This window comes from Schistocerca serialis, chromosome 9, assembly GCF_023864345.2.
Source record: "Schistocerca serialis cubense isolate TAMUIC-IGC-003099 chromosome 9, iqSchSeri2.2, whole genome shotgun sequence".
NCBI lineage: Eukaryota > Metazoa > Arthropoda > Insecta > Orthoptera > Acrididae > Schistocerca > Schistocerca serialis.
Window position 1 is genome coordinate 258,766,292 of NC_064646.1, and position 1,153,433 is coordinate 259,919,724.

The 1,153,433-nt window shown below is 43.0% G+C and overlaps 2 protein-coding genes, 1 non-coding gene and 1 pseudogene across 3 annotated transcripts; 1 reads left to right on the forward strand and 3 right to left on the reverse strand.

Annotated features, from left to right (window-relative positions):
• Positions 1-181,631: 181,631 nt before the first annotated feature.
• On the reverse strand, positions 181,632-796,054 carry LOC126419109 (uncharacterized protein CG3556-like). The gene is made up of 11 exons (XM_050086207.1): positions 795,980-796,054; positions 593,030-593,069; positions 382,074-382,166; positions 307,989-308,208; positions 296,522-296,625; positions 287,684-287,827; positions 242,326-242,486; positions 214,057-214,255; positions 195,209-195,500; positions 192,380-192,534; positions 181,632-184,096 (listed from the first exon to the last, which is right to left on the reverse strand). Exons 3-11 carry the CDS (start codon positions 382,153-382,155, stop codon positions 184,035-184,037), a joined length of 1,419 nt encoding a protein of 472 aa, XP_049942164.1. The 5' UTR covers positions 382,156-382,166; positions 593,030-593,069; positions 795,980-796,054; the 3' UTR covers positions 181,632-184,034.
• Positions 544,244-544,318, reverse strand: Trnas-cga (transfer RNA serine (anticodon CGA)). Its single transcript has one exon. It is a non-coding gene; the product is annotated as a tRNA-Ser (tRNA).
• Positions 796,055-826,414: 30,360 nt separating the features above from the next.
• LOC126419046 (transient receptor potential channel pyrexia-like) lies at positions 826,415-1,071,849 on the reverse strand. Its single transcript, XM_050086118.1, has 14 exons — positions 1,071,534-1,071,849; positions 994,477-994,539; positions 994,158-994,220; positions 959,153-959,340; positions 944,834-945,097; positions 936,293-936,477; positions 923,029-923,299; positions 914,730-914,951; positions 907,944-908,195; positions 890,460-890,810; positions 867,764-868,051; positions 854,143-854,381; positions 837,579-838,013; positions 826,415-826,960 (listed from the first exon to the last, which is right to left on the reverse strand). The coding sequence occupies exons 1-14, from the start codon at positions 1,071,589-1,071,591 to the stop codon at positions 826,912-826,914; spliced, it is 2,928 nt and encodes a 975-aa protein (XP_049942075.1). The 5' UTR covers positions 1,071,592-1,071,849; the 3' UTR covers positions 826,415-826,911.
• Positions 893,551-893,668, forward strand: LOC126420213 (5S ribosomal RNA; annotated as a pseudogene).
• Positions 1,071,850-1,153,433: the final 81,584 nt, after the last annotated feature.

Sequence of the window (1,153,433 nt, forward strand, 5' to 3'; positions counted from 1 at the left end):
TAGTGCAGTAGAAAGTTCAGTTGAACAGGAACAGCCATCTGTAAAAAGTGTAATCAGAGACGTTGAAAAGAAAAACACAAGTACACAGGAGGTAAGTAGCAGATGCTGGGAGATCCAACCTGAAACCCAGGTGCAGGTACTTGCATAAATGAAATGACACTCTTCAGAGACTTAACTGGTCTCATATAGATGCGATTCTGTTTTTGTGTAAAGGGGAAGGGAGGGGGAGGGAATTTAAAGCAGTCTAGGACAGCAGTGAGAATTTGGATCGAGGAGGGAGGCGTCCCAGTGTAATCCGTGCAGTTGTGTGAACTGCTTCGGCAAGGTGGCTTACTGGCTAACGCACCTGCCTAGGAAGCAGTAGATCGGGTTCGATTCCCGGTCTTGGTACAAATTTTCACTATCTGCTTCAGTCTACATACATAAAATCGCATCTGTACGAGACCATAAGGGCTATGAAATTGTGTCATTTCATTTTATTAAACTTTACCCGTAATTCCTCTATGTCCCTGTCACTGAAACTCAGTAATGTCATTTCACTGTCTAAGTGAGAGGCTAACAACTGCTTATCTGCTCTTTCTAGCAGAAACACTCTCATAGTCTAATTAACTGATAATCTACTTTCGTAACGTTTGGTGCTGTAATGACATCATGATATGAGGGTTGTCCCCATTTCTATACTGACCTTGTCGATAAGGTTCGGCCTATTTGAGCTACAAGGTGTAAGATATTTCCACTGCATGTGAGCTGCCAAAGTCGCTGCTCAAGACAGTTTTCACAAAACGTGATCAAAAATACTTCACACGGCTGCAATGAATCCATAGACGTCCCAGTCTATATTCGGTAAGTTAAAATCGCCTCCAATTAGTAATGTATGATCTAGCTGTTTACGCGCGACTAACCGTAGAATTTCTTTGAATGCCTCTAGAACTGGTCACAGCAGAATCGGGTGGCTGGTAAAAACACCCAAGACCTGCTGTACGCTGCCAGATAACTTCACTGTAATACTCAGCATCGTTCTCAATAGCGATGAACACTCGCCCATCTATGGCCTTTAATCTGTCATTCTGATATCCGTTCCACGACTCGCGATATATCTCCGAGCTTTTCACTTCGGGTTTCAGCTAACTCTCGGTCCTGAAAATAATTGAATGCGAGAACTTTCCTGGAGGGCAGTAAATTCGAGAGCTTTGTTACGAATATTTCAAAAAACTTATGATAAAATTTTGACAGTCTTAGAGAGACCCTTTGCTGCCTTATTCATGCTTATGTAAATGTCGAACCTCGCCGTGATCACTCCACAGGCTAGAGCAAAGAAGGACGGTTGGAAATCATAAGAGCCATTTGCTGCTGCGGATAATGTTCAAATTCGTCGAATAATTTTGATAGACCCTAGTGATTTCAACCTGCATACCAGAGCAAAAACTGCAGTTGCGCTGCACTCCAAAAAGGTGAAATCACATGTTAAATGGGGATACAATCACACAGTGCCCAAACCCACAGTGCCCGTAGAGAGGAGTTGAAACGTCCGGGGGTGTCAGTAGCGTCACAGTTGTCAGTGACTTATCCCTATCGCTCATCGCACTGAGAACTGTCGTCTTCGACCGTGAAATATGCACGAATCAGCGCCCCGAGGAGAGGGATAGTGCCTTGACACCCCTTATGCAACCTTATGAGGCCTTTTCGTGTGTGCTCTGACCGGCGATGAGTCTGAAATCTTTACATCGGCCATCCATAAGAAACACGCGTGATTTCAACGATGGGCGTCGCTGTTTTAATCTCCACGTCAGAGGCGTCAAAGGAAGGAATGAAATGTGGGTAACAAGGTTCAAATGGTTCAAATGGATCTGAGCACTATACGACTTAACTTCTGAGGTCATCAGTCCCCTAGAACTTAGAACTACTTAGACCTAACTAACCTAAGGACATCACACACATCCATGCCCGAGGCAGGATTTGAACCTGCGACCATAGCGGTCGCGCAGTTCCAGACTCAAGCGCCTAGAACCGCTCGGCCACCCTGGCCGGCAAGTAAGAGGGCATGTGACGACGTTTCCTTCGTCTGACAAATCCACGAGAGCGTTAGTCGGAACTGTGCTGAAATTTGGTGCCAACGTGACATCATTAACCCACCTTAGACGATATGAACTTCTGAACTGTGGCCATTTGTACGCGTGTGTCGTCACCTTGCTGCTTGAAGAGTCGTTGAGACCGAGTGTGAAGGCGCAGGACGCCACGCTTTTGCACCAGCACAGAGAAATGTTGTAGTCACTGTTGAATCAAATTTTAAAGATATACACTGCAGTGGGACTCTATCAAGGTATTTCGAAAAACTGGTCCTTCAATTGTGTTGTGCAGCGTTGATTAATTACACAAGCCTGCGTTTTAAAAAAATTTGGCATACGATTTCCCAAAAATACGTGTTCTGCAATCAACACAGATTCTGGAAATCACTTGCATCTTGTTCTACCACATCGATATTTTCCACAAAATAAATATCTTATTTTAAAGGTCTAAATAATCGAAACTCAAATATTGAAATAAAATTTCAGTCTGTGTGGCTTTAAAGTCCTGCCTCTCGTGGATCATAGTAATGATGGTGTGATCACGAAATTTAATAATATTATTTGCGCTTTTGAAGTTCGTTAATTTAAATTGCAGCTCACTAATTGAACCTTTAATCCTTTCTCACATCACTTCGTAATGCCACAACCTGCTAGATAACAGAAGTAACCGCAAATGTACATTGAGGGAGATAGGGTTGTTATATTCTGCTTTGTTTTGTTTTAGGGTGCGAAAACACCTGAGGTCATCCGTGCCTCTGTTACAACCTTGGAACACTAATACGAAGAAGTAGTTAAAAGTGACTACACGCTAAATCCAATCGATGGAAGGAAAGAGAGCTAAGGACAAAGACTTCCTCTTGGCGAAACGTGCACAAAATACCCCGTAGAGCAACAGAGGTCCAGAACTAAAGATTCGCCATATTACTAATACGGATAAAAAGTAAAACGCGGTTGACAGTCCGTGCGTCGTTCACTAAAATGACGAATAACTCAGACGGCAAACAAACACTGGCATGTAAATATAAAAAAAGAAAAAAAGAAAAAGGGAATTCGTTCGGGAAATGGCGCGCCGTCAAAGAGTGACGACAATGAGCACATAGTCGTGGGGAATTACCGTCTAACAAATGACGATGGCTAAAACGACAGTGCCCAATACACAACCTAGCTAAAATAATCTCATCGCGGCGAGATGGCAGAGAAGAGGTCGGCCATATCACTAGGAGAGGTCTAATTCTCTGCAGCTTGTTCCCGTGAAGAGAAGAGGTGATGCCAAAGTGACACCGCCTGTCGTCACACGGCAACACGGAAATCATCCGAAGGAATGGTAGAGCTAGCGGGCCGAGGTAGGACAGCCTCGTTTCCCGTCATACCGACGTGCCCAGGAACCCACGTAAACGTCACAGCGGCTCCATTAAGAGCGAGCAAGTGACAGCTTTTTCTAATTGATGGACGTTGTACAGCACACGGAGGCACTGAAGCACACTGAGAGAATCGGAGCACATGGCATAATTAAAAAGCCTGTGTAGCCGGAGTTACTGGGTGGCCTGTTAGAAGGCGAAGAACTCTGCTGTAAATGTTGAGCAGTGTTCAGGAAGCCGACACCGAAAATCGTCGGTGCCAATGACGGAGTCACACCCGACACTATGGCCAGTCTTAGAACCATCAATGTACACCAAGGTACTATCGCAAAGTTCCATACGAAGGTCGAGAAACTTACCGCGATGGATCGAATCCGGAGTAATTTCCTTAGGAAGCGGATGAAGAAAGAGAGAGAAAGGAGGGAGGGAGAGGGAGATGGAAGGGGGTGGGAGGGAGGGACAGGGAGAGGGATGGAGGGAAGGAGGGAAGGAGGAAGAGAGGAAGGGAGAGGGAGAGGGAGAGCGAGAGAGAGAGAGAGAGAGGGAGAGAGAGAGAGAGAGAGGGTGTGGCGGGGGGGTGGGGGTGGTGGAGGGAGGCAGGGAAGTATGCGTCTGTTGCCGATGTTGTTCGCGTTTCTGATCGGAAAGGAAAGGAAGAGACAGAAGCAACTATGTTGAGACAACTCATCTGTGTAGTTTCGTGATTCGTGCGAACTCGAGGGGAGTTTTCAGTAACTATCGGATTCAAATAGTGTACTAGATAAAAAGTAGCTGTATTTGGGCAATACATTGCTAAGTGCAGTTACTAGCTACTATTATGAGATCCAGTTATTTGGTTGCTTTCGGTTTGATGGGTGTCTTCATAAGACATAAGCTCTTGTAATTTACACAGTTTGTTTCAGAAGTTAATTGGAAAATGCGGACTATTACTCTCGGCCTAATACGTCAGCCAGATGTAATTAAGAGTCGTGATTGCGTGAATACAAGCAACGCATACTTCTGAGCTGGATTAAAATCTTAAGGGGAGAGCTCTGGGTTACTGTCAAACTAAGCACGCACGCACGCACGCAGACACACACACACACACACACACACACACACACACACACACACACACACACATACACATTCTGAATGTTGTATGGTACCGCAGTGGAAACCGAAAATGATGTGTTCGGTTCCTCCGCAACACGGCCAGTCCATTGTAGACGACAGAGGTGATTAAAGTAGAGACGAAAAATTGTGACGAGGAATTTTCTGTACCTTTGTTGTTCAGGGATGTTCCGCACTACATCTGCAAAATGTCTTCTTGTATGTTGGTATACTAGGTGCTACTTGTTGTTCAATGAAGACTGATTTACCGTCATGCCTCTTCAAGAAGATCTGTTTACAGAACGTGGTTACACATTTTAGTGCCATAGTGAATAGTCCTCTGATACCATAGTGCCCTATCACCCGTAACATGCTACTAAATGCACGATTCTGTGTGATCACCAAAGATACCGCGAATGACAGCTCCACTCTATGGGGAAGAAAACCATCCCGAATAAAAGAAACATACCGGGACCCACTGTGGTGTCTTATCGTCGTCGCATTTGCTGTCAGTGGCACCTGAATTGGTTCATATGGTTCAAATGGGTCTGAGCACTATGGGGCTTAACTTCTGTGGTCATTTGTCCCCTAGAACTTAGAACTACTTCAACCTAACTAACCTAAGGACACCACATACATCCATGCCCGAGGCAGGATCGAACCTGCGACCATAGCGGTTGCGCGGTTCCACACTGTAGTGCGTAGAACCGCCGGGCCACCCCGGCCGGCCACACCTGAATTAACGTGACCATGAGCCTGTTCGCATCCACATATAAGGTTTATCAATTCCGAGTATTGTGTGTCAGCGATCGATCGTTTGGAAGCAGAACTGTGCATTACCTCTATGTTACGCTGCACAATAGGTTAACGTGGCGCCAGCATGTACAGAAGTTGTAGGCATAGGCTCTATGTGCGAGACATATATAAGCCATAATGGTAGGCGCTTCTTTATAGGCAAAACATTTCTGAGAAACATGTGGCTTTCTATAACGTTCCTGTGCATGGGTTGTGTGTGAGGGTATTATTTTTGCCTCTCAGGTACAAATTATGAGCCTCAGATTGGTATTATGAGTCTCAGATTGGTGTATGTTTTATTCGTGTGCCGCTGTTGCAGACAGAGTAAGTGCAATTTTCACATTTCAACTTAAACTTTTTGTGTACGGGCTCTTTAGTATTTACAAGAGTGTGAGGAAATATTTTTGCGTCTCTCGTGAAAATTATGTACTTAAACCAATATATCTTCGATATGTCTACCGGTATAGCAGTTATAAAAAAATCAATTTACTTATTTCAGTTTTATTTTACGTTATTTTCAAAGGCATTAATATTAAGTCCAGAAATTAAGCGCGCACGCTCCGTCTTCTATGCTCCTCAGTTACAGCCCGCTTAGATTGCTCCTCCGCCGTCTTCACGTGTCTTGAGTCTTCTGATTGTCAAATCTGTCAGTCACCACGGTATACTTTCGTGTCGTTTGCAAAAAGCTTTGACGCCGTCACCTCTTCAGCTTTTGCGCTGCGAGCGAATTGTACACGACGTCGTCGTCGTCGTCGTCGTACTCAGATAAATCCAAGGCTCTGAAAAAAAAGTACATAATCAAAAGTTTACTACGGATCGCTGGAATTCGTATATGCTCGGCAGCACGGTATATCTTCGTATGGTTCGCAAACATCATCGCTGCCGCACCTCCACAGCTTTTGCGCTTTCAGCGACTTGTATGTGGCGGCCGATTCGTCGTCGTACTTAAATAAATCCACGCCTCTGAAAAAAGAAGAGAGCACGAGAGCAAAAGTTTTACTGCGAGCCGCGGGAGCTTGTACACACACAGACACCACTGCATACCTACTACCTATTGTTCGCAAACAGCTTCGACACCTCCACCTCCCCAGCTCCCGTGCATACCTACCTATTGTTCGCAAACAGCTTCGACACCTCCATCTCCTCAGCTCTCGCTCTCCTAGCGACTTTTACACGGCGGCCGAGTCGTCGTAGTATTTAAAAGAATCGTACTTAAAGAAATACTTCGTATCGTTCGGAACAGCTTTGAAGCGCCATCTCCCCATCTTTTCCGCTTCCATTGACTTGTACACGGCGACGGGATCGTCCTTGTCCTCAAATAAATGGAAGTATCTGAAAAACACGAGAGTATATGAGCAAAAGTTTACTGCGAATCGTGGGAGCTCGTGCGTGCTCAGACACCACAGCATATCTTTGTACCGTTCGCGAAGAGCATCGATGCCGCCACCTTCTCAGCTTTTGCCGTTCAAGCGACCTGTACAGTGATGTGGCGTCGTCGAAATACTTTCGCCTTCTGCGGCATGCTTTCTACTCGCGGCGATCCGTTCTCTGAAACACAGCCTAAACTTCCCAGCATCTTTCCTTATATAGAAGTATGACAATGCTAAGCATGGTTTCCGTGGAAATGTCCTATGACGTCATTTCGTCACCCATTGTCTATTACAATTCCACATCCATTTATCGATACTACATAACCATTCGCGAAAGATGAAGTGAGGATTCATACACTAGTTCACTCACTGATTCTATGTTGGATATCTACACTGAAAACTTGGTGGTTTTAATCCCCAGACAGTTTGTACGTAACTTACAAACACTGTCGAGTATACTGCGTTTTTAATCTCTTTATGCAATCTAGACCTGTAGTAGTGTCTTCCTCGCTTATAACAATGATTTGTACAAGAGCCGTATGCAATATTATATACACCTAATGTTAGTGAGTGTGGTGAAACATTTATTAAGGTACCAGAGTGGTGTTCGAATACTACTAGGTTCAGCTCTCTGGATAGTTTTCTGTATATTCTTATTTCGTGGCTTCTTTTCACAGCTTAACACATCCGAACAACCCTCAATCCTTTCGTGTCTTAGCATTCGCCTTTAGTGACTTTCTTGAGAAAGAGACCTTTAGTTCTAACTTTCCTCTTATTTAATTTTGACTGTATATTACGAAGCTAGACTTCCGGTACAAGAAGTCATCATCATTGTGCCAACAGCCTAGTTAAACAGGATGGAGTAGGTGAAAGGATTTCAGGGAACTCTCTTGTCATTTGGGTGGGAAACTATCCCTAAAAAGGAGAATAATTAGCAGTAATCAACGATATGTCGATACGGAAGGCAATGAAGACCAAGGCATTAAAGGTGCATAACGCCTATCTGCAAGAAAAGTGCCAAATTACAGGTGACGAACACATAAAACCAGTCAGAAAACCCTTCCCCACAAATAAGGCAACCTACACAGTAGCCAACGTAAGAGACTTAGGGACAAAGGACTTTGATTCAATCCCACTTATTGGAAAACTGTTAAAATAATTTGGAAGACAGCTGCAAAGTTCCGTGTCGTCCCTGCGATACTCACATCCAGAGACTGCTTAAGCAGATGATGTGGCTGGGTTCCGTCGCTGTGCCAGTGGCCTGTCGGGCGATACCGCTACAGACTTCACTTCACGAGAATGTCAGTTCCTGCGTCACTTGCACCAGTATGTCCGCTTTTTAAGGGGTTCAGTGGGTCCCACCTGTGTCGTGGCACAGCAGTTCTCACAGCTGCACGGATTACCGTGGCACACCTCCCTTCTCGATCCATATTCTCACGGCCGCCCCAGTCTACTTTAATTTCCATTCACCTCCACCCTCCCACCCGTCCACCCCCTTTACACACGAACAGAATCGCATCTATATGAGACCAATTAAGTCTCTGAAGTGTGCCATTTCATTTGTGCAAGTACCTGCACCTGGGTTTCAGGCTGGATCTCCCAGCATCAGCTACTTACCTTCTTTGTACCTCTGTTTTTCTTTTCAACTTTTGTGATTGCCCTTTTTACAGACGTCCGTTCCTGTTCAACTGAACTGTCTACTGAACTATTTCTTATTGCAGTATCCATTGCCTTAGAGAACTTCAAGCGTACATCTTCATTCTTTAATAGTTTCGTATCCCACTTCTTTGTGCGTTGATTCCTGCTGACTAGTCTCTTAAACTCCAGCCTAATCTTGATCACTACTAAAGTGAAGTCTGCGGGTCCGCCTGCTTAGCTGAGAGGTTACGTGCTTGCCGCCAATGCAGCAGGCCCGGGTTCGATTCCCGGCCGGGTAGGAGATTATCTCCACTCGTGGACTGGGTGTTGAGTTGCCCTCATCATCACTTCTTCCTCATCACCGGCATGCAGGTCGCCCAATGTGGCGTCGACTGAAGTAAGACATGCACTCGGTGGCCGAACTTCCCCGGATGGGGCCCCCCGGCCAACAATGCCACGCGCTCATTTCATTTTTTGTGATATTCGTCTCTATGGGGGATCCAGCCCGAAACCAAAGGTGCACGAACGTATACGGACGCAATGACACTATTTCAGATAGTTTACTGATCTCATAGAGATGAAATTCTCTTCGTGTGTAAGTGGCGGGTAATTTAAAGTAGAATGGGACAGGACGACAATCAGAATTTGGATCGAGGAGGGAGGCGTGCCACGGTAAACCGTGCAGTTGTGTGAACTGCTTTGGCAAGGTGTTTTAGTGGCTAACGCACCTGCCTAGGTAGCAGTAGACCGGGTTAGATTCCCGGACTTGGTACAAATTTTCACTCTCTGCTTCAGCCTACATACATAAAATCGCATCTGTACGAGACCATAAGAGCTCTGAGACCAGAAGGGTTCTGAAATTGTGTCATTTCGTTTTATTAAAATTCTCCCATAATTCCTCTATGTTCTTGTTACTGAAACTGAGTAATGTCAGTTCACTGTCTAAGTGAGAGGCTAACAACTGCTTATCTGCTCTTTCTAGCAAAAACACTCTCTTAGTCTAATTAACTGATGTTCCACTTTCGTAACGTTTGGTGCTGTAATGACGTCATGATATGAGGATTATCCCCATTTCTGTACTGACGTTGTCGATAAGGTTCGGTCTATTTGAGCTACAAGGTCTAAGATATTTCCACTGCATGTGAGCTGCCAAAGTAGCTGATCAAGACAGTTTTCACAAAACGTGTTCAAAAATACTTCACACGGCTGCAATGAATCCACAGACGTCCCAGTCTATATTAGGTAAGTTAAAATCGCCTCCAATTAGTAATGTATGATCTAGCTGTTTACGCGCGACTAGCAGTAGAATTTCTTTGAATGCCTCTAGAACTGGTCACAGCAGAATCGGGTGGCTGGTAAAAACACCGCTACCAGATAAATTCACTGTCACACCCAACTTCGACCTCAATAGAGATTATTTTTGTCAACTGCAATACACACTCGCCCTCCTACGGCCTTCAATCTGTTTTGTTGATATCCGTTCCACGACTCGCTAAATATCTCCGAGCTTTTCACTTCGCGTTTCAGCTACCTCTCGGTCCCGAGGACAATTTGAACGCGAGAACTTTTCTGGAGGCTAGTAAATTCGAGAGCTTTGTTACGAATGCTTTAAAAACTTACCGATAAAATTTTGCTGCCGTATTCGTGCTTATGTAAATGTCGCATCTCTCCGTGATCACGCCACAGGCTGGCGCGATGAAGGATGGTTGGAAAAGCATAAGGGCGCTTTGCTGCTGCGGGTCTAGTTCAAATTTCGTCGAGTAATTTTGACGGTCCCTAGTGATTCCAACCTGAAAACCAGAGCAAAAATTGCAGTTGCGCTGCACTCCAAAAAGGTGAAATCACACGTTAAATGGGGATGCATTCACACAGTGCGCCGATGCAACTCCACAGTGCCCGTAGAGAGGAGCTGAAAAGTCCGGGGGTGTCAGTAGCGTCATAGTTGTCAGTGACTTTCCCCTATCGCTCATCGCACTGAGGACTGTCGTCTTCGACCGTGAAATATGCACGAATCAATGCCCCAAGGAAAGGGATGGTTTATTGACACCCTTTGTGCCACTTCCTGAGGCCTTTTCGTGTCCGTTCTGAACGGCGATGCGTCTGAAATCTTTATCCCGGCCACTGAAGAGAAAACCGCGCGATTTCAACAATGGGTGTCACCGACCTAATCTCCATGTCAGAGGCATCAAAGGAAGGAATAAAATGTGAGTAAGAGGGCATGTGACGTCGTTCACATCGTGTGACTAATCCGCTGTAGCGTTAGTCGGAACTGTGCTGAAATTTGGTGCCAATGTGACGTCATTAACCCACCTTAGACGCCATGAACTTCTGAACTGTGGCCGTTTGTCCGCGGGTGTCGTCTACTTGCTGCCTGAAGAGTCGGTGAGGCCTAGGGTGAAGGCGCAAGCCGCCACGATTTTGCACTATTACAGAGAAATGTTGTAGGCACTGTTGAATCAGATTTTAAATATATACGCTGCAGTGGGACTCTATCAAGGTATTTCGAAAAACTGGTCCTTCAATTGTGTTGTGCAGTGTTGATTAATTACACAAGCCTGCGTTTAAAAAATTTTTGCCAAACGATTTCCCAAAGTACGTGTTCTGCAATGAACACAGATTCTGGAAACCACTTGCATCTTGTTCTACCACATCGATATTTTCCACAAAATAAATCTCTTATTTTAAAGGTCTAAGTAATCGAAACTCAAATATTGAAATAAAATTTCAGTCTTTGTGCCTTAAAAGTACTTCCTCTCGTGGATCATAGTAATGATGGTGTGATCACGAAATTTAATAATATTATTTGCGCTTTTGAAGTTCGTTAATTTAAATTGCAGCTCACTAATTGAACCTTTAATCCTTTCTCACATCACTTCGTAATGCCACAACTTGCTAGACAACAGAAGTAACCGCTAATGTACATTGAGGGCGATGGGCTTGTTATGTTCTGCTATGTTTTGTTTTAGGGCGCGAAAACACCTGAGGTCATCCGTGCCTCTGTCACAACCTTAGAACACTAATACGAAAAAGTAGTTAAAAGTGACTACACGATAAACCCAATCGATGGAAGGAAAGAGAGCTAAGGACAAAGATTTCCTCTTGGTGAAACGTCCACAAAGTACCCCGTAGAGACAACAGAGGTCCAGAACTAAAGATTAGTCATAGTATTAATACGGATAAAATGTCAAACGCGGTTGGCAGTCCGTGCGTCGTTCGCTAAAACTGAGATGGCAAATACACACTAGCACGTAAGTGGTTATAAATAGGGCATTCGTTCGGGAAATGATGAGCCGTCAAAGAGTGACGACAATGAGCGCATAGTGTTGGGGAACACCGCCTAACAAATGACGATGGCTAAAACGACAGTGCCCAATACACAACCTAGCTAAAATAATCTCATCGCGGCAAGAGGTCCGAGAGGAGGTCGAACAAGTCACCAGGAGACGTCTAATTCTCTGGAGCTTGTTCCCGTGAAGACAAGAGACGATGCCAAAGTGCCACTACCTGTCGTCACGCGGCAACACGGAAATCATCGGAATGGTAGAGCTAGCGGGCCGAGGCAGGACAGCCTCGTTTCCCGTCAGGCCGACGTGTCCAGGAACCCTCTAACATTCTGCGTGGTGTCTGTTTGTTCTATATCGTGTCTCCCTACCACTTTCGCGCAACGACGCTCTGAGCGTGTTTTTAGGGAATTGACTAGTTTGAACATGGGACCTGTTGCTGGTAAGGAGACATCAGACCACACATGACATGTAGATTTCAGAAGAGTTCAGTGAGACTAGCGATGATATAAGCAAATACTTAATGATTTCAGCGTCAGCTCCACTGCACTCCCTGTAAAAGAATCTTAATACTAACTAAATTTAGTGGAAGGGGTTCAAGGCTTTCCTATTTTTAGTTAGCTTGTAAAATAACGTCGAAAAAGCAGTTAAGTTTACCATTGGAAATTTTATTCTACTCACAAAACATTGTTTATAAATTGCACTATTGATAAAAGGAAATGTTTTAATACAGGATGATAAAAACCAAATGCGTTCAACAAAAATGTGAACGAATATTCCCTGAGTGGGTTTCCAAGTTCTACTATGGATCGAAGGATGACCTATGCCGTATCACATCTATAATGTAGGTTTAAATTAAGTTTCACAAACGAGAAAACTATCAAAATGGTCTACAGTTACCCTTAATTATCTTTAATTACTTGTCTAACTTGTTGTAAATTACAGTGGCTGATGTGGCTTCTCAATAACTATATAACAGAAAAATCATCGCGTTTCGGATTTTTACTTCAAGTGGCAAATGTGAACGTCATGAGCTTTAATTGACGATCGACACTAGTATTACGCAAAAAGGGGGTGTAACAGATGAGACTTCTGCAGTTCTGAGTGAAGCTTTATGCGCTGTTATGCGGCATTGCGTGCATTCATTACCTTGTCGGTGTTCATCAGGGGGCGGCGGGCAGCACAGCTCCACTCACCTCGCCGTCTCCGAAGCAACTCTCCCCTAACTTCTCCTTACTACAATTTACCGAAGTTGGTTTAAAAAAACTATCTAGCTGTGTTTTCATCTGACCAATCAGGGTCTCAATATTAACCTTAAGCTCCACCTACAAAAATTCTGTCTATCCAATGAGAAACGTTATACTTTTCGTGGTGGGGCAATGTTTTTAAAGTTTGCAACGTAACAGAGACGCGAAAAGGTCTCACGCTAAAACTTGCAGCTGGTGTGGACCTTTTAGCGTTATCGTAAGATCTACACTGTTCTTCTGGAGGGCTCTATCTTTTAACATGGGCTGGGGGTGGTCCTGACGTAACAGAGAAGCGAAAAAGTCTCACGCTAAGGCTCTAGCTTTTAACATAGGCTGGGGGGTGCTCCTAACGTAACAGAGATGCGAACAAGTCTCACGCTAAAACTTGCAGCTGGGGTGGTCCTAGTGGTTAGCTGGCGACGTGGGTGTCCAGTCCGTCCCTTATCGTAGGGCCTTCTAGCTTAACACGGTTCTCCTCTCAGCTTCTGTTCTCGTTTCTCCCCTCAGAACTGCGTCTGTCTCACGGTGGGAAGGTATGAAATGCATTTAGGCATTCTTGTGTTAGTCTGTGGTATTCCATTTGCTCACTCGTTACTCGTATTACTTTGGTTAATTTAATGTCACGATTTATTCGGAGCTATGTGACATACTACTGGATTTGCTTATCATGTCAGGGTTTTCATGGAAGGTGTTGGATTTGCCTGACACCTTACAACCCACATAAACGTCATAGCGGCAACATCAAGAGAGAGCAAGTGACAGCTTTCCTGGACCCGTTGCCCTAACGGATGGACGTTATACAGCACACGGAGGCTCTGAAGCGCACTGAGAGAATCGGAGCATATGGCATAATTAAGATGCCTGTGTCGCCGGATGTACTGCGTGGTCTGATAGAAGGCGAAGAGCTCTGCTGTAAAGGTTGAGCTGTGTTCCGGAAGCCTATACCGAAAATTGTCGGTGCCAATGACGAAGGCACACCCGACACTACCGACGTAGCGCCAGCAGTGTACACCAAGGTACTATCGCTACGTTCCATAGAAAGTTCGAGAAACTTAACAGCGCAGTATGGTTCTGTTGCCGATGTTGTTCGCGTGTCCGATCGGAAAGGGAAGGAAGGGATAGAAGCGCCTATGTTTAGACAACTCGTCTGTGTAGTTTCTCGATTTGTGCTAACTGAAGGGGAGTTTTCAGTAACTAACGGATTAAAATGGTTTCTTGATCAAAAGTAGCTGTGTTTGGACAATACATTGCTATGTGCAGTTGATAGCTACTATTATGAGATCCAGTTATTTGGTTACTTTCGGTTTGACAGGTGTCATCATACGACGGAAGCTCTTGTAATTTACAAACACAGTTTGTTTCAGGAGCTAATGGGAGAATGCAACTATTACTCTCGGCATCATACGTCAGCCAGATGTAATTAAGAGTCGTGATTGCGTGAATACAGGCAACGCGTACTTCTGAGCTGGATTTAAATCTTAAGGTTACTCTCAAGCTAAAAACACACACACACACACACACACACACACACACACACACACACACACACACATATTCAATGTTGCACACATATTCAATGTTGCACACATATTCAATGTTGCATGGTACCGCAATGGCAGCCGAACATTATGTGTTCGGTATTCTCCGCAACACGGTCCGTCCATTGTAGACGACAGAGGTGATTGAAGAGGAGACGAAAAATTGTGACGAGGAATTTTCTGCACCTTTGTTGCGCGGGTATGTTCTACACTTCTAAGTTGGTATACAAGGTGTCACTTGTTATTCCATGAAGACTGATTTACTGCACACTCCTTCAAGAAGATCTGTTTACGGAACGTGGTTACACATTTTCCTTCCATAGTGAATAGTCCTGTGATACCATAGTGCCCTATCACCTGTAACATAATAACTCTGTCGTCGTAGAGTAATTCTACAATCCGTCCTACAAGCTGATGGGACTGACAGCACGATTCTGTGTGATCACCAGAGCTGCCGCGAATGACAGTGAGCTCCACTCTATGGGGAAAAAAAACCATCCGGAAAAAAAGAAACATATCGGGATACCGGGACCCACTGTGGTGTCTTGTCGTCGTCGCATTTGCTGTCAACGGCACCTGAATTACGTGACCATGAGCCTGTTCCCATTCACATAAAAGGTTCAACAGCGATCATTCGTTGAGAAGCAGATCTGTGCCTTACCTCGATGTCACGTTTCGCAATAGGTTCACGTGGCGCCAACGGGTACAGAACGTACAGGGCAAGACATCGGCTCTAAGGCATAGACTCTATGTGCGAGATAGATATAAGCAATAATCGTAGGCGAATCTTTATAAGCAACAGATTTCTAAGAAACATGTAGCTTTCTATAACGTTTAGGGAAGGTCCTTCCGTATGGGCTGTGATTGGGGGAAATGTTTTTGCTTCTCAGGTACAAATTATGAGCCTCAGGAGTCTCAGACTGGGGATCTTCTATTCGTGTACCACTGTTGCAGACAGAACAAGTGCAATTTTCACATTTCACCTTAAACCTTTTATGTACGGGCTCTTACAAGTGTCTCTGGTGAAAATTAGGTACTTAAACCATTATCCATTATATTTTCGATATGTCTACCGCTAAAGCAGTTATAACAATATCAGTTCTCTTGTTTTATTTCACGTTATTTACAAATGCATGAATATTGAGTCCAGAAATTAAGCGCGCACGCTCCGTCTTCTATGCTCCTCAGTTACAGCCCGCTTAGGTTGCTCCTCCGCCGTCTCCACTGAGCCTTCTAATGGTCACATCTGTTAGACACTGCGGTATACTTTCGAGTCGTCTGCAAAAAGCTTCGACGCCGTCACCTCTTCAGCTATTGCGCTGTCAGCGATTTGTACTCGGCGGCGGCGGCGTCGTACTCACATAAATCCAAGGTTCTGAAAAAAAGAGAGTACATGAGAAAATTTTTAGTAATTTTGTGAGCTATTACGTGCTCAAACAAAAAGGCATAGGTCGCAAACAGCATTGACACTGCCACCTCCTCAGGTTTTGCACTACCATCGGCTTGTGCAGAGCGTCGTCATCTTACTCAAATACAAGGCTCTGAAACAAAGAGTACATAATCAAAAGTTTACTGCGGATCGACGGAATTCGTATACGCTCGGACAACATGCTATATCTTCGTACAGTTCGCAGTCATCATCGATGCCGCACTTCCTCAGCTTTTGCGCATTCAGTGACTTGTACAGGGCGGCCGAGTCGTCGTCGTACACAGATATATCCACGCCTCTGAAAAAAGAAGAGAGCACGTGAGCATAAGATTACTGCGAGTCGTGGTAGCTTGTACACAGACGCCACAGCATGCCTACCTAACGTTCGCAAACAGCTTCGGCACCTCCACCTCTTCATCTCTCGCTCTTCTAGCGACTTTTACACGGCGGCCGAGTCGTCGTTGTACTTAAACAAACCAATCGTACTTTAAAAAATCCTTCGTGTCGTTCGGAACAACTTTGAAGCGCCGTCTCCCCAACTTTTGCGCTTCCAATGACCTGTACACGGCGACGGCATCGTCCACGTGCTCAAATAAATGCAAGTATCTGAAAAACACGAGAGTACGTGAGCAAAAGTTTACTGCCAATCGTGGGAGCTTGTACGTGCTCAGACACCACAGCATACCTTTATACCGTCCGCGAAGAGCGTTGACGCCGCCACCTCCTAAACTTTTGCGCTTCCAGCGACCTGTACAATGATGTGGCGTCGTCGAAATACTTTCGCCTTCTGCGGCATGCTCTCTGCTCGCAGCGATCTGTTCTCTGAAACACAGCCTAAGCTTCCCAGCGTCTTGCCTTATATAGAAGTATGACAATGCTAAGCATGGTTTCCGTGGAAATGTCCCATGACGTCATTTCGTCACCCATTGTCTATTACAATTCCACATCCATTTATCAATACTACACAAACATTCCTAAAAGATGATTTCAGGAAATATACATCGGTTGACACGCTGATACTATGTTGGATGTCTACACTGAAAACTTCGTGATTTTAATCCCCAGACCGTTTTTATGTAACTTACAGACACTATCGAGTACACTGCGTTTTTAATCTCTGTATGCTATCTAGTAGAACTGTACTAATGTCTTCCTTGCTTATAACAACGATTCGTACAAGAGCCATATGAAATGTTATATACTTTTAATGTTAGTGAGTGTGGTGGAACATTTCTTAAGGCACCAGAGCGGTGTTCGAATAACACTAGGTTCAGCTCTCTGGATAGTTTTCTGTATATTCGTATTTCGTGGCTTCTTTTCACAGCTTTGCACAACCGAATAACCCTCAACCCTTTCGTGTCTTAGCATTCGCCTTTAGTGACTTTCTTGAGAAAGAGACCTTAAGTTCTAACTTTCCTCTTCCTTAATTTTGACTATATATTACGAAGCTGGACTTTCGGTACAAGAAGTCATCATCATGCTGCCAACAGCCTTGTCAAACAGGACAGAGTAGGTGAAAGAGTTTCAGGGAACTCTCATGTCATTTGGGTGGGAAACTGTCCCTAAAATGGAGAATAATTAGCAGTAATCAATGATATGACGCTACAGAAGGCAATGAAGACCACAGCATTAAAGGTTCATAGTGGATATCTACAAGGGAAGTGCCTTATTAGAGGTGACATAACACCAGTCATAAATAAGGCAATTTGCATCATCGGCGCAGTAGCCAACGTAAGAGACTGGTCGTCCCTGCGGTTCTCACATCCAGAGACAGCTTAAGCAGATGATGTGGTTGTGTTCCGACGCTGTGACAGCATCCTGTCGGGCGACACAGCTACAGACTTCAGTTCATGAAGATGTCAGTTCTTGCGTCACTTGGTAGGCCTACGTCCTTACGCTGCCATGTCTTAGAAGGGAGACAAAATTGGTGTACGCCCTTCGTAGCACCTTTAACAAGAAGCTTTACGAAACACGCTGCCCGACAAAAATGCAAAGCACGTGGAAGACATGGCCAGATGCCAATGTAACTTTGCACGCGTGCACACTTTAGGCGAACATGTAAATGATTAAAAGTATTCTTAGTGTTCTACGCAGATCTGGCAGGGTAATAAGTGGTGTGAAGAGCGCCAGAAGTTAAGTGATTACCATGAAGAACACGGAGATGCAATTTACTCGTGTGAAACAGTGTATCATCAAGAGTTTGAAAGTGGATTCACTGTCTCCATTCGGTTGACTGTTCGAATTGAACAATATCTTGTTTTGTGGGGCATTCGGATGTGACAGTGGCCCAACGGTGGACTGCGTGGGAAAGCGAGAGCAGTCATACGCATCGTGGAAGTTCCAGTCGACCGTTTATGATCACGACAAGGAAGGATCGCCATATTTTGCAACAACCACATCAAAGGTCTTCACATGTGTGCCAGCCATTTGAGAAAGAGCAACGGGGTTCCAGCAACATTCTGTGCCTCCCCCAATACTAACTGGCGACTAGGCAGCAACCAGAATAGAGAATTACCGCCCCACATATAGTACATCGCTAACACCCTAACACGAACACACAGCCTGGGGTGGTGTTGTGGCCGAGAAGTATGAAGTGCTGATGAATGGTGTAGCGTTGCGTTCAGCGATGAATAAGTTTTCTGCATTGCCTCCGATGAACATCTCCGACAAGTATCGCGGCGAATATGGGAGAGGTCCCATTCTTCCAAAGATTCGGAGAGGGACAGCGGTGTTACTCTGCATCGACATACATACTCCACAGACCCCTGTTTGGTGTGTGTCGGAGGGTCTCTTGTACCAATAATAGTCATTTCCTTTCTTATTTCACTTGCCAATAGAGCGAGGAGAAAACGACTGCCTGTATGCCTCCGTTCTAGTCTTAATTTCTCGTATCTCCTCTGCGCGGTTCGTGTGTGAAATGTACTTTAGCTGCAGTACGATCCTTCTATGGTTAGGAGAAAATGCTTGTTCCCCAGATTTTCTCAATAGTGTTTCACGAAGCTAACATTGCCTTCCTTCAGGGGATTCCCATTTGAGTTCATGACGCATCTCCGTAACACTCGTGGGTTGATCGAACCTACCGGTAAGAATTTTAGCAGCACATCCCTAAATTACTTTGATGTCGTCCATTAATTATACATGATGAGGAGCTCAAATACTCGCGTAGTAATTTAGAATGGGTCGCACAAGTAATCTACACGCAGTCTAATTTGTACATGAATTGCAATTTCCTAAAACTCTCCCAGTAAACCGAAAATTATCACTCGCCTTCCATGTTGCCGTCCTTCCTTTCTTGTTCCATTTGATATTGCTTTGCGACGCTGCGTCTCTCCTAGTTAATCGACTGCTTGTGGCCATAAGCACACCACTAATACTGTATTGCACTAATTTCCTTATTTTTCACGTTTAGAGCAAGCTGCACTTCATCGTGCCAAACAGAAATTCTGCCTAAGTCATCGTGTATTCTTCTACAGTCACTCAACGGCGGCATTTTCTCACACAGTGTAGTGACATCAGCCGTCCCTGTCCGTCAAATTGTTTAACTACATAAAGAATAAGAGTGGTCGTATCATATATATTTGGGAACTTCAGTCACTGGAATATGCTTATTGTATTCTGCAGAGACCTATTTCTGAATTTTTATGTTATCTATAAGACACTGAATATGAACTGGAAAGTTAGGGTTTTATCTCAACAGTTCAGTTTATTTTTATTTTCAGAGTTAGTCAATGTTCTGATAGGTTATAGGTGCTGTAAATAGACGTTTTTTAACCGATGTGGTACTGCATTTCGTAACCAGACATTGTACTAATGTGCAGAACAACATACTCAATGATAGCGCCAATACAAACACTGTGATATTTACAAAGGATTTTAATGAGGTCAAGAATCATTTAAAATCTCTAAGCAACAAATAAATTTCCATTTCACAGTAATATTTACGCTCAAAGACAAAAGCAAAAAAAATGTTACAATTACTCTAAAATAAAAAATACCCTTACAGTGTTGGCTATTTTGCAGTAATACAGACCTCAGCCAATTCACAATCTCACTTTAAATACTTTTTAATCCATTCCGACACTTCTGATCATGGTGTGTTACTCTGTTTCAAATTAGTGAGTATAAGGAGTTAATAAATATTAGAATGAAATATCTATTAAACTTTTGAAGAAGGTTTTCCCACTTTAGAAAGTATTTATTTACGTAGTTGAAGACTAATATCATCATTTTGACATGTACATAACGAAACGATTCAGAAAGTGTGCTGTGGAATGAACCACTAGAGACTGAGAGCAGATCTGTCTACCAGCAGTAGCTGAAGCTCATACGCACTTGTGGGGAGTGATATCATGCAAGAAAGTAGAACACCTTTCAACTTTCGTAACTTACATGAAGAAATTTATACCTGACGAAACCTGACGAAGCCAGGGAATAAAATAGAGCCATACAACATGCACACCAATTTAACCCATGGCTAGCCTACTCCTCAGTTAGCTATTCCTGGATTGTAGGAATGACACTAAAATCGATTTATAGGTTAGTGAAGAGATGAGCAGATGTAGGGGTAAGGTTAGATGCAATGTATACTTGTAAGATTCCTGTTACCATGATCTATATGTGTGTGTGAGACCTCTTGAACAGATTACATATGTATTTTTATGCGCTTCTGTTACCCATAAAGTTTCTTACCCTGTTCCCTTGCATTTTATGACTATATCATCACCTAGAGCAATATGTTGTCAACAGATGTAATAAGTTGTTATGATACGAAGCTCACAATTGCCAGCTCTGGGAATGTACTTTCTTTGATTAGTGCTCAGACAGTGTGACTGGCGAATGTATTTTTGCATCCTTGGTTCACATATAAACAGTGTGTTAGAACATTGATTTATAGCGATTTCTGTTGAGTATGTTAATATTGTGTAATGTAACAGCTTAAATTTCATCTAAATTTTAATAAAAATCCTCATTTTTATTTGAATAAAAAAATCGACACAAAATTATCAATGTTTTCTAATTATGTTAAGATTATCAATGTATACAAACTGTGTTAAATGTCTCTGAGAAGTCGTAAAAAACAAATTAAGTAGTAGATATTGTTCAAAGAACCCAAAAACATTACAACGTATGTATTTTATAAATTAATTAATTTTAATATTCGTAAGTTATTTAAAAGTGTATATTCATTTTTACAGCGTATATAAGAAAGCCGGGATTCCACTTTGGGTTTTCAACTGGCTGTTGTATGGATAACCTTTGCGCTATTTGCGCGAGGGAAAGAATGGAACGAAACGAAAATACGGTAGTTTTAGCAAGGTAGCATGTGTACATACATGGCTGCGCTATGTCTGGCGATTTAACAATTCCGTAGATGCTAAAACGTTGCTTATGCTTATGCTAGTGAAAGTTGGTGTGTGTGTCCTAAAGTCGTCTCCAGAAATCGCAGGTTTTGGACAGCAAGAATATCCAACATTTATGTAAAATGAAATCAGCAGCCACGACAAGTTCAAGAAAAATGGCTACCATAAGTGCAGCACTATTGTAACGAATTATTTGGTACATTTCACTGGAGATGTGAAGAGCCTACACAGTTATCATTCTGTAACCATCATATACGGCAATGCATAGTCTGCAATAATTGACGCAAGACACTTTATTTAATCCAAGTAATCAGAAGTGTAATGGACACTCCAGACACAAGTGTCATATTTAATTACTTATTGTATTAAGTTTTATTCCTAAGGGTTTGTTAAAGTCACTGTCTTAAAGTAACTAACTGAATCCTAAATTCCTCAACAGTTTGTGCAAATAATTTTCAGTCACTCTGAATGCAAAAAAGATGGTACGAAATAATTTCAGAATCACAGCAATGAGAGATTGTCGCAGAAGTATATACCTGTGAAACTCAGCTTTACATTTATTTGTGTTAATATCAAATTATCTGGTCGGATTGCTGTATCACGTAAAGCTTCAGATTTGGATATTTCTTTTACATAATGTTAAGTTATCCAAGTTTTAGTAATATGTATCTGCAAAATTTTAGAGGTGGTAGCCATTGAGCTATGTAGGGATTTCACAGCTTGCATTTATCTTGACATCAAGAAGAACATTCAAATTTAGTAGTAACTTTATTCTAAAAGAATAAAGTTAAACTGCTCCTTCAGAGTTGACGACCACAAACATTCGTGATATTAGTATCTTTTCAGAGGTACTGACATACAGTAAGAATATATCAGCCATCAGGCTGTTTGCTACAGTGGTGCAGATAAAACTACAAGATAGGCAGTGCATCACATTCAGTGTGATGTTCTTTGTTGTGTTCCTAAACTATCGCAAATGGAGCCTCATTACCCACACCACATTTGGGAGTGCTAACCTAACCTAACCTAACCTAAACTATTGTTGCCTTAAGTTAAAACACTGCTTTTGGTTATACATGGTCCACGCAGTAATAAAATATTGCTAAAATCAGAAAAAGTAGTAACAGTGATATAGTGCATATTCAATGTCAAATCATAACTGAGCAGAAGAAAGTCTGCATTTCTTTTGGAAGAAAAAGCATTTGCAAAGAGGGAGACCAATTTTCTGTGGCGATAAGTAGGTAGCAGATGTGTCGGGTGCCACACTGTCCTAAAAGCGGCCAATGTAAAGGAATGATTTCTGTGACGCCACAGACATCGAAGTTTTGCCTTTCTGTTAATTTAAACCATTCTGTATCGTACTGCAAAATTTGAAGCAAACACAGCTATTACAATAACTAAAAATTTGTAGTTTCGTGTTTAAAAATAAACATATTCCCTACTACGAAAATGTTAAAACTTTCGATTACATGCGGTAGAGATAATCCCACCACGAACCAGGGATCTTGCTGTTGGTGGGGAGGCTTGTGTGCCTTTGCGATAGAGATAGCAGTACCGTAGGTGCAACCACAACGGAGGGGTATCTGTTGACAGGCCTCCCTGAAGAGGGGCAGCCACCTTTTCAGTAGTTGCAAGGGCAACAGTCTGGATGATTGACTGATGTAGCCTTGTAACATTAACCAAAACTGCCTTGCTGTACTGGTACTACGAACAGCTGAAAGCAAGGAGAAACTATAGCCGTAACTTTTCCCAAGGGTATGCAGCTTTACTGTATGGTTAAATGATGATGACATCCTCTCGGGTAAAATATTCTGGAGGTAAAATAATCCCCCATTCGGATTTCCAGGCAAGGACTACTCACAAGGACATCGTTATCAGGAAAACAAAACTGGCATTCTACAGATCGGAGCATGGAATGTCAGATCCCTTAATCGGCAGGTAGGTTATAAAATTTAAAAAGGGAAATGGATAGGTTAAGGTTAGATATAGTGGGAGTTAGTGAAGTTCTGTGGCAGGAGGAACAAGACTACTGGTCACGTGAACACAGGGTTATAAATACAAAATCAAGCAGCAGTAGGTTTAATAGTAAATTTAAAAAAATAGGAGCACGGGTAAGCTATCCGAAAAGCATAGTGAATGCATTATTGTAGCCAAGATAGACACGAGGCCCAATCCTACCGCAGAATTACAAGTTTATGTGCCAACTAGCTCGACAGATAATGAATAGATTGAAGAAATGTATGATGAGATAAAAGAAATCATTCAGATTGTGAGGGGAAACGAAAATTTAATAGTCATGGGGGGACTGGTATTCGATAGTCGAAAAAGGAAGAGAAGGAAAAGTAGTAGGTCAATATGCAGTGGTGGTAAGTAATGAAAGAGAAAGCCACCTGGTAGATTTTTGCACAGAGTATAACTTACTAACACCTGGTTCAAGAATCATGAAATAAGTACGTGGAAGAGGCCTGGAAGCATTGGAAGGTTTCAGTTAGATTATGTAATGGTAAGACAGAGATTTAGAAACCAGGTTTTGAATTTTAAGACATTTCCGGGGGCAGATGTGGACACAGACACAATCTATTGGTTATGACCTGTAGATTAAAACTGAAGAAACTGCAAAAAGGGGAATTTAAGGAGATGGGACCTAGATAAACTGAAAGAGCCAGTGGTTGTAGAGAGTTTCAGGGATTGCATTGGGGAACGATTGACAAGAACAAGGGAAGGAAATACTGTAGAAGATAAATGTGTAGTTTTGAGAGATGAAATAGTGAAGGCAGCAGAGGATCAAGTAGGTAAAAAGACGAGGATTAGTAGAAATCCTTGGGTAAGAGAAAAAAACAGTGAATTTAATTGATGAAAGGAGAAAATAAAAAATGCCGTAAATAAAGCAGGTAAAAAGGAATACAAACTTCTAAAAAATGAGGTCAACGGGAAGTGCAAAATGGCCAACCAGGGATGGCTAGAGGACAAATTTAAGGATGTAGAGGCACATATCACTAGGGGTAAGATGGATACTGCCTACAGGAAAACTAAAGAGACTTTTGAAGGAAAGAGAACCACTTGTATGAATATCAAGATCTCAGATGGGAACCCAGTTCTAAGCAAAGGTGGAAGGAGTATATAGAGGGTCTGTACAAGGGCAATGTACTGGAGGGCAATATTATGAAAATGGAAGAAGACGTAGATGAAGATAAAATGGTAGATACGAAACTGTATGACGAGTTCGACAGAGTCCTGAAAGACCTGAGTCAAAACAAGGCCCCAGGAGTAGACAACATCCCATTAGATACTGATAGCCTTGGGAGAGCCATCCCAGACAAACTCTACCATCTGGTGAGCAAGATGTATGAGACAGGCGAAATACCATCAAACTTCAAGAAGAATATAATAGTTACAATCCCAAAGAAAGCAGATGTTGACAGATGTGAAAATTACCGAACTATCAGTTTAATAAGTCACGGGTGCAAAATACTGACACGAATTCTTTACAGACGAATGGAAGAACTGGGAGAAGCCCACCTCGGGGAAGATTAGAATTGGGTTCCATAGAAGTGTCTGAACACACGAGGCAATACTGACCCTACGACTTGTCTTAGAAGATAGATTAAGAAACAACAAACTTACGTTTCTAGCATTTGTAGACTTGGAGAAGGCTTTTGACAATGTTTACTGGAATACTCTCTTTCAAATTCTTAAGGTGGCAGGGGCAAATACAGAGAATGAAAAGATATTTAAAATTTGTACAGAAACTAGATGGGAGTTGTAAGATTCGAGGGGCATGAAAGAGAAGCAGTGGTTTCAAAGGGAGTGAGACAGAGTTGTAGCCTTTTCCAAATGTTATTCAATCTGTATATTGAGCAAGCAGTAAAGGAAACAAAAGAAAAATTTGGGATAGGAATTAAAATCAATGAAGAAGAAAGAAAAACTTTGAGGTTTGCCGATGACATAGTAATTCAATGAGAGAGAGCAAAGGACCTGGAAGAACAGTTGAACGGAATGGACAGTGTCTTGAAAGGAGGATATAAGATGAACATCAATAAAAGCAAAACGAGGATAATGGAATGTAGTAGAATTAAATCGGGTGATGCTGAGGAAATTAGATTAGGAAATGAGACATTTAAAGTAGTAGATGAGATTTGCTATTAGGGGAGCAAAATAACCAATGATGGTCGAAGTAGAGAGGATATAAAATGTAGACTGGCAACGGCAAGGAAAGCGTTTCTGAAGAAGAGAAATTTTTTAACATCGAGTATAGATATAAGTGTCAGGAAGTCGTATCTGAAAGTATTTGTATGAAGTGTAGCCATGTATGTAAGTGAAACATGGACGATAAATAGCTTAGACAAGAAGCGAGTAGAAGCTTTCGAAATGTGGTGCTACAGTAGGATGCTGATGATCAGAAAGATAGATCACATAACTAATTTGGAGGTACTGGATAGAATTGGGGAGAAGACGAATTTGTGGTACAACTTGACTAGAAGAAGGGATCGGTTGGTAGGACATGTTGTGAGGCATCAAGGAATCCGCAATTTAGTATTGGAGGGCAGCGTGGAGGGTAAAAATCGTAGAGGGAGACCAAGAGTTGAATACACTAAGCAGATTCAGACCGATGTCGGTCGCAGTAGGTACTCCGAAGTGAAGAAGCTGGTACAGGACAGGTTAGCATGGAGAGCTGCATCAAACCAATCTCTGGACAGAAGACCACAACAACAACAACAACAACAGTTGCACAAGGAATCAGTGGGTTCTGGTACATGTAGCGACCATGAGAGACTATTTCAACTTTTATGATGAAAAAAACTTAAGTTTTGTTCACGAAAAAATTGAAATACCAGAATTCCGTAAACTAAGCGACAACAACTTGAAAAATATCGAAAAGAAAGCAGCTGAGGACCGTGTGACAGTTTGTATTAAATTGAATTAGGATACTAATGAGGAAAGAAAAAGAATTAGCTAGTACGGCGAGTCGTAATCACAATCAGGGACCAGAAAAAATCAAGCTGGAGCTGGACAGTGTTAGCAATGACAAAGGAATTGCTGATGGCATATGTGAAACTGGAGGGACAGAAAGCAACAGCCGACAGCGGTCACCACCTTTAGCTAGTGACAGTGTTCTTGAGATTAACCGCCCACTGGGCGAATCCACACCGGTGTTGATCAAAATAGAGAATGGGACTACATTTTTCGATCAGGAATACGATGACCATATAAGAAGAATGGGGACAGAACAGCAACTGTCTACCTCTGAAATTATAGAAATGTTGAAAGACATGTCAATGAACATGAGTACAAGAAGCGAAACATGGGGTTCTTCAAACTAATATTGTGAGTCATACTCAAACTGAGATCCAAAAGCTGGAAACTAAAATTAAAACAGAAAATCAAATACAAAATGAGACCCTTAAACTTGGAAAGTCAAAAACAGGAACTGGAGACAAAAAGTTCAAATTTCGATGAGAAGTTAACGAATAAGATAGAAACGAATTTTTTTGATAGAAGTCCAGAACGAGGTAACCAGTATAACGAGAGACTTCATACTGAATGACAAATAGAATCAATTGCAGGGGATAAATTGCAGGAACTCGTTCCAATAGCAAAGACGAGACGAAAGCTGTTTTCATGGCACTAAAAGACAGATTTAGGAAAGTACATTCCGGTTTTACGCATGTACAAAGCATGTACAAAGCAGTGTAGGTGATGTGACTACACAAATTCTTTATGAAGTAGAATCTTAACGAATAGAATTGTAAAATAAAGCGAGTAGTACTGCCTCGGTTGTGTACAACTCAGAACAACTGCGCCGGTCGGGGTGGCCGAGCGGTTCTTGGCGCTACAGTCTGGAACCGCGTGACCGCTACGGTCGCAGGTTCGAATCCTGCCTCGGGCATGGATGTGTGTGATGTCCTTAGGTTAGTTAGGTTTAAGTAGTTCTAAGTTCTAGGGGACTGATGACCTCAGATGTTAAGTCCCATAGTGCTCAGAGCCATGTGAACCATTTTAGAACTTCTGAGCAAAGCGGATAAATGCAATCCTCAAATAAAATACGGGGGTTGGCATCCGTCGGATTTTATAAAGAATTGCGAACGGATGCTACCAAATGAGATGAGAGATCGGGAGGTGATTAAGTTGACATTTGATGCTATAAATGGTAGTAAAAAGGACTGCGAGTTGAACATAGATTCGCCAAATATGACGTTCTCGGAGTACAAAGACGAGGTTTTAGAGAAATTTTGTTCTGCACAAAAAAAGGACAAGTTGTGGCGAGAGCTTGTCGTTGCAGAAATACCAGACAATCATGGAAGTAGTGCGATGAAGGACTACTGGAGTCAGGGCTTAAGAGATTATAATATTCGGAAGATAGTCGTTCAGAATCTGAGATAGTAACTGCCTGTCTATTTGAAACGTTACGTCCGCAGCAATCACAAAACAGTGGACGATTTCTTGGAGAAAGTCGAAGGTGAATATCGTTGGCATGAAACACGCGACTAAAGAATTTACCCGAAAGAGGAGGGTACAATGGACAACAAATAAATATGATGAGAGGTAGTGGTAGAGGAAGTTCCAGTAACTATGGTAGAGCAAATATCAACAACTGTAAAGGGCACAGAGACGAGGAAAGCTGACGACCGCGCAGGTTTCAGGTCTGTCGGGCGCGGAAAAAGAAATTGGCCTGAGAAAGGACTACAGCGAAAATACTATCAGCATGAAGAGAGAAGCAGAAAGATAGAGCATAGCCCTGTTGCAAACAAGTTGTGTCACTGAGAGAATGAAGGGGTTAACATCAGAATACAGACACATGAAGTCAGGGAAGAAACAATCGTTAAGAAGGCAGAAGTTGGAAATATTCAAACGGAATAGGGTATAGAGAGAGGAAGAGATAAGAAAATGTGGATGTAGAAGACGGTGGTTCGGAATTACTGAAAGAAGGGCACAATGCTGCGAAAGGTAACAACAATAAGTGCAGTTTAAAAGATGTGTTAGAGGATATTGCATTCTTTGGGGCTCTTTGTCAAATGTATGATGCATTGAGAAATGGGAAAGTCTAGCAAGATACGAGAGGTAGTAACCGGTGAAGAGGCTCTAACCTCGATCATACAATGGGAGGAATGGAAATAGCATTGCACACTGATGCTAATGCGCATACATTTTGCTGTGTTAAGCACACCCTCTGAACGTGATCAACAGTTAAAAATGACTGTGAAGAATAAGGCGATTTTCGAAGGGAGAAATGAAGACAATGATCTTAGAATCAGATTAATAGAAACTCATTCCAATATTGATGTACATTCTCTAAGGGAAAAATTCATCACAATGAGAGTGATTCTAAAAATAATAATAGTGATAACTTGTGTACCCGATGAACGATTCTATTTCTCTTGAAAAAAAAAAAAGAAAAAAGAAAAGAAAACAGCAGGAAGACATAACATAAATGCAATGGAATATTACATGTATGATTTTGCAGGAACTTTTAGAAGAGGATGAAGACGACAAATAGATTTGTCAGTTAAACAAGGAATTTCTAGCAGCATGTAAAGCAAAAGAAAGTAAAACCTAATTACATCAAGAGAACGATGCAGCTGAAAGCAGAAGTGATGACGAGTTAATTTTTCCTCTCAAAGTAATTAATACTGTTAGCGGTAATGAACTTTGTGAAGCAAATAGTAGAAAGATAGCGTCTGAGAAAGAGGATGGCACTGAAGTCATTGAAACATCACAGGATGCAAAAGTAATACTAACCAATGAAAAATGGAATGAAATGTTCCTGTGGCAATGGAAACGAAGAAGATAAGGAAGAAGGAGGAGATGGTTATCGGAGGGAAGAAGAAGTCAATGATGCAGAGGAGGAGGAGAAGAAGAAGAAGAGAAAAACCTCCAGAAAAACAAACAGATTTGAAAATAGATTCTTTAGCAAGTCTTGATTAATGGCATGGACTTGATATCAGATAGCGAGTGTCAGGACTTTAGTAGGGTATTAGACCTAATAGAGAAATTCATACAAGAGACTAGGCGGTTATGTCCAACTTACTGCCAAAAAAACTACAGATTTTGGGGCAAGTATATTGCAGAGTTTGAACAAATAATGAACACATTATATGATGAAAGTACAGAAATTCTAAAAAAGAGAGAAATCAAAGAGTACAGTGGAAATCTTCCATGTAAGGAAATTTCTCTAGATGAGAAAAAATAGTTGGACATTTCATTTAGTAAATAATAAATCACTTTTATGTACAAAATGTAGCATTTTGTGATGAAAAGCATATTAGCTGCACTGAAAATGTATGTAATCCTGTTGGAAAATGGGATGTTTTTAAAGCAACTATTTGTTCTACGTGGACTGTGTTTTACTAAGAGACATTTCGTTAAACCGATCCTGAATGTATGATTCATTGAAATGTGGGGCAATTGTAAAGCAAAACCTGAAATTCCACATAAGAAATTAATAAAAATCCTCAGTTAAACTGTGAATACAGAAAATAAATACATAAATTTATCGATCTTTTCAAACTATACTAAAGATATCGATATAAAAAAACTATGTTAAAGTTCTTGGAAAACCTGTAAAAAGCAAATTAAATGGTAGATATTGGTTAAAGAAACCAAAGGCATTAAAAGCAATGTGTTTTATAAATATATCGACTGCACTATTCATAAATTATTCAAAAATGTAAATTGATTTTTGCAATGTATCTAAGAAAGTATGGAATCCACGTCCATTTTCAGTGGAACAAAACGAAAATACAGCATTTACAGGTAGGGTAGTGTGGTGTTAGTATGTAGCTATGCTATGTCTGGCGATGTAACTAACGGTGCTTACGTGAATGAAAGTTGGTTTGGCAGTGCTGTTTGTGTCCTAAAGACTTTTCCAAAAATTGTGGGTTTTGGACAGTTAGAATTTCCAACATTTATCTACAATGGAATGTGGAGCCAAAGTGACTTCAAGGAAAACAGCTACTGTATCCAAATGGTAGTAAGAAATTATTAAACCTATCTCTCTGGGGATGTGAAGAACCTACCCAGTTATCATCCTGCAACTGTCATCTGTAGCACCACATTGACTGCAATAATCAAGCAAGACTTTTTACCAAGTGTATTGAATATTACTGTCAGAAACCTCATATTTAATTACTGAATATATTAAGTTTTTTAAGTGTTAGAGTAACAAACTGAATCCTAAATTCCTTGTCAATTTGTTTAAATAATTTGGGGTCATTCTTTTTTTTGTTATGGTTTTAGGGCGCAAAACTGCTACGGTCATTAGCGCCCGGTCTGTGACTTAGGAAAAGCTAAAAAAACGAAACTGGAAACCAGCAGCAATGGGAGCAAAACTCAAAAAATTGGGGAAACCAAAAACAGAAGGAAAGCTTAAAAAACCACTATAGAAGGGTCAGTCTGAACGGTGCATAGATCATACAAAATAATTTCAGAACCATGACAATGGAAGATTGTCACAAGAGTGTATTTGTGTAAAACTCAGCTTTAAATTGATTTGTGTGGATAAAAAATTAACTGGTCGCATTGCTAATTGCTTAAAGCTACATATTTTTAGAGTTAGTTTATTTAATGTTTAGTTATCCAAGTTTCAGTAATATATAACTGCAAAATTTTCAGGATTGAGCCATTGAGCTATGTAAGAATTTAACAGCCTGTATGCATCTGGACCCCAATTAGGACGTCGATGTTCGGGTAACAGTTAATAACTTTTGAAAGAATAAAGTTAAATTGCTCCCTCAGAACTGAGACCACAAATCTTCGCTGTATGTTTTTCGGAGGGACTGTCGTACAGTAGCTATAAAGTATGATAGCTATAAAGTGCTAGTATCGTAGTTAAAAAGAATTGGTTTCCCTGCTACGAAAGCATGAAGCATCAGTCAACAATCACATCAGTCAAAAAAATGGTTCAAATGGTTATGAGCACTATGGTACTTAACATCGGAGGTCATCAGTGCCCTAGAACTTAGAACTACATTACCTAACTAACCTAAGGACAACACACACATCCATGCCTGAGGCAATATTCGAACCTGCGACCGTAGCGTCCCTCGGTTCCAGACTGAAGCGCCCAGAACCGCTCGGCCACAACTGCCGGCTGATAAGTCAACTATCAATTCGCAACTGTGGTGCTGATAAAACTACAAGGTAAGCAGTGCAGTGTATTCTTTGATATGCACTGAAACTATTGCAAATCAAGCCCCATTATTCACACCGCGCCTAAAGAAATTTGTTGCCTTAAGTTGTCAATATTCCGCTAGGTTTTATGTGGACAGATGAGTAATAAAATATTGTTAAAATCAGCAAAATTAGTAACAGTGGCATAATGCAGATTTAGTGTCAATGTTTCACTGAGTGGAAGAAGGGATGTATTTTTATGGGAAGAAAAAACAATTCGAGAGAATGTGATATCAAGCGTCATTTAAAGAAATCACAGTTATGAAGTGGGACAAGCACGTAATGACAGTTGTGGGGAAGGTGGATAGTCGTCTTCGGTTCATTGGTAGAATTTTGGGAGGATGTGGTTCATCTGTAAAGGAGACTGCTTATAAATCACTAATACGACCTATTCTTGAGTACTGCTCGAGCGTTTGGGATCCCTATCAGGTCGGATTGAGGGAGGACATAGAAGCAATTCAGAGGCAGGCTGCTAGATTTGTTACTGGAAGGTTTGATCATCTCCCGAGTGTTACGGAAATGCTTCAGGAACTCGGGTGGAAGTCTCTGGAGGAATGGAGGCGTTCTTTTCGTGAATCGCTACTGAGGAAATTTAGAGAAACAGCATTTGAGGCAGACTGCAGTACAGTTTTACTGCCGAAACTTATATTTCGCGGAAAGACCACAAAGATAAGATAAGAGAGATTAGGGCTCGTAAGAGGCATACAGGCAGTCATTTTTCCCTCGTTCTGTTTGAGAGTGGAACAGGGAGAGAAGATGCTAGTTGTGGTACGAGGTACCTTCCGCCACGCACCGTACGGTGGATTGCGGACTGTGCATGTAGATGTAGATGTAGATGTAGACGCAGATGTATTACAATAGATATAATGAGCTAGTCTCGTAATTGAAAGGAAATGGTTTCACTGCTACGAAAATATGAAGCAGTTTGGTTACGTGTGTATTGGACTCATGGGAAAACGGCGGGTTCGGTTGCAATTGGTAACAGTTCACGTAATTTCCATCATTTCATGAAGTACAGAGCGTCACATTCGTTTGATGTTACCGTATGTGTACAGCGAAAAGGCTTTTTTCTGATGAGGACTTGCATACCTGTTGGAGGATTTTAATGTCTGAGATATACTGAAATAGTGAACCCATAGCATAGGGGCAGCGTCTTTGATTAGTTATCAAAACGTCTTCTGTTCTCGGTTCGAACTACGCCACCTCTTAAATTTTGAGTAAAAATCATCGTCTTTGATGGCTCGAAGACTCCCGGCACAAGAAGTCACTCTCACTCTGCCAACTGCTTTGTCAAAGATCGCGGAGGAGTAGAGAGAGATTCAGGGCACTCTCTTGCCCTTGGCGTGTGATACTGTCCCTAAAGGTGGAACAACTATCAATGATCAACGGAAAGAGAATGCAGATGGCAATGGGAACTGCTGCTTCAGAGACATAACGTGTATCCATAGGACATGCGTGCTGTAACTGGAAAAGTGTCATGATGATCTCTCCATTGGCAAAGCATTCCGGAATAACCCTCCATTCGGATCTCTGGGAGGTGACTTCCAAGGGTAGGTGACCATGAGAAAAAGATTGAACAGTCAGAGAAAGGGTAAGGTTCTACGAGTCGGGGAGTAGAATGTTAATAGTTTGAGGGCAGTAGAGAAGCTATAAAATTTGAAAAGGGAAATGCAAAGGCTTAATCTAGATATAGTGGGGGTCAGTGAATTGAAATGGAATGAATACAAGGATTTCTGGTCAGTTGCGTATAGGGTAATATCAACAAAAGCAGAAAATGTTATAATGGGAGTAGGAGTCGTTACAAATAGGAGTGTAGGACGGAGAGTCTGTTGCTGTGAACAGGATTGTTTTCATCAGAACTGACAGCAAACCAACACCTACAGCGATAGTTCACGTATAAATCCGACGTCGTAAGCTGTAGATGAAGAGACAGAGAAGACATATGAGGATTTTGAACTGGTAATTCAGTACCTAAAAGGAGATGATAATGTAATAGTGATGAGGGAGTTGAATGCGATTGTAGGGTAAGAAAGAAGAGAAATGGTTACGGGAGAATATGGGCTTGGTACTAGGAATGAGAGAGGTGAAAGACTAATTGAGTTCTGCAATATATTTCGGCTATTAACAGTGAATACTTTGTTTGTGAATCACAAGAGGAGGAGGTAGACTTGGAAGAGGCCGGGAGATACGGGAAGATTACAGTTAGGTCAGGCGGATGATCCGAAATCGGATATTGGATTGTAAGGTGCATCCTGGAGCAGATACAGACTGAGATCACAATTTAATAGTGATAAGGAGTGGACTGAAGTTTAAGGAACCGGTCAGGAGGAATCAATAGGCAAAGAAGCGGAATACACGGAAGTACTAAGGAATGAAGAGGTCCGCTTGAAGTTCTGTCTGGTTATAGATACAGCAATAAGGAATAGCTTAATAGGTATCACAGTTGAAGAGGTACGGATATTTCGAAATAGGGCAGTCAAAAAGTTGGAAAGAAAAACATTGATACAAAGAAGGTAACTGTGAAGAAACCATGGGTAACAGAAGAAATACTTCAGTTTTTCGATGAAAGAAGGAAGTACAATAATGTTCACAGAAATTCAGGAATATAGAAATGCAAGTCACTGTGGCATAAAATAAAAAGGGAGTGCAGGGAAGCTAAGACGAAATGGCTGCATGAAAAATTTGAGGAAATCAAAAAGGAAATCATGTTTTGGAGAATTTACTCAGGATATAAGAAAGTCAAAATAAGCTTTGCTGAAATTAAAAGTAGGGGTGGTAACTTTAAGAGTGCAATAGGGAAGCCACTGTTAAATACAGAGGAGAGAGCAGATGGATGAAAAGAGTACATTGAAGGCCTCTATGAGGGGAACATTCCCATTATGTGAGAGAAGAAGAAACAGAAGTCGATTTAGAAGAGATAGGGTATCCAGTATTAGAAAAAGAATTTAAAGGAGCTTTGGGGGACTTACGATCACACAAGACAGAAGGGACAGATAACATCCCACCTGAAGTTTAAAATCATTGGAGGAAGCGTCAACATAACACATTCACATTGTTGTTTAGAATGTTTGAGTCTGACGACATACCATCCGATTTTAGGAAAAATATCATCCACAAAATTCCGAAGACCGAAAGAGCTGACAAGTGTGTGAATTATCGCACAATCAGCTTAACAGCTCATGCATTCAAGTTGCTGACATGAATGATATACAGAAGAGTGGAAAAGAAAATTGAGGATGTGTCAGGTGACGATCAATTTGGCTTTAGGAAAGGGAAGTTCACCATAGCGGCAGATCTGACATTGTGGTTAATAATGGAAGCACGACTAAGGAAAAATCAAGTCACGCTCATAGGATTTGTCGACCTGGAAGAAGCGTTCGACAATGTAAAATTCCGCACGATATTCGAAATTCTGATGAAAATAGGGGTAAGATTTAGGGAGAGGCGGGTAATAACAATATGTGCAAGAGCCAAGAGGGAATATTAATAGAGGAAGACCAAGAACGAAGTGCTCGGGTTAAAAAGTAGAAGATAGGTATGTAGTCTTTCGTCCCTACTGTTTAGTACGTACATCGAAGAAGCAATGATGAAAATAAAATAAAGGTTCAAAAGTGGAATCAAAATTCAAGATGAAAAGATATCAATGATAAGATTCGCAGATGACATTGTTATCGTAAGTGAAAGTGAAGAAGAATTACATGATGTGCTGAATGGAATTAACAATCTAGTGAGTACAGAATATGGGCTAAGAGTAAATTGAGGAAAGACGAAAGTAATGATAAGTAGCAGAAATAAGAACAGCGAGAAACTTAACATCAGGATTGATAGTCACAAAGTAGATGAAGTTAAGGAATTATACACTCTAGGCAGCAAAAGGACCAATGACATACAGAGCAAGAAGACATGGAAAGCAGATAGGCACTGGCAGAAAAGACATTCCTGACCAAGAGTATCAAACATAGGCCTTTATCTGAGGAAGAAATTTCTGAAAACGTATGTTTGGAGCACAGCATTGTATCTAAGTGAAACATGGACTGTGGTAAAACCGGAACAGAAGTGAATCGAAGCATTTGAGATGTTGTGCTACAGATGTATGTTGAAAATTAGGCCGATTGATAATATAAGGAGTGAGGAGGTTCTGTGCGGAATTGTAATGGAACCGAGTATGTGGAAAACACCAACAAGAAGGGACAGGATGATAGGACAATCTTCAAGATATCAGGGAATAACTTCCGTGGTACTAGAGGGTAAAATGTGTAGAGAAGACAGAGACAGGAATTCATCCAGCAAATAATTGAGGGCATAAGCTGCAAGTGCTGCTCTGAGATAAGCAGATTGGCACAGGGTAAGAATTCATGACAGGCCATATTAAACCAGTCAGAAGACTGATGACTAAAAATAAGTAAATAAATAAAAAGAAAAGAATAATGTACTGAAGCAAAAAGTAATGAAATATTTTCACGAATTGTATAATGTACTACTGTCTACTTGACATTTTGCACAGTTCTGTATATGCACTGTGTCCTCAGTTTTTGTATTCTTTTATCTTTCGTAGTGTCACTTGAGGATGGCCCAATGGTCGAAATTTCAGTGCGGTGGAAATACAACTGTCTTCATGCCTCTTTATGAGCCCTGATTTAATGTATCTTCTCTTCATTGTCCTTATGTGCAATACATGTTGGAGGCAGCAGAATCATTCTGCAGTGAGCTTCAAATACCGGTTCTCTAAAGTTACTCAACAGTGCTCCTCGAAAAGAATGTTGTCTTTCCTCCAGGGATTCCCATTTGAGTTCCTGAAGCATGTCCATAACACTTGCGTCTTGTTCGAACCTACCAGTAACAAATATAGCTGCTCGCCTCTGACATGCTTCAGTGTCTTCCATTAATCCGACCTGGTACAGATTCCAAACACTCGAACAGTAGTCAAGCACAAGTAATTCTAGTGTCGTATATGCGGTCTCCTTCACAGATGAACAACACTTTTCTAAAATTCTCCCAATAAACCGAAGTCGACCATCTGTCTTCCCTTCCAGAACCCTCACATGTTTGTTCCATTTCAGATCGCTTCGCAATGTTACACCCACATTTTTAAACGACATGACTTTGTCAATTAGGACACTACTAATGCCGTATCCGAACATTATCGGTTTAATTTTCCCACTCATCCGAATTGGTTTATGTTTTCCCAGATTCAGAGCTAGCTGTCATTCGTCACACCAACCATTTTGTCTAAGTCATCTTGTATCCTCCTACAGTCACTAAACTTCGACACCTTACCGTACCCCACAGCACCGTCAGCAAACAACCGCAGACTATCGCCCACCCTGTCCACCAATCCAAACTGTTGTCCACCCTGTCCACCAAATCATTTATGTATATAGAAAATAATAGCGGTCCTATCACACTTCCCTGGGACACTCCTGACGATACTCTTGTCTGTGATGAAGGCTCACCGTCTAGGACAACATACTGGGTTCTGCTTTCGAGCCATTCATATATCTGTGAACTCATCCCATATGCTCTTACCTTCTTTAACAGCCTGCAATGGGACATCGTGTCAAATGCTTTCCGAAAATCTAGAAATATGAAATCAGCTTATTACCCTTGATTCATGGTTCGCAGTAAATCATCTAAGAAAAGGACAAGCTTAGTTTCGCTCGAACGATGCTTTCTGAAACCATGCTGATTCGTGGACATAAGATTTTCGACCTCAAGAAAATTTATCAAATTCGAACTGATAATGCATTTGATGATTCTGCATTAAACCGATGATAGAGATATTGGTCTGTATTTTACAGGCCAGTTTTCTTGTCGTTCTTATATACAGAAGTCACCTGCGCTTTTTTCCACTCGCATGGGACTTTGCTCTGGGCAAGATATTCACGATAAATTCAAGCTAGTTAAGGAGCCAGTGCTGTAGAGTACTAATGGTACAAATGGCTCTGAGCACTATGGGACTTAACATCTATGGTCATCAGTCCCCTAGAACTTAGAACTACTTAAACCTAACTAAACTAGGGACATCACACAACACCCAGCCATCACGAGGCAGAGAAAATCCCTGACCCCGCCGGGAATCGAACCCGGGAACCCTGGCGTGGGAAGCGAGAACGCTACCGCACGACCACGAGATGCGGGCTGTAGAGTACTCTTTGAATTGAGATTCCACTCGGGTTTGGTGACTTATTTGTTTTCAACTCTTTCAGTTGCTTCTCTAAGCCCGGATGTCTATACTCCGCAAGCCACCTGACGGTGTGTGGCGGAGCTTACCTTGAGTACCTCTATCGGTTCTCCCTTCTATTCCAGTCTCGTATTGTTCGTGGAAAGAAGGATTGTCGGTATGCCTCTGTGTGGGCTCTAATCTCTCTGATTTTATCCTCATGGTCTCTTCGCGAGATATATGTAGGTGGGAGCAATATACTGTTTGACTCTTCGGTGAAGGTATGTTCTCGAAACTTTGACAAAAGCCCGTACCGAGCTACTGAGCGTCTCTCCTGCAGAGTCTTCCGCTGGAGTTTATCTATCATCTCCGTAACGCTTTCGCGATTACTAAATGATCCTGTAACGAAGCGCGCTGCTCTCCGTTGGATCTTCTCTATATCTTCTATCAACCCTACCTGGTACGGATCCCACACTGCTGAGCAGTATTCAAGCAGTGGGCGAACAAGCGTACTGTAACCTACTTCCTTTGTTTTTGGATTGCATTTCCTTAGGATTCTTCCAATGAATCTCAGTCTGGCATCTGCTTTACCGACAATCAACATTATATGATCATTCCATTTTAAATCACTCCTAATGCGTACTCCCAGATAATTTATGGTATTAACTGCTTCCAGTTGCTGACCTGCTATTTTGTAGCTAAATGATAAAGGATCTATCTTTCTGTGTATTCGCAGCACATTACACTTGTCTACATTGAGATTCAATTGCCATTCCCTGCACCATCCGTCAATTCGCTGCAGATCCTCCTGCCTTTCAGTACAATTTTCCATTGTTACAACCTCTCGATACACCACAGCATCATCTGTAAAAAGCCTCAGTGAACTTCCGATGTCATCCACAAGGTCATTTATGTATATTGTGAATAGCAACGGTCCTATGACACTCCCCTGCGGCACACCTGAAATCACTCTTACTTCGGAAGACTTCTCTTAATTGAGAATGACATGCTGCGTCCTCTTATCTAGGAACTCCTCAATTCAATCACACAATTGGTCTGATAGTCCACATGCTCTTACTTTGTTCATTAAACGACTGTGGGGAACTGTATCGAACGCCTTGCGGAAGTCAAGAAACACGGCATCTACCTGTGAACCCGTGTCTATGGCCCTCTGAGTCTCGTGGACGAATAGCGCGAGCTGGGTTTCACATGACCGTCTTTTTCGAAACCCATGCTGATTCCTACAGAGTAGATTTCTAGTCTCCAGAAAAGTCATTATACTCGAACACAACACGTGTTCCAAAATTCTACAACTGATCTTTGAATGCCTCTAGAACTGGTCACAGCAGAATCGGGTGGCTGGTAAAAACACCGCTACCAGATAACTTCACTGTCACACTCAACTTCGACCTCAATAGAAATTATTATGGTCAATTGCAATGAACACTCTCCCTGCTACGACCTTTAATCTGTTTTGTTGATATCCGTTCCACGACTCGCAAAATATCTCCGAGCTTTTCACTTGCGTTTCAGCTACCTCTCGGTCCCGTGGACAATTTGAACGCGAGAACTTTTCTGGAGGCTAGTAAATTCGAGAGCTTTGTTACGAATGCTTTAAAAACTTACTGATAAAATTATGCTGCCGTATTCGTGCTTATGTAAATGTCGCATCTCTCCGTGATCACGCCACAGGCTGGCGCGATGAAGGATGGTTGGAAAAGCAAAAGGGCGCTTTGCTGCTGCGGGTCATGTTCAAATTTCGTCGAGTAATTTTGACGGTCCCTAGTGATTCCAGCCTGAAAACCAGAGCAAAAACTGCAGTTGCGCTGCACTCCAAAAAGGTGAAATTACACGTTAAATGGGGATACATTAACACAGTGCGCCGATGCAACTCCACAGTGCCCGTAGAGAGGAGCTGAAAAGTCCGGGGGTGTCAGTAGCGTCATAGTTGTCAGTGACTTTCCCCTATCGCTCATCGCACTGACGACTGTCGTCTTTGACCGTGAAATATGCACGAATCAATGCCCCAAGGAAAGGGATGGTTTATGGACACCCTTTGTGCCACTTCCTGAGGCCTTTTCGTGTCCGTTCTGAACGGCGATGCGTCTGAAATCTTTATACCGGCCACTGAAGAGAAAACCGCGTGATTTCAACAATGGGTGTCACCGTTCTAATCTCCATGTCAGAGGCATCAAAGGAAGGAATAAAATGTGAGTAAGAGGGCATGTGACGTCGTTCACATCGTGTGACTAATTCGCTGTAGCGTTGGTCGGAACTGAGGTGAAATTTGGTGCCAATGTGACGTCATTAACCCACCTTACACGACATGAACTTGTGAGCTGTGGCGTTTTGTCCGCCTGTGTCGTCACCTTGCTGCCTGAAGAGCCGGTGAGGTCGTGGTTGACGACGCAGGGCGCCACGCTTTTGCACCATTACAGAGAAATGTTGTAGGCACTGCTGAATCAAATTTTAAATATATATATGCTGCATTTTGACTCAATCAAGATATTTCGAAAAACTGGTCCTTCAATTGTGTGGCGCAGTGTTGATCACACAAGCCTGTGTTTTAAAAATTTTTGGTAAACGATTTCTCAAAAATATGTGTTCTGCAATCAACACAGATTCTGGAAACCACTTGCATGTTGTTCTATCACATCAATATTTTCAACAAAATAAATATCTTAATTTAAAGATCAAGAAATTTAATAATATTACTGGCGATTCTAAAGTTCGCTAATTTAAATTGCAGCTCACTAACTGAAGCTTTCATCCTTCCTCACATCACTTCGTAATGCCACAAACTGCTACACGACAGAAGTAACAGCTAATGTACATTGAGGGGGGGGGGGGGTTGTTTTGTTTTAGGGCGCAAAAACACCTGAGTTGATACGTGCCCCTGTTATAACCTTAGAACACTAATACGAAAAATAAGTTAAAGGTCCCATAGTTCTCAGAGCCATTTGAACCATTTGAACCAGAACTAAAGATTATTCATATTACTAATACAGATAAAATGTAAAACTCGGTTGACAGTCCGTGCGTCGTTCGCTAAAACGGCGAATAACTCAGACGGCAAATGCACACTAGCACGTAAATAGTTATAAAAAGGACATTCGTTCGGGAAATGGCGAGCCGTCAAAGGTTGACGAGAATGAGCGCATAGTGGTGGGGAATAACCGACGAACAAATGAGGATGGCTAAGAGGACAGTGCCAAAAACACAACCTGGCTAGAATAATCTCATCGCGGCGAGATGGCCGAGAGGTGGTCGGTCATGTCACTAGGAGAGGTCTAATTCTCTGGAACTTGTTCCTGTGAAGAGAAGCCATCCGAAGGAATGGAAGAGCTAGCGAACCGAGGTAGGACAGCCTCGTTTCCCGTCAGATCGACGGGCCCAGGAACCCACATAAACGTCATAGCGGCTCCATCAAGAGCGAGCACGTGACAGCTTTTTCTAATGGATGGACGCTGTACAGCACACGGAGGTTCTGAAGCGCACTGAGAGAATCGGAACACATGGCATCATTAAAAAGTCTGTGTCGCCGGATGTACTGCGTGGCCTGACAAGGCGAAGAACTCTGCTGTAAATGTTGAGCAGTGTTCCGGAATCCGATACCGAAAATCTTCGGTGCCAATGACGAAGGCACACCCGACACTATCGACGTAGCGCCACCAGTGTACACCAAGGTACTGTCGCTACGTTCCATAGGAAGTTCGAGAAACTTAACAGCGCAGTATGGTTCTGTTGCCGATGTTGTCCGCGTGTCCGATCGGAAAGGGAGGGAAGGGTTAGAAGCGCCTATGTTTAGACAACTCGTCTGTGTAGTTTCTCGATTTGTGCAAACTCAAGGGCAGTTTTCAGTAACTAACGGATTAAAATGGTTTCTTGTTCAAAAGTAGCTGTATTTGGTCAATAGATCGCTATGTGCAGTTGATAGCTACTATTATGAGATCCAGTTATTTGGTTACTTTCGGTTTGACAGGTATCATCATACGACGGAAGCTCTTGTAATTTACAAACGCAGTTTGTTTCAGGAGCTAATGGGAGAATGCAACTATTACTCTCGGCCTCATACGTCAGCCAGATGTAATTAAGAGTCGTGATTGCGTGAATACAGGCAACGCGTACTTCTGAGCTGGATTTAAACCTTAAGGTGAGAGCTCTGGGTTACTCTCAAGCTAAACACACAGACACACAGACACACACACACACACACACACACACACACACACACACACACACACACACACACACACACACACATATTCAATGTTGCACACATATTCAATGTTGCATGGTACCGCAATGGCAGCCGAACATTATGTGTTCGGTATTCTCCGCAACACGGTCAGTCCATTGTAGACGACAGAGGTGATTAAAGAGGAGACGAAAAATTGTGACGAGGAATTTTCTGCACCTTCGTTGCGCAGGTATGTTCTACACTTCTAAGTTGGTATACAAGGTATCACTTGTTATTCCATGAAAACTGATTTACTGCACACTCCTTCAAGAAGATCTGTTTACGGAACGTGGTTACTCATTTTCCTTCCATAGTGAATAGTCCTGTGGTACCATAGTGCTCTATCACCTGTAACACCTGTCGTCGTAGAGTAATTCTACAATCCGTCCTACAAGCTGATGGCACTGGCAGCACGATTCTGTGTGATCACCAGAGCTGCCGCGAATGGCAGTGAGCTCCACTCTATGGGGGAAAAAACCATCCGGAAAAAAAGAAACATATCGGGATACCGGGACCCACTGTGGTGTCTTGTCGTCGTCGCATTTGCTGTCAACGGCACCTGAATTACGTGACCATGAGCCTGTTCCCATTCACATAAAAGGTTCAACAGCGATCATTCGTTGAGAAGCAGATCTGTGCCTTACCTCGATGTCACGTTTCGCAATAGGTTCACGTGGCGCCAGCAGGTACAGAACTTACAGGGCAAGACATCGGCTCTAATGGCTCTGAGCACTATGGGACTTAACATCTGTGGTCATCAGTCCCCTAGACTTAGAACTACCTAAACCTAACTAACCTAAGGACATCACACACATCCATGCCCGAAGCAGGATTCGAACCTGCGACCGTAGCACATCGGCTCTAAGGCATAGACTCTATGTGCGAGATAGATATAAGCAATAATCGTAGGCGATTCTTTATAAGCAACAGATTTCTAAGAAACATGTAGCTTTCTATAACGTTTAGGGAAGGTCCTTCCGTTATGGGCTGTGATTGGGGGAAATGTTTTTGCTTCTCAGGTACAAACTATGAGCCTCAGGAGTCTCAGACTGGGGATGTTCTATTCGTGTACCTCTGTTGCAGACAGAACAAGTGCAATTTTCATATTTCAACTTAAACCTTTTATGTACGGGCTCTTTGTATTTACAAGTGTGAGGAAATATTTTTGCGTCTCTGGTGAAAATTAGGTACTTAAACCATTATATTTTCGATATTTCTACCGCTATAGCAGTTATAACAATATCAGTTCTCTTATTTGTTTTATTTCACGTTATTTACAAATGCATGAATATTGAGTCCAGAAATTAAGCGCGCACGCTCCGTCTTCTATGCTCCTCAGTTACAGCCCGCTTAGGTTGCTCCTCCGCCGTCTCCACTCAGCCTTCTAATGGTCACATCTGTTAGACACTGCGGTATACTTCCGAGTCGTCTGCAAAAAGCTTCGACGCCGTCACCTCTTCAGCTTTTGCGCTGTCAGCGATTTGTACTCGGCGGCGGCGGCGTCGTACTCAGATAATCCAAGGTTCTGAAAAAAAGAGAGTACATGAGAAAATTTTTAGTAATTTTGTGAGCTATTACGTGCTCAAACAAAAAGGCGTAGGTCGCAAACAGCATTGACACCGCCACCTCCTAAGGTTTTGCACTACCATCGGCTTGTGCAGAGCGTCGTCATCTTACTCAAATACAAGGCTCTGAAAGAAAGAGTGCATAATCAAAAGTTTACTGCGGATCGACGGAATTCGTATATGCTCGGACAACATGCTATATCTTCGTACAGTTCGCAGTCATCATCGATGCCGCACTTCCTCAGCTTTTGCGCATTCAGTGACTTGTACAGGGCGGCCGAGTCGTCGTCGTACACAGATATATCCACGCCTCTGAAAAAAGAAGAGAGCACGTGAGCATAAGATTACTGCGAGTCGTGGTAGCTTGTACACAGACGCCACAGCATGCCTACCTAACGTTCGCAAACAGCTTCGGCACCTCCACCTCTTCATCTCTCGCTCTTCTAGCGACTTCTACACGGCGGCCGAGTCGTCGTTGTACTTAAACAAACCAATCGTACTTTAAAAAATCCTTCGTGTCGTTCGGAACAACTTTGAAGCCCCGTCTCCCCAACTTTTGCGCTTCCAATGACTTGTACACGGTGACGGCATCGTCCACGTGTTCAAATAAATGCTAGCATCTGAAAAACACGAGAGTACGTGAGCAAAAGTTTACTGCGAATCGTGGGAGCTTGTACGTGCTCAGACACCACAGCATACCTTTATACCGTCCGCGAAGAGCGTTGACGCCGCCACCTCCTAAACTTTTGCGCTTCCAGCGACCTGTACAATGATGTGGCGTCGTCGAAATACTTTCGCCTTCTGCGGCATGCTCTCTGCTCGCAGCGATCTGTTCTCTGAAACACAGCCTAAGCTTCCCAGCGTCTTGCCTTATATAGAAGTATGACAATGCTAAGCATGGTTTCCGTGGAAATGTCCCATGACGTTATTTCGTCACCCATTGTCTATTACAATTCCACATCCATTTATCGATACTACACAACCATTCGTGAAAGATGATTTCAGGAAATATACATCGGTTGACACGCTGATACTATGTTGGATGTCTACACTGAAAACTTCGTGATTTTAACCCCCAGACAGTTTTTACGTAACTTACAGACACTATCGAGTACACTGCGTTTTTAATCTCTGTATGCTATCTAGTAGAACTGTACTAATGTCTTCCTTGCTTATAACAACGATTCGTACAAGAGCCATATGAAATGTTATATACTTATAATGTTAGTGAGTGTGGTGGAACATTTCTTAAGGCACCAGAGTGGTGTTCGAATAACACTAGGTTCAGCTCTCTGGATAGTTTTCTGTATATTCGTATTTCGTGGCTTCTTTTCACAGCTTTGCACAACTGAATAACCCTCAACCCTTTCGTGTCTTAGAATTCGCCTTTAGTAACTTTCTTGAGAAAGAGACCTTAAGTTCTAACTTTCCTCTTCCTTAATTTTGACTATATATTACGAAGCTGGACTTCCGGCCCAAGAAGTCATCATCATTCTGCCAACAGCCTTGTCAAAGACGACAGAGTAGGTGAAAGAGTTTCAGGGAACACTCTTGTCATTTGGGTGGGAAACTATCCCTAAAATGTAGAATAATTAGCATTAATCAACAATATGACGATACAGAAGGCAATGAAGACCACAGCATTAAAGGTTCATAATGGGTATCTACAAGGGAAGTGCCTTATTAGAGGTGACATAACACCAGTCAGAAGACCTTCCCACATAAATAAGGCAATTTGCATCATCGGCGCAGTAGCCAACGTAAGAGACTGGTCGTCCCTGCGGTTCTCACATCCAGAGACAGCTTAAGCAGATGGTGTGGTTGCGTTCCGACGCTGTGACAGTATCCTGTCGGGCGACACAGCTACATACTTCACTTCATGAAGATGTCAGTTCTTGCGTCACTTGGCAGGCCTACGTCCTTACGCCGCCATGTCTTAGAAGGGAGAAAAAATTGGTGTACGGCCTTCCTAGCACCTTTAACAAGAAGCTTTACGAAACACGCTGCCTGACAAAAATGCAAAGCATGTGGAAGACATGGCCAGATGCCAATGTAACTTTGCACGCATGCACACCTTAGGCGAACATGTAAATGATTAAAAGTATTCTTAGTGTTCTTCGCAGAGCTGGCAGGGTAATAAATGATGTGAAGAGCGCCAGATTTTGAGTGATTACCATGAAGAACACGGAGATGCAATTTACTCGTGTGAAACAGTGTATCATCAAGAGTTTGAAAGTGGATTCACTGTCTCCATTCGGTTGACTGTTCGAATTGAACAATATCTTGATTTGTGGGGCATTCTAATGTGACAGTGGCCCAACGGTGGACTGCGTGGGAAAGCGAGAGCAGTCATACGCATCGTGGAAGTTCCAGTCGACCGTTTATGATCACGACAAGGAAGGATCGCCATATTTTGCAACAACCACATCAAAGGTCTTCACATGTGTGCCAGCCATTGGAGAAAGAGTAACGGGGTTCCAGCAACATTCTGTGCCTCCCCCAACACTAACCGGCGACTAGGCAGCAACCAGAATAGAGAATTACCGCCCCACATATAGTATATCGCTATCCCCCTAACACGAACACACAGCCTGGGGTGGTGTTGTGCCCGAGAAGTATGAAGTGCTGATGAATGTCGTAGCGTTGCGTTCAGCGATGAATCAGTTTTCTGCATTGCCTCCGATGAACATCACCGACAAGTATCGCGGCGAATATGGGAGAGGTCCCATTCTTCCAAAGATTCGGAGAGGGACAGCGGTGTTACTCTGCATCGACATACATACTCCACAGACCCCTGTTTGTTGTGTGTCGGAGGGTCTCTTGTACCAATAATAGTCGTTTCCTTTCTTATTTCACTTGCCAATAGAGCGAGGAGAAAACGACTGCCTGTATGCCTCCGTACGAGTCTTAATTTCTCGTATCTCCTCTGCGCGGTCTCGCGTCCGTCGGCCGTCGTAATTTAATGTATATATTATTATTGTTATTATTATTTTTTGATTGTTGCCGACTTACGTGGTGGGCCTTAATAAAAATGATATTTAAGTTGAACAATGTAATAAACTTTTCATATAAATTTCCTCGGCTAGTCAGTTGACGTTAAAGCAAAAGATCTTTAGTTATTAATTACAATTGCGGCCCACACACGCGCGAGAGTATTTTCTTACCTCCGTTAACCATTGTATTGTAGTCAGAGTCCTGGCTCTGGGTCTCGGCTATGGTACTGAAAATAAGAATCTTAAAGCTAAGTATTTCTGCAACTTCGTGCGGCTGTGGAGAAAAATTAATATTATGCTAATAGCGGGCGAGTTTTCAGCTTCCGTTAAATTTTCATAAGTTAATACCGCCACGTAATGGCGTCGTTGGCTGCATCGGCCGCTGCGATTGTTGAGCTGTAAATTACTTGAATGCAGGTTAATTCAAGGAAGGCGGACATGAAATCGGGATCACCTCTTACAAATTAAAAGTGCACAATAATATAAAATCAGTATATTATATGCTTAACTCATACAAATATGCTTACATTCGTCAGCACACGCAAGATGTCCCTCTAGACACATTCAAGACAAAAGAGGAAATGAAGGTCGACTAAAAAATTAAAAAAAAAAGAGTGTAACTGGGCGTCTCTTTAGATCATTCTGTCATAAATTATTTCTTTGCAATCTAAACCTACACAGAGAAATTATTATTTTAAGGCTACATGAGAAAAAAAATCTCTTACAAATTATGAATGTCTTCTTTATAAATATTGTCTTTTCGTAATATGGCACTGGGGACGCTATATTGCCCCCCGAAATGTTTATGTCATAAAAAATGTTCGTGTTTTTTGACATAAATATTTCCACTTTCATGTCCACAGTGTCCACACGCAGAGTTTTCTTTCATAGTCTATATATGTCACATCGTATGTTGTAATTACTGAGGTGTGTTGCACACAAAGTGTAATACAGATGAAGTTATCTACATAACAATATAATATACAATTGGTTACGTATGCAGTCATGTACAAAAGGACATAGAATACAACTAGTTTTATTTTGGTTGCTTCTTCTTAGGGTTGCAACTTTTGCAGTGTTCAAAGGTATACAATCACGAGTTAGTCCGTAAACTTGAAGTCCCAGGGGTGTCAACTATTCGCTCCCCATTTGGCGCGGCCGTAGGTAAACCTGGGGAAAACCTCGGCGGAGCGACAGACTAACTGCTTTGGTCACTTTCACTTAATTGTTTCTGGAATGTCATTGGAGTACAGGATGTGCATACAAATATTTTTGTTGCACTATGCAAAAAATGAGGTCATTATAACACTTGATTGCGGTGTCGTTGATGATCTACGCCGCGACGTTTGGCTCGCGACGGCGTCGGTTGGTGTGTTCGGTGCTCGGCGTTCGCGACGGCTGCGGAGAGGTCAACGCCCGCTCGACGTCAGCGTGTGTCTCGCCGTCGCGGAACGTCAGAATCAGCTGATCGGCTGCACCGTTGGCGATGCGCTTCTGTCTCGGCCAGGCGCGGCGGAGTGGGATGATATCCGCTCCCCGCTCTTGTTGGCAGGAGTCAGCTCTGCTACGCATCTCCGACGTAGTACATGAAACACACACACAACCAACGTAATATTTGTTTCCCGCTGCAGATGGTTACGCTAGTGGGAAAGGAGCATTTATTAGTGCGGCAGTTGTTGTTAAGTTTTCGCCAGTTTCCGAGTGTCAAGCTAGCACTGTCTTGCAGAAAACATGACATGGACCTTCTCCCGTGAATGCAGTTTTGATGCAATACTGTTTCCATTACACGTCAGTTTTTGTCTTGATAAAATTATTTATGTTTTCGCCGCACTCGCAGGCACTGGTGAGTGTCCCAATACGAGCTTAGCACAAACATTCGCCGTTTCTGCGGTCGCTGTTTTGCAACAGTCCACGTATCGCATTCCAATCTCGCATTATTGTGCTCACTGAAACTACAGTCTGTCCCAAAAATATTGACTGTGGGTTCATTTCACGTTAACAGTTCACATTTATAGGCAAATTCACAGTTTTTCGTGCGTAATATTGGCGTTTGGCGTCCTCACCGCTGTTGAACGTTCAATACTAGCACTTCATTGTCCATATCACAGTTTCACCTTCACAGTTTTTTACACTGCTTAAAGTAACTGTTTCGATTAGTTCACAAACACTAATGTATTTCGTTCAGTCTGAACTGGATTTTGGCTAGTGCTGGATTTTACCAGTCTCTCGCACTAATTGTCTCTTTTCATTTTCCACTTAGAGTCGTACTTGCCTTCAGATTTTTTGACTATACAATTGTATTTCCGTCTCATCTGAGGTAAGTCCCCATGTCATGTCTGCCCACTCATTGCGTACTTGCTCTCCAGAGCCAGGCTCGACTTTACAAAACTTTGCCTCTCGCATTACTGTACACATTTTATAATCTAGGCCTAGCGTGCAAGTTCCTAGATTAGTGTTTGATTTGTGACTTTTGTTTACACTATAAATTCGTGTAAATCTCTGCCTTAGCAGATGGCAATATATTTTAACACTGCTAAGCGGTAGTCGCGTTTACTGATTTGCTTTGTACCTTGTCCACAACACATGAGGTACCTTGGGTGATGTACACCCTGCACTCACATTGTTAAGTAAATTATGCTTGAGCATATTTCAAGATCGGTATAGACATAAATACATAGAACAACATATACACTATAATATTAAATTTCATAAGTTGCGTTACTACTACAGTTCAAAAATATTCATGACACACTAATGAAAAATTCTTTCATCGTTACATGCTATTGAATTTTCTCTTTTTTAAATATTTTTTTTAGCATTTTTCAACATGCAATTTTTAACATATTCTTAAACCTACGTTCATTTTTTTTCAAAATGCAATTGCTTAAAAATACTATTATTCCTTAACGTCTACAAAATTGAATCGCACTAATCTTGTGTGCCTCATTGTCTTTAAATGTTACACTAAAATCGGAACATTTACACACAGAAAAAATACGCTATAAACTTAACCTACTACACACAAAGGTAAACGTTGCTCTACTGAGCAAACTTCTTTAAGTCTTTGTAAGTATTTTTCTTGTTTACTTCGTAATTGCCTCCTTATTCGACCACAGGATGATGTAGTTTGCGTGACAGAAAGTATCGTGAGGTAGCACTTCGATGTTATAGGTGTAGCCCTCGATAACACCGGGTTTTTCCGAAAACACATTCTCATAATCTGTAAGTAGCTGAGTCAATTCGTTTTGTTGTGCTTCCGTCAAATGTTCTGACTCCCTAACTTTCATGGCTATCAGTTTCCTTTTTTCCTCTCTGTCTTCAGTAATAAACTCCTTATAACATGCTTGTCTTGTACTTAAGTCAGAATATAAATTCATTACCTGTATTCCTTCGAATCACGACTGAAAGTTCCGGCAATATTTACCGCGCACTTCCCGTGTCCTCAACAATGGCAAAACTACACGTCTACCCTCATTCATAAGGCTTACTTCCCCGCACAAGAGGTCGATTTTTGCGTCCCTCTGGCGTCAAAATTCCATCCCCAGGATGCAAGCAACACCTAATCCCTTAACTACTAGGAACGAGCTTTTCATTGCTTCATTTCCTACCGTAAACTCGACTTGCACCTGGTGCTTTATGATATGAGATTGTGCACCTATTGCACCTGTAACACGACAATTTTTCACTGGCAATACTGGTATTCTATTATTTTGACTCAAGTACTTGTAAAAATTTGCGCTCATGACATTGGTTGACGCACCGGTATCGACTATTATGTGTATTTGTGCTCCATACATATCTGCTTGCAATATAGCCTGCACAACACTTTTGTCGGTTCGGTTACATGTCTGCGGTATGTCTACAAGTTCCTTTTCTATTTTTGTTCCTTCATTGTATCTCAGCATACAAAGTTTATGGCTGTCATCTGTGAATGTGCCCTCACTACACCATCCTGCAGCCAACAACGGAGAGCGTATTGTGGCTGTCTTTAGTTTAACGGATGAGCATCAGTGGGTTGACAGTTGTCTGTCACTTCCACTAACCTCACATTGTGGTTCTGGTTGTTGTTGTTGCTACTGTTGGGTTGGCCGCCCTGCCTCCCCGATGGTGTATTTTGATATTGTGTATGGCTCTGGTTTTGTGGTGGTCGGTTGTAACTCCCTGACATGTTCTGTGATGGACCTGGGTTGGCGTTCCATTGTGGCGCTGTGTTTTGTTGCCACTGTGGTGTCAGTTCGTTACGACCACGCCACTGGTTTCGGTTGTTCCGCCATTGCGGATTGCCGTTACCATTATATCTATTACTCATGCGTCCATCATGATGTCTCTTTCGATTTTCACGATTATAACCGTTGCCGTTATAACCATTGCCATTGTTTGTGCCTTGATTCTGTTGCCGGTGCTCTTGCCTATTCCCGTTACCATTTGGTACTAAGTTACTACCGTTACTGTGGCTGCTATTGTAATCGGCTTTGTGTTGATTATAGCCTGCATGGTTCCACTTGTTTTCGGTTTTCATATCTTCGATCAATAGGTCAACAGAATCCACTATTTCCATGAATTGTTCTATATCGTATTCCGGCACATTGATGAAATATCTTTTAATTTCACTGGGCAACTTCATTTTTATTAATCTGATTATATCACGATCGGACATTGGCTCGTCCCAGTACCTGGTTTTGTTTATATACTTTTCGAAATATTTGCGTAACGTTCCCATCTTAGGATTGTACATTTCTGGACTGTACAACTCCTTTCGTAGTCTTTCTTGGACGCTATCGGACCAGAATTTTTGCAAGAATGCACCTTCAAACTGTTGCATCGTTAGACATTTTTCGGACACGTCGGTGGCCCACAGTGCCGCGTCACCTTGAATAAAGGAGACCACGAACTGTATTCTTTGTCTTTCCGTCCATGTCCTGGGAAACACATTCCTGAAGCTTTTAATAAATACAACAGGGTGGACATTTCGTTTTTCGCTATTGAAGGGTTGGAATGTCCTGTGTTTTATTACATTGTCCTCTTTTTTGCATATCTGATTGCTACATTCTGGGACATTCATCACTTCGTGATGTGCGCTGCACGGTATCGCATGTTGTTCGTGCTCATAATTCGCATTAGGTTGCGGTTGCGCACTCGCACCCTGGCTACCGTCAGCGTTATTATAGTAATCAGTACGCGGAGTCTGATTCATGATCTGTCCGCCACTGTTTACATTGCTTTCCAACGCAGACAGTCTCCGCGCGACCTCCTGTTGCCAATTTGGCAACTCCGCAGTCACACGGGACTTAATCTGTGTTAATTCGGCATGTAGTGCGGCAGCGCTAGCGTCAGTATTTACACTCGCGGCCGCAGTCGCTTGTTCTACGGCTGTTTTTACATCGCTTTCAATCTTTGCAGATATCTCGCGATCCTTTACTTCTAGCCATTCATTTAATTCTTTTTCTACTTTTTGAGCTTGCACTTCCAAATATGCGTCAATACTTTTCCGTGCATCTATCTCCACATTATCCACGTGGTTGGTTAAAGTCTGGACATTGTCTTCAAGCCTAGCCTGCGATATCTGTAATTTTTGCATCTCTCCGGCTAAGCTTTGCACAAGATCGGGTATTTCTTTGCACGCGTCCCGCATCTCGGCAAGTTCGCTTTGGATGCTATCTAGTTTCGCTTCATTGCGCTGCTCTTGCTCACGTAGCATCTGAGCCAGTTTCTTATCTCTTTCCCTATCTCTTTCTTCTAACCTGCGCAGAAATTCTGCAAATGGGTCTGCAATCGGTGAGCATACTGGTGCCCCGCTTAATCTAGCACTCGATTGGCCCCCTGCCCAGGCAGTGGAGTTGTTACTCTATTCCCATTCTGCTGTGGAGCGTCATTCACCGTCCACAGATCCTCGCCCCCCACTCCGGAAATTATGTTATCCGAGGCGGTGGCTTGGGACTCGTTTACATATTGCAAATGATCCTCACTTTCCATATTAACAGAATTTTGTTCTTCTGGTACGGATGCTTTAGGTTGTCCTATCTTACCCATACTAAATTCACTTTAAGCCACTGACAAATCTTTAACACTGATACACACACGAATAATTATCCCCTCCAAAAATAAACATATAAATAAACAAAACGAATAATTATCCCTCCAAAAATAAACACATAAATACACAAAACACCGAAGGTATCTCATGTGCACATGGGTTCGATATTCCGCACAGAGCTACACAGGATGCTTGCACAATAGGCCTTACCTTACTTATTTTTCTTTCTCGCAATCCTTTTTCTTTTCTACACTTTTTCCTCTCCAGATCTCCTCAGGGTGTGGTTTTGTTGTTGTACATGTAAAAGAATTCATACAAGCATTAATATTTTACAACAATTAGACACATACATAATTACATTCATTACAATAGAATCATATTAATCGGGCCCCAAAGTTGCGGCGCCAATCTCGCGTCCGTCGGCCGTCGTAATTTAATGTATATATTATTATTGTTATTATTATTTTTTGATTGTTGCCGACTTACGTGGTGGGCCTTAATAAAAATGATATTTAAGTTGAACAATGTAATAAACTTTTCATATAAATTTCCTCGGCTAGTCAGTTGACGTTAAAGCAAAAGATCTTTAGTTATTAATTACAATTGCGGCCCATACACGCGCGAGAGTATTTTCTTACCTCCGTTAACCATTGTATTGTAGTCAGAGTCCTGGCTCTGGGTCTCGGCTATGGTACTGAAAATAAGAATCTTAAAGCTAAGTATTTCTGCAACTTCGTGCGGCTGTGGAGAAAAATTAATATTATGCTAATAGCGGGCGAGTTTTCAGCTTCCGTTAAATTTTCATAAGTTAATATCGCCACGTAATGGCGTCGTTGGCTGCATCGGCCGCTGCGATTGTTGAGCTGTAAATTACTTGAATGCAGGTTAATTCAAGGAAGGCGGACATGAAATCGGGATCACCTCTTACAAATTAAAAGTGCACAATAATATAAAATCAGTATATTATATGCTTAACTCATACAAATATGCTTACATTCGTCAGCACACGCAAGATGTCCCTCTAGACACATTCAAGACAAAAGAGGAAATGAAGGTCGACTAAAAAATTAAAAAAAAAAGAGTGTAACTGGGCGTCTCTTTAGATCATTCTGTCATAAATTATTTCTTTGCAATCTAAACCTACACAGAGAAATTATTATTTTAAGGCTACATGAGAAAAAAAATCTCTTACAAATTATGAATGTCTTCTTTATAAATATTGTCTTTTCGTAATATGGCACTGGGGACGCTATAGCGGTTCGTATGTGAAATGTACTTTAGCTGCAGTAGGATCCTTCTATGGTTAGCAGAAAATGGCTGTTCCCCAGATTTCCTCAATAGTGTTTCACGAAGCTAACGTTGCCTTCCTTCAAGGGATTCCCATTTGAGTTCACGACGCATCTCCGTAACACTCGTGGGTTGATCGAACCTATCGGTAAGAAATTTAGCAGCACACCCCTAAATTACTTTGATGTCGTCCCTTAATTATACATGATGGGAAGCTCAAATACTCGAGTAGTAATTTAGAATGGGTCGCACAAGTAATCTACACGCAGTCTAATTTGTACATGAATTGCAATTTCCTAAAACTCTCCCAGTAAACCGAAAATTATCACTCGCCTTCCATGTTGCCGTCCTTCCTTTCTTGTTCCATTTGATATTGCTTTGCGACGCTGCGTCTCTCCTAGTTAATCGACTGCTTGTGGCCATAAGCACACAATTAATACTGTATTGCACTAATTTCCTTATTTTTCACGTTTAGAGCAAGCTGCACTTCATCGTGCCAAACAGAAATTCTGCGTAAGTCATCGTGTATTCTTCTACAGTCACTCAACGGCGGCATTTTCTCACACAGTGTAGTGACATCAGCCGTCCCTGTCCGTCAAATTGTTTAGCTACATAAAGAATAAGAGTGGTCGTATCATATATATTTGGGAACTTCAGTCACTGGAATATGCTTATTGTATTCTGCAGAGACCTATTTCTGAATTTTTATGCTATCTATAAGACACTGAATATGAACTGGAAAGTTAGGGTTTTATCTCAACAGTTCAGTTTATTTTTATTTTCAGAGTTAGTCAATGTTCTGATAGGTTATAGGTGCTGTAAATAGACGTTTTTTTAACCGATGTGGTACTGTATTTCGTAACCAGACATTGTACTAATGTGCAGAACAACATACTCAATGATGGCGCCAATACAAACACTGTGATATTTACAAGGGATTTTTAAGAGGTCAAGAATCGTTTAAAATCGCTAAGCAACAAATAAATTTCCATCTCACAGTAATATTTACGCTCAAAGACAAAAGCAATAAAATGTTACAATTACTCTAAAATAAAAAATACCCTTACAGTATTGGCTATTTTGCAGTAATACAGACCTCAGCCAATTCACAATCTCACTTTAAATACTTTTTAATCCATTCCGTCACTTCTGATCATGGTGTGTTACTCTGTTTCAAATTAGTGAGTATAAGGAGTTGTTAAATATTAGAATGAAATTTCTATTAAACTTTTGAAGAAGGTTTTCCCACTTTAGAAAGTATTTATTTACGTAGTTGAGGACTAAGCCCATCATTTTGACATGTACATAACGAAACGGTTCAGAAAGTGTGCTGTGGAATGAACCACTAGAGACTGAGAGCAGGTCTGTCTACCAGCAGTAGCTGAAGCTCATACGCACTTGTGGGGAGTGATATCATGCAAGAAAGTAGAACACCTTTCAACTTTCGTAACTTACATATATACATGTAAGAAATTTATACCTGACGAAACCTGACGAAGCCAGGGAATAAAATAGAGCCATACAACATGCACACCAATTTAACCCATGGCTAGCCTACTCCTCAGTTAGCTATTCCTGGATTGTAGAAATGACACTAAAATCGATTTATAGATTAGTGAAGAGATGAGCAGATGTAGACTGGTAGGGGTAAGGTTAGATGCAATGTATACTTGTAAGATTCCTGTTGCCGTGTTCTGTATGTGTGTGTGAGACCTTTTGAACAGATTACATATGTATTTTTATGCGCTTCTGTTACCCATAAATTTTCCTACCCTGTTCCCTTGCACTTTATGACTATATCATCACCTAGAGCAATATGTTGTCAACAGATGTAAAAAGTTGTTATGATACGAAGCTCACAATTGCCAGCTCTGGGAATGTACTTTCTTTGATAAGTGCTCAGACAGCGTGACTGGCGAATGTATTTTTGCAGCCTTGGTTCACATATAAACAGTGTGTTAGAACATTGATTTGTAGCGATTTCTGTTGAGTATGTTAATATTGTGTAATGTAACAGCTTAAATTTCATCTAAATTTGAATAAAAATCCTCTTTTTTATTTGAATACAAAAATCGACACAAAATTATCAATGTTTTCTAATTATGTTAAGATTATCAATGTATACAAACTATGTTAAATGTCTCTGAGAAGTCGTAAAAAACAAATTAAGTAGTAGATATTGTTAAAGAACCCAAAAACATTACAACGTATGTTTTTTATAAATTAATTAATTTTAATATTCGTAAGTTATTTAAAAGTGTATATTCATTTTTACAGCGTATATAAGAAAGCCGGGATTCCACTTTGGGTTTTCAATTGGCTGTTGTATGGATAACCTTTGCGCTATTTGCGCGAGGGAAAGAATGGAACGAAACGAAAATACGGTAGTTTTAGCAAGGTAGCATGTGTACATACATGGCTGCGCTATGTCTGGCGATTTAACAATTCCGTAGATGCTAAAACGTTGCTTATGCTTATGCTAGTGAAAGTTGGTGTGTGTGTCCTAAAGTCGTCTCCAGAAATCGCAGGTTTTGGACAGCAAGAATATCCAACATTTATGTAAAATGAAATCAGCAGCCACCGCAAGTTCAAGAAAAATGGCTACCATAAGTGCAGCACCATTGTAACGAATTATTTGGTACATTTCACTGGAGATGTGAAGAGCCTACACAGTTATCATTCTGTAACCATCATATACGGCAATGCATAGACTGCAAGAATTGAGGCAAGAAATTTTATTTAATCCAAGTAATCAGAAGTGTAATGGACACTCCAGACACAAGTGTCATGTTTAATTACTTATTATATTAAGTTTTATTCCTAACGGTTTGTTAAAGTCACTGTCTTAAAGTAACTAACTGAATCCTAAATTCCTCAACAGTTTGTGTAAATAATTTTCAGTCACTCTGAATGCAAAAAAGATGGTACAAAATAATTTCAGAATCACAGCAATGAGAGATTGTCGCAGAAGTATATACCTGTGAAACTCAGGTTTACATTTATTTGTGTTAATATCAAATTATCTGGTCGGATTGCTGTATCACGTAAAGCTTCAGATTTGGAGATTTCTTTTACATAATGTTAAGTTATACAAGATTTAGTAATATGTATCTGCAAAATTTTAGAGGTGGTAGCCATTGAGCTATGTAGGGATTTCACAGCTTGCATTTATCTTGACATCAAGAAGAACATTCCAATTTAGTAGTAACTTTATTCTAAACGAATAAAGTTAAACTGCTCCTTCGGAGTTGACGACCACAAACATTCGTGATATTAGTATCTTTTCAGAGGTACTGACATACAGTAAGATTATATCAGTTATCAGTCTGTTTGCTACTGTGGTGCAGATAAAACTACAAGATAGGCAGTGCATCACATTCAGTGTGATGTTCTTTGTTGTGTTCCTAAACTATCGCAAATGGAGCCTCACTACCCACACCATATTTGGGAGTGCTAACCTAACCTAACCTATTGTTGCCTTAAGTTAAAAACACTGCTTTTGGTTATACATGGTCCACGCAGTAATAAAATATTGTTAAAATCAGAAAAAGTAATAACAGTGATATCGTGCATATTAAATGTCAACTCATAACTGAGCAGAAGAAAGTCTGCATTTCTTTTGGAAGAAAAAACATTTGCAAAGAGGGAGACTAATTTTCTGTGGCGATAAGTAGGTAGCAGATGTGGCGGGTGCCACACTGTCCCAAAAGCGGCCAATGTAAAGGAATGATTTCTGTGACCCGACAGACATCGAAGTTTTGCCTTTCTGTTAATTTAAAACATTCTGTATCGTACTGCAAAATTTGAAGCAAACACAGCTATTACAATAACTAAAAATTTCTAGTTTCGTGTTTAAAAATAAATATTTTCCGTGCTACGAAAATGTTAAAACTTTCGATTACATGCGGTAGAGATAATCCCACCACGAACCAGGGATCTTGCTGTTGGTGGGGAGGCTTGCGTGCCTTTGCGATACAGATAGCAGTACCGTAAGTGCAACCACAATGGAGGGGTATCTGTTGACAGGCCCCCCTGAAGAGAGGCAGCCACCTTTTTAGTAGTTGCAAGGGCAACAGTCTGGATGATTGACTGATCTGGCCTTGTAACATTAACCAAAACTGCCTTGCTGTACTGATACTACGAACAGCTGAAAGCAAGGAGAAACTATAGCCGTAATTTTTCCCAAGGGCATGCAGCTTTACTGTATGGTTAAATGATGATGACATCCTCTCGGGTAAAATATTCTGGAGGTAAAATAATCCCCCATTCGGATTTCCAGGCAGGGACTACTCACAAGGACATCGTTATCGGGAAAACAAAACTGGCATTCTACAGATCGGAGCATGGAATGTCAGATCCCTTAATCGGCAGGTAGGTTATAAAATTTAAAAAGGGAAATGGATAGGTTAAGGTTAGATATAGTGGGGATTAGTGAAGTTCTGTGGCAGGAGGAACGAGACTACTGGTCACGTGAACACAGGGTTATAAATACAAAATCAAGCAGCAGTAGGTTTAATAGTAAATTTAAAAAAATAGGAGCACGGGTAAGCTAAACGAAAAGCATAGTGAATGCATTATTGTAGCCAAGATAGACACGAGGCCCAATCCTACCACAGTATTACAAGTTTATGTGCCAACTAGCTCCACAGATGATGAATAGATTGAAGAAATGTATGATGAGATAAAAGAAATCATTCAGATTCTGAGGGGAAACGAAAATTTAATAGTCATTGGGGGACTGGTATTCGATAGTAGAAAAAGGAAGAGAAGGAAAAGTAGTAGGTCATATGCAGTGGTGGTAAGGAATGAAAGAGGAAGCCACCTGGTAGATTTTTGCACAGAGTATAACTTAATCATAGCTAACGCTTGGTTCAAGAATCATGAAAGAAGTACATGGAAGAGGCCTGGAAGCATTGGAAGGTTTCAGTTAGATTATGTAATGGTAAGACAGAGATTTAGGAACCAGGTTTTAAATTTTAAGACATTTCCAGGGGCAGATGTGGACACAGACACAATCTATTGGTTATGACCTGTAGATTAAAACTGAAGAAACTGCAAAAAGGGGGAATTTAAGGAGAACCAGAGGTTGTAGAGAGTTTCAGGGATTGCATTGGGGAACGATTGACAAGAACAAGGGAAGGAAATACTGTAGAAGAAAAATGTGTAGCTTTGAGAGATGAAATAGTGAAGGCAGCAGAGGATCAAGTAGGTAAAAAGACGAGGATTAGTATAAATCCTTGGGTAAGAGAAGGAATAGTGAATTTAATTGATGAAAGGAGAAAATAAAAAATGCCGCAAATAAAGCAGGCAAAAAGGAATACAAACTTCTAAAAAATGAGGTCAACGGGAAGTGCAAGATGGCCAACCAGGGATGGCTAGAGGACAAATTTAAGGCTGTAGAGGCACATATCACTAGGGGTAAGATGGATACTGCCTACAGGAAAACTAAAGAGACTTTTGAAGGAAAGAGAACCACTTGTATGAATATCAAGATCTCAGATGGGAACCCAGTTCTAAGAAAAGGTGGAAGGAGTATATAGAGGGTCTTTACAAGGGCAATGTACTGGAGGGCAATATTATGAAAATGGAAGAAGACGTAGATGAAGATAAAATGGTAGATACGAAACTGTATGACGAGTTCGACAGAGCCCTGAAAAATCTGAGTCAAAACAAGGTCCCAGGAGTAGACAACATCTCATTAGATACTGATAGCCTTGGGAGAGCCATCCCAGACATAACTTACCATCTGGTGAGCAAGATGTATGAGACAGGCGAAATACCGTCAAACTTCAAGAAGAATATAATAGTTACAATCCCAAAGAAAGCAGATGTTGAAAGATGTGAAAATTACCGAACTATCAGTTTAATAAGTCACGGGTGCAAAATACTGACACGAATTCTTTACAGACGAATGGAAAAACTGGGAGAAGCCCACCTCGGGGAAGATTAGTATTGGATTCCGTAGAAGTGTCTGAACACACGAGGCAATACTGACCCTACGACTTGTCTTAGAAGATAGATTAAGAAAAAACAAACTTACGTTTCTAGCATTTGTACACTTAGAGAAGGCTTTTGACAATGTTGACTGGAATACTCTCTTTCAAATTCTGAAGGTGGCAGGGGCAAATATAGAGAACGAAAGGATATTTAAAATTTGTACAGAAACTAGATGGCAGTTGTAAGAGTCGAGGGGCATGAAAGAGAAGCAGTGGTTTCAACGGGAGTGAGACAGTGTTGTAGCCTTTTCCAAATGTTATTCAATCTGTATATTGAGCAAGCAGTAAAGGAAACAAAAGAAAAATTTGGGATAGGAATTAAAATCAATAAAGAAGAAATAAAAACTTTGAGGTTTGCCGATGACATAGTAATTCTATGAGAGAGAGCAAAGGACCTGGGAGAACAGTTGAACGGAATGGACAGTGTCTTGACAGGAGGGTATAAGATGAACATCAATAAAAGCAAAACGAGGATAATGGAATGTAGTAGAATTAAATCGGGTGATGCTGAGGAAATTAGATTAGGAAATGAGACATTTAAAGTAGTAGATGAGATTTGCTATTTGGGGAGCAAAATAACCAATGATGGTCGAAGTAGAGAGGAAATAAAATGCAGACTGGCAACGGCAAGGAAAGCGTTTCTGAAGAAGAGAAATTTTTTAACATCGAGTATAGATATAAGTGTCAGGAAGTCGTATCTGAAAGTGGACGATAAATAGTTTAGACAAGAAGAATGTAGAGGCTTTCAGAACGTGGTGCTACAGTAGGATGCTGATGATCAGAAAGATAGATCACATAACTAATTTGGAGGTACTGGATAGAATTGGGGAGAAGACGAATTTGTGGTACAACTTGACTAGAAGAAAGGATCGGTTGGTAGGACATGTTGTGAGGCATCAAGGAATCCGCAATTTAGTATTGGAGGGCAGCGTGGAGGGTAAAAATCGTAGAGGGAGACCAAGAGTTGAATACACTAAGCAGATTCAGAAGGATGTAGGTTGCAGTAGGTACTCCGAAGTGAAGAAACTGGTACAGGACAGGTTAGCATGGAGAGCTGCATCAAAACCAATCTCTGGACAGAAGACCACAACAACAACAACAACAGTTGCACAAGGAATCAGTGGGTTCTGGCACATGTAGCGACCATGAGAGGACTATTTCAACTTTTATGATGAAAAAAACTTAAGTTTTGTTCACGAAAAAATTGAAATACCAGAATTCCGTAAACTAAGCGACAACAACTTAAAAAATATCGAAAAGAAAGCAGTTGAGGACAGTGTGACAGTTTGTATTAAATTGAATTAGGATACTAATGAGGAAAGAAAAAGAATTAGCTAGTACGGCGAGTCGTAATCACAATCAGGGACCAGAAAAAATCAAGCTGGAGCTGGACAGTGTTAGCAATGACAAAGGAACTGCTGATGCCATATGTGAAACTGGAGGGACAGAAAGCAACAGCCGACAGCCATCACCACCTTTAGGTAGTGACAGTGTTCTTGACATTAACCGCCCACTGAGCGAATCCACACCGGTGTTGATCAAAATAGAGAATGGGACTACATTTTTCGATCAGGAATACGCTGACCATATAAGAAGAATGGGGACAGAACAGCAACTGTCTATCTCTGACATTATGGAAATGTTGAAAGACATGTCAATAAACATGACTACAATGAAGCAAAACATGGGGTTCTTCAAACTTATATTGTGAGTCATACTCAAACTGAGATCCAAAAGCTGGAAACTAAAATTAAAACAGAAAATCAAATACAAAATGGGACCCAAAAGTTGGAAAATCAAAAACAGAAACTGGAGACTAAAAGTTCAAATTTCGATGAGAAGTTAACGAATAAGATAGAAACGAATTTGGAAATAATGAATTTACAGAGCCAAATCTTTATTGAACTAAGTGCTTCCATTTCTTCAGTAAAAAGTGACTTGATAGAAGTCCAGAACGAGGTAACCAGTATAACGAGAGACTTCATACTGAATGACAAATAGAATAGATTGCAGGGGATAAATTGCAGGAACTCATTCCAATAGCAAAGACTGTACTACAGACGAGACGAAAGCTGTTTTCATGGCACTCAAAGACAGATTTAGGAAAGTACATTCCGGTTTTACGCATGTACAAAGCAGTGTAGGTGATGTGACTACACAAATTCTTTATGAAGTAGAATCATAACGAATAGAATTGTAAAATAAAGCGAGTAGTACTGCCTCGGTTGTGTACAAATCAGTTTGGTTTGGCAGTGCTGTTTGTGTCCTAAAGACTTTTCCAAAAATTGTGGGTTTTGGACAGTTAGAATTTCCAACATCTATCTACAATGGAATGTGGAGCCAAAGTGACTTCAAGGAAAACAGATACTGTATCCAAATGGTAGTAAGAAATTATTAAACCTATCTCTCTGGGGATGTGAAGAACCTACCCAGTTATCATCCTGCAACTGTCATCTGTAGCACCACATTGACTGCAATAATCAAGCAAGACTTTTTACCTAGTGTATTGAATATTACTGTCAGAAGCCTCATATTTAATTACTGAATATACGAAGTTTTTTTTAAGTGTTAGAGTAACAAACTGAATCCTAAATTCCTTGTCAATTTGTTTAAATAATTTGGGGTCATTCTTTTTTTTGTTATGATTTTGGGGCGCAAAACTGCTACGGTCATTAGCGCCCGGTCTGTGACTTTGGAAAAGCTAAAAAAAAAACGAAACTGGAAACCAGCAGCAATGGGAGCATAACTCAAAAAAGTGGGGAAACCAAAAACAGAAGGAAAGCTTAAAAAACCACTATAGAAGGGGTCAGTCTGAACGGTGCATAGATCATACAAAATAATTTCAGAACCATGACAATGGAAGGTTGTCACAAGAGTGTATACGTGTAAAACTCAGCTTTAAATTGATTTGATGGATAAAAAATTAACTGGTCGCATTGCTAATTACTTAAAGCTACAAATTTTTAGAGTTCTTTTATTTAATGTTTAGTTATCCAAGTTTCAGTAATATATAACTGCAAAATTTTAAAGATTGAGCCATTGAACTATGTAAGAATTTAACAGCCTGTATGCATCTGGACCCCAACTAGGACGTCGAAGTTCGGGTAACAGTTAATAACTTTTGAAACAATGCTCCTTCAGAACTGAGACCACAAATCTTCGCTGTATGTTTTTCGGAGGGACTGTCGTACAGTAGCTATAAAGTATGATAGCTATAAAGTGCTTGTATCGTAGTTAAAAAGAATTGGTTTCCCTGCTACGAAGGCATGAAGCATCAGTCAACAATCACATCAGTCAACAAAATGGTTCAAATGGTTCTGAGCACTATGGGACTTAACATCGGAGGTCATAAGTACCCTAGAACTTAGAACTACATAACCTAACTAACCTAAGGACAACTCACACATCCATACCTGAGGCAAGATTCGAACCTGCGACCGTAGCGTCCCTCGGTTCCAGACTGAAGCGCCCAGAACCGCTCGGCCACAACTGCCGGCTGATAAGTCAACGATCAATTCGCAACTGTGGTGCTGATAAAACTACAAGGTAAGCAGTGCAGTGTATTCAGTGTAATATTCTTTGATATGTACTGAAACTATTGCAAATCAAGCCCCATTATTCACACCGCGCTTGGGAGTGAAATCCTAAAGAAATTTGCTGCCTTAAGTTGTCAATATTCCGCTAGGTTTTATGTGGACAGTTGAGTAATAAAATATTGTTAAAATTAGCAAAATTAGTAACAGTGGCATAATGCAGATTTAGTGTCAATGTTTCACTGAGTGGAAGAAGGGATGTATTTTTATGGGAAGAAAAAACAATTCGAAAGAGTGTGATATCAAGCGTCATTTAAAGAAATCACAGTTATGAAGTGGGACAAGCACGTAATAACAGTTGTGGGGAAGGTGGATAGTCGTCTTCGGTTCATTGGTAGAATTTTGGGAGGATGTGGTTCATCTGTAAAGGAGACTGCTTATAAATCACTAATACGACCTATTCTTGAGTACTGCTCGAGCGTTTGGGATCCCTATCAGGTCGAATTGAGGGAGGACATACAAGCAATTCAGAGGCGGGCTGCTAGATTTGTTACTGGAAGGTTTGATTATCTCCCGAGTGTTACGGAAATGCTTCAGGAACTCGGGTGGAAGTCTCTGGAGGAATGGAGGCGTTCTTTTCGTGAATCGCTACTGAGGAAATTTAGAGAAACAGCATTTGAGGCAGACTGCAGTACAGTTTTACTGCCGCCAACTTATATTTCGCGGAAAGACCACAAAGATAAGATAAGAGAGATTAGGGCTCGTAAGAGGCATACAGGCAGTCATTTTTCCCTCGTTCTGTTTGAGAGTGGAACAGGGAGAGAAGATGCTAGTTGTGGTACGAGGTACCTTCCGCCACGCACCGTACGGTGGATTGCGGACTGTGCATGTAGATGAAGATGTAGATGTAGACGTAGATGTATCACAATAGATATAATGAGCTAGTCTCGTAGTTGAAAGGAAATGGTTTCACTGCTACGAAAATATGAAACAGTTTGGTTACGTGTGGATTGGACGCATGGGAAAACGGCGGGTTCGGTTGCAATTGGTAACAGTTCACGTAATTTCCATCATTTCATGAAGTACAGAGCGTCACATTCGTTTGATGTTACCGTATGTGTACAGCGAAAAGGCTTTTTTCTGATGAGGACTTGCATACCTGTTGGAGGATTTTAATGTCTGAGATATACTGAAATAGTGAACCCATAGCATAGGGGCAGCGTCTTTGATTAGTTATCAAAACGTCTTCTGTTCTCGGTTCGAACTACGTCACCTCTTAAATTTTGAGTAAAAATCATCGTCTTTGATGGCTCGAAGACTCTTGGCACAAGAAGTCACTCTCATCCTGCCAACTGCTTTGTCAAAGATCGCGGAGGAGTAGAGAGAGATTCAGGGCACTCTCTTGCCCTAGGCGTGTGATACTGCCCCTAAAGGCTGAACAACTATCAATGATCAACGGCAAGCGGATGCAGATGGCAATGGGAACTGCTGCTTCAGAGACATAACGTGTATCCATAGGACATGCGTGCTGTAACTGATAAAGTGTCATGATGATCTCTCAATTGGCAAAACATTCCGGAATAACCCTCCATTCGGATCTCTGGGAGGTGACTTCCAAGGGTAGGTGACCATGAGAAAAAGATTGAATAGTCAGCGAAAGGGTAAGGTTCTACGAGTCGGGGAGTGGAATGTTAATAGTTTGAGGGCAGTAGAGAAGCTATAAAATTTGAAAAGGGAAATGCAAAGGCTTAATCTAGATATAGTGGGGGTCAGTGAATTGAAATGAAATGAATATAACGATTTCTGGTCAGCTGAGTATAGGGTAATATCAACAAAAGCAGAAAATGTTATAATGGGAGTAGGAGTCGTTGTAAACAGGAATGTAGGACGGAGAGTCTGTTGCTGTGAACAGGATTGTTCTCATCAGAACTGACAGTAAACCAACACCAACAACGATAGTTCATGTATAAATTCGACTTCGCAAGCTGAAGATGAAGAGATAGAGAAGATATATGAGGATTTTGAACTGGTAATTCAGTACCTAAAAGGAGATGATAATGTAATAGTGATGAGGGAGTTGAATGCGATTGTAGGGTAAGAAATAAGAGAAATGGTTACGGGAGAATATGGGCTTGGTACTAGGAATGAGAGAGGTGAAAGACTAATTGAGGTCTGCAATATATTTCAGCTATTAACAGTGAATACTTTGTTTGTGAATCACAAGAGGAGGAGGTAGACTTGGAAGAGGCCGGGAGATACGGGAAGATTACAGTTAGGTCAGGCGGGTGACCCGAAATCGGATATTGGATTGTAAGGTGCATTGTGGAGCAGATACAGACTCAGATCACAATTTAATAGTGATAAGGAGTGGACTGAAGTTTAAGGAACCGGTCGGGAGGAATCAATAGGCAAAGAAGTGGAATACACGGAAGTACTAAGGAATGAAGTGGTCCGCTTGAAGTTCTGTCTGGTTATAGATACAACAATAAGGAATAGCTCAATAGGTAGCACAGTTGAAGAGGTATGGATATTTCGAAATAGGGCAGTAAAAAAGTTGGAAAGAAAAGCATTGATACAAAGAAGGTAACTGAAGAAACCATGGGTAACAGAAGAAATACTTCAGTTTTTCGATGAAAGAAGGAAGTACAATAATGTTCACAGAAATTCAGGAATATAGAAATGCAAGTCACTGCGGCATAAAATAAAAAGGAAGTGCAGGGAAGCTAAGACGAAATGGCTGCATGAAAAATATGAGGAAATCAAAAAGGAAATCATGTTTTGGAGAACTTACTGAGGATATAAGAAAGTCAACACAACCTTCGCTGAAATTAAAAGTAGGGGTGGTAACTTAAAAAGTGCAATAGGGAAGCCACTGTTAAATGCAGAGGAGAGAGCAGATGGATGAAAAGAGTACATTGAAGGCCTCTACGAGGGGAACTTTCCCATTATGTGAGAGAAGAAGAAACAGAAGTCGATTTAGAAGAGATAGGGTATCCAGTATTAGAAAAAGAATTTAAAGGAGCTTTGGGGGACTTACGATCACACAAGACAGAAGGGACAGATAACATCCCACCAGAAGTTTAAAATCATTGGAGGAAGCGTCAACGTAACGCATTCACATTGGTGTTTAGAATGTTTGAGTCTGACGACATACCATCCGATTTTAGGAAAAATATCATCCACAAAATTCCGAAGACCGAAAGAGCTGACAAGTGTGTGAATTATCGCACAATCAGCTTAACAGCTCATGCATCCAAGTTGCTGACATGAATGATATACAGAAGAGTGGAAAAGAAAATTGAGGATGTGTCAGGTGACGATCAATTTGGCTTTAGGAAAGGGAAGTTTGCCATAGCGGCAGATCTGACATTGTGGTTGATAATGGAAGCACGACTAAAGAAAAATCAAGACACGCTCATAGGATTTGTCGACCTAGAAGAAGCGTTCGACAATGTAAAATGCTGCACGATATTCGAAATTCTGATGAAAATAGGGGTAAGATTTAGGGAGAGGCGGGTAATAACAATATGTGTAAGAGCCAAGAGGGAATATTAATAGCGGAATACCAAGAATGAAGTGCTCGGGTTAAAAAAAGTGGAAGATAGGGATGTAGTCTTTCGTCCCTACTGTTCAGTACGTACATCGAAGAAGCAATGATGAAAATAAAATAAAGGTTCAAAAGTGGAATAAAAATTCAAGATGAAAAGATATCAATGATAAGATTCGCTGATGACATTGTTATCGTAAGTGAAAGTGAAGAAGAATTACATGATGTGCTGAATGGAATTAACAATCTAGTGAGTACAGAATATGGGCTAAGAGTAAATCGAGGAAAGACGAAAGTAATGAGAAGTAGCAGAAATAAGAACAGCGAGGAACTTAACATCTGGATTGATAGTCACAAAGTAGATGAAGTTAAGGAACTATACACTCTAGGCAGCAAAAGGACCAATGACATACAGAGCAAGAAGACATGGAAAGCAGATAGGCACTGGCAGAAAAGACATTCCTGGCCAAGAGTATCAAACATAGGCCCTTATTTGAGGAAGAAATTTCTGAAAACTTATGTTTGGAGCACAGCATTGTATCTCAGTGAAACATGGACTGTGGTAAAACCGGAACAGAAGTGAATCGAAGCATTTGAGATGTTGTGCTACAGACGTATGCTGAAAATTAGGCCGATTGATAATGTAAGGAGTGAGGAGGTTCTTTGCGGAATTGTAATGGAACTGAGTATGTGAAAAACACCGACAAGAAGAGACAGGATGATAGGACAACCTTCAAGATATCAGGGAATAACGTCCATGGTACTAGAGGGTAAAAAGTGTAGAGACGACAGAGACAGGAATTCATCCAGCAAATAATTGAGGACATAAGCTGAAAGTGCTGCTCTGAGATAAACAGGTTGGCACAGGGTAAGAATTCATGACAGGCCATATCAAACCAGTCAGAAGACTGATGACTAAAAATAAGTAAATAAATAAAAAGAAAAGAATAATGTACTGAAGCAAAAAGTAATGTAATATTTTCACGAATTGTATAATGTACTACTGTCTACATGACATGTTTGCACAGTTCTGTATATGCACTGTGTCCTCAGTTTTTGTATTATTTTATCTTTGGTAGTGTCACTTGAGGACGGCCCAATGGTCAAAATTGCAGTTGTGAAATAAATAATTTAGAGAAAATTCTTGACAACTTGAGTTGTTGCTGCATCCTAATGGTTTTCAGTGTCTTATAAGGATATTGTGGGGCTGCATCCCCACTGAATATGAACACACTCCCTTGGAGAGCAGTATGACTCCAATTTTTGCTCTCATGTACAGGTTTGAACCATTAGGGAACATTCAAACCGTTCGACCAATTCTCAACTTGATCCAGATCAACAAAGAATGCTTTACTTTTCCAGTCCTTCTGTTTCACCCCCTCCTGTGGCGTGATCAGAGAGGGATCTGACACTGACAACTGCATTAATACGACGACAAAAATTTCTTCAGAGAAGCCACTGTTTGCAATGTCCTACGTAGCACCCACCCACAGTAACTGATAGTATTTAAAATGTGGCTTTACAGAGTAAATCTTCAAATTAGCTCAAAGCACCTGCAGCAGGCAACCGCTTCACACCCTTCCAGTGCCAGTTGCTTCCCTGCAGGCGTCTAGGACTAATCTGCAGGTTTTCTCTGTAAAGACACATATAAAATTATCAGCAAATGTGGGTGGGTGCCACAGAGGGTGTTACAGAACTGGAGGGAGGGGGGGGGGGTGGAGGGAATTTTATACATTTACACTTACATGTACGTCTAGATAGATACTCTGCAACCTGGCATATGGCGCTTGGTGGAGAGTGTCACATAACACTAGTAGTCATTTCCTTTCCTGTTCCACTCGCAAATAGAGCGGTGGAAATACGACTGTCTTCATGCCTCTTTATGAGCCCTAATTTAATGTATCTTCTCTTCATTGTCCTTATGTGCAATACATGTTGGAGGCAGCAGAATCATTCTGCAGTGAGCTTCAAATACCGGTTCTCTAAAGTTACTCAACAGTGCTCCTCGAAAAGAATGTTGCCTTTCCTCCAGGGATTCCCATTTGAGTTCCTGAAGCATGTCCATAACACTTGCGTCTTGTTCGAACATACCAGTAACAAATATAGCAGCTCTCGCCTCTGACATGCTTCAGCGTCTTCCATTAATCCGACCTGGTACAGATTCCAAACACTCGAACAGTAGTCAAGCACAGGTCATTCTAGTGTCGTATATGGGGTCTCCTTTACAGATGAACAACACTTTTCTAAAATTCTCCCAATAAACCGAAGTCGACCATCTGTCTTCCCTTCCAGAATCCTCACAAGTTTGTTCCATTTCAGATCGCTTCGCAATGTTACACCCACATATTTAATCGACATGACTTTGTCAATTAGGACACTACTAATGCCGTATCCGAACATTATTGGTTTAATTTTCCCACTCATCCGAATTGGCTTATGTTTTTCCAGATCCAGAGCTCGCTGTCATTCATCATACCAATTAGACATTTTGTCTAAGTCATCTTGTATCCTCCTACAGTCACTAAACTTCGACACCTTACCGTACCCCACAGCACCGTCAGCAAACAAACGCAGACTATCGTCCACCCTGTCCACCAACCCAAACTGTTGTCCACCCTGTCCACCAAATCGTTTACGTATATAGAAAATAATAGCGGTCCTATCACACTTCCCTGGGACACACCTGACGATACTCTTGTCTGTGATGAAGGCTCACCGTCTAGGACAACATACAGGGTTTTGTTTTCGAGACATTCATATATCTGTGAACTCATCCCATATGCTCTTACCTTCTTTAACAGCCTGCAATGGGACATCGTGTCAAACGCTTTCCGAAAATCTAGAAATATGAAATCAGCTTATTACCCTTGATTCATGGTTCGCAGTATATCATCTAAGAAAAGGACAAGCTTAGTTTCACTTGAACGATGCTTTCTGGAACCATGCTGATTCGTGGACATAAGATTTTCGACCTCAAGAAAATTTATCAAATTCGAACTGATAATGCGTTTGATGATTCTGCATTAAACCGATGCTAGAGATATTGGTCTGTATTTTGCAGGCCAGTTTTCTTGTCGTTCTTATATACAGGAGTCACCTGCGCTTTTTTCCACTCGCATGGGACTTCACTCTGGGCAAGACATTCACGATAAATTCAAGCTAGTTAAGGAGCCAGTGCTGTAGAGTACTCTTTGAATTGAAATTCCACTCGGGTTTGGTGACTTATTTGTTTTCAACTCTTTCAGTTGCTTCTCTAAGCCAGGATTACTTATTAGTATGTCGTGTACACGGGAGTCTGGTCGGTGGTCAAACGACGGTATGTCTGCACGATTCTCTTGCGTTAACGGTTTCTGAAACGTGAAATTTAAAACTTCCGCTTTCGTTTTGCTGCCTTCAACTGCCACACCAGACTAGCCAACAAACGACTGGATGGAAGCCTTTGATCCAACTAGCTGTTTTACACAGGACCAGAATTTTCGCGGGTTCTTTGCCAAATCTTTTGAGAAAGTATTACGGTAGTATCTGTTGTATGTTTTGCGCATAGATCTTTCCGCAGATGCACGAATCTCTACAGACCTTTGCTTGCCGTCTGTTACGTATTCTCCTTTGAATCGAGAGTGCAACAGCCTTTGCTTCCTCAGTATTTTCCGAATCTCATTATTAAACCATGGGGGGGTCTTTTCCGTCCTTAATCCACATACTTGTCACATAATTCTGCAGACAATGATTTACAGTCTTCTTAAGCTTGTGTATGTATATAGACTGAAGCAGCGAGTGATAATATATACCAAAGCCAGGAATCGAACCCTGATCTCCTGCTTACTAGGCAGTTGCGTTAGCCACTAAGTCACCTAGGTAGAGCAGTTGTCACAGCTGCACGGATTACCGTGGCACGCCTCCCCTCTCGACCCAAAACCTCGCGGCCGTCTCAGTCTGCTTTAAATTCTATTCCCCCCACCCTCCCACCCCTCCAGCGCCTTTACACACGAGCAGAATCGCATCTATCTGAGACCAATTAAGTCTCTTAAGTGTGTCATTTCATTTGTGCAAGTACCTGCACCTGAGTTTCAGGCTGGATCTCTCAGCTACTTACCTTCTTTGTACCTTTGTTTTTCTTTTCAACTTCTGTGATTACCCTTTTTACAGATGTACGTTCCTGTTCAACTGAACTGTCTACTGAACTATTATTGCAGTATCCATTGCCTTAGAGAACTTCAAGCGTACCTCTTCATTCTTCAGTAGTTTCGTATCCCACTTCTTTGTGTGTTGATTCCTGCTGACTAGTCTCTTAAACTCCAGCCTAATCTTGATCACAACTGAAGTGAAGTCTGCGGGTCCGCCTGCTTAGCTGAGTGGTTACGTGCTTGCCTCCCATGCAGCGGTCCCAGGTTCAATTCCCGGACGGGTTGGAGATTTTCTCCGCTCGTGGACTGGGTGTTGTGTTGTGTTGTGTTGTGTTCATCATCACTTCATCCTCATCACCGGCATGCAAGTTGCCCAACGTGGCGTCGTCTGAAATAAGACTTGTACTCGCCGGCCGAACTTCCCTGGTTGGGGCCTCCCTGCTAACAGGACCACATGCTCATTTCATTTTTTTGTGATGTGAGTCTCTATGGGGGATCCAGGCCGAAACCAAAGGTGTAGGCACTTATAGAGACGAAATGACTTTATTTCAGATACTTTACTGATCTCAAAGCGATGCAATTCTGTTCGCGTGTAAGAGTGAGGGGGGGGGGGGTTAAAGTACACTGGGACGGGACGACATTGAGAATTTGAGTCGGGGAGGGAGACGTGCCAGGGTAATCGGTGCAGTTGTGTGGACTGCTTTGGCAAGTTGGCTTAGTGGCTAACTCACCTGCCTAGAAAGCAGTAGATTTGGGGCCTTGGTACCAATTTTCACTCTCTGCTTCAGTCTACATACATAAAATCGCATCTGTACGAGACCATAAGAGCTCTGAAATTATGTCATTTCATTTTTTTAACTCTGCCCATAATTGCTCTATGTTCCTGTTACTGAAACTTTGTAATGTCAGTTCACTGTCTAAGTGAGAGGCTAACAACTGTTTATCTGCTATTTCTAGCAGAAACACTCTCCTAGACTTCTTAACTGATAATCTACTTTCATAACCTTTGGTGCAATAATGTCATCATGAAGTGGAGATTATCCCTATTTCTACACTCCTGGAAATTGAAATAAGAACACCGTGAATTCATTGTCCCAGGAAGGGGAAACTTTATTGACACATTCTTGGGGTCAGATACATCACATGATCACACTGACAGAACCACAGGCACATAGACACAGGTAACAGAGCATGCACAATGTCGGCACTAGTACAGTGTATATCCACCTTTCGCAGCAATGCAGGCTGCTATTCTCCCATAGAGACGATTGTAGAGATGCTGGATGTAGTCCTGTGGAACCGCTTGCCATGCCATTTCCACCTGGCGCCTCAATTGGACCAGCGTTCGTGCTGGACGTGCAGACCGCGTGAGACGACGCTTCATCCAGTCCCAAACATGCTCAATGGGGGACAGATCCGGAGATCTTGCTGGCCAGGGTAGTTGACTTACACCTTCTAGAGCACGTTGGGTGGCACGGGATACATGCGGACGTGCATTGTCCTGTTGGAACAGCAAGTTCCCTTGCCGGTCTAGGAATGGTAGAACGATGGGTTCGATGACGGTTTGGATGTACCGTGCACTATTCAGTGTCCCCTCGACGATCACCAGTGGTGTACGGCCAGTGTAGGAGATCGCTCCCCACACCATGATGCCGGGTGTTGGCCCTGTGTGCCTCAGTCGTATGCAGTCCTGATTGTGGCGCTCACCTGCACGGCGCCAAACACGCATACGACCATCATTGGCACCAAGGCAGAAGCGACTCTCATCGCTGAAGACGACACGTCTCCATTCGTCCCTCCATTCACGCCTGTCGCGACACCACTGGAGGCGGGCTGCACGATGTTGGGGCGTGAGTGGAAGACGGCCTAACGGTGTGCGGGACCGTAGCCCAGCTTCATGGAGACGGTTGCGAATGGTCCTCGCCGATACCCCAGGAGCAACAGCGTCCCTAATTTGCTGGGAAGTGGCGGTGCGGTCCCCTACGGCATTGCGTAGGATCCTACGGTCTTGGCGTGCATCCGTGCGTCGCTGCGGTCCGGTCCCAGGTCGACGGGCACGTGCACCTTCCGCCGACCACTGGCGACAACATCGATGTACTGTGGAGACCTCACGCCCCACGTGTTGAGCAATTCGGCGGTACGTCCACCCGGCCTCCTGCATGCCCACTATACGCCCTCGCTCAAAGTCCGTCAACTGCACATACGGTTCACGTCCACGCTGTCGCGGCATGCTACCAGTGTTAAAGACTGCGATGGAGCTCCGTATGCCACGGCAAACTGGCTGACACTGACGGCGGCGGTGCACAAATGCTGCGCAGCTAGCGCCATTCGACGGCCAACACCGCGGTTCCTGGTGTGTCCGCTGTGCCGTGCGTGTGATCATTGCTTGTACAGCCCTCTCGCAGTGTCCGGAGCAAGTATGGTGGGTCTGACACACCGGTGTCAATGTGTTCTTTTTTCCATTTCCAAGAGTGTATATTGACGTTGTCGATAAGGTCCGTCCTATTTGAGCTACAAGGTCTAAGTTATTTCCATTGCATGTGAGCTGCCGAAGTAGCTGATCATGTCAGTTTTCAGAAAACGTTCTCAAAAATACTTCACACGGCTGCAGTGAATCCATAAACGTCCCAGTCTATATTCGGTAAGTTAAATTCGCCTCCAACTAGTAATGTATGATCTAGCTGTTTACGCGCGACTAACTGTAGAATATCTTTGAATGCCTCTAGAACTGTTGTTGTTGTGGTCTTCAGTCCTGAGACTGGTTTGATGCAGCTCTCCATGCTACTCTATCCCGTGCAAGCTTTTTCATCTCCCAGTACCTACTGCAACCTACATCCTTCTGAATCTGCTTAGTGTAATCATCTCTTGGTCTCCCTCTACGGTTTTTACCCTCCACGCTGCCCTCCAATACTAAATTGGTGATCCCTTGATGCCTTAGAACATGTCCTACCAACCGATCCCTTCTTCTGGTCAAGTTGTGCCACAAACTTCTCATCTCCCCAATCCTATTCAATACTTCCTCATTAGTTACGTGATCTACCCATCTAATCTTCAGCATTCTTCTATAGCACCACATTTCGAAAGCTTCTATTCTCTTCTTGTCCAAACTATTTATCGTCCATGTTTCACTTCCATACATGGCTACACTCCATACAAATACTTTCAGAAATGACTTCCTGACACTTAAATCTATACTCGATATTAACAAATTTCTCTTCTTCAGAAGCGCTTTCCTTGCCATTGCCAGTCTACATTTTATATCCTCTCTACTTCGACCATCATCAGTTATTTTGCTCCCCAAATAGCAAAACTCCTTTACTACTTTAAGTGTCTCATTTCCTAATCTAGTTCCCTCAGCATCACCCGACTTAATTAGACTACATTCTATTATCCTCGTTTTGCTTTTGTTGATGTTCATCTTATATCCTCCTTTCAAGACACTGTCCATTCCATTCAACTGCTCTTCCAAGTCCTTTGCTGTCTCTGACAGAATTACAATGTCATCGGCGAACCTCAATGTTTTTATTTCTTCTCCATGAATTTTAATACCTGCTCCGAATTTTTCTTTTGTTTCCTTTACTGCTTGCTCAATATACAGATTGAACAACATCGGGGAGAGGCTACAACCCTGTCTTACTCCCTTCCCAACCACTGCTTCCCTTTCATGTCCCTCGACTCTTATAACTGCCATCTGGTTTCTGTACAAATTGTAAATAACCTTTCGCTCCCTGTATTTTACCCCTGCCACCTTTAGAATTTGAAAGAGAGTATTCCAGTCAACGTAGTCAAAAGCTTTCTCTAAGTCTACAAATGCTAGAAACGTAGGTTTGCCTTTCCTTAATCTTTCTTCTAAGATAAGTCGTAAGGTCAGTATTGCCTCACGTGTTCCAGTGTTTCTACGGAATCCAAACTGATCTTCCCCGAGGTCGGCTTCTACTAGTTTTTCCATTCGTCTGTAAAGAATTCGTGTTAGTATTTTACAGCTGTGACTTATTAAACTGATAGTTCGGTAATTTTCACATCTGTCAACACTTGCTTTCTTTGGGATTGGAATTATTATATTCTTCTTGAAGTCTGAGGGTATTTCGCCCGTTTCATACATGTTGCTCACCAGATGGTAGAGTTTTGTGAGGACTGGCTCTCCCAGGGCCGTCAGTAGTTCCAATGGAATGTTGTCTACTCCGGGGGCCTTGTTTCGACTCAGGTCTTTCAGTGCTCTGTCAAACTCTTCACGCAGTATCGTATCTCCCATTTCATCTTCATCTACATCCTCTTCCATTTCCATAACATTGTCCTCAAGTACATCGCCCTTGTATAGACCCTCTATACACTCCTTCCACCTTTCTGCTTTCCCTTCTTTGCTTAGAACTGGGTTTCCATCTGAGCTCTTGATATTCATACAAGTCGCTCTCTCATCTCCAAAGGTCTCTTTAATTTTCCTGTAGGCAGTATCTATCTTACCCCTAGTGAGATAGTCCTCTACATCCTTACATTTGTCCTCTAGCCATCCCTGCTTAGCCAATTTGCACTTCCTGTCGATCTCATTTTTGAGACGTTTGTATTCCCTTTTGCCTGCTCCATTTACTGCATTTTTATATTTTCTCCTTTCATCAATTAAATTCAATACTTCTTCTGTTACCCAAGGATTTCTACTAGCCCTCGTCTTTTTACCTACTTGATCCTCTGCTGCCTTCGCTACTTCATCCCTCAAAGCTACCCATTCTTCTTCTACTGTATTTCTTTCCTCCATTCCCGTCAATTGTTTCCTTATGCTCTCCCTGAAACTCTGTACAACCTCTGGTTCTTTCAGTTTATCCAGGTCCCATCTCCTTAAATTCCCACCTTTTTGCAGTTTCTTCAGTTTTAATCTACAGGTCATAACCAATAGATTGTGGTCAGAGTCCACATCTGCCCCTGGAAATGTCTTACAATTTAAAACCTGGTTCCTAAATCTCTGTCTTACCAATATATACTCTATCTGATACCTTTTGGTATCTCCAGGGTTCTTCCATGTATACAACCTTCTTTCATGATTCTTAAACCAAGTGTTGGCTATGATTGTGTTGTGCTCTGTGCAAATTTCTACCAGGCGGCTTCCTCTTTCATTTCTTAGCCCCAATCCATATTCACCTACTATGTTTCCTTCTCTCCCTTTTCCTACACTCGAATTCCAGTCACCCATGACTATTAAATTTGTGTCTCCCTTAACAATCTGAATAATTTGTTTTATTTCATCATACATTTCTTCAATTTCTTCATCATCTGCAGAGCTAGTTGGCATATAAACTTGTACTACTGTAGTAGGTGTGGGCTTCGAATCTATCTTGGTCACAATAATGCGTTCACTATGCTGTTTGTAGTAGCTTACCCGCATTCCTATTTTCCTATTCATTATTAAACCTACTCCTGCATTACCCCTATTTGATTTTGTGTTTATAACCCTGTAGTCACCTGACCAGAAGTCTCGTTCCTCCTGCCACCGAACTTCACTAATTCCCACTATATCTAACATCAACCTATCCATTTCCCTTTTTAAATTTTATAACCTACCTGCCCGATTAAGGGATCTGACATTCCACGCTCCGATCCGTAGAACGCCAGTTTTCTTTCTCCTGATAACGACATCCTCTTGAGTAGTCCCCGCCCGGAGATCCGAATGGGGGACTGGTCACAGCAGAATCGGGTGGCTGGTAAAAACACCGCTACCAGATACCTTCACTGTCACACTCAACTTCGACCTCAATAGACATTATTTTTGTCAACTGCAATGAACACTCGCCCTGCTACGGCCTTTAATCTGTTTTGTTGATATCCGTTCCACAACTCGCAAAATATCTCCGAGCTTTTCACTTGCGTTTCAGCTACCTCTCGGTCCCGAGGACAATTTGAACGCGAGAACTTTTCTGGAGGCTAGTAAATTCGAGAGCTTTATTACGAATGCTTTAAAAACTTACTAATAAGATTTTGCTGCCGTATTCGTCCTTATATAAATGACGCATCTCTCCGTGATCACGCCACAGGCGGGCGCGATGAAGGATGGCTGAAAAAGCATAAGGGCGCTTTGCTGCTATGCATGAATCAACGCCCAAAGGAAAGGGAAGGTTCATTGACACCCTTTTTGCCACCTCCTGCGACCGTTTCATGTATGTTCTGACCGGCGATGACTCTGAAATCTTTACCTCGGCCTCCCATAAAAAACCGCGTGATTTCAACGATTGGTGTCACCGTTCTGATCACTATGTCAGAGGCGTCAAAGGATGGAATGAAATGTGTGCAAGATGGTGTGTGACGACGTTCCCATCGTATGACGAATCCGCGATAGCGTTAGTCGGAACTGAGGTGAAATTTGGTGCCAATGTGACATCATTAACCCAGCTTACACGACTTGGATTGTGAGCTTTTGTCCACGTGTGTCGTCACGTTGCTGCCGGAAGCGTCGTTGAGGGCGTAGTTGACGGCGCAGGGCGCCACGCTTTTGCACCATTACAGAGAAATGTTGTAGTCACTGTTGAATCAAATTTTAAATATATACACTGCAGTGGGACTCAATCAAGGTATTTCGAAAGACTAGTCCTTCAATTGTGTTACGCAGTGTTGATTAATTACACAAGCCTGCTTTTTAAAAATGTTTGGCAAACGATTTCTCCAAAATACGTGTTCTGCAATCAACACAGATTCTGGAAATCACTTGCATCTTGTTCTATCACATCAATATTTTCCACAAAATAAATATCTTAATTTAAAGATGTAAGTAATCGAAACTCAAAGAATGATATAAAATTTCAGTCTGTGTGCTATAAAAGTACTATTTCTCGTGGTTCATAGTAATGCTAGTGTGATCAAGAAATTTAATAATATTATTGGCGCTTTTAAGGTTCGCTGATTTAAATTGCAGCTCACTAACTGAAGCTTTCATCCTTTCTCACATAACTTTGTAATGCCACAAACTGCTACACGACAGAAGTAACAGCTAATGTACATTGTTTTTTTCTGTTCTGTTTTGTTTTAGGGTGCAAAAACACCTGAGGTCATACGTGCCCCTGTCATAACCTTAGAACACTAATACGAAAAAGAAGTTAAAAGTACTGCACGCTAAGCCCAATCGATGGAAAGAAATAAGAGCTAAGGACAAAGACTTCCTCTTGGAGAAACGTCCACAAAATACCGCGTAGAGACAACAGAGGTCCAGAACTAAAGATTAGTCATATCACCAACACGGGTAAAATGTAAAACGCCGTTGACAGTCCGTGCGTCGTTCGCTAAAACGGCGAATAACTCAGACGGCAAATGCACACTAGCACGTAAATGGTTATAAAAAGGGCATTCGTTCGGGAAATGGCGAGCCCTCAAAGGTTGACGAGAATGGGCGCATTGTGGCGGGGGATCACCGTCGAACAAATGAGGATGGCTAAGAGGACAGTGCCCAGTACACAACCTAGCTAAAATAATCCCATCGCGGCGAGATGGCCGGAGGAGGTCGGCCATGTCACTAGGAGAGGTCTGAGTTCTCTGCAGCTTGATCCCGTGAAGAGAAGAAAAGTGGTGATGCAAAGTGTCACCGCCTGTCGTAACACGGCAACACGGAGATCATGTGAAGGAATGGAAGACCTAGCGAACCGAGGTAGGACTGCGGGCTTGGCAGCAGCGTTAGCAGACTCGTTTCCCGTCAGGCCGACGTGCACAGGAACCCACATAAACGTCACAGCGGCTCCATGAAGAGCGTCCAACTGACAGCTTTCCTGGACCCGTTGCCCTAACGGTTGGACGTTGTGCGGCACACGGAGGCTCTGAAGCGCACTGAAAGAATCGGAGCATATGGCATAATTAAAAAGCTTGTGTCGCAGGAGGTACTGCGTGGCCTGCTAAAAGGCGAAGAACTCTGCTGTAAATGTTGAGCAGTATTCAGGAAGCCGACACCGAAAATAGTCGGTGCCAATGACGGTGTCACACCCGACACTACGGTCAGTCTTAGAGCGGCCAATGTACACCAAGGTACTATCGCTAAGTTCCATACGAAGGTCGAGAAACTTACCGCGATGGATCGAATCCGGAGTAGTTTCCTTAGGAAGCTTATGAAGAAAGAGAAAGAGAGGAGGGAAGAAGGGAGATGGAGATGGAGGGGGGAGGGGATGAGGAACAGGGAGAGGGAGGGTGGGAGGGAGGGAGGGAGGGAGGGAGAGAGAGAGAGAGAGAGAGAGAGAGAGAGAGAGAGAGAGAGTGGTCGAGGCGGGGGGTGGGGGTGGTGGAGGGAGGCAGGGAAGTTTGCGTCTGTTGCCGATGGTGTCCGCGTGTCAGATCGGAAAGGAAAGGAAGGGATAGAAGTGCCTATGTTGAGACAACTCATCTGTGTAGTTTCTCGATTCGTGTGAACTCGAGGGGAGGTTTCAGTAACTATCGGATTCAAATGGTGTACTAGATAAAAAGTAGTTGTATTTGAACAGTACATTGCTATGTGCAGTTGCTAGCTACTATTATGAGAACCAGTTATTTGGTTACTTTCGGTTTGACATGTGTCATCATAAGACGTAAACTCTTGTAATTTACACAGTTTGTTTCAGAAGTTAATGGGAAAATGCAGACTATTACTGCCGGCCTAATACGTCAGCCAGATGTAATTAAGAGTCGTGTTTGCGTGAATACAAGCAACGCATACTTCTGAGCTGGCTTAAATTCTTAAAGGGGAGAGCTCTGGGTTACTGTCAAACTAAACACACACATACACACACACACACACACACACACACACACACACACTGAATGTTGCACGGTATCGCAGTGGCAGCCGAAAATGATGTATTCGGTATTCTCCGCAACATGGTCAGTTCATTGTAGACGACAGAGGTGATTAAAGTGAAGACAAAAAATTGTGACGAGGAATTTTCTATACCTTTGTTGTTCAGGGATGTTCCGCACTACATCTGTAAAATGTCTTCTTGTATGTTGGTATACTAGGTGCCACCTGTTGTTCAATGAAGACTGATTTAACGTCATAATTCTTCAAGAAGATCTGTTTACGGAACGTGGTTACACATTTTCTTGCCATAGTGAATAGTCCTCTGATAACATAGTGCCCTATCACCCATATCATGCTACTGACTGCACGATTCTGTGTGATCACCAAAGATACCACGAATGACAGCTCCACTGTATGGGGAAGAAAACCATCCCGAAGAAAAGAAACATACTGGGACCCACTGTGTTGTCTTATCATCGTCGCGTTTGCCGTCAACGGCACCTGAATTGGTTCAAATGGTTCAAATGGCTCTGAGCACTATGGGACTTAACTTCTGAGGTCATTAGTCCCCTAGAACTTAGAACTACTTAAACCTAACTAATCTAAGGACATCACATACTTAGAACTACTTAAACCTAACTAAGGACATCACATACATCCATGCCCGAGGCAGGATTCGAACCTGCGACCGTAGCGGTCGCGCGGTTCCACACTGTACCGCTTAGAACCGCTAGGCCACGACGGCCGGCCACACCTGAATTACGTGACCATGAGCCTATTCGCATCCACATAAAAAAACCTGTTCGCATCCACATATAAGGTTTATCAATTCCGAGTATTGTGTGTCAGCGATCATTCGTTTGGAAGCAGAACTGTGCATTACCTCGATGTCACGTTGCACAATAGGTTAACGTGGCGCCAGCATGTACAGAAGTTGCAGGGATAGGCTCTATGTGCGAGACAATGATAACCAATAATCGCAGGCGCTGCTTTATAGGCAACACATTTGTGAGAAACATGTGGCTTTCTATAACGTTCCTCCGTATGGGTTGTATATGGGGGTATTATTTTTGCTACTCAGGTACAAATTATGAGCCTCAGATTGGTATTATGAGTCTCAGATTGGTATATGTACTATTCGTATGCCGCTGTTGCAGACAGAACATGTGCAATTTTCACATTTCAACTTAAACCTTTTATGTGAGGGTGTGAGGAAATATTTTTGCGTCTCTCTTGAAAATTATGTACTTAAACCAATATATCTTTGATATGTCTACCGGTATAGCAGTTATAACAAAATCAGTTTACTTATTTCAGTTTTATTTTACGTTATTTTCAAATGTATTAATATTGAGTCCAGAAACTAATCGCGCACGCTCCGTCTTCTATGCTCCTCAGTTACAGTCTTGAGTCTTCTAATTGTCAAATCTGTCAGACAACGCGGTATACTTTCGTGTCGTCTGCAAAAAGCTTCGATGCCGTCACCTCTTCAGCTTTTGAACTGCCAGCGAATTGCACACGGTGGCGGCGTTGTCATACTCAGATAAAGCCAAGGCTCTGAGAAAAAAGGCTCTGAGAAAAAAGAGTACATGAGAAAATGTTAACAGCAAATTATGTGAGCTCGTACGTGCTCACACCATGAGGTAGAGGTCGCAAACACCGTTGAAACCGCCACCTCCTCAGGTTTTGCGCTACCAACGGATTGTACAGTGCGTGGTCGTCGTCGTCTTACCCAAATCCAAGGCTCTGAAAGAAAAAAGGGTACATAATCAAAAGATTACTGCGGATCGTTGGAGTTCGTATATGCTCGGTCAGCGTGGTGTATCTTCGTATAGTTCGCAAACATCATCGATGCCGCACCTCTTCAGCTTTTGCGCTTTTAGCGACTTGTACAGGGCGGCCGAGTCATAGTCGTACTCAAATAAATCCACGCCTCTGAAAAAAGAATAGAACACGTGAGCAAAAGTTTTACTGCGAGCCGCGGGAGCTTGTACACACACAGACACCACTGCATACCTACCTATTGTTCGCAAACAGCTTCGACACCTCCACCTCCTCAGCTCTCGTTCTCCGAGCGACTTTTACACGGCCGCTGAGTCGTCGTCGTACTTAAACAACGAACCAGTCGTACATAAGAAAATCCTTCGTATCGTTAGGGACAACTTCGAAGCGCCATCTCCCCAACTTTTGCGCTTCCAATGACTTGTAGACTGCAGCGGCATCGTCCTCGTGCTCAAATAAATGCAAGTCTCTGAAAAACACGAGAGTACATGAGCAAAACTTTACTGCGAATCGTGGGAGCTAGTACGTGCTCAGACACCACAGCATACCTTTGTACCGTTCGCGAAGAGCTTCGACGCCGCCTCCTCCGCAGCTTTGCTTCCAGCGACCTGTACGATGACGAGCCGTCGTCGAAATACTTTCGCTTTCTGCGGCATGCTGTCTGCTCACAGCGATCTGTTCTCTGAAACACAGCCTAAACTTCCCAGCGTCTTGCCTTATATAGAAGTATGACAATGCTAAGCATGATTTCCGTGGAAATGTCCCATGACGTCATTTCTCCACCCATTGTCTATTACAATTCCACGTCCATTTATCGATACTACACAACCATTCGTGAAAGATGAAGTGAGGAAATATACATCGGTTCATACACTGATTCTATGTTGGATATCTACACTGAAATCTTGGTGATTTTAATCCCCAGACAGTTTTTACGTAACTTACAGCCACTATTGAGTACACTGCGTTTTTAATCTGATTGCTGTCTAGACCTGTACTAATGTCTTCGTCGCTTATAACAAGGATTCGTACAATAGTCATATGCAATATTATATACTTTTAATGTTAGTGAGTGTGGTAGAACATATCTTAAGGCACCAGAGTGGTGTTCGAATAACACTAGGTTCAGCTCTCTGGATAGTTTTCTGTATATTCGTATTTCGTGGATTCTTTTCACAGCTTAGCACAACCGAATAACCCTCAACCCTTTCGTGTCTCAGCATTCGCCTTTAGTGACTTTCTCCAGAAAGAGACCTTAAGTTCTAACTTTCCTCTTCCTTAATTTTGACTATATATTACGAAGCTGGACTTCCGGTACAAGGCCGGCCTGTGTGGCCGTGCGGTTCTAAGCGCGTCAGTTTGGAACCGCGTGACCGCTACGGTCGCAGGTTCGAATCCTGCCTCGGGCAGGGATGTGTGTGATGTCCTTAGGTTAGTTAGGTTTAAGTAGTTCTAAGTTCTAGGGGACTGCTGACCTCAGTAGTTCAGTCCCATAGTGCTCAGAGCCATTTGAACCATTCCGGTACAAGAAGTCATCATCATGCTGCCAACAGCCTTGTCAAACAGGACAGAGTAGGTGAAAGAGTTTCAGGGAACTCTCTTGTCATTTGGGTGGGAAACTATCCCTAAAATGTAGAATAATTAGCATTAATCAACGATATGACAATACAGAAGCCAATGAAGACCAAGGCATTAAGGTGCATAATGGGTATCTACAAGAAAAGTGCCCTATTACATGTGACGATCACACAAAACCAGTCAGAAAACCCTCCCCCACATATACTGCAATTTGCACCATCAGCACAGTAGCCAACGTAAGAGACTGATGAACGGAGGACTTTGATTCGCTCCCACTTATTGCAAAACTGTTAACATAATTTGGAAGACAGCTGCGGAGCTCCGTGTCGTCCCTGCGGTACTCATATCCAGAGACTGCTTAAACGGATGACTTGTGTGCAATCCTTCGCTGTGCCAGTAACCTGTTGGACGATACAGATACAAACTTCACTTCATGAAGATGTCAGTTCCTGCGTCACTTTGTAGGCCTACTTTCTTCCGTTGCCATGTTCTAGAATGGAAGAAAATTGGTGTACGGACTTCCTAGCACCGTTAACAAGAAGCTATACGAAATACGCTGCATGACAAAAATGCAAAGCACGTGGAAAACATGACCAGACGCCAATGCCAATGCCAGATGCTAAGGTAGTGTTATAGGCCCTTTGCTGTTCCTTATCTATATAAATGGTTTCGGAGACAATATTAGCAGCCGTCTTAGCTTGTTTATCGACTAATAAAGTCATCATAAGATTAAAACAAATTGCAAAACTATTTAGAAAAGATATCTGATCGGTGCAAAAATTGGCAGTTGACCCTAAATAACGAAAAGTGTGAGGTCATCCACATTAGTGCTAAAAGGAATTCGTTAAACTTCTGTGACACGATACATTTGTCTAATCTAAAAACCGTAAATTCAACTAAACACCTAGGTGTTACAATTACGAACAACTTAAATTGGAAGGAACACATAGAAAATGTTGTGGAGAAGGCTAACCAAAGACTGCATTTTATTGGCAGGACACTTGGAAAATGTAACAGATCTGCTAAGGAGACTGCCTACACTCTACGCTTGTCCGTCCTCTTTTAGAATACTGCTGCGCGGTACGGAATCCTTACCAGATAGGACTGACGGAGTACATCGAAAAAGTTCAAAGAAGGGCAGCACGTTTTGTATTATCGCGAAATATGGGAGAGAGCGTCACAGAAATGGTACAGGATTTGGGCTGGACAGCATTAAAAGAAAGGCGTTTTCCGTTGCGGTATTATCTTCTCAATTAATTCCAATCACCAACTTTCTCCTTCGAATTCGAAAGTAATAATAATATCTCTGAGCACTACGGGACTTAACTTCTGAGGTCATCAGTCCCCTAGAACTTAGAACTACTTAAACCTAACTAACCTAAGGACATCACACACATCAATGCCCGTGGCAGGATTCGAACCTGCGACCGTAGCGGTCGCGTGGTTCCAGACTGTAGCGCCTAGAACCGCTCCGCCACCCCGGCCGGCGGTGCGAAAGTATTTTGTTGACACCGACCTACATAGGCAGAAACGATCACCATGATAAAATGAGGGAAATCAGAGCTGGTACGGAAAGATATAGGTGTTCCTTCTTTCCTCGCGCTGTACGGGATTGGAATATTAGAAAATTGTGAAGGTGGCTCGAAGAACCCTCTGGCATGCACTTAAATGCGATTTGAAGAGTATCCATGTAGATGTAGATGCAACTTTGTACGCGTGTACTCCTTCGGTGGACATGATTAAACCTGCAATTCTGTGTGGCAGGTGGAACAGAGACCTGAATGCACTAGTATTCTTCGTGTTTAGTGTCTTCCCAGATCTGCTATGGTAATAAGTGGTGTGAAGAACGCCAGATTTTGCATGATTACCATGAATAACACGGAGATGCCATTTACTCGTATCAAACAGTGCATCAAAAAGACTCTGAAAGTCGCTTCAGTGTCCGTCTCCATTTGGTTGTCTGGTCGAATTGAACAATATCTTGATTTGTGGGGCATTCGGATGTGGTAGTAGCCCACTGTTGGACTGCGTGGGAAAGCGAGAGCAGTCATACGCATCGCCAAAGTTTCAGTTGACCGTGTGTGATTACCACAAGGAAGGATCGCCGTATTTTGCATCAACCACATGGTAAGGTCCTCACGTCTGTGCCAGCCATCGGAGAACGAGTAACGGGGTTACAGCAACATTCTGTGTCGTCCCACACTGTTAACCGGAGACTAGGCAGCAACGAGACAAGACAAATACCGTCCCACATATAGTCTGTCGGTAACACCCTGACACGAACATATAGTTGGGGTAGTGCTGTGGCCGAGAAGTATGAAGTGCTGTTGAGTGGAGTCGCATTGCGTTCAGCGATGAATCAATTTTCTGCATTGCCTCCGATGACCATCACCGACAAGTACGGCGCGACTATGCGAGATGTCCCATTCTTCCAAAGATGCGGAGAGGCACAGCCGTGTTACTCTACATCGACATACATACTCCGCAAACCACTGTTTGGCGTGTGTCGGAGGGTATCTTGTACCAATGCGGCGGGGCGGGGTCGTTCTGTCGTTCTTTCGTCTCCATACTCTCTCTCAGCCACTTTCATCTAACAGTTCACCTACCTCTATATTTCTTCCTTCCGACGTCCCTTCACTCCGCAGTAGTAAATACACGCTAGGCAGTGTAAAGCAGCGTTGATGAAACCACTACCTAATACCTACCACATAGAGGCTGCGTAACTCAAGTTTCAAATCAGTACATGTAAGTTCATTTTCACAAATTTCGGGCGGTAGGAGAATGCAGTTTAACTGCAGTAAGCATTTGAAAATTCTGTTAACGACTTTTTTATTCATAATGAAGCACATGAAATGGCTATCAATTCAATATTTAATGAGACAAAGGCCCAATAATTCCAAGTTCACACTGTATACAACTTATTTTCACAAGAAAAAGCACCTAGAATTTCTGGAAGTCCGGTCCGATTAACTTTCCGATCTAACAGTCACTGACCCACCACTATTAGCGAGTTGAACATTCGGTCGTTTCATTGGTCTTCTATGTCTGAAGTGCTCGCCAAAGTACTCCATAAAGAACACGGAATATGCCATGCGGAATTGTCTCTACGACCAAAAGATCACGCGCTTATAAAACTTCAATTACCTTATTCAGAAACATAAAACTTTCCCCAAAATGTTCGCTACTTAAGGCGCCTTAGTCACAGTACGTTTTAAACGGAATGAACTCGTTAGTTCTTAATTTTACATATCATTTTCACGGAGACATCTAACATGGTGTTACTCTAGAGCAGGTTAGCGAGTGACTCTCTCGATGCTCCTCTCCTCTCTGCCTATCTAACTATCTGCACGCGGGAACCGTTTAATTCTGACTGGCTATTGATCTGAATGACCAATCAGAATGATCCTTCCAGATCACTCTCGCGGCAAAACTTGCCTTAGCCAACCACAAATCAGATAGTCGTTTACGTAATTACAATTTCTATTTCTAATATATTGTTTAATAAAATTGAACGAAATGCAAAATATTCTTTAAATTAATACAGAAACTTTTTCCGCTTCAGACTTTTATTATGGATGCTCTCTTTCAAAAGGATGCACACATCGACATATTCATCAGCATCTTGGTTGCAACACAATTTTCCCACGATTCAATTTCATAAGGTTTTACATAAAAAGACATTAAGTTTTAATGTTTGTCCCGCATACACTCTCTAATTCATTCTCATGTATTCACACAAAAAAAAATAATCAAATGATAATTCTGAATGATTTTTATACTACATAACATAGAGTAATTAATGTTTTGAAAAGAAAATTCCAATTAAGTGATTTTATATACTGTGAGCTTTGTTATGACTTTAGATGATGATAAAAGACATTTTTTATTGTTCCTAACCGAGTTTTGAAACATAAGTGTCTTTTTTAAGACATTTAGGAAATTTTCTCAATCTCCCTAAATATAATAGATAAAAATCTGACATTTTAACGGGATCTCTTCCTTAACAAGAAACGATTGCGTACCAAGTTTGAACAAAATCGGATGATAATTACTATGGTTTATTTAGTTTCGTAGGGGGTATGAATTTGTGTACCTACTGAATGTTACTTGGGACAATTCTCATGGCTGGTAATGTCAGCTGCGCTGTGAGTCAGAGCGAAGAAACAACATAACTATCCTGAAGCCACCATGCTACACGGCTGCGTGCCTTACTGCATAGAATGTTATCTCGTAATAACTTGCTACGTTACAATTTCCTTTCTTATTCCACTTGCCAATAGAGCGAGGGGAAAACGACTGCCTGCATGCCTCCGTACAAGTCTTAAATTCTCGTATCTCCTCTGCGCCATCCTTATGCGAAATATACTTTAGCTGCAGTAGAATCCTTCTATGGTTCGCAGCAAATGCCTGTTCTCCAGATTTCCTCAATAGCGCTTCACGAAACGAACGTTGCCTTCCTTCAAGGGATTCCCATTTGAGTTCACGATGCATCTCCGTAACACTCGTGGGTTGACCGAACCTACCGGTAAAAAATTTAACAGCACACCATTAAATTACTTGCATATCGTCCTTTAATTTGACATGGTGTGCAGCTCAAATACTCGAGTAGTGATCAAGAATGGGTCCTCCAAGTAATCGACACGCAGCCTCATTTGTACATGAGTTACACTTTCCTAAAACACTCCCAGTAGACCGAAATTGACCACTCGCCTTCCACGTTGCCATCCTTCCTTGCTTGTTCCATTTGATATCGCTTTGCGACGTTACGCCTCTCGTAGTTAATAGACGTGGTTGTGTCCTGCAGCACACCACTAATACTGTAATGCACTAATTTACATATTTTTCACGTTTACAGCAAACTACTCTTCGTCGTGCCAAACGCAAATTCTGCCTAATTCATCCTGTATCCCTCTACAGTCATTCAACGACGGCATTTTCCCATACAGTATAGTGACATCAGCCATCCTTGTCCGTCAGATTATTTAGCTGCACAAAGAATAAGAGTGGTCGTATCATACATATCTGGGAATTTCAGTCACTGCAATATGCAAATTTTATTCTGGGGAGCACTTTTTCTGAATTTTTTTGTTATCTATAAGACACTGAATATAGTTTGGAAAGTGTTTTATCTCAACAGTCCAGTTTATTTTTATTTTCAGAGTTACTCAGTGTTATGATAGGTAATAAGTGCTGTAAATACACGTTTCTTTACCGATGTGGTACTGCATTTCGTAACCAGACATTGTAGTTATGTGCAGAAGAGTCATACTCGCTGATAGCGCCAATACAACACTGTGATATTTACTAAGGATTTTAATGAGGTCAAGAATCGTTTAAAATCTCTAAGCCACAAATAAATTTCGATTTCACAGTAATATTTACACTGAAAGACACAAGCAAAAAATTTTTATAATTACACTAAAATAAAAAATACCCTTACGGTATTGATTATTTTGCAGTAATAAACACCTCAGCGCGTTCACAATCCCGGTTTAAATACTTTTTAATCAATTGCGTCACTTCAGAACATGGTGTCTTATTCTGTTACAAATAAGTGAATATAAAAGCACTCCGTCATCACACCACATGTGGCCCATCGAGACCATCCGACTGCCGTGTCATCCGCAGCTGAGGATGTGGATAGGAGGGGCGTGTGGTCAGCAGACAGCTCTCTCGGTCGTTATGATCGTTTTATTTGACCGGAGCCACTACTATTCGGTCGAGTAGCTAATCAAACTGCATCATGAGGCTGAGTGCACCCCGAAAAATAGCAACAGCGCATGGCGGCCCGTATGGTCACCTATCCAAGTGCCGGCCACCCCCGACAGCGCTTAACTTCGTTAATCTGACGGGAATCGGTGTATCCACTTCGGCAAGGCCGTTGCCAAGTAAATATAAGGAATTGTTAAATATTAGACGAAATTTCTATTAAACTGTTGAAAAAGGTTTTCCACTTTAGAAAGTATTTATTTATGTAGTTGAAGACTAAGCCCATCATTTTGACATGACGCTAGCCCATCGTAAGGAAACGATTTTGGAAGTGTGCTGTGGAGTGAACCAGAGCAGAATGAGAGCAGGTCTGTCTACCAGCTGTAGCTGAAGCTCATACACAACTGTGGGGAGTGACATCATGCAAGAAAGTAGAACACCTTTAAACTTTCATAACTTACATATGTACATGTAAGAAATCTATATCTGACGATACCTGCAAAGCCAGGGAATAAAATAGAGCCATCAACATGCACACCAATTTAACCCATGGCTAGTCTGCTCCTCAGTTAGCTATTCCTGGATTGTACAACTGACACTAAAATAGTTATATAGTTTAGTGAAGAGATGAACAGAAGTAGGCAGGTAGGGGTAAGGTTAGATGCAATGTATACATGAACAATGTGACATGTAAGATTCCTGTTGCCATGTTCTGTATGAGTGTGTGTGAGACTTTTTGAACAGATAACATATGTATTTTTATACTCTTCTGTTACCAATAAATTTTCCTACCGTGTTCCCTTGCACTTTATGACTATATCATCACCTAAAGCTATATGTTGTCAACAGATGTAAAAAGTTGTTACGATACAAAGCTCACAGTTGCTAGCTGGCGTCCTCTCAGGTAAAATAGTCTTGAGTTAAAATAATCGCCCATTCGGATCTCCAGGCAGGGACTACTCAGGAGGACATCGTTATCAGGATAAACAATACTGGAATTATACATATCGGAACATGGAATGTCAGATCCTTTAATCGGGCAGGTAGGTTAGAAACTTTAAAAAGGGGAATGGGTAGGTTAAAGTTAGATATAGTGGGAATTAGTGAAGTTCGGTGGCAGGAGCAACAAGACCTCAGGTCAGGTTAATACAGGATTACAAACACAAAATGAAATAGAGGTAATGCAGGAATAGGTTTAATAATGAATTAAAAAATAGGAACACATGTAAGCTACTACGAACAGCATAGTGAATGCATTATTGTAGCCCAAGATAGACACGAAGCCCACGCCTACCACAGTAGTACAAGTTTATGTGGCAACTAGTTCCGCAGATGACGAATACACTGAAGAAATGTGTCATCAGATAACATAAATCATTCAGATAGTGAGGGGGGATGAAAATTTAATAGTCATGTGGGGGACTTGAATTCGATAGTAAGAAAAGGAAGAGAAGGGAAAGTAGTAGGTGCATAAGCAGTCGGAGTATGGAATGAAAGAGGAAGCCACCTGGTGGAATTTTGAACAGAGCATAACTTAGTCATAGCTAAGACTTGGTTCAAGAATCATGGAAGAAGGTTGTGTACATAGAATAGGCCTGGAGACACTGGAAGGTTTCAGATGGAGTATATACTGGAAAGTCAGAGATTTAGGAACCAGGTTTTAAACTATAAGACATTTCCAGGGGCAAATGTGGACTCAGACACAATCTACTGGTTATCAACTATAGATTAAAACTGAAGAAACTGCAAAAAGGTGGGAATTTAAGGAGATGGGGTCTGGATAAACTGATAAAACCAGAGGTTGTAGAGAGTTTAAGGGAGTGCATAAGGGAACGAGGATAATGGAATGTAGTCGAATTAAATCGGGTGATGCTGAGGGACTTAGATTAGGAAATCAGACACTTAAAGTAGTAAAGGAGTTTTGCTATTTGGGTAGAAAAATAACTGATGATGGTCGAAGTAGAGATGATATAAAATGTAGACTGGCAATGGCAAGGAAAGCGCTACTGAAGAAGAGAAATTTGTTAACATCGAGCATAGATTTAAGTGTCAGGAAGTCTTTTCTTAAAGTATTTGTATGGAGTGTAACCATGGATGGAAGTAAAGCAAGGACGATAAATAGTTTAGACAAGAAAAGAATAAAGGCTTTCGAAATGTGGCGCTACAGAAGAATGATGAAGATTAGATGGGTAGATCACAAAACTAGTGAGGAGGTACTGGATAGAATTGGGGAGAAGTGGAATTTGTGGCACAACTTGGCCAGAAGAATGGAGCGGTAGGTAAGAAAAGTTGTTAGGCACCAAGGAATGACCAGTTTAGTATTAGAGGGCAGTGTGGAGGATAAAAACCGTACAGGGAGACCAAGAGATTGATACACTAAGCGGAGTCAGAAGGATGTAGGTTGCAGTAGGTACTGGGAGATGAAGAAGCTTCTACAGGATAAGATAACATGGAGAGCTGCATCAAACCAGTCTCTGGACTGAAGACTACAAGAACAACAACAGTTGCACAAGGAATCAGTGTGTTCTGGTATATGTCGCGACCATGAGAAAACTATTTCAACTTTTCTGATGAAAAGGTCTTAAGTTCTGTTCACGAAAAAATTGAAATACGAGAATTTCATAAGCTGAGCGACAACAACTTGAAAAATATCGAAAAGAAAGCAGTTCAGGACATTCTGGAGGTTTGTATTAAATTGCTTTAGGATACTAATGAGGAAAGAAAAAGAATTAGCTAGTATGGTGAGTCCTAATCACAATCAGAGACGAGAAGAAATCAAGGTGGAGCTGGACAGTGTTAGCAAGTGACAAAGTAATTTGCTGATGGCATATGTGCAACTGGAGGGACAGAAAGCAACAGCCAGCAGCGCTCACCACCTTTAGCTAGTGACAGTGTGTTTGAGATTACGCGCCCATTGAGGGAATCCACACCGGTGTTGATCAAAATAGTGAATGGAACTACATTTTTCGATCAGGAATACCCTGACCAGATGGGAACAATGGGGACAGAACAGCAACTGTCTATCTCTAAAATTATGGAAATGTTAAAAGACAGCCTTCCGGTATTAGCCGAGCGGTTTAAGGCGCTGCAGTCATGGACTGTGCGGCTGGTTCCGGCGGAGGTTCGAGTCCTCCCTCGGCATGGGTGTGTGTGTTTGTACTCAGGATAATTTAGGTTAAGTAGTGTGTAAGCTTAGGGACTGAAGACCTTAGCAGTTAAGTCCCATAAGATTTCACACACATTTGAACATTTTGTTAAAAGACATGTCAATCAACATGACTACAATGAAACGAAACATAAGGTGCTTTAAGCTAATATTATGAGTCATGCTCAAACTGAAATCCAAAAGCTTGAATCTCAAATCACAGCAAAAAAAACAAAAAAAGAACAAATACACAATGAGACCCAAAAGTTGGAAAATCAAAACCAGGAACTGGAGACTAAAAGTCCAAATTTCTACGAGAAATTAAGGAATAAGATAGAAATGAATTTGGAAATACTGAATTTACAGAGGCAAGTGTTTATTGAACTAGGTGCTTCCATTTCTTCAGTAAAAGGAGAGTTGATAGAAGTCCAGAACGAGGTAGCCAGTATAACGAGAGACTTCATACTGAATGACAAATAGAATCGATTGCAGAGAATAAATTGCAGGAACTCGTACAGACGAGACGAAAGCTGTTTTCATGGCACTCAAAGACAGATTCAGGAAAGTACATTCCGGTTTTACACATGTACAAAGCAGTGTAGGAAATGTGACTACACAAATTTGTTATGAAGTTGAATCATAACGTATAGAAATGCAAAATCAAGCGAGTAATACTGCCTTGGTTGTGTACAAATCAAAACTACTGTGTAAAGAGGAGAAATACAATCCACAAATAAAATCGGGGGGTTGGTATTCATCGGATTTTATGAAGTATTGCGAGCGGGTGCTACCAAATGAGATGAGAGAGAGGGAAGAGATTAATTTGGCAGTTGGTGCTATAGATGGTAGTAGAATGGCCTGCAGGTTGAACATAAATTCGCCAAATGCGACGATCCCGGAGTACAAGCAGGAGTTTTTAGAGGAACTTTGGTCTGTACAGAAAGAGGATAAGTTGTGGCGAGACTTCGTCGTTGCAGAAATACCAGGTAATCATGGAAGTAGTACGATGAAGGACTACTGGAGTCAGGGATTAAGAGGTTATAATACTTAGAAGATAGTTCTTCAGAATTTGAGATAGTGTGGGGACTATGACAGTAACTGCCTGACGATTCGAAATGTTATGTCGGGTGCAATCACAAAACGGTGGGCGATTTCTTGGAGAAAGTCGAAGACGAAGATCGTTGGCATGAATCGCGCGACCAAAGAATGTAGTTGAAAGAGGTGGTCACAATTGACAACAAGTAAATATGATGAGAGGAAGCGGTAGAGGAAGTTCCAATAACTATGGTAGAGCAAACATCAACATCTGTAAGGGGTACAGAGACGAGGAAAACTGATGATCGCGCAGGTTTCAGGTCTGTCGGGCACGGAAAAAAGAAATTGGTCTGAGAAAGGACGACAGCGAAAATACTATCAGCATGAAGAGAGGAGTAGAAAGATAGAGCATGGTCCTTTTTCAAACAAGTTGTGCTACTAAGACAATAAAAGCTGGAAATATTCAAACGGAATATTGGGTATAGAGAGAGGAAGAGATAATAAAAAATGGATGTAGAAGAAGGTGCTGAAAGAAGGGCACAATGTTGTGGAAGGTAACAACAATGAGTGCAGTTTAAAAGATTTGTCAGAGGATATTGTATGCTTTGGGGGTCTTTGTCAAATGTATGATGGATTGAGAAATGGGGAAGTCGAGCAAGATACGAGAGGTAGTGACCTAGAAGAGGCTCTATCCTCGATCGTAGAAAGGGAGGAAAGGAAACAGCCTTGCACACTGATGCTTATGCACATAGGTTTTGCTGAGATAATGACACTCCCTGAACGTGATCAAGAGTTACAAAAGACTGTGAAGAAGAAGACGACTTCAGAAGGGATCTTAGAATCAAATTAATAGAAACTCACGCCAATTTTGATGTACATTCTGCAAGAGAAAAATTCATCACAATGCAAGTGCTTCTAAAAATAATAGTAGTGATATCCCGTGTACCCGATGACATAAGGGCTCATTAGATCGATTGTATTCCTCTTGAAGTAAATAAATAAATAAACAGGAAGACATAACATCAACGCAGCGGAATATTACATGTTTGATTTTGCAGGAACTTGTAGAAGAGCATGAAGATGACAAATAGATTTGTCAGTTAACTAAGGAATTTCTAGCAACATGCCAATCAAAAGAAAATAAAACCTAATTACATCAAGAGAACGATGCAGCCATAAGCAGAAGTGATGACGAGTTTATTTTTCCCCTCAAAGTAATTAATACTGTTAGCAGTAATGGCCCTTGTGAAGCCAATAGTAGAAAGATAGCGTCTGAGAAGGAGGATGGGACTGAAGTCATGGAAACATCACAGGATGCAAAAGAAATACTAACCAATGAAAAATGGAATGAAATGTTCACGTGGCAATGGAAACGAAGAAGATGAGGAAGAAGGAGGAGATGGTTATCAGAGGGAAGAAGTAGTCAAAGATACAGAGGAGGAGGAGAAGAAGAAGAAGAGAAAAACCTCCAGAAAAACAAACAGATTTGAAAATAGATTCTTTAGCAAGTCTTGATTAATGGAATGGACTTGATATCAGATAGCCAGTGTCAGGGCTTCAGTAGGATATTAGACGTAATAGAGAAATACACGCAAGAGACTAGGCGGCTATGTCCGACTTACTGCAAAGAAAACTACAGATTTTGGGGTAAGTATGTTACAGAGTTTGAACAAATAATGAACATATTAAATCATGAAAGTACATGTTTTACTCCCGAAGAAATTTTAAGAAAGAGAGAAATCAAAGAGTCTAGTGGGAATCTTCCCTGATTTTCTTCCAAGTAAGGAAATTAGATGAGAAAATATAGTTGGACATGTCATTTAGTAAACAATAAATCACTGTTATGTACAAAATGTAGCATTTTGCAATGAAAAGCATATAAGCTGAACTAAAAATTTATTAGTTGAGTTCAATGTATGATATCTTGTTGGAAAATGAGATGTTTTTAAAGTAACTAATTGTTGTACGAGGATTGTGGTTTTTTTTCTTTTAAGAGACATTTCTTTGAACCGATCCTTAATGTATGATTCAATGAAATGTGGGGCAATTGTAACGCAAAACCTGAAATTTCACATACAAATTTAATAGAAATCTTCAGTTAAACTGTGTATACAAAAATCGATACATAAATTTATCGATCTTTTCGAATTATTCTAAAGTTACCGATATAAAAACTGAGTTAAAGGTCTTGGAAAATATGTAAAAAGCAAATTAAATATTAGATACTGTTTAAAGGAACCAAAAGCATTATAAGCAATGTCTTTTACAAATACATCGACTGTACTGTTCATAGGTTATTCAAAAGTGCTGGTAGATTTTTGCAATGTATCTTAAAAAATATTGAATCCACGTTCATTTTCAGTGGAACAAAACTAAAATACAGCATTTATAGGTAGGGTAGTTCGGTGTTGGTATGTGGTTGTGCTATGTCTGGTGATGTAACTAACGGAGCTTATGGGAATGAAAGTTGGTTTGGCAGTGGTGTTTGTGTCCTAAAGTCTTCTCCAGAAATTATGGATTTTGGACAGTTAGAATATCCAACATTTCTCTAAAATGGAATGTGGAGGCAAAGCAACTTCAAGGAAAATAGCTTCTGCATGCAATGTGGTAGTAACAAATTATTAAACCCATCTCTCTGGGGACGTGAAGAACCTACCCAGTTATCATCCTGCAACTGTCATCCACAGCACCACATCGACTGCAATAGTCAAGCATGACTTTTTACCAAGTGTATTGGATATTACCGTCAGAAGTGTCATATTTAATTACTGAATGTACGAAGTTCTTTTATAAGTGTCAGAATAACAAACTGAGTCCTATATTCCTTGTCAATTTGTTTAAATAATTTTGGGTCATTCTGAATGGTACAAAGATCATACAAAATTATTTCAGAACCATGACAATGGAAGATTGTCACAAGAGTGTACATGTGTAAAACTCAGCTTTAAATTTATTTGTGTGGATACAAAATTAGCTGGTCGCATTGCTCATTACTTAAAGCTACAAATTTTGAGAGTGCGTTTATTTAATATTTAGTTATCCAAGATTCAGTAATACATTTCTGGACAATTTGAGCCATGTAAGAATTTCTCAGCCTGTATGCATCTGGACCCTATGCAGGACATCGAAGTTTCAGTAAATTTTGAGAGAATAAAGTTAAACTGCTCCTTCAGAACTGGCGACCACAAATCTTCGTTGTATGTTTTTCGGTGGGACTGTCGTACATAGCTATAAAGTTTAATAGCTATAAAGTGTTAGAATCGTAGTTAAAAAGAAATGGTTTTCTTGCTACGAAAACATGAAGCATCAGTGAATAATCGCATCAGCCAACAATCAATTCGCTACTGTGGTGCTGATAAAACTACAAGACAAGCAGTACAGTGTATTCGGTGTAATATTCTTTGATGTGTACTGAAACTATTACAAATCGAGCCCCGTTATTCATACCACGCTTGGGAGTGAAGTCCAAAAGAAATTTGTTGCCATAAGTTGTTAATATTCCGCTAGGTTTTATGTGGACAATTGAGTAATAAAATACTGTTAAAATCAGCAAAATTAGTAACAGTGGCATAGTGTTGTTTTAGTGTCAATGTTTCACTGAGAGGACGAAAGGATGTATTTTTATTGGAAGAAAAAACAGTTGGAAAGAGTACCATATCAAGCGTCATTTAAAGAAAACACAGTTATTACAATAGCTATAAAGTGCTAGTCTCGTAGTTACAAATAAAAGGTTTCCCTGCTTCGAAAACATGAAGCAATTTTGTTACGTGTGAATTGGACGCATGGAAAAACGGCGGGTTAGGTAACAATTGGTAACAGTTCACATAATTTCCATACTTTCATGAAGTACAGAGCGTTACATTCGTCTGATGTTGCTGGATTTGCACAGCGAAAAGGCTTATTTCTGATAATGACATGTATACTTGTGGGAGGATTTTAATGTCTGAGTTATACTGAAATAGTGAACCCATAGCGTAGGGGCCCTACCCCCATGAACCATGGACCTTGCCGTTGGTGGGGAGGCTTGCGTGCCTCAGCGATACAGATGGCCGTACTGTAGGTGCAACCACAACGGAGGGGTATCTGTTGAGAGGCCAGACAGACGTGTGATTCCTGAAGAGGGGCAGCAGCCTTTTCAGTAGTTGTAGGGGCAACAGTCTGGATGATTGACTGATCTGGCCTTGCAACACTAATCAAAACGGCCTTGCTGTGCTGGTACTGCGAACGGCTGAAAGCAAGGAGGAACTTCTCAAGGCATACAGCTTTACTGTATGGTTAAATGATGATGGCGTCCTCTTGGGTAAAATATTCCGGAGGTAAAATAGTCCCTCATTCTGATCTCCGGGAGGGGACTACTCAAGAGGACGTCGTTATCAGGAGAAAGAAAACTGGCGTTCTACGGATCGGAGCGTGGAATGTCAGATCACTTAATCGGGCAGGTAGGTTAGAAAAGTTAAAAAGAGAAATGGATAGGTTGGAGTTAGATATAGTGGGAATTAGTGAAGTTCTGTGGCAGGAGGAACAAGACTTTTGATCAGGTGAATACAGGGTTATAAATACAAAATCAAATAGGAGTAATGCGGGAGTAGGTTTCATAATGAATAAAAAATAGGAGTGCGGGTAAGCTACTACCAACAGCATAGTGAAAGCATTATTGTGGCCAAGATAGACACGAAGCCCATGCCTACTACAGTAGTACAAGTTTATATGCCAACTAGCTCCGCAGATGATGAAGAAATTGATGAAATGAATGATGAGATAAATGAAATTATTCAGGTAGTGAAGGGAAATTTCATAGTCATGGGTGACTGGAATTCGACAGTAGGAAAAGGGAGAGAAGAAAACATAGTGAGTGAATATGGATTGGGGGAGAGAAATGAAAGAGGAAGCCGTCTGGTAGAATTTTACACAGAGCACAATTTAATCATAGCTAAGACTTGGTTCAAGAATCATGAAAGAAGTTTGTATACATGGAAAAATCCTAGAGATACTAGAAGGTATCAGATAGATTATATAATGCTAAGACAGAGATTTAGGAAAAAGGTTCTAAATTGTAAGACGTTTCCAGGGGCAGGTGTGGACTCTGACCACAATCTATTGGTTATGAACTGTAGATTAAAACTGAAGAAACTCCAAAAAGGTGGGAAATTAAGGAGGTGGGACCTGGATAAACTGACTAAACCAGAGGTTGTACAGAATTTCAGGGAGAGCATAAGGGAACAATTGACAGGAATGGAGGAAAGAAATACAGTAGAAGAAGAATGGGGAGCTCTGAGGGATGAAGTAGTGAAGGCAGCAGAGGATCAAGTAGGTAAAAAGACGAGGGCTAGTAGAAATCCTTGGGTAACAGAAGAAATATTGAATTTAATTGATGAAAGGAGAAAATATAAAAACGCAGTAAATGAAGCAGGCAAAAGGGAATACAAACGTCTCAAAAATGAGATCGACAGGAAGTGCAAATTGGCTAAGCAGGGATGGCTAGAGGACAAATGTAAGGATGTAGAGGCTTATCTAACTAGGGGTAAGATAGATACTGCCTACAAGAAAATTAAAGAGACCTTTGGAGAAAAGAGAACCACTTGTATGAATATCAAGAGCTCAGATGGAAACCCAGTTCTAAGCAAAGAAGGGAATGCAGAAAGGTGAGAGGAGTATTTAGAGGGTCTATACAAGGGCGATGTACTTGAGGACAATATTATGGAAATGGAAGAGGATGTAGATGAAGATGAAATGGGAGATACGATACTGCGTGAAGAGTTTGACAGAGCGCTGAAAGACCTGAGTCGAAACAAGGTCCTGGGAGTAGACAACATTCCATTGGAACTACTGACGGCTTTGGAAGAGCCAGTCCTGGCAAAACTCTACCATCTGGTGAGCAAGATGTATGAGGCAGTCGAAATTCCCTCAGACTTCAAGAAGAATATAATAATTCCAATCCCAAAGAAAGCAGGTGTTGACAGATGTGAAAATAAGTCACAGCTGCAAAATACTAACGCGAATGCTTTACAGACGAATGGGAAAACTGGTAGAAGCCGACCTCGGCGAAGATCAGTTTGGATTCCGCCGAAATGTTGGAACACGTGAGGCAATACTGACCCTACGACTTATCTTAGAAGGAAGATTAAGGAAAGGCAAACCTTCATATCTAGACAATGTTGACTGGAATACTCTCTTTCAAATTCTAAAGGTGGCAGGGGCAAAATATATGGAGCGAAAGGCTATTTACAATTTGTACAGAAACCAGATGGCAGTTATAAGAGTCGAGGGACATGAAAGGGAAGCAGCGGTTGGGAAGGGAGTGAGACAGGGTTGTAGCCTGTCCCCGATGTTATTCAATCTGTATATTGAGCAAGCAGTAAAGGAAACAAAAGAAAAAATCGGAGTAGCTATTAAAATCCATGGAGAAGAAATAAAAACGTTGAGGTTCGTCGATGACATTGTAATTCTGTCAGAGACAGCAAAGGACTTGGAAGAGCAGTTGAACGGAATGGACAGTGTCTTGAAAGGAGGGTATAAAATGAACATCAACAAAAGCAAAACGAGGATAATGGAATGTAGTCGAATTAAATCGGGCGATGCTGAGGGCTTAGATTAGGAAATCAGACACTTAAAGTAGTAAAGGAGTTTTGCTATTTGGGGAGAAAAATAACTGATGATGGTCGAAGTAGAGATGATATAAAATGTAGACTGGCAATGGCAAGGAAAGCGCTACTGAAGAAGAGAAATTTGTTAACATCGAGCATAGATTTAAGTGTCAGGAAGTCTTTTCTGAAAGTATTTGTATGGAGTGTAGCCATGTATGGAAGTGAAACATGGACGATAAATAGTTTAGACAAGAAGAGAATAGAAGCTTTCGAAATGTGGTGCTACAGAAGAATGCTGAAGATAAGGTGGGTAGATCATGTAACTAATGAGGAGGTATTGAATAGAATTGGGGAGAAGAGGAGTTTGTGGCACAACTTGACAAGAAGAAGGGACCGGTTGGTAGTACATGTTCTGAGGCATCAAGGGATCACAAATTTAGCATTGGAGATCAGCGTGGATGGTAAAAATCGTAGAGGGAGACCAAGAGATGAATACACTAAGCAGATTCAGAAGGTTGTAGGTTGCAGTAAGTACTGGGAGATGAAGAAGCTTGCACAGGATAGAGTACCATGAAGAGCTGCATAAAACCAGTCTCAGGACTGAAGACAACAACAACAACAACAACAACAGCGAAGGGGCAGCGTCTTTGATTAGTTATCAAAACATCTTCTGTTCGCGGTTCGAATTGTGCCACCGCTAAAATTTTGAGTAAAAATCATCGGCTTTGGTGGCTCTAAGACTTCTGGCACAAGAATTCACCCTCATTCTGCCAACTGCTTTGTCGACGATCGCGGAGGAGCAGAGAGAGGTGCAGGGCACTCTCTTTATCTTGGAGTGTGATACTGCCCCTAAATGCGAAGGAACTATCAATGATCAACGGCAAGAGGATGCAGATGGCAAAGACATAATGTGTATCCACAGGACATGTGGGCTGTAACTGAAGAAGTGTCGTGATGATCTCTCCATTAGCAAAACACTCCGGAATAGCCCTCCATTCGGATCTCTGGGACGCGACTTCCAAGGGTAGGTGGCCATGAGAAATAGATTGAATAGTCAGCGAAAGGATAAGGTTCTACGAGTCGGGGAGTGGAATGTCAGTAATATGAACGCATAGGGAAGCTATAAAATTTGAAAAGGGAAATGAAAAGGCGTAATCTTGATATACTGTGGGTCAGTGAAGTGAAATGGAATGAATACCAGGATTTCTGGTCAGCTGAGTATAGGGTAATACCAACAACAACAGAAAATGTTATAATTGGAGTAGGATTCGTTATAAACAGGAATGTAGGAGAGAGAGTCTGTTGCTGTGAACAGGATTGTTCTCATCGGAAATGACATCAAACCAACACCAACAGCAATAGTTCACGTATAAATCCGACGTCGCAAGCTGAAGATGAAGAGATAGAGAAGATATATGAGGATTTTGATCCGGTAATTCAGTACCTAAAATGAGATGATAATGTAATAGTCATGAGGGAGGTGAATGCGATTGTAGTGGAAGTGGTAAGAGAAATGGTTACGGGAGAATGTGGGCTTGGTACTAGGAATGAGAGAGGAGAAAGACTATTTTTAGGGAGCACATTGTGCTCGTGTGGGAGCGACCTTGATGCTTGTAAAACAATAAACTGGAACCTTTTTATTCCATGATTACCTGTTTCAGCGAAACTAAAGTCGCCATCATCGGATCTTGGGAGGGCAGAAAGTACTATAAAAGTTGGCTTGGATCCCACTTATATAACATGTTTGCTTTTAGACATGTCGTATATGTGACCAGGCAGGTGTACATTTGCGTAAGTCTACAGCTTTGTTAAGTTTTCTATTTGTTACGTGATACAGTAATCTGTAGAATTATTACAAGCCCTAATGACGTAGTGTTACCACACACGCAGAGCTCGTTATGACGCGAGCAGTGACATTTATTGGCGCCTCTTCTGCTAGCGCGATCTCGTGACGCGGCCTGTAGTGTAAGAACATAGCCGGAGTTGCGGTAGTACCTAGCTTGCGTTTGTATGCGATGGAGACACTTAACATTTATAATGTCATATCTCTTGGACGCCTATGTGCTTCTTACGACAATTTTGTAAGGCCTCCGTGTTATTAATATCACCACTGTTTGCCTTGACTTTGTAACCTGTGTGTGTCCTAAGGTATGCAACTAAATTTATATGTATACATGCTATATATGTGGAATCCAAGCCCACTCTTATAGTATTTTCTGGGCTCCCTAGATCCGATGATGGCGGCTTTAGTTTCGCCGAAACCGGTAATCATGGAATAAAAAGAATTCCTCCTATCTCAGCTACCAGTTTATTGTTTTGCGAGAAAGACTAATTGAGTTCCGCAATAAATTTCAGCTAATAACAGCGAATATTCTGTTCATGAATCACAAGACGAGGAGGTATACTTGGAAAAGGCCGGGAGACACAGGAAGATTGCAGTTAGGGCAGGCAGAAATTCCGAAATCGGATACTGGATTGTAAGGTACATCCAGGAACAGATATAGACTCAGATCACAATTCAATAGTGATGAAGAGTGGACTGAAGTTTAAGGAACCGGTCAGGAGGAATTAATGGGCAAAGAAGTGGAATATGGAAGTACTAAGAAAAGAAGACGTCCGCTTGAAGTTCCGTCAGGTTATAGAAACAGCAATAAGGAATAGCTCATTGGTAGCACAGTTGAAGAGGTATGGACATTTCGAAAAAGGGCAGTCACAAAAGTTGAAAAGAAAAACATTGGTACAAAGAAGGTTACTGTGAAGAAACCATGGGTAACAGAAGAAATACTTCAGTTTTTCGATGGAAGAAGGAAGTACAAAAATGTTCACAGAAATTCAGGAATATAGAAATACAAGTCACTGCGGCATAAAATAAAAAGGAAATGCAGGGAAGCTAAAACGAGAGGGCTGCATGAAGAATGTGAAGAAATCAAAAAAGAAATCAATTTTGGAAGAACTGACTCAGCATATAGGAAAGTCAAAATAACCTTCCCTGAAATTAAAAGCAGGGGTGGTAACTTCAAGCGTGCAACGGAGAAGCCACTGTTAAATACAGAACAGAGAGCGGATAGATGGAAAGAGAACACAGAAGGCCTCTATGAGGGAGAAGATTCCCCTAATGTGATAGAAAAAGAAACAGGAGTCGATTTAGAACAGATAGGGGATCCAGTATTAGAAAAAGAATGTAAAGGAGCTTTGAGGGACTTACGATCACACAAGACAGAAGGGACAGATAACATCCCACCAGAAGTTTTAAAATCATTGGAGGAAGCGGCAACAAAACACAATCACATTGGTGTGTAGAATGTTTGAGTCTGGCGACATACTATTTGACTTCCGGAAAAAAATCATCCACACAATTCCGAAGACTGAATGAGCTGAGAAGTGCTTGAATTATCGCACAATCAGCTTAACAGCTCATGCATACAAGTTGCTGACAAGAATATTATACAGTAGAATGGAAAAGAAAATTGAGGATGTGTTAGATGATGATCAATTTGGCTTTAGGAAAGGGAAATTCACCATGGGGGCAGGTGTGACATCGTGATTGATAATGTAAGCATGACTAAAGAAAATTCAAGACACGTTCATAGGATTTGTCGCCCTGGAAGTAGCTTTCGACAATGAAAAATGCTGCAAAATATTCGAAATTTTGATAAAGTAGGGGTAAGATATAGGAAGAGACAGGCAATATACAATATGTACAAGAACCAAGAGGGAATAATAAGAGTGGAAGACCAAGAACGAAGTGCTCGAGTTAAAAAGGGTGGAAGATAGGGATATAGACTTTCACCCCTACTGTTCAGTCCGTACATCGAAGAAGCAATGATGGAAATAAAATAAAGGTTCAAAAGTGGAATTAAAATTGAAGGTGGAAAGATATCAATGATAAGATTCGCTGATGACATTGTTATCCTGAGTGAAAGTGAAGAAGAATTACATGATGTGCTGAACGGAATTAACAATCTAGTGAGTGTAGAATATGGATTGAGAGTAAATCGAGGAAAGACGGAAGTAATGAGAAGTAGCAGAAATAAGAACAGCGAGAAACTTAACATCAGGATTGATGGTCACAAAGTAGTGAAGTTCAGGAATTCTACACTCTAGGCAGCAAAATAACCAGTGACATACAGAACAAGAAGACATGGAAAGCAGATAGGCACTGCAGAAGAGACATTCCTGGCCAAGAGAAGTCTACTATTATCAAACATAAGTCTTAATTTGAGGAAGAAATTTCTGAGAACGTATGTTTGGAGCGCAGCATTGTATCGTAATGTAACATGGACTGTGGGAAAACCGGATCAGAAGAGAATCGAAGCATTTGAGATCCGGTGCTACAGACGAATGTTGAAAATTAGGCCGATTGATAATGTAAGGAGTGAGGATGATCTGTGCGGAAATGTAATGGAACTGCGTATGTGAAAAACACCGACAAGAAGAAGGGACAGGATGACAGGACAACCACCAAGACATCAGGGAATAAATTCCATGGTAGAGGGGGTTTAAAAATGTAGAGGACGACGGAGACAGGAATTCATCCAGCAAATAATTGAGGATATAAGCTGCAAGTGCTACTCTCAGATGAAAAGGCTTGGCACAGGGTAAGAAATCATGGCGGGCCACATCAAACCAGCCACAAAACTGATGTCTAAAAATAAGTAAATAAAAAAAAGAAAAAGAAGAATCTGCTGAAGCAAAAAGATATATATTATTTTCACGAGTTGAATAATGTACTAATGTCTGCATGACATGTTTGCACAGTTCTGTACATACAGTGTGTCCTCTAATTTTGTATTGTCTTATCTTTCGTGGTACCACTTGAGAACGGCCCAAAAAGTTCTTGACAACTTAAGTTGTTGCTGAAGCCCCGGGCTTTTCAGTGTCTTGTAAGGACATTGTGGGGCTGCATCCCCACTGACTATGATCACACTCCCTTGGAGAGCAGAATGACATCAAGTTTTGATCTCATGTAGAGACTGGAACCACTAGGGAGCATTCAAAACGATTCGACCAAGTGTCAACTTGATCCAAATCAACAAAGAATGCTTTACTTTTCCAGCTCTTCTGTTTCACCCTTTCCTATGGCGTGACGAATACAACGACAGAAGTTTCTTCTATGAACCCAGTGTTTGGCAATGTCCTATGCAGCACCCACCCCATAGTTTTTACAGAGTAAACCTTCAAATTAGCTCAAGGCATCTGCAGGCAGGCAACCACTTTCAACTCTTCCAACGCCAGTTGCCTCCCTACAGGCGCCTAGGACTAATTTTCAGGGAAATACGACTGTCAACGTCACTTTGTATGAGTCCTAATTTCATGTATCTTCTCTTCATTGTCCTTACGTGCAATGCATGTTGGAAGCAGCAGAATCGTTCTGCAGTGAGCTTCAAATACAGATTCTCTAAAGTTACTCAACAGTGTTCCTCGAAAAGAATGTTGCCTTTCCTCCAGCGATTCCCATTTGTGTTCCTGAAGTATGTCCATAACACTTGTGTGTTGTTCGAACCTATCAGTAACAAATATAGTAGCCCACCTCTGACTTGCTTCAGTGTCTTCCATTATTCCGACCTGGTACAGATTCTAAACACTCGAACAGTAGTCAAGGACAGGTTATTCTAGTGTCCTACATGCGGTCTCCTTTATAGATGAACAACACTTTTCTAGAATTCTCCCAATAAACCGAAGTCGACCATCTGTCTTCCTTACCAGGATCCTCACAAGTTTGTTCCATTTCACATCGCTTTACAGTGTTACACCCACATATTTAAACACATGACTGTGTCAATCAGGACACTATTAACCACGTATCTGAACATTATCGGTTTGATTTTCCCACTCATCCGCATTGACTTGTGTTTTTCCAGATTAAGAGCTAGCTGCCATTCATCACACCAACTAGAAATTTTGTCTCATTTGTATCCTCCTACAGTTAATCAATTTTAACACCTTACCGTACCTCACAGCATTGTCAGCAAACAACCGCAGACTATCGTCCACCCTGTCCACCAATCCAAACTGTTGTCCACTCTGTACACCAAATCATTTATGTATATAGACAATAACAGCGGTCTTATCACACTTCCCCGGGACACTCATGACGATACTCTTGTCTGTGATGAAGGCTCATCGTCTACAACAACATAATTGGTTCTGTAATTTAAGAAGTTTTCGAGCCACTCATATATCTGTGAACTCATTCCATATCTTCTTACCTTCTTTAACAGCCTGCAATGGCTCATCGTGTCAAACGCTTTCCGGAAATGTGGAAATATCGAATCTGCCTGTTGCCCTTCATTCATAGTTCTCAGTATATCATTTAAGAAAAGGACAATCTGAGTTTCGCTCGAGCGATGCTTTCTGGAGCCAAGCTTATTCGTGAACATAATATTAATTATATACAGGTGTCACCTGCACTTTTTTCCACTCACTTGAGTCCTTGCGCTGGGCAAGATATTCACAATAAATGCAAGCTAGGTAAGGAGCCAGTGCTGTAGAGTACTCTTTGAATTGAGACTCCACTCGGGCTTGGTTACTTATTTGTTTTCAACTCTTTCAGTTGTTTCTCTAAGCCAGGGATATTTATTAATATGTCGTGTATACAGGAGTATGTTCGGTGGTTAAACGACGGTATGTCTGTACGATTCTCTTGCGTTAACGGTTTCTGTATCATAAAATTTAAAACTTCCGCTTTCGTTTTTCTGCGTTCTACTGCCACACGAGACTAGTCCAAAAACGACTGGATGGAAGCCTTAGATCCATTAGCTATTTTACACAGGACCCGAATTTTCGCGGGTTCTCTGCCAAATCTTTTGCGAAAGTATGAAGGTAGTATTTGTTGTATGCTTCGCGCATAGATCTTTTCACAGACCCACGAATCTCTACAGACCTTCGCTTGTCGTCAGTTAAGTGTTCTCTTTTGAACCGAGAGTGCAACAGGCTCTGCTTCCTCAGTATTTTCCGAATCTCGTTATTAAATCATGGGGTCTTTTCCATCCTTAATCCACTTACTAATCACATAATTGTGCAGACAACGATTTACAGTCTTCTTAAACTTGTGTATGTTTATAGACCGAAGCAGCGAGTGATAATATGTACCAAAGCCAGGAATCGAACCCAGGTCTCCTGCTACCTAGGTATGTGCGTTAGCTACTAAGTCACCTGAATATAGCAGTTCACACAACTGAAAGGATTACCCTGTCACTCCTCCCATCTTGATCCAAGTTGTCACTGCCGTCCTAGTCTAGTTTTAATTCCCTCCCCCCCTTCCCCCTTACACACAAAAAGAATCGCATCTACATGAGACCAGTTAATTCTCTGAAGTGTGTCATTTCATTTGTGCAAGTACCTGCACCTGGGTTTCAGTTTGGATCTCCCAGCATCAGCTGCTTACCTTCTTTGTACTTCTGGTTTTCTTTTCAACGTCTGAGATCACCCTCTTCACTGAACTTTCTACTGAACTATTCCTTATAGCAGTATCCATTGCCTTAGCGAACTTCTAGCGTACCTCTTCATTCTTTAGTACTTCTGTATCCCATTTCTTTCTGCGCTGATTCCTCCTGACTATTCTGTTAAACTCCAGTCTAATCTTGATCAGTACTAAATTGTGATCAGAGTGTCTTCCTGCTTAGCTGAGTGGTTACGTGCTTGCCTCCCAAGCAGCGGTCCCAGGTTCGATTCCCGGCCGGGCTGGAGATTTTCTCCGCTCGTGGGCTTGGTGTTGTGTTGCTCATCATCACTTCATCCTCATCACGGGCATGCAGGTCGCCCAATGTGGTGTCGATTGAGATAAGACATGCACTCGGTGGCCGAACTTCCCTGGATGGGGCTTTCTGGCCAACAATGCCACACGCTCATTTCATTTTCTTGTGATCTGAGTCTCTACGGAGGATGCAGCCCGAAACCAAAGGTCACTTATACAGACCAATTGACAATATTTCAGATACTTTAATGATCTCATAGCGATGCAGTTGTGTTCGTGTGTAAGGTGGGGGGATTTAAAGTAGACTGGGAGGGGACGGCAGTGGGAATTTGGATCGAGGAGGGAGAAATGCCAGGGTAAACCGTGCAGTTGTGGGAACTGCTTTGGCAAGGTGGCTTAGTGGTTAACGCACCTGCCTAGGAAGCTGTAGACCGGGTTCGATTCCCGGCCTTGGTACAAATTTTCACTCTCTGCTTCAGTCTACATACATAAAATCGCATGTGTATGAGACGATAAGGGCTCTGAAATTGTGTCATTTCATTTTATTAAACTTTTCCCGTACTCAGTAATGCCAGTTCACTGTCTAAGTGAGAGGCTAACAACTGCTTATCTGGTCTTTCTAGCAGAAACACTCTCTTAGCTTTCTTAACTGATAATCTACTTTTGTAACCTTTGGTACTACAATGGCATCATGATATGGGGAATATCCGCATTTGTATACTGACGTTGTCTATAAAGTCCGACCTATTTGAGCTACAAGGTTTAAGATAGTTCTATTGCATATGAGAAGTAGCTGCTCAAGACAGTTTTCAGAAAACGTGTTCAAAAATACTTCACACGGCTGCAATAGACGCCCCAGTCTATACTTGGTAAGTTAAAAATCGCCTTAAACTAGTATTGTATGATTTAGCTATTTATGCGCTACTGACCGTAGAATTTCTTTGAATGCCTCTAGAACTCTTCAGCTAAAAGTTCCGGGCTGAGAGGCCGTGGCCGATGTATAAAATTTCCACCTAATGTTTCCTTTCCATCTGCGTCTCCATCTAAAACTGGTCACAGCAGAATCAGGTGGCTGGTAAAAGCACCCAAGACCTGCTGTACGCTGCCAGATAACTTCACTGTCACACTCTACTTCGACCTCAATAGATATTATTTTTGACAACTGCAAAGAATACTCCCCCTGCTATGGCCTTTAATCTGTCTTTAGTGATATCCGGTCCACGACTCGCTAAATATCTCCGAGCTTTTCACTTCGCGTTTCAGTTAGCTCTCGGTCCCAAGTACAATTTGAACGCGAGAACTTTTCTGGAGGCTAGTAAATTCGAGAGCTTTGTTACGAATGCTTTAAAAATTTTACTGTTTAAATTTTGTTGCCGTAGTTGGCTTATGTAAATGTCGCATCTCTCCGTGTTCACGCCACAGGCTGGCGCGAAGAAGGATGTTTGGAAAAGCATAAGGGTGCTTTGCTGCTGCGGGTCATGTTCAAATTTCGTCAAATAATGTTGACCGTCCCTAGTGACTCCAACCTGAAAACCAGAGCAAAAACTGCAGTTGCGCTGCACACCAAAAAGGTGAAATCACACGTTAAATGGGAATACATTCACACAGTGCACAGATGAAACTCCACAGTGCCCGTAGAGAGGAGCTGAAACGTCCGGGGCTATCAGTAGCGTCATAGTTGTCAGTGACTTAGCCCTATTGCTCATCGCATTGAGAACTGTCGTCTTCCAATGTGAAATATGCATGAATCAACGCCCAAAGGAAAGGGAAGGTTCATTGACACCCTTTTTGCCACATCCTGCGGCCGTTTCGTATATGTTCTGACCGGCGATGACTCTGAAATCTTTACCTCGGCCTCCCATAAAAAACCGCGTGATTTCAACGATTGGTGTCGCCGTTCTAATCACTATCTCAGAGGCGTCAAAGGATGGAATGAAATGTGTGCAAGATGGTATGTGACGACGTTCCCATCGTGTGACGAATCCGCGATAGCGTTAGTCGGAACTGAGGTGAAATTTGGTGCCAATGTGACATCATTAACCCATCTTACACGACTTGGATTGTGAGCTGTGGCCTTTTGTCCACCTGTGTCGTCACCTTGCTGCCGGAAGCGTCGTTGAGGGCGTAGTTGACGGCGCAGGGCGCCACGCTTTTGCACCATTACAGAGAAATGTTGTAGTCACTGTTGAATCAAATTTTAAATGCAGTGGGACTCAATCCAGGTATTTCGAAAGACTAGTCCTTCAATTGTGTTACGCAGTGTTGATTAATTACACAAGCCTGCTTTTTAAAAATTCTCCAAAATACGTGTTCTGCAATCAACACAGATTCTGGAAATCACTTGCATCTTGTTCTATCACATCAATATTTTCCACAGAATAAATATCATAATTTAAAGATGTAACTAATCGAAACTCAAAGAATGATATAAAATTTCAGTCTGTGTGCTATAAAAGTACTATTTCTCGTGGTTCATAGCAATGCTGGTGTGATCAAGAAATTTAATAATATTACTGGCGCTTTTAAGGTTCGCTAATTTAAATTGCAGCTCACCAACTGAAGCTTTCATCCTTTCTCACATAACTTTATAATGCCACAAAATGCTACACGACAGAGGTAACAGCTAAGGTACATTGAGGGGGGGGGGGGGGTGTTTTTTCTGTTCTGTTTTAGGGTGCAAAAACACCTGAGGTCATACGTGCCCCTGTCATAACCTTAGAACACGAAAAAGAAGTTAAAAGTACTGCACGCTAAGCCCAATCGATGGAAAGAGATAAGAGCTAAGGACAAAGACTTCCTCTTGGAGAAATGTCCATAAAATACCGCGTAGAGACAACAGAGGTCCAGAACTAAAGATTAGTCATATCACCAACACGGATAAAATGTAAAACGCCGTTGACAGTCCGTGCGTCGTTCGCTAAAACGGCGAATAACTCAGACGGCAGATATACACTAGCACGTAAATGGTTATAAAAAGGGCATTCGTTCGGGAAATGGCGAGCCCTCAAAGGTTGATGAAAATGGGCGCATTGTGGCGGGGGTCACCGTCGAACAAATGAGGATGGCTAAGAGGCCAGTGCCCAATACACAACCTAGCTAAAATAATCCCATCGCGGCGAGATGGCCGGAGGAGGTCGGCCATGTCACTAGGAGAGGTCTGAGTTCTCTGCAGCTTGATCCCGTGAAGAGAAGAAAAGTGATGATGCAAAGTGTCACCGCCTGTCGTCACACGGCAACATGCAGATCATCTGAAGGAATGGAAGACCTAGCGAACCGAGGTAGGACTGCGGCCTTGGCAGCAGCGTTAGCAGCCTCGTTTCCCGTCAGGTCGACGTGCACAGGAACCCACATAAACGTCATAGCGGCTCCATCAAGAGCGAGCACGTGACAGATTTTTCTAATGGATGGACGTTGTACAGCACACGGAGGCTCTGAAGCGCACTGAGAGAATCGGAGCATATAGCATAATTAAAACGCCTGTGTCGCCGGAGGTACTGCGTGGACTGATAGAAGGCGAGGAACTCTACTGTAAAGGTTGAGCAGTGTTCAGGAAGCCGACACCGAAAATCGTCGGTGCCAATGACGGAGTCACACCCTACACTACGATCAGTCTTAGAGCCATCAGTGTACACCAAGGAACTATCGCTCAGTTCCATAGAAAGTTCGAGAAACTTACTGCGATCGATCGAATCCGGAGTAGTTTCCTTAGGAAGCTTATGAAGCAAGAGAAAGAGAGGAGGGAGTGAGAGGGAGATGGAGGGGGGAGGGAGGGACAGGGATTGAGAGGGAGGGAAGGAGGGAGGGAGGGAGGGAGAGGGAGAGAGAGAGAGAGAGAGCAGGAGTGGTGGGGGACGGGGTGGTGGAGCGAGGCAGGGAAGTATGCGTCTGTTGCCGATGTTGTTCGCGTGTCCGTTCGGAAAGGAAAGGAAGAGATAGAAGCGCCTATGTTTGGACAACTCGTCTGTCTAGTTTCTCCATTTGTGTTAACTCGAGGGGAGGTTTCAGTAACTATCGGATTCAAATGGTGTACTTGATCAAAAGTAGCTGTATTTGGACGATACATTGCGATGTGCAGTTGTTAGCTACTATTATGGGATCCAGTTATTTGGTTACTTTCGGTTTGACAGCTGTCCACATATGACATAAGCTCTTGTAGTTTACACAGTGTGTTTCAAAAGTTAAAGGGGGAATGCATACTATTAATCTCGGCCCAATACGTCAGCCAGGTGTAAATGAGAGTCGTGATTGCGTGAATACAAGCAACGCACACTTCTGGGTTAAAATCTTAAGGGGAGAGCTCTGGGTTACTCTCAGCACGATTCTGTGTGAGCGCAAAACGTGCCGCGAATGACTGTTAGCTACACTCTATAGGGTTAAAGAAAATCACCCCGGAAAATAAAGAAACATACCGCTTCCACAGTGGTGTCTTGTCGCTGTTGCATTTGCTATCAACGGCACCTGAATTACGTGACCATGAGCCTGTTCCCATCCACATAAAAGGTTCAACAGTTCCGAGTATTGTGTATTAGCGATCATTTGTTGAGAAGCAGAACGGTGAATTACCTCGATGTCACGTTGCCCAATAGGTTAACGTCGCGCCAGTATGTGCAATAGTTGCAGGGGAAGGCATAGGCTCTATGTGCGAGACACATATAAGCAATAATCGTCGGCCATTCTTTATAAGCAACACATTTCCGAGAAACATGTAGCTTTCTATAACGTTAGAGTTCCTCAGGTACAAATTATGAGCCTCAGTTTGGTATTATGAGTCTCAGATTGGTATGTTTTACTTGTGTACCGGTGTTGCAGACAGAACAAATGCAATATTCACATTTCAACTTAAACATTTTTTGTACGGGCTCTATGTATTTACAAGTGTGTGTGGCAATATTTTTGCGGCTCTGCTGAAAATTATGTACTTCGATATGTCTACCGCTATAGCAGTTATAACAAAATCAGTTTACTTATTTCAGTTTTATTTTACGTTATTTTCAAATGCATTAATATTGAGTCCAGAAATTACGCGCGCACGCTCCGTCTTCTATGCTCCTCAGTTACAGCCCTTTTAGATTGCTCCTCCGCCGTCTCCACGTGTCTTGAGTCTTCCGACGGTCAAATTTGTCAGACAACGCGGTATACTTTCGTGTCATTTGCAAAAAGCTTCGACGCCGTCACCTCTTCAGCTTTTGAACTACCAGAGAATTGCACACGGTGGCGGCGTCGTCGTACTCAGATAAATCCAAGGCTCTGAAAAAAAAAGAGTACATGAGAAAATGTTTACAGCAAATTATGTGAGCTCGTACGTGCCCACACCATGAGGTAGAAGTCGCAAACACCGTTGAAACCGCCACCTCCTCAGGTTTTGCGCTACCAACTGATTGTACAGTGCGTAGTCGTCGTCGTCTTACCCAAATCCAAGGCTCTGAAAGAAAAAAAGAGTACATAATCAAAAGTTTACTGCGGATCGTTGGAGTTCGTATATGCTCGGTCAGCGTGGTGTATCTTCGTATACACTCCTGGAAATGGAAAAAAGAACACATTGACACCGGTGTGTCAGACCCACCATACTTGCTCCGGACACTGCGAGAGGGCTGTACAAGCAATGATCACACGCACGGCACAGAGGACACACCAGGAACCGCGGTGTTGGCCGTCGAATGGCGCTAGCTGCGCAGCATTTGTGCACCGCCGCCGTCAGTGTCAGCCAGTTTGCCGTGGCATACGGAGCTCCATCGCAGTCTTTAACACTGGTAGCATGCCGCGACAGCGTGGTCGTGAACCGTATGTGCAGTTGACGGACTTTGAGCGAGGGCGTATAGTGGGCATGCGGGAGGCCGGGTGGACGTACCGCCGAATTGCTCAACACGTGGGGCGTGAGGTCTCCACAGTACATCGATGTTGTCGCCAGTGGTCGGCGGAAGGTGCACGTGCCCGTCGACCTGGGACCGGACCGCAGCGACGCACGGATGCACGCCAAGACCGTAGGATCCTACGCAGTGCCGTAGGGGACCGCACCGCCACTTCCCAGCAAATTAGGGACACTGTTGCTCCTGGGGTATCGGCGAGGACCATTCGCAACCGTCTCCATGAAGCTGGGCTACGGTTCCGCACACCGTTAGGCCGTCTTCCGCTCACGCCCCAACATCGTGCAGCCCGCCTCCTGTGGTGTCGCGACAGGCGTGAATGGAGGGACGAATGGAGACGTGTCGTCTTCAGCGATGAGAGTCGCTTCTGCCTTGGTGCCAATGATGGTTGTATGCGTGTTTGGCGCCGTGCAGGTGAGCGCCACAATCAGGACTGCATACGACCGAGGCACACAGGGCCAACACCCGGCATCATGGTGTGGGGAGCGATCTCCTACACTGGCCGTACACCACTGGTGATCGTCGAGGGGACACTGAATAGTGCACGGTACATCCAAACCGTCATCGAACCCATCGTTCTACCATTCCTAGACCGGCAAGGGAACTTTCTGTTCCAACAGGACAATGCACGTCCGCATGTATCCCGTGCCACCCAACGTGCTCTAGAAGGTGTAAGTCAACTACCCTGGCCAGCAAGATCTCCGGATCTGTCCCCCATTGAGCATGTTTGGGACTGGATGAAGCGTCGTCTCACGCGGTCTGCACGTCCAGCACGAACGCTGGTCCAACTGAGGCGCCAGGTGGAAATGGCATGGCAAGCCGTTCCACAGGACTACATCCAGCATCTCTACGATCGTCTCCATGGGAGAATAGCAGCCTGCATTGCTGCGAAAGGTGGATATACACTGTACTAGTGCCGACATTGTGCATGCTCTGTTGCCTGTGTCTATGTGCCTGTGGTTCTGTCAGTGTGATCATGTGATGTATCTGACCCTAGGAATGTGTCAATAAAGTTTCCCCTTCCTGGGACAATGAATTCACGGTGTTCTTATTTCAATTTCCAGGAGTGTAGTTCGCAAACATCATCGATGCCGCACCTCTTCAGCTTTTGCGCTTTTAGCGACTTGTACAGGGCGGCCGAGTCGTAGTCGTACTCAAATAAATCCACGCCTATGAAAAAAGAATAGAACACGTGAGCAAAAGTTTTACTGCGAGCCGCGGGAGCTTGTACACACACAGACACCACTGCATACCTACCTATTGTTCGCAAACAGCTTCGACACCTCCACCTCCTCAACTCTCGCTCTCCGAGCGACTTTTACACGGCCGCTGAGTCGTCGTCGTGCTTAAACAACGAACCAGTCGTACATAAGAAAATCCTTCGTATCGTTAGGGACAACTTCGAAGCGCCATCTCCCCCATTTTTGCGCTTCCAATGACTTGTAGACTGCAGCGGCATCGTCCTCGTGCTCAAATAAATGCAAGTCTCTGAAAAACACGAGAGTACATGAGCAAAACTTTACTGCGAATCGTGGGAGCTCGTACGTGCTCAGACACCACAGCATACCTTTGTACCGTTCGCGAAGAGCTTCGACGCCGCCTCCTCCGCAGCTTTGCTTCCAGCGACCTGTACGATGATGTGGCGTCGTCGAAATACTTTCGCCTTCTGCGGCATGCTGTCTGCTCGCAGCGATCTGTTCTCTGAAACGCAGCCGAAACTTCCCAGCGTCTTGCCTTGTATAGATGTATGACAATGGCAAGCATGGTTTCCCTGGAAATGTCCTATGACGTCATTTCGTCACCCATTGTCTATTACAATTAAACATTCATTTATCCATACTACACAGCCATTCGTGAAAGATGAAGTGAGGAAATATACATCGCTTCACACACTGATTCTGTGTTGGATATCTACACTGAAATCTTGTTGATTTTAATCTCCAGACAGTTTTTACGTAATTTGCAGACACAATCGAGTAGACTGCCTTTTTAATCTCTTTATGCTGTCTAGAGCTGTACCAATGTCTTCCTCGCTTATAACAAGGATTCTTACAAGAGCCATATGCAATATTATATACTTTTAATGTTAGTGAGTGTGGTGAAACATTTCTTAAGGCACCAGAGTGCTGTTCGAATAATACTAGGTTCAACTCTCTGGATAGTCTTCTGTATATTCTTATTTCGTGGGTTTTTTCACAGCTTAGCACAACCGAATAACCCTCAACCCTTTCGTCTCTTAGCATTCGCCTTTAGCAACTTTCTTAACGATGCCTTAATTTTGGCTATATGTACAAGAAGTCATCATCATTGTGCCAACAGCCTTGTCAAACGGGACGGAGTAGGTGAAAGCGTTTCATGGATCTCTCTTGCCCTTTGGTTGGGAAACTATCCCTAAAGTGGAGAATAATTATCGGTAACCAATGATATGACGTTACAGAAGGGAATGAAGACCAAGGCATTAAGGTGCATAATGAATATCTACAAGAAAAGTACTCTATTACAGATGACGATCACATGAAACCAGTCAGAAAACCCTCCCCCAGAAAGGCAATTTGCACAATCTGCACAGTAGCCAACGTAAGAGACTGATGAACGGAGGACTTTGATTCGATCCCACTTATTGGAAAACTGTTAACGTAATTTGGAAGACAGCTGCGGAGCTCCCTGTCGTACCTGCTGTACTCACATCCAGACACTGCTTAAGCAGGTGATATGGCTGCGGTCCGTCGCTGTGCCAGTATCCTGGCGGGTGATACAGCTACAGACTTCACTTCATAAAGATGTCAGTTCCTGCGTCACTTGGTAGGCCTACGTCCTTACGCTGCCATGTCCTATAAGGGAGAAAAAATTGGTGTATGGCCTTCCTAGCACCTTTAACAAGAAGCTATACGTAATAAGCTGCCTGACAAAAATGCAAAACACGTGGAAGACATGGTCAGATGCCAATGTAACTTTGTACGCTGCTATTCCGTGTGGCAGGTGGAACAGTCAGAAGAGTGCATTAGTATTCTTAGTGTTTAGTGTTTTCCCAGATAAGGTAGGGTATTAAGTGGTTTGAAGAACGCCATATTTTGAGTGATTACCATGAAGAACATGGAGAGGCCATTTACTCGTGTGAAACAGTGCATCAACAAGAGTTTGAAAGTGGCTTCACTGTCGGTCTCCATTTGGTTGACTGGTCGAATTGAACATTATCTTGACTTGTGGGGCATTCGGATGTGACAGTGGCCCATTGTTGGACTGCGTGGGAAAGCGAGAGCAGTCATACGCATCGTCAAAGTTCCGGTCGACCGTGTATGATTACCACAAAGAAGGATGACCGTATTCTGCAACAACCACTTGATAAGGTCTTCACATCTGTGCCAGCCGTCGGAGAACGACTAAAGGGGTTACAGCAACATTCTGTGTCTTCCCACACTATTAGCCGGAGACTAGGCAGCAACCAAACTAGAGAATTACCGTACCACATATAGTCTGTCGTTAACACCCTAACACGAACACATAGCCTGGGGTGGTGCTGTGGCCGAGAAGTATGAAGTGCTGATGAGTGGAGTCGCATTGTGTTCAGCGATGAATCAATTTTCTGCATTGCCTCCGATGACCATCACCGACAAGTACTGCGGCGACTATGGTAGATGTCCCATTCTTCCAAAGATTCGGAGAGGCGCAGCGGTGTTACTCTACATCGACATACATACTCCGCAAACCACTGTTTGGCGTGTGTCGGAGGGTATCTTGTACCAATAATAGTCATTTTGCGGCGGGGCGGGGTCGTTCTATCGTTCTTTCGTCTCTTTACTCTCTCCCAGTCACTTTCATCTAACAGTTCGCCTACCTCTATATTTCTTCCTTCCGACGTACCTTTACTCCGCAGTAGTAGATACACGCTAGGCAGTGTAAAGCAGCGTTGATGAAACCACTACCTAATACCTACAACACAGAGGCCGCGTAACTCAAGTTACAAATCACTTCCTGTAAGCGCATTTTCACAAATTTCGCGTGGTAGGAGAATGCAGTTTAATTGCAGTAAGTATTTGAAAATTCTGTTAGGCCTAACGACTTTTGTATTCATAAGGAGGCACATGAAATGGCTATCAAGTCCTTATTTAATAAGACAATGGCTCAATAATTCCAACTTCACAGTCTATACAAAATATTTTCGCACGAAAAAGCAGCCAGAATTTCTGAAAGTCCGACCCGATTAAATCTGCGATCTAACAGTCACTATCCCGCCACTATTAGCGAGTTGAACATTCGGTCGTTTCAGTGGTCTTCTATGTCTGAAGTGCTCGACAAATTATTTCAGAAAGAACACGGAATATGCCATGCGGAATTGTCTCTACGACCAAAAGATCACACGCTTATAAAACTTCAACTAACTTATTCAAAGCATAAAAACTCCCTCAAAATGTTCGCTACTTAAGGCGCCTTAGTCACGGCACGTTTTAAACGGAATGAACTCATTAGTTCTTCATTTTACATAATATTTTCACGGAGACATCTAACATGGTCTTACTTCGAAAGAGGTTGGCGAGTGACTCTCTCAATTCTCCTCTCCTCTCTGCCTATCTATCTATCTGCACGCGAGAACCGTTTAATTCTGATTGGCTGTTGATCTGAATGACCAGTCAGAATGATCCTAACAGATCACTCTCGCGGCAAAACTTGCCTTAGCCAACCACTAATCACATAATCGTCTACGTCATTACAATTCCAGTTTTTAATATATTATTTAATAAAATAGAACGAAATGGAAAATATTCTTTAAATTAATATACACTCCTAGAAATTGAAATAAGAACACCGTGAATTCATTGTCCCAGGAAGGGGAAACTTTATTGACACATTCCTGGGGTCAGATACATCACATGATCACACTGACAGAACCACAGGCACATAGACACAGGCAACAGAGCATGCACAATGTCGGCACTAGTACAGTGTATATCCACCTTTCGCAGCAATGCAGGCTGCTATTCTCCCATGGAGACGATCGTAGAGATGCTGGATGTAGTCCTGTGGAACGGCTTGCCACGCCATTTCCACCTGGCGCCTCAGTTGGACCAGCGTTCGTGCTGGACGTGCAGACCGCGTGAGACGACGCTTCATCAGTCCCAAACATGCTCAATGGGGGACAGATCCGGAGATCTTGCTGGCCGGGGTAGTTGACTTACACCTTCTAGAGCACGTTGGGTGGTACAGGATACATGCGGACGTGCATTGTCCTGTTGGAACAGCAAGTTCCCTTGCCGGTCTAGGAATGGTAGAACGATGGGTTCGATGACGGTTTGGATGTACCATGCACTATTCAGTGTCCCCTCGACGATCACCAGTGGTGTACGGCCAGTGTAGGAGATCGCTCCCCACACCATGATTCCGGGTGTTGGCCCTGTGTGCCTCGGTCGTATGCAGTCCTGATTGTGGCGCTCACCTGCACGGCGCCAAACACGCATACGACCATCATTGGCACCAAGGCAGAAGCGACTCTCATCGCTGAAGACGACACGTCTCCATTCGTCCCTCCATTCACGCCTGTCGCGACACCACTGGAGGCGGGCTGCACGATGTTGGGGCGTGAGCGGAAGACGGCCTAACGGTGTGCGGGACCGTAGCCCAGCTTCATAGAGACGGTTGCGAATGGTCCTCGCCGATACCCCAGGAGCAACAGTGTCCCTAATTTGCTGGGAAGTGGCGGTGCGGTCTCCTACGGCACTGCGTAGGATCCTACGGTCTTGGCGTGCATCCGTGCGTCGCTGCGGTCCGGTCCCAGGTCGACGGGCACGTGCACCTTCCGCCGACCACTGGCGACAACATCGATGTACTGTGGAGACCTCACGCCCCACGTGTTGAGCAATTCGGCGGTACGTCCACCCGGCCTCCCGCATGCCCACTATACGCCCTCGCTCAAAGTCCGTCAACTGCACATACGGTTCACGTCCACGCTGTCGCGGCATGCTACCAGTGTTAAAGACTGCGACGGAGCTCCGTATGCCACGGCAAACTGGCTGACACTGACGGCGGCGGTGCACAAATGCTGCGCAGCTAGCGCCATTCGACGGCCAACACCGCGGTTCCTGGTGTGTCCGCTGTGCCGTGCGTGTGATCATTGCTTGTACAGCCCTCTCGCAGTGTCCGGAGCAAGTTTGGTGGGTCTGACACACCGGTGTCAATGTGTTCTTTTTTCCATTTCCAGGAGTGTAGAAACTTTTTGTGGTTCAGACTTTTATTCTGACTGCTCTCTTACAAAAGCAAGCACACATCGACATACGTCATCAGCATCGTGGTTGCCACACAATTTTCCCACGATTCAGTTTTATAAGGTTTTACGTAAAATGATATTAACTTTTAATGTATGTCCCGCATACATTCTCTCATTCATTGCCATGTATTCACACAAAAAAATAATAAGTAAATAATAATTTTGAATGATTTTTATACTACATAACGCAGAGTAATTAAAGTTTTGAAAAGAAAATTCCAGTTAAGTGATTTTATATACTGCGAGCTTTGTTATGACTTCAGATGATAATAAAAGACATTTGGTTATTGTTCCTAATCGAGTTTTGAAACATAAGTGTCGGTTTTAGGACACTTACGTAATTTTCTCACTCTCCGCAACCATAATAGATAAAAATCTGACATTTTAACAGGATCCCTTCCTTAATAAGTAAAAGATTACGTACCAAGTTTGAACAAAATCGGATGATAATTACAGTGGGTTATTTAGATTCGTAGAGGGTATGAATTTGCTTACGGACTGAATGTTACTTGAGACCATTGTCATGGCTGGTAACGTCAGTTGCGCTGTGAGTCAGAGCGAAAAAAAACATAGCCATCCTGAGGCCACCATGCAACACGGCTGCGTGGCTTACTGCATCGAATGTTATATCGTAATAACTTGCTACGTTACAATTTCCTTTCTTATTGCATTTGCCAATACAGCGAGGAGAAAACGACTGCCTGCATGCCTCCGTACTAGTCTTAATTTCTCTTATCTCCTCTGCGCGGTCCTTATGCGAAATGTACTTTAGCTGCAGTAGAATGCTTCTATGGTTAGCAGAAAATGCTTGTTCTCCAGATTTCATCAGCAGCGCTTCACGAAGCGAACGTTGCCTTCCTTCAAGGGATTCTCATTTGAGTTCACGACGCATCTCCGTAACTCTCGTGAGTTGATCGAACCTACCGGTAAGAAATTTAGCAGCACACCCCTAAATTACTTGCATGTCGCCCTTTAATTCGACATGGTGGGTAGCTCAAATACTCGAATAGTAATCTATACGCTGTCTTATCTGTACATGAGTTACACTTTCTCAAAACTCTCCCAGTAAACAGAAATCGACCACTCGCCTTCCACGTTGTCGTCCTTCCTTGCTTGTTCCATTTCATAACCCTTTGCGACGTTACACCTCCCGTAGTTAATAGACGTACTTGTGTCCAGCAATACACCACTAATAATGTATTGCATCTCGCGTCCGTCGGCCGTCGTAATTTAATATATATATTATTATTGTTATTATTATTTTTTGATTGTTGCCGACTTACGTGGTGGGCCTTAATAAAAATGATATTTAAGTTGAACAGTGTAATAAACTTTTCATATTAATTTCCTCGGCTAGTCAGTTCACTTTAAAGCAAGAAATCTTTAGTTATTAATTAAAATTGCGGCCCAGACACGCGCGAGAGTATTTTTCTTACCTCCGTTAACCATTGTATTGCAGTCAGAGTCCTGGCTCTGGGTCTCGGCTATGGTACTGAAAATAAGAATCTTAAAGCTAAGTATTTCTGCAACTTCGTGCGGCTGTGGAGAAAAATTAATATTATGCTAATAGCGGGCGAGTTTTCCGCTTCCGCTAATTTTTCATAAGTTAATATCGCCACGTAATGGCGTCGTTGGCTGCATCGGCCGCTGCGATTGTTGAGCTGTGAATTACTTGAATGCAGGTTAATTCAAGGAAGGCGGACATGAAATCGGGATCACCTCTTACAAATTAAAAGTGCACAATAATATTAAATCAGTATATTATATGCTTAACTCATACAAATATGCTTACATTTGCCAGCACTCGCAAGATGTCCATCTGTCACCATAAAGACAACTGAAGAAGTAAGGTCGACTAAAAAATTAACAAAAGAGTGTAACTTGTCGTCTCTTTAGATCATTCTGTCATAAATTATTTCTTTGCAATCTAAACCTACACAGAGAAATTATTATTTTACGGCTACCTGATAAAAATTTGGCACTGGGGACGCTATATTGGCCCCCGAAATGTTTATGTCATAAAAAATGTTCGTGTTTTTTTTTGACATAAATATTTCCTCTTTCATGTCCACAGTGCCCACACGCAGATTTTTCTTTCACAGTTTACATATGTCACATCGTATGTTGTAATTACTGAGGTGTGTTGCACACAAAGTGTAATACAGATGAAGTTATCTACATAACAATATAATATACAATTGGTTACGTATACAGTCATGTACAAAAGGACATACAATACAATTACTTTCATTTTGGCTGCTTCTTTTTAGGGGTGCAACTTTTGCAGTGTTCAAAGGTATACAATCACGAGTTAGTCCGGAATATTTGAAGTCCCAGGGGTGTCAACTGTTCGCTCCCCATTTGGCGCGGCCGTAGGGAAACCTGGGGAAAACCTCGGCGGAGCGACAGACTAACTACTTGGGTCACTTTCACTTAAATGTTTCTGGGATGTCATTGGAGTACAGGATGTGCAAATAATGTTTTGCTGCACTATGCAAAGAAATGAGGTCATTATAACAATTGATTGCGGTGTCGTTGATGATCTACGCCGCGACGTTTAGCTCGCGACGGCGTCGGTTGGTGTGTTCGGTACTCGGCGGTCGCTCGACGCCAGCGTGTCTCTCGCCGTCGCGGAACGTCAGAATCAGCTGATCGGCTGCACCGTTGGTGATGCGCTTCTGTCTCGCCCGAGCGTGGCGGAGTGGGATGATATTCGCCCCCCCCCCCCCCGCTCTTGTTGTCAGGAGTTAGCTCTGCTACGCATCTCCGACGTAGTACATGAAATATTTGTTTCCCGCTGCAGATGGTTACGCTAGTGGCATTTATTAGTGCGGCAGAAGTTGTTAAGTTTTCGCCAGTTTCCGAGTGTCAAGCTAGCACTGTCTTGCAGAATACATGACATGGATCTTCTCCCGTGAATGAAGTTTTGTTGCGCCACTGTTTCCATTACACGTCAGTTTTTGTCTTGATACAATTATTTATGTTTTCGCCGCACTCGCAGGCACTGGTGAGTGTCCCAGTACGAGCTTAGCACAAACATTCGCCGTTTCTGCGGTCGCTGTTTTGCAACAGTCCACGCATCGCTTTCCAATCTCGCATTATTGTGCTCACTGAAACTACAGTCTGTCCCAAAAATATTGACTGTGGGTTCACTTCACGTTAACAGTTCCCATTTATAAGCAAATTCACAGTTTTTCGTGCGTAATGTTGGCGTTTGGAGTCCTCACCGCTGTTGAACGTTCACTGTCCATATCACAGTTTCACCTTCACAGTTTTTCACACTGCTTAAAGTAACTGTTTCGATTAGTTCACAAACACTAATGTATTTCATTCAGTCTGAACTGGATTTTGGCTCGTGCTGGATTTTACCAGTCTCTCGCACTAATTATCTCTTTTCATTTTCCACTTAGAGTCGTACTTGCCTTCAGATTTTTTTTTGACTATACAATTGTATTTCCGTCTCATCTGAGGTAAGTCCCCATGTCATGTCTGCCCACTCATTGCGTACTTGCCCTCCAGAGCCAGGCTCGACTTTACAAAACTTTGCCTCTCGCATTATCGTACACATTTTATAATCGAGGCCTAGCGTGCAAGTTCCTAGATTAGTGTTTGATTTGTGACTTTTGTTTACACTATAAATTCGTGTAAATCTCTGCCTTAGCAGATGGCAATATATTTTAACAGTGCTTAGCGGTAGTCGCATTTACTGATTTGCTTTGTACCTTGTCCACAACACATGAGGTACCTCTGGTGATGTACACCCTGCACTCATATTGTTAAGTAAATTATGCTTGAGCATATTTCAAGATCGGTATAGACATAAATACATGGAACAACATATACATTATAATATTAAATTTTCATAAGTTTCATTACTACTACAGTTCAAAAATATTCACGACACTCTAATGAAAAATTCTGTCATCATTACATGCTATTGAAATGTTTTTAAATATTTTTTTTAGCATTTTTCAACATGAAATTTTTAAAATATTCTTAAATCTACGTTCATTTTTTTTCAAAATGCAATTGTTTAAAAATACTATTATCCCTTAACATCTACAAAATTGAATCGCACTAATCTTGTGTGCCTCATTGTCTTTAAATGTTACACTAAAATCTGAACATTTACTCACAAAAAAAAAAATACACTATAAACTTAACCTATTATTCACATATGTAAAAGTTGCTCTACTGAGCGAACATCTTTAAGTCTTTATATGGATAGAGTCCTTTAATCTCTTCCGATTCTACGTCACCCAACAAATAGCTACATCCATGTGGCATGTCTATGATTTGGTGGGGCCCGTCATACACCGGTTGCCATTTTTTATTCTTTTTCGCTAACAGAGATGACTTGGGATGAGTCCTTATTAGCACCAAGTCACCTGGTTGATACACTGTTACCTTCTTTAGTTTCTTGTCATGCTTCTCCTTTCGGCGCTCCGCGCACCTCGTTAAGTTATTTAAAGTCTCAGCTATAATTTGTTCGTGAGGTACAACTTGTCGTGGTACAGTTGGTAATGGTGACAGTCAGCTGTCGGTTTCATTCTTTCCAAACATGACTTCTAGTGGAGTATAACCGGTGGCTGAATGTGGCAATCTATTGTGGAGTTCCTCAAAAGTCGAAACGTATTCTGCCCACTTGGTGTGGCGATTCGGAATGTAAGTTCTCATGAACCTGTTCAACTCTTTAAAGGTACGCTCCACAAGACTGCTCTCCGGGTGAAATCGAGCTACAAAAATGTGTTTAACACCTTGCTCTTGTAGAAACGTTTTCCATTTGAGACCAGTAAAATAGGTGGCATTATCGGATAATATGATCTGTGGTTTGCCAACATTAACAAAATAATCTGTTCGTAATTTCCGAATGAGGGGTGTGGCCGTTGAAGCTTTTACAGGATACAATTTTAGAAATTTGGAAAAGGCATCATATACAGCAAATACATATTTCACACCACCTCTGCCAGTGGGTAGTGGCCCTAGAATGTCAACAGAAACTAGTCGTAATGGTTTGTTAGGAACAACAGGATGCAATTCACTTACAGTGGGCAGATTTGTAGGTTTCGTCCTTTGACAAACTACACATGTCCTTACAACATTCTGAATTATTCTTTTCATATTCTTAAAATGACATTGTCTTGCGAGAAGTGCTCTACATTTTTCAATACCCACGTGTCCCCACGAAAGGTGCACGTGCCAGATTAAATCACTGATACATACTTCCGGTACACAGATACACCACAAGTCCTTGTTAACATCCTTCCGGTAATATAATACCCCATTTTGCACAGAATAATGGCTACCTATCTGATTTCCACCCGAAGATAGGAGTTCTTGTTTGACTTTTCCCCAAGCGGGATCTTCGTCCTGTAAACTAGGCAGTTGCTTGCACGTCTGCAGGAACTTTTTTCGACAAGTAGGGTCTTTCATAACTAAAATTTTGTACTCTGTTGCCTGTTCTAGTATTGTTGTTAACTCAGGCAGAACTTGCGGCAACCGTGACAAAGCATCAGGTACTACGTTGTCACAACCTTTTATATACATAATTTGAAATTGATATTCCTGCAGAGCAAGCACCCACCTAGTCAACCTGTCGTGCATTAACTTGCATGTCAGCAAAAAACTTAAGGCCTGATGATCACAGAAAATTTTTACATTTTTTCCGTACACATAGTATCTGAACTTCTTCATGGCCCATACTACTGCTAGTGTTTCGAGTTCGGTGACTGTATATGATCGTTCACAACTTGACAACACTCGGCTTGCGAAACCGATTATTCTTACGTTCTTGTTTCCACCATCCTCATCGATTTGAAATAAACAAGCGCCTAGTCCGACAGTGGAGGCGTCTGTAGCAAGGCAAAATTCCTTTGACATGTCAAGATGTGACAGTAGATTAGCATTTAGAAGGGCTTGTCGTATTTGCTCAAATGACTGCTGGCACAGTTCATTCCATATCCAGGGTGTATTCTTTCTCAACAAGTTTAACAGGGTATTATCATTTAAAAGCTGGTCAGGTATGAATCGTCTGAAAAATGACACTAGACCCAGAAATGCCTTCAACTGTTTCTTGGTTCTAGGAGGAGGGAAGTTCTCAATTGCTGCCATTTTCACCTGTAGGTGATATTACATGACCAAGAAATTTTATTCTCTCCCTGCCAATTTTGGATTTTGCGAGGTTTGCTGTTACGCCTACCCCAGAAAATCTTTTTAGTACGCATCTCAGCGTGTCCATGTGGCTTTCCCAATCGGGAGTAGCTATTAATAAGTCATCGACATACAACGTTACTCGGTCCAACAAATCTGGTCCTAATACTTTATCGAGCGCTGCAATGAAGACACCTGCACTAACATTTAATCCAAATGGTAAAACTTTAAATTGGTAACTTCTGCCGGCAAACACAAAGGCAGTGTACTTTCTTGATGATTCAGTTAGTGGGATTTGCCAATACGACGAACGCATATCGACAGAGGTCAGATATTTAACTCCATAAAACTTCTGTATCTGTTCATCCAGGTTTTCTGGTCGCGTTCTGACAGGGACAATTATTTTGTTAATATCGCGCGCATCAAGCACGAGACGTATACTGCCGTCCGCTTTCGCTACGGCCACGAGCGGACTGCTGTACGGGGATAGAGATGGTTCAATTATCCCCCAATCAAGCATTTTTCTTATTTCCTTCGTAACTGCCTCATTCTTTGACCACGGGATGGTGTAGTTTGCGTGACAGAAAGTATCGTGAGGTACCACTTCGATGTTATAAGTGTAGCCCTCGATAACACCGGGTTTTTCCGAAAACACATTCTCATAATCTGTAAGTAGCTGAGTCAATTCGTTTTGTTGTGCTTCAGTCAAATGTTCTGACTCCCTAACTTTCATGGCTATCAGTTTCCGTTTTTCCTCTCTGTCTTCAGTAATAAACTCTTTATAACATGCTTGTCTTGTACTTAAGTCAGAATATATATTCATTACCTGTATTCCTTCGAATCTCGACTGAAAGTTCCGGCAATATTTACCGTGCACTTCCCGTGTCCTCAACAATGGCAAAATTACACGTCTATCCTCATTCATAAGGCTTTCTTCCCCGCACAAGAGGTCGATTTTTGCGTCCCTCTGGCGTAAAAATTCCATCCCCAGGATGCAAGCAACACCTAATCCCCTAACTACTAGGAACGAGCTTTTCATTGCTTCATTTCCTACTGTAAACTCGACTTGCACCTGGTGCTTTATGGTATGAGATTGTGCACCTATTGCACCTGTTACACGACAATTCTTCACTGGCAATACTGGTATTCTATTATTTTGACTCAAGTACATGTAAAAATTTGCACTCATGACATTGGTTGACGCACCGGTATCGACTATTATCTGTATTGGTGCTCCGTACATATCTGCTTGCAATATAGCCTGCACAACACTTTTGTCGGTTCGGTTACACTTCTGCGGTATGTCTACAAGTTCCTTTTCTGTTTTTGTTCCTTCATTGTATCTCAGCATACAAAGTTTATGGCTGTCATCCGTGAATCTGTTACACTACACCATCCTGCAGCCAACAACGGAGAGCGTATTGTGGCTGTCTTTAGTTTAACGGATGAGCATTAGTGGGTTGACAGTTGTCTGTCACTTCCACTAACCTCACATTGTGGTTCTGGTTGTTGTTGTTGCTACTGTTGGGTTGGCCGCCCTGCCTCCCCGATGTCGTATTTTGATACTGTGTATGGCTCTGGTTTTGCGGTGGTCGGTTGTAACTTCCTGACATGTTCTGTGATGGACCAGGGTTGGCGTTCCATTGTGGTGTTGTGTTTTGTTGCCACTGTGGTGTCGGTTCATTACTACCACGCCACTGGTTTCGGTTGTTCCGCCATTGCGGATTGCCGTTACCATTATATCCATTACTCGTGCGTCCATCATGATGTCTCTTTCAATTTTGACTATTGTAACCGTTGCCGTTATAACCATTGCCACTGTTTGTGCCTCGATTCTGTTGCCGGTGCTCTTCCCTATTCACGTTACCATTTGGTACCAAGTTACTACCATTACTGTGGCTGCTATTGTAATCGGCTTTCTGTTGATTACAGCCTGCATGGTTCCACTTGTTTTCGGTTTTCATACCTTCGATCAATAAGTCAACAGAATCCACTATTTCCATGAATTGTTCTATATCGTATTCCGGCACATTGATGAAATATCTTTTAATTTCACAGGGCAACTTCATTTTTATTAATCTGATTATGTCACGATTGGACATTGGCTCGTCCCAGTACCTGGTTTTGTTTATATACTTTTCGAAATATTTGCGTAACGTTCCCATCTTAGGATTGTACATTTCTGGACTGTACAACTCCTTTCGTAGTCTTTCTTGGACACTATCGGTCCAGAATTTTTGCAATAATACACCTTCAAACTGTTGCATCGTTAGACATTTTTCGGACACGTCGGTGGCCCACAGTGCCGCGTCACCTTGAATAAAGGAGACCACTAACTGTATTCTTTGTCTTTCCGTCCATGTCCTGGGAAACACATTCCTGAAGCTCTTAATAAATACAACAGGGTGGACATTTCGTTTTTCGCTATTGAAAGGTTGGAATGTCCTGTGTTTTATTACATTGTCCTCTTTTTTGCACGTCTGATTGCTACATTCTGCCCGCATCTCGTGGTCGTGCGGTAGCGTTCTCGCTTCCCACGCCCGGGTTCCCGGGTTCGATTCCCGGCGGGGTCGGGGATTTTCTCTGCCTCGTGACGGCTGGGTGTTGTGTGCTGTCCTTAGGTTAGTTAGGTTTAAGTAGTTCTAAGTTCTAGGGGACTGATGACCATAGATGTTAAGTCCCATAGTGCTCAGAGCCATTTGAACCATTTTTTGCTACATTCTGGGACATTCATCACTTCGTGATATGCGCTGCACGGTATCGCATGTTGTTCGTGCTCATAATTCGCATTAGGTCGCGGTTGCGCACTCGCACCCTGCCTACCGTCAGCGTTATTACAGTAATCAGTACGCGGAGTCGGATTCACGATCTGTCCGCCACTGTTTACATTGCTTTCCAACGCAGACAGTCTCCGCGCGACCTCCTGTTGCCAATTTGGCAACTCCGCAGTCACACGGGACTTAATCTGTGTTAATTCAGCATGTAGTGCGGCAGCGCTAGCGTCAATATTTGCACTCGCGGCCGCAGTCGCTTGTTCTACATCTGTTTTTACGTCGCTTTCAATCTTTGCAGATATCTCGCGATCCTTTACTTCTAGCCATTCATTTAATTCTTTTTCTACTTTTTGAGCTTGCACTTCCAAATATGCGACAATACTTTTCCGTGCATCTATCTCCACATTATCCTCGCGGTTGGTTAAAGTCTGGACATTATCTTCACGCCTAGCCTGCGATATCTGTAATTTTTGCATTTCGCCGGCTAAGCTTTGCACAAGATCGGGTATTTCTTTGCACGCGTCCCGCATCTCGGCTAGTTCGCTTTGGATACTGTCGAGTTTTGCTTCACTGCGCTGCTCTTGGTCAATGAGCTTTTGCGTTAATTTTTTCTCCTGCTCACGCAGCATCTGAGCCAGTTTTTCGTCTCTTTGTTTTTCCCTCTGTTCTGACATTCTTTCCTTTTCCCTTTCTTTCTGTTCTCTTTGTTGCTCTTGCTCATAGAGCATCTGAGCCAGTTTCTCGTCTCTTTGTTTTTCCCTCTGTTCTGACATTCTTTCCTTTTCCCTTTCTTTCTGTTCTCTTTGTTGCTCTTGCTCATAGAGCATCTGAGCCAGTTTCTCGTCTCTTTGTTTTTCCCTCTGTTCTGAAATTCTTTCTTTTTCCCTTTCTTTCTGTTCTCTTTGTTGCTCTTGCTCATGTAGCATCTGAGCCAGTTTCTGATCTCTTTCCCTATCTCTTTCTTCTAACCTGCGCAGAAATTCTGCAAATGGGTCTGCAACCGGTGAGGATACTGGTGCCCCGCTTAATCTAGCACTCGATTGGCCCCCCTGCCCAGGCAGTGGAGTTGTTACTCTATTCCCATTCTGCTGTGGAGCGTCATTCACCGTCCACAGATCCTCGCCCCCCCGCTCCGGAAATTACGTTATCCGAGGCGGTGGCTTGGGATTCGTTTACGTATTGCAAATGATCCTCACTTCCCATATTAACAGAATTTTGTTCTTTTGGTACGGATGCTTTAGGTTGTCCTACCTAAATTCACTTTAAGCCACTGACGAATCTTTAACACTGATACACACACGATAAATTATCCCCTCCAAAAATAAACACATAAATACACAAAACGAATAATTATCCCTCCAAAAATAAACACATAAATACACAAAACACCGAAGGTATCTCATGTGCACATGGGTTCGATATTCCGCACAGAGTTACACAGGATGCTTGCACAATAGGCCTTACCTTACTTATTTTTCTTTCTCGCAATCCTTTTTCTTTTCTACACTTTTTCCTCCCCAGATCTCCTCAGGGTGTGGTTTTGTTGTTGTACATGTAAAGGAATTCATGCAAGCATTAATATTTTACAACAATTAGACACATACATAATTACATTCATTACACTAGAATCATATTAATCGGGCCCCAAAGTTGCGGCGCCAATCTCGCGTCCGTCGGCTGTCGTAGTTTAATATATGTATTATTATTGTTATTATTATTTTTTGATTGTTGCCGACTTACGTGGTGGGCCTTAATAAAAATGATATTTAAGTTGAACAATGTAATAAACTTTTCATATTAATTTCCTCGGCTAGTCAGTTCACTTTAAAGCAAGAAATCTTTAGTTATTAATAAAAATTGCGGCCCAGACACGCGCGAGAGTATTTTTCTTACCTCCGTTAACCATTGTATTGTAGTCAGAGTCCTGGCTCTGGGTCTCGGCTATGGTACTGAAAATAAGAATCTTAAAGCTAAGTATTTCTGCAACTTCGTGCGGCTGTGGAGAAAAATTAATATTATGCTAATAGCGGGCGAGTTTTCCGCTTCCGCTAATTTTTCATAAGTTAATATCGCCACGTAATGGCGTCGTTGGCTGCATCGGCCGCTGCGATTGTTGAGCTGTGAATTACTTGAATGCAGGTTAATTCAAGGAAGGCGGACATGAAATCGGGATCACCTCTTACAAATTAAAAGTGCACAATAATATTAAATCAGTATATTATATGCTTAACTCATACAAATATGCTTACATTTGCCAGCACTCGCAAGATGTCCATCTGTCACCATAGAGACAACTGAAGAAGTAAGGTCGACTAAAAAATTAACAAAAGACTGTAACTTGTCGTCTCTTTAGATCATTCTGTCATAAATTATTTCTTTGCAATCTAAACCTACACAGAGAAATTATTATTTTACGGCTACCTGATAAAAATTTGGCACTGGAGACGCTATATGCACTAATTTACATATTTTTCAGGTTCAGAGCAAGGTGCACTTCATCGTGCCAAACAGAAATTCTGCCTAAGTCATCCTGTATCCTTCTACAGTCACTCATCGACGACAAGTTCTCATACCGTATAGTGACATCAGACATCCCTGTCCGTCAGATTATTTAGTTACACAAAGAATAAGAGCGGTCCTATCATATTTCCATGGGAAAGTTCTAGCGGTTCCCTGGTCTTTGATAAACATTCGCCTTGCAGGATAGTCACGTATTTGAGAATCTATTCCGAATTCTCAGCAGACTTTCTTTAAAGTCTGCAATGGGGCACCATGTCAAATGCATTTCGGAAATATAGGAATACTCTTGTTGCCCTTCATCAATGATTCACAGGATAAATGGTTCAAATGGCTCTAAGCACTATGGGACTTAACAAATGAGGTCATCAGTCCACTAGACTTAGAACTAATTAAACCTAATTAACCTAAGGACATCACACACATCCATGCCCGAGGCAGGATTCGAACCTGCGACCGTAGCAGCAGCGCGGTTCCGGACTGAAGCGCCTAGAACCGCTCGGCCACAGCGGTCGGCATTCACAGGATGTCGTGCGAGAAAAGGACAAACTGAATTTCGCACGAGCTATTCTTTCTAAACTCTTGCTGATTTGTGGACAGCTGATTTGTGGATAACACTCGAACTCAAGAATTTGAGCTCAAGAGTTGCACAGCAAACTGACGTTAAGGATATTAGCCTGTAATTTTGGGGGCGTCATACTGCAGAGAGGAAGAGAATGAGGGAGAAAGAGAAAAACAGAGAGAGAGAGAGGAAAACGAACAAATGGATCAGCTGGTAGGCTAGAGTCGCAGCTGTAATTACAATGGTAATGAGAATGGATTGTTGGTGGAAAGAACATGTAGCCAGACGAATGGATGGGCAGATTGAGGAAGGGAGTTCTTTATTAGATTTCAGGCAATAAGAAAAGGCCGATACCATAACGCAGTGGAGGTGGAGGAGATTAGTGTCTAACACCCCTTCGGCAACGAGGTCATTAGAGACTGAGCACAAGATCGGATTAGGGAAGGAGAGGGAAGGAAATGGGTCGTGCCTATTCAAACGAACCTGCTTGGCATTTGCCTGATGCGATTTAGAGAAATCATGGAAAACCTAAATCAGGAACGTGGGATTCGAGTTTGAACTGTCGTCCTCCCCAACCCGAGTCTAGCGTGTTAACCAGTGCGCCAATTCGCTCGGTATAACGCAGTGGAAGGCGAGGAGATGTCGTTGGAAAACACACACGCAAGATGGATGCCTACAGCCAAAGACCACAGCACTTGTAAAGTGTAGATGGAGAGAAAGGGTTTTAGCGAGTATGATGACTTTGTTGGGATAACTCTATTGAGATAATTCAATTCGAGCAGATTATCCACTGCTCAAAAAAAAAAAAAAAAAAAAAAAAAAAAAAAAAAAAAAAAAGGCAGTGGAGCTCCCAGGAGGGGAAGACTGAACTTCAAAGATTGTGGAGGTTATTTCAGTGTTTACAAAAGAGAGTCAGATTTACGAACAACTTGGTAGTAAGCACTCACTTATCAGTATGGATGCATGGAGGGACGCATGCACGCAGCAGAGCTCCACGTGATCCTGAAGAAACTGGACCAGATGAATCGTGTTCGGGGCGATCGATTTCTTCTCTGCTCCTATTCTCTTAGTGCCTTACAATCACTGCAGAATCTGTACCCAACTGAAGAGATGGTCCAGCTGATATATGACCAATTGTACTTGCTCCAACGGCAGGGTAAGGAGGTATCCTTCCGCTGGGTGCCTGGTCATGTAGGAATATGGGGCAATGAACAGGCCGCTCGGGCTGCCAAGGAGGCCTGCAGAGAACAGGATGTGGTCCAGTGTCCTATTCCCTTGCAGTCTGTCATCTCTGCACTCCATAGGAAGTGCATGGAGTTGTGGGAAGAGGAATGGCTGGCGGTGACGGCCAATGAACTGCGGTTGGTGAAGTCAACAACTCGGCCGTGGCGTTCCTCCTGTCGGTTGCTCAGGCGGGAAGAAGTGGCCCTCACACGTCTTCGGATCGGGCACTGTCCTCTCACACATTGCTTTTTATTACGGCTGGAGGATCCTCCGTTTTGTGATGCTTGTGGTGTGCACATCTCTGTCCGGCACATTTTAACAGACTGCATTTTATACCGTGCTGCAAGGGCAGAAGCACGAGTTGATGGGGATCTGCCCTGTGTTTTAGCTAACGATGAGACGTGTATGTCTAGGATTTTAAAGTTTTGTGATGTGTCTGGACTCTGGCCTAAACTTTTAAGCTGGAGGTTTTAGTGTATTGCAGAGTGGCTGACTCCTCCCTTTTTTTCCTTGCGGTTAGCCAGCCACTTCCATCTGCTACATTGTTTTAGCTCCCTCTACCACTTTCTTCCTGTGTTGTCCATATTTTACTGCTGACACCCTGCTTTGTCCCACGCTTTGGTGTGGGTAGGCACATATTTTTCAAAGCTTGTTACCTGTGTTTTATGTTCTGTTTTATCTTACTGTTCTGAGTATTTTCTTGCCACCCGTCTCACTATGTTACTGAGCGGGCACTGAAGACCTTGCTGTCGTGCGCCCAAAGAAACCTTCTACTACTACTGATTTGCTTGGGAAGGGTGTCATGAAGCCATTGTATCCTCTCCTCAGGCGAACTGACCCATAACTGTTGCATTTATTGCCAAGCGGGGTGGCCGCGGGGTTAGAGGCGCCATGTCACTAATCGTGCGGCCCCTCCCGACGAAGGTTCGAGTCCTCCTTCGGGCATGGGTGTGAGTATTGTACTTAGCGTTAAGTTAGTTTAAGTAGTGTGTAAGTCTAGCGACCGATGACCTCAGCAGTTTGGTCCCTTAGGAATTCAAACACATTTGAACATTTTGTTGCATTTATTTAGTCGAGTCAGCTGTACAAAACTTACATCACACGAATGTACAATATTAAGGGATACTATTTAAATAAAAATTTCCACAGTTTACAATTTACATGGTTAACATAATCAACTAAGTGATCTTTGCTCAGAATTGAGCAACAGCGATTGTACCACCTTCAGCGACCATCAGCTGTTCATCACTGCGTGACTGAGGGCAGCATGGAGAGTGGCACAAGTGATCCCTTGTCGCTTCTCTTCTGTATTCAGATTGTGTCGGTATTCCGGAAAATTCCCATTCCACAAACCTGTCCCTGGATTTATCAACACCTAATCGTAGCCAGTTCAGAGATCTCCAAGTGGACCAATCAAAAGTACGAGGGTAATCCCAAAAGTAAGGTTTCTTATTTTTTATAAGCACATAGACCTGTTTATTTCTACAGTGGTTTACATCAGTTTACAGCATGAACATTTTTCTATTTTTTGACATAATCACCATTTCTGTCGAAGCATTTTTGTAGACTCTGTGGCAGTTTTTGTATGCCCGTGTCATACCAGCTTGCCGCCATGCTGTTCAGAAAGTTATGAACCTCTTCTTTCACCTCGACGTCGGAGCTGAATTGCTTTCCAGCCAAATGTTCTAACCAGTCCAGGAAGTTGTCCTGTTCGGCTGCAAGGCGGTGAAGAAATGCGCGGGAAGCATCAACCCGTTGTCGCATGAGGTGTTCAATCAGCATGCGTAGCACCCATGTTGCACACACCTTCCGGTAGTTCAATGTTTCTGTTAAAATTGTGTGAGCGGTGCTTCGGGAAACCTCAGGAACCAACGTGCAGAGATCATCCAGGGTGATCCGCCGATCTTCACGCATGCTTTACTCAACCTTCAACACTGTCTCCTCAGAAATTGACGGTCCCCCGCTCCTTTGTTCGTCGTGAATTTCGGTCCGACCAGCTGCAAACTCTCTACACCACTTACGAACATTTTTGACATCCATGCACGACTCACCATACACTTCCGTCAATTGGTGATGGATTTCATCGACGCAGTGCCCTTTGCGTTCAAAAACCGAATAACTGCGCGCAATTAGCACTTGGCGGTAACATCCAACGGGAACTCCATTCTCAACGGCTCCCAAGCCAAGACTGAGCGCCTGAGCGCGGAGTGCGCATGGTTACACACTGCGCGTGAATCACTCTTCATAACAGTGTGATCAACTGCCACACAAACAGAGTTCTCTACTTATAAAAAAATAGGAGACTTTACTTTTTGGATTACCCTCGTACCTCCGTACAGTAAACACTCAGCAAACTTCATCTGCGTTTGAAGTGGGTCACATCTGGCTGCCCTCAGTTGTCCACTGGCATGAAACTGTTTCTGGATTTCATCCTAGATCTTAGTGGTTGCTGATCATGGAGAAAGTGTAAATGATTTGGTTCAAACGTTTTCATTTCGATGCCTGCAACTACTTTACGAGACATATCATTACGTGCAATACCTGCCAAGCAGTTAACGTTGTCTGTAGGTGCCGGTTTCAGACATGCATTCGTCAATCGTGTAATTTCATTCATTGCGACGAGATTTTGCTTTGTAAGAGTAGAGGTTAATCGTAAGCGGTACGCATACCTCCCCTGCAAAGAAACAGAGTGCCAAGGAGACGTTCTGATCAAGTGAGGTTGGGCCTCCCAGTTACCGCCAATGATTTTCGAACTGATGTAATTTCGGGCTGACACTTTTAGCTTGGTGATGAGACAGTTTTTACGGTACGTTAAAGACCTATCTAAAGTAACTCTAAGGTATTTAGGTGTAAAGCAGTGTTCCAACTCGGTACCATCCCAATTAACTTTTACTTTCGTCACAACTGTTGTGATTGCTCCTTTATATCCTGAATGAGATGAAGTTGACGTCGGAGCTGGTACCTCACATGTTATATCGGGGACACATTTTTCTGCTCACGGAAGAACTTCAACATGATGCAGATAAGTCATAGAGACATGTGCCATTAAAATGGCATTACTATACTGTCGCATGACAGATAACACATGAGGAAACAGGATGGTGTGACACACCACTGTGCCATCAGAGTTCCCTCTGTCGCCACCAGCCACGATCTGAACTCATAGACGGTGGTTCCCCTCACCATGACGCCAGGATTAACACAGCTGTCCAAAACACTGGAAGAGCGGAGCCTCTCCAGAGGTTGCCGTCATTGTCACCGACGATGGTCCTCGGGGGTAGTGCAGAACCGTGATTCATCGCTTGACACTATGTGACAACATTCATCATCAGTCCATGGTTCCCTGTGACGTCCCTACTGCAAACACAGCTGTTAGTGTTGGTGTGTTAACGGTGGAGCAGGCTTGGGGCCGTCTGCAGCTCGTGGTCTAGCGGCTAGCGTTGCTACCTCTGGGTCATGGGGTCCTGAGTTCGATTCCCGGCCGGGATGGGGATTTTCTCTGCCCGGGGACTGCGTGTTTGTGTTGTCCTCATCATTTCATCATCATCATCATCATCATCATTAGTGAGAGTGGCTAGATTGGACTGTGTAAAAAATTGAACTGTGTAAAAATTGGGACTTTGTATGGGCGCTGATGACCGTGCAGTTGAGTGCCACACAAACTAAACATCATCATAACGCTTGGGACAGTAATTACCTAATACGGTTGCTGCTAGATTTCTACTAATGATGTGGATGGCATAGAATGTTGTAGGGAGCGAATTACTTGTTTTTGGATGGCAGAAGGAGATGCTGAAGCGGTTATGATGTGCCTGGGGTACAAAGCGGCGATCCTCTTTTGTTGTGGAGAAATCTGGTCGACCGGATCCCTGCTTGACCTCGTGTATCCATGCAGTCCAACATTGGACTACTGTCACATCTGAGAACCTCACAAGTATGGATACTGCACTATTCGACCAGCCGATCAAATGGAGCGCCAAAATGAGATCTCTTTCACTCCCATAACATAGTCTATCGGGACTGGTAACAACAGTAACATGAACACCACTAACGCACTCTGGTGGCCGTTCTACTTTTCAGAGAGAATCATCTACATACCTGCTCGCGGTGTTTTCGTGTACGAAGTAATCTTGACATCCGACTGTGTCTTCTGGGTGCTTCACTTTTTTGTCATGCAGTGTATTTCGGTGGTTTTCTTGTCTGTTCAGGATTAATTTTGTACTGAGCTGTTCAGTACCAGGAATTGGCTGTGAACAGACTAGTTCTGTTTTATTCACACACAGAGTGCCTTTGATACCCATTTACGAGAAGTGCTGTGAAACAGACTCAGAGAATCAACGGTTTTCAACATTAAAAGCAAAGTATTGGACATATTTGGCTGAAAGACACAAATAAGATATTTTATTTCTTCTCTCACAATAGTGTCTTAAAATATCTGTTCACTGTAAGTGCCTGTGATGAATGTGTGTGTAGTTCTAGTATCGTGCTTGCGTTGTTATTAAGGATAAGGTAGATGTCGAGGCTCACGTCCCCATTCGAATGAGACACTGTGAAGAGATTTGCAAATTAGCACAGGACACGTCTGCAATGTTTGGTCATCGGGAACTAATCGAAACCCCCTCTCGTCGCCTTGGCTCTCAAATACTGCTGGTGTAAAGTTCTTTCAACACCTGGATTTGAAAGACTATCTACTGCGATAATATACTTTAGCAGCCTCGGCTATTGACAGAGTACAGTCCCCATTATTCACCCTGTGTGACTTGTACCTGGATGGTACCTCGGCAAGGGCCTAGTTTTCAATATAAAAATTGCAATATCAGATGATATTTCATTGCTTTCACTCAACGTGATTTTCATGTCTATCAGTAATTAGAGCATCCAGAAATGTTAAATACCACTCTGGGTCATTTTCCGCGGTAAGTTATCAAATATGAAGTGCAAGAAAGAATGATTAGGATTTAACGTTCTGTTGCTGACGAGGACGTTAGAAAGTGAGCTCCATCTTGAACTGGACAAGGTAGCAAAGGAAATAGATCGTGATTCTTTTAAGGGAACCATCCCACCAATAGGCATATTCGATATCTTTGGGATACTGAGTTGATTTAGCGAAGGAACAGAATTCGAACCCTCGCCTAGCTACGCTGATTTAAATAGACATCAGTCGTTTCAAAGAAATACCACACGTGCTCGACAGGGGTCCATTCACCGCTTATCCTCTCGTTCCAAGAGATCCGCCACCAGCGCCGTTAGACACGGTCGCGCATTGTCATCCATAAAAATGAAGTCAGGACCGAACGCACTCCCGAAAAAACGCACATAGGGGAGGAGTTCAGTATGAAAACAAACTGGCGTGTTGCCGGGGGCCCCTACAACGCCACTAACCCGCAACGTTACAGCGCTATGCGGGTCATCGCTCCAGCTCCGCAGGCGCACCGGCCGAAGTCAGCAGAATTCGCATGGCCTGCGGGAAGCAGGCTAGTTACGTGGGCACGCACAAGAGCAATAGAGGCATTCTTTGGTGCATCCGCCAGGCCGTTTTCCTCAGCCAATTCGAGTCCATATAGCTACACCAATAGCTATCTAGCAGTCATCCGCCGCGTGGGTATAACTGCTCTGGCCCTGCGAGCAACAGGCAGTTCCGGCTCCGCCAGCAGAGGCAGAAGTTCGCCAGCACGACGCCGCCGCCGGGACCATCACGACCCGCTGCTCCGGCTGTGAGCTCTCAGGCTGGAAGTCCTTGTATTGCTCGTGAGACGGGACTTGAATTTTCTGCCTACATTGCATGTCTAAGATGATAGTCGTTTTCGTTTGGAAGAAAACTTTTCAGAGGATAGTCTCGGGGAAAGATTTATTTACATCGTTTTCCTAGAACTTTAATTTATCAAAGAAGCCACTCCTTTATTTTTAAGAAGAATTTTTCTTATTTGTTTTGAACTGTTAACGGAACACAGAACTTACTTTTGAGAACACTAACTGATTGTGTTAATAAATTGATTTGTGAGTGTATCCACTGAGTTACTATCAAAGTGCCCCAAGCTGGGACACATAGCAAGAATTTTCAAAGATTTGGAGGTCAATATGCGTAGTGCCGGCGTAGAGAAGAGTTTGTACCTCTTTAATTCAGACGAATTTTGCGTGAGAACGAAACATGCACTCGACCCCCTCCTTATCTATCAGCTAATTACTTATGCACACAACGGTAACGGAAGGAAATGATGGTGTAGCCTGTTAGCTGGTAAAATATGGAGTGCACACTCACAATAATTTAATAACAATCGTAATCTACTCAACAAAAGAGAACTTGATCATAATAAACAACAGGAAATGTGATTCTGCATGTATCTACGAAATGATACGCGGATTAAATATTACAAGGAGATTTATTATACATCAGAACATAAATGCACATGATTATCGACACAAACAGTAGGTTAAAGGTAGGGTATACTGAAATATTATGAGAATAAGACTTGGCTAGAGAACAAGGGGCTCGTTCTCTCTGTGATGCAATAGATTGACGATAACGACTGGAGGTCCTCCCTTCTATGCAGCAGTATCGCAATTAGATGTGAGAGCTCAAATGGGATCACATGGAGAAACAAGCAAGGTGGACTTGTAGCAAAGTGAGCGCGTGTGCTTGCTAAGGGATTCAGTATAAAACTGATAAAGTCCTACAATGCCAGAGCCGCAAAATGCTGTACCAGTACTGAAATCTGCAGCACGTCGTCGGTACGCAGCGTCCTGATGATGTAGGCGCCGACTTTTGCCGTGCAGCAACTCTGTCTCAACCCCTGGCCTCGAAGGCCGTCCGAGAATTCTAGGTCCTTCTGAAAATGAGCGACTCCGACGAAGATCAGATCCCGAATCTCCTCTGTGCCCACGCAACGCAAGAGCGAAGCAAACATTGCTCAACTCCCTACTTTCCTCGAAAATCGCGAATCAGCATTCAGTTATGATTCCAAAATTCCCCTACACGGTCTCAGAACATCATTCGCGCCAATAGCGACCGATCCCTCCAATTTCGAGCAGGGCTTTATGACGTCAACTAGCCTCAGTTTCAGTTGACCAATCATGCCTCTGCCATTCAGCTGAGGGCACCGAACTTGCCGTTTGACCGGCTACGAAAACAACCTATCTAGACCAACGCCCATCCAGCGCCAGACAATCGCACCCAGCAGGGCACAGTCCATAAGTATTCTCAGAATCAGGAGGGGAAATGCAGTCAGTCGGCGCCAGGAGTCTTCGTTCCATACGCGCCGGAACGGTAAACACATAAACTGTGGCGACACTCAGACGTTTCGCAGGTCGTTTCGCCCTGCATACAATAGGTGAAACTCGACCGACTTCAGTCGTTCCGCCAGGCGCTTAAGCCTATTTTACGAACCCCTAAGAATTCATGGCAGTGCAGCCTCCAACCGGAAACACAGTGTGCCGCGTCCTCCGATGCTTGCCTCGATGGCCACCAAGGGAAGTAAAACAACATGTGTAGGAATGAAGTGAAAAGTATTATTTTGAGCTCTCAGTACAAATACTCTCATTACAGTAACCTTATTCGGTCTGTTACTACGGTGCAATGACACAGAACATTATTAAAATTAATGAAAATGAGAGGCAACGTGCAAAAGAGGCCATGGAACCTCTCAAGTACGCCAATCTAACATTATGCGTCCTCCCTGCAACATTATTCGTCCCTGAAACATAACACATGGATCACTAAAACTACAATGTTCGACAATTCTGGACGTACCCTCTTATGGCGACAGATGTGAGCATGTAATGCAGCCAGGAACGTTAGCGAACGTTTTGATAGTCTGAGTGTTACGGCGTCAGGGGGGGGGGGGGTAATGTTGCAAGGGCGTGGTGATCTTCAAATCTTTGAATACAGTACACTCGCCATTCAACATTATTGTGACGCGGTACGTTTTCCCATTGTGCGTCTTTTTACGGGCACATTCAGCCCTGCCTTCATGTTTGTGGATGACAATGCGCCGCCGCATCGAACAGTGCAGATGAAGATCGTGGAACGAGAGAATACTTGGCCAGTGGACGGGCATGCTTAGTTCCCCGACAAACAATCCCATCGAGAACGTGTGGGATACGTTGGGGAGGCGTATTGCAGCAAGTCCACACGCACCAACAACCATTCTGCAGTTCTCAACTGCGCTGGTGGAGGAATGGAATGCCCTACCAAATGGTTCAAATGGCTCTAAGCACTATGGGACTCAACATCTGAGGTCATCAGTTCCCTAGAACTTAGAACTACTTAAACTTAACTAACCTAAGGACATTACACACATCCATGCCCGAGGCAGGATTCGAACCTACGACCGTAGCAGTCGCGTGGTACCGGACTGGAGCTCCTAGAACCGTTCGGCCACCGCGGCCGGCGAATGCCCTTCCACAAGAACTTTTTGCCAACCATGTGGACAGCAAATGGCAGAGCAAGCACTGCTGTCTGTGTTGATCACACAACGTTTTACGACCGAAGTCCCACCTTTTGTAACATCTATGAGACCATCATGAATCGCGGCGACTTTACCGTAAATATAATTTTTGAGTAATGTATCATTTCTGTTCGTTTCACTGAGTATTTATTTGAGTTACCTTCTGAAATACTCTGGGGTGACAAAAGTCATGGGATAGCGATATGCACATATACAGAGTGAGACACTAACTATTGCCATCTATAATAACTCCGAAAGTATGACAGCAGCTGAAACGTTTGTAGAACAAATGTTGCATGGGACAACGGGGGCCATAATATGACGGTTTTTTTCTTGCTAGGTGGAATCGCGTCTGAGACACGTAGGTCAACTTTGGTTTTTAAGTGGGATGCTATAGTTTGGTACTTATTTTCTGAAAGCGGCTATCAAGATGAATCCAATGATGTGTAACAGTAAGGTCTTTGCAGGTCAACGAAGGTCACAAAGGGGGCATGAAAGTCCATTTACAGAAGGTGTTCGAAGTGATGACCATTGCTATCAATGCAGTGCAGCAATCTTCTTATCATGGATTGAGTGGTGTTCTACATCTACATCTACATCCATACTCCGCAAGACACCTGACGGTGTGTGGCGGAGGGCACTTTGAGTACCTCTATCGGTTCTCCCTGCTATTTCAGTCTCATATTGTTCGTGGAAAGAAAGATTGTCGGTATGCCTCTGTGTGGGCTCTAATCTCTCTGGTTTTATCCTCATGGTCTCTTCGCGAGATATACGTAGGAGGGAGCAATATACTGCTTGACTCCGCGGTGAAGGTATGCTCTCGAAACTTTAACAAAAGCCCGTACCGAGCTACTGAGCGTCTCTCTTGCAGAATCTTCCACTGGAGTTTATCTATCATCTACGTAACGCTTTGGCGATTACTAAATGATCCTGTAACGAAGTGCGCTGCTCTCCGTTGGATCTTCTCTATATCTTCTATCAACCCTGTCTGGTACGGATCCCTCACCGGTGAGCAGTATTCAAGCAGTGGGCGAACAAGTGTACTGTAACCTACTTCCTTTGTTTTCGGATTGCATTTCCTTAGGATTCTTCCAATGAATCTCAGTCTGGCGTCTGCTTTACCGACGATTAATTTTATATGGTCATCCCATTTTAAATCACTTCTAATGCCTACTCCCAGATAATTTATGGAATTAACTGATTCTAGTTGCTGAACGGCTATATTGTAGCTCAATGATAAAGTATCTTTCTTTCTAAGTATTCGCAGCACATTACACTTGTCTACATTGAGATTCAATTGCCATTTCCTGCACCATGCGTCAATTCATGCAGATCCTCTTGCATTTCAGTACAATTTTCCATTGTTACAACCTCTCGATGTTCTACAGCATCATCCGCAAAAACCTTCAGTGAAATTCCGATTTTATCCAAAAGGTAGTTTATATATATCGTGAATAGCAACGGTCCTACGACACTCCCCTGCGGCACACCTGAAATCACTCTTACTTCGGAAGACTTCTCTCCATTGAGAATGACATGCTGCGTTCTGTTATCTAGGAACTCTTCAATCCAATCACACAATTGGTCTGATAGTACATATGCTCTTACTTTGTTCACTAAACGACTGTGGAGATCTGTATCAAACTCCTTGCGGAAGTCAAGAAACACGGCGAATATCTGGGAACCCTCGTGGACGAATAGCGCGAGCTAAGTTTCACACGATCGTCTTTTTCGAAACCCATGCTGATTCCTACAGAGTAGATTTCTAGTCTCCAGAAAAGTCATTATACTCGAACACAATACGTGTTCCAACATTCTACAACTGATCGAATTTAGAGATATAGGTCTATAGTTCTGCACATCTCTTCGGCGTCCCTTCTTGAATACGGGGATGGCCTGTGCCCTTTTCCAATCTTTTGGAACGCTACGCTCTTCTAGAGACCTACGGTATTCCTTACCACATCGGCACTTATCGAAGCACATACTTTGACAATTCTGTCTCGTATATCGTGCAAATGGTAAATATTCGCCGAATACGGCGTATCCATCTAACGTGCCATTGACATGTAAACACTAATAGGAACGGTAAGACTTGTATCGTCGAATCAAGCGAATGTGAATGATGTATTCATTCGAAGGACAAGTCGATATGCTTCTCATTTACGGAGAATGCCAACGAAATTCAGTGAGAGTTAGAGACTTATATACTGAAAGATACCCTCAACGTACACATTTAAATATGTGTATGATAAATTGAGAACAACTGGGTCTTCAACGAATCGGAAACATATCCGGCAAAAGAAAGTTATTAACGAGGAAACGGAAATGGTTCGAATCCTTGTGTTAGTTCGCTTCAAATCGCAGTGGAATCTGGCATGAGCTAGAGTAGTGTTGTTCATGTTCTGCATCGCCATAAATATCATCCTTAGCATATCAGTCTCCACCAAGAATTAACTGGTACGGATTGTATGCGTCGCGTTGAATTCTGCTGATGGGCTCAACTTCAGATTCAGAGGGATGACATGTTTATTAAATTGATTTTATTTACTGATGAGGCTACATTCACGAACCATGGAAATGTTTGTTAATTTGCGTAGCATGCATGATAGGGCAGCTGAAAATCCATGTTGGCTGCGGCAAGTTGCACACCAAAAACCGTGGTCGGTGAATGTGTGGTGTGGGATTATGGAGGATAGAATTATAGGCCCCTATTTAATCGAAGGAAATCTTAATGGTAGGAAGTACACCACATTCCTGCAAGAAACATTAAGTGTGTTATTGGACGAAATACCTTAAGGAACAAGAAACAGGATGTGGTATCAACACGATGGGTGTCCGGCACGTTTTTCGCTGATGGCTAGAAATGAGTTGCAGAGACAATTCTCAAACCGTTGGATTGGACGCGGAGGAGATGTGTCGTGGCCGGCTCGTTCGCTGGACTTCGCTACTGGATGTCTGGATGTTTTCTTGTGGGGATTCGTAAAAGACATTGTTTATAAAGACGTTCCAACTACACCTGAAGATATGCGAAAAAGAATTGTCAGCGCATGTACTTCTATAAGTGCTGATGTGGTAAGGAATACCATTCAATCGATGATAAGAAGGTTGCAGCACTGCACTGATACCATTGGTCATCACTTCGAACACCATCTGTAAATCGACGTTTATTCTCCCTTTGTGACCTTCGTTGACCTTCAAAGATCTTACTGTTACACATCATTGGATTCGTCTGGATAGCCGCTATCAGAAAATAAGTCCAAACTATGGCATCCCATTTAAAAGGAAAAAGTTGACCTTCATATCTCTGAAGCGACCCCACCTAGCAACAAAAAACGAACGTCATATTGCGGCCCCCGTTGTCCCGTGCAACTTTTGTCCCACAAACGTTTCAGACCCTTTCATGCTTTCGGAGTTATTCTTGGTGGCAATAGTTAGTGACTCACTCTATATAGATAACGGTAGTATCGCGCATACAGGATGTAAAAGTGCAGTTCATTGGCGGAGCTGACATTTACAGTCAGATGTTTCACGTGAAAAGGTTTCCTAGGTGATTATGGCCTCACGATGGGAATGAAAAGACTTTGAACGCGGAATAGTAGTTGGAGCTAGACGCATGAGATACAAAATTTCAGGCATTACCTCTCACTACAGACAACGCGGTCGTCGACAGGCTTCATTTGACGACCGACAGGAGCGGCCTTTGCGCAGAGTTGTCAGTGGTAAAAAACAAGCAACATTGCGTGAAATAAGCGCAAAAAACAATCTGGGACGTACGACGAACGTATCCATTTGGACAGTGCGGCGAAATTTTGCGCTAATGGGCCATGCCAGCAGACGACCGACGCGAAAGCCTTTGCAAGCAGCATGACATCGCCTGCGACGCCTCTCCTGGTTCGTGACCATATCTGTTGGACCCTAGACGACTGGAAAATCGTGGCCTGATCAGATGAGTCCTGATTTCATTTGCTAAAAGGTGATGCTAGGGTTCGAGTGAGGCGCGGAGACCACGAAGCCATCGACAAAAGCTGTCAAAAAGGCACTATGCAAACTATTCGCGACTATATAATGGCATGGGCTGAGTCCTCTGGTTCAACTGAATCGATCATTTTTTTAAAGGAAGACACCGCCATTTGACTGTTTCATTGTCTATTTAAATACAACCCATGTTTCGGCCTGTTATGCTGTTTTCAAGTAGTTGATTTTATGTCTTTAATATGCAGAGTGTAAATTTTAAGTTGACAAACCAGAATAACCCGGAAAAAAGCTTCACATCAAAAAAGTGTAGAATCCAAAGTCGGTTATTTTCGAGGGGGACATCTGCTGGTGCTAAAATTAGCCCGCCACCCCGCCCCTTGGGAGTGGGGCGGGAGGCTACTTTAAACTTTCAAATGGGAACCCCAACTTTTTATTACAAAATCAGTTTCTACATAAAAAACTACGTACATTTCGCCTTAAACATTTGTTTTGATTCTTGGTAGTTGGCGCTGTAATTAAAGGAAATCGATGTTCTCATTTTTGCATGGAAAATGGTTACGGATAAATAAAAAATACCTATGTACTTCGTAAATTTTGAGTCGCTAAAACTAAAATTCTCCCTCTCTCCCCATAGGGTGAGGTTTGAGAGACAGGAATTAGAGTTTTACAAATGTTGACCCAAATATTAAATTTTTTTCCGAAGATTTTGTTTCTTACGTGGTCACGAGGCCACATAACTTTTAGCCATCAAACAAATCATCTGTCTAGCTAACTAACTAACCAAACATCCTACTTACTAACAAGTCAACTCATTAAATAAATCACTCACGAACCTAATTTTTTATTAGATTCGGAGTAATCAGTCTTGTTTGGATCAACATTTGTAAAACTCTGACTCCTCTCTCTCAAACCCCACCCTATGGGGAGAGAGGGAGAGTTTTAGTTTTAGCGAATTAAAATTTTTATTTATCCGTAAAATGCGAACATGGATTTTCTAGAATTACAGCGCCAGCTACCAAGAACCAAAACAAATGTTTAAGACAAAATGTACGCCGCCCGGTGTAGCCGAGCGGTTCCAGGTGCTTCCGTCTGGAACCGCGCGACCGCTACGGTCGCAGGCTCGAATCCTGCCTCGGGCATGGATGTGTGTGATGTCCTCAGGTTAGTTAGGTTTAAGTAGTTCTAAGTTATAGGGGATGATGAACTCAGATGTTAAGTCCCATAGTGCTCAGAGCCATTTGAACCATTTTTGAACCAAGGCAAAATGTATGTAGTTTTTTACGTAGAATCTGAATCTGCAATAAAAAATAGGGGTTCCCATTTGAAATTTGGAAGTTGCCTCTCGCCCCACCACCAGGTGGCTGTGATGGCTGGCTAACTGTAGCACCAGCAGATGGCCACCTAGAAAATAATCAACTTTGGATTCTACATATTTTTTCGTGTGAAGATTATTTTTCGAGTTATTCAGGTTTGTCAACTTAAAATTTACGTCCTGTATATTGCAGGACAGTTAACATGTTGTCAAGCTCAAAATTTTGGCATAAATTAAGAAAAATATTGGCTCCTCACGAAACCGAAGTTGCACTTAAATAAACAACAAACGAGGCAAATGGCGGTGTGTTCCTTTAAAAAATATTGCGTGACTGTTGTTCAGCAACATTAAATACTGAATCGATCGTTGACTGTAAATGGTTATGTTCGGCTACTTGGAGACCATTTGGAGTCATTCAGGGACTTTATGTCCCCAGACAGTGGTGAAATTTTTATATATCACAATACGCCATATCACCGAGCCACATTTGTTCGCGTTTGTTTTGGAGAGCATTCTGGACAATTCGAGCGAATGGTTTGACTCCCAGATCGGCCGACATGAATCCATTTTCACATTTATGGGACATAATCGAGAGGTCAGTTCGTCCACAAACCTGCGAGACTTACGTAGTTATGGATGGCTATAGAGACAGAATAGCTCAGTATTTCTGCTGGGGACTTCCAACGAATCCATTCCACGTATAGCCGCTGCACTATTGCTGGAGGTATCCCCTGACATTCGTCACCTCGGTGTAATGCGCATTTGCGAATCCATGTTACTTTCATGCCAAAATTTGTATCATAGCAGCTACTTGGTACGTTCGCGCAAGCCCGAGAGTTTTCAGAGCTGGATGTACTGGAAGAGAAAAAACAAAAAATTCCCTCTCTCACACCCTCTAACCCCGCAGGAGCTGTGCTACTTACCCCTCTACCTTGAGGGAAGCGGTCAACGTTACTCAGCTCACGGCGGAATGAACCAGCACCAATTAAAATTAAGCACATATTGAATATTATTTTCTCTGTAAGTATTTTTTTACTGCGCATGAAAACTGCACTCTTACCCTTAAATGCATAATTTTTTATTTCAAGCTGTAAAAATTACCACGTTTAGTTTATAGTGCCTACATTACGAAAAAATGTTGAATTTTTTTAAAATTAAATTAACAAAGCATTATTGTTGACAATCGATACAAAGACATAAACAGACCGAATTTCAAATCTATCGTAAAGACACTCGAATTAACTGTCTACACCATATAAACTTACGTTTTCTAAATAAAAAAAGTAATTTCCAAACCACAAATCAGTGCACAAACACCCAAAAAACGCCTCTACTTTCCGACAAAACACACGCGTGGCAGCACATCCACATAGCTGATTGCCGAACTGGTTCAGTTAATCCTGCCATTTACGATCGCAATGAACTCTAGCAGTTTAGTAGCTGCGGTAGAGTGTATACACTTAACTACACAACGAATTTGTTACAAAATGTTGCTCAGTATAGGAAACATCAAGGAAATAAAGTCTGTAGCTGATCAGCTACACTATGCATTAGAGGGGAATTTCTTAACTTTCGTTATTATTTTTGGATTCGGCTGTTAGTTGCGAGGTGCATGTTGTTATAAAATACGGCTGAGGACCGCGAGCTGTAAGTAAACCTGCTTCGGGCAGCATGCAACACACGGGCCGCAGTTTGATGAACACTGGTCTAGAGTATCAACATACCGCGTAAATTCTTTTATCTGTACCATATAATCTTTGGTCCTCATTTTACAGTGCACGTGTCCCGCCACGTTTGCTTGTTTGTACTAGCAGTGGTATGCAGTTAGAAGAGAAAATTTATTTCTTTAGTATTAAACACTAACTTTACAGTAATACGTGAAAAAACTTGAATTTCGTACTAATCTATGAATACGTTTAGTGTGTAAAGGTATTTAGTGCAATAATATAAGCATGGATGAGGTGTGCACATGGTTTTATGATTGGCATTTCTGTGACGCTAACAACTCTGTTGTAACTTCCAGCTGAGTGGAAGCTGCGGCAGACCAGGGTTCGTCTTAGCGTATGGGTAGGTGTGGATGGAGGTGAATGACTGGGATTACTAAATGGCTAACCTGGTGCGTGGTGCACGACCCCAGTTGCAGGTTGCGTATCTGACTGCTTCCAGAGTCAACAAAAATTTGATTATCATTATTCCATATAATTACCGAACGAATTTAAAAATTTAAAATATTATCGTAATCCGCTTGTTAAGAGCTATAATCTGATATTGAAGCTTAACACTTTAATACAAGTGCTATAGTTAGAAACTGTGTGTGCGTTTGGAGGCAGTGTAACTCATGGCGCACAAATTACGCATTATATTCATCCACTATATGAGAATGAGAGCGCTTAGCGATTTTCAACAAGCTTTACACATAATTTCAAACATTTTCTAAAGTATTTCTCGCTGATACGCCTACATTATGAAAAGAAGAAAAAAGTTTATTGCTTATTGAATTTTCACTTTTCATGCAGCAAAACTTCAGCATCAGGCATCGAGTTTTAATGTATCATTAATTTACTACTAATGCTATTCACAACACATTTTGCATACCGCATTCCCAGATACTAATGCATGTACCTGCAGAATTATATCATTGTACGGCACATAGTTCAGCACACACGACACCATAAACATTGAGACGCGTGCGAAACTTAGTGTTGCTTAAAACGGATCGCAAATTATCCGGGCTATACCTATCCAGTGTTTGATGAGATCACTTAGCGACTTACAACAAACCTTAAACGTAATTTCCAAGTATTTCTGAACTTTTCTGTCTTAAATTCTCTTTGTAAAATAATCAGACTTTTGAAACTGTTTTATATATGGGGATTCGTTTCTTTAAAGGACTGGGAGTGGCGCGGTTTACTGGTAGGATCTAATTACCTCACCCATCTTGTTGTCGATTCCGGTATTACGAAACTACCTAGTTTGTTGCTATGCTCTGCTGACATAAAGTAGTGTTAATTGCACCAATCGACAATAAATGTCTGAAATGTTTCATTTTTGGAAATTTCCCTTTAAATACAAACGGTCTGTTTAAGACGCCAATCTGGAGGCAACATCACAATACTTTGTTGATTGAGAATGAAATCTGAGCAACAGGCAAAATATTAAAAAAATAGCAAAATACCAGTAACGTACAACAGAAGCAAACCGAGACATAGCTATTTGTAAAATTAAAGTTTATATTTGTATCACAACCAGTTTCTTAGAGATTAGTACAGAGATATAAACTCATTAATGTCATGAACTGCTGTCCGTGTTGCCTTTAATCTTTAACGAAACATTTACAAAAAAAAAAGGAATAAAACACTTTAGTCTCATTTCATTTTCATCTCTCGAAACATATTATTTTCTGTGCGTCACTCAATGAACTGAGCAACTTTCTCTGCAGAAGATTAAATGTGACCTCCTTCTTTCATTTTCCTTTCTCTACCCAAGAGGACAGACTCAACCTTTCTGGAACTCTTACGATAAATGTTCGGATCCCATTGAATTCAGTATTTATGAGACGAGTTCATTATTTATTTGCAGATGGAAGGTGGGAGTGACAGCTAATTGTCAAAGTCATTGACGCGTATATAACACTGCTCGTAGAGCTCTCTCTCTCTCTCTCTCTCTCTCTCTCTCTCTCTCTCTCTCTCTCCCTACCCTGTCCTTTGTCTTTATCTCTCTTTTTGCTTCCTTTTCGCCTTCTCCCTGCGATGTCTTCGACGATCAACTTCAAGGCGCAACACAGTTCAGCATTATATAATATATTCTGAAGGTTCAGATCCCTCCCAGATGACAAAATACGTTGCTCTGAAATGTTTATGGAAGCCGTCAGTACAGTACTTCAGGAGCTGAGTTTATGTGAATAAATCATGTAGTGGGTGTCCTCGAACACTGAAGGCGCACTAATTTTAACCTGTTAAAGCTGCGGGTTCGTTAAAACAGTTTTCCTTTTAGTGAAACATACGCCCTCACAAAACAATTTGTCAATAGAATAATGCTCGCACTGGTTTACTTTGTAGTGGGAAAAATCTGTTCCGATTATGTTTGGTCAAAAATTTTCCATCACTTTTGATTCGCACTGAACACTTTGTGTCGTGTCAAATTTTACATTTACAGGCAGTTTCCATGTTGTAAAATTTATAAATGCCCTTTTATAACAAATATTTATCGTTTTACGAACAAAATATTACTGATTTCTTGGGTTTTGTACATTGGCTATCACCTAATATTACTTCGCATAACAAGCCTCTTTCGACTTGTTTTATTTTCTTCTTACACAGTATCAGGCAGTAAAGATGCGTACAGTAGCAAATTTTGTTTCTTTAAGACGTATACATTGATATAATATCAACAAAACTCAAATTAAAATTTTAGAAACGCTTACAAATGCGAGTACTTACAAATTACCAGTAATGTGGAATAAAAATGAATCATTCGGTTATACAAAGAGTACTGTTTCGGCAGAATTTTTACGCTAAAATGAAGCATCGGAATCTCAACGATTAATGGCTCATTTAGACACGACCTGAATTCGCATACATTCCCCTATCAATTAGATGAAGCATAACTTCACTTAGTTGGAATGAAAAACCGATTATCGATGATATGCAGTTAATCAGTTAATTGTATTACACAGTTTCGAAAACAACTTTCATTTCTTCGCGTCGTTGTGCATCGAAGTGCGTATTTGGTGCTGACGATAAATATTTGAATTCAGTGACCTAACGGTGTTCGAACTCCATTGGAAATAACCATTTCTGGAGACACGCAAATGGAATCTAATAATCTTATCTCTGCTGCAATAACTTTACTTGACTTGGAGACAACATTGTTAAACAGTACTAGAATGTACAGCGCATGGTTAATTCTGATATACACTACTGGCCATTAAAATTGCTACACCAAGAAGAAATGCAGATGATAAACGGGAATTCATTGGACAAATATATTATACTAGAACTGATATGTGATTACATTTTCACGCAATTTGGGTGCATAAATCGTGAGAAATCAGTACCCAGAACAACCATCTCTGACCGTAATTACGGCCTTAATACGCCTGGGCATTGAGTCAAACAGAGATTGGATGGCGTGTACAGGTACAGCTGCCCATGCAGCTTCAACACGATACGACAGTTCATCAGCAGTGGTGACTGGCGTATTGTGACGAGCCACTTGCTCGGCCACCAATGACCAGACGTTTTCAATTGGTGAGAGATCTGGAGAATATGCTGGATAGGGCAGCAGTCGAACATTTTCTGTATCCAGAAAGGACCATACAGGACCTGCAACATGCGGTCGTGCATTATCCTGCTGAAATGTAGGGTTTCGCAGGGATCGAATGAAGGGTACAGCCACGGGGCGTAACACATCTGAAATGTAACGTCCACTGTTCAAAGTGCTGTCAATGCGAACAAGAGGTAACCTAGACGTGTAACCAATGGCACCCATACCATCACGCCGGGTGATACGCCAGTATGGCGACGACGAATACACGCTTCCAGTGTGCGTTCACCGCGATGTCTCCAAACACGGATGCGACCATCATGATGCTGTAAAGAGAACCTGGATTCATCCGAAAAAATGACGTTTTGCCATTCGTGCACCCAGGTTCGTCGTTGAGTACACCATCGCAGGCGCTCCTGTCTGTGGTGCAGCGTCAAGGGTAACCGCAGCCTTGGTCTCCGAGCTGATAGTCCATGCTGCTGCAAACGTCGTCGAACTGTTCGAGCAGATGGTTGTTGTCTTGCAAACGTCCCCATCTGTTGACTCAGGGATCGAGACGTGGCTGCACAATCCGTTACAGCCATACGGATAAGATGCCTGTCATCTCGACTGCTAGTGATACGAGGCCGTTGGGATCCAGCACGGCGTTCCGTATTTTGATTTAGGGGAATCTCTTTGATATTGCACGGGTTCAGCAGGATGTTCTGACCACCAGATACGGACGTTATGGGTATTTATCTCTCACGTATCTGAGACTTTACTTCAACACTGATACCACACGATCAAGAAAGTCATCGTCTCGCTGAAGTATTTCTCTTTCAAAGTTATAAGGTACACCATACTCGTCTGGTTTTATTCTTAAAACCTTCCTCACTGTCGTCTTTGGCAACTGTAGTTCAAGAGTTGCGTTCCGAACAGACTTCTTGGGACTACGAAGGTAACATTCTCTGACACAGTCAGCATACACTTCGGGCTTGATCGAAATGCAAAACGCGGACAATTATTTTCTGGAAAAGATCACCACAGGTTACTTGACATGATGTTCTTAATACAAACTGACCACAAAGCGACAAAGTGAAGAAATCACATGAAGCATCAACGCTTTGATGACATAGCCGTCAATGAAGTCAATGAGACGCGCGAGTTGAACAACATCTCAAAGAAGGATTTATCTGACAGTGTCACATGCTTGTGTGAACGTCTGTGCGTTGTTCTCAAGTACGAAGGGTGAGGGAGAATTATGAACACCTGGAGCATTAAAGCCACCATCTTAACTTTTCTCTATTTTTTGTTAATCCAGTCTCTAAACTTTTAGGACAGACCGGGTATGTTCGGTGATATGGTAACGAATTAAAATATTCGTATCACTGCAATACCAGAATGGTTACATGATTTCTTACGTCGTCGCACTATAGAGTGGCACAAATAAAACTAACCTGGGAAATGTTTGTAAGTCTGACACGAGGAAAATTACCCACTCAATGAGCAAATTAATACAACTTATAAAAGTTGTTTCACAGGGCCACCGTTGACGCCGATGCAGCTCCGTGTGCGATTTATCAAACTGTGAGGCGCTGGAGGTACGGCAACAATAGTCTTGAGCCAGTTGCTAGAATGACAGTTTAACACAGACTACTCCCCTAATCCAGTGATAAATGACAGCAATTTGGAAGCCTTAACCAGCAATGACCAGATGCTCAGTCTAAACAGGATGACATCACTGGCTGTGCCTATGTAAAATTAAAAAAAAAAAGCATCACTCTATACACAGAAGCGCCAGTTTTCACAGCGAAACTCTTAGCCATTGAAAGGGCGCTAAGATTCAGCACGACGATGCAAGCTGACCATAGTGCAATAATGATGCACTTACTCTCCATGTTGCAAGTACCATCACCACTAAATAATGAAACGTGTTAACTCATCTACAGGAGTACTAAAAGAAATCCAATAAATTTCGGTTACACGATATATCACGCAAATCTAAAGACTGTGAAATCAACTTAAACTGGGACGATCACGAAGATAATGTTGTGGGGAAAGCAAACCAAATACTACGATTTGTCTGCAGAACACTCAGAAAGTGCAACAGGTCTAATAAGAGACTGCTTACACCACGCTTGTCTGCCCTAGTCTGGAGTACTGCTGTGCGGTGTAGGATTCGCATCATATGGGACTGGCGGAGGACATCGAAGAAGCTGCAAGAAGGGTAGCTCGTTTTGTATTATCGTGAAATAAGGGAGAGAGTGGCAAGAACGTGATACGTGTATTGGGGTGGCAATCACTAAAAAAAGGAGTTTTTCGTTGCGACAGGATCTTCTCGTGAAATTTCTGTCACCAACTTCTTCATTCGATGACGGAAATGTTCTTCTGGTGCCCATCCACACAGAGAGAAACGATCATCACGGTAAAATAAGAGAAATCAGAGCTCGCACAGAAAGATTTATGTGCCTATTTTTCCTGCGCGCCGTTCATGAGTGCAAAAAAATGGTTCAAATGGCTCTGAGCACTATGGGATTCAACTGCTGAGGTCATTAGTCCCCTAGAACTTAGAACTAGTTAAACCTAACTAACCTAAGGACATCACAAACATCCATGCCCGAGGCAGAATTCGAACCTGCGACCGTAGCGGTCTTGCGGTTCCAGACTGCAGCGCCTTTAACCGCACGGCCACTTCGGCCGGCTCATGAGTGCAACGGTAGAGAAATGGCTTGATGGTGGTTCGATGAACCCTCTGCACTTAATTGTGAACTGCATAGGAATCACGTAGATGTACATACAGATCAGTTGCTAAGGACGAAGGGAACTGCCATTAACCATAGCAAATACAACGTGTCCCAAAAGTGATGATTAATTTTTCATGAAAACGTTAATGTAATCGTTTCTTCTTGCGTCATCGAGATGCTCTCTGTAGAAGAAGGAGGAACTGCCCTCAAAGAACTATCAGATAACAGCAATCCATAAACACACACATATATACACACACGCACGTACACACACGTACACACACACACAAACGCACACAATTCCACAGAGAATTTATTAACGGTAGGTGCAAGCATAACATTCCCAGCTGTAAAAATCTCGACAAAAATAACTTTTGCGCCTTAAGTTATATAATAGCAGGTGATAAAGCGTGAAACGAAAACAACTGTAACGCAAAATTAAAGAAAGAGAAAACTACAGAAAAACCGCACGCATGTGGGAACAAGATATGTGAACAAAATCTTGTCTGTTTCTCAAATTTGTTTAAGTGGCTCTGAGCACTATGGGACTTAACATCTGAGATTATCAGTCCTCTAGAACTTAGAACTACTTAAACCTAACTAACCTAAGGACATCACACACACCCATGCCCGAGGCAGGATTCTAACCTGCGACCGTAGCGGTCGCGCGGTTCCAGAGTGAAGCGCCTAGGACCGCTCGGCCACAACGGCCGGCCTCAAATTTGTAAATACAATATTAGGAAATAGGATATATGTATGTACAAATACAGATGTTTTTAAAATAAAACAAACGTCATTAGGATGCTGCTTCTTTATTCTTCAGGTCTACATATTTATTTCTCATTATAGTCACCGTGGAGACGAACAAATTTCTTCCAATGAGGGGAGACCAGTTTGTTGAAAGCGTCACTGTAGAATGTTTGATTTTGTCAGCAGAGCCACAACCTCACATCTACTTGCACGACTTCATCACCATCAAAGTAAAATCCCCGATGGTGTTCTTTACGTTTTGGATGGGGCCAGGTCGGGACTGTATAGAGGACGATCGACGACAGCGAACACAAGGCGTCGTACTGCTGCAGATGTCGCAGCTCTCGTGTGTGGTCTCGCATTGTCATGCTGAAGGAGAGGGTACTCAACGTGTGGACCAACTCTTCGAATTCGAAACTCGATTAGAGCACACTGTTTTTCACCCACCGACATAATTACGTTACACACTGCCTTATTACACGCTAGAATTCGGAGCCTTCTAGTAGTAGAGGGCTGCAAATATTTACGCATGAAGAATAAAGAGACAGAATGTGACTGATGTTTGCTTAATTCAAAAAGCTTTAATAGTTTTCACATAAAAATTCGGAGACTTTATTTTCAAGACGCCCTAGTAGTAAAGGGCATTTTTCTTATTGTTTAATAGGAAGAATGTAAAAGTCCACTGATGGTGCTGAAACTTCAGATCAGTTTCCGGGCTATGGCGGAAAGGTGGTCTCTTTGTGGTGACATACAAGGTGGGCACATTGAACTTTAATCATTTCTGATGCATCACGTGTGACCTTGTTACATAAACATATGAATAGCGGAAATGTCAAACGTTCTTAGTGCCATTTTTTAACAAAATGCGTTTTTAGCATTATTGTTTCCTCGGTACTCTGTTGTGTGTCGCTAGACTTGTTGCAAGTGGCAGATCATTGAGAGAATGTTTAAGACATTCACTAATAGATGGCGCAAGGTTTCTATGCGAAGCAATTCTTCCCTCTGTAGCTGCAAGTGTCGTGCATCAAAGTCTTCGTTCAGCAAGATCTACACAAGACTGTTTAGTCGGCTAAACCTATGAACCCATTTCATGTAATCCCGATACATAGCACTGATTTCCTTCCAGATGATCCTGAAACGCTGCTGTCAATGCAAGTGTGAGAGAGCTCCAAATTCAGTATAACCAGTTTCTCATAGTCACCTCAAATTGTTATTGAAATTGCTTACTTTGGAACATAGGAAGGGAGAACGTGAATGTATTCCTGTTCAAAAGAGGAAAGACCACAGCTGATGGATGGCATGCCATACTTTACATGAAAAACGAACCACGTTTTTCAGTTGCATGACAGAAAGACGATATTGTCATGTCTTCCTCGACAGCACAGGGAGTTTTACAGTAGTATTTGCAACATCTTATCCCAATAATGGATCTGTGCAAGGAAAAAAGTCAACAGTGAATTTTTCATTCTCTTAAAAAAATTTCAAAAGTGTGAAAAAAGGTATTTGTTGGCTAAAATTCAGTGAGATAGAACCATTACAGTTGTGCTTCTGTACTTGAAGAAAGAGGGGAGAAAGATTAATGTTTAACATTTCATTGACAATGAGGTCATTAGCAAAGAGCACAAGCTCGTATTATGGACGTAAGTCGACCGTGTCCTTACAAAGGAACCACAGTGTCATTTGCCTTGAGCTATTTAGAGAAATCATGGAAAACCTATGTCTGGATAGCCAGAAGGTGATCTGAACCATCGTCGTCCCATAAGCGAGTCCAGTGTGCAAACCACTAGGCCATCTCACTCGGTTTCTGTAGCTGTATTTTCAGAAATAAAACATAATGCCTCAGTGTTAACGACACTTGCCTCAGTGTTTATGGTACATGAAACAAAAACTTTGTAAAGTATTATGTTTTGTTTTAAGCACAATCGCTTTTTTATGATAGAATCATATCGGCTTTAGGCCTTCAAAGGCCATTTCCAGATGCTCTGAGCGGCATTTTATGAACAAGCTTTTGGTATTAATAAACTGCTTCAGTTATATTTAGTCCTTTATTTTTAGATCACTACCTGTTTCTTGGCACTAAAACTTATATCTTCATATGAGCTAAACATTAGAGCTGAAAAGCTCGAAACTTTCTAACAAACATTCGTGGTCCGTCAGAATAAAACACCACTAAAAGGTGATAAGTCATGGAATAAAACAGCCGGATTCCGATAAGGTGAATGGGTCCACTTTTCTGGTCTTCACGCAGTCACGAACAGGGGACGCAGCCGTGTGCTGTGAATATGACACTTCGAAGAAACAGTACAAAAGTGTCGTTTGTACGGGTCGATGTATATGCCGGGATTGTTGGGGACGGGAGGGCCGAGCAAGTGGAAAAGAACACAGCAAAGAATGAAATACAAGGGAGATACTTCTCAGCTGTTGATCTAACTGCTGTAGCTACAGGGATGAGCGGAAGGTAGTGGACCAAATAGTGGAAGGCCGAAGTCTGCAGAAGAAGTGTGCTTAGTACAGACAAATCTACCCAAATATACAGAACGTACAATGTTGCGCTGAAAAGTGGGCTACGAAACTTCACTGCATTGGCAAGGGGAACTAGAGACCAGTTTATAAGGACTGTTACGAAACAGAAATTAAAACACAGCCGCTATCGACAATACCTCCACAGAATTCACGTAATACTTTCATCACAATGCGACCGGAAGGAGTCCATGGCACACATATGCAAGGACAGTTCGTTTATTAGCGTCCGACCGGTCGTGAAATTGGATCCACGGTGATAATCCGATGAAGGTTTGCACGAATGTGTTGGGCAGAGTCTCTAGTATGCTCATCGATCGAGTCATGTCGCTCTTTTCAGTTCTGAGCGCCCAGTGAGCACGAAAAGACGCCTGAAAATAGTGTCTCCTGCTAGTTTGAGTGCTTGCTGAGAGATTTCGTCTGATTTCATGCAGAACACATAACGTAATTGTTATGCATTTCCTTCTTCATGAAAATTGTCAGCTGCACACTTCAGCGGCTCCTGCAGCGTTTTCGATGGGAAGTGTTTGATCACTCACCTTACAGCCCGAACTTGGCTCCCTCTGAGTTTCGTCTCTGCTCGTGTGAACCGCTGGCTGTGAAGACAACATATTGGCACAGACGGCCTGCAGACCGGAGTAAGACAATCAGCTGCCTTCTATAACGACGAAGTTGTTACAACTCCAAGACAAACTTCTAAGTCGGAGTGGTGACTATGTGGACAAATAGCTGGAGGATCTAGCAAGATGTAGCAAATAAAACATTTCTGATTTTCACTGCGTCCTTAGTAAACGAATAGCCCTCGTATTTTGACTGCCCTAAACACGGAAAGGTATCAAAGTGTGTGAGTACAGAGTTAGTTAAAATGTAATGAAAAGAGATGAGGTGCTGGCGGTAGTAAAGCTGTGAGGGCGGGTTGCGAGTAGTGCTTGGATATATAAGCTGGTAGTATACTTGCAAAGGCCCAGGCTCGAATTCGTGCTGTAGTCGCACTCGCAGCACGCGTACCCTGGTGTGCCGAGCCATGTCGGACGGGTTGCGTCACCTACTCGCTAGGCGCTCAGCAGGCAGTGCGGCACTGTTTTCGATTTTTTTTCAAACTGTTGCACCCTTGAGCCCCCGGTTCGCGATGTACGCTCCCCGGTTGCTAAAGTCAGGGATCACACTTTATTAATAATTATAGTACAAAGTAATATCTCCTATATAGTTTTTACAGCCAGGAAGATTGAAAAAAAAAAAAATAGCCGCACACTCTGCTGCAGAGTGTGAAAATTCATCCTAAAAAGTTATATTTACTGTTGATGCTTGAACAGTTTCTGTTAATATCGTTACCATTCTTCTTTCCTTTCGTGCACGACGAAAGGACAGTTCCGTGTGTGTGTGTGTGTGTGTGTGTGTGTGAGAGAGAGACAGAGAGAGAGACAGAGAGAGAGAGAGAGAGAGAGAGAGAGAGAGAGAGATAGAGCCGCTCTTTTGTACTCCTAATGGTGTCCCATTAGGCCGCATCCTCTCCAATACGAAAGGAAGAGCATCTCAGTTGCACTTGTGTAGAGTTTTACTCGAATACGGGGTGGTCTGAAAGCGGAGCCGTTATTTGTCGCGCAATTTAATGCCCAGAGTCGTTCGCGATTTTACTCTGCGTTAGGCAGCTGACGCTACTGCTGCAATTCCAGCCTTCCTGTCCTTTAGACAGCCACAAATTGGAAACAGTAATCCCCTGTTTGAAAAGACGCTTTTAAGCTTTCAAACAATTATGCGCAAGCACTTTCGGTCTCTCTCTATTATTACTTCACCTAAAATTTCTTAGTATTGCGTTCAAAATGGACTGGTATTACAAGTGTTTTATACGAATGTAGATTGTCGAAGCGATAGTCTTATACAAAATATCTCAGATTTCAAACAGCGCCAGATGCTTTACCACGAAGTAGCTTTTGGTAGTATTGTGCCCTACTGTGGTCAAAGATTAAGTACTGTGTGGCGATAGATTTACTAGATTCACTTGATAAGTTTGCTAAAAAACACAATAAATAACATCTTTTTTCAGAATAAATGTTTATTTTTCGACAAAATACCCATTAAGTTCAATGTATGCAGTCCAGCGAATTTATAGTTCTTTAAATTCCCTCAGAAATAAAATTTCGTGCAAATTCCGTGTAATAATTGAAAGGGTCCCATTTCATTATCATTTTATTTGCTTTCCAATGATACAGACCTGTCTGGAATGCGTGAGTGATGAATGTGGGTGTGTTTCATTTTGCTATACGGTGGTTTAGTCTGCTGCAGAGAATAAGCGGTAGTCGTACAGAATGGCCAACCCTTGTAGTTTTCACGTAGGCAAAGATGTTTGCTCCCCTTGTATGAATGTTACCGATGTTAAGTTGGTGGCGGAAGCCTCATCTCTGGGTTTTCCTGGCCACGGGGTCGCGTGGGAGATGTTGGAGAGTGTGAGACGGCCAGTCTGCTTCTAGCGCGCCGAGGGTCTGCAGCAGAGATCGCTTCGAAGGAGGGTGAGTTGGTTTAACCTCATGGCGCGTTCTCTCGTAGCGAGAGGGGAGCTTTTATCTTTTGGTCTCGTGTCTCTCTTGTCGCAGCAAGGAATGCAAGGCTTTTGCAGACTTCCAGTTTGATTCCCAATGCAGATTATGATCCGTAAGAAGAACCTAATACAAAGGGGTTGCATATGTAAGAATTGCTCCCTCTGTTCAGTGTGAATGTTTGTCTGCCTGCAGCTGCGTCTGTATACGCTCTAATCTTTCCTGAACCTTAATAATTTTGCCTCTTCGCGAATTTTCATTGCCTTATTTACTTTATGTCCGTTGGAAGCCATCTGGTCCACTGCCATTACCCTTTGTATATTCACATGTGCTTTCTAAAAAAAATGTTAATTGTTCGCGTCTGCGTGGTTTAATGTTGTTAAAACGTGGCCACGGCACGTAGAAATTGTGTCCCCGCAATCCACATGGGCATACGAGTGTGTTGTGAGTCGTGTACCAAATGGCCCTGAGCACTATGGGACTTAACTTCTGAGGTCATCAGTTCCCTAGAACTTAGAACTACTTAAACCTAACTAACCTAAGGACATCACACACATCCATGCTCGAGGCAGGATTCGAACCTGCGACCGTAGCGGTGGCGCGGTTCCAGACTGTAGCGCCTAGAACCGCTCGGCCACCCCGGCCGGCAATCGTGTACCGTTTCACAAGAAATTGTACTTAGTGACCAGTCAACAGCAGTTGTATAGATGCATTACCTCAATGTTTTAAGGAATAAATAATTTTGCCGCCAATCTTATCCTGTGTACCGATGTTTCGTCACTATTACCTACGCCATTTACCTTGTAGTTTCCTTGTTAGCACATCCATAGCGTTTCCATGCGCACAGGCCCAGTAATTAGTATTCTCATTTTATTTAAAGCAAATTCTTTAGAATAGATCTTGTTTTCAGGAGTGCTGCTGCAAGCTGGTCTTATGCACAGTTTCCACACACTTCTTACTTTATTTTAATATTTGATTCACGGGAACAATGCCTGGATCATAATATTAATTACATCGCATTCTTTATGAGTGACTTCGCAATGAATGTTCTTTTATGAGTTTTTATGAACAAAGTAATTAACTTTCCGACTCAGCCCAAATTCTTATTAGTCGATGTGGCTAGAGTTCGTGGCGACCCAATCTTTTATGTTGATTTCAATGTCGGGTAGCTTTTTCTTATTGTGCGCGTGGCTCTTTTAGCCATCAGGATACATTCAAAGTGCGCTTCATGCACCTTACACATAGCGACCTTTTATACACGCTACTTACATAATTACCTACAATTGTTTGGCTACCAGCGGTGAGAACATTGTGCTTTTACCTATCAGCGCTTCCAACACTCGGTCTTTGAGGAGCCCAGGTCCTTGATTTTGCTCTACCCCCATCTCCTGCCCCCTTTTCCAGGATCAAAAGGCAAGTGAAAAGTAACTGAGCGTTATGCCTCAGTAAACGTTCCCCGGGCCTCGTGTCCAGAGCGATTACTTGGGCGTCATAAGACACTGTTATTCGTGGCTATCTCTTGAGCCTTGTTGCCTCTTTGGGAGAGCAGCCATGACAAAACTATACCACTTGGTATATCAGACACATGAAACAGGCCAAATACCTTCGGATTTTAAGAATAATGTAATAATTCCAGTTCCAAAAAAAGACATGTACTGCTAAACATAAAAAATAACTGATAAGGGGCGATCAAAAAGCTTTCTTTTGAGGACGTTACTGATGCGTATACGCAACGTATGGCGACTCCGATGCGGGTATACAAGCACCGACGTGTAGGCAAGGGATTAAAGTGGCATTTGTGTCTCACCGACAAGCATGTGGTAAATACGGATGAAAAAATGTTGGGTAAGGTGACACAGAACGAAGTACTGGGATGGAAAAATAGTAATCTAGGAGACCAAGTAACACGTCAGTACTCAGTAAAGAACTGAACTTTGCTCCAGCTCCACAAACGCTACCAGTGACCAAAATGATTACTGGAGTAGAAGAAGCAATGGGACTTGCAACATTACGAGTGTGAAAAAACAAAGTCTGAAATCTTTGGAGAAGTGTGAAGAGTTAGCTGTCCCACTGGCAGATCTAATCTATGGTTATCCTCAGTGCCACAGATTGTCATAAGGAAGTAGTCTGTTACTGGAATATAGCACATACCGCACTCTCAAGGTGTATTCCACTTTGACAGCAGGATGGCAGCAGAGATACTAAACAACTCCGGCCTCCCTTACGACCTTGTGAAGAGTTTTAGGCCGAGAGCACTTAGGTCACGTGGGTTGTATGGTCTGCCTAAAATAAACAAAGATGGTGTAACACTGAGACCGATTGTTAGTGATATTAACTGTCCTACGTTAAGGCTGGTAGTACTGAAATAAATTATTTGCACCTATAATCGGCCACTTTAGACACTGGTTAAGAACTCAAAAAAAGTTTATTGATATTATAAAGCAGATGAGGATAGGCTCAAGTGAGTTCATTTTACGAAGGTACCATTGGAAGATATGTTAAAATTACTGACCGCCCATTTTAGCCTTGAAATTTTAAAGTAATTTCATCACATCTTGACAACCACTTATTATTTGCATAGCTTTTCATCGAGGATTTTGAAGAACAAGTGTTAAACAACGCTCCCTCATGTCCATGCTGCTTCTTCAGATGTGCTTGCAACACATTTTTAACGTGGGTACATGACAGTGAGGCGCTGCGGCAGTTCATCGACCATGTGCAAATAAGGTTTCAAGCGATAGTGCAGAAGGACAGGAACTTGCCTTTCTTAGGCTTGTTGGCCGAATGGAAGTCAAATGGATGACTCGACCATTCTGTGTATAGGAAACAGATGTATACAAACTTGTATATGAACTGATGTAACTTTCACCATCCAGCTCAGAAAGGAACTATACTCAACACTTTCGAGTCTAGCTCTGAGATTAACCATCTGACAACGGCGTTCAGAAGCAATTGGAAGTCTGTCTGTTACATTAGGTCAGCGTTGTCGAGGAACTCAAGATGTGATGCCACTCAACCAAGTCAAGAGGACCAATATGTAACACAGCTTCCATTCTGCGATGCAACAACTAGTAAGATAGGTAAAGTCCTACACGTGCAAAGAATCAGATCAGTCTTCCAGCCGTCCAAGGAAATGAAAGAATTGTTGTGGCCCATTAAAGATCAGCGCAGTCTGAGAGCATAAGAGACTTATAATATCCTTTTTAGTGTAGCCAAAGTTGTATGGGCCACTCTATATGAACTGCTGCCAGTCGTCGTTCGAGCAGACAGGAATTTCGAAAAATCGGCGGTTGCCGAGCACAGCCGGGTTTGCTTAACCTGACACTGTTGAGTTGTAAGACCTATAAACAGGCAAGTCAAACTGATTATTCTGTGAGCTCAAGACGATATTCTATTACATGGTACCTTTGCTTGTTATGGGTTAGAAGTATTTTACGTGTTATTCATATTCTGCTGTTTGCTTTGTCTAAAGAGGAGCTAGTTCTGTGAAGTGGTCGTTTATATTTTATTAGTGTGTTACGCGTTGTGCCTTTTCATGTTAATTGTTTTTAAGAAGCTACAAATGACTCTGTGTATGTTGCAGGTAGCTAAAACTGACGTGTTTACGGGGTTCGCGTCCTGACGCGGTTGATAGTGGCCCTTTTTACTCCGGCACATCCGGCTATACTCCTTCAGTACATTTGTCTCGCATATATCGTTACTATGTTTGTCGAGTGGAATTAGAGCTTACTTTATTCACCGTATATGTTGAAGTTAAGTATCTCCCTTGCCAGGGCGCGAACATTCGTGAATATAGTCGTATTCTCACCTGTAAAGTTTGATAGTGTTATTCATTTGTTCGCGTCACATGTATGATTATTTGTCTTGTTATATTTAATGTCAGTAAAATGTGTTAGCGAGGTCCGAATTGGGACGTTGTATTCTCCTCTTGTGAAATCAAATATAAGTGATTTTATTCCTTTTTTAAGCAGCCTTTAGATGCGTACATTTTGCCTCCGTGTTTGGTGTTTTTATGGTTTCCACGTTAATTAAAATTACAATAAAGGTAAATTTGGCAACGGAGGGTTTCGTGTATTTATTAGTTGATAAGTGGGTCCTAAGTTGAGTGGAGGAACCGTACCACCCTTTTGGAGAAACACATTCTCGATCTCAGCGTTCGGCGAGTCCACCAACATGCTTCGAAGAGCTGTCTACCTCAGCTTGTTGTCGTCTGCTAAGCCGTTTGCTGCATCCCCTCTGAACGAAACGTTCACTATATGTGGAATGGAAGGGAGAGCACTGCTTTCAGCCTCAATGTGACATTAAGTGGAATCCGGGGCGACGAGTGAGAATGTGTATTAGAACCGGATTCGAACCCGGGATCTCCTGCTTCCTAGGCAGATACTGTAACCACTGCGCCGTCCGGGACACAGTATTATCCCAACTGCACGTTCTCTGCCTGCTTTGGCCACACTACAGGAACAGAGGTGTGTGCACACCACCTGTTCAGTAATCTTTTACAGACGATTTGAAAGAAATTAAATGATAAAAATATAACTATCTGGCATCTCACAGTTTCATTTGTCAGCTTCATGGTGAACTCCTTATCATTTCGCTAACGGTCATAGTCATTCTGATATTTCGATATTAAGTATGGTACTACATGAAATTCTAAAAGTTTGCGATGAAAAATAGGGGTCGCTTTTAGTTGTTGAGTTTGAGTTTGGTGTATGTTTAATTCATACATTGCTGTGTATGAAATGAAGCAAATGTATTGAATATATATTAAAACTTGAGAAGAGATCTATATGGGGCGATCAAAAAGTTTCCATTTGAGGTCCTTTCTACAAGGTATATGTAACCCAGCACGAATCCGATGCGGGTATATGACAACAGATATGTAGGCAAGGTGTTGGTTCAAATGGCTCTGAGCACTATGGGACTCAACTGCTGAGGTCATTAGTCCCCTAGAACTTAGAACTAGTTAAACCTAACTAACCTAAGGACATCACAAACATCCATGTCCGAGGCAGGATTCGAACCTGCGACCGTAGCGGTCTTGCGGTTCCAGACTGCAGCACCTTTAACCGCACGGCCACTTCGGCCGGCGGCAAGGTGTTAATATGGCCTTTGAATGGAAGCTTTTTGATTGCCCCTTTATATATTCGTATTTATCTCCAATCTTTAGAAAACGGATTGTATTCAATGCCCTTACTATTGATCACATATGGAAACAATACAGTGAAAGTGAAATATTCATATCATCCTTCATAATTAATAAACGGTTTGAAATAACAAATAGAATTTTTAGCAAACGATAGCATGCAAAGTGGTGAATTTTGTGCCATACGGTTAACACGCAAATATTTCTTATCTGTTACGATTATATGAGTAACTACAGACTATTCCAACAAAACAAAATAATTATTTTACGGGCTCCTGAAACCTCATGAAATGAGAATTAGTGTGGACTTGTAAAGACATAAGTGAAGGAACCACTCGTACCGAACATAAGCTTTTCATAAGCCATTGATCTGACATACCCTCAATTGCTTGTTTAATAACAGAGACTTTTTGGATTATGTCACTACTGCAACTGCTCTTACATTTGCAGTTTCAGCACTATCCTGTAACTACCTCCAGAAGATATGGTACGTAGGGCATCTGCAACACCGAGCGAGGTGGCGCAGTGGTTAGCACACTGGACTCGCATTCGGGAGGATGACGGTTCAATCCCGTCTCCGGCAATCCTGATTTAGGTTTTCCGTGATTTCCCTAAATCGTTTCAGACAAATGCCGGGATGGTTCCTTTGAATGGGCACGGCCGATTTCCTTCCCAATCCTTCCCTAACCCGAACTTGCGCTCCGTCTCTAATGACCTCGTTGTCGACGGGACGTTAAACACTACCCACCACCACCACCACCACCAGTCACTACCCGCCGGCCGGCAGCCACATGGCAGGAGCGCCAACTACTACTGAGTGGAGGGCCACGCCGGAGCACCGACTGGTCCGACCGCATGTTATGTGTTACCAAATACAACAATTTCGTACACCTGAAGATGGGATTTCCAAATCTCGAAACCGATCGTGGTCTGAATTAATAATTAATACAACTGAAGAGGATTTCTCGAAATTAGTTGAGTAACTCGATGTGTTTTTAATAGTAAACGGCAGACTTGTCGAACTATTGGTCATACATGCAAAACCTGTTAACACTACCATTTGCAGACTTGCTAGCTGTAGCTTAGAAGGGCTGCGAGATAGGAGACTGTGGGAAGGCTTCAGCTATCAGGCTACACGCCCCCTCCCCCCCTATGCCATGGTATCCTATCAAAAAAGGAATCTTCACCACCACTATTGTCCCCTTCCCTACCGTGCCATCTGTGGAACTTGAGCCAAGTAATTTTATACACATTGTATGTGTGGGATTGCAGAAATCATGGAAAAATACCCCAATCCTGTGGAACATTGTTTTATTATCATAATCTCTTGGTCACTTTCAAAACACATAAATTTGATATTCATAGTTTCTCAGTCATTAATTAATAAAAAATTTTCATTCAGTTCTAGCAACATTGACTTCTCATATTCAATTCATTAATTGTACGTAAGTATGGAATATAACTTAGATAGAGCCTTGCCCTGAGGATGCAAGGTCACAAGCTGTCGCTTTACAGTAGAAAAGGACTACAGCGACACTGCCTCCGCATCGTTACCCTAGGGCGCTGGCCATTGGTTGCACAAAATGTTGACCAGATTTTTTTTTTCTCAGGTACGTCATCGTTCACTAGACATACCAGAGTGTCCGCAGCTCGTGGTCGTGCGGTAGCGTTCTCGCTTCCCACGCCCGGGTTCCCGGGTTCGATTCCCGGCGGCGTAAGGGATTTTCTCTGCCTCGTGATGACTGGATGTTGTGTGATGTCCTTAGGTTAGTTTGGTTTAAGTAGTTCTAAGTTCTAGGGGACTGATGACCATAGATGTTAAGTCCCATAGTGCTCAGAGCCATTTGAACCATTTTGAACATACCAATGAGTAGACAACCTAGATGCAAGCGTAAATGTGCCACAATTGACAGGCAAGTGGTCAATCGAGAAAATGAGTATCTGAATGTATGTTTCGGTCTGGAGGCATGAAACGTGGGATCCAGCGAACTCAGTTTTTGATGTGTGTAGGGTGGTAAAAATAAAACTAACGAGGAAAGAATCTGATTCACCTTAAGACAGGCAACCGAACCTACATCATCTGAATCTGCGTAAGAATGATGTAGGCTGGGTTGTCTATTTTAAGTGCAAGAGATTTTTTCCTGACCACTCTCTAGAAATTCGCTGATGTATAAATATGTAGGCTCCTGTGGCAAGAGTCGGTTAACAAACTGCGAGAGTGCCATTGCATCAATGGTCTATGCATTGATTTCAATCACCCAGTGGCAGCTATTTTCCAACATTACGGGGCTCCATATCTAGAAATTGTTTTTCGTGCTTTGATGATATCCTGTACCGTTTCATAAGAAGCGCCTACTACGTCAACATCACAAAATGTTAATACTATGGTCTTCAGTCATGATTCCATAAACTTTATCGATTATTTCTTCAAGAAAGAAAAGAGCAGATGGACTTTCGCAACATTTTTACTTTCAGTAATCCTTCAACCATGTTTCAGTTCATTTTCACCGTAACAGACGTCCTCGGTATTTGTGGCGTGGCGTTTCTTGAAATAGATATTTATAAACTTTTGCTCCTTACCACCTTCTTGTTAATGGAAAAATAATGTTTCTACCTACATGAAAATTATGCTTGGGTGAAGGTGTTCTTCCATTGCATTGGCAGAATTCATGAGTTGCCTGGCAGACTACCAAGAATGTCCATTTAAGGGAGTGGACTGTTCTTGGAGTGCCGCTGTAGGCGGGACGTTAGAAAAATGATTCAAATGGCTCTGAGCACTATGGGACTTAACTTCTGAGGTCATCAGTCCCCTGCCGGCCGGTGTGGCCGTGCGGTTAAAGGCGCTTCAGTCTGGAACCGCGTGACCGCTACGGTCGCAGGTTCGAATCCTGCCTCGGGCATGGATGTGTGTGATGTCCTTCGGTTAGTTAGGTTTAATTAGTTCTAAGTTCTAGGCGACTGATGACCTCAGAAGTTAAGTCGCATAGTGCTCAGAGCCATTTCATCAGTCCCCTAGAACTTAGAACTACTTAAACCTAACTAACCTTAGGACATCACACACATCCACGCCCGAGGCAGGATTCGAATCTGCAACCGTAGCGCTCGCGCGGTTCCAGCCTGTAGCGCCAAGAACCGCTCGGCCACTCCGGCCGGCGGGACGTTAACCCTAGCGTCTCAGTACCATAGTTTTAACCGGAGTTAGAGTGTTATCATGGGTTACACATTTCGAGTTGGTCTAATTTATCCCGTGGCTTAAAATCAGGAACACATCAAACAGTTGACTTACTTTAGTGGTGTTCAAGTAAGATGGTGGCAGTGCGATGTATTCTGGACAGAGAGGGACGTCGCTAGTGTCTCTGCCACGCCACAGGCTCCAGCTGTTCCCTACCCTGATAACTGACATCACTGGCGTAGCCACCAAAGGAGACCGCTGTTTCTAGTTTTCCCAAGGTAAACTGAAATGCCCGGAGAACTATCGCTGTCGCTTCATAATATACGGGGGTTGGAACTTAAATAGTGGCAACCATTTACTCACAACCGATACAAAAGTGTTACATGTTTGCACCTGTTACTGTCCTTCAAAGTAGTCACCAGCGTTGTGTAGAACCCGTTGCCAGCGATGTGGAAGGCGTAGTATACCGGTAGCAGAGCCTCTTCCTGCGAATGGAGCGGTCTACTTCCCGTCGAATCTCTGGAATAGTTCTGAAGTTCCTTCATCTTCGGAATCAAATCAAAGTCACAAGGACTTAAGTCCGGGGAGTATGGTGGATGGTACAGTACAGTTTGCGCTGTATGCACCCGCTCATTGTCGTGCAAAGTGATGGGTGGGTTGCGCAGAAAGTGTCGCCGCTTCTTTGGCAAAGCTGGCCGCAGGTGATGCTCCAAAAACGAACTGTAATAGTGTGCATTATCGGTATGATTCGCTTCAGAACTGTTCCAGAGATTCAACAGGAAGTAGACTGTTCCATTGGCACCATCAACAGAACGGGTTCTGCTAACGGTATACTAGTATACTACGCCTTCCACATCGCTGGCAACTGGTTCTACACAACTCTGGTGACTACTTTGAAGGACAGTAACAGATGCAAACATGTAACTCTTTTGTATCGGTTGTGAATAAATGGTTGCCACTATTCAAGACCCAACCCTCGTAATACTTGGTGTGTCCGTCTTAAAAGAGTATTTTTCATCAGACACATTTCGCTTTCATTTATGAAAATAAAATATGGTATACACTATATGTGTACAATTTAGTATTTGAAGTTTAAAAACAGAATTTATTCGAAAAACTCCGCAGAATTTACTCATAGAATTTTTGCACCTTATTTGCACATTCTAAATTTCAGTGCCTTTTCCTTTGTTACTAGTGAAAAATAAAAAAAATTGGAAAAGACTTTGTTGCAGATTTACTTTTCGCAATTCTTCAACTTTTATGAAACGCCTATTCTTACAGAGAGCACTTGTGTCGTTTTCCCCTTTGTAAACACCTGAAGACAAGCAGTATTGTGGTTTTCACGTGTTTCACACCCAGCGCAGTATTTGTATTTTTTCATTTCTTTTCGGTGTAGGTGGCGAGTATTGTCAACTTTGTGAATGCATTTCTTCGTAGTCGTTTGTTTGTTTGTGTTTGTGTTTGTGTGTGTTCAAATGGCTCTGAACACTATGGGACTTAACTTCTGAGGTCATCAGTCCCCTAGAACTTAGAACTACTTAAACCTAACTAACCTAAGGACATCACACACATCCAAACTCGAGGCAGGATTCGAACCTGCGACCGTAGCAGCAGCGCGGTTCCAGACTGTAGCACCTAGAACCGCTCGGCCACCCCGGCCGGCAGTCTGGATGTACAAGTTAAATAAAAAACTTAATATGTACCATGCAAGAGGCGTTTTACTTTTAAACTACTGTAATTTGTTTATTTTATATTGTGGTTTTATGAATGTGGCCGTTTCTCATAGGGTGAAAAAGTGATTTTTTGTTGTTTATCCTTATGATTTACATATGTGAGTCTCTGGTGGTAGTTTTACGTTGGTATTCCTGTAAGGGATTGGCAAAAGCTGAACAATTTGTCCTGTACTTCCGTGTTCTTACACGTTGTTTGTAAATGATGTCAAATGGTTCAAATGGCTCTGAGCACTATGCGACTTAACTTCTGAGGTCATCAGTCGCCTAGATCTTAGAACTAATTAAACCTAACTAACCTAAGGACATCACACACATCCATGCCCGAGGCAGGATTCGAACCTGCGACCGTAGCGGTCACGCGGTTCCAGACTGAAGCGCCTTTAACCGCACGGCCACACCGGCCGGCAATGATGTCAAATGTTATCTTGATCTGTTCTATGTATACTACTCAGTCACATTAATGTCTTCGCCTGTCAAAAACTTGGGTAACCAACTTTTGCAGCGAGGGCCGCTGCAAGACGTGCAGGAAGAGTCAGTGAGGTTCTGGAAGATACCGATAGAGAGGTGGAGCCATACGGATCCCATTGCAGTGGCCAGTTTTGTTAGATTTCTCGGTTGAGAATCCTTGGCGCGAACAGCCCTGTAGAGGTGATCGCACAGATTCTCGACTGGTTTAAATCCGGAGAGTTTGGTGGCCAGGAGATGGAGTACGGTAAACTCGTCCTGGCGCTCTTCGAACCACGCATGTACAGCGCGAGCCGTATGAATCGTCGCAGTGTTCTGCTGGTAGATGCAATTATGCGGAGCAAATACAAATTGCTTGTAGAGGTGGATATGGTCCCCAAGGATAGGTGCAATCTTGTGTTGATCCCTTGTGCCTTCCAGGATGACGAGATCACCCAGGGAATGCCACGAAAACATTGCCTTGACTATAACGGTCCCTTCTCCGGCCTGGAGCCTTTGTTTTCCGATGTTTCACGCGGTGCATGCCGAAGGCCATTTGTCTGATGAGCATAAAACTTTATTCACCTGAAAAGGCCAAGTGTCGCCACTCAGTGGACTTCCAGGTGCGGTACTGGCGAGTTAATTTCAACCTTCGTCTCCGATGAAAGGCAGTCGGCATAGGTGCAAGAATACCCTGTGGAGGCCCATGCACAGCAATGTTCCCTGAACGGTCGTTGAGGAGGCAGTGTTGGTAGCCACTTGGTTCCTGTGGGAGGATAGTTGGTCCACAGTTGCACACCTACTCGCCTGTACGTATCTCCGCAGCAGTCACTTACCCCTGTCATCTATAGCCCTTGGTGTACCACAGTTGCCTCAGCACCAGTTTTAGATAGCAATGTTTTGCCACACACGATATTTTTTAACCATGGGCGTTTCAGAAACGCTTCCGCGCTTGATCCGAAAGTCAATGATCATGCCCTTTTAGACGTCACATAAATTACTTTCTTTCTGCAATACGACAACGACTCCACCGTTTTCCACGTTCCCCAGCACACTTTAATACGCTCCACAGCTTGTACTGCCATCTGTCGCCTGTGAGTGGTTATAGCACGTTGACCTCCTCAAACATAGCGGCTGGTCACATCAACGTGACTGGACTGTGTACGAGGTGTGGCTAGGAAAAAACTGGACTAGTACTGGTGAAACAATAAAACGAATGCAATAAGGCTAAAAGCCGCGTGGCCTGTCACGTGACTCTCGCTCCGCCTACTGCTCGAGTTTCATCTGCCTCCTGCACTCAGTCTGCCCGTGGCGTCTGTTTTAAGTAGTTGACGTTTTGTCTGTGCGTCGGAAAATGTTGAGTGTACAGAAAGAACAGCGTGTTAACATCAAATTTTGTTTCAAACTAGGAAAATCTGCAAGTGAAACGTTTGTAATGTTACAACAAGTGTACGACGATGATTGTTTGTCGCGAACACAAGTGTTTGAGTGGTTTAAACGATTTAAAGATGGCCGCGAAGATACCAGTGATGACACTCGCACTGGCAGACCATTGTCAGCAAAAACTGATGCAAACATTGAAAAAACAGGTAAACTTGTTCGACAAGATCGCCGTTTAACAATCAGAGCAGTGTCTGAGTTAACAGGAGTTGACAAGGAAAGTGTTAGGCAGATTCTTCATAAAAGTTTCAACATGAACAAAGTGTGTTCAAAAATGGTTCCAAAGTGTCTCACAATTGAACAGAAGGAACGCCGAAGAATGATTTGTTCTGACATCCTGGAAAACATTGAAAGTGATCCCACCTTCTTACAAAATGTTATTACTTGCGATGAATCGTGGTTTTTTACTTACGATCCCGAAACTAAACGCCAATCGATGCATTGGAAAACTCCTGGTTCTCCACGACAAAAAAAAAAAAAAAAAAAAAAAAAAAAAAAAAAAAAAAAAAAAAAAAAAAAAAAAAAAAAAAACACGAATGTCAAAATCGAAATTCAAGGCAATGATGATTGTTTTTTTTGACAGCAAAGGGATTGTGCACATTGATTGGGTACCAGAGGGACAAACAGTGAATCAGCATTACTACATTAGCGTCCTGGCTACCCTACGTGAGCGAGTACGGAGAAAACGGAACGATTTGTGGAGAAAAAAGTCGTGGATCCTTCACCAAGACAATGCCCCAGCTCACAGTGCGTTGTCAGTGAAGACGTTTTTGGCAAAACACAACATTCCCATCTTAGATCATCCACCCTACTCACCTGATTTGGCCCCCTGTGACTTTTTTCTTTTCCCTAAAGTCAAGTCAGCTTTGAAAGGAACTAGATTTGAGGCTGTTGAAGCAGTAAAAGAAAAAGCGACGGAAGTAATGTATGGACTTGCCGAAAATGATCTGCAGCATTGCTATGAACAGTGGAAAATTCGTATGGAGCGGTGTAGAGGCCGAGGAGGAGAGTACATTGAAGGAGATAACATGAAATTGTAAATAATTGTAAATAAATGTTTTTTCCAGCATCAGTCCGGTTTTTTTCTAGCCGCACCTCGTATAAGCCATAACAGACACAACATTTTACGAGGGCTATTCAGAAAGTAGGGAACGTTTCGGCATAAAAAAAAACTGAGTACAAGAAATACATTTTATTATGTACATCTGAAAGAGCGACTGACATACTACTTTTTCACATAGCCACCAAACGCATTGAGGCACTTGTCATAGCGGTGGACAAGATTTGAAATAATTTCGTCGTAAAACTCTGCCGCATGAGACTTCAGCCAGTGAGTTACGCCCGTATGGAGTTCTGCGTCATCATCAAAGCGCTGCGTTGCAAGCCAGTTCCTCATCTTGGGAAACAAGTGGAGGTCGCTTGGTGTAAGATCGGGGTTGTAGGGCGGATGAGGGAAGATTTCCCATTTGAACGAATTAAGGAGTTCTTTAGTGCGGTTTGCCGTGTGAGGTTGGGCATTGTCATGCAAAAACAAGATTTTGGACGTCATCTTTTCCTCAGCGTTTGTTTTGAACTGCTCTTCTAAGGCTGTGCAAAGTTTGACAGTACTGGCAGAATTTATGGTTGCTTCACGTTCTAGGAAATCAATAAGAAGCACACCTTGCCTATCCTAAAACACTGTCGCCAGCAGCTTCCTTGCTGACAAGGTTTGTAAGCATTTTCTTGGTTTTTGGGGGAACCTTGTGTGCCCCCACTTCATGGACTGTAATTTTGTCTCGCAATCAATGCGTTTCAACCAAGTCTCGTCACTGGTTACGATTCAATCCAGTGATGAATCATCATGTTTGTGGTAAGCCTCCAGAAATGTCAACATTGTCCCCATTCGCTATTCTTTATGGTGCTCCGTAAGCATTTTGGGCACCCATTGTGCAAAAGATTTGTGGTAGCCTAGCTTTTGAGTGAAAATTAAAAAAAAAAAAACAAAGTCCGTGAAACTTGTGGAAAAGAAAGCGGAAGCTCCGTTATTGTGAAGCGACGGTTTTCACGAATCGTTTCATCAACTTTGGCGACTAGATCGTCAGTCACAATGCTCGGGCGTCCACTCCTCTCTTCATCATGGATGTTGTTTCCCCCATTTTTAAACCGAATGCACAATTTCCAGATGGAACATTCACTCATTACGTTGTTTCCATACACTTCGCACAGTTCACAATAAATTTCTATAGGTTTTAGGTGTTTTGCCAACAAAACATTGTCACAGGGCGCAACTCACAACTGGCTGGATTTTTGATTGCAGCACACATTTCAGATTCGAATATCGAAAAAGCCAGACCCGCAGAGACGTTCCCGCTGTCACGGATGGATGCCGACTGAGCTGCCGAGCACGCACATACCAAAATATACGCTCGCGCCTAGTAGCGTCAGACGGAAACGTTCCCTACATTCTGAATAGTCCTCGTATTTTGTTGATTCCTGATATATGTTTTTTTCTATTGCTTTTGGAAAGTACATCTGAACTGAATTCTTGGTTGGGTGAGCGAGTTTTATGTCTAGTTTTCTGAAAAATTCTAGGTATTTGCCATTGCATTTTAATGTGTATCGCTTTAATCTTTTTTATTGCTCTGTGTTGTTACTATTCATCTACCTTGTGTGACTGCATATGCAGGATTCTGTTCTTGTGTTTATGATAGCTGTGTGTCCACTCTTTTCTATTTCTTGATTTTATTGTTCAGCGTTGTTACTAAGTTTTCTTTGTATCTGTTGTTTGTGGCTATTTGTGCTATGGTATTAATTTCGTTTTGGCAGTTGTCAGTGTCTAGTGGTACTGTGTTTAGTCTGTGGAGTATGTCCGCAAGAGCTACTTGTTTTTGTGAGTTTGGGTGATTTGATGCTTGGTGTAGCATTCTATCCATTGTAATACGTCTTCAGTATATGCCAAAGATTTCTTGTTGTTCTGAATGTTCAAGGTAATCTCAAAAAGATTTAACTGTTCATTTTGAACTTTTTCAAAAATAGTCCAAGTGGCTCTGAGCACTATGGGACTTAACATCTGAGTTCATCAGTCCCCTAGAACTTAGATCTACTTAACCCTAACTAACATAAGGACATCACACACATCTATGCCCGAGACAGGATTCGAACCTGCGACAGTAGCGGTCGCGCGGTTCCAGACTGAAGCGCCTAGAACCCCTCGGTCACAACGGCCGGTTGCACTTTTTCCATACGGAATTTATCTCACCATGAAAAAAATTTATGTCTGCATGTAAATGGTCTATTTTACTGCTGTCAGTTAGAAGATGCCATCACAATATCTAGTCCAATACAGGTTCCTGTGCTTGTTTGGCACCATTTCACTAAATATGTTCTATTTGATACATAAAAATATGTTATGATTTCCGACTCTGTGGATCCCGTTGATAATCGTTCGCTGTATAAATAGATTTCAATACTGAACTGGAATTAGTTCATTTCAGCTGGAAGTGTCATGCCAGGAACAAGTTGAAAAAATGTAAGCCTCAATAGTGGACTTGAAATAAGGATTGCAATTTTAAAATTTTGGAAGATAAGCTTCCTTTGTTGTCTTCTACATTTTTAATAAATACTGAGTTACGGTCCAAGAAAATGCAAATAGAGATAACTGAATTCCACTGTGATTCAGATTTGAAGCTAAAATCTAGTGAATTGTATGACAGGAAAAATGTCATGTCAGGTCCAGAATTACCGATGTTTATCTTGGATAAGTTTTAAAAGTAGTCACTGCTAAAAAGTTCAATGTATCTATTAGGGATGATGAACTGTAGCTGTGATTTAAACTGACGATTTATTTGAGTATAAATAAGTAAACAGTGTTTTTCTTTGGTACGATTTATATAGCGTTAACTACAGGTTTCTAGCCACTGCAGGCTCATCATCAGATGGAGATATTACAGGAACATTATATCACGGACCAAGTGTAGCGAGACCACGTGGTGATGGAGCTGGAGAAATTGATGGAAATTTAGTAATCGGTAATGAAACAATTATGAAACAGAAATGTTGTTATGTGTTGTGTACTTACAGCGCACTGCATCGTGATGTCCACAGCAAATCCGCTCCCATAATGTAGATTATCGGGTAATATACACAAATATGTATACTATTTAGGTGCACTTGGTTTTACACTTATTCGCAGAAGGTAAACACGGGATGTAATTACAAAGGTAGATAGTATACTTTACTACGTCACAAACTTTGAACTTTGCCTTGAGATGCATTGTATTAAGGAATAAATTTTACAGATAGGGTAATATATCAAAGTGAATCCTGCTAGCTGCAATATACATGTATTCACATAATACTGATTGAAAAGTTATACAAAAGATAAACAAATAGAGTGAAATATTTACGATGCAATTAAAGAGCGAATGAGTTATAGGATGCCGTAGTTGTTATATGACTAAGAACGTAATTAATGCAGGAGGGTGAATGTATCTCATTATTGTGTTTTATGATGTTTTAGTCCCAGGGTGTCTTGGAAACTCTGGAAGAAAAAGTGTTACATTGATTCAGTTTTTTCGATAAGGTTTTTTGGAAGTGTGATTTTAGCTTGTGGATGTAAATCTTTTATTACTCAGGGATATCCCTCGGAAGCCCTTTGTCAGAAATGTGTAGCACAGAAAGTCTGTCACTGATATCACCAACAGAGTGTTCATAATGAGCAACATGTGATGCGTAGCTGGACTTATTTAAATTTTTTATTCGAAGGCAAAGAGAGGACATTCGGCGAATGGACTGGTCTGCTCGTTCCCCGACTTAAATCACAACGAGCACGTGTGGAAAGCATTGGGGGAGATGTGCTACAGCAGGACCACATGTACCAGCGACCATCCAGTGGCTGCCAACCGCCCTGGTGGAGGAATGGAACGCCCTACACAAGGCCTTCTTACCAGTCTTGTGGCCACCACGGGAGCACGTTGCAGATAATGTATTGGTGTCCTCAGAGATCACACACCCTACAGAACTACGTTTCGTGTGACTAAAAGTGTGATTTCTGTTCATCTCATTGCTTATTACTTTCAGTTATCTGAGCCATGCGCACTCCCAACTATATGTCTTCATGAACTTCGCTGTCTATCTGTGTTTGGTCTCCCGCCCTTGTTGCGGTTACGTCGTGGCTCTTCTTCCGTCTACGTGTGGCAGCAGTGATGTGTATCGAAATTTGCGCCGTGTACCATCTTTGGTTTGGTGCATATAGTGTCCGGCTAGGGAGTCTGTAAGCGGTCGGTCGGTTGTTGCCGACGAGGGAAGTTATCTCCGAGCGGTGCAGTTGGTCGAGACAGCTGGCGGTCCCTGCGCAGTGTCGGAGCGTGTGTGGAGCTGTCTGATCGCCACGAGCTTCGTGGTTCACCGACTGAGGACGTCAAAGTTGAGTAGTGGTTTTAACTACCCAAACAACGTCCATTCATGTTGTGGTGGTTCGTTTCGGTGGTTTGCTGTTGGGGAGGTTTTCCTGTGAGCAACACTAAGTGTTTCTATTGCTTAAATTTAGCAATTAGCCATGTGGTGCAATTAACTATTTTGGCTGACTACAATTCGAGTGCAGCAGTGGAATTTTCTGCCTTGTGGCCGTAGTGTTGTGGTTACGTGCCCTGGGCACTGACGTAAGTTCAGGCAGTGTTCCTTTGGGGTGAAGTTAACTATATTACCGTGTTTCAAATTCAAGTGTACCAGCGTAATTTTCTGGCTAGTGGCAGTTAGTGTTCGGTTACCTGTCCTGGCCACTAACGTAATTTCAGGCAGCGTCCTTTCCTCACCTGTTGTCGCTGTCCAACACGCTATGTAATTTTGACACCTAATACATACTCCATTGTGGATTATCACGTTTGTAACCTTTTCTGTTTGAGTTCTCATGTACTGATTGATGGGAAGCATGTCTTTGTGTCGGTCGGTCCGTAGCTGTCCCCTGGTTGGGTTCCGACAGATCAAGCGCAGTTGGGCTCACCACCTGTCTCGCGTAGGTGAACGAGGGCAGACTGACCTCCCTGGAGGCTTCTGAGTGCCACCGGTGTTAAATTATCTGTTTTCAGCTGCTTAAAACTCAGGGCTTATGGTTATTTTTTCTTTTTTTTCTTAAAAATTTTGCAAAATTAATTCTTTAATTTATCTTTCAAGATTAAACATTGCGGCTTTATGCCTTTAAAAGATTATGGTAATATATTTTAAAATTTTGAAACTTAATTGTGGCCTTCAGCCATTAGTATTGCACCTTGCGTATGTTTGTTCTATCTGCTTTGCCTTGAGGCTTTCCGCTTAGCTGTGATATGTTTTTTTAATTTTATTTGCATTTTAATTGCATTTTTATCTTGTTGATTTATGAGATTTCTTGTTTTTAAACATTGTGGCCTCCTGCCTTTAAAAGTGTATGGTAATATACTCTAAAATTTTGAAACTTAATGGTGGCCTTCAGCCTTTGGTATTGTACCTTGCATATGTTTGTTCTATCTACTTTGCTGTGATGTTTATCTTAATTATTTTACTGCTATCTTAACTGGATTTTTATCTTGTTGATTTGTTAAGATTTCTTGTTTGGAGGCCTTCAGCAGTGAAAGAGTTGCATTCGGCAAAGGTCCCGCTATGTGCCGCTCTGGTTGTAAAAGTGTTATTAAATTACAATAAAACAATTAGAAGGTGAATCTGACCCCAACCTTATTTGGCCCTTTCCATAATCCTAATTACCTGTTCTGCCCAGCGGGTTTAGCGGTCGTATCTTCTGCACTATACCTCAGTATTTGTTTTATGTATGGTCCAAGTTTCATTGAGCTGTGTTACTTAGCAGTGAAACATCACGCGAAGCTACTTTCGTCATTAAATTTACACACCACTGTACTTTTCTGCGTCTTATTATATGCACGGCCTTACATCGTTGTCTCTTTTTGGATTTGTCCTTCTGGATCTGTGGAATCGATTTAGAACGAGGCACACTGATTTTCGGTTGTATTCTCCTAACTGGGTGTCCTCACTTGTGTACTGAAGCTTCATTTATCTATCGTGCTCTTTCATCTGTCTGTTCCAGCAAGTATACTTGCACGAGAACTTTTTCACTGTCCGAATCACTGGCCAGAATCTGCCTTGATGAGTATATTTTCTCTGTCCTTGTCTTCAGCTCCTGTGAAGAACGGTGAGTGTGTTGGGATGTGAATAGATTTTTATGTTCTTTGGTTTAGCGTAAGATACGAGCTTATTCGCCTTAAGTTATTCGATCTTCTTCTCTGCGAGGAAGCTGAGGCATACCATAGTCCTCAGTGGAACAGCTGAGTCGGGAGCCAACCGAGCGAGGTGGCGCAGTGGTTAGACACTGGACTCGCATTCGGGAGGACGACGGTTCAATCCCGCGTCCGGCCATCCTGATTTAGGTTTTCTGTGATTTCCCTAAATCGCTGCAGGCAAATGCCGGGATGGTTCCTTTCAAAGGGCACGGCTGACTTCCTTCCCTGTCCTTCCCTAATCCGATGAGACCGATGACCTCGCTGTCTGGTCTCCTTCCCCAACACAACCAACCAACCAATCGGGAGCCAAGTTGTTCCTTCGGCCTAAGTGGCCATACCGCATTTTCACACCTTGTGTAACCACCGCAGCTCACAGGGATGTGCCTGAATTACTGATGTTCGAAACATGTCATGTGATTAAGAATGTATGGCCTCACTTTTAGCCCGGTAAATCCTGTTTGAAAGCAACCCAGCAATACTGTAGTGTCAAATGTTACTGTAAATGCAGCTACGAGGGTTGAATGAAAAGTAATGCCTCCACCTTCGTTAATTCGGTTTGTATGGGAATATTTTAATCAATCAAACGCAGAAATAATTCTTAGAATGTGATCTTTAATTACCAATATTCACTTTTCCACATAATCACCAGCCAATTGGATACATTTCTGCCAGTGATGAACAAGTTTTCTGAAGCCGTCACGGACGAAGTCGACACTGTTTCCGCAACCAAAGTCTCAAAGTTCTCCTAACTTCTTCATCAGAAGCATATCGATGTCCCCGATAGCCAAGCAAAGCAATAATGTGACCCACAAGTTCTTGTGAAATGCCGCTTGTGCTTGCAATGTCTCTCTGAGTGATACGACGATCGTCCTGAATCAATCTGTCAACATTTTGCTTTTGACACTCGGTGGTTGCTGTCACAGGACGTCCAACACTTTGTTTGCCACGCAGGTAACATGTTCCGCCTCGGCATCTTTAAACTTACTCTCCAAACGACGCACAGTAATCACATCAGCACAATCACCATTAACTGCTTTCATTCTTTGATGAATCTCCTTTGGGGTGACACCTTCTGCTGTCATGAATTCAATGACTGCACGTTGCTTAAATCGCATTGACCGACTGTCTGCGTATGGTTCCATACTTTCCACGGTAACAACACAACCGTTCAATGCTAAGGCTTTCCGCCAACTGGAGCTGTAGAGAAGAGGCTACGGAACAAGCCGGTACCTGCCGCATACCAGTGCTGCCAACTGATGAGGAGTTACGAAGGTGGAGGCATTACTTTCCAGTCAACCCTTGTATTTTTCTGAAGTGCCATATATCCATTGCACTATGTTTCGTAGTTCAGCCTCTCCATTGTATGCCCTTTCTTCTTGAAGCTCTATTTCTACAAGAAATACCCAATTACACACTGTCTTAAGATCACTTGCTTGCCGGCCGCAGTGGCCGAGCGGTTCTAGGCGCTTCACTCTGGATCCACGCGACCGCTACGGTCGCAGGTTCGTATCCTGCCTCGGGCATGGATGTGTGTGATGTCTTAGGTTAGTTAGGTTTAAGTAGTTCTAAGTTCTAGGGGACTGATGACCTCATATGTTAAGTCCCATAGTGCTCAGAGCCATTTGAACCATTTTTTGCGATCTCCCCTCCATCCTCACTACACGAACTTGCTTTTGCTTTTTTACTGTTTATGGTAAAGGGTTAACTTTGATATTAAAATGATTTTTATGAGTGCACCTTTGATTATTTCATGAATTTCTGATGATTTACTGTTCTCTGTCTCTTGTTTATAGTCAGCTTGTTGATTAACCGTTCTGCAGGAACCAGTTCCCTCCCTGAATCTTCAACAAACACGTTTATGTCTTGTATTATGGCTACAAGTATGACAGTCTGTATACATTAGCATTTTTCATATATTTTCGTTACTAATGAGAGAGTAATTGAATTAGTGTAGAAACACAAGGATGGTAGCAAATATAATGGATAGTATATCTGCAAGTGATTAATTACATGATCTTACGAATCAATGAAATTTAGGAATTTCTTACATACATGCTTACCCCTGTACAATATCTATGATTTATCACAGTAGATTAACACACTGTTTGCTTTAACAATGCTTAATACTAGACCAAGGTTTCCAAAACTGTGTTTCGTGGAACAGTCACGTTCCACGAAAGGTGAATAAATGCTGCATGAGAAACTCTGAGTGAGAGGGCATTTTTGGTCGACATTTTGACGATACTGCCGTTTTTCAAATTTTATTATGATTTCTGTGTTACTAGTTACGATTTAAAGCGGAACTAATCACTAAATATAACAAGTTATTGTTTTTAACATATTTTTAGCCTCCAAAACAAGGTATTCCATAGGAGGAAAAGTTTGGGAACCCCTGTGCTACACATACTTATCCAAGAAATCTATTTAGTCCTCATGAAGAGAATCTGCTTGCTAGTGATCTTTGGTACAGAGGTATATGATGTACGTGCCTTACACAGCTAAGTTGTTATAAGAAACCTTTATTGTTCAGTTCACATTTATATGTAGTATGCAGTTACATGTATATGGCGGATGACGAACGTATGTTTTCCATCTTGCACAACTCTTAACTTAATTACAATGTCACATACAATGCCAGGCATAGAGTCCTACTCTTTCATGAAACACAAGCTGGTAATGTACAGCTTGTATCTATAAACAAAATCTATTCTAGTCCAAAAAAGGCACGGAACACAAATCTTTATTGTTCTGCTTCTTCATTATTGTGTACAACAACTTCATAATTATCTTCCTTTTCCTTTTAACTTACAGAGTGAAAGACAACAAAAGAGCTGTGACAATTTAAAGCTAGCTAATCTTCACCATTGGTGATATCTCATAAGCAACCTTAAAAGTAACTAGCTGGAAATTCATTCTCCCTTTTTAGCTGTTTTGTGCATTGTTGTCAAAGGCAAACACAAGGGAATAGTAGGTTCCACTTGGAGATAAGCTTACTACGGTGAAAAGAAAACAAAAATTCTCCCTTTCATTTACAAAAAAATATAACATTGATATCCATCGACTTTTCTTGTCACCATTTCATTTTTAGCCTTAAGTAAATATATTATTTCATGTTAAAGGACACAAAGTAAATTTATGGAGGAGAGTATAATGTGTCAATTCAGTTGTGAATGTGATAAAGGAATCACGTCCGTAATTTATTATTTTTGGTTGATATTTTTTGATAAAATTGGATTCTCAATTGATTTTGATTCACATTCACAATTATTTAAGAACTTAAAATTATTAGCACAATAAATTCCAGCAGAATCACATGTAGGTAATTTCCCATTTTACCTTAACGTAGGAAATCACTTTAGCTCCCACTTGAAATAATAGCACTCAGTGAAACAAGAAGTAAGGTACAGTTTCTTGATATAAATTGATAAGGGTGCATGAGAATCATGGGTTTTGGAGTTGTGCCAGAAATCACATAGAATCTACTGCCACATCATTGACTCGAGAACAGCTCATTGCTGTTGTGAAGGTAGACTCTGAAAATAAATTGTTACCAAAGGTGAAAGGTAAAATTCCGTGTTAACTGTGAAAAAACTGGAATATTAACAATCCTATGATTCATAAAGACTGACAATATCTTTTACAGCTAGAAACATCTCAGAAGCGGTGACAATGAGTTAAGCTAGGAAAACAGTGGAAGAGACAGAATTACAATTCATGTACATCTGTAAGATTTATATTATTAAAACTAATATGGCTCTTTAAAAATACTTTTCATTTAGAGAGCAGTAACTGCATATGGCAATACTTCACTAAAATAATGGTTCATATGAATGCTGTGGTCATACAGCCAAATTAAACTCATAAACTTTGTCAACATTTTAAATACGTTATCCGGAAAAATGCAAGTAATTGCAGTGAGCTGAATTTTTTCATGAGAGAATTCTATTACAAATAAAAAAAAATGTTCAGTACCAATGTCGATAATAATTATATGAAGGAATATTTGAGTATTACATTCACAGTTTTCAAACAAATATCTGTGAAACCTGCACTGTTGAAGCTAGTCAGCGTTGTACCTTGAATCATACAATGTGATACTGCCTGAAAGAACTGCTGAATCAATTTCACCGCAAGGAAGGTTTGCTATATGAGTTCGGTTCTCTCTGCAAATGACTAGCACATTTCTCTTCGACACGTCAGAACTTATAATACTGTATAGAAAACGCAGTTTCACAATGAGTTGAACACCTCAGACTATTAAACAGGAGATAAGTTGTGTGACTAGCGTTTGCTTCCATACTTCACCGAAACAGGTGTAGTGAAGCTTTCTGTGCCAAACTTTAACGTCTGAGCGTATTTTTACTACTTAGGTGTGTTTAGAGGAATCTACTTTAAACAGGTGTAATTGTACAGCTTTTCGCATTTTGAAGGTAATTTTGCTATGTCAGATTTTTGGGTAGCTTGTAGTATGTATAATGGAGAAGTAATGGATATGAAAGGAGTTCACACGAAGATACTGAAAACCCACACAGTTTGTGGTCAAGTGTTATTGAAAATGTTGCAATACAAATCTCAGAGTACTCACTAGGATAGTAGGTTCTGTTTGTATATTCCGTAAAACAACAATGTGATTCGCCTAAATTTCTGACAAATTTATGATGGCAGTAGCAAAATTACGGAAAATTCGACAACCTAGTTCCAGCACCCTCCACACTCCTCGGAGAGTGCGTGTTACAAAAGGCAGTAATGATAAGTTGCAAAAAAAGTTCATTATCGTTTTCTCAAATTCAATTCTGGGTAGCTTGTCGAAAAAACAGTTCTGAACTATTGTTGAAAACAGGAAAACCCGGAAGAGGGTATCGGCGAGAAGGGAAGAGAAGACGCCATGACGCGCGTCTGCCGTTACAATTTCTTGTACCAGAACAGGTAGTGGTCACCCTCGTCCACGAACAGCCCGTCAACACCTGCAGACAGGAAAAGGACACGAAATTAGTCTTGTTGGCTTCAAACATCTGATTATGTTAACAACAAAAATACACGCCCACACACCTACACACACACACACCTACACACACCCACACACACACACACACACAGACACACAGACACACACACACACACACACACACACACACACACACACACACACACACTGCTACAGATAAAGGGGTGGATAAAAATATGGGAACACCATACACACAATAGATTATGAGGCCTAATACCACGCAGTCGTCGTGAACTGGATACGAGGGCGAGTCAAATGAAAACCTCATATATTTTTTTAAATATTATTTATTGTGCAGAAGTGGTACAAAAATGTATCAATTTTCAACATAATCTCCCCTACCCTCAGTGCAAGTCCTCCAGCGCTTACAAAGAGCATAAATTCCTTTAGAAAAAAATTCTTTTGATAATCAGCGCAACCACTCATGTACGGCCTGGCGTACCTCTTCATCAGAACGGAACTTCTTTCCTCGCATTGCGTCTTTGAGTGGTCCAAACATATGGAAATCACTTGGGGCAAGGTCTGGTGAGTATGGTGGATGAGGAAGACACTCAAAATGCAGGTCTGTGATTGTTGCAAATGTTGTACGGGCAGTGTGGGGCCTTGCATTGCCATGTTGGAAAAGGACACCTGCTGACAGCAATCCACGTCGCTTTGATTCTATTGCAGGCCATAGATGATTTTTTGTGAGATCTGTGTATGATGCAGTGGTGACGGTGGTCACTCTAGGCATGTAATGCTCCAGAATGACGCCTTTTTCGTCCCAAAAGAGAGTCAGCATAACCTTCCATGCTGATGGTTCTGTTCAAAACTTCTTTGGTTTTGGTGATGTGGAATGGCGCCATTCCTTGCTCGCTCTCTTTGTGTGGTGTGCGTACTGTAAGACCTTCGGAACACACACCATCATATTATTTGACTTGCCGCTCTAACGAAGTAGGCGAGTGTCAGCAATATGTCTCGTGGTCTTATTGTGGCGTGTTTATCTTCTGCTATTAGGTCAGGCGATAGAAATGCCGCTTGCACGTTTAGAGTAGCAGATTGACGGTGACCAACTTTAAACAGAACTTGATTAATTTTCACACACATTTATTAAAATAATAAAAAGCATAGACATTATGTAACTTGATTCTGGATGCTGTTTACAATTGACAATCTGAAGTTCCTTTGGTCTTGGTACGTTAATCTTATTCTCACATACCTCTGATACTTGACAAAGTGTCTATTCATTTATCTTCATGGCTATGTACAGGAATATGGTAATCTTATTAGGCGCAGACTGAATCTTGACTATAGAGTGGTACAGACTAATGTAGACTGGTACTGACAGGTGCAGATAAATGCAGACTAATGCAGACTAATGCAGACTGACTAATCGGAGGTCTGTACACTCGTTATAATGCCTCGTGCATTCATGTATCACTGCGCGAGTGTGATCCACGAGGAGAAAAGGTTCTACGTTAGCAGCAATCACATTGGCTGCGTTACATATTAATACGCGGGTCGGCGGAAGCAGAATTTGGTCTGTCTCTGAGGCAGCGCCATCTTGTAGTGCGGAGACGGACGAGCACTGCGCCTGCGCTGTTGTGCTTAGTGGGGCGCGCTCTAGTGGGAAAGTTGTGTACGCGCTGACTACGCGGAACTATGTACACAACACTTCGTTTTCGGTTGGTGTAAGTGAACCCAGGTTTCGACCCCAGTAACGATTCTTGCAACGGAGCCATCATCTTCTCTTTCAAAACGCCGAAGAAGTTCTTCACAAGCATCAGAACGTCGTTCTCTCATTTCAGGAGTCAGCTGCCGTGGCACCCATCTTGCAGACACTTAGTGAAACTGGAGCACATCATACACAATGTGCTGTGCTGACCCATGACTAATCTGTAAACATGCTGCAATGCATTCAGTGTCACTCGGCGATTTTCCTTCACTATGGCTTCAACTGCTGCAATGTTCTGTGGAGTCACAACTCGTTGTGCCTGACCTGTACGAGGAGCATCTTCCACTGAAGTCACACCATTTGCGAACTTCCTACTCCATTCGTAGACTTGCTGCTGTGGCAAACATGCATCACCGTACTGAACCTTCATTCGTCGATGAATGGCAATAGGTTTCACACCTTCACTACGCAAAAACCGAATAACAGAACGCTGTTCTTCTCTGGTGCACTTCTCAAGTGGGGCGGCCATCTTTATACTGATACTGCGACGGTATGTGTGCATCTGCACTATGCTGCCATCTATAGGCCATTCTGCACGCTGTTTGTAGCACGCTTACCAACTTACGGGATAACGGCGCGAAATTTCGATTTGTTATTACAAATTTAAGGTTTTCATTTGACTCACCCTCGTAAACACAGGTCGTGAACGGTTTTCATGGGGATCTTAATGCATTCTTACTGCAAAACATTGTCAAGTTCAGATAACGCTGATGGAGGTGGATAGCCATGAAATATCCTTCTCTCCGAATTAGACCACAAAGACTCAATAATATTACGATCTGGTGACTGTGGAGGACAGGGGAGATGTGACAATTCATCCTCCTGCTTACAAAACCAGTCATGGAACATGCAAGTTATGTGAATAGAGGCCCTGTCATAATCCAGCATCTCAGATGGGGAAGAAACATTGTACCATGGGCTGGACCTCGCCAGACAATACGTTCACATAATCCTTGGCAGTAATGTGATCTTGGAGAGTAACAGAGAGCCCATGGAATACCACAATATGGCTGCCCAAGTCATCAGCGAACCCCCGTCATGTTTCACTTTTGGGACGCAAACTCGACCAGAAGCTGGATACGGTGTGAAACAGGACTCATGCGACAAAATGACTTTCTGCCATTGCTACACAGTCCTGGTTTTATGGCTTCGGTGCCACGTTTTCCTGTTACGTCTATTTGCACCACTGATGTGTGGTTTTGGAATTCCAGATCGTCCTATAATTCTCTGCTTCTGGAGTTTCCTTCGTGTTGTTTTAGTGCTGACAGGATTCACAAGTGCAACATAGAGCTGTGCAGTAATTTACAGTTGTTCTCTTATTTTTCATCGCAGTCCTTTTTCATTGACTGTCTGTCACGATCATACAACACACACTTCCGTCTACGTCGGGTTTAACGGTAGATGTTTTCCTGCTTTCCTGATATAGATCTTCCGTACGGTGGCTCTTGAAACACTAAACATCTCGGCAACCTTGGTCTTGGGAGCATCCACCACATGAACAGCAACAATTTGCCCAAATGCGAATTCGCTTAGCTGCGACGTAATGCACTCACAACTACATAGAACACTTTTCTGAGCACAACTGACGGTTGCAATGTATTAAGGATGTCCCACAGAAAATAAAACAACGCAACCTGCAGTATTGCTTAGCATCTGCATTTTTGTTCATGCGTGCATTTCCACCGTTTCCTCCAGCCTCTGTATATGAATGAAAGACTGATTAAATTTATCAACTCCCATCCAGCAATACACTTCCTCAAAATTTCTCGTCAACTCCATCGATTAGACAACAAAACATGGTGGCATAATTACAAAGGTCCTTCAAAAAGTTTTGCACAGTCCTATTTTTTTATTTTTTGAAAGGGGAGAATGAATTTTTTATGAACACACTTAAAACATTTAGCTATAAGTTGGTATATAAAAGTATTTTCTTTCATTTACAGGTGAGCCATAATGGGCCGTGAAGTAGATGTCAGGTTGGATGGAGTTCCTCTTCAAGATCGTCGATGTCACTGCCACATCGATTCACAGGAAGTTGCTCCCTGTTTATGGGGAGGGCACAGTGGATCGCAGCAGTATCCAGCGGTGGTTGCAGAGATTTAAAGAAGGTGATTCTCTCTGATGGACAATTCACGATGCGGTAGACCATCGACGGCAGTGAGTGATGTGAATAAGGAGACCATTGATCAAATAATCCAAAATGACAGATGTGTGACGATACGACAGATTGCTGAAATGACTCGTTTGTCATTGGGTAGTGTGGTATCACTGGTACAGTCAGTAGGGTACAGAAAAATCTGTACACGTTGGGTGCCTAGATTATTGGCAAGAGGAATGAAAACGATGAGGAAGAACGTGTGCGAGGGTCTCATGCAGACCTTTACTGAAGAGTGGAAACAGTGTTTTGACGACTTCAAGACCCAGGATGAAACATGGCTGTTTTTGTCCGAACCTGAGAGCGAAACGCAATCTAAGGAGTGGCGTCATCCGTGTTCCTTTCGGAAGAAGAAACCAAGACTTTGAGGAACAGCAGGCCGAAAGGTGATGGCCTCCTTCTTCTGGGATCATTGTGGTGACATTTTCATTGACTTCTTGGACCCGGGCTCCACAATTAACCGGGACCGTTACTGTTTGTCATTGGACAAGCTGCGACGTGACATCAAGACCCACAGACCACAGCTTCAGGGTCAGGGTCAGGTCATCAGACTACACCACGACAATGCCAAACCCCATACAGCCCTTATGACACAGGAGAAAATCAGGAAAATGGGTTGGAAAATTGTCCCTCATCCTCCCTACAGTCCGGATTTGGCGCCGTCTGATTTTTACCTCTTTGGTCCTCTGAAGGCCGACCTGCGCGTTAAAACATCTGATAGTGAGAAAGACCTTATTTCCGGTGTCAAGCGATGGTGTAAAAGTCAATCCCCAGAGTTTTACCAAAGTGCATTTACATCATGGAAAGAACGTTGGGCCAGATGCGTCACAGCTGATGGAGGCTACACTGAGTAGGTTCAATGTTTAGCTAAATGTTCAAAGCATGTTCACAAAAAATTTTATTCTCCTCCTGCAAAAAATTAAAAACGTTAGAGACGACTGTGCAAAACATTTCAACGCCTTTTGTTCAGTTTTGATTATCTACAAGGAAGACATGCGAAAGAGATGTGGCCATTACGTGGAGGTGACCTGTTCTTTCTAGTAGAGTTGGCAAATACTTTGGTCCCGTTTTATGATTCTTAGATACTTACGAAATTTGAACCTGGCTCTCTTCTGCTCTGAACACAATTGGTATGTGCGGCCAGGTACTTGCGCCGAAGTTTACCATCATGGTCATGACTTCCTCTCATGTTGTTGCTAACTCTCAGGTTAAAGAAAAAAAATGTTTTGGAATTTATAATCTTTACTGCTTTTGTATTTGCCTGTCCGTTGTTCGTTAGGGATTTTTGTAAGTTTTATAACTTTTATTTTTTTCCCAAGGGTCTTTTAAATGTAACAGCCTCGTTTAAAAACGTAAATGGTTTTTGCATATGTCTTACTATAATACTCGATGCTTAACTTCACTGGAATTTTATATTTTGTGGACACTTTGGCTGGACGGTCCTATTTTTTTCGTTTTGTTAGGAGACAATTCATTCCAGTAACACTTCTTTTGATATTATGTACTCGTCTCACTGTTATTTATCTTTCTGCCAAGAGGTACTTCACTGTATCGATTTTTCATTGTACTGATGTCCCCCTATTTTCCCTTCAGGCACGTATTTTAATTCTAATTTAGATGAAAATATCAATGTACAGAGTCTTTTATGACTATCGAAGCTACGACTCGTCTTCGCCGGGCATTGCTTTTAACCAATATGTGACAGGGCAATATTTCCGTGTACTACTCCGGAGTTGTCAGTATGTGCCATACTGTGGGTCGGGAAGCCGAGCTCACGTACTCTCACCGCTACTTGTGTAAGCATTGTTTATTTGGGGGTTCTCAGAACGGATTTTCAATTTCCCTTGAGTATCATCATTTACCGCCAAAGACCTTGCCGCAGTGGCAACGCCGGTTCCCGTCGGATCACCGAATTTAAGTGCTGTCTGGATAAGCTAGACCTTGGATGAATCACCGTCCGTGTCTGCGGAGCGCTGTTGACAAGCGGGGTGCACTCAGCCCTTTTGAGGCCAATTGAGGGCCTATTAGATTGAGAAATAGCGGCTCCGGTCACGAAAACTCTCAATGACTGGGAGAGCGGTATGCTGACCACATGCCTCCCATATCCGCATCCAGTGACGGCTATGGGTCGAGGAAGACAGGGCGGTTGGTCGGTACCATCGGGCCTTACGAGGCCTGTTCGGAAGCAGAGAGAGTCATTATTTATCATCAGGATTCTTTAGTAATTTGGCTATCAGTATCCTTGTTTGTTCTAGGTTCAATTCATATGTAATTCACTGTTAAGTTTTCTGACGTTGCATTTTTACGCAGTGATCTGCGTTATGGTAGGGGACAGCTGTGTTCTATTGAGAGGCAGCTTTCCTGTCTAAAAAGGTCCATGGTCTTCCTTTTGTTATTTATAATGCAATCAGAAATTTTGTTATATAGTTTACACTACACAGACTAACAAGAAGTTTTTTGGATCTTCTTTAGGTCAGTCGTTTGACACCTGACGATGTGATTATGTAGTCACGGAACTAGTGGTGAATCAACGGAAAATCAATAAATCTTCTCGCAGAAGCTGTTACTGTTATTTTTAATTCAAATTATAAGATTAGCTGGTGATTTTACTATCCTCAGTGAAAGTGAAAAATTACAAGGACTGTTGAATGGAAGTGAACAGTGAAATAAGTACAGATTATAGATTGAGAGTAAACCAAAGTAAGCCGAAGTACCAGAAATGAAATAGCGGGAAATTTAACGTAGAAATTGGTGATCACGAAGTAGACAAAAAGAAAGTCTACCATCTTGGAAGCAAAATAATACATGGTGGGTGAAGCAGGGAGGGCATAAAAAGCAGACTAGCAAAGGTACAGAGGGAATTCCTGGCCAAAAGAAGCATGCCAGTATCAAATATCGGTCTTAATCTGAAGACGAAATTTCTGAGAACGTACGTTTGGAGCACAGCATTGTATGGCAGTGAATCGTGGACAGTAGGAAAACGAGAACAGAAGAGAATCGAAGTATTTGAAATGTGGTGCTACAGAAGAATGCTGAAAATTGAGAGGACTGGTAGGATAAGGAAAGGGGTGGTTACCCGCAGAACCGGAGAAGAAATAAACGTATGGGAAACATTGACAAGAAGATGGGACAGGGCGATAGGACACGTGTTGAGACATCAGGGAATAACTTCCATGGGACTAGTGGGAGCTGTAAAAACTGCTGAGGAAGACAACGACTGCTATACGTTCAGCAAACAAAGTAGGTTGCAAGTGCTACTCCGATATGAAGAAATTGGCGCAAGAGAGAAATTCGTGGCGGACCGCAACATACCAGCCAGAAGACAAAAAATTAAAATCGCTCAAGCATAAAATGAGTCTGTGGACCTGCAACCTCGGACAGTCGAACGACCACAAGGTAAGTAGACCCACGAGAGCTGTGGAACTGAGGGCCTGCTGTTGGGGCTCGCCTCTTATAAATAAAACGATTAAGTGCAGAGACAGATCTGAATGGCACGAAGTGTGGTCTGGATTATAAGCATACAGCTGTAAGAATTAGATTAAGTTTGCAACCCAGCCAGGGAAGATGCTTTGCATAGGAAGTAACTGAGGAAATGGCGCAGTACATCAACTGTAGAACCTGGAGCAGCTGTAGGACAATCAATAGATTTGTCCACGCGTGATTTTCTCACACCGTAAACGAAGAATAGCAAACGTGAATACCGCGAAAGGCATGATTTTTCTTTTCCAGCAGAAGATGCCCATAGGTTGTCGAATTTCTGAAGTACACGGACACGATTAACAGGTGGTGGTTGACGCCTTTGATCTTCGATTCTCTCTTAGTCTTCTGGTGTGGGTTTTGATGTGTCGGTAACCACGGGGATGAAGGTGAACATTTTTGCCGACTGGGTATTATCCAGGATGACCATCCGAGAATGACAGAAATTAGTACATACCAACTGGACGACATGAAATGTGACAGTAGTGTTCGGATTCATGTTTGTAGCCCAATTCAAAGCTATAGACCTTGCTTAATACGATGACACTATAACTAATTTTAGTGTTTGATTCATTTCAGTGAAAACATGTTGTTGCCGAATAGCCTACCAGCGTACTGTACCCTTCTGAATCTTCCTTCTGATTTCGTAATTTACCCTACGATCTCCATCTTTCCATACACAAAGTGTTTTAAGCTCTTCTTCTACTTCCAATTATTCTCACTGAACTGTAACACAACTTCTTTTCAATTTACTTTCTCAGGCCACTATATCTATGTCATGCATCCATGGATGAAAATCAACACAAAATTTAGCAAAACAGAGAGAAGTCTGTAGTGTCACAAACGAAACGCCGCTCATGTTGTTGCACTGGCGTGACAGAATTGAAACAACATACCAACAGGCGTGATGAGTTGATTTGATGGGGGATCTGCAGGGTTTGGCAGTGTGGGCGTCTGGTACAGCAGCCAGAACAGGTAGCTGGCTGGTTCCTCCTTGCGACCCGCCAGTGTGTGTACATAGTGTCCGTTCGGCCACTCCGTCGCCTCGAACCTGTAAAGAGTCAGAACGAGAGAAGTCGTTAAGTGGGCTTGATGGAATTTCAGCATGATTGGTTACAACAGACAAAACAAGTATGGCAGCATCTACACATTATTACTGGTTTTGGTTGCTGGTACTATAATAATTATGATGGTAATAGTGATGGTACAATGGTGTTGTTTGTGCTTGTAATGTGATGATCCCAATGACTGTGGTCATTATGATGGTAGTGGTAGTGATATGGGATGATAGTGATTCTAATATAGAATGTGATAAGATAGCAGTGGTGGACGATCAATTAGCATAATGTAACCTGATAACGAAAAGATGTATTTTGGGAATGAATATATGCATCATAGTGATGGGGAGAGAGAGAGAGAGAGAGAGAGAGAGAGAGAGAGAGAGAGACTGTTGGAAACGTGTAGTACGATGAGAAAGATGTGGTTAGAGGGACATGGGTTGGATGTAGCGAGTGAGATGATGATAATGATGTGTGACCGGCATGTAATGATGTAATCGTGACGATATATCGTGTTGGTGATGAGAACAATATGTTGATGATCACATGAAGATGATTGTGTGGTTGGTAGGGGAGAGTGCTGTACCTTGGAACACTTTCGCCTCTAGCTGGCCCTATAATAGAAGTTCAATGTGTTTTCTTATTTCATTTAAAATGACGTGATTCACTTTACGTTTGTTGTAGATATTTTCTAAAATTTCAGAAATTACCCCGCAATAAGTAAGGTTTTTCCAAATGTGAAAGACTGTTCAAATGTACAATATGGTCATGTACCCAGCAACAAACACTAAATAAAAATCTAAAGGCTTGCAATTGAGAAAATCCTGTTACCACTATGTTTAATAGTCTGTATGTTACATTATTATTCTATTATACACCAATTATCAGTAACTGAAACGCAAATAAGAAATAGTGGTTTGAAAAACCAAAGTTAAACACATTTTGAAATAGAACCGTTGTAAACTAACAAAAATTGTTAAGACGTTGAAGACACTGACTTATTTTGTAAATATCAAGTTTTCCATGGTGAAAAGACCTTGTGCTTGAAGGTAACTAGAAGACTGTGCACGACTGACGAAGCATGGCTTCCATATGTTATGAAACTAATTTTAAAAACATACAGAATTTTACTTTGTAGCTGAAGTACCACAAAAAAAGCTTCGATATACAATATGTAACGCGTATAAGTGTCTATATTTCTGTTGGTGACTGAGGACAATCTACTGAACAACATTACATCAGTATTATTTATGGCATTGGAGAATTGTAAGCCGTTACTAGTCGTATGTTTTTAATGTGAGTAGTTCCTCTAAGTGCATATGGCAAAAGAAAGCCATAAATGCTTACTTATTTTCACCTGGGCAGCATGTCAGTTGTTGCAATGTGGGTGCATGCATACAAAATAGTCAGATTATACTGACAGGCGTAGTCTACTTAGTGGTGCAGTTACAACCGTGCAGAAAACATCAGGTCATAAAATTTGTGACTTCTTTGTGGGAAGACTGTTCGATGCAGAGAAAAAACAACCAATTACTGATGTGTGTACTTATTAATATACACACATACGCGTTAGTACTTAAATATGTGAAATTCTTAAAACTTACAAGCGCTGCACAAAACACAACCTCATGCTCTATAATAACAACGAAAACAGTGGAAAATGACAGAAACTGCTTATGGCGAGTTCCAGTGCCTGTTCTTTTGCACGATAGTAAAAAAGGTCGCTAGGTTGAAACAGCACCCAGGAAACATCGTGTGTTCCTACATTACAGGGGAAAAGTATTTAATCATACAAATGGGCGGGGTCTGTTCTTCAGGACTTGTCCGAAGAACATACACTAGACAGAATCCACAGTTGTGATACATATGACGTAATTGAAGCTGGAGGCGGATGAAAGGGAAGGAAAGGGAAAGACTTATTGGTGTGGCACTGTATGCGGAATCAGCAGCGACAAGTGAAAATGTGCGCCAGACGGGGACTCGAACCCGGAACCTCCGGCTTTCTAGGCAGCCGCATAAACCAGTACACCACCCGGACACGCTGTTCATCGTAAATGCCTTGACTGTCTCGGTATGCTCCCCGCCTGACACACACTCCCATTTAGCACCGTCTGTCCACAGTCCTCGTCCATATTCTCCAGACTCACTAATTTTTAGATTCGTATTGTAAGTCGAACGTAAATGTAAATCCACACAGATGGTTGCAGATTTATTGCCCATTGAAGTGAAACAATTATATGAACGTTCTTTTGGAGAGATACCACATTTTCATATAACTGATTTGCATCGATGGGCAATTAATCCAAAAACTTAAATTTGGATGCACATTTACCACCTGTGGGACTCTAAAAATTAGTGAGTGTGGACAGAGACGGGACTTGCACATAGGAGGCGCTAGGTGGGAGTGTGAATTAGCTGGGAAACATATTGAGACAGTCAAGATATTTACGACAAACACTGTGTCCTGGTGGTGCAGTGATTAATGCAACTGCCTAGGTCCGTCATACATTTTCACTCGCCACCACTGATTCAGCATAAATCCCAGATGTAGCTTATATCATTAGTTTCTTCCCTTTCCTTTCCTTTGTCCCCCTCCAGCTTTACGTAAAAATATTTGGACTTAATGTGTGAGTCAGGCTATACAGATGACGTCAGGGAGCGGCTCACTGGTAGTGCTCATCCTGCTGGGCGGCGAGCATCATGACGTTGTAGAAGCTGGAGTTGCGCGCGGGTCGCAGGGTGAGCGAGTAGTTCTCGGAGACCTCGGTGCCCACCCACAGCGAATACGTCACCGTCACCTCGTCCGGCTGCTGGCTCGAGTTACGGCTGCCGGATGACGTCACCACCTCGTCGCTGGGTCCGGCGCTGGAGCCGCCGTCGGGACGCCCGGGGGACGTCGTCGCGGCCAGCGGCGGCGCCAGAGGGGCCGAGTTGCCGCCGAAGTCGAAGGACACCGGGCCTGTGGACGTCGGCATCAGAGGACTGTCTGCACGTACTCTCAGGAGCACAAAAACTGGATGTCAGTGATTGTAGAGTTAGATGAAGGTTTCTATACCACTACATTAAATTCTCTGTCGTATGTCAGTATTCCAGGCTACGCTATGGCCGGCCGAAGTGGCCGTGCGGTTAAAGGCGCTGCAGTCTGGAACTGCAAGACCGCTACGGTCGCAGGTTCGAATCCTGCCTCGGGCATGGATGTTTGTGATGTCCTTAGGTTAGTTAGGTTTAACTAGTTCTAAGTTCTAGGGGACTAATGACCTCAGCAGTTGAGTACGCTATGGAGACGCCTGAGGTGTAATCTACATAAATAAAAATCAGTTGCTGCATGTATGAAACATAGTCATCTGAGGACAACTTAACCGATTTGGTCGATTTTTGTTGTGTTCGTTATTGTCAGAGCAAGGTTTCAACGAAAGAAAATTTTTGGAACATCCGACGGATATATAGGTGATATATAAAGAGTAAATGTTGCTACCGACAATCTCGAAATGTTGTTGACCAATTTACTAAAATTGTCAGTGTCAATAAAATTCAATATTAGCCGTATACTTTAAGATATTACACACATCTAAAAAAGTTTTGCATCAACCCGGTTCCCAGAAGTCCTGGAGATAAACTTTGACTGTGGAATTTGTATCACAGACACAAGCCCTATGGCTATCTAGAGATGTCACTAAACCCTCCAAAAGATGCATGAGCAGAGCAGACGGAGGGGGTCCGACAGCTGGTCAGTTCCAGTCATTCCGCCAGGAACGAAGTCCACGGCTCGTGTTGCCTCTAGTTCAACCATGCCTAGACGGTCAATACCGCGGTTCGATCGCGTCCGCATTGTTACTTCGTGCCAGGAAGGGCTCTCAACAATGGAAGTGTCCAGGTGTGTCGGAGTGAAACAAAGCGATGTTGTACGGACATGGAGGAGGTACAGAGAGAGACAGGAACTTCGATCACACGCCTCGCTCAGGCCGCCAAAGGGCTAGTACTGCAGTGGATGACCGCTGCCTACGGATTATGGCTCGGAAGAACCCTGACAGTAACGTCACCATGTTAAATAATGCTTTTCGTGCAGCCACAGGACGTCGTGGTACAACTCAAAGTGTGCGCAATAGGCTGCATGATGTGCAACTTCACTCCCGACCTCCATGGCGAGGTCCACCTTTGGAACCACGACACCATGCAGCGCAGTACAGATGGGCCCAACAACATTCCGAATGGACCGCTCAGGACTGGCATCACATTCTCTTCACCGATGGGTGTCGCATATGCATTCAATCAGAAAATCGTCGGAGACATATTTGTAGGCAAACCGGTCAGGCTCAACGCCTTAGACACACTGTCCAGCGAGTGCAACAGGATGGAGGTTCCCTGCTGTTTTCGGGTGGCATTATGTGGGGCCGACGTACGCCGCTGGTGGTCATGGAAGGTGCCGTAACGGCTGTACGATACGTGAATACCATTCTCCGACAAATAGTGCAACCATATCGGCAGCATATTGGGGAGGCATTTCGTCTTCATGGACGACAATTTGCGCCTCCATCGTGCACATCTTGTGAATGACTTCCTTCAGGATAACGACATCGCTGACTAGAGTGGCCAGCATGAACCGTTTCGAACATGCCTGGGATAGACTGAAAAGGGCTGTTTGCGAACGACGTGAGCCAAAAACCACTCTGAGGGATCTACACCGAATCGCCGTTGAGGAGTGGGACAATCTGGACCAACAGTGCCTTGATGAACTTGTGAATAGTATGCCACGACGAATACAGGCATGCATCAATGCAAGAGGAGGTGCTATTGGGTATTAGAGGTACCGGTGTGTGCAGCAATCTGGACCACCACCTCTGAAGGTCTCGTTGTATGGCGGTGCAACATGCAATGTGTGGTTTTCACGAGCAATAAAAAGGCGGAAATGATGTTTATGTTGATCTCATTCCAATTTTCTGTACGGGTTCTGGAACTCTCGGAAACAAGGTGAAGCAAAACTTTTTTTGATGTGTGTATTTTATTTTATTCTGAAAGCAAGCAATTTAGGCATTTCATTATGCCATTCTCAGGCCCCATACACTTCTATCCAAATAGCCATAAATCACTGGGTATTGTGAATTTCAATCGTTATACAATTCCTTAGACGATACCGTAACGAATGTTCGGACGGACGTAAGCTACTCTACTGAACATTCACACAGAAACTGACGTAGAGAGGGGTGGGAGGAGGGGAGAGGTGTTATCCACAGAGAGAGATTTGGGGGGGGGGCGGAAGGAGGAGGAGATGTATGGAGCTACTGATCATTCAGACAGAAATGGATATAGTAGTAGTAGTAGTAGTAGTAGGAGGAGGAGGAGGAGGAGATGGACAGAGAGAGAGGGGGGGGTGAAGGTGTTTATACACAGAGAATGGGGGTAGAAGGTGATGCATAGAGCTACTGGCCATTCAGAGAAAAATTGACATAGGAGGAAGAAGAGGAGATGGACAGGGAAAGAGGGGAGAAGGAGGTTATGCATAGAGAGAGAGAGGGAGAGGGGGGGGGGGGGAGAGAGAGAGAGAGAGAGAGAGAGAAATGGACAGAGAGAGGGTGGGGTAAGGAGTTTAGGATGTATATTCGATTCCTATACATATTTAGCACTTGCGAAGCACTGACAGGTTCATTAGTAGTATTATAAAATTACGATGAAAAGAGCTCTGACAATTATTCATACCAATTCGTTGAAGATACTCGTTGAAATTCATGTTGAAAACTTTTAGCTGTCTCATTTTGCATAGTGGTACTGGTTTAGGTCATAGACAATTTTCAAGCTTAGCCTAAACGAGGAAATACCAGACGTTAGAGATTGTACAATTTGACAATTTAGAGTAAGTTTATAAACATCATACTTACAGGCATAATTAGCAGGAATATTACACCGTGACGCAAACGATTACAAGTTGCTGTTGCAGGTCAACCATAGTCAACAAAATTGTCAGCAATATGATGATTATACAAAGCAGTTGTCACCAGAAGGCTTGTTCACTTCGAAAATCAATAATAAATTAACTGACCGAAATAGGTTAAGCAGTACGCGATAAACACGCAAAGAATGTCATGTTAAAGATAAAAACAATACGGCTTATGCTAACAAGTGAAGCTCTAACCTAACAAAATGGCTCTGAGCACTATGGGACTCAACTGCTGAGGTCATTAGTCCCTTAGAACTTAGAACTAGTTAAACCTAACTAACCTAAGGACATCACAAACATCCATGCCCGAGGCAGGATTCGAACCTGCGACCGTAGCGGTCTTGCGGTTCCAGACTGCAGCGCCTTTAACCGCACGGCCACTTCGGCCGGCTCTAACCTAACAACCAAAGTCATACAATGCAGTATTTGATTGAAAGTAATCAACTTACGTGTGTGAAATAGATCGTAATATTTAGTGCAGAAACAAAGAATGTCAAACTGACCAAAATATTTAGTAATAAACTCTTTCATTTTCTTTACATTGTCCTTTGCTTGCAATGGATCATTAAAATTTTACTTTAAAGAAATTGTTCCTCCCCCCCTCCCCTCCTCTCTCTCTTCGTTGATGATTCTGTTTAATATTTGAATATTTTTCTAAGCATTCAGTTCAACTGAATGTACTGCACAGTCATAAGTTTATTAATAAACTTTTCATCACTTTGACTTATTTTGTTTGTTCACTCGTCTGCAATGTCCGGTCTCTCTTGATTCACTCTTTAAGTTTAACAGGTCACCCATCATCCTAATTGTTAAATGTCGGTCTGATTTCACAAGAGCACGCGTTCGACGTTCTCATCGATTTTTGACGTTGAAGGTCTCCCTGAGGGAGGTTCATCTTCAATGTGTTCTCGACCTTTCGAATATGATTTGTAACAACGAAAAGCTTGTGCTCTTGATAAGGAATGTTCCCCACAGCCTGTTTTAACTTTTCAAAGGTCACACTCACGGATTCCTCACGTTTAACACAAAACTGGATTGCTTAACGGTGCTCTAAATTTGGCTGTTCCATTCTCGTAACACAAAACAAAGACACAACATCACTGACGCCGTTCTCAGAAATCACGTGATGGCTGTACGGAGCTGAAATTTCGGGCTGAGCATCTGGAAGGGAAGAACACAGAAGTGGAATAACACAGCATTGCCAGATCACTCGAAGTGCTAAAAGTCTCATTACTTTGCTCACACACCTCGTATGCCCTATGAACGTTTTCTATTTCAGATAGTCAGGATGTATCGGAAACGCGTCGACAGTGGTCCTGTAACACCGAAAATGCAGATAAAATACCTTCAGCACCATCCAAAATTTTTCGCCGTTTAATATCCGTTGGTAACTTGTGCTGCACGTCTAATTCTGAACCTGTAGGCTTTCTTATAGAAACTATATTTAATGTGTAATGGGTGTAACAGTGTATTTATTTGTGAATGTATATAATTGATCGTAATTATACTGTAAATATTGTAAATTGCTGGAGACGACTCGTGGTTCTCAACCAGCCGCAGCATCAGTAGCAGCTCATCATTGTCACCGGCTACATTCTTCGTCGTCTGCATGGCTACAACATCGTGAGAATGTTAAGTAATATTATACAGGAATTACACAGTGCCATTTCTTTCACAAACCTTAATACGTTTCTTCGATAATAACCTGCAATAGTCAAAACTTATAAGGCAGATGCGTTGTCATTGCCCTCAGACGCTGCTACCAAGAAGGGCCCCTTTCCTTTCCATACAATCACCGAGTGTCGGAAAAATGTGAAAATTAATCAACTACTTACTACCAGCTTTGTTTGTTTGGTAATGACCGGTTTCAGACTAAATTTTGCTGCCTCAGAAACTGTTAATTATTGTATTCCATAACAGAGGCTTTACCCATTTCAGATTTTTAGCACTATCTTCAGTCACTTGAAGCAACGTAAAATTTCGCTGGAAAAACTTATAACTAAAGATATATAAAAAATTAAGACTGCATAATTTCATTATTCTGTACTAAACTTAGCGATTAACTTCTTCTGGCTTGGTCCGTATTTTCTTGTTGTTATGTTAAAAGTAAAATCAGTTGCTCTTTGCTTAAAGTAAATTCAATTTAGTCTTTCAATAATCAAAAGAAATTTGCTTACTTTTTTCTAAATTTTGCATTACGTTAAGCTGAGGTCACTGGTAGTCATGTTTTCGTAATGTTTCATTTACAGACAGTCATTTATTTAACCAGTAACTTCATTTAACTTTGATTTCAAAAGTTAGCATTTCTGATTAAGTAAATACAAAAGCAGTGCTTTCTGATTCGTTTATTTTCTCATAAACTAATGCGTTGTGGAAAAGCGTAGCCTTTTATTGTTACGCCAGTAAGTATTTGCTTAGTTTTGTTTGCCATTACCTTCCTTATGATTCTAGAGATTCATTATCCTAGTGGGCTGGCGATTGTTTAATATCCCTTTTTTGAAAATCAGTATTATTTTATATTAAATATTACGTGGTACGCTAATCCCCACTGCGTGGTTCGTGAGCGATCGCACTGAATTTCCACGTATTTCCAAATTATCATCAGTATTTAGATTAAGTTAACAACAGATTTATCCTTCTGAAGGGTCTATTGTGTACTATCCTCCCACTAGCTGGTATTATCTTCCTTCGCCAACGATAGCGTTACTCACTGTAAAATTTCATTAGGCATACGCGATCACGGTTAGTTATATCGCAGTCCACTAGGCCGATTAGAAAGGGGGGACGTTACAGTACGTTTTGTTATAATAAACTGTAAAGTAATAACAGATCGTAGTTGAGCCACAAATAGCACATGTTCCTGGTGATGTAGTGGATAGATATGCCGAGTTTAGACGTGTGATATATCTGATTTGCCGGTCCGCGTCATGTCGCTTCTAATATTTGCTTTTTATCTTCACGTTTCTAAAAAATTTTGGGGCCGTATTATAAACTTAATAATCGTATGTACTGCAATATTCGTTGTTATGTACATATAAGAGCGCTCTCTACCAGGTGAGTTTAGTCATTGTCAATAATTTACAAATAAAGCATGAAACACGCAGATGCCAGTAACTATCCAAAACACGGTGATCATCTGGTGGAACAAACAAGATAAATTTGAGAAGAACTGAAAGGTAACTTAGTCTCGGCCATCTACGAAGCATAATTACAATTTAGTTATTTTTGTAGCCTTCTTTTCCTAACAAGAAAATCTTTAATTAAAGTACATTTGCAGATGAATTGTATTCCGGTACCGGTAGGGGGATGTTCCGTTGTTGTTGTGTTTACTTTCGAGTGCAAAGGAAGACCGTAATTCTTTTCGCAGTCGATTGTATTTTTTGCACAAATTAGAACGTATTTCACAAAGTCCACGAAACTTTTTTATTCCTAGCGTTTCATCCAGAACTGCGCTGGACGTCTTCCGAAACGTTTACCAGCAGCAAATTCATCCGGCCGTGAAAGCCTTAATTCTATCAAACTTCACAATACAAGAAAACTTTTATCATTGGGGCTGTTTTTAAGTGCTTTTTGTAATACATCTTTAAATAACGAGCATGAAGTTTGCAAGCTCTTATTTTCAGAGAAAGAAAAGGTAGCAGTAGTTTCCAAAATTGCATAAACGTTCCAATTTAATAAGATATGAGTTGTCGCTTTAATTCGCGTGCAAGGATGGCTAGCACAGTGACAAAGATACGCCGTATTTGCAATGTTTTATCGACTTCAGAAGAAAGTTATGGTATTACTACATTTATTATTCTGATGTATAAAGCACGTATAATTTTGTACACGTAACTAGACTACGTTACGTATAGGTCTAGAAATAAATAAACATAACAATTAAAAAGAAGTCAATAAACATGTCAAAGCGAATAAGATGAGGCAAGGTATGACTTCCTCACTGGCATGCAACTTATACATACGTTTACACTTTTTAATTCTAGTGAGGCACAAGCAATAATGGTGCATTTGCAGACAGCATTTCTGAAATGAACATAAACTGCTCAGCTACACATTACTGTAATGCTTAGAAATAATTAAATTTAGAAAACGGCAACCACTCACGGCAGCAAGTATACCAGATGTGGGCTTCGTTGCACGAGAGGTTCACCGCGCTCAGACTCAGTACAACACAAAGGACGACGGACATCACTAACAGTCGAACTTGACGTGGACACGTCATACTGGCATTAGAGAGAGATATCACCGTGTTGAATCTAACGTCTCCCTAAGTGCCTCCCCAAAGGGATTGGCCGACAGATGTACTTGTCAGGAGGAGGGCAGAAGGGCTGGAGATGGTCGAGTTTGGCTAATAACACACGGCGCGTGCGGTCAATAGTTCTTTGTGTCCACTGTGAAAGCATGCGGCCGACTAACGGAAATGTTAAAACCACAGTCACATTCGAAAAGGTACGAAGCAGCACAGCTATGTTACAGTTATGTATAACACACTTAAGGTCTCGTCGAGATGAAAAACATATGCCTATGCTTAACATCATAGTACAGCTGGTTTAGGACCTACAGAGCTATAAAAATATATACGAGGTGAACATTAATAAAGCCGACGAACTGCAGGAACGGATTTCTGACTGGAAATCGAGGAAAAAGGTTCCATGAACATGTTTCTGGATATGGACGGCGTGCGTTCAGCTACAACAAAAAAATGGTTCAAATGGCTCTGAGCACTGTAGGACTTAACTTCTGAGGTCATCAGTCCCCTAGAACTTAGATCTACTTAAACCTAACTAACCTAAGGACATTACACACATCCATGCCCGAGGCAGGATTCGAACCTGCGATGTAGCGGTCGCGCGGTTCCAGACTGTAGCGTCTAGAACCGCTCGGCCATCTCGGCCGGCTCACAGTACGGAGCTGCATCGCATCCGTTCACTCGTCGCATCATAGGCTGCCGCACTTTTTCGCACTTTCCGGTATCTCTCTGAACAGCGTCCCTGACATCGTGAAGACACTGTTGAAGGGTCTGCATATCAGAAACTGCTTCAGCATAAACGACGCTTTTCAGATGCGACCAGAGATAAAAATTCAAGGAGTTTAAGTGTGGTGATCTAGCAGGCCATGCTACGGGGTCTCTGCGTCCTACCCAATGTCCGGGTGAGATGCTGAGGTGTTGGCTAACCATAATGCAGAAGTGGGATGGTGCTCCGTCATCTAGAAACCACAAAACCTGTCGTATTTCCAAATTCACATTCTCAAGCAGCTCAGCGAGAATTCCGCTTTAAGTCCAGATACGTCCTCCATCGGGGAGTTGTGGAATAATAACCGGTCCAAATATGTGATGGCCAGGAATCCCTGCCCACACTTTAATGCTGAGCCGATGCTGATGAGACGTCTCAAGCATTCCCCGAGGATTGTCTATAGCCCCACAGATGACGATTCTTTAGAATGATGATGTCAGTTCTGGTACAGGTTGCTTCGACAAAGAGACACAAATACGATAACTGTAATGGGCTATTTCAATAATCATCGACAAAATCCTTCCCGTAGAGGGAAATCCGCTGCTGATAATCCTCGCATTCGCTGTAGCTGATAGGGATAGTAGCGGTTGTCATGCAGGATATACAGAATCGTACTAGCCTAGAGCTCGTAATACGGTTCGCCTTTGTTTGGAGCTTGTACTAGGATACGTCCAATATTCTGTAGAACCCGGTCCTCCAGTTTGATGTACGCACAGTCCTTCGCCTCCCTGCACGTTCGTCTGACTGAAAACACCGTTCTCACGCAAACGCCACAGAAGGGCTTGAAATATTGTGTGATTGTGGTTGTGTGTGAGGGTACCTGTTTTGGTATAGCCGTGCTGTCTCTCTACCGTTTCCATATCTGCTTGGCCGTACACAAACACCATCCCGGCTTGTTCCCGACATCAATACCGGACTATTCTGCTGCTTATAGTAGTCTACGTCGACAGCCTGCAACACTCAAAGATCACCCGAATGTTGGTCTGAGGAACTTTCATTCGTCAGTGACATCCACCGCCACAACGATGCATTTCCGGAAACAAGTTCATATGGCTTTTTTTCTCCATTTCCAGTGAGGAATTCGTTCCTGCAGTTTGTCGGTTTTATTAATGTTCATCCAGTGTCTTAAGGTAAATTAAGCAAATTAATATCTATATAGAGCTGATTGGTGACTGAAGAAAATCATAATGCAAAGCAGAACTCCGATCTCCTACTAAAAGATAGTAATCAATACGTTCTATTTTTGTGTTTTTAGCATTTTTGCTCATATTACATGTAATTTTAGTGAAAAATGTTGCTAATCATAATTAGAAATAAGAAAGCCGGAACAGCATGATGAAGCAGAACTACAAATGAGTCTACTGAAATGCCACCACGTAAAGTGCACTTAATCTAGTTCTAGAAAACTGGCATTTCACCGTATCAAAAAACGTGATCGCAGTTGCGGTAAGCAGACGCCACGAAAGTTCGGTGTGATTGGTTACTACAGACAGAACAGGTATAGCAATATGTACATGTTGCGACTTTGTTGGAGATGATGCTGGTGGTAATGGTGTAGGTGATGCTATAATATTTTCTTGGTTGTCATATGCCTGACTTTTGCCTAAAGTGATTGGCATTGGCAACCCCTCAGACAGTGCAGCATCACGTGGTTGCGTATGCACAAGGCGTTGCTTCCCCGGACTGCGGAGCCACAACAGGGACGACAGAACAAGCGCCACCAGAGGTCCTTCTCGCCAGAGACCTATTTCTTCCCCCGCATCACGCGTGCGGCAATGGATCGTCACGAATTTCTCCGCGTCCCGGCTATACAGGTCGGTGCACGCTAAAATGACAGCAGTTCGCTACGCCGAAGCTCTGGGCCAATTCGTACGCCGGCTTTTAACAGCCCATGAGATACCGGTCGCAAACCACCGATACGGACCCACTACTCCACAGCCATATCCAGAGACGTCCCTGTAAGCCAGTTACGCCGAACGCTCAACTTCCGTTGTTGGGAATTATCAGCGGGGCGTAGTCTTCACGTCCCCCTACGTTTATTGACTGTGTGTTCCGGGTGTATGCCTGTTAGTGTCTGAGAAGCTGTATTATTTTTTATTGAGAAGAATTGTTTTGTGTGTTACGAGGCGTGTTTTTTAAGTGAGTACCGTTTTTAAATTAAAAAAAGATGTGCTAAGATGTCTCAATAATTTTATTTTTACATGAAAGCCTGTACCTTAATCTACGCACTGACGCCATTACAGTCTGTTTCTTCCTTGTTTACGTTGTGTACTGAGTGTTTAAGATGCCTCTGATAATGGTGAGTCCCGTCGACTGTGAAGTAAAGGCTGTTATAAGATTTCTTAGTGCTAAGGCCTAAAAGTGATCGATATTCATCGTGAGATCTGTGCAGTTTACGGAGAAAACATTATGAGTGATGGAATGGTAAAAAAGTGGGTGAGAGCATTTAAAGGTGGCTCACAGATGTGCATGATGAACAACGGAGTGGGCGTCCTTCGGTCGTTAATGAAAGTTTGGTGCAGGGAGTGGACAATAAGATGAGAGAAAACAGACGCTTTACGATTTCCTCCATGCGGGATGACTTTCCTAATGTTTCTCGTAGTGTTTTGTATGGCATAGTGACCGAGCACTTGAATTACCGAAAATTGTGCGCACGTTGGGTACCGAAAATGTTGACGGATGTGCACAAAACCAAACGTTTAGACAGTGCATTGACTTTCCTTAAGCGATACCACAACGACGGTGATGATTTCTTAAGCCAAATTGTTACGGGCGATGAAACATGGATAGCCTACGTCACACCAGAATCAAAGCAACAGTCCATGGAAGTTGAGCAAGGGCATCGTTTTGCTGCAAGACAATGCTCGTCCACATGTGGCGAATCAGACCAAAGATCTCATCACATCTTTTCGATGGGAAGCTCTAGATCATCCTCCGCACAGCCCCGATCTTGCGCGCAATGACTGCCATCTGTTCCTGCACTTGAAGAGACGCCTGGGCAGTCAGCGTCTTCAAGACGATGTCAAAACAGTAGTGGTGCAGTGGTTAACAAGTCAGGCGGCAGACTTCTATGAGGAGGGTATTCAAAAACTGGTACAACATTATGACAGGTGCCTCAATATTGACGAAAATTACGTAGAAAAGTAGATTAACGAACAGGCTTTCATGTAAAAATAAAATTATTGAGATATCTTAACACGTCTTTTTTTAATTTCAAAACGGTACTTACTTAAAAAACACGCCTCGTATTAAATCTCTCTAATGTGGTCGTAATGAACTCCTGATTTTGTTTACCTTTGCTCATGATTGCTTATCAAGTATCTCCCCGCGAGGGTTATAGCAGTGTGGTGGTGGTGGTGATATTTAAAATGTCTGTTCGTACCTAACAATTGCACCCATTCCCAATAACACACACCACATAAAATATGGGATTTACCCTCCATCAGCAGGTGATTGTGTTTTAACTTTAAACCATTTTAAGTAACCTGACTGTGTGTAAATTTTTAAAGTGCACAATATGATTTCAGTACTGCACAGATTTGACGACAAATGTTAGTCACAGAGAATTTATTAATAAAACGAGATGCGTGATAAAAAAAAACCTAGAATTTTGACACGCATAACACCACTGTAAAGTGAAAGAATTTGAAATGTCGATGCGACATATAATTTGAATGTCACTAAGAAACAATAGTCTCGATTGTACTGTATGAAAATGTCTTATCAAAGCTATGGATTCAAAGATACTACAGAAGCTCCTGGAATCCTCCTGTTGGTCTGTAACATGATCCGCAGGTTATCTTGTGGGGCAAGACTAGCTGTATTTATCGTTGTTCTTCGAAATCTCAAGAGACCCTTAAGGCGCGTCCAAAGCTCTGTCTGCGTAAATGTCTGCCCTCATCACATCTGCACAAACAGATCATTGCATGTGAACAAGTGATTTGCGCAGGTACGAGATGTGCGCGGACCTGGGTTAGAGGATTGAGCGAAACTGCGTAATTCTGTGGATTCAAACCGCATCTGCACAGTCAGATTAGTGCGCGTGGACAAGAGACCGCCGCAAATATGGCGCTAAAACCTGTTTGAGTCAGCTTCAGTCAGCTGTTTCTCGCCTGTGTGTGCTCGGTGAATTTTAAAATGGGAGATACGAATCTGTTTTCTAGATAGTTCATTGCCTAATTTATCGAAATGTATAGTAGTGATACATGTTAGTCGGAAATTAAATGCAGAGAATACAGCGGTAGGGAAAAGAAAGAAGCTGCTTATAATTATTTAACAGAGAAATTACGAGCGGTTGACCCTACGGCAAACAGGGAAAAGGTACATAATAAACAAAGTCGTTGGGGACTATTCACCGCAAAGAGTAACAAAATTTATTCGATCTGCTGCTTTCACTCATTACTGTCCTATGCTATAATGTGAGTTGTTGCAGCGTATCAAAAAAACGAACGCTCTATTTGTATTAAAGAACAGTGAAATCAGAATATTGAGTTAATCTGATAATGGAAGATCTTGGCACAGGGTCTTCAGGGACATACCGGTAGTTATTATTACACTACTTTTTCTTTCTTATATAATATGTGGTTTATAGCAAGAGTGGTTTATAGGTGAATTGTAGAAGCCACTACTACAATACTATAAGTAAATTTTTTTCAGATATACTATGAATCCCTTTCTAGAGTTCAGAATGGGATTTTATATTCTGATGCAAAAGTTTCTGGTAGGCTCAGGCAGGAAACATCAAATCTCGACTTAGAAACGAACTTCAGCTCACTGGCCATGTGTATAACTTCTAAGAATGTGTGTGTCTCAGACACTTCTAAAACTGTAAAAATATGACCTGTACCTCTCAGAATTGAGGTACAGTACTTTACTTACCTCCATGAAATCATCCTTCAGGAGAGTACCAATAGCTCACGTGTTCAACACTTGTTTCGAAATTGCAGTAGCAAATTCAAGAGTCTTGTAGCTCTTGTTGCCAGGAATCTTAACATCACCGTCAGCCGCTCATGTGGCGAAATTTTTCTCTTCATACATGGTTTTTTCCGTTTTATACTAGGAGTTACGAGCGTCGAAAGATAATTATACGTGTCTAAAGCCGCGCTCAAACAATTACGCCAGTCGTCAAGTTTGCTCTGCAACTCATGAAGTAAGTTTACGTGCGAAAATTACATTTGCTTAAGCAGTCACTATGTACACCGTTTTGATATCTCTTCCTGTTTCTGGCATGTTGTTCGCTTTTTGTGTTTTGCAACTCAAGTTGCAAACACAGACCGTAACAGAATTTCCGCCATTTGCGAATAAATGAAGTAAACTTTGAGGTTATCATACGAGACTGTAGTCGCTTGCCACTGAAATTTCTTCTGCGTCGACAGATTGCGGGGAGGCAATAGTTATGGGGCTTATCGCTGACACAACCGGTTTACGGTTATTATTCTTTTTTCCCACGCCAGTTTAACCTGTATGTCAAAACCACTCAGAATAACCAGTTTCTGAAATAACCGATTTTCGGTTTTTTTGTTGCTATGTATGTAATACATGTAGAGATCGAACAAAGATGAAAAAATTTTGACTCACAGAGGTTCAAAATTCATAGAATCAAAATATTAAATTATACAGGGTGTTACAAAAAGGTACGGCCAAACTTTCAGGAAACATTCCTCACACACAAAGAAAGAAAATATGTTATGTGGACATGTGTACGGAAACGCTTACTTTCCATGTTAGAGCTCATTTTATTACTTCTCTTCAAATCACATTAATCATGGACTGGAATCACACAGCAACGGAACGTACCAGCGTGACTTCAAACACTTTGTTACAGGAAATGTTCAAAATGTCCTCCGCTAGCGAGGACCCTCCGTCGCATGGAATCCCTGATGCGCTGATGCAGCCCTGGAGAATGGCGTATTGTATCACAGCCGTCCACAATACGAGCACGAAGAGTCTCTATATTTGGTACTGGGGTTGCGTAGACAATAGCTTTCAAATGCCCCCATAAATGAAAGTCAAGAGGGTTGAGGTCAGGAGAGCGTGGAGAGCTTGGAATCGGTCCGCCTCTACCAATCCATCGGTCCCCGAATCTGTTGTTGAGAAGCGTACGAACACTTCGACTGAAATGTGCAGGAGCTCCATCGTGCATGAACCGCATGTTGTGTCGTACTTGTAAAGGTACATGTTCTAGCAGCACACGTAGAGTATCCCGTATGAAATCATGATAACGTGCTCCATTGAGCGTAGGTGGAAGAACATGGGGCCCAATCAAGAAATCACCAACAATGGCTGCCCAAACGTTCACAGAAAATCCGTGTTGATGACGTGATTGCCCAATTGCGTGCGGATTCTCGTCAGCCTACACATGTTGATTGTGAAAATTTACAATTTGATCACGTTGGAATGAAGTCTCATCCGTAAAGAGAACATTTGCACTGAAATGAGGATTGACACATTGTTGGATGAACCATTCGCAGACGTGTACCTGTGGAGGCCAATCAGCTGCTGATAGTGCCTGCACACGCTGTACATGGTACAGAAACAACTGGTTCTCCCGTAGCACTCTCCATACAGTCACGTGGTCAACGTTACCTTGTACAGCAGCAACTTCTCTGACGCTGACATTAGGGTTATCGTCAATTGCACGAAGAATTGTTTCGTCCATTGCAGGTGTCCTCGTCGTTCTAGGTCTTCCCCAGTCGCGAGTCATAGGCTGGAATGTTCCGTGCTCCCTAAGACGCCGATCAATTGCTTCGAACGTCTTCCTGTCGGGGCACCTTCGTTCTGGAAATCTGTCTCGATACAAACTTAGCGCGCCACGGCTATTGCCCCGTGCTAATCCATACATCAAATGGGCATCTGCCAACTCCGCATTTGTAAACATTGCACTGACTGCAAAACCACGTTCGTGATGAACACTAAGCTGTTGATGCTACGTGCTGATGTGCTTGATGCTAGTCCTGTGGAGCAATGAGTCGCATGTCAACACAAGCACCGAAGTCAAAATTACCTTCCCTCAATTGGGCCAACTGGCGGTGAATCGAGGAAGTACAGTACATACTGACGAAACTAAAATGAGCTCTAACATGGACATTAAGCGTTTCCGGAAACATGTCCACATAACATCTTTTCTTTATTTGTGGGTGAGGAATGTTTCCTGAAAGTTTGGCCGTACCTTTTTGTAACACCCTGTATAGGCAATGAAAGAAAACTTACTTCATGCACCGTTCGCTGCTTTTCTCGAAAACTGGTACGTGGTTAAATAGTACAGAAATCACCAGTATTCTTCTGTTGATTCTAATTCTTTGAAACTCTGTTAAATAATCTATCACTATTTGGGCACTACGAGTAGCCTCTACCAAAGAGTGAAATCTGAGCCTGAAGAACTGTATTTTTCATGTTAATTTGTCCGTTTTCAAGGGCTAAAGGCAGATAAAGGCATATTATGTAGACACATGCAGCAGATCAGCAACTTCCTATTTTTACTGCATACAATTACTGAGTTAGCGTGAAGTTTTTGATTTATTACTATAACCATAATTGCTTTCCTCTTTTATTAATTCATAGAAATGGCAGACAAATATTTAATCTCTAAAAGCAAATCAATCATCGTACTCCATCGCTGTGTCACTTCGAAAAAATATTTAAATGTGTATTTAAAAAACCGTATAGACAGCCGGAAGCCAAGTCTTGAACACACGCCAGGCCTTGCAAAGCCACGACACACGGCGACAGGGACTTTACTGTCCCAGAAATGCTGTGCCAGTTCTTAGGCAAGCATCTGTTGCTCGTTTCTATCGGCATTGTTATTAAAATAGCACTGATCGGTTTTCCCATTTCACATAATAACGCAATATTTCCAAACCAACGCCAATTGTATGAATAAAAATTACTTCTTTATTTAAGAAAGGTTTATTAAAAAAGAATAGTTTTGGCACTGTTAATACGAGTAAGGCTGTCCGCCCCCGGTAACTGAATTGTCAGCGCGATAGAATGTCAATCCTAGGGGGCCCGGGTTCGATTCCCGGCTGGGTCGGAGATTTTCTCTGGTCAGGGACTGGGTGTTGTCCTAATCATCATCATTTCATCCCCCATCGACACGCAAGTCGCCAAAGTGGCGTCAAATCGAAAGACTTGCACCCGGTGGACGGTCTATCCGATGGGAGGCCGTAGTTACACGACATTTATTTAATATGGCTATTTGATAATTTTCGTCTATCCATAATTGAAACGGGCGACTTGGGACGTCGACTAGTATAATATATGTTAAAAATGACGAAATTCCTCCAGTCGTATTAAGGTGTTGGTTTCATTGGCAACTAGTTTCGATGTTGTTACAACAAATGGTTCCAATGGCTCTGAGCACTATGGGACTTAACTTCTGAGGTCATCAGTCCCCTAGAGCATAGAACTACTTAAACCTAACTAACCTAAGGAGATCACACACATCCATCCCGGAGGCAGGATTCGAACCGGCGACCGTAGCGGTCGCGCGGTTGCAGACTGTAGCGCCTATAACCACTCATCCAATCCGGACGACATACACGTATGGTTGCTGTCAACAAGTATGGGCCAGAAGATGATGATGTAACAACATCGAAACTAGCTGCCATTAAAACAAACACCTTAATACGGCTGGAGAAATTTCATCATTTCTTAGCATAATTGATAATTTGGTTTTTTTACTTCGTTATTGTAAAAAAATAAAATGAAAAGACCTGTTATAACCGAGACCATTCAAATACAGAAAAATACTACGTATTCAGAACTGAAATACCGGTATCGGTTTTATCGGTCGGTTTTTTCCACCCCTAGCGAACAGCAAGTTGGAAGTTGTAAATTTTTAGACAACACAGTTGTGTGGAGGTAGCAGCGATTGGTTTACTTATAATCAATCAATCAAAATGACTGTCACAAACGCGATATTTATTTTGTCGCGAACCGGTTTCAACCAGCGATGGGGACATCTTCAGGGCAATTTACACCATTTGGTCGCTCGCTGGAGTTGTCACCCTGCCTGAGGTATGACTTTTGAGGTTATTTTATTGAGGTTCTAATAATTGTACCATAACGGCCTGTAACGGCCTTGCCTAAAATCAAAATACCTGTTTGCACACCTTACACCATTTGGCATAAATACATATTCTCTACAAGCGTCCCTAAATTGACTCACTAATTGCTCCAAATTAGGCTTACAATACCACAATTCTTCCAACACTAAAACAGCTACAGAATAATTAATCTTGTTGCCATAAAAGGTAATAGCAAGTTCAAAAATGGTTCAAATGGCTCTGAGCACTATGGGATTCAACTGCTGAGGTCATTAGTCCCCTAGAACTTAGAACTAGTTAAACCTAACTAACCTAAGAACATCACAAACATCCATGCCCGAGGCAGGATTCGAACCTGCGACCGTAGCGGTCTTGCGGTTCCAGACTGCAGCGCCTTTAACCGCACGGCCACTTCGGCCGGCGTAATAGCAAGTTCATCAGACCTCTGTTGACTATCAGGAACAAGGAAGGCGAGGCGTAGGTCGTCCAGATAATTGCGAATATGGTCCCAGTTGGCATAAAAAAACTCCAACGCAGACATTAGCTGTAAACAAATACTTTTATTCAGAACGTTACATTACCTTTCCTCTTACAAAATGCCATATACACTATTTCTTGCAATAAATGTGACATATTTAACTTCACTCTGAACATTATCATTATTTTCGGGTTCATCACCGGCAGTCTGTAGGCCAATATAAAAAGGATTTGTCCCTTGAAACAACCTATTTTTAACTTTACACTCCTTTTCAAGAGCAGTCCAAGATTTAACTTTCGTCATATCTGCACTTTGTTCTGGCTTAGAATACGTTACAAACTTAAACCTATTCCTTCTACTATATTTACGCCAAGGTACACCAGATGCCTTCTGAGGGTTCAAATCAAAAGCTCCCATTTTATTGCTACATGCTATAAGTACTTTCTCCAGTGCACCCTGGTCTTCAAAAATCTTCTTGTTAGCTTTATCATCAAGAGTTAGCCTTTCAATCCTAACATAACCCTATGCACATATGTTACAATTTTATTAATAATTACAGAGCCACATTTGTTACCTAAAAATTTAAATTCATCGGTAATATTGTAATCCTGCAATGTTCCAAAATTCTTGGCTTTCTCATCATGCTTCTCAATAACGGCCATTTTACCATACTCAGAGCGTACACTGTCTGAGTGCACAGGCAGGGTGACAACTCCAGCGAGCGATCAAATGGTGTAGATTGCCTTGAAGATGACCCCATCGCGGGTTGAAACCGGTTGGCGACAAAATAAATAACGCGATTGTGACTATCATTTTGATTGATTGGAACTCGTGTCGTGTGAATATACCACCTTTGCAGAGATCTATTGCGTGACAGATATTTGCGCAGATAAATGAGCAGACAGATCGGTACGTGTCGACGGGCCTTTACGGGAGTGAATGTATGTGCAGTGGCGTCTTGCACACCAGTGGCGGCCGGCTTGCCGTGTAGCAGGTGTGAAGTGGCGGGGTGTAGTTGCGGAGTAGGGTGGCTGCAGTGTTTTTACCTGGGGGCAGGCGGTGCGGCGCGCAGCCCACGTCGCGCAGCGAGGCCAGTCCCCGGGGGCTGAGGGCGAGCAGCGCGTCCGCCGTGGAGGCGACGCTGCCGCCGAACGAGCCGTCGGCCGCCTGCTCGGACACCAGCGCCGCCACCGCGCTCGTCCGGTTCCACGAGGCGCCCGCCTCCGCGTCCGCCGCGTCCAGCGCCTGTGCGCACGTGTACATGCCGATCAAAACCACCGCAACCAGTCTCGCTTTAAGTAAACATATTCAAGGTGACCTGCAATTCAACAAGACAAAGATCAGGCTAAAAGCCCTAAAACTGCGGTGTCCACACTTTTAGCTTACCTGGGTCTAAAGCTGTAAAACTACCGTAGGCTACCGTAGACTATCGTAAGTGAGGGTAGACTACGGTAGTTTACTACTACACTACTGGCCATTAAAATTGCTGCACCACGAAGATGACGCGCTACAGACGCGAAATTTAACAGACAGGAAGAAGATGCTGTGATATGCAATTCACACGTGGTTGGCGCCGGTGGTGACACCTACAACGTGCTGACATGACGAAAGCTTTCAACCGATTTCTCATACACAAACAGCAGTTGGCCGGCGTTGCCTGGTGAAACGTTGTGATGCCTCGTGTAAGGAGGAGAAATGAGTACCATCACGTTTTCGTCTGTGGTAAAGATCGAATTGTAACCTATCGCGATTGCGATTTATCGCAACGCGACATTGCAGCTCGCGTTGGTCGAGATCCAATGACTGTTAGCAGAATATGGAATCTGTGGGTTCAGGAGCGTAATACGGAACGCCATGCTGGATCCCAACGGCCTCGTATCACTAGCAGTCGAAATGACAAGCATCTTATCCGGATGTCTGTAACGCATCGTGCAGCCACGTCTCGATCCATGAGTCAACACATGGCGACGTTTGCAAGACAACAATCATCTGCACGAACAGTTCGGCCACGTTTGCAGCAGCATGGACTGTCAGATCGGAGACCGTGGCTGCGGTTACCCTTGACGCTGCATCACAGACAGGAGCGCCTGCGATGATGTACTCAATGACGAATCTGAGTGCACGAATGGCAAATGTCATTTTTTCGGATGTCTCCACGTTCTGTTTACAGCATCATGATGGTCGCATCCGTGTTTGGCGACATCGCCATGAACGCACATTGCAAGCGTGTATTCGTCATCGCTATTCTGGCGTATCACCCGGCGTGATGGTGTAGGGTGCCATTGGTTACACGTCTCGGTCACCTCTTGTTCGCATTGACGGCACTTTGAATAGAGGACGTTACATTTCAGATGTGTTACGACCCGTGGCTCTGCCCATCATTCGATCCCTGCGAAACCCTACATTTCAGCAGGATAATGCACGACCGCATGTTGCAGGTGCTGTACGGGCCTTTCTGGATACAGAAAATGTTCGACTGTTGCCCTGGCCAGCACATTCTCCAGATCTCTCACCAATTGAAAACGTCTTGTCAATGGTGGCCGAGGAACTGGCTCGTCACAATACGGCAGTCACTACTCTTGATGAACTGTGGTATCGTGTTGAAGCTACATGGGCAGCTGTACCTGTACACACCATCCAAGCTCTGTTTGACTCAATGCCCAGACGTATCAAGGCCATTATTACGGCCAGAGGTGGTTGTTCTGGGTACTGATTTCTCAGGATCTAGGTACCCAAATTGCGTGAAAATGTAATCACATGTCAGTTCTAGTATAATATATTTGTCGAATGAATACCCGTTTATCATCTGCATTTCTTCTTGGTGTAGGAATTTTAATGGCCAGTAGTGTAGTTTTAGTCAGTTAAGTGGTACCCGTATTACCTGTACGTTAGATGTGTTGAATACCTATTGGCCGTTACCTCATAACTATCGCTTTCTTTACGTATGCGATCAGTTTCTTATTACACTGAACAGCAAAAGATACTGCTACACCGGCCTGAAATCATGTAGGACCCCTGCGAGTACGCTGAAGTGCTGCAACACGACGTGGCATGGACTCGACTAATGACTGAAGCTGTGCTGGACGGAATCTAAACCATGAATCCTGCTGGGCTGTCCATAAATCCGTTAGAGTTCGAGGGGGTGGAGATCTCTTCTGAACAGCACGTTGCAAGGCATCCCAGATATATAAGTCCGCAGGCTATCCAGGCCGTTGTCACTAAAGTTAAATTCTTCTGGGTTGTCAGGGCGCATCATATTTCCTCTAAAATAATAGGCGTTTTGACCCCTTAGACATTGAAGGCAAATGGGGATGACAGTTGTTCAATCGACATGCCTTTTAGGCGGAATATTAATTATACTAATAAGAATGACGAGGAACCGCCTTCTAACTCCGTTAGGCTACCGTTTGTTTTTTTCCGAAGAAAAACGGACGCACTTAATTTTCTCCACAATGCAAGAGTCTATCAAGTGAGATGCGGCAGCAGCAAAGTGCATAGAAGCGAAACGGGAAGAACTGTTGAAGAACGCATTAAGCAACGCGAAAGGCACACACGGCTAATACAAAGTGTAAAATCTGCAGTAGTGGAACGTCATGAGACCTGTCGCTCTGACATCGATTTTAATAACGTGCGTGGGCTGGCAAAGGTAACAAAGACATATAGAGGAAAGGTCCGAGAAGAGGTTGAAATTTCCAAGAATACATGTAATTTCAATAGAGAGCACGGCTATAGGCTTCCGGCATCGTTGGTCCCCGCCATCAAGGAACTGAATATGCCGGCGCGGTACGAGAGCAACATAACAACGCGCTGCAAGACACCTAGGCTGACAGTAATATTTTGGATAAACATCCCCCCTCTTTTGCTCTGTCCCTTTCGCATCTAGGCAATGACGACGGCCAAACAATAGCAGTAGCAGGAATTTCAACCAATAACCCTTCTCGAGCGTAAATGTGGGATAGTGCCTTTCTATCCAATGACGATGAGCAGCCAATAGTATCCACAAGAGTTTAGCCAATAACGCTCCTCCTTCTGCATCAGCGCGGGAATATTAGCCTATGACGATGGCCCACCAATGATAGCCACAAGAATTTTAACCAATGCTCCCACTTCCTCAGCACTCACACGGGAAAACTCCCCTTTATAAGAGAACGCGACACTGGTCTCTGACAATGTTCTAGCAGTAGTTGGTACCGGAAGATCCTGAAGAACACCCCAGCATAGAGGAAATACGACGCTTCCTAATCATCCCTGTTACGCTCAAACGTGTTCTTGTCAGGGGAGTTGTGGCCAGAAGTATTGTTTAAAATCAGAACAGCGTTCCTGGAGCCACTCTGTAGCAATTCTGGACGTGTGGGGTGTCGCACTGTCCTGTTGGAATTGTCCGTCTGAATGCACAGTGGACGTGAATGGATGCAGGTGATCAGATAGGATTCTTACGTACGCTTCACCTGTAAGAGTTGTATCTGGACGTATCAGGGATCCCATATCACTCCAACTGCACACGGCCCACGCCATCACAGAGCCTCCACCTGCTGACATGCAGTGTCCATGGATTCATGAGGCTGTCTCCACACACGTACGCGTCCATCCGCTCTATACAATTTGAAACGAGACTCCTCCGAGCAAGCAACAAGTTTCCAGCCATCAACAGTCCAATGTCGGTGTTGACAGATGCAGGGGAGGCGTAAAGCTGTGTGTTGTGCAGAGATCAAGAGTACAGGAGTGGGCTTTCGGGTCTGAAAGCCCACATCGATGATGTTTCGTTGAATGGTTCGCACGCTGACACTTGTCGATGGCCCGGCATTTAAATCTGCAGCAATTTGCGGAAGGTTTGCACTTCTGTGGCTTTGAACGGTTCTCTACAGTCGTCGTTGGTCCCGTTCTGGCAGAATGTTTTTCCAGGAATAACGATGTCGAAGATTTGATGTTTTATCGGATTCCTGATATTCAGGGTACACTCGTGTCATACTGGAAAATCCCCCTCTGACATGCTGTGTCCCATAGCTCATGCGCCATTTATAACAACGCGTTCGAACTCACTTAAATCTTGATAACCTGCCATTGCAGCAGCAGTAACCGATCCAGCAACTGTGCCAGAAACTTGTTGTCTTCTATAGGCGTTGCCGACGGCAGCGTCGTACTTTGCCTGTTCACAGATATCTGTATTTGAATACGCATGCCTAGACCAGTTTCTTTGGCACTTCAGTGTAAGGAGGCGTAGATTACGGCTCTTTTCCTAGTAGCTTTGCTCAGTTAATGTGTTACCGGTAATACCTGTACGTTAGGTGTGTTGTATACCAATCGGGGGTTACCTCTTAACGATCGCTTTCTTTATGTGTCTGATCAGTGCCTTACTAGATTCACCTAAAATCCAGAAAAGGTGTACCATCTAGAAACTGAATGAGGATATATTAAGGGTCAGGTAACCTACTGAACATTTCTGTTCTACATAGTTTTGCTCCTGTCTGTTACTTAAAAGTAATCCGTATTTAAAAATGGTTCAAATGACTCTGAGCGCTATGGGGCTTAACTTCTGAGGTTATCAGTCCCCTAGAACTTAGAGCTACTTAAACCTAACTAACCTAAGGACATCACACACATCCATGCCCGAGGCAGGATTCGAACCTGCGACCGTAGCGGTCGTGCAGTTCCAGACTGTAGCGCCTAGAACCGCTCGGCCACCCCGGTCGGCAAACCGCATTTATAGCAAGATTGAAATTGTAAGCGTTTAATTCAGATTTTATATGAACATTGTTGATTTGTAACATGAAACAGAGGGCGATTATAATAAAAAATAAATAAAATAACACATATTTGTCATATAGTGCTAGAAAACGAAATTTCCTCAACAAAAAGGTAAAAGAACTCAAAACAAGAAATACATCAAACATCGCTTTAGTACTTCATCGAAGTTACATAAATTTTAGTTTTGACTTGAGTATGGCTGCTCTAAATTCGGACCATTGCTTTTCGCAGTGTACGTATACGGTCTGTGATAGCTTCATTCTGATGAAGGCACCCTCAGTTGATGTCGAAAGCTAGGTCAATGTACCAAACAGTAATCTGCAACCGGTTGGGTGTATAATCGTATCTTCCTTTGTTGCTGATCGATGAGGGGATACGATACAAAAAAGGCCTAATGAACTTATGTCCGGAAATGCATGGTTTCTATGCCAGAGAAAATTTATTCAATCATACTTTGTTACAGAGACTGCGGTCTAGTATGCGCTGTACCATGTAGCCACAGGTACCGTACGCATGGTTTCCTTCTAGAGTGTGGTACTGTGCCTAATATGTCATGTCCTAGCGCCTTCGTCTGCCATAATACTTGGTAATGTTATGTCCGATTTACTTCTCTTGCAGAGTCACCTTGTGGTGGATGTGATACAGCGTTGTACACAATGGTTCCGTATTAGAATCGAGAGCTTGCCGACATGGTATTTACTTGCGGAAAGGCAAATGGGAACGGCTGACGGGCAGCAAGGTTGTATTAGGACAACAACCACAGCATTCTATGCTCGTAACAGTGTTTCGCTGTTTGTCTGAGACAGGAAGAAGGAAATCATGAAGGACGTACCCGAAGTGTTCTGACACCAGGTTGGGAGGAGATGTGATTAACACTGTGGAAGGCGACCACCATGCCAGGCAGCTGGCCCGCCCGTACAGGGTAAGTCAGACGACCGTGTGGGACACTCTCCATGACAATTGTTACTACCCTTATCACTTGCAGCGTGTGCAGAGCTTACTAGCGACAGACTTTCCACATCGGGTGCAGTTTAGTCACTGGTTTCTTCCCCAGGCAACCACGATTCTGGGATTTTTCTGTCATACAGATTTGTGGCTGTAAACTTGTAGAAGGCAACTCATATTCTTTAAGGGTATAAAATACACAGTGACTAAGACTGAATGATGTGAGGTTCTAATTATGTGCAAAAGCAAACAACCAAACAAATTAAAGAAAATATCGTCGGCTTCCAGTTTCTCTCATAGAGTTATGTTTCTTTCTCTACCAATGCTACTAATTCTACCGGTAATTCCACCATTTACCGCGTCATTTATTTAGTGTAGCCGTAGTTTTCGTAGAGCGCAACTCTACTTGGAAGAAGACGAGTACTTTTGGGCCGCACATAATATTCTTAACACTACTAACAGCAACTGCTGAAAAAAAAACGGTATTGACCAACGAGAGAACAGTATAGTGCAGCCGGAGTTCCAGATTGAAAATATTCAGTTTATCATAACGGAATTTATTTTCTTTTACCAGTCGTATGGTAGAGACTCACCTCTTGGGCCGCACTGATGCTTGCTTTGGGACGCATGTGGCCCGTGGATTAGACATCCCTGCCCTAAAACATGCACGTAGTGCAAGCACGCATATCGTGTTATAGTGCTTAGCGTAGCTGCCCCAAATCGCGGGCTAAGCGTTCGAGTCCCGGTAGGTCAGAGATATTGTTCACTTGAGATAGGGTTGCTTGTGCGGGCGTAATCATTTGATCTCGACGTCGTTTCTCGGCCAACAATTCCTTGCGATCATTTTATTTCGTGTAATACATACATAAGATATGTAACTCACAGTGAAAGTTCACCAGAAACGTCTTCGTAACTAATTCTCACCACATGACAGAAATCTCTCTGCGTCATTACTCAGACATGGTTGATCGCCACAAAAAAAAAAAAAAAAAGAAAAAAGAAAAAAACGACGTTAAAAGGTACGTTCTGTAAGACAAACACTTCGCCGACTGCCTGGGCCAAGTACTGCCAATAGTACACTGAGGGAGCACAAAAACAGGCTGCGCTATGCTGGAGTGTCCAGGCACGGCCTCTCAACGAATGAAGTAAAGCGTGAAAATACCCTGATCATCATATATGGGTTGCGATACATCAGTTGTAGGATATCATAATCGCTTCAGAGTGCGAGAGAGTAATCTAACAAACGGACACAGACACAAGCTCAGTTTAACATTAAAATCAAACATTTCTTAATACCTTATTTACAGCATGAACGCTCTAGTAAGATTTATTTTAGGTGAACGAATTACAGAGATGCACTTAAGTGTAAAAGACACCACACAGTAATTCAAATAATTTACACGAGCTTGGAAGAAACAAATGTGGAAGGGAACAATTATGTGCAATACCAGAGGAACTGCATTTCAAATGTAAGGCAGTCACAGTGATCACAGAAAACTATCGTGAATGACGGATATAAAAAATGTACATTATTAAAATCGTGTCCTCGTTACATATGCAAAACACTAGAACAACCCAACTGGGTGGGTTAAGTCGTCTCAACAACAAAAATATATCAGAAACGGTTATGAACAATACAATGGAAACTGATGAATAAGATTTATAACATACATAGAACAGTTAGATTACTAAACTGGACAGGTTCAGTCATCTGTTGTGAAGAAGAATAAAATCGAGATGTGTTAAATGCGCTAAGATGGTAAGGTGAACCTCAATTCAAGTAGTGCAACAATCTGCAGGTGTACAAACAACCCTAAAGACAAAGTAGAATACCACAATGCTGCGGAGCACAAGATGACTGGCATTAACACACAAGCTTGGCATTGCCAAATACTACAATCACCACTGTACAGAATGACTTGATGAAGGAAAAGTATGTAATGAGAGAGGCTTCGAGGAATAATTAAACACATCTGACAAAAAATTAGTCACCCCTACGCTAACACCGGGTAACACTGCCTGTAGCTTTGAATAGGCCTCGGTTCAGCGAGAAAGAGCGTCCACAGGTTCCTTCTTCTACATCAACATACAGAATCTACAAGCCACCACATGGTGCGTGGCGGAAGTTCTCTTGTTCTGTAAGAGTGGTTGTTCCCTTCTATACCCTTAAGAGGGGTACATGCCTAGTTAAGAAAAACGGCGGCGTGCTAGTTAAGAAAAACGGCAATAAATGACGGGGCTTGCTGGAACAGCCATGCGGGGAGGGCCCTTGCTCGGGATGGAGGCTCTGGACCGGGCGGACCGAATGGTTTACAGCCGTCTTCCGACAGCGTGGGAAAAACGAGGTAGCAGTCCTCTACTTACATGGACTGCGACAGAGCCGTCGAACACCCAAACCTCCAGATGTCAGTCACTCAACATCGATACCAAACGTTGTATGTCGATAATCAACTAAAACACCGTTTCAGTTCGTGCTACGTGCTGTCGTCCAGTAGAACATGCGTAAACGATAATTGAAAGTAACACCAGAACGACAGAGGACGTGAAAAGCGTATTAGTGAGTGATAGTTTTGTAGATCTCGCGCTTGTGAGTTTGTAGCGTGTGAGACCATAGTACAAAACGTCACACGTTCAAACACCGCTACTGACAATTCGTTTAACTGTTTACACGTGGAACTGTTATACGGGAAAACATTTTCCCGACAGCTAAACAGACTTTTCAGATTTCGCAGAAATATTCCTTTGGCAGTCTGCTTTCGCTTTGTTGGTTGAAAGCAACAAACCTGTAGAGTACATTTGCATAGATAGGTGTGGTTTTCTGTCGGACATGAAGGACAGGACAGATACCACTCGTGATGAAGCAGCTGGTACATTTGTAGTTTCACAGAATAAACATAAACAGTCGGAACAGTAGATTAAAGAGAGAATCGCATCACGCGTCCGGAAGTATTAATAGTCCCGTATAACACTTTCAGGCACAATACAATAAAAAGTCATCGTTCGGGTTTGAACAGACGACCCTTGGTAGGACGATGTAACGCTCTGCCAACTTCCCCACGTAAGCTACAGGTATTTGTTATTTGCAGCTATGCTTTTCCTGAGCTCAGTAGTTGTGGTGCAACTTTTAATTAGAGTTTACACCCGTTTTGTTGGACGACAGCACATAGTACGAGCTAATCGGAGTTTTGGTTGATGCTGTATCGACATACCAGTACAATGTTTGTTACCGATCTGAGAGTGAGAGTCTGACACCTGGAGGTTTTGGTGTAAGTCCTCCCTCCGGCGGAAGTGACCAGCGATGTTGTTGGGGTGGGGGGGGGGGGGGGGAGACAGGCTAGTTTCCAGTCTATGCAGCCCGTCGTCTGCTGCTACAGATGGAGCCGATGGAAGGAGACGCCACAGTACCACTGCCAGTCATTCACTTTCCTGTTCGACTCGCATAAGGAGCGAGGCAAAAATGACGATCCATATGCTTTCGTACGAATCCAGATTTTCCTTGTCCTTACGACAGGTGCACGTTGGTGTCAGGAGAATCGTTCTGCAGTCTGTCGTAAATGTCAGTCCTCTAAACTCTGCCAGTAGTGTTAAGCGAAAATAGCGTCGGATTCCGTCTAGGGATTAAGATTGTATTCCGTTATACGAGGGCCTGCTGAAAAGAAATGTCCCCGAATTTTTTGTGTTCACATAAAAAATCGGACACGGACGTTATCAGTATTCTACATCTTTATTCTCCATGTCTACATGTTTGTAGTCCTCTGCCTCTAGATTTTAGAGGGCCCTGGTATTGTAGCATGTAACTAGGCGCTGTGTAACGCAACTACGTATGCCAGTCGTGAGAAGCAGCCTCTCGGAATCGAGTCTGGACATTGAAGAGTTCGTCCACAGATGGAACACACACTCCTTCAGCAAGACAATGCAAGACCACACACGAGCGCTTCGAGGTCTGCAGCAATGTGTTGTGTTGGGTTCACTGTCATCGATCGTTATCCATACAGTACCGACTTGACCCCATCCGATTTTCATCTGTTTCCAAAACTAAAATGGACACCTTCGAGAACCTCACTTAATAGTGATACAGCGGTGCAAGCAGAGGTGAGGTTATGGCTCCGTCAATAAAGTCAAACATTTTGCAGTGACGATGTCAACAAAGTGGTCTCTCACTTGGTGAACTGTGTTCGTCGTCATGGTGACTATGTTGAAAATACATGTGTAGACATACAAAATAATGATGTGGAACGTCAATAAAGTTGGTTTTATTTAAGAGGGTTTAATAGCTGTGACACACAAAATTCGGAGCCATTAATTTTCAGCACACCGTATATCTTTAGCTCTGTTCTAACGTATCGAGGGCAAATGTAGCAGCACGCCTCTGAATTGCTTCAATGCTTCTTGTAATTCTATCTGGGGCGAGATCAGTCTTTTGATTGGTTTGATGTGGCCCGCCACGAATTCAAAATTGGCTCTGAGCACTATGGGACTTAACTTCTGAGGTCATCAGTCCCCTAGAACATAGAACTACTTAAACCTAACTAACCTAAGGACATCACACACATCCAGGCTCGAGGCAGGATTGGAACCTGCGTCCGTAGCGGTGGCGTGGTTCCAGATTGTAGCGCCTAGAACCGCTCGGCCACTCCCGCCGGCGCTACGAATTCCTCTTCAGAGCCAACCTCTTCATCCCACAGTAGCACTTGCAACCTACGTCCTCAATTATTTGCTGGTTGTATTCCAATCTCTGCCTTCCTCTACAGTTTTTGCCCTCTACAGTCGCTTCTCCTTACCAGTGTTTTCCACTTAATCCTTTCCTCTCCGATTCTGCGCAGAACCTCCTCATTCTTTACCTTATCCGTCCACCTAATTTTCAACATTCCTCTGTAGCACCACATTTCAAATGCTTCCATTCTCTTCTTATCTAAGCTGTTTATCATCCAGGTTTCACTTCCATACATGGCTACACTATACAGAAATACTTTCAGAAAGGACTTCCTGATACTTAAATCTGTAATATGTTAACAGATTTCTCTTCTCCAGAAACGCTTTCCTTGCCATGGTTAGTCAACTTTTTATATCCTCTCTACTACTAGTTATTTTGCTGCCCAAATATCAAAACTCATCTACTACTTTAAGTGTCTCATCTCCTAATCTAATTCTCTCAGCATCACCTGATTTAATTCGACTACATTCCATTATCCTCATTAGGTTCTGTTGATATTCGTCTTGTATCTCCCCGTCAATACAACGTCCATTCCGTTCAACTGTTCGTCCAAGTCCTTTACTGTCACTTTATTCTACAGGTCCGTTCTGATCACACAAACTTCTACACTTAACTATTACCGGTTTCTGTTATTGCTATCTTCAGATATGTCTTCAACTGATATCCTTTGCTGTCTCTGACAGAATTACAATGTCATCGGCAAACATTAAGGTTTTTATTTCTTCTCTCTGGATTTTATTTCATACTCGAAATTTTTCTTTTGTTTCCTTTGATGCTTTCTCAACCACTCCTCAACCATACTTCACTTCCATGCCCCTCTTATGGCTGCCATCTGGTTTCTGTACAAATTGTAAATAGCCTTTCGCTCAATGTACTTCATCCCTGCCACCTCCAAAACTTGAAAGAGAGTATTCCAGTCAACATGGTCAGAAGCTTTCTTTAAGTTTACAAATTTTAGAAACGTAGTTTTACCTTTCCTTAACCTATTTTCTAAGTATTGCCTCGCGTGCTCCTACATTTCTACGGAAACCTTACTGATCTTCCGCGAAGTTGGCTTCTACCAGTTTAGCTGGCTCCTACCAGTTTTTCCATTCGTTTACAGATAATCTAACGTTTCTGACCAAACGTAAAGAAAATAGTAGAGCAAGTGAAAGGAATGAGCGGCATATGTATCAAAGAAGCACTAAAAAATGATGAGTGAAGAAAGAAATCTAAGGAGCACATTTGGCAGAAGAGATGGCCGGTTAGTGAAATATCAGAATGAGATTTTCACTCTGCAGCTGTGAAGTTTGGAAGGTAGGAGACGAGGTACTGGCAGAATTGAAGCTGTGAGGATAGGTCGTGATTCGTGCTTGGGTAGCTCAGTTGGTAGAGCACTTGCCCGCGAATTGCAGTGGTCTCGAGTTCGAGTCTCGGTCCACACACAGTTTTAATCTGTCAGGAAGTTTCATAGTGAAACATCATCTGCGGCATCCAGAGATCTTTAACTTGTCGTAGGAAGGAGAAATAGAGGAGAAACGAAATGGTAAGGGCAGTATAAAATAGTCCAAATAGATTCTAAGAATCTCGGGTGCAGTGGTTACATAGGGGTCGTATGATCAATATAAAATTGGTAAGGATGAAGGACAGCATAAAACCGTCTAAATACTGAAAAAAGAAACGAATAAAAAAAGACACAAACATATGATATTTTAGGTTTGCAATATGTGAGCCACCTCGTCGCGGGGTTGATTGGTTAGTGTCAGTATGAGAATTCTTTTCGAGTTTTCAGAAGGGTATAGTAGTTGATGCAGCACGGATTTTTGGCAGTGAGGCTTGCTGATGTCTTCAAGTAACTACTGATTTTGTTTTTCATTGTTGTTATCTAAGTTACCATCGAGGGGGCGGGCTGGTATCGGATAAAATCACTCTTCTACCAAACGATTGTAATGTTTCCAAATTGTTTGTTGATAATATAGATGAATAAGTTCTGCTTTAAAAGAGTATACATAACTGAAATATTATATGATTAAAAAATTAAATCAATTAAAATGTAATTAGAGATACTGCTGTGCTATAGTCATGATGCTGTTTATACAAGAAAATGAAAATTTTCAAGCAAGAAATGGAGTTATGTTCACAGCGATGGGACCTATGGAACTGTAGTGAGCGGCCAACAGTTATTGCTGTGGATGATGGATGATGGAAGAGTGAAGGTATGGAACGGTTAGGTCAGGCGGAGCGTTTGTGGATAGGACTGATACGAAGCGTATATACTACTACGGATATCGTCGTTGGTTAGCGGGGACTGATCGAAGTTCCAGCAGGAGAGAATGTACAGTGCAAGGATGTAGTAGCGCATGAGGTATTAACGGGATTGGTAGTTAATGGGGACTGGGTTTCGGACTAATTTATCGAGTGCGAAGGCGCTCCAAGAACAGAATCACGTTTTTGTATGTCGACCCTTTTGACTGGACGTGTTGGGGACCACGGTCGTCTACTTTTGTAAAAAAGTTAAACACCTACAGCCTTCCTTATGATATTATTTTGTGGCTATCAGTTTCGGCGCTTCAGTGCGCCATCTTCAGGGCGCAGTTGATGCTGAAGGGGCTGACACGATCCCTATATGTACCGAATCAGTGGCCAACATAACTGGTTACGCAGGCTATCTGTGAACTATGGCACCAAAGTTTACATATAGTCTACGTAACCAGCTATGTTGGCCACTGATGCGATATGTATAGGAATCGTGTCGCCCCCTTCAGCATCAAAATGTGTTTGAATTCCTATGGGACCAAACTGCTGAGGTCATCGGTCCCTAGACTTACACACACGTAAACTAACTTAACGCTAAGGACAACACACACACCCATGCCCGAGGGAGGACTCGGAACCTCCGGCGGGAGGGTCTCTACGATTAGTGACATGGCGCCTCTAACCATGCGGCCACTCCGCGCGCCTTCAGCATGAACTACGGCCGAAAGGTAGCGCATCGAAGCGCCAAAACTGGGAGCCAAGAAATAAAGAAGATTCTGGGGACGGCTGTAGGCGTCCCATTTTCTTAGAAGAAGAGAATCTATGGGCACGTTTCGGCATTTTTCATCCTTTTTCTGATGGATGAGTGTGAATTTCTTGAAGGTGCACATTTTGCCCTTTGCAGATTTTTACTTTATTGCTGTGTTTATTTATTTCAGCTGTTTATATGAAGTACGTTTCAAGTTATTTACTTCCTTCGTAGTTGATTTGATAACAAAATAGGGAAGAAAGAAAAATAAATTGCACTGAAATGGTATATTGGTTTTAAGTATTTACAAATAAAATAAATGGTAGTTAATGGTTGTTACTTTGAGATGTAAACAAAAGCAAAACAGATGTGAATAAAGAAAAAGAAATATACAGTAAACGAAGTAAAACAACAGAAAATAGAAAAAGGAAAGTCTTTTTTGTCAGTATAGTGTGGTAATTTGAGATGTGTAGGTAATGTGTATTAAAGGTTGAATCTTTCCATTTGTTAAGTTGACACAACAATGTGTGTGTGTGTGTGTGTGTGTGTGTGTGTGTGTGTGTGTGTGTGTGAGAGAGAGAGAGAGAGAGAGAGAGAGAGAGAGAGAGAGAGAGAGGGCTTATGAATTTTGTTACAGCCTTTTTCTTTTGTATTTTTGTTATGATAGCCTAACAATGATTTTGTTACGGGTTAGTATATTGTTTTCTGTTTTATTTTGGACGTTCGTGTAATCATAGTTCCGGTTGGCTCCCTTCGTGTGTGTCGTTAATTGTTTGTCGAGCTGCGTTTGCACTCTGGTCTGGTCCCTGCGGTCATGGACGCTATTGCGCTGTGTGTTAGTGTTGTCCATGCGGATATGTTGGCCCTATTTGCCCAAGAAATTCACAGTGCCATAGCCAATGGCGAGCAGATTGATGCCGTATTCCTGGACTTCAGGAAGGCATTTGATACGGTTCCGCACTTACGTTTAGTGAAAAAAATACGAGCTTACGGAATATCGGACCAGGTTTGTGATTGGATTCAGGATTTCCTAGAAGAAAGAACACAACATGTCATTCTTAACGGTTCAAAATCTGCAGATGTAGAGGTAATTTCGGGAGTACCGCAAGGAAGCGTGATAGGACCTTTATTGTTTACAATATACATAAATGACTTAGTTGACAACATCGGTAGCTCCGTGAGGCTATTTGCAGACGACACGGTTGTCTACAAGAGAGTAGCAACATCAGAAGACTCGTACGTACTCCAGGAAGACCTGCAGAGGATTAATGCATGGTGCGACAGCTGGCAGCTTTCCCTAAACGTAGATAAATGTAGTATAATGCGCATACATAGGGGCAGAAATCCATTCCAGTACGATTATGCCATAGGTGGTAAATCATTGGAAGCGGTAACGACCGTAAAATACTTAGGAGTTACTATCCGGAGCGATCTGAAGTGGAATGATCACATAAAACAAATAGTGGGAAAAGCAGGCGCCAGGTTGAGATTCATAGGAAGAATTCTAAGAAAATGTGACTCATCGACTAAAGAAGTAGCTTACAAAACGCTTGTTCGTCCGATTCTTGAGTATTGCTCATCAGTATGGGACCCTTACCAGGTTGGATTAATAGAAGAGATAGACATGATCCAGCGAAAAGCAGCGCGATTCGTCATGGGGACATTTAGTCAGCGCGAGAGCGTTACGGAGATGCTGAACAAGCTCCAGTGGCGGACACTTCAAGAAAGGCGTTACGCAATACGGAGAGGTTTATTATCGAAATTACGAGAGAGCACATTCCGGGAAGAGATGGGCAACATATTACTACCGCCCACATATATCTCGCGTAATGATCACAACGAAAAGATCCGAGAAATTAGAGCAAATACGGAGACTTACAAGCAGTCGTTCTTCCCACGCACAATTCGTGAATGGAACAGGGAAGGGGGGATCAGATAGTGGTACAATAAGTACCCTCCGCCACACACCGTAAGGTGGCTCGCGGAGTATAGATGTAGATGTAGATGGTTTGTTAGTGCCGATTTACAAGTTGGTTTTAGCTCAAATGGTTCAAATGGCTCTAACCACTATGGGACTTAACATCTGAGGTCATCAGTCCCCTAGAACTTAGAACTACTTAAACCTAACTAACCTAAGGACATCACACACATCCATGCCCGAGGTAGGATTCGAACCTACGACCGTAGCAGCAGCGCGGTTCCGGACTGAAGCGCCTAGAGCCTCTCGGCCACAGCGGCCGGCTTGCTTTTAGCGCATAACAAGATTCCGTGGTGTGGCCCAGCCACCCCCATCCTGCTGCTGCATACGAAAGCGCATACGATATTTCGCGAATGCTACCGACAGAAGCCGAAGTGTTTACTGACACGTGTGCCTTCATTAGGTGTAGAGGTCTGCGTCTGGATGTGCGCACTTCACAACTTCACGCGATGAAGTGATTTCCAGAAAAAAAGGTAGACTATGACAACTTGGTGTAAAGAACACGAGTGTGTTTTAATTGACAACATGAAATGAAGCCATGTTTTTTTTTTATCATCAGAAGTAAAGTTTACCAGAACTCGAACAGTACAGCATTAGATCGAATATGTTTATAGTCGAAAGAGCACAGGCTGCCTACAACAGCGGAGGAATCAAGAAAGAAAATAAAAAAAAACTCTGCGTTCCTAGTACTGCCTAGACCTTAACGGGAATTGGTGCTAGCAGTGAGAATTCATGTACGAAAAGTTAAGTTTTTTGACAGACTGATTAACCGTTGGTACGGTGTTGTATTCATCATCATCGTAATCATCGTCATCATCATCATCATCATCATCTCATCCCCATCGACGCGCAAATAGCCGAAGTGGCTTCAACTCAAAAGACTTGCACCAGGCGATCGGTCTACCTGACGGGAGGTCCTAGCCACACGACATTTCATTTCATGCAAAACATGTTGTTGGTTAGACGTTTTTTTCTTGCTAAAGCATTCCGGGAGCTTTAAGAGAACTTTGGAATTCTGGTGGGAAGTTTACGGCTGGATCATCATTATATCAATCGTTTTAAATAATCTTTACCTTTGCCTTGTACCATATTGTGTATTCGCTGATTTGTTTGTAGTTATATGTAATTTTCTGTTGCTAAAGGTTTCGCTCACACAACAAATCTTATTTACACTGTGTCTACGAGCGGTTAGAATCAATTTACTAGATTGTGGATCAATGTGACATGTGTTATTGTCAAGTTGTATTCTACAACATTCGTTAACATTCAAAAAACATTCATTAACAATCGAGAACATTATAGAAGAACACGAACTTTTTTCTCTTGAAAATTACATTTGCGTCAAAGAGTAAATATAGCGGTTTGTTTGTTTTTGTTTTGTGGTTTTCGGGCGCACAACTTCAATGGTCATTAGCGCCCTGACTACTCTAAGAATGCACCGCGAGGCACAAGTTGACAACAACAACTAAAAGGGAAAACACAATAAAAGACAGACTGACAGGCATAGGATTAAAAAACATCATCAAATGTCCTTAGCGAGGTGTGTCAAATTGATAAAACAAAGAACACGAGCAGCTGCTCGTGGGTCATCCGCTAAAATGGCATCGAAAGTATTAGGCAGGTTAAGATCGAGGCGCAGTGTGTTAAGATCAGGACAGGACATTAAAATGTGTCTAACCGTCAGCAAGTGCCCACATGGGCAGAACGGCGCCGGCGCAGCCGTCAGCAGATGGCGATGGCTGAACCGGCAGTGTCCAATTCTTAACCTTGCTAAAACGACCTCCTCCCGCCGAGAAGGGCGTGAGGAGGACGTCCAAGCCACGGGAAGAGGTTTTAAGGCCCGAAGCTTGTTGTCGGTAAGTGCAGCCCAATCGGCATGCCACAGCGACACAACGCGCCGACAAATGACCCTGCTAAAATCGGACGAAGGGACACAACAAGAAGCTGTCCGAGGCTGGAGGACCGCAGCCTTGGCCGCGGCATCTGCAGCTTCGTTCCCAGGGATACCGACATGGCCAGGAACCCACATAAAGCTAACCGGCGTACCGACGTCCACCAGCTGCTGAAGAGAGCGTTGGATCCGGTGTACGAAAGGGTGAACCGGGTACGGATCACTGAGGCTCTGGATGGCGCTCAGGGAATCTGAGCAGATGACATAAGCAGAATGTCGGTGGCGACAGATGTAAAGAACAGCCTGGTAGAGGGCAAAGAGCTCAGCTGTGAAGACCGAACAATGGCCATGGAGCCGGTATTGGAAACTTTGTGCCCCGACAATAAAGGAACACCCGACCCCGTCATTGGTCTTAGAGCCATCTGTATAAATGAAAGTCATGTTGTTGAACTTCGAACGAAGTTCCAAAAAACGGGAGTGGTAGACCGAACCGGGGGTGACCTCTTTTGGGAGCGAGCTGAGGTCGAGGTGAACGCGGACCTGAGCCTGGAGCCAAGGTGGCGTGCGGCTCTCGCCCACTCGAAAGGTTGCAGGGAGTGAAAAATGAAGGTGTTGAAGGAGGCGACGAAAGCGAACTCCAGGGGGTAGCAAGGCAGAGACATACAACCCGTATTGAAGGTCAAGAGAGTCGTCAAAAAAGGAACGATAAGACGGATGGTCGGGCATTGACAGTAGCCGACAGGCATACCGACAAAGCAGTATATCGCGCCGGTAGGTGAGTGGCAATTCGCCAGCGTCAGCATGAAGACTCTCTACGGGACTGGTATAAAATGCTCCGATCGCAAGTCGTAAACCCCGATGTTGTATGGAGTTGAGGCGGCGTAAGATGGATGGCCGTGCAGAGGAGTATACGAAGCTCCCATAATCCAGCTTGGAGCGGACGATCGACCGATATAGACGAAGTAGGACGGTTCGATCCGCTCCCCACGACATACCACTGAGAACACGGAGGACATTTAAAGAACGGGTACAACGGGCGGCCAAATATGACACATGTGGAGACCAGCTAAGTTTCCTGTCAAAGGTAAGGCCTGAAAATTTGATTGTCTCCACGAGTGGGAGAGCAACGGGACCGAGTCGTAAGGACGGTGGGAGAAACTCTTTGTAGCGCCAGAAGTTAATACAGACCGTCTTCTCGGCAGAAAAACGGAAGCCATTGGCGACACTCCAGGAGTAAAGACGGTCAAGAGAACGCTGAAGACAGCGCTCCAGGACACGTGCACACTGCGCGCTGCAATAGATGGTAAAATCGTCCACGAAAAGGGAGCCTGATACATCAGCTGGGAGGCAATCCATTATTGGATTGATCGCGATGGCGAAGAGAGCGACGCTCAAAACTGAGGCCTGTGGCACCCCATTCTCCTGGCGAAAGGTGTCGGACAGGACAGAACCCACACGTACCCGAAACTGTCGATCCATTAAAAAGGAATGAATAAAAAGAGGGAGGCGACCGCGAAAGCCCCATGTATGCATGGTGCGGAGAATGCCCGCCCTCCAACAGGTGTCGTAAGCCTTCTCCAAATCAAAGAACACAGCCGCGGTCGGGCGCTTCCGCAAGAAGTTATTCATAATGAAGGTCGACAAGGTAACCAGATGGTCAACAGCAGAGCGGCGCCTTCGAAATCCACATTGTACATTGGTAAGTAGGCGTCGAGACTCGAGCAGCCAAACCAATCGAGAGTTAACCATTCGCTCCATCACTTTACAGACACAGCTGGTAAGCGAGATAGGTCGATAACTGGAAGGCAAGTGCTTGTCCTTCCCCGGCTTAGGAATCGGGACAACAATAGACTCGCGCCAGCATGCGGGAACATGTCCCTCAATCCAGATGCGATTGTATGTACGAAGAAGAAAACCTTTACCCGCAGGAGAAAGGTTCTTCAGCATCTGAATATGAATAGAATCAGGCCCTGGAGCGGAGGACCGTGATCGGCCAAGTGCGGTTTCGAGTTCCCGCATGGTGAATGGGGCATTATAACTTTCACAATTCGAGGAGCGGAAGGCAGGTGGCCTAGCCTCCTCTGCCTGTTTGCGGGGGAGGAAGGCAGGGTGGTAATGAGCGGAGCTCGAAACCTCGGCGAAAAAGCGGCCGAAGGCATTGGAGACAGCCTCAGGGGCCACAAGGACTTCATTCGCGACCTTCAAGCCAGAAACTGGGGAGTGGACCTTAGTGCCAGATAGCCGGCGCAGGCTACCCCAGACAACAGAAGAAGGAGTAGAACTGTTGAAGGTGCTTGTGAAAGCAGCCCAGCTGGCTTTCTTGCTTTCTTTAATAATACGACGACACTGAGCATGTAATCGTTTATAATTAATACAATTCGCCACTGTAGGGTGGCGCTTAAAGGTGCGTAAAGCACGTCGACGAGCACGTAAAGCATCTCTACATGCTGCGGTCCACCAGGGGACCGGTACGCGACGTGGAGAAGAAGTAGGGTAAGGGATGGAATATTCAGCAGCAGCGAGAATGACTTCCGTGAGGTGTGCGACCTGACGATCGCAGCTTGTGAAGGTTTGATCCTGAAAGGTAGCCCTGGAAGAGAAGAGCTCCCAGTCTGCCTTGGAGATGGTCCAACGAGAGGAGCACGGAGAGGGAGTATGCTGCAGGAGATGGATAACACACGGGAAATGGTCGCTCGAATATGTATCAGAAAGTGCATACCACTCAAACCGGCGTGCAAGTTGGGGAGTACATATAGAGAGGTCTAAATGGGAATAGGTGTGAGATGTGTCCGAAAGAAAAGTAGGGGCGCCAGTATTGAGGCAGACAAGATCGAGCTGGTTGAAAAGGTCTGCTAACAAGGAGCCCCTCGGGCAGGATGCTGGAGAGCCCCAAAGGGGATGGTGGGCATTGAAGTCTCCAGTTAACAAAAATGGTGCAGGTAGCTGAGCAATAAGTTGCATCACGTCTGCCCTGGTAACGGCAGATGACGATGGAGTGTAGACGGTACAAAAGGAAAACGTAAAAGTGGGGAGAGTAATGCGGATGGCAACTGCCTGCAGGCCGGTGTGCAACGTGATGGGATCGTAGTAAATATCATCCCGGACCAGCAACATAACCCCTCCATGAGCTGGGATACCTACCACAGGGGGTAGGTCAAAACGCACAGAGGTGTAGTGTGCCAAGGCAATTTGATCGCATGGGCGTAGCTTCGTTTCCTGGAGGGCTACGACAAGCGGACGGTGCAAGCGGAGCAGCAACTTCAAGTCCTCTCGGTTGGAGCGAATGCTGCGAATATTCCAGTGAATAAGTGCCATCGTAAGAAAAGAAAGATGAGAGAAGTGGTCACCTCGAAGGCCGCTTAGGGCCTGGCTTCGAGCGAGCACTGCCGCCGCTATCAGTAGGCGGACAGTCATCGTCCATTGGGTCTATAGGGTCATCGGCCATCTCGGGAGGATGGCCGGGAGGGGGAGCTTCCTCCGCCAGTGAACGGCCAGATGTACGGCGACCAGCGGTGCGGCCAGGCGAAACGGATGACGGCCTGGGGCGGCAGCCGCTGGGTGGCGCAAGAGAAGAAATGCGCCGTGGCGGGGAAGGAGAACTGTGCTTCCTATGCGCCTTTTTGGAAGGACGTGTAGTGGAAGTACCGGTCGAAGGCTGTGAGGTCGAGGTACGGAGGAAGTCTGCACGGGATGGTTCCTTCTTGAAGGCCCGTGCATCTAACTTCGGTGTCTTCGTTTTAGCAGAAGCTGAAGAAGGTGCTCGTGTCTGTGGGGTGATGGGAGGAAGAGGAGACGTCGACCGCGCGATCTTAGCACTGGCCGAACGGACGACCGTGGTGCTGAAGGTCAGATCGCATGTCTGGGTTGCTACCTCCCGGGTAGTCCGAGGAGAGGCGAGGACAGTACTGTATTTCCCCGCTGGGAGCAGCGTGGGCTTCCTACTAGCCAATAGCTTGCGAGCAGCCGAGGTGGACACTTTCTCTTTGACCCGAATTTCCTGGATACAGCGTTCTTCCTTATAGACAGGACAGTCGCGGGAGGATGCTGCATGGTCACCCTGACAGTTCACACAACGAGGAGACGGAGGTGGACAGTCACCCTCATGGGCATCCCTGCCACAGGTGACACATTTAGCCGCATTGGAACAAGACTGTCGAGTGTGATTGAAACGCTGACACTGGTAGCAGCGCGTAGGTGTCGGGATATAGGGGCGAACAGAAATAACCTCGTAGCCCGCCTTGATGCGCGATGGCAGCTTAACACTATCGAAGGTCAAGAAAATTGTCCGGGTCGGTACAAGGTCATTGTTGACCTTTTTCATGACCCTATGGACAGCCGTCACGCCCTGCTCAGCGAGGAATGATTGAAGCTCCTCGTCAGTCAATCCGTCGAGGGAGTCAGTATAGACCACACCACGAGACGAATTCAAAGTTCGGTGGGCCTCCACCCGGACAGGGAACGTGTACAGGAGGGTGGCCCGAAGCAGTTTTTGTGCCTGAAAGGCATTCTCAGTTTCCAGTAATAAGGTGCCGTTACGCAACCTGGTACAGGATTTGACAGATCCGGCTATGGCATCTACGCCCTTCTGAATAACGAAAGGGTTGACAGAGGAAAAATCCTTTCCGTCCTCAGTTCGAGAAACTACGAGGAACTGTGGGGCAGGCGGTAGTACTTTTGTCACTGTTGGCTGGTCACGTTTCCGTTTTTGGGTCGAAGTCGAAAGAGATGGAGTAGAATCCATTGCGGAGGAATCCCCCATGATTGCCAGCGTCTCCGATGGCGCGCTCCTTCCTTGTGGGGACCCTCTCAGAGGGCACTCCCGCCTTAGGTGAATGTTTACACCTCAGGTCACACCTCCCGAGAAACAGACGGAGGGACCAATCGGCATGGTCAGAAGGTATCAGCTCAGGCAATCACCCCTCCCCGGGCCTGGCCTTTACCAGGGGGTACGCGCGTGCCTTACATGTCTACCCAGGGCGGGGACTTACGCGTTACCCCGTCACCGGCTACGCGTGCGAACGCGTGGGTCGGCCTTCAGACACGCACAGGGAGGAAGGAAAAAGAGGAAAAAGAAGAGAGAGAGGGAGAAAGAGGACAGACTGTCTCAAACGCCGAGGCGGAGACCAGAGAAGGCAAGGAGAAGAAGGCAATGAGAAAGCAAGGGGAAGAAGGCAATAAGAAGGCAAGGAGAAGAAGGCAATGAGAAGGCAAGGAGAAAAAGGCAATGAGAAGGCAAGGAGAAGGCAAGGGAAAGAGTAAGGAAGACAGTGAGGTGGAGAAGAGCAAAGAAAGGAACCAACAAAAGGAAGGAAGAAACGAGAAGTGAAAAAACCAAAAGGACCACGATGATAGGTCGTGGAACCGTCCGTCTCCGGACGCAGGCGCGAACTACCCCCGTGAGGGGGATGGACTCCTTTTAGTCGCCTCTTACGACAGGCAGGAATACCGCGGGCCTATTCTAATCCCCGGACCCGCAGGGGGGAAATATAGCGGTGACTACGATTTGATGGCGACCGCTTCAAAAACTGCATCTCCACGGCCACGACAGCTATCACCACACATCAGCTACAGTAACAATCAGGGGAGGCAAGAGCAGCGCCAGGCACAAAAACTAGTGACAGGCAGTGTGTGGTTTTACAGCCATCGTCTTCATTCAGAAACAATTATATATCGTAGCACTAAAAGAAGACGAATATGCCCTGTTCTCGTCAGAGATACGAATGTAAAAGAAGGAAACTAGATTTTCGGCGCTTTTTTTTTTTACTTGTCAGTATTAGTAGCCATGTCATATAATTATAGTATCATCTCAACGTGACACATGATGTCAAGTCGTATAAAGTGATACGTACCATCAGGTCATCCAACATGGCATCTGTCATATCTTGCAATCTAACGCAACGTGTTATTGAAGTTTAGGATGCATGCATTTCAATTCTGGGATACTTTCTACTATAGATGCACTATCACTCTTGGATACTTCTCATTCTAGATCCATCCCGCTCTCTAGAAGCACATAAATTTTTGTGTATTTGTTTTTACACCCCTCAATACATTGAACAGGTCTAAAAGAGCTCACTGCGCTGGGGCAGTCGGGTTAACTCGTGAAAAAAAAAGTGGATATGTCCAGATGGTTTGATTTAAAAGTCTTTCAAGCTGCCAGGTAAGTCGAAGAGCTAGGTTCCTTGTTTCACATCACTAACTCTGCCCAGGACATAGTTGCCTTTTTTGTCCTACAATAGGAACATTTTTATTATGCTTCCTGACTTCTACCCTACCATAATTTTGACATAAGACCGCTATAGGTTGGCAGCTGAGGTAGATTTTTGTAGACTCAAGCGACGACTGATTCGGTATAGTTTAATTTATTGTCTTTCGAACCATGTTGCTTATATCGTGTCAACGGATACAGCTAACACAAAACAAGAGCACGACCATTAATTGCATGTGTTTGTCTACCTTATAACATTTGAACGATTCGCAGAAGTTGGACACAGAAGCGGCGCGCGTAAAAAAAAAAAAAAAAAAAAAAAAAAAAAAAAAAAAAAAAAAAAAAACCTCACAAAAATGTTTTCTGCACATAAAATCCGAATGAAACTAGAATTTTAAACGTGAGTTTTCAATCTTATCGTAAGAATACATTTATTTATTTGACTCACTTTAAACCGTTTCCTCATGTTCAATTCACGTAACAATAAATTTTTCATGCTACATTTAACTCGACATTAAACGGATAAAGATTATTGGAAAAAGATTTGATGTGACTATAAATTTATCTATCTTCGTGCAAAGTTTGAGCCGATTTGTACAAATTGAAAGTACAGAAATGGCACACTTCAGAAAGCTGCCAGAAAAACATGTTTTTTGGGTGTAATATCCACACGAAGTAAGATCTTATCAAACGTTGAAAATTTACCTCAGACCAAGGTCAGGTTGACTGGGGGACCAAATTGGAACCATAAATCTCGCTCCATTCTGGAGTTATTTGAGGATGACTGTTTTTGCATGTGAAATCCGAACGAGGCCGTCTGTTGTTACACGTAAAATCCGAGCGGCGGATATGCAAATGGTGTCATTAAGTGAGCATTAATTTCAGCCCAATTAAAACCTTTTGCAAATGCAATTAATCGATTCGCACAATGTGCCCATGCAAGAGTTCCGGTTCGTCCTTCAAACCTTGCTTAATATACTGTAACACAGCTACAGCAAGGCACGTGTTGAAATAGCTATATAAATGGCCGCTAATCCGGACTAAACCAAAAACCTTTATCTCATGATTCTAGGTAGGACAAACAGGCCGAAATTTCGACACCGGGTACACAGAGCACATTAAACCCTACACACACAGCAGACACACACCAACAGCAGTAGCTATACACACACATAACACAGGACCTGAATTTGAAAATGTAGAACAAAATGTCAATGTTCTCCACCGACGAAATAAAGGGCATAAAATAGATTTGTTAGAAGAACTGGAGATACATACACTTTACAGAAAATATGAGGACAAAATGCTGAACGAAAAACTTAAAAGTGAATCGGCCAATTTTTTTCAGATTCTTCGGCAATATACTTAAAGAAAAGTAGTAACACATGAAAATAAGCACCGTAGTAAAATAGATGAAAGAAAATTATAATCCATATCTTTAAGATAAATATCTTCTGTACAAAAGCATATCGGTGGAGAACATGTCACATTATCTCTGACAACTGCATCTAAAACATACTCGTAACTATCTATTTATGAAAGTTATTCTCGTTGTGTACTGTGCACTGAAGGTTGCGAGCGATGTTTAACATGTGTGAGACTCTGCAGAAATGGACCAGAAGAAAACTAGATCTTCCAGATTTCGCCACTAACTACATACACTGAAGAGCCAAAGAAACTGGTACACTTGCCTAATATCGTTTAGGGCTCCCGAGAGCACGCAGAAGAGCTGCAACACGACGTAGCATGGACTCAAGTAATGTCTGCAGTAGTGCTGGAGTGAACTGACGCCATGAATCCTGCCGGACTGTCCATACATCCGTAGAAGAACGAGGGGGTGCAGATCTCTTCTGAACAGCACGTTGCAAGGCATCCCAGACATGCTCAATAATGTTATCTGGGGAGTTTGGTGGGCAGCGGAAGTGTTTAATATTAGAAAAGTGTTCCTAGAGCCACTCTGTAGCAATTCTGGACGTGTGGGGTGTCGCGTTGTCCTGTTGGAATTGCCCAAGTCCGTCGGAACGCAAATGAGCATGAATGGATGCAGGTGATCAGACAGGATAATTACGTACGAGTTACCTGTCAGAGTCGTATCTAGACACGTCAGGGATCCCATAGCATTCCAACTGCACACGACCCACGGCATTACAGAGCCTCCACCAGCTTGAACAGGTGCCTGCTAACATGCAGGGTCCATGGGTTCATGTGGTTGTATCCATACCCGTTCACGTCCGTCCGCTCGATACAATTTGGAACGAGACTCTTCCGACCAGGCAATATGTTTCCAGTTATCAACAGTCCAGACGTGGCGTAAATCCTTGTCTCGTGCAGTCATAAAGCGTACAAGAGTGGATCTTCGTCTCCGAGAGCCCATATCGATGATGTTTCCTTGAATGGTTCGCACGCTGACACTTGTTGATAGTCCAGCATTGAAATCTGCAGCAATTTGCTGAAGGATTACACTTCTGTCACGCTGAACGGTTCTCTTCAGTCGTCGTTGCCCCTGTTCTCGCACGGTCTTTTTGCGGACGCAGCGATGTCGGAGATTTGATGTTTTACCGGATTCCTGATATTCACGGCACACTCGTGAAGTGGTCGTAGGGAAAATCCGCACTTGCGGCTTCCTCGAAGATGCTGTGTATCATCGCTCGTGTGCCGACTATAACAGCACGTTCAAAATCAAATCAATCTTGATAACGTGTGACTGCAGCAGCAGTAACCGATCTAACAAATGCGCCAGACACTTGTTGTCTTATATAGGCGTTGCCGACCGCTGCACCGTATTCTGCCTGTTTTCATATCTATGTATTTCAGTACGCATGCCTACAGCAGTTTCTTTGGCGCTTCACTGTATAATAATCGACAACTAACTAAAAAATTGCGCGTCTTTTATACATTGGAGTAAAATCAACAAAACAAAGCAGAACAACAAACATTGAAAACAATGCATAAAAATGGCATTGTGCAAAGAGATACACCCGTGAAAATGATAATCATTTCCCCAAATTCGTAGCGTCAAAACTGAGTTAAATAAAATCATTACTGGAAGCCCAAAAGCTATTTATAAACAAACCCAGTGTTTTCAGCCGGCCGCTGTGGCCGAGCGATTCTAGGCGCTTCAGTCGAGAACCGCGCTGCTACTACAGTCGCAGGTTCGAATCCTGCCTTGGGCAAGGATGTGTGTGATGTCGTTTGGTTAGTTAGGTTTCAGTGGTTCTAAAACTAGGGGACTGATGATGTTAAGTCCCATAGCGCTTAGAGCCATTTGAATCCAGTGTTTTCACAGCTGCTGGCTTTAAGAAAAAAAAATGAGCATTTATAATGAGCAAAATCAGAAATGTATCAAAGATTGCATCTAGCTAAACATCCGATAAGGATGCAAATTACACAACTGGGCATTAAAATTGCTATACTAAGAAGTAATGCAGGTGATAAACCGGTATTCATTAGACAAATCTATTATACTAGAACTAACATGTGATTACATTTTCACACAATTTGGGTGCATAGATCCTGAGAAATCAGTACCCAGAACAACCACCTCTGGCTGTAATAACGGCCTTGATACACCTGGGCATTGAGTCAAACAGAGCTTGAATGGCGTGTACAGGTACAGCTTCCCATGCAGCTTCAACACGATACCACAGTTCATCAAGAGTAGTGACTGTCGTATTGTGACAAGCCAGTTGCTCGGCCACCATTGACCAGACGTTTTCAATTGGTGAGAGATCTGGAGAATGTGGTGGCCAGGGCAGCAGTCGAACATTTTCTGTATCCAGAAAGGTCCGTGCAGGACCTACAACATGCGGTCGTGCATTATCCTGCTGAAATGTAGGGTTTCGCAGGGATCGAATGAAGGGTAGAAACACGGGTCGTAACACATCTGAAATTTAACGTCCACTGTTCAAAGTGCCATCAATGAAAGCAAGAGGTGACCGAGACGTGTAACCAATGTCACCCCATACCATCACGCCGGGTGATACGCCAGTATGGCGATGACGAATACACGCTTGCAATGTGCGTTCACCGCGATGGCGCCAAACACGGATGCGACCATCATGATGCTGTAAACAGAACCTAGATTCATCCAAAAAAAGACGTTTTGCCATTCGTGCACTCAGGTTCGTCGTTGAATACACCATCGCAGGCGCTCCTGTCTGTGATGCAGCGTCAAGGGTAACCGCAGCCACAGTCTCGGAATTGATAGTCCATGCTACTGCAAACGTCGTCGAACTGTTCGTGCAGATGGTTGTCTTGCAAACGTCGCCATGTGTTGACTCAGGAATCGAGACGTGGCTGCACGATGCGCTACAGCCATGCGGATAAGAGGAATGTCATGTCGACTGCTAGTGATACGATGTCGTTGGGATCCAGCGCGGCGTTCCGTATTACCCTCCTGAACCCACCGATTCCATATTCTGCTAACAGTCATTGGATCTCGACCAACGTGAGCAGCAATGAGGCGATACGATAAACCGCAATCGCGATAGGCTACAATCCGACCTTTATCGAAGTCGGAAACGTGATGGTACGCATTTCTCCTCCTTACACGATGCATCACAACAACATTTCGCCAAGCAACGCCGGTCAACTGCTGTTTGTGTATGAGAAATCGGTTGGAAACTTTCCTCATGTCAGCACGTTGTAGGTGTCGCCACCGGCCCCAACCTTGTGTGAATGCTCTGAAAAGCTAATCATTTGCATATCACAGCATCTTCTTCCTGTCGCTTAAATTTAGCGTCTGTAGCTCGTCATCTTCGTGGTGTGGCAATTTTAATGGCCAGTAGTGTACATATTGGCCAGGACAATTTTGCGATAGCAGGTGAGAGCTGCCAGAGGAGAGCTGTTTACCTGTATGGCGAGCGCTGTGGTGGAGGGCGGCCCGAAGCCGCCGGCGGGCGTCTGCCTGGAGGCGAGCGCCGTGGCGAGGCGGCGCACCAGCTGGCCCAGGTTGCGGTGATGGTGGTCCGGCGCCGTGCACGACAGCGCCAGCAGCGTCAGCGACAGCGTGTCTGCGGGAACACGGAACAGCAGCTTCAGCAGCGGTACTGGCAATTCTGAGGTTGAGAGCGCTGCGGCGACGTGACTGCACGTCGGCCATTCACTCAGCGCGTCGGTAGAGTGCGTACGAAAATTATTTGGCCCCTAGCTGGGTAGGCTGCGCGGCAGAGCAGGGGCAGTTGTAACGGCGGGGACAGCGCAGCAGAGGTGGTGCAGATCTTCTACTGAAGATTTCACTCAAACAGCTCATAGGTAAACGATGATAACAGTTTATTCCAAGTTGACTAATAATTCAACAAGTCAATAGGTTCTGTGTGGTATACCGAGACACTGAACACAGTAGTCACATATGGTGTGACAATTATTCAACTATATGACAGATAGTCTCTGTAGTCCATTTTCTTAGAGATGGTTGCAGGAATCGGGTGTTTGATACAGGATGTCAAATTAAACAGCCGGTGAAATACTGAGACGGCCTACTCACCTGAAGATGCCGGCCAAGGGGACCGCCGAAATACTGTGTCCAGTTGACGAGTTGTTCGGGCTGGAGACCTGATATGAATACAGCCAATTATTTCGCAGGGAAAGTTTACGCACCAAGAGCTTGTACTGGGAGGAGATTTCTGGAACTTGTAAGGAAGTTTGATGATAAACTTCGTTAAGGGGGGTAGGACGTCAAACTGGCCGACTTGGAACAGGAGAGGCACCACAGGACATTTTAATTTACACTGTCTATACTTTTAAAAATAAATTCATAAAATTTTATCTGCATGACCAGGAAGGGTTCAGAATTCACGCTCATAGCAGTGGAAGTTCAAAAATATAAGAACATATATTTTTTTACATGTGAAAGTCATCATTTTTTCACTTATTATTGACGCATTCGTTGCTATAGGTAAGGGATATTCTTCGATGAATTTTGCACGGAAACCATACTTACAGGTGTATCAGACTCTAGAATTTTCCAAATCTATTAAAAACTGTGCTAAAAATTGAGATAATTAACCATAAAATTTGAGTTTTTTCTAAACATAAAGTTTAAAATGTAACAGCTCATTCATTTTTTCATTAATTAAATTCTAGAGTTTCATGCACCTGTAAGTATGGTTTGTATGCTATGCAAAATTAATTGAAGAATCTCTGTTACTTGTGAAGAAAAGTGTACCTATAGCAAAAAATGCAGCCAATAGTAAGTGAAAAAATGATGAAAATTCACACGTAAAAAAAAATTATTTTGTTATACTTTTGAACTTACATTGCTATGAGTTTGAATCCTGAATCCTTCCTAGTCTTGTTGACAAAGTTTTATGAATTTATTTGTAAAAGTATAGACAGCGTAAATTAAAATGTCGTGTTGTGCCTCTCCTGCTCCAAGTCGGCCCGTTTGACGTCCTACTCCCCTTACGAAGATGGGTAAGTTGTTGAGCGCCCTCGCTTTTCTGCTGAGATGCCAGTATGATGGTATAATACCTAAATTTACCAGAATTGTTCACTACATTGGACAAGGATAGCCAACAACATAGAGAAGCGTGCTGGTTTTGCCTTAGTAAGGGAGTGCATTCGTTTCACACGTAGACAACTTAATTAGACATCCAAGGACTTATTTTACTTGCATTTGAAAGTTACGGCGTTGCTGTCTGCTGCATCCTGGGCAATATCGGGCTCGGTTCATGCAAGTGGCACCCATCCACATGTTGTGATCAATCTCACAACCAGATAACTAGACGATGCTACGCTGGCAGTATTGGAAAAGGGATTAAATTATGCCCGTATACCCAGGAATGTTCCCATTACGGAATTCATTTCCGCTGTTGAACAAGCGGTGTCGAGGCTTCCCGATGATCTAGCTGGTGAGGTTAGGGTAGCGGTCTCTCATACGTTGCATCGGGTGCCAACTCCGCTAAGTAACATCTCCTCGCTTGAAAGAGTAGCGATCCGATCCATCAGAGAAGACCAGGATTTAGTAATTCTTCCAGCAGACAAGGCAATGCAACGGATTTTCTTTCGCGGGACGATTATGTGGGTAAAATGGATCTTTTGCTTGCAGACTCGGCATACCGAAGATTGAAGAACGATCCAACTGAAACGTCTGAAATGAAAGATGCTATCACTTTTGAAGAACATTTCATTATCTGACGATGTCCTTAAGAAACTTTGATTTGGTGCTGCAGTCTCGCCGAGATTATATGGTTTGCCTAAGGTATACAAGCAAGGAGTCCCGCTTCGGACTATTGTTAGCAATTTGGGCGCTCGTACTTACAACTTGGCCAAGTATTTAGCTTCTATTCTCCGTCCCCACGTTGGAAAATTCGAACGCCATATTTCCCATTCTCTGGTTTTTGCTCAGCGTTAGAAGTCTCTGTGTCTCAGTGCCACGGATTTGCTCGTTAGTTTTGATGATGTGCCTCTTTTACCAGGCTTCCTCTTTAAGATTCTTTGCAGTTAATTGGTGAAATCTTGGACGAACAAACAACTTTGCTTTGTTGCCATGTGTTGAAATTGACGTATTTTTTATTTAATGACAAATACTGACGGAGTGGCTATGGGGAGTCCGTTTGAAGACAGTGTTCTTAAGACCAACTTGCTTTTGGGGATACGTGGACGATAAGTTTATGGTATGGCCACATGGGAGGGATGCTCTAGATCGTTTCCTAGATCAGTTTAATTGTTTGCATCGCAATATTAAGTTCACAATGGAAGTTGAAAAGGATGGAAAGCTTCCATTTTTAGATATCTTGATCTTCAGGAGGGATGATGGGACATTCGGACATGGTGTTTATCGTAAGCCCACACGTACGGACCGATATCTTCATGCATCAATTTGTCATCCATTGTACCAACGCAATGGTGTCCTGCGTACATTGGTAAAAAGAACTTACGCCATCTCAGATGCAGATAGTTTGACACAAAAACTGGACCATCTAAAAGCTGTGTTCAAGCAGAAAGGTTATACTGCCAATCAGATCCGTCGTGCTCTACAAATTGGACATTCGCGGGAACCAACGGAAGATACAAGCAAATCGGTGGGATTCCTACCTATTGCGGGGAGCATATGTTCAAAAATAGGTAGAATACTAAAGAAATTTAATATTAAAAGTGTATTATGTCCGCCAGCTATAACCAGAGCCCTGTTGGGCTCAGTGAAGTGTGTTTGGGGTTCGAAAAAGCCCAGAGTCTACAAGATTTCCTGCCATTGCGGGAAAGTTTATATTGGACAAACGATTCGTACGGCCCAGGATCGTTGCGTGGAGCATCATCGCCACACGCATTTATTTCAGCAAGAAAAATATGCAGTGGCGGAACATTGTCTTACTGAAGGATATAAATGTTGTATGATGAGACACAAGCAGTTGACCCTACGTCAAGGTATTGGGACTGTGTAGTGAAAGAAGCCATCTGGCTATCTGACAATACTATGAACGGAGATAAGGGATATCCTTTAAGTAAGAGTTGGAATCTTATTCTGTTTGACATTAAGAAACAACGGTCCTTGTCTCGGTCTTCAAAAACTGTCGATAGTGTTTGATATCGATGTATTGTTTCTGCGAGATTTCGCCACCGAAGCGCCGTTGTGCCTGTCGCTTGAGGGCACTTACGTTCGCACACGCGCGATGGACCTATGGTCGGTGAATAAAGGAGCCGCCGCGGCGTGTTTGAGGTCAGTTCCGGCGAGATACTGCGACAGCCTACTCACCTGAAGATGGCGGCCAGGTGGACCGCCGAAATAGTGTGTCCAGAGGACGAGATTTTCCGGCTGGAGACGCGATATGAATACAGCTACTGTTAATGATAGATAACTTACCCCAATTACGCAAATACGTAGCTGAGATGGTTTTTGAATGGTGGTCTGATAGTAGACCGAAATCGATTATCTCTAATAAAATACACTATTACATTTATGTTGCATAATTTAGTACTTAACATTACTAAAACTAACAGCACCTTCGTAAGAAAAAAGATTACGCTCAAATTGCAACAGAAGGAGCGAGTAGTTTCGCGTGCCTTGTAAAGCTTTTTCTTTCTCTTAGCACTTTACTAAGATTCTATTACAGCTGAAATTGCAATAGTATCCTAAAGCACGCTATTCTCAAACAAACAATTAAGGACAATTCGGATCGACAGCTTATTAAAAGCTCATGCATGGTATAAAAACAAGCGTGTAAATCCTTCACTTATGTTAATACAAACCGATACTATTTCAAATTTCACCAGGTATGAACGATATTTAAAATAATTATATAAATTCCGGAAGAAATCTGTAGTTACTTCTATGTCAAAATAGATACGAAAGTTTCACACATTAACTACATGCAAAATACTATTTTGCTTGACATTATTTACCATTAACTAGCTTCAATAGCTCAAACCGATTATGAAATATGTGGGATGTTATAAATATTTCACATATCACTCTATCATTAGTGTATGCAAGCGGAAGTGAGTGTACTACACACAATCCATTTTCTCAAAATTGGTGATAGATATAGATCTCGTATTAAGTTTAAAGACAAATTCAATATATTGGCGACATTTCACAGCGTGCTATGTATCACCTAACATGCACTAAACATGAATTACAGTGACACATACATTTCATTGCCAACTACTCTAATTTCGTACAGTAGCTTATTGAACATGGAAGTATCATTATAACTATGATCTTTAATGAAATGAAAGGCATTTCGTAATGAAGCTGACGAATGACGCTATGAGATTCAAGGGAATAAAATTGTTTCATCAAATAGTTTCTCTAATATCGTTTGCAGAAGTTTTCATTCCAGCCGGCATGTGCACGTATTCCTTTCCGCAGTGTAGCCAAGACGTAAAGAGAATGTTTCTTTCATCGCGGAGGAAGCACACACTTCAGGACATAAGAGCTAACTCAGATGGCTGCTCCTTTGATACAGGGGGCTGGTCTCACCCAGCGCTCACTGTGAGATGGCACTTCTATGTGTGGGCGAAGTTATCTTGCATTAGCACTATGACAGATTTATGGATATAATCTTCCAGTCACAAATGTTACCACTGCGTTCACGTTACTGATGTGTGTTATGCGTCACAAAATGAGTGTGGAGAGACGGGGAATGTATGGAAGCAATGACGCTTGTCATGGAACAGTGGAAATGGGGGTGGAGGCCAGCATGATGGTAACGGTACGTTCAGAGACGGGTGACAAGGGAAGTACTTGGCGTTAGATGCCAAAGGAAACCCAAAGTCCACCTATGGGCATTGCCAATAAAATAAGATACAAAAAGTTGTATTCAGAAGTGGAAGGAGTAGTGGGGAAGAATAATTGCAGAATGTTTTGATCGTATGTAAGATCAGTGACCATACTGGCAATGAAACGGAAGATAACAGAGAGAAGGCCGAAATACTTAATTCGGTTTTTCGAAATTGTTTCAACACAGAAGATCGTAACACGGTCTCTCCTCTCAATCGTCGTACGAAAGTCGAAATGGCAGATATTGAAATATCTTAGTACAGGAAAGGCGTCAGGGATGAGACAGCTATAATGTTCTACAGAGATTATGCGAAAGAACTTGCTCCCCTTCTAGCAGTAATTTATCGCAGGTCCTTGAGCAACGAAGGGTACCTAGCGACTGGAAGAAAGTGCATGTCATTCCCATTTTTAAGAAGTGCCGTATGACAGACGCTCACAATTAAAGATCTATATCGTTGACGCCAGTCTGTTGTAGAATTATGGATCATGACTTTTTGGAGAGTGAAAATCTGTATAAAAATCATCATGGATTCCGCAAACAGGGATCCTGCGAAACGCAGCTAGCTCTGTTCCTCCATGAGATCCACAGCGGAGTAGATAGCGGCGCTCAGGTTGATGCCGTTTTCTTTGACTTCAGGAAGGCATTTGCACTGTCCTGCACTGCCATTTAATGAATAAATACGAGCTTGTCGAGTATCGGAATAGATTGGTGACTGGATTGAAGACTTCCTTGCTGACAGGACTCAACATGTCGAGAGATGTAATGATCATTTCCGGATTAGCACAAGTAAGCGTGAGAGGACTGTTACTGTTTACAATATATATGAGTATAAAAGATCTAGTAGAAACCATCGAATGCTCTTTAAAGCTGTTCGCATATGACACAGTTGTATAAAAGAAAGAAGTAATGCCAGAAGATAGTAAAGATTTTACGAATTACCTACAGAGAATTGATGAATCGTGCAGGCCCTGGCAGCTGAACCTGAACGTAAATAAATGTAACATATTGCACATACATAGGAAAACAAATCCACTACAGTACAGCTACACTACTTATGACAAATCGCTGGAAAAAGTGTCTACCGTGAAATATCTAGGAGTAACTATCCAGGGTGACATTAAGTGACAGACCACATAAAATAGATAGTAGGAAAAGCAGATGACAGACTCAGATTCATAGGAAGAATCTTAAGGAATGTAACTCACCCACGAAGGAGGTGGCTTATAAGGCACTTGTTTGACCCATTCTTTTGTTCATCTATGTGGGATCCTTATCAGGTAGGACTGATAGAAGAGAGAGAAAAGATCTAACGAAGAGTGGCGCGTTTCGTCAAGGGCTCGTTTAGCTGGGGTGAGAGCATTGTGGAGATGTTCAACACTGCTGAGGGATTCTTCCAGTAATTATTCATCTTGCTTTCCCTGTGATATCTCTCTATTTGATGTGAAATATGACCGTCAGTATCCTAAGGCAAATTATGCCAGGTGTTTGTGCAATTTCGCAGAATTTTAACTTACCTGTTGTACTGTACATTCTGGATGATGGTTAATAACGGAAACTGGTAGTTGTCTAATGGGACAAATAAACCACTGGATAAAATCTTCTCGGTTTCGAAGCCGCATCAACTCCAAAAAAGTTTTCAGCTTTTCACGGCTAGCTCCACCATCGTTGTCAGGAGTAAAACTACTGACTGCTGGGACTGATTTTCTTCTCTGTTATATTGTGATTTCATTCCCCTGCCCAATACAGACAGGGGAGGCTGGCAGTGGCACAATCCACCGCTTTCTTTTTTGTTATGTTGTGATTTCATTCCCCTGCCCAATACAGACAGGGGAGGCTGGCAGTGGCACAATCCACCGCTCTTCAGCTGAGTGACATTACAACTAGTAAAAGCAGGAAACTATACATATAAAAGGCGATGAAAAGGGGGACAGAAGAATATAAAAGTTGGTGACAATGGAGGTTAAAATGTACACTGTCATGGATATGTTCATTGTGGGACTGTTAAAGAAGTCGACATAAAGTTAAAAAAACACAGTTGATGTCTCATGGAGCACATAAAATACACTGAAATCACATACCCAAGTTAAAAGTTGGCCACAGTATTAAAACACTCCAGAATATAGACACTTTGAAACCCCTGTAAGAGATGGAGCACAAACGATGAAACAAAAAAACTGCCAGGAGAGATCTGCCGAGGGAGAGGAGGCCTGAGAGGAGGGAAAGAGAGGGGAGCGGAAGGCCCAGCGGGGGAAGGGGCTGGAGGGGTGGGATGAAAAGAAAAGGGGAGTCGGGGGGTGCAACAAGGGGCAGGAAGTGAATGGGGGGGGGGGAGATGGAGAGGGAAGGCAAGGCAGGAGGGAACACAGGGACACAGAAGGGATATGCAGGAAAGGGAGGGGGTTGTGAATGAGGGAGGAAAACTGCTCAGGGGAAGGGAAGGGCAGGGGAGAGAGAGCCCTTAGTAGTGGGAGCGGGGAAGGTAGGGTTAGAGTTGGTAAGAGGGGACATATCAGGATGAAGCTCAACATGTGGGAGGGGTAGGTGCTGGGAGTTGCATTGGGAAAGGAGGTGGAGACTGTGGTAAAGGCATAGGAATGGGGTAGGGTAGATAGGACGGAAGACACCAGGTAGTGATGGGATCGAGTTTGTGGACGATGTGCAGAGTGTGGATGTGTTCGAGGAAAAGGAGAATATGTGGAAAGGCAGTGAGGTCGAGGAGGATCCGTGTGGGGGACGGGAGGCGGATACAGAAGGCGATACAGAGTGCATGGCGTTCAAGGAGTTGGAAGGCTTTATAGAATCTGGGAGGGGCAGATATCCAGGCGATGCTGGCATAATGAAGGGTGGGGCGGATCAAGGATTTGCAGGTGTGTGGGATGGTGGAAGGATGCTGGAACTGGCAGTATTTCCTGCTTATATACCTACGATTACGGCCGCTGGCACCAATTAGAGGGGGCAGAAACGACGCATGCACGGAAGGTGAGTTGGGCAGTTCATAGCAGCTCCAGCCTGCGGCGGGACCGAATGATATCAGGTGGCGCGAGGGGCTGGCGCCACATTTGAAATTGCCGCTCCCGCCTCCCTACAAGCGTTAAGCATCCGCCGTTGGTTCCTTTCGACATCCAAAGTCCACCCCCACGCCTTACTTAATTTGTAGCCTTGATCTCTGTTGAAATTGATACTGTCCATTCTAAACTGGGCCGCTTCCTTAATAACTGAGTCCCAGTATGTTGACGCATGAGCCAAGATTCTTGTGTTCTCAAATTTTATTTTGTGCCCGTTTTCGAGGCAATGCTCAGCTATGGCCGATTTGTCAAGCACCCTTTCCTTAATATGTCTCTTGCACTCGGTACAACATTCCGCAAATGTGCCTATTGTCTGGCCTATAAAGATGCTGCCGCATTCGCAAAAGACACCATACACACCGAGCACACTTAGAGCTACATCGTCTTTGATAGACCACAACAAATCTCATATCTTGTGGGCAGCTGGAACTCTGGTCTCAATCCAAGTTTCTGCAGTAGACGTCCTAACTTGCTGCTCGTTGCCGCGCAGTATGGCAGGAAAGCCGCTGGCTTGGTTTCTTCTGCTGATTCACAAGGCGTCCTCCTTTGGTGACACCTGAAACTGCAGTTTCTGTTTCGCTGTAGCCGTTCTCCCTGAGCACATGTCTCAAATGCTGCAATTCAGACTGTAGGTGGTCATCGTCAGAAACAAATTTGGCTCTATGTATTAACGTCTGCAGGACCGCTTTCTTGTGTACAGGGTGGTGAAAACTACCTTCATTCAAATATCGATCAGTGTTCATCGGTTTCCTGTACACTGAATGACCAAACCGGCCTCCCACCTTCCGCTCCACTAAAACATCTAAAAATGGTAGCTTGCCATCCTTGTCCATCTCCATTGTCAGAGCCTACTCCTCAAAGTGCTCCATGGAGAAATTCGCGACTGCAGGAGACAATGGCGAGTCCATTGCTGTGCCATCTGCCATTTCACAATATTCGTCGCGGTACAGGAAGTACGTTGTCATTAAAACATAACGGAACAACTTGACGATTCCATACGGAAACTGTTGGGCCAAAAGCCTGTTTTGTACTGCCACCCTCGTAAAAAGGAACACCACGTCCAGACTAACCGTTAAGTCGTTTCTAACTACTATCATTTTCTTGAGCGTTTGAACAAATGTCTGCGAGTTTGGAACATGGCATTCACAATGACCTAGTTTTGGCGCTAATAATCCTGCAAGATGTTTTGCCAGTCTGTAGGTGGGTGATCTGATTGCACTAACAATGGGCCTAAGAGGAACATGTTCCTTATGTATCTTTGGCAGTCCATAAAACCCGGGAGGTCTGGCGGCGAGAGGCATTAATTTCTTCACGACTTCACCCCCCCCACCCCCCGCCCCAGATTCCTTTAATAACTTCCCTGTCTTCCTGACTATGCGTTGTGTCAGATCGCAACTAAGCTTCCGGTACACATCCATCTTCTAGGAAATTTAGCACCTTCAGGTGGCAGTCTTCAGTGTTCAGACCACAGTAGCATTTCATTTGTCAGCTGCAAGACAAGCATGCCCTCGGTCTTATACAACAAGCGTAAGCCGCGTCTTTCCTCCTGGATTTCGGTGGCTCAGCTTTCTGATGACGATCACCTACAGTCTGAACTGCAGGACTTAAGGCAATTTTTATGGGAGAATGGCTACAGCAAAAGGAGAAATTGCAAACTCTTTCAGGTGTCACCGAAAAAGACGCCTTGTAGGTCGTCAGGAGAAGCCAAGCCATCAGCTTTCCTGCCATACTGTGGTGCAGTGAGCAGCAAGTTAGGACGTTTACTGCAGAGACATGGATTGAGACCAGTGTTCCGGCCGCCCCCCAAGATTCGAGATACGTTGTGACGTGTTAAAGACGATATAGCTCTTCGTGTGTCCAGGGTGTCACTTGTAGTGCAGCAGCATCTATATAGGCCAGACAATCTGCACAGTTGCGGAGCTTTTTACCGGTCACAAGAGACATATTAAGGAAAGGGAGCTTGACACGTCGGCCATAGCACTGACTCGAAAAAGGGGACAAAATAAAGTTTGAGAACACAAGAGTCTTGGCTCATTTGGCTCATGCATCAACATACTTATAAAAGAGGGGGCTGAGATTAGAATGAATAGCAACAACTTCAACAGAGACCAGGGATACACACTGAGTGGGACGTGGGGGCAGGCTTTGGATGTCGAAAGGAAGCTATGGCAGATGCTTAAGGCTTGTAGGGAGGAGGGCGCGGCAGTTTCAAACGTGGCGCCGGCCCCTTGCACCACCTGACGTCACTCAGTTCCGTGGCAGGCGCGAGTTGCTATGAGCTGCGCAACTCACCTTTTGCACACATGTCGCTTCAGCCCTCACTAATTGTGCCAGCGGCCATAATCGTAGGTATATAAGTGAGACATAGTTCCAGTCCCAGCTCCTCCTCCATCCCACTCCCTTCCCCCCACATCCACTTCCTGGCGTGTCAACAATATTGTCTCCTCTATCTAAACATTCGCTACCTCCCTGCCAACAAATAGCTTTTCATGCATAACCCTGTCCCAGCGCCAGGTCGAATCCTTCATCCTTACTGAAACATTCTTCCAACCTCACCATGTTGTCCGTACCTCTCCCTATCTCCTTCACTGCACCAATAACCCTCTTCCCCTCACACGAGGTGTGGTTGCTATTGGCCACCTCAAGCATCTCCCTGTCTGGCCACAACCCCTACTCAGTGACCTGACCGAATGCCTTCTGCTCAGCATCTTTGTTTCCTCCCTCACCATCACCTGTGCCACTATCTATATACACCCCGCACTCCTCTCCCTATGACTTAATTTCCCATTTCGACTGTAGCTTCTCCACACATGTGGTTGCTGCTGACCTCAACATCCAATGCCGAGTTCCTGCCACCCTTCGGCGATGGCATCAGTTCCTTTACACTGTCCATGTTGACCTTGTTCATTTCCCACAGCACACCTGTCCTGAAAGTGAATCACCCCAGATGTCATCCTCGCTTCCCCCAACCTCCTTGGTCGCATTACCCCAGAGTCTACGATCCCACTGGTAGTGACCACCTCCCTGTCCTCCTTACCATGGCAACCCTCCTGCCCTCCACCCTGCTGCCCCTCTGAAGTCTGGCCGTGACTATCACCATGCCAAGTGGGACGCCTACTGGGAACCCATTGCCTCACATGTCGAAAGCCACCCCCTTACCTTTCATCATCCTGCTGACATATCCCATGCCTTTTACTTCCTCCAGAAGACCATCACTGATCCTGTGAAGGCCCGTGTTCCTACAAAACTCATCCACCCTCACCACTCTACGCTTCCTCCACAGCCCATCCTCCTTCTCCGTGAATCCTGCAGGCTCTAATGCTCCTTCCACCGCACCCATGACTGGTATACTCCTCCACCACCAGCAATTACAATGACAAACCCGCAACCTCCTCACAGCAAAGAAACGCCGGGACTGGCACCAGGAATATACATGTCTCAACTCCACCCTCCCTGGCAACTCCTCCAAGTACTGGTCTGCTTTCCACCATCTTACTGGTAGCCATCCCGTCCCACATTACTCGTTTCTCCATGACAACTCCCCCTTCCCTGAAAACCTCAGTAACCCTAACCATTTTGCTTTCCACCTCTACGAGGTCGTCTCCATTCCTAACAATCCTCATTCTGATTACTCCCTCTTCCCCACCATCCTTGAATGCACTGACACCTCTGTCCTGCCACTTGCCCCCAGTTTTCGGTATTTGGATCAGTTGGCCCCTTCTGACAAACACTCCCATCACTACACATGACATCAAACTTGTCCCCTGTTCCAAATGCAACATTCCTCCTCATCACAATGGTGTCACCTGCTGCCACCTCATCCCCCTGTCCTTCCTGGCTGCCCATGCTACCCAATACAACAGCCTCTTCACCACTGGCTTTTACTCTGACCTGTGGAAAAATTTCTGCGTGCTGCTGTTCCCTAAAGCCAAAAAACACCCCTCTGACACTTCTTCCTATCATCCCATCTGCCTCACCTCCGTATTCAGTTAGGTCTTTGAGTCCATCCTCTGCCACTGTACTCATCACCACCTTAAGCAGCACCACCTTCTGCCCCTTACCCAGTGTAGCTTCTGGCCCTCGTTCTCAGCCAACAACCAGCCCCTTAACCTTACCAATCTCCTGTCCCTCCAGCTGAACTCCCATCACTCTGCCAGCTTTGTTTCCCTTGACCTCCAGAACGTCTATGACCATATCTGTCATTCTGGGCTCCTCTTCAAACTCCAGACGTATGCTCTCCCCTTCAGGTTCGTCCATCTCGTTGCTTCCTTCCTCTCCCATGGTTCCTCCTATGTCACTAGCCACAATACCAACTCCCATACCTTCTATCTCACCACCAGTGTGCCCCAAGGCTCCATCCTTTCCCCTCTCTGCTATGTCCTGCATACTGCCGATTTGCCCAAACCTACCCTGTCTGTTCATCTCCACCAATTTGCTGATGACACCGCCTTCCTGGCCCTTTATCCTACCCTTCAACGATCCCAATATACCCTCCAAACCCACCTCGAACAGTTCAGTGCATGGTGCAACCAGTGGCTCCTTCACATGAACCCTCCCCTCTACGATTTTTACCTCACCATTTATGGTCATCCTATCCACCTCACAGCTACCCTGAAATACCTTGGCCTCACCCTTGACCATCACCTCACCTGGACTCCCTATCACCTTACAATCCAACACAAAGCTCACAAGAGACTCCACCTCCTGAAACTCCTGTCCGACCAGACAGGGGGACGGCATCCTTCCAGCATCCTTCACACCTACAAATCTTTGATCTGTCCCATCCATTGTTATGCCAGTGTCGCTTGGATTTCCGCCCCCCCCCCCCAGGTTCTATAAGGCCCTCCAATTCCTAGAACGCCATGCACTTTGCCTCGCCTTCCATATGTGCATTCTGTCCCCCACATGCATCCTCTATGACGTCATCCCCTTCACCCACCTTCGTTTTTTCCTCTAAAATATCTGCACCCTGCACATCGTCTGCCGACTTGATCCCCCCCTCCCCACCTCCTGGTATCCCTCTTCACCCCCAGCCCATTGCCACACCTTTAACATTGTGTCCCACCCTCTCTCCATCTCCACACTCTCCACCCCAATGCAACTTCCAGCACCTACCCCTCCAGGATGATGAGCTTTGCCCTGACACCTACCCCTCCTAGCAATTCTAACCCCACCTTCCTCCTCCTCCTCCTCAGGGCTCCCTCTGCCCTCCTCTTCCCTTTCCCTGAACGGTTTTCCTCCATCCTACACTTCTCTCCCTTTGCTGTGCCCCCCATCTGTATCTCTACACTCCCTCGTGCCTTGCCTTCCCTCTTCATATGCCACCCCACCCATCTCCTGCCTCTTGGTGTGCCCCCCGCCACACTTTATTTCTTTTTGTCGCATCCCCTCTAGCCTCCCCCCCCCATCCACTGCACCTTCCTCTCCCCTCTTTTTCCCTCCTCTCAGGCCTCCTGTCCCTTGGCAGGTCTCTATCGGTGGTTTTTTATTCCTTCGAGTGTGCTCCATCACCTGCAGTGGTTTTTTAAGTGTCTGTCACTGTGTGTGTTTTTATACTGTGGCCGACTTTTAACTAGTGTCAAATTGCGAACTGTGTTATTTTAACTGTATGTCGACTTCTTTTAACTGTACCCAATGAACGCCCCTGTGTTAGTGTATATTTTAACTTCCATTACGTCCACTTAATGTGTCTTTACATCCCCCTGTTTTCCTCAATTTTTTATGTACAAGTTTTCTCTTTTATTATTTATATACCACTTGACTGACGAGCGGCGGATTTGTGCTTCTGCCAGCCCTCTCCAGCCCGTGTGGGGCAGGGGAATGAAACTGCTATAATGAAAAAAAAACCACTCCCAGCATTTAGTACTTTTACTCCTGAAGACGATGGTGGAGCTAGCCACCGAAAGCTCAAGAATTTTTTTTGAACTGACGTGGCTTGGAAACCGAGAAGATTTTGTCCAGTCATGCCACCGCAAAAGGCTCCAAGAACAAATAAACAGCTGATAGTTAAAATTCGTTTCATAGAATACTTAACAGCTATCGAACCTCACCTTATGGAAACATCACACACAGGTTGTACTCTACTTTCGGTAAAGTGATAGTAGCAGCTAGTTGCTACGAAGAGGGGAAGCTCCCTCCAGCAAAAAGGATACATCTAAATGGGAGTGGATTGTTAATAAACGAAACATCACGTGGAATAGTGGGAGCTGGCTTCAGTCTACATCTGAGCGTCTTGTAGCCTCAGCAGTATCGGCCAGAGGAAGCTATGAAAGTGTTACCAAGTGCGGATCTGACTACTTTCTACCAGACTTTAGGACCTTAGTTAATTCAAACCAAATACAAACTCTTTGATGAGGAGGAGGAGCGAATCTCTGTGGAAATGTCAATGCAGCATGTGGACCAGTGCAGAGAGAACCAGTGTTAGAAAGAAACAACACTGGCCTTAGTAAGGGTCGCTATGATATTTGGGGACTATCTAAGAATAGTCCTTGTTTATGTGTATAATAAGCCGAAAATGAGACGATGTTCAGAACTAGCTATTATTCAAGTCTCGGTGGATTGGATTCCCAGGGCCTAAGAGGCAGCAGTGAGATTGTAACCGTAAGTGAAGTCCGAGAGCAGTGGAGCAGCAGTTAGCATGCTGGACTCGCATTCAGGAGGACGACGGTTCAAACCCGCATCCGGCCATCCTGATTTACGTTTTCCGTGATTTCCGTAAATCGCTTCATGCAAATATTGGGACGGATCCTTTGAAAGGGCACGGCCGACTTCCGACAAAATCTGGGATAGAGACAGGTGAACACATTAACAAAAAAGAGGTACTGATAATGTTTCTTCCCCACCTCGAACAATAACGTAGTGAGACATAAAACATCAACTGGCTCAGTAGCTTGCTCTCAGCAAACTGTAAGTTTTCCTAAAAACAAGCAGGGTTCCCTAGCCAGATTTAACTGCAAACTAATGTTTCCCTTGGTAATGTATCATTCGTATAGGATCCTCTCACCACAATGCAGTTTTAGTGAGAAGTAGAGCAATTACTGGTTGCTTAGATGGTGACTTCACTAAGTTTTCAGTATTCGCGTTATTTAAAATTTACAACTAGAATATGATCTCGAGACATTTCCTTGTTCAAGAAAGATAGCTTTTCAGAAAGCAGAGCAAGATTGTATTTGCACTGAGATAATTAAACTCACGAAGAAAAATGTCTCTCTGTACGAAATTTCATAAAAAAATACGAAACTTTGAAGCGCAGCAGGGAGACAATCTCGCAGCCATTTTTACTAAAGAATATTATTAAATGCTGGGCCAATTCTCAGTTACATGGGTATTGATAGTTTGTTTTGGTGTTCTGAATACCGTCTGCGTCAATGGGTGTAGCGGACGAACAAACGTCTCGCCGACGGGAGCGGTAGCATGTCTTTGAGTTTGCTGGTGTGCTTTAGCCTCGGTTAGCTATTGTTATTTCATTTCCATCGGTCCACATAGGAGGGGTGGCGGGGATTGTCAGAGTTACATTACTCTGTACCTTGGCTAAGGGCGTCCCTGAATATGTCACATAGATCTGGAATAGTTAATATACAGGGTGATTCAAAAAGAATACCACAACTTTAGGAATTTAAAACTCTGCAACGACAAAAGGCAGAGCTAAGCACTATCTGTCGGCGAATTAAGGGAGCTATAAAGTTTCATTTAGTTGTACATTAGTTCGCTTGAGGCGCTGTTGACTAGGCGTCAGCGTCAGTTGATGCTAAGATGGCGACCGCTCAACAGAAAGCTTTTTGTGTTATTGAGTACGGCAGAAGTGAATCGACGACAGTTGTTCAGCGTGCATTTCGAACGAAGTATGATGTTAAACCTCCTGATAGGTGGTGTATTAAACTTTGGTATAAACAGTTTACAGAGAATGGGTGTTTGTGCAAAGGGAAAATTTCTGGACGGCCGAGAACGAGTGATGAAAATGTAGCACGCATCCAGCAAGCATTTGTTCGCGGCCCAGGAAAATCGACTCGCAGAGCTAGCAGAGAGGATGGAGCGCCACCACATTGACACTTATCTGTCCGTAACTACCTGAACGTCAACTACCCGAGGCGATGGATCGGCCGCCAGGCAGCCCGTGACAGAGCACTTCATCACTGGCCTCCAAGAAGCCCTGATCTTACCCCCTGCGATTTTTTCTTATGGGGGTATGTTAAGGATATGGTGTTTCGGCCACCTCTCCCAGCCACCATTGATGATTTGAAACGAGAAATAACAGCAGCTATCCAAACTGTTACGCCTGATATGCTACAGAGAGTGTGGAATGAGTTGGAGTATCGGGTTGATATTGCTCGAGTGTCTGGAGGGGGCCATATTGAACATCTCTGAACTTGTTTTTGAGTGGAAAAAAAAACATTTTTAAATACTCTTTGTAATGATGTATAACAGAAGGTTATATTATGTTTCTTTCATTAAATACACATTTTTAAAGTTTTGGTATTCTTTTTGAATCACCCTGTATATAATTTATAGTACACGTTTGCAACGTGGTGATATTCTTCTATGAAAAAGCACGTTAGCATTGCGCTTTCACTTAAAATGTGGACGTGCATTGGATGAAAAGTATAGTGGGACGAGAGAATATGTTCCGTAGGTTTGAGGGGTGTGGGTAAAAAGATAGGCTCTGTTAGGTAGGAAAACTAAGGAGATGATGGACAGGAATTGAGGCCGATAGTGGGGATACAAACCATGAGGGAGACAGAGGGTGAGGAGTAGTGTGGCATGTGGATAGGGTAGTAGTTACAAGAGGAAAGGGATACGAACTGATGGGCAGAGAGAGAGGAGCCCTGATGTGTAGAGTTTGGAGTGTGCAGGTGTAGAGACGGAGGTGTGTGTGTGTGTGTGTGTGTGTGTGTGTGTGTGTGTGTGTGTGTGTGTGAGAATGAGAGAGAGACAGAGAGAGAGAGAGAGAGAGAGAGAAGGCCCGGCAGCGTACCAGGGCTGGTGATCAGAGGGGAGACAAATGGGGTATTGGAATGTGGTCTGCTGCGCTTTAACTGTGTGGGATTGCTTGTTAAGTCATTGCTGCTCACTCAACGTGACGTTACGTCACAATTTTGATCAGGTCGCTTTTATGATCGGCCACCTGAGCCGGAAGGAGAGGGAACTTCATTATAATAGGCTGCTACTGTGGAGTAGTGGGGATCTGCTGTTTATTGCTTCTTGCAATGAGTTTCCCTCCAGCTGGACACTGGTCGCGCGGCGGCAGTTACCCGCCGGTAGCGCTTGCTGCACGTGTTGTGGGTGCGGCCTGTTAACTCCTGAGGGCTGCCATCCAGGATGGAACGAGGCTGTATCCATCCTCCCTGCTCATGTTGCTAGGATATTTTATTATTTCTGTAGCTTCTCTGATCTTGTGTTTCGTCAAAGTCGGCCGCTTGGCCAACAAGCAGGTTTCGTTAAATTTTATCTCCTTGCCGGTATCGTCGACGTTCAGCCACTGCAGACTTCCTGTGCTGCCCCAGACGAATGTAGCGCTCGTATTCTGGCAAGCATGTTGCTGTCCGCCTGCCGGTGTCACCGATGTATACCTCTCCGCACTGGCATTCGACCTTGTACACACCTTCTGTTCAAAAATGATTCAGATGGCTCTAAGCACTGTGGAACTTAACATCTGAGGTCATCAGTCCCCTAGACTTATAAATACTTAAACATAACTAACCTAAAGACATCATACACACCCATGCCCGAGGCAGGATTCGAACCAGCGACCGTAGCAGGCTCGCGGTTCCGGATTGAAGAGCCTAGAATCGCTCGGCCACAGTGGCCGGCACAACCTGCTGTGCGTAAAGCATCTGTCTTATCCAACGTGGGGCTTAGCACAGACTGGATCTTGCGGCTGTTGTGATAGGCAGGCTGGACACCGACCCGGCAAGAAATTTATCAAATCGGTAAGTGACGTGTGTCACATAAGGTAAGGGCGCTGCTGACTGAAGTATCGACAAACTTCAAATTTCTTGCTCATTTTGTTTCCTTTTGTTTCTTGCCACGAATGTATCGATTTTTGGTTGGAACCATTCGTCACGAACGTTGTACGCAGCCAAATGTTATGTATTATGTTTTGAGCATTGTCTAGATGCAGCGCACGGATGACCAAACGACGCAATGAGTGGTGATGGATTGGGCGTGCGAATACCTGGTGGATCCATAAGACCATGGCTGAAACGCAGGTCTGTCCAGAATTGTTTTTTACATTATGACTCAGAAAATTTTTATGCAACTGACTGGTCGCGTAAGCTTACGCTGTTATACGCGTATATGTTGTTAGTGTAAGTTGTGGGTAATTGGCAGTGTAAGCTGGAAAGTCTCAATTCGCGGCTTGGTTGATTAATGATGATCCGGATATACAGCCGAGTAACTGTTTCCATTTTATGTGCAATACTTCGAGACCGATACAGATGTCTTCTTCAGAAGCTACAAGTTGTTTTGTTATGCGAACACTCTGCCTATTGAATTACGGCGGGATTTCAAAAAGAGAATTACAGATTGTTATGACAGTCTGTGTAACTTTTATCGACTACTGCACTACCATTCAAAGTGACACAGATACATGACACTGTCTTCCAACAAAGTCAACAAACCTCCGTAAGAAGCGATCGGAGCGTTCTGGCAATCTCTCGACTCCTCAGCGATAGAAATCCGCCACTTGGCCACGGAGTCAGTCGAGAACCGCTGTTTTAAAGTCCTCACCATTGGAAAATTTCTTTCCCGCTAGATGTTCTTTCAATTGCCTGGACATTGCAGTCTATGGTCTATGTCGGTGGTCTTCCTTCCCCGTTCAGCATCACCCAAACCTGTGCGGCCTTGGTCAAATTTAGGCACAATTTCACTACAGCTGCACACGACACTGTATTTGGTCCATACACCGGCAGAATTCCACGGTGAATCTGTGTGCAGTTTAGACGTCTTTCTCACACGAACTGAACTGTCCCGCGCACTTCGGAGTTGGTTTCGTATTTCTCTCCCACCCTCTGTCGCACATGATATCCACACTGCAGCAGAACTGTGTTTGCAGGAAAACCCGGAACAGGTACTCTCCTCTGAGTATGCGCCACTCGTTGAGCTGTGGCCTTAGCGGGGGACGACATGCGTAACATACTTTCTAAAGTCTCTACATACTAAGGCTACAGTTTTGATAAACCATGAAAGAGATTTCAGTTTAAACAAGATTCGGGGTTTGGCACTCAGTTTGTTAAGATCTAGTCTGCCATATCATCCTCCAGAGCGGGAAAACATTAACAGAACGAGTGTTTCACGGAGTAACAATTAATCGTCAAAGGGCTTAGAGGGCCCTGAGAGTCGAACTTAACTGTTAATAGCAAGGCTCAACAAACAATAGTTTGCAGTCTGGTTGGACCCCAGGCAGGGAGTACAAAAGTCGCAGAACCTGAAGAAGACCGCTGTGCCGGTCATTGAAACACTACGCAGAAAATGGAAACAACGATTCGGCTGTACATATTCACTACTGTAAGTTGTCCGCGCTCTGCAGATCTCAGTAAGTCAGCTCAGACCAATATTTCCGCTACAACTATGAGTTGCTTAGCTCCTTGCACGGTGTCTGTGTGACTACGATGTTTTACACAATCAGTTCATTTAAAAGGTAGCAGTTAATTGTTACTTTGTTTTTGAGAATAACCACGCCAGAAGTAACAAGTACGGTGGTTTTTTGCATTCATTAAATGCTGAGCGAGAGTAATTGCATTAAGAACATCTTAAAATGCCATTTCTGTGCCGCGTAGCACAGTCTTCATTTATCTGCGCGACTTATTCTGAAGTTGAAGTTGTTTGGATTTACATTCGTCTTTGGAAAGAAGCTGTTATTTGTAAAAAGGATGAAAGACAAGAGCCAGACCGGTGATATTTTTATTAAGCAGTGTGACCGGAACGTCGTAACTTATCAAACACACGGAGATGACAGAAGTCGGGGGATACCTCTTAATATCACGTCGGACCTACTTTTTCCGGCGTAGTGCAGCAACACAACGTGGCATGGACTCTACAAATCGTTGGATGTCCCCCTGCAGAAATATTGAGCCATGTTGCCTCTACAGCCGTCCATAATAGCGAAAACGTTGGCGGTGCAGGATTTTGTGCACGAACTGACCTCGATTATGTCCTACAGACGTTTGATGAGATTCACGTCGGGTAATATGGGAGACCAAATCGTTCGCTCGAATTGTCCAGAACGTTCTTCAAACCAATCACGAACAATTGTGGCCCACTGACATGGCGCATTGTCACCCACAAAAATTTCATCGGTGTTTGGGAACATGAAGTCCGTGAAAGGTTACAAATGGTGTCCAAGTAACCGAAAGTAACAGATGACCCAAGTCCATTGAATGTAAACACAGGCCACACCAGTATGGAGCCACCACCAGCTTGTACACTGTCTCGTTGACAGTGGCATCCTGGAGTCTGCGCCGCATAAACCCTACCATCAACTCCTTCCAACTGAAACTGCGTTTGATCCGACAAGGCCACAGTTTTCCAGTCGCCCAGGGTCCAACCGATAGGGTCACGACCGTAGGAGAGGCACTGCAGGCGACGACGTGCTCTTAGCAGAGGCACTCGCATCGGTCGTCTACTGCTAGAGCGCAATGAAGCCAAATTTTGCCGCACTCTCCCAACGGATGTTCTTCAAACGTTCCACATTGATTTCTGCGGTCATTTCACGCAGTGTCTTTCTCTGTTAGCACCGACAATTCTACTCAAAAGCCTCTGGCATCTGTCGTTAAGTGAAGGCCGTCGGCCACTGCTTTGTCCTTAGTGGCAGGTGATGCCTGAAATGTGATATTTTTGGCACATTCTTGACGCTGTATATGTCGGAATATTGAATTCCCTAATGATTTCCAAAATCGAATGTCCCATGCCTCTAGCTGCAATTAGCATTTCGCGTTCAAAATCTGTTAATTCCTGTCGTGCTGCCATAACCACTTTGGAAACCTTTTCACATGAACCACCTGAGTAGAAATGTCAGCTTCGCCAATGCACTCTCCTTTTATACTTCGTGTACGCAATACGCTTACAGGTGGTGATCTGTATGAGTGCGTTTCGCTATTCGATGACATGTCATCTCATCGTAAAATGGTGTGCAGATCTTAAAGGTCGAAAGTAACTATCGTGTGATGTGTCACTGTCGAGTAGCACAGCTGGATGAAACTTCGACCACACCCTGAATGAACTTCTGAAAAATTTAGTAAAAAAATTGTGATCGCAACAAATGTTTATTTTAGTTGTCAACTGATTTCGGTCTATAATTGAGACCATATTCCGTCCGAAGACGCCGTGATGATGATGTCTGGTTTGTGGGGCGCTCAACTGCGCGCTCATCAGCGCCTGTACCAAGTCCCAATTTTTACACAGTCCATTTTCTTTTCACAATCCAATCTAGTCACTCTCACAACTGATGATGATGAAATGATGAGGAAAACACAAACACCCAGTCCCCGCGCAGAGAAAATCCCCAACCCGGCCGTGAATCGAACCCGGGACCCCGTGATCCAGAGGCAGCAACGCTAGCCCATAGACCACGAATAGCGGACCCGTGGGCATCGTGATGGCGGTGGATAAAGCAAGATTCGTAAGAACACGGACGTGCCCTTATGGATCTTGCTCCGTTCACCGCCACCAGCTGCCAGCATGGTGCCGACGATCTGGATATGATCTCAATTATAGATCAAAACCGACTGTCTTCCAAAGTACACATTTGTTGCGATCAAGACTGTTTCACTAAATTTTTAACATATTTAACATCGATAATTGTTCACTTTCAATTGAAAGAACGCTTTCTAAAATTTTAAATTAAAAGAATTGATGCACAATAATACAGAAAGCACCTGAAAGAAATATTTATTTATTTATTTATTTATTTATTTATTTAACCCGGCAAGATTAGGGCCATCAGGCCCTCTCTTACATCTAACCAGGCATTCTACTTATTTTACATTCATATGTTTTAGTAGGCATGTTAAACTACATCTAGTACAAAAAGTGAAATAAACAATTTGAAAGGTACACCTGGAAAAATACATACATATAGAGTTTATATTCTTAGGTCACAAGTACTGTTATAATTAGACATTATTGAAGACACAGATTTTAGATAGGAGTGCTGGCAGCAGGGAGTATGAGGGAGACTCATGGTGAAGGGAGGAGAAGAATAGAGACATGATGAAACATAATTAAGGAAATATAAAGGAAAAGAAGATTGCATGGCTAATAGAGATAGATGAAGAGGAGGGCATCTCAGGAGCAAGATAGGAGACGCTAGCTTTGCTATTTGACAGATGAGGGGATTGTCCTTGTACATTAATTTTGTGGAGAACTTTGTGAGGATGATAGTAGGAAATGCTTCAACTTCTTCTTAAAAGCAGCAGGAGATCGAATTTTGCGCAAGGTAAGGGGCAGTTTGTTCCAGAGGCGGACAGCGGCAACTGAGAAGGAGTTTGCAAAAGTTTTTGTTTTGTGAGTGGGCACAGTTAGGATACCAAATAAGGGTGACCTCGTGTTTCGATTATGATGACATGACAGGTTTTTAATCTCTGAAGCAAGGTACTGGGATGCTTGCGCGACGAGGAGTCGGTGGAGTAGACATAGAGTGTGGTAGTCACTCAATTTGTCCGGCCGCAGCCACCCTAGCTCGGAGTATGAAGCACTAACATGATCATATCGGCGAATGTTGCAGGTGTAACGCACACAGGCATTCATGGTTAGCTCTAGCCGTCTTTTGTTTTCACTACTCATGCCTTGTTGAATCACATCACAATAGTGGAGGTTCGGTAGAACGAGTGCTTGCACGAGCTGGCGTTTCAAGTCCTGTGGAAATATGTTCCGAAACTTTTTGAGAGCATAGAGACAAGCAGACGTCTTTCGGCACACTGCGACTGTATTCTCCGCCCAGTTGAGATGCTCATCCAAAGTTACACCCAAGTTCTTCACAGTTTTCTGATTTGGTATTGGAGTACCGTCGAGCGGAATAGGAGGTAGCCGTTCGCGGAAATCTGAACTTATTAGTTTCTGATGGGCTATTAAGATTACTTGCATCTTTTTTGCATTTAGTTTAAGCCCCAGGTTTTTCGCCCATGTCACTACTGAAGACAGATCATCATTCATCTGAGCGATTGCAGTGTTTACATCTTCAGGTCTGACGCTTAGGTAGAGCTGGAGGTCGTCGGCATAGAAATGATATTTACAGGAGGACAGAACCGACGAAATATCGTTGACATATAAAGAAAACAAAAGTGGTCCTAAGACTGATCCTTGTGGCACTCCCGAGGAAACATGTTTCCAGGAAGATCTTTCATTTACGCAGACAACACATTGCTGTCTATCTTTTAAGTAGCTTTCAAACCATCTCATTGCACTATCAGAGAAATTAAGCTGTTGCATTTTTCTGAGCAATATGTCAAAGTTAACAGTGTCAAAAGCTTTGCTGAAGTCCAGTAGCGTCAATATTGTTGCCTTTCGATTGTCGATGGCATATTTCAGGTCATCAGTTACTTTAATTAGAGCAGTGTTTGTGCTGTGATGTTTACCGAAACCAGATTGAAATTTGTCATATAGGCTGAATTCAAGCAAGTGTTCAGTGATTTGGTCATGAACAATATATTCAAGTGCTTTGGAAACAGCAGGCAGTATGCTAATTGGTCGGTAATCACCAGGCAGTTGCGATTTTCGATCTTAGGGATGGGTCGAATTAGGCTTCTTTTTCATGCAGTGCGATATATTCCGTTCACGAGGGAAAAATTAAATATGTGAGTTAAGACAGGTACTAAGATATCGGCAACATTCTTAATCATGGTTATACCGATACTGTCGTTGCCTATTGCATCAGAAGAGATTCTCATTATTGCTTTTCTTGCCGTATTTGTTGTTACATGTTTTAGATGGAAGGTATCGTTGTTAGTTATCCTGTTTGGGGATTCTTGTGGACGGTAATTATCAGCTGTGCTGGTATTCAGAGGTGCAGAGAAGAATTCATTTAATTCGTTAGCTGACACATGAAAAGTAGTTTCCGATTTTGCCTTTCCGACCCCCAAGCTACGGAGATTTTTCCATAGAGTCGTGGGCGTTAAATCGCTGCATACAAGGGAGCGAGCGTGCCTGATTTTAGCATTGCGAATGCATTGTTTCACTCTGTTCCGTAGCTTTCTATATTCTTCGAAACGCTCGGGTTTCGGATCTGCCTTGAAACGCCTGTGGGCAGCATCCCTATTAGTCATTATTTGACGTAATTCAGCTGTCAGCCATGGAGCAGGAGATTTTCTTACATGGATTGTGCGCACAGGTGCATGTTTGTCATAGAGGGCAGTGAGTTTATCACCAAGTTCATTAATTTTGCCGTCGATTGTGGGTTTTCTGATTATTTGATGCCATGAGATTTCTGAGCAATCGGTTGTTAGAGCGTCAAGCTCAATACGTTTCATGTTCCTACAAGTTATGTAACGCAATTTGATCCTTGGGGGCTGCACAGAGTAAGCCAGGAATATTACATCATGTTCTGAGAGGCCAGGGGCCGATGTTTGACCAACATCTCTTACTTTGTCAGTCTGTTTCGTTGCGATTACGTCTATAAGAGTATGACTGTGCGCCGTATGGTGTGTAGGTTGTAATGGAAGAATGTTCATGCTATTGCAACTAAACAATCTTCTTAGGGTTATTGCGGAGGAAGTGTCTCTTAGCAGGTCTATGTTCAAGTCACCCATTACGATGACATGTTCGTATTGACACTGAAGTGAATGTAATTCCGACTGAAAGGAACTCATTGAGCTAATTTTTGGCGGCTTGTACACGACGCCAGTCAAGAATTTCCGACTTTGTATATTTATTTCAATGAACATGAATTCAGCCTTTTTTTCTTCAGCAGGATTTGACGTACATAAGACTTTCGCTTTGAGGTCTGTTCATATATAAGCGCCGACCACGCCACCTCGCTTTTTTGATCTGTCTGCCCTAAGAAATGTGTACCCTGGGAGACAAAAAGATGCAGAGGATATGTGTGGTTTCAACCACGTTTCGGATAAGAGGATTACGTGGTAGTTTAGTTGGTTGAAGAGGAGGCTAAGTTCTTCGTAATGCGCAGGTAAAGACTGGATGTTGCAGTGAGTTGCTAAAAGCTCTGACGCGTTCCGCTGAGCAGCCTGGAGTAGGGTGGCAGACTGGTTTGTCCCTTTGTTAGGCACTACCTGCCGCGAGGGGCACTGGCCGCTGCTTCCGCCAAGTGACATAACACAGGGGTGTCCGAGATTTCGCACGCCCTGTTTGTGACACCGCGAGTGCCGAAAGAAAGGCGACTGCTAAAGATTTCCTGAGGTGGTGGGAGTATAGAAAATGGACTAGTGGTATTCGGTGCAAGGAGAATATGACCAAAATAGTGACGGCTGTGTGTCGCTGTGTATCCTCTGTCGTAAGAGGAGAAATGTAATTAGCGTATTTGAAACAGCTTAGGGTGGAAATAAGGGAGAAGGGAGTGATTTAAGAGGCCGATGCTGCCAGCGGAGAGAAGTAAGCTTAATAATTAATAGATTATCGTAGGAAGATAGAATTAAATTGAAATTTACTAAAGTGATACTGGTAGTGATTATCGTAGGAAGCTACAATTCGATTGAAATTTGCTAAAGTGATACTGATAGTGATTTTTGTTATGAACAATTTAAACCGAAGAGATGGGTGATTAATGAACTAAAGGAGAGACTAATAATTGTAATAGAACTATTTCAGAACAGAAGAGAATAAACTGAGAATATGAAAAAAGTATTAGCAGTAACTAAAATTAAGTAATGGTTAGAGCTACAGACACAAAAAAATAGTGAAAAGTTAATACAGTTACAAAAACAATTAGTTGAAGGTACAAATATGGGTATAATTAAAAAATTAATAAAATTACAAGACTATATCTGAGTATTGGGGCTGTTACAATTGCAAATGGTGTTAAGTTGGCACTTTTGGCTCGAGTAGCTTCACTTAATACTATTCAGTTCTGTCATGTTTGTGACTGTCTTCTTTCCAGCTGCTGTCTCAATGATTACTCTGCCATCCTGCGTCCACACATTCTGAAGACCGAAATGGGATATGGCACTGTTTAAAATCTTTAGCCGTTCGTATGTCAGATCTTCCCTTATTGTAAGCTCTGTCCTTGCTAACTTCTTCTTCTGGGTAAAGATCTCTGCCCTTTTTCGCTACGAGACAAATTTAATTATTATTGGACGAGGTTTGGTGGCACCTGGTAGTTTTCGTCCCACCCGATGGCTCCTGTCAATGTCTGCCTTGGTCACTTCAACGCCTAATTTTTCACGCGCAACCTGTATAAGCAGGTTGTCCGTGTCTTCTTCCTTATTTTCTACTACTCCAAACAGTCGTAGACTATTTCGCCTTTGGTACTGTTCTAGTTCGTCAGTTGCGGCAGATAGTTTCACTTCCAACTCTCGTGCCTTTTTCTCGTATTCAGACACAGACTTTTTTAGTACTGTAATTTCGGCAGTATTGGCCTCAACAGTTTCACGCATTTTGGCCAATACTGCTGCCGTTACAGTATCTGATATAGTGCCTGCTATCAGATCGAGATTGTTTTTATCGCGAAGCGCAGCGTTTACCTCAGAGCGGACCAGCTCCGCTATACCGGGAGCCGCGGCCGCACCTTCCGCCAAGAGCGGGCCCGCCGCACCTGCTGCTTCCCCGCTGCTGGACGCGCTGCTGTTCACTCTTCTGTTTACCATTTTCTCGAAGATATTGGCGGAACACAGAAAAAAATAACACTACTGCACAGAACACTGTTGTTTTCACGATTACCACTTGTACTAGACAACACCACCTGCGAGAACACCTTCGAATTCAACTAAATTTCGCGAGCCGAACTTAACACGTGTTACACTGCAGCCGCCATGACAGGCTTGGCAGTGAGATGAACAGAAATGATACTTTTATTAAAAGATAGTAATTACAATAAAGTCACCGCGATTCGTGATGGTCCCCTGGACATTAAAGAATGCGGGATACGGTTCTTAAGAGGGTGTGTGTTGACCATGGATGTCTATGCATGCTCTGCGACCTGCTCCCATGCTGAACACAATGTTGGTAAAGAGTTCAATTTCTCCACCAGCATGGTTGACAACTGCTGGATACTCATTGGTGCACGTGGACGTGCTGAAAAACGTCTCCACGACATATCTCACATCTGTTCGATGGGATTTAAGTCGGAGGGACTGGCAGACCAGTCCAATCGCCAAATATCCTCTCGTTCCAGGAGTTGCTTCACCGTGGTGTTCGATGCGGTCGTCCATAAAAATGGAGTCAGAGCCGTGCGCATTCCTGAAAAGACCCAGTTTGGGAATTAGTACAGTGTCACAATAGCGTTGGCTGATGAATATCCCGTGTTCAAAGATTTGGAGGTCATAACGCTCATGCAACATTACGCCTACCCACCACAACACCTGGACCCCGAAACGATCGTATACCACAATTATGGGCTTATCCTCATATGGCAGAGGCGGGAACACGTGATGCAACCATGAACATCGTCGAACACGATCGAACTGGCATGCCCGTTCTCCTGACTTAAATGCCATCAAGCGCCTGTGGGATGTGTTAGATACACGTATTGCAGTACGTCCATATGCACCGACCACCATCTAGCAGTTGCCCAACGGAGCTGGTGGAGGAAAGGAACACCCTACCGCAAGAACTCCATACCAATGTTATGAGCAGCATATGAGCATGTTTCAGAGCGTGCACTGCCATCTGTGGCGATCACCATCCTATTAACGTTGATGTGCCGCCTCTTATAGCGTCCAGGGGCCCATCATGAATTGCGGTGGCTTCAATGTAATTATTGTCCTTGAATATGGCGCTTATGCAACTCTCACTTCGAATTTCTTTCAGTTACCTGTACTATACTGTACTACTGCTTCCCATGTATGAAACAAGTGTCAGCGAACTATGTTATTTTGTAGTGACACATGCAAAATTTCCTTTCGTCCTCTTCTTTTGCACTCCACTGTACATAGAGAGGAAATCCACCTACAGGGCTGAAAGAGCACTGTGGGTGAGTTCTGTACTAATGGTTCGAGGTGTCATTAACATTTACGATGTATTCATAAAGTTTTAATTTACACGTCAAAAAAATTCACGTACATGCTTCCAGCTTGCACCACAGTACCGTAGTGCGCTGCTTGAGGATGCCAAACAAAATGGTACAGCCCATCTCCACTTTATCTGTTAATTACGTGACTTTTTTCGAGGTGATAGCTGTAACTTTATGATAACCCACGTATTATCGCGTACACCATCATTACTCTACCACGCAAACATTGGGATTACACTCGTCTGGTGTGAGACGTTCCCGGGGGGTCCACTGGGGGCCGAACCGCACAGTAACCCTGGGTTCGGTGTGGGGCGGCGGTGGGGTGAGTGGACTGCTGTAGCCGGTTGAGAGGTTGTGAACCACTGAGGGCTACGGCGGGGACAAAGACTCTCCGTCGTTTCTAGGTCCCCAGTTACAATACAATACAATACCCAAGCATCCGAGTCCTGTTTGGGGTTACTTAAAACGCTTCGAGCACACTGAATTTACAACTAGAGTTATTTTTCGACTGATCGTTCCTCCATAAGGGCAACGTGCATACAAACCCATGATGCTAGCGTATTGCTTGCGATCGGAGGCTATACTTAGCTTTCATAACTTTTTGTCTGGGACCCATTCTCACAGAGTTAAATTAGAAATAGATTGTGTTTCTCGGGTCTGAGATTGGTTTTTCTTGGGGTTTCCCTTGGTTTATAAAGCAAATTGAGCATCATGCCGATCTGCGCAAATCGCAAAACACGCAATTTTTGAATGATGAGACGAGGACCATGTATCCACATCTGTGTCTGTAGACGCTCTTGAAAATCGGCCATGCCTGAAACTACTAGTGCTGAATAAAGTATACTCTAAGTGAACAAAACAACGCAACACGAAGAAATGATCCAAATGGGACGGAAATCTGTAGGTGTGATGTACTTGCACAGACAAACAAATAGTGAATTTCACAAAAATTAGGAGGTTTATTCAAGGGAAACAGCTTGACAAATTGAGCAAGTCAGTGAGGCATTGGTGCATCTCTGGCCCTTATGCAAGTTATTATTCGGCTTGGCACTGGCAAAGCTGTTGAACGTCCTCCTGAGGTATGTCGAGACAAATTCTGTCCAACTGGCGCGTTAAACTGTCAAAATCCCGAGCTGATTGGAGGGCCCTGCCCATAATGTTCCAAACGTCCTGAATTCTGGAGGGATCCGGCGACCTTGCTGGCCAAAGTAGGTTTGGAAAGTACGAAGACGAGTAGTATAAACTCTCGCCGTGTGCGAGCGGGCATTATCTTGCTGAAATATAAGACCAGGACGGCTTGCCATGAAAAATAAGAGATCGGGGCGTAGAATATCGTCGACGTACCGCTGTGCTGTGAAGGTGCCGCGGATGACAACCGAAGGATATCGATACGAAAAGAAATGACACCCCAGACCATCACTCCTGGCTGTCGGTCCAATGGCGGAAGACAGTGAGGTTGGTATCCCACCGCTGTCTGGGGCGTCCGCAGACACGTCTTCGGTCTGAAATTTTATTGACTTGAGTAGAATTATCTTAAGTGATGAGTCTCATCTCGAATTAAGCCCAGCTGCAGCGGAGACGTGTGTGGAGACGCCCTAGACAGTGGTGGGAAACCAACCCGACTGTAACCCTCAATATAGCACAGCCGACGACCAGGAGGTTGCCCCCCCCCTTTTTTTATTTATTTATTATTTTTTTTACAGCAGAACCCCTTTGATTCTCATCCGCGACACCCTTACAGCACAGCGATACTTCGACAATATTCTCCGCGCCGTTTTGTCGCCCTCATGGCAAGCCATACTGGGCTTAGAAGAATCGAGACGGCGAGAGTTTATACTTGTTGTATTCGTGCTTAGCAAACCCTACCTCGGCCAGCAAGGTCGCCGGATTGTATCGCTGAGGAAGACATCCAACAACTCTATCAATAACACGTTTCTTGCAGTGGCCATTTTCGCAGCAGCTGTATACAAATTGTAGTTGTTTTCAAAGAGAATGCCTATTTTGCATGCTGCACATCGAAATTTTTATTTTTATTTATGCACCCAGACGCGTTTCGCCTTTTTTACAAGGCATCTGCAGTGGGTGTCCTGAAATATTACATGATTTGTCCTTTTTACACATAGGTTATGGTTTAACATCTAGGTTATTGATAAAAAAACAGTTCCTTAACGATTTTTACGAAACAGAAAGGTACTTGTGACTTCTGGAATTTTCCCGGCGTATTTCTTCTTCTAATAATTTCCGGGTATGCAGCCGGATCCCGTCGACATTCTGCCACGATATTTCGGCCCAGAGACGTCCGGCCATCATCAGGTGAGTACACAACTACTGAAGAGCCCAGGTGCAGTCGCGGTATTTATGCCGAATCTCGCGCATGTGAAATGTACTGGCATCCTACAGCGCATGCGTCAGGTGTTGACATGCGCAGCATAGCCGAGTTGTACGTGCTGCCCTCGGTGGTGGAAATAAAGGTTCATCTAGTCATTGAGTATCGAATGACACTGTCGATTCCGCTGTGATTGTATAATTTTAATAACAGGATTCCAATTTTTATCCAGCTGAAAGCCGTTGTCACGATTTATAAGATTATTGGCAAGACGTATTTCCACTGATTCCTTGATTACGGAATCCCAAAAACCGGAAACCGGGGATAAAAGTTTTGTTACATTGTATTCCATTGAATGTCCCAAAGAAATACAGTGCTCTGCTACTGCTGATTTTGACGGTTGCCGCAGACGGGTGTATCTTTCATGTTCTATACATCGTTCATGGACAGTTCTTGTCGTCTGGCCAATATATGCAGCGCCACATTCACAGGGAATTTTGTAGGCGCCTGCCTTCTTCAGTTGTAAATCGTCTTTAACGGATCCAACCAGGGCCCGGTTCTTTGCTGGTGGACGGAAGATAACCTTGATTTTATTTTTCTTCAGTAATCGGCCTATTTTCGACGACACATTCCCGGCGTATGGAAGGAACGCAGTTGATTTAAAGTCATCATCTGCGTGCTCAGTGCGTTGCTTCTCGTTATGATAGTTGCGCATGGCCTTCCTTATTTGGCGAGAAGTGTAGCCATTCTCTTAGAAACCCTTCTCCAAGTGTTCTAATTCTGCGTGGAGGTTTTCATCATCCGATATTATATGCGCTCGATGTATTAAGGTACTGAGAACACCGGCTGTTTGCGCTGGGTGATGGCAGCTTGACGCCTGGAGATACAGATCTGTGTGAGTCGCTTTCCTGTACACAGAATGTCCTAATGACCCATCATTTTTACGGCGTACTAGCACGTCTAGAAATGGTAAAGTGCCCTCTTTTTCAATCTCCATCGTAAATTTGATGTTCTCATGTAATGAGTTTAAGTGATGAAGGAATTTCTCCAGTTCCTGTCTGCCATGAGGCCATACAGCAAAAGTATCATCTACGTACCGCCAGAAGACCGTAGGCTTTAAAACAGCAGACTCAAGTGCTTTCTCCTCAAAGTCCTCCATAAAGAGATTAGCTACCACAGGCGACAAAGGGCTCCCCATGGCGACGCCCTCTGTTTGTTCAAAGAATTCGTCATTGAATAAAAAGTACGTTGAGGAGAGTGTATGTTCAAACAAGGCCGTCATTTCTGCACTGAATAAGTTACCAATAAGATGTAATGATTCCATTAAAGGCACTTTGGTAAAAAGTGAGACCACATCAAAGCTGACTAATAAATCCGGGCTGCTAAGCTTAACTTCCTTCAAGCGACTGACAAAATCCTCGGAATTACGTATATGGTGGCAACACTTACCCACATACGGCTTTAGTAATGAGGCCAGATATTTTGCTGTAGAATAGGTCGCAGCACCAATATTACTCACTATTAATCGTAGTGGGGCACCATCCTTGTGTATCTTCGGAAGACCGTAGAGTCTTGGTGGTACTGCATTGTGTGGTCTCAATCTCTTGATAACTTCTTCAGGTAGAGAACAGTCGTTCAAAAGGGTAGTAGTTGCTGTGTTCATTAAATTTTTTACTGAAATGTAGAGACAATAACTTGATTCCAACTTTCGCCAGAGTTGTTTATTTTATTAATAGTGTGGCCGCCAACAATATAAAACGCAAGGCGAGTCTGGCTTTATTAAGAGAACGAATCCGTTTTACGCGTCGTGAGTTAGACGCTGTCGCCAGGAATTTATATTGTTTACATCTGAAGATTTCAGCAAGATGTTCTTCCCTTAGTTGGGACTGGATTGACGGCGTATCCTGGGCCAAGGCAGACTGGGCTCACAGGGACAGTACGAACAGACAAAGTGCGAAGTTTAGCCAACTCGTAACACGAAAACCGCAAGAAGCTATCTCTGGACGATCCGTGGTGAACCTCACGGAGAAATCTTTTGACGATGCGACGATGTCAGTGCTTGCGAAAGGTTTAAACTTCGCTCCTACACCTGCGTCACTGCCTTTAACGGATTTCATCAGTTCCATTGAGGAAGCCATTAGACGTCTCCCTGTGGATTCTGCAGACGAAATTCGACGTGAATCTTGCCGAACGTTGTTGAAATGTGCGCCACAACGGAGTAACATTTCGCCAGCTGAAAGAGCTGCTCTCCGCAGCCTGAGAGAAGATACTAGCTCAGTCGTACTGCCTGCGGATAAGGGTAACGCCACAGTTCTTCTGACAAGAGAAGCCTACAACGAGAAGATATATTGTCAGCTAAATGATTCTACGTACCGTAGAATTGAAAAGGACCCAACAAGCCGAATATCAAGGAAAACTACTACCCTTTTGAACGACTGTTCTCTACCTGAAGAAGTTATCAAGAGATTGAGACCACACAATGCAGTACCACCAAGACTCTACGGTCTTCCGAAGATACACAAGGATGGTGCCCCACTACGATTAATAGTGAGTAATATTGGTGCTGCGACCTATTCTACAGCAAAATATCTGGCCTCATTACTAAAGCCGTATGTGGGTAAGTGTTGCCACCATATACGTAATTCCGAGGATTTTGTCAATCGCTTGAAGGAAGTTAAGCTTAGCAGCTCGGATTTATTAGTCAGCTTTGATGTGGTCTCACTTTTTACCAAAGTGCCTTTAATGGAATCATTACATCTTATTGGTAACTTATTCAGTGCAGAAATGACGGCCTTGTTTGAACATATACTCTCCTCAACGTACTTTTTATTCAATGACGAATTCTTTGAACAAACAGAGGGCGTCGCCATGGGGAGCCCTTTGTCGCCTGTGGTAGCTAATCTCTTTATGGAGGACTTTGAGGAGAAAGCACTTGAGTCTGCTGTTTTAAAGCCTACGGTCTTCTGGCGGTACGTAGATGATACTTTTGCTGTATGGCCTCATGGCAGACAGGAACTGGAGAAATTCCTTCATCACTTAAACTCATTACATGAGAACATCAAATTTACGATGGAGATTGAAAAAGAGGGCACTTTACCATTTCTAGACGTGCTAGTACGCCGTAAAAATGATGGGTCATTAGGACATTCTGTGTACAGGAAAGCGACTCACACAGATCTGTATCTCCAGGCGTCAAGCTGCCATCACCCAGCGCAAACAGCCGGTGTTCTCAGTACCTTAATACATCGAGCGCATATAATATCGGATGATGAAAACCTCCACGCAGAATTAGAACACTTGGAGAAGGTTTTCAAAGAGAATGGCTACACTTCTCGCCAAATAAGGAAGGCCATGCGCAACTATCATAACGAGAAGCAACGCACTGAGCACGCAGATGATGACTTTAAATCAACTGCGTTCCTTCCATACGCCGGGAATGTGTCGTCGAAAATAGGCCGATTACTGAAGAAAAATAAAATCAAGGTTATCTTCCGTCCACCAGCAAAGAACCGGGCCCTGGTTGGATCCGTTAAAGACGATTTACAACTGAAGAAGGCAGGCGCCTACAAAATTCCCTGTGAATGTGGCGCTGCATATATTGGCCAGACGACAAGAACTGTCCATGAACGATGTATAGAACATGAAAGATACACCCGTCTGCAGCAACCGTCAAAATCGGCAGTAGCAGAGCACTGTATTTCTTTGGGACATTCAATGGAATACAATGTAACAAAACTTTTATCCCCGGTTTCCGGTTTTTGGGATTCCGTAATCAAGGAATCAGTGGAAATACGTCTTGCCAATAATCTTATAAATCGTGACAACGGCTTTCAGCTGGATAAAAATTGGAATCCTGTTATTAAAATTATACAATCACAGCGGAATCGACAGTGTCATTCGATACTCAATGACTAGATGAACCTTTATTTCCACCACCGAGGGCAGCACGTACAACTCGGCTATGCTGCGCATGTCAACACCTGACGCATGCGCTGTAGGATGAAAGTACATTTCACATGCGCGAGATTCGGCATAAATACCGCGACTGTACCTGGGCTCTTCAGTAGTTGTGTACTCACCTGATGATGGCCGGACGTCTCTGGGCCGAAATATCGTGGCAGAATGTCGACGGGATCCGGCTGCATACCCGGAAATTATTAGAAGAAAGGTACTTCTTGGGTCAGATACATGGATGACATTCTATGCTTAATAGATGAACCTCAGGCAAAAATTGACCAGTTGAATACAGATATAAACACAATTCACAGAAAGATAAGATTCACAATGGAAAAAGAACAGAACAACCAAATAAACTTTTTAGATATAACCACTAAACAATCAGCACTCAGATACATGCTTCGTAGACTCAGCACAGAACATTACCAGAAAGAACTAGACATCATCACACAAATAGCAACAAACAATGGGTACAAATGGTTCAAATGGCTCTGAGCACTATGGGACTTAACATCTGTGGTCATCAGTCCCCTAGAACTTAGAACTACTTAAACCTAACTAACCTAAGGACATCACACACATCCATGCTCGAGGCAGGATTCGAACCTGCGACCGTAGCAGTCGCGCTGTTCCGGACTGAGCGCCTAGAACCGCTAGACCACCGCGGCCGGCAAACAATGGGTACAATAGGGATCTAGTCACCAAATTAAACAAAAGTTATGGCAATTACAGTGGTATGTAACGTATACAGTGAACTGAAAGTGAACTTTAAGAGAAAAATGGACAACTCATGTAATATTTCAGGACACCCACTGCAGATGCCTTGTAAAAAAGGCGAAACGCGTCTGGGTGCATAAATAAAAATAAAAAATCTCGATGTGCAGCATGCAAAAAGTGTATTTTCTTTGAAAACGACTGCAACTCTATCAATCAATGCCATGACGAAAAACAGTCTGCATAAGGGCCAGATTTGGACCAATACGCTATTGGCTTGCTCAATTTGTCAAGTTCTTTTTCTTGAATTAAATGGTCAAATTTCTCTGAGTCTGTTATCGTCTGTTCGTCTGTACATGTACATCTAGCGATTTCCGTTGCAATCGTATAACTTCTTAGTGGTGAGTAGTTTTTATTTGCGGGAGAGAGTATTTTAAAATACAGCCCGGTGGAATGATGTCTTTACTCGAATACAGAAATTTATGGAGTCAAATGGCTCCTACTTTCAAGGCGACCACCACTAACAGAACATCTTTTGGTTTGTACACAAGTACTGAGTTGTTCTCAGCTTCAAAATGATATCGAAAGCGCAATGTAAACTCTTTTGCTTATGTAGGTAAGCAACTTCCTGCTTCGCGTGCCGCCAGCGGGCACGTTCCGTTCCTATCGCACCGATTTAACTGCGATGCGAGTGACCTCACACTCAGTCGTTTACGACTGGTAGCTGCAGGATGGCGTTCCAAGGACAAGTGGTGTCAGTTATATGGGACATTCCTGTAATATGCATTAGGCAAGACTGAATATTATTCTTTTATATCAACATACATGCTCGAGAACCGTGACGCCCATATTTGATAAAAGACGGCCCTGGAACTTGGTCTGCTACTTCTTACTGCAGAATTCACGAACAAAGTGAGACAACTGAGCCGTGGCCATCGGCGCTCGATGGCCGTATTTGGTGAGCGCTTTGTGTGTAGACTGTGTGAACACTTGTTTAAATCTATCTGCTGTGCTGCACTGTTTCTTATGTTATTTGTTTTAAGTTTGAGCTAAACCCGGCTTCATTCACAGAATTTACCGGTTCCAATTTGGCTAACTTACATTGCTATAGGTTTCTGTCTGTTTACATCGCAGTGATTCCTATCTACCTGTTTGAGACTGTTTTGTAATTTATTACTTGTGCGCGACTTCTGTTATTTATTTTACTGCTTGCTGCTTTAGCTATAGCCTTGTGTGCGTTATTGTTCGAAGTGTATTTATACATTCTGCTGCGGCTAGGCCTTGCGCCTACCTGGCAACTACCAACGTTACACTCGAAAGAAGCGGTCACATAACTCTTAGGGGTCAGCCTTCCCGCAGACAGACGCAAGTGGATCATGATCTGCCCGGCCACCAAGCAGCATACTCCGATAGAGTTCGCTGACCCCACGGACCTTTCGTTCCCCGTGGGCCATATGACAAAGTAATGCCTGCGGTATCTTGGCGCCCGGGCTGTATTTAGGCGTTGCAGCCATGATGAGGAGTTCTCTCTGATTGGGCTTCCTGGCCCAGGTGCCGAATGCAATCGCATTCCTTCGATCAGAAACTTACTTTGAAGCCGCAGAAATAACGACGCCGTGTTTCCAGTCACTGATCAGTTAGTAAAATTGTAAGATTTCTTGTCTTTGTTTCTACCCTGGACCTGAATTTTATTCCTCATACTGGAGCTTTGAACCGAGTCTACCCTTCTAGGATTTCAACTCGTACCGAGTCTAAATACATCAACATTTTAACCTCGTACTGTCCCGTGGGAACTTGAAATCTCTCCAACTGGGTGCTGTGTATTCACTAATTAGTGATATGTTCTAGCTTTGACTCTTTTTCTTGCTTAAGGCCTTCAGATGATACCGATGCTTATTCGTTCATCCAAGAAGTAACGCGTTCAGCCCTTCTGCCTCCCTATGAATATTGCTGTCATTTGATTACTCAAGAAAAGATTTCCTCCCCTTACGATTTATTTCGTTTTCAAGCAGAAAGTGACTTTCTAAAATAATTAATTCTTACATTGTATTTAACGTAAGTCGGAGAAGAAGGATTCTCTCTCATTATTTAAAACAAATCTACGTTAATATTTCTTATCCGCCAAAGTAGGCAGACACAACACATTCCTTTACAGAAATAGATTGAATCATTCGCATCCAACTTAGAGATCAAGTAATATTTCTCTTATGCTTATATTTCACCTCATTTTATAATTACCCATCGATTGTTTTGATTTTCCTTCGGAATATGTGTTTCTGTCTGTTTTTGTTCGGCCTGAATCTGTACGGCGCTGCCTTAAATTTATTTGCGGCAAAAGCTCTGCGTAATGTTACGATATTAAACCACAAATGAAAATTTCTCAATTCTCCAATATTAAATCCTTTTGCTTGTTTTTTTTTTTTTTTTTTTTTTAACTTTCATTTGGAATTTTTATATTTCACGTGTTTAAAAGAAAAAGGAACATTAATTTTTACAACTTGTTGAATATAGTATTGTCCGGATGACGTAAATTTTTGTGTGTCATGCAACACTTCCGCTGCAGACACTCGCTTGCTGATATGCAGCACAAATCGTTTCTTTTGAGTTAGGTCCCTGATATATTTCGAAGTGGAGCCATTAACACTTCTGCAGTAGACTGCTTGTCTTCTACCACTCACTCGATGGGTTTCAAGTAAATCTGGCTTAGTGTGAGGGGGAGTCCAGGGTGAACTGTTCGTTAGTGATGCGACTAATATCGTTTGTTCTGTTTTAAAGTGACATACAAGAGTTATAGACTATCTCCAATAGTGTGTTGTAATGTACTGCATATATTCAAACACATTGCAAAATTTATGGTATTGGGGGTAAATCAAGCTTTTTTTCAAATATGTGTGCTACAATGCATGAACAGCTTTTTTTCATGTGTTGAGTCTCGTAACTGCTTTGACTAGTGTATTAACATCCAGACCCAGCGCATAAGAACAGACTCAATCCAAAATCCATTGACATAATTTCAGTGGTAGTTTAGGGATGTTTTCGGAGTATTTGATATAAGGGATCCGTGTTGTCTGTTGGTTCATTACAGAGTAATAATTCCATTATGATTTATTCGTTTTGTCAACCCTTTCCCCTTGGTTCTATGAGAATGGAGGTAAGAATGAAGGGAAGAGTGTAGGAGCCAGTAATATTCAATCCCCAAAACGTACAACACAATACACGGTCAAAACTTTACAGCTCAGAGTCGTTACGCCACTCTTACATTGGAATCAGTGATACCCACCCTAGGTGCATATCGAAGAACTCTTCTCAATAAACGTATCCACACTACTGCGTACGACTGATAACGTACAACTAACACTGCCAGAAAAAAAAACATTCCGAACAGTACTCAATACAGTGTTGAGGGTTCAAATGGCTCTGAGCGCTATGGAACTTAACATCTGAGGTCGTCAGCAGTGTTGAGGGGGAATAGTAGAAAGTTGCCATTACTGTCGTCAACAGAAAGTGCCGTTTGTGTATGGAATATGCTTATTTTCGAGCAAGGCACACATAACATAATGTCGACATTTGGACAATTGTGCAGATATTTTCAGAGTAATACAGGTCCAAAATTCAATGGAGGAGAGAAATCAGAAGAAATGCAGTTATTCTGTGACAGGTTACCGGAGACAACTGGTTTCTTACATCAAAATACGACTACATGAACGAGAGCTGTTCGGAAAGTGCGAACGATCTATCACAAAATGGAAACCACTGTGGAAATCCGATGAAGCTTTGCACATATGTGTTAGGCCGTAGATACCGTCACGTTGCTCTTCTCAGCTCTGAGCGCACAGTGAGGGCGTAAAGATGTCTAGAAAATGGTGTCTCCCGTGAAGTATGGGTCCTGCTGAGAGATTTCGCCTGATTTCCTGCAGCCCCACCTAAAGTAACTGTCACGCATTTTCTTCTTCATGACAGTCCTTAGCCGCACCCTGCAGATGTTATGAGGACGCTCCTGGCAGCATTTTCGGTGGGAATATGTTTGATTAGTTCTTCTGATTTTCTTCTCTGCTTAAAGGAACGTCTGGCAATGAAGACAACATTTTGACGCAGACGTCAAGCTGCAGTCCAGCGTAGAAAATTGTCGGAAACCACAGGAGGTCAACTTGTTTGACGAGGGTATTGATAAGTTGGTACAACGGAGCGGTGACTATATGTGCCTGGAAGATGTAGCTAACTGTTGCAAATTAAACAGTGTGGCACGTCATGAGGATCCTCGGCATCGACACTCAGTAATTCAGCTCTGGGACTGATTTGCCCTGCTGCGAAATATTGCTGCCCAGCGTGGATAAATAATACCTTCACAAGATTTGTTGACACAAAACTCAACCATGTTACGCGTCTTATAGTAGCTGTAATCAGACCTACACCAACTTTACGACTACCGATACTTAGCCACATACCACCTCCATCTCTGCGGTGGGAAAGTGCACTCGCGCGGGAGTACAAAAAATGCATGTAAAGCCTCATCTCCTTGTTCACGCTGACCAACAGTAAAAGAAAGCTTCGCTCTCACCACCCAAGTCTGGAAACTGCAGGGATGTTAGTTGACAACGGCTTTAATCTTCATAACTGCTGGTAGTTCTTACTACGACAAAACAGTTTAAGATGCCGTACATATCGACCAAGCAATCTGGCTTTGAGTTGCCACGCAAGATTTGGTCGATTTTTAACCGAATAGGAACCAACGCTGGCAGTTGCACTGGTTCTCCACACAGCTGGAAGAAAATAACTTCTCCAGGTTGAGACTGTGGCGCTGGAAACAGACTGTTCGCCATGTAATTCAAGAATGCTTTGTGGGCTCTTTCCTTGGCGATCCAACAGAGCTCCTGCTGATGACGAAGTAATCAATACACTACACTCGTGGCCTGGATATTACTTTGTATTTTGAGATAACTGTAAATAGTAATTTTCAGTGAAATAGCCATTCGCTAACCTATACAAATAAAAGGTTTGTTCAAAATAATATATCTCTGAAAGTTCCTCACCGATCGCTTTGAAATTTTGACCGACGTTGCGTTCCAATACGCGCCTGTTTCTATTTACTTACTGGAGCGCCATATGGTGTATATATATATATATATATATATATACTCCATGTATCATTCCCGTCGGTGTGTAAATACAAATATGTATTTGAATGAAACGTTATGTCAAAATTTCAAAGGATTCGATGAAAAACATTCGGAGGTCTAAGATAATAAATAAACAAATACTAGATTTTTGGAAATAATGTATTATATACTTATTTATATACCATATGGGGCTCCAGTAGGCATGTAAAAAGACGCGCGTTATGGAATTGAAGGAGATTTAAGAATTTGAACAAACGAACATTTACATGTATATAGAAAATAAATGTAAATGCTCATTTGTTCAATATTGTAAATATGGAAAAGTTTTTCACTGATTGCTTTTAAATTTTGACACAACGTAGCATTTAGAGTATGTAAAAGTCTCTATAAAACTATTTTTGATATATGTAATATATGAATAAATATTTAATATGTAAAGGGAAGTCGTTATTACCAAACATATCGAAAGGCTCTTGACCGGTTTACTTCAAGTTTTTACACAGTACCCTATTAAACATTAGGAAGAACACAGGCTATGTATTTTTAATAGAGCTCTGCATTTCGATGAAAACAACCGCTCGAGAATTTCCCATTTCTTGCCGCTGCTCGACGGCTGGGAAAGGCCCACGCTGCGATACGCCTGTGGCCGTCTAATGCACCACGTGGTCGGTTGTCCTCCACCTCTCGGTTATCGGTTGGACTGTCGAACACTGCCTGGCGCTCGAGCGTACTCACAATCTCGGCCGGTGACAGTACAACCACCGCGCACTATACAGTGCCGAATCGCATTAAAAACCGTGTGTAAACGCAGTTGACGACCTGGCTTTGAGCAGCGCAGACAGCGTTATGGATAACCCAAGTATAGGTCGTAAACGTTCCATTCATGAAACGAAGAGAAGTATTATGGAGAGAATTAGGAGCGGCTCATTAGTCCTGAAGAAGAAAGACATGTCGGAAGAGGAGGCGAAAAGTGAAGCTTGGAAATCGTTTGCAGTTGTAGTGGATCCTGTCACGCAGACTTCTGCTGGTTTCGTGCAATGTACCACATGTGATACCATACTTTCGTATCAGTCAAGCACAACAGATATGATTCGTCACTGCAAAAGTAAATGCGGAGCAGAAGTCCACTGGACACTTGCAGTACCAAGTAACATAAAGAAAGTTGTTGATAGGTTGGTCGATATGAGTGGAATAGATTTGCTACCGTTAAATACTTGTAGTAAGATTGGGTTCAAGAATTATTCGCAGGGGCTCATCAATGCTGGCGCCACTTACGGCAAAGTCAGTGTAGAAGATGTTCTTGCGCACCCTACCACTGTATCGCGGCATATTAAAGAAAATATAGACAAAATACGGGTGAAAATGTTGCCCAAGCTAATATGTGCCTTAAAGAACAAAATGTGCGCTTTAGACGCTGATCTGTGGTCAGATAACTACAAGAAGAGAAATTTTTTGACTGTGACGTCGCATTATGTGAATGATGAGTGGCAGCTAGAAACGCTTGTTTTGATAACAACCGTGTTTCCGGACGTACCTAAGACATAAGAGAACATACTGCACGAAATCGAAGAGCGGATGCTTGCGTTGGGAATTAACAAGAATGATCTTACGAAATGTTACTTTGTCACCGACCAAGGAGCTAATATGAAGAAGGCACTTGAATCTTACGACTGTTTGCCTTGCTTTGATCACTGCTTGATGACTGCGCTTCGTCACACATTTCAAGAGGCGTTTTTAGAAGACGAAGCCCCTGAAATCCTGTCGTGTCTACTATCAGTAAGAGTTATAGTATGCTATTTGAAGAGATCGGGTCACTCGGAGCGTCTGCGGCACTCTGTGAAGCAAGAAGCTGTAACTCGGTGGAACAGTATACTGTTAATGCTCAATTCCGTCATAAGTCAAATCGACGATATTCGAGATCTACTAGAATCCCGGGGGCAATCGACACTCTCAGAAACTTTCCAAGAAGGGTGCGTACGAGACGTTTTAGCTTTTCTAACCCCCCTTTAAAGATGCGAGTTTGGATTTGGAAACTGCAAAGATAACAACGCTGGAACGTGTGCTGCCGTGGTACAAGTCTGTTACATCATTGTGAACCAATAGACAGTGACAACGAGGTAAGAACACTTTCTATAGGTTACGATCCTTTACACAACTGTTGAATTATCAGAGTGCAGTTATGAATATGGGGTTCCCTTTTCAGCTCATGGCGAAAATAAAAAGGAGAGCAGCATACTTCATCACAGAGAAGTGCAAAATTGAGGCTATCCATTACGTTGCCACGGTTCTATGGCCATCACGGCGTCATTTGAAGAAACTCACAGCAGACGAAAAGCAAGCCGCGTATGCTGAAGTTCGACGATTGTACTCGGAACTGCCCGAAAATGGCAAGGTTCATTCACTGAAACCAATTAGTAAACGAATGTTTGTTTGTCTAATCTGCCATCTTTCGTTAGCTCAACATTTATTACGTCTACAATGTGATATTTGGGAAAGGTTTCGCAGCTTAAACATTCCACAATGCCTTTTGATGTAATTTGTGGGATATATATATATAAAATGTCACCGTAAATATAGTCGTTTAGTAACCAGTAATTCTAACTTCGGTGTATATATATTCGAAGGTGACAGGAATATCTTACGGATGTTTTCATTCATGTTTAGAGTCCACTCAAGGAAACAGTGACCAAGTTCTTCCCATGAAAAAGTGCAGGATGGACTGGAGTTCGGATGAGGACGACGAAGATGGACACACAGTTACTACCAATGAACTCGATAGGTACCTTTCGCTCTCCAAATCAGACTGTAGCTGTGCCGAAGGACAAATTTTGCAGTGGTGGAAAACGGACGCGGGGTTATTTCCAAGGCTGTCGGTAGTAGCCAGAAGAGTTCTCAGTATTCCTGCCACTACTGCTGCCAGCGAGAGAAATTTTAGCCAGGACGGTCACATGCTGTCCAGCAAAAGATCGTGCCTGGAATCAAACAAGGTGGATGATCTCTTATTGATCCATCACAATTACGTTAGTATTCACAACATACCACGTAATAACAAGGAAGGAAACATTCCTCAAACTCTATAAATGTATGATTCCACTTTCATTGACTTCACAGGAAGTAGTTCAAACCTCCAGCTGTAGTAATAGCTCCAGGAACACAAATGACGCCTGTGTAGCAGGGAGGCCCAATGACGAAAAACGAATTGTATAGTCATGATTCATTTGTAACGTTGTTTACAGGTCATAATTTGCTCAGAAATTAACGTTTGTGCAACAAAATTTCGTGAGTATTACTTTTAACTCCGTCATTCCTTCCCGATCCTGCATTCAATATTAGTACAACGTATACGTGGCCGATTTTGGAGATAGGCTACACATAGTCCATGATTAAACTACTGTGTTCCCGTTCGTCTACCGAACGGAACAAGATACTAAATACAGACATTACAGTTTTTAACGTTAAAGTTACTGGAATATATGATAACCTCAAAGGCGAAAGTCCAGTAGTCTGCAACATATTAACATACATCAAATGTAACATATGCAGGTGTATTATTTAGGTCATAGAACTGATAGTAAACAACGAAAGACATTTGTAAAAGAAATAAGTGAAGCGGTGGCCTCTGATCTCAAGGAGAGTGACGAAGCGCCGCTCGCTGGCACTGAGTCCACCGGTTACTGGCGACCGGCCGAGCGTCTGGCGCACTCGGCCGAGCGCTGGCGATCGGCTGCCCACAGTCGCCGGAAGAGGACGCTCGGCCGCATACTCCCGAGAGCCAGAGGGGCGAGCGGGACTCGCCGGTAAAAATCGGAGCTAATGCAGACCTCTAATTTTTAATACGTATAATATATATAAAATATGTAATAATGAAACATTATCAGCAAAGAGGAATGTTGTATTAAGGCTTATCGGCTTATAATTACTACCAAAGACTCTGAATTTGCAATAACAGTATACAAGGCTCGAGATCAAAGAGAGGAGGAAAAGGGAAACGGAAAGAGGGGTGGGAGGAAATGGACACAGAAAGAGGAAAGGAGAAGATGGCCAGAGAGAGGTGGCACGAGGAATGGGAAGGGGGGAGGGGGCAAGAGGAGGTGACGGACAGAGAGAGGGGGGAGGGGGGGGAGGAGGAGAGCGTGGACAGAGAGAGACGGAGGAGGAGAGGGACGGACTGGAGGGATGAGATTGGGACGTATATCTAGTTCTCTCAGCACGAGCTCTCATACATATTTCTCTTTTCTTTCTTTTCTTTTTAATCAGACTGAGCCACAGCTACGTGTCACTGGGAAGAACTAGCAAATAAATCAAATGTGAAGGCTACTTACAATCATTTAAAAAAAACTGGCACTTTTAGTTTGAAGCAGGACAAGTACAGATCGGGTAAAATAAAATTGCCTCGGAAAATATTTTGTGCACCTGAAGATAGGCAATCCAACTTGCGTCACCTGCGCCAGTAGCAGATGTTGTAAATTGGGTTGCCTGTCTTAAGGGACATGGAACATTTTCGTGGCCCGTTTCATCTTGCCCACTCTGTATTATGATCGAGAGAATAAATTTTTTTGGCAGTAATACGCTATGCTGTGCATATCTGTATAATTTGCTACAGTACGTTTCTATCTGAAGTGTTAGTAATCACAGACTACTTGCGCTCGCCGCCTGGCCTGCTAGGCTGCACTGCACTGCACTGCGCCTCTTACCCGTGTCGTGTGCGGCGACGCTGTCGACGACGTCGCTGAGGCGGCGGATCTGTCGGCGGCGCACGTTGTGGCCCGCGCTGCAGACGGCCAGCGAGCTGAGCGCGTAGTCCGCCTCCAGGCCCGCCTCGTGGTTATGCAGCATGTCTGCCGCAACACACACACACTTGCATCACCACTACCATTCCTCGTACTGACTCCTGTGTTACGCTGATTCTTTTTCTGGTTTTGAACTACCATAACGTGCCTGACGAATAGTTATGCTACAAGAGTAGAAGTTGAGAATACCTCTTCAGTTGTAAAGCTCTTATCATTTATCATGTTGATAACTTTGTGCTGCGACCCCGAACGCCGCTATGGACGAGTCCTGGACGCGGCCTACCGCCGAGGAGCACAGAGCAGAGTATTGCGTCCTGTACTCGTCCCTAGCTGCCCTCGGGGTGGCAGCACAAAGTTATCAACATGGTGATGGACGTGTAAGAACCTGGAACGGGTCGTGATTTAAGCATTGGTAGATAAAAAGAACCTTACAGATGTAATGGTTCTCTATTTACCTATTTACGTTACCATTACGGCACTCCAACCCCAGTACTCGATACCAGTAATATCGTACTACTTTTCTGCGAAGTAACAGACATATTTTTGTGACAATATTCACATTTGGTTTTATTAATGTATAGGTACTCCGATGTATCGGTATATTACAATGATATGGTTCTTGTGTGTATTCATATCTGTGAGACTGTCATAATCTTTGACTTACTTGTAACCATTTTGGCGCGAATGCGCCCAGAGCAGTCTTTGTTTCACTTTGCAGAAGTTAATTTGTTATTTCGCTTTGTAAAATAAGTCAAGTCTTGTGTTTGGTTAAAGTGGAAAGTAAATATATGAAGATTGATACAAAACTGTTTTCTTGATGATGTGACAATTAAGAAGAAGTATATGTGAATTTACAAGAAGTTTAATAAAAATGTGGATCGTGAACACCAAGTCAAAAATTATTTCTACCATACCATTGTTCTGATCTGGGATTGTTTGATCATTAAGAATTTCCTGAAAAACGCATTTGTTAGGTCTTCTAATATTGCTAAAACGCAGATCTGGACCTTCTAGCAGTCAAAGTGGAATCACCCTAGAATCAACAAGATGAGCCCTAACAACTTCGACGAAATCTACGTGGGAATCCGTTAAAGATAAGTGCCAAAATTAATGACTTTTTTTATAGTGACTTCATTATTTCCATTCTGACCATACCATCCACAGTCAATAACTCTGTTATTGCCCGATAAAGCGAACATATGCTTCGTGAGAAACATTATTAATCTGATTTGTAACCAACTTTGCAAGTGTTAGACAGATGCACCGCTATTTCGCCCTCTACTACACTCCTGGAAATTGAAATAAGAACACCGTGAATTCATTGTCCCAGGAAGTGGAAACTTTATTGACACATTCCTGGGGTCAGATACATCACATGATCACACTGACAGAGCCACAGGCACATAGACACAGGCAACAGAGCATGCACAATGTCGGCACTAGTACAGTGTATATCCACCTTTCGCAGCAATGCAGGCTGCTATTCTCCCATGGAGACGATCGTGGAGATGCTGGATGTAGTCCTGTGGAACGGCTTGCCATGCCATTTCCACCTGGCGCCTCAGTTGGACCAGCGTTCGTGCTGGACGTGCAGACCGAGTGAGACGACGCTTCATCCAGTCCCAAACATGCTCAATGGGGGACAGATCCGGAGGTCCTGCTGGCCTGGGTAGTTGACTTACACCTTCTAGAGCACGTTGGGTGGCACGGGATACATGCGGACGTGCATTGTCCTGTTGGAACAGCAAGTTCCCTTGCCGGTCTAGGAATGGTAGAACGATGGGTTCGATGGCGGTTTGGATGTACCGTGCACTATTTAGTGGCCCCTCGACGATCACCAGTGGTGTACGGCCAGTGTAGGAGATCGCTCCCCACACCATGATGCCGGGTGTTGGCCCTGTGTGCCTCGGTCGTATGCAGTCCTGATTGTGGCGCTCACCTGCACAGCGCCAAACACGCATACGACCATCATTGGCACCAAGGCAGAAGCGACTCTCATCGCTGAAGACGACACGTCTCCATTCGTCCCTCCATTCACGCCTGTCGCGACACCACTGGAGCCGGGCTGCACGATGTTGGGGCGTGAGCGGAAGACGGCCTAACGGTGTGCGGGACCGTAGCCCAGCTTCATGGAGACGGTTGCGAATGGTCCTCGCCGATACCCCAGGAGCAACAGTGTCCCTAATTTGCTGGGAAGTGGCGGTGCGGTCCCCTACGGCACTGCGTAGGATCCTACGGTCTTGGCGTGCATCCGTGCGTCGCTGCGGTCCGGTTCCAGGTCGATGGGCTCGTGCACCTTCCGCTGACCACTGGCGACAACATCGATGTACTGTGGAGACCTCACGCCCCACTTGTTGAGCAATTCGGCGGTACGTCCACCCGGCCTCCCGCATGCCCACTATACGCCCTCGCTCAAAGTCCGTCAACTGCACATACGGTTCACGTCCACGCTGTCGCGGCATGCTACCAGTGTTAAAGACTGCGATGGAGCTCCGTATGCCACGGCAAACTGGCTGACACTGACGGCGGCGGTGCACAAATGCTGCGCAGCTAGCGCCATTCGACGGCCAACACCGCGGTTCCTGGTGTGTCCGCTGTGCCGTGCGTGTGATCATTGCTTGTACAGCCCTCTCGCAGTGTCCGGAGCAAGTATGGTGGGTCTGACACACCGGTGTCAATGTGTTCTTTTTTCCATTTCCAGGAGTGTATAATGCTCAATTGCGGATGTTCCTCCAGCAGAATTGTTCTACATCTACATGTACATTTATACTCCGCAAGCCACCCAGCGGTGTGTGGCGGAGGGCACTTTACGTGCCACTGTCATTACCTCCCTTTCCTGTTCCAGTCGCGTATGGTTCGCGGGAAGAACGACTGTCTGAAAGCCTCCGTGCGCGCTATAATCTCTCTAATTTTACATTCGTGATCTCCTCGGGAGGTATAAGTAGGGGGAAGCAATATATTCGATACCTCATCCAGAAACGCACCCTCTCGAAACCTGGCGAGTAAGCTACACCGCGATGCAGAGCGCCTCCCTTGCAGAGTCTGCCACTTAGTTTGTTAAACATCTCCGTAACGCTATCACGGTTACCAAATAACCCTGTGACGAAAGGCGCCGCTCTTCTTTGGATCTTCTCTATCTCCTCCGTCTCCTCCGTCAACCCGATCTGGTACGGATCCCACACTGATGAGCAATACTCAAGTATAGGTCGAACGAGTGTTTTGTAAGCCACCTCCTTTGTTGATGGACTACATTTTCTAAGGACTCTCCCAATGAATCTCAACCTGGTACCCGCCTTACCAACAATTAATTTTATATGATCATTCCACTTCAAATCGTTCCGCACGCATACTCCCAGATATTTTACAGAAGTAACTGCTACCAGTGTTTGTTCCTCTAACATATAATCATACAATAAAGGATCCTTCTTTCTATGTATTCGCAATGCATTACATTTGTCTATGTTAAGGGTCAGTTGCCACTCCCTGCACCAAGTGCCTATCCGCTGCAGATCTTCCTGCATTTCACTACAATTTTCAAATGCTGCAACTTCTCTGTATACTACAGCATCATCCGCGAAAAGCCGCATGGAACTTCCGACACTGTCTACTAGGTCATTTATATATATTGTGAAAAGCAATGGTCCCATAACACTCCACTGTGGCACGCCAGAGGTTACTTTAACGCCTGTAGACGTCTCTCCATTGAAAACAACATGCTGTGTTCTGTTTGCTAAAAACTCTTCAATCCAGCCACACAGCTGGTCTGATATTCCGTAGGCTCTTACTTTGTTTATCAGGCGACAGTGCGGAACTGTATCGAACGCCTTCCGGAAGTCAAGAAAAATAGCATCTACCTGGGAGCCTGTATCTAATATTTTCTGGGTCTCATGAACAAATAAAGCGAGTTGGGTCTCACACGATCGCTGCTTCCGGAATCCATGTTGATTCCTACATAGTAGATTCTGGGTTTCCAAAAACGACATGATACTCGAGCAAAAAACATGTTCTAAAATTCTACAACAGATCAACGTCAGAGATATAGGTCTATAGTTTTGCGCATCTGCTCGACGACCCTTCCTGAAGACTGGGACTACCTGTGCTCTTTTCCAATCATTTGGAATCTTCCGTTCCTCTAGAGACTTGCGGTACACGCCTGTTAGAAGGGGGCAAGTTCTTTCGCGTACTCTGTGTAGAATCGAATTGGTATCCCGTCAGGTCCAGTGGACTTTCCTCTGTTGAGTGATTCCAGTTGCTTTTCTATTCCTTGGACACTTATTTCGATGTCAGCCATTTTTTCGTTTGTGCGAGGATTTAGAGAAGGAACTGCAGTGCGGTCTTCCTCTGTGAAACAGCTTTGGAAAAAGGTGTTTAGTATTTCAGCTTTACGCGTGTCATCCTCTGTTTCAATGCTATCATCATCCCGGAGTGACTGGATATGCTGTTTCGAGCCACTTACTGATTTAACGTAAGACCAGAACTTCCTAGGATTTTCTGTCAAGTCGGTACATAGAATTTTACTTTCGAATTCACTGAACGCTTCACGCATAGCCCTCCTTACGTTAACTTTGACATCGTTTAGCTTCTGTTTGTCTGAGAGGTTTTGGCTGCGTTTAAGCTTGTAGTGAAGCTCTCTTTGCTTTCGCAGTTGTTTCCTAACTTTGTTGTTGAACCACGGTGGGTTTTTCCCGTCCCTCACAGTTTTACTCGGCACGTACCTGTCTAAAACGCATTTTACGATTGCCTTGAACTTTTTCCATAAACACTCAACATTGTCAGTGTCAGAACAGAAATTTTCGTTTTGATCTGTTAGGTAGTCTGAAATCTGCCTTCTATTACTCTTGCTAAACAGATAAACCTTCCTCCCTTTTTTTATATTCCTATTAACTTCCATATTCAGGGATGCTGCAACGGCCTTATGATCACTGATTCCCTGTTCTGCACATACAGAGTCGAAAAGTTCGGGTCTGTTTGTTATCAGTAGGTCCAAGATGTTATCTCTACGAGTCGGTTCTCTGTTTAATTGCTCGAGGTAATTTTCGGATAGTGCACTCAGTATGTCACTCGATGTGCTGTCCCTACCACCCGTCCTAAACATCTGAGTGTCCCAGTCTATATCTGGTAAATTGAAATCTCCACCTAAGACTATAACATGCTGAGAAAATTTATGTGAAATGTATTCCAAATTTTCTCTCAGTTGTTCTGCCACTAATGCTGCTGAGTCGGGAGGTCGGTAAAAGGAGCCAATTATTAACCTAGCTCGGTTGTTGAGTGTAACCTCCACCCATAATAATTCACAGGAACTATCCACTTCTACTTCACTACAGGATAAACTACTACTAACAGCGACGAACACTCCACCACCGGTTGCATGCAACCTATCCTTTCTAAACACCGTCTGTACCTTTGTAAAAATTTCGGCAGAATTTATCTCTGGCTTCAGCCAGCTTTCTGTACCTATAACGATTTCAGCTACGGTGCTTTCTATCAGCGCTTGAAGTTCCGGTACTTTACCAACGCAGCTTCGACAGTTTAAAGTTACAATACCGATTGCTGCTTGGTCCCCGCATGTATTGACTTTGCCTCGCACCCGTTGAGGCTGTTGCCCTTTCTGTACTTGCCCAAGGCCATCTAACCTAAAAAACCGCCCAGCCCACGCCACACAACCCCTGCTACCCGTGTGGCCGCTTGTTGCGTCTAGTGGGCTCCTGACCTATCCAGCGGAACCCGAAACCCCACCACCCTATGGCGCAAGTCGAGGAATCTGCAGCCCACACGGTCGCAGAACCGTCTCAGCCTCTGATTCAGACCCTCCACTCGGCTCTGTACCAAAGGTCCGCAGTCAGTCCTGTCGACGATGCTGCAGATGGTGAGCTCTGCTTTCATCCCGCTAGCGAGGCTGGCAGTCTTTACCAAATCAGATAGCCGCCGGAAGCCAGAGAGGATTTCCTCCGATCCATAGCGACTCACATCATTGGTGCCAACATGAGCGACCACCTGCAGATGGGTGCACCCTGTACCCTTCATGGCATCCGGAAGGACCCTTTCCACATCTGGAATGACTCCCCCCGGTATGCACACGGAGTGCACATTGGTTTTCTTCCCCTCTCTTGTTCATGCTAGTTGAACTAATGTTTTGCGAAAGAAGGAAGATGGAAGAAGTGAACCCACTTACTGATGCAAGATCCTGTAGAGGATTGTGCGCGATTCGTAATAAATTATAGTGACAAAATGAAGTACCCAGAAAGGCGGGAGGAAATGGGATGAAAGTTCAGAGAAGAGAGGGTATTCGATGTTATTTCAGTCATTACAAAATCGAGTAAAATTAACAAAGAACTTCGCAGTATGAGTCCACTTGCCGATATGACGCTGCACACACTGATCTCGATCCATGCTCTGATTTGGTTGGAGAGGGCCTCAAACTCATTGTAACTGGTCCTCTATATTCTGGACACTAGCATTGCGACGAATTTCACGACCGAGCGGGTCCCACACATGTTATATCGGGGGCAGATATGTGGAATTTGATGGCCACGGGAGTGTCTCAAAATCACGCAGACAGGTCATGGAAACAAGTGAAATGTGCCGATGAGGGAGAGGTGTCACCTTTCCAGTGTTTCGGAAAAGCACAACGGTGTTAATTCTCCCGTCATGGTTGGGGAAGCCATCGGCTATTACTTCAGGTCATGGAAATGTGATTCCACTACCGTACTTCAGGGACATCCAGCGGCCTCGTGCATTACCCCTGAAGCTACAGTATTGTGGTACTAGTTTCAGTGTTCGTCCACATAAATCAGGTGTCTCAATTGAGCCGTCTGCATGACGTTGAGGTACTCCCATGGCCAGCATGATCCCCAGATCCGCACCTGATAGAGCATGTGTGTGACCATTTGGTGCGTCAACTCCATCCCAGTGCCCAAGTGTCCTGGCTATTAAGAGCCAAATATTGAGAGCCAAATATTGAGAGCCATATATTGAGAGCCATATATTGAGAGCCGTTTACAACTCTTGTGGGCCGTCTTGCCTCAGGAGAAGATACAAAAGCTTTTTGACATCTTTCCCAACCGAATCGGTGTATGCATTCGTGCCAGAGGCGATACTACGCTATACTGATAACTGGGCACTAGAGTTGTGCTCTATCGAAATTGCTGCTCAGTAGTAGTATTGGTTCAGTACATAAATGAAGTCGTAAATGGTAGTACTACCCTAGTATTGGTAACATTGGTAGGGAAAAACATGAATGAATGTGTGAAACAGAAACTGGGAACCGACCTTTCTCCTTGTTTGTTTGTTTTGCACAAAATTAAAACCGCACATCATTCAGCATTTTCCATTATGTATTTTATATCCTTACAGAATATAAACTGCGTCTTATAAGTAATAAAATATGGTCGATTGCGTAACTTCCGCGCTTTTATGCAACCATTTTACATGCTCAAACTATTGCTTTTATTTTTTACTCAGTAAAACATTCATCATGATGAAAGGCAAGAGTTCCCTATTATTGCTGATAAATGCGAAGGTTTTTATGAATAACAGAAACATGTGTTATATAAGTTCGAGGAAGTACTGAAGCGATGTTTGATAGATTTTTGTTTTGCAATTATTTTCATTTTACCTTTTTGTTAAAGAAATTGCGTTTTCTCGCTCTGTAAGATAAGGCTGAATTGTTTTCTCTAGTTTTATTACAACATCCCTCTGTTTCACGTTACAAATCAACAAATTTCGAATAAAATCTGAATTACACGTTAGCAATTTCAATTTCGCTATTAACACTGTTTATTTTAAGTAACAGACAAGAGTATAAGTATGTAGAACGAAAGTATTCAGTACGTTACATTGCCATATATATGTCCTCTTCCAATTTCTGGACGGTTTACTGCTTCTGGTTTTTAGGGGAACCTAGTAAGATACTGATCGCATACATCCAGAAAGTAATCGTTTTGAGGTAAGCCTCGATAGTTATTCAACACATCCAATGTGCAGGTAACGTGGGTATGACTTTAACTGACCAAAGCTGCTATAATTTTTTTTTTTTTTTTAATTTGTGGTAAGATCTTATGGGACAAACTGCTTAGGCCATCGGTCCCTAAGCTTACACACTACTTAATCTAACGTAAACTGACTTACTCTATGGACAACACACCCACCCACCCCGAGGGAGAACTCGAACCTATGACGGGGGCAACCGCGCGGACCGTGACAAGACGCCGGAGACCGCGCGGCTACCCCGCGCGGCTGGAAGCTGCTAGAAAATCTACTGTAATCTACGTTTACTTATGATAGTTTTACAACTGTAGTGGGCACATACTGTCAAGTTCCTTGTTAATCTGACTGCTTTCTGTAATCACCGAAATAACACCAGATGCCTTCTCATAGCATGGAGTGTCATTTCGTTTTCTATTCGCTTTCTCACTGCTTTAGTTTTTTATGAATGGGAAAGCATAGCTCAGAGAGGTCCCGGCAGCGCACCAGTGACATAAGGACACCAATCATCACGGTACTGTTCATTGTAGTAATATCTTGTGTACAGTCCCTTTAATAGATTCATTGAATTTCCCTATAATCCACCCCAGCAAATTTAAATCTTTCTTTCGCATTACCTAGTCGAATCGGCCTTGTGTCAAGACTTTCTTTCTCTGGGAATGTATTTTTGTGGCATCGCATATTTATTTCCCAGAAGTCAGACGCGGTAAGGATGTTTGTTAGCAAAATAGAAATACAAGTGAGGCAGCGAATACTCACTGACGATGTCGTGGCCGTAGAAGTTCCTGGCGTCCTTGCAGAGCGCCGTCAGGGCCAGGCAGTAGCGAGCCAGCGTGCGAGGAGACACAGGGGCCTCGTGGTGCCTGCAACACAACGTCACATCACGACTGCCATACCCCTCTGTACACTGTATCTGACGACGAGGTGTCCGGGCTGCTAATTGTTCAGAACAATCGTCTTCATATGCAAAATGACCAAAAAGTTTAGATTTCACATTCACAGGAAGCAAAGCGAGTATAGCTCGTCAGACAAATTACTACAGTTGGCAGCAGTGGGGACTTATTGCCCGACACGCAAAGCGCTGGAAGGATCTGGATGTACCTCTGCAACAACTCACTATCGTTTTTCACTGTAGAAGTTAAAACTTTCTATTATATACAAGGAATACTGCGAAGTAATACATCTACATATACATCTACATCCACATGACTACTCTGCAATTCACATTTAAGTGCTTGGCAGAGGTTTCATCGAACCACAACCATACTATCTCTCTACCATTCCACTCCCGAACAGCGCGCGGGAAAAACTAACACCTAAACCTTTCTGTTCGAGCTCTGATTTCTCTTATTTTATTTTGATGATCATTCCTACCTATGTAGGTTGGGCTCAACAAAATATTTTCGCATTCGGAAGAGAAAGTTGGGGACTCAAATTTCGTAAATAGATCTCGCCGCGACGAAAAACGTCTTTGCTGTAATGACTTCCATCCCAATTCGCGTATCATATCTGCCACACTCTCTCCCCTGTTACGTCATAATACAAAACGAGCTGCCCTTTTTTGCACCCTTTCGATGTCCTCCGTCAATCCCACCTGGTAAGGATCCCACACCGCGCAGCAATATTCTAACAGAGGACGAACGAGCGTAGTGTAAGCTGTCTCTTTAGTGGACTTGTTGCATCTTCTAAGTGTCCTGCCAATGAAACGCAACCTTTGCCTCGCCTTCCCCACAATATTATCTATGTGGTCTTTCCAACTGAAGTTGTTCGTAATTTTAACACCCAGGTACTTAGTTGAATTGACAGCCTTGAGAATTGTACTATTTATCGAGTAATCGAATTCCAACGGATTTCTTTTGGAACTCGTGTGGATCACCTCACACTTTTCGTTATTTAGCGACAACTGCCACCTGCCACACCATACAGCAATCTTTTCTAAATCGCTTTGCAGCTGATACTGATCTTCGGATGACCTTACTAGACGGTAAATTACAGCATCATCTGCGAACAACCTAAGAGAACTGCTCAGATTGTCACCCAGGTCATTTATATAGATCAGGAACGGCAGAGGTGCCAGGACGCTTCCCTGGGGAACACCTGATATCACTTCAGTTTTACTCGATGATTTGCCCTCTACTACTACGAACTGCGACCTTCCTGACAGGAAATCACGAATCCAGTCGCACAACTGAGACGATACCCCATAGGCCCGCAGCTTGATTAGAAGTCGCTTGTGAGGAACGGTGTCAAAAGCTTTCCGGAAATCTAGAAATACGGAATCAACTTGAGATCCCCTGTCGATAGCGGCCATTACTTCGTGCGAATAAAGAGCTAGCTGCGTTGCACAAGAACGATGTTTTCTGAAACCATGCTGATTACGTATCAATAGATCGTTCCCTTCGAGGTGATTCATAATGTTTGAATACAGTATATGCTCCAAAACCCTACTGCAAACCGACGTCAATGATATAGGTCTGTAGTTAGATGGATTACTCCTACTACCCTTCTTAAACACTGGTGCGACCTGCGCAATTTTCCAATCTGTAGGTACAGATCCATCGGTGAGCGAGCGGTTGTATAAGAGTGCTAAGTAGGGAGCTTCAAGGATTCGACGAAAGTATGGAAACACTGAGAGAACTCATTTTTAAATATAAGAGGATCATTCAGTAACTGAGAATTCTTCCAGGTTGTATGGCCGTGGTCCATAAAACTCTTCAATCCCTGACGTTTCATCCAAGGCTACATTGGACATCTTCGGAGATGCACCTGGTTCTGCTGTGTCTTGCTGACTGACAAGTCGGACGTAGAAGAGCGGCCTAAATACCGTGGAAAGTGGGCGTGGTCTGGATTTCACGTGATAGCAGAGATAAACCTTGTCGAATATAAATTTTTTTAACTATCGATCATAGTACGTCAAAGATAAAAACTTCTAATCAAATCTGTAGCGCTACAGTCCATTTATCACTGAGTTTCATGGCTTCTTCTTTTTGTTAAAATTATCCCCATGCTTATATATTTCGATGGCTTCCCTATATAGCCGTGGATAATAGTTCGCCAAAGTACATAAAACTTCAGTTTTCGAAAATTTCACTACGTGACCACCTGATTGAAGAGCATGTTCCGCCACGGCTGATGTGTCTGTTTTCCCTAGTCGGCAAAGACTTTTATGTTCCTTCAACCGTGCATTCACGCTTCTCTTCGTAGTTCCAATGTAGACCTTGCCACACGTACATGGAATCTTATATACACCACAGAGGGGGACGTTTACCCTTAACGGAACGAAGTGCTTGTCCTATTTTCTTAGTTGGTCTGAAAATCGGTCGAACGTCATGTTTCCTCAGAATCTTGCCGATTTGTTCCGTTACTTTTTTGATGAAGGGTAGAGAAACCGTATTCTTCCATCGCAGTCTCCTATCGTCAGGGATTGAAGAGATCCATCGACCACGGCCATACAACCCGGAAGAATTCTCAGCAGCTGAAACATCCGGTCGTGAAAGCCTTCACTGTATGATCATTCAGTAAGTAATGCAACACTTTTTTGCTCGGCCAGTTTCGCTTAAAAGTGTGGAATTTGTTTGCGACATCGTGAAATATTCCCGCTTCAGTCTTTATAGTTTAATGAAGTTTCGATAGGGGGCGGCGCTATATATATATATATAGTTCTTTAAAGTCAGTACCGCCATTAGACTGTTGTTTATTTACAGTGTTACATTTACACTTATATAATTATGATTTCGGCGTCAAAGTGTTTTAAGTGTTATACATTGCCTAAGATGGCATACTCACGTATCTTAGGCATACTATCGTATGGCATCTTAGGCAATGTATAACACTTGAAACACTTGAGAATAGCACTTTGAAGCCGAAATCATGATTGTGTAAGTGCAAATGTAGCACCGTAAATAAACAACAGTCTAATGGCGGTACTGATTTTAAAGAAATATGTTATGACTGTGGCCCCGCATCATGAAAAAATTATTAAATGGCTATATGTAGCCTTCAAGTGGTGTCTGTAACATAGAGGTTTTACTAATTTTCTTTTAGCGGAAAACCAGAACATCTCAGATATTCATATGCGCTTGCTGAATATCTACGGAGACCTGGCACTGAACAAAAGCACGGCGAGTCGTTGTAATCTCATGAAGGTCACGTAAATCTCTCCGATATCCCGCGTGCCGGCCGGGCGCACACATTTGTGCAATGTTGGAACGCGCGGGCACTCCCATTCGAGGTGTTCGTTGCCACATAAATGCAAACGAACTACTACTTTTCTATGACAACGCAAGGCCTCACACAAGTCTGCGCATCGAGAGGATCTCATAAAATTTCATTGTACTGTTCTTCCTCATCCATCCGACAGCCCGGATCTCGCGGCTCAATGAAAAATGTTCTCCAGTGGAAGCTGTACGTGTATGATGAGGAGGTAATTGATGCAGCTGATCATTGGCTCCGACGGACCAAAAGAGTTGTATCATGCCGGCATAAAGACACTCCCAGTAAAGTGGCGTATCACTATTCCATTGAACGGCGATTACGTCGAAAATAGGATTTTGTAGCCAAAAGAATGAGAAATAGTATGGTTTATTGGAATCCTGAATAACACCAACCTACTTTCAGAAGAAAAATGTATGGCGTTATTTACTGAACACATCCCTCGTAAATGCAGATGCTAGGCAAGCCTGGAGTTTGCGGTATTGTAAGAGGGCGTGCTGAAAAGCAATGCTTTCGAATTTTTTGTTTAAATAAAAAATACATTTATTTACATTCTACATCTTCATTCTTCATTTCTAGGTATGCGCAGGGCTCTGCCGCTAGAGGGCTTCGAATTGTAGCGTGTTACATGGCGGTGTGTAACGTAACTATCTCGGCGCGCGAGAAACAGCGTGCTGTAATAGAGTTTTCGAATTCGTAGAGTTCACGCAAATATAAGGGCTGCGTCATCTGCAACAATCCGACACCTTGGAGTCAACTGTCATCAGTCATCCTCCGTGCCGTCCAGTCTTAGCGCCCCCCATCCTGTTCTGTGTGTTTCCAAACTTAAAGAACACCTTATTTTTAAGACTTTAAATAATATTTCTCTGATTTACGTAAATATTGTATTTCACATTGTTTTATAGCTGATCATTGCCTCTTATGATCTGTTATGCTGACATGTGTTAATAGATGTATTAATTAAATGTTTATTCATGCTTGATGTATTTTTGGTTTTCTTTGGAACGTGTATGAACTGAAATGTTTGTGCGCCAGCCCTAGTAGTAACAGGATTCGTATTGTGTTTTATTGCATTTATTTTGAGACAGAATCTCTAAGTCATGTCATAGTTTCAAACTTCAACTGAAAATTGCTCAAATTTCAAATACTAAATCCTTACTGCTCACTTTCTTTCATTAATTTGACTTGTGAGTGGAGGTAAGCTCCTAAGGGAACAAACTGGTGAGGTCATCGGTCCCTAGGCTTTTTTTTTTTTTTTTTTTTTTTTTTGGTCATCAGTCTACTGACTGGTTTGATGCGGCCCGCCACGAATTCCTTTCCTGTGCTAACTTCTTCATCTCAGAGTAGCACTTGCAACCTACGTCCTCAATTATTTGCTTGACGTATTCCAATCTCTGTCTTCCTCTACAGTTTTTGCCCACTACAGCTCCCTCTAGTACCATGGAAGTCATTCCCTCATGTCTTAGCAGATGTCCTATCATCCTGTCTCTTCTCCTTATCAGTGTTTTCCACATATTCCTTTCCTCTCCGATTCTGCGTAGAACCTCCTCATTCCTTACCTTATCAGTCCACCTAATTTTCAACATTTGTCTATAGCACCACATCTCAAATGCTTCGATTCTCTTCTGTTCCGGTTTTCCCACAGTCCATGTTTCACTACCATACAATGCTGTACTCCAGACGTACATCCTCAGAAATTTCTTCCTCAAATTAAGGCCGGTATTTGATATTAGTAGACTTCTCTTGGCCAGAAATGCGAGTCTGCTTTTGATGTCCTCCTTGCTCCGTCCGTCATTGGTTATTTTACTGCCTAGGTAGCAGAATTCCTTAACTTCATTGACTTCGTGACCATCGATCCTGATGTTAAGTTTCTCGCTGTTCTCATTTCTACTACTTCTCATTACCTTCGTCTTTCTCCGATTTACTCTCAAACCATACTGTGTACTCATTAGACTGTTCATTCCGTTCAGCAGATCATTTAATTCTTCTTCACTTTCACTCAGGATAGCAATGTCATCAGCGAATCGTATCATTGATATCCTTTCACCTTGTATTTTAATTCCACTCCTGAACCCTAGGCTTACACATTACTTAATATAGCTTAAACTAACTTACGCAAAAGACAACATACACAAACCCATGCCCGAGGGAGGCCTCGAACCTCCGACGCAGGGTATCGTGGTGAGGCGCCCGAGACCACGCGGCTACCCCGCGCGGCTAATTTCACTTGTGAAATTTCAGTGCTAAAAGTAATTCTCAAGAAGTGTTTGCTGAAATAAATTTGTATTTTCAGGATGAGGTGTTAGGCTTTTTGTGACCTGGCAACTTACCAAACCCAGCTTCTCGCTTGCTAACGTATTTCAAACACGAAATAGAAAAATATTCTTTAAACGGCACAGTGACGTAATTGAGTAACATGACAGATAAATCTAATTTTTATTATAAATGCCCGGGATACATTTCATGCTACTTTAGAAGTATTTTTGATCGGTATACATTCTCACTGGCATATAAGTGTGTGCAATAGCATACCAGGAGAATGGTAGGTGAACTGTCCTCCCAGCAGCCATCCTCCTCCCCCCCCCCCCCAAAACAAAAGCGGTCTTCGGAAAACAAACTCGTCCCCTAGTCCGTTACAGAGACACGTATCAATTCAGTGTCAGTTGCTTGAAGAAAGCCAGAGCGTGAGCATATAATGGACACTGACCATCAGTAAGTGTTCGCCGTGAAAGCCTAAAATTAAATTAGGATAATCTAAGAGTCCATTTTGATCACTTAGTATTGTAAAACGTGTTATCGTGAACTCTTAATGATTTCATGCCGTTCATTGGGAAAATTGCTACTTCTCAGGCTAAAAATGATATTTGCTTAACATCGAAGTGCACAAAAAGTTTATACAATTAAAAGAGCGATCAACAAGAAGTATTACATTAACTACTGCAATTATGATCGTGGACTATTTTACTGACTTTTTCATCACTGACAAAATTCTATAGCCCTTCGCCGCTGTTCTCTTTGCAACTGAAAATAGCGGGTGGCTCTGCGATCTAGAATGTATCCAGAGTAGCGTTGTACTTCCCATGCGCAGTACCTTGTGTTAACGGCCAAAAACCACTAAAAATATGAATACAGAAAGTTGTTGCATGTGCCTGAACATTACCTGTTTGATCATATATGCAAATCTCATACCCACCCTCTCAGTTAAGAATAGTTAGGTACCTATAGTAAAGTGGTAGCATAAATGTGTTAAAAAACTGTTTTTACTTACCTGTTGTAAGGTAGTAGCACTGGTATATTAGAATTTTTTTTAATTAGTGCTGAGCTTTATTTTGTAAGAAATCGTGCTTACTTTCCTCCATACTGCCCCTTACCAGATATGTGGTATGAGTTTCATCAGATCCAGATATAGAGTGAATAGCTGTAAGAAGAAGAAGAAATCTCTTGATACGAGCCATCCAGTCTGCAATTGTCGGCAAGTAAGTCGTAGATAAAACGACTTGTTCTGTAAGCAACAGCTGTATTGAATCCCCATAATACGTAACAATTGTTTTGTAGTTTTTAGTTACAGATGATTGCGGTTGCGATCTGGCTCCTCATTAAGATGAGTGAATTCCGTATGCGGCGAAAAAGTTGGGACCGGCGGAGTCATAATCACGGTGTGTCGAATGAACTTATCTACGCTCTTGCCTTCCTCCCCTCTCCCCACCCCCTTCCCCTATAATCAGGATCGTTAGGACAGCCGTTGCTATGGAGACGGCGTGCTTGTGATTTAAGGAGAGGGTAGTGGGCCACGTTTGCGTGCCTCGAGACGTACAGAGCCCCACGGAGATAAGGCTCCTGCGTGACAGCCTAGTGGAGGAAGATATATGTGGCGGATCTAAGCCTGGGCCCGCATTACGAGGAGAACATTTCACTGGACGGAATCCACGAGGGTAACAGATAAATGGTGGGATTTTGTAGTTTGTGGGAAAACTGCCTCTCCGTCTGAAGAGGTCCTTCATCTAGAAGCTACGACTTAAGCCCAATCGCCCGCATCTCGTGGTCGTGCGGTAGCGTTCTCGCTTCTCACGCCCGGGTTCCCGGGTTCGATTCCCGGCGGGGTCAGGGATTTTCTCTGCCTCGTGATGGCTGGGTGTTGTGTGCTGTCCTTAGGTTAGTTAGGTTTAAGTAGTTCTAAGTTCTAGGGGACTTATGACCACAGCAGTTGAGTCCCATAGTGCTCAGAGCCATACTTAAGCCCAATCACTTAAGTAAAAAAAAAAGGGTAAAATAAAAAAGATTTTTTTGTATAGTTCGCTGGGTGATCTCAAGGAGATGTCCAGTTGCCTGACTGGAAATAGCTTTCTTCCAAATAGGCTTCCTTCCTCCGCACAAGCTGGCCGCTATGGCCGAGCGCTTCTAGGCGTTTCAGTCAAGAACCGCGCGACTGCTACGATCGCAGGTTCGAATCCTGCCTCAGGCATGGATGTGTGTGTTGTCCTTAGGTTACTTAGGTTTAAGTGGCTCTAAGGGACTGATGACCTCAGATGCTAAGTTCCATAGTGCTCAGAGCCATCCGCACAAAATGAGCCCTTTCCAAGAAGTGTTTTCGTGATGTCTTAAAAATGTATATGAAGAGTTTACGTGAGTATAATGGATGCGTTTAATGCGTAGTGTTAAGTTTGTGTTGTATGTTACTCCTGCTCGTGATGATGGTAGAAAGGAGAGGATGAAACCCGGTGCGAGCACATAGCCTGTTCCTCTCAAATAGCACCAAGGGGGCCGCCGACTGCAACCATCAACAGTGTCGCATGCCCTCACTTCAGGATCCACTGCGTATAATTTTGGAATTTAATCCGAGACTTTGGCGCCAAGTCTGGTGATCAAGAATTCCAAAAAATGTTCAAATGTGTGTGAATTCCTAAGCGACCAAACGGCTGAGATCATCGGTCCCTAGACTTACACACTACTTAAACTAACTTATGCTAAGAACAACACACACACCCATGCCCGAGGGAGGACTCGAACCTCCAGCGAGAGGGGCCGCGCAATCAGTGACATGGCACCTCTAACCGCGCCACGATTCCTGTCCCGATTACCAAACAAATACTAGTTGTGAAATTTTGTGCCACTGACAAGGTTCGAACCGTCTACCTCTGAGTCGAGCACACCCGCAAAGGCGTGCCTCAGTGATCTCGGCTACACAGATGAGTTACAGTCAAGTACAGTGACAACGTAACATCATATCCAATGCGTTACCGCGCAGGGAATGTAACAATGCGTTTGTGGACTGTTATTTCAGTCAATCATTATAGGCAAATATCGTTTATCATTACTAAATTGAATGAACTGTCGTTAGAGATTCTGATCAAAGCAATATTTGTACCTTCTCGTACCAAGAACCAAACTAAAAACCTCAGCTTGATATTGTACAGCCAAAAGCCAGGTTACTTTGGATAACAGCTACATTCAGTGCTCTGTACAATAAGTATGAGAGTAAATGGTAGCAAAGAGTTGTAGTTGGGGTCGTGTAGATCTCAGGTGGATTTGAGAATGTGAAAAGAGATACTTGGTCTGAATTGTAACGACAAGGAAAGGTGTCACTCACTGTTATGTCAGATGACAGATCCTGGAATTAGTCCAAAGTACAAAGGGGAAACTATAATGTATAGGAATGAACAAAACGCTAAAAATGCGATCTTTTGAGTATTACTACTCCTGAGTGTCAGCAACAGTACTTCAGGTCACTATATTATGCGTGCTGTACAAAAGTACGAGAGTTGTGCAGAAAGTAAGTTCCGATCGGTCGCTAAATGGAAACCACAGTGAAAATCAGAAATGTTTTATTTGCAAGAGTTAGCTACACTTCCCAGATGCTTCTCTACATAGTCGCCGCTCCGACATTTGTCGGAGCTTTATACCAAATTTCCAACACCATCGTCATAGAAGGCAGCCGCCAGTGCTTGCCCATAATTCTCTACGCTGGTCTATAGCGCGTAGCCTGCGCCCAAGTGTTGTCTTCGTATCCAGCGTTTCATGTGAACAGAGGCGATACTCAGGACGAGCCAATTAAGGCTGTGTTGTGGGTGATCGAACATTTCCAATCGAAATGCCTGCAGGAGCGTCTTCACTGACCCTGCAGAATGCGGCTGAGAATTGCCATGAACAAGGAAGTGTGTCGCAGTTGTGTTAGGTGGGCTGCATTCATTAAGGCGAAGCCTCTCACCGGGCCGTCCTACTTGGTGGGAGACATCGTTGTTCTAGGCACCTTTACTCGCTCACAGTGCGCTCACAACTGAAAAGAGCACCTTTTGCGCGCGCGCGCGTGTGTGTGTATGTGCGCGCGCTTGCGTGCGTGCATGTGTGTGTGTGTGTGTGTGTGTGTGTGTGTGTGTGTGTGTGTGTATTTGTGTCTATTGTTGACGAAGGCCTTAACGGCCGAAAGCTATAATTGTGAGTGTCTTTTTGTTGTACCTATTTGCGACTCAGCTATATGGTGAGTGGCAACTTTCCTTCTCATAATATTGTTAATTTATATGTTTACTTTTTTATCTTTTTCATTGCTCGTTTTATGCCATTTCTCTGTAGAATGTCAAAAAATTTTCATTGCACAAATTTAAAAATAATTTTTGTAGCTTGTTGTCTGGAATACTCTCTTTCAAATTCTAAAGGTGGCAGGGGAAAAATAATGGGAGCGAAAGGCTATTTACAGAAAACAGATGGCAGTTGAGCGCCCATAAGCCCCAACACACATACACACACACGCATACACACACACACACACACACACACACACACACACACACACACACACAGATGTCAGTCATAAAAGGCGAGGGGCACAAAAGGGAAGCAGTGGTTGAGAAGGGAGGCAGACAGGGTTGTAGCCTATCCGCGATGTTATTCAATCTGTATATTGAGCAAGCTGTAACGGAAAGAAAAGAAAAATTTGGAGTAGGAATTAAAGTGCAAAAAGAAGAAATAAAAGTTTGAAGTTTGCCGATAAAATTGCAATTTTGTCAGAGATACTAAAGTGCATGGAAGAGTAGTTGAACGGAATGGATTATATCTTGAAAGGAGGATATAAGATGAGCATCAACAAAAGAAAAAAAGAGGGTAATGGAATGTAGTCGAATTAAATTAAGTGATGCTGAGGGAATTGGATTAGGAAATGAGACACTTTAAGTAGTAAAGGAGTTTTGCTATTTGGGGAGCAAAATAACTGATGATGGTCGAAGTAGAGAGGATATAAAATGTAGACTGGCAATGGTAAGAAAAGCGTTTGTGAAGAAGAGAAATCTGTTAATATAGTACACATTTAAGTGCCGGGAAGTCATTTCTGAAAGTATTTGTATGGAGTGTAGCCATGTTTGGGAGCGAAACAGGGACGATAAACAGTGTGCTGCAGAAGAATGTTGAAGATTAGATGAGTATCTCACGTAACTAATGAGGTGGTACTGAACAGAATTGGGGAGAAGAGGAATTTGCGGCACAACTTGGCTAGAAGAAGGGATCGGTTGGTAGGACACTTTCTGAGGCATCAAGGGATCACCAATTTAGTATTGGAGTAAATCATGGAGGGTAAAAATCTTAGAAGGATGTCAAGAGATGAATGCATTATGCAGATTCAGAAGGATATGGATTGCAGTAGTTACTCGGGGATGAAGTGGCTTGCACAGGAGCATGGAGAGCTGCATCAAACCAGGTTTTGGACTGAAGGCCACTACAACACCAGCTACTTCAGTAGCATGATGCATAGATGTGCACTCCTGCACTGCTCGCAAGCGACGCTCCACAAGGCAATGCATCGTGCATTAGGACAACATGGGTGGCGGTGGTGGGGGTGGGGGGGTAGAACACGGCACACGTCACAAGCTACGGTTACCCGAACAGGATATAAGTGAGGGCTGCTGATTTATTGCACGTGCAGTAGCTTACTTCCTCAACACCACTCATCATAAAGCTGCTGACATGCGAGCGCAGCTGTAGGTAAGAAACTAGTGTGTGTAATTAGCGTTTCCCCGCGGCGCCTGACCTCCAGAGCAGCAGCACGAGTTCGAGCTCCATCTGCTTGACGGCGAGCGCCTCTGCCGGCGGCAGCACGGCCTCCGTGGCGACGGCGCCCTCCGACAGCGCGGCCATGCGCAGCGCCAGCACCGCGCGCGCCGTCTCCGCCACCCCCGGCGCCGACGCCGCCTCCCAGCCGCCGTCGGGCCGCCGCTTCGCCTCCAGCCACGCCGCAGCCCGCCGCGCCTCTGAAACACACGTCACACCGCCGCTCATTATGTCGTCCATCACGCATTTCGCGTCGCCGTCCTTACAGAGAGGACACTATACACTGATGAGCCGAAACATCATGACCACCTCTACATCTACACACATACTCCGCAATCCACCATACGGTGCGTGGCGGAGGGTACCTCATACCACAACTAGCATCTTCTCTCCCTGTTCCAAACAGAACGAGGGAAAAATGACGCCTATATGCCTTAATCTCTCTTATCTTATCTTTGTGGTCTTTCCGCGAAATATAAGTTGGTGGCAGTAAAATTGTATTGCAGTCAGCCTCAAATGCTGGTTCTCTAAATTTCCTCAGTAGCGAGTCACGAAAAGAACGCCTCCTGTCCTCCAGAGGCTCCCACCCGAGTTCCTGAAGCATTTCCGTAACACTCGCGTGATGATCAAACCTACCAGTAACAAATCTAGCAGCCAGCCTCTGAATTGCTTCTATGTCCTCCCTCAATCCGACCTGATAGGGATCGCAAACGCTCGAGCAGTACTCAAGAATAGGTCGTATTAGTGTTGGTCTCCTTTGCAGATGAACCACATCTTCCCAAAATTCTACCAATGAACCGAAGACGACTATCCGCCTTCTCCACAACTGCCATTACATGCCAGTCCCACTTCATACCCCTCTGCAATGTTACGTCCAAATATTTAATCGACGTGGCTGTGCTACCGCTACACTACTAATGGAGTATTCAAACATTACGGGATTCTTTTTCCTATTCATCTGCATTAATTTACATTTATGTATATTTAGAGTTAGCTGCCATTCTTTACACCAATCACAAATCCTGTCCAAGTCATCTTGTATCCTCCTACAGTCACTCAACGACGACACCTTCCCGTACATCTCAGCATCATCAGCAAACAGCCGCACATTGGTATCCACCCTATCCAAAAGATCATTTATGTAGATAGAAAACAACAGCGGACCTACCACACTTCCCTGGGGCACTCCAGATGATACCCTCACCTCCGATGAACACTCACCATCGAGGACAACGTATTGGGTTCTATTACTTAAGAAGTCTTCGAGCCACTCACATATTTGGGAACCAATCCCATATGCTGGTACCTTAGTTAGGAGTCTGCAGTGGGGCACCTAGTCAAACACGCTTTCCGGAAGTCAAGGAATATGGCATCCGTCTGATACCCTTCATCCATGGTTCGCAAGATATCATGTGAAAAAAGGGCGAGTTCTGTTTCGCAGGAGCGATGCTTTCTAAAGCCGTGCTGATGCATGGACAGCAACTTCTCTGTCTCAAGGAAATTCATTATATTCGAACTGAGAATATGTTCGAGAATCCTGCAACAAACCGATGTTAAGGATATTGGTCTGTAATTTTGAGGATCCGTCCTTCTACCCTTCTTATATACAGGCGTCACCTGCGCTTTTTTCCAGTCGCTCGGGACTTTACGTTGGGAAAGACATTCGCGATAAATGCAAGCAAAGTAAGGAGCCACTGCAGTAGAGTACTCTCTGTAAAACCGAATTTGAATCCCATCAGGACCTGGCGATTTATTTATTTTTAACCCATTCAGCTGCTTCACAACCCCATGGATGTCCATCACTATGTCCGCCATACGGGAATCTGTACGAGACTCAAACGGCGGTATGTTTGTACGATCCTCCTGCGTGAAAGATTTCTCAAATGCTAAATTTAAAAATTTTAGCTTTCGTTTTGCTGTCTTCCGTTGCCAGGCCAGACTGGTCAGTGAGTGATTGGATGGAAGCCTTCGACCCGCTTGCCGATTTTACGTAAGACCAGAATTTCCTTGGGTTTTCAGCAAGATCTTTTGCTAAGGTATGACGGTGGTAATGGTTGTATGCTTCACGCATCGCTCTCGCCGTCGGGGAAGACATCAAGCGTAAAGGGACTGAGCCGTAGTAAAAATTGCTGCTTTGAAAAGCGCGCCGCAGCGTGTTGTGTGAAGCAGTCGCCCTCCGTTTCTAGCGGTGGTGGCGCCGCTGTGGTAATCGCAGCTTTGGTGTCTCCCTCTGGTGGGAAAGCGGAAGGTTGCCTTTTCACGTGCATTTAAGGGGTGCTATCAGCTCGGCAGTTGGTCAGTCTGTCACTCAGTCGGTCAGTCGGAGTGAGGCTAGGTCAGTCTCGCGTCACCAGTTGCTGGTCTGTCTCTCGTCTGCATTTGTGCGGCAGTTAAGCATCTGTCTGTCGTTGGAGTGCTAGTATGTCTATCGTTTGGATCAATGAGAGTCTTGCCTCACCGCCAGTAAGAGAACTTAGCTAGTGGTCGCCCGGTAGGGGCTGAGTTCCTCCGTCCGAGTCTGCGCGTTAGGCCACCAGTCTGCTCGAGTTGCTCGGGCAACGGTCATTGGCGGTTGGATCGGCCGGTTGGTCGGTCGCGCACTGAGACACGAGATGACTTGTCCGCCTTGAGCGTCGGCGCATGTGAGGTCCCCACATGAGTCCAGTGGGCAGCGCCGTATAGAAAGGGGTAGTGGCTTCGCGGTTCACACGAGAGCAACAGGAGTGAAACCACGACATCGGGCTGGCCGGGGCGAGCTGCGACGCCGTGAGACGGGAGATCGGTGCGCCTTCCTGCGTCCGTTGAAGCGGCTGGCAGCGGACGGTTCGGGAGAGCGTTGGGGGTGCTGCGCCAGGTCTTCGCCAGAAATCGCAGTTTATTAGAAGTGACTGGAGATACGTTGTTTCATTTACTTGTTAAATTCTACTTGTTTTCTTGGTGAGGTCACAAGCCGCTTTGTTTCTTCTCCGTTTGGCCACCCGCGGGACGGTGGTTATTTGTGAATTGGGTGGTCCGTTTTTCCCTTGTGGAATTGGGGAGGTTTAGAGCAATCTGCGGTTCGGGTTGTTTAGTAACCTCCACCACCCCCCATGTCAATCTTGCATACGTTAATAGCTGCCTCTGTCATGTTTGTCGGATTCGGTGTTAACGAACTTATTGCTTAAAAGCAGAAATCTTGAAATATGTTTTTATCTTTCCTATCATCTTGCGAGGTGGTATATGTGTAATGTAGAGCATGTTGTACATTTCATGTAAGTCTGCATTTTATGGGTTTTATTTAAATAGTCATTTTAGCTTATAAGGTTGCCACCCTTCCACCTTAAGACTACTTAAAAAAATAAACTAGTTGCACTTTCGGTGGCAAATAATTTGAGTGTCGTACCATTTCCATCCTTCTTACGGGGTGTATAGTTAACGTGTTTGTTTGAGTTGTTAAAAATTTTTTAGTTTAAAGTAATCTAGTGTGTTGCAGATTTGCACCAGTGTACTCTTTCAGAGATTGTTGTGAGCGGTCATGACTACGGCCGTGTTGAAAGGGAGCAAGCAAGCTCCTCAGCCCGAAGGCTGCTACTGTTAATATTGTTCTTTCTGCCTCTAAATAGAATTGTAACTTGATATTTCGAGGGTGCTTTTCTGCTTATAATTTTAAATCTGTTTCTTGAAAAAACTTTTAGGAATAAAATTCACATTTGTTAAAAGTAATTTCATTTTCCATCAGTTACTTCCTGGCAACTACTTCCACGCTAACCTAGTGTGATTAAATGTGTTAATGTTCTTGATGAATCGCTAGTAGGTAAAGTAAATTCTTTAAGAAAAAAATTTAAAAGTAAATTCGCGGTTCAGGGATGCAAGTGATCCGCAGCTGTCAACGTGTCTTCGATTACTACCACAGGTACCATGAAAGCGCAGGAGAATGTCTCTCGTAGCATAATACTGTTGGCACCAGCCTGCGTCCGTGCGCGCTGCGCGTTCACCTCGATGACTGCGTTTTTGGAGATGACCATCGACCTAGTACAGCAAAAATGTTCTTCACCCGAAGATCCGACACGTTTCCATTGATCGACGGTCGAATCCCGATGGTCCCGTGCCCACTGCAGGCGTAACTGATGATGTCGTTGGGTCAGTATGTAAACATGTAGGTGAGATCTGCTGCGAGCTGCATGTTCCACTATTTACGATGAGCGGTGTGCTCTGAAACACTTGTGAGTGTAGTAGCGTTGTGCACTTTCGGCAGAGACGCCACCATCTATCCTACTTTACAGAGGATACAAGCCTCCGAACTCCAAGTTCTGTAAAGAGTCGTGGACGTCCGATCATGTAGCACCTAGTGGTAGTTTCACTGTACTACCTCGTTCCATAGATACTCAAGGAGAAGCACATGAACATTGGACCAGCTTCTCCGTGTTCGAGATGCTCGTTCACAGACTCTGCATAACAATATCTGGCCTTTGTCAAAGTAGGTTATCTCAGTGGATTTCCCCATTTGCAGCCCATATCTTCCCAAGTCCGTATGTGCTCCGCTTACATACTCGTACTTTCGTTATTGCGTCACGTGCCCACAACACCACTAGGGGGCATCCAACGTCGCGGTGGGTAGCGGTCATAATGTTTTGACTTATCAGTGTATGTACAGGATGATTCAGCAGCCGTTACTCTAGGATGTATGCAATCTGCAACACCTTCAAACACCACGTGCAAGATTTTGATATTCTGTCGCTCTGTACACACAGACTGCTAGTCCCACAGAAGAAGACTAGTTTACATTCAGTTTTCGTTCCACAGACCCAAAAATGAGACGATTCTCGTGGGTGTGGAACATGTCAGAAAGTACAACATAAAACACATAAAAGATCTGAATATAATACTTCCTACCCCAATCATTTGTCAGGAGATTGTCAAAATAGGCGGACACATAACAGTAAACTGAAACTGCTGATATTTGCAGAATTTATACAATTCAGAATTAAACATTTTTATGTCCTTTTAATAAATTTATCCTACACAAAATATCTAATCTTGACTGTTGTGACCAAGTGCTGTCAAAACTGAAATCTAACACACAATTTTACTTAAGGTTGTCTAACAGTCCCTGTTAAGATATTCGTCTGTAGAACAGGTGTTACGTATCAAAATGCTTATCAATCAGTTCTTTATCTGAAACCAAATTTTTAATGGTTGCAGCCAATTTATTGAAAATGTGTGTTCCTCAATACTGCACCCCTTTTTGGATCAAGGTAAGTGATTTTAGGTCTTAAAGTAGATTGTTCTTATTCCTAGTACTGATACTATATATTGAGCTACTGGTTGGAAACAGAGGGATATAGTGACAAGACGTTACTGTAGGAAGTTTGATTTAGTTAAATTTTATACTGAGATTAGTTTTCGCTATAGGCCATAGTTTTCGAATTATAGAGAAAAGGTGTGAAAGTAATACTTAAACGCGTTTTTCTTGAGTAACTCGGAAACCATGGGCTCCGTCGGAAATGTGTACCAGTACAAAAACGTCTTATTTTCTGTAGGACTAATAGTTCCCGCGTAGCGAGTGAGTGAATAGTAAATTCTTGGAAGTGGTATTTGGAGGCGTTGCGGGCTGCGTGTATCCCAGTAGTAGGGACAGCTGAATCACGCTGTATATGTAGTACTATTTTGCAGTGTCTGTGTTGTTAAGAAGAATGATACAGTGCGACACTGCAGCGAATACAGCAGTTACAAAATACATGTAATGTATTACGCAGGTGTGAATGTGAGCAGCTATCAACTGTATAAGGGTACGACGAAAATGAAAATTTGTGCCAGACCGCGTCTCGAACTTGGATTTCCCACTTTACACGGGTGGTTGCCTTCACCACTTTGGATATACATGCACGACCCACAGCGAGCCCCAAACTACCATGGATGTCCGAAGGAAGATTGCATTGTCCTTCTTAATACAGGCACTGCAACATAGTATTTATCTATCAATACCAGGTGGCAATTTTCAATTAAAATTTCGTCCCCTTTAAGGTATACGAGTGCAGGGTGTAAAGCAGAAACGACAACATAGGGAAGCTTGAATCCAACTATGATCGTGCATGGGTAGCCAAAGTGATTAAGGTGACCGCTCATGTAAACGAAATAAATTTAAGCTGGAGTCCCCGTCTGGTACAAACTTTCATTGTCATCATTCCCTACACGGCTGACGGTTGCTCATATTCGAAACTGTAAATATATTTCATTTACTGCGTGTGTATGGTTCAAATGGTTCAAATGGCTCTGAGCACTATGGGACTCAACTGCTGAGGTCATTAGTCCCTAGAGCTTAGAACTAGTTAAACCTAACTAACCTAAGGACATCACAAACATCCATGCCCGAGGCAGGATTCGAACCTGCGACCGTAGCGGTCTTGCGGTTCCAGACTGCAGCGTGTGTATGGTCTCTCAGTCTTTGCGTCAAACGTCTATGGTGATAAATCACCTCGTGAGGAACAAATTTTGTTGGAGACAATATGGTCACTGATACCAGAATGAGATTTTCACTCTGCAGCGGAGTGTGCGCTGATATGAAACTTCCTGGCAGATTAAAACTGTGTGCCGTACCGAGATTCGAACTCGGTCCCTTTGCCTTTCGAGGGCAAGTGCTCTACCATCTGAGCTACCCAAGCACGACTCACGCCCCACCGTCACAGCAGGTACTGGCAGAAGTAAAGCTGTGACGACGGGGCATGAGTCGTGCTTGGGTAGCTCAAATGGTAGAGCACTTGTCCGCGAAAGGCAAAGTTCCCGAGTTCGAGTCTAGGGCCGGCACACAGTTTTAATCTGCCAGGAAGTTTCATGCACACTGATACTTCCCAATGACGCTAGGTGTTTTATCGCTTATGCCCATCAGTAGTGGAACGGCATTGGCACTTTGAAGCGTTCATATGTGGTGTACACTGGCTAGATTTGCGCTCTACCACAGCTAAGGTCACTTGTTTTGGTACAGTACATGATTGACGTAGTAAATGGTAGGGTTACGGGTAGTATTGGTAAGGAAAGAAACATAAATGAACGTGCAGAGAGAACCTGAGTGTCAACCACTTCTCTTTCTTTTACACATAATTAGAACCCCATGTCGTTCAGTCTTAAGCCTATTCTTTAAAAATTATGAATTGCATTTTGTAAGTAATAAAAATTTCTTGATCACGTAACTTCTGCACTTTTAGCTACTCAAAGCAATTACGTCTATATAACTACAGTTCACAGGCACAAACATAAAACAATTTATATATATATATATATATATATATATATATATATATATATATATATATATATATATATTGTTGTTATTTGGTACTCAATATAACGTTCATCATGATGATGAAAGGCAAAGGTTTCCCGTTATTAGTGGTGACTGCAAAAGTTGTTTAGGAATAACAAAAACATGTTTATGTAAGCTCGACGAAACACTGAAGCGATGTGTTTGATATGCTTTTCTTTTTAGTAGCTTTTTATTTTACAGTTTGCTTGAAGAAATTGCGTTTTCTAGCACTATGTTATATATAGACATGCCGGCTAGCATCGATCAATCGATCGCTAGTTGGGCACGATCTTTGGTGATTCTTCGAGGGAGGAGCTTTGACCGGCACGAGGGTTGACAGAATTTGCGGGTCGAATTGGAAGAAGCATTTGCGGGGCGCGAGACCGATAGTAAACGGCTTTGGTAGAGCATGAACCTCATCCCGCGAATATTGTGTTTTGGGTTGGCTGTAGTGTCAATGGAGTTCTGTAAATTTGTCTGCTCCAAGAGTGTGGAGATTTTGAGTGCCACTTCCCTACCGATTCGTCAAATACTTTTGGTGAGACACTTTCTGTGGCCTCTGCGCGTTGTTTTGTTAAAGTCGTAGTGCTGCGACTAGTTTCCCTTCCCGGAAGGTCTGCTGTGTTTGCTGCTTTACGGGGGTACGCTCTGAAAGAACTGAAGTTTACTTTAATGTAAGCAATTGTTTCATTACAGAAGTTAATTGTAACTGTTTGTGAAATGCGTGAGAGTTATCTTGTCTGTGTTACAGAGCTAGTGGAGTTACGTTAATCGTCACTGCCTGTTTAAATTGGTCATATTTTGAGCGGCTTACTATGGACACTGTGAGGCCGAACTGTGGCTTATTCTTCCTTTTAAATACAGTTAATTCTAGTGTAATCAGAGTGCCTTTCACTGTAATCATTTTAGATAGTATTTGTAAAACATTTTGAAGGGGTTGTTACTCGTTAGTTGACCTGCCCTAGATTTACTATGGTAAATTCTGCTAAAATAAGCGAAGAATAATTACAGTATCTGTTAAATGGAATGAACTGTCTAATGAATAGAGTATAAGGATTTAGAGCAAATCGAAGAACACGAAAGTAATGAGAAGTAGCAGGAAACAGAACAGCGAGAAAATTATGAGGACTGGTGATCATGAAATAGATGAAGTTAACGAATTCTGCTACCTAGGTAGCAAAGTAACCCAGGACGCTCGGTGAAAGGAAGACATAAACAGCAGAATAGCACTGGGAGAAAGGGCATTTCCAGCCGAAAGACGTCTGCTAGTACCAAACGTAGGTGTGTATTCGAGGAAGAAATTTCTGAGAATGTACGTTTGGAGAACAGTATTGAAAGCAAGTGCTACACAGACTGCGGGAAAACCGGAACAGTAGACCATCGAAAAATTTGAGATGTGGTGATACAGAAGGATGTTAAATATTAGGTGGACTGATAAGGTAAGGGATGAGGAGGTTCTCCGCAGAATCAATGAAGAAAAGTATATATGGAAAACACTGACAAGAAGAAGGGAAAGAACTAGAGAACATCTGTTAAGACACCACGGAATAACTTCCATGGTATTAGAGGGAGCTGCAGAGAGTAAAATCTGTAGAGGAGAACACAGACTGAAATACACCCACCAAATAACTCAGGACGTAGATTGCGAATTCTACTCTGAAATGAAGAGGTTGCCCAGGAAAGGTATCCGTATCGGGCTGCATCAAACCAGTCATAAGACAGATGACTGAAAAATTTTTCGTAATGGTGGTTTTTTGATAAATACTCAGCGAGCATTACTGAAAAGAAAATCTACTAGCCGTCCTCGGAGTGTAACAACGGCGGAAAACGCGGCATGCGTGAGAGGATCGTCCAGAAATCTCCAAAGCATTCACCTGCGCTGAGACAATTCCCTGAAAGCAGTTCAACAAGAATCCTGCACAAATATCTCAAGATGCAACCATACGAAACGATGCTTCCCCAAGAATTACGTGAGATTTTGAAACTCGCAGAACTCTGTGTTAGGAAATTCTCCAGAACACTCACTCTCGCGCAGTTTTGGTTTCTTCTGATGAGTAGCACTTCAACTTGTCAGGTACCTTAAATAAAATTACCAAATTTCCGCTACTGGGAAGCAGAAAACACCCAGGAAATTCAACAAACAACTCACGCCATGCGACAGTTTGGTGCGCCGCTGGCGAATTGGGGTCCGTATTTTTTCGAAGAAGGTGGCGTAACAGTAACGTTTAATTCCGATTTCTGCTGTCTCCGACATATGTTAAACCATTTTTTTGGGAACCAAGAAAAGAGAAAATTCTGTTTCCAACGAGACGGAACCCATCATTACCTAGAAATTTTGAGTTGTTTTCTTGACGTCCTCACGAGGAGACATCGCCCGTCCTCCAAAGTCAACCAATTTATCGCCTTTTAATTTCTTTCTCTCTGCACACTTGCCGGCTGAAGTGCACAAACACTGTCCGACAACCCTGCTAGCGCTTAAGGAGGAAATCTCCCAGGAAGTGGCTGCTGTTCCACCGGAAACGGCACGAAGAACTAAGGACAACTTCCGAGAAACGCTTCCTCAATGTGTCAACAACGGAGTACGTCGTTTACCAGTCATCATTTTTAAAATCAGCTAATGTAAAGTGGCATACTATTTGTTGTTAGCAAACAAGGTTTTCTGTGTCTCTTTCTTTGTCAGTAACCACTTTTTGGGGAGGTCTTTTTTGCCAGACTCTACACTTAAATAGCTACTGAACTGGTCCTCTGGGAACGAGAAATACGAGTATATATGATTGACGTGACTTGATTAAAGGAACTTTTTTTTGTGCAAAAGAATACGTCAAAAGAATTATCTCACTGTAATGTATGTGAAAAGCAGTATCGATGTTGCAGGATAATCCATCGTTTTAGAACAATGAAACAATAGAAATAAATTATCACAATTGTCTTACTTTTGTTCGGATATTCATGTGAGAAAGACAGAGACTATGTTGTATCGCACTTCTAGTAAATATATGCTACAATTGATAACCAAACCACTTACACTACTGGCCATTAAAATTGCTACACCACGAAGATGACGTGCTACAGACGCGAAATTTAACCGACAGGAAGAAGATGCTGTGATATGCAAATGATTAGCTTTTCAGAGATTTCCCACAAGGTTGGCGCTGGTGGCGGCACCTACAACGTGCTGACATGAGGAAAGTTTCCAACCGATTTCTCATACACAAACAGCAGTTGACCGGCGTTGCCTGGTGAAACGTAGTTGTGATGCCACGTGTAAGGAGGAGAAATGCGTACCGTCACGTTTCCGACTTTGATAAAGATCGGATTGTAGCCTCTCGCGATTGCGGTTTATCGTATCGTGACACTGTTGCTCGCGTTGGTCAAGATCCAATGACTGTTAGCAGAATATGGAATCGGTAGGTTCAGGAGGGTAATACGGAACGCCATGCTGGATGCCAACGGCCTCGTTTCACTAACAGTCGAGAAGACAGGCATCTTATCCGCATGGCTGTAATGGATCGTGCAGCCACGTCTCCATCCCTGAGTCAACAAATGGGGACGTTTGCAAGACAACAACCATCTACACGAACAGTTCGACGACGTTTGCAGCACCATGGACTATCAGTTCGGAGACCATGGCTGCGGTTATCCTTGACGCTGCATCACATACAGGAGCGCCTGCGATGGCGTACTCAGCGATGAACCTAGGTGCACGAATGCCAAAACGTCATTTTTTCGGATGAATCTAGGTTCTGTTTACAGCATTATGATGGTCGCATCCGTGTTTGGCGACATTGCGGTGAACGCACATTGAAAGCTTGTATTCGTCATCGCCATACTGGCATATCACCCGGCGTGATGGTATGAGGTGCCATTGGTTACACGTCTCTGCCACCTTTTGTTCGCATTGACGGCACTTTGAACAGTGGACGTTACATTTCAGATATGTTACGACCCGTGGGTCTACCCTTCATTCGATCCTTGAAAAATCCTACAATTCAGCTGGATAATGCACGACCGCATGCTGCAGGTCCTGTACGGGCCTTTCTGGATACATTTTGTTCGACTGCTGCCCTGGCCAGCACATTCATCAGATCTCTCACCAATTGAAAACGTCTGGTCAATGATGGCCGAGCAACTGGCTCGTCACAATACGCCAGTCAATACTCTTGATGAACTGTGGTATCGTGTTGAAGCTGCATGGCCAGCTGTACCTGTACACGCCATCCAAGCTCTATTTGACTCAATGCCCAGGCGTATCAAGGCCGTTATTACGGCCAGAGGTGGTTGTTTTGGGTACTGCAACCAAATTGCGTGAAAATGTAATCACATGTCAGTTCTAGTATAATTTTTTTTTCCGATGAATACCCGTTTATCATCTGCATTTCTTCTTGGTGTAGCAATTTTAATGGCGAGTAGTGTATTCCAGTAGCTGTAGCATGCCTACAAGCGCGAAAATTTAATTGTACGTTTTTTCCGGAGATTAATAACGCGTGGTGCAAGGCGGTTGTAATTTGTATTATTGGCCGCCATTTGCACGATGGCAGATTCTTGTTAAGATTAATCGAATACTAAGGGGCGTAAAGGAAAATGGAGAGGGTTTACAATTAATTCTGGAGTAAACATAAAAAGTTAATTTCATTCATTTTGCGGAGATTCGTATCGAAATTAAACATTCTTGTGGTTGCCGCTTCGCGGCTATCTTTTGTTCAAGTGACGAGATTTCCACAGTTTATAAAGTCATAAGAGTACCATGCATAAGGTGCTTCTCCACGCGAATCGACGGAAGTATGAACTATTATTCGAATGAAAAGATATTTAATTTCAACCCTGAAGTATTTCTGAATGTAAAGGATTAAGTCCCTTCACACCGATCTGTCCCTAATTTATTTTAGGAGTATATCGACATTCCAAAGTGGTTTATTTATCGGTAACTTGAACAAAGAAGGACTTGACAATATCTAAAGTAACAATGCTCGTGCGTGATAAAAAGCTCTAATGAATATGTTGTGTGTAGCCTTATGTGGTCTTACAACGTATCATTCAAATGGTTCAAATGGCTCTGAGCACTATGCGACTTAAGTTCTGAGGTCATCAGTCGCCTAGAACTTAGAACTAATTAAACCTAACTAACCTAAGGACATCACACACATCCATGCCCGAGGCAGGATGCGAACCTGCGACCGTAGCGGTCGCTCGGTTCCAGACTGTAGCGCCCAGAACCGCACGGCCATACAACGTATCATTAACAGCACACGTATACAGCCGGCTAGAGTGGCCGAACGGTTCTAGGCGCTACAGTCTGTAACCGCGCGACCGCTACGGTCGTAGGTTCGAATCCTGCCTCGGGCATGGATGTGTGTGATGTCCTTAGGTTAGTTAGGTTTAAGTAGTTCTAAGTTCTATGGGACTGACGACCATAGACGTTAAGTACCGTAGTGCTCAGAGCCATTTGAACCATTTGAACACGTACACACATACAACACCCAATATACGAAAAAAAAAAAACTACACTACCCTCATCTATCGTGCCCCTTGAAGCTTCATATAAATGTGTGAACAGTAGAGGAGGGCGGGCAGAACTTTCCGCGAGTGAGATGAGGCGACGTGAAGGTGTCTCATTAGCACAGCCCGCGGGCCGCACGCTGCGTGAGACCAGCCGGCCCAGCGCAACGTGGTAGAGCGTGTGGTGAGCGGGCAGCATACGCGGCAGGCGCTATCGATCTGTGGGCTGCAGTTCCCCTGCAACTCGCGAAGCTCTCGCGGGCCCTCGTGTCTGCAAACAGCGCTCTCAGCCTCTCTGCACGCTCCTCTGCTGCACACCCTCAACCTAACAGCCATCTCACCAGCTTCATCGGACGACCGTCATCCAACACTCTGAAAACTTTCCTTCAACAAGTCGCCGTCCGAGGTACTTTCTTTTTCTTCGCCTTACATACCGCGCTTTCCCAATGTTGTGGCTGCCACTAATTTAATGCTGACTCAGTTGTTTAAGGTTACGCTACACGAAATCTGGACGTACTCGTGTGAGTTGAGAACTAAGCAACAATCAGTTTAAAGATAGCAAGAGCATACAGCATGACATCCAGTGAAGTATTTTTACGTTTTCGCAAGCATCACGCCCGTAACTACAGCCAAGTGCTAGAGCATGGTCAAATCTAAAGACGGCAAGCAGGTAGCAGACATCACCTTAGAGTACAAAACCTGGCCAAACCTAGAAGACTATTCGCAGATAACTCAAAAGGAAGAAAATAAATACTACTCTGCTGAAGCATATACGGATGAAAACGAATCAGAAGCCTACTCATTAGTTACAGCTCAAACTGGATAAGGAATTCTCAAATAACCAAGCAGAACAATTCGTCGTTCTAAATGTGCTTTAGTCAGTGATCAATCTAACGAATATTGACGGAGTTCCAGTAGCCCACACCGAAAGGAGAATAACATTGGATCCGTTAAGTAACCAGAAAAATCATACGACCCAAAATTCAGAAAATTGGAGAAGCACAACTAACAGGTGGACTTGGGATGTATTAAAGATCGTATGGTGTTGCGGGCAATGAACTACCTGATAATACACCTAAAACACAGGCCCGATCGCTAAAAACGGTAAACTACAGCAAAATAGCTAAGAGTGGAATAGACGAAAAAACTAAGAGCTTAGAAGAAACGAGAAATTGAGCATCAGTGAACTAAAACCGGAGTAACACCGTGTTTTACTACGACCAGCTATCGTTTAACGATTTAGGTATCGTTATTACTGACCTTTACAGCCATATTAATAGGAAGCGGAGAACTGAAAGCCTGTTCTAAAAGATTCACAATAACTGATGAAGCACTGTGCACTTGTATTGGAGGACACCCATCTATTGAACACCTGATTTTAGTCTGCTGTAATTTAAAGAAAGAACCACACACTGTCACGAAGCAAATAACTGAAAAAGAAGGACCATGCCTCACCAATAAATCAGACTTAGTTCATAAACTGGCAACAGATTTTTACAACATTTGTAATTCAATAAGACCCTGTAGTGTCAACTGCAACTTCACACACGCGCTGAAACACTTGGATGAACGCAGGAGGTTAACAAATTTGCTATCTTAACTCTAGACAAGGATCTGTAAAGATATAAATATGATATTTTACTAAAATTCTAAGTGCTGATATATTTTACTTTTTTTATTTGGAAAAAAATGTACCTGATGTAACTGTACGAGTTTATTAACTTTGTTAATCTAAAAGTCTACAGATAAATCTGAAGAGGTTGAAAAAAATCAGCCAACCAGTTGCAAAACAGAGGTCTATTACCCCTTGACCTAGGTTTCGATATTCCTAAAAATACGGAAATCTAAGTCAAGAGCTAATAAACCTCTCTTTTGCAAATAATTGGCTGATTTCTTCAGCCTCTTCAGACTAATACAGTTGATGATTCTCAGCCCATTTAAGACTTTGATCTACAAATAACATTTCAAACCAACCTTCACATGTGCAATATGACTATGGTATGCAGCATGTTGAAAAGTAATAAGCAACCATCAGCTTTTTCGATGTTTCAATATGAAACGGAACCGACAGAAGAAATTAGTTACGCATTTCCTAAAAATAATTGTTAGTTTCTTTAGTTGCATGGGATATGCCGTGACTGTTGCGCTGGAGGATCGGAGGACTATTAATGATATTGTTGTACAATAGTTTGTTCACCACAAGTCATCGATGAAATTAGGAAAAAATAACAGAAAATACTGTATCCTTCATGACAACGCCAGCTGCCACAAAGCGTATCAAATAGTTATTAGTTGACGGATGGCAATATCGAATTAATATCTCATTACCTATACTCATCTGGTTAATCACTAGAACGCTATCTTTCTTTCCTTTACGTCAAAGAAATAAAGATAACATAGCGTTGTCTGTGATTATCGTCAATAAACTGCCAAATTAATCAGAAACTTTGTTTTTATAGTACCAACTTCAAGGTGTGAAAAATGTTAGCACAATTAATTCGAACGGACGCAAACGTGTATTAAAGCTATAGACGAAAAATGTCTGATTCGTTTAATAAAAATGATTTTCTTTCATTACTTTTTTCTTAAATTTACGAACTTGTCGCCGTATTTCATACCACAGAGCAATTGATTCTATAAAGTACACTTAAACAAAATACTTGTAATTGAGCCTGTTGGGTAGACGGATTGCCCTAAAATTACCAACAGGCTAAAATGAAAGCTCACTTTACAATCTCGTACTAATTCTGTGATCTGGCGCTTATTACATCGAAGCTGACATCGATGAGATAAAACTCAGTTGGGCTCGTTCACTTAGGACATATTTTCTTACAATCGCTTTTTGTCTAATTTTCACTTAGCAATCTTTTCTCACGTACAGATAAATTCTCGAAAATTTACATGTTGAGACCCTGGCTGTATGAAAATATAGGATATTTGTTACAACGTAAAAAGAGCAAACACTCATTGTTAATGATGCTACGAATTAAATAGCACTGTAAAATCTAATGGTTCACCTTCAGACGCTGATTTTCGTTATGGTGAATATTTATTGTGATGACAGTGTCCTACGAGCAAAAAAACAATGTTAGAAAGAACGACTACTTTAAATTAATTGGATATTATAAATAACGAAAACAACATAAACAACTTCCCAATCTAAGAACTGAGTTAGTTTCGTTACTTACACAGAAGATCTAGCGTTCTTTTATAACGCTGTTGGCAGGTTTTGAAGTAGTTCACGTTTCTCGCAATTGTATGCAACATTCAACACTTTTTCAGAAGTTTGAAGATACAGGCACTGTAGAGCAGACCACATACACACACCTAAATGATTCGGCCAAAGGGATGTTCAGAAATGAAGATGGAGATTTACAAAGGCAAAACATTACTTATGAACGTGGTTGTCAGAGAAGTTGCCCATAAACGTGAAGGTTACACACTCGCTTTGTGACATAACTGTCAGCAAGATAGTTCATAGAACGTTTCCAGTAAGTAGCGTGATTGAATTAAGACAAATTTATGAAATGTAGACAGTGTATCAGTGCTCTTCAAAATACGACATTCCTTCGTAAATCATATTTTTCTTCTACCTCTGTCCCGAATCGCCGGAGGCTCGGCGCGTTTAGAAGCGGATTTGGCATGGCAAACTTAACTGGTGGCCGCATGTCCTTCCTTTTGACACCCCGTCCCACCCACCCCCTCCCCTACCCTACCGCCCTAGGAACGAAATACCAGGATCAATAGTACGATGTGGGGAACAGCACAAAAACCACATCCAGGCTGCTCGGCACACTGGATCTCGTCTTTAATCCGCTGGACGGATTCGCACCTTCCAGTCCCGGAAGCGACGCTTTAACAAATAACAAACCCCACTTAGCAGCTGAATGGCACAGCAACTGTCACATGTGTGAAGAGCACGCATGTTCATCAAGTTCGGTTATCTAGGGAACCGGACACGAGTATTTCTAAAAATGGTTCAAATGACTCTGAGCACTATGGGACTTAACATCTGAGGTCATCAGTTCCCTAGAACTTAGAACTACTTAAACCTAACTAACCTAAGGACATCACACATATCCATGCCCGAGACAGGATTCGAACCTGCGACTGTAGCAGTCGCGCGGTTCCAGACTGAAGCATGTAGAACCGCTCGGCCACATCGGCCGGCCGAGTGTTACTGCCTTGTGTTATATATGCACGAGTGGTAGTTGCTGTCATTCAAAACTATTTGCCTAATAAAACAATATCAGCTGCTGCTATAGTATTTTTACACATATTTTGTATTAAATATAACTGGCCACTAGTTAATATTTCGAACTGAGCCTCTGATGTCCCTGCAAATCTTGATGTCAGAAATACACGAATAGCGAGTAGTTCTGAAACTATAGATATTCAAAACTGTTTTTATATGCTTAATAATTTTGATTTGGTATATCACATTTTGTTTTAAAGACGATAATTTATGGTAACACTTTGAATTTGTGCTGATCAGAGATTTTCTAATTCCGTAATGGAAAATGAATTCCTATTAAATATGTCAACAGAAATACAACCAGAAGAACACATTTTTATACTTACACTGCCGCCGTTATGGGTTCTAGACTGCCAGCCTGCTAAGAGAGAGAGAGAGAGAGAGAGAAAGCAGCTCTTGTTCTGTATTCGGAATCTGAGCTGATATATGATCTGAAATCATTCTCACTCTTCCACTGAGCGTTCGCGTGCGTGTATGCTTGTTATTCTCCCCTGCCTCGCAAACATTCGGAATCCCAAAATTTATGGAAAACAGATCGAATTAAGAAAAGTAAACAAACTGACAACCTGCCACGCTATTACTCAGGCAATTGCGCTACCAGACCCTCAGGACACCAACGTGACAGTCTGACATTATTGCACCTCCACAATTGCACTGTTTTACCAAATTAAACACGTGGCTCAAACCCACAACACGTCGAATCCAGAGACATGGGAGAGGGGGAATAGGGGAAGTAATTTAGCGAGACGCTGAAATCATCAGCGGAGGTCTAGTCATACTTCTGTGCATCTCAGGCGATACTGCGTGGATGGCCTTGCTGTAGGTTATATTGTGATGAATGTAAGCGGTTATTCTCACTGAGGATTTGTGGAGTGGCATTAAATTAGCGATCGTCTATCATCCATTTATCTCATTAGCGCACTGGCACAATTGGTCCAAGTAGTTAATGAGCCATGGGCTATTAATCAGCCTTGGAGACAACTGGGGAAGGGTGTACTAGAACTGTGATTAATGAAGCAGTGGAGACGCGTTTATGAGGCCCTGATCACTATAACCGTAGATCAACGGGGAAATATTACAATCTTTAAGTAGTCAAAAATTATTTGAAGTGAAAAAATTAGGTGCTTCTTTGTGCAAATAAACTGACGGAAAGTGTTAAGCAATGAACAGCTCGACCGAATACTATCAAACTTATACTCTACTATTTTCATGTCTGTGCTATACATTGATTAACATTTCGTCTTCGTGCGAGCTTATTTCCAACACAGGAAAAAGACATACGTACGAACGAAGAATGGGGGTGAGCACTTGGCGGTTATTTGGTGTGTCTGAAGTGGATATTGCAACACAACACTGCTACAAATTCGTCGGACACGTGGTGCTTGTTGCCGTCTTTTAGATTTTGAGAAATGTTGAATCACTGGCACAAGGAATATAAGAGAATCGTACCTACAGATCACCCAGACAGTTGGCAATGACTGCAGAATGCGTGAGAATGCTGGTCGTAGGTTGTGTTCCAAAAATGAACAGCATAGAGATAGAAGTGATGATGACACCTTCTGCAGGACCTGACCATCATTTTGCAGGACAGTGCTCAAGCACGTACATTGCAAGCTGTTACTGATTTGTTTGACTAATGGGGCTGTAAGTGCTATACTACCTACTGGACTCCCCTGACTTAAGCCCTCGCTAGTTCAATTCGGTTTCTAAACTGAAGGAAACACTTTACAGCATTTGCTTCAGAACTGCTACAAATTCGTCGGACAATAGACCGCGCCGCTCAACTGTCAACGCAACTAGCACTGTTAAGAGTATTCTACGACTCCCACATCGCTGGCAACGGGTTATACACAATGCTGGTGACTACTCTGAAGGTCAGTAAAACTTTGAAACACGTATCTATTTTGTACGAGTTTTAAATAACTAGTTGCCACTATTAAAGTTCCAACCCTCGTATTTAGTTAGCGCCAGAGAGGTTATCTAATTACCAACTGAAACAGGATTCCAAACCAAATTAATTTATTACAAATTGTAGTTATAAAACAGAGACATTAATGTAACCATACGACCTGACTGAGAATCAGAAATGGCCAGTACACAACCTAATTGATCATTGGACGTGGGTAATACTAAAGGCTTGACAAAGAACGGAATAAAAAGGGGATGCACAAGGTTACAGCCTCATAAAGCATCAGTACAATCACAAACTCGCGGTGTCTGTCTAGTGATTGCTGGATTACCCCGAAAGGTTGGTTATCTAACGTATGCATACCACACCTAGAAATAAGCTGAATGCTCCCTCAAACTCTCCACAAAATAACAAGGTCCGGAACGACTGCTCGATCCTAATAGCGTACCTAAGAACAACTCGTCACCCGTTTGCCGAAGCTCGCTTCATCTTACCGGAATCTGCGCATAGCGGAGAAGAAATCGTGATCAGTTCCGAAGAGTTGCTGGCGGACAGGAAGCCAACCCTCACTGGTTATCAGTGAAGAAGTGTTGTATTCCGCTCCCAGCGCTGGAAACGTGTTCCTTTCCTTCTTCAGACCATCTCTCTAATCGGTGTCTGCGCTTATTTCGATGCGCCAATTGGACGACTTTACAAAACCCTGCCCAACGGCAAGGCCGTAAATAAATCTACAATTTAACAGTTTCCAATGTTAACCTACGTAAGGACTCAGTTCTGAACAAGTCTTCCTGACATCTCCACTCTCCTATCGACTTCTCTCTCTGGCCAAACCACTGGTTCAGCATTCTGGGAGTCAGTGCTCGTCTCCGCTCTCTCTCCGCCATCCCCCCCCCCCCCCCAGCTACCTGCTAAATTATTACTTTTAACCAGTAAAGAGTCTCGATATAAATTTATAACTCAGGCGTTACGGAGCTACGTTGATTCGGTAAGGTGTTGGTGCTCAAATCAAACATTCTAGTACGCAATACGAATTTGTCAAACAAACTCGATATCTTGACAAATTACAATGGTCCGTGATTAGGCAGTTTTGCGTAACACACGACTCGCAGCCAATCAAAGCTTAACAAAATCTAACTGTACATATTACTCTAAGTTCATAAAGCAATGATCACCCAAACCTCAGACATCAACAGTAGCGGCTGCTTTAAACTTTAAATGAAGACAGGCATCCAGTTAAACAAATAGGATGAAATAATTTGCCAAATAAATGAAAGAATTATTAAGTGCATTTAAACCACGCTTAGAAAATTTAAAAGGATTCAGAAATACATACTTGACGGCTGCGGCAAAGTTTGCTTCATGTTTGTAGTCAAAGAAATTCATAACATAGTAACCAGTAGCAGAAGATTTACTAGTTGAATAAACAACAAAATCAAAATGTCTTAATGAACAATATGGAGACACTCTACGAAAGTTAATTTTGGCAGCAACGGCTGTTTCAGGCCTAAAAGCTCGCAACAATAGCTTATAATCATTAGGTTTTCAGGTAAAGTAGCCAACACAATGATTCACAGAATCTGAAACCACTTAATTTACTATGGTCGGCACATGAGAATTTCAAGTCACCGCCAAAACCTTTGACTAACAGATATAATACAGATAAATTTAGCGGCTATACCCACCCGCTTTTACACAGTATAACGTAAAAATCATGGCCGCCACAAGTCTGCCTGCAACAGCAAAAGACAGGACATTAAATTTCAATAGTACAATATACAAATCCGAATACACACGGTGAAAAGGGTTATACGTGAAACGCCCCTGACATAAATCAGCCCACACGGTAAGACAATTTAATGCGTTAAATACTCTCTCCACTTAACAAGAAGTATTACAAAATACAGACCCGAACGCTCATAGGATGGGATTAGAAGACGCACGACCTGCCAAGACAAGTCGGATCACTCTGTATAGATGGCGTAAACGAGCTCAGCTTAATCACAGGAAAACGAACACAACTCAAGTGCCTCGGCGACAGAAATATGAGAACTGCTTAGTGATCAGATGCTGGGATGCTCACCGTAGGGCTCAGCGTAGAACATGATCGACAAATTAACGCTCAGTCGCCTTCTGTGAAATTTCGAATGGCTGTCCAACGTGACTGCCACGGCATGACAACCGCCTGTTCCAGTATCTGCCGCTTGCTTACGACCTTGCTCGGTCCGTATCAGCAGCGTTGCGCCCCACCCAACCCGCTACAACGGGTCTCCACGCTGTCTCCAGGCGTAAACACAACTCTTATTCCGATCACGCTGCGCGAGACTCTAAACCCACGTTTTCTGGCACCCACGGCCTTCGCAACTCGGCAAATTCCCAGGCAGAAATCAGGAAACGGCATTCAGTCGACCGATCGCTGGCGTCTTGCCATAGAACTTGAGTGTATGGCACAACAAGAAACTGGCCATGCTGTCCCGTGTGACACGGGAGTCACGGATTATCACGGTTCCACGGCTTTGAAAGTCACTTGTGTATGTTATAGTTGAATAATTCGAAAACTGCGGCCTGTAGCGGAAACATATCCTGGTACAAAATTCAACTACATTAAATTTCCTACTAAAAGGTCCTGTTCATTTATGCTGTAGGATTAAAACAGTTTGCACGTAGCGAGAGAGAGAGAGAGAGAGAGAGAGAGAGAGAGAGTATGAAAATCTTGCATTTGGTATTTGAAGGCGTTGTGGTTTTCATAAGATGCAGTGGTATGGTCAGCTGATTCGCCTTGTTTAGCTGTCGGAATGTTTATTAGACTAGTATGTAAAAATCTGCAGTATATCGGTGAGGAACTTGTCACGAATGTTTTCTAATAACGTTTCCTCTTCAGATATTTACGTTCATTAGCATTTCGTGTAAAAATCTGTAGTAAATTAGTGAAGAATTTTCTGAGATTAACGTTAAACCAACGTCTTCAAATAGTAGACCCGTATAAAAGATTTACCTTCTTTGTTAGCTTCAAGGAAGCAGGTATATTCGTTAGTTCCTACTCATACAATGTGAATCACACAATTACTCGTAATGTTGATGTCATAATGCTGTTAGTCATAAATATGGATATTCTTTTTTGAGATCAATCTGAAGATGATCGTTATGATTGGAACCTGTCGTTGAATAAAACAAATACTTGCGATCATAGAATGTTGTGATTTTTACATATTGAATTACCCTTAAGGTGGACTTCAGTTTCAGAATATAGAACATCACTAAGAGCTAAACTCTCTGCTACCTTCAGAGTAGAATAATGTATTTTTGTTCTTCTGGTGCACCTCCAAAGGTGCAACTGATGCTGCTGCTGAGGATCGACTTCAGTCCCAAACTGAAAGAACGTTTTATCATTCCTGTTCCTTTTCCCTGGCCTTATTCTATACCTTCACGATGTCAACATGTTAGTCTTCATTTTGCAAATTTGGTGGTACAGAGTGGTCTCGTGTCCTACTTTTGGACACTCATTATCCCATGTAAAAGTATGAGAACGTGTCAGAAGTGTTTGGAAATCGTGTAACTGTGGTGGGACATGGGTAGCATATGGAAAAGTGCCTAAATATCTCATCCAGGATGGCCAGCACACTGATTCTCGTCGTCAGCCTACCGAACGGGTTTGATCCAGGGCTGGAGCGCCTGCCCAAAACCTGTAGACAGCGCTATATTGTGTATTGCTATGGGGCTGTGTTAAATTTCTATGAACATCTCAGCAACATAGATAACATCCACTACAGCTGTAATAAACTCTTATTTTCCTGTTTGTCCATTGCTTTTATTGCAAAGTAAAAATTAATTACAACTGTTTTTTATATTATCAGTCTTAAATAATAATGATGAAGGCTGAATCAATGAATTAAAATTTTTACCGGCACCAGGATTCAAACTCAGGTCTTCTGCTTGCTAGGTAGATGCATTAGCTGTAGCTACCTCCGCTGCCTGGAATACCTCAGTACAGACCGTGTGTGGGCACAGGTGCCGAAGCGCTCAGCCTCGCTGCACATTTCCCCTACCGCCGCCCCGTGTTGCCTGACCGCAAGCAGGGGGAAGAGGGGAAACTGCGAACGTGCCGCACTTAAACAATACTGCAGCTGCACCGCATACGACTTGGTTTTATATTTCACACTTTCCAATGATATTTATCACAAACAAAACAAATTTTCAAAAAAAAAAAAAAAAAAAAAAGTGGTTCAAATGGCTCTGAGCACTCTGGGACTCAACTGCTGTGGTCATCAGTCCCCTAGAACTTACAACTACTTAAACCTAACTAACCTAAGGACAACACACACATCCATGCCCAAGGCAGGATTCGAACCTGCGACCGTAGCAGTCGCACGGTTCCTGACTGCGCGCCTAGAACCGCGAGACCACCGCGGCCGGCAACAAATTTTCAGTATTACGTAATTATTTTTGCCGAGCTATAGACATAATATAATTTTCGTTGGGTACAAACTGTCAATATACAATATAGACAGACGCAGACTGTTTCAAAGAGTTTCGTACTCAAGTTGCATGACTGACTTAGTTTAATAATCGAGAAAATGTGTTTCACATATATATATGTCGATCGAGATATTGTGGCACTTTTGCGACCTCATTATGGAAACGTGGAACCTCTGCCTGAGGAAAGCAATGGAGACGTCTTCAACAGTCGTAACATAAAAAGCTTTGTCGATAAAAATGGATTTACCATGGAGGTCAATCAGTTACATGTGCATATGCACGCGGGAGCTTTCAGCTGAAACGGTAAATGGTCTCGAAAACGGATGTAAGACTGTGTCCTCAAAACCTTTAACGAGAGGTGTACTATCTTTGACCCGAAAAAAGGATGTTCTTTGAGAATTTTTTTCTCGGTGTATGTTATAGATATCAATGTCAAATTTGGTCAAAATGTTTATTGATATTTCCTCTAAAAATGGATTTTTTTTAGACCGGAAATGTCTAAGAGCAAATACGGAAGTGCAATTGGAACGAAACAAAATTTCGATGTAGACCTCCAGACGGAGAGGAAAGGAATATGTGGAAAACGCGGATAAGGATCATATTGATGTCGGGGTACATGCGCAGGAAACAGTGGCGTTTTGTAACACGGGATGGTTTTCTCAACTTATCACCAATACCGTGGACTTACAGATCTGTGTCGTGTGTGTTCCCCATGTGCCTATGCTATTGGCGCCAGTTTTGTGTAGTACCACGTTGTGTGGCACCACATTATGCAATTATCCTTAATTTATGAGCATGAGTGTATTTTGTGACCATCAATCCTCATGTTAAGTTTCTCGCTGTTCTCATTTCTGCTACTTCTCATTACTTCCGCCTTCCTTCGATTTGCTGTCAATCCATATTCTGTACTCATTAGACTTTTCATTCCATCCAGCAGATCATGCAGTTCCTTTTCACTTTCACTCAGTATAGAAATATCGTCGTGAATCCTATTGTTGACATCCTTTCACCTTGAATTGTAATTCCATTCCTGAACCTTCCTTATATTTCCATCATTGCTTCTTCGATGTACAGATTGAACAGTAGAAGCGAAATGTTACATCCCTGTCTTACATCGTTTTTAACCCGAGCACTTCGTTCTTGGTCGTCCACTGTTATCATTCCCTCTTGGCTCTTGTACATACTGTGTATTACCCGTCTCTCCCTGTATCTTACCCATATTTTTCTTAGAATTTCGAACATTTTGCACCCATTTTACATTGTCGAATGCTTTTTCCAGGTCGAAAAATCCTTAACAACGAGCGAAAGGTGGTTAATCCTACCTGTACCTCAGGTATTTGTGATACATTAGCCATGTGCAGTTGATGTATCCGACACATTCTCACCTTCATTTACAATGCGGATGAGACAGCTTATGTCAGGAATACTAACTATACATGATTAATCACGAATAGTATACCTAACGGTTGCGGATTTCCTATGAAGAGAAACGTATCTCAACAAGCCTGATAAATATCGGACTGGTGCTTCGTGGTGTGGTATATGCCACTTTTGTGTGTGCATTACGCAGCTCTTGCTGCGCTGTACATTTCACGCACATTTTTACCGGCTGCATTGTCTCGGCCAGATTCGCGGGTTTCCGGCTGGGCGGCCTCTTCCTTTCCGGGTGGCTGAGAGCTCCGCTCAGGCGGCTGAGTGTCAGTGTTTGCGTCTCGAGCGCCGGCGACCGCCGCGGCGCCTCCCGCTGCAAGCAGGAGTAGCAGTCATTAGGCTAATGGTGCCGGCTGGAGAGCACGGGAGCCGCGCGCGTCCCCCCCACTCCTCGCCGGTCCCGCGCGCCACAGACGGGCCACGGCCAGACAATGCCTCCGGCGAGGCCGGCAGACTCTTTTTTCGCGTCACCGGGACACGGAAAGGGAGGGGGGAAGACGGCAGGCGCCGGGCCTTCCCTTTCAGGGTGCACCCTTTGTGCTCGGCGCTTTTTCCCTTTCATAAACTCGGACGCGCGCTCCCGCCGACGGGGAAGACGCCGCAGAACAGACGGCTCAGCCGCCCGCACCGCTTGTGCCCCTGTTTGTGCTCGCGTGACGCGCGCGTCGCTCGTCTTGAGCGGCCCGCCTCTGGGACTTCCATCTGCTTCTCAGAGCGGCGCAGCCTTTGCGGGGGCGACGACACTTCCTCACTGCGTCGCCTCACTGTGACAAGATAGAACAGCGCTCCCGTCTGTGACGCTTGTAAAAGAGCACCCACTATCTATGTGCCCTTAGCGTGAGTGAATCGTCGAATTCGTGTTCTGCTACAGCTACGATTCGACACTGCCTTTACACACAGCACTCTACGTCGTTGGCCCTTTACGTAGCTTGCATTTATCTGAAGTCTCCCGCCCAGCCCAAACTTCTGACGCATGTCCTTAACATCGGTTTGCTGCAGAATTCTTGAGCATATTGCAAATTCATTTACTACAAAGTTTTCTAGAGAAAATTACAACTCTGGCCATTAAAATTGCTACACCAAGAAGAAATGCAGATGATAAACGGGTATTCATTGGACAAATATATTATACTAGAACTGACATGTGATTACATTTTCACGCAATTTGGGTGCATAGATCCTGAGAAATCAGTACTCTGGCCGTAATAACGGCCTTGATACGCCTGGGCATTGAGTCAAACAGAGCTTGGATGGCGTTTACAGGTATAGCTGCCCATGCAGCTTCAACAAAAATGGTTCAAATGCCACTGAGCACTATGGGACTTAACATCTGAGGTCATCAGTCCCCTAGACTTAGAACTACTTAAACCTAACTAACATAAGGAAATCACACACATCCATGCCCGAGGCAGTATTCGAAACTGCGACCGTAGCGGTCGCGCGGTTCCAGACTGAAGCGCCTAGAACCGCTCGGCCACACCGGCCGGCAGCTTCAAGACAATAGCACAGTTAATCAAGAGTAGTGACTGGCGTATTGTGACGAGCCAGTTGCTTGGCCACCATTGACCAGACGTTTTCAATTGGTGAGAGATCTGGAGAATGCGCTGGCCAGGGCAGCAGTCGAACATTTTCTGTATCCAGAAAGGCCAGTACATGACCTGCAACACGCGGTCGTGCATTATCCTGCTGAAATGTAGCGTTTCGCATGGATCGAATGAAGGGTAGAGCCACGGGTCGTAACACATCTGAAATGTAACGTCCACTCTTCAAAGTCCCGTCAATGCGAACAAGAGGTGACCGAGACGTGTAACCAATGGTACCCCATACCATCACGCCGGGTGATACGCCAGTATGGCGAAGACGAATACACGCTTCCAGTGTGCGTTCATCGCGATGTCGCCAAACACGGATGCGACCATCATGATGCTATAAATAGAACTTTGATTCATCCGAAAAAATGACGTTTTGCCATTCGCGCACCCAGGTTCGTCGTTGAGTACACCATCGCAGACGCTCCTGTCTGTGGTGCAACGCCAAGGATTATCGCAGCCATGGTCTCCGAGCTGATAGTCCATGCTGCTGCAAACGTCGTCGAACTGTTCGTGCAGATGGTTGTTGTCTTGCAAACGTCCCCATCTGTTGACTCAGGGATCGAGACGCGGCTGCACGATCCGTTACAGCCATTCGGATAAGATGCCTGTCATCTCGACTGCTAGTGATACGAGGCCGTTGGTATCCAGCACGGCGTCCGTATTACCCTCTTAAACCCACCGATTCCATATTCTGCTAACAGTCATTGGATCTCGACCAACGCGAGCAGCAATGTCGCGATACGATAAACCGCAATCGCGATAGGCTACAATCCGACCTTTATCAAAGTCGGAATCGTGACGGTACGCATTTCTCCTCCTTACACGAGGCATCACAACAACGTTTTACCAGGCGACGCCGGTCAACTGCTGTTTGTGTATGAGAAATCGGTTGGAAACTTTCCTTATGTCAGCACGTTGCAGGTGTCGCCACCGGCGCCAACCTTGTGTGAATGCTCTGAAAAGCTAATCATTTGCATATCACAGTATCTTCTTACTGTCGGATAAATTTCGCGTCTGTAGCACGTCATCTTCGAGGTCTATCAAATTTGGTTGGTTGGTTTGTGGGATTTAAGGGACCAGACTGCTAAGGTCATCGGTCCCTTTTTCCAAAAAAAACGAAAACCACCCACAGAGAATAAAAAAAACGAACTACAGACAAGACGGCAGACGACACAGGACAAGAAATACTCAGACAGAGATCAGACAAAACAAATTAAAATCACACTGAGTGTGACAGTGGTTGACCGACCATAGAGAAAAAAAGGAAAAGCCATCCACCGAGGACACATTAAAAACTCAGTTTAAAATCGTTGGCCAAAGGCCAGAATCAACACAAAAAAGTAAAACAAACACTCAGATTACATGATAAAAAACCGCTGACCGAATAAAACGCAAAACTAAGTCCACCATGGCAGAGTCATCTGTTAAAAGGGCAGGGAGCGTGTCAGGCAGCGCAAACGTCTGCCTGAGCACAGCTAAAAGTGGACAGTCCAATAAAATGTGGACCACCGTCAAAACGGAGCCGCAGCGACATAAAGGTGGGTCCTCACGTCGCAATAGGTGGCTGTGCGTCATCCATGTGTGCCCAATGCGCAGCCGGCAGAGTACAACAGACTCCTTGCGAGAGACCCGCAAGGAGGAGCGCCACACACCGGTAGCCTCCTTGATGGCCCGAAGTTTGTTTCGTGAAGGCAGGGCGCGCCATTCAGTGTCCCAAAGTTCCAGAATTTTGCCGCGTAAGAACGCTCGCAAATCAGTCTCCGGGAGGCCAATGTCCAGAGATGGTATACTGGTGGCCTCTTTCGCCAGGCGCTCAACATTTTCATTGCCGGGTATCCCAACATGGCCTGGGGTCCACACAAAGACCACAGAGTGGCCGCAACGGGCAAGAGTATGCAGGGACTCCTGAATAGCCATCACCAGACGAGAACGAGGGAAACACTGGTCGAGAGCTCGTAAACCGCTCAGGGAATCGCTACAGATAACGAAGGACTCACCTGAGCAGGCGCGGATATACTCTAGGGCTCGAAAGATGGCGACCAGCCCAGCAGTGTAAACGCTGCAGCCAGCCGGCAAGGAACGTTGTTCGGAATGGTCCCCTACAGTTAGCGCATAACCGACACGACCAGCAACCATCGAGCCGTTAGTGTAAACAATGCTAGAGCCCTGAGACGTTCCGAGGATGGAAAGAAAGCGGCGTCTGAACGCCTCCGGAGGGACTGATTCTTTCGGGCCCTATGCCAAGTCGAGCTGAAGGCAAGGGCGGGGCACACGCCACGGGGGTGTACGCAGAGGGACCCGGAAAGGAGGTGGAACTGGGAAAACCCCAAGCCCGGAGAGAAGCTCTCGGACGCTGACCGCAGTCGTGCAACCCGATCGAGGCCGACGTTCTGGAAGATGGACGACTGACTGCGGGAACAGGAGACGATAATTTGGGTGCCCGGGGAAGCTACAAACATGGGCAGCATAAGCGGCCAGTAATTGTTGGCGCTTTAACCGTAGTGGAGTGACACCTGCCTCCACAAGTATGCTGTCCACAGGGCTGGTCCGGAAGGCACCAGTGGCAAGTCGTATTCCGCTGTGTAGGATTGGGTCCAACACCCGCAACGCAGACGGGGGTGCTGAGCCATAAGCCAGCTCCCATAATCCAGACGAGACTGGATTAATGCCTGGTAGAGCCGTAACACCGTAGATCGGTCGACGCCCCAGATGGTGTGTGTCAAGCATTGCAGAGCATTAGGATGCCGCCAACACTTCTGTTTAAGCTGCCGAATATGAGGCAGCCAAGTCAACCTGGCATCAAAAACCACACCCAAAAACCTATGTGACTCTACCACAGTAAGAACTTCGCCGTCAAGATAAAGCTGCGGCTCCGGGTGAACAGTGCGTCGCCGGCAGAAATGCATAAAGCAGGACTTGGCTGCCGAAAACTGGAACCCATGAGCTACAGCGCCCTGCAGCTGACGTTCAGCAGCTGCAATGCCAATAGAGCTATAGTAAAGGCAGAAGTCGTCAGCATACAGGGAAGCGGAGACAGAATTCCCCACCGCTGCAGCGAGCACGTTAATTGCAATTAAAAACAGGCAGACACTGAGGACAGATCCCTGTGGCACACCGTTCTCCTGAACTCGGGAGGAACTATGGGAGGTCGCGACTTGCACGCGGAAGGTACGATACGACAGAAAATTTCGGATAAAGATCGGCAGATGACCCCGAAGACCCCATCCATGAAGCGTAGAAAGGATGTGATGACGCCATGTCGTATCGTACGCCTTCCGCATGTCGAAAAAGACAGCGACCAGGTGCTGACGGCGGGCAAAGGCAGTACGGATGGCCGACTCCAGGTTCACCAGATTGTCGGCGGCGGAGCGGCCTTTACGGAACCCACCCTGAGACGGAGCAAGAAGGCCCCGAGACTCCAGTACCCAATTCAACCGCCGGCTCACTATCCGTTCAAGCAACTTGCAAAGAACGTTGGTGAGGCTAATGGGACGGTAGTTGTCCACCTCCAAAGGGTTCTTGCCTGGTTTCAGAATGCGACGGAAACTCACCCTCGACCCAAATACGGTTGTAAAGGTCGAGGAGCCGTCGCTGGCAGTCCACTGAAAGGTGTTTCAGCATCTGACAGTGGATGCTATCTGGCCCGGGAGCGGTGTCAGGACAAGCGGCGAGGGCACTGTAAAATTCCCACTCACTGAATGGGACATTGTAGGATTCAGGATGGTGGGTGCGAAAAGAAAGGCGCCGACGTTCCATCCGCTCTTTAAGGGAGCGGAAGGCCAGTGGGTAATTGGAAGAAGCGGAACTCAGAGCAAAATGCTCTGCCAAGCTGTTGGCAATTTCGTCGGAGTCTGTACAAACTGCTCCATTCAGTGAGAGCGCAGGGACGCTGACAGGGGTCCGATAGCCATAGAGGCGTCGGATCTTGGCCCAGACCTGCGATGGAGAGACGTAGAGGCCAATGGTGGACACATACCGCTCCCAGTACTCCTGCTTGCGTTGGCGGATAAGGCGGCGGGCCCGCGCACGTAAAGGTGATGAGGTGTTCAATGGAGGGATGTCGCTTGTGACGCTGTAGCGCCCGCCGGCGATCTTTAATCGCCTCAGCGATCTCAGGCGACCACCAAGGCACAGTCCTCCTCCGAGGGGACCCAGAAGAACGGGGAATGGAAGATTCTGCGGCAGTAACGATGCCGGTGGTGACCGAGTGAACCACCGCATCCATGGCGTCATTAGAGAGAGGCTTAATAGCGGCTGTGGAGGAGAACAGGTTCCAGTCAGCCTTTTTCATAGCCCATCTGCTGGGGCGCCCAGAAGAGTGACGCTGTGGCAGTGACAGAAAGATCGGAAAGTGGTCACTACCACAAAGGTCGTCATGCACTCTCCATTGGACAGAAGGTAAGAGGCTAGGGCTGCAAATCGAAAGGTCGATGGCGGAGTACGTGTCATGCGCCACGCTGAAGTGAGTGACGGCACCATCATTTAAAATGGAAAGATCGAGCTGTGCCAATAAATACTGAATTGTGGCGCGTCGACCTGTTACCAGTGACCCACCCCACAGAGGATTATAGGCGTTGAAGTCGCCCAGTAATAAGAAAGGTGGCGGCAATTGGGCTATCAGCGCAGCCAGGACATGCTGTGGGACATCACCATCCGTTGGAAGGTAAAGACGGCAGGCGGTAACAGCCTGTGGCGTCCACAGCCGAACAGCGACAGCCTTCACAGGTGTTCGTAGAGGGACAGACTCGCTGTGCAGAGAGTGAAGGACATAGAGGCAGACGCCACCAGACACCCTTTCATAAGCTGCCCGGTTCTTATAATAACCCCGATAGCCACGGAGGGCGGGGGTTCGAAATGCGACAAGGGTGTTGTCACAGGACTGCACTCCTGCGCTAATCATTTGATCTCGGAGTAACACTTGCACCCTGCGTCATCAACTATTAGCTGGATGTATTCCAATCTGTCTTTCCCTCTAGAGTTTTTCCCCACTACAGCTCCCTCTAGTAAATGGAAGTTATTCCTTGATGTCTTCTACACAGATCTGTCATCCAGTCACTATCTCTTGTTAGTGTTTTCCATATGGTCCTGTCTTCGCCGATTGTACAGAGAAGTTCCTCATTCCTGATCTCATCAGTTCAACTAATTATCAAGATTCTTTTGTAGCATTTAATCTCAAACAGATTCTTTTCTGTCTCAGTTTCTTCAAAGTCCATGCTTTGCTACCACAAAATGTTGTGCTCCAGGATTACATTTTGCCCACGCGGGATTAGCCGAGCGGTCCAAGGCGCTGCAGTCATGGACTGTGCGGCTGGTCCCGGCGGAGGTTCGAGTCCTCCCTCGGGCATGGGTGTGTGTGTTTGTCCTTAGGATAATTTAGGTTAATTAGCGTGTAAGCGTAGGGACTGATGACCTTAGCAGTTAAGTCCCATAAGATTTCACACACATTTGAACATTCTGAGACTTACATTTTCAGAAGTTTCTTCCTCTAACGCCTATGTTTGATACTAGTAGACTTCTTTGGCCAGGAATGATCCTTTTGCCGGTGGTCTGCTTTTGATGTCCTCCTTGCTCCGTCCGTCATTGGTTGTTTTGCTGCCTAGCTAGCAGAATTCCTTAACTTCCTCTAGTTCGTGTTCATCAATTTTGATGTCAACTTTCCCGCTATTCTCATTTCTGTTTCTTATCATTATTTTTCTCTTTTCCGGTCTATTCTCAATCCATATTCTGTACTTATTAGGCTGTTCATTTCATCCAACAGATCCTGTAATTGTTGTTCTCTTTCACTGAGGATAGTAATGTCATCAGAGAATCTTACCATTGATATCCTTTCACTCTGAATTTTATTCTCTTGAACCTTTTATTTCCGCCATTGCTACTTCTACCTATAGATTGAAGAGTAGGGACGAAATACTACATTCCCAACATATACCTTTTTCAATCCGAGCATTTTGTTCTTGACTTCCAATCTTATTGTTCCCTCTTGGTTCTTATACATATTGTATACTGCCAGACTTTCACTATAGCTTGCTCCTATTTATCTCAGAATTTCGAACGTATTGGCTATTTTACATTGCCGAATGCATTTTCTAGATCGTCAGATCCTGTGAGTGTCTCTTGATGTTCCTTCAGTCTTGCTTCCGTTATCAACCGCAACGTCAGAATTGCCTCTCTGGTGCCTTTGCATTTCCTAACTCCTAAATGATCGTCATCTAACAACCCTCAATTTTCTTTTCCAGTCTTCTGCATATCATTCTTGTGAGCAGCTTGGATGCTTGAGCTGCTAAGCGGACTGTGCTATATTTCTCGCACTTGTCTGTCACTTCAGAATTTGTGTGTTGATATTTCTTTCGAAATTCTGATGAGACGTCGCTATGTCATAGATTCTATACATTCACGTGAATAGTCTTTTTGTCACTTCGCTCACGTATTTAGAGTTCCGGTGAAATGTTATAGATCCCTTTTGCCTTATTTGAAATAAGGTCTTCCAGAGTTCTATTAAATACTAACTCTAATACTGGTTCCCCTATGTCTTCAACATCGACTATAATTTCTTCTTCTTCTTTTACGTCTTCAAACAAATCTTCACCTTCACAGAGCCGTTCTATGTACCGTTTCCATCTACCCGATCTCTCCTCGGCGTTTAACAGTGGAATCCACGGTGCAGTCTTAATGCTACTGTCCTTGCTTTTAATTTCACCGAAAGTTGGATTGAATTTTCTGTATGCTGAATCAGTACTTGTGACAATCATTTCTTCTTCGATTTCTTCACATTTTTCTTGTAGTCTATCGCCTTAGTTTTCTGTTTATTTCATTCCTAAGAGATTTACATTGTTGTATTGCTGACTTTTTCGGAAGTTTTTTGGACTTCCCTCTTTCGTCAATCAGTTACAGTATTTCCTCTGCTACCCACGGTTTCTTCGCAGGTACCTACGTTGTACCTGCGGTTGTCTGTCCAGCATGTGTCATTGCCCTTTTTAGAGATGTCCACTCCTCTTCAACTGAACTGCCTGCTATGGTATTCCTTATCGCAGTACCCACATCATTAGCTAGCTGCAAAAGCGTCTTACCATTTCGGTGCTAAAGTACCCCACGTCCATCCACAATGATTCTTCCGTACGATTCTTTTAAACTTACATCTGCTCTTCATCATTACTAAATTGTGTTCTGAGTCTTAATCGGCACCTGGTTACGTCTTACAATCCAACAAATCAACTTAGAGAAAGTGCTTGGTGCGGAGAATGGCCACTCAGACTAGTTAGTCTTCAACAGTGTTCACACTAAAACACTCTTCGGAATTCTGAAGGTAGTAAGAGTGAAATACAGGGAGCCAAAGCTAATATGCTATTTGAACCGGTACCAGACAGCAGTTATGAGTCGAGGGGAAGGAAAGGGAAACAGTAGTTGAGAAGTGTGAGAGACAGAGTTATCGTCTATCCCCGATGTTGTTTAATCTATACTTCGAGCAAACAGTAAAAGAAGCCTAAGAAAAATTTGGAAAAGAAATTAAAGTTCATGGAGAAAAAATTTAAAAAAAAACTGAGTTTTTCCGATGGCATTGTATTTCCTTCGGGGAATCAAAGAACTTGGAAGAGCCGTTCACCTTAATTGACTGAGTTTTGAAAATAGGATACAACATTAACATCAACAAAAGCAAAACCAGGAATGCATTCGGGTAAGGTTGAGTAACTAGATTATGAAACGAGAAACTAAAAGTAGTAGATGAGTTTCGCTATTTTGACAGTAAAAAACTGATGATGGGCGAAGTGGAGAAGATATAAAATTTAAACTGCCAATGGCAAAAAAAGTGTTTCTGAAAGAAGAGACATTTGTTACGTCGTATACAGATTTAACTATTAGGAAGTATTTTCTGAAGGTATTTGTCTGGAGTGTAGCCCTGTATGGAAGTGAAACGTGGACGATCAGCAGCTCACACAATAAGAGAACACTAGTTTTGAAATGTGGTGCAACAGAAGTTGGTGAAGATAAGGTGGGCAGAGTTTGCATCCTTGAAAAGAATTGGGAAGAAAAGAAATTTGTGGCATAACTAGGATTAAAGAAGAGCTTGGTTGATAGGACACATTGTAACATATCAAGAGATCAATTTAGTTCAAATGACTCTGAGCACTATGGGACTTAACTGCTAAGGTCATCAGTCCCCCAGAACTTAGAACTACTTAAACCTAACTAACCTAAGGACATCACAAACATCCATGCCCGAGGCAGGATTCGAACCTGCGACCGTAGCGGTCGTGAAGTTCCAGACTGTAGCGCCTAGAACCGCTCGGCCACACCGGCCGGCGATCAATTTAGTACTGGAGCGAAGTCTGGGGGGGGGGGGGGGGGGGGGAAGGAGTAAAATTGAAGAGGGAGGCAAAGAGGTTCAAAAGATGTATGCTGAATAGTTGTTCAGAGAGGAAGAGGCTTTGACAGGACATCGCAGCGTGGAAAGCTGCATCAAACCAGTCTTCGATCTGAAGACTACGACTAAAACTTACTCTTCTGTTGTTTTCTCAGTGCATTTTATGTTTACGATTGATAATATGACTTTATATAGTTTGTGTCTAAGTCATCACGTGTCTTAAACTTTTGACCACTTATGCACATATTAATCCCTGCAATTACAAGTCCCATCAATTTTGCTGATTTTAATTAGAATGTAGTGATTTACACAAGATAGTTTAGTGGTTAATTCGTATCAAGCCAATAATTTTGCGCATCTTTCCTCCCGTAGTTCCTCAAGCTCTTAGTTATACACGTTTGCCGCTATCAGCTTTTGTCGCTGTAAGAGTCCATGGGATGCAGGGAAGATACTCGAACTATCCACTGCACATAATCACATGTCACGCTTAAAAGAACTTAGCTTCAAGGCATATTACTGAGTCCGTAAAATCGTGTTACAGTTAGTTAAGCTTTTATCAAGAAATAAGCTTGTGCACTTAGGTAACACCTAGTTGAAGACGGATTAGGTTCTGAGCTATAAACATGATCTTAAATTCATGATTTAACTTGCAGCATAAAATTTTTACCATGTACAGTCTTCGCAACTGTACTGGACAGCAACCAGCAAACTGCCACGCCCCATCGAACGTGTCGACGGTGCTGTCACAGAATGGTGTCGCATGTATTAGTGGCAAGCTGCCGTTCGAAGCAGTCCTAAGTCATTTCCAGGTCACCACAGCCAGTAGTTGTTACAGTGAAACCTCTATTAGCGGATCTTTGCTTTAGTATTCTCTTGGTGGCATCTTGTCCATATCTTTAGCGACACTTTTTTCATACCTATAATTAAGCTGTTGTCCTAGCTGTTCTTGCTGTCTTGAAATAATTAATTGAAGTTGATAGCTAGTGAGGGAGATCGTTATCTGCAAGGCAGTGATGTAATACCATATTTTAAGTCTTAGAAAAGTAATTTCTGACTTTCAAAATAGTTTCAGTGTCGTGGAGTCCGTAATCGTTAAATTGGAATCTGTAATTCTCTCGGGGTTATAAATGTTAATTTGTCTTTAGCTTGGACTCATAATGTTGAGCAAACAAGACCAGCTGGCATAAGCGTTTTAAGTTACAATTCGATGTGTACGATAAATTAAACATACACAGATATAAATAAGGAAATTTTGAACCATTTTTCAAGAAAAATCTGCTGTATCCACGTGGCGCAGGGGCTCCACGCTGCAGAACAAAGTCTGCGGCGTTGCCTGCACAACAGGCGTTAGAGGCGAGATCCTGGGACAGCTCTGATCTGACTTATTCTTCGCCCTACGTGAGTGAATTGATGAAAGCGGCACACCAGTGCGACCGCGCGATAACAACAAACAGTGGCCAGCGGTTGAACTGTTCTACGTGAGGCCACACGCGATGAGACGAAGATGGCGCGATCAGTTGATTTGATTTTCTTGCGCGAAGTGAGCGCAGACTGCGATTTTTATTTCAGGTTAAAATATTTGAAATATTGATCAGCGCTGCCCAAGAACATAATGTACATCTACATCTATATGTTACGATTCAGTGTCAAGTACATGACAGACGGCAGTTGCACAGTACCACTCATTATAGCTTTTTCCTATTGCACTGAACTGTTCTGTGCAGGGAAGCTTTTTCTGATGATTTCAAGTATCGTACAACTATTCACAGGCCAATCCAAGAGGCCAGTTATTTCGTATGAAATTATTCGTAATTATTACCCGTCTTGGGTATGCAAAAATATATTCGGCATTTTGAAAATCATGTGGTGATTCTAGTGTGGTATCATTACAGTTCAAAAAGACAACAGAAGCTGATTATGCTTGAACACTGAAGCGCCAAAGAAACTGGTATAGGCAAGCGTATTTAAATGAAGAGAGATGTAATCAGGCAGAATACTGCGCTGTGGTCGGCAACCTTTATAAGACAAGAAGTGTCTGGTGCAGCTGTTAGATCGGTTACTGCTCCTACAATGGCAGGTCATCAAGATTTAAGGGAGTTTGAAGGTGGCGTTATAGTCGTCGCACGAACGATGGGACACGGCATCTTCGAGGTAGCGGTGCAGAGGCGATTTTCCCGTACGATCATTTCACGAGTGTACGGTCAATATCAGGAATCAGGTAAAACATGAAATCTCCGACATCGCTGCGGCCGGAAAAAGATCATGAAGGAAATGGACCAACGACGACTGCAGAGAATCGTTCAACGTGACACAAGTGCAACCTTTCCGCAAACTGTTGCAGATTTCACTGCTGGGCCATCAACTCGTGTCAGCGTGAGAACGTTTCAACGGAACATCGTCGATATGGGCTTTCGGTGGGGAAGGCCCACTCGTGTATCATTGTGACTGCACGGCACAGAACTTTGCGCCTCGCCTGGGTCCGTCAACACCTGCATTGGACTGTTGATGACTGGAAACATGTTGCTTGGTCGGACGAGCCTCGTTTTAAGTTGTATGGAGTGGATGGACGTGTACATGCATGGAGGCAACCTCATGAATCCATGGACCCTGCATGTCAGGAGGGGACTGTTGAAGATGGTGGAGGCTCTGTAATGGTGTGGTGCGTGTGCAGTTGGAGTGATATGGGACCACTAATACATCGACATACGACTCTGACAGGTGACACGTACGTAAGCATCATGCCTGCTCAACCGCATCCATTCATGTCCATTGAGCATTCCGAGGGACTTGGGCAATTCCAGCAGGACAATGCGACACCCTACATGTCCAGAATTGCTGCAGAGTGGCTCCAGTAACACTCTTCTGAGTTTAAACACTTCCGCTAGCCATTAAATCCCCGTCTTTCTCTCCAGGCGTAATCATACCGAACATTTGAGTCATTAAGAATTATAGCGCAACCGAAGCTTGCTTTCCAAGATCAATGGAACGGCTCACATGGAGACGATTCAATAGACTGTGTTCGAACACTGTGAATTACCTCGAAGAAAACGATTTATTGCCGGCCGGAGTGGCCGAGTGGTTCTGGGCGCTACAGTCTGGAACCGCGTGACCGCTACGGTCGCAGGTAGAATCCTGCCTCGGGCATGGATGTGTGTGATGTCCTTAGGTTAGTTAGATTTTTAATAGTTCTAAGTTCTACGGGAACTGATGAGCTCAACAGTTAAGTCCCATAGTGCTCAGAGCCATTTGAACCAAAACGATTTATTGACAAATAGTCAACACGGATTCGGAAAATATCGTTCCTGTCAAATACAATACAACAAGCTCACGAAGTAGCGAGAGCTATCGACAGTGGACGTCAAATTGATTGCACATTTTTAAATTACCAGAAGACTTTTGACGTCTTTCCTCACAAGCAGCTTCTAATGAAATGACGGAAATGGTTCAAATGGCTCTGAGCACTATGGGACTTAACATCTATGGTCATCAGTCCCCTAGAACTTAGAACTACTTAAACCTAACTAACCTAAGGACATCACACAACACCCAGCCATCACGATGCAGAGAAAATCCCTGACCCCGCCGGGAATCGAACCCGGGAACCCGGGCGTGGGAAGCGAGAACGCTACCGCACGACCACGAGATGCGGGCTGAAATGACGGAAAGTTATGGACTGAAACAGAAATAATATCTGGCACACAAGGAAGTATTATAGGGCCTCTGGTCTTCCTGATCTACATAAACGACATAGGAGACAATCTGAGCAGCCCTCTTACATTGTTTGCATCATTTGCGGCGTTATAAAGTGGTCAGATGAACAAAACGAACTTCAAAACGATTTGGACAAGATACACATAAGGTGGAAAAAGTGGCAATTGACTCTAAATAACAAAAATTATGAACTCATCAACATGAGTACTAAAAGAAATCCGTTGAATTTAGGTTACACGATAAATTACACAAATCTAAAGTCTGTAAACTGAAATACATATTTAGTGATTGCAATAATTAATAACTTAATTTCGAACGATGGCATGGATAATGTTGCGAGGAAAGAAAACCAAAGGCTACGATACATTGACGGAACGATTAGAAAATGCAACAGGTCTACTAAAAAGACTGCTTACACTACGCTCGTCCACCCTGTTCTGGAGTATTGCTGTGCGGTGTGGGATACGCATCAGACGGGACTGACAGAGAACATCGAGAAAGTTAAAAGAAGGGAAGCTTGTTTTGTACTACCGCGAAGTAGGGAAGAGAGTGCCAGGGTCATGATTCGCGCATTGGGGCGGCAATTATTAAAAGACAGGCTTTTTCGTTGCAGCAGGATCTTCTCATGAAATTCAAATCACCAACTTTCTCCTTCGATTGTGAAAATATTTTTTTTGGGCGCCTATCTACGTAGGGAGAAATGATCATCACAATGAAATATGAGAAATCAGAGTTCGCACGGAAAGATTTAAGGGTTCGTATCTTCCCGGCACTATTCGAGAGTGCAACGGTGCGAAATAGCTCGAAGGTGGTTCGATGAATCCTCTGTCAGGCACTTAATTGTAAATTGCAGAGTAATCACTTAGATGTAGATTAAGCTTCGTGATGTACAGAATACCCGGTGAACTAACAAATCGGCCTGCCGGTGTGGCCGTGCGGCTCTAAGCGCTTCAGTTTGGACCCGCGTGACCGTTGCAGTCGCAGGTTCGAATCCTGCCTCGGGCATGGATGTGTGTGATGTCCTTAGGTTAGTTAGGTTTAAGTAGTTCTAAGTTCTAGGGGACTGATGACCTCAGAAGTGCTCAGAGCCATTTGAACTAACAAATCAGGAGCATAAGTGCGTACGGCCTTACTGTCAAATACTCTTTTCAGTTTGGCAGAATCGTGGTGTCAGCGCTGTTGAAGCTTCGTTGTTTGTTCGTGTGTTCCTGTGGGTGTTTGTTCAAAAAGACGCAGTCTAACGATCTAACGTCACAAATCTTGAAAAATGAATGGAAATGACTGAAGAGAAGGATGAGAATCTCTGTACCTATTATACAGTCGCATAAGCGACGGGTGCTCCAAACTTGCTTGTTTAGTACATCAAGAAGCACTTCGTACTAAATTTGTAGGCATGCAGCACGTGAAGATATTTTTATTGCACTGTCAGACGCAACTGTTTACGAGTGAAGTGCACGAAGACTATGGAGCCCTTATATACTGCTGCCCAGAAGAAGGCAGCTGCAACCGTGGCCGAAACGTTGTTTTTTTTTCTCCAGCAGCAGTAGTTTTATACATTGTGACGCGGTACCACACACAGAAAACTTTTATCTCAAATCATTTTACGTTAATACTGTCCAAGACATCTACATTTATTTCCTCCTGTTGTTTTTCCCCGTCTCCATAATGAGGTTGCAGAAGCATTTCGATCGACAAATTTGTGTGAAAGAGCTTTTTTCGATTACTAAATTTAATAAGTCACGATTACGTGGCAAATTGAGTGCGAAAATCTGAGATTGTCTTCAACTGCCGATTTACCGACAGTTTGTACCAGATAAAATTTATATCTGCCGATTTACCGACAGTTTGTACTAGGTAATATTTATATCTTTAGCACACCAAAAATAATTAAATAAATAATACTGAAAAATTGTCTTCTTTGTGGTCTACGTTGTTGATAAATGTGAAGTATGAAACCAAGACGTGTGCTGTGCTACTGTGCTGTCGTTTAAATGCGGCGCGTTCGCAGTTTCTCCCTTCCTCCCTTCTCCCATTCAGACGTGTGGCGTGGAGGTGGGGGAAACATGCGACGAAGCTGAGCGTTATGGCACTCCAGCCAGAGCATGGCACACGCGAGCCGATATCTTGGTCGCCCCTGCTCTAGTATGCGTGATCTAAAGACGGTTGTTTAGCAACCGAAACACGTAATCAACTCTAAAGGAATGTATTATTGTGAACAATACAAATAAAATATTTTACATAAATGAAATTTTTTTTTAGAATTGTGTCAGATCGCTTATCTCGGTCACCTCATGATATCACGTCTTGTTAAAGTTATGACAGCTTTTCGCCATTGCAGATAATAAATTAACCGAGCGACATGCGTCTGTTTCAGTTATGAGACACGTAATTTCGAAAGCTTATATTTTTCTGCATTGTTATTTCTTGAATGTTATGCTACAGCACTGTAGTATTCACTGATGCCAAAAATCATCATCATCATCATTATTATTATTATTATTATTATTATTATTATTATCATGATTATCAAATTAGAATCTTATGTTTTATAGTAGTCTAATTAAACAATTAATCATTATATTAAAACATTGTATATCTTTGTGTTGTCACTGCTATTAAAATCGTACAAATCTATGCCTTGTTAAAAGTGGGGGTGATGGCAAGTTGTATTTAATGGATTGGGGACAGGAAGTAAGTTTCCTCCCCCCCTTCCCACCCCAGCTTCCTCCCCTCTCCAAAACAGAATCGTGGACGCGCGCCTGGTCTGATACAAACATTTTGATTCATCATCAAACAGCTGGACGTATGCTAATGAACCAGTATTACATATTTATAGCTAAATCCATTGTATGAATCTGGTACCGAGATGTAAATAATTGAATCTGCATATGCATTAGAATTACAGTTTAATTACGTATACGGTTCCTACAATCAGAAACAGCCAATGACACGAGTAGTGAGATCGACAACAGACCAACAAGGAGAGGTAGGTTGCATCCACAGGAATGGCATTGGCAACACGTGGCCCCAGATTGCGTGCCGGCGGCTGTGCACAGCAGCCGCCCCTCGGGACAGGGAACGGGAGTTTCGCTGTTACACTCATATTTTGCCAAGGAGACGAACATGACCTCATTCACAGGATCCGGGCAGGAAACCCAACAGAGATGAATTTTTCTTTTATCTATTCCTTCCGTCTTATTTAGTAACTCCAGTCTGCTAACCAACATGCCACCTCGCTCGATAAAAAACATGAGTCGATAAGAAAGACACACGTGATCCAGTATTAGTTTCAGAATTTAACAGACCTGTGGAAGTCTTGATGTCAAATAAGCATTAAGGGATAGATGATGGAAAAATAACATCTGACATCGGCCGAAACTGGGTACTGAAACAACAAATGAATATTTGTACCGGACTGGCTCTTACATAATAGTCTGCAGGCTTTCTCAGCGATTGACATTGAAGGATAAATCTTCTGGGTCGATTGTATAAGAAGAAATTGAAGAGGAACATGGTCGGCAGTCAACCCATATGATTTTACCTGCAAAGAAGAGTTCAAATGTTCAAATGTGTGTGAAATCTTATGGGACTTAACTGCCAAGGTCATTAGTCCCTAAGCTTACACACTACTTAACCTAAATTATCCTAAGAACAAACACACACACCCATGCCCGAGGGAGGACTCGAACCTACGCCGGGACCAGCCGCACAGTCCATGACTGCAGCGCCTAAGACCGCTCGGCTAATCCGCGCGGCGCAAAGGAGAGTGCTTAAAAGCACTTGTAGAATCCAGCCTAGAATATTGACGAAGTATGTGGGATTCATACAAAAGGAGACTAGCAGGGAATACTGAAAGTGTACACATAAGAGCAACAAAGTGGTCACAGGTTTATTTGAGTCACGGGAGAGCTCCAAGGAAAGGCTGGAAAATTTGACACTGCAAACACTTGAAGATAGGCTCAAACTGATCGGCGAAACCTATCTAACAATTGTCAGGGACAAAGCATTAAATGAGGGATCTAGGAATGTGCCGCTATGTAGGGACCGTAAAGTAAATCGCGCGGACAGGAATTTAACCTGTCATTCTTCCCATGCTCCATTCCTTTTGGGAGCGGGAAGTGTAGTATGAGGTACAGCGAGAAGTATCCTTTGCCATGCGTATCACAATTGTTTGCAGACAATGGTTGTAGACGTAGATGTAGAATAGTCATTGAGTTTGCTATATCCTTCCTCGTCTAAATTTGCTTAACTGGGCGAATTGTGCTCGTCGAAGCGGACCTGGAATATCTGCTGTATTTTTTAGCCAGTATGAAGCTCGAAAGTGTCTTTAACCAAGTCAGTTCAGTCACAGGCTCAGTGTTTTCATGTTCATTTAATTCCAATCACCAACTTTCTCCTTCGATTTTGAAAATAATTTTTGCCGCGCCCACCTACATAGGGAGAAATGATCACCATAATAATATAAGAGAAATGAGAGCTCGTACGGAATTATGTAAGTGTTCGTTTCTCCTGGGCGCTATTCTAGAGTGGTGCAACGGTGAGAAATAGCTCGAAGGTGGTTCGATGAACCCTCTGCCAGGCACTTAATTGTAAATTGCCGAGTAATCATGTAGATGTAGATTAAGTTTCGCGATGTACAGAAGTGACAAAAGAAGCAAAATGTTCCTTACTCGGTTCAGAGCACAGGGCTATAAATCGTTAAATATTCTGCAGTAGAAGGCATGCAAATATGGCTTTTCTGCTGTACATATTTAGAGACGCACATTTTCTTTCACTTTTCACTAGCGACGCGATCTTAGTTTGCTAATAACATTCTTTTCACAGGTTCGTATGCGCTGCTAGAAAGGATTAAGTCTACACTACTTTGTGCAGTATTTTATAACAACGATTCTATTCCTCCTATTCGATTATTATTTGCACATTTTTCACAAACAGCAGCACTTTTTACTGTGGATGAAAACAAAAATCGCGTAACAGCGATGAAGGGATTCAGACATGAGCGAAGCAATGATTTAAACACTTGCATTCTTGTAAGTTTTAACTTTTACTTGGCCAGTAATTACAGAAAGGCAAACAGAAAACTTGTGGGACGTACGTGGTGCAATCAGTAGTGCAACTTCGTCAGATAGTTACCAAACTAAATGAACTCACTACACAATTTTCCTATGCTTACGGCACGTCATCTGCAGAGAAGTTTTTCCTTGAAGCCTTCGTCAATTAATAACGCTACACTGGCTACCGGCTTTTTCTAAGCACTATCCGTCTTAGCGTCTCTGTACTTCGTTGAATTTGACTCAAGCGCTGCCGTATGTCATATGTGACACATGTTCACCTAACGCTGCCAAGTACTAAACAGGACACTGGCTCCGACTTCGGTTGAAAATTGCCAAAATCTCGCTTCAGAAACTGCTAACAAGGGAACTCCCCATCTCACCCCCGTCAGATCCAGTGGTAAGATGTCCCGGTGGATAGCCCGTCAAAAGCTGAACACAGATCAAGCATGAAAAGAAAGAAATTAAGGTGTACTGAACTGTGAAAAAAAGCAAAATATAAACAGTGAACCGTCCAAGCTTAAGATGTGCAACATCGAACGAATATCATGGCGTCGTGGTTATGTAGTCAAAGTGTTGGGCTGCAAAGGGGGAGATGCGTATTCAGTTCTCCCTCGTGCCTCATTTTTTTTCTCAATCTGATGAACTGTATGTCCGGTCATTGACGTTTCTGTTCGCTGTATTCAAATTTATGTATGTGCCGTGGTGTAGCGTCCGTTTGCAACAATGATGTGTAAGAAAGGGACCTCCAGACGTAAGTATCTCCTAACTGTTCCACGCAAGTACCACATTTTATGACTCTTGCGTTCCATTTTGGAAGTTTTGACTCTTTAATTCCTTTGTTGTAACATCCGTTTATTTGTTGTTTTCATTTCTGTGAGCGGCCCATGCAGCATCCCGCCTGCTTTAATATGCAACACATTTACTTGCGACAGTAATGTATTCTTAGCACATGACTCATATTTTATGACCAGTGTATAGAATGATAATTACCAAGACTTCAGAAGGAGAACGGACACGCCAGTGACAGGACTGACAATTCCTAAATTTGTGAGGAAAAAAAAGTTGGGCACAAGGGATATTTGAATGCGAATCTCCCCCTGTGCAGTTCGACACCTTGAGCACACAACTACGATGCCATTATGCTCGCAATGCTCTCGATGTTGCACGCCTTGAGCTTCCACATCTACATCTACATGGATACTCTGTAAATCACATTTAAGTGCCTGGCAGAAGGTTCATCGAACCACCTTCACAAGTATTTATTATTCTAATCTCGTATAGACCACGGAAAGAAAGAACATCTGTATCTTTCCGTGCGAGTTCTGATTTCCTTTATTTTATCGTGGTGATCGTTTCTCCCTACGTAGGTAGACATCACCAAAATATTTTCGCGTTCGGAGGAGAAAGTTGGTGATAGCAATGGAAAACGCCTTTGTTTTAATGATGTCCATCCCAAATCCTGCGTCGTTTCAGTTACCCTCTCTCCCCTATTTCACGAAGATACAGAACGTACTGCCCTTCTTTGAACTTTTTCGATGTACTCCGTCAATCCTATCTGGTATGGATCCCTCACCGTGCAGCAGTACTCCAAAAGAGGGCGGAAAAGCGTAGCCTAGGCAGTCTCTTTAGTAGATATATTACATTTTATATGTGTCCTGCCAATAAAACGCAGTCTTTGGTTAGCATTCCCCACAACATTTTCTGTGTGTTCCTTCCAATTTAAGTTAGTCGTAATTGTAATTCCTAGGTATTTAATTGAATTTACAGCCTTTAGAATTGATTGATTTATCATGTAACCGAAATTTAACGGATTCCGTTTCGCACTCGTGTGGATGACCTCAAACTTTTCGTTATTTAGGGTCAATTGCCAATTTTGGCACCATACAGATATCTTTTCTGAATCGTTTTGCAATTTGTTCTAATCCTCTGATGACTTCACTAGTCGATAAACGACAGCGTCATCTGCAAACGCCGGCCGCGGTGGTCTCGCGGTTCTAGGCGCGCAGTCCGGAACCGTGCTGCTGCTACGGTCGCAGGTTCGAATCCTGCCTCGGGCATGGATGTGTGTGATGTCCTTAGGTTAGTTAGGTTTAAGTAGTTCTAAGTTCTAGGGGACTAATGACCACAGCAGTTGAGTCCTAAAGTGCTCAGAGCCATTTGAACCATTTGAACCATCTGCAAACAACGTAAGACGGTTGCTCAGGTTGTTTCCCAAATCGTTTATATAGATAAGGAACCGCAAAGAGCCTATAACACTACCTCGGGAAACGCCAGTTCACTGTTTATATTTTGCTTTTTTTTCATATTTCGGTAAACCACCTTCCAGTTTTCATGCTGTTTTCAGTTTTTGACGGGCTATCCACTGGATCATTTTACAACTAAATCAGGGGGGGGGGGGGTGCGATGAGGAGTTTCCCTTATAAGTACCCGACTTAGTGACATAACCCCTCTGAAAAGAAATGGCCGTGTCAGTTTGACCGATATTATATCAACTCTTATTCATTTGTCCTGTACAAGTAGTATTACTGAACAACTCATGCAGCCGTAATATTAAACTTTTATTACCCGAAATTCTTCAATGATTATGAATAGTTCCTGATTAAAAACATGTAATTTGAAGAAAGTAATTAGGTAACGCACATTATTACTCACAAATTTGAAATGTGTTGCTACTTTTGAAGAAATAAGGCTAAAATTTCGCCAAGGCACTTCAATAAGGCCAAGAACTGCTCCTAAGGACGACATCACATTTATACACAAGTTGCCTTTTACTGGAATGGCGTTAACAGATCGGACTGAGATATGTAGCCAATCCACCGTCCCAGGCAACCAGATCGAACTTCAACATGTAGCATGCCGAATGTATGAAATAACAAATGTGGGGATAGCTATTGCAAGGTGCGAACACCAGGAGACAGCGGGACTGCCCTACCCTTCCCTCATTCTCCGCTGGTAAGCCAAGTTCACTGGGTGCGCCACCATACTTTTGCGCAACAGCCTACCAAAAATTTTGATAATTTAAAATCATTTAATTTGTTACTGACATGGCTCAGAAACACGTAAACGTAATTAATACCGAGTCTGTCCCTCGTCAGCTCAGTAGGTTGCACAAAACTCTCATTTCAGTAGCACATGTGTTTTCGTATAAAAACATTGTATAGACCTGTAGAGTTACGTTAAACTATTGATCATTTACCGAAATTTCACAAGGCTGAAATTTGAAGCTACAGAGTTGAAATCGTAATATTAGATGTGTTTTATAATAAAATCTCCGCATGGAAGTTTCTATAACATTATGTTCAATATTTTCAAAGTTGTTACGGAAACAGTTAATTTTCTCAAGGAACTAATAAAGTGTAAAGGATTATCTGCTCGTTAGAATGAAGTTATCAGCTGTCTATTACAGCAACATATTGTGGCTATAAAATGATAAAGATGTACTCAATTTTAAGGAAATAAAAGCATTATTAATGGGTACACTGACCACTTAAAGGGCATCTCAGACGACTAAGACTAAGTTTTATTTAAGAAAAAATCATACAAGCTACATTTATTGGAATGGAGGATCAAAATTTACACAGGATGTCTTTTAAGTATTTGCCTATTACAACAAAATTTAGGAATTAGATACAATCAAAATTGGAAGCGTTATTAGAAATTTAATGCGGCAAGAAGGATGTTGGCGGTCGAAAAGACAGTGTTCTGTTGACCGTCTGCACAGACGGAATTTACTTTGTGCGTGTGTGTGTGTGTGTGTGTGTGTGTGTGTGTGTGTGTGTGTGTGTGTGTGTGTGTGTGTAAAAAATAGGTAAAATATAAAAGATAAAGAAAAGAAAGAGCCGACAAAATTTAGCGACAGTTTCTTACACGAAAAAAAAAGCCTGATAAACAAGGCCTCTAAGCAGAATATCGTAAGAGATGTGAGCACTTGTTCTTTGATACTATGAAACACATCTCTTCTATTGCAAGTCTTTGCCTTGGATATTTTTGGAGGAGGTAGTAAGAACCAAACTGAAAAACGTCTGTTAAACGTGGGCTCTCAAGTGCATTCATTAAGAGCTATGAGGAATTGTTCAGTAGAAGAGATTTGTTTCCCACTAGCAAGGATCAAGTGCTCATTGCTCTTAACGTTAATATTATGTCTCCATGCTCGTCTTCAAATATGTAGAGTCTAGGAATCCTGCGTACTCGGTTCACTACACAAATATTCAAACAAATCGTATTAATGAGTTTTATTACAAAATGAAAAGATACAATACTTGCAGTTACACGGATGTATCGCAAGCAAAGGGCGACATACGAAATAATGAATCTTCTTCAGTACAAACAATTCCAAGTCTGTGTTATATACACTCCTGGAAATGGAAAAAAGAACACATTGACACCGGTGTGTCAGACCCACCATACTTGCTCCGGACACTGCGAGAGGGCTGTACAAGCAATGATCACACGCACGGCACAGCGGACACACCAGGAACCGCGGTGTTGGCCGTCGAATGGCGCTAGCTGCGCAGCATTTGTGCACCGCCGCCGTCAGTGTCAGCCAGTTTGCCGTGGCATACGGAGCTCCATCGCAGTCTTTAACACTGGTAGCATGCCGCGACAGCATGGACGTGAACCATACGTGCAGTTGACGGACTTTGAGCGAGGGCGTATAGTGGGCATGCGGGAGGCCGGGTGGACGTACTGCCGAATTGCTCAACACGTGGGGCGTGAGGTCTCCACAGTACATCGATGTTGTCGCCAGTGGTCGGCGGAAGGTGCACGTGCCCGTCGACCTGGGACCGGACCGCAGCGACGCACGGATGCACGCCAAGACCGTAGGATCCTACGCAGTGCCGTAGGGGACCGCACCGCCACTTCCCAGCAAATTAGGGACACTGTTGCTCCTGGGGTATCGGCGAGGACCATTCGCAACCGTCTCCATGAAGCTGGGCTACGGTCCCGCACACCGTTAGGCCGTCTTCCGCTCACGCCCCAACATCGTGCAGCCCGCCTCCAGTGGTGTCGCGACAGGCGTGAATGGAGGGACGAATGGAGACGTGTCGTCTTCAGCGATGAGAGTCGCTTCTGCCTTGGTGCCAATGATGGTCGTATGCGTGTTTGGCGCCGTGCAGGTGAGCGCCACAATCAGGACTGCATACGACCGAGGCACACAGGGCCAACACCCGGCATCATGGTGTGGGGAGCGATCTCCTACACTGGCCGTACACCACTGGTGATCGTCGAGGGGACACTGAATAGTGCACGGTACATCCAAACCGTCATCGAACCCATCGTTCTACCATTCCTAGACCGGCAAGGGAACTTGCTGTTCCAACAGGACAATGCACGTCCGCATGTATCCCGTGCCACCCAACGTGCTCTAGAAGGTGTAAGTCAACTACCCTGGCCAGCAAGATCTCCGGATCTGTCCCCCATTGAGCATGTTTGGGACTGGATGAAGCGTCGTCTCACGCGGTCTGCACGTCCAGCACGAACGCTGGTCCAACTGAGGCGCCAGGTGGAAATGGCATGGCAAGCCGTTCCACAGGACTACATCCAGCATCTCTACGATCGTCTCCATGGGAGAATAGCAGCCTGCATTGCTGCGAAAGGTGGATATACACTGTACTAGTGCCGACATTGTGCATGCTCTGTTGCCTGTGTCTATGTGCCTGTGGTTCTGTCAGTGTGATCATGTGATGTATCTGACCCCAGGAATGTGTCAATAAAGTTTCCCCTTCCTGGGACAATGAATTCACGGTGTTCTTATTTCAATTTCCAGGAGTGTAGTATGAGCGAGGTTACTAGAGTTAACGCTGCTATAAAAGTGCCAATCTGGAAGCTGTTATTCAAATTGGGCGTCACCAGTCGGTCGCGGCCCTATTGTCCTCTTCACATAGGGGCCATTGCTGTCGCGTTGTAGTCCTGGAGAGGGGTCGGTCAGCGTGTGATTTGCTGACGTCTTCTCACAGCAATCTCTTCTCTATCGTTCCTGACTGGCGTGCCAGCGCTTGGCGTTACGCCGTAATAGAATACATTTTAGGCCCATGTTTACTTGACATTTTTTTCTTTTTTTGTTCAATACTAATTTCTTCCAAAATGTGGAAATCAAAGACCTTCAGGTATAAGTCACAGTAACTAAGATGAACAAATTCTCATGTCTCTTAAGCTATGCATTTTACAGCCCATGTTTATTAGACATTTTCTAATTATTTCCGCATAAGGAACCTATCCCTATGGTTTGCCGGTGTTTTTTCGGGACTCCCTGAATAAGCCGATTCAGCAAAGTATTGGGAGACAGTGTGCCACAGTCCTTTAGGGTTTGTTTGTCAGTTTGTTGGAGTCGCTTGATGGACTTGTTTGTCACGGCAGTGCCACCGTGAGCGCAAGCCTCGAACAGCTTCCGCTCTCCTCGGACAGACTGTGCTCGTACTTGATTCACATTTTATAAGACTAAACCTTCGTGTATGCATTATACAATTATTTGCCTCATCCATTCCGATTCATAGAGCTTGTGTGTAGCGTTTGTATTACAATCCACCTGGCGAGTGGAGTATTAAACTTTTCACTTTTCGGCGGGCCAATCTACACTACTGGCCATTAAAATTGCTACACCAAGAAGAAATGCAGAAGATAAACGGGTATTCATTCGACAAATATATCATACTAGAACTGACAAGTGATTACATTTTCACGCAATTTGGGTGCATAGATCCTGAGAAACCAGTGCCCAGAACAACCACCTCTGGCCGTAATAACAGCAACGCCGGCCGGAGTGGCCGAGCGGTTAAAGGCGCTACAGTCTGGAACCGCACGACCGCTACGGTCGCAGGTTCGAATCCTGCCTCGGGCATGGATGTGTGTGATGTCCTTAGGTTAGTTAGGTTTACGTAGTTCTAAGTTCTAGGGGACTTATGACCACAGCAGTTGAGTCCCATAGTGCTCAGAGCCATTTGAACCATTTGAACCGTAATAACAGCCTTGGTACGCATGGGCATTGAGTCAAACAGAGCTTGGATGGCATGTACAGGTACAGCTGCCCATGCAGCTTCAACACGATACTACAGCTCATCAAGAGTAGTGACTACCGTATTGTGATGAGCCAGTCGCTCAGCCACCATTGACCAGACGTTTTCAATTGGCTGAGAGATCTGGAGAATGTGCTGGCCAGGGCAGCAGTCGAACATTTTCTGTATCCATAAAGGTCCGTACAAGACCTTTAACATGCGGTCGTGCATTATCCTGCTGAGATGTAGGGTTTCGCAGGGATCGAATGAAGGGTAGAGCCACGGGTCGTAACACATCTGAAATGTAACGCCCACTGTTCAAAGTGACGTCAATGCGAACAAGAGGTGACCGAGACGTGTAACCAATGGGACCCCATACCATCACGATGGGTGATACGCCAGTATGGCGATGACGAAACACGCTTCCAATGTGCGTTCACCACGATGTCGCCAAACACGATTGTGACCATCATGATGCTGTAAACAAAACCTCGATTCATCGGAAAATATGACGTTTTGCCATTCGTGCACCCAGTTCGACGTTGAGTACACCATCGCAGGCCCTCCTGTCTGTGATGCAGCGTCAAGGGCAACCGCAGCCATGGTCTCCGAGCTGATAGTCCATGCTGCTGTAAACGCCGTCGAACTGTTCCTGAGGATAGTTGTTGTCTTGCAAACGTCCCCATCTGTTGACTCAGGGATCGAGACGTGGCTGCACGATCCGTTACAGCCATGTGGATAATAAGATGCCTGTCATCTCGACTGCTAGTGATACGATGCCGTTGGGATCCAGCATGGCGTTCCGTATTACCCTCCTGAACTCCCCGATTCCATATTCTGCGAAAAGTCATTGGATCTCGACCAACGAATCGGGTAGGCTACAATCCGACCTTTATCAAAGTCGGAAACGTGATGGTACGCATTTCTCCTCCTTACCTCCTTACACGAGGCATCACAACAACGTTTCACCAGGCAACGCTGGTCACCTGCTGTTTGTGTATGAGAAATCGGTTGGAAACTTTCCTCATGTCAGCACGTTTTAGGTGTCGCCACCGGCGACAACATTGTGTGAATGCTCTGAAAAGCTAATCATTTGCATATCACAGCATCTTCTTCCTGTCGGTTAAATTTCGCGTCTATAGCACATCATCTTCGTGGTGTAGCAATTTTAATAGCCAGTAGTGTATTTTGGATTAGTCCGGCTCATGTTTGAAAGAGACAGAATTTGTAGAACTGTGAATCAGATACTATTTGGATTCTGAACTGTGCTACGCACTGGTGAAAGAGGCAACTACACTGGAAGAGGCGCAGATCAACACACTTGCAACCATCACACAAAATATCCATGTAAATAAATGCACATGACAGTGAGAATAAATTCTCGAAACGCGTGACGCTAGCAAAGATAAAGCATGCAACTGCTACAGCGATTTATTATTTAAATCGTGAAATGTTGGTACATATGCACACGGTACGTGTGTGTGTGTGTGTGTGTGTGTGTGTGTGAGAGAGAGAGAGAGAGAGAGAGAGAGAGATACAGTGATACAAAGGAGATTTCAATATATGGATTCTCTCTTGATTTCAGTAGCTACTACATACCACTCAGAGTATGAAGTAGGCTTTTTTTACAGCTATGAAAATCTGGAAATGTGGGAAAGCGGAATGCATACTACACGTCTGCTACACGTCAGCCACGGAAAATTTTATTTTCATCGTTACCAGTACCGCGCACTATCAGTTTTGCGAGTGGTTACTTCCGGCTCACCTTATAGTATGGTATCTATGGAAACAGTGGTTTATTTCCGCAGAGATAGAAATTATGGAGTCTGGTAATGGTAAGTACTTTTTTGACATAGGCATGATGACAGGAATACTGAATGATTGAGATGACATTTAATTTTTGTTTGGGGCGCGAAGATGTCATTTCCCATTTTGGTTTTCCAAGCGGTTGGGCCTGCCATCTATGGATATATTTCAGTCTTAAGTAGTGAGTCCATAAAATGTTACTTAATCAGGAAATATTGGGTTAATTTATTTAACTTGCGATGGTTCCCAATTTCGTTTCCCACTTTTAATGGCAAAATGTTAGCGATTTAGTATTAGATTACGGGGCTACATTCTAGGATTTTAAAGTGAATCTCTTATATTGTGTTGCATTTCTGAGAGTATAAGTTAACAAGGGCTACATTTAAGCGCAGGTTGGTTTTGCAGCGTTAATAGTGGCAACTACACTACTGGCCATTAAAATTGCGACACCACGAAGATGACGTGCTACAGACGCGAAATTTAACCGACAGGATGAAGATGCTGTGATATGCAAATGATTAGCTCTTCAGAGCATTCACACAATGTTGACGCCCGTGGCGACACCTACAACGCGCTGACATGAGGAAAGTTTCCATCCGATTTCTCATACACTGCTGGCAGAATATGGAATCGGTGGGTTCAGGAGGGTAATACGGACGCCGTGCTTGATTCCAACAGCCTCTGAGCACTATGGAACTTAACTTCTAAAGTCATCAGTCCCCTAGAACTTAGAACTACTTAAGCCTAACTAACCTAAGGACATCACACACATCCATGCCCGAGGCAGGATTCGAACCTGCGACCGTAGCGGTCGCGCGGTTCCAGACTTCACGGAGTATCATTGAGGGCTCTGACAAATAAGTGAACATCATGTGGTAGTGTCCGTTTGGAATCGAACTCGCCTATAAATGCTCTTCATAGTGGGCACTGGAGCCAGACATTTACTGAATGAATGCGGCATTTTTCTACTCTGATTGTTATTTATTTAACCTTTGTTTTTTTTCACAACCGGTTTCAGCATATGAAGCCATTTTCTAATGGTGCGAGCCCAACAATAGTTTGCAACCGCGTTGGAGTCCTAGCAACGAGTAGGCATACCAGCAAAACTCGCAGCACCTCAAGGAGACAGCTGTGTCGGTTGTCGAAATATGGTGCAGAAAATTGAAACAACAACTCTGCTGTATACCCGGAGGCACTCCATTAGTCTTTTGTTAAGTTTTTCGCAAAACAAAAGAGGTTCGCTTCCGTAATTACCAACAAATTAATGGGAGCAACGTATCGATTCATAGCCTCTTGTATTCCTCTCACTTTTGGATTCTCGGTCATTTCTGTACCAGGTGCTTTAGAGAAAGTCTCTTAATAGCGAATAATATTGAAGCGTTTTTAATCGTTTTTGTAAAATTTTTTAGATGAAGCACTGATTTATCGAAATATTTATTTCATCATAAAGCAAGCAAACTGCAAGAGAAAATAACATGATGCCAATACTGCGCGTAATCATGTTTGCCATCGATCACAATTTCACCTCGTCCTGAAAATGTCACTCCTGTCGCAGCCAGCAGCTGCGAAAGTGGCGCTAATACGTTTCAGCGAGGTGTTTGGTAAAGGGGGTTGGAAGGGGGTGGGGGCTGCTGGCAGGCAGAGCTATAAATAACAAAGCGCGCAATAATACCGGGGCGACGCGGGCAACGCACGGTGCCGGGCCAATTAATCGCCTTTCACGCAGCCCGGCGGTGGCACACAACCTGACGCACTGTCAGCCCCTAACAAAGCGAAACCTGGGCCGTCGCATTCTGACAGGCGGAAGTCGGAAACCATGAAAAAAATATGCCAAGCGTGATACCTTGACACATTGGAAACTTACCATCTTTCCAGTTCGCACGCATTCCACGCTACTGGCTATTGCTCCCTGAGAATACAACTTGAACTTATTCTCTGGGTAACTGTAAATGTTAAGCTGAATTAATTTATAGGTCTGCAGCTTGACTTTATCTCCACTGTGAACAGGACAGTGAGTTAAACAAGGGTCAAACTGACCATTTCACAACCGGATGCAGTCTGCTGAAAAGTGAAACAATCCCTATGTTCTGCCTAAATTATGTACCACTCACTGTATCAGTTCCTGTCAAGGTACATCTTCAAAGCAATAATAGATCGTCATTATTTATTTTAAAGAATATGAACTATTTGAGGCTAGAAACTGAGAAATTTTAGTGCTTAATGAGTGTGCAAAATTGCACATTAATTTTGTGTGTGTTGAGAGGGAGACCAAGAGATGATAAATTGATATTAATGATACACGCAGGAGTTGAAAAAAAAAACGGTATGGAACCATTGCGAGAAATGCATGCTTGAACATACATGCAGAAGCTAGCTAAGGCTGCAGGTTGCACTTCATATTTCATCACGAACGGCATATTATCAACGTCCTCAATACGTTTACAAGTCTTTGGAAAAAACGAAATTTTGTCTATGGAGTGCGTGATTGATTCTTTAGTAATTTTTTTGTTTATTTATAGACCCAATCATATGTTTATGACACATTCTTAACCGGCTTCGCCGGCGGGAGTGGCAATGCGGTTCTAGGCACTACAGTCTGGAACCGAGCGACCGCTACGGTCGCAGGTTCGTATCCTGCCTCGGGCATGGACGTGTGTGATGTCCTTAGGTTAGTTAGGTTTAATTAGTTCTAAGTTCTAGGTAACTGATGACCTTAGAAGTTATGTCGCATATTGCTCAGAGCCATTTGAGCCATAAACGGTTTCGGCCATACAATGAGCATCTTCAGATTCTTAAGGAGGCATACACATAACACAGGTTCATGCGTTGTCAAACGTCAGTGTATGCCGCCTTTAGAATCTCAAATTGGTCATTGTATAGCCGAAACCGGTTATGACTGTGTCATAAACATGTGATTGCGTCTATAAATAAACAAAAAAATTACTTTACATGTGTTAGTTGTAGTCAGAAGATTGTTCCGTGTAGTCGTGAGTGCACTGTGTTGGAGCTGAGTGAATTCGACGTGGACAAAGGATTGGTATTAGTATGGCGGGTGCTTCCGTATCCACGGTAGCCGAAGTGTCTTGTGTTTCAAGAGATACTATATGTAAGATTTATATCGCATTCAGGGAAAGCGGAGAACCATCAGGATTCTGACAAAAAATAAAGGGACGGCAGTTGCAAATGTTACTCGCGAAACTATGGGGGCAATGGAAGAATGTCCTTTGGTCAGTCTTTCTCCGCACTGTTTCCAACATCTGGTCAAGTTTACAACCAAAGAGCGAAACATGGCGGGTTGGGAATACAGCCTAAAAAAAATTGCTAATAAACGCAAAGAAAGACCCTTTAATGTGTGATTACAGAACTGCAGAAGACTGAAAGAAGTTGCTTTCATAAGATATCTAGAGGTACGCATACGGAAAGATATGAAGTGGAACGGGCACTTAAAATGAATCAGACGTAAGGCAAATGCCAGAGTGAATCATTGCAAGACTTCTCAGGAAAAGTACTTCATTAACAAAGGAAGTAACTTTCAAAACACTCGTTCTACCAACACTTGAATATTTCTCATCAGCACGGGATTCGTACTAGTTAGGAATGACAGAAGGAACAGAGATGATACAAAGAAGAGCAGCACGTTTCGTTAGATGTTCATTTAGTAAGTGCGATAGCGTCACAGTGATGCTCCGACGACTCCAGAGGCAGACGCTGCAAGAGAGGCGTTCCGCATCACGTTGTGGGCTATTGCTCCGAGTGCGTACCCTAGAACAGTCAAGTATATTTTTCTTCCTTCTTACGTATATCTCGCGAAAAGACCATGAAGATAAAATTAGAGAGATTGCAACCCACACGGAGGCTTACCAGCAGTCCTTATTCCCACGAAACACATGCGACTACAACAGGAGAAAGGGGATTGACAGGGGACACAAAGTACCCTCCGCCACACACTGTAAGATGACTTGCCGAGTACATATGTAGATATAGGTGTAGATATGAGCGACCATATTGTGGTAATCCATGGGCTCCAAAGTTACTCTGCATCGTCGCATTAGGTGCCAAGAATTGTGTGACCATTTTGAGTGATTAGGTTCATCCGATGGTGCAAAATTAGTTCCCCAGTGGTGATTGTGTGTTCCAAGACGACAGGACCTCTGCTCACAAACGTCGCGTCTTTCAGGACTGGTTTTTTGAACACGAGGATGCATTTGTCGCCCCCATAGCCAGCAGATCTCAGTGTCAGTGAGCCTATGTCGCCTCGTCTGGAGAGGGTGCGTGGTCACTAACCACGACCACCATCATTCCCTGAATGTGCCACTATTTTGAAGAAAGAATGGCGTATGATACCCTTGGGAACTATCCGAGGCGACGGAAGATATTTTTGATTGTCAAAGGGTTTCCTATACCGGATTAGATACGAATGTATCTTATTTTTTAGTGTTTCTATCGCTTTCTCCACCCCTGTAGGTAGAGAAGATGCTCCCTGATTTCCGGAAATCATCACCTAATTACATTACAAAGTGACCAGATGTCACCAAGATGACGATTTCTGTAAAAAATTAGTCTTTGTAGGGAGTGAAACTCTGTGACGAGCAGCGAACCACGTACAAGGTGAAGTTGGCCGTTACCAGACACAGTGCTCGGCAACTTAACGTCCAGAACTATTACAAGAGACGTAATTAGCCTTGCCATAAAGAGGTGGACAAGTTTGGTCTGTTGACCGTTTTTCTTGAGAGTCGCGATTTTAAATAGCAGGCAAAGCGAGCAGTGAGCCTCACTTTTTGGACCGCCGTGGGAAAGTCTGTGTTTCTACAGTTGGTACTGCTAGCCTCAGGGTCACAGGTGTCGACAGTTAGGTGCCCTGTTGTGCAGTACTAGAGTGCTGAAACATCAGATGCCGAGGAAAAGATGTCGGTGTTTGACAAGCAAACTGTTTAAGCATTTTGTTGCCTCGTCGTTGTGACAATTCTTTAAGTAAATACTACGATAGTACCTCGAAACTACGACTGCAACCGAATCACGGAGTCATCCATGCTGCCGTTCACGTAATGCTAGACAACCCGCTGCCTTTGCAGCATCATGTAACAGAATCTAGATAGTCTCTTGTTTCTGCTCTAAATAACAATTATTTTGTATGATTTTCTGCTCTTGACCTAGCGACGACTGCCAGACAAGGTTGATCAGCTAAAGCATGATTGTAATACTCAGTATACGTGTGAGGACAATGAGTTAGATCAGTTTTGTAGATTTTTCAATTCGAACAAAGAACTGGAGAAATTCTACTGGTGGAATATTGAAGATATTAATTTGACTTTTCGTAATTCCTGAACTGCTTCCTTCTCTGCTCCCACTGTAAGTAGACTGTTTAATATTCGCCATTGTAGTGTTGGGCAGTTGGATGTGAACAGCGCGTAGCGTTGTGCAGTTGGAGGTGAGCCGCCAGCAGTGGTGGATATGGGGAGAGAGATGGCAGAATTTTAAGAGCGGACGATCTGGAAGTACAAGGACTACAGTGGGGTTGCTCTGTTGTGGCCCATTACCTCTCTGCATGTCAAGAGTCAGCACTGTCCTCCCGTTGGAAGGACAATACTACTACTTCAAGACTACGTGGAAATCCACTACTTACGCGTGCATTTTCTTTTACTGCTCAGACTTTGAGAAAAACACTGCAATTTTACTGTGGTGAATGATCAGAACTGTCTTTATGGACTATGAGAAAATGTTAGCTTTCGAGCAACATTGTATCGATAAGTGTGTGCATTTGATATGTTTGTTAGCGTTAATATGAAATTTTTTTTTCAAATCTGTATTGGCCACTGCCCAGAACAATTTGTAAATTTTTTTGTGGGGAGCTTGGGGGCTATGTAAGTAGGCTGTTTAGGTTTTTATATTGGTAACGCCACGTAGCGCTCTGTATGAAAATCACGGGCTGTGCTGTGTGCAGTTTGTGGCTGGTTGGCATTGTTGGAATAGACGCTATTGTAGTGTTGGGCAGCTGGATGTGAACGGCGCGTACCGTTGTGCAGTTGCAGGTGAGCCGCCAGCAGTGGTGGATGTGGGGAGAGAGATGGAAGAATTTTAAGAGCGGACGATCTGGACGTGTGTCCGCCAGAAAAAGTAAATTTGTAATACTGGATACCATGAACTGATATATGACTTTTGAACACTATTAAGGTAAATACATTGTTTGTTCTTTATCAAAATGAAGATTTTTGTGAGGTAAGTGATTCATGAAAGGTATATGTTATTGTTAGTCAGGGCCACTCTTTTGTAGGGATTATTGAAAGTCAGATTGCGTTGAGCTAAAAATATTGTGTCAGTTTAGTAATGATCAGAATAAGTAAAGAGAGAAATGTCTGAGTACGTTCAGTTTTGCTCAGCTGTTTGAAAATCAGATAACGTAAGGGGTTTATCAGCACAGTAATTCATTAATTTTTCTAAGGGGACGTTTCACCGTGTACGCCGTTTCTTACCTTAAGAGAAATTTTTTTGTCACCAGGACGGTGGCAGCGTCGGACTACTCGTCTTCAAGTGTTCCTGCCGAAACTTCCTACGTGAATATGCTGGGATGGGCGGCAAGGTTACAGGTAAACTGTTGGGGTGAATTTAATGCAATTTCGACGTATTCTTCAACAGAAACTAAATGTGAGGCAGCCTTTCCTTTATGCGATCCAGTAATTCACAATCCTGTGAATTACTGTGTTACTGTGTCACACAAACGAAAATATTTAAACTGAAAAAGTATTTAAAAGATAAAATTCGCATTCTCCAGCCCTTAGCATGTCAAAACGGTACAAGATGACGACGAAGTAACAACCACGCGTGTATAGAAAACCATAAAGATAAGAACTTCAAAAGCACTCTAGAAAAACTACATAGAAGGGGAATCTGGGTGGTTAATTAGCCATTAGATTTCTACACGTGTGTTGCAAGGGATGGCGTAGACCGCAGCACCTACCGGCTTAGTGGCAGTACGCATCTACCCGGCAGCTCATGGCGCCGACCCCAGGCATTCATGGCCTCGTGACGTGACGGAATTAATAGTAAGGCTGGACTCTGCAAATTTAACTCCACGGTAATGGAGCGCTGAGCATACTGTTATCTAGGATGGCGGCAGTCTGCTGCGCAATGTTCGTTATAATCAAGAATGGATGAGCAACAGCAGTCGGATGAGAAATGAGTCAGACACGACTGAGCGACAAACGACGAGGAGCGCGGTGTCTCTGGTTGTTTTATAACCTGAGAGAGGACACAATGATAAATCTCACCATCCGTGAACGCGTAGATCATGAACAACATTTCAGCTAAAAGCCTTCTGCTGTGTCCAAGACCATATTTAGTTCCTTAATGATATTGATTTACAGAAATTACTTAGTTATTCAGACATCACTGTCACATAGTCGTATCCTTCACCTACATCTACATCTACATGGATACTCTGCAAATCACATTTAAGTGCCTGGCAGAGGGTTCATCGAACCACCTTCACAATTCTCTATTATTCCAATCTAGTATAACGCGCGGGAAGAATGAACAGCTATATCTTTCCGTACGAGCTCTGATTTCCCTTATTTTATCTTGGTGATCGTTCCTCCCTTTGTAAGTCGGTGTCAACAAAATATTTTCGCACTCGGAGGAGAAAGTTGGTGATTGGAATTTCGTGAGCAGATTCCGTCGCATCGAAAAACGCCTTTCTTTTAATGATGTCCATCCCAAATAGACAAGCGGATAGACAAGCGTACTATAGGCAGTCTCCTTTGTAGGTCTGTTACATTTTCTGTGTCCTACCAATAAAACGCTGTCTTTGGTTAGCCTTCCCCACTACATTTTCTGTGTGTTCCTTCCAATTTAAATTGTTTGTAATTGTAATACCTAGGTATTTGGTTGAATTTACGGCTTTTAGATTAGACTTATTTGTCGTTTGACCGAAGTTTAACGCGTTGCTTTTAGCACTCATGTGGATGACCTCAAACTTTTCGTTTTTTAAGGTCAACTGACACTTTTCGCACCATTCCGTTATTCCTTCTAAATCTTTTTGCAGTTTGTTTTGATCTTCCGATGACTTTATTAGTCGATAAACGACAGCGCCATCTGCAAACAACCGCAGACGGCTGCTCAGATTGTCTCCCAAATCGTTTATATAGATAAGGAACAGCAAAGGGCTTATAACACTACCTTGGGGAACGCCAGAAATCACTTCTGTTTTACTCGATGACTTTCCGTCAATTACTACAAACTGTGACCTCTCTGACAGGAAATCACAGATCCAGTCACATAACTGAGACAATATTCCATAAGCACGCAATTTCACTACGAGCCGCTTGTGTGGTACAGTGTCAAAAGCCTTCCGGAAATCCAGAAATACAGAATCGATGTGAAATCCCTTGTCAATAGCACTCAGCACTTCATGTGAATAAAGAGCTAATTGAGTTTCGGGAACGACGTTTTCTAAACCCATGTTAACTGTGTGTCGGTAGACCGTTTTCATCGAGGTAGTTCATTATGTTCGAACACAATATATGTTCTAAAATCCTGCTGCATATCAACGTTAACGATTTGGCCCTTAATTTAGTGGATTACTCCTACTACGTTTCTTGAATACTGGTGTGACCTGTGCAACTTTCTTTGGCAACACATCGGTAATTTCAGAATTTCGCGAATAATTAGTGTCCTGAGAGAATTTGCATATTACGTTTCTGTACTTGCTTAATGTACATACAGGGTGACTCGTCCGCTCCTACCGCTAACGTTCTATGCAACCCTCACTGTTATAGTTAGCCTTCATAAACCACGTGCGAGGGTTTCATATTCTCTCTCTCGCGCGGCACAAACTACTAGTCCCACAGAAAACATGAACAGGAGTTTTTTTTTTAGGAAAGTTAATGTAGATAAATTCTGTACAGGGATTAAGTTTTCGCTAGAGGTCGTAGTTACCGAGTTACTCAATAAAATTATATGGAAGTGATCTTCAGACGCATTTCAGCTGCTACACTCAACCTGTACTGGTCAGGTTTTCTACTACTTGTATGTTGTTCATGGCACTCCCTCCTACCACTGTACAAAAAGTTGCAACTCTACGAATTGTTTCCCACGGTCGACTTTTTTTGTTTTTCGTTGACTAACGTTATTATGCCACCGGTTTATTCGAGTACTCAAAACTGTGAAATTCAGGTTTATATAAATTAATTTTATGAATTTTAACAACATAAAATAAACAATTACATCGTTGTATATGTGAGGACGAAACTACTATGGCTGTAATGCTGAAGTCTGGATCGAATTGGAAACATAGTTTTCGTTCATTTCTCTCACAGGCTCTTCTAAATTAATAATTTTAACGAAGTGGCTGACTCTGCTGGTGGCGTAATAATCAGTCAACAGAGACCAGAAGAGGTCGAACACCGGGAAAAGTCCGTGCAGTCGCAAATATTTGTACACTGGTGGGAGGAAGTGCCATAAACAATATACGAGAAGTGCTGACTAGTGAGAGATGTGTATGGGGTGGATGTGCGTTTGAAAGTCACTTTTGTAAGTTGTTTCTTTTTTTTTAATAACTCAAAAACCGTGACCGTCAGCGAAAACGTATTCCAGTATAAAATTTAACTACATTAAATTTCCTGCAAAAAGATCCTGCTCTCTTTTTCTGCAAGACTAACAATCTTCATGTATGAAGGCCAGATATTACATTGCCGGTTGCATAAAGCGACAGTTGTAGGAGCAGCTAAATCTTCCTGTAAAATCGCACTGTATCTGAGTGCATTCGATTTGTAATTTCATCAGGCTCTGGGATCTGTCATCAGAAGCTAAGTGAACTGATTTGTAACACATTTCTTTTTATGAACTGGACCTAACGGTCGACTTTGGCTCTCGAAAGTGAGCATGAATTGTTTTGGAGAAGACTATAATCCACATCCTTTGGCTCTCATTTCAGTACTATTACAACAATTTAGCTTCTTGTACGTACATATGAGAGTTCTATTTCTTTATTTAATATACTTGTTTATTTGAGTCTATGACATTTATGTAGTTTTGTAATCTTCACTGTCCTTAATTTCTGTCAGTAGCTTGATAATACTCCCAGTGATTATGTAGGAGTCCAAGCTTAATTGTGCCTGCACGTGTGAGAGGAAACTGATATCTGGGTCGTGATTAGGATTGGAAGCTGTAAAGCAAGTGCTCATCTTAACTCCAGCTACGAAAGAGCAGTGGACATTCACTAGGTGAACGGAAAACTAAATCAGAAACAAAGATTTGCTGAAGTCGACGCGAGCTAAAGCAACTGCCAAATCTGCGAATATAAACAGGAAATATGTGCAGGGTTGTTATACAAGCACAAAGGATGCCGCTCTGCTGAAGGCTTCATCTGATAAACTGCAGTGTCACTAATGTTTTTCTTTGTTATTAATTAAAATCTCCATGAGGGATCGGGCTGTCGGTGCATGCCACTCTCCAGCCAAAGTGTTACATGGTTTATGCTCTGTGGGTCATATAAAGACAAGTGAGGCGGTAGTTTAGTTTAGAACTGAATATAGATAAAAAATTTGACGATTTTTGAACATTAACTGATGATTTATACTAGAATTAAAACTCAATTAGCCTTTCTCCTCTCTCATTTCTTGTCCCAAGCCCATATTCTCCTGTAACCTTTTCTTCTCCCCCTACGGCTGCATTCAGCCGCGATGACTATTACTTTTTCATCTCATTTTACATACTGTATTACCCATTCAAGCCGGCCGGAGTGGCCATGCGGTTCTAGGCGCTACAGTCTGGAGCCGGCGACCGGTACGGTCGCAGGTTCGAATCCTGCCTCGGGCATGGATGTGTGTGATGTCCTTAGGTTAGTTAGGTTTAATTAGTTTTAAGTTGTAGGCGACTGATGACCTCAGAAGTTAAGTCGCATAGTGCTCAGAGTCATTTTACCCTTTCAATATCCTTATATACTTTCTCTATCTTTCAGCTTGCGACGTCGGCACGTATTACCTGTACTATCGTTGTCGGTGTTGGTTTTGCTGTCGATTCTGATCAGAACAACCCTATCACTGAACTGCTCACAGTAACTCAACGCTCTGCCCTGCCTTCCTATTCATAACGAATCCCACTTCCATTGTTCCATTTTCTGCTGCTGTTGGTATTACTCATCCGACCAGAAATCCTTGTCGTCTTTCCCTTTCACTTCACTGACCCCTACTATATCTAGATTGAGCCTTTGCATTTCCCTTTTCAGATTTTCTAGTTTCCTATCACGTTCAAGCTTCTGACATTCCACGGCCCGACTCGTAGAACGCTACCCTTTCGTTGGTTATTCAATCTTTTTCTCAAGATCACCTCCCCCTTGGCAGACGCCCCCACCCCTCCATGAGACCCAAACGGGGGACTATTCCCGAATCTTTTGCCAGTGGACAGACACCACCCGAAATTCGCAGATGTGAAATATATTATGTAAACTGAAGGTAGACGGAAGACAAAGGAAAGGGAAGGAATTATGACGTCAATTGCATCCGGACTTTGTGCTGAATCGGTGCCGACGAGCGAAAATGTGTAGCCGCTGATCCTACAGAAAGACCCGATGCAGCTGACATCAATAATTACTTCTATTTCCTTTATTTTCTCCCAGCTCCATCTTCAGTTTACGTAGTATGAAAATGTACAAATGGTTATTTGATTCATAAGACACTTCGTAATTCTGACATAGGGCTTGGCTGATGACATAACAGTGACGTCACAAGACACAAATATAAAAGAGGCTGCCTCAGTCATGTTCTGGCAGTACTGTACAGTCTCAGTGAGTAATGGCAGTAACGGGAGCAGCACGTTCAGATGACGCTGGGCATCTTCCGTTCTGGTAATAAGTATGTTGGCAACATCCGATAATGCCTTTTTTTCCACTGCGTGAAAGTAAACAAGCATTTTGCAAAAATTTTGTTTGTTTTTTGACCATCACTATAATCTCGAACATCAAATGAAACCTTGGGCAGAAGAAAGGATGGATAACTTGAGCCGTGCTACGGCTCGCGTTGGTGCTGTTTGTAGGTTTCCCCCGTCTGTTGAAGGCCAGACAGTATCGTTTAGTTGGTATGATTGTGGTTGTTTGTCTTCTTCTCGTGTTGACTGGCACCACTCTGTTTCGCAAGCGTTGCCTGTCCGCTAGTGGCAGCAGCGGCGGTTGTGGGTATGTAGCAGGTTACCCTATCTTTGGGGCGACGTCTTTGTCAGGTCGCGTGAATGGGCCAGTTCGGTTGGGGACTCAGGAGCAGCCAGGTACGCGCAGTGCCGGAATACGCCGGGACCGCTGGCGGCACGCATGGACTGCCGGATGGAAGGGTTGTGGTCACGAGGGTGCACGACCTCGTCGTAAACCGGATCCAGCAAGCCTTAAGATGAGTGCATTTCAATCTGATTAGAGAAACCTCCACCATTGTGACATCTCGCGACTCTCCAGCGGCTTGGGTTCGTGTTGCTGGAACTCGTAGTGTCGCCGAGGCGAAGAGCAGCGAGTGGAGTGCTTTCTACTCTGGTGGTAGTGGTTCCTTTCTCGTCTCAGGCGCTCTTAACACAGTATTCTGGGGACGTAGTGCAGACCACCGGTTCCAGCTTTGGCGTATTGTTCCATCGTTGTATTTCGTTTATCGGACGTCAGGTAGCTTCAGCAAGATTATCATTAGTCATTCGTTAAAAAAATGGTTCAAATGGCTCTGAGCTCTATTGGACTTAACTTCTGAGGTCATCAGTCGCCTAGAACGTAGAACTAATTAAGCATAACTAACCTAAGGACATCACACACATCCATGCCCGAGGCAGGATTGGAACCTGCGGCCGTAGCGGTCGCTCGGTTCCAAACTGTAGCGCCTAGAACCTCACGGCCACTCTGGCCGGCTAGTCATTCGTTAGACTGGCAGTAGTCTGAGTTACCTTCTTGTGAAGTGAATGCAACTCTTGGCTGCCAGTCTCATCGCTCGTGAAAGTGTTTGTTGTCAGACATCCTCATAGGTCGATTCCTGGAGCATCGTCTGTGACCCCTTGTATTACGAAGTTTACTATCATCTTATTTCACTCGTTTGGTGATCAGTTGCTTGTTTTTTTTTTTTTTTTTAATTACCCTTTGCTATTGTATTTGCTGTTTTACAGCAGGTTTCTAAATTTTTTATATTATTGACGCTTCCGGCGTGTAAGGACTTCAGCCGTGATTGTGTTCATTTGGCTTAACATTCTAATTTGGTGTTTGTATTTACGCAGTAAGCCTTTAAAATCTTATTTACAGCCTGGCGTCTGATGCCTTCTGCTGTGTTTGTGGCGATTTGCCTTTAATATTTGAATACCTGTAATTTGTAAGTTGCAGCGAGTTTTAAGCAATTCTTAATTTATTGCCATTCCTGGCGTGTAAGCCTTCTACCCAGATCACGGTGGCTTGTTTTTAAAACATTATCTGATGTGTGTGTATTTAATGGTGATTTGCTAAATTGTAGCTCACTGAAAACACTTATTTGCACAGCTGTTTATTCCTTCATTAATAACCTGAGGTATTTTATTTATTGTTGAGTCTGGAATTACTGGTTTAAAATAAATTGTGTGTAACTGTAAAAGGCAACCAATAGTAAATGACTATGGCCCCGTCCACAATCTTAACCGAATCGTGCCTTCTCTTGACTACCAGGTGTCATAAATATGCAGGGCAGGGCAGTTTTTCATTTAAGAATCTACTGGTGAGGGCAAGACTAAGACGCCTAAATACTAAATAGAGAGATATCTTAACACGCCGGTGAGAATCCACCTAACAGCTGCCCCGAGTCGCTTGTTGACATTCCGTGCGTTGTGCCCGGCTGCCTGTAACTCGTTTTGAACATCGCCGAGCGAGGCGCCAGGCATCATTAGTTTGCGCGAAGGAGGGCTCTCCAGTCCGGACGCCTGCCTTATTTTTTCTGCAGAACTTTTACTTTTCGAAGGCGTAGAAAAACTTCCAGCGGCAAAGTTGGCTTCGGACGCGTGCGACCGAGAGCAGCCGTGTTTTTCTTTCGGCAGAGTTTTCGCGAGTTTGGGCCTCATTAACGAGCAGATCATTTCGAAGCTGTTCCGATCATTTGATGGAAGACTAAAATAAATTGTAGAACTGCTGCAATATTTTTCTTTCTGCGACAAACTTTGATGAGGGGCCGTTTCGACTTCTCGGAAATCGCTCGTGCCCATGAGTGATAAAGTGGTTTCGAGCAGCTGTTCCCTTCAGCCCTCCAAATGATCCAATTACTTTCCTGGCACACCAGTGCTTCTCTAATTCTTGTATCGCTTTTCACTTCACCCACAAACGATGTGTGTGTAGCGACAGTAAGATTTTTCTGTCCGTACACATTCTAAATGACAACCCCCTCGACAACGGGATGAACATGCCTGACAGCATTCAGTAATCGCCATCTGACATATAAAATATGACTGACAATTATGTCACTGTGCTAAGTAAACTGCACTTCGTTGACATACACGCAGAGACCATCTATTCAACGGGTATACTAAAGCTTTGTGTCTTTAGGAGTGTCACTGTTTAGAGTGTACTACTATGGATAGTATGACGTAGTAAATCGTATCCTTTGCGCATCACTGTTTCTGTGGAGCTTTCGGAGCTGAGAGCGTATGTTTTTCGCCACCGTCCAACAATGCACGCACGCCAGCGGTCACGCGCTAGTTCGCGAGGTGGAAGTCATTTCTCGGGTTTTGACGTGATGGATTATGAGTCTGGAAGCTTTACGTCAAGGGTAAAGTGACAAATAATTCTGTTTATTTGCTGAAGCTGCGGTTAATTACCGTATTCAGTGGACGAACAATATCGTCGTTCTAAGTCAGTAGCTTCCGTTGGCGTGACATATTTTCATGTAATAGAAAAAGAAGGCTGTGGACTGTTATGATGTGACATATTAATTCGGGAAAGCAGTACAATAATGGAAGACTTCAGTGTGAAAATACGAGCATAGTTAGATGTAGGAAGTGCGTTACTCTCACAAAATCAATAAATAAATAAAATGTTATGTGATTTTATCTCTTCAAAACAAAATTTTTCTACTTAAAATTTTGAGGAATTTTAATATTCGTAAAGTACTCAGCAAAGTTTTCCTATTAAGCAACACCGTCGAACTTAATTTGTAACAAGCATGTACTCATTGTTATCCATCTGCCAGCCATGTCGGACTGCCGCAAATTCATAAACTGTAAACAAAGATAACTGGCAGGGTACAACTGGCTTTCAATCACCAACATAAACTTCGAGACGAGCTTAAATATTTATTAAATAACGAACTACAACGGCAAATGTGGGAATATATGCCTTAGGCAATGAAATATGATGTTTTATGAAATAAATAAAATAATTCTCAGACAGTTAGCAAGATTACGTCTTTTTGCATATTGCACATTAATTTTTACGACCCAGACGCATTTGGACATTCTGTCAAGGCGTCCTCAGTGGATGTCTTCGAAAATTATATGATCTTTTTGTTTTGGGTTTCTCGCTTTCAAACAGTCCATACAGTCCATGTAAATATTTCGTTGTAAAATGAAAAGGTACTGATAATAAAACGTGTAGTTCATTACTAGAAGTTCAAGCGGTTTTCCCCATGTGGAAAATATGCAGTTTTCCTTGTGTCGAAAGTCTGTTGAAAATCGCCCCTATTTCTTGCAGAATGACTGTAATTTCGTAACGTAAAGTTAATTAACCTGCCATTTTCAGTGAATAGTGATTTGTTTGTGTATGGGAGGCCAACTTTCCCGATGTTTTTAATATTACTTCATTTCTGTCTGTCTGTGTGCTTTTATGTAACTGAGTGTGTCAGCGTTTATAAATGAACATCCATCGGCTGCATGCAAATACGCGCTACTTCCCTAATCGCTACAATTTGTACACTGAAGCACCAAAGGAACTAGTATAGGCATGCATATTCAAATACAGATATATCTAAATAGGGAGAATACGGCGCTGCGGTCGGCAACGCCTATGTAAGACAGATTGTGTCTGGCGCAATTGTTAGATCGGTTATTGTTGCTACAGTGGCAGGTTATCAAGAGTTAAGTGAGTTTGAACGTGGTGCTACAGTCGATGGGACACATCATCTCCGAGGTAGCGATGAAGTTGTGACCATTTCACGAGTGTACCGTGAATATCAGGAACCCGGTAAAACATCAAATCTCCGACATCGCTGCGGCCCGAAGAAGATCCTCCAAGAACAGGACCAACGACGACTGAAGAGAATCGTTCAGCGTGTCAGAAGTCCAATCCTTCCGCAAATTGCTGCAGATTACCACGCTGGGACACCAACACGTGTCAGCGTGCGAACCATTCAACGAAACATCGTCGATATGGGCTTTCGGAGCCGAACGCCCAGACGTGTACCCTTGATGACTGATGACTGCACGACACAAAGCTTTAAACCTCTCCTGGGCCCGTCAACACCGACACTGGATTTTCGATGACTGGAAACGTGTTTCCTGATCGAACGAGTCTCGTTTCAAATTGTATCGAGTGGAGGGACGTGTACGGGTATGGAATAACCTCATGAATCCATGGACTATGCATGTCAGCAGGGGCTGTTCAAGCTGGTGGAGGCTCTGTAACGGTTTGGGGCGTGTGCAGTTGGAATATGGGACCCCTGATACGTCCAGATACGACTCTGCCAGATGACACGTACGTTAGCATCCTGTCTGATCACTTGCATCCATTCATGTCCACTGCGCATTCCGATGGATTTGGGCAATTCCAGCAGGACAATGCAACACCCAACACGTCCAGAATTCCTAAACAGTGGCTCCAGGAACACCACTCTGAGTTTAAACACTTCGCTGACACCAAGCTCCCAAGAAATTAACATTATTCAGCGTAACTGGGATACACTGCAACGTGCTGTTCAGAAGAGATCTCCACCCCCTCGTACTCTTACGGATTTATGGACAGTCCGGCAAGATTCATGGTGTCCATTCCCTCCAGCACTACTTCAGACATTGGTCGAGTACATGCCACGTCATGTTGCGGCTCTTCTGAGTGCTCGCGGGGGCCCTATACGATATTAGGCAGGTGTACCAGTTTCTTTGGCTCTTCAGTGTACATAGCTGCTACAAATAACAGTCAGAGCAAGAAACCTTTATTTTTTGACGTTTTCATCTTTTGAAACATTGTATTTTTTTCAGACTTTTTGTGTGAGTCGATTTCACCACTCGAGTTCGAATCCACAACTGCCATCCGAAAACGTCCAAGATGTCACCGGTGGAAACAGAAAGATTTCCAACCACTAATATCTTGAAATGTGGAACATACTGCAGGTCATTAACTTTTAGTGGGTGGGGTCCACAGTCATTTCAAATTTTTAACAGAGGTTATGGCCATCTTTGAGCATAAAGAACATTTTTTCGTAAGAACCAATATTCCAATTTCGTCCGTGTGGCCATTATAAGGTGGAACATAAATTTTGCAGTATTTCACTTGAAATTGCGGATATGGATATTACGAATAAATGATTCTTTCAAGCAATGGCAACCAAGTCAGTGATTGCGAAATGTATTCTCCAAAAATTCGAACTTCAAAAACAAAGTACCTTCAATAGTCCAATGCAAGATCGTCTTCTTCTTCTTTTGTAATCCTCTTATGTCATTTTTCTCGTCTGCTGTAGACCCGAAGACTTCAGACGTTTTTACTCGGCATCATGTCACCCTTTACAAACTAACTAATAAAAACGAATCCTGTTTGCATTTTAGGAAACAGTCACCGTAATTATCGCAGCAGACGAAATGGATGGATTTTTTTTGTGTGCAGTGTCATCGTCTTTCATCCACAGTTCAATTGCTCTTTTATTTCTGGTGGGAAGCGTCACGTCGCATGCAAAGTAAAAACCAGTGCACAAAATCATTTGACTCCTTTTTTCTGTTGTGCCTGTGGAAAAGTTAAAAGTTCTCGGTCTGGCAGTGAATTTGTACTAATGCCGATGATATTTTGACTTTGCTATTGTGGTGATGTGTCGAGTATGTTTCCATATGTGTCATTCAACTCTGTGAGGTGGATTACTGCAGTGTCGTGATAAAATTTTTAAAGTGAGTGAAAATTTATACGGACTGTGTCGTTTTATATCCAACACTTAAGAAATAAGTGGCTGAATTCATCGTGATCCCAATTTTCTTCAATAGGGCCCACGTGGATGACTCCCGAAACTGCACTCACAGATGAAAACATGGAAGCTGCGATTGTGCCCAGGTGATCACGTTATCATCACGTTTCTTAAATTTTTGGTTTAAAGGCACAAGGAAGCAAATTTCGGGAAAGAAAAGATGTAAGAAGATCATACACCATTGGTAAAGATTCACACTCCTCCTGGTTAAAGGTAAGTAACGGGAGAACCGTTTTGGAAAATGGCCACATATTTGTCACAGATCTTGTGTTAAGGATAAAAAGAAAGTGCGAAGCTGAGATTGATTAATAATAGTAGGAGGGTGAAAGACAACCTTTTAATCATGAAAATTAGAATAGAGAGATAAAGAATTCTATTGTCATAGAAAAATGATCACCCAAGACACTCGAGGCAATAGAGCTGGTGTAGTTAAGGATGAAGATTCAGAAAGCGTGCGCCTGGAGCACAGCATTGCATCTTAGTGATACGTGGAATGTAATGAGATTGGAAAGGAAGAAAACGGTACCATTTGAAACCTAGTGTAAGAGAAAGACGTTGAAAATTAAATAAATAATTGTAATATGAAAAGCATTAGAAATGTCGGTTGGCTGGTTGATTTAGGTGTGGGGGAAAGGGCGAGGTCATCGGTCCCAGCATATTAGGTTAGGATGAGGAATGAAGTCGGCCGTGCCATTTCACGGGAACCATCCCGGAATTTGTGTGGAGCGACTCAGGACAATGACGGAAAATCTAAATCAGGAGGGCCGAACGCGGGTTTGAACCGTCGGCCTTCCGACTACTAAGCCAAAGTGCTAATCACTGCGCCACATTGGTCCGTACTAGAAATGTCGTAATAGGAGAACATTCTATGGGAGAAACAGTCTCGTAACGATAAACTTCTAAAAAAAGTGTAACTGAAGAATCTAAAGAAGTCAGAATACATCGTAAGCTCACCAATGAAGACGATGGTGGTGGTGCTGTTGGACACAGAATGTCCGGACATACCGAGTTTAGAGTGCGCGCAACAGATGCGACACGGAAACACTGCATTATCAGCGATGGAATAAGCACCGTTGACGTCACAGACAGAACCATATCTATACTACAATGACTAGGGCAGCTACCACACGGCAGCCAGTTGCCACTTGCGGATGGCCGAGGAGCCTCGGTTGAGATCTCGTGGCTGTGTAACCTATTTGACGAGTTTGGAAGTGCAAACACAATTAGTTCTGTGAAAAACTGTTGTCACAAGAAGCGGCAAGACAGTGAGACCTATGCTATAATATTCTTTGAACAGTTCACTGTGAGGCGGTGAACAAGGAAAAAGCGGTAGCTACAAAAATATTAGAATATGAAAAACCGATTATAATAACGTTGACTGCGAAAGCAACAAACGTTGGTACCAAAATTTAGGGACAGTATATTTTTTTACGCAACTTGTTATTTAACTTATATCAAGGCAAACCCTTGATATATACCTATGTAGTCTGCAGTTATTAGCACAATTTACTGAGCTGAATACAAAGTCGAGTACACATAATACTAACGTGGCACAAAGAGAATAAAGCTGGCCGGGAATAAAATCCATAGAGGTCCAGATTCATCGTCAAGAGCTGTAACCTAGCGGCCGGTGTGTTGAATGTCCTATGAGTACGATCCCAGGAGAGTAATCGATTCAGGCACACCAAAATAATAAAAGCGCAAGGCTCATGTTACCACACGGAAGCCGAGAACTACAGCAACGTTCCTAGTAGCATGGCAGTGGACTTTGAATACGAGAAAATATGGCGCGACAATCTGTGTTATTCGAAATTCGCTATTTAGAAGACAATATTTCTCATTTATAATTTGTGAGTAGGTCTCGTAATGTTGTAGTAAAGTGCGTGATCGAAAAGTGAATGATATTAAGTAAAATTTGGTAAATGATGTCGTGCTCGCTTTTTGACTGTAAAATTATTTATTTGTAAAACGCGATATTGCTGTTTCGACAGTGTAGCCATTATCAATATCTGCACCTTATCACAACTGAAGAGCTGAAAATCAGTTAGCATGAGACGAGACACAAGCCGGTTCCATAACAATATATACCTGATTACAACTTCTTGTACATATTACAGTCTTTGAGTTGCATTCTGAATAAGTTGCTCACATTCTGCTTGATTTTTGCTCGAGACCTTAATATTGGGTGGCGTAAATAATTTCCTATTTCTTTTTGTTTCAAATAAAACAGTTGGTTTAATCACACAATGTTCTACGCACATTTTTTCCTGACTACGAATCTTTGTGTGAACTCCTTAATTTAAATGTGCAGTAAGTATTAAAAAATGGTTCAAATGGCTCTGAGCACTATGGGACATAACTTCTGAGGGCAACAGTCCCCTACAACTTAGAACTCTTAAACCTAAATAACCTAAGGACATCACACACATCCATGCCCGAGGCAGAATTCGAACCTGCGTCCGTAGCGGTCGCGCGGTTCCAGACTGTAGCGCCTAGAACCGCTCGGCCACTCCGGCCGGCCAGCGAGTATACTGTTCGTAATCTATCTTAGTTCGCCGAAAGAAATCAGTCATACAGTGCGTTTAAAGAGCGCGATATGAGATGGAAAATATACAGTATGAACAAGAGCCAAGAGGGAATAATAAGTGTGGACGACCAAGAACGAAGTACTCGGATTAAAAATAGTGTAAGACAAGGATGTAGTCTTTCACCCCTACTGTTCAATCCGTTTACCGAAGAAGCAATGATGAAAACAAAGCAGAGGTTCAGGGGTGGGATTAAAATTCAAGGTGAAAAGATATCAATGATAGGTTCGCTGGTGACATTGCTATCCTGAGCGAAAGAGAAGAAGAACTACAGGATCTTCTGAAGGGAATGAACAGTCTAAAGAGCACAAAATATTGATTGAGAGTAAATAAAAAAAAATAACGAAAGTAATGAGAAGTATCAGGAGTCAGAACACCGAGAAAATTAACATTAGGACTGATGGTCACGGAGTATATGAAGTTAAGGGATTCTACTACCTAGGGAGCACTATAACCAATGGCGGGCGAAGCAAGGACGTCAAAAGCAGACTAGCACTGGCAGAAAGGGCATTTCTGGCCAAGAGAAGTCTATTAGTATCAAACATAGGCCTTAATCTAGGAAGAAATTTCTGTGAAGTATGGTAGTGAGGCATGTACTATCGAAAAACCGGAACAGAAAGAACCGAAGCATTTGAGATGTGGTGCTACAGACGAATGTTTAAAATTCGGTGGACTGGTAAGGTAAGGAATGAGGAGGTTCTGCGCAGAATCGGAAAGGAATATGTGGAACACACCGACAAGAAGAAGAGACAGGATGATAGGACATCCGTTAAGACATCAGGGAACAAGAGAGGGCTGTGGAGGGCAAAAACTGTAGAGGAAGACAAAGATTGGAATACAGAGGTAGGTTGCAAATGCATGAAGAGGTTGGCACGGGAGAGGAATCCGTGGCGGGCTGTATCCAACCAGTCAGAAGACCGATGACTCAAAAAATTCTGAATGCAGTCGACGATGGAGCAGGGACCGAACTGTATTGCGGCGTTGCAGCGACTCACCCGGGTTCTGAGCGGCGACCTCTGGGGCTGCGACGAACAGCGCCGCCACCGCTAGCAGGCACCACCTGACAGCCGACGTCATCACAGCCGCAGCTGAAACACAAACGGAAGAAACCAACATTGTCAGGTTCCGCATCTTGCCCTCTGTGACACACATGTAACACAGCTGGCTGCTTTGAGCGCGGCGGATGGACGAAATGGTGGTAATGGTACTAGTGTTACTGTGATTTACGTCTTACTACAGACGCTTATGGATTCGCCAGGCACTGAATACTCCTTCCTACCAACTTCTGTATGAAACGTATCACGATATAAAAAGCGTTAGGAAGGAAAACTAGTTTAGCTGCGCACAACTTCGGATGTGGCAATAATGGGAAAGATATCGGGGCCATGTCCTGTCAAAGGAATCGAGCCGGCGTTCGTAATAATTTGTTCAGAAAAATCCACAGGAAACCTGAATCAGAAATGCCGTACTGGGATTTGAAAACTGATCTGAGTTCAGACAGCAAACCGCTGCACATTTTATTTTAATCGACACAACGAGTTTTACTGATAAGTCAAAACATTATGATCATTCGTTTAAGAGTGTGTTGGTCCACTTTTCAAAGATAGAACAGCAGCGATTCTCCTTCGCATGGGTTCGAAAAGTTTCCGGAGGTACTATAACCCTACCACTACTATTGTAATTTAGTATGCTTTTACCTAAATAACAGAAATCCCTCTCTCTACGTTGCCACGTACTCTATACCCCAACAGAACAAATAGTCTTGTAACGGGAAAAGCCACGTATAGCCCTCTCACTAAAATTTAGTTTAATTTCCAAATAAAGTACGCTATATATGGCTAGTCCTGTTAATAGGAAAAGCTAATCAATACTCGTTTTACAGGATTTGACCGTGTGCTGTATCTATTGGATAAGTAAATCAGACTGTTCACTTCTTTTCCTAATATCTTACGCAGCGGTTAGACAGAAACGTAGTATGAATAACATTATACTGAAGCTGGGACAACTCAGTTCCAAGTTAATTTAGTGGTTTAAAATACGTACGAATGGCCGCCAGCCTATCAGGCAATGAAACTGTGAAATATTGGAAAAGAAGTATGAATTTTGCCTACTTTCTTGCTACTGTTTAATTCGGTTCTTCAAGTAAATGTTACTCCACTTACACAATGTTGGACTACACCCTTGTACATTACGTATTTAAAAGAGGAAACGCCCAGTAGGTAGCTTCAAGGAAGCTAAAAGAAAATTTGAGCAGGGGGGGGGGGGGGGGGGACCTTTAGGAAAGCACTTTCCATAATCACCAAACTTAAATACTTAAATACTTAGATACTAAAGCACACACTTTCTATAGTGAGCATTTCACTTCAAGAAAAACTCTTTCTTACTTTAATTTACTTTCAAAAGCTATTACTATTTGAACTAATTCTGTATAGTCATTTGACAAATAATAGTAACTTGGCTTCACTCTAATTGAATTTTACATAAGCAAACTTTTACTATAACAACTTGAAATAATTAAGGAAACTTTTTTTATTGTTTGGACAAAAACAGTTTTAATGATGCCTCTTTACATTAAGTTGAGACTTCATAGGTCTGTAAAACAGGATACTCAGATTAATCAAACACCAGGAAGGAACCCTATATAGGTCTATGATTAGGATGAAATAACAGGGTGAACCAGTTTCTCTAAAGTTCCAGAATGATAATTAAAACACGCTGTACAAAAGTAAAAATACAAAAAAATTTATGTGGTGGCTGTAGGCTTGGGTGCGGCGAACAATTATGAAGGCTACACTACCCACAGCACGGCCTGCAAGTCTCTTGCTGTATGGGCTCAATTTCTCTTCTTGGCGTCGTTTAATTTTACATACAGTAGCCCAACAACTCGTAGCTATGCCGTAAGCTGTTTGCAGTCTTCATCCGACGCATTTTTGTGCAAATTTGCAGGCAAAGCTTCTCCTGACCCACGAAGGTGTTGCCTCCATCACTGCTGTCTACAAACTGTGACTTACTTCCCGCACTTGCTCTAGGTAGCGCACCAATTCGCCCTTGCCACCTTTTCCACTCCCCAGAGCCACTTTCGTTTCAAACCAAAGTGCACTGGCTTTTACATAACACCTATTTCTAACACTGTTCCTAAGCGTGACCATTTCTTAAATTGTCAAATTTCCATCAACATCAACAATTTATACACACAAATATTTTTAAATACAAAATATCATCAAAAATTATTTAAGGTAATGAACAATTTACATAGTATTTTACACACATTACTCACAAACAATGGCAAGAATATCAATCTCTATTATAGTACACTCTCTTTATCATATACAGAAATTATAGTACCAATATGCGAAAATTTTAAAGCAAGAAAATTATAAAAATTTAAATGAACCATTAACAAGTGATGCTACACCACGCGACACCGTATGTCAGGGCTCAAGACAAAGCAGTTCCCGTAAATTAAGGGCCTGACGCCCGTTATGTCTTCCAACGGGTACAGATCCGGGCATTAGCTGGCCAAGACATCAATGTGAGTTCACTGACATGCTCCTCACACCACTGCATCACTGTTCTGTCCTTGTGACATGTTATCCTGCGAGAAGACGTCATCGCCGTAGGGGAAGGAATGAAGCATGAAACGATGCAGTTGGTTCTCAGAAATCACGTAGTGCACACCTTCGATTACTGCCATATGTCTCATCTAAGCCCAAGTCAATGTACCCCACGCCGTAATTCTGCTCTCACTGGCATGCATCTCTGGCATGTTTCAAGCAGCCATTTGCCTGGATGACGGCGTCTAAGGACAAAACCAGCGACCTGGTGTAACAAGAGATGCGATTCGTTTGACTAGGCAACGAGTGTGTATTGATCCACGGTAAAAGCTCAGTGATGCTGAGTCCACTGCAATCGTAATGGACGATGTCGTTTGGTCAACACAGGTGCTAAGGAACCCCATGTTCAACAATTGCCTTTGAACTGTGTGTTCCGAAAGACATGTGCTTGCTCCAGCATGTTATGCGTCGTAATCAGAATAACACAGGCACTGCAATATCGTATTTATCTGCCGGTATCGAGCAAGCGACTTTCAAGTACAGCCTCTGACCTGTACGCGAATATACATAATGGATGTACGCGTACAGATCGTAGACGCGTGGTTGACGACATACGGAAGTTTGGGTCTGGTCGGGAGTCGTGCACGGATAGCCAAATCACAAGGCGACCTCTCGCGATAAGCACTAAATCCGGGTTCGATTCCCGGTTCGGCATAAATTTTCATTGTCGTCATTCCATTCTGCAGCTGATGGTTCTCGTATTCGCAATTGCGAATGCATTAAAAGCATTGTATTCTGTGCTCAGTTTTGTCGCAGGCCGCAGCCTACTTTATGCAGCGAGCAGCCCTCCGAACTCAACGCTTTGTGATCACACGTGGACGGCCATTACCATGTCGTCTACTCGTTGTATCATCGTCCTCCACTCACTTTCCGCAGATGCTCACGACAGTAGTACGTGAACTGCCGAACATCTTCACCATTTCCGACGTTCTCTTTCCCAGACTCAGGACCTTAGCAATATGACTTTTCTCAAAGTCGCTTATATCAGTGGATTTCCGCATTTGCGGTCCCGTATCTTCGCTATGACGACTACCTGTTCCTGCTATATTCCTTCCTTACAGGATCACGTGACAGCAACACTTTGCGAAAGTATTCAGTCTAACGGTGGACAGTGGTCATGTTGTTTTGGCCCATCGGTGTACGCACACAGTGTATAGATCACGAAGCAGCTTAATCCTCAAGGCATGGAACCCATGACGCTCAAAACGAGGCGCTTTATATAACGGATCAATGAGAGATCGCTCTCGCGAGGAGCTTATACGAAATTTTTACGCTATTCAGTATAAAAAAAACAAATATAAATGTAAGACAGCCTACCAGAGTTTCAATTCCCTCACTCTATTTCTTCATTTGTTGAAGTAAAAAGTAACCACAAATTTATTGAAATGATAAATTCTGGTCGTATTTCCCTTAATTCTTCTTCTGTTTCTCGGCTCTCGCTTGATGATAAAATTTTGTATGTATACAGGGTGTTACAAAAAAATACGGCCAAACTTACAGGAAACATCTCTCACACACAAAGAAACAAAATATGTTATGTGGACATGTGTCCGGAAACGCTTACTTTCCATGTTAGAGCTCATTTTATTACTTCTCTTCAAATCACATTAATCATGGAATGGAAACACACAGCAACAGAACGTACCAGCGTGACTTCAAACACTTTGTTACAGGAAATGTTCAAAATGTCCTCCGTTAGCGAGGATACATGCATCCACCCTCCGTCGCATGGAATCCCTGATGCGCTGATGCAGCCCTGGAGAATGGTGTATTGTATCACAGCCGTTCACAATACGAGCACGAAGAGTCTCTACATTTGGTACCAGGGTTGCGTAGACAAGAGCTTTCAAATGCCCCCATAAATGAAAGTCAAGGGGGTTGAGGTCAGGAGAGCGTGGAGGCCATGGAATTGGTCCGCCTCTACCAATCCATCGGTCACCGAATCTATTGTTGAGAAGCGTACGAACACTTCGATGGAAATGTGCAGGAGCTCCATCGTGCATGAACCACATGTTGCGTCGTACTTGTAAAGGCACATGTTCTAGCAGCACAGGTAGAGTATCCGGTATGAAATCATGATAACGTGCTTCATTGAGCGTAGGTGGAAGAACATGTGGCCCAATCAAGACATCACCAACAATGCCTGCCCAAACGTTCACAGAAAATCTGTGTTGATGACGTGATTGCACAATTGCGTGCGGATTCTCGTCAGCCCACACATGTTGATTGTTAAAATTTACAGTTTGATCACGTTGGAATGGAGCCTCATCCGTAAAGAGAACATTTGCACTGAAATGAGGATTGACACATTGTTGGATGAACCATTCGCAGAAGTGTACCCGTGGAGGCCAATCAGCTGCTGATAGTGCCTGCACACGCTGTACATGGTACGGAAACAACTGGTTCTCCCGTAGCACTCTCAATACAGTGACGTGGTCAACGTTACCTTGTACAGCAGCAACTTCTCTGACGCTGACATTAGGGTTATCGTCAACTGCAGGAAGAATTGCCTCGTCCATTGCAGGTGTCCTCGTCGTTCTAGGTCTTCCCTAGTCGCGAGTCACAGGCTGGAATGTTCCGTGCTCCCTAAGACGCCGATCAATTGCTTCGAACATCTTTCTGTCGGGACACCTTAGCTCTGGAAATCTGTCTCGATACAAACGTACCGCGCCACGGCTATTGCCCCGTGCTAATCCTACATCAAATGGGCATCTGCCAACTCCGGATTTGTAAACATTGCACTGACTGTAAAACTACGTTCGTGATGAACACTGACCTGTTGATGCTACGTACTGATGTGCTCGATGCTAGTACTGTAGAACAAAGAGTCACATGTCAACACAAGCACCGAAGTCAACATTACCTTCCTTCAATTGGGCCAACTGACGTTGAATCGAGGAAATACAGACATACTGACGAAACTAAAATGAGCTCTAACATGGAAATTAAGCGTTTCCGGACACATGTCCACATAACATCTTTTCTTTATTTGTGTGTGAGGAATGTTTCCTGAAAGTTTGTCTGTACCTTTTTGTAACACACTGTATTTTGAATCATGTCTTCTGACTGCAGACTACATTCTCCATTCTTTGTTGCGCGTATTATTCCAATCTCTGTCTTCCTCTACAGTTTGTACCCTCTACAGCTCCCTGCACTACCATGGAAGTTATTGCCTCATGCTGGAACACATGTCCAATCACCCTGTCCATTCTTCTTGTCAGCGACTACTACATCTTCGTTTCTCCGCCTATTCTGCGAATAATCTTCTCATTCCTTATTAGTTCACAATATATCCATACAGTCAGGTTTCTCATCCTGTGTGGTGCATCCTAGCTTATGACAAAATCGTAACCTAGTCATAAGTAGAGTTCGGTGGTCTGCTGGACCGATGGTAGATTACTTCTACACGCGTAAGGTGCGCGTTAGGTTCTCACTTCAGCTGACCATTTTTAACAGGCTCAGACGGACTCTCATCGCCCTGGAAACGCCAAATGAAGGACGTAGTGTTGCACTATCTTTCCAAGTCCACATTAAACATGTTGTCACTTCGCTGCTGACTAGAGGAGAGGAGACAAGTCAAGGCAATCTGAAACTCTGTCAGCAGCTAGCTTTCTTACTCTTCAAATTTAATTTAATTTAAGGAACAAGTCATGTAGTGTCAACAGACATTTATTACTTACTGTATTTGAACTTGACATGGTGATAATATGCGCGTTGAGATAGGATATGAATTCAGATTTCCATTTCGCGAAATGTTGCCATTTCATAGCAATACAGTTCTATAGTTATTTCCCCAGCATTCCAAATTCCCTAAGGTCTCCATGAAAGACGAGTGTCTGGCCCGTCACAAAAATTTTCAAGTAATTTCAGGCTCTAACAGGCTCTGGCATGCATATTGAACACGTCGCAACCTAAATCCGAAATCTGTAGTGACATTTGCATTTTCAAAAAAGTGTGTGCACGCCGTAGTTTGTAATTAATTTACGTTTTTTTCATGTAGTTCAATTGTCACCCTTTATATCCGTGGGTCATCGCGAATACAGGGTAATTTCTATTGATACGCTGTTGATGTGGACGATTCCACGTAGCACTTGACGCTGTTAACTGCGACCTTTCCAGTTGTCACTGGTTATTTCATTAGCCAGTTTATACAAAACCATTCCAATGATGGGTTGGATAACATTTTAGGGAGCAAGAATACTTCGAATTATCATACAACCTTGGGAACCCAGTCATTCATGCTAATTCGCATATTCACAAAAAATCTATTATGACAAAGTGTTTCTGAATGATTTGTGTGACACAAATAGGGGTATTAGTTGTCTCATGTACTAACGTTAGTTTCAAAACATATGCTCTTCCTAAGGTAATTATTTTGTTGTTTATTCCTTAATTAGCTTATCTCACGCATTTGCGACATGGACGTTAATTAGGAAGTAAGGAAAGTAAATAATTCTTGAGATTTGACCTGTTGTAATACTTTTGCAGTGACACTGTAGTAAATGTGGGTCTACAAGCGTTGAAGACTGTGTATTATCTAACAAAGTATATTTACAGTATCGTGGTGATCTACATTTGGACTGATTATCATACAGAGCTATGTTCTGTAGTGGTCACGTGTGATAACCATTTTATATACTCAGACGACTGTACCGAAAGAAATCAGAGGACCTGCTAGAAAGATACGTCGTATAGGCTGCATGAAAACCATGCGGAACGCAATCCATGTAGTTCAGATACTTGTAAACATGACAGTACATCAACAACTTTGTGTAGCAACTTTTCCTAGAGAGTAGATCGGTTAGCAATGAATGTCTGCATGGAGAAGAAATGAGTATGCTAGTTTATCTGTCTGTGATTGGCCTCCATAGATTAACAACTACTACAATATTTGACAAGAAATTAATTCAGGACAAAGAAACTTTATTTCGAACGGTCTGCTTGTTAGTGCAAAAAGCGAATCCGTGAAATTTACAATGAAGTCAACTTCTAGTGTCCAAAGATGTCGCTAATGGGTACTGTGAGCAGCAGCAGGATATATGTTACTAGACTGAACTAAACTCTCTGACTCGAGGTGAGACGTGTGCCTTGCTACGGTAGAATTATTTTGCGAAGTAAAGTGATGGGTTTAGTTCGTTTACGGTTTAATAAACTTTGCGATCCTCCCGCAGAAATACACAGCACTTACGAAACATTTTAAATCAGAAGAACCTTTTAATCGCCGCTTTACTGAAATCAATTCCTCTAACATTTCTATTTTCTGACAGATTTTTCAGAACTTGCAGGAAAGCAGCTCGAACAAAGAGCTAAGGTATCGAGGGAAGATGATATTTTTGTCGGATGACGTGGAGGTCGCCAGATAAGAACTACTGTTTAATTGGGAGTCGATCGATGTGTTCGCCTGCCAAACATCCCAGTAAGAAGATTACAGAGCTCCTTCTCAGACAGAATGAGGTTTGAATAAGAATTTTCATTTTCTTTCAGAAGAGAAGCGTCAACAACGTTTTCGTATAATCACTAATAATAGCTGAGAGTGAATAACAGTTCTGAGAAGAGATTTAATATAAAAGTTATTTCATTTCAAAACTGTTCGACTCTCAGATATTAGTATTAAGTGAAGTTCATTTATTTTTATGAATTTCCTCCTATAAATCTGTAATTACTGATAAGTCTACAATGTCTATGATCACGAAAAATGAACAACAGGAAACATGAAGCATTGCAACCACCCTCAGACGAAACACACTCGCGTTTGTAGTAGTGTTTTCGATCTATTCTGTTAGTATACAGTACAGTACGTGAAAAAGGCGTAACTAGTACCTTGCAGGTATCGTTAAAAAGGCCAACACCACAACCACGGCAAAGTGTAGAGCAACGCACTGTTCACTGTCTTAAAACGCTCAAGAATCTCACGAGTTCGATGTACTACTTCCGCGGCTGTGATTTTAGCAACGAACTTCATCTGAATATAGACCGGAGATTCGTAAAATAGTCTCTTCTTCACATGTTCGGAGAAGAAATAGTCCTCTGGTGTAATGTCTGGTCCTCTTCGAAGAGGACCGCCGTTACTGATCTCTTCTTTTTCTCGCTGCACATAAGTGTGATTCGTAACATCAAATACGAAGTGTGCTGTCATGTAGAAACTACTTAAGATAGCGAATCTTGTAGGAAGTCTGGTAAGATACGCTCAAGAAACTTTTATACACGACTCCGCTCCGTTTATCGGGAAGTCTGTTAGGTCTCGCAAATTTCAATTTATAAAAATCTTTGCTCCCTGTACCTCGGCAATTATTGAAATTGTGAGAACGTACTGCCGTTTGTTTCATAAGTCCTGCTCACTGTTCGTCTGGGTGAAAACAGATTAATGGTTCAAATGGCTCTGAGCACTATGGGACTTAACTTCTGAGGTCATCAGTCTCCTAGTGCTTAAACCTAAGTAACCTAAGGACATCACACACATCCATGCCCGAGGCAGGATTCGAACCTGCGACCGTAGCACCTACAACCGCTCGGCCACATCGGCCGGCGAAAACAGATTACAAAGCCAATCGGCGAAGAGTTCGTGGAAGTTTGTCCGCTAAGCGAATGAGTTTGGGCGTGTCTAGCGTTGCATTTTCGTCTAAGCTGCTGCTTAGGCACTGGCCTACTGTATTTATTAGATTAAATTTAAAATTTATTCTCTCAAAGAACAAGAGAAATGGTCTTTAGATTTCATTATCAATGACATTTCATCTTACATTATCACACGTAACTCTCTCTCTGCAGTGCAGTTTCTTAACAGATTAATGGTATTGCGGTACTGTATATATTCAAGCTTTACGATTTTATGGGAAATTTTCCTCGATTAAAGTGTTGCTACTTTTCTCTGACGTTATTAACTGACTGTACTTCCCCACCCTGTGTACTGTGAACGGTAACGGTCCTACAACACTTCCTTGAGGTACATTGGATGTCGACGCTATATCTCTATGAGTTACTTACCACTAAATAATAAACATTGTCATGTGTGTGTCAGTTAAAGATCACAATAAACGTATGTTTACGTACTGCACTAGCTGCCTGCCTGCGGTCATTTATTCCAGTATTCTATTAGTCCACCTCTCTTCTCCCTCTCCTTGCCCACCTCCCCCACCCGTCACTCTCCTCCTTTACCCTCTCTCTCTGTATCTATATCCTCCTTCGCTCTCCATTACCAAGTTGTCATCCCTTGACCAATAGGAGGACGGTGTACTCACTCCCACAGTATTTCGTTCCAGATAGTAAGAAACATGCGTATCAAGTTTGATTGAAATCGTCCGCCCGGTTGGCCGTGCAGTTTAACGCACGGCTTTCCGGGCGGGAAGGAGCGCCGGTCCCTGGCACGAATCTGTGCCGAGGTCCGGTGAGCCGGCCAGTCTGTGGATGGTTTTTAGGCGGTTTTCCATGTGCCTCGGCAAATGCGGGCAGCTTCCCCTTATTCCGCCTCAGCTACACTATGTCGCCGATTGCTGCGCAAACAAGTTCTCCACGTACGCGTACACCACCATTACTCTACCACGCAAACATAGGGGTTACACTCGTCTGGTGTGAGACGTTCCCTGTGGGAAGGGGGGGGGGGGGGCTCCACCGGGGGCCGAACTGCACAATAACCCTGGCGGCGGAGGGGTGAAGTGGACTGCGGTAGTCGTCGAAGGGTTGCGGACCACTGCGGCTGCGGCGGGGACTGAGTCTCTCCGTCGTTTCTAGGTCCCCGGTTAACGTAACATAACATTGGTTGAAATCGACCAGCAAGTTTAGGAGAAGGGTTTTATCTACGGTTCGCACTTGTCACATACATTTAACAAAAAAATGGGTCAAATGGCTCTGAGCACTATAGGACTTAACATCTATGGTCATCAGTCCCCTAGAACTTAGAACTACTTAAACCTAACTAACCTAAGGACATCACACAACATCCAGTCATCACGAGGCAGAGAAAATCCCCGACCCCGCCGGGAATCGAACCCGGGAACCCGGGCGTGTACATTTAACATACTTATACAAATATTTCATCTTTTATCTCTAGCGAATTAAGCACTGCAGTTTCTTTTTCATATATCTCAATGTTTGTGACGTCATATCTCCTGAACTACGTGTCATACAACGATGCAAGTTTGCAGGTACGTTTAGTGGTGTATGTAGATTGCGAATAGTCAGTAGCAAAAATGTAATGAATTGAAACGTCAGTTTAACTGCATGTACACAGATAATGCGATATGCGATAAATGTATTTCTTTTCATCTTTTTTGTTGGGGGGGGGGGGGGGGGGGGGGGAGAGAGACGGAGGATCAGCGAGGAAAAGTTTCGTAAAAGTTTGAAATTATGTGTGAAGTTCGTGGCAAGTCACTACGATCTGCCTCTCTTAAATACCTGATGAATTTAGTCTGACCATTTGCACTTCATGGACTATACTCCTTTTTCACCTCCGCCTGCACTCCTTCAAGAGGTGGGTGGTTCTTACTTCCAGAATGGTTCTTTACAAACGAAAATGTTATACAGGGTAATTCACGAAGATATGCAAATGTTTTAATATGTTATTCTACAAGTAAAACTACAGAAAAAAGTTCATATAAACATAGGTCCGCAAATGTTTAGTTGCGTAGTTACGGCTAGTAAAAGATTTTGGCTAAAATTCAGCAACTTCTCTAGTATGAAGCCATCACAAAATTGTAAGATGTTAAAGGAAGGCACGATTTCCATTTATTTTGTTATTATTCTGGTGAATCTAATAAACCATGTCCCAGGCGTGTATCTGCAGTAGTTTTTCAGAACATCCAGAGAAGCAAAGAAATAATTTCGTAAAATTTTTAATTTATTAACTACTTGTCCCAATTTGTTTTCTGAATTCCAGACAATTCGACAAAGTTTTCAACTGAAGTTGTAGAAAATTTAATTTTGGAAAAATGATGGTAGTAACGTCAACTGAAACAGTATGAATGTTTCAGATAATCTGTTTTTATTAATACCATAGCACAGGTGAATTGATGTTAAACTGGAAAAAACAAAACTCAGTGTCAAGGAAGTTGTACTGTGTTGGACAATGTTACCAGTGTTTACTTGTAGAATAACATTAAAATACTCGTATTTGCATATCTTCGTGAATCACCTTGTATGTACCAAGTTTGGCTGAAATCGATCCAGTGGTTTAGGTGAAGATGTGGAGCATACATACATACATATAATGGGGTGCTGGAAGGTAAAGTCTCCGATTTTTTGGTGGAAATTCTTACAGCTTTTTAAATAAAACAAACGGTATTAACATTCTACATGTTCATTCTTTATGCCTACATATTTGCAACTCCCTGTCGTCAGATGGCTCCGAACTGAAGTGTGTAACATGGCGGCGTGTGCTGTAATCGCGATTAGAATTCGGAGGGTTCGTTTACACATGGAGAACATTCTCCTTCAGAACTACAATGAAAGACCGCACACGAGCGCTGCTACATCTGCAACAATCCGACACCTTGGGATCATTGTTACTGATCATCCTCCTTACAGTCCTGACAGGGCCTCAGCCGATTTTAATCTGTTTCTGAGACTTCAGAACACCTTCGATGACTTCATTTTGACATGGATGAAGTGGTGGAAACACAGGCGAGGTTGTGGCTCCGTCAACGAAGTGAAACATTTCACAGTGACCGTACGAACAAACCCCGTTGAGAGAAATGTGTTAGTCGCCAGGGTGGCTATGTTTGGAAATAAATAAGTAGAGATGAAGAATGTTAATAATGTTTGTTTTATTTAAAATTCTTATGACATTCCAAATAAAAAATGGGAGGCTTTAGTTTTCAGCACGCCATCGTACTTATATTCATTTTTATTATATGTTTGGATTTCTAACATTAGAATTTTAATGGTGCAGATAAATTCGAAATATGCTTTTCTACATACGAAAACACCCATGAGTTCGTTACTTCTGACCTATATAATCCTTATTATGTGTAGAGCTCCTTTATTTCATTCATCAGAAAGGAACGCTACACTTCTCGCAGGCAGCTGTTGGGCTTCTCTTTGAGTTCGTTGTATTGCATCTGGTTCTCTTTTCAACACAGGTGGACGTGTCCAATACTGTCGTGGCGAGAAACGTGCCTCTGAAAGTTACAGGATAAGCCTACAGAGGGGTTTCTTTTGGAAACTACTAATGTAGAAAGAATTCTAAATGACGGTGCACTATGAACCGAAAGTTAAAAGAAGTAAATACTTATCACCTTAAGAACTGCTTAATTTATTTGTTGGCATATAATCATCAGCAGTATCGCTTGAGAAGCTGCAGTTCCGAACTAAGCAGGGTCGTCGTAGTCGCACCAGTTTGATGACAGACTGAATACTTCATTCAGTACGGCTTAATAGAATACTGGCCACCCAGCTGCTCTAGTTCCGCGTGCCAAGCATGGACGATGTGACACGACGGTTCCTCCCCTTGTAGCCACAGGCGGTGGTTGTCGTTGCGAAGTGCCATCATCTCCGACATCAACTAGCGACATCTGGTGTAGGAGGGCGTACTAAACAAGCAGCTGTTAAGTATTTTATGAAATGTGCGATGTGCAGCTGCCTATGTGTCCTGACAGTGATAGCGGCAATAAAGGATATATACACACACACACACACACACACATATGTGAGTGATCCATTTCATAAAATATAATCACTTTCTTCACCTGGTCCAACTGTTAAACGAGTGAATACATCCCTCCTCTTCCCATAAAATGCTGCAGGATCAATTCCTGTAAAATCAATAGTTTTCTTCGAATGCCTAAGTTGACAAATTAGTAATGATTAAAGGAAGTTCTCACAAAGTTTTCGAATCATGTCTACCATGATAATTTTTTACGGATATTTCTCAACATTACCTACAACATATATTTTGTAAAAGTTCCCAACTTACCCCTTTTATGATCAATAACAACAAATATCAAGAAATGACATAAATATGTCCAATCTATACAGATTTATCAAGATGCATGTGTAACAATTTGTCGTTTCATAATTATTGATTACATTCACATTACCGATTTTGACAAGTAGTTGTCATCTTTATATGTGCGGAAGTCACAAAAAGCTCTGTAAAAATACAGTGATATGTCTGTAAACTGTCTGAAGATGGCAACTAATTACCGAAGCCATGTGAATATTTGACATATATTTAAGCGGCAGTGATGCAATGAATTACTGTACAAACATTTACAAAGATTAAAATGCAGAACATCTTAATTGCGTAGATCGCCAACATACATGAAAATTAAAATATGATGACTAGATATAGTTGTCGATGCAACCATCCTCAAACTATGTTCAAAATACACGCAGGTTGAACTAGAACTGCAAGTACCAGTAATAAACATATCAAGTAACAACTTGCACTGAGTAAGAGGCAAGCTAAATAATAAAAATGAGTGGTACCAGTAACCGGTTCTATACTGAAACTGATTCTACACCATTCTCTTATGAAACGCACTTTGAATAAAAGATGTACCAGTAAACACCTGCGTGGTTTGAGAATGGTTGCACTGGCAACTGAAACTAATCTAGTCATAATAATTCAATTTTCTTGTATGTACGCGATCTAGTCAGTTATAAAACAGACAATTAAAAAATTTCTGAAAAGAGGTTTTTTAAATTTTAAGAAATTGCGTCCTCTAGCCCTAAAAAATGTCAGGCTTTACTAACTTACAAAGTTCGCTTAGTCCCAGCTGGCAATACATGAACTTAAAAAAAAAAATTCTCATGGCACGGCGTTAGTTTCTATACTTGTTTCTGAAGCGTACAAATCTTCGACGAGTGAGAATTGCTAGAAAATGGTCCACGCTATAAATATACAACAATGCATTGGGAACTTAACAAGTTTGTTGAGCTCGTCTATAGAGGATTAAGATGTATTTGATTCTAGTTGCTACTAACACCTCATAACTTAAAATAATGATATTCTGGTAGAGAATTATTACAAGGAATACTTGCAGAGAAGACAGGTTTTTGTATTCGCGTGTGACCTACATATGTATGTTGTAATTACTTTAAACTTCGTCAAATTTCCACGAAATACAAACTTTACGTGCTTAGACAAGGACAGCAACAAGCTCTCCGGCGTCGCTACTCCGAAGGCAGAAGCAGAACTGCGCTTCTGACCAGGTAACCGCAGCTTATGTGCGTGGCGTGACTTGTTGCTCCCCGCGCGTCACCTTGTGTACGGAAAGTATCGATCGTGGAGTCGACAGCCGGCGGTCGCAGCTGAGTGCTACGGCACTCCTGGGTGAGTAACTTCCTTAACGAGCTAGAGGGCCGACTTATATGAGCCGTTGGATTAAGCACCCGGAGTGCCAAAAGCTCAGCAGGCGCTGTCCGGGAAGTTACTAAGTCAATTTAAAATTCGCCGTTTGCTCACACAAGCTAGCAGGGCGGTGTGTCTGCTCCCAGAGATCAGGTACGTTGCATATACCACGGCTCTGTACAGTGCCGGCGTAGCTGGTACTAACTAGGCTTTGAGAAACTGCGGTACGAAAATATCCACCTTCTTTCAGGCACAGTTCCAACGCATAAACACTTTGTCAGTCAATCTTAAAATGCTATTGTTTAATCATCGAAAATTCTTGTAACACCAGCCGGAGCCTTCCATGAAAAATAGAAAATATTTTATAAGAGGTAGTATAGATCAATTCCAATAAAACATTCCATTGCAGAAGTGTGCCGTGCTTCTTCCCCATGGCATCGTCTGGATATGTGTTTATACTAAACACGCCTCCTCCCGCCTTTTTCTCTGTCTGTCTACCTCATACTCCCACCTTCATCTGTCCATCTCCCCCTCCATGCTCTCTCGGTCCCTTCATCTCCCACTCTTCCTGTCTGTGTACATTTCCTCCACTTTCTGTGTTCCTGACCATATCTACCCTCTGACCATGTCTTCCTTCACATCTCCACCTTCCCCACTTCCTTTTTCAACACACTACCCCTCCACATCAAACACCTGCCCCTTGCATCCCTTCTTCTTCTGCTCTTTCTGCCCATTTCCTCCACCCCCTCACTCTGCCTATACCCTCCTGCTTCCATCTCGACTTGTCCCCAGTCATTCACACTGACACATCTAGCTCCTACAATACATTTCAATAATAATGTCGTGTGGCGAGGGCCTCCATCGGGTGGACCGTTCGCCTGGTGCAAGTCTTTCGATTTGACGCCACTTCGGCAACTTGCAGGTCGATGGGGATGAAATAACGGTGATTAGGACAACACAACACCCAGTCCCTGAGTGGAGAAAATCTCCAACCCAGCTGGGAATCGAACCCGGGCCCTTAGAATTGACATTCTGTCACGCTGACCACACAGCTACCAGGGGCAGACAATACACTTCAATGAAACAGGCTGATACCACTCCTACAACACAACTGATATGCTGACAGGCTGCACATCAGGGGCTTGAATATCATTTATTTGGCCCTGACATACAGGCCACTGTGCAAAGCAGATCGATAAAGCAGGCTGATACCACTCCAACACATCACACCTGTCATACAGGGCAGCCTACATATTGGGGGCCTGGAAAACCATTTCTTGCCTCTGACATATAGGCTACCACACAAAGCAGATTTATTTGGTAGGCCAATACTATTTCCACACAACATCTCTATAGTTGTTCGAGCTAAGACGTCATAAATCCTATGGTGCTGATACTTGTGAGGCCCACTGTTTCTGTGCCAGATTTAGTTGAAATCTATCCAGAGGTTTAAGAGGAGATCCCAGACATATACACTCTGCTATACGAAAGAGACAGAGAAGATACAAATGTCAGACTGTAACCCAGACAAATACTAAAAGAAGGTGTTAAGCTACAGCAAAGATAATTTTTCACAAATTTTGCACCTTGTCAGAAGCACAACTATTTTCCTCAGTGCCAGCGATCATGTTCTTAGGTATGGGTCACTGATGCCACCAGAACATGGCTGCTGCAGGACATGTGGCCGCCATGAGTGCCACCATTGGGCAGCTAGGAGAGGGCATGAATGGTGGCAGTCAGTCTGCCGTACAATGAGGGACTGACATCATCATCTAGAGAACAGTGTCAGCACTTGGATGGAAGCAGCTGGCGATCTTGAAGCTCATCGCCAGGGGCCAGGCATTGGCGCCACTGCCAAGGTTGTGTTGTGAGTGGACTGGGGCTGAAGGTACTGGAGTCAGGAGAAGGCGGCTGTACCGAGAGGAAGCGGCACCCTCAACTTCAGCCAGAGCCAGAGACCACTGTAGTAGTGGCTGACGAGTTCTGGGCCAGTGCCGGGGCGTTGTGTGTTGCACAGGTCACATTTATTTGGCGTCGGCGTAGCTGGTCCAAGGAGTAGTCAGTTCTTGGAGAGGCACAGAGAAGACTGGTCTGCAAGGAGCCAGATCCCAGATTCCTCAAGGCAGTAGTGAGGAGCAATACTGAATGGACAATGGCTATCATGTGGGAAGTTACCTGAGGGAGTGGGTGCTGTCTTCTCTGATCATGGGCACAACCATACAATGAAGGTAAGGAGTGCCCTCAGCAGGTCACAGAACACACATTCAAACTGCTATGGAGCTACTGTTGGTATTCTGGTGACCTTGGATTCAAGTCGAGCCACATATTATGTAAGTTGTGTGAAGGTGCATTAAATGCTGCCAGTTGTGATTCACTATGCTACAGAAATTTGTGACCATTGTGTAACAACTTCTTTGTGGAACGCACATGGGGCGCACAATAATGTTATGTCTGTCAGGCCAGTATATGCTGGGTGCGCGGCTGTGCTGATTAAATGTGAATCGAAACATGTTTCCGCTACAACGGTGATTCTGTTCTGTAAACAGTGATTTTAAGCTGTGTCATAATTTTGTTTTTATCGAACCAGTGATTCTCTCAAGTGTATTAGAAACTGTTGTCTTATGTGACTGATTTATCATATGTGTCACTGGATTGCTGATCATCTTGTGTATTCACACTAATAATGAAACTGTAAAGCCGTCAGGTCGGTCTGTTTCAACACGATAATCTCTAAACCTCCTTCGTGAATCTTTGTAGGTTTTTCACAGGTAATACGAGCGTAGCTTGAGGTATAATATAAGCTTTGTTTCGTCAAAAACGGATCACATACAACAATATACTGCAATTTAAAGTTTTGCAAATGCGAAAGCGTCTTTGTCTGTTGCCTTTCCATGACTAAACCGCTGAGCTGATTTTGAAAATTACTATGGAGACGGCTAGAAATCCGAGGAAGAACATAGGCTTCTTTAGAAAGCATATATTGGAATATATTTATTGATTTGTAGAATATTATTGAATTAATTAAATATACATACTAGTTGAAAAAGCTATTTGTTCTTTGACTTTTCAACTTTAACATGTTTGTGAAACTGCTCTTATTGATTGAGTTGTTCTACGTAATACAATTCAAAATAATGAATACAATGCACACACAATCTAAAAAGAAAAAAAAATGAACTCGACAATTAAAAGTGTGAAGTAGAAGGTGGAATATACGTTTTTATATTAGTGAAGACAAACAGTGTTAAAAATTACTAAATTTGTTGCACAATGCACACACTGTGCACAATGCATAGATTGCCACTCCTGCCCACACCCATTTGCATTCACTGCTCGGCAGCAATGCTGTATGCGTGCTACTCATTGCGTGTTGTGGTAGTTGGTGAAGGAGGGAGGGGCGTATCTATGCATCATGGTAAGCTTACCAAAACAGGCGGACATGTGAGAGCAGCTGACGTTATTGCACATACAACAGCTTACCTATTTACCATCACTCATCATAACAAAACTACTGATATGCTAGCATAGCCACTGGTAACATCTAGTTTAGTACAAAAGTATTGATAGTTGGGTAATGTAGGTAGTTACTGTCTTCCAGACTTGGTGTCATTAGTATTTATAGAGCAGAGGGTGTGTCACATGGGGAGGCGGACATAACGATGGTCGCTTAGGCTTACTGCTGAGGTGCAGTTCGACTACGTATGTACAGTTTAGTGGTCCTAGGGGGAGGGGGGGGGGGGGGGTTGGCACGAACACACTTACTGTGGGACATGTTGGCATGTTGGCGTGCCTCCTCATAGCCGTTGCTTTGGCTTGAATTTGAAACTAATAGATTCTGGAACTTCCCACAGGTTGCAGAGTAATTTATAACTTTTACAATTCTTATTACACAAAATAAATCAAGCTATCAAATTATAGCGCTCTTCGATGCACATCGACTGAGCTGTCCCCATGTGTCGCTCCTGTGAAGGGACACGCGTTACGCAGATCTTGGTGCCTCTCGCGTCCATCTAGAAAAGAAACCTGAAGATGCCTAAATAAAGCGGAAAACGTCGTTGAAAAATAAAAAACTAAAATTGCAACCAGGACTGTTTTTAACCAATACTGTCGCAAAGTACTTAATTAGTCCATAAGAAACTATTTTGTGAGAATTATATTTTTAATTTACAATTGACTATTTTTTAGTTTACACAGCTTTGCCATAATTCAAAAACTTATTGTTATCAATTCTGATTGCAGAAGTGGTAGGAGCAGAAAAATTCCTGCAAGACAGTGACAACCAACAGGTTTTCACTGTAATAATTGAAGGCATAAAGCTCATGAATTGTTTTCAGTACTGCTGCTGAAATTCGTAGTTGTTTAATATTAATTTTTCGGAGAACTACTGCAGGTAGAATTGTGATGTATCAGTTTCGTTTACATTTTTACGACCATCTAATGAAGCACTCAGAATTTTAATAACACTTGGGTGCGAAAAGTTGTAAATGAAGTTGGTGGTAGTACAAAGCCATTAAGTGATATAGATGAGTGGTTTTTCTAAGGAGTTGAGGGCCAAGGGTAAGAATTGGAGAGGCAAAAGGTTTGCTTGTGTGAGTGGTGATACTGTTCCACGTTTTTCGGTGTCAGAAGTTTTCATGTCAGTCGCATGCCTTTCAAATATTTCACGTTAGCTCAGTGGGGACTTAGAAATACTCAGCACTAGTCTGAAATCTGTTTTCTTTCTGCAATTTACTCTGCAGGAGTTGTATTTTGGGAATGAAATGAATTTGGACTTTGGGTAATCTGCACTCTGGTTTCTCAGCTCGTCAGGGAGGACTTTCACTGTTTTTCGTTACTAATCAGCACTTAAGATGAATACATAATGTATCAATCTGAATACTGCTTTTTTATATTACTGAGGAGTTTGGATCAGATTGATTTTCTAGCTATAATCACTGCCTGTGTTTCCCAGCTTTTATTATTTATTTTTGTGTAGTGAGTTTGGTAACCCCTACACTGGGGGCTCGAGCTGTTTCAATTCACTTAATCTCGTAGCAGTTTGTCACCAGCGTACGAATTATTGTGTGAATTCGTGAACAATGGACTTGTGGTATTTCTGGTTTTAGCAGCTATCATATCTAGCTTCTTCAGAGTAGTAGAGGTTGCCGCCTTATGTATATGACGTAATCATCGGTGTGAGGTAACCCCAGAATTTTAGTCTCTGAACGAGACTGGCATATAAGTTCGGAGGCTACGCGCCAAAATGCTAACTTTCTTCCATCAATATTTTAATAACGATACATTAAACTTGCTTAACACTCTGGAATAGGTACACTATGTGATCAAAAGTGTGCGGACACCTGGCTGAAAACGACTTACAAGTTCGTGGCGCCCTCCATCGGTATCGCTGGAATTCAATACGGTGTTGGCACACCCATAGCCTTGATGACAACTTCCACTCTCGCAGGCGTACGTTCAATCAGGTGGTGGAAGGTTTCTTGGGGAATGGCAGCCCATTCTTCACGGAGTGCTGCACTAAGAAGAGGTATCGATATCGGTCGGTGAGACCTAGCACAAAATCGGCGTTCCAAAACATTTCAAAGGTGTTCTGTAGGATTCAAGTCAGGACTCTATGCAGGCCAGTCTATTACAGGGATGTTATTGTCGTGTAACCACTCCACAACAGACCGTCCGTTATGAACACGTGCTCGATCGTGCTGAAAGATGCAAACGCCATCCCCGAATTGCTCTTCAACAGTGGGAGGCAAGAAGGTGCTTAAAACATCAGTGTAGGCCTGTGCTGTGATAGTGCCACGCAAAACAACAAGGGGTGCAAGCCCTCTCCATGAGAAACACGACCACACCATAACACCACGGCTTCCGAATTTTACTGTTGGCACTAAACACGCTGGAGGATGACGTTTCCGCGCATTCGCCGTACCCACACCTTGCCATTGGATCGCCACATTGTGCACCGTAATTCGTCACTCCACACATCGTTTTTCCACTGTTCAGTCGTTTGATGTTCACACTTCTTACAACAAGCGAGGCGTCATTTGGCATTTACCGGCGTGATGTGTGGCTGGACCATGAAATCCAAGTTTTCTCACCTCCCGTCTGACTGTCATAGTACTTGCAATGGATCCTGATGCAGTTTGGAATTCCTATTACACATTGCGAACCTCTTCAACTGTCGGCGGTATCTGTCTGTCAACAGACGAGGTCGGCCTGTACGCTTTTATGCTGTACGTGTCCGTGTTTCCATTTCACTATCACATCGGAAAGTGTGGACCCAGGAACGTTTACTCACGTACAGACGTATGACAGAAGTGACACCTATCACCTGAGCAAGTTCCAAGTCCGTGAGCTCCGCGGAGCGCCCCATTCTGCTCTCTCACGATGTCTAATGACTACTGAGGTGGCTGATATGAGGTACCTGGCAGTAGGTGGCAGCATAATGCACCCAATACGAAAAACATATCTTTTTTTGGGGGTGTCCGGATACTCTTGATCACAGAGTGTATCTGTAAATAGAAAGCCATCGCCTGGTTATTTCGAAAGTCAAAATTACATGTAAATCTAAAAACAAAAGCTAAACGAAAAGACAGCCGAAGCTCTTCGTGTGTTTTCGGAGCTCCGCCTAGACCAGGCTACCAAGCGTAGTAGTGGTGCCGCTAGATTGTATCGTAAGGGGTAGAGGACAGAAGTGTTGTCTAGCGAGACAGATGTATCAAGATTTTTATTTAAATTCAGTAAAGTGCTCATCAGATCGAAAGCGGAAATCATGGGATAGAGATGCAAATTCAGCAAAGTGTTAATCAGAACGAAAGGGGCAGTCATGGTGGACGGATGTTTGTATGGTGCGGTCGGTGAAACATTAATTTTTTGCAGGATTAATGAACTAGAACGTTTTAAGAATCCGTAACATGTAATCAGTTACTGGTGCCGCAAGATTATGTTTGTAAATGTTACAATAACGTGTGACTTGTTCAAAAGGCAATGGATGAAGTTTGTAACATGCAATTCCTCGTCTTCTGCTTGAATAAATACGAGTAGCATTCGTAAATAATGAACGAATCAGTTATTTACACAACATCAGTTCTCCGTTAACAGTTCATCACAGCCTCGAGACGATGGATGTACGACCTACGTGCTGCTGTCTGCGCAGGCGACGACTTTAGAACACAGTAGGTTGGTCAAAATTAATAGAACTCTATGAATTTCACTCAGGGCAGTGAAAGTAACTAGGCAACTCACGTGTCCCAGAACAAATGAGATCATGAACACGTAATCTGTGGTAATGCAAAGAAGGTTAATATATGATTGAGTTTTCGCTAATCATATTATTTTAAGGCGTTGACTTCATTTGTTAAACTTAATAAATTGTAGTTCGGATGTACACTGAAGAGCCAGAGAAACTGGTACACGTCCCTAATATCGTGTAGGGTCCCCACGAGCACGCACAAGTGCCGCAAGACGACGTGGCATGGACTCGACTAATGTCTGTAGTAGTCTGGAGGGAACTGACACCATGAAATCCCACAAGGCTGTCCATAAATTCGTAAGAGCACAGAGGAGTGGAGATATCTTCTCAACAGTACATTGCAAGGCATCCCAGACATGCTCAATAATGTTCATGTTTGGGGAGTTCCGTGGCCATCGGAAGTGTTTAAACTCAGAAGAGTGTTCCTAGAGGCACCATGTATCAATTTTGGACGTGTGGGGTGTCGCGTTGTCCTGCTGGAAGTGCCCAAGTCCGCCTGAATGCAAAATGGACTTGAATGGGTGCAGGTGATCAGACAGGATGCTTACGTATGTGTCATCCTCCAGAGTCGTATCTGGACGTATCAGGGGTTCTATATCACTCCATGTGCACACGCCCCACACCATTACAGAGCCTCCACCAGCTTTAACAATCCCCTGCCGACATGCAGGGTCCGTGGACTCATAAGGTTGTCTCCATACCCGTACACGTCAATCCGCTCGATACAATTTGAAACGAGACTCGTCCGAGCAGGTAACAGTCCAATGTCAGTGTTGACGGGTCCAGGCGGGGCGTAAAGCATTGTGCAGTGCAGTCATCAAGGGTACACGAGTGGATCTTCTGGTCCGAACGCCCATATCGATGATGTTTCGTTGAATGGTTCGCACGCTGACACTTGTTCATGGCCCAGCGTTGAAATCTGCAGCAATTTGCGGAAGGGTTGCACTTCTGTCACGTTGAACGATTCTCTCCAGTCGTCGATGGTCCCGTTCTTGCAGGATCTTTTTCCGCCCGCAGCGATGTCGGAGATTTGATGTTTTACCGGATCCCTGATATTCACGGTGCACTCGTGAAATGGTCGTACGGGGAAATTCCACTTCATCATTACTTTGGAGATGCTGTGTCCCATCGCTCGAGCGCGGAAATTAACAGCACGTTCAAACTCACTTAAATCTTGATAACCTGCAATCGTAGCAGCAGTAACCGATGTAACAACTGCGCCAGACACTTGTTGTCTTAGACAGGCGTTGCCGACAGCACCGTCGTTACTGTTTACATATCTATGTATTTGAATATGCATGTCTATACCAGTTTCTTTGCAGCTTCAGTTTATTGCACGCACATACGATCAACATAACGTTAGTGTGTTTTTGTGGTTAATGAATTGAAGACAAGTTTATTATGTTTATCATTATGTTTAAAGTAACCAGTCACCGCAACAATAGAAAACGGAAAGCTACTTCGAGGCGCAGTCATTCTCAGAGAACATAGCTTTATTCATTCTCTAGTTACAGCTTCATACAGGTGGCATGAAAACTGATAGCGTTAACGCTCGCCGAGCGAGTTTAGATTGGCCTGATATCAGGAGAGAGCAGCAACTCTGTGATAGAGAGTTTTTTTAACTAAAGCCACTCAGATAGACCACCCATCATCCTCTGGTGTGGCGTATCGGGGAAGACTCTAGAGTGTAGTACTCGTCGCTTCTCGCATGAAACTAGGGTCAGCCTGCATTAACAAGGGGAATTTCGGCCACAAAGAAGTGACACCTTCACAAAATGCTAATGTTAACGTCTCTCCGAGGGCCATTCAGATCGTCTGGTTAAGTATACAGAATGCGTGACGTGAAAGTTGGAGGAAATCCTAAGTTTCTTCTGTGACATACTGCTTACGGCTGAAGCTTATTTCTCAGTGAAAAGAGAGGGCCGGCCGCTGTAGCCGCGCGGTTCCAGGCGCTTCAGTCCGGAACCGCGCTGCTGCTACGGTCGCAGGTTCGGATCCTGCTTCGGGCATGGATGTGTGTGATGTCCTTAGCTTAGTTAGGTTTGTAGTTCTAAGGCTAGGGGACTGATGACCTCGGATGTTAAGTCTCACAGTGCTTGGAGCCATTTGAACCATTTGAAAAGAGAGGTAAATGGATTCACAGTTACTGGTCAGATGTCAGGCCTCACCAGATGGATCCGTCGAACGTAGTTGTGGCACCGTAAGTGTTGCTCTGGTGTGGAATGGGGGTGTATCTTATTGTTGGGCCTACTTCAGTCAGCGTACAGCAAGAGCTGCGTTTGTTAGACGCTGTGCCGCCGTCATTACCATCTGAAGAGGTGGCAGACCCATCTTCATTTCGAGCAATGGTGCGTCCACCTCATTACGGGCTAGTTGTCCGAACATGCCTGGACATCCATTTTCATGGCGGATAATAGATTACGTTATGGTGTTAGTTACGGAACTTGAATAATGAGGATCGATTGAGTGTTACATCGATGAACGAGAACAAGATACATGTTGCCCCGCATAATGAGAAAAAGAAAGGATTAGTACTTGTCTATGTCAATGAAGCATTTGTACGGTATTCCTTTGGAACATCTCGCGTAACCAAAATGTCCCGATAAGTGCAGAAATTTTTCCATTTAGTTTTTTATTACCCCTTTCAAGGTGGTAATTAACATTTTAGGACTACCTCTCGTATTTTAAGTCCACCGTGCCCGTTTCAAACAATTTCAGTGACATTTCTCTGAGCCACACCCTTTTCTGGAAGTGGCTGTGGAAACAATGTCGAGACAGGTACAGTGTGAACATCGCACAGTCACCCAGATATAAAGTATTGCAGTTTCCGCCGCAGTTCTGCGCGTGCCTTCTCACTGTACGCGGAGAGTGCTGGTGGTGGAGGTATCACTTAAACTGTGGCTCTCGCCACCCATCTCCGTGCGACTTGGGCCGCCACCGCCTCGCTTTATTCATTTCCCTCGCGCTGTTTCGTGTTTTCTTTTCTGCTGCCGACACTGCGGAGCTCTCGGCGGGCATGCATTTTGCATGAGTGCGCCGTGGCGGGCGCTAATGTTATGGCCCCATATGAATTATACAGCCTGACCCCGGGGCCCGCAACTCCAAACGGCGCCTCCAGCGACTGCAACCTCAGGCGTCGGCTGAGTGGACACCTGGCTAGCTCGCCCGCAGTGGTCCGTGTCGGAGTAGTTCTGTAACCATTCTCAGCTGGCGGATGCTCACAGCGGAGACAAAATGTTACTAGAAGCAAAAATGGGTTACGCTAAGCTACTCGCCAATAAGTCTGCGACTTTAGTCTGTTACTCTCAGTAGAGGGCTCCAAATAAAAACAGAGTGTTGCTGGCAGTTTCGCCACGAATATCACCTGCAATAGATCGCTTACTTCGTCCTCTCCACACACGAGCGTTTTACGAACCAGTTTCCATAGCATTTTTGGTGTCACTGTGTAGCGAAGTTCCGATTTGGAAAATGTGACGGTAGATTGGTGGTGACGTATTGAGAGGTGCGCTCAACAACATTAAAAAAACTTCCCGGCAGATTAAAACATACGTTTTTTTGCGTTGATCTCATTTTGTTCCTTATTGTTCGTTCTATATGTTCGGGGTGGTCGTCTCATGATGCTTGTTGAAGTTGCTCGTGGGTACATTAACTCAGTTTTTTTTATTACAGAGGGCAGATAACCCTCTGACCGAACACGCTTTTTTAAAAAAAAAAATCTCATTTTGTTCGCTTTTGTTCGTTGTATCTGCTCGGGGCGGACGTTGTAAGACATCCGATTAAGTTCGTTGATGATCGATTAACTCAGTTTTTTTATTACAGAGGGTACGTAACCCTCTGACCGAACACGATTTTTTTTTTTTTTTTTTTTTTTTTTAGTCTAATGAACCGCTGCAGGAGCAGGACGACGGGTAGGGCAGGGGTCGACACCCGAAGCCTGGCCATCCCGCCGCCACGCCCAAGCAACGTGTTAGAGTTCGAGGATCGAAGGATCAGGAAGAGGATGTAGTGGGTTTGTCGATGTTGTTTTATTTATTTATTTCTTTAATTTTTATAACATTTCTTTTATATAGATTTATTTTTGTTTCATTACAAAGAAAGATCCTACAACTGCCGTAGCCGTGCGTCCGAGTCGTCTTCTCGTCTGTTGGGAGGGGTTCCCCCCTATTCCGTCCGTAGAGGATCAATACGCTCCGGGATTCTTCTTCATTTTCAGCGTCTCATACCCGGAACGCCCCAGTGAGCAGGAGGATCCGCAAATAATGAACCTAAATAATTTGCTAAACGAGTTCTGTACTTCGGGTGGCGGCTGAAAGCTGCATGTGTCGTCATCAATAGAGACCAAAAGTCGAGTGTGCCTTTGGGAGCATCGCAAAATATGTAGTAAACGGCCATGCCTTTTAGCCAGTTAACGGCGTTCGTTCTGGTTGATGGAAAGTATACGCTGTCGGGGCGCAATACTTCATCAGGGGAGATAGACTCCGGCAATCGCCGCAAGAGTAATGCCAGCATGCGCTGCGTCAGTAGCCAGCACTCGCTGTTCGCGGCACACGTCAGACGGTGTGCGTCCGAGTCAGCGACTGAGCATGTCGGACACAAGGGGTCGTCCGTCAGATGTATGGAATGTAGCCTCTGACGAGTAGCGAACTTCCTATTCACAACCACGTACCACAATGAACGCACCGTCGTAGGCAGAAAAGGCCACACCGTGTTCCAGGCAACTTCAGGATGTCTGTGGGTGACCGTATTTACAGGTTGCTGCTGTTGATAGAGGCGATAATAGTCTTTTGTGCTGGGCTTCCGTGTCGTCGGAAGTTCTGACCGTAAGTAGCTGAAGTCAATCAATAACTCTCTGATGTGGGTGAGTGCCGGTGAAATGTGTCCTACAGAAACCGGGGGATGCAGAGAGTGTGGTGCCACTTCCGCTATCAGGGTGCCCGTCAGAGTGGCGTGGGCAGAGGTCCACGTGCGACGCATAGTGTTGAGATAAAGCGATCGCGCACTGTTATATACATGAATTAAACCGATACCGCCCGCCCGCTGCGGCAGCGTCAGGGTGGCGTATCGGACTTTAAAAACCAGACCGGTGCTTACGAAATGTCCATATGCTGCTTGAAATCTGTCGGCCATCGTAGCCGTCAAGGGAAGGATATGCGCAAAATAGTTCAGTTTTGAGACAAGATAGGTGTTGACATAACGTGTTCTGAGAAGCGTATCCAAGCGACGCAGTTTGTTGTCCTGCAGCAGAGCACGTGTCTGGTGTAGGAGCCGGCGGTACGTAGCCGCCGCCGCTCGGCGGACAGTGCTATAGAATTGCACTCCTAAACACTTGAGTACGGGCACCTTGTCAAAGGGCACCGCCGTTGTGTGGGAAAGCCCCCCTCCGACATCCATGTATTTTGTCTTCTTCACGTTGATGACGCTCCCAGCGACCGCCCCGTACTGGCGTAGCCACTGTAGCGCCATATGCATTTCATCCACTGATCTGGCGAGGAACACCACGTCATCGGCGAATGCACCACAACGAAAGGTCACGTCCCGCAAGGAGATACCAGTTAATCGCTGTCGTAGACCATGTAATGCTGGTTCAAGCGCTGCAGCAAATAATATACCCGACAGGGGGCACCCTGGCCGCACTGACCGTCCAACAACAATGTGACCAGACTGATAACCGTTGACCATCATGCGGGAGCGCGCTCCGTGGACCAGTCGAAGGACCACAGGACCACCTGTGTAGACTCCGGAGAGAGGCCCATGTGTTGCAAAACTGCGCGTAAGAAGCCGTGGTCGACGCGGTCGAATGCGTGGTCAAAATCTACGGCGACAAGGGCGCCTCGTATTTTGCAGGCCGCCGTCAAAGCAATTACGTCGCGGTATGCTCCTAGCGCCGTATGAATGTTGCTGACACCACCTAAACATGTCTGATCGGTGTGGATGGCTTTCCCGATAGCGGTGTGGAGACGCGCGCGGAGGATACGGGCGAAGATCTTGTAGTCGTTGTTGAGGAGTGTGAGGGGGCGAAAGTCCTGCCACCTACAACCACCATTCGGTTTCGGGACTGGGATCAAGATGCCTTCTGTGATTTCTGTGGGGACAGTGAAATCAGGGCGGATCAGGTCTTGAAACATTTGGACCCACTTGTCACCCATAAGGTGGTAAAAAGTGCGGTAGAATTCCAGGGGTAAACCGTCCGGTCCAGGCGACTTGTTCGGTGCTCCACGTGCCAAGGCCGATGTCAGCTCGTCGGGTGTAATGGGCAACAGCAGACTATCATCGGGTGCCACGTCCCGAGGGGCGGGAAAATCGTGCAACAGCTCGTCATAATCACGTACATTTCGTGGATCTTCCATGTACAAGGTCCCATAGTGTCTGGCGAACGTGTGCGCGATGTCCGTTTGTGTCACTGCTCGGCCGCCCTCCTCCGTGCTCACCGCCGTAATGAGCTGACGTTTGCGGTGGCGCCTCTCGCACACAATGTGATACACAGACGCTGTTTCGTTGGGGATACAGTCTTGCACTCGCGCACGGATGCGGAAACCTTCGAGCTGCTCGGTCCTGATGCGAAGTAGACGAGCTTTGATGCGTTGTACGGACATCTGACGTTCGGGAGACGGCGGTTGCGTCGCCAGCTCACGTAACGCTGTATAGTAAAATTCCGATGTTGCCCTTTGCCAGTTCGATCTGTCACGCCCGTAGGCCATCAAGGTCTTTCGGAGTGCAGGTTTGACACATCCCAGCCACCACAGCAACGTGGAAGCATACATGGGCAGGCGCCTGATACATCGACGCCACGTGTCAGTGACTGCTTGCCGACACGCTTCCTCGCGAAGGAGGGAGACGTTCAGCGTACACGGGCCCCTGCTGCGTCTTGTGAGTTGTGACACGCTGAGCTACCGTGCCGGCTATCATCTGAGCTACCCAAGCGCGACTCACGATCCGTTCTCACAGCTTTAATCCCACCAGTACCTCGCCTCCTACCTTCCAAACATCTCCTGCCCTCATTGTCAGCTCCTTTAGTGGGTTCAGATTTTCACAAATACGTCTTTCAGAGGCTCTTTTCTGCTGGTTCAGCATCTGAATACTTAATGTTGCAGGCGAGTTTCTATGAAGTTTGTAAGGTAGGAGACGAGCTACTGCCGGATTTGGAGCTGAGAGGACGCGTCGTGAATCGTTCTTGGGAGCTCAGATGGTAGAGTACTTACCCGCGAAAGGCAAAGGTCCCGAGTTCTAGTCTCGGTTGGGCACACAGTTTTAATCAGCCAGGAAGTTTCGTATCAGCGCACTCTATTGCAGAGTGAAAATTTCATTTTGGAAACATTAAAAAAATTACCAGCAATAAAGCATGCATTTAAAGTAAAACACAATGGAGAGAGGAAGCCCCAGTTAGCCTTACAATTTTATTAACAGGAAGTATAAATACGCCATTGCACAATCAGTTATAAAAACACGAGGTAGCTCCACTTACAAGGGTGGTTAATAGAAATTACCAAAAATTTAAACTCATCATTAGCTAAAGCAGAATAAAAGAAACAGTGTGAGATCATAGATTTATCATATCATGGACAATCCATTTAAAACACCATCAATATCCAAAGCCCACACATAGAACTACAGACTCAGGCTGACAGTTACACGAAAGCAGCTTCAAATCATAAGCACTAGAAGCACGTCGGAACACTTTAATTTAAATGGAGACCCACCAGACACACAACAGGCATCACAAAGCCAGGATAAGAAAAGTAAGCAATAGTTAGAATCTTTCTCGAAAGAACCCAAACCAACGGCCATTCGATAGCGAAGCAACTTAATACAAATCTCTTATGAATTAATTGTGTATAGGTAGCCTTTGCACTGTTAAATGCAGAGGTGAGAGCGGATAGGTGGAATGAACACATTGAAAGCCTAGAGGACAGGAAGATTTGTCCAGTGTGATAGAAGAAGAAACAGGAGTCGAGTCAGGAAACGTAGGGGATCCAGTATTAGAATCAGAATTTAAAAGAGCTTTGGAGAAGATCAAATAAGGCAGAAGGGATAGATAACATTCCATCAGAATTTCTAAAATCATTGGACGAAGTGGCAACAAAACGACTATTCACGTTGGTGTATAGTATGTATGAGGCTGGCGACATACCATCTGACTTTCGGAAAAATATCATCCACACAATTCCGAAGACCGCAAGAGCTGACAAGCGCGAGAATTATCGCAAAATCAGCTTAACAGCTCATGCATCGAAGATGAATAATTTACAGAATAATGGAAAAGAAAAGAGAGGATGTGCTAGATGATGATCAGTTTGGCTTCAGAAAAGATAATTCTGACGTTGTGGTTGATAATGGAAGCAAGGCTAAAGGAAAAGCATGACACGTTCTCAGGATTTGTCGACCTGGGAAAAGCGTTCGGCAATGTAAAATGGTGTAAGATGATCGAAATTCTGAGTAAAATGCGGGTAAGCTATAGGGACAGACGGGTAATATACGATATGGACGACCAAGAACGAGGTGCTCGGGTTAAAAACGGTGTAAGGCGGGGATGTAGTCTTTCGTCCCTACTGTTCAATCTGTACATCGAAGAAGCAACGATGAAAATAAAATAAAAGTCAGGAGTGTAATTAAAGTTAAACGTGAAAGGATATAAATTATACGATTCGCTGATGACATTTCTGTCCTCAGTGAAAGAGAAAAATAATTACATGATCTGCTCAGCGAAACGCAAAGTCTAATGAGTACAGAATATGGATTTAGTGTAAATCGAAGAAAGACGAGAGTAATGGGAAGTAGCAGAAATGAGAACAGCCAGAAACTTAACATCAGGATTGATGGTCATGAAGTAGACGAAGTTAAGGAATTCTACTGTCTACACAGCAAAATAACCGATGACAGACAGAGAAAAAAAAAGACATCAAAAGCAGACTAGCAGTGGCAAAAGGGCATTGCTGGCCAAGGAAAGTCTACTAGTGTCACACATAGGCCTTAATTTGAGGAAGAAATTGCTGTGAATGTACGTTTGGAGCACAGCATTGTATGGTAGTGAAACATGGACTATGGGAAAAGTGGGACAGAAGAGAGTCGAAGCATTTGAGATGTGGTGCTACAGACGAATGTTGAAAATTAGATGGACTGATAATGTAAGGAATGAGGAAGTTCTGCGCAGAATCGGGGAGGGAAGGAATATGTGGAAAATACTAACAAGGGGAAGGAACAAGATGATAGGACATCTGTTAAGATATTAGAGAATGACTTCCACGGTATTAGAGGGAGCTGTAGAGGACAAATATTGTAGAGGAAGGCAGAGGCTGGAATACATCCAGCAAGGAATAGACGACGTAGGTTGCAAGTGCTACTCTGAGATGGAGAGGTTGGCACAGGAGTGGAATTCGTGGCGGGCCGCATCAAACCATTCGAAAGGCTGATGACTCAAAACAATAAAACAAGCCTTTGTGCCACCTCTTAATTTGGCGGAAATGTAATTAATTGAATATCTGCAGATCAGTGGCTCTTGGCACGCCACAGGTTTATACCGAGCAAAAAATCCAATACAGTCAAAAGACACAAGATCGAACCGCGGCTAGAGATCATTTACCAACTGGAAGATCCATTGACGGGTCCTACTTGTCACCGGGCCGAGACATGTAGCGAACTGCGACCTCCAGCGTATGTTGTCCAGCAAATGTTTGCTTGTTGGTCGCACGACAGGAATTGAGGCCGTTCCGGAAAGCAGAATCGCCGAAGCGTAGCTCCGTTGCGCCCGCTCACAAGTTTGCTGCACACTTCTCTGGCGGTGCGCGTGCGCCGCGGCGGAGCAGCTGGGCGGATATTCGTGATGTCTCGCAGACGTGACGGAATTGAACCACCACAGAAACAGAACTGCTATGTTTAGCCATTGATCCATGTATTGGTACGCATGCGGCAGCATGCGCTACCAAATATGTTGCAAAACGCCCCGCATAATAACTGGATTCTTCCATGGTTCATACTTCAGGTGATACAAGGGTAGATTGGCCTAGAGACCCTTTGTAAACCCAACAGAACGATCGTCTTTGTGTCACAGTACAAGATCGAAGTAAGGATATTACGGACTTCTTCCTGCTTATGCAAATAGCGCAAATCGGGTTGGCTGTTTTTGCAATTGATGTGGTCTAAGCTCGTATTTTTGCACGTAAAATCCTGTCTGAGGTGCACAATTATTTTTGCTTTATTTCAGTTTCAAAAAAATGGTTCAAATGGTTCTGAGCACTATGGTACTTAACTGCTGTGGTCATCAGTCCCCTAGAACTTAAAACTACTTAAACCTAACTAACCTAAGGACATCACACACATACATGCACGAGGCAGAATGCGAACCTGCGACCGTAGCGCCTAGAACCGCTCAGCCACTCCGGACGGCTATTTCAGTTTCACCTAATTAAATTATCAACATTTTATTGACCCATAAAGTTCTTTTCATAAGATTGACATGCCATGCAGTTGCAGGGAAAAGAAGGGAACCCGCAGAAGATGCTCCTATCGAGGCACAAAGTGGCGAATATGCTCCTGTTTAAAAGACTGAGTGAAAAGTGGAGTACCAGCTGCCTTATTCTACCTCCCTCGACATATTTAAAATTTTTACCAAAATTTTTGGCATACGAACATGTTCGCCCTTTTTTATGCTGAGAGAAAGCGAGACAGTGTCAGTGTGGAAGAGGCAGAAAAGTAATAAGTACTGGAAGATAGTAGAGAGTGGTTGTGGTATAGAAAGAGCGAAGGAGACAATGCCAGTGTGACAAACAGGGACAGAGTCGCAATGGTACCTAGTTTGCAGTGACAGAACAGCGCTATGAAATGTGTGAAGGAAAGGAATAGAGAAAAGTGGAGGTGAGTGAGAGCGGGTGAGAATGAGAGACAGAGTCTATGACAGTGACAACGAGGAAGAGAGAGAAATAGTGACAGAAGAGAGAGCAGCAATGGGAATGAACGAATGAGAGAGTAGCAGTAGGGTAGTGACAGTGAGAGGAGACCGTATTAGTAGTAGTAGTAGTAGTAGTAGTAGTAGTAGTAGCATTAGTAGTAGTAGTAGGAGGAGGAGGAGGAGGAGGAGGAGGGGGAGGAGGAAGCTGTGGCTGTGCTACACGAGACAGTGGCAATTAGAGAGACATAAACAGATAATGACAATTAGTTTCGCTGACTGTGTAGGAATGAGTAGGTGGGAATGAATGGGTATGAGAGACTTACAATGACGGACTATTGGGTTGAGCGAGTTACAGATAGGGGAGCTCGTGTGAGAGAGGTCACTTGCATGTTAAGAAGAGAGCATGCCAAAAGTTTGGGAAAATTTTTAAAGATTCTGGGGAGTGCAGAAAGAGACAGTTGGTACTTCACTTTTCACTCAGAGTCTCTTGAACAGGAGTATATTTGGCTTTATTTGCTCCGATACGAGCATTTTTCCGCTGTTGTCTACTATTGTAAACAATAGCACGAGACTTGATATTTATTAAAGTAGTTTGAGCACAAACTGTGCTGTGATTACGTGGCGCAGGCAAAGTGCTGTCCCGCTGGGCAGTTGGCGCCAAGGGCGTTTGGAGCACCAAAGCAGCCGAGTACAGAGCTACCGGAGATGATGAGCGGGCGAGGACGACAGCGTTAAGGGATCTTGGCTCCGAGATCAAAGCCAGCGCCTGGGAGGAGTGTGGGCGTCTGCTGGTCGACAGGGATAGAGGCGTCGAATGCTCCATGGTAGCGCTGTCCGTTGTCATCTTGGTGCACGGGTGGTCTTCTCGTGGAGGCTTACAGCGAGCAGTGGCACGGCCAGAGCTTGGAGCCGAGGCCACGGGCAGCTACTGGCGGACAACGCACAGATAGCGGCACAGAGCGCAAGGGGACGAACCGCTTGGTGTTGTTTAGTTCCGAGAAGTCTGTCAAGGGGACTGCTGTGGAGCAGCGGTGCAGCCTGTTGTGGAAACGTACGGCTGAATAGGTGAGTGGAAGATGGCAGCTGTCGACATCTAGAGAGCAACGCCAAAAACATGAGAAGTGGGCCGGATGGTGTTTATCTGCTTCCAGGTGAGACTGCGCCTGTAGTGCTCGCTGCGATTATCGCTGTGTATAGGATTGCTCAAGAAGGATTTCAGGTTTTGGAGTGATAAGTCCTTGTTATGGTTTCCATGACGTGTCACGCAGATCTTGATCAATTCTGTGCTAATTATACTTTGAAACTGTGTGCTTTATGGCTATTTGCTGACAGGCGATTGCCTGTCCCAAGACTGGCTAAGATTCACGGAAGCACGAAATTTAGTGCGGACGTCAATGCGAGATCCTTTTAATAGTTTCCACAATGAAATATTGTCTCAAAATAGGGTAGAAAACCCAAAGAGATTCAAGTCGTATGTAAAGTACACCAGTGGCAAGAAACAGTCAATAACGTCACTGCGCGATACCGATGGAAATGTTACTGATGATGGTGCCACTAAATCGGAGTTACTAAATACAGTTTTCCGTAATTCCTTCACGAAAGAAGACGAAGTAAATATTCCGGAATTGGAAACCAGAACAACTACTAGCTTGAGTGACATAAAAGTGGATGCCTTAGGTGTTGCGTAATAAATCACTCAAGAAAGGCAAGTCTTCCGGTCCAGATGGTGTACCAATCAGGTTCCTTTCAGAGTATACAGACACAATAGCGCCTTTGTTAGCAATCATATACAACCGCTCACTTGACGAAAGGTCTGTTCCTAAGGACTGGAAAGTAGCACAGGTCACACCAATATTCAAGAAAGGAAATAGGAGTAACCCATTGAATTACAGACCCATATCACTGACCTCAATTTGCAGTAGGATTTTGGAGCATATACTGTACCCTAACATATGAATCACCTTGAAGAAAATGACTTATTAATACATAACCAACAGGGATTCAGAAAATATCGTTCTTGTGCAACACTCTTTATTCCCATGAAATAATGAGTGCTGTCGACAAGGGATCTCAGATCGATTCCATGCTCCTAGATATCTAGAAGGCTTTTGATACCGTTTCTCATAAGCGACTATTAACCAAATTGCATGCTTATGGAGTATCGTCTCAGTTGTGTGACTGGATTCGTGATTTCTTCTCAGAGAGGTCACAGTTCGTAGTAACAGACGGTAAAACATCGAGTAGAACAAAAGTGATATCTGGCGTTCCGCAAGGTAGTGTCATAGGCCCTCTGTTGTTCCCGATTTACATAAATGATCTAGGTGATAATCTGAACAGCCCCCTTAGATTGTTAGCAGATGACGCTGTAATTTACAGTCTAGTAAAATCATCAGGCGATCAATTCCAATTACAAAATGATCCAGAGAGAATTTCTGTATGGTACGAAAAGTGGCATTTAGCACTACACAAAGGCAAATGCGAGGTCATCCACATGGGTACTCAAAGAAATCCGATGAATTTTGGGTATACGATAAATCGCACTAATCTAAGGGCTGTCAATTCGACTAAATACCTAGGAATTACATTTAAGAGCAACTTACATTGGAAAGACCACAAAGATAATATTGTGGGGAAGGCGAAACAAAGAGACAGCCTACATTACACTTGTCCGTCCTCTGCTGGAATATTGCTGCGCGATGTGGGATCCTTGCCAGGTAGGATTGACGGGTGTACTTTTTCCTCGTCTTGCCGATGCTGTCCAGCATGATGTGTTGTTCGACAGCCTCCTTGATTGCGGTGTGGATTGTGGTTTGTTTTGTCTACCTTGGTTGTAGTGGTTGCTTCTGCTTTTCGATGTTTTAAACACTGGATTCTCAAGACGCACTACTGTCTGTCACTTCACCCTTGCTTGAATTATTCTATCGTTGTACAGGTTACCACGCATTAGGTGCAGTTGATAAGAGGATTTTTGGACAACATGGTTGTGGAGATGAAGCAGCGATTAGTATTATTAATCAATTAATCAAAAACTAGTTTCCTGCCGTTATGTAGACAGGAGTGACACCACCAGCAGTCGACCAATGGTGTAAACGCCCAGAAGAGGACCCCTACGTCGGGTTGAAACCGGTTGGCGGTCTATTAATGATAATAATAATAATAATAATAAATGCGATTAATACTGTTTTTGAATAATTGATAAGAGGATTGATCCGCGTTTAAACTGTCCCTAATTTGAGTTGCCATCCTGTTAGGTGAGCATAGCTCTTGGCTGCCTGTCTCACCGCTTACACAGCTGTAGGGACTTTTCTCAGGTCGATCCTTGGAGCACTGTCTGTGAATCACTCTCTTTTTTATTTGGTCTGATTCTGTCAATTGTTTAAAAATAATATTTGTTCAAATTATTCCTATTGCTTGTGGCCTTCAGCTGACAAGTAATTTTGAATTCATCTTAATAAGGCCTCCAGCCGTCAGAGTAGCTTGTGTTACAGTCAACGTTCTAAAAATAATTTTTTTTATAAAGTTGTTTCGTTAAATGAAGTGTATGTGTTTACTGTGCAACCAATGGTAACTGATAAGGCCACGTCCACACCTTTTCCTGCTTTCCCTAAGTCCCATGTCTCACCGGCAGCCGTTAAAAAGCGTGGGAAGTTAAGCCAACCAGAGGGACTGGAAAAGCGCCAGCGGCCGTTATCTTTAGGTTGTTTCTGAACAGAGAAAGGTCCCAGAAAGTTCTAGAAAGATCTCCACGGGATTCTACAGGGCGAGTCAAAGGATTCGGTTGTAAAAATAAGAGGAAGGCTGGTTCTGCCGATTTGTTCCCTCCAGGTAAGCACAAAGAAAGCCAGCGAGCTTTCCTACGTCTCCCAGAGACAGAAAGAGACCGCCTCTAAGTTGAAGCTATGTCACACCATGTCATCCCATGCAGGTCACTACACTGGGACGTGGTGTATGGAACGGAATGAGGCTGTTGATCCAGCAATTAAGTGGAAAATAAAAAACTCAAATGTCAAATAGAAAATCCTCTTCCAGTCATTAGCAGGTGACAGACAAAAAGAGTTCCTGGCAGAATTATTGAATAAAACGGTAATACGGAGACCCACGGACCCTTTTCAACAGTTTGGTATTTTAGAGGTAATTTCCAATTGTAATCATACTGTCTCTGACGGTTAAGGTCACACACATTTTTTGTAGATTAGAAAAATTAGCCGTTTCGTTTAGTCGCTTCTGAAATCCCCCACGGGACAAAACATTCATTTTCCCAGTAGGCAGCAGTTTCGGTAACCACTTTACGATTGCACAACTGTTGCTCGCAGACAGCCGCAGGGAGAGGAACATTCTCCACTGTGCGCTAACGTAAGAATCTGGTTAACAGTGTGCCGCGTCATGCTAGAAATTTTTTTTGCTCTGTGGCAAAAAACCGCCGATTGCGAGCGCTTTACTTCAGCCCACCACGCGGCGTGGGGCGTTCACCAGGGCAAAAGAGGCGATAGACGGCGCCGCCACGGCTGCGGTCTTGCCTGGTGTGATTCACTGAGGGCGCGGACAGCAGCATCGACCACTTTTGCCGACGCCAGAGGCACACTCATCGGGAAGCCGGCTGGCGTGGAGTGGTCAGAGGTGGTCTGATGTAGGCACAGTTCTAAATTTGCAGGGATACTCCGCAAGCTTCATTTCAGCAACGTTTATTACCCTACAGACCGCTTCATTCTAAATGAACATCGTCAGACTGATTGATGTGCAACAAGAGAAATATTAACCTAAAAGCTACTAAAACATGCACATTATATAATGTACGAGGGTCACTCCGAAAGGAATGTATATGACAAATGTTTTTTATTCCAGTCTTTGATCACAATATCAATTTTTTTGACGATGACCGATTTCAGTCCGTAATGACCATAATCAGATCTTTTCTACACCATGTCCTAAAGTTATAAGGCCATAATGGCATCGTCAAAACATATAAATATCGTCAGCACAGCATCGTCACATAGATATAAAATAAGGTGTACAATAGGCCACACAGTCATTATTGCTACTCAATGTTCCATATCATACCGTTTGCTGGAAGACGACCTAAGGGAAGATCAGTTTCAGTTACTAGACTTCTAGAGCTGTCATATGTATAGCGATGGCAATAGGTCTGCAGCTGTAGACTAACTCTGGTTGTGTAAGGGTTTATTTTCTTTCTTTTTTTTTTCGAATCTCCTGTGGCTTATTCACCACACAGATGTGTGCGTCTGTGAATGTATAAGGTGCTGCGACATTTCGACCACCGAAATTTTATCAGCAATGATACGTCTGTGCCTTTGTAAACTATTCTATTCTGCAGGGAAAAGGAACGACTGAGCTAAACGTATTTTCGCGAGCGAAGTTGCTTTACACGGATCTGAGTTTCTGATGGGGCCAGGATGGTATGAGAAATCGAAGAGGCTTCTTCAAAAGAACCATTCCGATACCTGTAGATTCCATGAACAACGGAGGTTGACTGGCCTGGCATGGATTAGAAAATGCACTTCTTCTTAACGCGTGTTCAGAGCATTCACCACTGTGTCATTTCCCTCAGCTGCATACTAAAGTTTGGACACGGAACATTTAACTTGCACACTACATCATTCTCGCTGTATGTTGACAGGACATTAATTGGAAATATGAGACAACAGAGGACACGCTGGAAGTTTTGCACTTAATTACGGGGCACCCTGGAGTGTGCATACTCCACAACTTCGAGACTACGGCATCAAGTGGTACGAAGAGGCCCTCTCAAATAAAGTGAAGAGTTAGGGTTAACTGATCCTTGAGGGATTAATTCTCGTAACAACAAGCTGCACTGTTCACCTCATACGTAGGCGTCCGTAGAAATTATGCCAGAGAGCAAAGGTGTGGTGGAAGAGACTGACTAAAATTGCTGTTTTTATGTAAGTCAGTTGCTTAGTTTGGAGACGTGTCATGCAAGAAGAACTAAATTTTATCGGCGACAAAAAAAAAAAATTATATCCCTCATACCTGCCGTTTACCCAGCCACCTCTAGGAGTGTGAGAGAATACGCCAGATTCCATTGGGGGGGGGGGGGGCGTATATGACCGTTCTTCCTCCCTCACTTGCAAACGCCTGAAACGAGCGAATTCGAAAACAATGTTTACGGCGACAATTTAGAACCTGAGCTTCCTGGCTCAAGTAAAGCGGTTTCCTTTTCTTTTTCTTTAATTTTTGGGCTTTCATATATATTTGAGTACAATAGCGTTGTGCCTTTTGCGTCACACGGAAAATAGATAAAGAAAGATGCTGCTTAACCAGCCCTTATTATTGGTTAAACCTTGACGTGATCAACCTACTGCGACTGCACCTAGGCATACAGTGTTGCATGTTGCACGGCTCTATTTGAACTGTGGATCGATATAGTCAAAGGGTCGAACTGTAAAAGTCTGTTGTCACGCAAATGAGCTAACGTAGCTGAAAAAATAGTCAATGATCGTAAGTCCAGATGCTTTAAGCACTGGAAAGCTATGCGGATTTTAAATAATAAGTTGCAATGAAATATAATAATATCAAAACGGGTTATTATCTACTGATAAATTGATGTGGACAGCACCAAGAGATTTTTGTTGAAGAAATTGATAATTTATTCAGTTACACACATTAAAGTAAAACGTAGTAATGGTGATCTTAGTATAATTCCATTCAATAAGAAATAAAATAATAGTAATAGCAATAATATTAATTTGTAGTAATTCTTGCATGAATGCATAATTAGAATCGCAGCAGATTCCCCACATATCATTAAATCATCAGTGGTCCGCGAAAGGAATAGAGCCCACACTTTTTAACTAGGCACTGAAAAATCGCCAGCTCATCATGTATATAGTCCACTACGACGATCAACATATTCTAGTTTATTATTTTATTCATGTCTGTAATTTTTAGCAACTGTAGTATTATTTTTTCAGGATAAATTACAGTCATCAGTTGTAAATAACTTTTATTGTGCTTCACCGGTTTAGAGAAATTAATTTCTCATCTACAGAAGTCGACATAATTAAGGATATTACATATCTATAGACCTTGGCGCTCATTCTCTCTCTCTCTCTCTCTCTCTCACACACTCACTCACTCACACACACATATATAAAGTCCGCAGCTCGTTGTCTCGCGGTAGCGCTTCCCGAGCACGGGGTCCCGGGTTCGATTCCCGGCGGGGTCAGGGATTTTCACCTGCCCCGAGATGACTGGGAGTTTGTGTTGTCCTCATCAACATCATTCATCCCCATTACGGTCGGAGGAAGGCAACAGCCAACCACCTCCATTAGCACCCTTCCTAGTAGGGCGGTGCCTAGTAGGGCGGTGCCGATCCTCCGCATCGTTCCCCTACGCTCTGACAAGAAGCATGGGACTTTATTTCCATTTTGCATATCTGCTTTACTGTATGGTTAAATGATGGCGGCGTCCTCTTGGGTAAATTATTCCGGAGGTAAAATAGTCCCCCATTCGGATCTCCGGGCGGGGACTACTCAAGAGGACGTCGTTATCAGGAGAAAGAAAACTGGCGTCGTGCGGATCGGAGCGTGGAATGTCAGATCCCTTAATCGGGCAGGTAGATTAGAAAATTTAAAAAGGGAAATGGATAGGTTGAAGTTAGATATAGTGGGAATTAGTGAAGTTCGGTGGCAGGAGGAACAAGACTTTTGGTCAGGTGAATACAGGGTTATAGATACAAAATCAAATAGGGGCAATGCAGGAGTAGGTTTAATAATGAATAAAAAAATTGGAGTGCGGGTAAGCTACTACCAACAGCATAGTGAACGCATTATTGTGGCCAAGGTAGGCACGAAGCCCACGCCTACTACAGTAGTACAAGTTTATATGCCAACTAGCTCTGCAGATGATGAAGAAATTGATGAAATGTATCATGAGATAAAAGAAATTATTCAGGTAGTGAAGGGAGACGAAAATTTAATAGTCATGGGTGACTGGAATTCGAGAGTAGGAAAAGGGAGAGAAGGAAACATAGTGGGTGAATATGGTTTGGGGGAGAGAAATGAAAGATGAAGCCGTCTGGTGTAATTTTGCACAGAGCATAACTTAATCATAGCTAACACTTGGTTCAAGAATCATAAAAGAAGGTTGTATACATGGAAGAATCCTGGAGTTACTAGAAGGTTTCAGATAGATTATATAATGGTAAGACAGATTTAGGAACCAGGTTTTAAATTGTAAGACATTTCCAGGGGCAGATGTGGACACTGACCACAATCTATTGGTTATGAACTGTAGATTAAAACTGAAGAAACTGCAAAAAGGTGGGAATTTAAGGAGATGGGACCTGGATAAACTGACTAAACCAGAGGTAACAGAAGAAATATTGAATTTAATTGATGAAAGGAGAAAATATAAAAACGCAGTAAATGAAACAGGCAAAAAAAAAAAAAAAAAAAAAAAAATACAAACGTCTCAAAAATGATATCGACAGGAAGAGCAAAATGGCTAAGCAGGGATGGCTACAGGACAAATGTAAGGATGTAGAGGCTTATCTCACTAACGGTAAGACAGATATTGCCTACAGGAAAATTAAAGAGACCTTTGGAGAAAAGAGAGCCACTTGTATGAATATCAAGAGCGTTGATGGAAACCCAGTTCTAAGCAAAGAAGGGAAAGCAGAAAGGTGGAAAGAGTATATAGAGGGTCTATACAAGGGCGATGTACTTGAGGACAATATTATGGAAATGGAAGAGGATGTAGATGAAGATGAAATGGGAGATACGATACTGCGTGAAGAGTTTGACAGAGCACTGAAAGACCTGAGTCGAAACAAGGCCCCGGGAGTAGACAACATTCCATTGGAACTACTGACAGCCTTGGGAGAGCCAGTCCTGACAAAACTCTACCATCTGGTGAGCAAGATGCATGAAACAGGCGAAATACCCTCAGACTTCAAGAAGAATATAATAATTCCAATCCCAAAGAAAGCAGGTGTTGACAGATGTCAAAATTACCGAACTATCAGTTTAATAAGTCACAGCTGCAAAATACTAACGCGAATTCTTTACAGACGAATGGAAAAACTGGTAAAAGCCGACCTCGGGGAAGATCAGTTTGGATTCCGCAGAAATATTGGAACACATGAGGCAATACTGACCCTACGACTTATCTTAGAAAATAGATTAAGGAAAGGCAAACCTACACTTCTTGCATTTGTAGACTTAGGGAAAGCTTTTGACAATGTTGACTGGAATACTCTCTTTCAATTTCTAAAGGTGGCAGGGGTAAAATACAGGGAGCGAAAGGCTATTTACAATTTGTACAGAAACCAGATGGCAGTTATAAGAGTCGAGGGACATGAAAGGGAAGCAGTGGTTGGGAGGGGAGTGAGGCAGGGTTGTAACCTCTCCCCGATGTTATTCAATCTATATACTGAGCAAGCAGTGAAGGAAACAAAAGAAAAATTCGAAGTAGGTATTAAAATCCATGGGGAAGAAATAAAAACGTTGATGTTCGCCGATGACATTGTAATTCTGTCAGAGACAGCAAAGGACTTGGAAGAGCAGTTGAACGGAATGGATAGTGTCTTGAAAGGAGGATATAAGATGAACATCAACAAAAGCAAAACGAGGATAATAGAATGTAGTCGAATTAAGTCGGGTGATGCTGAGGGACTTAGATTAGGAAATGAGACACTTAAAGTAGTAAGGGAGTTTTGCTATTTGGGGAGCAAAATAAGCATTTCTGAAGAAGAGAAATTTGTTAACATCGAGTATCGAATTAAGTGTCATGAAGTCGTTTCTGAAAGTATTTGTATGGAGTGTAGCCTTGTATGGAAGTGAATCATGGACGATAAATAGTTTGGACAAGAAGAGAATAGAAGCTTTCGAAATGTGGTGCTACAGAAGAATGCTGAAGATTAGATGGATAGATCACATAACTAATGAGGAGGTATTGAATAGAATTGGGGAGAGGAGGAGTTTGTGGCACAACTTGACAGGAAGAAGGGACCGGTTGGTAGGACATGTTCTGAGGCATCAAGGGATCACAAATTTAGCATTGGAGTGCAGCGTGGAGGGTAAAAATCGTAGAGGGAGGCCAAGAGATGAATACAATAAGCAGATTCAGAAGGATGTAGGTTGCAGTAAGTACTGGGAGATGAAGAAGTTTGCAAAGGATAGAGTATCATGGAGAGCTGCGTCAAACCAGTCTCAGGACTGAAGACAACAACAACAACAACAACAACAACAAAGAAGATATTTGCTGTAACTAAGTAGGTTTTTGTAATATACCTTTTATACTTCACATAAATGATAGCAAAAGTCTAAAGATTTATAATATCTCTAATTTTGTAGACTTGTGAAGATGACAAATTAATTTATCGAAACCAGTAAAGCGTAATAAAAGTTATTTACAACTGATGATTGAAATTTATCCTGAAAAAATAATCTATTTTGCGAAATTATGAGCAGATTCACATAATATATTCAGTATTCATTCCAAAACAGCAAGTAAATGAGGTTCCTCAATGCGCTTCTTTTGATTTTTCCGAACTCTTCAAGTTCCTGCTAATTCCCAGAAGAGAAGTCACAATTGCCTCACATTTTAGTGTTGTATTGTAGTCTAGGGGCAGTCCGGCTTTAGCAGCAGAGCAGAACTGATGTGCCGAGTCTTTCCGGCTGTAGTGCGAGCACTCTCGCCTTGTTACCTTTCTTCGGTCGACACTGACATGACGTCATGGCGCGACAAGATCATGGCAGATCAATACCGAAAATCAACATTTGAAATTCACTTTTAAAACGACTTTGCTAGACAAAAAGCGCTCGATGTCGAACGCTTTTGGAAAAAGGAGACCAAGATCCCGGCTGTCGACACCATCGGCGTCCTATGTTCGATCGTCAGTAACACGGTCTAGCCGAAACTTACCAACGACGCGACACGGTTCTTCGAGACATGGAACGAAGACTTCGCTTCTGCCATGCACATGGAAATGTTGACAACGCCGAGTATGACCAAGCCAGACTGGAACTGCAGACAGTACGCATATTCGAACTACCATTTGAACTCCCGGAGGTGCAGCACAATTACATGTGGCAGAAAAGTGCACCCAATTTAATACGTATCCAGTCCTCTGGGGAGTACAGGAGGTGACGTTTAAAGTCCGACGGCACATACTATCACACCTCAAAATAGAAAGCTGCCGGGCCATAGTTACTCGTGACGGCCAGCCTGAAGCATGTTCCGGATGCGGCAAGGAAGGTCTACCACTTAACGAGTGCCTCCAGCGTCGGATGACACTACTTCCATCGCAAGAAGTGGCACCTTCACCGATGCCGACAATTCTCACTGTAACTTATGCGGCGGCGCTCATGACGTCTCCGTCTGTCCAGATACAATAGACCAACGTTGTAGTGCAGGAGCCACCCTCTGAGACCAACGCCTGGCCGAGCAGTCAGTTTGGCCAGTGGCAGATCTTCCTACAATACCACAGATACCACTGGGCACTGCGGACAACTGGCCGGCCGTTGTGGCCGAGCGGTTGTAGGCGCTTCAGTCTGGAACCGCGCGACCGCTACAATCGCAGGTTCGAATCTTGCCTCGGGCATGAATGTGTGTGATGTCCTTAGGTTAGTTAGGTTTAAGTAGTTCTAAGTTCTAGGGGACTGATGACCTCAGAAGTTAAGTCCCATAGTGCTCAGAGCCATTTGAACCATTTGAACATCTGGCAGCTGGATGGTAATCGATGCACTTATCGTACCAACAGAAGCCTTTGTGCAAGCGTGGCCACACACAAAAACTGCGTTCTCCATAACGCCGAAAGCGATTCCGTAGGACCGTGTCGGAATACGCCAGCTCCCATTCACAGGAAGAAGAAGAGCTGATCCTGCAGCACGCTGACGTTGAGGCTGACACCACTGCCACTGACTCCATCCCTCTAGGGCGCGAGCGTTGGAGAGAGCGGAGTTCGTCTACCAGTCCTCTGTGACGAACAGTGATCAGCGGGAAGATTCCAATGCAGGTTCCAAAGCCGCAGGGTCCGTCCCTGTCAACTATTGCGACCTTACGGAACATGAACAGACTTCCGCTCCAAACTCTTGGGTCGAGGTGTTCGATACCGGGCAAAATCTCCAGCCGGGGCCCGCTGAGGTCTAAACAACACCGGTAGGGTGTTTCCAGTCATCAACAGTCCACTGTCGGTGTTGACGGGCTCAGGCGAGGAGTAAAGCTTTGCGTCGTGCAGTCATCAAGAGTACACGAGTGGGCTTTCAGCTCCAAAAGACCATTTCTATGATGTTTCGTTGAATGATTCGCACGCTGACACTAGTTGACAGCCTAGCACTGAAATCTGCAACAGTTTCCGGAAGGATTGCACTTCTGTCACGTTGAACGATTCTTTTCAGTCGTCGTTGGTATCGTTCTTGCAGAATCTTTTTTCGGTTGCAGCGATGTCGGAGATTTGATATTTTACCGGGTTCCTGATATTTACGGTACACTCGTGAAATGGTCGTACGGGAAAATCCCCACTTCATCGCTACCTCAGAGATGCTGTGTTCCATCACTCGTGCGTCGACTACAACAGCACGTTCAAACTAACTTAAATCTTGATAACCTGTCATTGTAGCAGCAGTAACCGATCTAAAAACTGCGCCAGACACTTGTTGTCTTAGGCAGGTATTGCCAACAGCAGCGTCGTATTCTGCCTGTTTACATATACCTGTATTGTATTACTCATATCTATACTAGTTACTTTGGCGCTTCAGTGTATAGTGACGAACAGTTAAGCGAAATGGGATAAATGAAAGGATTTTTGGGTAGAAAATTATAGGTTGACATCAACAAAATGGAAAATGGCATAATGGGGGTAGGATTCATTATGAATAGGAAGGTAGGACAGACAGTTGGTTACCGTTAACAGTGCTCTGATCAGGTTGCTCTCTTAAGATTCGGTTGCAATTGGACGCCGAAAAACATAGTTCAGGTATACATGCCGACATCGCGAGCGAGAGGAGTAGAAATAGAAAAAGAATGTGAGAATAGTGGAGGGATAATTCAGTATGGAAAGGGAAACTGTAAAATAATAGTCATGGAGGATTGGAACGCGGTTGAAGGTAAAGGACTGGAAAAAAGGATTACAAGAGAATATGGATTTGGCAGTCGGATTGAGAGATAAGACTGAGTTCGGCAATAAATTTCAGCTGGTTATACCGAATACACCATTGAAGAATAACAAGAAGAGGAGGTATACGGAAAGAGCCGGGAGATACGGAAAGATTTCGGTTATATTGCGCCATGGTCAGGCAGGGATTTCGAAATAACATGTTGGATTATAAAGTGTATCTAGGAGCAGGTATCGTCTCAGATTACAATTTAGTTATAATGAAGGGTAAATTGATGTTTAAGAGAATCATCATGAAGAAGTAGGATACTGAAGTACTGAGAAATGGTTAGATGCGTTTGAAGTTCGCTAAAGAAGTGGCTAATACGATAAGGAATACAAGGGTGGACATCTCTAAGGAGGACAACCACAGATGTTGGATAGAAAATACAGGAACAAGGAAGGCAAATGCGAAGAAACCTTGGGTAACAGATGAGATACTTCAATTGATAGGCAAAAGAAGGGAGCTCTAAATGTTCAGGGAAGACAGGACTACACAAACATAAATTACTTAGGAATTGCAGGGAAGGCGAGGCATATGACGGCACTAAAAGTGTAAAGAAATCGAAATTCAGCGTATTAAAAAGTTAGAACAACATTCGGTGAAATTTAAAGCAAACGTGCCCACATTAAGTGTATATTGGGAATGCAATGGTTAAATGCAGAGGAGAGAGAGGATAGGTGGGAAGAGTACACTGAAAGCCTATGTAAGGTGGAGGGATTGTTTGATGGCACTACAGAAGAAGAAATTAGAGTTAATCTGGAAGAGATAGGGGATCCAATATTAAAATCAGACTGGAAAATAGCTATGGAAGACTTGAGAGGGAATAAGGAAGAGGGGGTAGGCATAATTCCATCAGAATTTCTGAAATAGTAGTGGGAACGAGCTAAATGACTAATCAAGATAGTTTATAGAATTCATCAAACCGTCAACTTACTACGATGAAACTTTCGAAGAAATGTGATTCACACAATTCCGATTAGAGCAAAATCTGCTGAGTGCGACAACTATCGTACAATCGACTTAAGTTACTGACAAGAAGAACATACAGAAAAGTGGGAAAGAAAATTGAGGATGTGTTGATCAGTTTGGCTTTAGGACGGGTAAAGTCACCAGAGAGGCGGTTGTAACGTCGCGCTTGATAATGGAAGCAAAACTAAAGACAAATGGGGACACGTTCGTTGGATTTGTCGACCTTTAAAAAGCGGTCGACAATGTGAAATGGTGCAAGAAATTCGAAATTTTGAGAAAAGTAGAAGTAATATACAATATGAACAAGAAGAAAGAGATGACAAGAAGTGTGGAAGATCAAGAACGCAATGCTCGGATTAAAAGAGGTGAAAGACACGGATGCAGTCTTTCGCCCATACTGTTCAATGTATACGTAGAAGGAGCAATTCCGGAAATAAAAGATTTGTTCAAGATCGGGTTAAGAATGAGGGTGAAAGGATATCCAGATTCGCTGATGACATTGCTGTCATCACTGAAAGTGAAGAAGAGTTACTGGATCTGTTGAACGGAATGAACATCTAATGTGTATAGAATATGAATTGAGAGTAAATCGAAGAAACATCTACATCTACATCTACATCCATACTCCGCAAGCCACCTGACGGTGTGTGGCGGAGGGTACCTTGAGTACCTCTATCGGTTCTGCCTTCTATTCCAGTCTCGTATTGTTCGTGGAAAGAAGGATTGTCGGTATGCTTCTGTGTGGGCTCTAATCTCTCTGATTTTATCCTCATGGTCTCTTCGCGAGATATACGTAGGAGGGAGCAATATACTGCTTGACTCTTCGGTGAAGGTATGTTCTCGAAACTTCAACAAAAGCCCGTACCGAGCTACTGAGCGTCTCTCCTGCAGAGTCTTCCACTGGAGTTTATCTATCATCTCCGTAACGCTTTCGCGATTACTAAATGATCCTGTAACGAAGCGCGCTGCTCTCCGTTGGATCTTCTCTATCTCTTTTATCAACCCTATCTGGTACGGATCCCACACTACTGAGCAGTATTCAAGCAGTGGGCGAACAAGCGTACTGTAACCTACTTCCTTTGTTTTCGGATTGCATTTCCTTAGGATTCTTCCAATAAATCTCAGTCTGGCATCTGCTTTACCAACGATCAACTTTATATGATCATTCCATTTTAAATCACTCCTAATGCGTACTCCCAGATAATTTATGGAATTAATGAGAAGTATCGGAAATGTGAATAGAGAGGAGCTTAACATCAAAACTGCTGATCAAGATGTGGATGAAGTTACGGAATTCTGCTCCGTAGGCAGCAAAATAACGCATGATGAACGGAGCAAGGAGGACATCAAAAGCAGACTAGCAATGCCGAAAAGTGCATTTCTGGCCAGGAGAAGTCTACTAGTGTCAAACACAGGGCTTAATTTGAGAAATTTCTGAAAATGTACGTATGGAGCACAGCATTGTACGGTAGTGAAACACGGACCGTGGGAAAACCGGAATAGAAGAGAATAGAAGCATTTAAGATGTGGTGCTGCATAATGATGTTGAAAATTACGTGAAATAAGGTATGATGATGATGATGATGATGATGATGATGATGATTGGTTTGTGAGTCGCTCAACTGCGCGGTTATCAGCACCCGTACAAATTACCAACCTTTGCTCAGTCCAATCTCGCCCCTATTCATGAATGATGGGGAAATGATGAGGACAACACAAACACCCAGTCATCTCGAGGCAGGTGAAAACCGCTGACCACTACGGTGCGGTGTCAGGAAGTAGTTCTCCGCAGAATCGGCGAGAAAAGGAATATATCGGAAACACCGACAAGAAGAAGGGACTGGATGTTGGGACATCTGCTAAGACATCAGGGGATGACTTCCATGGTAGTAGAGGGAGCTCTAGAGGGTAAAAACTGTAGAGGAAGACAGACTGAAATACATCCAGCAAATAATTGAGGACGTAGGTTTCAACTGCCACTATGAGATGGAGAAGCTGGCACAAGGGACGAATTCGCATTGGGCTGCATCGAACCAGTTAGAATACTGAAAACTCAAAAGATTGTGGCACGATGGGGAAGGAAACGAATCGTATAATTTCCAACGAAGTGTCCCGTCATTCCCCTATTCGATTCTGAGAAATCACGGGAAACTTAACATTGATTGTCTGGATTGGGATTTCAACCGCTGTCCTCCTCACGCGTCTTACCGAAGCGCCACGTCCTTCTTTGTATCGTACCATGTCAACATAACCATTCTTGAGTAGTTAGAGATTAATGTTTCTCCATGCTTTTGTTTTACCCAGTCACTGCAGACCTAACATCAAAATAACTGCTTTCATAGACTTCATTGTTGCCGTACAGTGCCTTTTGTCCAAAAGTAAAACGTTAACATTGCAACGACGTCACGAGCTCTCTGACGCCGAGGAGAGAACTTACGACATTTTGGAGGACACCGTAAGATCCTGAAGAAGATCCCAGCGGGGGGGAGGGGGGGGGGGGGGTCGAAACGTTGATTGATTGAAGAGATATGACGCGGTCTGATTACCCAGAAGATTTTAACTTCAGTGAGAACGGCCTCAAAATCCTGCAGGCTTACATAAGATTTGGATATTCCGTGCTTTACGTAACTAAATTCCACAGAAACCCGCGGTAGATTTTTCTGGAATGGCTACAGAATTTCTTCCTTCTCTGTCGTTCAATTCATATTACCTTTCTACCATTAACGACGATGACGTTAAGATTTATCATCACCTCTTTCCTTTTAACGTCTCGTATTTGCAGCCTGCTGGCAGTTATGATTCTGTTCGAGGTAAACCTGAGATGGGTAGATAAAGTAACAGTCTGTTCGATAGTCTCTTTCTGTTCTCTGTACACTCACCCGTTCTGGTCGGTGGCCGAGGTGTTGTGAAGAGTGCTATGTGTATAAAGAGCAGTAAATTGTCTGTGCTTTCACGGACGGTTCATCAATCACTTTTAGTGGGCGACTGCTATAGTTAAACTGAGATTAACGACCGCAGGTTTAGACGGCACGGAGACGTGCACCCAGCACGCGGAGAAAGACGGATGTCAAACTTTGCGTGTCACTGGCAAGTACCGTGTGTCTGTAAGTGCGCAGTCGATGTCAGACGATTTGTGCCTTTGTAGTCTCAAACTGAACTGCCATTCATGGGGACCAGAAACGATTTGAGGCGGTCTCTACCTTACGTGAATAGTGGAATAGATCGCTTCGTGTGCACGCTCTTTCTTACTGAAAATGCACATTTTGGATAACTCTGGCCATTTACATTGCCGCACCTTGTAAGGTGTTCAGTAACTGCAACTGTTTATTATTTAGCATTTTTTATTTCTTGGTTGTTCTGCCTCGTACTCTGTTATGGAATACTGTAGTTTGCTAGAACATTTCATGTACGTACAAACAGCAGATCCGTCTACACCGTTGTACTTTTGTGTGTGCTCGATAAACGTGATTTCAGTGCGACGAGATAGTTCTTGGTAACGGTCTTTCTCTCGTAACTGGTACTGGACTCCGGATTTTACGTCACACTGCCGCGGCTCCAATAAGGTTACGCAAAACTCAACTGCATCGGAAACAGGGCTCTGGAATCAGAAAGTACATTCCGCCTACGGTCCGAGTACAAAAGCATTAGTTTGTCAGAGGCACAGCACACATGCATCAGTGTTTTCACAGGACGCCATCCAGGATCCTACGAAATGGCTAAAAAAATTCGACCGTGTCGTGGAATGACATGATTTGCCTTGCCAACGTCTTCTTAGAGGCCACAGCCCAGCAGTGGTCAGAGAACCACGTACTAAAAAGAGTGTGGTAGAGGCTATCAAGCGCTTGTTTTGAAGGATGTCACGAAGAATAGACTACATCGAGTGCTACCAGCACAAAAAATTAACGTCTTTTTTAAAATATCAGTCTTCGGACCGAAACCGAAATAACTACCTGTATAGCAATCTATTTTGTGCGCACCTTTTCATTTTTGTTTATCTACATACAGAAAGTATTCCATAATATATAAAAAGGGACGAGTATATATAGTAAAGTTCTTGAATACATGTAGCAATTTCAACCAAATTTCGTACAACTATAATTTACTATCTGGCAAAGAATATTGGAGGGGGGAGGGGGGGTTGTAATACCTCTGGCACTCCGAGTGATAGGGATGGAAAATACGCAACGTCTGTAATCATTTAGATGCAGTGTGACCCTGTACAGGAGAATGAAAGACAATTTTATGTTACGTTTTTAATAATGCCAGGTCTACGTGAATGCTACACTGCGATACGTTTTTCAACAGCTCTTGGGGACAGGAAGTGGATTACCAAATAACAAAAACAGGGTGCTATTCAAAAAAGACGTCCTACTCTTTGTGTCTTCCAAACATATTCATTCTCTCCCTCTCTCTCTCTCTCTCTCTCTCTCTCTCTCTCTGTGTGTGTGTGTGTGTGTGTGTGTGTGTGTGTGTGTGTGTTGTGTATTTTTTTTTAGATCTGGCAGTTTTTAGACTACGCTGAATTAAATGCGTACCACTGGAAAGGAGACAATTCGGGAAGTGTCCTACGATTACAGAAGCAGAACATTATCGAAAGAGCTCTCAGCTAACCGGAAAATTGGTACTACAAACAACCTTCACATATGACAACTCATGAACGAGACATTATCATCATCACCACAACCACCACGACCATCACCACCATCTTCATTTCCCTTCACGGACAAGACGTTAGTCACCCGTTCCGGTCTCTATCATCTATCCACCTCCTACGAGGTCTAATTTGTTCTCTCTTTCCAGCCCGCCGATACGTCTTTTTTGTAGTTTTGTTTTCTATCATTCTGTCAACAAGATCTTTCCATTTCATTCTATTCTCTTCTATCTTGTGATAACTATAAACATTTTAACTTTATCTTGTTGTTTCATTAATCATTTTATCCATTTTATTACAGCCCTTCTTTCTTTGCTATTGTCCATTTGGATTCATATACAAGAGTGATGCAGCCATAACTTTATAGAATTTCATTTGTGTTTCTTTTATTGTTTTCCTTCCCAAACTTCTTCGAATTGTTCCGCAGACAGATTATAATTTATAAAACTCCGTCTCAATGCCTTTGTCATAGATAAAAATAATATCACATCTTAGACAAGTGAAACGGGACATTTGTTCTAAATTTTCTCACTTATTGTTTTTTCTATCTAACTGGATTCTTCCCTCTCAAAGTCATTATGCCTTATTTGCAGGATAGTTGAACTGTACTGTATTGCCTTTTGGCTAGATCTACATACCGCTCTTTGTAAATTATCTGTGTGGTTATCTGCTCAGGCATATAATACAGATCCTATGTTTCCACTTCATAACTAGGCCGTCATATAAGTCGGTGATAAACTACAGCATTGTCAGGCACCTTGGTTTATTAAAATTTCATCCGACATTTTTGAACCTGAAACTATAACTGTACTCGTATTTGTATTCAGATTCTTTATGGGATCAATAAGGTGTTTAGAAAAAGCTTTTGTTTCTACTATTATCCGCAAAAGGTGTCCTTTTACCTTTAAAAACTTTCTCGTAATTAATAAGTGCTGAATGCGTTCATAAGCCAAACACCCGGCGTTTTTAAATAGCTTACCTTTTTAGAAATATATTCCCATAGTACGAACGTCCTTTCCTGAAGCCCTGCTTGTTCTTCAGAAATTATTGCGTCAGCAATAATTAGTTATTTTTCGTAAAGAGAAACTACAACATACAAGTCTCGAAAGAATAACCCGGCTAATTCATGAACGAGACGTGGCCTGCAATTGAGGGTAGTAAAACAAAGCAGAATCGCTTAACTCCGGTTTCAGCTACTTCTTTGCAAGCGAAAATCCAAGGGTGTTACCACAATTTAATCGTCGCTTCACTGTAAAGATGTGCGTTGTAGATATTAGTTTCAGTGGTGTTGAGAAACAGCTGAAATCAATAAAACTGAACAAAACTACAGGGCCTGACAAAATCTCTATTACATTCTATAGCGAATTTACGACTGGGTTAGCCCCTCTTTTAACGATAATGTACAGTAGATACCTCTAACGACAAACTTGTCCAGCAGCTGGAAGAAAGCACAAGTCACACCCGTCTACAACAATGGTAGCCGAAGTGATCCACGAATTTACCTTACAGTGCAGAATCTTACAACATATTCAGAGTTCAAAGGTAATGAAGTACCTCGAATTGAATGACCTCTTCCATGTCGACCAGTATGCAGTCACAATACCTCGACAATGTGAAAACCTTGCTCGCACTTTATCACTTGACCTGAAAGCAATGGATCAAGGCAGTCAGCGAGCTGCAATATTTCTCTATTTCTGCAAATCATTTGACTCAGTACTAGACGTACGCTTATGAAAAGTTCGATCGCAAGTGCTATGAAGCGAAACTGAGGATTTCTTGGTATGGAAGACGCAGCATGTTATCTTGCATGGAGATTCGACAGATGTAGAAGGGTTTTCTACAGAAAAGTGTGTTGTGGACGTTTCTTTACATAATGTACGTTAATAACCTTGCAGACAATATAAATAGTAAGCTCAGACTTTTCAAAGTTGATGCGGTTCTCTATAAATGAAATATTGTCTGAAAAAAGCTGCACAAATACTCAATCTGATCTTGACAGGATTTCAAAGTGTTGCAAAAAATTGGCAACTTGCATTACATGTATACAAATGTAAAACCGTGCACTTCACAAAACAACAAGACACGGACTAAAATATTAAGGAGTCATAACTCGAGTCGATCTGCTCATACAAATACCTGGGTATAGCTTTTTGTACGGATATGAAATGGAACGAGCACACGGGCTCAGTTTTGTATAAAGCAGGTAGGGTTCGGTATATTGGTAGAATACTAGGCAAACGCAGTCGGTCTACGAAAGAGATTGCCTACAAATCACTAGTGCGACCCATTCTAGGATACTGCTCAAGTGTGTTGGACCCTTACCACATAGAACTAATTGGGAGATAATGAAGGTATATAGAGAAGGACAGCACGAATGGTCAGGTTTGTTTGACCTTTGGGATCCTGTCGTAGAGATGCTGAACTGGCAGAGAAACTGAATTAGCAGACACGTAAGAGATAGAAGGAATATATGTAGAGAGAGCCTACTTCCGAAGTAAATGGTGGATTTGGTAATATACTACAGTTTCCTACGTATCGCTCCCGTAGGATTCGCGAGAACAAGACTAGGGTATTTACAGGGCCACAGAGGCATTTAAGCAGTCATTCTTCCCGTGTCAGCCGGCCGGAATGGTCGTGCGGTTCTAGGCGCTACAGTCTGGGTCCGAGCGACTGCTACAGTCGCAGGTTCGAATCCTGCTTCGGGCATGGATGTGTGTGATGTCCTTAGGTTAGTTAGGTTTAATTAGTTCTAAGTTCAAGGCGACTGATGACCTCAGAGGTTAAGTCGCATAGTGCTCAGAGCCATTTGAACCATTATTTTCGTCCCGTGTCTTCCCCTAGAAACTGATATAAATGACGGGTGCCAGGGACAAAGAACCCAGTAAAATTTTTTTTAAGTGCTTTATCTGAAAACTACCTTGAGCAGTTAAACAGAGAATCGACTCGTGGTGATAACATGGTTCAAATGGTTCAAATGGCTCTGAGCACTATGCGACTTAACTTCTGAGGTCATCAGTCGCCTAGAACTTAGAACTAATTAAACCTAACTAACCTAAGGACATCACACACATCCAAGCCCGAGGCAGGATTCGAACCTGCGACCGTAGCGGTCACGCGGTTCCAGACTGAAGCGCCTTTAACCGCACGGCCACACCGGCCGGCCCCCAGGTGATAACATATTAGACCTTCTGGTGACAAACAGACCCGATCTATTTGAAACAGTTAACGCAGAATAGGGAATCAGCGATCATAAAGCGGTTACGACATCGATGATTTCAGCCGTAAATAGAAATATTAAAAAAGGTAGGAAGATTTTTCTGTTTAGCAAAAGTGACAAAAAGCAGATTACAGAGTACCTGACGGCTCAACACAAGTTTTGTCTCAAGTACAGATAGTGTTGAGGATCAGTGGACAAAGTTCAAAACCATCGTACAATATGCGTTAGATGAGTATGTGCCAAGCAAGATCGTAATAGATGGAAAAGAGCCACCGTGGTACAACAACCGAGTTAGAAAACTGCTGCGGAAGCAAAGGGAACTTCACAGCAAACATAAACATAGCCAAAGCCTTGCAGACAAACAAAAATTACGCGAAGCGAAATGTAGTGTGACGAGGGCTTTGCGAGAGCCGTTCAATGAATTCGAAAGTAAAGTTCTATGTACTGACTTGGCAGAAAATCCTAAGAAATTTTGGTCTTATGTCAAAGCGGTAGGTGGATCAAAACAAAATGTCCAGACACTCGGTGACCAAAATGGTACTGAAACAGAGGATGACAGACTAAAGGCCGAAATACTAAATGTCTTTTTCCAAAGCTGTTTCACAGAGGAAGACTGCACTGTAGTTCCTTCTCTAGATTGTCGCACAGATGACAAAGTGGTAGATATCGAAATAGACGACAGAGGGATAGAGAAACAATTAAAATCGCTCAAAAGAGGAAAGGCCGCTGGACCTGATGGGATACCAGTTCGATTTTACACAGAGTACGCGAAGGAACTTGCCCCCCTTCTTGCAGCGGTGTTCCGTAGGTCTCTCGAAAAGCGTAGCGTTCCAAGAATTGGAAAAGGGCACAGGTCATCCCCGTTTTCAAGAAGGGACGTCGAACAGATGTGCAGAACTATAGACCTATATCTCTAACGTCGATCAGTTGTAGAATTTTGGAACACGTATTATGTTCGAGTATAATGACTTTTCTGGAGACTAGAAATCTACTCTGTAGGAATCAGCATGGGTTTCGAAAAAGACGGTCGTGTGAAACCCAGCTCGCGCTATTCGTCCACGAGACTCAGATGGCCATAGACACGGGTTCACAGGTGGATGCCGTGTTTCTTGACTTCCGCAAGGCGTTCGATACAGTTCCCCACAGTTGTTTAATGAACAAAGTAAGAGCATATGGACTATCAGACCAATTGTGTGATTGGATTAAAGAGTTCCTAGATAACAGAACGCAGCATGTCATTCTGAATGGAGAGAAGTCTTCCGCAGTAAGAGTGATTTCAGGTGTGCCGCAGGGGAGTGTCATAGGATCGTTGCTATTCACAATATACATAAATGACCTTGTGGATGACATCGGAAATTCACTGAGGCTTTTTGCAGATGTTGCTGTGGTGTATCGAGAGGTTTTAACAATGGAAATTGTACTGAAATGCAGGAGGATCTGCAGCGAATTGACGCATGGTGCAGGGAATGGCAATTGAATCTCAATGTAGACAAGTGTAATGTGCTACGAATACATAGAAAGATAGATCCCTTATCATTTAGCTACAAAATAGCAGGTCAGCAACTGGAAGCAGTTAATTCCATAAATTATCTGGGAGTACGCATTAGGAGTGATTTAAAATGGATTGATCACATAAAGTTGATCGCCGGTAAAGAAGATGCCGGACAGATTCAGTGGAAGAATCCTATGGAAATGCAATCCGAAAACAAAGGAAGTAGGTTACAGTACGCTTGTTCGCAAACTGCTTGAATACTGCTCAGCAGTATGGGATCCGTACCAGATAGGGTTGATAGAAGAGATAGAGAAGATCCAACGGAGAGCAGCGCGCTTCGTTACAGGATCATTTAGTAATTGCGAAAGCGTTACGGAGATGATAGATAAACTGCAGTGGAAGACTCTGCAGGAGAGACGCTCAGTAGTTCGGTACGGGCTTTTGTTAAAGTTTCGAGAACATACCTTCACCGAAGAGTCAAGCAGTATATTGCTCCCTCCTACGTATATCTCGCGAAGAGACCATGAAGATAAAATCAGAGAGATTAGAGCCCACACAGAAGCATACCGACAATCCTTCTTTCCACGAACAATACGAGACTGGAATAGGAGGGAGAACCGATAGAGGTACTCAGGGTACCCTCCGCCACACATCGCAGGTGGCTTGCGGAGTATGGATGTAGATGTAGATGTAGAAGGTTTGCAAAGTATGGATGTCGATGTAAATGTGGAATGACTACGGTCACGGCAGCAGGCTATGAGCCAGTCTGTTGCAAAGTAGGGATTATCGAGCTGAGACGTCGTGAACCTCACCCAGTCCCCAACCTCCAACCAACATAAGGAATTCCTGATTAACACCGGGACCTGAACGTCCAGTGACACACACACTACCTGAAAACTCATTGATCACTGACAGACATGCTGTCAAAATTGTCTGATTGCACATTCCAAGGGGAACGGAAAGAAAGCCTATATTCGTCGACATAAATGATAAGGCAGCTGGGACAGGAGACCCAAAATACATCCAGAACTAGTAAATATGACAAGTTGCAGTGTTCGCTAATTTATAGTGGGCAATGTGGCGAATTTCCCCACACGCGCAAGTAATTTTTATCGTTTACCACCACCACTTCATGGCGACGATTTGTTTTAAATGAACCTACATTTCTTTTATGTGGCATTGGGAAGAGTCTTCGAGGCGGATTTCACCTACTTAAAGATATGTTGAACGTGATAAAATAGTAACAAGGTAACAGCGCCGCAAACTACTGTCCGTCGCCAGGGTGGCGAGGTCTAGGGCACCTTGCCACAGCTGGCACTGCTCTCCCCCGTCGGGGGTTCGAATCCTTCCTCGAGCATGGGTGTGTATGTTGCCCTCAGCGTAAGTTAGTTTAAGTTAGATTAAGTAGTGCGTAAGCCTAGGGACCGATGACCGCAGCAGTTTCGTCCCATAGGAACTTACCACAATTTTTCAAAATTTCCGCCGCCAATAGATGTTCCGTAGACGTATGCCCTGCTCGAACAAATATGTACAAGCAACCACGTAACTCGTACATGACCTGTTTGTTTCACTGCTACAGGGTGCTCATGCTGTGCTGTTGTATCGTGCACACAATTTTCTCGTCAGGCTTTCTAGTCTTTCAAAATGTAAAGGGCAGATGAAAAAGTGAATATTGTTTCCGTTTATGGCAAATTTCATCAAATTGCCCGAGCATCGGTGCGGTCGTTTGCTGTAAGGTATCCATACACTGCCCAGTATCATAAAAAAATCAAGAAACTCGAAGGGTGAAGAATGAAATACGCCAATGAAAAAAATAAGGGACTTGATGAAAGAAAAGCAAATAACCTTTAAATATCGATAACACACAATCCATATACTACAATGACGTAGCTTGAATGTGCGAGGGCGACCAACCAGAGAGATATTCTGCGAATATTACGTTCCAGCTCATTTTATATTTTACACATTTCACTTCAGCAAAAGCTTCATGGCTATGTATTTGAACCAAACTGCCACCAGCTCTCCCGCTAGCACAGTGACTGTGCGTAGGGAGTTGAAAACTGAGGAACACCTTCTGGAATGATTGTTAAGCGACGCTGGAGTTGATGTAAAGAGCGACATCATTGGACAGTGGATAAGTGGAAATGAGTGATTTGGAGTTATGGCTCACGCTAATCTCTGTAACAATCCGATGATGGCTTTGGGTTTTTGATCAATGGCTGTAGGACTGCCATTATATAGTGTGGTGGCGATATTTGGTCTGTGGGGCGCTCAACGGCATGGTTATCAGCGGCCGTATGCGTTCCCAATCTTTTCATAGTTCAGTCTAGCCATTTTCCTGAACGATGATGAAACGATGTAAACAACACGGACACCCATTCCCCGGGCGAAGAAAATCCCAGACCCGGTCGGGAATCGAGCCCGGGACCCCGTCGTACAGGGGCAGCCACTCTAACCACTAGACCACAAGCTGCGGACCCACAACATATTAAGCCAACAGTGAAGTATGGAGGCGGTAGTTATAAAGTAGGGGAAAGTTTTTAGTGTTTTTTTCATGATTAGAGCGTGATTTCTTATTGCGCTTAAGAAAACGCTGAACGGCGGAGTGCATGAACATACTTTACAGCATTTTGTACTGCGTTCAGTATATGAACACTTCGGAATCGATGATTGTATCAGCATGACAGAATGCCTGTCGTAAAGCAGCGTCTTTGAGGCACTGTTTTGTGGACAATGACACTACTGACATGGACTGACCTTAATCCAATGGGACGCCTTTGGGAAGCTTTGGAATCAATTTCGCTCCAAACCCTAGCGTTCAACATTAACCTTCTCTCGTTTTGGCTCTTGAAGAAGAATGGGCTGCCATTCCTCTGCAGACATTCGGACACCTCAATAAAAGTGTCCGCAGCAAAGAGGCGAACGCTGGACATACCCCGTCCAGATGCCAGGATGCTTTCGTTGTGTGTGTGTGTGTGTGTGTGTGTGTGTGTGTGTGTGTGTTTGTGTTTGTGTTTGTGTTTGTGTGTGTGTGTGTGTGTGTGTGTGTGTGTGTGTGTGTGTGCCCTCCATGCGATTTTATGGCGTGTACTGCAGGAAATGCCATATATATATTCCTTCACTACACACCATTTGCTTCACTACACGCCATAAAATGGCATGGATTCTGTACACACACACACACACACACACACACACACACACACACACACACACACACACCCGCGCGCGCACCGGGTACCTATGTACAAGTTTGTGTATTTAGAAGGACAGACGTATTGTCTTTAGAGACTGACTGCTCATTCGCATGATTCAACCGTTCTCACTTTGTAGCAGTTTTGCATCCTGTCCGACCCCGAATATTTCAGAACATACTATAGATTCCTAGCACCTATGGCACTCCGACAGAAAGTATGAGATGCATAGACCAACAAGTGAGTCGCATATGGCGTTTAAGAATGCACTCGTACAGAAAGCTTGGGGTGTATAGACCAACGGGTGAGTAACATATGGCCTTTAATAATGCACTACATAGTCCTTTAGTCCATTGCTCTAAATGATAAATGTCGTGGAATAGCGATTTATACATCTACAGATGGCGGTAGGATCGCGTACACAAGGTAGTGTGTTGGCAGGGTAGACGTTTGAAACGGTTTCTGACGTGTTTATGACCGCAAGACAGGGACTGAGGGACTTTGAACGCGGAATGGTAGTTGGACTTTCAATTTCGGAAATAGGAAGATAATTCAACATTCCGAGATCCACAGTGTCAGAGTGTGCCAAGAATATCACATTTCAGGCCTTACCACTCATCACGAACAGCGCAGTGGCTGACGGCCTACGCTTAACGACAGAGAGCAGAGGCGTTTGCGTAGAGTTGTCAGTGCCAACACAGAGGCAAAAATGCGTGAAATAACCGCAGACATCGATTTGGGACATACGGCGATCGTATCTGTTAGGACAGTGTGGCAAAATCTGGCTTTAATGGGCTATTTGCAGGGCATGACCGACGCGAGTGCCTTTGCTAACAGCACGACATCGCCTGCAGCGCCTCCTCTGGGTTCGTGATCATATCGCTTGGACCCTAGACGACTGGAAAACCGTGACCTGGTAAGATGCGTCCCAATTTCAGTTGGTAAGAGCTGATGGTAGGGATCGAGTGTGGCCCAGACCCCTGGAAGTCATGGAGACAAGTGACCCCATAATGGTGTCAGATGTGTTTACAAGGAATGGACTGGGTCCTCTGATCCGACTTAACCGATCATTGACAGGAAATGCTTATGTTCGGCTACTTGGACATCATTTGCAACCATTCATGGACTTCGTGATCCCGAACAACGATGGAATTTTTATGGATGACAGCGCACCATGTGTAAGTAGGCTGTTTATGTTTTCTTATTGGCAACGTTACGTATCGCTCAATATGAAAATCACTGGCTGTGCTGTTTGCAGTCTGTGGCTGCTTTGCATTATTGTAATACTCGCCATTGTAGTGTTAGGCAGCTGGCTGTGAACAGCGCGTAGCGTTGCGCAGTTGGAGGTGAGCCGCCAGCAGTGGTGGATGTGGGGAGAGAGATGGCGGAGTTTTGAAATTTGTCATGAACTGCTATATTTATATATGATGATATCAAGGTAAATACATTGTTTGTTCTCTACTAATATCTTTCATTTGCTAACTATCCCTATCAGTAGTTAGTGCCTTCCATAGTTTGAATCTTTTATTTAGCTGGCAGTAGTGGCGCTCGCTGTATTGCAGTAGCTTGAGCAGCGAAGATTTTTGTGAGGTAAGTGATTTGTGAAAGGTATAGTTTAATGTTAGTCAGGGCCATTCTTTTGTAGGGAATTTTGAAAGTCAGATTGCGTTGCGCTAACAAAATATTGTGTGTCAGTTTAAGCACAGTCGTGTATAAATTGTTCAAAGGGGAAGTTTCACATGTCACTGGGCCACAATTGTTCGCCATTGGTTTGAAGAACGTTCTGCACAACTCGAGCGAATAATTTGGCCATCCAGGTTGGCCGATATGAGTCCCATCGAACGTTTATGGGACGTAATCAAGAGATTAGTTCATGCGGAAAATCCTGCACCGGCAACATTTTTGCGATTATGGACGGCTGTACATCTACATCTACATATGTATCTACATTTATACTCCGCAAGCCACCCAACGATGTGTGGTGGAGGGCACTTTACGTGCCACTGTCATTACCTCCCTTTCCTGTTCCACTCGCGTGTGGTTCGCGGGAAGAACGACTGCCGGAAAGCCTCCGTGCGCGCTCGAATCTCTCTAATTTTACATTCGTGATTTCCTCGGGAGATATAAGTAGGGAGAAGCAATATACTCGATACCTCATCCAGAAACGCACCCTCTCGAACCCTGGACAGCAATCTACACCGCGATGCAGAACGCCTCTCTTGCAGAGTCTGCCACTTGAGTTCGCTAAACATCACCGTAACGCTATCACGCTTACCAAATAACCCTGTGACGAAAAGCGCCACTCTTGTTTGGATCTTCTCTATCTCCTCTGCCAACCCGACCTGGTACGGATCCCACACTCATGAGCAATACTCAAGTATAGGTCGAACTCTCCCAATGAACCTCAATCAAGGCACCCGCCTTACCAACAATTAATTTTATATGATCATTACACTTCAAATCGTTCCGTATGCATACTCCCAGATATTTTACAGAAGTAACTGCTACCAGTGTTTGTTCCGCTATCATATAATCATACAATAAAGGATCCTTCTTGCTATGTATTCGCAATACATTACATTTGTCTATGTTAAGGGTCAGTTGCCACTCCCTGCACAAAGTGCCTATCCGCTACAGCTCTTCTAACTTTCTAATGCTGAAACTTTTCTGTATACTACAGCATCACCCGCGAAAAGCCGCATGGAACTTCCGACACTATCTACTAGGTCATTTATATATATTGTGAAAAGCAATGGTCCCATAACACTTCCCTGTGGCACGCCAGAGCTTACGTCTTTAGACGTCTCTCCATTGAGAACAACGTGCTGTGTTCTGTTTGCTAAAAACTCTTCAATTCAGCCACATAGCTGGTCTGATATTCCGTAGGCTCTTACTTTGTTTATCAGGCGACAATGCGAAACTGTATCGAACGCCTTCCGGAAGTCAAGAAAAACAGCATCTACCTGGGAGCCTGTATCTAATATTTTCTGGGTCTCATGAACAAATAAAGCGAGTTGGGTCTCACACGATCGCTGTTTCCGGAATCCATGTTGATTCCTACATAGTAGATTCTGGGTTTCCAGAAATGACATGATACGCGTGCAAAAAACATGTTCTAAAATTCTACAACAGATCGACGTCAGAGATACAGTTCTATAGTTTTGCGCATCTGCTAGATGACCCTTCTTGAAGACGGGGACTATCTGTGCTCTTTTCCAATCATTTGGAACCTTCCGTTCCTCTAGAGACTTGCGGTACACGGCTGTTAGAAGGGGGGCAAGTTCTTTCACGTACTCTGTGTAGAATCGAATTGGTATCCCGTCAGGTCCAGTGGACTTTCCTCTGTTGAGTGATTTCAGTTGCTTTTCTATTCCTTGGACACTTATTTCGATGTCAGCCATTTTTTTCGATCGTGCGAGGATTTAGAGAAGGAACTGCAGTGCGGTCTTCCTCTGTGAAACAGCTTTGGAAAAAGGTGTTTAGTATTTCAGTTTTACGCTTGTCATCCTCTGTTTCAACGCCATTATCATCACAGAGTGTCTGCATATGCTGTTTCGATCCACTTACTGATTTAACGTAAGACCAGAACTTTCTAGGATTTTCTGTCAAGTCGGTACACAGAACTTTACTTTCGAATTCACTGAACGCTTCACGCATAACCTTCCTTACGCTAACTTTGACATCGTTTAGCTTTCGTTTGTCTAAGAGGTTTTGGCTGCGTTTAAATTTGCAGTGAAGGTCTCTCTGCTTTCGCAGTAGTTTCCTAACTTTGTTGTTGAGGCAGCATGGCTCATTATTTCTGCAGGGAACTTCCAAAAAGTTGGTTAGTCCACTACGTCGGACAGAGGAAGGTCCGACACGATATTAGGAGGTATCCTACGACTTTTGTCATCGGAGTGTATTTCACAAGAAGCTGTGCTCTTCGTTGCATAGGCGCTGTAAGGGAGACTGACAGAGTGCGAACTGTCGGTGTAGTACGGTATCAGTCAGCCGGCAACTGGTTAGGGGTCAGATAGGCGCTGACAGCTGTCGCAAACGCCACGTCAGCCGCCTGTGCGTTGAGGGGAAAGGGGGGGGGGGGGGAGGGGCGCTGCCACACCAGCAGACGGCGCCGAGTCGACCAGTCCAGCGCCGGAATCGATAGCGGCGTCGCGACGCACAGCGACGCCAGCCGTCCCGGCGCCGCCGCCGCAGGGCTAAGCGGGGCTTTACGCTGAGAGCGAAAGCGGAACCGCCGCTTCCCGGAAACGGTGTTAGCGGCGGAAAAAATACTGTTCGGCGGCAGCTCTGCGCTCCAAAGCCAAGAGCCGGGCTGCTCTGCGAGGCAGTCGTTATAACGAATACTGGCTTCTCGCTTAGAAGTGGCTTCTTTTTGTACGGGGCACAGACGAGATACCTGTATATAAAGTGATCGTGTCACCAAAGGCAGTTACTGCTGACACCCCAGCGTCCGTCGGCCACTTGCGATACAGCAGGGCGAAGTCTTTCTCATTACCAATTCGTTTGTGCCCCACGACTTCACAAGCAGACTGATTTTACCCCGTGAACCTTTCTTTTTATCCTGCTAATATTTTCATCTCGACGTAACATAATACCCAGCATCACCTCTAAGCTCTGTGGCAAATTCAAGACTTTGATCTACCTCTGCTCTTTCTAACTACTCTGTTAGTCCTTTCAGTGCCAGGTTAACTCTTCCTGCACGTCGAAGCAATGTTTCTCTTCTTTTATCACCTGTTCTGTCCAGTACTTCATTTCCTACTTTATCTATCCATTCAAACAGGAAAAACAAAGGAAAATATAGAGGAATAAGTTTGCTAAATGCAGGATGGAAAATTTATGGGAAAAGTTGTTGATCAAGGATTACAAACTATCGCTGATGCAACAATTTCGGAAGAACAAGCAAGTTTCAGCAAGGGATGTTCGTGTAGTGTTGATAGCTTTATAGCAAGGCAAATTATACGTAAACGTCTTAAATTTGGCTTATAAACGCATTTAGCATCAATTATTATGAGCAAGCCTTTAATAAGGTAAAAAGACCGCTTTTGTGGAAAATACTGGAAATAAAAGGTTTTCTTAAAAACCTCATTAATACCACAAAGAGACTATGTAAATATGGAAATACTTATATAGGTTCAAGTTCGAAAATGTCAGATGAAATTTATATAAATAAAGATATTCGATTAGCGTCCTACTTTATTTTATTTGTAATTGATGACCTAGTTGCGAAGTGGAAATGGGAGTTAAAACAGGATCTAGCGAACCATTAAATACTCTGTTATAATGACAAGATAAATGAACAGGAAACAGAAGATAATTTACAAGTAGCAGTATAGAGATTAAGGCAAAACGCGACATATTATAACTTAACAATATATACAATTAAGGCATTGCTAATGGATTTTAAAGGAAAGAATCCAATCACATCGAAAATAATCATATAATTTTAGAACAAGTATCCCACTTCGGTTATCTAAAATGTGATATTAGTTTTAACCGTGACAAAGACATTGAGAAGAAGTTTAATAAACATCAAGATATCTGCGGAAAAATTGGAAGAATTTTGGGAAGAAAAACAAGGAAGGAAACACAAAAGAAATTCTATACAGTTATGGATGTACCTACCTATATGGTTCCGAACCATTGACAGTAACAAAAAAAGAAAAATTCACGATACAATTAGTGGAGATGTAGTTCATGAAGTATGTAAGGGGTTTTAATAAAATGAATAAAATAACGAATGAAACGATAAGATCAGACTTAAAAATCTTTTCAGTTAATGACTAAAATGACTAAAATGGAAGGATCATATTGATAGAATGCCTGAAAACTGATTACCAGAAAAGGTAATCTATTATCGACCGACTGGAAAGAAAGAAGCAGGTAGGTCTGGTAAGAGGTGGATGGATGATCGATGGAAACCGGAACAGATGACTACAACACCTAATCCTTGGAAGGAAATGATGACTTAATTTCGACATCACCACGTAGCAAATACTTCCAAGATGCTTCTTATCTGGGTTTCTGATCGTCAACGTTTCACTCCCAGACAACGCCCTGCTCCAGACGAAAACATTCAAGAATTTCTTCCTCAGTTCCACATCATTATCCAGTAGCGTTACAGCCTTTTCGTTGAATCTTTTCTGAGACACTAATCAGTAATTTGACATATTTTGCAAACTTCCATTCAAATTCGGTTCAAAATTCACAAGGGGAGGAACAATACTTGGAAAAGGCCGGGTGATACTGAAAGATTTCAGTTAGATTACATCATGGTCAGACAGAGATTCCGAGATCAGATACCGGATTGTAAGCCGTACCCAGGAGCAGATATACGTTGAAGTCAGATCACAATGTAGTAGTGACGAAGAGTAGGCTGAAGTTTAAGAGATTAGTCAGGAAGAATCAATACGTGAAGAAGTGGGACACAGAAATACTAAGGAATGACGAGATACGCTTGCAGTTCTCTAAGGCTGCAGATACAGCAATGAGGAATAGCTCAGTAGGCAGTAGGGTTGAAGAGGAATTGACGTCTCTAAAAAGATAGTCACAGAAGTTGGGAAGAAAAATATATGTGGAACTAAGGTAATTGCAAATAAACCATGGGTAACAGAAGAAATATCCCAGTTGATCGATGAAAGAAGGAACTATAAAAATGTTCAGGGAAATTCAAGGATAAAGAAATACAAGTCACTGAAGAATGAAATGCCGGCCGGAGTGGCCGAGCGGTTCTAGGCGCTACAGTCAGGAACCGCGCGACCGCTACGGTCGCAGGTTCGAATCCTGCCTCGGGCATGGATGTGTGTGATGTCCTTCGGTTAGTTAGGTTTAAGTAGTTCTAATTTCTAGGGGACTGATGACCTCAGAAGTTAAGTACCATAGTGTTCAGAGCCATTTGAACCATTTGAAGAATGAAATAAATAAGTAATGGTTGCATGAAGGATGTGAAGATATAGAAAAGGAAATGATTGTCGGGAGGACTGACTCACCATATCGGAAAGTCAAAACAACTTTCAGTGAAATTTGAAGCAAGGATGGTAACATTAAGAGTGCAACGGGAATTCCACTGTTAAAAGCAGATAAGAGACCGGATATGTAGAAAGAGCACATTAAAGGGGGAAGATTTGCCTGATACGATTGAAAAAGAAACGGGAGTCGATTTAGAAGAGATAGGGGATCCAGTATTGGAATCAGAATTTAAAAGAGCTTTGGAGGACTTAAGATCAAATAAGGCAGAAGAGATTGATAAAATTCGGTCAGAATTTCTAAAATCTTTGGGGGAAGGTGCAACAAAACGACTATACCCGTTGATGCGCAGAATTTATGAGTCTGGCGATATATGAAGGTTGGGCAGAAAGTAATGCACCCCATTTTTTCTTCAACAATTCCATATTGATCATAATGAGAATTACACACACGAAAGTGTGGTTTTTTATCCACACACCCTATTTTTCGACGTAATCTCCATCCCGTTCTATGGCCTACCTACATCCAGCGAGAAACAAGGGCATATATGCCCTGTCGGTATCAGTCCTTGTCCTGGTGGCGGGGCCAGTGCTTCACTGTGTTAATCACCTCCTCATCGTCCTCAAATTGTCTTCCACGAATGGCATCCTTTAATGGCCCGAACAACTGGAAGTCCAAGGGGACTAGGCCAGGGCTGTCAGGCGTGACAGCCGTGGATGGTCTTCCCGACCGCTGCAAATCATGGAACTGCGCCGAACCGCCTTCTGGTAACCTCACACTCCCTGCCCAGCGACTAACCGTACTTCTGTCGACATCAGATGCTCCATAGACTTTGCCAAGCGTTTGTGAATATTCCTCACGGTTTCTTTCTGTGCAGTGAGAAGTTCAATGGCGGCACATTGTTTGTAACCTACCACACCTACATTCGTCATTTGGAAACTGTCCTGCAACTACGCTATCTGTCGGAAGTCACGGGAACTTGGCGCCCCCACTCAGGATACTTCATATAATACATACGTAACATTTCACATTCGCAGCATTGTTTCTCGGATGAGGAAAAAAATATGGGCAACCCTCGTACCACCTGACTTTCGGAAAAATATCCACACAATTCCGAATATTGCAGGAGCTGCCCAATGGGAGAATTATCGCACAATCAGCTTAACAACTCATGCACCAAAGTTGCTGACAAGAATAATATGCAGAAGAGTGAAAAACAAAACTGTGGATTTGTTAGATGACGATCAGTTTGGCTTTAGGAAAGGTAAAAGCACGAGAGAGGCATTTCTGATGTTACGATTGATAATGGAAGCAAGACTAAAGAAAAATAAAGCCACGTTCGTAGGATTTTTCGACCTAGAAAAAGCGTTCTATAACGTGAAATGGTGCAAGATGTTCGAAATTCTGAGGAAAATAGGGATAAGCTATAGGGAGAGGCAGATAATGTACAATATATACAAGAAGCAAGAGGGAATAATAAGAGTGGAGTACCAAGAACAAAGTGCACGGATTAAAAAGTGTGTAAGACAGGGATGTAGTCATTTACCCCTACTGTTCAATCTGCACATCGAAGAACCGATGATGGAAATAAAAGAAAGCTTCAGAGTGGGATTAAAATTCAAGGTAAAAGAATATCAATGATACGATTATGTGATGACATTGCTATCCTGAGTTAAAGTGAAGAAGAATTACATGATCTGCTGAATGGAATCAACAATCTAATGAGTACAGAATATGGATTGAGAGTAAATCAAAGAAAGAGGAAAGTAATGAGAAGTAGCAAAAATGAGAACAGCAATAAACTTAACATCAAGACCGATGGTCACGAAGTAGAAGTTAAAATATTCTGCTACCTAGGCAACAACAGACGGAGCAAGGAGAACATCAAAAGCAGACTAGCACTGGAAAAAAGAGCATTCTTGGTCAAGAGAAGTCTACTAGTATCAAACATAGGCCTTAATTTGAGGAAGACTTTTATGAGAAAGTACGTTTAGAGCACAGCACTGTATGGTGGACTGTTGGAAAAACGGAACAGAAGAGAATCGAAGCATTGAGATGTGATGCTACAGACGAATGCTGAAAATTAGGTAGACTGGGAGAATCGGAGAGGAAAGGAAAATGTGGAAAACTCTGACAAGAAGAAGGGACAGGATGATAGTACATCTGCTTAGACATCAAGGAATGACTTCAGTGGTACTAGAGGGAGCTGTAGATGGCAAAAATTGTAGAGAAAGACAGAGATTGGAATACATCCAGCAAATAACAGAGGACGTAGGTTGCAAGTGCTGTTCTGAGATGAAGAGGTTGGCGCAGGAGTGGAATTCATGGCGGGCCGCATCACACCAGTCGGAAGACTGATGGCTCAAAAAATAAAATAAAAAAAGAACAAAAAAGCTATCTGACTGTGTGTAATCTTACTTCCTTTTTATCTGAATTTTCACTTATCTGAATGGTCCGATGCGGCCCATCACGAATTCCTCTTTTGTGCTAACCTCTTCGTCTCAGAGTAGCATCTTTCTGTACCACCACATTTAAAACGGTACGATTGTCATTTTTTCCTGCGTTACCACAGTCCACGAACCATTATCATTCAGTTCTGTGCTCCGAACATACATTCTCAGAAAGTTCTTGCTCAGATGAAAGCCTATGTTATATTCCAGTAGACTTATTTTGGTCAGGAGTGCCTTCTTGCCTGTGGTAGTGTACTTCGTATGTCCTAACTGCTTCGTCCATCATATAATGTTTTCCTTCAGGGTATCACAATTGCTTCATTTAATTATTTTATATTCTCCAGTTTTGATAGTAAGTTTATCGCTAACATCATTTCTTCTACTATTCATTATTTTCGTCTTTGGTTTACTTACAATCCATAATGTATCCTCATTAGACTCTTAGTTCCACTCGCTTGTTCCTGTGAATATTATTCATTTTAACTGAGGATAGCAACATCAACAGTGAATCTTATTACTTATAATTTTAATCCTGCTCCTTAGCCTTGCCTCTATTGCCTGTCGATGTACGGATTAAATAATAGGCGTGAAAGCTTACATTCCTTACATCCTTTCAAATCCGAGAAATTCCCTTTTCGACTTTCATGATTATTTTTCCCTCTTGAGCCTTGTACATATGCATATTTACTATTTTCATGAGAACTTGAACACCTTGCATCATTTATTGTGAAGCCCTTTTGATAGATGGACAAATCCCCTTTGTAATATTAGGTGGCAACGCCTCGACTGGCTGTCTCGTGCCATCCTATGGTGAATCAGTTAGCGGAGGTATGGTTGATACTTAACCCTAAATTAACTTGGTTAAGAATGGTGTAAAACGTTATCTAGAGGTGTGGAATATTTTTAAGTTGAAGTCTTGGGTGAAAGTGAACTAACTACGTGAGGGTGTGCTAAGGTATCATCTAGAGAGTGAAATGAGAACTACGGAATGAGATACCATAACCATCCACAGAGATACATTCCTAACAACGAATGGCTTGAGTGCGAGGTAGCAAAAAGTCAGTGATGTTCACGGCATTCGAAACTGAACCTTTTTTGTAGCATGCAAGAGCAATATTGGTCGCTAAAAGCAATAGGGGGCGCGTATAGAGGTATCCAACAGTGAGCGCAGCATAAGGCTGCGGAGAGTACTCGTATTTGAACTGCTTAGGCGACGAGTAACTCACAACAGTGCTACGTTCCAAGCGGGGTTGATGCAAAGCAGACCAACGGCAGCGATAAACAAAGCAAATACTGCATTTTATCTACAACAACAGTTATCGATGTTGACATTTCGTCAGAACGGAAAGACAAAGAATTTCACAGAGTGAGAAAGAAGTAGCAGATGAAATATTAGCGTTTCTGCAAGATGAGTCAGTGGAATGTGTGGTGCCTTATAAGATCGACTGTGCGGACAATGCACGTGAGGAGTATAATGACGACGATACATGCTTAACTAGTGAAAGTGATTTTGAAACAGGTGTCGAGCCATGTAGTTCATCATCTGTGGTGAAACATAGTAAAAGGCAACCGTTGCCCAAGGAGCGGGGGTATTAAACGTAATTACGCACATGGAAGATCATCCACAGCATAGTAAAATACAATTATGTACAGATTTCGAATAAGTCCGTAGTAATATGACCGTGTAGTTCATACGGAGAACTACGGATATTCAAGGAAGAAGAAGGCGTACGATTGACATAAACTGGCGTTTGCCTGTTCAAGAGCGCTCGATACAATTTACAGGATGTGAACGATAGTGACCTATTACGTTATGCAGATTAAATTGCGTGCAAAGTAGATTACAATGATTTCAAGGGAAGCAGTGGATGGTTGAGTAACTTCAAACAGTGCTACAGAACCGGAAGACGTAAGATAACGAAATTTCAAGAAAAGCGTCAAGTTGACGATAAACAGCAAACTGCGGAATCGGCCTGAAAGTTTTTAGCTGACATAAACCTATGCCGTCGTTTAGTACGGAATTTCTTTTCAACTCCGACCAATCGGGAATTTAAGAGGAAATGCATATGAAAGGAACTATGGAAATCAAAGGTACCAAGAGAACTGTATCAAAATCAACTGAAATCAATGTCTTAACGCATTCGTATACAATTATGCCAACTGTTAATCTGGATGGTGATTTTGCTAGAAACTTATTGTTCTGCGAGAAGTTGGAGGTGCTCTGTCCCCTACGATTCTTTCTGGTGTGCGTGATCGTACAAGGACAATAGCGAATATTTACGTCACAGCCAGTAAGAGTGGGAAAATGAGCGTTAGAGAACTACAACTGCTTTGGGCCAATAGCTGGTCAAAATAACTAGCTTTTGCTTGATTGCTGGTCTGGATATAAAAAGTCGTACTCCTTTAAAGTGAACTATCCCTCCTGCAAAGTGTGTGACATGCGAGTCAGGCCACCTGGAACCACTGGACGAATTCAGCATCTGGATGTTTGTGCTTTCCGTGCCTAGAAAACCAATTATCGCACTTCCTGCAGCTACACCTTGAAGGATATCCAGTTTCGCGAGAACTTCACGACAAACTGTTTCGCATTCAGTTGCACAGCATCCCATCCCATCAGTTGTCATCACCGTTTTACACCAATATGATTGTGTATGCATTCTTCAAGAGGGTATATCTAGCTGAACATCCTGCACGATTTGTAATTCCCAAGGAGTTCTCCCTCGATCTTTATGGTGCGAACCTTTGTGATAACTATGGCGGGCCATTTTTCATTCGGTATTCATGGCGCAAGTTGATAGTTTGTTTTGAATATATCTTGAAAGTCGACGATGTCCATTTTGTGAAGTATAATACTTACGTCCCATAGAAGATCTGCCTCGGCACCTCCCGGACATATTTCTTCCGTCGCCTTCCTGATACACATAGTGAGTCATTAGCAGCTAACGTTTTTTCCTGTCATAATTGTTAACACAACGCTTTCAGACGAGCCTTACTAAAGACTGAACTTGTGACCTCACACTGAAGGGATTCCTTGTATGTGATTGTTACAGCCGTTGAACATCGAGAACATCATTAACAACAGGAACGTTGTTGGTTCGCTTTAGCACATGGGAATTACGAAAGACCATCGTTTTGAATTCATATCTGTTGTCACAGCTTATAACATATTTTAACTAAGAAACAAGTCTGGGAGTGTGCTTGACGAGACTCCTGGAAACGTGAACATTTTCGCACATGTGAACTAAGAAAGCGAACTTCATCATCATTAGGTTGACCTTTCAAAGGTAACAGTGCGAAAAGACGAAAGTAATTCAAGGTGAATGCTCTGTACTGATGTTTCATCTGGAAAAACCAGTTTCACTCCCGATAGTTCCCACTGATGTTGCTTACGGCAAACGTCAGCTTTATTGCCTCCACTATTTGGGTATATTCAGACGAGCAGATAACGTAAGCGTGATGGAGTAGCAGGCCTAAGACCTGATAACACTGTCGCTTCTGAATCAGTTAAATCCTGATCCTACAAAAGAAACTGTTATGCTTGGGTTAGACTCATGTGGTGGCTAAAATGGAAGCATAAAACTTGTCACTATTCTAATGCCAACAGTTCAACATCCTGCCCAGCACATCAGAGATTTTCATCGTCTGGCCACTTAAGCTGATTTCAGTCACAATGAGAGCAAATTGAAATGTAACCAACACGTTACCCATCCATATGAAACTCAGAAAGTAATCAAAAGTTTTTGAGCAAACTGTAGCCTGGATGAACATGAGATGCATCACAATCAGTGAATATAAGCAGAATGTAATGCATTTTAAGTACACGCAAATAAGGATGATGTGGACTACTGTGAAGTGAGTTTCACTGAACGAATGAGGGGTCGGCTAGCTTTGTCCCGGATCTCAGGTATCCTAGAGAGAAACCACTTACGAGTGTAAAGAAGAAAGCTCTAGAAGTCAGTATTCTGTTGAGTGTAAAGAAGAAAGTTCTAGAAGTCAGTGTTCTGTTTCATTCTTCTTATTCACCACGATTTTTACAAAAAACTACCAAATGCTAGAGTGTTGAAGATTCCATTGATGAAGGAATGTCGGTAGATGAGTGAGAATTCCCATAATTCTATTTGAAGTTTACAAGACATTGTCTTTTACGAGGGTAATCCCAAAAGTAAGGTCTCCTGCCTTTTAATAAGTACATAGACCTGTTTATTTCTACAGTTGTTTACATCAGTTTACAGCTTGAACATTTAGCTATTTTTTGACATAATCACCATTTCTGTCGATGCATTTTTGTAGACGCTGTGGCAGTTTTTGTACGCCCATGTCATACCAGCTTGCCGCCATGTTGTTCAGAAAGTTATGAACCACCTCTTTCACCTCGTCGTCGGAGTTGAATCGCTTTCCGGCCAAATGTTCTTTCTACCTAGGGCACAGGTGATAGTCACTGGGCGCCAAGTCAGGACTATAGTGTGGGTGGGTGATTATGTTCAACTGAAACTGTTGCAGGAGAGCAACGGTTTACCGAGCGATGTGTGGCCGAGCGTTGTCATGGAGAATGTGTACGCCCTTGCTCAATATTCCTCTTCTCCGGGTCTGAATTGCCCGTTAGAGTTTTTTCAGAGTCTCACAGTACCCGTCAGTATTAACTGTGGTTCCAGCGATACAACTCCGACGACGAGGTGAAAGAAGAGGTTCATAACTTTCTGAACAGCATGGCGGCGAGCTGGTATGATATGGGCATACAAAAACTGCCACAGCGTCTACAAAAATGCATCGACAGAAATGGTGATTATGTCGAAAAATAGTTAAATGTTCAAGCTGTAAACTGATGTAAACCATTATAGAAATAAACAGGTCTATGTAGTTATAAAAAATAGACCTTACTTTTGTGATTACCCTCGTAATACCATAAACATAATGTAGTTCAATGAAACACGACTGTTGTATGGATAACATCTGCGATAAGACAATGTTGTTCGATTTCCATTGCACTTACTTGTAATGACCACGATTTTTTTCAGGATTGCAATATGTATGATTTTTTGATAAGCAAATAAATAACATTGAATATATGTTACAAGCCTGTTGAATGATACTTACTATCCTTAACATAAGTACTGTTTTCTCTCTGTAGTTGAACTTTAAAGCTCAGTATCTCAAAACATGTCATTTGTTGTTTAACTGTAGCACACGACTCTCCAATTAAAACTTTGACAGCCCTTCGCAATGCGTAAGTATTTACTTATTTATCTCAGCACTGATTATTCTTCGCATTTCCCTACCGCTATTACATACAGGGTATCCAGGCAGAAATGGTCAGTGTTCAAGTACATGACAGGAACGATCATTCGAAGCAAAAATGCCTAATAAACATGGGCTCTATAATCATACCTTAAGAGTTATGAAGACTTGCTCATGTTCGCTGTTATGCAGCATATCTCTTCTACTGTGTAAGTGCTCATGATCCTTAAGGTTCGCATTTGAGAGTCTATCTTTACTAGCTAATTATTTTTTGTTTTGGTCCATACTCCTCCCCCCAAATACGGACAGCAATGAGCTTCCAGTAGAAGCGAGATTTTCACAGTATCGTAGATGAAGTAGTACTCATAGCCCTTTCAGCATCCATGTTCTTGAACTCATGTTTATTAGACTTTCTTGCTTCGCTCCTCCTATATCCCTGAATATTCACCTTTTGTCTTCATGTTCTTGAGCCGAATAGTACGTACGAGTAATTTGAGACCAGTCGATCAAATAGGAGCACAAAACCTCGTTTTAAAAACATTTTGTTTATAACAACATACAAGCTGACGTTTTACTTTGTCATTGAGCTACGTTTGAAATATTTTTACAGTGGCATTTGTCTGGACAGATTCCAGTAGCCATTTCAAGAAGAAACTACAAATATCCACCGAAACATCGAAGAAAATGAGCTTTAAGGCTTTTATGAGAGACACCCGGTAGGTATATCTTCTCATTCATAACTTTTCGAGTTAGATACTTTGGGCTGTGTTGTTGTACACGAAATGTCTTGCTTTTCCATGTTCTGTAACTGCTACGAAATAACGCTGCAGGAAATATACACTCATTTTCTGATTATACCTAAATGTTGGTAACTTGTTTACTTAACTCCTGTGGTAGTCTGTAGTTGTCTTCACAGTGTTTGCTAACTTTTAACTTGACACAGAGTACTTATTTGCCAGGAGACTGCAGCAGGCACTGTAATTGGCGACCTGTTCGCTGCCCCTGACAGAGCGGTAAGAAAGAAAAGACAGAGAGAGCGAGAACGAGAGCCACTCAGAGAGGGGGAGAGAGAGATACAGAGAGAGAGGAGATGGAGTGAGGAGTGAGGGAGGACATTAGGAGGCGAGTTAATTACGGAGACCTCCGCGCCCCAATTTGGCGCTACTTGTGTTTTCGTCCGCCGCCGCGATAAATACGTCGAAACGCAATTTCTCTGTCCCGGTCGGTTTAATGAATTGTCTGCAGGGACGGAAGCTGACGCCGAGCGACGTCTGTGTTCCAGAGAAGTCTGCCGAGTTCTCACCAGAAATGATGAAAGGCCGAGCGTGCGACGCGTTCCCCTAAAGTAATTACCGCTTCGCCGAAGTCGAGTTACCGCATAACTCTTCTGGCCGTTCCAGAGCCTCGATTCCGCATTTCAGCATCTCCTTACTTTCTTGCAAAATTCTCGTGAGAAGGCAAGTGAGTCAGCTCTCAGTATCACGTTGTCTGCTGTTTCCCATATCCATTCACACGCACATAACTGCAGAAATCAATTGTGGAGAGACAGGAGTCTGTTGAAGTGTACTACACCAGTATTTAATTGACCATCAAGTATTGATTCGATCGGCAACTTCTAGACTTCTCGGGTCCTACATTAATGATGTTAATCTCAGTTGTTAATTATAAAACACACTACCTGATAAAAATATTGAGACACCCGTATGTAATGCGGAATTGACCAGCAGATGTCACGTGGTGGGAAGTACAGTGCAGTCAGTAGAGAAGCAATACCAGAATGGGTCGGTCTGGAAAGCTCTGTGGCTTCGATTGTGCACTAGCAACAAATCCATCAGAGACATTTCAACCCTTCTAAACCTGCCCAAGCCGACTGTTGGTGATGTTAGAATGGGCCAGTCAAGCTCAGTGGGTTCGACCATGCACTAGTAACAAATCCATCAGGGACATTTCAACCCTTCTAAACCTACAAACCTGCCGATCACTCCAGATCATTCGTTTCTAGTCATCCACCGTCCAGTGACGTCGCTGTTTACACGACCTCAAGTGTCTCACAGCATTGACTACGGAAGTGTTTGGCATGTGAGGAGCTGCTCGAACATTGTACCCAGTTCTTTTGATCTTCCTAGTCACACTCACTGTGCTAGCTCGACTACTGGTAACACTTTGGAATTCACGAATTGCCACTTCCGTTGATTTCGTGCGATTTTCTAGGACCACCCACAGCAAACCTGGATGGCCAGGCCCAAGCCGACTGTTGGTGATGTTAGAATGGGCCAGTCAAGCTCAGTTGGTTTGACAATGCACTAGTAACAAATCCATCAGGGATATTTCAACCCTTGTAAACCTGCCCAAGTCGACTGTTGGTGATGTTAGAATGGGGACAGTCAAGAGAGCTCAGTTACTTCGACCATACACTAGCAACAAATTCATCAATGATATTTCAACTCCTGTAAACCTGCCCAAGTCGACTGTTGGTGATGTTACAGTGAAATGGAAACACCAAGGTACAATCAAAGTTGCACCAAGACCAGCCAGTCTTCATGTACCGACAAACTGGGCCATCCAGGTTTGCTGTGGGTGGTCCTAGAAAATCGCACGAAATCAACGGAAGTGGTAATTCGTGAATTCCAAAGTGCTACCAGTAGTCGAGCTAGCACAGTGAGTGTGACTAGGAAGATCAAAAGAACTGGGTACAATGTTCGAGCAGCTCCTCACATGCCAAACACTTCCGTAGTCAATGCTGTGAGACACTTGAGGTCGTGTAAACAGCGACGTCACTGGACGGTGGATGACTAGAAACGAATGATCTGGAGTGATCGATCACGCTGCACCCTCTCCGATGGAAGGGTTTGGTACTGGCGAATGCTTAGGTAGCGTTACCTACCATCACGTATAGCGCGAAGATGATGTACGGAGGAAGTGTTATGGCAATGAGGTGTTTTCCTTGGCTAGAGTGTAGCTCTCAGATTGCGCTTCTGAAAACGCTAAATGCAGAAGAATTTTTAGAGCACTGGGTACTGCTTACAGCAGAGAAATAGTTCGTAGTCGATAACTGTAAAAGCATGACAAAGCATCGTATCTTAAAGCTGCATCTGGGAAGTAATGGTTTGTGAGCAATTACATTCCTGAAATTGACTGGCCTGAACCAAATGGAACACCTGTCGGGTGAGTTAGATTTTCGACTTTACTCCAGACTCCAGCGTACATCATCAATACCTTCTTGTGTTGCGGCATTTGAAGAATGGCCTACCATTTCTCCACAGACTCCTCATTGAAAATGATAGAGTTCAAGTCCTCATAAAAGCGAAGGGAATAGACACCCCAGATTAATGTTAACAAATAGGCTCCGTATGCTTTAGTAGTGTCATTGCATTAGTATGTGGTATCAGCATTAAGAAATGCAAAAAACCGGTTAGCTGCTCCAGTTACATGACTGTGTACAGAGCACACAGCAGCATTTTCATTTGCACCAGATTTTCTTTCTTGGATGAAGGCTTGTTAGTTTCAGTTAACCACTACAAAACACATTTACGAAACAATATCTTCCATCACTATGATTAAAATAAGAAAGAAATCATATGTTTATTATATTAAAAGCAATCTCATGGTCGTTTTTTCTACGTCTTACTTTTTATTATTTTGTGGCAAACGGAATATTTGGAATTAGACTATGATGCGAGAGCTTAAGTACATGTTACCGAGGCCAGTCTTAGCTCATGTGGCGGTGGTGTTCATAGCTGCTGTCGAATACAATTATTTCAAATCTGTCTTTGCGATTACTAAAAATGTGTATTCTCGAAAAACGGCGTCATGTGTCTTATTAAATCAAACTTATTTACAATTTTGGTTATGGTACTAGATCTACATAAACTAAATGTAAGTAACAATTACGCTTCAATGTTTTATGAAACAAAACTGTTTTTGATTCTAGAAATTAACACATTGTAAATACGTTTGTGCTGTAGCCGTCAGTGACACGTAAGACCTTTACATCTCTCTGAGCACACAGATCATCATAAGCCGAATCATACACCACAAGTGCGCCTACTTCAACCGATTTACGGGGTACAAGGGAAGTAGCTTCCTGAAGGTCGTTCCGCTGATAATATTCCATCACAGACGATCAGGCGTACTCTAGGCAACGCTAGGAGCTACCCTAGCGTCAGAACCGTCCACCATTAGAGCAACAACGAGTCCAAACAACTTTTCTCAAAGCCAGCTCTAAAAGTAATCTCCATAAATATTGAAAATATATCATACACGAAAGAAGCGCTGCTATCAGACATCTGAAAACACACAAAATGTGACTTTTTTATGATACAACATACCAATTAAGGACTCGATGATCGGAGGACAACGGTAATCGGTATGAAACTCAGCACTGAAAGACCAAACACTCAGTATGGAAGCGCAGTGTTTGCCATACCTGACCTCCTTATCTATCCACCTGCAGAAGCAGGTGTAGAAACCCTGAATGTTGAAGTCCAGTAATGTACAATGACATCAGTGTATAAACCATCTAAGACAGGCTTCAGTTTCAAGAAACCAAATAGCTTATGCTGCAAACCAAAGTAAACAATTCAGTTGCCACAACTCATTATGAGGGTATAGGGAAACGGAAAGGAATGGAGATGATCTTAAGATCGGGTCGAAAGCACGGAACGGAAGTTCATACGCGACATGAAGGAACCACCCTCCTTAATAAGGGAAGGTGCCGCTCTGACTGTAACCCTGGTATCGTCTTTCTGAACAATTAACGCATCAGTCAAAAAAGATGTTATGGAGTCAATCTCATAACTTATCACCTACTTATCGCCTATGTTGTGGAGGCAGCTGTGGTGCCGAAGACAGTCCCTATCAAAAGACGATTTCATTTTAAGAGAGCGCAGAGGACTAATTTCTTAATATATATGGGTAGGGAACTGGAAAATGTGTAACCTCTTCCAGGAAATTATGATCACTTGGTTGACCTAATGAAAACCATCTCACCGAAACATATCCCTAGGTGCTATAAAATTACATACATCCCACTATTTGACGAAGTTTCGAAAGCACTGCTTGAGAAATATGCCCAAGTATTCAATTAAGATCCTTTCTCTGAAGAAACAATTCAAACAGGCGAACAACTGATGTCTATCACATCTTCATCTAGAAGAGAAAAGCGCTGCAACCAATTAACACAGACATGAAGCGTAGCAGTCAAAGTGTGAAAACTCTTGAAAAAACCTTAGCGATGGCCACAGTAGAGTTTGTGCTGAATCGTGAAATGTAACCCTGATCAAACAGCTCATCGTTTGGTACTAAATGAAAAAACCGAAAGAAGATCTGACAGTACAAAACTTCAAAGATATTCTCTGGCGTAAAGAAGAAGTGGTAGCCATATTGAAACGTGGGGAAGATCCGACAGATCCCAAGAATTTTCGACGAGCCTCGCTTCTCAGTCATCTATACAGAGTGTTGGAATGAATGATTCGCAACTGCGTATCGAGACATGTAGACGAGACCCTTGTTAAACAACAGGCAGGATTGCGCCCAGGAAAATCATGTAGTGGCCAGATTCTCAATCCAATTCAGCACATAGGGAACAGACACGAGAAAGGGCAGATTTCACACGTAGTATTCGTGGGCCTAACAGCGGCGTGTGACTAGTAAATCCCAACGAACTTGCAAGGAAGATGTATTCAGTCATCAAAGACTACCGATTAATGCAGTTCATCCAAAGCCTTCTTCAAAACAGGCGGTTCTTTATCACCCTAAACAGCAAGAAAAGCCGGTGGAGAATCCAGAAGAAATTTCTTCCGCAACGTAGTGTGTTGGCATCGCTGCTGTACAATATCTACACCAATGACCAGCCTTTCAGAACAGAAACAAATTCTTCCATTTTCGCCAACGACACAGCAGTTGCACTCCAAGGAAGAACGCGCGTGGAGGCAGAAACAGCCCTCGAAAATCTGGCAGAATACATTGACAATAACCACCCGAAGCCTAACCCATCCAAAAGATAGTCTGTGCGTTTCACTCGAGAAATAGACAAGCTAGGAAAAACTGGAAGTAACTTGGATGGGAAACCGACTACAGCACTGGGACAGTACTGTATATTTCGGAGTAAAGCTGGACCGCGCAGTTCGAATTTTGTAGAAGACTGCGGTAATCCATATAAATAAAAATGTAAATTTTCCTTTTGTTCAAAATCGTAAAGCTCCAAAATTTCTCACCGATTGCTCCGAGATTTTGAGGCAACGTTGCACTCTAACACTTGCGTGTTTTTTTGATATACGTAATACATTGTCGCAGAGAAAGCTGAGTAGCACCGTAGTGTAGTGGTAATGCGGCTAAACTGTTGCATGGAGGGTCGTGAGTTCAAAACTCGCCTGCACTGTACAATTTTAATTTCTATATTCAGTTCCAGTACATTCTAGAAGTATCCACAAATGTCTGTATGTATACTGTGTGTGTTCTGGCCGGAGGCAGTTCGCTCTGCTGTCTTGTATGTGCAAGTGATAAATAAACCTTCGTTAAGTGAAGTTAGTGTTCGTCATTCATCTAATTACACATTCTTCTACGTGACTATATATATATATAGTACGTAAAGGGGTAAAGTTATTACCAAAAGACTAAGTTCTTGACCGATTTACTTCAAATTTATGCGCAAAACTCTAATGAACGTTCACACGAACAGGGGCTATATATATAAAGGGGAATCATTGTTACCAAAAACCTCAAAAACTACGCAACTAATCTACTTCAATTTTTATGTGACTTATTCATAAAATTACTGCAGAATCTGAATTTGCAATAACGATAAACAAAGTCCAAGTTCAGAGAGAGAGGGGGAAAGAGGAAATCACAGAGGGGTGAGAGGCAATGGACATAGAAAACGGAAAGGAAATGGACAGAAAGGGGCGAGTAGGAGATGGAAATAGGAATGATGGAGAAGGAAATGGCCAGCGAGAAGGAGGGGGGGGGGGAGAAAGAGGGGACAGGAGGAGATATAGAGAGAGGGGTGGGAGGACAAGATGGACAGAGACAAGGGGATGAAGGCGATTACGACGTACAGCCTATTCTCATATATATTAGAAACGTGCGGTTTTTGTTTGTTGCTTTTCCATTTAAGCAGACTGAGCTATAGCAACTGTGGTCGGGAACAGCTAGTAACAAATATAGTGCCTATCGCTATCAGTCGTCAGTACGTATCATGTTGCTAAAGCACTCAAAACCGATCGTTAGTCTCTAACGTAAATGATACCATTTGCTTAATTGAGTTACTCGTATGCAGACACGTAACGAACCGCATCCTAATTAATTAATTAATTAATTAATCTTATCTAGAATGTGCTGTCAGGCGATATATCATTCTTCCACGTTAATTACAACGGTTTTTATGAGCCAATCTTGTCATCACGTAACACAGTAACGGAGAAAAACGTGAAGTGTTTACCGCATGTTAAAACTCAGCTGATCGTTTTCTGTAACGCGAGCTACCGTGACAGAGATCCAAATGAAAGTGGTTAACTTTAGTAAATGCTGACGTGGCCCTTTAAACTATGGATAATTTCAACCATTACCTCATTTACCCATCTTATTTAGTATAACCACTGGACAGTGGAAATTTGTGGCAAGTTCCTATGAGACAAAAGTGCTGAGGTCATCGGTCCCTAGGCTTACACACTACTTAATCTAACTTAAGCTAACTTACTCTAGAGACAACACACACACACACCCATGCTCGAGGGAGGACTCCAACCTCCGACGGGGGGAGCCGCACGAACCGTGTTAAGTCGCCCCAGACCGCGCCGCTATCACAACCATGAAGGGAACACAACACACCTTTTTTCTAATAAAAAGTATGTACCACCATATTGTAAAAGAAAAAAGATGGATGTCGACCACCGAGTAGCTCGCTTCTGTTAATGATACTAGCCACCACTAGCTGCTACATCTGGACCAACGTGGTTCATCTCTTGTTTACTTTATTATTTATTCTTGTCAAACAATTGGAAAGTTAGAGGCAGTGGAAGAGTGGTTTGTATTCAATGGACACAGGGTAAGTACAGGTTATCCAGCACAAACGGGAAATAACGGAGTAAATGATGAAAACTTTTAAGTTTAAAAGAATTCCTTACTTTGACTGACTACAGTAATGCGGTATGGTACAATGTTTTTGCGTTAGCACTGCCGACTTTTCATGATCGTCGGAAAAATATAGAATTACGCGTTCTCCTTGCGTTACGATTTAGGAAAGGAACGATGTTCTCTGGACGGGCTGTGCAAGGGTCAGCTGCAGCCACCAGGTCACGCAGCGGCTCTTGGTGTGGTGTTAAAGCAACTAAATGTTTTAACATCTATACTGGTCCCCGTGAAAAATACTCATGGTTAAGGCACTCAAATAATTACACATGAGATACACAGTTTTATGCCATCTCAACGCCATAAACCACCTTGACAGTTTTTAATGTACATCAGATAAGTATACTGCTGTAGGCGGCTCGGTAAGCAACCGCGCTCGTAGCGTATCGTATCGCTGAGCGGCGAAATCTTGGAAACACAAGCAGGGCTGTGTCTGTCTGAGTGTGGGGGTCTGCTGCACAACGCTGCTGGCCACAGTTTTTAAGAAGAGAAGAATATAATACGTGTGGATAGTCCTGCAACTGTCATGAACCGTAACTGACGTGAAATCTTGCAACTCAGTACGAAAGTTTACAACAGCAACTTAACGATAGCAACGAGTGGCTGATAGGCTATCGTAATATGCAAAAGCTAAACGCAGTTATATTGGACCCGTGAATCTTCTCTGCCAACACGACGAAAAGCTAAAATATCATGTAGAATATTTTTCCTGTGTTTACAGGAGTGTCGTATCGAATGATCTAACACCCATTTCAAAATGCGTTCGTAATAACATACGAAAGGAGAAAAGTGAATCAATGTTTTTCTTTTTTTTTGGATGAAACAGCTGATGAGTGCAATTTTTCGCATAACTGCTAAGTAATTTGCCATAGTTGACGGTCAAATCAATGAAAGGCTACGAACTCTTACATGACAGAGTCATTGGATAAAAAGTTTTCGGTTAAGTTTCTGCATGAAATTCTGACAAAATCCCAAAGTTGCGATGATTGCTTCTGTCATTGGCCTCTTAGAGCTAAGTCAGACTTGTAAATGTCCGATAGAACAGACACCGCACATATAAAGAAATGCACCTTTGCGGAAAATAATGATGCCTGCAGTGTGGATGCATTCTTCGTTCGACCTCTTGCACGAATCAGGAGACGCTGCAAGCAATGAGGATACTGAATAGGGGACACTACTTATGTGGTGTTCGGGATATGGGAATTTGGGTTGGGCAGGAAGCGTGCTCGAACAGCCGAAGTTGTTAAAGCAACCGCTCGCGACAAGTGGAAAATCCGAATTCCACTCCTGATCCGGTACAAATTTTCGCTTGTTGCCATTGGATTTATTTCAATTCCGGATTGCAGCTGAAAGTGAAATTTCCCTTTCGTCATGCATATACGGCTGCAGGATCATGAATTATGTCTGTACTTTCAGACATGTCCGAAAGAACAGACATCATTCGTATAAATAAAGCGGATGTGTCACATCAGAGCATATTTTCCTACTCATTTACGCGATGCTGCTGGCTTTTACATACCGCTCACCAAATTTCAATTATGAAGGATTTCACTGGAGGCCTGTTTCAGTCAGAATGAGCAATGCTTACTTTAATACAGAAATAGTTTACATGTCGAAAATAAATACACCTAAAAAAAGGCTGATGGTACAGGACATCACATTCCGATTTCATAATATCCTATGAGGAGCACTTTTATTTCTACTTGATTTTATTGTGCCGTTAAAATTGGTCATTCTTCTCGATCTACATAGACGAATGCAACGGCAAGAAAATCTAACATGCTAAGTACCCTCTTTCGCGCGCTTCGCAGTTCTCCGGAGAGTGGGTATCTACGGTAGAAGTTGATGTAGGCTGAGCTGCTGTTTGTATGAAACTCAATGAAATCGAAATAAATAAACATCAGAATGATGGACGTGTGTGTGTCAAAGAAACAAGAGCGCCACTTGAGCAACATTGCCCACCGAGCGGGCTTCTCATCCAATAAGCGGACACGGACCTCGCAGAGCCAGGCCACAGGGAGGCCACGGAATACCTGGTATGCTGCTAAGTGCCAGCCGACAGCTGATGGCGGGAGCGAGAGGGAGGACAAGGCAACAGCAGAACCTCAACGTTCCCTCGTGTGGGTAATCCGTACTGTGTCCTCTAAACAGGGCTTTTATATCCAACAGAACTACAGAAAAGTTTGCGAAACATACGTATAGATCAGAAGGATGGGAGGTCGTGAAGCTGGGATATAACGCCCCGTCGACGACGAGATCATTAGAGACGGAATACTCTGATTGGGGAAGCAACTGAATCGTACACTTTCAAAAAATCTAGCGATTTTGAGGTATCACGAACAACCAATATTTTAACCTCCTTGCGTGGATCTGAAGCGTCTTCATCTCACATAGGAGTCCATTGTCTACTCGCTCGGTTAGAAATCAGAGTATATTCTGTGTGCGTTCGTGTGTGTGTGTGTGTGTGTGTGTGTGTGTGTGTGTGTATGTGTTGGCGGGGGGGGGGGGGGACTGGACGTTGAGATTCCGGTGGTGATTAGATATTCCTCGCGTTGGTTGGGGGCTGATTGTTCGGTTTAGTTCATGATGTCTCCGTTACTTAAATACTTAGCTCAACAACTCGTCTTTTAGGCTGTGGCCGTGACCATGGTCAATTCTCATAGGCTCAAAAGAAAAGGAAAGCACTCGATTTCGATATTTCTCTCTCTCTCTCTCTCTCTCTCTCTCTCTCTCTCTCTCTCTCTCTCTCTCTCTCTCTCTCACACACACACACACACACACACACACACACACACACACATACATACACACATACACACACACACAGCGAGAGAGAAAGAGAGAGAGAGAGAGAGAGAGAGAGAGAGAGAGAGAGAAACCGTGAGCGGGTAAAATATAATAGGACCGCACGTTGTTTGGGCGATGCGAGTGGTGAAAAGTAGGTTTTCAGTCTAATTTCACTTCTGTCCTTAGAGCAACGATTGCCTACGTGCTAGACGCTTGTGGTTGACACTTGTTGAATGGAAACTAGGAAAAGCACAAAGTGTTTTAGTTCTGTCAGTGGATACAGCATGTCATGTTGACTATTTCATACTAAGGGCTACACGAGGACGGATTCAGAGGACAAAGTATTGTAGTAATTTCTTTTTCATTACAGGTGGCTCTTAGAATTTTTCGTTGTACAGTGTATGAAAACGAGCACTTTTCCCATAGCCGATGCACCGATGTTGCTTCTACATCGCACAGTCTCCTTGTTCCAATACAGCAGACAGGACTGATCACCACCAATACGAGATGGTAACTTCAGTTTTATTCAATTACAAATTGTCTCCAGGAATAAATATAAGGGAAATATGGATGAGATTCGCAAATTTCAAAACCCTTCTGCGGCAGAGAAAGTAAAATTTTTAGTCTTGTACAGTCACTTGGTTGCTATGTAAAGGGTAAAGATCTGTTCTTGATGTTGATTTGAAGAATGCGTTGGGTTGGTGGTGACGGAACGTATACAAGGGGGCAATCATACAGTTTCATGTCTGAGGGCGTTGATGCGGCTGATATGCACCATTGCGCGCCTCCGATGCGGGTATATAAGCATCGGCATGTTAACAAGGGATTAGGGTGACATTGCTTAATGAATACTGTCTTATTGCTATTGTTACTGCCTCGATGTTGTTACTGTTGTTATTTTACATTTACATGCTGTCATACATAAATAATGGGTTAATAATGGTGTTCAATAACTGTCATTTTTCATGCTGATTAGCAACAGCATTATGAGATTAGCATACATTGTCCCAATACCAAACTCATGATACAATATTATCTCACGGAGCAGTGTTTCTGATGTTGGCTTCAACGAGGTTGCTGTTAGCTTTAGGCATATTGTGACCAACCACACCATTTAGATCTACGTGATTACTCTGCTATTCACAATAAAGTGCCTGACACAGGGTGCAATGAACCACCTTCAAGCTGTCTCTCTACCGTTCCACTCTCGAACGGCACGCGGGAAAAACGAGCACTTAAATTTTTCTGTGCGAGCCCTGATTTATTTTATCTTGATGATCATTTCGCCGTATGTAGGTGGGTGCCAACAGAATGTTTTCGCAATTAGAGGACAAAACTGGTGTTTGAAATTTCATGAGAAGATCCCGTCGCAAGCAAAATCGCCTTCGTTTTAATGGTCGCCACTCCAATTCACGTATCATGTCTGTGACACTATCTCCCCTATTTCACGATAATACAAAACGACTGCTCTTCTTTGTACTTTTTCGATTTCATCCGTCAGTTCCACCTGATGCGGATCCCACACCGCATAGCAATACTCCAGAATAGTAGCGTAAGCAGTCTCTCTAGTAGACCTGTTGCACCTTCTGAGTGTTCTGCCAATGAATCGCAGTCTTTCGTTTGCTCTACCCACAATATTATCTATATGATCGTTGCAATTTAGGTTATTTGTAATTGTAATCCCTAAGTATTTAGTTGAATTTACAGCATTCAGATTTGTTTGACTTATCGAGTGATATAAATTTAGCTGATTTCTTTTAGTACTGGTGTGAATAACTTCACACTTTTCTTTCTTGAGGGTCAATTGCTACTTTTCGCACCATACAGGTATCTTATCTAAATCATTTTGCAAGTCGTTATATACATACATATGTATAACAACATACGAGTGTGCATTCAATATACGGGCCAAGACGTAAGTTTTATGTAATTGTACCAATTTTTTTTCACTGATATACTTTCATATATTTGTCTTGTAGAGTCTCTGAGAATGGCGTAAAGCCGACAAGCGTAAGGAAGTAAAAAATTACTAAATGCAATGATAAAGACAAATACTAGTTTTTAAGTGCTTTCCTACCGTATGCTGGGAGCGTGTTATCTAAAACAGGAAATATTTAACGAAAATTTAATATCAAGACCGTGTTTCCTCAGACAGCCCAGATTAGTGCCCTTTTCGGCTGTGTGTCCCTATACAGTCCAGCAGAGATTATTCAGCGTACGCGAAAAGTGCCGTGAGTATTGCCCCCAGCACGAAAGATGGCTCTCAGCACTATAGGACTTAGCATCTGAGGTCATCAGTCCCCTAGACTTAGAACTACTTAAACCTAACTGACCTAAGGACATCACACACATCCATGCCCGTGCCAGGATTCGAACCTGCGACCGTAACAGCAGCGCGGTTCCGGACTGAAGCGCCTAGAACCGCTCGGTCACAGCGGCTGACCGCGAAAGACAATAGTAGCGTAGCCGCAAGTAAAATCAAATAAATACGAGTTATCTCTACCGTAACTAATCGTCAAAAATCTGCTCACTGTGTCAAAAGAAGTCTACTTCAGTGTAGATCAGTGCAGGGATCTATTACTCAGACGATAGCCCAGGACCCTGTTAAATACGTTTATCAGACAGTCTAATTTCAATGGATTCTACACTGAGTTTTGCACTCTGCCGCGGAGTGTGTGCTGATAATGTAACTTACTGACAGATTAAAGCTGCGTGCTGGACCGAGACTCAAACTTGAGACCTTTACCTTTCGCGAGCAAGTGCTCTACCGACGCTTCTTTTGTCTCATTTTGTTCGTTATTGCTCGTTGCATTTGTTCGGAGCGGACGTCCCCTGACATCCCCTGAAGTTCATTGTTGATCCATTCACTCGTCTTTTTCTTATTTTTTTATTACAAAGGACAGCTAACCCTCTGACCGAACACGCTGAGCACCGTACGAGCTAACCATCTGCACTACCCAAGCACAGTTCACAGCCTGTCCTCACAGCTATACTTCCGTCAGTACCTCATCTCCTGCCTTGTTACCGGAGTGCCATGCATGTTAAGTTTCGCAGGACAACTTCTGCGAAGTTTGGGAGCTAGGAGATGAGATACTGGGGAAAGTTAGGCTGTGAGGACAGGTCGGGTGTTTTGATCTATCCAAGCACATTCCCCTACCCATCTCACAGCTTTACTTCCGCAAATACCTCGTCTCCAAAATTCACAGAATTTCTTCCGCGAAACTTACAGGTTCGGGTAGAGCACTTCCCCGCGAAAAGCAAAGGGCCAAGTTCGAGTCTAAGTCTGACAGTCAGTTTCAAAGTGCTATTGGATTCTCTTGAGAACACTAGTAACGAGAAGCGGCAGCAGCCATATGTGTCCCATCATGTTTCTTGTCATGTCCCTCTGCTAAAGAAATATCCAACACCGCGGATTTTTCAGGTTGTTGCAACTTTGCTTGGCGACAGTGTTCCACACATCCGTCCTCGGCAATAAAATTAGTCCGATCAATGTTTATGCTTTACCACGATGGCACGGAATCTTTAAACGTAGGTCTTCCATAGCTCCAGACCGCGTTGAACGGAACCCAGTAGAACACCAATCTTACTGATGCGACAAATAGTGTAGATGTTAAAATTCTCCCTACGACTATCCAGAATGTAACAGACGGTTCCAAATAAATAATTAAGAATACGGAAAAACCAAATTTGATTGTATACATTTTAAAGGTACACTTTTAACCTATTTTTCTACATAATAGCTATTCAAACTGAGGCATTACTTATACTGTGGCACAATACCATCTGTGTAGAAAACTGCCGCCTGCCCTACCACTGGTTTATCTCGGCATGCACTTTGGCGTCAATATCAAAGTGTTGTGTAGGGAGCCACGTCTTCATTGCTAGGAAGAAGTAGTAGTCGCTCGGCGCCAAATCCGTGCTGTATAGTGGATGATCAAATATGTCCCATCCAAAACTCTGTAGGAGCTCTCGGATACGACTGGACGGGTATGGTCATATGTAGTGAAAAAACAAAACTATTACTTGCAGTTTTCCACGAAGTTTGTTTCGTCTCGCGCATCTTACCTTTGTCACTGTTTGACAATACCTCTCTGAATCAACTGTTGTGCCACGTTCAAGGAAACCAGAAAGAATCACTCTCTTAGAGTCCCAAAGTGCAGTAGCTACGATCTTTCTTACTGACAGTGTTTGCACTTGATTCCCCGGAAGAATTTTTGTGACCCCACTTCATCGACTGCCTTTTTTTTCAAAATTGACATGCTTAACACAAACCTCGTCCCCGGTCACGATACGATGGATAACTTTGTCATCATTTTCATTGTAATTTTCGAGGAAGGACAGAGTGGCGGCCAATATCTGTTTTTTGGTCTTCCGTTAGGATTTTGGGAACTTACCTAGCATAAAATTTGTGGTAACCAAGCTTCTCCGTCACAATTTCATGCACCGAAGTCTCTGAAATTTGGGGATAATTTTGCGAAAGTTCCGAAATTGTGAAACGATGATTTTCAAGAATTATGTCAATGATTTTAATCATCAGTTCGTCGTCACGCGGCTAGGCCTATTGAAGTTACTTTCATTAATACTTCCCTTTGTATAGCGCACAGGATACAAACGGACACGGGGCACTCTGAGCTGTGGGTAGCAGCAATTACCAACAATGCACAAACTAGTAATCACAGAAAGCAGAAGTGTACCAAACTTATACTAATAACAGTTACACTCGAGATCATTACTTCAACCAGTAAGGAGATGTTACTGTAAGAAGTGCAGAACTAAATTTGGAAATTGGGGTCTTCTTTCTAATCTGAAGTGTAAAAACCACGAGTAAAGATAAATAATGTAATAATTACACTGTTCATGTCCCACTGCTTGTATTTGTTTTCCTTAGTAGCAATAACATTCCAATTACCTTTCTTATATGAGAAGAATATGGTGGGGACCCAAGAACTGGTATAATATCACTATTCAAACTCTATGATTAGTTCAGTAGCAAAAATTAATTCAAACAAAGTGACTTCTTAAGTTCACTTGGGATAGGTTTCAAGGAAAATCATTCAACACTGAGCTCAATTAACTTCAAAAAATCATTGATGATAGTAATAAAGGCTAAATTACGTTTCAAATGAGTTTAAATTGTTTGCCTTTTATCACCTGTGAAGCACGTATTTTAGACAGTAACATTTACACAATCTGGCACTGTATTTTTGCAAAACGGTACTTTGCACTAAACTGAGAGTACTTTAGCAAAATTCTAATTAACTTCACTTTTGTTGTTTTAAATTCAACTTTTGCTAATCTTGTACATTTGACAAAATAAATAAATCACTAGTTCATTTGAAACAGGACACTCAGTTTTATGAACACTTAGGAGAGGACCCTGCATAGCTTCTTGATCAAGATAGGTGATATGATTCCAAACACAGATTTATAGCATTTCGATTATTATTAAAACTGACTCACAAATTTACTCGTCCATGCTCTGATACACATCTGTATCCATGAAGTTAATGGAGCAGTGGCGATGTTGTGGTGGCAAGCGACACGGCGGCTAATTGTACTCACGGCTCTTTATGTTTCAATGCTCTTTAAAATTTCTTCTTGACGACGGCTTTTTAACGTGTTAGAACCATTCGTTATTGCCGAGAACATCAAACAACAGTCAAATCCACATCCGAGGCAGAATTCCTTGCAAAGCGTCTTCCAATTGCCTCCCTTGGCACCGTCGGTGTGCACCATGCAACGGCTAGCCGCTGACTGTGTACCGTTAACACCAAGAAGCCACCCAGTTCGACCGCCAAAACCACCTTTAACATCTCGCCATGCCACTTCCGTTGCGGAGGGACTTCACTACATCTTTTACATTTTAGAATACAATCGCCCTAAGCATGAAATAGTTTCTTATTGCATTGTTTTTCTTATAACTATACGCATATTATAAAATTTCATTATTTTAAACAATCATTAATCTTTTTCCATATAAACATCACAAACTTTAAATTTCCTGTCATAAATCAATGACCTTCACTAACAAAGAACACACACTCCACAATCGCAGATGCACTGTTACCTAATATAAACTTGCTACTAATCGATATAAGTGTTACATTGGGCAAAGTGTTAGTTTTAGTATGGTGGGTGTTTTCGCAATCAAGGTAGCCGAAGTGTTTCGTGTTTCAAGAGGCACTGTATCGACGCACAGAGGGAAAGCGCAAAACATCATCAGCTAGTTACAACGCGGGGGAAAGTACACCTTGAGTAATCGTGACGGACAGTCATTGAAGAAGATTATGACGAAAAACAAGAGGACGATAGCTGCTAAAGACACTGCACAACTGAATGTCGCACTCTCGAAAGCTGTCATTACCAGAACAATACGGACTGGGCTCCATAGGCAGGGAGCTGCAGGGCGAGCTGCAAAACCAAAGTCAGAAAAGCTGGACTATGGATAAAGTCGTTTGGTTGGATTCTTGTTTCACACTATTTCCATCTTCTGACGGGGTTTACGTCCCAAGAGTAAATCATGGCTTGAGTTCAGTGATGATTTGGGCAGCCATATCCTCGTATTCCGTAGGTGCATGGTTACTCCGCAAGGCTGCATTACTTCCAAGGATATTGCGACCATTTCGCCTGACCAGGTCCATCCTATGCTGTAATGTTTGTTACAGGGGGAAGGAGCTCATGTTGATGCTTTGTAACAAGACGACATGGCTGATTTCGCGAGCACGAGCGTGAAATATCGCATCTCCCTTGGACACCAGTGTCTCTAGATGCTAATATTATTGAGCCTTTGTGGTGAACTGTGCAATGCTATTCACCTCGATCGTCGTTATCTGAAACTGTCACTATTTTGCAGAGTGAGTGGTATAACATTCCGTTGAAAATAGTACAGAACGAGTACTTATCCATCCCGAGACAACTGGAAGTTGTTTTGAATGTCAATATACACAACCGGCCATTACAATTGCAACACCAAGTAGAAATGTAGATGATAAACGGGTATTCATTGGACAAATGTATTATACTAGAACTGACATGTGATTACATTTTCACGCAATTTGGGTGCATACATCCTGAGAAATCAGTACACAGAACAACCACCTCTGGCCGTGGGTGGTGGTGGTTAGTGTTTAACGTCCCGTCGACAACGAGGTCATTAGAGACGGAGCTCAAGCTCGGGAAGGATTGGGAAGGAAATCAGCCGTGCCCTTTCAAAGGAACCATCCCGGCATTTGCCTGAAACGATTTAGGGAAATCACGGAAAACCTAAATCAGGATGGCTGGAGACGGGATTGAACCGTCGTCCTCCCGAATGCGAGTCCAGTGTGCTAACTACTGCGCCACCTCGCTCGGTCCACCTCTGGCCGTAATAACGGCCTTGATACGCCTTGGCATTGAGTCAAACAGAGATTGTATGGCGTGTACAGGTACAGCTGCCCATGCAGCTTCAACACGATGACACAGAGATCTAGAGAATGTGAGAGATCTGGAGAATGTGCTGACCAGGGCAGCAGTCGAACATATTCTATATCCAGAAAGCCCCGTACAGGACCTGCAACATGCGGTCGTGCATTATCCTGCTGAAATGTACGGTTTCGCAGGGAGCGAATAAAGAGTAGAGTCACGGATCGTAACACAACTGAAATGTAACGTCCACTGTTCCAAGTGCCATCAATGCGAACAAGAGGTGACAGAGACGTGTAACCAATGGCACTCCATACCATCACGCTGGGTGATACGCCAGTATGGCGATGACGAATACACGCTTCCAATGTGCGTTCACCGCGATGTCGCCAAACACGGATGCGACCATCATGATGCTGTAAACAGATCCTCGATTCATCGGAAAATATGACGTTTTGCCATTCGTGCACCCAGATTCGTCGTTGAGTACACCATCGCAGGCGCTCCTATCTGTCATGCAGCGTCACGGGTAGCCGCAGAAATGGTCTCCGAGCTGATAGTCCGTGCTGCTGCAAACGTCGTCGAACTGTTCGTGCAGATGGTTGTTGTCTTGCAAACGACCCCATCTGTTGACTCAGGGATCGCGACGTGGCTGCACGATCCGTTACAGCCATGCGGATAAGGTGCCTGTCTTCTCGACTGCTAGTGATAGGAGGCCATTGGGATCCAGCACGGCGTTCCGTATTACCCTCCTGAACCCACCGATTCCATATTCTGCTAACAGTCACTGGATCTCGACCAACGATAAACCGCAATCGTGATAGGCTACAATCCAACCTTTATTAAAGTCGGAAACGTGATGGTGCGCATTTCTCCTCCTTACACGAGGCATCACAACAACGTTTCACCAGGCAACGCTGGTCAACTGCTGTTTGTGTGTGAGAAATCGGTTGGAAACTTTCCTCATGTCAGCATGTTGTAGGTGTCACTATTGGCGCCAACCTTGTGGAAATGCTCTGAAAAGCTGATCATTTGCATATCACAGCATCTTCTTCCTGTCGGTTAAATTTCGCGTATGTCGCACGTCATCTTCGTGGTGTAGCAATTTTAATGGCCAGTAGTGTACCATATATGGCACAGTGTTTTAGCTGTTTCCGTATTTTTGGCCAATCCCTGTTTGTTCTGAGTTTCACTACTACGCTGCCTCGCTCGTTAGCTCTGAGCTTGTTGCAAATTACTATCGGGAGTAAGCAGAGATAGATACCAATAGAGTATATACGCATGTTGACAGTAGCCTGCAATTTCATTGTTTTTAAGTTGCCTCTTAGGGACCTGTGAAACATTCATTTCTCTGGAAAGTACTTTTTTTTAATTTCTGTATTGTAATCAGAACATTGCGAACTGATTGCTCATATTACTGGATGTCTCTCACGTAGCCAACGCTTTGTTAGATTCCTACTGTTTCTCGAATATCCATTTGATGTATAATAGATGACAATATACGTACGCCGATTACAAGTACAATTTATGACACTGTTACTACCAATTTATTACAGTAAATGCAAATTGAGATTAAAAAGAAAGAAGCGAAAAAGATAATGGTGAGCTATAATTTGTTCCCAGGCGTACAGAGGCATCGTAATAACGCCCACTGGGCGCTGTGTTCTGCTTTCAAATCAATAAACAGACGAGTGTTTGTGAAATAGCACCGAGACACGGGTGGTGAGGATGTGACAGACGCAATAGCTCAAACGCTTCTGTGCAAAAAGGCTGTCATTCTCCGAGTGAAACACGACCCGAACAACAACCAGCCCGTTACCGAGTTATCAAATAAAACTGCTCTCTGCGTGATACATACGATATGTGTGTTCTATCGGAGGCGATATTGTTTCATGTCCTCAGGCTCATACAAATGCACTTCAAATAATGCAGAATTAGTACGCAAAGCACTCTGCATGAAGTAGTACTGGTAAACGAGGGGACACTGTTTTCACATTATGCGCTTATAAATGCGCTCGTGCGGATCGGTCGGCGCAACTGCCAACAACTAATCAATACAGACAATGCCAGTTGGCGTAGCCACACAGTACTGCTGGACCTCTTTCCACAGGACAGTAATTCAGGCACCACGCTAGTCGTTTAGGAACCAACACCGAATTAGAGGGTCACGATAACCTCTTGGAGAAGCGTAAATTGTTTTTACTGAAAGTATATATAATAATTGGTTTATTTCATATTTCAATAATTGTCTCATCTGACAGTGGTCTCAGCTTACTACTACTTATCGTAAACAATTCACAACAGGTTACCCACAGGGTTCTACACTGCGGTTTTTATTCTTTATACATGATATTGGCACAAATATGCACCCTCTTCATGTGTACTGCTTTGGTTTTTTTTTCCTCTGCATCGAACACTCTTCTCTCGAACACATCACATAATTTCCTATTTTTTTTATTTCTGCACCGTCGTAGCTGTGCTGCGAAGTGGACAGCTATCAAAACTTCCAGTTCTACATCCCCAAGCACATATCTTAGTACCTGACCTGGTTCCCAGGGTAAACTAAACTTTAATGACTCTCTTGTGCCATGTGTACTTGGAGGAACTAACCAACCTAAAAACATGTTACTCGTAATAGCTACAAATATTAGTTTACAAATGAAGTAAATCCTGATACAATGTTTTTCAGTATACTGTCCTCAGTCATCATAGAAATATCTGCTCTTACATCCCTAACACACTGCATATAAAAGTGTTTTCTCGCATTTTAGAAATGCTGAAGAGTATTGCCATAAAAATCGTTTTTCAAGTAAGGACGATTTGTCTGTAAGTTTAGGACAGGTGAAGGAAAACGTTGCAATCTTTTTGGTGTGCTTGTTGGTAAATATTGGCTAATTACTCTTCTTCTTCTTCTTCTTCTTCTTCTTGCTGGCTTTATCCATTGTCATCATGGGGTCGAAATTGGCCATTTTAACGGTATAGGGTAGCCGGATGCCCTTTCTGTCAGAACAAATTTTCTTTTAAATTCACTGCTTCACAAAAAAAGGAGCAGCACGCCGAAGACATGGTCAGGTGTCAATGTAACTTCGAACACGACATACCATCAGTGAGTATGTAACTGATTAGAGCAGCACTTCTCTGTAACAGGTAGAAAGTACACCAGAGTGCATTAGTGTTGTTCGTGTTTGGTGACATTATCAGGCCTGGTAAGGCATATAATGGGCGTGAACAACGCCAGATGTTGAGTGTTCACTACGAAGGACATGGAGATCCACTTTACTGGGGTGGGACAGCGTTATCACCACCAGAGAGCGTTTTGAAGCAGCCTCATTTGTCCAGATGGTCAACTCGTGCAACGTCCAGATTTCTGAAGCTTTCGGATGTGACAGTGATTCGACAATGGACTGCATGGGAACGTGACAGCAACCTTACTCGTCGACATGGTCCCGGTCTACTTCGTCTCACCGCCATACCGTCGGACCGCCTTATTGCAAACCAGGGACGTCTTAACCCCTTCTCATCAGTGCCTGCCATCCGAGAACGAACGATCGACTGCATGCAAAATTCTTTGTCATTCCGCACCATTGGCCGGACGCTAGCAGCAGCCAGACTACTGAATTACCGTGCCGCGCGTAGGCTGCCGTTAACAACACAACACGAATGGCTGCATTTAGTGTGGTGTCGTGACCGGGAAGGATGGACAGCCGATGAATGGCGTTCCCCTGTGTTCAGCGATGAATCGTGGATCTGAACTACTGCTCATGACCAACATCGATCGGCAAGTACAGCTGCGACTTGGGGTGAGGTCCCGTCCGTATAATGTTTTGGAGGGACAGAGCAGTATTGCTCATATTACTCATCGAGTCATGGTGTAGGAAGCCATAGCCTGTGAGTTCGGGTCACAGCTGGTAGTGAAGAAGGTATTCTGGAGGCACAACGGTACGTCACGACATGCAACAGTATCGCCGTGTAATTTTTCAACAGAACAATGCTCATTCACACACAGTACATGTCTCTATGAACTATGTGTGTGATATGGAGGTATTCCCATACCTCCTGTAGAGCATGTGGGACCAGTTCGAATGGAATCCCCGTCCCAGGGCCAGTATCCAGATATAAAGGACCACTTACAACATATGTGAGCGAGCTTGCTTCAGAAGAGGATATAATGACTTTGAGATAATTTTCCCAACCGAATTAGTGCATCCATCCAGACTAGAGGGTATGCAATGTCATACTGAGAAACAAGCTCACGCTTCCAGGTACTTAAATGTGACTCGATATTGTTCTCACTGAAATTATATCACCAGGTCCGAATGAAATCCCAATTCGGTTTTACGAAGTGTACTCTACGGCTTTTGCCCCTTTCCTAGCTTGCATTTATAGCTAATCTCTCAGTCAGCTGTAAGTCCCAAGGGACTGGAAAACAACAAAGGTGACTCTTGGATATACGAAGGGTAAAAGAACGGACACGTAAAATTACAAACCAACTTTGGTTTGCTGCAGAAACGTTGAACAAATTCTCAATTCGAGTATAATAAAAGTTCTTGAAGTCTAGAATGTTATGTCCACGAATCAGCGAGGTTTCAGAAAGCAACGCTCGCGCGAAACTCCACTCCCTCTTTTCTCACAGGATATACTGCGAACTATGGATGAAGGGCAATAGGCAATTCAATACGCAATACGCAAAAAAGTGGGATACGGAACTACAAAGGAATGACGAGATACGCTTGCAGTTCTCTAAGACTATAGATACAGCAATAAGGAATAGCTCTGTAGGCAGTACAGTTGAAGAGGAATGGACATCTCTAAATAGGGTAATCACAAAAACTGGAAAGAAAGACGTAGGTACAAAGACGGTAAATGCGAAGATACCGTGGGTAACAGAGCAAATACTTCAGCTGATCGATGAAAGAAGGAAGCAAAAAAAGGTTCACGGAAATTCAGCGATACAGAAATACGAGTTGTTGAGGAATGAAATAAACATGATGTGCAGCGAGGCTAAGAGGCTGCATAAAAAATGTGAAGAAATCGAAAAAGAAATGATTGTCGGAAGGACTGACGCAGCATACAGGAAAGTGAATACAGCATTCGGTGAAATTAAAAGCAAGGGTGCTTACATTAATAGTGCAGTGGGAATTTCACTGTGAAATGCAGAGGAGAGAGCTAACAGCTGGAAAGAGTACATTTAAGGCTTCTATTGTGATAGAAGAACAGCTTTAGAACAGATATGGGATCTAGTAGTAAACTCAGAATTTAAGAGAACTTTGGAGGGCTTAAGATCAAATAAGGCAGAAGGGATACGCTACATTCCATCAGAATACCTTGAATCATTAAGGGAAGTGGCAACAAAACGACTATTCACGTCTGTGTGTAGCATGTATGAGTCTGGCGACATACCGTCTGACTTTCCGGGAAACAATTCCGAAGACTGCAAGAGTTGACAAATGCCAGAATTATTGCACAATCAGTTTAACAGCTCATACAACAAATTTAGTTGCAAAAATAATATACAGAAGAATGGAAAAGAAAATTGAGAATGTGTTAGATGACGATCAGTTTGGCTTTAGGAAAGGTAAGGGCACCGGAGAGCAATTCTGACGTTGTTTTTTTGTAATGGAAGCAAGAATAAAGGAAAATCAAGACACATTCATAGGATTTGTCGACCAGAAATAATAGGAGGAAGCTATAGGGAGAACGGATGATATATAACATATACAAGAGTCAACAGAAAATAATGACGGTGGGCGACCAACAACGAATTGCTCGGATTAAAAAGGAGTATAAGACAGGCATTCAAACTTTCACCCCTGCCGTTCAATTTGTACATCGAAGAAACAATGATGGAAATAAAAGAAGGATTCAGGAATGGAATTAAAATTCAAGGTTCAAATGGCTCTGAGCACTATGGGACTCAACTGCTGAGGTCATTAGTCCCCTAGAACTTATAACTAGTTAAACCTAACTAACCTAAGGACATCACAAACATCCATGCCCGAGGCAGGATTCGAACCTGCGACCGTAGCGGTTTTGCGGTTCCAGACTGCAGCGCCTTTAACTGCACGGCCACTTCGGCCGGCTAAAAGTTCAAGGTGAAAGGATATCAATGATACGATTCGTTGATGACATTGCTATCCTGAGTGAAAGTAAAGAAGAATTATACGATCTCCTGAATGGATTAAGCAATTTAAGGAGTACAGAATATGGATTGAAAGTAAATCGAAGACAGACGAAAGTAATGCGATATAGCAGGAATGAGAACCACGAGAAACTTAACATCAGGATTAACGGCCCTAAAGTAAACGAAGTTAAGGAATCTACAACTTAGGCAGTAAAATAACTAATGATGGATGGAGTAAGGATGACTTCAAAAGCTTACTATCACTGACAAAAAGAGCATTCTTGGCCAACAGAAGTCTACTAGTGTCAAATATAGACCTTGATTTGAGGAAGAAATTCCTGAGAATGAATGTTTGGAGCACAGCATTATATGGTAGGGAAACATGGACTATTGGAAAACCAGAACAGAAGAGAATCGAAGTATTTGAGATGAGTGCTGCAGACGAATGTTGTAAATTGGGTGGACTGATAAGCTAAGGAATGAGCAGGTTCTGCGCAGAATCGTAGAGGAAAGGAATATGTGGAAAACACTAGTAAAGAGAAGGGACTGGATGACAGGACGTCTGTTAAGACATCAGGGAATGATTTCCATGGTATTAGGGGGAGTTGTAGAGTGCAAAAACCGTAGAGAAAGACAGAGTTTGGAATACATCCAGCGAATAATTGAAGACGTAAGTTGCAAGCGCTACTCTGAGATGAAGAGGATGGCCAGGTGAGAAACTCGTAGCGGGTCACATTCAACCAGAGGAATGATGATTCCATATTTCTAGATTTCCGGAAATCAATTGACACGGTGCCCCATTGCAATCTGTTAACAAAGGCGCGAGCGTATGGAATAAGATCACAGATATGTGACTGGCTCGAAGACTTTGTAAGTTATAGGACACAATATGTTGACCTCGGTGGCGAGTGTTCGTCAGAGACAAAGGTATCGTCAGGAGTGCACCAAGGAAGTGTAATAGGATAGCTGCTGTTTGCTAGATGATGCTATGGTGGAAGAGATGATGTCGAAGTTGAGTGACTGTAGGATACGACTTACACGCAATTTCTAGTTGGTGTGAAGTATACAGCTAACTCTAAATGCACAGATACAGGGTGTTTCAAAAATGACCGGTATATTTGAAACGGCAATAAAAACTAAACGAGCAGCGATAGAAATACACCGTTTGTTGCAATATGCTTGGGACAACAGTACATTTTCAGGCAGACAAACTTTCGAAATTACAGTAGTTACAACTGTTAACAACAGATGGCGCTGCGGTCTGGGAAACTCTATAGTACGATATTTTCCACATATCCACCATGCGTAGCAATAATATGGCGTAGTCTCTGAATGAAATTACCCGAAACCTTTGACAACGTGTCTGGCGGAATGGCTTCACATGCAGATGAGATGTACTGCTTCAGCTGTTCAATTGTTTCTGGATTCTGGCGGTACACCTGGTCTTTCAAGTGTCCCCACAGAAAGAAGTCACAGGGGTTCATGTCTGGCGAGTAGGGAGGCCAATCCACGCCGCCTCCTGTATGTTTCGGATAGCACAAAGCAATCACACGATCATCGAAATATTCATTCAGGAAATTAAAGACGTCGGCCGTGCGATGTGGCCGGGAACCATCTTGCATAAACCACGAGGTGTTCGCAATGTCGTCTAAGGTAGTTTGTACCGCCACCAATTCACGAAGAATGTCCAGATAGAGTGATGCAGTAATCGTTTCGGATCTGAAAAATGGGCCAATGATTCCTTTGGAAGAAATGGCGGCCCAGACCAGTACTTTTTGAGGATGCAGGGACGATGGGACTGCAACATGGGGCTTTTCGGTTCCCCATATGCGCCAGTTCTGTTTATTGACGAAGCCGTCCAGGTAAAAATAAGCTTCGTTAGTAAATCAAATGCTGCCCACATGCATATCGCCGTCATAAATCCTGTGCACTATATCGTTAGCGAATGTCTCTCGTGCAGCAATGGTAGCGGCGCTGAGGGGTTGCCGCGTTTGAATTTAGTATGGATAGAGGTGTAAACTCTGGCGCATGAGACGATACGTGGACGTTGGCGTCATTTGGACCGCAGCTGCAACACGGCGAACGGAAACCCGAGGCCGCTGTTGGATCACTTGCTGCACTAGCTGCGCGTTGCCCTCTGTGGTTGCCGTACGCGGTCGCCCTACCTTTCCAGCACGTTCATCCGTCACGTTCCCAGTCCGTTGAAATTTTTCAAACAGATCCTTTATTGTATCGCTTTTCGGTCCTTTGGTTACATTAAACCTCCGTTGAAAACTTCGTCTTGTTGCAACAACACTGCGTTCTAGGCGGTGGAATTCCAACACCAGAAAAATCCTCTGTTCTAAGGAATAAACCATGTTGTCCACAGCACACTTGCACGTTGTGAACAGCACACGCTTACAGCAGAAAGACGACGTACAGAATGGCGCACTCACAGACTGCGTTGTCTTCTATATCTTTCACATCACTTGCAGCGCCATCTGTTGTTGAAAATTGTAACTACTGTAATTTCGAAAGTTTGTCCGCCTGAAAATGTACTGTTGTCCCAAGCATATTGCAACAAACGGTGTATTTCTATCGCTGCTCGTTTAGTTTTTATTGCCGTTTCAAATATACCGGTCATTTTTGAAACACCCTGTATGTAAGTTAATGCCGATTAATAGGGGAAAAAAAATACCGTAGAGTTCGTATACAGCATTAGCAGTGTCCTGTTTAAGACAGTCATGTCCGCTGAATATCTAGGCGTAACATTGCGAAACGATATAAAATGGAACGAGCGTGTGAGGACTAGAGTAGGGAAGGGGAATTGTCGCCTTCGGTTCATCGGGAGAATTTTAAGAAAGTGTGGTTCAGCTATAAATGATATCGCATATAGGACGCTGGTGACACCTATTCTTGTGTAGTGCTCAAGTATTTGGGATCCATACCAGAGCGGATTAAAGGAGGACATCGAAGCAATTCAGAGGTAAGCTGCTAAATTTGTGACCGGTAGGTTCGAACAATACATGTTACGAAGATGCTTTGGGATTCCTTGGAAGGAAGGCGAATTCTTTTAGAGGAACGCTATTGAGAAAATTAGATAATAGGCATTTGAAGCTGGCTGCCGAACGGGTATACTACCGTCAACATACACTGAAGAGCCAAAGAAACTGGTACACTTTCCTAATACCGTGTAGCCCCTCGAGAGCACACGGAAGTGCGGCAACACGACATGGCATGGACTCGACTAATGTCTGAAGTAGTGCTGGGTCGAATTGACACCATGATTCCTGCAGGGCTGTCCATAAATCTGTAGGAGTACGAGGGTGTGGAGATCTCTTCTGAACATCACGTTGCAAGGCATCCCAGATATGCTCAATAATAATCACGTCTGGGGAGTTTGGTGGCCAGCGGAAGTATTTAAATTCAGAAGAGAGTTCCTCGAGCCACTCCGTAGCAATTGTGGACGTTTGGGGTATCGCATTGTCCTGCTAAAATTGCCCAAGTCCGTCGGAATGCATAATGGACATGAATGAAGGCAGGCGATCAGACAGGATGCTTAGGTACTAGTCTCCTGTCAGAGTCGTATATAGACGTATCACGGATCCCATATCACTCCAACTGCACACGCCCCACACCATTATAGAGCCTATACCAGCTTGAACAGTACCATTCTGACAGCGCAGGGTCCATGGATTCATGAGGTTGTCTCCATACCCATACACGTCCATCCGCTCGATACAATTTGAAGCGGTTCTGAGCCGGCCAGGTTGGCCGAGCGGTTCTAGGCGCTACAGTCTGGAACCGCGCGACCGCTGCAGCCGCAGGCTCGAATCCTGCCTCGGGCATGGATGTGTGTGATGTCCTTAGGTTAGTTAGGTTTAAGTGGTTCTAATTTCTAGGGGACTGATGACATCAGAAGTTAAGTCCCATAGTGCTCAGAGTCAAAAAATGGTTCAAATGGCTCTGAGCACTATGGGACTTAACTACTGAGGTCATCAGTCCCCTAGAACTTAGAACTACTTAAACCTAACTAACTGAACCTGCGACCGTAGCGGTCACGCGGTTCCAAACTGACGCGCTTAGAACCGCACGGCCACACCGGCCGACTGCTCAGAGTCATTTGAACCATTTTTTTGAAGCGGTTCCGAAAGCCCATATCGATGATGTTTCGTTGAATGGTTCGTACGCTGACGCTTTTTGATTGCCAAGCACTGAAATCTGCAGCAATTTGAGGAAGGTCTGCAGTTCTGCCACATTCATCGATTCTCTTCAGTCGTCGTTGGTCCTGCTTTTGCAGGACCTTTTTTGCGGCCGCAGCGATGTGGGAGATTTGATGTTTTACCGCATTCCTGATATTCACGGTCGTGAAATGGTGGTACGGTAAATTCACCGCTTCATCGCTACCTCGGTGGTGCTGTGTCCCACCGCTCGTGCGTAGACTGTTAACACCACGTTCAAAATCACTTGAATCTAGATACCTGCCATTGCAATAGTAGTAAGCGATTTAAAAATGCGCCAGACACTCATTGTCTTATATAGGAGTTGTCGATCGCAGTGCCACATTCTGCCTGTTTACGTATCTCTGTGTTATAACAGGCGTGCCTATACCAGTTTCCTTGGAGCTTCAGTGTTCATTGCACCTAAGGACCACGAAGGTAAGATACGAGAATAAAGTCAGTCGTTTTTCCGTCTTTCTGCTTGCGAGTGAAAGAGGAAAGAAAATGACTGGTACGTATGTATGTATTTATGTGTTAAACCGCGGACCTAGAAACAACGGAGAGGCTTCGTCCCTTCGTAGCCCTCAGTGGTTCACAACCCCACAACAGGCCACAGCAGTCCACCCACCCCTCTGCTTCGCCACATCGAACCCAGGGTTATTGTGCAGTGGGGCTCTCAGTGGACTCCCCCCCTCCTCCTCCACGAACGTCTCATACCAGACGAGTGTAACGCCAAATGTTTGCATGGTAGAGCATGGGGTACGCGTACGTGGAAACGATGTTGCGCAGCAATCGCCGACACAGTTTAACTGAGCCGGAATAAGGGGAACCAGCCCGTATTCGCCGAGGTAGATGGAAAACCGCCTTAAAAACCAACAAGAGGCTGGCCGGCTCACCGGACCTTGACACTAATCCGCTGGGCGGATTCATGCCGGGGACCGGCACGCCGTCCCGCCCGGGAAGCGTCGCGTTAGACCGAGCGGCTAGCCGGGCGGGCCAAATGAGTGGTACCTGTGCAGGGTACCGTCCACCATGTGTCGTACGGTGGCTTCCAGAGTAGCTATGGATATGTAGATTTACACCACATACCCAACCAAATCGTGAAGTTCCAGTGTTTTTTCCTGCTTCCCTTCTAGATGTTTCACTTCTCTGTCAGGCGGTATAGCCTATTGAATGGAGAACAATCCGTTATCAACACTAGGAGGTACATTCAGCATCTTAGTACTCAACATCCTGCGTTGTGTGTGAGGTAAGATCTCAGTCGCATTTTGTCTATATCAGTGAACTCTTCGTGGTAGTTTCACAGAATAACGACTTGCTGGTTGGTTGGGTGGTTGATTGATTTGGGGGGAGAGGACCAAACATCGTTGCCATCGGATTACGGAAGGATGGAGAGAAAAGTCGGCCGTGCGCTTTCAAAGGAACCATCCCGGAGGACTTGCTGAACATCAATATTGGGAACGACTAAGGAGTGCAAGAACAGATTGCTTGCTTATCGGGGAAGTATGATTACATGGTATGAGCGAACGAAGCAAGAATGCTGAGAGATGTAGATCGTCACCGGCGAAGAAAGCCATCTTCAATTAAGGTTTGGTTTGGTGAAAGCTACAAAGATCCTGTAAATGTGCGTCTTGACCACGTAAGGTAGGGAAAAAAAAAAAAAAAAAACAGACTAGTGCGAGTGTTCCGTACAAACTTGATTACGTATGTACTTAGCTCATCGACAGGTTTTTATAACTGAGTTTGTAGGTATCAGCATATGCGATATAGAAGGGTGCATCTTTTGACTACCATGATCAGAAGCTTAATTTTATTTATACCGCCAAGGAAGCGCAGAGCTTAGAATTTGACAGAAATTTCAACTTCATACCTCCACCCGTCCCTGTGAAATGGGGATCTGTGCATCAGTGGTCTAGGGGTAGCATCTTTTATCAGTAATCAAAACGTCCACGTTCCAGGTCCGAACCACCCCACTGCTTATATCAAGAATAAAAATCATCAGCATTGGCGGCCGAAAACCTTCGGCGTAAGTCATTCAGTCTGCAAAGGTCCTGCTGAGGAACGAATAGATGTTCAGGGCACACTCTTGCCATTGGAGTGCGAAACTGCCCTTGAAAGAAGGAAAAATCACCAGTGATAGATAGCTTGAGGATGTAGAAGGTTTCCTGTGAAACACAACTAGCTCTTTATTCACATGAAGTGCTGAGTGCTATTGACAAGGGATTTCAGATAGATTCCGTATTTCTGGATTTCCAGAAGGCTTTTCACACTGTACCACACAAGCGTCTCGTAGTGAAATTGCGTGCTTATGGAATATCGTCTCAGTTATGTGACTGGACTGTGATGTCCTGTCAGAGAGGTCACAGTTCGTTGAAGTCATCAGAAGATCAAAACAAACTGCAAAACGATTTAGAAGAAATATCGGAGTGGTGCGAAAAGTGGTAGTTGACCTTAAATAACGAAAAGTGTAAGGTCATCCACATGAGTGCTAAAAGGAACGCTTTAAACTTCGGTTACACGGTAAATCAGTCTAATCTAAAAGCCGTAAATTGAACTAAATACCTAGGTATTACAATTACGAATAATTTGAATTGGAAGGAACACACAGAAAATGTTGTGGGGAAGGCTAACCAAAGACTGCGTTTTATTGGCAGGACACTTACAAAATGTAACAGACCTACTAAGGAGACTGCCTACACTACGCTTGTCCGTCCAGTTTTAGAATACTGTTGCGTGGTGTGGGATCCTTACCAGATAGAACTGAATGGGTACATCGAAAAAGTTCAAAGAAACGCAGCACGTTTTGTATTATCGCGAAATATGGGAGAGAGTGTCACAGGAATGATACAGGATTTGGACTGGATATCATTAAAAGAAAGTCGTTTTTCGTTGCAACGGAATCTTCTCACGAAATTCCAATCACCAACTTTCTCCTCCGAATGCGAAAATATTTTGTTGACACCGTCTTACATAGGGAAGAACGATCACCAAGATAAAATAAGGGAAATCAGAGCTCGTACGGAATGATATAGGTGTTCATTCTTCCCGCGCGCTATACGAGATTGGAACAGTAGAGAATTGTGAAGGTGGTTCGATGAACCCTCTGCCAGGCAGTAAAATGTGATTTGGAGAGTATCCATGTAGATGTAGATGTAGATGAAATGGAAGCCACTGTATAAAAGACACATCATGCCTATCCACAGGATATATGGCCTGTAATGGAAAAGTGTCGTGATTCTCTCCATTGGCTAAAGATTCCGGATTATTCTCCTATTCGGATCTCCAGTAGTGGACTGCCAAGGGGGAGATGACCATGAGAAAAAAATTGAATAACTGAAGAAAGGATAACGTTCTACGAATCGGTGCGTAGAAAGTCAGAAGTTTGAACGTGTTAGGGAAACTAGAAAATCTGAAAAGGGAAACGCAGAGACTCAATTTAGATACAGTGGAGGTCAGTGAGGTGAAACGGAAAGAAGGCAACGATCTCTGGCCAGAGGAGTGTAGGGTAATATCAACGCCAGCCGAAAATGGTATAACGGGAGTAGGATCCGTTATGAATAGGAACATATGGTGGAGAGTGAGTTGGAGAGTATACGATAATAATGAATGGGTAATTCAGGACGTAAAGAGAGATAATAATCTAACACTCATGGGGGACTGGAATGCGGTTGTCGAAGGAGGAGTGGGAAAAAAGGTTACAGGAGAATATGGGCGTGGTATCAGGAATGAGAAAGGACCAGAATTAATTGAGTTCTGCAATAAATCTCAGATGGTAAATGAGAATAATCTGTTCAAGAATCACAAGATGAGAAGTATACCTGGAAAAAGCCAGAAGAAATAGGAAGATTTCAGTCAGATTAAATCATGGTCGGGCACAAACCCCGAAATCACGTATTGGATTATAAGGCGTTGTCAGAGTCACATAAAGACTGAGACCACAATTTAGTAATGATGTAGAGTAGACTGATCATCTTGCTCAGGCGATGGTCAACAGCATATACAAATTTCAAAAAAATACATAACACTGTGCTGACTGTAATAATTATTTTTTTCTTTTTGCTACCAGTGTCGGTTCTGAACCATCATCAACGGCAGGAATATTATCACAGATGTATCATATGTCATACATATTTCAAAATATTTTATCACAGGAAGCCGTAATTTCCAAGATCATATAACTCGAAAACTGTAAATTGACACAAGGACTTGTTGCAAATTTTTTAAAAGACAAAGAGCAGGCTGGAGTTTAAGAGAGTAGTCGGGATGAATGTACATCGTATTAATTCTCCTGCCGCTCATCGCATTAAGCAACGCGCCGGCCTAGCTCTTGTTCGTGAAAGGATCCATTACATTCGTCGACAGTTGGATTTTGCGTCCAAGGAACTGTTTCGGTCTAATTTAATGACCGCATCAAAAACTTCGGCCTTTTCTTGGGACTGTCTGGACGATAATTCATAGGAATTTCATTCTACAACTGCCCAGCATTTGGTGAACTTTGAAAGTTTCAGTTTCTTGGAGTCTAATACTCTATCTCGATATTCTGTGATAAATCACACGGAGATAGCTTTTGATGACGCAGCTGTATCCGTGCTAGGGAAACCAAATTTTGTATCGATTCCCAAGCGTTTGCCAGTGGTTGATATTATTAGTTCTGTTAAATAGGCTGTTTTTAAAGTACCTTCTGATGGAGGCTAGGAGGGACGCCTGTCGTGAGCTGACTGGGGCAAGTCCACCCAAGTGTAATATCACAGCAACTAAGAGAACTGCTTTACGTCCATTTAAAGTTGAGTGGACGTTGTTATTTAAGTGCGGACAAGGGCAATGCTACCATTGTTTTGGACGATTAGGTTTACGTTCAAATGGTGGAGTATTGACTGACTGATTCAGCGTACCCCAGGACAGGTGCAGAACCCACAAAATGTGTTGAGAGAGAGTCTGACAGCCTCCTGAAGAAACGTTCCATGTTCCAGGAGTCTATCAAAAGTTTTATACGGTACTGTTCCCCCTATCTGGTCGTAGGTTGTGTTCCAAAAATGAACAGCATAGAGACAGAAGTGATGACACTTTCTGCACGACCTGACCATCATTTTGCAGGACAATGCTTAAGCACATACAGAGCAAGCTGTTACTGATTTGTTCGGCTGATTGGGCTGCTAAGTGCTATACCACCTACTGCATTCTCCTTGCTGAAGCCCTCGTGAGTTCAACTCGATTTCTAAACTTAAGGAAACATGTCACGGCATTCGCTTCAGAACTGCTACATATTCGTCGGGCAATAGACCGCCCTGCTCGAACTGTCAACACAACTGGCACTGCTGAGAGTATCCTACGACTTCCACATCGCTGGCAGCGGGTTATACACAATGCTGGTGACTACTTTGAAGATAAGTAAAACTTAGAAACACGTATCTATTTTGTACGAGCTGTAAATAAATAGTTGCCATTATTAAAGTTCTAACCCTTTAAAAATCAGACTAGCAATAGAAAGAGGGGCATTCCAGGCCAAGAGAAATCTACTAGAACCAAGGGCAGGTCTTAATTTGAGGAAGGCATTTCTGGAAATGTTTGTCTGGAGCACTGCGTTGGTGGTGGTGAGACATGGACTGTCGGAAAACCGGAATAAAATGGAATCGAAGCACCTGAGATGTGGTGTAACAGAAGAAAATGGCTCTGAGCACTATGGGACATAACATCTGTGGTCATCAGTCCCCTAGAACTTAGAACTATTTAAACCTAACTAACCTAAGGACATCACACACATCCATGCCCGAGGCAGGATTCGAACCTGCGACCGTGGTGTAACAGAAGAATGTTGAAAACTAGGTGGACTGATAAGCTAAGTAATGAGAAGATTCTTCGCAGAATCGGCGAGGAGAAGTGTATGTGGGAAACACTGACAAGAAGAAGGGGCAGGACGATTAGACATCTGTTCAGACATCAGGGAATGAGTTCCATGGTACTAGAGAGAGCTGTAACGGGTAAAAACTGTAGACGATGGCAGAGACTGGGATACATTCATTAATTAAGTAGATGTATAAAGTACGAAGTGGAATACTAGAAAGAATCGCTCAAGAAAAGTCACTCTGGAAGATCATTGCTAGGAGAAGGGACAGTTTGGTGCGAAACGTGCCTACGCATTTTGGAACACTTCTTGGCGCTGAAAGCAACGCTGGGGGGACAAAATATTAGGGTCACCTAAAGACCAGAACATAGAGATGCTGGGTGTAATAGTTAACTAGAGATAGAAAGTATGTCGACACCAAGATATGCAGATTAAATAATCAGATTTTTATGTGTGTGAACAGATGGAGACAGAAGAGTACATAATAAAGGTGGACATACATGAGAGGCAGACTGCTAGATCGAATTATAGACAATGATACCCTCGTAAGGGATGCAGAGATCCACTAACAAAATCGAAGGAACACAAAAATATGTCCAAATTCAGTCTCCATATTGCTTTCCTTTATATCCATACGACCCAGCTGCCCATCTTCATATCATTTGTTACAGTTACAGAGTAACCCCTCGACTATGGAACTGAATTAAAGGAAATCGATCTGGAGATTGAATCTGGACACCTTTTTATAAGTAACGATTGCGGTTATTCCATGAAGACAATTACAGGGTGGCGCACGAAATGTGTTACCAATTTGGTTTTTGAATATAAACTTTATTGTCAATACAATCTGAAAGGAACATATACTACAATGTAGAGCCGTCCATGGAGATTTGTTCTAACTCAGCACATACTCAGTATGTCCGCCATTTCGTTTCCTAACTTCCTTCAAACGAACACTGAAGTTAGTGATTACCCTACGGCACATGTATTCCGTAATTTCACTGCAAACTTGAAGAATAAGTCTTCTGAGCTCCATTAAATCAGGTGGACGTTTCGGGAAAAATTTTTCCTTTAGGTACCCCCAAAGAAAAAACTCACATGGATTGAGGTCTGGACTATTGGGGCGGAGGGGGGGGGGGGGGGGGGGCAATTTTGTCCGTCATTGAAGCGACCTGGAAACCTGAGTGAAATGATCCTCATGTCAAAATGCTCGTGTAAGAACTTCAATACAGTGTTTGCAGTATATGGCCTTGCTCCTTCTTGCATGAACCACTGCATGTTGAAGGGCAAGGCAGTAGCAAGAAGCTGTGGAATGAAGCTATTGCGAAGCATGCTCAAATAACGCTCGCTGTTCACAGTTTCTTCAAAGAAAAAGGGTCCAATAAGTCCGTGACTGGAAGTTGCTGCCCACGCTGTAATCCTCCGAGCATAATGTTGTCGTTCGTGAAGCACTTGAGGGTTTTCAGTGGCCCAAAATCGTACATTTTGTTTGTTAACCACACAGTCTAAATGAAAATGCGCCTCGTCTGAAAACCAAACGTTGTTGAGAGTTTCTTCCCTATCCTCCGCCCACTGAGCAAACAGTAGTCTCTACTGCTTGTGTTCTTCAGTGAGCTTCTGTGCACAGGTCATCTTGTATGGGTACATATGGAGGTCACTTTTAAGAATGCGTTGACGGAGCGTCTGGATATTCCCAGTTGCACTGCTGCCTTTCTATACGATTTCCCGTGACTTCTCTGTACAGCAACTCGTACCGCTTCAATATTCTCCGGCGAACAAACAGGCTTGGGCCGAGGTCGCTTCGCTTCCAATACAGTTCCTTCCTGTACAAATTTATCATACTACCTGTGGATGGTCTTCTCGCAAGGGACTCATCGTGTGTTAAACTGTTGTTGGAAACGCCTCTGTGCCACAACAAGGCTTTTCGTTTCATGAAAAAATAACACAACTGCCGATCGTTGCTGTGTCGTCTGTCTTCCATTGTCATTCACTGCTGCTTACTAGTCTCGTAGCGGCAGTATCGTGAATTACACGTCATTTCGTAACTCATTTGTTTTTCCAAGCTCAGATGGTACTGCTGTAGAGATCCCAGCGGGATATCTAATGTGCGTCGTAAATTGTGAAAGAAACAATTGGTAACACATTTCGTGCGCCACACTGTATGTTTTGATCAACGAAACATGTTGATGATTTCAAATTTGTTTGACATTCATCGATTAAAACTGTGACTTGTTGTATTGTTATTGTTGACTAGGTTAGATGAATTACGAAGTATAAATTTTTGACATGACATATAAATAACGACATACTTGATAAGTAACAATGTACAACCATTTAATACCGAAAACAAAGACAAATATTTACTGTTCATCTCTGCAACAATTCTAAATAAGGCTAACTTGAGTGATGGTTTTTGTAGGCCGATGGCGAAAGGCGTTACGAGTGCAGTTCGCACGGGATAATCGAGACAGAGAGGGGGTCAATGGAAGCCCGTCGTTTTGTCGCACGAATTACGTTTATTGTTTCACCAGATCGGCTGTTGTGTCTGGATACGCTCTCGTCCAGACAAACGAGGCCTTGATACACACACCTCTCCAGGGACGCATAGCGGTAGTGGCAGTGGGGTATAGGGATCATTCAATGTTCTTCCATGCGCTGAGGAAGTAATCGCAGGGACCATGTAAGCTGTGGAATGCGTGAATATTAATGAGGGCCACCTGCATTTCTTCATGCTTCCCCGACGGCACTGGAATCTTCCAGCAGGATAACTGTTCGTGTCACAAGGTCAGAATAGTGCTACAATTGTTTGAGGAACATAAAAGTGAACTCACGTTGATGACTTGATCTCCAAATTTACCTAATCTGAACCAACAGAAACACATCTTGGACACTATCGGGTGTCAGCTCATTGTTCACATACTATTGATACGTAGTTGACGGTAATTGCGTGAGCTGTGCATAGACATCTGATGCCATATACCTCCGAAAATCTACCAAAGGACTTGTCGAATCCACGTCACGACAAATCGCTGTTGTATTGCGTTCCAGCTAACGTACTACTAAGCATGTGTTCATAATGCTTAGGATCGTCAGTGAACCTCTTTAGAAGTGACGTGTCTATGCCAACTCTCGAAATATCTAAGTTTGAACCGTTGTTATTATTATTGTTTCATATCTAAAATGGCGATTTCTGTCTCCTGTAGGAATATGGGCCTTTTTCTTCGGACACCCTGTGTTTGCGGAAGATGCTAGACTGTTTGTAAACGACAATGAATTCATTTTCCGGGTGAGGAATGAAATACACGACAAGTGCACGAAGTGATAATTACTTGCAGTGGTCGTGACAAACGGAAGTTGTTTATGAGTCTCCATAGCGACATTTAACGACCGCTCATGTCCCATTTTCTTTTCCCAGCGTAGAGTTTGCAGTTGTCACGCAAATACAGTGGACACTGTTGCACGCTATGTACTACTATGCTAATTAATAGACTTGCTCCCATTTCACTGTCTGATATCTCCTGGCCCATGCACGACGGAACAATACTTTCTGCGTCACCTGCCGCAGCAGAACATATTTTACAACCACGAGGTACCTGTATCTTGACCTGCCTAAACTAGTCGGTATGTGGCACGCACCTTCGTAGACAACTGTGTAAGTCAATTCACCTTTCCGAACTACACAGAAACCGCAATATTAATAAGAACTTGCATTTAATGTTTATCTCCACTGTCAACACAATATTACCAAGCACAACTAATGGAAATGTGTAATCATTCGTCTGAGAGAAGACCGGATCACTTTAGAGTAAAGTGGAAGAAGTGCTTTGTTAGTATGTTGTCATATAGTTAGCAGAAATCTCTACTAAGTCGATGGAAAGGAACCGATATTAATTAAAATATTGTAGCGTTCCCTCATTGCCCAGCTGCAGCAATATGCAACATATTACGGCTCTGATTTTTCAAGTTGAATTCTTTTCTTTGTGCTACCTCCCAGTTCGGATCCGCTGTACAAAAAATGAACCATATGAAATTTGGGCACAATACAAAAGGTTGTTAGGTCTAATGAATTGTCCTTGGTCAGACCACTTATAAGGAAGCTGTATGCAATGTGTGGAAGGCAAATATGATGAGAAAATAAGATTGTCTTCGAAAAATATTTATTTTTTGGTTTTTTATGCCATGCCAAAAAATGGCTATTCTTATTTACTGTAGTTCTCCTTGAGATTGATGCCTCTCTCAGCGTTTACAGTTTTCCGTTAAAGACCTAGAATAAAGCGATGATAATATCATTTGCATATCGCCGCATAGACCTGCCTTAGTGTTACGTCACTGAAGACAAATTTGACAAAAAAATTACTTTACTTTGGAGAAACTGATCAACTGCCTACAAGAGGCCATTTTTTATCATTTATTCTTTGCTAATATTCGCAAAGGCAACACCAATCACGATCGTGTTTTACCAGCACCAGGCTAGAGTTTGTTTCCTGCTGCAGTCACCGGCGAGCAGTGGTCACAGTATAGATCTGTAGTGTTTGAATGGAGATCTCTGGACCTGGTCTATCAAGTCGCGCATATTCGGAGAATCCGTTATGGCTGCAGCGGGAGTTACACCATAGTGACGTGTGATAGGTGACTAGGCACAAATGCTTATGAGTGTTTTGCGAGAGCCACTATATGAAAGATAAGTGGTTTATAGTTTTTCTGCCTGGTGTCTTGAATTAGCCCTTGTGTTTAGATCTCGTAGCTTCTGTTTGAAATATGATTCCATATCTCAGTAGTGTCATACGAGAAGTGCGAGAATTTTAGTGCCATACGAGAGGCCGCAGACTTCCGGCATGACAAGTCACCCTCATTCCGCTAACGGCCTTGTCAAAATGGAGAGGAGCGGACAGATTCAGGACACTCCATTGCTCTTGTGGTGGGAAGCCGCCCCTAAAGGCGGAAGAATCAGCAATGACCAACGCCGTAAGAATGCAGAAGGCACTGGAAACCACTGCGTTAAAGACAAAAAACTGAAAAATGGTCATTATGATATCTCCACGGAAAAAAAAAGATTTCGGAATAGTCCCCATTCGCAATTCTGTATAGGGACTGTCAACGAAAGGGACATGCAGAGGCTCAATCTAGCTATAGAGGGGGGTCAGTGAAGTGAAATGCAAAGAAGGATTTCTAGTCAGATAACTAAAGGGTTATATCAACAGCAGCAGAAAATGGTATAAAGGGAGTGGGATTCCTTATGAACAGGAAGGTGGGGCGGAGGGTGTGTTATTTTGAACATTTCAGTGAGAACCCACAGCAAACAGATGATAGATCGCAAGCTGAAGATGATGAGATAGGGAAAGTATATGATGATATTAGAAAGGTAATATAGTACGTGAAGGAAGATGAAGATTTAAGGGTCATGGGGGACTGGAAGTCATGGGGGACTGGAATGCAGCTGTGGGCAAAGTAGCAGAAGAAAGGTTTACGGGCGATTGTGGGCTTGGTACTAGGAATGAGAAAAGAGAAAAATCTGTAATAAATTTCAACTGGTAACAGTGAATGCTCTGTTCAAGAATCACAAGAGGAGGAGGTATATTTGGAAAAGGTTAGGAGATAAGGGAAGATTAAAGTTAGATTAGATCATGTTCAGACAGAGATATCGAAATGAGGTACTGAAATTATGTATCTTATAATTAAAGTTTTCCCTGAGACATTTAAGTGTCTCTTCTGCTTCTATCATTATAGCAGATAAAGATGAGACTTAAACGTCTCAGGTAAAACTTTAATTATAAGATCTATAAGATGACCTAAGGTACAGGACTTTCCCATCACGTCCAACGCTGGGGTGTTATTCCAAGGCCGGAGAATCCCGGCAATATTGACAATGTAGGGGAAAACAAGCTGAGGATATGAATTCGACGTGTGTGGTGAGGAGGGCACTCTACTTGGGTAGTGGTAAACTACAGGAAGAGGTCTGTGATGTACAACATGATCTGCTGAATGGAATGAGCAGTCTAATGAGCACAGAATATGGATTGTGAGCAAATCGATGAAAGATGAAAGTAATGAGGAGTAGCACAAATGATAATCGCAAGAAACTCAACATCAGGACTGACGGCCACGAAATAGATGAAGCTAAGGAATTCTGCTACCTAGGTAGCAAAATAACCCATGACGTCAGAGCATGGAGGACATGAAAAGGAGACTAGCACTGGCAAGAAGGACATTCCTGGCCAAGTGAAGTCTACTAGTAACAAACACAGGCCTTAATTTGAGAACGAAATTTCTTAGAATGTACGTTTGGAGCGCAGCATTATATGATAGTGAAACATGGATTGTGTGAAAATAGGAATAGAAGAGAATCGAAGCATTTGAGATGTGGTGCTATAGACGAACGTCGAAAATTATGTAGACTGATAAGGTAAGGAATGAGGATATTCTGGGCAGAATCGGAAAGGAATTTGTCCAAAACATTGACAAGGAGAAGGGGCAGGATGACAGGACATCCGTTAAGACATCAGGGAATAATTTGCGTGGTCCTAGAGGGGACTGCAGAGAGTAAAAGTTCCAGAGGAAGACAGCGATTGGAATACATCCAGCAAATAATTGAGGTCGTAGTGCTACTCAAGTGGTACTCTGAGATGAAGAGGTTGGCACAGGAGAGAACCGGTGACGGGTCTGTGTTCAATCTGGAGGAGCGACTGAATACTTCAGACACCACTGCGGCTTGGTTGGTTATTCCGTTGTGTTCGACAGAGTATTCAAACTAGCTGAAGGTGTTTTATTAATTTTTTAATGACATTTTCGGTGTTAGACGAGCGTGAGTATGGTTAATTGTGTCGTCGCCTGGTGTCCCTCTGTATTTGTCTTGAGTTTTCGCATTATGATTTTGATATTACTTGTTTGTTAATCAGCGTATCGCCTCGGGACTGAGTGGTTTTGAGAACCGAATTACCTTTGAGTGATTGTATGAATATATTCTATATTTGTCCGTGTTGCTTATTTTATTTCAATTGAACCATGTAGTATGTAACAACGGACGTGTAATGGTCGTTGCCGTGGTCCACTTTTCTTAGTGGCAGTTCCACACTGAGAACTGTTCTCATTCTATTGTAATTAATTGACCTAAGGCGACTTTTACTGTTTTTCAGGCAAGCGCGTGTTTGGCTACAAAGTGGTTATGTCCCCGCTATAAATTGAAGACCTAGTTTAAGTTACGTCTAGTGCCCATTAGCGTAGTCATAGTTCATTACAAGGACCTACTGGCATAATTATAAGCGACGCCTAGCTCGTTAAGGTTAACTAATGGGAGCGCTCCACTTAAGTAGCCTGGAAGTTGTTAGGGCGGCTGCTACTTTGTCTGTTAACGTCTGGTAACTTTCAGTAGTAACCGGCTATATGGAGAGAAGCTAACTATATCACTACTTCTTACCCATGGTGCTTCTTGCTTTCACATTTGGCTTTTATCGATGTCCGAATTTTAGTAATGTTTTCGCGATTATTTTATGACACAGCTTAATTGATAATTTTTTATCTTGTTTTAAATATCGCTACGACAGTCGTGAATTTTGAGTCTCGAGGATACACAGGGGTCTAACTGACGCCATTTGTTTGCAATCAGACTAACTACTACGCTGAAGGCTAATTCTGAACATTAGAAAAAGCAAAGGATGCAACTGGTTGCCACAACAGAAGTCAGTGTCAGAGTCTGTAGGACGAGAGCTTACAGAAAGAGAAGTACGAACTTTGAAAGCAGCACTCCAAGTGATAAAAGCAGACTTGTCGGCGTTTACCCGATGAGCGACACGGAGTTGGCGGCCCAAGGGTCTGAGACAGTTCTGTCTGAACGCAAGAGACGTGGGTTTTCAAAGATTGCGGCGGCGCACCTTCCAATACTCGACCCGCCAATCCAGCTGTACTTCACAGGCTTCTGCCAATCTGATGAGTGGCTCTGCGCCTCCAGGCTACCTCTGTCCAACCACATTCAGATTCCTCCACGCCTCCTACTCATTTTCTCCTACTGGCTTTTATATTGACATAGTTTGGTAGCAACAGCGTTCAGCTGAAAGCCAAACATCGCTATAATGGCCAGTAGCAACAACGTTTTACGTCTCTTGTCCCTGCCCTGTCCCTTAAATCACTTAATAAAGGCAAGGTTCCGGTACAGATTGTATACCAGTCAGGTTATTCTCAGAGTGTGCTGATACAATAGCTCCATGTTTAGCAGTTGTATACAACCGCTCGGTCACAGAAAGATCCGCACCGAAAGAGTGGAAAATTGCTAAAGTCAAAAAAAAAAAAAAAATGGTTCAAATGGCTCTGAGCACTATGGGACTTAACATCTGTGGTCATCAGTCCCCTAGAACTTAGAACCACTTAAACCTAACTAACCGAAGGACATCACACACATCCATGCCCGAGGCAGGATTCGAACCTGCGACCGTAGCAGTCGCGCGGTTCCGGACTGAGCGCCTAGAACCGCTAGACCACCGCGGCCGGCTGCTAAAGTCACACCAATAGTCAAAAAGGGAAGTGGGAGTAATCCGTTGAATTACAGGCACATATCACTAACGTCGATTTGCAGTAGGGTTTTGGAACATATACTGTATTCGAACATTCTGAATAACCTCGAAAATAAAAAAAAAGTGCCGCGCGGGATTAGCCGAGCGGTCTGGGCGCTGCAGTCATAAACTGTGTGGCTGGTCCCGGCGGAGTTTCGAGTCCTCCCTCGGATATGGGTGTGTGTGTGTTTGTCCTTAGGATAATTTAGGTTAAGTAGTGTGTAAGCTTAGGGACTGATGACCTCAGCAGTTAAGTCCCATAAGATTTCACACACACATTTGACCATTTTGGAAAAAAAAGTGTTATTGACACTTTGTCAGCACGGATTCAGAAAATATCGTTCTTGCGAAATACAACTAGCTCTTTATACTCATGAAGTATTGGGTGCTATCGACAGGGGATGTCAAATTGATTCCATATTTTTAGATTTCCAGAAGGCTTTCTACACCGTTCCTCACGAGCGTCTTCTAACCAAACTGTGTGCCTACGGAACATCGCCTCAGTTGTGCGTGTGGATTCGTGATTTCCTGTCAGAAAGGTCACAATTCGTAGTAATAGACGGGAAGTCATCGAATTAAACAGAAGTAATATCCAGCGTTCCCCAAAGAAGTGCTGTAGGTCCTCTATTGCTCCTGATCTACGTATATTAACGAGATAGGAGACAATCTCAGTAGCCGTCTTAGATTGTTTGCAGATGATGATGTCGTTTACCGTCTTGTAAAGTCCAAAACGAATTGCAAAATGATTTAGATAAGATATCTGTATGGTGCGATAAGTGGCAATTGACACTGAATAAGGAAAAGTGTGAAGTTATTCACATGAGTATTAAAATAAATCCACTAAATTTCGATAACGCGATGAATCACGCAAATATGAAGGCTTTAAATTCAACTAAATACTTAGGGACTACAATGATTAGGTCTACAACTTTGCTTCCACCGTTTTGCAATAGACGGCAGTAGTGGAAAGTAGTGGTGCGAGCCATTCGTCGTAAGTGTCATACAGTAAGCTTAGGCATTTGGGAACATAACGCCATCAAAATATCAGTCTATTTTTGATTGCATCATAAAGTAATTCTCGACTGAATATACCAACTTAGGAGCCCAGTTCTCGTCATCTGGGGGAGGTTTTAATTTTCTGCTTTGATATGAAGAAATCTGCGGCTGAGGCTTATAAAAATCTGGGTAAGAACTACGATGAGACGCCTGTTAGTGACAGAACTTCGCAGAAAATGGTTTCCATGCTTCAAGAATGGTGATTTTGACGTTTAAGACCGACATGCGTGGGGAAAGAGAGAAATCTTTCGACGCTGCTGCAACCGAAGGGAACAATCACAGCAGATCGTTATCGAAAGCAATTGATGTGTTTGAGCCGAGCAGTGAAAGACAAACAGCCACACTACAGTGACAGATATGAAAAAATGATTTTTCGGCATGACAGTGCACGACCCAATGTGGAAAATCCCATCTAAACGTAGGTGGAAACGTTGAAATGGGAAGTTCTTCCCCAACCGCTGTATTCTCTAGATATTGCTCCCTCTGACTGCCACCTTTCTCGATCTATGTCACACGTCCTAGCTGACTGGCACTTGCGGTCATATGAACAAGTGCAAAATTGGATCGATTCATGGCTCCCCTCAAAAGATGCCCAGTTTATACACTGCTGGATTCATATGCTGCCCTAAAGCTAGGAGAAAGCAGTGGCCAACAAAGGCCAATACTTTGAATCGTAAATTTTTTGTAAGTTTTTCACAATAAAGTCTCGAACTTCGAGAAAAAACGGCGGAAGCAAAGTTGTAGACCCAGTACAAATAACCCAAATTGGAACGATCACATAGAAAATGTTGTGGGTAGAGCAAACCAAAGACTGCGATTAATCGGCAGAACACTTAAAAGGTGCAATAGGTGTACTAAAGAGACTGCTTACACCACGCTTGTCCGTCCTGTTCTGGAGTATTTCTGTGCGGAGTGGGATCCGCATCAGATGGGACTGACGGATGACATCGAAAAAGTACAAAGAAAGGCAACTCGTTTCATATTATCGCGAAATATGGGAGATAGTGCCACAGACATGATACGTGAAGTAGAATGGCGGTCATTAAAACAACGGCGTTTTTCGTTGCGACAGGATCTTCTCATGAAATTTCAACTACCAGTTTTCTCCTCCGATTGCGAAAACATTCTGTTGGCACCCACCTACATAGGGAGAAATGATCTTCGCGTTAAAATAAGAGAAATCATAGCTCACACAGAAAAATTGAAGTGCTCTTTCTTCCCGCGTGCTGGAAAATGGTTCATTAAACCCTCTGCCAGGCACTTTATTGTGAATATCAGAGTACTCACGTAGATGTTTCTCGTGAATGGGGACCGTTATTATAGCACTCTAACCTGTCTAAACCCGCTGGTGTTGGCGTTCTCAGGGGCAAGCATCAAGCTTGCTGCTCTGCGAGGACGTACCTTCTCGTGACAATCTTCTACTGAGACGTCTTACAATAGCGAGTAGGAGGTGGATGCAGCTAATTCTCTGAAGTGAAATTTCTCCACTGCAATTCTCAGACCTGTTCCGTTACTGTTTGGCTCCGGCGATTTGAACGCTAACATAGTTGTCTGCTTCTCTGCATTGTGTCTCTGATTTCTGATTTCGGAGTGGTCTAGCTGGCTTCCAACAACCTTATGCTTAAAAATTTGCGAGTCGTTATTTCGTCAATATATGAAAAGATTTCAGTTGTTAGAGACTAATGCGAGAATATCGAAAGATTTTTAGTTTGGTCACAAAGTTATATTAGCTCAACTCATTTAAGATATGTAACTTTTGGTTTTGTAATTGTATAGTCGAAGTTGTCTAAAAGACCACAGCCGTCAACATTTAGGCACCACCCGAGAGAATGATGTCTGCAGTCATTTTTCCCGGTAGTTAGTTTAATGACAGCATGGCATGATGGCGCTCCACAAAGACATTTACCGCGATCACCTTCTGTGATTGCACAGCGAGATATCAACGTGGTCGCACTCTTGTCATGTGATCAAGTTACTTCCCACTACTGTTCAGTCTACGGTTCACTTTATTGAGCAGTATGTCACATTATTATTTGCGATGTGTTGTTAAGATGCGCGCAGTGCAGCGTTCCAACAGATTCCTTGCTCGCTCAGTGGGAAGTTGCGACCGTCTCTGTCCAGCGCCGAGTCGCCACGTGGTAACCTTTGGAATCTTCCACATATGAAATCTGACAGTCCATTTACTAGGGGCAGATAGCACCCTGTCGCGGGGTGCGGGGCGCTGACGTAGACGCACCCTCCTCCGGCTGTCGCGTCGGATAAAGCTCTTAATATTCACTCGCAGAGGGGCCTGTCACACACACTTCCTGAGAAGCACTTCACACGTCAGGGAGCTCTGGCCATCTCGGAGGGGTCCTGCAGGCGCCGCGCTTCCTTTGGACGGCCGTCTTTTGTTGCCTTATCTATTGTTGACACTTCTCCTCCGTAGGGCACTGCCTTCGTTTCCCACACGTCGCCCTTCCCACTGGACGTCTGCCGTGTGACTAACGGTTCATGTATTGAATATTTGTCAACATGCACAAGGATCTTCTTGACTTGCTGTTCCTATAAACATAATCATGTAATATCTTACCAGAGTACAACCATTATTACTGTCTGTTGAATGTGTTTCTATCATTTTCAATAACCCTATACATGTAACATCAACAAAAGCAAAACGAGGATGATGGAATGTAGTCGAATTAAGTCGGGTGATGCTGAGAGAATTAGATTAGGAAATGAGACAAAAATGTTTCAAATGGCTCTGAGCGCTATAGGACTCAACATTTGAGGTCATAAGTCGCCTAGAACTTAGAACTACTTAAACCTAACTAACCTAAGGACATCACACACATCGATGCCCGAGGGAGGACTCGAACCTGCGACAGTAGCGGTCGCGCGGTTCCAGACTGAAGTGCCTAGAACCGCACGGCCACACCAGCTGGCCGAAATGAGACACTTAAAGTAGTAAAGGAGTTTTGCTATTTTGGGAGCAAAATAACTGATGATGGTCGAAGTAGATAAGATATAAAATGTAGACTGGCAATGGCAAAGAAAGCTTTTCTGAAGAAAAGAAATTTGTTAACATCGAGTATAGATTTAAGTATCAGGAAGTCGTTTCTGAAAGTATTTGTATGGAGTGTAGCCACGTATGGAAGTGAAACATGGACGATAAATATTCTGGACAAGTAGAGAACAGAAGAATGCTGAAGATTAGATGGGTAGATCACATAACTAATGAGGAGGTGTTGAATAGAATTGGGGAGAAGAGGAGTTTGTGGCACAACTTGACAAGAAGAAGAGACCGGTTGGTAGGACATGTTCTGAGGCATCAAGGGATCACAACTTTAGCATTGGAGGGCAGTGTGGAGGGTAAAAATCGTAGAGGGAGACCAAGAGATGAATACACTTAGCAGATTCAAAAGGACGTAGGTTGCAGTAAGTACTGGGAGATGAAGAAGCTTGCACAGGATAGGGTAGCGTGGGGAGCTGCATCAAATCAGTCTCAGGGCTGAAGATCACAACAACATACATGTAGCAACTCATCCTTTTCCCATATTAGTCCTACACGAGTAAATGCTAGAGCGTGATCGTTTGTATTTAACTTCTATAATCCTGTGGTTATTTGGTGCTCAGATAGACTCATGATGTCTATCTTTGCAGAGAACTCTAAATATTCTACACAGACAAGAAGCTGTTCTACCTTGTTATTAACTCCTCGAATAATAATATGAAATAAGTTAACCTTACTTCTCTGTGCGTATAGCTAGTAATTCGAAATACGAAGGCAGCGGTAAACTTTCCTTTATTGCGCAATTTCGAGGTAATTTTTATTGGGGTCCTTGACATTATACACACTTCAAGAAAAGTTTTGCGTCACCTCGGTTCCGAGAGTTCTGAAACCTGTACAGAAAACTGGAATAGAGATCAGCATAAACATCATTTCAGTCCTTTTTACTGCTCATGAAAACCACACACTTGTACCACCATACAGCGAGACCTTCAGAGGTGGTGGTCCAGATTGCTGTACACACCGGTACCTCTAGTTCCCAGTAGCACGTCCTCTTGTATTGATGCATGCTTATATTCGGCGTGGCATACTATCCACAAGTTCATCAAGGTACTGTTGGTCCAGATTGTCCCACTCCTCAGCAACGATTCGGCGTAGATCCCTCAGAATGGTTGGTGTGTCGCGTCGTCCATAAACAGCCCTTTTCAATCTATCACAGGCATCTTCGATAGGGCTCATGTCTGGAGAACATGCTGGCCACTCTAGTCGAGCGATGTCGTTAACCTGAAGCTTCCTTATTCACGAGATGTGCACGATAGGGGTGCGAATTGTCGTCCATGAAGACGAATGCCTCGCCAATATGCTGCCTATCGGTCGGTTGCACTATCGGTCGGAGGATGGCATTCACATATCATACAGCCGTTACAGCGCCTTTGATGACCACCAGCGGCGTACGTCGGCCCCACATAATGCCACCCCAAAACAGCAGCGAACCTCCGCCTTACTGCACTCGCTGGGAAGTGTGTCTAAGGCTTTCAGCATGACCGGGTTGCCTCCAAACACGTCTACGAAGACTGTCTGCGACACTCACCGGTGAAGAGAACATGATGCCAATCTTGAGCAGTCCATTCGGCATGTTGTTGGGCCCATCTGCACCGCGCTGAATGGCGTCGTGGTTGCAAAGATGGATTTCGCCATGGACGTCGGGAGTGAAGTTGCGCATCATGCAACCTGTTGCGCACAGTGGGAACACGACGTCCTGTGGCTGCACGAAAAGCATTATTCAACATGGTGGCGTTGCTGTCAGGGTTCCTCCGAGCCATAATCCGTAGGTAGCGTTTATCCACTGCAGTAGTAGCCCTTGGATGGCCAGAGCGAGGCATGTCACAGACAGTTCCTGTCTCTCTGTATCTCCTCCATGTCCGAACAACATCGCTTTGGTTCACTCCGAGACGTCTGGACACTTCCCTTGTTGAGAGCAGTTCCTGGCACAAAGTAACAATGCGGACGCAATCGAACCGCGGTATTGACCGTCTAGACATGGTTGAACTACAGACTACACGAGTGGTGTACCTCCTTCCTTGTGGAATGACTGGAACTGATCGGCTGTCGGACCCCCTCCGTCTAATAGGCGCTGCTCATGCATGATTGTTTACATCTCTGGCCGGGTTTAGTGACACCTCTGAACTGTCGAAGGAACTGTGTCTGTGATACAATGTCCACAGTCACTATCTATCTTCAGGAGTTCTGGGAACCGGGGTGCTGCAATACTTTTTTGAGGTGTGTAGTATCGGAGGAAATGCAAAAGTCATTCGCACTTTTGCACAGCTGACTAACTCACAAGAAAAAAGTGAGGATAAGACACGCCGTTTTTGAGTCAACAACGGCGAACATAAAAGAACGTCTCTACGTTTCCATACTGTTACCTAATGAACAAAATATATTTCTATGAAATATCGGACCATATTTGTGTTTGGATTGAAGAATTCCTGTCAAAGGATCACAATGATCTTCAATGAATATATCGAAGAAGCAATGACGGATATAAAAGATAGGTTCAAGAGTGGAATTAAAATTCAAGGTGAGACGATATCTATGATATGATTCGCTGATGGCATTGCCATCCTCAGTAAAGGAGAAGAAGAATTACAGTATGTGTTGAATGGAATGAATAGTGTAATGAGTACGGAATATGGATTGATAATAAATCGAAGAAAGGCGAAAGTAATGAGAAGTAGCAGAGAATTGGTGAACACGAAGTAGATGAAATTAACGAATTCTTCCACCTAGCAGCAAAATAGTCCATGACGGAGGGAGCAAGGAGGATATAAGAAGCAGACTAGCACTTTGAAAAAGGCCATTTCTGCCCAAGAGATTTCTACTGGTATCAAATTTACACCTTAATTTGAAGAATTAATTTATGAGAAAGTACGTTTGGAGCACAGCTTTACATGGTAGGGAAACATGGACTATGTTAAAATCGGAACAGAAGAGAATCGAATCATTAGAGATATGGTGCTACAGAAAATTAGGTGGACTGATAAGGTAAGGAATGAGAAGATTCTCCCCAGAATGGCGAGGATAGGAGACATGGAAAACTCGGACACGAGGAAGGGACAGAATGAACCTCCTTCTAGTGGTAAATCGATTTACCACCAGAAGGAGAGTCCTACTCATTGGTCTCAAGATGGCCACAGTAGTGGTCGGAACCGATCACCGTAACAAATAAATTGTGATAAAGACTGTTTTTGATAGTAAATATTTGTAACACGTTGATCACTGTTCACTTCCACAATGTATTCAACAGTAAATATAAATATCGTATAGTATTGTTGGATGGGACGTCCCTCGGGATAGGTTTAGTCCCCTGTTGGAAAAGGTGTCTTCCTCTGTGCACACTGGCTCCTTTCCTTGAGGATATGTGACTGTTGTGTCTTATATGTAGAGTGTAGACTAGTGAAACGTATATGTGTGTAGTGTTGTTCTGGGTTTGCGTTGCATGATGGTGATTGTGCAGTCCTACAGCGTCGACTACACACCGACCAGCGCAGCGCGGTGTAACGGCCCAAAAAGGCGCTGACTCGCACGTCAGTGGAATGAGCGGGCAGCGCTACACCTCCAGGAAGACAGAGTTCAGCTCCCCCTGTCAATGCTGATTTTTTTCTGGCACACAAAAACAAATCTCAGGACTGACCAGATGCTACAATGGTAAGGCCAACAACGTGCATATGCCACGATTTTTGCCTGAGCATACATTTTTAAAGACGATTATAAACAAAAATTCAATGCCGACGATATTCTTATATCCCTAAAATTTGCAGATGGTATGGGATATTAATTTAGAGCTCTGGCTGATTTCAGTTGGCATACAGAAGACACACATAATGTAAAACAAAAGGTAAAGTACATACATAATTTACGTAGTAACAAAATCCGTTGTAATATTTCCTAGCCTAAACATAACCTGTATGTACGTTTTTCAGGCAAACAAAATTAAAAAAAAAATCACAGAGGATACTACAACTGTCATGATAAACGTCTGGGTGTCGAATCAAAACAATAATTTATGAAAACAATTATTTAAGTATTTTCAAAAAGACACACCGTTCTTAGTCCATTACTACGTAGCAGATTTCCTGTAAAGGTAAATGATAGTAAACAACGTTTTCTCAGTGCAGTTACAATATACCCAGATTCTATTTTACATTCGAATACAGAATTTTCTTGCAGCCAAAAGTGTTGTTGCGCTATTTAACATGAGTAATGAAATTGTATTTACCTGATATTCTATGTGATCAAAAGTATCCGAACACCTTTCATATTAGGTGCATTGTGGTGCCACCTACTGGCAGGTATTCCATGTCAGAGACCTCAGCAGTCTTTAGACATCGTGAGAGAGCAGAATGGGGCGCTCCGCGGAACTCACCAACGTCGAACGTGGTCAGGTGACTGGGTGACTTGTGTCATACTCTGTACACGAGATTTCCACGCTCCTAAACATCCCTTGGTCCACTGTTTCCGAAGTGATAGTGAAGTGGAAAGGTAAAGGGACACGAACAGTATAAAAGCGTACAGGCCGACCTGGTCTGTTGACTGACAGAGACCGCCAACAGTTGACGAAGGTCGTAGCGTGTAATAGGCAGACGTCTATCCAGAATTCCAGACTGCATCAGGATCCACTGCAAGTACTATGACAGTTAGGTGGGACGTGAGGAAACTTGGATTTCATAGTCGAGCGGCTGCTCATAAGCCACACACTACGCTGGTAAATGCCAAACGTCGCCTCGCTTGGTATAAGGAGAGTAAACATTGGACGATTAACAACGGAAAAACGTTGTGTGTAGTGACGAGCCACGGTACACAATGTGGCGATACAATGGCAGGTTGTGAGTATGGCGAATGCCCGGTGAACGCCATGTGCCAGCGTGTGTAGTGCCAACAATAAAATTCGGAGGCCGTGGTGTTATGGTGTGGTTGTGTTGTTGGCGGGGTTTGCACACCTTGTTGTTTTGATTGGTACTATCACAGCACAGGCCTACACTGGTGTTGTAGGCACCTTCTAGTTTCCCACTGTTGAAGAACAATTCGGGGATGGCGATTGCATTTTACAACACGATCGAGTACCTGTTCATAATACACGGCCTTTGGCTGAGTAGTTACACGACAATAACATCCCTGTAGTGGACTGCCCTGCACAGAGTCCTGACCTGAAACCTCTGAGATGCTTTGGAACGCCGTCTTCGTGCCAGACCTCACCGACTGACGTCGATACCTCTCCTTAGTGCAGCGCTCCGTGAAGAATGGGCTGCCATTCCCCAAGAAACCGTCCAGCACCTGACTGAACGTATGCCTGCGAGAGTGGAAGCTGTCATCAAGACTAAGGGTGGGCCAGCACTATACTGAATTCCAGAATGACCGATGGAGGGCGCCACTAAGTAATTTTCAGCCAGGTATCTGAATACTTTTGATCACATAGTGTAGCAAAATGTTATTTAACGAAGTCCGCATGCCGCGCTCTGGGCTGATCGGTATGGTTGTAAAGTATGTGTATTCACTTCATACCCTGCGATCGCTGTGTAGACACTTATTTCTTCAAGATGGCCTGTTTCAACAGTCTTATGCTACCATCATCCAATATTCTGGAACTTCGACTGACGAGATCCCATGATTGCAGCGTAAGGCTCTCGTAACCGGTCGTCTTGGAGTAATAAAAGTGTCTACACAACGATCGCCGCGTATGAAGTGTGTTTGTTTTCAACTATTTTCTTGACAGCAAAGTGTAAAATGGAATTTTGTTAGTTGCTTCAACTGCCACTAGCAACATTGCAAATCAAATTTGTTTTATAAAAATTCGTCACGTCAAATTACACCAACGGAATTGAACCTGAATTACACGATTCCATACACTATAGCCGTAATCTTTCCGTATACATCATGAGGTACAGTTTCTGTTCGATCTTCATTTTTACTTACGGATGACGCTACATATTCACAACAGTTGAAATGCAGTGGTTAGCACACGCGACTCGCATTGAGGAGGACGACGGTTAAAACACGTTTCCGGCCATCCTGATTTATGTTTTCCGTGATTTCCCTCAATCGCTTAAGGTAATTGCCTGGATAATTCTTTGAAAAGGGCACGGCCACTTTCCTGCTTCTTCCTTCCCAAATCAGAGTTTGTGCTCCGTCTCTAATGGTCTCTTTGTCCACAGAACTTTAAAAACTAATCTCCACCTCCCACCATTTTCCGTTAATATTTTTTTATGTAATTATGTTCAGTGTTTATGCGTGTGTGGAATTAAGTGACCTGCAATAGGCAAGAGTGGCAAAGGTAGGCGAAAGTAATTGTCTAATACTAAATTATTTTGGCAAAACAGTAGCAGAGTTGTTGATAACAGTTCACGTGCGTTCATTGACGGTGACCTACATCATCATAACCATTGAGTCCTCTGTATTATTCATTTGATCAGCATTATTTAATCATACAGACATATTAAGCAGAAGGTACGTTCGTACTCTTCATCATGTCGCGTACATTGAATTGTGGCTCTTATTTTTCTATCGATGGTCCTGAACATCTGTCTAATTATATGGTTGAACCAGGAAAATTAAGGAATTAATTTAACAAGAAGCTAAAGTAATTCACTGTTCTAACATTCTCTGACCGAGACACAACTTGATTACGTGTCAATGACACTGTCGGCGGAGCTCAATAAAAAAAAGGGGGTTTAGAGCAAGAACCTACTGAAGGAATAATCGCTCGAGGATGATACTCATATTGCATTTATTACATATGATTCTACGCTGTAACTGGAAGAAATGTTTCCAGCTAGATGTGGTTTTTTGTACTTGCTTTTGCAAGGCACAGCAGATTAATTATTTCACATTCCACGGAACAACACTCGCGACCCATAACGTTGCAAAGGCACTAGCGCACTAACATTTCTGACAGAGCTACCTCTGGCGGCAGCAACGCGTAATACAAATCGTTTTGGCGGGCGAGGGTAAAAAGTAATTTACGGCAACGCGTAAAAACTCTCGTCTGGACAGAACAGCGACGCAGAAGTGAGCGCTGTCACAGTATTTCATGCCGGACGCAGGACGGCGCACCAGAGATTACACTTTCTCTCTCTCTCTCTCTCTCTCTCTCCCCTCTCCCCTTGTGTGTCAGAGAGAGAGAGAGAGAGAGAGAGAGAGAGAGAGAGAGAGAGAGAGAGAGAGTGCTCGTGGCGGGTTGGTAGGAGTAAGGGGGAGTAATGCATAGTAAGACCACTGGGACTCAAGTAGTTATAAATGTAAAACAAATACAGCGCATGCCATTAATTCAGTTTAAGACAGATGGAATAATGTTCACAAAAAATATACATGCTGAAGCGGTGCTTTCAGTATGCTCCATACGCATACGGCCAGAGATATAAGAGTGTCACTAGATTGACTATCTTGATACTCTATGGCGTAACAGGAATTTTTGTACTTTAATTCTCATGAAATATGACCTTTATGTGAGAATGTACTCGTCTACTTTTTACACTACTGGCCATTAAAACTGCTACACCACGAAGATGACGTGCTACAGGCGCGAAATTTAACCGACAGGAAGAAGATGCTGTGATATGCAAATGATTAGCTTTTCAGAGCATTCACACAAGGTTGGCGCCGGTGGCGACACCTACAACGTGCTGACATGAGGTAAGTTTCCAACCGCTTTCTCATACACAAACAGCAGTTGACCGGCGTTGCCTGGTGAAACGTCGTTGTGATCCCTCGTGTAAGAAGGAGAAATGCGTACCATCACGTTTCCGAATTTGATAAAGGTTCAATTGTAGCCTATCGCGATTGCGGTTTATCGTATCGCGACATAGCTGCTCGCGTTGGTCGAAAAATGGCTCTGAGCACTATGGGACTTAACTTCTGAGGTCGTCAGTCCCCTAGAACTTAGTACTTAAACCTACCTAACCTAAGGACATCACACACATCCATGCCCGAGGCAGGATTCGAACCTGCGACCGTAGCGGTCGCGCAGCTCCAGACTGTAGCGCCTAGAACCGCTAGGCCACTCCGGCCGGCCGCGTTGGTCGAGATCCAATGACTGTTAGCAGAATATGGAATTGCCGGGTTTAGGAGGGTAATACGGAACGCCGTGCTGGATCCCAACGGCCTCGTATCACTAGCAGTCGTGATGACAGGCATCTTATCCGCATGGATCTAACGGATCGTGCAGCCGTGTCTCGATCCCTGAGTCAACAGATGGGGACGTTTGCAACACAACAACCATCTGCACGAACAGTTCGACGACGTTTGCAGCTGCATGGACTATCAGCTCGGAGACCATGGCTGCGGTTACCCATGACGCTGCATCACAGACAGGAGCGCCTGCGATGGTGTACTCAACGACGAATCTGGGTGCACGAATGGCAAAACGTTCTTTTTTCGGATGAATCCAGGTTCTGTTTACAGAATCATGATGGTTGCATCCGCGTTTGGCGAAATCGCAGTGAATGCACATTGGAAACGTGTATTCGCCACCGCCATACTGGCGTATCACCCGGCGTGATGGTATGGGGTGCCATTGGTTACACGTCTCGGTCACCTCTTGTTCCCATTGACGGCACTTTGAACAGTGGACGTTACATTTCAGATGTGTTACGACCCGTGGCTCTAACCTCCATTCGATCCCTGCGAAACCTTACATTTCAGCAGGATAATGCACGACAGCATGTTGCAGGTCCAATACGGGCGTTCCTGGATACAGAAAATGTTCGACTGCTGTCCTGGCCAGCACATTCTCCAGATCTCTCACCAATTGAAAACGTCTGGTCAATGGTGGCCGAGCAACTGGCTCGTCACAATACTCCAGTCACTACTCTTGATGAACTGTAGTATCGTGTTGAAGCTGCATCGGCAGCTATACCTGTACATGCCATCCAAGCTCTGTTTGACTCAACGCCCAGGCCTATCAAGGCCGTTATTATGGCCAGAGGTGGTTGTTCTGGGTACTGATTTCTCTTTATCTATGCACCCAAATTGCGTGAAAATGTAATCACATGTCAGTTCTAGTATAATATATTTTTCCAATGAATACCCGTTTATCATCTGCATTTCTTCTTGGTGTAGCAGTTGTAATGACCAGTATTGTATTTTAATGTGTTGCATTTCCCATTTCCAGTTTACATCATGCCATGAGTGTGTTATTGTACGAAGTTTGAATGCGATGGGACACAGAAAGATAAGGGAGTGGCACTAGAGCACAGAGGGCTTCGTGAAAATACAGCTTGTGAGCAAGTTAAGCAAAGAGTTTGCTTGAATGCTTCGAAAAATATCGACAGCGTAGAGAGTAGAAGATATCAGGTAGCTACAGCCAACAGGAGAGGTTCCCCTCCGGGCAGTTCGAACTGGGGGACGTTGTCTCCGGAAGTCCGCCATACTTGCGCACAATTAGACGAGCGGTCTTGACGTGAGGACCCTGTTGTCGAGCTCTTGCTGGTATGTTGAGTAAAACATATAAAATCAGTTATAACATCGTGAATAATGTTTGCAATTCGTCGTTTAGAGCCAATATTTTCAGGAGAGTTTTAGAAGACGGGGTAATTATCATAATTTTGATGGTACAAAGTAAATGGTAACTTGAGGTCGTGACCATTGAGTATAGGTGTTGGCCATAAGCTCTGCACTCTGGTGAAAAACTGTAGGTAAGATTTGTTCATTTGCTGGTTCATTGTCACTGAAGTTTTGTGGGATACATTTTATACAGGTTTCATTGTAACGTGTACATTGATGCATGTTCGCATCAAATTCCATGAGCGCAGATTAACAACTAGAAATTCAAATTTTTGCGAGTGGTTAATCACCTTAAACGTTTGCTTAAGGTAACAGAAACCGGACCACAGTATTTTCATTCAGTTATTTTATGAATTTTGAACAGTTTCATTGCGACTTGTAGAGGAGCTACAGTGCTCGCCACGTGGGTACGTGGAATCTGCTCTGAGCCCAAGTAAGTGATTAGAGTGTTGAAGTGTCTTAGTGTTTTCTAATAGTGGTTCTCAGGAATTTGATATTATTTTTGTGAGAATTTTGGCCGGCAGCGGTGGCTGAGCGGTTCTAGGCGCTTCAGTCCGGAACCGCGCGACTACTATGGTCGCAGGTTCGAATCTTGCCTCGGGCATGGATATGTGTGACGTCCTTAGGTTAGTTACGTTTAAGTAGTTCTAAGTTCTAGGGGACTGATGACCTCAGATGTTAAGTCCCATAGTACTCAAAGCCATTTGAACCATTTGTGAGAATTTTCGTTAGATTTGGACTTGTTTCTTTGTAAATGAGATCTGGCCATGTGTGTAGCAGTAGTCCACGTGCCGCCTAGATCGAGACTGATTAAGATGCCGTTTAATTTCTTGCAGTTTGATGACCCTCAGTCACGCATTACGTGATAATTTGGTAATTTTCGTTGATTTGCCTTTGTAAATGCTAACAGACCCCATGTGTTCCCGCCATTCTCTGTTCGCTATTCCATGCCCATCTATGCCGTTTCTTTCAATCTCTCGGTGTGAAATAATAGCCCATCAAAGCTAAATTAATTCATTTGTATTAATTATTCAGCTCATTTGCTAAGCCAATCACCACAATTTGTTTTGCTAAAATAGTATCAGATACACTGGCTGCCCTGATAGTGTCTAATACAATTTGTGTATTCGTCAATTATACGAAGCCCATCATTATCTCCGTTTTGCTTCGCGTTCCCACAGTGCAAGCTGGCGCAGTCAGTCGGAATACCTACCATTCGCACCCGCGTCGCATGCTGTTACGTCGAACGACACTGAACGTAGTCCGTGTCCCTACCCTATAGTGTGGCTAAAGCTTCTTTTGTACGTAGGAGATTAAATAAGGTAAAATTCTTAACTGCTGGCAATAATTGAAACGTGATTACCATACCAGTAATGAATCTTAAATACATAATTCCATATTGAAAGCAGTTTTTAGACAAATAAATGTAGATAATTATAAAGAAACACATTTTGCTTTCGATATAACCAGACACCTCATCGTTTACTCATTTAATGCAGACTGTATTGCACCCCATTGCAAGAAATGATTTGAAAAGATTGTAGGAGGAATGATTAAAGCTTAAGAGTAGTCAGCTTAACTGTGATCATCATAAAACATACGGTTATCACCCTCTGCTCTGAATGTGTTAGTTAGAGGTACAGTTAATGTTGTTAAATTTCAGTCCTTGTAGAACCAGTGAATATATCATTAAAATCGGGCCTTTGTTGCTAATTAAAACCACTGTGCCAAGAACTCCAGCATAATTAAGAGATTGAGATGTGCATAGGAATTATCAGAGATTAGGTACAGATGAAAGCGCACGTCACATAGACATGAATACAGAGAAAGATATCATGAACCATAGTTACATTTTACTCCACCGACGGTAACCGTGCGACGTCGTCCTGGAAAGATTACCACAGTAATTACACGTGCAGCTAACAAATTCAATTTGAGCAAATACCAAACAAAGTACGAAATGACGAAGTACTAAAAGGAGTAGGTGAGCTAGGAGGGACAGGGTAGTGAGACATCTGCTACGACTGTCTGGCGTAGGTAATTTGGTGGAGGAAGGAGCAGGAGGGTGAAAATGGTAACGGCAGATAAAGACTAAAATATGCGAAACATTATAGAGAATGCGGGATGCAGGAGTTGCGTAGAGACGAGAAGATTTGCACAGAATAGAAAAAGACAGAGGACAGCATTAGAGCAGTGCAATGGCTGGTGGCCTAAAACGAGCTTACTACATCATTTGGTACGACAGCTATGTTCAACAGAAGACACGGAACATAACATACATAAAAGAGCGTGTGGTTGCCTACGACTGATGCGTAACTTAGCTTACACTGAGCTCCAAAGAGAGCGCACTCGAAACTGGTTATGTTACGCATCTGGCTGACTTCACACAAATAGTTCCCAAGTGGACATTCATTCGCCAAACCTGAAAATACGCAGACACACGCCTCCATTCAGAAGTCATCTGAATAGTAACTACCGTCAGCACAGTATCTCAACACAGGCAGTCTACAGTCGCCGACAAGAAGAGCTAACTGGACATTATACAGGCGATGTTAGTCGGCATTCGCTGGACTTATTTCTATACCAAAATTTAAAGACAGATTAGTGGACGTTGCATTTCGATATACAGCTTTCATACTCCAGCTCAGCCACCAGGGGTGGCCGAGCGGTTCTAGGCGCTACAGTCTGAAACCGCGCGACCGCTACGGTCGCAGGTTCGAATCCTGCCTCGGGCATGGATGGGTGTGCTGTCCTAGGTTAGTTAGTTTTAAGTATTTCTAAGTTCTAGGAGACTGTTTGACCTCAGAAGTTAAGTCCCATAGTGCTCAGAGACATTTGAACCATTTCAACTCCAGCTCATTTGAGTAACTGGAACAGACTAGGAGTGTCGCATGTTACGTCTGTTACGTTCAAAAAGCACTGCAAGAACTGAAAGACAAAAATTTCCACGAGGAATGATCTCCCACGGAACCTGGCCGGATCACAGTGGGGTAGTCAAAGAAACTCTCCGATCCTCTGCAGTGGCACTACACTATTTAGCAGCAGAGTATGCATGTTTTGTTTGTTACAATTCAACACTTGCCGAACACCTGCAGAAGCATAACATGTTTCTTGAAATCCACTCCAGTCGAATGGCTTTATCGGCCCGCAGGATAGCAGCACCTTCTGTTGGAAGAGAAATAGCAGCGAATGAGCAAAGAAAAAGTGAAGGAGGGGGAACGCATCTTTAGCATGGGCTTGAAACGCACCCTCAACGGCTGAAGTCAATGAGTAGTTCCCTAAGAACACTGACGGCACTTGGAACTACTGTTGAAAATGCTAGGTTGCAACTACACTCCTGGAAATGGAAAAAAGAACACATTGACACCGGTGTGTCAGACCCACCATACTTGCTCCGGACACTGCGAGAGGGCTGTACAAGCAATGATCACACGCACGGCACAGCGGACACACCAGGAACCGCGGTGTTGGCCGTCGAATGGCGCTAGCTGCGCAGCATTTGTGCACCGCCGCCGTCAGTGTCAGCCAGTTTGCCGTGGCATACGGAGCTCCATCGCAGTCTTTAACACTGGTAGCATGCCGCGACAGCGTGGACGTGAACCGTATGTGCAGTTGACGGACTTTGAGCGAGGGCGTATAGTGGGCATGCGGGAGGCCGGGTGGACGTACCGCCGAATTGCTCAACACGTGGGGCGTGAGGTCTCCACAGTACATCGATGTTGTCGCCAGTGGTCGGCGGAAGGTGCACGTGCCCGTCGACCTGGGACAGGACCGCAGCGACGCACGGATGCACGCCAAGACCGTAGGATCCTACGCAGTGCCGTAGGGGACCGCACCGCCACTTCCCAGCAAATTAGGGACACTGTTGCTCCTGGGGTATCGGCGAGGACCATTCGCAACCGTCTCCATGAAGCTGGGCTTCGGTCCCGCACACCGTTAGGCCGTCTTCCGCTCACGCCCCAACATCGTGCAGCCCGCCTCCAGTGGTGTCGCGACAGGCGTGAATGGAGGGACGAATGGAGACGTGTCGTCTTCAGCGATGAGAGTCGCTTCTGCCTTGGTGCCAATGATGGTCGTATGCGTGTTTGGCGCCGTGCAGGTGAGCGCCACAATCAGGACTGCATACGACCGAGGCACACAGGGCCAACACCCGGCATCATGGTGTGGGGAGCGATCTCCTACACTGGCCGTACACCACTGGTGATCGTCGAGGGGACACTGAATAGTGCACGGTACATCCAAACCGTCATCGAACCCATCGTTCTACCATTCCTAGACCGGCAAGGGAACTTGCTGTTCCAACAGGACAATGCACGTCCGCATGTATCCCGTGCCACCCAACGTGCTCTAGAAGGTGTAAGTCAACTACCCTGGCCAGCAAGATCTCCGGATCTGTCCCCCATTGAGCATGTTTGGGACTGGATGAAGCGTCGTCTCACGCGGTCTGCACGTCCAGCACGAACGCTGGTCCAACTGAGGCGCCAAGTGGAAATGGCATGGCAAGCCGTTCCACAGGACTACATCCAGCATCTCTACGATCGTCTCCATGGGAGAATAGCAGCCTGCATTGCTGCGAAAGGTGGATATACACTGTACTAGTGCCGACATTGTGCATGCTCTGTTGCCTGTGTCTATGTGCCTGTGGTTCTGTCAGTGTGATCATGTGATGTATCTGACCCCAGGAATGTGTCAATAAAGTTTCCCCTTCCTGGGACAATGAATTCACGGTGTTCTTATTTCAATTTCCAGGAGTGTATAAAGGGCTGCAACCTGCCTTCCCCCCGGCTGTAATAAGGTGACAGAAACCCTAAGTCCTGGCAATGATGAGAAATGGACGACCTGAACAGATTGAGAACTGGAGTTGGCAGATCAAAGGATAATTTGGCAAAATGGGGCTACCCTGACCAAAATGATATTCCTTGTGACTGTGGAGAAGGCCTGACTGTTCATCAAATCCTTCAGTGCCGACTGTGTCCAGCCTCCTGCACAGAAGATCAACATCAAGGAACAGAAAATTCATAAGAAGTGGCCAAGTTTTTTGGAATAAGTAGCAGATAAGAGGCATTTCAGATTAAATGTGTGAGAATGCTTTCATTTGTAACTGAATTTTAGTATAAAAGTGAACGGTTGCTAGTAAGAACATGGAGAAAAAGCATGTGACTGGCACAGCTACAATTAGTTTAGATCTTTATACTTCCTGGCCGAGTAAAACCGTTTGCCGGACACGAGCACTCAACTTTCAGCTTTCCCCTTTCGCTATTAAATATTGTTCCGTCTGATAGAAAGGCTACTTCTTTTTCCGTTTAGAAGTGTTTTTTGTTGTAATTTATTTGCTGTCGATTACGAAGCAAATATGGCGTCACCTCCAGGTACTTTAGCACTGTAAACGTTGTGATATACCATGGCCAGTTCATTCTATTAATTGAACACGGCATCCCATAATGTAACAACTGTAAGTCTGTCACAACAACATCTAAATGGGGAGGCAAGTAAATTCCATTGTTTGTAGTCGATACCAGTGTTTATGAAAGCGTCATCAAAGGTTTTATTTTAAAATAAAGGAAGTAATTAAAAACAAAAATAGGGAAGTTATGAGTCAAATAAAACTTCTCTTTTCAGTATTTAGTTATCAGACTGCTGAGTGTAACAGTGTAGTTAGTTTTACTAAAAATGTTTTATTTAAGGAAAGAGGTACTATACCTACAAAGCATACGGTATATTACCAGAAATTTCTACGCAGGTGAAAGTTATTTATACCTGAACATGCCTTAAATGAAATCTCCCTCTCTCCACTTTTGAAAGAACAATTTTGTTTTCCCCGAAAGTAATTTTTTGCAGAAGTTATTGATGGCAAAAACTTTCGCTTTCTAAAATATTTTTCTGTAAAACTGAATAAAATTAAAATAACCAATACTGTATTTCTGTGACCCTAAATCTCATGTTTTTAAAAATATGCTAGTTACGCAGTTATTATAATTGAAAAGTTTCTATTTCTTGAATATTCTCGCGGGAAATGTTAGATTATAAATACGTACGTTGAGCTGCAATTCTGGAAGTCTGTGTTTGGATTTTGGCCTGTGAAGATAGCATGCCAGTCGGTCTGTGATTAACTTAGTACTTGAAAGGTACTATGTCGCTATATGGAAGAAGTTTGTCATTTGTCTGACTTCTATGCATAATCTGTGTCCTGAGCAGATGATTCGGTGTTAATATGCGACGAAAAATATGTTGCAGTTATCACATAACTAACACTAACTTATACAATGAGCAAGATAGGGAGATAAGTAAAACATACTTAGGTCGTTATTTCCTCCCATTATATTTGCGAAGTAAATGATGAATAATTGTGCCAAAAGTGTACTTAATTTGTTTGATTTTAACTTTGTTGCGTACTGATTGAGGTGGTATTGTAAGATCCGCGCTGTATGTTTCTGTATGAAATTTAACCCAAGTTTACCTTTTACTCTACAAAATGTCTATGTATTACCAAAACTATGTACCTACAAACTGCTATCCATCTAATCTTTGACTAAACGAAACGTAATTTGAATTGAACTGTAACTGATCTGAATGCAACTGTCTCTATATTAAATGCGCTACTGAAGTAAAACAATTCTCTGGCCCTAATCAAAATTTCCACTTACCTGGCGTCTTGGCAACATTGTTGCAGATTTCTCGAAAGCACAACAGCAAACAGCAAGCAGGCAGCGGCTAAGCTAGACTCCTACTTTCTTTTTATTTTTTTTCAAATAAATCTTCCAAACAATATTCAAATTGTCGCGTACCATATGGTGCACTGTGGTAATCCGTAATGATAAACCTTCTTTAAACAGTGGGATGGAGAGTAACTATTCATATGAAATGATATTCCAAGACAACGATTTCAGAATAAAGTATTCAAAGAGACACTGTAAGATTTTGTGTGATCTTCATATGTAACATTGGTCTGAACAACTCATGCCATGCTTAACAAAGTGAGTAATAATTTAAAGAGTACAAATTTAACAGAGAATTTCTATAAAAACCAAACAGCTTAATCAGTTGATATGTTAATGCATGACTCAGGAAAGTGGGGTGGTCTTTCTCTCAGCTCTGAGCAAGTTAACTAGCTGAAAATCATCCCGACAAACTAGCTGCGCAGTTCTGCAGCCTTGCCTCAAACTACTTCTCTTAAAAAATAATAACATTATTCAAAATTTATATTCTTATAACCATCCTAATATTTACTTCATATTCATCCTTGCTGTCCTTGAGCACACATCTTTCTTCATCTAACAGATACAGTTACAAATCAACACAACACTACTGAATACGTCCATCACCTACCACATTTCAATTAAGAATGTGTCAGACAGCTAGAGGCAATGACAGTGCCACGACAAGAGTAAAGGTTATTTAACGGGAACATAAATTGCGCTCTCTCTCTCTCTCTCTCTCTCTCTCTCTCTCTCTCTGTCTGTCTGTTTGCCTGTCTGTCTGACGTGAACACCTGTAACTTGCAAAAATCAAAATGATATGACCACCTTAAAGTATATTGTAGCTTTCACTTGTCTTTCACCCTTAAGCTTGCATTCAGTACTTCTCTAGCTGGCCAACGTGTATCTCGAGTATGTATTCACTAAATGCATTAGAAAAGCGACCCAATGACGCTACGCTAATCTGCTACCTATAAATCACTGTGTTTTGCCATCGGAAGGTTGTTCCATGTTTTGGTTATAGTTTTTAGTGATTACTTATTGCTGGTATTTTTACCTCTGTGAAATTATTTTTACAGAAACAAATGTAACTGCGGCAACAAACGAAGTATACGTAATTATATCGTTAATCTGCAACGAACCATCTGAGGGACCGTTGCTGTTCACAATATATATAAATGACCTTGTGAATAACATCGGAAGTTCACTGAGGCTTTTTGCGGATGATGCTGTAATATATCGAGAGGTTGTAACAATGGAAAATTGTACTGAAATGCAGAAGGATCTGCAACGAATGGACGCATGGTAAATGGAATAGCAATTGAATCTCTAGGTAGACAAGTGTAATGTGCTGCGAATACATAGAAAGAAAGATCCTTTATAATTTAACTACAATATAGCAGGTCAGCAACTGGAAGCAGTTAATTCCATAAATTATCTGGGAGTACGCATTAGGAGTGATTTAAAATGGAATGATCATATAAAGTTGATCGTTGGTAAGGCGGATGCCAGACTGAGAATCATTGGAAGAATCCTAAGGAAATGCAATCCGAAAACAAATGAAGTAGGTTACAGTACGCTTGTTCGCCCACTGCTTGAATACTGCTCAGCAGTGTGGGATCCGTACCAGACAGGGTTGATAGAAGAGATAGAGAAGATCCAACGGAGAGCTGCGCGCTTCGTTATAGGATCATTTAGTAGACGCGAAAGCGTTACGGAGATGACAGAGACGCTCAGTTTCGAGAACATACCTTCACCGAGGAGTCAAGCAGTATATTGTTCCCTCCTACGTATATCTCGCGAAGAAACCATGAGGATAAAATCGGAGAGATTAAGAGCCCACACAGAGGCATATCGACAGTCTTTCTTTCCACGAACAATACGAGACTGGAATAGAAGGGAGAACCGATAGAGGTACTCAAGGTACCCTCCGCCACACACCTTCAGGTGGCTTGCGGAGTATGGATGTAGATGTAGATGTAGACGGGCCCCTTGCACCAATATCGTCGAACAACCTTAGAAATTCTGTCGGTAGAGTTAGCGCAAAAGGCCAGAATGCTCACATCGCTTGCGATCGTCAGTGACAAAGGTAAACTGCACATGTGGAACAAGTCGTCGACTTTACACTGTACATACATCAACAAAAAGCTTTCATATTTTTGTTCGAGGATGTAGAATCCCGGAATTGGATGCAATAAAAATGTCGAAACTGGCTGTCCACATCCAGACATTCGAGGTGGTGTTCCCTCTGCCCCATTAACTGTTCGCCTCGCATTTGGTTGGAAATAACCGAGACTCGATAACTTTTCAAAACTCTGAGAACCAGGGCTCAGTATCTGGCCGCAGGAGAAAAAGTGTCAGAATTGCACTACTTGTAATGGGTAAGTCCATATTCATATTGTACATCTAGTAATTTTTTACCACCTTAATTCAAATCTGTTTAGACATTATTCCAGGTTAATGACTGATCATCAGCTGACGAACTTTTTATGCTTGAAAAAAGCTTTCTGCTGGAATTATACAACTGTGCTGAGAATGAACCCAAGAAGACGACTTATCAGCGGCCAGGTAGTCATTTCAAAAATCACTTACCTCTCTTGAGCTATTGGTGAAACTTGGCACGTCGTTCGTAAACAAAGGTTAAGAGGTTTCCGTGACATTTGACAGCGAAAAATCTCGTACGTGATTAGGTTGTGTACTTTTCCTTTTCTATTTGCTTCAGCCCCTGTAATGGTATCTTCTTGCCTCTAATTCCATAACGTTTCAGGTATTTACTACCATATCATGGCCTACTCACTTGAAAACCTTTAATAAGTTCAATACCAATTGTGTACATATTTTTTATCAACACTTTCCATTAGCTCGCGTGAGAAGTTATAAATTACCTGGTGGACCGAGCAGGCGTTCTTCGGTGGAAGCTTCATCATAGTATACACAAGCTAGCCTTGTACAGTACCTGTTCATGTGTAACAAGTAATTATGTATCCTGCTGGTGGACAAATTTTCACTACTCTGCTTGCTAACTGATCGTAACAATATGACATACGAATTAAGGGATTGTCCAACTCCATTTATTATTTTGAGGAAACAAAATCTGTAAGAACTCTGTGTTATCGATTTGGTGTTTCCGCTCGACATGCCGTCTGCATTCACGTTTACGATAGGCCCTGGCAGTGATGCTATCCGTCATGCAGTGCTGTTCTGCTTGTTGCCTAATGCTGTGCCAACCGACAACACAACCTGTGCTATTTTAACCGCCTTGTTGTTGAAAGATTCAGTGGCTACGCTAAATTTCCCTCCAATCTCACCTTCCGCGTTGGGGCTGCTTGAAATAATATTTCTCCCTCGTTCTGATTGTGTGTCTTTGCCAGTTACTGCTCACCTCAGACTTACGCGGCGTCCTTATACCGTCGGGTGCTTCATCTCCCAACACACACACACACCTGCATTCACTGCCCCAGAGGGTACGCGATGAGACTGCTGTTCTCCCATTTCTGCTCCCTGCCCGGGCAGCGTGAGAAGAACCGAACTGACCTGCTAAGTGCTGCAGTTTGTCTTACCCAACTGTACGGCCGTTACGCAGGATATATGAGAAAGCGTGAGAAATGATTTCGGGATCGTGAGTGTTCTCGCAGGAGCACTTTCGCCCGGAAACTACCGTGCAAAGTGCGTCATTCGTCTCCTGAAATTTCCCGCTCGCCTCCATTTCATGACAACGACCTATCAGATACGTCGTCAGCTCTGTAATGTCCCCCCGACTTTACCGAATTACGTCAGTCCAGACGAATTCACCTTTACTCTCGCACTGATGTACAAAACAATGCGGAAGTTTTTGCGTAGATATATCGGTGAACATCGTTTCATGTTCACTAATATGTCCAATTATTGATAATTATTCACAACGCAGTTACTAATTGTGCTCTATAAATTGATAACCATTCTCTCCCACACACACACACATGAGTAATCATTTAACTTTCAGTCAGTGAATCAAATTTGTAGTCAATTTGACAGGAAAATAAAGAATTAGCACCCAATTAGCGTCAATAATGGGTTTAACCTCTCGCACACTAGTTTAAATTTATATCTAAAAGCTCTCACATTCTACAGTTCAGTATAATGTTAACCACCTGAAGTGTTCTGTGACTTCTGGGCACACCTCTTGGCTCGCTCCGTTTTCCGGCCTCGTGGTAGAAAACAGAAGCGGACAATTGTTCGTAAAATCTGATATGCATATCATCATGGTTCGGTGAGATCGTGCCAATGCAGCTTTTCTGTGCCGTAGAATAGTTTCAAGTTTAGTTTCCTGTGATTGGCAACGAGAGAGCTTCTTTACTACGGATCTTTGCGTTAAATTTATTGTGCATTATTGAAACTATAAACGTGGTTTTTGTTCAGAGAACTACGAGGCTTACAGCTGTGAGAACAACAAATGTATAAGATTGTACCACCTCATATATACTTCTAACGTAACAGTGATCCATTGTTTGAGAATACGTGGAAACGAACGTAGTCTTTGATCGCAAATTCATTTTATTCAATTCAGTAACCAGTTTCGGTCAGTATGCTAATCTTCAGATTCGGACTTGGTAAGAGGACGTGCTTCTCATCGCGAAGCATGCCAGACGTGGTTTTTGCACGCTCTGAAACTATCTGATACATTTCACGGAACTGATTACTCTTTGTGATTTGCGACCACAGCGCTCTCCAGCTACAGTTACGTGCTTCGCGTGGCGCGTGAACTACACAGTTTCGTTCGGGAACGCCATATACTAGGGTTATTCGGAAAGTAAGTTCCGATCGGTCGCGAAATGGATACCAGTGCGAAAATCAAAAATGTTTTATTTGCAATAGTCAGCTACACCTCACAGCTGCTTTTCTACATAGCCGTCTCTACGACTTAGGCATTTGTCGTAGCGTTGTACGAACTTTCTAATACCCTCGTCAAGGAAAGACAGCCGCCTGTGCTTTCCACCAATCCTCTACGCTTGTCTACAGCTCGTTGTCCGTGCCAAAATGTGATCCTCATAGCTAGCGGTTCATTTGAGCAGAGCTGAAACTCAGGTGACCAAATTTCGGGCTGTATTGTAGATGATCAAACACTTCCCATCGAAAACGCTGCAGGAGGATCTATATTGCCCCTGCAGAGTGCGGCCAAGAATTGTCATGAAGAACGAAACGCATGACAGTTATGTAATGTGGGCTGCACGACATCAGGCGAAATCTCTCACCAGGCCCTCATACTTGGCGGGAGACATTTTGTAGCCATCTTTAGTGCTCAGAATGATCTCAGAATTGAAAAGAGCGACGTGCTGCGATCGACGGGCGTACTACAGACACTGCCAAACACATCTGTGTAAAACTTCATCGCATTTTCACAGTGGTTTCCACTTCGCCACCGATCGGAACTTACTTTCCGAACAGCCCTCATATTATTTATGTTTCACTCGATGACTTTCCATCAGTTATTGCGAACTGGGATCTTTCTGACAGGAAATCAGTCGTACAACTGAGAGGACAGTCCAGAGCCACGCAATTTGAGTAGAAGTCGCTTGTAAGGTACCGTGTGAAAAGCCTCCTGGAAATTATAAATATGGAATCTGTTTGACATCCCCTGTCGACAGCGTTCATTACTGCGTAGGAATAAAGACGTAGCACTGAAACTGTACCCTTTCATAGCACACAAATTATAACACTAATAGTTTCCTAAAATGACCCACTTCTGAGAAATCCTCAACTTGCTGACAAGCACCTTATATTCATAACACGTACTCTAGAATAAAAAATACTCACCAAACACGGAATTTAACTACATACAATATGGTGGCTTCTAAGCTCTACTTGTGACGTAAAAAAGAGTGTGGAATCTCAATCACCACGTTCCTCTCAATCTAACGTGCCACATTACTCATTTCAAACTTTGCACTGGAGTGGAATGTCGAAATTCACGCTGTGACGTCAGCATCTCGTCGTCGAGGCCCACGAGAAAGACAGGCCGCGGCGCTTACATCACGAAGGTAGGCCTTCGTTCGCTCGCCCGCTCGTGCAAGTCAGCAGATTGGTTGATGTGTGGTGAGGGGACCAGACAAGGTGGTCATCGGTCCCCTTTCAAACGAACCATCCCGGCATTTGCCTGAAGCGATTTAGGGAAATCACGGAAAACCTAAATCAGGATGGCCAGACGCGGATTTGAACCGTCGTTCTCCCGAATGCGAATCCAGTGTGCTAACCACAGCGCCACCTCGCTCAGTAACTCAGGAGACAAACTACATCTGCATCTGTTAACTCGTAACTAGGTGTGTACGTACAAACGAGAACTGCATCTTCTACTGGAATCCGCTATTATGGAGTGTAGCTGTTAGTTCTACAATGACAGTAAGTCCGTAGGCCTATTTATAATTTGTTACAGCTGTATTGGGATACAATAAAATTAAAATCATGTCATAATGACTATCAGTTGCATAAGGCGCCATTTCTTGTATGAAATGAGGACTGTTAAGCAGAAGAGACTAAATGCTATAAACAAGCCGTTCTACCATTTACATCGGGTATTGATCTTAAATTTTGTTGTAGTACTGTTTATCACTATTAGCAGGTTCCAGTAGAAGATGCAATTCTCGTTATTATGTACACGCCCAGCTGCTAGTTAACAGTCTTAGAAACGCATTTTGCCTGATGAGCTGAGCGAGCGAGCTAGTGCAGGCCCACCTTCGTGACGTACGCGCCGCTGCCTGTCTTTCTCGTGGGCGTCGCTCGTCGTCCACGTGCGCTTTCACGTTCCGTGAGAGGACAGATTTAGGTCTGTCACGCCACATCCAAATCGAGTCGGACCAGTGCCCCACACCACGCCCGGTGCTGGCCCTCGACTCGTCAGTCGCTACGCACCGCGGCTTCCGGCAGAGGTCGAAGTTGTCGGCGCCGGACACCTCCCTCCCACTGTCCACCACATTCAGGCGCAGCTTGCATACACCGAAAATCCCGGCCGCCGCCCCAGTGCCTGACAACTGGTGGCGCGCTACAGGCTTGCCGGCCGTGGCGCTGCCCTCTGGGACCTGTGGTTAATTCCGAGCGGGGCAGCCTCGCGCCGCCCCAGTTCGCCTCACGGTGGCGCTGAAACGCCATCAACTGTGCCCTCTGGCAAAATCTCCGCAACCGCAGTCAGCTGGCCAGTCAGCAAAAACAACATACCGCGAATCTGAATTCACAGCACGTGCTTTAAATTCTTTTCACAATTGTTATAGTGAGACCTGTATTTTATACGACTCACCTTTTCTCAAAAACCTCTGAGAATAGTTTCACAAACCTCACGTCTGCAAGAAAAATATGAAAACCTCGTATCTGATACTTTTGTATCAAATACTGCTGTAAGACTGAAATCCTCTTTCAGCGACTGTTTCATTGGCAACTTACTGTATAATTGCTCTTTTACGCAACCACCGGAATATACATAAAATTCCCGGCACTGAATGAATAGTGGATTTTTATTTCGTTTTAATTTCAAATACATTGTAGAACCCTGATCATGAGACATTTTTGTTTTCTTTTGGTCCGTATTACCACATCTGAAGGTTGTCTACCATACAATCTTAGTAGCAACAGTATCGGTACATGCAGGGGTATATTCCACTGTCAGAAGGATCAGGACGATCTTCGCTTATAACTTGGTCGTTTCCGCACTTTGATCCCTGTCCTCAAATTGGTACATTTAACCTTCTCATCACCCCAGAAAGTTATTAACGTCAGCACGAAATCACCCTGTACAACTTACTGATATCACATTTGCTTTGCTCTCGGCACTTACGACTTGCCTGTGCTCCCTCTGGAGATCTTCTTTGCTTTTCAAATAACTTCCAGTCTCTTACATGCATCGCACTTCTCTCAACTATTGATTAATCTTCTTCACTGGCAATGATATTCAAAACATTTGCGCGTCTTATGTCTTCCAGTTATTTTTAAAAAGTCTTGCTTCTTGTCGCATATGAATCACCGATTATCATCCGTTTTCTTTTTTTTGTTTTTTTTTTGTTTTGTGGTTGCATTAATATCGATTCAAAGTTTCTAACTTCTGCTAGCAGTATCTGAACCATTGTGTGAGGACTCGTCGTTTTCCCAATAAATCATCACTCCTCTCTCTCCTAGTATGGCACTGTAACGTACAGTTAATTTATTCAAGCCGCGAGGAGTGGCTGCGCGGTTAGAGGCGTCATGTAACGAATTTCGCCACCCCTCCCGCTCGAGTCCCCCCTTCGGACATGTGTGTGTGTGTGTGTGTGTGTGTGTGTGTGTGTGTGTGTGTGTGTGTGTGTGTTTTATTCTTAGTGTAAGTTAGTTTAAGTAGTGTGTAAGCCTAGGGACCGTTGACCTCAGCAGTTTGGTCCCTTACGAATTCATATATACAACCGCCATTTAGAAACAAAAAAAACACTAACACCTGTGCCGGCCGCGGTGGTCTAGCGGTTCTAGGCGCGCAGTCCGGAACCGCGCGACTGCTACGGTCGCAGGTTCGAATCCTGCCTCGGGCATGAATGTGTGTGATGTCCTTAGGTTAGTTAGGTTTAAATAGTTCTAACTTCTAGGGGACTGATGACCTCAGAAGTTAAGTCCCATAGTGCTCAGAGCCATTTGAACCATTTTATGGCACTGAAGTCGGGAGTCCCCACCTGGGGAAGTTCGACTACGGAGTTCCAGTTCTTTTCAGTTGACGCCACACTGAGCGACCCGCCACTGGAACCTTCCTGACTCCCAAAGGGCTTGGTGGGGAGCGATCGCTCACATAAGGGAACGGACACACAAAGCTGCGACTGTACTCTTCCAGTGACAGAGAGAAAGGAATGTGATGGTCCTTTGTCAGTTTTCAGGCAACTGACACCGCTCGTCACCCGATCAGTGCAAATCCGTTGCACGAAGGACATATGAGGATTGAAAATGGTAAATGCTGAGAGCGAAAAAATTGGATATTTTCGTTTTTTCCTGTAAACAGTTGAATGTCCCACGACTAAATAACTCGAGGTAGGCTGAAAATATCAGAGAAGGCTCTTTTGCCTCAAAATGCCGCCACTAAATGCAACAGTGTGTAAGTTCATTTGTTCGTGAGATGGTGAATGCTGAATTTGCCGAGCCTACCTGACAGCAGTGGTAAACACGTTACAGTACCTCCTTTGCCGTTCGTTTTACTGCAAGCGACAATCTTAAGCGCATATTGCTTCATTTTATAAGGTGGTCGCGCCTTCTCATCATCACTGATTTCGTCCAAATTCATAGTATACGCAGTGCTTCATACAAATAAAAGCGACAGAAGTGAAAGCTCCAGATAACCAATCATATAGTAATGAGGCATGTTAAATTAGTTTGCAGGTAGCGGTTGACGCAGCGGGAAGTACAGAACGGTAAACCGAGGATTGTGGGATTGAGGCTCTATGCAGGAACTCTTATTTTATTTATTTGTCACACACAAACGCATACACCGATAAATCTTCACTAATTTCTCGTGCATTTTACTTCCAATCTGAACGTGATTTTCGGTTATTACCACGGAACGTTCTGACGTGATCAGTTCGTTGCCGGCCAAATAATGTAAGCTACACCGAAGAGCCATTTTCAGTCGTTACCTTAGCTTCATTCTGAATGCTGTCTCGTGCAGTTCCTATTCTTCTTCTACCGATGTTGCAGGCATATCAGTATTTCCACTTGTACTGTCAGACATTTCTGTCGGCTCGATATTTTTCGGAATATTCTCATTGTGTTTTCACAGTATTCAGAAAAATTCGCGTTGCTCGCTCCGGAGCTAACAGGCTGATGAGTTCCGTAGCCATAGCTAACATTGTCTCCGCCGATTTCACTTGTCCCGAGAACCTACTGTTCGCATGCAGCTGCCTAGGGCTGTTCGAAGGTCAAAATGACTCTAACATAATACCAAGGCGTCCACGCTGTAATTACAGCCCCTTCTGGGAAAGTTATTTGCAGAAAACCAGTAGACCCTGTACGTACAGTCCTTTCTCGGAAAACTATTTGCAGTTCCAAATTTCCCTATGCTTTTCCATTTCGTGCCTTTCAACGAAATATTAGTAAAAACATATATTCAGTAATCTAAGTAACGTAAAACTTGAGAACAAAATAAAAAGTTTCCACATGTGGACTCGACCGCACGACACTCGGGTTACCGTTCTGCACTGTTTCCGCTACACCAACTATGCGAACACAAATAATTCATTCCTCATCTTAACCGGTCCAAAAATGCTATTTTTTCTAAACGCTTCAGTATCTGGAGCTTCCATTTCTGCGACTTTCATTCCTGGCCAAGACCTGCATACACCGTAAATATGGAAAAAATCGGTGATGGCCAGTAAGAGCGGTCCACTTGCCCGTTACTTTCAGCACGAATCTTTTGTGACCAGCGCATTATAGTGGAAAGGAAAGGCCAGAATGGTAATGTAAAGAAAAATACTGAGCTAAGAATTTAAGGAAAGCCGTAAGCAATAAACAACAGGGCGGCTGATGCGCGGAAAGAACCACCCACCGTGATGCAAGTTGTAAGACGTATGCTTGCCGGCGATGGGCGAGGCATGATAGAATCTCTGACCAGAGAGTAGTTTATCGTTAGTTGTTGCTTGTCGCTAGTCTGCGCTTGACTGCGCGAGTCGACAGTAGTACTCGGTCGGCTTTAGTAGCGAGTCGGTAGTAGTCTGGCGTGAGTCGGCGGGAGTCGGCATGCGTCGGCTGTGTGCTCTGCTCGCGACTCTGGTCAGGGTTCTGGAGGATGAGTATTGTTGTAGAAGGTAAAGAAGCAGCCTTGTCCATATTTAATAATGTATGTTAATTGTAATTTAATTTGTTCAGAAAAAATGCCCCAATAATAATTTTTATAATATAAAACAACTCTTTTAAAGAAAAGCATTCATTTCAATTTAAAGAATTTTTCCAATGCATTATCATTGCTTCCAAGAATATATATATATATATATATATATATATATATATATATATATATATATATATATATATATATATATATGCCAGCATTGCACGAAGCTGTGTCGAAAAATGACTAATTAAGAGCAGATATAATTGCAGTTTTATTGAGGTAAGAATTTTTGCTTTTGTTATTCAGAATACAGGGCCGAAGGTCAGCGCTGCTGTCCTTATAAATTTATCAGGTTACAAAACATTTTTATTATTTTGGTGCTTAGGAATTTTTCTGTTTCGAACTTGACATTAAATGAGAAAAGAATTTTGTGGGAATATTAAGTGTGAATGCATTTCTGCACACAGACAATAAATGGGAGCCAATTTTGTTCAGAGGTTACAATATTAGAAAAATTCATTGAATTATTATTATTTTTGTGGCGAGGCTACGCTTGGCACATTTACATTTAACAATATTTTGTGGGGAGTTTACGCTTGGCTCACATTTTTCATTAACATTTTTTGTGGGGAGGTTACATTTGGCTCCATTTCCATTTAAATATTTCTGCTGGGAGGTTACACTTGAATTTTTCTATATTCTATATCTCCCGCAATGATAAAACAACTCTTTTAAAGAAAAGCATTCATTTCAATTTAAAGAATTTTTCCAATGCATTATCATTGCTTCCAAGAATTTTATATATATATATATATATATATATATATATATATATATATATATATATATATATTATTCTTGGAATAAAATATATAAATATATAAAAAATAATATATATTTTATTCTTGGAAGCAATGATAATGCATTGGAAAAATTCTTTAAATTGAAATGAATGCTTTTCTTTAAAAGAGTTGTTTTATATTATAAAAATTATTATTGGGGCATTTTTTCTGAACAAATTAAATTACAATTAACATACATTATTAAATATGCGCAAGGCTGCTTCTTTACCTTCTACAACAATACTCATCCTCCAGAACCCTGACCAGAGTCGCGAGCAGAGCACACAGCCGACGCATGCCGACTCCCGCCGACTCACGCCAGACTACTACCGACTCGCTACTAAAGCCGACCGAGTACTACTGTCGACTCGCGCAGTCAAGCGCAGACTAGCGACAAGCAACAACTAACGATAAACTACTCTCTGGTCAGAGATTCTATCATGCCTCGCCCATCGCCGGCAAAGCATACACCTTACAAACTTAAAATCGTTAGAATTTAACTGCGTATTGTACGGCACAATCGAATACAACAAAACATGTAATTTTTGGGTTGAAACTTCAAGATCTTACAATAATAGGAAATATTTTTCTCCTTTCATTTTTCTGAAGTGAAATACAGGGAGTTTTATTTCTCGTTGCCTCGGAAATAAGCGAGGTGATGCTGTGCACATTTATTGCTTATTTGGAAGTAAAGCAAGGTAGTTACAGCTTTATACAAATATTAATATTTCCATTTTTAATTTCTTAATTTGCTTCACTCTTGTAACAGTTTTACTGTCAGACTTCACTAATAACGCGAAACTAACATAATTTCCCTTTCTTTGAATAAAACGTCAGCCATGTCAGCTCGTAACGATACTGCGCGCGGTTACACTCTTTGACACTTACCAAGCAACGGCTCCCCGCGTGGCGACACAGAGAGCGTGCTCCTCGAGTTCCAAGCCTTTTACCGACGAACCAGTATCGCGAGGTGGCATCTTGGATTTCAATAGAGGGGCAAGGTAGCGCCGGTAAGGAGAGCGGACAAGCTGAGAGAGGGCCTACAGATGGGGGCGTGGTTAGACGCACGGCGCCGGCGTCGGTGGCTGCACGAGCTTACGGGGAGCAGCAGCAACGCGTTTTGGATACAAAGGAGGTGTTGGCAGGACACGCAGTGGGCAGTTACACATCGATCGAAGAAACCGCCGGGTTAAAGAAGGCGGTCTGAGGAAGATCGGTGAGCCGGCCGCGGTGGCCATGCTGTTCTAGGCGCTCCAGTCCGGAGCCGCGCTGCTGCTACGGTCGCAGTTTCGAATCCTGCCTCGGGAATGGGTGTGTGTGATGTCCTTAGGTTAGTTAGGTATAAGTAGTTCTAAGTTCTAGGGGACTAATGACCACAGCAGTTGAGTCCCATAGTGCTCAGAGCCATTTGAACCAGTTTTGAAGATCGGTGTACCAGTGGCCACTTGGGATAGCCCATATTCAACCGAAAGAACTTGGTCAGAATGTTTCAGAACTTGGCTGTAATGGTGAGCTGCCGCGACGCGCAATTTGCCGGACCTTGTTTTTGTTCAGTTGCAGTCGACTTCTACTTGGTGGTTATTACTGGAAAGCAGTCTATTAGTCATGTTTTCGTGTTAAATGGCTTGCGCCCGTTAATTTTGTACTTGCGATCGCAGGTCGCAATTAAATAGTTTGTGTTATAGTTTAAATTGATCACTTATCAGTGTGTCCCGGTGTGAAGCGGGAGAAAAGTTGTGTGTGGTACAGCTCGTCTGACGCATGGTAAATGTGTTTGGTCTTCAGATTTTGGAAGGTGATATCCTGTAACTTGTTGTATTTGACTCTTTGCATTTGCTTTATTTTATTTGATTAGGTTCCCCTCAGTACCACTGTTCTTGCAAGTATTACGCTTTTACCAGGTTTGCAAGGACTTCTTGTTGCTTGTTGTCGCGCAAATATTTGAGTGTTAGTAGCTATTGCCTACAAGCACTTGTTATTTTAAGTTGTTTTTGTTTTTATTCGCGGGGTTTAAATTATTTAAGGTCTTGTTGTCGGTCGGTCATTCAAGAGTCAATAGCTATTTCTGTAACGTACGAGAACTATTGTTGTAACTTGTTCTTGTTTTATTTGTGGTATTAAAATTATTTATTTCTACCTTGAAAGATTATTCTAAAATATTTCTGTCTGTGGGTAATGTAATGTGTAATTTTGGGAAACTTGAAAGAGCTGAAATTGAAATCATTGTCTTGTTTACTGTCTTTCTGCGCATGAGCGAGTTCCGAGGGAGATATTTTGTGATTATGGCAGCGAGTGCTATAAAGTGGACTGATTTAAGCCTTTAGCTCTGCATGGTGAGGTCATCCGTTGGCGCATGTCTCATGGATTAATTCCAGAGAGACGAAAATGTATGAAATGCCGTGGTGAGATGACTATGCAATCGATCTGCACTAGCACACTCAGTAAGTGGATCAATGTTTTTTAGTTAAATCATAGGGGAAGGTAGGTGGATCAGAGTTTATTCATAAGAGTCTCACGTTCGATATATTAACAAACATTGATGAGTCTACCATTTCCCATGATTTAATTAAAAAAACCATTGATCCACTTACTTCCTCCCAAAATTTGATTAAAAAACATTGATCAACTTAGTCTGTTCGCACAGATTCGATTGCGTAGCATCTCGGAGCAGAGAAATATTTCACTGCTTGTTCGGATATATCATGGGTTGTGGCGCTGTGCTTGGTTTGCAGACACTAGCACAGTTCTAATAGCTGCGACTCAATCAAGGTGCTATTACATTCATAATCCTCGTTTACAGCAATGTTTCACCCTTTCTTCCGAATGTTTTACTTCGAAACACGTCTCCTGCCTGCTGCTCCAACATTGGCTGTATAACAAAGAGCTGACACACCTTGGTTTGCTCCCATCATACCTCACGGCAGGCGCGGACAACATTCCTGCACGGAACGCGTAAGTACGCCAACGGCCCTATTCTAGACATCTACCAACGAGGCGTGCAGTATTGCGAACTGCCGCCGAGCTTGTGTCCTGTCCATATTTCTGTTGTTATAAAATCAAATTAACTCGGCATCTGATGGCATTTAATTGTACTGTTGTTTGTTATTGTTTTTGTGCAATATTTATTTAGTTAAATAAAATCTTTTAGATGGTGGGAATGATGTTTATTCGAAGGCCTGGTCCTACCACTCCCAAAACACGTTGCCCTATGCTTATTTCAAAATGATTTATAATATGAATCTTTCATGGCTTTTTATTGTTTTTTTTACACATTTCGCACTTTCAGCGGTTTCCATTTTCGGTCTACAGTTACTCTTACCACGAATTTAATGCTTCAAATACCCAACATTGTCACACGCTTGTTTCAAAGACGAAAGGTCAGTTGGTAAACTCCATCCCCCACGCCATTTCCCTGCTGTGTCCTTTAAACACCACGCCGACGGTCGATAGCGGCTTACCAGAGGGGTTTCTGACTGTAGTAATAGGATTTGGCTACACTTTCGGCTTATTCCAATTTGCATCCTTAGCAGCAATAATTATTTACCATTGCAGGTACTAATAAATAAATAAATAGATCTTTAAAAACTAAGTCTTGGCCCAACATTCGAGTTTGACGTTGCTAACATGTGCCGTGAGCCATGCACACTCGATAAATATTCCTGCTCTGTGGATACTTGTTAAGGAACTATGAAATTCTCGAGTGCTTACTGTCAGTGGCGAGCTGTTGGAGTTTTCAAAGAGATAAGAAATATCTTTTTGTTACTGCCTGAAACGTTTCGCTACTAACTCGTTCTCTTTGCAGCAGGCTGTTCGCGTTCGTCACGTACCTAGTCGCCGGTACTGGTAAGCGCCCAACTGCCTACTTCGAGATACGTCTCAGTCCTGTGACTTCGAACGACGTGCGTGAGGAATTGATGGCATGAATGACTACTATCGGATTTTTTTATTACGGGGACACGAGTTTAGGCTTTATTTACAAGCCAACCAAAAGGCCTGTAGCAGAATAAGTAACACCAATATTTTTATCGTTTTATTCTGCGTTAGGCTATATGGAGCAATTTGACTTTTAACTTCAACATATATTTCGTTATTTTAGGTTGCAGTAAGGATTGTCCGATGTTGCGCGTCTTCGTTAGGCACTGTTCACTTTGAAAAAATATAGCTTGAAATGTATTTGTCCAGTGTTAACGAAATTTTAATAGATTATAGGCACATATATTTGTAGTGGAAAAAACAGTAGATGGAGTCATTGTATGTCTCCGCATCAATTATTTCGAGCTACCTTCATCACATTCAAAACATTCAGCTCGACTGTAAATTGTGATCCGAGCTGAGTACAGAGTCGAGTTCCATTTTGAAATGATTATTCATATTTCACATTAACGTACATTTTCTCAGTGCGCAGTACAATAATCACGTAACAGAAAAGAAACGAATGATACGATTTTTTTTTCAACTAAGAGCCAGAAAATAAAGTGTGGTTTGTGACAATTATAGTCGGAGGACAATACATGACAAATTAAAACGATAGAAAACACAATCTTAGAACAGCAGTACCTGGTCACCTACTAGTGGGCATTATTATGGGTTGTGTCTACCATTCACCTTTATGACGGCTTCGCTGCTAGAAGAACTTTTAGTGTCTGTGGAGGAATGGTAAACCCATTATTCCTCAGGAGCCGAAGCTAGAGAAGTTAGTGATGTTGCGCCCTGCGGTCCAGGACGAAGTCGATATTCTAAGTCATTCCAAAAATTTTCCAACGCGTCAGGTCAGGTCAGGACTGTGGACAGTCCAGTCCATTTCAGGAGAGATATTCTCCACAAGACATTGCCTCACAGATGCTGCTTTATGACGTGCAGTGTCATGCCCGTACAATCATTGTCTCCGAACTGCTCCTCTACCTTAAGCAGAACACGGTGCTGCAAAATATATTCATATCCTTCAACATTTAGCGCTTCCTTAAAGCCTAATAAGGATACCACACCCTAACCACGATAAACATCGTCATACCTTAACACCACCTCATCTGTATTTCACTTTTCGCACTACGTATATTGTTGGGTAACGTTGCACAGGCATTCGCCAAACTCAAAACTAAAGCCTTCGATGGGTTTTCCACACCGTATAGAGTGATTCATGGAACAGTTCGTCGTTTCGCCTTTGCCAATGTCTACCGCAGCCGGACAACGACCTGTCAGCCCGGAAGTTTCAAGTGAAGCTATTACTTGCCGCCTTGTATGATCATATTATCCCATTCTTTTTCACTCCCCATTCACAGACATTGTGCTATCTGGACTACTGGTAGCAATTCGGAACTCTCGAGTGATTCCTTGTGCTGATTTCACGTGGTTTTTTTTATACGACTACCTTCGACAGAACTCGACGGTCTCCGTCCGTCAGTACGAGAGATCTGTCTGGTCTTTATTTGGCTGTGGTTGTTTCTTCGCGTTTCCACTTCAAAGTCACATCACCAAGTATCAACTTAGGCAGCTTTAGAAGCGTCCGTTATGGATATATTTTTACTCAGGTGATAAACAGTGGCTAGTTCGTGGTCGAAGTAGCTGAGCTCTCCTGGCCGACACATTCTGCTGTAACTGCTGCACTAACAAGTGCACAGTATTCCCCGCCTTTTTCTTTATACTGTCCGGTCCGCCTTCGTGACATCTAGTAGTCAATTCCGCATTACTTACGGGTGTCTGTTCACTTTTCATCATACAGTGTACGTAAGGAACGTCCGTATTTCTCCGAGATGTCGCGCCGTACAGTTGTATCAAAATCTAGCAGCGCACTTCAAACGCAATTTCGACGGGCGGAGTGTGAATTATAGTAACGCTGGTGACGTCATGCACCATCCACTGGGCGCTTCCCCAATGTCAGGCTGCCCACGTCATCGCCACACGTGACGTAAGCAGAGCGTAAGCGCGGCGGAGTCGGGGCACCTAATGCCCTTGCCCAGGGAAGCGAAGCGTATAGGGCTGACCTCTCTCTCTCTCTCTCTCTCTCTCTCTCTCTCTCTCACGTGTGTGTCTCTCGTGTGTGTGTGTGTGTGTGTGTGTGTGTGTGTGTGTGTGTGTGTGTGTGGACTGCTCTGCATGTCCCACAGTACTGAAAATAGCTCTCATCAATAGTCTCTTCCTTTCTTTTTGTAGGTTGACGGATTTGACGTCGGCCGTTTCCAAACAGAGATGGTGAATTAAATAGTTAGCCGGAAATTGGTACGAACTCCCAATAGAACGGTGCGCAGCTGCCGATGGAAAACAGGTAACACTCACATGAAACAGAAATGATGTCCGGGAAAAACCTTTAGAGACCGGTATACCGGACGAGGGAAAAGCCTTCTCTTATGACCTCTGGAGATTATGGCGAGTGGTTGGGAACATCTTACAGAAAGGTAAAAATTTGGTTAAAGCTCGTTTATGTTTAGAGACAGCTCTTCACAAAATTGACAGGGGAATGGTTGTGGAGAAAAACAGAGATTAGAAAACAACCAGCAAATACTTGAGCCGGCCGGTGTGGCCGTGCGGTTCTGGGCGCTTCAGTCTGGAACCGCGTGACCACTACGGTCGCAGGTTCAAATCCTGCCTTGGGCATGGATGTGTGTGATGTCCATAGGTCAGTTAGGTTTACGTAGCTCTAAGTTCTAGGGGACTGATGACCACAGATGGTAAGTCCCATAGTTCTCAGAGCCATTTGAACCAAATACTTGAGGACGTGGATTATAATTGCTGTTCTGAGATGTAAAGGTTGGCACAGGAGAGGAATTCGTGACGGGCCGCGTCAAACCAGTCAGAAGACTGACGACGAAAAAGACTGAACATCGATCGGATTCAACTACTCAAAATTCTGAAAGGCAAAAACTGTAATTAATACGCCACTGGTTAAGGAACTCAAAACTATAGTGCACGACTTGCAGCCACAACTCACTTTACACTATCCGATTACCTTTACCAGTCTAAAAGGACATGTTAACGCGTACTCTTGGTAATTAACAAGAATCGATAAAATATAAATACACAAAGTAATACAATGAACCACCAAATAAACTGGTACAGGCACGTGCATTCAAATACAGAGATATGTAAACATGCAGAATACGGCACTGCGGTCGGCAACGCCTGTATAAGACAAGTGTCCGGCGAAGTTATTAGATCGATTACTGCTGCTACAATGGCAAGCTATCAAGATTTAAATGAGTTTGAACGTGGTGTTACATTCGGCGCACGACTGATGAGACACAGCATCTCCGAGGTAGCGATGAAATCAGGATTTTCCCGTACGACCATTTCACGAGTGTACCGCGAATATCAGGAATCTGGCAAGACATCAAATCTCCGACATCGTTGCGGCTGGAAAAAGATCCTGTAAGAAAGGGACCAACGACGACTGAAGAGAATCGTTCAACGTGACAGACGTGCAACCCTTCAGTAAACTTCTGCAGATTTCATTGCTGGGTTCAAAAGGAACAAATGGCTCTAAGCACTATGGGACTTAACATCTGAGGTCATCAGTTCCCTAGACTTAGAACTACTTAAACCTAACTAACCTAAGGACATCACACGCATCCATGCTCGAGGCAGGGTTTGAACCTGCGACCGTAGCAGCAGCGCGGTTCCGGACTGAAGCGCCTACAGCGCTCGGCCACAGCGGCCGGCTTCATTGCTGGGCCATCAACAAGTGTGAGCGTGCGAACCATGCAACGAAAAATTATCTATATGGACTTTTGGAGCCAAAGGCCCACTCGCATATCCTTGATGACTGCACGACACAAGCTTTACGTCTGGCGTGGGTTCGTCAACACAGACATTGGGCTGTTTACGACTGGAACCATGTTGCCTGGCCGCACGAGACTCGTTTCAAATTTTATAGAGCGGGCGGAGGTGTAAGGGTATGGTGAAAACCTCATGAATCCATGGATCCCGCATGTCAGCAGGGGACTGTAAGAGCTGGTGAAGGCTCTGTATCGGTGTGGGACGTGTGCAGTTGGAGCGATGTGGGACCACTGACACGTCTAGATACCACTCTGACAGGTGATACGCACATAAGCATCCTGTCTGATCACCTGCACCAGTCATGTCAATTGTGCATTCCGACTAACTTGGGCTCCAGGAACACTCTTCTGAGTTTAAACCTTTTCGCTGGCCACCAAACTCCCCAGATATGAACATTATTGAGCATATCTGGAATGCCAACTTGCTGTTCAGAAGAGATCTCTATCCCGTCGTACTCCTACGAATTTATGGACAGCCCTACAGGATTCATGGTGTCAATGCCCTCCAGCACTACTTCAGACATTAGTCGAGTCGATGCCACGTCATGCTGCGGCACTTCTGCGTGCTCGCGGGGACCCTACGCGATATTAGACAGTTTCTTTGGCTCTTCTGTGTAGCATTATTAATGAAAACAATCATTCGTTGAATTTCAATCCGACGCTGTTTTTTAGCTAGGTGCTCAGACAATGGTTCAGTGACACGTTTTCAACAAAATGGCGTCTGCTCTATCACACCTATATGGTGTGAACGTTCTCGGGCAGCCACTTGTACAATCCGCCACCTGTGCGTACGCCCTATAACAAATTACCTAAGCATGTGCAATTACACCTGGCTTCGACAGAAGAGAGAAGCAGAATTAATTTACGAAAAGCAAACAAATTGTACATGAATTCACAGTATTGCCCAGCACAGGCATGTTAATGGCTGATACTGGCAGTGACAAAAATTAACTCTTAAACAAATTACGACAATATTAGTGAACACACCACTAATACAAAGAGGGTACGAGTATTTATAGTGTAGTGCTCACAAAGGACACACTGGTATCCTTGCATTTGATAAGGGCAGTGCGCAATTTCACGCTTTAACCAAAATGTTCAAAATAACGGCTTGTAGTTCATCACCGACACTTGACACCCTAATCGCCGAGCAAATTTTAGTGTTCAGCCAAAATGAAGAATTTACTCGAAATGAAGTAACCAGCGATTTCTCAACGTTAACCAGACGGCGGAGACGAGAGAAAGACCGCATTCTCCAGCAAGGTGCGGCTTACACGCTCAGCACCACAACCCGTTGGGCCGGCAACAGTACGTTGCACCGTGTGTGTGTGTGTGTGTGTGTGTGTGTGTCGATCATTGGCGGCTACCAGACTGCCGACTCATGCTGCCCGACTGTCTCAGGGGTGGAACCCAGCAAGTCATCCCGACAAGCATAGACTTCCTTCACTGACCAAAAAACTGCTCAAAAGTCAAAACAAGCCCCCTCACCCCCCCCCCCCTTTCCGCGCTTGTTCCAAGGTCAGGAAACCCGACAACGACCGGGAGAAGATTGTACTAACCACACGCCGCCCCCCCCCCCCCCCCAAAGCGCATCCAATGACGATGACGTGATGACACGGCGGTAGAGACGGACCGCGGAACTTTACTTTTTACATTTACTTATTCTAAATATTGCAGAAATACCCTTTTTTTCATTTTCTGACTGTCAGCATTCAATTAACGTAACTCCCATCGTCGCAAATTTCTCTTGTAAGTAACAGCGTGAAATTAGTGAAATCTTTTCTTCTGATAGGCGTTAATTATTTATTTTTGTGGTTGCGGGTTTGGGACGCCTTTCACGAAGATCCTTCTCAAAAATATGGCCCTGTCAATGCAGCATCCATTTTTTATGTAGACAACGATCGATAAGACACCAAACGGCCTTCCGCAATACTGAATGAATGTCTGTTGGTGATAAACACGACAGCTCTCTATTCTGTTCCTTTTCTTAACCAAAATACGACTACTACAAAATGCCGCGTAATCAAAATTAACCTTCAGATCAAGTAAGGGAGGCAGGAACAGGTGACTAAGGAACAGAACCGTGCTGTGGTACAGGCCGGTTGTAATATATGAAAGTAAGGCTGGTCTCAGTGGGTGTTATTAGTACATTTCCACCAATCAGAATGTTGAGTCGATGACGAAATATTTCTTTTTCTTTTCGGTGAATTATGGAAAGGATGAACTTTGAACATATATGTGTAGATTAATTGTAATTATTCTGTCACATGTACCGTACGATACCTGAATAACACGTGGTCGATAGCAGATCAGCCTACCAAAGATAATCCGGACCATAGATGCTGCCAGGTGACACAGATCGCGCCGAAAAGCTCTGGCCGCTCACAGCAAAAGCTGTTTTTATTACAATTACTGTAATGAGTTAAAAGACACTCTTTCGTCCGCTAAAGAAAGTCTTTGTAAGTTTAGTCGTGTGTATAAGGCCAGAACAGCCTTTATATAGTCCGATCCAGAATCGGAAATTCAATGAAGTGTTAAGACGGCGTACATCTGTGTTAATACGCAGGAAAATATTTAAGGGAATATATTTTAATTCTTAGGTTGGACCTGATGTTTGAGTATGACTGACAGAATGTTGAATAATATCGAAGTGGGAAATGTTTGATGAAAGTTAGCTGGCAACGTCTGAGGACGAAAATTTTGTTTTTCGATAGTGGTGAAAAGTGGCTGTGCCATGTGGGAACAGAAATGACTTCTGTTTTAATTTTTATTCTTTTATTTTTTTATTAGGAGTAAGGTTAGTTTTGGTAGGTGGGTTCGACAGACGCTTTTTTTTTTGCCTTACCGCCACACCAACGAATCGTTGATTTTGGTTAATAAAAAAAGTAAATAGTGGTCCATTCTCCCGTGTCCAATATTTTAATGAAAGGTATTGAATATTATTACCACTGTTCTTTCAATCTCTCTGTACTGGTTCATATTTTCCAAGTTTCAAAAACGGTAACAGGTCAGGCAAAATCATTTTGAAATACAAGCTACAGTTTTTCATTCTATTTCAAAAAAATATTTCTTTTTCATATATTTGGAAAAATATGTTACTTCCTTCGCACAGTTGTCAATACATACTTGCCCGCGAAAAACAAAGGTCCCGAGTTCGAGTCTCGGTCCGGCACACAGTTTTAATCTGCCAGGAAGTTTCATATCAGCGCACACTCCGCTGCAGAGTGAAAATCTCATTCAGGCTGTTCTCTTACTTGCCATACTGGTTATCCATCGTGCCAGTAAAGCAGTTTCTATGAACCTCTAAAGTGTTGTCATTCAAGTCATTTTAATGTGTATTTTTGACTATTAAATTGGCGGTGTGGAAACCATATGCCTGGGTTTGGCCGCGCTAACTGGCGTTATCTAAATTAAGCAGTACGTAATCTGATTTCAGCGCACGACTTGCTTTTCCCATATTTTCACCAGTGTATATTGATGCCATAAATTTTACTAAATTTGTTAACTAGTAATTTATACGTCACAGAATAGCATGAGTACAAATGTGGTTTCTATTGTGAGTTTAGCTAAAAGGGTCTTGAGAAAATGGGTAATTCTAAAGTGGTGAATAAAGCGACAACCTAAAAACTCATCTGGCCAACCAGGTTGACTGTTGTTCATAAACAAAAGGAAGTAGTTGTTTACACCCTACACTGGCACCTAGTCTGCACGGCCAATTGATTGCATTTTATGTAAACTTCTGATCAGCGTATTTACTTGGCTTTACTTGGTTTTACTAATTACATGCTATCTGTTTTACTTGCCAGTGGATGTCAGATGTTAATTGGCTGTTAATCATTTCTGCAGGTTCCTAAAGCTTAAATCTGGAATGTATTGTTAAGCGCCATATTGTTGATCGCAGTCTTGTGTTAAGCTTTGGATTTAATGTCAAGATTTCAGAAAATTTTTCGTAACATTCATTTCTTAAATTTTTTTTCAAATGTTGTTTCAGGGGATTTGTAAATTCTACCACCAGTTGTCTCGCTTCCAAAAGAAAAACTTACTAGTAAATTAAATTCTGGTGGTAGTTGCTGAGATTTTTTGACTATTTTTAATGTGGCAATAAAGTGGTTTACTTTTTATTAGATTTGTTAGTAAAATTATGTCCCAGTGTCTCACCAATCAACACCAGATCCCTACTGAATTTCATTATTTACTTTTTTCGTGACGGCAGTTTATAAGTAGTCGGAAGTAAAAGAAAAGAAAAATTCGGTATCCGATGCAGTCACAGGTGGTGGGAACGAGCAGATCCACGCCAGCGACACTCGGTGATCGTGGTAAGGCTGGCGCCACGCTGAATGGTCCATTCCTGGCGGGAGGATGGGGCGGCAGGAGAGCACAGAAAGGGCGGATCCATACTTTATGCCCTGCCGGCACCAGCTGCTGCGTGTGTTTACTCTATGGCTGGGTGCCCTCTGACTCAGGCTTGCATAACATCCCTTCCAGCTTACGGCCTGACAGCTGGCAACAATAGAAACCAGGATACGGTGAACTTGCGTGCAATGGGCGAGAACTGTTAGCGCCCATGACCGGTTTACGGATGGGTCGAGTGCGAAACTTGTACAGTGGGGAAGACACATATCAGACGATTAGAAGCCTTCGAAATTTGGTGTTACAGGAGACTTTTTATCATCTACATCTACGTCGATCTACCGTGAACGTGGCAGAGGGTCCTACTGAATGTACCAGCTATTACGGATACTCCCCCTTGCGTTTACATGTGGAACGCTGGAAGAATCTCTACTTAATCACCTCAGCTCAGAACGCTGTAATTACACTAACCTTCCTTCGCGATTCCTGCAGGACTGATGTGTAGTGGATTATTGTATGTTCCAACATTTTTCATTTTACATTTTTTCAGGTCTGTTGTAGTACTTGAGTAAGAAACATATCTCAATGAGTCACTGAGGAAAATATGTGATGAAACACACAATGAATTGAAGAGAGAGAACAGTTGGGAAAATACACCACTGTCCATTAAAATTTTAACACCATGGAACAAAATGAGATTTTCACTCTGCAGCGGAGTGTGCGCTGATATGAAACTTCCTGGCAGATTAAAACTGTATGCCGGACCGAGACTCGAACTCGGGACCATTGCCTTTCGCGGGCAAGTGCTCTACCAACTGAGCTACCCAAGCACGACTCACGACACGTCCTCACAACTTTAATTCCGCCAGTACCTCGTCTCCTACCTTCCAAACTTCACAGAAGCTCGTCTGCAAATCTTGCAGAACCAGCACTCCTAGAAGAAAGGATATTGGTAGAGCACTTGCCCGCGAAAGGGAAAGATCCCCAGTTCGAGTCTCGGTCTGGCACAAAGTTTTAATCTGCCAGGAAGTCTCATCATGCAACAAAGTGTTTGGGCATGCAAATGTACCATACTCTAAGCAAAAAAGAGAGAAACGGCTTGCCACGGAGCAGTTACCCAAATGGCACAGAAAGAGATGTGATGCGCATGTACAGACAAACAAATGATTAAAATTTCAGAAAAACTGGATGATTTAATCAAGAGAAAGAGCTCCAATACGCTTTGGTCCACCTCTGGCCCTTATGTAAGCAGTTATTCAGCTTGGTATTGACTGACAGGGTTGTTTGATGTCCTCTTCAGAGATATCGTACCAACTTCTGTCCAATTGGCGCGTTATATCGTCAAAAACTCGAGACAGTTGGGGGCCAGTTAATGCTCCAAACGTTCTCAACTGTGGAGAGATCCGGCGGCCTTGCAGGCCAAAGTAGAATTTGGCAAGAATGAATATAAGCGGTAGAGACTGTCACCGTGCGCAGATGGGTATCGTCTTGCTGAAATGTGAGCCCAGAATGGCTTGCCGTGAAAAGGAACAAAACATAGCGTAGTATATGGATGACGTATCTTTGTGCTGTAAGCGTGTTTTGGATGACAACCAAAGGGGTCCTGATGTGAAATGAAAAGGCGCCCCAGACCATCACTCCTAGTTGTCAGGCTGTATGCCATTTGACGGACAGATTGGAATCCCACCGCTGCCCTGTCTGGAACGTCTCCAGACTGGTCTTCTCTGTGTACCAGTGCTCAGTTCGAAGCGGGATTCATCACTGAAGACCTACTTCAGTCAATGAGATTTCAGGCCGAACACCTGTCTGGAGAAGCCCACATAGGGCCCACCAGCCAGGTCTGGTCTCGAATGTCATTTCATTTCGTAGCAGGACTTTGTTGGTTGTCATCTGCGCCACGGGACACAGCGAAACATCAACGATATACTACGTCCTGTTTTGATTCTCTTTCGTGGCAAGCCATCCTGGGCTCACGTTTCATCAACACAGTGCCCGCCTGGACGACGACCCCACTCTGGTGAGCAAGGCTGCCATACCTGTCCCCAACTGAGAACGTTTGGAGCATTATGGGCAGGATCCTACAACCAACTCGGAATTTTGATAACCTAACGCACCAACTGACAGAAACTTTCACGGAATCCATTAGGAGGACATTCAATAACTCTATCAATAAATGCCAAGCCAAATAGCCGGAAGTAGACCAACGCGTTTTTGATTTACTGAATTTGTGAAGCTCTTTCTCTTGAATAATTTTTATGAAATTGTTATCCTTTTTTTCTGTACATGTACATCACATCTCGTGATAACCCTCCAATTCGGATAGTTACACTGTATTTTAAGAATATATTCCTATTGAGATGAAAAGGTTGGCACAGGAGAGGAATTCGTGACAGGTCGGATCAAATGGTTAGAAGACTGATAATAATAAAAAAAATTTCTTTCAACGAATAAGCATTGCCGCCACGCATCACTTGAGCTGGGCCACGGTCTTGGTGGATCGTTGGTCGGTCGTCCTACCGGACGACGCGTTTTGACTCGCCAGTCGTTCATGAGTCGGCTCTGTGTGTGTGTGTGTGTGTGTGTGTGTGTGTGTGTGTGTGTGTGTGTGTGTGCATTAACTCCCGATTTGCCTTCGTGCGTGCTTGCTTACTGTTGGGTATCATTCAGGTCTTCGTGGAGTGTTTGTCAGCTCGTGTGTGTAGTTGGCGTTATGTCCACTGACGACTATTTCAGATGTTGTCGGCATTCTGAGAGGAATCGGTCAGCTGCTGCGGACCGGGGTAGTTATCTCCGCGCGGTGCAGTCGGCTGGGTCCGCTGGCGGTCCCTGCGCAGTGTCGGAGCGTGTGTGCAGCTGTCCGATCGCTACGAGCTTCGTGGTTCACCGAGCCAGCCCGTCAAAGTTGAGTGGTGGTTTCAAATACCAAAGCCACGTGCATTCATGTTGTGTGGTACGTTCGGTGGTTCGCTGTTGGGGAGGCTTTCCTTTGAGCAACACCGAGTGTTTCTATTGCTGAAATTTAGCCGCCATGCGGTGCAATTAACTATATTGGTTGACTACAATAAGAGTGCACCAGCGGAATTTTCTGCCTTGTGTGTTCTGGTTACCTGCCCTGGCCACTGACGTAAATTCAGGCAGTGTTCCTTTCGGCTGAAGTTAACTATATTACCGTATTTCAAATTCAAGCGTACCAGCGGAATTTTCTGCCTTGTTGCCGTCAGTGTTTCGGTTACCTTTCCTGGCCTCTTACGTATAACTTCAGGCACCGTCTTTTCTTCACCTGTTGTCGCTTTTCTACATGGTGTGTAATTTTGACAGCTAAGTCACATTTCATTGTGGATACTCACGTTCGTAACCTTTTGTGTTTGAGTTCTCATGTACTGATTGGTGGCAAGCAAGTCGTTGTGTCGGTCGGTCCGTTGCTGTCCCCTGGTTGGGTTTATAACACTCCTGTCTGCTACTGCTATACCATAACCTTAAAGTAGGAGACAGGTCGTGAAGTTAAACTATGCAGTTAAAACAATTATGGTATACAGCAACAGAGCAGTATTACCTCTCTGAGAGGAATTTTGTTAAGCTGACCGTGTTGTACCTAACGGGGGAGGCTTATCAGAAATAAAAGTCAGAATTACATAAATATTCGAACAGTAACAAACAATATTTTTGCCTACCTATACTGTTTAACGGATAAAGAAAACGGTCGCCAGCCTAATTAGGCAAGAGAATGATTAACGTTCTCGTTTGAGAAAGTAGGTATGAGTAACTTTAACGGATAAACACAACCTATACTTGGCCACACGCGAGTGCAATGAACTCTGACACATACATATGTTTATGGTAAGATTGAAGCTAGCAGTTAGAGCAGCACAAACTATTTGCAAAAATATAACAGATACCGAAACACTCTATTACTTTCAGGACTTGTTCAAACTGAATGGTCCTTATAACATTACTATTAACATTCACTGCAGGCTCATAAATTGGACAAAGGTTAAGGTCTCTCTCAGTTAAATACTTTACTATTTGAAATGTCTTCCCATTACTTGTTACCTAGCATTAGCATAATAGACAAACTGTGGATCCTGTTATACTATTAATATGCCCTTCCAATACACAAGAGAGACAAACACTTAGCAATCATGACCATATAATTTCCTACTATTGCAGTTTTCCACTTTTACTACAGTGAAACACAATGTTGACAAAATTGCAAGAAACTGACTCATCTTTTAAAATTTACTACAGGTAGCACTATGATCATTAACTAAGCAAAACTTTATAAGCCTCAATTTTAAGAACTTTAATTTATAAAAGGAACAGCAAATTTTACTTTCAAGTAAATGATTAAATAGGTGACTTTGAAACTTCACAAAACTACATTTACTGCCTCCCACAATTTCACTAAAGCCACAGTAAATCTGAATATGCCCTTCTCATCAAAGATCAAATAACATTATGTAATTAACTGTCTAACTTCGAGGCTTTCATTTTTTCCCACAAAATAGGACACTCGGTAATCATAATTCAAATGGAGAGGAACCTGAGAGGTGTTGTGATAGGAAAAAAATCAAGGTAGGTACATAAATTCAGTTATAAGATACCTTATATTTGTGCACACCAAATCGCCCAATAAGCTGATCCTTCACTGTACATTATTATAGTACTCCTATACAGTGATTGCGCAATGTGGTGGCAACTGCATGTTGGTAGGCGGATTTGCAGACAGAATTGCTGGACTTTGGCCCTTCTTGATGACGAGGATGAATACCAATTCCAGAATAGTTCCAGCTATTTATCCATCCATCCGAGGCATCGGAAAGTAGCAGAAAAAGCCTCTCTCGGAACCAGGACAATATGCCACTGTTACATAGTAGTGCATAGTCCGGTAGCTCGTCCCCGACTGACTCTTGTTCCACCTTTTCTACTTAGGCCAGCCACAATTGGCGCCCGCTACACAGTTCCGTTCCCGAGGGGAACCACTACACCTTTTACACACAGAATAACTAAGAATCCTAAGTGAAGGTCAGCAGTTTACATAACAGCAAACAAATACAATAAATAAAACAGAACATTTGCACATATTGACATTTCTACCAAAAATTATTCACACAAAATTACAATTATATACAGTAAGTTTTGTTCCCTCCAAATGCGACAAAGAATTTAAATGGCAGATATACTACATTGCATAGAATCGAACCACAACATCAAAATATTAACAAAGAAAGGAGTATACAATTTTATATTATAGATTCAAACACATTTACAGATACTCAATGTTATAACATTAAACCAAAGCAAAAGGTAAAATAAATCAGTACAGCATTAGAGCTATGGTGTTACAGGTTCCGATGGATTAAGTGTAGTTGGGCTCACCACCAGTCTCACCTAAGTAAACGAGGGCAGACCGACCACCCTGGAGGCTTCTGAGTGCCGTTTTGTTTATTGTCCTTCTCACCGGTGTTTAATTCTCTGTTAATTATCTATCATAGCCAATGATTTAAAAATTATTGTTTTTACTGGACTTAATGTATTTTGAATTTTGAAAAATCAGTTGTGGGCCTTAAGCCACTTAAAACCTTATTCTTGAAATTACCTTTTAAGCAAAAACATTGCGGCCCTCTGCCTTAGGAGATTATAGTAACATATTTTAAAATTTTCAAATTTAATTGTGGCCCGCAGCCGCTTGTATTGCACCTTGCGTATGTTTGTTCTATCTACTTTTGCCTTGAGGCTTTCCAGCCTAGCTGTGATACCATACATATTTTAATAATTTTATTTGCTATTTTAACTGCATTTTTATTTTGTTGACTTCTAATATTTCTTGTTTGGATGCCCTCAGCCGTGAAATAATTGCCTTTTGAAACTTCTAGTTCCAAAGGTTCGGCTATGTGCCGTTGTGGTTTAAAGGTGTGCAGTGTTACGTGGCTTTATGCTTAATTACAGACTTACTATTTTATCAGCTGATTTGTTTTCACCGCGTAACGCCCGCTGTTTACGTCCTTCTTCGTTGCTGAGCGATGTATCACTTTTCGTTCTGACGCTTCAACTCTTCCTCTCCTATATCTTTACTACGTTTTATCTGTATAAATGATGAACTATTGATTTTGCCGTTTAACAACTTTTAGTAACTGTGGAAGTATTACAGGCATCGGGTCCCACCTAATGTGTCACTCGCCTATACGTTTTACATGAACCTTTCAAGACTCGATCGATCTGTTTACAAAGAGAAAGCAGAATCTATCTCTTCCTTTGACGTTGTCCAACAACGACCTAGGAAGCTCGACGCCCTCGCGGCCCAGGCTCTTCCATGGCTCGCGGTAGTTTGCAGCATTCGTTTTATTCCTTGCCCACTTGCCGCTACGTCGAACTTTCGTGGTGATCGTTGGGCAACGTCTTCCACGTTATCTGCAACATAAATAAACTTTCTTCCCACAGTATTTCTGAAAACCCAAAAACAAACTTAAAGAACATAATAACTGTGACACCTTATTGGACTCTTTCCACAATCCTAATCACCTGTTCTGTCCTGCGGGTTTAGCGGGCGTATCACATTACTTAAAAATGGTGAACAGTAAAGATGCTGTCTTTCTCCTTTGCTTGTGATCCTGTATTTGAGTGAAATAAAAGAAGTTTCCGTAGTGAGATTAAGATAGGGCGTCAGCGATAAGATTTTCTGATGACATTGCCATCGTAAGTCAAAATGAGGAAGAATTACAAGATCTACAAACAGATTAAAAATCCATTAGCGCGACATAAACGTGAGTCAACAATCATGCTCCTGAAACCAGCTCTTGACACGGACAGGAATCCTGCTGGAAAATGCTGTCGCCGTAGAGAAAGATATGTCACCGTGAGATGCAGTGATCTGCAATAATGTTAATCGTCCAAAGCCGCCATGGTGCATTCGATCACTACAGGCGTATGTGCATGTTCCGTGTAGCATAACACTGCCCAAAACGGCAGACCTCCGCGGTGCGTTACGTTTTTCGAGTCGCCGTTCGTATGGATGCCAGCATATCCAGACACTATCATCGAATTACTGTAACAAAAAGTGATTCGTCCAGCCAGCGCAGCATGTAGGTGCACTTAGTTTCATAGTAAACACTGTGTGTGTGTGTGTGCAAGGTGGCTAAAATATACAATATCGGAAAGAATTTGTCATGTATATCAGGAGGCAAAGAAAACTGAAGATCGGTTTAGTGACTATCAGTTTGGCTCTAGGAAAGATGACTGCATCAGCAAGGCAATTCTCACGTTGCGGTTGATAATGGAAGACTGAAAAAAAAAATCAAGACACGATCATATGACATGTGGATCTAGAAAAAACTTTCTACAGTGTTAAATGGTGCAATATGTTTGAAATCCTGAGAAAAATAGTCGTAGTCTATAGGGAAAAACAAGTAATATACAATATCAACAAGAACCAAGACCAACAATAAGACTGAGAGATCAAGAAGGAAGTGCTCGGATTAGAAAGGGTGTAACACAGATGTAGTCATTCGCCTACCCACATCGAAGAGTCAATGACGGAAATAAAGAAAGGTTCAAGAATCGAATTAAAGTTTAGTGTGAAAGGACATTAATGATAAGATTCGCTGATGACATTTCTATGCTCGGTGAAAGTGAAGACTTACAGGATCTGTTCAATGGAACGGGCAGTCTGATACGTACAGAATACGGATCGATAGTAAATCCGCGAAAGACGAAAGTAATGAGAAGCAGCACAACTGAGAACAGCTGGAAAGTTAACATCATAATTAGGGATCACGAAGTAGATGAAGTTAAAAAATGGTACTACCTATGCCGCATAGTAAACCACTATGGACGGGGGATGGAGGACATAAAAAACGGACTAGCACTGGCAAGAAGGGCATTCATAGCCAGGAGACATCTACTAGTAACGAACATACGCCTTAATTTGAGAAATAAATTTCTAAGAATTTACGACTGGAGCACAAAATGGTAGTGGAACATGGATTACGGGAAAACCGGAACAGAAGAGAATCGGAGCATTTCAGATGTGGTGCTGCAGAGAATTTTGAAAATTAAGGGGACTGATAAGTTTAGGAACTGGGAGGTTCTCCGCAGAACCCGCCAGAGAACAATATCTGGAAAACAACGACAAAAATAGGGAACAGGATGGTAGGAAACTGGTTAAGACATCATGGAATAACTTCCATGGTGATAGAGGGGGCTGTAGAAGGTAAAAACTATAGAAGAAGATAGTGATTTGAATACATAATAATTGATGACGTAGGTTGCAAATGTTAATCCGGGGTGAAGAGGCTGGCACAGCAGAGGAAATCGGTTGACTGATGATTTTTTTTAAAAAAAAAAAAAAAAAAAAAAGAAAACCTTACGAGGCAATCAAATCACCACCGGCCGGAGTGGCCGAGCGGTTCTAGGCGTTTCAGTCTGGAACCGCGCAACCGCTACGGTCGCAGGTTCGAATCCTGCCTCGGGCATGGATGTGTGTGATGTCCGTAAGTTGGTTAGGTTTAAGTAATTCTAAGTTCTAGGAGACTGATGACCTCAGAAGTTAAGTCCCATAGTGCTCAGAGCCATTTGAACCATTTTTGGATCAAATAACCGTGTAGCTCTAGCTACCCATGGTATAGAACATAATTTCCCTGTAACGCCTCCATGATGATGAGCCTGCAACAGCTCCAGAACTAGCTATAGTGCAGCACAAAGTATGAATTTAAGAAGTGGGTGGTTGCATATTATACGTGCATAAACCGCCAATTGAAATCACAGCTATAGTTTCTCATCCACAATGGATATAATCAATTATACAGACTGATTTCGTGGTAATACAAATTACGATGATACAAATTTTCGTGGGTGATGGAGAAGGGTAAATGTATGAATTTGATGTGTTTGACGCTGTTCCTGATGCGACTGAGTTGGAAGGTATATATGTAAATGGTTCTGATGTCTCTGATACTGGAATACACGTACCAGTAATGTTGCTGCTAAGCTTATGGGGTAGGCAACTTGCAGAGGTAGTAGTATGGATAAAAACAAGAGTAAAACTCAAGTAAATGGGATCGAAAGTGCTTACTATTAGAGCTATGACCACTTCTTCATCTTTGTTAATGTGAAACAATCTCTTCTAGAATGAGATTTTCACTCTGCAGCGGAGTGTGCGCTGATATGAAACTTACTGGCAGATTAAAACTGTGTGCCCGACCGAGACTCGAACTCGGGGCCTTTGCCTTTCGCGGCCAAGTGCTCTACCATCTGACTACCGAAGAACGACTCACGCCCGGTCTCACAGCTTTACTTCTGTCAGTATCTCGTCTTTGAAAGGTAGGAGACGAGATACTGGCAGAAGTACAGCTATGAGACCGGGCGTGAGTCGTGCTTCGGTAGCTCAGATGGTAGAGCACTTGGCCGCGAAAGGCAAAGGTCCCTAGATCGAGTCTCGGTCGGGCACACAGTTTTAATCTGCCAGGAAGTTTCATAACAATCTCTTCTACTGGACAAGTTCTCACAGCTCTTAAAGTAGGAGTTCAGTGCCGGTATTTACTGGACTACTACTCTTGTTTTTGTCCATACAACATACAATACGGAAACCAAAGAGCTTGCTGTAGAAGAGATGTCTTTCGCGGCATTGATGGTGAAAAAGTTCTCATTGATCTTAGCGTGCGCATTTAGTGCCCTTGTTGTTTTTTTTTTTTTTCATTTCGAATAACCCATTTGGACGGTACGATGAATCAACTTTGGCTACTGTTCATTGTATTAGATTTCTTCAGTTTCCAAATTTCCCTTCATCCTTTTAGAGTGTTGTTCCCTTTCTTCTTGAGTCCACTTTCGTCTAATTATTTTCTTTCTCTCCTGAAATTCTGCCTTTTGAACTGCCTTTCTGAAATGTGTTCTGCTTTCTATTGTGTCTATTGTAACTCCAGCATTTTCAATGTCCTTTTCGGTCTCTATGAACCATGCTGGCTTGGATTTGTAGCTATTGAGTAATGTGAATATCCGCTTGGTTAGTCTGTTGTTATCCATTCTGAATATATGTCCAAAAAACTGTAATCTCCTCTTCCTCATTACATCAGTTAGTTTCTCCGTTTTCAGATATAGCTCTCTGTTTGGTCTTAACCTGTATTCAGCATTATCGTTTCTTTTAGCTCCCAGTGTTTTCCTTAAAATTCTTCTTTCGACCTTCTCTAGTTTCTCAAGATCTCCATTTCCTATTAGTTTAAGTGTTTCTGCCGCATAGAGAGCTTCAGGTCTGGCCACTGTTTGGTAGTGTCTTAATTTCGTGTTCCAGGACAAGGATTTTTTATTATAAACGTTTTTGGTCATATGAAACACTCTTTCCATTTTGTGCACTCTAGTTTCTATAGCTATCTTTTCTTTGGATTGTATGTAATCCACTCTCCTAGGTATTTAAAGGAATCTGTTTTGTGTATTGTGTTGTTGTCAACTGCAATATTTTGAGGAGCATCACAGATGTTTGTCAAACTGTTTTTTCATAGGATATTTGTAGTCCTACTTTGGCTGCTTGTTTTTGTAGTTCTCTTATTTGTTCTTGGGCATTGTCTAGTGAATGTGTAATCAATGCCATGTCATCTGCGAAGGCTAAACAGTCGACAGTGATCTTGTTTGGATTTCTCCCTAGTTGAATCCCTTTAGTATTGATGGCCTTCCTCCATTCTCGAACTACCTTCTCCAAGACACAATTGAGAAGCAGAGGTGACAGACCATCTCCCTGTCGAACACCTGACTTTATTTCAAACGATTTTCAGAGCTCTCCCCTAAATTTTACTTTCGATTTTGTATTTGTCAAAGTACCTTTAATTATTGCAGTTGTTTTAGCATCGAGTCCCAATTCTTTTAAGATATCAAGCAGTGTATTTCTGTCAATTGAATCATAGGCTTTTTTAAAATCCACAAAAGTAATTACATATTTTAAGTTTCTGATTTTCCTCATTTCTATTATGTTCTTTAAATTTAGTATTTGTTCTGCACATGACCTTCCCTTCCTAAATCCAGCCTGATACTCTCCTAGCTGTTTGTCAAGTATCTCTTCTGCTCTTTTTAAAAGCACCTTAGACAAGATCTTATAGGTCACTGGTAAGAGGGAGATTCCCCTATAATTGCTAGGATCTGTTTTCTTCCCTTTTTTATGTAGTGGATGTATTAATGCAGATGTCCAGTCTGGTGGTAATCTGTGTGTTGTCCAGATTTCTTTTAGTATTTCTGATAGACACTGTATCATGTTGTCACTAGAGTACTTCCATAGTTCAGCAACTATATTATCCTCTCCAGGGGCTTTATTATTTTTAAGCTCTTTTATGATTTCTTTTATTTCTTCTGTGGTTGGCGGCTTGGAGTCTGGTGGTGTTGGGTTTACAATATTGAAATTAAATTTTTCTTTCGGTGGATAACAGTTATGTAGTTCTTCAAAATATTCAGCAAGTATTCTACAGTTCTCTATGCTATTGTATGCAGTTTTCTGCGTTTTTGGGTCCGTGAAAAATAGACTAGGAGGAAAGTATTTCTTTAAGTTACTTTTGAAGGTTTTGTAAAAGTCCCTAACATTGTTCTGTTTGAAGTTGGAGTCTATTGATGCTAGTTGGTCTTTTATGTATTGAACTTGGATCTTTTTAAGGCCTTTTGAAGCTTGCTTCCGGGCTTCTTTTAGGGAGTTCCTATTTTTATCATTTTTGTTGGCATTCCAAATGTTCCAAGCTCGTTGTCTTGTTAGGATTAGTTTGTCACACTCATCATTCCACCAGGCATGTTTCCATTTTTTGGTAAGGAGAATGGTTTCTTCTGCTGTCTGTACTATATCTTTTTGAAGTTGTTCCCATGTTTTAGCTGTTTTCATTTCCAAAAGTGTCCTGAAATTGTGTTCCTTGGTTAATTTCTGAGTGTCAAACTTTTTAAGTTGATATTCGCTCTTTCTTTTATATATTGGTCGAATTTTGAATTTAATGACAGATAGATAGTGATCTGAATCTAAACTTGCACTCTTAGCAACTTTTACATTGAGTATCTCTGATGCAGACAGTCTGCTTATAGCAACATGGTCAAGTTGTTTCTCCCCACAGGCTGGATTCGGGGATACCCATGTAGTTTGTTTTCTAGGGAGTTTTTTGAAATATGTAGACTTTAGAACTATGTCATGTTCTCTGCATAAACTAATAAGTCTTTCTCCATTTGCATTGGTTCTTTTATGTGCAGGGAATTTGTCTACTATGGATTGGTGATGACGTACTTTGCCGATTTGAGCATTAAAGTCTCCCAACAATATTATTGTGTTTTTGGATGAAATCTGGTCTAAGGTGTTTGACAGTTCCTGCCAAAAAATTTCTGTTTGTTCTTTTTGTGTTCTGTTTTTCTCATTTGTTGGTGCATGTGAGTTTACAATGGTATACAGTTTGTTTACTGATTTGAAGGTTAATGTTGAAAGCCTTTCATTGACAGATTTAAATCCTACTATCGAGTTTAATATATTTTCGTTTACAATGAATCCTGTTCCAAATTGGGGTACATTCTTCATAAATCTTTTTCCTGGCTTCCCTTTGAAGATTCTGAATCCCTCTGAATCAAATGAATGTTCATCAGTATACCTTGTTTCTTGGAGTGCAGTTATTATATTTTTCTGTTTTATAAAATTTATTAACGTTTTAAGTTTTCCTGTTTTTAGAAGTGAATTTACGTTGAACGTTGCCAAGTAGTTTATATTTTTGTGTTTAATTTTATTTGTTGATTGCTTAGGGCAGGTTTCATGATGCTCCGACTCATCCTTCGCACATTGTTTAGTACATATTTTTTCCTGTTTTGGTCTATACTACGAACTCTGAAAGTTGTCTATTATAAAACCTTGGCAATAACAATAACACTACATTTCAATGGTACCAGAACGATTCCGTAACAGTGTACTTTACCTCAAATTGATATATTTACTCATCTCTCATCATCCCTGAAAGTTTATAACATGATCATGGAATCACCTTGTATAAAATATTTTTGTACATATTCTGAGTTTGTGGACATGATGATGTAGGAAACTGCATCGTATTCATTGAGTGTGCCTGTGTTAAAAAGTTATAAGCTGTTTAAGCTATAGTTATGTACAAGTCGATGTTTCGTCAGTCTACGGAAAATTCACGTGCTACGTTACAGAGCACCCTGCAGAACATTTGAAACAGCCGGTCACACACCTAACAAGACCCGTTCCTATATATTTTACCACACGCCAGTACACGTTAGAGAGTCTCTTGCCTCTCGCAGTAAGCGGGCGTCTTATTAGACGAGGACTTGGGACAGCAGGGCACGTGTGTCGCAGTTTGTGGAAAGGACCTCCTCTCCCTGGTAGCCGTGACGATGAGAGAGCAGTGGCAAAGGCTTGAGGCCTGGTCTGTACGGCCGAGCAGTGGCCTTTCAATCTCAGAGCGGGGACGGCCCGAGTTAGGCCGTGCGTCTCTCTGAAGTGCCATCCAGTCCTCTGTGCGCTGCCCGCCGCTCACGAGGGCTGTCGTCGACTGCCAACTGCGACGGCAGGAGGAAGGGAAAAAAATATTGCGGAGCTCAAGTTCTGACTCGTAAATAAAAACTGGCGCCAGCCTGCGAAAGGTCTCTTGAACAATGGGCGGATGTAACACGACCGCTCCTTTTTAATGGAGTCACGCGTGACAGTCTCGCCCTTTGTTTGAAACACGAAACGTACGCAAATTACAGGAGTTGATTTGCTTTCGTATTTTCCGTTAGAGGTTTAGAGATACTGCACTTCCAGAAAATAATTGTTACTTGATGATTTTCTGTCTAATAGCGTGTTATTCAGCTCACATCACCGCTAAATTGCAATGGTAAAAACAGTTAATTAGAATACAAATTGTGAAAAATTCGATGCTGGAAAAACAGGCGGAATACATAACGAAAATATACAGTTGAGGCGTTGACTGCTCGACAGGAACAAAAACTACACTTAAATCGTCGTTAAGCATTCGGAAAATGCCTTTCCTCGGAATTAACAGGTTAACAAAATCTCTCTCTCTCTCTCTCTCTCTCTCTCTCTCTCTCTATCTATCTATCTATCTTTCTCACGCACACGTACATGCATGCGCATATAAAATGAAAATGTAGCGTGTGTGCGTGCTCGCGCGTTTGTGTGTGTGTGTGTGTGTGTGTGTGTGTGTGTGTGTGTGTGTGTGAGAGAGAGAGAGAGAGAGAGAGAGAGAGAGAGAGAGATCTTACTAACCTGTTAGCTCCTGGGAAAGGCGTTGTCTGAAAGCTTAGCGACATTTCAGTCTAGATTATGTTCCACTACACCTCAGCTACTTACACTTAGTGAATGGTTACCTATAAACATTTCATAAACTGCGAAAAAGTTCTTCACTCACTTTAAAAATAATTAGGAATATATCCTTAAAATACAGTGTAATACACTCGAATACTCCAACTCAAAACAAACGAGATGGCGCATACTACTTTGGAACTGTCAGTCATTTCCTAAAAGTCTCTAACACCATCAAAGTTATTCTCTTCCATCTAAGCAGATTTAACTTCTTTCCCTATTTCAAGTTAGTATTTTCCACATGTACCTTTTCTCGCCGATTCTGAGATGAACCACCTCATTTGTTATTCTAACAGTCCACAATTTTCAGAATCTGCTGTAAGACTTCTTTTTCCTTTTATGGTTTTCTTATAATCCATATTCACCTCTGTGCAGTGGTGTGCTCCACACTTACATTCTCATACATTTGTTTCTCAAATTAAGACCTCTGTTTTTATACTAATCGAGCACTCCTTTGTCGAGGAACACATTATTTGCCTAATCTCGTATTTATTTATTTGGTTCATCGTGCATTATTCCTTCACTTCACCTTTTTCTTTATCAGTCTCCTGAGTGGTTTCATGCGCCGCGCCACGAGTTAATCTACTGTGCCAAACTTCTCATCTCAGAGTAGCACTTGTAACCTATTACGTCCTCGAAATCAGAATTATATTAATACCTTCAGCTGCTAACGGGCGTTGATATATATCAACGGGGACAGGTGACAATGTGTGCCCCGACCGGGACTCGAACCCGGGATCTCCTGCTTACATGGCAGCCGCTCTATTCATCTGAGCCACCGAGGGCACAGAGGATAGCGCGACTGCAGGGACTATCTCGCGCACGCCTCCCGCGAGACCCACATTCTCACCTTGTATATCCACACACTACATTCGTAGTGTCCCATCCCAACACACTCATTACTCGTGGAAGACATTCATACCAAGTCCCGTAAGAGTTCGGGGAATGTGTGTGCATCCTCACAGGAGGAGGAGGTCATGGTCGATGTTGCCAGAACTATATACGTCTATGGATACGGTGTCTGTCCGAAAGAGCACACCTCCTTCTTTTGGATTATGGGTGTAGGTTGGATATGCCGAGGCGAAATTGTCCTCTCCCCTTCAAACGCCTCATACGGGTCCTAAACACACGTAAGAAATACGGCCGTTCTACATGCGTTGCACAATTTTTTAAAATGTTTCTAATGGTGGAGACCTATTTCATAGTACTCGCTACTTACAGTCGACTGCGTATGGAGGTGGACGAACACCTGGATTCCCACTATACTTCAGTACACCTCCACTCGTAAACAGGGCGATGCGGGTTTTTTTATTCAGCTTATCAACATTGCTCGAAGGACCATTTCAAGCCGAGACCGTGAGTAAATTGGCACTTTCAGATTAAGCTTATCAGTTATGGGTGTTTAAGAATCTGTGACTTTGTTCAGCACTAGCTAAGCGCCCACGGCTTCACAGGCATAGACTATGTGGTGTGCACAACAGATTCCTCCCCCCCCCCCCCCCCCGAATCGAATTTGCATGTTGTCACACCCATCGCTCATGTGTAAATCTACAAAGTCGATTTGTCGTGGTCACTGTTAAGTAGATTTCTTTGAATTAATTCAGTAATTGAAACACCTTCTAAACTTTTCACTCTGATTAGCCCCATAGAAGAACGGTCTTTCCCGAATGCACTTCCGACCAAAAAGCGAGTTTCTTAGCTGGAGTCGGAGGTTTTTGTTAATCCTGCCTTTTCAGTTCTTGTGTGGATATTTCCACAGAAATTTCAATCTCCTAACATATATTTCTTTATTTCCAACCCAGAACTCAAATATCGATTTCATAGATTACAATGAAATATTTTCATAAAAATTTTCATTCCCTATTCAACTATCTTAAGGGTTGAGTTTCCAAAAACACAAAAACACAGAAACACATATTTTAAAAAAATTTTAATCGAGAATCCAAATACAAATTTTCGTAGATGTAGCTTTACAAATGATTCAGTGGAACTTTCATAATAATTTATTTTTACGCTAATTAGCCCCATTGGAGCACTGTCTGTTGCGAACGTACTTCTGACCAAAAGGCGGTTCTGGCAGCTGGAATCCAAGATTTTTGTTAATCATGCCTTTTGTGCTCTTGTGATGAAATTTCCATAGAAACTTTCCTCTCCTAACACATTCTTCTTTATATCTAGCCGAGAAGTGATATACCAGTTTTCATGGATTTAGCTTTAAAAATTTTTAATATAAGAAAATATTTTCATAAAATTTTTCAACCTTTATTTCAGCCACTTATGCCCTGAATTTACAATAACAGTGGGACACACATTATTTGTATTTCTAACAGAGAAACCAAATACAAATTTTCATATATTTAGCTTTGAAAATACTTTCATAATGAAATAATTTCATAAAACTTTTATTTCCATACTGCACTTGCTTAGCGGTTTGAAGTTACAAAAACACTGCAACATGATTTTTTTTTTTTTATTTCTAACCGAGAAGTCAAATACCAATTTCCACAGCTCTAGATTTAAAAAATGCTTTATTAGTACTTTGATAATGATTTTTTTTAAAAAAACTTTCAGCCTCTATTACCCCTCAGTGATTCAATTTCCAAAAATGTTGAAGTAAGTGATTCTCTGTTTCTGGCCGAGAAGCAAAATACCAATTTTCGTACTTCTAGCTCCAAAGTTGCCCTAGCAGCGACATATTTTCAAAAAGCCTTTCGTATCCTATTTCACACCCTTAGGTGTGTAAGTTGGAACGCCTACATTATAAGATCAGCACCCTCTGCCAATATCAAATTTCAGCCCTTAGCGGTTTGGGCCGGGCCATGATGAGTCAGTGAGTCTGGACATTGCGTGTTAGACAGGGTGTTTCCTTAAGAGGGCGTAAAAATTTAACACGATATAGAGGACGCTCCACTAATCAATTTCAGGTAGGGAGCCTGGGAATGGAGAATCCAGCTTAAGGAGATAATAGGAATAAAATCACATTACTGTGTATTTATTTATTTATATTAGTTACAGTTAACTCCAAATACCATCACTGGCACAATGAACGCACGATTTGTACCGTACTTTACAAAAATGCTGAAACTGAAGGCCATCAACCTCAATGCCAACATGACAGTGGCGAACAAGGTTCTGAGGCACCCTGACACATATAACTGGCAGCTAAAATTGTCGGCCTGTGTGGCCGTGCGGTTCAGTCTGGAACCGCGTGACCGCTACGGTCGCAGGTTCGAATCCTGCCTCGGGCATGGATGTGTGTGATGTCCTTAGGTTAGTTAGGTTTAAGTAGTTCCAAGTTCTAGGGGACTGATGACCACAGTCCCGTAGTGCTCAGAGCCATTTGATCCATTTGGAGCAACTAAAATTCTGGCAACTAGAAGGGGTATTCAAATGAAACCCGGCCACTAGTGTAAAGTAACGGTAACGATTTTACTAACTCAAAAACGTAGTTACGCACAGTACACATACTCAAAAATAGTCGCCAAAACTGTTGGCCCATTTATCCCATTGCGACACTAGCCAATCGATTCCATCCTTGAAGAAGCTGGTAGGCTGCTGTCGGATCCAGGCCTGCACCCAGTCGCATACTTCGTCATCCGTTGCGAATCGATGTCCGCGAATAGCTTGTTTTAGAGGTCCAAACACATGATAGTCACAAGGTGAAACGTCAGGACTGTACGGTGGATATTCCAGCGTTTCCCACCGAAGCTGCTGCAATGTCGTCTTCACCGCATTGGCCGTGTGTGGGCGGACATTGTCATGCAGGAGGATTACGCCATTCGACAACATGCCTCGGCATTTCGACTTGATGACTCGTCTAAGGTTCTGTAAGGTGGCTTGATAATGCTGGGCATTGATGGTGGTGTCCCGTTCCAGGAACTTGACAAGCAGTTGGCCCTTGAGGTCAAAAAAGGAGGACATCACGACCTTACCAGAACTGGTGTGCACGGCCTTTGATTTCTTTGGAGGTGGCGAAGTCTCCTGTTTCCACTGCTTGCTCTGACGCTTGCTTTCCGGTTCAAAATGATGACATCATGTTTCGTCACCTGTGACAATACGCGACAGATAACGTTGCAGATGACTCAAAGACATCGCCATTCCAGTATTGCACTGTTCGGCAGTCAGTTGGTGGGGAAAGTTTTTCGAAAGTTCAAGTGTTGATGCATTATGGTGTGGGAGGTGCCCACGCTAACACCCAGTAACCGATGGATCTCGTCCACCGTCATTCTGCGGTTGTCCAAGACTAAAGCATTCACTTCCGCAACCATTTCCGGTGTGATGACACGATGAGGCTGTCCAGCACGAGCAACGTCTTCCAGTGATTCGCGCCCCTCAAGGAATCGTTTTCGCTATTTCACAAAACTTGAACGACTCAGACTGTACTCACCGTACACAGCCTTCATCCGTCGATACATTTCACGGCTTACAACTCCCTCCGCCGCCAAAAATCGAATCACTCCTCGTTGTTCCCGTTTACTCGCCTGTATGTCCGGTATGGGACGATAACTTGTGTGACCACCTTCTCTTCGGCGTGAAACCACACTGGCGCTGTGCAACATCAAACGGTGCGCACGCGTCAGTCTCTCTACCAATAGGTGGCGCCACCATACCAGCAGTTACGTGGTGCCACCTTAAGTGTGAGGCAAAGGTTTCATTTGAATGAAATTCCACCTCCGTATCCACTAGGGCCTCATACACAAGTGACTTTAGATATCCCCACAGGAAATAATCAATGGGATTCAGGGCTGGTGGTCTCGCAGGCTATGGAATAGGGCCTCCCTTTCCAATTCAGCGACCAGGAAATGCAGCACTGGGATGGTTGCGGACATCCAAACTGAAGTGAAGCGGTGCACCGTCATATTGTAGCCAAATTCTCTCAGGAACAGCCAAGGATACGTTCTCCAACGACTCAGGTAGTACTCTTTGGACGAACCTCAAGTACACGTGGCCATTCAGGAGTCCAATGAGATTGTCGTCTACAGCGCTGGCCGAGACATTCACAGCAAAACGTACTTGACAGTGTGACTCTGTTGCAGCATGAGAGTTTTCCTCATCCCACAAATAGCTATTCCTGCCATTCGAAATACCATCACGATCAAACAGGGCTCGTTAGTAAACAACACGATTTGGAGGAAATGTGGTCGATCAATCCATTGTTGGAGCAACCACTGACACAGGGCGACCCTTGGTGGAAAGTCAGTCACAAGCATTGCGTGGATTCGTTCTTGGTGATACGGGCGTAATTGTTGTTCGTGGAGTATTTGTCACTTGCTGGTATGTGCAGCGCCCATTTCACGTACAATACGACGAGTACTGGCTGTGTGGTCCGCTACAACACGTTCCAGCAAGTCCTCTTCAAACGGGGTATGCGAGTGGTCCTCATGTTGCCAGGTGCCTCGTTTCTTCTTTCCAATGTACCATTCTCCCGCATTCGTTGATCGAGAGAAATAAACACCCGTCGTGACGGATAATGCCTGTTAGGAAATCGTTCCCTGTACAGCCTTTGAGCAGCGAGAGCATTGCAACATACTTACCCACACACAAGGTGCACGTGAGTGAGTTCTGTCAAACTCTACCCGCTCCATCGTACTGCACTGTACATTTCTGAATAGCACTGACTAATGACTGGGTCTGTCTTTGATTCATAGCACGTTCTCTCATGGGACAATGTAAATACGACACAACAGAGCCACCTTATGGACAAGTTAAGTAAACAAAACCATTATGAGTTCCATTAATCAGGCTCGTCTTCCTTGTTTCCTTACAGGAAATAATGAATATACATGTAAATTAGAAGCACGGTACGTGTAAACGTGAGGGCATGTTAGCTGTAAATAAACTGGAAAACTGTAATGCTATACAAAGCGGTAGACAAGTATACTTTCGTATCTCCTTAAGCTGGCTTCTCCGACTCCATGTTTATTTGTTTAGTGAAGCATTCTCTATGTCTTGTTACATTTTTTCACGCTCTTACGGAAACACCTTGTACACACTGAGGTGATAAAAACCGCGCGAAACCTCCTAACATCGTGGCGGACATCCTTTTTCCCGGTGTGGTGTAGGAACTCGACGTGGCATCGACCCAACAAGTCATTCGAAGTCCGCTGCAGAAACAATGAGCCATGCGGTCTCTGTTGTCGTCCATAATAATAAAAGTGTCGCCGGTACAGGATCTTCTGCACGAAGTGACCTCTCGATTAAGTCCCATAATTGTTTGATGGGATGCGTGTCCGGTGACGTGGGTGAACAAATCGTTACTCGAACTGTCCAGAATGTCCTTCAAACCAGTCGTGAGCACTTGTGGCCAGGTGATATGGTGAATTGTCATCAGCAAAAATTCCATCGTTATTTGGGAACGTAAGTCCCATAATGGCTGCGCCGGCCGGAGTGGCCCAGCGGTTCTAGGCGCTACAGTCTGGAACCGCGCGACCGCTACGGTCGCAGGTTCGAATCCTGCCTCGGGCATGGATGTGTGTGATGTCCTTAGGTTAGTTAGGTTTAAGTAGTTCTACGGTCTATGGGACTGATGACCTCAGCCGTTAAGTCCCACAGTGCTCAGAGCCATTTTAACTATTTTTTGAACCATAATGGTTGCAAATGGTCAATGGTCGGTTCAGCTTCACTAGAGAACCCAGTCAATTCCATGTAAAACATATAAACACGACCGACACTATTATGGAGCCACCACCAGCTTCGACTGTGGCTTGTTGACAACTTGGGCCCATGTCGGCGTGGAGTTTGCATTATACTCTAACCGCACCATCAGCTCTTACCAAATGAAATCGGACTCATCTGACCGCGTCACTATCTTCCAGTCGACTAGGGTCCAGGAGGAAAAGTCACGAGCTGAGGAGAGGTGCGGCAGGCGATGTCGTGCTGCTAGCGAAGGCACTCGCGTCGGTCGTTTGCTACCATGGTCCATTAACGACAGATTTCGCAGCACTGACCTAACAGGTAAGTTCGTCGTACGTCCCAGATTTATTTTACACAGTGTCTGTTAGCACTGACAACTCCACGCAAACGCAGCTGCTCTCGGTCGTTAAGTGGAAGCCGTCGGCCACTGCGTTATCCGAGATGAAAGATAATGCCTGAAATTTTGTTTTCTCGGCACATTCTTGACACTGTTAATCTCTGAATATTGAATTCCTGAATGATTTACGAAATTGAATGTTTCCTGCGTTTAGCTCCAATTATCATTCCTTGTTCAGTGTCTGTTAAAACGGGTCATGCGTCCATAATCACGTCGGAAAGCTTTTACGTGAATCACCTGAGCACTTATGGCAGATTCGCCAATGAAGTGCCTGTTTATACATGTGTACGAGGTACTACCGCCATATGCATATGTGCATGTCGCTATTCAATGAATTTTGTAACATCACTGCGTCTAAAAACGAATACTGTACTTACTGCGGGAGTATGGATGACTACGCAATTAATATCAATCCAGCAGCTTCCAGGTTGTTTGATGGTTGATTACACATCAGTCACTTTTCACTGAATATGGATATGTTGAGTTGGGCAAATAAACGTCAACCAGAGAACAGTTCCATGAAATACGGCATTAACATGACTATAGCAGATGATGAAAGTGACCACCATTCATCTCTTCGTACTTCTGGGCCCTAGTCAACAGGCTGGTGAAGGCGGATCGAAGCTGGACTCTTGAAATTGCTGCAGTCTCATCAGAAACATACTGCTGCAGTTCTTGAAGACCATGGGAGTTGTTGCGGTACACCTTTGGCTTTCTCCCCATACAAGGCAAACGCACACTGACTGATCAGGTGACCTGGGTGGCCAGCCAGGGCCGCGACCAGAGTGACCACAGCTAACCACTACTCTACAGTCATGGATATTGTGTAAATTTGCTCCAAGGTTCGGCCGGCGGTATGGGCAGTTGCTCCATCCTGTTTGAAGTAACTACAGGTTTTGTTCTCCTCCGTTAATGTTGCCACAAATAGTTACAAAATGTCTGGGCCCAGCATGTGCTGTACTGCATATGCTTCAAGCATGGAACTTAAATAGTGGAATCTACTTCTTCACAACCGATACAAAAGAGTTACATGTCTGCACCTGTTACTGTCCTTCAAAACAGTCACTAGCGTTGTGTAGAGCTCGTTGCCAGCGATATGGAAGGCGTAGTATACAGTTAGCATGGCCTGTTCTGTGGATGCTGTGAATGGAGCGGTCTCCTGCCTGTCGAATCTCTGGAACAGTTCTGAAGCGAATGCCATGAAATGGTTCCTTCATCTTCGGAATCAAATAAAAGCCACAAGGACTTAATTCCGGGGAATATGGTGGATGGTACAGTACTTCCCAGTCCCATTGACCGAACAGAGCAGCCACAGCTTGCGCTGTATGCGCCCGCGCATTGTCGTGCAGAATGATGAGTGGGTTGCGCAGAAAGTGTCGCCGCTTCTTTAGCAGAGCTGGTCGCAGGTGATGCTCCAAAAACGAGCAGTAATATCGTGCACTGACTTTATGCCGTGGAGGAACGTAATGCGTTTGGATAACACCATCACAATCGTACACGAGAATCACCATAACTTTCACCATATTGGGGCTATGAAGCACTTTCGACTTTCGCGGCGACCCATTGTGACGCCATTCGTTGGATTGGAGTTTCAGTTTTGCCTCGTACGATGTGGCCCATGTCTCATCCAATGTTACGATATGGCGTAAGAAAGCCTCTCCTTCGCGCTCATAGCGCTATAAGTGCGTCTGAGCAGCGTCGTAACGCGTCCATTTCTGCATTTCCGTCAAGTCTTGCGGAACCCATCGTGATGCAATTTTTCGCATGCCAGGCGTTCCTTCAGGATGCTAAGCACAGTCGTATGCGCTAATCCGGTTTCGTGGGCGAGCTTACGAGTCGTATGGCGTCGATCACTGTCCACTAACGCACTTTTTCAGAGACGCACTTCTTCTTCAGAGACGCTAGGACGACCTGCCCGAAGCATGTCTGCCACAGTTTGCCGACCTTCGTTGAACGCCTCTTGAAGACCCTGATGACACTGTCATGCTGTACGACCTCTGGCACATTCAATCTTGATCCAACTCCGTAGTTTCTGTTTCGAAAACATAGTGACACCGTTACGATAGACCGCTCGCTCACAAGTGACTGTGTTTCCCTCGAGTGTGCGCAGAGCAGAGGTTTCCAGCCTGGAGGTAATTACCACCGGAGAGGTAAAATGAAGTTTTCAGAAGGGTAAGAGCAAAAGGGTTTGACTGTGATTCAGTCAAGAAACTATTATTTTTGAAAAATCTTTACTATCTACATGATTACTCTGCTATTCACAATAAAGTGCCTAGCAGAGGGTTCAGTGAACCGCCTTCAAGCTGTCTGTCTACCGTTCCACTCTCGAACAGTGCCCGAGAAAAACGAGCACTTAAATATTTCTGTGCGAGCCTTGATTTCTCTTATTTTATCGTGATGATTATTTCTTCCTATATAGGAGGGTGCCAATAGGATATTTTCGCAAACAGAGGAGAAAACTTGTGATTAAAATTTCATGAGAAGAACCAGTCGCAGTCGCAACGAAAAACGCCTTTGTTTTAATGATTGCCACTCCAATTCACGTATCATGTCTGTGGCACTGTCTCCCCCTATTTCGCGAGAATACAAAATGAACTGCCCTTCTTTGAACCTTTTCGATGTCATCCGTCAATCCTACCTGATGCGGATCCCACACGGCACAGCAATACTTCAGGATAGGGCGGACAAGCGTGGTGTAAACAGTCTCTTTAGTCGACCTGTTGCACCTTCTGCCACTGAACCGCAGTGTTTGGTTAGCTCTACCCAAAACATTATCTATGTGATCATTCCAATTTAGCTTATCTGTAATTGTAATCCCTATGTAATAGGACTGACACTCATATAAGAAAAATATGTTTACTTTCATATACATAGTCATTATTATTATTATTATTATCATTATTATTATTATTTTTATTATTCTTGATTGTTATAATTATTTTTTGATTGTTATAATTATCATTGTACTACTTTTATAATCTCTATTTTTTTCTTTAACATTAATACTGTATAACATGTTATATGTCCTAATTTTATGTAGACACTGAAATTTGTTGAATCTGAGTATGCCTGGTTAGGTGTAAGAGAGGGCCTGAAGGCCCTAATCTTGCCAGGTAAAATAAATGCATAAATAAATAAATAAATATTTATCTGAATTTACAGACTTCAAATTTTTTATCACAGTTTTGCGAGATTAATGTTACTATATAAGTTATCAATAATTGTTTTATTGTCAGTTACTAGGATTATAGAGGTTACAGGTTTCCCACATAATCCACCCACTACGCACATATTTCGTGCATTTTGCCATACATGGATCATGGTAAAAGTGAGACATATATGTAACAAACGGTTAATATATCATGAAAAATATCTTCTCCAGGTTGTAGGTATTTTTGGCAATAGCTCACGAACTGCTGCATTGCTCACTTCGAAAGAGATAAAGTAAATGACAGCACGGCAACAGTGTCCAGGGTGTCCCAGGAGGAATGGTCAGTATTCAGAGAAGTGAATGACAGGCACGATCATTTGAAGTAAAAAATGTTTAGTAAACATGGGCTCTAAAAGGTATACCTTAAAGAGCTATCAGCACTAATTCATCTTTAATACTGTGAAACACATCTCTTGTATTGCAAGCTCTTTGCTTTCCACATTTTAAGAGGTGGTAGTATGCACTAAAACAAGAAAAAAAGTTGGGTAAACACGGGCTGTAAAAAGTATGTCTTGTGAGCTATGAGCACGTTCATCTTTGCTTGTGTGAAACATCTCTCCTACTGAACTAGTGCTCATAGTACTTAAGTTATGCGTTCTAGAGCCAATGCGTACTAAGCAATTTTTTTCTCCTCTCAAAACACGGAAAGCAAGGAGCTTGCAGTAGAAGAGATTTGTTTCCCAGTATCGAAGATGATGAAGTGCTGATGCTCTTAAGGCGTGCATTTTAGAGCCTATGTTTACTACACATTTCTGCTTCCAATGATCGTTCCTGTCATATCCCTGAATGTTGGCTATTCCTCCTGGGACATGCTGTATAAGATATACTATTGTACTGGAGACAGTATTATTATTATTATTATTAGTAGTAGTAGAATGGTCAGACACAAAGCGTTAATAGAATGAAGTATTCCAGTTTCTGCCAATCCAGAATTAATGAATCAGCAATGAAGTGACTTAAAAATAGTAAGTATAATGCACACATTTTAACTTGGTTCATTTTACATGGAGATGTAGGTGAAGTAAATGCCACCAGGGAAAATACAAGTGCAGGAAAAGCATGTTTTGTAACAACGGCCTACCTTCACAGTTACTAGTTAGCTTTCTTATCTGAGAAGTAGTAGTAGTTTAGTTAGAGGCTAAATCTGGTGATGGTGGGAGGGAGTGGTTGTAAGTGAAAAAAGGGAGGGGGTACTGTCTAATATCTGGCCGTACTTAGGGGTAATAGTCTAACCAAAGTTGGGAACCACTGGTGTAGAGGAATGTGTGTCCACGACGCTCCTCAAATAAGTGGAAAAGCGATAGTACTGACATGGTGTGTAGGCATACAGCAATGACTCGGAACCAGTCGTGCAGGCGACTAGCCTCGTTTTTTTGATGCTGTACTTTCCCGGCTGGAGGGCGTGCTGAAGTGTTTGCGGGGCTAAATTCCACAGCCGCTGTGCCGTTCAGGAGTTGGGCGCCACTTTTGCTGCTTTGCTGACCCTCAAAAAATGAGCAGGGCGAATGAAGTGTCCTTTCGAGAGGCCTGCTCGGTCCCCGCGGGGTTTCTCTCGCGGTGAGTAATTTCACTCTCTCTCTCTCTCGACATTCCCAACCCCCGCACTGCCAGCCTGGCACCACCCCGTGACGTAATCACCAACACGCGACTGACTGCGACACGGTTTCCCAATCAAGCCTCCCCACCCCCTTTCGCCCTTCACCCCGTCGCCAGCCTCCAGCACACGCAGTGCGCATGCGCGCTCCCATTAAAGGATTAATGTGCGTTGGTGGTGGAGGCAGGAGGGACAGATTATCAATCGCGGGGCGGGGGAGAGGGGTGGCTGATCTTTTACTGCGGCTTTCGGCTACGGTACACTGACACGCACTGCGCGGCAGCTGCCAATGCGGGTGCGCTGTGTGGCTTACTTGTTAATGGCATCGACTTCTTGCACTATTCGAGTGGTCTGCATCTACGAACGACTCTATTCGTCGTCTGAAATGGAAATTCGCGACTGCAATACGAAACCGCACTGGACATTTACAACAAGATTGACGCTGCTGCATAGTCGAACATCGATGTTGGCGTTTCTCGATTACCATTGCGTGCTTTCTCAGCAACAGCATGTGGTTGCACACCCATGTCAACGTGAGTCACTTTTATGTGGATTGCGACCTGCGGCAACGTGGCCTGACACTTTCCTTGTTACAGTTTTGTGTGCTATGTGGTCCAACATTTTGCTTTTTCACGCGGAAACAGTGTGTAACACGTAATATTAGCAGGTATAATACACGAATTTAGCAGTAGTTCCTCGTGATCATAGTGTTTGACAGGACAGATGAGCGGAACAACAAACTGAAGCAATTGTTTATCTATACCGTGCTCAAAAATTGGTTCAATTGGCTCTGAGCATTATGGGACTTAACATCTGAGGTCATCAGTCCCCTAGAATTTAGAATTACTTAAACCTAACTAACCTAAGGACATCACACACACCCATGCCCGAGGCAGGATTCGCACCTGCGACCGTAGCGGTCGCGCGGTTCCAAACTGAAGCGCCTAGAACCGCTCGGCCACACTGGCCGGCTATACCGTGCTGAACAAGCCCTTGATCTCATTACGGCCGAAAAAGTTCTTCTCAAGGGCGTCGGAAATATTAGTAAATTGTACAATGTGTGTGTGTGTGTGTGTGTGTGTGTGTGTGTGTGTGTGTGTGTGATTTTCTACGTGATGAAGGTGGCATAATATCTTGAGAACATCAAAAGACGACTGCAGGGAAAAGAGAGAAAGCACAGAACTATAAAAAATAATTCCTTTTGTATTCTACTTTACGAGAATAAATTTTGGAATCGCTTTATCCTAGGCAAGAAACACATGACTTGAGCAATAACTTTATTATAAGGTGCGATCAAAAAGTTTCCGTGCGAAGGCCTGCATGTCGGTGCTTATATACCTGCATGGGATTCGCGCTGGGTTGCATACATGCTGCAGCAACACCCTCAAATGAAATCTTTTTGTTCGTCCCTTATAGTTAAATCAACTTTATGTAATCATTTATTTCCATCGTCCGATGGCGAGCGGTAACTACATATTTGTAAAAATGTTGTGTGAAATCTTATGGGACTTAACTGCTAAGGTCATCAGTCCCTAAGCTTACACACTACTTAACCAAAATTATCCTAAGGACAAACACACACACCCATGCCCGAGGGGTGACTCGAATCTCCGCCGGGACCAGCCGCGCAGTCCGGGACTGCAGCGCCTACGACCGCTCTGCTAATCCCGCGCGGTAACATATTTGTAGGCTGTATCGTAATTACTAGCGACAACTAACGTGTGAAAGTAAACAATAACACAAGGAAAAACGTTCCGTTTGTTACATAATTGCGAGTGCGTGCTTACGAGCCTTGACTATCATCAGTATATAATACTTACTGTACCCTACCACGCGCTACCAGTCTGGTTAAATGTAAAGAAATAATAGAGAAAGCACTTGTTTTAATATGCACGGGAATTTAATATATCCCCCCACCCCCTCGTCGCTGTCCATCTCTTCCTCCCCTCTCTTTAAGCATTCTATTCTTCTTACCCCTCCCTCTTTCCATCATCTCCTCCTCCCTACCCTCTGTACATCTTCTTCCACACCTTTCTGGCCTTCAGCCTCGTTTGTTGTTACTGAAAATTCAGATTCTGTAGTAGTATTCTAATCATAAGCCGATAAGCCAGAAATATGACTTTCCTTTTTTTCTGTGAAATTTGTCTGCGACGAAGATAACAGGATTTATACTTCAAAATATATATAAAGAGAAATTTACACACAGTCAGCCTTGACAACGAGCACAGTACAGCTTCGACACGTTATATGTCGCAAGTTTCTGTGTTCCAGTATCCCCTAAAGGAGATATTAAGCATGTCGTTCTGAAATTTGAATGCACTCCAGCACGCATCAATACAATGAATTACAAATTCTTTCAGACACCACAGCATCATCTGTATATCTGAAAAGCGTGTTCACTCCAATGTTCCAGCTCTTCAACTACGGTATATCAACGGGAGTGATATACACTTCACTCTTCAGATGACCCCGGAAAGAAAATAATGGAGGATTGAAGTCAGGTAATCCTGAAGGTCAAAGTAAATCTACATCTTCATCAATATTCTGCAAGCTATTTGACGATGCGTGCGGAGAGTATTTCTGGTATGATTAACTGATTCCCCCTTTCATGTTCCACTCGCGAATGGCGTGTGAGAAGAATGACTGTTGATAAGTGTCTGTATAACCTCCAATCTCTCTAATGTCATGGTCGTGGTCATTTCGCAAGACATACGTGGAAGTAATATGTTGTCCCACTCTTTCCAGGAAGTACTGTTCCGAAATTTCTGCAGAAGGTCTCAGCCCTTCTCTTGAAGCGTCTGCCACTGGATTTGTTGAGCACTTCTGCAACGTTATTACGCCAACTAAACGATCCCGTGACGAAACGCGAATTTCTTTATTTCTTATATCAGTCCTACATGTTAAGGATCCTAGATTGATGGAGAGTACTTAAGCATCGGCCGAACAAGGGCCTTGTAAGTAATTTCTTTCGTGGATAAGTTACATTTCCCTACTCTTCCTATGAAGTACCGGCCTTCTACAATGAATCCATCCTGAACAATACTGAAGCTTTATCGTTACTTTAGCAAAATGTACTTTAGCATAATGCATGTATCATGTTAACCAACCACGGGTGTGTAGGTCCGATCAGATAGGGATTTAATCGAAACGTTTACATTTCAAATACACTGAAGCTAGTATACCCATGCGTATTCAAATACAGATATATGTAAACAGGCAGAATTCGGCACTGCGGTCGGCAACACCTATACAAAACGACAAGTGTCTGGCGCAGTTGTTAGATAGGTTACTGCTGCTACAATGGCGGGTTACCAAGATTTAAGTGAGTTTGAAAGTGGTGATATAGTCTGCGCACGAGCGATGGGACACAGTATCTTCGACCTAGCAATGAAGTAGGGATTTTTCCGTGCGACCATTCCACGAGTGTACCTTGTACAACAGGATTCCGGGAAAACATCAAATCTCCGACATCGCTGCGGGCGGGAAAAGATCCTACAACCAATGACGACTGAAGAGAATTGTTCAACATGATAGAAGTACAACCCTTCAACAAATAACTGCAGATTTCAATGATGGGCCATCAACAACTGTCAGCGTGCGTACCATTCAACGAAACATCATTGATACGAGCTTTCGGAGCCGAAGGCCTACTCGTGTACCGACTTCATGACACAAAACTTTACGCCTCACCTGGACCTGTCAACACCGACTTTGGACTGTTGATGACTGGTAACATGTTACACGGTGGGACGAGTCTCGTTTCAAATTGTATCAAGAGGATGGACATGTACGGGTATGGAGACAACCTCATGAATCCATGGATCCTGCATGTCTATAGGAGACTGTTCAAGCTGATGGCGACTCTATAATTGTGGGGGGCGTGTGCCGTTGGAGTGATATGGGACCCTGAGACGTCTAGATAGGACTCTGACAGGTGACACGTACGTAAGCTTTCTGTCTGATCCCCTGCATCCATTCATGTCCATTGTGCATTCCTATGGACTTGGGCTATTCCAGCAGGACAATGCGACACTCCACACGTCCAGAATTGCAACAGAATGGCTCCAGGAACACTCTCCAGAGTTTTAAACACTTCCGATAGCCACCAAACTCCCCAGATATGAACGTTTTAAGCCCATCTGGGATTCCTTGCAACGTGCTATTCAGAAGAGATTTTCACCCACTCGCACTCTTACGGATTTATGGACAGCCCTGAAGGATTCATGATGTCAGTTCCCTCCAGCACTACTTCACACATTAGTCGAATCCATGCTCTGTCGTGTTGCGGCACTTCTGCGTGCTCTCTGGGTCCCTACACGATGTTAGGCAGGTTTACCAGTTTATTTGGCTCTTCAGTGTATATCTCCACTAACTAAGACAATATTTCCTAACGTAGTTGCGAAATCTCCTCTATGTCGAAAACTTTCTCCAGCACAAAACACAAATTGTGGACAGGCCATTCCTTTAAAACCTTTCCAACGAGTTTAATGTGCACAACTTCTAATGGCTTAGCGCTCGTGGTGTAGGGGCAACGTCTTTGATTAGTCCTCAAAACGTTCTCGGTCCCCAAAGCCCACCACAGCTTAAAATTGGTAGCCGAAGACTTTCGGCATAGGTAGTCACCCTCATTCTGATAACGGCCTTGTCAAAGAGCCCGGAGGAGCGGACAAAAGTTCAGGACACTCTTGCACTTACGGTGGGAAACTGCGCCTAAATGCGGAAGAATCATCAATAATCAACTGCTTAAGGAAGCATAAGGTACTGCAACCAAAGTAATGTGTATCCACAGGTCGGGAGGCCAGTAATTGCAAAGTGTCATGATGATCTCTCCATTGGCAAAAGATTCCGTGATAGCTCCCATTCGGATCTCCTGATTGGACGGCTAAGGGGAGATGACCATGAGAAGAAGACCGAATAACCAACGAAGTGATAACGTTCTACGAGTCGGAGCATGGTAGGGAAGCTAGAAAATATGAAAAGGGAAATACCCAGGCTCAAAATACACTCCTGGAAATTGAAATAATAACACCGTGAATTCATTGTCCCAGGAAGGGGAAACTTTATTGACACATTCCTGGGGTCAGATACATCACATGATCACACTGACAGAACCACAGGCACATAGACACAGGCAACAGAGCATGCACAATGTCGGCACTAGTACAGTGTATATCCACCTTTCGCAGCAATGCAGGCTGCTATTCTCCCATGGAGACGATCGTAGAGATGCTGGATGTAGTCCTGTGGAACGGCTTGCCATGCCATTTCCACCTGGCGCCTCAGTTGGACCAGCGTTCGTGCTGGACGTGCAGGCCGCGTGAGACGACGCTTCATCCAGTCCCAAACATGCTCAATCGGGGACAGATCCGGAGATCTTGCTGGCCAGGGTAGTTGACTTACACCTTCTAGAGCACGTTGGGTGGCACGGGATACATGCGGACGTGCATTGTCCTGTTGGAACAGCAAGTTCCCTTGCCGGTCTAGGAATGGTAGAACGATGGGTTGGATGACGGTTTGGATGTACCGTGCACTATTCAGTGTCCCCTCGACGATCACCAGTGGTGTACGGCCAGTGTAGGAGATCGCTCCCCACACCATGATGCCGGGTGTTGGCCCTGTGTGCCTCGGTCGTATGCAGTCCTGATTGTGGCGCTCACCTGCACGGCGCCAAACACGCATACGACCATCATTGGCACCAAGGCAGAAGCGACTCTCATCGCTGAAGACGACACGTCTCCATTCGTCCCTCCATTCACGCCTGTCGCGACACCACTGGAGGCGGGCTGCACGATGTTGGGGCGTGAGCGGAAGACGGCCTAACGGTGTGCGGGACCGTAGCCCAGCTTCATGGAGACGGTTGCGAATGGTCCTCGCCGATACCCCAGGAGCAACAGTGTCCCTAATTTGCTGGGAAGTGGCGGTGCGGTCCCCTACGGCACTGCGTAGGATCCTACGGTCTTGGCGTGCATCCGTGCGTCGCTGCGGTCCGGTCCCAGGTCGACGGGCACGTGCACCTTCCGCCGACCACTGGCGACAACATCGATGTACTGTGGAGACCTCACGCCCCACGTGTTGAGCAATTCGGCGGTACGTCCACCCGGCCTCCCGCATGCCCACTATACGCCCTCGCTCAAAGTCCGTCAACTGCACATACGGTTCACGTCCACGCTGTCGCGGCATGCTACCAGTGTTAAAGACTGCGATGGAGCTCCGTATGCCACGGCAAACTGGCTGACACTGACGGCGGCGGTGCACAAATGCTGCGCAGCTAGCGCCATTCGACGGCCAATACCGCGGTTCCTGGTGTGTCCGCTGTGCCGTGCGTGTGATCATTGCTTGTACAGCCCTCTCGCAGTGTCCGGAGCAAGTATGGTGGGTCTGACACACCGGTGTCAATGTGTTCTTTTTTCCATTTCCAGGAGTGTAGATTCAGCAGGCGTCAGTGGAGTGAGATGGAAATAAGGCAACGATTTCTGGTCAGACGAGTAAAGATGAATATCAACAGCAGCAGAAAATGGAACAACGGGAGGAGGATTCGTTATCAGCAGGAAGGTAGGACACAGAGTGAGTTACTGTGAACTACGGAGTGATAAGGTTTTTCACATCAGAATCGACAGCAAACCAACACGACAACGATAGTTCAGGTATTCATGTCGACGTCGCAAGCTGAAGATGAAGAGAGAGAGAGAGAGAGAGAGAGAGAGAGAGAATGTGAGGACATTGAACGGGTAATTCTGTACGTAAAGGGAGATGGAACTCTAACATGGGGAACTGAAATGTTGTTGTAGGGGAAGGAGCAGAAGGAAGGGTTACGATACAATATGGACTTGGTACTAGGAATGAGAGGGGAGAAAAGACTAATCGAGTTCTGTAATAAATTTCAGCTAGAAATTTCGAATACACTGTTCAAGAGTCGCAATAGAAGGAGGTATATTTGGAAAAGGCCGGGACATACCGGAATATTTCAGTTATATTGCATCATGGGTAGACAGAGATTCTGAAATCACAAACGCAATCATAAGGCATGCACGGGAGAAGATACAGACTCAGACCACAATTTAGCAGTTATGAAGAGTAGGCAGACAGTTAAGATATCAGTCAGGAAAAATCAATACGCAAAGAAATGGGATACGGAAGTGGTAAGGAATGGAGAGATAAGCTTGAAGTCCTCTAAGTCTATAGATACTGCGACAAGGAATAGTTCAGTAGACAGCACAGTTGAAGAGGAATGGACATCTCTAAAAAGGGCACTACAGAAGCTGGGAAGACAAACATTGGTACAAAGAAGTTACCTGGGCAGAAACCGTGGGTAACAGAAGAAATACTTCAGTTGATTGATGAAAGAAGGAAGTACAATAACTGTCAGAGAAACTCAGGAATATAGAAATACAAGTCGCTGAGGAATAAAAGAAATAGAAAGTGCAGGTAAGTTAAGACGAAATGGCTGCATGAAAAGTGAATAATTCGAAAAAAAAATTATTGTCGGAAGGCCTGACTCAGCAAACAGGTAAGTCAAAACAAACTTCAGTGAAATTAAAGGCAAAGGTGGTAACATTAAGAGTCAACGGGAATTTCTCTGGTAAATGCAGAGGAGAGAGCGGATAGGTGGAAAGAGTACACTAAAGGCCTCTGTGAGGCGGAGATTTGTCTGATGCGACAGAAGAAGAAACAGGATTAGATTTAGAAGAGATTAAGCATCCACTATGAGAATATGAATTGATAAGAGCTTTGGAAGTCTTAAGATCAAATAAAGTATAGATAAATTCCATCAGAAATTCTAAAATCTAAAGATGAAAGTAATCAGAAGTAGCAGAAATGAGAACAGCGAAAAACAAGACTGATGGTCAGAAAGTAGATGTTAAGAATAACCAATGACGAACAGAGCAAGGAGAACATCAAAAGCAGAGCAGTACTGGCAAAACGGGTATTCCTGGCCAAGAGCAGTCTACTAGTTTCATACATAGGCCTTAATTTGAGGAAGAAATTTCTGAGAATGTACGTTTGGAGCACAGCATTGTATGGTAGTGAAACATGGACTGTGGGAAAACCGGAACAGAAGAGAATAGAAGCATTTGAGGTGTGATACTACAGACGAATGTTGAAAACTGGGTGGACTGATAAGGTAAGGAATGAGGAGGTTCTACACAGATCGGAGAGGAACGGAATATTTGGAAAACACAGACAAGGAGAAGGGACAGGATGACAGGACATCTGTTAAGACACCAGGAAATGAGCTCCACTATTTACTAGTGGGGGAGGTGTAGAGGGCAAAAACTGTAGAGAAAGACAGAGACTGGAATACATCCAGCAAATAACTGAGAACGCAGGCTGCAAGTGCTACTCTGAGATGAAGAGGTTGGCACAGCAGAGGAATTCGTGCCAGGCCCCATCAAATCAGTCAGAAGACTGGTGACTAAAAAAGAAAAAGGAAAAAACTTCTAATGCATAACGCGTTTTTGTAGGACCAAGGCATAGATCCTAAGGTGGGAGATTTAGACAATTTAATGTGACAGGAAGGTGTCTGGAGAAACAGTCTTTCTTTCAAACACTCTAACTACTCATTAAAACACTGATAATCACAACTCATAAAAAGGAGACAATGTAACGTTTAACTATCACATGGATAGCTGTATTACTCGGCTGCATGAGATATTACGCCCTGTTAACTCAAAAATGACGGTCTGAAACTCATTTTTAAAACTCGCTATTTCCTGACAGAAAACAGCGGCTAGAAAGCTTGGCGACTGACTGAAAGATTCATACATTCAGCATAAGTATGTTGAACCTGAAACGCTCGATCCTATGTAATTCCACCATTGCGAAGTAAGTATGATCTAGCTCACCATTACTGCTACGAATACTCGCCGTAATTTGAATCCCGTGCACCATGACGAACACCACTGTCGAGCAGGCTCTCTCGAGAAGACGAGAGAGTGTCTCAAAACTCCAACAGCGTTCCCTGGACGCCTCGTAACTCATAAGTAGCTGTGTCAGCCAAAGTCGATGCCGCTTCCACCGCAACTCTACCCATACTCAATGCCGCCTCCTCTACGTCTCAACACTTCATACTACATTTTCGTCTCTTTCTTACGCCCTGCTATCTTTTTTCCGCCGAACAGTGCTTGTCGCTAATAGCGAAAATACGATGGTTGAATGAAAAGTAACGCATCCACCTTCGTTAATTCGGTTTGCATGGGAATATTTTAAAAAATCAAATGCAGAAATAATCCTTAGAATGTGATCTTTAATTACCAATATTCAGTTTTCCACATAATCACTAGCCAATTGGATACATTTCTGTCAACGATGAACAAGTTTTATGAAGCCGTCACAGAAGAATTCGACACTGTTTCCGCAGCCACAGCCTCACAGTTCTCTCGGCGTCTTCATAAGAAGCCTAATGGTGTCCCCGCAGGTCGTGTTTCATTACCGGGAACAAAGTGGTTCAAATGTCTCTAAGCACTATGGGAAAACATCTGAGGTCATCAGTCCTCTAGACTTAGAACTACTTAAACCTAACTAACATAAGGACATCACACACATCCATGCCCGAGGTAGGATTCGAACCTGCAACCGTATCAGCAGCGCGGTTCCGGACTGAAGCGCCTACAACCGCTCGACCACAGCGGCCGGCTATCGAGAACAGATGAAAGTCAGACGGTGCTTAATTTGGACTGTATGGAGGATGCCACACGGTGGTGGGATTCAAGTCTGTGCGCTTTCATTTCAGGAGTCAGCATCTGGGGTACCCATCGTGCACAGATCTTCCAATAGCCAGACAAAGCAATAATGTGACCCACACGTTCTTGTGAAATGCCGATTATGCTTGCAATACGACGATCGTTCTGAATCAATCTGTCAACATTTTGCTTGTGTAACTCGCTGGTTGCTGTCACAGGACGTCCAACTCTTTGACTGCCACGCGGGTCAGATGGTCCAGCCTCCACATCTTTAAACTTACTCGCCCAACGACGCACAGTACTCACATCAACACAATCACCATAAACTGCTTTAATTCTCTGATGAATCTCCTTTGGGGTGACACCTTCGGCTGTCAAGAATTCAATGACTGCACGTTGCTTAAATTGCACTGACCGACCGTCTGCGCGATGTTCCGTACTTTACACTGTAACAACACAACCGTTCAATGCTAAGGCTTCCCGCCAACTGGAGCTGTGGAGAAGAGACTAAGGAACAAGCCAGTACCTGCCGTATACTAATGCCGCCAACTGTTGAAGAGTTATGAAGGTGGATGCATTAATTTTCAGTTAACCCTCTTATAAAGCACTGTGGCCCAGTAGCGAGATTTCCCTCCAGCAAAGAGAACTCCATCAAAAAAGTGCGTCACGATCAGACTTCTATCATACAGAAAAACTCCCCCCTACCATTAAAAAAACATCAGCTGTCATTTTGTGCTTGTGACACCACAGTCTAACTAAGCAATCGCCTTTTTTCACTCCTGTGCACCTGCCTCACAACGGAGGGCCCCTGAAGTTAGAAACTACAGCTCACGAGGCTGGAACATTAATTTCTGTAGCCAGTGCTTTCTAAAGTGGTCGATGGCTACCTACAAACTCCTTAAATGCAAAACCTGAGGAAGCGGTCCTCGCCTACTGCCAGTCAGAACCGATTTACCCATTCATTTTGACATCGATTCTCAATCAAGATTCCGTTTACAATAACAATTGTAAGGCGTGTATCAGAACTATCCATTATACTGAAAACAATATACCCAACTTAACGCTGTTATTTGCATTTTGGAAGCACTCAGATATCGATAGTAACAATCTGAGGGCGAATCATTGGAGCGCGATTCTAAGCATTGTTGTGAGACGAGGTCTGTCTGCGAGAGTGGAAATAGTAATGTCGGTCGAGAGATTGAGAGACAGAAGGCGCAGCACGCTGCCCTGACGTCGGTGATGGCAGACCTTACCATACTCATGGTCTGATTTCTTTCATATAGCCAGGAAAGATTTAAATGGCTTAAATACGCTTGAAGATGGAATGCAAGGTAAAATTTGCAACCATAGCGCAAAAGCAATTGCAGGGTTACGCTCGTGATTGTCAGTCCGTGTTTGCAATAATCCCATGTTTAGCTCGTCAGTTAAAGAAGCCTCCCTATCCTCCAAATAATGATAATTATTCTCCACATCTAAATACTATGCTGTGGTTGTTAAACGTTAATGTACGTTTCAAATTGAAATAATTTGTAAATCTGTCACTCAGCCATTATTGACACGTATGCCATTGTCATTGTCATTATTAATACTTGTTCATGATGATTCTGAAGTTTTAAATAGACTTAATTAATGTAACCCCTTCTCAAAAGTTATTTAGTAGTTAACAGGACCCAAAAAAACTCATTTTTATTAAATTCATTCTTAGTAAAAATAAGCTTTAGTCGCTGCTGCTGCATGCTGCTGTGAATTGCTGTAAACCACATGGAAAAAGGCAGTCATTTAAAGCGGTGAGTGCAAAACGTAGGGCCAAAACAGAGACACTGACACAGTACAACATGCCATGTGCTCTAATCCAGTAAATTCCGTTGCACAAGTCAGATTCTGTATCGCTTGTAAATTCTTGTTCAAATACGCAGTCAGATAGCTTATCCGAATGTTAGTTTTAAGTTTTTATTGTATCGATCAGTTGAGGGCTTAAATGATAATGAAACTGTCACTCATATAACAAACACACAGTGTTATGCAGGTTAGATTTCGATTACTGATAGCTCAGGTTGCGTATCGAGTCCACTTTCACTAACGAACATAGGCAATATTTGTTGCGCATACGTTACACAATAAATGACATCAGAGAGAGGGGGAAGAGGGGATGGTCAGGGAAGGGGGGAGGAAATAGATATAGAGAAGGGATAGGAGGATATGGAGAGATATAACTGAGGAGTAGATGGATTGAGATCGTACGGGTTAAAAGATGTATAGGAGCGGCAGGAAGGTGATGGACAGAGATTAGTGGGATGCACAAATGGTGGGGGGAGAGGAGAGGGAGGCACAGAAAAGGGAAGGACAAGAAGATCATGATTTATATCCAATTTCTTTACATATTTAGCAACTGCGAAGCATTGCCGGGTTCGGTAGTCCTTTTATATAATTTACTACTGCCGCACTGAAGTGCTATATGAGATTTTGTGGTTAATTTTTATTTAATATGCTTTTGCCGCTCTGCAGTGCAATTTAATAACATATATTGAAAATTTTGTTGTTTTGTGTTTGAGATTTCGGGAGAGCGAAAGGGAACAGGAGGAAGGACCTGAGTTGTTAACAGTGTGACGGTTCGATTCTGTCACGTCTGCGAGCCGTCCAACGGCCTCGGTGCGGCATTCGCGCTTCGCTGGAGAGGTGTTGACGTCGCATTTACCAGCCGGCGTATGGTACTGAGGAGTCGCCCGCAGGGGTATTTCATGAATAATGTTGGCCAAAGTTAGCGTTTGGTATTTTCTGTACTGTGAGACCCTACAGAACATATTTGTAGATTAATAAAGTGTTTACACACTTTATACCACGAAATAAAACGCAATTATGGTATTTCTATTCGATTTTTTATTTCTTAGCTACACTACTATGTATTAATCAGACATATTTATGTGAGCAGTCAGTTTCTATTGGGCACTCTTCTTCATCATTTTCAGCTTCAGGGCCCTGCCTAATCAATCCTTGGCTTGAGAGCAGTAAATCTAACCACTGTATTCAGAAAGGATTGCTGGTCTCATTGTAAGGTGGTTATGTCATTTTGGTTTATGTAGTTCTAAGTTCTAAGGGACTGATGACCTCAGATGTTAAGTCCATAGTGCTCGGAGCTATTTTTTGAAATTTTCGCAGATCAGAGAGCGAGCGAGTTACGTTACTGTCCAACAATCGTTGGTGTTGTCGTGGCGCAGTCTTTGCCTCTGCGCAGTCTCACTCATTGTTAGTTCAAGTGCGGTAGGTTATGGACGTATTTAGTAGTGCTGTGCTGACTTGCGATTGTATCTGTTACATGAAGAAAGATTGAGCGTGAAAGACAGCAAGGATGAATAAGATGTATTTATTAGAAAGTGAAAATTATAGAAATTTTGAATAATTTTATTCTTTTTATTTTTTTATTTTATTTATTTATTTTTTGAAGAGAAGAAGCTTGAAGTAAGACTGCAGCACTGTGCAGCTAGGAATGATTACTGTCAGCTAGTTAGTTGCTCAGAGCTGAGAGAAATACCACCCTACTTCCGTGAGCCATGCTTTCACATATTAACTGATTAAGCTATTTGGTTTTTATAGAAGTTCTCTGTTAACATTATCCCACTTTTAAATTATTGTTCACTTTGCTCAGTGTTATGTGTGAAGGTCAGGCGAAAATTTCAAAAAATAGCTCTGAGCACTATGGACTTAACATCTGAGGTCATCAGTCCCTTAGATCTTAGAACTACATAAACCTAACTAACCTAAGGACATCACGGCCGGTCAGGCGAAATTTTACTCTATCTTATTAAATGCAGACTTCATTTTAAAATGAATCATTTCATACGAATAGTTACTCTGCCCACCTCACTCTTGATCGTTACTCATTACCACATGCGGCAGTTTGAACACGTATTTAGAAACAGAAATCTAGCTTAGCCGCTGGCTGTTTGCTGTTATACTTAAGAAATCTGCAACAATGTTGTCAAGACTCGAGGTAAGTGGAAATTTTGATTAGGGCAAGATAACTGTTTTGCTTCCTTTGTACATTTAACATAAAGACAAGCTGCATTCAGGTCAGTTACGGTTCACTTCATATTAGGTTCTGTCTAGTTAAAGGTTAGCATGCGAGTTTAACTTTGATAACAGTTTGTAGGGACATACTTTTGGTAATACGTAGACTTTTATAGAGTAGAAGGCAAAGTTGTGCTAAATTTCATACTGAAACAAATATAGTGGGGATGTTACATCATGCCTATTATTAATGGATCAGATGTCAGTAGCAGCCTATTTGTTATGTCCAGACTGCATTCTTCTCGTGAGAGTTTCATGGCAAACGTTTGTCTGTACACAGGAAGGTGGTTGTCGCGGGCCTCGGCTGCTCCTTTTGATAACCTGTCTGTGGATAGGAGGGCATGTTCAGTGATAGTTGGACCATGCACAAAAACCTTGTGTACAGTTTGAGACATAGGATGCTAGGGATATAAATCAACATATAGTCTTGCTGTTTGGTTCAAATGGCTCTGAGCACTATGGGACTTAACTGCAGTGGTCATCAGTCCCCTAGAACTTAGAACTACTTAAACCTAACTAACCTAAGGACATCACACACATCCAGACTGTAGCGCTTAGAACCGCTTGGCCACTCCGGCCGGCAGTCTTGCTGTTTCAACAGTATAAGCAAATGTCTGTGTTTGTCATATGTGAATTGGAAATAGTTTCCAGAATAACCCTGAACCGATAGATGAATTGGGAATCTATACCTTTTATTCCTGCTGATGTTTCAGGGTTTGCAAAAGATCTTCTGCTGGTATTTCCGTCATTGTTATTTCCATAGCATTGCTTAGGAACATCTATAATTAATCAAAGTCGATTTATAAATATTTATTTTGTGACCTTTTTTCTCTCTAGAACAAATTTGTTTTACTCTTTTGAGCGGAACTGCCACTCCGTGACGCAACAAATATTCGAAACATCTAATTCGAGGATGGAAAATATACAGGCCGATCTGAAGAGTTTCTGTATTTACTGCTTTGGTTTTTGACATATCATTGCAGTATTTTGAAAGAGCCGTGCAAATGTAACACCTCGCTGTCGATGCTGTCTCAGTTGCTGCATTGCAGACCTATGCATCTGCCACAGTCATCATGAATGTATGTTTTATGGATAACTCATCCTCTGTTCTTACAATTTTTGTTTCATGTAATGTTTAGTTTGCCTGTTGATATAACCAATCTCTTCATTAGTAACTTCAGCCGTCTTATTAATAAATCTAATTCTTATTGGTCTGCAATAGAGAGGAGATGATGATTAGGTCTTTATTCATGCGATTAATAAATAAGAGGGGCACTAAAGAGACTGAAATATGTTCGCATCAGAATCATGGTTGTTTTGAAATTTTTGCTTATGCAGAATTTACTGTGAACAATCAAACCACATTTACAGATAAGTTCCAACGCATATATGTAATTATTTGGCAGATAATTTAAAACTTGTTCCAAATATAATATTAACCTCGTATGTGTGATTAAATAAGGCTTGAAGTTGAATCTCTGCAAATGTGGCAGTCACGTGATAGGATTCAGTCACAGGGTAGCGCTACTCTTTAGTCTCTTGAAGGATTCTGTAACAGGACAGGCCTTATTATCAGTTGTTTGGATTATTTTTCATTATTTTGTGTCAACGAGGCTTCAACAAAGATTGACAAGGATATGTGAAACTAGTGGTTTTTTTTTTTTTTGTTAACTCTTTGGCTCCAAAATCGTTTCTCAACGTCTTTTACTGCATTCGCTTAACATGTTCTACATCCTGGAGGACCTCCTCACTACAGATCAATTGGAATGAAAGTAAATCTAATCTAATCTAACCCTACGAACGACTCTTATAACCTTCCAACTCGAGTTTTGCAACATGGAATTTTACTGGTACTTTGCATCCAATTACTGTTATTTTATAAGAATAAACTTTAAACTTTTTTAATGCCATCGTTTCTTTAATGTGACTTTGTATACGACGGTTTTTGTTTAAAATATTGCTTTTATTCACCAGGGAAGCTAGGATGATGTATAATTTTCCGTAAAGTCCAATCTTTTTACAGACTTTTTCAAAACTTCTCTTCGTAATGTCATAGAGAACGTAGGATAAAAACAAAATGCTTTCAGAATTCATTTAAGACACGACATTTTTTATACCTGACAACTCATCACTTTAAAACAATCGTACAAAACCAATGTGTGGTATTCAGCGGCTACTTTTTTAAGTTTCCAGTAGAGGAACGATTTTTCTGTCACTGTATTACGAAATATGCTGGGAAACAATCTGAACTGTAACAAAAAGGATGATTAATTTTCAGAGTAGAACACAATACGAAATACGAATGAAAATAATTGTAAATAATGACACGTGCTCGGATCTTCAGAATCCATATTGCTTTTCACCACACTACAAATAAAAATACACTTTAAGACACTCGATAACGCAGAATGATTTGAAACCAGTAGAGAAGCTTCAGTTACGCAGCAAGCGAGATTTGGTTGATTGGTTGGTTGATTTTGGGGGGGGGGGGGGGGGGCGGAGACGAAACAGCGAGGTCATCGGTCCCCATCGGTTTAGGGAAGGATGCGGAAGGAAATCGGCCGTGGCCTTTCAGAGGAACCATTTCAGCATTTTCCTGAAGAAACAACACGTAAACACAGACTAGATGTTCAAAATGGCTCTGAGCACTATGGGACTCAACTGCTGAGGTCATTAGTCCCCTAGAACTTAGAACTAGTTAAACCTAACTAACCTAAGGACATCACAAACATCCATGCCCGAGGCAGGATTCGAACCTGCGACCGTAGCGGTCTTGCGGTGACAGACTGCAGCGCCTTTAACCGCACGGCCACTTCGGCCGGCACAGACTAGATGTACCGCGTAGCAGCACACAATAATGAAGTAGCACACTGCCTCAGCAATGCTCTGTCTATCAGATTTTCGCAAGAAGATAAGCATTCCGGGAATCACTCGCATATAAAAACTGGACTATTGGTCAGCTTTTAGGGCAAAATATTCCAATGTGCGTCGTCTATTGGACTTTCAAGTGTATGGAGTTTTAACTCCTCAGAGATCTTTTCCTTCCAAGATGCACTGGTTTACGAAGGTTTGATAAACTTACCTTTCGTCAACTTAAAAGATGACTGTCTTTCGTAGAAAAGTTTCCTGTTCAGTATTAATTTATACTGAGGGTCTGTTTTATCTTGTGTGGCCCATTGAGTGGCTGATGCTATGGGTTCTTTCAAGAACCATCGTAATAATTGGTTACCGTTTTTTGGCAATTGTCTTTACTGTTGTGCACTTTATGGGCACCAATTCAAACGTAAGTGCCCCGTCACACCTCTGGTGGTTACGTTTAGAAGTTGTTTTTGCATAAGTGTCAGTCTAAATTTTAACCGTTACTTGAGTGTTTTTAATACTGATCTTATTTTGAAAGCAATGTAGTTGATGTCATAAATACGCGTTCACAAGACTATTTCTTTTCATTCCAGTGTTTCCAATAGATTATTGTGAGAGTTTAAATTTTTGTAACTTGTTTAACCGTCCATATAAGTGGTGCTACCATGTGTTTTTACATAATTGTGTGTCGAGGTTATTACGTATTGTGGTCATGAAATTGCAAGGCTAATTGGGGGTTTTCTTTCTTGATTGGATTTTGTTCTAAATGCTACTTTTTTAAAAATCTTGTTGCGCGTGCCTCTCAAGCAGGCAGCACCACCCCCTCGTAGCATCACAAACATAGCTAATGCAGCCATTTATGTTGATATCTGAAGGGCTACACGCAAATAGTTTATTTAAACCAGTTGTTGATACTGTGTTTAAAATTAATGTTATTGTAGAAGCCAGCGAGGTGTGAATATTTTGAGTTCCAAGTTTTTACTTGAGGTGTTTCAAGAAGAGGAGACTCCGCGCATTAGGTTGCTGAAAGAAGCTGGAAAACTTCAAAACTTTTCTGTTTTAATGTGGTACTAAGTAGAATTACCGAGCGATGTCGCGCAGTGGTTAGCGGACTGGACTCGCATTCGAAAGGACGACGGTTCAAACACAGCTACGGCCATCCTGATTTAAGTTTTCCGTGATTTCCCTAAACCGCTTCAGCAAATGTTGGGATGGTTCCTTTGAAAGAGCACGGCCGACTTCCTTCTCTCACCCAATGGGAGCGATGACCTCGATGTTTGGTCTCCTCCCCCCCAAATCAACCAACAAACCAAGTAGAATTAATATGAACCCAAATGTACAATAGTGCTGGTATGTGCTACGAATTTACGTGAGAATAGCAACAATTTTTACAGTCAAAGTCGAACCTTTAAAGAAACTGTTCCCAAAGTGCAATGAAACTCCGTGCTGCGAAGAGCGGAAATACAGCGGCAAAGTAGCAGAAGATACGTTTCAGAATTCAAATCCACAACATTACCTCAGTTATGTAAGATGTCCAGTGTGTTTACACCAATGACTGATTGAATTAGATATGCTTTCCGATTTAGGACTGTATGTTCTACATGAATGAACGTATAAACATCGGGTGGATATTAACTTACGCCTCGAAACTGAGAGTTTAGCTTGGTATCATTTCTAAGTTTCCGGTTCAGATGTTTGCAGGTAGGTTCTCCGTGGTGCAAATGGCTTGTTTATCATGCACTGCACGTAGAGTCGACAAGGCGATTACATACGTAAAAAGTCGTCTTACAATTTACATTCCAACATGTGTTATTCAGTTCAGCTACGATAGTGCGCCGTGATTTTCGTCGAAAGCTCTGCTCTGCACCTCCTACGCCTTAACTGGCGTGCGGAACTCCCATTACAGTATTAGCATCTGACGATATGTTATTTTCTTTCTTTGGCAGGAGTTTCTGAAAGCACTCGCGTACGTGCCTCCCCTTCCAATAACCTTGGGTGAACTTCCGCGCCGCATGGCAACAGCAGCGGATGCATTAGATTCAGACGTGCTCGCAAAGGCAAAGGACAAGTTTGACTATCGACTGGATGTTTTTCGTGCGCCCGGTGGAGGACACGTTGAATATTTGTGAAAAGTAAATTTTTTTATAAACGTAGTTGCTTGATGTACCCCCAGGTTGTGTCTGCAAGGATGTAAAGCATGTAACATTGTACAGTCGGATGATATCTTTGAAAACAATAACTATGCAGTCATAGAATTAAGTTAAAATTCACTCTGTTTCTATGCTCATTCATGTTGAAGATACAGTCTTGCGAAAACGAATGAATCTTTTCGAAAAAGTCCTGTATGGATGGTTAACACAAACCAGTTCAAAACAACTTTTAAAAAATAACATATTTCACTATTCAGCAATCTATGTAACATGTCTCACTGTAGGAAAGGAAACCCACTGATAACGGCGTGCTATCACCGAAACTGATATGTTGAAAATAAACGGGGTATTCATTAAGATCACGCAAATATATTTACAATTAATACTGCTACTGGAAGAGATGATACGTTGTTTGGTAGGAATTTGTTAATGTTCATCTGGATGTAAACAAAACAGAAGTAAGCTCAGTGGTTCACAAAAGAACTTAATAAATAAAGAGGCGTTCTCTACTGCTTACATAACGACGAAGTCGCATTGGGGGCCTGTGACTATTACGAAAATTGTGAGTGCACACTCCACACTGCTCTAATGGGTCACTTAAAAACAACAGACATCTTATTCTTACAAAATTGTATTTAGTATGTTACAGTTGCCTGAAGGCGTCAACTTACTTTATTTTTTTACCAGCATGGGATCTGTGGTTTTCAAGCGAAATATGCAAAATATTACAGCTCTGCATAAGGAGTGCTCATAATTCTGTATAAAGTTAGTATTCTGTGTCTCTAATGTCTTTTTTTCGCCTAACGGTACTTCAATCTGGGAACAGATCGTTTATATTAACAAGTAGCTTCTAACGAAGCAAATGATGCACAGCACTTCGTCTTAAAATTTTCACCTCGTTGGTGTTCCAGCGCAAAGCGTTTTGCAGAACCTTTCGATGTAGTTTTGTAGAGAGAAATCGTATCCAGTCTCTGTTGGAAAAAAGGTCCACAAATAACACTATGCTTCGGTCGTATGTTCGGAAAAGTTTTATTGAAGATGACAATGGTCGAGGAAGCCTGCGATCGCACAATAACAGAGAAACTTAAGAAAATAAATGACATTTATCTCATCTTAAGAAAGCACGCGTCACCTGAAACGCTCTTACACGGTTTGTCGTGAATGAATCTTTTAAAACACTTCATGCACATTGAAGAAGAAATCGGATTCATTAAAGTTCTCTTGAAAATCTACTGGTGTCCTAAATTAAAGCAAAAATCGGAAATTTTGCAAGATTGTGTTGATTTTGCCACGAAACAGTACAAACATCTGATAGTAAAGTAGAAACAATGTAAAGAATAGAGAAGGTAAGCAACATATATAACGGTAAAGAAAAACGGTTTTCGTTTTTCTGCAACTTAACGGATTTGTACACAAATGCTGACAACTGATTAATGTGCTCAGTATGAGTTGTGACAACCTCTGCCAGCAATACAGGGGCATACTGTGGGTGATGTCATCGCTCTCATGTTAAAGCAATAACGCTCGTTCTTCCTGCAGAACTGCTCGCAAGTCTTAAAGCATGGTTGGTGAATGATGACGTGGTGGAACCTGTCTCTTTAGTGCGTCCCAGACATGCCCTATGGGATTCAAATTGGGAGAGCTAGCAGGCCACTCCATGCGTTTTCAAGAAAACATCAAGCACCCGTACCTTATGAGGTCAAGCATTACCATCCATCAGTACGAAGTCTGGGCCCACACACCTCGTGACAATCGCACATGAGGTTTGAAGATGTCACAATACCTGACAGCCTTGCCAAGTCACCGGTACAATTTCACGAAGAGGTGTTCAAACTGTCAACATATTCCCTGCCCACGCCACTAGGGATCCTCCTCGACATCGGTCTCATTCCAATATGTTTGGGTCCAGAAATCGTATTCCTTCAGATGTGAATCCGTCGAAAATCACTCTCCAGACGAAATTGGGACTCATCTGTGGAAGGATTGGCCCACTGTTCGACCGTCCAGTTGGCATATTGACGACTCCACTCTAGACGTCCCTTCTGTGAAGACACATCAGAGGTAAATTTACAGCAGGTCTTCAACAGTAAAGACCAGACTATCGAAGCCTTCTGCACACAATTTGCCTCAATATAACACGTCCAGTGGATGCTGTGGTCACATGTAAGTTGGTCCGCACGACTCCCCCCGTCGGAGGTTCCAGTCCTCCCTCGGGCATGGGTGTGTGTGTTGTCCCCAGCGTAAGTCAGATTAAGTAGTGCGTAAGCTTAGGGACCGATGACCTCAGCAGTTTGGTCCCATAAGACCTTACCACAAATTTCCAAATTTTCAGATGTAAGTTGACGGTACCTAAGGAGGTGCCGTCGTGTCCTTACGGCCAAAGAACGGCCCTCCCTTTATGGTGTTACACTTAGTTAGCCCTGGCCTGGTCTTCGGGACACAGCTTCGGTCTCTCTAAAATTTCGCCAAATTCGAGAAACAACAGAACTATTCACATTAAGCCTCTGGACCACATCAGTTTGCGACTGTCCTGCTTCGATTCTTCCTATGACCTTCCACTGCAGATAGTCTGGTAGGCGTCTTCTCTGTGCCATACTGCAACGTCTGTGACTGTATACACAGCGATTGCGGATGTAGGACTACCCGGCAAACACTACCCTATTTTGTAGATGCCCTGACCTCGTCGTTGGCATGGTTGTCTGTTGATGGAGTGCCATCTCCCGTGCAGAACACGATAGTACTGACGTCTGTTGACAATTTGTATGATTATACTGTGGTTCAAATGGCTCTGAGCACTATGGGACTCAACTGCTGTGGTCATAAGTCCCCTAGAACTTAGAACTACTTAAACCTAACTAACCTAAGGACAGCACACAACACCCAGCCATCACGAGGCAGAGAAAATCCCTGACCCCGCCGGGAATCGAACCCGGGAACCTGGGCGTGGGGATTATACTGTGCATTAGACACAAAACGACGGGGAATTAGTTGTTTGTTGCTTTAATATTGGACACCAGTGTATTATTTCTTCTATCTCCCGGAATGGTGAGTACTGAGTCTTGCTTTCCATACCTGCCCCACATGTTGTTCTCTGCTTCTAGGTATTTGTTCCGCCTCACCCATATTGTCTGTTGACGTGCGTACTACATGTACTGCTTCATTAATTCCTTTTATTTGTTTGACATTTATAGCTCCGCAACACCTTCACATGAACTCATCTCCCAATTGCAGGCCACGAAATCTACGCTGACAAGCGCCATTCGTGTCAGATCTAACCCATCTCCAACTTTTCCTGCATCAGAAACCCTTCCTCTATTGTTTTTCCTTTCCCAGCTAGCCTCAAGTTGCACCTAGCCTCATCTGTTACAATTTACTTACCGCTACGTAACACTTTGTCTCTGTACCTTTAATCCTGCCCCCTACCCCCATTGCATCTTGTAATATCCCAGGTGATACACTCTCATTCTTCGCAGTCTCGCAGATCTTATGTTTCTCCCTTGCCCTTGATTCAAACGGTTCAAATGGCTCTGAGCACTATGGAACTTCACTTCTAAGGTCATCAGTCCCCTAGAACTGAGAACTACTTAAACCTAACTAACCTAAGGACAGCACACACATCCATGCCCGAGGCAGGATTCGAACCTGCGACCGTAGCAGTCGCGCGGTTCCAGACAGTAGCGCCTTTAACCGCTTGGCCACTCCGGCCGGCCCTTGCCCTTGAATAGGCTGCACTACAGATGGAGAAACTGAATTTAACCGGCTTCACGACGGTTCTGATTGATAATAATCATTTATTGGTACTTAGCCTCTATGTTCGAACTTCAAAGAATATTATGAGCCGCTACGTTTAATGGACTATTTATCAGTAGTTTAATTAAGCCTTGAACGATTACAGGCGACCAGCTACGATTTCAGAAAACTGTCTTATCGCTCACAGACTAATCATTTAAAAGCCCCACAATCAGCTCATACAGTCATTTACTACGACAGCTCGCCACCGACTCTGCCGACCAACACCTATTGCCCAAGGCGCTAAACACGGGGCGAACAAATCCAGTCTGAGGCCAGAGATGCCGTTTTACTTACTCTCATGACTCAGCAACGATTTTACCCATTAGGGTCGTACACACAAAGCAATATTTTGACGAGCTCTGAGGACAGAAACCTTATGATCTCTACCCTTGCTTATACTGAGTTGGCAAAATATAAATAATATGTAAAATATTTCATACACCTTAAGATAGGCAACCCAGCTTACATCGTCTGCTCTCTGGGTGTATGAAGTAATCTGGGTTTCCTATCTTAAGATGTACGAAATATTTCCTGAGCGAGTTTCGCACCCTGAACATACCACATCTATTCCCTGGAAGGGAAATGGGAGGGAGTGGAGTGTAAGATTTTTTTACCATAATACCTGTTTCATCAGCGTTATTTAGAAGAAAAGACATGATAATTTTGAAAAGTCATTACTAACAATCATTTCAATACTTCTAAAACATGTAAAGGTTATACACAAATATTTTTAAAATAAAAAAAAATGTTTTACAGTTCATTTGGCCGAAGAGCAGCATTTGTGTCTGACAGCCCTTTTGACTTGCGAGGATATAAAATAATTAATTGAAAAGGTTATCGTACTCACCGAATCGAGTCTCAGTGTTCCAGAACCGCTCACTCGCTACCTGTAACACGAACGACCTATTAGAAGCAACACATATATCCGAAAATATAATGAGTTACACCTGGACACAAATTGGGCATCTTGTTGTCAGTGGGAATTAACAAGAACTCTCAGAGACACAATGTGTTTTTTTGGGAGTTGGCGCATCACAAGTTAGACCAACAAAATGAGTTTGAATGGTTAGAATTCAGTACAGAAGCAAATCGATCACTTGACCCGCAGCTTTTGTGCTGTGAAAAAAATATGACTGGGTGAGGTAAGATTAGCTATACTAAGAGAGATAGGAGAGTGAATATAGAGAAGAAGGGTAGTGTTCGTAATGTAAACAGACCATGGTCCTATTGGAGGAAACTTCCCACAATCCAGCTGAAGAGAACTTTCATTGTGTGATCAGTCTTCTGGCTAGTTTGATGCGGCCCTTCACGTCTTCCTCTACTACTGTGCCCACTTCATTTCGGAGCAGCTGTTACTCTCTCAGTCTCCATTTCTGTGACCTATTCCAGTCTCTGTCTTCCTCTACAGTTTTAAGTCTCCACAGAAGTTCTTCTATGATGTATTAACACATGTCCTAGCATCCTTAAACCGTATCAGAGCCATTGTCCACAACTGTCGCTGTAGTACAACATCCTTGGCCCGTTGCCTGGCTGCTCGGGCGTCTCGTTAGCAAGAAGCGACATACTGATTCGCGAGGATAAAGGTTCGCTCATGATCTATGCCACGGGGGTTGGTTGAGCGTCCACTAAAGTACAGCGACCTGTGGGCGACGCTTCGCTGACGGCTCCATGTAACGGTCAAGGGTCTAGTCTCGACAGTTGGGCCCTCATTGCGTATCGAGATGGACGTGTTGACGATTAACGAGGTTGCCACGCCGTTGAAAGTGGCCGTCTGTTTCCCGATTAGCCAGCGGCCAGTCACAGGTTGGAGTTAGTCTTTCAATTCGCTGCCTTTCCTGATCAACAGGGGGCTTGTGGCGGTTTTAATTTCATCCAGAAACAACGTGGAAATCACGGTGAGTAGCGCCATTCAGCGCTGGGAAGGTGAGTTTAGGAAAATTCATCCGAAAGAACAGACAACACATATCCAATAATATAAGCTCAGGACTGAAGACCACAACAACAAGCTCCTGACGGAGAATAATGATACCTTCAATACGTATGCACACTGGGACCGAACTCTTAGGGGAATCAGGTGAAGCTGCGAGCAGTGAGGATGATGGACAGTGGAAGCTACGTTTACAGTGTGCGACAAGTTGAGAATTTGGGTTGGACGGAAAGCGTGATCAGATAGCCGAGACAGTTAAGGCGACCCCTCACGTAAAGCGGGAAATTCGGTTGAGTCCCTGATCGGCACAAATTTTCACATGTCGCCATCGGATTTATTTCAATATCAGATTGCGGCTGAAGTCTGAGTTTTTCTCATTTCCAGCATCCTGGCTATCTAGCCACTTTTTGCTGTAATATTGTGTGGTCACGACCTGTATGGGCGTATTTGTCACACTCATGTTCCTTTAATAAGCAAGCAGATTATTTCTTGTTAAATTGTCCTCTATTCTTTTAACAAAGAATGGTAACTTTCGTTAATTTTTTATAAAATCTGCCTGACACTTGGATGAGGGTTCCTTGTCAGTATACATGCAGCGATCACTGTCCGTATGTAATCAACTTTATTTTTGTTTACATTGTACATAAAACTGCATGAGCGTAGTGGTACTAACCGAAGTACTGCTCGCGTTCATTATTACTTGGAATTCGACTTGTTTTGTGTCGCTATGGCGTTAATTGGTATTTACATTTTGATTCCTGTGGTTTTTCACGCTCGTGGCCGTTTAGTGAGTGCTCTTTGACGTATTTTTTATTTTGCTTCTCTGCGTATTTTCAGTTCAGGTTTAATTTTGTATGCTTGCCGGAGCAGTACTTAAAATTGTTAAGACTGTGCTTGAGGCAGCCTCTTAACGTATGTGGACCTCGACATTGTAAGGAATTTAAAATTCAGCCCCTTGGACGGCCTTGTTTTCTAAAGGTTTCTCTTCAAGAGCTGCTTTCTAAGTCTGGTAACTCATCTGAAATGCAGTGGGCCACCTGAGGCGGATGGTTAAATTCTGATATTCTTTGTTTGGTACTTTAATCAAAATGCTGTCGCACCTAGTTGCCAAATGCAATTTTTTAAAAATTTACTTATTTTGGTTGCCGACTAAGGTGAGCTATTGATTACAACTGTTTTAAAATTGTATTTAAACAGACTGGTTGCCGTCAAGGAGCTTAGTTATTTACTGTTTTTCTTTATTCTAGTGCATTTTAATGCGACTAGTAGTTGCAATTGTTTTTTGTATTTTATTGCTTGTGCCCTTACTGTTCTGAGTGTATACCAGAGCGGGAAAGTTAGTAGGGTGCGACTGCAACGTTATCAGTTTATTTGATCCAGCACCTTTCGGCTCATCAACCTGCTTTCCTATCGTTTCAGTCCAGTCCGTTTTTCTTTTTACCCTTTTTCACGTGTTTGTTTCTTTTCCGATTCTACAGACAATCTCTTCATTTCATATCACATCAGGCCATACAATTCTCAACATCGTTGTATTACGTCATGTCATACGCATTTCGATTCCTTTCTGCTTAGCTTTTCCCCCTCTGTCCATACTTCACTACCATGCAATGCTGCTGTGTTCCGGACTCACATTTTCAAAAATTCCTTCCTCAAATTAATGCCTATGTATGAAACCGGTAGACGTCCCATGGCCAGGAATGCTGTTTCTGCCCGTACCAGTCTGCCTAGTCCTCCTTGCTTGTCCGTTATACTTTACTTCCAAGATAACAGAATTCCTTAACTTGTTCTATTTTGCGATCACAAATGTTGATGGTAGGATTCTGGCTAGTCTCTTTTCTAGAACTTGTCATTACCTTTGTCTTTTTCCGGTTTATTCTCAATCCATATTCTTTATTCATTAGATTGTTCATTCCATTCAACATTGAAGACGATATTAGTGTAATCAGCTAATCTTATCCTTGATATCCTTTCACCCTGAATTTTAATCCCACTCTTGAACCTTTCTTTTAGTTCTGTCATTCATTCTTGTACGTGTAGATTTAGCAGTAGGGCCGAAAGACTGCTTTTCTGTCTTATATCATCTTCAGTCTGAGCACTTCGTCTTCCTCTCTTATTTTTCCTTCTTGTTCTTACACACATTGCACATTACCCGTCTTTCTTTAGAGCTTACTCCTAGTTTTGTAGGTGTCGTAGCGAAACTGTTGATGAAGAAAATCGGGATAGCAATGTGGGAATTTGAATCCCCGACCGTCAAGAGAGTGAGTCAAGAATGTTTCACGTGTGCAACATCTCGATCGGTGTGGGCTGAGGAGTGGTAAATTTTGTATAGGCTGACAACGTTCTCAATCACTTGCATTTTTCCTTCAGCAGTTCTGTATTACAACCTTCTTTCCTGACGTTATCATCTTGAAACGTACATCATGGGACCCAGAATGTTTGAATGCTTCAAGAGAATGCTCCTCCTGTAAAATAGCTGTGCGTGTATAGACGCTTCACTATGGCTGTTGATCTGTTAAAATATCCAGTCGTGCAAAATACACGCAAGTAAGCTCTCAGGATAAAACGTTACCCCATTAAAATAGCGCGCTGTTCGCTTTGGAACGCTGCAGTTGGTGTAGAACTGATCAGGTAAGTGGATTTGCTAGTCTCCCATTTTGATTTGTATGTTCCATACTTCTTGTGATTGTTTAGAGCAGTTTACAGTATATTTTCTCTCTTCCTTCTTCCATTTGTTCAACAGTCATCCTTCTCAAGATAACGAGAAGTTGGGAGACCGTACAGACTACCTGCAACTTGGACTGTGGGACGCCTGGCACTAATCTTCGACTCAAGGCTGACGTGGTATTCTGGCATCAGATATCTTTGTCCGAGGTTACGAGCGATGAATATTCTCTGGGGCTTGGCACACATTCTGCATCGATCGCTGGTACGACTACAAGCATATTAAGCTACGATGTTTTACAGCATTCATCAAGACAGCACTCACTAAATCAGACACAATACAGTACCGGCTGCGTAACATTGTACATCGGAACGATGCCTTCGTCACCGAAATGTAGGTTACCTTTCTCTTCAAAGTAGACCATGAAGACTCAGTAATACTACAATTTGGTGAGAGTGTTGGCCAGGGGAGATGAGACAACTGAGCCTCGTGCTCGTAAGACCATACCTGGACGATGCGAGCTGCGTGAACAGGGGCAGGAACTTGAAAGTAGCGAAAACGCCTGTCTGTATTGCGCCCCTGTTCACCGTGTTTTAAATTTATTTCGGGGAGAAACTGAACTCTGGACCTTCTGACTCTTCAGAATTATTCTAATCTACATAAGCCTTTTCGGACCGCTTATCGTTAACTCAAAAAAAGATGCCAAATGGTAACCGCTTACTATACGCTTTGCTTGAGTGACCACAACTGTGAAATTCCTTATTCTCTCATACATTCTTCCAGCAAGATCCACTTGATCCAAAAAACGGTCTTGTATCAAACGTTAATAATCAAGTATATTCACTACAATTGCGCAGTTACAGTGGCCCCGTACGATATAAATATTCAGTCAGCAGTACAAGGTAATTGATAAACAATGTGGAAGAAAGACATTCCGCCAAGAAAGATTGACGTGAACTACTTTTTATTTCAGACACAATGGTACAATATAGCAAATTTCAGTCATTACTGGTCATGTTCAGATGATATTGGTATTACGGGGTATTAAGTGAATAAAACGTTTGTCACGTGCGCAGTAAAACGCGTTGACGAAGCGCATAGTGAGGCAAAGGGCGCCCATGAGAAGTATCATCTGACTATGGCTCTCAATGTAGATAAAAGTAAAAGTAGGAGAAACAAACCCTTACGTAATATACAGAATTAGTAGTGTGCTGCATGACAGAGTCAGTCAGAGTAACGTTGCAAAGCGATATGAAGTGGAACGAACATGCGAGGACTGTGATAGGTTCAAATGGCTCTGAGCACTATGGGACTCAACTTCTGAGGTCTTCAGTCCCCTAGAACCTAGAATTACTTAAACCTAACTAACCTAAGGACATCACACACATCCATGCCCGAGATAGGATACGAACCTGCGACCGTAGCGGTCCCGCGGTTCCAGACTGTACACCAATTAATTACAGACTGCCCATCACTTGTCAGCTTTCGGCTACCGATAAATCTTACAGAAGTATTATGTTGCTTGGTTGGTTGATCTGGGGTAGGAAACCAAACACGAGGTCATCGGTCTCATTGGATTAGGGAAGGATGGGGAAGGATGTCGGCCGTGCCCTTTCAAAGGAACCATCCTGGCATTTGCCTGAAGCGATTTAGGGATATCACGAAAAACCTAAATCAGGATGGCCAGATGCGGGATTGAACCGCCGTCCTCCAGAATGCGAGTCCAGTGTGCTAACCACTCGCTCGGTAAGTATTATGTACGAGGGCGTGCAGAAAAGTAGTGTCTCAGATCATTTTATGTGAAAACTCTTAAAGCTTTCTAAATAACACAAACACTATTAGCATTCTACATGTTTATTCCCCATGTGTACATGTCTGCGATCCTCTGCAGCTAGAGGGCTTAGAACTGTAGAGTTTAACATGGTGGTGTGTGAAGTAAGTACGTCGGTGCATGAGAAACAGCGTTCTGTAATCGAGTTTGGAATTCAAAGAGTCTGTCCACGCATGGAGTGCTACCTCCTTCAGCACGACAATGCCAGACCACACAGGAGCACTGCGAAATCTGAAACAATACGACGCGCTGGGTTCTATCTCAGGGATCATCCTTCATGTAGTGACTTGGCAAGACAGCCAAGCCACTAGGAGGTAGCCGAAAGGCACGCTTTAAGCTCACGCAGGCTGGCGTGAGGTCTGGAACAGGTAAAGTAATTATACTATCAAGAAATGTACGTAGCTTCCATAATTGGTGAACATCGGTCTGACTGTACATGCATCACAAGATAAATAGGAATTGACAATGGCGCCTTGCTATGTCGTAGCAAATGGCGTAGCTGAAGGCTATGCTAACTATCGTCTCGGCTAATGAGAGCGTAATTGTCAGTGAACCATCACTAGCAAAGTCGGCTGTACAACTGGGGCGAGTGCTAGGACGTCTCTCTAGACCTGCCGTGTGGCGGCGCTCGGTCTGCAATCACTGATAGTGGCGACACGCGGGTCCGACGTATATTACCGGACCGCGGCCGATTTAAAGGCTACCACCTAGCAAGTGTGGTGTCTGGCGGTGACACCACACTTCACATAGTCCAGACTTGGCCCCATCCGATTTTTATCCGTTTCCTAAACTTAAAGAACACTTACGTAGACTTCACTTTGATAGTGATGAAGAAGTACAAACAGAGGTGAGGTTGTGGCTCCGCCAACAAAGTCGAACGTTCTACAGTGATGGAATCAACAGATTGGTCTTCTTTGGGTGAAGTGTGTTCGTCGCCAGGCTGACTATGTTGAGAAATAAATATGTAGTCATGAAGAATACAGGTGTAGGCTGTTAACAACGTATGTTTTATTTAAAAAGCTTTGAGAGTGGCCCTCTTGCAGTATTCACATGCAAATCATCACTTGCATTGTTTTTTTATAAAACCAAAATTAGTTAGAAAGGTATCCTGCTAGAATAGCTTCACGAAGAATTCGAAACAGAGGTACTACATTTTTTGTGGCATACGTTACTTACATAAAGGTGTCACTCATAAATTTATTTTATAAATGCTGACTAATTCTGACTTTTAAATTTTTGAGTATGATTTATATTGTATTTTGTTTCAAATGTTGAGTAAAGTCTCTGAAGAAATGAACATAGTTTTGGAATTTGCTATCGTTGTTATATACAGGAGTAACAGTTGAGAAGTTAACTGAATCACTATCTACTTTATCAATGTGAATATTTCACGCTTGCTTTTTGTGATGTACAAACGATTCCAGCTCCTCCATTTTATCCATAGTATTCGACTTCTGGAAGTAGTGGATTTCTTAAAATTTATGTTTTTGAGTGGATGTCCAGTGTTTTTTGTATTTATTACTATTGCTGATTTTGTAAACTGGTTGTGTGTGTTACAGTTGACGTGTTCAGAATATCTATATGTACGTTCCTGCCAGTATGTCCTATGTAGTGTCATGAGCAAGTTGATATGTGGCTCTGTACATTCCTGAGTCTGATAATTTATCCTTGTTTATTATTTATGATTGATGTGAGGTCCCATACTTGGAGCAGCGTAGAGCACGATGCGAGAGACCCGCACCGCTGTACTAGGCAAGGTCCTAGTGGAGGTGGTTTGACATTGCCTTCCTCCAACCGTAATGGGTATGAATGATGAGGAAGACGACACAACAACACCCAGTCATTTCGAGGCAGGAAAATTCCCTGACCCCGCCGGGAATCGAAACCGGGACCCCGTGCGCGGGAAGCGAGAACGCTACCGCAAGACCACGAGCTGCGAACGTTTATTTAAGGTGTAAACTTATTTCTTTTGTAGTTTATTGTTGCTGGAGAAAGCTAATTTGACTTTACGTGACCCAAGTAGGTTTCCTATTTCATCTAGATAAAGTATGTTGCCCACACATTTAAAAGAGATGGCACGCACCTACTGGAACAATTATCATCGATCGCAGGAGGAATAGCAGAACAGAAAGACTGTGATATTGACACAAATTCTTTCGCGATTGCTACTAGCCACACACAGTGGGCAGCAGAGAAAACATGTCCATTTGCATTATTTTAGCAGCCTGTTAGTAGTTTCAACTTTTATTCAGTTAGCGGTTGACAACGATCGAATTGCTACAGAACCAGAGCGTACCTGGCTTATATCACTGACTTTCAGATGGCGCAGCTCTCGAAGAGAGACATTTCGCCTCGTTGACTAATTACGTATTTTTAATACACAAATCTGTCAGTGCCTCAACCACGCACGTGCCTGACACGCCGAAATCAAACAGGCTTGTGTCTAACCACTCAAACGTATGTGGATACCCTCTGAGAGACTGTCGTTGGAGTTCATTTCCACTGGTATACGCAAAAGCCACACTCTAAGCTTTTTTCGATAAGAATATCACTTTCATTTGCTCCGCTGAATAAGCTCGCTGCTCATCGGCTGTAAAAGTGATACGTGATACATTTTTCGAGTGACAGTTGCGGTGCACGCCGAAATTGAGCCGGCGGTCGGCGCAGACCGCCGAGTGTACTCGATAATCCACCTTCAGGGCTGACACGCTCTCTCTCTCTCTCTCTCTCTCTCTCTCTCTCTGACACACACACACACCACACACACACAAACACACACACACGCCCTTTGCTCTGGTTTTCCGCGCCACCGCTCTAGCGCGAGCTATAACACCCTTGCACACTCGGCTGGAAGTTTCAGCTGATGTTTCCAGCTCACAGCATCCGTACTTTTATCCTAATGGCGCACAGGGGCAAGGCAGCGTCATCCAGCCGCACGCAAAAATGAGTTTGCTGGGCGAAAAAAAAAGACAAAAAATAAAGGGCAGAAAAAAGGGAAAGGGTGGAATCATGGGCCGCGACGGCAAATTGTCCCCCAGGGATGTTAGAGCTGACGCCAGCAAACACACACACACACACACACACACACACACACACACACACACACACACACACACACTAATGAAAAGGGGCACAGAAGGGTTGCACTGCACGGGCGTGACCCAGCACAGTCGAACGCTCTACAGTCGACTGCAATACCAGCAGTTTTTCGCCACTTTGGGCGCTAGCACGCTAAACCCATTACTGAAATAACTGTAGCCATTACCAAACTTTTGTTTTTCACCTCAGCCTTATACAGTGTCATCGCGGCCAGTCACCTACAAACTACACTCCTTATTTGAGTTTCCTTGCAGAGGAATCTTTACTCTGTGTGCCCTGATTGTACTGTAATCGGCCATCTTATACAAAGCTAAAAAGACATCACATAACGGAGATCGTTATGGAAATGTGGGAAAACCCCATGTGACAGACGCTTGCATGTAACGATAGCCACCCCACGAAATGTTAACTGATTCTACCTTCGCTACATGGTAGAACAAAACAGTAATAAATGAAAAGCGACATTTTGCTTATGTTCTACGGGACTAATTTATTTAGTTAACCAGTCTTTGGCATATGTGACCGTCATCAGACTAACTGAATATCGTCTTATAGAAATGACAATATTTGTAAACTACATTGGAAAAGATGTTATTCATAAATAAAGGGGGAAAACCACAAAAACATTAACACTATACTAAAAAAAACGGTGGCAATGCATCAACTTAAATTAGCAACCCTAAAAAATAAAATTAGTGCTTGGCAAGACTACTAAAGAATAGCCTCAATTGGCATTACAGAAAGTGATGGAGGACAAAGTAAAAGTTTCAAGTGGCTATTGTAACAATAGAATATTGAGTACGAAGGCAACCACAATAGAACAAAAATAGAGGAGTGGAAAGGAACAGACAATGTGGGAATCAGTGGAAAACAGTGGAAAACAGAGGAATAAGTGTAGTTTGTAACAGGAGAGCTGTACAGCTGTTTTGTCTTGTAATGTCAAATGATGACTGTGGTACACATTTTTGCTGATTTCTAGGACATCCACCAGACTGAGTTTTCGGCCTTCGCTTTCTAAGTGAAGGACGCGGAACTGTGGCCGACAGCTGTGGTGGTCGTCATTCACTACACGCTCAGGAAATGTGGAATCATAATTCTGCAACCTCAGCTGCGTTCATTTTCAGCCACCCTAGTTGCTATGTCTCTGCCTGACCGACCAATTTAAAACTTATTACAATCAGGACAAGTTATTTTGGATGCCCCACTGTTGGACAGTAACTGGGTCTTATCTTAGCTACTGAAAATACGCTGGGCTCTTTTTTTTATATAGTAGGAAATCTCGTAGTTGCAGGATTTCAGTGGTTTTGCTACACTCTATGATACCTTACTAGGTAGTAGACTGTGGAAGGAGCAGCGGAAGGACCTAAGAGAATGGGTGTAATTTTCAATTTTTGTTCATACGCCGCTACGGTCGCAGGTTCGAATCCTGCCTTGGGAATGGATGTGTGTGATGTCCTTAGGTTAATTAGGTTTAAGTAGTTCTAAGTTCTAGGGGACTGATGACCTCAGATGTGAAGTCCCATACTGCTCAGAGCCCTTTGAACCATTTTTGTTCATACGCGACATGTGGTCAGTCAGGACAGAACTGTAGCCACTGGTTAAGGTAATAAATTTTGAAGTCTTATTTGAAAATGAGAACAGATATTAAACGGTGCACCCATGTAAAGCTTCTATTGTTTATTTTAGTTATTTTGCGGCTACCGGACTGGAGTATGGGAGCTTTGCAGAGTGAACACACGTCGTTAATAAATAAACTTACCATGTGCCTAATACGTAGTTTAATAATACGTGTCTCTTAGTATATATACGTCATCATAGATTACAGTCACATTAAGAGATACGAAACACGGTGCAGTAGAGATAAACGTTTCTTGGAAGATGCGTGGCGTGCTGAAAAGTAATGCGTCCGAATTTTTTACGTTAAAACTCTTAAATAAAACGAACATTATTAACTTTCTACATATTTATTTTTCATGTTTACATATTTCTTTTTCAACATAATCACGCTGGCGACGAGTACATTTTCCCTACGAAAGACCAATTTCTTGATGCCGTCACTGTAGAATGTGCTGATGGCGCCACAACCTCCCCTCCACTTCATCGCTATCAAAGTGAAGTCCTCGAAGATGTTCTTTAAATTTTTGAAACAGACGAAAATCCGATGGCGCCAAATTGGGACTGTATGGAGCGTGATCGACGACAGTGAACCCAAGGCGTCGGACTGTTGCAGATGCCGTAGCCTTCGTCTCTGGTCTAGTGTTGTCATGCTGAAGGAGAGGTGGTCCATGTGCGGACGAACTCTTCAAAACCGTGCTTTTAGTTTTCTGATGGGTTACGTCACCATGTTTCTCACGTACCTACATAGTTACGTCACACATTGCTATGTTAGACGCTACAATTCGGAGCCTTCTAGTGGCAGAGGGCTGCAAATAAGTAGACACGAAGAATGAAGATGTAGACTGTTAATAACGTTTATGTTAGTTTAAAAGCTGTAAAAGTTCTCTCATAAAAATTCGGAGGCATTACTTTTAAGCACGCGCTCGTATCTTTCAAAATACATTTACCTCTACCGCATTGTTTTTACATCACTTGATGTGACTGTAGTCTATGAAATAAACACCTAATCAGTATCTTTGGACATCGCTTTGACAACTGCATAATAACCTGAACAAATATGTTGATTGAAACTATCATATAATTAGGTACTTACTTGACTTATTGACAAACGTGTTTGTCATATGCTAAGGTATCTACATACGGCAAGTTAAATTACACGAAAAAGTTGCCGTCACGTACGAAATACGAAACACATTTTACACGAGATAAAAGTATTTTGAAACATACGGATGGTGATGAACATGCACACACTATTGGTCTGGCTATAAATAAACTATTCTTGTTGAGGAGCCTGCGTTATTGTATATTAACATGACACACACCGCCCCTTGAAAAAGTTCAGAGGACGATTTTATTGCTAAGTTCTAGGACTGTGCCATGTAGAAATAGAAATGATTTTTGTTTTATTTTTTATTCTTCTATTTTTTCTGAGGAGTAAGGTTAATTTTGGAAGGTCACATGGACAGGCGCTTTTTTTTTTACTTACCACCACACCAACCGCGACCGCTACGGTCGCAGGCTCGAATCCTGCCTCAGGCATGGATGTGTGTGATGTCCTTAGGTTAGTTAGGTTTAAGTAGGTCTAAGTTCTAGGGGACTGATGACCTCAGCAGTTAACTCCCATAGCGCTCAGAGCAATTTGAACCATTAATTACTAATAACTGTAAACAGCATATGTGAATTCGCCCAGACACTTGTGACCGAGCAGTGTTAAGTAATGGAACAACATCCTAAATCAAATGTTCGAGACTCTCTCCAGAAAGTTTTCAAGTGTGTGCTAAGTTTATTCCGCACACTTTCACTTCCGAACAAAAACTACGATGCATTGACGCCTGCCGCTACTAGATTGAAATGCAAGACACGGAAAATTCTTTTCTGGAAAGAATCATCACGGGCAAGGAGACGTGTTGTCAATACGAACCTTCTACAAGACGACAAAGTACAGAAATTCACATGAAGGTTAACTCTTTGACGACATAAGCAACATTCATACTAATGTGACGCACTGGTTGAACATCCCGAAGACAGAGTTTTGGGAAAGTTTCACATGATTGTATGATGTTCTGGTCGTTTGGCTCAAGAGGGGAGGAATGCTCTGCAGAACACCTGAATAGTTAAAAGCACCATCTTAGCCTTTCTTTTTATTAATCTTGTCTCATTTTGGACTGACGGGGTACGCACCTTTCACGAGAACTTCTTAGGGCTTTTCCCAGGTAATTAACGCTGCAGTCTCACACTCCCCGGATTATCTACGTTTGTTCGCTGTAGCGAGGGAATCCACAACCTGCTAAACTCGAGGCTATCTTCTTTCTTGTTAAAAGTGTTGTCCTATTTGTGAATTTGTGTGGTTTCCCAGAACAAACGGGTGTGGTAGTTATTCTCTACAGCGAAACGTTGGCGCGACGAGTACGTACTGGTAATCTCCGGTCGCGGGCTTGACTCTAGTCAGCTTCCGGAAATGAAGGGTGAACATCGGACAACGCCAAATCACTAATAGTGGTAAAAGCCAATAGGCAGTAAGCCCACAGGTGGCCACGACAGCTTCAACAATTGAGTCTACAAAAGCAGATGGTTTACAAAGCGCTCTTGTGATCTAACGGTAGGACGTCGATCAGTCGTGTAGGACACGAACCAAATGGGGACTAGCTGGGGATACTGTACGTATACAAAGAAGGGCAGCAAAGATTTGTGTGGTCCTTGAGAGAGAGCATGACGATGCTGAAAAATCTGAACTGGTTCACGCTGGGGAAGACGGCCGCAAACTATTCCGCGAAACCCTACCTTGTAAGTTACAACTAACTTTAAATGAAGAATCTAGGAACATCATACAAAGTGTATCAGAAAGAATCATCTGATTTTTAAAAAATCATAACTATTATGTTATTTGAGATATGTGCGTGAACAACGTACGGTCGGAAAAAACTCTCGAATTTTACATCGTCCGCTAGGTAACAGCCCTTCAGTTCTAATAAAAATGGTGTCGGTACAACATAAAGGTTTTGTGGTCTATGTTTTGCGCAGTGCGGGTCAGCAATAACTGTTCAGCGTGACTTTCGTACTAGTTATGATGTGGATCTTCCTACAGCACAGAGAATTAGACCATGGCATGAACATTTCCGAGAAAAAGGTTGTTTGTGTAAAGACAAATTGCCAGGCCGTCCCCGAGAGTGTGACACAGACGTCAAACGCATCCACCATTGTTTCACAAAGAGTCCGCAGAAATCCGTTCGCCCTGTAGCTCGACAGCTCAGCTTGTCCCCGATGTCCGTATACTGCAAGCTCTTCGTGAAGGTGACAAACAACAACGTGTGGAGTTCTGTAATTTCGTTCTTAGCAAGATGGAGGATGACAGTTTTCTTCCACGCTTAGTGTTTTGTGACGAGGCAATATTCCACTTCAATGGAAAGGTGAACCGTCATAAGCCGGCCGGTGTGGCCGAGCGGCTCTAGGCGCTACAGTCTGGAATCGCGCGACCGCTACGGCCGCAGGTTCGAATCCTGCCTCGGGCATGGATTTGTGTGATGTCCTTAGGTTAGTTAGGTTTAAGTAGTTCTACGTTCTAGGGGACTGATGACCTCCGCAGTTAAGTCCCATAGTGCTCAGAGCCATTGGAACCATTGAACCGTCATAATGTGAGAATGTAGAGTGCGGAACAGCCACATGAAGTCGTAGAACATGACAGGGACTCACCATAATTTAATGTGTTTTGTGCAGTTTCACGGGAAAAGGTGTATGGTCCATTTTTCTTTGCCGAGAACACTGTTACTGGAGGCACGCATCTCGATATGCTTGAGAACTTTCTTTTCCCACAGTTCGATTCGAACGACTTCATTTACCACCAGGGTGTGGCAGCGCCACACTGGTATCTGGAAGTGCGGGAATTTTTAAAGAAAAGGATTACTGAGCGATGGATCCGTCGCACTGGACCAAATCATTCAGCCTTACATTATTGGCCTCCAAGGTCACCGGACCAGACTGTATGTAATTATTTCTTGTGGGGGTTTATAATAGACTCTGTTTATGTGCCTCCGTTACCAACAACAATGAATGAACTCAGACATCGCGTAACAGCAGCTGTGGAAGCTGTAACTCAAGACATGCTCGCTGAAGTGTGGGAACAATTTGTTTACCGTATTGACACATGCCGTCCATCTCAATAGGAGCAAATTTAATACCTATGTTGTTGTTGTTGTTGTTGTTGTTGTGGTCTTCAGTCCTGAGACTGGTTTGATGCAGCTCTCCATGTTACTCTATCCTGTGCAAGCTTTTTCATCTCCCAGTACCTACTGCAACCTACATCCTTCTGAATCTGCTTAGTGTATTCATCTCTTGGTCTCCCTCTACGATTTTTACCCTCCACGCTGACCTCCAATACTAAATTGGTGATCCCTTGATGCCTCAGAACATGTCCTACCAACCGATCCCTTCTTCTGGTCAAGTTGTGCCACAAACTTCTCTTCTCCCCAATCCTATTCAATACTTCCTCATTAGTTATGTGATCTACCCATCTAATCTTCAGCATTCTTCTGTAGCACCACATTTCGAAAGCTTCTATTCTATTCTTGTCCAAACTATTTATCGTCCATGTTTCACTTCCATACATGGCTACACTCCATACAAATACTTTCAGAAATGACTTCCTGGCACTTAAATCAATACTGGACGTTAACAAATTTCTCTTCTTCAGAAACGCTTTCCTTGCTATTGCCAGCCTACATTTAATATCCTCTCTACTTCGACCATCATCAGTTATTTTGCTCCCCAAATAGCAAAACTGCTTTACTACTTTAAGTGCCTCATTTCCTAATCTAATTCCCTGAGCATCACCCGACTTAATTAGACTACATTCCATTATCCTTGTTTTGCTTTTGTTGATGTTCATCTTATATCCTCCTTTCAAGACACTGTCCATTGCATTCAACTGCTCTTCCAAGTCCTTTGCTTTCTCTGACAGAATTACAATGTCATCGGCGAACCTCAAAGTTTTTATTTCTTCTCCATGAATTTTAATACCTACTCCGAATTTTTCTTTTGTTTCCTTTACTGCTTGCTCAATATACAGATTGAATAACATCGGGGAGAGGCTACAACCCTGTCTTACTCCGTTCCCAACCACTGCTTCCCTTTCATGTCCCTCGACTCTTATAACTGCCATCTGGTTTCTGTACAAATTGTAAATAGCCTTTCGCTCCCTGTATTTTACCCCTGCCACCTTTAGAATTTGAAAGAGAGTATTCCAGTCAACATTGTCCAAAGCTTTCTCTAAGTCTACAATGCTAGAAATGTAGGTTTGCCTTTCCTTAATCTTTCTTCTAAGATAAGTCGTAAGGTCAGTATTACCTCACGTGTTCCAATGTTTCTACGGAATCCAAACTGATCTTCCCCGAGGTTGGCTTCTACTAGTTTTTCCATTCGTCTGTAAAGAATTCGTGTTAGTATTTTGCAGCTGTGACTTATTAAACTGATAGTTCGGTAATTTTCACATCTGTCAACACCTGCTTTCTTTGGGATTGGAATTATTATATTCTTCTTGAGGTCTGAGGGTATTTCGCCTGTTTCATACATCTTGCTCACCAGATGGTAGAGTTTTGTCTGGACTGGCTCTCCCAAGGCCGTCAGTAGTTCCAATGGAATGTTGTCTACTCCCGGGGCCTTGTGTCGACTCAGGTCTTTCAGTGCTCTGTCAAACTCTTCACGCAGTATCACATCTCCCATTTCATCTTCATCTACATCCTCTTCCATTTCCATAATATTGTCCTCAAGTACATCGCCCTTGTATAGACCCTCTATATACTCCTTCCACCTTTCTGCTTTCCCTTCTTTGCTTAGAACTGGGTTTCCATCTGAGCTCTTGATATGTAAAGGTACGAAAATAGTTTTGCTCTTCCCGCTAATGAAAAAACATAATTTATTGCACATGTTTAATAGTTTCATAAATACAGACGTGTCAAATCGGCTTATTCTTTTCGATACCCACTGTATAATCCCCTATGCATCGCTCCCGCAGGGATTGTAATGACAAGGTCAGTGCAATTGAAGAAAATTCAGAGGCGGTTGTGCGATCATTCTTGCTCTGCTCAGTACGTGAATGGAACGGGTAGAAATAGTGGTACAATGAGAGGTACCCTGTGCCATGAAATTCACAGTGGTTCGCAGAGCATGGATGTAAATGCAGATCTGCGGCAGTGTCGGGGCGTGAGGTGAATGGCGGATGCCGGGAGCAATCTCAGGCGTCGCCGCGAGACGAGGTCAGTGGGTCAGCGCAGGAAGTTTCCTAGTTAGGGGTGGATCAGCGCCTGGCCGCGCGTGCTGGGCTACGTTCTAGATAAGAAACGTGAACTGCCTCGCTTAGGGAAATAACGCCGCACCACTGCAGTGGCTCTGAACAAAATGCTTACTGATCCTCGTTTTCGTATCCATCCCCGACATCTCTATGCAGATCAGTATCCCAGTCCACAAAATGGCTATACAGAATGTACTTTGCAACGACTTGGGCTTCTCCGTCCCACAAAACAATCGCGTAAAGTGGAACTTATGCATTATGATAAAGATTACAGTCTTCTTTCTCAGTCTGAACTTGATTGTTCATACTATTTTGTGTGTCGCCTGTATAGTAAGCTGTCATTTGATGGGTATTTCCGCTCAAAGAACCCTTTAATTTGGGAAATGATGCTAATCACTCGGGCCAATCTGAACTAAAAGGTGGATGTTCGAAAACTTCCATCTTAAAATGCCTAAGCAACTCCTTCATCAATGTAGCAGAGTGCGGACGTTGTCGGTGCATGTGTACTGACAAGAGGCCGCTGCATTTATAATCTCAAAAAATGGTTCAAATGGCTCTGAGCACTATGAAACTTAACATCTGAGGTCATCAGTTCCCTAGAGTTAGAACTACTTAAATTTAACTAACCTAAGGACATCACACACATCCATTCCCGAGGCAGGATTCGAACCTGCGACCGTAGCAGCAGCGTGGTTCCGGACTGAAGGGCCTAGAACCGCTTGGCCACAACGGTCGGCTTATAATCTCACCTCCAGGCTAAAAGTTCGTGAGTAGGACGCACATTCGATCCAAGAATACGGTGTCTGTTACTTTCTATGTGCTCAGTATTTATTTGGATTTTGCTGGCAACGTGAATAAAGCCATTCAGTTGACTGATGCTTTATTTCTGGACTTTGATGTGACACCATGGGCTCATCACCAATACAGTCGTCGGTTAAAAATTCCTCGCGATCCTTGTCGCACCTAGTGAGTGGAGCCAATGCAGCTCTTATTCGTTACTTTTTGTGTTCTAACCGAGCTGGCACATCACTGACATTTCGAGTTAAAGGCGAACCACCAAAAGAGGGTGCACAAGGCAAGACATACGTTACACTTCTGTCTTACGTCATACAAATAGCTCCCAAGTTGACGTCCATACGCCAAGTGCGGATATAAGCCGACACACGGTTCCACTCACAAGGGAACATTCTCAGGTGTAGGTAAACGATCTTGATGTATTTTGGTGGGTACGCGGCGAGATCAAAATAATGCAACACATATTTTTTTCGTTTTTGCCCAATTTCACTTGTAAGCAATAAAGCACACCCAGAAAGGTAATTTGGCACAGCAAGTCTAGACGAAATAACTTCGAAAAAATGTGTGTTATATAAAAGTTGCAACGTACTTTAAATTCTTGAAAACTGTATAATTAACTTTCTTAATTTGAAATTTTGAAAATTTTGTCAGAACGAAAATTAAAGGAGCTTTCACGCCACATCCATCGTCACGTAATAAAGCTCGTTTGTGAAACACCATTTTCAGAAAATAAGCTGTTCACGACGTCCTGTCAGAGCATTTTCAACACACTTAATTAAAATATCCAAAAGTTCATTATTATTTGTTTTACTTATTTTTGTGTTATGTTTTAAATTGTTGTTTTATGTTATTTTTTAGTTTACACTTCACACATGAGCACAATATTTTGTTAACTGAAAATAATAAGTGATCCATTCTTGTGATAGAAAATGACTGCAATAATGATGATTGTAAAAAATGCGTAAAATATAACGATTTTATTATACCACGTGCCTAAAAATGAACGAAATTTTTTCTCGTAATACACACGACTGCGATACAACATAAAACAAAATTCAGCAGGATTCCCAAATTCTGGCGGGTGATTTAAATGTCCTAATTACTACCAGGCGTATTTCAGTGTACTGGAAGGTCTTGCCGAAGATAATTGATTATGTACTAGTGACTGCAGCTTATTGTTATTGTTTCTCAAGTCAAGACTGACATCATAATCATTTAGCAGAACTAGATCTCAAAATCTTCTCACTAGATAGTTCCGACATCGAAAGCCGTATACACCAAACGGCTGTACCTGCCTCGACGAGACTTTTGGGATCTTCAGATGAACACGTTCGGTCTGATGTCATTCTAAAGCCCTAAGTATTCATGTGATGGCATCGAAATCTGGTAAACTAAAAGTTTGACAGGGTCAAAGTACTCGTAATTTAATAGACGGTTTCTTTCTCAATGCGGGAAAAATTGGTATTATTGTTATATTCTTGGGATGGTCAATGTGAAAGAATCGTTTCGAGAGTCGTACCTGAAGGCAAGACACTTGTTCATCTGGTGGTCCCAAGAGGATCGACAGGACAGGTACATCCGCTGGACGTACAGCGTATGACTCACGATGCTAGAACAACTTTGTGAGAAGATTTTCATATCTAGTTCTGCTGGATGATGATGATGTGAATCTACAGTCACTACATAATCAATTCTCTTCGCCGAGGTTTCTCATTTATCTAAAATATGCCTGACACAAATTAGGATAGGTCTGTATTTTTAGAGGATCACCTTCCACAATTTGAAATCCTGATGAATTTTGTTGGGTATTGTATTGTCTGTCGTCTGTATTATGTGAAGGATTTTTGTTCATTTTAGGTGCACAGTGTAAAAAAAGTTATATTTGAAACATATCTTTACAGAGCATCTGTTCTGTAATGATTTTCCATCATATCAATGGGTTACTTATTTTTTTCAATTAACAAAATCACAAGCGAAATGGTAAACCAACAACAAAAAAAGAATTTGGATATTCAAAACATAAAACAAGAATAATAATAAACTCTTAGATATTTTAACTAGGTTTTCTGAAAAAATTCAGGAAGCATAGAGTGTACAGCTTATTTTCCAAAAATTGTATTTCAGAAATTAGTTTTATTACACATGGATGTATGTGGCGTCAAACATTTTTTAATTTATGTTGCAATAAAAGTTTTCATTTAGCAAAATTCGTTAACAGTGGCAAGGTGTTTTGCAAAATTTCAATTTATTACAAAAATTGATTGTACAGTTTTCAAGAACGTTAATTACACTGCAATTTTTAAATGGCACACATTGTTTGTATTATATCAGGGGTCCCAGAGATATTCGGTGCAAACTTTAAATACGATATTGCAGTACCTCTATTGTTAATAAGAGCAGTGCATGCACGTTCGTAGTAACATTGCTCGTTCTTCTTAATATTACATGCATGTTTGAAAGAATATTCCATCGTTCTTTCTCATGTCGTATTTATCGGTCGATTCCAGGCAGCGAATCTCAATTGTATTGTCTTCCACTGTTCGGGGATTACATAATGTGTGTACGTGTCCAGGCTGTGACACATGAACGACCACATAAGGAAGTTTGGGTTTGGCTGTGAGTCGTGCACGGATAGCCAGAGCGGTTAAGGCGACGGCTCGCATGAGATGGGAAATCCGCGTTCAAGTCCCTACCCGGCCCGAATTTTCATTGTCGTCATTAATTTATTGCTCATGGTTGGCTGTATTCACAACTGCGATTTAATTTCATGCGTATAAACTTAAAGTGCCAAATTACGTTTCGGGATGTATTTTATCCCATAAAGGTGAAACTAGACAAAACGAAAAAAATACGTATTGCATTATGTTGACACCCTTTACGTAACAACCAAATTTAATCAAGACAGTTTGTTTGTACCTGAGGATGTTCCTTTGTCAGACAGTATAAGCGAGAGTATCGACAGTTTATCAACACTACGTCAAGACAGTATCAGTACCCTATAGTCGGCGCCACCAAAAGCCAGACAGATATTATTCAAATGATCGTAGTTATCGCGCATTGGAGTCAGGACTAGAGAAGAGTACAAGTCAATGCAAGTGGATACTGAGCTATTACCAAGAACTGAAGTTACGTATCTGTAAATATTTTATTACTGAATTGTTGTTAAACTGTGTTATATATTTGCCTAACGCTATTCGGCCCTATGACAGGCCTGTATAGTTGCTGCGTGCCACCAACTCATAACAACTGCTTGCGGTGGTAGTGGTGGGGGTAGAGCATACTGCCACCTTATAATGTTCGACACCAAGAGTGTTCGGCGAATCCAACGAGGATGAAATGATATTAGTGCCTAGATTCAATGATGATATGTCCATCCTTTGCCGAAGTGAGGAGTGATTACAGGACTGGCTGAATAGAATGGACGAGTAAACCATAGGAAGACGAAAGTATTGAAGAGCAGCATAGATGTCATTAGCAAGGAACTCAACACTGAACTTGGAACCTACATAGTACATGTAGCGAAGCAATTCTGCTACGTTGGAAGTAAAGTAACGGAAGGTGGACTATGTTATTTCACTGATATCTTCACTCTTTTTGTCAATGTTTTTCACACGTTCCTCTCCTCACTGATTCTGCAGAGAACCTACTCATTTCTTATGAATCCACCTAATTTTCAACATCCTTCTGTAGCAAATCTCAAACACTTCGATTCTCTTCCGTTCCGGGTTTTGCCCAGTCAGTGATTCACTGCCACATAATGTTGTGCTCCAATTGTACAGAAATTTCTTCCGCAAGTTTATACCTATAGTAGTGGACTTATTTTGGCATACCCTCTTTACCCTTGCTAGACGGCTTTTCATGTCCTCCTCGATTCGTCCCTTAAGCATTATTGTTTTCCAGTTAGGAGAACTCCTTCACTTCGTGGTCCCTAATTTTGACGTTACGTTTATCGCTGATCTCATTTCCGCTTCTTCTCAACATTTTTGTGTTACTTTGGCTTCCCTTCAATTTATAGTCCCTGATCCACAAACTTTTCATTCATTTCATTTGGTCCTTGCACACCCTTATATTCTTATAGGCTGGTAACGAGATAAGTGAATCTAGTCATTGATTTTCATCCTGAATTTTAATCTCACTCGTGGGACCTTATTTCCGTCATTGCATTTTGAAGCTCAGGTTGAACGATAGGGCAGAAAGATTGCATCCCTGTCTGATTTACTTTTTACCCCTCAGTTGTCTCCCTGTCTTTTATTTTTGGGCAAATGCTCCTCTATGATGACGAGGCTGGCACGGAAGAGGAAATCGTGGGGAAAGAGAGGGTTGGGGGGGGAGAGGGGCGCCTTAAAGGAGTGAGAAGGCTGATGAACCCACTCCTTTCTCTCCTCAAAAAACACTGACTAATTAAATCTTCATTTAAAATAATCATAATTTAAGTTTCGCCCATTATCTCAAAGTCACACCAGTGGGAATGCTTCCACCTTGCATCGCTCTGGTCGGACCTGCACCAACTGAGGTCTCAAACTTTATCCACAGTACAATCGAAAATGTCGTGCTGTACACAAAATAGTGAACTTTGTATGTCAGAAACTGTAAAGATTATACACCAATCAGCAGTTTTGGAGTTCTCTCATACCTTGCACGTGTTTTGTTAACGGGAAAAATCCTTCTCTGTGGTGGTGTGACCACCGTAAATCGTTATGTACAGCAATCTGTGCAATGGCAGTATGGAAGTATGGAAGTATTTCAGAGCATTCCAGTAGAGCGTTCTGTGTTTCCAATCACAAACGGGATATTTCCATTGTGTCAACATGCCTCACGGTGCTTATACTGCGAGCGCTTTATCGTTTCAGCGCAAGAATATTTATCAGCACCGGAAATTCCCGGCGAAACTGGCTTATAACAACGGCGATGACATTCTAACATGTAACACTTCATGTCACTCTCAAATTTCACTTGTTTACAATTAATACTTTTACCTGTACTTTGTGCATACTTCTTTAATATTTACGTTGAGTTGTGATTTGATATTAGATATGGACGTTTCCAAGAGTTTATTGTAAACTGTAAAAAATTAGATAGTTCGCAAAATTTTGTCGCAATTGCGAATATTTTGGACACCAGCTGTATTATGCATGGAAATCACACCTATTGGTGACACATGAAAAATTGTGGAAGATCGGGACTTGAACCCGTATTTCCCGCTAGTTACGAGCGGGGGCCTTAACCAACCCGGCTATTTGTGCACACTTCCAGGACCGGCACTGGGGCGTAGGCTGTGTGGCATATGGAGGTTTGGCTCAGTCCTGCAAGGGTCCACGGATAGCTGAAAAGGTTATGGCGACCGCTCGCGATAAGAGGGAAATACGAGTTCAGGTCCCTGTCATGCGTCATGTGTCACCAATACGTATCATTTCTATGCCTAAAAAGGCTGATGTGAAAAATATTCGCAACTCCGACAAAATTTCGTAATATTATTACAGCTGCAGGTCGTCGCCACTTTCTACCTCTTCGGACATGCATGCATGTCTGAAGGAACAGAACTTGTAATACAATTACGTAGTTTGCCGTTGCATGCACAGAGCTGTAATGATTCAACAGGAAGGCAAAAGCGCTCGAATGGAAAAGACATGCAGGCAGAGCATTAGCCAACAGAAACTAAGTACCTGTCAGTTTAAGCACTGTGCCAATCGTCATCTGAGCAACACACATAAATCGGTACTTAAATCTTATCCAACAGCAAATGCGTAAAGATGTGCACTTTTCAATAGATTGCCTTTTTTTCTTATTTCAAATTAAAATGATATCTTTTGTTTCCAAAGGATTATTCTTTAATTCACTGTTGCGTTTGAACGTGCGATTCAGAGTGATGCAGGTCGCGTAATACGGTTCTGTGCAGATTATTAAATGAAAGCATATCTACATCTACATCTACATCTATACTCCGCGAGCCACCTTACGGTGTGTGGCGGAGGGTACTTATTGTACCACTATCTGATCCCCCCTTCCCTGTTCCATTCACGAATTGTGCGTGGGAAGAACGACTGCTTGTAAGTCTCCGTATTTGCTCTAATTTCTCGGATCTTTTCGTTGTGATCATTACGCGAGATATATGTGGGCGGTAGTAATATGTTGCCCATCTCTTCCCGGAATGTGCTCTCTCGTAATTTCGATAATAAACCTCTCCGTATTGCGTAACGCCTTTCTTGAAGTGTCCGCCACTGGAGCTTGTTCAGCATCTCCGTAACGCTCTCGCGCTGACTAAATGTCCCCATGACGAATCGCGCTGCTTTTCGCTGGATCATGTCTATCTCTTCTATTAATACAACCTGGTAAGGGTCCCATACTGATGAGCAATACTCACGAATCGGACGAACAAGCGTTTTGTAAGCTACTTCTTTCGTCGATGAGTCACATTTTCTTAGAATTCTTCCTATGAATCTCAACCTGGCGCCTGCTTTTCCCACTATTTGTTTTATGTGATCATTCCACTTCAGATCGCTCCGGATAGTAACTCCTAAGTATTTTACGGTCGTTGCCGCTTCCAATGATTTACCACCTATGGCATAATCGTACTGGAATGGATTTCTGCCCCTATGTATGCGCATTATATTACATTTATCTACGTTTAGGGAAAGCTGCCAGCTGTCGCACCATGCATTAATCCTCTGCAGGTCCTCCTGGAGTACGTACGAGTCTTCTGATGTTGCTACTTTCTTGTAGACAACCGTGTCATCTGCAAATAGCCTCACGGAGCTACCGATGTTGTCAACTAAGTCATTTATGTATATTGTAAACAATAAAGGTCCTATCACGCTTCCCTGCGGCACTCCCGAAATTACCTCTACATCTGCAGATTTTGAACCGTTAAGAATGACATGTTGTGTTCTTTCTTCTAGGAAATCCTGAATCCAGTCACAAACCTGGTCCGATATTCCGTAAGCTCGTATTTTTTTCACTAAACGTAAGTGCGGAACCGTATCAAATGCCTTCCTGAAGTCCGGGAATACGGCATCAATCTGCTCGCCAGTGTCTACGGCACTGTGAATTTCTTGGGCAAATAGGGCGAGCTGAGTTTCACATGATCTCTGTTTGCGGAATCCATGTTGGTTATGATGAAGGAGATTTGTATTATCTAAGAACGTCATAATACGAGAACACAAAACATGTTCCATTATTCTACAACAGATTGACGTAAGCGAAATAGGCCTATAATTATTCGCATCTGATTTATGACCCTTCTTGAAAATGGGAACGACCTGCGCTTTCTTCCAGTCGCTAGGTACTTTACGTTCTTCCAGCGATCTACGATAAATTGCTGATAGAAAGGGGGGCAAGTTCTTTACCATAATCACTGTAGAATCTTAAGGGTATCTCGTCTGGTCCGGATGTTTTTCCGCTACTAAGTGATAGCAGTTGTTTTTCAATTCCGATATCGTTTATTTCAATATTTTCCATTTTGGCGTCCGTGCGACGGCTGAAGTCAGGGACCGTGTTACGATTTTCCGCAGTGAAACAGTTTCGGAACACTGAATTCAGTATTTCTGCCTTTCTTCGGTCGTCCTCTGTTTCGGTGCCATCGTGGTCAACGAGTGACTGAATAGAGGATTTAGATCCGCTTACCGATTTTACATATGACCAAAACTTTTTAGGGTTCTTGTTTAGATTGTTTGCCAATGTTTTATGTTCGAATTCGTTGAATGCTTCTCTCATTGCTCTCTTTACGCTCTTTTTCGCTTCGTTCAGCTTTTCCTTATCAGCTATGATTCGACTACTCTTAAACCTATGATGAAGCTTTCTTTGTTTCCGTAGTACCTTTCGTACATGATTGTTATACCACGGTGGATCTTTCCCCTCGCTTTGGACCTTAGTCGGTACGAACTTATCTAAGGCGTACTGGACGATGTTTCTGAATTTTTTCCATTTTTGTTCCACATCCTCTTCCTCAGAAATGAACGTTTGATGGTGGTCACTCAGATATTCTGCGATTTGTGCCCTATCACTCTCGTTAAGCAAATATATTTTCCTTCCTTTCTTGGCATTTCTTATTACACTTGTAGTCATTGATGCAACCACTGACTTATGATCACTGATACCCTCTTCTACATTCACGGAGTCGAAAATTTCCGGTCTATTTGTTGCTATGAGGTCTAAAACGTTAGCTTCACGAGTTGGTTCTCTAACTATCTGCTCGAAGTAATTCTCGGACAAGGCAGTCAGGATAATGTCACGAGAGTCTCTGTCCCTGGCTCCAGTTCTGATTGTGTGACTATCCCATTCTATACCTGGTAGATTGAAGTCTCCTCCTATTACAATAGTATGATCACGAAACTTCTTCACGACGTTCTGCAGGTTCTCTCTGAGGCGCTCAACTACTACGGTTGCTGATGCAGGTGGTCTATAGAAGCATCCGACTATCATATCTGACCCACCTTTGATACTTAACTTAACCCAGATTATTTCACATTCGCATTCGCTAATAACTTCACTGGATATTATTGAATTCTTTACTGCTATAAATACTCCTCCACCATTGGCGTTTATCCTATCCTTGCGGTATATATTCCATTCTGTGTCTAGGATTTCGTTACTGTTCACTTCCGGTTTTAACCAACTTTCCGTTCCTAATACTATATGCGCACTATTTCCTTCAATAAGAGATACTAATTCAGGAACCTTGCCCTGGATACTCCTGCAGTTTACCAATATTACGTTAACTTTTCCTGTTTTTGGTCTCTGAGGACGGACGTTCTTTATCAACGATGATAATGTCCTCTCTGGTAAGCCGTCAGGTATTTTATCGTTTCGCCCAAGGGGGGCTCCCTCTAACCTAAAAAACCCCCGTGTGCACGCCACACGTACTCTGCTACCCTAGTAGCTGCTTCCGGTGTGTAGTGCACGCCTGACCTGTCTAGGGGGGCCCTACAGTTCTCCACCCAATAACGGAGGTCGATGAATTTGCAACCATTATAGTCGCAGAGTCGTCTGAGCCTCTGGTTTAGACCCTCCACACGGCTCCAAACCAGAGGACCGCGATCGACTCTGGGCACTATGCTGCATATATTAAGCTCAGCTTGCACTCCGCGTGCGATGCTGGTTGTCTTCACCAAATCAGCCAGCCGCCGGAAGGAACCAAGGATGGCCTCAGAACCCAAGCGGCAGGCGTCATTCGTTCCGACATGTGCTACTATCTGCAGCCGGTCACACCCAGTGCGTTCAATAGCTGCCGGAAGGGCCTCCTCCACATTACGGACGAGACCCCCCGGCAAGCACACCGAGTGCACACTGGCATTCTTCCCCGACCTACCCGCTATTTTCCTGAGGGGCTCCATAACCCGCCTAACGTTGGAGCTCCCTATAACTAATAGGCCCGCCCTCTGTGACTGTCGGGACCTTGCCGGAGAATCGGCCACTGGCCCAACAGGCGAGGCATCCTGTGGTGGCTCGGAAACGATGTCATCACCACTAGGAAGCACCCCGTACCTGTTGGAAAGGGGTAAGGCAGCTGCCACGCGGCCAGATCCCACCTTTGCCTTTCGGCCAGGCACGCGCGAGCCCACCACTGTCCGCCATTCACCCTGGAGTGATGGCTGACCGGTAAGATGCTCACTGCCGGAAGACGCAGCGACATCAGGGGTTCCATGTGATTCCAAGGCCACCGAAGTAGGCATAGGTCTCACCACAGTTGCCCCAACGCCACTACGAGCCGACGCCTGCGCCTCGAGCTCGATGAGCCTAACAGACAAAGCCTCCACCTGCCCCCGAAGAGTGGCCAATTCTCCTTGCGTCCGCTCACAACAACCACAGTCCCTACACATGACTATGTTTACCCTACTCTATACGGTGACAAATTCCCAAGATAATCTTCTGATGAGCTACTCTGATAATCAAGAAACACTCACTGAAATACGAGACGCGAAAACTACGCTAGGTTTTCCCAGAAAAACTATTTAAAAGCTAAGCGCAGCAAATAAGTACAAAAACGCTTTATACAAACAGTACTCGCTGCTGCTGGTGCTCTCGCTCTGGCTGTCACAAGACAACTGCTGATTCAAGTGACTAGTGGCTAACGGCCGCGAAACAAACAAAAGACGGTTTTAGGGCGCTTTCTGTTCTAAACGATCAAGAAAACACTAAGAAATCTAACACGAAAACTACGTAAAGTTTTATCAAGAACTGTTAGTTACTATGCAGAGCAGATAAACACAAATAGAATCCCTTCCTTAGTGGATGGTCGTAAACAAAATGCAAAATAAACGCTTTATACAAACAGTACTCGCTGCTGCTGGTGCTCTCGCTCTGGCTGTCACAAGACAACATATGCTGTTGTAACTACGCAGATAGATATTAAAAGACACCAACAAGTGTACCGTCTGATTTGCTTGTGCCTGGAAGCATGAAAAAATTATGATGTCTCGCGAAAATACTACATTCGGCATTTTTCACAGCGCTTGCAATCGTATGTTAAGCGTCACTTTTGATCGATACTTTTTTTTAACGCTTTTGTATCGCTAATAGAATGAAGGAAACACCTAGCGCAATGAACACATGGATAATCAAAGGCGCAATTGCTACAAGCCTGTGTGCGCGCGATTGTGCGTGTGTGTGTGTGTGTGTTGTATTGCTACTTTTTCACGTCAGCGGGCTCCAAAAGAACAGTTCTGTATTTTCACCGGTGCGCTCGATTAATCGGTGTACGCTTAATCGGCGAACAATGTAGGTGCGAAGCTTCGAGCTGCCAAGCGTGAAATTAGCGACGCGGCTGTGCAATGGATCGACAGTGGCAGCAGCAGGGGCCGCAATAGGAGCGCTTCCTCTTAACACCGGCACCAGAGCGCAGCGGCCCGTGGCGCCCAGCCATCTGCAACCCGCATAGCGCTCGTGCTGACAAGACTGGCGAACGTTCCAGGACCTATAAGCCTTTACTCGCCAGGGAACGCTTAAATGCATCTCGCTGTGCTCATAAACAGAGTTTTCCAAAACTTCAAACGAAAAACGTAAGTACGACGAATGTGTCACTGCCGCATATAAGTAAGAGTTTTAAAATATTGTACACTACTGGCCATTAAAATTGCTACACCAAGAAGAAATGTAGATGATAAACGGGTATTCATTGTACAAATATATTATACTAGAACTGACATGTGATTACATTTTCACGCAATTTGGGTGCATAGATCCTGAGAAATCAGTACCCAGAACAACCACCTCTGGCCGTAATAACGGCCTTGATACGCCTGGGCATTGAGTCAAACAGAGCTTGGATGGCGTGTACAGGTACAGCTGCCCATGCAGCTTCAACACGATACCACAGTTCATCAAGAGTAGTGACTGGCGTATTGTGACGAGCCTGTTGCTCAGCCACCATTGACCAGACGTTTTCAATTGGAATCTGGAGAATGTGCCGGCCAGGGCAGCAGTCGAACATTTTCTGTATCCAGAAAGGCCCGTACAGGACCTGCAACAAGCGGTTGTAATGTAGGGTTTCGTCGGGATCGAATGAAGGGTAGGGCCATGGGTCGTAACACATCTTAAAAGTAACGTCCACTGTTCAAAGTGCCGCCAGTGCGAACAAGAGGTGACCGTGACGTGTAACTAATGGCACCCCATACCATCACGCTGGGTGATACGCCAGTATGGCGATGACGAATACACGCTTCGAATGTGCGTTCACCGCGATGTCGCCAAACACGGATGCGACCATCATGATGCTGTAAACAGAACCTGGATTCATCCGAAAAATAGACGTTTTGCCATTCGTGCACCCAGGTTCGTCGTTGAGTACGCCATCGCAGGCGCTCCTGTCTGTGATGCAGCGTCAAAGGTAACTGCAGCCATGGTCTCCGAGCTGATAGTCCATGCTACTGCAAACGTCGTCGAACTGTTCGTGCAGATGGTTGTTGTCTTGTAAACGTCCCCATCTGTTGACTCAGGGATCGAGACGTGGCTGCACGATCCGTTACAGCCATGCGGATAAGATGCCTGTCATCTCGAATGCTAGTGATACGAGGCCGTTGGGATCCAGCACGGCGTTCCGTATTACCCTCCTGAACCCACAGATTCCATATTCTGCTAACAGTCATTGGATCTCGACCAACGCGAGCAGCAATGTCGCGATACGATAAACCGCTATCGCGATAGGTTACAATCCGACTTTTATCAAAGTCGGAAACGTGATGGTACGCAATTCTCCTCCTTACACGAGGCATCAGAACAACGTTTCACCAGGCAACGTCGGTCAACTGCTGTTTGTGTATGAGGAATCGGTTGGAAACTTTCCTCATGTCAGCACGTTGTAGGTGTCGCCACCAGCGCAAACCTTGTGTGAATGCTCTGAAAATGCATATCACAGCATCTTCTTCCTGTCGGTTAAACTTCGCGTCTGTAGTACGTCATCTTCATGGTGTAGCAATTTTAATGGCCAGTAGTGTATGTTTCAAATATAAAGACAGAAACAGGAAAGACACACAGTGGAGCAGCAGTCCGAAATTTATCAAACTTTTGTAGATATTAAATGCATAACATATGTCACATATTTTATTTGAGTCTGAACATATCAATAGTCAACATCAAAATGAGATCCTGGCTTCCTCTGTCAACATCACGCTCTTGTTTTCATTGCAGCTTAGAACTAAACAGCCTGCGAATGCCATCCGGTAAATGTCTGACCTTGCCTGAAACGCATTATGTCTTAGTACTTGAAGATTGCTAGCTGGATGCTGACATCTGCGGACATACTCTATCGGTGTTAACTAAGGGCAGGGGTGCGTCATGCTAAAGTTTACCAATGTGCTACAATGTGGTGGCTACAGCCCTTTTACTTAAAAGCACAGTAGTCGTAAATAAATTGTATATATATATTTTACGCTGGAGACCCAGAGAAACTAGTACACCTGGCTAATACCGTGCAGAGTCCACACAAGCACACAGAAGTGCCGCAACAAGACGTGGCATAAACTCAACTAATGTCTGAAGTTATTGCTGGAAGGAAATGACATCATGAATCCTGCAGGGCTGTCCATACACCCGTAAGGGTACGAGGAGGTGGAGATCTGTTTTGAACAGCACGTTGCAAGGCATCCCACATATGTTCAATAATGTTCACGTCTGGCTAGTTTGGTGGCCAGCAGGAGTGTTTAAACTCAGAGGAGTGTTCTTCAAGCCACTCTGTAGCAAATCTGGACGTGTGGGGTGTCCCATTGTCCTGCTGGAATTGCCCAAGTCCGTAGGAATGCACAATGGACATGAATGGATGCAGGTGATTAAACAGGACGCTTACGTCAACCTGTCAGAGTCGTAGCAGACTTATCAGGGGTCCAATATCATTCCAACTGCACACGCCCCACACCATTACAGAGCCTCCACCAGCTTGAACAGTCCCCTGCTGACAGGCAGGGTCCATGGATTCATGAGGTTGTCTCCATACCTGTACACGTCCATTCACTCGACACAATTTGAAAAGAGACTCGTTCGACCAGGAAACATGTTTCCAGTCCTCAACAGTCCAATGTGAGGACGGGTTAGGCGAGGTGTAAAGCATTGTGTCGTGCAGTCAGCAAGGGTACATGTGTGGGCCTTCAGTTCCGAAAGCCCATATCTACGATGTTTCGTTGAATGGTTCACACGCTGACACTTGTTGATGGCCCAGTATTGAAATCTGCAGCAATTTGTGGAAGGGTTGCACTTCTGTCACGTTGAACGATTCTCTTCAGTCGTCGTTGGTCCGTTTTTTCAGGATGTTTTCCCGGCCGCAGCCATGTCGGAAGTTCGATGTTTTACCGGATTCCTGATATTCATGGTACACTCGCGAATTGTTGGTACGGGAAAATTCCCACTTCATCGGTAGGTCGGAAATGCTCTATCTCTTCGCACCTGCGCCTACGCTATGTTCAAACACACTTAAATCTTGATAACCTGCCATTGTAGCAGCAGTAACCGACTAACAACTGCACCAGACACTTGTTGTCTTATATAGGCACTGCCGACCGCAGCGCTGTATTCTCCTTGTTTGCATATTCCTGTACTTGAATACGCATGCCTATACCAGTTTCTTTGGCGCTTCAGTGCATATGTATAAACTGAACAGGTTAAACAAACTTAAATCTGTTAGCTAATAGTTTAACATTGTGAGAGATAAAATAAAATGAAAGAAATGTTGGTAGCAGTGGGAATCGAACCCAAGGTGACGAATTTCTAATCAATGCACTTTGTCACTTTTTGTTTTGACATCGCAGTGTTTGATTTTTTCTTGTGGTCTCACCTTAAGAGCGCAGTTCACTACACCCGACCCGCTACGATCGAGGAACTTAGAGCAAGAATACGAGAGGAGATCCGTAGGATTCCTATTGAACTGTTAGGTTGAGCCATGCCTAACTTTCCTATTAGGTTGCAGGAGTGTGTGTGCTGAGGGTGAGATCACCTATTGGATGTGATATTTCAGAAATAAAAATGCTTGTGACATTCAATAATGGCATACTCTGTACTAGAAATTGAAATAAATAAATGTTTAACCACTTGTGCACATCCATTAATCTCCATTCCAAAATTTCTCTTTCTTTGAGTCACCATTTATTTCATCCACCTTAAGATAGGCAACCCCACTTACATTATCCGTCCTGAGTGTGGATGCTGTAAGCTAGGTTGTCTCTCTTAAGGCGCATAAAATATTTTCGGCACTAGTATGATTGTTCCCAGTCATTATTACGTGTAGGAACTCATACAAAACGCATAGACTGTTTTCTCAGATGCACAAGCAACGTCTTAGGAACTGTGAGAATGAAAGGGAACAGCCGATAAAATAGGAAAAATATTTAGTAACAGTCTGCTCCATTGACAATTCAGGGAAACAGAAGACCTCTACGAAGGCGACAGTCTTAACGCCACAGATATGCCACAATGACTTATAACTGAACAATATAACATTCGTAACGAAAAATACCACATTATAATTAGACTACCAGAGCGACCATTACAACAATCCTCGCTGTTTGCTCTTCGAAAACCTCAGTATATATCCGCACAACCTGTCAGCAGGCTACGCCTTTCAGCTGAAAAACCGATTATCAAATAGCAAGTAACTATCTTGTGGACGACCCCGTTACATATATTCTAAAGGTTAAAATGATAAATACATCCAAACAGCGGAGTGAAAAAAATAAGATACGCCTTTTTAGATTGATATATCGATGGTAGCCCGAAATATCTAGTGACACGAAAGACGAGTTCCCATTAGCCAAAAGCGAGCATTTCTGCCGTCGATGAATTGCCTGGCGTCCTTCCATTTCCAGGGCGGTTATTCAGGGAGGCGCACGGGTGAGGCATCGATTGGCAGTCACACACACACACACACACACACACACGCACACACGAGAGAGAGAGAGAGAGAGAGAGAGAGAGAGAGAGAGAGAGAGAGAGACCGACCGTCAAATGGACGGGAAAAGCGGGACAGTACAAAACTAACGGAACGGCACCAACTAATTTGCATAGTAATTCAATCGTGAAGGAAGAGAACTGAAGGAGAAATAGAGGAGTGTTTTTTATTCATGAGGACCAATCGAATTGAGGAAGCAGAACCTCCCCCTCTTACCAAACATCGACAGGATATCGTCAAAGTGATTTACGCGTTGTGGCCCGCCTGTGCATCATAGAAATGTCAGCCGGCCGACGCCGGAGCGGTTAATCAGATTTCGGCGCCCCCTAACGCTGCGATGCGCGGACAATACAGGGGATTTATTGCGCGGGCCGAAACTCGCGGCGGATGTCTAACTGCCGAGTTCACGTGGCAGCGACGCGCTCGCTCATTTCACATATAACGTCTGTGGCACCAATTTCATAATCCAAATGCTATCTAACTGCCTCACAGGGAGAGTGTTAATTACGTAATTAGGGAGGGAGTGTTGGGATTGGGCATTGGGCTGCTTAATGACATTACGCTGGGACGGAAAATTCTGTCTCGTGAGAGGTACCTTGCCCTCTGCTACCGCTGTTCACACCGGATTACAGTTCTCCCTGGTTATTTTGTACTGACCAGAATCCATGACCACCGCGACCACCACCGCTACCACCACCACTGAAAGGGTCCTGTAGCCATCTTTCATTAGTCCGCTAGCCCACTTTCATTAGCGTTTCTCTTTCTTTTCCTTGTTTCTCTTTTTTCATAACTGATTGAATGAAAGTGGTTGTGTGTCACGTTTCTAGACGGTGGCGTAGTCTGCTGCAGAAAGTCCGCGATAGTCATACAGATTCAGCAGCAGTTGTACAGAATAGCCAACCCTCATAGTGGTCAAGTAGGCAAAGAGGATTGCGCTACTTGTGAGAAATCTATCTGCGTTAGGTTGGTGGCGGAAATGGCATCTTCTGGTTTTCCGGGCCACACGGAGCGTGGAAGAGGGTGCAGGAGAAAAAGCGAGGCAGTCTGCCGCCGGTACGGGAAGCGTCCACAGCTGTGCTCCAGTCGAAGAAGGGTGAGTTAGACTGCCCGCGTGTCGCGTTGTTACTTGGCGAGAGGAGAGCTGTTAGCTTTTGGTCTCGCTTTTCAATTCTGAAAGATTGCTTGACCTTGTCGCTGCAAGTAATGCAAGACGTTGGCAAATTTCTGTTTTAGTAAATTTCTATAGCAGACTTGGATCCGCCGGAAGAGCGCCACACAAAGGTGTCGCATCTATAAGAAGTGAGCCCTCGCTTCTGTATGAATGTCTGTCTGCCTTCAGCTGTGCCTGTATACGATTTTATTTTTCCAAATATTAATAGCTTTGCCTTCTCGCAAATTTTCCTTGCTTTATGTATCTTTCGTCCGTGGGGAGCCAACCACGTGGTTGAACATTAGAGTTTGTTGGGCTGCCGTCATCACTAACTGTCCGATCTCCTGCGTGTTTTAAAAAAAGTTAACTGTTCATGATTGCGTGATATGATATTGTTGCAACGTTGTCACGATACCTAGAAATTGCGTCTCCACAAGCCACGTGGGCACGCGAGTGTACTGCGAAACGTGCACCGTTTCACGAGCTATTGCAATCAGTTATCAGGCAACTGCAGTTGTATGAATGATTCAAATGGCTCTGAGCACTATGGGACTTAACAGCTATGGTCATCAGTCCCCTAGAACTTAGAACTACTTAACCCTAACTAACCTAAGGAGAGCACACAACACCCAGTCATCACGAGGCAGAGATAATCCCTGACCCCGCCGGGAATCGAACCCGGGCGCGGGAAGCGAGAACGCTACCGTACGACCACGAGCTGCGGACTATGAATGATTCACACCAATGATTATGGGTGTAGATTATAACGGTGAATGTATCGATGCTTTTCTTTAATGTTTTAGGAATTAATTAATGTTATCAGGAATTGTTTACATGCCTCACACGCATATCTTAGGAATAAATGATTTTATCCACAATTTTCTCTTGTATTCCGAGGTTACGTTTCTGCACCTGAGCCACTCAGCTCGCAGCTTTCCCGTTAGCACATCCAACGCGTTTCCTTACGCACAGGTCCAATGGTTAGTTTCCCCTTTTATTTTAAAACGAATGCTTTAGATTAAGTCTGATTTTCAGGTGTGTTGCTGGGAGCTGATCTTATGCACAGTGTTCATGCACTTTCTATTTTATTTTAAATGTGTGATTCTCGGGAACAGTGCACGGGCAATACTATTTATTACATCGCATCCCCTATGAGCGATATCACAGCGTATGCACTTTTATGAGTTTTTGGTCTGTGATCAAATTAATTTATTTTCCAACTCGGCCAAACCTTTGATTCGTTGTATGGTTAGAATCGGTGGCGACCCTAATATTTTCACTTTAATTTTACAATCAATAAGCATTTCCGTCTGCATCTGGTTCATTTAAATATTCAGACACAGTTCCGAGCGCAACGTTTTGCTGACTCAGAGGCGCTTCATGCCACTTACACAGAAGGCAACAAGTACACGGCTGTCTTACACGATGTATTCACAGGTGCCGCACAACTGCCAGCAACGACCATTTGCCTATGCCTTAGTTTAATAGTAAGAAGTAACCAAGTGAGTTACACAGAGTCGGTACCGACCCAATAATAACGTAATAACCCGTAGAACCAGGTTAGTTACACCACCACCACCACCACCAACAACAACAACATTATAACACACTAAATAAATAGTAATGACCTCTTTCGCCTCAAAATTAGTCATTAACAGTTTTTTTAAATGTAGATTTATGTTCTTTTTCCTCGGAAGTTACAACAGAACCACTTTCGTCCTCTCTTCAGTCATATGTTGATATTTCCATCCTTTTCCTGATAACGGTACCCATCTTTTCTGTGGTCCCTCCCTCCCTCTCTCTCTCTCTCTCTCTCTCTCTCTCTCTCTCTCTCTCTCTCTTCTTCCTTGGTACTAACATTTCTAGCCTTTAATGGGAGTCTCTCACTCGCCATTCTTTTTAGATGTTCCTTCCATCTTCTGCTGTAATCTAGAATTTTATCACCTAGACTAAACTTTTTAGTGTTTCCGTAATATCTTGATTCCTTAGTCTGTCTTCTATTGTGCAACCCTCACCTCATCCCAAGAATTTCATTTCTCGTGCCTGAATATGGCTTTCTCGTTGTGTGATGATAACGCAGGTCTCGCTTCCATAGAACAGTGTCGAGACTGCGAGAGTTTTGTAGAGTCTGAGTATCTTTCCCAATTTCATTTTTAAGGATCTTGTTAATTGTTCGATGTACCCAGCTGGATTTATTAATTTTAATTTCCATATCTTTACTGTAGCCATATATCACCCCACATCCTAGATCACGGAAGTAGTCTGCTTGTTCTAAAATTTTTGATTTAACACAATTTTGATTTTAATGTGCTCTTTCCCCACGAAGGTCATTTCTTCGTTTCTGTTGCGATCTCCACGTCGAAGTTAGCACTTATTTGTTCCAGTAAGTAATTTCCTTTTTGAAGGTCCTCTTCTTTATCTGCTAGGGTCACTGCATCGTCATCATATAGTAAGTTATTTAAAAGACTCCTCCTGTCTAGGTATATACCTTTTTGGAATTGTTTACCATATATGCATTATTTCAAGTACATAAATGTTGAACAAAGCTGGGTAGATAAAGCAGCCTTATCTTACTACTTTGTTAGTTGATGTCTGTTAGTCATTTTTCCATTGAGATCTTGAGTTACAGTCTTCTGATATACTACTTTGACTGCATCTATTAGATTTTACGGATATCCATGATTTGTCACTATCTTCCAGAGATTCTGTCTATTGGCAGAGTCAAAATCTTGAAATCAGTAATAGCAATCTGTGTTCCTTCATTATATTCTCTGCGTTTTTCTGTTATCTGCTTTAAAATAAAGACTCGCCCTATCGCGGAGCGTCCTTTCCCAAAATTCATTCATTCCTCATGCAGTAAAACTCCCGTTATATTTTAAGTCTTTTGTTTAAAATCTTAGTAAATATCTTGTATTCTGGGACCAGTAAACTTATTTCTCTGTAGTTATTGCATTAGCTCTTATCTCAATTTTTTTTAAAATTGATGTCACTCTAGCAATCTTCCAGTCTTTTGAGATAATCCTGCACATCTAACATTCGCTTGAGAGATGTACAATCATAGTTGTAGCATCATTTCTACATCTATTTTTACACGAATAGTCTCCAAATCACTCTAGTGCCTGGCAGAGGATTTATCAAACCATCTTCACAATAATTATTCCAATCTTGAAGCGCTGAAAACATGAACACTTGTATTTTTGCGTGCTGCCTCTGATCTCCCTTATTTTACTTTCGGAGGACGAAATTCTTGATTGAAATTTCGTGAGAACATTCCGCCACAACGAAAAGCACCTTTGTTTTAACGATGTCCACCCCAAATCCTGTCTCATGTCAGTGACACTCTCTCCCATATTTCTCGATATACAAAACATGGTGCTCTTCTTTGAACTTTCTCGATGTACTCCGCTAATCCTATCTGGTAAAGATCCCCGACCGTGCAGCAGTACTCCAAAATAGGACGGAGAAGCGTAGTGGAGGCAGTCTCTTTAGTAGATCTGTTACATTTTCTAAGTGTTCTGTCAATAAAACGCAGTCTTTGGTTTGCATTCCCCACAACATTTTCCATGTGTTATTTCCAATTTAAGTTGTTCGTAATTGTAATTCCTAGGTATTTAGTTGAATTTACGGCCTTTAGATTTTACTTATTTATCATGCAACCAAAATTTAACGGCTTCCTTTTACCACTCACGTCAACGACCTCACGCTTTTCATTATTTACGGTCAACTGCTAATTCTTGCACCAAACAGATATCTTTCCTAAATCGTTTTGCAATTTGTTTTGATCTCCTGAGGACTTTTTTAGACGATAAACGACAGCATCATCTGTAAACAACCTAGGACAGCTGCTCATATTGTCTCCCAAATCGTTTATATGGACAAGGAACAGCAAAGGGCCTATAGCACTACCTTGTGGAACGCCAGAAATACTTCTGTTTTACTCTATGACTTTCCGTCAGTTACTACGAACTGTGACCTCTCTGACAGGAAATCACGAATCCAGTCACATAACTGAGACGCTATTCCATAAGCATGAAATTTCACTACAAGCCGCTTGTGTGATACAGTGTCAAAAGTCTTCTGGAAATTTATAAATACGGAATCAATTTGAAATCCCTTGTCAATAGCACCAAACACTTCGTGTGAGTAATGAGCTAGTCGACGAAATAAATCTCGGGTGAACAGCCTGGTATGAGTGTGCATAGGACACAATATTTCGGCAATCGACCTCGTTGCCATCATCAGCGCACCTGATGATGGCAACGTGGTCGATTGCCGAAATATTGTGTCCTATGCACACTCATACCAGGCTGTTCACCCGAGATTTATTTCGTCATAAAATACACCTGGAGAAACTGAAGAATCACAATGAGCTAGTTGTGTTTCACAAGAATGATGTTTTCTAAATCCTTTTTGACCGAATGTCAATAGGCCGTTCTCTTCGAGGTAATTCATCATGTCTGTACAGCATGTATGTTCCAAAATCCTGCTGCATATTGACGTGAATGATATAGGCCTGTAATTTAGCGGATTACTCCTACTACATTCATTGAATATTGGTGTGACATGCGCAGATTTCCAGTCTTTGGGTACAGATCCTTCATCTAGCGAGCGGTTGTGTGTGATTATTAAGTATGGAGCTACTGTATCAGCATATTGTGAAAGAAACCTAATTGTTGTACAGTTCTGTTGTGTAAACTATTATAAGCATCTCTCATTGAAGTCCACGATAAATTTCGAGCTTCAGTAAAGAGCACCAGTCTTGGAGATTTTGCGTTCGTTTAAATTGGAATGATTTTTTAGTAGTTTTTCCAACAGTGTTCTCACCCGTTTTATGTGCCAAGGGGAATCAGCTCCGTGTTTATTAATTTATTTTATAAAAATCTCTCAGGTGCTGTCGATAATATTTCCTTGAATTCAAGCCACATCTAGGCTACACTTACATTGTTAATTTGGAAGGAAGGAAGGAAGGAAGGAAGGAAAATTGTCTCCCAGGAAGTCGTGAAGTGAATTTTTATCTGCTTTTCTGAACAAGTATATTTTTCGTTTATTTTTGGAGGATTTGGGGGTTGCAATATTAAATCTCGCTATGACAACCCTGTGTTCACTAATCCCTGTATCAGTTCTGATGCTCGCTATTAGCTCAGGATTATTTATGCTCCTTGTTATAGCAGTTCCTCCGTATTACAGCAATTTAGCGTTAATATCATTTGTTTCTCTCGCTCTTTTGTTCTTCGGTGATCGTAAGGCAAATGTTATTTCGTCAGACCAGTCTTGGAGATTTTGCTTTCGTTTAAATTTAAACGAACACAAAATCTCCAAGACTGGTGCTCTTTACTGAAGCTCGAAATTTAGCGTGGACTTCAATGAGAAATGCTTATAATAGTTTCCACAACAAAACTGTACAACAATTAGGTTTTTTTTCACAATGTGCTGATACAGTTTCAGTTTCTTTTGCTGTATCATCATACCGTAATCCTATGTAGTAATGTAGCCATTGTTGTTTTTCAACATTGTGTATTTGTATCTTCTCTTTTTCATTTGTGTTAAAGTTTTTTTAAATGTTACAAGTCATTTCCAGTCTCCCGTGAACATCATTCTCGATGTAAAAATGAAGTGTAACCCAATGTTCCCGGTGTGCGTTTCTTACTACACACTTAATGATATATGTTTTGTACGATCCTCTGGACATTACTGTTTGTTGATAATTTGTCATCTCCAATTAGATGGTGTTTCTGTGAGTTTGGGTGGCGAGTTAACAAATAATTTTACTAATACACGGTACCCGCTGATGATGACACGAAACCGCTGTTGTATGTTTCAGTTTACGTAAACAACAGTTGTCTGCACACGAGGAGGGCCTCAAACCCAGCAGTTTCGTCTGAAAACACGGTTGTTGTAGGAGGTTCAGGACCAAAAGATGAATAAACGTACCTACGCAAACATTACTGCCATGCATAAATACACTCCTGGAAATTGAAATAAGAACACCGTGAATTCATTGTCCCAGGAAGGGGAAACTTTATTGACACATCCCTGGGGTCAGATACATCACATGATCACACTGACAGAACCACAGGCACATAGACACCGGCAACAGAGCATGCACAATGTCGGCACTAGTACAGTGTATATCCACCTTTCGCAGCAATGCAGGCTGCTATTCTCCCGTGGAGACGATCGTAGAGATACTGGATGTAGTCCTGTGGAACGGCTTGCCATGCCATTTCCACCTGGCGCCTCAGTTGGACCAGCGTTCGTGCTGGACGTGCAGACCGCGTGAGACGACGCTTCATCCAGTCCCAAACATGCTCAATGGGGGACAGATCCGGAGATCTTGCTGGCCAGGGTAGTTGACTTACACCTTCTAGAGCACGTTGGGTGACACGGGATACATGCGGATGTGCATTGTCCTGTTGGAACAGCAAGTTCCCTTGCCGGTCTAGGAATGGTAGAACGATGGGTTCGATGACGGTTTGGATGTACCGTGCACTATTCAGTGTCCCCTCGACGATCACCAGTAGTGTACGGCCAGTGTAGGAGATCGCTCCCCACACCATGATGCCGGGTGTTGGCCCTGTGTGTCTCGGTCGTATCCAGTCCTGATTGTGGCGCTCACCTGCACGGCGCCAAACACGCATACGACCATCATTGGCACCAAAGCAGAAGCGACTCTCATCGCTGAAGGCGACACGTCTCCATTCGTCCCTCCATTCACGCCTGTCGCGACACCACTGGAAGCGGGCTGCACGATGTTGGGGCGTGAGCGGAAGACGGCCTAACGGTGTGCGGGACCGTAGCCCAGCTTCATGGAGACGGTTGCGAATGGTCCTCGCCGATACCCCAGGAGCAACAGTGTCCCTAATTTGCTGGGAAGTGGCGGTGCAGTCCTCTACGGCACTGCGTAGGATCCTACGGTCTTGCCGTGCATCCGTGCGTCGCTGCGGTCCGGTCCCAGGTCGACGGGCACGTGCACCTTCCGCCGACCACAGGCGACAACATCGATGTACTGTGGAGACCTCACGCCCCACGTGTTGAGCAATTCGGCTGTACGTCCACCCGGCCTCCCGCATGCCCACTATACGCCCTCGCTCAAAGTCCGTCAACTGCACATACGGTTCACGTCCACGCTGTCGCGGCATGCTACCAGTGTTAAAGACTGCGATGGAGCTCCGTATGCCACGGCAAACTGGCTGACACTGACGGCGGCGGTGCACAAATGCTGCGCAGCTAGCGCCATTCGACGGCCAACACCGCGGTTCCTGGTGTGTCCGCTGTGCCGTGCGTGTGATCATTGCTTGTACAGCCCTCTCGCAGTGTCCGGAGCAAGTATGGTGGGTCTGACACACCGGTGTCAATGTGTTCTTTTTTCCATTTCCAGGAGTGTATATACGAGGCCTATCTTTTTTATGTTGTTCTGTAATCCACCTCAGTAGCCTTTCGCGAAAAGATGACATTCTTCGTTGAAAGGATTATTACCAGAGTTTAGAAAACATTTACCTAACACTCTCATACTGATCGACCCGAGAGATAATAAATCTAGCAACTCGCCTCGGAATTGCTTCGTTGTCAATTTTTAATTCATCTGTCGGGGATCCCAAAACACTCTAACAGAACTCAAGTATCGGTCACACAAACGTTCTGTACGTGGTTTCGTTTTCATGAGCACTAACCTTTACTAGAACTCCCACCAATAAATCGTAGTCGGACATTGGCCTTCCCTAAAACTGATCTTACGTGGCCGTTCCACTTTATATCGTTTCGCAGCCTCATGACACTCAAGCAGCATACCAGTAACATTGTATTGGAACATTATACGAACGTCACCCCTCGTAAGACGATCTGTCATTGAATACTGTAGATGAAAATTCTAAGCCCTACTGATCAAAATCGACTAATGTAAAGGTGATTTGGTTCAAATGGCTCTGAGCGCTATGGGACTTAACATCTATGGTCATCAGTCCCCTAGAACTTAGAACTACTTAAACCTAACTAACCTAAGGACATCACACAACACCCAGTCATCACGAGGCAGAGAAAATCCCTGACCCCGCCGGGAATCGAATCCGGGTCTCCGGGCGCGGGAAGCGAAAACGCTACCACACGACCACGAGGTGCGGACTAAAGGTGATTTCCCTAGTACCCATTGGCATATTATAAGGATGCTGCTACTGACAATTTATATTAATGATATAACGGATAACATTGGAGGCGTCTTGACGCTGTTCGCGGACGATGTTTTTATCTATAGGAAGGTGGCAACGACTGAAGACTGTAGTGAATTGCAAAAAGACCTGTGGAACACTGATGACTGGTGCAGGAACTGGCAGTATGTGTAAACAAACGGAAAGCCGTGCATTAAACAACGTTTCTTCAGGTTATTTATTTTTACAGGAGTTAAATGTCGCTAGTGAGGTAAATAAATGTCGTGTGACTTGGGCCTCCCGTCGGGTAGACCATTCGCTGGGTGCAAGTCTTTCGTTTTGACGCCTCTTCGGCGACTTTCGCGTCGATGGGGATGAGATGATGAGATGATAAGGACAACACAACACCCATTCCCTGAATCGAGAAAATCTCCGACCAAGCCGGGAATCGAACCCGGGACCTTGGGCTTGACATTCTGTCGTGCTGACCACTCAGCTGCCTGGGACTTACGCTAGTGAGGTGCAAAGATATTATGCTCGTCTGACAATGTTTGTTACTGTCTTTCGGTGCCTAGTGAAAGTACATATGTCTTACTCTTTACTTTGGAGGAACTCACCTCACACCTCAGTATACGAGAGCAGAAAGCATGCCATGTAGACTACAAGGACAAAGCCAATCTGTGGTTTGAATTCTCTGCTTGTGTTTGCTGTTATGGGCTGTCTTGTTTCCAGAATGATTGGGGTTACATGCATCACAAGGACTCTGGCTGCACTTACGATTTGTATGATATTTATGGTGAGACCGTTGCCAGTAAGCACAGCTTCGCTTAATATTCCATCCAGAGTTTTGAACTGCATAGGCACAACATTTTTTGTACCTAAGGTCAAAGTTGTTTGAACTGAGAGGCTTTGTTCTATGTTAGAGGATCAATACCGGTATTTCGTTTATTCGTCCTTGAGTATGAGCTGTACGGCGCACTTTAGCCTCCCACTTGTTCTAACGTTGCCTTGACTCATTTCCACCCCACAATCATTTATAGTGCTTTTGTTATTTGTTCCCATGAGCTCTTAATTCAATCTGCATACTATTAAATACATCTTGGCTTCATCAGAATTGTTACTCAAACATTCTGCCGTCAGCAGCAACACCTCTCAGTTCTTTGCCTGTTTCTTACAGCTAGTAAAAGGTAAATTAGTGTTGGCGAGAACTTCGAGACTCATGAATGTATTTAGAGTGCCCACTGTGTTCATTTGTAAACAGATTAGGGTATAAAAAAGTGAAGTCTTATATCTTCATAGCACGTATTCCTTTTATAAGGGAGGACACAAACACACCTATAGATGATGTCAAGAAATTAGGTGTGATTATAATGTTACATTCACTTAAAATATGTTTCAAACCCTTTTCCCCCTGCTTATACTCTTCGTTGCCTCAAGAAAACTCCGCCTACCTGTAAAAATTTCAATCAAATCGATTTAAGATCAAGTTTTCATTCTTGGGTCAAACATTTTACGTAGAAAGTGGTACATTTTCAGGGTATTTTAACTGAAGTAGTATCAGGTACATACTCAGTTTAATACAGAAAGAAGTAGGAGGCTATCAAGATGTAACATATGTTTGATTACACTATTGGCCAACGTCACTGGAAACTGTAATTACCGTGAACTACCTAGGAATAAGCATCTGATGCGAACTAAATTGGAATGACCACAAAAATCAAATAGCAGAAAACTGGATGAAATTCACTGGCAGAATTTTAAGCAACTGTAATTCATCCAGAACACTTGTTCGACCGATTCTCGCGTGCTGTTCTTCAGCCTTGGTCTCTTACCAGTTAGTATTAATAGAAGAGATGCAGCCGCTCCAACGAAGAGCGGCGCGTTTCGACATGGAATCATTCACTCGGGGAGAAAGCAAACTTCAGTGGCAGACGCTACAAGAGACGTATTGTGCATCGTGGAGCAGATTGCTGCTGAAATTTCGAGAGCGTTGCTCCCAAGAACAATTGGGCAACAAAGTATCTTTTCCCACATATGTTCCGCGAAATAACAGCGAGCTTACCGACTATCATCCATTCGTGGCTAGAATAGGATAGGGGAGGGGCGGGAGGAAGATAGTGGTACATAAGTATCCTCCGCCACACACGGTAAATCGCCTATCGATGCAGACAGAGAATCCACCTATAGCCAGTCAACGATCACACTTCTCGTAAACAACAGCAGCAGCAGCAAAATATCTCACAAGAAAAGACCACGACCAACGTCGTTTACTTCACACTTTGCACACCTTTAGGAGGCCGTTGAAACAACGGTATGCGCAAGTAGTAAGGTGCACCACTTTGGCAATACCAAGAAAATCCCACGAGAAGTTTTACGAGTGTATTATGTACCTGATGTATCTGTGCGAAGGTGCCGAACGTTAGACTTCATGGTAGTCGAGCGATTGTAGAATTAAAATGACGATGCCAAATTGGGTACATCCTGATTTTTGGTTCTTTTATTTTTGGAGATTAAACTTAGCCAGATGGGAAGATAGGTCCACGAATAAAAAAAAAAAGTGGTTAGGGTTCGAACTACGTAAGACGAACGTGTATTATTAGATGGCTCGACTCCCAATCAAACTTAATTTTCAATATTTTTTTTCATCACTGGTCACATTATTTAATTTATATGACATTTGAGAGGTAACATAATTAAAAAACCACTTGTATTTGCATAACGTTTTAGTGAATTTTATGTTATTTGACTACTTACTTTTTTCGATTACATTTAGTTATTAGAACAAACATATTTCTAACAATAGACAAGTAAATGACGAAACGCATAGTGTTTTCCTGAAATGTATACCTCTCATTATTTGCGAAATCCCTTATGCATGCAATCTGATGAGGTACTCGGAACTCCTTTGCGCCGCGACGCTTCGAGCTGCAGACACAGGCAGATCCCATTTGGCATTCAATCTTCGTAACGGTGAGACGTTTCTAATGTAGCAAGAATGAGTAGTGTAGGTGCAAATTTTTTGAATATTACAGAATTTACACTTGTACTACAAAAATGTAGGTTTGAGCAGGAGTCGAACAGTCACCTTATCACACGTTCATCTTACGAAGCTCGAACGCTATCCACTTGACCACTATGAACTCTAACGTCCGGCACCTACGCTCAAATACGTCAGTTACACAACAGACGCGTAAAGCTTCTCTTGCGGTTTTCTCGGAAGTAGTGCATCTTTCTCCTAGCACATTATGTTATTTTAATGGCCCACTTAAGGTGTACAAAGTTCGAGGTAATCCGTGATCCCAATGTCGTGGCCTCCTCTTGTCAGTTTACTGCCCACACTATCTGACAAACTGTGTACGTATTTAGGGAGTTTAGAAAATAGGTTACTCATTTCTTCGCGAGCCCAGATCACTGTGCAACAAGAGTGACGCATTGTCAGAAGAGAATATATGTTCCTCATTTACTGCAGGCACAGCTCTGCCTCTTAAGGATAACGGGTGCATCACAATGTGGAAGTGAAGTGACGCGGCAACTAGAGACGTACTTAAAAGTTGGAAGTAGGCGGGACAGCACATCTAAATTGCACACAAATTCACTGTGACCAAATGCAATATCGCGTCCAGCCGTAGTGAAACGGTGCCATCAGTTTCACCAATGCGAAACAGACGTGAGTGATGCAGATCGGGATGTCCATATCTCGCACCAAGCGATCTTTTTGGCATCCTGAAAGAACTTCTGGTGGAAACAGATTTTCCAATGATGCTGACGTTCACACAGCTGTTTCAAATGGAGCCGATTGCAGTAGCCGAGGACTGAACTTTTTGTGCAACGTTCAGGCTATTGTTTACAGAGACTTGGTGTCTAACTTAAAAACAGTGTTACCTGTGCCACCTTGAAGTGCAGTGCAGTATTCCATAAAAGTTAATCGGCGTGACACATATGAAGTGTCCTCATGCATGGAGAACAGTAACAGCTGTACCACACTCTCCCTCTGCTACGTATGCACAGAATATATACTTTACAAAATCTGAAACAAGGATTTTTCCGTAGAATTCGAGGTCCCAAAAAGAGGGCTGAAACTGTTCGCGTTACTAAGGAAATGATAGTGCTAGCGTGCGATGGTTTTTCGACAATTAGATGCGTTACTACGCCGTAACTCATCTCACCGACATTGTCAACTCTGTGGCACTGGGCGATCACTTTAATATAAGCGTATTCTGCACTCCCCTGAAAAAACGAGATTTTGCATATCTCTGAACATAGCAGACCTTTCCAGTCTGCGGTGCACAACTCCAGCATTATAATTGAAATCCACACACAGCTGAAAACTTTTCTGCACGTATTTTTCCACAATTGCACAAAAGCCCTACCACTTTTGAACATATTGTCTGGCCCAATAACACTAATCTGAAACGAAATGCCGGGTTCTGACCGGCATCTATAGTCATCAGATCAAAAAACACATGCCATGGCTCAACCCCACTGCTGCAGAAACCATAATGTCCGTCTTTTATGCTTTCACACGGAGCAGGAGAAAACATTAGCAGTAAAGCTGCTCGCCCACTGCCTCTGAACTGATCTTGATGGAAATTAGTTTCAGAAAACAGTCCACAATTGTGCAATAATACAGAACGACCAATAGATCCAGAGCGAAGTGTGGGCTTATCGTTACTTTTATGCCAGTCCATTGTGCTGTGAGTCAGTGGCTGATGGCACAGTTAAGGCAGTTGCGCAGCCGCTTGTGTTGCGTCCCTCCCATGACAGAGTACAATCGCGACTGCAGAACTGCCAAAGGCAGTGCCAAGTTACAGGGTGAGAGCGGCGTGGAGCGACAGCCAAAAGGGAGTCGGTGGCGGATCAAGGAAGTGGCATCAACTAGCCCCAGGACTCTATGGGCAACAGGGGGACAAATCTCTGCTTGTGGCGCTAGCCCATGGACGGTGCGCCGTCCGGTCTTGTTTATGTCCCACCGTTGCTGGCTTAGGGAGTTTGCCGAAGAGCGGCAGCACGTACAAGGATGGTTAGCACCTGTTTGCTGACAGCCTGTGATAGTGGAGCGGTATATTTGGTGTGACACGTGACAAGTAAGACGGCCAGCTCCAACAGGAAGCGAGTGTCTGAAAACACAGTCAGGTGGAGGAAGTGGAGCGGGAAGTTCATGCATTAAAGCAGTGGAGGTAGGTGGTGGAATCTAGAGGCCTCAGCTTGGGGCAGCTTGCTGTCAACACGTGGCGTCAAGTCCGGACTGAGCAAGTGGATGATGGTCGGGGTGTCGAATCCAAGGACGACAGAGCTGACATGACAGAAATTGCTATTATTAGACATGGTCTGTGCTCATCCACGACAGTATTAGAAGAGGTTGTGCCTGTTGCGTTCAGCGCGAAATTTCAGTTGTGCAGACGTCACTGTCTGGCTGGTTATACTAACACGTAAAAATCTGAAATTGACGAAAACTTCTCGAGATTCCCATTTATACAGTATATTATATACTTATTTATATGTTATATATATTAAAAAGGTATATAAAAAACATGCGTATTCGAATGGAATATAGTGTCAAAATTTCAAAGGAATTGGTAAAGAACTTTCAGTCTTACGATTTTGTACAATCGAGAATTTATATTTTTATTTCTATAGATTGTGCTCAACTAATTTGCTGTTGTCTTTTACTGATGTCGGTAGTTGAATTATTGATATCGGTTATTAAGGCCTGTGGTTAACTGTGGGTGTGCTGAATTAGTGTGTTTTTATTATTTATATACTTTTGGTTTTGTTTATTGATTTTAGTTTGAGTTTCTGGTATGTCGGCTTCTGTTGGACAATTTTCTAGGTACTACCTCCTGAGACAGTATTTGATTATTTAATTCCTTCTTTTCTTTCCTTTACAGTTTGCAAAATTATTTATCGTGTCCTCGTATACTATTTTGTGCCCTCCTCATTATTGTAAATCCGAAGATATTTTGAGGGGCAGATAATTTTACTGTGTGTTATGTTTTACTAGACATTAAGTTCTGCATACTTGTGAATTGAGCGCTGGCTATTTTAGTTGTGTTTGACCATATTCATGAGCTCACATTTGTTTTTATTGTTAATAAACGTATTTAAAACTTTTTATGGCCGGCTGGGGTGGCCGAGCGGTTCTAGGCACTACAGTCTGGAACCGCTGCGGTCGCAGGTTCGAATCCTGCCTCCGGCATGGATGTGTGTGATGCCATTAGGTTGGTTAGGTTTATGTAGTTCTAAGTTCTAGGAGACTGATGACCTCAGAAGTTAAGTCCCGTAGTGCTCAGAGCCATTTGAACCATTTTGAACTTTTTATGGATTTAAGCCCATACAACCCCCAGCCTCTTTCCTCTCAACCGCCAGAGTATTGTAGAATAAATCTGTGTAGTACTGTTTTGGTATTTCTTGCCAGATTAAAACTGAATGAGACTCTTGTGTTTCGTGTGAAGTGCTCTGAATGGTCGGAATACGGGTACAACGCATTAACAACTGCCCCTAACACTCTGTGGTTGCTTTTGATTGATACCATATCCGGTATTAACATTGCTAGACATTGCACTTTAAGAGCTTCCTGTGTTAAGACATGAAAGAGTAACCTGTTGCAGGGGAGGTGTTGGGGTTGTTTGGGTGACAGGAACCATGCCGGCATTTGCCTGGAGCGATTTAGGGAAATCGCGGAAAACCTAAATCAGGATGGCCGGACGGGGGATTGAACCGTCGTCCTCCCGAATGCGAGTCCAGTGTCTAACCACTGCGCCACGTCGCTCGGTGTTGCAGGGGAAGACAGCTATTGGAATATATACAACAAATAATATATGATGTTGGGTCTAGGTATTAGGCTAAGATGAAAAGATTGACAAAAAAGAGGAAATCTTAATACGATAACAGAAAAAGACACCACACTCCTTTTGATATTGTCAGTTACGGTGTGAAATATTTCGTTTGTGAAGACTCATGCAGCACACTTGTACTTACTATCCCTAATGGACGACAGAAACAACAACTGTAAATCAGGCATGTAACGCCTGTTTTCTGGATTATAGCGATTCTGGAGACACCGATGAAACCAAATAACGATTCTAAATAAGATTTATTTTGATATAAATGTATAGGCTTGCGTGATCGAAGTCAAATGCATTAAAATCGTTATGGATATATACTGCCGCATCATCTCTTAAGATACTTAAAATGCTAAAACTCTAAACCGCCCTGTTTCAGCCGTATTGCGGTGGAATTCCTTAGCATGAAGACTAAGGAAGAATTCGGAACTGGCTTCATCCTTTGTGACTGGAGATTAGTGATGTAGGGCATCGGAAATGAGGGTAATGCAAAGTAGCCATGCCACGGGGAAATAGGTCATCGACGTCTCTGTTTTCAATTAAGTGGAGGAATGAGCTTAACGTGTGGTGTTACGCCACATCAACTCCTAATGCGCGTGTAGGTCGCGACGGGAAGACAGTGCCGGGTCTTCGGTGTGGTACCAAACGCACATCCAGCACCGTAGTCTGAATAAGACAGTTGCAGTTCTCAGCTTCGAGAGGCGGGAAGAACCGTATCGGCCATTAGCCCTCTCTGTTACGCACTTACCGCCCAGATTGAACATCTGGTAATATTTCATTAGGGTGTTAGCAATATCACAGTGTAATGGCTGTTTCACAATGTAACACACGGCAATTCCGGTCTCGCCGTGTAGACAAACTGCCAGAGAGAGAGAGAGACAGGGGAACAGACTATTCCTATCGGGAGCCTCATTCATTTATGGTCTCGCTAATGGCTGCCTTCAATCGCGAGCGCAGAGTTTGCAGTTTAATTACCGCCAAATACGGGCGACCGCAGAGCGCCGATAACCGCTGCTGAAGCTTGCGGTGGGTGCGCCGGCGTGGCAGCGCCGAGCAAATCACTCCGGATTCAATGAAACGAGAATGGGTGCGCCAATATGCAGCACCGCACCGTACTGCATACGCAGGAACGCAATCGTCAACGCATCCGGTGACCATTGCTAAACAAATACACACACACATAACTTGTGATCGGACGCATACCGCAGCTGTCGATTGGTTTTTTCTGCGTCGTCATTATGCGAACAGAGCAATCGTGTGTCCAAGCAATGCACTTTTGCTTTTTTATTGCCAGCTGTTTTTGTGGTGCAGCTCTTCAGAGAGCTGATATCGAGGTTGTCATTGTAGGAGTAAGGTTTCAAAACAAAACGGGCTCCTGAAAGTCCGCTTCTAAGCGTCCTGCAGATGACGAGGAGAACACGGGAAGTGTCATTACCTGAATTCCCAGACGTTTTACTCAGCAGAAGAAGCTGGTACTTTTTGCCGATGATACAAGTATAGCTATCACACCCAACAGACAAGAATTAACTGGTGAAATTGTAAACGATGTCTTTCAGAAAATCATTAAGTGGTTCTCTGCGAATGGGCTCTCATTAAACTTTGACTAAACACAGTACATACAGTTCCACACGGTAAATGGAATGACACCATTAATACATATAGACTTCGTTCACAAATCGGCAGCTAAAGTAGAATATACTAAATTTCTAGGTGTATGCATTGATGAAGGGTTGAACTGGAAAGAAACACACTGAAGATCTGCTGAAACGTTTGAATTCAGCTACTTATGCTATTAGAGTCATTGCAAATTTTGGCGATATACATCTCAGTAAATTAGCTTGCCATGCCTATTTTCATTCTCTGCTTTCGTTGTTATTGTTGTGGTCTTCACCCTGAGACTGGTTTGATGCAGTTCTCCATGCTACTCTATCCTGTGCAAGCTTCTTCATCTCCCAGTACCTACTGCAACCTAAATCCTTCTGAATCTGCTTAGTGTATTCATCTCTTGGTCTCCCTCTACGATTTTTACCCTCCACGCTGCCCTCCAATACTAAATTGATGATCTCTTGATACCTCAGAACATGTCCTACCAACCGATACCTTCTTCTAGTCAAGTTGTGCAACAAACTTCTCCTCTCCCCAATCCTATTCAATACCTCCTCATTAGTTATATGATCTACCCATCTAACCTTCAGCATTCTTCTGTAGCACCACATTTCGAAAGCTTCTATTCTCTTCCTGTCCAAACTATTTATCGTCCATGTTTCTCTCCCATACATAGCGACACTCCGTACAAATACTTTCAGAAACGATTTCCTGACAAATCTATACTCGAGGTTAAAAAATTTCTCTTCTTCAGAAACGCTTTCCTTGCCATTGTCAGTCTATATTTTATATCCTCTCTACTTCGACCATCATCAGTTAGTTTGCTCCCCAAATAGCAAAACTGATTTACTACTTTAAGCGTGCCATGTCCTAATCTAATTCCCTCAGCATCATCTGATCTAATTCGACTACATTCCATTATCCTCGTTTTGCTTTTGTTGATGTTCATCTTATATCCTCCTTTCCAGACACTATCCATTCCGTTCAACTGCTCTTCCAAGTCCTTTGCTGTCTCTGACAGAATTACAATGTCATCGGCGAACCTCAAAGTTTTTATTTCTTCTCCATGGATTTTAATACCTACTCCGAATTTTTCTTTTGTTTCCTTTACTGCTTGCTCAATATACAGATTGAATAACATCGGTGATAGGTTACAACCCTGTCTCACTCCCTTCCCAACCACTGTTTCCCTTTCATGTCCTTCGACTCTTATAACTGCCATCTGGTTCCTGTACAATTGTAAATAGCCTTTCGCTCCCTGTATTTTACCCCTGCCACCTTCAGAATTTGAAAGAGTATTCCAATCAACATTCTCAAAACCTTTCTCTAAATCTACAAATGCTAGAAATGTAGGTTTGCCTTTCTTTAAGCTAGATTCTAAGATAAGTCGTAGGGTCAGTATTGCCTCACGAGTTCCAAAATTTCTACGGAATCCAAAGTGATCTTCCCCGAGGTCGGCTTCTACCAGTTTTTCCATTCGTCTGTAAAGAATCCGCGTTAGTATTTTGCAGCCGTGACTTATTAAACTGAGAGTTCGGTAATTTTCACATCTGTTAACACCTGCTTTCTTTCGGATTGGAATTATTATATTATTCTTGAAGTCTGAGGGTATTTCGCCTGTCTCATACATCTTGCTCACCAGATGGTAGAGTTTTGTCAGGACTGGCTCTCCCAAGGCTGTCAGTAGTTCTAATGGAATGTTGTATACTCCCGGGGCCTGCTTTCATATGGCATCATATTCTGGGGTAACTCATCATTGAGGAAAAGAGTGTTCATTGCACAAAAGCGTGTAATCAGAATAATTGTTGGAGCTCATCCAAGATCATCCTGCAGATACTTATTTAAAGAGCTAGAGTTCTTCACTGTAGCCTCACAATATATATATATATATATATATATATATATATATATATATATATATATATATATATATATTCACTTATGAAATTTGTTATTAACAATCCGAACGAATTCAAAAGTAATAGCAGTGTACAAGACTACAACGCTAGGAGAAAGGATGATCTTCACTACTCAAGGTTAAATCTAACTTTGGCTCAGAAGGGGGTAAATTATGCTGCCACAAACGTCTTTGGTCACTTACCTAATAGCATCAAAAGTGACAGATACCCATATAGCATTTGAAAGGAAATTAAAAGAATTTCTTAATGGCAACTCCTTCTACTCATTAGATGATTTTTTGGGTATCGTAATGGGGTAATTTCCCCAACCCCCACAAAAAAATATTAAGTGTCATGTAATATTTTGTGTAATGTAATATCTTGTATAGACCCCATTATTAACCTGACACGTTACACATCATTACGATGTGTCGTATCCATGATCTATGGAACAAGTACTAATCTAATTTAATCTAATCTCTAATCTCAAAATAAGCCGACACGTGTCTCGGCTTATGTGTAGATTTTCTGAAAAATTTCATGATGCCTTCAGCTGTCATCCTCTTTATTTTACCCACGATTGTACAATATTGGCCTTAGGCCATTTTCTAGTATTTTGTGGATGATTTTTAGTAGTAAGTTATGCCTTGTATGTCGTTGCTTCTATGACTCCCTGTTCTGCTCATAAAATAAATCCGAGATGTTTTACGCTATTTTAGGAGCACTTCACTTTCTAGCAGTTGTTACAAAGCATTTTTTTAGTTTTATTCATTTTATGAGCATAACATTTAGTTATAGGAGCAACGACGTACATAGCATAATTTACTACTAAAAAGCATCCATAAAATACTTGTAAATGGCCTAAGGCCGAAATTGTACAATCGTGTATAAAATAAAGAGAATGGCAGCTGAATGCATCATGAAGTCATTCAAAAAATTCGTCGCAGCTGTAGACCATAGCGCACTGAAAATTATCTACAGATATTCGATCGTTTCTGAGAAAGTGGTCAAATTTTTCGATGTACTGTAAGTGCATATTATTGAGTAAATAGTTCATCTAAATCGCTAGCACGGTGACTAGTGTCGCGGACACACACTTTTGTGCCCCGTGTTCGAAACTCGATTATTTTTAATTATTTTTGTTTTCGTTATTCATTTATCTACCCATATCCATATGAGATTACTGCACGAATGTTTTCCAATTTATATTCAAATAACGTTCTCCGTAATCATCTACTGAATGAATGAAACCTGGTGAATGAATTTAAAAAAATAATTGAAATATTATTTGAAATAGTTTTCTGTAAAATTTCTGTAGTATAGCTTGATTCACAACAAACTGCAAGCTCCAATTTTTGGGAAAGTGATCCGTTCTGCGTGGTTTGCTGGGAAATTATTGTCAAGCGTGAAATCTTCAGCGATGTTAACGGCTTTTCTTTCCGGAGTGAGATTAACACGAAGAAATGTAGCGATGGCAAACCCAGTTTCAGGCGATGCTCGTGGTTTTAGGAATTTCTATGTTTCGAATGTCCTACAATCGGCATCATCCAAGGGAATGTACAAAATCTTTCTGAAGAATGAACGTAAAAATTAAATATAAGAAATAAGAATGAACTATAAGGATACCAGAATTTAAAAAGATTCTAGACCCTGAAAATACCATACAAACATGTATTATACAGTAAATGTGTGATATCGTGAAACCCAATTGTAATTTGACATGGAACATTCCTGCTGCAACCTTCTATGGACATGGATAGATAAACGTAAAAATACAATAAAATAAAATATAAACACATGGTTCATCAGCTTTACTATTTAACTGTGTTCTAGACAAAACTGTAAGGATCTGGAATTCGGAGCTAAAAAATCACAAAATTCAACCAATAGCTATGGGAAGGAAAACAAATGGAATTAAGGTAAACTGCATGGCTTTTGCGGATGATTTTACTTTCAGAAAACCTGACAGAAGCAGTTATTTTGGAAGAAATAGCAAACAGAACTGGTCTCATAATTTTAGCTCAAAAAACAAAATTCATGACAAATATAAAAAATGCGCCAAAATTCATAGGACTCAAATAGGTAAAATAGAGCGAGTAAATAAATTTAAATATAGTGGAGAGACTATACAACAGAAAAAAATCTGCAATGGATGTAAGAATTAACAGAATGGAAAGAGCATATGCTTTGACCAAAAATATTTACAACAAGAAATGCATATTTAGAAAAACAGAACTAAAACACTACAACACAGTGGTACGACCCGAATGTTTATATGAATCTGAATACCTAAAGATGCCAAACTAGATGGACAAACTAGAGGTACTGGAAAGAAGGATTATTAGAAATATAATGGGTGCAATAAAAACTGCAGATGGTTGAAAAATAAAAAGTAATGAGGAGATCTACAAACTATAGAGAAAATATCTGAACTAATGGCCAAACGAGGATTAACCTTTTTCGGATACCACTACCGAATGGATGGAAATAGACTAACAAAACAAATACTTCTATTTTTCTGGAAGAAGAAATCGATAGCATGGATTACAGAGGTAAGGAAAGATCTAGAAAGAAACAACATCAAAGAATCAGAAATAGGAGAAAGAAACCGTTTTAAAAATAAAATACTGAATTTGGAAGGCTTTCAAAGCAGAAGAAATGAAAAATCGGGAACAACGTGGACAGAAGAAAGGAAGGGACTTCATGGGGAGAGAATGAGGGAATACTGGAAAAATAGGAAACAACAACAAAGGGAAGACGAGAAACTGAAGTTTTTAACACGATCCTAGTTGGTCCATATGATTGTACATATATTTATATACATAAACACAATATCTGGGATTCGAAAACGGGATTTAAAAATGAGAGGCCGCAACGGTATCCGCTGTGCGCTGTGCCACCAGTAAGGCTGCATTCATTAGCCGCTAAAGGTATTTCAATTAGGTCGAAAATTTTGACGGAAGTTTTCTCATAAACGGTCGAGTACCTACGGATGTGCTGCCACACGTGTTAGCTCATTTTGGCTCCTCTTCCACTGAGCGAAATTTCTGGGAAATCGGGTTATGGCACTTGCCGTGTTCTCGTGAGGAGGATGTGTCCTAGTATGCATTGTGCGAGGTCACACTTGCAGACAGGCGCAGCCACACCCTATCTGAAGACATTAGAAAACTGAGAATCTAAAGATTACAGAACTAGTTCGTTCACAAACACTAGATGAAATGAACGCTTGAGCTGGTTGGTATGCAAGTTTCAATTTGAGTGCAACAGAAAATATTAACCTTTTCAGTACGGAATGGAGAGTACTTCCTATCAACAGGATCATTTTCTGTACTATTCCATTTGCGTATGGAGCGAAGAATGCTTTTCATCCCTGTGCGAGGTGTACGATTGTGGCGGCAGAAGTGTCACACGGTTTTCATCGAAAGAAGATTCTCTACGTTAACAGAGTTCCACGGGACTTCGTCGTCCTTCTGCTAAGGATTTCCTTTTATCTACTCCTTGCATTTCTGTTACACTTGCATACGAGTTATATGGACCTTTTTCGATCTTAGCAATGAGTCTCTCAATTCGATCGTTACCTATTGACATGCCTACTTTACAAGGGCTCCAAATACCGTGCAAGATGTCTGCTATTGCGAGAAACACCTTTCATGTTGCGTGTTCGTCCACGAGATGCTAGGGGTGATTGTATTCCTCAAAGATCTACAGGCACCTTCCTGTCCGCCGGGGTAGAAGATCTCTGTATAGAAACTGTAAGTTATGTCTTGACGTTTCGTGCGGGGTTTGATGGTAGCCAACCAGTAGGCAAGCTTGGTGGTAGATTTGTTTCGCGAGATTTCTCGGTCGGCAGACAAAAGGATGTTCTTCTCCCCCGCCTACTGCTAGATTTTGTTCTAATCTCCTTAGTAGAACAAACGCTTTTGTCTTGTGATAGTAAACTGAGTACATTCAGAAGGCTTAGTCCTAGATAATGGTGAAACCGTCGATGTCTTACACAATTTGTGCTGCATTTATGTGACTGTACTCGTACGTTACGTGACGCTTCAGATTATAGAGCTTTACATTTCATTCCGCAATATATTTTACAGCCGTGATTAATGTGGGAGACGTTAAGTCTATGTTTGTGACTTCAGCTCTTTTAGAACGTGTGGGGATGAATAGTTTGTTGTGACTTGGCAAGACAGCCAAGCCATTGTGAGGTAGCCGAAAGGCACGCGGTTAAGCTCACGCAGGCTGGCGTGAGGTCTGGAACAGTTAAAGGAGTTGAGTCTAGTAAAAAAAGTACGTAGCTTCTGGAATACTTAACTTTAATCCATAACTGGTGAACATCGGTCTGACGGTACATGCATCACAAGATAAATAGCAAATGATAATGGCGCATTGCTAGGTCGTAGCAAATGACGTAGCTGAAGGCTATGCTAACTATCGTCTCGGCAAATGAGAGCGTAATTTGTCAGTGAACCATCGCTAGAAAAGTCGGCTGTACAACTGGGGCGAGTGCTAGGAAGTTTCTCTAGACCTGCCGTGTGGCGGCGCTCGGTCTGCAATCACTGTTAGTGGCGACACGCGGGTCCGACGTATACTAACGGACCGCGGCCGATTTAAAGGCTACCACCTAGCAAGTGTGGTGTCTGGCGGTGACACCACATAGTCAATATCTATTCAGGCACTCCAGTTTTCACGCGGCGTATGTAAAGGCTGTTACACTCCTGAAATAATGCTTCAGGCATTATTTTTGTCTCTTATATCCGGTGATAATCTGAGGACAAGAGACCCACTGAACTGCACTTCCAAGGCGTTATCGTGTATTCTTATACTGACCATTACAATATGTTTGAGCATATTTTGGAATTTTTATGGGCTTATTTTCACCTCCTCCCCCCGCCCTCAATTCAATTTAAACTTAACGTGTTTCTTCGGTCCACACGAGTTGACTCGAGAACAATTTTCTGGAGGCGTGCCACATTTGGTTTAGCTGTATTCAAAATTCGTGAAGAAACGGTCTGCCTTAAGAAGAGATTGGTGACTTAGTAAATTAAGTTTTCCTGCTGCTGTTGAATTTCGAGATGAATCTGCTACCACACTATCTCAGCGTTTCCAAATTGTTATTAGATGACTTATGGCCAAACTCTATAAAAATACATTCGCATTGTACGGACTGTATCTATAAGATACAATATTTCTTACACTTCAGAAGTGCATGAGACCTACATTAAAAAAATGTAGTTTGTCTTGCCTTAATAATCTTTCGTTAGCCTCTTTTGATTACTCCGTTCCGCTTTACGAAAGAGCTTGCCGCTCCGAAATTTATGCTATTCTTCCGTTTATTCATATATGGGTGAGATTAGTAAAAAGTTTTAACATTTCATGGCATACGACCCGGGCCGCGCGGGATTAGCCGAGCGGTCTGAAGCGCTGCAGTCATGGACTGTGCGGCTGGTCCCGGCGGAAGTTCGAGTCGTCCCTCGGACATGGGTGTGTGTGTTTGTCCTTAGGATAATTTAGGTTAAATAGTGTGTAAGCTTAGGGACTGATGACCTTAGCAGTTAAGTCCCATAAGATTTCACACACTTCTTATGTACTCCCAGGTTAAAGTGCAAATCGGAGGGCAGTTTTTCAACTGGAACAAATGGTCGCACCTGCGTCTTGTATGCAAATTCCTTTACTGATGCACAGCGCAGTCCCAGAGCCTTTCCAACAAATCTGTCTTATACTCGCCATTCCTAATACTGTTTTTATGCGATCGTCGTGTTACCGTTAAATACTTATAGACGTGGCGTGCTCATGATATTCACCAGTTGTCTACGGGTACTGTCGAGTCCTCTCTCTTCGGTATAGAAATTATCTTGCCTGTCATCCTGACAAATTAAAACTGTATGTCGAACAAATAACTAAGAATTCATCTACAGAACTTGTTCCTCTTTATCCACCGTACTTGCCCCTCTTCCGGAACCAGTCAAACGTGTAGGGTGACAATTATTGAACAATATGAAATAATATAGTCATAACTTCTAAACAGTGTGCGTTATGACGTTCAAACTGCTTGGTTGGCCGTGGGGCATGTTGGGACTTTGTATGGTTTGGCTTAGCGGCTTCTCTACAATGAATTTCCTTAAGTCTTTTAGTTTTTCTTTCCGTCCTGCTCGTTCATGTAATTTTCCGCCATGTCCACATTTCAGCAGTTCCAAGTCGATCCTTTCCAATTTACCCAGAGTCCATCTCTCACTTCCATACAGCTGTGTACTGTACACTAATTATTTTGCGAGGGGTTTGCTGGCATGTATTCATACGTTTGATAGTTAAAATTTTTTATTAGTCATATATACCTGTTTCACCAATGCAGTCCCTCACTTCCGTTAAGTGACTATTGTCTTCTGTAATTATACTACCAAGTTAAGAAAATTGTTTCGTCTGATCAATTCTAACGTCATCAATTTTTATATTGGTTTTAATTTCTTGCATATTTTAGCATACTACCATTGGTTTCGTTTTTCGTTTGTTTACTTTTAATTTCCATATTTTAACTTGCAGCATTCCATCTATTTCTGAACACATCGAGTAAGTACAGAGATAGGGGCATCCTTGACTAGCTACTATTCCAGCGCTGACCTTTCCTCTACTTTATTGGTGGTGATTTCTGTGATTTGGTTCTGATTCAATTGAATAATCGTTCTACTCTCCTTCCATTCAACTCATCTTTTTTCATATAAGGTAAGTCCATCTATTCATAACCATCCATGTTGTTGTCTTTATTAGTGAACTACTATTTAGGCCTTACATACAGACTCCCATTACGGGAAGAATTCTATCAGTTTATTAGTTCTATGTTGGTGACTTCGGTATGTAGTATAATTCTAGAAAGCGTTTCATGGAGGCCGAAAATCTCCTGTTTAGGATCTACATAGATTCCACAACAGCATTAATGTGAACCCTCGCTCGCTATGTCCGTCTATGAGACCAAGAGGGCAGTTGAAATTAGTGCCCAGGTTGCTGCTGTGACCCTTGACTTCCGGAAGGCGTCCGTTAAAGTTTTGCACTGTCGCTTCATAAAGAGAATGAGCTTTGTGGCAGGAAGGAGTAGTTTCTGATCGATAGAACGCAGCATGTCATTATTAATGGTGGGAAATCTTCAGACATAAAAGTAGCTTCGGGTGGGCGTACCACAAGTGAGTGTTGGAGGACAGTTTCCGTTCGCAATATATGTAAATAATGTACCGACACATAACGTTGTAATCTCCACGAGGCTATCCATCGATGATGGTGGGTACGGAGGAAGAGCAACGTTAGAAAATTGTAGCGAAATGCAGGAAGACCTGACGAGGAACGGCGCTTGATGTAGGGACTGTGTGTGTGTGTGTGTGTGTGTGTGTGTGTGTGTGTGTGTGTGTGTATATGTGTGTGTGTGTGTGTGTGTGTGTGTGTGTGTGTGTGTGTGTGCGTGCGTGCGTGCATGCGTGAATTCCTAAGGGACCAAACTGCTGAGGTAATCGGTCCCTAGACTTACACACTATTTTAAACTAACTTACGCTAAGGACAACACACACACCCATGCTCGAGGGAAGCCTCGAACCTCCGGCGGAACGGCCGTGCAATTCGTGACATGGCGCCTCTAACCGCGCGGCCCCTCAGCGCGGCTTAGCAGTTGATGCTCAACACAGATGTAACGTATTCCCCATAAATAGGCGGATGTCCTCATTGTACGTTACGCGACTGCCAAACAGTCACAGATTACAGTTACATCAATTAAAAAGCGGGGAGTAATGAACAGTTCAAAGAGGTACCACCTTGTGAAACTAACCGTGAGAAAGGCAGATGCCAGGTAGATTCATTGGAGAATTTAGCCTACAAAACGCTCGTCCCACCATTACATGAGTACGTCTCTCGTCAGTGTGGAAGCCTTACCAGATAGCACTGACAGAGGAAATAGACAAGATCCAAAGAATAGTTGCGCACTTCACAGTATCGTTTAGAGAGCGATCGAAAGCGTCACGCTGCAAAAATGTGTTGTGAAACATTGTATTCATTATAACAATTTCGACAGCGTTCGTCCTTGTAGAAGACAACCAATATATTCATTTCTCTTACGTTTCTCTCGTTAAGAGACCATGAAGATAGAATCAGGAAGTTTTCGAGCCCCCACAGCGGCACACCAGCAATCATTCTTCCCGTGCACCGCTCGCTGATGTGACAGAAAGGGGAAAACTGACAGAGGTACACAAAGCACCCTCTGCCACGCACCGTAAGTTGGCTTGCGTTGTATAGATGTAGATTAGAGTCGCTCATTTTTCAAATTCAATTTTTTTTCTTTTGTGCTGTTCCATAGTAAGGTACCACTGTACGAAAATATGGATTTCTGTAATTTGGGCTCTATAGTAAAAGAAGAAGCCGTTACCGGCGGTCCTTAGATTAAGAAAGCCTAACAAAATTGAGACACATTATAACAATTTTTAATCAAAATATCCACGGGTATGCTGCCGGTCTATAGTGTATTCCGAAAAAAATGGGTACTCAGAGTGGCAGATTCAACGTGCTCTCCGCCCAACCACTGCAGCACAACCTGTTGAGATGGATGAAGTCACGAGGGAGGAGGTAGGCACCGCATTTATTCCATACACAGGCGCACTCTCGGGGAAAATCGCCCGCATTCTGAAGAAACACCGGGTCGGAACTGTGTTTTGTCCTCCAAATAAATCTCGTGCACTGGTGGGGAGCGCCAAAGATGACCTGGGTTTGAGGAAGGCCGGCGTGTACCAGATTCCGTGTCAATGTGGCAAGTCGTATATTGGTCAGACGATGCGTACCGTCGAGGATCGATGCCGTGAACACCAGAGGCACACTCGACTGATCTATCCGAGCAAGTCGGCGGTCGCTGAACATTGTTTGTCGGAAAATCACGCCATGGAGTATGGCCGCACGAGGATTCTGGTACAGACGTCGAGAAACTGGGACAGCGTTGTTAGAGAAGCCATCGAAATTCGCACCAATGACGACCTCATAAACCGTGAGTGTGGCTATAATCTTAGCAAGGCTTGGGAACCAGCGATCGGGTTAATCAAGAGTAAATCGAGCAAACGTATAGTTGTGACGACCACGGCGGACAGAGCCATCACACCGACGTCATCTCAGACGCCGTCGCAATCTGTTCCACCGCGCGACTGTGGCGCGGGGCGCGGACGGCGGAGGGAGCGCGCCGCGGGCGGAGGGTATTTAAATCGGCCGCCACCGCGACCGAACCCAGTTCCCTCTGAGCAGCCATAGCGTACGGACCTCCGTGCCGGCACGTTCACAGGAGCTCAGTCCGTCAGTTCACCTGATGATGGCGACATGTATGATCGCCGAAATATTGTGCCCGTTGGACACTATAGACCGGCAGCATACCCGTGGATATTTTGATTATCAAATACGCTGGGAGAAACTCAAGAATCACATAACAATTTTTGTTTTCTGTACATGTAAAGTAAAGTGTGTTATACTTGACGTTGAAGTTCTTTGTATTGTATGTGAGTAACATAAGTAAAATACTACGTAAATTGTTTATTTCGCTAAATAATTTTCTGATGACCTTTCGTATAAAAATATTTGTGTGTGTAAATTGTTCATGTTAATGTAAATTTGACAGTTTAAGAAATAGGCGTTGTGTAAAAACAAATACGCTTTTGTTTAAAACGAAATTGGCTCTGGGGAGCGGAAAAGGTGGCAAGGGCGAATTGGTGCGCTACCTAGAGCATGCGCGGGAAGTGAGACGCACAGTTGTAGGCGGCAATGATTGAGGTAACACCTTTGTGGAGCAGGGGAAGCTTTGCCTGCAAATTCACACAAAATGCCTAGGATGGAGACTCCAAACGGTTTACGGCATAGCGACGAGTTGTTGGGCTATTGTATGTAGAACTGAACGACGCCAAAAGAGAGATTGAGTCCATACTGCATGAGACTTGCAGGCCGTACTGTGGGTAGTGTAGCCGCCATAATTGTTCGCCACATCCAAGTCTACAGCCACCAGATAAGACCTTTTTTTGTAGTAAATTTTCTTTTGTGCAGCGTGAACCATTAATTTAAACTGTCTTTTGATAATCATTCTTGAACATTAAACAAAGTGGCTCACCTGTTATTTCCTCCTAATCATACACCTATGTAGGGTTCCTTCCAGGTATTTGCTGAAGCCAAGTAACCTATTTTACAAACTTATGAAGTGCCAAGTTAGTATAAATAGGCAGCACCATTTAAATTGTTTTTGTGTTTTCTTAACAATTGCGAAGTGTTATAATAAAAGTTTTTTGCGTAAAATTCAATCGGAGTGTAGAAGTTACTAGAATCTGGTAAAAGACTATACAGAGTTAGTTCAAAGAATAATAGCTTTTAAAAGTAAATTCCAGTAAGAAAGAGATTTTCTTGAAGTGAAATGATCAGTATAAAAAGTTTGTGCTTTAGTACCTAAGTATTTTAGTATATAAGTTGTTTATTATAGAAAATGCTTTTCTATATGTCCCCTCTAACAAATTTGTTTTTAGCTTCCCTGAGGTTATCTACTGGGCTGCTTCTCTTTCTTAAATGTAACGTATAAGGGTGCAGTAGTCAACATTGTTTAGGAGGAGTAATATTTACTTGAAGAACCAAATTCAACAGTAGCGAGAAAGTAGGCAAAATTCATACCTCTGCTTTTCCTATACTTCACTGTTCAATTTCCTGGATAATCTGGCGACCATTAGTGCATGTTCTGAACTTGGAACTGAGTTGTCCTAGCTTCAGTATAATATTATTCATACTGCGTTTCTACTTAACCGCTGGGTAAAATCTTAGTAAAAGAATTGAACAGTCTGATTTACTTATCCATTAGACACAACACACAGTCAGATCCTGCAAAAAGGGTAGCACTATTGATTAACTTTTCATATTAACAGGAATATTCTCCCCTAGTGTACCTTATTTGGAAACTAAACTAAAATTTTGTAAGAGGGTTATAAGTGGCTTCTCCCATAAAAGAACTATTTGTTCTGTTGGGGTATAGTATACGTGACAACATAGAGAAAAGTTTTTCTGTTATTTAGGTAAAAGTATAATAAATTACAGTAGTAGAGATAGGGTTAATCGTGACGACGGTGATAGGACTATTTGTTCTGTTGGAGTATAGTATATGTGACAACGTTGAGACAGGTTTTTCTGTTACTTAGGTAAAAGCATACTAAATTACAGTAGTAATGGTAGGGCTGTCACATCGACACGATCCAAGTGGTCCCTGACTTTTCAGTACTAAATTCCACTTTGGAATTTATAAACATCGAGCACAGATCAAGATTTTTTGAATTTCTAGAGGTGTTGTAGTAAGACTTTTGTTTCTAAAATTCATATTTTCCTCGAAAAGTTGAGAATGGTATCATATATGTGATATCTGTAAGGTCTTTTTGTTAAAAATTTTCAGTCACAACACAAGCACATCTGGAAGATCACATTTTTGATGCTCTTCTGTCTAATACTATGAATTCAACATAGGACTGAAGACTCCATTCCAGTGGTAGAGCGTAATGCATGGTTCAAATGGCTCTGAGCACATGGGACTCAACTGCTGTGGTCATTAGTCCCCTAGAACTTAGAACTACTTAAACCTAACTAACCTAAGGACAGCACACAACACCCAGAGCGTAATGCAGACGCTCCATAAGTTGTTCTGGACTTCTAATTGAGAGAGCCACAGTTACTCTTCCTACCGTATCATTACCCATTGTCGTCACCCGTAAATTGGCTTTGGTATCAGTAACTTTTTGTCTCGAGGAGTTTCTCTTGGAACATTTGAGTAGAATTCCTATTAGCTGCAAAACTGATGCTATCTCGACGTACTGCTTCGATTGTCTCTAAGAAGCTATGAACTGCTCTCGTTTTACTGACCCTGTCTTTATCAAAGGCACCAACATGGTCGATAGTCGTTTCTGCTTGACGTCCTCTTCTCTTTTTATCTTTAGCGATGATGGTTTCGAGACAGCGTTAACAACTGATGTTCCTGAAACTTCTGGAAATTACCTTTGATTGAACATTATTTGAAATGGGGGGTTCACCAATATGGCAAACTGGTCTGAGAAAAAAATTGTGGTGCCTGTACGAAAACAAGTACAACGATACATGTGAGTAAAATTACCAGCAGTGAATGAATACTGGATTTTTATTTAACTCTTAATCTATTATTGACTAAATTAACGCGAAAAATTCATGTATAAAAGACTTACCGAATTACTGAATTTCATATTCACTTCTCTCTCGCCTTCTGTCTAGCAAAGATGCTCATCTTACTCAAGTAGTTGATGATGGACTGCATGCATGATCCCTGGCAGTCCTTTAAGCCTTTCGGTTGATCAAATACTATTTTTTTCGGGAATAGTAATTATATTTAAAGCTTTAGAACGTTTTCTGTGAAAAATGCAAAGATGATTTTGAACAAAATCTTTTTTTTTCGGTTATGAACATCCGACAACATTTCAGTTTATTATTATTATTATTATTATTTTCTAGTTGCCTCCATCGCTTCTTATTCTGGTATCCAGTCTCTCAGTTCACGTCAGTATTCGTGCTTTTGCCCTATAAATCATCACTCCCCGTGCAGTAGACATGGCACGTTGACGCGTATTTAATATTCAGTACCCTCCCACCTACCCACGCCTTAAATTGTAAAAGAGAATGTTGAGCATTTGTCTGACAGATGGCAGTTGCTTTCCAGTAATTTTATTAGAGTAATACCCAAGTCAATAAATTTTCTAGCCTAAAAGAAACAGAATCCATGCTGCGGCTGCTACCTTTCCTGAAACTACCTTCCTCTCCGTCCCCCCCCCCCCTCTCTTCTCTCTCTCTCTCTCTCTCTCTCTCTCTCTCTCTCTCTCTCTCTCTCTTCTGAACAGCACGTTGCAAGGCATCCCAGAAATGCTCAACAATGTTCATTTCTGCAAAGTTTGGTGGCCAGAGAAAGTGTTTAAACTCATAAGAGTGTTCCCAGAGCCACTCTGTAGCACTTCTGGACGTGTGGGGTATCGCTTTGTCCTGCTGGAATTCCCCCAGTCCGTCGGAACCCACGATGAACACAAATGGATGTAGGTGATCAGACAGGATGTTTACTTAGGTACGTGTCATCTGTCAGAGTCGTATCTTGACGTATCAGGGGTCCCATATCATTCCAACTGCACACGCCCCGCACCTTTACAGAGCCTCCATCAGCTTCAACAGTCCCCTGCTGATAAGCAGGGACCATCGATCGAGAGGTCGTCTCCATACCCGTACACTTCCATTCACTCAATTTGAAATGTAACTGTCCGACCAGGCAACGTGTTTCCAGTCATCAACAATCCAGTGTAGGTGTTGACGGGCCCAGACGATGCGTAAAGCTTTGTGTCGTGCAGTCATGCAAGGGTACACGAGTGGGCCTTTTTTCCGGAACTCCATATCGATGATGTTTCGTTGAATAGTTCGCACGCTGACACTTGTTGATGGCCCAGCATTGAAATCTGCAGCAATTTGTTGAAGGGCTGCACTTCTGTCACGTCGAACTATTCTCTTCAATCGTCCTTGGTCCGTTCTTGCAGGATCTTTTTCCCGGCCTCTGCGATGTCGCCGATTTAATGTTTTACCGGATTCCTGATATTCACGGTACACTTGGGAAATGGTCGTGCGGGAAAATCCGCACTTCATCGCTACCCCGCACATGCGTGTCCAATCGCTCGTGCGCAGGTAACACCAACAGTTCAGACTCACTTAAATCTTGCCATTGTAGCAGCAGTAACCGCTGTAACTGCGCCAGGCACTTATCTTATATAGGCGTTGCTGACCGCAGCGCCGTATTTTCTGCCTGTTTACACATCTCTGTATTTGAATACACATGCTTATACCAGTTTCTTTGGCGCTTCAGTATATAGTGTATATATATATATATATATATATATATATATATATATATATATATATATATATATATATATATATATGCCAAAGTGGAGTGCTTCCACTTAATCCACTGAGTTTAAATTTCAAACAACTTATTTTCGCACTGAATGGAGCAAAAATGGAGGGTTTCTGAGAAAAATTACAAACAAATGAAGCAGTAATAAAGCGGCCACAATGCAGATGCAGGTAACTGCCACACGTTTGAAAACACCTGGCAAATTGGTGCATAGCAGCCTCCTTAGTCACACATTATGCTCGCAGGTGCTGGTCTAAAGGAGAAAATCGTCAATATTGTTGTGATTATATTATTGACCAAGAGAGTCACGAGTGTAGAAACAAATAAGGAACACCCTGTAACTGCCTTTCACAAAATAACAACACATTAAATTACGGAATTTTCATTACTAAGAATGGGATGCTCTGTCGTCAGACAAACCCTCGCCATTCATTGCAGACGCTCGCTCTACACCTTACTTGCAACGCCTGGCGCCAAAAGCCTTCTAAACAATGGGACCAACTTGCAGAACTCTGAGAATGACCCCAAAATTTACGGCCGAAGTGCGCTGTGCAGGCACCAGCACACAAACTACCACGCAGGTAGCGTGTGCGGCATATGCTGCTTGAGCAGAGCTGATGATTTACCGCGTCTCTACAGAAGTGACAAAATAAGTTAACGCTGTTTCGGCATGCGAAACGTAACCGGCTGCAGTATCATTGTGAAAGAGTGTAAAAGGATAGCACTTTTTTATTTGTCCTTGAACTCTCCTGCTCTAAACTTCTGTGACAACTTCGTAACTGAGTGTGTGTGGAAAATTAACCAACGTACAGTGATGAGCAGAAACATTGCGACCACCTAGTTAGTGGCGTGATGATTTACGGTGTCACCTTCAACCATGTGTTTTTAAAATTCCTTCGTTCTCTGTGACTGGTAGAGTAGCACCGTGGTGAGAGGGGGATGAAATAACAACAGGCCTGAAGAAGGAAAAAACGCTAGCTGTAACATGCCACGGCATTCCTTCCAATACTTTATTTTTCAACTTTATGTATGGTCTACAAATCGACGTATGACCACTTGCGTGTAAGTAACACATTTTTAATGTTATAATCAACGTATTACCTGAGACTTCATAACTACGATTTACTTCTTTATGTGAAGTTACGTGTTTGATTCACGTTTTCCGTTCTGTGTTAGCAGGGAAACGCTTAATAATCACCATGAGATTGAAATTTGAGAGTAGCTTGTAAAACTATTAGATACAGTTGTACCCTCAGCTGAAATATGTCTCTATGCAGGGGACACAGTTTCGCCGGCCGGAGTGGCCGAGCGGTTCTAGGCGCTACAGTTTGGAACCGCGCGGCCGCTGCGGTCGCAGGTTCGAATCCTGCCTAGGGCATGGATGTGTGTGATGTCCTTGGGTTAGTTAGGTTTAAGTAGTTCTAAGTTCTAGGGGCTGATGACCTCAGAAGTTAAGTCCCATAGTGCTCAGAGCCATTTGAACCATTTGACACAGTTTCGAAGCACAAGGAAGCGATGTTAAAATGGGCAAATTTAAGGTACAGTTTCTAAAGAAACTGGTTTAAATAAAGACCCGAAACTGTAACAGAATACAGATGAAATACCACCTCAAATCACATCAAAATTGGTTACTGAATTTTACGTGTGTGAGTTTTCGTTTTAAATAAAAAATTATAACTTTTTAAACACCTTTGAGCTAGTAAATTTGTTGTTGGTGTCACTACAGGTTCCATTTTATTTTACTAATCATCGTTTTATTAACATGAGACACTGTAAGTTTGATGTCTTTAGCAGTCTTAGTTTTTGAGGAAAGTGGACCAGATATCAAAAGATGTTGTTTTGAGGAAAACGGCATTTATGTTTTACGTGCGAGTAACTACTGTACATTAGCATACGGAGACATTTTCAAAACATTCCAGGCCTATAATGCGGCTCAGCTCCATACACTTTTTTTTTTTCTTTTCCTTTATCTTCCGACTATCCTGGCCTCTTTGGTAGAAGTTCCTGGAAAAATTTCAGCCTAACGGGTACGGTTCATACCGATGGTTTTCAGATCATTTTCAGTACTGATACCATTCTTTTTTTCCCGAGAGCCTTAAAACTTTGGTCATCTATGACACACTAGCATTGAAGTACATGAACACCATACTTTGTTTCTTTTCTGACAAAAATCATTTTTGCTAGCCTCGTCCAACTGACAGAATTCGGTGTTTTATTCGGATTCTGAGTTTCACAGCGGAGACACTTCATCAAGAGGTCTTGTTGGCTAAGATCTCTGAAAAATTGGTTCAAATAGCTCTGAGCACCATGGGACTTAACATCTCAGGTCATCAGTCCCCTAGAACTACTTAAACCTAACTAACCTAAGGACATCACACACATCCCTGCCCGAGGCAGGATTCGAACCTGCGACCGTAGCGGTCGCGCAGTTCCAGACTGAAGCGCCTAGAACCGCTCGGCTACCAGCGGCCGGCAAGATCTCTGAAAATGGGTTTGATAACAAGTAGGAATTTTTCTGTAATTGAATGTTTATGCTCATAATTGGGAACTCTAATTGAATCCTCTTACACAAAGTGATGTTTCTGTTCCTCATCTGTTGAACTGATAGAAAGAGTACAGCCCAGACACCACTCCTCGTTGCTTCTACATTTTGTCAGTCATTCCTAATGTCACACTATAATAATTCTGGATGGTGTGTGTTTAAAACTTTTTCTGGCCATCTTTAAAACCCATTTTTTTTTCCTTGCGTGTCTTTAGAAGTATTGATCCCATTCTTTTCTGTACGTGCCCTATACACTCCAGTTCGTTAATTTTGACAATAAGTCCATATGGCTTCTCTTCTGCCACTTTCTGATGAGCCTGTACCTATATGCAGAACACCTCTTGACTGCTCAGACGGTCCGAAAATGTGAACACCAGTCGTTTCCAAGCCTCCACTAGAACCATTACAGTCTTTTTCGAAGATTTGTTGTGTAGTGGGATTTTTGCTACGGGTGCCGTAGAACATACTAATTATGTCAGTTCTCAGAATCTTTTCAGTATCAAAAGAAGTGGCGGACACAACGCCTTTGAGGGATGTATGTACACATATCTCCAACGCCATCTAAATCAGTAGCAACATTCCCCAGGTCACATTTCGAATCATTCGACTGAACTACATCTTTTGCTGATTCGGAACACAAATAATTATTGCATTGTATGTATGTATTGTATGTTAATCGGGGGCCTAGAAACGACGAAGAGCCTCCGTCCCCGCCACAGCCGACATAGTCTACAACCCCTCCGCCGCCCCACACCGAACCACTCTTTCAGGGTTATTGCACCGTTCGGCCCCCGGTGTACCCCTCTAGGCAACGTCTCACACCAGACGAGTGTAACCCCTAAGTTTACGTGGTAGAGTAATGGTGCTGTACGCGTACGTGGAGAACTTGTTTGCGCAGCAATCGCCGGCACAGTGTAGCTGAGGCGGAATAAGGGAAACCAGCCCGCATTCGCCGAGGCAGATGGAAAACCACCTAAAAACCACCCACAGACTGGCCGGCTCACCGGACCTCGTCACAAGTCCGCCGGGCGGATTCGTGCCGGGGACCAGGCGCTCCTTCCCAATCCGGAAAGCCGTGCGTTACACCGCACGGCTAACCGGGTGGGGATAATTGCCGTAGTGTAGTCAGTGCTTAGCAAAACAGAGCAGAAGTGGATGTGGTACAAATTTACCATTCATCAGGAAAGAATTAATAACTCCAAATGTAATCATCAAGTCTGAATGAAACATGGCATATTAAAGCTAAATAATTGGAATGTATCGAATATTAAAACAAATTTGGAATTTTTTAAGCCTGGTCGCAGCTGTTTCCCCTTACCGAAACTGTACTGATATATTTATGTGGCTGCACAAGAAACGAGTTGGGCTTGTAAAAATCAGTTTTTTTTTTTTTGTAAGTAGGTAGGGTAGGGTTACCCCATATTCCCCTCTCCCTCACAAAGTACCTCCCTTTTGTAACCCCATGCAAACATGTCAAGGCTGAACGATATCAATACGCCGAGGTGGCAGACCTTAGGCAGATACCTTAGCTCTCACTTCGGCCACGTAACTTCCGCCGCCCCCCCCTCCCCCCCCCCCCCCCCGTGTGACCTCGGCCTTTCCGCCGGCTGGCCTAGTTGCGGCTGTGTCCGTTCCGTCCCCAGACACGAGCTGAGCAATCCGCCGCAGACATCGATCGCTCGCTATCGACGGCGGCCGCGGTGCGGCGGGAGGCGGGGCGGAGCGGCGAAGTGACGCAGCCCCCCTTTCTCCCTCCCCCACCAACAACCACACACACAGACACACACACTTACGCATGCACGTCTGACACGTGTCTGCTGGCCTACTCCTCCGCGCATATTAGAAACCACGACAGCTCGGCAAACACCGCGCGCATCAATATGCTCGCCCCGTTCCCACGGAGTGTTTGCTGACTGACCGATACTCCGGGGATAATGACCGCCGCCTACCCCAATATGCTGCGCCACGGGTCACCTTATTCTCGTCTCCTCAGGCGTAAAGTTGTAACAAAAGACTCTTTGAAAAGACGCCGTCCTGGAGCGTGCAGATCGTAAGTTACATAATTTCGTAGACACATCTGTAAACTGCTCTCACTCTTTACTTACTACTATCCGTTTTCTTACTCCCTATACATGACAGTAATTCACACAGGATCTGTACTAATCAACTAAACTACTGGCCATTAAAATTGCTACACCACGAAGATGACGTGCTACAGACGCGAAATTTAACAGACAGGAAGAAGATGCTATGATATGCAAATGATTAGCTTTTCAGAGCATTCACACAATGTTGGCGCTGGTGGCGACATCTACAACGTGCTGACATGAGGAAAATTTCCAACCGATTTCTCATACACAAACAGCAGTTGACTGGCGTTGCCTGGTGAAACGTTGTTGTGATGCCTCGTGTAAGGAGGAGAAATGCCTACCATCACGTTTCCGACTTTGATTAAGGTCGGATTGTAGCCTTTCGCGATTGCGGTTTATCGTATCGCGACATTACTGTTCGCGGTGGTCGAGATCCAATGACTGTTAGCAGAATATGAAATTGGTCGGTTCAGGAGGGTAATACGGAACGCCGTGCTGGATCCCAACGGCTTCGTATCACTAGCAGTCGAAATGACAGACATCTTATCCGCATGGCTGTAACGGATCGCGCAGCCACGTCTCGATCCCTGAGTCAGCAGATGGGGACGTTTGCAAAACAGCCATCTGCACGAACAGTTAGACGACCTTTGCAGCAGCATGGACTATCAGCTCGGATACCATGGCTGCGGTTACCCTTAACGCTGCATCACAGACAGGAGCGCCTGAGATGGGGTACTCAACGACGAACCTGGGTGCACGAATGGCAAAACGTCATTTTTTCGGATGAATCCAGGTTCTGTTTACAGCACCATGATGGTCGCATCCGTGTTTGGCGACATCGCGGTGAACACATATTGGAAGCGTGTATTCGTCATCGCCATACGGGCGTATCACTCGGCGTGATGGTATAGTGTGCCATTGGTTACACTTCTCGGTCACCTCTTGTTCGCATTGACGGCACTTTGAACAGTGGACGTTACGTTTCAGATGTGTTACGACCCGTGGCTCTACCCTGCATTCGATCCTTACGAAACCCTACATTTCAGCAGGATAATTCACGACCGCATGTTGCAGGTCGTGTACGGGCCTTTCTGGATACAGAAAATGTTTGACTGCTGCCCTGGCCAGCACATTCTCCAGATCTCCCTGCCGCCGTTGGATAAACAGCTGCAGCAGCAAGTCGTATACTCCTAGCTCACTCATTTGTTACATAGTTTAATTCTTAATTTCTTTGCGTGTTTTTGGTACTTGCATTGTTTAATTCATAAATTTCGAGCGTATTATAGTATTTGAGAGTTGTAGCATCGCGTTTTAGTACCTGAATAGTGTAAAATCGCGTAGTCTCCTTCCGCCGCCGAGCAGTGTGTTAGCAGTGTGCAAGTAGCAGCATTACTGCATTTACTAGCCAATCTTGTATTTTAATAACCGTTTAATTTTTGTGTCGATTTGTTTGCGCTCTCTGTAGATTAGTTCAGACGTTCTTTGCACAACAGTTTTTAGCATGGATAGGGACTGCAACTGCTGTGTTCGGATGCAGGCTGAGTTGGCATCCCTTCGCTCCCAGCTTCAGGCAGTGCTGGCTTCGGTCACACAGCTTGAGGCTGTTGCCAATGGGCATCACTGTGGGGGTCCGGATGGGGGTTTGTCGGGGACGGCCAGCTCGTCCCACGCATCCCCCGATCGGACTACGACTGTGGTTGCCCGGGATACTGCCCGCATTGAGGCTGATCCCTCACCTGTGACAGAGTGGGAGGTCGTCTCAGGGTGTGGCAGGGGGCGAAAGACATTCCGGAGGGCTGAACGGAAGGCCTCTCCAGTTTGTCTGACGAACCGGTTTCAGGCTCTGACTCAGGCTGATACTGATCTTCGGCCTGACATGGCTGCTTGTCCTGTTCCAGAGGTTGCCTCTCAGTCTGCAAGATTCGGGCGGTCGCAGAGGGTGGGCTTACTAGTAGTTGGGAGCTCCAACGTCAGGCGCGTTATGGGGCCCGTTAGGGATATGGCAGCAAGAGAGGGGAAGAAAACCAATGTGCACTCCGTGTGCATACCGGGGGGAGTCATTCCAGATGTGGAAAGGGTCCTTCCGGATGCCATGAAGGGTACAGGGTGCACCCATCTGCAGGTGGTCGCTCATGTCGGCACCAATGATGTGTGTCGCTATGAATCGGAGGAAATCCTCTCTGGCTTCCGGCCGCTATCTGATTTGGTGAAGACTGCCAGTCTCGCTAGCGGGATGAAAGCAGAGCTCACCATCTGCAGCATCGTCGACAGGACTGACTGCGGACCTTTGGTACAGAGCAGAGTGGAGGGTCTGAATCAGAGGCTGAGACGGTTCTGCGACCGTGTGGGCTGCAGATTCCTCGACTTGCGCCATAGGGTGGTGGGGTTTCGGGTTCCGCTGGATAGGTCAGGAGTCCACTACACGCAACAAGCGGCTACACGGGTAGCAGGGGTTGTGTGGCGTGGGCTGGGCGGTTTTTTAGGTTAGATGGCCTTGGGCAAGTACAGAAAGGGCAACAGCCTCAACGGGTACGGGGCAAAGTCAGGACATGCGGGGACCAAGCAGCAATCGGTATTGTAATTGTAAACTGTCGAAGCTGCGTTGGTAAAGTACCGGAACTTCAAGCGCTGATAGCACCGAAGCTGAAATCGTTATAGGTACAGAAAGCTGGCTGAAGCCAGAGATAAATTCTGCCGAAATTTTTACAAAGGCACAGACGGTGTTTAGAAACGATAGATTGCATGCAACCGGTGGTGGCGTGTTTGTCGCTGTTAGTAGTAGTTTATCCTGTAGTGAAGTAGAAGTGGTTAGTTCCTGTGAATTATTATGGGTGGCGGTTACACTCAACAACCGAGCTAGGTTAATAATTGGCTCCTTTTACCGACCTCCCGACTCAGCAGCATTAGTGGCAGAACAACTGAGAGAAAATTTGGAATACATTTCACATAAATTTTTTCAGCATGTTATAATCTTAGGTGGAGATTTCAATTGACCAGATATAGACTGGGACACTCAGATGTTTAGGACGGGTGGTAGGGACAGAGCATTGAGTGACATTATACTGAGTGCACTATCCGAAAATTACCTCGAGCAATTAAACAGTGAACCGACTCGTGGAGATAACATCTTGGACCTACTAATAACAAACAGACCCGAACTTTTCGACTCTGTATGTGCAGAACAGGGAATCAGTGATCATAAGGCCGTTGCAGCATCCCTGAAAATGGAAATTATAAGGAATATAAAAAAGGGAGGAAGGTTTATCTGTTTAGCAAGAGTAACAGAAGGCAGATTTCAGACTACCTAACAGATCAAAACGACAATTTCTGTTCCGACACTGACAATGTTGAGTGTTTATGGAAAAAGTTCAAGGCAATCGTAAAATGTGTTTTAGACAGGTACGTGCCGAGTAAAACTGTGAGGGACGGGAAAACCCATCGTGGTACAACAACAAAGTTAGGAAACTACTGCGAAAGCAAAGAGAGCTTCACTCCAAGTTTAAACGCAGCCAAAACCTCTCAGACAAACAGAAGCTAAACGATGTCAAAGTTAGCGTAAGGAGGGCTATGCGTGAAGCGTTCAGTGAATTCGAAAGTAAAATTCTATGTACCGACTTGACAGAAAATCCTAGGAAGTTCTGGTCTTACGTTAAATCAGTAAGTGGCTCGAAACAGCATATCCAGACACTCCGGGATGATGATGGCATTGAAACAGAGGATGACACGCGTAAAGCTGAAATACTAAACACCTTTTTCCAAAGCTGTTTCACAGAGGAAGACCGCACTGCAGTTCCTTCTCTAAATCCTCGCAAAAACGAAAAAATGGCTGACATCGAAATAAGTGTCCAAGGAATAGAAAAGCAACTGGAATCACTCAACAGAGGAAAGTTCACTGGACCTGACGGGATACCAGTTCGATTCTACACAGATTACGCGAAAGAACTTGCCCCCCTTCTAACAGCCGTGTAACGCAAGTCTGTAGAGGAACGGAAGGTTCCAAATGATTGCAAGAGAGCACAGGTAGTCCCAGTCTTCATGCAGGGTCGTCGAGCAGATGCGCAAAACTATAGACCTATATCTCTGACGTCGATCTGTTGTAGAATTTTAGAACATGTTTTTTGCTCGAGTATCATGTCGGTTTTGGAAACCCAGAATCTACTATGTAGGAATCAACATGGATTCCGGAAACAGCGATCGTGTGAGACCCAACTCGCTTTATTTGTTCATGAGACCCAGAAAATATTAGATACAGGCTCCCAGGTAGATGCTATTTTTCTTGACTTCCGGAAGGCGTTCGATACAATTCCGCACTGTCGCCTGATAAACAAAGTAAGAGCCTACGGAATATCAGACGAGCTGTGTGGTTGGATTGAAGAGTTTTTAGCAAACAGAACACAGCATGTTGTTCTCAATGGAGAGACGTCTACAGACGTTAAAGTAACCTCTGGCGTGCCACAGGGGAGTGTTATGGGACCATTGCTTTTCACAATATATATAAATGACCTAGTAGATAGTGTCGGAAGTTCCATGCGGCTTTTCGCGGATGATGCTGTAGTATACAGAGAAGTTGCAGCATTAGAAAATTGTAGCGAAATGCAGGAAGATCTGCAGCGGATAGGCACTTGGTGCAGGGAGTGGCAACTGACCCTTAACATAGACAAATGTAATGTATTGCGAATACATAGAAAGAAGGATCCTTTATTGTATGATTATATGATAGCGGAACAAACAGTGGTAGCAGTTACTTCTGTAAAATATCTGGGAGTATGCGTGCGGAATGATTTGAAGCGAAATGATCATATAAAATTAATTGTTGGTAAGGCGGGTACCAGGTTGAGATTCATTGGGAGAGTCCTTAGAAAGTGTAGTCCATCAACAAAGCAGGTGGCTTACAAAACACTCGTTCGATCTATACTTGAGTGTTGCTCATCAGTGTGGGATCCGTACCAGATCGGGTTGACGAAGGAGATAGAGAAGATCCAAAGAAGAGCGGCGCGTTTCGTCACAGAGTTATTTGGTAACCGTGATAGCGTTACGGAGATGTTTAACAAACTCAAGTGGCAGACTCTGCAAGAGAGGCGCTCGGCATCGCGGTGTAGCTTGCTCGCCAGGTTTCGAGAGGGTGCGTTTCTGGATGAGGTATCGAATATATTGCTTCCCCCTACTTATACCTCCCGCAGAGATCACTAATGTAAAATTAGAGAGATTAGAGCGCGCACGGAGGCTTTCAGACAGTCGTTCTTCCCGCGAACCATACGCGACTGGAACAGGAAAGGGAGGCAATGACAGTGGCACGTAAAGTGCCCTCCGCCACACACCGTTGGGTGGCTTGTGGAGTATAAATGTAGATGTAGATGTAGATCTCTAACCAAGTAAAAACGTCTGGTCAGTGGTGGCTGAGCAACTGGCTTGTCACAATACGCCAGTCCCTACTCTTGATGAACTGTGGTATAGTGTTGAAGCTGCATTTGCAGCTGTACCTGTACACGCCATCGAAGCTCTGTTTGACTCAATACCCAGGCGTATCAAGGCCGTTATTACGGCTAGAGGTGGTTGTTCTGGGTACTGACTTTCCAGGATCTATGAACCCAAATTGCGTGAAAATGTAATCACATGTCAGTTCTAGTATAATATCCGTTTATCATCTGCATTTCTTCTTGGTGTAGCAACTTTAATGGCCAGTAGTGTAGCATTAACGTTTTTGCCGTCGTCTGTCTGAATGATCTGATTGTACCAGCTACGGTTTCTTCTTGTCAATCTCTTCAAGGCCAAACTTAAAAATACACACCTTCAGTTTCAGGAACTTAATACTAACATTCTAAAAGTTTTGAGCCTTCAGTGACCATTCAAAAATGCAAGTACTGCTGGTAGCACTATAATTTAGTTGTCAAATGAATATATGCTTTCTTCTCTACCGCAAGGTCTTAGATCGGCGATCCAATAGCAGTTCTCTGTGTTAGTGCTATATAAAACGGGTGCGCGTCTTATGAGCAACCACAAAAACGGGTTCACAGTCTAGTTACTTTGTTTGAAGTGACTGGTATAGCTTTCTCGTGTTTTATTGGCACGGGCGGGGTGCACGACCCCTGCAAGCCTTGGCGGCATCTCTTTCGATTTTTCATTACTAAGCGAACGCACTGAACTGTAACTGTAACAGTAATATCTACATGTGACTGTTCGCGCAATATTTAAGTTAAGGAAAAATATGTCCCTCTGTCAAAAAATGGATCAAATGGCTCTGACCACTATGTGGCTTAAATTCTGATGTCATCAGTCCCATATAACTTAAAACTACTTAAACCTAACTAACCTAAGGACATCACACACATCCATGCCCGAGGCAGGATTCGAACCTGCGACCGTAGCGGTCGCGTGGCTCCAGACTGTCCCCCTGTCCATTATCAATAAGATATAAGGAAGGAAGGAAGGAAGGAAGAAATGTATTCCGTCGACGACAGAGTCATTGGAGACGGGGCATAATCTCGGATTCGAGAAGGCAGTTCTGCTTACCATTCAAAGGAACCATCGCAGCAATCGTCTTAACCAAGAACCACAGATGACACTACATTAAAAATTCTGTCGAAGTTATACTGCATTCTGAGTCACTTTTGCCACCAATCTTCGAAATTGTTTAAAGCGGCTCGCCACAAATTTCTTTCTTGTACCAACGTCTTCATCTCAGAGTAGCATGCCGGCCGGAGTGGCCGTGCGGTTCTAGGCGCTCCAGTCTGGAACCGTGTTACCGCTACGGTCACAGGTTCGAATCCTGCCTCGGGCATGGATGTGTGTGATGTCCTTAGGTTAGTTAGGTTTAAGTAGTTCTACGTTCTAGGGGACTGATGACCACAGCAGTTAAGTCCCATAGTGCTCAGAGCCATTTGAACCATCAGAGTAGCACTTGCAGCTTACGTCAATTACATGTTGGATCTGTTCCAGTCTCTGTCTTCCCCTACAGTTTTCACCCTCTGTAGCTCCCTCTGATACCAAGGAGGTTACTGCCTGATGTCTCCCCACATGTCCTATTATCCTGTCCTTTCTTCCTTTCAGAGTTTTCCATATATTCCTTTCTTCGCCGACTCTGCGGACAACCTCTTCATTCCGTACCTTATGAGTCCTCTTAATTTCCAACAGTCTTCTGTACCATCACATCTCAATTGCTTCGATTCTCTGCTGTTCCGGACTTTCCATTGCCAATAATTCACTGATGTAGAATGCTGTCCTCAACACGCACGTTCTCAGAAATTTCTTCGTTAAATGAATGGCTATATTTGATACCAGTAGACTTATCTTGGTCAGAAGTGCCCTCTTTATCTGTGCTAGTCTACTTATGTCCTCCTTGTTTGGTTTGTCTTATTTTATATTGTTTCCTATGTAGCTAAATGCCTTCGGTTCGTCCACTTCGTGGTTGTCGTAAATCTCATTTCTGCTACTCCTCATTAATTTTGTCTCTCTTCGGTTTACAATCAATCCACAATGTGCTCTCGCTACTCTCGAACGTTTTTACCATGTCTACAAATCCTATGAAAGTCCGCAATTCCTGGTCTCGCGGTCGCGTTCTCGCTTCCCGCAGCCAGTCGCTGTGGCCGAGCGGTTCTAAGCGCTTCAGTCCGGAACAGCGCTGCTGCTGCGGTCGCAGGTTCGAATCCTGCCCCGGCATGGATGTGTGTGATGTTCTTAGGTTATGCTTAAGTAGTTCTAAGTCTAGGGGACTGATGACCTCAGATGTTAAGTCCCATAGTGCTTAGAGCCACTGGAGCAATTTTTAAGCTTCCCGCTTCTTGGGTCGATTCCCGGCGGGGTCAGGGATTTTCACCTGCCTCGAGACGACTGGGTGTTTGTGTAGTCCTCATCATTTCACCATCATTCATGAAAGAGGCGAGACTGGAGTGAGCAAAGGTTGGGAATTTGTGCGGACGCTGATAACCATGCAGTTGAGCGCCCCACAAACCAAACATCATCATCAAATCCTTGAAAGCGTCTTGATTTTTCTTAAGTCTTGGCTCCATTACGAATCTCAATATCAGCGTTGCCTGTCTGGTGACCTTACCTATCCGAAATCAGCACTGATCGTCATCTAACAGATCCTTACAGCGTAAACCAGTCATTATCATTTGAATCGTTTCGCAGCTGTGGCAGTTCGTCGGCCTCACCACCTATAACGTAAGCCTCAAAAGCGGCTGCATGAGGCCTCCTTCAGACATCAGTTATTCGCGTCTATGTTTCTCCTGTATGTTTCATATTACCTACCCGCTTATCATTAGCTCGACATCTTTGTCTATTCTCATCTCCTGTAATCCTGCAGAGAAATGTCTTGGTTCATTTTCTATTTATTCTTCTGGCTACATGTGCTGTTCACCTACATTTCATTTTCATTAGTCATAAAATTACGCCTTCTCATCAGCCCATTATCCGGTCAACTTTCTATTTTCCTAGTATTTCCCAACACGTATTTCTACATTTCTGGATGAAGGACCTTAATTTTTTGAATGGTTAACGCATTAAAAGGTTTTGTCTCACTGCCATAATTCAATATCTGTAAGAGATTCTGACCGTAAACTTCATATGCTCCGGAAACTTATGTTCAGTAACTCTGTTTAGTTCACTAAAAACGTTCAAGTCCACCTTGATTACACTATTTCTTTTCCTAACTACCAAATCGAGTCGGTTGGTTGCAGCGGTGGATACATAAAAACCTCAAGGAGGGGGCGCTAAAGATATCTTGAGCTACTTTTACTTCAGTAAAAAACATTCAAGTCAGGTGCAAAGTTTAAGAAAGTTTTATTTAAACTGATTATACAAAAATACAAGACAATGCCATCTTATGATATAAAAAAGTTACAATTGTGGTTCTCTTCCCTAAGTGATGAATTGTATGCGCCAATTCTTCCTAGCAAATTGGTTAATTACATCGTCAATAGGACAATCAGTGTCACGGTGAATGTTCAACAGTGCTAAGCCATTAAGTCGATACTCCTTTATTGTCGACCTCAGCCACGTCATTGTACGCCGTAATGTTGAAAAACTTCTTTCAACTGTAGCAGCAGATGCAGGTAGACAAGCAAATATTTTGTACAGCGTGTGCAAAGTAGGACAGTCAGATCTAGGACAAACGGACAATCCTTGCAATACGTTGACGCGGACGCTCGTGCTATATAGGAAAGTGCAACTGCTCGATAACTCGATTCAGTCGAGTCGACTGACGAAAGAAATGAACGAATAGCGTGCAGGCTGGCTGGTGGAGGTGGCGGGGGGGGGGGGGGGGGCAATGCGGGCGGCCCCGCTACTGTAAGACTGAAATAATCAATTTTAACTCAATAACAGTTGCTGTATCTCGCGAAAACAATGTCTGCCCCTAAAAGCCTCCGTCGCTAAAAATGCGAACGCTACCTCAGCGAGTAAGAAAGAGCCACGCGTAAAACGCCCACTACAACACACACACACACACACACACACATCGGCTCACTTTACTACAACCGTTAACTAAATTGTCTCACTTGTGTCAGGTGATCATATCGTTGCAGATCTCAGAGATCACAGTACACATCCTTATGTGTAAATGAATATTTACAACATTTACATTGGCCTCAGGATTCGACAGCCCCTTTTGATGGGCTGGAGTTCTGCAAAAATGTATGGGCTGCTATTGGTGTCATGTGAAACGCGCATGTTTGCTTGCTGTCAACACCTGCGGGCTGTTTACGTAAACACGTGACCGCGCTCGACAGAGCTGTGGTGGAGACGATAGCTGGGAAAGAGACGAGGACGAATGACGTGGAACTGTGTGAAAAAATATCGATGAAATTAAGATGTGGGGTAGAGTACCAATAATGCAAGAAAGACTTGGGTATTGAAAGAATAATTAATGGAATTAAGTCTGGTTCGACAGAGTGTCGAATACGAATAATCAATGTTGTGCAATCGGCAATAATTTTGAATATTAACAGTTCGTGCCGATTAATAAAGTGATACAATGAATAATTGTAGCTCTCCTTTTAAATATAATTTTTACCCCACAACTGATAACACAGATCATCACCATGTTACAGGTGAAACAGGGTGCATTATTCGAATGTTCTTGAGAACACTTCATCAAATTAGAAGACATACTGCGGCGCTCTTTGAATATAAAAGCTATGGAATCCAGTGCTGAAGAGTAAATATCGCACGCCGCAGACTCTCTCATTAACATTTTGTTTTGCAGTTTGATTACAACAGTCGGAGTGATTCAGCTGCCCCTACCGATGTCGTTTTGTGCAACCCGCAATGTTAGATATGGTCTTCAAAAACGACGCGCGAAATTTTCATGCACATTCGCTCGCTACGCGGAAACTGTTAGTCCTACAGAGAAATTGAACACGACCTTTTTGCAGGAAATTTAATGTACTTACATTTTGTACCGGGATACATTTTCGCTGGAGGCCACGGTTTTTTAGTTATTCAAGAAAAACGTTCAAACGTGATCTTCAAAAACTCGCAACTCCACCTCCTCACTCATCAGTCAACAGTTGGAATTTCTAGTACCTTCCTAGCAGTATACAAAAATTTCCGACTACACGAACTATTCCCGATATCAGACCTTTTTGGTCTCTGTTGATTGGGGTTTTATGCCCCATCATAGTCGGCTATTTCGTTAACATTATTAATTTAAAAGTGTCAGTGAGGGTAATGATACAAGATCGACTTTCATAAACGTTACACTAATTACGTTGACAGTTCGATCCAAACTTAATTCTTACAAGCACATTACTTTTGTAGTCACGAGGCCTGAAGAATACGACGATATAATTGTTTGTTTTACGCTGTTAAAATCACAAAACTGTTAGGTACGCACACGCGAACTTTACTATTTGTAAGTGCTCGACTAAGCCGGTGGCGGAATAAGACCAGTCAATGAAGACCGAGAAGGTCGAATGTGGGAAATACTGCTAGCAGTCGTAAATTTTTGTAAAGTGGTAGCAAGCACCATGAACAACATACTACAAATCCTGGCCGGTTGGGGCTGTGTGTCTGAGTCGGGGAACGCTTGAGGGTCGCTTCTGTACGTTTTTCTTGAATAACTATAAAACTACCTTCTCTAGAGAAAACGTATTCCACTTCAATACTTAACTACATTAAATTTCTTACAGAAAGGTTCTGTTCATTTTCTTTTTTTCTATAGTTTGATTGCAGCAAACAAGAGAATATCAATATCTCGTGCGTGGTATTTGAAGGCCAGATATAGCTTTGGGGGTTGCACAAAACGACATCTGTTGTGTCGACTGAACCATCCTGTAGAAAAAAATAAAACTGTTGCGAAAACGCACAGTGAAATTGCCAAATAGCAGACGTAAACATTAATAGTGCAATTGTGTTATACTTGTATTACGATTTCATCTGACATTCAGAAAAATCCACTGTTATTTGCTGTAAACAGTAGTTGTTGATCTATAATCAGCAGTTGTCGGCCTATAAACAACGTTGTGGACGTCTGTAGCTGAAGGTCAGAGCTTCAGTATCAGAACATGTTAAATTGGCAGTAGGATTGCAGCAAGGTTCATTCATTCAGTCTTATTAGGCCAACAGCGGTTCTGAATATTGAGAAACTGACAACGGCTGGGAGAGCACTGAGCCGAACAAACATGGTGACATTGTTGCTAGAGCACGACTTGGAGGCCGGTCAACTGGACGTGTACTCAAGATCCTGATCGGAGAGTTATGACATGCATCCAAAATACCTTGGGACCACGTTAGACACAACACTCTCTTTTAAGGAGCACTTGACACGAACATCTGCTAAACTGAACCATTCTTGACAAGCTCTGTGGTACTAATTTGGGATCGTTAGCAGACACTCTTAGTGTCAGCACGCGGATTGGTCAACACCAGAGTAGTTTATGTCTGTTATAGTCCATATGTGAAAAGGTAGATGTGCAGTAGAACTTAACGAATCCATGCACATTGTTAGTAGATCAATACGATCTGCCCCCACATAATGGTTACCTATGCTGAGTGAAATTCCACCTCCTCATATCAGACGGAAGAACGCGCTAATACATGGATACCAAAAGATTGTTGATAACCCTGACCTTTCAGTATATTCAAATGTGTGTGAATTCCTAAGGGACCAAACAGCTGAGGTCAGCGGTCCCTAGACTTACACACTAGTTAAACTAAATTATGCTAAGAACAACACACACACCTATGCCCGAGGGAGGAATCGAACCTCCGACGGGAGAGACCGCGCAATCCGTGACATAGCGCCTCAAACCACGCAGTCACTCCGAGCGGCATCCTTCCAGTAGTATTTTTTTTTTTTTTTTTTTTTTTTTGTCATCAGTCTACTGACTGGTTTGATGCGGCCTGCCACGAGTTCCTTTCCTGTGCTAACCTCTTCATCTCAGAGTAGCACTTGCAACCTACGTCCTCAATTATTTGCTTGACGTATTCTAATCTCTGTCTTTCTCTACAGTTTTTGCCCTCTACAGCTCCCTCTAAGTACCATGGAAGTCATTTCCTCATGTCTTAGCAGATGTCCTATCATCCTGTCCCTTCTCCTTATCAGTGTTTTCCACATATTCCTTTCCTCTCCGATTCTGCGTAGAACCTCCTCATTCCTTACCTTATCAGTCCACCTAATTTTCAACATTTGTCTATAGCACCACATCTCAAATGCTTCGATTCTCTTCTGTTCCGGTTTTCCCACAGTCCATGTTTCACTACCATACAATGCTGTACTCCAGACGTACATCCTCAGAAATTTCTTCCTCAAATTAAGGCCGGTATTTGATATCAGTAGACTTCTCTTGGCCAGAAATGCCTTTTTTGCCATAGCGAGTCTGCTTTTGATGTCCTCCTTGCTCCGTCCGTCACTGGTTATTTTACTGCCTAGGTAGCAGAATTCCTTAACTTCATTGACTTCGTGACCATCGATCCTGATGTTAAGTTTCTCGCTGTTCTCATTTCTACTACTTCTCATTACCTTCGTCTTTCTCCGATTTACTCTCAAACCATACTCTGTACTCATTAGACTGTTCATTCCGTTCAGCAGATCATTTAATTCTTCTTCACTTTCACTCAGGATAGCAATGTCATCAGCGAATCGTATCATTGATATCGTTTCACCTTGTATTTTAATTCCACTCCTGAACCTTCCTTTTATTTCCATCATTGCTTCCTCGATGTACAGATTGAAGAGTAGGGGCGAAAGGCTACAGCCTTGTCTTACACCCTTCTTAATACGAGCACTTCGTTCTTGATCGTCCACTCTTACTATTCCCTCTTGGTTGTTGTACATATTGTATATTACCCGTCTCTCCCTATAGCTTACCCCTACTTTTTTCAGAATCTCGAACAGCTTGCACCATTTTATATTGTCGAACGCTTTTTCCAGGTCGACAAATCCTATGAAAGTGTCTTGATTTTTCTTTAGCCTTGCTTCCATTATTAGCCGTAACGTCAGAATTGCCTCTTTCGTCCCTTTACTTTTCCTAAAGCCAAACTGATCGTCACCTAGCGCATTCTCAATTTTCTTTTCCACTCTTCTGTATATTATTCTTGTAAGCAGCTTCGATGCATGAGCTGTTAAGCTGATTGTGCGATAATTCTCGCACTTGTCAGCTCTTGCCGTCTTCGGAATTGTGTGGATGATGCTTTTCCGAAAGTCAGATGGTATATCGCCAGACTCATATACTCTACACACCAACGTGAATAGTCGTTTTGTTGCCACTTCCCCCAATGATTTTAGAAATTCTGATGGAATGTTATCTATCCCTTCTGCCTTATTTGACCGTAAGTCCTCCAAAGCTCTTTTAAATTCCGATTCTAATACTGGATCCCCTATCGCTTCTAAATCGACTCCTGTTTCTTCTTCTATCACATCAGACAAATCTTCACCCTCATAGAGGCTTTCAATGCATTCTTTCCACCTATCTGCTCTCTCCTCTGCATTTAACAGTGGAATTCCCGTTGCACTCTTAATGTTACCACCGTTGCTTTTAATGTCACCAAAGTTTGTTTTGACTTTGCTGTATGCTGAGTCTGTCCTTCCGACAATCATATCTTTTTCGATGTCTTCACATTTTTCCTGCAGCCATTTCGTCTTAGCTTCCCTGCACTTCCTATTTATTTCATTCCTCAGCGACTTGTATTTCTGTATTCCTGATTTTCCTGGAACATGTTTCTACTTCCTCCTTTCATCAATCAACTGAAGTATTTCTTCTGTTACCCATGGGTTCTTCGCAGCTACCTTCTTTGTACCTATGTTTTCCTTCCCAACTTCCGTAACGGCCCTTTTTAGAGATGTCCATTCCTCTTCAACTGTAATGCCTCCTGCGCTATTCCTTATTGCTGTATCTATAGCGTTAGAGAACTTCAAACGTATCTCGTCATTCCTTAGTACTTCCGTATCCCACTTCTTTGCGTATTGATTCTTCCTGACTAATGTCTTGAACTTCAGCCTACTCTTCATCACTACTATATTGTGATCTGAGTCTATATCTGCTCCTGGGTACGCCTTACAATCCAGTATCTGATTTCGGAATCTCTGTCTGACCATGATGTAATCTAATTGAAATCTTCCCGTATCTCCCGGCCTTTTCCAAGTATACCTCCTCCCCTTGCGATTCTTGAACAGGGTATTCGCTATTACTAGCTGAAACTTGTTACAGAACTCAATTAGTCTTTCTCCTCTTTCATTCCTTGTCCCAAGCCCAAATTCTCCTGTAACCTTTTCTTCTACTCATTCCCCTACAACTGCATTCCAGTCGCCCATGACTATTAGATTTTCGTCCCCCTTTTCATACTGCATTACCCTTTCAATATCCTCATAAACTTTCTCTATCTGTTCGTCTTCAGCTTGCGACGTCGGCATGTATACCTGAACTATCGTTGTCGGTGTTGGTCTGCTGTCCATTCTGATTAGAACAACCCGGTCACTGAACTGTTCACAGTAACACACCCTCTGCCCTACCTTCCTATTCATAACAAATCCTACACCTGTTGTACCATTTTCTGCTGCTGTTGATATTACCCGATACTCATCTGACCAGAAATCCTTGTCTTCCTTCCACTTCACTTCACTGACCCCTACTATATCTAGATTGAGCCTTTGCATTTCCCTTTTCAGATTTTCTAGTTTCCCTACCACGTTCAAGCTTCTGACATTCCACGCCCCGACTCGTAGAACGTTATCCTTTCGTTGATTATTCAATATTTTTCTCATGGTAACCTCCCCCTTGGCAGTCCCCTCCCGGAGATCCGAATGGGGGACTATTCCGGAATCTTTTGCCAATGGAGAGATCATCATGACACTTCTTGAATTACAGGCCACATGTCCTGTGGATACACGTTACGTGTCTTTAATGCAGTGGTTTCCATTGCCTTCTGCATCCTCATGTCGTTGATCATTTCTGATTCTTCCGCCTTTAGGGGCAATTTCCCACCCCTAGGACGAGAGAGTGCACTGAACCTCTATCCGCTCCTCCGCGCTCTTTGACAAGACCGTTGGCAGAATGAGGCTGACTTCTTACGCTGGAAGTCTTCGGCCGCCAATGCTGATTATTTATAGGCAGTGGCGGGGATCGAACCCGGGACCGAAGATGTTTTGATTATGAATCAAAGACGCTACCCCTAGACCACGGGTTCCAGTAGAACACAACCTATTCCCTGCGGAGCGAAGAAAATTAAGATCAAGAGATCCCTATCTTATCACAACCAGGATTCTTACCGAAAATGAATTAAATCCCATCGATGAATGGAAACGTTGTTGGCAACAAAACTGCCCTCCACAATGTCAGAAACTGCCATGTAACCAGGAGGAACCCCAAGCACTTGCTCCGCCTCGGTCAATTTCCACTCACCTGAACCACATCAGACTAGGTCATGAAAGATTTGCAGACACTTTCCACAAGTGAGTCAAATCGTCAACAATTTGTTACTGTGGTGCGGGACGACAGACAATGATTTATGTTTCCAGAATGAATTTCTTACTCTGCAGCGAAGTGTGCGCTGATACGGAGCTTTCTAGTAGATTAAAACTGTGTGCCGGACTAGGAATCGAACCGGGACCTTTGTGGAATAGAACCCGGAGCCTTTGCAGGGGTTCCTGTTTCGAGGCCTGATCCGGCACACAGTTTCAATCTGACAGGAGGTTTCCGTTGCTCATGTTGTATCGACATATCTCGCACGTGTCCACAAGGCTCCTTTCGAATATTTCCTGACAGTGATGAATCGTGTGATAAACAGTATACAAGTCCTACTGCATTTGTCTAGTGTTATGCTGGAAAGCTGTCTTGTGATATTGATGTACAGTAGCTTAGCAGTCCATGTGTAGGTATTCAAAAACCTTTAAATTGTGTCATACGATAAATAAATAATAATTCAACATTGTGGCACTACGTCAGTCAGAACTTTATGATGAATGTCACCAGAACCAACTCACAAGAAGCGGTCGGTTTCTCTCTCTCTCTCTCTCTCTCTCTCTCTCTCTCTGTGACACACACACACACACACACACACACACACACACACACACAATGTCTCTCTCTCTCTCTCTCTCTCTCTCTCTCTCTCTCTCTCTCTCTCTCCTTCTCCTTGCATTGACCTACAGAGCAAAAGTAAACAGATTGTCTGTTCTTCGCCTAAAATACAACAAGAACAGTCTTCTGTTCTGATAATGAATTTTGACACAAAATGCGGCATAAAGAAAGAGGATCTTTTGATGATGACTTTAAATAACATTATAATGTAGGCAGTAATACAACAGCATCTGCCTGTCTTTTTACAAAGGGCAGACATGACGTAGGACAAACAGATCAGTATCTTGACCTCTGTCATGTTCCTAAAAGATTTAAGTTGCTTACTTGAACGGTTTGAAATTACTAAAAATTTAAAAAAATATCGGCGTCACTTGTTAAGTAAACAAATCAAGCTCCGCAACAAAGCGTTTCTCAGATTTTTCCGATCTATTATGTCGTTTCCTCTAAATGCTTTGCCGTGCGGTCAGGGGTGCCTTGCAACGGTTCACGCGGCTCCCCCCGTCGCAGGTTCGAGTCCTCCCTAGGGCATGGGTGTGTGTGTTGTTCTTAGTGTAAGTTAGTTTAAGTTAGATTTAGCAGTGTGTAAGCCTAGGGACCGATGACCTCAGCAGTTTGGTTCCGTAGGAACTACCACAAACTTCCAACAAATTTTCTCCTCGTTTTTCGTCGTTCTCTTTCGCTGCGATAGTTATTCTTCAGGCTTGTACTTGTCTATTATTAATTTGATTTATTAGTTCTTCCATATCTGCTGTTAGGCACACACTTGCGACAGCTTGGCTCTAGGTTACTTTCCTTGGATCGGGTCTACAGGCAGGCGTCGTCTGTCCTACTTCTAGTGCACCTATCGTTTAGCTGCACCAGTAATTAATTAACTTTTACTGGTTATTTTATAACGCTTTCTCTAAAAGTCTTTAAACTGAACTAAATACTTGGGGATTACAGTTACGAATAATTTAAACTGGAACGATCACGTAGATAACGTGGGAGCAACAAACCAAAGACTGTGATTTATTGGCACAATACTTACATAATATTTCACGTCCACTAAACATACTGTTTACACTACGCTTGTTCGCCCTCTTCTGGAGTACTGCTGTGCGGTGTGGGATCCGCATCAGATACGATTGATGGAGGACATGGAAAATGTTCAAAGAAGGGCAGCTCGTTTTGTACTATTTCGAAATAGGGATGAGAGTGCCACGGATATGACACACGAATTGGGGAGGCAGTCGCTGCGGCAGGTTCTTCTCATGAAATTTCAGTCATCAACTTTCTCCTCAGAGTATGAAATTTTGTTGTTGGCGCCCATCTACATAGGGAGAAATGATCATCATAATAAAATAAGTCAGAGACCACATGGAAAGATTTAAGTGTTCTTTCTTCCCGTGAGCTGTTCGAGAGTGGAAAGGTAGAGAAGTAGCTTCTGCCAGAGTAGTTATGTAGATGTAGCTGCAGACATCGTGAATGTTCTTAAGCTTATAGGAGTCTCGCCGCGGTAGTGGGTGTGTACGTTTGGGTGTCTGTGAGGTTATATGAATGAATGAATGAATGTATGTACTAGCGGAAGGGGATGAGTTCGAAAGGTAGTGTAAATACTGCTTCCTTTTGATTGTTACTACGCGCCACACATGAGTAAGCCAAAGGCATTTTACGTATTATTCCATCCAGGAAATCCCATTGTTGTTAATGATGCGTTACTGTGTAACGCATTCTTGTGCGTACATATATGTGTATAGGAATAAATTACCTTTGTAATTCGCTTTCCTAATATTTTATTACCCCTTTATCTTTCTTTGCAAACATATTCACTTACGACTTGATAATAAGTTGAAACTGACATTAACATTTGTGCGACTTGAGGCTGAAATAAATAATAAAAAACTATAAGACGTTCACTGTGTATCGATAAGACATTCTGTGTCGTCTGTATCAAAAATGTTCAAATGGTTCTGAGCACTATGGGACTTCTGAGGTCATCAGTCCCCTAGACCTAGAAAGTACTTAGACCTTACTAACCTAAGGACATCACGCACATCCTTGCTCGAGGCAGAATTCGAACCTGCGACCGTAGCAGCAGCGCGGTTCCAGACTGAAGCACATAGAACCGCTCGGCCACAACGGCGGGCTGTCGTTTGTATCACAACAAATAAGTGTACAGTCGTAAAGTTTTTATTCAAACACTTTACCACAGGAACTAAGGCTACAAAATTATTATAAAATATATTGTGAAGGAATGTTAATAAAATCACAACACACACATCCTGTTCTTTTTTGTTCTAAATAAGTGACTGGTGATCTATAATTCAAGTACTACACATTGAAAATATTAGACAGTCACGGATTCATCACGGTGAAGATAATATACAATGTAAACTAGGGCAAAATTTTACAGAGTTGTTCATCGGGTTATGAAAATAATGTGTTAGGTAAAAAAACTGATTCTTCTACAGTTATCTTAAGGCAGTACATTTGTCGCCTGAATACAACTTTCATAACATAGGAAATATCCACTGAAGATTGAACTACTGAAACATGTTTACGAACAGCCAACGTAAGATTTGTCTTGGAAGAAGGAGATGCTGAGTTATTCGCATATTTTTGCGAAAACGGCCGTGTATCGTGAGTCCCTGTTAGTATCATCCAGACATTGTTACAGAATGGCCTTACAATTAGTCGTTTGAACCAAGAGCCTACTAGAAACCCACTTCTCTGCCATTCACTTCATCTATCAAGCCGTCGATTCAACCAAAGAGCGTCTGTCTCTGTTTACAGAACTTACAGCACTACTGGTGACATTTTTTACTCAGCCAGTGTGGGGCTCATATTCAGCTGCCATTTCTCGACGTATTCCGGGTATTTGTAACAGGCATTCACCAAACGCTGGTTTCAGCTAAAGAGTTCCGTAAACAGCAGTGAGAAGCGCGAGCCGATGTACTGTTACGCTGTGTCCATACCGGAAACTCGTCCTGCTGTTTACACTCGACCCTGTATTTAACAGCGTGCGCAAATAGTTCTTTTATTTATTTACCAATTACGTAATGCGGGCTGACTTCATTATCCTATTGACGATTACGCTTCGATGCAACGTAGCTGAGAGCCATCTGATAAAATAAAAATCGAAAAAGACACTATATTAACGACGTTTAAGTCCCTTTTGGGTATCGGCAACCACTGATAATACGTCCGACACTCTAGATTTTATGAAAAAAGTTACTAAGTGTATTCCCTGGCATCATTAAGGCTATTTCATCTTTTATCAAAACAAGGCATGATTGTCTTACTGGGATAGCCGCGATCAAAATGGTTCAAATGGCTCTGAGCACTATGGCACTTAACATCTATGGTCATCATTCCCCTAGAACTTAGAACTACTTAACCCTAACTAACCTAAGGACAGCACACAACACCCAGTCATCACGAGGTAGAGAAAATCCCTGACCCCGCCGGGAATCGAACCCGGGAACCCGGGCGTGTGAACGCTACCGCACGACCACGAGCTGCGGACTAGCCGCGATCGTTCTTTGAATAAATATATGACATTTCAGTCTTTGATCGCTATTTTTTATTTTCCATAACCAGTTTCAGGCTAGCTGCCCATCTTCAGATCTGTTAGATAGAGTTAAAGATACATAATTAACAAGAGAGATTATAGAATTACTGATAGAACTATCTTAGTTTACAAAAAAAAATCGGAATGACTTCAAATGCAAACATACCGTATATTGCAGTTACAGAGTAACCTGTCAGTACAGAACTGTTGGTCCGTTGTCATAACTAAAGTAATTTTTAATCTGTTAAAACCTTATATCACCGTTTGGAGAAACCTGACTGCTAAAAGTAAAAAGTGCTCTCTATCTGTAAGAATTGTGCATAAGTACAATATATAAATGTTATTTCTTTTAAAAAATTTCTTATTATTAAAAAGTATATCCACCATTAATATGTATGGTGATAAAATAACCTCTTAGTACATACGCACAATTCTTACATATAGTGAGCACCACCGCCATAAAGCTATCCTATGGCTTTTGTCACCTCAGTGCAATGGCCAGAAACCAGAGTACTGAACAGCAACCACAGTCTTCTAAAGCTAATTCTTATGTCCATTGGCATACTTAGAATAGTGTCATAGCTTCTGGGATTCCGTGTTCTATATCACCGCCCGGTTGAATCAAATATCTATTCGTGAAAATCTCCATGAATCCACACCGTCAAACATACAGCTAATTTCACAGGGCGAAGATACATTGTAGCTGAAAACCGCCGATTTTCAGTTTTCAATTCCGAATTTTGGAATAATCTTCAGATTACGTGGTGAAAGGAACTGCAGCGACAGTGTGACTCGCAAAAGTCTTCATAAACCTTCTCTAAGATTTTGCGTGTAAAAAGTTGTTCTATTTGACTTTTTCATAACGCATCGAAGAAAATTTTGCTTTAAAGCTGGAGACTTCTAGCGTTCTGGACATTGATTCTCAATTCAGGTGCTATCATAATATCCACTAAAAGAAAAAAGTACGTATTTTGCAACTTTCTGACGTCATCTAACGGAATCAGACACACGTCTAGTGAAGGCCATTGACTTTAGCCTGTTATCCAAAGTAGTAGATACGTATTCACAAACCTTGCCACCTGGTTGGGCCTCATTCAAACACTCTGAGTGTTGCAGTTTTCTCATTTATTTGTACTAAAGCAGTGGTGTAACGTACGCTGTCATCCACTGTGCAGAAAAGACATTACTGCTATTTAGAGTCCTCCAGAGCTGAAGAGCGAAAGCATAAACTCTGGAAATAAGTTTCAGATGTCTGCTTCCTGTGTTTTTGGTTTTACATTCGGTCGAATTAGCAAAAAGGTGCGAGCGGTATACACCTCACCAAAGACCCCACAGCAAATGTATCTGTCATCGCACGACATCCTATCCTCGCTAGATGGTGGGCCAGAACTTAATATCGGTTAGCCGAGGAGTACGATTCTGTGTGCTCACTGGCCAGAGCTTCAGGTTACAATATGACAGCATTTACGAAACGGGCGGCAATATTTATTTCTACAATTGAAATTTCTTGGAGATGATATCTTTTTTCTAAAATCTGAACTCCAGGCTGCAGTAATGTTGCAGCAGGGGCAGTATGTGGAGCTTATTCGATAGAAGCAAAGAAATTCACGATTTTACTTTTCACTTAATACCATTAAGAGCACTAAGATATATACCTTTCTTGTATCAGTTTTACGTTTTCGCGTGTCCTTGCCCACATGCGCCACATTCTCTTGATGCGATTATTTTGTCTGTGCTCTGCCAATGGTAAACGGTTAACAGGTTCGATCTGACCTACCGGTACCATCCAGTCAGTGATTTCAATCCCCAATTTGGTTCTGCCCAGTGCATTTTCTTGTGTTTCGCCACTCTGCTGTAAAGTTTCTCTCGCGGTTAATCTAGCCTGATTTTTTTCCATTTAAGCTCACAAATGGTATACCCGGGTGTGAGTGTAAGCGATAGCATACCGTTGTGATCCTGGATTACTCAAGGGATGGTTGCATTTTGGTATGTTCGTTAGAGATTTGTGTTGCGAATGACACATTGCCCACAATCATGTCTGTTGGCTGAAATTTACAAGCCGACTGATCATTTGTAGTAACCAGGCATCCTGAACCACCACCAATCATTTCCTTGACAGCCCCACTCTGAAACAGAGCGAGGAAAAACGATGGTCCATATGGCCCCAACGGCACCCAATTTCCTCCACGTTGGCGGCAGTAGAACCGCTCTGCAGTCAGCCCCAAATGTCGGTTCTCTAAATTCCCTCAATACTGTTTCGCGGAAAAACTGTGGTGTTGCCTCAAGCATCTGCGTGATATTTTCGTGCTGATACTCATCGGTAACTAATCTAACAGTCCGCCTTTGAATCGCTTCGAAGTCTTCCTTTAATCTTAGCTAGTCGGGATCCCAAATACTCGAACAGTACTCCAGAATGGGTGGCACAGCGACCTCTTGCGTATACCACCCACACTTTCCTAAAATTCTTCCTATCGGGACCCTGACTGTGTCACGCTGCACTTTGCTAACGCTGTACTCAAACATTGCGGCACTGATTCTGCACCTGATGTTTGTTGTCTTCCCCGCCGTTGGCTTTACAGAAAACAGGGAAGTTGGTGGTGGTGGTGGTGGTGGTGGTGGTGGTGGTGGTTAGTGTTTAACGTCCCGTCGACAACGAGGTCATTAGAGACGGAGCGCATGCTCGGGTTAGGGAAGGATTGGGAAGGAAATCGGCCGTGCCCTTTCAAAGGAACCATCCCGGCATTTGCCTGAAACGATTTAGGGAAATCACGGAAAACCTAAATCAGGATGGCTGGAGACGGGATTGAACCGTCGTCCTCCCGAATGCGAGTCCAGTGTGCTAACCACTGCGCCACCTCGCTCGGTCAGGGAAGTTGCATTTATGGATTATCGACTTATGATAAAAAATACTACTGCGGGAAGTGATTCGTCAGAAACTGTGTAATACTGCCTGTTCGCCGATTAAACAGTGCGATCCAGCAGCTAAAGAGGTCTCTCTCATATCAAAAATGGCTCTAAGCACTATGGGACTTAACATCAGAGGTCATCAGTCCCCTAGACTTAGAACTACTTAAACCTAACTAACCTAAGGACGTCACACACATCCATGCCCGAGGCAGGATTCGAACCTGCGACCGCAGCGGTCGCGCGGTTCCAGACTGTAGCGCCTAGAACCGCTCGGCCACCTCGGCCGGCTCTCTCATATCCCTTATATCAATGATTCCAACCCAATTCCCCGTTAATTTTAGCCAACTTCAACTCGTAATAAAGATTTCGTTTGCAAAAACAATAAACAAGTTTCAAGCTCAGTGACGAGGAAGAAGAGGGCATGAGCAGAATGTGGGAAGAGGAGGAAACGGACATAGAGATAGAGAAGAAGAAGATGAAAACAGGCAGGCAGAGGAGGGGAGGAGATGGACAGTGAGGGGGTGGAAAGAGTTTGGGCTGTACGAGGGTGGTTTAATAAGTCTGATAAAAAAGCAAGAAAAAATGTTTGTTTCGTAAACCACTCACTTTACTTCTCGACAGTCTCCTTTGACGGATATATACTTGGTCCAGCTATGCCCCAGCTTTCTCATCCAATCGGAAAAATAGGTTCTGTCAAGTTATGCGAAATACTCGTTGAATGCTAGTATCGCTTTCTTCCCAGTAAACCAAGTTTCAAGTTAGAGAACAGGAAGAAGTCACCCGGGGCTAAGTCTGGATAATAGGGTGGATCAGAAACGAATTCAAAATTCCATTAATACACTTTCGCCATTGTTATTGCTGATGTGCGGGATGGTTCATTATCCAGGTGAAAGAGCACTTTCTTGCGAGAATACCTTGGTCTTTTTTTCGACCAACGCAAGTTTCAAACGATCCAATAGTGAAGCATAATACAGGATTGTTATGGTTCTCCTTTCTTCCAAATAATCTGTGAGGATTAGTCCTTGGGAATCCCACAAACACAGGGCTATCACCTTACCAGCCGACAAAATGGTCTTTGCCTTCTTCGGTGTACTTTCACCATCCCTTGTCCCTTCTTTTGACGCTGGTGAGTAATGATAGCTGCAGGTTTCATCAATAATCACATATCAGCGCAAAAAATTTTGCGGATTGCCATTAAACATCGCCAGGCGTTGTGTTGGAAAGTTGCGCAGGATGCTGTTGTGGTCGACTGTGAGTAATCGCGGCATTCACCTCACACACAGTTTCTTTATAAGCAGTTCTCCCCACAGAATGTTATGCACTCGCTCGGTTGAGATGCCTAGAGTCTTAGCAATATCAGGTTTTATTCGGCGTTCTTGCATTACCGTATCATGTATTTCCCCACAGAATGTTATGCACTCGCTCGGTTGAGATGCCTAGAGTCTTAGCAATATCAGGTTTTATTCGGCGTTCTTGCATTACCGTATCATGTATTTTACCAATGGTTTCCTTTCTGATGACCTCAACTAGGCGGCCATAGCACACTTCGTCTCTTGTGCTTGCCCGACCAGTTTAAATTCATTAATACAGAAGTGAATGGTCTTCAATGATGATGCAAAGTCTACTTGAATTTCATTCATGAAGGCGCAAAAAAAAAACAAAATAAACAAAAATGCATTCTTTCATGGAAATTCACCAGACTTATCAAACCACCAGCGTATTTCCAGTTCCCATGTACACTATGTGATCGAAAGCAGCCGGACATCCCCAAAAACAAACGTTTGTCATATTAGGTGCATTGTGCTGCCACCTACAGCCAGTTATCCATTTCAGCGACCTCAGTTGTCATTAGACATCCTGAGAAAGCAGAATGGGGCACTACGCAGAACTCACGGACTTCGAACGTGGTCAGGTAATTGTGTGTCATTTGGTCATACATCGCTACTCGTGATTTCCACACTCCTAAACATCCCTAGCTCCACTGTTTCCGATGTGATAGTGAAATGGAAACGTGAAGGGACACGTACAGCATAAAAGCGTACAGGCCGACCTCGTCTGTTGACTGACGGAACCACCGTTAGTTGAAGAGGCTCGTAATGTGTAACAGGCCATCACACAGGAATTCCAAACTGCATCAGGATCCACTGCAAGTTCTATGACAGTTAGGCGGGAGGTGAGAAAATTTGCGTTTCATGGTGAAGCGGTTGCTCATAAGCCAAACATCACGCTGATGAATGCCAAACGACGTGTCGCTTGGTGTAAGGAGCGTAAACATTGGACGATTGAACAGTGGGAAAACGTTGTGTGGAGTGACGAATCACGTACACAATGCGGCGATCCGATGGCAGGCGGTGGGTATGGCGAATGCCGGGTGAACGTCATCTGCCAACATGTGTAGTGCCAACAGTAAAATTTGGAGGCAGTGGTGTTATGGTGTGGTCGTGTTTTTCATTGAGGAGGCTTGCACACCTTGTTGCTTTGCGCGGCACTATCACTGCACAGGCCTACCTTCTTGCTTTCCACCGTTGAACAGCAATTCGGGGATGGCGATTGCGTCTTTCAATACGATCGAGCACCTGTTCATAATGCACAGCCTGTGACGGAGTGGTTACACGACAATAACATCCCTGTAATGGACTGGCATGCACAGAGTCGTAATCTGAATCCTACAGAACACTTCTGAGAAGTTTTGGAACGCCGACTTCGTGCCAGGCCTCACCGACCGACATCGATACCTCTTCTCAGTGCAGCACTCCGTGAAGAATGGGCTGCCATTCCCCAAGAAACCTTCCCGCGCTGTGATTGAACATATGGCTGTGAGAGTGGAAGCTGTCAAGGCTAAGAGTGGGCCAACATCACATTGAATTCCAGCATTATCGATGGAGGGTGAACGAACTTGTCAGTTTCAGCCAGGTGTCCGGATACTTTTAATCACATAGTGTACATTTAGCAGTTGCGGAACATTGCCTGGTTCACTTGTACCGACACATATTTCGACAAGTGAGGGTTTGAAGAGTATTGTTGGTATGATTATTATTATTATTTCCTTCACTTTCTCAGACGTTAAGTCCGATTAAAAATGGAGTGACGCGGACCTTGATCAAGCGTCACTTTCTTTTAACTGTACGGTATGTGTTACATTGCATTTAGGAACTTTCGGGTAATTGAACATGTATCAATAACTACGGATTTCTGTAGTTGTATATATATGTTTGGATGTAGCTGTATTGCATTGATGTGCTGGTGCATATTGTGTGGTATGACTCCTGTAGTTGATAGTATAATTGGTATGATGTCAACTTTATCCTGATGCCACATGTCTTTGACTTCCTCAGCCAGTTGGATGTATTTTTCAATTTTTTCTCCTGTTTTCTTTTGTACATTTGTTGTATTGGGTATGGATATTTCGATTAGTTGTGTTAATTTCTTCTTTTTATTGGTGAGTATGATGTCAGGTTTATTATGTGGCGTTGTTTTATCTGTTATGATGGTTCTGTTCCAGTATAATTTGTATTCATCATTCTCCAGTACATTTTGTGGTGTATACTTGTATGTAGGAACGTGTTGTTTTAAAAGTTTATGTTGTAAGGCAAGCTGTTGATGTATTATTTTTGCGACATTGTCATATCTTCTGGGGTATTCTGTATTTGCTAGTATTGTACATCCGCTTGTGATGTGATCTACTGTTTCTATTTTTATATTATTATATATTATATATTATTATTATTATATATTATGATTATTATTGTTATTATTATTATTATTATTATCACTATTGAATATGAATCCTGTTGGCTCACATAGTGTTTTTAGATTCGTTTTCATCATCTTTTATATGGCTCTCCTTCACTCTCCGTGGGGACTGAACACATTCCAGTCTACTATTTTCACTGCTTCTATCTCACATCTCTGGAAGTCCTTTTTTAACTTGTTGTATCCTCGGTATATTTTTTAATTTCACTACAGCAATACTCATAATAAAACCATCATATCTGTCTGCCTCAATACACAATTTTCACGGGGTTCCCACATTAACTTTAGCGGAGCTTGGGGCAAGATAAACGCTTTGTTTCATCAAAATCGGAACACAAAAAAAGAAAAAAAAGAAAGAAAAAGAAAAATGAAGTGCTACAATCTTACCTGTACAAATATAAACTAAAAGAAAATTTACTTGGCTAGGACAGAGGTATTTACTAATTTCGTTTAGTGTATTAAAAGCTTAACAACATTGCTTTTCTTCTTTCGATACTTTTAGTTTTTTATTCTTTGATAGGACAAAACTAATTTATGAAGTTTGTCTGCCCACTTTTTATATTTTGATTTCACTTCGTTTATGAATGAAAATGCCTAGTGAACTGTAGAGTCTTTTTGAAAACACCAGAACAGCTGAAAGACTGAGGACTGTGTGGTCTCAAGAATCCAAGGAAGGTGCTGAGGGGAGACTTCATGCAGCTCAAGTACGTCAGGCTTTAACTCGCTCTTTGGAAACTTTTCTGAAAGCGAAGTGCGACGTAACTCTGATCGAGAGCGTCATGCATTATCCCCCTCCTCCGAAACCTTCACTCACAGATGCTTAAAGCTACTTCTCTCCAACATAGCACCATAGAAGGAGAAATTTTGCCGAGAAGTGGTGTAGACGAGCTAGTTTTTATACCCCGAATCTCGCTCATTCCTAATAATTTACCACTTCACTTTCTCGCATACATTTCCCGGTGAGTATTGTGCCATGACTATAAACGAAGCACAAGATCGGACCCAGCGTATTGTGAGCATGGACCTTGCTGTAAGTTTTTTTTTTTTTTCTTTTTCTTCACAGCCAGCTCTCTATGCTCTACGTGGCCCTCTCCCACATTAATGATAATGGAAAAGAAAAGAACCCTTCATGTCCCCAGTCATAACACTTTAAACGTTCTATATAACGAAGCTTTTCAAGTAAAAAATAAATTTCACACGCACAAAGTGTTGGGGAACGCTGGATTTGTCAGCCAGTACGTCATGATTTCTTGTGTAAGCCTCATTATTGGCTCTCTTGGAGATGTCTGTAAAACTTTAGTTTCGTTTTCTAGTGTCCGATCGTTTCTCTGTAGGTTTTCGGGATTTCACTCTGTATCCGTCCTCAGTATTTCGTTCTTCGTTTCAGAATGTTTTCCAGATCCCCTTTGATGTTGACAAATTTGGTTCAAATGGTTCAAATGGCTCTGAGCACTATGCGACTTAACTTTTGAGGTCACCAGTCGCCTAGAACTTAGAACTAATTAAACCTAACTAATCTAAGGACATCACACACATCGATGCCCGAGGCAGGATTCGAACCCGCGACCGTAGCGGTAGCTTGGTTCCAGACTGTAGCGCCTAGAACCGCACGGCCACTCCGGCCGGCTGACAAATTTGGACTAGGGTTCATGGGTTCTCCATTAAACTTTCTTGAGTTTTTTGGATCAAACTTACTGTGTTTCCTGTTCTAGGTACTTTGGTTCCATGATCTCACAGAAAGATTGAAATGTCTCATTCGTTTGATTTACCTCTATTTTGTTTAGTTTCTGAAGGTTAAATGCAGTGTACAAGAATTCAGTTTTTTCAATTTATGTGTCAGATTTTACAGGACATTCTTTGAGAATATCTATCTTTCCTGTTGCTGTGATTTCAAGGTCCGGCAGTATCGCTAAATCATCTGTAAAAGCTAATCAAGTGAGTGTTAAGGTAAGTTCGTCCGAGTTGAATAGTATTCCGGAGAATTTGGTTTTTTAGTTATTTTCCCAATCCCTTAATGATTTTATCTAGGACGGGACTGAAGAGCAGTGGTGACAGTCCATCCTCTTGCCGAGAAGCGATTTGCAGAGGGCTCTCACGTTACCCTAAAAAATTTTACTTTGGATTTTATGTCAGAGTGTTTGCTTAACGAGGCTTACTGCCTTTGGGTTTAGTCCCTGACCTTAAAGGGTATCAAAATGAGACAGTCGGTCGAGTGAGTCATAATCCTTTTTGATGTCGCCCAAAGTTCTTATGATTTAGCATTGCCTTACACTCACAGTTGAAGATCTGCAGAGTATATACACCGACGAAAAAAAAATCACAACTCCAACAAGTAATTGACGTACAGTAATGAAATTTCGGGAACACGTTTGTGCAGGTAACATATTTAAGTGATTAACATTGCAAGATTACAGGTCAATGTAAGCGGGAGATAAGCCATTGCAAATGTAAAATGCTGATACACTATAACCGCCAGAATTTTGAGTGCAAGCATTCAAACGTGCATGCATTGTGCTGTAAAGGTGCTGGATGACAGTTTGTGGGGTGGAATTCCATGCATGTTGCACCTGGTCGGTTAATGCTATTTGTTGATAACTCTGGAGCTGTCGTCCGAAGTCCCTCGATTGGAGACATACCTGATGATTGAGCAGGTCAAGGCAATATGTCGACATTTCGTAGAGCAAGTTGAGTTAGAACAGCGGTATGTTGGCAAGCGTTATGCTGTTGGAAAACACCCGCTGACACTTTTTCATGCTTGGATGCTTGGGATACCCAGGAAAGTGCTCCTACTGTCATACGAAATCGCACCCCAGACTACAACTCCAAGTTTACATCCAGTGTGTTCAGCAGAGAGACAGGTTGGGTGCAGGTCCTCAACGTCTCCTCCTAACCAACACACGGCTATCACTGGCACTAAGGCAGAGAAAGGTTTCATCACAAAACACCAGAGACTTCCACCCTGCCCTCCAATGAGCTCTCGCTTGACAGCGCTGCAGTCGCAAATAGTGGTGGTTTGCTACAGGGCGTCTGGCACAGCTCGTTGTGTCGCTGTGGTGTCAACTAAAACTCAAATTGCTGTTGCAGATGCAGATCCATGTGCCACAGCCTTACTATGAACACGACTGTCTTTCTTCTCGGAAATGCCACGAGATCGCCCACAGCCCGATTTTCTATCGACCGTACATTCTCATGATCGCCGCCAGTGATCGCGTACAATAGCTACAATCCTGCCAAGTCTCTTCGCAGTATCGTGGAAGGAAGATCCACTTCTCGTAGTTCTATTACAAGATCTCGTTCAAATTCAGTGGTGTATTGATAATGGCGCCTTTGTCACCTTAAAGACATTCTTGACTAACAACAACTCACCGCGTCCAACCTCAAAGGTAACTAACGCCGATGACAGTGTGTATTTGAGGCAAACCTGATTTGCATCCTCAGAGATTCGAGATGGTTCAAAACCCGCGTGCAGTCATCCTGATTTACGTTTTCCCTAATTTCCCTAAATCGCTTCAGGCAAATGCCGGGATGTTTCCTTCCCCATCCTTCCCTAACCCGATGGGAGGGATGACCTCGCTGTTTGGTCCGCTCCCCAAAATCAGCTAACCAACCATCCTCAGAGTGGCGCTGCTAGCGTCACTCTTAGGCGACTGGCGCCAAACTGGAATAGGCATCAGCCGTCAGATGTATAAACACGCCTACCATCTTCTATTTCCCTCAAACAATTCCTTCTCTATGTTGCGATCTTTTTCCGTCAGTGTACGTTAAAGTCCACTTCGAGAAACGAAGCTTTCACGCACACAGGAGAATGCTGCAGCAGAGAGTTTACTCCTCCTGGCAGACTAAGCAACACACTGCTGTTGGCTGTTCGCAGAAGGAAACAACCCAGGCGCCAGGAGGTCTGCAACACGCCTCGAGATTTCCCTGGTGTCTGCCGAGCAGCTGTGCTTCAACCGCAGCACCTGCGCCCTCGTTCAGAAGCGTTGAGACTCGTGCGTTGCTTCTCTCTGCTACTTCACTGGACAGTTCCTCGCTCAAAGGAACCGTAGACAATATTTGAGCTACTGTAATCAACATTCCTCCCGACATAAAAGTTTTCTGGGTATAGTACCGCGTCATAATGTAAAAATTACTGCTACTGGAGAAAAACCAACGTTTCGGCCACGATTGCAGCGGCCTCCTTCTGGGTCTAATGGTGTGTTCTAGCTATGCAGTGTCCTTTATATTTTGTTGTTAGTGTTCACTGCGCATGTCATTACCTCATAATTTTAAAAAGGTAGTTAGTTTAATTGGTCACTTAAGGAAGAAGGAGAGGGAACTTTATTTTAATAGGTTATTGGGGTGGAGGGAGAACGTGACCTGTGTCGTCTATTGGCTCTAGTTTTATGTGCCACGATTGGTGGTCACCGTCGAATGTTCTAAGTCTAGGGGACTGATGACCTCAGATGTTAAGTCCCATAGTGCTTAGAGCCATTTGAACCATTTGGAAAGATCATTTCCAACATACATCTAACGATAGGACGACTAAGGATGCAATACAATACAACCCAACTAGAAAGAAGAACGTTGGACGTCCCTTAAAGGGACGTAGTGGACAATTCTGACAATAGTCTAAAAGGCCTAATATCTGAAGACGATGATAATTTGAAGATAAGCAGAACAGCGCCGAACCATTTCGCAGCAACAATAGTCACGGCCCCAGACTTTAAGCCATTCCCTGGCTGCAAAACATTTCCCACTCCATGGATAGTCGCCCACAAAGCGCACGCCAACCGTCACCTGCGATTCACTGAGAATTTATAGTTTCTAACTTACCTGTGAGACCAACATGAAAAAATAAGGAGAATACTAAAATATGAAAAAAAATTTATGAATTTTAATCACTGCATTACGTAGCCTTTAAAGAACTATGGTGAACGTCGCGGTCAACAAACCGTTGAACCATAACAACAAACAGACGGGCTCCTATGAACATCAAGAAGCAGTGACACCGCACCATCCCTCTACACGGAATCGATCTCCCACTAACTCCAGCCACAGCGAACAGTATCAAGTGTCACATCATTTCCTATTCACAATTTGAGGTAACTATGCAAGTTCGTAAGATAATAGTAAAAATTTATTATAAACAGTGACTAGTGGAGCACAGATATAGATAAATATGCCGCTATGATTTCTAATTTTAAGAATAAGAAGCTAAGTCAGTAGCAGGATAGTCCATGTTTTGGACTTCAGCAGATAATTTTCGAATTTTTGTTAGAACATTCCAGCTCACCCTTGACCCATTATTCAAGATCGGCTAGCATACTAAGAAATGTAATATGTAGTATTCGTTTGAAACAAAAATGTACAGTGTTTCCACACTGCAAAATTAATAAACACGAAGTACAATTACATAAGTGTAAAACCGTCCCTTTCACTGTTCCATGTGTTCCGTTTCTTTTGTTTTAGTATTTTAGCACACGAGAAACAAAAATATTTACAAAAGGCTTTCGAAAATGTTGACTTCAATACACACTCAAGTTTTAATCGTAGCTGGGCTAAAACACAAGGAGCGGTAGGTGCTCTACTACTTTTACAGAAAACAGACTGCAGTTAAAAGAGAAGCAGGATATGAAAAATAGGCAGTAGTTGCGAAAGCAGTGGGGCAAGAAGTGAAGGAAAACAAGGAGAAATTTGGAAAATGTAGTAAACATCAGAGAAAAGAAACAAGAACATTAAGGTTTACAGATGGCGTTGTAACTCTATTACTGATGACAAATGACTTACGCCAGTCAAACGGAATGGATATTGTCTTCAATGAGATTATACGAGTAAAATGATACCTGCCAGGTTAGCCGAGAGCACTAATCTAACGCGCTTCCTCCTGGACTCGGGTAGGCGCGCTGGCCCCGGATCGAATCCGCCCAGCAGATTACCGACGTCGGCCGGTGTGCCGGCCAGCCTGGATGTGGTTTTCAGGCGGTTTTCCACACCCCGCTAGGTGAATGCCGGGCTGGTCCCCACGTTCCACCTCAGTTACACGACTCGCAAACATCTGAACACATTCGCACTATTCCAGGAATTACACTAGTCGCAGAGAGCTGGAGTACACTAATTCCTTCCCGGGAGGGTATGGGGTGGCGGCAGGAAGGGCACCTGGCCACCCCTTAAAACTAACCTTGCCAAATCCGATTACAACCATGCCGACCCCGCAAGACAAGGCATCAGCAAAAGAAGAAAAGAAGAGGTTATAAGACAATGAAAAAAAAATGATGATAATGAGATATAGTGTAATTAGATCAGGTAATACTGGGGGATATTAGATTAGGAAATGACACGCTAAATATAGAAGATACCGGTATTTCTTTATCTAAATAGCTGATAATATCCAAAGTAATAAAAATACAAAGTATGAACTGGCAATACTGCAAGAGAAGCATTTATGAAGATAAGACTTGTGAATGTGGAATGTAAATTTAAGTGCTAATACGCTGTTACAGCAGTTACAGTATTGTCCAACAAGTAGCCTTGTATGGAACGGAAATACGGAAGTGAAACTTTCACTATAAATAGTTTGGGCTATAATGTAGTAGAGGATTTTGAAATCAGAAGCGAAGAAAACTGGGTGGATTGACTGGGTAAATGATACGATAGTACTGAATCCAACTGGACACAAAAGAATTTTGTGCCATAATTCTTAAAGGACCGGGTATTCGTTAATAGGACACGTCTTTAGCCATGAAGAAATTGTCAGTTTGGTAATCGAGAGACGTGTATTTCTGTGTGTGTGAGGGGGAGGGAAGAGGGGGGGGGGGAGGGGAGGACAAAAGCTACAGAGGGAGACCGAGGGCTGTATACAGTAGGCAGGTTCAAGTGGGAGTGTGTTGCAGCAGTTATGCGGAGATGAAGAGGCTTGCACAGGATAAACAAGCTTGGAGAGCTGCTTCAGATGCGTTTTTGGACTGAGAATCACAAAAACAACGACGAGTTCTCAGTTGGAATCTTCATAAACCTAATGTTTCTCCGTGCAGCTACAAACAGTCATGTCCTGGGGAGTGTAATCTCTCTTCCTAATATTTTTGAGTCATCTGTCTCTGACTAGTTTGACACGGCCCGGCTCGAATTCTATTCCTGCGACTACCTCTTCACATCAGAATATCGCTTGCACATTACGTCCACAATTATTAGCTTGATATATTCAAATTTCTGCCCCTCGCTACAGTTCTTGCCCTCTATACTTCCCTATAGTACCACGGACGATATTCCGTGATACCTTATGACACGTGATATCATTTTGTCTCTTTTCTTGTCAGTGTTTCCCTTATTCCCCTTTCTTCACCGATTCTGTGAAGCACGTCCTCATTCCATATCTTATCAATCCATCTAATTTGCAATAGTCTTTGTAACCACATATCAAACGCTTCAGTTTTCCTCTGTTACAGTTTTTGTGCTGTACTCAAAATATACAATCACAGAAATTTCTTCCTCGAACTGATGCCTATGTTTGACATCATAATCCTTTTGTTTGTCAGGAATGCCCTATTTGCGTGTGTTAGTCTGCTTCTAACGTCCTCCTTGCTTTCTCCACCGCTAATTGTTTTGCTGCCTAGGTACCAGATCCCCTTAAATTCATCTATTTTGTGCTCACCAATTCTGATAAGTTTCTTGCTGTTCTCATTACTGCTACTTTTCATTATTTCTGTCTTTCTTCGATGCACTCTCAACAATCCACACACTGTTCTTGCTAGACAGTTCATTTGTTCAATCTATTCAACAAATTCATCCTGTAATTCATTTCTCACTTTCACTAAGGACAGCAATGTCATCATCGAACCTTATCATTGATACCCTTTCACCTGGATTTTAATCCTACTCCTGGAAATTTCTTTTATTTCCCTCACTTCTTCTACGATTTATAGACTGCATAGTAGAGGTGAAAGATTACATCCTGTCTTACACGCTTTTTAATCAAAGCACGACGCTTCAAACCCGCATCCGGTCATCCACATTTAGGTTTTCCACGTTTTCCCTAAATCACTCCACGCAAATGCCGGGATGGTTCCTTTGAAAGGCCACGGTCGATTTCCTTCTGCACCTTTGACACAATCCGAGCTTGTGCTCTGTCTTTAATGACCTCGATGTCGATCGGACATTAAACTCAATCTTCGTTCCTTTAATCCGAGCACTTCGATCTTGGTCTTCCAATCTCATTGCTCCCTCGCGGTTCTTTTGCGTTTGTATGTGATCTATCTTTCCATAGAGTTTACTGCAATTTCGAACATCTTGCACCATTTCGCATTAACAAATACTTTTCTGAATCGACAAATCCTATGAGCGAATTTTGATTTTTCTCTTCTCAACCTTGCTTCCATTAATTGTCAGTAATAATGTCACATCTGCCTCTCGTGCGTTTACTTTTCTTGAAGCCCAACTGACCATCTTACAAATTCTCTATTTTCTTATCAATTGTTCCGTATATTATTCTTGTCAGCAGCTTTGATGCATGACATGTTAAGCTGATTAATTAATGGCGTGTGACGAGGGCCTCCAGTCGGGTAGACCGCCCGCCTGGTGCAAGTCTCTCGATTTGACGCCACTTCGGCGACTTGCGCGTCGATGGGGATGAAATGACGATGATTAGGACAAGACAGCAACCAGTCCCTCAGCGAAAAAAATCTGCGATCCAGCCTGGAATCGAACCCGGGCCCTTAGGATTGACAGTCTGTCTCGCTGACCACTTTTTTTTTTTTTTTTGTAACAGTAACAAACATAAACTGCTTCTAGCATTTTTTTTTTAAATATATAAGACGATAACTTTATAAAATAAAATTTTCTGGGAAACGTAAATAAGTGGACTTCCTTTTTTTTTTGCATAATAGTGAAAAAAATAAAATAAAATATCCTTCTTCTGTCAGTACAAAACAATAACGTTCTGCGTTCCTCTTTTAGGCGCGTACCTCACTAATCCCGTCATACCTCGCGTTGGTGGCGGGTACGTCTTCACGTGTGTGTGTGGATCCTCTCCACTGTCCTGGTCCTTTCGTGCTCTGATACTTATAGACAATAATTACATTCTCCTACCCGGGACACCCCAACTGTGTGGGGGATCAAGCAAGGCACTCCCTAAAAAATTTGCGTAATATGTTCGATATCTCGGATGTCTCATAAGCTGTGAGTGATGTTCCTGTAGTAAGGCCCAAAAGTCAAGAACATTCTTACTGCCGTCTCGGAAAAGATAACGCACGGTCAAACCTCGAATCCAAGTCACTGCGTTTGTCTTCGTTCGGGGATAATATGTCCTATCTGGGAGAAGTAGTGTGCATGGTTCTATTGTTTGCGGCCCCTTCCGAAGGAGGAAGGCGATCATTTTTTTGACCAAACACCATACGTCCGCCGAAGGACCGCATATCAGGCGATGCTCCTCAGTGTCTATAACATTGCACTGCGGACACAGTGGCTCGTCCGCCATATGAATTTTATGCAACCTGGAACGAGTCACGTACTTCCCATTTACCACCTGATACCACAGTGCGCGTGTTCCCGTATCAAGGTGTGGGTGGTGCACTGTACGCCATACCACTGACCACGTAACTGTTGGTTGGCGGCGCTCTACGGCGTTATTCGGCCGTCGTCGAGTCAAGATGTGATATATATCACGTGTCGTCGCCGTCCTGGTAGTCGGTAGTTCCATATGTACATAACTGTGTTCCACAAAGAAAGTTCGCATATGGGCAAGCGATGGTGAGATGTGAGCCACCGCTACCGGAGCCGAAAGCGAAGTTGGAGCGAGTTCGTCTATCAAGCTGCCCGTCAGACTTGTCTGGTGTCGTGTCCACATCTTTATCATTGTGGTTACATAAATAGCCACTGCTCGGTCGCGTACGTGGACGAGTCCAAGACCTCCACGACTACGAGGAAGGGTGAGGGTTTCGTATCCTACCTTAAAAAGCAGACCTGTGCTCACAAAATATCCTAGTGCCGCCAGGATTCGGCGGGCCAACACCACCGGCATAGGAAGAACTTGTGCCAGGTGGGGGATGCGAGAGGCTAGATAAGTGTTGGCAAAGGTGACCCGTTGTATCATATCCAGTGCCCTTAACCTGTGACTTCGGACACTCGCACGAATTGTTTGCAGAAGATGTCTGTAACTCAGTGCCGCCGTGCGTCGAACGTCTGTAGTGAAGATAATTCCTAGGCATTTCATCTTGTTGATCGGCTGTAATGGTGCTACACTTCCTGTCGGGAGTCCTCTCCCGATGTTCATCGCTCCTGACTTTGCCATGTTCAGGCGACTTCCCGTAGCCATACAATACAAATTAATCCAATGCAAGGCCACTCTTGCCTCGTCGCCGGACCTTGCTAAAAACACTAGGTCATCTGCGTATGTTCGGCATACAAACGTGTTGTGCCTTATCGTCATTCCTTGGAGTCGATTCCGGAGCCCGCAAAGCAGCGGCTCGACAGCGATGGCATACAATATCGTTGACAGCGGGCACCCTTGTCTGACCGATCGTGAGATGGTGATGGGCCCCACCAAGCGTCCATTGATGAGCACTTTGGATGCGGCTCCGTGGAGTAGTCTCATGACGTCGGTGACAAAACTTTCCGGAAACTTCATTTTCGTCATCACGTCCGTGAGATAAGCATGACTCAGCCTGTCAAATGCGCGATCGAAGTCTATCGATACCAATACACCCCGGAGACGACATGTTGAAGCCAGTGCGATAACATCGCGGTAGTCGCTGAGTGCCGTTTGTAAATTGCTAGCTCCTCCTAGCTGGGTTTGGTCGAGTGAAATCACTTGGCGTATCACGCGTTTAAAGCGTGCTGCAAGTATCCTGGCGTATATCTTGTAGTCGCAATTAAGAAGGGTCAGTGGCCGGTAGGCCTGTATCCCTGTGCCTCCAGATGGTTTGTGAATGGGGATGATCATTCCTTCCACGAAGGAGGGTGGAAGAGTCACATCGGGAGACATCAATTCGCAGTACATGGCAGTCCATCGTGGAATCATGAGATCTTTAAATGTACGATAGAACTCTAGCGGAAACCCGTCGGGCCCCGGCGATTTGTGCGACGCTCCCTTATCAATCGCTTCCATTACGTCGTCAACTGTTATTGCACCTGTTAACTCCAGGTTGGCCGACTCGTCGAGACACGCGGAGAGCGTTCGTCGGACCTCATGAAAGGCTGCCTGATCGTGTTCCGCTTCTTGATATAGATGACCGTAGTGTTCCACGAAAGCGTTGGCAATGTCTTTTTGCGTTGTCATGCGGCGACCATCGGGCAGTACGACCGTCTGTATTAAGGTTCTGCGGCTACGTTGTTTTTCTCTGATAACGTGATACATCGACGGGGATTCTCCACGGACGCGTTCAAAGGCCCTTGCACGGATTGCGACAGCCTCCAGTCGGCGACGGGTTATGGAAATTATTTGGGCCTGTGCTCGTTTTATACCGGCACGACGCTCCTGTGAAGGTGCTTGTACAGAAAGTTTGCGCAGCATCGTGAAATAAAATTCCGTCGTGTATCGCCTCCACATCATCTGCTCTCTTCCGTATGCATTTAACGCTCGGCGCAATGCAGGCTTAACACATTCCAGCCACCACTGCAACGTCGTCGGATATGTCGGGAGGCGTCGTTCACACACGTTCCAAGTGTCTTCGACTAAGCGTCTGCACTCAGGTTCCCTAAGGTGTGCTGTATTCAGTTTCCAAACACTGCGACTCCTCCACACTTGTTGACGACTCAGGGAGACCGTGAATATGTATGCTATGTGATCTGAAAAGGCGACAGGCCACAATTCCGCATCGAGGCTCGCAGGTTCGAGACGACGTGTTACGTAAATGCGATCGAGACGACTTGGAGAGTGACTCGTGACGTAGGTGTATCCACGTCTGTCGCCATGTATCTTCTCCCATGTATCAATGAGATTCATGTCCTGTATGAGTTGCCGCAGCTCCGGGCACGAAGTATAACGTGGGTGTTGATCTTTTGGTGCGAGCACGCGGTTGAAGTCGCCTCCAAATAAGACATGTTCATACCGACCTAAGAATAGGGTTGCTATCTCCTCTGCGTAAAATCGGGATCGGTCGCGCCGTCTGTCTGACCCCGACGGTGCGTAAATGTTAACTACCCGTACTCCCAGCACTGTGAGCGCCAGTCCTCGCGCTGACGGCAGGTACACCACGTCCTCGGCTACTATGCCGCTACGTAGAAGTATCGCTGTTCCGCTGACGCCGTCGGTAGTAGGTGTAATGTACGTATCGTACTCATAGAGGTCGGGGAAGCTCTCAACACATACTTCCTGCAGCAGAACGATGTCGACTTCTGACGCATGCAACATGTCTCGTAATAATTGCAATTTGACAGGCGTTCTGATCGTATTAATATTAATAGATGCCGTTCGATATGCCTGCAGCTGGTCCTCAGTGCGTAAAGCGCACATGAACGCTTATGTTAATTTGTGTGCTGCTGCCCGGTGACATGCTGTCCGTGCGTCAGTCTGCATCTTCTGCGCGGTTAACATCCGGTGGACGCAGCACTCGCCATGGCGGGTGCGTCGTCGGTGTGGGGGTCAGTATCGGAGTCATCGGCCCAGTTCCTGTGCTGGAGGTCCAGCTCCCGTCGTGTCTCTCCGGCCGGGCTGACCGAAGGCTGTGGCGATGCTGCGGTGGGTGGAGGGACTCCTTCCGTCGGCTTTCCGTCCGGTGTGTCTGTATTTAACCCCTGTGTAGCACGATCCGCGTCGTACTGCTGTGGGGGAGGTACAACCTCCCGTTGCGCATCCGGATGCTCTGTATCGACGGTACACCCAAGTCCGTCTGACGTGGACTGCAGTAAGCAGGTATCCGACGGCGCTAGTCGTCGTTTCTTGTGGCGCTTCGGCGATCGTTGTTTGCGCGTGTGCGCCTCCGTATCCGAGTGCGGAAGTGACTCCCAGTGCTCAGGGACGAAAGCAGCTGTCGGCACAACAGCAGGATCAATTTCCATTTCTCCTACCGATCCTTTCCGCTCGGTGAAGTGCGACGTCGGCGCCGGAGCGGCCGAGGCGTGCGTCGTTTCGTCACTGGAGGCGGTCTCTGCCGCAGTCGGGTGCCGTAAACTGTCAGGATTCTGTAGGTGGTCATTCTTCGGGATGGGATCCGTTCGAAACGCGTCCGCATACGTTAGTGGCAGCGGTGTCAACGTGGACGGAGGTACGGGTTCGCCGTTTGGAACTTGCACTATCCTCCGCTGCATACATTCGGAACGGACGTGGCCCTCTTTCCCGCAGCCTGAGCATGTTTTGGGTTGTCCATCGTATATGACTATAGCTCTGCATCCGCCGATGAACAAGTACGAGGGTACATGTTGTGTCAGTTCTATTCTGATTTGACGCACCCCATTGAGAACGGGGTAAGTCGTGAAGTTGGACCATTTTTCCTCAACGTGGCTAAGCACTCTTCCATATGGGCGTAAGGCGTCAACGACCAAGTCAGACGGAACCTCGAAGGGAAGTTCGAAAATACGTATGTTTCGTAAGCCCAGTCCTGCATGATCAATAGTGACTTCTCCAACATGTCCATCAGAGTGACGGAATTTGAGTCCATGTTTAGTATCTCGGATGATTCTGTCACATACTGCATCGTTAATCAGCTTGACGTAAACGACACTGCTCACTATGGAGAGGTGGATTCCGATAAGTTCGTTGTAGTCGAGTTTAACTTCGTCTCGTAGGAACCTTTCTATTTCGTAGGCTTTCGGTCGCGCATATTCATTCGAAAAACTAATCTTGAGAGTCGACTTTCGGTATGCATGTGCCATTCTATATCGAGTCGCCTAAACGCACGAGTACGCCGAAGAGGTAAACAACTGCGCGAGCGCGAACTTCTCCGGCAGGGACGTAAACAGACGTCCGTGCCGTAGCACCGCCGAAGGCAGACTGCCACTCAGCTACCGGGGGCGGATAAAAATGTCGTGTGACTAGGGCCTCCCGTCGGGTAGACCGTTCGCCGGGTGCAAGTCTTTCGATTTGAAGCCACTTCGTCGACTTGCGCGTCGATGGGGATGAAATGATGATGATTAGGACAACACAACACCCAGTCCCTGAGCGGAGAAAATCTCCGACCCAGCCGGGAATGGAACCCGGGCCCTTAGGATTGACATTCTGTCACGCTGACCAATTTTTTTTTCTTTTAATCTCATTTTGTTCGTCTTTGTTCGTTGTATCCGCTCGGGACGAACGTCGAAAGACACCCGTTTCAGTTCGTTGTTGATCCATTAACTCAGGGTTTTTTTTTTTTTTTTTTTTTTATTACAGAGGGCAGCTAGCCCTCTGACCAAACACGCTGAGTTACCGTGCCGGCCCACTCAGCTACACGGGGCGGACGTTAAGCTGCTTGTGCCATTGTTGTCACACCTATCTGCTTTTGCTATCAGCGGAAATGGGTGGATGATATTTTTATGAAAGTTTAATTGTAGGTCGCCAGTGTCACAGATTCTACACACTAACTTGAATAGGCGTTCGGCTGCCATTTCTTCCCAATGATTGTAGAAATTCTAGTGGAATATTATCGATCCATTCTGCTTCATTTGATCTCAAGTCTTCCTGATATACTGGTACCTTAAACAACATCACCCTTCAGACCATTCTCCGCCACACATAACTCACCTGGCACCGTCGCCTTGTCGGTCCTGGCGTGTTAGTGGAAGTACGCTCCGTTAACGTACATTAGGAAGGCAATATCGCGGAGTTACGGAGCGCTCTCAGCAAACGCTACAGTGAAGCTGAAAGCGACCTCAGTGCTCGCAGCAGAAACCTCCCTGCTGGCGCACGCTATGCCAACCGTGGCTCGTGACTCACAGAGCGGCCGGCGTGGGAATTACAGAAGCCTCTGCCCACGCCTAATTATTGTCCAGCTCGCTCCTGCACTGACACTGTCTGACCCAGCTGAAAGCTCACGGCGTTGCTCTTGCAAAGAAGTCGGGTCACACCCGACCATCTCAGCTATTGGCTCCTTATGCAGTACGAATTGTATGAGAAAAGTAATGAGTCTGAGAAGATTGTGAGCGATCTGGCAGCGTTGTATTATTCTACTTGTGCAGACCGGTGCTTTCATCCCTTACACATTCTCATTTCAGCTCCACACAGGCGTCACGTCATTTTCGAGCAGGCCCGGATATAGGGGGACGCAAACTGGGGTATCTGCCCTGTGTGGCAATTTCAGGGGGGCGCTAAATTCATATTCTTCAAAAAAAAGGCAAGCTTGTTTCGGAAAGTGCCAAGCATCCAGGTCACGTTTGTCTATCGATTATTCATGTGATTTTACCCGTGTGGTCAGAGGTGCCTTGTCACAGTTCGCGCGGCTCCCTCCGTCGAAGGTTCGTCCCATAGCACCTTACCACAAATTTCAGATGATTTTGAAATGCATCCCATTTGGTTTTTGAACATTTTTGAACGTATTCTAAGTTGATTTCCGAACGAATCACAAGTTGATTTTTAAATGTGGTCGTATTGTACGTGATGTCTCTGCCAAGGGAATCCCCGTTGCATCTAGAAATAAAATTTCCCGCAGACAAAAGGGGTCGGGGCTGAATGAGCAGGATCGAATAAACCCAAATGGGTGAATGCCAATCGCTGTTTGCTTATGTCGTTGATTGGGTGCACGTGTGATCAGCGTTGTTATAAATATTAGCGAAACCCATAGATTCAGATTACGAGAGTGGAAATAAACGACTAACAGGAATAACAGATACATATTATCTTCTCAGTGTATCCAAGTAAATGAAATTTTAACACAATATTTTTTGCCAGATCGCTATACTACCAGTTGTACAGTCCGCGGTTAGCACCCGCCGTAAGTTCTATTCTCGGAATAGCGCGGAAAATACGATGTACGAACACTTAATAAAGCCTAATTGGATAATAAAGGCTGGACAACTATACCTGCGATTCTGGCAGGGTTATTGAAGTTAAAAGGAGGATCAGTTTTGACAATAGCAGGAATAGTTACAGAATTAGTGATGACAGGTGTGGTGTCACAAGGCTTAGGCCTGTCCCACCCCTCTTTAAATCGACCAATACTTATACGAATAATTTACTTATGTTGCAGATAACGTGGAAGACGTTGCCCAACGATCACCACGAAAATTCGACGTAGTGGCAAGTGGGCAAGGAATAAAACGAATGCTGCAAACTACCGCGAGCCAAGGAAGAGCCTGGGCCGCTAGGGCGTCGAGCTTCCAAGGTCGTTGTTGGACAATGTCAAAGGAAGAGATATTCCTGCTTTCTTTTTGTAAACAGATCCATCGAGTCTAAAAATGTTCATGTAAAACGTGTAGGCGGGTGACACATTAGGTGGGGCCCTATGCCTGTAATACTTCCACACTTATTAAAAAGGTGTTAAACGGCAAAACAAATAGTTCATCATTTATATAGATAAAAAGTAGTAAAGATATAGGAAAGGAAGAGTTGCGGGGTCAGAACGAAAAGTGATACATCGTTCAGCAACGAAGAAGGACGTAAACCGCGGGCGTTACGTGGTAAAAGCAAATCAATGGATAAAGCAGTACGTCTATAATTAAGCATAAAGCCACGCAACACTGCACAGGAATGTTTATTAAAACGAGGAAGGAGAAGAAACGGGGACATCATACAAATTATATGGAAGAATAAGACAGTTCCAAACTTATATAAAAATTTCGTGCTACTACTTTTCGATATCATGCTTGAGCATATGAAGTGAGTATGAAACTATTTCCTAACATAAAACTTTTTGCTTGTGGTAGGGCTAATAGGCATTTGATATTGGTATTTCGTGAATTATGTTCTGTCGTTATTTATGTAAATGAGGTACATAAAAATGATCATTTGTCGCAAAACGGTCGCGCTTATTTGGCGTGTGCTACAACTGCTGCAATATTAGAAAGATCTATTTCGTTTTATAGAGCAGACAGTGACAAAATAGATGTACTCAAATCGAGAAACCACGCAAGTCTTTGGTACTATTCGTATTAACAGCTTTTTCAGTGTTAGACATCGACCGTTTTTATTTTTCACGTAGCAAAACGATTGACGAATTTTGACGCGGCAATAGATTCTTTCGCAGAAAGGAAAGCACGTCGTGTAAAGCTGTGGCAAGATAAGAGAGAAAAAAATGTTGGGGCCTAACGATTGAAAAAATGTGAACTGTCTTGCCAATCTGTTGTCTTTGATGGTTCTATGTTTATTATCTTTAATTTTATGTCACACAAAAGAGAAAGTTATTAACTAATAGACAATAAAGAGTGGGAATTTTCTGAAGATATCTTATTCTCCCTGTCACAAATAAGTCCACCCAGTATTAATTGTGAGTTTTTTCTTAAGTGGGGTAGGATGTCAAAGCGGGCGACTTTGAGAAGGGGAGGCACCACAGAACATTTTAATTTCAACTGAGCTGAATATGGGTTTGATGGCTTCCATTACAAAATATACATGTTTGGATTCCACAGAGCGAAATACTGTGACGTGTGATAGAAGAATGCTCTGTGAAGAAGTGTGGCACTGCATTTTGCCACTTTTAAGACCCAATAACATGTCTTACACTTCCTCAAACATATGTTTTATATATCATACTCTTCGGAAATGTGTGTGCTATAAAATGAATATATTTTTGAAAAATCGATTTTTTTAAATTTTTGACGTCCTATCTCAAACGCTAGAGGGGGAGGGGGGGGGGGGGGGGGTAGGCGCCATATGACCATTTGAAGCTTTTGCCCCGGTTCAGAATAACGTAGATACGGGGCTGTTGTGAGAGCGCCATCAGTGAAATTGTATGTTACGGAAATGGAACAGCAGAATTAGAACAACGTTATGCCATCAGGTTTCGTGTTAAAATTGGGGAATTCATGAATGTGACCTTTGAATTGTTTAAACAGGCCTATGGGGGCCATTACGTATCAAGAGCACAAGTTCCTTGCTGGCGCAAATCATTTTTGGGAGGCCGAGAACGTGTTCAAAATAAACCTCGCTCAGGGAGACCTTCAACTGCGAAAACCGGCGAAAACGGCGAACATGTGCGTGCTCTTCAGAGATCAGACCGACGTTTAACAAGATAAATAAATACTGTTATCTGTTAAATACTTTCATCGTACATCAAGCGTAGACCGAAGTTTTGCATATGTGAAAAGCTTGTGCCAGAATGGTGCTGAAAAACGTCAGAACTGGGCAGAAGGACAACCAAAGAAACGTGTGCGATGATCTGGAGAGAACTGACAATGGTCACGGATGGTTTAAGTCGAGTAATCACGGGTGATGAATCCTTAATTTTTGAGTACGACTCCGAGGAACGTGGCAAATTCAGGAGGAGCACACTATCTCCTCTACCGAAAAAAAGTCGAATGGGAAAATCAAAGACCAAACCATGCTGATATGCTGTTTTGACAATAGGGGTCTCGAGCATAAAGACTTTGTTCCCCCAGGATAGACTGTCAATCAGCTGATGTCGTTGAAAGGCTCAGGAAAAGGGTGCATCTAGTGAGACCGAACATTGCAGAAAACTGGATGCTGCATCACGACAACGACCAATGTCACACAGCCACTTCCACCATGTAGTTTTTGACCTCAAAAGGCTTTCCTGTCTGCAGCCCCCGCCTCCCTTATTTATATGATGTGAGTCCTTACGATTTTTTTTCTTTTCCCGAAATTGAAAAACGTCTAAAAAGTGCGTTGTTTTGGGTCTCTGGAGACCAATTAAAAGAATGTGACCGATATGTTAAAGGCCCTATCAGTTGAAACCTTTTGGCGCTACTACGAAAACTGAGAACTTCGCCGGTGTACAGCTGCCGAAGGGAACAACTCTGAAGGGGACAGTATTGTAGTCTGAAGAAAATAAAAATTTTGATACATAAAAATTAAGTCCCATAGGCCTCGGACGTAACGTCCCATTCTCATTTTGATTAGAGAAGCACCACCAGTTTTTGTTGGCGCCACCTATGATAAGCATGATAAGCATCGATATATGACGTTAAGAAACGTGGTAATGTCTTCAGCTGTTTTTACATACTGCCGCGAGCTGTAGCGTGCACGTTGTGGTGTATGTATTAGCATCGCTGAGTGGAGTGCCGTGCGTTCCCACTCCTAGCCCGATCAACTGCACATACAAGTTATTTGATGTGTGGTATTTATCGTTAGATTTACGAACGGTAACGTCACCAGAGAGGCCGTTCTGACGTTGAGCTTGATAATGGAAGCAAGAATGAAGAAGAATCAAGAAATTGTCACAGGATTTGTCGACCTGGGAAAAGTGTTTGACAACAGAAATTTGAGCAACATGTTCGAAATTCTGAGAAAAATAGCAGTAAGCTGCAGTGAAAGACGGAGGGGGACTAAAATTCAGAATGAAAGGATATCAATAATGTGATTTGCTGATGGCACTGCTGTCCTCTGTGAAACAGAGAAATCGCAGGATGTGTTCAATGGAATGACCAGTCTAATGAGAATGGTATATGGGTTCAGAGTGAGACTGAAAAGACAAAAGTAACGAAAAGCATCTGAAATGAGGATAGTGAGAAGCTTAACGTCAAAACTGGTGGTCAAGAAGTAGAGAAAGTTACGGAATTCTGCTACCTAGGAAGGAAAATGACCCATGACGGACGAAATGAGTACATGAAAAAGGAGTATATGAAAGACTACTATCATGGCTAAAGAGAGCAGTACAGGCCAAGAGAAGTCTACTGGTGTCAAATGTAGGCCTCAATTTGCGGAAGAAATTTTTGAGAATGTACGTTGGAGCACAGCATTGTAAGGTAGTGAATGGAAGCGTTTCAAGTTTGCTGTTGCAGAAGAATGTCTAAAATCAGGCGGTGTGATAAGAAATGAGGAAATTCTCTCCACAATCGGCCAGGAATGGAGCATATGGAAAATACTGACAAAAAGGAGGAACAGGATAATAGGACATGTGTTAAGGCATCAGGGAATAACCTCCGTGGTACTATAGGGAACTGTGGAGGGTAAAGCTGTAATGGAATACATAGATTTGAATTCGTTCAGGCTGAATGATTCACCAAATAAGTACGAACTTAGGGTGCAAGTACTACACTGAGACGAAGCTGGCGCAGGATATATTCGGGAGTATTCGATATCTATGTAAATACCACCGTTCAGAAATATTCGATGTTTGTATGCGAGTAAATAGCTGTATTCTATGTCTACGAGTTTAATTCCGTTCTGGACTTCTTTCGTATCAGTAACAACCACACACTGCTATCCTCTGTGAAATTGAAGAATTACAGGATGAGTTAAATGGAATGAAGTCTAATGAATTAGAATATGGATTCAGAGTAAACCTGAAAAAACAAAGGTAATGAGAAGTAGCGAAGTGACGTATGAATTGACCACCCTACCTTCAGATATGGACTTGATTGTGGTTTCGGCAAATTATTTGCGTTTTACTATGTCACACGTTAAAGACGAGCCGTGCTAAGCAAAAGGAACAATCCACCGCCACCAGCAATGAAACCGTAGCGCGAGTCACCTATAGGGAAATTCAGGAATTAGCTGAGCCAGAGACTTGCAAAAAAAAAAAGAAAAGACAGGGTATCCATATATTATTTTTACAACTAAAAACTTCAGTAGATTTAGAACTATACTAGATATTAAAAAATGCTTTTCAACGTGTGATAAGATAACTCAAAGTTTTTTTACCTTAGAGGTAACTCAATTTTGACACAAAACTCAGCTTGGAAAGCTAATAAAATGTGAACGCCACAGGAAAAATAACACTGTGAGCCCTGGCCCATAAAGGCGATGCCCGTTACTCCAACCTGTTGTCATATTCTAGCATGATGGGGCACCACCTCAGTTGTCCCTAAATGCCAGTAAATTCTAGATGAACAGTTTCCAAAATGGTTCAAATGGCTCTGAGCACTATGGAACTTAACATCTGAGGTCATCAGTCCCCTAGAACCTAACTAACCTAAGGACATCACACACATCCATGCCCGAGGTAGGATTCGAAACTGCGACCGTAGCGGTCGCGTGGTTCCAAAATGAAGCGCCTAGAACCGATCGGCCACAACGGCCGGCAACAGTTTCCAGATAGGGGGATTGGACGAGGACGTTCAATGCGATGGCCGCAATGATCCCCTAACCTCACATCACTAGACTTCCTTCTGTTGCGTTTTGTAAAGGATCTGATGTACCCAACCAAGGCTACAGAACTACAGGATGATGATGATGATTATTATTATCATTATTGGTTTGTGGGGCGCTCAACTGCGCGGTCATCAGCGCCCGTACAAAGTTCCAATTTTTACACAGTACATTTTCTTTTCACTGTCCAATCTAGTCACTAACAAATGATGATGATGATAACACAGACACAGAGTCCCCGGGCAGAGAAAATCCCCAACGCTGTCGGGAATCGAACCCGGGACCCCGTGATCCAGAGGCAGCATCGCTAACCCCTAGATCACGAGCTGCAGTCAGAGAGGTCTATAGGACTTTAAGGCACGCATTCGCAACGCATGTGAACATGTCATGGTAAAGATGTTGAATGGTACTTGGGAGGAAATCAAATTCCGACTAGACATTATCCGTGTCACTAAGGGCGCACAAACTGATGTGTATGAACGAGGAAACAAAAATTTGTGAGTTATCTTATCACTCGTCGAAAACCATATTTCAATATCTACTATAGTTTTAAACGTATTGAAGTCTTAAGTCGTAAAAATAATTTATGGACACCCTGTGTTATAATTTCTAATCATTGAATGTACTGCTCAGCAATACTGGCACTAATGGGAAAGGTGAACATGCGCTTTTTATTTGGCCAACTAAACGAATTAGGGTAAGCTTAGCGTCTGCCGTTCTGTTCGGACGTGTTTGTAACTGCGTATTTCGGTACTCCTGTAAATCACAGGAAAAGAGGTGGGCTTGTTCTGTTCCGCGTTGTGTGCGGATAGCTACTTAGCATTTGCATTTGTAATGTATATGATTAGAGATGGTGCAGAGAGCTAGAGTTCAAACTTGGCACCTGCAGAGACAGGCACAAAATATTGCCTTCGACTAGTTACTATTTTTATTACTTCTTTCTGGCGAAATAACGACGCAAAGGTATTGAGAAAAATACAAGTATTAATATCTGTTCTTGCCCGTAAATACAACACCGACCGTTTGGAGGACAATCTTAACAACTTGTGCCTGAGCATTGGAGGCACTGTGTGTAAAACACACACACACACACACACACACACACACACACACACACACAACGCAAGACGCTGTCGCGGTACTTGCCGCCCGCCCGCCCCCCCCCCCCCCCCCCCCCCCCCCAAGGAACCTAAGGATTCGCAAGGAACAGACTGCTGGACACCAAAACAGCACTGGACATCCCGTACTTCCAGCCTTTGGACAACACACTTGTGTTGTCGACAGCCAATCAGCCAGCAACCAGGTTCCATGCAAACAGGAGGTCCCGGGTTCGAGTCTCGGACGGGGCAAACATTTTTCAACTGTCCCCGTTGATATTTATCAAAGCCTGTAAGCAGCTAAAGGTCTGGATTTCATAATAATTTCAGGTGCTTCTTGCAGTCCGTCCTGTTCGTGTACAGCCACAACATCCTGTCTTGCAGGCACACCGGGTCTTCCTCGTTGCCTCCAGATGGCGCAGACACTAGACTGCTGCCGATACCAGCGCCCTCTCTTGCACGACGAGAGAACTGCGGTGACCTTGGCGTCATCATGTAACTTCGCGGCATTTTAAATCGCCGTGGACGTTTGACGTCTTGTGACGGCATCCTATTTTAAGGTGACAGGTATTTGACTAATGTTCTCATCCGTATCGGTGACGGTTGTTTCCAACGTGTTAGGGTTGATACTTATGTTCTGTCTATACCGCTGGAAAAAAGATAACCACCTCAGGGACAGTACTCACTGGCACCGGAGTATACAGGGTGGTCCATTGATCGTGACCGGGCCAAATATCGCACGAAATAAGGGCCAAACGAAAAAACTACTAAGAACTAAAGTTGTCTAGCTTGATGGGGGAAACCAGATGACGCTATGGTTGTCCCGCTATATGGCGCTGCCATAGTTCAAACGGATATCAACTGCTCTTTTTTAAATAGGAACCCCCATTTTTTATTACATATTCGTGTAGTACGTAAAGAAATATGATTGTTTTAGTTGGACTACTTTTATCGCTTTGTGATAGATAGCGCTTTAATAGTCACAAGCATATAGCTCACAATTTTAGACGAACAGTTGGTAACAGGTAGGTTTTTTAAATTAAAATACAGAACGTAGGTACGTTTGAACGTTTTATTTCGGTTGTTCCAATGTGGTACATGTACCTTTGTGAACTTATCATTTCTGAGAATGCATGCTGTTACAGCGTGATTACCTGTAAATACCACATTAATGCAATAAATGCTCAAAATGATGTCCGTCAACCTCAATGCATTTGCCTTACGTGTCACGATATTCCACTCAACAACGAGTAGTTCGCCTTCCGTAATGTTCGCACATGCGTTGACAATGCGCTGACACATGTTGTCAGGCGTTGTCCGTGGATCACAATAGCAAATATCCTTCAACTTTCCCCCCAGAAAGAAATCCGGGGACGTCAGATCCGGTGAACGTGCGGGCCATGGTGTGGTGCTTCGACGACCAATCCACCTGTCATGAAATATGCTATTCAATACCGCTTCAACCGCACGCGAGCTCTGTGCCGGACATCCTTCATGTTGGAAGTACATCGCCATTCTGTCATGCAGTGAAAAACATCTTGTAGTAACATGGGTAGAACATTACGTAGGAAATCAGCATTTAGGCTGCCATCGATAAAGTGGGAGCCAGTTATCCTTCCTCCCATAATGCTGCACCATACATTAACCCGCCAAGGTCGCTGATGTTCCACTTGTCGCAGCCATCGTGGATTGTCCGTTGCCCAAAGGTGCATATTATGCCGGTTTGCGTTACCGCTGTTTGTGAATGGCGCTTCGTCGCTTAATAAAACGCGTTCAAAAAATCTGTCATCGTCCTGTAATTTCTCTTGTGTCTAGTGGCAGAACTGTACACGACGTTCACAGTCGTCGCCATGAAATTCCTGGTGCATAGAAATATGGTAATCGATGTTGATGTAGCATTCTCAACACCTAAGTTTTTGAGATTCCCGATTCTCGCGCAATTTGTCTGCTACTGATGTGCGGATTAGCCGCGACAGCAGCTAAAACACCTACTTGAGCATGATCATTTGTTGCAGGTCGTGGTTGACGTTCCACATGTGGCTGAACAGTTCCTGTTTTCTTAAATAACGTAACTACCCGGCGAACGGTTCGGACACTTGGATGATCCGTCCAGGATACCGAGCAGCATACATAGCACACGCCCGTTGGGAATTTTGATCACAATAGCCATACATCAGCACGATATCGACCTTTTCCGCAGTTGATAAACGGTCCATTTTAACACGAGTAATGTATCAAGAAGCAAATACCGTCCGCACTGGCGGAATGTTACGTGATACCACGTACCTATATGTTTGTGACTATTACAGCGCCATCTATCACAAAGCGAAAAAAGTCGTCCGACTAACAAATTCATAATTCTTTACGTACTACATGAATAAGTAATAAAAATGGGGGTTCCTATTTAAAAAACGCAGTTGATATCCGTTTGACCTATGGCAGTGCCATCTAGCGGGCCAACCATAGCTCCATCTGGTTTCCCCCTTCGAACTACGCGAGTTTCGTTCTTTGTAGTTTTTTCGTTTGATGCTTATTTCGTGAGATATTTGGCCCGGTCACTATCAATGGACCACCCCGTATATGCGGATACTGAGGGGTTGTATTGTTAGTGATTCGCTTGTCACGGTCATCGGCGATCACGTAGCGCTATGGAGGTCTGCCCATGCACCCTCTGTTTTGACTCTGCAGGCGGTAACTGTGCTGAGTTTTCAGGTCAACAATCTTTACAATATTCTTACTATGGTACACCTATGCCCCAGAGACTTGTACGTATTGCTGCTGAACAACTTCAGCTATTTGAACAGTGGGACTGCGGGAAGCTAGGTGGATGTATCGACGGATTGCTGCTCATGTTAGGCACAATGTGTCGATGGTGTGCCGCTGCTTTCAGCAGTCGTCTGGGGAACATTCCGACACCCTTAGACTAGGATTTGCTTACCGCGTAGTACCGACGGACGTCAGCATCGACGCATCGTGCGTGCAGGATTGGCCGACCGAACACCATACAGGGAAGAAATCTGGGCACATTTTGCAACTCCTGGGTCACGGAGAACCATTCGCAACAGTCTGACAAAACGGGACTAGCGTCATGTGTGGGTCTCGGCACGATACCACTGACCCCATGACACCACCGAGCGCCGCGAATTTGATGTGAAAGAGTCGATTGGAGATTGAAATGGCACTCTTTTGTGTGAGTGTGTGAAATCTTATGGGACTTAACTGCTAAGCTCATCAGTCCCTACGTTTACACACTACTTAATCTAAATTATCCTAAGAACAAACACACACACCCATGGTCGAGGGAGGACTCGAACCTTCGCCGGGATCAGCGGCACAGTCCATGACTGCAGCGCCCGAGACCGCTCGGTTAATCCCGCTCGGCGGCACTCTTTTGTCTTCAGTGGTGAGACTAGGTTCTGTCTGTATGGGCGTGATGAACGTACATGAGTACAGTGTAGAGCTGGTGAATGGCATATCATGTAGTGAATTCGTGCAAGACCGAAAAGTTGCTACTCTCGTACTACTGCCATTTCTTCGAGAGAAAGGTGTTGGGCAGAACAATGCACGTCCACACGTTATGAAAACATTTAAATATTAGGGCAGGATGCAAATAGTAGGTATTTGTGGTTAAGTGCTGCTAAAACTAAATGACACTTTGGAACTCCCTAAATTATTACGGCAACTAAAGAAAAAGCAGTTATAAATGGCCCCCAGCGGAGGCAAGAAATTAAAAACACGGTAGTCTAAAGTTACGTACCGGCCCAGCGGACGACAAGGCAAATACTGCAAACATCGGTAGGTGCCATCACTCATACTAACGTTCAAACGATACTGATGAACACCCAAGTAAAAAATTAACCATGGCAAATAGAAAAGATAAACGTTGTGTGCGAATTTTCGGGTGAGATCCGTAGCGACTACGGCAACTAGTTTAACATAAAGGTGTGAGTAGCCTTTACTTTGTATTATCTTAAATGCAAACCTGGGAATGTAAACTGACAACCTGAAAGTGCAACTGAGCTCAAAGCCACATCGTTTATATGAAACTGAAAAGAATACTGTGGGTGTGAAAACCAATCTCATTCATAAAATGTAACTCTATAGTAAAAAATGTAGTGTCGACCTGTATAAGGATGTATCCTGAAACATACGAAAGTTTCTGCACTGACATACGATCCGGGTAAAATAAAGAAACTGACATAACCCACCTTGCGCAAACGAAACGAAACAATCACGTATTATGATTCTCACCTGCAGAATAAAGTACTGACAGAAACAGCAACACAGCAAGTCTCCACAACAGCTAAAAAACTGCTAAAAACTAACTATAGTTGGTCCATGAAACTGGGTTCATATTCTTGGCACAGAATGCCAATGAAACACATGACTCAACCTTTAAGTTCTGAAATTTCAGTTTGGAAGGAACTTCTCAAAGAAAACAATTATAAACTCTAGTATGAAAATTCATTTAATCTAATAACTTCCGCGGTCCGTCAATAGAATAATTTTCAAAAACTCGACTGTGACGAAGGTGAAGTGAACAATACAAGTCTACGAAAATAAAAATAAACGTTTTACCTCATCAAATAATACTTTTTTCTTCATTTCAAAACCTTTTTTATGTCCGTGTGCTATCAAGCCATTGTTCTGAATCATCATTCCTCCTCGTAATAAATCTACACCTCACATAGTTCCAAAGATGCGTCCATCCAATACCGGCTGTCAAAGATTCTAAGACTCTACAGTGCTGCCATCGCAGACAACGATACTGTTGCCTAACAACAGTTTCTCTGACCACAATTCTTGAAATCTATCATTTTCCTTTACAAATATTAACACTTCCAATAACATCATCAAAAACTGGTTCAAATGGCTCTGAGCACTATCGGACTTGACATCTGAGGCATCAGTCCCCAGAACTTAGAACTACTTAAACCTAACTAGCCTAAGGACATCGCACACATCCATGCCCGAGGCAGGATTCGAACCTGCGACCGTAGCGGTCGCGCGGTTCCAGACTGAAGTGTCTAGAACTGCCTGGCTACACCGGTCGGCAATAACAACAGAAAGTAGTCATCTCACCAAGGTCTTACCGGATAATATTCCTCTTTATTCACCCAGGAGTAACGGGTTGATACACTCGGGCTAATTTCCTTCTGAAGGCGCTTTATCACATTGGTCATGTCCGAAAGAACAGACACCACATATATCAATCTATACGGCTTGGCTATCATAAGATTATTTCTCCCTCCCGAACTCCTACGGGAATCCTACGTGATGCGGCGAGCATTGAGTATAGTGGATCGGAGGCAGCTACGTAAGTAGTGTGCGACAAGACGGGAATTTGGGTCGGACGGAAAGCGTGTTCGGATAGCCGAATTTGCTAAGGCGAACGCTCGCATAAAGTGGGAAATCCGGGTCGAGTCCCAGTACAGCACAAATTTTAGCTTGTCGCTATTGAATTTGAATTCATTTCGAATCCCAAATGCGGCCAAAGAATTCGTTTCATTTCAGCACACTGACATGTACTATCGACTCGTCGCATTCTCGTGGGCAAAAAAGTCTCAGTTTGAAGCTGCTGATGCAGTGCTGATAACCGTAAGAAATAAAGACTGACGGTTTCATCAAAACTACATAGAAGGCGTGTTAATCGTTTTTGGAGCAAAGATGTGCCCTACGTAATAACTGTACCCTAAATGGAGTCTCCACGGTGGCACCTCACAGATGTAAATGTCAGCCTGTAATGCGACAACAGAGTGAACGAGTGTGTGCTGTCGAGGCATGTGTGTGTCTGTGTGCGCGCGCACGCGCTTGAGCAAGGGCAGCTGTCCCACCAAGTGCAGCAGAGCAGCAGAGTAACAGGGCCGTCTGATTCCGCCCACCAGCTGGGGACCGTGGCTGCGCGGCGCTGCGCTCAACAAGCGGAACGAGCAAATAGCCCCCACTTGCGGACGACTCGCTGGCTGCAGCGGTGGCCGTATCTGTCGCGCAGCGGCTCAAGGAGACGTGTTTCTGGCCAGGAGCACAGATCGCTTTACTATCAGTTAAATTTTGCTTCTATTATGTTGCTAAGCTACTTAGTAATTTAAGGGGGGTTACGACGTCAAACGGGCCGACTTGGAGCAGGAGAGGCACCACAGGACATTTTTATTTTCAACTGTCTATACTTTTACAAATAAATTCATAAAACGTTGTCAGCATGACCAGGAGGGATTCAGGATTCACACTCATAGCAATGGAAGTGCAAAAACATAACAAAATAAAATTTTTTTAGATATGAAATTTCATCATTTTTTCACTTACTGTTGGCTGCATTTGTTGCTATAGGTACATTTTTCTTCACAAGTAAGAGAGATTCTTTGATGAATTTCGCACAGCATACATACCATACTTACAGGTGTATGAAACTCTAGAACTTTCCAAATCTATTAAAAACTGTGGTAAAAATTGAGATAATTAAATACAAAAATTGATTTTTTTCTAAACATGTTATTTAAAACGTAACATGCAGCCAATAGTAAGTGAAAAAATGATAAAATTTCACATATAAAAAAATTATTTTGTTATGTTTTTGAACTTCCGCTGCTACGAGTGTTAATCCTGAATCCTCCCGGGTCGTGCTGACAAAGTTTTATGAATTTACTTGTGAAAGTATAGACAGTGGAAATTAGAATGTCCTGTGGCGCCTCTCCTGCTCCAAGTCGGCCCGTTTTGACGTCCTACACCCCTTAAATCAGATGTCAACGCGATTTGCAGAATAGCTTTCTCACACTTACTAAAATGCACGGGCTATTATGTCGAGGTGGAATGATTTTCTTGGAGAAACTCTCTGCCCTCTGCAGGTGGAGACGAAACGTTGGATTCTTGTTACATCTTTATGCAGCATCCTGAAGGACAAGTAACAACTGAAAGAGTTAAATAAGTCAAGAGGTCCGGATGAATTCCCAATTCGGGTTTTCAAACAGCGCTATGTAGCTTTGGCTCCTTACCTTTCTCGTGACCTTCTCGCCCAGAGAAAAGTTCCAAGTGAGTTGAAAGAAGTGCAGGTGACTACTGTTCAAAAGAAGGGCAACAGAATGGACCCGCAAGATTACAGACCAGTATCCCTTACATCGGTTTGCTGGAGAATCTTTTAACACATTCTCAGTTCGGATGTATAAAATCCGAGAGAGGTGGCGCAGTGGTTAGCATACTGGACTCGCATCCGGGAGGACGGCGGTTTAAACTCGCTTCAGGAATGCCGGGTGGTACCTTTGAAAGGGCGCGGCCGACTTCCTTCCCTGTCCTTCCCTAATCCGATGGGACCGATGACCTCGCTGTTTGGTCCCCCCCTAAATCAACAAACCAACAAATTTAACAAATTTTATTGAGACTGAGAATCTTATTCCCACAAATAAGCATGGTTTAATTTCGCTCGTGCCTAACTCAGCTTGCGCTTTTCTCACATGATATACTGTGAACTATGGATGAAGAGCAACATGTAGATTCCGTATTTCCGGAAAGCGTTTAACACGGTTCCCTGACGCCGGCTACGAGCGCTTTTCGCTTGCTGTATTACGAGATAAGTAATTTAGCTACAAATTAATCGTTTTTGCTGTATAATACACTCCTGGAAATGGAAAAAAGAACACATTGACACCGGTGTGTCAGACCCACCATACTTGCTCCGGACACTGCGAGAGGGCTGTACAAGCAATGATCACACGCACGGCACAGCGGACACACCAGGAACCGCGGTGTTGGCCGTCGAATGGCGCTAGCTGCGCAGCATTTGTGCACCGCCGGCGTCAGTGTCAGCCAGTTTGCCGTGGCATACGGAGCTCCATCGCAGTCTTTAACACTGGTAGCATGCCGCGACAGCGTGGACGTGAACCGTATGTGCAGTTGACGGACTTTGAGCGAGGGTGTATAGTGGGCATGCGGGAGGCCGGGTGGACGTACCGCCGAATTGCTCAACACGTGGGGCGTCAGGTCTCCACAGTACATCGATTTGTCGCCAGTGGTCGGAGGAAGGTGCACGTGCCCGTCGACCTGGGACCGGACCGCAGCGACGCAAGGATGCACGCCAAGACCGTAGGATCCTACGCAGTGCCGTAGGGGACCGCACCGCCACTTCCCAGCAAATAAGGGACACCGTTGCTCCTGGGGTATCGGCAAGGACCATTCGCAACCGTCTCCATGAAGCTGGGCTACGGTCCCGCACACCGTTAGGCCGTCTTCCGCTCACGCCCCAACATCGTGCAGCCCGCCTCCAGTGGTGTCACGACAGGCGTGAATGGAGGGACGAATGGAGACGTGTCGTCTTCAGCGATGAGAGTCGCTTCTGCCTTGGTGCCAATGATGGTCGTATGCGTGTTTGGCGGCGTGCAGGTGAGCGCCACAATCAGGACTGCATACGACCGAGGCACACAGGGCCAACACCCGGCATCATGGTGTGGGGAGCGATCTCCTACACTGGCCGTACACCACTGGTGATCGTCGAGGGGACACTGAATAGTGCACGGTACATCCAAACCGTCATCGAACCCATCGTTCTACCATTCCTAGACCGGCAAGGGAACTTGCTGTTCCAACAGGACAATGCACGTCCGCATGTATCCCGTGCCACCCAACGTGCTCTAGAAGGTGTAAGTCAACTACCCTGGCCAGCAAGATCTCCGAATCTGTCCCCCATTGAGCATGTTTGGGACTGGATGAAGCGTCGTCTCACGCGGTCTGCACGTCCAGCACGAACACTGGTCCAACTGACGCGCCAGGTGGAAATGGCATGGCAAGCCGTTCCACAGGACTACATCCAGCATCTCTACGACCGTCTCCATGGGAGAATAGCAGCCTACATTGCTCCGAAAGGTGGATATACACTGTACTAGTGCCGACATTGTGCATGCTCTGTTGCCTGTGTCTATGTGCCTGTGGTTCTGTCAGTGTGATCATGTGATGTATCTGACCCCAGGAATGTGTCAATAAAGTTTCCCCTTCCTGGGACAATGAATTCACGGTGTTCTTATTTCAATTTCCAGGAGTGTATATAGTATTTACGTGCATTAGAGTCATCAAGTGATAGCACAAAACAGTTCGACTGTATGGAATATTGCTACCAAATTAATTCTTATCAAATCCCTTTACCGTCACTTTCAAGTAAATACACTGTCTGGCTGGTATTGAATAATCAGAGGCTATAAGCCCTTAAACAATGTATGGGTAGACATAAGATAACATCGAAAACCAAAAAAAAAAAAACAATCATTGCAATTCATGCAGAAATTGGTCGCTTTAAATTAAAAGGTAGAACTGACACTGGATCAGTGGAAAACGGTTGAAGACATGAGGGAACTGTAGAAGAGGGACACGTTTTGCACGAACCATGGTGTGGTTCAAATGGCTCTGAGCACTATGGGACTCAACTTCTGAGGTCATAAGTCCCCTAGAACTTAGAACTACTTAAACCTAACTAACCTAAGGACATCACTCACATCCATGCCCAAGGCAGGATTCGAACCTGCGACTGTAGCGGTCGCGCTGTTCCAGACTGTAGCGCCTAGAACCGCTCGGTCACTCCGGCCGGCGAACCATAGTGTGCATCTGACCTATTAAGAGCTGCAATCGGCTTGAAGTTTACATTCCACGAAATTGTTTTCGTAAACATAATTCATAAAGACCTCGCGCTTGCAAAAATTTCGGAAATTGCAGTTGCATGATCACTGCGCAGCTGCGTTTCTAAAGACTTTTCTATCCTTACAGACGAGAATAAGTATCATACAGAGATAGAACATACAAATGTTTCATAACGGTACAGTTACGGTGTGGAAGATGGGTGAACCGCTGTGGTCCGCTACCTGACGCACTGTAGGAGGAACGCCGAGTTTTAACGTTCCGTCAACGACTAAATCTGTGAGACTAAGCACGTGTTCGGAAGGTGACTCACGTGTGTTAGCCACTGTGCTGCCTCGCAGAGCTGCGTTGCACAGAGAGAGAGAGAGCTGGTCTTCAGTCAACAGTGAGAACGAGGCTAGGAGGAAACAAGGACGTCACCAACAAGGACATAGTACAAGCTCGGGCTGGAAAGATGCTGAAGGAATTGGCAGTGTCCTTTCCAACGCAAACATCCTGGCGTCCATTTTAATCGACATAGACAAACCACATAATTGTGGATATTGTTATGCTTTTATTAGGTATCGGTATCTTCATTGATTCTTGTTGTGTAATATCAAAAAATCCATTTTGTACATTTCTTCACGTGGGCTTTGGTCTGATCGTTTTAGTAGTTTTAAAGCAATGTTTGTGGACGTAACGATTCTGCGAGTGCATAAATTACGACATCTACGTGATGTATCCTAAATTTCAGAAGGCTTCACATCAGAACTACAGTAAAAACTGAGGATCGCCTGGTTTCAGTGAAGCTTCGACGCCTGACAAAAAGACACCATACAAGCAACAAAGTACAGGGTTGCTTACTATATTCAGTCATTTGGTAATACACTGGTGGGCAACTTAAGGAAGAGCGAAAGTTTTCGATGATGTGTCACTGCCAAAAAACAGAGCTCCATGAAACTTGGACCATAAATAGAAAGAAATGTATAGTACAGAAGGTAGCTGCAAGAAATACGCAGTCTGTCTGATAAATGGAAACATTCGTCAATGCATTATGTGTTCCCACCTCTCACCGTATGAGACAGTACGTCCATCACTGTCGAACGTGGTCGTTTTGGTGGTCCGCACGTAACGGGTGTGGGTTGGGAGGAATAATGTTGTGTTGGTGTATTGATCTCCAAATCTTAGAATACTGACTCATCGCTCAAAGTTATTGTGACACTGTTTACCTTCCCCATGTGCGTCTTTCAAAGGGTGCATTCGGTCCTGACTTCATTTTAATGGATGACAATGCGCGTCCGCATCGAAATGCGCACGTCAGGCAGCTCATGGAACGAGAGGATATTCGGAGAATGGACAGGCCTGTCCGCTTTCCACGGCTTAAATCGTATTACCTGTGGGATGCGTTGAGGTCCTTCTACAGCACGTCCACATGCGGCAGCTACCGTCCAGGAGTTATTAGCTGTGCTGGTGGAGGAATAGAACGCCCTCCTACAAACTTGTGGCCTGTGTGGGAACGCGTATCAAAGCATGTATGGCCTTCCGTGGCGGTCACACACCCTGTTAAGAACAATGTCTTTCGTAGTGTAAAGGGAATGTTAATGAATCGGGGTAGCATCAGCAGAATTACTATCTTTGAATAAATGTGTAATTTGTGGTCGTCTCATGCCGTATTTCATCAGTTACCTTCTGTACTGTACAGCAACAGTTCTTTCTATCTATGGTCAGGTTTCATCGAGATGTATTACTTGTCAGTGACGCAACATGCGAAAGTTATTTTCACCCTTAACTTCTGCACATCAGTGGATAGGTAACATGCGAATGTATGGCGAAAATGGTGGTCTACTACGATGAATCAATAGGGCCCAGTAGAACAGGTAGCGCCTTCTCTGTGAACATTTAGAAGCAAGCCGATAATTTTAAACTGCAATTACAACTTCATATTGTGGTGTACACTGATCAGTGCATAGAAGATAACTACTGCTTCCAATATTTTGTCCAGTTTCATTCGCTTATACAGTGATTACAAATTTGCGCTCAAACCTCTCTCGTTCGCAATTTACTCGTTCAAGATATATGATGGAGGTAGTACGGGGCACAGTCTTTTTAGAATACGACTTGTTTGAGTTCACCCAAGAACGTTTCGTGGAAACAAACGTCGCATGTTTACAAATTTACTCATTTAAGAGTCCGGTGATCTGCGTCACACTTAAGTAGGGGCTATACTGAACTACGGGGTGTTCAAAAAGTCTCGCGCGTGCCGTATGCCACAGTGAATACACCGAAATGAAGTGTTTCACTTAACACAAGTTCTCCTGTGAATGGGTACAGGATATCACTGCAGTATTGTTGTGCGTTGATTGTTTCGTTGAAAAAATATGGGACCCACAATCCGACGTCTAGAAATTGCAGTCCAAACTCCTACTTTCAGAGAATGAAGTGGTTCCTCATTAATACGCAATGGATTCGCAGTGCTCCACATAGGAGAATTTTCCGATTTCATGTACCCGGCTAAATGAAACCACTTCTCATCAGTGAAAAACGTTTGATTAAGGATTTCCGATTTTGTTGAACGAAATTTTTGAACCATTGACAATAATGCAGTCTCTTGCTATGATCAGTATTTTTCAGTTCTTGCACGGCTGTCACTGTGTATGGGAAAAGTTCTAATTTTTCCTTAGAGCTGTGTCGGCCGTTCCGACACTAACATCGATTTCCTGGGCGAGGTTTCTTACTGAATTGTTCGGAATCATGGACATTTCATCGGAAATATCGAGTTTGTTTCTCCTCAGACAAAACGCTAGGACGACCACTTCTCCGTGCATCTGTCACTGAACCCGTACTTCGAAATTTGTTAATCAGATCTCGCACAGTATCGCGATGTGGGAGTGTTGTCTCCGGGAAAACTGAATTACATGTTTGACGAATTGAAACTGTATTTACCGCCAGCTTTGAACACTTGTTCGACTAAAAATACACGTTCTTAAATTTTATCATTTTAACAGTGACAAAAATGAAACCAACAAACTAAACTTAAAACTTTCACGTCAACACCTAACGACACACACCAACGATACTACTGACGCTGGCTGAGATAAACGAAACTTGGAATGTTGGGAGACTCCACTTGAGGGAGAGTAACCCAGGCAGGCGAACAATCATACGGCACGCGCGGCTAACAATCATACGGCATTGCGGAGATGCTTTTTGAACACCCCGTATTACAATCGTAGCAGGGAGACCCCTGAATTCCTTTGATAGCTGCTGTCACACCGACTTAATAAGGTGTCCAAATGCAAGAAATGTCTTAAAAATACTCGTGCTGAGCCAGCTTAGAACATTACACAAGTTTGTTGAACTAACTGCGACGTCGAACGTATGTAATGGAGAGCATTTCGAATAGTCATAAGTTGTTTTGACCCAGGAGAGAGTCACGGGAATGCTGAGAAACGCTAGAAAATAAACGCCAGCTGTCCTGGGAAAGCCTAAGTACGAAATTTCAAGAATCTACTTTAAGTGACTACTCTAGGAATACGCTACCTCCCCTACGATGGCTCGCGAGTACGAGGTTACAGCGTCCCACAAAATTCTTCCTTCACCTAAAACGTGAATCGGGAAGAAGCCCTAGTAACTGGTACAATAGGAAGAACCCTCTGCCGTGCACTTAAGAGTGATTTTCAGAGTATAGATGTCGACACAATCACAACAATTCTTAATGCTGTACTTTGTGGTGTCTCGGTGCTCCTGAATTATACAGATGGCTCGACGTAATTACCGTCCTAATGTTATAAGACTGAAAATTATTAATTTATTTCATATTTAACATGACTAGATTAGGGCCTTAAGACCCTCTCTTGCATCTGATCAGGATAATGCACCGGAAAGTGGACAAACTTTAACCAAACAACCCAAGTATTTCTATTCTATGCGGTGGTACTAATCTACTACAGGAACTACGCAAGTTGTCTCTGTACTATACTGATCTGCTCGCGAATCACAGTGGCATACTGAGCAGTGCGAAATATTACATTGTAAGGCTACGGTGCTACACATCGCAATAAACAGCAGATCACGTCTAGTTTTAGAGACGTCGGTTAATCCAATCTTAATGGGCGTTAATAAATAAACACTCAATATGCAGCTCATAAATGGTATGCGCTATCTCCCCAGTACACCCCTAGAATATGACAAGTAGAGAAGACTGACCGTCTCAAATTCTTGGCATTACAACTTGATGATAAATTCAACTGGTAGGAGCATACCACACAACTACAGAAGCTACTTAACAAATCTACACTGTCCAGTCACATTAATGTGACCTGCCAAAAGCCTGAGTAACCACCTTTTCTAGAGTAGACCAAAAAAAAAAAAAGTGGTTCAAATGGCTCTGAGCACTATGGGACTTAACTTCTGAGGTCATCAGTCCCCTAACTAACCAAAGGATATCACACACATCCATGCCCGAGGCAGGATTCGGACCTGCGATCGTAGCGGTCGCGCGGTTCCAGACTGTAGCGCCTAGAACCGCTCTGCCACTCCGGCCGGCTCAGAGTGGACCGCTGCGAAGCGTACGAATAGCGTGTCACCGAGGTTCTGGAAGGTACCGACAGTCATGTCGAGCCATGCTGCCAGCTGCAATGTTTCTCGGTTGAGGATGCATGCCGTGAACAACTCAGTCGAGGTGGTTGCACAGTGTCTCGTTTGGCTTTACATTCGGGACGTTTGGTGGCCAGAAGAGTACGGTAATCTCATCATGGCGCTCTTCCAACAACGCACCTACACTGCGAGCTGTGTGATGCGTTGCACTGTCCTGCTGGTGGGTGCTATCTTGCAGAGGAAAAACAAACTGCATGTAGGGGAGGATATGGCCCCCAAGAATAGATACATACACGTTTTGATCAAATGTGCGTTCCAGAATGGCGAGATCACCCAGGGAATGGCACCAAAACTTCCCCAGAACACAACGCTCAGTCCTCTTGTAAGCGTATTGTCATATCGCTGGCTTAGTTGCTGAGTATCTTTGCAGGCAGCGCGTTTGCAGAGTCGAGCATGGGACACGGAACTGTTATTGTGTTGTGGGTAGGTCTGCATGTGAGAGGCATTGTTATGGAAGTTCAAGTGTTGCTACAACTGTTATTACAGTAAAGTGATCAAATATGGAAGTGATTCAGAGGAAAGTGCGTAATAATGTAATTAAAATTAAGGAGTGCTGCCGATAACGTATTTGTGTATCCTCCCGTTGCGTGTCGCACCGTACATCAACCATCCGCGCCGTGTTCGACCTGTCAGATTGAACTAATGTCGATCAGCAATATAGTTTACAACGAAAGAGAGCATTCACGTGACAGTGTCTTGTAGTGAGCGTGAGAACGAGCGTTCGGTCATCGCGTTCCGCATCATCAACAATCAGCTGCGCCACGACGGTTATGCGCACGCTCGTACAAGTGAGAACTGAAAAATTAACTCTATGAACAGTATTGTATCATTACTAATGTCAAGGAGGACTGGTACCAAATATCTTTGTATGTGTGACGAGTGTAAGAACTTTCGTTCGATCATTCGGCTTCCGCATCATTAACCATCACCCGCGTTGCATCGGTTATGCGTGCGCTCGTCCAAGTGATATTGTGGACAGATAATCATCAAGAATGTTAATGGGGATAAGCATTTATGAATTAGAATGTAAACAGTGCAACCTGTGATTTTTTATCGTCTCAGAATATAGATGTTCATACCAGACGTAGGACAGTGTTGTGTTTGACGTCGAGTGGCTCCACTAATTCCGCTTTAGATAGATAATTTCAGGCAAGTCAGGAGCAGTGTGGAGCAGAACAGCACGACCGCCGTTTGATTATCAGGTACGTGGTGTGGACAGGGCGCGCGATCACGAAACGAGAAGCGACAACCAGTTAAAGGAGCCCCGCCATTTATACCCCCGGGAGTGTTACACTCTGGCCTAAGTGTTTGATTTCAGACGTTTCGGGCCGTACACGGCAACTGCCATTCGTTTGACGGAGCATAAAACATGATTCATCGGAAAAATCCTCCAGTAGCCATTCAGTGGATGCCGAGTTGCGGTACTGACGTGCAAATTCCATCCTTAATCACCGATGAACAACAATCAGCATGGGTCCATGAACCAGGTGCTTTCTGAAAAAGCCCGTACGCAGCAACGTTCGCTGGACAGTTGTTCAGGAGACATTGTTGGAAGCCCCTTGGTTCATCTGGGCAATCAGTTGCTCAGTAATTGCACGTATATTACCCGTATACATCTCCACAGTCGTAGCTAACCCCTTTCGTCTATGGCCCGTTGTGTGCAACAGTTGCCTCAGCACCAGTTGTGGATAGCGTCATTTTGCAATGCACGGTATAAGTATTTCAACCACGCCAGCACAATCCATCTGTGAGTGGTTATTGTATTGACGTCCCACGCTGGCGGTGGTCACATCAATGTCATTGGACGGTTTATATTTCCAATTCGGATATGTCAAACACAGGTGATATAAAAATAAAAAGGCTTGCATACTTCGCTTAGTTTCATTTCATAATGTCGTACCAGTTCATTCTTTGGGGCAATACATGAAGGCAGCCTCAATTTTCCTTAGTCCAGTGACATGTAAATCGAATTATTCGTGGTATGACCCTAAGAACTTCCTGCAGATGTACATACAAGGAAATCGAGATACTAACTACTGCTTGCCAATACGTTTCTTTATTATTTAAATTTATTGTAAATTATATCTTTTTTTTCCTTCAAACCAACACCACAGATCATGGAACCAATACTAGAAAGAAGAATAATATTCACAAAATTGAAAGTCACTTTGGTTCAGAAATGTGGCCATTACCTTGGAAGACGCATTTTCAGTAACTAGCGAGCGCCGGCTAGAGTGGCCGAGCGGTTCTAGGCGCTACAGTCTCGAACCGCGCGACCGCTATGGTCACAGGTTCGAATCCTGCCTCGGGCATGGATGTGTGTGATGTCCTTAGGTTAGTTAGGTTTAAGTAGTTCTAAGTTCTAGGGGACTGATGACCTAAGATGTTAAGTCCCATAGTGCTCAGAGCCATTTGAACCATTTTTAACTTGCGAGCAGGCACTAAAAATTTAATTAGAAATAAACTACAGCTTAAAAGAAGACTAAAGAATTTATTGGTGTCCACCGTTTCCACTGACGAATTTCTTTGGAGAACCAACTACATCTTCAGTGCAGGAATGTGCTAAATAGAAATAAGTGTGGTAAACTGGTTTTCTCTTTCATGATTCGTGGCTACAATAGCCTAAGCATTTTCATATTAATCTCAGTGTATTACACACTTACATGATTTGGGAGGTTTCTTATTACCTTTTAAACCAAAATATGTTTATTATTTGGCTCACTAGGCTTCTGGAAGATACTGGAAACTAGGAAATGGAGCATGGGTGTAAATTTGAATAGTCCAGTGTTTCTTGGGCACATGATGAGTAGTGACAGGGAAAAAAAAAAAATCTTTTATTTTGGTTGGCAAGTTTACACGCATGGTGATTAACTTGCCTCAGTTTCGTGAATAAAGCGAAGAGAAAAAGCAAAAGCAGCGTTTCATTAATCTGAACATAATACGAACACGAACTCAGATTTCCAACAAAATGAAGGACTAATTACTACAGGGAGATCAGAAGACGATATCAAGCGAGGCAGTGACATATGGAAGAAAAATGTACACAAAAATACCGTCCGATGAGAACTTTCATAGCAACAAATTAGAAACGAGGTAGCAGTGGAACAAAGAGTTACACACCTTCCTTATGAAACTAGGGGGAGAAGATCCGCTGAAACTGTATCATCGCTTCTAGTAATACCGTGGGATGAAAACGTAAAAGTAGATATTTCATACAGACCTAGGTCGCTAGACTTACCCACGCATGATTCCGTAAATACCACTATGTGATTAATGCAGCTGGCTCCACACACCCTGAATGTGGCATATAAGATAGCCATCTCTTCCTTTGGTGCCCATGAAAGCGTCTAAGACAATATGCTTAGTGAAATGGCTGTTCGTTGCTAGCACGGTTCAGCCACGAATGTTAAATCGCGCTAAAAACAAATGAATTCGCAGTTTATCCACATTTGAATCAGTCTTTGACAAAGGAGCTAGTTAATGTCATAGGGTAAATGAGAGAGGTCCATCAGTTTGGAACTGTTTTTATATTAGATGCTGCGTCCTTTCACCAGTAACACCCACAGGTGACGTCACACTGGTATCGTACAGCCCCATTTCCTACAACATTATGACTTCAGTTCAGCGATAAAAAGAGTCACTAAGTTTCTTTAAGTATGCCGTAACCAACTGTATCCACTGATTGTGATTTTATCCTGTGGAACTACCAAGTTGTGGGGCTTCTCAACTGGATTTTATCCTTTTTATTTTTCACTGCATCAGAAGATGGTACGATGTGAAACACGTAAATGGGCGAAAAGCAATTTTTCGCTATAGGTGGGAAGTACAGGGCTAATCATAAAGAAGGAACGAATTTCAAGCATTTATATCTTCCAAATTACGAAAGGTAGCATCATAATTCCTGCATAGACAACAGTTTAAAATTTGAACAGTCCGGGTAGATGTTACAGTCATGGTCGTAATGGTGTTGTTGCTTTCTTCTTCATGGAGAAAATTGTGACAGGACTAACCCATCTAGACATGCTTTAAAACTGAAGCTGATTCAATGACGTCATCTTCATGCAAGATGGCGCCCCGACGGTCAACGTTACCGGAATGACACCATTCCAGAACAGTGGACTGGAAGAGGAGGAGCGGAAGATGAACTTCATAGCTGTTGGCCTCTCATGTCTCCAGATCTTTGTGATTTTTATCTGTGGAGTTACGTGAAAGACAGCTTTTTGATGCCCTCTATACATGTCACTCTTGAAAGTCTGCGACATAGCATTGTTGAAGCGGTGATTCGATAACGACAGACCAGATGCTTCGTGTATGGCAGGAAATGAGCCACAATCTTGATATTTGTAGTGTAACTCACGGTGCTCACATTGAATGCGTAATAATTTCAACTTCTCTCTTTCCAGGAATTTTGTAATTGTTTTTCTATCTTTTGTAGTTTGGAAGCAAAAATGTTTGAAATCTGTTCCTTCGTTCTGATGGTTCAAATGGCTCTGAGCACTATGGGACTTAACTTTTAGGGTCATCAGTGCCCTAGAACTTAGAACTACTTAAAGCTAACTAACCTAAGGACATCACACACATCCATGCTCGAGGCAGGATTCGAACATGCGACCGTAGCGGTCGCGCGGTTCCAGACTGTAGCGCCTAGAACTGCTCGGCTATCCCGGCCGGCCTTCTTTCTGAATAGCCCTGTACTTTTTAATATACATAACTGAGGCAAGCATGCATGAAAATCGATTTCTGCCATTTGTGAAACCTGTCTGCTTGTCGTATCCTAGCAACGGGTTGGTCGGCATCTCGCTAGAGCGAGCGTAGTCGCTCGTCGCGCTCATTTAACTGCATGTTTGCCTGCTGTCTGCATAATAACTGGGGTCGCTCATCGAGGACGAGGGTCCTGTTCATCGTGTTCTGGTTGGCTGTGGAATATTGTGCCTATCATATCTGAAGAATTACTGCCTCCCTCTGCCTTCTTGGTGGGGAGGGGGGGGGGGTGCGTCTTCGGAGTCGGTATATTTCTCTTTCCGGCTACCTTGTTTGTGAATGCTGTGCTGTCGGTATTTACTTACAGCCAAAGATAGATGAACCAGGAAAACTGAACACCATATGTTACGTGAAACAAAAGGGCTGGTTGTCATCCGCCAAGTCCCCTGTTCGCTGGGCGAAATTCAGTTTAGGTTCTCCCGTATATTGATACCTAGCATTGATCAGTGGCAGTTATATTTTGTCTTAGCCCTCTATCACCATTTCGAATTACCTGAAAATGTCTGCTTAATTCTTCCATTTGCAAAGTCGGCGTTCTGCCAAACTGTACTTCTCTTGGTATTTAGTGTAATCCCTGGGCACAAAAAAGTTTTATCATTTTAAAAGTGTGTGTGTTTTTGAAGGCATGCATGTTAAAACTGTTTCTAAAAACTAATTTTTCCAATTGCTAAATCACATCAATGCCCGCAGTTTTTTAATTTAGTGGACTGTATTGAAAACTTCTCATTATCCTTCCTTAAGTAGTTTATAAGTTATTTCTGTTAAGTGGTTCTGATTTGTATCCTGCGTTTTCTAGAATCTATTATGATTCGAGGAATCGTGTGATGTTCGGGCTAAGTTCTAGCTAATCACCTTCTCTCAACAAATGTATTCATTTTCAGCTCTTTTAATTCTGATTTAATTCTGTATGAGTTGGGCATTGTACTGTGTGAAACTAGTTAATTCAGTTTAGAGGCCTTTTTTTTCTTTAAACTACCTGTGGGAGTTAAATTAGATCCGAGAAAAAGAGGAAAAGAAAAAATACAAAATTTTTCTTGAAGTATTTAGAAGTAACAATTTGAAGTGTTTTTCTGTTTCAACAGTTCTGTGTCTATTCAACCATTATCTTTCTCCGGAACTTAATTGTTTATTAGTATCTACATTACTTTCAAGCCGCTGAGGCAAATGTGTAAAATTTTTGTCTTTAGTGTGTTTAGCACCTTAGCACTCCCAGATTCATGCTCTCTGCCATTTCAGTAATGATCACTGACTCGTACTGGTAATTTCCGTCCATCACTAATAAATAGTTAGAATAGCTCATTTCAAACAGGTATAGTGGCAGACATTCTCCTGAATGACTTCTCCATCATCCGATACGCTTGTACTATGTGGGAGGCTTCCGATATCATCCAGAAATCCCTCTAATTATCTGAAAGATCCGCGGCATGTGCGGCTTGCAGCTGGTGAACGTAATGAAGTCTGCGCGCCAGTGGCGAGAGGGAGGTTGTTCACCCTAGCTGAGCTCTCGATCCAATGTGCCAGAAACGCTGCAAGACGGGGCCACGGTGAGCCGCAGGAAATAGAATTAGCGAGGTGGTTGCGGGGGAGGAGTGTGGGTGGATAGCAATGCGTTCCTCGCGGCACAGGACGGGCCGGCGGTAAGTCGATAGCAGCGCCTGACGTCACAGAGACGCTTCCCGCTAGGCACTTTCGATCTCATCGTCTGTTGTAAGAAGGCCTCGAGATGGGACGAAACCGAGACAGGGGTACACCCACAACCCACTAGCAGTCAGAGAAATGCCTATAATTAGTTGAATGCAATAATACGCCTTGAATTGGTGGCAAACATAAACACAATACTCTACCTGCCGAACCGCCCGATTATATAGACGCTACTAAGAAAAATTCGAGTTTTATGAAATTGGTGGATTTATACACAGCTGGTTTAAACCATACGTAACCGAGAGATCGCAAAACGTTGTGCTCAATAATTGAGACAATATCGGAAAGGCAGAAAATTCTAGTAACTAGGGAGAAATCACAAAGTGTGTCCCACAGAGTTCAATTTTAGGTCCACTCCTACTTCTTATATATGTGAATGACTTTCTACTTAACACTAAAAAAGGAGAATTGGCACTTTTTGTAGACCATGATAGTGTTATAATATATCCCTTTAGAGAGAAAGCAGTAGAAGAGATTGTTAATGATCTTTTTCAAAGAATAATTAAATGATTGTTAGAAAATAGACGCTCCATTAATTTTGGGAAAGCGCCCTAAATTCTATTGTATAGAACAAATAGTCATACCAACAATTATTGATATAGCGTATGAACAGAAACAGTGCAGAATGCTGCAAATATTTTGGTGTACATACTGATGAAAAACCTGGAGGAAGCATGTTACTGAGCATCTAAAACAATTAAGCTACTTTTGCGCTCCATATAGTTACTAATCTTAGAAACAAACGGCTTAGCCTTGGAGTAATTTTCGGGGGTAAGTCACCACTTAGAAAGAAGGTATTGATTGCGCAAAAGGAAGCAGTAAGAATAATATTCGGTGCTTACCCACGGAATTGTGTAAGTAGCTCTTAATGGAGATAGGCATTTTAACTGCTTCATCGCAATAGATACGTTGAGGTGAGAAAAGTCATGCAATAACTCCTCATGTCACGTCGGTCCTCCTTTTGCTCGGCGTAGTACAGCAACTGTACTTGGCACGGATCCAACAAGTCTTTGGAAGTACCTGCAGAAAGACTGAGCCATGCTGCCTCGATAGTCGTCCATAGCTGCGGAAGTGTTGCCGGTGCAGGGTTTTGTGCACGGAATGACCTCTCGCTTTCGTCCCACGGGGGATCTGGGTGGCCAGATCATTCGCTCAAAATGTCCAGGATGTTCTTCAAATCAATCGCGAACAATTGTTTCTCAGTGACATGGGGCAGTCATACATAAATATTCAATCGGTGTTTGGAAACACTGAATGAGCCGTGCTCCGGCTCGCCTTGGTGACATCGACAGGTTGGCGTCGTGTATTGGGATTATCACCTCTCGTTTTCTCAGTCTGTTCACTGGCGCCACTATGTTTGCTCGCTTTGCCTGTCCGTCAGTGGCAGCAGCAGCGCTTATCGATAGCAAGTACTGCGGTACTATCTTTGGAGCGACCTCTAGTGTTTCCGGGACGCCGTGTGTCAGGCAGTTCGCTTAGGACGGAGCAGCAGTGAGGTCCGCACAGCGCCAGTACTCGCCGGGACAGCTGGCGATACATGCACTGCCCGATGGAAGGATGTGGTCGCTAGACTGCACGACCACGTCGCGGTCTGGATTCAGCGAGTTTAAGATGAATCGATCGTTATATTCGAGTAGTGCAAGCTTCACCTGTGTGTGTGTGTGTGTGTGTCCGTTGAAGTGACCTCATGGCAATAAGCTGTCAGTCGACGATTCATAGTGGCACCTTTCCCTACTTGAGCGGGGACGACCGTTGGTTGGTCGTCTCATCGGACGACGTGTATTTGGTCTTCGATCGCTTCTCGGCCCTCGGTGTCTGCATCGATTTGTGGTTCGTGCTTTTTGTTCCGCAGTGACTGGTTTTAGCATTGTTTGAGTTGTTGGTGGAATTGTTTACGCGGGTCTGCGCACATCTAGTGTGTTTGAATGAGCAGTTATTTTAACGCTGTCTGCGTACTGCATTTGTGGAGTGGTTCCTTCTGCCTTTTGGTGTTTTACAAGCCGGATTCTGCAGGCGCAGTGCTGTCTGTCACTTCGCCCTCGCCTGAATTATGCCATCGTTGTACTGGTTATCAAATGTTAGGTGGGTTTGGTAAGGGGGTCGGCCGGCGTTTAAACTGTCCCTAGTTTGAGTTGCCATCCTGTTACGTGTACATCACGCTTGGCTTCCTGCCTCACCGCTTACGCAGCTGTAGGGACTTTTCTCAGGTTGATCCTTGGACCACTGTATGTGGATCACTCCCTGGTCTGATTGTGTCAATTGTTTAAAAATATTATTTTGTTTAAATTATTCCTATTGCTTGTGGCCTTCAGCCGACAAATAATTTCATTTCTTCTTAATAAGGCCTTCAACCGTCTGTGTAGCCTGTCTTAGTAATTTTTTTTAAAAACGATTGTTTTAAAAAAAATTATGTCCTTAAATAAAGTGTACGTGTTTACTGCGCAACCAATGGTAATTGCTTACGCCCCGTCCACACCAAATCCTGCTTTCCCTAAGTACCACGTATCAATGAATATGAATAGTTGCAAATGGTCTCCATCTAGCCATTTACAGTCAATGATCGATTCAGTTGTATCAGATGACCCAGTCCGTTCCAAGTAAACGAAGCCCACACCATTACGGAGCTACTATCATCTTGCTCAGCGTCTCATTGACATAGTGTTCATGGCTTCGAAGGGTCTGCGCCACAAACGAACCCTACCGTCAGCTCTTACCAACCGTTATAGGGGCTTACCTGACCAGGCCACGGTTTTCTGGTCGTCTAGGGTCAAACTGATACGATCACGATCCCAGGATATGTACTGCAGGCGACGACGTGCTGCTAGCAAAGGCACTGGCGTCTGTCGTCTGCTGCCATAATTCCAAATTTCGCTTCTCTATCCTAACGGATACGTTCGTCGTACATCGCACATTGATTTCTGCGCGCATTTCAAGCAGTGCAGCTTTTTTTTTTTAACAGTGACCACTTTAAGCAAACGCTGCTGCTCTCGGTCGTTAAGTGAAGGCGCTGGGCCAATGTGTTGTTTGTGGTGAGAAGTAATGCCTGAAATTTGGTACTCTCCACACTCTCTTGAGTCTGCGGATCTCGGAATACTAAATTTCCTAACGATTTCCGAAATGGAATGTCCGATGCGTCTAGTTCCACCTCCCATTTCGTGTTGAAGTCTGGTAATTCCCGTCGGGCAGTCACAATCACATCGGAAACCTTTCCACATGAATCAAGTGTCCGCCTCCGTTAGCTGAGTGGTCAGCGCGACAGAATGTCAATCCTAAGGGCCCGTGTTCGATTCCCGGCTGAGTCGTAGATTTTCTCCGCTCAGGGACGGGGTGTTGTGTTGTCCTAATCATCATTTCATCCCCATCGACGTGCAAGTCGCCGAAGTGGCGTCAAATCGAAAGACGCCGTCGAACGGTCTACCCGAGGGTGGCCCTAGTCACACGACATTTACATTTTCCCTGAGTAGAAACGCTAGCTCCGCCAATGCCCTGTCCTTTTACATCTTTTGTACACGATACTAACGCTATCTGTGTATGTACATGTCGCTATCCAGTGATTTTTGTCAACTCAGTGTACTGTCGCTAGTTAAATTCGTCATAACTAATCCATCACAGTATGAGGAGAACAGTGAGGTCCACACTACAACTCTCGACCTAAAAATGATCCTCATTACCCATTATTATAGCTGTCAGTGGGTCAGCAACAAAAAATCTTTGATCGTTTGCGGAATAACATAAAATGTCTGACAAATATGAAAGCAAATTTTAAATCTAACCTAAGATTTTTTCTCTTGGACAGCCCCTTCTTTTTTGTGGACAACTTTCAACCTGAAAGCTGGGAGCATGAAAAAAAAATTGTTTTTTAGTGTAGTTTTATGATTAGAATTACAAAAATAATGTATTTATTTATATCAACACTAACCATGTACACAGATCCTGTAAACCCACTCGTTCCTCATCATTTCGATGAAAGAATGGGTCAGATGACCTGTGGAACTCTAAACTATCTTCTCGAAAACCGAAGTAATTGTTGAGAAGTTTAAGAATTTGTAGAACAATCGTTGATAAAAATTTCTTAATTTAATTTAATTACCGGTTTCTGTCATTACGATCATCCGACTCATATCACGCCTATTCTTTGAATCATATAACTTCTGGTATGTGAATAAATGTATGGACAAGATAGATCTCACGCTATCTCAAACATAAGTGGCAATCAATACTCTTTTCTTTCATCGCCCAGCTATAAAACTTTTTATATTGCGAGCACACTTCTATTACGATAGCTGAATATATATGATTCGAAGAACAGGCCTAAGATGAATCTGATGATGATAGTAATTACACAAAATAATTAAATCAAATAAAGAAATTTGCGACTCACCACTTAGTTTCTACAAATTCTCAAGTACGTTTTTCACCTTCTTGCTGGCCACACTCCTATCCGCCACTGTCTACTCCTTCACAACAACCATAACCCCCTAGATAACACTGGTCAACGATCATTTTGCATATAAGGTGTGATACATCAATTCTCTGTATGTTTGGTTGCAGGATCAAGTGTGACATTAGAAATGTATGAGCTTCTCAAACTACGTTAAGTTATACACAGTAGTACTATATTTTAAGTCGATTGTGTCATTTATTTTCTTTCTGTATTCAAAATACAAAAACGTCACTATGAAATTATTTTATTTGCGTTTAGTGTCAGTGTTAATAACAGTCTCTAGCTGGCAAACTATTTGGGGTGATGACAGCAGTTTGTGGTGAAAAGTACTTAATGGCAATAACATGCCATCGGGGTGAGGGGGGGGGGAGTATTGTACCAAGAAAGTAATGCACTCGGGAACACACGAAGTTCTTTGCTGGTACTTCAGCATAGTGACTAATTTTTGAATTACATGAAGGAATGCACACTAAAGACCGATAGAAGCTGTTTCCGCAATACTTCGTCGGTCGTGCACTACCGTATACTTTGAAAAAGGAGGTTTCCTTTACCATGCAGCATCTGATACTTGGCAGTTAACTAAGGTACTTTAACGTCTTAAAAATTCATTGAAAGTGTATTCAATTTGTAAATGGTGTTTAAAAATGGAATGACAAAATATACTGAATTTCTGGTAGTGGGCTACCAGCTGACGAACGTCCGAGAAGTGTATCTCATTACAACACCCTCCCTACATGTGGCTGATTCCGATAAGGTTACCTGCATTGTCCTGAATAAGATATAAATACCACAGACGGACGATCTTCTGCGATTTATAAGTTAGTACGCTACTTGGAGGTTTATATACTGTTCTCACAAAACACTACTTTTCTGTGCTTGTGGTACGACTGAGAGATCATAAACGACTATACTGTCATGGTCTGGCCTTAAGGACTAATGTCTAGTCCAAGAAAGAAAAATGTTAAAGACGAATCATCTGTTGTGCCAAGTAAAGTTATACTGCCCCGTTTTCTGAGCAACCCACCCATCATTTTGCACGACAATGCGCGGGCGCATACAGCGCAAGCTGTGGCTGTTCTGTTCGGTCGATGGGACTGGGAAGTACTGTACCATCCACCATACTCCCGGACTCAAGTCCCTGTGACTGATTTGATTCTGAAGGTGAAGGAACCACTTCGTGGCATTCGCTTCAGAACTGTTCCAGAGATTCGACAGGCAGTAGACAGCTCCATTCGCACCATCAACAGAACGGGCACAGCTAACGGTGTACTACGCCTTCGACATCGCTGGCAATGGGTTCTACACAACGCTGGTGACTACTATGAAAGACAGAAACAGGTGCAAACATGTAACTCTTTTGTATCGGTTGTGATTAAATAATTGCCACTATTTAAATTCCAACCCTCGTACAATGGTATTTTTGATATCTTACAAAAATGTTAGAATAACTTTAGGATTAAGGCTATCATACTAGGTTTTTTCAATGTTTACCACATTTTAGAAATAAAATAGAAGCCTTTTATTGTTATTTTGTAGGTCACAAATGTGATGTAATATAGAATCTGTAGTTGCACTTACATATTCAGCTTCCCAAAATAGGTAAATACACCCACTCAGAAGTCGGATGCAGCACACAGCAAAAATAAAACGTTCATCATGCTCGAAAACCCTAAATTTTGATCACTACATCGTCCCACATATCCATGAACGCAAAGAATGTCCTTACTCTTCGTAGAAACCTGTAGAACCTAGTTAACAGCGTTCTTTATACCAGTTTTTATCATTAGCTGTAGGAGACCTCAAATATTCTTCCTTTTCTAACACACAAAAAAAAACAGTGAAATCTCTTTCTATGTGCCCATTAGCCCTACCTCTCCAAACGCATCTGAAAACACCTTTAGCGCCACCACCTATTTCCTGTCAGCCAGTTTGGCTTCTGTCCTTACTTCTCGGCTGCAAATTACGTTCTTCACCTTCTATACTATCAACACAACAAACACTGACTCATCCTCTTTCTCTCCATACACATCAAAAAGCCTACCACCGTGGCCGGCGTTCTGGTCTCCACTGATATGTTCTCCCTAATCAGTTACATCTGCCCATTTCAATATTTCTGCTTAACTGTAGCCACGCGGGATTAGCCGAACGGTCTGAGGCGCTGCAGTCATGGACTGTGTGGCTTGTCCCGGCGGAGGATCGAGTCCTCCCTCGGGCATGGGTGTGTGTGTTTGTCCTTAGATAATTTAGGTTAAGTAGTGTGTAAGCTTGGGGACTGATGACCTTAGCAGTTAAGTCCCATAAGATTTCACACATATTTGAACTTTTTTTTTGCTTAACTGTTCATCCTACAAAACAACCATCAACATCTACTCCTGCACTTTCCATCCAACTGCCCGATGGATATGTTCTATCTAAGATCCTATCAAAAGCCAACGACGCTAAAACATTCTGTCCTCTGCACCTTTTCCAGTATGTTGACCCCAACTTCCTTGTTGCAGTCCATGCTAACCTCCATTCGTCCTATCTATCCCTCTAATATTAACTTCTGGTGTAACCAGTCGTAGTTTTTGAACACTACTGGAAAAATACAAGCAATAATTCTAGACAAAATCACATAAACATCCTCCCTAAGGACTTTTACCTACCTGTCCATTACCGTCCAATCCCTCTAACTAAAGCACTTTGAACATCTTGGACTAACAATCAGTTGGACCTTCTACTATCGACCACTCCAGAAGGAGTCAACAATGGGTACTTACGCTCTTCGCAAATTTCTTCGCTCCCTTCAAATTCCAGATCGACTTGCACTCCGTCTTACTTTCCGTATCCTATTTTCTCCCACTTGTATCCTGAAACAGCTCATATGGATAGGTTAACTGATGAAGAGTTGCACCTTGTGTATGGGTTCAGAGATTGTGGATGGGAGAGTTGTAGAACGGCTGTATGCTGAGCTGTCCCATATCGACAGCAGCCAAATCGCAGTACCTTTCCACTTATACATAGGTGAGGAATTTGCCTGTACACCTATTTATACTGCAGTGAATCGCTCTTTAAGTACAACTATCATTGTCGAGGAAAATATCTGGGACAAGACTGTATAGTACTGTCTAGAAGCTTGAAGGTGGAGAGTAATGTGAGCATTACTGTTTGTAGGATACCCCTTACTTCCAGATAACAGCACATTTTACTTTATTTCTAGTTTTGCTATTTCGTATACATGAAGTGGATGTATCAGCACTGCAGCACATGCGAAGTAAGGAGCGATCGGTAGGTTCCCACGTCGGCTGGCGGTCGCGGTTGGCCATCTGGTGCTCTCAGAGCCAATGGGATGAGGTGTCGATGCAGAAATCTATGGTGACGTCATCAAAGAGATACTTCGGGAAACTACATCTACTCTGGCGCGAGTCAAATAATTGTTATTAAGAAATATTTGCTAACAAAAGTTGTCTTTTCCCGCTCAGACATTAGGAGGAGTCTACAGGTCACAAATGCTATCTTTCAGTAATTTTACAATTCCAGGAAACGTTGACATTAATAAAGAAATGAATAAATTTGGCATAACCGAAGGTGTACGATATTATACGAATTACACCGACTGTAAGCTCGAGTTACCGACTGTGCGCCATAGTCGGCCGTAGGATCCTTTCGATGTAGTCATGCAGTAGACGATGCTCTCCTACCGTCAGTAGTTAGCTTATAATCAGTGTTACCAAATTCATTTTAGGATGTGTCATAAATAAGCGGATCATAATGGCATCCCATGTAAAAATTATTTGCACAAAAGAACTACTTCCCACTTCACTACATAAAACATAGTTGTACTGCCCTTTCAGAATCTGATGCTGCTGCTACAGCTCTGCAAGGGGACATAAAGCTACGAAAGCATCTCCACATAACAGGTAGGAAGACTTCCTATGCGGTGGCTCACTAAGTCAGTTCGAAGATGGACTGGGTTAATTATCACAAAACTCGGGTGGGAAAGAGAGGCCAGTTATACTGTGAGCTCCTTATACCATCTACCGACACGCCGGCTAAAGTGAGACATTTCTGTTGGAAGTTTAGTAGGAGTAGGAGTGGTGGTGGTGGGGGTGGGGGTGGGGGGGGGGGGAGGGGGATCTTGTGTGCTGTGAACACTGCGTAACTTAAGTGAAATTATTTTTTTTTTTTTCAACCAAGATACAACTTCATTATTCTGTCAGCTAATTTCTTAAGTATATCCTTGTTCTAAAGTATTTCCTTGCAATGACATTTCGACGATCTCTGTGTGTGCTGAGTCTCATCACTTCAGTCGTTATTTTTCACATGTTTACGAACCAATCGATCACAAATCAGATTTCTTCGTCTCATTCAGCCGAAATTGCTTCTCGAACATCTCGCATATTTACGTTTATCCTCCCCCAAGTGTTTCTGAATAGCCTTGTCACACATCTCTTCCAATATGCGTCTCTCATGTACACTACTGGCCATTAAAATTGCTACACCACGAAGATGACGCGCTACAGACGCGAAATTTAACCGACAGGAAAAACATTCTGTGATATGCAAATGATTAGCTTTTTGGAGCATTCAAACAAGGGTGGCGCCGGTGGCGACATCTACAACGTGCTGACATGAGGAAAGTTTCCAACCGATTTCTCATACACAAACAGCAGTTGACCTACGTTGCCTCGTGAAACGTTGTTGTGATGCCTCGTGTAAGGAGGAGAAATGCTTACCATCACGTTTCCGACTTTGATAAAGGTCGGATTGTAGCCTATCGCGATTGCGGTTTATCGTATCGCGACATTGCTACTCGCGTTGGTCGAGATCCAATGACTGTTAGCAGAATATGGAATCGGTGGGTTCAGGAGGGTAATACGGAACGCCGTGCTGGATTCCAACGGCCTCGTATCACTAGCAGTCGAGATGACAGGCATCTTATCCGCATGGCTGTATCGGATCGTGCAGCCACGTCTCGATCACTGAGTCAACAGATGGGGACGTTTGCAAGACAACAAACATCTACACGAACAGTTCGACGACGATTGCAGCAGCACGGACTATCAGCTCGGAGACCATGGCTGGGGTTACCCTTGTCGCTGCATCACAGACAGGAGCGCCTGCGATGGTGTACTCAACGACGAACCTGGGTGCACGAATGGCTAAACGTCATTTTTCCGGATGAATCCAGGATTTGTTTACAGCATCATGATGGTTTCATCCGTGTCTGGCGACATCGCGGTGAACGCACGTTGGAAGCGTGTATTCGTCATCGCCATACTGGCGTATCACCCAGCGTGATAGTATGGGATGCCATTGGTTACACTTCTCTGTCACCTCTTGTTCGCATTGACAGCACTTTGAACAGTGGACGTTACATTTCAGGAGTGTTACGACCCGTGGCTCTACTCTTCATTCGATCCCTGCGAAACCCTATATTTCAGCAGGATAATGCTCGACCGCATGGTGAAGGTCCTGTACGGGCCGTTCTGGATACAGAAACTGTTCGACTGCTGCCCTGGCCAGACTTTCTCCAGATCTTTCACCAACTGAAAACGTCTGGTCAATAGTGGCCGAGCAACTGGTTCGTCACAATACGCCAGTCACTACTCTTGATGAACTGTGGTATCGTGTTGAAGCTGCATGGGCAGCTGTACCTGTACACGCCATCCAAGTTCTGTTTGACTCGATGCCCAGGCGTATCAAGGCCGTTATTACGGCCAGAGGTGGTGATTTCTCAGGATCCATGCACCCAAATTGCGTGACAATGTAATCACATGCCAGTTCTAGTATACTATATTTGTCCAATGAATACCCGTTTATCATCTGTATTTCTTCTTGGTGTAGCAATTTGAATGGCCAGTAGTGTATCTTCATCACCAATCCTATCTACTTCTTTTTGTCTTGTGCATAACTCCGCAATCAGTCTTGTCATTCCAGCCTACACTAACAACTTCCGAGGTCTTCAAGAGGCTACTCCAGTCAGCTCTTTCAAATGCTTTTTTCTAATAATCTGAACAAATGAATACATCCTCGTTAACTTGTAGCACTTTTAGCCTTGTCATCTTCAAACATCTCATAGCATCTAGTTCTCCTTTCCCCTTCATAAATTCAAACTGATTATCCCCATTTTGGAGGAAACGGCAAATCCTTTTAGTGAGAGAGAGACTGATTTATTACAAAATTTTGTTAATTTTTTGAGACAGTCACTTCGTTATGATGCTTGTTTCGGCACAGTGGCATCTTACAGATTCTAAGGGCGACATCTGGTGAACAAATATTCCTGCGTTGTCAAACTGCAACAGCGCAAGAACATTTGTTGACGAAATACAGCTCTTATGATTGCGTCATAAGGAAGTGATTTATTTAAAAGGTAAGAAAACCTTCATGATTCTCCCCAAGATGTCCTAAAATTTTATCGAACAATTGCTAGTAAGGTGGAGTCTTTGCAAGGTATTTACATACAGACCGTAGCCTGGCACCTGTCTAGTGACGTTTCGCTCTTGCAGCTACGGCCATTCTGACGTCTTCCGCCAGTGGAGATGCCGAGCAGTTGCTTCACAGAAATAATGCGGAATTTTAGCAACAAGGAACAAACGGAGGCATAGAATAATAGTGTTGGCGGTTCGCCTCTAAATAGGTGCCAGGTATATCCCTCAGGTGGTTGGTAAGCACCTCTAAATAGGTGCCAGGTATATCCCTCAGGTGGTTGGTAAGCAATTATCTGCGTATAGACACGAATAATAAATAGGCGACGTCGTGGCGCATTGTAACTCCGATGCGCGTAGAACTGCAACACCTTTTGTCCGCGAGCGCATTGTGCAGTTGCGGCTTTTGTCCGCTCGGCGTCTTCATTAAAAGTAACGAGCAGTGAGGAGGCGGGGACGTACGGCAGCTTGAGCGATTACGCCGCAGCTGGCGCGCAATCCCGGCCACAGCTCGAAAACACCGCTAACAGTCGACCACAACGAGATGAAACTTGCCGCAGGACTAGCGAACTTTTCAACTGCACAGACTGAACAAACTTATCTGGAGTCTTAGAGCTTCCCGTTTCAGTATGACACCAAGAAAGCTGCAGATTTTAATGGAAGGCCCAAATCCATGAACACTGAAGAACACTCAAGTATGATATATTGTATAAGAAGTGCAAAACCGTTTTCTATTGAGTAAGGCAAAGGTAAAGTTCCGCTTTCTGGCTCGAGACGGACTAATCGCGTCCGACCGACCGCCGTGTCATCCTCTGCCATTGACGTCATTGGGCGCTTTATGGAGGGGCACGTGGTCAGCACACTACTGTCACGGTCGTTGTCGGGTTTATTGACCTTGGGAGCCGCTGCTAATCTGCCGAGTAGCCCCTCAATTTGCCTCACTAGGCTGAGTGCACCTTGTACCAGTCCTCCCACCAAGGAAAAATCGCTGGCAAAACCCAGGTTTGCACGGCATTCAGTCACGCTGATCTCTCAGCTACGAAGCCGGACTTTATACTGTGTATTACAACGAATATTTTGATTCCTTAGTGCTTGGAAGAGCAGTTGAACGGAATGGGCAGTGTCTTGAAAGGAGGATATAAGATGAACATCAACAAAAGCAAAACGAGGATAATGGAATGTAGTCAAATTAAATCGGGTGATGCTGAGGGGATTAGATTGGGAAATGAGACACTTAAAGTAGTAAAGGAGTTTTGCTATTTAGGGAGTAAAATAACTGATGATGGTCGAAGTAGAGAGGATATAAAATGTAGGCTGGCAATGGCAAGGAAAGCGTTTATGAAGAAGAGAAATTTGTTAACATCGAGTATAGATTTAAGTGTCAGGAAGTCGTTTCTGAAAGTATTTGTATGGAGTGTAGCCATGTATGGAAGTGAAATATGGACGATAACTAGTTTGGACAAGAAGAGAATAGAAGCTTTCGAAATGTGGTGCTACAGAAGAATGCTGAAGATAAGGTGGGTAGATCACATAACTAATGAGGAGGTATTGAACAGGATTGGGGAGAAGAGAAGTTTGTGGCACAACTTGACTAGAAGAAGGGATCGGTTGGTAGGACATGTTTTGAGGCATCAAGGGATCACAAATTTAGCATTGGAGGGCAGCGTGGAGGGTAAAAATCGTAGAGGGAGACCAAGAGATGAATACACTAAGCAGATTCAGAAGGATGTAGGTTGCAGTAGGTACTGGGAGATGAAGAAGCTTGCACAGGATAGAGTAGCATGGAGAGCTGCATCAAACCAGTCTCAGGACTGAAGACCACAACAACAACAACAACAACAACAACAGTGCTTGCCATGTGTGAATGAAGAAAACACGTTCAGAATGATAGAGCGGCAATCAGTCGTCGTTTCAGCTCTAGTTTTATAAAAGAAGCTCCTGATTTAGGCAAGTAACTAGCCATTATCAATGCTAAAACTACAAGAAACACATAGAGCACAGTATAAAAAGAATTACAGCTCATGACATATCTATATCTCATGCACATAAAATTTCGTACCAGTATTTCACTGTTGTTACACATGCCATAGTACGTCTACACGTGTGGGTTGGTTGGTTGATTTGATGGAAGAGACCAAACAGCACGGTCATCGAATAAGGGAAGGAAGTCGGCCATGCCCTTTAAAAGGAACCATCCCGACATTTGCCTGAAGCGATTGAGGGAAATCATGGAATACCTAAATCAGAATGGCCGGATGCGAGTTTAAACCGTTGTCCTTTCGAATGCGCCGGCCAGAGTGGCTGAGCGGTTCTAGGCGCTTCAGTCTGGAACCGCGCGACCGACACGGTCGCAGGTTCGAATCCTGTCTCGGGCATGGATGTTTGTGATGTCCTTAGGTTAGTTAGGTTTAGGTAGTTCTAAGTTCTAGGAGACTGATGACCTCAGACGTTTGGTCCCAGTGCTCAGAGCCATTTGAACCTTCTTTTTTTTTTCCTTTCGAATGCGAGTCCAATGTTAAATCAAGAACTGCTGCCAGTGTGAGTAGCTTTGAAGTAGATATCCTCGGTGTAGCAAGGCAGCTTAAATCACTTCATAAAGACAAGTCACCCGTCCAGATTGTACACCAGTTACATTCCTTTCAGAGTATGCTAATGTAATAGTTCGGTACTTAAGTCATATAAAGCCGCTCACTCAACGAAAGATCTGTATCCAAAGACTGGAAAGTTGCACATGTCGCACCAATATTCAAGAAACGTAGTAAGCGTAATCCACTAAATTACAGGCCAATATCATCAACGTTGATATGCAGCAGGATTTTGGAACATATACTGTGTTCGAACACTATGAATTGACCCAGTCAACACGGACTTAGAAAAAATCGTTCTTGTGAAACAAAACTAGATCTTTACTCACACGAAGTGTTGAGTGCTATTGACTAGAGATTTCAAATTGATTCCGTGTTTGTGGATTTCCAGAACGTTTTTCACACTGCGCCACACAGACTAGGTGCTTATGGAATATCGTCTCAGTTATGAGACTAGATTCGTGGTTTCCTATCAGAGAGGCCACAGTTCGTGGTAATTGACAGAATGTCAACGAGTAAAACAGAAGTGGTTTGGTTGGTTGGTTGATTTGGGGGAGGGGACCAAACAGCGAGGTCACCGGTCCTATCGGATTAGAGAAGGATGGAGAAGAAAATCGGCCGTGCCCTTTCAAAGGAACCATCCCAGCATTTGCCTGAAACTTTAGGGAAATCACAGAAAACCTAAATAGGGATGGCCGGACGCGTGTTTGAACCATCGTCCTCCCGAATGCGAGTCCAGTGTGATAACCACTGCGACACCTCGCTTTGTAAAACAGAAGTGATTTCTGGTGTTCCACACAATGGTGTTACAGACCCTCTGCTGTTCCTTATCTATATAAAGGATTCAGGAGACAATCTGAGCAGCAGTCTTAAGTTGTTTGCCGATGACGCTGTCGTTTACCTCTACTAAAGTCATCAGAAGGTCAGAAAAAGTGCAAAACTATTTAGAAAAGATGTCTGTATGGTGCGAAAATTAGCTATTGACCCTAAATAATGAAACGTTTGAGGTCATCCACATGAGTGCTAAAAGGAATCCGTTAAACTGCGGTTGCACGATTAATCAGTCATATCTAAAGGCCCTAAATTCAAGTAAATACCTAGGAATTATAACTACGAACAACTGAAATTGAAAGAACACAGAAAATGTTATGGGGAAGGTAAACCAAAGACTGCGTTTCGTTGGCAGAACATTTATAAAATGTAACAGATCCACTAAACAGACTACGTTTGTCCGTCCTCTTTTGGAGTACTGCTGCGCAACCTGGGACCTTTGCCGTATATGATTAACGGAGTCCATCGAGAAGGTACGAAGAAGAGCAACACATTTTGTACAATTGCGAAACAGGGGAGAGTGTCACTGATATGATACAGGATTTGGGGTGGACATCCTTAAAACAAAGGCGTTTTTCGTTGCGGAGGAATCTTCTCACGAAATTTCTACCACCAACTTTCTCCTCCGAATGCGAATATATTTTATTCATGCAGACCTACATAGGGAGGAACGATCATCATAATAAAATAGCTGAAAGATATAGGTGTTCTTTCTTGTGAAAGTGATTCGATAATCCCTCTGCCAGGCACTTGAGTGTGATTTGAGGAATATCCGTGTAGATGTACTCCAGTGAATGATATTCCAGATTCACGTCGCGCAAGAGGGAAGAAGGCTAATCGTCCAACATATGTGACATCCGTCTTTCGCAGAATCTTAGAACGTATTTTGAACCCAAACATAACGTCACATCAAACGAAATGATCTCCTCCATATCAAGCAGCATTAAATCCGTAAATATCGCCCAAGCGAAACCCCGTCGATCTTTTCTCCCGTGCTTACCTAAATGCTATGAATCAAGGGACACCGGTAAATGCAGTACTACGTGACTTCTGAAAACTCATTTGACCCCACATTTGATTACTAATGAAAATATATGTGCTTCACGTGATTTAAATCGAGGGAACGGGCAGGCCTGGCCTGGCCTTCTCGTTCGAAGAGTTGTCAGTCAAATGTCGGTGTTCACTGGCCCAGGCGAGGCGTAAAGCTTTGTGTCGTGCAGTTATCAAGGGTACACGAGTGGGCCATCGGCTCCGAAAGTCCATATCCATGATGTTTCTTTGAATGGTTCGCACGCTGACACTTTTGATGGACCAGCACTGAAATCTACAGCAATGTGCGGATGGGCTCCATTTCTGTCACGTTGAACGATTCTCATCAAACATCGTTGGTCCTGTTCTTGTAAGATCTTTTTCCGGCCGCAGCGATGTCGGAGATTTGATGTTTACCGGATCCTTGATATTCATGGTACACTAGTGAAGTGGTCGTACGGGAAAATCGCCACTACATTGGTGCCTCGGAGAAGCTGTGTCCCACCGGTCGTGCATCAACTATAACACCACGTTCAAACTCACTTAAATCTTGATAACCTGTCATTGTAGCAGCAGTAACCGATCTAACTACTTCGTGAGACACTTTTCTTATATAGGCGTTGCTGGACGCTGCGCCGTATTCTGCCTGTTTACTTATACCTGTATTTGAATACACCTGCGTATACCAGTGTCTTTGTGCTTCAGTGTATGAACCATGTCCCATGTTTTTTACTGTCTACCATATTATCATAAATACCAGTGACTTCAGTGTAATTATTGTCTTTAAATAAAAGCGTCATTTATGTTCGTCTCATTGTGTACCTCTGTCAGTTACGTTCTCTGCTATACGTAGGTGTTCTTTGAATGTTCAGCGAGGTCATTAAGTTTTGCACAACAGTGTAGGTAAAGCAGGTTGGAGAGTTCAGTTCTTTGATAGGATACTGGGGAAAACGCACTTAATATACAAAGGATATCGCTTACAAAATAGTCGTGCGATCCATCCCAGAATATTGCTCAAATGTGTAGGATCCATGTCACATAGGACGTACAGGTGATGTTGAAAGTATACAGAGAGTTACAAGCACGAATGGTCACAGGTTTGTTTACATCTCGTGGGGCGTCACTGAGACAATGAAAACCTGAAATGGAAGGCTCTAAGTTACATATTAACTAAACAGTGAATGCATACTTGATGTTTCAAGAAACATTGCTAAATGGGAAACCTAGGAACACACTGCAGGTCCCTACTTAACTCTTCCGCTAGAACTGCCGAGACATTTACAGCACGCGCGGAGGCATTTAAGCAGTCATTCTTCCCGTGATCCGTATGTAGACCTAATGGTAATAAAACTTATTAAGTGATAGAGCAGTAGGTACACACTCTGCGATGCACTTCACTGTGATTTGCAGATATACAGGGTGTTACAAAAAGGTACGGCCAAACTTTCAGGAAACATTCCTCACACACAAAGAAAGAAAATATGTTATGTGGACATGTGTCCGGGAACGCTTACTTTCCATGTTAGAGCTCATTTTATTACTTCTCTTCAAATCACATTAATCATGGAATGGAAACACACAGCAACAGAACGTACCTGCGTGACTTCAAACACTTTGTTACAGGAAATGTTCAAAATGTCCTCCGTTAGCGAGGATACATGCATCCACCCTCCGTCGCATGGAATCCCTGATGCACTGATGCAGCCCTGGAGAATGGCGTATTGTATCAGAGCCGTCCACAATACGAGTACGAAGAGTCTCTACATTTGGTACCGGGGTTGCTTAGACAAGAGCTTTAAAATGCCCCCATAAATGAAAGTCAAGAGGGTTGAGGTCAGGAGAGCGTGGAGGCCATGGAATTGGTCCGCCTCTACCAATCCATCGGTCACCGAATCTGTTGTTGAGAAGCGTACGAACACTTCGACTGAAATGTGCAGGAGCTCCATCGTGCATGAACCACATGTTGTGTCGTCTTGTAAAGGCACATGTTCTAGCAGCACAGGTAGAGTATCCCGTATGAAACCATGATAACGTGCTCCATTGAGCGTAGGTGGAAGAACATAGGGCACAATCAAGACATCACCAACAATGCCTGTCCAAACGTTCACAGAAAATCTGTGTTGATGACGTGATTGCACAATTGCGTGCGTATTCTCGTCAGTCCACACATATTGATTGTGAAAATTTACAATTTGATCACGTTGGAATGAAGTCTCATCCGTAAAGAGAACATTTGCACTGAAATGAGGATTGACACATTGTTGGACGAACCATTCGCAGAAGTGTACCCGTGGAGGCCAATCAGCTGCTGATAGTGCCTGTACACGCTGTACATGGTACAGAAACAACTGCTTCTCCCGTAGCAATCTCCATACAGTCACGTGGTCAACGTTACCTTGTATAGCAGCAACTTCTCTGACGCTGACATTAGGGTTATCGTCAACTGCACGAAGAATTGCCTCGTCCATTGCAGGTGTCCTCGTCGTTCTAGGTCTTCCTCAGTCGCGAGTCATAGGCTGGAATGTTCCGTGCTCCCTAAGACGCCGATCAATTCCTTCGAACGTCTTCCTGTCGGGACACCTTCGTTCTGGAAATCTGTCTCGATACAAACGTACCGCGCCACGGCTAGTGCCCCGTGCTAATCCACACATCAAATGGGCATTTGCCAACTCCGCATTTGTAAACATTGCACTGACTGCAAAACCACGTTCGTGATGAACACTACCCTGTTGATGCTACGTACTGATGTGCTTGATGCTAGTACTGTAGAGCAATGAGTCGCATGTCAACACAAGCACCGAAGTCAACATGACCTTCCTTCAATTGGGCCAACTGGCGGTGAATCGAGGAAGTACAGTACATACTGACGAAACTAAAATGAGCTCTAACATGGAAATTAAGCGTTTCCAGACACATGTCCACATAACATCTTTTCTTTATTTGTGTGTGAGGAATGTTTCCTGAAAGTTTGTCCGTACCTTTTTGTAACACCCTGTAGATGTACAGAGCACGGTATCTGAATGGACCACTGTAAGCATACAAGCTGTGGCGGGAGTTTAGAGCGGCAGTTTCTGCGCAGAGTATGTAGCTGGTGGTTGCTACCGGGCCAGGGCGAGCGACTAGCGTTTACGCGGCATTGAAAAAACCCACGCGGAAGCTTGGCAGGGGCGCGTATGGCTGTGTTTGCGCGCTTGGAGAAATGTATATGCCAGAGAAAAATGGATAAAAACAGGATTAAGAGTGACATGGAGGTGCGAGTTGGCAATCATGGACAGAACAATATGTAAAACTAAATTACCTAGATGCGTCACAAAAATATATAATAGTTTACAAGTTAGTCTTGTCTTAAAAATTTTAAATTTATGAAAGTTCACAAACTAATATCTCGGCGATGCTTTGACCGATTAATATGAACAAAGTGTTTACGGATGCGGCTAGGAGAGCTGCATCGAGCAGTCATAGCCGATTTAGCTGAATATGTACCATTTTTGAATGGGAGGTCGTAATATGGTATTCGACTGAGAGAAACTGTGATTTTGGTAATAAATAAATTTAAAGAGACGAAACTAGCGGCAGCATTCTAAAGTTTTAAGAGGTAGATGAGTAAGTATGTATTTATATTTATTTGTTTATGTTTAGTATTAAAAAAATCCGGGAAAAGCAATATCACGCCACAAGAACATTATTTGCGGTAAAAAACGGTGGCAGGTACTGAAAATTGGGCCTTAAATTGTTATTGCTCCGAAAGTTTCCATATTTCTCAATGTATCGTGTGTGTTTTTGTGTTTACTTTTAGAATATTCTTAATTCTTTTTGACAAACATTGTTTTGAGTTAGGCAGTCGTTTCGAGGGTTCATAGGGCGGCCATCTTTGATGAAAGGGGGGTTGGTTTTGAGCGACGCTAAGGGCCGGACGTGCCGCACATCTCGGGGTAGTAGTGGGTTGGTAGCCACGTTCGGAGACAAGTATGTATGTAGCGACGTTCGGAAACGATCAAGTTGAGCGCAATGTAGAGGTTTAAGGCAGCAGACTAGAGCGTATTTTATGAATTGTGAACAGACTGTCGTGTGCCGTAATCGCGACATACGAATTTTATAGTGAAGTGTTGTAGCATCAGTTATTAACGGCCGCCCTTACGTAAGAGACCATCAAACTGCATTTTGTTAAGGGGATACGGAATCACCTATCCCCGCAATGTTAATATATGCCTACTATAGGGAACATTTTCTCACAAATTACTGGAGACAGAGAGGTAAAAATTTTACTGTATGTGCATTCATATGTTACAACAATACTGAAACGACAGTTTATTGTCAAAGTATTTTCTTACAGAGATATTGTACATTTATTTTTAAGTAAATTTTTTCCATCGCTTTTTACTAGACTATCACCCCTAAGTCTTTTGTAAATCAAGTAATTAAAAAATCGTTGTTTCAGTATGTAATAGGGACCTATGTCACTACGTCATAAAAATTTCAGACTTCTAGGTTGACCAGTACCTGAGATAATGTTCCTAGATGAAGTAAAAAGTAAACTTACGGGAAACGGAGAAAGAAGATTAAAACATTCCTGATCCGTAGCTAATACCCCCTTCACAGTCTTCATAATCATCTTCAAGTCTTCTTTTGGCACCCCTCTGCACCTGTCTTGCTTTTTTCACTAATGTCTTGATTATATTATCAGCATGCCTTAGTCTGTGCTGATCTAAAAAGAACATAGCACGTACCGTACGGGAACCAACACACATACCCAACTTTTGAAGGACCTGGCATTTAGTTATATTTCCAAGATTGAAGGTTGCCACAGCATCATACACACCAAAATGTAGTGTATTAATTCCGACAAACACTGTTTTTGGGAGACGATGCCATATCACACTATTCAAGCACTCGTTGGGGTTCTGCGTTTTTCCGTGAAGACATTTCATCAGAAGACTTCTGTCAGCCAGATCTCTGAAAATGGGCTTTATTTCTGCCATGATGGCTGATGGTAGACTGTGGTGGTGAATGTATTTCTCTCCTGTTGTTAGTCCCCTATTGTATTTACACCAGCTGTTTTCACCTTTGGGGCACAAACCATGTTGTGGATGCTCATCCGTGGATGCGGTGTGGAAATATAAAGCCCATATAGCTCTCCTCATTTCTTCAAGATTGCCTGTATTTTGCCTGATTGCAAGGCCATAGCAGTTCTGAATGTGGTCTATTATGGAATCAGTCAATCTTCCTCTGCCATCCAAGGTTTTCCCATCATCTAGTTTTTTCCCTTTCATAACTGATTTTAACCTTCTCAGCCTGGCACCCATTCTCTTCTGCACATGTCCTATACATTCAAGTTTGCTTATATTTACACTGTTCCCATATGGTTTGCTTTCCAAAACTTCTTTGAATGCTTTAGAGTCACCATCTCCCAGATATTTGACATAGCGAACATTATACCACTGTGAAGAGCGATGAAAAATTTTCTTCACCCCAGCAACCTCCATGCCACCACTACTACCATAATAATTAGCAATACAGTCATCACTGTGTTCATTTTTCAGCCTGCCTGTGCACCTACAGTATTTAGACATTATTGCAACATCAATAACCTTGCCAGTATCAACACTAGTTGCTGTTACAACACCATTGTTGGAGGTGTGGCCCCTTTTCTGCCACGTGCCATCAAACGCCACTGTGAGGTCACGACTGCCGTCATTTTCTTCCACTGCTTCTTCCACAGCAACCTGCATTGACTTCTGTGCTACATCTTCAACTGCAGATCCTAGTACATAATTGTAAGCTTCAAACTTTGAAGGTGCACTTGGAAGATTTAGAACACCACATAGCATATCACCAGCTGCTTTGCCCTTACCAATTGCTCGCAATCCATAAACTAACCTAATATTTACACTATAAAGTTCAGTTTTCTTGTATCCATTATTTACAGTTACTGAAACCGAACTTGGAAACTTACAGCTGTATTTACAAACACTGCATATTAAATTAAACTGGGCAGCCAGGCCAACATGGGATTCTACTTTCAGAGAAACGTTTCCATGACATTTTTTGCAGCACAAACTGTTTTCAAGAGCTTCACACAATATATTCGTATCAATGAGTTCAAAAACTTCATTCCCTCTATCAAGTAAATTATATTTCTCTTCCAAATCTCTTAGTTTTTTATGAGAAGCACTGTTTTCATTTGGTGTAAGTTCGTTCGGCAAATCAGTAATAAGTGGATTCACATTTTCCAACAGTGATGATGATGAACTGCTTTGCTTTGCTAATGAATCATTATTTCTTTTCTTTTGCCAGTTCACACGCTTTTTAAATACTTTTGCTTTAGCTCTAGGCATTTTCACTGCGAAAAATGAAGCACTAAATACGAAATAACTCAACAACAACTACTTTCTTATATCACACTGTTTACAAAACAGTCCCGCCACAAAGTCAAAGAGTAACTTGAGGAAACCAGAGTGAAACATTTTCGGGCAACTAGTGTATAAATAGTCGCTGGAAACCGGGATATTTGAATTCATGTCACTTTAAAGGTACTGCCAAAAAGTTCATGGTCAGCCACGAGAGACGTGTATAACTAAAGCGCAATACCCGATCTCACAAATATATAAAAATAAAATAGTTATAATTGTAGTAGAGCTATGTATGATACGTCATTTTAAAGAGGAAACATGGCAGAATATAATACGCCAATAAAAAAAAATTCGATTTTTTAACCCAAAATCCGATTCCGTATCCCCTTAAGTGAATATACTGAAGAAAATAAACAACTCTTTCAAATTACAAATCAACGTGAGGGACTCAATATTTTAAATTTCACCGCAGTACCTGCCTGCATTGTTTTGTTATATTTTATTTCAGATTAAAAATCGAGTTTACGACAGGTGTGAGCTGGCACCCTATGGCGAAAAACGTAGCCAAATACTGAGACCAGCGACATCTGTGGGCCGCTCAATCAACCTGAGTGTTGAGTGTAACATATATATTGCGTAGTGCCCAGTACCGTCGTACCACGTTGTATGTTAGCTTTCGTCGCTACGAGGAAGTACAGCCGGGGTTGCGTAGCGTGCAATGCCTATCCCTGCGGCTACCGAGGGCATGCATTCCGTACAGGATATTGATTCCACACAGCATCCAGACGTGCCTTACTACCAGCTTCAAAGCTCCAACATGCCACAGACATTCTCCCTGCATTCTTTTCCGAGCTAGTAACGCTGGTAGGAACAATGTTGTGCATTTCACACTTCCGTAACAAACCAGCAAAGCGCCGATTCTTTAAAGAATTCCACTGCTAAAAATACTTCAAACGACTGATTACTTTAAAAATGAGTTAAGGTGTTAAATATTTCACGTTAAGCATGACAGCGAGAAAAAAATTTAGTAATATTGCTTAAAGTTTCTTGGAAGTCGCCAAGGTCTCTCATTGCCACACACTGGATGAATATACTTTGGGTAATGTCATGTCTGCATGAACAGTGAAAATATAGTAAGCGATAAACTTCTTTCCTTTCATCATTTTGGGCTGAGTGTCATTGAGAAAAACTTTCGCGAAGTTTGAAGTTGAGTGTGAACTCGCAGGCCACTAACTGCTCTCATTCTTAAATACTGGATAAATAAAGTCCGGGTATTTCCATGCCATCACTTACAGTGCGCATTTAAGTTTTGAAATTCGGCCAATAATTACGCGAGATATTGAAAATCAAATTTTTGTTGCTCCTGCAAGTAGTTCGACAGGCAACTTGCAACTAATTTTGGGTTTCGTGCTCCGGGATCGGGACAGTCGGTTGGTAATATAGATTATGGCTTGTTTCCAAAGCGATTCTATGCTTTTGCTGTGGAGTTTGCGCTGTAATTAGATTTTATGCTCTGCTGAACACAAAGTTTTAATCCATTAGGAGCCTCCACTGCAGTGTGAGATACGATACGAACTATTCTTTCAAGATTACAGAGTTTTGGATATCTAATGAACATACCTCGACGAACGCATTTGACCGCATTATTAACAATAGAAATACAGTTTGGCTGTAATTATACTTTAAGCTCTGCTGAAAACAAAGGTATAATCCATTAGGAGCCTCCACAGCAGTATGAGGTGCGATACAAACTATTCTTTCGAGACTGGAGAGTTTTGGATATCTCATGATCAGTGGTGAACGTTCTTGACTGAACTACTAACAATAAAAATAGACTAAAAAGATCAAAAGACCCTGATTCAAGTCTTAAATCCCATTAAGGTAAGAGATTGAGTCAAGATTGCGCACAACAGACAATAGTGGAATGAAATACGCATCGCAACAGCTAAGCGAAAGAGACTGATGTTAGATGGGTCCAGAAGCGATAGCCTTTAAATGTGGATGAAGTCAAGATTCTGTCTGCAACGAAGCGAAAAAACAAGACAATACCTGATACCTGATCACCGGTTATTAGTCGACGCCTGAGCGTGTCACATCATCCAAGCTTTTAGGCGAGATAGAAAGAAGCGATATGAACCTGGACGATAGCGCAATATCAACGTTAAGCCGTCGGCACACGGACCGTGCTGTCGAACGTTAACGTTGAGTGTGCGAAGTTCAACGTGCTGCTGAACGCTCAGGAACGATGCTACTTGTGCATACGGTACGTGGGCCCCAACGTGGTGTACGCGATCGCAACGCACTCCAGCGGCAGTTGTTTCTAGTAGTTCGTAAATCACACTATTTACTCAACGGGCGTGCGTAAAATTCCCACGTTAGCTCTATTAAAACGCACATTTTCTCCATCGTCCACGAAAAGGAAAGTACCATGTCCAATCAATAAGGACACAGGCTTATAACAGTTCCATTACAAACAGCGGGGTACAAGTTGGAATACTTATCTGCATACGATAAACATTATTTCATCATTCCCACATTTTAGTAAAACTCCAGGGTCAGGCTTACTTGATCACTGTTCCTACCTACCCTGTAGCAGAATCCTTGCAACATGTGAATTACGAAGCGTAAAAGAAAAAGGAACAAAATAACTTTATACAAGTAGCGCAAGCTGTCCTGTAGATTAAGCCAATCGAACAAAGTCACCCCTCAAAAAAAGGTGAACTTAAATTTACATGACATCAAATATTATAGCGTATAATTATATTAAACTAATAATAAAGTATCAGAACCTAATAATGCGAATGTTAGGAAAAAAAATTTTTGTAGTGTTAAGACGCGAACCACCGCCCCAACAAAAAGAGCTTCTTAGACAGAGACGCTAACCATTACGCTAAACCCCTACGACCCGTTGAGTACCTAATCATATTGTATTACAGCTTGCTAAAACCGTTAATCGTAGATAACTATGTTACTAATTGAAATTTAATTATAACAAATTGTACCAAGAACAATGCGTTTTTGGTGGATCTTCAGTGTGTCGCTGCCTTCAAATAGCCTACTCTTATAATACGCAGGTTACAATAATTCTTTTGCCACGAATACGATGTTCCTCACAATTTTATTGGAACGAATCACACAACTAACAACGGGTTTTTCAGTGATTCTCAATTTGCTGGTGCTCAGAAACGGCATATATACATATAGGTTTGAAATGAACGCCAATATGGCGCCTCACAACTCTGTACTGATGGGAGACGGCGTGCGTGTGACGTAGTGGCGCTGTGCCATCTCATTGGTCAACGCTCAGACGCACGCTCAGATTATCTGACATGCCAGATATTGCTCTGCACGTTCGGAAAGACTCCCGAACGTGCTATTCCACGCTATGACGTCAGAAACTCGGCACGCTCAACGCTCAACGTTCAGATGCACGGTCCGTGTGCCGACGGCTTTAGGTAAGTGAATGGAAGACAGATTTGTTTGAAGGATACCGGGAAAGTGAGATAAAGGAAATTGCTTACAGGACGCTAGTATTCTACCAGAGTATTCTACCATTGCTTGTAGTTATTATCAAGTAGGCATTCCAACAGGAATAGAAAAAATCCGAGCCGTGATGTGAAGATCGTAATAGATCAGTATGGCCCATACTGAAGTGTAACAGATTTTGAGTCGTGCGCCAGTTCCTGTCGATACCTGTTGAGAGTGGTCAGAGAGAGAGAGAGAGAGAGAGAGAGAGAGAGAGAGAGAGAGAGAGACAGGGGAGGGGGGAGGAGGAGGAGGAGGAGTGGGGAGGGAGTCTATCTATCCGGGTTTTGCGCCATGGCTCTTCTTTGCTACGCCGCCTGGACCGGAAGAACGGAGAGGCGCTTTGAATTGCGGTTGACGACTTGTAGCGGCTGTTTGTCTGGGCGTGGTGTACCGTGAGGAACTGTATTATCGAGCACAGGAGTCTGGCCGCGAGCTGCTCCGCATGAATGGAAGATTTCCGCCGGGCAAGGCTTAAATTCAGTTGCAGGTTGCTGAGGCATGCACAGTGGTGATTCACAGTCAGCTCACTTGCGCAGCGTTATTGAATTGAATCTCCTAAGCTCTCATTTGCTAATCTGACCCATAGCACTTCGTTCCTGGCCTTCCTGCACTGTCGTATATTACCCACCATTCCCTATAGTGTACCCATATTTTTCTTAGAATTTCGAACACTTTATATTTTCGAACACTTTTTCCAGGTAGACAGATCCTATGAACGTGTGTTCTGTTTATTCATTCTTGTTGCCATTGTCAGCTGCAACGTCAGAACTGCCCCTCTGCTGGGTTTAGCTTTCATAAAGCTAAACTAATCGTTATCTAACAGAATTCTCTTTTCCGTTTTTCTGTAACTTATTGTTGTCACCAATTTGGAATCATGACCTGTTAAGCTGACTGTGCGCTAATTCTTGTACATGTCGGCTCTTGCTATGTTGGAAATTGTGTGGATGATGTATCACTCCTCTCATACATTCTAGACACCATCGTGGATAGCCGTATTGTTGCCACTCCCCCCAATTTCGATGGAATGTTGTCTATCCCTTCTGACTTATTTGATATTAAGTCTTCCAGAGCTCTTTTAAATTCTGATTCTAACACTGGATCCCCCATCTCGTCCCTGTCGACTCCTGTTTCATCTTCTATCTTAGACAAGTCCTCCACCTTATAGAGGCCTTCAGTGTACTCTTTCCATCTATTCGCTCTCTCCTCTGCATTTAACAGTGGAGTACCCATTGCACTGTTAATATTACCGCCCTTGTTTTTCATTTCAACGAAGGCTGTTTTGACTTTTCTACATGTTGAGTCAGTCCTTTCGATGAACATTTCTTTTTCTATTCCGTCACATTTTTCATGTAGCCATTTCGCCTGAGCTTCCCTGCATTTCCTTTCTTTCCGTAAGTGACTTCCATTTTTTGTAATTCTGAATTTTCCCGAACGTTTTTGTAGCTGCTTCTTTCGTCGACGGCCGCTGTGGCCAAGCTTTTCTAGTCGCTTCAGTCTGGAACCGCGCTGCTGCTACGGTCGCAGGTTCGAATACTGCCTCGGTCATGGATGTGTGTGACGTCCTTAGGTTAGTTAGGTTTAAGTAGTTCTAAGTCTAGGGGATAGATGACCTCAGATGTTAAGTCCCATAGTGCTTAGAGCCATTTGAACCATTTTTGAATTTGAGCTCCTTTCCTCTACCAACTGAGGTATTTCTTCTCTTACCCATGGTTTCTTCGGAATTAGCCTTTCATACCTAGATTTTTTTCTTTCTACCTTGTGTGTTAGCCCTTTTTAGAGATTTCCATAGCTCTTCAACTGAAACGCCTAATGAGCTACTCAGTGTCGCAGTGTCTGTAGCCTCAAAGAATTTCAAGTAGATCTCTTCATTCTTCCGTATCCCACTTCTTTGCGCATTGATTCTTCCCGACTGGTCCTCTAAACTACAGCTTACTCTTCATCATTACTAAATTGTGATACGAGTCTAATATGCTCCTGGGTACGCCTTACAATCCACTATCTGTTCTCTACCCGACCATGAGCTAGGTGCAATCTTCCTTTAGCTCCCGGTCTTTTCCTAGTATACCTCCTCCTCTTGTAATTCGTGAACAGAGTAATAATTATTCTTGGCACGCATTTTCAGATCTATTGAGTGGTTATATTTCTTATGTATGGACTGTATGACACGTGTGTAACTTTCTCTTCTGTGTGTTGTAGTCGAGTAACTTATTGGTGCTAGTGGTATTTGGTACCTGTTCGAGCTCGAGTTTATTTCTTGTGTGGACTGGGTGTCCTTGTTACAGAGTACCTGATTATGTATTGTCATTTCTTTTGAAACGCGTCCATCATACTTGTTAGTAACCAAGCATTTTCTTCTTTTGTGGTTTTGAAACTGCTTTGCTAATTGTAATTGGATAATTCAAGATGTATTCTTAATGATCAAAACTTTATAGCAATTTTTTATTTAATTTCAATTGATAGTTGGTTCAGTGTGTTTGGTTTAAACTATTCAATTAAATGGTGTATGTTGTTTATAAGAATGTGCAAAATTTCGTTTGCGGAAACGCTGTCAAATAGAAGCAATTGTTGTATCAAAACCTCTCTCTACTGGGGCTCACTACCTCCCGCTCCCCTGCTCCATGCAGTTGCTACTATAGTAATTCTCCTTTGTCATATCAGAAATTGTCGGAAAACGTAAAACGAGAATCCTTAGTAGAAAGACGACCTAGTCCTCTGGAATCCTGTTGGGTAAATTTAGTGACCTATTCGAAGAAAACCGTGTGATAGTTTTGCTGTCACTGCCGTATAGCTCGCACAGCGTCGTGAGAATGACGAAGTCGCGCACAGAAGCATACGGACAGTTAATTATCCCTCAGTCAAACGCAAATGGAAGACCACGGAAAATTGTTGAAACTGGCACGAAGTACTCTTTGCAGTATAGACTGAATTCTGGAGATTATATGTAGGCTACGCTGTGCTGTATACATCGCAACGTTTTAAGGATAAAAATAGATTGAACAATTTAAAACGTTTAAAAGTATTGTCAGCAAAGACTAGAACTGCGAATCTTTTATCAGGACATCCTTTTAACAATCAACGAGTGAAACATTCTGTCTTGCAGTGAAAGTGATGTGGCCAGAAGAAAGACAAGACACTGAAAGCGCTAGCCTGAAGGGGTGACACACAAGGAAAAAATGTTTTCTGAGTTAAGAACTTACCGAGCGGGGTGGCGCAGTGGTTAGACACTGGACTCGCATTCGGGAGGACGACGGTTCAATCCCGCGTCCGGCCATCCTGATTTAGGTTTTCCGTGATTTCCCTAAATCACTCCAGGCAAATGCCGGGATGGTTCCTCTGAAAGGGCACGGCCGACTTCCTTCCCAATCCTTCCCTAATCCGATGAGACCGATGACCACGCTGTCTGGTCTCCTTCCCCAAACCAACCAACCAAGTTAAGAACTTAACGGCTCACTGAAGACTTAAATGTAAATAACAATAGTCTCTCATACGCTTAGATCGTAGTATCCAGCAGACGGAGTATTTTGGCTACGGAACTAGTTATAATAGGACACTGTCACGAGCTGAGGCTCTGTGGAAATGACAGTTTCTTGTAAGTACCTGGATCACTAAATGTAATATTAAGACGGCGCGCTGAAAAGTAGTGACTCCGAAATTTTTGCTTGGAAACAAAGCTCTTTAAATAAAAGAAACGTTATTAACATTCTACATCCTTATTCTTCATGTCTATGTATTTGCAGCCTTCTGCCGCTAGAAGGCTCTGAATTGTAGCGTGTAATACGACGGTGCGTAACATAACTAGGTCGGTGCTTGAGAAACAGGATGTTGCAATAGTTTCAAATTCTAAGAGTTCATCTTCACGTGAAGCATCCTATCCTTCACTATTAAAACGTCAGTCGACGCACGAGTACAGAGACATCTGCAACAATTCAGCGCCTTGGATTCATTGTCATTGATCATCCTTCATACAGTCTCGACTTGACGCCATCCGATTTTCATCTGTTTCCAAAACTAAAAAGAATACCTTCGAGGATTTCAATTTGATAGTCATGAAGCGGTGCAAGCAAAGGTAACGTAGTGGCTCTGTCAACCAAGTCAAACATTGTAAAGTGACAGTATAAACAAACTGGTCTCTCGTTGAGAGACTTTGTTCCTCGCCAAGGTGACTATGCCGAAAAATAAATATGTAGATGTTAAAGAATAAAAATAGAATGCTAATAACGTACGTTTTATTTAAAGAGCTAAGAGTTTTCACATAAAAAGTATGTATACATTAATAATAATGACGTAGAATGTTAATAACATTCGTTTTATTTAAAAAACTTTGAGAGGTTTCACTTAAAAAATTCGTAGGTATTACTTTTCAGCACGCCCTTGAAGTAAAAAACCCGTTGCCGAAATTATGCACCCTCTGCAACTATCGCTCAAAAGATACAACATATTTATGCTCTAAGATAAGCTTGAATAGTTTTAAATTGTTTACAGTTACTTGCCCCATTGCCTGTTGATACGATCAATAAATAATTTCTGTAAAATATTATTTTACAGTAGGGCTAATAAGTGGAGGGAGATTCACCTGCAAGTGCAAGTCTCTAAAAAAGTAAAAACGTAAAATTCTAAAAAAGGAAACTAGTTATCATAATGTAGTTTACCACAGAGAACGCAGTCCCGTTAATCAAAACCGGCAACCAATATTGTTCACAACGTGCGTGAAGCACATTTTGCTTCATAAACTTTGCTAGATGTCGGTGAAAACACCGCCTTGGTGTTCTCAAATGTTCTAAATGCTGATAGAACTTTTATAGAGAGAGCTTTGGTTACACTTAGAAGAACGAAGAACGACGAGAATTTTCAGGGATCGATAAAATCATTAGCAGTGTTCAGGGTACCTTTTGAGGATTATTTAGTAGAAATCGACGGTTTACGGCGGAACCACAGAGTCATTCGAAATGGTGTAGAGAAATCAGAGAGAAGCTGTATAAAATCAGACGAGATTCATGCAAGGTTGGTCTAGAGTAGGAGTCCTATACCTAAATCACGATACTCCTTATATCCTAAGAAAGCAAAGACAGCAGCTGCATACATAAGCGGAGACTAACGCAACGACAAGCGGCCTAAGACACTGGCCTCAGAAACATGAAATTTGGTGGTAATATTTGTTATTTTCTGTAAGCTCCCACTATCGGAATATTTTGTAAATTTCATTCGCTTAGGGACTCAAATAGGTATTAAAACAAGCTGACATGGCATAGAATTAATTTTCCCTTGAAAGATCACATTCGTCAATTCTGATGAATCTAAATGGTTTAGCAGTAGTAACCAGGCAACCACGTGACCTACACCGCAGACATAAATCATGGCAATGACGCTGTATGTGCCAGATGGTTCTGTGGAATTAACACAGTTAGATGGGTCTTTGCGGAGACGTGTCAGAATGGCAGAAAGCAGCTACCGTCCCTGAGTGCGGCCATGGCAACACTGTGAATACAATTACCCCGTTTTTGTATCAACATGCGTTGTTCCGAAGTGTCTATAAGAAATAGTGCCCCAATGGCAGCTGTATAACAGGCATAAAAACAGTGATTGCAAAAAAAATATCCTAACCGACAGGAACCGAAAACAGGTGTCACACCTAGTCAGCGACATTTGGTTTCACCCCAACAGCAACTACTGCTGTCAGAGAAGCACATCCATCTCAAACTCTTTCGCAGTGAAACCTGCGAAGTGAACTGCACGCAGTGGACATTTGGGGTCAGGTACGTAAAGCTGCACTTTAACAAAGAAACTGCATAGTAGCTGACTGCGGGCGTGTGGATGATCTTTTCCGAAGGTCTGATAGTGTGTGACCAGTCTCATAAATTCTACAAACCACCTTCAATAGTCGTTTGGCTACCAATTCCCCCAATGATTTTAGAAATTCCGATGGAATGTTATCAGTCACTTCTACCTCATTTAATCTCAAGCATCCAACGCTCTTCTGACTCTGATACTAGAACACCAATGTCTTCCACCGACTCCAACTTCTTCTATCTTGTAATCAGAGGTTTCCTCCCCCTCATAGACGCGTTCAATATACTCTTTCCAACCATCCGCTCACTTCATTTAACAGTGGAAGTCCCACTGCACTCTTAATCTTACTAACTAGCTTTTAATTTCACCGGAGGTTGTTTTGACTTTTCTATATGCCAATACTCATGATGATCATTTCTTTTTCGACTACTTCACATTGTTCCTGCAGCCATTTCACCTTGGCTGCTCTGCACTATTATTTATTTCATTCCTAAGAGATTTATATTGCTGTATTTCTATCTTACCCTGAACATTTTTGTACTTTCTTCTTTCATAGATCAGTTCAAGTATTTCTTCTGTTATCCAAAGTTTGTTCGCAGTTGCCTTGCATGTACTTATGTTTGTCTGTCCAATACCTGTGATTGCTCTTTTTAGGCACGTCAAATCCTCTTCAACTAAACTGCGTACCGTGTTATGCCTTATCGCAGTATCCACACTTTACCGAACGTCAGACGCCTGCCATCCTTCCTCAGTACTTCAGCATTCCACTTCCTTCCACACTGATTCTTCCGTACCATTCACTTAAACTTCAACCTACTCTTTATCACCACTATTCGTAAACTGTGATCTATAAATATCCCTGGCTAGGTCTTACAGTGCAGTATCTAATTTCGGAATCTGTTTCATCATAATGTAATCCAGCTGGACCCTCAACCAGACTTTCGGCCTTTCCCAAGTATACCTCATCTAGTAATTCTTAAGCAGAGTATTTACCATTACTTACTGAAGTTTATTGCGGAACTCAATTAGACTTGGGACAACATAAACACCCTGTTATCTCGACGCAGGTGAAAATCCTTAACCCCGTCGGGAATCGAACCCGAGACCCCGTGCTCAGGAAGTGAGAACGCGACCGCGAGACCACGAACTGCGGACTGTTAACTAGCAGATGGAATCTAGTCCGTTTACAGTTACTGTTTCAAGGTTGAAAAATAGAAAAACCGGACATTTTGCCCTAAAACCCGAACTACCTGTATTAAATGGAGAGAGATTCAGTAGGGTATTTTCAGTAGTTTACAAATAATCAGTTACAGTCTGTTTTTTGCGAGACCAACCTTAAAAGTGCTTAAACCAAAGAAAATCAGTAAGTAACTTTATAATTTGGCAGTTATGATAGCAAGTAAATTGCTAGTGTTCTTATCTGAAGTCTTCTTCCTAATATTTTCCTATGTCTAAATAAACCAGAAGTTTTTCATTAATTGCGATAAACAATTATTGTTAAGGGACGTAAAACGAAAGAATATTTAATAACTATGGTCATCTCAATTAGACTTACAAAGAAACAACAGTAATTTGTAGTTATGTGTGGATATTTCTCACTTTAACCCTCTTCACCAAAACAAAACGTTGTTTTTATTGGAAATGATTTCGTGGTACTCTTGAGCGTATAGTTTTATATTACACAACAACAACAACGTTATCTTTTAGATTGTGTGGTTTAGAATTTATTGCGTTCCTTTGTCATTTCGAAGTTGGCATTATGATCTATAATCGCAAGGTAATATTCTGCGAATTCAGTAATTCCGAATACGAGTAAAACTCTTCATTGTGCACGTGAGTCTCAACATGTTTAGGAGCGAATTGTGAACGTGGAGTGGCGGGTTGGGTTGGCATCGACTGATCCGCACATTCGACACTGCCTCGCTCGCTCTACACGTAGCGTGGCTGTGACTTGTGTCAGACTCGTACGAAGCAAACACAGGACACAACATATGAGCAGCACTAGTTATAGCCTCATTGTATTTCTCATTATTCACATTATACTTATTCCTCGCGCTTTTCTCGTTGGCTTGAAATGGGTCGTTATTGCAATTTCTATAATTTATTGCTGAAAGCCTAACAAAAGCCCTATAGGCCGGACTCTTATTTATTTGAGTAGATACGACCGTAAAAGAAGCCTGACATATCCGGATTAAGCCGGACACCTCGCAATCCTATGTTCGTTCAGTGGAAGTGCAGAGCTATAAGTTTCACCATTCCCATGGGTAGATACCTAATGCTCAGTGGTAACAAGAGATTCAATGAAAGTGATCCACAAAGTGTCTCTTCTCCTTCAAAAGTATGCAGTTCTAATGATGAAAAAGATTCGAATTTAATACAAGTGCTATCTTCTTTTTCATCTTTCTCCGTTCCTATCAGCAACGTTAGTTTTAAACATCTACAGCAACGTGATTACTCTGCTATTCACAATAAAGTGCCTGGCAGAGGTTTCAGTGAACCACCTTCAAGCTGTCTCTATACTGTTGCACTCTCGAACGGCATGCGGGAAAAACGAGCACTTAAATTTTTCTGTGCGAGCCCTGATTTCTCTTATTTTATCGTGATGATCTTTTCTCCCTATGTAGGTGGGTGCCAACAAAATGTTTTCGCAATCGGAGGAGAAAACTGGTGATTGAAATTTCATGAGAAGATCCCGTCGCAACGAAAAACGCCTTTGTTTTAACTATTGCCACTCCAGTTCCCGTATCATGTGTGTGGCACTATCTCTCCTATTTCGCGACAATACAAAACGAGCTGCCCTTCTTTGTACTTTTTCGATGTCATCCGTCAATGCCACCTGATGCGAATCCCACACTGCACAGCGATACTCCAGAATAGGGCGAACAAGCGTGGTGTATGCAATCTCTTTAGTAGATCTGTTGCACCTTCTAAGTGTTCTGCCAATGAATCGCAATCTTTGATTTGCTCTACCCACAACATTATCTATGTCATCGTTCCAATTTAGGTTATTTGTAATTGTAATCCCTGAGTGTATATGCAAATTTACAGCCTTCAGCTTTCTGTGACTTATCGCGCAATCGAAATTTAGTGGATTTATTTTAGTACTCATGTGAATAACTGTACACTTCTCTTTATTCAGGGTCAATTGCCACTTTTCGCACCATACACATATCTCATCTAAATCATTTTGCAATTACTTTTTGTCATCTGATGACGTTACAAGACGGTAAATGACAGCATCATCTGCAATCAATCTATGACGGCTACTCAGATTGTCTCCAATGTCGTTAATACAGATCAGGAACAATAGATGGCCTGTAACACTTCCTTGAGGAACGCCGGATATTACTTCTGTGTTAGTCGATGACTTTCGTCTATTACTATGAACTGTGACCTTTCTGACACGAAACCACGAATCCAGTCGCACAACTGAGGCGATATTCCATAGGCACGCAGTTTGGTTAGAAGACGCCTCTGAGGAACGGTGTCGAAAGCCATCCGGAAATTTAAAAATATCGAATCAATTTGACATCCCCTGTCAATAGCACTTATTACTTCATGAGTGTAAAGAGCTTGTGTTTCACCAGAACCATATTTTCCGTGCTGATTATGTGTTAGTGAATAGTTTTCTTCGAGGTGCTTCATAATGTTCGAATACAGTATACGTTCCAAAACCCTACTGCAAAACGATGTGATATGGGCTTGTAATTCAGCGGATTACTCCTACTTCCCTTTTTGGGTATTGGTGTGACTTGAGCAACTTTCCAGTCTCTAGGTACGGATCTTTCTGTGAGCGAGCGGTTGTATATAATTTCTAAATACGGAGCTATTGTATCAGCATACTCTGAGAGGAACCTGACTGGTATACAAAGTAAAATGTGCTTCAGAAGAGGGGCGCAACGAAAACAGTTTGAGAACCCCAGGCCTAGACCATGGGTCAGTTGAATAACTCGTTTAAGGAAATGCTTAAAACTGTGTCAAGAAAAATAAAACTTGGGTGCAGAAAAGGATCTGAAAATAAATTGTAATTTTTATTATAGACGGGTAACCTAAGATAGCTTCTTTTAATAAACCTTACGTTTGCAGCGCAGATCAGTCCAATTTTGAAAAAGAAATGTTTGCTAATAAGACGGTTTAATTCAAAAGATCAATTAATTATAATGATTTAATATATAATTTATAATACAATAAATATTTAATTATAATATTAATTAGTATAATAAACACTATAATATGCATTATAGATCATTTGAATTTCTCCATGAATGTTTAATTATCTTATAATTGCTTTCAATCTGCAATTCAGCGCTCGCCTCGCTAGCCAGGGGAAAGTGAATGTCAAGAGAGTGCAGTGATAGTATTCAGGGCTGTGCACCAGGCAGTTCCAAGAATGGAAACCATGCGAAAAAAGTCATACAATTGTTTTTCATAAACTCCCAATTCATAACGTAGCATGTGGTTTTTAAGCAACGTTAAATATGTCAAGGCACAGAAGTGACGTCAAACTGAAAAATTTTATTTGACGTTGGTAGCAATGGGGTGGTTGTTTCATTTACACAGTAAAAAGTAGCGCTGTAGTTTGCACAGATTCTGAATTGCCACATCAAGACATGAAACACATACAAGCGATATTTACCATTACTTGAATAATTACAGCAAATACATACTTTTACAATGCATTATTTATGTCAACACGCATTTCATTTTTTCACCCATTTCAGCTGATCTAATACAGTTGTATCTTCTTGAGCATGATGTATACTCGACTGCACTTTGAATGTTAAAGTTGCCTTTGATTCTGTAAGAGTGTCCACAGACGCCTCAGGGAATGTTTTATACTTTAAAATATGATTTCGGAATATTTGTCTTTGGATTACGTAATCCATTACCATGCGTTTTGACAGCCTTCAACCCTTCTTCACAGTGAATAACGCACTCTTTCACATACACCTGGCTCAGTATGGATTCCGTTAAAAAAAAAATGATTCAAGTGGCTCTGAGCACTATGGGACTTAACATCTGTGGTCATCAGTCCCCTAGAACTTAGAACTACTTAAACCTAACTAACCTAAGGACATCACACACATCCATGCCCGAGGCAGGATTCGAACCTGCGACCGTAGCGGTCACGCGGTTCCAGACTGAAGCGCCTAGAACCGCACGGCCACACCGGCCGGTTATGGATTCCGTCACAAGCGTTGGTTACACACTTCTGCAATGACTGCACATTGTCTTGATGGGTTGAGTATACACCAGTGCCTTTAACTGTCCCCGCAGTCAGAAATCCAACGGATTCAAGTCGGTGAACTGGGAGATCGTCTTACCGAATCTCCTGGAGCATCCGTCGCACATGCAATGTTGTTGCGGGATACTACCACACGACCCGTAGAAAATTAGGTGGTGTTCTGTAGTGCGTAAACCATAGTCGTTGCCTTCTTGGAACAGTAACATTCTTCAGTAACGCTGGTAATTCATCGTGTAGCTTCATTCAACAGTGATACGGCCTACACCACCGAATACTACACCATACTAACAAACAAAACAGCTTATATCGGAATAGGAATTGCTTACAGACACGCAAGAACTTTTCTTCTGATTTTGACCAATCCTACCTTCTGCAGTAATATGTGACGCCATTTTTAAACACGCTGGTTAAAAGTTGCTTGACTATGTACAAACGGAAAGGTCACGAAGACAAAAATGAAACAAGCAAATAATCTTAATAAACATAATTCCAAAAACTGACAGTTTCCATGATACGATTGACAATGACCAAGTATGTGTTCACCTTTCAACAGAACCCCGAGGAGTCAAACTGTAAATATGCACTTCAGGGCAAAATATTACAACAAGTGTCCCAGATGGTTGCCGTTCATATGAAGGCAGCCTTCGGCACGTCTCCTCATCGGTGGCTCTACATGTTGAAAGCTATGTTCCTAATGCAATTTACATCCCTAAAGTTCAGCGACATTATCAGAACGGGTGGAAGACACCGTAGGTTTTAAATATCCGCATACAAAACCATCCAACGGGGCGGAATCGGAGGACCTGGAAGGCCATGATATTAGCGAGACACGACCAATACACTTGTTAAATATTCGTGATACGTTATGTATCCCAATAACCATATAAAAGAGTGCCGGTACACCATCATGCATGTACCACATACACATCCTTTCGTCAAAAGGAACTTCACCCAAATAGTCTGATATACTTAGCCGTAATACGTAACATCAGGGAAGCCATTGGTTTGCAGATGGTGGTGGTGGTTAGTGTTTAACGTCCCGTCGACAACGAGGTCATTAGAGACGGAGCGCAAGCTCGGGTTAGAGAAGGATTGGGTAGGAAATCGGCCGTGCCCTTTCAAAGGAACCATCCCGGCATTTGCCTGAAACGATTTAGGGAAATCACGGAAAACCTAAATCAGGATGGCTGGAGACGGGACTCAACCGTCGTCCTCCCGAATGCGAGTCCAGTGAGCTAACCACTGCGCCACCTCGTTCGGTTTGGTTTGCAGACTTATTTTTATTAGAGTACATCCAAAAGTTTTCAATGACATTAGCCACATTTCGACATAGAAATGAATTAATCGTAACAAGTGAAAATCTGTGGATGATTGGCAATCGAACCAGGATCTCCTGCTTGAAGCGAGCAGTTGCCTTTTTAACCACCTCGGCCATCCGAGGACACTTCTCATCTCATTCATATTCCCAGCCTGTTACACACTACTAGCGAAGCGTCGCCTGCCCATGAGTCCTTTACTCGCCATTTCGGACCCCAGTGAGAGATCAGACTTGATGTGCATTAGCACAAAGAATGCATTGTTGGTCGTCACACCGTATTGATATATACATAACTTCAATAAAATTCTTCAGGGTATCAGAACGCATCGTCATAATTTAAAATGCGCCAACGTTTCGGCCAGCGTTGCAGCTAGCCTTCATCAGGGCCTTGCGTTAAGACAACGGCCGCGGAAGCCTACGCTTACATATATTCATAAATTTGTGTGTGTGTGTGTGTGTGTGTGTGTGTGTGTGTGTGTGTGTGTTTGGTGTTTGGACCTATCTGAAAGAATAGAAACCACGTATATGTGTTTGTTAGGATTATTTGCTTGTTTCATTGCTCTGTGTTAGACCCTTTTGTTTATACAGATAGTTGGACACCCAGTATGTGTATTTATATCAATTTGGCCACATTGATGTTCTAGGGCCTAGATGCTTCAAAACCAATAGTGCCTATATTAAAACGATAAACACTCTTGAGAGTAAGTAAAGAATTAAGCCTTTTTCTCAATACAGAAAGGTCTTTCGCAGCTTAAGTTCCCAGTTTCCAGCGCTATGAAAACAACAAAACAGCTTAACGCTGTATGCACGTAAAATTATTGAAGTTATGGATTCTGATATAGATTTAGTTACTGGGTTCATATCTCCTCTCCGGAGTGGTTGCAATTAGAGCTAAACAGAAGGTGGTTTAAATTGTACACTGCCAGGAAAAGAAATTAGTACACGCTTTCAAAAATGGTTCAAATGGCTCTGAGCACTATAGGACTTAACTTCTAAGGTCATCAGTCCCCAATAACTTAGAACTATTTAAACCTAACTAACCTAAGGACATCACACACATCCACGCCCGAGGCAGGATTCGAACCTGCGACCGTAGCGGATGCGCGGTTCCAGACTGTAGCGCCTAGAACCGCTCGGCCACCCCGGCCGGCTACACGCTTTCAGAGGGTTCCAGTTCACTCAGAGCGCGTGTGGAGTACATGAATGATTACATTTACCGATCAATAGCCCATGCGGTTATGAGGTACCAGGTATTGACGCATACTGCAACACCCGTATTGGTACAAGACGTAGCTTCCACGACACCAGTCGAGTCGTGCGCGTCGGCATTTCGACGTGAGTGAAAGATGGGCTAGAGGTGTGCGTGTCTGTAGTCCTACTACTAATAACCGGTTCGCAACAGTTCGTGTTGACGTATCTGGGCGCACAAGCACTCATATCTGCGCTGCGGTAGCTGTACGATCTGCCACTGCTCCCTTTGCAACACGGCGATCCTGGCAGGCATCTGTGCTGCGTGGTCGTCCAGAACCTAGTTCAAATGGTTCAAATGACACTGAGCACTATGGGACTCAACTTCTGAGGTCATCAGACCCCTAGAACGTAGAACTATTTAAACCTAACTAACCTAAGGACATCACACACATCCATGCCCGAGGCAGGATTCGAATCTAAGACCGTAGCGGTCGCGCGGTTCCAGACTGAAGCGCCTAGAACCGATCGGCCACCCCGGCCGGCTCAGAACCTTGTCTCCTGGTGCACCATCAATGCATGTTACGACTGATACCAGCATCGTTACATAAACACTATCAGTACATCTCCTATCTCCCAGGTGGCGTATGCTGTCATCGAATCAAAATCGCTGTCGTTTTTCTCGGTGTATTAACGTTTTTCCGGCAGCGTATCTGCTACACACGACACAGGTAGCAGAACTGATTTCGGATAATTTTAATGGTAAAATCAGATTAGTTTCTGATACAATGAAAGTCGAAAGAGGTGACCCACAAGATAATATCAGTGTACTCACTCCAAGAGTATCGCTCCATTAGTAAACAGAGACCATGCACTACTACACTGGTGGATAGCAGTTGCCTACAACTCAAAAGCGTAATACGCCCTGCCCTGTAACTACTGAAGATCGTAATACGGCCTCCAACGGTTTAAATAATCCTCATAGCAAAAAAAAAAAAATGACATTAGGGAATAATATTTGTTTTGATGTCCCCTACAACCTCCCATAGTTTGTCGGTTTAAATACTTTTCACCCAGTATATTACACGGCGCAGTCACAATGTCACCTGCCGGCGGCGGTGGTCTAGCGGTTCTAGGCGCTCAGTCCGGAACCGCGGGACTGCTACGGTCGCAGGTTCGAATCCTGCCTCGGGCATGGGTGTGTGTGTGTGATGTCCTTATGTTAGTTAGGTTTAAGTAGTTCTAAGTTCTAGGGGACTGATGACCACAGATGTTAAGTCCCATAGTGCTCAGAGCCATTTCAGCCACAATGTCACCACTGCCTTTGTTCGACGTCAATGTCTAACCAGCTCTCACAGACAGCAAGTAGGAGCAGTTGCAGGGAGGGAGTAGAAGGCGTGTCGGCGGACGCCGAAACAGTTTGATCGTTGTCGTAATGTGGAAACAGAGCGATTTACCTGGCGTCCAAATTAGCGTGATCTTTGGAATTCGCGCCAAGAGTGGAAGCATTCCCGAAACTGCTAAGTTTGTAAAGTGGTCTCGTGGCGCCGCGGTTACAGCACAACATGCATAGCAAAACGCCTAACCAAAAATGGCGCTGAGGCAGCTGTGGTGAACCACGGGCTGTAGATGACAGGAATGAATGACGGCTATGGAGATGCGTACGGGCAAATAGGCGTCCACTTGTTGAGCAACTGACCGCCCAGATAAGGCGAAGGGGCTGCAAACTAGAGGGAGCTTTATGGTCTGCGGAATGTTTTCGTGACATTCTCTGCATGATCTCGTCATTGTGGAAGGCAAGATGGACTAACACGTATCTCCTTCTATCCTTAGGGACTATGTCCACCCCTACATTCAAATTGTTTCCCCTCACACGATACCGTCTACCAGCAGGACAACGCAACGCGTCTGACAGCTCTCTGTGTGCCCGCGTGGTTCTAAGGCCACGCGGATAGTTTACCGTACTCCTCTGGGCGCCAATGTCCCCGGATTTAAGCCCAATTGAAAATCTATGGGACCATTTCGATCGGACTGATTGCTCCATAGTTCAAGTGCCTCTGAGCACTATGGGACTTGACATCTGAGATGATCAGTCCCCTAGAACCTAGAACTACTTAAACCTAACTAAACTGAGGACATCACACACATCCATGCCCGAGGCAGGATTCGAACCTGCGACCGTAGCGGTCGCGCGGTTCTACACTGAAGCGCCTAGAACCGCTCGACCACCGCGGCCGGCTGCTCCATGGATCCTCAAGCGTGTAACCTAGTGCAGCTGGCCACAGCACTGGAGTCTGCATGGCTCCACATCCACGTCGGTACTTCTAGAACCTCACTGACACTCTTCCGACAGGTCTCTCGCTGCAAAAGGTGGGTATTCAGGCTTTCGACAGGTGGTCACATTAATGTTACTGCACAGTGTATCTGTAATGTCTCTGAGGTGTCATACTGTTACGTCGAATCGTCCATGGCCCATCGTGAATCTCGAATCTTAACAGCAAGCTTATCCAAATATCCGCGACAAAAAAATGATCAAATGTATGTGAAATCTTACGGGACTTAACTGCTAAGTCATCAGTCCCTAAGCTTACACACTGCTTAACCTAAATTATCCTTAGGACAAACACACACAGCCATACCGGAGGGAGGACTCGAACCTCCGCCGGGACCAGCCGCACGGTCCATGACTGCATCGCCTTAGACCACTCGGCTGTCCGTGACAAAAGTTATCTGCTCGGTAAGCGACACGAAGTGTGGACCACCTGAGGTGGCGGCAACCCGCGACGCAGCTGTGCGGGTAGTCTGCCGCTTGCATCGATTGGCGACTCGGCTGCCGGGTCCTGGCTGGCTGGCTAGAGGTCTGGCCCCCAGCGATCCAGCTCCCGCGTTCGCTGGATGTTCCTCCACAGCTGGAGGCGCACTGCCCGTCGCTGTGATAAGCGTCGAGGGGAAGAGCACCACGGAGACATCTCTACATCCACATCTGTACTTCACAAGCCACTTTGCGACGTGTTGCGGAGGGTATCCTCGACACCACAATCATTTTTCTTCTTCCCTGACCCATTCGCGAATGATGCATGACAAGCACGATAAAACTCAGTATGGTGCGTAATTTGCTTGATTTTTTTGGTCGTAGTCATCTCACGAGACGTGTGTGGGAAGAAGTAATATATTATATTACCCAACTCTTCTTCGAACGTACGCTCTTGGAATTTCAGCAAAAACCATATCCGTGATGCAAAATGCCCCTCTCGTAACGACTACCACTGGAATTTGTTGAGCGTCTCTATAACCTCTCGCATTTAACTGCCATTAGTTGGATCGTATCTGTCTGTCGAACACGAGTTGACTTAAGCTACTATCTTGATGAAATATGTACATGTCCTTCAGATTCTTCCAATGAATGTCAGCCTGAAATCTGCTTTTCCTGCTATTTGCTATAAGTGGCTATTGCAGATTAAGTCACACCAGAGGATTGCTACTATACAGGGTGGTCCATTGATAGTGACTGGGCAAAATATCTCACGAAATAAGCGTCAAACGAAAAAACTACAAAGAACGAAACTCGTCTAGCTTGAAGGGGAAAACCAGATGCCGCTATGGTTGGCCCACTAGATGGCGCTGCCATAGGTCAGACGGATATCAACTGCGTTTTTTTAAATAGGAACCCAAATGTTTTACTACATATTCGTACATTTGGTAACAGGTAGTTTTTTTTTTTTAAATTAAATTACAGAACGCGGTACGTTTGAACCTGCTGCATGTATACCTCTGATGCGTCTTCACAGAAGGGAACATCTAGAGAGGTTCAAAATGGTTCAAATGGCTCTGAGCACTATGGGACTCAACTGCTGTGGTCATAAGTCCCCTAGAACTTAGAACTACTTAAACCTAACTAACCTAAGGACAGCACACAACACCCAGCCATCACGAGGCAGAGAAAATCCCTGACCCCGCCGGGAATCGGACCCGGGAACCCGGGCGTGGGAAGCGAGAACGCTACCGCACGACCACGAGATGCGGGCGATCTAGAGAGGAGTCGTCAACATCCCACGTGGGCAGTCAAACAGTGGGCCAATGTTCTTGTCACAGATGAGTCCCGATTTGGTCTGGAGAGTCATTCTCATTTCATTCGCATTTGGAAGAAACGTAGGACGCGATTTGGGAACCCAAACATTATGGAAAGACACCGATGTCGAGGAGGATCCCTAATGTTGTATATAAGGATTATGTTGACCACTTTAACTTCTCATGAGCCGGCCGGTGTGGCCGAGCGGCTCTAGGCGCATCAGTCTGGAATCGGGCGACCACTACGGTCGCAGGTTCGAATCCTGCCTCGGGCATGGATGTGTGTGGTGTCCTTAGGTTAGTTTGGTTTAAATAATTCTAAGTTCTAGGGGACTGATGACCACAGATGTTGTGTCCCACAGTGCTTAGTGCCATTTGAACCATTTGAACCTCCTCATGAAATTTTGTTGGTGAATCGGCAATGTTTCACTGCTGGCAAGTATAGTGAGGACATTTTGGGTCCTCATTTGCTGTTGTTGCGATGTGGTGCGGCCCCAGACATCATATTGATGGACGATAATGATCGACCTCATAGAGCAAGAGCGGTTGATGTTTTCTTGGAAACGGAAGATATTGTAGGCATGGAATGGCCTGCTGTCTCTCCCGGTTTGAATCTCATAGAGCATGTCTGGGGTGCACTAGGGAGACTAACTGCACCATGTCATCATCCACCAGATACTCTCCAAGACATGCCAGCAACTCTCCAGGACGAATAGGCATTATTGCCTCATTGATGATATCACGCCCCGTCGTTGTCAGGCCGAACTGGAGCCAGAGGTGGTAACACCACATCCTGAACACATTAACCAGTTATAGGACTGTGTGTGTAAATCCGTTGTTGGAAAAAAACGAAAAATATTTCTGTCTACAGTTATGCATATTGCAGTTGTTTACGTTCTGTATTCTTTACATTATTTCTACTTTACTATCGCCTGTTTGTACTGTTTGATGGTAAAATAAACAACCTTGCAAAAATTTACGTTTGTTGCTTTAATTTTGGAGACCAATACATATTATATGTATTCTTTTGCCTACATGTATTGACAGCTGTAAGATTCGAACCAGCGTATTGACGGCCACAGCCATGGTCAACGCTCTCGGGCTTATCTGTCCCTGTTATCTTCGTGAGTGTATGAATGATATTTTTCTGAAAGTCTGATGGTATGAGGCCAGTCTCATAGATTCTACTCATCAACCTCAATTGCTGCTTCGTTGCCACTTCCCCCAACGATTTCAGTAATTGTGGAGAAATGTTATCTACTCCCTTCGCCTTAATAGATTGCAGATCTTCCAAAGCCCTGTTAAACTGACATACAGTATCACCTGTATCTTCAGTATCGACTCCTGTTTCTGCTTCCGTCACGTCATCATACAGGCCTTATTGTACTCTTCCCACCCAACCACTCTCTCCTCTGCATATGAGAGTGAAATTCCCATTGTACTCTAAAAATTGACGAATTTACTTTTAATTTCATAGTCCGCAGCTCGTGGTCGTGCGGTAGCGTTCTCGCTTCCCACGCCCGGGTTCCCGGGTTCGATTCCCGGCCGGGTCAGAGATTTTCTCTGCCTCGTGATGACTGGGTGTTGTGTGCTGTCCTTAGGTTAGTTAGGTTTAAGTAGTTCTAAGTTCTAGGGGACTGATGACCATAGATATTAAGTCCCATAGTGCTCAGAGCCATTTGAAGCATTTTTTTAAATTTCATAGCATGTTGCTTACACTTTTCTATAAAGGTGAATCTGTCCTTCCGAAAATAATTTCCTTTTCGATTTCTTCATATTTTTGCTGCAGCCATTTGACCTTGGCTTCACTTCCTATTTATTTCATTCGTAAGTGACATATTGCTGTATTACTGTCTTTCCCTGAGCCTTTTTTTTACTTCCTTCTTTTTCCGTTCAGTTGAAGTACTACTTCTGTTACCGAAAGTTTCTTCACGGTTACCTTGACACCTTCCTGAGAGACAATGTCCGCGCCTTCCAAATTAACAATGTATGTATATACCAGATGTGGCTTGGATTCAAGGAAATAATATCGACAGCGATCGAGAGTTTTATACTAAATAAATTAACAAAACGGCAGAGCTCATCCCCCTTGGTACACAAAACGGTTGTTGCAGAAACAACGAAAACCCGGTAAGGGTTTCATCGAAACAATCAAAGCTAGACAACCTTTAAATTAATATGCACATCTTGTTAAATTGGAAACGACATTTCTACAATGCTTATTGAGTAACGTTTGACTATGAAATTAGCTAAACTAAATATTCTAAAATGCTTTTAATTTAAGAGAATAAGTTAGACTGCAAAAGTAGCGCTGTAGTAAGATTTTCTACACACAGCGCTGTGAGGTGTAATGCTATTAATAATGAAATCTGAAGTCCACATGTTTTAATATTTGTTACTGTATAGACGGCATAAATTAACTTCCATGCTAATGTGTACAGTGGTGAAAAATAAAACAGAAGTAAAGTTTTGAACACATTTCTAATCAATTCATACTTTTACAGCAGATGCTCGCAATCTTAGCTCCAGCAGCTACAAAGTTGGCATTGTTAACGGCCGAATGGAACAGCAGCTTAACCAACACAACAACACAGCTAGACACGCCAAAACACGTTCCATAATTGGAGGAACTTCCGATCGCTCGACGCCGATAGTCTGCCTTTTTAGGGCCGTAGTTCCGTGAAGATGAATCTGCGGCCTTTGATTAAGAGAAAACTTTGCTTCATTCGATGTACCCTACGCTAATTTGACTTATTTATCAGTTGTTTTCCACCACGCCTTATACAGTGGTATAAATAACACTTTTTAGGGTTGTGTGGCTCACTCATATACGATGGCTTTGTTGTCCGTCTGTCTGCCTCTCCAATTTTGAAGAACCCGCTTTCTAAGCAACGAGTAGGCACATCGAGTTGAAATTTATGTCACATGCTAAGATCTACAGTTCCTTGGTGATATCAAAATTGAAGCTTCTAAGAAAATGCAATCAAAAGATACAGCCATATACAGAATGACAATTACTGAACTACATGAAAAAAACGTAAATTAGTTTCAAACTACGGCATGCACACACTTTTTCTCAACATGTAAACGTCACTACAGAATTTCGGATTTAGGTTATGACACGTTCGATATGCTTGCCATCATTTGCGATGATGTGGCGCAGACGAATAGCGAAACTGTGCATGACCCGCTGAAGCGACGGAACATCGATGCTGTCGTTGACCTCATGGCTGTTTTCAGCTCAGCAATGGCTTTGGGGCTTTATTGCTGCACACCCTGTCTTTAATATAGCCCATAAAAAGCAGTCGCATTTATTCAGATCCGGAGAATATGTCGGCTAATCGAGGCCCATGCCAGAGGCCTCTGATACACCAGAGTCAGAATGCGGTCCCCAAAGTACTCCTCCAGGACATCACTCTCTTGCTTCGATGAGATCGAGCTCCGACTTGCATGAATCACATCTTGTCGAAGTCTGGGTCACTTTGGATGATGGGGATGAAATCATCTTCCAAAACCTTCACGCACCGCTCGGTAGTCACCGTGCCATCAAGAAATATCGCACCGATTATTCTGTGACAGGACCTTGCACACCACGCAGTCACACGTTGAGGCGGAAGAGACTTCTCGATCGCAAAATTCGAATTCTCACTCCCTCAAAATGCGCCAATTTTGCTTATTGACGAACCCGTCCAAATGAAAGTGGGTTCAAATGGCTCTGAGCACTATGGGACTCAACTGCTGAGGTCATTAGTCCCCTAGAACTTAGAACTAGTTAAACCTAACTAACTTAAGGACATCACAAACAGCCATGCCCGAGGCAGGATTCGAACCTGCGACCGTAGCGGTCTTGCGGTTCCAGACTGCAGCGCCAAAATGAAAGTGGGCTTCGTCACTAAACCAAACCATAAAATTCCCATTAAGCCCCGCGGCCATCAGTGCAGTTTGAACGTCCAAACGCAAACCGTATAGAAGCTACGACGATTTTATTTCATATAGTTCTAAAATTTTCACTCTGTATGTTATATATTTTGATATTCAACATCTTATTCATCAAAACCGGTAGGGTAACTCTCCTTGACATGTAATAATGAAATTTAGCGAGAAGCAAGGTTTCGCATTACAACCAAAGGAAAAAATCCCTGAATTGTTAATTCATAATTATATCACAAAAAAATTTTACTTTTGTCATTTGCCACCCAACGTCAAACTAGAATTTAAAAATATAAACGTTGGTTTTCGCGGCTATTGTCACAGTCAAAATTTTTCTGGGTTTATGACCGCATTGTCAATATGTAAAATTATCGACGTTTCGGTCACTGCTGCAAGTGACCTTTTTCAGGGTATTTTTTGTTTGTATACACAAACACCCTGAAAAAGGTCGCTTGCAACACTGACCGAAACGTCGGTAGTTTTACACATTGACAATGCGGTTACAAGCTCAGAAAAATGTTATTGACTGTTGGAATTAAAACATTCGCGAAATCTGACTCCTTGGGACCGATATATTGTTAAAATAAATGTCGATAACAGTAAAAAGTCGTCGAGATTCGCGATTTCCAGAATGGATGAACTGTCTAAATACGTAGTTAAGTTTGTACGGAACCCTCAATGCGTAATTTCTACTTGAAATTGGTCAATTTTTTTGTATTAAACGCTATATTTTTGCAAATCGGCCATCCGGTGCTGATAACTACTATTTATAGATCGTGATTTTGCTAAATATGAACAAAGTGCAGGAAGTGATGCCTGAATCATATGGAGCAAAAAGATCATAAGCATAGTTCTCTGGTACAGGCTATTTATTAGTTCATCATACCTGTATAGCAAAATGCAGTGCGCGACATGCTGTGACGAAACCACCGTTAGACAAGGTCTCTTAGGATGTGTGAACGTGACGCATCAATGACTGACGCCACACTTTCGAATGTTCTAGTCTCTCCAGGTCCGAGATGAGCTCTGCGTAGACGATTTCTTTCACTTGTCCTCGAAGTTACAAATCTAAAGAGTTGAACGCCGGCGACCGGGCATGCCACGATACTGGACCATGTCTTCCGATCCATCAGGCGGGGTAGATGTTGTCGAACTGCCTCTACATGGAAATGGAGCAGTAGACTTGAGCACCGTCATGTAACGGTCACATTACCCGCCGTATCACCAAACGCACGTCTTCCAGCAGGGGGAGCAGCGTCGTCGGCCGGAAGAGCAGATAGGCCTCGCCTGTGTGGTCTTGTGGCAGGATGGGTGGTCCCACCAGTTGGTCACTCGCCACTCATTGAGGCTGAACCAGTGCCGATGGGTTTCGCTGCCGCCACATCACGAGGATTCTCCGTAGTCCACAGGTGGAAGTCGTCAAGATTGGTGATGCCAACCCCTTAAAAGCAGCCACATCTGTGAATGGGATGGATGACAGATATCCCAGAACCATGGTGGCCTGCACAGCAAACCCGAGACCAAATCGTCGCCGCGAAAACAAGTCCGTAGGTAATAAGGTCTGCACTCGTTGTACGAAGAGTTGCATTCTTCAAAAACTGCAGTTTAGTAGCTTTGGTACACTGCACAAACGACATAGTAAACTGTAGCTTCACCGGTAGTATTGGTAGCTTCGGTATTGAAAGAAACATAAATGAATGTGTCAAAGAGAAACTGGGAACCGACGATTCCTTTATTTTTGTCTCTTTTTAGTTTTGCACATAATTAGAACTGCATATAATTCGTTTTTAGTCCACTGCGTATTTTACATCCTCACACAATATACATTGCTTTTCATAACTAACAAAAATTAGTTGATCGAATAACTTCTGCGCTTTTATGTAATGAAAGCAATTACTTTCGATGCAAGTACACTTCAAATCCACAAACATAAAAACATATGTCTAATTATTGTTGTTATTTTGTACTCAGCAGAAAGTTCATCGGTATGATCAAAGGCAACAATTTTCAGTTGTTATTGGTAACTGCGAAAGTTTTTATGAATAATAGAAAAATATTTTAATTCGGTTCGACGAAGTATTGAAGCAATGTTTGATATATTTTTGTTTTGTAATTCATTTTTTCATTTTACCTTTTTGTCGATGAAATTGTATTTTCTATGGGTATATAAAAAACCTATATTGTTTTCTTTATTTTATTAACATCTCTCTGTTTCACGTTACAAAGAATAAAATCCGAATTAACATTGACAATTTTAGTTTTGCTAAAAATACTATTTGTTTTTAAGGAGGATAACCGTGTCGAAGAAAAATGTTCCATATGTTACGTAGCCCTTTGTATATCGCCATTCAGTTTCTGGAAGGTTCACCGGTTCTGTTTTTTAGCAGTCTCTAATAATACACTGATCACGTACATACGGAAAGAGGTCGTTATGAGGTATGCGACATCCCTAACGTACATATAACGCAGGCACGACCTTAAGTGGCCAAAACTACTAGGCAAACTACCGTAGTCTACGCTTACTTAGGATAATCTACGGTAGATTACGGTAGCTCTACAACACTCGTTATGACATCGATAGTGGCAGCAGTTGTGGAGAAAGTTCCACACATTCGTCTGTCTTAACGCATGCTGGCGGGCCAGCTGCCTTGTTGCTGATACTGGGGTCATATTCTGCAGTATTTCACATATGTTCCTGAAAGACCTGTATACATACCGGGAGCACTCGCCTTTCACAGTTACCCAGTTCTGTAAACGAGCCTGTCTCACGCAAATGGCGAATCACTGTTGCGAAGATTTTATGGTGCTGTTGCCGTCGGCGACGAAGCTTTTCCCAGTACCGTCGCACTGCTGCCCGCCCATTTCCTCTTGCTTTTCCGTATGTGAAGGGCATGTTAACTTGTTCTTGTTTGGTAGATGGGGCTGCCGTCTTTCAACGCTGCACTGAACGACATACATCCACACCAGAGCCAGTCGACAACAAGAGTGACGTGGATACCCCTAGCATCAATGTATGAAAGCGCCGCCGTCATGGACAACTTTCCTGTTCTCTTGAGTGTCAAGCAGAAACTCAAGTGGAGACAGAAAATTCCCCCTTGAGGTGTGGTGTGTTTTCATGTGTGCTTTCATTCAGGGAAACCTACACTGCCCAGCGGTATCTCCCCATTTGAAAAATTCACTCTGTATTAAATGGTTCAAATAGCTCTAAGCACCACGGGACTTAACATCAGAGGTCATCAGCCCCCTAGACTTAGACCTACGTAAACCTAACTAAGTGTTGTGGCGTAACAAGACAGCTACGCCACACTGAAGTAGCCGAAAGGCACGCGTAATCTCACGTAGGCTAGATAGAGGTCTGAAACAGATACGTAATGAATGGTAGCAAGAAAAGTACGTAGCTGCTTTAATACTTAACTTTTAATCCTTCATGTGAATACAGCATTCCTTGATGATACAAGTGAGACTCTATCTTAAAATGGTTAATGGCGCCTTGCTAGGTCGTAGCCATTGACTTAGCTGAAGGCTATTCTAACTGTCTCTCGGCAAATGAGAGAAAGGCTTCGTCAGTGTCAGTCGCTAGCAAAGTCGTCGTACAACTGGGTCGAGTCCTAGTCCGTATCTCGAGACCTGCCTTGTGGTGGCGCTCGATCTGCGATCACACAGTGGCGACACGCGGGTCCGACATGTACTAATGGACCGCGGCCGATTTAAAGCTACCACCTAGCAAGTGTGGTGTCTGGCGGTGACACCACACTAAGGACATCACATACATCCACGCCCGAGGCAGGATTCGAACCTGCGACCGTAGCAGCAATTTCCGGACTGAAGCCCCTAGAACCGCTCGGCCACAGCGGCCGGCTCACTCCGTATAAAATACAACTCGTCCAGTGAAGTGTTTAATATAAATACATTTGAACAGATAAAACCGTCATTAAGGGAACAGTCGCGCTAACGTAGAGCAACGCTGAATAGATAGATATTTAAAGCGCCAAGCAACTATCTTTCCACGCTTCATTTTGATCCTCAATGGACGCTAGTCGGACAAATTCTACCACGACCAGTCGCTCCCTGGTGATATCGGACTCCAGAATTTGCCCTACCCTGCGCGACATTATGCCAAGCGTCCAGAAATAAGAGCAGTTATTATAGAGGTGAACCGGCAATCAGAAGCCGTCTTAAGGCATTAGCAAGTCACGGCGAAACTGGCAGGCGAGCTGAGCTTCGCGGGTCGCGTGTCGCAGCGTCGGGGTTAACGAACTGGGCCAGCAAATGTCAGACGTGCACACTGCAGGCCGAATCCAAACATAGACCAGACACTCCTCTGCTCCGATCTACACCTAGCTGCTGCTTCTGACACTTCGAAATTGAAACCATTGCGTTCAGTAACGCAATTGCTCGTAAGGGTTTGCCTTCGTGAGATACACAAAAAAATTATTGGAACGCTTAACCGTATAAACTCAACATTACAAAGAAAAAAATAATGTAATTTCTTAAGCAGCTAATGAAACTACTTTAGTCACTTTACGCATCTGAAACTACGATAATTGGCGGCAGGTCTTAAAAATCTCGGAAACCAAGACAAAAATTTTACGTCCGAAACGCTAAGTCTGAGAATTTATCCGAAAAAGAAGTCACATTAAATCTACAAAGTTTCGGATGGATTCCTACATACGAACAGAAAATGGTAGCTTTCAAGTCACGTGGGTAATCTGTCTTTCAAAGAACAAAATTTAAGAAAGACGAAAACAGGAAGTGGCATCCGTGGAGCAACCATTTGAAACAGGGTAACTCTGAACTCTAAAATCACAAAAATAAATAAGTAAATTACGCGCTTCATATTGGTACTGATGCAATACTGTGCCAGTAATCTTACGTCTGTGTAGCATTTCAGAAAAGTATGTATGTGCCGAGCAGTCCACTCTTGTTGTAGAAAAATGGAAAGTTATTTCTGCGTTTCGGTACAACCACCGGTCGACTCAGAAGTCACAGAAAAAAATTGTCAGAAGGCGGCGATTTTCCCTAAATCCAAAAAATTATCTATGTCTTTTTAATAACAATTTTATTGTCATAGTATACTAGTGATGCTGAAGCGGTTATGTAACTGTTACCCGTCGACCAAAAGCTTGAATAGTTTAAAAAAGAAAATGTCTGACAAATGTTTTGTACAAAAAAAAAGGTTCTTTCTTAACTTAACGGAAGTGAAAATACACACACTTGTGAACTACAATATACTACGACAGAAAACTTTGTACTCGACTGAAGTGTCACGATAGAGAAATGTAGCTGCATAAGAAAACATGTATTTTCGTCACCTTTGAACGAGAAGATCCCAGGTTATTAGAGGAATAAGGCCCTAGGCATAAGTAGTGCTTCAACAAGTTCGTTGTTCTCAGGCGAAGATGAGTAAGGAATTATGCTAAACTTTGCCTCAAGACGACACCGTCAATCCGCTAATGAACTTTAGCTCGCTAATGTCTCACTAAAATTTCTTCTCATCTTCGTGACTTACACTTCGTATTTTATTTGTGTGTAAATTACAGCAAGCTCCGGGATATCAGAAAAAACGCGGACAATCCAAAGTACACGTTTTTAAGAGAAACTGCTTTTTGCTGTAATTAAAAAAAAGCATGCCACATGTCACATTTGAATGCCCATTGCATTATTTACGTGTTACTCTGCGGAAACCAACAATGTATTTACAAAGGTACTTTTAAAACTCATTGCATTTCTTATCATTTGCTTTGAGGCCAATTTTGAGGAATAATTGCTCAGTTTTTCTTGTTCTGGAATTCAGTCGCTTTTTCCTACAGGCAGTTCTGAAGTCTAAACATTGCTTTAGCCAATTAAATTCTGTCCCTCGTGCCCTAATTACACATCTGACTATTTCAGTGCCTCGATGTCCGCGATAACGTGTTCCTCTAATGCCTAGTCTTTCCCCTCTTCCTCTAGAACACGGTTTTTTCACTATATGCATCTCACATAGCGGCTCAAATCCCGCCTTTTTAACTAACCGCGGGTGTTTTCATCATTCCTGCCCCGCCGCCCTCTCTGTTTTTGGTTATGATGTTGCATTCCTAAGTGAATGTGAACAGTTATTTGGCAAATTCGGACATATTCGCTTTCCTTGAGACTCTGTGGGCCACATTCGAGTAGAGCCAGATATTATGGAAAGGCTCCTAGCACATCATTCATTATACGCTGCTGCACCGAACAAGGAAGAGCACGTGAACAAACCTGATTTTCAGTCTTCAGCCATTCGATGCTACTTAGGATCATCTGCTTTGGCTGCGTAAGGATGACGACTGTACAATTAACTGACAGTTCAGTGAGTGATTTCTTTGATATCAATACAGTTTATTTTAGAGCTGAAGTTCGTTGTAACCTTGTAGGTTTCCTAATGCGTAGTAACATGAAATCAGATCATATTCCTATTTCCCGATTATGCTCAAAGTTTTTATTGAAATATTATATTTAAAATAATTAATTCATTAACCAAGCATTTATTGCTTGCAATTTTCTTCAATCATGTGAAGTAATTCTCATGGGATGACTTGTTGCAGTGAAAACAGAAGCAGTAAGTTAAAAGAAAATTTGATTTCTGCCATTTTAACAAAAACCTAACTACTAATTAATCATTTCAGTCACATTTTAAAAAACTGTTGCTTTGTAACTTGTGATGTGTACTGTATTTATCCGATTTGGTTTGGTGTGCAATATTCCGCCGTCGTCTCAAGTTTTGGATATTTTTATATGTGAATATTGACATAAAAGGCGTGTAACTCAGTTTTAGTGTTAATCTTTGTAGGTACACATTAACGTGTTGTGAAGCGACTGTGTAGTGATGCGTGAGTATTTAAGTAACTACAGAGAGTTGTTAACTTACGCTTATTTTTTTTAAACTGCTACACTTTTGATTTAGCAGCAGGCGAGGAAATTGAGCCATTACGCGCATGTTATTATTAATCAGTCTTAACATGTGAACGACTCCAGATTAAGCAATTTATTGCTACAACAATAAAAATAAATAAATATGGAGTATTTAAGTACAACTCATGCTCTTACGCCTCTTAAAGTAGCGCTGGAACACGAGGGTGTCAACCGAACTATGGAACACAGCTGCCCGCAGCTCGTGGTCGTGCGGTAGCGTTCTCGCTTCCCGCGCCCGGGTTCGATTCCCGGCGGGGTCAGGGATTTTCTCTGCCTCGTGATGGCTGGGTGTTGTGTGATGTCCTTAGGTTAGTTAGGTTTAAGTAGTTCTAAGTTCTAGGGGACTGATGACCATAGATGTTAAGTCCCATAGTGCTCAGAACCATTTGAACACAACTGTAGTGATACCTCTCTACAAAAAAGGAAAACGGAGGTCAGTGAGAACTGTGGCGTAATTAGTCTAATAAGTGCTTCTTACAAACTCTACGTCAAAATTATTTACAGTAGAATGACGTAGTTGACGCTCTCCTAAAGGAGGAACAAACTGGTTTTAGGAAAGGAAGATCTTTTCTGACAATGTTTCTACGGCACGTGAGTCAAAACACAAAAGTACAACCTCGAGGCTCACATCGCATTCATATATTTTGAAAAGGCTTACGACAGAGTGAGCAGAAGCAAGCTTTGGAATATCTTGCAAAAGACGAGGCTACCCGGGACATCGAAAACATGTTACAAAAAGTTTGTGTGAGTGCACAGAAATTGTAATAAATACAGGGAGAAAATTATAGTGAAAACAACTAAAGAAATGGCTTTGAAATGGTGATTTCCAGAACCCTTCAAAATAGTACCAGATGAACACTCAATAGAACAACCGAGCGAGGTGGCGCATTGGCTAGCACACTGGATTCGCATTCCGGAGGACGACCGTTCAATCGCGTGTCCGGCCACCCTGATTTAGGTTTTCCGTGATTTCCCTAAAATCGCTCCAGGCAAATGCCGGGATGGTTCCTTTCAAAGGGCACGGCCGACTTCCTTACCCGTCCTTCCCTAAGCCGGTGAGACCGATGACCTCGCTGTCTGGTCTCCTCCCCAAAACAACCCAACCCAACTGAGTACGACAGGCATCACATTCTCAGTTGTTAGGTTGCGGTGTAACTATAAATATGAAAAGGACGCAAATAACAAATTAAATGAATTTTAAATTATCTCTGGCAAAATACACCGACCACTAGGTGAGAAGATTTTTCTGATCCATTAAATCTGGAGTAGATCTGTCCGTCTGCCAGTAAGTTTTTGTACGCTCCTTACGACTATTCGGTTTACTTAGGTTCTGATTTTTATTCCCAGCCCCTTACGTACACTACCAGTCAACGGCCTTGCCGCAATGCTGACACCAGTCCCCGTCAGACCACCGTAGTTAAGCGCTGTCGGGCTAGGCTAGCGTTTACATGGGTGACCGTCATGGTCTTCCGAGCGCTGTTGTCAAGCAAGATGCACTCAGGCCTTGCGAGGCCCATTGAGAAGTTATTTGATGGAGAAGTAGGGGCTCCGGTCACTAAAACTGACAACGGCCGGGAGAGTGGTGTGCTGACAACGCGCCCCTCCATATCCGCATCCAGTGTCACTTCTCGGCTGAGGATGAGACGGCTGTCGGTCGATACCGTTTGGTCTTCCGCGGTCTGTTCGGACTGAGTTATTTTTGAACACTATCACGTCGTCAGTTTATCGATCAGAGTAAGGGGAGTATTATACAGTTTGTATAAACTGCGGGCGTTGCTGCAGCGTATATGCAACGTAGTGCGACTCCGATGCGAGTATTTAAGCACCGACGTCTAGGCAAGGGACTAGTGTGGTGGTCGTGTCCTTCCAAAGTGAGTGGGGTAAATGGAGAAACCTGAACTGTGGGGATGTTATTGCCAAATGCTTCCAATTAGGACCAACGTGGTGATATGCTTTTCTTAGCTGTCGAAGGACAAACACCGGTAGATATCCACTGAAGTATGAAGAATGTGCATGGGACAACATGTCTGTTGAAAACCAGTCACGACAAGCGATGCTGCTGTTTCATGATAACGCATGTCCCCATATCGTAAGACAGAAGTTACGCCAACTGAAGTGGGAAAAAGGCAAGCACCCACTATCCCACTATAGTCGTTGTGGTATCATCGTACGATACCACACTTATTACGGGTTGCAGATATCGACCGCGATCCGTAATAGATATCGCTGGACCCGCGATTCAGGACCAGCGCCGCTCCGCGGCTTGCGACAAGTATCTAGCGAGCTCTTGGCCACTCTTCCTCTCGAATGTAGCATAGCCTTCAGCTGATAGGAAGCAACCTCTAACAAGGCGCTTCGTCAAGTATGGCATAAGTAATGCCTCTCTAGATATGTTTGTAATTATATGTATGCAGCCTATGAAAAAGCCTGTAACACAAGTACAATGTATATTACTTTTTACCAACGACTAATAATTATTTCAGTCGTTGCAGATACAGACTATGCAGCCAGCTACTTACCGACTTCACTGCCAAACCTGCAATATATGTTTCTACGAGGGTGAGTCAAATGAAAACCTTAAATTTGAAATAACAAATAGAAATTTCGCGCCGTCATCCTGTAAGTTGGTAAGCGTGCTACAAACAGCGTGCAGAATGGCCTGTAGGCGGCAGAATAGTGCAGATACACACATACCGTCGCCGTATCACTTGCGACTTGCACCAGGGAAGAACAGCGATCTGTTTTTCGTTTTTTGCGTAGTGAAGGCGTGAAACCTGTAGAAATCCATCGACGAATGCAGGTTCAGTACGGTGATGCATGTTTGTCACAGCAGCAAGTCTACGAATGGAGTAGGAAGTTCGCAAATGGTGTGACTTCAGTGGAAGTTGCTCTTCGTCCAGGTCAGGTACGACGAGTTGTGACTCCACAGAACAGTGCAACAGTTTAAGCCATAGTGAAGGAAAACCGCCGAGTGACACTGAATGACATTGCAGCATGTTTACAGATTAGTCATGGGTCAGCACACCACATTGTGCATGATGTGCTCCAGTTTCACAAAGTGTCTGCAAGATGGGTGCCACGGAAGCTGACTCCTGAAATGAGACAACGACGTGTTGATGCTTGTGAAGAACTTCTTCGGTGCTTTGAACGAGAAGGTGATGGCTTCCTTGCAAGAATCGTTACTGGGGAAGAAACCTGGGTTCACTTCCACCAACCGGAAACGAAGAGGGCGAGCAAGGAATGGCGCCATTCCTCATCACCAAAACCAAAGGAGCTTCGAACAGAACCATCAGCAGGGAAGGTTATGCCGACTCTCTTTTGGGACAAAAAAGGCGTCATTTTGAGTATTACATGCCTAGAGGGACCACTGTCTCCAGTGAATCACACACAGATCTCCTAAAAAATCATCTGCGGCCTGCAATCAAATCAAAGCTACGTGGATTGCTGTCTGCACAATAAATAAATTTTAAAAAATGGTTAAGGCTTTCATTTGACTCACCATCATATTTATCATTGGCTACCTGTCATCATAACAACTGACGACGAGAATCATAATAGTCGTGATCTCTTCCCATGCGATTACCATGCCTCTGGTCCCTTCAAAAAGCCCTTGAAAGGTCGACAATTCCTGTCGGACGAAAATGTGCAGCAGGCAGGACGGAGTTCTTCACGCAGCAAGAGACGGTGTTTTACCGAACGGGGGTATCTTCAACCGGTGCGTCGGTGAGATAATGCCTCTCTGCTCACAGCGATTTTACCTGATTGGCATACCGGCCTCCGAAAGGGAGCTTTTTGATTGCCACTTACACTACATGACCACAATAATAGTCGGAAGAGATCCATATTTATTTCTATGAATTTCTGTGGTTCAAATGGCTCTGAGCACTATGGGACTTAACATCTGTGGTCATCAGTCCCCTAGAACTTAGAACTACTTAAACCTAACTAACCTTAGGACATCACACACATCCATGCCCGAGGCAGGATTCGAGCCTGCGACCGTAGCGGTCACGCGGTTCCAGACTGAAGCGCCTAGAACCGCACGGACGCTCTGGCCGGCTGAATTTCTGTGTGAACGGCGTTACGTTAATGACTACACTACAAGGATTTTTAAATTGTGCTCTCACTGTTACTTTTCCATCGTCGTATATTTGTAATTTTTCGGTCTATGTCGCAAGAACAACATGTGCTACATTACAGATTAGATTTTATTACGGAATTCGTTAGTCCCTTCAAAATACACACATCCCGTGGAACAGTGTAAACCATTATTAGAAGTATGATAATGGGATGGGGTATCACAAATCCTTTCCTTTTTATGCGATAGAAATTAAGAAATTAATAGATAAACTTACGACGCGCCACATTTCCCATACATGAATCAACATATTCAGTGCCTTGTAGGATAGAATGTGAGAAACTAAGAAAAAGGTTGTCTCAGCTTACACTGACACAATACACAGGGTAATCTGCGGTGCTTATCAAACTAGCGTATGGATGGAGATGTTGCTGTTTCTTTCCCTCAGAGTTGGTATTACAGACGTCGCTCATACATTCGGTTGCAGCGGGGTTAAGAGGAGAAGTTCTACATATAGTGATTTTCATAGTAATCCAGTAAGTATACGTAATGCTGACTGGTCGCTAGCAACAGATCTTGGGTGTTCCAAAGGAACATTATATTGATTCCAAACTCTTTATTATGCGTTTAGGGCGTGGCTCTTGTGTTTGGTTCCTGTGACAAGATCTACGAGTTCCAGACTGAGAAGTACTTCATAACAAGGTTTAGAGAACACACATACAGAAGTAATAATAGTGCAATAGGCTGCCACTTAAAAACGAAGGACCAAGATTTACCCTCGTTGCATGAAGGTTTAAAAATCCTTCCCATCGAGCATAAGGGAATTCGCCATGATATCCCGCAGAAACTCGAAGTTTATGTACATCGCAAATTATATTCTAACATTGTGAATGACGGGCAAATTGCAACCAACAGGAATTGGTCTTTTAATATCTTTGACGACGTGTTGCTTTAGTGATATCATTTAGGACTCCTGCTTTCACGACGCTCGTTTATCATCCTTCTGTTCGTTTTATTGGTTTATTTCTGTATGAATTGATACTCGTTTTTGGGGTGCCCATTCGACCCTTTGTGAAAATGTGTGGCTGGCTTTCCCAGTTTTCGTAACACTTGGAATTTCATTCACCGAAGTTTGTTTCAAGTTGTTATGTGCAAATATAAGTGATGGCCTATTTGTCATCGCCCTGAGCGCATCATGCTGCTCCTGGGACAGTTTCTTCGTGGTTTTTAATAGAGATTTTGCTGTTTGCTTATTATTTTTCATTCCTGTCCTCGTAACTTGTGTTTTGAGTTATTTTATATGTTAGGACGTCCCACTGAGATTACTATTTGCTCTTATCACTTTCGATTGTTGTGTGAAATATGTTTGGTTTTTCATTCTTAAAAAGGAGTGCGAGAACTGCGTCTATGCCGTCCAGAGTGCAACATGCTCAAGTGTAACAGCTTTCAGCAGCTTTTTTGGAACGGTTTTATGATTAATTCCTATAGTTTAACTATAGGACTTAAATCTTGAATTCCTATGCTTGTGTAAAAATAAGATCTTCGTAAAATCTCCTCTTCCCTCCACATCTTGTATCCCCCACTGCAGTTGGAATCACATGGTATGTGTAAGCTAATGATATAATTTGTTACTGCCATTTAATACATTCGTATTTCAATGTATTCTGCTGTACTATATGGGTTGTTCCCATTAATATTCAGATTTTTTATGATATTTATTTTTACATGGGGCTGACTGTAGCTTTTTTGTTACTTCCTGTAATTTGTCTTGTATTTGAGCGCGTTTAGAGCGCTATGTTCGGTACACCATCTGGCGGATTTTTAGTTTACTTCGCTCTGGTCAGCATGATTTGTTCACTTTAGTTTTCATGTTCAGCCACTGCGCTTGACTGTTTTCTCTGTGTTATCTCGTGCACTGTATGTCAGTGTCTATGCAGCTTTCTTGTTCCGTACACTGATACATATTCTGTAAATTTGTCTGCCATTTGTTTTGCCTTACTGTGTGGGTTGTGAAGTATTTTTGTACTCATGATGTTTGCATATTTTTAACAGACCGTCTGATGGTGGCCGACGCCCGAAGGACGTAATATAGTATGGCTTCAATATAATATTTCTATGGAACACCTAAGACGTGTTATTAGCGACCAGTCAGCATTGTATACGTTACTGGATTACTCACAGTGGTCGCATATCTCATGCGCGACTTCAAATCGCAATTGCAATTTTCATAATAGATTCGCCAACCAAGAAAAAATGCACAAGGTATGCACAGTGTTAGTGGGCATAGACTATCATCAAAATCATATGATACTGCGTGATTCAGAAACGGATTCCAATAAACAGTCCCTGGTTGGATTGCGGGGGTAGCTTAGGGGCTCGCAAGTCGCCGATGTGGCTCCCAATAGACTTCCACCAGGCCACTGAGTCACACGAACTACTAACCGACTAGGGGCAGGTCATCTGAGTATTAATAAAACGAGAAATTTGTTAAAATTAATATCCTCTCCGTACTGTGAATGTTACTTCATTGAAGAGTACACTTGTACCTATACTGATGGAATATGATAAACACAAGCACCCAAGATAATTAGATTTTACAATATTTTAAAAAGAAAGGATTACTTTTGTTAGAGTAACTCATAGTTCCATAAATACGATTCTTGCCAAATGTATTTGCCGTTGCATCCGTCTTGTGAAACAGTAAAACTTGAGCTCTCGCCTAATTTTTCGCGTATCAATATATAATTTGATTTTACACAGTATGTTGCGTTTTATATTTTATAATGGAGTCATCTAAATATGCGGTTTGTATTATTACGTGACCACTGTATCTGGTGAAATGAGCTTTGCCTGAAACCAATAAATAAAACTTCTGACAATAGAATGTATGTTACGAGACGTCCGGATGGGTTGCTACTTTCATTTTTACGTACGCTGTACGCTACGAAAATGACTGTGTCAGCTGATTACTTATTTCGCACAAACATGGAATCGCTATTCTAGGAGAACACATATTGGATACCACAGCTCCAAGGATTAGATTTTACGGCCTGGTTCAGTGCAGCAGACACGGCCATAGTATTTCTTCATTACCCCATCACTGGGGAAAACACTTTGTGATGTCTTTCTGCCATTTACGTAGCAATCGGCCCAAAGTCGCTATAAGGACTCTTGGAAACAGTAATATATGCAGGGCAGAATATTGAAAAAGGATGCCCTTCGCTGAGTGTGAAAGGCATCTGAGCAGCTAATGGCTCAACAGGCATACCTGGAAGAGAAGTCGGTGTCTACAGACTTGCTTCGAAATTCCTTTATTGTGTTTATCAGCGTCGTGTCATCGTAAATAGTACCATGACCGATTTTGACTTCTTAGCAAGTCGTATCTAAAAACAAAAAGGGGGGGGGGGATACTAAAGTACTATGAAACTAAATTGCAACTAATATTGAGATAAAATAGCCATACGTCTGCACACAGCTTCATTTACTGTAACCGGTTTCACTCGTCGGCCGTGAGAACCGTCAGATCTATGAAAATAAGGGTATTTAGCAACAAAATTAGGTAAAATTGCCTTAAAGTCGGCTTACTGCATATAAACTTCGAAACATTCCCTTGATGGTAAAACGTCAAAGAGTTAAAAGTACCGCTAGGTACCATAGTTAAGAACTGTCGTGTTGTCGCCAGGTCAATGAATGTAAGTTAATACTTTGTAAACCGACTTTCAATCAATTTCATCTAACGTTGTTGCTAAGAACTGTAATTTTCAGATCTGACGATGCTCTCACCTGACAAGTGAAGCAGGTTGTTATAAAACTGTGTGCCACTTGCAGCTTTGTTACCTGTATATCAATTACAGCAGTAGTATGTCACCGGTAGGCCCTACCTGCGTTTGCTAAATTGCAGCAAACATCTCTGCTCCTTTGAAATCCTTGCACTCTAACACGTCAGCGGAACAGGCCAAAGGAGCCACATGCACAGTGAAAAATTCCGCGCTCGTATTGAAATGAAAACAATTATAAATTCTATGTTTGGTGCGTAAAGTGTATTGTGTAAAAATAATTTGCTAATAAAACCGAATTCGAAACTTCGAAGGGACGTGGTAATTTGACATATTAAAACGAAATAATCAACTTAATACTGCATGTTATCTCTTATAGCGGTGTTCAGTATCACATTTCTTTATTTGTAGAATAAATTTCTTTTATTTACGTCTATGAGCCCAAAATTGTTAGGTTCTTAGACTACTGGTTCCGGTCAGCAGTGACCACCTTCAGATCTGTCTAAAAATATGTCCCAATGTAATGAAGCCATAGTGGCATCGTCAGAAGACAAACAAATTATATTAGGATATGTCTTAAAACAGATCTGAGCATAACCGATAGCCGAAGGACCTAACAATTTTGTGTTCGTTGGCGGAAATAAATTTATTCTGTACTTTCTGGATCACTGTTCTATTCGCGTCCAAGTCGCAGCTTGTGAATCACTTATTTATTTTGTAAGTCAATGTGGACTTATCACATTCCATGCGCCAAATACAGATTTATTAAAGTATTGAGATCTTTCCATATAACAGCTTCTAATTGTGTGGACGATTCTCGTGTGAGGAGAGAGAAGTTTGTCCGTTCCAGCTTAAAGTATTTGAGCAGTGACCGACGACTGCGGCAGAAGCTTGCGTGGTACTCACCGTGCCGTCAGCCCCTTGTGCTTTCGCTGCTGCAGAGTCGACCACCCCGCAGTCGACGCTCGACTGTTCCGCAGCTGACAGCTGACTGGCGCAGCGCCGGGGCCCGCTGCCCTTCGGCCGCGCCCGCCACCGTTCGGCAAGGCTCGGCCCGCGCTCGTGACGTCACGGTCCGGGCCGCCAACGGCAGGCCGTTGAGTCATCGCTCGGCTGCGCCGTGCCAGCCGAGTCGAAATGTGCGGCCGCCCGGCTCGGCTTGTCAATTAATCATAAAGGGGATTTCATGCGGGCTGGTCACGGCATCACGGACCAGAAACGGCCAATCGAATTCTGGCAATTTAGCTCCACGGGGCCTGCCATCGAGTACAGCTCAATAACACCGACGGCGATTTCTGCTCAAATCGCCACGGAAAGGAAGCTGTCAGGACAATAACATAAGTTGAAAGTGCGGAAAAAGTTGACTGCAGTGAAAAAAGATAAAAATATTAACACTATCGTACCCTTCCCTGGAGCTCTGTATGTTTGTACTTAAAACAAAACAAAAAAAAAAGAAGGCAGTCAGCAGTCAGCAATGTCCTGCACAAAAGCTGTATTGAGACTGGGTACCCCTGTTTATACTTCCCCTAAGACTAACCTAAGAAAAAAGCTCTATCCACTCCCCACACCCATCACTGCATTTGCAGCCGCCTCCAATTTGAAGTGGATCCCTGATTTATTAGACAAATCCCGACACCTTTCCACCCTAAGACGCAAGGCAACGGAATCTACAGCCTACCCTTTCGCAGAACCGTTTGACCCTCTGATTCAGACCCTCCTCATGGCTCCATACCAATGGCCTATTACCAGTCCTGCCAACTACACTGCAGACAGTGAGCTATGCCATCTATACCGCAAGAAAGACTGGCTGCCTTTCATTGGAAACCAAGGAAAATCTCTTCTGATCTGTAGGTACATACCAACACCTGCAGTTGGCTGCACCCTGTGGTTTCTTTCTGGCAGCTGGAAGCACCCATCTCACATCTGGGATGGCTATCCGCATCCCCCTGCTCCATGTCCTGATATGAACAACGAGCACACATTGGACTTCTTGCTATCTTCAGGCCCATATTGCAAAGGGGCTCCATCGTGCACCTTACACTTGAGCTCAAATTTGTTAATAATCCTACCCTCTGTGCTTGCAGGCTAAGAAGCATCCTACAGAACAGAGCAACCACTGAAGCTGGCTCAGGATATTAGCCATAAATCGCCTGTAACCTTTTTGTCAGACAAGCTGGGCAGGTCTTTTATCAATTTCCCAGAAAGTCTTCTGCTGCCTACCACACCTTGAAATGGTTTCTCGTTCAGGATGAGACATGTTACAGAACTTTTCGCTTTACATTCATCCGACACTACATCATGCTGAATTTGAAGTTCTGCAAGTTCCTTTAATGAGAAACATTCCATCTTCGATAGTGAGTCATGGACTGTGAACAGTGATAGACAACATCATGGACACATCACTGACGATTGGCTAGCCTAGCCGACTTGGAGGATAGTTGTTTGTCATGGGCGGATTGAGCCTTAAAAGGGCAGGTGAGCACTACAAGCAGGAAGCGCCTACTAGGGTAGCGGAGAACATGGCCGTGCACAAGGGTTTTTTTTCTGGTTAGAAAAACCCCCTTGGGAAACGACAAGAATTGCCTGCGGAAACTGAAGTTACGTCAGCAACACTGTTCTCAGAGGATGCTCGTGCTCGCAGTTCGGATACAGAAAAGGTTAATCTGATGTTAGTAAACTATATGAGAATCCAAGGAAAGGTCCTAAAATTAGTATCACTTATGGAAGGATATAATGCCCAGACAGTATTAGGAGCAGAAACGTGGTTGGAAACGGAAGTAAACAGCAACTAAATCCTAAGTTCAGTTGTAATGGGAGCGGGGGGTGACTTAGACTTGCCTGATACAGACTGCGAGAGTCGTGCGACCAAAACTGGTGTCAGAGACAAGGATTCGTGTGACTTTATTCTGAATGTCTTATCCGAAAATGACTATGTGTAGGTAGAGAACAAACTCGTGAGAGTAGCGTCTTAGATCTCCTAGCAACAAACAGACCTGAACTGGTCCAGTCAGTAAAAGTAAAGGAAGGTATCAGTGATCGTAAGAGTGTGATAGCAACTATGCCTACGCCTGTTACAATGAATGTAAAAAAGGTAGGAAGGTATTTTTACTTAGAAACCAAATAGGCGATATTTTAATTAATAGGCGTTTTGGAACTTCAGTTACAGCATTCCCTTCCAATTACTCTCTGCCTGAAATTGTCTGTAAGAAATTGTAAGATTTGTTACCGTTATTAAGTACCCTCAACACACACAAAATTTATTATTATTCGAATGGCCACGATGAATAGAGTACTTCAATGAAATATTGTTCTTTTCAGCTTATTACCAATCCAACAAGTGCATTCCCAGAATTAGCATACAAATCAAATAATAATAATAACTCACACAAATGCGAAACAAAATTCACGGTGGCAGATGCTATTGATTGCTGGCATAGCTGTTAAAGAGGAAGGGGGTTAAATTAAAACGATGCCTCCCTCGAGGTAACAGCATAAATGTTTTCTGACTATATGTGCACTGACTGAGGTTGTGAACTGCTAGTTGAAATTCAGTACGACATAGGCTGATTGAATTACAGGGCTGCAGGTCAGATGGACTCGCTACATTCCTCAGACAAAGATTGCTAATAGGCCTAGGTTGCCGATATGCTCAGCACTGGGCTGCCCAATGGGTGATGTGGAAACTGGCCAATGGTGCACGACTGCAAAGGCTGCGGCCGGCCTACCCTCGCACCGAGATGTGCAGAGAATCACGGCTGTCGCGCCGAAAGAACCAAGGCTGTGGCAGCTCCCCATCAATTTGCCGAGTATACAACACACCTCTACTGAACTGCCTACACCGTCCTCTACGGTGGACATCTACCGAATTCCATCAAAATCTCTCCTCTCTTCCGTCCTCGACACCTAATCCTCTTGGAGTCGCAAAAATTGTCCCCTCCAATGGCCAAGTTGCCCGCACAGTTTGCGAACTTGTAACACCACGCCAGAATTTCCACCTAGACACGGCATAGCGGTATTCCTCCAATCAGAAAGTCTGCTACGAAAATCTATCCCCCCCCCCCCCCCTTTACCACACAAAACTCGGCGCCAGAGAAACGAGCGTTCATTCCACACCTGCAGTGAACTATGCTCTCTCTCCCAGAGGAAATCATAAAGCTCTTTCGGTCACATACCCAAGGTGGACAATACGACTCCGGAATGCAGGCTGCTGGCCATTGTCCTGCTGAAGACAGGGTCGCCCTCGCGTGCCGACTTTATGGCGAGATGCCACCACCTGCACTCACAAGCAAAGAGGTCACGATTTTGCAGAAGCCTGGATGTTTTGCTGGAAGAGCTGACGGCTGCTTCTTTGACTTCTGCTACCCTGGCCACGTCTCCCTGCCATCCTCATCGATATAGAAAGAAATCTAGTGCCTCAACCATTATTGCTAGCGGCAAACAAACTCTGGCATTTCCTGTCATATCTATAATTGCTCGTCCTGAAGGGTCGCTATGTAGATGAGATGGCTGCAGTGCCTCTGCAGGGACTGCGTAATCTACAAGTGGTGAAAGATTGGCTTGCCTAAAGGTTAAAGAGTTTTCAATATGCCCTCGCCAGGAAAGTTTCACATCAGCGCACACTCCACTGCAGAGTGAAACTCTCATTCTGGAAACATCACCCAGTCTGTGGCTAAGTTTTAATGTTCCAGGAAAGTTTCATCCCAGATATGCTCAATAATGTTCATGTCTGGGGAGTTTGTTGGCCAACGGAGGCGTTTAAACGCAGAAGAGTGTTCCTGGTGTCACTCTGTATCATTTCTGAACATGTGGGGTGTCGCATTGTCCTGCTGGAATTGCCCAAGTCCACCGAAATGCACAATGGACAAGAACGAATGCAGGTTATGAGATAGGATACGTACGTACGTGTGACCTATCAGAGTCGTATCCAGACGTATGAGGGGTCCCTTATCACTCAAACTGCACACGCCCCATACCATCACAGAGCCTCCACCAGCTTGAACAGTCCCTTGCTGGCATGCAGGGTCCATGGATTCATGAGGTTGTTTCCATACCTGCATACACCCATCCGCTCGATACAATTTGAAAAGATACCCGTCCAACCAGGCAACGTGTTTCGTGTTATCAACAGTCCTATGTCGGTGTTGACAGGCTCGGGTGAGGCGAAAAGCTTTGTGTCATGTATTCATCAAGGGTCCACAAGTGGGCCTTCGGCTGCGAAAGCTCATATCCATGATGTTTCGTTGAATGGTTCGCACGCTGGCACTTGTTGAAGGTCCAGCATTAAAATCTCCATCAATCTGCGGAAGAGTTGCACTATTGCAACCTTGAACGATTCTCTTCAGCCGTCATTGGCCCCGTTCTTGCAAGATCTTTTTTCGGGCGCAGTGATGTCGGACATTTGATGTTTTACCGGATTCCTGATATTCACGTTACACTCGTGAAATGGTCGTACGGGAAAATCCCCACTTCATCGCTACCTCGGAGCTGCTGTGACCCATCGCTCGTATGCCAACTGTAATACCACGTTCAGACTCACGTAAACCTTGGTAATCTGCCACTGTAGCAGCTTTAATCTATCTAACAACTGCGCCAGACACTTGTTGTCTTGTATCGGCGTCACCGACCATAGTGCCGTAATCTGCCTGTTTACATACCTCTGTATTTGAATACGCATGCCTATACCAGTTTCTTTGGCGCTTCAGTGTAAATTTCAACCTGATACCACTACTGCCAAGGAGGAGGTTACCACGAGAAAAACGCTGAGTAATCGACGAAATAATAACATTCTACGAGTCGGGCGTGGAATGTCAGAAGCTTGAACGTTTTTGGGAAACTAGAAAATCGGAAAAGGGAAATGCAAAGGCTCACTCTAGATATAGTAAGGATCAGTGAAGTGAAGTGGAAAGAAGACAAGGATTTCTGGTCAGATGTGTGTAGGGTAATATCAACAGCAGCAGAAATTGGTGTAACGGGAGTAGAATTCGTTATGAATAGGAAGGTAGGGCAGAGAGTGTGATACTCTGAACAGTTCAGTGATAGGGTTGTTCTTATCAGAATCGACAGCAAACCAACACCGACAACGATAGTTCAGGTATACATGCCAGCGTCGCAAGCTGAAGACGGAAAGATAGAGAGAGTGTATGAGGATATTGAAAGGGCAGTATAATATGTAAAGGGAGATGAAAATCTAACAGTTATGGGGGACTGGAATGCAGTTGTAGGGGAAGGAGTAGAAGAAAAGGTTACAGGAGAATATGGGCTTGGGACAAGGAATGAGAGAGGAGAAAGATTAATTGAGTTCTGTAATAAACTTCAGCAGGTTATAGTGAATACTCTCTCCAAGAATCACAAGAGGAGAAGGTATACTTGGAAAAGGCCGGGTAGTATGGGAATATATCAGTTAAATTACGTCATGGTCAGACAGAGATTCCGAAATCAGATACTGGATTTTAAGGTGCGCCGAGGAGAAGATATAGACTCAGATCACAACACAGTAGTGATGAAGGCTGAAGTTTAAGACATTAGCCAGGAAGAATCTATGCGCAAAAAAGTGGGATACGGAAGTACTAACGAGGTGAGTCAAATGGAAACCTTAAATTTGTAATAACAAATCGAAATTTCGCGCCGTTATCCTATAAGTTGGTAAGCGTGCTACAAACAGCATACAGAATGGCCTGTAGGTGGCAGAATAGTGCAGACGCACACATACTGTCGCAGTATCAGTATAAAGATGGCAGCCCCACTTGCGACTTGCACCAGGGAAGATCAGCATCCTGTTATTCGGTTTTTGCGTAGTGAAGGTGTGAAAGCTATTGAAATTCATCTACGAATGAAGGTTCAGTACGGTGATGCATGTTTGTCACAGCAGCAAGTCTACGAATGGAGTAGGAAGGTCGCAAATGGTGTGACTTCAGTGGAAGATGCTTCTCGTTTAGGTCAGGCACAACGAGTTGTGACTCCACAGAACATTGCAGCAGTTTAAGCCATAGTGAAGGAAAACCGCCGAGTGACACTGAATGACACCGCAGCATGTTTACAAATTAGTCATGGGTCAGCACACCACATTGTGCATGATGTACTCCAGTTTCACAAAGTGTCTGCAAGATGGGTGCCACGGCAGCTGACTCCTGAAATGAGAGAACGACGTGTTGATGCTTGTGAAGAACTTCTTCGGCGCTTTGAACGAGAAGGTGATAGTTTCCTTGCAAGAGTCGTTACTGGGGACGAAACCTGGGTTCACTTCCACCAACCGGAAGAGCGAGCAAGAAATGGCGCCATTCCTCATCATCAAAACCAAAGAAGTTTTGAACAGAACCATCAGCAGCGTAGGTTATGCTGACTCTCTTTTGGGACAAAAAAGGCGTCATTTTGGAGCATTACATGCCTAGAGCGACCACTGTCACCAGTGCATCATACACATATCTCATAAAAAAAAATCTGCGGCGTGCAATCAAATCAAAGCGACGTGGATTGCTGTCAGCAGGTGTCCTGTTGCAACATGACAATGCAAGGCCCCATGCTGCCCGTACAACGATTGCAACAATCACATACCTTCATTTTGAGTGTCTTCCTCATCCACCATACTCTCCAGACTTTGCCCCAAGTGATTTCCATACTTTTGTACCACTCAAAGACGCCATGGGAGGAAAGAAGTTCCGTCCTGATGAAGAGGTACGCCACGCGGTGCATGTGTGGTTGCGCAGACTACCAAAAGAATATTTTTCTAAAGGAGTTTATGCACTTTGTAAGCTCTGGAGGACTTGCATTGAGCATGGGGGAGATTATGTAGAAAAATGGTACAGCTTTTTACTACTTCTGCACAATAAATAATATTTAAAGAAATATTTAAGGTTTTCATTTGACTCACCCTCATAGCAATAAGGAATAGCTCAGTAGGCAGTACAGTTGAAGACGAATGGACATCCCTAAACAGGGCGATAACAGAAATGGCGAAGGAAAACATACATTCAAAGAAGGTAACTGTGAAGAAACCATGAGTAACAGAAGAAATACTTCAACTGATCGAGGAAAGGAGGAAGTATAAAAATGTTCCGGGAGGCTCATGAATACAAGTCGCTGAAGAATGAAATAAATAGGAAGTGTAGGGAAGCTAAGACGAAATGGCTGCATGAAAAATGTGAAGAATTCTAAAAAGAAATGATTGTCGGTAGGACTGACTCCTCATACGAGAAAATCAAAACAACCTTCGTTGACATTGAAAGCAAGGGTGATAACATTAAGAGTGCAATGGGAATTCCACTGTTAAATGCAAACGAGGGAGCGGATAGGTGGTAAGAATACATTGAAAGCACCTATGAGGGGAAGATCTGTCTAATGTGATAGAAGAAGAAACAGGAGTCGGTTTAGAAGAGATGGAAGATCCAGTATTAGAATCAGAATTTAAGAGAGCTTTGGAGGGCTTAAGGTCAAATGACGCAGAAGGGATAGATAACATTCCATCAGAATTTCTAAAATCGTTGGGGGAAGTGGCAACAAAACTACTATTCACATTGGTGTGTAGAATGTATGAGTATAGTAACATACCATGAGACTTTCGGAAAAATATCATCCACAGAATTCCGAAGACGGGAAGAGCTGACAAGTGCGAGAATTATCACACAGTCAGCTTAACAGCTCATCCACCCAAGTTTCTTACAAGAATGATATACAGAAGAATGGAAAAGAAAATTGAGGATGCGGTAGATGACGATCAGTTTGGCTTTAGGAAAGGTAAAGGCACTAGAGAGGCAATTCTGACATGGTGGTTAATAACTGAAGCAAGACTAAAGAAAAATCAAGACACGTTCATAGGATTTGTCGACATGGAAAAAGCGTTCGACACTGTAAAATGGTGCAGGATGTTCGAAATTCTGACAAAAATAGGGGTAAGCTATAGGGAGAGATGGGTCATACGCAATATGACTAGACAAGGATGTAGTCTTTCGCCCCTACTGTTCATCGAGGAAGCAATTATGGAAATGAAAGAAATATTCAGGAGTGGAATTAAAATTTAACGTGAAAGGATATTAATGATACTATTCGCTGATGACATTGCTATCCTGAGTGAAAGTGAAGAAGAATTACATGATTTGCTGAATGGAATGAACAGTCTAATGAGTGCAGAGTATGGACTGAGAGTAACCCGAAGAATGACGACGGTAATGATGAGTAGTAGAAATGAGATAAGCGAGAAACTTAATCTCAGGATCGATGGTCACGAAGTAGGTGTAGTTAAGAAATTCTGCTATGTAGGCAGTAAAATAACAGGACATCAAAGGAAGACTAGCAATGGCAAAAAGGGCATTCCTCGCCAAGAGAAGTCTACTAATATCAAATATCGGCCTTAACTTGAGGAAGAAATTTCTGAAAATGTATGTCTGGAGTACAGCATTGTAAAGTAGTGAAACATGGACTGTGGGAAAACCGGAACAGTAGAGAATGGAACTATTTGAAATGTGGTGCTACAGACAAATGTCGAAAATGAGGTGAACTGATAAGGTAAGGAATGAGGAGGAGGTTCTACACAGATCGGAGAGGAACGGAATATGTGGAAAACACTGACAAAGAGAAGGTACAGGATGATAGGACATCTGTTAAGACACCAGGAAATGACTTCCACTTTACTAGAGGGGAAGATGTAGAGGGTAAAAAGTGTAGAGGAAGACAGAAACGTAGGTTGCAAGTGCTACTCTGAGATGAAGAGGTTAACACAGGAGAGGAATTTGTGGCGATCCGCATTAAACCAGTCAGATGACATGGCAAAAAAAAAAAAAAAAAAAAAAAAAACGCTACCCGTTCCTTTAACAGAATAAATTGCACTTCTGATTTCGCCACGATGCCTTGTAGTTGCTCAGTTAACAAAGTCACAGAACTTCGTTTAGCCGAGGACAGTCATCACAGAAACGCCCTATATACATTTAGGTAGCAGCAAGTGTCACAATGTTATCAACTAGAAAGAAGACATTCTGTCTATGGAGATATTTGGTTGACGATTATGCACTAATGTTTAGTTCTTTTTGCCGCCGTTCTTTGATTCTGTATAGAGGATATAAAAAGAAGGCAAAATGGTTCCAATTACCAGAGACCGCATTACTCACCAATAAACAAGCGTCGAACGTTTTATACAGTCAGAATTCTTTTTTCTCGTGATTATAACTTTGATCTGCAGCATCTGACCAGACTCTCTTTGGAGTAGGGACCCCTAATGAATATCGCGATGATCTAATTTGGCTCCCCTAAACAACGTCCTGTTGAGATACATGAAGGGGTTTGTCTACGCCACCCCAGCTAACAACTTTGGAACAGACTTAGTGAATATTTGCTGCTTTAACTAATCTCAGCATAAGTCTAAGTTCTTCAAAAGAGTTCGAAAATCACTGCTGTAATGTCGTAATGACTGTAATAAGATTCAGTGTAGGTACTGTGAACGTGTCACGTAAACTGTACCCAAGCTTATGTCTACACTGAATGCACTTACCGTTTCATTCAGAGAAGACATTTTTATCTTTTTTATCTTATTATGTCGTACTTATCATATTTAGTTAAGCATTGCACACACAAATTCTAAGAGAAAAGGCTGGCCCAGTCTGAACCTCAACTTCATGCAACAAAAACCTAACGTAACCGTCGCTGGCCAATACACTTCAACGAATGGACCATAACATAACACCAGATCGACAATGTGGGAAACAAATGCACAAAACATGTATTCTTTTACGATAACTGTCGACATAGAATTCTGACGGACCTATTGACCCGTTTTTTATCACAAAATAAGCAGAGAATTGTCTTTTTGTCACAAAGTTTACAAGTTTCATTCTTAAGAGGGATAAATAATAAACAGAAGCAACTGCTTGCAACCAGATGGCTGTTCATTTAACACGACTATTCCCTGTCACTAATCCATATTTACAAGTGGCAGGAATCTCTCCTTATGCAGTCTATAATTAAATTGCAGCAGTTGAGCATTTAACAGTGCGGCGTAAGAAAATAGAGACGTGCTGGAACACGGAAGTAGAATCTTTGAATTGCCAGGGATCGCTATGTAGCGATGGTGCAAAAAATGTACATACTCTTTAGCGGGTGATTTCTGAGAATATACGGCTGGAGCACAGTGTGGTATGCTAGCAAAGCACGGATCACGGGAAAACTGGAGGAGAAGGTTTGAGATATTGTTTTAAAGAAGGACGCTGCAAATGAAGTTGACGCATAAGAAATGAGCAGGTTGTTCCATGACGTTTCTGGCTCTCAATTCGTAAATATAATGTTCTCTGATCATCTTTTATTATGATTGGCTGGTCGCGTCTGTTAAGCTGCCTGACTTCGCTACGGCTTTGTCTGTCTTTCGTAGCAAATAAAAACAATAACATTAACAATATGAGCACTGTTTTGAAGTACATTGACTAATGTTCACAGCGTTTGTATTTGAGTGAATATTAATTAGGATATCGTCCCTCTACCGGAGTGTATATTGGATAAATTAGGGTAAAGTGCAAGGACGACAAAGCTTTGTACATCTACGTGCTCTTTTCTTTCCAAATAAATGTTTAATATGGCCAAAGCGTGTCATCAAACTAATCATAGAACTAAATTTTGACACAGTGTATTAGCCTTTTTCATGTTCTTGTTTAGTGCATGTTTCGACATATGATAATGCATGAATGCATATAAATTTGGGCTTTCCATACTAATACTCTTTATTTGTAACCAGGAACAGATCTTTTATACAGCTATCATAAAATAAGCAGATTTAGAAAAAATTATGTGTTTTCTGCTGTTGCAAATTCGATACCATATAGTTTATGTTATTAGGTTCATACTTTGTACCTTTTACTAGAATGCAAGTTGAGTTCGTCATCTGACAAACGGTTTGTTAGCGAGTCTTTAACGTTATTCATTTTACAGACTAAATACTCACAGGCAGAGATATATGTAAATATTGTGGATATAGCAAACTCCAGCTTCTGTAGACAGCTATATGTGTCTGGAATTGAATTCCTCGTTTCGATAATGCCACATTTCGATCATTCCCCCTTTGGATAATGCTCTGAGAATGTTCTAATTCGTTTACTTCTAACGTTTTTCTTGTTCGGATAAATTTTTGAGTCCATACTGAATTAGACTGGAAATCAATCAGCTGGATTTCAATTTCTTTAGTTTCCAACAAATCAAATTTAGACAAGTCGAGTTCATCCCTTTAAATTAAATTTGGATACACAATAAATTTCAGTGTTTCCGACAATTCTTTGAACTGAGAAAATCTAACGAAAATTCTTCGATTTAACAGTGTATTATCGAAGAAAATTCACAGTGATTTCTTCTCGGTCTGGCATTTCGAGCGCAGAGAACGTTTTTAAAATTCGGAAAATACTTTTTTAAACAATATCGTTATTAAAAACGTTTGCACACCACCACTCGTCTCCTCCGGCATTGATGTGGCCACTGCTTCCACTGAAGTCGAATCATTTCGTTTCCTCCCTCTACCAGGTTGCACACCAAAATAACCAGTCTTTTCGAATTTCCGAATCATTTTTTCCGGACACTCGGCGGTCATCGGACCAAAGCCTTTTTTCAAACCCTTCAGTGTCCGGAACTTCTGCAGAGCGACGCGTGCACAGTCATCATTCTTGTAATACAGCTTTACAAGCAGAGCGCGATCCTGCGTTGAGACAGTCATAGTGAACGTAGCAGACGCGAAAGGAGGAAAAGTCGTGTACCTGGCGTGTTTATACTGACTTCAGTGGGTCGTGCGCATGACAGGTGTTTTCATTTACGTATTCTGACCCAAACAGCGCCATCTATTGGTCAATTTTCACACTATTTTTTCTTCTTCTGCCATACGTTTTCCCCCTTCTCCGATAATATGCCGTTGCAATTTGACGTCATTCTGTTCAGTTGTGTTATTTCTAAAGCATTTTGAAAGTTCAACTTTAATTATAATCACGCTGTACTTAATCATAGATGTCGACTGTGTATTCCTATCCTTAATAGCACATGCAATGAATTCCTTTTGCTCTGATTCGCTTTTTGACAAAGAGATTTGTGTCATAGTACCCTTTTACAGACGTTGTTCTACATACCATTGTTCCGGAACATAAAACACAGACCACTTTATTGCCATTACTAATTATGCCAAATTTCTCGGTCCACCATGACTGCAGTTCTCTATTACATTTATCTTGCGCCTTTTGTTTCTTTGCTAAACTAGACAGGTTGAATAATGTTCACAAGTTTAAAAATTGTACTAAGTGTGTGTAGTTGCAAGACACGACGTAAGCGCGCAACAGACAAAAACAAATAGGCAAGCACTGATTCGCCGCAACAATTTGGTAGCATAGGTCTTGTCGGTAGAGATTAGTGTTCGTCGTTGTTGGAACAGCTGGAAACCTATACGATCGAACAGTGGACGACGGTGTAGCATTACTAATGCATTTCAGTACGTCTTGTCTCACAATGAGTGAGTAGGAGCGATGTGTCATCTACAATTCCCTGACAGCTCGACACCGATGTCCCGTTCATGATGGACTTCGGTGCTTCGACTTGAAATGTAGACGAACAAATGAATAGCTTTGATTAAGTGTAAGCCTACCTCAGTTTCTCATTTAATGCCGTGCGCAAATCATTTGTTCGCTTGCCACTAATGGCACGCATACCATTTGTTCGCCATCCTTGAACTAGGGGGCTCGTTGATCCAGAAACAAAGCCCATACCTCACTACTTAACCGCAATTATCGTTTTGGTAATTAATGTTTTCTACTAAAGCAGGTGACAGTGCCTACCAATGTGCCTGCAATAAATAATAATTCACCTCGACAATTTTTTTCTCCTGATAATCAATAATTCTACTTGCTAATATCTGTTGCCACGTCATAAGAGGAAGAATTTTGAACGTAGTGTTCACTCAGCTTGGAACAGACAGAGATTTTATTATTTCCTTTTCAAATATTACTTTACGAACTTGGCAGAGACCAAATGAAGTTAGTAATTTCATTAGATTGATGTCAATTTTACCTTGAGAGTTTTAGTAACTGAATTTAAAGAAATGAGTTTAAGCAAACAATGAAACAAAGCGACTCAAAGTTATCTGTCTATACACAACCACGCCTTATGCTTTTGTTAGTTTTTCACACATTAAATACCAATATTAAGATAAGATTTGAGAAAAGTAATAATTAGTGCTTTATATCAAATGATTGGCATTAACTATCAGCATATTGAAGCAAAAGCACTTTACACACAGTTTAAATTAAATTGAGCCTGACATTCTGTTACATTAATAAAGAAATAAACTGTCATTAATTTGCCTTATCAGAAGGAGTGCAGTAGAAGAATGTGGTGCAAAAACTTCTTTTGCAGATTTTTCACGTCTCTTATTAATTGGAGGGACAAAACGTGGCGTAATGTCTACCTCTGATACACACTCTTGTATTGTATTGTATTGTATTGAACTGGGGACCTAGAAACGACGGAGAGGCTTCGTCCCCGCCGTAGCCCTCAGTGGTTCACAACCCCACAACAGGCCACAGCAGTCCACCCACCCCACCGCCGCCCCACATAGAATCCAGGGTTATTGTGCGGTTCGGCCCCCAGTGGATCCCCCCGGGAACGTCTCACACCAGACGAGTGTAACCCCTATGTTAAGGTGGTAGAGTAATTACGGTGTACGCGTATGTGGAGAACTTGTTTGCGCAGCCCGCATTCACCGAGGCAGATGGAAAACCGCCTTAAAAACCATCCACAGACAGGCCGGCACACCGGAACTCGACATTAAACCGCCTGGCGGATTCGAGCCGGGGACCGGCACGCTTTCCTGCTCGGAAAGCAGTGCGTTAGACCGCACGGCTAACCGGGCTGGCTGATACACATTCTTAAATTAAGATGGTTTAACTCTTGAAATGCCATATTTTAGCACGGAAAAGTTTTGCATCCATGTCTACAATTTGCAAGAGACGAATTAGTAATGCAGAGGAGCTAATTATAGCTTACTTCCATTATTTGTGCAAATTTCAGCACAAACATTGAACTTCTTGCCACGTGCACCAGTACATGATCTCACTGTAACACTGCTCGCTGCGGTAAATTTCGTCCCACATGAAAGCAGTTCAGAAAATACAAAACGACAAGGCCTAGCTACCAACCTTATTTCGATGCTGTTAACTGGGTCTGACTACTGCGCGCTTTCCTTCATAGAAAAGCCGTTCACAACAGGGAGCGACAACAGAAAGCCGCGCGGAGGGGCCGTGTGGTTTCAGGCGCCATCCCACGGACTAGGTGACCCCTCGCGCCGGAGGTTCGAGTCCTCCTTCAGGCATGGGTGTGTGTGTTTTTCTTAGCATAAGTTAGTTTAAAGTAGTGTATACGTACAGGGACCGTTGCCCTTAGCAGTTTGACCCCTCAGGAATTCACACACATTTGACAACAGAAAACGCTTGACCGTCCTCTGGTCTAATGGCTTCCTAATTTCTTTGGTAGAATTTTACGTTTTTCGTAATGATAAATCATAACATCCTAAGGAAGAGGTCAGACTTTACGAAATGGTTTGTTTTATTTTGTTAACTGTAGAACACTAAGATAAATCTGCAGTTCCCTATCCAAGTATACTTTTGAAATGGCTTCTTCAGATCTCTCGCTATACAATCTTCATTACATAATTATGTTAATATATTTACATCTAAAACTGAAGCACGATTTTTAATATTAATGATACCAGGAGTCCAATGAAAGGTACTTGACACAGATGTTCTCCCGAAAAAAAGTCATGTGTGTACGTAGCTGTTCAGAGAGGTAAAAGGCAGTAGACATACACACACGAGAAAAGATTTCGGCTGTCTTTCACAGTGTTGTTTACTTCTACTCGTAGCGATGAGGTGCTATGGTGGAAATGACACAAGAAGGTAACAACGCTTTCTGACTATTTTTTTTTTTTTTTTGTGGACTGCTTATGTGCGAAGGGTTGTATCACTATTTAACGTGTTTTAAAGTAAAGATATCATCCTTTTTTTGTTATTACAAAAAGATGGCGTTCTGTTTTCATGCCACTGCCGAATACGTACACTCTTGCTGCCTGTGCGCCGATGACCGTCCAAGAAGAAAAGCGCACGTATTGTTCCTGGATGTTCGGAGAAGTGTTAAATATCCGAGTATACTGAAGAATGGAATAAAACCAATACCACTTAGGTGGAAAGACCGAACAAATGCAAGAACTCGACGTTGTGACGTCAGCGAGAAGCCGTGAAAGTCAGCAACTATCTTGTGTTGTGCTATGTGATCGTTACGAGATTGTACTTAATACATGTTTATGCAGTTTCATCTTCATTAGGGTTATGGAGTACTGCTTGTCAAAAGTAGTGGAAATTATACAACAAAATGGTTCAAATGGCTCTGAGCACTATGGGACTCAACTGCTGAGGTCATTAGTCCCCTAGAACTTAGAACTAATTAAACCTAACTAACCTAAGGACATCACAAACATCCATGCCCGAGGCAGGATTCGAACCTGCGACCGTAGCGGTCTTCCGGTTCCAGACTGCAGCGCCCTTAACCGCACGGCCACTTCGGCCGGCAATTATACAACAAAAAACAATGTTTGTGTATTCACATTTCCTAAAAAGGATATAATGACTCGGAAATGTCTCCATTCTGTTCAAAGGTAGGATTTCACCGCTCTCAATGATTCAGTGGTAAGTTTTGTTTTGAATGTGATTTAGTAATGTGTATTCTAGATTACGGTATATTATTGTTTGCTGGATCACTTATCTTGAATATATTACGGTTAATGAATTCCATTGCTCATTTTTCGGGTGCGTCACAAACATTTCAAAGCCAGCGACATTATCTTGGAAGTATTTGCCACAGAAGGTAAAACCATAGCTGCTCCACTTTCAAAACGTCTACCTGACATGATTCAAATGTCATGCCCGACACTTTTCCGATCTGTCCAGACTTCCTATCATCGGCTGCACGACTTTGCAGGAAAGGACCAGAAGAAACGTACGTTGGAGGCAACAGTATTGCAGTAAAGCATCAAGATTAGTGAAGAATTTCATATAGCAATCTTCAGGAAATGAAAGAAGAAGCTAATGTAATATCTTTACAGAAGAATTCGGTGAAAATTGTAAAAGAAGAGGATATTATCGCTAAATCTATTGATCTATCTGTGGAACCCCATTACTCATTAATCATTTGAAAGTGGATGTGCATTCAAAAGGAGTTCCATTAAAAAAATTTGAGTTGCTGAATTTGTTCTTGAAGCGGTATTGGTAACAGAAGATTGAGTGAATACAACCGACTGTCTTCTTTCGTTTATTTCACTGTCGTTCCATACTGTTCTTCGTTGTGTTTGAGTTCGTTCGTGTTTTATGTTTACGTAATACCAGAATTTCGTAAATGCTAATGTCAGGGTGTTGTTTCCTCTGCAGTTGATTCGTATCCTATACTACATAGATCAGCTGAAGAATAGGATACTAGTAGCAACGATAGCAAAGAAAGCGACGTACGTAACATTGGCATCGTATACCTCAACTGAACTACGAATGTTGTATTCCGTTCTTCGGTTGATATATATAGCTCAGATGCAGTACAGGATACTGATTTTTACGTTTGTCGCTTTTCCCCCTTTGCTGGTACTCGTATCCTATTCTTCATTTGATACAAGTACTAGCAAAGGCGAAACCACTGACGTATGTACAAGATACAATCCACGAGGGTTACCCATAAAGTAATGCACTGCATATTTTTCTCAGCCGAAAACCATGCTACGGATGGCAAGCGTTGCATATGTATTATTTGAAGTCTCCTGAGTGAGAGCGAAAAGTTTGTCACTCTCGACAGATAGCGTAGCTGCAGGACTGTTTCAAAGTGGCGTCTGTAGGTGATGTACGGTACAAACAACGTGCCGTCATAGAATTTTTCAGTGCGGAGAAAGAAGCTGTAGGAAATATTCACAAAAGCTTGTAAAAAGTCTACGGAGCATCTGCTGTCGACTGAAGCACAATTAGTCGCTGGGCACGGAGGGTAAGGTGGTTCGGGGAGCTCCATGGCTGTCAAACTGACATGTTGCAGCGAACTGATGTTGTCACTCGCCATTAAAGGATGCCATTGGTGGAAGACATTTTGTGGACGATGAGGAGGTGATTCACACAGTGAAGCACTAGCTCTGCCACCAGGACAAGGATTGATACCGATAGGGCATAGACCTAGACACTTTACTCTTGTTTCCCATAATCATTGAAAGAACGCTGAATGCTCACCAGAATGTGGCAAAAATGGTGCATCTGTTCTCATGCCGTTCATGACTAGGGTCTCAAATGACATATTCCAGTATGATAACGAAAACTACACACTACAGTCTCCATCACAAGCACCTTCAGGAATGTACGGCGGCTTGAGTGGGCTGCCTCGTACGATCATTTGTCACCCACAATCAAGTCTCTTGTGATAGCACAATCAATTTGTACTAGCATGTGATGCGCGTAAGGGTACTTTTATACCAATCTGTAGCGAGCAGTGCTCATGAATTGAATGTAGTGACATAGGTTGTGGTAAGATATTCAAGACGACATTCGGAAGCTGTTTGCTGCAATGCCACAAGAAGTACAAAGTGTATTCGTGCCCAAGGGAGTCAGACTTCACAATGATGTTTTTGATGGACTCAGGTTTAGAATGGAACGAAAGTTTAATCATTTAATATCTGCAAAGTGGCGAACGTTCGCACAAAGTTTTATAAATATGGGACTACTGCTTCATAGTGTACCACTTGTCGTTTCCGTCAGTGTGAAATAACTTTCTGATTGACGGACTTCAGTGACGGTGGGAGTGTAGCTAGCGTGCAATCAGCCACGTTTGAAAATTCTTTGATACGCTTGCAATATATTGAAACACAGAGAGCATGTGGCGCTCGGGAAAAATAAACTACGATTGGCTGGAGGCTGGGCACAACCACTCCACTCGCACAAACGTCAGTCATAAAGTTTACTTTAATCCACGTATACGAGCGATGGCATTCGATAGCGAATAGCGATGTAACGCTGACAAAGTTTGTTTTACTTCGATATGAGTTTTGTAATGATGCTATTTATGGTATCGATAGCTACGATGTCACAACGTAGGTGCGCTCTGTTAGGTTGGCACTACGACACCGACACCGACGACAGCGCCCTCTAGCCGGCGCTGTGCAGCTCTAAGAGCGCCGCTCCGGATTCAGCCCATTTTGATTCCGAGCCGACTACCAAGCAAAAAAATGGTTCAAATGGCTCTGAGCACTATGCGACTTAACTTCTGAGGTCATCAGTCGCCTAGAATTAGAACTACTTAAACCTAACTAACCTAAGGACATCACACACATCCATGCCCGAGGCAGGATTCGAACCTGCGACCGAAGCGGTCGCTCGGCTCCAGACTGTAGCGTCTAGAACCGCACGGCCACTCCGGCCGGCGGCGACCAAGCAACTTAGCTTCTACTTCATAGGGGGATAGCCATTACAGCAGACTACGTTACTTCACTACTAGTAGCAGCTTTGATTGATGTACAGCTTCGCACCTACGTGCTCATCTCAGCCAAAGTTAAGTACAATTGACGTATTCCAGATACTGTGTGGTGATATAATAAAACCACTTTTAATTTCAATACCAGGTGCTCTACCTCACCTGCTCCTCCTAGCTTCCTACATTCGGCCTACCCTTCAGATTACAGGAGCAGACCTACGCGCCGCCTACAAAAGTATTGGTGACGTAGTGATCTCTAGCGTAGCCCGAGGTCTCGGTCTGCTTGGTAAGGTGAGTAGACGAAGCTTACTGTCACGAGAAAAGGTCGCCAACAATTGCTGAAGATAAGTGCGAATGCTTCCACGGCCAGTATCAATCTGTACAAAATAGTTTTGGTCACGTCGTTTTGAAACTAAAACAACTGTTGAATGCGATGTTTCAACCGTCTTTGCAGCAGCACTCTTCAGGGCGACTTAACTGCTAATTCCTGGTGGTCGCCTTTCTTACATACCGTCCTATTTCTGTTGTTACGTGGCAACCTACCTCACTTGCTTGAACCTAGTTGGAGGCAGGGTGGTAGGTGGGTGGGCTGTTGCCTGTGCCAATCGGGACTTTATAACCAGGGACAGCGAGTTTTTGCAGCAAGCAATCGATGCAGCACGGCAAATCTCTTGTGATTGCTTATGTTGGTGTGTTCGTGTCTTGTAGATACGCTGCATGCCGAACGCACGCTGCCCTTATGTCCAAAAGAATTTTATTCACATGACTGAAAAGTTTAGTAGGTAGTCATTTGGGAAAAAGTCGACGTATGGTGGTTACGATATCTCAGATTACTCTGAACTGAAGCCTAAGGTCTACGTCAGGAGCCATAGAATTATGTTTACTTCTAACAAGGGAACCTCCCCATCGCACCCCCCTCAGATTTTGTTATAAGTTGGCACAGTGGATAGGCCTTGAAAAACTGGACACAGATCAATCGAGAAAACAGGAAGAAGTTGTGTGGAACTACGAAAAAAATAAGCAAAGTATACTAACTGAGTAGTCCATGCGCAACATAAGCAACATTAAGGATATTGTGAGCTCAGGAGCGCCGTGGTCCCGTGGTTAGCGTGAACAGCTCCGGAGTGAGAGGTCCTTGGTTCAAGTCTTCCCTTCGAGTGAAAAATTTATTTTCTTTATTTTCGCAAAGTTATGATTAGTCCGTTCGTTCATTGACGTCTCTGTTCACTGTAATAAGTTTAGTGTCTGTGTTTTGCGACCGAACCGCAAAACCGTGCGATTAGTAGACGAAAGGACGTGCCTCTCCATTGGGAACCGAAAAAATTTGCTCGCAAGGTCATAGGTCAACCAATTCCTCCACAGGACAACGCGTCTGATATATTCTATACGACACTGGTGACGGCATGTGCGTCACCTGACAGGAATATGTTGTCGACCCACCTAACTTGTACACTTGGCGAATGGGTAAAAAGATTCTTCTACCTTGCCGATTTAGGTTTTCTTGTGGATGTGATAATCACTCCCAAAAAAGTGATGAAAACATAAGAGTTTGTCACATGAACTGCAACAAATGACTGCAACAGTTTCACAGTCGCACAGTTTTCCCTGTGCTCTGTCAAAACATATGTTTTTAACGTTTTCAAATTTTTCCGTGTGTAGACCGTCAAATCCTGCATGTGTCCAAGCAAATCTGAACATGTCCTGGAATTTTGGAGAGCGAAGTTGATTATGTTTGAGTGCCTTAACTTTGATAATAGTCTGAAAATAAAAAAAATTTCACTCAAGGGAGTTTTGAACCAAAGGCCTTCCGTTTCGCAGCTGCTCACGCTAACCACGGGACCACGGCGCTTCAGAGTTCAGAGTGCCCTTGATGCTGCCTATCTTGCCCATGGACTACTCAGTTTGTATATTTTGCTTTTTTGTTTCATAGTTCCACACAACTTCTTCCTCTTTTCTCGATTGATCTGTGTTCAGTTTTTCAAGGCCTATCCACTGTGCCAACTAGTAATTAAATCTGAGGGGGGTGGGATGGGGAGGTTCCCTTGTAAGGATGGAACTGTAGAACATAGTCACTGGTTATGTTAACACTACTTTTTATTATCCGTTAATGATTTCATATGTCTTCAGACACATCTGCGGAAGAAGCTCAGTTAGAACGTTACATAAAAATGTAGCACGTATAATATTCGTTAATAGTGACAATTTGCTGCAGTCACTGCCTCAGTAATATATCATACTCTCATAGTGTTTCTTAACCCATTGTGGAAGAACTTACTATACTAACTGTTAGGACGAATATATTTCGAACTTTAGGCTTTACGACAGTACTTTATGTTCGTATTAACATACTAGGAACGTTTGAGTGACGTATCAGCTATGTAATTCTTATTGGTCTTCCATTTTATGAATTCTGCCTGTTTAACCAGTTACAACTCGATATTTTGTTAGAGATAATTATTCTTGTCATATTATATGGTAAATAATACGATTGAAAGTAATTCATATACGTCTTACCTTCATTTAGCACAAATACATAAACGTCTTAAGTGTGAAGAATAAATAGATGTAGTACATTAGCAGAAACATAGTGCGTTAATACAAATTCTTTTTAAGTAAGTCTCTTTTTTTAAATTAGAGATAACAATTAGCAGTCCAGTATTGGGACTTCCTATTTTCACTTTATAAAAATTATGTATGGTCAAAGCTGAAATCTGTGACTGACAAATACTTTGCTTGGCAGTAACACAGCACGCGAAAGTTAGTTTCATCCTTACCTTTTGCACACCAGAATTTAAAACTGCTAGTAAACTCTTCCCTTGCCTCCATGATCATTCTCGCGAAAGTACCCATAGGTAAAAGTACAGTTGGCATCTGAGAAATATGCCTGTGGTGGGTGAGATGGAGAGTGGGAAAACATTCTTCCCCCTCGATCCCTGCATCACTGCAGCTGATATTTGTCTGTTATAAAGGCCGTAGGAATATATTCCCTTACTAGCAGACACCATTGTCTGTTTTACGTTTAACTGTTCGACGTTCATGGTCTCCCTGTTTCTTTCATTTTTTTGCGTACGGCACCTGCTCTAAAGACAAGAAGTCTATTTAAATATGCATGCACACATCACCTCCCCACTGCGACCAAGAGACGGACGAGAGAAGCTTGTAACTTGGCCATACTACAAATGAAAACGTTGTTTTGTAGGGCGGGCAACCACAGCCAAACGTCGACATTTTTCAAAGTAATTCCGCACTAGCAGTTTGAATGATTTTTATTAAATCTGCGACCGGTTTCGCACCACTTATTGGTGTATCCTCAGGCAGTATACGCTATTTATAACATAGTAACGTTGAACATTGCCCTGTAGCCACTCCGCCAACGTTCACGTCCAATATTGCCTGAAGATGCACCGATAAATGGTGCGAAACCGGTCGCAGATTTAATAAAAATCATTCAAACAGCCAGTGCGTAAATTTCTTTGAAAAAATGAAAACGTGCATGGTGATGAAAAATCTTATTTCAGTACTCTCATACACAATACGAGTGTTAGTAAATTATTTCTACAGCAGCTACTGAAACCATGAACACACACGCACATAGTTTGACAGATATTATTGAGGAAGTATCAATGCACTCAGTCGCTCTAACTCTTCAAATAAGTTATATTTACAATGTTGATGTAATTGCATTCAGGAAGACGATTTACAAGTAGGAATTTATGAAGTAAAACAAATATCTAAAGGATATAATATGGAAATATCTTCTAGTAACTCTAAGTAAATCTAAGTGATGGCGTTTTGTGGGAATTATTCGTGGAGAACTAATGTAGTAGTTTAAGAAAAACAATTGAACAAGCATTATACAAGTATCTGTAATGTGCCTTAGAGTAACAATACGAAGAAGCTGTGCAGATTAAGATGGACAGATTTGATAGTACCTGCGGAGCAAATACGAGGGGCTTTCAATAAGTAGGCGACACATTTTTTTTCTCGGCCAATTTCGGTTGAAAAAAATGCGGAATTTGTTGTCGGACGTCTTGGAATATTCCTGCTTCAGAACATATAGTTTCCTGAAGTTACGATGGATGGCGGTACTATACGTAGCCTTCAAAATGGCGTCTGTAAGAGACATGCATTCCAAGTAGAGAACCGTCATTGAGTTCCTTTTGGCGGATAACCGGAGCATCGCAGATTTTCACAGGCGCTTGTAGAATGTCTACGGAGACTTCACACTTCGCAGTGAACTAAAGCACGACGAGTCGTTGGCGAGGCGTCTGCCATCATCGCAACAAGGTCGCGCATACCTGTTCGACGTCCCACGTGCCGTCCTGCCGCACGCAGTTGTGACTCCCGCAGTACTGGAACGTGCGGACAGTCTCATTTGAGGTGATAGACGGGTTACAATTAAACCCATCGCTATGCAACTGGACGTCCCTGTTGGTAGTACTGACACACTCGTTCACCATTTGGGATTCTCAAATGTGTGTTCCCACTGGGTTCCTCGCCATCTCACAGGACATGACAGAGCAACAAACGACGACAGATGCGGAACTGCTTGCGCGTTACGAGGTTGATCGTGACAATTGTTTGTCAAACATCGTCACAGGCGAAGAAACTTGGGTTCATCTCTTCGAATCTGAAGCAAAACGGCAATCCATGGAGTGACGCAGCACCACATCTCCTCTGAAGAAAAAGTTCAAAGATGCACCCTTAGCCGGTAAAGTCATGGCGTCCATCTTCTGGGACACTGAAGGGGCTATTCTGTTCGATGTCCTCCTTCATGGTGCAACGACCAACTCCTATGTGCTATCCTCAGGAAATTGGAGACACGACTTCAGCGTGTTCGTCGTCACAAAGTAAAGTAATAAATGATTCACAGCACTTAGCGACTATGTAAACGAGCATTTTTCAAGTATTGCAGAGAAGTTACAGCAAAAATTCCCCCAAAGAAATATAACACCTGTAAATAATGTTGCACAAACTACAATGATGTTAAATGTGAATGTATGCTTTCCCGGCGATACAGCTGGCGAAGAGTTCTCGGGCTTCCAGCCGAGTGGCGGGGCCAGGTGGTGGGGGGCACACCGCAGGTATAAAGGGACCGGCATCCGCAAAGTCTCGGCACTTCGCCAGAAGATGATGAGTATGTCACTCGTCGAAACGTCGCAGTTTGAAGACACCGCCACCCGACTGGAAGCCCGAGAACTCTTCGCCAGCTACAATGATGTTACTTCCTACCACAGAGAATGAAGTCAGTAAAAAAATTCAAAAACTAAAAAATTAAAAGTCGGGAGGCTTATATGAAGTACCAACGTGTGTACTGAAACAATGCATAGGGGTTATACAAGGCCCCTTAACAAATATAGTAAATGAATCCTTCACATCAGGGACATTTCCAGAGCAGTTAAAACAGGCAAGAGTTGTACCTTTGTTGAAGAAAGGTAATGCAGAACACATAGAAAAATACCGGCCCATTTCCCTGCTGTCAGCATTCTCAAAAATAATAGAAGCAATTATGAAAGACAGATTAATGAATTACCTGAATAAATACAATCTTTTAAGAGAATCACAGTTTGGTTTCCGAAGAGGCAAAAATACGGAGTCAGCCGTAGAAGAATTCACAAAAGCTGTACTTGATGCTCTTGATAAAGATGAGTGTGTCACAGGCATAATTTTGGATCTTTCTAAGGCGTTTGATACAGTCGACCACAAGATTCGATTCAATAAATTAGAAGCATTAAGAATAAGAGGGGTACCTAATGATTGGTTTCAATCGTACCTAACAGATAGGGTACAAAGGGTAAAGATAATACATACTTCAAATAGATCTAAACACTCAGTAAAACACTTATCAGAACCAATATACATTAATATAGGGGTTCTGCAATTTAGGATTTTAGGACCAATACTGTTCCTGACATACATCAATGACTTTCCCAGTAGTGTTACTCATGGTGAAAAAATCCCCTTCGCCGATGACAGCAATATTATAGTCACTGAGAAAACAAGAGAACTCCTTGCCGAGAAAGCAAATGAAACCCTCAGGGAAGTTTATGATAGGTCAATAAGTAATAAAGTGACATTGAACATAAAGAAAACTAATGCCATGAGTTTCAGTTTGAAGAGGAAAATGACAATGTTAAATTAAATGTAGATGGCACCTCTATAGAATGTGTAACAAATGCAAAATTTCTAGAAATGAATATTGATTCTCAGTTGAAGTGGCGTGAAGACACAAAGGTACTTGCAAACAGAATGTCATCAGCATGTTATGCCCTTACAATCCTAGCATCAGTGTGTAATATGCAGTGTCTTTTCGTTACATATTATTCATATTTATACTCAATTCTTAGCTATGGCACTCTTTTTTGGGGAATAAATGAGCAAAATATGAACACAATTTTCAAACTCCAGAAAAGAGCCATAAGAATAGTAACCAAAAATACTAGTCGAGCTCATTGTAAAGATCTGTTCAGAACACTGGGGATTTTAACTGCTTCATGTGAATACATTTACCAGTCAGTTACACACATCAAAAATAACGTTGGTAATAACTGCACAAACAGATCTGTCCATGACCATGCAACAAGAGATAGACTCAACTTACATTTACCAAGAAAAAATAAACATAAAACTCCAAAGAGCATTTTCTGCCAAGGAATAAAACTGTACAATAAATTAACAAAAGAGATTAAAGAAATTCTAAAAATACACTTACTTAAAAAGGCAGCTAAAAAGTACCTGTTATGCAACACATTCTATACATTGAAAGATTACTTAGGCAAAACAAAGTAGGAGTTTGATAAAAAATGTTATACAAATAAATAATAATAATAATGGTTATGAAATATCCAACATTCCACATAACACCTTCACTTTATGTTTTTTTCCTTCATTTTTTCCTTTCCAGAAATACTTATCCCCAAGCTATCCATAGCACAATATTAACACCTCTTCCTCATTCTGATCTCAACATCTCACTCATTACGGAGGGATGTTGACTCAGTTTTAGAGGGTAGCAAATGGGAAGCTGCAGTACAGAAAATGGCCCAGAGATCACCAGTGTGTGTGTGTGTGTGCGCGCGTGTGTGTGTGTGTGTGTGTGTGTGTGTAGTGAGTGAAGTGTTATGAAACAATGTGTGTATAGTGTGTGCAGTGACTGATAGTGAGATATGAGTGAACAATGTGGCATTGCATTATTTAATAAGTTATTTGTAAAAAAAGTATTGTATACCAGGAGTAAATCTAAAGATTGTCTCTAAGTAGAAGTCTGTAAATACATATGTATACAAATTAGCTTATTTTAAATTGATCTAAATTTGTAAATACTTTGACATGTCCTATATCCTTGTAAAAAGAATTCTACGGATGAATAAAGCTACTACTACTACTACTACTACTACTACTAAAAATGCGAACGAACTTCTCCTCCATGACAACTCAAGGCTACGGCACAAGTTTGCACACCTGAGAGGATCTTACAAAACTTCGTTGGATTGTTGTTCCTCGTCCACCCTACAGAACGGAACTCGCATTTTCTGTCATCCCATGTATTTGGCCCAATGAAGGATGCGCTCCGTGAGAACCAGTATGTGGATGAGGGGTGGAGGGGGATGTTAACGATGCAGCAAGATGTTGGCCCCGACGTCGATCAGTAGAGTGCTCACATGGTGGCATATAGGCCCTCCTAGTAAAGTGGCCTAAAGCTGTCGCAATGAATGGAGATTATGTCGAAAAAAGGGGTTTTCTAGGCAAAAGTGTGGGAATAATATAAAACTTCCTGGCAGATTAAAACTGTGTGCCGGACCGAGACTCGAACTCGGGACCTTTGCCTTTCGCGGGCAAGTGCTCTACCAACTGAGCTACCCAAGCACGACTCAAGCCCCGTCCTCACAGCTTTACTTCTGCCAGTACCCCGTATGCGAGAGCTTCTGTAAAGGTTGAAAGGTGGGAGAACACGGCAAGTGCCATAATCCGATTTCCCAGAAACTTCCCTCAGTGGAAGAGCAGCCAAACTAAGCTAACACTTGACTCGGCTTCTCTGCAGATACTCGAACATTTCTGAGAAAGACCATCAAAGTTTTCGACGTAATTTAGATACTTACTAGCGGGCGCTTAGTTCAGTCCAGCCGGTGGCACAGCAGTTAGTGCCGCGGCCATACGGTTTTGCGTCCCATATCCGAAACCCGATTACTGTTTTTAATTTATTTTACTTTATTTTTTCATTTATCAACCCAGGTTCGTAGAAAGTTTCTATCAAGTTAGGAGATACAAGGAGATGTGAAAGTCAAGGACAGTCTATTAGAAGAGTCAGTGAATATGTCTACCTTGGCCAGATTATAAATATAAAGGGAGACATAAGGCCAGAAATCTATCGACGCATCAAGCTTGGCTGGCAAGCATTTGGGAAGAATTCAACAGTATTCAGATCAAAAATGCCAGTAAATCTGAAGAAAGCAGTATCTGATCAATGCATTCTTCCTGTGATGACGTATGGCTGCGAGTCATGGACACTGAACTCATTTACAAAAGGAAACTTAGAACAGCACAGAGAGCCATGGAGAGATCAATGCTGGGCTATACAAGAAAGGATAGGAAAAGGGCAGATGACATCCGGTCTGTGACTAAGGTTAATGACATCTTAGAGACAGTATGTTCCTTGAAATGGCAGTGGACTGGCCACGTTGCAAGAAGAAAAGACAACAGATGGACGAAGCTAGTACTGGAGTGATCAAGGAGATCGCTGGTAACACCTGGCAGAGAACTGCCCAAGACCGTCCCACTTGGAGAAGACTGCTGCAAGCCTACCTGAATCCACGACTCGAAGAGGTCACATCATTTAATGATTGAATTAGCTGATGATGATGATGATGTTGATGAATTGTGGGTTTGATATTTTCAGGGGTTACAATGTTTTTAAATTATCATATTCTTATATTTCATTCTTAGTTCTCATATTTTATTCTTATGTTTACTTTTATGGAAGATTTGGTGCATTCTTTTGGGTGATTCCGATAGTAGAAACATTCGAAATATAGAAATTCCGAAAAGCACGAGCATCGCTTGAAGGCATGTTTGACACAGCGGCATTTCTTCGTACGAATCTCACTCGAGGAAGAAATGTCGTTAACACTGCTGAAGATTTCAGGTGTTGCCGATAATTTCACAACAAACTTCGCATAACGAATCACTTTTCCGAAAACTGGCACTTCCAACTGATTATGATTCGAGACACACAACAGGAATTTCGCCGAACACAATTTCAAATAATTTTTCCATTCTTCTTTTCATTTTTTTAAATTCATTCACCAAAACATACAATCAGTAGACAGATAAGGACAACGATATTTCAATATACACTGGAAAACATTGGTGTAGCAATTTTCTATGGAAATGGGTAGATAAATGAAAAACAAAAATAAAACTTATAATCTGTTTTCGAACACGGTGTGCAGAAGAATAAATGCGCGACGCTAGCTGCTGTGTCACCTATTCGCTCGAACTATTACTCGGTGAAAGGCACACAAAGTTCCTCGAAAAGTTTGAACGTCGTTTTCTCAAAAACGGTGAAGTATAAGACGAGACACGAGTTCCACAGAACAAAGTTTCTGGAAAATCGCATTCTTTAAACCTACGTTTTAACTATCGCAATGAGAGAGGAACATGAGTCACTTTTACATTCATTTCAACTGTCTCTAAATAGCCAAGCGCAACTGAACGTGTTATCTATTTCTATCTTTCCCGTCTTTAGTGCACTACAGGGGAGTCAAAATAAAACTTGCCGGTAAAATCGTAAAACGTATGGTTTCACGGCCGTTATTAACTTCAATTAAAACTTCCAGGGTGAGTGGCCATGGTCGATATGTAAAACTTTCCCCTAACATTTCGTCTAGGCTGCAGAAGGTATCCTCAGACGTGAACATATCGACCGTGGCCTGTCAGCCTGGAATTTTAAGTGAACTGACACGTAAAATATTTATAAGGATGGCACAGAAATAACTTATGTTAATGAACGGGAGAAGTTCTCATTACAGGAAATGCTGGAAACCATAATTCTGAAGAATATTCGGCTGTGCGTATGCGCATGCTCTGATCCTCGAGTACTTCGCTGTGCCACTGTCTTTGAGTGAATGAGAGGAGCAGACGTGTTTCGTGACAGTTTGAATGCAACACAAAATGGTACTCAGGACAAAACAGCGCACGTTCATCGTAGAGTGTTATGCGAAGCACAAACAGAGGAAAAGGTGTGCGGATCTGTTTGCGCAAGAGTTTAAGACTGAACTGCTTTCGCAAAATCTCCATCAAAGTCAGCAATGAAATCTTAGCTACAAAATAGTTCGTAATTGGTTCTACAACGGATAAAAGCCGTAACTATCCGAAATGACTTCGAAGACCAGAAAAGGTTGCTCGAGTGAAAGAAGGACTGGAATAGAGTCCGACGAAATTTCAACACCATTTAATTGTGTAGATTGGAATAAAGAGATCGTCGTGTCGAAGTATTACCGAAAAGGACCAGCATCTCCGTCCCTACAGATTTACTCTTATGCTTGAGTTAGGGCATCCAAACGATCTACTGCGTGCCGGCCGCTGTGGCCGAGCGGTTCTAGGCACTTCTGTCTGGAACCACTTGACCGCTACGGTCGCACGTTCGAATCCTGCCTTACGCATGGATGTGTGTGATGTCCTTAGGTTAGTTAGGTTTAAGTAGTTCTAAGTTCTAGGGGACTGATGCCCTCAGATGTTATGTCCCATAGTGCACAGAGCCATTTGAACCATTTTCGATCTACCGCGTGCTGAGTTTTGCCGGTGGTTTCTGAGTAAAGCGAAATCAGGACTTTTGGATCCTCAGTTTTTCATTTCTTCAGATGAGGCCTGGTTCAGTCTACTAGGGCATGTGAACACACGGAACTTGTGCGACTATACATCAGCAATTCCCCATCTTTGAACAGCCGTTTCATATCTCAAGTTTGGTGCGCATTGTCAGCCATGACTCGAGAGCATGCTGTGTTTTGCGAGAAGAAGACAATCGGCAGAGGCGGTGCAATCCCCTCGCCACCTCGATCGCCTGATTCCTCTGCCTGTGATTTTTACCTGTGGGTCAGATTGAAAGGTCAAGTGTATTTTATAATCCTCAACCACTGGAAGTGCTACATAAGAACATTGAAAATGCTGTTGCCGTTATTCATCAGGCAGAGTTGCTGCACATGTCTCATAGTTTGATAAATAGAACATAGCGTTGTGTCGGCGTCAACGGTGAACGTTTCCATCATCTTCTGTGATTTCCTTAACGAGGATCGATCTCGCGCCAGTGTTATTATATATACTGTCCGCGTCAATTTAATTTTGTCCATGCTGTACCTGAGAATGAAGAATCACGCTTTCAACAGGGTGGAATCACCGACACGAAGAGCTCTTGGATTCCGGAGACAAGGGATAGGGACGTGAAGTGCACTGTAGCTTCCGCGACTGATGGACTTACGTCTCCAAAGTGTGTTTTGTGCCTCAGAAACTCACAGCAGAGTTGGTGAGGTTTTGGGCAGAAACTGAAAGCTATGTGGACCTGTCGCAGGAACCTCTTTGACAAAAGTGTCCGAAAGCTGATGTTACTCATTTTCAGTAACTGTGGAAGCCAAATTCAATTGATATGCATATGTAATTTTCGTATAAATTTTGCAGTATAATGTTTACAGGTCTCTTTTTTATGCAAATGTGGACGTACAACTTAGTAACACAGTCTATACTTCAAAAAGCTATTGCGAAGTTGCCAGCAGCAATGTATGTAGTTTCGAGGAACTTTTGCTATAGCGCAAATTTTGAATTCTTGGTACAACGAACATCGCACATTTTAATCAAAAAAACGCATCATTATTCTCAGTGCTACCATTTACTATTTACATTGTCTTATAGGGAAAAAAGCGTTAGTTTCTAGAATACTGCTTCACAAAACAAAGTACATTGATGCTGCAGTCCATATATTACTTACAATCTCTTGTGCGTAAACATGGCTACACATTCCTGTACGTTTATTTACAAAGATACATAGTAATATACTCTGGCATAACGCTTCGAGTGTTCATAGTTGCTATCGGAACATTTCTGACGCACGAACTCTTTCAAACGTCAAACAAAACATAACTAATAGCTATCTCTTTTGAGAACCTAATTCACTTTTCTCTGCCTTTCGCATTTATTCAAAATTTTTCCTCTTGGTTGACTCATATAATTTTAGGACTATTCTCAACAATTAGACAAACAACAACACCAGGACGTGAAGCGTGCATCCTTGCCGATGAAAGTTTGAGTCGTCATGGTTGAGTCCCAACAGGCTGAGATGACCTGTCGTTCTGCCGTTCTCGTGCAACCTATACCCTCATGGACGGATGATGCGTGATCCGAGCAGACCGCCTCAATCTGTGGAAGATACAAAAAAGGAACGATATCAGAGTTAGGACACCATCATTTACACGTCTAATCCAATAACGACGTAACATCATGCGTTCTTCAAGAACATACTTGTAGCTTATCACTTTACAATCGTAAAGTAATATAATATCGTTTCTTGAACAAACTGGTCGTCAAATACAGCACATCCCGCTTTACTTTCATTTTAGTTATTTACTTGTGTGGGCATCGCCTTCCTAGGTGGTTTCGTGTCAGGTGTGTTTAAGTGTAATTAACTCGTCTACCTGACTGTAATTTTTGCTTGCATACTTCAGTGTCACATTGTGTATTTGTTGTTGATGGTGATGAGGAGGAAAGGAAGACGGTTACATTCGTTGAAGGCACAGCAATTACTTCTCTCGAATAGCAGCTACGAGATGTCCGGCTTGACAACTTTCATTTAAAGAATGGATCATTATTAGTTTCATATGCTACCACTTAGAGAGACAATTTGGCGTAGGTTGGAATTTAATGCAGAACATTGGCATAAAGTCTGGTGACCAAATATTTTCAAAATCACTATTCTTCCCCTTCCTGACAAAATATTGACATCGAACAGTTTTGCTTATCAGGAGTTGAAACGGCTAAGGCCGAAGTGGGACGCTATATTACGAGCGTGTGTTACTGATGACTTTTTACCTGTTTTTAATGATAATTCAACAGGAAAACTTTAATACAAAACATTTAAATATAGCATAGACAATACGGGCCACGGACTTACTTTCAAGGAACTGCACATCACACTGCACAAAGACGACATAGTATGAGTCAAACGGCCGGCCGCGGTGGTCTCGTGGTTCTAGGCGCGAGGTCCGGAACCGCGGAACTGCTACGGTCGCAGGTTCGAATCCTGCCTCGGGCATGGATGTGTGTGATGTCCTTCGGTTAGTTAGGTTTAAGTAGTTCTAAGTTCTAGGGGACTGATGACCACAGAAGCTAAGTCCCATAGTGCTCAGAGCCATTTGAACCATTTTGAGCCAAACGTTGCTAGTTTAACCTCCAGTAAACATCGTCCTACGATGAAAGTGACTCTCGTCATACATCAAGGAATTTCAAGGCAGCCACACGGTTGGAAGAGCGAGAAGATTTCGTTATCGTCCTATCCTAAATATTTTGTATATCTGATGCTCCGCAAATATGGAAGAATCCGAGTAAGATCCTTGTGCCTCAAGAACCGACAAAAACTGCACAAAAGGTTATTTACTCTCAATGAGCCTTGAACGGTGACTGTAATTTCACAGATTTTAGTACTGAATTATTTTCGCGTGTCTTAAATTGCTAGCACACTGCAAAGATATTTTCTGTAACGAACTGTCGATGATTACATAACTGTCTTTGGCCAGGCTCAATATGAGGTTTATAAGATGCTCTTTGAAGAGCCGAATCACGCGAGGCAATTAGAGTCGAACGCGGCACGTGGTTCATAGGAAGACTTGGGTTTTTAACGCACGAAGCATGTTCTAGTATGTGGCTAGACTTGCGCACCCCCAGAATGAGTATAATAAATTTAGATTCATCTGGATCAAGACTTTCATTTAGTAGTTAGTTCATCTATTTTCTATGCAATTTGTCTTTACAGATTTTTGCGAAGCCTAGCGTTCAGGACTTTTTTGATAGGATCCCTTTGATATCGTAAAATCCGTTGTTCACAGTTCGCAGTTCTGTATCTGTGTCCGTTGGGGAGCGATCTGCGTTTCGGGATTGCAGCTGACGCAAATCCTTGTAGCAGCCAGAGCACGTGCATTTTTTTGCTCGGTTGACGCTTGGCATAGTGTATCATCCATCATCGGTGAACGATGCGTTACTGTACTGTACAGTTATGTTATTCGATTCACCGAGACAGTGCACCATTCCACCATCGCTCCAGAAATGTGTCAGAATGGTTTAACGGACAATATGGTAACATAAAAGTGCTTCTCTGGTTCTCTCTCCCCGCTCCCCCCCCCCCCTCCCCCCCACCCACTCATCACCGCGCCAGGGCCACCTTCTACTCCCGAGGTTATTTGAACTACTGAGCACATCCGGCAAGCCACCGAGGCAAGACCTGAGCACCATGGAATCGGATCCGACCAGTTTATGTGAATTGTAAGTGTCTCTTGGATCGATATGGCTCCCCAACGCATTCGTTGTCTCGTTGAGCCCATGATACAGTGCGTCACTCCATCGTCCGTAGCAAATGACGCGTCAATTGGTACTATGTAGGTGTTTCTAATTCGCTTCCTCAAGGATCTATACGGGGGTAGGTATAACGTTTCTTCATCGCGAAAAAATAAAGTCAAACAATTCGGTTTTCAAGAACTTGTTTGGAGTCCTGGTACACACTGAAAAACAGCGTCCCGCTGTATCGTATCGTAAGCACACCGCAGGAACGGCAACAAAAAAAAAAAAAAAATTGCGCGTAAAATATTGTGCGGTAGTTCGTTCCCCGCATTTAATGCGAATAGCATTGCAACGATCCATGCTGCTTTGGTGGAAGTTAACCTCATATGACATAGTTGCCACAGACGCTTCCAGCGTGGTCAAACAAGTCCGAATGACTTTCTGGTGATGGATAACCGGCGCATCACAATCGGTGTGATAATGCACATCGCGAAAATCACTCATGGTTCACTTTTCAACTTCTTGCACGACACGATACAGGTCGCCAGACACTGGATTTCGCCATTGTTTACACCCATTCGAAAAGTTTTCCACACTAGGTAACAACGGAAAGGTTTATACAATGAAAGCTTTCACGACCGTATGTTTCAGCAGCTGAATATTTTTCTGGGTTGTACGGTCTATCCCTGACGTTTCGTCCAAAGCTACGTCGGATATCTTCGGAGATGCTCCTGGTTGTGCTGAGTCTTGCCGACAAGATTCAGCACAACCAAATTGTAATAGTCATTTTACTTTCAATTTGTGAAGGATTCTCACTACTTCTTGAGCTTTCATCACGTCCAGCCTTTCTCTTTGACTGTGCAAAACGAGTACAGATGGCCCAAAGAAGTCCGATTGCACTGGAGGTGGCGGTGTGAATGGAATAACGAGATATCCGATGTGAAAAAACAGCACACTAGTTGCGTAAAAAAACAATTTTTAAGGTAGCTAGCGCTCTATTTCTTCACATTGGCATGCTTCAAAAACAGTTGCTGAAAATGATGAACAAAACCTAAACGACAAGACTGGTCTTGCCGGTGGTCGGAGACGTGTGAGGGAAATGACGTAATAGGCGCTCGGCGCTACCAACAGAAAACTGCAACGTTTAACGTCACCACGCAATTTTGACACTACCACTGCTACTTCGCTGGCGTTTGCAGAAATGAAAAAAACAGGGAAGCCGACATGAAGTGTTGCAGACATATCCGATATGTGACGAAACCGAACGACGGACCCATCGGGCAGCTCCTACTACGCCAGTTAGACGCAGTTACCATTGTTGGCAAAGCGGTTTTCGCCAAGCATGAACGTGCGTCGTTTTCCTTTAAGTTCTTGTTCTAAGAGGGATAAGCATGCTGCTAGCTTGATGTACAGAATATCTAATAATACATCAATATTTAAATATACAGCTCTATAACTGGCAGTATATTTACAATGGGCAACCGACTTTTTTTTTTCTTTTGCCACCACATCGATATTTCTTCCGGCGATATATGGATACCATTTTTATTGTATCGAGAGCCAGTAATTTCTTTTTAAATATCGATATATCGGATCACCGATATTTTTAAAAATATGAACAGTCCTAGTTATGACTAATTATACACTGTCTTCGTACATCTACATTTAAATTGGATGAATGTGGGACACAGCTGGTATAATTTTTATTAAAAATGAAACTCCTCCAGCTCTACTTAATATTTTATATTTATTTGGCTACTAGTTTCGACGTTGCGTCAACGCCATCTTCATGCCCGTACACTTGATGAAATCAATTGTGTGTGGCTTAGTACTAGAAGTCTGCGATGAGACTAACACGTGCTCCACTTGGATGGCGCGCAGTTACTGTACTTCCAGTACTAAGCCACACACAATTGATTTCATCAAGTGTGCGGGCCTGAAGACGGCGTTGACGCACGTCGAAACTAGTAGCTAAATAAATATAAAATATTAAGCAGAGCTGGAAGAGTTTCATTTTTAATAAAAAGATTGTACACTATGTCGTCTATACGGTTTTCTACAGATTCGCATATAAAATGAGAAACATTTGTGTGTGTTTAGCACCACATCGGGATCTCGCAACCACCTACGAGTTTCATTATAGCAGTTTGATTTTTTTCTAGTAGATAATTTAAAAAATTTTTTTTACCCCCACATGAACCATGGACCTTGCCGTTGGTTGGGAGGCTTGCGTTCCTCAGCGATACAGATGGCCGTACCGTAGGTGCAACCACAATGGAGGGGTATCTGTTGAGAGGCCAGACAAACGTGTGGTTCCTGAAGAGAGGCAGCAGCCTTTTCAGTAGTTGCAAGGGCAACAGTCTGGATGATTGACTGATCTGGCCTTGTAACAATAACCAAAACGGCCTTGCTGTGCTGGTACTGCGAACGGCTGAAAGCAAGGGGAAACTACGGCCGTAATTTTTCCCGAGGGCATGCAGCTTTACTGTATGATTAAATGATGATGACGTCCTCTTGGGTACAATATTCCGGAGGTAAAATAGTCCCCCATTCGGATCTCGACTCAAGATGACGTCGTTATCAGGAGAAAGAAAACTGGCGTTCTATGGATCGGAGCGTGGAATGTCAGATCCCTTAATCGAGCAGGTAGGTTAGAAAATTTAAAAAGGGGAAATGGATAGGCTAAAGTTAGATATAGTGGGAATTAGTGAAGTTCGGTGGCAGGAGGAACAAGACTTCTGGTCAGGTGACTACAGGGTTATAAACACAAAATCAAATAGGGGTAATGCAGGAGTAGGTTTTATAATGAATAGGAAAATAGGAATGCGGGTAAGCTACTACAAACAGCATAGTGAACGCATTATTGTGGCCAAGATAGATACGAAGCCCACACCTACTACAGTAGTACAAGTTTATATGCCAACTAGCTCTGAAGATGACGAAGAAATTGACGAAATGTATGATGAAATAAAATAAATTATTCAGATAGTGAAGGGTGACGAAAATTGAATAGTCATGGGTGACTGGAATTCGGTAGTAGGAAAAGGGAAAGAAGGAAACGTAGTAGGTGAATATGGATTGGGGCTAAGAAATGAAAGAGGAAGCCGCCTGGTAGAATTTTGCACAGAGCATAACTTAATCATAGTTAACACTTGGTTCAAGAATCATAAAAGAAGGCTGTATACATGGAAGAAGCCTGGAGATACTGACAGGTTTCAGATAGATTATATAATGGTAAGACAGAGATTTAGGAACCAGGCTTTAAATTGTAAGTTATTTCCAGGGGCAGATGTGGACTCTGACCACAATCTATTGGTTATGTACTGTAGATTAAAATTGAAAAAACTGCAAAAAGGTGGGAATTTAAGGAGATGGGACCTGGATAAACTGAAAGAACCAGAGGTTGTACAGAGTTTCAGGGAGAACATAACGGAACAATTGACAGGAATGGGGGAAAGAAATACGGTAGAAGAAGAATGGGTAGCTTTGAGGGATGAAGTAGTGAAGGCAGCAGAGGATCAAGTAGGTAAAAAGACGAGGGCTAGTAGAAATCCTTGGGTAACAGAAGAAAGATTCAATTTAATTGATGAAAGGAGAAAATATAAAAATGCAGTAGATGAAGCAGGCAAAAAGGAATAAAAACGTCTCAAAAATGAGATCGACAGGAAGTGCAAAATGGCTAAGCAGGGATGGCTAGAGGACAAATGTAAGGATGTCGAGGCTTACCTCACTGCGGGTAAGATAGATACTGCCTACAGGAAAATTAAAGAGACCTTTGGAGGTAAGAGAACCACTTGTATGAACATCAAGAGCTCAGATGGAAACCCAGTTCTAAGCAAAGAAGGGAAAGCAGAAAGGTGGAAGTAGTACATAGAGGGTCTATACAAGGGCGATGTACTTGAGGACAATATTATGGAAATGGAAGAGGATGTAGATGAAGATGAAATGGGAGATACGATACTGCGTGAAGAGTTTGACAGAGCACTGAAAGACCTGAGTCGAAACAAGGCCCCCGGAGTAGACAACATTCCATTGGACCTACTGACGGCTTTGGGAGAGCCAGTCCTGACAAAACTATACCATCTTGTGAGCAAGATGTATGAAACAGGCGAAATACCGTCAGACTTCAAGAAGAATATAATAATTCCAATCCCAAAGAATGCAGGTGTTGACAGATGTGAAAATTACCGAACTATCAGTTTAATAAGTCACAGCTGCAAAATACTAACGCGAATTCTTTACAGACGAATGGCAAAACTAGTAGAAGCCGACCTCGAGGAAGATCAGTTTGGATTCCGTAGAAATGTTGGAACACGTGAGGCAATACTGACCCTACGACTTATCTTAGAAGCTAGATTAAGGAAGGGCAAACCTACATTTCTAGCATTTGTAGACTTTGAGAAAGCTACAATGTTGACTGGAATACTCTCTTTCAAATTCTGAAGGTGACAAGGGTAAAATACAGGGAGAGAAAGGCTATTTACAATTTGTACAGAAACCAGATGACAGTTATAAGAGTCGAGGGACATGAAAGGGAAGCAATGGTTGGGAAGGGAGTGAGACAGGGTTGTAGTCTCTCCCCGATGTTATTCAATCTATATATTGAGCAAGCAGTAAAGGAAACAAAAGAAAAATTCGGAGTAGGTATTAAAATCCATGGAGAAGAAATAAGAACTTTGAGGTTCGCCGATGACATCGTAATTCTGTCAGAGACAGCAAAGGACTTGGAAGAGCAGTTGAACGGAAGGGATAGTGTCTTGAAAGGAGGATATAGGATGAACATCAACAAAAGCAAAACGAGGATAATGGAATGTAGTCGAATTAAGTCAGGTGATGCTGAGGGAATTAGATTAGGAAATGAGACACTTAAAGTAGTAAAGGAGTTTTGCTATTTGGGGAGCAAAATAACTGATGATGGTCGAAGTAGAGAGGATATAAAATGGAGACTGGCAATGGCAAGGAAAGCGTTTCTGAAGAAGACAAATTTGTTAACATCGAGTATAGATTTAAGTATCAGGAAGTCATTTCTGAAAGTATTTGTATGGAGTGTAGCCATGTATGGAAGTGAAACATTGACGATAAATAGTTTGGACAAGAAGAGAATAGAAGCTTTCGAAATGTGGTGCTACAGAAGAATGCTGAAGATTAGATGGGTAGATCACGTAACTAATGAGGAAGTATTGAATAGGATTGGGGAGAAGAGAAGTTTGTGGCACAACTTGACCAGAAGAAGGGATCGGTTGGTAGGACATGTTCTGAGGCATCAAGGGATCACCAATTTAGCATTGGAGGGCAGCGTGTAGGGTAAAAATCATAGAGGGAGACCACGAGATGAATACACTAAGCAGATTCAGAAGGATGTAGGTTGCAATAGGTACTGGGAGATGAAGAAGCTTGCACAGGATAGAGTAGCATGGAGAGCTGCATCAAACCAGGCTCAGGACTGAAGACCACAACAACCACAATTAAAAATTTATGACTACTCCTCGCGTCTGTGTGTAGGATTTTTACGGTGGATACACACGTCACTTTTACGGACTACTTGACGCAGTTCGGCCAGAACTATTTTCTTTTGGAGTACGACTCTGTTAATTTGAGCACATGTAGTGAACAGACTATATAGACCCGCCAGGATAGCCGAGAGAGCTAACGCTCTGCTTCCTGGACTCGGGTAGGCGCGCCGGCCCCGGATCGAATCCGCGCGGCGGGTTAACGACGACGGCCGGTGTGCCGGCCAGCCTGGATGTGGTTGCCAGGCGGTTTTCCACATCCTACTAGGTAAATACCGGGCTGGTTCCCACGTCCCGCCTCAGTTACACGACTCGCAGACGTTTGAAACACATTCACACTGTTTCACGGTTTACACTAGCAGCAGACAGCTGGAGTACACTAATTCCGTCCCGGGGGGTATGGGGTGGCGGAAGGTAGGGTATCCGGCCACTCCTTAAAATTAACCATGCCAATTCCTATCTAACCCTGCCGACCCTACACACCATGCAGGATAAAGGCAGTAGCAAAAGAAAGGAAGAAACTTAAGTAATAGAATCCAGTGCGTTGTCCTTGATGGTGAGTGTTCATCAGAGGTGAGGGCATCATCTGGAGTGCCCCAGGGAAGTGTGGTAGGTCCGCTGTTGTTTTCTATCTACATAGGGTGGATACCAATATGCTGCGGTTTGATGATGATGCTGTGGTGTACGGGAAGATGTCGTCGTTGAGTGACTGTAGGAGGATACTAGATGAATTGGATAGGATTTATGATTGGTGTAAAGAATGGTAGCTAACTCTAAATATAGATAAATGTACAATAAAGCAGATGAATAGCAAAAAGAATCTCATAATGTTTGAATACTCCATTAGTAGTGCAGCGCTTGACACAGTCACGTCGATTAAATATTTGGGCGTAACATTGCAGAGCGATATGAAGTGGGACAATCATGCAATGGCAGTTGTGGGGAAGGCGGACAGTCGTCTTCGGTTCATTGATAGAATTTTGGGAAAATGTGGTTCATCTGTAAAGGAAACCGCTTATAAAACACTAATACGATCTATTCTTGAGTACTGCTTGAGCGTTTGGGATCCCTATCAGGTCGGATTGAGGGAGGACAAAGAAGCAATTCAGAGGCGGGTTGCTAGATTTGTTACTGGTAGGTTTGATCATCACGCGAGTGTTACGGAAATGCTTCAGGAACTCGGGTGGGAGGCTCTAGAGGAAAGGAGGCGTTCTTTTCGTGAATCGCTACTGACAAGGGAACCTCCCCATCGCACCCACCTCAGATTTAGTTATAAGTTGGCACAGTGGATAGGCCTTGAAAAACTGAACACAGATCAATCGAGAAAACAGGAAGAAGTTGTGTGGAACTATGAAAAAAATAAGCAAAATATACAAACTGAGTAGTCCATGCGCAACATAGGCAACATCAAGGAGGGTGTGAGCTCAGGAGTGCCGTGGTCCCGTGGTTAGCGTGAGCAGCTGCGGAACGAGAAATCCTTGATGCAGGTCTTCCCTCTAGTGAAAAGTCAATTTTTTTGTTTTCACAAAGTTATGATTAGTCCGTCCGTTCATTGACGTCTCTGTTCACTGTAATAAGTTTAGTGTCTGTGTTTTGCGACCGCACCGCAAAACCGTGCGATTAGTAGACAAAAGGACGTGCCTCTCCAATGGGAACCGAAAACATTTGATCGTAAGGTCATAGGTCAACCTATTCCTCCACAGGAAAACACGTCTGGTATATTCTATACGACACAGGTGACGTCATGTGCGTCACATGACAGGAATATGTTGTCGACCCACCTAACTTGTACACTTGGCGAATGGTAAAAAGATTCTTCTACCTTGCTCGATTTAGGTTTCCTTGTGGCTGTGATAATCACTCCCAAAAAAGTGATGAAAATATCAGAGTTTGTCACATAAACTGCAACAAATAAATGCAACAGTTTCACAGTCGCACAGCTTTCCCTGTGCTCTGTCAAAACATATGTTTTTAACGTTTTCAAATTTTCCCATGTGCAGACCGTCAAATCCTGCATGTGTCCAAGCAAATCTGAACATGTCCTGGAATTTTGGAGAGCGAAGTTGATTATGTGTGAGTGCCTGAACTTTGACAATTGACACACGATCACATGCTGTCACCATTGTCGTATAGAATATATCAGACGTGTTTTCCTGTGGAGGAATAGGTTGACCTATGACCTTGCGAGCAAATGTTTTCGGTTCCCATTGGAGAGGCACGTCCTTTCGTCTACTAATCGCACGGTTTTATGGTGCGGTCACAAAACACAGACACTAAACTTACTACAGTGAACAGAGACGTCAATGAATGAAGGGACTAATCGTAACTTTGAGAAAACAAAAATTTTGACTTTTCGCTCGAGGGAAGACTTGAACCAAGATTTCTCGTTCCGCAGCTGCTCACTCTAACCACGGGACCACGGCGCTTCTGAGTTCACACCATCCTTGATGTTGCCTATGTTGCGCATGGACTACTCAGTTTGTATATTTTGCTTATTTTTTCATAGTTCCACACAAATTCTTCCTGTTTTCTCGATTGATCTGTGTTCAGTTTTTCAAGGGCTATCCACTGTGCCAACTTATAACTAAATCTGAGGGGGGTGCGATGGGGAGGTTCCCTTGTGAGGAAATTTAGAGAACCAGCATTTGAGGCTGACTGCAGTACAACTTTACTGCCGCCAACTCATATTTCGCGGAAAGACCACAAAGATAAGGTAAGAGAGATCAGGGGTCGTACAGAGGCACATAGGCAGTCATTTTTACCTCGTTCTGTTTGGTAGTGGAACAGGGAGAGAAGATGCTAGTTTTGATACGAGGTACCCTCCGCAACGCACCGTCAGGTGGATTGCGGTGGGGAAAAAAAAAGAAAGTGAACAGGCTGTATAGCACGTGAGAATTCGAGTTACTTGGCGCCATTGCTTGTCTTCGCGTTTGTTTTCCCAGCTGCGTATCTGGACGTAGGCCTGGACGGTGGCTCACCTCCTGAGGATGCCCTGCGCGTCCTGGCCGTCGGAGTAGCGGTGTCGGACGGGCGGCGCCAGCAGGACGTTGGGCACGCTGAAGCGGCCCGGGTCCAGCATAGGCACGGTCGAGGCCCTCTGCACGGAGCGGCGCGCGTCCGCCGGCGCCGACGCCAGGTGGCTCAGAGGGCCGTGGCCCAGCGCCATGTCCTCCGCCGCCTCCAGGCACTCCGCGTCGCCCTCGACGCGCGCCCGCAGCTCGGCGACGTCGCGCCGCAGCGCCACCAGCAGCGCCAGCACCTGCTGCTGATCTCCGCCCCCGCCGTCCCCGCAGGCTGGCGCCGCCCCCGCCACAGCGGCACTGGCCGCAGGCGCGGGCAGCGCCTCCTCCTCTGCATCGGTGATCTCGTCCTCACTGTCCTCGGTCCGCTGCTGCGTCACTCCCCGGTGGTACCTGCAACGCCACGACGAGCAAACTTTAACCATTTCGCTGGAATACTTAGGCCATCTGCAACACTGGCTCTTTTACCTGGAAAGATTACTTCTGAGACGGTAAATGTACACTACTGGCCATTAAAATTGATACACCACGAAGATGACGTGCAACAGACGCGAAATTTAACCGGCAGGAAGAAGATGCTGTGATATGCAAATGATCAGCTTTTCAGAGCTTTCACGCAAGGTTGGTGCCGGTGGCGACACCGACAACGCGCTGACATGAGGGAAGTTTCCAACCGATTTCTCATACACAAACAGCAGTTGACCGGCGTTGCCTGGAGAAACGTTGTTGTCATGCCTCGTCTAAGGAGGAAAAATGCGTACCATCACGTTTCCGACTTTGATAAAGTTCGGATTGTAGCCTATCGCGATTGGGGTTTATCGTATCGCGACATTGCTGCTCGCGTTGGTCGAGATCCAATGACTGTTAGCAGAATATGGAATCGGTGGGTTCAGGAGGGTAATGCGGAACGCCGTGCTGGATCCCAACGGCCTCGTATCACTAGCAGTCGAGATGACAGGCGTCTTATCCGCATGGCTGTAATCGATCGTGCAGCCACGTCTCGATCCCTGAGTCAGCTGATGGTTACGTTTGCAAGACAACAACCATCTGCACGGACAGTTCGACGACGTTTGCAGCAGCATGGACTATCAACTCAGAGACCATGGCTGCGGTTACCCTTGACGCTGCAACACTGACACAAGCGCCTGCTGTGGTGTATTCAACGAAGAACCTGGGTGCACTAATGGCAAAACGTCATTTTTTCGGATGAATCCAGGTTCTGTTTACAGCATCGTGATGGTCGCATCCGTGTTTGGTGACATCGCGGTGAACGCACATTGGAAGCGTGTATTCGTCATCGCCATACTGGCGTATCACATGGCGTGGTGGTATGGGGTGCCATTGGTTACACGTCTCGGTCACCTCTTGTTCCCATTTACGGCACTTTCAACAGTGGACGTTACATTTCAGATGTGTTACGACCCGTGGCTCTACCCTTCATTCGATCCCTGCGAAACCCTATATTTCAGCAGGATAATGCACGACAGTATGTTGCCGGTCCTGTAGGGGTTTTCGGGATATAGAAAATGTTCGACTGCTGCCCTGGCCAGCACATCCTCCAGATCTCTCACCAATTGAAAAGGTGGGTCAATGGTGGCCGAGCAACTGGCTCGTCACAACATGCCAGTCACTACTCTTGATGAACTGTGGTATCGTGTTGAAGCTGCATGCGCATCCGAGTTGTGTTTGGCAATGCCCAGGCGTATCAAGGCCGTTATTACGGCCAGAGGTGGTTGTTCTGGGTACTGATTTCTCAGGATCTATGCACCCAAATTGCGTGAAAATGTAATCACATATGAGTTCTAGTACAATATATTTGTCCAATGAATACCCGTTTATCATCCGCATTTCTTCTTGGTGTAGCAATTTTAATGGCCAGTAGTGTAAATAAGTCATGAATGTTGCTTTGAAGACAGGATTAAATACTAAGGGTTATTATAAATGAAAGACTCATTTTCAAAACTTCGTATTTATTAGAGTACAAATCGAAAATGAACAAGCTTTATATCAATGAAAAGAGGAAGTTTCAGAGCTATTTTTCATAATGTTTAATATCAAATTAATAAATTTAATAATTTGTAATAATTTGAAATTAATCAGTTTTAATAATTATTTAATAAATAGAAATGTGATAAATGCTGTAAATGTTAAATGTGCCCACCGCTGGCTGCACGGCAGATATCGACGCAGTAGCCAAACTCGTCGTACACACGCGAATGCGTATCTGCTGTGCAGTGATCCCGTTCCGCAGATTTAGAGTGGTTGGACAGACGGGACGTAAAAAGCTTCCTTCTCATAACCCCATAAGAAACAGTCGCAGGGTGTGGCATCAGAAGATCTCGGTGGCCAGAAGTGCAGAGCCAGATCCTCAAGTCCCCTGCGACCGATCGAGCACTAAGGGAGGGAGTCATTCAAAAAGCCTCGTACATCACGGCGCCAAGGGGACGGAGCTCCATCCTGTTGGAAAATGAAGTCCTGGGAATCTTCCATAACTTGAGGGAACAGCCATTGTTCCAACATGTTCAGGTACGTGATTCCCGTTAGAGTTCTCTCCGCAAAGAAAAATGGTGCATAAATCTTTGTATGGGACACGGCACAGAACGAATTGATCTTCGGCGAGCAAACGCTGTCTCAGAACTTTCCACACAGTTGGTTGGGGCATTCCAAGTTCTCGACTCGCTCTGTTGGTAGACTTGCTGGGACTGCCCACAAAACGTTTTTGAATCCGTCGGCCATCATCCTCTGACACAGGTGGTCGGCCCGTGCTTTTTCTTTGCATACACCCCAGTCTGTTCAGATTCCTTAAACCAACGGCTAATCGTTTGCTAATGGTTGGTTGAATACTGGATTGGTACGAAATGCCCGCTGCACTGCAATTTTTTACTTACTTTTCGCGAACTCAAGAATGCACAAAACCTTGTGTTCCACAGTCACCATCACACTCACAATTGACAGTCAAACGGAATGACAGACCTTTTACCGCGCGAAATCTACCGGCCGCTTCTGAAACCATCACCGCCTGCCAGAAACTTTGAAACTTCCTATTTTCTTTGGCATAAAGCTTGCTCGATTTGGATTTGTACTTGAATACATACGAATTTTTGAAAATGGGTCCATCATTTACGATAACCTTGTATGAAGAGTTATCGCTACGCATGTGACGGCAACCGCTATCAATGTTTCAAAACACAGTGCGCAAAAACATGATTTTTCCAGGGCTCGTACCTCGGATCCTATTAATGGTGGAAAGGTAGTGCGAATTGTCATGTATAGTCCTTGGGTTAGGGACCCGTTGTACAGCGTGCAGCAGCGTTCATAATAGGATATTAAAAACACATTATCAGGCAGTAACTGTAATTTATTTATTACCTCTTATGTCAATTAATAGTTAGAGATATGCCATTTACCAATGTGTAAGTCTTTGTCCATTGCGGGGATTACTTTTTGAATATGATTTCTGTCAAATGATGCCCCCTCTGCACAACACATTCATCTAGGCAGCGTTAGAAGCTTTCCATAACTCGGCGTAACGTATTCCCTGGGACATTGCCAACGGCAGTTCTGATGAGATCCTGCAACTCAGGAATGGTGGCACAACGTGTTCGGAACGCTTATTGCTTCACGTAGCCCCAAAGGAAAAAGTCTGCACATGAAAGGTCAGGTGAGCGAGGCGGCCAGGAAATGTCACCAAAACAGGAAATTACTCTACCGGGAAATGTCTGTCGCAAGGAATCCATGCCAATTTGGCTGCATGCGAGGTCGCTCATTCTTGTTGAAACTATAATTGTTCCACATCCACATCGACCATACGTAATTGGGGAAGAACGAAGTCTTGCACCATCTTTAGATAGCGTTCACTGAGGGGGCATCACTTGACAGGAGTCGTATTCAAAGAGTAATCCACGCAATGGACTATGACTTACACATTAGTAAATGGCATACCTTTAACTATTAATTGACATAAGAGGTAATAAAGAAATTACAGTTACTGCCTGATGGTGTGTTTTTAATATCCTACTATGGACGCTCCCGCACCCTGTATAACCAACAGAAGGATAGTCTTACTGGAACTATCCTGCAGTATACGATCAAAATTTGAATATTACGCACTTCCTCCGGCTTAGGATGATAGACAACATCGGTGGTTCTTTTTGCATTAAATGTGGTTTACGGTGCGCTTTAAGGGGCTCATGGAGGCACCATTTAGTTGATGGGCGGTTACTGAGAAAACTGGAAGAAACGTTTTTCACGGATATCTAAATAACTAACCGCAGAAACACTGGACTCGCATTCGGGAGGACGCATCCGGCCATCCTAATTAAGGTTTTCCGTGATTTCCCTAAATCGGTCCAGGCAAATGCCGGGATGGTCCTTTGAAAGGGCACGGCCGAATTCCTTCCCCGTCCTTCCCTAATCTGATGAGACGGATGGCCTCGTAGTTTGGTCTCTTCCCCCAAAACAACCAACCAACCAACAGCAGAAAATTTCCCAAATTTTAACGGTGTATTTTATAGACATTTATTTAGAAGCACCATCATCCAGTTTTCATAAAACTTTATCCGTCATCGAGAAAAAAACCAAAGCTTGATTCTGGGTACCAAAACCGAGCCGCGAATTCCGAGACTGCTATGCACAGCAAATGCCTGTAATTTTTACGATTTATTTCTAACTCCTAAGATCCCATTCTCGAACAACCTCGAAAATTTTCTTGATATCTTTACGACAGTGAGGTTCAAACTTACCCTACTTGTATACTTTAAATAAGCACGTAAAATCTGATGTCAGGCAAATACGTCGTTTATAAAGTGACGTAGCACGGAGAAATATGATATACACTGTCTTCTTTATCATCGGAAGGGTCCTGGGGAACTCATACAAAACTTTTGTGCACATAAAATGAGTTCTCAAGTGCAATATTAGTTTTCCGTTATTTCAGTTCCACACAAGTAAACTATCAAAGCCGGCCGCGGTGGACGAGCGGTTCTAGGCTCTTCAGTCCGGAATCGCGCTGCTGCTGCGGTCGCAGGTTCGAATCCTGCCTCTGGCATGGATGTGTGTGATGTCCTTGCGTTAGTTAGGTTTAAGTAGTTCTAAGTCTAGAGGACTGATGACCTCAGATGTTAAGTCCCATAGTGCTTACAGCCATTTGAGCCACTTTTTGAAACTATCAAAATTTTACTGACCCATAACGTTCATTTCAATGAGTGACATGCTCTGCTGTAGCAGGGAAAAGAATGTAACCAGTGGGGAAATGTTCCTAACGGAGCACTAAAAAGATGGACACTCTCCTGCTTAAAAGGATGACTGAAAGATGGGATACCAGATGCCTCCTTCTATTTTCCCCAACAGCTTTACAAATTTTCCCAAAACTTTGCCACGCGCATGTATTCGCACTTTTTGTGCTGACAGATAAGGAGACAGTAGCGGTGTGAAAAAGGCGGAAAGATAATAACCACCTGAAGATAGTAGAGAGTGGTATGTTATAGAAAGAGCAAAGGAGACAATGGCAGTTTGAGGGAAAGAGAGGAACACGGAGCCAATGGAACTTAGTTGACAGTGACAGAACAGTGCCAGGAAAAGAATGAAGGAGATGGTGCCAGTGGGACAGAAATGAAGAGAAGGAGAATGTGGAAGTTGGTGAGAGCCAGTGATAATTATAGACAGAGTCTATGACAATGACAACAAGAAGGAGGGAAAGAGTGACAGTGAGAAGAGAACAGCAGTAGTGGGATGGAATGAAATAATACAGGGTGATTCAAAAAGAATACCACAACTTTAGGAATTTAAAACTCTGCAACGACAAAAGGCAGAGCTAAGCACTATCTTTTGGCGAATTAAGGGAGCTATAAAGTTTCATTTAGTTGTACATTTGTTCGCTTGAGGCGCTGTTGACTAGGCGTCAGCGTCAGTTGATGCTAAGATGGCGACCGCTCAACAGAAAACTTTTTGTGTTATTGAGTACGGCAGAAGTGAATCGACGACAGTTGATCAGCGTGCATTTCGAAGGAAGTATGGTGTTAAACCTCCTGATAGGTGGTGTATTAAACGTTGGTATAAACAGTTTACAGAGAATGGGTGTTCGTGCAAAGGGAAAAGTTCTGGGCGGCCGAGAACGAGTGATGAAAATGTAGCACGCATCCAGCAAGCATTTGTTCGCAGCCCAGGAAAATGGACTCGCAGAGCTAGCAGAGAGCTGCAAATTCCACAATCAACTGTATGGAGAGTCCTACGAAAAAGGTTAGTTATAAAAACTTAACGTCTGAAATTGGTTCAAGCACTGTCTGCAGCTGATAAGATTAAAAGAATCGATTTCTGTGATTTTATCCTTGATCAAATGGAAACAGATGAATCTTTCGTTTCAAAGATTGTGTTTAGTGATGAAGCAACTTTCCACACTAACGGGAAAGTCAACCGTCACAATGTCTGTATATGGGGCACTGAGAATCCGCGGGAAACAACTCAGTATGAACGTGACTCTCCTAAGGTGAACGTTTTCTGTGCCATTTCAGCCAATAAAGTTTTTGGTCCGTTTTTCTTCGAAGGTGCTACTGTAACTGGACTACAGTATCTGGAGATGTTAGAGAATTGGCTGTTCCCTCAGCTCGAACAAGAAGCACAACAATTCATATTTCAGCAGGATGGAGCGCCACCACATTGGAACCTATCTGTCCGTAACTACCTGAACGTCAACTACCCGAGGCGATGGATCGGCCGCCAGGCAGCCCGTGACAGAGCACTTCATCACTGGCCTCCAAGAAGCCCTGATCTTACCACCTGCGATTTTTTCTTATGGGGGTATGTTAAGGATATGGTGTTTCTGCCACCTCTCCCAGCCACCATTGATGATTTGAAACGAGAAATAACAGCAGCTATCCAAACTGCTACGCCTGATATGCTACAGAGAGTGTGGAACGAGTTGGAGTATTGGTTTGATATTGCTCGTGTGTCTGGAGGGGGCCATATTGACCATCTCTGAACCTGTTTTTGAGTGAAAAAAACATTTTTAAATACTCTTTGTAGTGATGTATAACAGAAGGTTATATTATGTTTCTTTCATTAAATACACATTTTTAAAGTTGTGGTATTCTTTTTGAATCACCCTGTATAGTAGCATTAAGAGAGAGCAAGAGGGAAACAGCTATAGTGAGAGGAGACAGTAGTAGTACGACAGAATGAAGGAGACTGTGGCTCTGAGACGGGAGACAGGGACAGAGAGGCACAAAGAGATAATGACAGTGAGTTGGGCTGAATGAGTGAGTGAGAAGGGGGAGTGGATGGGTATGATCGACTTATAGTGATGGACTAGGGCGTGTGGGCGAGTTACAGTTAGGGTAGCTTGTGGGAATGGGAAGTGAGTTGCATGTTGAAAAAGAGTGCGAATATGCTGGCAAGCGAAATGTTTTTGGGAAAATGTTTACAGTTGCTGAAGAAAGTAGCTTCTCAAAAAATGTTCAAATGTGTGTGAAATCTTATGGGACTTAACTGCTAAGGTCATCAGTCCCTAAGCTTACACACTACTTAACCTAAATTATCCTAAGGACAAACACACAAACCCATGCCCGAGGGACGACTCGAACCTCCGCCGGGACCAGCCGCACAGTCCATGACTGCAGCGCCCTAGACCGCTCGGCTAATCCCGCGCGGCGTAGCTTCTCAAACAGAATCTTTTAACCAGTAGCATATTCGCCTTTTTTGTGCTGAGAGAGGAGAATTTTTCCGCTGCTGGTGTGGAGAAATGGAGCAAGAGGGAGATTTTGTACAGGGGGGGGGGGGGGGGGACGGGGGGAATTTAAGTGTTGACTTAAAATGAAGGGAAGAATTTAAAGAATCTCTGAGAACCAGCAGAAACAGGAAAGCAGCAGGAATAGATAACATTAAAGCATAAATTCTTAAGTATGATTGAACGTGCCTTGAATTAAGGACGTTTCACTTCAATATGTTGGGCACAACAACAAATAACACAAGACTAGACAATAACGACAGTAATTTCAGTTTTTTTTCTTTTAAGAATGAAGACAGCACAGTTTGCAATAATTGGAGGTGAATCAATATTATGACATCCAGCTATAAAATCTATGCAACATTAAAAAAAACAAAGAATGAATGCAATTACGGAGGTCTAGCTGCTTGAGGAACAACGTATCTTCAGGCTGGGCCGCTCGGGCGTTGGTAATGTATTCGTAGTGGACAAAATTATTGAGAAACACAACGGAATTCGACAAATAAGCGCATCTAGCATTTATAGGCTGTGAGGAGGCCTTCGACCATGTAGGAAGGACGGATTTGTCGGAGATTCTGGATAAGAGGAGCTACTCCAGACAGTTAATTAATTTTCTTAGAAGTCGTAGCATCATATAAAGACAGTTAGAGAAACAAATGAAGAACTGAGTAAACCAATAAATGTCAACAAAGGTCTGCCGTCTGTCACACTTACTGTTGAATATTTATACCGATACCATCCTATGGGAATGGGTGGATGGACGCAACTGTTTTAAAACAGGACGTGAGAAAAGACTAAGCACTCTTTTATTTGCGGACGACCAACTAATCTTTGGAAAAAAAAGATGAATTGTAGATCCTAGTACAAAGACTTGCCAGAATTGCCAACAAACATAATTTTAAGATTTCCATAAGCAAAACGAAAGTATTGGCATTCGGGAAAATCATCCTATAAGAAGTAAGACTGTCACTGACGGAAAAATAACAGAGCAAACATGTCATTGTAAGTATCTAGCCTGTGACATAACATATGATAAAAGCGTTGAAGAAAGGAAAAGCTGAATAGGTACAGATTAAGAACAACAAATAACTTACGGGCATGCAGCCGGGTGACGTCATCACAACCGCCGATACTTCAACAGGTGCACACCCTGTCGTTTTCGTGACAACACACTGATAATAGATCTTAATAAAACAGAAATGGAAACATTTTGGCGAAAGGTTGGTGGCAAGCACCCATTATTATGGGAAAAAGGCACGAGAATGTCAGTCCGATCCGCAGGTGTAAAGGTAGGTGAATGAAACTAGGGCGACGGAAAAAAAGGCGAGGAACCGACTAAATTCGTCGTACCACTCACAATGAATATTAGCCTATATCAAACCACAAACCCCAAAAAAGAATTAAGCGACACCAATCGCCTCACTGACTTTTTAGATTAATGAAATACCTACATAATCGTGTGAGTTTAATTTCATGTTTCAGGAAAGTTGAGAAGCACTGATGTACAAAGTAAAGAACGTTGTGGTTACACTGACAACTTAAAATTTGGGGCAGCAACAATCCTCAGGAATGGTTGTAGCTTTGTAAGTTAACGTTCACTTTTGACCGTCACTTGTCGAGTATGGTAGGCGTGGTGGAAGGTGGGATGGACAGAAGAGGTAAAAGACTGCTGAAGACGGGAGAGAGCATTTTGACAATTGAATAGCAGAGTAATATTACTAGCAGGAGAGAGACTCAGGGTAAAAAGCTCGCCATGTGTTGGGGCTTTCCGGATGACCTCTGCCATCCAGCCAGGGGCTAAGCTTGATTGAAGTTTCCATCCACGATGACAAATTCCTTTCAGTTACGACGGCACTTGCTGCGAAACTTTTTTCTGTACATATGTACCGTAAAATGGGGCGAATAGAAACAATGGGATGAATAGAAACGAAACGTCCAAAAATGTTCTGTGCTATCGTGTTGGAAGGCAAAGGAGAATATCCTTCAAAAATTTGTCTAGGTTGGTATGGAACCAATTTAAAAACGAAATTATGAAATTCAATTTTGGCGACACTGTCAGTTGATGTTTGTTTCACTCTGCAACAAATATCGGATGTGACGCTCATTTTCCTTTCTTAGAACGTTCTTTGTATCAGTGTAAACTGTGTTGTTTTAATTTAGATACATGGTAAGCAAATTTGCAGTCCCGTTTTATTAACCAATAGTTCAGCTTTAAAGTCTACTGTAATCTCTCTTGTGTTTTGTTTAATAGGAAATTAGGGTCTGTTTTCAGAATTTCTAGGATGAATGGAAGCAGTAACCGCCAGTGTTTCTTCTGAGAGAGACTAAGAAATTGATGAAAATGAAGAACTGTCTGGCACTGTTCTCGACCCAGGAAATTATGCTGTGATTAAAGTACATGGAAAAACTAAGCATTATCTCAAAATGTATGCTAGTAAAATTTTTATTTAGAAAGCATAGCTTTAGTTGATATTTTCTGGAAAACAAGACTCATTAAACGCATTTACTTTAATAGATATGGACATGTTGTTCAAAAGTCCTTCGTTAGTCCTGGAGGTACATCATTTTTAAACATCATGTCAGTGACTTCACACATTAACAAATAAACAAATGCAGATCTAAAATTTAATGTTACAATAAAGCAATTAGAGATATAACAATTATTGGAAAACGGAATAAAAAGCTACAATTCATGGAATACTCTTACTTTTTGTATTAAAGAAAACATTTTTGAACAAGATAAACTTTGTTTAGTATTCTGCTAGATCCAAAACTGGTTCTGACATATCCCTATCCACCATAAAAACCAATAAGTAGAAAAAATAATACGGATAACACTTCTGTATCTACTCACCTCTCTCTGTAGTGTGAATAGAAGCACCAATTTTTTATTTTTTATGTTATAAAAGCATGAACTGGATTCCAAATGCAGTTGAAAGTTGGGCACAATACCTATAATCCCATACTACTTTGATTTCCATATTTCCCTTCAAAATTATCATTTTATTTCCTTTTAAAGTTGAAAACTGTTTCTATTCGCCTCATTTTACGGTAACTTCTATACTGTTTAAGCACAGCCAATCACTATACTATTATAATATCATTTAGGCAGTCCGACTATTTATGTAACATTAATGTGAAGTCCCTTTTCACATTTTCTCACAATTCATTATTCTCTATTTGTATTATTTACACAATCTGACTATTTAATCATTTATGCATTCTGACTATTTATTCCGTCTATACTGTACGAACGGATAATGGAATGCGGATTCAATGAACTGTTGTCTGACCTGTACCAGTGGTTACGTTATCGTGAAACAACTTGTATTATATTACAACAGATTTAATCACTCTGTTGTTCCAAAATTCAAAGACAAAAAAATGGTTCAAATGGTTCTGACAAGGGAACCTCCCCATCGCACCCCCCTCAGATTTAGTTATAAGTTGACACAGTGGATAGGCCTTGATAAACTGAACACAGATCAATTGAGAAAACAGGAAGAAGTTGTGTGGAACTGTGAAAAAATAAGCAAAATATACAAACTGAGTAGTCCATGGGCCACATAAGCAACATCATGGACGAAGTGTGCTTAGAAGCGCTGTGGTCCCGTGGTAGCGTGAGCAACTGCTGAACGATAGATCCTTGGTTCAAATCTTCCCTCGACTGAAAATTTTACTTTCTTTATTTTTGCATAGTTATTATCTGTCCGTTCGTTCATTGACATCTCTGTTCACTGTAATAAGTTTAGTGTCTGTGTTTTGCGACCGCCCTGCAAAACCGTGCGATTAGTAGACGAAATGACGTGCCTCTCCAATGGGAACAGAAAACATTTGATCGTAAGGTCATAGGTCAACAGATTCCTCCACAGGAAAACACATCTGATTATTCTATACGACACTGGTGGCGGCATGTGCGTCACATGACAGGAATATGTTGTCGACCCACCTAACTTGTACACTTGGCGAATGGGTAAAAAGATTCTTCTACCTTGCCCGATTTAGGTTTTCTTGTGGAGGTGATAATCACTCCCAAAAAAGTGATGAAAACATAAGAGTTTGTCACATAAACTGAAAACAAAAAATTAAAATCTACATTTGTTGGAAGATGTGAACCTGGGACCTTTCGCTCCGCAGCTGCTCACGTTACCACGAGACCACGGCGCTCCTGCGTTCCTATCGTCTTTATTGTTGCTTATCTTCCCTTGAACTACTCAGTTTGTATATTTTGTTTATTTTTTCACAGTTCTACACAACTTCTTCCTGTTTTCTCAATTGATCTGTGTTCAGTTTTTCAAGGCCTATCCACTGTGCCAACTTATAACTAAATCTGAGGGGGGTGCGATGGGGAGGTTCCCTTGTGAGCACTATGGGATTTAACTGCTGAGGTCATCAGTCCCCTAGAACTTAGAACTACTTAAACCTAACTAACCTGCGTACATCACACACATCCATGCCCGAGGCAGGATTCGAACGTGCGACCGTAGCGGTCGCGCGGTTCCAGACTGTAGTGCCTAGAACCGCTCGGAATCCAAAGACAATCCTCTTCCTAACTTACATGGACACCAATGGGTTCTCACCCTCCCAAAGAACGTAGCATATTTATGAGTTATGCGGAAAGTCTAATTGCTGTTTTGAATTTGTTCATTTATTTGCTTGAATCATTTTAAGAACATATTTATCACATATTTATAATTTCGTTCAATCCTTGATCCTACCTAAAATGACACATATTCTCAACGCAAGTTAACAAGATTAAATCTTAAGGAATCGACTTACATGATGTTCGGGGAAACAAATGAAATACTGATCACGAAGGGTCTCAAATGGCCTATTGCAGCTAACGGAAAGTTAATTAAGTAAGAAAACAACTTAGAAAAATCATATGATATACATAGAGAGAGAAATACTCGGGGTATAGCAACACACTGTGTCAGAGCTAGGTTAGGACTGAGTCTATGAAAAATAAGTCGTGGATTACGTTCATAAAATCAATGTATTTATTCAAAATAGCCTCCCTCTGAATCAAACACAGCTGAAATAATTTTACAAATGTTTTGAAACAGTCTCTGTGGCCCTTTTTTGGAGTTTGCATTTAGAACTACATCACAGTTTTCTTAGATGCCCTTAAATGCATCTTAACAGTGTTCTTTCACTGCCAGGTTCAGCTTGTGGGACAAGCAAAAATCGGCTGCGGGAAAATCCGATGAATACGGCAGGTGATCCAAGACAGAGAAGCGTTTGTTGGCCAAACACTCGCGCACGATCGTCGTTTTTCCGGCAGGGGCGTTGTCGCGGAAGTGCGACCATGAACCTGCCTATCGGTTTTCGGGTCGATTTCGACGAATTGACTGGCTGATGTGCTTCACGTAACACAAAACTTGATATTGCCTCATCGCTTCACGGCCATTTTCCGACTAGTGTCAGACAGATACTGTTACATTCGCAGCCAGGATGCCTGCTGCAACGATGCTTGTGCTTTTACCTTTACGCAGCTTTTGTTCAAACTTCACCGATCATAACGCCACAACTCGCCACAAGATAGCACTGCAGTTTGAAATTTCACACAAGCTGTCCTAACGAAACTGGAACACACGGTGTATAACCGACTCACTATAAATTTAGTCCATGGAACACGTGGTATGTTAACTATCCAAATCCTCAGTTCAGTTCATTTAAATGTCTCGTAGCCCCGATGCATGCGGCAACTGAAACTCAAGGTATGTGCAAAGGAAGCCAGCAGTCAGCGGAGCAATGCAGCAGTGTCACCTACTTAAGTAGCGATCTTCGATGATCACATACGGTCATCTTGGCGGCGATAGGATGAGAAAACTGAAGCGTTGCCCCCCCCCCCCTCCTCTTCATAACAGGACCCTCTACTGTCCACGAAGTCACATCATTGAACAGCAACACACGAAAATTTCTGCCAAAAGTGTCCTAACTAAAGTATTGGTTACATCGCCGACACCAGATCACCGATAGCGGAGAAACTGGTTATATCGATGGCTCCTGTTCACCACAGGTGAGACTATTCCAAATTCCTGAAATATTGTGAGCCAGAGTTTATCGTACAAATATAATCCTAACGGACTGTGTATCACATTGCTTCAGGCATCCTGGATACTGCAATGCACTGAGTCATGCATGAAATGCGTGTCTGCAAATTACTACACTGTCCAGTCAACATTAAAGTGACCACCTGTCGACAGAATGAACACCCAACTTTCGCAGCGCGAGACGTGCAAGAAGAGGCCCAGTGAGGTTCTGGAAAGTGCCGACCGGGATGACGTCATGCCGACTCCAGTGACGTCGCCAGCTGCGCCAGGTTTCTTGTTTGAGGATCCATAGCGCGAACAGCCCGATCGATGTGGTCCCACAGATTCTCGATTCAGTTTACGGTTAACTCATCCTGGTTTTCTTCGAACCACGCATGTACTCTACGAGCTGTGCGACACGTTGTAACGTTGTACTGGTAGATGCCATCGTGCCAAACTGTATGTCGAGAAGGATATGGTCCCCAAGGATAGAGGCATACTTGTATTGCCTTCTGAGTCTTTCAGAATGACGAGATCACGCAGAGAAATCCAGGAAAACATTCCCCAGACCCTCTTCTGGCGTGGACCCGTTTCCTTTCAGACATTTCATGCTGTGCATGTCAATGGCCATGTGTCCGATGGAGCATAAAACTTGATTTATCTGAGAAGGCCATTTGTTGCCACTCAGTGGGCATCCAGTTGCCGTACTGGAGTGAAAATTTGAGCCTTCGTCGCTGAATGGGTGGATGAACCAGGTGCCTAACGCGGAGGCCCATACTCAGCAACGTTTGGTGAACGGTCGTTGAAGAGACACTTTTGGTATCCCCTTGGTTCATCTGGGAGGTCAGCTCCTCAACAGTTGCACGTGTATTCTGACGTACACACTTCAGCAGCCATCTGTGGCCCACACTTGCCTCGGCGCCGGTTTTTGATAGTGCTATTTTGCCATGCACGGTATACTTAACCACAGCGGCACAACCCAGTTGTTTCGGAAATGCTTCCACCCTTGGCCCAAAATCCAAAGATCGTGGTCTTTTGGATGTCCCCCTATCAGCATTACGACAACGACTGCACTGTGTCCCCTCCCTCCCTCCCCGCCCTCCCCCTACCCCCTCCACCGATGAGCGTAATACACCTTCCACTGCTAGTGCTGCCATCTACCGTCTGTGGGTGGTTATTGCTCTGTTTTACGTCAAACGAAGGCTGTTATCACTTAATGTCAACGAACCGTGTATTAAAGCAATGTAATACTGTGCGAAAAACAGCCGTGCGATCCACAATTTGAGAATGTCCGCCCCTGGTAGCTGAGTGGTCAGCGCGACGGAATGTCATACCTAACGACCCGGGTTCGATTTCCGGCTGGGTCGGATATTTTCTTCGCTCAGGGACTGGGTGTTGTGCTATCCTTATCATCGTCATTTCATCCCCATCGACACGCAAGTCGCCGAAGTGGCGTCAACTCGAAAGACTTGCACCAGGTGACCAGTCTACCGGACGGGAGGCCCTAGCTACACGACATTTCCATTTCCATTTGAGAATGGATAATGTGAAGTGAAATAAAATAAAGTTCAGCATTTGATAGCCAAAAAAAAGCAGTAAGAGTGACAGCATCCCCGCGCAGAGTGCGTTGAGGCGTTGCCGTGTAGCAAAAACTCACTCTTCATAGTTTCCCATTCCTTTCTAATTGACAGCCTCCTGTAATCTCGTCATGACTGTTATGAACATAATCTGTTGACACCATACGACGTCAGTCCAAAAAATAATCAGCAACACATCACACAGTGAAATTTCAGTATTCATCATTTTCTGCGGCGATCAATCCACATGTTTCCACTGTTCTGCTCTTCTCCTCTGTCTCGGTATCATAGTGAGTACATCAGCACTCATCCATGGTAATTAGGCGCTAAAGAAGTCATCTGGATTGGCCTGACACACCAGCAACGTCTACGTTGCTGCCTCGGTTCGATTAGCTTTTTGAATGGATGTGAGCAGTCGCGGAACCCAGTGGTTGGCGATCTGTACGATGTACGATATTTCATGCGGAATTTTGAAAATTGCTTCATGACCGATTTTCACTTTTTCCACTATCTCCTCGATTTTGGCAAACCCGCCTTTGAGCACCAGGACCTCCACTTGTCTGGCGGCTACCAGATCTTCGTACATCTACATCTACATCTACATTGATACTCCGCAAGCCACCCAACGGTGTGTGGCGGAGGGCACTTTACGTGCCACTGTCATTACCTCCCTTTCCTGTTCCAGTCGCGTATACATGGTCATCCATTTCCTTTTTCGTTCATCCAAATTGGGAGCGTTTGCTCCATATACTTGTTGTGTCATGTAATGGTGTACTGTTGCCCTATACGTCCGCCACCTCGTAAAGTACTGTTGCAGAGTTGTGCCCCTTCAAATGCAGAAAAGGTAATACCTTACGACACTTCACTCTAAAAAGAGCTGCACTATTTCTTTTTTATATCTCCTCTACCTAGATACCGTGGCGCACGATTTACAATGCTGCAGACATGTACCTGCACATAAACAAAATTAATTAAATCTTTTGTCTTAATGTGTTCTGTGTGATAATGAAAACTTTATGTCCGACCTATGTTCGCCAGGACAGGAAACCGAGAATACTGAGTGACACATAGGATCATCCACACATACACTGTGCATCCATTACTCGTTTCGAGTATTAGATATCGGACACACTTTAGGATTAGTGATGCTCTAAAGGTAAATAAAGGATGGATTGGGATTTTGGGCTTACCCTGAGGCACGACGGCGATTCCTGAGGGCCAGGCCGACCAGTGACTCGAGCACCCTGGTGGAGAGCGATGACGTGCTGCCCAGGACGGGTTGTGTCGTGAAAGTTGGGTCGATGCGCACGAAGCTCGACATTCGCAGCCGCTCACGGCACACGGTGATCCTCTGGGTCAGCTTCTCCAGGTGCACCACGAACTCGGCCTGCTTCAGCAACTTCCGGACGTGGCCCACAGTCTGCAGTTCCTACAACAAGAACCAGACCTTCACCACTCTCACTCAGCGTCAGCTCCTCGTGAAATACTGTCGAATCCCTGCACTTGGGCCAGAATCTAGAGCTGCTGCAACAACCACCAGACTCTCACCGCTCTCACCCTGCATCAGTTCTCCCTGGAGCACTGTCGACTGGAATTTCTTCTGGAACTGCAGCACATGCACCAAAATCTACAGCTCAAGCAGCAAGGACACGCAAATCGCCCAAGTGGCGTCCATTTGAAAGATTTTCACTAGACTACTGAGCCATTCAAAATTATTGTTATTGTTTCATACAGAGTCTTCGTCATTAAATTAACCATTCGTGTGAGGAATTTTGGCTGAGCTGAAGTTTCAATGTGAACGAATTTCCCTAAATTGGTGGCGGAACGGGTTTGTCAGACATTATCTAGTTCGGTTACTGGCGTTCACGTAACAAACGAGAAAATAAATTCCAATTTTTTTTACCCTGAAATGATTTCTAATTTACAGCCTTCATTGCACACAACATAGTTCGATCTAATAAAAAAAATCCATAACACTATAAAGTAATATAATTATGAGCAGCAAAATAGAGTCTTACAACCTGCAGCACGAGAAGGAATAAGATAAAGCCGAAATCAAAGAAGAGACAGAATCATCATCACTCTCATTCTGCACTAGCTCCGTTTGGGACACAGTCAGTTTGACATTATTCTGGAGTCACTGAAGATAGGCCTATCTCGAAAGCTCCTGCAGCATACACCTCACACAAAAGGAGTGTCAGCTTATCCACAGGCCTTGAGGAACAGCAGAAGGGGTCTTCTTCAGATGATCGAAGATTGCGCTTCTTTCCGCATGGAAAAGGTTGGCGCGAATGATAACATATTTATTTGAGTCATGTGAAATCTCTAAGTGGGCTAAGGATTCCATCGACAGTCACTCGTTGACCACTCTCGTTTGGCAACAGAAGATAGCGAAAGGAAGGCCCAAGGTTTACGTTATACGTTTAAGGAATCATTCACGCAAGAGAATCGAACAAACGTACTGTCATTTGACAATAGTATAGTCCCGTATGGATGACATACTAATAAGCATCCCTGGCGTAGAGAAACAAATGAAAGAGTTAAAAACAAATAATTCGCCAGGTCCGAATGGAATCAAAACTTGGTTTTACAAATAGTATTCTACGTCACTGGCCCGTTACTTACTTTGCATTTATGGCGAATCCCTCGAGCAGCGCAAAGTGACAAGCGACTGGAAAAAAACGCAGGTGACTCCTGTGTATAAAAAGGGAAAAAGAGTGGACCCGCAAAATTACAGACCAATATCCTTAACATCGGTTTGTTGCAGAATTCTAGAGCATATTCTGAGTTCGAAAATAATTTAATTTCCTAGAGACCGAAAAGCTCATTTCCACGATTCAGCACGACTTTAGAAAGCGTCGCTCGTGCGAAACCCAGCTCGCTCTTTTCTTACAATATATACCGCGAACTACGGATGAACGAAAACAAGCAGATTCCATATTTCTAGATTTCCGAAAAGCATTCCACTCGATACCCCACTGCAGACTGTGAACGAAGGTACGTGCGTACGGAATAATCTTCGAAGTATTTGACTAGCTTGAAGACTATTACGTCCACGACGGCGAGAGTTCAGCGCAGGTTGGGGTACCATCAGGAGTGACCCAGGGTAGTGTGATAAGATCGTTGCTATTTTCTATACGAGTAAATGATCTGATAGACAGGCTGCGCAGCAATCTGCGGTTGTTCGCTAATGATGCTGCTGTGCACAGGGTGGTGTCGAAGATAAGTGACTGTAGATTGATAAGTATCACCTAGAGAAAATGTCTAGTTAGTGTGATGAGTGGCAGCTGGCTGTTAGCTTTAAAAAAAATCTGAGTTAATGCGGATGAGTAGGAAAAATAAATCAGTAATGCTCACATACAGCATTAGTTGTGTCCTGCTTGACACAGTCACGCCGTTTAAATATCCTGTCGTAACATTGCGAAATAATATGAAATGAAACAAGCATTTGAGGACTGTGGTAGGAAAGGCGAATGGACAACTTCAGTTTACTGGGAGAATTTTAGGAGAGTATAGTTCATCTGTAAAGGAGACCGTAGATAGGGCGCTAGTGTGACTCATTTTTGAATATCGCTCGAGTGTCTGAGATCCGCACTAGGTCGGATTGAAAGAAGATATCGAAGCGATTCAGAGGTGAGCCACTACATTTGTTACCGGTAGGTTCGATCAGCCTGCGAGCGTTACCGATGTGCTTCGGGACCTCAAGTGAGAATACCTGGAGGAAAGAAAGCATTCATTTCAAAGAATACTCCTGAGAAAGTCAATAGAACCGGCATTTGAAGCTTACTCTAACAATTCTACCGCAGCCAACATACATTTCGCGTACGGAAAACGACGATAAGGCACAAGAAATTAGGGCTCATACAGAAGCATGGAGACAGTCATTTTTCCTCGCTCTATCTGCGGGTGGAATGCACCGTAAGGAGGCTTTTTGCATTTGTATGTAGATGTAGATGAATAAGAGAGTCATGGAAGTACTGAAGAAACTGAATTGTCATACTCTTGTAAATATGGGGAAAATATTCTTTGAAATCGTACTTACAAAATTTCAAAGACCAGTGTCAATTACGTTTCACCCCATACTTATCTCATGCGTAGAGCGACATTTAAGAAGATATTCTTCTTGCGCTCCACACGCAATAGGAACGGGAAAAAACCGTAACATGTGTTACCGTACAGCGTATCCTGCGCTATGCACTTGATAGTTCTTTGCAATGTATGCACACTGAAGAGCCAGAAAAACTGGTACACCTGCTTAAAATCGTGTAGGGTCCCCGGAGCCACTCTTTAGCAATTGTGGACCTGTGGGGTGTTGCATTGTCCTGCTGGTATTGCCAAAGTCCATTGGAATGCACACTGGACATGAATGGATGCAGGAGATCAGACTCGATTTTCACGCACTTGTCACCTGCCAGAGATGTATCACTCCATCTGCACACGCCCCACGCCATTACAGACATTACAGAGCCTCACCAGCTCGAACAGTCCCCTGCTGACATGCAGGGTCCATGGATTTATGAGGTTTCCTCCACACCCGCACACGTCCATCCACTCGATACAATCTGAAACGAGACTCGTCCGACCAGGCAACATGTTCCCAGTCAACAGTCCAATGTCGGTGTTGACTGTCCCAAGCGAAGCGTAAGGCTTTGTGTCGCGCAGTCATCAAGGGTACTGTTCCGAAAGCCCATATCGGTGATATTTCGTTGAATGATTCGCACACTGACACTTGTTGATGGCCCAGCATTGAAATCTGCAGCAATTTGCGGAAGGGTTGCGCTTCTGTCACGTTGAACGTTTCTCTTCAGTCGTCGCCGGTCTCCTTCTTTCTGGATCTTTTTCCGGCCTCAGCGATGTGGGAGATTTGATGTTTTACCGGATTCTTGATATTCACGGTACACTCGTGAAATCGTTGTATGGGAAAATCTCGATCTCATCGCTACCTCGGAGATGCTGTGTCCCATCGCTCGTGCGCCGACTGCAACACCACGTTTGGACTCATTTAAATTTTGATAACCTGCCATTATAGGAGAAGTAATGGATCTAACAACTGCGTCAGACATTTGTTGTCTTATTTAGGCGTCGCCGACCGCTGCGCCGTTTACATATATCTGTATTTTAATATGCATGCCTATACCAGTATATATATATATATATATATATATATATATATATATATATATATATATATATGTGTGTGTGTGTGTGTGTGTCTAGCAGATGAACGAACCAGCTACACTCATCTCATCCGTAAATGTCTATGCCCTTTGCCAAGCGAATATGTGCAGTATCCACACCGTTGTCGCAAGAGCCGAAGGATCTGAAAGGGAGCCAGTAGCTTAGAAGTTAAAGAGACAGAGCTATAGTCTGTTCCCCATGTTATTCACCTTGCATATAAAGAAAGTTGTAAACAAGTTAAAGTTTACGGAAGGGGACGCGACACGTTAAGGTTTGACGATAGCGTCTTAATTCTGTTAGAAATGGCAAATGATTTGGAAGATGAATAAAAATAAATGTCGTGTGACGAGGGCCTCCCGTAGGGTAGACCGTTCGCCGGGTGCAAGTCTTTCGATTTGACGCCACTTCAGCAACTTGCGCGTCGATGGGGATGAAATGATGATGATGATTAGGACAACACAACACCCAGTCCCTGGGCGGAAACAATCTCCGACCCAGCCGGTAATCGAACACGGGCCCTTAGGATCGACATTCTGTCACGCTGACCACTGAGCTACCGGGGACGAACGGAAGATGAATTTAAGGTAATGGATAGTATATTAAAAGAGCCTGTAAGGTGAAAACCAAAGAATTAAATTAGAGGTGATGTAGTGCACCCTCATTAAATATTAAATTAGGCGATGTTGAGACTGTTAGAGTATCAAACGCGACGCTCAAAGTACAAGATATTTTCTGCCACTTTGGCCGCAGAGTAATTGGCGATGTGTGAAGCAAAGAGGCTATACAACGTCATTGCCAACAGGATTAATAGCGTTTCTGTAATAGAGAAGGTTACTGGCATCGAATGCAAATACAAGGTAGCTTTTTCTGAAAGTACGAGAGCGTGATGAAAAGCAATGCCTCTGAATTTTTTTATGTGAGAACTCTTTAAGCTTTTTAAATAAAACGAACGTTATTAACATTGTACACCTTTAATCTTCATGTGTACATATTTATCTCTCAACATAATCATCTGGAGAGAAACGCATTCCTCCCAAGGATGGGCCAGTTTGTTCGTACTGTCACTGTAGAATGTTTGGCTTTGTTGACGGAATCGCAGTCTCACCTCTGCTGGCAACACCTCATCATTATCAAAGTGAAGCCGTCGAAGGTGTTCTTCAGGTTCTGGAAGCAGATGAAAATCAGATTGGGCTATGTCGGGACTATATGGAGGAAGATCGACGACATTGAACCCGAGGCGTCGGACTGTTGCCGGTGTCGCACCGCTGGTGTGTGGTCTGGGATTGTCAACCTTAAGGAGACGGTGTCCCAGGTGCAGACGAACTCCTTGAATTCGAAACTCGGTTACAGCACGCTGTTTCTCACGCACCGACATACAATGAGGTGAGGAAAGTCATGGGCTAATGATATGCACATATACAGATGGTGGTTGTATCGCGTGCACTAGGTATAAAAGGGCAGTGCACTGGCTAACCTGTTACTTAGGTGGGTCGTATGAAGTGATTTAAGGCGTGATTAGAGCCGCACGATGGAAAAAGTTTGGAAATTTGTGGTAAGTTCCTATGGGACCAAACTGCTGAGACCATCTGTCCCTAGGCTTACACGCTACTTAATCTAACTGAAACTAACTTACGCTAAGGACAACACATACACCGATGCCCGAGGGAGGACTCGAAACTCCGACGAGGGGAGCCGCGCGAACCGTGGCAAGGCGCCCAAGACCGCACGGCTACCCCGCGCGGCCGCACGAGGGAGTTAGCAGACTTTGAACGCGAATGGTAGTTGGAGCTAGACGTATGGGACACTCCATTTCAGAAATCCTTAGGGAATTCAGTATTCCGAGATCCAATGCGTCAAGAGTGTGCCGAGAATACCACATTTCGACATTCTCTCTCACCATCGACGACATAGTGGTCGACGGCCTTCACTTAACGACCGAGAGCAGCTGCGTTTACGTAGAGTTGTCTGTGCTAAAAGGCAAGCAACACTGCGTGAAATAACCACAGAAATGAATATGGGACGTACGACGAACATATCCGCTAGGACAGAGTGGCGAAATTTGGCAATAATGCGCTACGGCAGCAGACGGCCGACGCGAGTGGCTTTGCTAACGGCACCACATCGCCTGCAGTGCCTCTCCTGTGTTCGTGACCATACCAGTTGGACTCTAGACAACTGAAGAAACGTGGCCTGGTCAGCTGAAACCCGACTTCAGTTGATAACAGCTGACGGTAGGGGTCATGTGTGGGGCAGACCACATGAATCCACGGACGCAAGCTGCCAACAAGGCACTCCGAAAGTTGGTGGTAGCTTCATAATGGTGTAGGCTGTGTTTACTTGGAATGGACTGGATCCTCTGATCCAACTGAACCGATCACTGATAGGAAACGCTTATGTTTGGCTATTTCGAGAGCATTGGTATTCATGGAGTTAATGCTCCCAAACAATGATGTCTCCGAGCAATAGTTGTTCGCGAATGGTTTGAAGGACATTCTCGATAATTAGAGCAAATTATTTGGTCACCCAGATCGGCCGACATGAATCCAATCGAACATTTATGGCACATAACAGAGAGTCAGTTCGTGCACAAAATCCTGCAGCGGCAACGCTTTCGCAATTACGGACGTCTATAGAGGCGGCATGGCTCATATTTCTGCAGAGGACTTCCAACGACTTGTTGAGTCCATGTGACGTCGAACTGCTGCACTGCGCCGTGCAAAAGGAGGTCCGACACGATATTAGCAGGTATCCCATGGCTTTTGTCTCCTCATTGTAGTTAAGGTACACACTGCCAAGTTATTCGCTGCAATGCGGATCCTTCTAAAGCCAGAGGACTGCAGATATGTAGATATGAAGAATGTGGACTGTGGAATGTTAATAATGTTTGTTTTATTTTAAAAGCTTTAAGGGTTTTCAGATGAAAAATTCGGAAGCCTTACTTTTCAGAACACACTTGTTTTTGTCTGGCTTATACGCGAGTGGGATGTGGAAGACAAACAGCTGTGAGAAGAGGAGAGTAGAAACCTTTGAAAGTTAGTTTAAAGAAGAATGGTGAAAATTAGGTGGGCAGGTAGAATAGCTAATGAAGAGGCATCGAACTGAAATGGGAAAGAAATGAATTTGTGGGACAACTAGACCAAAATAAGGAATTAATTGACAAGACACATCCTAAGGTATGTCGTGGGATAAGCGTGGCGGGAGGGGGTAAAACCGTACGTGAAAACCAAGCCACAACTAGATTAAGCACGTTTAAATGGATGTAAGTTGCAGTAAGTCAGTAGGTAAGCAGAGATGGAGAGATCTGCGCAAGAAATACTATCGTGGGTAGCTGCAACAACCAAGGCCTTAGGCTGAAGTTGATAACAACGTGATGGGATCATAATGGTCGGAACCGACTCCATGGAGGCTGCACTACATTACATATAAGCTGCAAGGAACTGTATAGTGCATAGCGTAAAGTACGAGTACTTTATACTTGGTAGCCATTCCCTTCCTGTTTTAATAGTAAAGGGAGCAGGGAGGAAAGAACTGCCTTTACGTAATGCTTTTTCTCCTTAGAGTGCATATACTGACGAAAATAATAATTGTTGCATTGTGAACACTATTGCGAAACAGATACTCCAGTTCTCCCATGTCTGTAGAATGTGTTGACTAACATTTCATCGTTAAATGAGTTTATTTTCAGTACAGAAAAAGATCTCTCCCACAGATGGAGAATGATGACCGCTATTGGGCGTGTCTAATGCTACTAGGACATTTCTGGTGGAAATCGCAACGCAGCATGTCCAGCCATGTGCATGTGCAGCGATTCGCCATCCTTGATGATACAGGTTATCACTGACTTAAGGGGCATGGTAACACCATACCGAAAGATCGCTGAGGCAATTGGTTGTAATGCAAAGACTGCAGAACGAGTCGTGGCGAGCTGGTTTCAGCACAATGATGTGCCAAAAAGCTCAGGCGAGAAAATCTTTTGATTATTCGACTACTTCTGGCAAACAGACAGATGAGAACAACTGAAGTACGAGAGGGGATTGCAGGTAGAGATTCAATGCAAACATTCTGGATCAGACTTGTGGAAGCTGGGTTGAGTTTCCGAATTACCGCCGGCGCCATGCCACAGACAACAGAATATTGTAAAGCTATATTCATCTGGAATATTAAGTGGTATTGTCTGATGTTCATAAACGAATCTAGCTTCTCGCTGTGGCGGTCATATTGACAACAACGTGTCTGTAGAAAAACTGGGGGAAGGTCACCAGAAGCACTGGTTCTAGAGACCCACGCATCTCAAACTCCTGGAATTGTGATGTGGGCAGCTATTGAACATGATAATAGGACCGTTGAGAGGACTACGTACACGCCGGTATACATTGATCAGCCAGAACTTTATGGCCACCGACCTACTACCGATATAAAACCGCCCAGGCAGTAACAGCGCCACCTGGCGAAGAATGGCTGTTAGTCAGACACACGCACGGTGCATGCAGTACCAGTGAGCGTGCTGCCCGTGTGTAGAATGGGGAAGGCATGCGATCTATCTGCGTTTGACGCGGAGGCTCGGGACGAGCAGTTCAGGAAGTGCGCAACTTGTCGGATGTGTGGTAATTACTGTTGGTTAGTACGACACATTCTGAGGCATCAAGGGATCACCAATTTACACTACTGGCCATTAAAATTCCTACACCACGAAGATGACGTGCTACAGACGCGAAATTTAACCGACGGGAAGAAGATGCTGTGATATGCAAATGATTAGCTTTTCAGAGCATTCACACAAGGTTGGCGCCAGTGGCGACACGTACAACGTGCTGACATGAGGAAAGTTTCCAAACGATTTCTCATACACAAACAGCAGTTGGCCGGCGTTGTCTGGTGAAACGTTGTTGTGATGCCTCGTGTAAGGAGGAGAAATGCGTACCATCACGTTTCCGACTTTGATAAAGGTCGGATTGTAGCATATCGCGGTTGCGGTTTATCGTATCGCGACATTGCTGCTCCAGTGACTGTTAGCAGAATATGCAATCGGTGGGTTCAGGAGGGTAATACGGAACGCCGTGCTGGATCCCAACGGCCTCGTATCACTAGCAGTCGAAATGACAGGCATCTTATCCGCATGGCTGTAACGGATCGTGCAGCCACGTCTCGATCCCTGAGTCAACAATGGGGACGTTTGCAAGACAACAACCATATGCACGAACAGTTCGACGACGTTTGCGGCAGCATGGACTACCAGCTCGGAGACCATGGCTGCGGTTACCCTTGACGCTGCATCACAGACAGGAGCGCCTGCGATGGTGTACTCATCGACGAACCTGGGTGCACGAATGGCAAAACGTCATTTTTTCGAATGAATCCAGGTTCTGTTGACAGCATCATAATGGTCGCATCCGTGTTTGGCGACATCGCGGTGAACGCACATTGGAAGCGTGTTTTCGTGATCACCATACTGGCGTATCACCCGGCGTGATGGTATGAGGTGCCACAGGTTACACGTCTCGACCACCTCTTGTTCGCATTGACGGCACTTTGAACAGTGGACGTTACACTTCAGATGTGTTACGACCCGTGGTTCTATCCTTCATTCGATCCATGCGAAACCCTACATTTCAGCAGGATAATGGACGACCGCATGTTGCAGGTCCTGTACGGGCCTTTCTTGATACAGAAAATGCTCGACTCCTGCCCTGGCCAGCACATTCTCCATATCTCTCACCAACTGAAAACGTCTGGCCAATGGTGGCCGAGCAACTGGCTCGTCACTAATACGCCAGTCACTACTCTTCATGAATTGTGGTATCGCGTTAAAGCTGCATCGGCAGCTGTACCTGAATACGCCATCCAAACTCTGTTTGACTCAATGACCAGGCGTATCAGGGCCGTTATTACGTCCATAGGTGGTTGTTCTGGGTACTGATTTCTCAGGATCTACGCACCCAAATCGCGGGAAAATGTAATCACGTGTCAGTTCTAGTATAATATATTCGTCCAATGAATACCCGTTTATCATCTACATTTCTTTTTGGTGTAGCAATTTTAATGGCCAGTAGTGTATTATTGAACGGAAGTGAGGAGGATAAAAATTTTAGAGCGAGACCATCAGGTAAATAAAAATAAGCAGATTAAGAAGGATGTTAGTTACGGTAGTTATTTGGAGATGGAAAAGCTTGCTTAGGATACAGTAGCATGGACAGCTGCATGAAACCATTCTTCGGACTGAAGACCACAACAGCAACAACAACAACAACGTGGAAAATGATGAAGTGGGAACTTACTCGTTTTTCAGGGGCTGCAGTAAAAGCCGTAGGGTGCTGAAAGCAGAGAGGAGGCAGAGCAGCCTGAGTCATTAAAGAGTGCTGAAGTGTTTGTCGGGCGCTCCCGCAGACGCCGTGTGCAGCTATGATCACGCCAGTGCAGGCTCACCTAATTCATTAACCCGCGATTATTGAGAGCACAGTAGGAGTGAACAAGGGGAGGAAGCAGCAATTCAAACTATAGCCTGTCCCATAATTATCAATGGCTCTGGAGACGACTCTGGTTCTCAACCAGCAGCAACAGCGGCAGCTCGGCACAGTCATCGGCTACATCCTTCGTCGTCCGCACAGCTCAAAATCGTAAGACAGTTAACTAATATTGAAGAGGTATTACCCAGTGGCATTTATTTCACAAACTTTTAAATAATTTTATGCAAAATAACCTGCAACAGATAAAACTTGTAGGGCACCTGTGTTATCATTGTCCTTAGACATTATTACCTAGCAGAGTCGCTTTCCTTTCCACGCAATAGCCGAGTGTCATAAAAATATGAAAATTGATTAGCTATTTACTGCCAGTTTAATGTGTTTGCTAATGACAAGTTCCAGTCTAAATTTTACGGCCTCGGTAACTGTCCATTCTTGTATTCCATAACAGATGCTTAACGAATTTACAATTACCATTATTATCTTCAATCACTTACGGTGACAAAACTAATAACTAAATATACAGCACGAATTAACATTGCGCAATTTCATTTCTCCTGCTCTTAGTATAGCGTTAGCTGTCTGCTGGCTTCGTATGCATTTTGTTGTTGTTGTATCAAAAGTAAAATCAGTTGCTTATTTGCGTCTTTCAATAGCCAAAAGTAAATTGCTTCCCTTTTCCTAAATTTAGCGTTACGTTAGACTCAAGTTACTGAAAGTAATTTTCTTTACATAGCAAAGTTTTGGTTACAGTCAGTTATTTATTTAACAAGCAATTTCATTTAATTTCACTTTCAAAATTTAGTATTTCAGAATAAGCAACGGCAAACTCAGTGCTTCCTGGTTCATTTATTTTCCAGCGTTATGTTGTGGAAAAGGGTGACAACCTTCTGTTGCCACGCTAGCGATTATTTGCTTACTTTTCTTTCTCATTACCTTTCTTAGGATTTTCATTTATTTTCCCGCGTTGTGTTGTGGAAAAGGGTGACAACCTTCCGTTGACACGCTAGTGGTTATTTACTTACTTTTCTTTCCCATTACCTTTCTTAGGATTCGGGAGATTCATTGTCGTAGTGTGCTGGTGACCGTTTAATTACCCTGTTTTTGCTAATCAGTTTTTTGTGTTATCAGTATTTTTAGTGTTAAATATAGTATTTGGCATCATTTTGTGGGTCGTGAGCGATTGTACCAAATTCCACCCATTTCACAATTATCATCAGTATTTAGATTAGATTTAGAATAGATTATTCCTACCTAATGGTATGTTCTACACTTTCCTCCTACTAATCGGTTTATTTTCCTTCGGCAACGAGTCCCTGACTCACTGCAAAATTTCAATAGGCATACGGGATGATGGTCAATCATATCGAAATCCAGTTCGCCGATTAGGAAGGGAGGAGGGGGGGGGGCGGTTCACAAACTGACTGGAACAAGACCACACAGGAGATTTAAAATAGTACACGTGTATTATGTCGGAACGTAATTATAATTTGCCGTCCGAAGTTGTGGTCGTCACATATCGATCGTTTGTCTTTTGTTTGCGACTGTCAGTAATTTCAGATATCTACAGTATAATCAGCATACGTTGATCTTCTTTCGGAAGTTGTGGGCGGTATTATTGCCTACGTTTACTACTGCCAGAAACCTCATCATGGTGATGTCTCGTGATATGCGCATCAATGAGTGATAAATAACGTAAGGAGTGTTTGAACACGTAAGTCCGTATAATGTACTTTCACGAAATCTTGTTTCTTCCGTGTCGTAATTTATGGCATAGCTTCTGATCAACTGCGCGCGCAACGAAGATGGACTCATCATATTTGACGTTATCGTTGTTAGATGTGAAAAAGCACGCAATCTCACCAGAACTACGACTGGACTAATGTGGGGCTCTGATCGGCGGACAGTGATGACTTTTTACCGTCCGTACTAAGGACACACTTTGATTATGGACACATGTGCTATGGATCAGCGTCAGACAGCACCCTGCCAAGACTCGACAGTGTGCAGTACGAAGGCTAGCGTTTAGTTAAGCCATTGAGAATCGAAGGAACCACTTCTGTCGGGCTTTTCGCGACATTGATCCTCAACCGAGAAACTTAACGCATCTGGCAACGACACTGCGGTCGACATGACTCCACATCCTTATCGGTACCTTCCAGAAAGTCATTTATTTGTTTCTACACGTCTCACGCTGCAGAAGTTGATTTATCAGGCTTTTAATGTGACTGTACATATATATCTTTCTCGGTATTTCTCATTTTCCTACTCCCCCCCCCCCCTCTCAATTTCTCTCTCTCTCTCTCTCTCTCTCTCTCACACACACACACACACACATTTCTCCGTCCCACTTATCTCTCTGGTCTCTCTCCCTTAACCACCCTTTACCTCTCTCCCCAAACTCCTCTGTCACTTTTCTCTCGCTTCTGTCTCCCACCAACCTCTCTCACTCTTTATGCCCCCTTATCTCTCTCCAGTCTCTGTCTATGTACCTCTTTATATTTTGTTTAATGGCGTTTTGTTAAAACAGGAGAATCCCAAGACGTAAAAAAATTATTTTACGTAAATGTATAGTTTTCTAGCATCTACACAACAGGCTACATGTAAACCATAGAAATGTATGCAGTTGTAGTTCAGTACCGAAAAATGTGCATACAGCAAATAGATTAGAACAACTGAGGAAAAGTGTCAATGGCTCGATGAAATGATGTTACGGTATTACTGACCGGAAGGTCTCGTGTTGTTCACCAGGTGCAAGTCTTTCTATTTGATGTCTCTTCAGCGATTTATGTTTTGCAGTGAAGATGAGAGGAAATAATTCAGATAATACCAACATGCAGTCCCCAAAGAACGAAAACGTCTGACCCCACTGGGAATCGAACCAAGGACCCCGCGATCTAGTGGCAGCGACTCCACCCATCAGATCACTACCAGCGGACAGTGACTCAATAGAAAACTTAAATACAATACAGGTACGGTGAAACATTCATCACGATCCTCAAAGGCTTCACCACAACGTGGCAAGCGAGAAGATGGCTAAATGTGAATACGTGCGGCTCTTGCATCTGCCTTCACAGCCATCGATAGAGCAAGTACCACCAGGGGTGAGAAACACGTGATGTGATCATTCTTTGCGGCAAACCTACAATGGAATTCCGTGAGGTGTACGAACCTGTATGTCGCTGACTGCGAGGCCCACCATGAGGTTCATGAGGACGATGGAGGCGAGCAGGATGAAGAGCAGGAAGACGACGCGGCCCGTCACCTCCAGCCGCGACCACTCGTCGCCCTCCTTCTTCTGCTTGTCGTCGAACATGTCGTCGTACTCGAACTCCCCCGTCATCATCACCGTCGTCTTCAGCAGCGCCTTCCACGGGTTGCCGAAGTACGGGCTCCGGTAGAAGATGATCGAGAAGCTCAGCGCGAAGCCGAAGATTAGAAACATAAACACGAACAGCACCTGCAACAGAACGACACGTCCTTTATAGCTACACTGCAATACATAAATTCACCTGTGGACAGTCAAGAGTCCACAAATGTTGTGGTCTCTGCAAGAAGACTGTTGGCGAATTTCATTGCCACCTGATGATGTTCTCTCAACGAAACCTGACTACATCTGTGGTGATTCTTATTAGCATTAACATAAAACAGCTGTGAAGAGCAAAATGATCAAGATTATTCACCTCATTCCACCACGCCTTTTCACCAGCAATCATATACGCGGCAAGTGGTAAAAAATCAGTGTCTAATTCCCTACGGTGTGTTACCGCAGTTGCCAGTTCACTGCCTCTATTGGCACTGGAGCAGCACGACATGTAAGCGCCTAGTTGTACCTTTTCACATCCTAACAGCGCAGTGAATTCCTAATGTCTCAAGAAGATACATGTCTAAATGTTGAACACCAAAGCTTCCAACGTTCTCTGGACGACATCAAGAGACAGTGTGGTGCTGGGGTGCAAAACTCACACTTCTCCAAATTCAGTTAACTTGCCGCTTATGTGTATCAGAGCCTTTTCTCTGGTTAATCCGCTACGTCGATCTCCCGAGAGCTTCGTCTCCGAAGATATGATGCTGGTTAAGGGAATTTACTAACTACTTTTCTATTCTTGAAATAATTTGTGTTCTCGTATAATATTTTTCAATTCAATCACAATATATTTTTTCAACGTTCATAAACGTTCGGCAAGCTAACTCATTCTTCGAACATTAGAATCATTTACACGTCTCCAAAATAGCTTACTGTATCTCGCTTCGATAATAACCGAGACATGAAAAAATTTAAAAGTCTCTATTCTCATTCGAGTCCAACACATAAGTGTCCTTAAGAAACTACTTTCAACTGTCCACCAGTCTTTTTACAATCATCACAGACATTAAAGAACACAGAATACTACATAAACTTTACTTGTTCTTCTTTGCCCGTACACGAAACTCAGTGTACCGTACAGCAAGTACTTGTCTGCAGCCGTTCATACACCGTGCCCATCTTTTTCCTCGCGGCGGTTCTTTTCTCACCTACTCATACAAATAAACTATGCGCAGTCGGCTGATTCGTTTTTCCTACTCATATCTAAAATATCGGATGTTCGAAACGTTGGAAGGCCGAGTGATTCTAGAATTTCTTCTGAAATTCTCGAAGCACTGCAAGCTGCTATTTATTTACTGGCTGATTAGTTTCGGACTTTGCCCAATTTCACAAGCCACGTATTGCAGAGGAAAATTTGTCACAAATGGATGCGTCGAATGTGATTAATAAAGGTAACAGTGGTATGGTGGTTCATATGGTAACTTCTTTCGTACTTTGTATATAGGAAATGTTTGGTGAGAACAATCTTGTTTGCCTCATCATACTTAAATGTGTCAAAGATCTTCGTAAAAGAAGTCACATACACTGTAGTATATTATGTTAATGTACGTGCATACTATATGCATTTTTCTTAACTATAATACCTTCATTATCCAGCATTACGTATCCACGCGACAACGATATTTTACATACAATGGCGAATTTGTTCTCACTGGATTATACTGTGTATCACGCTGGTTTAGTTGTCGTAGGTGGTACCGTAATTTTAATAGATATTGATGCAAAGAATTTCATTGTACTCATAACGCCTTATATAATCTCTGGGATATTCAATTTAACCCGCAGTTATATTAACATCATTAACTGCATTACTGGGAGACAGAGTTTTCCACCACATCACAGTTGTACAGTAAATTTTCATTTCCTTTTAAGCACTATTTTAGAGGAAAAAAATTAGTTCATTTGTATTTGAAAGAAATACACACACAACAGTATCATTATGCAGTTACAGTTTTCGCTGTATAATTTTCAATCTCATATTTGGCGAGTGATTAATACGGGTTGGAGTACAACTCATATGTTGATTAAGGTCTTATTGAAAGTTTCTATGAATCGTTTGTAGTCACGTGTTTGGTGTTTAACGCAAAGTAGAGTGCTATTCGTAAATTATCCACAGTGGACGTATGCACTCGTAACAAATTTTGCTGTCCGTTATAGGTGGCGTGAGAAAATGGGCAAAGCCCGAAACTAGTCAGATAGTAAATAAATAGCAGCTTTGGTGTCCACCATGTAAAAATGCCTTTTCATCAGAATTTTAGAGCTGCAAGACGCAAGATCTGGAACGTTAAATCCAATATTTTACCAACCTGGCGTCTTCATGCGCTGTTGTCGTCCAAGCATAGACATTGCACGTAGATCGTGAGTGCATTGCTTTTGATGTGAGGACCTCATTGGAACCATAAAAAACTAGCTAAGGATCTTATCTCACTCCAATAATCAAGTTCGTAGTTTATAGGGACGTTAGCTGCTTTTTATTACAAACACTACTTTACATAAAACAGTAAGCTGTACAACAATGTTGCGTAATCGTGAATGCGCCTAAGAAAGTAGCTCACAAAATCATCAGTTCTTCTCGTTAGTCAACCAGAGGCCTTGCCTCAGTGTTGACACCGATTCCCGTCAGATCACTAAAGTTAAGGGCTGTCGGGCCTGGCTAGCACTTGGATGGGCCACCGTCTACCGAATGTTGTTGGCGAGCGCGGTGCACTCAACCCGTGTGAGGCAAACTGAGGAGTAACTTGATTGAGGAGCAGCGACTCCAGTCACGAAAACTGATAATGGCTGGGAGAATGGTGCGCTGACTACACGTCCCTCGGTATCTTCATTCGGTGATGCCGATGGTCTGAGGAAGACACGGCGGTCGGTCGGTACCGTTGGATCTTCAAGGCCTATTCGGACACTGTTTGTTTGTTTGTTTGTTCTCTTTAGTCAAAATACAACTCTTCGCCAGTTTTCAACTCAGTAATAAATATTATTAACGTTACACCAGACAAATTACGCTTCCCTGAAATCATAACACTATCTGCGTTCCCTCCAGATTCCCGAGCTTAAGTGGGCACTTCATAACACCGTGCCATCAGTACTGAGTCGGTCGCAGCGAACCACACTGCTAGAAGGTGATACGCGGTTTAGCCGATGACACACGAAGCGATTCGGGTAACTTTATCGTTTACTTACCGTTGACAATAAAATTATGCTCTAGTTACGTCATAACAGGTCATTAGTAAGAGTGTCTCGCATAATACTATGGACAAAATCAGAATATTAATTTAGTTTTAATTATTCTTTGAAAATAATACGTTTGGAGGGAGCTGAGAGGATACTCCCATCGATCTTTCATTACAGCAGCTAATCATAACGCTTGTAGTTTCTGCTGGAGCATTTTACTAAGCGTGCTGTTTCCATGTAACAGCCTCTGATGTATTTGGCTCATCCAGCCTTGTGACATCACGCGTCTGCTACTGTAGTCTCGCTCTAATCCGATATAACGAGTTGGAATAGAGCAAGTGTTACTCTTTGTAATGCTGATAGATAAACGAGTCTCAGAACATACCAGTCGGCATACAGTTTCCTTCTTTATCGTTTTCTCAGTTTCCTGAGAAATGGGCGGGCTGGCAGGGAACAAAAGCCGCTCGTCAGTGAGACACGTGCACAGTTTTAAAAGTATAAAATTAAAGAAAGTGACAATTGCCTATTTAAAATGATACCCATGTGACAATTTCGAGTTTTAGATAAATATAATTTGATGATTTTAAAAAAATTTAAAGTTAGGTGATTTAATACACCAGTCAATACAGAGTGATGGCGTTGTTGAAGCTGCTATGACGCGGTGGCGGTGATGGTGTACTAAAATTATTACGACCTTGTAGGATGTAGTTTGTTTTGATGTTCTACTCGTATAAGTGACGCAAACAGATGAAAGTAAAAACAGAAGAAAATGTGAAGATAGGCCAAAGGCTGTTGAATGGAAACTAATTTGACCTTTGTTGAACAGAAATTAATTTGACCTGTGTAGGATTGCACAGTACTATAAAACTTAGACTGAGTACAGGGATAATAGGAAGGGCTCGATGTTAAAATTTCCAGTGGAGTCTTCGAACACTGAAATTTCGAATTTTATGGTTAAGTATAATAAGTATCACTGTTTCGTTCTGTACAGCTACCAGTTGTGGATAAGGAACAGTATCAGTTGGTAAAGTGTGATGTTTGGTCCTCATTTAGGCTAATCGTTCCATGGTAATACTTAATACTTTAGCATAAAGCAGTAACTAAACATGTGTAGGTCGCCGTGGCCTAACACAGGAATGTCTCAACGTACACAATGACTGCTTCAAATGGCACTAAGCACTATGGGACTTAACATCTGAGGTCATCAGTTCCCAAGACTTAGCGCTAGTTAAACCTAACTAACCTAAAGACATGTCACACACATCCATGCCCTAGGCGAGATTCGAACCTGCGACCGTAGCAGCAGCGTGGTTCCGGACTGAAGCGCCTAGAACCGCTCGACCACAGCGGCCGGCGACTGTCTGGAATGAGCCCATTGAGAAAACTTTGAAACGAAGGTGCGTAACTTAATAGGGTAGCAACAGCTTCAAGAGCCGCTTTTTGAGTCGTCAAAGTTGGCCAAGGCGCCTGGAATGTGGTGAGGGTGGGGTGTGGGGCAGCGGGAGAGCGGGGGAGGGAGCCGTTGGGATGACATGATTTTTTTCCTTTAGGAAGAGATTACAGAAAGGGCATCACTTTGTACCGCCGGAAATGCATATCCTTCTATTTCCATCTATTGTACTATAGATTTTTCCTTATTTTGTCACCTGAAGATATGACATTCCTGTCTCTTTATATATTGTAATTGTTTTACTGTTTGTATATATATATATATATATATATATATATATATATATATATATATATACTCCTGGAAATTGAAATAAGAACACCGTGAATTCATTGTCCCAGGAAGGGGAAACCTTATTGACACATTCCTGGGGTCAGATACATCACATGATCATACTGACAGAACCACAGGCACATAGACACAGGCAACAGAGCATGCACAATGTCGGCACTAGTACAGTGTATATCCACCTTTCGCAGCAATGCAGGCTGCTATTCTCCCATGGAGACGATCGTAGAGATGCTGGATGTAGTCCTGTGGAACGGCTTGCCATGCCATTTCCACCTGGCGCCTCAGTTGGACCAGCGTTCGTGCTGGACGTGCAGACCGCGTGAGACGACGCTTCATCCAGTCCCAAACATGCTCAATGGGGGACAGATCCGGAGATCTTGCTGGCCAGGGTAGTTGACTTACACCTTCTAGAGCACGTTGGGTGGCACGGGATACATGCGGACGTGCATTCTCCTGTTGGAACAGCAAGTTCCCTTGCCGGTCTAGGAATGGTAGAACGATGGGTTCGATGACGGTTTGGATGTACCGTGCACTATTCAGTGTCCCCTCGACGATCACCAGTGGTGTACGGCCAGTGTAGGAGATCGCTCCCCACGCCATGATGCCGGGTGTTGGCCCTGTGTGCCTCGGTCGTATGCAGTCCTGATTGTGGCGCTCACCTGCACGGCGCCAAACACGCATACGACCATCATTGGCACCAAGGCAGAAGCGACTCTCATCGCTGAAGACGACACGTCTCCATTCGTCCCTCCATTCACGCCTGTCGCGACACCACTGGAGGCGGGCTGCATGATGTTGGGGCGTGAGCGGAAGACGGCCTAACGGTGTGCGGGACCGTAGCCCAGCTTCAAGGAGACGGTTGCGAATGGTCCTCGCCGATACCCCAGGAGCAACAGTGTCCCTAATTTGCTGGGAAGTGGCGGTGCGGTCCCCTACGGCACTGTGTAGGATCCTACGGTCTTGGCGTGCATCCGTGCGTCGCTGCGGTCCGGTCCCAGGTCGACGGGCACGTGCACCTTCCGCCGACCACTGGCGACAACATCGATGTACTGTGGAGACCTCACGCCTAACGTGTTGAGCAATTCGGCGGTACGTCCGCCCGGCCTCCCGCATGCCCACTATACGCCCTCGCTCAAAGTCCGTCAACTGCACATACGGTTCACGTCCACGCTGTCGCGGCATGCTACCAGTGTTAAAGACTGCGATGGAGCTCCGTATGCCACGGCAAACTGGCTGACACTGACGGCGGCGGTGCACAAATGCTGCGCAGCTAGCGCCATTCGACGGCCAACACCGCGGTTCCTGGTGTGTCCGCTGTGCCGTGCGTGTGATCATTGCTTGTACAGCCCTCTCGCAGTGTCCGGAGCAAGTATGGTGGGTCTGACACACCGGTGTCAATGTGTTCTTTTTTCCATTTCCAGGAGTATATATATATATATATATATATATATATATATATATGTTGGTTTGTTTTGTGAATATTATTTGTATGTATACGCTGGGTCTGGCCTAGGGAAAACTATGCTATCGAACGAATACATCGATAGGTCGTGTGGAGAACCAAAGTGTTTAGGATCTTTGGTAGTGTTTGTTAACTCTGTCGCGTGGAGCGCGGGCAGAGGGGGAGTCTGGCTGGGGTGGTGCAGTGGAGCAGGTGTGTTGTGTGACGCTCCCGCGAGTTGCCACGCTTTCGGGGTTGGGCAGCATGTAATTGCGCTCGACCTGCTATGATAGTTTCTGACACGGTGTCGCGGACGGGAAGCATTAGCTGGCGCACATCAAGAGCCCGTTTCGCCTGGTGACCGTGTCGAGAAGAAGGCGCGCCAACATCCAGCTTCTGCAACAGCGACGGCCGACAATGAATGACTGTCGCCACCTCCTCGATCGACGGCTTCAAACCTTCAATCAACCAACAAGGAAGACTGGAAGCACGTAAAGTTTTAGAAATGTATGACAGACCTCAGCTTTTCAAACTGTTCCATTTTCATAACTAAATTACAGCAACGTAGCATGAACCTTTGTTGCTCATTGTCCCAATTGCATTACCAAGCAGGGTCCCTTCCTTTACCGGAATGAACCCGAGTGTCGAAATTCAAACGCCAGCATCATTCGATTTCACTGCTTTATTTTCAAAGTTCAGTTAAGGTATTCATAGCTGGCTACAATATTTAGGTTACACAAGCACAAATAAAGAGTGCGAGTTTTGTTTCCGTATTTTAGCTTACCTGTGACTACAGCTGAGCTTGGTACGTACTAAATTTTACTATTGTTAATTGTTCAGAATCATTAAATTCAAGTTCAAAGTTAAATCTCTTATTTCTAAATTGCGAAGATTCAAGTAGCTTTTGAAATTATTGTTGAGGTAGCCCAAGACTAACCTTATTTTACTGAATTTCGTAGTGCTTCAGAAACAAATCTCACTATTAACTTCAGTCACTAAATTAACTTTCGATATTCCGGTTTTATTAACTCTTTTGCTAAATTAAGTCAGAGTGTAGCGAAATTTATTACTTCTGACAAACTTTCAGTTTTCACACTACACGTGTCAACCTTCAGTTGCCACGTTTCTAGTGCTAATTATATGTGTAATAACCTTTCTTTTTCAGTTACTATAGTAATTGTCCTTAGGACTGGCGACCGTAATTTCCCCCAAATCTCAAATATCTAATTACCGCTAGTTAATTGTTAACGTAACGGCCGCACATTTACTTTCTTTATTAACTTTAGCCCTTTTCAAAATTAATTTCCACCAGTTTCATTTGCATTTTTCCTTTCATTTAGATGTAACCCTTTCCTCCCTCTTTACCGACAAATTAACTTCGGCGACGATTGCTTTTCCCAAATTTCCATTAGGTACACGCGGTTTAATTTTTCACTGTCATTAAGGTCGATAAGTGAGGGGGAGGTTACACGTGGCGACCTGGTGACAGGACAATCTTCAAATTTGAGGTTGTTCTGGACACGAATTTTGCATTGTGCAAATCTCGTAACAAAGTACTGGTTACGAACAGGCCGTTACGTCAGGGAGAATAAGTATTGGGAGTAATCCTAATTATATTTGAGATTTGGCATTTATATTGAAAATTGGTAAAATGAGTGAAGGCAACAATTACCAGAATTTGGTAGACTTGGGTACGGAACAATCGGTCGAACAGTGGGAAACGCGCACCGCGGAACCCATTGTTCTGGGGCAGGCGGCTAGCATGAAAGATGCGACCGCCGGAACGCAACAAAGAGCAGAAATGGAATTCCAAACTTTAGAAAATGTTTCGGAATCGGAAGTGAAAACCAAATCTGAACCCCTTGATGACGAATACGGGGGAACAATTAAAGAGGAAGCTGCTACGGAAGTAAAACCGGTAGTTTCCGGGAAATTAACTGATTTATTGAATGTTTTGATTAACGAAATCAAGAGTCAATAGGCAGAAATTAAGGCTCAGGCTGCCAAGCAAGAAGCTCAGTCTGCCAAGCAAGAAGCTCAGTCTGAAAAAATTGAACGGAAGCTAGACAATCAGAACAAAGCTATTAATGTTGTTAACAACAATGCTGCGGTTGTTAACACAAAAGTTGATAAAATCAAAGAAGATACTGTTGTAATTAACACGGAAATCGGTAATCTCAAACAGGAAATGATAGGCGTTCAGGCGGAAATTGCGAGCATAAATACTCGTTTTAATTCCGAAATTAGCAGAATCGAGAAAAGTGTAGGAGAAGGAGTAGCTCCGATCATCGAGAATAAGGTGACGGAACAAATTCAATTAGTGAAAAAAGAGGATCAACAGAAGGTGGAAACTTTAAAGGCTTTAGTGTCCGAAGTAGATATTAAAGTGAGGAAGTAGGCTAATACCTGCGAAGAGAAAAAGAGGGAAGTGGAAACGCTTGCGACAACCACTTGCCAAGTAATTACGAGAGTGTCGGAATTAGAAAAGAAACTTGACGAAAAACAGAGCTATGTGCCAATCTGTGCACATAGTTCAGAATTGTTGACGAAAGAGGAGCGGTACGACCCCTTGAAAAAAGGCGGTATACACGCGACGGATTTCATTAAAAATTGTGAAAGAGTTTTACCCAGATCATGGACTGATGAGAGAAAAATTAATGCGATTATTGATGTGTTGGCTGGTGATGCCAAGCGTTGGGGCTTAAACCTTAACATTACGAACCTGACTTTTGACGAATTTAAAAATTTGTTTCTGGCTGAATACTGGTCAGAGCAAAAACAACAAAGAGTCTGGCGCGAATTTGTCGTATCGAGGCCTTTCGATGCGAATTCGCGCGGCTCGATGAAGGAGTTTTGTGAGGGCTGGATCCGCAAGTTGGAATATTTGCGTGATCGCCGCACAGAATCCGAAATAGTCTGGGAACTCTACAAGAAGCTTCCAGATGATACAAAACGCTACATAGGAAGCAATTAGAGGACAATCAATGATTTCCTGGAAAGAGTTGAGGACGAGGACAATTGGCGCAATAATCGCGATAGTGGTAGAGCCCGTGGTAACAACAACGGGTACCACAGCAACCACAACAATTATAACTATGGGAATAATGCATACCGCAATCTTGGCAGCAATAACAATAGTGGTTCGGGCCGTAATGAAAAATCGGTACAATGCAAATAATAACAGGAATGACGGCAACCAGTATCATACTAGCGTGATACGGGCTTCACAGAATAGTAATAACGCCAGAGGGTGTGATCAGCCGCCTCAGCAACATCCGGGGAGCGTATCTGCTGGGACGAGACAGGGAAACCATTAGCCGCGCCGGTGAGGGGCCGACCGGTCGTGGAGAAATTTTGGCGGCCCAATAACAGTAGGAAACTGAGGTGTCGTCGTTATGAAAATTCCGTATGGAATAATCAACGGCGGGAGAGTGTGCCAGTGTCAGGAGGAAGGAGTGCGCCCACGAGTAGTAGATCAGCTGTAGACACGGCAGTAGAAAATACATTCACTGTCATTGAGAACAATTTAAGTAGTGTTCCGGAAATCGATTATAAAGTGGCAGCTGTAACACCCACAGCGGAACTGGAGATTGAGTTTAAGAATGATTCGCAAGTGTTGAGAGAAGATCAGATGTCGGATAAAACGTCCGTCGTCGAGCGAGGGGATGCAGAGAGGGATGAGGTCTGGTTAAGGCAGTTCGGTCGCTTATACGACGAACTAAGAGATTATAGAGGCCTGTATGGGAGAAGTGTTTATGGGGAGCGCGTGCAGGATTTTTCGCGTCTCGTCCCGCAGAAAGATAGTGTTTGTGAAATGATAGAAAGTTCTGGTCCTAACCGGCAGACTTTACCAGAAATAGTTGATGTTAATGGGGAGCACGAGCAAGATTCGTCGTGCTTCATACCGCAAGAGTGGGATGTTGAAGTAGTAACGGAAAGTTCTGGCCCTGACCGGCAGACTTTACCGAAAGTTATAGTGTTAGAAGTGGCCGACCCATCCGACGCAAACCTCCAGTTTAAACATTGCGAGAGTATTAAGGAGAAAGATTACGAAAATTTTAGTGGTAGCCGGACACGATTGGTAGAAAAGCACCTAGATTACAGCGTGTATGAGGTTAGAGCTGACATTATACGGTCAGACGATAGCAGTGTGGGTTGCGCAGATCTAGAGGAAGTGATTGCAGATACTACTGGGCACATTCCTCCAGGTAGATTGGTAGATGAGATCAATCTGACCAAAGAGAAATCAACGAAGGTGACAATTAATGAATTGATAGCAAAGCAACACTCACTAGTTACAGGAAAAGGTTTCGGTATTGGAGGCGAAGCTACAGACTAAGCCTCAGGACAAACGTTTTGAAATTAAAACTGTATGTGAACAGAGGCTGAAAAAGCCGCGAGATAAGCCGGATTTACGATCAAAGTCGGATGATTTTTTCTGGAATGACCTGGATATAGACGAGGATTTATTGTGGGAAAATAAAGAAACAGTCGAGGATAAGTGTAGACAGATAGTAGTGTCTGTTAATATGCACGGCCTACAACTAAACGTGTTGATTGACACCGGTGCAGAATTGAGTGCTGTATCTGGGAAAATATTTGAGTTACTGAAAGACAGACCTGGCATCGTAGTTATGCCAGTAACAGGAGTGAACGTCCACGCGTCCACGTCTCATCACAAAACTTAGACGCCAGAGGATCCCCCATTGTGTAAACCAGGATAGGCAGTGATCTGTGGCAGATGTGTCGTCAGAGTACAATGCTGGAGTAGGCACAAGTGTTTCGAAGTGCACCGTTCAAAGTCCACTGTTGAACATGAAGCTCCACATCACACGACCCCTACGCGTTGCAGTGTTGACCCAATGACATCGTCAGTTACGATTGTAATGGGCATAGCATACTGAGTTTTCACCGTGGATCAATAGAAAAGTGTCGCCTGTCGAATGATCGTATTTCTTGTTACACCACGTCGATAACTGGGTCCTTATACACCGTCATCCAGGCGAATGGTTGCTTGAAACGAGCACCGCGCCACAAATGCAGGACGGTGAGAGCAGAATTGCGCTATGGAGTACATTGAATTTGGCTTCTGAAACCTATGGTAGTACTCGAAGATACCATGACAGAGGTGAACCACGTGAAAATTATAGCGGGCTACCCTCATCCCTTCATGGTTGATGTCTTATCTGATGGCGATGACATCTTCCAGCAAGATAACACACAAGGCCAGAATCGTGCTGCAGTGGTTTGAGGAGTATGGCAGTGAACTCTCATTGACGTCTTAGCCATAAAATGTCCCTGATCTGTACCTACTGACACGCGTATTGGGCGCCAGTGCATGCCCACAAACCACCGTCCCGTAATTTGGGGGAATTTACTGAGCTATGAATAGGCATGTGGTACCACACACACCTGGAAACCTACAAAGGACTTATAGAATCCATGACAAGAAGAATCGCTGCTGTACTGTGTCTGAAAGTGGACCAATATGCTGTCTAAAAGGTTGTCATAATGTTTTGGTTCATCGATGTATATTACGTATGTTCTGTCTTTCATGTCTTCGATCGTAGCCTGTCATTATTCTTGTCCAATAATGTCTCTGCTCCTTATAAATTGTCAAGAAGCGTAAATTTTTGTTACTCATCTTTTATTTGCTCCCAGAAGGGAGAGGGCGGCTGTTTGTGTAACTTGGGTCTTTTCAGCCACGCCAGTCTGTTTGGAGTTGGGCCAGGTGGATGCCGATTTGGGATAATAACTTGTCTCTCGGCCTGTTATTTTTCAATTTGCGTGCTTCCGCAACAGTACAGTCGCGACAACAAGAGCTCAACGCGAGACTGCACGGAAAGACGTTGCTTATTCGTCAGTGGTCTGTGTATTCTACAGCAAATACGAGCTTCATCAGCCCACTCATTAATGCACTGAACTTTTTGGGATGAATGTAAGCAACAACATTTATTTCTGTGTACCTGTATGCATTTACTTCAGGATCGGCGGTCAATAATACCAGCTCTAATCGGAAAATAAAGTCAGATCGGTCGAGAAATGGAAACCACTGTGAAAATGAAAAATGTTTGATTTGCAAGGGTTAGCTTCACCTTCCAGCGATTTCACTACATAGTCGCCGCTACGACTTATACATTTTACATATCATTGTATCAACTTTAGAACACCCTCGCCATGGAAAGTAGCCACCAGTGCTTTCCACCAATTCTCTACGCTGGGCTACAGCTCGTTGTTCATGCCAAAATGTTGTCTTCATAGCCAGCGGTTCTTGTGAGCAGAGATGAAACTCAGGGAGAGCCAATTACGGGCTGTATTGGGGTTGATGAAATACTTCCAACCGAAAATCTGCATGAGTATCTTCGTGCCCTTGCAGAGTGCAGCCAAGCATTGTCATGAAGAAAGAAACGCATGTCATTTATGTTATGCGGGCTGCATGACATCAGGCGAAATCTCTCTCCAGGCCCTCAAACCTGGCGGAGACACTATTTTCTAGACATCTTTACGTGTTCACCGTGCGCTCAGTACTGAAACGAGCACACGACGCTATCGACGGGCATACCAGAGACACCAGCCAACACATCTGTGCAAAGTTTCATCAGACTTTCACTGTGGTTTCCATTTCGCACCCAACTGGAACGAAGTTTCCAAATAGCCCTCGTAATACAAGAAAGTACAAAATTTAAATAAAATGGATATTTATGAAAAAAATTGTGTGTACCAACTTTTATTTTTCTGTGCCCTTACGTAGTCACAGTGAAGGACTTGCCGCCCACAGTACTACTAAGTCTGCGAATCCTTACGATAGAGAGAAGACGTGCCCTTGGTGCTCTACGAGACTGGCTGAGTATAACTGGGATGAGTGAAAATTCCGCGGAAGAGCAGTAGCACTGAAGATAGTACGCCAATACTTATTTACCTAATATTTCGAAGATATTTATATCAGCATTTGAGCATAAATTTCTTTAAATTAAATGTCTATGAATATTTACTGTGTTGCATGGTACAAAAGAAATACCATAAATTGTTAGTAAGCCTGCTGAATTTCTTCCAGTTGATAATGGACGCTGTTGTGATGATGGATTCGCTTCTCTAACACTAACAGCAGCAGGACATTCTCTTTCTTTTCTCAGTATAAAACCTAGTGGTGACCCTGTAATGTACTATTTAATTCGCTTGTATCATATTACAGAGAACCAATTGGCTTGCAGTAGTGCCTTATTTAATCAATAAGTTAGCAAGCAAGGATACAATGTGGAGAAGAAATAGAGGTACTAACCTAGAAGGCCTAAAGGAGCTGGCAATGTGAAAGATAAAACAGAACCAACGCAAAGCTTCACATAATTCCACAGAGGTTACTAAAAATGAGTTAACGGAAAATTATGAACTCACTTACATTATTGCGCCCAAATACAAGAGTTTCAGAAACATTTAACTTGCAGTATATCGACGCTTAGTTTCTTAAATCTGTCTCTCGAAAATACGGTCAGGTTGGCATCTGCAGAGAAAGGCTAACAAAATAAAGAAGGATCGGCCAGCAGGAACACCGAATGAGACGTAACACAATTCTGAAGAGAGAGGACAGATACAATCAAGGTTTCAAATACTGAAAATTAAAAACATCTGGAAGCACACACAAGGCTCTAAGAGAACGACCAAACGGTTCTTTCTCATCTTTCTGGATACCATTGAAATACAAGAAGGGAAAGCTTGTTTAATGTCCTTCCTCCATCAAACCTGTGTTGTACGAGTTATGTGTCTCTGCATGACAGCGAAAGGCACCAGTACGTTTCAAAAAGCCGCTCGCAGGAATACAATTTTTCAGTGGGCTGTCTCTTCAGTTCTATTGTTCACATAGATAAGGGATCAAATGCTTTGGATAGCCTAGCGAAAATTTGTTCACCTAAAGGAAGAACGGACATACTGTTGCTATCCTGCAGTACAGAGTCGAATTTTATTAACATTGTACACTGCGTACAGCCCAGGCAAATTGAACAAATCGGTAGGGGCCTTAGGCGGCTTATAAAAGCATCATTTGTTCCTGGGTGCTTCCTGAGAAAACCGTAAAGTACTGTTTTTAGTCGTTTTTGTTCCGTGGGATGCAGTTATCTAAATAGCTAACCACAGCAAACGTCTCACCAAAAGTACCAGTTGTGGGGATAGCCACTTCTATAATTTCTATTCACCACAAATTGCCGAAATTTTTATCAGATGTACTTAAGATAATGTTCTCGGGAAACTTTGAAACTTTTTTCGGTAACATTATCCAGTACTGAGGTCCAGAGGTTCAAATTTACCATACTTACGCATGCAAAATACGCACCTAATATCCGGTTCGAGGGATAAATGTAGCCTTAACTGTCGTAGAAAAATTATTTTATCACACAAAATTCTTTGTACTTGCAAATCAAACATAGCATGTTCTGGTATACTGAAAGTGTGGCCCAAAACTGTTGTGCATTTTTATGTAAAGTAATTTATATGTGTCAAAGCATATAATTGTGTCGAAGTATATAAATAAACTACAAGAAATTTACTGGCCTACAAAACTGGTTTTATATAAGCCGCACATCTTGCTGTATTACGGAAAAGAAGGGAATCAGCGGGAAAATGCTCCTTTCAGAGCACAAAAAAGGCAAATATGTTCCTCTTTAAAAGATTATGGCCGCGCGGTTAGAGGCGAAATGTCACGAACTGCGCTGCGCCTCCCGCCGGAGGTTCGAGTCCTCCCTCTGGTATGGGTGTGTGTGTTGTCCTTAGCATAAGCTAGTTTAAGTAGGTAAGTCTAGGGACCGATGACCTCAGCAGTTTGGTCCCTTAGGAATTCACACACATTTGAACATTTGAAAAGACTATGACAGAAAAGCGGAGGATCAGCTGCCTCACTCGCCATTCAGCCTTTCTCGCCAAAATTTTTGGCTTGTGAACGTATTCGCGGTCTTTGGTACTGAAGCAGAGCACCAGAGAGGCAGTGGTGGTGGAAGAGAGAGGAGACAATGCCGATGGAAGAGAAAGAGGTAGCAGACAGAAATAGACGATGTTAGTGAGAAAGAAGACAGTGGCAGTGTGATGTACTGCAAATCAAAGGGAGAAAAGGAGACAGCTGGACAGAGACTTATAGAGACAGTGGTAGTGAGTACGAAGGCATAACAACGAAGAGAGACTGCATAAAAGAAGTTAAAATATTGTGTTTTAAAAGAATAGAACTACGTTCACATGCCAAAATTTTTGCTGAGGAATGAGGAATGAGGTAGCTGCTTCCCCACTTTTCTGTCAGAGTCTTTTAAGGAGGAACATATTTGCCTTTTTTGTAACCCGAAAGGAGCATTTTTTCTCTGGTATAAGTTGTTCCAAAATCTTCATTCTTAATTACAGAGAAAAGTTACAAAACTCTTCCAAAAGATTACATTCATAAACACTCATAAAAGATATATAATTTATTCTAAAATATCCAGCCTTTAATAGTGATAAAATTACCGAAGCAACTTTGATCCCCCTTTTGTATATTAATAGTACCTAGTTTTAATATGGAGTAGTGAGAAACTACTATAACGTGATTTAGATAATATTACACCAAAATTGTTTCATATCAGCATTTTATTTAAACTGAAGCGCCAAAGAAACTGGTATAGACATGCGTATTCAAATACAGATATATCCAAACAGGCAAAATACGGCGCTGGAGTCAGCAACGCCTGTGTAAGACAAGTGTCTGACGCAGTTGCTAGTTCGGTTACTGCTGCTACAATAGCAGGTTATCAAGATTTAAGTGAGTTTCAACGTGGTGTTATAGCCGGCACACGAGCGATGGGACACAGCATCTGCGAGGTAGCGATGAAGTGGGGATTTTCTCGTACGACCATTTCACGAGTGTACCGTGAATATCAGGAATCTGGTAAAACATCAAATCTCCGACATCGCTGCGGATGGAAAAAGACCCAGAAAGAACGGGACCGACGACGACTGAGGAGAATCGTTCAACGTGACAGAAGCTCAACATTTCCGCAAATTGCTGGAGATTTCAATGCTGGGCCATCAACAAGTGTCAGCGAGCGAACCATTCAACGAACCATCATCGATATGGGCTTTCGGAGTCGAGGTCCTACTCGTGTACCCTCGATAACTGCACGACATAAAGCTTTACGCCTCGCCTAGGTCCGTCAACACCGACATTGGACTGTTGATGATTGGAAACATGTTGCCTGGTCGGAAGATTCTCGTTTCAAATTGTATCGAGCGGATGGACGTGTACGGGTAAGGAGACAGACTTATGAATCCATGGACCTTGCGTGTCAGAAGGGGACTATTTAAGCTGGTGGAGGTTCTGTAATGGTCTGGGGTGTATGCATTTGGAGTGACATGGGACGCCTGATGCGTCTAGATACGACTCTGACAAGTGACATGTACGTAAGCATCCTGTCTGATCACCTGCATCCATTCATGTCCACTGTGCATTCTGACAGGCTTGGGCAATTCCAGCAGGAAATGCGACACCCCACACATCCAGAGTTGCTACAGAGTGTCTCCAGGAACACTCCGAGTTTAAACACTCCCGCTGGCCACCAAACTTCCCAGACACGGACATTATTAAGCAAATTTGGGATGATTTGCAACGTGGTGTTCAGCACCCACTCGTAGTCTTACGGATTTGTGGACAGCCCCGCAAGATTCATGGTGTCAATTCCCAGCAACACTACTTCAGGCATTAGTCGAGTCCATGCCACGTCGTACTGAGGCACTTCCACGTGATCGCGGTGGCCCTACACGATATAAGACAGGTGTGCCAGTTTCTTTGGCTCTTCGGTGTAGTTCTTGTATTTCTAAGTTAGCAGTATATTTTGAATTACCAGTTAATTTCTTCGGCAGTTGTCTACTATTTGTTTAAGAGCACATTAGACTCCGTAACACTAGAAAGTAGGCACCTAAGCCGTAAACTAAGTCGTGTAACACAAAAAAGTTATCAAATCTAGGCAAACACATATGTTTTCTTAAATAGTAACAACAGAATGTTTACCACATTTAGGAAAGATGTATAGAGAGAGCGATCATGATAATGAGGCCATTCATGATAAAATGTAGTCCCCTGCGCCTTACGGAAGTCAGAGCTTCCCGGTTACAAAGTCATTTGAAAAGAGTTATTCTGAGCAGTTGTTATTCGGATAGAGATTATAGACACACTGTGTGCCTACGACGTGAAAGTAAGAGAGCAAATAGCAGCGAGAGAGGGCAGCGTGTTAAGAGGAAAAGATAACACTTTTGAGTGACGTACATTGAAATGACCGTCACAGGGGAATCTAACTTCCTAGATACATTAACTGTGAATGTAGCTGTAAGATTATGATATCAGAGAAGATTTTCTTCTAATGTTCTTGAATATAGGAATGCGTAGGATCTTGAAGAAAAGGTTGCGGAACTGGAGAGGATAATTTGAAAGGGTAACACCGGACATTCTAGATTGGTAAGCGATGAAACGCCAATTTATGAGAGATAACATGAGATGCTGGTGCTACAAAAAGTTACACAGCAGTGCTTCACACCTTGGCCCCATTAAGAGATTCTAGGGTGACATGCATTCCAAGGGTCATCGCAGGATTATCTGACTTCGTTTTCAGTGAGACTCCAATGTGTATCTGATAGACTTTCCTTGGTGTAGCTATCACATGACGTTACCAGAATTTTTCCTACAGCATTTCTGAAAGATAGATAGGGAAGGGTGTTGAAGGAAAAGATTAGGGTACAGAGAGGACGGCTTCAAAGAGCGTCATTATCCAGTCTGGTTTCGTAAGTGTAAGAGACCAATTTGCTTAAGAAACTTTAAAGTTCTGGTACCTGAGGAGGTCACGCAGCAGAGTTGTGAGCACGTTGGCAATATTGATGAGGTTCTTGAGTGATGTCCACGCTAAACATCATCACTGGAGAACGCGACTCAGTGATAGATTGGAGTCCAATGAAAGCTGCGTACAGTTTCTATGGACGTACTTTTGAGACAATGATCCCAGAGAACGTTTTCCTGCAACGGTCCAGAAAGCAGGTGACAGTGGAATTTTGAAGGAAAGCTGAGGGCTGCTGGATGGTTTTGAAGGACATTCTAATTTGGTAACCAATGAGAAGGCAATTTATTTCAGAAAACAAGAAGTTCCAGAGGAAGAGGATCTTACTCATTAATACTATGCCATTTGACGTCATTGAGGAGGATCTTTAATGAGCTGCATATGGGAAGTGTTCAAGGAAGAATACAATTCTGTCATCAAATGGAGTAGCGTTGGTGTTCAACACAGTTCCCATGGATGTATATATGATACGATGGTATACGAGAAGATTTCGTTACAAAGGTAGGTAAAAAAGGATAGGGAAGAATATTTAAGTACAATAAGAGGGTCTGGAATCATAACTTCATAGACAAAGATTGCGCATTCTGAGTTGGTAAATGATGAGAGCAAATTTATATAAAAGATCTTGAGAAGCTGGACCTTGAATAAGGTTATCCAAAAGCGTTGTGCAAGCTGACAGCGTCATCATTAAAAGTTCTGGCTTACTCGTCAATGGGAGTACACTGAGGTAACGAAAGTCATGGAATACCTCCTAATATCATGTCGGAACTAGTAGTATAGTAGCTCAATGTGGCATGGATTCAAAAAGTCGTTGTGGCAAGGACTCAATAAGTCGTTGGAAGTCCCCTGCAGAAATATTGAGGCGTTCTGTCTCTACAGCCACCTGGAACCGTGAAAGTGTTGTCAGAGCAGAAGTTTTCGCACGAACTGATCTCTCGACTGTGTTCCATTAATGTTCGATGGAATTCATGTCAGATGATATGAGAGGCCAAATAATATACTCGAACTGTCAAGAATGTTCTTCAAAGCAATCGCGAAAATTTGTGGTTCAGTGACATGAGGCATCGTTGCTTGGGAACATGAATGGATGCAAATTGTTTCCAAATAGCTGTACATAATTATTTCCTGTAAATATCGGTTCAGTTGGACCAGAGGACACAATTCATTTCATGTAAACACAGCCCACACCATTATGGAGCCACCACCAGCTTCCACAGTGCCTTACTGCTAACTTGGATCCATGGCTTTGTAGGGTCTGTGACACACTCGAACTCTATCATCAGCTCCTACCAACTGAAATCGTAATTCATCTGACTAAGCCCCGGTTTTCCAGTCGTCTAGTTTCCAACTGATATGGTGACGAGCCCAGGAGAGGCACTGCAGGCGATGTCGTACTGTTAGCAAAGGCACTTCTGTCGGTCCTCTGCTGCCACAGCCTATTAACTCCAAATTTCGCCGCACTGCCATAACGGATATGTTCGTCGTACGTCCAGTATTGATTTCTCTGGTTACGTTACGCGGTGCTGCTTGTCTGTTAGCATCAACAACTCTACGCAAACGCCGCTTCCCTCGGTTGTTAAGTAAAGGCTGTCAACCACTGCTTTGTCCATGGTGAGGGCTAATTTGGTATCCTCGCACACTCCTGAGGGTGTGGATCTCAGTATGTTGAATTTTGTTACGATTTCCGAATTAGAATGTCCCACGTGACTAGCTCCAACAACTAACCCGCTTTCAAAGTCTATTAATTCCTGTCGTGCGGCCATAATCACGTGAGAAACTGTTTTGCACGAACCACCTGAGTACTAATGACCGCTCCGTCAATGCGCTGCGCTTTTATACCTCGCGTACGTGATAGTATCGCTATCTGTATATGTGCGTATCGCTATCCCATGACTTCTGTCATCTCAGTGTATAATCGATCCTGGACACAGTTAACACGTACGTACAGTACATACGAGATGGTGATGTTAGAGTTTTACTAAATAGTGGTCTAAGAAAACCAGACTATAGGATGCTGAAGAAATTTTGAGGGTTTCAGGGATGGTTTCAAAGAGTATCACCAGATATTCTAATATGGTAAGCAACTAGAAGGCAATGCATGCAAAAATATTTGAAATGCTTGTCACAGAGGAGATTACCAAGTAACAATGCGTATTTTGACAGCACTGAGGAGCCTCTGGAGTGACATCCGCTGGAAGGGTCACCACTGAAGAATTCTCTGGGATGCATTTGTGAGTTATGATGCTGCCATCAGTGGTCCAGAAGGAGAAGGAATGTTGAAGGAAGGGTGTTGAATGAAAAGAGAAGAGCCTGGGAAGAAGGAATGTCACTTGACAATCTGATATTGTAACGATGCGAGATTCCTTGAGGTACATAATACTACCGCTATCTGTATATGTGTATATCGCTATCCCATGACTTCTGTCACCTCAGTGTCTAATGGGTCGTGGATACAGTGAACACGTACATAGTTACGAGATGATGATGCTAGAGAGACTTTTACTTCAGTAGTTTAGAAAAACCAGACTGTAGGATGCTGAAGAAATGTTGAGGGTCTCGAGGATGGTTTAGTGAGTATCACCGGATATTCTAATATGGTAAGCAACTAGAAGGCACAGCGTGCAAAAATACACTCCTGGAAATTGAAATAAGAACACCGTGAATTCATTGTCCCAGGAAGGGGAAACTTTATTGACACATTCCTGGGGTCAGATACATCACATGATCACACTGACAGAACCACAGGCACATAGACACAGGCAACAGAGCATGCACAATGTCGGCACTAGTACAGTGTATATCCACCTTTCGCAGCAATGCAGGCTGCTATTCTCCCATGGAGACGATCGTAGAGATGCTGGATGTAGTCCTGTGGAACGGCTTGCCATGCCATTTCCACCTGGCGCCTCAGTTGGACCAGCGTTCGTGCTGGACGTGCAGACCGCGTGAGACGACGCTTCATCCAGTGCTCAATGGGGGACAGATCCGGAGATCTTGCTGGCCAGGGTAGTTGACTTACACCTTCTAGAGCACGTTGGGTGGCACGGGATACATGCGGACGTGCATTGTCCTGTTGGAACAGCAAGTTCCCTTGCCGGTCTAGGAATGGTAGAACGATGGGTTCGATGACGGTTTGGATGTACCGTGCACCATTCAGTGTCCCCTCGACGATCACCAGTGGTGTACGGCCAGTGTAGGAGATCGCTCCCCACACCATGATGCCGGTGTTGGCCCTGTGTGCCTCGGTCGTATGCAGTCCTGATTGTGGCGCTCACCTGCACGGCGCCAAACACGCATACGACCATCATTGGCACCAAGGCAGAAGCGACTCTCATCGCTGAAGACGACACGTCTCCATTCATCCCTCCATTCACGCCTGTCGCGACACCACTGGAGGCGGGCTGCACGATGTTGGAGCGTGAGCGGAAGACGGCCTAACGGTGTGCGGGACCGTAGCCCAGCTTCATGGAGACGGTTGCGAATGGTCCTCGCCGATACCCCAGGAGCAACAGTGTCCCTAATTTGCTGGGAAGTGGCGGTGCGGTCCCCTACGGCACTGCGTAGGATCCTACGGTCTTGGCGTGCATCCGTGCGTCGCTGCGGTCCGGTCCCAGGTCGACGGGCACGTGCACCTTCCGCCGACCACTGGCGACAACATCGATGTACTGTGGAGACCTCACGCCCCACGTGTTGAGCAATTCGGCGGTACGTCCACCCGGCCTCCCGCATGCCCACTATACGCCCTCGCTCAAAGTCCGTCAACTGCACATACGGTTCACGTCCACGCCGTCGCGGCATGCTACCAGTGTTAAAGACTGCGATGGAGCTCCGTATGCCACGGCAAACTGGCTGACACTGACGGCGGCGGTGCACAAATGCTGCGCAGCTAGCGCCATTCGACGGCCAACACCGCGGTTCCTGGTGTGTCCGCTGTGCCGTGCGTGTGATCATTGCTTGTACAGCCCTCTCGCAGTGTCCGGAGCAAGTATGGTGGGTCTGACACACCGGTGTCAATGTGTTCTTCTTTCCATTTCCAGGAGTGTATTTGAAATGCATGTCTCAGAGGAGGTTACCAAGTAAAACCGCATATTTTAATAACATTGAGGAGCCTTTGGAGTGACATCCGCTGGAAGGGTCACCACTGAAGAATTCCCTGCGATGTATTTGTGAGTTATGATGCTGACATCAGTGGTCCAGAAGGAGAAGGAATGTTGAAGGAAGGAGAGCCTGGGAAGGAGGACTATCACTTGACGTCTGATTTTGTAACGATGCGAGATTCCTTGAGGTGCTAGCGCCTGAGGGGGTCAGCCAGCCAGTTACCTTGGTGACGTTGAGGAGCACGGCGTTGAACATGAGCGCGTAGTAGCCCCAGACGGAGAAGCGGCTGACGAGCATCATGAGGTCGGCCCAGGCGGCGAGCACGGCCAGCGCGGCGGCGTGCACGATGAGCTGGTGGCGCGTGGAGACGGCCATGTCCGCCGGCTGGCCGACCTCGCCGGCCGCCGCCACCAGCAGCACCAGCGAGCTGCAGCCCAGGTTGAGCCAGGTCTCGCTCTCGCGCAGGTAGTGCTTCGGGTACATGCCCACCTGAGCCAGCCCGTGCAGCAGCAGCGTCACCGACGAGACCAGCGCCACGCGCCGCAGAGCGCGCTCCACGCTGTTCTCCGGTTGCTGCACACACACACACGAATGTGGGGCGTCGATAGCCTGAGAATTCCAGCGCCACTACCCTCAGGGGTGCCATTCTACCACTATTTCACTCAAACGTAGGATTTACTAAAGCTACCGAAAAGTTGCTCTGACGTGTAGTTACTGCTGCTGAACAGGAAGATTTATAATTAAATTTGGAATCGCACAACATTCTATGTTGGGGCCATATTTCCTAGCATCTTTACACTGAGAGCACTTAGTTTACTGCTCTTCAACTAATATATACAATGTACTAATTCTAACCAAAAAGTGCTCTGCTGTTTAGTCACCACTGCTGAACAGCAATAAGAAGGTCGTATTTAATTGTGGGGTCCCACAAAGTTCCAACTTAGGGCCAGTATTTTCTTGGGCCATTACCCAGAGAGCAGTGGTACTACTGCTCTTCGACTAAAATATATAATTTACCATTTCTATCCAAAAAGTGCACCGCTGTGTAGTCACCACTACTGAACATCGGAAGAAAGGTTTGTAATTAATTGCAGAGTGCTGCAAGGTTCCATCTTAGGGACAATATTTTCCTTACCCAGACAGCAGTCATTCCACTGCTCTCAGATTAAAATACACAATATCCTAATTCGACCCAAACAGTTTCTGCTTTGTTAGTTACCACCAAACAGTAGTAAGGTTCCTTACTAAGCAGTTCACCAGACGAACAAAACTGGTAATCGTTACGAAATGAAAAGTTTGTTATGTTTAGGATATTTACGTTGCAAAGTTTGTCATGGATACCACGAAACAGTGGAATGAAATCACCATAAAACGTAACATATATAAATTTCCATTATTTCTGCATACACCATGACTTCAGCGTAAAACTGCGCGCGGTCCAGACTATAACGTTCCTAAGAACTCCACTTGACGATGAGCCTGCAGTGCCTCGAAAACTAGTTAATGGTATAAATCGTATCAAATTAAAAAAGCGACTGGTTGCATATTATACCTACATAAAACGTTGTTACTATCGACAATTAGCACGTTAGAGCAGTTGTGGAGGAATATTCAACCAGACAGTGACGCATGAATAATTAATGAATAAAATTACATCTACAAGTAGTTTGCTTACTCCGTTTCTTTCGTTTAAGAATAAATAACAGAATGGCGATAATTATTCCTGGTATTGTACAGTAATCTCCTCGGTCTGTGTGTCTGTCAACTTGAGTTTAGCACTGTTCGACACTAGCGCAGTGGCATTAGTTTAGATTCTCTTTATTTTATATCCTCATCTGTAAATTTCGCTGTGAAAAACGTCCACGGCTCCAAGAAACTCGAAGCTGCTAATATTCCCGCACACAGAGTAGTCGCAACGTTAGAAAACGGTAGTAAAATGAGGGAAGAGTGGCAGAACACCTAAACCTCAAATCATACAAATGTAACGTATTGCGAACAAATTGTCGGTAAGTCCCTAGGAGTCAACCACCCCTGGTGCACATACCTCGCGAAAAGACCATGAAGCTCACACGGAGCGTCAGTAACAGCTATTCCTCTCTCCCACCACTGGCGACCACAGCTGGAAAGAGAGGGTATGACAAAGTTACACGAAGTACCCTCCGCCTCACACCAAGGTAACTTACGGGTTACAGATGGGGATGTTTATGCTTCAATTTATGTTTACAATGAGGTGACAGAAGTCATAGGATAGCGATATGCACATACACAGAGTTGTCAGTGCTAACTGACAAGTAACACTGCGTGAAATCAACATGGCACGTGCGACAAACGTATCCGTTATGGTAGTGCGGTGAAATTTGGCGTACATGAGCGGTGGCAGCAGACGACCAACGAGAGTGACTTTGTTAACAGCATGAATGACATAGCCTGCAGCGCCTCCCCTGAGCTCGTGACCATATTGATCGGATGCTAGACGTCTGTAAAACCGTGGCCTGGTCACATGAGTCCCGATTTCAATTGGTGAAGCTGATGACAAGGTTCGCGTATGGCGCAGGGCCCACGAAGGCGTGCGCACAAGTTGGCAACAAGGCACTGTGCAACCTGTTGGTGGCTCCATAAAATTGTGGGCTGTGTTTGCATGGAATGGACTATGTCCTCTGTTCCAACAAAACCGATCATTGACTGTGAATGGTTATGCTTGGCACCTGAAGACCATTTGGAGCCATCATGGACTTCATGTTCCCAAACAACGATGGAACGTTTTGCATGACAATGTGCCATGTCAGCAGGCCACAATTGTTGGCGATTGGTTTGAAGAACATTCTGGACACTTCGAGCGAATGAGTGTGCGACCCAGATCGCCTGACGTGAATCCCATCGAATACTGAAGGGATGTAATCGAGAGGTCAGTTCGTGAACAAACTCCTGAATTGGCAACACTCTTCGCACTTATGGACCGCTATAGAAGCAGTATGTCTCAGAACTTCTGCTGGGGACTTCCAACGATGTGATGAGTCTCGGCCACGTCGTGTTGCTGGAGAATGAGGTCCGAAGCGATATTAGGAGGTACCCCAATGACTTTTGTCACCTCATTGTATGCTGACATAAGGGGAAAGTATTACACCATTAACAGTTTGAGCGTACTCCATCAGAATGGTACTGCAGAATTTTCATGCCTGATTACAATTTCATCGTTTTGAACTTATTTCCAGTAGGGAAGAGTGTTGTGCCTTGGTACATTTTCCAGACTTTCGCCTCTAGCCAACCCTGTAATGTAAGTTTTATATATTTTCTTATTCCTTTTTTAAATGATGGCAACGGCCTTCCCGCAATGGCTACACCGGTTCCCGTCAGATCACCGAAGTTAAGCGCTGTCGGGCGTGGCCGGCACTTGGATGGGTGACCATCCGGTCCTCCATGCGCTGTTGCCATTTTTCGGGGTGCACTCAGCCTCGTGATGCCAATTGAGGAGCTACTCGACCGAATAGTAGCGGCTCTGGTCAAAGAAAATCATCATAACAACCGGGAGAGCGGTTTGCTGACCACACGCCCCTCCCATCTGCATCCTCAGCTGAGGATGACTTGGCAGTCGGATGGTCGCGGTAGGCCACTTGTGCCCTGCAGACGGAGTGCTTTTTTTCTAAGTGATGGCATTCACTCTTCATGTGCTGTGGTATTTTTCTGAATTTCAAAAAATTGCTCCAGAAAATTTAGTTTATTTTCCAAATTTGAAAACATGTTTCGCTGTACAGCTTTATAATATACGTAGGAACAATTTTCGATTAAAATTTAAAAGCGCTGCAACGAGAAAATCTTGTCAGTACCATATTTAATAGTCTGTCTGTTAGATTATTATTCTTTTACACACCAATAATTAGAAAGTGAAATCAAATTAAGCAGAACTGTTACAAAAAAACCAGTTGCAAGTTAAATACATTTTGGAAAGGAAGCTATTGGAAACTAACACAAATTTCCGTTTTCAAGACGGGTAGAATTGTTAAGATATCAAAGAAGGTCAGTTCATTTGCAAGTATCATCTATTTCAAGGTAAAAGATAGTGTAGGTCCGACGAAATATGGCTTAACTGTCCACATCTTTTATAAATAGTTCGCTGCTTACTATATAATAAAGGTTAATTATTTGATAAAATTATATATATTTTTTCATGTCGTTGGGACTCAAAGGGTAAAATTTCTTCTTAGCACTACAGATATGTCAGAGCGTACCACATTATGCCATGTTGGAATATTCCGATAACAATCCATTTAAAACATACAGCGTTTTGGTCATCACAAAATTTTGCATCTGAAGAATTAACAGTATATTTCATATACATAGCTATAATATATTACACAACACTCCAATGTGTAGGACACGAAATATTTACAAATGCTGCGCAAAATACAACCTCATGTCTAACAACAATAAGAACTGTAGAAAATTGTGGAAACTGCTTATGGCGCTCTCTAGTGCACATTCTTCTGCGATTCTATAGTCGGTCATTATACTGAAGTACAGATCAAAAAACGTCGTGCGTTCCTACATACACTATCCTTTAGGTTACAACACTCTCCCCTAATTCCGTTGCGCATGTACAAGGTCCATCCACAAAAATGTGACCTCCACCTTTGACCGACATCCACGTCCAGTAACTTCTTACAGCCGCCAGGGGACAGCACTAGCAGTGGGGGATATAGAAAGCGTGTCAGGGGGGCGCGGATAAACACTGCAGTCGTTGTTGTCATGCGGAAACGGAGCGATTTATGTGACCTCCAGAAGGACGTGATCATTCGCTTTCGCGCCGAGGGTGGAATCATTTCCGAAACAGTTAAGTTTGTAAACTGTTCGCTTGCCGCCTTGGTTAAAGTATACCGTGCATGGCAAAATGGCGCTATCCAAAATCGGCGCCGAAGCAACTACATTGCACCACAGGTCATAAATGATAGTGGTGAACGAGGACTGGGAAATGTATGCGGACGAATAGACGTGCAAGTGTTCAAAAACTGATCGCCCACATGCATCAAGGGGCTACCAACAGTGGGCCTCCGCAGCGAGCACCTGGTTCACGTACTCGAGCTAGCTGCAATTTTCATGCCAATACCGCACCTGGACGTCCACACAGTAGTGACAGGTGGCCTTTCCAGATTAATCGCGTATCATGCTCCATCGGACAGATGTTCATGGCGTGTACGACGTGAAGCGCGACCCTGCACGAGTCTTTGGAAGGGTCCAGGCCAGAGGAGGGAGCATTATGGTCTGCAAAATGTTTATGTGACATTCACTGAGTCATCTGTCGTTCTGGAAGACACAATGATCAACATAAGTATGCCTCTATCCCTGCGGACTCTGTTCACGCTTTTGAAAGGTGGTCACATTAATGTGACTAGACCAGTGTTTCCCAACCTTTCTGAGGCCATCACCCCTAAGTCCAATCAGGTATTACCTAGTCCCCCCACCACCGCTAACGTCATAAACATCAGTGCATAAAGGGTCCAGGCCAGAGGGGGGATCCGGCCGGGATGCCCGAGCGGTTCTAGGCGCTACATTCTGGAACCGCACGACTGTTACGGTCGCAGGTTCGAATCCTGCCTCGGGCATGGATGTGTGTGCCGTCCTTAGATTAGTTATATTTACATAGTTCTAAGTTCTAGGGGACTAATGACCTCAGAAGTTAATTCCCATAGTACTCAGAGCCATTTGAACCATTTGAACCAGAGGAGGGAACATTATAGTCCGGGAAATGTTTACGTGACATTCCCTGGGTCATCTGTCTTCTGGAAGGCACAATGATCAACGTAAGTATGCCTCTATCCCTGTGGACTCTATTCAGGCTTTTGACATGTGGTCACATTAGTGTGGCTAGACCAGAGTTTCCCAACTTTTCTGAGGCCATTACCCCCAAGTCCAATCAGATATTACCTAGCCCCCACCACCACCACCACTAACGTCGTCAATATCAGTGCATAACTAAATTTTATAATGAAAAAAAAAGTCTTTTGGAACACTTTCATTTTTAAAATGACGAAAGATAGTTTCTGTAGGTGTTTTATTATGTAATGAACTAATGATCCTACTTATTTCTAACAATCTTTTTTTATATAATGATGAAACACTTAGGAGTACACCGCGAGTGCTACGTATAACACCTCTACAGAAAAGATAGCTAACTAATCACATTGAGGATAGACACTTGTTACAATATACACTTCCTCTGCACCACCCCTTTCCCTAGCGAGTCTTGCCTCATCCACATTCAGCCGAATTAAAATCCGTGGAATATACTTACTGTTTGTAAATTACTTCACTGCTGGAGTCCTTACTTTTGAACTAGCAGAGACTGGAAGACCTTAGGCTGCCAAAGCTTTATGGTGCCAACTACTACTAATAATAATAACGCTGTAAAGTCCCTGCAGCAATTAAGTATCCATTACGTAGTTAGTGTTTGTCGTGCCGTCAATTGGATGGATTATATGTTGCCAAATGTATAATGAAACAATCTGTGGTCAACTGAGGGAACTACCTACAACTCAGAGAAGACGTTTCAATGAGATTATTATGTGATATTTACATTTCAATTTTACTGTTATAGACACATGTCTTTTCCGTGTGAAAAGTGGACTATGTGAGTAGATGTTGATACATTCGTTTCATAAGCTTTAATCTCACCCAGATTGTGTCGTGGTTTAATACTCTTGTCTGAAACAAAATATATGGATTGGTAACTTAGTAATCAGCATTACAGTCTTACCCACAAATAGTGATAATAATAATGATCTTCAAAAAATAATTTAGTTTCGTAGCCCTTAGAAAATTTGATTTTACCCCTCAGAGAGTAATTACCCCAGGTTGGGAACCACTGGACTAGACAGTGTATAATGATAGTTTAATAAGGTTCAGGAAGTTTATATTAAATGAAGCTAGATTCTGGCATAGAACTGTTGACTGGGACGTCGCCTAGTGTTTCACTCGCTTAAGGGCGACGTGTTCTCCTTACTTGAACTCTCTGGGCATATTTCCACTTTCGCGAAACATGTAGTTTGTGGCAGTATGTAGTACCGTGTCTCTGTTGGCGTTTATGTGGCGTCGCCCGAAGAGTAAGGTGCCATTTTGAAGTTGGTACCGCACGACTGAACCACAAGTTAAAGACAGTCGATGCTAGACGCAGCCACGAACGAGAAAAGTTGATGAAGTCACGCCGTCAAAAAGTTCAGTACGCCGCCGTTGTTGGGACTTCTACTAACGTCAGATCGCAGCGCCGCTCTCCCCACCCTGATAGCCGACTCACAGAGCAGAGTCATCGTAATTCAAATTCAGGCGTGAGCTAGTGTCTTTAATCACAATAGCGTACCAAAATCCACTGTTAAATGTAAAGCGTTATTTAACTGTCATTCGGCACAAGAACTAAAAACAGTTGCGACGTTACGGTACTACTTCTCCATGTGATAAACAGTTAGAATTGTGTTCTCAGATTGTATCCAACGTATATCGACCCTCATACGGAAATAGATCTCTTCCAAAGTTAAGTATGTATTATTAAAGTGCTTTACTGAAACTGATGTAACTGTTGCAGCAGCTACTCGACCTCCTCCGGAAGTTAAACCTTAGAGCTGTCGTCCAGGCTTGCTACGACGTATAAAAGTTCATATAATAAAGATAACAATAATGAGAGGAAAGGTGAAATCCCGTGTTGACACTCTCCAGCAGACCACGCAAGACCGCAGAACGTAACGTTTCCATTCGACGGACAGACAGCCAACATCTATGGCACATTTCCTCCGCTCTCTGGTACATCATGTATGAGCCTGAGTTGTAACATAGGACCCGTAGTTTGGTGGTCTCTCTTCCGACTGCCGGCACAGACGGAAATTTTTTCCATGATGAGAATTTTAACTGGCTGCCTTTTAACATCAATAGTTCATATCGGTGATTTTATAACACTAACACTTTTGTGCCACCTATGGAAACACTAATTTATTATTATTATTGTATGTTCTCAGATGTATGTAGTCCTTTTGTTGAATGTTATTACGAGATATAATTCTTTTATAATTCATATGTAAAATACAGTTCTTTTAAATTACTCATGTGGTTAGAATTGTAATGATAAGAATAGGTGGAAGAAAGTCAGTCTGTGTCTGATAGGTGTTAACGTGCCAAAGGAAAAGGTGGAAGGCACAAGTCAGCAGACCAACAGCACTTGAATCAGTCTTTAGCCAGCCATCGAAGTATCAACATTCTGGAACGGAAAGCGAGGCTAAATTATCGTCAAATTATTATAAGCGAGTTCCAAATGGAAGTATTATAGGCATAATTCAACGTCCAATAATGTGGTATGCTTAAACATTTCTCAGAGCGCCAAGAAGAAATTTAATGGAATAAACTGTGTGAAGAGCCACTACTGAATAATACCTTCCACCACAAGCGCCACAGTGAATTATCACGTCGAAGGTGAAGTACAGAATGTTCAGAGTTGTAGAACTGCATCAGTGCATAAACAACTCATTTTAATGTTTGAATTTTAATGCAATGTGTTAAGACAACGTCATTGTTCCAAGTCACATGGTCAATATTAGTGTCTTATTCCGGATCTTGAATCTTTCTGACATGTAAGCATATCGAAGGGATACAGTTAGAATTTGATTGGTTTTGAATATGTTGTAGTGTAGAGAAAAATAAGAGATACATATTTTTTATTCGTTGTTGTAAAAATCGAGTTTAATATTGCTGAATTAATACTGTTGAAACCGTAACATATGTTTAAAAAACTTGAAGTAAAATTTCTGTCGCTTTTAATGTACGTTACAACGGTGCACCCAAATTGCCAGAAAAAGTCATTTTTTTTCGAAATTCCCTCCCACACCCCACATCACCTACTATTTGTTTTTCATTTCGAAATTTGACTAATAGCAAAACATATAGCATCTTTAACACCAAATTTAATCACATATGATGAAGTGGTATTGCAATGATGCATTTCTCAGAAATAACCTAGAAACCTGTCTGTATCGCTGTAGCGCGCCCTTTATGCGCCCGTTCCAAAAAAATGGTTCAAATGGCTCTGAGCACTACGGGACTTAACTGCTGTGGTCATCAGTCCCTTAGAACTTAGAACGACTTAAACCTAACTAACCTAAGGACATCACACACATCCATGCCCGAGGCAGGATTCGAACCTGCGACCCTAGCGGTCGCGCGGTTCCGGACTGTATCGCCTAGAACCGCTCGGCCACTCCGGCCGGCCGCCCGTTTCAGTGACAATTTTCAACACTTTAGATTGTATAATAAATCTTTCCCATATATATATATATATATATATATATATATATATATATAAAGAAAATATGTTATGTGGACATGTGTCCGGAAACGCTTACTTTCCATGTTAGAGCTCATTTTATTACTTCTCTTCAAATCATATTAATCATGGAATGGAAACACTCAGCAACAGAACGTAACAGTGTGACATGCATCCACCCTCCGTCGCATGGAATCCCTGATGCGCTGATGCAGCCCTGGAGAATGGCGTATTGTATCACAGCCGTCCACAATACGAGCACGAAGAATCTCTACATTTGGTACCGGGGTTGCGTAGACAAGAGCTTTCAAATGCCCCCATAAATGAAAGTCAAGAGGGTCGAGGTCAGGAAAGCGTGGAGGCCATGGAATTGGTCCACCTCTATCAATCCATCGGTCACCGAATCTGTTGTTGAGAAGCATACGAACATTTCAACTGAAATGTGCAGGAGCTCCATCGTGCATGAACCACATGTTGTGTCGTACTTGTAAAGGCACATGTTCTACAGCACAGGTAGAGCAACCCAAATGAAATCATGATAACGTGCTCCACTGAGCGTAGGTGGAAGAACATGGGGCCCAATCAAGACATCACCAACAATGCCTGCCCAAACGTTCACAGAAAATCTGTGTTGATGACGTGATTGCACAATTGTGTGCGGATTCTCGTCAGCCCACACATATTGATTGTGAAAATTTACAATTTGATCACGTTGGAATGAAGCCTCATCCGTAAAGAGAACTTTTGCACTGAAATGAGGATTGACACATTGTTGGATGAACCATTCGCAGAACTGTACCCGTGGAGGCCAATCAGCTGCTGATAGTGCGTGCACACGCTGTACATGGTACGGAAACAACTGGTTCTCCCGTAGCTCTCTCCATACAGTGACGTGGTCAACGTTACCTTGTACAGCAGCAACTTCTCTGACGCTGACATTAGGATTATCGTCAACTGCACGAAGAATTGGCTCGTCCACTGCAGATGTCCTCGTCGTTCTAGGTCTTCCCCAGTCGCGAGTCAAAGGTTGGAATGTTCCGTGCTCCCTAAGACGCCGATCAATTGCTTCGAACGTCTTCCTGTCGGGGCACCTTCGTTCTGGAAATCTGTCTCGATACAAACGTACCGCACCACGGCTATTGCCCCGTGCTAATCCATACAGCAAATGGGCATCTGCCAACTCCGCATTTGTAAACATTGCACTGACTGCAAAACCACGTTCGTGATGAACACTAACCTGTTGATGCTACGTACTGACGTGCTTGATGCTAGTACTGTAGAGCAAAGAGTCGCATGTCAACACAAGCACCGAAGTCAACATTACCTTCCTTCAATTGGGCCAACTGGCGGTGAATCGAGAAAGTACAGTACATACTGACGAAACTAAAATGAGCTCTAACGTGGAAATTAAGCGTTTCCGGACACATGTCCACATAACATCTTTTCTTTATTTGTATGTGAGGAATGTTTCCTGAATCGAAAAATGTGGTTGCACCATTGTAAAATACTTTAAAAGCATACAACTCCTAATTGAATTTTTTGTTCCTGTTACCTTTTCAACGGTATTGATTCAGAAATATAAATTCAGTTTCATTCAAGGGAGTGATTCATCCTCTTAACGGTTGTACGGACACGTATAAAAAAATATGTGTCTTATTTTTCTCTATACCTCAACATATCCAAAGCCGATAAAAATCGGAAGATATCCTCCGGACAGGTTTACTTGTGAGTGTCCCAGAAAGTGAAATTTATTACTTTAATTTTTGATACCATTAATAACTAAGGTCTTCAAAAACTTGGATAAAATTGTTCAAATAGTCTAAAACATACTACAGCACTGAAATTACTCCACTTGATATGAAAATCAAATTGCTGCATAAAGTATTAGTTTAACTTTTTTGTTAGTTTGAAATTACTAAGACAAATTTCATTTCATATCCATATATCCAGAACGAGAAGCTGTGAGGAGGGGGCGTGAGTCGTGCTTGGGTAGCTCAGATGGTAGAGCACTTGCCCGCGAAAGGCAAAGGTCCCGAGTTCGAGTCTCGGTGTGGCACACAGCTTTAATCTGCAAGAAAGTTTCATATACCGATATTTCTGCATATAAGTAGCGCTTGCAGAAGTGTTGCCGAATGTCATAAGAGTTCTAGAGTCCCCATATTCTAGGGATTATGTTGGTCAGTGATTAATTAATTTTCTTTACAGATTAAGTTAGTCAGCTAGTAAATGTTGTTGTGTGCAAAGTTTTATTACTTTGCTCATGCTCAATGGTTAGGAACTATATAGGGACTAATTGATGGTGCTACATTGTTCGCTTTAATTCCGTAGTTAAGAACTTAAATTTAATTTCTGAATTTTGAAAGATTTTGTCAATTACTCTGAAATTAACTGTCCAAATTGGATTGGTGATCATTTTTGTTTATCAGGTCATATAGTACTTAAGATATCTAGGTTCGAATCCCTGCGACTGTTTCACTCTCTCTTTTTAACACAATGCTATATTATGAAATGAAGTTAACAGTCATGTTGTACAGGCATTTTAGCCACACGATCAAGGTGACTTCATTCTTTATAAGGGGAAACGCTTACTAATTTGCATTAAGAAAAAGAGTTCGTTGCACGTAATTTAATATGACACTTTAGTAGTGCATACAAGAGTGCTGTTACAACCTCCAATTTGAGTGACCAAGTGTTATGGATGCTTATCACTATTGAAAAAATTGTTTGGAGAAAAATACACTGGAACAATGAAAGTGACAGCTTGTGTGTACCAGAACCAATAATACTGGAGTACAAAAGATATTTCAGCAAGGTTCAGTAAGATTGTTTTCATTTCACAGTGGTTATGAAATGAGTAGCGTGTACTTTTTCTAAATGATAACATTTTCGCCATTTGAATGCAATTACGTTTTTACGTCCATTACTGCCATTTCGATTTTGTAGCAATTTTCAAGTGCAATACATAATCCTTCAACATATGTTACGCATTTTACGCAGGAATCCACTAATACATGTCGTTGCCAAACGCACTCAATATGATATTTTTCCGTAGTATCCTATGTTAATGTCAATGATGTTCAAGCATACTACAGGAATATAGTCTGCTGACAATAATACAGGATGTGACGAAATAATATCAATTGGAATGCATTTGACAACATGCACCAGATGCGTCGAAAAAATAAGCTCCGATCGCTAATAAAAACAAAACGAGTGTATTACAGAAACACTATTTACTGGAAGAAAATACAAATCTTAAACTATTATTCCATCATAGCTCCCGCCATTTTGTAGGCACTTGTCAGAGAGTAGCCCAAGTTTATATGTGCCTTTTTCTACAATGTTGCTGCCCGTGATGTCAACCACATGGTGGCATCATCATTGATCTCGTCATCTTCATTGACTTTTTGACCACCAGCTGCAAAAAAAAAAAAAAAAAAAAAAAAAATGGAAGTCACTAAAACCGATGTCTGTATAAACTGCCCACAGCCACTGTAAGAATTACCATGTCTTGTTCACAGTGGCAGGTCGGGCAAAATCATGAATCGAAACAATACCATTTGTGAACTTCCCGTGGTGTATATTCTGTATTGCGCAGCGCAGTTTCATAAGCATCGCATGGTAAATATTTGCACTGACTGCTGCACCTCACGGTAGAACGACCTGTGTATCCCGACCGACTGTGCACATGACTTTTTGAGATCTCAAGATCTGCTTGGGTCTAGCTTTTAATGGTCCCTCGATTTATCACCCCCTAAAAAGAAGGCCACGCCGGGCTCGGTGTGACGTCATGCAAAGCGGGTTGCGTCTGGAGAGGCAATGCGCTGACAGGCGCACACCCTGAAATATTTCTCAAACGATTTTGTTAATGATCGTACTTTTGTGATATTTCACATGTAATAAATTCGATAGCGTTGGTCGGTATGAATTTGCATTTTGCGCATGTTAGACCACACGCTGCTCTGTATGAAACGTAACTAACATTTTTATTTTTACTTGGGAGGAGATCAACATCTGCTTCCAGCCTTGAGAAAATGGATTTTATGTAGCAAATTTACTTCCGATCGCACACATGTTGGAATGAAATATTCATAACATCCTTGATATCTCGTATATTGTTCGAGGTATCGAAACAAGATTTTGGCAAATGATAGTACGCAAAGATGAGAGTATTTTTCCATATGCTTAACTTACAGAAGTTTATCTGCGGAGATATAGAAGACGCCACAGTCTTTATTTATTTTATTTATTTACTTTTTTTTTCAAACCAGTACAGAGTCATCGACAGCAAGTGTAAAGAGAATTTACTAGTATGGAAAACATCAAATTTCCTCTCTTATGTTACTCTAGACTGACACAATGAGAATTTCTGATAAGCTATTCATCTCTCTGGTCAGAAGCGGCTTGTTTCATTAAACATACTGTTTCAGGATTCCGTTGCAACAGCTATTGCAAGATGATTTTGTAAAAAATATACTGTGTTTGGCAAGAGAGGTAAAACTAAACTTATCAACAATAGAAATACTGTAATGACAAATAATTGATGATGCTTCTTCAAACGAGAAAAGGTTAACGTTTCAGACAAAAATAAATTACCAGTTCTGTTGCAGTTTTTGCGGAATCGCATAACTGATAGTATATTTGATAGCGAACAGCAGAGGATTAAATTTTCCAAATGATTTTCTTCTTGTTCTTCATCTGAGAAGTATACAAATAATTCGCAGCAAATAGTGTACCATCTTCTCGTTCGTATCCCCATTCAAAGTGAAGTGGTGAATAACTTCACGTTAATTATCTTTTGATGTGTTAAAGATAAATTAGTGTACTTATAATCTACGAGGGGCGTTTAGTAAGTAATCTATCACAGTTTTACTAATTCAATATCGGTTGAAAAAATGCGGACTTAGTTGTAGGACATCACGGAATACTCCTGCTTAGACCCTATAGTTTCATGAGGTTCCGACAGGTTGTACCCCAATGCATAGACTCCAAAATGGCATCTGTAACGGAGGTACATTCCAGGCAGAGAGCTGTCTTTTGGTGGAAAACCAGAGCATCGTAGAGATTCGTAGGTGCTCGCAGAATGTCTATACAGACCTGGCACTGAACAAAAGCATAGTGAGCCATTGGGCGAGGCGTCTGTCATCATTGCAACAACGTCACACGAACCAGTCCAGTCTCCCGCATTCCAGCCAGCCGCAAAGAGCTGTGTCTCCTGCTGTGTTGTAACGTTCAGACACTCTCATTCGTGGTGATGGTCAGATCACAGACAGGTACCTCACTGCTCATCTGGACATCTCTGTCGGTAGCGCTGATACACTCATCCACCAGTTGGTGCACTCAAGGTGAGAGTCTGCTGGGTTTCTCACTGGCTAACAGAAGACCATAAAGAGCTTCCATCTGTTTGGCAAAATGAAGGATGTACCCTGCATGAAGCAGTACGTGGATGATGGGGAATTATTCAGGCAACAAGACGTTTGGTCCGATGTCGAGCATTAGAGTGGTATCATAGGGGCATACAGGCCTTTCCAGTGAGATGGTATAAGGCCATCGCACTGAATGGAGAATGGGTTGAAAAACACGGTTTTTAGCCAAAAGAGAGGAGAGTAACATGATGTATTGGAATTCTGAATGAATCGAATGAGTTTTCAGAAAAAAAAGTGTTGCTTTACTCATTGAATGTCCCTCATATCTAAGTTTTAATGAGCTGTTTAACACATTTCATAAAGTAATGACTACCATGTTTTCGTAACATTGTTAATCACAGGTAAACAGGCATATAATTTATTATTTCTAATAGAACCCTTCTACATCTCTGCTACAGACTAGAACTGACCCAATAATACTCTTTCGTAACTCAGGAGCAGTGAACACACTTGACGGCTTGCAGAACCACTTCCTCCCTTTGTACAAGGATAGGAACAGAAAGATGGCACGCTATCTGTCGAAGAGAACTGAAGTGTTGAAAGAAATCCTTTGGTAAGTTTCATTGTGTCAGTTTACAGTAACATATGAGAAGAAACTTCATGTTTATCATTCTAGTAAATTCTCTTTTCACTAACTGTCGATGACTCATAATAATTTACAGTACTGCTATAAAAAAATAAATAAAAACTGTAGCTTCTATTGCATTGCCACAGATAAAGTTTTGTATGTTAACCATATACGAAAATACTCTCCTCTTTGCGTCATACTATCTCTGTTTCTCTCTTTCCTAAGTATGTATCCCGACTTGTGGGGTCTGCTGGTTAATCAGATGTGTCATTTTAATGTTAAGGGGTGGCCGGATGCCCTTCCTGTCGCCACCCCGTACCCCGCGGGAAGGAATCAGTGTACCCCAACTATCTGTGTCTAGCGTAATCCATGGAATAGCGCGAACGTGTTCAGATGTCTGCGAGCCATGTAACTGAGGCGGAACGTGGGGACCAGCCCGGTATTCACCTAGCGGGATGTGGAAAACCGCCTAAAAACCACATCCAGGCTGGCTGGCTTACCGGTCCCCATTGTTAATCCGCCAGGCGGATTCGATCCGGGGCAGGCGCGCCTACCCGAGTCCAGGAGACAGCGCGTTAGCGCTCTCGGCTACCGTGGTGGGTTCTCCTCTTTGCGTCCTGCGATGTTTCAAAATCTCGTTTCGATGCCTCAGATGTCTTAAAAAATATGAGGATCAGGCGTAGATCCGATAGGATGTGAAGGAGATACATAAAGTCCATTTTCTGGAAACGGGACAGGTATTGATCCCAGCCAAGACTGAAGAAAAATTCAAAATGTTAGCCACATTTCATACACAACATTTGGTCTACTATCCATCAAACGCAAATTCATAGTAATTTATATTGTTCATTGCAAGTTTTCAAATTTATTACATTTACGTGAAATATCACAATAACTATGACCATTAACGACATTATGGGCACTTCAATATGAAGCTGAAATATAAAGCTACAAGTAACGTAGAAATCAAGTTGTTTTACCAAACAGATTGTGCAAAATCGTTTGAGAAAGATAGCAATGTGTGGGCTTCGGTTCTGTCAGCACAGCAACTAGCCGCACCTGGCCCGCTCTGTGGTGTCACACAAAGATCCCTGAAGCCTCCTTTTCAGATGCTGGTGGTTCATTCCGTTGAATATCATTCCGATTGGGGGGTTTCATAAGACACCATATCAGTACCTTCCTGCGACAATAATCATCATCTTTTTTGTAAAGTGTCAAAAAAGTGAAGAGCCCTATACAAACGCTATTTTTTGTGTTGCTGTGTAAGAGTTTATGGCACTCAACGAGCGCACAATTTTTGAAAATTCAGCTTTTCAGTGAAAATTCCATGGAGAAGTGGTTTTGAAATTTGCCGGGAAGTTCTTAGAAAAATCTGATACTGTAAACTTACGGTTTTCCTTTATGAGTCCTTCGACTGCAGGAATCAGTTCTTCATTAATCAAGATTGTACGCCCATTTGGTTCATTATCGTGCACTCAAGACCTTACTGAAATGTAGAGTCTATCATCTTGCCATTGAAACACTTATCGCATTTTCTCCGTAAACTTCGCAAGTCTGTCGACGAATGTCGAATTTGGTGGTCTTCGCATTCAGAAAACGAATTACAGCTCTAATCTCACAAGCTAAGTGACTTTTAGTCAAGTTTACCACCCGAAGCTAGCACTGTACAACATATAAAACACCCAGAAAAACTCAAAATGGTGTCATCGTCTTCTCTTCGGCTCAAAGAAACTGCTGCACATGCACCGAACTCCCGCTGTAGCGCTGCTACGGAAAGAAATACGAACTGAACTTACTGCTGGACGTCGGACATGCAGATTTATGCGAAACATGTTTGACATATGCTGAGGGATGATGTATGGCACTTGAAAATGACTCCCAGTCCGAAACTGAAATAGTGGACATAATTAGCAAAATTAAAGTCAAATGCTGAAAAAGTTATAATTTAGACACTGTTGGATTACTGTAGACCACAATAAAGTAAAAAATCATCGTGTAGGGTACAGTTTTAGAATCGAACTCAGGACCTTTGCCTTACGTGAGCGAGTGTTATACCCGCTGAGCTATCCTGGAAGACAACTGTGCTAGTCCTGAAAGTTTCACAGGAGAACTCCTGGAAAGTTTGGAAGGTAGCAGACGAGGTACTGGTGGAAGTAAAGCTGCGAAGACTGGTCGTGAGTCGTACTTGGGTAACTCATTCAGAAGAGCAATTGCCCGCTAAAGGCAAAGGTCCCGAGCTCGAGTTTCGATCTGGCACACAGTATTAATCTGGCAAGAAGTTTCATATGAGCGCACATACCGCTGTAGGGTGAAAATTTCATTTTGAAACCATGTCCATTCTTGTAAGTTTAAGGTCAGCAGAATTTCGACGCAACTTTCTGTATGATCCAGGGAATCTGGGAGCTGCGACGACTCACCCGAGAGGCAAAAGTCTCCCTGCGGAGGACGATGAACCAGGAGAGCGAGACGACGAGGCACACCTGCAGGGCGACGATGGCGACGAAGAAGAGGCGCAGACGGCGCCACTTGGAGCGCACGAACAGCTCCAGCAGCGGGTGCTGGAACAGCGTCATCTGGTGTAGGTCGCTGGAGCCGGACATGACCGCGCTCGTTACGTCCATCTGCAGCTCCGCAGCCTCCGGCATCAGCACCGAGAAGTCCACGCGGATCTAGGCACACCACCAGGATGCAGGTGTTTTGTGTTGTATGGGAGAAGCAGGACAGCTAATATATATACATACATCACTCTCTCTGTCGCACTTTCTGTCTCGAATGTGTGTGTCTGTGTGTGTGTGTGTGTGTGTGATGACTTATTCAGTGGGTAAATACACTATTTCACGATATAAATGATTAATGTCGCAATCAGACGCATGTTACCACTATTAAATGAGAATCTTATTAGTGCAGCAGGGAAGAGTACATATTCTCGTATTCTCCTACTGACCAGACTGTTAACTGACTGACCTAATAGCATCAAAAATCTGATAGATAGCCGTATAGCAATTAAAAGGAAATTAAAAGAATTTCTTAATGGCAACTCCTTCTACTCATTAGATGAATTTTTGGATATAGTAAGTGGGTAATTTTCCCAACACCTCTCCCCCCCCCCTCAAAAAAAAATAATTAAATGTCATGTAATATTTTGTGTAATGTAATACCTTGTATAGACACCTTTCATTAACCTGACACGTTCCACATCATTACGAAGTGTCGTATTCATGATCTATGGAACAAGTACTAATCTAATCTAATTCAATCTAAACTGGTGAAAGTAGTTCTGTGGGATCTACTTTTCTTTCATGTGTAAACTCATAACGAGCGCAAATAACGCTATACTGAGGTGCGATCTTTCGGCGCTTGGTAGCGAATTTCGCACTCTTTATCTAACGCGCACCAGAACAGTTGAACGAAAGTGTAACCGCAAGCGCCAGAAACGACATACTTATGCAGACACCGATCGGTGCAATACTGTCTCTGACTTTTCCATTACTCTTAGTTTTTACGTAACTGCTGGGTGTAATAAGACTAAAGCAGGAGCGCCTCTGCCTTTAATTGGTTCAAATGGCTCTGAGCATTATGGGACTTAACTTATGAGGTCATCAGTACCCTAGAACTTAGAACTACTTAAACCTAACTAACCTAAGGACATCACACACATCCATGCCCGAGGCAGGATTCGAACCTGCGATTCATTAACCGAGAGTTAAAGCTGTATCGACGAAGTATGCAGTTGAATAATTCTTTTACTCAGAATTAAAGCTCATTATGAGTGACCGCTACTCTATTACATGCTACTCTCAGAATTATAGCTCATTATGAGTGACCGCTACTCTATAAACTGCATATAATTCGGCTGCATCTTTCTATCAGTTTAGAATTTTATCTTACATTCAGTGTAATTATCTGTCATTCATAGCAGTGACTACTATCACTTAAAAGTCAAGTTCATACTCAAAAGCTACTTAAAGGTCAAATCTTTTGACTGGCGTTACCGGTTAGTGAACTATAAATTCAAGAGTTGACATAACAAGCTACTTCGAACTTTATAATTTTCTCAGCACTAAATGGTATGGTTTGTATGAGTGTGTGTGTGTGTGTGTGTGTGTGTGTGTGTGTGTGTGTGTGTTTTCTGTGCAGTCAGAACCCATTAAATTATACCCCTAACTATCCAGATTACTTGCCCTAACGCATCACATGTACTTTGTTATAGATACAAACAGCTCAGATGCCAAATAAGACTAACAAATAAACACATACATCCACTCGTATTTAGATAAAGAGAGAGATAACATAGTAGGTATACTACACCCAACTATGCTGACTGATGTAGAGGAAACATTTATGATTATCCCATAACCTGCACTAAAAACTGATTAATGCATAAAACAGGCACATTCTCACATTATCCACCAAAAAACTACATACACTCTGTAGCTATCCATCCAATAAACTGGCCATTGCGGTGGGTAGGCACATTACCCCAAAATCCACGCTATGTTCAGAACAGTCAGCATTCTTAGTATTCACCGTTGAAAGTGACTAATAAAGTGGCTAAATTCACTACTGTACTGATTGATGCAGCAGGTAGAAGTATTCTCTTAGTAGGGTGTGAAATAATAACCGCTACTACTAGTGACTGGTAAGGATTATTATTCTACACCATATAACGGAACCGTCACGGAGTTCACCAACATCCGTTATGGATAAAATACATTTATCCTCTTACTGTCCATATACAGACATATAGGCAGACAGGCAGATTCAAGCAGTATATAAGCTCATTCCCTGACTATCCATCAACAAACTGATTTAGGCAGCAGGTAGATCTACTCTCTCACCAGCCACTCTACGAAGTGACTGGTGTAGTACATCGATACACAATCTCACATGCCTTCCTACCGGCTCACTAACACAGAAGGTAAATGTATTGGTCCAGAATCCGCGGTAAGAATTGACTAGAGCAATGGGTAAATGACACTACCTTCCCTCTAGCTGATTAGCTCAGTAAATACATACTTTTCCCATTATTCATTATACAAATTGACTGGAGGAACAGGATGAGCGTCTTGCCTACAGTTCACTTTACAAACCTCGGTACTAATAGGAAACAGTTCGATTGTGGAAATCGATTTCGCCACAAAATAGAGTACCGGCACTTTACGAGGTACCATCTTTGTGTTGTGTAGGTTTTCGCTTTACTTTCTGCTGATGGCATCGTGAAGTAGCCAAATAAAAGTGGTATTTGTAACAGTATATGGAGTGTAGCCATGAATGGAAGTGAAACGTGGACGATAAACAGTATAGACAAGGAGAGAATAGAAGCTTTTGAAATGTGGTGCTACAAAGAATGCTGAAGACTGTATGGGTATATCACGTAACCAATTAGGAGGTACTGAATAGAATTAGGGAGAAAAGGAATTTGTGGCACAACTTGACTAGAAGAACAGATCGGTTGGTAAGGCACGTTCTGGTGCATTAATGAATCACCTATTTAGTGCTGGAGGGACGCATGGAGGGTAAAAATCGTAGAGGGAGACCAAGAGATGAATACACTAAACAGATTCAGGAGGATGTAGGTTGCAGCAGTTATAAAGAGATGAAGAAGCTTGCACAGAATAGAGTAGCATGAAGAGATGCATCAAACCAGTCTTACGACTGACGATCGCAAAAACAACATGATACTAATAAACATATGAATGGGTAAAATAATTAGGAACTATGTTAAAGATGTTATTATGATACTAATAATGAAACGGATGGGAAAGATAATTAGGAACTAGGCCTATGTTAAAGAAGCCAAACCAAGAAATGTTGGGAGACTATGTGATATCAAAATTCATTTGCATTGTTTGGCAATCATAAACTCATCGAGAGTTGTTTTTCCAACAGACAGAAAGTGATGCACTCCCTTGAAAAACTCAACGAAATTGCAGCCAAATCTACGTTTCAGATCCATATGAATATACACAACACATGAAAAAGACCAACATATCTCGATGTCCAGGCTTTGGAAACAGCGTAGCAAGGTGATCTGAGTAACTAAATTCATTACCTAGGATAAAATATGTAACAAACAGCATTATGTTCCGAAAGTAGGGAAGAGAGGATATGTTAGGTATAAAAAGACTATATAACCATCTGTAAAAATACAACAGAAATCAATATTCTGCAACATGTAGCTAACAGAATAAATACAACAGAAATCAACATGGAGCCAACACTATATAGCATAGTAAATACAACATAGCACACTCAACGATTTTATGTGTTGAAATAATATGTGTAGAACGAAAGAAACGGCTTTTCTCAGAGGGAATATTGATATTATAAGGAAATAAAAATGTATACTTTATAAGAGTCTTTGTAGTTGGATTTAACACTCCTTACTGTACTTTCACACTTGCGTAGCTGCTATTCTAACTGGCGTCCAACTAAGATTATCTTTTTAAATTTTTTCTTTTCTCGGGAGAATTTAGCTTTAACTGATATCTAAATAATGATTTTATGCCGTGCGCAATCCTGGTGGAAGGAGATCGCACCTTTTAGTTGCGCTTTCTCTTCTTCCGTCGCTGATTGATAACAGCATACTGGTTTTAATTAACTCTCAGACAATGTTTCAACTTTCTCGAGGTATATATTTAAGTAAAATGTAAAAATTTTATTGTGAATTACTCGGACTAGCGCTAGTTACGCGCAGCTCGTACGAGAACACAAAACAGATGACAGAATATTAAAAAGATGGAAAATGTTCAGTTTTAATTAAGGGTCCTTTGACTTCTTCAGCGATGTTATATATTAACTTTCTTTTACATCTTTATTCAACGTAATTACCGACTGGCAACAAAAATTTATTTTTACATTAGTTCTTGTACCATTTGTCATTAAAATATTGCTCTCATTCTTCACGTTCATACTTTATATCACAACCGTAACGGTAGGAAATACTCTGCTAGTTAAATACATAAAAACACATTAAAGGAAACATACAATAAAAATTTGGGCTCAGTAAGCACAGTGGTTATCTGATGTCATGTTCTGTCGATTATTTTCGTAGCTGCATATACGTTTGTCTTGATGTCGTCAATTACCTGGTATCTTCTCTTCTTCTGGTCCTGTTCCCAGGAACAATTCCTTTTCGTGACCCTCTATCATGACGTCTCTTCTCCTCCAGTATACTAGGCAATTTCATTTCCTTCTCTTAACTGTTTCTAGTATTTACCTTTTCTCATTCAACCTGTGTAACACATCATCATTCCTTATTCTGTCTGCCGACTTTACACCTTCCATTCTTATCAAAATTCATATCTAAAACGTCGTAATGTCCAAGTTTCAGCACCAAACAGGATAATACTTCATACAAAGCACTCCACTAATCTTTTCCTTAATTATTTATTTAATGGACACAGAAAAAAACTCCTCTTCCTTAAAACATTTCTTTTGCCGTTGCTATCCTAAGTTTTGTTTCTAGATTACGTTTTATATTAGTGGTAGCTGAAGTAATCACCTTGTTTTACTAATTCATCGTATGCCCACATTAAAAAAAAGTTTTCATCGCCTCGGTTCCGAGAGTTGCGGTACCTGTACAGAAAATTAGAATAGAGATCAACATAAACATCATTTCCGCCCTTTTTATTGTTCATGAAAATCACACATTGCATGTTGTACCACCACACAAAGAGACCTTCAGGGGTGGTGGTCAAGATTTTTGTACACAGCGTTATCTGTAATACCCAGTAGCACTTCCTCCTGCATTGATGCATGCCTGTATTCGTCGTGACATACTATCCACAACTTCATCAAAGCACTGTTGGTCCAGATTGCCTCACTCCTCAACGACGATTCGACGTAGATCCCTCCGAGTGGTTGGTGGGTCACGTCGTTCATAACCAGGGCTTTTCAATCTATCCCAGCCATGTTCGATAGGGCTCATGTCTGGAGAACATGCTGGTTACTCTAGTCGAGCCTTGTCGTTATCCTGAAGGAAGTCATTCACAAGGTGTGCACGATGGGGGCGTGAATTGTAGTCCATGAAGACGAATGCCTCGCCATTGTGCTGCTGATATGGTTGCACTATCGGTCAGAGGATGGCATTCACGTATCGTACAACCATTACGGCGCATTCCATGACCACCAGCGACGTACGTCGGCCCTCCATAATGCCACCTCAAAACAGCAGGGAACCTCCACCTTGCTGCACTCGCTGGACACTGTGTCTATCTAAGGCGTTCTGCCTGACAGGGTTGCCTCCAAACGCGTCTCCGACAATTGTCTGGTTGAAGGCATATGCAACACTCATCGACGAAGAGAGTGTTGGGCCCATATGTACCGTGCTGCGTGGTGTCATGGTTGCAAAGATGGACCTCGCCATGGACATCGTGAGTGAAGTTGCGCATCATGCAGCCTATTCCGCACAGTTTGAGTCGTAACACGACGTCCTGTGGCTGCACGAAAGGCATTATTCAACATCCTGACGTTGCTGTCAGGGTTCCTCCGAGCCATAATCCATAGATAGCGGTTATCCACTGCCGCAGTAGCCTTCGGCGGTCTGATCGAGGCATGTCATCGACAGTTCCTGTCTCTCTGTATCTCCTCCATGACCGAACAACATCGCTTTGGTACTTTGTTTCACTCCGAGAGGCCTGGACACTTCCCTTGTTGAGAGCCCTTATTGCACTAAGTAACAATGCGGACGCGACCTAGCCGCGGTATTGACCCTGTAGGCATGGTTGAACTACAGACAACACGAGACATGTACCTCCTCCCTGGTGGAATGACTGGAACTGATCGGCTGTCGGATCCCCTCCGTCTAATTGGCGTTGCTTATGCATGGTTGTCTACATATTTGTGCGGTTTTAGTGAAAGAGACGGTGTCTGTGATACAATATGCACAGTCAACGTTTATCTTCATATGTTCTGGGAACCGGGGTGATTCAAAGCTTTTTTTGAAGTGTGTATTTCTGGTGCCTGAAGTAATCACGTTCTTTCACTAATTCATCATATTTTTACATTTTGTCTTCCTCTATTCCCTTGTAAAAACCATTGCCTTGGACCTCTTCAGATTTTTCTTCATTCCATATTCCTCACAGCTAGTGTCCACTTCTTTTAACACTTTCTTAATTTCATTTTCATTTTCCCTCATCTCGTTCACAATATTTTAGTGAAATTTCCACCAGTTATGGAAGGAAACGTATTTACGTTCTCACCCTGAAGTCTCTGTCGTTGACGGAGGCTGAGTTGGAGCTGACCCCAGAATCGAGGACCCTCGTGAGGAAGTTGAGCGGCCGCGGCACGTAGGAGAAGATGAGGTCGACGACCGTGAAGCCGGCCGCCGTCTGCGCCGCCAGGTTGCCGCCTCTCTGCAGCAGCAGCGAGAGGCAGCAGCGGGAGCCCGTGTAGGCCGCCTTGTGCAGGGGCGTGCACCCCACCTGTGGACACACATACAGACAGCTCTCTAAGGAACGCTGTTGGAATCGTGTCACACTACTTTATGTACTGATTAATTGTTGTTCGCATATCACTGAAAAATTTTATTTTTTAAATTGTGAGAACAGTGATCCTTTATATCACTGTTGGAAAAAAATTATAACCCTCTGAAAGACAATGTCAGTTTCGACCCACTGGCAGAATACGCCACCTGGGGGATGCATTGATGATGCTTTCAGCATCATCTGGGAGCTGATGGCGTAATGGCATAGCTACCAGAGCGCGATCTATGTCTACCCTTTAAGAGAGAATACCCATGGTCACAAAGGTCAATGTGATGCAAATTACAGACATACAGGTATAGAGCAAGCAGGCACCATGCCACGGAAATTCACTCATGCTGCCTACAGCCAACTTAGCGAGTTTGAGAGGGATCACACTGTGGCCCCTTGAATGGCTGGATGGTCGTTTTGGAGAGTTACCACACAAGTAGGATGTGCTACGTCAATTCTGCAACGATGCAGGCAATAATACAACATGTGTCCATCCTCTCTCGAAGACGAGGTTTTCAATGTTCACGCATCATAGACGCCCGCAAAGACCGTCTTATTAACAGGACAGCAGTGTCAGCACAGAGAAGAGCAAATATGATCTTACAAGCGTCCTCACGAACTACTGCGAACCACTTACTAGTCTTGAGACTACAGGCACATCAGTGACATGCAAGGCTCGATTGGTGCACACGGTGGCCTTCAGCGATGAAAGAAAATTTTGTCTACGTGCAACTGATAGTCCGTCGCCCGTACCACGAAGATCTGGTGAACACTGTCTCAAATAGTGCACTGGTCCCTGACGTACTGGTCCCAACGAGGTGTTATAGTCTAGAGTGCGATAAGCTACAAATCTCCTTCACCTTTGATATTTATGGAGGAAGCGGTGACCAGCACTCGACGCGTGCAGTATGTTGTTCGACTGGTTCTACTGACGTACTTGCAACGTGGAAGTGATAAGCTGTTCCAACAGGATAATGCTCGTCCCCACACTTCCCATGAAACTCAACGAGCAGCAGCTTCCACGGCCACAAAGAGTGTCGGACTAGTCCCCAATGGAGCACGTGTGAGACATGATGAGACGATAAGTGTTGGTGCGAGTCGTCTACCCAGAAATCTTGCATAGCTATGCCGACTTTGCAACCGAATTGCATGCCACAGTCAGTGCCTGCATTTCCGCCCATGGAGCTGCACTGTATACTAATATGGGTGTTTCTGTATACGTCCATGCCTTATACCGCTTGGACTATTGGTCAGTAAATATGAATACTCCATTAATTCTGAACGGAAAAAAGAGCAACACCAAAAAGGAGTTGCGCTACATAAACGAAAGATGGTAGGCGTGTTTCTACATATGAAAAATGATGTCTATTCCGATTTCGGACAAGTTGTCTAAGAGTGGTGCTAGTAGTGGCACTATGTGGATGCTTTATTACTTTTGAAATTGGACATGGTGAGTTGATGTAAATCAAGAATGCCTTTAAGGAGACAAAAACGCTGTTATCAACACCTCAGTTAGTTTAAACGAGGTCGTGTAAAAGGGCTACGAGAAGCTGGGCATGCTTTCTACGATACTGCAGAAAGACTTGTCTGTTATGTAGCCATTATCCATTATTGTTGGCGGCAGTGGTCACAGGAATGTACCATCGCAAGAAGAGCAGGCTCCGGACTGCCACGTGGCACTACCGACAGGGCAGACCATTGTGTTCTAGTATGGCTCTGACGCATTGTACTGCATCTGCTGCAGCAATCTGAGTAGCAGTTGACATCCCATTGACATAAATATCTGTTACATGTAGTTTACTTCAATGACAACTCCGAGCCAGATGCCCTGTAGTGTACATTCCACTGACCCCAAACCACCACCATTTGCAACTTCAGTCGTGTCTAGCGAGAGCTCATTGGAGGACAGAGTGGAGGCTTGTTGTGTTTTCTGGTGAAAGCTGGTTCTGCCTCGGTGCCAGTGATGGTTAGAAGGAGGCCACTTGAGGGCCTGGAACCAACCTGTCTGCGTGCTAGACGTACTGTAATTACACCTGAAGCTGTGGTCTGAGGTGCGATTTCGTTTGACAGCTATCGTGGTTATCCATTACACCCTGACTGTAAATTAGTATGTCTGGTGGTTCGACCTGTTGCGTTGCCATTCATGAACAGCATTCTATGAAGGATAACGCTCTTGTCAGCAGCAAGTCGACTCTTATATATGATATTATTTATATACATTTGACGATGCTGGGACTGATTTTGTGTTTACCATTTGCTGATGCCACTTTGGCTCTAGTAAATGTTTTTATAAAACAGATCTGAAAACGGTCATTATAGACCGAAATTGGTAGTCTGACGACAAAAAATTTATGACCACAGACCTGCAGTAAAGGAAATTTATTCTATCTTCGGGTCACTGTTCAATTTGCGACCATGTCGCACCTTCTGTTGAATAAATTCTTTTTCCATTTATCCCAAAGTATATTTGAAATTTTATTATCCCAGAGAATAAACTGAAATCATATTTTGCTGCTCTCTGTAACGTCTTTATGGAAAAACACAGTAATTATTTAACCGAACGCAGAATCTATACTGAATGTGTTGGTCAGAGTAATTACGGTAATATGGCAAACATAATTAACCAGTCAGATGCATGCTGCAAACCATTATGTAAAAGTGAAGTATTTTATTGTAAGAAAAAAATTTCCTCGCTGATTACTAAAGAAAATAATCCCGCAGAAACAAGATGTAGAGCGTTATTTCTGACCGAAATATCACCGCTGGATTGTTGCTAAATCAAATTCCCAGCACAGTCTGTCTAAAACTGAGGGTAACCTTTGACTGACAACAAAAGAGTGATAAGCGAAAAAGGATCTTTCTTCTTAACTGACAGGTAGATAAAATATTAAGTAATTAATATTGAAGGAGAAACCTGAATCTAATAACGAGTATAAGACATCTGTAGATGATACATACATGCCTGGGTGAAGCAAAAATCTTGATTTTCGTAGTATTTATAAAATACGCGAACGATATCGGTACACTCTTATACTGACTTTAGACTGATGAAACCGTAGCACTGTGCAGTACTTGACTTCATTTGTTGTAGTAAGGGATTAATTTTTTTGACCTTTATGGTTCAAGAGACGCTTAATATAAGAATTCCAAAAACCTCACTGCTATATTTTTATAAATCGATCTGAAGTTATTGGTTTTTCGCAAGAATTGTGCTTTCTTTAAACACGACAAGGAGCGGAAAAAGTGATAATAATTTCGAATTTCTGATAAACTAAAACATCTTTAGTATAGTCTGCTTTCTGTGCACGTACTGCTACCAAGATCTGATAATAGTTACAGGGAGGCAGGCGTAAGTGTGGCTCATACTTCAACTGGGAGCCAACCTAGGCTAACGTTTGTGAAAACTGTAGCATTGAGAAGTATACTTGCAACTGAAATAACCTTTATACCGTACGTTAATATCAAGCAACGTATGGATTAAATGTAGAATTTGGTAAATCAATCGTTATATTTATTAGCACGCAACCACGTTAAAACAAAAACACACAGCAACTCATTTCGAGCTCTCATCATGTGGCTGTCCATTCGTTAATCATTAAACAGAAGCGTTCTAACATACGAAGCAGCAATCTCGAAATGAAACCACTTGGACAATATGCCGTCGTATCACATAGTGGTCAACAATTAAAATTATTAAGGTGAAAACTCCTCATCTTACATTTAAGTTCGTCAACTTGCGTGCTTTCAGGTAAACCTACATCACACTACCGTCCCGAATACCACAGCGCCCACAGCTTTCAGCAATGACTCTGAGCGCATACGCATGTCGTCCTTCGAGCTGAGTTAGTACAACAGCTTGTTCAAATGGCTCTAAGCACAACAGGACTTAACATCTAAGGTCATCAGTCCCCTAGACTTAGAACTAAATAAACCTTACTAACCTAAGGCCATCACACACATCCTTGCCAGAGGCAGGATTCGAACCTACGACCATAGCAGCAGCGCGGTTCCAGACTGAAGCGCCTAGAGCCGCTCGGTCACAGCGGCCGGCTACAACCGCTTGTGCAATGACATTAGTGCACAGCGTCACGTCAAAGCATCGCCATTAGCCTAGTATAGATTTTAACAGGATAACGCTTGACCACACAGAACGTGGTCTACGAAATACCTAGACAGTGTTGTCCCGTATAGAACATGAGTTGAACCAGCTCGGAAGTCAGCTCCATACCAGTGACAATATCCAGCATATAGAGGGTCATTCACAACAGTGGTGGGCCAGTTGTGAGACGATAAAATGGCTGGATGACACTCAACCTAACGCATCAAGCTGCAAGGGGCTGCAACATCTAATGACAAGGGACTATCGCTACCGTCGATTCATTCAAATTCCTTTTGTGATCACTGAAATAAAATGAAATAAAATTTCAACACCTGAAACTTCCTTCCAGTTCTTCCTCTCTTTATAGGTACCTAACATTTTTGGCAGTGAGTGTTGCATAATAATATGCCTGAATAAGTTTCTGAGATCCCAAGATGCAGGCGTTGTTGTTTACTCCCAAAATTTCGGATCCATAACCGCATCTTGTTTCCAATGGGTGTCCAAGTAGTCACATTTTGCCGTCGTCTGGTACGTTGCTCAACAGTGAAGGCTGACCGACTGCTGTCAGCTTATAACACGCATGCTGCCATTACCGAAGGATGGTTGAAGCGTGTCATTCACCGCGTCAATTTGAGGGGTTTGTGTTATGTGAACAGTGAAAGTCGAGGCGTTATGTACAACTATCCACCACACGCTTCACGGAAGTGCCAATACATCCATGTTTGAGTCGAAACTTCATGGCACAAGCAACTCACATCGCAATGACAGAAATTCTGCCCGTTCGAACTTAATTACATGTTGATTCTGGGCCCTTTTGCTACTGACTGTGCATCCTCGGACTCTCTTTCACGCTCTGAATTCAGCTAGTTCTCTTCAGTTTCTGAGCTTGATTAAATACAGACTTCCTAGTCCGCTGGACTTAAAAGCCATTTCTCTCCGATATTAGACACTCATCATTTGTACACTGGGCTGTTGAAGGTAACGTTTTTGCCACAGCTTTTCTAAGGTTTCACAGGAATCAGATCGAGCAAAATCGTCCATCAGCGACAGCTAATCTCCCCACCATCCTCTAGGCAGGGAATTTCTTGCTTTGTCTGTGCGCTAGGAGAAGCTTCACTGTCACACTGTTGTTGCTTGTTGAGTTTCCAGGTAGTTTCAGTAATTTAATATGCTGATTACATTTTATACAAATATTAGCCTTCTAAACTTAAATATACTTATGGCTTTAGTTGTTTTATTTCATTCATTATTATTTTTCTAGCATTGAACCTAAGCGAATAAATGATGTAACATATCTTACTGTTTATGGCGAAACTCAGGCAACGGAAATCTCCTTACAATACAGGGTGGTTATAATTAAACTTTAGATAGTTGAGTCAGAGTTTACGGAAAACTATTTACCATATGAGTACATAGTACTGTAGAAATAATGTTCAGACTCCACGCTGCTGGATTTGCATTGTTTGTAGCGTTAATGTTATGACTTGCCGTTAACGGCCAGTACTGATATGACTACTTAGAGTTGAACCACAATCATGAAGGATCAACGACATGCAGCATGAACGGCACACGTTACTGTGATCTGCTTCGCCAACTTGTGATGCCTGCTCTATGGGAGAGAAATGCTTTGGACTCAACTGTTTTGACGTACGATGGAGCTCCATTACACATTGCTTGTGAAGTCATTCAGCTATTCCACAGCACATTTGGAGAAAACCGAACCATTGGCTGAGCCTCCCAATCTGTGTGACCAACAAGACCATCAGATCAGAAACCATATGATTTCTGGCTATGGGGTTATCTGAAGGACACGGTATATAAAAGAATCACTAACACACGTTGGAGGTTGAAGATGAGTAGGCTATAGCAATGGAGGTAGCCAACACACCATCTTAGACATTTCGGGCAACGATACGGAAATCTCAAGTGCGATTCCAGGCTGTCATGGAGGCATCCGGGCATCACATCAACGTTTGTACTCTCCAACGTGAACATGGTACGCAATTAACAAATGTCAACCTCTTACGTGGAAATTGAAATATGTCGCTTTGAATCGTATACTCGCTATTCCTCTTCCGCATGTCCTTACATAAGCTTCCACAAAGTTTCATTTTCATGGATGCCCTCTTTTCCAGAGAGGCCCTCTCCAGTAGCGAAATTTTAATCACAACCGTTATGTGTAATGTCCTACAGTCTAGAACCACTGAAATTGTGGTACCTTCATTTTGTGAAATGTATTAAACAATATCTGATCTTATCAGCGACTACATGTGGACTCGGAATTAGCGATTACAAATCGCTGTATTGACCAGAAAAACTAATGATGTATGGAGAATAAGAGGTAAAGTCCATGCGTGAAAAGGTAAGAAGAGCAGCATGTTATGGCGGCATGAGACCTAAAACTGGCCACTGTTTATGGAGTAACGCAAGTGAAATCTAGACAGACCTGACGCCTACACTTATACCGTGGATGCCAAATGAATAAACTTAAAGATACATGAGGACTCTGAATTAGTACCATACCTTAGTCTGGTCTCATATATATCTCCCTTATAATAAAAGTGGAGAGCGTGATATGACTTATTAGGCATTTTTGCTCTCCCTCCCCCCCCCCCCCCCCCCTGGACTCAGCACGATTGGTTACAATTCGAAGATGCTACCCCTATAAATTTATAACTCTACAATCACGCCTCATTATTTTGCATACTCACTCCGAACCTTAATTCGATATTAAGAAAGTACTGCTCGGTCCTTCTTACACGTCCACCCTTCCAAAATTCTCTGACGCCTCAAACGCCATGCTAATCGCTATGAAGTATACGAAGTTAACTGTAGAAGCGTCTGGCACGTTACAGGATTATTACCTAAGAAGTTGCACTGGTCGTCGATTTGACACTCGAATGCAAGGTGGGAAAAAGTGCAATTTTAGCGCATTTGGACGCGATCAGGTTTGGTTGTCGACTGCATAAGCCACTCGGAGGTCGTAAGATTACTGAGGTTGTCACATGCCACTGTATCAACGTGAGTGCCACAGAGAGAGGTTAATGCTGACGCCAGAGTCAACTACAGTAAGCAACAACGTGTTGGTGATTGGAGTCACAGTCGATTGCCATTACTTTGTAAATGATGATGGACATGCTGCAGCAGGAATCAGACTCCAATTCTGCCATTCACAACAGTTGAGTACTGCCGGTCACTGCATGTCACAGTGCACGAAGATTGGCATGGGAGCCAGAACACTGTCATTGGAGGCTCGAAGCATGGAAAAAGTTACTGTCACTGATGAGACCTGATACGTGTTTCTAAGCGATAATGGAAGTGTGCGTTTATTGAAAAACACATGAAACTTGCCTATACAGCACCGTTCAGATGGTCAGCATCTGTATTGGCATGCTAAGAGTGTGTACGTGGTATGAAATAAGACCTCCGATACATTCATCAGCCTCACTCATCAGCTGGCAATAAAGTAATCTAATATCCGAACATGTACATCTGTTTGCTCCCCCCAGCACCCACGCTTTTCCCAAAGGTGATCTGTACCTTCGCCAAGACAAATTATCATCTCATCTCTCCAGAATTCAGTTAGAATTGATTGAGGGTCACTCGAAGTACATGAAGATGTTTTAGAGTGCATAATCACAATTGTGCACATCTACGATACCATCAAGTGAGATGTGGTGCCTTGAAATTCCGCCAATAGTGGGCGATGTTTGAACTATCATGGATAAGTGTGGCTCCCCAACATCATCACTGTCATATGGAGTATATGACACAACATACGTGTTATATAGGTGTGCAATTAATTTTCTCCTGATTGAATGGCACGTCGACTCCCTACAAATGGGGACCTAGCTGACCTACCCTGGGAAAGCTGGATCGAGAGTACTGTCAGTATTTGGACCGGACGAAAGCGTGGTGCATGCTGACCTGGTCCGGAGAGTTGACGAGCGGTGCGCCGCCCTTGTCGAGGAGCAGGCGGACGATGCGGAGGCAGCCAGCGCTGGCGGCCGTGTGGAGCGCCGTCTCGCCCCCGCAGCCGCCCCCGGCGCCGGCCACGGCCCCCGCCTGCAGCAGCTCGGCGGTGGCGCGCTCCGAGCACAGCAGCGTTGCGTGGTGCAGCGCCGTCATGCCCGTCGCTGGGTTACGCTGGTTCACGTTAGCGCCGCCGCACACCAGGTGCTCCACCACCTTCTCGTACCTGTCGCCGGCAATGCAAGAAGTAGTCCGCACTATGCCACTAGGGGAGGGCTAGACAAACCACTCACCAACCACTAACTTTGCAGCCAATATAATGGCACATCGACTCCGTTGGGGCGACCTTGCAGCCTATATGTACTCTGCAAGTTACTGATGCCTTAAAGGCTATCCCAGACGAGCAGTGATTCCCAGCCTGTGGTTTCCTCTGATATTAAAATATTTTCTTATGGATGAAACAGAAAGGAGTCTTCAGTGTCACTAGGGTGAATAGCAACAGTCTTGCTGAGAATTTCCCCCAAGGGGTATTCTTCCACCAATTAATTAAAGTCCCTTCTGTCTTTCTGTAAATGGAAATTGGAGACTAAGCCCCAATTACCTCCTCAGTGCAATTCTGGGTCACTGCCACCGTTATACAACATACCCTCTTCCAGCCATGTCTACACCCTCCTCACCCTATACCAAGAAAACCTTAACACACAGTTAAGGCTTTCATGACCGCATGTTTTGGCTGGTGGTTAGGCTTTTGGGTTGTATGGTCGTGATCCGTGAAACGTTTCGGTTCGTAACGTTTCGTCCAGAGCTGCGCTGAACGTCTTCAGAGGTACGCCAGATTCAGCTGAATCAATAAAACTCGACAGAACGTGGAGTACCTCTGAAGATGTCCGGCGCAGTTTTGCACGAAACGTTAGTACCTAAACAGACTCCCATTTCCTGGACGAGAACTCTTTCCTGGCAGCTATGCAACCTACTAATTGTACTTCTAGCCCCCACACCTTCTCACTAAATCAAGGCTCCAGTGTCTCAGCCTCCTATTATAAAAGCCAAACTCCCTCTCCATCCCCCTCCCCACCTCCCACTCATACATGTCATTTACTTAACACCGCTCTACACACACCCAGACACACATATGAAGGGCTTTTTTCAATAGTGGTACAAGTCCATTACCTCCACTTTTCTGCCTATAATGCTGCTGAAATTAATGATCCAAACAAACAGAAAGAACGGTTCATCTCTAGCAAGAAGCCATATGCTTGAATATTTCTAGTATCTCAACTGCAGATTTTTCAGCACTCATTTAACTTTAGGACTCTGTATCTGAAAATGAACAACAATGGACTTCTACCACTATTGAAATAAGACCTTCATGTATACTCATTCTCTCTGGCTCTCTCTACCACAATTATCATGAACTGATAATTCCTTGCTCAGATATCTGTGCCAGCATCTACTCATTCTCCCAAATTTATTCTTAGTTTCACCACTCCCTCCCCACCTATCTCACTATCTCGAAACTCCAATATCCCACCCAGACTCCACTAGTAAAAACGATCACCCACTCCTTCTAGGCCCATCTTAATACTTGCATAACAATCATCTCAACCCTCACTTGCATCATCTCATCGATATCACACAATCAGCCACATTATTCTCACCTTAACTGCTAGTAGAATTGCCTTTAATAGCAATCATCCTTTATTGTTTTAATACTATTTTACCCATTTTAAATTTAAAAAATCTACTCATATGTTGTATTAGGCTGAAAAGCAGGTATGTAAATTCCATGTTAGCCATAGTGACTATTCTTGGCAAAACCGAGAGAGAGACATAAAGTTGTAATGTCTGGTCAATCAATTCGGGCAGTATTCACCTGTAATAAATTTTAGAACTTATTCTACAGTGATGTCATACGCAGAGGGAATCAATAAAATTCACAGGAACGGGTTTGTGGCGTGCTGATCTCGCAATAGTTATGTAAAATCTGTGTCCTGATGATGAAGCTGTGACCTCGAAACGTACTACATTATCATAGTAAGAAACGCTATAAGGAAACAGTAGACGGATTTTATATCACTGCCTTGGCATTGCCAACGATATCCACTACGGCTACCGAGACTGGCAATTAGATACAGACCTGGTCAGTTAAATAATGGCACAAGTTGGCAAGACCATGTAACGCCATGTCAGACGACCGTGGAACTGCGGACACATTTCCAGTCCACTATCCAACATAGTTTGACTAGCCTCTATACAGGATTTTCAAAATTCTCTACCCAAACTGACAGAATGATATAACGATGGAGTCAACAACGAATATAGTTCGCTAAGGAGCGGTTGTAGGCGCTTCAGTCCGGAACCACGCGGCTACTATGGTCGCAGGTTCGAATCCTGCCTCGGGCATGGATGTGTGTGATGTCTTTAGGTTAGTTAGGTTTAAGTAGTTCTAAGTCTAGGGGAAGTTCGTTAAGCAACACATATTAAGTGAGCTTTAAGCATGGCATGTAAATCTGATTCTACATAAGGATGTGGCTCTATTTACCAGGAAAGGCGTGTGCAGTCGTCATAAGTCGCATATATGGGCGGAAGAAACGCACGTACAACTGTTCTGCGAGGTCAGCAGACAGTGGGCCAGTACCGTGGACTACTATTTGTTTGGCTCCTTATGTTTCTTCCTCAAATCAGGTGGCCAGCGCACAGACTGTTCGTTCAAGACCACCTGCTGACCTTATTGGAGGAGGCACCTGTACTTTTCAGAGGAAGGATGTGGTTACAGCACGGTGGGGTTCAGAGTGCTCAGCAGAACCCCAGAACTCTATTTTCGCCAATCGGTAGATCAGCTGGGGACGATCTGTACATTGGCCTACAAGATTCCCAAACCTCATCCCACTCTATTTATTTCTCTGGGACTACATGATAACCAGAATGTATTTTGCCCATGTAGGATGCTCACATGTAGAGCACATATTTTTTCTTGAATACTAAACACGCTGCTACGTCGACACCACTTATTCTCAATCACATCCAGTGGCCTAGATACTTTGAATGCACTCAGAATGCGTTTCCAACAGATGGTTGTTTGATGAAATAAGTTTTGTAGTCTCCTTCACCATATCTGTCACTATGGACACTGAGGTTTTGAACACCCTCTTTATACACTGCCTGACAAAAAGGGAAGTACCCAGCAGGGGAGGAGACACGAAATAAAACTTCACATGTTGAGACAGTATGTGATATTACCTCACTGATTACAAAATCGAGTCATATTTACAAAAAACTTGGCAGCATGAGCCAATTTATCAATGTGATGTTCCACCTCCTGTTGCCTGGATTCTGTACACTAATTCGGTTAGGAAGGGAATTGTAAGACTGTTGCATCCTCTCCTGAGGCAAGCTGGCCCGAAAACTGGTCCTTGATATCTTGTATACTGGCCCTGGGATTGAGTTGAGATAATAGCTGGTCCCGTAGACCTTCTATCGGAAACAGATCTGCGGATTTCGCTGACCACAGGAATACCTCAACATCAAGTAGACGGTTCACAGAGACATGTGCCAAATGCGGGTGAACACTGACTCCACTGAGAAACAGCTCATTGATACTATTACATGGGAGGTATCACTAAGACGCTGGATGTCTGTGACGTTCCGCTGCGCCATGACTACCAGCCATGACCTATGGCTCCCCACACCACAGCACCAGGAGGAACATTGTAATGTCCCTCCAAATCATTGGTGAACTAGGACCTCTCTCCACGCCGCCACACTCGCTGGAGGTGGACATTAGGAGTGGAGAAGAACCATGGTTCGTCTCTGAGCGCAGTACAACGCTATTCATCTGCAGTCCATGCTTCCTGGTCACAGCATCACCCCAGACATGGCTGTGAGTATTCTGGTGGTAACGGAAGCCTATGCATGGGATGGCAATTCCCAAGGCCAGCTAATGCTAGTCTGCAACGAATGGTGGGGGATGATACAGAAAGTTGCAGAAAGTCCATCATTTGTTGTCTGGTGGTAGGCAAAGATGTGAAGGGATTAAGATATGTTTGGCGCACAATATGGCGAGCTTCCTTTCTGTCACATTTGAATGCCCCACAAATCTGGGACTTGCACGATTGGTCCAGCTGGCCAAGTAGTGTCCAACGATAGTCCCCTTCAAACCCTGTCACTTGCTGATAATGTTCTCTCACACTAGTACGTGGCATCTCTGTGTACTTTGCAGTGGTTACTCGCCATGTGATCTTCTTATTTTTTTGTGTGTGTGATTTCATTTCGCTGTCCCATATGGGCAGAATAAGTGGAGACAATAGGGATTGAAGTATGCACTGACACAGAGTAATTCATCATGGGACAGTTGAAAACAGTTGGCATAAAGATAAAAAACACCATTAGCAGCTCGTGGAGTACATACAATACACTGATGTCATACACACAAGTTAAAAGCTGGCCACAATATAAAAACACTCTAGAATGAAGACACTTACAAAAACCACTGTAAGAGGTGGAGCACATGACGAAGAATAAAAACTGCCAGGAGGGACCTGCTGAGGGAGAGGAACATGAGAGGAGGGAGAAAGAGGATAGAGAAATGTGTAGCGGCGGAGGCCGCTGGAGGGGGTGGGATGAAAAGGAAAATGGGATCAGGGGGCGCACCAAGGAGCAGGAGACGAGCGGGATGGAAGATGAGAGGGAAGGCAAGTCAGGCGGGAGTGCAGAGACACAGAAGGCGTGCGTGGGAAAGGGAGGGGGGTGGAAGAAGGAGGACAACCACTCAGGGAAAGGAGGAGAGAGGGAGCCCTGAGGAGTAGGAGGGGGGAATGTAGGGTTAGAGTTGGTAGGAGGGGTAGAAATGAAGGAAAAGCTCATCATCTGGGAGTGTTAGGTGCTGGAAGTTACAATGTGAAAATAGGGCAGGACACAACGGTAAAGGTGCAGCAACAGGCTGAGGCTAGAGAGGATAGAAGACACCAGGGAGAATCGAGTCTCTGGGCGATGTACAGGGTGCGGATGTGTTAGAGGAAAAGGAGAAGATGTGAGAAGAGGATGAGGTTGTAGAAGATTCGCATGGGATATGGGAAGCGAATATGGAAGGTGAGGTAGAGTGAATTTCATTCAAGGATATGGAGGCCTTTATAGAATCTTGGAGGGTGGAAATCCAGGTGACACAGGCATAACAAAGGATGGGGAAGATCAAGGATTTGTAGGTGTGAAGGATGGTGGAAGGATGTAGTCTCCATGTCCAGCTGGACAGGAGTTTCAGGAGGCAGAGTGTGTTGTGGCCTTTTTGTGTTGGATCGAAAGGAGAACTCAGGTGTGGTGACAGTCGAGGGTAAGGGCAAGTTATTTCATGGTGGGAGTGAGGTGGATAGGACAACCATAAATGGTACAGTAAATATCATGGAGCCGGAAGGAACAGGTGGTACGACCTATGATGATTGCCTGGGTGTTGTTGTGAAGGAGCCATTGGTTGCACCAGGCGGTGAACTGGTCGAAGTGGGTTTGAAGGGCGCGTTGGGACTGTTGAAGGGTAGGATATAGGGCCAGAGAGGCGGTGTCATCAGGAAATTGGAGGAGGTGAACAGGCAGTGGAGGTTTGGGCATATCTGTAGCATACAGGAGATGGAGGAGAAGGAAAAGGACAGAGCTTTGGAGCATTACGACGGTGGGATGGAAAGTATGGGAACTGGCATTGTGGGTAGTGACATAGGAGGGATGACGGGAGAGGAAGGAAGCAACTAAAAGGATGAAACTGATGGCGAGAGCGTAGGTCTGGAGTTTAAAGAGGAGCCAGGATTCCAGACACGGTCTTAGGAGTTCTGGAGGTCGATGGAAACAAAGATAGTGGAGCGACAGGAGTTAAGTTGGAGGTAAAAAAGATTGGTAAGGTTAAGGAGCTGATCGTCGGCTGTAAAGGAGGGCTGGAAAGGATACTGGGTAAGGGGCAGGAGGTCGTGCTAGTTAAGGTGCTCTTGAATATGGCGGGACAGGATGGACTCGAAGACCTTACTGAACATGGAGGTGAGGCAGATGGGACGATAGGAAGAGGTGTCAGAGAAGGGTTTCTTGAGTTTAGGGAACAGCTGGACACGGGAACTTGACATGCGATCCTTTGCACGACCCTTTATAGCCTATTAGGCCTGGTAATAGCACTAAACACAAACAGCACTATTGCGCTCTGGTGGCCATTCTACCTGTTTTCAGCTCTAGTCGTTTACATACCATACAATGGTGTGTACGTGTGAGCCAACTGATCCTGTCTTTCGAGAATTTTAAAATCCCGCCGCCTCGAAGTGGCACTGTCTAGCAGCTCATTCCAAGACCTGTGACTTTCAACGACGTTAGAGTTGGTCATCTCTTTCAGGCCGCACAGTAGAGAGTAACTAACCAGCAGCACAGACCTCATCAAGAGATTTGTTTTCCTCCTTGATTCGATGAGACGTGAAGTCACGTATGTAGATGTCATAACAGCTTCCCATAGCACTGCCATGTGTAGCAGAGAAGAGTTGCATACTATTCAATACTCTCCTAACATGTGGAAGTGCTTCGAAAATTTTGCTCGGCTGTCTGAAGGTTGTGGTCACTCACTTGTGAATTGTGAAAGCATCGGCTAGAGTTGTTACATTCTACCAGATGGAGTGTACAGATTGTTTCTTGTTGTATGGAGCAACAAGCTGACGTCTGTGTGGTTTCACTGTGGGTTTATTGTGTACGTTTATGTTCCTAATAAGTTTGTCATCACGTCTTCGGAAATTGGTTTTGGCTCTCTTGTGAGTGTTCTGTAATGATGTGTGGTTGGTGATCAGGTACATTTGCATTTTGGTTTGAATACGAACCACATGAAAAATTAGTTGTTAACAGTTGTCGGCCTGATTTCTTGCACGAATGAGCTAGAGTGTTCTTGGTTCATTTAGGCACCATGTCTGCAGACATTAGTTCTTACTCACTTTGCGAGCGTTTGCACGGTGTGTTGTTGTTGCTAATTTGGGACATTTATTTTTTTCTTGTGTGCAAAATGTATAGAGGATCAGTGGCCAATAGTTTGTCTGTTGCTTTGTACTATTAACTGTGTAGTGAGGTCTTTGAGTTGTGGAATTTACTGAATTCTTGTTCTAATTTCCTTTACCAGTGACTGCACTTTTCACGTAGTTAGTTTAATGATATGGAATGAAATCGACAAGTCGAGTCGCACTTGTTGTATTGTGTAGTGTGTTAAGCAACCAAGTGAATGTGGTTATCATAAGTAACATCGACTGTACCACTTTTGTTTGGATTGTAACGCGGTCGGGTGTGCCCCTGTTTGGGTTGTTTGAGGAAATGTGGTTATGAGACCCGTGTTTGTGCGAACCTTGAGTTTCGTTTGGCTGTTTTACATGAACTTTTCTTAATCTACTTCATAATAAAAACCAAGATTGTTTTTATTTTGAAATACATTCCAAACTGATAGCTGTACCATTCTGCCACAATGGAATGGAACAATTTTTAGCTTTTCTTAATCTTTTTGGTAGTGTTTATTGAACACACGTATGCGTATCTGTTATAAGTGCTTCCCTTATGTTGATCAGTCACTCGTTTGACTACTGTCGTTCTGTGTTTGAAATTACATGTCGATAACTATCAAGTGTTGAAGATGTGTTCAAGGCAGCAATGTATGATAGATATCTCGGTTCATTCATTTGCTCAATGGCTGTCGTGGGCCGCTAAACGTAAAATCCTATGCCTGGAGTAGTTCTGCGTTGATGCCCTGACTATTAGCTATGTTACAGCCGTATGCTTGTACTCTGTTGTTAGTATTAGACAGGCTAAAGCCTGTGTCGTTATAAAGGGGCTATGTCCGGCTGTCGAATTGAAGCTTGGATAAGCTATGGATAATATCGTCTTAAGACATTGTAAGTGATACTTTACGACAAACGTCTACTACCTTAGTTGTAAGTGTTGCTACTGTCATTAAAATTAACGAATAGCAAATAAGCGTTCTAGGTTATGAGTTAACTTGGGTGTAGCTTAGTGAATGGCCACTAGTGGGTCCACTAATTTCTTATTACTAAGCAGGAACATGGCTTTTGTCTGAGTTATGTAGGTAACCACTCTGCTATGGATCCTATTTGCTACAGTAGCCCGTGTGTTTATTGACGCCAGTAGGTCATTGTGTTGTTTCTCTTTCAGGAGATCGCTTGCGCCCTCCGTCTGTCTACCATACTCAGCAAAAGCGGGGTTTCCGCCGTCGCTACCGACGCTGTGCTGTTTAGTTAGGTCAAGCTCTGACGTCTGGCCCCGGGTTCACTCTGAAGACGTCGAGTGTTACAAATTCACGCCAGATTATTTATTTGGCAATTAGGAATTGAAAGCTTAAATAAATTTCTTTAGCACAACCTGCTCTGTTATAAAAATCCAGTGCTCCACACCTGAATTACTTTGCTCTGACCCACGTGTGCGAAGTGAGATTGACATCGGAGCATGTCTTCTGGGTTCATGGTTCAAAAATGGCTCTGAGCACTATGGGACTCAACTTCTGAGGTCATCAGTCCCCTAGGACGTAGAACTACTTAAACCTAACTAACCTAAGGACATCACACACATCCATGCCCGAGGCAGGATCCGAACCTGCGACCGTAGCGGTCGCGCGGTTTCAGACTGTGGCGCCCAGAAACGCTCGGTCACTCCGGCCGGCTTCTGGGTTCATGCTTCATTTTTTGTCAGATAGTGTATTTTAATAACACGCCATAGTCGAGATTCCACTAGTAACCTTTGAAGTCAACAACTATCAATCACCCTGTATGTTTGCTTTTTTCTTCGCCATAGTTTAGGCATTGAATTTTTACAGGGCATCCCAGGAGAATGCTGAACATTCATCGATATGACAGAAACGCCCGTTTGAAGCAAAAGTTTTCCATGGACAAATGCCCTATTTCGAATACTTTTCGAGACAGAAAACATTTGTCTTTGGTCTGGTGGCGTGCACGTATGTATCTTACCCGCCTAACCACTTTGACTTTTTCTTCTAGCTCAACCTACCACACTGCTTTCAACCTCTTTGCTCGCGGTGTTTTTCTGCCATTAAACTAACACATTGAACCCACAGCTGTCCAAGTACGTTGCGAGTGACGTAGTGCGAGAGACTGAAAGTATATCAGAGAGTCTGGCCGCTGTGGCGGCTGCTACGGTCCCAGGTTCTAATCCTGCCTCCGTCATGGATGTGTGTGATGTAGTTAGGTTTACGTAGTTCTAAGTCAAGGGGACTAATGACCTCGGATGTTAAGTCTCACAGTGCTTAGAGCCATTTTAACCATATCAAAGAGAAGCATGGATTGACAGTGTTTGTACACACATCAAAAAAAGTTTTGCATCGCCTCGGTTCCGAGAGTTTCGGAACCTGTACAGAAAATTGGAATAGAGAACAACATAATCGTCATTTCCGCCGTTTTTATTGCTCATGAAAGCCACTCATTGCATCTTGTACCATCATACAGAGAGACCTTCGGAGGTGGTGGTCCAGACTGCTGTACGCACCGTTAACGCTAATAACCAGTAGCACGTCCTCTTGCATTGACGCATGCCTGTATTCGTCATGGCATACTATCCACTATCCACAAGTTCATCAAGGCACTGTTCGTCCAGATTGTCCCACTCCTCAACGGCGATTCGGCGTAGATCCCTCAAAGCGGTTGGTAGGTCACTTCGTCCGTAAATAGCTCTTTTCAATCTCCCCAGGCATGTTCAATAGGATTTGTGTCTGGAGAACATGCTGGCCACTTCAGTCGAGCAATGTCGTTATCCTGAAGGAAGTCATTCACAAAACGTTCACGATGGGGGCGCGAATTGTCCATGAAGACGAATGCCTCGCCAATACACTGCTGATATTGTTGCACTATCGGTCAGAAGATGGCACTCACATATCGTACAGCTGTTATGGCGCCTTCCATGACCACCAGTGGTGTATGTTGGCCCCACATAATGCCACCCCAAACCAGGAGGGAACCTCCACCTTGCTGCACTCGCTGGACAGTGTGTCTAAGGCGTTCAGCCTGACCGGGTTGCCTCCAAACACGTCTCCGACGATTGTCTGGTTAAAGGCATATGCGACACTCATCGGTGAAGAGAACGTGATACCAATCTTGAGCGTTCCATTCGGCATGTTGTTGGGCCCGTCTGTGCCACGCTGCATGGTGTCGTGGTTGCAAAGATGTTCCTCATCATGGACGTCGGGTTTGGAGTTGCACATCATGCAGCCTACTCTGCACAGTTTGAGTCGTGACACAAAGTCGTGTAGCTGCACGAAAAATATTATTCAACATGGTGGCGTTGATGTCAGGATTCCTCCGAGCCATTATACGTAGGTAGCGGTCATTCACTGCAGTAGAAGCCCTTGGGTGGCCTGAACGAGGCATGTCATCGACAGTTGCTGTTTCTCTGTATTTCCTCCATGTCCGAACAACATCGCTTTTGTTCACTCTGAGACGCCTGCTTGTTGAGAGCCATTCCTGGCACGAAGTAACAATCCGGAAGCGAACCGCGAACCGCGGTATTGACCGTCTAGCCATGGTTGAACTACACACAACACGAGTAGTATACCTCCTTCGTGGTGGAATGACTGGAACTGATTGGCTGTCGGACCCCCTCCGTCTAATAGGCGCTGCACCTGCATGCTTGCTTACATCTTTGGGCGGCTTTAGTGACATCTCTGAACAGTCAAAGGGACTGTGTCTATGATACAATACACACAGTCAAAGTCTATCTTCAGGAGTACTGGGAACCGGGGTGATGCAAAACCTTTTTTGATGTGTGTATATGCGCTAGCCAAAATGCCGCATATCTGCACTAACGAAGAATATGTAGGTAAGGTGTATGTTTACGACTCCTGCAATGGTGGTGCTCCTGCTGCAGTCGAACAAAACAGACGCCACTTTCCGATACGATGAAATAGTGATCCTAGAGAGTTTTCCAGAGTTTTAAGAGCATTGGGTGAAACAGGTATTCTTCCAACTTCCCATTTTTTCATCTGAACGTGCAGTATAACAGCCTTTGCATGAACAGTAACACATTATCAAACTGGTGCAATATAATCCTGCTAGCAGCAAACGGCGACCTTATACACATATCATTGCTTTCTAAACATTCCTTTCCTCGCCTATTCTGCGGAGAACCCCCTCATTCCTTACCTTATCATTTCACCTAGTTCAATATTCTTCTGTAGCATCACATGTCAAATGATTTGAATCTTCTGTTCCGGCTTTGCCATACACCATGTTTCAATACCATACAATTCTGTGCACCAAACGTGCACTCTCAAAAAGTTCTTCCTCAAATTAAGGCTTATGTTTGATGCTAGTAGACTTCTCTTGGCCAGGAATGCCCTTTTTGCTAGTCCTAGTCCGCTTTTTATGTCACCCTTGCTTCGTCCATCATGGGTTATTTTGCTGCATAGGCAGCTTCTCTTAATTCGTGATCACCAATTCTGATGTTAAGTTCGTCACTGTTCTCTTTTCTGGTGCTTCTCGTTACTTTCGCATTTCTTCTGTTTTCTCTCAATCTGTACTAATTCATGCCAGTCAGTAAATCCTGTTATTCTTCTTCACTTTCACTGAGGATAGTAACGTCATTAGCGAATCTTATCATTGATATTCTTTCACGTTGAATTTTAATCCCACTCTTTAACCTTTCTTTCATTTCCGTCATTTCTTCTTCGGCGTATAGACTGAACAGTAGGGGCTAAAAACAACATCCCTGTCTTACACCATTTTTAATGCGAGCACTTCGTTCTTGGTCTCGATTCTTATTGTCCCCTCTTGGTTCTTATACGAGTTGTACCTTACTCACACTCAGCATGACGGAGGCCCTGACATTTTACCAGGCGTGTGAGGGAACATCTCAACCACACTTATCCTAATCGGTGGATTGTTTGTGATAGTGCAACTAACTGACCACCAGATTGCAAGACATTACGCCATTACACTGTAGCTTGTGAGTTGGATGAAGTCTGAAGTGCACATAACAGGCTGTTGAGTGCTGTGACAGTTCCTATAACACCTTAGAGCTGAATGTGTTAAAAATACATATTTTTCCATAGATATTTTGTAAAGCAGATGTAGTAATGTTTACTAATTGTTGTATATGCACAAATTTGTAAACCTGTCATTCTACTGGATACTATAAAAATAAATAACAATGTGCATTAAGTGTGTTCTATTTCTGAAATCATTTGGAATGGGGCATAAGCCCATGCGAAGCTTCCTACTTCAAATGATCGTTCATGTCATATCCCTAAATATTGACCATTTCTCCTGAGACACCCCGTACATGGGGTGTAATTGGTGTAAGTGCAGATATTTTTATATGTGGTACTTCAATATGTACACACATCGTCTGTGTGTATGTTTTTTTTTTCCCCTCTGCGTCAAACAGGCTTTCCACAAATGTATAACAGACTTTAAAACCTGATGTTTTATGCAAAGTGGTAACTGCACCACTATGTGGATTATGCCTGTCAGTATAGACATTTTGTATCCACACTTCAAAATGTCCACAGCTCGTGGTCTAGTGGCTAGTGTTGCTGCCTCTGGATTATGGGGTCCCAGGTTCGATTCCCAGGTTGGGGATTTTCTCTGCCCAGGAACTGGGTGTTTGTGTTGCTTTCATCATTTCATCATCATCATCATCATCATCATCATTCGTGACAGTGGCTCGATTGGACTGTGGAAAAAAATTGGACTGTGGAAAAAAATTGGACTGTGGAAAAAATGGGACTTTTTATGGGCACTAACGACCGCGTAGTTGAGTGCCCCAAAAACCAAATATCATCATCATCAACACTTCAACATCTGACCTGCTGCCTAGGGAAAAGTAAGTACTAATCTCTTGCTCTTACCACATTTACTTGGCGGCACTAACCAACTTAAAAACATACGACTTGCACCACCTAAAATCATTAGTCGGCAAATGATGTAATTACTGATGTGATGTTGTTCAGTCCACTGTCCTCAGTCACCAGTAGAAACATCTGCACTTAAACCCGTTGCACCCTGTATGTGGACGAGGGCAGTTAAGGTTCAAATGGCTCTGAGCACTATGGGACCTAACAGCTATGGTTATCAGTCCCCTAGAACTTAGAACTACTTAAACCTAACTAACCTAAGGACATCACACAACACCCAGTCATGGCGAGGCAGAGAAAATCCCTGACCCGCCGGGGGCAGTTAAGGGAATGGCTGGGAAGGAGGAGGCTGACCTGGCGACGGCGGCGCGGTCTTTGGCGGCGACGCCGGCGCCCGCGAGCAACAACGGCGTCACGCCCGCCACGTCGCTGGCGTCCGGCTGTGCCCCCGCCTGCAGCAGGAGCGCCACCACGGCGTCGTGGCCCGCCTTGGCCGCCTGGTGCAGCGGCGTCCGGCCCAGGCACTCCACGTCGCACAGCTGCACACAACACACCAAGATACCAGGTAGCCGACGGTTACGTCCGAGATGAGGAGGACGTGTCCGATAAAGTCCGACACCACTACTCTCGTTCGACCTGTAGTCTCTTGCATCAGACTAGGTAATCAACATGTCGACTATAGCGTTTTGAAAAGTTTTCATTACGAGAATTTCGAACATTGGAATACTATAAGTTAGAAACATCCTTGATGTATATATGCAGACTGAAGCCACGAATGAAAATTTCAACCAGGCTGAATTTAGGCGGAATACCAAGTGGACTGAGGTGTGAACGTGAATTTCGATTGAGGAAGGAGGCATGTTAGAGTAATCCATGGTATTGTGCAGAGACACCGTGCAGTATGACGTAGTGGTTGGTTCACTGCCCAGTGAGAAGGAGACCCGGGCTCGAATCTAGACCTTGTTACAAATATTCATTCGTTGCTACAGTCTGCATATATGCATCACAGATGTCTGAGTCTTGAAAAGGTCTCTGGAAGCATATACCAGGTGTAGAAGTATGAAACCGGAATTTGGTTGCAATAATTTCCCGTTTGTCGTTTGAAACTGATAAATAATATTTTATTCAAAATAATCACCATTGCTATTTATTCGTTTCTCCCACCTCTCCAGCAGGCTAGGAGTGCCATACCAAAAAGCAGTTCTCCTTTTGAAGCGAACCAATCAGCGAGCCATTTTCGTACGTTTCCATACGAATTGGAGCGTTGTTCAGCAAGAGCGTGTCCCAGTGATGCAAATGGATGATAATCGGACGTAGCCAAGTCTGGAGACTAAGCCGCATGCACTAGTATTTCGCAACTGAACGCCTCGATCGTTTCCCTGACCCGTTTTGCTGTGTGTTTTGGGGTGTCATCATGGAGCAATATGATTTTTTGTTGCCTTTTTCCATATTCCGGTCGTTTTTTGTGTAATGCTCGAATTAAATCGATCATTTATTGTTTGTAGCGAACAGTTTTAACGGTCTCATCAGGTTTTACCAGCTCATAATAGATGACACCCTTCTGATCCCACGAAACACAGAGTATTGTCTTCTTTCCAAAGCGATTTGGTCTTGCAGTGGATGGTCTGTCTGGATTCACCCATGATTTACGACGCATAGGATCTATTTTTATTCACCTTTCACTATTCGATGGAGAAAGAACTTTCTTTTGTATCTGGCGAGCAGGATTTCCAAAGTCATTTGCTTGCTGTCTATCATTCAGTACATTTGGAACCCATATTCCCACTTTCTGCACCTCTCCCATAGCTTTCAACCAAAGACAAACAGCTTTCTGTGTCACAGTCAATTGTTCCGCGAGTTCCTGTTGAGTTTGAGTATCATATTCATCCAATAAAGCCTGCATTTCGTACTCTTCGAACTTTCCTGTGGTTTCCCGAGCTCGTCATTTCTCACGCCAAAATCACCACTTTTGAATTTTTTGAACCACTCAAACACCCTGTTTTTCCAAGAACATGTTCGTCGAAAGCTTCAACAAGCATTAGATACGATTCTGCAGCAGTTTTCTTCAAATGATAACAGAAAACCAATGCTGTCCGCAAATCGTAGTTCGTATGCACAAAACTCGAAATGTTTACAGGTTTGAAAGAGATACCGATGTATGGAATTTGCGTTACTGTGTGTTGACATTCGTGATCAGCCGTTACAGGATGTAGATGGCGCTGCAGACACGGTCTCACCGGCCCTACACTGACGGCTAGCACCATCTATTGAGAAATTTCGGTATCATACTTCTACACCTGGTAGTTTCATCTGATTAAAGCATCTATCCCTGGGTTTCAGGTGGGATCCCCCATTTCATTCAATGCTGAGGTGCTATTTCAGTAGAGCTGGGGAGCCTTCGCAATGGTGTTCTAGTGTAGGCTGAGGCGTGAATTGGAATTTGGATTGGGGAGGGAAGCATGCTAGGGTGGTCACTTCGGCGGTGCAAAGCCAATGTGACAAGGTGGCGTAGTGGTTAGCACATCTGCCTAATGAGCAGGAGATCCGGGTTCGAATCCCAGCCTTGATATAAACTTTATTCTTCACTTCAGTCTGCATGTATATAGCACAGATCTTTGGGGCTCGAAAAGGTCTCTGGAGCTATATAGTTTCATCCGATTAAAGGAAGCCAGTAACATGAGTTCTGACGACTGTGCTCATAAGGATCAGGTGCCAAATTCGTCTCACCGATTTGATTCATATGTATGGCACGTCTAGGACTTAACACATGTAAACAGGAAGACGCAACTCTCAACAGTTTCCGAGAAAATCTAGTTCGAACATTTTAGGCGCGCTTATATGTATGCACAGTGGTTAAATTATACTTTCACTACTTTAGAGAGCCTTATGAAAAAGGAATAAATGTGGGACAGTAAATCTTTGTGGAAATATTTTAGAAATACATCTGAAAAAAAACGAATAAAACATTGAAAGAAATATGTTTTAATTCCCGCATTTGTTATTTGCGTATCATGTTTACGTTCCAGTTTACAAACTTTTCTCAGTGCGACGACGATCTGCGACCACGACAGCCTGGAACGGCACAACATTCTTTCCAGCGCATTCCGAACGGTGCACCATGGAATGTTCAATTGTCATATACACTTCGTGCACTGCTTGAAGGTCGCACACTGTGTCCAGCATTCTCAGCCACGGCAACAGTAAATTTTTCAACAATTTGTGGCGCAATTGGCCGTCAGCCTCTTCCAGTAGCAGTTCCAAACTCGGCAGTTAATTCCGACCCTGGTGAGGAAAGAGGGCTTATCCGTATTTCGTCAATCTGTCGATATTCGCGAAGAGCAGCAGCACTAATGTGTTGTTTTCATTTGACAGCTTTACAAGTAAAGAAAGCCCTGCTTGCCCATACTCATGTTGACTGCCTGCATCTGTAATGTACACTGATGCTTGTGTTTCAACCTTACTTTGGCGTACCATAGCCGGCGCCTAATGGTAAGTCATGACACTAATACTACTAACAACGCAGTTCCTGTAGCGCAAAGTCTGAAAATCACTCCTATAAAGTTGCATACCCATACTTTTAATAGTTATCTGCCTGTGCTGGCTCAAGGAGCAAAAATTTAATTAAAACAAGCCTGTACTTTGTATGGTCGCTAGTATTCAAGGAGTCCATAGCCGAGTGAGTAAGTGCTTACGACCCACCGACTCGGCTCATATTTGGCAAGTCGCTTGTGGACAACCTAAAATGAAAGAGTAAGATATTTTGGCTCAACAAGAAACTGGTGCATCTGCCTAATATCGTGTAGAGTCCCCGCAAGCATGCAGAAGTACGGCAACATGACATGGCATGGACTTGACTAATGTCTGAAATAGTGCTGGATGGAACTGACACCACGATCCTGCAGATGGTTCAAATGGCTCTAAGCACTATGGGACTTAACATCTGAGGTCATCAGTCCCCTAGAACTTAGAACTACTTAAACCTAACTAACCTAAGGACATCACACACATCCATGCCCGAGGCAGGATTCGAACCTGCGACCACAGCGGTCGCGCGGTTCCAGACCGTAGCGCCTAGAACCGCTCGGCCACTTCGGCCGGTGATCCTGCAGAAGTGGCAATAAATCCGTAACAGTGCTATGAGATGGAGATCTCCTCTGAACAGCACGTTATAAGGCATTCCAGATACATGTTTATGTCGGGAAGTCTGGTGGCCAGCGGAAGTGTTTCAGTTCAGAAGAGTGGTCCTGGAGCCACCCTGAAGCAATTCTGGATGTGTGGGGTGGCGCATTGTCCTACAGGAATTGCCTAAGTCTGTTGGAATGCTCAATGGACATGAATGGACGCAGGTGATCACCTGTCAGAGTCGTATCTAGATGTACCAGGAGTCCCATATGACTCCAAGTGCACACACCCCACACCATTACAGAGCCTCCACCAGCTAGAACAGTCCCCTGGTGACATGCAGGCTCCATGGATTCATGAGGTTGTCTCCATACCCGTACAAGTCCATCTGCTCGATACAATTTGAAGTGAGACTCGTCTGACCAGACTACATGTTTCCAGTCATCAACAGTCAGTGTTGACGAGCCTAGGTGAGGCTTAAGGCTTTGTGTCGTACAAAATGGTTCAAATGGCTCTGAGCACTATGGAACTTAACAGCTGAGGCCATCAGTCCCCTAGAACTTAGAACTACTTAATCCTAACTAACCTAAGGACATCACACACATCCATGCCCGAGGCAGGATTCGAACCTGCGACCGCAGCGGTCGCGCGGTTCCAGACTGAAGTGCCTAGAATTGCTCGGCCACACCAGCCGACCATTTGTCGTACAATCATCAAGGGTACACGAATGGGCCTTCGGCTCTGAAAGCCCATATGGATGATGTTTCATTGAATGGTTCGCATGCTGACGCTTGTCGATGTCCCAGCATTGAAATCTGCAGCAATTTGCGGAAATGTTGCACTTCTGTCACGTTGGACGATTCTCTTCAGTCGTCGTTAGTCTCGTTCTGGCAGAATCTTCTTCCGGTCGCAGCGATGTCGTAGATTTGATGTTTTACCGGATTCCTGATACACATGGTACACTAATAAAATGGTCACACGAGAAAATCCTCACTTTCATCGCTTTTTGAGTTATTTGCGCGTCATGAACGTTACATCTACAAGTACATCTACATGGATACTCTGCAAATCACATTGAAGTGCCTGGCAGAGGGTTCATTGAAGTATGGTTTTCTTAAGAACTGAAGGATGTTGAGCCAAAATATCTCAGTCTTTCACTTTATGCTGTACGCGAGGGACCTACCAAATATAAGCTGAAAGGGGTTGGCGTGTCTTAGGCCTCCCCCCCCCCTCCCTCTTGTTAGTTCCGTAGATACGGGATGTCTGGACTGAATCTCGCTGCGCAGGTACTGTTTTTTTTTCCACAGAAACATTTCGATATGGAGAGGGTCCACCATCGCGCAGTATTAAAGTAATTCCTTCAACATGAACTCCGTTGGTGCAGACTTGCGGCGTTTATTTTTAGAGACAGGTGAAGAACGTTTCTAAAACGACTACAAAATTTCGTGTATATCATCGAACATAAGCCTCTAGGACGACTACAAAAAAATACAATCAATCGTACAGCATCATTCGTCTGCATCAGTATTCGATATGCGTGGTACGCCACGAAATTGTGTGATGGCCAAGAACCTTTTATGAATGTAAACCAAGTTTGTTTTGCAAGACACACACTGGAAACATCAAGCACATGCAAAAATTCTGCATTCGTTACATGTGCAGTATCACGCAATAATTATTGTTCTTCATGTTTCTACGATCATTACCATCCTGATTTGTGCAGTGTTACGCATTATATGTGTCACAAATATAGATACAGTAATGTAAATAAAGTGACTATATTAATTCCTCTCAAATTTCTCGTGTAACCTTTTCTTATTTTCCAAACTGCTTCCGAAAAAATTTCTCCTTTTTTATGGGATAAAGATTATGAAAATAACAAACGATTCATTAAATACTGCACACTCATACTGAATTTGTTGTTAGAAGTACATGGGAATGAAGAAAAGTACCATCAGCGAGATTTGACAGAGAGCCCTCGCACTGATGAATCTATGCCCTTACTCCTTCGGCTGCAGGTTCTTTGAATGGTAGCGGCCTACAGAGTATATAAGTATGCCTCCAATTTTCAATATCGATTTTCTCGAAAACGGTTGAGAGTTGCATCTTTTCGTTTACATATGTCGAAGTCCTGGTCGTGCCTATTAATATGAAACAAATCGGTGAGGCGAAGTTCGTACGCCCCCCTTGTCAGTCACAGACTAATAAATAAATTTAGAAATTTACCAGAAAGAAAACGGATCAAGTCTCGTGAAACAAGCTTTACAACGGAATGGGGACTATTATACAGAGTAGGTTCCAAAGGGGAAAGAATTCACTCTATGATAATTGAAGGTAGTATAGTAATATAAAGTTTACCTGTATAGAGTTTTTCGATGTCTTCGCATCATATGTGTAGAGATGGTAGACCACGTCATGAGGAGTAACTTTTACTGGAGAATAACTCCTGTTGTCAAAGTCTAGGTGTGACAGATCGCATCATAGAGAATAACTTTTATAAGAGAGAAAATATGTGCTGACGCTTCCCGCTCTCTCCGCTTTAGCTTTCACTGGTCGTGGAATGACGAGAATTCACTGAACTAGCAGGGTCTACTACCAGGCGTGCTGCATACTACCCCTTTACATAAAGCGACTTTCAACAAGAAAACCATAAGAATGCATGTCTCTGAGCGAAAAAAGATAGTTTTCAAGCGAATCAGGAACTTAAAATTCGTGCACTTACCCCCTTCATATGGAGCAGAAGACTGGATTATAGACAATACACAAGGTATACATGCGCTGTAGATTGCCTCCATCCTGCCGCCTTTCAAGGCATAACCGGTACGAAAGGACACCTAGTGTCCTAGGAAGCATCAGCGAACATTTTGTCTCCAACAAAAGTTGTTCATCGTGACGTGAGCTATCACCCACAGACGTTTGATGCAAAGACTTTGAAACATATTGTACAGCGCAAGAGGAGATAACGATACCCAGTTATGACTTCTAATATTTATTAGTTTTATAACAGCATAATTAAACACTTTTAAAATTGCAATATTTACTGGCCATCAAACAGTAACACAACTTACATTTCTCGATCCTTGTACACAGAAAAAATTTACTCCTCAATAAAAAAAAAAGTACAAGGAATGGACATTTGTTTCAGAAGTCGAGAAGTTCAGCATCTATCACAGGATGCAAACAGTGACACTTGATAATTATATAAGCTAATATCATTAGCATTCCACAGGATATATATCACAGCAGCACATATATCCAGAGAAAATACTTTTGACTCTGTCAGTTGTAAACGAGCAGTGCTGACAGAGTCAAAGATCTCCGGCTTTACAGCAGAGAGAGATGACGAATTCGTAAGAGTTCAATGGAGCAGAGCGATGTCGTACTCCAGCAGCAGCGTCATTGAGGAGACAGTGTTTTGTCGTAGATGGCGATGACCTACTTAAGGTGACGGCCTGAAGAGGATTTACTTCCACAAACAAGCATGGTGCAGTAATTACGAGTTTTCTCATATTACCTAGTTTTCAGTATAGTTCAAGCCTTGGTAGCTGTGTTTTCAGACTGGTTTGAGTTTCTTTTTATGTTTCCTGTCGTGATGTCTGGGTTCTCTTGCGTTTACCTTGTTCGTTACCAGTGAAACTATGATTTTAGTAGCGGTTAAGGTGGAGCCATCTTGTTTCTCACGATTGAATATCATTACACTCCCCACCACCCCCTACCCACATCTCGCACCTTCTCTTGAGGTCAGAAACGCAACGTCCAGAGTTGAAACCACACAGTTTTGTCATAGGTGGCCGAGGAAAGTATTTAAGACACGCCACCACTCAGAATCGACACAAAAAGGCCTCAGGAGTTGGCATACACGGCGTCAATGAAACAACCCATTACTTAGGAAGTTTATTTGAACATTTTTCGCGGACAAAAACGACAGTCTGCAGTGTAGTGTGCGACAGAAAGCCATCCTTGACGGTCTTTGACACTCCTGACAGCCTCCTCCCTCCCCCCCCCCAAAAAACAATTCAACCCTTCTCTAAGGATATTTTTGAACTGTAACCCTATCGAACTTGATCTGACAACAATTTTTGCCCTTGTATACAGGGGGAACGACTGGGAATCGTTCAAAATCGTTGGACGAAATTTGAATATGATCTGAAGCAGCAAAGAGTGTTTATATTTATTCTGTCCTGTTGTTTTGTATCCTCTTGTGACGTGATCAGGAGGGGTGCACATTTACACTTGCATGAATAAAACGGCAAAGAGTGCCTGCACGATACCCTAGTTTGGCAACACCCTCGGTGACAATCGCCCATCATTCTTGTTCACCTTACAGATGTCTCTACACAGAGACACCCATACACCGATACATACCTGCTGGTGGGATAGGCAATCCTTCTGAGAACCCTCCCAATTCCCAATTTGCATGCAATCAGCAGGTGCTAGCGTCGAGAGGATTACCCCACGGTGGCCTTGGACAGAATTGTGGTGAAACTTGGTGACGACCTGGCATCATTAACTTACCTTACACCTCAAGTGAACTCCTGAGCTCTGACCTCTTTCTCGCGTGCGTCGTTCCATTGCTGTTTGAAACGTCGCCGAGCCAGAGAATGACTTCGCTAAATTTTTGCAACATTCCAGAGGACATTTGTAAGCACGTTTAAGCTAAATTTCACACTTCTGCGTCGCAGTGGGAGAAAATTATTGGGTTTATAAAAATTGTTGTGCACAGTGTTGTTGTAAGTTTGCAAGTGTAAACGGCAATAGACAGTAGATAGCGACCTTCTCGTTGACGAGCTGCATGTTGGTGTCGAGGGTGGAGATGCCATCGAGCAGGTCGGTGGTGGAGCCGTGCATGCCAGCAGCGGCGTTGGGGCTGGCGCCCGCCGTCAGCAGGAGCCGTACCACCTCCAGGTGGCCGCGTGCCGCCGCGTGGTAGAGCGCGCCCCGCCCCAGCCGGTCCTCCCCGGACACCAGAGGGCAGCGCCGAAGCACCGACTGCGTCACAGCCAGGGACTGACCCGCATCTGGCAGCGACGCCGCCACCTGCCGCCGTCACACGGGACTCTGCTCAGTTCACTACAACACTGGCAGCAAGCACTCGATCGATATCTGATTGATTGCTTCCCGTAGAGATGGAATTTTATATTTTTATTTATTCACTTTATTTGACCTAGTCAGATTAGGGCCTTTAGGCACACTCTTACACTGAATCTGCGTGTTACACGTGCAGTATATTAGTTTCTTAAGAAATGACAATAATTTTAGTATGTATAGAAACAAAATGGTATCAATAGAATTAAAAATATTTTGAATGTACAGGGTGGGGAAAAACTGTGACACGAAATTTTAACCCTGGATAGCTGATGCCCGTAGGAACCAGAATTACTGATGTTGTGTAGCTCGACAATGCACCATATTTAAACTACAGAAACTTGGCGCTACATGCTCTGATTGGCCGTGGGGTTGTCCTGTTGCCGTTCCTCGGTTGATGGGCAGAGCTATGGCTGTCGGTTCACACATACAAATGACCCTCGCCTCGTCACTGCCCCAACGTGATACGCGCCAGTGTCGAATAGGTCTTGCTGTTTGTCTACACCTCACATCAGAGGCATTCACACATAAGCTTCGCTTCAGAGCACACACATGTGACCTGTGATTTAGTCATACGGTAAGCATGGTGGCATAGTATTTCGCCCGCATCTCGTGGTCGTGCGGTAGCGTTCTCGCTTCCCACGCCCGGGTTCCCGGGTTCGATTCCCGGCGGGGTCAGGGATTTTCTCTGCCTCGTGATGGCTGGGTGTTGTGTGATGTCCTTAGGTTAGTTAGATTTAAGTAGTTCTAAGTTCTAGGGGACTGATGACCATAGATGTTAAGTTCCATAGTGCTCAGAGCCATTTTTTTGGCATAGTATTCGTTTGAAGAACAACGAGATATGATTTTTGTTTATGGACTAGCAGGCGGTAATGTGCATGAAGCTCGTCGGTTGTATGAGGAGCGGTACCCAGCAAGACGCCACCCACACCCACGAACGTTTACAGCATTCCACCAGTGATTTGGCGAAACAGGCTCGTTAGGGGGATATCGTGGTGATACTGGAAGATCTCTAACGGGATACTGCATTTGAAGAGACTGTTCTCGAGCACTTCAACGAAATACCTATGACAAGTACTCGAGCGGTTGGACACAACATGGCGGTTACTCATCGGGTAGTCTGGGAGGTTTTGAGGGATGACAGCCCACATCCATTTAGTTTCTACCTTGTCCAAGATCTAAATCCTGCAGCGGACTATGAACACAGGCTAGGGTTTTGCCGGTGGTTTCTGCGACGTGTTGAACGAGATCCCTACTTCCCTACCATTGTGTTGTTTACTGACGAGTACACCTTCCATTGGGATGGGCTTTACAACACTCGAAACGTTCATTACTGGGCATCCTCAGGTCACGTATGTCTACTGACACCAGGAACGATTTTCGCTCAACATTTGGGCAGGCATTGAGGGCGACCATCTGATTGGGCCAGTCCATCTACCTCCTCGACTTATTGGGGCAAATTACTTTAACTTTCGCAAGAAACTCTACCCAGCCTGCTGGAAGATGTTCCACTGGACATACGGGTATGCATGTGCTTGCAGTATGATGAGGCGCCCATACACAACAGTCATGCTGTGTGCAGATATTTAAATGAACTCTTCAACAGCCAGGTAGTGGCAGATGTGCTCATAGGACATGGTCCCGTGATCACCAGACCTCATGCCACCAGATTTTTTCCTGTGGGGATTCTTCAAAGTTCTATTTCACCCACCCAGACGCGAGCCACCTAGAAACGAAGAGGAATTAATGGATCGCATTCAGCATGCCACCATTCACATCAGGGTAATGCCAGGAATCTTTGAAAGAGTTCGTCAGAACACCGTTCGACGTTCCCAAGCTTGTGTCGCAGCAGTGAGTCACCATTTTGAGTACATGCCTTAAGTAAATAATGTCCTAGCTACAAAAAAGTCCGTTTTCAGGGTCAACACAATTTGTAAAAGACTATCTGTACGCAAACTAATAGCTGTTGATGGGTTTGTTCCTGGTACATCTCATCACGAAACTACAATGGATGTGTCGGGACCCTAGCGGATTCGCCCCCAGAATGGAAGGCTGGCGCACTACCACTGAGCATGCCGGCCACCTTGGATACATCGCGATCTCTGGCAGGCAAATCATTTGCGGTCATGCATTGTCCAGAGCATCCAACAGCAGGTCAATCCCGTGGTCAAATAGAGAACGTGGTGCCAAGTTTCCGTAGTTTAAAAATTGTGCATTGTCGACCTACACAACATTAGTAATTTTAGTTCCTACTAGCATCAGCCACCCAGGGTTAAAATTTCCTGACACAGTTTTTCTCCACCCTCCACGTAACGACGCCGTGAATAACAACAGAGTTCTAAATGCTTTAATACTAGTAGTAATACTATTACTATTACTGCCACTAATCATAATACACTGGTCTACAAAACTTAAGAATGGAAGTAACTTTCACTTGATGTATCACCACTAGGCAACATAACTCGATGAAACTTGGATTGTACATACAAAGAACTGCTACAGTATAGTACAGAAGGTAGCTGGAAGAAACATGAAGTGAGACGACCAAAAATGACACTTTTGTTCAAGAAAATAAGTGCACAGAAGTCACCACAAATCGTGATGGTCCCCTGGACATTACATAAGGCGTGACATGGTTCTTAATAGGGTGTGTAGTACCACAGATGGTAGTGCAAGCTCTGCAATCTGCTCCTATGCTGTCCACATGGTTGATAAGGAGTTGCTGTGCTTAAGCGTTCCCTTCCTCCTTTCCTCCACCAGCATGATTAGCAGCTGCTGGAGACCGTTGGTGCATATGGACATTATGCAATGCATCCCACCCGTGCTCGATGGGGCTTTAGTAGGGGGAACAGGCAGGCCATTCTATTCACCGAATATCAGTCCATAAGGTGCTCCATCTGTTCATTTGGATGCAGTCGTATACTTTCATTCATAAGAATGAGGTTGGAGCTGAAGGCACCCCTGAAAAGACGCATGTGGGGATGGCATACAGTGAAACAATAACATTGGCCGCTGAGTGTACTTGTTCAAAGATTTATAGGTCAGTATACCAACGCAAAATTACGCCTCCCATCACAAAAACTCCTCGACTACCAAAACAGTCACATTATACAATGCTTCTAGGTGCATTATGTGCTCCCATCTTTTCCTGTCAGACAAGATCTGCATCCAGCACTGCCAGGCATGATCGTTTTGGGGTCAAGGTGTTGTATATGGAATATCATATAATGTTGTATGGACAAATTGACCTCCAAATCTTGTGTCCTTTCATGGTGCATTTGGCCATGACATCATTTATGTGGATGATAATGTGCGACTGAAACGAACTGTGCAGTCATAGGAGCGCTTGGAACAAGAGGATACTCGGCGAATAGAGTGGGCTCCCCTTCCCTCTGATTTAACTCCCATCGATCGATTGAATCTCAATGTAAGCAAGTGTAATGTACTGCGAATACACAGAAAGAAATATCCTGTATCATTTAGCTAAAAGTAGCTGGTCAGCAACTGGAAGCAGTTAATTCCATAAATTATCTGGGAGTAGGCATTAGGGGTGATTTAAAATGGAATGACCATATGACATTAATCGTCGGTAAAGCAGATGCCAGAGTGAGATTCATTTGAAGAATCCTAAGAAAATGCAGTCCGAAAACAGAGGAAGTAGGTTACAGTAAACTTGTTCGCTCACTGCTTGAATTAGATGGGGTTGATAGAAGAGGTAGAGAAGATCCAACAGAGAGCAGCGCGCTTCGTTGCAGGATCATTTAGTAATCGCGAAAGCGTTACAGAGATGATAGATAAACTCCAGTGAAAGACTGCAAGAGAGACGCTCAGTAGCTCGGTAAGGGATTTTGTCGAAGTTTCGAGAACATACCTTCACCGAGGAGTCAAGCAATATATTGCTCCCTCCTACGTATATCTTACGAAGAGAACATGAGGATAAAAACAGAGAGATTAGAGCCCACACAGAGGCCTACCGACAATCTTTCTTTCCACGAACAATACGAGACTGGAATAGAAGGGAGAACCGATAGAGGTACTCAAGGACCCTCCGCCATGCACCGTCAGGTGGCTTGCGGAGTATGGATGTAGATGTAGATGTAGATCACATGTGAACTATGTTCTGGAGTCGTGTTTCAGCAAGTCCACATGCACAAACGGCAAGCAAGGAGTTGTCAACTGCGCTAGTGGAAGAATGGAACATCCTACCGAAAGAACTCTTTAACAAGCTCCTCATCAACCTTGTGGTCAGCATGGGAGTATACTGCAGAGCATGCATTCCTCTCTATGGTATTTACACGCCCTATCGAGAACCATGTTCCGCCTTTTGCGCTCTGTATGGGACCATGATGAATGATGTTGACTTCAGTATAATTACTTGAATAAAAGTAACATTTTCTCATTGGGTATTTCTTTCAGCTACCCTCTGTACATGGTCAAGTTGCACTGAGCTTCGTTACTTGGCATTAGTACATCATGCAAAGGTTACTTCCACCCTTAAGTTTTGTGCACCAGGATGTTTTAATTTCCCAAGTGGGAAGAAATAAAGTCCACAGTACAAAGTATAGCGGAGGATACCTTGAGAAAAAGAAGAGGATGAAGAAGAGAAAATGGATCCACGAGACATGCCAGAAGGCTGCTGGAAGGAGAAGGAAGGTAAGGGAGAAGTGACTGGCTGCAAGGGAGAATGAGCAGAAAAGAAAACATTTTCACAACATCAGAAAGGAGATGAAGCCAATCCTGAGAAGAGGATACATGTAACCAGATGCTTAGGACAAGCTGAGCAGGAAGCCACCACAAGAACTCAAGACAATTTTTACAGTGCATCAAAAACCAGAAATCTGGATTTTCATTCGAGATAAAAACAGCAAGGAAAGAATTGCAGAGAACTGAAGGGAATGCTCCTCAGAACTCTTGAATCCCCCAGCCCCAGATAAGATGCTACTTGCACAAACCAAGGAGAGAAGGAAAAATGAAAAAGAATGGGAAGCGACTAAAGAAGATATGAAGATGGCAATCAAAAGATTCAGAAACAACAAGGCTCATGGAAGGACAGAATAACAGGAGAATTAATCACTGAAGGCGGTAAGAGCTTCCAGTTACAGCTACATAAGCTGGTCAAGTTGATACAGATGGATGATACATTGACAGAAGAATGTAAATTGGCCATAATATGCCCGATATGTAAGCAGAGAAGCAAAACGCATCAGCTTCTTTGCTGAATGTAATCTACAAGGAAGTGTCTATCATTATATTCAGGAAATTACAGCTGTTCACAGAGAACAGTATACAGGAATACCAAGCTGGTTTAGACCAAATCGATCGACAATAGATCACATTTTCACGCTAAAACAATTGCTTGGAAACCACTGAGAATATGATGAAGACATTATAGTCTGTTAGTGGCTTTTGAATGTGCTTACATCATCCATAGCAATAGCCTATACAATACACAGAGGAACTTCAGAACGCCTGAGAAGTTAGTGAGACTGGTGCAAACCTGTATGGATGGGTCAAGCGCAGCAATGCGTTTCCGAGGAATCACCCCAAAATCTGTCAAGACTGAGACAGGTCCCAGACAAGAGGATGCTCTCATGTGGTCTGTTCAATGTCATCTTACAGAAAGTATTAAGGGAACGCAGGTAACAGGAATGGGCTGTAGAACAGATGGCTGGTAGTTTTAATTGTCACGCATATTCAGATAATACAGGACTGCTAAATGAATCAAACTATGAGTTGAATGAAATGTACAAGAAATGGTATAACGTTAATCAAGACAAAACGGAATTCATGCAATTTGGATGAAGACCAGAGCAGCACTAATGTCTTTAGATATATGGCATAGGCTCAAGAGATTTCGCCACTTAAAATATTTGGGCTCTCGCTTTAGCAGCAACAAGACATAGAAATCGAAGTCAAGGAGCGACTAGCGTTGGGAATGAAATGTATGTATTCCCTCAGAGAGAAGCTTAGCTCAAAATCTGTATCAGCGAATACTAAGATGAGAATATATAACACAGTGATATGCCCATCAATCACGTGTGGCTTAGAAACCTGGAGCATGACTAAACAAGAAAAGGAGAAACGGTTAACATTTGAAAAATGAGTAATGAGGAGGATATGGGGACCTGTCTTAGATAAAGGAGAATTTTGAAGGAGGAAGACTGAGGCGATATACCGCTTTATTCACGAGCCGACAATTCTACAGAAGCTGAAGAGAAGAATCTCATGAGCAGGCTATGTAGCCCATACACCAGAAGAAAGGTGGGTGAAAAAAGCACCTGCGGCGTAACTGAACACGAGACTCCCCATAGGACGATCAAAGCAGTGCTGGGTGGGGACAAGGGCCTGGCAGCCCTGTGGACTGAAGACTCCTGGAGTAATCAAGCGCAAAACAGGAATGGAAGCAGTTTGTGGAAGCAGCGCATGGACTGCAGGACCTGTGACGACTGAACATCTATGGGAGCAAGAACACAGATTAAATTGATTTTATCTGTAACAAAAGTCATCCCTAAAATTATCTCAGAGTATAATAAATCAGTAGTTTGCTGTATGATGTGGTGCCAAATGTTTTTCAGGAGACATAGGCTTTTGCCTACTAGGAAGCAGTGCCATTGCAGCATAATTAATTAAAACAGATACTCAGCAACAAGATAAAGTGCAGTACAAAACCTAAAAATAGATGGTGAAGTCTTCTTATGCAAATACTTAGTTTGCCAAAATCGCAATTGTTTGTGCAGCCATGCCTAGTCACGGCAAATTTGAAATGCCATTTTCAAACCACATTAGTACAACTTGTAGCGTCTATGATGACTATTACAGGTAAGCAATTTGTCATAATTGATTAAGGCAAAGGGACTACCTATAGTGGTCGTTGCGGACGCTACAGGTTGTACTAATGTGATTTGAAAATGGCAATACGAATTTGCTGAAAGTAGGCATCACTGAACAACAATTCGATTTGGCAAATAAATTTTTCGATTACAGGTCACCTCTTACAGGACTAACTACGTCAGGTAATGGGAAAACCTAAAAATTTGCAGTGGCTACCCTTGTTTTCCCATCCAAAAATAGGTGACTACTGAGCTTTCACACTTGTCTCAAACAAGATACATGACTTTGCATTTATCCCTTCAAAGCTTTAATCTACGTTCATACCAAATATTGAATTCATATTCTTGACACTGCTAAGAAGCGCGTGTATAAAATCCATTGTAAGTTTAAAAGGTATCTTCCAGTAATACTTACACAATAACGTTCAAAATCTGCAGAGCACTTATGGAGAAATTTTACGTCGCTGGCGACAAAGATACAGTTCTCCACGTCGGAATGCTGACTCCACAGATACTCCTACACTATGTGCTAGACCATATAGTTTCAATGTAGTGGCGGTGGATCTTTCTTGTGAGAGTCGAGAATGACCTGTCGACAGGAACAGTTGGGCGCGGGTTGGTGAGGACATTACTGGATGCTGGTCGCTTTTAGTGTATGACACTGCTATTAAAATTCCGAAAATTACGTGTGAACTTCGTTTGTATGGCGGACAGGAGGACAATCATTAAGATAGAATAACAGTGAATCGTTATGTTCAACTGAATAGACAAGAGTGGTTTCATGGGTACTATGGATGAAGATCGTATACCCGTAGTTCAAACTATGTACGAACAGAAAGATATGAGATTTAGAGAGACTATCAATAACAGACAAACTTTTTTCATGAGATTACGAAATGGGATAATGTACACTATGTGATCAAAAGTATCCGGACACCCCCAAAAACATACGTTTGTCATATTATGTGCATTTTGCTGCCACCTACTGCCAGGTACTCCATATCAGCGACCTCAGTAGTCATTAGACATCGTGAGAGAGAAGAATAGGGCGCTCTGCGGAACTCACGGACTTCGAACGTGGTCAGGTGATTGGGTGTCACTTGCGTCATACGTCTGAACGCGAGATTTCCACACTCCTAAACATCCCTCGCGTCCGATGTGATAGTGAAGTAGAAACGTGAAGGGACACTTACAGCACAAAACCGTACAGGCTGACCTAGTCTGTTGACTGACAGAGACCACCGACAGTTGAAGAGGGTCATAATGCGTAATAGGCAGACATCTATCCAGACCATCACACTGGAGTTCCAAACTGCATCAGGATCCACTGCAAGTACTGTGAAAGTTAGGTGGGAGGCGGGAAAACATGGATTTCATGGTCGAGCGGCTGCTCATAAGCCACAAATCACGGCAGTAAATGCCAAACCACGCTTCGCTTGGTGTAAGAAGCGTTAACATTGGACGACTGAATAGTGGAAAAACGTTTTGTGGAGTGGCGAATCACGGTACCCAATGTGGCGATCCGATGGCAGGGTGTGGGTATGGCGAATGCCCAGTGAACGTCATCTGCCAGCGTGTGTAGTGTCATGGAGGGGGTTTGCACCACTTGTTTTGCGTGGCAGTATTACAGCACAGGAATACATTGATGTTTTAAGCACCTTCTTGCTTCCAACTGTTGAAGAGTAATTAGGGGTTGGCGATTGCCTCTTTCAACACGATCGAGCACCTGTTCGTATTGCACGGCCTGTGGTGGAGTGGTTACACGACAGTAACATCCCAGTGATGCACAGAGTCCTGACCTGAATCCCACAGAACACCTTTGGGATGTTTCGAAACACTGACTTCGTGCCAGGCCTCACCGACCGACATCGATACCTCTCCTCAGTGCAGCACTCTGTGAAGAATGGGCTGCCATTCTCCAAGAAACCTTCCAGCAACTGGTTGAACGTTTGTCTGCGAGAGTGGAAGCTGTCATCAAGGCAAAGGGTGGGCCAACACCATATCGAATTCCAGTGTTATCGATGGAGGGCGCCACGAACTTATAAGTCAAGTTGTCCGGATACTTTTGATGACATAGTGTACATGCAGCTGTGCTTCGTAATTACTTATGTGACGCATGTTCATGTTGTGCACTGATACGCAGCAGTCTACTGCCAGACTGGCGGATCTCCTGTTCTAATCACAATGTGATTTATAAGAATTACTATCTGAGCTTAATTCCTGTGAGTTAGTAAAATAGTTAACTATTTTAATGAATGACATCAGTGACTACCAAAGTTAGCTGTTTGCCTCTATATTAATTCCTCCTCTTTACTGGAGGAAGTTTGAATGCTTGATCAACAGGGCCCGATGGGCCAGGTCAGTGACCCAGTGTTACAAAACGTCCTCCTGATGGCAGCGAAATGTCTTTCTGGAAGACAGCAAAAGCCACAGTGACCGTTAGAAGCAGGTACGGGCCTCATACTGTTTTCGCGTAATGCTTTGCACACTGAACGGCATGGTGCAATAGTTATTGTGGTGTGATGAAAAACTGCACTCGGGAGAGAGTAGTAGTTTTTATAAACAGGGCTAACCAAGATAAACAAACTTCGAAATAAGGGCGTTCAAATTAGCCTTCTCTAATGCTATGTGAGGGGCAATCAGTAATCGATAAACATCTTGGTGTGTCTTGAGAAGCAGCTGGTCTGCTTTGTGAACAAGTATTCTTTTCTATTTTAGCCAACTCTCTGTCACAACTTTGTGTGAGGTGGGAGACCTCTGGCCAAAAAGGCTGTAAGACGTCTCTATATTGACTAGCTTAAACAAATAGAGTATAGGAACTCAAGACGTCAGTTTTCGAGCAGTGTGTCTGTGGAACACAGACAGATGCTGAAATATCAAAGTGACTGAAGGTTGGAAGAGAAACTGTGAATTGGTAAGAACTGCAAGCCCAGGATGTAATAACTGATTAATGTTGCAAACATTTTGCGTGGATGGGTGGTTGTTGACATGCTAACAAATATATCATTGGCTAGTACTTTGCATCGCTGTTTTTGTTGGTGCACTAGAACTGTGCGGGCTTCCTGGAAGTAGAACGAGCTCATTTCTTGATAGAGAGACACTTCTCTTGAAGATGCAGCTGAGAAGACTTCAGTGCAAGATACAGAGGACACTTGGATTTGGAAGACAGAAGAGAACACTTGACAAAAGACTTCAGCTGCAGAGCATGGCACCCACTTCACATCATATATCTGAGAACTGAGTATGGCGAGAGATCACAGCAATGACGAGCAATCAACAAGCAGTGATCAAAAATTCAAGTGCGTTTAAGGGCACGCAGTTATAACAAGCCGCATTTCGGAATACAACATTGTCATAAGCGTCTACTGGTTCATTTCGAATCAAATGGAAATGTTAGTTCCATGTGTAGTTCATTCATTCTTCTGGCAGACGCAAGCAATCACTGTCCCATTAGCCTGAGTTATCCAGTCCTTGCGGAGGTATTCACGTATTAGATTTATATTAATCAATGTCAACAATTCCTAGTTATGTTTATCTCTACATTGCTTGGGGTCAGATAAACCTGTAATACACTACTGGCCATTAAAATTTCTACACTACGAATATGACGTGCTACAGACGTGAAATTTAACCGACAGGAAGAAGATGCTGTGATATGCAAATGATTAGCTTTTCAGAGCGTTCACAAAAGGTTGGCGCCGGTGGCGACACCTACAACGTGCTGACATGGGGAAAGTTTCCAACCGATTTCTCATACACAAACAGCGGTTGACCGGCGTTGTCTGGTGAAACGTTGTTGTGATGCCTCGTGTAAGGAGGAGAAATGCGTACCATCACGTTTCTGAATTTGATAAACGTCGGATTGCAGCCTATCGCGATTGCGGTTTATCGTATCGTGACATTGCTGCTTGCGTTGATCGAGATCCAATGACTGTTAGCAGAATATGGAATCAGTGGGTTCAGGAGGAATAATACGGAATGCTGTGCTGGATCCCAACGGACACGTATCAGTAGCAGTCGAGATGACAGGCATCTTATCCGCATGGCTGTAACGGATCGTGCAGCCACGCCTCGATCCCTGAGTCAACAGGCGGGGAAGTTTGCAAGACAACAACCATCTGCACGAACAGTTCGACGACGTTTGCAGCAGCATGGACTATCAGCTCGGAGACCGTGGCTGCGGCTACCCTTGACGCTGCATCACAGACAGGAGTGCCTGCGATGGTGTACTGAATGAGGAACCTGGGTGCATGAATGGCAAAACGTAATTTTTTCGGATGAATCCAGGTTCTGTTTACATCATCATGATGGTCGCATCCGTGTTTGGCGACATCGCGGTGAATGCACATTGGAAGCGTGTATTCGTCATCGCCATACTGGCGTATCACCTGCGTGGTGGTATGGGGTGCCATTGGTTACACATCTCCGCACACCTCTTGTTCGCATTGATGGCACTTTGAACAGTGGACGTTACATTTCAGATGTGTTACGACCCGTGGCTCTACCCTTCATTCGATCCCTGCGAAACTCTACATTTCTGCAGCATAATGCACGACGGCATGTTGCAGGTCCTGTACGGGCCTTTCTGGATACAGAAAATGTTCGACTGCTGCCTGGCAAGCACATTCTCCAGATCTCTCACCAACTGAAGAAGTCTCGTCAATGGTGGCCGAGCAACTGACTCGTCACAATACGACAGTCACTACTCTTCATGAACTGTGGTATAGTGTTGAAGCTACATGTACACGCCATCCAAGCTCTGTTTGACTCAATGCCCAGGCATATCAAGGCCGTTATTACGGCCAGAGGTGGTTGTTCTGGGTACTGATTTCTCGAGATCTATGCACCCAAATTGCGTGAAAATGTAATCACATGTCAGTTCTAAAATAATATATTTGTCCAATGAATACCCGTTTATCATCTGAATTTCTTCTTGGTGTAGCAATTTTAATGGCCAGTAGTGTAATTTGTTATAACTCACGTTTACTACAGCCACCCTTTCCGGTTAGTTACCTATTGTGCGAAACATTTTTCATTCAGTGCATGTGAACCCAATGGGTTGGGGGAATCTGACCATCAGCCAGTCCAATCGGTGCTGATTATCCTGACATCCACAGCGGTATATTGAAGGCTAAGCCATATCCTCACATAAATAATTGGCGATGCCTGCCAGGATTTTGTTTACATCGGACCTTCCAACCCTTAGAACATACACCAAAAAATTTATAACCATGCACAGAGAATGAGTAGGTTGGAGGATGTGGCACTTTTAGTTACGGACAGTGTGCATAATTTAACCTCCAATAAGACAACTGTAAACAGTGCCGAAGAAGCTCGTGCTTACTTACATTTGACGAGGCAAATCTTAGGAGATTTGACACAGAGCATAGCGACTCGTTAGAGGATTTGGCATTAGGCACTGACAGTGTTCAGAATTCACTCTGTCACAGAGTAGATGCAGGTACTATCGAAGATTGGTGGACGTTGGATTGAACGCTGTAATGGCATTAGCTGATAAATTCTGTGGCAACATCTTTGATGGTGGTGGTCAGAAACACAATGTGGCTTCACATCAAGTAACGGCTACAATACGAGGAAGCTTTCCAGACAACCAGAAAGTTCGCATATAATCGACGAGGAACAGTTTGTGGTAACCGATCATGTTCCTGATGTGGTAGATCAGGAGACATTGAAAATTCATTGTGGAGAACTTGTAGTAACAAATATCAAAGATTTCTTTCCACTCAACAGAAACACAGCTATCAGTGGCAGGGTGGAATGATCCGGTGGAGCAGTATCGATTCTTGGTACGGTATGTAATTTCTGGTAAGAATTCGAAAATGAGAGCAACTTCCGGAGAGGACCAAAGGAGCAAGAGGAAGACTTCGTGGGGACAGGTGGCGAGCTTTCGTGTAGAGAGGCCTGACTAATTGTTCATAGAAGTAATTAACTGACAGTTGGAAGCGAGTGAGACTAAAGCAAAACTGATATTGAGGACTTTGGACAGGATTATGACTTCTTGTAAACAGCTTAATGATACCTGTTTGTTATTTATTATTTCTATGTTACATGTAAGAGGTAGTTTTTAGTTATTTTATTGGTGAAAGAGAGTGGTTGCCCACAGTAATGTGAGAAAAATGCTTAACCCTCCAGTATACGAGCAAGGAGAGTTCTACAGCTACATGATTACTCTGCAATTCGCGATTGAGTGCCTTGCAGATGGTTCATCAAATCACCTTCTATACATTTTTTTTTTTTTTTACCGTTCCTCAAAACGAACACATAAATCTTTCCGAGCGAGCTTTGATTTCTCCTGTTTTATTATGATAATCATGTAGGTGGGCGTCAATGAAATATTTTCACACTCTGAGGGCAAAGTTGGTGACGGAAACTTCATGAGAAGAGCCTGCCGCAAGAAAAACGCCTTTGTCTTCATGATTGCCATCTCAATTCGTGTATCATATCCATGACACTCTTCCCCCTACTCGCAACTTTCAAAGACCGACACAAATTTAATAAGGATTAAATAGAAACTGGCATTAACATCTGTTTCTAAGTATACCTCACTCCATACCACCTCTTTTAACTTACTATTAAAACACTGAATCCTGTTCTCATTAATAAACCTCACTGGTTTGTATGAACCAGTCTCCAGACTGTAAGTTGCCATATTTGTTTATTTCCATTAATTGTTCATCACAATCAGATAGTTCATTAAGAAGTGGTGCACATTAAATCTTTCAGCCTGAGCAATGTCTGTTAAAACGTTATCAGTCAGTAGCCTACAATCCTGCTGCACACGAGTTAGAAAACTGACTAGTCTAATTAGTCTGAAATACCCTAATAAAATCTCTAATTTATTATTCCTGTCACTGTCTTTTAACAAATCTACGTAGAAATCCTCACAAATTATTACTCAAGAAATATTTTCTTTTTAACTGTGAACTTTTTGAAAGACATTTGAGAATCCTTCAAAAGAAATATTTTAAAAATTAGAGTAAGACAGCTTATATAGTCCAATCTCACCCCTGGTTTGCCACTTAAACAACGTGTAACGAAGGCAGAATGTGTGCTGTGCTCGTCAGTCGGACCTTTATTTCTCATACCGTCGCTCGCACCACAGTGATCACACGACGCGGTCTTCGTTCTTCCCAGACCACTGCAGACGGAGACTGACCTGCAGCGCAGTGATGCGGACGGGCCCCATGCGGGCCGTGGCGAGGTGTGGGTGGCTGTCCAAGATGGCGCCCACGGCGGCCGCGTCGCCAGCCCCCAGCGCCTTCAGCAGCTCGTCGGCGCCCTCGAAGAAGTCGCCGCTCATCTGGCGTGACACCGTCACGTCCGGCGGGTACGCGTGTCGACTGTCTGCGCACAGGCCAAGCACATGCTGCCAGCTAACACACCTTAGGTCTTACAAGGGAAACTCCCCATCGCAGCCCCCTCATATTAGTGGTAAGAGGGCCCAGTCGACAGCCCGCCAAAAACTGAACACAGATCAAGCATGAAAACAGGGAGAAGGAGTACTGCACTGTGAGAAAAAAAAGCGAAGTAGAAACAGTGAACGGCACAATCTCAAGGTGTGCAACATCAAGCGAATTGTAGGAATCACGGCGTCGTGGTTGTGTGGTCATGGTATCGGACTTCAAAGCGGGAGACGCATGTACAAATCTCCTTGGTGTCTCTTTTTTTTTCACAAAATTATTAACCTTCCGCTCGGCCACTGACGTGCGTGTTCTCCCTCTGTATTCTTGGAAATTGTCATACTCAATGTTGGTTATAAAATATGAGTCATATGGTAAGAATACGAATATATAACCGTCACAAGTTAATGTGATGAAAAGTGAGAGTAGGCGAGTATAGACCCCTCGCAGAAATTAAAAAAGCAAATACTTGGATATGAACTATGTTACAAGAAAGCAATTCAAGAGTCAAAAGTTCCAAAACGGAACTTGTTGATCAGCGACTCCACAGAGTACTGTGTGCAAATGTGTGTGTGAAATCTTATGGGACTTAACTGCTAAGGTCATCACTCCCTAAGCTTACACACTACATAACCTAAATTATCCTAAGGACAAACACACACACCCATGCCCGAGGGAGGACTCGAACCTCCGCCGGGAGCAGCCACACAGTCCATGACTGCAGGGCCTTAGATCCCTCGGCTAATCCCGCCCAGCTGCTGTATGCACAATGACCATACAATAAGTAAAAGTACAAAGAAGGTTAGCGTTGGCCGTAATTTTGATGATTTATTGACAGCGAAATCGATTTTAGATCACATAATGATCATCTTCAGTGCTGGAAGTTAAAAATTTCACATAGCAATCAGTGTATAAGAAACAAAAGACCGCAAATACACCCGAGTATAAGACAACTGTTGGCAATAATATACCTTTATCGTACAAATTAAAGCCCGTAGGCACTGGTGTCTAGTTATTAGTACTAACAGACGCTATGAAACGATCACAATAACTGAAGCCGCTGTTTACATTCACCTATAATGCAGACCTCGGTGTGACAGGGGCTTGGAACGCCCTCTATGTGACGTGTGTCACGTGAAGACTTAACATTACTTTATTTGGCAAGAGATTACCACAAAACACCAAATGTACACTTGCAAATCATTAACTGAATATTTCAAATTTAAAATTGAACATTAAAAACGCGTAGCAAAAAGGAAGGGGGAAATGCGCATCTTGCCAACATACACTGGCGTGTTATTTCCAAAACAACTAAAAAAAAAAGAAAGAATAAAAATCTACAGGTAAAATTATAAGGTGTCACATTACAGGACTTGTAAAAAAGAAAAATATACAAATAACATGACATAAAATTTAACATAATTGGTTGTAGCACAGTAACCGCCATCTGGCGTGGGAAGTCAGAGGTACAAAGTGCTTAATTTACGTAAAATTTTATGTTGAAACCAAGAAGTCAAATACATTAATAGTGGTAATTGTACAACATATGTCACGATTTAACAGGTCAAAATGTCATGAAAAACATTATGTGTCTGACACCAGTTGACAGAGGCTTGTACTTTTAGCACTGGTTCTGTAATAACCTCTGTCAACTGGTGGTCAGGTTACATAACTGACAGTCATAATAGACCCTTAACAAAATCCATGTACACTACGCATTAAGCGTTCAGTTATAATAATGTATATGTTTTCCCTATAGACAAGAAATTTAAATCCTCATCACTTTCAGGTGATTATATCATGTTGCTAGTATGTCACTATGTTTTAATTGCTTTAGTAAGTAATTGCGGAAAAATGTGTGTAATCAGGTTCTAATTTGTCTACAATGCGATATATATTTTGGGAATAATTTGTACTGTTACCTTTCCTAAGTTATGACGTTCTTTCTGGATGTACGATATATATTACTAGTTATCCACACCTTGCATTTTACATTAATTGTTATGGCCTACTTTTGATATATGGCTATTTTCAAAATCTGCTTTTATATTATGAGGGGTCCCACTGCTGCTATAAGACATTTAAATCTCCTTCATATGAGTACCCAAAACCGTTTGCTTGACAGTTGTGTTGTATCAACTGTAAATGTGTGTGTGATGGGTTCTGACCCAGTGCTTGTGCAAAAGTGTATAACCAGACTGCGATATATTTTTTTGGGTCCAAGCCTTTATACACTCCTGGAAATGGAAAAAAGAACACATTGACACCGGTGTGTCAGACCCACCATACTTGCTCCGGACACTGCGAGAGGGCTGTACAAGCAATGATCACACGCACGGCACAGCGGACACACCAGGAACCGCGGTGTTGGCCGTCGAATGGCACTAGCTGCGCAGCATTTGTGCACCGCCGCCGTCAGTGTCAGCCAGTTTGCCGTCGCATACGGAGCTCCATCGCAGTCTTTAACACTGGTAGCATGCCGCGACAGCGTGGACGTGAACCGTATGTGCAGTTGACGGACTTTGAGCGAGGGCATATAGTGGGCATGCGGGAGGCCGGGTGGACGTACCGCCGAATTGCTCAACACGTGGGGCGTGAGGCCTCCACAGTACATCGATGTTGTCGCCAGTGGTCGGCGGAAGGTGCACGTGCCCGTCGACCTGGGACCGGACTGCAGCGACTCACGGATGTACGCCAAGACCGTAGGATCCTACGCAGTGCCGTAGGGGACCGCACCGCCACTTCCCAGCAAATTAGGGACACTGTTGCTCCTGGGGTATCGGCGAGGACCATTCGCAACCGTCTCCATGAAGCTGGGCTACGGTCCCGCACACCGTTAGGCCGTCTTCCGCTCACGCCCCAACATCGTGCAGTCCGCCTCCAGTGGTGTCGCGACAGGCGTGAATGGAGGGACGAATGGAGACGTGTCGTCTTCAGCGATGAGAGTCGCTTCTGCCTTGGTGCCAATGATGGTCGTATGCGTGTTTGGCGCCGTGCAGGTGAGCGCCACAATCAGGACTGCATACGACCGAGGCACACAGGGCCAACACCCAGCATCATGGTGTGGGGAGCGATCTCCTACACTGGCCGTACACCACTGGTGATCGTCGAGGGGACACTGAATAGTGCACGGTACATCCAAACCGTCATCGAACCCATCGTTCTACCATTCCTAGACCGGCAAGGGAACTTGCTGTTCCAACAGGACAATGCACGTCCGCATGTATCCCATGCCACCCAACGTGCTCTAGAAGGTGTAAGTCAACTACCCTGGCCAGCAAGATCTCCGGATCTGTCCCCATTGAGCATGTTTGGGACTGGATGAAGCGTCGTCTCACGCGGTCTGCACGTCCAGCACGAACGCTGGTCCAACTGAGGCGCCAGGTGGAAATGGCATGGCAAGCCGTTCCACAGGACTACATCCAGCATCTCTACGATCGTCTCCATGGGAGAATAGTAGCCCGCATTGCTGCGAAAGGTGGATATACACTGTACTAGTGCCGACATTGTGCATGCTCTGTTGCCTGTGTCTATGTGCCTGTGGTTCTGTCAGTGTGATCATGTGATGTATCTGACCCCAGGACTGTGTCAATAAAGTTTCCCCTTCCTGGGACAATGAATTCACGGTGTTCTTATTTCAATTTCCAGGAGTGTACTTTAATGAGAACACTGTTTCCTTATACCCAAGTTCAGTTTGTATCATATGAGGAAATTTTTTCTATAAATAATAGGTACGGTAGTGGAGGTTTCTACTAGGCTAGCATATTTCGTACACTTCTGCCTCTAGCCAACATATCACTAACTCTTTGCAATTTGTAACCGTAATTCTTACTCATGAGTCCGCTAAACGATATCTGCATCCACAATGTGCTCTTAAATCATTCTGATTTTCATAATTACGATGATTTTTGTAATTAAGCCTCAAATTTGTTATAATGTGTTAACATGTCCCAATGAGACGAGTGCGATGTGTGTATCATCATGTTGTTCAATACGATAAAAAATTGTTAGTCTGCACCCTAAAAAAATTTTATAACTCACAAAAACATGACGTTTTGACCTGTTAAATCGTGACATATATTGTACAATTACCACTATTTATGTATTTGACTTCTTGGTTTCAATGTAATATTTTATGTAAATTAAGAACTTTGTACCTCTGACTTCCCATGCCAGATGGCGGTTACTGTGCAACAACAAATTATGTTATATTTGATGTCATGTTATTTGTATACTTTTCTTTTTTACAATTCCTGTAATACGACACCTTATAATTTTACCTGTGTATTTTTATTCTTCAAAGTTTTTTAAGTTATTTTGAAAATGTACAATTTTAAACTTGAAATATTCAGTTAATGATTTGGAAGTGCACATTTGGTATTTTGTGGTAATCTCTTGCCAAATAAAGTAATGTTAAGCGTTCACGTGAGACACGTCATATAGAGGGCGTTCCAAGCCCCTCTCACACCGAGGTCTGCTGTATAGGTGAATGTAAACAGCGGCTTCAGTTATTGTGATCGTTTCATAGCGTCTGTTAGTGCTAATAACTAGACACCAGTGCCTACGAGCTTTAATTTGTACGCTAAAGGTATGTTCTTGCCAACAGCTGGTTTATATTCGGGTGTATTTGTGGTCTTTTGTTTCTTATTCACTGATCGCTATGTGACATTTTTAACTTCCAGCACTGAAGATGATCATTATGTGATCTAAAATCGATTTCGCTGTCAATAAATCATCAAAATTATGACCAACGCTGACCTTTCCTCTAATTTAATATGCTACTTGTGTAGAATAAACAGGAGGTACATACGTTTGTAAGCCCCTTCCTCTCACTTCGCTGTTGCAAACGGACGTTGCACCACGACACAGGCACAAATTTGAATACAGCGAACAGATACGTCAATGACCTGACGGACAGTTCATCATTTTATGTAAAAAATTGGGCAGGAGGGAGATTCGAGCACGGTCCTCCAGCTTTACCGTCCAATACCGTGACCACACAACCACGACGCTGTCGCTATTCACGTTCGCTCGATGTTGCACATCTTGGGTTCTTTTTTCACAGTTCAGTACAGCTTCTTCCTGTTTTTATGCTTCATCTGTATACAGTTCTTGACGGAATATCCACTGCGCCATCTTACCACTAAATCTAAAGACGTTGCAATGGGGAGTTGTTAGCATAGCCGCCATCACACAAGGACTGTCACGTGAATTCGATATAACAACACCACATTTTAATAACACTTTAATTAGACCTCAAACTTTAACATTAGACTATTTTTCTTGGTTTCACACATTTCTTTCTTACTGTAGTTCTATCCACGAAGGATGACGTGTAGCGCAGGCCGAGCTCCAGACGGGGATTGCATTGTTGCCGGTTCCAGGCGACAGCTGCGGTACGCACATACACGTGCTTTGCGCTTAAAGAAAGAATGTATCCTGCGAATTGTGTCTCTCGCCTGCTTATGTAGAATTTGTCACTTCCACTACCATCAGTGATGACAACTCGTAATATGTGGATTAAAAATTCATTAAATAATTCACTACAATCACGTTTAATGTTCCCATTGGCTAGGACATTCACAGCAGATGCCTCAGGACATTACTGAACCCTTATTGGTTGTCGCAGAGTGCGTGACGTAGATGCGAAGAACAACCATAAACTCGACTGTCATCGCTCCTGACTCCAACCCTAAGAGCAATGGTAACTCATTGTTCCTGCAAGGGACGCAAATCCAAGTAAACTGTCTCACTAAAAAAAGTGAAGAACAAAATCGAGTCAGATTTATAAAGAACTGTCTGACCATGATGTGTTCCGGCGGGAAGCTTCCCGTGTCTTTGTGCTTCATGTCTTTTTCAATATATTTGCTCTTACTACCATCTGAAATTTATTTCAGAAATCGGATAGTCGTACTTCTCTATCATTCGTACTTTCTAGACGATATATCATCCCATTACGAACTCTTCTATTCTTTCACCTACAACTGCGTTCCAGTTCAGCGTGACTATTAGATTTTCATCTCCCTTTACATACTGAACTAGTCGGCATGCATACCCGAACTATCGCTGTTGGTGTTGGATTGCTGTCGATTCTGATGAGAACAACCCCTTCACTGAACTGTTCACAGCAACCTACTCTCTCCGCTACTCTCCCATTCATAACGAATCCTACTCCCTTCATACCATTTTCTGCTGCAACTGATATCACCCTTTACTCATCCGACCATAAATCTTTGTCTTCTTTCCATGTCACGTCACTGACCCCAGCTATAGCTACATTGCGTCTTATTATTTCCCTCTGCAGATTTTCTAGCTTCCCTATCATGTTCAACCTTCTGACATTCGACGGCCCAGTTCGTAGAACGTTACGCTTTCCTTGGTTATTCAATCTTCTCGTGGTCATCTCCCTCTTGGCCGCAGATCGGAATGGAGGACTAATCCGTAAACTTTTACCAATGGAGAGATCGTCTTGGTTACACACTGTGTGTCTTTAATTCAGTGGTTTCCATTTCCTTCTGCATCCTCATGAAGTTGATCATTGCTGATTCTTCCACCTTTTAGGGTCAGTTTCCCATCCCAAGGGTAACAGAGTGCCATCAACATCTGCCCGCTCCTTCACCATCTTTGACTAGGCCGTTAGCAGAACGAGGGTGCCCTCTTATCCCCGATGTCGTCAGCCGTCTTTGCTGATGATTTTTATTCAGAATTCAACCCTCACATGGCATCAGCTCTGGAAAAACATATTGTGTGCCTGGGATCTTTTTTGACTCTAAAGTAATTCAAGCGACTTTATGCTGATAAAATTTGAACTATGTCCACAAAAGTAATTATAATTTATTGAGAAACACATGCACATTGTTGATATTACAACTCCATAGTTTCTTAATATAATTAAGTTACATATAAATTGTAATTATTTACTACATCTGTTTGAAATATCAAAACATATTTTATTTTGTTTGTTTGGTTCCAAAAATTATTTTAACACAAAATATCTATAACCCACACACTAAGTAACAATACTGTAATTTATTATCATTATGTGTAATATCACTTACATGGGATTTTATTAGAAATACACTCCATGACATATGATGAGCAATCATTACACAACACACTTATCAAACATGTTATTTGCAAACAAACTTGTGACACCCATCACATTGTTGATTCACTTTCTTGTCCTTTGACGTTGGGCAGGAATCTCACCATTTTCTTTTCAGATTTGGAACATCAGCTTCCTGGTTATGGTGTTGTTTTTCCTTTAGAAGATCCTTGAAGCCTGAAGATATTATTGCTGAATGAACACATTGTGTTCTGCAGTGGGGCGACAGGATTCGTCGTTCAATATGATGTTTGACTAGTTCCTTTCCTAGTTCTGAGAGGCGTTCTCTTCTTGCATGTTTACTTCTCGTATCATGTAAAAATTTACAATTCAGAACGTAAGCATTGAGACAAGCAAAATCTAGTATATCAAAAAATAGAGCAAGTGGCCACGTTTGACTGAATAATGTCTAGCCATCTTATCAACTGTATCAACTCCTGACCTTGTTGAGTTGTAGAACATTATTATTTCAGGTTTTTTGTGTCCATGTTCACTTACATCAAATGTTTGTTGTTGAGTAGACAGCAAAACGATTGGTTTATTTTGTGTAGGAACATACGAATGTAAAACAGTATTCTGTGCATACCCATTAGTGGTCGATAATGGATGCCTCTGTTTTGATGGTAACATTTCTTTCAGTATCTCTTTTCGGTTGGCCCAAAGAGTTCCCACTAGTATCAATTTATTAGCAAGAAGCTCTTGTCCCAAAGCAATTCCTTCAGATGATCAACTAAATCATGTACCATTCGTTTCCCTTGATTTATTTCCCTTCCTTCAGCAGATTTCCCCGTATACAATTGTGCATTTATGACATAATTGGTCTATCTACAGCAGCCCACACTTTTATCCTATACTTTTCTGGTTTCGAAGGAATGTGCACCTTGAATGGACACCGTCCCCTGAAAGTACACAGATGCTCATCAACTGTAATATAAGGTCCAGGGACGTGAGACGAAATGCATGTATCAACGAACAATTCAAACGCAGCCCTTAATAGGTTCAACTTTTGATCCAGAAATAGCTTTTCTTTCTTCCCTTGTAATTTTATCATCGAACTGGAGGCGCATCAAAATATCACGAAATCTTGTTAAGCTCATACTGGCTCGAAAAATAGGTAAGCCATACTCTTCTGGCCAAAATCCACTCACAGGTTTCCCACGTGGCTTATGCAAACCAGCTATTATTAGTAGACCTAAGAATGCCTGAAGCTCTGTGGAATCGATTTCAATCCAGCATTCAAGAGTTGGGCACAGAATTTTACTAACTTTTGCACGTTACTGGTATATATTACTATACACTCTGCATGTGATTGGTGGTAACATGTCTGAAATAAACTGCCAGCCCTTGACTGTAATTGTGGTCTAAGTTGACGTGGAATATGCGCAGTTTCACGTATTACATTCCTTGCAACCTGCTTACGCATATCTGTCCACTTCTAGACACAAAAGTAGATGCACTCGTTACCTGAATACCATTATCATGTTCTTTACAGTCACTCATATTCACTTCATCTCCAACCTGTATATTTTCCTCTATCATATCTCCATTAGCATCACTGTCATCCTCGTTTCCAAAAATTGATTCGTTATCACTATCACTGTCCTGTTAATCTACCAAAACCTGCTCGAGACTGTAGTCCCTTGCAAAACGTATATCACCATCCATGACGAGTAAACTATAACAGCACACCTTTCTTCCACAGAACTCAATTCTAAACTGTGAATTTGTCGTAACAATGCACATGAATGTGTTTTCTATTCATTGTTTCCAAAAATGTACAAAAGAATGTCGGTTTATAAGGTGCATTGTTGCCAAGATTTATTTTCGTAACAAACTTATATATAACACTGAAAATCACATATTGGATACCTGATGTATTTTCTTACCCCTCTGCAAAAATTCCAAATTGTTGTACCACAAACTGTGATATAATCGTAAATATTTTACCCAGTTATAATAAAATGTCCATGAACAGCATATCTGGCGGATGAGTAGTCTACACCCACATTAAAACTGTTTATCTGTAGTTAAATGGGTCTTGGGGTCTAAAAAACCCCAGGCATCAAGCGAGGGACAAGCAGCAGCTGGGTTCCAGCTCAGGACCAATGACATTTTGATAATTAGTGAAAGACGCTACACCTACACTACTGGTACCATATTTTATGTTATAACGATGTGGAACGAGTCAGTCGACAGGACTGTATACATATTAGTCAAAGTGGACGGCTACATACTGACCATTGACAAGCTTTACAAGCTGTCGTTATAGTTGTTTTTGCTGTTGTTGTTGTTGTGGTCCTCAGTCCAGGGAATAGTTTGGTGCAACTCTCTGTGCTACTCCATGCTGTGCAAGCTTCTTCATTTCCGAATAACTACTGCAACTTACATCATTCTAAATATGCTTTTCTACTCATTTCTTTGTCTCCCTATATGATTTTTTCCAGCTCCGTCTCCTCCGTTCGCCCTCACCGCCCCCCCCCCTCCCCCCCCCCCCACACGCACACTTCCCTCTAACACAAAACTGGTGATCCCCTGATATCTCAGAATGTGTCCTATTAAAAGAGCCCTTCTTGTAGTCTGTTTTGGCCACATATTTCTTTTCTCCCCAATTCTGTTCAGTACACTCTTAGTCCATGTTTCACTTCCATACATGACTACACTCCATACAAACCCTTTCAGCGAAGACTTCTATCAGTTTAGACACATATGTTTCAAGGAAATTGAGACTCCATCGGATCAACTTAAATCTATATTTTAGATTGGACTGTGAAAAAATTGGACTACGTACAAATCTGGACTTTATATGGGCGCTGATGACTGCGCAGTTGAGTGCCCCACAAACCAAACATCATCATCATTAAATCTATATTTGATGTTAACAGATTTCTCTTATTCAGGAGCAATTTTCCTGCCGTTCCTAGTCTACATTTTATATCCTTTACTTCGGCCATTATCAGTTATTTTGCTGCAAAAACAGAAAAACTCATCTACTACATTAGTATCTCGTTACATAATCTAATTCCATCAGCGTCACCTGACTCAATTTGACTACATTCCATTATCCTTGTTTTGTTTCTTTCAAGACACTGTCCACTCTGCTCAACTACTCTCAAAGCCCTTTACTGTCTCTGACGGAATTACAATGTCATCGGCAAACCTCAAGATCTGTAATTCTTCTCCCTGAACTTTAATTCCGATTCCAGATTTTTCTTTGATTTCCGTTACCTATTGCTCAATCTACAAACTGAATAACGTCGGGAATAGGCTGCAACCCTGTCTCACTCCCTCCTCAACCACAGTATTTACAAGTTACCATCTTTTAAATGAAACTTAGTGTATGGAATGGGAGGAGTTCTCCACAAGAAGATTAGTCTACTCAAATTGTTATGAATTATTTATGATTAATTTCACTAGCGAATATAAATACTGTGACAGTGCTGATAAAATACCTAGCTCTGAGAGCAGGTATCTACAAGGTCACTCTGGTGGACGCCACGTTTTATTCTAAATGTTCGTTTTTGTGCAATCAATATTTTCTATCTAAGTGATGAGTTACAGCAGATACTAATCCGTGTTATTGAGTAGAAATTTGCAGAGTACGTTACAAGGTTGATTCGTTTGTTTCAAAGACTAGCAATCATGCGAGGAGCAAAAGTATCTGAAGTTAATTGTTTGGCCAGTTCAGAAATATGTTTCTTCCAGTTCAGTCTTTCCTCAGTATGTTCACTCAAAAATTTGGAACATACTGTCCTGTTTACTGACTGCTGTTCATCTGCTGCATCAATTGTTGGTATGGCTATTGTGTGCGGAATTAAATATAGAGTATTTTCTCAAAGTTAAAGGAGAGTCCATTTTCAGAGAACCATTTAATACTCCTTTGAGAAATATACTTAACAATTGCTTTCTCTTTGACGAGGTTTGTTACAACACTAGTACCCTTTGAAGAAAGTATCAATTCTGACTGATAAAAGTTAATTGTCAGATCATTCACATATGTATGCAATGGGACTGGAGCCAAAATTGAACCCTGTGCGACTTCTTCAATCGTTTCTCCCCACTCACTAAAATACTATCTCTTTCCAATATTTTCTGAATTATTCAGCACTTTTTTGCGTTCTATTCGTTACGAGCATCCTATTTGCTGTGATACTCTCCACACAGGCGCTGAAGCCGTTCTACCCAAATTGAAAGCAATCGAGAGTGAAATAGAACCTCTAGACACCTAATGAAGTCATAAAAAATCAAACTTTGATTATGAACAACAGTTACTGGATGTTTTGAAGCAGAAAAATGAAAATTGAAGTAAACAAAAAATTTCATTGATTATAGTATGTACTGTGAAACAGTATTTATTTCGTTGGCAAAAAAATATTTCGCTAAGATCCAAATTTTAAATTGAATGAAAAATCATGCGTTGTTAAGTCGCGCCGCAGGCTCACATTAGCCTGTCAACTGTAGTCAAGCTTTGGTCTCTCTCTCTCTACATATATATAGCTTTTACCCTCCGCAGTTAACTCCATTACAAAACTGACGATTCCCTGATGCTTCAGGATATGTTCCATCAACTGATCCGAAGTTTTAGTTAGGTTTTGCCACAAATTTGTTTTTGTTTTTTTCTAGTTCAACTCAGTATGTCATTAATTATTCAACATACCTATCTACTCTTCAGTATTCTTCTGTAGCACCACATCTCAAAAGCTTCTATTCTCTTCTTACCGGAACTGTTTATTTTCCACGTTTTATTTCCGTACACTCCACATAAATAACTTCAGAAAAGACATGCTGACACTTAACTTTATAATCGATGAAAACACAGCTCTTTTTTCCAGAATTTTTTTTTTTTTTTATTGACAGTCTGCAGTTTACGTCCCCTCTGCTTCGGCCATTATCTGTTACTTTGCAACCTAAATAATTAAAGTCACTACTACTTTTACCTGATCTAATTCCCTCAGTAACCCTTGACTTCGTTCGACTACATTCCATCACCGCCGTTTTACCTTTGCTGTTCGTCTAACGACCTCAAGAAACTATCCATACGTATAAACTGTCCTTTCTGTCTCTGACAGAATTACACCAGTCTCTTCGATCTTTAATTATATTTCCAGATGTATCCTTGGGTACCTTCATTGTTACCTCAATGTATAGATTCAAGAAAACTGTGGAGAGGCTGCAACACTGCCCGCCTTCCTTCTCCACCACTACTTCATTTTCATGTTTTTCGACTCTTATAACAGCTGTCTACAGCAGTCTAGTAACCTTTCGCTCCTCGCTCCTCTTGTTTTATCCCAGCTAACGCGGAAGAAGGCGCCAAATGGCATTTTCGCTGCCCTATTAAACGCCGCAGTGCTCGCTTAACGTGGAAGTGAAGCGCGGAGTAGTGCGGTCTGGCAGGTTGCCGGTCAGTGAGATTGCAGGCGTTGCAGGCGAATTTCGTCAGCTTTGCATTGTAGAAATTAAGGTTACGCTCTGGTTCTGGGCTCTTTAGAGCTGAAAAATGTTATTTTGCTCGTTACCCGTCAAGCCGGTGCTCTCCTCTTCTCCCTCCCTCCCCACTGGACCTTTAGTGTTTACAAAATCTACTACATACTGCATATGTTCCACAGGCTAATTAGTTAGTTTCATGGTCTGTGGATCATTTTGAACGATAAAGTGTAATGATGTGGAACGTGTCATTTTACGTTCACATCGCAAATTAATTTTTACATATGTTTAAATTCTGAATTTTTCCTCCAAGTTTTTTTTCCAAAAAAGAAAAAATGATATACAGATTCCTACCCACAACCGTTTACACATTACAATTGTAGAGTAGCCAAGTAGAAACTGTGTCACATTGTTTTCAAACTTTATATTTCTATCTGTGACAACAATTCAATAGTGTCTCAGTTTCGGTTTAAGAGATCGGCGGTAGTCCTTGCGCCAAATATCACGACTTTCGTAGGACTATGAGGACCAACGTTCAGTAACGTTCAATGATATTTCACACAGTCAAATTGGAACTCGTCATGTATTTTGAATGCACTTATTTTAAAAAAAGTTTTATTGTATTTGGTAGACATATTACATTTATCAAACAACTTAGGGGAATTCAGCCGGGTAATATTTACAGGGACCGCCGATATTTAATCGGGAGTACACCCCGCCATTGTCAAGGCACAAACTGCAACAGACAGGCGATGTACAGGCAAATTTAAAACCTCGGTTCTTGGGGTAATTTAGGAAAGATAACACACACACAGACACACACACACACACACACACACACACACACACACACACACTGAATACTAGTACTACCAAAGATGACCAAAGTCAGGGGTATCGATAGTGAAAGCCTATGAAGCAGCAAGTGAGGTAACATTGGCTCTGTCTCTCTGTTTTTTGACAAGGGAGAGAGCAGGATTCCAAGCAGAGTTTAAACAAAAACCTCCAGCCACGTTTACAAGTTTGCTCCCTAATTTAACCTCAACAGCTTCCTTAATAACACTGTCCCAATAGCTGGACGTGCATACCAATATCTCGGTATTGTTATATAACATAGGGGGACCAGTATCCAAACAATGTTCGGCAATTGCAGATCTACTTGGCTGCTGTAATCGTGTGTGCCGTTTATACTCAGAACATCGCTCCTCCACGGTCCTGATAGTCTGACCAATATATGCCATGCCCCAGCTACAAGAAATGCGATATACACCCGCCTTACGCAAACCAAGATCACACTTATCAGAACCCAAAAGCAATCATTTTAGTTGGAGGTCGGAAAAACACTTTTTACATCGTATTTCTGTAAAATACGACCGATCTTGTTGGAAATGCTTCCTACGTAAGGTAAAAAGACTTACGCTCTCTCAAAGTTGATACTGACATTGTTATTTTACCTGCGGACAAGGGCAATGCTACCGTTGTTTTATACAAACAGGATTACCTACAAAGATGCATCGATTATTATCTGACTCCGTGTATCACAGAATCGGTGCTGACACCACGAAAAGTGTTGAGAGAAAGACCAACACCCTCCTGAAGAAAAGTGGATTGTCGCAGGACACTATCAAGAGCCTTAACACCTATAGTGCAGGTCTCCCTCGGTTATAAGGCCTCTCGAAGGTACACAAGGAAGGGGTTCCTTTCCTTCCTATTATGAACAATATCGGCGCTCCGACATATCGGGTAGCCAATCATCTTGCTTCTCTGTTAATTCCACAAATTGGTTTGTGTGAACATCATACCAGGAACTCAGCGGTCACTGTAAATATTATCTGGCTGAACTCCCGTAAGTTGTTTGAAAATCGTATACTCCAGAAGAAACTCAGGTCTCATATATTGCATTTAACCCCCTGGACTCTAACGTAGCATCATCAGAATTAAAAATTCCTTATCAGTTACGGAATTAATACATCATGTCGTCCTCAGGCACTCATTTGGATCACTTAGATTTGCGATCTAGTAGTTTGTAAGGAAAATGCAGGAATAACCTGTGTTCCCAGAGTATAGTCTTGAATGGGAGATACATTTGTATCAAACTGACTGCGCATAATCTCTGAAACTGCAAAATAAGTGGCCTACGGAAAATACATTGTAGCGCCAAACCATTACGACTATTAGAGGGAAATCATTTTCACGCAGAGGATGTTTTTGTTTTTGAAATAAACATCTTATTTTAAGCTTTTACTATTAGCTAATTTCGCCCCTTGGGCATTCTCAAGCAACCGCTAAGACAGTGAGAAACTGTAGTTACTTAACATCTTGCCTTCCACACATCTGTGTGGAGGAAGCTCGATCTAATAGTGACGTTATGATGATGGTGGTAACGGGCACAACTCTCTCAGACGTGAATTCTGTATGCGTAATGAGAAAAATGCAACTCTTGTCAAGTTTTGTCACTGTGCTAACGCACATCATATTAAAAACGTTACTTTCACATTTCAAATAAAACTGCATGTGCCGTGGTCAGCATCTAGCAATCAAATGCATTCGTTAACTTGCTCATACTGAGTAGTAAGGGGTGATCTGAAACTATTCAAGCCGAACAAAGACAACTCGTCAGCCAATATCGCATTGGTAGAACCTTCATCCATAATGACCGGTTTCGCTAAACAGAGTTACCATATAAAATTATCAGATGATGATAACTATTTAGGGAATCCAGTCATCGTAAATAAAGGATTTGCAAATGCGATCTTGTCTGAGAAGTTGTCTTTCCAAATAAAATGCCGTGACTGTAAGATGTTGACCACGCCATGAGAAATTTTATTTGAAATGTGAAAGTAACGTTTTTAATGCGACATACTTCAGCATAGTGACAAAATCCACACAAGCGTGGCGTTTTTCTCATTTTGCATGTGTAATTCATATTCACATCTCTCTCGTTGTGCCCGTTACCACTATTACGATAACGTCACCATCAAATGGAGATTCCTCCTCACAAAGGAGTGGAAGGTAAGTTGTTCTGAGGCTACAGTGTTTCACTGTGACAGAGGTAGCCTGAAAATGCCCCAAGCGACGAAATCAGCTGACAGCAAAAGCTTGAACTAAAACGTTTATTTCAAAATCAAAAACAGCTTATGGAAAAGCTCTTTACCTTTTGTTTCTCTACCTGTTGACGACGCAGGGCTTCTGTCTTTCGGTGAGTCGTCTCCTTTATTGCTAAATAATTCGTAATTACAAGTTAACAATTTTCGGATTTTTTCCTCTATTTATGCTGTGAAACTTTCCGTTCTGCTAAACTTCATAAAGTTAGGTCATTGGCAACAACCCTGTAGGTTTTGAAGAGTGAGTTCGCAACCATCAAAATATGTGATGTAAATTCCCGTATCTTTTGACTGTATTGACTTAGCAGCTTCAATGTTTCACAGTGCCAAGTGACCATAAATCTTAGTATGTCAAATAAATTTGTACTTGATGCATTTACACGTTGCTGGAAAAAAGGGTTTCTAACAGTCGACAAACAGACAGAGGGACAGCAAAGTGATCCTATAAGGGTTCCGTTTTCAATGACGGTGATACGGAGCCCTACAAGGTAAGTAAACTGTTTGCTATTCCAAAAGTAATCGCCATAACTGAAAATACATTTATTCCATTGTGACAGAAGACGGTCAACGCTTTCATGGAAAAATATAATATTAGCAGTTGCCTCTGGTATGAATGTACACTACTGTCCACTGAAATTGCTACACCATGACGATGACGTGGTTCAGACGCGAGACTTAACCGACAGGAAGAAGATGCTGTGATATGCAAATGATTAGCTTTTCAGAGCATTCACACAAGGTTGGCGTCGGTGGCGACACCTACAACGTGCTGACATGAGGAACGTTTCCAACCGATTTCTCATACACAAACAGCAGTTGACCGGCGTTGCCTGGTGAAACGCTGTTGTGATGCCTCGTGTAAGGAGGAGAAATGGGTACCACATGTTGCGCTTTATCGTATCGTAACATTCGTGCTCGCGCTGGTCGAGATCCAATGACTGTTAGCAAAATATGGAATCGGTGGGTTCAGGAGGGTAATACGGAACGCCGTGCTGGATCCCAACGGCCTCGTATCACTAGCAGTCGAGGTGACAGGCATCTTATCCGCATGGCTGTAACGGATCGTGCAGCCACGTCTCGATCCCTGAGTCAACAGATGGGGACGTTTGCAATACAACAACCATCTGCACGAACAGTTCGACGACGTTTGCAGCAGCATGGACTATCAGCTCGGAGACCATGGCTGCGTTTACCCTTGACGCTACATCACAGACAGGAGCGCCTGCGATGGTGTACTCAACGACGAACCTCGGTGCACGAATGGCAAAACGTAATTTTTTCGGATGAATCCAGGTTCTGTTTATAGAATCATAATGGTCGCATCCGTGTTTGGCGATAACGCAGTGAACGCACACTTGAAGCGTGTTTCGTCATCGCCATACTGACGTATCACCCGGCGTGACGCTATGGGGTGCCATTGATTACACGTCTCGGTCATCTCTTGTTCGAATTGAAGGCACTTTGAACAGTGGACGTTACATTCAGATGTGTTACGACCCGTGGCTCTTCCCTTCATTCGATCCCTGCGAATTATCACAGCAGGATAATACACGACCGCATGTTGCAGGTCCTGTACGGGCTGCCCTGGCCAGCACGTTCTCCAGATCTCTCACCAATTGAAAACGTCTGGTCAATGGTGGCCGAGCATCTGGGTCGTCACAATACGCCAGTCACTACTGTTGATGAACTGTGGTATCGTCTTGAAGCTGCATGGGCAGCTGTATCTGTACACGCCATCAAAGCTCTGACTCAATGCCCAGGCGTATCAAAGCCGTTATTACGGCCAGAGGTGGTTGTTCTGTGTACTGATTTCTCAGGATCTATGCGCCCAAACTGTGTGAAAATGTAATCACATGTCAGTTCTAGTGTAACATATTTGTCCAATGAATACCCGTTTATCATCCGCATTTCTTCTTGGTGTAGCAATTTTAATGGCCAGTAGTGCATATTTGGACGTGCTCCTTTTCTTCCGAAGAAAATCGACCCCCACGAATGAAATAAGAAAATCGAATGAAGAGAGATCGAGATTGTCTGGAGGATACGTAAGAGCTTCGCGTTGAAGCTGCTGTAGCGTAGTCGAAACAACCTTGGCAACATGTGGGCCCACAAAGCATTGACCATCTTGTCTCACAGTGGAATAAAAGTGTTGTCAGTTATGGCGATTACTTTTGGAACAATAGAAAATTTACGTAGTTTTTCTCCATTGTCTCGTTTTCATTTGACTACTCCTTATATATAATCAGAGCAGAGACGAGTGACGAATCACTCTAGTGACAATACTGATCGCCAATGGAGAAATCCGCTGACATAAGCGTCTTGAACACGGAGCAGATCGTTATTGCCCGGCGTCTGGACTCGAGTATCACGGAAACGGCGTAACTGGTTGGCTGTTCGCGAGCCATTCCCGTGAACATCTACAACACGTTGTTGCTGGACAGTGAAACCACGAGTAGGAGACAGTGCGTTGGATGTCCACGCCTCTTCACAGAATGTGACTTGCCCGCTGTGCAGGGCAAGACAGGCGTGATCTGCGGCAGATCTGTCGACAAAGTACAACTTTGGTGCCGGCGCAAGTGTTTCGAAGCAGACTATCCAGCGCATTGTTGAATACAGGCTTCACAGAAGACTACCTTTCAGTGTTCCCATATTAACACAACGACATCGTCTGTTCGATTTCTGCTACAGTCTTAGAACTTCTTTTAGGCCGTTGTTCAGGTGTCTCGGAATTGTAAACCTGCCATCCTTGTTCATAGACTGCTGGAAAAAATACAACATACTCAATGACTGTTCTCAGTGGTACCAGGATGTATAACTTGTACATAATGGGCGATTTTAGTGTTAGCGATTGATTTGTCGCGGTCATCGGCGATCAGTTGTGCAACCTCTATTTTGACCATGCACGCAGTCATTGTGCTGCGTTTAGAGGTGAATAATGTTTGCAAAGTTCTCTCTAGGGTACAACCATGCCCCAATCCCACAGAACAGCTTCAGCCATTTGAACGGGGCCCCGTTCTGGGCCTGCAGGAAGCTATATCGACCCATCGACGGATTGCTGCACATACGAGGTATGTGACTGATTTTCTTTGCAAGATGTGGCAACCCTGCAAGCTTGCGTAGGCACAATATCTTTGACCTTGGTCTATAAGCTGCTTCTAGTCCAAGCGTCACATCGATGCAACTGCTCAGTAGTGAGTTGTGCAGTAATAAGTTAACACGTGTTTGTTTCTCTCGTCACAGAAATGGAACCGCATAATATTGCGCAACGATATGCCATTTCTTTTTGCGTAAAATTGGGTGAAAACGAGACGACAACTTATGGTAAGCTTCAGAAGGCTTTTGGAGAGGAGGATATGTCAAGAGCTCAAATTTTTCATTGGCATAAAATGTTTAGTGAAGGCAGAACGAATGTTGAAGATGAATACTGCAGTGGACGACCATCAACCTCACTGAGGGATGTCAACTCGGCCAGGATGCGTGAACTCGTACGATCTGATCGAAGATTATCTGTGAAAAAGATTGCAGAAGGACTGAACATCTGTCAAGAAACGGGTCGTCTAATAATAACTGAGGATCTTGGTATGATTCTGCATCACGACAATGCGCCATCCCATACTGCTCTGTCAGTACAGCAATTTTTAACCTCAAAACAAATTTCAGTACTACGATAGCCACCGTATTCACCAGATATCGCTCTGTGTGACTTTTTTCTATTTCCAAGAATCAAAACGGCGGTCAAGGGACACAATTTTCAAACAGCACAAGATGTCCAAAAAGCTGTGACGAGGGTCTTGGAGGATATTACAGAAGATCAGTTCCAGAAATGTTACCATCAATGGCAGAAGCGCTGCAAAAAGTGTGTACAATCAGAAGGGAACTACTTTGAAGGAGACAACACTAAACTTGACTAAAACGGTAATCAACATTTTTTTCACATCAGTCTCATTACTTTTTTGTCGCACCTCGTATAGGGCACAAATTTACCGTTTATGTATCAAAGCTTTCAGCAGAGGTCTGTGGAAGATTTCCACATCTATAGATCAGGTTCTGGACGTCAACGTGGTACAGACTTAGGTTCTGCGAGCAGCGTTGGCCAACTGATCATCATCTGGGGCGAAATCCGGACACATGTTGCAGCTGCTGCGTCATCATGGAGCATGGGGAACCGTCTGCTTTTCGCAGGATTAAGATCACGTGTGTCTCTGGTCAGGCGACCACTTACACCACGACACCACCAGACATGGCTGCTCTGGTATCGTGAACGGACTAACTGCAGAGTGTAACGGCACTCTGTTTTCTTCAGTGGTGAGAAGAGTTTCTGTCAGTATGCGAGTGAGGGACGTACGCACGTATGGCATAGCCCTGATGAGCTGTCTATTCTAGAGTGCATTTGCCCGCGAAGCACAGGTGCCACCCAGGATTCATGGCGTGGGGATCTTCAATTACAACTCATGGTCACTGTTGATTTTTCTGCAGGGTAAAGTACTCAGTACCCGCTACATTTCACAGGCTGCTATCATTGCGCTACTGCCATTTCTTTGGCAGGAAAGTGAAGTGCTTTTTTAGCAGGACAATGCATATACATATACAAATTTTTAATTAGCATTTTGGAAACTATATATCGACTCGTTCCACGACCAACGTACTCGGTGTTCAACTGCTACATTGGATAGCAAAATCACCAAATACCCCGCCAATTGAACATGTAGAGGATATGATGACCCGGGAATTCACTCGTGCTCCAGGGCCTCCAATGACCATTGCCGAACTCAACAAAAGATGCAAGATGTTTGGAACAGTCTATCGCAGGATGCAATTGCACATCTTCTTGATTGCATTGCCGCCAGAGAAGGGATACACTGTGTACTGATGCGACTGTTTGGGCACCCTTTAATGGGACATGAGCATTTCATTTGTTCTGAATTTTTTATCACACCCACATACAATGACGAACCACGTGTCATCTCACTTAACAATTAAATGGCCTTGTCTTTGTTACATTTTTTTCGGCAGTGTATATTCTGTCATTAGATTTTTTCATTGGCGAAAATGACCCACTGCAAAGAAACTGCAAATTCATTCAGTGGAAACTAGATGGAAAAAGGATATACAGGTGCACTATTTAGCGAGTTTCATTTACAATAAGCTTCCAGCAAAATTGAAATAAAGTGACTGAAAAAAAAACAAAAATATTGAAATCAATGTTGGAAGATTTTCTTGTGGCCCACTCCCTCCATTCTGTGGAGGAGTTCCCCGCAGTAGCTGATAATTTTTCTCTTCTATGTATTTATTATTAATTTTTAATTAGCATTTGGTATACAATGTATCATCTCTATGTATACAGACTGGAGTGGCGAGTGAAAATTTGTACTAGACGCGGTTCTCCTGCCTACTGGGCAGGTGCGTTAGCCACTAAGCCATACTCGCACAGCGGTTCACACAACTACACGAATTCCCTTGACAACATTCCTCCTCGATCCAAATTCTGACTGCCGCCCCAGTCTACTTTAAACTGTCCCTTACGCACGAACAAATTGCCGATGCTCTCGTTGTTTTGGAATACCACCTCAGCATCGAACGTAAATGGGGGATCCAGCCTGAAACCCAGATGCAGGTAATTATACACTACGTGATCAAAAGTATCCGGACACCTGGCTGAAAATGATTTACAAGTTGGTGGCGCCCTCCATCGGTAATGCTGGAATCCAGTATGGTATTGGCCCACCCTTAGCCTTGATGACAGATTCCACTCTCGCAGGTGCTGGCAGGTTTCCTGGGGTATGGCAGCCCATTCTTCACGGAGTGCTGCACTCAGCCACACGCCGTGCATTATGAATATGATGTGCTCCATCGTGTTGAAAGATGCAATCGCCATCCCCGAATTGCTCTTCAACAGTATGAAGCAAGAAGATAGGCCAGTGCTGTGAGAGTACCACGCAAAACAACAAGGGGTGCAAGTGCCCTCCATGAAAAACACAACCGCACCATAACATCACCACCTCCGAATTTTACTGTTGGCACTACACACGCTGGTAGATGACGTTTACCGGGCATTCGCCATACCCACACCCTGCCATCGGATCGCCACATTATGTACCGTGATTCGTCACTCCACACAACGTTTTCCCACTGTTCAATCGTCCAGTTTTTACGCTCTTTATAAAAAAAAAGCGAGGCGTCGTTTGGCATTTACCGGCGTGATGTATAGCTTATGAGCAGCCTCTCGACCATGAAATCCAAGTTTTCTTACCTCCCAGCTAACTGCCATAGTACTTGCAGTGGATCCTGATGCAGTTTGTAATTCCTCTCTGATGGTCTGGATAGATTTCTACCTATTACACACTACGACCCTTTTCAACTGTCAGTGGTCTCTGTCAGTCAACAAGCGAGGTCGGCCTGTACGCTTTTGTGCTGTATGTGTCCCTTCAAATTTCCACTTCACTATCACATCGGAAGCAATGGACGTCGGAATGTTTAGGAGTGTGGAAATCTTGCGTACAGACGTATGACACAATTGACACCCAATCACTTGACTACGTCCGAAGTCCGTGAGTTCCGCGGAGCGCCCCATTCTGCTCTCTCACGATGTCTAATGACTACTGATGTCGCTGATGCGGAGTATCTGGCAGTGCAGTGCACAGTGCACCTAAATGAAAACCATATGTTTTGGGGAGTGTCTGCGTACTTTTGATCAAAAAGTCTACAAATGAAATTACACCATTTCAGAGACTTTACCGCTCTTATAAAGATACGATTTTATGTATACATACTGAAGCTGAGAGTACTAAGACCGGAAATTGAACCGGGGTTTCCCGCTTACTAGGCAGTGAGAACATGGACTTAGGAGGCAGGCGTGTCAGGGTAATCGGTGCAGCTGTGTGAACCGCTGTGCCAGGGTGGGCTAGTGTCTAATGCAACTGCCTAATAAGCAGGAAACCCGGGTTCAGTTCCCATCCTTGGCGGAAGGTGTGGCCGCGGCTCCCGGTATAGCGGAGCTGGTCCGCTCTGAGGTAAACGCTGCGCTTCGCGATAAAAACAATCTAGATCTGATAGCAGGTACTATATCAGATACTGTAACGGCAGCAGAATTGGCCAAAATGCGTGAAACTGTTGAGGCCAATACTGCCGAAATTACAGCACTAAAAAAGTCTGTGTCTGAATACGAGAAAAAGGCACGAGAGTTGGAAGTGAAACTATCTGCTGCAACAGACGAGCTAGAACAGTACCAAAGGCGAAATAGTCTACGACTGTTTGGAGTAGCAGGAAATAAGGAAGAACACACAGACAACCTGCTTATACAGGTTGCGCGTGAAAAATTAGGCGTTGAAGTGACCAAGGCAGACATTGACAGGAGCCATCGGGTGGGACGAAATCTACCAGGTCCTACCAAACCTCGTCCAATAATAATTAAATTTGTCTCATACCGAAAAAGGGCAGAGATATTTACCCAGAAGAAGAAGTTAGCAAGGACAGGGCTTACAATAAGGGAAGATCTGACACACGAACGGCTAAAGATTTTAAACAGTGCCATATTCCATTTCGGTCTTCAGAAATGTGTGGACTTAGGATGGTAGAGTAATCATTAAGACAGCAGCTGGAAAGAAGACAGTCACAAACATGACAGAACTGAATAATATTAAGTGAAGCTACTCGAGCCAAAAGTGCAAACTTAACACCATTTGCAAATTGTAACAGCCCTAAACTCAGATATATTGTCTTGTAATCGTATTAACTTTTTAATTGTACCCATATTTGTACCTTCAACTAATTGTTTTTGTAACTGTATTAACTTTTTACTATTTTTTGTACCTGCAGCACTAACCTTTACTTAATTTTAGTTACTGCTAATACTTTTTTCATTTTGTCAGTTTATTCTCTTCCATTCTGTAATAGTTCTATTGCAATTATTAGTCTCTCCTTTAGTTCATTAATCACCCATCTCTTTGGTTTAAATTGTTCATAACAAAAATCACTATCAGTACCACTTTAGCAAATTTCAATCTAATTGTAGCTTCCTACGATAATCACTGCCAGTATCACTTCAGTAAATTTCAATTTAATTCTAGCTTTCTACGATAGTCTATTAATTATTAAGCTTACTTCTCTCTGCTGGCAGCATCGGCCTCTTAAATCACCCCCCTTTCCCTTATTTCCACCCTAAGCTGTTTCAAATACGCTAATTACATTTCTCCTCTTACGACATAGGATACACAGTGACACACAGCCGTCACTATTTTGGTCATATTCTCCTTGCACCGAATACCGCTAATCCATTTTCTATACTACTGCAACCTCAGGAAATCTCTTGCAGTCGCCTTTCTTTCGGCACTCGCGGAATCAGAAACAGGGCGCGCAAAATCTCGGACACCCCTGTGTTATGTGACTTGGCGGAAGCACCGGCCAGTGCCCCTCGCGGCAGGTAGTGCCTAACAAAGGGACAAACCAGTCTGCCACCCTACTCCAGGCTGCTCGGCGGAAAGCGTCAGAGCTTTTAGTAGCTCACTGCAATATCCAGTCTTTACCTGCACATTACGAAGAACTTAGCTTCCTCTTCAACCAACTAAACTACCACGTAATCCTCTTATTCGAAACGTGGTTAGAACCACACATATCCTCTGCATCTATTCATCTCCCAGGGAACACATTTCTTAGGGCAGACAGATCAAAAAAGCGAGGTCGCGGGGTCGGCGCGTATATACGAACAGATCTCAAAGCGAAAGTCTTATGTACGGCAAATCCTGCTGAAGAAAAAGAGGCTGAATTCATGTTCATTGAAATAAATGTACAAAGTCGGAAGTTCTTGACTGGCGTCGTGTACAAGCCGCCAAAAGTAAGCTCAATGAGTTCCTTTCAGTCGGAATTACATTCACTTCAGTGTCAATACGAACATGTCATCGTAATGGGTGACTTGAACATAGACCTGCTAAGAGACACTCCCTCCGCAATAAACCTAAGAAGACTGTTTAGTTGCAATAGCATGAACATTCTTCCATTACAACCTACACACCATATGGCGCACAGCCATACTCTTATAGACGTAATCGCAACGAAACAGACTGACAAAGTAAGAGATGTTGGTCAAACATCGGCCCCTGGCCTCTCAGCACATGATGTAATATTCCTGGCCTACTCTGTGCAGCCCCCAAGGATCAAATCGCGTTACATAACTTGTAGGAACATAAAACGTATTGGCCTTGACGCTCTAACAGCCGATTGCTCAGAAATCTCGTGGCATCAAATAATCAGAGAACCTACAATCGACGGCAAAATTAATGAACTTGGTGATAAACTCACTGCCCTCTATGACAAACATGCACCTGTACGCACAATCCGTGTAAGAAAATCTCCTGCTCCATGGCTGGCAGCTGAATTACGTCAAATTATGACTAATAGGGATGCTGTCCACAGGCGTTTCAAGGCAGATCCGAAACCCGAGCGTTTCGAAGAATATACAAAGCTACGGAACAGAGTGAAACAATGCATTCGCAATGCTAAAATCAGGCACGCTCGCTCCCTTGTATGCAGCGATCTGACGCCCACGACTCTATGGAAAAATCTCCGTAGCTTGGGGGTCGGAAAGGCAAAATCGGAAACAACTTTTCATGTGTCAGCTAACGAATTAAATGAATTCTTCTCTGCACCTCTGAATACCAGCACAGCTGATAATTACCGTCCACAAGAATCCCCAAACAGGATAACTAACAACGATACCTTCCATCTAAAACATGTAGCAACAAATACGGCAAGAAAAGCAATAATGAGAATCTCTTCTGATGCAATAGGCAACGACAGTATCGGTATAACCATGATTAAGAATGTTGCCGATATCTTAGTACCTGTCTTAATTGACATATTTGTAAATCGGAGCTTGCTCCAACTAAGGTTGACAACCTTCGACAGTCAAAAATGGAAAGGTCTTTTAGGAAAAAAATTCCACCGTCCTGCTCAAAAAGGCAGGAAAAGGCTACATCGGATTCGTTGGGTAGTCAACTAGAAGACAGCAACGAATCGGAGCGTTTGCAACCATCCAAATGCACACTAAAACACAAAAAGAAGATTAAACATGAGCTAATAAATTATATAGCAACACACAACATAAACTCACTACTTCAGACTGGAAAACTCAAGGAGCTCACAGATGAACTAAATAAACAAAAAATTTTAATAACAGGGATCCAAGAAATGAGGAACACCACTGAGGACCCATTCGAATCACAAGGATACAGAATTTATAATGGGAAACCAGGACTGAGGGCAATGAAACAATGTCCCCAGTTTGGAACAGGGTTTTTAGTAAACATAAAAATAATAGATTCAATAACGGATTTCCAAGCAGTATCACCAAGAATTGCGACTCTAAGCTTTAAAACAATGACGAAAACCTATACAATAATAAATGCTCATGCCCCAACAAATGAAAAAAATTGTCTAACAAAAACAAAGGAAGAGGTAGATAAATTTTGGGACCTTCTAGAACAAACTGTGAACAGAGTAAATAAAAAGAATGTAAAAATCTTATTGGGAGATTTCAATGCACAGTTGGGAAAAGAAAGGAAATATAAAGATATAATTGGAAAATGGAGTCCACATAAATTTACAAACAAAAACGGTCAAAGACTTGTAGAACTCTGCAGAGAACACAACCATATATCTAAATCAACATACTTTAAGAGGAAGCCAAGTAAACTTAAAACATGGAAACATCCAGACTGGAAGAAGGGCGAGTGGCAGCTAGACCATGTCTGTATGGACAAAAATTTTCATAAGGAGATCCACAATGTTAAAGTACTGAGAGGAGCAGACACAGGCTCAGACCATTCATTATATGGTTAAAATTAAAATCAAATTCACACCGTTAAAGAAGAGGACCGGAAAAACTAATAAAATAAAAAGGAAGTTTGACCCACATCAGCTAATTAAAAATAATAAGTACCAACAAATAACATGAACCATCAAATTAACAGATGATCTAGAACAACTAGTGCCTAATCCTAAAAAAGAAGCAGAGAATCTAGCTCCCTTGAATCCATGAAGGAAACATGCATGGTGGACATCAGAATGTGACAAATTCCATGAAGATAGACACCAAGCATGGTTAAAGTTTCAAACACATAAAACTGAAGAAAATGCCATCAACCTAAAAAATGAAAGAAAAAAATTCACTCAAAATATTAGAAGAATCAAGAAAGGATTTCATAAAAGTATTTTAAAGTCCATATAAGGTAATTATCATAAAACCAACTCCAGGAACTACTACAAAATCTTTGAGAAACAACTACAACAATATGAGGCCCCTACACTAATACTGAAAGATGAAGATGGAAGAATAACACACAGTAACAAGGAAAATGCAGAAATCATGGCAAAAGCATTTTACAAACTTCTGAATTGCGAGGAACCCAAAGAACCCTTACAAATCAACATAAATACCCCAATAAAAACCAAACCTAACAAACTAGACCCTCCAACTTTCCAAGAAGCAGAAGAAATTCTTAAAGAACAAAAAAATTATAAGGCATGTGGAGAAGATCAGGTTTTTGTTGAAATGTGGAATTATGCAAGTGACACAGTCAAGACCACCTTACACATGGCTCTAACAAAAATTTGGGTAACAGAACAATTTCCCGAACATTGGACCACAGCTATCATCCACCCACTACACAAAAAGGGAGACAAGAGCAACCCAGACAACTACAGAGGCATCTCTCTCCTAGATTGCACATATAAAATTCTATCCAAGGTCCTATATAAAAGAATTAAGGAGCAATTAGAACAGGAGTTAGGGGAATATCAGGGAGGTTTCAGACCATGGAGAAGCTGTGCAGAGCAGATAATTAGTTTAAAATTGATTATGGCATACTACAAGAAACGGAACAAACCTCTGGCAATGACATTTGTAGATTTTAAGAAGGCATATGACTGTCTCCACAGACATTCAGTATTAAAAATTTTAAGAAATCTAGGACTCCATCCAAAACTAATTAAAATAATACAACTCACTCTAACCAACACCAAATCAAAAGTGAAGTTTAGAGGAGAAATTTCGGAACCATTCCTCATAAAAACAGGCTTAAGACAAGGTGACTGCCTATCACCATTACTTTTCAACTGTGCACTGGAATACATAATGAGAGAATGGTACAAGGACAATCCAAAGAGGATAAGAATTGGAAGTGCAAAAGATGATATTAGCTTAACTGCTTGGGATTCGCTGATGATCTTGTTCTCCTAGCCAACACCATTCAAGAAGCCAGGCAACAAGTGAAATCACTACAAGAAATAGCAGAGAAAGTAGGCCTTAGAATATCATTTGAAAAAACGGAGATTATGCTAACTGATCCACCACTTGCAAACAAAATTACAATAGGAGAACAGGAAATCAAAATTGTTGATAAATTAAAATATTTAGGCGAAATAATAACATACAATCTAAATGAGAAGCCATCATGGCAAAATAGAATAAAAAAACTGAACTATGCAAATTACATTACCAAACCTACATACAACAAAAGAAACCTATCTATAGATGCAAAATTAAAACACTATAAAACAGTTACACAACCATAAATAACATATGCAGCTGAAACTATCTTCAAAACAACTAATACAGCAGAAATTGACAGAATACTAAAAATAGAAAGAAGAATAATTAGGACATGTATAAATAAACAGTATAAAATAAATGGACATTGGCGAATACCATCAAATGAAACAGTATATAAGAAAATAGAACCAGTCATGAGCACAATCAGGAAGAAACGCATTTCATTCTTTGGGCATCTGATGAGAACTCCAGAAAACAGAATTAGTAAAAAAATAATACAAAAATTGTGGAATAGCAAGAGCGACATTAAATGGATCACAGAAATCAAGGAAGATATAAAAGAACTTCAAATTACAGTAGATGACCTAAAAAACAAGACAGAGAAAACCAGAATACTGCAAGACCCGCAAACCAGACTACAAATGAAAATCAATAAAAGGAGTACAGGAAGGGTTGTCTCAGATGAAGAAAGAAAGAAAATATCTGAAAGAATGAAGAAATATTGGGCAGACAGAAGAGCAAAACACCTTTCATATAAGAATAGCCTCTAATAATTATATTACCTAAATATATTAAGTTATTGTCAAACCAAATTGTATCCACGTGTGACAACTTGTTTAGAACTTTATATTTTTGACTACAGTGGTCCAATGAAGACCATAAAATAAATAATAATGACATATTTAAATTTTCCCTCGTGAATGGAATATACCCAACAGCATGGAAAAGTAGCATAATTCGACCCATCCCTAAGATCGAAAACCCGCAACTGCCTAGTGATTACCGACCAATTAGCATACTGCCTGCTGTTTCCAAAGCACTTGAATATATTGTTCATGACCAAATCACTGAACACCTGCATGGATTCACCTGTATGACAAATTTCAATCTGGTTACCGTAAACATCACAGCACAAACACTGCTCTCATTAAAGTAACTGATGACCTGAAATATGCCATCGACAATCGAAAGGCAACAATACTGACGCTACTTGACTTCAGCAAAGCTTTTGACACTGTTAACTTTGACATATTGCTCAGAAAAATGCAACAGCTTAATTTCTAAGATAGTGCAATGAGATGGTTTGAAAGCTACTTAAAAGACAGACAGCAATGTGTTGTCTGCGTAAATGAAAAATCTTCCTGGAAACATGTTTCCTCAGGGTGCCACAAGGATCGGTCTTAGGACCACTTTTGCTTTCTTTACATTTCAACGATATTTCGTCGGTTCTGTCCTCCTGTAAATATCATTTCTATGCCGACGACCTCCAGCTCTACCTAAGCGTCCATTATCTCTCCATCTCTATTAGCCACGCTATCTTCTTTTCCTTTATATTTCCTTAATTATGTTTCATCATGTCTCTCTATTCTTCTCCTCCCTTCACCATCCGTCTCCCTCATACTCCCTGCTGCTAGCACTCCTATCTAAAATCTGTCTCTTCAAGAATGTCTAATTATAACAGTACTTATGATCTACGAATATAAACTCTATATGTATGTATTTTTCCAGGTGTGCCTTTGTAATTGTTTATTTCACTTTTTGTTCTAGATGTAGTTTAACATGCCTACGAAAACATATGAATGTAAAATAAGTAGAATGCCTGGTTAGATGTAAGAGAGGGGCTTATGGCCCTAATCTTGCCAGGTTAAATAAATCAATAAATATACAATAAGTAAATATTTCCGAATACGCCATCATCTAATTGCACGGCAGCTCGAAACATACACCACGCCACGTGAGGTGAAATTACAAAGGAAAAAGAGAGAAGAATGTTAATATATTAAGACAAGAACAACAACTGTGGAATTTTAATGCACATTACACTTTTTCGATGCACTTTAAAACGTTTCGAGATTTTCTGAAAAGTAATAACTATAAAAATATTCTGAAGATATACATTTCAACTGGTGGTCATGGTTATTCATTCTGTGCAGCACACATTTCATTATTTCAGTAATACAGAGCTACTATAAATGATTAATTTGTTTCCAGACCTCCATGTTTTTCAAATTGTTACGTGTTTACATGTGACTGATGGATGAACAGAACCATAAACAACCCAAGTTTGCATTTTGCACTCTACTAATGTTCTGTGAGTGCCCCTATGGTCATATGACACACGTCCAAGCGCTAGTCATCTTCTTTCCGTACCTTATGTAGCAGCAGCCTGTCAATGGTCATTGCAGCAGCAGTGATGCGCTGTTTGAGCTGTCCCAATGTTCATGGTAACGGGATCACTTATGCACGGTCCTTAGTGCACCCAAAAGGAAAAGTTCATAAGGCTTTAGGTCAGGAGGCGTGGGCGTCTTCGTAACAGAGCCACATATCATCACCAGTACGCCCAATCAAGCTATGCGGAATTTTGCCGTTTTGGTATCGACAAACATCGATGCTCCATTAAGAAGGTGCTCCGTTTGCTGGGAGGACAAATTTTCTGACATTCTCAGAATCAGCAGTCAGTTGTGGAAATAACCCAATAGTAACATATCAAGGTAAGAGGTACCCATCACAGTCTTCTCACAGAAGACAAACGGCCCATGCAGCTTCATCTGTAGCACTGCACAGAAAACATTAACTTTCGGCGAACCTCGTCTGTTCTGACTGTTATACTGTTGTAACAGATAAACATCCCGCGTACTCTATCACCCAAAAACTCTTTTCTTCCTTTGTCCCATTTTCTCAAGACACTGGACTCGTAAGGCCAACTTTTGGGCATAGTGCAAATTCAGTGAGTTTACTGTTCTATTTGTGCATCAGTCATATTTGTATACGAAATACGTAGGGAGCCAACGGCCTTCCGCTGTGGTAACACCGGTTCCCGTCAGGTCACCGAAGTTAGGCGCTATCGGGCTGGGCTAGGACTTGGATGGGTGACCATCCGGTCTGCCGAGTGCTCGAGTGCTGTTGGCAAGGGGGGGGGGGGGGCGGGGGGCGGTGCACTCAGCCCTTGTGAGGTAAACTAAGGAGCAACTTGATTGAGAAGTAGCGGCTCCGGTCTCGGAAACTGACATACGTCCGGGAGAGCGGTGTGCTGACAGAATGCCCCTTCATATCCGAATCCAGTGACGCCTACGAGCTGAGTATGACACGCCGGCCGGTCAGTAGCGTTGGGCCTTCATGGTCTGTTCAGGAGGGGTTTAAATACTTAGGGAAATATAGAACTCTGAAAACGAATGACTCACTTATATTAGCCCTGTATTATTGTCGTTGATTAAAATAAAAGAAACCGAGCGAGGTGGCGCAGTGATTAACACAGTGTGCTCGCATTCGGGAGGACGACGGCTCAAAACCCGTCCGGCCATCCTGATTTAGGTTTTCCGTGGTTTTCCTAAATCACTTCAGGCAAATGCAGGTATGGTTCCTTTGAAAGGGCGCCCCTACTAGCGTCTTCTCGCGCACATGTATTGCTTGCTCCCGGCGCGATAAATTTCGACACCGTCACGCGATTACCATCAGTCGCGCCTTGCAGGAGTGACAGCAGTAGCTACCACCACCTGAGGATGTCGAGAAGTTGCAGCGACGAAATATTGTGCGAGTTACACAATACGATCTGGCGGCAAACCCGAGAAGTGTATTTGCAACAGATCCGTCTGGAAAGCATGAAAAGTCAGCTCCAGATGTATTTTGGTGACTTCTTCACCACATTCATTATCTAATAGATCTAGGACCGGACACTGCCCTACAAGAAGCATCGGGAAAACACCGCTGTGAATATACGAACTAGGAACAATATCCTACATAAGCAGTGCGCAACAACCTGAGGTGCCGCTGCTGAAAATCTGCGCACTTCAGCGCTTGGAATAGTTTACTCTGCTGCCGAATATGGTGCTCCTGTATGACTCAAGAGCGCACACATACAAACACTCTACGCACATCTGAAGAACACAATGAGAATTATCAGTGACACACTAAGATCAACAACTGTCGAATGGCTGACCATATTGAGCCACATTCCGCCCCCCGGTCTTCGACCAAAAGAAGCTCTTCTCCGTGCATTTAAACGCATGCAAGGCAACCCGCAACTCCCTATACACAAAGACGTGGCTATCCTAGAAAGAAACCGTCTTCGATCAAGAAAACCGTCCATGATAACAGCTATGGAAGTGCACATATCTCAGTTAAGTTTAACAGACTCATGGACAGAGGCTTGCCCCATACATTGCCAGAACTTGTCCTGCATCAGAAAGAAATTCCGTGCCTACCACCAATCTCGCAGAACGTAGACACCGATCAGTAGAATATGCACGAAAGGTGGCAGAATCATGGACTTTCTTCATACATGGGGTAAGACTCCGTCTACAAAATGTAATTGTGGTGGAGCCAGGCAAACCATACGTCATTGTTACAGAATATCCCAACAGGGCATATGTTGGAAATTTCGACGATTTCCTGATGGCAATGAATGACACAACTCATTATATTAAATATTTAAATATCTCCCTGTAAATTACACGTGTTATTGCTTTATTGTATTTAATACTGTCTTTAAAAACCATACACACATCAAAAATGTTTTGCATCACCTCCGTTCCGAGAGTTCCGTAACCTGTGTCCGCAGCTCGTGGTCGTGCGGTAGCGTTCTCGCTTCCCAAGCCCGTGTTCCCGGGTTCGATTCCCGGTGGGGTCAGGGATTTTCTCTGCCTCGTGATGGCTGGGTGTTGTGTGCTGTCCTTAGGTTAGTTAGGTTTAAGTAGTTCTAAGTTCTAGGGGACTGATGACCATAGATGTTAAGTCCCATAGTGCTCAGAGCCATTTGAACCGTAACCTGTACAGAACATTGGAATAGAGATCAACATAAACATCGTTTTCGCCCTTGTATTGCTGGTGAAAACTACACATTGCATGTTGTACCAGCATACAGTGAGACCTTCAGAGGTTTATGGTCCAGATTGCTGTACACACCGGTACCTCTAATACCCAATAGCACGTCCTCTTGCATTGATCCATGTCTGTATTCGTCGTGCAATACCATCCACAAGTTCAACAAGACACTGTTGGTCCAGGTTGTCCCTGTCCGCAACGGCGATTCCGCTTAGATCCCTCAGAGTGGTTGTTGAGTCACATCATACATAAATAGCGCATTTCAATCTATCCCAGGCATGCTCGATAGCGTTCATGTCTGGAGAACATGCTGGCCACTCTAGTCGACCGATGTCGTTGTCCTGAAGGAAGTCATTCACAAGATGTGGACGATGGGAGCGCGCATTGTCGTCCATGAAGATGAATACCTCGTCAATATGCTGTCGATATGGTTGCACTATCGGTCGGAGGATGGAATTTACGTATCGTACAGCCGTTACGGCGCCTTCCATGACCATCAGCGGCGTACGTCGGCCTCATAGGAAACCTCGACCTTGCTACACTCGCTGGACAGTGCGTCTAAGGCGTTCAGCCGGGTTGCCTCCAAACACGTCTCCAACGATTGTCTGGTTGAAGGCATATGCGACACTCATCGGTGAAAAGAACATGATGCCAATCCTGAGCGGTCTATTCGGCATGTTGTTGGGCCCGTTTGTGCCGCGCTGCATGGTGTCGTGGTGGCAATGATGGACCTTGGCATGGACGTCGGGAGTGAAGTTGCGCATCGTGCAGCCTATTGCGCACAGTTTGAGTCGAACACGACGTCTTGGGGCTGATCGAAAAGCGTTATTCAACATGGTGGCGTCTCTGTCAGGGTCCTTCCAACTCATAATCCGTAGGTAGCGGTCATCCACTGTAGTAGTAGCCTTTGCGCGGCCTGAGCGAGGCATATCATCGACAGTTCCTGTCTCTCTGTATCTCTGAGATCCCTTCCTGGCACAAAGTAACAATGCGGACACGATCGAACCTCGGTATTGACCGTCTAGGCATGTTTGAACTACAGACGACACGAGCTGTGTACCTCCTTCCTGATAAAACTACTGGAACTGATCGGCTATCGGACCCCCTCCGTCTAATAGGCGCTGCTCATGCATGGTTGTTTACATTTTTGGGCGGGTTTAGTGACATCTCTGAAGAGTCTAAGGGACTGTTTCTGTGATACAACATCCGCAGTCAACGTCTATCTTTAGGAGTTCTGGGAACTGGGATGATGCAAAACTTTTTTATGTGTGTGAATAAATACTTATTGAAGTGGTTGAGTCAAGCAATACAGTCGTTAAAATTTGAATAGTACAGGATCTGACTCCTACCCAACTGCAATAATTTATACTTATCAATTTTAAAGCAAGCTGCCGCTAAATATAGCACAGACACTGAAGACACATGACATCATCCTCCATAAGTTGTATGGAACTACCTGAGGATGCTGCGTTTCTTTGCCTTAGGTTTGGTGTACTCAAGTGCTGAGTATTGTACACGTGCCTGGATGAACAGTTCAACATACAAAGCCTGTCAACATCCCATTGAATACTACCATGAACATAATATCTCCCTCCATCAGATCTACCTCAGCTCGTTGAGTTTCACTTTCAACAAGTATTATGCCACCTGATTTGTGCAGATGCACTACTGTTATGATGGAAATCAGAAGACCTCGAGAAATCCTAAATTACCTACGCATACAGACTTGCCACTTTAAAATCTTAAAAGGCAAGTTGAATTTGTCATACCTGATGGGGGAACGTCACTCTTCCTCATGTCGCCCTGTAGGGACTTCCCAGCACTGCGCCGATCTGTAATCAGGAATGCAGAGTAGCACATCAGCATGTTGCACGGGAAATTTTCAGTCTAACACTAAAAACACGGGCAACGATATTGCGGTGGAAGGCAACTGAAACAGATGGCATTCAATACTAAGCACGGTGTACAGAGCATCAGCTCAACTTTTTTAATGCCTTTGTTGTCCGAAAAGATAGTAAACGAAGATACTAACGAGAGATTCTTACTCAAATAAATGACAATAAAAATCAGAGTGGAGTTGTGTCATACCTGGTGTGGTGACGTCACTCATCCCCAGGTCGCCCTGTAGGGACTTCCCAGCGCTACGCCGATCTGCAATCAGAATGCACAGCGGCATGTCAGCATGTTGCGAAGGAAACGTGCGATCTATCACTAAAAGTACGAACAATAGTATTTCGACAGAAGGCAACTGAAACAGACGAGATGTACAGGAGCTGACTTACGAATTTTTTTTTAATAAGAATGGTCCTGCTTTGTCAAGGAACGTAAGCTAGATTACGCTAACCTAACCTTGCCTACTCTCTCTCTGACAGCCCCCCCCCCACACACACACACACACAACCACCAGTGAAAGTGATGATGACTACCGGCGAGTGAACAGGGAAGAGATCCAGCACGTCGTTCATTAGTTGGGCGCAAGGCTAACACCTGTTGGTTACGGTTCGCATTTCACCGTAAACGCATACTCATACTTAGCTGTTGTTCTACTTCCAAGCCTTCAATGTGCCGTACTAGTTGTTTACAAGTTACGTTCGGGAACCAAAATGGAATGCGAACTGCTTGAGCTCATTCACGTTATCATGTGTTACGGTGAAAAAAAGTGGTTCAAATGGCTCTGAGCACTATGGGACTCAACATCTTAGGTCATAAGTCCCCTAGAACCTAGAACTACTTAAACCTAACTAACCTAAGGACATCACACACACCCATGCCCGAGGCAGGATTCGAACCTGCGACCGTAGCAGTCCCGCGGTTCCGGACTGCAGCGCCAGAACCGCTAGACCACCGCGGCCGGCCTGTTACGGTGAAGTCAAGGGGCAATGGAACGGACAGAACGCGCGGAGTGGTCGCGAGGTTTGAGGCACCATGTGACGGATTGTGCGGCCCCTCCCGCCGGAGGTTCGAGTCCTCCCTCGGGCATGGGTGTGTGTGTTGTTCTTAGCAGAAGTTTAAGTAGTGTGTAAGTCTAGGGACCGATGACCTCAGCAGTTTGGTCCCTTAGGAATTCACACACATTTGAACATTTGGAACAGACGGTCATCGTATCTACGTGCATCGGTTGCGTATGAGAGGACATCAACACTGCAACCGTAGTGTTAATCGATCGCTTCATTGCCACAGCGATTATGAGCGAACGTAATAATTATTTAAGTCTTCAGAATGAAATTTTCACTCCGTAGCGGTGTGTGTGCTGGTATGAAACTTCCTGGCAGATTGAAACTGTGTGCCGGGCCGAGACTCGAACTCGGGACCTTTGCCATTCGCAGGAAAATTCTCTACCAACGGAATGACTCAAGCACGACTCAGGACCCGTCCTCACAGTTTGAGAGTGAAAATTTCATTCTGAAAACATCCCCCAGGCTGTGGCTCATTCATGTCTCCGCAGTATTCTTTCTTCCAGTAATGCTAGTTCTGCAAGGTTCGCAGGAGACCTTCTGTGAAGTTTGGAATGTAGGAGACCAGGTACTGGTGAAACTGAATCTGTGAGTCCGGGTCGTAAGTTGTGCTTTGGTAGCTCCGATACTAGAGCACTTGCCCGCGGAAGGCGAAGGTCCCGAGTCCGAGTCTCCACCGGGCAGACAGTTTTAATCTGACAGGAAGTTTCAGTTATTGAAGTGTCGTGATAGGGTCGCGAAGCTGAATTGATGCGGTTTGACAGATTTCGGGTAGAAACAGATGTAGTCGATATACAATTTGCGAGAAAATGTGTTTTATTTAGTCAAGGATGAATCTGAGATCTGCGAGTGCGGTCTTTCGGGACCGTCTACCAGCCAATGTGTAATGAGCTGAATTTCGCCTTGTTGAATAAATATAGCTTCCATCTTCTCAGAGACAATTGACAGAGAGCACGCAACTGACTAACACGTGCCCATTGTAGAGCGATGTAACATGCATTGATGGAGTGGATCGGCTCAGTGCTAGGATAGGAATAAACTGAAATAGGTCTAGTACAGCGTAAGTTATGATCTGAATTCTTGTCTGTAGGGGATACTTCTTCTTCTTCCATTGGCACAACATCCCGGGATGGGGACTTGGCCTCCTCAATAATTTTCTGCCATTCCTCTCTGGACTTTGCCGTGGACCTCCAGTTACGGCAACCGACTCAGGTAGCATCCTCTCCAACCTCGTCACTCCATCTCAAACTAGGTCGTCCTCTTGCTTTTCTTCCTCCAGGTTCACTGCAGCATGCTTTCCTTGTGGGATCTGTCTCATCGAGTCGCATTACATGTCCCGCCCACCTCAGTCTGCACAGCTTTATGAACTTTACCACATATGCCTCCTTGTAGCAGTCATAAAGTTCGTCATTTTCTCGAATTCTCCAGATCCCATTTTCATATACAGGTCCAAAACTCCTCCTTACTGTACTTCTTTCATGTGATCTCAGTTAGCTTTCACCGTGCTTCGTAATTGTCAATATTTCTGAGCCATAAGTAAGTACTGAGCGTATCAGCGTTTTGTAAAGTCGGCCCTTAGTCCCCCGTGATATAAGCTTGGATTTAAAATGTCGCAACATCCCAAAGTAGCATCGGTTAGAAGCACTTATGCGAGCCATAATTTCAGTAAAGGTGGTGCCATTTGCTTCTATGTTTGAGCCCAGATAGGTGAAACATTCCACTCGCTCAAATATCATTCCATCAGGCGTTAATGCGGGCTGCAAGGGTTGGCTATTGCCATTATACATATACTTCGTCTTTCCTTCATTAATTCTCAGGCCCATCTTCACTGCACTCAGTTTTAGAGCTGAAAATACACTTTGTATATCTCTAAGTGTTCTGCTCATTAAATCCAAGTCATCTGTATATCCCAGCAATTGTACAGACTTATTGTAGATAGTTCCTCTTGTCTGGGTACCCGATTCACGTACCACTTTTTCAAGCGCCAGGTTGAAAAGTAGGCAGGAAAACCCATCTCCTTGCCTTAGTCCAGGTCGAGTGGGAAACTGAGGTGATAGCCTTGACTGCGGTACACTGGGGATATTTTAGGGTGACCTCTATTAAACGTGCCAATTTTCCAGGTACTGGAAATTACCGCATTGCCTCATAAAGTTTGGCTCGGTTTATTGTGTCATATGCATATTTAAAGTCAATGAAAAGATGGTGCACACCAACATTGGATTCATTGGTCTTTTCTACTATTTATCGGAGAGTAAATACCTGGTTTACAGTTGACTTTCCTGGTCTGAACCCGTATTGATAGCTTCCAATAATATCTTCTGCTATAGGTGAAAGTCTACTAAACAGGATATTTGATAGTACTTTATATATAAAATTTAAAAGTGTTATGCCTCTTTAGTTGCTGCATTCAAAAAGATCTCCTTTCTTATGCACCAGACACACTATCCCTACATTCAATTCTCTTCCTTTTCCCAGATGAGGCACACAATCTTGTAGATCCTACGATTTACCTCAATTCCTCAGACTTTCAGTAGTTCAGATGTTAAATTGTCAGTCCTTGGCGCTTTATTGTTCTTCAATCGGGCAATTGCTTTGTTCACTTATCCTTGGGAAGGGGCAGGTACTTTGGCATCATCTTCTGGAGCGACTGGGATATCTTCGCTAGGAGACTCTGAAGCATCCAACGGTTCACTGAAATACTCTACCCAACGCTCCAATCCTCTTGGTCATCGGTTGGTAGTGTCCCATTTTTACTTTTACACAGGTTGATGCGCGGCTTAAATACTCTTCTTTCACTATTAATTTTCTAATAATATTTTCTAACATCATTTGTTTTTTCCAGTTGTCTCCAGTTCCTCAATCTGCTTTCTTTCTTTTTCATTCCCTTTTCTTTCTCCGATGCAGTTTATTCTCTTCTTGCCTTTTATCTTGATAATTTCTTACCGTTAAACGAGGATATGGTTTCTCAAGCATTTTCCTGTATGCCAGATTTTTCTCCTGACTTATTCTCTTGCATTCTTCATCAAACCAGGAATTCTTCGGTTGTTTTCCTTCTTTCCCTAGCACTTCTTCTGCTGCTTTAATGACTACATCCCTGCAAGCGTTCCATTCCTGATCCAGGTTATCACTTACATTAGGGGTGTTTAATGCAAGATTTTCTCAGCAACCTTCGCAGAGTATGTTTTAGAGACGTCTTCATTTTTAACTTCGATACCATATACTTACTCTGAGGAGTATCTTTCACTTTTCTTGCATTGGATATTCGAGCTCTTAGTTTCGCAATTACGAGGTAGTGCTCTGAATCTGCATTATCTCCTCTGTAAGTCCGTACATCTAGTAAGATTGAGGAATGCCTGCCATCAATAATGACATGATCAATTTGGTTGAAGGTGCGCTCATCAGGGCTACACCATGTAGCTTTATGAAACCTTTTGTGTGAGAACATAGTACTACCTACAGTTCACTGTGACATAACATGGCTGTAGCGGAGACTGGTTCTTCATTATCTAGACTATCACGCAGGCGCAGAAAAGAAAAATAATGCGATACACTGTCGACTTGTTTTTGGGTTCACGATGTTCCTAAAGCAAGGGTGAAAAGTAAACTATATGTAGAGCATATTAGCATCTGAAATTATTTGAAGTTATTCCAATTTTAAAAAAGTCCTAGTACATGCCTCCTAGACATTTTTTGTAATAATGACAAATTTCTGTCTTTCTTTCTCCTTTTCATTCTTCTCTCCATTCACCCCCTGTCTCTTTTCATTAGTTCCAGTATTATTAGTTATTTTTGCAACCTGAGATGCAGGGTAGAATCTCTTTTTCTTTTTGTGTTATCAGTCTCCTCACTGTTTCCATGGGTCCACCACAAATTACTCTCCTGTGCCACCCTTTTCATTTGATATTAGCCTAGCACCCTATGTCCTCAATACTTGCCTTACGTATACCAATCTCTGTTTTCCCAGTTGTTTTAACCCCCAACATCTTCCTATAGTACCGTGGGAATTATCCCCTGTTGACTCTTCTTGACAGTGTTTTCCACATATTCCTTTCTTCGCCTATTCTGCAGAGAACCTACTCATTTCTTATCAGTACACCCAATTTTCGACAATGTTCCGCAGCATCACATCTCATATCCCCTTTTCCAAATTTCCCGTATTCCATGATCCACTACCATGCAATGCTGTGTTCCAAAGCACATTCTCAGAAATTTCTTCGTCGTATGAACGCCTATATTTCATAACAGTAGCGTTCTTTTGGCCAAGAAAGCCCTCTTTGCCTGTGCTAGGCCACTTTTTCTCTCCTCCTAGCTTCGTGGGTCATTTGTTATTCTGTTTCCACAGTAGCAAAATTTCTCCACTTCGCCTGCTTCGTGGCCACAAGTTTTGATGATGTTTCTGGCAATTCTCATTTCTGCTGCTCCTCAGTACTTTCTTTTCTCATCGGTATACTCTCAATCTATATTCTGTACTCAATAGATATTCTTCATTCCAGTCAACACATCCTATAGTTCTTTTCTAGTTTCACTCACGGTAGAAAACTCATCAACGAATATTATTAGTGATATCCTACCCCCTATGATTAAAACTCTTGACACGTTCTTTTATTTCCCTCATTGTTTCTCCGATGTGTAGACTGTACAGTAGGGAGTAAAAACCAGCGAAGGTTCGAGTCCTCCCTCGGGCATGGATGTCTGTGTTGTCCTTAGGATAATTTAGGTTAAGTAGTGTGTAAGCTCAGGGACTGATGACCTTAGAAGTTAAGTCCCATAAGATTTCACATACATTTGAACATTTTTTTTAATAAAAACCTGCTGTGAGGTCTTAAAACCTTTTCAGTCCCAGTACTTCGCTCTTGGTCTTCCATCCAGTCTTACTGTTCTCTCTTAGTTATTGTACATATAGTATATTACCACTCTCTTTCCTTTTTCTTTTCAGAATTTCGAACATCTTGCACTATTTTACACTGACAAACGCTTCTCTAGGTCGACGAATCCTAGGAATGACTCTTGATATTTCGTAAGTCTTGCTTCCATTATCAGGTCCAACGTCAGAATTGCCACTCTGGTGGATCTGCCTTTCCTAAAGCCAAACTGATCGTCGTCTAACAGATCGTCAGTTTTTTCTCCATTCTTCTGTCTATTATTCTTGTCAGCGGCTTGGATGCGTGAGCCGTTAGGCTGATTGTGAGACATTTCTCGCTATTATCTGCTCCTCCAGTTTTTGGAATTTTGTGGATGACATTTTTCCGAAAGTCTACTGGTATGGCACCAGTCTCACAGATGTCTAATTTGAATAGTCCTTTGGTTGCCACTTTCCCCAATGATTTTACAAATTCTGAAGGGATGCTGTCTACCGCTTCTGCCTCGTATGATCTCTAGTGCTTGAAACCTCTCTTAAATTCTGATTAACACGGATTCCCTATGCCTTCCATATCGATTCCAATTTCTTCTATTACATCATCAGACAGTTCATCACCGACTCAGAGTTTTCAGTGTACTCTTCCCAGCTATATGCTCTCTCCTCTGCATTTACCAATGGAATCCCCATTGCACTCTTAATGTTGACGCCCTTGCTTTTAATTTTACCGCTTTATTTCTTATTTTACTTTTGTATATACTAAATCTGGTCTTCCAGCAACAATTTCTTTTCGGCGTTCTTTACATTTCTGCTGCTGTCACTTCGCCTTGGCTTCGCTGCACTTCTTCTTTATTTCAGTCCTGACTTATATTGTTATATTCTTGTCATTTCCGGAACATTTTTGTACTTCCCTCTTTCGTCAATCACTCGATGTACAGCGTGTATCAAAAAGAATCATCCGATTTTAAAAAATCAAAACTATTATGTTATTTGAAATATTTACGTGAACAACATACTGATGGAAACTCTAGAGTCTTACATGATTCCAGCTAGGTAGCAGCACTGTGCGCCCACTTCAGTTCCATTAAAAATGGTGTCGGGACAACAGAAAGCGTTTTGTGTTCTAAGTTTTGCACAGTGCGGTTCAGTATAACTGTTCTGTGTGACTTTCGTACTACGTACGGTGTGTATCCTCCTACAGCACAGAGCATTAGACGATGGCATGAACAGTTCCGATAAAGAGGTTGTTTGTGTAAAGGCAAATCGGCAGGTCGTCCGCGACTGTCTGACAGACATTCAACGCATCCGCCTTAGTTTCACAAGGAGTCCGTAGAAATCCGTTTACCGTGCAGCCCCCGATGTCCTTCTGGCGTGTGTTGCGTCGACATTTACACATGAAACAAAACAAAATTTCAGCTAGTTCAAGCTCTTCGTGGATGTGACAAACAACAACGTGTGGAGCTCTGTAATTTCGTTCTTGGCAAGGTGAAGGATGACGCCAGCCGCGGTGGCCGAGCGGTTCTAGGCGCTACAGTCTGGAACCGCGCGACCGCTACGGTCGCGGGTTCGAATCCTGCCTCGGGCATGGATGTGTGTGGTGTCCTTAGGTTAGTGAGGTTTAAGTAGTTCTAAGTTCTAGGGGACTGATAACCTCAGAAGTTAAGTCCCATAGTGCTCAGAGCCATTAGAACCATCTGAAGGATGGTGACGAATCAACATTACATTTAAATGTAAAGGTAAACCGTCATAAAATGATAATATGGGGTATGGAACAACCCCATGAAGTTATGCAAATGAGAGGGGCTCTCCAAAGTTTAATGTGTTTTGTACAGTTTCACGGGAAAAGGTGTATGGTCAATTTCTCTTTGCTGAGAACACTGTTACAGGAAGCACATATCTCGATATGCTTGAGAATTTTCTTTTCTCACAGTTGGAGACATTCGAGCGACTTCATTTACCTACAGGATGGGACATCGACACAGACTGACATCTGGAAGTGCAGGAATTTTTAAATCAAAGGATTACTGAACGATGGATCGGTCGCACTGGACCAAATGAGTCAGCCTTACATTACTGGCATCCATGGTCACCGGACCTGATTATATTTAATTATTTCTTGTGAGGGTTTATAAAAGACTCTGTTCATGTGACCCCGTTTACCAACAACAATGAATGAATTGAGACATCGCATAACAACAGCTGTGGAAGCTGTAACTCAAGGCATGCTCGTTGCAGTGGGGGAACAATTTGAATACCGCATTGACATGTGCCATGCATTTCAAGGGGGGGGGGGGGGGGGGCCTTATTGAACACCTATTAAAAAGGTATGACAAAAAAGCTTTTTGAGTTTCTCGTTCATCAAAAACAAAATTCATTCTAATTGTAAACTAGTTGCAGAAAAATAGACGTGTCAAATCGGATGATTCTTCTTGATACACTCTGCATGTCCTCTATTGCTCAAAATTTCTTCGCAGTTACCTTCCTACCTGTGTTTATCTGTCCAGTATCAGTGATTGCCCTTTTAAAGGCATCCATTTCTCGTCAACTACTGCGGTATCCATTATTTCTGTATCTATAGCATTCGAGGACGTCACCATTCCTCAGTACTTCAGTATCCCAATTCTTTGGGCACTAATTCTTTCCAGTGATTCTCTTAAACTTCAATCTGCTCATCGCTATTACTAAATTAGTCTACATGTGCATCTTACGAAAAGATACATGATTTCAGAATCTCTACATCAGCATGAAGCCAGCTGGAATCTTCCTGGGCCTCCGAACCTTTTCCTGTGATTCTTGACCAGTGTATTCACTATTACTAGCTAAAATTTATCGTGGGACTCTCCACTCTCACTTTTACTACCAAACCCATATTCTCAAGTAACTCTTAATTCTATTCCTTCCCCTACTACCACTTCCAATCCCCCTCGATTATTAGACTTTCATCTTCCTTTACATACTTAATTACATGTTTCATTATTCTTACATACTTTCTCTGTCTCTTCAGCTTCTGCTTTTGTCGTCGGCGTGTATATCTGAACAATTTTTGTGGGCGCTGTCGAATCTTTTGCGAGCAACCGCATAAGTGCAGTGTTCACATTAATTCACTCTCCATCCTACCTTTCTATTCCTAACTCGTTCTGCTTTACTTACAGCATTTTCTACTGCTGTTGATAGTACCATATATTCATCTGACTATAAAACTTTATCTTCTTCATTTCACGCTAGTGGCCCAGACTGTGTATGGATTGCGCCTTTTCATTTCCGACTTTCCTTTGCAGCCGTCCTCGCTTCCCTACCACGCATGCCACAGTTCAACTCTTAGAAAATTGCTCTTTAATCTCTCTTTTTTCTTTGCTCTTTTAAGTCGCCTATCTTCTGACTGGTTTGATGCAGCCCGCCACAAATTCCTTTCCTGTGCCAAACTTTTCACACCAGAGTACCAACTACAACTTACGTCCTCAATTATTTGCTGCAAGTATGCCACAATCCATATTCTGAACTGTTCATTCCATTCAACATATCTTGCAACTCTTCTTCGCTTTCACCGCGGATTGCACTGCCATCAGCGAATCTTACCCTTGATATCCTTCCACCTAGAATTTCAATTCCACTCTCGAATTTTTCTTTTATTTCCTTCATTACTCCTTTGATGTACACACTGACAGTATGGGCCAAAGGCTACACTCCTGGCTTCCATCCTTTTTAATCCGAGCACTTCGTTCTTGGTCACACAGTCTTTATTGTTCTCTCGGTTCTGGTACATATTGTATATTACTCATCTGTCTCTAATGGTTCAAATGGCTCTGAGCACTATGGGACTTAACATCTGTGGTCATCAGTCCCCTAGAACTTAGAGCTACTTAAACCTAACTAACCTAAGAACATCACACACATCCATGCCCGAGGCAGGATTCGAACCTGCGACCGTAGCAGTCCCTCGGTTCCGGACTGAGCGCCTAGAACCGCTAGACCACCGCGGCCGCCCATCTGTCTCTAAACCTTACCAGTGCTTTTCTCATAACTTCGAACGTCTTCTCCATTTTACATTTCCAAATGTTTTTTTCCTGGTCGACAAATTTTATAACAGTGTTTTGATTTTTCTTCAGTCTTTCTTCCATTATCAACTGCAAAGTTAGAAATTCCTCTCTGGTACCTTTACCATTCCTAAAGCAAAACTGATAGCCATCTAATAGATTCCCGATATTGTTTTCCATTCTTCTGTATATTCTTCTTGTCAACAACTTGGCTGCATACACAGTTAAGTTGATCATGCGATACTTCTTGCACTTGTTGGCTCTTGTTATCTTCAGAACTGTGTGGACGACGTTTTCCGAAAATCAGATGGTGTGTCGCGAGTCTAATACATTCTACACACCAACGTGAGTAGCCGTTTTATTGCCACTTCCCGCAATGATTTTAGAAATTCTGATCGAATGTTATCGATACCTTCTGCCTTATGTGATCTTCAGTCGTCCAAACCTCTTTTAAATTCTGACTCTAATACTGGTCCCCCTACCTCTTCCCTTTCGAGTCCTGTTTCAATTTCCATCACATCATCAGACAGGTGCTCGCCCTCATACAGGCCTTCAATGTACTCTCTCCTCTGCGTTTAACAGTGGAATTCTCATTGCCTTTTAATGATACCGCCCTTGCTTTTAATTTCACCTGTGGTTGTTTCGACTTTTCTACATGCTTAGACAGTCCCTCCAACAATCATTTCGTTTTCGGTTTTTTTACATTTTTCATGCAGCCATTTCGCCCTGACTTCCCTGTGCTTCCTATTATATCGTTCGTAAGTGACTAGAATTTCTATGTCCCTGATTTACCTGAACATTGGTGCTTTCTTCTTTCGTCGACCAACTTCTGTTACCCATGATTTCTATGCAGTTAGGATCTCTTTTTCTCATGGTCACCTCCCCTTGGCAGTCCCCTCCCTAAGATCCGAATGACCACTAATCTGAAATCTTTTGCCAGTGGAGATATCATCAAGACACTTTTTCAGCTACAGATCAAACGAACCGCAGATACACATTATATAATTGTAATTCAGTGTTTTCCATTGCCTTCTGCATCCTCGTGCCTCTGATTATTACCGATTTGTCAGCATTTTAGGGGCAGTTTTCCACCCAAAGTACAAGAGAGTGCCCTGAACCGCTGTCCGCTCTTCCGCCGCCCTCTTTGGAAAGGCCTTTGGCGGGATGACGATGACTTCGTATGTCGCAAGTCTTCGGTCGCCATTGCTGATGATTTTATTCAAAATGTAAGGAGTGGTTGGGTTCGAACAGGGAACCGAGGACGTTTTGATTATTACTCAAACTCGCTACCCATAGACGACGGGTAATCGGCTTGGTTTGATCGATTAATTAGTAGAAATGGTAATTAACAAATGCATAAATTAGTAATAGGTGATAGCTTGTTTCTAGAGAGATTAAGTGAAGAGGATCGCACACTGCCCGAAATGTCGTCTGCTGGAAGATAGCGAGGTGAACAGTATAAAATAGCTACTCTAAGACATAATAAAAAAATGTGTATTTTTTGTATCACTTGCTTCAAAAATAATGAAAGAAACAGCCAACGATGGAAAAACTTTTTTTAATTAGAACACTTTATTGATGTGGTTTATGTTGTGTTAAATCCAAATATGTAAGGTACAAGTGGCAGTGAAACGGAAACGAGACAGATGGAAAACTAAGTAAACTGTTTATCACTTGAAAAATAACTGTTAATACATTTACTCGACTGTGAGACAAAAAGATCAATGCCTTCATGCAAAAGTCTAGCAAGGCGTGCTCTTCTTCGTTCGAAGCAAATCGACAGCCACAAAGGCCGGCAGTTGTGGCTGAGCGGTTGTAGGCGCTTCAGTCCGGAACCGCGCGACTGTTATGGTCTCAGGTTCGAATCCTGTCTCGGGCATGGATGTGTGTGATGTCCTTAGGTTAGTTAGGTTTAAGTAGTTCTAAGTTCTACGGGACTGATGACCTCAGATATTAAGTCCCATAGTGCTCAGAGCCATTTGAAACATTTGACAGCCACAAATGTCTTTCTTCAGGTCTCCAAACATATGGACATCGCATGGGGAGAGGTCGCGACTGTATGGAGGATATGTGAGGTCTTCATGCCGAAAGTTCCGTAGCGTAATCGAAACAGTCTGGGTAACATGTGGACCTGCTGTTTCCTTTTTGATGCAGACCTTTCCATAACGGGCTATTAAAATGTGGACGTCAAAAGCGTGCACTTCTTGCCGATGTAATCTGTCAGAAGTAAATAGACAGTTTACAACATTTTGTATGAAAACGTAAACTGCGTATTGTGGACAAGCACTTTTGTGAATAAAAATGTTTTCCTATGTTTATTCGTGAAATTTATGCTACTTCAAAATTTGCCATTTCCCTGTGCTACCCTTGACAGGTTTGTGGGACATTGGGATATGACACTGGACCGATGTTGGATTGTATGGGAACATGAGACAGACATATTCGTCGTCAAGTTTCCGAACGACCACCCGTGAGCACCACAAGGGACAATCGTCTTATTGTGCATCAGTGACAAAGTAGCTCCTACACAACTGCGCCTGCTATCCGAGAAAACAGTAATGGACTCCCTGCAAGATTCTCTGTCATCCAGCATCCTTGGTCGGAGACGAAAGCTGGATTCACGAACGATGGCGGTCGAGTTTAGGCTTGTTCTGCACACCTACGTCACGCATACTCCGACAGCCAGTGAGCGTTCAGTAGCGTTCTGAGCGCTCTGCTCTGACTGCCGTAGCTAACGTGAGCATTAAATGTGATCATAGCGAGTTGTTTAGTGAATTTATATTCCATTTGTTACGAATTGTCGTTGCTGATTCTGATGGTAAGTGATAAGTTCTCCACAAGCAAGCGGGAGAGACAATTTGCAGGACATACGCTTTCTTAAAGCGAAAAGCACTCGCATGCACATACCGCAACTGTCGCTTGGACTAGTCAACAATGCCATTTCCGCCCGTGCCTCGGCATGCGCGAACCGCCATCGATCGGACTATAGCAGAGAATCACGGTGCGGTGTGTAGACTGCCTTCAACATCACAACACAAACCGTTGCGTTTGGAGCAGTGCGGTGACTGGAAAGTATGGACTTCTGATGAATGGCGTCGCGTTGTATTCAGTGATGAATCGCGTTTCTGCCCTACCCCAGGTGACAGTCGTCAGCGAGTAAGGCGGCGACTCAACAAGTGGATCCATTCTTCCAGTGTCTTGGAGAGACGCAGCGGTATTCGTCCCGGGGTCATGGGATGGGGATCTATCGAGTGCGACTTCGGATCACTCCTGGTAGCGACTGAGGGAACTCTGGCAGCACAACTGTACGTCACAGGCGTCCTGCGTATTCTTGGGGTACTTCTCTGCGACTGTATCTTGGTGCCGTTTTTCAAAGGGGTTCTACTCGCCCACACATGGAACGTATTCTACGAACTGTGTATTATGTTGGGATATTTCCGCGGTCAGCAAGATCATCAAATATCTACATCTACATCCACACGGATACGGTGCAAATCACATTTAAGTGCATGACAGAGGTTTCATCGAACCACTTTCACAATAATTCTCTATTGTTCCAATTTCGTACAGCACGCGGGAGGACGAACACCTATATATTTCCGTGCAAGCTCCGATTTTCCTTATTTTATTATGGTCATCGTTTCTCCTATGTAGGTCGGCGTAAGTACACATATTGACGTACGCAGTGGAGGACTGGGGCTGGTTAATGTCCGAGGACGGGCAGCTGCCCTTTATACGAGCAGTATGTGGAAAAGATGGACCAGTCAATACGCCTCCCTCACGAGTCGTCCATTGGACGTCCTGATGCCGGTCGCTCACGTTCCATTGGTGTCGGTGGCGCATGTCGCATCACAGCCCTCCCATGTGTCGACATTCATTCTGGAATACAGCTATGTGGCATCGGATCTCCCCACAACGTGCCAACCAAAGGTTAAAGATTTTTACACTGCCCTTCTGCGAGCAGTTCCGTGTAAAGTGATAGAAACCAAATACCCAGCTGACAATTGGCCACTAGTGTGCAAAACGATGCACCATCACTTTCTGCCAACCAAAGTGCGTGCGACGTTGTATCAATTTAGCAACAAAAAGAATGGGAAGAGACACCAGCTCCACGATATCGGATTAACGAACTCCCCACCTTGCCCCGACTGCCGTCTCCTGCACAACGGTGAACTTCGCTTCACGTGCGTATCGTCGCCCGGCGTTCGGTGACACAGAGACCATCTTAGCTAGTTAGCTACGTGTTCGACCTGACGTGATTGAGCCTCGGTTCCTTCTGTGCACGGATGACTGTTATCTTCCCCTCGCCAAATATCATGCGCTTACGTGGTTCGAGGGAATGACAACCGATTATATATTCGGTGAAGGGGAGAAAGTGGCACTTGATTACTCGTGGTACGTGCCAAACCCTCACACCACTCTTGCACGCACACCCAGATAACGTACGATCCTCACAAATTATTTAAGATTTAAGAAGCGTTTTCATAACCCCCCTCCCCCCGCTAGTTAAGAAGTGTCAGGCTCAGTGTAACGTAAGGCGCAACATCTCATTGAAGACAGAAAGACCTGAATTGTAAACAGTGATTCCAGAAACGCTGCATTCATTGTGGCATTAGCAACGCAGCATTGGTTTGTTGTAAATATTTTAGATAGTATTGATGGTCATAGAAAACGCAAGTAGAACTGAACAAGAAAACACCAGTAGCACCATTTCTTGAAGAAAGATTGTTTTCGCTGAACTAGACCAACCAACATATAAAGCTTAGTACTTTTAATGACATTTTGATTCTAAGATTTTTCTTACAGCATTTTCATTCATACCCATTTACTAATTATAATGATGTAACTATACATAAAACAAATCAAAAACCCATGGAACCTATCCTTTAGGAGAATTTTTGTGATTAGTTAGCAGCATCGTCTGAAGAGGAGTAGTTCATTTCTTTTTTTTTATGGTGGAGTTAAGGCGGTGGTGCCAAGTACGGGTAGATCTGATTTTTGTTTATTTTAATTTTGTGGCTTAAACGCAAGTAGATGAGAAGAAAAAAAAAGGTAGCGTATTCGATTACTAATCAAAAAAGGCCTAGGTCACGGGTTCGAGAGCCGCCTCATAAATTTTGAGTAATAATCAGCATTGGCTCCAAGGATTTCCAGCGAAGCAAACAGAGGTTCAGAAGGCCCCCTTGCCCTTGGGGTGGGAAACTACCCTTAAAAGCGGAAGAATCAGCAATTATCAACGGCATGAGGATGCAGAAGCCACTGCATTAAAGACACATAATGTGTATCTTCCCCCCATGAACCATTGACCTTGCCGTTGGTGTTGATGCTTGCGTGCCTCAGCGATGCAGATGGCCGTACCGTAGGTACAACCACAGTGGAGGGGTATCTGTTGAGAGGCCAGACAAACGTGTGATTCTTGAAGAGGCGCAGCAGCCTTTTCAGTAGTTGCAGGGGCAACAGTCTGGATGACTGACTGATCTGGCCTTGTAACACTAACCAAAATGGCCTTGCCGTGCTGGTACTGCGAACGGCTGAAAGCAAGGAGAAACTACAGCCGTAATTTTTTCCGAGGGCATGCAGCTTTACTGTATGATTAAATGATGATGGCGTCCTCTTGGGTAAAATATTCCGGAGGTAAAATAGTCCCCCATACGGACCTCCAGGCGGGGACTACTCAAAAGGACGTCGTCATCAGGAGAAAGAAAACTGGCGTTCTAACAATCGGAGCGTGGAATGTCAGATCCCTTAATCGGGCAGGTAGGTTAGAAAATTTAAGAAGGGAAATGGGTGTGTTAAAGTTAGATATAGTGGGAATTAGTGACGTTCGGTGGCAGGAGGAACAAGACTTTTGGTCAGGTGAATACAGGGTTATAAATACTAAATCGAATAGGGGTAATGCAGGAGTAGGTTTAATAATGAATGAAAAAATAGGAGTGCTGGTAAGCTACTACAAGCAGCATAGTGAAAACATTATTGTGGCCAAGATAGGCACGAAATAGTACAAGTTTATATGCCAACTAGCTCTGCAGAAGACGAAGAAACTGAAGAAATGTATAAGGAGATAAAAGAAATTTTCAGATAGTGTAGGGAGACGAAAATTTAATAGTCATGGGTGACTGGAATTCGATAGTAGGAAAAGGAAGAGAAGGAAACGTAGTAGGTGAATATGGATTGGGGGGAAGAAAGGAAAGAGGAAGCCGCCTAGTAGAATTTTGCACTGAGCATAACTTAATCATAACTAACACTTGGTTCAAGACTCATAAAAGAAAGTTGTATACATGGAAGAAGCCTAAAGATACTGACAGGTTTCAGATAGATTATATAATGGTAAGACAGAGACTTAGGAACCAGCTTTTAAATTGTAAGACATTTCCAGGGACAGATGTGGGCTCTGACCACAATCTATTGGTTATGAACTGTAGATTAAAAATGAAGAAACTGCAAAAAGGTGGTAATTTAAGGAGATGGGACCTGGGTAAACTGAAAGAACCAGAGGTTGTACAGAGTTTCAGGGAGAGTATAAGGGTAAAATTGACAGGAATGGGGGAAAGAAATACAGTAGAAGAAGAATGGGTAGCTCTGAGGGATGAAGTAGTGAAGGCAGGAGAGGATCAAGTAGGTAAAAAGACGAGGGCTAGTAGAAATACTTGGGTAACAGAAGAAATATTGAATTTAATTGATGAAAGGAGAAAATATAAAAATGCAGTAAATGAAGCAGGCAAAAAGGAATACAAACGTCTCAAAAATGAGATCGACAAGAAATGCAAAATGGCTAAGCAGGAATGGCTAGAGGACAAATGTAGGGATGTAGAGGCTTATCTCACTAGGGGTAAGATATACACTGCCTACAGGAAAATTAAAGAGACCTCTGAAGAAAAGAGAGCCACTTGTATGAATATCAAGAGCTCAGATGGAAACCCAGTTCTAAGCAAAGAAGGGAAAGCAGAAAGGTGGAAGGAGTATATTGAGGGTCTATACAAGGGCGATGTACTTGAGGACAATATTATGGAAATGGAAGAGGATGTAAATGAAGATGAAATGGAGGATACGATACTGCGTGAAGAGTTTGACAGAGCACTGAAAGATCTGAGTCGAAACAAGGCCCAGGGAGTAGACAACATTCCATTAGAACTACTGACAGCCTTGGGAGAGCCAGTCCTGACAAAACTCTACTATCTGGTGAGCAAGATGTATGAGACCGGAGAAATACCATCAGACTTCAATAAGAATTTAATAATTCCAATCCCAAAGGAACCAGGTGTAGACAGATGTGAAAATTGCCGAACTATCAGTTTAATAAGTCACAGTTGCAAAATACTAACGCGAATTCTTTACAGACGAATCGAGAAACTGGTAGAAGCTGACCTCGGGGAAGATCAGTTTGGATTCCGTACAAATATTGGAACACGTGAGGCAATACTGACCTTACGACTCACCTTAGAAGAAAGATTAAGGAAAGGCAAAACTGCGTTCCTAGCATCTGTAGACTTAGAGAAAGCTTTTGACAATGTTGACTGGAATACTCTCTTTCAAATTCCAAAGGTGGCAGGGGTAAAACACAGGGAGCGAAACGCTATTTACAATTTGTACAGAAACCAGATGGCAGTTATAAGAGTCGAGGAACACGAAAGGGAAGCAGCGGTTGGGAAGGGAAGGGAGTGAGACAAATGTTTGGTTCAAATGGCTCTGAGCACTATGGGACTTAACATCTGTGGTCATCAGCCCCTAGAACTCAGAACTGCTAAAACCTAACTAACCTAAGGAAATCACACACATCCATGCCCGAGGCAGGATTCGAACCTGCGACCGTAGCAGCCGCGCGGGTCCGGGCTGAGCGCCTAGAACCGCTAGACCACCGCGGCCGGCAGGAGTGAGACAGGGTTATAGCCTCTCCCCAATGTTATTCAATCTGTATATTGAGCAAGCAGTAAAGGAAACAAAAGAAAAGCCGGCCGGGGTGGCCGAGCGGTTATAGGCGCTACAGTCTGGAACCGCGCGACCGCTACGGTGGCAGGTTCGAATCCTGCCTCGGGCATGGATGTGTGTGATGTCCTTAGGTTAGTTAGGTTTAAGTAGTTCTAAGTTCTAGGGGACTGATGACCTCAGAAGTTAAGTCCCATAGTGCTCAGAGCCATTTGAACTATTTGAAACAAAAGAAAAATTCGGAGTAGGTATTAAAATCCATGGAATAGAAATAAAAACTTTGAGGTTCGCCGATGACATGGTAATTCTGTCAGAGACACAAGGGACTTGTAAGGGCAGTTGAACGGAATGGACAGTGTCTTGAAAGGAGGATATAAGATGAACATCAACAAAAGCAAAACTAGGGTAATGGAATTTAGTTGAATTAAATCGGGTGAGGCTGCGGGAATTAGATTAGGAAATGAGACACTTAAAGTAGTAAAGGAGTTTTGCTATTTGGGGAGCAAATTAACTGATGATGGTCGAAGTAGAGAGAATATAAAATGTAGACTGGCAATAGCAAGGAAAGTGTTTCTGAAGAAGAGGAATTTGTTAACATCGAGTATAGATTTAAGTGTCAGGAAGTCAAATGGCTCTGAGCACTATGGGACTCAACTGCTGAGGTCGTTAGTCCCCTAGAACTTAGAACTAGTTAAACCTAACTAACCTAAGGACATCACAAACATCCATGCCCGAGGCAGGATTCGAACCTGCGACCGTAGCGGTCTTGCGGTTCCAGACTGCAGCGCCTTTAACCGCACGGCCACGTCAGGAAGTCGTTCCTGAAAGTATTTGTATGGAGTGTAGCCATGTATGGAAATGAAACATGGACGATAAATAGTTTAGACAAGAAGAGAATAGAAGCTTTCGAAATGTGGTGCTACAGAAGAATGCTGGAGATTAGATGGGTAGATCACATAACTAATGAGGAGGTATTGAATAGGATTGGGGAGAAGAGGAGTTTGTGGCACAACTTGACTAGAAGAAGGGATCGGTTGGTAGGGCATGAGGCTTCAAGGGATCACCAATTTAGTATTGGAGGGCAGCGTGGAGGGTAAAAATCGTAGAGGGAGACCAAGAGATGAATACACTAAGCAGATTCAGAAAGACGTACGTTGCAGTAGGTACTGGGAGATGAAGAAGCTTGCACAGGATAGAGTAGCATGGAGAGCTGCATCAAACCTGTCTCAGGAGTGAAGACCACAACGACAATAACAATGTGTATCCACATGACATGTAGGCTGTAATTGAAAAATGTGTCCTAATGATATCTCCATTGGCAAAAGATTCCAGAATAGTTCCCCAATCGGATCTCCGGGAGGGGCTGATAAGGGGCAGCTGACCAGACTGAATGACAAACGAAAGGATAACGTTCTACGAGTGGGGCGTGGAATGTCAGAGGATTGAATCTGGTAGGCAAACAAGAAAATCTGAAAAGGGATATGCAAAGGCTCAACGTACATGTAGTGGCAGTCAGTGAATTGAAGTGAAAAGAAGACAAGAATTTATGATCAGATGAGAATACGCTAATAGAGGGTAAAAGCTGTAGAAGAAGACAGCCATTGGAATACCTCCAGCAAATAATTGAGGACGCAGGTTGCAAGTGCTACCCTGAGATGAAGAGGTTGGCACTGGAGAAGGAAAAAAACAAGTAGGGGCCAAAACAAGGAAAAACCAAGGGCTCTAAAGAGGATACCTTGAAAGCTTTGAGCTTGCAGTAGAAAAGTTGTTGCACAGAAATGAAAATGAAGTGCTCATAGCTCTGAAGGTGTGCATCTTAGAGCCCACGTTTACTAGATTTTTTGCCTCGAATGATAGATACTGTCGTATCCCTAAATTTTGACGATTGCTCCTGAGACATCGTGTATATTCTACTATTGGAAACACTATAGAAAACTTCATGAGAAAACACGGTGGAAAAAGAGTGTGCGCTTTGTTGACAGTTGCTCATAATACTAGGGCAGAAGAACAGCTTCTTGAGCAAAAAGTCAAAGATGTAAATGGTGCAACACCGACACACATTGTCAGTAATGAACATATGTTGAGTAATAAATTCTAAGTTATTAGTACGATGGCGCAGAACGTAAGATAAAATTGCATGTCCCTTACAAGCTGCTGAAGATGCTTCGATAATCTGAGGTGAAATGTTTATGGCAAACAGTAAATTTCATTTCTTCAGCTGAACGCAGGCATCACCTCAAAACTGTTGATGTACGAAAAGGAATTCGTATCTTGACAAAAATAAATGAACCCATATCTGTGACCTACCGTTCCTCAAAGTTTGTGGATGAGGCATTCAAATAGTCTCTACAGTCATATCCACACGAAGGATTAATGAAGATAATGTGGCAAATGCTGTGGAATACTTTGTGTCGTGAGTAGCTCGGAGTGAAACAGACCAGTTTGTACAGGAAGAAGAAGGAGGAAGTTCCGCTAACGCGTGCACGTCGCCTGGACACGTGACAGTTCAGAATTGCTTAAGATGTTGTGCACCGGAAGCTTCAGCGTTCGGCGCTAACACTCTCATCAAAACGGGTAAAGGTAGTACAGCCTTTCAGCAACACTGTACGGCGAGCTGTTGGTAAGGGAAACATAGCTCAGTCACCGCGTTAGATTGTATATGCTATAGGACCTGAATGTCTCCAATTGGATAATCCATCTAGCTGTTTTATTGAAGACGCTTAATTCACATTGCCGATTAGGAAATTCTGCAACTTCGTCTCCAGACGTGCTTTTGACAGTCCACTTCAGCCTAACACTGAAGTACAAAAAGTGATCCAAAACGAAATCACAACCAGAACATGTAGTGATACTGTAAGCACAAAATATGACAGTTCGTCTGTGCGACCAACGTGAATGTGTAAGATAGAGTAAACGAAGTGACGAGCATGCCCAATGAAAACTAAGGGCGCAAGTGAAAATATGTGACTATTTCAAAGCACTGAAGATACCTCAATAACTTGAGGTGAAACGCTTAAGACAAACCATAAATCGCTTTTATTCAGTGACACACAGAGCTAACCTCTTAGTTATCGAGCGAGTTGGCGCAGTGGTTAGCACACTACACTCGCATTCGGGAGGACGACGGTTCAAATCCCCGTCCGGCCATCTACATTAGGTTTTCCGTAATTTCCCTAAATCGCTCCGGAGAAGTGCCGGAATGGAACCCTTCAAAAAGGCACGGCCGATTTCCCTCCGAGGTTGTGCTCAGTGTCTATTGATTTCGCTGTAGACGGGACGTTAAACTCTAAACTGCCTTCTTCCATTAAACTCTTTGTTTACTTAGCTTTCGTTGAGCAGGTATGAATTTTCCGTTACCGTATGTTTCGCTTTCATACTAGTTGCGCACAAGAATAGTCATATAATATCCTTATTGTACCACTACTCAGTTTCGATGTGACTACGTTTTGGATCACTTTATGTATTGCAGTGTTTCGATTGAACAGGACTACCTCAAGTCTGTTCGAAGATGAAATTGTACGATTTGTAAATCGATCACGTGAATTAAATAATGTCAATAAAATATTTGAAGGAATTATTCAATAACAGTATGTTAATAAGATACAGACGATGGCACATAAATAGACCTGAACTGTAACTCTACGATTTAAAACCTTCAGACACCTGCAGATATTCGCCGAAGATCAAGACAAAATGGTCCAACAGTCACGGGCAGAGCAAACTAAACTCCGGCCGACCCAGACTATATAACGTAAATCAGAGTTTGTGAATGTGGTGTCGTTCCACGTCGGCCCGTGAAGTATTTTCCACCTACATGGCAACATCTGACTACCGGAAGACATAAGGTGGACGACAATTGGAGCGATCAAAAGTAACTCGTCGCCCTCGGTAGAGTCATGATTTAAAGAAAGGAAGAAAGAAGTTCGGAGTTTTACATACCTTCGACGACGAGGTCATTAGAGACGCAGCTCAGGCTAGGATTTGGGAGGGATTGGAAAATAAATCGACCGTGGCGTTCTCAACAAATCATCCTGCCATTTGCCTCAAACGATTTAGGGTGATCATGGAAAACCAAAATCAGAATAGCCGTACAGGACTCGAATTGAATTCGGCTCAAGTGTCTAGAGCACTGCGCAACATCGCTCGAGGATCACGATCTACCATTTAGCCTGAGAACAGCAGAGCTAGCGTCTGAAGAAAGAGAGAGAGAGAGAGAGAAGAGAAAGAGAGAGCTGTATTGGTAACTGATGATAAGAGCTGAAATGAGCATAGGTGACGTACAGAGTTCCACATTGTTCAAAACGGTGCTATGGACGTTTGAAAGTGAAGTGGTGAAATGCGGGGACGTTTTTCTCTGTCTTATACGGCTGTCAGTGGTGGTTCATTCCTTTTTATACGTGGCAGTTGAAAGGTGGCTACACTGTGCCACTGCGCCAGAGAGTGCGCCAAAGAGTACTATTAAGCCGCCTCCACAGTGCTTGTTATGAGATTGTAGAAGTCAGTGGTTGTTGAGAGTTCGTGGCAGTCAGTGCTAGTAGAGAGCACAGTGCGTGTTAAGAGCTCATGGCAGTCAGTGGTTGTTAAGAGATCGGAGAGGACAGTGTGTGTGTGCGTGGGCAGAGCTCGTGGTTGTCGTGAAGTTGGAGCGAGATGTAGTAAAGAGCGTTGTTTCATGTCTTATGCAGTTATTTGATGGGAGAGATAGCAGATGATATTGTAATGAGGGCATTCGTCAATATATATAAAGGTAAAATATACTATGTTCGTTTATTTAATTGTGTATCTGAAATAATGCATCACTACAGGTTCAGTCAACAAAGCATCTGGCTTGTGTTCTTGAATTAGAGTGAATTCTGGTTTTCTTGCGTAATTATAGTTTTTCTAAATTTCTTTTGTCACGTCAGTATAATTAATATCAAAATTCTTGTCTTGTTGAAAAATAACCGTGCCAGATGCGTACGTTGAGTCACACTCCCACATACAGAACAGTTACATTTGTGCTTGGATTTTGTAGGTTTTATAGTTGCTGGGGTCTTAATTAATTAACTGTATTTACGAAAATTTTCTTACATTGTTTGTTGCAGTCAGATAGCGTAAATATACTAGTCAGGGCCAACCGATTACGAGACACAGCGTAATCGGAGTTACAGCTACTAAAAACTAAAAATATTTTCATAATATTTAATTAAGCCCCCATGCACGTGGCGACCGCTGCTTCGGATCGTCCCTTGGAATTGTTCTGATTGTGAAATTGTAGACTGTAGTATTGTTGTAGCAATTTGTAGTTTAGTAATTGTAGGTTATATTGAGTGTGTAGATTTGGTAATTGGCATTCTTATAATGGTATTTTTCAAAATTTAATTTTTATTGCCTTGCATACGCATTTGACAATTTTGTGCAATTATTTCAATTGTTCGATTGATCGTGTTTGAGGGAGACATTTCATGTGAATAGTATTGTTGGAGATAGAGAGTCATTGTGTGTAATTTTCGTACAGTGACGAATTTTTTTGCATGTTTTGTAAATGATTACGCGATCGATGAAGAAGGCAAAAATGATGAATAGTCAGAATAACGAAATTGTTGACATGGCGAACTCGCCAACACAGGATAACAGTATGATGAATAATGGTGTTGAAAACAATTTGATAAGCAAGGACAATAGTCCGGAAACAGTTCAAAATTTTTCTCAATCAGAAAATTCACAGATTACGAGATTAACGACAGAAGAGATAGAGCAGTTGATGGGTGCAATATTAAATCTGGGATCACAAATGGGAACAATGGAAACGCAGTTAGACTCTTTACGATCTGAAATAAAAACATTTAGAACTGAGATGAAAGCAATGACAACACGGTTTTGCTCAAAAATAGGAACAATTGAAAAAGAAATAGGAACAACTAAAACCGAGATGAAAGCAGTGGGATCACAGTTACGATCTGAATTAGAAACTGATAGGGGAACAATGGAAACTCAGTTAGGCTCACGAACAGGGACATGTTTCAAATACATGAAAGACGAATCAAATAAAGAAATTAGAGAAGAAGGACAACCGATTTTGAAGGCTCACAATAATAGTTTAATTTCAACAGGAATTAGACAAGAGGAACAGGACAGGGAACAGGAAGAAAAAGATCGCGTGATAGTACAAAAATTTTCAGAATTAAATTTACAACGTGCACACGATAAGGAAGAAATAATTGAGAGAATCGAGGAATCCGTTCCAAATGACAGAATAAATAACTTAACGCAACAGTGTGAACACTTAACTACTAAATGTGACAATACCGAAACCCGAGTCGCGACACTTACGGAAGACGTAAATAAACAGAAAGGACAATTAAGTGACTCATCGGAAAGAGTTGAGGAGATCTCAGATAAATTGACAGGTGTTAGTTTAGCAGAAGGGTGTGAAAAAAATAATTTGTTTCATTTACGGGATGCAACAAGAGAGCGCCAGGCGCGCGAACTTTACAATAATCGACATTCGGACTGGGACAGATGCGGTAGGTCTTGGTCGCCACGAGGCGAAAACTTTGATTATAAACACTTTTTGACTGTCCGGAAATTTAAGATCTTTCGTAATTCTAAGGATGACATACATCCATGTTCATGGTCAGGTCAATTTGCGTACGCACTTCCGCCAAAGTTGCCATTAAGTTACAAACTTGAAATTATGTGCAGCTATTAAAGTCCTCAGGGGATTCACTACTCAAAGTGAATATGTGCCGTAGCGAGCATAGGGCCCCGAGCTGTAGTGGTACTATTTCTCTTTTAGTTTTCTGTACCGCTACCTACTCTTTTACTATTCTTTGCATCTGTCAAACCAGCTCTTCGACTATCAATCTATCTAGACAGTAGATAAACAATAACCGGATTTGACTATTTACCTAAAGGAGATTTCGAAAATTACTGTTTGAACTTATTAAAGTCCTCAGGGGATTCACTACTCTAAGTGAATATGTGCCGTAGCGAGCATAGGGCCCCGAGCTGTAGTGGTGCTATTTCTCTTTTAGTTTTCTGTACCGCTACCTACTCTTTTACTATTCTTTGCATCTGTCAAACCAGCTCTTCGACTATCAATCTATCTAGACAGTAGATAAACAATAACCGGATTTGACTATTTACCTAAAGGAGATTTCGAAAATTACTGTTTGAACTTATTAAAGTCCTCAGGGGATTCACTACTCTAAGTGAATATGTGCCGTAGCGAGCATAGGGCCCCGAGCTGTAGTGGTGCTATTTCTCTTTTAGTTTTCTGTACCGCTACCTACTCTTTTACTATTCTTTGCATCTGTCAAACCAGCTCTTCGACTATCAATCTATCTAGACAGTAGATAAACAATAACCGGATTTGACTATTTACCTAAAGGAGATTTCGAAAATTACTGTTTGAACTTATTAAAGTCCTCAGGGGATTCACTACTCTAAGTGAATATGTGCCGTAGCGAGCATAGGGCCCCGAGCTGTAGTGGTGCTATTTCTCTTTTAGTTTTCTGTACCGCTACCTACTCTTTTACTATTCTTTGCATCTGTCAAACCAGCTCTTCGACTATCAATCTATCTAGACAGTAGATAAACAATAACCGGATTTGACTATTTACCTAAAGGAGATTTCGAAAATTACTGTTTGAACTTATTAAAGTCCTCAGGGGATTCACTACTCTAAAGTGAATATGTGCCGTAGCGAGCATAGGGCCCCGAGCTGTAGTGGTGCTATTTCTCTTTTAGTTTTCTGTACCGCTACCTACTCTTTTACTATTCTTTGCATCTGTCAAACCAACTCTTCGACTATCAATCTATCTAGTGAGTAAGTAAACAATAACCGGATTTGACTACTTACGTAAATGAGATTTCGAAAATTACTGTTTGAACTTATTAAAGTCCTCAGGGGATTCACTACTCTAGGTGAATATGTGCCGTAGCGAGCATAGGGCCCCGAGCTGTAGTGGTGCTATTTCTCTTTTAGTTTTCTGTACCGCTACCTACTCTTTTACTATTCTTTGCATCTGTCAAACCAGCTCTTCGACTATCAATCTATCTAGACAGTAGATAAACAATAACCGGATTTGACTATTTACCTAAAGGAGATTTCGAAAATTACTGTTTGAACTTATTAAAGTCCTCAGGGGATTCACTACTCTAAGTGAATATGTGCCGTAGCGAGCATAGGGCCCCGAGCTGTAGTGGTGCTATTTCTCTTTTAGTTTTCTGTACCGCTACCTACTCTTTTACTATTCTTTGCATCTGTCAAACCAGCTCTTCGACTATCAATCTATCTAGACAGTAGATAAACAATAACCGGATTTGACTATTTACCTAAAGGAGATTTCGAAAATTACTGTTTGAACTTATTAAAGTCCTCAGGGGATTCACTACTCTAAGTGAATATGTGCCGTAGCGAGCATAGGGCCCCGAGCTGTAGTGGTGCTATTTCTCTTTTAGTTTTCTGTACCGCTACCTACTCTTTTACTATTCTTTGCATCTGTCAAACCAGCTCTTCGACTATCAATCTATCTAGACAGTAGATAAACAATAACCGGATTTGACTATTTACCTAAAGGAGATTTCGAAAATTACTGTTTGAACTTATTAAAGTCCTCAGGGGATTCACTACTCTAAAGTGAATATGTGCCGTAGCGAGCATAGGGCCCCGAGCTGTAGTGGTGCTATTTCTCTTTTAGTTTTCTGTACCGCTACCTACTCTTTTACTATTCTTTGCATCTGTCAAACCAACTCTTCGACTATCAATCTATCTAGTGAGTAAGTAAACAATAACCGGATTTGACTACTTACGTAAATGAGATTTCGAAAATTACTGTTTGAACTTATTAAAGTCCTCAGGGGATTCACTACTCTAGGTGAATATGTGCCGTAGCGAGCATAGGGCCCCGAGCTGTAGTGGTGCTATTTCTCTTTTAGTTTTCTGTACCGCTACCTACTCTTTTACTATTCTTTGCATCTGTCAAACCAGCTCTTCGACTATCAATCTATCTAGACAGTAGATAAACAATAACCGGATTTGACTATTTACCTAAAGGAGATTTCGAAAATTACTGTTTGAACTTATTAAAGTCCTCAGGGGATTCACTACTCTAAGTGAATATGTGCCGTAGCGAGCATAGGGCCCCGAGCTGTAGTGGTGCTATTTCTCTTTTAGTTTTCTGTACCGCTACCTACTCTTTTACTATTCTTTGCATCTGTCAAACCAGCTCTTCGACTATCAATCTATCTAGACAGTAGATAAACAATAACCGGATTTGACTATTTACCTAAAGGAGATTTCGAAAATTACTGTTTGAACTTATTAAAGTCCTCAGGGGATTCACTACTCTAAGTGAATATGTGCCGTAGCGAGCATAGGGCCCCGAGCTGTAGTGGTGCTATTTCTCTTTTAGTTTTCTGTACCGCTACCTACTCTTTTACTATTCTTTGCATCTGTCAAACCAGCTCTTCGACTATCAATCTATCTAGACAGTAGATAAACAATAACCGGATTTGACTATTTACCTAAAGGAGATTTCGAAAATTACTGTTTGAACTTATTAAAGTCCTCAGGGGATTCACTACTCTAAGTGAATATGTGCCGTAGCGAGCATAGGGCCCCGAGCTGTAGTGGTGCTATTTCTCTTTTAGTTTTCTGTACCGCTGCCTACTCTTTTACTATTCTTTGCATCTGTCAAAACAACTCTTCGACTATCAATCTATCTAGTGAGTAAGTAAGAACAATAACCGGATATGACTGTTTTACCCAAAAGTGACTTTGGAAATTACCATGTGGAGTTACTGTATCTTCAGCAGCATTCATTCGTAGCCTAAACGAAATTTTACCTGTTTATATTCGTGACAATATTATTTCATATGTTGACGACATTCTTATTGCTAAACGTTCTTGGAGTGAGCACAACAAAATTTTGGATTCATTGTTACGTATCTTTGCAAGAGTTGGTATTACAGTGAACTTAGAAAAATCTGAATTTGATCGTTCTCAGGTGAAAATTCCCGGTCACATTATTTCTACAGAAGGTATTCTTCCTGATCCAGAAAAATTAGACGCTATTCGTAATTATGCTGTTCCTACCACAAAACGTGATGTTCGTAGTTTCCTTGGTGTCTGTAATTTTCTTAGACGCTTTGTTAAATTGGATGATTTGGCCACACCTCGTTTTTGCGATCTATCTGGAAAGTTCTTTTTAAACGAAAATCGGTCGACAACTCTGTTTGGTTAGTTTGTATTCCTGATGAGTGGGTCAATAAGTTGATTTGGTATACGCATTTCAGTTATGCACACTTTGGTCCCCGAAAATGCTTTCACAAATTACGAGAAAATTGTTACTTCAGTAATATGGAAAAACGTATTCGATCTGTTCTTGCCAAATGTAAATTATGTCAAATGGCCAAGCCTCCAACGATTTCTCACAGAGCACCGTTGTTTCCCGTCATTCCAGCGAAATTAAAGGAGATGGCTGCAGTCGATTTGTTCGGTCCAGTGGTTCGTTCTACTAATGGTTTTGCGTACATTTTCGTAGCAGTGGAATTGACATCAAAATATGTGTGTTTTACACCTTTACGCAAAGCAACAGCTCGTTCAGTATCTAACGCTTTTATCAAACATTTTCTTAAAGAAGTTGGTCATGTTGATAAGGTTATATCAGATAATGGATCACAGTTTCGTTCTAAAATTTGGCTTCGTACTCTACGGCGTCGTAAAATCAAACCAATTTTCATTTCACTTTTTCACCCTCAATCTAATGCTTCAGAGAGATGGATGAAGGAAATCAATAAATTGTGCCGTCTTTATTGTCATCAGAATCACAGAACTTGGGATCAGTATCTTCATATTTTTCAAAACATTCTGAATGAACTTCCTAGTGACTCAACTTCTTTACCGCCTCTATTGATATTAAAAAATAAAGTACCAACAAATCGCATTTCTGAAATCGTTCCTTTTCCGCCTTCACGGAAACTGCGGCATTCTGAAGTTGTCAACCTGGCTCTACGAAATATTGCGTCTGCGGCTGCAAGAAGAGAGAAATCAGCAAAACGTCCTGGTCGTTTAAAAATCTTGTCAGTTGGTCAAAAGGTATTAATTAAGTCTCACCGTTTGTCTCATAAAGGAAAAGGCTTGTGTCGCAAATTTTTTCTGCTTTATAACGGTCCATATAGAATTCGCAAAATTATACATGATAACACGGTCGAAGTAGAAACTCTTAAATCACGACGCTCTAAAGGAATACATCATATATCAAATGTTAAAATTTTTGTGGAATGACATACTTTTGAGAAACCAACAGCTAGATGTAAACACGCAGAGAGTACAAGGATACCGCGCTATGTTTTGGCGGCGGCACATACTCAAAGCAACAGTCAAGTCTGCGCGCCGCACAAGGCAGTCGTTGACCGCAAACAATTGCTTCCTACGTCACCCGCCCACAGCTGATCGAGCGCTCAGTGCGAATGCACTGACAGCCGTAAACAAACACACAGTCTAATTTCTCCGACTAAATTCTGTATAAAGCTATAAGGACTTGTTGAATTGTGTTATTAACATTCAGTATTTTCCAGGATACGGTTGTGTAAAATATTTGAGAACTTCAGGTAAATTCTGTGTGTCTCCGACGTTAAGACGACTTGCTATCGAGAAATTTTCAGGAAGAATGTAATTTCGAAGAAGAAACTAATTAACTAAAAAAAAAAAAAAAAAAAAAAGAAGTTAACTATTAATTGAGTTTATTTTCAGGTAACAAATTTCCACTTAGGTACGTACTTTAGACGTAATTTGCTGCTCGCGATTACGTGACTCATACTTTGTGCTAATTTCAAGTTCTATGAATTTACGTGTGAAGCGACGCGCTTGCGCACTATTGCTGATTTTGACAATTATTGATTAATGAACAGGGTTGTGACTTGTATATATTATGCATCGCTTGGCTGCTATGCTTTTTCACTGATGTCATATTTTTCTATTATGTGCCTGCTGTGCTTATTTATTTAAATTATAATTGTTATCTGATTAATTGTGCTGACTGTGATTATGTATGTATGTTGTACTTTGTCATTTATTTACTTGCGCCTTCATGTTTACTTATTAAGATTACATATGAACATTTATTTGCGTATGCTGATATGATGATAATGACCTGTTTATTACGTAAGATATATGTTTACTGCTATGCGTATGGATTACATATTTACACATTTCTGTTTTGTTGTCATAACTACTCTTTAATTTATAATATAGAAATGCTGATATACTGTGTATAAACATAGAGTTTAGGTCACACTACTGTATTAATTATAGATTGTTCGCTTGGCAGAGCCTCGTTGTAGGAATTGTGCTGCATACACTTGTTGACATTCTGTTACTGGTATATTTACTCGCTATTGCTTGTTTTGCTTACGCTCAGTGCCTTACATTTTAAAATAAGAAAATGAACTGCTATAATTCGACGAACGACATTAGTACAAGAAAGTCATAGAAGTCACATGAGCTGAGGTTTTATGGAAGCTGTATAATTTATGCTAATAAGAAGGAGGCTAACGACATGACATACCAATACTAGGTTTAGACCATTGACAATTATTACACTGCATTTTTCGTGAGCAATTGAAATAGGAAGTGACACTTGACACAAAAAATACTCCACATGTTTGCTTCTGCTATGATTCTTGAAGTGGTGTACACACTGTGAAATATTATGATCATTCACACTCCGTAATCGTACTTAATTACTGAGAGTTATTCGAACTAAGTCTGTTAGAGGTCAGGTATGCATTTCTTTTATTTAATGATGGACAAGGAACCAAAATGTATCTTATAATTTATAATGAGTAGAAAATTTGGGTCAGATGGATTACACAGAGGTTGTGTGTTGACAATGTGTCTTCGGATTGTATGAGATGATGAGGTTTGCATTAGGATTTTATCTGTACTTGTTCAAGGAGACTGACTAGAGGAAAGAGTTGTTATGGAAGTGAAATGATATTGGTGCTGAGGTTTATATGTAGCGACGTATTATTGAGGTATTGAGAGTATATTAAGTTGTTGATTATTGGAGTTTTTGTGGACAAGAGGTAAGGTAAATGATATTGATGATAAGACGTATTGAAGAGGTATTATTGAGGTATCATTGAGATTATGTGATGCAGATGATTATTGGAGTTTTGGTGTATAAGAGGTAAAGTAAGTGAGGAGCATATTTTTTTTTTTTTGTTGGTCTTATGGAACAAGGAGGATGAAGAGAGCAGACTAGAACACTAAAATAGAAGGAAGATAGTCTATACACACACTTTGTTAAATAACTAAGCAGTATATACTTTTTTTTGGAGAGAGGAAGTAATTGCATATCTTGGCTCACTGACAGTTGTTCAACAACAGTACATTTTGATCTGGCTTGGCAAACATTGGTCTTGACATGATGACTATGACGTTGACTAACTATTATTGACTGTTATACATTGCTGCCAGTACTGCTTGATACACATGATGAACATCAGATTTTGACAGAATTACATTTACACAATTAACACTATTCAATTACGCAGTAGTACTTAATGTGGATGAAGGATGAGTGAGTGTGTTCTGTGTGTTTTCCTTTACTAATCCTACCCACCTATCTCCTAAATATTATTTTATTTGTTTGTAGTGGCTTGCACTGACACCCATAAATATTATAGGTTTACTGGTATTTGTGTATTGTAATAGTTAATAGGACAATTATCTGACATCATTTGTGTGTTTGTTATGATTTGTATCTTACTGTAAAAGCATTTGTATGTGCATTCAAACTATTGTTCATGCCTGGACTATCTGATTAGTGAAGATAAATATTCTGAACTGTTACCTGCACTTTTCAACATGATGTGTAACATTTAGTCATGTTTAATTTCTGCTGATGAACTGTGTGATCAGTGTTAGTGAATTTTGTCGAACTGCTTCTGCTGAGAGATGTGACTTTTTGCTGTTTGCACCTACTCAATATTGCTGGGTGCCACTGTTAGAACTGTTTCTACTGAAATGATGTTACTTCTTGCTGTCTGCACCTACTCAACATTGCTGGGTGCAACTGATGAACTGTTTCTGCTGAAATGATGTTGCTTGCTGGTGTCTGCACCTGCTCAATATTGCTGGGTGCCACTGATGAACTGATCCTACTGAAATGAAGTCACTTGTTGCTGTCTGCACCTACTCAACATTGCTGGGTGCCTCTGATGAACTGTTTCTACTGAAGAGATGTCCCCTATTGCTGTGTGCACCTGATCAACATTGCTGATGCCACTAATGGACTGCTTCTACTGAAATGGTATCACTTGTTGGTGTCTGCACCTGCGCTCAACATTGCTGGGTGCAACTGATGAACTGCTTCTGCTGAAATTATGTCACTTGTTGCTGTCTGCACCTGCTCAACATTGCTGGGTGCAACTGATGGACTGCTCCTACTGAAATTATGTCACTTGTTGCTGTCTGCACCTGCTCAACATTGCTGGGTGCAACTGATGGACTGCTCCTACTGAAATGATGTTACTTCTTGCTGTCTGCACCTGCTCAACATTGCTGGGTGCAACTGATGGACTGCTTCTACTGAAATGATGTCACTTGTTGCTGTCTGCACCTACTCAACATTACTGGGTGCCACAGATGGAACTGCTTCTACTGAAATGATGTCACTTGTTGCTGTGTGCACCTGCTCAACATTACTGGGTGCAACTGATGAACTGCTTTTACTGAAAAGATGTTACCTGTTGGTGTTCTTTTTTTTGTATAAACTAATCATTGAAAGCATTTTATGTGAACATTTGTATAAACTGATTTTTTGTATATTGTGTAAACTATTATGTAAAGTCACATGTATGAAAAGAAGTTGTATTGCTTACTGTATTTCATATATTAGGTTAGTAAAAGGTCAGTGCAAAGCCAAAATTTTAACTAATTATGTGATGTTTAGGTATTAATATTATCTTTATTTTTGTCTGTATTATTGTGGACGAATTTGGTGGTATTTTCACCACCAATGCTGGCAAAAATACCATCAAATTCTGGCCTGTGGAGGAGGGGCATATGAAAGGTGGCTACACTGTGCCACTGCGCCAGAGAGTGCGCCAAAGAGTACTATTAAGCCGCCTCCACAGTGCTTGTTATGAGATTGTAGAAGTCAGTGGTTGTTGAGAGTTCGTGGCAGTCAGTGCTAGTAGAGAGCACAGTGCGTGTTAAGAGCTCATGGCAGTCAGTGGTTGTTAAGAGATCGGAGAGGACAGTGTGTGTGTGCGTGGGCAGAGCTCGTGGTTGTCGTGAAGTTGGAGCGAGATGTAGTAAAGAGCGTTGTTTCATGTCTTATGCAGTTATTTGATGGGAGAGATAGCAGATGATATTGTAATGAGGGCATTCGTCAATATATATAAAGGTAAAATATACTATGTTCGTTTATTTAATTGTGTATCTGAAATAATGCATCACTACAGGTTCAGTCAACAAAGCATCTGGCTTGTGTTCTTGAATTAGAGTGAATTCTGGTTTTCTTGCGTAATTATAGTTTTTCTAAATTTCTTTTGTCACGTCAGTATAATTAATATCAAAATTCTTGTCTTGTTGAAAAATAACCGTGCCAGATGCGTACGTTGAGTCACACTCCCACATACAGAACAGTTACATTTGTGCTTGGATTTTGTAGGTTTTATAGTTGCTGGGGTCTTAATTAATTAACTGTATTTACGAAAATTTTCTTACATTGTTTGTTGCAGTCAGATAGCGTAAATATACTAGTCAGGGCCAACCGATTACGAGACACAGCGTAATCGGAGTTACAGCTACTAAAAACTAAAAATATTTTCATAATATTTAATTAAGCCCCCATGCACAGTGTTAGTAGTCATAGAACTCGGTAGTTGGACAACGTGCGAAGGGTAGAAAGTATCACTCAAATGCTGTGCTCATCGCACTTCTGCGACTTGAATCCTGCTGTGAGTACCGCAAAGAAGGAAGTAGAAAAATGATCAGGGAAATTCAGGAATACAGAAATACAAGTCGCTGAGGAATGAAATAAACAGGAAGTGCGGGAAAGCTAAGACGAAATGGCTGCATGAAAAGTGTGAACAAATCGAAAAAGAAATGATTGTTGGAAGGACTGACTCAGCGTACAGGAAAGTCAAAGCAACCTTCGGTGGCTTTAAAAGCAAGGAGGGTAACATAAAGAGTGGAACGGGAATTCTACTGTTAAATACAGAGGACGAAGCGGATAGGTGCAAAAAGTACTTTGAAGGTCTCTGTGAGGGGGAAGAGGAAATAGGAGTCAATTTAGAAGATATAGGGGATCGAGAATTAGAATCAGAACTTCAGAGTGCTTTGGAGGACTCAAGATCAAATAAAGCAGCAGGAATGGATAACATTCCATCAGAATTTCTAAAATCATTGTGGAAGTGGCAACAAAACGACTATTCACGCTGGTGTGTAGAATGTACGAGTCTGTCGATACAACATCTCCCTTTCGGAAAAATATCATCCATTCAATTCCGAAGACTGCAAGAGTTGACAAGTGCGAGAATTATCACACAAGCAGCTTAACAGGTCATGCATCCAATATACAGAATAATGGAGAAGAAAATTGAGGGTGTGCTAGATGACGATCAGTTCGGCTTTAAAAAAGGTAAAGGCACGAGTGAGGCAATTTTGACTTTTCGGTTGATAATGGAAGCAAGACTAAAGAAAAATCAAGACACGTTCATAGGATCCGTCGACCTAGGAAAAACATTCGACAATGTGAAATGGTGCAAAATGTTCTAAATTCTGAGAAAATTAGGGATAAACTGTAGGGAGATACAATAAAAGCCAAGAGGGAATAATAACAGTGGATGGCCAAGAGCGTAGTGCTCGGATTAAAAAGAGTGTAAGACAAGGATGTAGTCTTTGGCCCCTACTGTTGAATCTGTACATCGAAGGAACAATGATGGAAATAAAATAAAGGTTCAGGAGTGGAATTAAAATTCATGTTAAAGGATATCAATAATACGATTTGCTGATGACATTGCTATCCTAAGTGAGAATGAAGAAAAATTACATGATCTTCTGAATGGAATGATCTATTTAATCAGCACAGGATATGGATTGAGAGTAAATCAAAAAAGACGACAGCAACGAGAAGTAGCAGAAATGAAAACAGCGAGAAAATTAACATCAGGATTGATGGTCACGAAGTAGATGAAGTTAAGGAATTCTGCTACCTAGGCAACAAAATAACAAATGACGGACGTAGCAAGGAGGATATCAAAAGCAGACGAGCACTGGCAAAAAGGCATTCTCAGCCAAGGCAAGCCTACTAGTATCAAACATAGGCCTTAATTTGCGTAAGAAATTTCTGAAAATGTACGTCTGCAGCACAGCATTGTATGGTGGAGAAATGTGGACTATGGAGAAATGGGAACAGAAGAGAATCGAAGCATCTGAAATGTGGTGCTACAGATGAATGTTGAAAATTAGATGGACTGATAAGGTAAAGAATTAGGAGGTTCTGCGCAGAATCGGAGAGAAAAGAAATATGTGGAAAACACTGGCAAGGAGAAGGGACAGGATGACAAGACATCAGTTAAGACATCAGGGAATGACTTCCATGGTACTAGAGGGAACTGTAGAGGACAAAACTGTAGAGGAAGACAGAGATAGGAATACATCCAGCAAATAATTAAGGACGTAGTTTGCACGTGCTACTCTGCGATGAAGAGGTTAGCACAGGAGAGGAATTCGTCGCGGGCCGTATCAAATCAGACAGAAGACTGATGACCCAAAAACAATAAAGTGCCTATGAATCTCTTTGCAGGGTCATTGTCAGTACCTGCCATCACTTTTCCCTATTTTCAGATTGCTCTTTCTGAGGAGTGGAATAATATCTCCCAGGGATTCATCAGTGATATAATTACATCCATATGAAGCCATGCTGGCTGATCGTGGACACGGTACACTGTGCTACGAACCAGTAAATTAAATGCACGAGTCATAGAGAGATGTACTTCAGAACGTCTATACAAATATACCTAGAGCTACAGTTCCAAAAAGTATGTCCTCGTGCGTGCAAGAATGAATTAAAAGGTTATTTTTACGCAGAGCACGAAATCTACGTTGGTTTCCTCATTGTTTACGCCAAGGCATTTTCTTCAATGAAGCAAGAATATACATGATTTTTCAAAAAGATTCGTCCGATTTCATAAGACTGTATCATCTACATGTACAAAGACAGAAAATTGGCGTGAATTTAACTTAAGGCGTAAAAGTGTAAAATTTTATTTTCGAAAGAGCCACCAGATTTTAAAACATTACATCTTTTATGCACTTGCACATTCAATCTTGTAGTGGCGATTAAATTTTTCATTTGCCTTTCATAACGGTCCAACTTGTCCCCCCACTGAAACCACGACCCTGACACCACGCACGACAAATATCCAGATTATAGTCAAACTCGTCGCATACTTCTGTGAGTATATTTGGAGTTACTGCATTAACTGGCTCTGTTATGCCACGTCTCTATTCACCGAAAGTTTCTGGAAGGGAAGGCACGTAGATGGAATCTTCACAAACCCGCACCAAAACAGCCACTTACCATGTGATAAGGCGATCTTAGTGACCGATGATGCAGTAGCAGATCTCTATGACTTATTCGGCAATTCATTATTAAGACATGCTCTTACACGGAGCGATTGTGCTCCGTCCTGATAAAAATTAAATTTTCGACATGATCTCGCAATTGTGCAGAAGTTTGTTCTCTAACATATGCAGGTACGTGATTCTTCTATCGATGTCTTCCAGAAAATAATAAAACAGAAGCGAGAGAGAAGACCGGCTGTAAATGTTTTCTCGGGAAACAGCACAAAAGACAAAAGGCTTTTGAAAGTCTCTCTTGTGTTCGACTACGGTACGTGGATCCTGTGTTCCCCGAATTCTTATGTTGTGGCGGCACACTTTACCATTTAAACGGGACTTTGCTGCACTGAACACTGCAATTGGAAGGAAATTGTTATCTTCCATCGCTACGCCCAGAACGAATTCGCAAAATTTACCCCTAGTTTCTACATTCGTGTAGGAGATACAGCCTTTTGAAATAGGAGGAATGCTTTCGAAAGACCATATGCACTGGCGTACAAAACATAACTTCCACGGTAGCTTTCGCGTGACGTGTAACTGCCATGCAACATAGCTCGATGAAACTTGGACCACACGTACAAGGGACTGCTACAACATAGCACAGAAGGTAACTGAAAGGAATCCGAGTACTTAGTGGAACGAACAGAAATGACGCTCTTATTTAAAGACAAGAATTACACTGAAGTCACCGCATTTATGTGGTGCCGTAGACATTAAAAAAGGTAAGACATGGTTCTTGAAAGGATGTGTTATCACCAAGGACAGCAATGCATGCTTTGAAACATGCTTCAATACTGGCCACAAGGTTGGTAATACGTTCTTGTGATAGGACGTTCCATTTCCGCCCCAAGGCGGTTGACACCTGCTGGACGGTCGCTGGTGCATGTGAACCTGCTGCAACACGTCTTCCAAACCCATCCAATTCGTGCTCGATGGGGTTTAAGTGGGGGGAACAGGCAGGCCAATTCATTCGCCGAATATCCTCCCGTTCCAAGAGCTTATTCGACTGAGCGGTTCGATGCGCTCGCGCACTGTCGTCCATAGAAATGAAGTCAGGGCCGATGTACCCCTGAAAAGACGCACTTGGGGAAGAAGTACAGTCTGATAATAACGTTGACCTCTGACTGAACTGTGTTTAAAGATTTGTAGGTCAGTAAGCCCATGCAACAATATGACTTCCCTCACCATAACATTTGGGGCACCAAAACGATCATGTTCCATAAGATTCCTGAGTTCATTGCGTTTTCCCACCTCTCGCGATGTGAGGGTACGTCCGTCACGCCGAGCGTGGTCGTTTTGGTGGAGAAGCTCTCGGAACGCGGCTGGACGGCAGTGCCCGTTCACCCGATCCAAATTCCATCGAGCACGCGTTGAATGCTTCGGGGTGACGTATAGCAGCGCATCGACACGCACAGACAACCTTGTAGCAATCGTCAGCTGTGCTGGTGGATGAAAGGCACGTTCTATCTCGTGACCTCCTTAACAACCTTACGGCCAGCATGGGAGCTCATTACAGAGCGTGCATAGACACCCGTGGTAATCACACATCCTATTAAGGGCCATATCACGTCTTTTTAATACCCAGTAGCGGTGGCTTGAGTGTAATTCTTATCTTTGAATAAAAGTGTTATGTCTCTTCGTCTCATTGCGTATTCGTATTTCTTTCAGTTACCTTCAGTGCTATACCCTAGCAGTTCTTTATGGTCAAGAATTCATCGAGTAATATTACTCCGCATTGACCCATTATGCGAAAATCACTTTCGTCCTTAAGTTTTACATACTAGTGTATTATAAATCCTTAATGACATAAATTAGTTACCAGAGTTGGCGTAACAAAAGCGTTCTGGAGACTAGAAATCTACACTGTAGAAATTCAAAATGGTTCAAATGGCTCTGAGCACTAACTTCTGAGGTCATCAGTCCCCTAGAACTTAGAACTACTGAAACCTAACTAACCTAAGGACATCACACACATCCATGCCCGATGCAGGATTCGAACCTGCGACCGTAGTGGTCGAGCGGTTCCAGACTGTAGCGCCTAGAACCGCTCGGCCACTCCAGCAAGCAGTAGGAATTAGCATGGGTTTCGAAAAAGACGATCGTGTGAAACCCAGCTCGCGCTATTCGTCCACGAGACTCGGAGGGCCATAGGCACGGGTTCCCAGGTAGATGCCGTGTTTCTCGACTTCCGCAAGGCGTTTGATACAGTTCCCCACAGTCGTTTAATGAACAAAGTAAGAGCATATCGACTATCAGACCAATTGTGTGATTGGATTGAAGAGTTTCTAGATAACAGAACGCAACATGTTATTCTCAATGGAGAGAAGTCTTCCGAAGTAAGAGTGATTTCAGGTGTGCCGCAGGGGAGTGTCATAGGACCGTTGCTATTCACAATATACAAAAATGACCTTGTGGATGACATCGGAAGTTCACTGAGGCTTTTTGCGGATGATGCTGTAGTATATCGAGACGTTGTAACAATGGAAAATTGTACTGAAATGCAGGACGATCTGCAATGAATTGACGCATAGTGCAGGAAATGGCAATTGAATCTCAATGTAGACAAGTGTAATGTGCTGCGAATACATGGAAAGAAAGATCCTTTATCATTTAGCTACAATATAGCAGGTCAGCAACTGGAAGCAGTTAATTCCATAAATTATCTGGGAGTAGGCATTAGGCGTGATTTAAAATGGAATGACCATATAAAATTAATCTTCGGTAAAGCAGATTCATTGGAAGAATCCTAAGGAAATGCAGTCCGAAAACAAAGGAAGTAGGTTACAGTACACTTGTTCGCCCACTGCTTGAATACTGCTCAGCAGTGTGGGATCCGTACCAGATAGGGTTGATAGAAGAGGTAGAGAAGATCCAACGGAGAGCAGCGCGCTTCGTTGCAGGATCATTTAGTAATCGCGAAAGCGTTACGGAGATGATAGATAAACTCCAGTGGAAGACTCTGCAAGAGAGACGCTCAGTAGCTCAGTACGGGCTTTTGTTGAAGTTTCGAGAATATACCTTCACCGAGGAGTCAAGCAGTATACTGCTCCCTCCTACGTATATCTCGCGAAGAGACCATGAGAATAAAATCAGAGAGATTAGAGCCCACACAGAGGCATACCGACAATCTTTCTTTCCAAGAACAATACGAGACTGGAATAGAAACGAGGACCGATAGAGGTACTCAAAGTACCCTCCGCCACATACTGTCAGGTGGCTTGCGGAATATGGATGTAGATGTATATGTAGGTGCAGATTCTCAGAACATTATTTACCGTTGATATGAGATGTCTACCCTGGCAAAAAATCTCTCGATTCTTAATATGAAAGTCTCGCATTGCGCTACCATCAATTTTATAGACCCATACAAAGGAAATCTCAGTCAGGCGTCCAGAACGTTCTGGATCCACATAATGAGTACGTTTAAACTCGTTCATCTGTTCACTGCTGTCTTTATTAACGTGTCTCATTCCGTTTTATCCGCGTTGTAATTCATTTTCCATCAATACAACTGTTTTATCATTGCAGGACAGTCGTTTCTATCCACGACGCTGATCTCCTAGGAGAGCTCCCAAGAAATAACTGTATAAAAGGTCTTTAAAACTGATTCTGGCACAGTATAAGACTGCCGTATCACGATTCGAGATATGTTTTGAGATGGCAGGTCTCTGTTTCAAACTTCTAACGGAATTCTCACAAAGACCGCGCTTGTGATCATTTGATATTCGGAAACAGCTGGAGTACGGAAATGGCTAAAAAGTCATCACGATCGCAATCAAGTGATCCCACTGCAGCCCAGTTCGAGTTCGCAACGTCTGGAGTGGGTGAATGACCATACGCCCTTTGCAGTCGAAGACCAAGCTGTGCCCGCGCTTCGTGTTGGCTGAGCGAAGAAGAAAAGGAGCGGGTGATGGGGAGGGGCGGGGGTGCGGTCGGTAACCGCAAAGAAAGCACAAAGAAGCCCAGCAGCTGGCAGAACTTTTCTAAGTCTTCTTTAATTTCAGTGAGAAGGCTAGCATTATCCGCGAATCTTATCATTTCTACGCTTTCACACTGCTCTTTTGACAGAGAAAGTTCTGTACAAGATGGACTGTCACTTTCACGACAATAGTAGAGCAAAGGGTGGAAAGGAGAGATGGAATATACATTCTACAGCATTTCTTGTTCTTTAGAGTCGTATACGAAATTTGCTTGATAAGAAGGCGAAGATAGGAACGTATGGAAAACACTGACAAGAAGAAGAGAGAGCTTGAGAAGACATGCGTTAACACACCAGGGATAACTTCCATGGAGCTAGAGGGAGCTGTAGAGAGTAAAAGCTGGTCGGTGTGGCCGAGCGGTTCTAGGCACTACAGTCTGGAACCGCGCGACCGCTACGGTCGCAGGTTCGAATCCTGCCTCGGGCATGGATGTGTGTGATGTCCTTAGGTTCGTTAGGTTTAAGTTGTTCTAAGTTCTAGGGGACTGATGACCTCAGATGTTAAGCCCCATAGTGCTCAGAGTCATTTGAATCATTTTTAGAGGGTAAAAACTGGAGAGGAAAACGGAAATTGGAATACATCCTGAAAATAATGAGATGTAGGTTGGAAGTGCTGTTCTGAGACGAAGAGGTTGACACAGGAGTGGAATTTGTGGCGGGCCGCAACAAACTAGACAGAAACATGGTGAATCATAAAGATGTGGAATAAAACTAAATTGCAATATTTTCGAAAAAAAAACCACAGCTTATTTCTAAACGTTCGAGTCTCGGTCCGGCACAGTTTTAATCTGCCAGGAAGTTTCAAACCAACCGACTATTCGTGAGACTGCAGACATTCATCAGACTTCAGGGATAATATCAGTCATACGGTCCAGAAGGTAGCAAGGGAAGATAAGCTCGAAAGATATCGCACAATCAACTTAACAACTGATGCATGTAAATAACCGACAAGAATAATATACAGAAGAATGGGAAACAAAGCTTGCTTAGGAAGGGTAAAGACACCGGAAAGGCAATTCTGACGCGCTTGATATTGGGAGCAAGACTTAAGAGAAATCAAGGGACGTGTAAGATGGCTACTTTTTGACGATATTATTGGATGAGTTAATATTTGTAGAGGAAAATGATATATTTGAAGAATTGTGGTCACAGAAACAGTTGCTAGACAACAGTACTGTGTCTGCGATAGCATCACTGTAGAGTCGTAGAATCTTTGACAGTCTATGGTGGATAGCTGCACTGTGCAGCAAGTGAATTATTTTCGTTGAGCGTACAATATAATGCATGAAATGAAGAACTAGGTACTATCTGATGAGGTAAACAGTTTATTTTTATTATTGTTGACTTATATTGTTGGTCCACTTCACCCTCGTCACAGTCAAATTTTCCATAATTATTCTATTCATTGATCTTCTGAGTTATTGGGTTAAATGAATTTTTATATTAGAGGCTAGAATTATTTTCTTCGATAAGTTCCTTCCTAACTGAAATTTCAGAACTTAAAGGTCCAGTCACGTATTTCATTGACATTCTGTGCCAAGATTTTGAACCCAGTTTACTTGGACCAACTGTAGTTAGTTTTTAGCAGTAATTTTTTTTAGCTGTTATGGAGTCTTGCTGTGTTGCTGTTTCTGCCAGTAAGTACTTCATTTTGCAAGTGAGATTCACAATACGTCAGTGCAGAAATTTCCGTGTGTTTCAGGCTACATTCTTATAAAGGTCGACATTACAGTTTTACTTTTTTTTTCAAACAGTTCGCACTGACCAAGTCTGCTGAGTGTGAATTATTGGTTTGCTTATTTATTTGCTTATGAATGAAATCGATTTTCAAACACACGGAATTCCTTTCAGTTTCATGTAAGTTCAAATGGTTCAAATGGCTCTGAGCACTATGGGACTCAACTGCTGAGGTCATTAGTCCCCTAGAACTTAGAACTAGTTAAACCTAACTAACCTAAGGACATCACAAACATCCATGCCCGAGGCAGGATTCGAACCTGCGACCGTAGCGGTCTTGCGGTTCCAGACTGCAGCGCCTTTAACCGCACGGCCACTTCGGCCGGCTTCATGTAAGTGATGTGGTTTTGAGCACAGTAACACATTTAGATTGTCAGGCTTCTTCCGAGTTTGGTATTTAAGATAACACACACTCAAGTAAAGACCACTCACTTACAAACGTTGATAGGATTCGTCGATCTAGAAAAAGCGTTCTACAATGTACGAGACCAAACTTGAAGGCTCGGATTAAAAAAAGGCATACTGTTTAACCATGAAAGTCTCTTCCGGTTTGCTGCCGGATCCTAAAATCAACTTGACTCGATATTTCGGCGATCCAACTGTTCGCCATCTTCAGGAAAATGCTCCTTCTGCTGATGAGTCCCGCTGAGAACTGACGCCAGGCTGCAAATCGACGTCCTATACAGGGTGTTACAAAAAGGTACGGCCAAACTTTCAGGAAACATTCCTCACACACAAAGAAAGAAAAGATGTTATGTGGACGGCCGTGATACAATACGCCATTCTCCAGGGCTGCATCAGCGCATCAGGGGTTCCATGTGACGGAGGGTGGATCCATGTATCCTCGCTAACGGAGGACATTTTGAACATTTCCGGTAACAAAGTGTTTGAAGTCACGCTGGTACGTTCTGTTGCTGTGTGTTTACATTCCATGATTAATGTGATTTGAAGAGAAGTAATAAAATGAGCTCTAACATGGAAATTAAGCGTTTCCGGACACATGTCCACATAACATATTTTCTTTCTTTGTGTGTGAGGAATGTTTCCTGAAAGTTTGGCAGTACCTTTTTGTAACACCCTGTATAGACCACCGTTCAGTACACGGCGCATGCGACGCCCATCACGGTTGCTGCTCTCCAAAACAGGGAGGTGGCGCCGCCCTTAGTGAAACACTGCTGGCAACGATATATCGCACTCAGGGCCGCACCGAAGACCGTTCAGTTTTGATGCCAGATAATGCAGGATTCCACGTCTTGCTAAGAGGAAACCCATTGTCTCTGTTGATTAAATTATCCGCCAACCTAATTTCAATCGCCTCTTTATAGACACTGTTCCAAAAACCGGTAATGTTGACAACTACCACAGTTTCATCAAATTTCATACTGTGTCCCTCATTTAAGCAGTGGTCTGCTACTGCCGACTTTTCCAGCTGTTGTAGCCTCGTATGACGGCGATGTTCCATACGCCTGTCATGCACTGTGCGAATCGAACGGCCAATGTAAGTTTTCCCACATTGACACGGAATTTTGTACACACCGGCTTTCCTAAGCCCCAAATCATCTTTCAAAGAGCCGAGCAGAGCCCTAATCTTAGAAGGTGGACGGAACACACTCTTAATGTTAAAATTCCTTAAAATTCGTCCAATCTTAAACGATAAGCCTCCAGCATAATGAAGAAAGGCCACCGATCTATGTTCCTCTTCATACACCTCCGGAAATGGTCCAAACTCCATAGCCCGAAACCCGGTGTGTACAAAATTCCGTGTCAATGTGGGAAAGCTTACATTGGCCGTTCGATTCGCACAGTGCAGGACAGGTGTGTGGAACATCGCCGTCATACGAGGCTACAACAGCCGGAAAAATCGGCAGTAGCAGAACACTGCTTAAATGAGGGACGCAGTATGAAATTTGATGAAACGGTGGTAGTTGCCAACATTTCCGGTTTTTGGAACAGTGTCTATAAAGAGGCGATTGAAATTAGGTTGGCGGATAATTTAATCAACAGAGACAATGGGTTTCCTCTTAGCAAGACGTGGAATCCTGTATTATCTCGCATCAAAACTGAACGGTCTTCGGTGCGACCCTGAGTGCGATATATCGTTGCCAGTAGTGTTCCACTAAGAGTGGCGCCACCTCCCTGTCTTGGAGGGCAGCAACCGTGATGGGCGTCGCATGCGCCGTGTACTGAACTGTGGCCTATATAGGACATCGATTTGCAACCTGGCGTCAATTCTCAGCGGGACTCATCAGCAGAAGCAGCATTTTCCTGAAGATGGCGAACAGTTGGATCGCCGAAATATCGAGTCAAGTTGATTTTAGGATCCGGTAGTAAACCCGAAGAGACTTTCAAGACTTACACTGTTCAACTAGTGTATACATCGAAGAAGCAGTGTGTGCCGTGCGCTCGCGATTAGTATCGATAGCAACTACAGTAGAGTTGAAATATCTCCGGAGCGAGCATTCAAATGCGCAGCATTGATTTTCTGTTGCCAACATACATTGCTACCATGGTCAAGTGATCTTGGGACGACGTAGGTTTGTCCGTAGCGCATCCTATAACTTTCTAAAGTCGTCATATCGCTAGTACCTTCGTAGGTGTTGTATATTTGGTATATGTGTTTTGCAGACACTGCAACAATTTGCACTTTGATAAGTGGAATAAACTGGACGCGTAGCTTTGATGAGCAAAATGAACGGACACCATGTTTTGGCATCGTCCTGTCGGGTGAGTGTTCACGTCAATTCGCTTAGCACAGTACCGAAAGATGAAAGTGAAGTTATGGCCTACCATCTGTGATACAAAAAGTCGGAGTATAGTGTCGAAACTGAGGAACTAACAACGACAAAGGATATTAATGACCAAAGCAAACTTGATCAGTTTTGTTTGGTTAAATGATGAGAAGTGAAACAACATTTCAGAACACCGACATTTATTTGCTACTGGAAATGTACACCTACAAACACGTCAAACAATAGCTTCAAAGGAATAAATGGAGCCCGTTTACTTATCCGTTATTTTTTTCCTTACGTAACCAATAACGTCATAAAAAACTCTATTTTTCTTTTTCATTAAAGCTGAACTTTTCACTTACAATTTTATGTAATGGAAATTGCTTCATCAACTTATGTTCTTATTGGTATACTTTGTGGGCGTCAGCTCTTTTCTGTTATTGTAAAACCTAAATAACTTTTGGCTTTTACATAATTCGACCTCGCTTGCGTAAGAACACTCAATGGAAAAAATATCCAAGTTGCATGGAACATTTGCAATTTGCCACCAAAACAAAGCATAATAATGGTTCAAATGGCTCTCTGCACTATGAGACCTAACATCTGAGGTCACCAGTCCCCTAGGCTTAGAACTACTTAAACCTAACTAACCTAAGGACATCTCACACATCCATGCCCGAAGCAGGATTCGAACCTGCGACCGTAGCAGCCGCGTGGTTCCGGACTGAAGCGCCTAGAACCGCTCTGTCACAGCGGCCGGCAGCATAGTAATAAAATGAAAATTACGAATAAACGAAAGCACAAAGTCCCCTACTATGAGTGAGTGGGGCAAAAATTCAGACTCTTCCTATTTTAGCAGGCGACGATACCGTCAAAACTTTCTTCCTGAGAAACCCTGACGTGACGTGACGAGACGAGACGTGATGTGACGGTCCGTTGACGACCTGTGTGAAAGCCGCCATTCGTAATTCACTGCGTAAAGTTTTGACGTGACGTGACGTCCAATGTGAACTGGCCTTAAATGAACAACGTCGTCCTGAGATCTCGTGTCAATAACGGCTTAATGTTGACAACATGCGCAGAACGCAGAGCATGCTCCAGAGATATTTCTGCTCTGTGGTATCCCTGCTAGGTATACCTCTGGCCCTTTGGCAAGACACCAGACGGCGCTTCCTCACTAAAGGACACTCGTTAATAGCGGCGAACGGGATATAACAGCGTGTTTCCGTAGAGCGTGCAAAAAGTTAACAGGACATAGAGAATGCTCAAATAGCTCTGAGCACTATGGGACTTAACTTCTGATGTCATCAGTCCCCTAGAACTTAGAACTACTTAAACTTAACTAACCTAAGGACATCACATACATCCATGCCCGATGCAAGATTCGAACCTGCGCCCGTAGCGGTCGCGCGGTTCCAGACTGTAGCGCCTAGAACCGCTCGGCCACTCTGGCCGGCAGAGAATGCTCCACTGAACAATTTGAGGTAGGGAACCTGGAGTCTAAGACGCCTGTTTACAGAGATAACACAAATAAAATCACATTACTGTGTACTTTTTTGTTTACATTAGTTACAGTTAGCTGCAAATATCATCATTGACACAATGAACCTACCATTTGTACTGTATCTTACAAAATGTGTTGAAACTTACGGCCATCAACCTCAATGCGACCATGACATCGGCGAACCAATTTCTGACGCACCCTGACAAATAGCTACAATTCTGGCAACAAATTCTATCTCCGTATCCACTGGGGTCTCATACACAAGTGACTTTAGATATCCTCATAGAAAAATAATCGGATTCAGGTCAGGTGATCTCGCAGGCGTTGAAATAGGACCTCCCATTCCAAACTAGCGACAGGAAATACAGCACTGAGATGGTTCGGACATCCACAATGAAGCTAGGCGGTGCACCGTCATGTTGTATCCACTTCCTTTCACGAACCAAGGGTACGTTCTCCAACAACTCAGATAGAACTCTTTGCACGAACGTCAATTACAGGTGGCCAGGTAAAAGATATGGCCCAGTGAGATTGTCACCTACAATGCCGGTCCAGATGATCACAGCAAAACGTACTTGATGGTGTGATTCTACCACAACATTTGGATTTTACTCGTCCCGCACATAGCTATTCCTGCTGTTCGAAATACCATCACGATCAAATGAAGCCTCGCCAGTAAACAGCATGATTTGGAAGAAATCTGGTCGATCAATCCATTGTTGGAGCAACTACTGACACAATGCAATCAGTCACAAGCATTTCGTGGGCTCGTTGTGGGTGGTATGGATGCAGTTGTCTGTGAAGTACTCGCCACATGCTAGTATGCGCAGCAGCTTCAGGTGCCATACGACTTGTAGTGGGGTCCGCTACAACATGTTCCACACCTCCTCTTCAAAACCAGGTGTGCGAGTGGTCCTCACGTTGCCACGTCCCTCGTTTCTTTTCTTTCCAACGAACCAGTCTGATGCATTCGTCGATCGAGAGAAATAAACACTCGTCATGGTTGATGAGGTCTACTAGGAAATCGTTTCCTGTGCAGCCTTTCAGCAGCGGGAGCATCGCAACGTACTTCCCCATACACAAGGTGCATATCAGTGAGTTCTGCGAAAGTGCACCGATACTGCTCCATCGTATTGTATTGTACGTCTCTGAAAAGCACTGAGTAGTGAATGGGTCTATGATTCACTCATAGCACTTTTTGCCATGGGGCAATGTAAATACGATACAACAGAGCCACCTTATGGACAAGTAAAGTAAACGAAACCTGCATCATGACTTCCTAGTAATCACGCTCGTCCTCCTTGTTTCCTTGCACGAAATAAAGAATGTACATCTTGGTCGTCAATAAGCGGGAAAGCAGTAATGCTAGACACGGTGGTCGCCAAGTTTACTTCCAAACCTCCATAACCTGGCTCCTCCGACCACAAATTTCCTACCTCAAATCGTTCATCGGAGCATTATCTCTGTCCTGTGACATTTATACACGCTCTTACGGTGTGGGTCTCCCCCTCCCCATGAACCATGGACCTTGCCGTTGGTGTTGAGGCTTGCGTGCCTCAACGATACAAATAGCCGTACCATAGGTGCAACCACAACGGACGGGTATCTGTTGAGAGGCCAGACAAACGTGTGGTTCCTGAAGAGGAGCAGCAGCCTATTCAGTAGTTGCAGGGGCAACAGTCTGGATGATTGACTGATCTGGCCTTGAGACACTAACCAGAATGGCCTTGCTGTTCTTGTACTGCGAACGGCTGAAAGCAAGGGGAAACTACGGCCGCAATTTTTCCCGAAGGCATGCAGCTTTACTGTATGGTTAAATGTAGATGGCATCCTCTTGGGTAAAATATTCCGGAGGTAAAATAGTCCCCTATTCGGATCTCCGGGCGGGGACTACTCAAGAGGACGTCGTTATCAGGAGAAAGAAAACTGGCGTTCTACGGACCGGAGCGTGGAATGTCTGATCCCTTAATCGGGCGGGTAGGTCAGAAAATTTAAAAAGGGAAATGGATAGGTTAAAGTTCGATATAGTGGGAATTAGTGAAGTTCGGTGGCAGAAGGAACAAGACGTTTTGTCAGGTGAATACAGGGTTATAAACACAAAATCAAATAGGGGTAATGCAGGAGTAGCTTTAATAATGAATAAAAAATAGGAGTGCGGGTAAGCTATTACAAACAGTATAGTGAACGCATTATTTTGGCCAAGATAGACACGAAGCCCACGCCTACGACAGTAGTACAAGTTTATATACCAACTAGCTCTGCAGATGACGAAGAAATTGATGAAATGTATGATGAGATAAAAGAAATTATTCAGGTAGTGAAGGGAGACGAAAATTTAATAGTCATTGGTGATTGGAATTCAAGAGTAGGAAAAGGGAGAGAAGAAAACAAAGTAGGTGAATATGGATTGGGGCTAAGAAATGAAAGAGGAAGCCGCCTGGTAGAAAAAATGGTTCAAATGGCTCTGAGCACTATGGGACTCAACTGCTGAGGTCCTTAGTCCCCTAGAACTTAGAACTAGTTAAACCTAACTAACCTAAAGACATCACAAACGTCCATGCCCGAGGCAGGATTCGAACCTGCGACCGTAGCGGTCTTGCGGTTCCAGACTGCAGCGCCTTTAACCGCACGGCCACTTCGGCCGGCCCCGCCTGATAGAATTTTGCGCAGAGTATAACTTAATCATAGCTAACACTTGGTTTAAGAATCATGAAAGAAGGTTGTGTACGTGGAAGAAGCCTGGAGATACTGACGGGTTTCAGATAGATTATGTAATGGTAAGACAGAGATTTAGGAACCAGCTTTTAAATTGTAAGACATTTCCAGGGGCAGATGTGGACTCTGACCACAATCTATTGGTTATGAACTGTAGATTAAAACTGAAGAAACTGCAAAAAGGTGGGAATTTAAGGAGATGGGACCTGGATAAACTGAAAGAACCAGAGGTTGTACAGAGTTTCAGGGAGAGCATAAGGGAACAATTGACAGGAATGGGGGAAAGAAATACAGTAGAAGAAGAATGGGTAGCTTTGAGGGATGAAATAGTGAAGGCAGCAGAGGATCAAATAGGCAAAAATACGAGGGCTCGTAGAAACCCTTGGGTAACAGAAGAAATATTGAATTTAATTGATGAAAGGAGAAAATATAAAAATGCGGTAAATGAAGCAGGCAAAATGGAATACAAACGTCTCAAAAATGAGATCGACAGGAAGTGCAAAATGGCTAAGCAGGGATGGCTAGAGGACAAATGTCAGGATGTCGAGGCTTATCTCACTAGGGGTAAGATAGATACTGCCTACAGGAAAATTAAAGAGACCTTTGGAGAAAGGAGAACCACTTGCATGAATATCAAGAGCTCAGATGGAAACCCAGTTCTAAGCAAAGAAGGTAAAGCAGAAAGGTGGAAGGAGTATATTGAGGGTCTATACAAGGGCGATGTACTTGAGGACAATATTATGGAAATGGAAGAGGATGTAGATGAAGATGAAATGGGAGATACGATACTGCGTGAAGAGTTTGACAGAGCACTGAAACACCTGAGTCGAAACAAGGACCCCGGAGTAGACAACATTCCATAAGAACTACTGACAGCCTTGGGAGAGCCAGTCCTGACAAAACTCTACCATTTGTTGAGCAAGATGTATGAGACAGGCGAAATACCCTCAGACTTCAAGAAGAATATAATAATTCCAATCCCAAAGAAAGCAGGTGTTGACAGATGTGAAAATTACTGAACTATCAACGTAATAAGTCACAGCTGCAAAATACTAACGCGAATTCTTTACAAACGAATGGAAAAACTGATAGAAACTGACCTCGGGGAGGGTTTGGATTCCGTAGAAATATTGGAACACGTGAGGCAATACTGACCCTACGACTTATCTTAGAAGAAAGATTAAGGAAAGGCAAACCTACCTTTATAGCATTTGTAGACTTAGGGAAAGCTTTTGACAATGTTGATCGGAATACTCTCTTTCAAATTCTGAAGGTGGCAGGGATAAAATACAGGGAGCGAAAGGCTATTTACAATTTGTACAGAAAGCAGAAGGCAGTTATAAGAGTCGAGGGATATGAAAGGGAAGCAGTGGTTGGGGAGGGAGTGAGACAGGGTTGTAGCCTCTCCCCGATGTTATTCAATCTGTATATTGAGCAAGCAGTAAAGGAAACAAAAGAAAAATTCGGAGTAGGTATTAAAATCCGTGGAGTAGAAATAAAAACTTTGAGGTTCGCCGATGACATTGTAATTCTGTCAGAGATAGCAATGGTATTGGAGGAGCAGTTGAACGGAATGGACAGTGTCTTGAAAGGAGGGCATAAGATGAACATCAACAAAAGCAAAACGAGGATAATGGAATGTGGTCGAATTAAGTCGAGTGACTCTGAGGGAATTAGATTAGGAAATGAGACACTTAAAGTAGTAAAGGAGTTTTGCTATTTGGGGAGCAAAATAACTGATGATGGTCGAAGTAGAGAGGATACAAAATGTAGACTGGCAATGGCAAGGAAAGCGTTTCTGAAGAAGAAAAATTTGTTAACATCGAGTATAGATTTAAATGTCAGGAAGTCGTTTCTGAAAGTATTTGTATGGAGTGTTTATACAAGAAGAGAATAGAAGCTTTCGAAATGTGGTGTCACAGAAGAATGCTGAAGATTGGATGGGTAGATCACATAACTAATGAGGAGGTAATGAATAGAATTGGGGAGAAGAGGAGCTTGTGGCACAACTTGACTAGAAGAAGGGATCGGTTGGTAGGACATGTTCTGAGACATCGAGGGATCACCAATTTAGTATTGGAGGGCACACTACCAGGCGGTAGGAACATATCTCCGCCCATCCAGCAAATACAGACGCCCATTTGTTACATTAGTGGAAGTGTTAGTGAAGTGTTAAATACGATTAAAGTGGGTAAGAAGTTTATTTTCCTTCTCGCGCCTATAGCACGGATTTTAGGCTTAATTACACGCGCGCGTGCCGTAAGTAAACAGTGACTTAAACTTATATATAATCATCCATTTTTTTATTCAGTACTCTTTCAATTTATTTATATCTGCCTGAATAGTTTCTAGGGTCCTTTGTTTAAGTATTAGTTAGTACTTAAATCAGTTTATACGATTTCTGTTTTTAACATGAGTGGGAAGTGTGTGACATGCCGCAGGATCGTTAGTTCCGGGGTATGGTGTGATGGGTGCTGTAGTTTCTTTCATTGGGACGAATGTAGTGGCGTGGGAAATGGGGACATAAATGAGTCTCACCAGTGGTATTGTAGGATCTGCAGTAGAGATAGGAAAATACTGGAACAGGAAGGGAAAATTGCAGCTCTTCAAGCTGACCTAGACAAGGCAAGGGAGGATCTGGACAGGTTAAAGAGGGAGAAGGGTGAACAGAGGTGGGAAGTGGCAACAAGTAATAGGGGGAACAGGCAAAGGAGAGCATCAGACAGCTTTGTGATAAATCTTGAAAATAGATTTGACCTGTTGCCTCAGTCAGAATCTGATGAGCCTCATGTAGCTGAAGCTGTAGAAATGGCACAACAAGCTTTCAAGGACTTGAAAAAGGTAGGGAAATTTGTAAAGAGAAAGAAAGTTCTGTTGTTAGGTAGTTCCCATGGTAGAGGTGTTGGCCAACTACTGCAGGAAAATCTAGGTCCAGAGTACCAGGCCTCAAACTTTTTCAAGCCTAGTGCAGATCTGGGTCAGGTAACAGAGGATGTAGGTTCTTTATGCAAAGATTTCATGAAGGAGGATGCCGTGGTTATAGTGGGTGGTCCGCGAAATAGCATTGACAGAGACTCTGAATATTTCATAGAGAGTGACCTGATGAAGATAGCATCAGCAACGAAACATAGGAGTGTGGGATTTGTGTTTGTGTTGAGACGCAATGATCGGCCTGATTTGAACACTTCTGTAAGGAGGGTGAACTTGGAGTTGGAGTGGCTGCTTAGGACGGATATAGGGTCCCATATTGGTTTGATTCCTGTGGATGCTATCGATAGGTGGGACTACAGTAGGCATGGCCTTCACCTCAATAGGAAAGGGAAGGGAAAACTGTCTGGGTTGATTGCAGAAAACTTAAGGGGGGACAATGTCACAAGTGATAAAATACCAGTGGTCACAGGTGTCAGAGGGATGCCTTTTTTAGGATAGGGAAGGGGGATAGAAAATGAGTTTTAAGAGAGATTGGCAGACACACTCAGTTTGAGAAAACAGATGAACAGGAGTCAGATTTTAGCATACAGCCTCCATTTAAACAATGTTTAACAGAAAGTAATCAGAAACTGCCAGTTCATCTTCACCAAAGCAGTTATAATCCCATTAGTATGCAGTATCAGTTATCTTTATTACACCAGAACATTCCGGGACTCAGAAATAAAGTTGATGAACTACTCATTTGTATCGATGAAATGAATTCATCTAACCAAATTGACGTAATCTGCCTCTCTGAACATCAAGTGATCACTGGTATAGATATGTTAGACATTTCAGGATTTAAGCTAGCTTCCTACTTCTACAGAGTAGATATGGATGGAGGAGGAGTTGCCACATTTATTAATAACTGCCATAAATTCAAGAACATTGACATTAATAAATTCTGTTTAGAGCAGTATCTAGAAGCACGTGCAACAGAAGTAGAGTTCCATAACAGATCCTATATAATAATAACTATTTACCGAGCACCTGTAGGAAATTATAATCTATTCATAAATCATCTAGAAGCTCTTTTGGGTTATTGAACAGGAAGAAACAAAGAAATTTTGATTGCTGGTGACTTTAATACAGATTTTCTAATGCAATCTTCCAGTAAACATTTACTGCAGTTAGTAATGTTGTCTTTCAATCCAACTCACGCTGCAAACTTTCGAACTGGAATCAATAAATCCTCAAGGACAGCCATTGATAACATTTTTATAGACAAATCAAAGGAACAAAATCATATCATAAAACCTGTAATAAATAGACTATGAGATCATGACATGCAGCTCCTTGTTTTAGATGTAAATTCTAAGCAGATTATCAAGACTGCTAAATCTGAGTACAGGAGAGTAGTCAATCAACCAAAAATTGAGTGTTTTAGAAAACTGCTCAAAGATATGAACTGGAAAGATGTTTATAGTGCTCATGACATGAATGAAAAATATAACACATTCATGAACAATGTCAGTACCATGTTTGAAAACTGTTTTCCTCTAAAAGTTACTCAAATTAAACAGAAGTCTATAATAAAACCACGGATCACACAAGGAATAAAGATTTCCTGTAAGACAAAAAGGAAAATGTATTTGGCGACCAAGAATATCTCCAATGCTGATGATTTAGCTAAATACAAGGAATACTGTAAAATATAAAAAAAAAAGTAATTCAGGCATCTAAACAAATGCACTACGAAAAGAAGATAGCAATGTTAGGGAACAAAATAAAAACAATATGGGATATAGTGAAAGAGGAGACTGGTAGAACCAGAAAGGAACAGGAGCAAACAGCAATAATGGTAGATGACACATTAGTAACCGATGGGCTTAGTGTGGCAAATCTATTTAACAAGTACTTTATACCCGTTACTGATAGAATGGGATTGTCAGGATGCCCTTTAATATCTGAAACTAGCCTTTACAAATAGCTTCAGGTACATGAATACGTCACTCACTTCACCAAAAGAAATAACTTCCATAATAAAATCTTTAAAAACAAAGCATTCTAGTGGTTACGATGAAATATCAACAAAGTTAATTAAGGCATGTTCTTGTGAGTTTAGTACAATTCTAAGTTACTTGTGTAACCAGTCAATTATAACTGGGACGTTTCCTGACGCTAAAATATGCAGATGTTAAGCCTCTATTCAAGAAAGGGGATAAAGAGATACCATCAAACTACAGACCGATTTCCCTTTTGCCAGTATTCTCAAAAATTTTAGAAAAAGTAATGTACAGGCAGCTTCTCAACCATCTGACCACAAATAACATATTAGCAAGAACACAGTTTGGCTTTCTGAAGGGTTCTGATATCGAAAAGGCTATTTACACCTACAGTGAAAATGTACTTAATTCATTAAATAACAGGTTACAAGCAGCAGGTATTTTCTGTGATTTGTCAAAGGCATTCGATTGTGTAAACCACAACAGCCTTTTAAATAAATTAGAATTCTATGGTGTCACGGGCAGTGCTGCAAAATGGTTCAAGTCATACCTAACTAACAGGAAACAAAGGGTGTCAGTGCAAGGGACTAGTGAATTAAGTCATCAGTCAACATCAGAATGGGAAGAAATTACATGTGGTGTCCCACAAGGATCCATCTTAGAGCCATTGCTTTTTCTTGTGTACATTAACGATCTCTCATCAGTTGCACTGCCAGAAGCAGAGTTCGTTTTGTTTGCAGATGACACAAGTATTGCAATAAATAGCATGTCGAGTGTAGTTCTAGAAAGATCTGCTAATGATATTTTCATGGACATTAATAAATGGTTTAAAGCCAACTCACTGACATTAAACTTCGAAAAGACTCACTATATGCAATTTAGAACCTGTAAGAGGTTTCCACCCAGCATATGCGTAAAGTATGAAGAAGAGCGGATAGAAGAGGTTGACAGTCTTAAATTCCTGGAATTACAACTTGATAATAAATTCACCTGGGAGGAGCACACCACAGAACTGCAGAAACGCCTTAACAAATCTGTATTTGCAATTCGAGTGTTAGCAGACATAGGCGACATAAAAATGAAAAAGCTTGCATACTTTGCCTACTTTCATTTCATAATGTCATATGGTATAATATTTTGGGGTAACTCTTCAAGTCAAACAAAAGCGTGTAATACATATTATTTGTGGAGTAAATTCACGGACGTCCTGTAGAAACGTCTTCAAAGAACTGGGTATACTAACTACTGCCTCTCAGTATATTTACTCCTTAATGAAATTTGTCCTAAATAATACATCTCTTTTTCCAACAAACAGATCAGTTCATACATATAATACCGGGAACAAAAATGATCTGCACAAGGACTTAAAAGCACTTACTTTAGTTCAAAAAGGGGTCCACTACTCAGGAACTCTCATCTTAAATAATTTGCCAGTAAAAATAAAAAATTTAGTTACAAATAAAGATCAGTGTAAAAGGAACCTGAAAGACTTACTAGTGGCCAACGCCTTCTACTCCACCGACGAATTTTTTAATAGAAACAAATGATGTATTGTATATATTCGTACTGTTGTATTGTTATTTCACCTTTTTTTTAAAAAAAAAAAGGGTGACATGTTCCACATCCATGAGGATCTCCTCAACACGGATCTATGGAACGAAAAACTAATCTAATCTAAAAACAGTAGAGGGAGACCAAGACATGAATACACTAAGCAGATTCAGAAGGATGTAGGCTGCAGTAGGTACTGGGAGATGAAGAAGCTTGCACAGGATAGAGTGGCATGGAGAGCTGCATCAAACGAGTCTCAGGACTAAAGACCACAACAACAACAACACGGTGTGGGTTTTCTACAGAGAAGATTCGCCCGCAGCAGTGACACCTGCAGGTCCTCGTTGATTGAGAACGTGTGAGCGCTCCACGTTGACCGGAAGGCGGTGGCCTCGTTTTGGAGGTGTTATCAGCGCCACCACGCGCCACGTATGCCTGCGAGAGTGGAAGTTGCCACGAAGGTTACGGGTGCGCCAACATCCTATTGATTTCCAGCATTACCGATGGAGGGCGCCACGAACTTGTAAGTCATTTTCAGCCAGGTGTCCGGATACTTTTAGTCACATAGTGTACATTCTTAACTTGTAAGTGTTCTTGGTATTCTCACTGTTACCACTTACTTCATTGTGATAAGCTGTTGTTGCAGATGCTAACAATAATTTCGATTTGTATTGTGCCATTATCTTGATAACTGTGCTGTACTGCATTCCACTACACTTCCTTATAACTTAAAGCTTATGGCTACTGATATTGTTCTGGAGTGTTTTTAATACTGTGACCGACTTTTAACCTGTGCATGTCCATTCAGTGTCTTCTCTGTGTTTTAAGAATCGCCAACTGTATTTTTTAACTTTCTGGTGACTTTTTTAACTGTCCTCCATGAACGTCTCCATGTCAGTCTATTTTTACCTCCATTTTCTCCCATTATTCTATTTTAACTTTCCTTTTTTCTCGCCTTATGTATGTAACATTTAATTTTCATTTCAAGTTGTCATGTCACTCGGCTGAAGAGCGGTGGATTGTGCTGCCGACAGCTCTCCCCCGCACATGTGGGGCAGCGGAATGAAATCACAATAAAGAAGAAAAAAAGCTACTGACGAAACATAACTTTAGTTGGATCTTAACTAAGTTTTGTAGTTGCTAAGTTTTGGCTAGTATTGTGCCTGCTAGTAATCTTACGTTATTTGAACTACCGATGAAATGCACCTTTTTATTGAGCCTTAAACCATTTAGCAGATGCCACTGTTGAGTAATTGTGGTTTTTGGCCTTGATTTCCAACTCTGTTGTACCGCAACTGTGGAAGACACTTGTCATTTGGCCTTAAGCTGTTTTTCTGACTTTTTATGCTTTGATTATTACTAGTACTAGTATTTTAAAATTTTTCGTTTCCTGCTTGATGTATTTTTCTATCTGAAAATAATTTGATTGTTTTTAATACAATTTTGTTAAAACATACCTAACTTCCTATTCTCAGTGCCTTTTCACTCACCGTTCAGCTCCATACCACTTCACAGTGTCGGAAATAACAGAATTCAGGTGCGGAAAAAGTCATGGTGAAATAACATCGATGATAAGATTCGCTAATGACATTGCTGTTCCCAGCGAAAGCGAGAAATAATTGCAGAACATAACGAATGGAATAAACAATCCAATGTATACGTTGGTAACTGTGCAGGGTTCTAGTGTCTGTAAATGATTATCTTTGATAGTATTTACTTTTGTTTCGCTGAAGCAGTTTTTTTACTTGTTACTGAATGTTTGTTGCCCAAGTGCTACATATATTTGCGGAAGTACATATCCTTCAATGTGCAATAAATACGAACTCTGCCACGTATCAAGAAATTCAATAAAAGGAAATTCCGTGGTAACCAGTTCACAAACAAAGCAAGCCACACTGTTGAAAGTAACTTATGTATCAGTTCTTCAGGGAAGAAACTCCCAAATGGCACACCTCTTGGTGATTCCAATTTTTGTGTTAACAATGACGCTGTTTGTAGTGGATTTGTTGTTGTTGATGTGGGCATCTTATCTTCTTTGATAAAGAAAGTGGCGAAATGTAAACAATGTGATGGTGTAGGTTGTCTGGAAATAACTGAACAGCAAAGTAGCAGGAAGGGTTTTGCGTCAAAGTTAGTTGGTCTGTGTAGATCATGCAAATAAATCTACCTCGAAAAAGACTTCGAACATTGTGCATAATTCATATGATGTTAATTTGAAGTAAGTGTATGCAGTGCGTGCAATAGGAAAAGGAAAAAAGGCTGCCCAAACGTTTTGTCGTTTGATGGACCTTCCTCCTCCTCCCAGTAGGTTCAGCAAGTACATAGAAATACTTTTAGGTGCCTTGACGGTTGTGTCTAAAGCATCTATGAAATGTGCAGTAGAAGAAACTGTAAATATTAGTGGAACCAGGGACACTGCTGTTGCGCTTGATGGGACATGGCAACGTCGAGGACATCGTTCCTGAATGGTGTTGTAAGTGCTACTTCTCTGAAGAATGGAAAAGTTGTTGATGTTGAATGCTTATCTAAGTGCTGCCACATCTGCCATGGTAACACTGAAGGACATATTCAACATCAGTGTTCTAAGCATTATGGTGGTTACAGTGGAGGTATGGAGTGTGATGGAGTTCTAATAATATTTCAGATGTCGGCGCCCGTTCATAACATTAGATATACGAAGTACCTAGGCTATGGGGACGCTAAAGCTATCAATAAAATTAATGAGTGCAATGATTAAAGTGATGCCTTGGTAACAAAACTGGAGTGTTGTGGACATGTGCAAAAGAAGATGGGTGCTAGATTGAGGAAGGTACGAAGAGAAATGAAAGAAAAGTTGCTATCTGTTGGAAAATCTCTGTCTGGTCGAGGCAGATTTACAGAAACTGAAATAGACCTTCTTCAGAGTTATTATGAACTGGCCATTAGACGAACTGCATCCCTGAATGATGTTACAGCAATGAGAAAAGCTGTATGGGACACCTACATTCATAAGTCGTCCACAGATGACTACCCTGTTCAGGGACTTTGCCCTAAAGGAGCAGATTCTTGGTGTGGTTACCAAACAGCAAAAGAAAGTGCTCAAATATATCATCATAAGCATTTTCTTCCTGAGCCTGTTGTGAATGAAATAAAACCAACTTTTAGATAGCTGAGTGACCCTGTTTTGCTTAATAAATGCCTCCATGGAGGTACTCAGAATACAAATGAAAGTTGCAACCGTTGCATATGGGAATGATTATCCAAGAATGTTTTTGTATGACTACATACATTAAAAGTTGATGTACTAGATGCAGTGATATGTTTCAGTGATGAAGTAATAGGAATGTTGGAAGTACTGAGAAATTTAGGCATAAAATGTGGCTCTAATATGAAAGATTAATTGCTTGCATGTGACAGACAACGGGTGCATGAAGCTGAAAGATTCGCTCTTCAAGTTACCAAAGAAGCAAGAAGTGCTAAAATGAATGCCAAGCGGAAGCTTGAGGAAGAATAAATGCTGCAGGATGAAGACTATGCTTCAGGAATGGTCTGAGGCACAGTTTTACTGGACTCACACCTTCATTCGCAATTTCCCACTAGTTGTATTTTTCAGAATTCAGGTACAAATATTTCCTAAAGTTTATAAAGCATTGCTCTATTTTTTTTTATTTGCAGTAGTCCATACTTATGTAGTAGACATAAGCGTTATTGCAGAATCAACTAAATTATGGAAAAAATGACATTTTTATTAGGAAAAACTTATAAAAATTAAAATGTAAGATGTGATATTTTTATCCTTGTAATACACATAATAGGTGGAATTAAACACGTCTAGTACCTCAGCCATCATGTCATGCATATCTGGCAAAAATTTGGTCTCCTTCAAATCTATAACATTGGATTAAATGGTACCTCAATTTGTGGAAGCATTTTGGAAAATATTACATAAATTTCTTTGTAATTTTCAATAGCCCTAAGCAAGTTCAAAAATATTCAGAATACTTCTAAACTGTTTAGAAAGTGTGCTGCATTACCTGATATCAACAAAAAATCTGTAAAACATGTGCATTTTAAACAGTGCCTGGAAGAAATAGGTGTTGATTTTTACATAACATTGAGCAGGAAACGTACCCTGTATCCTTAAGCTATCATCTGAGAGCAGTAGGAATTTACTGAACTCTTACTGACTCTTACGCAGATGGTAGTTAAGAACTATGTCGATCATTACGTTTGAACTCAGAATGTTCTAAAATTTTGCATCTTGTCCCTTCCTCGCAACCTAGACACCGAGGTACGTAAGTCTTCAACGAAAAACAGGTGTCCAGAAATTAAATACTGGTGATAATGGCCTCGAAAATTAATTTTTGGACAATAAAACGGAAAAATTTGGCACTGTGATTAATATTTGCATTTGCAACCGTAAAATACGTTATGCAGAAAATAAAGGCGATTACATTTCCACAAAGGGAATATATGAATATTTCAGGCAAAATATATATCTCACCGAGTTGAGCGAACCGAGCGGTGGGTAGGAAAGGTCAACGAACGGTCGCTTTTTATTAGTTTGACACCCTCATCGTGTTGCTGCGTCTGGGTACAGTATTTTGCATGTTTCGTTTTCAATACGCTTCCATCAGAAATAAAACAAAATTGAATTTTTTTAAATTTTAACTCTTTTTTATTGTCTTTAAATGATAACATGGCAATATCTAAAGGTGAAACTAAGATAATGTCATTCCATGATAAGAATCATTTAAAGGCAAAAATAATAACTGATTATAAACAGTTGTAATAAAATACTTTCAAGTATGTGGGATGTGACTTCTCATACATTATATCCATCAAGAATTACGGTTTCAAAAATTTCAACAGTTGCTGAGACCATAAATCACGCAAAGTTAGTGTTGCTCGTTCCGGCACATAGTTTTAATCTGCCAGGAAGTTTCATACCAGCGCACACTCCACCGCAGACTGAAATTTTCATTCTGGATGTCTATAATTATTTTCGATATAGAATGTCCTTGCAAAATTTGATCAAAACGGTGACTACACGTCAGACTACGAGAAAGACAGGCCGCGGCGCGTAAGTCACGAAGGTAGTCCTGCGCTCTCTCGCTCGCTCAAACCAGCAGACAAACTGCGTTTCTACAGCTGTTAACTAGTAACTAGGCGTGTCCGTACAGACGAAAACTGAATCTTCTACTGGAATCCGCTATCATGGAATCTTACTGTTATTAGTCCTATAATGATGGGAAGTCCAGGGGCCTACTTATAATTTGTTACGGCTGTACTGGCGTACAATAAAATAAAATCATGCTACAATGATTACCAGTAGCACTTCCTGCATGTAATGAGTACTGTTAAGCAGAAGGGACTAAATGCTATATCGAGTATTGATCTTAAAATAAATTTTGTTGTAGTACTGTTAATCAGTAAGACTTCATAATAGCAGACCCCGGTGTAAGATGCAATTCTCGTTAGTACTTACACGTCCATCTCACGAGTTAACAGGTTTAGAAACGCATTTTGTCTGCTGAGCTGAGCGAGCGAGCGAGTTCAGGACTACCTTCGTGTCGTACGCGCAGCGGCCTGTCTTTCTCGTGGGCCTCGATCCCCTTGTAAGTAGCTTTGACTCACACAGTGCAGTAGAAGTCTATGCATTAAAAATTTGAGACGAATTATAAAGAGTTGCAATTTTATCCGCCCGTATAGAGCAGCGCGTTGAAGTGTCGCTTCCGGAAGGCAAGGCTGTCTCGGGTCGCATCCGCGCTGGTGAGCCAGCCAGCCTGGATGTGGGTTTTGGGCGATTTTCAACATCCATGTGGGTGAATACCGAACTGGTACTCACTTCCCATCTCTGATACAAAAATCTAGAAAACGTTCTCACTTCTGAACGTGAGATTTACTATTTACTCTAGATGCAGACAAACGGGATGCACGAGTTCTGTGTTTGGTGGAGGGGGCGATGGAGGGGGGGAGGGGGGGGGGATTGGCGTCAGGAAGGACATCCGGGCACCTACTGTCTACCGTTGCCAAAATCCGTATAAAAAGCCGACTCTGTAGAGACACGAGAAAAGGTGAAGAAAAAGGAAGAAGAAGACAAAAAAGGAGGCGCAATTTAAACTGTTTGAATTTTTAAAACTAGGAAGGTGGAAGAGTTATGCTTCCACACTCCTTCGACAACAAGGCCATTGGACATGCAACAGAAGCGTCGATATTACAGGGTAGAAATGAAATCTGCCTGTTTCAAACGAATCAACCCAGCAGTTGCTTCGGTCAGCTTAGGGGAACCACGGAAAAGTTAAAGAAAGATCGTGGGATGGGTGGGTGAACCATGTTCGTCACGGATGGGAGTCCAATGTGCTAACCACTGCGGAAAGCCAATCGGTATTTAATAAACAATAAATAATGATTTTTCATGTTATTGAGAAATAATTAATACAGCAGCACGAAGTTTTAGGCGAGTAATAGATTATACCGTAAGTCGATAGGAATCAAAAATCCTTGTGAAAGGTGTGACAGTTCTAAAAAATCCAATATGTGCATCAGATCATCACCGGTACTTGTTGACATCCAAAACATACTTTCCGTTTACACAGAGGAAAGGCTCTAACATAAATTTAAAGAACACCGCCAAAATGAGAAAATACAACATAACTTGATTGGGAATGGAAATATCCACAAAACATAAAATTTCCTAAACCTCTGCGCTGAGTATCAGGTATTTGTAGCTGGACGTAAGGACGAAGGTACCAGTTACGAAAGCTAAAGGCGGACATGAAGAAGCGGTACAGACAATTACCATACTGAAACTAAATATTTAGCAGTAGCAGATAAAAATGTAGAAGAACTAGGCACTGAACTGGCGAAAACCACAGGATGTGATCATTTCAGATATTTCGGAATATCGTTGTCATCCAGTAGCAGCAACACAGTTCATAAAAGTAATAAGAGAGGCTACGAAAAACAGCAAGGAAAAAACTCAATTCCACTGTTTTAAGAGCAATATAACAAATATAACGGTTCAAACCAAACATAACTCCAACGTTAAGAGAATTGCTACATACGGCGCATAGCTGAGAGAGTTAAATAGGAGGCAGAGAGAGGGGGGGGGGGGCTGTTGACAATGGAAACAGAAATGGACTTTCGGAGAAGAAGCTACGACATTTCGACGATGTAATCTTATCATATGGCGAATATTACAATGTGACAGATTATGTTAGCCGGCAATACAACAAGGAAGGCAGCTGAAACAAAACAACTATTGTGGCTCTGCCAGCTAAACAGGATGGAGGTCGATAAGTAGCCAAAACGAATAAAGAAATGAACTCCACAAAACAGAAGGAGAAGAGATCACCAACCCAGAACACAGAAGGAAGTTAGTTCTTTTTGCTGATGATACAAGTATAGTAATCACACCCAAGAAGCAAGAATCAGCTGAAGAAATTGTAAATAATTTCTTTCAGAAAATTATTAAGTGGTTCTCTGCAAATGGACTATCATTAAATATTGAGGAAACGCAGTTTATACAACTCTGTACAGCAAATGGCATAACACCATTGATAAATATAGACTATGAACGGAAGTCTGTTGCTAAAGTAGAATACTCAAAATTTCTGGGTGTGTGCATTGATGAGAAATTGAATTGAATTGGAAGAAACACATCGATGATCAGCTGAACCGGTTCAGCTACTTATGCTTTTAGGGTTATTGCAAATTTTGGTGATAAACATATCAGTAAATTAGCCTACTATGCCTATTTTCATTCACTGCTTTCATAGGGCATCATATTTTGGGGAAATTAGTCATTAAGAGAGAAAGTATTCACTGCACAAAAGGGAGTAATCAGAATAATAGCTGGAGCCCACCCAAGATCACCTTGCAGACATTAAAAGGAACGCGGGGTATTCACAATACCTTCGCAATACATATATCCACCTATGAAATTTGTCATGAATAACCCATCCCAATTCAAAAATAACAGCCAAGTGCATAGCTACAACACTAGAAGAAAGGATATTATTCACTATTCTGGATTAAATCTCACTTTGGCACAGAAAGGAGTGAATTATGCTGCCACAAAAATCTTTAGTCATTTGCCAAGTAGTTTTAAAAGTCTGACAGACAGCCAACCAACATTTAAAAGCAAATTAAAAGAATTTCTGAATGACAACGCCTTCTACTCAATAGATGAATTCTTTGATATGATGTAGTAACTGTACAAAAAAGAAAAAAGAAAAATTAAGTAATTAATTAATTAATTTGTGTTGAGAAAACTTATGTTAAAGTGACACGTTCCACATCATTACGAAATGTCGTATTCATGATCTATGGAACAAGGATTAATATATCTGTGTACGCATGTCTACGAAGCAATGGCTTCTAGAGGCTTATTGGAAGAGGACTGGCAGAATAGAAACCTGTATAAAATGAAAAGGGAGAGACGTGACAGCCGCATACAATACTCATGATGCTGTGATATTATGATCAAAATACGATACTTTCAGGCAAATCACTTCCGCTCATCAGGTATGTAAGACACACAATTTTAAGTAAATATAGCTCAACGACCTTTAAGGTGGCTCATACATGACGCTTTCTTAAACTTGTTACAATTTTTATAGACTATCCTTCAGTTTGCTTCAATTCCATGTGAAAATGATGTGTGTGAAATTTGAACTCAGTAAGTTAATGAGAAGAGTTGCCCTTGGACGTTCAGAATTGTAAAACGCAGATTAAAGTGTGCCTTGAATTAGCAGTTCAAAGCGATGTATAGTAATTCCAATCCCAAAGAAAGCAGGTGTTGACAGATGTGAAAATTACCGAACTGTCAGTTTAATAAGTCACAGTTGCAAAATACTAACGCGAATTCCTTACAGACGAATGAAAAAACTGATAGAAGCTGACCTCGGGGAAGATCAGTTTGGATGCCGTAGAAATGTTGGAACACATGAGGCAATACTGACCCTACGACTTATCTTAGAAGAAAGATTAAGGAAAGGCAAACCTACGTTTCTAGCATTTGTAGACTTAGAGAAAGCTTTTGACAATGTTGACTGGAATACTCTCTTTCAAATTCTGAAGGTGGCAGGCGTAAAATACAGGGAGCGAAAGGCTATTTACAATTTGTACAGAAACTAGATGACAGTTATAAGAGTCGAGGGATATGAAAGGGAAGCAGTGGTTGGGAAGGGAGTGAGACAGGGTTGTAGCCTCTCCCCGATGCTATTCAATCTGTATATTGAGCAAGCAGTAAAGGAAACAAAAGAAAAGTTCGGAATACGTATTAAAATCCATGGAGCAGAAATAAAAACTTTGAGGTTTGCGGATGACATTGTAAGTCTGTCAGAGACAGCAAAGGACTTGGAAGAGCAGTTGAACGGAATGGACAGTGTGTTGAAAGGAGGGTATAAGATGAACATCAACAAAAGCAAAACAAGGATAATGGAATGTAGTCGAATTAAATCGAGTGATGCTGAGGGAATTAGATTAGGAAATGAGACACTTAAAGTAGACAAGGAGTTTTGCTATTTGGGAAGCAAAATAGCTGATGATGGTCGAAGTAGAGAGGATATAAAATGTAGACTGGCAATGGCAAGGAAAGCATTTCGGAAGAAGAGAAATTTGTTAACATCGAGTGTTGATTTAAGTGTCAGGAAGTCGTTTCTGAAAGTATTTGTATGGAAATGAAACATGGACGATAAATAGTTCAGACAAGAAGAGAATAGAAGCTTTCGAAATGTGGTGCTACAGAAGAATGCTGAAGATTAGATGGGCAGATCACATAACTAATGAGGAGGTATTGAGTAGAATTGGGGAGAAGAGGAGTTTGTGGCACAACTTGACTAGAAGAAGGGATCGGTTGGTAGGACATGTTCTGAGGCATCAAGGGGTCACTAATTTGGTATTGGAGGGCAGCGTGGAGGGTAAAAATCGTAGAGGGAGACCAAGAGATGAATACACTATGCAGATTGAGAAGGATGTAGGCTGCAGTAGGTACTGGGAGATGAAGAAGCTTGCACAGGGTAGAGTAGCATCGAGAGCTGCATCAAACCAGTCTCAGGACTGAAGACCACAACAACAATAGCGATGTTCGATTTCTGCCTTTCTTAGCAGTTAGCACCAGCGTTGGTCATGCGTGGACAGAACACAGCACCACGCCGAGAGTAGGAGCGGCTGTATGTGAAAGTGGAGAGCGAGTCGTTGGTGCTGACGAGGGGGCCGTGCGAACTTGCCCCCACCGATACGATTCATTTGGCAGGGTGTGTACAGCATGACTAGGACTCCAACTTAGGTAAAGAGGAAGGCACAACTCTCAACCATTTTCGAGAAAATCGGGTTTGAATGTTTTATATACTACTGTGTGGTCGCTTCTCTGGCACCTCTGAAGTGTTTCAATGCACGAAGAACCGTTCAAACTTAGGCGCAAGGGAAAATGACTAACTGACGAAATTTACCAACTTCAAAATTAATAGGCATCACCATTCGCAAAATTTATGGAAAGTACTTCTACGAGGGCCGTTCAATAAGTAATGAAACTTTTTTTTTTTTGTCTAGGCCAATTTCGGTTGAAAAAATTCGGAATTTGCTGTGGGACATCGTGGAATATCGCCGCTTCAGTACCTATCATGAAGTTCCGATAGGTGTCTGTGGTATGAGTGGCCTTCAAAATGGCGTCTGTAACGGGAGTATGTTCCAAGCAGAGAGCTGTCACTGAGTTTCCTTTGGCGGAAAACCAGGGCATCGCTGATATTGGTAGGCGCTTGCTGAATCTCTATGAAGAGCTGGCAGTGAATAAAAGCACAGTGAGTTGTTGAGCGAGGTGTCTGTCATCATCGCATACAATTGGCGCAAACCTCTTCTATATCCCGTATGCCGGCCGGCCGCACACAGCTGCGACCCGTGCAGTGATGGATCGTGTGAGCAGCGTGTTCGTCGCCAGAAACATGCAGACGAGATTTCGTTCTCCATGACAACGCAAGGCGTCACACAAGCGTGCAGACTCAAGAGGATTTCGTAAAACTCGATTGGATTGATCTTATCCATCCATCCTACAGATCGGGTCTCGCACCTTCCGACTTTCATGTATTTGGTCGCATGAAGGATGCGCTCCTAGAGAAGCAGTACATGGATGATGGGATGTGGGTTACTGATACAGCAAGACGTTGCCTCCGACGTCAACTACTAAAGTGACACCATACGGGCATACAAGCCATCCCTGTAAAGTGGCGTAACGCCGTTGCACTGAACGGCGATTATGTTGACAAATAGGGTTTTGTAGCCAGTAGAGACGGGAATGATGTGGTGTATTGGAATCTTGAATAAAACCAACCTGCTTTCATAAAAAAATGTTGCATTACTTGTTGAACACCAAGCGAGGTGGCGCAGTGGTTAGCACACTGGACTCGCATTCGGGAGGACGACGGTTCAAACCCGCGTCCGGCCATACCGATTTAGGTTTTCCGTGATTTCCGTAAATCATTCAGGCAAATGCCAGGATGGTTTCTCTGAAAGAGAGCGGCCTACTTCCTTCCCTATCCTTCCCTAATCCGATGGGACCGATGACCTCGCTGTTTGATCCCCTCGTTCACATCAGTAAACCAACCAACTTATTGAACGCCCCTCCTAGTTGGACATAAGAACGAAACTAAGATCGCTGAAGGACGAATACAAAGAATGGGGACTGACAATTAACACGAAGTAAAAAAAGCAGTAAGAGCTAAAAATGTAGAAGAGCTAGACATTGAACCAACTGCAATTACTGGATGTGGCGCTTTCAGATACTTCGGAGTGTCGTTGTCATCCAATAACAGAAACACAGTTGACATAAAGAACAAAAGAGGCTGCAAGAAGAAACGGGATAACTAAGGTCTGCTCTTTGGAAAACAAATATAAGGAAGCAAATCACATATAAATCTATCGTCGCGAGAACTGCTACATATGACACATAGGTGCATGAGTTGAATAGGCCGCAGAGAGGGAGGCTTTTGGCAGTGGGAACAGAAATGAAATTACGTGGAAGAAGTTGTGATATTTTGAGGATGTGCCGTATGACGAATAATGCAATATCAGAATCATATATCCGCCTCCATAGTTGAGTGGTCAGCGCGTTGGAATGGCAGGCGAGGGCCCCAGGTTCGATTCGGAGCTGGGTCGGAGACTTTCTCCGCTCGGGGACTGGATGTTCTCCTGTCTTCGTAATCACTTGATCCTCATCGACATGAAAGTCCCAGCAGTGGCGTCAACCAAACCTACTTGCACCCGGCGGTCGGACTCCGGCTGGTCTAACCACGTGCATTGTCATTATAGAGATTATGTGAGCCAGCAAGGCAATAATCAAAACAAAAGAATCACAACGGCTGTTGTGGCTCTGTCGTCTAGATGAGATGGATGTTGACAAGTAGCCAAAACATAATTAGAAATGGACTACACAAGGAAGGAGGAGGAGGGGACACCAACCTAGAATATAGATGGAAGGTGTCTGAGGCACTGCATGCCAGAGTCTTACAGGAAAGGACCTGGCAGAATAGAACGCTGTGGAAAATGGGACTCGAGAAGACGTGACAGTGGTATATTATATTTGTGGTGTGATGATAATATGATCAAAACACCATATGTTTTGGGTAAAAGATTCCCATCGTCGGGTACATAAGACAAACAATTTCAAGTAAATATAAACCATGGCTCACTTATGACGCTTTCTCAAACTTATTACAATTTTATATAATTTATATTTTAGTTTGCCTCTATTCCATTTGTTAATGAGCGGTTTAATATTTGAACTCAGTAAGGTGACGAGAAGGGTGGCCCTTGCACGTTCGAAATTGTGGAATTCAGATTTCAGTGTGCCGCGAATTAGTAATTCACCGCCCTGCTTAGCAGTTGGCACCGGCAGAGGACATGCGTTCATGCTGCGACAGAATGTGCGCGTATCTGCTAATTATCAGAACGCACCATTTTGCTGAGGTTAGGAGCGGTAGTAAATGGTAGGATTACCGCTAGTATTGATAGAATTGGTAGGGGAACAAACATAAAGGAATGTGTAAGAGAGAAATCGGAATCCCATGACTTGTCTTTGTTGTTTGTTTCTTATTTTCACCTAATTAGAACCGCACATCATTCAGTGTCAGTCCATTGTATCTTTTATGTCCGTACAGGATATAAATTGCATTAGTTGACCACGTAACTCATGTACCCTTATGTAACCAAAGCAATTACTTTTGGTACAAGTAGGGTTTACATGCACAAACATAAAAAATATATATGATAAATATTGTTATTTTGTTAGTAACAGACTGTTCTTCACAATGACCAAAGGAAAGAGTTTCCTGTTATTATTGATAAATGTCAATGTTCTTCATGAACAACAAAAATATGTTTTATATAAGTTCTGCAAAGTACTGAAGCGATGTTTGATATATTTTTGCTTTTCTTTTTTTATTTTACATTTTACTCGAGGAAATTGCGTTTTCTAAAGCTATATCATAAACCTATATCGTTTTCTTCATTTTTACTAGAATATCTCTCTGTTTCACATTACACATTAATTTTCAAATGGTTCACCGCACCCAGTTGTTAGGAGAATCGATTAAGACTGATCGCATAAGTAAAGAAAGCGATCGCTATGAGGTAACGCCCAATAGGTACACAACACACCCAGTGTACAGGTAATGTGGGAATGACCTTAACTGACCAAAGATACTAGGAAAACTGCCGTAGTCTACGCATAAATATGGAAGACTAAGGTAGTTTTATAACTCTAGTACTGAGTGAAGGAAGCAGCTTCAACTTGGAGCCAGCGCTGAAGACCGTGGACAGAGCGGAACAAGACTCACCGCGCGGCACCAGGCCATGGTTGGCGAGCTGCCCAGTCTTGATATGTCCAGGCGTGGAAAACTAGCCGGTAACAGCGGACTGGTCTATATGGAGGATGGGGCAGCTGCTGTCATGGCGGAGTATTGAGCCTTAGCAGAGACAGGCAGTATGCAGATGGCCGGCAAGAAGACAACACAGCGGGTGACTTTCCAGGAGAGCAGTCAACTGAATGAGACGTAGCAGGAGGCTCCCCGGTGGAGTTTGGGGCCCAGGCTTGCGGCAGCTCGCTATAAACCTTTGCGTCAGTTCCTGTCTGGACAAGTGGCCGGTGCTTTGCTTTGTGGATCGAGGGAAGGTGTTGCTGATCATGTACAAATGTACAAAGTATTACTGGTACTGATATGTGTTCACCCTCTAAGATTATAAGAAGCTCTGTTTAATGCGAACCTTCGTTCTGCAAGCGACTGTGTCTGGTTGGCTTCCAGTTAAATTGTGTAAGAGATTATTCTTCCATAACGGCAAGGCCACTGTTGGGCTTCCTGTGTTACATCCTAAGAATCGGTATTTAATAGTTAATTGCGCTCAAAGAATTTTGTACTACTTGCGTTGGTTGAATCATTAATCTCGTATGTTATGGCCTGTGGCCAGTAGTGGGCAACTTGCGTCTGCGGGTTTTATTATCTATATATCCCTTGTTGTGAACTGATTGCACACGATGATTCATCTCAAGGGCTGCGGCCAAGGCGCGGGGGTGGGGGGGCTATGGGGGCTATAACTCCCTCCTCCTCAATGGAGTATCATATTACACTGGATAAAATGAGTTCATAAATCAGCGAATGTATTACTTCAACAGATTAATCTTTTATATATTATGTAGCAATATAGGCTGCAATGTATTTCAAACACATTTTAACAAAAGAATAAGAGCGGCAAATAGCTTACTATCCAAACCAACAAATATCATTTAACTTAAAATGGACGTCTTGTTATTCATTAATATACACTGGATGTATATTAATGTACGAGTACCACTTACAATAATCAAGAAAGCTAAATATGCCGGGTATGCCCACAGGCAGTTAAATTTCAGACCACAGACAAAAACTTCAAAATCGCCGGACATCTGTGTCAAATCGTATTATTTTCCCTTTCCCGACAAAAACACTCTGTAGACAGGTTTTTACCTTGAACTCCAAAACAGATACCAAAAACTACTTTAAACAACACCTAATTTTACCAGTTTGTCAGTGGAGGCTCCCAACTCTCCTTTCGATAAGCGATATTCCATCGCCCCAAACCCCCTCCCCCTTGACCGACTTCTAGAATCGCCCCTGATTCAGCTGTCTCTGCATGTCGATTTTATGCAAACTGCACAATCTTCAAATGCCAAGTGCAAAATTTTCATACCCTCTCACTCGCTATGTGCAAACTATTAGTACTACAGACAATACAAACAGGATCTTTTCGTAAAAAATTTAATGTAGTTAAATTTTGTTCTGGTATACCTTTCCGCTAGAGGCCGTTGTTTTCGAATTATTCGAGACAAACATACAAAAGTGGCCTAAAACGCTTTTTTCTTTAATAACTCGACAACCGGCGCCTCCAGCCGAAAACACACCCTGATACAAATATAATTACATTACATTTCTTACAGACATATCCTCTCCACTTTTTCTGTAGGAGTAACAGATTGAATGTAGCAAGTGAGAGACAATTAAAAACTCGCACTTGGTTTTTGAAGGTGTTGTTGGTTGCATAAAACTCATAGGTAGGGGAAAGCTGAATCACCCAGAATGGTATTGTTATGAGATGTGTGCTACTGCTGTGGTTCTTTTTGGATACTGCACCCAGGGATAGTGTTTTATAACTTTCGGTCTTTCTCCACGTTCTTTTACAGCCAGCACAATTGTTTATGGTATATTGTCTGGTGTATTCCTCATTCTAAAGTGAAAGGCAATCTTAGGGGTAGAGGATTTTACTATTTGTTATGTTATGCTAGATACTAAGTTTGCATTTTGTAATTTTGGCGGTGGCTGCCTTACTTATGTTTACCTTATGTTGTTGTTGTTGTTGAGTCCTGAGACTGGCTTGATGCAGCTCTCGATGCTACTCTATCCTGTGCAAGCTTCTTCATCTCCCAGTACCTACTGCAACCTACATCCTTCTGAATCTGCTTAGTGTATTCATCTCTTGCTCTCCCTCTACGATTTTTACCCTCCACGCTGCCCTCCAATACTAAACTGGTGATCCCTTGATGCCTCAGAATATGTCCTACCAAGTGATCCCTTCTTCTAGTCAAGTTGTGCCACAAATTTCTCTTCTCCCCAGTTCTATTCAATACCTCCTCATTAGTTATGTGATCTACCCACCTAATCTTCAGCATTCTTCTGTAGCACCACATTTCGAAAGCTTCTATTCTCTTCTTGTCCAAACTATTTATCGTCCACGTTTCACTTCCATACATGGCTACACTCCATACAAATACTATCAGAAACGACTTCCTGACATTTAAATCTATGCTCGATGTTAACAAATTTCTCTTCTTCAGAAACGCTTTCCTTTCCATTGCCAGTCTACACTCTATATCCTCTTTATTTCGACCATCATCAGTTATTTTGCTCCCCAAATAGCAAAACTCCTTTACTACTTTAAGCGTCTCATTTCATAATCTAATTCCCGCAGCATCACCCGATTTAATTCGACTACATTCCATCATCCTCGTTTTGCTTTTATTAATGTTCATCTTATATCCTCCTTTCAAGACACTATCCATTCCGTTCAGCTGCTCTTCCAGGTCCTTTGCTGTCTTTGACAGAATTACAATGTCATCGGCAAACCTCAAAGTTTTTATTTCATCTCCATGGATTTTAATTCCTACTCCAAATTTTTCTTTTGTTTCCTCACTCCCTTCCCAACCACTGCTTCCCTTTCATGCCCCTCGACTCTTATAACTGTTATAACTGCCATCTGGTTTCTGTATATATATATATATATATATATATATATATATGACTTATTAAGGATTAATGTACACACAACCTCTAGTCACTTACCACTCCCACCGTTTCTTGCGCCACGGAATAAAACCATCGATGTCGTAATATGTAACTTTGGGTTATAAACTACATCGTGCCGTAAACAGTTGTACTTATTTGAATTTTGTCAAAATAAAAATAAGTGCACTGTGTGTTGAATGATGCAGTTGCTAACCTCTATTAAAACTGCTCAAAATAAAATATTACTTTTGCATGACAAGTTCATTCATCACCTAATAAAACAAGGTTATTTATTTTCGCTCCTGAACTGAAAGCATTCCCACTTCACAGATCACATTGTACGATTGACTAGATGGGTCAGAGAAAGCAGAGCCGTTCTTTTTCACAGCCGAATCCAGACCACGTGGTCTTTCACTTTTGTGGGAGAGTAGCATTCGTAGCAGATACAATGAATTCGTCATTTCGTTTGCGGTAGAAAATTTCTATGTTCGGGAACTGCATCAAATAAATGTAACAAACTGCACTCATTCACACAATTGTTAATCCTATTCTTATGCAATTTGCAGATGTTAATAAACCTGTGAGAGAAAGTAAATGTAAATGTCGTGTGACTAGGGCCTCCCGCCGGGTAGACCGTTCGCCAGGTGCAAGTCTTTCGATTTGACGCCACTTCGGCGACTTGCGCGTCGATGGGGATGAAATGATGATGATGATGACAACACAACACCCAGTCCCTGAGCGGAGAAAATCTCCAATGCAGCCGGGAATCGAACCCGGGCCCTTAGGATTGACCTTCTGTCGCGCTGACCACTTTTTCTTTTTTTTAATTCTCTGCATTTTTGTTCGGTATTGTTCGTTGCGCTTGGTCTGGGCGGACGTCACATGACATCCGTTCACGTTGATCGTTGATTCCTTTACTCAGGAACACGCTGAGCAACCGTGCCGGCAACCACTCAGCCACCGGGAGTGCAATATTAGCTCTGCGGAAAATTACGATTTATAGGGCAAAAAGACGATTTTCGTCACGTCAATCGAAAAACTGCATACCAAAATTAGATTTTTATCGACAATGGGAGCAATTTAAGTTAAAATTTTCGGACTGAGAGCCCACAATCAATACATAAAACTATTCCTTGACTTTCGATTACTGCAGTCGGCGATGAAACGTCAGGGAATAGTTTCCTATATCGACCGCGCAGTCTTAACATGGGCCGTGAGAGACTACATTGAAAGAAAGCATCCATAAATAGAAAACACCACACACTTCCACTACTTGGCTACGGAAGCGCCCACCATAAGACGTTCGAATTCATTTAGCTCTGACATAATAACTCAAAACTGCTCGACTGAGACTTGCAACGTATTGAGTAAACAGTTCAGGTGCCGCTCGTGGCCAAATTCAACAGCGCAACGGCAGGTTTGGCTAGCGTTTGCACTTACTTTCAAGAAAGCATTTCTCGCGCTGTCTTCATATTTGTGTCCAACCTCCTCCTGTAGGGTTAACTGATCCGCCCGTCCCACGCCCATAACTTAACAAACTACTGTGTGGCACCCGATGAAACAGCTATGGGTCTACGAAACAAGTTGTCCAATATACGAACGTCATTCACAGCTGAATCAGATTTTCAATCTCATCAATATGATCCTCAGCTGCGGTTGTCTTGGATACTAAACGTTGTAGAGATGCTCCGTATAATTATATATAGGTTATTTGTCGATCATATGGCATTATCGAACACCTTACTGTACAGAAATCTAAGCCGACGAAATCTACCTGTTTACTTGCATCTAGTGTTTGCAAGACTTTATGTACACTACTGGCCATTAAAATTGCTACACCACGAAGATTACAGTGCTACAGAAGCGAAATTTAACCGACAGGAAGAAGATGCTGTGATATGCAAATGATTAGCTTTTCAGAGCATTCACACAAGGTTGGCGCCGGTGGCGACACCTACAACTTGCTGACATGAGGAATGTTTCCAAACGATTTCTCATACACAAACAGCAGTTTACCGGACCGGCGTTGCCTGGTGAAACGTTGTAGTGATGCCTCGTGTAAGGAGGAGAAATGCGTACCATCACGTTTCCGACTTTGATAAACGTCGAATTGTAGCCCACCGCGATTGCGGTTTATCGTATCGCGACATTGCTGCTCGCGTTGGTTGAGATCCAATGACTGTTAGCAGAATATGGAATCGATAGGTTCAGGAGGGTAATACGGAACGCCGTGCTGGATCCCAACGGCCTCCTATCACTAGCAGTCGAGATGACAGGCATCTTATCCGCATGGCTGTAACGGGTCGTGCAGCCACGTCTCAATCCCTGAGTTAACAGATGGGGACGTCTGCAAGACAACAACGATCTGCACGAACAGTTCGACGACGTTTGCAGCAGCATGGACTATCAGCTCATAGACCATGGCTGCGATTACCCTTGACGCTGCATCACAGACAGGAGCGCCTGCGATGGTGTACTCAACGACGAACCTGGGTGCACGAATGGCAAAACGTCACTTATTCGGATGAATCCAGGTTCTGTTTACAGCATCATGATGGTCGCATCCGTGTTTGGCGACATCGCGGTGAACGCACATTGGAAGCGTGTACTCGTCATCGCCATACTGGCGTATCACCCGGCGTGATGGTATGGGATGCCATTGGTTACACGTCTCGGTCACCTCTTGTTCGCATTGACGGCACTTTGAACAGTGAACGTTACATTTCAGATGAGTTACGACCCGAGGCTCTACCCTTCATTCGATCCCTGCGAAACCCTACGTTTCAGCAGGATATGCATGTTGCAGGTCCTGTACGGGCCTTTCTGCATACAGAAAATGTTCGACTGCTGCCCTGGCCAGCACATTATCCAGATCTCTCACCAACTGAAAACGTCTGGTCAATGGTGGCCGAGCAACTGGCTCGTCACAATACCCCAGTCACTACTCTTGATGAATTGTGGTATGGTGTTGAAGCTGCATGGGCAGCTGTACCTGTACACGCCATCCAAGCTCCGTTTGACTCAATGCCCAGGCGTATCAAGGCCATTATTACGGCCAGAGGTGGTTGTTCTGGGTACAGATTTCTCAGGATCTATGCACCCAAATTGCGTGAAAATATAGTCACATGTCAGTTCTAGTATAATATATTTGTCCAATGAATACCCGTTTATCATCTGCATTTCTTCTTGGTATAGCAATTTTAATGGTCAGTAGTGAACATACTGCGAAAGCCACCGTATTGTGCGTAGCGGAAGGAGCCCTGTATCACTGTCACTCATTTCCTTCCTTGTTCCACTTGCAAATAGAGCGAGGGAAAAACGACTGCCAATATCCCTGAGCATGATCTTCGTGCTCCCTACGCAAAATGTATATTGGTGTTAGTAGAATCGTTCTACAGCCAACTTCAAATGCCGGTTCTCTAAATTTTCTCAGTAGTGTTTCTCAAAATTAATGTCGCCTTCCTTCCAAGGATTCCCATATGAGTTCCCGAAGCATCCCGTAATACTCGCGAGTTATTCGAGCTTACCGGTAACAAACCTAGCAGCCCGCCTCTGCATTGCTTCGAAGTCTTCCTTTCATCCGACCTGGTGCGAGTCCCAAACACTCGAGCAGTACTCAAGAATAGGTCGCTCTAGCGTCCTATATGAGGTGTTCTTTACAGACGAACCACACTTTTTTAAACTTCTCCCAATAAACCGAAGTCGACCATTCACCTCACATTCGTTCCACTTCCTACATCAATGCTGTATCTGAACATTAAGGGTTCGTTGTTCGTAATCATCCGCACTAACTTACTTTTTTTTTACATTTAGCTGCCATTCAGAACATTAATCACAAATTTTTTCTAAGCTATCTTGTTTCCTCCTACAGTCATTCAACTTCGACATCATCCTGCACACCACAGCATCATCAGCAAACAACTGGAGATTGCAACCCATCCTGTCCGCCGAGCATTCTCTATATAGAAAATAATAGCGGTCCTATCACATTTTCCTGGGGCACTCCTGACGATGTCTCATAAACACTCGCCACCAAAGGAACATACTGGATTCTTAAACTTAAATTTATACATTTTATATGGATGTTAATTGAGGGCTGCGACTGTACTGTAAGATTTTTATGAAGTAATATATACTGCAAAAATCCCTTGTTACTAATATTTTACTAGCACGACGCGTTTCGGCGGCATGCAGCCATCATCAGGGGCATTTACAGTCACTTTTACATTAGAGATAAAATAAAGTGTGTGTGTTTCCTTTGCTGTGTGTGTGTCACTGAGGTTATGTGTCGAAAAAGACGACTGTTCAGGAAGATATATATGTTATGGTGGGTACATTAAGTAACAGGCGTGATCAGCTCATTTTCTTAGTGCTTATCACTTAATGTACAGACCATAATATATTTATCTTCCTGAATATACTTTTTCGACATATAAACTCATTGGCACACACAGCAAAGGAAATTAACCTCACTTCATTTTAACTACACTGTAAAAGTAACTGTAAATGCACCTGATGATGGCAGCATGCTGCCGAAACGCGTCATGCAACAAAACATTAGTAACAAGTGACTGTTGCAATGCATATTAATTCATAAACATACTGGATTCTATGGCTTAAGAAATAATAGAATACAGCAAGCTTTGTCCCTCACGAGTGTTGTTTTTTTCTGAATACGTGTTGTTTCAGTGGTCCCAAGCACAAAACGAGTCCAGTTTGATTCCCTACAGCAGTTTTGCTATTGCTTTTACTTATTTAGGACAGAAATCACGTGAGCCAAGCAGATTAGCTGAAAACGGGCTACACATATACGACTCCAGGTGAGCTTACCTTGTCTGAACTGGGGCATAGACCGAAAGACCGCCACATCGTTAGTAATGCTGTTCATGGCTGCAGAGTAGAATGTCCACCCTGCCGTGCGCTGTCATCCACGTAACCCTGTATCCACTCGGGAGTACCGACGACGATTCTCACTCCTCGCACAAGAAGCGCGCGTGGTCAGTCCGGCCGCACACCTTGCTGAATCCGGAATCCAGACCCCGTGGCGCCGTCTACACCTTGTCGCAACGCGGCCGGCCAGCGGATGAAAAGAATGCCTCGGCAGATAAGCAGTTCCTTGCGCTCGACCGCAAGCGACTGCAGCCGCTCCGCTTTCGAGTCCAGCCGGAACTGAACGCGATATGTCGACCAGGATGTGGTTGATATCGCACAAAGCGCGACGCCGTACATTTCTCTGGTCCAGCAGTACTACTAGGAACACGCGGCCCCAATATGGCGATTCGTGAAATGATATACCGTGTTGTGACCCCACCAGGCAGATTAATTAAGTCTTGACCATGGGACATTCTTGAAATTTTCTGCTACTGCTGGTAACACTTCACCCCCAAGATATCAACACAGGTTGATAAGTGTCTAGTTACATTAACAAGCTATAATACAGACTTTCACGGCTGGTGTTTACTTCAGCTACAACTTCCGGGCCGAGAGCCCTTGGCCGAAGCATTAAACTATTCCCTGACGTTTCGTCCATTTCTGTGGGAGAATTTATGCTTACATCACACACAACAAAAGTTTTTCATCACCTCGGTTCCGAGAGAGAGTATTGGAATATAGATCAACACAAACATCATTTCTGCCCTTTTTTATTGCTCAAGAAAACCACACATTGCATGTTGTACCACAAAACAGCGAGACCTTCAGAGGTGGTGGTCCAGCTGTACACAACGGGACCTCTAATACCCAGTAGCACGTCCTCTTGCATTGATGCATGACTGTATTCATCGTGGCATACCATCCACAAGTTCATCAAGGCACTGTGGGTCCAAATTGTCCCACTCCTCAACGGCGATCCGGCATAGATCCCTCAGAGTGGTTGGTGGGTCACGTCGTCCATAAACAGCCGTTTTCAATGTATCCCAGGCATGTACGATAGGGTTCATGTCTGAAGAACATGCTGGCCACTCTAGTCGAGCGATGTCGTTATCCTGAAGGAAGTCATTCAAAAGATGTGCACGATGGGGGCGCGAATTACCGTCCATGAAGACGAATGCCTCGCCAATATGCTGCCGAAATGGTTGCACTATCGGTCGGAGGACAACATTCACATATCGTACAGCCGTTATGGCGCCTTCCATGACCACCAGCGGCGTACGTCGGACCCAGATAATGCCACTCCAAAACAGCAGAGAAACCTCCACCTTGCTACACTCGCTGCACAGTTTGTCTAAGGCGTTCAGCCTGACTGGGTTGCCTCCAAACACGCCTCCGACGATTATCTGATTGAAGGCATATGCGACACTCATCGGTGAAGAGAACGTGATGCCAATCCTGAGCGGTCCACTCGGCATGTTGTTGAGCCCATGGACGTCGGGAGTGAAGTTACGCATCATGCAGCCTGTGGTTGCGCGAAAAGCATTATTCAACATGGTGGCGTTGCTGTCAGGGTTCCTCCGAGCCATAATCCGTAGGTAGCGGTCATCCACTGCAGTAGCAGCCCCTGGGCGGCCTGAGCGAGGAATTTCATCCACAGTTCCTGTCTCTCTGTATCTCCTCCATGTCCGAACAACATCGCTTTGGTTCACTGGCCTTCCTTGCACAATGCGGACGCGATCGAACCGTGGTATTGACCGTCTAGGCATGGTTGAGCTACAGACGACACGAGCCGTGTACCTCCTTCCTGGTGGAATGACTGGAAGTGATCGGCTAATAGGCGCTGCTCACACATGGTTGTTTACACCTATGGGTGTGTTTAGTGACATCTCTGAACCGTCAGTGTCAGTGATACAATTTCCACAGTCAACGCCTATCTTTAGGAATTCTGGGAACCGGGGTGATGCTAAACTTTTTTAATGTGTGTATACTTGCCCGGTGACGTCGACCTTCATCAAGAGTTCACCTAACATTCCGCATTTCAACACGAATGGTAGTGGCCTCTATACAGCTTCAATGAGTTTAAAATTCTGGGCCTACTTCAGCATTCGAAGCAGCTACGGACTCTGAATATATGTCCCACCTCTTTGTAACGTGTGCCTTCCTGTTCCAGTTCTGATCAATATAAACAACTAAGAATTTCGAATTGACCGTTTCATTTAAACGTTTGCCCTCAAGCAATCTTTCTAATGGCGTAGTCTGCCCTTGTGCTCTACTGAATTGCAAGTCTTGTGTTTTATCTAAATTTAGTGACGGTCTACTCCCAGTGGACTAGTTACTATTTTCCAATAAACTATTACTTGCACTTTCAAATACTTAGTTTACTCCATTAGAATTAATTATACACTGATGTGATGAAAGTCATGAGATACCTCCTAATATCGTGTAGAAACTCCTTTTGTCCGACATAGGGATGTAACTCAGCGTGGCATGGACTCAATAAATCTTTGGATGCCCTTTGCAGAAATACTAAGCCATGCTGCCTCTACAGCCGTCTGTAAGTAAGAAAGTGTCGCCAATGAAGGATATCGTAAACGAATTGACCTCTTTATTATGTCCTACAAATGATCGGAGGCATTCATGTCTATCTGGATGGCCAAATCATTCGCTCGAATTGCTCAGAATGTTCTTCAAACCAATCGCAAACAACTGCAGACCAGTGACACGGTGCTTTGTCATCCATAAAAATTCTATCATTGTTTGGGAACATGAAGTCCATGAACGGCTGCAAATGGTCTGTAAGTAGCCGACCATAACCATTTCCAGCCAATGATCGATTCAGTCGGACCAGAAACCCAGTCCGATCCATGTTAACACAGCCCACACCATTACGGAGCCTCCCTGTTGGCAACCAGTGTGAGTGGCATCGGGGTGGGGGGGGGGGAGGGGGGAGGGGAGGGATGGGGGGGGGGAGGGGGTGTCTGCGCTACACTCAAACCCTACCATGAGCTCTTACCAACTCAAATCGGGATTCATCTGATCAGGCTATGGTCCTCTCAGTCGTTCCTCTCAGTCGTCTAGGCACCAACCGATATGGTCACGAGCCCATGAGAGGCGCTGAAGGCGATGTCGTGCTGTTAGCAAAGGCACTCGCGTCGGTCGTGTGCTTCCATAGCCTATTAACGCCAACTTTCGCAGTACTGTCTCGACGAATACATTCCTCGTACGTATCACATTGATTTCCGTGGTTATTTCAAGCTCTGTTGCTTGTCTGTTAGCACCGACAACTATACGCAACCTCGGCTGCTTGCGGTCGTTAAGTGAAGGCTGACGCCCTCTGCGTTGTCCGTGGTGAGAGGTAATGCTTGAAATTTGGTTTTCACGGCACATTCTTGACACTGTGGATTTCGAGATTCTGAATTCCCTAACGATTTCTGAATTCCCTAATGTCCCATGCGTCTAGCTTCAGCTACCATTTCGCTTTATTTCCCGTCGTGCGGCGATAAACACATCGGGAACATTTTCACATGAGTACAAATGACAGTTCCGCCTATGTACTGACATTTTATACCTTGTGTACATGATACTAGGGCATCATCCGTATACGGTGTATCGCTATCCCATGACTTTTGTCACCTCAGAGCAAAACAGAACAATTTCTGATAATTTGCATCTCTTTGGTATCAGTCATATTCATTTATTTATTTATTTTATATTCGTTTCAGCGCACTGCAATGCGTTACTAGCTTCTTTTGTTCATCATCAGGCGTTTATGTGTACATGTGTTACTTCACCCCAAAGGTAAATTCTCTCACTCTAAATTAACCTAGAGTTGTTCCGATGCTGCAGTGTCTTTTGGGATATTTGGGAGGCGGGGCGGGCAGTGGGTGGAAAAAAATTGATGTTCAGTTTTGTCCTAGGCTTGTGTGGAACGCTGCGTCATTGTTTAGATTGATATCATGGCAATGTTGACATCCAAAAGCTTCATCTGCATCGCTAGTATACTGGCGGAGCTGTTGTTGAACATTACACTATTGCACTTGATCAAACACTGTAGTTGGCGTACTTTCACTGCACAGGCGTTTCTCCATAGATGTAAACAGTATACCTTAAATACAATATGGCGGTCTTGCAGCGTGTCGATCAGTATCGAATATGGTTTCTTTTCAGAGATATTCGTGATCTTGACAGTCTGGTAGTCATTTGTTTCATACTAGGAGATCTTGAATCTGTTGCATTAGTACTGGTTTAAGTTTGTTGAAGAGTTTCGTGTTTTTATTTCTGTTACAAATCTGGTGTTTTTATTACGAATGTAAATTTCCATGGCTTTAGTAATACTCTGTCTTTTACTTCTCCTTTACCCTTTCTGGTTCTTAGGTATATGATGGAAGATCATTTATACATAACAAGAACGACAGTGGATCCATTATCGAATCTTGTGACGATTATCGCCATTCTGAAGATGGTGTTTCATTGTGTAAGTCCCTGACTTTCGTAACGCAACATTTTGCATTCTTTACTAAGGATGAAAATCAGTTGCCAACAGAATATCTAACAACACTATGTTTGAGCTTATCTAGCAAAATACTATTAACTGCACAATTAAATGGTTTTGACAAGTCACAGAAAATTACATTTGGAATATTTTGTCATTTAAATCCTGCATGTTCCGGTTTGTGAATTGAAAGATGCCATTTTCTGCGGACTGATATCCAAATTAAAACTAAGTATTTTGTTTCGAGAGAGTTGTGTTACGGTCCTTACATACGTTGTTTTTCGGTTACCTTCAAGAAGAAGGTATTAGTGAGATCGGTATTTATAATTGCCTCACTGTCTTCCCCGTAAAGTGAGTATCCTCTGTGACATTGACTGGTACTCCTGGAGAATTTTTGGTTTTAGGTAGTTAATTGCACTTTTAATGTCTTTGCCAGAGCATTTAGTAATTGTAATTTGCCTGAACGTATGAGACTTTGCTTCCTACACATATTTTATTGTTGTATCCCTTCAACTGTCCATGTGTGCCTGAGGTACTTCAAGGAAGTGATTACAAAATACAAAGGCTATCTGACAGCTGTCGTTTGTTATTTGGCTCTTTTCTTCTAGAACATAATCCGCGCATTCCTTAAGTGATTTCTCAGTTTGTCTTTTAATTATTGCTCATATAGATTTTGTTTTGTTATCTTAATTATTCATTTTGGACATTAGACGGAATTTTTTGATTTTTAAAATCCCTTTATTTAACACGGTATAACATTTCTTGTAATGTGTAATCAGTCCTACTTTCCTCTTTGTCTTAACTATTTTCAAATTATTTTTCCTTGCTATTTTGCTTCCTTTTGTAATCCACGTTTTTTATGTCTTACTTGTGTCATTCTTTATCGTTTTCTTGAAAAAGCAGATGTTAAAGATAGATAGAGACCCACCTGAAAATACATTAAATTTGACACATCATACGCATATCTCTAGAGATCTTCCTGTTAGAGCGCCTTGACTTTCCTGTTGTTTGTTCAGTAATTACTCTGTTTTCCATTATACCACTACATTGTAATCATACAAGTTGTTTAGTATGGCTAGTTGTGCATCAGGATCAGAGAGGCCATTCATTACTGGACTAACATTTATAACATTGATAAAGTGTCCAACTACAAAAATATGGAAAACAAGGAGCTGTCATATACACTGTCTGTCCAAAAAGTTGCGAGACTAAGTTGATTCCTGGCTTGTCAGCGACTTCAGCGTATTAACTACGGTGGCAGCTTCAACTAATAAACGTAAACAACAGTTGTGTATTCGACCAGTCAGTTATGAGCAGGCAGTTTAAGTACTGAACGTGCGGCCGTAGCGAGTCATTGTTGTTGTGTCACAAGTCACAATGGCGCAACATCTCTAAATCTAGTGTTCACCATTCTCCAGAAAATTTTGAGAAGAGAAAAGTCCCGCACACTCTGATCCCTCAATAAAAGTAACGACGTGTGAGCACCTGCCACGACTTGACTGAAACTCAAACTGTGGACAGTTCTCTCCTGAAGAAAATCATCTAGGGTAATGAGGCTTAATCTTATCGATACAAGCCTACCACAAAACGAGAAAGTTCCAAAACTTCACGTGAAGGGTAAATATTTCGTCTCTAAGGCTAAGTTCTTTTCGAACTTCATGGGTTTTTACTGGGCATATTAGCAGCAAATATTCATCGTAGTAAACCGGTATATATCCTCAATTATGCACACTTCGATGTATGTCAGATATAAAATTTTGCATTACTAAGAAAGTACTTTCACGAACGCTCGATAAAAATGCACCACTGCTGATTTGGATTACATTATATTATACTTCTGAGTGTGTTCACACTAACACACACACTCACACACACTCTCACGCACTCCCACACACTCTCACACACTCTCACACACGCTCACACACACACACACACACACACACACACTCACACACACACTATCTCTCTCTCTCTCTCTCTCTCTCTCTCTCTCTCTCTCTCTCTCTCTCTCACACACACACACACACACACACACACACACACACAAACACAAACAAACACACACACACACTGACAATAATTTGCTTCAGTCTCTCTGTGAATATCCTCTGTGATACTGACAGGTACTCCTGGAGAATTTTTGATTTTAGGTAGTTAATTGCACTTTTAATGTCTTTGGTAGAGCATTTAGTAATTGTAATTTGCCTGAACGTATGAGACTTTGCTTCCTTTTCTCTTCTGTCCACTCCATGATGTCTCCACTAATGTCTCCCTGCATTCTTTTTCCTCTGGTGCATGTTCACTGGCGAACTGCGTGTCAGCCAAAGTAAAGACTTCCCATTGCCAGGATTGTATCCCTTCGTCTATGTTAACACTTTTAAATTAATCTACAGTGTCTATATTGAGCATAATGTTTTCTACATAGATACAGTTGTTGACAATCCTTTGCAGCACATTTGCAACATTTTTCTTTGTGATACCTCTTTTGTTTTCATTGCAATAATCTCTTTCCCCACCGAAAGTTCTACACACTCAAAGGCTACTTCGGCTTCTGGACTTAAAACTCAGCACCCTCACTCGCTTCCCTCTCCTTAAGAACTGTGGCAGCATGTTGTTCTAGTTGCTGTTGTAGTCTTCAGTCCGAGGACTGGTTTGATTGAGATCTCCATGCTATTCTGTTCTGTGCAAAACTCTTCATCTCTTAAGAACTGCTGTAGCCTACATCCTTCTGAATCTGCTTACTGTATTCATCTCTTGGTCTCCCTCTACGATTTTCTCCCCCCTCCCCCCCCTTTGCCCCCATACTTCCTTCAGATACTGAAATGATTGATCCATGATTTCTCCGAATATGTCCTATCAACCGATCCCTTATTTTAGTCAAGTTATATCACAAATCTCTTTCTCCTCAATTCCAGTCACTAACTCCTCATTACTAACGTAATCTATGCATCTAAGTTTCAGCACCATTCTGTAGCACCACATTTCAAAAGACTCCATTACCTTCTAGTTTAAACTGTTTATTGTCCATGTTTCACTTCCTTACATGGCTGCACTCCAGACAAATACCTTCACCAAAGACTTCCTAACACTTAAATCTGTTTTGGTAAAAACGACATTCCGTTTGCAGGGAATTATTGACTTATTTATAAGTTATTTTCTGAACACAATCACTTTTTTATGGTACAATTATAACCGGTTTCGGCCTTCAAAGACCATCTTTAGACGTTATAGACTTCATATGTTGAAGACCGAAACTGATTCTGACTATTGTAAAGAGTGATCGTACCCAAAATAAAAGAATAATACTTTACTTAAATACTTATCTACAGAAACTCTTTTCTTGCCATTGCTAGTCTACATTTTATATCCTCTCTATTTCGGTCATCATCAGTTATTTTACTGCCCAAACAGCACAAATCGTCTGCTACTTTAGGTAGTTCGTTTCTTAAATTATTTCCCTCAGCATCTCCTGATTTAATTCGACTACATCCCATTATCCTTGTTTTCCTTTTGTTGATGTTCATGTTGTATCCTCTTTTCAAGATTCTTACATTCCGTTCAGCTGCTCTTATAAGTCCTTTTGTGCATCTGACATAATTACAATGTCATCGACAAGCCTCAAGGTTTTTATTTCTTCTCCTGAAACTGAATTGGTTTACCAAGTTTTTCTCTGATTTCCTTTCCTGCTTTCTCAATGTACAGATTAAAGAACATCTGAGCTAGACTACAACCCTGTGTAAGTGAGTAGCCTTTACTTGAGTGTGTGTTATCTTAAATATAAACCTGGGAATGTGACCTGACAAACTAAATCTGCTACTGAGCTCAAAGCCACATAACTTACGTACATGAAATTGAAAAGAATCCTGTATGTGTGAAAACTAATCTCATTCACAAGCAAATAAAGAAGCAAACCAATAATTTCACGCTCAGTAGACTTGGTCAGCGCGAACTGTTTGAAAAACGTAACTGTATTTACAAAAGAAAGACCAAACTGTAATTTCGACCTGTATAGGAATGTGACATGAAACACACGAAAATTTCTGCACTGACTTATTGCCCTAGTAAAATTAAGAAACTGACAGAACTTACATTGCACAAAGGAAACTAAATAATCATGTATTGTGAATCTCGTAACTGAAAAACTGGCAGGAACAGCAACACAGCAGACCGCCGCAACACCTAAAAAAAATACTGCTGAAAACTAACTACAGTTGAACCAGGGAACTTTATTTCATAATCTTGACTCAGAATTCCAATGAAACACATGACTCAACCCTTAAGTACTGAAATTTCAGTTTGGAAGGAACTTCTAAAAAAACAATTATACACTTTACTACGAAAATTCATTTCATTTAATAAGTGCCATGGTACAGTAAATTAACCCAGAAGATCATTCAATAGAATAATTATCAAAACCTCGACTGTGACGAGGGTGAAGTCGACCAACAATAAAAGTCTACAAAAATAAAAATAAACTTTTTACCTCATCAAATAATGCCCTGTTCTTCATTTCAAACCCTTTTTTATGTCCGCATGCTATCCAACCATTGTCCTGAGTCATCATTCCTCATAATCAATCTGAAACTCACGTAGTTCCAAAACTGCGCCCATGCATTACGCTGTACGTTCAACGAAAAAATCCGGCTGCTGCACTTCGCCGCTGTCCACTACTGCTTGTCAAAGATTCTACGACTCCACGGTGCTGCCATCGGATATACAGATACTGTTGCCTAACCAATGTTTCTCTGACCACAATTCTGCAAGTATTTCATTTTCCTTTAAAAATATTAACACATCTAATAACATCATAAAAAAATAGCCATCTTATAACACCCCTCACCGAGTGAAGAAAAAATTTTGTATTTTAATAACTTGCCATGGAAGTAGGAAAATAGAAAATTTTTTTGAAAGCGATAATTAAATTCTTAAAAATAAAATTTGCTATAAATATGTGCTCAGGATACTACATTTCTATGTATGGATGCACAGCCACATTGTGAAAAATATTTGCGAATTCACAGCTTGACTAGTAAGCAGTCCAATACTGACAAATCATTTCTCAACACAGATCCTTATTAATGTTTATATGACACATTCCATTAACAATGGGCTAAACTTCGCTAAAGTCCTACTTGCTCAATGTTCACAACATAACATGTCCATTATTTCATACATCATCTAAATCCAGTAAATTGTCTGAAGAATAATTGTCTACTGCAAGTACCTTCTCCTAGGAAGTCCACACGCAGCATCTACAATGTAAAAAATAAGTCACTGCAAAAAGTTTCACTGCAGACAGTACTCCAATCCATTGTACAGGAACATGCAGCAGTATGCCAGCTGTAGAATAATTTGAGTATTGGCAGTAAAGCAGTATCTACAGAAAGCATTTGCATCTTATAGACCCAAAAGCACAGCTAGATATTCCACCATACTTGCACCAAAGATGTGCCAGCTCTTTTATATCCATTGATATAGGCAGCTGCATGCATACCACAGGTGCAGAAGATGGAGTACCGCGTGATGTGGCTAGATAAGTCTCCTCACTGACCAAAGGCATAACTAGGCACTCGGAATAGCACAGTGTCCTAGATCATAGTCACTTTCACAGTACACTGTTTATGGCACAAGTTTTACGTGACTGCTACTAAATTGCAAAATATAGTTCTCATTCCTAGGCTCATCACAAAGAGCAAATTGTAGAAGTCTGCTCAACTGATTGTTAAATTCACTGCCGTTGGTATCACACAGTAACGCAGAGTTTGTAACAACATCTACATCTACGTGAGTACTCTGCTATTCGCAATAAAGTGCCTGGGAGAAGGTTCAATGAAACACCTTCAATCTGTCTCTGCCGTTCCACTCTCGGAAGGCGCGCGGGAAAAACGAGCACTGATTTCTCTTATTTCATCGTGATGACCATTTCTCCCTATGTAGGTGGGTGACAACAGAATGTTTTCGCAATTGGAGGAGAAAACCGTTGATTGAAATTTCATGAGAAGATCCCGTTCCAACGAAAAACGCTTTTGTTTTAATGATTGCCACTTCACTTCACGTATCATGTCTATGGCACTATCTCCCCTATTTCGCGATAATACGAAACGAGCTGCCATTCTTTGAACTTTTTTGATGTCATTCGTCAGTACCACCTGATGTGGATCCTACACCGAGCAGCAATACTCCAGAATAGGGCGGACAATCGTGGAATATGCAGTCTCTTTAGTAGACCTGTAGCACCTTTGCTCTGCCAACGAATCACAGTCTTTGCTTTGCTTCACCCACAACATTTTCTATGTGTTCGATCCAATTTAGGTTATTTGTAATTTTAATGCCTAAGTATTTAGATGAATTTACAACCTTCAGATTTCTGTGACATATCGCTTAATTGAAATTAAGCGGATTTCTTTTAGTATTCATGTGAATAACTTCACACTTCCCTTTATTCAGGGTCAATTGCCACTTTTCGCACCATACAGATATCTTATCAAAATCATTTTGCAATTTGTTTTGGTCATCTGATAACTTTACAAGATGGTAAATGAGAGCACCATCTGCAAACAATCTAAGAGGGCGATTCAGATTGTTCCTATATCATTAATATACATCAGGAACAATGGAGGGCCTATAACACTTCCTTGTGCAACGTCGGATATTAATTTTGTTTTGCTCGATGACTTTCCGTCTATTACTACGAACTGTGACCTTTCTGACAGGACATCACGAATCCAGTCGCACAACTGAGGCGATATTCCATAGGCACGCAGTTTGGTTACAAGACGTTTGTTAGGAACGGTGTCGCAACCTTCTGGAAATCTAGAAATACGGAATCAATTTGACATCCCCTGTTGATAGCACTCATTACTTCATGAGTGTAAAGAGTTAGCTGTGTTTCACAAGGACGATATTTTCTGAATCCGTGCTAGCAACGTGTCAATAAATTGTTTTCTTCGAGATAATTCATAATGTTGGAATACAGTATATGTTCCAAAACCCTATTGCAAATCGACGTTAGTGATATGGGCCTGTATTCAGCGGATTACACCTATTTCCCTTTTTGGGTATTGATGTGGCTTGAGCAATTTTCCAGTCTTTAGATACGGATCTTTCGTATTGTCCAATAATCAGCATATCTTGGTAAATTGTTAGTGGTGTGCAAACTAATGACCATAAACAGAATAAAAGTTGCATATGTATACATATTGCATTAATATTTACACATACATGAAGAAGAAAACCAATGGAATCAAGTACATGTGTACATCAATATTTGCATATAAATGCAAAGGAAACAAAACAATGGAGTCCAGTACATGTGTGCAAAAATTTCTCATACATCATAAATCATAGAAACATGAAATTGTTAACCTAGACAACTGTACATATTTACTGGCAAAACATGAGCAAACATTTAAACGAGAATGTTCTAAATTATCATCTTCTTAGTATGTTGAATTGTAAGTGCACATTTATCACAGTAAAACACAAGGTGTATACAAATAGTAGAGTGTGCTTTTAAGTACTACAAAATTTAATCATAAAAGGTGTATACAAGTACTCAGTGTTAAATCCAAGAGAAAAAAGGTAACTTAACAGTTAAATTGTTAGTGATAAGACATGTGTGAATGGGAAAGGAAAAATTGCATGTCAGTCATCCATCAGCAAAAGTCAAAATATTTTGTGGCAAGTATGTAAGTCTTTGAAGCTTCACATTTCTGTTTATGAGCTCTCCAATGAACACTACTCCAAATGTATTGTCTGTGGACTCATATATTAAACAAAATTTCATCATACTTTCAAATACCTGTTTTATAGACTCATAGACCACTTTTTCATCATGTATTATACATAAATCCCTGAGTCTTCATATACAAATCATAAATCTCTGTTTCATCACCTACTGTTCATAAACCTGTTTGTCATACTACCAAGCTTGCTTTTCATCTGCCTAGAAAAACTCATCTTCAGCCACTTCACAAAAATATAACATTCTCATTTCCTTTCTCTCTTGACATAGCTTCATTTCTTCTACCTGTACCAAAATTCATTTCCCTTCCTATACCAAAAAATATACTGCAGTATCTGCCACCTCATATACCTTTATACCTTCTTACTTTATCATCGTTTCATACCAAGGTATACCTTTATTTCTGACATTCTCTTTCTCACTCACTTGAGGCTAAGATTTATGTTGCTGTTCTATGATAAACATTAAAATTAATGCTTAATTTAGTCGGTGGGGTAACTACATTCTCTCATTCATTCATACCAACAAAAGAAAATAAATTCTACTTGAAGCCAGACTCTCCAGTAAATAAAGCAGAGAAAACTCAAAGTACTGTTTGTAAGACTCACACAAAGATGCATTCCCACCACATATAAAACATAAAATATCCAGAGAACTTGTGCACAAGTATGTACCATACAGATAGTAATGAACAAGAACACACATTGTCAAGCAAAGAAATCTGAAAAAGTTGAAAAAAAGTAAGAAAATTGGGTGACTATGTTGTCCTTCCAAAACTGTACATATTTTCATATAAAACTACTTTTTATTTCTTTATTGTGTGCTCTATGGCTCTAGTGATCATCATTATGCTGTATTTTCTTTTCTCCCTTTTTTTTATTCCATAAAGCGGTGTTATAAAACGATGTTATCATAGAAAACTGTCTTAAGGTCTGCAGGATGAGAAATGGTGATTAATAGCATGAGCCACATTATACTACAGAGTCACAGTTGGATCATAAACAGTATTTGCAATATTTCTAAGGATCATAAGTGGAAATGTGTGCACAGTAAAACATGTTCTCTCTCTAACGAACGAATGAAGTCGTCATTTACAAACTGGTTTCCTATTATCTCATTAAACATAGACTAATGTAATGTTGTCCCACTTTTATGTAAGCCAGAAGCAGAGTGCCACTTCTCCTTTCCTCATTAACAGCGTAAGTGGAATTACCACCTCATATAGTTTCATAAAACTCTTCAAGCACGACAGGCTACTACTAAACACCTAAACTCCTGTAAATATCGACACTTCATCTCATCTCACTCAATAAATTGTAGTTTCTCTGTTCTGTTCACACACAAGTAGACAATATCAAGACATCACTAGCAATATCATAGCTGTTCATTGATTGCGTATCCTTTAACCAGACTCTACAAAACTAACTGTTCCACAGAATGTCATTGTTTCACTCTGTATTCCACGCTACCATAATATATTTTCAATACAGGTCATTGAATGTTTCACTGTGGAGACTGAATTGCAGCAATATTTATTGTGTCTCACAAATGTACCAAAACGTCACTAAAGTTAACCCAGAAACAGAAAGGTGTATGTGTCATGTTTCACTTTCCCAGTGGAATATAATCAGAAAAGTGTAATATGTGTCATGACAAGTAAAAAAAAAATTCAAAAATACACTTAACATTTGAGATGTGATGCAAACCTCTCGATTTTTTTAGTGTGAAAAGTTTCTACTTCTATTGCATTTTCATGTGGCATTCGTTTGATCCAATATGGTCCTTTGTACAACAGGAACAATTTTTTGCTTAATGACTTACCGTGGGTGGAGATGTGATGTGCTGTAATGAGTACCTTTTGTCCTACGTCAAACTTGCTTAATTTAGCTTTAGCATTGTACAGTTGTCGACAGTTTTCTGCTGCATCCTTAATGTGAGTGGTAGCCATCCCAACAACATCCTTGCATCTTAATTTTCTCACATGAGGAAACTATACTAATTCTCTTATTTTGTCAGAGGGTTCCTTGTTTTTTAAGATTAGAATGGATGGTAACGATTTAGAGTCATGAGGTAAATCATTTAATATGGTTTGAAAGGAGGAAATGTATTTGTTCCAGATCTTATGTTGTTTATGGCAGTATAATCGACAAAGCTTATTAATCTCTTTCATAATCCTTTCAGATGGGTTTGAGTGAGACGAATATACAAATATAAATATTGGTTGTATTCTGTGAGCCTTTAACGTGTTTAATCGAATTTTGGAACGTAACTGTATTCCATTATCTGAGATGACTTTACTGACGTGACCTATCTGCTTCAAGAAAATCTTTGTGAAAGTTTGTGGCCATGTTCTCACTTCGGCTTTGCGTAAAGGTATTAAAGTTTTGAAGCCTGCAGGCTCCACTGCTACAAAGATGTATGTGTATCCATCCGTTGAGCTGAGCAGGGGCCCAAGGAGGTCAATTGCTGCAAAATCTTTAAGCTTGGACGATATAACTGGGAATAAAGGTGCGGTGTAAGATATGGGGGCAGGTTTGGCTTTTTGACTTAGATTATAGGCTGCTAAACCTTTGTGTATTCCCTCCATATTGTTGAAATAGCACGGCATCTTTAATTTGTTAAATCATTTTCATGGCGCAAAATGAGCATGGCTGAGGTGGGTGTACCAGATCAACTTGTTGGTAAAATCTGCATGGATAATCCAGTTTGTGCCATTTACAGCGCTACAGTTAAAGAGAATGCCATTTTCGACTAAATAGTATTGACGAATTGCAACATTTTCCTTATTGTGCCATTTTTCGATGATGCCGCTCGAAATACTGTCTTTCATTTGTTCCTGTGCTAAGTTCAGTTTAGAACTGTAATACCTTGTGATGTGTTAAAACCTTTGTATGTTTGCCAAGAAGGTAAAAACGGAATTTATGAAATGCCCTCACAACAGCGACAGCCTCTAGTCCTCTGATAGAATAATATTGTTCAGTCTTGCTGAGGATGCAAAAGCAATACATTTCTGCACTGTTGTACCGCTTTCTTCAACTTCCTGGAAGAGGTGACCACCGAGACCAATTTTAGATGAGTCTGTCGACAGGCAAAAGTCTTTGGTTAGGTCAGTGTGTGCTAAGATGGGTGCAGAGAGAAGCGCTTCCTTTAAATTTTAAAATTCCAATTCTGCCTACTCAGACCAAACCCAGGGTGTATATTACTGGTGAGAGTACAAAGATTAGGTGTTGCCAATTATTTTAATTTCAGAAAACGGTGGTAGAAATTTACGACTCCTAGAAAACTTCTTACTTCCTTTTTTGTAGCAGGAGGAAGGATTTCTTTAATTGATTCTACCTCGTCATAGTCTGGAAGTATACCGTCAGGCGAAACGATGTGTCCCAGGAATTTGATATTCTTTTGACCAAAATGTGATTCCTCTAAGTTAATGGTGAGACTGTATTCTTGGGAGATGTTCAAAAGATCTGCCAGAACTTAACTGTGTGAAGAGCAGTCGGATTCTGCTGTAAGTACGTCGTCAACATGTGTAGTTATCAGTGTGCGATTTGTGCTTTTACCAGGGGGGGGGGGGGGGGATGTCTTAGGGGGTTAGTAGAATTATATATGTTACTAGCTTGGACCGTGGCGTTACCCATGGTTAAACAGTTACTTACAAAACGATGTTAATGCCGAAACTCACTATTCACGCGTATGCACTATCAGAAAAGCCATCCCTTGTTATATCTTTAAAAGTACATTATAGGTAAATCTTACTTACAAAATCATCTACATACAGGTATACGAGGGGAATTCAAAAAGTAAAAGCACATTTGTGAAAAGCTGTACTTATGATAGAAAACTGAAACATGCGTTATTTTTCTACCTAATCTCCCTGGACTTCAATGCAGTTTTCCCGACGTTTTACGAGTTTTTTTATTCCATCAGAAAATACGTTTATCGGTTGCATCTGTAACCCATTTTGCACCGCAGCAATGACGTCTTCATCACTTTCAAACCTTCTTCCTTGTAGTGCTTCCGTTAAGGGTCCAAACATGTGAAAATCGCTTGGAGCCAGGTCTGGACTGTATGGTGAATGTTCCAACACCTCGAATCTCAACTCCTTTATTGCGTCGGCTGTCCGTTTGGCAGAATGTGGGCGAGCGTTATCTTGCTGCAGGATGACACCTCTTCACAGTTTTCCACGACCTTTGGATCTGATTGCAGGTTTTAGTTTCGTACGCAACACATCACATCCACCATACAATACAGACCTGGCTCTAAAGCCTCATTTACGCTGGGAAAACGTCTCGCAACATTGTGGCATGCTACGGAAATGTGGCGTGCGTCGTCTTGTCATTTAGTTCTAAATGTTTTGAAACGCTTAACTACTACATAACACTTTTTCAAATTTAATAAGCAAACATATTAACAGTATTAATAGTAAACTTTCAGTGTTCGGCTCCACAAATTTAAATGCGTGGGAAATAAACATCCCAGGTTGGGATGCATAAACTAAAACCAGAGGAGGGGATGGTCTGATGCAGAGGGGGGGGGAATCCCCCCCCCTGCAAATCGCACACTGGTAGTAGTTATGCGGTTCCTCATATTCTCAGGGAGTATGCCATTAGGCCCACGAATGAAGATAGCTGAAGAGATACTGAGACGAAACGGCAACTTTCTAAACTGATAACGTGCTGAAGCAGAGGAAAGTAGTGTATTGTTGATAGTGAGGATGCAACTCTATCTGCCAAAAGCTTATCTCAGATCAATAGAGGATAGAACTTGTATGCCGAAAAAGTTTTCCAAAAGCTCATCTAAAGTCTGTGGTCTGTCTGTTTCCGACATAGCGCTAACCTGTCTTGAATCAAGCACTAATCTAATACATTTATCTTGTGTTTTTACTACATGCAAAGTGCTGTTGTATGAACTGATTGTAGGCTAAATCACACTGTTTTCTAGCATTGTTTGTGTTTCTTTCTTTACCTTATCTCTATAATATGCAAGACTAACATATGGTCTGACACAAAATTCTGTATGCTCTTTGACTTGGAACTTATACTAGAAACCTCTAATAGTACCTAGTTTATGGGTGAATACCGAAGAATAAGTACGTAATATGTTATATAACTGGTCTTTCACACATGATTCACCAGTCTCAACGTCACTCAATCTCTTTTGTACTACATAATAGAGTGACACATTGATAGAAGAATCATCAGGCTAAGTGCTTGCATCTTAAAATTTCTGGAAGTGTCATCATGCAAAAAACAAAGTCGATTAAAGTCCTCATCTTGACTACCAAGCCAGTCCTAAAACTTTAACTTAACTTGTTCACCTGAGAGTGTGAGATTAATATCAGAATTTTTTAAATTCGCAATAGCGTTGTGCTGATTAAGGAAACTAACGCTAAGGGATCAGTTTCGTATTAAGAAGTGGCACAATTAAATAGTTGGTGGCAAAACAATGACCTTGACAACTAAACTCAATGTATGTCTCGTTTTTAACATCGACAGACTTTGCTGAGAATGTATCTAGAATTTTACTCTTTCTCAGCGGTAATGTGCATAGATAATATTTTTAGCAAACTTGTTCCATGCAGCCTCGCTGATAACAGATGTCTTTACTGGAATCAAACAAAGCAGTAACATTTTGATTGGCAATTTTGATTGTAATAACAGGATGAGCAAGTGGTTTAGTGTGTTTCCTTTTCTTCTAATATAATGTCCCTAATTTCCTCAAAGTCCCTGTTTTCGCCAGCTGCAGGAGTTACAAGTCACTGTTAACCTCTCTTGTTGCTCTGGTTGTCGTTTGGCCTGGAATTCCGTACTTGAACGATCTCTACTTGTCTCTCGCGGTTGAACAGTCCTGAATTTTGCAACTGTTGCTGATTGTGTTGGTCCTATTGACCTGATCTCTGATTAAAGTTTGAACGATTTTGGCTGTGCCAGGAGTTACCTTTGTTTGAATCATTACATTGCCTATTGCATACATGTCTGTTAACGTTTTATTGTTTATCATTATACTTATTAGTGTTCATCATCATCATCATTTAAGACTGATTATGCCTTTCAGCGTTCAGTCTGGAGCATAGTCCCCCTTATAAAATTCCTCCATGATCCCCTATTCAGTGCTAACATTGGTGCCTCTTCTGATTTTAAGCCTATTACTTCAAAATCATTCTTCACCGAATCCAGGTACCTTCTCCTTTATCAACCCCGACTCCTCCTACCCCCTACTGCTGAAGCCATGAGTCTCTTGGGTAACCTTGCTTCTCCCATGCGTATAGCATGACCCCACCACCTAAGCCTTTTCGCCCTGACTCCTACATCTATAGAATTCATTCCCAGTTTTTCTTTGATTTCCTCATTGTGGACACCCTCCTGCCATTGTTCCCATCTACTAGTACCTGCAATCATCCTAGCTACTTTCATATCCGTAACCTCAACCTTATTGATAAGGTAACCTGAATCCACCCAGCTTTCACTTCCATACAACAAAGTTGGTCGAAAGATTGAACGGTGCACAGATAACTTAGTCTTGGTACTGACTTCCTTCTTTCAGAAGAGAGCAGATCTCAGCTGAGCGCTCACTGCAATAGCTTTGCTACACCTCGCTTCCAGTTCTTTCACCATGTTGCCATCCTGTGAGAACATGCATCCTAAGTACTTGAAACCGTCCACCTGTTCTAACTTTGTTTCTCCTATTTGGCACTCAATCCGTTTATATCTCTTTCCCACTGACATTACTTTCGTTTTGGAGATGCTAATCTTCATACCATAGTCCTTACATTTCTGATCTAGCTCTGAAATATTTCTTTGCAAACCTTCAATCGAATCTGCCAAGTCATCCGCATATGCAAGACTGTTTATTTTGTGTTCACATATCTTAATCTCACCCAGCCAGTCTATTGTTTTCTATTTGTCTATATGTTTTCAACATATGATCCATAAATAATATGAACAACAGTGGAGATAGGTTGCAGCCTTGTCTTACCCCTGAAACTACTCTGAACCATGAACTCAATTTACCGTCAACTCTAACTGCTGCCCGACTATCTATGTAAAGACCTTTAATTGCTTGCAAAAGTTTGCCTCCTATTCCATAATCTCGTAGAACAGACAATAACTTCCTCCTAGGAACCCGGTCATATGCCTTTTCTAGATCTATAAAGCATAGATACAGTTCCCTGTTCCACTCGTAACACTTCTCCATTATTTGCAGTAAGCTAAAGATCTGGTCCTGACAACCTCTAAGAGGCCTAAACCCACACTGATTTCCATCCAATTTGTCCTCAACTAATACTCGCACTTTCCTTTCAACAATACCTGAGAAGATTTTACCCACAACGCTGATCAAAGAGATACCTCTGTAGTTGTTACAATCTTTTCTGTTTCCATGTTTAAAGATTGGTGTGATTACTGCTTTCGTCCAGTCTGATGGAACCTGTCCCGATTCCCACGCCATTTCAATTATCCTGTGTAGCCCTTTAAGACCTGACATTCCACTGTATTTGATGAGTTCCGACTTAATTTCATCCACCCCAGCCGCTTTATTGCACTGTAATCTATTGACCGTTTTCTCCACTTCCTCAAATGTGATTTTATTACCATCATCATTCCTATCCCATTCTACCTCGAAATCTGAAACATTACTGATCGTATCTTCACCTACATTGAGCAACTCTTCAAGATATTCCCTCCATCTGCCCAAGGCATCAACAGGATTCACCAGCAGTTTTCCTGACCTGTCCAAAATACTTGTCATTTCCTTCTTACCGCCCTTACGAAGACTGCTAATTACACTCCAGAATGGTTTTCCAGCAGCTTGACCCAAAGTCTCCAACCTGTTTCCAAAGTCTTCCCAAGATTCCTTCTTGGATGCTGCAATTACCTGTTTGGCTTTGTTTCTTTCTTCAACATAACTCTCTCTGTCTACCTGAGTTCTAGTGTGTTACGGTACTGATTTCTGTTTTGATTAAAATGTTGCTGGTCATGTCTCTGACGATTTTGCTAGCTGTTTTGACGCCAGATATTCTTGTTATATGGGTGGTGTTGTCGGTTGTGTCTGAAATTTCTTTTGTTGTGAATCCTACTGTATGACCCGTAGTTCTGCTATTATTACTAGAACAAACAGTGTCATAATTGTCAAACTTTTCTGATGCTTCTTTGCCAGTCAGTTTACTGTCACAGACAAGCTCTAATTCTTGTAAATAGTTAACAAATTCCTCAAGATTGTCTTTACATCTGCTCGCTCTGATAATTTGGCGTAAATGTGCTGGTAATTTTATCAAACAAATACTGATCAATTCAGGGGGGCTGAATGAGTAGTAAAGGTGTCTGTTGCGTCTGATTATATCTTCAGTGTACTGTGTAGAGCTGGAAGTATTGCAACATGATTATGTTGTGTTTAACACCGTACGATGAGAGAAAAGCGTGGTAAAAATCTTCATCAGAACGACATTCGCTAATGAGTGCTCGAATTCTTACAGCGTGTTCATTTTCAAGAAAACTGGACACGAATTCTAGCTTGTGTTCTAAAGGCCACGTAGATGGAATAGCATAATGTAGCTGGTTCCGCCAAGCTTGGGGATGTATTTCGTCATTATAAGTAAGGAATGTTTTAAACTGGCGTACGCTGAAAAGTGTTTATAGTCAAAAGTTTCCTTGCGTCTTGGCGGTCCGCCAAGCGCTACGGTCACTGTGTTCCTGTGGCGTATTTTTTGGCATAAATTGCTCTTCCGCAAGACGCCAGAGATGGTGATAGTTTTCTGTATTCTCTTTTGCTAGAGTAGTGAAAGAAGGAGGTTTCTGCTCGCGACCATTTCCGTCATCATCAGCAAGGCTGTTTTCGATGCGTTTGAGCTGCGCCTGAAGCCGCCTGCTGTCTTCCTTTTGCTGTTTGGTTAATCTTATCTTGTTTTTCTTTGAAGTGTGTCAGTGACATATTCTACCATTTCCGAAAAACGAAAAGTGTCGTATGAGCTAAATCATTGTCAGAGTTGGTGGACAAATTTGCCATTTTATTGCTAATTTCTTCTATTTGCTCTGTTATTTCAATAAAATGTTCAGTGTGCGTATGTTTCAAGGTTTGCAAACTTTCTACTGGGGCAGTTACCTTGTCGACCTCTTCCTGTAGTTGTGTGATACGTTACTGTACTTGTTTTACCATTTCATTAGGTACAACGCCTGTAATTTTGCCAAGAATCTCATAGTATTCGCTCTGTTGCTTGTTTTTAATTTAATCGACTTCCGGCTCCCCTTTGAATAACAGGAGTTCATACTGAATGTCTTCTATTCCAGGGGCCTTGTTTCGACTTAGATCTTACAGTGCTCTGTCAAAGTCTTTTCGCAGTATGATGTCTCTCATCTCATCTTCATCTACGTCCTCTTCCTTTTATATACCACTGCTTTCAAGTTCATGGCCATTGTATAGCATCTCTATATTCTCCTTCCACTATTGGTTTTCCATCCAAGCCCTTGATTTCATATATCTGCTTTTCTTGTCTCCAGAGGCCTCTTTAATTTTCTTTTAGGCGACGTCTATCTTCGCCCCTTGCGATATAAGCTACATCGTTACATTTGTCATCTAACCATTCCTGATCAACCATTTTGCATTTTCTGTCAGTCTTGTTTTTTGACGTTTTTATTCCCTTTCGCTTGCTTCATTCACTGAATTTTTATATTATCCCCTTCCATCAGTTACATTACATATTGCCCGCGATTAACGCATACTCGCCACACTCAGTGTTTTCAAGTTTCGTTCACACAGCTACACGACTCCCACACTGCAGCAAAAAAATCAATAAATATGTACCATCTGATGATGAACCGCTAGGCGGTTCGAGACCGATAGTTGGATAATAAATATGAAATATGCTATTCAATACCGGTCAACCGCACGCGAGCTATGTATCGGACATCCGTCATGTTGGAAGTACATCGCCATTCTGTCATGCAGTGAGACATCTTGTGGTAACATCGGTAGAACATTACGTAGGAAATCAGCATACATTGCACCATTTAGATTGCCATCCATAAAATGAGGGCCAATTATTCTTCCTCCCATAATTCCGTACCATACATTAATCCGCCAAGGTCGCTGATGTTCCACTTGTCGCAGCTATCGTGGATTTTCCGTTCCCCAATAGTGCATATTATGCCGGTTTACGTTACCGCTGTTGGTGAATGACGCTTCGTAGCTAAATAGAACGCGTGCAAAAAATCTGTCATCGTCCCGTAATTTCTCTTCTGCCCAGTGGCAGAACTGTACACGACATTCAAAGTCGTCGCCATGCAATTCCTGGTGCATGGAAATATGGTACGGGTGCAATCGATGTTGATGTAGCAGTCTCAACACCGACGTTTTTGAGATTCCCGATTCTCGCGCAATTTGTCTGCTACTGATGTGCGGATTAGCCGCGACAGCATCTAAAACACCATCATTTGTTGCAGGTCGTGGTTGACGTTTTACATGTGGCTGAACACTTCCTGTTTCCTTAAATAAGGTAACCATCCGGCGAACGGTCCGGGCACTTGGATGATGTCGTCCAGGATACCGAGCAGCATACATAGCACACGCCCGTTGGGCATTTTGATCACAATAGCCATACATCAATACGATATCGACCTTTTCCGCAATTGATAAACGGTCCATTTTAACACGGATAATGATTCAAGAAGCAAATACCGTCCGCACTGGCGGAATGTTACGTGATACCACGTACTTATACGTTTGTGACTATTACAGTACCATCTATCACAAAGCGAAAAAAGTGGTCCAACTAAAACATTCATATTTCTTTACGTACTACACGTAATAAAAAATGGGGGTTCCTATTTTTAAAGAAACGCAGTTGATATCCGTTTGACCAGTGGCAGCGCCATCTAGCGGGCCAACCATAGCGCCATCTCGTTTCCCCCTTCAAGCTAGACGAGTTTCGTTCTTTGTAGTTTTTTCGTTTGATGCTTATTTGGCCCGGTCACTATGAATGTACGACCCTGTATATAAACATTAGCCGTCTTTCAATATAGCGTACGCCTGTGTTTTTCACAGTGTCGAGGATATTGCACCGTTCGATATTGTCGAATGCTTTTTCCAGATCAACAAATCATCCGAAAGTACGAAATAAAACCAACACGAGGATTATGGTAGCGTCTGCATGCGACGCCTATAAGGTCAAAACACATACGTTTAGGCGCATATTGCTCAAATAGTTATATCTAAAACAGACAATCTAGTAAAATGAGCCAATAATATCCTCTCAAACCGCTCATAGTATAATTTTTCACCGTTTTAGACCTCCTTGGATACGAAAAACGAACTAATTCGGCAATGGTGAAGCCCTCAAAGTCAGTATACATATGTTTAGATACATACTGCTCATAACTGCTGTACCCGTAATAGAAAATTTAACGACGTAAGTCACTTGCACCCTCCCAAAATTTTCACAGGATTATATTTCACCGTTTAGGCTCCATGGATATGAAAAACGAAGTAATATTGGCAAACGTGCGAATATATCCGAAGACGTGCATACATTATGCAATTGTCAATACCGCTACACAAGAACGATAATATTCAAGCTTCCACCCATGGCGTAAGAAGCTCTCTAACTACCCTCTTGCCAAAAATAGTGGGGGCATGACTTAGGAAAGAGTTGAAAATTGTGACTGTGTGAACTGATGTGGTTGTAAAATAATGAGCTATCACTGAGTTAAATTAGTGCGACTCGACTGGCTTAGAAGCTCTCTGATTGGCCTGTTTCCTAGAAAGGAGCGTGGCTAAGGAAAGGAGATGTTGTTTAAGAGGGATGGCGCACGATGACACCAAACGTTTACACCTACCCCTGCAGGTAGGCAACCCAACTTTCTAAAGTCAGATTTGATCTAGAATGCTTGTTTTCCTCCCCCCATTGTCCAGAATTCCTATTTCTGTCCTAGTAACGATCATATAGGCTTAGTCGCAGATAAGGTTGTTCCCAGACTTCAGTTCATTGCCAGGATACTGGAAAAATATATTGGGCTACAAAGTAGACCGCTTACAGATCATTTAGCTCCCATCTCTGAATAATGGTCAAGTTCATGGGATGCTTCTCAGGTAGGACCTATAGAGGATGTCGGACGTAGACAAAGAAGGACGAAGCTGATGGTTGCGGATTTATTTGACTGATAGGAATGTTGAAAATTTGAATTTTCAGGTACTTGAAGATAGTCGCCAATTAGCCTGCGAAAGCATACTTACAAATTTTCACGAAAGAGCGTTAAGTGAAGAACTTAGAGATATTCTTCATCCCCTTACATATGGCCCCCGTGGGCACCATGACGACAAGATTATCATAATTACAGCACGCTTAGAAGTATTTAAGCTTTCTTCCAGGACTCCATATGCGATTGGGACGAGAAGTACCCTCCACAGTGTATACGTAGCTGTAGATGCAGCGCAGGAAAGGGTCACACGGAGGGGTTTAGTGAACTAACATCAACGAAAAAATGTTAGTGGAGCGTTCGTCGCTATGTGATGGAATAATATCATAATTCGTGACGTAAACTACTGGTAACTGTGATTGTTTCATTAGTATTTGTGCACTAAAAACCTATTTTCGCTTTAAGCCGTAATCTTGACCTAATAAAACGAAAAACCGTTTGTCACACGTACACACTTCTGCATCAAAAAGCAGTTTATGTGGTTTTCAGTTGCTGACATAACGTGGTGTGTCTATATTTCCAACTGTTTCTAGTTACCTCGATGTAGACTAGACCTTAAATCCTAATGCCCCGTTTCCAAGTACAAAATTATACGAGTCAGAAATTGTGAGTTTTATTAAATTCTGCTTCTATGTGCAGTTTTATTTGACGTCGTAAAATTCATGCCAGCTCTGTTGAGATACATTCCACCGTTCAGTGTCTTCAGTATAATGTATATAAAGGTCTGGAATGATAGAGGTAATTGAAAGTGCAGCACGTTTTACGTAAATCACAGAGGTTATATGGAACGTTTGCTGAGAAAGCTAAGCGGCGGGTCTGAATTATAACTACTAAAGGATTACAGACCTAGAATATATAGGTGGCGTGATTAAGAAGAATATGTTGTAATAAAGATCATTTTAATGGATGCGCTACCTCCATTACACCGTTACAAACTGCATGTTATACAGCGAGGGGAGTAAAGATGACCATTACATACTTCCTATCCGCGTAATACAAGATTTACACCGACAGCGAAACGAAATAGCACTTCAACGTGTACCAGTATTTGTTCTACTTTACTGTTCTGCTCCTACACGTATACTCCGCAAGCCACTGTACACTGCACGGTCGAGAGTGCTTTGCACCACAGCTCGCCATTACTTTTCCTATTCCACTGGCAAATGCAACCAAGGACCATCGATTGCCGTATATGCCGGCCGCAGTGGTCGAATGGTTCTAGGCGCGTCAGTCCGGAACCGCGCTGCTACTACGGTCGCAGGCTCGAATCCTGCCTCGGGCATGGATGTGTGTGATGTCCTTAGGTTAGTTAGGTTTAAGTAGTTCTAAGTTCTAGGGGACTGATGACCTCAGATGTTAAGTCCCATAGTGCTTGGACCCATTTTTTTTAATTGCCGTATATCTAGGTACTGGTTCTACACCGAGGTGAAGAAAGTCATGGGATATCTCCTAATACTATGTCGGAAAAGATTTGCCTGTCGTAGTGCAGCAGTTCGACGTGGCATGAACTCCAGAAGTCGTTCGAAGTCCTCTGCAGAGTTATTCAGCCATGGTGCCCCTACAGCCGTCCGTAATTGAGAAGTGTTGCCGGTACAGAATTTTGTGCAAGAACTACCCTCTCAATTTTGTATCATTTCGGACCATCTGGATGGTCAGATCATTCGCTCGAATTGTCCAGAATATTCTTGAAATGATTCGCGAACAATAGGTGCCCTGTGACATGTCACATTGTGATATATGTAATGCGTCACTGGCACAAAATGGTTCAAATGGCTCTGAGCACTATGGTACTTAACATCTGTGGTCATCAGTCCCCTAGAACTTAGAACTACTTAAACCTAACTAACCTAAGGACATCACACACATCCATGACCGAGGCAGGATTCGAACCTGCGACCGTAGCGGTCACGCGGTTCCAGACTCTAGCGCCTAGAACTGCACGGCCACACCGGCCGGCCTCGCTGGCACAGAGAATTTTTCCAGACTGATTGAAATACAGAACTGTCATACCTCTCCATAAGAAAGGGGACAAGAGTGACTTAAATAATTATAGACCAATCTGATTGCTGACTTCATTTTCTAAAATATTCGAAAAAGTTATGTATTCAAGAGTAGTCTCACATTTAACTGAAAATAATTTACTCAGCATGTCACAGTTCGGATTCTGGAAGGGTTACTCGACTGAGAATGTTATCTACACATTTACCCATGAAATAGTACAATCCCTAAACAACAAATTATCGCCAGCTGATATTTTTTGTGATCTTTCCAAGGCATTTCACTCTGTGGATCATGTCACACTCTTATAAAAACTCGGGTTTTATGGAATTGAAGGCTATACACACAGCTAGTTTGAATCATACTTAACGAACAGAAAGCAAAAAGTTGTGCTGAATAACACAAATAATGTTGGGAGGGTGGTAAATTCTGGTGAATGGGGAGTTATCACAAAGGGAGTCCCACAGGGTTCAATTTTAGGTCCTCTGCTGTTCCTTATTCATGTGAATGATCTCCCACTTAATGTTCAGCAAGCAGAACTAGTACTTTTTGCAGATGACACGAGTGTTATAATAAATCCCATTCCAGAAAAAGCAGCTGGAGATATTGTTAAGGATGTCTTTCAAAGAATTATTAAGTGGTTCTCAGAAAATGAACTCTCCCTTAATTATGAAACAACTCAGGATATCCAGTTCTGTACACCGAATGGAGTCATACTGACAATTGATGTAGCATATGAACAGGGCTCAGTTAACAGGGTAGATTTCTCCAAATTTTTGGGTGTTCACATTGATGACAACTTGAATTGTAAGAAGCATATTACTGAGCTTCTCAAACAGTTAAGTTCAGCTTCTTTCGCTCTTCGTATAATCGCTAGTCTTGGCAATAAACAGATCAGCCTCCTAACGTACTCTGCATATTTCCACTCAATAATGTCTTATGGAATAGTTTTCTGGGGTAACTCACCACTTAGACATAAATTATTGATTGCACAAAAGAGAGCAGTGAGAATAATTGGTGGTGTTCACCCAAGAACGTCGCGTAGGCACCTGTTCAAGGAGTTAGGTATTTTAACTACAGCATCAGAGTACATACAGTCGCTAATGAAATTCGTTATAAATAACCCATCTCAATTCGCAAAGAACAGTGATGTCCATACGTACAATACTTGAGGGGAAAAATGACCTTTCCTATCCGTTATTGAAGCTGCCAGTTACTCAAAAATTAGTAGATTATTCAACAACAGAAATCTTCGATCATTTTCCCAACAACATAAAGTGGTTGGTAGGTAGCAGATCAAGTTTTAAATCTAGCTTAAAATAATTTCTTTTGGACAAGTCCTCCTATTCCATGGACGAGTTTCTGTTTTAGAACTGGTAAAAAAGAGAAAAAAAATTGTACCTCTAAACGTAGTTGCATGTGTAGAACTAAAAATGTCAGTAATATTAATATTAGCAAAATTCATGTGTGTATCTATATATCTTGTAATCTGACTTGTTCCACATCATATCGATAAAATAATCGTGAAAATGATCTACGGAACATGACATAACTAAACTAAACTAAACATCCATAAAAATTCCATTGTTGTTTGGGAACATGAAGTCCATGAATGGCTGCAGATGGACCCGAGGTAGCCCAACATAACCATTTACAGTTGAAGATCGGTTCCGTCTGACCAGAGGACCCAGTAAATACAGCCCATACGATTATGGAGCCACCACAGGCTTGATAACTTGGGTCCATGGCTTATGGGTACTCGAACCACACTGTGAGCTTTTACCAACTGAAACTGGGGCTCATCTGAACAGGCCACGGTTTTCCAGTCATCTAGGGTACAGGGACATGGTCACTAGGCCAGGAGACACGCCGCAGACGATGTGTGCTGTTAGCAAAGGCACTCACATCGGTCGTCTGCTGCCATAGCCCATTAACGTCAACTTTCGCCCTGTCCTTGTGGATTAGATCGTCATTCGTCTCACATTCATTTCTGCGGTCATTTCACGCAGTGTTGCTTGCCTGTCAGCTCTGACAACTACGCGCAAACACAGTTGCTCGCGTTGGTTAAGTGAAGGCCAACGGCCAGTGCATTGTCCGTGGTGAGAGGTAAAGCCTGAAATCTGGCGTTCTCGGCACACTCTTGACACTGTGGATTTCGGATAATTGAATTCCCTACGGATCTCCGAAATGGACTGTCCCATGCGTCTAGCTGCAACTATCTTTCCGCTTTCAAAGTCTATTAATTACCATCATGCGGCCGCAATCACGTCGACCACCTTTTCACATAAACCACTTGAGTAAAAATGACAACTCCGCCAATGCACTGCTGATTTATATCTTGTATACGCGATAATATCGCCATCTGTACATATGCCTATCGCTGTCTTAGGACTTTTGTGACTTCAGTGCAATCCTCCTTATTTTGTCAGCTGCACATCCTGACCATGACACGCCACTACATTTTTCTGACTTATGTGCCTTGTCAACAAGAATCGTACCGTTTATTAAATTAATTGTATATACGGCGATCGTGATACAAAAGATTAAATATGTTCTTCACAAAGGTATAAAAATCTCAGCATGGTACTGGTGGGAGTATACAGGGTGGTCCATTGATCGTGACCGGGCCAAATATCTCACGGAATAAGCGTCAAACGAAAAAACTACAAAGAACGAAACTTGTCGAGCTTGAGGGGGGAAACCAGATGGCGCTATGGTTGGCCCGCTAGATGGCGCTGCCACAGGTCAAACGGATATAAACTGCGTTTTTTTAAATAGGAACCCCCATTTTTTATTACATATTCGTGTAGTACGTAAAGAAATATGAATGTTTTAGTTGGACCACTTTTTTCGCTTTGTGGTAGATGGCGCTGTAATAGTCACAAGCACATGGCTCACAATTTTAGACGAAAAGTTGGTAACAGGTAGGTTTTTTAAATTAAAATACAGAAAGTAGGTACGTTTGAACATTTTAATTCGGTTGTTCCAATGTGATACATGTACCTTTGTGAACTTATCATTTCTGAGAAGGCATGCTGCTACAGCATGATTACCTGTAAATACCACATTAATGCAATAAATGCTCAAAATGATGTCCGTCAAGCTCAGTGCATTTGGCAATACGTGTAACGACATTCCTCTCAACAGCGAGTAGTTCGCCAGCGGTAATATTCGCACATGCATTGACAATGCGCTGACGCATGTTGTCTGGCGTTGTCGGTGGATCACGATAGCAAATATCCTTCAACTTTCCCCACAGAAAGAAATCCGGGAACGTCAGATGCGGTGAACGTGCGGGCCATGGAATGGTGCTTCGACGACCAATCCACCTGTCATGAAATATGATATTCAATACCGCTTCGCCGTCCGGGATGGCCGAGCGGTTCTAGGCGCTACAGTCTGGAACCGTGCGACCGCTGATGTCCTTAGATTAGTTAGGTTTAACTAGTTCTAAGTTCTAGAGGAATGATGACGTCAGAAGTTAAGTACCATAGTGCTCAGAGCCATTTGGACCATTTTTTCAATACCACTTCAACCGCACGTGAATTCTGTGGCGGACATCAATCCTGTTGTAAGTACATCGCCATTCTGTCATGCAGTGAGACATCTTGTAGTATCACTGGTAGAACATTACGTAGGAAATCAGCATACATTGCACCATTTAGATTGCCATCCATAAAATGTGGGCCAATTATCCTTCCTCCCATAATGCCGCACCATACATTAATCCGCCAAGGTCGCTGATGTTCCACTTGTCGCAGCCATCGTGGATTTTCCGTTGCCCAATAGTGCATATTATGCCGGTTTACGTTACCGCTTTTGGTGAATGACGCTTCGTAGCTAAATAGAACGCGTGCAAAAAATCTGTCATCGTCCCGTAATTTCTCTTCTGCCCAGTGGCAGAACTGTACACGACCATGCATTTCCTGGTGCATAGAAATATGGTACGGGTGCAATCGATGTTGATGTAATAGTCTTAACATCGACGTTTTTGAGATTCCCGATTCTCGCGCAGTTTGTCTGCTACTGATGTGCGGATTAGCCGCGACAGCATCTAAAACACCATCATTTGTTGCAGGTCGTGGTTGACGTTTTCCATGTGGCTGAACACTTCCTGATTCCTTAAATAAGGTAACTATCCGGCGAACGGTCCGGACACTTGGATGATGTCGTCCAGGATACCGAGCAGCATACATAGCACGCGCCCGTTGGGCATTTTGATCACAATAGCCATACATCAATACGGTATCGACCTTTTCGCGATTGGTAAACGGTCCTGGTGCATAGAAATATGGTACGGGTGCAATCGATGTTGATGTAATAGTCTTAACATCGACGGGTAATGTATCACGAAGCAAATACCGTCCGCACTGGCGGAATATTACGTGATACCACGTACTTATACGTTTGTGGCTATTACACCGCCATCTGTCACAAAGCGAAAGAAGTGGTCCAACTAAAACATTCATATTTCTTTACTTACTACACGAATATGTAATAAAAAATGGGGTTCCTACTTTTAAAAACACAGTTGATATCCGTTTGATCTATGGCAGCGCCATCTAGCGGGCCAACCATAGCGCCATCTGGTTTCCCCCTTCAAGCTAGACGAGTTTCGTTCTTTGTAGTTTTTTCGTTTGATGCTTATTTCGTGAGATATTTGGCCCGATCACTATCAATGGACCACCCCGTATTATTCAAGCGCAAAGCTGTACAATATACTTCCATTTCATGTCAGATCTGTCACTGGGGATCTGACTGAATTCATTGACGAGCTAAAACCTTGTCTTTTGGATAGCTCTTTTTATTCTTTACTGGAAATTTTTGACGGTGTGTAATAGTTTATAAACTTCGTTTTAATTTTAAGAATTTTAATGTGAATTTACTATGTAGCACTTTTACATCACTTATTCACAGAACGCTTTACATATTAATTGCAGAAATTGTTATCTGAACACTTGGACCTCACTTTTCATTTCTATGTTTACATATAACTTAGATTGTTAAGCCTTATGATCATTTACGTACGGTTATTACTGTAATGATCTGCCACGTTCTACATCCTTGCGTACACTAGCCTCAAGGATCCGTTGAAGTCGAAAATAAATAAAACAGAAAATAAATGTCCTTACGGGCCTTACGCCGGATGAATGTTAGCAGTATCCTTCTCCAGTATATAGCACATGCTGGTCCTCTAAACTTTTTCAATAGCGTTTTGCAGAAATATCGTTTTCTTTCCTCCTACGTTACCCATCTAAGCTCGCGGAGCGTACCCGTAATATTCCCACACTGATCGCACCGGCCAGTAAGAAGTCTAGCAGCAGGCTTCAGAATTGTTTAGCCGCCTTTCCTAAATCCGAGCTAGTGGGGATCCTAAACTTGCTTGGAGCTCCTATGGATGCTGTTTAACAGTCACGTGATGACACTAGGATCCTCTCCCGCCTCCTCCTATTTCCTCCAACCAGAAGAACACGAACACTTATCGATATTGTGTATACACTCATAACCGTCACCGTTTGCCTTTAACATTTACACTCGACGTACTTCCTCACTGATATTCCACCACAAAAGCTAGCAACTTCTTTCCTGTCCTGAGCCCTTTATGCCGCGAATGTCCGGTAGGTCTGGTATGGCATTCCATCAATCTCTTAGAGAACCTATTATACCCGCGTATACACTATTATTATGCCACTCCCTAGTGCATTTTATATCTACTGCCAGCTCTCCCCTACCCCTCCCCTCCCCGCGAGAATGGAGGAATCTGGGTAGCCTTTCTATCTGTATCTTGTGTAATAGCTTGGTCATATTTGACATCGTCGTTCAGAGTGTTTGCTCATTGTGTATCTGAGGCGAAGCGTGGAAACCAGCCCACTATTTACTTAGGTGTATGTGGATAACCGCCTAAACAACAACATTCAGGCTGGCCAGCACACCGGCACATGTCGTTAACCCGCGATGCGGATTGGATCATGGGCCGGTGTTCTTTCCCGTGTCCTGGAAATGCAGGTTTTAATGAACTCGGCTATCTAGGTGGAAACGAAAGCTTGCCAATTGCGAGCGAGAAAAAAAATTTCTTTCTTATTGAGAGTGTGCAGAGTACAAACTTCTTGTTACCATCCGCAGTCGAACGGCACATTGGAAAGGTCGCACCGGACCATAACGGAAATCCTAAGACACTATATCAACAGAAATCAAACAGACTGGGACGACTGGCTTCAATTTGCTGTCCTTGTGTTCAATACCACACCCCATAAAAAATGGCTCTGAGCACTATGGGACTTAACATCTGTGGTCATCAGTCCCCTAGAACTTAGAACTACTTAAACCTAACTAACCTAAGGACAGCACACATATCCATGCCCGAGGCAGGATTCGAACCTGCGACCGTAGCGGTCACGCGGTTCCAGACTGAAACGCCTAGAACCGCACGGCCACACCGGCCGGCCCCACACCCCATAGTGCAACCAGTTATACACCCCATGAGTTGTTTTTCGGTAGAGAATGCAACATACCTGGAACATTGCAAAGAGATCCCACTTGTGTTACGTATAATTACGATGCTTATGTTCTTGAATTAAAAGAGAAAATGGGGCAAATGCACCAGTGCGCAAGGGATCATAACAAACAGTGTAAACAGAAAAATAAGGAATACTATCAAGAACGAAGAAGAAACAGGCGATCAGGTTCTGTTGTACGATGGAAGTGACAGAAGAGGCAGAAGTCGTAAGCTAGACACCTAGTGGCGTGGTCCTTTCACTGTATCTGTATCTGTAATGAAATCCTAAACTCAGATTGGAATGTATACCACAGAGACAGGCTGGACAGTGAAGGGGGAGGCGTGTTTATAGCGATAAGAAGTGCAATAGTATCGAAGGAAATTGACGGAGATCCGAAATGTGAAATGATTTGGGTGACGGTCACGGTTAAAGCAGGCTCAGACATGGTAATTGGATGTCTCTACAGGCCCCCTGGCTCAGCAGCTGTTGTGGCTGAGCACCTGAAGGATAATTTGGAAAATATTTCGAGTAGATTTCCCCACCATGTTATAGTTCTGGGTGGAGATTTTAATTTCCCGGATATAGACTGGGAGACTCAAACGTTCATAACGGGTGGCAGGGACAAAGAATCCAGTGACATTTTTTAAGTGCTTTATCTGAAAACTACCTTGAGCAGTTAAACAGAGAACCGACTCGTGGCGATAACATATTAGACCTTCTGGTGAGGAACAGACCCGAACTATTTGAAACAGTTAACGCAGAACAGGGAATCAGCGATCATAAAGCGGTTACGGCATTGATGATTTCAGCCGTAAATAGAAATATTAAAAAATGTGGGAAGATTTTTCTGTTTAGCAAAAGTGACAAAAAGCAGATTACAGAGTACCTGACGGCTCAACACAAAAGTTTTGTCTCAAGTACAGATAGAGTTGAGGATCAGTGGACAAAGTTCAAAACCATCGTACAATATACGTTAGATGAGTATGTGCCAAGCAAGATCGTAAGAGGTGGAAAAGAGCCACCGTGGTACAACAACCGAGTTAGAAAACTGCTGCGGAAGCAAAGGGAACTTCACAGCAAACATAAACATTCCCAAAGCCTTGCAGACAAACAAAAATTACGCGAAGCGAAATGTAGTGTGACGAGGGCTATGCGAGAGGCGTTCAATGAATTCGAAAGTAAAGTTCTATGTACTGACTTGGCAGAAAATCCTAAGAAATTTTGGTCTTATGTCAAAGCGGTAGGTGGATCAAAACAAAATGTCCAGACACTCGGTGACCAAAATGGTACTGAAACAGAGGATGACAGACTAAAGGCCGAAATACTAAATGTCTTTTTCCAAAGCTGTTTCACAGAGGAAGACTGCACTGTAGTTCCTTCCTAGATTGTCGTACAGATGACAAAATGGTAGATATCGAAATAGACGACAGAGGGATAGAGAAACAATTAAAATCGCTCAAAAGAGGAAAGGCCGCTGGACCTGATGGGATACCAGTTCGATTTTACACAGAGTACTCGAAGGAACTTGCCCCCCATCTTGCAGCGGTGTACCGTAGGTCTCTAGAAGAGCGTAGCGTTCCAAAGGATTGGAAAAGGGCACAGGTCATCCCCGTTTTCAAGAAGGGACGTCGAACATATGTGCAGAACTATAGACCTATATCTCTAACGTCGATCAGTTGTAGAATTTTGGAACACGTGTTATGTTCGAGTGTAATGACTTTTCTGGAGACTAGAAATCTACTCTGTAGGAATCAGCATGGGTTTCGAAAAAGACGGTCGTGTGAAACCCAGCTCGCGCTACTCGTCCAAGAGACTCAGAGGGCCATAGACACGGGCTCACAGGTAGATGCCGTGTTTCTTGACTTCCGCAAGGCATTCGATACAGTTCCCCAAAGTTGTTTAATGAACAAAGTAAGAGCATATGGACTATCAGATCAATTGTGTGATTGGATTAAAGAGCTCCTAGATAACAGAACACAGCATGTTATTCTCAATGGAGAGAAGTCTTCCGAAGTAGGTGAGATTTCAGGTGTGCCGCAGGGGAGTGTCATAGGACCGTTGCTACTCACAATATACATAAATGACCTTGTGGATGACATCGGAAGCTCACTGAGGCTTTTTGCAGATGATGCTGTGGTGTATCGAGAGGTTGTAACAATGGAAAATTGTACTGAAATGCAGGAGAATCTGCAACGAATTGACGCATGGTGCAGGAAATGGCAATTCAATCTCAATGTAGACAAGTGCAATGTGCTGCGAATACATAGAAAGATAGATCCCTTATCATTTAGCTACAAAATAGCAGGTCAGCAACTGGAAGCAATTAATTCCATGAATTATCTGGGAGTACGCATTAGGAGTGATTTAAAATGGAATGATCATATAAAGTTGGTCGTCGGTAAAGCAGATGCCAGACTGAGATTCATTGGAAGAATCCTAAGGAAATGCAATCCGAAAACAAAGGAAGTAGGTTACAGTACGCTTGTTCGCCCACTGCTTGAATACTGCTCAGCAGTGTGGGATCCGTACCAGATAGGGTTGATAGAAGAGATAGAGAAGATCCAACGGAGAGCAGCGCGCTTCGTTACAGGATCATTTAGTAATCGCGAAAGCGTTACGGAGATGATAGATAAACTCCAGTGGAAGACTCTGCAGGAGAGACGCCCAGTAGCTCGGTATGGGCTTTTGTTAAAGTTTCGAGAACATACCTTCACTGAAGAGTCAAGCAGTATATTGCTCCCTCCTACGTATATCTCGCGAAGAGACCATGAGGATAAAATCAGAGAGATTAGAGCCCACACAGAAGCATACCGACAATCCTTTCCACGAACAATACGAGACTGGAATAGAAGGGAGAACCAATAGAGGTACTCAGGGTACCCTCCGCCACACACCGTCAGGTGGCTTGCGGAGTATGGATGTAGATGTAGATGTAGTTTGGACAAAAGGACCGAATGTAGTTATTCGTTTAAGAAGAAATAAATTTTTAACAGTATATGCCAACAGATTAAAGTAATTCTACTAAAACCGGATTTTCTTGTAATTACAGGTGAGGAAACTGATGGGAGTGTTGTACCTAGTGAGCTGTATCACCGCCGTGTACACCCTCTGACACTATCACGATTTTAGTGTGGAAAAGATTCCTTCGTCTCCAGCCTTGTATTATGACAGCAATGGCAAGGTACAGATCTACAGTGTGACGTGGAAATTCGTGAGTTATATTCATTTAGGAGAACTCCAAGCTAAAGCTGATGAAACAGAGAGATTTGCACATTTATCTATAAGTTATTGTAAACAGAAATTAACCAGTCTGAGAATTGGTGATCGGGAATGCACAGCAGTGGAACAGGCTTTACAATCGCATGTTCGAAAGATACGAATTGCACAAGGTCTAAATGGGCAATTAACAAGGCATGAGACACTTAGAAAAAGAGGTGTCTTGAATTTTGTGGAAGAAATCAGTAAAATTCTGTTTGGAACCTTAGACGAACAGGATGCCTCGATTTTCAAATCAAAGATTGATTTAACTGAAAGCGGACAGAGGCAGCTGCTTAAGCTGACAAAAGAGCAAGTTACCGTAGTCAAAGCCAGTTTGACGAGTTTCAATCACACAGTATCTAGCCTTGCACGTAACGAAGAAATTATTGTCAAGAACATGGAGAAACTTCATAGACACATGAATGAATATGCTAATAGCACAGATCAAAAAATACAACACTTAGCTGTTCTTACTACCATTAATGAACAACTCATACAGTTGGTATCAATATTTATGGAATCAGAACGGGAATACGAGTTGTTAATTGCCGCAATTGTAAATGCACAAAAAGGAATACTGGAACCTCAAATAATTAATCCAGTTCAAATAGTTAAATACTTACAATTAAATCGGGATGACATTAAAGATAAGAAGTTCCCAACTGCGCTCACAGAACAGAGTGGGAACCAGCTGCTACGCACAATTGATGTTGATGCTTTCTTGTCAGGCAATATACTAAGTTATGTACTAAATGTTCCATTAGTGGAAAATGAGTTGTTCAATTTATGCAAAGCTTTACCTTTACCTTCAGAAGTTGATGGAAATCAGAATTTATTCAAGTACATACAACCCGAGAAAGAATATTTGTCAATTGACGAAGCTAAGCGGCACTACGTCAAACTGAGTAGCGAACATCTATTGTATAAGGAAATAGATCGTGTTCGAAAAACTTGTACACAAAAGTTTGTTTGAATGTCCACGTACGATCATGAAACGTGTGAAGCTAGAATGTTGCAGCCCATAAAGGAAATTCCTAGCAACTGCATTAAAATGTTTGTGAAATTGAATGATAGTATCTGGACTCCCTTGAGTCAGGATCAATGGTTGTTCGCCGGCTTGAGTGGCCGTGCGGTTCTAGGCGCTACATTCTGGAGCCGAGCGACCGCTACGATCGCAGGTTCGAATCCTGCCTCGGGCATGGATGTGTGTGATGTCCTTAGGTTATTTAGGTATAATTAGTTTCAAGTTCTAGGCGACTGATGACCTCAGAAAATAAGTCGCATAGTGCTCAGAGCCATTTGAACCATCAATGGTTGTTCGTTGCCCCGAAAGAGGAAGGGTTGACAGTTTTGTGTAACGATAACAAGCCCACAGATGTACTAGTAAAAGGTACAGGAAAACTGACCTTTTATGGCAGGTGCAAGGGATACGGAACATAAGTGTTCATACAGTCTGAAAAAATCGTAAGAACTAACGTGGCCAGTGAGTATATAGTGCCCGCTCTAAACATGCAGATTGATTGTTGTATAATTAACAACGAACAAAGAAACGTATCGGAGCTGAAGTCAGACATGCCGTTAGAGCATGTAGTAAAGCATCTAGACGACCTCAAGGTCAATTGTCATAAGATAGCCGAAATAGAGGAAGAGACTGCATTCCAAGAACAGCACAGTTTCTCGGAAATCTCTTGGTATCATTACTCGTTCTGGTCTTACCTAGGAGCTATAATACTGACTATTTTGTTTATATGTTGTTTGTACCGATATTGCAAATGTTTACGAGATTGTTTCAAATACGTGTGGAAAGGCATTGGAGATGATTGTTGTGGTTGAATATGTGTGCGAACAACAATAGTACATATGTGCGAAGGGTCAGAAATGACATGCATCCAGAGTAGACGACCCCTCCGAAACAACAGTCGAAATGGTGACGAGCGAAATGAGGACTCTGCTACTTCAGCACGCAATGAGGAAAGTATCCCGCTACCGATGCCAGTTCCGCGTTGGAATCAAAGATAAAACGCGACACTGCAGAAAAAAACCCTTAGTACACAAGAAACCAATATTTTAATACATGTCACTCTATATAAACTGAATAATGTAAAAATGTATACTCTTTTGATATTGTTTATATTAAATGTAACATACAACTTCTGTATTGTTGTGTATCTGTGATGAAAAAAAAAGTTATGGAATGACTAAAAACAATTAACCAAGAATAGCAATTTAGTAAGTAAATGTATTAAATTTTGGATGTGTATGTATATGTGATGTATTTTTAAAGTGAACATTTTGTAAAACAATATGTGACAATGATGTTTTCATGTAAAGTATATTGGACAAAAGAGAACCATTTTACAGTGATGATCTATGTGAGCAGTGAAAAGTGTTTTATGTTGCGACAAGACAATAAAGGACTGTTCATAGACTGAAGTGTTTAGAAAAAAGTGAATATAATTAATATCATTTCTAGAGATAAGATGTTTTAAGCACAACAGAGGCCAGTTTACAAATTTGTTGACAAGTTATTGTCAACAAATTTCTTCTACGAGGGGAGGTGTAATACAGGGTGATTCAAAAAGAATACCACAACTTTAGGAATTTAAAACTCTGCAACGACAAAAGGCAGAGCTAAGCACTATCTGTCGGCGAATTAAGGGAGCTATAAAGTTTCATTTAGTTGTACATTTGTTCACTTGAGGCGCTGTTGACTAGGCGTCAGCGTCAGTTGATGCTAAGATGGCGACCGCTCAACAGAAAGCTTTTTGTGTTATTGAGTACGACAGAAGTGAATCGACGACAGTTGTTCAGCGTGCATTTCGAACGAAGTATGGTGTTAAACCTCCTGATAGGTGGTGTATTAAACGTTGGTATAAACAGTTTACAGAGGATGGGTGTTTGTGAAAAGGGAAAAGTTCTGGACGGCCGAGAACGAGTGATGAAAATGTAGCACGCATCCAGCAAGCATTTGTTCGCAGCCCAGGAAAATCGACTCGCAGAGCTAGCAGGGAGCTGCAAATTCCACAATCAACTGTATGGAGAGTCCTACGAAAAAGGTTAGTTATGAAACCTTATCGTCTGAAATTGGTTCAAGCACTGTCTGCAGCTGATAAGATTAAAAGAATCGATTTCTGTGATTTTATCCTTGCTCAAATGGAAACAGATGAATCTTTCGTTTCAAATATTGTGTTTAGTGATGAAGCAACTTTCCACACTAACGAGAAAGTGAACCGTCACAATGTCTGTACCCTATGGGGCACTGAGAATCCGCGGGAAACAACTCAGTATGAACGTGACTCGCCTAACGTGAACGTTTTCTGTGCCATTTCAGCCAATAAAGTTTTTGGTCCCTTTTTCTTCTAAGGTGCTACTGTAACTGGACTACAGTATCTGGAGATGTTAGAGAATTGGCTGTTCCCTCAGCTCGAACAAGAAGCACAACAATTCATATGTCAGCAGGATGGAGCGCCACCACATTGGCACTTATCTGTCCGTAACTACCTGAACGTCAACGGGTAGTTGATGGATCGGCCGCCAGGCAGCCCGTGACAGAGCACTTCATCACTGGCCTCCAAGAAGCCCTGATCTTACCCCCTGAGATTTTTTCTTATGGGGGTATGTTAAGGATATGGTGTTTCGGCCACCTCTCCCAGCCACCATTGATGATTTGAAACGAGAAATAACAGCAGCTATCCAAACTGTTACGCCTGATATGCTACAGAGAGTGTGGAACGAGTTGGAGTATCGGGTTGATATTGCTCGAGTGTCTGGAGGGGGCCATATTGAACATCTCTGAACTTGTTTTTGAGTGAAAAAAAACCTTTTTAAATACCCTTTGTAATGATGTATAACAGAAGGTTATATTATGTTTCTTTCATTAAATACACATTTTTAAAGTTGTGGTATTCTTTTTGAATCACCCTGTATATTGATTATTCCTTGTTACTGTAGTGTTATCTTGAAGCTGTGAGAAAGGAGGACAGGCGCTCCAAGATGCGGAAGCAGAGACGGTGCTGAGAGCAGACGAAACTAGGAGAGATATTGTTACATCAAGTAAACCGTAAGGGGAGAGCCTTGCGAAAATGCAGACGTCCCCAGATGCGGTCCCAGGGCGCTAATTACTCTTCAAGGAATTAACATATAACTTCATATGCCGTCTAGACGCTGTGGTAGGTTGCCACCGTAGAACTTTGTAACCAACAGGCACGTATTAGCATATAAAGCCAGCTTAATGCCAGCCCTGAGAACAGCAACGTCAGTAGGCTCACAAGGTTTAGGAAGAGAGTGGAAACGCGAGAAAACTGTTGACCTATCAGTCCCTACTCCGGGGAGCCCGAGGGGCGGGGCTAAAAGACGTATAACAATAATGTTGCAAGCCTTATTTGGCAGAGCAGTTACGTTTAGCTTTCAGCTGAACAATGTTGATACCAAATACGGACTTAGTGCCACTGCATTAAAACATCCCCGCCTTAGGAGCATTCGAGGGGACCTAACTAATCCGTGATTGGCAGGCGCCTGCAAGAGACCTGAGGGATTGGCTGGGTGGCTTTAAGTGGGAAAAGCAGTGCCCCCACGCGACTCTTTAAAACCCCTAGACTCCACATTTTGGTGGAGTTCTCAGTCAGGCGATCTGGGCGCCGAATCCGCTTCCGTCGACTCCAGCCTCGGTCCAGCTCCTCGTGAATCTGCTGTCTCACTGGGAGTGCCTCAGTGAACAGTGTCACATTCAGTATGTTTTGTTTTGCAACTAAGTTGTTGCCTTAAGATGCTGCTAGTGTTTGCTACTGCGGTTAGCATCCACTCCTGGAACTTCTGCACTGGCTTCTGTTGTAACAGTGTTATTCATCTTTTTCTAACCCTAGAACTAGCCTCCAGTGTATTAGTTAGTCCTGTCTGGAATAAACAACTATTTCAAAACCCTGTTTGTCCAAGGGTCTCCACAACGAGTTCCCCAAGTCTCACCACCTGCATTTCTAGTAAATGCCTGTACAAGTGTTGGCTCAGATAGAAGAAAACAATCAAATGCCTTCACTGTGAATTGTCCTTCTGCATTCTGCTCTGTACCGCTCAGGAGCGCATATTCACCAGTAACCCCTTTTCTCCCTCTACCACCTATGTCAGGACACGACAAGATATCTCTGACTGTGGTATACATGTACTGGTACTGTCATTGCAAGATTGTAGAATAGGCAACTACAGCCAATAGGCAAAATAATGTGAACATCTCTACTTACTTGAGAATGGTTTATTAATAAGGCGTTGTATCCTCATTTGCCTGTAATACAGCTGCGATTCTTCTTGGAATACTGGAATGTAATCATTGTATAGTCTCCAGTGGGATGTTATGCTACTCTTTTGTCAGAATATCTTCTAACCCCTGTAGTGACGAGGGAGGTAAAAATCTGCTCCAGAGTCTGCGCTCCAATACCGCCCACATGGGATCGATAATGTTCAATTCCGGGGACTGTGCTGGCCAGGGAAGGCGCTGCAGTTCAGTTGCGTGGTCCTCATATCACGATTGTGCTGTCCTGGCTGTGTGAATGGGTGCATTATCTTCCTGAAATATGGCATCATTGTTTGGAACTATTTTTGAATCATGGCGTACACTTGATCACTTAAAATGTTCACATAATCCTTGGCTGTAACACGGCCTTTGAGAGTAATGATGGTAGCATCAGAATACCATGATATGGCTGCTCATACCATCACAATTCAACCTCCATGCTTAACCGTTGGAATCAAGCAATCAGGAGTCTAGGCTTCTTTCGGCGTTCTCCAGACGTAAAGCCTGCCTGATGTTGGAAACAACGAAAACGTTGACTCGTCGGACCGTATGACGTGTTTCCACTGATCAGCCGTCCAGGATTTATTCTCCTGACAACATGTTTTACGCTTCTTTACGTTGGTTGTCGTCACTAGTGGTTTCGGTATGGCAGCTCGTCCATGAATATTCACTTTATGGAGTTCTCGGCAATGTCGATAGATACGGGGTCTCGAAGATGGCTCTTGAGCTCTGCAGTCACTTTAGCCGCCGTAGTTTTGTGTTGTTTTGACACAGTTCGTGTTAGCCTACGACGATCTCTGTCATTTAGTTTTGATTTCCGCCCAGTATTACGTTTACACGATGATATCTTTCCATGTTTTCGTGTAGGCTGTAATGACTTTTGAAACAGTTGCTCTTGAAACAGTCAATAAGTTGACTGTCGTGGTTACTGATACTCCAGCTAATCGGGCTCCCCACAGTCTGCCCTCTCTGGAACTCCGTTAGGTCTTTCATTGCACGTCGACCTCGGGCTCTGAATGCAAATACGGAATGTGCACTACTCGAAAACAACCTGCACTGATGCCTAGTCTGTACTGAACATGCCCAGTCCAGCGCGACACGTGCCTTACCTGCGTTGTAGACCATCAGACACAACCATCACGTTACTACCACTGTCCACATTATTTTGCCTATCCCCTGCATCAGAGGTGGTAGTATGGGCCAAAACAACAAAACAATGTCCAATAATTGTGGGCTCTAAAATGTACACCTTGGGAGGTACGAGCAATTATTCACTTTCGCTACTGTGAAACACATTCCTTCTATTGGACAAATGTCCATAGGTCTTAAAGTACACATTTTAGAGGCCATATTTACTGGACATTTTTACTTGTTTTGGTACGTACTACCTTCTCCAAAAATATGGAAATCAAAGATTTTGCAGCAGAAGAGATGTGTTTCGCAGTATCGAAGATGAACAAGGGTTCATAGCTGTAAACGTATGCATTTTAGAGCCCATATTTACTAGACTCTACTAGAATTTTCTAGATTTTTCTCGTTTTTGTCCAAACTACCATCTCTGAAAGTTGCCTGCCCTACAATCTTAGCAACAAAGGCACCTGTCAGAGGTGTCAGAACGATTTTCGCTCGTAAATTTCGACCCGGTCATTTCTGCGCCAGGGTCCCTTATCTCACTTTGATATATTTGCCCATCTCTTTCAACCCCGAAAGTTTGCAACATTATCAGGAATCACCCTGCATGCTGAAGAGAAGGTCGAGGGAGGATATGGAAAACTATTGCCCCATTCCCACTCTACCAATCCTGTCAAAAGTCCTGGAAAAACTAGCTGCCGTCCAGATTCAAAATATTATTTTCAAAAAATTAGATTATTATAAGTAACCAATTTTGCTTTCCATCAAGGCAAAAACGCTGGATACAGTGAACAAATTTATTGAAAAGAAAAACAAAGCATTATACTATAAGAGAAAAGTTGCAGATATCTTCTGCCACATTATAGGATACGTTGATTCAGTGAACCAAGCCTTTCTTGTCGACAAATCAGAAAATATTAAATTAATAGCAATGTTCTGAAATAGCTTACATCATTTCTGCATAACTCAAAACAATGCATAACTGTCACTTCAAATGCAGCGGATTATTATTCTAAATAGAGTATAGCATAATAAGGTACTTCTAAAGGATCTATTCTAGGGCAAATACTTCTCATGTTCTTTGTAAACGACTTACCCAAAAATATAAATTATCCGTCAGTTATGTTCGCAGGTGGGACATCTGTTTTAATTGCATCTGATAATGTAGAAAAAATTCCGAGCTCTACTGTAAGTGCACTCAGTGCACCAAAAAAATCGGTTCCGTTTAAATGAGTTGGTACAAAAACTAAAGTGGTAAATTTCAAAATCAAACATTCGCAATATGTGAAACTTAAAATATAACATAACAATGAACTTACTGAAGAACCGGATACGATAAAATTCCGTGGATCAAATGCGGGCAAGAAATTGAGCTGAAATATTCAAATTGATTTCCAGTCAAATAAATTAAACAGTATTGCGTTTTCAGTGCAAACAAGCTTACTAGCAAATATTGCAGGCATGAGTACACGAAATACAGAAAATCGTAGCCATTTTGAACCCCGCATTAGGAACAATATAGCTTTCTGGGGAATTTCAAGTAGTGTATCTCGAATACTGAAGCTACCAGAAGAAATTGTTAGATACATGTTTATTACACAGCAAATAGAATCTTGTCGTCCATTACTTCGGAAACTACAAAATTTTAACTTTTCCCTTCCCATACATTTACGAGATTAAAATTTTTGCACACATAGACTAAAATTTAGAAAAATCATTTTTTCCATACTTGTAACACAAGAAGTAGACAATTTTATGATTCCCACCCACCTATTCAAATTATATGCAAAGTCTCTGCAGTACATGGGGATGAAAATCATCACCATCTTCTTCTTCTTCCTATTTCATCCCTCCTCGTCCCATGTGGGGTAAGATATTTGCAAGTGAATTTAAAAAAAGTTAAATGTGAAATTAATTGACATTTTTATATACAGAAAAATAGCTATCTTCATTATTTAATTTGAAACAGAATAAAAAAAATGGTTCAAATGGCTCTGAGCACTATGGGACTTAACTACTGTGGTCATCAGTCCCCTAGAACTTAGAACTACTTAAACCTAACTAACCTAAGGACATCACACACACCCATGCCCGAGGCAGGATTCGAACCTGCGACCGTAGCAGTCGCGCGGTTCCAGACTGCGCGCCTAGAACCGCTAGACCACCGCGGCCGGCAACAGAATAAAAGGTAAAACTAAAACAATAAGATCACATTTCAAATATTTAAAACACGAGGTAGAACACTGATCTCAAAAAGAAGCACTTCACAGTCACTAAAACTAGAAGGGCTTGCCCTAGGAACGATCGTCTGTTGTTGAAGGGGGGAGTGTAGGGCGTGGGTGCCGGTGGGGGGGGGGGGGTGTACCGCATCGCACCCAGTCTTTGAAGAAAATACACACATAAAACAATGGGGAAATAAAAATTTTATTATATATTACAGTCGTGTTCAGAAAAAAACAGAACACATTGAACGACGAGATATAGAACGTTCATATTTACAGAATAAGTACTGCGTCCTGTTGCCTGGTAGAAACAGGGTCCGTCATGGGCTCTGGAAACTTGTTCCATGCGTGATGGCATCGACGCGTATAAGGCGTATATGGCATAGCCATACATGCTGCATTCACCGGTTCCAAAGTTCATCTGTGGTGATTGGCACTGGGTAACAGCGCTGCACCTGTCGTTTCGTCATATCCCGGACATTTTCGATTGGCAACAGGTCTGGTGATCTGGTAGGCCACGGCAGAAGGCTGACATCCAGTGACCCGAAGATGGCACGTGATCGTGCATCAGTATGTGGTAGTGTATTGTCTTGCTGAAAAATTGCGTCTGGGGTGTTGTGCAAAAAGGATATGGCTACGGGTCGCAGGGTGTCATTCACGCAGGTCAAAATTGTCAAAGTGCCCTGGACACGCGCTAACTGTGATTTGTCTCTGTACCCAATAGCACCCCATACCATACGGCCTCGAGTTGGTACTGTATGTCTTTCGCGAATGCAGTCACTGTGCTGCTGCTCCCCGTGTCTGCGGCGAACCAAAATGCGGGCATCATTTTCAAACAAACAGAACCTAGATTTGACGGAAACACTGGCATGGCATGTTTCTGTACATTCGTCAAAGGTAGGCGAAGAAGTGGACGACTAGCACTTAATCCATGCCGCAATAAACAGCGACGGACTGTCACCCTTGATAATGTACGATGTGTTATACTGTTGCACCAGAGCCTAGGAGGTCGCAAATCTGTACAGCAATGCCATTCGAATGGGGTATGGAGCTTCTCGGGGGTTGTCTGGGCGGTGCGATCTGATTCATCTCGTCGTGTTCTACCGCCTTTCGTGAACCATTCTGCACACACTTGTTGCAGTACAGAAACACTTCGTACCACAAGAGCGGCAATTTCCCGGATGACAGCTTCATGTTCTCTCAAGCCAATAATACGACCTCTTTCAAACTCACCTCACTGATCTGACGGTATGGTTCGCGCATACGTCTGCGAGGCATCCCGCATGTCTGCTCAAATCACACTGATCCACTACGTTCGGTTTATAGTAACAACGAGAGGCAGAGGTACATTTTACCGGTAGATGGTGTTGCGCCGCGATATCGATGTTGATCTTGAATTTGAGGGCCGATATAGTTCAAATTCTGATCATTTCTGCAGATTATACTCATGTACATGTTCTCTGAATATGAACGTCCTATCTCTAGTCGTCCAAGGTGTTCTGTTTTTCCTGAACACGAGTGTATCAAAGAAATAATTATTTCAGTATAAGCTTTGGGGACAATCATCGTGCGAATAGAAACTTCAGGCGCCAAGGCTGTCGTCCAAAACTGTTCATCACTTTGTCAATTAATTCCATCTCCTTCGCCGTTTTCCTGTGAACACTGAGCACTCCGGGCCTCTGCGCCTTGCCTCTCTCATCGCAGACCGATCCCACACCTTAACACTTCGTAACGTACTAAATGAACGTTCAGTACTACATATTGTCGCTGGAATAGTGAGGCCGATCTCGAATGCGTCGCACACAGGTGGGTGAAACGGAGTAGCTTGGTCGATCAAATCTGCCTACACCATGGATTTATTTACGGTCACATCACTCGCATGGCATTAGAGGGATCTGTAGAAGCTAAAAACTGTAGAGGAAGACAGAAATTGGTATACATCCAGCAAATAATTGAGGACATATGTTGCAACTGCTACTCCGGGATGAAGAGGTTGGCACAGGAGAGGAATTCGTGGCGGGCCGCATCAAACCAGTCAGAAGAGTGAGTACTCAAAACAGACAACACTCGCATTATTTGCCTTAAACGTTTCTTAGCACGTGGTAGTCTCGGGAATAAAATTCTGTAAAAAGCCTCTATAAAAATTTTGTGTGTCTTCCGCAACGAACAAAAATGAATATTTGTCAAATTTTGTTCTATTTTCGGAGTGGAACTGCTTCAACGAAAATACTTTTCTGTGTGCAGAAGAATATCGATCTCTCAAAGAGGAAATTACAGAGTGTAATTATGGGATGAAGACAGAAATTCTGAACAATTCCTCTGCATTTTCAGATGATTGATTTGACTGTAAGTGTGCCTTTCCACCAATCAAGGGCGTTTAAATTCGGCATTCAGTTCTTCGTAATTTTTTTTCTTTTTTCTTTTTTTCTTTCTTCTTTTTTTGCATTCTCGAATCTGTGTCTGAAATCCGACAAGGCATTATCGCGGTGTGATTTGAAGCACATTCGTTAATTTATTTACATTGTCGTGAACTGCTTTTGTGTTTATATTTACTTGTTTTTGCTGGTTGCACGCGGGTTCGAGTTTGGCTTAACAGGTAGCAGTGACTAAGAGCGTCACAATATATGCAATATATGTCGGACTTGTTGCTGTCCTGTAGGGCTGATACGCTTTGATTTTCGTTTTCGAGCTTTGATGCATTATGCGAAATCTCTTCTAGAGCTCGTACAATATTAATAAAGTTCTCAGAAAATTTTCTAATACTCTTGTGCTTTGCTGTCCAACGTGTTTCACAGAAGAGAGAGATATTTGGGGCGTAATGTTGCCCCATTGTGCTGTTTACCAGAAGATATGTCATCCGGTCGTGAAAGCCTTCATACTATGATCTTCACAAATTATTAGCGTTTTGTTACCTTGATGACAAAGCATATAGCGCGCTCTAATCGCTAACTGTTGTGTACCACTAACATCGTTACAAGTTTCGATCAGTTCATTTTGAGTTTGATTAGATATGTACGAAGAGCTCTTACCACCACCTCTGAATGATTATTCAAAATCTCGTCGCCAGAGTCAGCTCGAGAGTGTTGCAGATCTGTGAAAACAGAACCGTCATCGACCTTCTCGCGAAGTGGAATATCATGTTGTGCGTAGTACGAAATTGTTGATACGACTGACCGAAGTTTCGCATGATTTTGTTCAACGTCCTTGTGATATGCTGTATTTAATCGTTGGTGAACACTCAGTCCCTTTTTGTCCATGGCCTGTTCAAATGTTTTTGAAGAAGTCAAACCGTCACGACTCACCATAGCCCGTTCACACTTTTTAAAGTAAAACCAGTATACTAGGAAACCAAACATGACAGTGGCAAACAGTCAATACGCGCGATATACATCGCGTACACGACGCCCGTCAAATTACCAACTATTTCACTAACAAATTTTTGGAGAGAAGATGTGTAGAAACAACAAAACACACAGGAATTTGTTTGGGTACAAATACAAACATACCTGGACTGGTACTGTAATATGAGAAGTACCGCCGGCCGGTGTGGCCGAGCGCTTCTAGGCGCTTAAGTCTGGAACCGCGCGACCGCTACGATCGCAGGTTCGAATCCTGCCTCGGGCATGGATGTGTGTGATGTCCCTAGGTTAGTTAGGTTTAAGTAGTTCTAAGTTATAGGGGAAGTACCTTCATTATCAATGTTGATCTTGAGCTTTTTACACAGAAAAGTCTTATATCACTCATAATTAAGAAAACGAACGACTGTACACAAAAAACTACACGCAGTCACTAGGCCGAGCAACGTATTGTTCAGTTCTTGTGGAGTGCCCTCCTCTAACACCACCTCCCCTCCCCCCCCCCCCCCCCCCACACACACACACAAACACACACACACTGCGCAGCGCGAGGCACTAGCAGAAACGTGTTCGAGAGATACAGATTCAAATACAAGATAGAGATGCATACTCACATTCATACTGGAATATCACGGGATTTAAACTCAGCATACATGCCTAATTTTATGCACTGAAGCGCCAAAGAAACTGGTACAGTCATGCGTATTCAAATACAGAGACAGGTAAACAGACAGAATACGGCGCTGCGCTCGGCAACATCTATATAACACAACAAGTGTCTGGCGCAGTTGTTGGATCGATTACTGCTGCTACAATCGCAGGTTATTAACATTTAAGTGAGTTTGAACATGGTGTTATAGTCGGCGCACGATCGATGGGACACAACATCTCCGAGGTAGCGATGAAGTGGGGACTTTCCCGTACGACCATTTCCCGAGCCGCGCGGGGTAGTCGTGCGGCATCGTTCGCCTCGTCACGGTTCGCTCGGCACCCCCCGTTGGAGGTTCGAATCCTGCCTCGGGCATGGGTGTATGTGTTGTCCTTAACGCAAGTTAGTTTAAGTTAGATTAAGTAGGGACCGATGACCTCAACAGTTTGGTCCCATAGTCCTTACCACAAATTTGCAAAATTTTCATTTCACGAATGTACCATGAATATCACCAATCCGGTAAAACATCAAATCTCCCACATCGCTGCGGCCGGAAAAAGATCCTGCAAGAATGGAACCAACGACGACTGAAGAGAATCATTCAACGTGACAGAAGTGCAAACGTTCCGCAAATTGCAGCAGAGTTCAATGCTGGGCTATCAAGAAGTGTCAGCGAGCGAACCATTCAACGAAATATCATCAATATGGGCTTTCGGAGCCGAAGGACCACTCGTATGCCTTTGACGACTGCACGACTCAATGCTTTACGCCTCGCCTGGGCCCATCAATACCGACATTGGATTGTTGATGACTGGAAACATGTTGCTTGGTCGGACGAGTCTCGTTTCAGAATGTATCGAGTGGGTGGACGTGTGCGGGTATGGAGAGAGCTTCGTGAATGCATGGACCCTGCATGTCAGCAGGGGACTGTTCGAGCTGGTGGCTGGTGGAGGCTCTGTAGTAGCGTGGGGCATGTGCAGTTGGAATGGTACCGCTGATACGTTTAGATGCAACTCTGACAGGTGACATGTACGTAAGCATCCTATCTGATCACCTGCATCCATTCATGTCCATTGAGCATATCTGGAATGCCTTGTAACGTGCTCTTCAGAAGAGATCTCCACCCCTTGTACTCTTTCGGATTTATGGACAGCCCTGCAGGATTCATCGTGTCAATCCCATGCAGCATTACTTCAGACAGTAGTCGAGTCCATGCCACGTCGTATTGAGGCACTTCTGCGTGCTCACTTGGGCCCTGTACGATATTAGGCAGGCGTACCAGTTTCTTTGGTTCTTCTGTGTATTATTCGGTACAAGAAAGTTACTTTGGGTAGGCATTAATGCTGCTTTACCCGAAACACACTATGCATGGTGGAACCGTTATAGGAAAATGATGAGTTAGACACAGCATCATTTGGTAATAGGAACATACTAACGATTATAGTTCATTTCTCAAGATGTCTAACCATGGTAAGTGTCCCTGATCAAGAGACCGCGGAAACGGCAGACTGCTGATCCACCAACACAGAACACGTACTCGGCCCCATACAACCTTTGGCCACGAGAAGTCAATTACGCATCCACAATACGAAATCTACCATTCTAACGTAAATGCAAATAAGCTTTATATACTACAGATTCTAGCGATAATGTACTAACGGGTAATCAGGTACAGAAAAGGGAATTAGCAAAGTACAAAAAGGGGAATTCTGGGTTTTAAGTAATAGGAAGTATCGACATATTATTAGACCCCGTGTGCTAAAATAAATATAAGTCGTTCAGTGGAATATATTGATAAGGTTATCTAGGTCATACGAGGGTTGGAACTTAAATAGTGCCGGCCGCGGTGGTCTCGCGGTTCTAGGCGCTCAGTCCGGAACCGCGCGACTGCTACGGTCACAGGTTCGAATCCTGCCTCGGGCATGGATGTGTATGATGTCCTTAGGTTAGTTAGGTTTAAGTAGTTCTAAGTTCTAGGGGACTGATGACCGCAGCTGTTAAGTCCCATAGTGCTCAGAGCCATTTGAACCAACTTAAATAGTGGCAACTATTTATTCACAGCCGATACATAACAGTTACATGTTAGCACCTGTTACTGTCCTTCAAAGTAGTCACCAGCGTTGTGTAGAACCCGTTGACAGCGATTTGGAAGGCGTAGTATATAGTTAGCAGAGCCCGTTCTGTTGATGGTGCGAAAGGAGCGGTCTACTGCCTGTCGAATCTCTGGAACAGTTCTGAAGCGAATGCTACGAAGTGGTTCCTTCAGATTCGGAATCAAATCAAAGTCACAGGGACTTAAGTCCGGGGAGTATGGTGGATGGTGCAGTACTTCCCAGTTCCATCGCCCGAACAGAGCAGCCACAGCTTGCGCAGTATGCGCCCGCCCATTGTCGTGCAAAATGATGGGAGGGTTGCGCAGAAAGTGTCGCCGCTTCTTTCGCAAAGCTGGCCGCAGGTGATGCTCCAAAACCGAACAGTAATACTGTGCATTGACGGTCTGCCGTGGAGGAATGTAATGCGTAAGGATAACACCATCACAGTCGTACAAGAGAATCATCAGAACTTTCACCATACTGGGGCTCTGACGCACTTTCGACTTTCGCGGCGACCCATAATGACGCCATTCGTTGGATTGACGTTCCTGTTTTGGGTCGTACGATGTGGCCCATGTCTCATCCAGTGTTACGATACAGCTAAGAAAGCCTCACAGCGCTCCAAGTATGAATGAGCAGCGTCGTAACGCATCCATTTCTGCATTTCCGTCAAGTCATGCGGAACCCACCGTGATGCAATTTTTCTTTCAGGATACGAAGCACAGTCGTATGCGCTAATCTGGTTTCGTGGGCGAGCTCACGAATCGTATGGCGTCGATCACTGTCCACTAACGCGGCAACAGCATGCACTTCTTCTGCGCCGGCCGATGTGGCCAAACGGTTCTAAGCCCTTCAGTCTGGAACCGTGCGACCGCTTCGGTCGCAGGTTCGAATCCTTCCTCGGGCACGGGTGTGTGTTGAGTCCCATAGTGCTCAGAGCCATTTGAACCATTTGAACTTCTTCTTCAGAGACGCTAGGACGACCTGCCCGATCCATGTCTGCCACAGTTTGCCGATCGTCGTTAAAGGCTTTTACCCAACGTGCCACTGTTCTGTACGGCAATGCCGATTCCCCGGACGCCTCTTGAAGACCTTAATGACACTGTCGTGCGGTACGACCACTGGCGCATTCAATTTGATCCAACTCCGTTGTTCCTGTTTCGAAACCATAGTGACACCGTTACGTTAGACCGCTCGCTCACAAGTGATTGTGTTTCCCTCGATTGGGCGCACGCCTGTGACTTGGGACAAGCGAGTCCATTCGCTCGGAGGTAAGGTAGGTAAGTCAACAATGTGTGCTATCAGAGACAATAGTAGATTACATTGCACTGTGTCCCCACAGCAGTGTAGCCACTATTTAAGTTCCAACCTACGTACAAAGTGCTCAATAATTTTTCTTTTGCCATAAAATCACAATTATGTAAGATGCCCTTAGCAATATTAATTTCCATGTTACAGGTATCACCTTCTATCACAGTGGGGTCCTACATCATTGCAGCACTGCTTTTCTCGTTTGCAGGTAAGAATAATATGAGCTGTGGATTATAGGAGCACCAGTTGAGGAGTGGCGTCATTATTGTTAGACAGGACATGGTAGTACTAACTTATCATCAGTGGACAATTGTATTGGAATATAATCTGTGGCAGATATGTAATGAACTTAGAGTTTACAGCTAGAATTTAGTACCTTAAACTCAGCAGCAAAAAAATTGGAAATAATGATGAGGTAGCAAGGGAATATAAAACTCTGCAGTACTCATATGGCCAGTTACGAGGTCAATTGCGTCAAATTAGTGCCAGATACAGTCAAACGATTAAACGAGGGTGGATGAATGCACGTGGTAAATCATTTAAAACATTTTTCAGCACGGCAGACGACGACGATATTAAGCAGTTAAATAATACATTACAGGATGTTACAGTTGAACAGGTCTCAACAAGGCCACTATTGCCTGGCACACCACGAATTTGAATGACTTAGAACAAGCAGTACTCAATAACACTAAGGCCATTAGGAATATTACACAAGAATTGAACAAGTATCTCCAAGCTACCACCACGGCATCGGATACCAGTTTAAAGATAATACAAACCAGACTAGATGTAAAGGATAAGATCTCAGTAGCGAAGTTACTTTGATTACTCACAGATCAGTTAGTGGATGCATGGTTAACAGCAGAGGATCTCAAGGTAGCCATCCACTACGCAGCATAGGGGTGTTTGTTGCCAATTTTACTGTCGCTGACAAACTTTATATTCGTACTGACTTGGATCCATAAACAGTTACCAGAGTCACTACAGTTAAACTTCCCTCTGGATAAGCAACACTTGCGGCAGTACTACTACTTAACTAAGGCACTTATGGACACAGATGATTTAAGATTATCAATTCATATTTCCTTCCCGGTGACTGGCAAAACAGATGTCTATGACTGTTATACAATGCATTCCTTCCCAGTGAAATGGGTCCAACTTCAGAAATTTGTACAATTTCGAACAAGTCAAGTATTCCTAATCTCCAAAACTTCGAATGCTACTGCAGTAATGACAGCTGCGGAATTAAGTAATTGCATACATGAGCTGTTTACCGTATGCCCAACATGTGTGACTGAAGTGAACACCGATATTTGAGAATCCCAGCTATTTTTTTGAGCAAAACAAAGCCAGAAACGTTCTGCGGGACATTCTAGCTGCTATACCATACTTTTTCGAGCAAGCAGGAGAACACTGGCTTTATACAGGGTGGTCCATTGATGGCGACCGGGCCAAATATCTCACGAAATAAGCATCAGACGAAAAAACTACAAAGAACGAAACTCGTCTAGCTTGAAGGGGGAAACCAGATGGCGCTATGGTCGGCCCGCTAGATGGCGCTGCCATAGGTCAAACGGATATCAACAGCGTTTTTTTTTTTTAAATAGGAACCCCCATTTTTATTACATATTCGTGTAGTACGTAAAGAAATATGAATGATTTAGTTGGGCCACTTTTTTCGCTTTGTGACAGATGGTGCTGTAATAGTCACAAACATATGGCTCACAATTTTAGAGGAACAGTTGGTAACAGGTAGGTTTTTTAAAATAAAATACAAAACGTAAGTACGTTTGAACATTTTATTTCGGTTGTTCCAATGTGATACATGTACCTTTGCGAATTTATCATTTCTGAGAACGCATGCTGCTACAGCATGATTACCTGTAAATACCACATTAATGCAATAAATGCTAAAAATGATGTCCGTCAACCTCAGTGCATTTGGCAATACGTGTAACGACATTCCTCTCAACAGCGAGTAGTTCGCCTTCCGTATTGTTCGCACATGCATTGACAAGGCGCTCATGCATGTTGTCAGGCGTTGTCGGTGGATCACGATAGCAAATATCCTTCAACTTTCCCCACGGAAAGAAATCCAGGAACGTCAGATCCAGTGAACATGCGTGCCATAGTATGGTGCTTCGACGACCAATCCACCTGTCATGAAATATGCTATTCAATACCGCTTCAACCGCACGAGAGCTATGTGCCGGACACCTATCATGTTGGAAGTACATCGCCATTCTGTCATGCAGTGAAACATCTTGTAGTAACATCGGTAGAACATTACGTAGGAAATCAGCTACATTGCACCATTTAGATTACTATCCATAAAATGGAGGCCAATTATCCTTCCTCCCATAATCCCGCACCATACATTAATCCGCCAAGGTCGCTAATGTTCCACTTGTCGCAGCCACCGTGGATTTTCTGTTCCCCAATAGTGCATATTATGCCGGTTTACTTTACCGCTGTTGGTGAATGACGCTTCGTCGCTAAATAGAACGCGTGCAAAAAATCTGTCATCGTCCCGTAATTATTTCTTGTGCCCAGTGGCAGAACTGTACACGACGTTCAAAGTCGTCGCCATGCAATTCCTATTGCATAGAAATATGGTACGGGTGCAATCGATGTTGATATAGCATTCTCAACAACGACATTGAGATTCCCGATTCTCGCGCAATTTGTCTGCTACTGATGTGCGGATTAGCCGCGACAGCAGTTAAATCCCTACTTGGACGTCATCATTTGTTGCAGGTCGTGTTTGACGCTTCACATGTGGCTGAGCACTTACTTTTTCCTTAAGTAACGTAATTATTCGGCGAACGGCCCGGGCACTTGGATGATGTCGTCCAGGATACCGAGCAGCATACATAGCACACGCCCGTTGGGCATTTTGATCACAATAGCCATACATTAACACGATATCGACCTTTTCCGGAATTGGTAAACAGTCCATTTTATCGCGGGTAATGTATCACGAAGTAAATACCGTCCGCACTGGCGGAATGTTACGTGATACCACGTACTTATACGTTTGTGACTATTACAGCGCCATTTATCACAAAGCGAAAAAAGTGGTCCAACTAAAACATTCATATTTCTTTACGTACTACACGAATATGTAATAAAAATGGGCGTTCCTATTTTAAAAAACGCAGTTGATATCCGTTTGACCTATGGCAGCGCCATCTAGCGGGCCAACCATAGCGCCATCTGGTTACCCTCTTCAAACTTGACGAGTTTCGTTCTTTGTAGTTTTTTCGTTTGATGCTTATTTCGTGGGATATTTGGTCCGGTCACTATCAATGGACCACCCTGTATAGTTACCGAACCGACCGATATCTTTGCACACTGTTTCGACCACGGTGCCGCTGTTACAATTGAAAATGTTGAACTCCACGGTAGTGCACTGATATTTAATGGTCCATTTTGTTCTCTCTCGGGCATGAAATTTTACTTATCCGCTACCGTAACCTGTTCGACCATTGTCACCTCATTGTACCCACTGATTTACTGGCCAGAAACACCTATGCAACTACTGGCTCCTCAAACTTTGTGTTACCTAAACAACTCCCTTGTTTCCTCCACCCTGCAGTCATTAGCTGTTCTTATCACTGCACAACAAGGCAAGATTGATTTCAACGCTTTGATGCAGCATATTGTACGGTTGTAAGAGGAACGTAAAACACGAATTATGATTTTGGTTACTGGTATTTCTGGAACCTTTTTGTTCATAAATACACTTTGTATTGATTTTCTATGTATCAGACGAAAACCCAAGACACACAATAACATCACTACATCAAATTACTGGTAAATAGCTACAAAATTCCTGAGCATACATGTGTACTGCTAAAATGTACATAGAGATAATTGTTGCTTGGTACTTAATTGTATTGTTAGTAATCGTCGTTCTACCATATTTCTAACATTACCTCCAGAAGTTTTCTTAATGCTGATGTATTTTAAGCTATTACGGAATCGATGTATTATATAATTTTCCTGACAGACTAAGGCTTCCACTTTGTTTTTGTTTCTTGTTTGTTAGTCATTTATAGATGGACACAGGCAAAAAAACAGAAGAAAAATTTTTCTGGAGGGCAGAGGAATGTAGGATGTATAATAATTATGTGTTACTTATGGTTGTGTATAATAATTATATCTTATTTTGATTGTTTAAAGCAGAGGGCCAGTAGAAAAATACGTAAAGACTTATTATAGGATAAGTGAACATTTTAGAGACTTTGACATGTTAAGCCACAATATTCAGAAGTGGCAGCAGTCGAACACGGAGTCCAGTGACCAGCGGAGTTTGTGCAGCAGCACTCAACACTTCCATAGATCAATTACCGAGCAGATGGGCAATGCTTCCAAGGCGAACAACGACCAGCGTATTTCGCACATCAGCTGTCAATGCTCCAGGAACTGCCAGCATACTGAATTAACGTGCGTGATGAAGCTGGCGATGCGGTGGAAGACGACAGGGCAATGCCCGACCACTCCAGCATGGAGGTAAAACAAGGAAAGCCGCCACATGTGTCGACATTGGTCGCATTTCTATCCAACGTGAGAAGCATAGATCAACGACCGAAGAGTCAGTCGCCGCCCTAGAAACTTCGCAACATTGGCAAAAACACTGAATAAATACCTCCGACAAGTGGGCATGATGTGGCCTTTCGAGGGGAGAAAGAAGAGACGAAGAAATGTCGCCTGGACAGACGTCATATTTCGCTGCAACGAGTTAGCTGCTACGCTGCTCGACAGAAGATATCGGTACCTCGCCAGTAGGTCAACACGAAAGATGCCATCCCAGATGTTACCAGAAAGAAGTTCGTCTGGTACTTACCCAGGTGGCTGGTGAGGACGAAGGGACTGCGGCCTCACCAAATGGGTCACCTGTGGACCTAGAGGGTAATAAACTCCGACAGAAGATGCCAAACCTGAGGGTCGCTGGTTCGATTACGGGACGAAGCACTCGGCGCCACGCCATAGCCGCTTCATTCTAACACAACGAGCGAATTCACTAGGAGAAGACAACCGCTGCAACACGAGCCATCGCCGTATCAGCGGTCACTGCAATCTACTTGTTATGACTCCGCGCCGCACCACTGCCACGAGGAAGTGACCGAGTTAAACACAATGTATTGCTCTGTTTGTTTAAAGGGTCTTACATGTCAACAAATGACTGATCGTGGAACCTCCAGTTTTTCACTCACGCCTCACCCACTGAGCTAATGGAAGAAACCCATGAGGAACCCATTTCACTTGCCACAAAGTTTCGCATTCCCTCCCGCCATCGCTGACAAAAGAATGACCTTTGCTCCTTTCTGTCATTGAGCTCAGTGTCTAGTGTCACAAAATCCCAACCCGCTACGCAACTACTACCGCTGTCCGCCCTTTCACTTGAGCTGTGATTAGCGGCTTCTTGGTTACTGTAGCAATGACATGTCTGACTGCTCCTCCTCGAACAGTTTCTCGCATGCCATACATCTACTTCTACATTTCCATCCACATTCATACTCTGTAAACTAGTTACATGCATGCACAGAGCACTTTCAATTGCACCGCATTCTAAGATTTCATCCCTTTCCATTCACATATGGAGCATGGGATAAATTGCATCTTAAATGCCTCTGTCCAAGCTGTAATTAGATCAGTCTTATATTCGCGATCACTGCAAGAGTGATACATAGAGAGACATCGTGTGTTCCTAGATCTCTGACTTAATACTGGTACTTGAAATTTTGTAAATAGTCTTTGGAGAGATAGTTTGCACCTTCTTGTTGCTCTGCATCTCCATTATTCAGTCTTATGAATCAAACAAATATGTAACTATTGATGCTATCCTTCTTCATATGCTTTAAATATCTGTTGATGGTCTCATTTGGTATGGATCCCACATACTTGAGTGATATTCTAGGATCGTCGCGTGAGTGTTGACTAACTTCATTTTCCCAATTCCCAGTATCCTACGGATGAAACCCCCATACACAGACATTCATGTTTTGAGAACTAGAAGTGATGATTTTAAAAACGTACTTCTTTCAGATGTTTTTGGACACAAAGCTATCTGGGACGCAGGCATACAGATCATAAATGCTTCAAGATGGGATAGTATTAGGTGTAATAAATTTTGGATATTAGTTCCTCTGTTACACTTAATTTATCGTCGCCAGCTCATGGCCTTTTGATTAGTACTGAGAACGTTCGAGCACGTGGTTCCAGGTTCGATTCCCGACTACATTGGGGACTTTCTCTGCTCGGAACTGGGTGTGCGTGTTGTCCTCGTCATCATATCATCATAATCAACGCACAAGTCGCTAAAGTGGCGTCAAATAAAACAATATGCACCACCCTTTTTTTAAAAAAAAAATATCATTAAGAAAACCTACAAGTGGGACATGCAGTACATGGAGTAGATGACGACAAAAGTTCACGAAATGTTACCTCAGAATGAGTATGCTTACAAAACACTCTTCACCTGAAATTATATTAATACACACATCAAAAAACATTTTGCATCACCCCGGTTCCTAGAACTCCTGAAGATAGACGTTGACTGTGGATAATGTATCACAGACACAATTCCTTTGACTCTTCACAAATTCACTAAACCCGCCTAAGGATGTAAACAACCATGCATGAGTAGCGCCTGTTAGACGGAGGGGGTCCGACAGCCGATTAGTTCCAGTCATTCCACCAAGAAGGAGTCCGCCCCCAGTAGCTGAGTGGTCAGCGTGACAGAATGTCAATCCTAGAGGCCCGAGATCGATTCCCGTCTGGGTCGCAGATTTTCTCCGCCCAGGGACTGGGTGTTGTGTTGTCCTAATCATCATCATTTCATCCCTATCGACTCGCAAGTCGCCAAAGTGGCGTCAAATCGAAAGACTTGCAGCGGCGAACGGTCTACACGACTGGAGATCCTAGTCACACGGCATTTTATATACCAGGAAGGAGGTACACGGCTCGTGTTGTCTGTAGTTCAACCATGCCTAGTTGGTCAATACCGCGCTTCGATCGCGTCCGCATTGTTACTTTGTGCCAAGAAGGGCTCTCAACAAGAGAAGTGTCCAGACGTCTCGGAGTGAACCAAAGCGATGTTGTTCGGACGTGGAGGAGATAAAGAGCGACAGGAACTCTCGATGACATGCCTCGCTCAGGCCGCTTCACTCCAGATGTCCATGGCGAGGTCCGTCTTTGCAACCACGACACCATGCAGTGCGGTACAGATGGGCCCAACAACACGCCGAATGGACTGCTTAGGATTGGCATTACGTTCTCTTAGTGTCTCATATGCCTTCCACCAGACGATCGTCACAGACGTGTTTGGAGGCAACCCGGTCAGGCTCACACACATTGTTCAGCGAATGCAGCAAGGTGGAGGTTCCCTGCTGTTTTGGGGTGGCATTATGTGGGGCCGACGTACGCCGTTACTGGTAATGGAAGGCGCCGTAACGGCTATACGATAGAGGAGTGCCATCCTCTGACCGATAGTAAAACCATATCGGCAGCAGATTGGCGAGGCATTCGTCTTCATGGACGACAAATCGCGCCACCATCGTGAACATCTTCTGAATGACTTCCTTCAGGCTACCGACATTGCTCGACTAGAATGGCCAGCATATTCTCCAGACATGAACCCTAACGACAGGCCTCGGATAGATTAAAAAGAGCTGTTTATTGACGACGTACCCACCAACCTCTCGGAGGGATCCACGCCAAACCGCTGTTGAGAAGTGGGACAGTCTGGACCAACAGTGCCTTGATGAAACTGGGGATAGTATGCGACGACGAATACAGGCATACATCAATGCAAGAGGACGTGCTACTGGGTATTAGAGGTGCCGGTGTGTACAGCAATCTGGACCACCACCTGTGAAGGTCTCGCTGTATGTTGGTACAACATGCAATGTATGGTTTTCATGAACAATAAAAAGGGTGGAAATGATGTTTACGTTGATCTGTATTCCAATTTTCTGTACAGGTTCCGGAACTCTCGGAACCGAAGTGAAGTAAAACTTTTATTGATGCGTGTAATTTGCGTCGAATTTTCATGTTTTCAACTATTCTGGTTCGATAACATTTAAAATAATATGGAAAATTTGTTGTGATATTCAAAAAGTGGTCGTGATAGTTGTTAAAACTGGTGAACGTGGCTGAACTGTGTGCAGTCTACATTCAAAGGATGCATCCATACCTCTTCTTCTTTCTCGATATCAATAATCACATTTCTTTGTGCGGATGAAACACAACTATCGTCATCAGACGATGCACAGAACATATTTTTAGCTTCACGCACTGCACATAATCCATTCAAATTGCGATGTGAACAGCTGTAGCAAGAAGCGAGATGCCTTCCATGACCAGCGAGATGCGATGTGCGATGTGCTGGCAGCAAGACGGAAGCCTCAAATGTAGTAACGCTCCTGGTGAGCAGCTAAGCGCATTGTGCCCGCACGGAGAAGTGAGGTGACAGCAACGAGCTGTGATATAAGCATACCGCAATTAGAATCAGCTGCTGACGGGTGTTGATATATATCAACGGGGACAGGTGAATATGTGTGCCCCGACCGGGACTCGAACCCGGGACCTCCTGCTTACATGACAGACGCTCCATCCATCTGAGCCACCGAGGGCACAGAGGATAGTGTGACTGCAGGGACTATCTCGCGCACGCCTCCCGCCAGACCCACATTCTCACCTTGTATGTCCACACACTACATCCGTAGTGTCCCACCCCAACACACTCATTACTTGTGGAAGACATTCTTACCAAGTTCCGCAAGAGTTCGGGGAATACGTGTGCATCCGCACAGAAGAAGAAGGTCATGGCTGGTATTGCCAGAACTATGTACTTATATGGAAAAGGTGTCTGTTCTTTCGGACATGTCCGAAAGAACAGACACCACATCCTTATAAACATACCGTAAGTCTCACATCGAGCCAGAAGGACTAGACCATCTACGAGCCTTGGCATTGATACATCTTCTCCTTTCACTTTGATTCCTCTTCTGAAAACTTCTTTCACTTTGTTTATTGCTTCTTTGATGTAAAAGTTGTACAACAACATTTTGTAAACATTTGAGATCATGTCTCACATTTAGAGTTGTAAAACTACCGTCGGATAGACTCTCACAAGTAAACTTTGCCCATGGTAGTTACCTAGTAGCTTTCGTCAGTTAAGGTTGGGCCCACATTATCCTTACATTAAGTGTGTTGCATACCTATCGGATGTTACCTCATAATGATAGTTTTCTTTATGTATGCGATCAGTGACCTGAATGAGGATATATAAAGGCCTGTATAATCTACAGAACATTTTTGTTCTGGATGGCTATCCTCATGTCTATTACTCAAAAATAAACAGTATTCATTGCAAAAGTTAATTTGTAAATGTTTAATTTTTGGTAATGTGAAACAGAGGGATGCTGTAGCAAAAATAAAGAAAACATTACAGATTTATCATATAGCGCTAGAAAATGCAACTCACTCAACAAAAAGGTAAAATAAGAAAAACCGGAAAACAAAAATACATTAAACACCGCTTCAATACTTCCTCAAACGTACGAAAAACATGTTTCTGTAATTCATAAACAACTTTCGCATTTATCAATAATAGTAGAAAATCCTTTCCTTTGATCATGATGAAGAACGTTCTATTCAGTAGAACGCAACAATATTAATTATATATATTTTTATGTTTGCGCATATAAACTGTACTTGCATCAAAAGTTGTTGCTTTGCTTACATAAAAGCGCAGAAGTTACGCGATTTTTATTGCTTACAAAGTGCAATTTGCAGTCTGTAAAGATACACAACGGACGAAAACTGAATTATGTGCAGAACAAACAAACAACCAAACAAACAAAAACAGAGAAAAAGTCAGCGTCCAATTTCTCTCTCACACACTTATTTATGTTTCTTTCCCTACAAATCCTACCAAGAGTGCCGGTAATCATACTCTTTACTACGTCATTTATGTACTGGTAGAGCGCAAGCATTTAAATATAGCTATGATTACTGTTATTAATCAATCAATCATCCGCTCATGTACACAAAACAACAACACCTCATCGGGCAATTACCGTCTCACAACTCTTGCATCACAGGGTGGTAGCAACTTGAAATAAGGGAACAGTTGACACTAAATGTTCTGAGTGGCGTTGACTTTTAACGATCAATTAATAATAAAGAATACTCTGTTCAAGAATCACAAGAGGAGAAGGCATACTTGGAAAAGGCCGGGAGGTACGTGTAGATTTCAGTTTGATTACGTCATGATCAGGCAGACATTCCGAAATAAGATACTGGTTTGCAAGGCATACCCAGGAGCAGATATAGACTCAGATCACGATTTAACAATGATCAGGAGTAAGCTGAAGTTTAAGACATTAGTCAAGAAGAATTAATGCACAAGGAAGAGGGATACAGAAGTATTAAGGAATGAAGAGACACGTTTAAAGTACTCTGAGGCTATAGATACTGCATTAATGAATAGCTCAGAAAGCGGTTCACTTGGAGAGGAATGGACACCTCTAAAAAGGACAATAACAGAAGTAAGAAAGAAAGCTGTAGATATATGGAAGGTAACTGCAAAGAAACCATGGATAAGAGAAGAAATACTTCAGTTGCTGGACGACAGAAGGAAGTACAAAAATGTGGAGGGAAATTCAGGAATACAGAAATACACATCACTTAGGAAAGAAATATATAGGAAGCGCGTGGAAGCTAAGGAAAAATGGCTGCATGTAAAATGTGAAGAAATCGAAAAAGAAATGTTTGTCGAAAGGACTGACTAAGACTATAGAAAATTCAAATTAAGAGGAAGGGCGGCAACATTAAGAGTGTAATGGGAATTCCACTGTTAAATGCAGTGAAAGAACAGATAGGTAGAAAGAGTACATTGAAGGCCTCTACGAGGAGCAACACTAGTCTGTTGATGTGATAGAAGGAGAGACGGGAGTCGAGAGGGAAGAGAAAGTAGATCTGATATTAGAATCAGAATTTAAAAGTCCTTTAGACAACTTAAGATCAAATAAGGCTGAGTGGATAGATGATATTTCATCGAAATTTCTGAAATCATTTGGAGAAGTGGCAGCAAAACGACTATTCACGTTGGCGTATAGAATGTATGAGATTTCCGATATACCGTCAGACTTTCGAAGAAACATCATCCATACAACTCCGAAGATAGCAAGAGCGAGCAAGCGCGAGAATTATCGCTCAATCAGTTTAACAGTTCATGCATCCAAGTTTCTCATAACAATAATATACAGGAGAATGGAAAAGAAAACTGAGAATCTGTTAGATGACGATCAGTGAGGCAGTTCCGACATTGCGGTTGATAATGGAAGCAGGACTGAAGAAAAATCAGAACACGTTCATAGAATTTGTCAGTCTGGAAATAGCGTTCGACAATATAAAATGGCGCAAGATGTTCGAAATTCTGAGAAAAATAGGAGTAAAGTCGCGACCGTACCTAATACTTTTCTGCTAGGGTAGTGGCTCTTCCGAACAGCACCCCATACGAGCAAACCTGTTGCGTCTTTACCTGTGATTACTCGTACTTTAGGTACCTGGGCTCTGCACAGCTCTGTTTAAAAAGTATACAAGCCCTGCAGCTAATTTGCTGCAAATAATAACCTGTAGCTGTGATCCTTCAGTCAAATAGTCTGTGCATTGCCTAGAACAGCTAGTTAATAAAATACACAGAAATACAAAATAAAAGTTAAATTAATAATTTAATAACATCGGTTCCATTCTAATGTCTATAATTGATGCAGTCGACAGAGAATTATGTTGAATAATGTTTATTCAAGAGAGGACACCTCAGGTAAAGGGGAAGTTGTCCCACGATATTCAGTTAAAACACAGACCTTATCAAATTCAGTAAAGTTACGTTGAGAGCATTGTCAGAATGGTAGCAAAATCCTGAAACTAAATTAAAACCAAAGATACGCAAAAACTAATTCCATTTCATAATCACAATACACGAAATATTCACCAGCTCAAAACAGTTCGGAGTTCAAGACGATGATTAACAAATTAACACACATGACACAAAGGACAATAACTCATACCAAGTCTATCTTCAGTTCCGTAATACATGCGGAAAATGTTAAGAGTCCTATCCTGGGCACATTCAGATATCTCGAAACATAGAGACCCTTCAGAATTTAAAGTAAAGTAGCAGCTGTTCACCACCCAGAGTCAAACACATCCACAATTGAATACCACTCCTTACTAGAGACAGGTCTGCCTCCTTCCAGAACTCGTGTAAAAGTGCACCGAATCGCCCCTTGAGCTCTTAATTCAAAAAGTCCCAGTCTCCACTTGACTCCCGTACTGTTCCGCTACTGCCTGCTTTTCCATTGGCTGAAGGCTGTCCACACCAAAGATCATCATTCTTAGGTTTTACAGACGTGATTTGACTTAGCTTGACCACTTCTGATTGGGAATTAATTACATGGGGTGAACAAAATGTTCTCGTGTTTCCAACCGCGTCAATTGCTTAAACCTACACGAGCTTTCGGCCAAGCACTCCTTGGCCATTGTCAAATGATATGACTGCCAGTGGGCTGTTGGTGTGCCCTTATATACGCTAGCTGCCGGCTGTGACGTCACTGGTGCCTGTGACATTGCCATATATGGGCATGTTTTGAGTCGCGTTCGATGTGCCCTCGTCAACTGCGCGATCGCTGGATCCCATACAGCGCTGAGCTGCAAGCCACCGTCTCTATTCAGGGTGTTTGCGGTAATTTTTATTTCAATAGCTTCCTGACCTGGAGTCTACGAAATACCTTGTGAGTGTGGCCAGAAGTACATCGGACAAACAGTGCGCACTGTGGAACAACGCAGGAAAGAACATGAGAGGTATTATCGCCTACGCTATCCAGAGATATCTGCGTTAGCTGAGCATGCGTTACAAAACGGTCACCACATAAAATTTGACGATACCTCTGTCGTGGCTCGCACTAACGGCTTCTGGGACAGTTTAATAAAGGAAGCTTTGTCAGTTTATGTCTGCAGTTCATCTGGTTATTTGTAGATAGTGAGTTGAGCTATGGACGCTAGAAAATGAAGTACCAAGAGGATAAATCGGAATATTTCCTACATATTCTTCTGTTTGAGTTCAGTAGAGAGGAGACAGCAACGGAGGCAGAAACATTTGCACCGTTTACCGAGATAATGCCATTGCACATAGTACGGCAAGAAAATGGTTTTCTGGTTTTAAGGAGGATCGTTTTGACATTAGTCACTCTCCACATTCAGAAAGACCTTCACGGTTTGATGCAGACTGTTTAAACGCATTAATACACATCAGTGTGCTCAAGAATTTGCAGATGTGATGAACTGTGACCGTTCTACAGTGGTGCGACATTTGCTTGCAATGGGGAAGATTCAAAAATAGGGTGTATGGGTACCGCCTGCTCTATGACAAAATCACAAAAATCAGCAGGTGGCTGTTTGTGTATCTCTAGTTGCACGCCGTCAATTGGCTCGTGAACAACACTGACCATTCCTATCCTGTATCGTTACTGGTGGCGATAAATGGTGTCTTTATGCTAACTTAAGGAGAAGGGAGGATTGGATGAGCCCAAACAAAGCGGTAACTCACCATACAAAGACCTGCGTGCATCCACAAAAGATAATGTTATGCGTCTGGTGGAATAGCGACAGTGTCGTGTACTACAAATTGCTTTCCTGAGGTGTAACCATCGTTGCGGACATTTATTGTCAACAACTGAGGCGTGTTGCAGACGTAGTCCAAGAAGTACGTCCAGGAAGACTGCCTGAAACAATGCTACTCCACGGTAAAGCTCACTCCCGTTCTGCTAGACTGACAAGAAACGCTATACCCGAGTTGAGTTGAGAAGTCATTCCGCATGCACCTTATTGACTTGATCTTGCGCTCTCAGATTTTCACCTTTACCGCTCTCTATCGAACAGCCTTCAGGGGCCTTCTGCATGCAAATGTGCTCCAAACATGGATCGACGAGTTCTTCGCTCAAAACCACGTGATTTCTTTAGTTGCGGGATTGAAAAGTTACCACAGCGGTGGCAGACTGTTATAAATAGTGAAGGAAAATATATTATTCGTGACTAAAGCTCCTGTTATGTGTGTCTGTTGCGTTTATTAAACTTGCGGAAAAACGCTACAAGCTTAGGCAGTAGCCTAATATTTTTTTGTTTGCTTGCAGGTACATATCTGCAGTCGAAATTTATGCGCAGCAGTACCAAAGCACGCCGTTAGAGAGCCAAAAAAAGATGGCACTGACAATCGATAAAGTGTGATATCGTGTGGTAATTATTTTTGTGTATTTGAAGGGAAAAACGCTGTTACAGTCCATACTGAGTTGATGAGAGTGTACGACAGTAATGCACCATCTTATAATAACAGTGATTGAGCCTCGCAGAGGCTTTTGGTGTGGTCCAATAAGTCTGAATGACGAAGAGCAAAGTGACGGACCATCTCACTGTGAAGAATCGGGACTCTTGAAGAGAAGAGGAGGCCGACGTATCACAATGGAGGCAACAGTGGAATAAAATCAGTCATGCTTCAGTTTTCAACATCTAACACGGCGTTTTGAATTCCTCAAAATTCGCCGCTTGCTGGGTTCCGCAACTGCTTGCAAGTATTCAAAGAGCTCACCTAACTGAGGCAGCAGCAGAAAGGTTCTAGATGAGTCATGACGGTTCAGATGGGTTTTTTAGCCACCTAATCACCACTGATGTGGTCTTCACACAGTGGCGGCCATATTAATGTGCTACAGCACACTGTAAATATTGTACCAAAATTAAGCCATTTCTCTTCGAAAACGAGCCTAAAATCGCACTAAAATTACGCAAATAAAACGGACGAAAACATGTTTTGGAGCACTCTCTCTGCAATTACTAGAAACCAGTGCAAGAGTATTAGGGATTCTTGGGAAGCAGTTGGCATTATTGCGCCATAACTGAGTAGTCTGGTATTAGCATAGTCATAACAATAGATACTTACCCTTAATTATGGGACAGTGGGTAGCTGTTCCAATATTACTATTACCCGTCTTTATGTTCCTCCGGCAGCAGCTATTCACTTATCAGCTGTTGGTAGTCTTGTGGTTTGCATTCTTCAATCTACCTTCGGCAGTAATGAAGCGAGCATGTCTTCCTTGTGTCTCGCCTGTTGTGTTGCTTGCGAACGATCGCGCGTTTGTATACTTCCGCGAGGCATCTTGTCTTAAAGTCTGACTTCACCGACCAGCATGGCGTTTTCATTCCGCCACACCACAATTAAATTTACTTTTCCTTTAGATCATGCACGACCGAAGGTGTATGAAGCAGAACAGTTTAGACGGGACAAAATGCTTCTCGGAGTTCATTTTTCGATCCTCAGTACTAATGTGTACATAAGATTGAGAATGAAGAGCTGTGCGCCGATGTTGTGCAGTGCAATGTTAACGATCTCAAGTTCCGATACTCTGACGAACATATAGGTAGTGTCATGGTTGATCACGCTGGTATTGGCCTCTGAACGTTGAGTCAACTCCCATTTGAGGTATCGTCCAACGTTGTGGTGGCCGCCTGTAAACCTTATGGCAATGTCGTCAGTCACGGTGCTGAAACGTGGAAGACGTTCGAAACCTACCGTATCCTCAAGATGTCTGTCGCTACTGGTAGTCGAATGACAATCTCCTCCATGATGGTATCCATGCTTATGCAGTTGCCTATCTCCCTGACACCATAGATAAGGCTCTCATGTTTATTGGTGTCAGAACCATCAACATCTGTGCGCCATCTGATTCTGGTCGCCATCATGAACATTCCACTTCCTTCTACGAGGCCGTTACACCTCTCTTCCTGGGCCATCAGTATGTATTGGCCTTGGGAGGCGACGTCAACTCCACTTTGGTGCCCAAAGACCAACTGCCACGTCACTCTCCACGCACCGCACAGTAATCTTGGCAGCAGGACACTCCGCTGGCCATTCAGGAGGACGACGGTTCAATCCCGCGTCCGGCCATCCTGATTTAGGTTTTCCGTGATTTCCCTAAATCGCTCCAGGCAAATGCCGGGATGGCTCCTTTGAAAGGGCACGGCCGACTTCCTTCCCCGTCCTTCCCTAATCCGATGAGACCGATGACCTCGCTGTCTGGTCTCTTCCCCCAAAACAACAACAACAACTCCGCTGGCGCCACAAACTACTTGGGTTGCCGATATCGATCTGATCCTATGTCACGAGGTTTATTTACTTATTTTATTTATTTCATTTTTTATTTAACCATCCGTGGACATTTTAAAATGTATGGATGTCGTCAGGTAGGATCTTTGGTCGAGATGTGTGTTGTTGGTTTGGCAGGGCCTGGTATAGGACTTGGCTGGAGGGCACATGGCCAGCATGTTGTTGCTTTTGGGGGGGGCCTCCACCTGTCAAGTACAGACCTCAAGAAGCCGCAAGTCGTTAAATTGGTCGAGACAAGCCTTGCCGGCTCGCTTAAGGATTGGTAGTGGCGTTGCGAGAAGAGCAGCTGACGTCACGTGCAACCCGGTCGGCAAGTGTCAGACCTACTCTGCAAACTTAAATTTTATGGCACCTCGAAGATCACCTGTAAGTATTGGAGGCAATAACACCCCGGCCCGAAATCATTCAAGCCATGGCTCCTTCACATCTGAGGGAGTTAAGTGTTGTTTCCTTATATTTTGGGTACTCGATATTGTAAGGCCACATCTGTGTTAAAGTCAAATTGGACCTGTTATTTTAACGTGCCTCCGAGTGATTGTACCATCATCAGTCAGTGGGAGTGATTGTACCATCATCAGTCAGCGGTACTGATTGTAATTTTTTGTTTCATGCCATATTCGGTACGAATGTACAGGTATTATCTGTTATAAACTGAATAAACGAAATTAAAGTTGTAACACAATCTGTGTCGGAGGCAAAGCACCCTATGTAGATGATCTTAGTCATTGCGTCAGCAGGTGCCGATATTTCGTCTTTTAAGGAGTGTTAAGCTTGTAAGTCGTATGTGTAGTCACTTTCGCAACACGTTGAGATTTCCTACATCTTACGTATTCTCGTCTGTAGGCTTATTAGGGACAGATTACTATTCCCTTCTGATGAGTGTTGGCTCGGTGGCTTTGGCAGCGGACGATGTATTCCTGTTCTTTGGGCCGAGAGCAGAGACGAGTTTGCTTTCCGCTGTGGTGGCACTTTTGTCGTCGCAGGGCGTCTGGGTTGGATTCTACCGGCCATAGCACAGTTGCTCAAGTTAAGGACAGTTGATGGTTTGATGCCTGCCATGGAGGAGTGTAGCTATTTAACCGGGAACCATTAGTCCGTCCTGAATGGTGAATTCAGTAAGCTCCTGAAGTTTAAAGCGTTTTCTGCAAGACCAAAGTTCCTCCTCACTGAACTTGATCTTTAACTACTCGTTAAACCTTGCATCTTAATTGCTACTTGTGGAGTCCATTAAATTTTAAGGCCTTTTACTTTTAAGTATAAACTGTTTAACCTTTTCTTTGATCTGCAGTCATTAACTAACTCCACTCATTGTGAAACTTGCCTGCTAAATTCTTGTTGGCTGCGATAACCGTCTGCTGTAGTTCTCAGCTTACCTTGTATTTTGGCCAATTGTATATTTATGAAAGGTCAGAGTTAACATTTCTGCTGGTGTGTACCAATTGGCATCACATTTAAATTGTGTGCTTTCCCAGCCGTCCCTGTAGTTTGGGAGTTGTGTATTTTATTGCTTAAACGATTTTTTTTAATGCTCATACATTGTTAAGGGTTTTCCGAGAGGCACAATCAGTGGCGTGTCTTGTTAGCCTTTCTGTATTTTGGAAGGGCGCTGTCCTCTTGCGTAACATGTTATCCATGCCTGGAAATTGTTAGTACATTTAGTGGCTGCCATTGTAATTCATTTTACTGACAAAATTGTTTGTCGAACCCGCTTGCAGCCACGCCTAGTTGGTGTCACTTCTTTCTTGTACTTGGGAACTACACTACTGGCCATTAAAATTGCTGCACCAAGAAGATGACGTGCTACATACGCGAATTTTAACCGACAGGAAGAAGATGCTGTGATACGCAAATAATTAGCTTTTCAGAGCATTCACACAAGGTTGGCGCCGGTGGCGGCACCTACAACGTGCTGACATGAGGAAAGTTTCCAACCGATTTCTCATACACAAACAGCAGTTGACCGGCGTTGCCTGGTGAAAGGTTGTTGTGATATCTCGTGTAAGGAGGAGAAATGCGTACCATCATGTTTCCGACTATGATAAAGGTCGAGTTGTAGCCTATCGCGATGGCGGTTTATCGTATCGCGACATTGCTGCTCGCGTTGGTCGAGATCCAATGACTGTTAGCAGAATATGGAATCGGTGGGTTCAGGAGGGTAATACGGAACGCCGTGCTGGATCCCAACGGCCTCGTATCACTAGCAGTCGAGATGTCAGGAATCTTATCCGCATGGCTGTAACGGGTCGTGTAGCCACGTCTCGGTCCCTGAGTCAATAGATGGGGACGTTTGCAAGACAACAACCATCTGCACGAACAGTTCGACGACGTTTGCAGCAGCATGGACTATCAGCTCGGAGACCATGGCTGCCGTTACCCTTGACGCTGCATCACAGACAGGAGCGCCTGTGATGGTGTTCTCAACGACGAACCTGGGTGCACGAATGGCAAAACGTCATTTTTTCAGATGAATCCAGGTTCTGTTTACAGCATCATGATGGTCGCATCCGTTTTGGCACATCGCGGTGAACGCACATTGGAAGCGTGTATTCGTCATCGCCATACTGGCGCATCACCCGGCGTGATGGTATGGGGTGCCATTGGTTACACGTCTCGGTCACCCCTTGTCGCATTGACGGCACTTTGAACAGTGGACGTTAGATTTCAGATGTGTTACGACCCGTGGCTCTACCCTCCATTCGATCCCTGCGAAACCCTACATTTCAGCAGGGTAATGCACGACCGCATATTGCAGGTCCTGTACGGGCCTTTCTGGATACAGAAAATGTTCGACTGCTGCACCGGCCAGCACATTCTCCAGATCTCTCACCAACTGAAAACGACTGGTCAATTGTGGTCGAGCAACTGGCTCGTCACAATACGCCAGTCACTACTCTTGATGAACTGTGGTATCGTTTTGAAGCTGCATGGGCAGCTGTACCTGTACACGCCATCCAGGCTCTGTTTGACTCAATGGCCAGACGTATCAATGCCGTTATTACGGCCAGAGGTGGTTGTTCTGGGTACTGATTTCTCATGATCTATGCACCCAAATCGCGTGAAAATGTAATCTCATGTCAGTTCTAGTATAATATATTTGTCCAATGAATACCCGTTTATCATCTGCATTTCTTCTTGGTGTATCAATTTTAACGACCAGTAGTGTACGTACCCCTGGTTTCAAGTGCTGCTCTTAATAGCAAAAATTGTCAATGTTTGTTACTAATGAACTAGCCTGTTCAAGTTTTTAAAATGATTGCGAATGTTGTTATTCTTTTAACAAGGTGTTTTTAAATTGTAATTATAATATTGTTATTAAGCAATAAAGTGTATTCCATGAAACAGCAAATGACGAGATATGTGGGTTTACCTTCCATGAACTTTTTCGTTAAAGTTACGCTAACCCCAGTTATGAAGTATCAAATGGCATCCACAGAGCATCTTTACTTCCTGTGTGGCAGGGAGGGTTAGAGTTCTTTACCCTTTGATATCATTTATTGTTTCTTGTGATTTCTATAGTAATATATTTCTCCTTTTCAAGGTATTGTACTTATATGTTGTCATTGTTACTTATCACGGATTCCAGGGTGTCCCAGAATTTCGCATATGAAAAAGGAATTCTTACAATATGATAAAAAAGTCCGTAAACATGCAACTGAAGGTAGCGTCCCGGAATTGGCGACCAGGTTGTGTGCGGCGTTGGACAGGCCACTGAGTCTTTCGGTGGATATCATTCCAGGGGTAGATGCCTCTCTTCATATCAATTCAGCTGCATTGGATGAGGTACAGCGAAATCTTTCCTTTCTGGAGGATAGCCAACCCACAACTATGCAGGTCGGTAGGATTCAAGCGCATCTGGTGCATTTAGAGAATCGCTCTTTGGACTTGTGCCGTGTGAGCTTAACGATCATGAGAGACTGAATCTTAAGCAGTTGTGTGATCAGGCAAGAGATTTGTGGGCTATGGCAGCATCCCTTTGTTTAGAAAGCGAGGATGTAGGCTCAGGGCAGGTAATTTCAAGTCATTATCAACTCAGTGACGATAAGCACACTAAGGCCTGAAGTCTAGGTAGTTTGCCCTCTGATCACTTGCTCAGTTACCCAATCCGATTATGTGTCTCCTGACGGGTATTTCAGAGCTCTCTGTTGACAGTTTAAATCAAATGGAGCAAATCTTGTGGCTGCTTGTGCGGTTTGAGTTTCATGCAGATGCTTTACGCATACCGCACGACGTGATTCTATCCTCACTTTATCCTCTATTTAAAGGGACACTGGGTACCTTGGTCTCAGAAACCTTGAGACGTCAGGGCTCTATAGGGCAGTTCAGGGCTCTTATTATATGCAGAAAGTTGTCAGTGTGTATGTCCAGTTAGGTTGAGTGGAAGTATTATTGGCAGGTAAAGGCATCCTCAGAGATGTTGAGCCAATATATGGAGCGAATGCACACGGCCGTGCTAGCCTTTGGTATGACCGTTGCGCAGTTTGATAGGATCTGTAACATCTTTGAGGATATGTGCGCCAAGGGTCAATCACATTTGGTGTTTGCTCGCCTTCCCATCAACTTTGATGGATTGCAAGAACTAGTAGATTCTATTGAGGCTCTCATTCTTGCTAATGAGTAGCACAGGGTTCAGCAACAATGCCTTCTGCCTTCAGTTTTTAGGAGTGACAACCCCCCCCCCCCCCCCCCCCTTAAATTTGATTCACTCGCTTGCAGGCGATATTTTCGTCGTGTCACACACAATCATCTCGTACACGAGTGTCCAGTTTTGAGGGTCCCAAAGCCTGACAGCTGGCGCTATGGGGGAGGGGAAGGGTTCGTATGTGTCAGAGAAGGTCAGCCCCTTGGTTTGCATGTATTCATGCTGCGACAAGATCGACCCTCCCTTACGTTTGTGTGCGTGCCAAACAGGAACCTCTGTGCACATTATTGGACTATGGCAGTTATGCCTCGTTACTTGACTATAAGCGGTATTTGGAGTTCGGAAATTTGTGTAAATTATCTCCTGTGTGCCTCTGCTCTCAGAGATGTCGTGTGGCCAATGGGCAAGAGTTGCCCATGGTTGGGGAGGTGCGTGGTAGCTTGTTCATTTGCAATTTTTCCTGGCCCGTTACTCTCCTGGTTTTAAAGGACCTAGCGGTTAATTTTTTGCTCAGCTGCAGTTTTATTCAAATAACCCCTCTGTTCTTGTCACCACACATGTCTGAGCGTGATTAATGTTAAAAGTTGCGAAACTGGGGAATCTGATGTTGCTCATCTTCAATCGAATCAGTCCACTCATTTGTTCTACATCTACATCTACATACATACTCCGCTAGCCACCAAGCGGTGTATGGCGGAGGGCACAATTCGCGCCAAAGTCACATTCCCTCCTCTCTTCCACTCGCAGATCGCGCGCGGGAAAAACGATTGTCTGAACGCCTCAGTACGACGCTCTTATTTCCCTTATCTTTGAATGATGATCATTACGGGATTTGAAAGTTGGTGGTAATAACATATGCTCTACATCCTCGACGAAGATTGGATTTCGGGATTTAGTGAGCAGCCCCTTCTATTTAGCCCGTCGTCTATCTGCAAATGCGTCCCACTTCAAACTTTCTATGACATTTGTAACGCTCTCGCGAAGGCTAAATGTACCAGTCACGAATCTTGCCGCTCTTCTTTGGACCTCTCAGACCCAACTGGTAAGGGTTCCATACAGACGAACAAAACTCTAAGACTGGACGAACTAACGTATTGTGAGCTATTTCCTTCAGGATTCTACCAATAAACCGCAATCTAGAGTTCGCCTTACCCGTTACTTGTATAATCTGATCTTCCCATTTGAGATCATTTCGAATAGTCACACCCAGATACTTGACTGGTGTTACCGCTTCCAAAGATTGATAATTTATTCTGTACACATACATTAATGGGGATTTTCGCCTTGTTATACGCAGTAGATTACACTTACTAATATCGAGAGATAACTGCCAGTCATTACACCACGCATTAATTTTCTGCAAATCCTCATTGATTTGTTCACAACTTTCGCGTGATACTACTTTCCTGTAGACTACAGCATCATCGGCAAACAGTCTAAAGCCGCTGTCAACACCATCAACCAGATCGTTTATGTAAATCGTAAAAAGCAGAGGACCTATCACGCTGCCCTGAGGCACATCAGAAGTTACTCTTGTTTCTGTTGAAGTTACCCCGTTCAGGACGAAATACTGCTCCCTGTATGTTAGAAAACTTTCTATCCAACCGCATATGTCATTGGATAGACCGTAAGAGCGCACTTTTTGTAGCAAGTGACAGTGCGGAACTGAGTCGAACGCCTTTCGAAAGTCGAGAAATATGGTATCAACCTGGGAGCTGGTATCTAGAGCCTGTTGTATATCATGCACAAAGAGGGCCGGCTGTGTCTCGCATGATTGCTGTTTCCTAAAACCCTGCTGGTTCCTGCAGATGAGCTTCTCAGAGTCTAGAAAGGTCATTATGTCTGAACACAAAATATGTTCCATGATTCTACAACAAATCGATGTCAGTGAAATTGTCCGGTGTTACGTGCATCCTATTTTCTACCCTTTTTATAGATTGTTATGACCTGGGGCTCCTTCCAGTCCCGTGAAACTTTCCGCCTTTCCAATGAATTCTGATAGATAACGGATAAGAATGGTGCGATATTTGTAGCATAGTCAACATAAAATCTTACCGGGATACCGTCTGGGCCAGATGCCTTTCTGGCGTCTAAGGATGTCAACTGTTTTACAATCCCAGACACACCAAGCACTATGTCAGCCATCCTTTCGTTTGTTCGGTAATTGAAAGGGGGAATGGTGCTGTAGTCCTCTATCGTAAACGAGTTATTGAAAGCTAGGTTTAGAATTTCGGCCTTCTGTTTATCATCATCAGTTACATAACTCATACTGTCAGCAAGAGAAGGTATTGAATTATTTGTAGCGTTCATATTTACGTACTACCAAAATTTTTTGGGGTTATTTTTAGAATCTGCAGGTAAAATATTGCTTTCAAATTCGTTAAAACAGTCTCACATTGTCCTTCTGACAGCTGCTTTCATTTCGCATAATTTCTGTTTGTCAGTGGGGCAGTGACTACGTTTAAAACGACTGTGCAAAATTCTCTGCTTTCTCAGCAACTTCCTAATATGTTTGTTGTACCAAGGTGGATCCTTTCCTTCCCCTATACTCTAGCTGGGAACATACTTCTCTAGCACATGGTGGACAATACCTTTAAATTCCGACCAAAGATGCTCAATATCTTTGTGTCTCGCGGTGAAAGCTTGGAGCTATGAAGATATTCATTAATGACACTTTTATTTGCTTTCCCAAACAAGAAAACTCTACGCCTTTTTTTTTTTTTTTTTTACATGAAGCCACAACGACATTATGGTCGATGATACCTTCTTCTAGATTAACTTCCTCAAAAGGTCAGGTCTGTTTGTCAATAACTTCGCACAAATCTTTGCTTCTGGGTCTGTTGTGGGAGTTTCCTGATGTTTTGTCTAGTAAGCTAGGAGTGATTAGTGTGATCCAGTATGATACATGTATGATTGGTGATGTTTCTGTTCGGCAGTCTTCTTATTAACTTTCGCCCCCTGAAATGAAAATCTTGAGGCATAAGCCGGCTAATACGTTACAGTATGGGGTGATCAGGCCTTCTACTTCTCGTTCTGACTCGTCGATTTTCCTTGTCGCCAAGTCTCAGAGTCAGGACTATACGCCAGTCGTGGATTATAGGTCGCTGGATAAAAAGGTTGTTTTAGAGCCAATCCCCTTTCCTGATATTCACAACTGTTTTACGTGGTTCTCGGAGGGTAAGTGGTCACTGTCCTTGACTTGAATCAAGCCTATTATCAAAGCCCTCTCATGGAAAAATCTAAGCACGTCACAGCATTTTGCACTGACTGGAATCTCTAGGAGTTCAGTTGGGTTGAATTTGGGTTGGCCACCAGAACCGTTGTTCTCTCTCGTTTGTTCGATCATACCCTGGGTAATTTGATATTCATCTGTGTATTTAAGTATCTGGATGATGTGGTCATTTATAGGGGTTCATTTGAGGAACACATTTCCCATCTTAGACAGATGCTGTTGAAGCTTCGCAATCCTGGGTTAACTGTTAAGCTGTCTAAGATTACTCCTGGCAGATGTCAGGTTTCATTCTTGGGGCATCTCGTTTCTGGAGATGGCGACCAAGGGCGAACAAAGGACTTGAAGGGGTTTCCCCAACAGAGAACTAGGAAGGAGCTAGCTAGGTTTTTTGGAATGGCCAACTGTTTCCACAGGTTCACTCCCAGTTTTGCTCAGCTTGTTGCTCTCTTAATGATCTGCAAAGGAAATGAGAAAATTTTGTAGGGGGCGAAAGCCAACAGTGCGCCTTTGAAGCTATTAAGACCGCCATCACAAACATACAGCGTTGGCTGTGCCCAACATTGGCAAGAGATTTGTTGTATAGACCCCCGCTTCCAATGCAGGGATTGCTGCAGAGTTCCTCTAAGAGGATCACCGTCAAAGACACCCTTTAGTTATTGCGTCAGGAAGGCTGTGAATTATTCTATGTTTGAGTGTGAGGCAAGGGTCATTCTGTTCACCTTAGAAAAATTCCAATTCTATCTCGAACATAGGGAATTTGATTTAGAGACCAGTAATTAGGTGTTAAGCTGGGTCCTGCCCAGGCCCAGGAAAACTGGTAAAATCAGAAGGTGGTTGGTCTGGATGTCGGCATTTCATTTTAAGGTGTGCCACGTTAAAGGCTCCAAAAATCAGCAGGCTAATGCTCTCAGCCACATGTCTGAATAGAAAGATAGCACTGAGGGAGTTCGAGCCCACAGCTCCAATGATTTTGCTTGTACTGTTCTGAATGAAGTACTCCAATTTTTTGCTGACCTTAAAATTAAGCAGAACCAGGATCTGTTGTGGGGACCGATAAGGAGACAATTGCAGTCCAGGAAGGAGGTGCCAAGGTTTTCTTTGAAGAATGATATATTGTGTAAACAATTGGGCAAATCCAGGAAATTTAGGATTTGCTTGCCTCTTGAGTTAGTCCCCTACATCTTTCATTACTTCCACAGTGCGCTGGTGGATGGGCATTTACACTGTACCCAGCCATCATTGTACAGGGTGAGTGCAACTCTTGTAGAAGGGGAAACTCACTAAAACCCCGCCGAAGGCGTTATTGTAATCCGAGCGCCAACAGTCCCCTATGGATAAAAGCTAGCTTTATTGATTTTGTGGTACCCCTTCCCCATACTAAGACAGGAGACACTTATATCCTTGTGGTCATTTACGAGCTTTCGCGATTTGATTGGCTCGTCCCTAGCCGAGGTTTTACTGCAACTATTACTTCGGTCACGTGACCAACATCTTCTCCTGGTCTGGCCCTCCTAAAGCTCTGGTGAGCGATAATATTAAGGATCGTCATCAATGTTTCTGCTGGTGTGTAACAGGTGGGAGTCACATTTAAATTTTATGCCTTCCCTGCTATGTCTGTAGTTTGAGGGATTGTGTACTTTATTGCTTAAGCGATTCTTACTAACACTTATATGATGTTAAGGGCTTTCCAAGAGGCACAAATTAGTAGTGTGACTTGTTAGCCCTACAGTATTATGGATGGGCGCTGTCCACTTGCGTAACTTGTTATCCATGCCTGGAAATTGTTAGTACATTTAGTGGCTGTCATTGTAGTTCATTTTACTGATAAAATTGTTTGTTTGACCTGCCTAGTTGCTATGACTTCTTTCTTGTCTTAGAAACTGCGTACACCTGGTTTCAAGCCCTGTGCTTAATGGTAAAAGTTGTTAAAGTTTGTTATTAATGAACTCAGCGTATTCAAGTCTTTAAAATGATTGTGTTATTCTTTTAACAAAGTTTTTTAAATTGTAATTATAATATTGTTGTTAAGCACTATGTGTATTCCATGAAAAAACAAATGACGAAATATGTGGGTCCACCTTCCATGTGTTTTTTTTCTTTAAAGATATCCCAACCCTAGTTGTGAGGTATCAGGCGCTAGTAGCAATTCTCCAGCACCTCAACCTTGTGGACTCTTGGGAGCATGCTTATGGTGATCATTCAAGTTTACACATTTCACTAGCCATTCTTCCAGTCGTCTCGGCTGTGTTTATAACTCCTGTGATATTTTCAGTGGTCTGAAAGCTGCTGAAGTCTACTCCATTGCATTCTCTGACCATGACATGTATATATTTGCCATCAATCTCTGCCGCCAAAGGGTGTGGCATGCCAGGTACCATGGAAACTGAACATGATTCATCTTACTTCACCCAACTGCCAGCAGTTCATCGAGACCACGTGGACAGCTTGTAAGCAACACTGTAATGCACATCAGTCTACCCTGTAATGGTGGGTCCTCTGCATAAAGCCTGACCTCCACAAGGTCTTGATTGGTTATGGAAGGGAGGTTGCAGGGTGGTGGCAATGAACCCAGGATTTCTACTTCACCAGTTTCTGAGTTGGGTTGGATTGATTTGGGGGAAGAGACCAAACTGCGAGATCGTCGGTCTCATCGGATTAGGAAGGGATGGAGAAGGAAAATGGCCAAGCCTGTCAAAGGAACCATCCCGGCATTTGCCTGAAGCGATTTAGGGAAATCACGAAAAAACCTAAATCAGGATGGCCGGACACAGGATTGAACCGTCATCCTCCTGAATGCAAGTCCAGTGTGCTACCACTGCACCACCTCGCTCGATCCAGTTTCTGGAAATGTACTGTGATGCCGTATTTGCCAGAACAACAGGCGTTGGTGAATCAGGCCAAGGCACAGCTCTCAATGTCACCTTGATGGAGCTATGGTCAGGACACACACACATGATAGGTTAGCACAGGAGCATCCATCTACATACCATGTGATAATGGAACTGCGCCACAGTTGGAGGACTTTGATTTATCTTCTTACAACCGATGATGGGCAGTGATTAGATACCCAATGCGATATTGGATCTGCCCTCCATGAACGTCATATTCTGCTGTACTCTGTGCAACATCACCACCCTGTCAACATCATAGCAGTCTCCCAACTTTCATTTGGCTTGATTCCTGCTGATGCAACAATAGATCTGCTTGCCGACATAACAGAGGACGAAGTCCATGATGCTATCCAGGCAGGTTCTACAAACAAGCCATCTGGCTCTGACGACCTTCCATTAGAGTTTTACCAGACATTTCATTGCCTATTAGAACTGCTGTGGACAGAAATTCGTCGGTATCTTATGTTGCCTCTTGTGCAGATCCCAGACAGTTTCCTTGATGGTTTCACCATTCCCATTCACAAGCCTTGAAGTACATACATCATGGATACGTGATTACCACTCCTTGACATTACTCAACAGCAACACAAAGATATTGACCCAGCTGTTGGCTGCAGGGCTTAAGCAGACGTCCCAGTATGCAGTTTCCCCTGATCAAACTTCTTCAGGTGGTGCCAATAACATCTGCACTGCCCTCTGTCACTATTGGGACTTGCTACCTCTTGCTCACAGTCATCATGTGCCTGGAGTTTTGGCAGATCTTGACTTCAGATAGGCCTTCGATCAGGTTGATCAAGACTACCTGGAAGGGGTGCTCTGCAGTGTGGGCTTCCCTGACACTACAGTCACTGTTGTGACCGTCAAGCCTGTCTGGTACATCTCTCAGTGGTCATGTATTCAGCTGCACTGCTTATGCAGTGATCTCAACATCGTTCTCCGTAGCAGTGCTGAGGTCAGGGTTTCACTGGCATGGATTACCACCTACAGTGAAGCTTCTGGTAGCTGCCTTAAAGCACCATGGCTATAGGTGCAGAGCTTCCTGCAGACAGCGCTGCTCTATTGCATGTAGCTGCTACTATCGATTGTTTATGGCTCAATTTTGTAAGTGATCTGTGGCGCATGATTGCCCTCAACTGCCAGTGCCTACTGTCCCAACTAGATCACTGTCTACAAGCACTCGATCTTCTACAGTGGACACAATATTTAAATGTCTCGTATCCCCCATGCAGCACAGACACTTCCTATTCTGCCATCCATGGCTCGCTGCATGCTAGCAGCACTGAATTCATTTGTTTACCATGGCTTGCTGTTCAAGATAAGGTACAAGACACTCACCCTCCCACAGTGCAGGGGTGGTTTAGATCTCTATCATGTCCCTGACAGAGCGATAACCCTCTTTATCAGCTCTCAAATGATGCTGTGGTGTCATTGTTCCACATGCTTTACCAGCCTGTTGCTGGAGGCCCTTGCACCATGCTCTCTCTCTGCCCCTATACCACTTTCAGATGACCTGCCATCCTTCTTTTACTTCTGCCAGTTTTTCCACAAAATAGGCTATATCCATACTGTGATACTGCCGGTGGGTTTGATATCCATGAAGACAATCTATAGCTTTCTTCAGCGACACGGTTCACCAGGTGTGGTTGAAGGGAAGCATCCCCACATCAGCTGGTGTGCTGTCTGGTGATCAGTGAGTGCTACTTATTTTGCCACTGACATCCAATCTGCATGGTACCTTATGGTCAACAGGAAGCAAGTATGCTGGTTATACTTTCAAGGGATTCAACTTGCAGACACCCCATTTTATGTTGCCTGTGATGTTCTGGACACAGATGAACATCACCTGGTGTGTGGATCGATGACAGGTGTCTGATTCTTGGTGCAGTGGATGCTAGCCCTAATTATTCACAAAACATCTCGTCAGATACCCTCTCACTTGCTCCTCTTTCCAGACTCAGGATATTTCCCACAAACGTAGACAAACTCTGTGAAGTGGTTGTTTGCTGATGGCGAGAAAAATGTCCTTGATTTTTGGTACTTGCTTAGTGAACACCATTGTCTGTAATGCCAAATACAGACAATTTTTCTCCAGTTTCCTTTGTAGTGTCTTCCTTAACCCACCTCAGAGCTAGTGTGTTCTTGAAATGAGGAGCTGAGCCATGTCTGTTCCACTCTCAGAGCCAGTATGTTCTCTGGACAACAGAATGCTCTTCTCTGAAAAACTGTATGTTGATAGTCTCACTGAGTCTGTCAACTTGCTGTGCCCTCCTCCTCGCAGCTTGATTTTTTTCCGACTTGATAATCAGAACTTTATGACTACACCTCATTACCAAGCCAAGAGTGTCCAAACTTGGAGAGGGGGTGGGTGGTTGCAGCCTACCCCACAGCTCTCAGGGAAAGGGAAAAACATGGTGTAGTCAGGTGTTTTTATTTCAAGAAAATGATTGAAAAGTTGGTCTTATGCAGTTTTTTAACAGGGTCAGAACTTTAAAATTTTTATGGCTACAAGTTGCTATTCATATTTCAAAATATTAAAAATACTCCTTACTCCCAGGTCCTGACCCCGTCCCCACCCCCTACAAACTATCACTATAGGCACCCTTGTACCAAGCATTACATCAGGACAGCTCCTCTGGTATGTCCTCTCC

Bases quoted from the DNA above. Each gene is read 5' to 3' on its own strand.
- LOC126419109 (XM_050086207.1), bottom strand. From the start codon at position 382,155: ATGACGTCGGCTGTCAGGTGGTGCCTGCTAGCGGTGGCGGCGCTGTTC. The intron at 296,626-307,988 runs GTCAGGCGCCGC...GTTGTGTTGCAG, and splicing joins CTCGTGCTGCTGCTCTGGAG to GCACCACGAGGCCCCTGTGT. The intron at 287,828-296,521 runs GTGAGTATTCGC...GTGTTGCGGCAG, and splicing joins CTACGGCCACGACATCGTCA to ACATGCTGCATAACCACGAG.
- LOC126419046 (XM_050086118.1), bottom strand. From the start codon at position 1,071,591: ATGAACAGCATTACTAACGATGTGGCGGTCTTTCGGTCTATGCCCCAG. The intron at 854,382-867,763 runs GTTCGTACACCT...TTCTTGTTGTAG, and splicing joins TCGCAGTCAGCGACATACAG to GAACTGCAGACTGTGGGCCA. The intron at 826,961-837,578 runs GTGAGCCACCGT...TATCTTCCACAG, and splicing joins GCGCAGGGCATCCTCAGGAG to ATTGAGGCGGTCTGCTCGGA.